Raw genomic sequence first — 1,153,433 nt, forward strand, 5'->3', positions numbered from 1 at the left:
AAATTGCCAGTAGCTCCCTATCATAGACACTCCATTTTACTTGTGATGATGTAAGCTTGCGGGAGAAGAAACCTAGGGGCTGCCAATTGTTTCCCACCTTCTGGTGTAGAGCTGCACAATTGCCAGTCGAGCTTGAGGAACCGGATGTGCCAACATTGTTGCCTGACAGAGACAGGTTTTGATCTTGTCGAATGCCATCTGCATCTCTGACGTCCACTGTAAAGGTTGTTTGCCTACTGCATCCTTGCCGACTAGTGCTGACGTCAAAGGTGCCTGAATGGCCGCCGCATTAGGCAGATGTTGTCTGTAGAAGTTAACTGCTCCAAGAAACCGGCGTAGTTGGCGATAGTCGATGGGGTGAGTCATCTCTTCGGTAAGGTCGAGTTTGTCTTGCAGTGGGCTGATACTGGCTGCTGTCACTGAGTAGCCCAAGAATGGCACCTGACGTCATTGAAATAAACACTCTGATTCATTGACCGAAATGCCATATGCCTCAATACGTTGGTAAACAGTCCATATATGTAGTTCGTGCAATTCCTCAGACAACGAAAAAACCAAGATGTCGAGGTATGTGAAGCAATATGGTAAACCTTTGAGGACTTCGTCAATGAAACGTTGCCAAGTTTGTGCCGCATTTTTTAATCCGAACGGCATTCGGAGGTATTCGAATAAACCGAATGGTGTCGTGACAGTCGTCTTCGGTATATCAGCAGGTGCGACCGGTATCTGGTGACACGCTTTTTTGCAATCAGTGACACTAAAAATGGTAGCGCCTCCAAGTGCGTGCATAAAATTCTTGATATGTGGTATCGAATAACGATCGGGGATGGTACGAGTATTTAGTGCCCTGTAATCTCCGCATGGTCTCCAAGTCCCATCTTTCTTTTATACGAGGTGAAGTGGCGATGTCCGCAGCTCGTGGTCGTGCGGTAGCGTTCTCGCTTCCCGGGTTCCTGGGTTCGATTCCCGGCGGGGTCAGGGATTTTCTCTGCCTCGTGATGACTGGGTGTTGTGTGACGTCCTTAGGTTAGTTAGGTTTAAGTAGTTCTAAGTTCTAGGGGACTGATGACCATAGATGTTAAGTCCCATAGTGCTCAGAGCCATTTGAACCATTTTTGAAGTGGCGATGACCACAGACTGTCGGATCTACGGACGATTCCCAAGCGTAATAATTCTTCGAACTCTGCCTTCGCTGCAGCAAAACGATCCGGAGCTAACCGGCGTGGGCGTTGAGACACTGGCTGACCGGGTGTAGTCCTGATGTGATGTATCGTATTGTGCTTTATTGTCTGCCCACCAGACATGGATTCGAAGTTTGCTACTTGTCTGCAATCAGACGTGGACATAGGGTTTCGTCCTATGGTACCTCTAATGTACTGTGTCCCCCGTCGAATGCTCACTGAGCTAATAGATACCTCAAGTGCACAATGAAACAAGAAATCTGCACCCAATATTGCGCCTGACACATCGGCAATTACGAAAGTCCATGGTAAACTTTCATGGAACCCGAGGTCAACCTCTATCTGACGTTTTCCATAAGTCGCTATCGACGTCTGGTTTGCTGCTGTGAGTTTCGACTGAGATTGAGGGAGCTTCACATCACAGTTTCTAACAGGCAATGCACTAACGTCCGAGTCTGAGTCGACTAGATAAGCACGGCCGGACTTAACGTCTGTAACAAACAGCCAATGGGACAGTGAAGATAAAGATGAAAGGTTACTCACCCGTAGCTGCCCCTCGTCGATCTCACCTCGTAACTAGAGATGAGGGATGCGCTCTTGAACTGATTCATAGAGTTGAATCTTTCAAAGGAGTGAACAATCAGTGATTCAGAAAAAAAGAACGGTAGCTCCAAACGTTTCCCACGGCAGAGAGAGAGAGAGAGAGAGAGAGAGAGAGAGAGAGAGAGACGGAGCATATCAGCAGCGCCTCTGCTGGTCACAGCACAGTGCACGCCACACAACACAGCCAGCGCCGGCCTCTGCCCTGCTTCTACCTTGGCTGCCTGCATTGTACAGTGCCCCATTGTGTTTCACATATGCCATGCCGTCTCTGTGCGTCGTCTGCCGTGTGCAGTGTCTGGCGCAGCTTAACTTCGCATCGCACTCTGTTGGCGATCGTTTCAGTCGCACGTCCTGCCCTCTGGGCAGTTGATGCGAGCAACAGGACAGAGAGCCACCTAGCGGATAACATAGGAACTACTTGCAACAACCTGCTCGCAAGGGAACGGACGATTTGCCTCGGAGCGGGTGAGTTCACCGCTCCCCCCACCCTCGGAACTCGCCCGCTCAACGCTCACCCCACCGTTCTCGACTCTAGCCAGAGCACTGAGCAAAGCAACTCAGGTGTCACTCTGGTCTCTGCGGTCTTAGCTCACGCAGTAATACAGCTCGCGGCTCGACCTGCTCGACTCAGTGCTTCTGCATCGGAGTTCGTCTCTACTGGATATTGTTCTTCGTAGTAATACCGCTATGTATATTACATTATTATATTATGTATACATCATTTGTTTTTATTTTATTTTTATTTGTTTAAACTGATCAGATTAGGTTCCTGACGACTCCTCTTACTATAGGATTTTTATTATGGACACTCGAATTTACGCTTTAATTACGAGCGAACCGATAAACATATCGCAAAATGTGATACACCAATATTTTCCTTGTTTTATTCTGCGTAAGGCTATATGCAGCACTTTCGTTTTACAGTCAAATTTATATTTTTTTTCTTATTCTGGTACGGATTTTGCGATTTTAGGCGTCTTCGGAAGGAAACATTCACTTTAAAAATATATGGCTTGCGATGTATTTATATGAGGTTAATGAAATTTTAATACATTATAGCCAAATATATTGTTAATGTAAATCTCAAGTTACAACATTTTCCGATCACCCAAAAAACCACGATAGTGCAAAATAAATCAATAATCAAAAACTTTGTCATATCGTGGAAATTTCAATAAACAATACAAAATTCTTACTCATTATCTGTGTTACTTCAAAATAGGATCAAATAAGATCAAAATACAGGTATAGTACTGGAATAAACCAAGTTTAAAGGGCAATGTGCGTTCCATTTATTTTCTATTGTAAATGAGTGGTGAGTCATGAAAAAGAGCTAATTCATTTCAGGGAGTGAACAGTTCTGATCCGATCTCTGAAAAGAACAGTTTTGCCCATCTCTACTCGTAACATTAGGCGCTGGTGCTCGAACTCGCGACCGTCGGCGCCTAACGCCGGCCGCTGTCGCCATTTGGGTGATTGCAGGGTGATGTGCAGCTCGTCGCATCGCTTCCAAATCGTCGATGGTACCAGCAGACACGCTCCTTAGACACAATGTCATCTACCTTGCTCTTCTTGTTTGTGCCTGTCTTGCCTCCGAGCAACGTCGATATCTGCTGCTTCAATCTGTCAACGTGTTTTCGTAGGTCAACCAGTTGTTGAGAAACGTCCTGTTGTTGGCGTCGTTGTATCGCCGCCGTTTCCTGTGAGTCTGTACTGTCGTGTCCGAACATCACCTTCGATGTATGCGCTGCGTCTAACGAGGTGTAGACCTTGTCGGCTAATGAGATCAACGGCGAGATATCTTATGCGTCTGAGAGCGCCACAGCCGTTCTAACTGCCTCTGGCAACTGCACACGCCATACAAGTTGCAGTGTCGTATCTGGCAACTCGGAGTCGTTGACTAAACTTCGCAGGTGCCGCCTAAATTCCGAAGGTGACTTATCTCCTCTCTTTTCACCGTGCAATACTTGCTGGATACGTTGTTCCACCGGCCGACGTAGTCGCCCAATGAGTAACTGCTTAAAACGCGTATACTTTTGTGTGGCGGGCGGCTAAAGTATTATATCTGCGCTGATCGTTGCTGTTTTATTGTCAAGCGCACTAACGGCGATCATAAATTTTGTCTCTTCGTTTACAATGCCATGATGCTGAAAAGTCAGATCAAGCATTGCAAGCCACAGTTCAGGTTTATCAGGTATGAACTGCGGTGGGCGTAATTTCATCTTGCTACCGTTACTTGATGCGCGGAAAAATTCAACACGGCGTTTTCTTGTTCTTCAACGTCGCATCGTAATTCCTCAATGTTCTTTAGCAAAACGTCGCGCCGATCCCTAACACTCTGTGTGTCGCGCGGACTCGTCGATCTCCTAGTAGACGAAATTGAACTGGGCTGCATTTGTTCGTCTACAACGAAATTATTTATACAGGGTCACCACTTTAGCCACGTACTACTTATTACAATCTTCAGAAAGACTCACGAAGTAGTTAGGCTATAATATTTTATGTTTTTATTGCAACGAAAAGCTCATATTAACATTGAATCAATAAGAACAGAACTATTATATATCATCAAAGAATAAACAATCCGTCCCTTGGGCGCGCCGCCACAGAATAATGCTATCCTTCACTGTGCGTCTACGGATGTTCTGCTGGCGACTTCCACAAGATTATTGCAGTCTACTCATTGAAAATCGTTTCAATAAAGACATGTTGCTGCTGAATAATACATCGTCTGACATGACAGTCTTCGCCATTCCACTTCGTTAGAACGAAGCCTGTTGCCACATCTTTGCACTGGCGATTATCCTCACCATGGCAACCACTAGTTTACCCATCGACTTTACAACAACTTCAGTGGAAAGAAGCCTGCTGCCTCATCTTTGGAACAGCGTCCAACTTCACCATGACAACAATTGGTTCCAAATGGTTCACTAACAGGCCTTGAGAGGGCAACCCATGTACTGACAAACCGAAGTTCATTTATCCTACATATTTAAATATTTTTAACACTTCTTAATTGACAATAGTTGTTTAATAAGCTAAGTTTAGTGTGTGTTTATTTTTATTTCTTGACAATGTTCTTTTAACTAAGAAATTTTACATTGTTATTCGACTTATAACTCATTGGTTAGTAATGATATCGTGCCGTCAGAAGTTGGCGGAGCCTCCATTATATATTGTAAGACGTGCACTGGTTTCTCACATCTCCGGCGGTACTCCGCAAGGACACCATCTCCGGCGCCGACTCCTGCGTCCACGCCGGGACCTGCCCCGTCCCGCCACCTCCATATAGCTCCTGTCCCTCATATCACCACCCACCCTTCATCCGCCATTAAACGCCCTAGTGGCACCACCACCTCCTCTGCTCCCAAAAAGGCCCCGCCCCGTCCTCCTCCCCCCCCCCCCCCAGGATGTCATGGATGTCTCCCCGCCACGCCCTGCTCCCTCCTCCTCCTCCTCCTCCCCCCCTCTTTATACAAATACCTCCTCTCCCGTCTCGATCCTTCCCTTCTCGAGGCCCGGAATCTCTCCCTCCTCCTCTGCCAACACTTCCCTGGTGCCCCCATCTCTCTCCTCACTCCCTGATAGGATTCTGTTCTCATCTCCACCCCCAGCCCAACCTTCCATACTGACATCCTCTCCCGCCTCCCCATCACCCGTTTTGGCCCCAATGCCTACCTCACCCCTGCTCCTTCTCCATCTCCTACCCACCAACCCCAACCCCCGCATCACCCGCCGACCCTCACCGCCATGATCACTTGTCTCAGTCCGTCGATCATGGAGGAGGAGGTGTTGGCTGAGCTCAAGGCGCATCCCACACTGGAGGTGCGGGCGGTCCGCCGCATTTTCAACTCGGCCGGCCCCACCCGCCTTATGCGAGTTTTCTCCGAGGACGCCCCCTCCAATGACCGTCTCCTGAAGGAGGGTGCCCTCCTCTTCAACCAGCGCTATAAGGTCGACCCCTCCTGTTCCCCTCCTCAATCCCTGCGCTGCCAGAGGTGTCTGCACTATTGCGCACACCCAACAGCCGGGTGTCGCGAGGCCCCCACTTGCCCGCATTGTAGGCAAGCACACTTCCTCCGGCAGTGCCCTAACCTTCAATCCCCTCCCTCCTGCAATACCTGCAATCTCCCCCATCCCACCTACTCTCAAAAATGTAAAGCCCAACCCCCTCCGACCACTCCTGAACTCACCAACCCTGTCCGTCCCCTGGACGCCCCCACCTCTCCTGGCAATTCCCTTCGTCCCCCCCCCCCACCACTGAGGACATCATCAGGTTCCTCACCATTGTCCTACAAAACGTCCAACCTTTCCTGCGCCCTCACACCCTCCAACAGGTCTCCCTCGCCGCCTGTTCCATTTTCCACTTAAAAATGTATGCCACCTACTCCAACAACCAGGCCCATTTCACCTTCTCCCGTCTTGACACCCTTGTCTAATTCCCTGTCATGGCGTGACAGCACCGTATCCTTTTCAACAACATCTGCAGATGTTTTCAACAACATCTGCTTCCCTGCCAACAAGAACCTCTTCCTGCACACCCTTGCCACCCACCGCGTGGATGCCTTCCTCCTCAATGAAACCTTCCTCCAACCCTACCACACCGTCCACGCTTCGCCCTACCTCCTTCACCGCTCCGATAATCCCCTCCCGATTGCGCGTGGCGGAGTTGCCATTGGTCACCACCGCCAGATCCCCGTTCGGCTCCAGCCTCTCCTTCCCGACCCCACCGAACACCTGATCCTTAGTCTCTTCTTCCCTGGCCTTACCGTTACCTGCGCCACCATCTATGTCCGCCCTAACGCCCCTATTCCCTTCGACTTCCTCTCCCACATTGACCGTACCTTCTCCTCCTACGTGATCGCCGCCGACCTCAACATCCATAGTCGTTCTGCCGCCCAGTTACGGCGGTGGCATCGGTTCCTCTCCTCCCTTCAAGGCGACCTCATTCCCCATCCCCCAGCACACCCGACCCGAATCCAACTCCACTCCAGACGTTATTCTTTCCTCCCCGAACCTCCTTGGCGGCATAACGGTGGATGTGCTGGAGCCTATTGGTAGCGACCATCTCCCTGTCCTCCTCACCGTTTCAGATGGTCGTCGCCCCTGCCCTGACCCTCACAATGACCCTCCCCCTAAGTATGTCCATGACTATTCCCGTGCCAACTGGAATGCCTACTGGGATACCCTTCACCTACCACCACCCTGACGATGTAACCCATGCTGCCTCCTTTCTCCAGCAGAACTTGTCTGAGGCCGTGGAGGCCCACGTACCTATTGTCGCCGTCCACCACCACTGTCCTACCTTACCCCCACAGGCCGTCCTCTGCCTCCATGAATCCCACCGTCTCTACCGTGCCTTCCTCCGCACGCGTGACCCGGACACACTACGACGCCACCGGCAACTCCAGCGACACATTCGTAATTTGCTCGCGGCTAAGAAATGCCAGGACTGGCGACAGACATGAACCTGTTTAAATGCTACCCTATCTATCAACTCGTCCAAGTTCTGGTCAGCCTTCCGTCACCTTACCAGAACTAAACCCTCCCCCTACTATCCTCTTCTCCATGATGATCACCCCTTCCCTGACTCCCTTAGTAAGGCCAATCACTTTGCCTCCTACCTTTCTGATGTTTTCTCCATCCCCGATGATCCCCAGTTCGATTACTCCCTCTTCCCGGACGACCGCGATCGAACTGACAACTCTGTCCCTCCCCTCACACCTGGTTTCCAGTACTTGGACAACATTGCACACACGGGACTCAATGCCCCTATCACTACACGGGATCTCATTGCTACACTCCGCACAAAACGCAACATTGCTCCTGGTCATGATCGTGTCACCTACCGTCACCTTCGTGAAGCTCCTGTCTCTTTCCTCTCCACCCTGGCCAGGCTCTACAATGTAGTCCTGTCCACCGGTTACTACCCCGACCTGTGGAAAACCTCCTGTATCCTGATGTTCCTTAAACCTGGCAAACCGCCGTCCGCCGTCTCCTCCTACCGTCCCATCAGCCTTACCTCGGTCTTCAGCAAGGTCCTGGAATCTATCCTCACCCGCCGCATCCACCAGCACCTCCGCCAGCACCGCCTCCTTCCCGTTACCCAGTGTGGCTTTCGACCATCCTTCCCTTCCGATGATCTTCTCCTTCTCCTCACTCATCTCCTTTCCGACCAGCTTAATTCCCGTCGCTCTGCAATCTTCCTCTCCCTGGACCTTGAACGAGCTTATGACTGCGTATGGCATTCCGGTCTGCTCTTCAAGCTCCAAACCTTCGCCCTTCCCATTAACTACGTCTGTCTGATCGGCTCCTTTCTCTCCCACCGTCCTTCCTACGTCACCATCCATAACACAGACTCCTACACCTTTTTCCCCTCCGCCGGTGTGCCCCAAGGCTCCATCCTCTCCCCCCTTCTGTACCTTTTGTATACGGCGGTCATGCTGCCGCCGTCACCCCCCCATCCACCTTCTCCATTTTGCCGATGACACCGCCTTCCTTGCCGTTGCCCCCACCCTGCAGCGCTCCCAACACTTTCTCCAGTCCCATCTTGACCAATTCACCGCTTGGTGCAACCAGTGGTTGCTCAAGGTCAATCCCTCCAAAACCCAGGCGACCATTGTAGGCAAAACCACCCCTTCGTCCCATCTCCTTGATTTCTATCTCCCCGTCTATGGCCGTCCTATCGCCCTCACTCCCACCCTTAAGTACCTTGGCGTCACCCTCGGCCGTCGCCTCTCCTGGACTCCCCATCTCCGGAAAATCGAAGCCAAGGCACGCTCCTGACTTGGTCTCCTCAAGCTCCTTTCCGGCCTTACGTGGGGGCTGGACCACTTCACCATCCTCCACACCTATAAATCCCTCATCTGCCCTATCCTTTGTTACGCCCAACCGGCGTGGATCTCCGCTCCCCCTACCTTTTATAAATCCCTACAAATCCTTGAACACCATGCTCTCCGCCTCGTCTATCGCATCCGTCTCCCCTCCCCCACGCGGATCCTGTATGATCTCATCCACTTCCCCCACCTCCTCCTTTTCCTTGAAAGGATACGGATCCTGTACACCTCCCACAAACTCGATCCTCCTCATCCGCTTGTCTCACCCATCCTCTCCCACCCCCACCCACTGCCGTGCCTGTATTCCCACGTCCCACCCAGTCTCCATCTCTCCACCCTCCTTACCCTCTCCCAAGGTGGCTTCCGCCAGCTCCCCCTTCCTGATGATGTCCTCCTCCCCTCCATCTACCCCTCCTATCAACTTTGATCCTCCCCCCCACTTCCTGTGTCCTTTCCTTTAGGCACCCTCCCTCCCTTCTCTCTCCTTTTCCCCCTATCCCCCTTCCTCCATTCCTCTTCCCCCGGGCTTCCCCTCCCCCTTCCTCCCTTCCCCCTATCTCCTCTGCCCCTGGCATCTCTGCTCTCCCCCCCCCCCTCCTCCACCCCCCCCCCCCTCCTCCTCTCTTGGCAGGTCCCCCGACTCGCACACACTACGTGGACTTTCGCGTGCCAGAGATCATCGCCATCAGTGTCTCGTGTGTGTCGTCGTGTTTAGTGTTTAGTGTTCACCGTCGCACTCTGTCGTTCACCTGTGCCATCTCTCGTCGAGTGTGAACGGCTCCGTGATTGTCTTTATATGTCTACTGTTTTATTGCCCACCGTTCTGTAACTTATGTGTATTCTTACTGTTTTTTCTCATTGTGTATTCTATGGCTGAAGAGCAGCGTAGAGTGCTGCTGACAGCCTGCCTGTTGTACAGGTTTTAAACTAACAATAAAGTAAAAAAAAAAAAACACTGGTTTCTCCAGTAGTGATTCTCCAGCAGAAAGAGGTTCCTACTCAATGGTAATTCATCGTTTTATAGCTTTATAACTTTATGTATTTTCTTTAATGTATGTAGCCCTCTAATTAAAGCTTTGTATACGACTTGTAGGTCCGAAGATGACCACCTTAAGAAATAAATCGTGATCAAGACTGTTCTTAATAGTAAAGACTGAAAATAGTATGTCAAAGGAAACAATAGAGCGTATAATGCAACAAACTTGACGACCATGGTTGTAGATTATGTATCCACACCACAAAACACAACAAGTGTGACATCCAATGCACCAGCTGAAAAGAATACGGAAGCGATGCTTCAAATTCTCATGCAAATGATGTTTTAACAGAATAACAAAACTGATCAGTTCAATGAACGATTTAATAAAAATGATGGACAAATTGCCATCATACGACAAGAAATACGAGAAATACTAGTTGACACCACCACTCAGTTCAATGAACAATTTTCAGCATACGTAAAGAGCTTAAATCGTACACATAAACGACTGATAACCGTTTCAAACAGGTAGATAAAATTGAAGGCATAGCAAGGCAATGCGCAGGCAGCACCAAAACTTTGAGAGATGTCATTAATGCTTTAAGTCTAAGACATCAATATAGCGTAACATATAAAAAGCTTACAGATGAAATACAACCATTTAATGAAAAAATAGATCAACAAGACACTCGGTTAAATGCATGTCTTAAAGTTCACACTGATACCTCAGAAAAGCGATACAAAGACTTTGTCCGTAAACACACAGAGGAAAGAAATCAATTTTTACAGTCATTAGCACCATAGAGACAGGAAGCAGAACAGCAGTTGCTCCCTAGTCTTACAACCCATGTTGACGCTAGTATATATTTCGTTACAGGCGATGTTAACAGAGTAAAACTATGACAGAACCATATGCAGACAAATGTAACTTATTTCTAAACCACTGTTGTTACACGAATCCAGAAAGTTGAAGAAAAGTGTGCAGATGACACTGAGTCGTTAAGCAGCCATCATGAACAAATAGAGCTGGTGCAGGATCCTAACACAATCACAGCAGATTTGAAAAAGATGAACAAAACTACACGAAAACTACACAAGCAAGTCGACGCTTTAGATTCGAACAATTCAACACACATTCTTACATTCACGGAAAGATGTGATGGGCCATCAGCAAGATGAGAAACACTTGAAAACCAAACTGAAGATAAATTAGACGATACAGCTCCCATTCTGTTCACTGAATCTCAGGAATATCAGTCCATGCTTCAAACATTAAAGCAGGTTGGTGCACATAACAGTTCGCTACATAGAATAGTTAATAGTTTACATCAGGAAGTAAACAATATCAGAAAATTTTCTCCTTGTAATCAGTTTCAAACTAACAAGCCTAACGTGCAACAACAACAGTCGTTACTTTTCAACCTCACAATAATATGAGCAAACTACGAAGAGCGCGTGACTTTAATGCAAGCCAGTCGCCACACAATTACTTTTTTTACGCCGCCGAATCTTCTCAAAGTCTACATTACGAAGGATTCAACTGTAAGCATTTCCTATCTGTAAAGAAATTCCAGGTATTAATAAATAGCCGTACAGACCTGCATCCCCTTGACTGAGTGCAGCAATTTTCATTTTCGCTGCCAATAAACTGGCCAGCGACACACAAGCTCGAATTTATCAATAGTTTTTAGACGGAGAATCTCCGATGCGTATGAGACCTATACCAAGGCAATTTCACTCCGTCGAAGAGTTTCTATCTGCGTATTGGTCGGAAACGACTCAGCGAGGCATTAAGGACCAACTAATCAGTTTACCCAGCTTTGAACACTCCAGTTTTCCAACTATCACCCAGTTTTTTGAGTATATGGTCCAACAAAACCAGTATCAGACCGAACCATATAGCCAGTCCGCGCTCATACAATTATGCACCTCAAAACTTCCACGTTCATTACGAGTTTCACTTCTCTTTGGACAGCAAAAGTGGGGTGACCAAATTATTTTCGGTAAAAAACGGGACACATTCACCCGGGTGCCAAAGGACACCTCAGTCCACATGTACCCAGGTTTCTTAATTTTAAATGTTAATGTTTTGTTGATACATTTTGTTAACCCGATTATTATAACTAATAAGAGGATACAAAAGATTGATTTAATCTAGATTATCTGTATAATTAATGAGATTTAATAAACGTATACAGTAATAAAGAAATGTATTACGATTTTACAAAATTTTACAGCCATTCAACTTTTCATCAATTAATATTAACATGAGCTTTAATATTACTGAGCACTTGTAGATGGAATTGACTGTCCTTGGAGAAAAGGGTATTTTTCACTGCCTCCAGCCTTCTTGATCATGTCTTTGTTCTTTGAGACACAGCGATAAAACTCGGCACAATCCATTTTGTAGTTGTACAGGATCTGCAGGATTGCTTCAAGAGAGTCCACCTCCATTCTGTTTCTTTCATCAGTCCACTGGATATTCATGAACGAAAATATTCTTTCCACAATGGCATTATGGGCTGGGATTGCAAATAAATACCTTGCAATTATTACCAACTCAGAGTAATGCTGAAGACAGTCATAACTTTTAAAAAAACTCAACCCACTTCTCATGACATTCCAATGGTGCTTTTTTTTTTTTTTCATCATTCCACTTGTGGAGACTTTCTTCAACAAAATTTGTCAGTATGCCGAACTGATAAAAGAGAATGGAATCATCGATTTCAATCTCTTTACTCTTCAAATAAGAAACTGTCTCTTCAACACTTTCCCATTTTGGCACTCTTTTCAGTAACATCCAATCAAACACCGGTGATGAGGGTAAATATGAGGCGCTCCACTTGCTGAGATATTCTACACAAGTGTCATAAAACTTGTTAACTTCTTCTCTAAAACTCCTTTCTGCTGCTTCTGATACTTCTGCTCTTTTAAGGACAGATTTAACATTAAAAGAAATGAACTGCTATTCTCTCCTCTTACTAACAGTTTCCAGAGTATTTTTCAAAACATCATTTCCTCTATTACACTTTTCGTGCTTCCCTCAATTTCCTTTATCCCATGCTGCAAAGTGCTAAGCTGACTGGGAATGAACCATAAGTAGGCTTCACTTCAAGGGTTACTGAAAAACTGAACCAATACTTTGGGGGCTTTGTCTTCATTTAGTAAAAAATCTTTTAACGGTTCAAACAGGCGGATTACTGTTTCAACTGCTGGAAACAGTGATAGCCAGCGAGTTTTCGAGTGACACATTACATTCATATATTCAGTTTCCACATAATCACAGAACTCCTTAAGCCTCTCTGTTCTAACAGTATACCGGGTGTTACAAAAAGGTACGGCCAAACTTTCAGGAAACATTCCTCACACACAAATAAAGAAAATATGTTATGTGGACATGTGTCCGGAAACGCTTAATTTCCATGTTAGAGCTCATTTTAGTTACGTCAGTATGTACCGCACTTCCTCGATTCACCGCCAGTTGGCCCAATTGAAAGAAGGTAATGTTGACTTCGGTGCTTGTGTTGACATGCAACTCATTGCTCTACAGTACTAGCATCAAGCACATCAGTACGTAGCATCAACAGGTTAGTGTTCATCACGAACGTGGTTTTGCAGTCAGTGCAATGTTTACAAATGCGGAGTTGGCAGATGCCCTTTTGATGTATGGATTAGCAGGGGGCAATAGCCGTGGCGCGATACGTTTGTATCAAGACAGATTTCCAGAACGAAGGTGTCCCGATAGGAAGACGTTCGAAGCAATTGATCGGCGTCTTAGGGAGCACGAAACATTCCAGCCTATGACTCGCGACTGGGGAAGACCTAGAACGACAAGGACACCTGCAATGGGCGAAGCAATTCTTCGTGCAGTTGACGATAACCCTAATGTCAGCGTCCGAGAAGTTGCTGCTGTACAAGGTACGTTGACCACGTCACTGTATGGAGAGTGCTACGGGAGAACCAGTTGTTTCCGTACCATGTACAGTGTGTGCAGGCACTATCAGCAGCTGATTGGCCTCCACGGGTACACTTCTGCGAATAGTTCATCCAGCAATGTGTCAATCCTCATTTCAGTGCAAATGTTCTCTTTACGGATGAGGCTTCATTCCAACGTGATCAAATTGTAAATTTTCACAATCAACATGTGTGGGCTGACGAGAATCCGCACGCAGTTGTGCAATCACGTCATCAACACAGATTTTCTGTGAACGTTTGGGCAGGCATTGTTGATGATGTCTTGATTGGGCCCCATGTTCTTCCACCTACGCTCAATGGAGCACGTTATCATGATTTCATACGGGATACTCTACCTGTGCTGCTAGAACATGTGCCTTTACAAGTACGACACAACATGTGGTTCATGCACAATGGAGCTCCTACACATTTCAGTCGAAGTGTTCGTACACTTCTCAACAACAGATTCGGTGACCGATGGATTGGTAGAGGCGCACCAATTCCATGGCCTCCACGCTCTCCTGACCCCAACCCTCTTGACTTTCATTTATGGGAGCATTTGAAAGTTCTTGTCTACGCAACCCCGGTAACAAATATACAGACTCTTCGTGCTCGTATTGTGGACGGCTGTGACACAATAAGCCATTCTCCAGGGCTGCATTAGCGCATCAGGGATTCCATGCGACAGAGGGTGAGTGCACGTACCCTCGCTAACGGAGGAAATTTTGAACATTTCCTGTAGCAAAGTGTTTGAAGTCACGCTGGTACGTTCTGTTGGTGTGTGTTTCCATCCATGAATAATGTGATTTGAAGAGGAGTAATAAAATGAGCTCTAACATGGAAAGTAAGCGTATCCGGACATGTGTCCACATAACATATTTTCTTTCTTTGTGTGTGAGGAATGTTTCCTGAAAGTTTCGCCATACCTTTTTGTAACACCCTGTATATGTAATACTGTGAGTATACCTTCATGACGATAGTTTCAACATCACAGCTTAAACTGTCAGCAGATGTCTGCACGCTATTGTGTAAAACATGTGCAGGGCACCCTATGCCTTCAATGTTTTCATGCAATGTTGCCTTTAATTTGGTAAATACGTTGCATTTGCCTTGTCTTTTTAAATCACCAAACTTTGTGTTGGTGTTGTCTCCACAAAATGCCACACATTTGTTTTTCTCAAGATCAAACATTTCGATAGTATTCATACAAAATCTTAAAGTTTTGTCAGATGTTTCATTAGGTAGGGAACTCACCTTCAAAAGTTTGGTCTGAATTCCCTGATTAATATCGAAAAGCTGAACAACAAACGGAAATATTTTAGTGGCCTTATGATTGCTGGCATCAGTGGATATCCCGTTGAAAGAAGACTTTTTGATGTATTCAGGGCTTTCCTTTACATTCTGGCGAGCAATAACTCCTTGCACTAAGGCTGACATTTAAGTTCTTGCTGAACTTAACTTTTTTGCAATGGAAGAATCATCAAACATATTGCTGTTAAGCTTATTAGTACAATCACTAGATCTATAAGTTTGGTGATGTTTTACCGTGTGGTAGGCTAGTGTAAGCTCGGCTGCTCGAACTTCCGTCTCTTCACTTGACTGATGTTTCACAAAATAATTTTGTAGAGTTTTACTGCAGCTCGGTGCACTGTATCTGTTAATGTGTTTCTTTGACCTGATGTGATCAACTATGTCGGAACGTCCACCATGACTTATGCTAATAAAACAGTTACATACGGAACACTCTGCTTTGTAATCAAAACGATCTTTCTTAATGAAATTCCATTCCTTGGAATAACAGTCACTGAACCTGCAGGCACGTTTCGGCATTGCGTTTCACAGTACTGCAGCAATAATACCACTAATATGAGAAAAAACTATTGCAGTTTGTCTGACAAAACATCAACTACTACACTGTTCTGAGAATGAGTGTGTAAGTGGCCGGCTTAGAATAGGACATTGTCCTTTGACACATGGTTTTCTGTTACGTCGTGAAGAGCCACCAACTTGTCAGATATGTGGGACACAGCTGTCGATACGACATATTTTAACTGAGTGTGTTTTATATGCGGGTTTGAGGGAAGATTTCAGTTTCCCACCAGACCTACCCTCTCTTTTAACTAATAATGAGGCGAGTGTCGCTAGAGTTTTACGTTTTTGTGTGATGTCAGGCCTGCTTCCCAAAATATTGGGATTGAAGTCTTAATGTGCTGTCCAGTGGTTTGGTCACCCGTTATTTGTAAGTGGTTACTCAGCCACCGTTAATTATTTTTACCTGTTTGTACTGCTATTTTATTTTTAATTTTATCTCCCTGTTTTGATGTGCTGTGTCCAATCTTGCCATTTGAACGATACCAGTTCCTTCACCATTTGGCTCTGAATTGAACTTTTGGGAACGGGCGCTGATAACCTCGCTGTTGTGCGCCCTAAAACACTCATCATCATCATCATCGTGTAAGTGGCGCGACAATCGGACGGTTTCATAGCTCTGTTACAATATTACAATTTACTACTTGTTGGCCAAAGTACCACTCAAAGTAAATTATTGCCTGAGTGTATCAATACTGATACTGTGATTACTAGTATGGGACAATGGAGGTTTTAGACAAATAAGCTTAAATATATTAATTTCTCGTGTTGTATTTCCTTTAATATAGCGAAATACCAAAAATTTGAGAAAGTTTCAGGAAATGTATTTAAAAACTGAATTCCGGGACTTTTGAGCGTACGGAAACAAATTTTCGGGACACCTGAACACAGGGATGAAAACCGGGACAATCCCGGTTTTCCGGGACGTTTGGTCACCCTCAGCAAAAGGAAAGATTTTCAGCATACAGAGACTTATTACAACTATTAGAAATTCAGCAATAGGGCTACTTATTTGTCAACAAGAACTTTAATAACGGCATTCCATAACAAGAGAAACAAAAGGTTTGATTCCGATAATGATTTTTATGGACATACTAATAAGAGACATTTTGATGACCAGTGTATTCAGCAACAGCAACAATATCAGAATTTCGACGACAACAATCCCAGTTTCCAGTTGAAATTCTTGCGGCAGCCGCAGCAGCCCGAAAATATTCAACTACAATACGGTCTACAAGCTCAACCGAAGGTCAATGTGCCATCGCCCAGCTTTGCCAGTACAGCCCAGTCTAGTAATTTTACGCAACCGCAAGGGAATAACTTCTCCCACAAAAAGCAATGGTCGCAGTCACATCGAAACGATCAACAGCAAAGAAATTTTCACCACAAGCATGAAGGGAATAATGAACAATTTAAGCGTAATTTTGGCAACAGCAACTCTCATCACAAACAGCCTCAGCAGTCCCAGTTCACTCCTAATGAATCTAATGTTCGTTTCCATCTGCAGCGGCATTCTGCAGACCAAAAAACCGTACAATACATATAATTGAACCATCACTGCAATCTTCTGTCACCAATCAGCCCACTCGTAATGCATAACTAGAAACTACCGACGCTGTTCAATCGGAAAACGTACATTGTTATTCTGCTACTCATGATACCGTTTAGCAAAACGCCATAACTGTCAATGACATTAGGGACACCATATTACAAGAGAGACACCAGACTCAAAAGAATATTTCTCATCCCATAGTTGAAAATAAAATTGGCTTGTATTTATTTTCTGCAGTGATAGACTGGTTGACCCATAACGGTGATAAATGAAACAGCATTCCAAAAATGTAGTGCTGATAATACCTGTCCTACGTTTCCACTGGGTAGAACGAAAGTTCGAGGCGCAGTCTCCAACACGGGAGTAGATGTGAAACTGCAAACCCATCTATCTTTTATACTTGATGATCATACATTTCATGCAATTTCTGGATCGTTCCTCTCTTAACAACCGACGTCATACTTCGAATGGATTTCTTTGTCAAACATGACGCTGTTATCAACTTTTCTTTGTATTTAAATCCGATTAGAAACAACTATCTGTCGCTTTTCAGAATACTTTATCAGCTGCAAAGCAAGACACTAACAGAGTGGAGGTCATTTCAGCATCTAAAAATACTAATCGACATACAACATCCTTTGCAGACACGTACTTCCGTAGTAACAATATCCCTGATGAATTTGTTGACGACGTTGTGTAGACGATCAACAGTAAGGTAAATGAATGTAAAGCTTCGACCGACGATGAAAGCCAACAGTTACAGAACTATGCTTTTACAGCACTCTGAAGTATTGAACAATGTACCGGGAACCATGCTCAGTTTTGTTTAAGAATTCCAAGTAAATCCGCGTGATACATTTAAGGCGAAACATTATTCCATTCCGTTCATCTATAGAGCTCAAGTCAAGCAAGAACTTCAGGCTATGTTAGACCAAGGTATCATTGAACCAACCGTTTGTCAATATATTAATCCTCTTCACATTGCTACAAGGAAGATGGCTCACTTCGTCTTGTGTTGCATTCGCGTCAGATCAACGAGATCATTATAACTGAAACCGATCGTCCGCAAACGCTGGTAGAGCTCTTGCAAAAATTTCACGAAACGTCAATCTATTCTGCTCTGGGCCTAAAATCTGGATTCTGGCAAATTCAGCTGCATCCTAATTGAGAAAATACATTGCTTTCCTTTGTTTCGGTAACTGCTATCAATTTTGTAAATTGCCCTTTGGTTTAACAATTAGCTGTGATGCTTTCATCCGTGCGATGTATACTATTCTTCCAAATGAATTAAAAGACAGAATCACCACATACATTGACGACATTCAAATTGCAGAACCTTCGTTGTCGGAACATAATTCTGTTCTTCGCATGCTATTGCAAACTTTTCTTACAGAAGGTGTTACTGTGAACCTTGTAAAACCTCATTTTGGCAAGACTTCCATTAAATTTCTAGGTCACGTAATTTCGGCATCCCAACAAACTACAAGCCATCTGTGACATTACAGTTCTGTCTACCAAAAAACAACATCGCAGCTTCCTCGGTTTGATCAATTTTTTTCGCTGTTTCATACGCTACTTTGCACTATAATCCGTTCATCATAAGAATAAACCTGACGTAAACACAAACGCGATAATTGGCCAGAAGCCAACACTGGTGTTACGATCACGGAAGTTCAAAATGGCTCTGAGCACTATGGGACTTAACTTCTGAGGTCATCACTCCCCTACAACTTAGAACTACTTAAACCTAACTAATCTAAGGACATCACACACACCCATGCCCGAGGCAGGATTCGAACTGCGACCGCAGCGGTCGCGCGGTTCCAGACTGTAGCGCCTAGAACCGCTCGGCGACTCCGGCCGGCTCATGGAAGTAGGTTCTACTTATATATTACATATCTTATTACTAAGTTTCGCTAAGATATTCAAATGTATTAACAGCCTTCAACGTTTTTCTTAATCACGCTTTACCTACGTAGTCTTTTATACAGTCACAGTCTCTGCAACGCTGTGCTCCGATTGTCGCGCTGTTAATGCGCAGTATAAAAATAGCTGAGGCTGCTTTCTGTTCCGTAGTGAAACACGCGCGTGGAACACAGTTAAAAAGTGCCGAGAAATAGGCTGTTCTTAACGCTTTTCAGAAATTTCCGGAGGTAATCGGCTTTGAAAATTTCCCAGCATTGTATTTGATGCAGTTGATCCGAGAACTCACACTGAATGTGCAGCGCAGTTGGTAGCGTAATGGAACGCGAACCATGTGCAGTTATTCGTGCGTTGGTTCGCACCTCCCCCCTACTTTTCTTTTCTGTATCGAGCACCTCATACAAATGCTGCATTTTTACGTTTGTTACTGTACCATTACAATATACAATATGAACCCAACACAACTGATCTGGAGCCAAGATACGTTATTTGGCCCGAGAAGTAACAAGACTGTTGAGCCGCCAGCCGTACTGGAACTACCGCACGCAGCTTTTTCACACGTCACTGCCGAACGCTGGCGGGATATAGAACGGCTCGTCATAAAAGGAGAAGAGAAAATGCTGCGCTTGGTTGGCTTCGTGGATTCTGCTGTTGATAAGCTCCTTATCACCGTAAGAGGTGACGCTTCCAGAACTGAAATGTATTTATCGGATAAGGAAGGAGCTACGAGTTTATCAGACGACTGACTGTAAGTAATACCTTCAGTGGCTTCAATATTTAAATATACGGTGAAATCGTTCAATACTCTCTTACGTTACACATAGTGTATGCAGAAAAATTACTGTGGTCACGTCAGGAATTTTCATCATTCTTGTTTTTAATTACAATAGTGCGTTAGCTAAAAACGAAAACGTGTTGCGGTTTTCGTCTAGTCGTCTAAGGAGCGTATTGTTGGAGATTTGCAGTGTATTATTTCATTCTGCTTAAAAATTAAATGACATTCGAAACTGTATTGCACCTCTGCTCGTCTCTTTGCTCGTGTGAACTGCAGCTGGCCACGTCACTGCAGGCTAGCTGTACCAGCTGACCGGCCAGTGCTGCCCAAGTTACATGCGCCGATAAAGCTGTTGTCTCGTATTATCGCTAAGTCGATGTGCGCGTAACGCACAGTACAAAACGTACCCTTAATGTCGTACTTGACAGTACTCGAGACAGCCTGGCTGCTGTCCCACGTGAAACGTAAATCCAATGAGGGTCCAGCAACCGCGGAAGAATACATAGTGCAATGTTTACATCAGGTTTATTCTTATGATGAACGGATTATACAGGGTGAAAAGTATTTAAACCGACAAACTCTGGGAGGCTGTAGGGGACATCAAAACATATAACCTGTCAAGATACGTGATCTTCCCCATCCCTGTGTGGTTCACATTGGTTCACGAGAAAATCGCGAGGAAATCATTACATCAGCAACGTCAAGCACTTCATAGAATAACTTTTGCTTTGGTTCATTTCACGTAGCTAGATAGAAATTTGATGATCACATACCACAACTACTTATTTTTTCGCCGTTCAGCTCGGTATAAATTTTTTTGCTATTTTTCAGGAACTATGATTCTTGCCAAATTGTTTACAGATGTCCGTATTTATATTGCCAGCTTATAAATGCTTATTCTGCTTTACGTACGAGTGTATAAAATAATATGACATAACACAGATTCTCTTTCCTTGACACATTTCCGATGCTTATACAAATTCTATAGGTACCTGGTTTTCACGTTTCCTTGATTATTAAGCATTTTATTAGGTAGCGACGTGCCCAGCAGAGAGAATTTTTTATGTTGGTTCTCTTACTGTAAGCTTAGGCCTTGCATATTTTTCTGTTTTCAGTACGAATGTGCATGAAAACAACAACTGAAAGAGACACCATTTATTTTGACTTGTGTCCAGCGGATCACATCCCTTGGGTGGTCTGACCGCTGCAAACTGTAACTCAAACATTGTTTTTATATAATAAGAATTTGTGTCCCTTTTGTATGTAGCCTCTGTATATCTTACGTTCATTTATTTCTGATGCTATTTTGTCTTTACTGACACCATGAAATGTGCCATTTTTTATGGTATGCTGCTCCACTTTGCCATTATTGCACACCCTAGGGAAACTAGTACTACTCCTCACATATGCTATTGTCTGATGAATTATTATTACATTTGTTGTTAGGTTAGTCACTTTTTCTACTTTACAATGTTGCCATGTTTAATTTATTCTCAGTCTTGTGCTCTAATTTGATATATCGCGTGTACTTGACGATATCAATAGTTTACTTGCTTTCACCTATGCAGATTTCAGAAATCACTGTACTCTGTAACTCATGTTCATTGCATACTCATCCAGTTCGTATATTTTGCAGAACCAATGTACCAAAGTCTCCTCCGTTGGTGAGGATGAGCATCAACCTACATCAGGAACTAATTTACCTCCTTTTTATTACAGCATCAATCCAACAAGTGGAAATTGGAGGCATGTTTTAGCATGTAAAGAAATAAGTAAGTGGGACCTAACGACATTTGTAAGTTTTAGATGTGTGAATGCTGGAGCAATTGTCATGACACAGAGCTCCTGTGCAGATGAATTGCAGCGTGGTTTCAGACCTCTTCACTTCGGTGACAAGGCCGCCGAAAGTTCTAAGAACAGGAGGATTATACATAGCGTAGTCATAATCTAAGAGTAGAGAGGGCTAAGATGTAAAGGTAGTAGGAGTTGGGTAAAGAAAATTAGTTAACACTAAATGTTGTGTTGAATAAGCATGTTGGGTGAAGAGTGGATACAGTACTGCCCTGTCATAGAGATATGCATGGTGGAAAATGGTACTAACACAATTCTCACATACAGAACAGAGACAATACACATCATGTTTTTAAGACAATTGTAATTGTTAAGGTTGTCATGTTTAGTCAATATGATAACACATATTTCTTCTTTTCATTTTTATTACGATCACTCAAGTAACTATATATGTATCCATACTGTATTTATTCAAAGAGATTATCCTTAGGTTTTTGTGCTATTCATAAGAAACTGTTTATAGTGTTAGATGTAAAAGCCGTGCACTGGACTATACTATGAGAACTGGGCAGATTTTGGGATCTGTCAAACTCATAATCGATGCATCCTGTGGGACATCATGAGGGAGCACCTTGCGACCACACAGCAGCTTAAAGAAGAACGCCAGCAGTGGGCGGCCCAGAAACGTACCAAGTGCAGAGCTGGTCATCAGTACTGAATGAATGCCAGGACAGGACAGCTGGGGGTCTCTCTGACACCTTCGTAACCCAACGAGAATGAAAGTGGAGGGGAAGCTGCGCCATGCGCCGCCACTGTCATGCATCAGGTAGCTATGAATGGAGGTGACCTTGAAAGGGCACAGTACCGCCCGACAATGAAAATAGGTACAACATTCTTCGTTATTCTTGTCAGAACAACATATTTTTTGTAATAATAACTCAATTTCACTTAATACACCGAAGCCGGATACCAGTGTAGGAAAGAATGACAATTTATTTATGTAACTGATCACATGTGCACTCCCACAAAATAAATCCCTACATCCAATTTCGTGAGATCTGCGAAATGAATGAATGTATGGTCGTCTGCTAACCACAGATAGTGAATGTGCAATATATGATCATCTTTGAGACGGTCCTTTGGTCACCTTTGGTGGAACCAAAGAGATGAAATTTATCTGAGCTCTGAGCGCCTCAAATGTGGCTGACCAATATGGTAGCATGGTGCTCCCCCAACTTGGCGGAGGTGCGAGATCGGTCATGTTTCAGCACTGTGCCGCTGGATCTTGTGTTGGTAAGACCTGTCTTAGGTGTGCTCCGTAAAGACAAAAGAGTGGATAGAATGGTATGCATGTGGAATACTTAAGAGTAGTTTGGAATAACAATTTCTCTATTTCAGGAACTTTTGTGGGGAGAATTAAATGTCCGGCAGGTAATATTAAGGGGATCGTAGTAATCTTCGGAAGTGACCAATGGTTACAATGAAACCACGTGTAGCAATAAGTTGAAATGCTTCTGAGTGCTAAAGTTAAGCTGAATTACTGGCGTGTGTACTATAAGTTGGAAATATTTAAGAAATGTCGTGTGCAGGACTTGAAATTAGAGACTAGTACTTCCACGTGGTGAGTACTGTGTGAGTCTCAATCTGTGTATGAGACAAAGGATAACGAGAAGTACTCGTCCTTGGTATCAGTTGAGGACTCGCGTGTGTGATGAATATGTTCTTAATATTTCTTTGCGTGTTATGTTTCCGTGTGACGCTTGATTCAAACTACACTCCTGGAAATTGAAATAAGAACACCGTGAATTCATTGTCCCAGGAAGGGGAAACTTTATTGACACATTCCTGGGGTCAGATACATCACATGATCACACTGACAGAACCACAGGCACATAGACACAGGCAACAGAGCATGCACAATGTCGGCACTAGTACAGTGTATATCCACCTTTCGCAGCAATGCAGGCTGCTATTCTCCCATGGAGACGATCGTAGAGATGCTGGATGTAGTCCTGTGGAACGGCTTGCCATGCCATTTCCACCTGGCGCCTCAGTTGGACCAGCGTTCGTGCTGGACGTGCAGACCGCGTGAGACGACGCTTCATCCAGTCCCAAACATGCTCAATGGGGGACAGATCCGGAGATCTTGCTGGCCAGGGTAGTTGACTTACACCTTCTAGAGCACGTTGGGTGGCACGGGATACATGCGGACATGCATTGTCCTGTTGGAACAGCAAGTTCCCTTGCCGGTCTAGGAATGGTAGAACGATGGGTTCGATGACGGTTTGGATGTACCGTGCACTATTCAGTGTCCCCTCGACGATCACCAGTGGTGTACGGCCAGTGTAGGAGATCGCTCCCCACACCATGATGCCGGGTGTTGGCCCTGTGTGCCTCGGTCGTATGCAGTCCTGATTGTGGCGCTCACCTGCACGGCGCCAAACATGCATACGACCATCATTGGCACCAAGGCAGAAGCGACTCTCATCGCTGAAGACGACACGTCTCCATTCGTCCCTCCATTCACGCCTGTCGCGACACCACTGGAGGCGGGCTGTACGATGTTGGGGCGTGAGCGGAAGACGGCCTAACGGTGTGCGGGACCGTAGCCCAGCTTCATGGAGACGGTTGCGAATGGTCCTCGCCGATACCCCAGGAGCAACAGTGTCCTTAATTTGCTGGGAAGTGGCGGTGCGGTCCCCTACGGCACTGCGTAGGATCCTACGGTCTTGGCGTGCATCCGTGCGTCGCTGCGGTCCGGTCCCAGGTCGACGGGCTCGTGCACCTTCCGCCGACCACTGGCGACAACATCGATGTACTGTGGAGACCTCACGCCCCACGTGTTGAGCAATTCGGCGGTACGTCCACCCGGCCTCCCGCATGCCCACTATGCGCCCTCGCTCAAAGTCCGTCAACTGCACATACGGTTCACGTCCACGCTGTCGCGGCATGCTACCAGTGTTAAAGACTGCGATGGAGCTCCGTATGCCACGGCAAACTGGCTGACACTGACGGCGGCGGTGCACAAATGCTGCGCAGCTAGCGCCATTCGACGGCCAACACCGCGGTTCCTGGTGTGTCCGCTGTGCCGTGCGTGTGATCATTGCTTGTACAGCCCTCTCGCAGTGTCCGGAGCAAGTATGGTGGGTCTGACACACCGGTGTCAATGTGTTCTTTTTTTCCATTTCCAGGAGTGTATAATACTCTGAGAGTGAAGCAAGGTGAGTCAGCCGTCTATCCAGCAACGCCACTTGGCTTGCATTGCACAGGAAGACGTGCATATGTCCTCCAGAGTTCATAGTAGGAAAGAGAAATTACGAAGTGGGGCAGTGTCGTGTGAGACTGGGATGAATACTAATTGAAGTGGGAAAGCTGAAAGTGATGTAATTATAACGTTGTGACTATTCCTTGTGTTGTATTCCATGTTGCCAGTGTGGTGTATTTAAGTAGTAAGATAGGTTCAGAGGCAGGGGGTTATGCATGTTCCTTTTTTTACCGCTCGGTCAGGATGAAATTTTCGTGGTGATGGGTGTGAGAGTCGAAGTGTGAGATATAGCAAAAGCTCCACCATCCTATCCAGAAAGTGCACTGTAGCGTTAGATCATTACGAGACCATAAGATAATCACCAATGTAAAGCCATGCCCACTGGGCGGAATTTCACATGTGTTATTGTTGTAGGTTATAGAATTTGTGTGTTTAGGTTAGAGAATTTATCGGAATAAATAAGACAGTGAAAAGAAAAAGATTGGTGGCCTTTTCCTTCGAATAGTATGTTGTCATGATATCCAGAATTTATAATGTGTGCGCCATTCATATTCAGTGCGATGGCCACGTGTTGCCCGCCGCGGTGGTCTAGCGGTTCTAGGCACTCAGTCCGGAGCCGTGCGATTTCTACGGTCGCAAGTTCGAATCCTGCCTCGGGCATGGATGTGTGTGATGTCCTTAGGTTAGTTAGGTTTAAGTAGTTCTGAGTTCTAGGGGACTGATGACCATAGATGTTAAGTCCCATAGTGCTCAGAGCCATTTGAAGCCACGTGTTGATCAAAGCCGTTAAATAAGAAAGAAAATGTGGTATTGCCAGTGCGTAGTGAACAGTCAGAGTTGTGTAAGTTACTAATAGTCAGATGTGCGTTTCCGTATCCGTTGCGTAATATTAAAACAGGAGAATAATTTGTAACTTAATTGTGATTGCTAGAGCTCATGTTACTTGATAAATAAGAATGAATCCACTCGCTTGGCAGACCACTCATCTTGCAGGCCTGACTTCTTGATCCTGCCAGGATTGTGCTGTTAGGGTTTGCTGTTAAGATTTTTTTTGATGGTATTTGTTAACATTTTAACGTATATTGTGATAGCGCTAAGAAGTAAAATTTTTTGTTTGCAATTTCTTTCTATATTGGTGAGGATCTTTTATTTTTTTATGTAATTCATTGCTACGTCGTCCTAGGCTGGAAGATCGTTGTATAGTTTTCTTTTGCGTAATGTCCGTAGTAACTAGGTCGGAGTCGAAAAGTGTAGTCACCATGGAGGAGAGTGATTCTGGGGTGAACGTAGCAGGCGGCATAGTGGGGCAGGAAGTAATTGTCGACCTTGGATTAATGAGCGAGATCGGCAAACATTCAGAAGAGGCTGAATGGGTCGGCAGACCGCGGCTAGGTGATCCGTTAGGCAGCTGGCTTTGTCCACAATCGGGGGCTTTTCCCGACGTCACGGGCGAGCCCGGACTAGGTAATGTATACAGTGAAAGTGTAGCTACCATTAGCGAAGCTACGGTTTCTCAGGCGAACGAGGTGAGTGCACCGAGAGTAGCAAATGACAATGTTCTATTGCAGTTTTTACAGAGGATGGATAGAGATAATAAGGACAGAGATAGGGAGATTAAGGAAAGATTGGAAGCGATGGATAAAGATAATAAGGAAAGATTGGAAGCGATGGATAAAGATAGTAAGGAAAGATTGGAGGCAATGGATAAGGGAAATAAAGAGGCAATGAGGAAGCTGCACTCAGTTATCGATGAGCGTCTGTCTGCAGTTAATAATCGGTTAGATGAGGGGGAGAAGAACCTGGGTGCGTTGAAGCAAGTATGTGACGTCGTGAAAGAAAAAGCCAATAATTTGGAGATACGAATAATTGCAATAGAGAGTGATATTACAGAACCTAGGGACGTGTTGCCGGATGAGCGAATCAAAGAGGTAGTGGAGGACTGACTTACTTGCAGATAAACAAGGGGCATTAGACAGCGTGGAAGCTCAAGTCACCCGGCAGGAAGTGGCGCTAAATAAACACAGGGATGAAGTTGCGGAGGTAGTGGTAAGAATGAATACGATTAGCGCAGATATAGAAAAGATCAGTATAAGAGGCGAAACAGGCTCTGACAGTACGCAGCGAAAGGTTTATGCCGACCAGGAGGAGATACAATCACTATTACAGTTTAAAGAGGCACAATTAGAAATAAATAGGAAACTTAGGGAAGAACTAGCAAGTTGCAATTAGCATGCAGTAGCGAAGGTGAAACACCACCAAATAGGTTGCAGAGGGAGAGTGAGATAAATTCAAAAAAAGAAAATAGGCAGAAAGAGGAAGACGATCTCAGAGAGTTAGAAGAACGGTTGTGTCGGATAAAACAGGTAGCAAACCCAACTGGGTATAGTCCAAGGTCAGAAAACATAAATGTGGAAGAAGAATGTAGGAGGCACTTCGTGTCGGTACAAACATACACTTGTTTTCCGGATCCTGATAACTACCAACATCCATGCCTGTGGCTGTCTCAGTTTCAAGATTCATTACCTTCATCGTGGGGACCGCTCCACAAAATGAAGTTTGTGTGTAACCATTTGAGGGACGAGGCTAGAGCGAAAATGCAGGAAGTTACTAAAGACTGTAGTAGCTACAAAATATTTTGTGACAAGTTTTTAAATGAATTCTGGTCGAAAAGTAAGCAGGACCAGGTTACGCAAAGCATATTGATGAAGCCAAATTGTAACGAAGGTGGTATAAGAGATCCAGTGGCGTGCTATCAGGAAATGCTGAGACGATATAGGTATTTGGATGTGCCATACGAACCTGGGGAGCTCATTAGGATCTGTATAACGAAGTTGCCAGTGAAATTGCACAGAGATATAGTGCTAGAAGGCAGAGGCTTAGACAATTCCGCGTCATTTCAGCACTTGTTACAGGAACTTGGTAATGAGAGCAACATCGTGAACGGAGGCACGACTCATAGGTCAGACTGAGTCGAGGATAGGAACGGCAGAAACTATCAGCATGACAGGAGAGCATGGAATCCTGGCATTTCATTCTTGTCATAATGGATTGAAGGATAGGAGAAACTAATCCAACATATCAGCCCTTAGCATCTTGCCTTAAAACACATGCTGCTGGCATACATACTCTACTGATATGTAGGAATGCAAATACCATACTTCTGATCAGAGAATATAACACCAGTAATGGCATCTGTTAGGCTGGTCTCTCAGAGCAACATTTGCAAATTTTTATTTGGAACACTAAAGTAAAAGGACTGTTTCCTCAAAAAACCAGTTGCTAAAAATGTTATGTAATAATGCCAATGAGTCCAGTTTAATTAGTGCGATTTGACTATTGCCGGTACTTAACACGTAATGTAAAAGGTCAACATTGTGATCTGTATGGCATGGGGTACATTTGTACTGCTGTTACAGGTAACATCAGCAATGTGATCGAAGTTTTTAAATTAGATTCCATCTGATCTATAATATGTCATTGTCGTGGTGACAGTTATAATGAAGTGCTGAGTATGGCTGTTCGGAATCTGGTGTTAGGGAAAGAGGCCACTGGCACCAAAGTTTCTAACACTTGTGCTGTACCTTTCTCCCAGCTTGTATATTCTCTGCACACATTTAATTTTCATGTAAGCTCAGATTCATAACTAGCAAATTCTTTACTGTGTATAGTGGACCATTCAGAGTGAGGCGGATTGTTCATGAAAATGCTGAACTGATTGAGACGATCAAGGGAAAACAATTGCGTGGGCTTCATCACATTTCTAACATCAAATTATGGAAAAGTTAAGGATAGATCGAAAGTAGGCAAGTTATGGTAGATAGTCAGTGTACTTATTTGTGGCGTGTAACGTTGTGCAGGGTCAAATCGAACATAAGAATTTTCAGGCGGGATGTCAGGAAGGGTGACGGAATAGACTGGTCGAATGAGTCATGAACAGGAGTCGACAGAGTGGTGTATGTACGTATTTTTTGTCATATGAATAAGGATCGAGCAGAAACGACGTGATGATTAATGAGTGGATAAATTTGGTAGATATTGAGAGAAGCGACGTGATAAATAGTAGTTGATAGAGGTGATATTTAAGGAGAGAAGTGACGTGAAACAGTGTGATTAATAAAGAGAGATTCGACGTGATGAAACAGTGGTAAATAACGGTGAGTAGAATTAATAATGTGGAGATGTCTTAGATGTATGTTACAGAGAGGCCTGTGTATGCTGCAATCGAGATTGATGCGAATGGCGAAGGAAGACCAGGAAATGATGGAGTGATGGACGGACGGAGAGCCGAAATACGAATGAAGAGATGAGGACAACTGCACAACGTGAAAGGACATAAACGGAGTATGAGATCCAGATGGTGAACGTTGTGGAATACTGACGTAAGATGTAATACAAGTGTAAATCTAATTCTTACCATAACATTTGCAATATGGCAAAAAAAATATTTTTTGTTGTTGTTGAAGCCTGGTACCAGTATAACTAACCAAAACGATACCAAGAATGTGTACAGTTATTTTGCAGGATGAATAATTTGTGTATTTTTTTTCTTAGGTGGAATGTCGCAATTCTAAGTTGATATTTAGCAGGATGAATAATCGGTAAAGTGAATGCAGAGGTAAGCCGATGGAGAGAGGTGCCAGAGTGAAAGGACGAATTCGGAGACTGGATGCTATCTCCGAAACAACTTCGTGTGTTATGTGGTTGAGTATAAGGGAGCAAAGGTATGGTATGTTGTCGTATGTGTGGTGGTGTTAAGGTTAGCTGACTTATAGACCTATTCTGATGCTGTATTGATGGATTGAATGAGAAGGAAAATGTGATGTCTGGTGAGTGAGAGTCGTAGAGTAGTGTGATCAATGCGCACACTCCTGTAAAGGGGATGCTACCGGTCCATAACTAAAACATTATTGTGCTTTATCGTTTGATTTGGATGAACCTCGATGGCAGGTCAGGATATGACGTCATGCGGATGGTACATACATGTCATAGAAATGTTGTAATATATAATAAAAGGTAAAATATGTAAAGAGATACTAATTTCTGTCTGCCACAAGCACAAAGGTGCATTGTATGTTGTAGATTTAGAGTCATCAGTTTCTAAAATGTTTATTGTGCTAGGATATTAACGTAGTTTACCATTTAACATTATGTGGTAGGTAATCGTGAGCTGTATAGATTGTTTCTTTTTTTTTTTGTTAGGACACTTTCAAGGGGTATTAATGTCAGTCTGTCACAAGCACAAAGGTGCGTTGTATATTGTAATTTTAGAATCAACAGTTTCTAATATGTTCACTGTGATAGGATGTTAAAGTAGTCTAGTAACTGATATTGTAATTTTGAGCTGTATAGATTGTTTCTTATTCCTTTTTTTTTTTTTTTTTTGGACACTTTCATGTTTTGTATGAGGGACGACAGGTACAATCAATGGCACAAGTGTGGGCTGTGTATAGAAAAGCGATAAATGTTGATGTTGTATGAGTACAATACTAGGGTGTATGATTTTATGTTTTTTAGAACAAAGATTCTTTTATTAGCAATGTATCTAATAGATCATTCATGTAATCAATGAGTATTTAAATACTGTAAGAATATTCTTTTGTCGGTAATGTTGCGAGATGCACGGAAGGGTCTGACTGATTGGGTGTTGTAGCGCTGAGGTGCCCACGCAGAACGCGCCTGTACCTACATAAAAAATGGGGGAGGCCAAGCTGACGTCGCCATGGGAGAGGCGACAGAGCCGCTGCGCTCCCCACTCCACTGCCGGTCGGGGTACACTCCACGCACCCGCTACAACAAGTCAACGGCCTGGGGCGACACGCATCTACCACTGGCTGCCATTCATAAATTGCACCACCCTTACGACTGGAGACAGTATCTCGCGGAGGCAACAGCGGGTGGTTTTTTCTGCTCAACGTCTCGCGCGGCGGCGGCGCAACGGCAGAATGAATGACGCGCGGCAGAGCCCGGCGGGCATTTCTTAACAGCAACTATTAACTAGTACTGGACTGTGGAGCCGTGAAACAAGATGACTGTTCGTATGTCTCAGTAAGGTGGAAAGTGAAGGACTGGTGTTTCCACGTTGTGAGTGGTGGAATAGATTTTGTCTTTAGCAGACAGGACGACTGTTTTGTTTTGTCTTGACCACTGAACAGTGGGATCCATACACTTTTGTCAGTGACTCGTTAAGTGTACTTTGTATATTGCACATGGGTCGCTTGCTATATTTAAAGAGAACAGTTGTCGTTTGGTGACTAATTATTGTCTCAACGCAAGAAACTAAAGTGGGACATTGACATTTGCATTTGTAGTAGGAGACATTTCTTTATTTGGTGCGGGAATAAGTGCTGTTTGTTGGAACTTAAGACTTAATTACACCATGAACTGAAAGGGCAGGACCGTGGATAATACACTCCTGGAAATGGAAAAAAGAACACATTGACACCGGTGTGTCAGACCCACCATACTTGCTCCGGACACTGCGAGAGGGCTGTACAAGCAATGATCACACGCACGGCACAGCGGACACACCAGGAACCGCGGTGTTGGCCGTCGAATGGCGCTAGCTGCGCAGCATTTGTGCACCGCCGCCGTCAGTGTCAGCCAGTTTGCCGTGGCATACGGAGCTCCATCGCAGTCTTTAACACTGGTAGCATGCCACGACAGCGTGGACGTGAACCGTATGTGCAGTTGACGGACTTTGAGCGAGGGCGCATAGTGGGCATGCGGGAGGCCGGGTGGACGTACCGCCGAATTGCTCAACACGTGGGGCGTGAGGTCTCCACAGTACATCGATGTTGTCGCCAGTGGTCGGCGGAAGGTGCACGAGCCCGTCGACCTGGGACCGGACCGCAGCGACGCACGGATGCACGCCAAGACCGTAGGATCCTACGCAGTGCCGTAGGGGACCGCACCGCCACTTCCCAGCAAATTAGGGACACTGTTGCTCCTGGGGTATCGGCGAGGACCATTCGCAACCGTCTCCATGAAGCTGGGCTACGGTCCCGCACACCGTTAGGCCGTCTTCCGCTCACGCCCCAACATCGTACAGCCCGCCTCCAGTGGTGTCGCGACAGGCGTGAATGGAGGGACGAATGGAGACGTGTCGTCTTCAGCGATGAGAGTCGCTTCTGCCTTGGTGCCAATGATGGTCGTATGCATGTTTGGCGCCGTGCAGGTGAGCGCCACAATCAGGACTGCATACGACCGAGGCACACAGGGCCAACACCCGGCATCATGGTGTGGGGAGCGATCTCCTACACTGGCCGTACACCACTGGTGATCGTCGAGGGGACACTGAATAGTGCACGGTACATCCAAACCGTCATCGAACCCATCGTTCTACCATTCCTAGACCGGCAAGGGAACTTGCTGTTCCAACAGGACAATGCATGTCCGCATGTATCCCGTGCCACCCAACGTGCTCTAGAAGGTGTAAGTCAACTACCCTGGCCAGCAAGATCTCCGGATCTGTCCCCCATTGAGCATGTTTGGGACTGGATGAAGCGTCGTCTCACGCGGTCTGCACGTCCAGCACGAACGCTGGTCCAACTGAGGCGCCAGGTGGAAATGGCATGGCAAGCCGTTCCACAGGACTACATCCAGCATCTCTACGATCGTCTCCATGGGAGAATAGCAGCCTGCATTGCTGCGAAAGGTGGATATACACTGTACTAGTGCCGACATTGTGCATGCTCTGTTGCCTGTGTCTATGTGCCTGTGGTTCTGTCAGTGTGATCATGTGATGTATCTGACCCCAGGAATGAGTCAATAAAGTTTCCCCTTCCTGGGACAATGAATTCACGGTGTTCTTATTTCAATTTCCAGGAGTGTATATAAAATAAAACAAGCTAAATGGCTGCTTTGTGGTCTTCTTGGTATCGTATTTACACCCCGGTAATTAAGTGAATAATGAAACATTTTCTGTTCGTTTTCGAACATTACTCTATACAATAAAGTACATTTATAAAGTCACATTCGTTCTTAAAGATTTTTACCCAAAGGGTCTGTCTTCTAGGAACCAAATTTGTAATTCATTTAAAAGGCCTCCGGAAACAGACTACTTCAGGCTTATTTTACTGATTACCCCCAAATGTTAATTTTGAATGGATGATACAAAAGTACGTTTGTTATCATGAGAGGTTAACATGATTAAATTAACACAATTATTTAATAAAACTTCACTCCTCCAAAATATATATCAGAAAACTTACCGTCAAATATCAGCTCAGGTTAACTGGATAAACAACGTAGTCTCAATCATGATAAGTACTGCAACCCCCTTCCTGTTATCAGTGTGACAAAATGTTTTAAAACTTCCACAGACTCGATTCTCCTTTTGACCCTCAAGGAAACAAACAAACGCTTGTTAACTGGTAAGCGACCCTAAGACAAAGTCACCAGGTGTTCTTACAAAATTTTAAATAACTTGCTTATTAGGTATACTCACGGGCTTTCATGGGGTAGCGGCAAGACTTCAGAATTCAGATTTTTTATGTAAATGAGTTGGTTACTTTCGAGACATGTCATGCTATAAAAACTAAAATGAACAAGTGACACAACAAAATTTTGTGTCCAGTCACTCATGGGCGAGACTGTAGCTGAAACAGTAGCAAAGCGAAAGCAGAAAGGCTTAACTTTCTTTTCCAATGTTCCTTTACAGAGTAAAACCAAGAGGTATTGCCCCAACTTAATTCTCGTACCACTTAAAAGGTGAATGAAATAGATATTAGTGTCACAGGCACTGAGAAACAGCTGAAATCGTTAAAACTGAACAAAGCCACAGGGCCTGATGGAATCCCCATAAGATTCTACACGCAATTCTCGACTCAGTTAGCACTTCTGTTAACTATGCTCTATCGCAGGTCCCTTGAACAAACAGCCGTGCCCAGTAATTGGAAGAACAACGAAGGTGGCAGAAATGATCCACAAAACTACCGTCCAATATGCTTGGCATCCGTTTGTTTTAGAATCTTAGAACTTATTCTGAGCTCAAACATAATGACGTTCATGTTAACCCCAACTCAAATTTTTTCTCACTTGACGTCCTAAAAGACATAGATCAAGACAGTCAGGTAGGTACAATATTCCTAGATTTCTGAAAAGTATCTGACTGAGTATCATACCCACGCTTATTATCAGAAATACAGTCATATGGGTTATGAGGCGAAATATGTGACTGGATTGATGATTTCTAGGTTGGGAGGACGCAGCAAGTTATCTTGGATGGAGAGACAACGACAGATGTAAAAGTAACACCGGTTGTACCCCAGGGAAGTGTGGGGGTTCCCTTGCTGTTCAAGTTGTGTATTAATGATCTTGCGGCCATTATTAACAGTAACTTCAGATTTTCCGTAGATGATGCAGTTATCTACTACTCAAGTACAGTCTGAACGAGACTGTACACATACTCAGCCACACCTTAACGAGATTTAAAAGTAGTGCAATGACTGGCAGCTTGCTTTAAATGTTCAAGAATATTAAACTGCGCAGTTCGGAATCAACGAGTCACAACCGGAATCAGTAAACCCATACAAATACCTGCGTGTAATGGAACGATCACAAAGGCTCAATCGTGGGTAAAGCAGGTAGCAGTTCAGTTTATTGGTCGAATAACAAGGAAATGCAATCAGCCTTCAAGGGGAATAGCAATCCACAGGGATTGTGGGGATAAGATTAGATTAATTACAGCTCGCACAGAGGCATTTAAACAATCATTTTTCTTGCGCTCCATACGCGAATATGAAGGGAAAAGGCCCTAAAAACTGGTACAGTAGGACATACCCTCAGCCATGCATTTCAAAGTGCTTTGCAGATTATGGGTTTGGATGCATAAGTGGAAAACAATTCACAGAAAATTGACAGTTATTAACAGTAAAAACTCTGTATGGTTTGTGGGGAGGGGCGGGGGGGTGGGGGGTGGGGGTGGGGGGGGAGGGTGTGATGGGGGAAATACACCTATTACTTGCCCTTGCTGATGGCATAGAGTAGAAATATCTATTGATTGAGCATTCTTATGCGCAGAATGAGGATTCATTCAGCAACATCTCCTGCAGCTCAAGTCACGTGATTTTGTGACGGCGCATTTTAGCCAGTATAGCGCTTAGCGTATTTGGAGTGTTATTACTTCGGTGCTACAAAAAGATCACCTTCGGAAGCACCGCGAAACTTTGCATACACGATTTACAAACATCTTGACAATTTCATGCCTGGAACTAGATTTGGCTTGAGAATGTGAAGAGCAATGGCATTCTGCTTGTACGTGGACGCGAAAATTCAAACTATCAAACATAAAGCTCTAGGTGTATTAGAGACGTATTGTCAAACCCTTCTGAGACTGAACAATACACTGAATGATCGGGTTAATGCAATTGAGAAGAACTAAACGGTTTAACTGAAGGAGCGATAGCTGTCATTGAGGAAGGGACATTGAACGAACGGGTTAACGCAATTGGAAAGAAAATAGGCAACTTAACTGAAGGTAAAATAGCTGTTACCGAGAAGAAGGAGCGCTATAAGAGGAAGAAGAGCCGATATATAAAACCTCACGCTGCACAGAAGTCCGATTAGTATACACAGAGATGTCGACTAAGCATAAAGTCGTCGAGGCACGGAAGGCCGTTCGCGAGAAGTTACGGCTGCTGAGGTTAGGGCATTTGAAGCGGGAGCGGACACTGCGAGAAACCTTCAAACCAGTTACTGAATCTCTGGATCAACTCTCAGCGAAATTCCTCAAGACGACGGTGACGCTATTGCCGATTTCATTAACCATCGCAGCGACACTAGGATAGAGAAAACATTCGGTGTTAGTGGTGAGAAACCATACATGTTGGGCTCACGGCCTGTAACTTTAAATGAAAAAACGATAGAGACCGACGATAAACAATTTCAAAGAACATCCGGTGTACTGAACCTTATTTTCTTATGACACACAAAAACTGTAAATTACTCGCCTAAAGATCTGGAAATGTATCGTGAAATATTGCTTTTAACTGAGCTGCATAGGAATGCAAAAAGTCGGAGCAATATGAAATACAAATCCATTATAAGACCTATTTTGGATGGTGAAAAAATAGAGTGCTAATGGTATTGACACTCAGCATAAAAGAGTGAGCAATCGACTCCCGCAGTATATACAGGGTGATCTATTGATCGTGACCGGGCTAAATATCTCACGAAATAAGCGTCAAACGAAAAAACTACAAAGAACGAAACTTGTCTAGTTTGAAGGAGGAAAGCAGATGGCGCTATGGTTGGCCTGCTGGATGGCGCTGCCATAGGTCAAACTGATATCAACATCGTTTCTTAAAATAGGAACTCTAGTACCTTCCGCTGCGGAAGTCGAACACGCGCCAGAACAAATGGACGTGGTCAGCCCATAGAGGGCTCCGCCTCCGCGGCAGCTATTCCGCGCAGCGGCTCTCGCGCAGCGAGGGCGCCACCACCGACGCCACGTGCAGACAGCGGCCAATAGCCACTCCCTCCGGTTTCGTATATAGGGTACCCGCTCTGCCCTAGTCCATCACTATCTATATCCGCCCCGCAGCTCCTCTCCCCTTTGACTTCATTTCCCATGTTGACCGTACCTTCTCCACCTATGTGATCGACGCTGACCTCAACATCCACAGCCGTGACCCTGCCACCCTTCGGCGGTGGCATCAGTTCCTTGCCACCCTCCATGGTGACCTTGCTCCTCTCCCACAGCACACCCGTCCTGAAAGTAACTCCACCCCCGATATTATCCTCGCTTCCCCCAACCTCCTTGGTCACATTGCCATTGATGTCCTCGATCCCGTTGGTAGTGACCATCTTCCTGTCCTTCTCACCATCTCCTCTACCCGTCCTGCCGCTGCAGCCACCCGCCCAGCTGCCCCTCCAAAGTCTGTCCATGACTACCACCGTGCCAATTGGGATGCCTACCGGGAATCCATTGCCTTACAGGTCGAAAGCCACCCCCTCACCTTTACCACGCTGATGACATCACCCATGCCTCTTCCTTCCTTCAGAAGACCATCACTGACGCTGTGGAGGCTCATGTCCCTACCAAACTCATCCACCCTCACCGCCCTACGCTTCCTCCATAGGCCGTCCTTCTTCTGCATGAATCCCGCAGGCTCTACTGCTCCTCTCATCCGCCACCAGCAATTACAGCGACATATCCGGAACTTCCTTACAGCAAAGAAACGCCGGGTCTGGCGCCAGACATGCACATGCCTCAACTCCAACCTCCCTGTCAACTCCTCCAAGTACTGGTCAGCCTTCCACCGCCTTACTGGTAGCCATCCCACCCCGCATTACCCCATCCTCCATGATGATCGACCCTTTCCTGACAACCTCAGTAAGGCTAACCATTTTGCTTCCCAGCTATCCTTCTCCATTCTTGACGATCCCCATTGTGATTACTCCCTCTTCCCCACCGTCCTTGACCGCACTAACACCTCTGTCCCCCCGCTTGCCCTTAGCTTCCAGTTCTTGGATCGGTTACCCCCCTCAGACATCAACACTCCCATCACCATGCAAGACATCACACTCGTCCTCTGCTCCAAACGCAACACCGCCCCTGGTCATGATGGCGTTACCTACTGTCACCTCGAGGAATCCCCTCCATCCTTCCTGTCTGTCCTTTCTACCCTGTACAATGTCCTCCTCTCCACTGGATTTTACCCTGACCTGTGGAAGACTTCCCGTGTCCTGCTGTTCCCTAAACCTAACAAATCCCCCTCTGCTACCTCTTCCTATCGTCCAATGTGCCTCACCTCCGTGTTCAGTAAGGTCTTTGAGGCCATCCTCTCTTGCTGTATTCACCGCCACCTTAACCAGCACCGCCTCCTACCTCTTACCCAATGTGGCTTCCGGCCTTCCTTCTCTGCCGACGACCAGCTCCTTAACCTTACCAATCTTCTTTCCCTCCAACTTAACTCCCGTCGCTCTGCTATCTTTGTTTCCCTTGATCTCCAGAACGCGTATGATCGTGTCTGGCACCCCGGGCTCCTCTTCAAACTCCAGACCTATGATCTCCCCATCAACTTTGTCCATCTCGTTGCTTCCTTCCTCTCCCATCGTCCCTCCTATGTGACTATCCACAATTCCAACTCCCGTACTTTCTACCCCTCTGCCGGCGTGCCCCAAGGTTCTGTCCTTTCCCTTTCCTCTATCTCCTGTACACTGCTGATATGCCCAAACCTCCCCCTCCTGTTCATCTTCTCCAGTTCGCTGATGACACCGCCTTCCTAGCCCTTTATCCTACCCTTCAACAGTCCCAACGTACCCTCCAAACACACCTTGACCAATTCACCGCTTGGTGCAACCAGTGGTTCCTCCATGTTAATCTCTCCAAGACCCAGGCGATCATCATAGGCCACACCACCCACTCCTTGCGCCTCCATGATTTCTACCTCACCATTTATGGCGTCCTATGGCCGTCCTATCCACCTGACTCCTACCTTGGCCTCACACTCGGCCGCCACCTCACCTGGACTCCCCATCTCCTTACCATCCAAAACAAAGCTCACAACTGCCTCCGCCTCCTGAAACTCCTGTCCGGCCAGAGGTGGGGTCTGCATCCTTCCACCATCCTTCACACCTACAAATCCATGATCTGCCCCATCCTTTGTTATGCCAGTGTCGCTTGGATTTCCGCCCCTCCGCGGTTCTATAAAGCCCTCCAAATCCTCAAACGCCATGCACTCCGCCTCACCTTCTGCATCCGCCTTCCGTCCCCCACGCACATCTTCTACGACCTCATCCCCTTCCCCCACCTTCTCCTTTTCCTTGAACACATCCGCACACTATATATTGTCCACCGCTTTGATTCCCCTCACCCCCTGGTGTCTCCCTTCCTATCCACCTCTGTGCCTTTACCGTTGTGTCCCTCCCTCTCTACATCTCCAAACCCTCCATCTCCTTTCCCAAGACAACTTCCACTGTCTACCCCTCCCGGATGATGAGCTTCGCCCTGACATCTACCCTTCCTACCAACTCTAACCCCCTCTTCCTGCCTCCTCCTCAGGGCTCCCTCTCCTCCCCCTCCCTCCTTCTGAGAGGCTTTCCCCTCCTACTCCCCTTCCATCTCTTGTGCCTCCTTTCAGTGTCTCTGCGCTGCCTCCTGCCCTGTCTTCCCTTTTCCTCTCCCACCCCACGTGTCTCCTGCCTCCTCGTGAACCCACGGTTGCCCCTCCTCTCTTCATCCCGCCGCTTCCCCAGCTGCCCCATGCTCTCCCCTCCTTTTCCATCCTCTCTGACCTTTCCCTCGGCAGGTCCCACCTGGTAGTTTTATTCTTTGTCGTGTGTGCTCCAAGTGGGTTTTAAGTGTGTTGTTTTGGAGTGTTTTTAATACTGTGGCCAACTTTTAACCTGTGCATGCTCATTCAGTGTCTTCTCTGTGTTTTAAGAATCGCCAACTGTGTTTTTTAACTTTCTGGTGACTTTTTTAACTGGCCCCCATGAACGTCTACATGTCAGTGTATTTTTACCTCCATTTTCTCCCTTTACTCTGTTTTATCTTCCCCTTTTTTATCTCCTTATTTATTTATCATTTTATTCTTGTTTTAGTTGTCGTGTCACTCGGCTGAAGACCGGCGGATTGTGCCGCTGACAGTCCTCCCCTGCCCATATGGGTCAGGGAAATGAAATCACAATAAAGAAAAAAAAAACCCTAGTCCAGTCAGTCTTGTACTCGCTCTGGATTACGTTTCTGTCCCGGTGGTACTACGTTCTGGTCATTGCTCGTTGTTGACATTTTCCTGGCTCTGGTTCTGAGTGGATTTAATGTTGGTGTTTGGTGTTATGGTTTCCACAAGCCTCCATTGTTTATCTCTTCCTTGTTGTGTCGGTCATAGTCGGTCATGATCGGTTGTTGTCAGTTGTCGTTGGTCTGTCGTCCGACTCGTCCTGTGTTTACCCGGTAGTGCGTGCTCCACCACCGGTAGCTTCCCTGCCTGGCGGCTCCGATCCACAGCCGAAGGCGTTCCCGCTGTTGGTTTTGGTTACAACAGGAACTCCCATTTTTTATTACATATTCATGTAGTATGTAAAGAAATATGAATGTTTTAGTTGGACCACTTTTTTTGCTTTGTGATAGATGGCACTGAAATAGTCACAAACATATCGCTCACAATTTTAGATGAACAGTTGGTAACAGGTAGGTTTTTTAAATTAAAATACAGAACGTAGGTACGTTTGAACATTTTATTTCGGTTATTACAATGTGATACATGTACCTTTGTGAACTTACCATTCCTGAGAATGCATCACCTGTAAATACCACATTAATGCAGTAAACGCTCAAAATGATGTCTGTCAAACTCAATGCATTTGGCAATACGTGTAACGACATTGCTCTCAACAGCGAGTAGTTCACCTTCTGTAACGTTCGCACATGCATTGACAATGTGCTGACGCATGTTGTCAGGCGTTGTCGCTGGATCACGATAGCAAATATCCTTCAACTTTCCCCACAGAAAGAAATCCGTGGACGTCACATCCGGTGAACGTGCGGGCCATGGTATGGTGCTTCGACGACCAATCCACCTGTCATAAAATATGCTATTCAATACAGCTTCAACCGCAAGCGACCTATGTGCCGGACATCCATCATGTTGGAAGTACCTCGCCAATCTGTCATACAGTGAAACATCTTTTAGTAACATCGGTAGAACATTCTGTAGGTAAGAATCATGATAGAAGGTTATATACATGGAAGAACCCTGGAGATACTAAAAGGTATCAGACAGATTATATAATGGTAAGACAGAGATTTAGGAACCAGGTTTTAAATTGTAAGACATTTCCAGGGGCAGATGTGGACTCTGACCACAATCTAATGGTTACGACCTGTAGATTAAAACTGAAGAAACTGCGAAAAGGTGCGAATTTAAGGAGATGGGACCTGGATAAACTGAAAGAACTAGAGTTTGTACAGAGTTTCGGGGAGAGCGTAAGGGAACAATTGACAGGAATGGGGGAAAAAATACAGTAGAAGAAGAATGGGCAGCTTTGAGGGATGAAGTAGTGAAGGCAGCAGAGGATCTAGTAGGTAAAAAGACGAGGGCTAGTAGAAATCCTTGGGTAACAGAAGAAATATTGAATTTAATTGATGAAAGGAGAAAATATAAAAATGCAGTAAATGAAGCACGCAAAAAGAAATACAAACGTCTCAAAAATGAGATCGACAGGAAGTGCAAAATGGCTTATCAGGGATGGCTAGAGGACAAATGTAAGGATGTAGAGGCTTATCTCACTAGGGGTAAGATAGATACTGCCTACAGGAACATTAAAGAGACCTTTGGAGATAAGAGAACCACTTGTATGAACATCAAGAGCTCAGATGGAAACCCAGTTCTAAGCAAGAAGGGAAAGCAGGAAGGTGGAAGGAGTATATAGAGGGTCTATACAAGGGCGATGTACTTGAGGACAATATTATGGAAATGGAAGAGGATGTAGATGAAGATGAAATGGGAGATACGATACTGCGTGAAGAGTTTGACAGAGCACTGAAAGACCTGAGTCGAAACAAGGGCCCCGGAGTAGACAACATTCCGTTGGAACTACTGATGGCCTTGGGAGAGCCAGTCCTGACAAAACTCTACCATCTGGTGAGCAAGATGTATAAAACAGGCGAAATACCCTCAGACTTCAAGAAGAATATAATAATTCCAATCCCAAAGAAAGCAGGTGTTGACATATGTGAAAATTACCGAACTACCAGTTTAATAAGCCACAGCTGCAAAATGGAAAAACTAGTAGAAGCCGACCTCGGGGAAGATCAGTTTGGATTCCGTAGAAATACTGGAACACGTGAGGCAATACTGACCTTACGAATTATCTTAGAAGAAAGATTAAGGAAAGGCAAACCTACGTTTCTAGCATTTGTAGACTTAGAGAAAGCTTTTGACAATGTTGACTGGAATACTCTCTTTCAAATTCTAAAGGTGGCAGGGGTAAAATACAAGGAGCGAAAGGCTATTTACAATTTGTACAGAAACCAGGTGGCAGTTATAAGAGTCGAGGGGTATGAGAGGGAAGCAGTGGTTGGGAAGGGAGTGAGACAGGGTTGTAGCCTATCCCCGATGTTATTCAATCTGTATATTGAGCAAGCAATAAAGGAAACAAAAGAAAAGTTCGGAGTAGGTATTAAAATCCATGGAGAAGAAATAAAAACGTTGAGGTTCGCCGATGACATTGTAATTCTGTCAGAGACAGCAAAGGACTTGGAAGAGCAGTTGAATGGAATGGATGGTGTCTTGAAGGGAGGATGTAAGATGAACATCAACAAAAGCAAAACGAGGATAATGAAATGTAGTCGAATTAAGTCGGGTGATGTTGAGGGTATTAGATTAGGAAATGAGACTCTTAAAGTAGTAAAGGAGTTTTCCTATTTGGGGAGCAAAATAACTGATGATGGTCGAAGTAGAGAGGGTATAAAATGTAGACTGGCAATGGCAAGGAAAGCGTTTCTGAAGAAGAGAAGTTTTTTAACATCGAGTATAGATTTAAGTGTCAGGAAGTCATTTCTGAAAGTATTTGTATGGAGTGTAGCCATGTATGGAAGTGAAACATGGACGGTAAATAGTTTGGACAAGAAGAGAATATAAGCTTTCGAAATGTGGTGCTACAGAAGAATGCTGAAGACTAGATGGGTAGCTCGCATAACTGATGAGGAGGTATTGAATAGAATTGGGGAGAAGAGGATTTTGTGGCACAACTTGACTAGAAGAAGGGTTCTGTTGGTAGGACATGTTCTGAGGCATCAAGGGATCACCAATTTAGTATTGGAGGGCAGCGTGGAGGGTAAAAATCGTAGGGGGAGACCAAGAGATGAATACACTAAGCAGGTTCAGAAGGATGTAGGTTGCAGTAGGTACTGGGAGATGAAGAAGCTTGCACAGGATAGAGTAGCATGGAGAGTTGCATCAAACCAGTCTCAGGACTGAAGACCACAACAACAACATCGATAACATGGGGGCCATTTATCCTTCCTCCCATAGTGCCACACCATACATTAACCCGCCAAGGTAGCTGATGTTCCACTTGTCGCAGCCATTGTGGATTTTTCGTTGCCCAATTGGGCGTATTATACCGGTTTACGTTACCGGTGTTGGAGAATGACGCGTCGTCACTACATAGAACGCGTGGAAAAAATCTGTCATCGTCCCGTAATTTCTCTTGTGCCCAGTGGCAGAACTGTACACGACGTTCAAAGTCGTCGTCATGCAATTCCTGGTGCATAGAAATATGGCACGGGTGCAATCGATGTTGATGTAGCATTCTCAACACCGACGTTTTTGAGATTCCCGATTCTCGAGCAATTTGTCAGCTACTTATGTGCGGATTAGCCGCGACAGCAGCTAAAACACCTGATGCGCATCATCATTTGTTGCAGGTCGTGGTCGACGTTTCACATGTGGCTCAACGCTTCCTGTTTCTTTAAATAACGTAACTATCCGGTGAACAGTCAGGACACTTGGATGACGTCGTCCAGGATACCGAGCAGCATACATAGCACACGCCCGTTGGGCATTTTGATCACAATAGCCATACATCAACACGATATCGACCTTTTCCGCAATTGGTAAACGGTCCGTTTTAACACGGGTAATGTATCACGAAGCAAATACCGTCCGCACTGGCGGAATGTTACGTGATACCATGTACTTATACGTTTGTGACTATTACAGCGCCATTTATCACTAAGCGAAAAAAGTGGTCCAAGTAAAACATTCATATTTCTTTACGTACGACACGAATATGTAATAAAAAATTGGGGTTCGTATTTTAAAAAACGCAGTTGATATCCGTTTGACCTATGGCAGTGCCATATAGCGGACCAACCATAGCGCCATCATGTTTTTCCCCTTCAAGGTAGACGAGTTAACGCTTTGTAGTTTTTTCGATTGATGCTTATTTCGTGAGATATTTGGCCTGGTCACTATCAATGGACCACCCTGTATATTACGACGACCCTAATGAGATAATAGACCGGCTACGACTGCTCATGGCATCAGTTGCCGCTGGCAATACAGCTCATTCGAATGAAGATGTTTCAATAATTTCTGAGCTTAGAGAGAGAGGCATCATCGAATAAGTATGGAGACTGTAATTCGAGAACTGCACAAACCAGCACGCAAAACATACCCTCGAAGATATGTTATGATTAAGGTTTGTACGACCTGTGGCAGACGGATCTTGGCGACAGAGAGAATATTCACGTGTGAATAACGGATTCAGGTATATTTTAATGGTCATTGGTTCTTTACACTAAGGTATGCCTGGGTATTACCTGTGAAAATGAAAAGAGGGAAGGAAGTCGCGCATGTGTTTGATGGGTTGCTGCAGACGGAGACGAATCGATACCCAGACAGATCACGGCGGTGAGTTTTACAATAAATATTTCAAGGCTGTGATGGAGCGGTATGGAATGCATCACTATTCGACGTTCACCCATCTGAAGGCGAGTATCGTGGAACGTCTGAACAGAATAGTGAAAATCCAGATGTGGATGCAATTCAATCTTCGCGGCTCATACAGATGGATCGATATCCTCCCACAAATAACTGCACAGTTTAATCGAACCAAACATCACACAAAATAAAAATGAGACCAATCGATGTTCGTGATAATCTAGATACAGTATACAATCATACTAAAATGGTAGATCCGAGAAAACAGCAATTTAATGTAGGTGGTTAAGTACGTATTTCAAAACACAAGACAACATTTGAGGAATCATACATGCCAAATTGGTCAACCGAGATATTCACAGTTTCCAAAGCGCAGAGAACAAATCCTAGAACGTGCCTTTTAAAGGAGAGCAGTGGTACTGAAATTGCAGGACGCTTTTACACACAAGAGTTACAGAAATGCTCAGAACCAGATGTGTATCTCATAGAGACGGTCATACGACGCCGAGGGAATAGAGCGTTGGTTAAATGGCTTGGTTTTCCCGCATCACAGAACAGCTGGATCGACGCTGACGATCTGTTATGTAACAGGGAGCGCAGACCGCAAGCACGTCAGTAGCATAACATGCCTAATAGGAGACGCATTAGGGGAGGAGGCCATATTCTTGACAAACTACCAGTCGAATTACACATTCCTGTATATAACTACTGTGGACGTGGAACCAACACAGTTAGACCGCAACAGACCGGTGATGCTGTATTGTAACCTATCACCTCGGACTACAAGTCCATTAAAAAAAAAAAAAAAAAAAAACTTCAAAAGCGATTGACACGCGGTGATAAGGAAATAAATCTACTCTACGAAGCGTGTATGGAATCGCTTACGCGGCAAATAAAGATCGTCACACCGCCGATCGAATTTTAGCTGATAAAACTAAGGCAATACGTACGAGAAAGGATATTGGTGGTATAGCATTTGCAGTTGAAAAAACTGTGCGTGGTAAAGTTAAGTTGGGTTTGGGTGTGAAGAAGTTCAGTAAGTTCAGAGGGCTGCACATATGGCGCTAAGGAAGAAGATGAAAGCCAAAAGCTGTATCCCGAAACCGTTGTATGCAGCTAAAAGCGCCCTGAAGCAGAAATGAGTGAGAAAAAGGGTTCTACCAATACCCAGGACGAATTATTCCTTTCCTTATTCCTGCCTTAGCCGGTCTCTCAGCGGTGGATTCACTGGCTGGGGGTGCTGCAGCTATTGCCAGGACAGTCAAGAATGTACAAAGCTCTCAGGAGGGAAAAAAAAAACTAGCTGTCCTACCAGACAGGGCACTTGCATATATAGATCTGCTTAAGTTTGTTACGAAGAAATTCAACATTCCGAGGTGTGTTTATGCGGATTACATTACCGAAGACTATGTGGAAATCAGGAGAATGTGGAATTGTGAATCTGAATGTAGCAGGAGGACCTAGAACTCACTGGGTAGCGTATGTTAAATCTTACTAATTCGACTCATTCGGCGACTTGCAACCTCCAGAAGAATTACGACGATACTTCACAGGCAGAAGGCTTGTGTTCTACAATTTTCGATGCTACCAAGACTGTAATACATTCATGTGTGGTCATCTATGCATCATGTTCCTTCTGACTTTTGCGAATGATATGAAAGGCCGGGTATTAAGCACCCATTCACCAGTCGACTTTTAGATGCAATGTCGTACACTCTAACATTAAAACAACGATCGTCTGTACTACGTGCGAATTACTTCTCACCAATTGATTTAATCTTTGGGGATTGGAGCATCACGCTGATTGGACTGGAGACATACAACACCATCCGAAATATCACAGTGGCTAACAATGAACTGCATCTGGAAATTAATGGTAAAGAAGAAATCGTAGAGAATGAACCTGGTGCATACGATACTGACTATTTAAACGAAGTTTTAAAACAGTCTGAAAAAGGGATTGAGCTCCGTGCACACATCAGTACACAAATCTGAAATAAGGACGGTGAATGCTTCGATTGACTTTAAGCAGAAAGGTTGAATAGGCCCACTACTGGGTTTAACAAAGGGACAGGTTTTGAAGACGGATCCTAATAAATTTTACAAATCTGATCAGTGGAAATTCTCCCTGTCAATAAAATTCACGTTGAGTGTAACATTGCAACGAGTTCATATCTCAATGATATGACTGGTTCATTAATTTACGGATTCTTCCTATCAGCTGGAACAGAGTATAAGATTGTTGAGACTTCTACCACCGCTATATACCTTCCGATGACAGTTCAGACATTGGACTATCTGGAGCTGCGCATTGTGGATCAGATTATCCAAATTGTTGATTTTCGTGGTGACGAAATCATTGTACGACTACATCTACAACAAGATTGGCGTAAGGTATAAAACCAGCGCACGCAGCGCACTGCATAGCACTTAGCAGCAGAACCGCAAGGTGATAACACGTGCGAACTACGAGTTTCTTAAATGAGTAGGCTTGAAACCTCGCAATGACGTCGTCGCTCAATATATCTCACCCAGTGGAATACGATGAGCGAATCATAAGCAAAGAATACTTCTTACATAAACCTTGTGCTTCAACGACATTTAACAGGAATGATGAAATTAGGATTGTCATCCAGCATCAAGACGCTTTAACTCTTCCGTGTAAGAGTTTCATATATTTGGATGGATCCTTTAAGAAAAAGGATGCTAGTCATACTGTAGGATCAAGGCTTACGCGTAATGCTTTGGCATTCCCGTTCCAGGAAATACGTTATGGACTTAATGGGGCAGAGATTGATCTTACGCGTAATGTCGGCATAGCATCAACCCGTAAAACTCATCTCTCATCATCACCCTCGGATCTGAATGGCTTAGAAAATGCAGGATGGTTCATAGAGGAGCCTGTGGGCAGAACAGCAGAAGGGTATCGCCGATTTACTGCATGCATACCACTAAAAATGCTAATGGGGTACTTTGAGAACATGCAGCGAATTATTATGACTGCTAAACAGGAACTTATTCTGGTACAGAACGCAACAGATAGCAACTCATACATTCAAGGAGCTCAAGAGGAGAATCAGACCATCATCAATAAAAATATATAGAAAATGCCGTACATCACTGTGGCAGACAAGAAGCGTTTGAAGCTTTCAAAAGTTCTGAATACCGGTACATATCTGCCATTAACTGTCCGCTTGTGGGAGGTTTTTGAGTACCCGGTGCTACCGACAGCGTGTAAACAAACATTGGCTATTAAAACCTCAGTGCAGCTGGAAACACCAAGATTCTTCATACTTGCATTCCAGACCAATAGAAGGGGGAATTCAGCAAATGATTCCACCATATTTGACAACTGTAATTTGACTAATGCCAGAGTCTACTTGAATTCCGAATTCTATCCGTTTGACAATTTACTGCTACAGTGGGATCGGAATGTATACAGTCTAGCATTTGACATGTATGCAAGATTCCGTACTTCTTACTATGAAGGTGTTGAAAAGGAAGGATACCTATGCAGTCCACAAAAATTCAAGGAGCTGGCACCAATCATCTTGATAGGCTGTTCTAATCAGAATGAGATAATTAAATCAGGACCGATAGATGTACGAATCGAATTTGTATCTTCATCAAATTTCCCAGAACACACTGTAGTATATGCTCTACTTCTACATGACCGTGTGACTAACTATTTGCCCATTTACTGGTGTTGTGCAGCGTGCTGTATAAATGACCAGGTGCTGTGGCATGCCCAGAGCATTCACAATGACAGCTTGCAGTGTGAACGTCGTTGTCGACATTCAATGTTTCTATGATAATGAGTGTAGACAATTCGTATTTAAAGATGTTGCACTCAAAGCATGCACAGAAGATACTGGTATAATAGAGACATTCTCAGCAAGAATTGCATAACCCAGGCCTTTCAAGGATGTGAACTGTGCTAAAACACAGAGGAGTGCAAAGTGACTAACACGTTTCTTTAATGGACTCCACTGGGACGATCCTGGTATACCTTATAATCAAATGATGACGTCACTTCGAATATTCGATCATCCTGAGACCATCATCTACGTCAAAGGCGAGGAGAAGATCACATAGATGCAGCGAATCTTCAAGTTTGCACTATTCAAGACCTGAAATTCTACGGGTGCTCTGCTATCCATAAGCTCAAGAAGAAGAAGATCTGAGAAAATAGTGTTGTGTCTGCTTAGGGGAGAAAATGTAAAATTACTTTTAAGTTGGATGAATGAAAATAAATGAATTTTTTACCTCATATTCTGTGTTTTTCTTTCTTTCTACCTAGCTCCTACTTAGATAGCGCGTAGCTTTGCCCAGATCCTAAGTCTGTTACTTTGTTCAAGCACACTAGATATAATTTCAGCCATGTTTGCTATATGTCTTTGGAAGCAGAAATGATCACGCGCCACCTGTTCCCAAAAACCTATACGTGCAGCACGATAGGTGAAACCCCATGCAATCATTACATATATTTTTTCCCTCCATCTTAAACATCACCTCCCTCATACTCTAATATCTTGTGCATTTTGCACAGCCTTTGTATTCATTTGTAAGGGTAGGGATTTGTGAAATAACAACAAAGACGTACAGTAACGAATAACAATTTTTTATTCAGACATAGATACTCATAGTAGTAATACAGCTTTACATCCACAAATCTTGTTGTTTTTACAGTATATAACACCCCAAATATAGAGCCCCTAATGACATCCCTTTTGATAGCAAAATATATAAATTTAGTTATCCTGACTATGATGGTAGCTACTGGCAACACAATATTAACACTATTGAAAGTTTGACTAACAGAAATACTAGGGAATTAACAACATATATTCCACAGAAAGAACTAAATGAAAGGCTATCAGATGATCACTTAATCTACAAAGCATGAATCTCTAAATAAAGAATACAAAATATATGCTTTATGAAGATTAAAACTCAGATGAGATAAAGTGACCAGAGATAACATTTATCCAAGAAAAGAGTTGTAGCCGCATCGAGCTGTAAGTTCGCTGCGATTACAATGGAGATGTTAATTCGCTCTCTTTTAGACGTAGCGATAGAAGCACGTTTATTGACCAATACTAGATTGTTTCAGACCGATCTGGAATTTTAAACTTTTTTAAGTATCGTCTTGATGTATTAGTCAAAGTTCTGAAGAAAAGTAATAGAACATTGACCGTTTAGCCAAACAATGGAATAGATATTATACGCGAGGGAAAAGTAACTCGTGTAATACTTAATTCTGGGAATTAGCGGTCGTGATCTGTGATCATCACGAACATTGAAAAACACAGCAATATACCACATGCCGACATAAACTCTACAAACAGACTTGAGTAGGAAACATGTAAAAGCAATCATAGAGAACTCACAGGTACGCCATGTTGTCGGAAGCTGTGGTAAATGTCAGAATTGCTGATGTAAATCGTAGCTTCAATTCCCTGAATGACAGATCGGTGTGCTTTCCAGTGCAGTGGTTAAATAATTCAGAAGTACAATAAACTCAGTTATAACTTTAATACTTCATGTCGTCTACATCATTTAATTGCACTTAATTGTGTAACTGTGAAATAATTATTTTCTTGATAGAAGGCCAAAGCTAAAGATGACTGAGTGACCTTATTAACAGTGAACAGTAATTGAACATTTTGTTACGACACTTTCTGTACGTTATTTAGAGAATACATTATCTCTGGATTTATGATGTGGGAGTTGTTGAATTAGCGCCGTAGCGACACATTAACGACACTGTAATACTTCACAAATCAACACCCCTGCAGGACTATAATGTGACATCAGCTTGAATGGCGGAACTTAGAATTTGAGATATCATATTATCTAAGTTTGAACATTCATTTGCAGACCGGGCATAAAAACTACTGTTATCAAGTTTTGCGTAAGCTTATAAGCCCGTCGCGAACACGCGAAAGATATTTGGTTTATTGTTTCTGGTACATGATTTCCCTTAAACATACCACAATTACACACCATATCCTAAATACCCTAAAAGAAGAAGCGGGATGGAATCATGTTTGGTAGTCACAATTTATAATTAAGACAATTTATTGACATCGGTACTCAAATAAACAAACAAATAAACAAATAACAAATTATGCGAACAGAATTACAGACAAACTTCAGAAATTCTAACTCCCATATAGGATTTCGCTCAAAATACATGCAATAAAAAGAATTACCAGTAAAGGGTGACTTAATGACACTTGAACACTATTGCCAAGCAAAGATCCAATTACATAACATGACAGAACCACTTAAATAAAAAACTACAGCAGAAACACTGATCTTTAAAAATAAATGTTCACGTGCTCAGGCACGTTAGTAAAAAAATTACTAGAAAGAGCTGCACAAGAAACTCAGCAGATGCTATGCAGCTTAAGGTGTAGCCAGTTGCCAATCCTTAATACTTAAGGAAACAGGTTCATATGAGCAGGTTACATACAATATATACACTCCTGGAAATTGAAATAAGAACACCGTGAATACAGTGTCCCAGGAAGGGGAAACTTTATTGACACATTCCTGGGGTCAGATACATCACATGATCACACTGACAGAACCACAGGCACATAGACACAGGCAACAGAGCATGCACAATGTCGGCACTAGTACAGTGTATATCCACCTTTCGCAGCAATGCAGGCTGCTATTCTCCCATGGAGACGATCGTAGAGATGCTGGATGTAGTCCTGTGGAACGGCTTGCCATGCCATTTCCACCTGGCGCCTCAGTTGGACCAGCGTTCGTGCTGGACGTGCAGACCGCGTGAGACGACGCTTCATCCAGTCCCAAACATGCTCAATGGGGGACAGATCCGGAGATCTTGCTGGCCAGGGTAGTTGACTTACACCTTCTAGAGCACGTTGGGTGGCACGGGATACATGCGGACGTGCATTGTCCTGTTGGAACAGCAAGTTCCCTTGCCGGTCTAGGAATGGTAGAACGATGGGTTCGATGACGGTTTGGATGTACCGTGCACTATTCAGTGTCCCCTCGACGATCACCAGTGGTGTACGGCCAGTGTAGGAGATCGCTCCCCACACCATGATGCCGGGTGTTGGCCCTGTGTGCCTCGGTCGTATGCAGTCCTGATTGTGGCGCTCACCTGCACGGCGCCAAACACGCATACGACCATCATTGGCACCAAGGCAGAAGCGACTCTCATCGCTGAAGACGACACGTCTCCATTCGTCCCTCCATTCACGCCTGTCGCGACACCACTGGAGGCGGGCTGTACGATGTTGGGGCGTGAGCGGAAGACGGCCTAACGGTGTGCGGGACCGTAGCCCAGCTTCATGGAGACGGTTGCGAATGGTCCTCGCCGATACCCCAGGAGCAACAGTGTCCCTAATTTGCTGGGAAGTGGCGGTGCGGTCCCCTAAGGCACTGCGTAGGATCCTACAGTCTTGGCGTGCATCCGTGCGTCGCTGCGGTCCGGTCCCAGGTCGACGGGCACGTGCACCTTCCGCCGACCACTGGCGACAACATCGATGTACTGTGGAGACCTCACGCCCCACGTGTTGAGCAATTCGGCGGTACGTCCACCCGGCATCCCGCATGCCCACTATACGCCCTCGCTCAAAGTCCGTCAACTGCACATACGGTTCACGTCCACGCTGTCGCGGCATGCTACCAGTGTTAAAGACTGCGATGGAGCTCCGTATGCCACGGCAAACTGGCTGACACTGACGGCGGCGGTGCACAAATGCTGCGCAGCTAGCGCCATTCGACGGCCAACACCGCGGTTCCTGGTGTGTCCACTGTGCCGTGCGTGTGATCATTGCTTGTACAGCCCTCTCGCAGTGTCCGGAGCAAGTATGGTGGGTCTGACACACCGGTGTCCAGGAGTGTATTTATATATCTACCAGCTTAACCCGACTTGGCGGAAGGAAGATAAATGCTAAACTTTGGAAGGCCATAAGTGAACAACTCCCGGTAGTGGCCAGGTTCTTAAAGACTGCCAAGCCTAGACCTCGGATGACATTTCACTCCCCACCGTGTATATTCTATCTAGCCCTTTGCGAATTCTCACGGAGGCTCTGAGGGGTGATGGGCTTTGGTAGGAGGTCGTTTATACTCCACAAGTTTGAAAACGGAGAATTAATGGTATAGGGAAACATTAATGCAACGGGTGTCATCTCAATTGCCTCATGTTTGGCCATATTAAATGCCTGATTGAGCCAGGGTAAGGTGATGTCCCATCTGCAAGGTGACCGGGCAGCTCTTTTCAAATTCTGATTAACTCTTTCAGCAAATGACAGCCTAGGATAATAAGGCATGGTGGTAATATGTCCAATAACCTGATTGAAACAGAAGGCCTTAAACACACGAGGCAGAAAGGCGGGTGCATTGTCACTTACCAATGATTTCGGCGGTCCAAACTGGGATATGACCTTCGACAATCGCTGGGTGGTGATTTCCGCAGTGACCCCCCAAGTAGGAAGCAGCCATGTAAACTGGGAGGGCCACACAAAATGTTCACAGATCCTGGCAAAGATCTTATGCCGGCCCAAATGGCCGCAAAGAACAGAATCGTGATAATACCGGAAGACCATTGGTACTAACTCAATTGGCAAACACACCCTCCATTGTTGATCGCCACTACCCTGATTACACAGTACCCCTTGTTGGAGGCAATAACCTAGCACCGAAACCACAGCCATGACCCTTTCTCGAATCGGACCACAACATGGGTTCTGTGCCTGCTACTCCTTAAGCCCACCAAACAGGTCAGGAAGGTTGGACAAAATCACCCCAACACTAATGTCCTATTCGCCTTGCTCCTGAACTTCCCGGGAGTCAGGTGTAAACATGTAACTCAGAGTATCGGCAATTGCATTATCAGAGCCTTTAATACGTCTGACTTGAAAACGAAAGGCAGATATACGGACTGACCAACGTGCAATTCGGCCAGTCTTCTTTGGCGTAGCCAAGACCAACTTAATGCTTGGTTGTCCATCTTTAATACAAATTGTTTATGCTCTAAATAGAAACAAAACTTTTACAAGACACAAACAACAGCCAGAGCCTCTAATTCGTATTCAGAACAGTTGGATTCAGGAACAATCAGTCGCCCTGAGGCTTAAGCTAGAGGTCGCATCTCCCCTTCATGTTCTTGAAGTAAAACTGCCGCTAACCCGGTATGACAGGCGTCGGTCTGTACCACAAACGTACTATTAAAGTCTGGTACAGCCAACAACGGGGGATTAGTAACTGCAGTCTTAATCTGTGCAAAAGTTCACTGCTGATTTTCTCCCCATACAAAAACGCTATTCTTCTTCCAAAGATTATTAAGGGGGCAGCAAGATGGGCGAAATTGGCAATGAATTTACTGAAAAAATTCGCCATACCAATGATGCGAGCGACACCTTTCTTATTCTGGGGTGTGGGAAAATCCTGTAAGGCCTTGGTTCTATCCTATTCGATACTTACACCTTTTGCAGATACCACATGACCTAAGAAAGAAATCTATTGTTTACACAAGGTGATCTTAGATGGTTTGACGATGAGGCCAGCCAAATGCAACCTTAGGAAAACCTGGTCCAGGTGAACAAGGTGTTCCTCAAAGGTGTGACTATAGATAACTATGTCATCTAAATACACTCCTGGAAATGGAAAAAAGAACACATTGACACCGGTGTGTCAGACCCACCATACTTGCTCCGGATACTGCGAGAGGGCTGTACAAGCAATGATCACACGCACGGCACAGCGGACACACCAGGAACCGCGGTGTTGGCCGTCGAATGGCGCTAGCTACGCAGCATTTGTGCACCGACGCCGTCAGTGTCAGCCAGTTTGCCGTGGCATACGGAGCTCCATCGCAGTCTTTAACACTGGTAGCATGCCGCGACAGCGTGGACGTGAACCGTATGTGCAGTTGACGGACTTTGAGCGAGGGCGTATAGTGGGCATGCGGGACGCCGGGTGGACGTACCGCCGAATTGCTCAACACGTGGGGCGTGAGGTCTCCACAGTACATCGATGTTGTCGCCAGTGGTCGGCGGAAGGTGCACGTGCCCGTCGACCTGGGACCGGACCGCAGCGACGCACGGATGCACGCCAAGACCGTAGGATCCTACGCAGTGCCTTAGGGGACCGCTCCGCCACTTCCCAGCAAATTAGGGACACTGTTGCTCCTGGGGTATCGGCGAGGACCATTCGCAACCGTCTCCATGAAGCTGGGCTACGGTCCCGCACACCGTTAGGCCGTCTTCCGCTCACGCCCCAACATCGTGCAGCCCGCCTCCAGTGGTGAATGGAGGGACGAATGGAGACGTGTCGTCTTCAGCGATGAGAGTCGCTTCTGCCTTGGTGCCAATGATGGTCGTATGCGTATTTGGCGCCGTGCAGGTGAGCGCCACAATCAGGACTGCATACGACCGAGGCACACAGGGCCAACACCCGGCATCATGGTGTGGGGAGCGATTTCCTACACTGGCCGTACACCACTGGTGATCGTCGAGGGGACACTGAATAGTGCACGGTACATACAAACCGTCATCGAACCCATCGTTCTACCATTCCTAGACCGGCAAGGGAACTTGCTGTTCCAACAGGACAATGCACGTCCGCATGTATCCCGTGCCACCCAACGTGCTCTAGAAGGTGTAAGTCAACTACCCTGGCCAGCAAGATCTCCGGATCTGTCCCCCATTGAGCATGTTTGGGACTGGATGAAGCGTCGTCTCACGCGGTCTGCACGTCCAGCACGAACGCTGGTCCAACTGAGGCGCCAGGTGGAAATGGCATGGCAAGCCATTCCACAGGACTACATCCAGCATCTCTACGATCGTCTCCATGGGAGAATAGCAGCCTGCATTGCTGCGAAAGGTGGATATACACTGTACTAGTGCCGACATTGTGCATGCTCTGTTGCCTGTGTCTATGTGCCTGTGGTTCTGTCAGTGTGATCATGTGATGTATCTGACCCCAGGAATGTGTCAATAAAGTTTCCCCCATCCTGGGACAATGAATTCACGGTGTTCTTATTTCAATTTCCAGGAGTGTAGTTGAAGACACAGGTGAACTTCAAGTCCCCTAAGACCACATCCAACAAACGGGACAACACAGCTGCACCAGTGGCCAACCCAAAAGGGAGCTAATTCAACTCAAATAAATTTCAATCTGTACAAAACGCTGTCATAGGCTTGGATGACTGGGCAAGGGGGATCTGGTAATATGCCTGATTGAGATCTAAGATGGTGAACACATTAGCACCTGCAAACCATGTAAAGCAATTGTGCAAATTGGGCAAGGAAACTGACTCCAACACCACTTTTTGTTAAACCTTCGGTAATCAACTACCATACGAAAATCGCTACCCTGCTCTTTTGGCACTAGAAATGCCGGCGAAGCATAGGGCGAAGTTGATGGTCTCATCACCCCCTCTTGTAGCATCCTGTTGATTTTAGCTCTCAAAATCTTCAACTTCGGTGGAGACAGATTATATGGGGCTTTACAGATGGGCACTCTATCACTTAATTGGATGTCATACTTAAGAATTTCTGTCTACCCTAACTTATCTGATAAGACCTGAGGATAGCACTCCAAGACCTGGTTGAGAGCCTGCACTTGATAAGCCGTAAGACAACCCGTGTCAACCCGCACATTATACACATAGCTCACATTCCCTGCGCAAGACTGCTGGCACAAACACAGAGAGAGACGGGGGTGAGGCGCAAACTTAACATAAAAGACCCTCCCGGCATAATCAAATACCAAACTGGCATGCTGGATGAAATACACCCGAGCAACAAAGGGACCCTCAAATTCTTAGCTAGGAAAAATCTATGAGGCCATGAGAATTTATTGACGTGCAACCTCCCCCACACCTCCCCTACTAGAGGTAACTCTCGGCCATCGGCGACCCAACATCTCTGAACCAGAGACTGCGGAGACGAAAACCTGCACAAATGTCTATATTCTATGTACCAGTCATAATCAACTAAGGATACGGCACTACCCAAATCCAACAATGCACACACTGGTTCCTGTCCTACCCTAGCACAGACAAAAGGGAACGTCAGAACATGCACCGCCTGAACGGCTTTACAATTCACTGGCCAGTTAGTAAACTCACCCCTTTCCCCATCCTCTGGCGTCAGCTATTTGAACAAGATCTCCTACGTACTGGACACTCCCGTACTAAATGATCGACCACATGGCAATGGTAGCAACGTCGAATTACTGGATTAGAACTGGTATTAATAGAGTTACTACACGTTGGTGCCTCAGATATTTCGTTCCCTTGTGTGGCGGAATGGTGTTCATCCGCCCAAAAATAACGTGAATAGAATCAACCAAATGTTGAAACTGTTCCATGGAGCAAGGGCGCTGTACAACGTTCAACTTAGCGCTATCCTGTACTGGCATGCCTTCCAACATATGTTCGATACAATCAAGCTCAGACATATGGATATCCAACACCACTAAGGCCATGTGAACCCACTGAAAATACAGCGCTAAGGTTTCGTTACACGCTTGGACCTTCCAATAACATTTCCGCTCTAATTTGACATGCATGCCCATCGAGAGCTTTCTCCTAATAATATGCTGATGGAGCTGAACTAAGGTACCCTGCTGTTCCAACTGCTCAACTACCGTGCTACTAAGCACACCCTTAGCCATCGGACAGATTGTGGAACATGCAACGCATCAGCGTGAATCTGGAGACGGACTAACAATCACAGGAAGGATTGAATCTGGCTCAAATTTTCGATATACAAGACAGATATATCTTTCAAGACATTTGTAATTGGATTAGGTAACTTGGAAAATAAACTCAAATATTCTTTGTTACACTTAACACGTGTGATCTCACTCACTTTTTCAGGCTCAGAATCAGTACTTAAACCTCCCCCACTCAAAGCAAGCGCCACGGCACATGACTGCAAACCTCCGGCAACACCAAGCAACTTATGACGGAGAGCTCCCATTGCATCATTGAGATCGATTGAAGCGATATCCGATAAACAGTTACAGTAATGGGCTAAATGCGCCTGCATGCGACAAATTTGTTTATGTGTCAGCTGAATAGACGCCAGAAATTCAATTGTCCGACCTACATCACTTAAAGCTGTTTCGACATTCGACAACAAGTCACCTACCTCGCTAACGATGTCTGTCGTTAGGGCGACGGGAATGTCAACCGCTGTACGAAGCCTGGCCAACAAGTCAGACACATTTCCGTCTACCAGCAGCCCACACACACAGAGTTCATAATGAACTGCTCTTTCCGTAAATAAGCTATGCGGGGCAAGATCGGTGACTCATGTTACACAACTTCCTGAAACAGGCAGACAAGTCTCAAAACACAATAATGACAATGTTACAACTTACTAAGCCACGACTGCCAACCATAGGAGAGGATAGGAAAAGCAAACCCCCCTCCCTTCTGTCTCTGTTACCAAGTGGTGCGTAATTTCCCTTAAACGTACCACACTTACACACCATATCCTAAATACCATAAAAGAGGAAGCGCGATGAAATCATGGTTGTTAGTCACAATTTATAATTAAGACAATTTATTAATATTACGCCTTTTCAGGACTTTGACAATTACAAATTGTGGACGAGCCACTAGATAAAGCTTTGCATATACAATTAGAAACCCAAAGTACTCGGTACTCAAATAAACAAACAGAATTAATGACAAACTTCAGAAATTCAAACTCCCATATAGGATTACGCTCAAAATACACATAATAAAAAGAATTGCCAGTAAAGGGTGACTTAATGACACTTGAACACTAGTGCCAAGCTAAGATCCAATCACATAACATGATAGAACCACTTAAATAAAAAAAACTACAGCAGAAACACTGACCTTTAAAAATAAATGTTCACGTGCTCAGACATCTTAATAAAAAAATTACAAGAAAGAGCTGCACAAAGAACTCAGCGTATGCTATGCAGCTTTAGGTTTAGCCAGTTGCCAATCCATAGTGTTTAAGGAAACAGGTTCATATATGAACAGGTTACATACAATTTGTATTTATACAGGGTGAAAAGTATTTAAACCGACAAACTCTGGGAGGATGTAGGGACATCAAAACAAATATTTTTTCCTAATGTCATTTTTTCCCATGAGTATTATTTAAACCGGTGGAGGCTGTATTACGCTCTTCAGTTGTTAGAGGCCGTATTACAATCTTTAGTTGTTAGAGGGCGTATTATGCTCTTCAGTTGTAGGCAACTGCTGTCCACCAGTGTAGTAGTGCATTGTCTCTGTTTACTAATGGAGCGATACACCTGGAGTGAGTACACTCATGTGGTTGGTGCGTACTACGTAGCGCACCACAACGGACGAGCCGCACAACGCGTTGATCAACAACAATATCCTAATCGTCGTATGCCACATCATACGACCTTTGCTGCTGTGTACCAACGTCTGCGTGAGACCGGATCATTTAGCAGATTACCTGGACAGGGACGCCGTCGCACGGCATGAATTTGAGGAAGCTGTCTTGCAGCATGTGGAGCGGCATCCTTCAATCAGCACTCGTGCAACTGCACGTAACATAGGGATGAATCAGACGAATGTAAGAACAGTCCTTCGAGAGCAATTGTTACGTCCATTTCACTTAAAGCGTGTCCACAACCTGGAACCAGTTGATTATCCACCCCGAGCACGGCTTTCGCGGTGGTACCTGGAACAGTGTGAAATGCATCCAACATTTCCATCCTCTGTGTTGTTTAGCGATGAAGCAACGTTCGGGCGTGATGGAGTCTTCAACATGCACAATTCGCATGTTTGGAGTGAGTGAGGATAACTCACATGCCACAGTTAGTAGCGCTCATCAAGTGCGGTTCTTCGTTAATGTGTGGGTCGGTGTTGTTGGGGACTGTTTAATTGGGCCGTATCTGCTACCTAGGTCATTGAATGGCAGGTACTATTACAATTTTCTCGCCAGAGCATTGCCAGAATTGCTGGTAGACGTCCCGCTCCCTACAAGACAACGCATGTGGTTCCAAAATGACGGGCGCCGGCACATTTCAGTCGTCGTGTGCGTCGATTCCTGGACCGACGGTTCCCAAAAACGTGGTTTGGCAGAGGTTGTCCTGTACCATGACCTGCTCGATCCCCAGATATGTCCTCTCTGGCCTTTTTTTGTGTGGGGAGAGATACGCAACTTCGTTTACGCAACTCCTGTTGCATCAGAAAAGGATCTGGTGGCCCGGATAGTAACAGCAGCAGGAGCAATTCAAGATACTCCTGGGCTTTTTGCCCGTGTCAGCCAGAACATGATCCGACGGTGTAAACTTTGCTTACGTGTCAATTGAGGCATTTTTGAAAATCTTCTGTAACTGAAATTGGGTTGTGTTAATGTGTTGTCTCTTGGTCATAAAAAATGGAAAAGTATTTGTTGGTTTAATTAATTTGCTCCAGAGAAATCTTCCTCTACCGGTTTAAATACTCCTCATAGGAAAAAATGACATTAGGGAAAATATTTGTTTTGATGTCCCCTACAACCTCCCAGAGTTTGTCGGTTTAAATACTTTTCATCCTGTATATCTACCAGCTTAACCCGCCTTGGCGGAAGGAAGATAAATACTAAACTTTGGAAGGCCATATGTGAACAACTCTCGATAGTGGCCAGGTTCTTAAAGATTGCCAGGTCTAGACCTCGGACGACATTTCACAACCCGGCAAGGCGCTGGCACAATCAAAAGCTTCTGCCTGAATCACAAAGACATTCAAATAATTCTGAAACATAGAAACACTCGGCAGAACCTTTGACTCGATATATGGGTAAGAGTGTAAAGGAACACGTTACACTACTGACAAAATCGCAACTTTGATCTTTAAGTATTTTACACAAGGACAATTGTATTAATAGAGTTCAGGCTTTCAAAACGCCAACATAAATCATTTGATTACAAGAGACACAAAGCACTAATAAAACTTCTGAGAAAACTTTCAAATAATGGCCACCATTTAACTAGGCTAACAGAACTCTTCCACAACATCTTACAGTTCGACTATGAAAGTCTATGAAAGTCTCACCACAATAACAAAGTTTAAATGGCTCTGACTGCGTCGGTCAACAAAACACAATTACGACCACTTACTCTATATCACGTACACAATACGAGAGAGTGGGTTCCACAGCTTCACGGGTTCACTTCAAATTTTGTTCTCAGTGAAATCACAGAACTTGTACCTCCAAGCTGCCCATGTCGCCAAAACGCCCAACGAATTTCACACCACAACATGTAACGGTCATCACGCTCGTTCGGCAGCCGTTGACATCTACATCTACATCTACATTTATACTCCGCAAGCCACCCAACGGTGTGTGGCGGAGGGCACTTTACGTGCCACTGTCATTATCTCCCTTTCCTGTTCCAGTCGCGTATGGTTCGCGGGAAGAACGACTGTCTGAAAGCCTCTGTGCGCGCTCTAATCTCTCTAATTTTACATTCGTGATCTCCTCGGGAGGTATAAGTAGGGGGAAGCAATATATTCGATACCTCATCCAGAAACGCACCCTCTCGAAACCTGGCGAGCAAGCTACACCGCGATGCAGAGCGCCTCTCTTGCAGAGTCTGCCACTTGAGTTTGTTAAACATCTCCGTAACGCTATCACAGTTACCAAATAACCCTGTGACGAAACGCGCCGCTCTTCTTTGGATCTTCTCTATCTCCTCCGTCAACCCGATCTGGTACGGATCCCACACTGATGAGCAATACTCAAGTATAGGTCGAACGAGTGTTTTGTAAGCCACCTCCTTTGTTGATGGACTACATTTTCTAAGGACTCTCCCAATGAATCTCAACCTGGTACCCGCCTTACCAACAATTAATTTTATATGATCATTCCACTTCAAATCGTTCCGCACGCATACTCCCAGATATTTTACAGAAGTAACTGCTACCAGTGTTTGTTCCGCTATCATATAATCATACAATAAAGGATCCTTCTTTCTATGTATTCGCAATACATTACATTTGTCTCCAAGCGAATGTCATGAGATCTCGAGGGTTACAACCAACTCGCTTCGCCTGCCAACCCAGAAGATAAGATACGCGAAAAGCAAAGATAGCTTAGCTCAACCACAATCGATCTCAACGATACATGAACAAAATAACACTGACGCCAGCTCGCCACAGTTCAGTTTCAGATAAAGGGAGTTGTTGCGGTACCGAGTGGGACAGTCGCTGTGTGTAGCAGTAAAGAAACAGACATCCTTCGAACACCATTGCTTCAATTATAAGCGAGGGCCGCTTATACATTTCGGCGTGCTGCTCCATCGGTACGTGAATATCTGTTAAAAGCAGATAGTATTTGAAACTAACCAAATAAAGTGAGGAGTTACAGATCGGAGTTGTCGTGATGGACGGACGTCGACCTGTGTCAACCAGACTTGAACAACCATCCCCATCGAGCCGATACATACACACACACACGCCACAAGTACACGAAGTAATACTGTTTTTAAATTCATAGTTCTTGTAACTGTTTGAAATTTTTTGTTAAAGTTCATAATTTTTAAAAATTATAGTACTGATTGAATTTTTTTTTTTTTTGTACTTTACATTGCAATACTGGTTACAGCTATTTCAGAGGTATAGTTTCTATTACACTAATACTATTACTAGTGAAATTCCACCCAAGCTTTAATTTATACTTTGAACTGGGTGGCACTATACATTTTCCACTTCAAGCAGCTGAAGTAATTTAATAATACAATGCATCGAATGACCCTAAAATGTACATCCTAAACAGCTGCACTAAAATGAACTGGGTGGAACTCACACTTAAAACTATTATGACTTGTATAGCTAGCGGTAGGTGAAACTTGAAAAAAGGCAGCAGTAGCCGGCCGAGACACAGGCAACAACAGGGAAGTAACCGATTTTGTGGCTTTTACGAGTTCCTAACCTCGATCGAATTTTATAATATCATCTGTGTGCTTTAATAGTTTAGTTTCTGAAGTTTCTGCGTGTTAATTTAATAGGTAATAACCACAGTTCTCTCGTTTTGGTTGGCGTCGGAAAGTAAACCGATTTTGTGGCATATTAAAAGTTCCTAATCAGGGGCGAATTATTTAATTTCACCTGAGTGCTTCGGTACTTAGGTTTTCGAATCTCTACGTATTACTGTAATTTAGTAGACACAGTTCCTGAGTTTTCGTCAGGGTCTGCAGTAGAGTTGCGCAGCACGTGCCGGTAGTCCGTTTATCTGCATAGTTTCGTTTTCCACGGTCTTTAGTATGCATTTGGACTGCGATTGTTGTGTGTGGATGCGAGCCGAGTTTGTGACACTTCGCTCTCAGCTTCAGGCAGTGGTGTCTCCGGTTACACAGCTTGAGGCTGCTGTGGATGAGCACCACTGTTGTGGGCCGCCCGTGGGGATTATAGTGTCCCCAGTGAAATAACAAGAAAAGACTCAAAAAACAGTATTTATAAAGAAGAGACATTTAAAAATTGAATATATACATTTATCTCACATATTCGTATTATAATAATTTCTCTGTGTAAGTTTCGAGGGCAAAGAAATATAACAAAATGATCTAAAGAGACGAAAAGATACGCACTTTTGTTAATTTTTTAGCCGCCTTCACTTCTTCTCTTGTCTTGGTTGCGTGTAGACGGACATCTTGCGAGTGCTGGCAAATGTAAGCATATTTGTACTAATTAAGCAGATAATAAATTCATTTAATATTATTGTTCACTTCAAATTTGTAAGAGGTGATCCCGATTTCATGTCCGCCTTCCTTGAATTAACCTGCATTCGAGTAATTTACAGTGCAACAATCGCAGCGGACGATGCAGCCAACGACGCCATTACGTGGCCATATTAACTTATAAAAATTAGCGGAAGCGAAAAACTCGCCCGCTATTAACATAATATACATTTTTCTCCACAGCCGCCCGACGTTGAAAAAAATACGTAGCTTTAAGATTCTTATTTTCAGTACAACAGCCGAGAGCCAGAGCCAGGACTCCCGACTGCAATGCAATGATTAACGGAGGTAAGAAGAAATACTCTCGCGCGTGTGTGGGCCGCAATTGTAATTAATAACTAAAGATTTTTTGCTTTAAAGTGAGCTGACTAGCCGAGGAAATTAAAATGAAAAAATTTATTCCATTGTTCGACTTATATGATCATGTTTTAAGATTCAGCGAGTCTAACGTTCATTAACGTAACAAAATATTTCCACTGAAGATTATTATTGTTAAAAAAGAGAACTTCTCAAAAGCTTTAATTGTAAATCAAAATTGAATGAAATATCATTTTGATTAAGGACCTCCTCGTAAGTCGGCAACAATCACCATTACCAATCTATTTCTGCAGTAAATAATAAATTAAATTATGATGGCCGACGGTTGCGAATTGGCGCCGCAACTTTGGGGCCCGCTCAAAGAAAATGCGAGATTTATTAATATGATACTTACTATTGTAATTATGTATGTGCCTAACTGTTGTAAAATATTAATGCCTATATGAATACTTTTACATGTACAACAACAAAACCACACCCTGAGGAGATCTGGAGAAGAAAAAGTGTAGTTAAGAAAAAGGATTACGTGAAAGAGAAATAACAAAGGTAAGGCCTATTGTGCAAGCATCCTGTGTAGCTCTGTGCGGAATATCGAACTCATGTGCACATGAGATACCTTCGGTGAAAAAATAGTAAGTAGAGTGCAAATTAAATTATGTCTATTTGTGTATTTATGTATTTATTTTTGGAGGGGATAATTATTCGTGTCTGTGTCAGTGTTAAGGATTTGTCAGTGACTTAAAGTGAATTTATTATGGGTAAGATAGGACAACCTAAAGGATCCGTACCAGACGAACAAAATTCTGTTAACATGGAAAGTGAGGATCATTTGCAAAACGTAAACGAATCCCAAGCCACCGCCTAGGATAACATAATTTCTGGAGCGGGGGGCGAGGATCTGTGGACGGTGAATGACGCTCCACAGCAGAATAGGGATAGAATAACAACTTCACTGGCTCTGCGCACTGTGGGACTTAACATCTATGTTCATCAGTCCCCTAGAACTTAGAACTACTTAAACCTAACTAACCTAAGAACAGCACACAACACCCAGTCATCACGAGGCAGAGAAAATCCCTGACCCCGCCGGGAATCGCACCCGGGCAACTCCAATGCCTGGGCGGGGGGGCCAGTCGAGTGCTAGATTAAGCGGGGCACCAGTATGCTCACCGATTGCAGACCCATTTGCAGAATTTCTGCGCAGGTTAGAAGAAAGAGATAAGAAATTTGCTCAGATGCTCCATGAGCAAGGGCAAAAAAGAAACGAGAAACTGGCTCAGATGCTACATGAGCAGGAGAAAAAATTAACGCAAAAGCTCAGTGAGCAAGAGCAGTGCAGTGAAGCGAAACTACACAGCATCCAAAGCGAACTTGCCGAGATGCGGGACGCTTGCAAAGAAATACCCGATCTTGTGCAAAGCTTAGCCGGCGAGATGCAAAAATTACAGATATCGCAGGCTAGGCTTGAAGACAATGTCCAGACTTTAGCCAACCGCGTGGATAATGTGGAGATAGATGCCCAGAAAAGTATTGATACATACAGGGTGTTTCAAAAATGACCGGTATATTTGAAACGGTAATAAAAACTAAACGAGCAGCGATAGAAATACACCGTTTGTTGCAATATGCTTGGGACAACAGTACATTTTCAAGCAGACAAACTTTCGAAATTACAGTAGTTACAATTGTCAACAACAGATGGCGCTGCGGTCTAGGAAAATCTATAGTACGATATTTTCCACATATCCACCATGCGTAGCAATAATATGGCGTAGTCTCTGAATGAAATTACCCGAAACCTTTGACAACGTGTCTGGCGGAATGGCTTCACATGCAGATGAGATGTACTGCTTCAGCTGTTCAATTGTTTCCGGATTCTGGCGGTACACCTGGTCTTTCAAGTGTCCCCATAGAAAGAAGTCACAGGGGTTCATGTCTGGCGAATAGGAAGGCCAATCCACGCCGCCTCCTGTATGTTTCGGATAGCCCAAAGCAATCACACGATCATCGAAATATTCATTCAGGAAATTAAAGACGTCGGCCGTGCGATGTGGCCGGGCACCATCTTGCATAAACCTGATCTCTAAGACAGTTTGTACCGCCACAAATTCACGAAGAATGTCCAGATAGCGTGATGCAGAAATCGTTTCGGATCTGAAAAATGGGCCAATGATTCCTTTGGAAGAAATGGCGGCCCAGACCAGTATTTTTTGAGGATGCAGGGACGATGGGACTGCAACATGGGGCTTTTCGGTTCCCCATATGCGCCAGTTCTGTTTATTGACGAAGCCGTCCAGGTAAAAATAAGCTTCGTCAGTAAACCAAATGCTGCCCACATGCATATCGCCGTCATCAATCCTGTGCACTATGTCGTTAGTGAATGTCTCTCGTGCAGCAATGGTAGCGGCGCTGAGGGGTTGCCGCGTTTGAATTTTGTATGGATAGAGGTGTAAACTCTGGCGCATGAGACGATACGTGGACGTTGGCGTCATTTGGACCGCAGCTGCAACACGGCGAACGGAAACCCGAGGCCGCTGTTGGATCACTTGCTGCACTAGCTGTGCGTTGCCCTCTGTGGTTGCCGTACGCGGTCGCCCTACCTTTCCAGCATGTTCATCCATCACGTTCCCAGTCCGTTGAAATTTTTCAAATAGATCCTTTATTGTATCGCTTTTCGGTCCTTTGGTTACATTAAACCTCCGTTGAAAACTTCGTTTTGTTGCAACAACACTGTGTTCTAGGCGGTGGAATTCCAACACCAGCAAAATCCTCTGTTCTAAGGAATAAACCATGTTGTCCACAGCACACTTGCACGTTGTGAACAGCACACGCTTACAGCAGAAAGGCGACGTACAGAATGGCGCACCCACAGACTGCGTTGTCTTCTATATCTTTCACATCACTTGCAGCGCCATCTGTTGGTGAAAATTGTAACTACTGTAATTTCGAAAGTTTGTCCGCCTGAAAATGTACTGTTGTCCCAAGCATATTGCAACAAACGGTGTATTTCTATCGCTGCTCGTTTAGTTTTTATTGCCGTTTCAAATATACCGGTCATTTTTGAAACACCCTGTATTTGGAAGTGCAAGCTCAAAAAGTCGAAAAAGAATTTAATGAATGGCTAGAAGTAAAAGATCGCGAGATATCTGCAAAGATTGAAAGCGATGTAAAAACAGCTGTAGAACAAGCGACTGCGGCTGCGAGTGTAAATATTGATGCTAGCGCTGCCGCACTACACGCCGAATTAACACAGATCAAATCCCGTGTGACACCGGAGTTGCCGAATTGGCAACAGGAGGTCGCACGGAGACTGTCTGTGTTGGATAGCAATGTAAACAGTGGCGGACAGATAATGAATCCGGTTCCGAGGACTGATTACTATAACAACGCTGATGGTATGCAGGGTGCGAGTGCGCAACTGCAACCTAATGTGAATTACGGGCACGAACAATATGCGATACCGTGCAGCGCACATCACGAAGTAATGAATGCCACAGAAGGTAGCAATCAGATGTGCAAAAAGGAGGACAGTGTGATAAAACACAGGACTTTCCAGCCCTTCAATAGCGAAAAAAGAAATGCTCACCCTGTGGTATTCATTAAGAGCTTCAGGAATGTGTTTCCCAGGACATGGACGGAAAGACAAAGAATACAGTTCGTGGTCTCCTTTATTCAAGGTGACGCGGTACTGTGGGCCACCGACGTGCCCGAAAAATGTCTAATGATGCAACAGTTTCAAGGTGCATTCCTGCAAAAATTCTGGTCCGATAGCGTCCAAGAAAGACTACGCAAGGAGCTGTACAGTCCAGAAATATACAATCCTAAGGTGGGAACGTTACGCAAATATTTTGAAAAGTATTTAAACAAAACCAGGTACTGGGACGAGCCCATGTCCGATCGCGACATAATCAGATTAATAAAAATGAAGTTGTCCAGTGAAATTAAAAGATATTCCATCAATGTGCCAGAATATGATATAGAACAATTCATGAAAATAGTGGATTCTGTTGACTTATTGATCGAAGACATGAAAACCGAAAACAAGTGGAAGCATGCAAGCTGTAATCAACAAAAAGCCGATTACAATGGCAGAAACAGTAACGGTAGTAACTCAGTACCAAATGGTAACGGGAATAGGCAAGAGCACCGGCAACGGAATCGAGGCACAAACAATGGCAATGGCTATAACGGCAACGGTTATAATTGTCAAAATCGGAAGAGACGTCATGATGGACGCATGACCAGTGGATATAATGGTAACGGCAATCCGCAATGGCGGAACAACCGAAACCAGTGGCGTGGTTATAATGAACCGACACCACGGTGGCAACAAAACACAGCGCCACAATGGAACGCCAATACAGGTCCATCACTGACCATGTCAGGAAGTTACAACCGACCACCGCAAAACCAGAGCCATACACAGTATCACAATACACCATCTGGGAGGTAGGGCGGCCAACCCAACAGTAGCAACAACAACCAGAACCACAATGTGAGACTAGTGGAAGTGACAGACAACTGTCATTCCACTAATGCTCATCCGTTAAACTAAGAACAGCCACAATACGCTCTCCGTTGTTGGCTGCAGGATGGTGTAGTGAGGGCACATTCACGGATGACAGCCATAAACTTTGTATGCTGAGATACAATGAGGGAATAAAAATAGAAAAGGAACTTGTAGACATACCGCAGAAATGTAACCGAACCGACTAAAGTGTTGTGCAGGCTATATTGCAAGTAGATATGTACGGAGCACCAATACAGATAATAGTCGATACCGGTGCGTCAACCAATGCCATAAGTGCAAATCTTTACAAGTACTTGAGTCAAAATAATAGAATACCAGTATTGCCAGTGAAGAATTGTCGTGTGACAGGTGTAATAGGTGCACTATCTCATATCATAAAGCACCAGATGCAAGTCGAGTTTACAGTAGGAAATGAAGCAATGAAAAGCTCGTTCCTAGTAGATAAGGGATTAGGTGTTGCTTGCATCCTGGGGATGGAATTTTTACTCCAGAGGGACGCAAAAAGCGACCTCTTCTGCGGGGAATTAAGCCTTATGAATGAGGGTAGACGTGTAATTTTGCAGTTGTTGAGGACACGGGAAGTGCACGGTAAATATTGCCGGAGCTTTCAGTCTAGATTCGAAGGAATACAGGTAATGAATTTATATTCAGACTTAAGTACAAGACAAGCATGTTATAAAGAGTTTATTACTGAAGACAGAGAGGAAAAAAGGAAACTGATAGCCATGAAAGTCATGGAGTCAAAACATTTGACTGAATCACATCAGAAGCAATTGACTCAGCTTCTTACAGATTATGAGAATGTGTTTTCGGAAAAACCCGGTGTTATCGAGGGCTACACCTATAACATCGAAGTGGTACCTCGCGATACTTTTTGTCAAGCAAACTACACCATCCCGTGGTCAAAGAAGGAGGCAGTTACGAAGGAAATAAGAAAAATGCTTGATTGGGGGATAACTGAACCATCTCTGTCTCCGTACAGCAGTTCGCTCGTGGCAGTAGCGAAAGCGGACGGCAGTATACGTCTCGTGCTTGATGCGCACGATATTACCAAAAGAATTGTACCTGTCAGAACGCGACCAGATGGCTCTGAGCACTATGGGACTTAACATCTATGGTCATCAGTTCCCTAGAACTTAGAACTACTTAAACCTAACTAACCTAAGGACATCACACACATCCATGCCCGAGGCAGGATTCGAACCTGCGACCGTAGCAGTCGCGCGGCTCCGGACTGAGCGCCTAGAGCCGCTAGACCAACGCGGCCGGCACGCGACCAGAAAACCTTGATGAACAGATACAGAAGTATTATGCAGTTAAATATCTGACCTTTCTCGGTATGCGTTTATCGTATTGGCAAATCCCACTAACTAAATCATCAAGAAAGTACACTGCCTTTGTGTTTGCTGGCAGAAGTTACCAATTTAAAGTTTTACCGTTAGGATTAAATGTTAGTGCAGGTGTCTTCATTGCAGCGCTCGAAGGACCAGATTTGTTGGACCGAGTAACGTTGTATGTCGATGACTTATTAATAGCTGCTCCCGATTGGGAAAGCCAGATGGGCATGCTGAGATGCGTACTAAAAACATTTTCTGAGGTGGGCGTAACCGCACACCTCGCAAAATCTAAATTTGGCAGGGAGAGAATAAAATTTCTTGGTCATGTAATATCACCTACGGGTATTGTGCCCGATCCGAAGAAAATGGCAGCAATTGAGAACTTCCCCCCCCCCCCCCCCCCCAGCAAGAACCAAGAAACAGTTAAAGGCATTTCTGGGTCTAGTGTCTTTTTCAGACGATTCATACCTGACCAGCTTTTAAATGATAATACCCTGCTAAACTTGTTGAGAAGGAATAGACCCTGGATATGGAATGAACTGTGCCAGCAGTCATTTGAGCAAATACGACAAGCCCTTCTAAATGCTAATCTACTGTCACATCCTGACATGTCAAAGGAATTTTGCCTTGCTACAGACGCTTCTACTGTCGGACTAGGCGCTTGTTTATTCCAAATCGATGAGGAAGGTGGAAACAAGAACGTAAGAATAATCGGTTTCGCAAGCCGAGTGTTGTCAAGTTGTGAACGATCATATGTTGTTGTTGTTGTTGTTGTTGTTGTGGTCTTCAGTCCTGAGACTGGTTTGATGCAGCTCTCCATGCTACTCTATCCTGTGCAAGCTTCTTCATCTCCCAGTATCTACTGCAACCTACATCCTTCTGAATCTGCTTAGTGTATTCATCTCTTGGTCTCCCCCTACGATTTTTACCCTTCACGCTGCCCTCCAATACTAAATTGGTGATCCCTTGATGCCTTAGAACATGTACTACCAACCAATCCCTTCAAGTTTTGCCACAAACTTCTCTTCTCCCCAATCCTATTCAATACTTCCTCATTAGTTATGTGATCTACCCATCTAATCTTCAGCATTCTTCTGTAGCACCACATTTCGAAAGCTTCTATTCTCTTCTTGTCCAAACTATTTATCGTCCATGTTTCACTTCCATACATGAATACACTCCACACAAATACTTTCAGAAATGACTTCCTGACACTTAAATCTATACTCGATGTTAACAAATTTCTCTTCTTCAGAAACGCTTTCCTTGCCATTGCCAGTCTACATTTTATATCCTCTCTACTTCGACCATCATCAGTTATTTTGCTCCCCAAATAGCAACACTCCTTTACTACTTTAAGTGTCTCATTTCCTAATCTAATACCCTCAACATCACCCGACTTAATTCGACTACATTCCATTATCCTCGTTTTGCTTTTGTTGATGTTCATCTTATATCCTCCTTTCAAGAGCCAATCCATTCCGTTCAACTGCTCTTCCAAGTCCTTTGCTGTCTCTGACAGAATTACAATGTCATCGGCGAACCTCAAAGTTTTTATTTCTTCTCCATGGATTTTAATACTGAAACGTCCCCTTAAAACAATTTATACACGACTGTGCTTATAAACCTCTTACACTATTTGCTTTTCAAACAGCTGAGCAAAACTGAACGTACTCAAACATCCACTAAAGTGACACACAATATTATTTAGCGCAACGCAATCTGACTTTCAAAAATCCCTACAAAAGAATGGCCCTGACTAACATTAACCTGTACCTTTCACATATCACTTACCTCGCCAAAAATCTTCGTTACTCGAACTACTGCAATACAGCGAGCGCCACTACTGCCAGCTAAATAAAAGATTCAAACTACTGAAGGCACTAACTACTGATAGGGATAGTTAGCAAATGAAAGATTTTAATAGAGAACAAACACTGTATTTACCTTAATATCATCAAAAGTCATAATATATGTAATTTCAAAACTCCGCCATCTCTCTCCTCACATCCAGCACTGCTGGCGGCTCACCTCTAACTGCACAACGCTACGCGCTGTTCACATCCAGCTGCCGCTGCCTAACACTACAATGGCAGACAACAATGCAAACTAGCCACAGACTGCACACAGCACAGCCAGTGATTTTCGTACAGAGCGCTACGTAACGTTGCCAATAAGAAAATATAAACAGCCTACTTACATAGCCCCCAAGCTCCCCACAAAAAAATTTTACAAAATATCAAAATATTTTTGGGCGGAGGCCAATAATGATTTGAAAATTTTTTTCATAATTACAATAACAAAGATATCAAATGCACACACTTATTTATACAATGCTGGTCAAAAGCTAAAATTTTCTCACAGTCCATAAAGACAGTCCAGATTGTTCATCACAGTAAATTTCAGTGTTTTTTTTTTTTTTTGTAAGTCTGAGCAGTAAAAGACAATGCACACGGAAGTAGACGATTTCCATGCAGTCTTGAAGAAGTAGTGTTGTCCTTCCAACTGAAAGACTGTGCTGACTCTTGACATGCTGACAGGTAATGGGCCACAACATAGCAAACCCACAGCAGAGTCATTCGACGTTTTGAAGAATATTGGTAGGTAGGTCATCACAGAGCAGACCCACTGTAGTCCTGGTAGAGATTGTGGTATTGGTGGGCCACCAGAGGTGCAGACCCACTGCAGTCCTTGTAGAAATTGTGGACAGGCCCACTGTAGTCCTGGTAGAGATGACCAGCAGCCATCTGTTGTGACTGTGCGGGTGCACAATCACCAGTGAAGAGTCTTGCGGATAATATAGCAAGTCCATAAACCACCACTTGTCCACTCACAAAAAAATTTGTTTGAAATGTCCTTAGAACCAGCAATGCTGTTATCCAGTCCCTTGCTGAATTATTAACACACGTGCAAACACTAACAGTCCCAACTTCTCACATATTGTCCACATACTATGACCAACAGAAACGTGTGCAGTGAAATTTATACACGACTGTGCTTATAAACCTCTTACACTATTTGCTTTTCAAACAGCTGAGCAAAACTGAACGTACTCAAACATTCACTAAAGTGACACACAATATTATTTAGCGCAACGCAATCTGACTTTCAAAAATCCCTACAAAAGAATGGCCCTGACTAACTTTAACCTGTACCTTTCACAAATAACTTACCTCACCAAAAATCTTCGTTACTCGAACTACTGCAATACAGCGAGCGCCACTGCTGCCAGCTAAATAAAAGATTCAAACTACTGAAGGCACTAACTACTGATAGGGATAGTTAGCAAATGAAAGATTTTAATAGAGAACAAACACTGTATTTACCTTAATAACATCAAAAGTCATAATATATGTAATTTCAAAACTCCGCCATCTCTCTCCTCACATCCAGCACTGCTGGCGGCTCACCTCTAACTGCACAACGCTACGCGCTGTTCACATCCAGCTGCCGCTGCCTAACACTACAATGGCAGACAACAATGCAAACTAGCCACAGACTGCCACACAGCACAGCCAGTGATTTTCGTACAGAGCGCTACGTAACGTTGCCAATAAGAAAATATAAACAGCCTACTTACATAGCCCCCAAGCTCCCCACAAAAAAATTTTACAAAATATCAAAATATTTTTGGGCGGAGGCCAATAATGATTTGAAAATTTTTTTCATAATTACAATAACAAAGATATCAAATGCACACACTTATTTATACAATGCTGGTCAAAAGCTAAAATTTTCTCACAGTCCATAAAGACAGTCCAGATTGTTCATCACAGTAAATTTCAGTGTTTTTTTTTTTTGTAAGTCTGAGCAGTAAAAGACAATGCACACGGAAGTAGACGATTTCCATGCAGTCTTGAAGAAGTAGTGTTGTCCTTCCAACTGAAAGACTGTGCTGACTCTTGACATGCTGACAGGTAATGGGCCACAACAGAGCAAACCCACAGCAGAGTCATTCGACGTTTTGAAGAATATTGGTAGGTAGGTCATCACAGAGCAGACCCACTGTAGTCCTGGTAGAGATTGTGGTATTGGTGGGCCACCAGAGGTGCAGACCCACTGCAGTCCTTGTAGAAATTGTGGACAGGCCCACTGTAGTCCTGGTAGAGATGACCAGCAGCCATCTGTTGTGACTGTGCGGGTGCACAATCACCAGTGAAGAGTCTTGCGGATAATATAGCAAGTCCATAAACCACCACTTGTCCACTCACAAAAAAATTTGTTTGAAATGTCCTTAGAACCAGCAATGCTGTTATCCAGTCCCTTGCTGAATTATTAACACACGTGCAAACACTAACAGTCCCAACTTCTCACATATTGTCCACATACTATGACCAACAGAAACGTGTGCAGTGAAATTTATACACGACTGTGCTTATAAACCTCTTACACTATTTGCTTTTCAAACAGCTGAGCAAAACTGAACGTACTCAAACATTCACTAAAGTGACACACAATATTATTTAGCGCAACGCAATCTGACTTTCAAAAATCCCTACAAAAGAATGGCCCTGACTAACTTTAACCTGTACCTTTCACAAATAACTTACCTCACCAAAAATCTTCGTTACTCGAACTACTGCAATACAGCGAGCGCCACTGCTGCCAGCTAAATAAAAGATTCAAACTACTGAAGGCACTAACTACTGATAGGGATAGTTAGCAAATGAAAGATTTTAATAGAGAACAAACACTGTATTTACCTTAATATCATCAAAAGTCATAATATATGTAATTTCAAAACTCCGCCATCTCTCTCCTCACATCCACCACTGCTGGCGGCTCACCTCTAACTGCGCAACGCTACGCGCTGTTCACATCGAGCTGCCGCTGCCTAACACTACAATGGCAGACAACAATGCAAACTAGCCACAGACTGCACACAACACAGCCAGTGATTTTCGTACAGAGCGCTACGTAACGTTGCCAATAAGAAAATATAAACAGCCTACTTACAATACCTACTCCGAATTTTTCTTTTGTTCCCTTCACTGCTTGCTCAATATACAGCTTGAATAACATCGTGGAGAGACTACAACCCTGTCTCACACCCTTCCCAACCATTGCTTCCCTTTCATATCCCTCGACTCTTACACCTGCCATCTGGTATCTGTACAAATTCTAAATAGCCTTTCGCTCCCTGTATTTTACCCCTGCCACCTTCAGAATTTGAAAGAGAGTATTCCAGTCAACATTGTCAAAACCTTTCTCTAAGTCTACAAATGCTAGAAACGTAGGTTTGCCCTTCCTTAATCTAGCTTCTAAGATAAGTCGTAGGGTCAGTATTGCCTCACGTGTTCCAACATTTCTACGGAATCCAAACTGATCTTCCCCGAGGTCGGCTTCTACTAGTTTTTCCATTCGTCTGTAAATAATTCGCGTTAGTATTTTGCAGCTGTGACTTATTAAACTGATAGTTCGGTAATTTTCACATCTGTCAACACCTGCTTTCTTTGGGATTGGAATTATTATACTCTTCTTGAAGTCTGAGGGTATTTCGCCTGTTTCATACATCTTGCTCACCAGATGGTAGAGTTTTGTCAGGACTGGCTCTCCCAAGGCCGTCAGTAGTTCCAATGGAATGTTGTCTACTCCGGGGGCGTTGTTTCTAGTCAGGTCTTTCAGTGCTCTGTCAAACTCTTCACGCAGTATCGTATCTCCCATTTCATCTTCATCTACACCCTCTTCCATTTCCATAATATTGTCATCAAGTACATCGCCCTTGTATAGACCCTCTATATACTCCTTCCACCTTTCTGCTTTCCCTTCTTTGTTTAGAACTGGGTTTCCATCTGAGCTCTTGATGTTCATACAAGTGGTTCTCTTATCTCCAAAGGTCTCTTTAGTTTTCCTGTAGGCAGTATCTAAATTACCCCTAGTGAGATAAGCCTGTACATCCTTACATTTGTCCTCTAGCCATCCCTGCTTAGCCATTTTGCACTTCCTGTCGATCTCATTTTGGAGACGTTTGTATTCCTTTTCGCCTGCTTCATTTACTGCTTTTTTATATTTTCTCCGTTCATCAATTAAATTCAAAATTTCTTCTGTTACCCAAGGGTTTCTACTAGCCCTGGTCTTTTTACCTACTTGATCCTCTGCTGCCTTCACTACTTCGTCCCTCAAAGCTACCCATTCTTCTTCTACTGTATTTCTTTCCCCCATTCCTGTCAATTGTTCCCTTATGCTCTCCCTGAAACTCTGTACAACCTCTGGTATAGTCAGTTTATCCAGGTCCCATCTCCTTAAATTCCCACCTTTTTGCAGTTTCTTCAGTTTTAATTTACAGGTCATAACCAATAGATTGTGGTCAGAGTCCACATCTGCCCCTGGAAATGTCTTACAATTTAAAACCAGGTTCCTAAATCTCTGTCTTACTATTATATAATCTATCTGAAACCCGTCAGTATCTCCAGGCTTCTTCCATGTATACAGCCTTCTTTTATGGTTCAAATGGCTCTGAGTACTATGGGACTTAACTACTGAGCTCATCAGTCCCCTAGAACTTAGAACTACTTAAACCTAACTAACCTAAGGACATCACACACATCCATGCCCGAGGCACGATTCGAATCTGCGACCGTAGCGGTCACGCGGTTCCAAACTGACGCGCTTAGAACCGCACGGCCACACCGGTCGGCCTTCTTTTATGATTCTTGAACCAAGTGTTAGCTATGATTAAGTTGTGCTCTGTGCAAAATTCTACAAGGCGGCTTCCTCTTTCATTTCTTAGCCCCAATCCATATTCACCTACTTCGTTTCCTTCTCTCCCTTTTCCTACTCCCGAATTCCAGTCACCCATGACTATTGTATTTTCGTCACCCTTCACTATCTGAATAATTTCTTTTATTTCATCATACATTTCTTCAATTTCTTCGTCATCTGCAGAGCTAGTTGGCATATAAACTTGTACTACTGTAGTAGGTGTGGGCTTCGTATCTATCTTGGCCACAATAATGAGTTCACTATGCTGTTTGTAGTAGCTTACCCGCATTCCTATTTTCCTATTCATTGTTAAACCTACTCCTGCATTACTCCTATTTGATTTTGTGTTTATAACCCTGTAGTCACCTGACCAGAAGTCTTGTTCCTCCTGCCACCGAACAATTCCCACTATATCTAACTTTAACCTATCCATTTCCCTTATTAAATTTTCTAACCTACCTGCCCCATTAAGGGATCTGACATTCCACGCTACGATCCGTAGAACACCAGTTTTCTTTCTCCTGACAACGACATCCTCTTGAGTAGTCCCCGCCCGGAGATCCGAATGGGGGACTATTTTACCTTCGGAATATTTTACATATACAGTCACAGAACTCGAAACACTAGCAGTAGTATGGGCTATGAAGAAGTTCAGATATTATGTGTACGGAAGAAATGTAAAAATTTTTTGTAATTTAAGTTTTTTGCTGACATGCAAGTTGATACACGACAGGTTGACCAGGTGGGTGCTTGCTCTGCAGGAATATCAATTTCAAATAATGTACATAAAATGTTGTGACAACGTAGTACCTGATGCTTTGTCACGGTTGCCGCAAGGTCTGCCTGAGCTAACAACACTACTAGAACAGGCAACAGAGTACAAAATTTTAGTCATGAAAGACCCAACTTGTCGCAAAAAGTCCCTGCAGGCGTGCAAGCAACTGCCTAGGTTAGAGGACGAAGATCCCGCCTTGGGAAAAGTCAAAAAATGGTTCAAATGGCTCTGAGCACTATGGGACTAAACTTCTGAGGTCATCAGTCCCCTAGAATTTAGAACTACTTAAACCTAACTAACCTAAGGACATCACACACATCCATGCCCGAGGCAGGATTCGAACCTGCGACCGTAGCGGTCGCGCGGTTCCAGACTGTAGTGCCTAGAACCGCTCGGCCACCCCGGCCGGCGGGAAAAGTCAAACAAGAAATCAGATAGGTAGCCATTATTCTGTGCAAAATGGGGTATTATATTACCGGAAGGATGTTAACAAGGACTTGTGGTGTATTTGTGTACCGGAAGTAATTATCAGTGATTTAATCTGGCACGTGCACCTTTCGTGGGGACACGTGAGCATTGAAAAATGTAGAGCACTTCTCGCAAGACAATGTCATTTTAGTAATATGAAAAGAATAATTCAGAATGTTGTAAGGACGCGTGTAGTTTATCAAAGGACGAAACATACAAATCTGCCCACTGTAAGTGAATTGCACCCTTTGTTCCAAACAAGCCATTACGAGTAGTTTCTGTTGACATTATAGGGCCACTACCCACTGGCAGAGGTGGTGTGAAATATATATTTGCTGTATATGATGCCTTTTCCAAATTTCTAAAATTGTAGCCTGTAAAAGCTTCAACGGCCACACTCCTCATTCAGAAACTACGAACAGATTATTTTGTTAATGTTGGCAACACCACAGATCATATTATCCGATAATGCCACCTATTTTACTGGTCTGAAATGGAATTTTACCCACTGTCCCATGACAAGTTGTACCTCAGGAACAAATTATAACTGAGACTTTAAATAATTTAACGAGGTGCGTGGAGCGCCGAAAGGAGAAGCATGATAAGAAGATAAAGAAGGTAACAGTGTATCAACCAGGTGACTTGGTGTTGATAAGGACTCATCCCAAGGCATCTCTGTTATCGAAAAAGAATAAGAAATGGCAACCGGTGTATGCCGGGCCCTACAAAATCATAGACATACCACATGGATGTAGCTATTTGTTGGGTGACGTAGAATCTGAAAATATCAAAGGACTCTATCCATACAAAGACTTAAAGAAGTTCGCTCAGTAGAGCAACTTTTACATATGTGAGCAGTAGGTTAAGTTTATAGTGTATTTTTTTCTGTATGTAAATCTTCAAATTTTAGTGTAACAGGTAAAGACAATGAGGCACACAGGATTAGTGCGATTCAATTTTGTAGATGTTAAGGAATAACAGTAATTTGAAAGCAATTGCATTTTGAAAGAAAAATGAACGTAGGTTTAAGTATATTTTACAAATTTCATTTTTAAAAAATGCTTTAAAAATACTTTTAAAACATTCAACAGCATGTAATGATGAAATAATTTTTCATTAGTGTGTCATGAATATTTTTTAACTGTAGTAGTAGTGTAACTTATGAAATTCAATATTATAGTGTATATGTTATTCCATGTATTTATGTCTACACCGATCCTGAAATATGCTCAATCATAATTTACCATACAACATGAGCTCAAATGGCTCTGAGCACTATGCGACTTAACTTCTGAGGTCATCAGTCGCCCAGAACTTAGAACTAATTAAACTTAACTAACCTAAGGACATCACACACATCCATGCCCGCGGCAGGATTCGAACCTGCGACCGCAGCGGTCGCTCGGTTCCACACTGTAGCGCCTAGAACCGCACGGCCACTACGGCCGGCTACAACATGAGTGCAGGGTGTACATCACCTAAGGTATCTCATGTACTGTGGACAAGGTACAAAGCAAATCAGTAAACGCGACTAACGCGAAGCACTGTTAAAATATATTGCCATCTGCTAAGGCAGAGATTTGCACGAATTTATCGTGTAAACAATAGTCACAAATTCAACACTAATCTAGGAACTTGCACGCTAGATTACAAAACGTGTAAAATAATGCGACAGGCAAAGTTTTGTAAAGTCGAGCCTGGCTCTGGAGGAAAGTACGCAATGAGTGGGCAGACATGACATGGGTACTTACCTCAGATGAGACAGAAATACAATTGTATAGTCAAAAGCCTGAAGGCAAGTGGAAAATGGAACGAGGTAATTAGTGCGAGAGACTGGTAAAATCCAGCACGAGCCAAAATCCAGTTCAGACTGAATGAAATACATTAGTGTTTGTGAACTATTCGAAACAGTTACTTTAAGCAGTGTGAAAACTGTGAAGGTGAAACTGCGATACGGACAGTGAAGTGCTAGTATTGAACGATCAACAGCGGTGAAGACGCGAAACGCCAATATTACGCACGAAAAACTGTGAATTTGCTTATATTTTTGGGACAGACTGTGATTTCAGTGAGTACAATAATGTGAGATTGGAATGCGATGCGTGGACTGTTGCAAAACAGCGACCGCAGAAACTGCTAATGTTTCTGCTACGCTCGTATTGGGACACTCACCGGTGCCTGAGAGTGCGACGAAAACATAAATAATTTTATCAAGACAAAAACTGACTTGTAATGGAAACAGTGTCGCATCAAAACTGCATTCACGGGAGAAGATCCACGTCAAGTATTCTGCAAGACAATGCTGGCTTGACACTCGGAAACTGGCGAAAACTTAACAGCTGCCGCACTAATAAATGCTTCTTTCCCACTAGCATAACCATCTGCAGCAGGAGGGAAACATTACGTTGGTTGCGTGTATGTTTCATGTACTACGTCGGAGATGCGTAGCAGAGCTGACTCCTGCCAACAAACGCGGGGGGCGGATATCATCCCACTCCGCCCCGTCCGGCCGAGACAGAAACGCATTGCCAACGGTGCAGCTGATCAGCTGATTCTGACGTTCCGCGACGGCGAGAGAGACGCTGGCGTCGAGCGGGCGTTGACCTCTCCGCAGCCGCTGCGAACGCCAAGCACCGAACACACCAACCGGCGCAGTCGCGAGCTAAACGTCGCAGCGTAGATCATCAACGACACCGCAATCAATAACGACGATATATTAATTGTTATAATGACCTCATTTCTTTGCATAGTGCACGAAAAATTGTTCGTAACGTATGCACATCCTGTACTCCAATGACATCTCAAAAGGAATTAAGTGAAAGTAACCAAAGCGGTTAGCTTGTTGCTCCGCCGAGGTTTTCCCCAGGGTTTCCCTAAGGCCGCGCCAAATAGGGAGCGAACACTTGACACCCCTGAGACTTCAAGAATTACCGACTAACTGGTAATTGTATACTTTTGAACAAACCTGCGACCTCAAAAAGAAGCAACCAAAATGAATGTACCAATGTAACATGCCATAACATAACAGTCAAACTAATTGTATTCTATGTCCTTTTCTTTTGTACATGAGTACATTCGTAACCAATTGCGTATTATATTGTTATGTAAGTAACTTCATCTGTATTACTTTGTGTGCAACAAACATTATTAAGTACAATGACTAAAACACATGATGTGACATATGTAGACTGTGAAAGAAAAACTACGTGTGTGTGAACACTGTGGACATGAAATAGTAAAATTTATGTCAAAAAACACGAACATTTTTTTGACATAAACATTTCGGGGGGCAATATAGCGTCCCCAGTGAAATAATAAGAAACGACTTTAAAATGTTTATGTCAAAAAAGTGTCCATGTTTTTTGACATAAACATTTCGGGGGGCAATATAGCGTCCCCAGTGAAATAATAAGAAAAGACTTAAAAAACAGTATTTATAAAGAAGAGACATTTAAAAATTGAATAATATACATTTTTCTCATATATTCGTATTATAATAATTTCTCTGTGTAAGTTTCGAGGGCAAAGAAATATAACAAAATGATCTAAAGAGACGACAAGATACGCTCTTTTGTTAATTTTTTAGCCGCCTTCACTTCTTCTCTTGTCTTGGTTGCGTGTAGACGGACATCTTGCGAGTGCTGGCAAATGTAAGCATATTTTTACTAAGTAAGAAGATAATGAATTCATTTAATATTATTGTTCACTTCAAATTTGTAAGAGGTGATCCCGATTTCATGTCCGCCTTCCTTGAATTAACCTGAATTCGAGTAATTTACAGTGCAACAATCACAGCGGACGATGCAGCCAACGACGCCATTACGTGGCGATATTAACTTATAAAAATTAGCGGAAGCGAAAAACTCGCCCGCTATTAACATAATATACGTTTTTCTCCACAGCCGCCCAACGTTGCAGAAAATACGTAGCTTTAAGATTCTTATTTTCAGTACAACAGCCGAGAGCCAGAGCCATGACTCCGACTGCAATGCAATGGTTAACGGAGGTAAGAAGAAATACTCTCGCGCGTGTGTGGGCCGCAATTGTAATTAATAACTAAAGATTTTTTGCTTTAAAGTGAGCTGACTACCTGAGGAAATTAATATGAAAAAAATTATTCCATTGTTCAACTTAAGATTCAGCGAGTCTAACGTTCATTAACGTAACAAAATATTTCCACTGAAGATTATTATTGTTAAAAAAGAGAACTTCTCAAAAGCCTATAATTGTAAAACAAAGCCGGCCGGAGTGGCCGAGTGGTTCTAGGCGCTTCAGTCTGAACCGCGCGACCGCTACGGTCGCAGGTTCGAATCCTGCCTCGGACATGGATGTGTGTGATGTCCTTAGGTTAGTTAGGTTTAAGTAGTTCTAAGTTCTAGGGGACTGATGACCTCAGAAGTTAAGTCCCATACTGCTCAAAGCCATTTGAACCATTTTTTTGTAAATCAGAATTGAATGAAATATCATTTTGATTAAGGCCCACCACGTAAGTCGGCAACAATCACCATTACCAATCAATTTCTGCAGTAAATAATAAATTAAATTACGACGGTCGACGGATGCGAGAGGATCCAACGGACGTCCAGCACGCCCGAGTCATCCGATCTGTCCTCACCGGTCGCCAGCTCAAGTACTGCTTGCACTGAGGTTGATGCCTCACCTGCGGTCGAGTGCGAGGTCTCCGCAGGACGTAGCAGGCGACGGAAGACTTCCCAGGCGGCCACACGTAAGGCCCCCCTGGTTTGTCTGACAAACAGGTTCCAGGTGCTGTCTGTGGCTGACACTGTCGCTGAGCCAGATGCTGTTTCAGAGGAAACCTCTCAGCCTGAAAGATCCAGACAATCACAGAGGGTGGGATTGTTGATAGTCGGGCGCTCCAACGTTAGGCACGTTATAGGGTCCCTTAGGGACATGGCTGCCAAGAAGGGAAATAAACCCTGTTTACACTCCGTGTGCATACCAGGTGGAGTCATTCCAGATGCTGAACGAGTCCTCCCAGATGCCATGAAGAGCACAGGGTGCAGCAAATTGCAGGTGGTTGCTCACGTCGGTACCAACGACGTGTGTCACTTTGGATCAGAAGAGATTGTCTCTGGTTTCGTGCGGCTAACAGAAGTGGTAAAGGCTGACAGTCTTGCTTGCAAGATGAAAGCAGAGCTGACCATTTACAACATAGTCGACAGAACCGATTGCGGATCTCTGGTAGAGAGCCAAGTGGAGGGTCTGAATCAGAGGCTCAGACGCTTCTGCGACCGTGTAGGCAGCAGATTCCTAGACTTGGCCCAAAGTGTGGTTGGGTTTCGGGTTCTGCTGAATAGGTCAGGTGTCCACTATATGTAGGAGGCGGCTACATGTGTAGCAGGGGCTGTGTGGCGTGGACTGGACAGTTTTTTAGGTTAGAGGGTCTCGGGAAAACACAAGAAGGGCTTCAGTCACAAAGGGTGCAGGCCGAACACAGGACAAGTAGATACAGGACACATCGGTATAACAGTTGTAAATTGCCGTAGCTGTGTTGGGAACGTACCACAGCTGCAAGCGCTAATAGAAAGCAGTGATACTCAAATCGTTATAGGCACTGTAAACTGGCTAAAGCCGCAGATAAGCTCAGCCAAAATTTTTGACATGAACCTAACTGTGTTCTGAAAGGGTAGGCTAAACACGGTTGGTGGTGGCATATTTGTTGCTTAGAAGTAGCTTATCTTGTTGCGAAATTGAAGTAGCTAGTTACTGTGAGTTAGCATGGACTGAAGTCATTGTTGGCAACCGGAATAAAATAATAATTGGATCCTTTTACCGACCTCCCAATTCAGATGATACAGTTGCTGCAAGGTTCAAAGAAAACTTGAGTTTGATTTCAAACACGTACCCGTCTCATACGATTATAGTTGGTGGTGACTTTAATTTACCCTCGAGATGTTGGCGGAAATACATGTTGAACTCCGGATGTACGCATAAAACATCATTAGAAATTGAGCTAAACGCATTCTCTGAAAATTGTTTCGAGCAGTTAGTCCATGAGCCAACGCAAATAGTGAACGGTTGTGGAAACGCACTTGACCTCTTAGCAACAAGTAATCCTGAGTTAATAACGAGCATCAAAACGGGTACTGGAATTAGTGAACACAGGTCGTCGTAGCGAGATTGAATAGTGTAACCCCCAAACCCTCCAAAAATGAACGAAAAATATACCTATTCAAAAAAGCAGATAAAAATTCACCCGACGTCTTCCTGAGAGACAATCTCTACTTCTCCAAATTAATAATATATGTGCGTACCAGATGTGGCTAGAATTCAGGGAAATAATATTGGCAGAAACTGAGAGATTAATATAAAATAAATTAACAAACGACGGAGCTGATCCTCCTTGGTACATAAAACGGGTCAGAACACTGTTACAAAAACAACAAAACAAACATGCCAAATTTAAACAGACCCAAAATCCTCAAGATTGGCGATTTTTTACAGAAGCTTGAAATTTAGCGTGGAATTCAATGCGAGATGCTTGTAACAGTTTCCACAACGAAACGTTGACTCGAAACCTGGCAGGAAATTCAAAGAGATTCTTGTCGTATGTGAAGTATGTTAGCGGCAAGAAACAATCAATGCCTTCTGCGCGCGATAGCAATGGCGATACCATGGAAGACAGTGCTGCCAAAGCAGAGTTACTAAACACAACTTTCCGAAATGCTCTCACAAAAGAAGATGAAGTAAATATTCCAGAATTCGAATCAAGGACAGCTGCCAATATGAGTGGTGTAGAAGTAAATATCCTCGGAGTACTGAAGCAATCTTCTGGTCCAGACTTTCAGAGTATGCTGATGAATTAGCTCCACACTTAACAACCATGTACAACTGTTCGCTCGACGAAAAATCTGTACCTAAAGACTGGAAAGTTTTCACAGGTCACACCAATATTCAAGAAAGGTAATAGGAGTAATCCACTTAATTACAGCTCAATATCATTAACGTCGACATACAGCAGGATTTTGGAACATTATTAAGTACCGCGAGGAAAACGTTCAATTGACACACAGTCAACGTGGGTTTAGAAAACATCGTTCTTGTGAAACACAAAAAATGGTTCAAATGGCTCTGAGCACTATGCGACTTAACTTCTGAGGTCATCAGTCGCCTAGAACTTAGAACTAATTAAACCTAACTAACCTAAGGACATCAAACACATCCATTGCCCGAGGCAGGATTCGAACCTGCTACCGTAGCGGTCACGCGGTTACAGACTGAAGCGCCTTTAACCGTCTTGTGAAACACACCTAGCTCTTTATTTGCATGAATTGTTGAGTGCCATTGACAAGGGATCTCAGATCGATTCCGTATTTCTGGATTTCCGGAACGATTTTGACACTGTACCACACAAGCGTCTTGCAGTGAAATTGCGTGCTGATGGAATATCGTCTTAGTTATGTGACTGGATTTGTAATTTCCTGTCAGAGAGGGCACAGTTCGTAGTTATTGACGGAAAGTCATCAAGTAAAACAAATGATTTCTGGCGTTCCCCAATATAGTGTTATAGACCTTTTGTTATTCCTTATCTATATAAACGATTTGGGAGACAATCTGAGCAGCCGTCTTAGGTTGTTTGCAGGTGACGCTGTCGTTTATCGACTAATAAAGTCATCAGAAGATCAAAACAAATTGTAAAACTATTTAGAAAAGATATCTGAATGGTGCGAAAATTGGCAGTTGACCCTAAATAACGAAAAATGTGAGGTCATCCACATGAGTGCTAAAAGGAATTCGTTAAACTTCGGTTACACGATAAATCAGTCAAATGTAAAGGCCATAAATTCAGCTAAATACCTAGGAATTACAATTACGAACAACTTAAATTGGAAGGAACTCATAGAAAATGCTGTGGGGAAGGTTAACCAAAGACTGCGTTTTACTAGCAGGACACTTAGAAAATGTAACAGATCTACTAAGGAGACTGCCTACACTACGCTTGTCCGTCCTCTTTTAGAATACTGCTGCGTGGTGTGGGATCCTTAGCAGATAGGACTGATGGACTACACCGAAAAAATTCAAAGAAGGGATTCGCACGTTTTGTATTATCGCAAAATATGGGAGAGAGTGTCACCGAAAGGATACAGGATTAGTGCTGGACATAATTAAAAGAAAGGCGTTTTTCGTTGCGACGGAATCTTCTTACGAAATTCCAATCACCAACTTTCTCCTCCGAATGCGAAAATATTTTGCTGACACCGACCCACATATGGAGAAACCATCACCACGATAAAATAAGGGAAATCAGAGCTCGTACGGAAAGATACAGATGTTCGTTCTTTATACGCGCTATACGAGATTGGAATAATAGAGAATTTGAAGGTGGATTGATGAAACCTCTGCGAGGCACTTAAATGTGATTTGTAGAGTATCCATGTAGATGTAGATGTAGAATCTATTACCACATGCACTCATCAACTCACACATGCACATGAATTTCAAAAGCATGAAATAATACAATAAACTTTTTTTTCCTTCATTTACATTTTTTAACTTTTTTGATGATTTTGGTTCAATTTCTTAAGTATTTTATATAAATTGCACATTTTTAATTTATTTATAATTTTTTCCCAGAATATACTGCTCATATAGCACTGCCTAGATATTATGGTAATTATTTGAATATATATATATATATATATATATATATATATATATATATATACTCCTGGAAATGGAAAAAAGAACACATTGACACCGGTGTGTCAGACCCACCCTACTTGCTCCGGACACTGCGAGAGGGCTGTACAAGCAATGATCACACGCACGGCACAGCGGACACACCAGGAACCGCGGTGTTGGCCGTCGAATGGCGCTAGCTGCGCAGCATTTGTGCACCGCCGCCGTCAGTGTCAGCCAGTTTGCCGTGGCATACGGAGCTCCATCGCAGTCTTTAACACTGGTAGCATGCCGCGACAGCGTGGACGTGAACCGTATGTGCAGTTGACGGACTTTGAGCGAGGGCGTATAGTGGGCATGCGGGAGGCCGGGTGGACGTACCGCCGAATTGCTCAACACGTGGGGCGTGAGGTCTCCACAGTACGTCGATGTTGTCGCCAGTGGTCGGCGGAAGGTGCACGTGCCCGTCGACCTGGGACCGGACCGCAGCGACGCACGGATGCACGCCAAGACCGTAGGATCCTACGCAGTGCCGTAGGGGACCGCACCGCCACTTCCCAGCAAATTAGGGACACTGTTGCTCCTGGGGTATCGGCGAGGACCATTCGCAACCGTCTCCATGAAGCTGGGCTACGGTCCCGCACACCGTTAGGCCGTCTTCCGCTCACGCCCCAACATCGTGCAGCCCGCCTCCAGTGGTGTCGCGACAGGCGTGAATGGAGGGACGAATGGAGACGTGTCGTCTTCAGCGATGAGAGTCGCTTCTGCCTTGGTGCCAATGATGGTCGTATGCGTGTTTGGCGCCGTGCAGGTGAGCGCCACAATCAGGACTGCATACGACCGAGGCACACAGGGCCAACACCCGGCATCATGGTGTGGGGAGCGATCTCCTCCACTGGCCGTACACCACTGGTGATCGTCGAGGGGACACTGAATAGTGCACGGTACATCCAAACCGTCATCGAACCCATCGTTCTACCATTCCTAGACCGGCAAGGGAACTTGCTGTTCCAACAGGACAATGCACGTCCGCATGTATCCCGTGCCATCCAACGTGCTCTAGAAGGTGTAAGTCAACTACCCTGGCCAGCAAGATCTCCGGATCTGTCCCCCATTGAGCATGTTTGGGACTGGATGAAGCGTCGTCTCACGCGGTCTGCACGTCCAGCACGAACGCTGGTCCAACTGAGGCGCCAGGTGGAAATGGCATGGCAAGCCGTTCCACAGGACTACATCCAGCGTCTCTACGATCGTCTCCATGGGAGAATAGCAGCCTGCATTGCTGCGAAAGGTGGATATACACTGTACTAGTGCCGACATTGTGCATGCTCTGTTGCCTGTGTCTATGTGCCTGTGGTTCTGTCAGTGTGATCATGTGATGTATCTGACCCCAGGAATGTGTCAATAAAGTTTCCCCTTCCTGGGACAATGAATTCACGGTGTTCTTATTTCAATTTCCAGGAGTGTATATATATATATATATATATATATATATATATATATATATATATATATATATATATATATTCACACACAGGCATACATATTTACACAGACATCCACACTCAAACGCACTCAGAAGCATACAAACGTACGCACATAAGCACTCACACAATCAGGCACGCCATACAGTATTTAAACTCTTATAAAAGAGCCATACTATTAGGTACAAGCTCTCACTCAGCCAGTGACTCACTCACTCACTCTCTCTCATTCACACCATTGGAGTCTCCAACCTCCTCTCACACTTCAAGTAAGTAGTGTGAGTACGAGAGGGTTTCGATCTCGTCATCACAAATGGCTCTTTTATCGTCATGAGGTGGCAATCCGACTTTAGACTGCAGCACAGTGTACACCTCGTGACCTCACAATCGAATACTAGTTTCCTGTACCTAATGTGGAGGTTGTGGCGGAGCACCGCAAACTCCACTGTACAGGCACTGCAACTACTTGGACACGAGATGTTGCAGGTCACACACCCTTAGCCCACATCTGGGTTGCTCCATCTACTGCACAATATGAATACATTTTGGGTCTTAGACCCACAAACTCCACAATCGGCAATCCATTCGCCTCATCTTTCATTAAGCCGATAACCTTCTTGTTCTGAGGAACAATACCAAGGATTATCGACTGCGTATCCAGATGTGTCGAATTCATTACCATGACACTTAATCACTTCGTATGGATTGCAGTTCTTCACCCAGTAGATGAAGCTATCTGTATCCATATAAAGTAACTTTGGTTCCACGAAATGAGTTTTGCAAACTCATACTGGAAGTGGTACATGTGGAGTTTGGAGATGTCCAGTAGACACATACCCAAACAGACTGGTCTCGTAAACTCTACTGAAACCTTCGACATCTCCACAGCCACAAAGTTCTCATTGAAAATAGTGACCCACTTAAAATTTGGTCTGGCGATAAGGTTTCTTACGCCCCAATGCCCATCCCATTCGGTCCTAATCAAAATATCGCATTCATTTCTTACATTCTGCATGGTTTTACCGAAAATTGAATTATTCATCGATTTGTAAAAGTCTTTTTCGAAATCACTAGTCACGACCGCCCTCTTTTCAGTATTTAATTTAATATACTCCTTCACCCAAGGGGACGGAAATAGCCCAGGTGATTCTACCTAGCTCCATTCCTAAGCTGAGACACTGCTGGAGATTACAATAATGAATTACATACTTCTGCTTGTGTCCAACAGTGGTCATCAGTTGAGGGATAGTGCTTCCTTGCGGAACTTGTTGCTCTGGATATAACGCCAAGTCGGTTGTCATTTCATGCAAACTAATAGGGTATATGAGGTCTGCCTCCATAACATACCCTACATCAGTATCAGCCGCCAGACCCAATATTTTGCCACCTAATCCCTCTAATTGGATTTCGGGCACTTATTGAAACCCACCAACCGACAATGGCTGCATCATGGGATGCCCGTATAAGTTATTCATATCCAAATACAGAATATAATTTGAATCAAAAGATGTGTTAAACCCCACACCCATAACTGGACTATTTGCATTGGCGCGTCTATGGACACACTGGCAAAGGCCTCCATGGATCCCGCATTCAAATAAAAGAATCATATTGGCATCAGTCCAAAGTTCGATGTTGTGCCTCCTTTTCTTGAGCATTGTATTCCAGTGCCGTGTAATAATAGGCAGGGTCCAGAGAGTACATGGCCATATATACACTCCAGAACTTTTCAAAACATCCGCAAGTAAGTGCATGTCAGTGTGCATGTATAGTCTTGCGTATTCACCCAAATTTGGAATGTTGAATTCCCGCCAGACATTCATGGAATGCTCATAATCTGCACTAGTTATGGCATCGCCTGTGAGAGTATTGGTAAATGCAGAAATGTCGGGTAGCCTTGTTTTGTCGAGTTTCGCCTTGCTATCCAGATACTCATGACGGAAAACTCCTTTCCTAGTCACAAGCTGGAACTCTTCCTCATCAGGTTAGGCAGATCAGGTGATAGGCATATCCTCCCAAGGTAGAATTTCTATGAGTTTCTGGAGTGGCGCCTGCATAAAACGTGGCATGTCAAGGAAGTGGAGCGTAGTTTTTGGCGTTATTCGTTTGGAGAATGAAATATACTTCTCAACACTGTCGGGCAGGACACTGACCTGATTTTCCTGCCAACCGAAATTAACCAATTGCTCAACTAGAGGGTGAGCATCATACCCACTTAAGTTATGGAAGAAAACGGATATGTGTCGTGGTAACTGATACTTCAAAGTGCATGTGTTGTGGGCTGCACTGTGGAACTTCCCTCTAAGATGACAATGATCTCTACGTGGAGTTTCAGCTTTTAAATCTAACGCCAGCCCACAAATATGACAGTTAACTGCATCATTGTATAACTTTTTATCCTCCTCCGATTCGGTCATGGAGATGTTCGTGCTATAAACCCTATCAACATCCCATGAGAGTTTTTCAAGCTCAGTGAGCACCCAAAATGCAGGATTGTCCCTGACTTGAGATTCATAGCGGTTAAGACTTGAATTGTATGAACGTGCAATTTTACACTCCTGGAAATGGAAAATAGAACACATTGACACCGGTGTGTCAGACCCACCATACTTGCTCCGGACACTGCGAGAGGGCTGTACAAGCAATGATCACACGCACGGCACAGCGGACACACCAGGAACCGCGGTGTTGGCCGTCGAATGGCGCTAGCTGCGCAGCATTTGTGCACCGCCGCCGTCAGTGTCAGCCAGTTTGCCGTGGCATACGGAGCTCCATCGCAGTCTTTAACACTGGTAGCATGCCGCGACAGCGTGGACGTGAACCGTATGTGCAGTTGACGGACTTTGAGCGAGGGCGTATAGTGGGCATGCGGGAGGCCGGGTGGACGTACCGCCGAATTGCTCAACACGTGGGGCGTGAGGTCTCCACAGTACGTCGATGTTGTCGCCAGTGGTCGGCGGAAGGTGCACGTGCCCGTCGACCTGGGACCGGACCGCAGCGACGCACGGATGCACGCCAAGACCGTAGGATCCTACGCAGTGCCGTAGGGGACCGCACCGCCACTTCCCAGCAAATTAGGGACACTGTTGCTCCTGGGGTATCGGCGAGGACCATTCGCAACCGTCTCCATGAAGCTGGGCTACGGTCCCGCACACCGTTAGGCCGTCTTCCGCTCACGCCCCAACATCGTGCAGCCCGCCTCCAGTGGTGTCGCGACAGGCGTGAATGGAGGGACGAATGGAGACGTGTCGTCTTCAGCGATGAGAGTCGCTTCTGCCTTGGTGCCAATGATGGTCGTATGCGTGTTTGGCGCCGTGCAGGTGAGCGCCACAATCAGGACTGCATACGACCGAGGCACACAGGGCCAACACCCGGCATCATGGTGTGGGGAGCGATCTCCTCCACTGGCCGTACACCACTGGTGATCGTCGAGGGGACACTGAATAGTGCACGGTACATCCAAACCGTCATCGAACCCATCGTTCTACCATTCCTAGACCGGCAAGGGAACTTGCTGTTCCAACAGGACAATGCACGTCCGCATGTATCCCGTGCCATCCAACGTGCTCTAGAAGGTGTAAGTCAACTACCCTGGCCAGCAAGATCTCCGGATCTGTCCCCCATTGAGCATGTTTGGGACTGGATGAAGCGTCGTCTCACGCGGTCTGCACGTCCAGCACGAACGCTGGTCCAACTGAGGCGCCAGGTGGAAATGGCATGGCAAGCCGTTCCACAGGACTACATCCAGCGTCTCTACGATCGTCTCCATGGGAGAATAGCAGCCTGCATTGCTGCGAAAGGTGGATATACACTGTACTAGTGCCGACATTGTGCATGCTCTGTTGCCTGTGTCTATGTGCCTGTGGTTCTGTCAGTGTGATCATGTGATGTATCTGACCCCAGGAATGTGTCAATAAAGTTTCCCCTTCCTGGGACAATGAATTCACGGTGTTCTTATTTCAATTTCCAGGAGTGTATATATATATATATATATATATATATATATATATATATATATATATATTCACACACAGGCATACATATTTACACAGACATCCACACTCAAACGCACTCAGAAGCATACAAACGTACGCACATAAGCACTCACACAATCAGGCACGCCATACAGTATTTAAACTCTTATAAAAGAGCCATACTATTAGGTACAAGCTCTCACTCAGCCAGTGACTCACTCACTCACTCTCTCTCATTCACACCATTGGAGTCTCCAACCTCCTCTCACACTTCAAGTAAGTAGTGTGAGTACGAGAGGGTTTCGATCTCGTCATCACAAATGGCTCTTTTATCGTCATGAGGTGGCAATCCGACTTTAGACTGCAGCACAGTGTACACCTCGTGACCTCACAATCGAATACTAGTTTCCTGTACCTAATGTGGAGGTTGTGGCGGAGCACCGCAAACTCCACTGTACAGGCACTGCAACTACTTGGACACGAGATGTTGCAGGTCACACACCCTTAGCCCACATCTGGGTTGCTCCATCTACTGCACAATATGAATACATTTTGGGTCTTAGACCCACAAACTCCACAATCGGCAATCCATTCGCCTCATCTTTCATTAAGCCGATAACCTTCTTGTTCTGAGGAACAATACCAAGGATTATCGACTGCGTATCCAGATGTGTCGAATTCATTACCATGACACTTAATCACTTCGTATGGATTGCAGTTCTTCACCCAGTAGATGAAGCTATCTGTATCCATATAAAGTAACTTTGGTTCCACGAAATGAGTTTTGCAAACTCATACTGGAAGTGGTACATGTGGAGTTTGGAGATGTCCAGTAGACACATACCCAAACAGACTGGTCTCGTAAACTCTACTGAAACCTTCGACATCTCCACAGCCACAAAGTTCTCATTGAAAATAGTGACCCACTTAAAATTTGGTCTGGCGATAAGGTTTCTTACGCCCCAATGCCCATCCCATTCGGTCCTAATCAAAATATCGCATTCATTTCTTACATTCTGCATGGTTTTACCGAAAATTGAATTATTCATCGATTTGTAAAAGTCTTTTTCGAAATCACTAGTCACGACCGCCCTCTTTTCAGTATTTAATTTAATATACTCCTTCACCCAAGGGGACGGAAATAGCCCAGGTGATTCTACCTAGCTCCATTCCTAAGCTGAGACACTGCTGGAGATTACAATAATGAATTACATACTTCTGCTTGTGTCCAACAGTGGTCATCAGTTGAGGGATAGTGCTTCCTTGCGGAACTTGTTGCTCTGGATATAACGCCAAGTCGGTTGTCATTTCATGCAAACTAATAGGGTATATGAGGTCTGCCTCCATAACATACCCTACATCAGTATCAGCCGCCAGACCCAATATTTTGCCACCTAATCCCTCTAATTGGATTTCGGGCACTTATTGAAACCCACCAACCGACAATGGCTGCATCATGGGATGCCCGTATAAGTTATTCATATCCAAATACAGAATATAATTTGAATCAAAAGATGTGTTAAACCCCACACCCATAACTGGACTATTTGCATTGGCGCGTCTATGGACACACTGGCAAAGGCCTCCATGGATCCCGCATTCAAATAAAAGAATCATATTGGCATCAGTCCAAAGTTCGATGTTGTGCCTCCTTTTCTTGAGCATTGTATTCCAGTGCCGTGTAATAATAGGCAGGGTCCAGAGAGTACATGGCCATATATACACTCCAGAACTTTTCAAAACATCCGCAAGTAAGTGCATGTCAGTGTGCATGTATAGTCTTGCGTATTCACCCAAATTTGGAATGTTGAATTCCCGCCAGACATTCATGGAATGCTCATAATCTGCACTAGTTATGGCATCGCCTGTGAGAGTATTGGTAAATGCAGAAATGTCGGGTAGCCTTGTTTTGTCGAGTTTCGCCTTGCTATCCAGATACTCATGACGGAAAACTCCTTTCCTAGTCACAAGCTGGAACTCTTCCTCATCAGGTTAGGCAGATCAGGTGATAGGCATATCCTCCCAAGGTAGAATTTCTATGAGTTTCTGGAGTGGCGCCTGCATAAAACGTGGCATGTCAAGGAAGTGGAGCGTAGTTTTTGGCGTTATTCGTTTGGAGAATGAAATATACTTCTCAACACTGTCGGGCAGGACACTGACCTGATTTTCCTGCCAACCGAAATTAACCAATTGCTCAACTAGAGGGTGAGCATCATACCCACTTAAGTTATGGAAGAAAACGGATATGTGTCGTGGTAACTGATACTTCAAAGTGCATGTGTTGTGGGCTGCACTGTGGAACTTCCCTCTAAGATGACAATGATCTCTACGTGGAGTTTCAGCTTTTAAATCTAACGCCAGCCCACAAATATGACAGTTAACTGCATCATTGTATAACTTTTTATCCTCCTCCGATTCGGTCATGGAGATGTTCGTGCTATAAACCCTATCAACATCCCATGAGAGTTTTTCAAGCTCAGTGAGCACCCAAAATGCAGGATTGTCCCTGACTTGAGATTCATAGCGGTTAAGACTTGAATTGTATGAACGTGCAATTTTACACTCCTGGAAATGGAAAATAGAACACATTGACACCGGTGTGTCAGACCCACCATACTTGCTCCGGACACTGCGAGAGGGCTGTACAAGCAATGATCACACGCACGGCACAGCGGACACACCAGGAACCGCGGTGTTGGCCGTCGAATGGCGCTAGCTGCGCAGCATTTGTGCACCGCCGCCGTCAGTGTCAGCCAGTTTGCCGTGGCATACGGAGCTCCATCGCAGTCTTTAACACTGGTAGCATGCCGCGACAGCGTGGACGTGAACCGTATGTGCAGTTGACGGACTTTGAGCGAGGGCGTATAGTGGGCATGCGGGAGGCCGGGTGGACGTACCGCCGAATTGCTCAACACGTGGGGCGTGAGGTCTCCACAGTACGTCGATGTTGTCGCCAGTGGTCGGCGGAAGGTGCACGTGCCCGTCGACCTGGGACCGGACCGCAGCGACGCACGGATGCACGCCAAGACCGTAGGATCCTACGCAGTGCCGTAGGGGACCGCACCGCCACTTCCCAGCAAATTAGGGACACTGTTGCTCCTGGGGTATCGGCGAGGACCATTCGCAACCGTCTCCATGAAGCTGGGCTACGGTCCCGCACACCGTTAGGCCGTCTTCCGCTCACGCCCCAACATCGTGCAGCCCGCCTCCAGTGGTGTCGCGACAGGCGTGAATGGAGGGACGAATGGAGACGTGTCGTCTTCAGCGATGAGAGTCGCTTCTGCCTTGGTGCCAATGATGGTCGTATGCGTGTTTGGCGCCGTGCAGGTGAGCGCCACAATCAGGACTGCATACGACCGAGGCACACAGGGCCAACACCCGGCATCATGGTGTGGGGAGCGATCTCCTCCACTGGCCGTACACCACTGGTGATCGTCGAGGGGACACTGAATAGTGCACGGTACATCCAAACCGTCATCGAACCCATCGTTCTACCATTCCTAGACCGGCAAGGGAACTTGCTGTTCCAACAGGACAATGCACGTCCGCATGTATCCTGTGCCACCCAACGTGCTCTAGAATGTGTAAGTCAACTACCCTGGCCAGCAAGATCTCCGGATCTGTCCCCCATTGAGCATGTTTGGGACTGGATGAAGCGTCGTCTCACGCGGTCTGCACGTCCAGCACGAACGCTGGTCCAACTGAGGCGCCAGGTGGAAATGGCATGGCAAGCCGTTCCACAGGACTACATCCAGCATCTCTACGATCGTCTCCATGGGAGAATAGCAGCCTGCATTGCTGCGAAAGGTGGATATACACTGTACTAGTGCCGACATTGTGCATGCTCTGTTGCCTGTGTCTATGTGCCTGTGGTTCTGTCAGTGTGATCATGTGATGTATCTGACCCCAGGAATGTGTCAATAAAGTTTCCCCTTCCTGGGACAATGAATTCACGGTGTTCTTATTTCAATTTCCAGGAGTGTATATTCGGCCACATATGGTATGTGCTTTTGCGTGAAGGCGGTATGTGAGGCTAAGGGGTTCCCTTCACAGAGGATAATAGAGGCAAGGAGACATTCAAAGTCTGTATATACAACAAATGGACATCGTTCCTAGTGGTGAGCATTCTTCAATTTAATGAACTTGTTTTCTCCTGTAGGCATAACAACACGTACCGGTTCCTTGGATTCACAGTCCTCCAGACGCCTTTTTAATTTCTTCTGAAAAGTTATTTAGACACCTGAAGCAAATGTGTTTCTTATCTTTATGTTTCGACAGTTGGCTGCAAATGAGGTTGGACATGTCTTTGATCCATACATAATGGTGATTATCACCTTCAGAGAAGAGCAGCATGTTTACATGAAGATTACGCTCATCTGCATATTTCGAAAAATGGAGTGGTCCTACTATAGTATGCTTTTCCTGTTCATCAGGCTTGCTTTTCTGCTTCTTCTTCAGGCCATAAACGTGAACCGATATTTCGGGATTTTGTGCCTCAAATTTTTGTATGTCCTGAATCTTTATGGGAAACTCGATACCATCAAAGTTATAACATCCACGAATGTTAAGACCTACTCCGTGTCGATATGTGTGCTGCGGATCTTTTGAGTAATTTCTCTCACAAGCGAGGATTGACCATGCAAAACAATCAATATCTTTTTCATTTTGAATGTTAATGCAAGCCCGCTCCTTCTTAATATCCTCAGAGAGTTAGATCATGTGTAATGGAAACAGTGTCGCATCAAAACTGCATTCACGGGAGAAGATCCACGTCAAGTATTCTGCAAGACAATGCTGGCTTGACACTCGGAAACTGGCGAAAACTTAACAGCTGCCGCACTAATAAATGCTTCTTTCCCACTAGCATAACCATCTGCAGCAGGAGGGAAACATTACGTTGGTTGCGTGTATGTTTCATGTACTACGTCGGAGATGCGTAGCAGAGCTGACTCCTGCCAACAAACGCGGGGGGCGGATATCATCCCACTCCGCCCCGTCCGGCCGAGACAGAAACGCATTGCCAACGGTGCAGCTGATCAGCTGATTCTGACGTTCCGCGACGGCGAGAGAGACGCTGGCGTCGAGCGGGCGTTGACCTCTCCGCAGCCGCTGCGAACGCCAAGCACCGAACACACCAACCGGCGCAGTCGCGAGCTAAACGTCGCAGCGTAGATCATCAACGACACCGCAATCAATAACGACGATATATTAATTGTTATAATGACCTCATTTCTTTGCATAGTGCACGAAAAATTGTTCGTAACGTATGCACATCCTGTACTCCAATGACATCTCAAAAGGAATTAAGTGAAAGTAACCAAAGCGGTTAGCTTGTTGCTCCGCCGAGGTTTTCCCCAGGGTTTCCCTAAGGCCGCGCCAAATAGGGAGCGAACACTTGACACCCCTGAGACTTCAAGAATTACCGACTAACTGGTAATTGTATACTTTTGAACAAACCTGCGACCTCAAAAAGAAGCAACCAAAATGAATGTACCAATGTAACATGCCATAACATAACAGTCAAACTAATTGTATTCTATGTCCTTTTCTTTTGTACATGAGTACATTCGTAACCAATTGCGTATTATATTGTTATGTAAGTAACTTCATCTGTATTACTTTGTGTGCAACAAACATTATTAAGTACAATGACTAAAACACACGATGTGACATATGTAGACTGTGAAAGAAAAACTACGTGTGTGTGAACACTGTGGACATGAAATAGTATAGGATCATAGACTTGAATATGGATGTCGAGGTGTGGTATTTGGCTGAGTGCTTTAGCTGACCCTCTTACTTCCATCTTGGAAAACCAGCCCAGTATAGCACCCAAAGTGGATTCACGATACCACTCGGCGATTGATGTACTCCGAGATATAACGCCATTATCGCCCCAGATGTGGTGTAAGTTTTTCTCCTCCGCAGCACCCTGCTGTTTGGGTGGGTGGGGCAACTATAGTTCAATTCTTTTATCTTGACGGTTCGTGCATGCCCGCCCAGATGCGGGAGATTGCTGCGTTGCCAGTTGTACGCGCCAAGAGAAGCAGCGCCATAGTATAGTTCGCAAACTTACATTTAGGGGGGAGCGCGCAGTTTATGAAGTAAAGCCACCACTGCTGCATTAACCCTTTTGCTGCTACAGAGACGTGCTCCCCGATTTCCGCGGTGTGCGCGATTTTGTCATCATTGCATTGCTCGCCTGTGCAGACACATGGTGTTTCGACTGCTTTGACACACTTTATCATTCGATTTCACAAAAACTATTTGGCCCAAAAATTTGATTTTTACACATCTTCTTGACTGAGACCTTCCCCCATAAATGACTTAATTTTGTTTCGATGTTCAACTCGGTTATTGTGCAGCATTAGACCAAGTAAACCATTGGACGAAATTTTGAAGAGTTTGCAGAGGAAAAAGTGCATAGTGTATACTTTCTATATGGTCGATTTAAGTTGCCACTAGAAATTTCAAAAAATTACATTCAAACTAATAAAATTCATGATATTGTTTTTAAATAAAGGAAATATTAAGCACCAATCAAGGTTTGAACTCGGAACCTTTCACTCAGCAATCATACACTTTAACCATTACACTAACAAAGCTCATCGTTAATATGTCTCCCGGAGGACTTTAAACTATCACGCAAAATACCAACAAACACTGTTGGTATGATTATGAATTACTCACGTTTTGTCGGAGTACAATAGGAAATGAACAATTACCGCTGTCCTTTATTGCGAAAAAGGGGTTAGTGAGAATGATACAAACACCTTTCCTTGCTATCGCCTGAATTAGGAGGCTTATTGCTTGTTTGGTTTAATTAATTAATAGAATATGAAGCAATTGGTATAAAGAATGCTTTTTCCAAACTTTCTTTTATAGAAAGCCTGCTATCAAGACATTGCTTTAGTTCAATTACTTTATTTATGACTGAACGTTTCTAAAACTGAAGACACTCGTCCGTGCTCTGCATTGCAGTCGAGCTCTGGCAACGTCGTTCTCTGTTCATTGGCTGACTGTGTTTTGTGACGTCAGATGCGCAGAACGAACCTAAACTCGGCCGCCGTCATAAATGACGCGCACTTTAGCAGCGGAGCACTGCATTACATTTAATGACAATATATATCAGATCGTCTCGGGGTTTCAGGAGCTCTGCCTCTTAACAATGGGAGGCAAGCTTCTAGAACCCCCCCCCCCCAGCTGGATTCTCTATTCCATTAAAAGATATACGCCCCTCAAAGGCCCTAGCAACTGTTGAGTATTATAGAGAGGTCATGATGCCGCTAATCTGACGTCCTTAGCTAACAGGTCAGTATACAGCACTACCACTAACCACAAGTTCATTATCATTAATACTACAGCTAGGTGATGACTGCATCCAGTTGGTGGATGAGGGTGCTGAGGATGAGGCGCCTTCAGGGGCGAGGGGTATGCACCGAAGCATACATACCTTGCATTGCGGGGGAGGGCGAGATGTCGGAGCATGAGTAGTACGAGGCGGAGGCAGAGGGAGCACCCAGGCAGCGGCGAGGGTGCTCCTTGATGCTCCTGCATATTGGAGCCTTCACCATCGCCAGTCTGGGGGGGGGGAGATCGCTGCTCTGACTGAACCACCCAAGTATGCCACATCATATGTGGTGATTTGGGGTCAGGCACTGCAGCAGCCGTGGTCACCTCCCACGTGGAAACGAGCAACGCTTTGCATGGCAGTGCACGCCACTCTGGCGTGTGTTTGACACCTGCCCCCCCCCCCCCCCAACCACCACTCTAGATGCATGTGCCACAGCCATCTCCTGTCGTGGTTGTGTTGGTGTCACCTCTGTAACATACAAATAACAGGAAAAATTAAGCACAATGCTCAAGATTGTTGAAAATATATGCTGTAATCAAACAATGACAAATAAGTAAATCACCATTCCTGAATAATAATTATATGCTTAAACGATGATGGTCACATTGTAATCACCTTTTACATTCTGGGTCCCAGGATTGAGCAGTTCAGTCGATCTTTCTGGTAGTTCTCCCACCCAGTCAAATATCTCCATGCCCTGCTCCAGTAGGGAGGGATCTCATTGTCTTTCAGCAGTCATCATCTCACATTCCCACTCAAATATCTCACTCTCACCGGAATTGTTGTTGTTGTTCTTGTTGTGGAGCCATCGCTCCATCTCATGGGAGTCGCCTACAACAAGATATTGATTATTAGAAAAAAAAAAAAAACAAAAAATTGTACTGAATTTGACTACAGCAAGATATTGATTATAACTATGAAAAAATTAAATAAATAAGTAAATAGTTCATACCATATGGAAGTGATGACTCCAGGTCATCATTCTGAACGCGTACCACTACAGGAATCTCGTTTTCCTCTTGAGCAGTAGCAACATCTACAACAATGAATTTATATATACCTAACACAACTGTATATGATAAAAAAGTCTAATGGCAATGTATTACAACTGTACTTACTTTCTTGCTGCATTTCAGACTCCAGCAGCAGCTCAATGTCAGTCAGCTGTTGCTCTAATGCTGCAACAGCGAGATCAAAAGTTTTATGAACAATTGTTAGGATCTCATACGTCAAGAGCAGTTTTCTGAACATGTAAACTACATAGCACAAGCTCTTCCACTTGATGGGGACTTTCAGTTTCCAGTTGCTGCTACTCTAACGCTAGAACAACAGCAGAAATGTTACATGCACTTGTTACGATTTGAACACTGTAAGAGATGCTTTCTGAACGTATAACTATCACACACAGAAGTTTGAGATGTACGTACATGGTGCAGGCACAACCTCTTCCGCTTGCTGGAGACTTTCAGCCTCCAACTGGCGTTCTAATTCCAACAACATATCGGGAATGAATGCTGTAATAGTAAGAAAAAAGAACTTTTATAATCACTCGTTACGAAAATGTATCACAATATCGAAAAAATTTGAATACTTTGGTACAAAATTTCATAACTGTCTCGATTTGAACTCATAATTTTTTTATAAACACTTGCGTGGCAATTGACCCAAGTTTGGCCGTTTCCCATCACCACTGCCACTGGCATCACTGCTGGCTGAGCATTTCATGGTGTAAGAATCACACATGCATTCTCAAAGACTGATGATTGTGGTGGGGGTTGGGCTTTATATAGCTTCAGACTGCTCCTTCTATTTTGTAGAAGACTAGTAGGAACTCAGAGTGCCATACCAGCAAATTATAACTTGGATTCTTTTTTCCTTCAAGCAAGCTTGGTGCCGCTGTTTGAAGAAAGTATCATGTCTGTGAGGGAGGAAAGAAAGATCTGAGACAAACATCCTGTGTTTGCCTGCAAGTGGACAGAATATTGGATGCAGCTGCTAGCTTTAGAAATAACTCTTTGCTCATTCTGAGACAGATGGATAGTCCGACACACCCATCCTGTGTTTGCTGGCAAGTGGATCGAAAATTGGATGCAGCTGCTAGCTTTAGAAAAGCATTCTTTGTTCAGTCTGACACAGATGGAAAGTCTGACACACCCAGTGCTAGCTGCATCCCTCAAAAAATATTTGCCTTAGGACAGAGCTGTGGTGGAAGACGCTGACCTTCGAAACCGGTAATGACCAACAAAGGGCGCCTTGAGAGCAGATTCCAGCTCCTGTCTGCCACCCCCCTGACAAAGGCAAACATGTGGTCACAAATAGACCGCCGGACACATGGCTGAGCGGCGCATGCGTCACAGTTGCGTCATTAGACCGCCTGACAACACTCGTGTTAGCTCGTGTGGTGCAGCGCCTTTCATGTCAAAAGACCTACAGCAGGTCAAAGTAACGTCTGGTAGGTGTGTCGCGCGAGGCAGCCCGTCATGAATGCTGCCAGGCTGGCAAGCTGCTACCTGCTGGGTGCGGGGCTGGACAGCGCATGGAAGCTACAATGGCGAAGTTCCAACACAAGGCGACGCTCCTATGCCTGCACAATAGCATGTATAGTCAACTAAACAATAGGAGATAAGAGGACGGCCACCTCAAGTGCAACTTGTTTGTCTAAAATACAGGTTGCTCGGAAATTCCCATTACAGGCTTCAAGGACTTGTAGAGGGGAGTGGGTACATGGTATTTTGAATAGGAACCCATGTCCGGAAACGTCATCCAACGAGAATACAGAGAGTCAAAGTTATAGGTGCGAGTGTCTGTAAATGTACATATACAAGGGGTGATTCCGTGGTGATGTTACAGACTTTCTAGGATGATGGAGAACGATAAATGTATTAATTTGAAGTAAGGAGCCCTGTACTGGAAGCGAACGAGTCGAAAGTTATAAACGAAAACCGTTCTGATACCTCTGACAGTTGAATACATGTACAGCTTCTTGTGTTGCGAAGAGTGTAGGGTTGGTAACTATCAGTGGTGGTAGTGTGGACAAAAACGACAAAAAATGTCCAATAAACGTGGGCTCTAAAGTGCGTACCTTAGCAGCTATGAACACTTGCTCAGTAGAGGAGATGCGTTTCACATTAGCGAACATGAACGAATGGTCATAGCTCTTCAAGTTATTGGTTAATTATAAGAGTTCATTTAACAATTTTAAGTACCTTGGTTTTCATCTAATTCACTTCAGTTGAAATTTAACTATCTTTTATTTTGAACATGTTGTTGATGATGTCCTGTTCGGTCTTCTCTCAAACATTAAGAAGGAACCGGGCTGGTAGTGATTCAACTGAACAATTCAACTGAACAATTATTCCTTGTAGGTGGCTAAACCACTGATTGGGCACAAATGCCCAGTGTGCATGCAAACTGGCAGAAACATATGTCGACTCAGCCAAGTACCAACAGCAAGCTATAGAATTGTAGCTCATAGGGATATATAAAGAACAGATTCTTCAAAAATGTATCCGCAGCACTCTAGGGTGTTGGTACTGCCATTTCCAGTGAGGTTTGTGCAGTCTAAAATGATGTTCTTCACTAAGTCATGAAGTAATTCAGTTCAGGACTCTACACATCTATTGTTACCGTAGGAAAGCATTTAAAAACCCTTTGTATCAAATTTCAGGTTGCCCACTATAGCACAAATGTGATAGCAAAAATCTGTCATCCCATATTACGTCGTAGTAGACAAAAACTTTCAGACACGTATTTTGCGCCACGCTGTAGTAATAGAGGGGGAAGAGGTCACACAAATGTCCGCCATTTAGCACCGCATCTAAGTAAACACCTAAGTCAGGTACGGTTCGGCGATTTTGTAGTCTGGAGTGTCCTAAAGTAAAATGAGCGAAATGACAAAAAAAAAATTAAGTGTAGGGAAAGCAAATTTCAGCCTGAGATTCATTGGAATAATAATAAATTAATTAATTAATCCATGAAAGAAGTGGCTTACAAAACTCTTGTAAGACCGACTCTTCACTTTTGCCCATCAATCAAGAACTCTTTGAAATATATTTTCGATATCCTCAGCAGGTGTTATATCGGTATTATTCTACAAATATTTAAATGATCATTAACGAAAAACTACGATGTAAGATCTTATACGCCGTAATATATACTAGCTGCATACCTCCCACATCTCTATGTACTCAATTTAATTGTCTACGTCTTCAGAGAGAGGAAGACGATGAACATTAGTTCAGCACCTACACGAGAATGACAAGAGCAGATGGAAGTAGTTTCTATCCATCATTACACGAAACTTGACTAAAAAGAGTTCATATCTGCGATTAGAAAAAAACTAGATAATAAAATCCGTTGTAATGAAATTGAAAATAAGTGTAAGAGGAGAATAACAGACTGCCTGAGAAAAAAAATTAAACACTCACAAGGGGATAAGGAAACAAAATGAAACGAGACAGGTTGAGAGGATATGTGATGTTATTTCAGAGATTAAAAGCTTGAGTCAAATTTACAAAGAATTAAACAGTAATTGACAAAGAACTCAGCAAGCATGACGTCGCCGATCCTCTGGCCTGTAAACATGCACTGATTTGGTTGGAAAGACTGTCATAAAACCGTTTTATTCTCACCTGGGGCAAACTGCCCCAGAAGTATTGTACTGACTCTCAGCCCCGGATCTACATTTCCGAAACGGGGCAGAAACTTGATATTGGGGGGTTCCCTTTCCCTCTCCCTTCCCACTCGTGCGTTTGAGACAGGATGTTTCCAAAAATATGTCCATTTTGCAGTGCACTTCTTTCTGAAGAGTATGGTATGTAAAACACATATGCTAGACGAAATGTAAGAGATGTTACTTGGTCTTAAGTGTTCCAAAGTATGGTGACATGCCTCTTCACACAGCATTCTTCTGTCGTACGTCACTGTATTTCGCTGTGTGGAATTCAAACGTCATGGAAGTCACCAAACCTATATTCAGGACAGTGGAAATTAAAATATCCTGTGGTGCCTCTCCTACTTCCAGTGTGCCGGTTTGACATCCTAGCCCCATAAAAAAACTCACAGTTAACACTGGGTGGGATTACTTGTGAATGGGAGAATAAGAACTCTTCAGAAAATCTGCACTCTTTATTGCCTGTTAGCTAATAACTTTCTCTTTTGTGTGACATAAAACTGAATATAGGAAACATAAAACCAGTAAAGACAAGAGACCAACAAGACAGTACATATTTCTTCAATCCTTAGGTCTCAGCATTTTTTTTTTCTCTCTAAAATTGTTACAGTTTTACGTGGAGCACTTTCCTTCCTGCAACAGAATATATTATCTCATCAAAGTTCATCAAACGTTTTGCTACACGAAAAGCCAAAATTCCGTTGTCTATTACTGAGAAAGCTCTTAATACGAATAGTATCCTAGGTTGTGTGGTTTCTGGATTTGATTAAGTCTATTTTGTCACTGGCTGCTAGATAAAAAGAAATAGGCCTTTCTAATGTTGCAGCAATTGTAACACACGCCAAATAAGCGAGACTATTTTGGCACAAATTGTCATTTTTATCTACGTCATTTACATAAATAACACGATAGAATATAATTCATGAAGTACCAACATCAAATGTCTTTCAAGCCTATTACAAGCGAAATGTTTCATGATAGGAAATAGTTTCAAATTTCACTCATACGCTCTAGTTTCTCATGCATGAGATCGAAAAGTAGTCGTAGCACGAAATTTTTATATAAATTTTGAATCGTCATATTCTTCCATATAATTTTTGTTATGTCCCCATTTCTTCTCCTTCCTCGTTCTGACAAAGAATCTTGTCATCACCAATTCTGTAACTATTCCTGCCATTGTCAAAACTTATTCTCCAGTTAACTTCACTAATCTTGCCAGAATCACCGATTCAGTTATCCCGCGTTTATTATCTGTTTGGGCGTTATTACGTATTTCCGCGCTGTTATGAGAACAGAACTTAAGCGGATGCTGACCGGGGACTATAAAGCTGGCTTTTAGTAGTGTAGCTATCTGGCAAAAATTTCCTGTCAAAATTTTATTTTCCTTGATGCATAGAATAGATAATGTGTAATCTTTCATACCTATTATTCCTGTTAGTCGTGTATTTCTACTCTGGTAGTCTGAATCTATGGATTTCGCGAATAATCATAACAACGCTAATCGTTTGCACACCCAATCAACCACACAAACAAACTGCGAGTAGTGTTCACCCGTTCGGGTTTATTCGGCTCAGTTCGTAGAGCTGCGTCCCCTTTTGTCCGGGGGGGGAAGGGGGGGAAAGTTTTTTATTTGTGGATGCGACGGGGATTCCCCTGGCAGATACCCCGGTTAGCCGCCCCCCTCCTGCCCCCCCCCCCCCCCGCCCCTCCTATATCCGGGCCTGTCGATCCTTTATATCATGGATACTGGCCCTAGGACGGAGCTGATGTCTGAGGTGGTCCCACACATGTTACATTGGAGACAGGTCTAGGCATTTTGCTGGCCACAGTAATACCTCAACATCACGTAGACAGTTCATGGAGGCATGTGTCCTGTGTGGACAAGCATTGTGCTGTTAAAAAATTGGGCAGGTGCGAGCAGGACTCGTATAAACTTAATTATGTATACAGACAGTTCATCCATCCCGGGATGTGAGAGTCTGGACGATTTTTGCCTGTTGTCGACTTTGCTACTGGCAAGATATCTGTCCTGGGAAATGCAACAGTTTCGAGGATCTTTTAATGTAAAGTTTCAAGTCAAATAACAAATGACAAAAGAAAAAACTTTTTCCATGTGATATAAAAAATTTCTGAATTTTTTCTTTGTTTGCTCTGTGAAAACTTGCTTCTTCCAAATTTCATTATTCTAGGCCAGCATCAAGCACTTTATCGGTTTAAATGAGTGAGTCTGGGAGTATCAGAATATCTGACATAAATGATCATGTCTTTGGATTGCACTGATTTATAAGCCTAACATTTTTACATCGCCAAGGACTCATAGACCTTAGTATGTGGCACAAAGTTCAAATTGATGCATCTATCTGTTCCGGAGGAGCCGCGCGGGATTAGCCGAGCGGTCTGAGGCGCTGCAGTCACGGAATGTGCGGCTGGTTCGGCGGAGGTTCGAGTCCTCCCTCGGGCATGGGTGTGTGTGTTTGTCCTTTGGATAATTTAGGTTAGTTAGTGTGTAAGCTTAGGGACTGATGACCTTTGCAGTTAAGTCCCATAAGATTTCACACGCATTTGTTCCGGAGGAACAGGAGTTTTAACAGGCTGACATACAGTCGGACGACAAATGACTTTTTTTCCTGTGAAATAATTACAAATGAACAATTTCGGATATTATCTTTAGCTCTGCTGTCAAATTTCACGATTCTAGGTCAACGGAAGGTACCCTGTAAGTTTTGATGAATGAGTTTGCGTGTATCAGAATCGACTGCATTGACTTAAGTAGCTCAAGTGCTTTATATTGACAAAGTCAAATGGAGACCCACAATGAGGACTCTTTCAAACCCTGTCAGGTGCTGCTAACATTGCCTTACACGAATATGCGACATCTGCATGTTCTTCCTTCGACATCTGACACTGTTCACACTCTTCGCATACCCTACCAGACCTTGTAACTACACTAAATATAGTCAACACTAACGCACCATAATGGTCATTCTACCTGTCACAGAAAACTGTAACAAAATTATGGCGTTTACGTGTACGAAGCTACATTGACGTCTGATCATGTCTTCTGGGTTCTTTAGTTTTACTGTCGGGCTGCGTATTTCATTGGTGTGCTGACATAAAAGAAAGAAGGAAAGTTATTTAAAAACTTCTCACTATCTTGTTTGGTTTATTAATCATAATTTTGAGATTTTTGTTTCCAGTCCTCTGCCTTGACCTATATATTCCGCTATTGAGACAACAAGCGATTTTAGCACAAATATCAACGATTTAATTTTTTGCAAAGGAAACGTATTAAACAGCCAGACCTTCCTATGTTGGAATAATAGGGTCGTTCGAGAAGATCCAACAAATAGCGCCACATTCTGTGACTTTATCGTTTAATAAGCGTTATGGAGATGATTTGCAAACTCCAGTGGCAGGTGTTACTAGAGAAGGTGTTGTGTATCATGGATACGTTTACCGTTTAAAGTCCATGAACGTACGTCCTAAGGTGACTCGGCTAATATGTACTACATCTCACATACGTCACCGAAATCGACGCAACGAGGAAATCTAAGAAATTAGAGCTCATGAGGAGGCTTATTTACTATTGATTGTGGTGGAGGAACTCTGCAAATATTATAATGTGCGTTACAATTACAGGGTTGGACAAAAATATGGAAATGCATGCTTGAACATAACTGCAGACGCTAGTTAAGCCTGAAGGTTGCGCTGTTGTATTTGACCGCAAACGGCACCTGCGCAATGTTCTCAATACGTCGAAAACGTCAGTTCTGGTCATAAATGTGTTCTATATACGCACTTCAAAAAAAGTTTTGCATCACCTCGGTTCCGAGAGATCCGGAACCTGTACAAAAAACTGGAATAGAGATCAACATAAACATCATTTCCGCCCTTTTTATTGCTCATGAAAACAACACATACAGTGAGACCTTCAGAGGTGTTGGTCCAGATTGCTGTACACACCAGTACCTCTAATACCCAGTAGCACGTCCTCTTGCATTGATGCATGCCTGTATTCGTCGTGGCCTAATATCCACAAATTAATCAAGGCACTGTTGGTCGATTGTGCCGCTCCTCAACGGCGATTCGGCGTAGACCCCTCAGAGTGGATGGTGGATCACGTCGTCCATAAACAGCTCTTTTCAATCTATCCCAGACATATTCGATAGGTTTCATGTCTGGAGAACATGCTCGCCACTCTAGTGGAGCGATGTCGTTATCCTGAAGCAAGTCATTCACAAGATGTGCAGAATGGGGGTGCAAATTGTCATCCATGAAGACGAATGCCTCGCCAATATGCTGCCGATATGGTTGCGAATCGGTCGGAGGATGGCGCCGTTATGGCCGTTATGGCGCCTTCCATGACCACCAGCGGCGTACGACGTCCCCACATAATGCCACCCACAAAAATCAGGGAACCTCCACCTTGCTGCACACTCTGGACAGTGTGTCTGAGGCTTTCAGCCTGACCGAGTAGCCTCCAAACACGTCTCCGACGATTGTCTGGATGAACGCATATGAGACACTCATCGGTGAAGAGAACGTGATGCCAATCCTGAGCGGTCCATACGGCATGTTGTTGGAAGCATCTTTACTACGGTGCATGGTGTAGTGGTTGCAAAGACGCACCTCGGCATGGACGTCGGGAGTAAAGTTGCGCATCATGCAGTCTATTGCACATAGTTTGAGTAGTAACACGACGTCCTGTGGCTGCACGAAAAGCATTATTCAACATGGTGGCGTTGTTGTCAGGGTTTCTCCGAGCCATAATCCGTAGGCAGCGGTCATCCACTGCAGTAGTTGTCCGTGGGCGGCCTGAGCGAGGCATGTCATCTACAGTTCGTCTCTCTGTATCTCCTCCATGTCCGAACAACATCGCTTTGGTTCACTCCGAGACGCGTGGACTCTTCCCTTGTTTAGAGCCCTTCCTGGCACAAAGTAACAATGCGAACGCGATCGAACCGCGGTATTGACCGTCTAGGTATGGTTGAACTAGAGACGACACGAGCCGTGTAACTCCTTCCGCCGGCCAGTGTGGCCGAGCGGTTCTAGGCGCTTCAGTCTGGAACCGCGCTACCACTACGGTAGCAGGCTCGAATCCTGCCTCGGGTATGGATGTGTGTGATGTCCTTAGGTTAGTTAGGTTTAAGTAGTTCTAAGTTCTAGGGGACTGATGACCTCAGATGTTAAGTCCCAAAGTGCTCAGAGCCATTTGAACCATTTTTTTGATGTGTGTAATTGTGAGGGCATCATGTCGGAGCTAAGTGAATCCGAACGTAAGGAAAGTGTTGGTGCTTGTAACATGGTTTCTTCAGTAACCAAGGGACCCGAAGAATTTTGTGTTTCAAGAGGCACCGTATCGACGATGTATACCGTATAGAGGGAAAGTGGGAAAACATCGTCCGCTAAGTCACAGGCCAACGAAAGTGCCTGTTGAGTGATAGTCATATTCGATCATTGAAGAGAAATGTGACGAAAAATGGGGGGATGACAGCTCCAAAAGACATCGCAGAACTGAACGTGGCACTTGCGAAGTCTGTCAGCACCAAAACAACACGAAAGGACCTCCATAAGCAGGAAATTGCAAGGCGAACTGGAATTCCAAAACCACTCACCAGTGATGCAAAAGCTACTAGCATGAGAATGAGGTGCTGAAGCCATAAAACCTGAAGTATGGAGCAATGGAAGAAAGTAATTTGAACAGATGAGTCTTGTTTCACACTATTTCCAACTTCTCGCCGAGTTTACTGACAAAAGTGAAACATGGTGGTAGTCCCGTAATGATTTGGGATGCCATATCCTGGCATTCTGTGCGCCCCATGGGTACACTGTAAGGTCGCATTACTGCCAACGATTATGTGACCACATTGGCTAATCATGTTTACCCCATGGTACAATGTTTGTTACCCAATGGTGCTGCTGTGTTCGAAGATGACGGGTCCCTGTTCACACAACTCACATCGTCCAGGACTGGTTTTGTGCGCACATCACTCCTGGCCACCATAGTCATCAGACCTTAGTATTATTGAGACTTCGCGGTATACTTTTGAGAGAAAGGTGCGTGATTGATGTCCATCTCTATCAGCGTTGCCTGCGCTTGCCGCTGCTATACAGAAATACACTCCTGGAAATTGAAATAAGAACACCGTGAATTCATTGTCCCAGGAAGGGGAAACTTTATTGACACATTCCTGGGGTCAGATACATCACATGATCACACTGACAGAACCACAGGCACATAGACACAGGCAACAGAGCATGCACAATGTCGGCACTAGTACAGTGTATATCCACCTTTCGCAGCAATGCAGGCTGCTATTCTCCCATGGAGACGATCGTAGAGATGCTGGATGTAGTCCTGTGGAACGGCTTGCCATGCCATTTCCACCTGGCGCCTCAGTTGGACCAGCGTTCGTGCTGGACGTGCAGACCGCGTGAGGCGACGCTTCATCCAGTCCCAAACATGCTCAATGGGGGACAGATCCGGAGATCTTGCTGACCAGGGTAGTTGACTTACACCTTCTAGAGCACGTTGGGTGGCACGGGATACATGCGGACGTGCATTGTCCTGTTGGAACAGCAAGTTCCCTTGCCGGTCTAGGAATGGTAGAACGATGGGTTCGATGACGGTTTGGATGTACCGTGCACTATTCAGTGTCCCCTCGACGATCACCAGTGGTGTACGGCCAGTGTAGGAGATCGCTCCCCACACCATGATGCCAGGTGTTGGCCCTGTGTGCCTCGGTCGTATGCAGTCCTGATTGTGGCGCTCACTTGCACGGCGCCAAACAAGCATACGACCATCATTGGCACCAAGGCAGAAGCGACTCTCATCGCTGAAGACGACACGTCTCCATTCGTCCCTCCATTCACGCCTGTCGCGACACCACTGGAGGCGGGCTGCACGATGTTGGGGCGTGAGCGGAAGACGGCCTAACGGTGTGCGGGACCGTAGCCCAGCTTCATGGAGACGGTTGCGAATGGTCCTCGCCGATACCCCAGGAGCAACAGTGTCCCTAATTTGCTGGGAAGTGGCGGTGCGGTCCCCTACGGCACTGCGTAGGATCCTACGGTCTTGGCGTGCATCCGTGCGTCGCTGCGGTCCGGTCCCAGGTCGACGGGCACGTGCACCTTCCGCCGACCACTGGCGACAACATCGATGTACTGTGGAGACCTCACGCCCCACGTGTTGAGCAATTCGGCGGTACATCCACCCGGCCTCCCGCATGCCCACTATACGCCCTCGCTCAAAGTCCGTCAACTGCACATACGGTTCACGTCCACGCTGTCGCGGCATGCTACCAGTGTTAAAGACTGCGATGGAGCTCCGTATGCCACGGCAAACAGGCTGACACTGACGGCGGCGGTGCACAAATGCTGCGCAGCTAGCGCCATTCGACGGCCAACACCGCGGTTCCTGGTGTGTCCGCTGTGCCGTGCGTGTGATCATTGTTGTACAGCCCTCTCGCAGTGTCCGGAGCAAGTATGGTGGGTCTGACACACCGGTGTCAATGTGTTCTTTTTTCCATTTCCAGGAGTGTAATTGTATAAGATTCCCTTGAAAACCATACATGATCCATATTTATCCATTCCGAGCCGACTGGAAGCTGTTTTAAATGTCAACGGGTTTGCTGCACTGTATTATGCATGGTAACGTATCTATTTTTTCCTCCCTGTATTTTGACGTAGAATCTATATCGCTTCTTGGAAGGGAAGTTTTTACGGGAAATGAGATACTAAGTAATCAGCATCTCATTATCTGCAGCCAGATGGTAAGGTCACGCGCTACCCTGCAGTTACTCGTGAGTCAAGGGCAGCAGCAGCCCCCGTCGAACGCGAGATACTTCGTAAGAGCCGCAGCGCAGTCGTTTGCACGGTATGGAGCTACTGTTGCAGATGGTGGTCGCGCTTACGCTGGCGGTGGTTTCGCAGCCAGTGCGCACGTTCCCTCAGGAACAAGAGGTCAGAAGCGAGGATCCGGTCACCTCCAACTCAGGTACAGTAGCCGCCTCTCTACTCATCTACAACTGCATCTGTACTTCGCAAGACACCTCATAGTGTGTGGCGGAGGGTTCTTCGTGTACTATTGTCACTTCCCTGTTCCAGCCGGAAATGGTGCACGGGAAGAACTATTATTGTTGGTTAGCCTCCTTGTGCATCATCTCTTCGTGAAACACGTGTAGTTTGGAGCAACATATTAGTAGACTCTTCTGGGAGCTAATGCTCTATAAATGTGACGTACAAAGTTTCTCTTCTGCACTTTGGTACTGAGTGAGCACTTCCGTGGCGCTTTTGAGTTTGTTGAACAAAACTTGACGAAACGAGTTGCTCTCGTTTGGATGTTATACATTCACACACCCATCCTACCTTGTTAGAATTCCAGGCTGGCGAACAATACTGTAGTATCGGTCGAGCATGGGTTTTGTACGCTACCTGCTTTGTGTGTGTACTACACCTGAAGGTTATTTGCTTTTCCACCGTATGTGGCTGTTCTATTTTAAGCCACTCTGTACGCATATATGCAGATATTTTATGAATGAATCTTTTTCCAGTGAGTGTTCGGCGTTCTACATCTACATATATACCCTACAAACTACCTTACGGTGTATGGCGGAGGGTGCTTTTCTACCACTATCTTTTTTTCCCCCTTTTCCTGTTCCAGTCGCCAATTGTGCGCAGGGAGTACGATTACTGGTAAGGCTCCGAGTGGGTACGAATATCTCTAGTTTTACCTTCATGATACTTTCGCGGTATACACGTAGGAGGAAGCAATATGTTGGTTGAATTTCATAGAAACGTCCCCTCTCGGAGTTTCAACAGTAAATCACATCTTTATGCGGATCTCTTCTCTTACAGCATCTGCCACTGGAGTTGCCTTGATGCTTTCGCATTAACTAAATGAACCTGTAACGAATTGCGCTACTCTTCTTTGGATCTTCCCCATTTCCTCTATCAATCTGGTCTAGTGTGGAACCTGACGAACAACATTCAAATATTGGTCGAATGAGGATTTTATAAGCTACCTCCTTCGCGGATGGACTACATTTCTAAGGATTCCCCTAATGAATCTGTCTGGAACCTGCCTTAGCTGCAACTGGTTTATGTGGTCGTTCCACTTCAAATCGCTCCGTACGCATACTCCTGGATATTTTGTGGATGCAGCTGCTTCGTGGTTGTTCTGCAGTTGTGGATTCCTATAATAATGAGTCTTTCTGCCTGTTTCGCGCAATACGTTACACATGCTTATGTTGAGAGTCAATTGTCAATACTCTACCGGTGTCCCTGTATTTCGCTATAATTTTCTAGCGTTCCGATCTCTCTGTATACGACTGCATCATCCGCGAAAAACGTCATGGAACTTCCGGCGTTATTTACTAGGTCATTTACATATACTGTGAGACGTAATGATCTTATGAAACTTATTAGGCGTACGCCAGAAATTACTTTTACGTCTGCAGCTTTTTCTCCGTTGAGAATGAGACGCAGTGTTCTGTTTACAGGACACTTTTCAATCCAATCATTCAAGTGGGCTGTCATTGCGTACGCTCGAATTTTGTTCAGAAGTGAAGGAACACTGCTTCAACCTGAGCACCGGTGTTCTCACCTGGCAAGTAGCAGCAAACCCCTGCGACAAGCCGATTTGGATAATCTTCGACATGCTAGTCTGGGACCACTCGAAAGTAACACGCCATCTTCCAGTCTCACCTGAGGATGGTTGAGAAGCCGAAAGCCGGTTTGCGACAAGATACGTATAATTTTGCAGAACATCGGGAAATGTTTTCTAAGTAATATTAAAATCATGTTCCGCCAAGGAGTCAGTTTTCATTCTCTAGCTAACGAGTAAATAATATTGCAAAAAGTGCGATTAATGACTATGCCGTAGGAAAGTGATTCTCATCTTAGCGCAGGGCTTTGTTTTTGTTACAGTCAGTTTCTAATCCCCGCGCCAAGCGTCGTTCCTCTGCAGGTCTTCCTCATTTCGCTACAATTTACAGCCGTTTTAACTTTCAATATACGTATCTCGCAGTTTCAGTCATTACAATCGACAACTTCATAATGCTATTAAAGTATGAAATTACTATTGTTTTAAATATCGTTATTTGTTTTATTCCTAAAACCACAGCCGCTCAGTAACTGTCCCGGTTGTGTGCTTACGACGAATATTTAATGGAACAATGTTGTGAAAAAATTGAAATTTTCGATTCAAATTTTTAACGGTTATCATAAAGTACTAACTCAACAACAATCCCTTGTATCGAATCGTTCAACTGTTGCTAATAGATCATCTTCGCAAAAACTCTACAATTTTATTACAGAACTAATTTTTGACCTTGCTACCGTCAGCAATCAGTTACAACAATGTCTATGAAAAGCGTGAAATTTCAGAAAAAAGTCAATGCTGTGTGAAACATCGTTGACAACATTCTGAATGTGACTGTTTTCAGTAATTGTTCGGAAGTCGAGAAATCTAAAATAGTGGCTCTTTTTCCTTAATTACGCTAAATGCATAGGTATAAGAAGACGGTAGAATATTCAATTTTACTTAAGCAACTAGTTGTGGAAAAGATATGGTTCAAATGCATTCCACACAACTTGGTCTAAAAAAAAAAAAAACAGGCTCGTGTCTGCTGGTGTAAGGAAAAAAAAAATCACACGAGGAGGTGGCGAAGTGATTGAAACACTGGGTCGTATATGGTTAAGCGTGGTTTCAAATGACATCCAAATTTACTTTTTTCCTGTTTCCCTAAATCGATTAAGGATAATAGGTCTATTGAAAACGACACAGTGGATTTCCATCCATATGCTTTATCTCTCCGAGAGTGTTCTCTGTCTTTCGTGACCTCATATGTGTCGCTGGATCACTATACGATCTTTCTTTCATTAAAAAATGAACTCCTCCAAGATGAATTTCTGTAAAATGTTGGACTTGCACGTGGTGGAGCGATTTCGAAGCTGATTTCACGTTTATCCAGTTGCATCTCGACGAGCATCAATCTGGTGCAAAGTCTTCTAACTAGTTCATAACGCGGAAGAATGCAAAGTGGGACACTACATTAAACGTAAATTACAGAAACGTAGCTTCCAGGTTAATTATTCACAACTAGAGTAAGCCTTGTAATATAAGAGGCAGTCTCATGGAAATGAAACAGAAAAAAGTAAGTAATCTCCACAACTGATAATACTTTTATCCCACTGTGAGACATGACATTCAATGGAAAAATGTTTACAGTACGTACGGAACTATGATTGTACTAGTAGAGCAAAGTTCATTCTGTCTCGCTCTGCATTGTTGTCAAATTAATTCAAGATGGCGGATCCAAGATGACAGCGATAGATGTGGCAACGTTGCAATGATGTCATGGTGAGAAGTTCAAATTTTGGCGGGAATATAGGACAGTTGGGCTACCTCCATTAACCTAACCCCCTCCCCTCTCCCCTCCCCCAGAAAATTGCAGGAAAATTTTGGGAGGAAAAAAGGTCAGTTGGGCTACCTCCACTAACTTAAGTCATCCAATCACCACCTCTTCCCTGGAACTGGCGGGAAAAGGACTCAGTCTGTGTCCAGCTGCTGGAGAGAGGAAGGAGTGTATTTATTTCCAGTGGGAAGCTGGGACAATTTATTTAGGAATGAGTTTCATGTAGTTTTCTCGTAAATTACTGAATTAATGCAGTAAACTTACGTAAGACATGCAAACAACTTGTAAATTGTGAAAATAATGCATGTAAAATGCTCTACAAACACACTCATTAATTATAAACTGTCGAATGCATTGCACAACCTGCAGACATGTTGACAAAATAATGCAGTACACTGGTGCACAGACAGGTTCACTACGCATAAAATTGTCAAGAATAATGCATGTATAACACTCTGCAAACACGATCACAATGCTTAAACAGCTGATAATAATACAGTGCACAAACACTTATTGCACATAAAAAACTTTCGAACTATCGTTAATAAATTCGACTGCAACATATCAGCAAACTGTTCCCTGCAGAGGTCCAATGCATGCACACACCAGTGTGACCTGCCCCGCAAAGTACCGACACAGCCATCAATTGCCAAGCCACGTGCAGATGTCTGTTCAGGTCCCATAAGCATGAGGCGGCAGCATGTCTTTCATACTTGACACCTAAGAAATTATTGTCAAAACACGTGTTTACTTAGCCACTGTGGCTGATGCAACACTGTGAGATGTTTGCCTAGCAACTCATCAACGCCAGTGTAACTGAAATGTTGTCAGTGTTATACTGACATCATATGTCTCTGTAAAAACAGCCAATTCCCCCCTCTGGATGCGTTATAGAAATCTGTTGCAAAGCTTTCAGAAACTAATTACAAAAATATCCAAGAATAACACAGGATGCATTCTCCCTAGCGAATCTAATGGAACAGCCCGTCCATTACATATCAGTCCCTTGCCAAAAATCGTTAAGTACCACAGAAACAGTTAACAGTCGCTTTTTTTGTTGTAGGATTTAATTGTGGTAAGTTCCTATGGGACCAAACTGCTGAGGTCATCGGTGCCTAGGCTTACACATTATTTAATCTAACTTAAACTAACTTACGCTAAGGACAACGCACACACCCATGCCTGCGGGAGGACTCGAGCCTTTGATTGGGGCAGCTGCTTGAACTACGGCAAGGCGCCTTAGACTGCATGGCTACTCCATGCCACACTGTTGCAGGAGCTTTCATGATGTCTGAGCTTGTCTGCATGGAAATTCTTGTCCTAACAGAACCTATTAACGAAAATGGCCCAGAATAACACCGATTTAATTTTCCTCATGGTCATAACAAGGCATCACATGTTCTCTTCCCGGAAATCGTGACGTCCTGCGTTCAACATACGTCTCAGAACGATAAACATTCTCACTCCTAAAAGCCTTCATCATGTCTGTGCATGTTTGCAAAAACACTGTTAATCATAAATGTATAATTTTTATTTGGAAAGAGAGACGATGGTCACATCAAGCTCTTCCAGGAAATAGTGACATTCTATAAAGGCTTCTCATTGGCTTTCGATTCAAATGAAGCTCTCTCATTGGTCGCCTTGGCCTATATACAAACCAACAACCAATCTCAATTGTCTTCAGTTTGCTGTTGTCCACCTTGTTGAGCATACCGTCATGTCTGTGTGTGCATGTTTTTTTTCTCCCCAAGATGAATAGAGGTAGCAGCAGCAACGATTCAGAGTATAGCAGCAAGAGGCATAGAGCTCTGGAGACAGAATTACGAAGTGAGTAAATAATTTGTATTTTGAGTGTAAATTTTTGTGTTCTTGTTACAGTCCCCTAATTAATTCCATCTCCTTCTTACAGTACAACTCCAGTATTTTATCTTGGTGTTTGAGGACAGATGGGAGGAGGCTGAACCATGGCAGACTCTTGAAGTCCAGCCTCCTATGGTGGGTTCACATCCAGGATTCCCTCGTCAGTATAATTTTCATTGTAATTTGTTCTTGTGTAGTAGCGATTAAATTTTTTTTCTTATTTCATACTCGTTTTTTCGGTTTGTTATTGTTGTAGGTGAGACACACCAATTGCCAGATGCCGATTCTGATGGGGACAATGACATGCCTGAATGGGTCAGACAAAGGGCCACTGAACCGCACGGATTAGCCGAGCAGTCTGAGGCGCTGCAGTCATGGACTGTGCGGCTGGTCCTGGCAGAGGTTCGAGTCCTCCCTCGGGCATGGGTGTGTGTGTTTGTTTATAATTTAGGTTAAGTTGTGTGTAAGCTTAGGGACTGATGACCTTAGCAGTTAAGTCCCATAAGATTTCACACACATTTGAACTTTTTTTTGAAATGGCCACTGAAATAGAGGAAGAAAGGCGCTGGCATCTGGACCTATTAGACGACGACGACGATGATGATGATGACTTCTTTGATGATGTGATGGAGTTGCCTAATGAAATGTTAATGCCTTCCAGCCAGAGTGAAAAAAGTAATTCCTCACTCTGCTTAATAGCCTTGTGATCGTCAGTATTCTTTCTTTCATTGCGCCAGTTGTGTTAAGCAATGTACTTAACTATTATTTTTTATCTCTTCTTCTACAGTGGTCACATCCCTGCAGGAGGGTACGGTGACCCTGTCGGTTTTGAAGGGCGTGCATTCCTGTCATTGAAATGGAGCTTCTCAAAATAGTCAGTGATTTGTGGTGTACCGCCATTAAATGCAGTGTGGTGCTCGGCATTGAACTATCGCATCCCCCCTCCTCCCCCACCAAGTTGATTCTGATATTGAAGAGACAACCACTCATTATCTTTGGGGGGGGGGGGATTGTATGATAACGTGGAGCTTGTCAATCGCTGAGTGGTTTCTTAAATTCACCTTGAGTGCTATACTGGCCCGGTTTTGTGACATGGAAATCACAGGTTCAGCTAAAGCTCTCAGCCAGATACTACACTTGGACATCCATGCACACGTCTGTGACCCAGTAAATGGAGGGTCTAGCTATATCAAGCTACCTAACGATGCAGCTAATAAGCATGCATGCATTAAAGTCGAAAACAGAAACGACCAGGCTTGCTTTGCTTGGTCAGTCCCGGCTTCGGGAAATTACGGTCGTAGGGATCATCCTGAGCATCCCAGCACATACCATGTAGGTGATAATATTCGTGGGTGTTATAACTTTGATTGTATCGAGTTCCCATCAAGGTCCAGTACATACCTAAATTTGAAGCGGAGAATACTGGAATATCGGTTCATATTTATGGCCTGGAGAAGAAAAGCAAGTCAAATAAGCAAGACAAGCATATTGTTGTCAGCCTCCTCCATTTCTCAAAATTTGCTGCTGAGTGTGAGTTGCATGTGAACATGCTGATCTTCTGAACACCATGTGTGAGTAAGGAAAAGCATTTAAAAAAGGCATAAACAAAAAATATTAAAGGGCATAAATAGAAAAAAATTGTTTATTTATTTATTTGTTCATACACAACATATGTGTTGCATGTAAAAATATATATCTGCACACCAAGTGCGTCTCGTAAATAGAATAGTTGCACCTACCACTAGCCATCCAAGTCAGATTAGTTTTTAAGTGGATATCTATATAGCTCACAGTCCATCAGAATTGTTATTGTAAAAAACCTTTGCTATTGGGGATGTTGAAATTAGATTCTACGTGTGCACAATCAGAATTATTGTAAAAGCTATGCTATGCTATGCTACTGGAACTGTGGAATTTAGTTGAAGTAAAGAAAGTACCTCCACATTAGTTTTTAGTGTAGATTAAAAAAGTCCGACTGGTGTTACTGTTGTAGCGATGAAGTTAAAAGTATTTCTGCATTGGAATAGGAGAGTCGAATTGTACCTCAAGAATACTATCTTGTACCTTAAAAACTACATTGTACCTGAAAATTATATTATACCTCAAGAACTATTTTGTATTCTTGCGAACTCAGTAAACAATTAAAAAATTCGTCACCATACGTCTTTCTTGTTGTTATTAACAAAAGACCAATCTCCTATTGCATTATGTATGTATATGTATGGAAAGGCTGTGCAGGTCTCAAATGGCATTAGTGTTACGGAAGATGAATGCTGTTAAGGAGGTGAAATTTGACATGGAAGATAAGAAAATATATAGAATGGATGCATGGAATTACGCCTATAGTGTGGCACGACTTAGGTTATGGGAGCAGGAGGTGCTTGACCGTGTCCGCTTCCAAAGATATATAGCTCACATATCTAAAATTATATCTCAGTGCTTAACGAGAACCACAGACATAGCGATAGCGTCTGGTTAAAACCGTACAATGTCAAAGTGGGAACAGGGTTGATAAAAAAAAAGAACACAGAGGTTGTGAGGTATAAATTCATTTATTTCTCATCCAACTTAAAAGTAATTTTACATTTTCATAAGTAGACACAGAAACATTGTTTCCACACATCTTCTTCTTCTTCTTCTTCTTGAGTCAACGGAGAGCAGGACAACCATAGGATTCGCCGCATCCATGAGATCTTCTCCTTCCCCTTCACGTTGATGGTGGTATCCGTATGGTCGAATAATTGAAATGATGTCGTCATATCTTTATAGGGTATGCCAGGATTATCCCAGTGAACTCCATGGTAGTAATGTGTTAACCACATTGCACTCTTGTGTGTCTTAGCACACTTCACATACTTGAAAGGCCTCGGTGATGCAATGTTTACTAAAAAATCTCTATTATTCCTGCATCTTCTGTGTATGCTACGAATGCAACATCTTTAAATATGAACTGTCTGCACTCACCGTCTTAGAAACCCCGAGCGTCTGCGATGACGTTCACACCATCAGATGCCATTGTAGAATTTCTAGGTATGGCGCAGCATCTGTTCATTTGTACAGCTCGTTGCACAACACCGGTGAGCGGGCATTAGTTGATCACAGGGTCATGTAGAACTAGAGCATACGCGGCAGGGTGTTCCAGGAAATTTGTCGGAGATTCAAATTCATAGGACCAGTCTTAATTATCTCGTTCTGTTTCGAACAGCCTTTTGCGATGATCGGTGACAGCTCCTTGAACTTCTGTGAAGTGAGTAGACACCCACCTCCTTCTTCTTCAGCTTTTTCGTAGTAAGAAGCACGAAACCTCGCATACATGTCATATGCTAGACTGTATACACTTTCATCCCATTGCAGGTGTAAATTGTCATATGGGTAGAATTCTGAATTCAGGTAGACTCTTGCATTAGTTAACTTGCAGTTGTCGAACACAGTGGAACCATTTGCTGTATTCCCTCTTCCATCAGTCTGAAAGGCAAGTATGTTGAATCCAGGTGTCTCTAGCTGCGAAGAGGTTTTATTAGCCCATGTTTCTCTGCTTGCAGTCAGTAGCACTGAGTACTCGAAAATCTCCAATGAGTGAAATGTTAGTGGTAGAAGTCTACCGGAATTCGGGACTTTTAAAAGCTTCAAACGCTTCGTATCTGATACACTGATGTGAGGCATTTTCCATATTATCTTGCTCATTGTGACCATATTCTTCTCTTGAGCTCCTTGAATGTATGAGCTATTATCCGTTGAGCGGTTCCAGGCGCTACAGTCTGGAACCACGCGACCGCTACGGTCGCAGGTTCGAATCCTGCCTTGGGCATGGATGTGTGTGGTGTCCTTAGGTTAGTTAGGTTTAAGTAGTTCTAAGTTCTAGGGGACTAAGGACCTCAGAAGTTAAGTCCCATAGTGCTCAGAGCCATTTATTATCCGCCGCACTCCGTACCAGAATGAGTTCCTGTTTAGCATTCATAATAATCCGCCATATGTCTTCAAAGTAGCCCATAAGCATTTTTAGAGGTATGCATGCAGTAAATCGCTTGTACTCTGCAACTATCCTAATCTCCGGATCATCTATGAACCATCCCGCATTTTCTAAACCATTCAAATCTGTGGGTGGTGCAGAGATATGTGTTCTAAGGGTTGATGTTAGGCCGACATTGCGTTATGGTCGATCTCAGACCCATTGAGTTCATAGCGTATCTCTTGAAACAGGAATGCTAAAGCGTTACGTGTAAGCTTGGATCCCACTGTATTGCTGCCATCGGTTTATTTGAATGATCCCTCCAAATATATGAAACTCTGGCATGGAAGCGTCAGCGCGTCTTGGTGCTGGATGACAATCCTAATTTCAAAAATGGCTCAGAGCACTATGGGACTTAACTTCTGAGGTCATCAGTCCCCTAGAACTTAGAACTACTTAAACCTAACTAGACTAAGGACATCACACACATTCATGCCCGAGGCAGGATTCGAACCTGCGACCATAGCAGTCGCGCGGTTCCAGATTGTGACGCCTAGAACCGCTCGGCCACCGCGGTCGGAAATCCTAATTTCATTGGTCTTGTTAAATGTGGTTATGTGAGAAGTATTCCTGACGTATAATTCGCTCATCATACTCTACTGGACTGGTTATATTGAGTGAGGACGTCATTGCGAGGTTTCAAGCTAGTTGATTTAAGAAACTCGTAGTCGCACTTTGCGGTTCAGCAGCGAAGTGACATACTGTGGATTGCGTACACTGGTTTTATACTGTACGTCCATCCTGCCATAGATGTAATCGTACAATGATTTCCTCAGCACAAAAGTCAACAAGTTGATTATTTTGGTCCACAATACGCAACTCCAAATAGTCCAATGTCTGAACTGTCATGGAAGATATTCTGGATAGATAGGAATCTCAACAATCTTATGCCCTGTTGCAGCTGAGGGGAAGAACCCGTAAATAGTATGAATCAGACTGTCGTTGAGATAGGAGTTCGTTGTAGTGTTACACTCGACTCTGATTGTGCTGACAGGCAGTATGTCCACATTCTGATCTGACTTGTAAAATTTACTAGAATCCTTCTTCAAAACCTGCCCTTTTGTGAAACCGAGTAGGCGCCCTATTGAACCTTTCTGGTTAAAGTCAATCGTTGCATTTATAGTCCTTATTTCAGTTTTAATTGAACGGATGTTTGCACGTAGCTCAATACCTCTTCCACACTGTTTCAAATCTTCGTTTAAATCGTCGATATCGTATGCACCTGGTTCTGTAGCCACAATGTCTTTTTCACCATTAATATCCAGATGCAGTTTGGTGTTAGTCTCGGTGATATCTGGGATGCAGTTGTACGTCTCCAGTCCAATTAATGCAATACTCCACTCACCAATGCTCAAATCAATTGGTGGGAATTAATTTACACGAAATACAGACGATCGTTCTTTTAACGTCAAAGTGTGTTTGAACATTGCATCTAAACTTCAACTGATGAATGGGTGTTTAAAGCTCCTCCTTATATCTTCTTCTTCTTCCTTTTTGTAAACGTCAAGAGAAACATGATGCATAGATGTCCACATAGGTGTGTATTAAAGTCCTGATAGCGCCGAAAATTGTCGAACACACGTCTTCTTTTCTGGCGGCTGCAGGTCACCAAATGAGTCGAAATATTAGACGATACCCGCATTTTTCATAACATATGACATCTAGTGGGTGCCGGGACCTCCAGCAACATCTAAATTCGCAATACCACATTCAGCAGTTTTCCACAAAGTCTTCGGTAATGAATCCCGCATAAACACACCACTGAATCGTAGAATGCTGACTTTTTTCGAAACAATGTCAAGAAGATCAGTGTCTGTGAGTGGTCGATCTGGTAGGACCGCTAATGGGCTTTTTTTAAATTTATGAATAGACCATGCCCCTTTCCTGTATAGTTTCAAGTATAGTCCTTTTCCGATGGCTGTGGCTTTCATCATGCGGTTATGTCTTCTTGCCTCTTCTAATTGTGCGTGGCAGTTTTGCGCGTTCTTGACCGTTCGAGCAGTAGCTGCAGCACCACCAGCGAGGGACCCTACCGTAGAGAGCGCGGGAGGGGGCTAGAATGAGTAACGGAAGAAAACCACCAGGTGTCTTGGATACTGATAGAACTAAAGGTGCTTTAACCGATGGTCTTCTTCTTCCCGCACCTTTCTGTTTCCCAACGTTTTCAGCTGCATACATCGCTGTCAGGATACAGTTCTTCAAACAGCTCTGCTTCCCACCCTTCTCCTTCTTCTTATTTAGTGTACAACGCGCAGCATTCATAGCTCGCTTGAAATTCATCATTCCTAAATCCAACTTAATTTTTTCTCGCATGGTTTTATCAACTGCAAATGCTGCAATGTGTCGACCTGTACTAATGTAAGTTCTTCTGCGTATCGTCTTAGCCTTATGAGCTAAAATCCTATCTGAATCCCGCCACTGACTGCAACCGTAAGTAATTTATGATGTTTTATAATGATAGAAACAGTATTGCATTAAATTATGTCCGTCTTACTGTACATTATGTGTGCCCAAAGACCTCATGGATAAATAAATGAAGCATTAAATGAAAACCACCTTTGTAAATGAGGACTGATGTTCTTTCCTTTACATTTTACAAATATGTATACACTATTGGTGAGCCTTTTTGTTTTATGACTGAGGGTGATGTCCCTTTATATTTTGCAACTATACATGTTGTATGGCTTCTATAGGGGCAAACAAAATGGGTGAATAGAGGACAATGAAACAAGCAGATGAGGACCTCATACTGCAACAAGTGCTCCATTATGGCCACCATGTATGTGAATTCAGACTTCAGCTTATATCCTCACTGATGACTATACAAGTTAAAAAATCCCATGCGTGTATTAACCGCCATCCACCATATAATTGATTCACCTTAATGAGTAATGAATCCAGCTCCTTCAGTGCAGATGCACAATCACATTTCACCTCCTACAGGAATCTCAAAGTAGCAAGCATGGAGGAGATGGACAGAGACTGCCGATAGGTGGTGCTTGGTAGGAATGTGGGTTGGGCAGCAGGTGTGCTGAGGTAGTCCGCACAATTGTGATAAACACTGTGTCTGGATGGCACAGTGATTAACACAACTGCTTAGAAAGTAGGAGATCCTGGGTTCAAATCCTAGTCTAGCACATATTTTTCATTCCCTGCCACTGACTCCGTGTAATGTCCTGATGCAGCTGGCATCAATATTTCCTTCCGTTTCCTTTCCATTCTCTCCCCTCTCAGTGTCTGTTCTTTTGGACATGTCTGAAAGAACATACACCACACACTCATATAATTGATTTGCCTTAATGGGCACTGAATCTACCATCTCCAGTATGGATGCACAATTATGTTTGACCTCCTTTGGAAATCTCAAAGAAGCAAGTATTGAGGATGTGGATGGCGACTGTGAATAGGTGGCACTACGTATGAATGTGCATTGGCTGGGAGGTATGCTGAGATAGTCCACACAAATAATTGCTGTGTCTGGATGGCACAATGGTTAATGCAAATGCCTAGTAAGCAGGAGATCCTGGCTTCAAATCCCAGCAGTCCAGCACACATTTTCATTCATCAGCACTGATTCCGCATGAAGCCCTGATGCAGCTGACATCAATATTTCCCTCCCTTTCCTTTCCTGTCTCCCCCCCCCCCCACCCAAACTACAATATAAGTAATACCTCTTTATTTCATTATGGAGGATTGGTGTTCTATCTTTTATATTTTGTAAATGTATAGACAACATTGGGAAGCCTTTGTATTTGATGTATTTTACTGGGTACCTAGTGGTAACACTCTGAAGTTATAAGAAGTGAAATAATAGCAAAAAACTGTTTTGGAGACTGGTGCAAGGAAGACTTTGGAGGTTTCAGAAGAATCTGCAAAGATTCAAGACTTGCACGTTCAGCAGTCTGCATTCTAGGACAGCTGGGCTCTTTCCCCACCATGAACACAGAGAATTTCTCCTCTAAACTCATAACTCCACTGCAACAGCTATTACAGAGCATTCATGTTGTATGATAAAATTAGTAATAAAGGTAGATATCTCATACAGGAACTGATTTGCATATAAAAAGTTATTTTTCTTCAAAATTTAATGACAGTGAATTGGAATATACATAAATGACTATGAAAATTTGATAAAAGTCTTTTGTGAAACAAATTTGATTATCTAATTATTGTAATGTTTGTATTGCTTTCAACAAATGGCTCTGAGCACTATGGGACTCAACTGCTGTGGTCATCAGTCCCCTAGAACTTAGAACTACTTAAACCTAACTAACCTAAGGACATCACACACATCCATGCCCGAGGCAGGATTCGAACCTGCGACCGTAGCGGTCGTGTGGTTCCAGACTGTAGTGCCTTTAACCGCTTGGCCACTCCGGCCGGCGACTGCTTTCAACAAAACAAAATTAGTTTCTTGCAATGTTACTGCTGAAAGGCCATTGATATGCACAAGAAAAAATAAGGCTGCTGAGATGGATTAGTGGGACATCATACTAATTTGTTCCCTTTCAGTTGAAGACTGATAGCTTAGTTCTGGACTACTTCTTATTGAACCCCTTTATTCTGGTAGATATGAAGAAACATTTCACAGTATTTCCAGTTGCACCATAATATCCTGGTTTATGGTGTTTAAAAATATGTTTGAGTTATACAGTCAAATGCAGCAAATAACAATAGCCTAGTGACACTATGAAAGTTATGTTTCATACAACCTGTCATCCTTATTTTTTAAATGTATGTAATCATTTTGACAGGTCAAGGCATTCAATAGAACCAAACATAATCAATAAATTATTTCCAAATACTTTATATTACTAGGCCACATCATAAAGAAAATATGATAGAATTTGTTTCCAACAATTAACTGAAATAATTTTATCACACAACAAGTCAGGTCTTATAAAGTAAGATACTTGAAAACGGAGATCTTCCATATAGCATAGAAAGGCGACTGCTGCAGAGCATAAAGTTGTTGATTCTCGCTATGAGCTTGGCTATTAAATGTATCAGACCTTTCTTAAATATAAAAGTGAGCAACAGACTGATACTCAAATCCAATCTCATCCTTTTTATGGGCCATTTTCTTCCAGCTGATTTCATGGATTTTAAGTAATATGTGGTGTACGAGCCAGAGATCTCAATGATTGTTTGACAGCAGTTGTAGTAGTTCATCCAGTGGTTTCCATGGTGTACATGTAGTAAGCTGCCAGAAATATGGTAAAATATATTAGCAGTAACAACATTCGCAAGTAGTTGTGCTCCTGTATTTCTGTGGTTTTGCATATTTTAGGTATTTGTATATCTTTTTTTCCTTTTCCTGTGACCTGTATGTTTTATATGCGTACTTAATTCTTGTATTGTAGACTATTTGTAGGTAATTAATTCATGTGATGTACTACACCATATGCTAAATAAAGATTTCCTTGACAAACCAAAAACTTCCATACAGTTATTGCTTCTTGAATGCTTCTCCAAAGTTCACGGCATCAGTCATAATATAAGTACTCTCACTGTGCACAGACAGTGAAAAAGAACATTTCCAGCTGATCTGAATTAGGTGGCACAATGGATAAGATACTATATTATACCTGTAATGTGGAGTGGAGCTCAAATACTCCTCCGACCATCAATATTTAAGTTCTATCTAAATACTGAGATTCTTTAAATACGTTACAGCAGTTTCTTTCTCCTGAACTTGTCAAGCTGAGTTAATATTTAATTTCCAAATGACTAATTAAATAACATTGTGGTTTATCATGCAAATGGTCCATGGAACATGAAAGTAACTAACTAACCTAGATGTTAATGAGGTAGCAATCTTAAAGCTTCCTTCTTTTCAAACAATTTGAAATTACGAGAGATCTGGGCTTGAACCAAGCGGCCAGCCGAGCAGCGGCCGCTAGACTGGGACTCAGTGCTTATTCGAATGCTAACGAATACACATGTCAGCTTACTCTGTGACTTATATGTGTTGTTGTGTCGTTCCGAAATATATGTGTTAAACTTGAAGTTCTAACAATTGGCGACGAGGTAGTGGATTTTTCGTTTTCACCGTTGACTCACAGGGTTCCATGGCTACTGTCGAGTAACTCTTGCAAAATGTCCTTGAACAGCAAACGCTTTTAACAGCGGCGATTCGCGATTTCGTCGCGGCGTCAAATGCGGGGCGTTTCTCGTCGTTGGCTATACCTCCTTTTCCTCCTTACGACGAGACGGCGGAAGACTGGTCTGATTATGAAAAACGACTTCGACAGCACTTCTTGGCATTTCATGTCACGGACGAACAACCATGTAAGTCTCTGTTCCTTTCCTGGATTTCACCTCAAATGTATCGGTTGTTGTCGCAATTGGCTCCTTTGAAGGATCCTGCGTCTTTGTCCTTCGCTGAAATGTGCTCACTTCTGTCTATTTTCAAAAGCAAACGCATGTGGTAGCCTCTCGTGTTGCCTTTTATCGTTGTCAAAAACAACCAAATCAATCCTATCGCGCTTGGGCTGCTGAACTTCACGGCCTCAGTCGAAACTGTCAATTTGTTACTGACGTTCACAAAGAATCCTATGCCGATTCCATGGTACGGGATGCTATTATTCGGTCGGCGCCCGACAAAGAAGTTCGGCAACGTGCCCTTCAGTTGGTGAATCCGACTCTAGATGAAGTTCTCTCAATTGCGCAGTCTTTTGAAATTTCTCGCGCCGCTGGGGCGCAAATAGAAGCGTGGGGTGATGTCGGGGAAATACAACCTCTGTGCGCTGTTGACGACGCGTGCGGCGCGTCCCCGCCTGCCGACGTGGCCGCAGTGCGCTCCCATGCGCAGCCTCGGCCTAGCCGTAAACAACCCGCTAAGAAACTGCAGCAAAACCCCCGGCAACTTCCTTCATGTCCACGGTGTTTTACGAAACATTCACGCGAGGATTGTCCCCAACGTTGGGCTGTGTGTGACAATTGCAAAAAGAAAGGTCATGTGTCTTCCGTTTGTAAATCCGACCGCATACATGATGTTCATGAACATGACGCTGATTCTGATTCTGTGTTGTCTGTCAATTGCACTTCTTCCCTTTCAGGGAAGTTATTCCTCACTGTCCAGTAGTAGTAGTAGTAGTAGTAGTAGTAGAAGGGTTGTGTGGGCGCACGACAGCAAGGTCTTCAGCGCCCGTTCAGTATCGTAGTGAGACGGGTGTCAAGAAAAAAACTCAGAACATTTACATATAACGGAACAGAAAACACGGGGAACAATCATTGAAAAACATGTGCTCACCCACACCGAAGCGTGGGATGAAGCAGGGCGTCAACAGTAAAACATGAACAACACGGGAAGAAAAAAGGTAGAGGGTGCTAAAACAATGTAGCAGATGGAAGTGGCTGGCTGACCGCAAGGAAAAAAAGGGAGGAGTCAGCCACTCTGCAATACACTAAAACCTCCAGCCTAAAAGTTTAGGCCGGCCGCGGTGGTCTAGCGGTTCAGGCGCTCGGTCCGGAACCGCGCGACTGCTACGGTCGCAGGTTCGAATCCTGCCTCGGGCATGGATGTGTGTGATGTCCTTAGGTTAGTTAGGTTTAAGTAGTTCTAAGTTCTAGGGGACTGATGACCACAGAAGTTAAGTCCCATAGTGCTCAGAGCCATTAAAAGTTTAGGCCAGAGTCCAGACGCATCACAAAACTTAAAAACCCTAGACACACACGTCTCATCGTTAGCTAAAACATAGGACAGATCCCCATCAACTTGTGCTTCTGCCCTTGCATCACGGTATAAAATGCAGTCTGTTAAAATGTGCCGGACAGAGATGTGCACACCACAAGCATCACAAAACGGAGGATCCTTCCGCCGTAATAAATAGCTATGTGTCAGAGGACAGTGCCCGATCCGAAGACGTGTGAGGGCCACCTCTTCCCGCCTGAGCAGCCGGCAGGAGGAACGCCACGGCCGAGTGGTTGACTTTACCGACCGCAGTTTATTGGCCGTCACCGCCAGCCATTCGTCCTCCCACAACTCCATGCACTTCCTGTGGAGTGCAGCGATGACTGACTGCAAGGGGATGGGACACTGGACCACATCCTGCTCTCTGCAGGCCTCCTGTCCAAATCCTTGGTCGAGATGTTCGCATGCAAGTGGATACCGGTTCTGCCGGCACTATAATTAATTCTCAGACGTATCTTCAGCTGGGTTCTCCAATCCTGTCCCCTGTCACTCGGCAATTACGGACGTACAATAAACAGAAGATTTCTCTCTTGGGACAATTTAATGCTGAGGTATCTTACAAATCCGTCGTTCGCACTGTTCCCATATTTGTAGTTGACCAGAGCAACGCAGAAAATCTTTTTGGTTTCGATGCTTTTCGCGTTTTTGGGTTCTCCATAGATGACTCTGTCAATATTGTCTCTGACGCTATCCCTTATGCTCAACTGGATTCCTTGTCGACGACATTTTTGTCCCTTTTTTCTCCTGGGTTAGGCCGTGCAAACGACTTTGAAGCTCATATCACGCTCAAACCCACTGCTCGGCCTAAGTTTTTTCGGGCTCGGCCCATTCCTGTGGCCCTTCGTGATCGGGTAAAACGGGAGTTGGATCGTCTCACTGCGTCAGGGGTCTTGCTTCCTGTCACTTCCAGTGAGTGGTCCTCTCCTGTCGTTGTAGTTGCTAAGCCAAATGGTGATATTCGTCTCTGTGGCGATTTCAAAGCCACTGTAAATGCTCAATGCCTCATCGACACTTACCCTATGCCCCGTCCTTAAGAACTGTTCACTAAACTTGCTGGAGGCCAGTATTTTTCTAAAATTGACCTGTCAGAAGCTTATCATCAACTTCCTCTCGACGCTGCTTCCCGGCAGTTTCTGGTCCTTAACACGCCTTTCGGCCTCTATCAATACCAACACTTGCCATTCGGGGTTGCCTAGCGCCCCTGCTCTCTTTCAGCGATTGTTGGAACAATTATTGCTCGCTGTCCCTGGGTGTATCAATTACATGGACGACATTGTTGTCACTGGCTCCACCACTGAAGAACATCTTCAAAATCTTCGCACACTTTTTCATGTCTTGGCCGGCCGAGGTGGTCTAACGGTTCTGGCGCTGCAGTCCGGAACCGCGGGACTGCTACGGTCGCAGGTTCGAATCCTGCCTCGGGCATGGGTGTGTGTGATGTCCGTAGGTTAGTTAGGTTTAAGTAGTTCTAAGTTCTAGGGGACCTATGACCTAAGATGTTGAGTCCCATAGTGCTCAGAGCCATTTGAACCATTTTTTTTTCATGTCTTACAGACTGCCGGTCTTAAGTGTAATCTTCAGAAATCACAATTTTTTCAGGCATCTATCACGTACTTGGGGTTTAAACTCTCTTGGGATGGTATTCGTCCGCTTCAACAAACTGTCGCGGCGATCGATGCCCTTCCTTGCCCTACATCTGTTAAGGAACTGCAGGCCTTCTTGGGGAAAATAGCATACTATTACAAGTTTTTACCATCTGCAGCTTCGGTGGCTCAGCCGTTGCATCGCCTGTTGCATAAAAACGTGCCTTTTCACTGGTCCGCGTCATGTGAAGCGGCTTTCCAGAAATTAAAGACTATGCTGAAACAGGCCCCATGCCTGGCTACTTATCGTCCTGGCCAACATCTTGTTCTTGCCACAGACGCCTCTCAATACGGGGTTGGTGCAGTCCTTGCGCACCGTTTTCCTGACGGTTCGGAACAACCCATTGCTTATGCCTCCAAAATGCTCACAGATGCCCAGCAAAAGTATTCTCAAATTGAGAAAGAAGCTTTGGCCATCATTTATGTTCTTCATAAGTTTGGTGTTTTTCTCTATGGCTCCAAATTTCATCTTGTTACGGATCACAAACCACTTGTTTCCTTGTTTCATCCATCAACGTCACTTCCCGACAAGGCTGCACACCGCCTCCAGCATTGGGCTCTTTACTTGTCCCGTTTCAATTATGAGATTCATTTCCGGCCAACCGCTCAACATGCAAATGCTGATGCTCTGTCTTGCCTTCCCATGGGTCCTCATCAGGCATTCGATAGGGACGAACTTTTGTGTTTCCACCTGGATGTTGCCGAGCAGCGGATTGTGGACGGGTTCCCCATCAGTGGGGACAGGCTGGCGGCTGCTACGGGTTCTGACCCTACCCTCTCCCGGGTTTTACGCTGTATTCAGAAGGGTTGGCCAGATCGCCCATCCGCTAAGACTTCTGATCCGTTGCAGAACTACTACACTTTGCGCTACCGCCTCACGGCTAGGGATGGTGTTATCCTCCTCTCCACTGACAATGCTTCGCCGCGTGTTGTGGTACCTGCGTCTTTGCGTGCTTCGGTCTTGCGCCTCCTTCACCAAGGGCACTGGGGTGTGTCTCGCACAAAATCTCTGGCGCGCCGTCATGTGTACTGGCCTGGCATCGACTCTGAAATAGCACACAAGTTCGCTGCCTGCGGCCCTTGTGCGTCACAGGCCGCTGCCCTGAAGTCATCTTTGTCACTGTGGCCTTCGCCTGAGAAGCCCTGGGAACGCATTCATGCTGACTTTGCGGGACCCTTTTTAGGTACTTATTGGCTCCTCGTAATTGACGCCTACTCTAACTTTCCTTTCATTGTACGTTGCATGTCACCTACCACCGCGGCAACCACCAGTGCTCTCGCCCGCATTTTTTCTTTGGAAGGCCGCCCCTCTACTCTTGTTACTGATAATGGTCCACAATTTGCCTCTTCCGAATTTGCGGATTTTTGTGCTCGTCACGGCGTTACGCATGTCACGGCCCCGCCGTTCCATCTACAATCCAACGGTGAGGCTGAACGATTGGTCCACACATTTAAGGCTCAGATGCGGAAACTTCTGACTTCTTCTGCTGCTGATGAGGCGCTTCTCCAGTTTCTGGCGTCTTACCGTTTCACCCCCATGGGCGACCACAGCCCAGCTGAGCTTTTACATGGCCGACAGCCCTGCACGCTACTTCATCTTCTGCGGCCTCCCACCTCACGGCCGCGGGTGCCTTCACTTGGCCGGTTCACCACCGACAACCTCCCCTGGGTATGGGGATATGGCAGGGGGCCAAAATGGAGCCCGGGCCGCATCTTAAGACACTGTGGCCTACGCCTGTATGAAATCCAGATGGACATGGGTGTTGCAGTGCGTCATTCGGACCAGCTTCGGCCTCGGGTGCCAGCAACGCCTGTTCCAAATGCCGCCACACTACCTTTGGCTTTACCTGATGCTCGGGATCTTGGTATCTCTCAATACTCACAACGCAGCCCTCTGTCATCACGATGCCAGCACCAGAACGGACGCCACCAGGAGACGTGCCCATGCAGGAACCGGAGGACCATCCTCTATCTGAGCAAATCTACTCACCTCCTCCTCCAATGGACGCAGACACATCGCCCATGTCTCCTTTCATATCAACTGGACTTGCCACAATGGGCAGATTGGTGCATGGGGCCCCAGCAGATTTGACCCCTACGTCTCCTGTCATCTCGACCCGTTATCATCGGGGACACTTCCGTCCGTACGGGAAGCCGCCTCCTTGAGACTTTACGGCGAGTCAAACAACGCCTATGGACGTTAGCCATCTCCAGGACACCTCCATCAAGACCAGTGCAACAATTTCAAAGGGGGGAAAAGTGTTGTGACTCGCCGGTCATTCAAAGTGCCGCCGCGCAATTACGCGTGTCCTCTACGTGCGGCGCTGTCTGCCAGCCATGCAGCAGCTGCGCCACCTAAGCGGCCAGCCGAGCAGCGGCCGCTAGACTGGGACTCAGTGCTTATTCGAATGCTAACGAATACACATGTCAACTTACTCTGTGACTTATATGTGTTGTTGTGTCGTTCCGAAATATATGTGTTAAACTTGAAGTTCTAACAATTTCAAAAATTTGTAATTATTAACTGTATAGATCCAATTTGTCATAAAAATTTATAAAATTTATGTTTGATATTTGAAAATCCAATAGCCAAAAAATGTTTTCTGTCCAATACCCTGTGTACAATATATGTACTTAAAAAGAGATTTATATGGACAAACAAATAAATAAATAAATAAATAGGATATACTGATTGTGTTTCTCAAGGATTGCGAGGCACAATGAACAGTATGGAACAGTGTAAGTATGAAGCTATGAGTGAGATTGATTACAATTTTTCTCCCACTCGTATAAGAACATGTGGACCACATGCACCACAGTTCTGAGTTACCTTCCTCAGATCTTATGGACTTCTTAATGGAAGATGAACAAAAGCGAACAAACAGGTGTTCTGGACCTTTATCTGATTTTTGTTTGTAAGTACATCACCGTGACCATGCTTCTTGCAATTCCAATCATGCTTCAATGCCAGTTAGTGAGGTGACAGACTCGTTTCTTCACTCGTGTGCAATCTAGCTGATTGGGTCACGAAGATTTCTGGGTTATGCAATATGTCATGACTGATCAAAGGGGTTACATTCTATGACTCACCTGAACTGAATTACTTTGTGCCATGTGGACACATTTCCAGCTGTGTGCATACAGTACAGCATGTGTTATCTGAACTGCCACAATTTTTGCTGAAACAGCCACAAACTTAATTCACCATTGTAGAATCTGTGCTTCCAATTCACAACATACTTGATTATAAGGCAAAACATTCTGTGTTACTTTGTAACATAGATCATACATCTATCATGAGAAATGTAATTCTGTCACCAACCACATTTCCTAGTTTGAAACAGTTAAGATGGTTTTATTGCAAAGGCTGTGCAAAGCATCTGAACAAATCTGTTATGCAATTTATTTATAATAGTTAATTGGAAGGACAGCTTCACAATTGTGACACAATTTACAGAACACAGTGGATCCAAAGTTAAAGCCAGACAATTCATTGTGAACAATATGGGCTTGTAAATTTCCTCACAAAATCTGTTGTGTGCTGCTTCCAGATGCCCCTCAGAGTTCCAACACAACCAGCAGATCATGTGTTGATGTTGATTTTAGTTGCATTTGGTGCTGCTCCACTCAAAGGCATCTAATCTTGCAAGCACCCAAACTCCACTCACAATCTTCAGTAGGCATTATAGGTTGTGGACTCAAGAAAGTATGCATAGACCCGATGCAAGTAAACCAATCTAGTTAGCTGCATGTTTCCAAACACAATGGCCATTTCTGTATTCTTAACAAGAGTACAAACCAACATTTAGTTGTCGACTCAGGCTCAGAGATAAGCATGATCCCAAAAAAAATCTGTCAGTTCTCACACTTCAGTACCTTTGTTACAGTTCTGGGCTGTGAATGATTTACATTTAATGTCATATGGTTCCACCAACTGCACCATCAATTCAGGTCTCAGGAAAACATTTACAGGAACTTTTATGGTACTAACATATTGAGCCTCTCCTAGGAGCTGATTTTCTGAGTCAGTATCACTTGTGCCCTGATTTAAGAGAAAGACTACTTTTCAACAGAGATACTGATGATACCATTTCAGGTATTGCTGGAAGACCCCCAGTTTCTGTTTCTCCATGGTAAACAGAGGGCTTAAACACCTTCAGTAAATGAGTTTCAAAAACTAAGATCCTTGTTAGCTGGGCAGATGACTATGAGGCTCTATTATACACACTGAAAGGGATCATTTTGCATTACAGGGAGAGAGTTTGTCAATCCAGCAAACTTAAAGGGGTGAAACATCAGCTATCATCATTAAGAATCACCTCAGTTACTAACATTAATCATTATTCATCCACTTAATCCAATCTCAAATGCTTATCGCAAATCATGGAGAGCTTATGGAGTAGGATAAACAAATTCAAAGACTATTCCAAGGATGATAAAGAATTAAAGTAATTGGATGACATGCTTACCTAAACTCTACTGGACTTGGGTATAGCAATTACTAGAGGGAATGAGGACACTGAACACTGAACGATTGTGCAGAGAGGCAGAACTCATCCTCCAGAAGTGCATCACCAGCTAGAATCATTGGTGGCTACACCATTTCTTCTGTACAGTGACATTCAACCAGAATTAAAGGAACACTTAGAGGTCAATGACTGAGCACTCAGTGATAATCCCCCAAAACTAAAACCCACCATGATATTAACCCTTGAGTGAGTGCGCCTATGTATAAAGTATCCAAACCACAAAGAACATTGTCTTTTACCATTTCACTGTTGTTTTACAATTGTGAACCTGTATCAATTTCTTCATTATTGCTTCAGCTAACATTGTGGTAAGCAGTGTCATTGTACATCCAAGAGAGCAGCAGTAATATACAATAAACATCAAAAATCCAGGATGGAATAATGACAAGGATAGATAGCTACTCACCATATAGCGGAGATCCTGAGTCACAGAGAGGCACAACAGAAAAATTACTAAACACGTTACTTTTGGCCAGAAGGCCTTCTTCTGAAATAGGCAGTATACACACAATTCATGCAAACACAGATCATACACAAATGACCAATATCTCTGACTGCTGGGGGCAGAATGTGAGCAACTGTGCATGATGGGAGAAGCAATCTGGGTGGTGGAGGTAAGGAGGAGCCTTTGATGGTGGAGGGAGAGCGAGAGTGGGGTATGGGTAGGGGACCATAAAGTGCTGCTTGTGGGAGGGTACAGGGATGAGGTGGCGAGAGGGCAGGGCAGATAGATACAGTTTGGAGGTTAGATGGAAGGCAGAGGGAGTGGGGGGGAGGGGTCAGGAGGGGTAGGTGGGCAGGAAAGGAGAGAAGTAAAAACACTACGGGTGCACTTGTGGAATAGAAGGTCATGGGGTGAGAACAGGGAAGGGTGTAGATGGATGAAGGACAATGGCTAGTGAAGGTTGAGGCCAGAATGGTTACAGGAATGTAGGATGTATTGTAGAGACATTTCCAACATGGAAATTTTATATAAGCTGGTATTGGTAGGTAGGATCCTGAATACACAGACTGTGAAGCAGTGATTGAAATGAAGGATGTTGGGGCAGTGTGCTCAGCAGATTCTCCTTGGCCACATTTTGTTGGTGACCATTCAAGCAGACAAACAGCTTGTTCATTGTTAAGATGCAACCTCTGTGCTTCATTCTATATGGACATGACGACCAACAAGTTGCTTGTTGGTATGAATAGTCACTGACAAACTGTGGTCAAGGGACAGCTGGACTATCCCATTGCTGAGCACACTGCCCAACACAACATTCTTCATTTTAATAACTGCTTCACAGCCATTTGGATCCTTCTGGCCAACACCAGCTTTTCTGAACTGCACAGGTGGGAACTCTCCCTGCAATAAACGCTATGTTCCTGTAAACCACCTGGCCTCAGTCTTTGTTAAGCAATTGTCGTTCACCCACATATTCCCTTCCCTGTTCCCATACCACAGCCTTCTATTCAGCAAATGCACCCACAGTCTTTTCACTTCTCTCCTTTTCCACTCCCACTCCCACTCCACCCCTCCCCTCTCCACCCTCCATCTAACGTCCCAACTGCACCTAGTAGCCCTATCCTCTCTCCACCTCATTCCTGTATGCTCCCACAAACAGCACTTTACTGTCCCCCACCCATACCCTATTCTCCCTCTCCCTTCCTGCCACAGCCTCCTCCTTACCCCCACCAACCAGACTGCTTCTCCCATTAAGAGCAATTGCTCACAGTCTGGCCCCAGCAGCCAGAGACGTTGGTCATGTGTGTGTGAGCTGCATTTGCTTGAATATGTGTGTTGTATGTTGTCTATTTTAGATGAAGGCCTTCTGGCCAAGTCTCCTCACAGTTTTTTTCTGCCTGCCACCAATTAGTTCACATGATATGTAATTGAACTAGGAACACAATGCCCTGTCATTTCAGCCACTTGAACAACCTGCCACACATCAGTGCATTTAGTGGATTGATTGAATTTAGGGAATTGGCTAAGGAACAGGATAATATCAAGTTAGCATCACTCCGAGAAAATACTGACACTGGAGTGAAGTTGGAACATGTACAGATCCCAGACACTATCTTACTTCTGTGGTGCAATATCTCACAGGACACATTATTTTCTGTGGCCCCTATCAAATTCTGTTGGATCACCTTTGACAGTCTGTGTAACTTATCACATCCTGCTGTTTGTCCCACCACAAAGTTAGTGACTGAGCACTTTGTGTGGCCAGGTGCTAAAGCTGACTGCTGACAGTGGATATGTGCCTATCTTGGCTGAGAATGCAGCAAAACAGGGCACCAGGGAAACAACAGGGAAATTTTGACATGAGTGAAGGCAGACTATGTAGATCTACTACCTGAGCTGAATAGGTTCTGATATATTTTATCTGCAGTTGGCAGGATGGAAGCAGTATTTTTTAAAGTCATGACAGCAGATCTTCTGCTTTGGCCTTTGTTCACATGTGGATTGCTCGCTTCTATTGCCTGTCATCAATTATTACTGACCAGGGATGTCAATTTCAATTACATCTTTTGAAATAATTGTGTGAACCATGCAGTGAACAACTTTTCCACACTACAGCATACCACTGTCAAAGTAACAGTTTAGTTGAACACTGGAATCATACCCTTATAGCAGCAGTGATGTGCCATGATTCACTATGGACTGAAGTACCACTATGGGTGGGACTGAAATACTACTATGGGTGTTGCTGGGAGTTTGAACCACATACAAGGAAGATTTAAAATTATCTTTAGATGAAGTACTGTGTGGTGAATGCTTAACTCTTTCTGATGACTTCCTTCTACCATCACCACCTTTGGTACACTCTTAGTTACCATCTCCCATATCTGAGGTCAAAAAACATATTGCTCATGTCCACACACTGCCTTCCAAAGCTCATGTCATGCAGGAGGTTTTTGTATATAAGGCCTTGAAAGGAATGACTGTAGCCATGGGATGCTCCGCAATGATACCACATGAGCGGCTCTTCAACATGCAGATTCAGGCCCTCACAAGGTGCTAAATTTCAAAGACCAAATGTTCTCTCTCCTGCTTGACAGCAAACAAACAACTGTCTCCATTCAGTGACCCAAGCCAGTTTGGATGCTGTAGGAACAGGAAGAGGAGGCTGACATTACATAAGGTTCTACATCTACCTCTGCTCCAGCTAATATGAGTCTTTGTCCCAAACACTAGTTCTTCAATGAGGAAAATGATGTCTTGACACCATCACTATGTAATGAAAATGATGCACCTCCCCATTCTTGCTACAGCTGACCTCTATAGACACTTCCCCCTACCCTCCTCTCCTTTACAGTATTAGAATCAGAATTTTTAGTGTCCCATAACATACAGAGTTAAATCACAAGATTTAATGTACAGGGGACTTGCCAATACTGCAATTACAATTTATGTGTATTACAGAAACAATAATAATTACTTTATAATTTATGGAGACTGTGTGTAGCCTAACAACAATATTACTGTAAAAAGAGAGAATAATCATTTATTAGACATAAAACTTCTAAGCTTAATTAACAAAACATTTCAGCCACTTGCTTTCTTGCTCATATTGTCATTAAGAAATTCTTCTAAGGAATAGTGACATTTCTGTACTAACAGTTGTCATAGTTTTTGCTTTAGTTGCCCCATCTCCATGCTGAGGATTTGTTTCTTTTATAGAATGTTGTAAATTTTTGTGGCCCAATTATTCTGGGGTTTCTGCAAACATCTTCAATCTATGAGTGGGAGGCATGAAATTCTCCTTGTTCCTAGTACCATATTGACGTTTAAAGTTATTGTCTACAAATAACTTGGGGTTACTGTACACAAAAATAGTTAGTTCATAAATGTACAAACATGGAGCACTTAATATTTTTAAATTTATTAACAGTGGATGACAGGATACTTTCAGTTTTGCATTAGACATATTTCTAACAATTGATTTTTGTTATATTAAGATTCTAGTCGTTTTACTTATGCCTCCCCAACTATAATGGCATACCTTATAACTGATTCAAAATAGCTGTGGTAAACTATTTTCTTGTCTCCATGTTAGATGAATATGTCACAATCTTCATTGCAGATATCAGGCAGTTTAATTTACTTGCTAAATATGTTATGCATGAAGACCAGGAAAGATTTTGGTCCAAATGCTTGCCTAAAAATTTAATGCAGTGCGCTTCTTTCAGTTCTTGGTCTCTATGACTAATGTGGAATTCTTTTACCTTAAAGTTTTTAGTTTTAAATTACAGCAAATGTGTTTCCCCAATATTCAATTTTAGCCTATTTAGTTGGAACCAGTTTTCCAAACTGTCTAATAGTTTTGTGACAGTTGAAGGAATTTGTTCAGTATCATTGCTTTCAACAAGGGCAGAAGTATCATCAGTGAATAAAATGAGTGTGAATTTATGTTCAGGGGTAGATCATTTACATACAGTAAAAACAAAATTGGACCCAGAATTGAGCCTACAAGAGTATGTTCAGGATTCCTGGCACCTGACCCTACCCTGTCTTCTGTACTCCACACTGGAAGGGAGGGGGATAGGGGGATGGGAGGAGGGAGGAGGGCAGGCAGCTCTGTAATGACATCAAACTGTGGAGGTCAATACAAGCAAGTAAAATTGAACCCTCAGAACTTTGTATGTATGTAATGTCTTTTGTTTTACTCTTGGCCTTTGTGTAAATTGTTTGGATTGTCTGAACTAAGGCATGTGTCTCATGTCATGTGATAATTCATGTTTAATACAGTGGATACATTTCATGGAATCAATAAATGCACCTAATTTGGTGTCCTTACCCCTTGGAAAAATCCACACAATCAGTGGGTTTAAGGGAACACAGACTGCCATCACTGTTAGCTACATTAAGAAATGTTTGTCGTAAACAAGTAACTACACAACTGCTGTGACTGCATGTGAGCAATGATGTAGTCACATACAGATGTGTCAGTGTTGCTGACTGACAAGGAGTAGACTCTGTTCTAGGGGGGCTGTTTGAGTCAGGCTTTATATGCACCAATGAAGTAAGGGAGCTGTATTCCAGATACCACTTACAGTTTTATAAAATTTGGTAACAATAATGTTTCACAGAAAATAAAAATTTGTTCTTGAACTCTCTGTTCTATATCTTTTGAGGTTTCATGTTCCAAATTCTAATATTTTTAAAACATTATAAACCAGTTTAATGGAATTAAAAAGGTGTTTCTTTCACAACACTGGGGGAAAGGGTTCCTAAATGGTTCCCAATTTTGGATGGTAAATGTTAAGGCTTTTTACAATATAAAAAGAGACAGCTTTATATGAAAACCAATAACTGACATCTACTTGTCATGTAGGTCATTTTTGTAGGGCTCATAGAAGCAGAGGCATTCATCATCTGCACTATCTTCATCGTCTGAAGTAACAAAGATGGGTTGAGAAGAAAAGTCATCAGCGTCAGTATCACTTTTCCTCTTATTCTCCTTTCCGAACAATTGAGAAGACAATTTCACTACTAGTTATCTTTCTTTTAAAGTTCCTTGGAATTGTTTAAGAGGCATTCAGCTTCATTCTTCTCTATCCAGACCTCTCCAATGAAGCTTGTAGTTGCAATTTGTCAGGAGAAGTCATAATCACAGCAGTTTTACCTACTGTGCTGGAATTTGAACTTCTACACAGAGCAGCTGGGGGACGATTTTGGGAGAAGAAACAAATTCAGAGTTTCAATTTGGTGAAGGGTTAATAAAGGATGGTGGAGCTTGTGGTTCTGGCACAGAAATCTGTGGTTGGACAGAAGATGCATGGACTTCAGCTGCACTGATGCTTGCAGAAAGTTGTGTTTCTTTGAAGAAGTTGTTGTGTCCAAATATTTCAGAGTTGAAAGGTAATATGCCACTTTTCCTGAACCCATCCAAAGTGACTTCAACTGTCGCAGGTCTGATATAAGCTCTCCCCATAAGCTCACGTACTTGATACATAGTCAGCGGTCTGAAATGATGCACAGCTATCCAAGTTTCAATCGCCTTTGAATAGTGAGTTTTGAATTTCTTCATGAATGTGTTGCCAAGCAGTTAGAGTATGTGGAGGAAGAGATACTATTATCACACAATGCTGCCTAGCAAGATTTATCACTGCTATATTCTGAGTGTGAGAATAGTGACCATCGAGTACCATGACAACTGGGCCCTCTTCTGATGGCCAAACACACTTAATGAAATGCCACAGCCATTCTGTGAACAATGGAAGCAGAATCCAACCAGATGGATGGCAGACTGTGATCACGGCAGGTGGAGCACCATCTAAACAACTTAGCCTTCAGTCTTTCTTGAAAAGATTATTAAAGATAGGACAATGTTTCTGCCAGTACCCATAATGTTACCGGTGTAATCAGTTTACCTCTCACTGCAGAATTTGCTTTCTCCCTTTAATGCCAATGACTTTAGAGCATAACCCCTGGAGTGGAGTCAGCCCTGTTTCATCTACATTACACACTTTCAACTGATCGAACTTCATTTTTTTCAAGCTCTGTTTTCAGAATATTGAAAAATAAATCAAGGTTTCTTTTCATGAAACCTTTCACCCTTGGTGTGGAGACTGACTGCAGAGTTCAATAAGCAAATTCTGGGTATCTTCTTGTGATATTCTGGAGCCATTTTGTGCTGGCAATGCCCTTTTCAGTATGACTGAGATCATTAGCAAAGCTGGCCAGTGTGGCCAAGCGGTTCTAGGTGCTTCAGTCTGGAACCGTGCGACCGCCACGGTCGCAGGATCGAATCCTGCTTCGGGCATGGATGTGTGTGATGTCCTTAGGTTGGTTAGGTTTAAGTAGTTCTAAGTTCTAGGGGGCTGATGACCTCAGATGTTAAGTCCCATAGTGCTCAGAGCCATTTGAACCATCAGGCCAACCAGATAGCTAGCTGTCTCAAACCCTTCTCCCTAGGACTGTAGTAACACTCGCCCATAATTTTGCAATTGGAAACTAGTTCATCTTCTAATTAATCTCCCAGAGAACACTTACTGCCAGCCCTTGACTTTAATAAAGAATCAATGTCTTTGCTCGTATGATTCATGTACTTCTCTAGTGTAGACCGTGGAATGTTAAAACAGGTGGATGTTGTTAGGAAGCTCATTTGCCTACTCTTTGAAAAATGAGTTTTGAATATCTTCATAAATGTTTTGCCAAGCAGTTAGAGTATGTGGAGGAAGAGACACTATTATCACACGATGCTGCCTAGCAAGATTTATCACTTCTATATTCTGGGTATGAGAATAGTGACCATCGAGTACCAAGATGACTGGGCTCTCTACTGATGGCCAAACACACTTAATGAAATGCCACATCCATTCTGTGAATAATGGAAGCAGAATCCAACCAGCTGGATGGCAGACTGTGATCATGGCACGTGGAACACCATCTAAACAACTTAGCCATCAGTCTTTCTTGAAAAGATTGTTAAAGGTAGGACAGCCTTTCTCACAGATTCTTCTGACCAGTGTTTCCTAACTCCAGGTGCCATCTACAGTAATGCTATGTAAAGGATAGGAATATCTGGTAAAATCAATCAGTGGAAAGTATGATAAGCTAAATATGTTATTAACATGTTTATACTAAACATGGTTGAACTAAAAATATTTTGGCAACCCCCCTAAAACATATATTTTTAACACTTTTTAATTTCAGAAATTTAGAAATTATTTCTTATTTAAAGCGTACATCCCATAGTAATAATTTCTTTTTATGAAAGTAACTCAGTGCTTTAAATACAACACAAAATAGTCCATTATTTCAGATAAAGGGAAATGAGCAACACCAATATCTGGAAGTAGAAAAACTCAGAACTGAACAAAACATGCTTGACATTTTTAACTCCACTGGATCTGGGAGTACAAATGAATAACTCCCAGCATGCTGCTCTGCCACTACTAGAAGCTAATTGAAATGATTTTCAGTAGAGAGCAGCACCTGGTCACATGAGAAATCTCTCTATCTGAAATTAGGAAACTATCCAAATGCAGCTCCCTTACCTTACTACAGAAAAGTGCAAAGTGTGTGACGTGTCAATTGTTCATTGACACCACATTCAGTAGATACACAAGATATGATAGTGCAGTTTTCCTGCCCCCCATATGTGAATGTAATGGTAAAAAGCCCTAATAACTGGTACAATGGGAAGTACACTCACCCAAGCACTCCAGTGGTTTACTGAGTGTAGACTCAGATTTGCAGAGGAAAATACGCATTATTATTACTATTACTACTGTATTATTATTATTATTATTATTATGCATGGATACCAGACTAAAAAATTCAAGATCTCCACAATTTTTACAGAAGCTAGAAATTTAGAGCAGACTTCAATGTGAGATGCTTTTAATGATTTCCACAATGAAATTCTGGCTCTCAAAATCTGGCAGGAAATCCAGAGAGATTCTGGTCATATGTAAAGCACATCAGCAGCAAGACACAGCCAGTACCTTCTTTTCACAATAGAAATGATAATGTTACTATCACAGTGCATGTAAACCAGAATTACTAGAACACATTTTTCTGGAAGCAGATATTTCAAGATTCAAATCAATAGTAGTTGCCAACATGAGTCAGCTAGAAGTAGATGCCTACTGTTTAGCGAAGCAACTTAAATCACTTAATTAGGACAAGTCTTGTCCAGATTGTATACTATTTAGATTTTTTTGACAGTACGCTGATGTTATAGCTCCATATTTAGCAAACTTATATAACCACTCTTTCGATAAAAGAACTGTCCTACAGCTAAAATGTTGCACATGTCACATTATTCCACAAGAAAGGAACAGAAGTAATCCACTTAATTATGGATGTATATCACTGATGACAATTTCCAGTAGGATTATTTAACATAAACATTATGAATAACTTCAAAGAAAGTGATCTTTTGACCCACAGTTAGAATGGATTCAGAAATAATTCTAGTAAAACACAACTGGCTCTTCATTCACACAAAGTAACGGATGCTATCAACTGGTTTCTTCAAATTGATTCCATGTTTCTGTATTTCCAGAATACTTTTGACACCATTCCTCACAAGCAACTCCTAATCGAATTATATGCCTATGGCATATTGTCTCAGTTGTGCAACTGGATTCAAGATTTCCTATCATAAAGGTCAAAGTTTACAGTAATCAACAGAAAGACATGAAATAAAACAGAAGTGGCATCTGGGCTTCCCCAAGAAAATGCTACTGGTTCTCTGCTGCTCCTAATTTATGTAAAATGATCTTGGAGATAATCAGGGCAACCATCTGAGATGTTCGCAGATGATGCTGTCATTTACTGTGTAGTGAAGTCATCAGAACATCAAAACTAACTGCACAATGATTTAGATAAGATATTTGAGTGATGAAAAAAGTGGCAGTTATCTCTAAATAAACCGAGCGAGGTGGCGCAGTGGGTAGACACTGGACTCGCATTCGGGAGGACGACGGTTCAATCCCACGTCCGGCCATCCTGATTTAGGTTTTCCGTGATTTCCCTAAATCGCTCCAGGCAAATGTCGGGATGGATCCTTTCAAAGGGCACGGCCGACTTCCTTCCCCGTCCTTCCCTAATCCGATGAGACCGATGACCTCGCTGTCTGGTCTCCTTCCCCGAAACAACCGACCAACCAACAATCTCTAAATAATGATAAGTTTGAGATCGCCAACATGAATATGAAAATAAATCTGTTAAATTTTGGTTACATGATAAATCACACAAATCTAAGTGCTAAAAAGTCAACTAAATATCTAAGAATTACAATTAGGAACAACTTAAATTGGAAGTATCACACTAATAATGTTATGGGGAAGGTTAAACAAAGACTATGTTTTATTGGCAGAACACTTAAAAGCTCAAAAGGTCTACAAAAGAGATTGCCTATGGTATGCTTGTCCATCCTCTGTTGGAGTGCTGCTGCATGGTATAGGATCTTTAACAGTTAGGGTTGACAGAGGACATCAAAAAAGTTCAAAGAAGAGGAGCTTCTTTGGTATAATCACAAAATGGTGGAGGAGTATCATGGATATGATACATGATTTGAGGCAGAAATCTTTAAAACAAGTGTGGTTTTCATTGCGGTGAGGTCTTCCCTCAAAATTTCAATCGCTAACTTTCTCCTCCAAAACCAAAAATATTTTGTTGAGACTCACTTGCATAGGGACAAGTGACACTCATAATAACATAAGACAAATCAAAGGTTGCATGGAAAGTTTTAAGTGTTTGATTTTCATGCATGTTACATGGAAATGGAACTGTAGAGAAATAGTCGGCAAGTGGCTGGATGAACCCTCTGCCAAGCACTTAAGTGTGAATTGCAATGCAGTCATGTAGATGCATATTATTATTATTATTATTATTATTGTTATTATTTATCACACTTGTCATGATATTTACATTTTTACTTGTTTCTAGCTTGTCATTGCAATGGCCATAGTACTTGTGCAAATGGAACAAATATTTGCAATCAACCCTGTGGAAATTTCACACATGGTGCACACTGTGAACAATGTGTGAGTGGCTATTATGGAAACCCAGTTAATGGAGGAAAATGCATCCATAAGTAGCAGTATGTAGAATGATATATTATTTCATCATTATAATTTATGTGAAGGAAATTCCAGATACTAAAATTGCAGTTAAATTATTCTCTATGTCCTGTTTTGTATACTTAGATGTAATAGAGTCTGGATTACCAAACACGTTACTATTTGACCACAATAAGTTGAACCTCCATGTGGCACCTGTTCGGAATGGTAGGAGGTGTGCCTTGGGCATGCATCAAGATTGCTGAGGGGAGAGAAGAAGTGGGGGAAGGCAATGCCAACTCCTTCCCACAGCACTGACATCATGACCTGTGTTTTGTACTTGGACGAAAGTAGAGGTGACACATGCAAAAATGTTGCCAGCATTCAGAGACATGTTATATCTCCCAGTGCTAGTACTGATTGCCTTCAATACCAGCAGCACCTGTAGAAAGGGTCAACTTACTGTGGTCAAACAGTAAGTAGTGACATAATTCCTGTCAAACAGTTGTTGTTTGTAGAGGTCATTATTGATGCATTTGTGGTTTAGCACACAGAATATATTCCAAAAATACCCTGTAAACATTCAGTCAGATTCAAATAAAATTTCTCAGTACCTTATAATTGCTAAATTTTAAATTTTAAAATTGCTTTACAGACTGTATATTGTTAGATAGTGAAGGGAGACGAAAATTTAATAGTCATGAGTGACTGGAATTTGGTAGTAGGAAAAGGGAAAGAAGGAAACGTAGTAGGTGAATATGGATTGGGGCTAAGAAATGAAAGAGGAACCTGCCTGGTAGAATTTTGCACAGAGAACAACTTAATCATACCTAGCACTTGGTTCAATAATCATAAAAGAAGGTTGTATACATGGAAGAAGCTTGGAGATACTGACAGGTTCCAGATAGATTATATAATGGTAAGACAGAGATTTAGGAACCAAGTTTTAAATTGTAAGACATTTCGAGGGGCAGATGTGGACTCTGACCACAATCTATTGGTTATGAACTGTAGATTAAAACTGAAGAAATTGCAAAAAGGTGGGTATTTAAAGAGATGGGTCCTGGATAAACTGACTAAACCAGAGGTTGTACAGACTTTCAGGGAGAGCATAAGCGAACAATTGACAGGAATGGAGGAAAGAAATATGGTAGAAGAAGAATGGGTAGCTTTGAGACATGAAGTAGTGAAGGCAGCAGAGGATCAAGTAGGTAAAAAGACAAGGGATAGTAGAAATCCTTGGGTAACAGAAGAAATATTGAATGTAATTGATGAAAGGAGAAAATATGAGAATGCAGTAAATGAAGCAGGCAAAAAGGAATAAAAACGTCTCAAAAATGAGATCAACAGGAAGTGCAAAATAGCTAAGCAGGAATGGCTAGAGGACAAATGTAAGGATGTAGAGGCTTATCTCACTAGGAGTAAGATAGATACTGCCTACAGCAAAATTAAAGAGACCTTTGGAGAAAAGAGAACCACTTGCACATATGGTAACAGCAGTTACCTCCGCAGGTGGGCTTAACCTTAATTGCTTACGAGGGCCGGCCATTAGGCGAGTTGCTGCAAGTGGCCGATAGAGCGCACTCCCTGTTTGACTTGCGCGCTGCAGTGGCCGCTGCCGCAACCACCTCGGCCAATGACACCAGCCGAGCACGGCCGGAGCTGGTTGATGCGGCGCCTCCAGCTTGTGCTGCCACGACCGCACGACAAGTGCCGGACGCGACCAAAGATTTCTGATCTCTCCGCGCTGCCATCGATCAGCTGATCGCCCAGCTGCAGCGGCTAGAGCCACGCGGCGTTGCGGCGGCTGACACACCCATGCGTCGTCGCCAGCCGACGCGACCGCCGCGTCACGCAAACAACGGCACCGGTTATTGCTGATTCCACCAGCGCTTCGGCGCACAAGCTACGAAGTGTAAGGCACCGTGCTCTCACCCAAACGCATCCCACGGCCTGCTTTAGGTGCAGCCGACCGAGACAACAAGCAACTGCGCCTAAACTCACAGACGCATGGAAGGGGAACACCCCCATTTCAGCACGAGCCTACATTATGCGGATCAACTTCTCCCACAGCTGTAAGGTATACTGCTTCACAAAGACCTTTCGTTCCTGATCGCTCTACAAGATGGATGTTCTTGGTCAACACCGGCTCAGATGTCAGCACTCTGCCTGTAAATTTCTTCCCTTCAGACAAACGCACTGAAGAGACCACTTTGAAAGCAGTCAACGACTCAGTCATCCATACATATGGACAGAAAACACTGCTAGTGGACATTGGGCTACCAGAAAAATGCAACTGGACCTTCGTTATGGCCGATATCGACCAACCTATACTAGGTGCTGATTTCCTGGCAAAACATGCATTGTCCATGGACTTACACAAGTCACAACTCGTCCATCCTGTCAATGGATTTGTTATTCCGGGAATACAAGGTCATCCGACTTCTCATGCATGCCAAAGGGTAGATAACCTCAGTGCACCCACCTGGGAGGACACCATAGCAATGAAGGAAGCTGACCAGCACATGGCTCAAATGACATCAAAACAGTTGATGACACAACAACAGGCTCCTGCTGTTTCAACCACAAAGGCGACACCCAAACCACAACAGGGAACAAGAAAGAGCAGGGCGAAGCATGAGACAGTGCACCACATCTGTACAACTCCAGGCCCACCAGTCTCCTCATGTGTTTGCAGGCTTGCACCTGATCGCTTGCGGGAAACCAAGGCCATTTTCAACGAGATGCTACAGGAAAGAACTATACAGCCATCCAACAGTCCGTGGTCCTCTCCTCTGCATCTCACCCGTAAAAAGAATGGGTCATGGCGCCCGTGCGGTGATTATCGAGCTTTGAATGCCCGAACTGTTCCAGACAGATACCCTGTGCCGCATATACAGGATTTCACCCATTCACTGGCCAGGGTATCCATATTCAGTGTTTTGGATTGCCGTAAGGCTTATAATCAGATCCCAATGGCAGAGCAGGACATACCAAAGACTGCAGTGACAACCCCATTCGGGCTGTTTGAGTTTTTGGTGATGCCATTTGGGCTGAAAGTGCGGCCCAGACATGGCAACAGTTCCTAGAGAGTGTACTAAGAGGACTACCATATTGTTTTGCCTATTTAGACGATATTCTGGTGTTTTCAGAGAAAGTTTCTGACCATCAAAAACACGTAAGTGAGGTGCAAAGCAGGCTTAGTGCTCATGGAATTACATTTAACAAGGACAAGTGCGTGTTTGGGGAACCCGTGGTAACCTTCCTGGGTTATAAAGTGTCAGCTCAGGGCATTTTCCCACTGCCAGAGAAGTTGGAGATGTTGCGTACCCTACCACGGCCTCAAACCTACCACGATCTCTGACGGTTCCTAGGGATGATAAATTTCTATCGTCGCCACCTCCCTCCCCAGAACAGCAGCAATCCAGACGCCACTCAACAATGCCTTGGCCGGACACAACAAAATTGGCAAGCGCCCACTCCCAGGGACACCCAAGATGGACTCGGCTTTCAAGGCACTGAAAAACAGCCTTCACAACGCAGTGGGGCTTGCACACCCTGCACCAGGAGCTCAGCTAGCCATAGTAGTGGACACAAGCCAAGTTGCAATCAGGGCAGCACTGCACCAGAGAGTGAAGGGTCATTGGCAGCCACTAAGTTTCTTCTCACAAAAACTACAGATGAGTCAAACTCGTTGGAGTGCATATGACAGGGAACTCCTCGCAATGTATGAAAGCATCAGGCACTTCCGCCCCTTAGTTGAGGGCAGGCAATTCACCATATACACCGACCACAAACCTCTCGTGGCAGCTTTCTACAAAGTCAGCGATTCATGTTCCCCCCGCCAGGCCCGCCATATAGAGTTTATATGCCAGTTTTCGACAGGCGTGCGTCACATCCATGGTGCCGAAAACATTGTGGCAGACTATTTCTCACGTATTAATGGGATAAGTCCAATGTTGGATTATTCCGAATTGGCAGGGGCTCAGGCTTCAGATGCGCAGCTGCAATCCTTGTTGGTGGACCCGTCCACTGGCCTACGTTTACAACTTGTGGACCACCCCTGCAGCCCATGTAAGGTATGGTGCGACACCTCCATGGTTAGACCACGCCCATACATCACCCCCCCAGTTCTGACGAAAGGTATTCGACAGCATTCACAACCTGGCACACCCGGGAACCAATGCCTCAGTGAAATTAGTGATGGACCGTTTTGTGTGGCCTTCAATCAAGAAAGATACACGTGAGTGGGCCCGCAGCTGCTATCAGTGTCAACGTAGCAAAGTGGGACGCCATGTTCACGCTCCAGTAGGACAATTCCCAAACCCAACGGCACGTTTTGGGCATGTACACATTGACTTAGTTGGACCCCTCCCCCCTTCAGAAGGTTACAGGTACTTGTTTACGGCAGTGGATAGTTGCACGCGGTGGGCAGAGGCTACACCAATCAGGGACATTTCTGCAGAGACTACTGCACGGGCATTCTTGGAAACTTGGATGGCTCGTTTTGGGTGCCCATTTTTTGTTACCACCAACCAAGGACGCCAGTTCGAGTCAACACTGTTCCAACAACTGTCAAAACTCTGCAGCTTCCAACGAAACCGTACTACTAGCTACCACCCGGCCAGCAACGGTTTGGTGGAAAGGTGGCACCGGACCTTAAAGGCTGCACTGATGTGCCACGAGGACTCATGGACTCAAGTGTTGCCATTGGTTTTGTTGGGGCTACGGACCGCATTAAAAACAGACATCAATTGTTCCTCGGCAGAGTTGGTATATGGAGAACCACTCTGAGTTCCAGCAGAATTCCTTGCACCAGTTCCTCTCCCAGATGACACACAACTACCCCACCTCTTGCAACAAATGAGGAAGCAGGCAGAGACATTACGTACAGCCCCGACGTCTCATCACAGCACGCGTCCAGTGTTCATACACAAGTCCCTCGATACTTGTTCCCACATCATGCTCCGCACAGACCTGGTACGTCATTCGTTACAGCCACCGTACACCGGTGCTAGGATGGGACACACACACAATGGATATCCTCCTCCAGGGAAAGTCGACCAAAGTTTCCATTGAGCGAGTAAAACCCGCTTGGACAATGACAGCACCGACTACAGTCCCACAGACGACATCAGACACAACTTGGAACGAACCCACACCTTCCGCAGAACCAGACAGCTGTGACCCACAGGAGCCCCACACCAGGGGACCTAATGCAGCAATGGAATCATCAAGCAGCACCCACACCCGCACTATCCGCACTCGGGCAGGCCGAGAGGTGAAGTTTAAGTACCCCACCATACCGGGTGCTCCACACTTCAGGGGTGGGGGCTGTGTGGGAGTGACAAGTTGATAGTTGACAAGACACTGAGAGATTCTCTTTACGAGCGGGGTTCTTTGGAGGACATGAGGAGTGTTCATCTCCCGCACTAATGTATGTATGAAGTGTGTTTGTGCGGTACAATAAAGGTGGTCATTCACAGTATAAATTCCACACAAGTGTTTTCCTTTATGTAGTGAAATTACTCCTACTGGTGACTTCAGTGTGGACCTTTCGACAGAAAATAGAAACACAACAGACTTTGAACATTTAATGTACTGCTACAATTTAGTATCAGTGGTGGACACTCCAGCTAGAGTAACTGCCAGCTCTAGCACTTTAATAGATAATGTATTTGTAGATAAGGATATTTGCAATAATTTAACCATGAAAATATTATAAATTGTCTCTCTGATCATGAAGGGCAATTCCTCACTCTAAACCAAATGAATGTGCAAATAAAAGAAAATTTAATTTGTAAAACATTTAGGATTATAAACGGACACACCACTGAAACCTTTAATCAGCAATTACAGCTTGTGGGCTGGTCTCCTGTATATGCCACAGTTGATGTAACTATAGGCCAATATCACTACTGACAAGCTTTTCAAAGGTTTTAGAGGAACTAATGGGTGCCAGGATATCTAAGCATCTCAGTGAACACAATATCTTCAGCAAAAGTCAGTTTGGATTACAGAAAGGTTTGTCAACAGAAGATGCAGTATTTGCATTTACTGCCAAACTCTTGGAATCTACCAACAAAAAACTGAAAGTGATTGGCATATTTTGTGACCTAACAAAAGCATTCGACTGTGTGAATCATCAAATTCTTTTACAAAAAGCTGCACATCTCGGTATAAGTGGTGCAGCAGGGAAATGGCTTGACTCATATCTGTCAAATAGGAAACAAAAAGTTGTAGAAGATAGTAAAGATGGTGTCCCATTATCTTCAGAATGGGGTACCATCACATGTAGAGTGCTGCAGGACTCAGTTCTGGGCCCCCTACTTTTTATTATATTTATGAATGATCTCCCTCTCTGTACGGAATATTGTAGATTCACCATTTTCGCTGATGACACTACCCTACTTATTGATAATTCAGTAGATAAACTTGAGGTAACAGCAAATAAGATTTTAAATGAAACAGTGAACTGGTTTAACATAAATGGTCTTTCTTTAAATTACTGTAAAACAAACTACATTCAGTTCCACACAACATCCAAAGATGAGGAAATAGTATAAAAATAGGTGAGCACACAATAACCAGAGTAGATTCCTCAAAATACCTAGGCTTGCATATTGATAGCAAACTGAATTGGTCAAACCACATCCTGGATCTATGCAAAAGACTAAGTTCAGCAACATACGCATTGCGCATTGTTTCTTCTTATAGAAATATGGAAACCATGAAGTCAGCATATTATGGTTACCTTCATGCAATTATGGCATTTGGAATTATATTTTGGGGATATCAGCCACTGGCTAAAAAAGTACTGTGTGTACAAAAAAGAGCCATAAGGATCATGTGTGGAGTCGATCCTAGAGCCACATGCAGGAATCTTTTTAAGAAGCTTGAAATACTTATATTCACTGTGCAATATATATTCTCTTTGAGGTGCTTCATAAGGAAAGAAAAATCCATCTTTAAGCCGAATAGTGCATATCACAGTCACAATACTAGAAGGAAACATGATATCCACTATGAACAGCCAAATCTAAGTATGGTGCAGAAAGGAGTCCATTTCAGTGGCTGTAAGATTTTTAATGCCCTTCCTTCAAGAATTAAGTGTTTGGTAGATGATGATCTCTTGTTTAAAAAAAACCTTAAGGTAGTTCCTATTGCAAGGATCATTTTATACAATAGAAGAGTTCCTGAACTACAGTGTCTAACATTGCTTGTATTGTAAATTGCAAATGTATGCCCAAATTTGTATTTGTAATACCAAATATTTTTATTGTAAATATATATTTTGAAATATTTATTTCTCTGTAACACTTATTATTTTGTAATCTTTATCTATCTCTAAAATGTATTTTTTGTAGTGGGACCTAAGTTACTGTTTACTGCTTTTGTTTTGTTTTATGTGTTACCATAAATTCTGGCCAAAAGCTTGTAAAATTGACACATTCCATATCCTGTGATAGTGTCACAGCATGGATCACTGAACAAGAAATAAATAAATAAATAAAATAAATATAAATAAATAAATGGTTCAGTCATCTGGTGTATTTAAACTTGCAACACTTCATTCACACGTACATGGTATATTCACATAGTTTTCGTGCAGTGACCAATGTAGACAGAGGTCTGGGGGATGATGCAGTTTTCACTGTGTGTTGAATGCTTTTGGCACATAGTATTCAAGGTACAGGAAAAGAGGCTGGTGAGTAAACACATATGGATGACTTTTTTGAGTCAGCTGTAGGCAGCCTGATATTGGCCATGTCTAGAAGTCAAAATCCATCATTTTCTAGGTCGTGTTCTGGTGTTATATAAGTGTCAAATTCTACGTCTATAAAGTCTGAATATTTGTACTTGAATATTGCCTGTAGCATCATTTTAAAGCTTTGGAGGGGATTCCTGGTGGCTGGCACTAGAGACAAAATGAACCCTGTACACCAAGTGACCAAAAATATCCAAGAAGCAGAGCATCCATTCTGGGTAGAGAACTCACAGAAGCTTTTGATCCTCACATTCCCTATTAGATTGTGGATTGTCTGCTACCAAAGGTTGCTCTGTACACTAGCTGACTTCCAGGCGCATTTGTCTCTCACAAATGCACCATGATGATGATTGTATGTGATGCCTTTCCCATCGTGACTGGGACTCATGCAGATGGGTAGTTTCCTGCTGATAAATTAATCCCATACATTTGGGTAGCTTCCTGTTGTCAAATTAATTGTGGTTTATTCTTGAGACTAATTCATTTTTGCTTTCTGATCATCTGGCACACACCATGGGACACATTTCAGTTCTGACAGTCTTTTGGAAAGGGACTGACACAGTAATGTTAATAATGTTGTCTGGGGCTGCATCACAGGGACACATCTACCACTGCAAGGGTTATCTCTGGGGCTGTAATGGTTCCTCTGAAGGGATTACATCCTGCAACAGAACATGCAACTCCATATGGATCTGGTTTCATCTGTCCTATGATAAAGGCCAAACTCGCAAGGGTGACCTATTGGATGAACTGTAGCAACATGAGTGACACAGTGGGATTTAATGTTCATATGCTGCCCTTGACTGTGCTCTAAAGACTGCCTCCATGGATTCTTGCTGATCTCTAAACTGCTCTTGCCAAGAAATGGTTGTTACCTCATGTAATGCTGGACTGCTTGTAATGAACATTAGGGAAAGTTATTGGACCTTCTGTATTATCACACAAGTGCATTACACTACATCCTGAAGTTTTATGGTTCCTTGGAAAGATGCCACACACTAAATGACACCTTTGATCCATATCAAGCTTTCCAGTATACCTTGCAGTCCCCGTATTGCTGTATCCCATACCACAGTATACATCAGGGCACCATGTAGTACATGTATAACCATTTATTACCACAGCTATGTCATTCAGGAGTAATAACTGAACAGACTGCATCAGTGTTATAAGGTTAGGATTACACAAGCATTATAATACAATAACAAATGAGCATAAGAAGAGTACAGTAGTTAATAACATTGGGAGAATTTTTTCTCAAGTACATGTTCACTAAACAATAATTAAATTCATAAAGTAGTTCATTCTTTAGAATTAAGCAATCCAATTTTCTGTTTTACTGTCAAATAATTCATTCAAACTGTATGGTGGTTTTATCATAAACTGCGTGGTATCTTTCCTCAAAATTTTGCAATTTCAAGGACTGCATTTTAGTATATAGATGACTGAACATTTTAAAAGTCACTGCTGGAAAATGGTCCAATGTCATGGAGATTCAACAGTTAGGTATGTCTTTGTTATCCTTATGGTGTGCATTATAGTTGTGAATATCACTCCTGATGCTTAGTGTTTCATGGTTTTTCTTAATATACATGACACAGTTGAAGACATATTGACTGAAATTATCATCACTTTTAGACACAGTGGTTTAGTTTATTGCTTCATGTTATCATCCTTATTGCTTTTTTGCAGAGTAATATAGGCAACTGATGACCTCAGAAGTTAAGTCGCATAGTGCTCAGAGCCATTTTGCAGAGTAATAGCACTTTTTTGTACCCTGGACAGTTATTCCACAGTAACAGGTCAGAGGTGATATGGTGTGAAAAAGTTAATAGTATACCATTAGCTGATACTGAACAGATGTTTCAATTTTCTCAGGAGGTAAATAGCAATGATAGTTTATCACAAACATGTGCATTGTGTTCTTGCCAAAGGAGATTGCTGTCCACCATGAAGACCAGATATTTCACAATCACTACACGGTTCATGTATCCTTTGTCAATGAGGCTAGATGGTTTTTGCATTCTTTCTTCATTGATTTTCAATTTGTCTATAACAAACCTTTCTTTTGTCACATGAAACAAAATATCTGTTTCTTCTGGAGCCTTGCTGGCATTGATGCCTTTAAAGTAGAAAGTTATGTCATCTGCAAATTGCAAGAAGTATCCATGAGCACTTGTCATTTACAAAAACTAGGGGCGCAGGGGGGCCCCATTACCAAACCCTGTGGCACACCATATTCCAACTTCCATTCACAAGATTGTGCTTATTGGACTGAAGCACTCTGTCTTACATTTCCAAATAAGATTTGAGGGTTGCCAAAACAGTGTCTCCAGCACCATGTTGAACTAGCTTGTTTAGAAGGAAATTAAGAGGAATGAAGACAAATACTTTACCAAGGTTACAAAGTGTGAACACAAAATATTCTTTTTCTTCAAATTGTGCTTTATTTTAATAACCAGATCTAGTTCTGTTGTTTTTGTAGATTTGCCTTTCTGGAAACCATACTGTGCATCTGCAAGGAGCTCATCAATTTTGAAGTAATTTGAGATTTGACCTTTCACTGCAGTCTTAATAACTTTAGTGAAGATTTGGAGTTACTGAGATTGGTCTGAAGCTTTCTGCTGTACCTGGCTGACCATTTTTATAAAATGGCTCTGTCTGTGCAAGTTTTAGAAAGCCCAGAAATAGACCAGGAGAGAAAAACTTATTAATTACCATAACTGAGGACCATTTTCAAAAAACTCAACTACAGAATTTGCAAAAATGAGTTATATATGTATTCATGTACTTCTAAATGAGACTAATCCACTGAAGTACACAGATTCTATCAAAATGTACTATTTGCCTGTTCAGTCTTTCACACAAAATAGCAAAAATTTTTAAAACTTGACATCTACAAAAAACAAGTTCTGCTTGTGGTAGACACTTATAACTAGTTTCCAACAAACTAGCTCACTACTTCCCAGTCAAGGTCACAGTTATATGTCCCCTGATAGGGTATTTGGTACCACTGAAAAGGAATTGAGAAACTTGAAATCAGAAGGTTACCATCACACTATCATGAGGTTCTGAGCCAGTATGGTGCCTGTATGATTCAGGGTAAGTACTGGCATATACACAATTTCAATACCAGTGCTAACACATTAATAAAATGGAGCCACCATTCAAGATGTCTGAAGCCAGAGCTTCTATTTTTATATATTTAAAAAAGGAAAAAAAAGAAAAAGTAATGCCATTTGCATAGTGAAAACAATTTACTTTTCATCTTTTATCATTGTTGAAGTGAAGAAAACTAACATAGATATTTTCAGGAATATTATTTGATCAGCTGTAATAAAACTTAGAAACCACATGAGCATCCAAAAAGCTTACAGTGTAAAGGAACTAAAGAAATGTTTTGATACATCATCAGAAAAAGCCCAAGAGTTCTGTGGAGAGACCCTAGATTTCTGCAATGAGGATGACACTGAAAATACATCTGCATCTACATCTACATCATACTCCACAAGCCACATAATGGTGTGTGGTGGAGGGTACTTCCAGTACCACTGTCTGATCCCATGGGAAGAATGATTGATGGTAAGCCTCTGTATTGGCTCTAATTTCTCGAATTTCCTCCTTGTGGTCAACATACAAGATGAATGCGGGGGGAAGCAATATGTTGTCAGACTCCTCCTGAAAAGTGCTGTGCCAAAATTTCAATAGTAAATCTCTCCATGATGCACAACACGTCTCTTGTAATGTCTACCAGCGGAGTTTGTTTAGCATCTCCGTATTACTCTCTCACCAGCTAAATGATCCCGTGATGAATGCACCACTCTTCACTGGATCTTCTCTATCTCCTCTATCATTCCTACCTGATAGGGATCCCAGATAGATGAACAATACTCAAGATTTGGGCAAACAAGTGCCTTATAAGCCACTTCTTTCATGGATGAGTTACATTTCCTTAAGATTCTTCTGATGAATCTGAGTCTGGTGTCTGCTTTTCCCACTATCTGTTTTATATGGTCATTCCACTTAAGGTCATGCTGGATACTTATGCCAAGATATTTTATGGCAGATGCTGTCTCCAGCTGTTTGTCATCAATATTGTAGCTGTACAGTAGTGGATTTCTTATCCTATGTATGCACAACATGTTACATTTATTTACATTGAGGGTCAACTGCCAGAGTCTGCACCATTCATCAATTCTTTGCAGGTTGTTCTGCAAATTCTTACTATCTTCTGGCATTGCTACTTTGGTATAGTCAACTACATCATCTGCAAATAGCCTTAAATAGCACCAACACTCTCTACTAGATCATTTATATATATTGTAAACAGCAATGGTCCTATCACGCTTCCCTGTGGTACTCCAGATGTTACCTTTACATCTGGTGATTTAGTTCCGTTAAGAGCGAGATGTTGAGTTCTATATGCAAGAAAGTCTTGAAGCAGATCTGCTCTGATACTCTGTAAGCTCATATTTTTTCATTAAATGGCAATGTGGGATGGTGTCAAATGCCTTACTGACATCAAGGAACACGGCATCATCTGAGTTCCATTGTCCACTGCACTGAGGATCTCATGGAGGACCAGAGCGAGCTGAGTTTTATACGATCTCTGTTTCTGGAATCCATGTTGAATTTTTATAGAGGAGATGTTCATTTTCCAAAAACGTCATAGTTCTTGAGCATAAAACATGTTCCATAATTCTACAACATGTCTATAATTGTGTGGATCTGTCTTACAGTCTTTCTTAAAAATGGGAATGATTTGTGTTTTTCCAGTCATTAGGTACCTTTCATTGCTCAAGCAGTCTACCATAAATTACTGCTAGAAGGGGAACAAGTTTTTTCACATAATCTTTATAGAATCTTACAGGTATCACATCTGGTCCTGAAGGCTTTTCCACTACTAAGCAGTTGTAGCTGCTTTTCAGTTCTGTTATTGGTTATCTGAATATCTGTCATTTTGATTGAAAGGAGGGACAGAGTTACGATCTTTTGTGGTGAAACAACTTCGGAAGACCAAATTCAGTATTTCGGCCTTGTCTCTGTAATCTTACATTTCAGTGCAGGTGTCGTCACTGAGGGAATGAATAGATAGTGAAGTATATTACCTCAATGAACCAGTTTATTAAATTATTATTTGTTCAATTAGTGCACAGAGCACAATTTAATCATAGCTAACACTTGGTTCAATAATCATACAACAAAGTTGTATACATGGAAAAAGCCTGGATATACTGACAGGTTTCAGATAGATTATGTAATGGTAAGACAGAGATTTAGGATCCAAGTTTTAAATTGTAAGACATTTCCAGGGGCAGATGTGGACTCTGACCACAATCTATTGGCTACGAACTGTAGATTAAAACTGAAGAAACTGCAAAAAGGTGAGGATTTAAGGAGATGGGACCTGGATAAACTGAAAGAAACAGAGGTTTTAGAGAGCTTCAGGGAGAGCATTAGGGAATGATTGACAGGAATGGGGGAAAGAAATATGGTAGAAGAAGAATGGGTAGCTTTGAGGGATGAAGTAGTGATGGCAGCAGATGATCAAGTAGGTAAAAAGACGAGGGCTAGTAGAAATCCTTGGGTAACAGAAGAAATATTGAATGTAATTGATGAAAGGAGAAAATATAAGAATGCAGTAAATGAAGGAGGCAAAAAGGAATACAAACGTCTCAAAAATGAGATCAACAGGAAGTGCAAAATAGCTAAGCAGGGATGGCTAGAGGACAAATGTAAGGATGTAGAGGCTTATCTCACTAGGGGTAAGATAGATACTGCCTACAGGAAAATTAAAGAGATGTTTGGAGAAAAGAGAACCACTTGTATGAATATCAAGAGCTCAGATGGAAACCTAGTTCTAAGCAAAGAAGGGAAAGCAGAAAGGTGGAAGGAGTATATAGAGAGTCTATACAAGGGCGATGTACTTGAGGTCAATATTATGGAAATGGAAGAGGATGTAGATGAAGATGAAATGGGAGATACGATACTGTGTGAAGAGTTTGACAGAGCACTGAAAGACCTGACTCGAAACAAAGCCCCCGGAGTAGACAACATTCCATTGGAACTACTGACAGCCTTGGGAGAGCCAGTCCTGACAAAACTCTACCATCTGGTGAGCAAGATGTATGAGACAGGCGAAATACCCTCAGACTTCAAGAAGAATATAATAATTCCAATCCCAAAGAAAGCAGGTGTTGACAGATGTGAAAATTACCGAACTATCAGTTTAATAAGTCACAGCTGCAAAATACTAACATGAATTCTTTACAGATGAATGGAAAAACTAGTAGAAGCCGACCTCGAGCAAGATCAGTTTGGATTCTGTAGAACTATCGGAACACGTGAGACAATACTGACCCTACGACTTATCTTAGAAAATAGATTAAGGAAAGGCAAATCTACATTTCTAGCATTTGTAGACTTACCGAAAGCTTTTGACATTGTTGACTGGAATACTCTCTTGCAAATTCTGAAGGGGTAAAATACAGGGAGTGAAAGGCTTTTTAATTTGTACAGAAACCAGATGGCAGTTATAAGAGTCAAGGGGCATGAAAGGGAAACAGTGATTGGGAAGAGAGGGAGACAGTATTGTAGCCTCTCCCCAATGTTATTCAATCTGTATATTGAGCAAGCAGTGAAGGAAACAAAAGAAAAATTCAGAGTAGGAATTAAAATCCATGGAGAAGAAATAAAAACTTTGAGGTTCGCCAATGACATTGTAATTCTGTCAGAGACGGCAAAGGACTTGGAAGAGCAGTTGAATGGAATGGATAGTGTCTTGAAAGGAGGATGTAAGATGAACATCAACGAAAGCAAAACAAGGATAATGGAATGTAGTCAAATTAAGTAAGGTGATGCTGAGGGAATTAGATTAGGAAATGAGACACTTAAAGTAGTATAGGAGTTTTGCTATTTGGGGACCAAAATAACTGATGATGGTTGATGTAGAGAGGATATAAAATGTAGACTGGCAATGTCAAGGAAAGTGTTTCTGAAGAAGAGAAATTTGTTAACATTGAGTATAGATTTAAGTGCCAGGAAGTCGTTTCTGAAAGCATTTGTATGGAGTGTAGCCATGTATGGAAGTGAAACATGGATGATAACTAGTTTGGACAAAAAGAGAATAGAAGCTTTCGAAATGTGGTGCTACAGAAGAATACTGAAGATTAGGTGTGTAGATCATATAACTAATGAGGTGGTGTTGAATAGGTTTGGGGAGAAGAGAAATTTGTGGCACAACTTTACTAGAAGAAGGGTTCGGTTGGTAGGACATGTTCTGAGGCATCAAGGGATCACCAATTTAGAATTGGAGGGCAGTGTGGAGGGTAAAAGTCATAGAGGGAGACCAAGAGATGAATACATTAAGCAGATTCAGAAGGATGTAGGTTGCAGTAGGTACTGGGAGATGAAGAAGCTTGCACAGGATAGAGTAGCATGGAGAGCTGCATCAAACCAGTCTCAGGACTGAAGTCCACAACAACAATAACAGGTTATAATAAGCTAGGACATTATGGTTATAAAATTCATGATTTTTACTTATTCTTTTTATATGCACACAAAAGCTGAAATAAATATTTTTCCACTATTGTATTATGCATCTAGAGTTTATTTGTCAAATATAAATTTGTAAGACATCAGCAATGTAAAATTTTTAGGTAATTGAATAAACTGTGTTTCCTGAAAATTTTGTTTTTTGTAGTAGTTGACTTTTGTTGAAATAGCCATCAGTTAATGATTCAGCATTTTATAGATAATTTTCTTGATGACATTAGTGAACATTTCATATACATCCTGACCATGAAAAGACTGATAAAATTTTACAGTCTTTATTTTTTCGTTTTTTGAATCACATTCAGATCTGGGGTTGCACTTATGATGTTCTCCATGGTGACAATAAAGATAATCATTTAAGTCAGCTGTACTACTACACAAGTTTAAGGGAGAGGTGGGATTCTCCCTGTGTTTATTGATCAAGCCACAGGTTGTCTAATACAGGTAGTGAGCTTCTTCACTGAAACTGTCATCACTTTCCTTCTTGGCAGCTTTTTCTACAACGTTTCTGTAACGTGTTTTGCCTGTAAATATTTGATTTAAAACATATTTATTACCTCACTCCATATTATATATGTTGTGGATGTCCTTTAAGTTACAGAGATTGAAAAACACTAATCAGTTTGTGCAGTATCTAGACAATGACAGTATGCCGACCAAAAATATTGTTAAAGAACAACCCTCAGAATAATACTGAGAAGGCATTAAAATTAAATATATGAAAACAGTGGATTTTTCACAGTGTAGGTAGGCACAGCATATGGCGAGTTGAAATCAGCCAAAATGAGACTGAAGATTAGGGTTTGTAAGTGGTGGTGGCTGAAGTAAGGTAGGTAATGGTGCTGAAGCAGTATCTTTGTTTTGCACCAGTGATGGAAATAGGGGCTGAACATGTATTTTCGCAGCTGTGACCATGAAAAATCCATTGCTGAAAATGTGGAAGAGGTGGAATTTGAGTCAACATATGACAAACGTCTGTATTGCTGAGAGAATGTTTCTGGGGATGTACCATTATGGACATGTTGCTGATCTTGTCCTGTCCAGATGAGAAGGTCAATGAATAATTGGATTGCGAGCTCCTCAAGTTGGAACTGACTTGAACTGCCTGCCTTGGCTTATTGTTGTTGTGGTATCGCAAACAGAATGGGAAATCCACAGGTTGAAAAATGCATTTTAGTGGTTTCGGCAGTAATGTGTGTTACTCTGTCAGATGCTGAAAGAATGCAATCATAATGATTTGAATCATAGATGGTCCTGACGAGGTGTAAGTGGACTTACTGAAAACGAACTTTGGGAAAATAGTAGTGGCAAAGCTGCAGTTGTGCACGCCATTCCATTTTGAAATGCTGGCAGGCAGTGCAGGCTTGCATCCATGATTTGCGGTCATTCTTGACATTTGGCCAGATGGAGCACCCATGACAAACTTCACCGTTGGATGAATGTTGCGGCGTGATGTTGTCGTCAAAGGTGAGTGATCATCAGAGACAAGGACAACTTCAGGAGTGGCCCAGGGGTGTGTGATAGAACCACTCTTATTCACTATATACATAAATTATCTGACACAGGGTGAGAAGTAATTTATCACTGCTCGCTGATGATGCTCTAGTGCATGGGAAAGCATCATCACCGAGTGACTATAAGAGTACACAAGATGACTTACACAGAATTTCTAGTTTGTATGATGAATAGAAGCTTGCTCAAAACATAGAAAAATGTAAGTTAATGCAGATGAGTAGAAAAACAGCACTTGTATGGCGTTGCTTGACACAGTGACATCGATTAAATACCTAGGTGTAATGTTGAAAAGTGATGTGAAAGGGAATGAGCACATCAGGCTGGTAGTAGAGAAGGTATATGCTAGACTTCATTTTACTGGCAAGGCTTTGGGAGAGTCTAGCTCATTCATAAAGGATATGGCACGTAGGTTGCCCATGTGACCAATTCTTGAATACTGTTTGAGTATTTGGAATCTCCACCAGACCAGATTGAAAGAAGACACTGAAGCAATTCAGAGGTGTGCTGCCAGATGTTTTACTGATAGAGCAGATCAGCACACAGATGTTACTGAGATGCTTTGTGAAGTCATAAGGGGATCCCTGATGAAAGATGATGCTCTTTTTATGAGGCACTGTTGTGGAAATTTAGTAAACTGACATTTGAGGCTGACTGCAGACCTATTCTATTGCTGCCAATGTTTTTTTCACATAATGACTATGAAAATAAGATAAGATGGGGAAATTAATGCTCATACAGAGGCTTTTAGACATTCATTTTCCCCTCACTCTGTTTGTGAGTGGAACAGGAAAGGAAACAACTGGTAGTGGTATGGGGTACCCTCTACCATGCACCACACATTGGCTGGTAGAATATGTATGTAGATTTAGGTGAGAAAGCCAACATAATTTATTGAAAATGGCTCATCTCATGATAGATGGTACCAGCTGATGAAGGAAATTTTGGGAGAAATTGCATGGAACTTGTTTTGAAGAGTCAGAGACATTTCATTAATTAGTGTGTAATCATGTTTAGTTGTCACACAGGAATTCATGTGGTTGCACAGCCTCTAACTGCACTGTATCGAGTTTATCAAAATTAGTACCTATTGAGAGAGTACTTATCTGGGAATGAAAATCAGTCACTACATTGTCCATGCCATGTAGATGTTGTATGATCATTGTAAATTGTGTGATGAAGTCCATATGGTGGATGGAATGTGATCAACAATCTTTTCCAGGGATTCGAATAGATTGCACTAGGAGGCAATGATCCATGTAGACTGTCAAAGGTCTGCCCTCACTGTCATGTTTAAAGTACTGTATTGCTTCATGCACTGCCAACAGTACCCAGTCATAGGCTGATCACTTATGTTGTGAGTCTGTCAACTTTTTGGAAAAGGAATGCAGTGATTACTGGATGCCTACTGTTGCTTGTTGGAGAACAGCACTGATTACAAAATTTCTTACATCTGTAATGGTCATCAGTTGGGCAGTGGGTCATGGGTGAGCCAGGGTGATGAGGCTACTCCCCCGTAAGTTGTTCCAAGAGTATATGCACAGCAGCTAGCTCATTTACTGATGTGCAAATTTTGTCACATGTAGTGTGGATATCTTTGTGTAGACAAAGCTTTTTCTTCTGTAAGTCAAAGTATTGTTGGGTACTTAATTGTAATTACAGGGTTGATGACAAGAATTGTTGTAGTACTTGTTGATACTGTCTGTATGTGTCAAGGGAATTGACAGTTTGCAAACTGAGGCCCACTGTTGTTGACTGCAAAAGTGATGGTGGAGTGCTGATAATTCCAGTCACAGAAAGTCTGTTGCTGTGGTGTACAAGAACCCCATGAACTAAATTGGGAGGACAGATGAAAATGTCTTAAAAAAGTTAGTTCCCAATACTGATTTGTTCACAGAAAAGTCCAAGGTTTGAGGTGTGCTTCTGCACAGTGAAATATGTGAATTGTTTGCTGCTTGGAGTTGAAATAAAGCTAAAATTTTTTCTGGCAGTGGTGGATCACATGGAATGACACTCATCTCTGCCCCATGTCAACCAGAAAATATTGACTACAAGTGCAGTCCAGGAGTTAGAGTCTGCTGCATGAAAGCTGTGGAATGAGACTGGCTCACATGAAGAGGCAGTAGGTAACTTGAAATGGTACAATGCTCTGAAGTGCCTATTGTGGATTGTTCTTCCTCTTTAGGTTGTCACAGGGTGCCATGCAATCTGAGCCTTGTCACCAAAATGTGCATGAAAGAAATCGACGCATGGTCATGTCTTTTTATCAGCATGTGGAGTGTTGTTGCTGGCTGGCTGAAGATTTTTGCTCAAATGGATGAGAGTGACATCATCCTTAGTGATGTCCACATGTGCCTGGTATTGCTTGTCTGCCTGATACTATGTGCCATAGCCTATACTCTGGCTTGGGCATGGCCGATAATTGTCAGTGGAATTAATCCATTCTCAATGTTGTAATACTATAAGAAATATGTCTGCTAAAATTATTATTCTTCCCAATGATTTATGCTTACGCAATATCATTGTTGATTCTAACTGAGGACGGAACGTTACAATACACAGTCTCCACAAAGTGTGATCTGGCATGAGTGCCACATTAATTAATTGTGAGAGGTGTCTCCATAGCTGAGAAGACATTTTTATTCCTACACATTCATCATACATAACATGACATAGTTACTGTCCCAGTGTTTGGGTAAGATACTGAATGACTGCAATCTTTGTCGCATTGTACAAACATCAGAAAAAGTTTTGCATCACCCCAGTTCCCAGAACTCCTGAAGATAGATGTTGACTGTGGATATTGTATCACAGACACAGTCCCTTTGACTGTTCAGAGATGTCACTAAACCCATTGAAAGATTTAAACAATCATGCATGAGCAGCACCTATGAGATGGAGGGGGTCCGGCAGCCAATCAGTTCCAGTCATTCCACCAGGAAGGAGGTACTCGGCTCATGTTGTCTGTAGTTAAACCATGCCCAGACGGTCAATACTGCAGTTCAATCACATCTGCCTTGTTACTTCGTGCCAGGAAGGGCTCTCATCAAGAGCAGTGTGCAGGAATCTTGGAGTGAACCAAAGCAATGTTGTTCGGACATGGAGGAGATACAGAGAGACAGGAACTGTTTGTGACATGCCTCACTCAGGCCACCCAAGGGCTACTACTGCAGTGGATGACTGCTACCTATGGATTATGGCTCAGAGGAACCCTGACAGCAATGCCACCAGTTGAATAATGCTTTTTTGCAGCCACAGGACGTCACGTTATGAATCAAACTGTGCACAATAGGCTGCATGATACGCAACTTCACTGCCGACTCCATGACGAGGTCTATCTTTGCAACCATGGCACCAAGTAGTGCAGTACAGATGGGCCTGACAACATGCTGAATGGACCGCTCAGGATTGGCATCAAGTTCTCTTCACAGATGAGTGTCACATATGTCCTCAACCAGACAATCTTCGGAGACGTGTGTGAAGGCAATCCAGTCAGGCTGAACTCTTTAGACACACTGTCCAGTGAGTGCAGCAAGATGGAGGTTCCCTGCATTTTTGGGGTGGCATTATGTGGGGCTGACATACATCGCTGGTGGTCATGGAAGGCACTGTAATGACTGCATGATACGTCAATGCCATCCTCCAACCGATAGTGCAACCATATTGGCAGCTTATTGGCGAGGCATTCTTCTTCATGGACGACAATTCATAGCCCTACCATGCACATCTCGTGAATGAGTTCCTTCAGGATAACGACTTCACTCGACCAGAGTGTCCACCATGTTCTCCAGATGTGAACCCTATTGAACATGTCTGGGATAGATTGAAAAGGGCTGTTTATGAACGATGTGACCCACCAACCACTCGGAGGGATCTATGCTGAATAGCTGTTGAGGAATTAAGATACACAGGGCTGGTGTGAAAATTGTGAGGTGCATGTAACACTGTATTTGGTTGGAGATCAGTGATGGATGGGTTCTTATGTGAAGGCTGTGGCTCGGTTTGGTGCCTGTGCGAGGCCAAATAAGTTGAGCTGCACATCATGATGGATGTGTCTGCAGCAACACCAAATGCAACATGGGAGGTGCAACATGATTAGACAACATGAGTGGCTGTCTGTACATAGTAGTTTATTGAGATGTATCTTATTTGACAGTAGATGAGTGGCATTCGTAATTAAAGTCACCCAGGAGGTTGGTAACTGGTAAACATTGTTCATGTGCATGGAGGCCATTGTTGATACCACTAATGCTTGTAACAATACAGGTATCGTTATGATAAAAAAAAGTAAACTTTCAGGATGGAATGTAACAATATAATGAAAAGGAAGGTTGTTACTCACCACATAGTGGAGATGCTGAGTTGCAGATAGGCACAATTAAAAGACTGTCACACATAAGCTTTCGGCCAACAAGGACATTGTCAAAAATAGATGCACGTGCGCGCAGCCGAATTCACACTGCCAGAGTGTGAGCTGCATTTTCATGTGTGTGTGTGTGTGTGTGTGTGTGTGTGTGTGTGTGTGTGTGTGTGTGTGTGTGTTCTATTTTTGACAAAGGCATTGTTGGCTGAAAGCTAATTTGTAGCAGTCTTTTTGTTGTGCCTGTCTGCGTCTCAGCATCTCTGCTGTATGGTGAGTAGCAACTTTCCTCTTCATAATACAATAAACTTCCAACCATTTATAATTTTTCCATAATAACATGCGTGGTAACAGTTGTCAATATTTAAGCACTTTTCTGCTCTCATGAGTAATGAGGCATGGCATCAAACATGTCTAACTATATGAATATGCCATCTAGTGGGTGTAAGGTAACCAATATTGTGAAGTGACAGAAACATAAGAAATCACTGTAACTTCATGGCTGAAGTTGCAATTAATTATGCTGTTGACATTCATACACCATACTTGTGAAATATGCAAATGTATATATGTTTTATTTGTTCTGTCCAGAAGATATGTTATTAAGAATATTATAAAGTCATGTATTTCTCACTGTAAGGAGACATGGTTTTAGTATTAAGCAATATTCTGCAGGGAAATATCTGCAGGTATATTGGTGCAGCTATATTTGGCCTTTTTCAGTAACTCTAGTTTCCGAACAGTAAAGTATGAAGGAGATCCTAGTTCAGACCTGGTGATATGAAGATGTAATATATGTGTTGTGTCAACCAAGTTCATTATCAATGAGAGCCTCAGAATACAACAGCAGAATGCTACATTTCTACAAGAAGAGCAGTTAAACAAATACACATTATTATCTAAGAAGAAGTGGGCTGTGCAAAACTTCAGGATACATGATACAGACTATTACCACAAAGGGGGAAGCAGTATCATGCAGAACCACAGAAGTGTAAGCTGTGATGTGTATTTTACTGTGGAATTTTTGACTGAGGCTTGGACGTAGCTCACCACACAAGTGGAAGACTTAAGTTTACTTTTTTGTAATTTGGACTTCATACAGGGATGCTGTACTTGAGTTGCAAAATCTGTGCTCTATTCTTATATTCAAGTTATTGTAGATAATAATTATTTGACTTAATCTGAAAGCAAATCTCAGAAGTAAAAGCTGGTAGAAATCTGACTATATACAGGGTGAGTCACCTAACATTACCGCTGGATATATTTCATAAACCACATCAAATACTGACGAATCGATTCCACAGACCGAATATGAGGAGAGGGGCTGGTTAATACAAACCGTAAAAAAATGCACGGAAGTATGTTTTTTAACACAAACCTACGTTTTTTTAAATGGAATCCCGTTAGTTTTGTTAGCACATCTGAACATATAAGCAAATACGTAATCAGTGCCATTTGTTGCATTGTAAAATGTTAATTACATCCGAAGATATTGTAACCTAAATTTGACGCTTGAGTTCCACTCCTCCGCTGTTTGATCATGTGTATTGGAGAGCACCGAATTACGTAGGGATCCAAAGGGAACGGTGATGGACCTTAGGTACAGAAGAAACTGGAACAGCACATTACGTCCACATGCTACCACCTTTTTATTGGTCTTTTTCACTGACGCACATGTACATTACCATGAGGGGTGAGGTACACGTACACACGTGGTTTCCATTTTCAATTACGGAGTGGAATAGTGTGTGTCCCGACATGTCAGGCCAATAGATGTTCAATGTGGTGGCCATCATTTGCTGCACACATTTGCAATCTCTGGCGTAATGAATGTCGTACACGCCGCAGTACATCTGGTGTAATGTCGCCGCAGGCTACCACAATACGTTGTTTCATATCCTCTGGGGTTGTAGGCACATCACGGTACACATTCTCCTTTAATGTACCCCACAGAAAGAAGTCCAGAGGTGTAAGATCAGGAGAACGGGCTGGCCAATTTATGCGTCCTCCACATCCTATGAAACGCCCGTCGAACATCCTGTCAAGGGTCAGCCTAGTGTTAACTGCGGAATGTGCAGGTGCACCATCATGCTGATACCACATACGTCGACACGTTTCCAGTGGGACATTTTTGAGCAACGTTGGCAGATCATTCTGTAGAAACGCGATGTATGTTGCAGCTGTTTGTTACAACACGCAACTGAATGTCGGAGGTTTCAAGCGTCAACTTTAGGTTACAATATCTCCGGATGTAATTAACATTTTACAATGCAACAAACGGCACTGATGATGTATTTGTTTATATGTTCAGATGTGCTAACAAAACTAACTTGGTTCCATTTAAAAAAATGTAGGTTTGTGTTATAAAACATACCTCCGTGCATTTTTGTATGGTTTGTATTAAACAATTACACTAGCCCCTCTCCTCACGTTCGGTCTGTGGAATCAGTTCGTCAGTATTTGATGTGGTTTACGAAATATATCCAGCGGTAACGTTAGGTGACTCACTCTGTATATTTGCCAGTTACTTAGATGAAGCTAATATGTAAATTATGAACTAGTTAAATCCTCTTATAAGTGCTTTGTGTTGCTGATGGTGAACCTAACAAGATTGCACTGCAAGATAATGTGAAACTTTTATTGTTCTTGATAAAAGCACTGTGGTGTTTGTAAATTAGGAAAATCCTCAATGAGCACATATATGATCAAATAATACTCTGCTTATTCAAAACTAGGCTCAAGGGATAGCTGAGGCAGGAAGTATAATTTCTTGTCAGAGGTTGAGAAGTGATCTAAATACACTCCTGGAAATTGAAATAAGAACACCGTGAATTCATTGTCCCAGGAAGGGGAAACTTTATTGACACATTCCTGGGGTCAGATACATCACATGATCACACTGACAGAACCACAGGCACATAGACACAGGCAACAGAGCATGCACAATGTCGGCACTAGTACAGTGTATATCCACCTTTCGCAGCAATGCAGGCTGCTATTCTCCCATGGAGACGATCGTAGAGATGCTGGATGTAGTCCTGTGGAACGGCTTGCCATGCCATTTCCACCTGGCGCCTCAGTTGGACCAGCGTTCGTGCTGGACGTGCAGATCGCGTGAGACGACGCTTCATCCAGTCCCAAACATGCTCAATGGGGGACAGATCCGGAGATCTTGCTGGCCAGGGTAGTTGACTTACACCTTCTAGAGCACGTTGGGTGGCACGGGATACATGCGGACGTGCATTGTCCTGTTGGAACAGCAAGTTCCCTTGCCGGTCTAGGAATGGTAGAACGATGGGTTCGATGACGGTTTGGATGTACCGTGCACTATTCAGTGTCCCCTCGACGATCACCAGTGGTGTACGGCCAGTGTAGGAGATCGCTCCCCACACCATGATGCCGGGTGTTGGCCCTGTGTGCCTCGGTCGTATGCAGTCCTGATTGTGGCGCTCACCTGCACGGTGCCAAACACGCATACGACCATCATTGGCACCAAGGCAGAAGCGACTCTCATCGCTGAAGACGACACGTCTCCATTCGTCCCTCCATTCACGCCTGTCGTGACACCACTGGAGGCGGGCTGCACGATGTTGGGGCGTGAGGGGAAGACGGCCTAACGGTGTGCGGGACCATAGCCCAGCTTCATGGAGACGGTTGCGAATGGTCCTCGCCGATACCCCAGGAGCAACAGTGTCCCTAATTTGCTGGGAAGTGGCGGTGCGGTCCCCTACGGCACTGCGTAGGATCCTACGGTCTTGGCGTGCATCCGTGCGTCGCTGCGGTCCGGTCCCAGGTCGACGGGCACGTGCACCTTCCGCCGACCACTGGCGACAACATCGATGTACTGTGGAGACCTCACGCCCCACGTGTTGAGCAATTCGGCGGTACGTCCACCCGGCCTCCCGCATGCCCATTATACGCCCTCGCTCAAAGTCCGTCAACTGCACATACGGTTCACGTCCACGCTGTCGCGGCATGCTACCAGTGCTAAAGACTGCGATGGAGCTCCGTATGCCACGGCAAACTGACTGTCACTGACGGCGGCGGTGCACAAATGCTGCGCAGCTAGTGCCATTCGACGGCCAACACCGCGGTTCCTGGTGTGTCCGCTGTGCCGTGCGTGTGATCATTGCTTGTACAGCCCTCTCGCAGTGTCCGGAGCAAGTATGGTGGGTCTGACACACCGGTGTCAATGTGTTCTTTTTTCCATTTCCAGGAGTGTAATTTCAAATTCGGTGTGAAACAAATGTTCGTAATTACATACTTATAAACTCTGCCACCATAGTAAGCTAAGCATCTTTTATGCTTTGCAGGCTAGGTAATATAATGTTTCTATAAGGTGTCTTACATTCGAAATAATTATTTGTATGTGTGTGTGTGTGTGTGTGTGTGTGTGTGTAGATATTCTGTTTTGGCATTATTGCACATAAAGTGTTCACATTAGTTAACCAATTCTTGTTGCCACTACTTGAAAGGCAGTTCTTATAAAGATTTATCATGTGGCATTGTGCAAGCACTGTGTAACGTAGAGATCGATCAGTAGTTTTACTACTGGGCTGCTACTGCAAATGATCATTTCCTGTTTTTTTCAAGTCTAAGTGCCAAACACAGCCATTAGAGCAGTTAATATTCCCAATTACAATATAACTTAAACAAGCCCAGACATTGCACACTGCACAAAAAACTGTCACCTTCAAATTTAATTGAAAGCCAGAGTTGTTGCTGTTGATCATTGAACTCAATGCATGTAAATCACTGTGAGCAAGATGGATTGAAGAACATGAAATAGTCTGCAGCTGATATTATCATTTGATGCCCAACAGCACCTAACTTCAGTGCTCTGATGGAAGCTGATGTGACAACTGTGGCAAGGTTGTTGGTATGATACAGAATAGCTAGACATTATTTACACCCAGAAAGTGAAATTCTTAGTACTGATGATAGACATTATAAAAATACTAAAAGCTGCCCTAACTTTCAGAACAGTTAGTTTCTTTCTCAGGGATGAAAGATGAATAGGCTGCAGTAAATTAGAAAGGGAGGGTAAGTCACTTATACCATAATGTGAGAAGGTGAGTCGCAGATAGGCACAACAAAAAGACTGTTAGAAAGTGAGCTTTCAGCCAAGGTCTTCATGAAAAATAGACAACACATACATACACACACACACACACACATGAGCACACAGAGTTGTGTACTTGACAGATAATTCATTGTGGAATGAACAAACTCTTCCCTTGTGAAACACTGAAGCTCACTTTGTTTTTCTTCAGCAATGCTGCTCCAAGACTGAATTTTGTGCCACTGTCATACTTTTCTGCCATACAATATAACTTCATTTTTTCCATTTTTACTGTACAGATCTGTTAAATTGTGGCATTCATTTCCAAATGTTTACTATAGTGTTTCCTAGAAACATTTTTAGTGACTACCTTCATTGGTGCTTGGTGATCTGTTTATTACACATTGTATATGTCAGACTGAATGTACATAATTATTACACATGATTGCCGACATAAATTGTAAGTAACATTGTAGGTACTTGCAAACAATAGAAAATCCAGGATGGAATAATAACAATATTATGATTGGGATAGATTGCTACTCACCATGTACTGAAGATGTTGAGTTGCAGATAGGCACAAGAAACACACAGTGAAACAAGTAAGCTTTTGGCCAAAAAGATCTTCATCAGAATCAGACCCCCCCCCCCCCCCCCCAACACACACACACAAATGCAACTCACACACACATGACCACAGTCTCTGGCTGCAAGCAGCAACAGCGTGTGATGGGAGAAGCAATTTGGGTGGTGGGTGTAAGAAGGAAGTGGGGAGGGGATGGGCACAGATGGCAGATTAGGGGTGGGAAACAGTAAAGTGCTGTGGGTGGAGACAGGGATGAGGTGGAGAGAGGGTAGGGGAATTAGGTGTAATCAGGAGATTAGACAAAGGTCAGGAGGGAGGGGGCAGAAAAGAAATAAAAAGGCTGTAGGTGTATCAGTGGAATAGCAGGCTGTGTAGTGCTGGAGTGGGAACAGGGAAGGGGATAGATGAGTGTAAGACAATGACTAACGAAGGTTGACGTCAGGAGGGTTACAGGAATATAGTATCTACTGCAGGCAGTGTTCCCAGCTGTGCAATTCAGGAAAGCTGGTGTTGATAGGAAGGATCCTTATGGCACAGTCTGTGGAGTAGTTTCTGAAATGAGAACGTTGTATTGAACAGCGTGCTGAGCAACTGGGTGGTCCAGCTGTTTATTGACCACAGTTTTTCAATGGCCATTCATGTGGACAGATAGCTTATTGGTTGTCATGCCCACATAGAACACAGCACAGTGGATGCAGCTTGGCTTGTAGATCGCATGGCTGGTTTCACAGGTAGCCCTGCCTCTGATGGTATAGATGATGTTTGTGACTGGACTGGAGTAGGTGGTGGCAGGAGAACATATCTATGTCTATTACAGTGATATGAGCCATTAGGCAAGGGGTTGAGGGCAGGGGTTGTGGTAGGAATGGACTAGTATATTGTGTAGTTTTGGTAGGTAGCGGAATACCATGTTTGAGGTGTGGGAAGGATGATGGGTAGGACATTCCTCATTTCAGGGCACAGTGAGAGGTTGCCAAAACCCTGGCAGAGAATGTGATTCAGTTGCTCCAGTCCTGGATGGTACTGAGTCATGAGGGCAATGCCTCACTGTGGATAGACAGTTGGACTCTGTGAGGTGTGGGGTGGCTGGAGAGATAAGGCACAGGGGATCTGGTTTTGTGCAAGGTTGGGAGAGTAGTTAAAGTATGTGAAGGCTTCAGTGAGATCCTTGGTATATTTAAAAAAGGACTGCTCATCACTACAGATGCAATGGCCATGTGTGGCTAGGCTGCATGGAAGGGACATCTTGGTATGGAATGGATGGCAGCTGTCGATGTGGAGGCATTGCTGATGGTTTTTAGGTTTGACACAGATGGAGGTACGAATGTAGCCATCTTTAAGGTGGAAGTCGACATTATTGACTACCTCTTGTCATGCTATGAAATGAAGAATGTCCTAACCACTATTGTTCCCATCCTTACCCCCTTACCTCATATCTCTGTAATAGACCTAGATGCAAGATCTGCCCCACACATCCTCCCATCACCAGCTACTACAGGCTGGTCACAAGCATTACCTATCCCATCAGAGACAGGGTTACCTGTGGAATGTGTCATGTGATCTACAAGCCAAGCTGCAACCACTGTGCTGTGTTCTTTGTGGACATGACAACCCATAAGCTGTCTGTCTGCATGAATAGCCACTGACAGACTGTGGCCAAGAAACAGTTGGAGCACCCAGGTGCTGAGCAGAAGTTCTTCATTTTAATGACTAATTAACAGCCTGTGCCATTGGCATCCTTCCTACCAACACCAGCTTTTCTAAACTGCATAGGTGGGGACACTTCCTGCAGTACATTCTAAGTTCCCTTAACCCTCCTGGCCTCAACCTTCATTAGTCATTGTCTTATACTCTCCTATCCCCTTCTCTCTTCTCACTCTGGCAGTACACAGCTCTTTATTCTGCCAATGCATCCACAGTCTTTATACTTCTTTTCTGCCCCCTCCCTCCTGACCTCTGTCTAACCTCCTGATCACATTGAATTCCCCTACCCTCTCTCCATCCCATCCCTGTTTGTTTCAACAAGCAACACTTTACTGCCTCCAACCCCTACTCTGCTATCCCTCCCCCTCCCTGCCCCAGCATCTTCCTTATCGCAGCACTCAGACTGCTTCTGCCATAATGTGCTGCTGCTTGCAGTCTGATCTTGGCAGCCAGAGACTATGGTCATTGTGTGTGAGTTGCATTTGAGTGTGTGTACACGTGTGTGTGTGTGTGTGTGTGTGTGTGTGTGTGTGTGTGTGTGTGTGTGTGTGTGTGTGTGTGTGTGTGTGTGTATGTGTGTGTGTGTGGTGTGTGTGTTGTCTGATTTTGATTAAGGCCTTTTTGACCAAAAGCTTACTTGTTTGATAGGCTTTTTGTTGTGCCTGTCTCTGACTCAACATCTCCACTATATGCTAAGTAGCAATCTGTCCTTTTCATAACATTGTCTTTGTTGGTACTTGAATGATGGTGGGTAGCAAGTAATGTTATGATCATAGCCACTGGAGATAATATGTGTAGATATGTATCCTTTCATTAAATGCATCCCAGGATCTATTGACTGTTGAGAATCATAGTGTCCAAGAGATGGAGAGATTTGTATTGGTGCACTATTGAAGACCATATTGTGGAATATTGTTTATGGAGCTGGATGCCAATATTTCCTTTATCTTTCCTTCTTATTCCTGAGAAAACAGCAGATTTTTTAAAATTTGTGTAACAATTGTGACCTCTTTTGCAGCATGTAAATGTAATGATCAGGCTGCTGAATGTCATCCAGGCACAGGAAAGTGCTTTTGCACAACAAAAGGCGTTGTCGGTGACCACTGTGAGCACTGTGACACTCAGAAATATTACCTTGGAGATCCCACAAATAAAGGCTCCTGTTTCTGTAAGTAGTCAAATTTCCACCAGAGTATTCTTTTTAATATTATTTGATGTTAGACATCTCATTACAGCATTGTTTTGAAGGAGAGAGTGCCATTTTGTAAAGGTAGTGGAAGACTATGTAACAACATTATAAACACAGCCTCTTTTCCTGTATAATGTATTTTTAATATTAAGGTTTACAGTTTCTAACTTCCAAAGATGTCTGTGCTGGAGTGAAGCCCAATAAACAATGTTTACTGAAGTAAAAAGGGCAACTAAAACTAGCAGAAAGATTTATATGCTCAATAAACTAGAGAAAGAAGCAGCAGTGACATATTCAGTGAGGAACTTGATACTTTTAGCTCAGGACAGGAGCATATAGAGAAACTACAGCTCAAGTTTAAAAGAAAAGTTGATCATGCACTGGGTAGATGTGTACCCAATAGAACAGTTCATGATGGTGGTGACCCTTCATGATACAGAGTCACAATAAAGAAAATTCTAAAGAAGCAGGGACTGCTGTATAATAAACATAAAATAAAGAATAGTGCTATAAATAGGGATATGGTAAATGAAATTCATTTAGCTGTCAAGAGAGTAAGGCATTATGCCTTTAGTGGCTACTATATATGCATACTGTCAAAAGATTTTTCACAATATCCAAAAAATTCTGGTCATATGTAGATGCTGTTAGTGGCAATGGTTATTGTCCAGAAATTCATGGATGAGATAGGAACTACTTAACTCCATTTTTAGATTTTTCTGTACAAAGACAATTCTTGAACCAGTGAAAAGATGAGTGTAATAAATGTTAGTATTGGCAATGGTGAAAAGCAGCTGAAATTGCTAAGATTGAATAAAGCTCTAGTGCCCAACGGCATCACTATCAGATTCTATACTGAGTGATTGAGTAGCCCTTCTTTTAACTATAATTTACTGTAGATCACACCATTAAAATAAATAAATAGATAAATAAAAAACTGCTATGCCCCAGTAGTTGGAAGAAAGCCGGTCACACCTACCTACAAGAAAAGTACCAGAGGTGATCCACAAAACCACCATGTAATATGGTTGAGATCCATTTGCTGTAGAAACTTAGAACATATTCCGAGCTTAAACATGAAGTATCTTGAGCAGAATGACCTCCTTCATGCTCACTAGCATGGATTCCATACATATTGATCATGGAAACCCAAATTGCATTTTCTCACATGACAAACTAAAAGTCATAATGGATCAACACAGTTAGGTAGACAGTATTTCTCAATTTCCAAAAAATATCTGACTTAGTACCACATCTATGCTATCAAAAATACAGTCATATCAGATATCACACAAAATTTGTGACTTGAATGAGGATATTTTGGTCGGCAGGATGTATCAAGGTATCTCAGATGGAGGGTTATTGTCAAATGTAAAAATACTTCATGTGTGTGACAGGAAGATGTGCTGGAACCAATATTCATAGAAACATCAGACTTTTTGCAGATGATGCTGTTATCTATAATGAAGTACCATCTGAAAAAATCTGCATAAATATTCAGTCAGATATTCATAAGATTTCAAATGTTGGTAACTTGCTTTAAACATTCAAAATTCTAAAATTGTGCATTTCACAAAATGAAAATAATTTCATATCCTATGACTACAATAACAATGTGTTACCATTGGGATTGGTCAATTCATGCAAATACCTGGGTGTAGCAATTAACAGTGATATGGAATGCAATCATCACATAGGTTCAGTTGTGAGTAAAACAGATGGCAGACAATGGCTCATTGGCATTTACTAGGGGAAAACAATCAATCTACAGATGAGACTACATACAAAACACTCGTGTGACGCATCAGAGAATATTGTTCAAGTATGTGGGTCCCATATATCCTCTAACAGGGGATATTGAATACAATTTATGGCAGCACACATGGTCACAGATTTGTTTAACTCATGGGAGAGTGCCATGAAGAAGCTAAAAGAACTGAATTGACACTGCTTAAAGATAGATTCAAACTATCCCATGAAAACTGACTTAAGTGTTTAGAACTTACATTTTATTGAATCTAGCACTGTATTACAACTCCCCACATACTGCTCCCATCAGGATCATGATGACAAGACTTCATGATGATGAGACTGGGCTAATTACAGCATGCATGGAGCCCTTTTAGCAGTCATTCTTCCTGCATCCCATAAATGAGTGGAATGGTACCATTGGAAGTACCCTCTGCCATACATTTGACAGTGGTCATATAGTATGGATGTAGGTGTAGAAATGACAGCTGGAAGATGAATATCATTTCTTCCACCACTTGACTTCTGCAAATGTTGATAAGAAGCCATTACCTTAACTCTTGACAGTAAATACATTGTCATCACTGTTTATACATAAATTTACACAACATTGTCAATGGAGCACAATGATCTGGTGCTACACTTTTGTTAAAACAACAGTTGAGATTGCAATAACATTTGTTTATTTAAACAAATGTTTATTATAAATAAATGTTATTGTCATCTCAACTGTTGTTTTAACCAAATCACTGTTTATGATTCAAATGTATGTAAATATTCTTGATCAAATTTTATTTATGGGAAAATTTCTTCTAAATTGAAATTTTTTGCTTTTGCAGATGAGCTCACAATAGACTATCAATATGTTTTCAATATATCAAGCAAGAATGACCGCCATTATACACAGATTAATTTTAGAAATAGTCCACCAAACCCGGGTGTCGATGCTGAATTTCATATTGCTTGTTCAGTTCTATCAAAGCTGAACATCACTGTGAAGACTGGTAAGGCAGATCACTCTAGTAAATATTATTTTTGCAATTGCAGTCTCACCATAACAAGAAGACTCTTCACACTGGCACTACTTTCAGCAGTGAAAATAGTGACAAGTGTTCTCCCATCATCTAGAAACATCTGCCGACATAATCTAGAAAGCAAAACTCCAGTAGCCATTGTGTGAGTCCTATGTGCTATATTGTGTCATGTCTTCTTTTTTTCTACTTTGATTTGTTTCCTAAACAGGCTTTCCTCCTCATATAAGCATAGCACTAATAGTGTTGACACCACTTTGACAGGAAGGTGGTGCTACTTCCCTCTGCTCTGCTCCTCTCTCTCTCTCTCTCTCTCTCTCTCTCTCTCTCTCTCTCTCCCTCTCTCTCTCCTGCAGTATTCTGTGTGCAGGATGAGTCATCCTTATTTCCTTTCTTGACAACCCTTTTCTCAAAGAGTCTTCTTAGCATGGGATCACTGTGTAAATGTTACAGATTTTCTGAGAAGCATTTGATTGACAAAATAGTTGATTTGTATTTATTTACAGAAAGCAGACTGCGATTATAAATAACAGTTGAAGTTCTGATTTTAATACAGTTATTATTAGTGATCCATCATCATCATATTGTCATAAGGGTTGCTACATAAACCTGTTTACTGTATGTATTTTGTCTCCTTTATAATAAGTGATAAATGTATTACTGCAGGTATAATGACTTAGAGATCAGATTTTTGCCCTCAATATTTTATTTAGTTTGACTATAGCAGGGCTGGTTAAACATTTTTAAACAGCAATGTATGGTCAGAAGATATTCCAGTAAACCATATTACAATTAAAGATGCCATCAGTCATGCCATAACAATACCATGGTTGCTAACAGCTGCTTCAATGTACAAATCAGTTTCCATAAAACAAATGTCAGTGGGAATCAAAAGCAGCATTAATTTTTTTCTTAAATTTGAGTAGTGTGTCACATAATCCATACCATTCTTTATATGACTTATTTATATACTAAGATGGTATCTGTTCTTTGAGTAGTGTGTCACATAATCCATACCATTCTTTAAATGACTTATTTATATACTAAGATGGTATCTGTTCTTGTGGACATGTCCGAAAGAACAGATACCTGTTACACCTGTAGTGTATGGCTAAGAACAGATACCATTGGTGACCATGCAGCTCATTAGAAGGAAATTACAATGAAAATAAACACCCTTAGCTGCTTACAGGCGTTGACATACGTCAACGGGGATGGATGAAAATGTGTGCCTCGACTGGGACTCGAACCTGGGATCTCCTGCTTACATGGCAGATGCTCTGTCCATCTGAGCCAGCGAGGACACAGAGGATAGTGCAACTGCAGGGATTTATCTCTGGCATGCCTCCTGCAAAACCCACATTCTCAACATATTGTCCCGCACTACATTCGTAGTGCCCCCACCCATTATACTCATTACTCGTGGCGCGTTGCCGATTTCTGGAAGAGTTCGGGCACTCTTTGTGCATTCGCACAGAAGAAGAAGATGGTCAAGTGGCAGGTGAGGCTTAACTATATATATATATATACTAAGATGGTATCTGTTCTTTTGGACATCTGTTCCTGTTGACATATGTCAATGCCTGTAAGCAGCTAATGGTGTTTATTTTCATTGTAATATGACTTATTTATTTAGTGTATGGCTAATGCAGACATATCATAAAATTAAATTACATGCACATATGTACATATTTACACACAAGAAAATTAAGTTTGGCTTTACAACTGAATATCCAGTCCTTCAATCCAGTGCACTGCATCTGGAGTTGCTAGCAGCGAAGTCCTCTTCAGCACTGTGATAGACTTGAATACTGCATTCACTGACAATGTGGTGAACAGTATGGTATGGAGCCCCGCAGTCACAGGCTGGATTAGGCAGCTTCTTCCACTTAAAGAGAGTATCCCTGCATTGGCCATGGCTAGTACGGATTCTGTTGAGGGTAGTCCAGGTCTTGCATGGTAGGTTGAATCCACTTGAAAGTTTAGCATCCTGAGAAGATGTTATGCAGGAACACAGCTGTCACTGCTTCCCACCGACCTTTCCATTCTTCAAGGGGTTTGAAATCCTTAGTAACCATGTGAGCAGCATTGGACAGAGTTGGATGAGGTGATTTCAGTCTCTTATGATTTAAAAGTGGCAGGTCACTATGCATGGGTAAGTTAGAATTTCTAGAGATCTTGTGGAATTCCCTCATAAGGGCAGTACATCTGCGTAGATCAGGAGGCATTATACCGGTTAACAGTGGAAGCCAATAAACTGGAGTAGATCTGATTGTGCCAGATATTATGTGCTATGTCATATTCACTGGAAGTCAACAAGCCTTGTATGATGACTGTTCATCCAAACAGGTGCACAGTACTCAGCACTTGAGTATACCAAACCCAGAGCTGAAGATCGCAGGGTGGTTGCTGAAGATCCCCAGGTAGTTCTGCATAGCTTGTGGAGGATGTTGTTTTCAGTCCTCAACTTTTGAGCTAAGTTAAGAAGGTGTTGTTTGAAGCATAGGTTGACCCTATAATAAATTTTTTTGAGAATGAGAAGCTTGTGTCCACGAATCAGCCTGGTTTTAGAAAGTATCACTCGTGCGAATCTCAGCTTGCCCTTTTCTCACATAATATAGTGCAAACCATGCATGAAGGGCAACTGGAAGATCCCATATTTCTAGATTTCTCGAAGGCATTTGACACGATGCTCCATTGTGGGCTGTTAACAAAGGTACGAGCTTATGGAATAAGTTCGCGGATATTTGAGTGGCTTGAAGATTTCTTAAATAATAGAACCCAGTATGTTGTCCTTGGTGGCGAGTGTTCATCAGAGACAAGGGTATCGTCAGGAGTGCCCCAGGGAAGAGTGATAGGACTGCTGTTGTTCTCTGTATACATAAATGATTTGACGGACAGGGTGGGCAGTGATCGGCGGTTGTTTGCTGATGATGCCATGGTGTATGGTAAGGTGTCGAAGTTGTGTGTTTGTAGGAAGATACACAATGACTTCTACAAAATTTCAAGTTGGTGTGATGAATAGCAGCTAGCCCTAAATGTGGAAAAATGTAAGTTTATGCAGACAATTAGGAAGAACAAACGTGTAATGTTCATATACAGTATTACTAGTGTCCTGCTTGACACAGTGAAGTCATTTAAATATCTGGGCGTAATGTTGGAAAGCAATATGAGATGTAACGATCATGTGAGAACTGTGGTAGGGAAGACGAACGATTGTCTTCGGATTATTGGGAGACTTTTAGGAAAGAGGCTCACCTGTAAAGAAGACCGCATATAGTACGCTGGTGCGACCTGTTCTTGAGTACTGCTCGAGTGTTTGGGATCTGTACCAGGTCAGATTGAAGGAAGAAATTGAAGCAATTCAGAGGCACGTTGATAGATTTGTTACCGGTAGGTTTCAACAACACATTAGTGTTACGGAGATGCTTCTGTAACTCAAATGGAATCCCTGAGCGGGGAGGGGGGGGGGAGGCGACGTCCTTCTTTTGAAAAAATTTAGAGAAGCTGGCTGCCGGACGATTCTACTGCCGCCAAAGTACATAAAGCGTGTATATAAAGTCCGGGAACATTTTGAATTATTTATTGCACAAGAACTAAACATTGTACAGATGTCATACATATTGCATTTTGAAGATCAACTCTGAAAGTTTTTTTTACAAACATTCCATATGCAGACCAAGAGTGACCCGGCAGGCGTCAATACGGCAATCGAAGTCTTGCCATACCCGTCCCAGCATGGCATTGTCAGCTATGACAGTCGCTTCCCGTGTTCTCTCCTGGAGCTCTGCTACATCACGTGGTAGAGGCGGTACATACACCAGAACTTTAATGTGTCTCCACAGAAAAAAGTCACACGGAGTGAGATCTGGCGATCGGAAAGTCAATTTCACAAAACAGCTGTCCCCTTCTGCAGCATGGCCATGTTTCCGCCTAGCGCCGACTATCGGCAAATTACCAAACTACGTAGTGGCGGCATACATAAAAAAAAACTTTCAGGGCTTCTCTTCAAAATTATTGGAATTTGCGCAGCTGAATAAGTATTAAGGAGAAAAAGGGACACCTTACTAATAACTATATTTGCACATTCAAGAACAAAACAAGATTCCAGCGAACACAACACAATAATCAGCACACACAAAGAGTGTTAGGCAATGCCAAAGAGGTCTACTTTACACAGTGCACTTTGCTCCGTCACACACGAAATATATTGTTCACACAATTCCAACACCCCTTCTTGAACTTATATTTTGTGTGTTGCTTCCACAAGATAAACCAAATAGTCCCACAATCTTCTCAAACTTCTCCCTTTCCAAGGGTTTGGTCAGAAGGTCAGCTAACATGTCTTCTGTACGCAGATAGTCCACGGCAATGTTCTGTCGTTCTACATGGTCCCGAATGAAATGGTGCCGTATATCAATATGCTTTGTCCTAGCACTAGTAACATGATTTTTAGCTAGGTTTATGGCTCCTTTATTGTCACAGAAGATGGTTGTAGGTTCCTCAATTAAATTGGGTTCTATTTCACTTGTTTAGTGTTTGTAGCCATAATGCTTCCTGTGTGGTGTAGGATAGTGCCATATATTCGGCCTCTACGGTGCTCAATGCAACAGTGTTTTGCTTTTGACAGGACCATGATGTGAGGCCCCCTATTAATTTAAAACAGCAGCCAGTGGTGGAGTATCTGTCTCCCAATTCACTCCCCCAGTCCGCATCGCTATATTTTAGCTCATAGTTTGAGGTTCCTCTTAGGTATTGGAATATCCTCATTACAGCTTTCCAGTGCTTTTCCTTTGGGTCTCTGCAATATCTGCTCACTGCATTGGTGGCAAAAGCAATGTCGGGTCGTGATGTTTAAGACAAATATAACAGACTCCCTACTGCTCCTAAATAAGGAACATTCTTGTCACATTCCACATCAGTCTCATTTACACTTAACTTCACTCCTAGTTCCATTGGAGTACTAATGGGTTTGCAATCACTCATGCCTAATTTCTTTAATATTTTTTCCGTGTATGATGATTGACTTATGCTCAATTCTTGTCTTTCTTCATCCTTAGTAATTTGCATACCTAAATAACGTTTAACTTCTCCCAAATCATGCACCTTAAACTTGGTTTGCAGCTGTTTCTTGAAAATTCTCATTTGGCCTTCACTTTCAGTCAGGATAAAGAAATCGTCCACCCATATCGCCATTATTATTATTTCTTCTTTTCTCCCTTTACTCCCTTTATAGTAAATGCTGGGATCTGCCTTGGATTGCTTCATATTCATATTTATTAGAGTTTCATGTAGACATCGATTCCAGCAACGTCCACTTTGTTTAAGTCCATAAATACTTTTTCTCAAACGCCAAATCTTTTTTTCTTTCTGACCTGGTTTTTATGGCTTCCCTTGGTGGAATGACATATATCTCCTCCTCCAATTTCCCATTTAAATATGCCGTTTTAACATCCATATGATGAATTATTAAATTTCGTTTTACTGCCAAGGCTAAAAGATATCTCAATGATGCATACTTGACTACAGGTGAAAAAGTTTCTTCGTAATCTACCCCTTGTTTTTGTGAATATCCTTTTACCACAAGTCTTGCTTTGTATTTTGGTGATGAGCTTTCAGGGTTCTTCAAATTGAATACCCATCTTGCCTGCAGTGGTTTCTTATCTCCTGGCATATCTATCCATTCAAAGGTTTCGTTTTGATATAAAGATTCTAATTCTCTCTTCATCGCTTCTTTCCATTCTTGAGAATTTGGGTCACTCATTGCTTCTTCTGCTGTTCTTGGCTCATCATTAAAGGACTGTGCTGTATACATCTCACAATCCGGATATTCCTTCGGTTTTGGTACACGAGAAGAACGCCTTACATTGGTCATCATAAATTGCTTCCATTTGTCCTTGGCCGTCGTCTTCCTCTTCTTCACTTCCTATTTCCTCACACAAGGTTTCACCTTCTGAACTAGGTGCAGTTGACTTAGTGGTTTTGCTCTCTTCTGAGTCCTTTCTATTTTCAAAGAATATTACATCTCTACTTGTGACAATCTTTTTAGTCAATGGATCCATTAATCGGTAGCCCTTTGAATTTTCACAATAGGCTACAAAAATATACTTTTTAGCTTTTGGATCCCACTTTCCTCTTAGCTGTTTTGGAATATGTGCCATTGCATCACACCCAAAAACCCTTATATTGCTTAGATCAGGTTTCTTTCCTACCCATATTTCATAAGGGGTTCTACTCTTTAATGCTTTTGTAGGTGATCTATTGTTCAAATATACAGCTGTTGACACTGCCTCTGCCCAAAAATCTTTGGATAATTCAGCGTCAGTCATCATGCTCCTTGCTTTCTCGACAATGGTCCTATTAGCCCTCTCAGCAACCCCATTTTGAGATGGGCTGTACCTTCTGGTAGTTTGATGCCTGATTCCCTTTTCTGCCAGAAGTTTCTTCAATTTCTGGTTAATATATTCTCTCCCATTATCAGACCTGATGATCTTGATCTTCTTTCCTGTCCATCTTTCAACCATATTGCAATATTCCTCAAAGATATCACTCACTTGGTCTTTAGAACTAAGAAAATAAACATGAGTATATCGTGAGTATCATCAATAAACGTAAGAAAATAATTACTCCCACCTATGGATTCACACTCCATCGGACCACATAGATCTGTGTGGATTAACTGTAAGACTTCTGTGGATTTACTCTTACTAGTCTTGAAGGGTAACCTTGCTTGTTTTCCCTTTATACATGTCTCACAAGGATCCTTGGACACACTAAAATTCTGTATTCCCTTTACCATATCCTTTATTATAGACATACTCTTTCTATTTAGATGTCCAAGCCTCCGGTGCCATAAAAAACCTTCTGCTGAATATACTGAATCACTAACATTTTTATGTTTACTGTCAATGATATCCAACTTAAAAATATCCCTTTCGTTACTTGCTGTAGCTATAACTTCACCACTTTCACTGATTACTCTTGCACCCTGCATGTCAAAGGTGACTGCATTTCCTTTCTTGACAATTTCCCCTACAGACAGCAGGTTAGTTGCCACATTTTTCACATAACGAACATTGTGTGCTGTAACCATATCTGATTCACCATTTACACTTACATGTAGATCTAGTATCCCAGCCAGGTGACACTGGAGTTTGTTGCCATCAACAGTAGATATGCCCATATGAGTCTTATCTTTGATGTCATAAAGAAGTGATTTATCTTTAACAATATGCACAGATGCACCTGAGTCTAAAATCCATTCCATATCACGGTTGCTCATCCCACCAAAAGAATAAAAACATGAGAGTGCTTTACCTTTGTTATTGGTCCTTCTCTCTGGGCTATCAGTAACATACATCCTTCGCTGAGTGTCTGATCCTGGGCTTACTTTTTCTTTGCACTGAGACGCAATATGTCCCATCTTCTGACATTTATAGCACCTCACCGGTTTCTTCTTTTTGTTTTTTGAGTAGAGAGCAGACGCACCTTCCTTCTCCAGTGTACAACAGCTTGGAGCACTCTTTACGTCCTGCAGGATTTTCACCTTAACACTGTCGCCTGTGATTGGTATACCCGAGCTTTCAAGTCCCATAATCATAGGTGCATACCTTTCGGGCAGTCCTGCCAAAAGCAATGTTCTTATCCATTCTTCAGCGATCTCGAATCCGATGTTTCTCAGTCGGTTCGACGTGGTTAATATTTTGTTAACGTATTCGTCTACACTCTTACATTTGTCCAGACGAGTGGTAATTAACTCGCGTAATAATCCTACTTTTCTCGTAAGACCACCATCCTCGAATGCACTTCGTAAATTGTCCCATACTTCTTTCGCTGTAGCAGCTTTTTCAACGTGAACATAATTCACCGAATCAATCAGTAATATCAATTTTGATTTTGCTTTCCTATCCTTACTTGAATAATTCTGATCTGTGGATTTCATTGTCCCATCTACCACGTCCCATAGGTCGTCTAAACGTAAATACGCTTCTACTGCGAACTTCCAGGTTGCATAGTTTTCGCGACCTATAAGTCTTTCAATCTGTGGAATTTGTGCCGCACTCATTCTTAACGGTAACTTGCTTTTTATTGCCGTAAAGAACACCGAAAAATAATGCGGAAAAAAATTGCGATCGTCTTGTAAGGATCACTCGCATTTCACGTAAATTGGAACTTTTCCAATACTTTCTCCTTACTATTTTGTTGATATACTTATTCCAAATGCACGCTGGGCCCATAACCTATTGGAATTTGCGCAGCTGAATAAGTATTAAGGAGAAAAAGGGACACCTTACTAATAACTATATTTGCACATTCAAGAACAAAACAAGATTTCAGCGAACACAACACAATAATCAGCGCACACAAAGAGTGTTAGGCAATGCCAAAGAGGTCTATTTTACACAGTGCACTTTGCTCTGTCACACACGAAATATATTGTTCACACAATTCCAACAAAAATGACATATGTTTGATATCTGTTCAGTGTTTGGTTCTTGTGCAATAAATAATTGAAAGTGTTCCCAGACTTAATGTACACCCTGTACATTGGGCGTAAGGACCACGAAGATAAGATACAAGATATTAGGGCTCATACGGAGGCATATAGATAGTCGTTTTTCTCTTGCTCTGTTTGCGAGTGAAACAGGAAACAGCCACGCACCGAGCTGTGGCTTGCGGAATATCTATGTAGGTGTAAGTGCCATGGAGGTAAGAATAGAGAGAGACGCCGTGACGTCACAGCTGTGAAGCTATGTGAAGCCGAGGGTAGCCATCTCAATCCGACCAAAACATTGCTGCTGTAAGCTTGTGTGCATAGGCTTGTCGCTCGCTTTTGGATGGACTTTGCGCTATTATGGTGACTTGTGTGGTGTTCGGATGTACGAATCGTTCTGATTGTGATGCGAAATCGAAGGGAATAACATTTCATGTGTAAGTTGTCTCGTTAAGTGTGATTTTACAACTTCACTGTGAATGAACGTGTGCTACATCGGTACTTGTACTATTGCGTGTTTTTCTCCTGTATGAATTTAGATTTCCTAAAAATGAAAGTCGGAAAGCTCTGTGGGAGAATGCCGTGAGAAGGAAGAATTGGCATGCGTCTAAATGGAGCACTATATGTTCTCAGCATTTCCGAGAAGAGGACGTAGACTGAACTTCCCTTTCAACAGTAAGGCTCCGAGAAAATGCTGTACCATCAGTTTTCCCCACTCACCCAAAACATTTTCAAAAGGTATGTTAATTTAAAGAATTAAATTCTTAGTTTTCAAGTTTACGTTTCAGTATAATACGTATGTATCGTCGATAATCGAAGTGTTGAGTAACTCACTTTGTCTTCATCATGTACCAAATTAAAAGCTAACACTACATTAACTGCCGTAAAGTATAGGCCTAAACAGGACATTGTGTAGATTTGCCATTTTATGTACCGTATTTCAGTAAATATTGGTGGTAATGAACAGTGTTTCCCAGTAGTGTAACGCAACTGAAATGTCCCAGTACGTATTACAAACAAGATGTATTTATGGGGCTTTGGAGGGAGGGTATAGCTAACTTAGTTTTCAGTTTCTATTATTTAGTTTGTGATACACATTTATTACTGAATTAACAAAATTGTATCGTTTACATTGAAGGCTAGCTATTCGTAATATTACATTAAAAACTATTTTTAATCAGAAGAAACGCGGAATTTCGCCTTTACGAGATTTTATTTTAAACAAAAACTTTGAAACAACCAATCTGATGACGTTACATGCGTATATGGTGCAATTAGCGACTGTAATACACGCAGCGCTATAGCACACTGGCATTGTTTTGGTCAGAGTGTCATGGCAGCGAGCGACGCCCCCATGGCTTCAAAACGTAGTACGGCTGGGATACGTAGCGCCATCTCCCCTTATTCTTACCTCCATGGTAAGTGCAGATGCGTGGTTGATGTACATCGATCGATTAAATTAGGAAATACACTCTCCTGTAACTCATTTTCAGAAGTCACGATCTTGCAGAAATTGTCTGGCTTATCTTCATGCAAATGAATTTTACCGTCACCAATATCCAGCCGTTATTTAAAGAATATGTTTGCTGATGCACTGTTTTATAACTGCACACGCACATTTATCGTCAGTCCGAGTGTCTGAACATTTGGCCACAAAGTGGTTGATTTCAAACATGCTTTAATCTCATCTGCGTACGTAGAACGTGGAATGAATGCATGTAAAATAAAGTGAAATGTCGTGTGGCTAGGGCCTCCCGTCGGGTAGGCCGGTCGCCTGGTGCACGTCGTTTTAGGGGACGCCACTCCGGCAACTTGCGTGTCGAAATGACAGGTAATGTCTGCCGAAAATCTCCGCATAGCAACAATAGGGCCCTACAGAAAGTCTGGTACTGCCATTCATATCTTGCAAGAGAATGTTCATGAGCGACTGCGTATTCATCACAGACAATAATTTGGCATTTGTTGAGTAAATTAGCCATACCGGATCGGTTTTTGGTGTTGTACACCGCATTTTAATTATTATGAGTGTTCGAAGGCAACTTGAGCGCTGAATGTGCTGTTCTTCCGCCATCCAATAATGTAGCATCAATGCCTGACGGTTCAATGGCTGATGCGATTTTATTTTGCGATCGTTTTCTTGCGAGTATGAGCGAAATGAGGAAGGGTTGCAGGCGCCACCTAGCGCGTCCAAATATACACTACTAACCATTAAAATTGCTACACCACGAAGATGACGTGCCAAAGACGCGAAATTTAACCGACAGAAAGAAGATGCTGTGATATGCAAATGATTAGCTTTTCAGAGCACTCACACAAGGGTGGCGCCGGTGGCGACACATACAACGTGCTGACTTGAGGAATGTTTCCAACCGATTTCTCAAACACAAGCAACAGTTGACCGGCGTTGCCTGGTGAAACGTTGTTGCGATGCCTCGTGAAAGGAGGAGAAATGCGTACCATAACGTTTCCGACTTTGATAAAGGTCGGATTGTAGCCTATCGCGATTGCGGTTTATCGTATCGCGACATTTCTGCTCGCATTGGTCGAGATCCAATGACTGTTAGCAGAATATGGAATCGGTGGGTTCAGGAGGGTAATACGGAACGCCGTGCTGGATCCCAATGGCCTCGTATCACTAGCAGTCGAGATGACAGGCATCTTATCCGCATGGCTGTAACGGATCGTGCAGCCACGTCTCGATCCCTGAGTCAACAATTGGGGACGTTTGCAAGACGACAATCATCTGCACGAAGAGTTCGACGACGTTTGCAGCAGCATGGACTTTCAGCTCGGAGACCATGGCTGCGGTTACCCTTGACTCTGCATCACAGACAGGAGCGCCTGCGATGGTGTACTCAACGACGAACCTGGGTGCACGAATGGCAAAACGTCATTTTTTCGGATGAATCCAGGTTCTGTTTACAGCAACATGATGGTCGCATCCGCATTTGGCGACATCGCGGTGGGCGCACATTGGAAGCGTGTATTCGTCATCGCCATAATAGCGTATCACCCGGCGTGATGGTATGGGGTGCCATTGGTTACACGTGTCGGTCACCTCTTGTTCGCATTGACGGCACTTTGAACAGTGGATGTTACATTTCAGATGTGTTACGACCCGTGGCTCTACTCTTCATTCGATCCCTGCGAAACCCTACATTTCAGCAGGTTAATGCACGACCGCGTGTTGCAGGTCCTGTACGGGCCTTTCTGGATACAGAAAATGTTCGACTGCCGCCTTGGCCAACACATTCTCCAGATCTCCACTAATTGAAAACGTCTGGTCAATGGTGGCCGAGCGACTGGCTCGTCACATACGCCAGTCACTACTCTTGATGAACTGTGGTATTGTGTTGAAGCTGCTTTGGCAGCTGTACCGGTACACGTCATCCAAGCTCTGTTTGACTCAATGCCCAGGTGTATCAAGGCCGTTATTACGGCTAGAGGTGGTTGTTCTGGGTACTGATTTCTCAGGATCTATGCTCCAAATTGCGTCAAAATGTAATGACATGTCAGTTCTAGTATAATATATTTGTCCAATGAATACCCGTTTATCAGCTGCATTTCTTCTTGGTGTAGCAATTTTAATGGCCAGTAGAATGTATATGATTGAGGGCCTTCAGTCGCCAACGTAATTCAATCGTATATGGCAGTTTGCTCGTCAGTGAGCAATTTCTCATTAATTGCAACAACTGTAGCCAAATGGACGATATCGAACTGTTGTTCTTTCTGTATATCAATATCAATTAAATTTGCTGCCGGATGATTAGGCGATGGCATACCAGAATTGATCATTGGCGTATTTGAAATTAAAATGGGAAGATCCTCGATGAAAATCGTGTCTCATTGTATATTTCCGATGTGTCCTGCTTCGGTGAAGTACGTCGTTTTGAAGACAGAGTGAGCAGGGCCTTCCGCCATTTTAAGTAGCCCCAAACATTAGCAGACTACTGTTTAGGATTGTTTCTTGTTCATTATTTCTATTGTGTGCGCGCAACAACTGTTTTAAAAACTAAAAGTTAAAATGCTTGCTTGAATAACATAGTGATAGGAAGGCTATTTCGAAAGTTTTCCTCTCCTTGAATGCGTATTTGCTCTAGTAATACAACACATTTTGCCTCATTAACGTAGCTTGTTTTTTGCTCGTATATTTCGGATAACCAGAAACAGAAGAAAGTGATGTGAAATGCATGCCTTTGTAGGCCTTTTAATTCCAAAAATGGTTCAAATGGCTCTGAGCACTATGGGACTTAACTTCTGAGGTCATCAGTCCCCTAGAACTTAGAACTACTTAAACCTAACTAACCTAAGGACATCACACACATCCACACCCGAGGCAGGAATCGAACCTGCGACCGTAGCGGTCGCGCGGTTCCAGACTGTAGCGCCTAGAACCGCTCGGCCGCCCCGGCCGCTTTTAATTCCACTTTTACTGTATTTGTGTCGATAGCAAATGAAACTAAACCAGTGCTTATTTGCTTACTAGTCTCGGTACTGCTTCTGGTTCTTAACATTTTCAGCTTTCATCGCGTATTCAATTTAAATGTTCACTTTTGTAAAAAACTTAGCTACGTATTCTTCTTCCTAGCCCCTGAACGTGTGTAGTGAGGAAAGAAGAAAGCATACTATGTATCTTGTGCACGTCAACGAAGCGAATGATTACTGAAATGTCAAAGAAACAGAACTGCACAGACGTATACCTCCATGTGCAGTAGAGTTCTTATCTTATCAGATTGTCAGTGCATTATTCTTACTGTACTCTACCCATCTTCTCACTTTGAAATATTACCTATGATGCGTCATTCCAGTGTGTGGCCAGTAATGGCAACTTACAGAGTAAAAAGAAACGATATAATTTTTAAAAAATCTTCCAGCATTATGGAATACTATAAACTGTAATTAAGGGAATGGTCTCAAACGCTTAAGACCCCTTAACATGGATATTTTGCTTTAACATGTATGTGAGTAACTTTTTAATAATGATAGCCTTACCTTTGTAAGATGTAAGACTACCTTTCCAACAGTAACCTATTTGCTTCTTTTCTTGGAATATTTCTCGCCAGTAACTCTGCCACATTTTCGGGAATAACCATACTTAGCATAACAGGAATGTTTTTCTACTTCAATCATCTGCTTCAAATTACTTTTGAACTTCATTTTGAGGTTTTCAAAGTATATAAGTATATACTAAGCTTTGTGATATACCAATACTTAGTTGCTTAGTTTCATGTTCCATATGTCATTTGCATGATAAATACGAATGATATGGAACGAGTCATATACTGACATCAATATTTTTTGTAAATATGCCCCCATGATGACCATTAATTAGTGTTTACGCTTTTTAATTAAAGGCAGACAGATGTCACACAACTTACAGTAATAGATAATCTTCTGCTGAATAGGAGTTATCAAAGAGAAACGTTTTCAGTTTAGTTTCCAATTTTACTTTGCTGTGTATCATTTGTTTTATATCAATGGGTAAGTGAGCAAAACTTTTGATTGCAGCGTTGTGAACCCCCGTGTGTGCTACAGACAACCTTAATATGACGTGGTGAACGTCATTTTCTTCTTCTGATATTGTTATTATGTAGATCATTGTTCCTGCTGAAGTGCAGTGGATTATTTACAACAAACTTCATGAGGGAAAAACTATACTATGAAACGGTAGATTGGTATTCACACGCCGAGCACAAGGTAGACCTGACGGAGTGTTCACATAAATTTTCAGGCAAAGCCTTCTTCAGAAAGGAAGCACGGCACACATACATAATTATACAAACATACACACAAAACTCACTCAAACATGACAGCTGTCTCCGTCTGTTCTAACGAGAATCTTTTTTTAAAGAGGGAGGAAATGTGAACAATGAATAATAATTATCAGCGAGCGGAATTTATGGCGCCAGATGCTGCCCCGACAATCAGCGCGGTTACGTAGCCCTGTGTTGTGCGGGGATGAGAAAGTTGATAGTGTGTGGCTTTTCGCGTCCGTCGGCCGTCGTAATTTAATTTACTATTTACTACAGAAATTGACTGGTAACAGTGATTGCTGCCGACTTACTTGGTGGGCCTTAATCAGAATGATATTTCACTCAATTTTGATTTGCAATTAAATGCTTTTGTCCAGTTGTCTATGTTTTAACAATATTAATCTTCAGTGGAAATTATTTGTTACGTTAATGACGCAAGACTCACTGCATCTTAAAACATGAGCATATAAGTTGAAAAATGGAATAAACTTTTCATATTAATTTCCTCGGCTAGTCAGTTCACTTTAAAGCAAAATATCTTTAGTCATTAATTACACGGGAGGACGACGGTTCAATCCCGCGTCCGGCCATCCTGATTTAGGTTTTCCGTGATTTCCCTAAATCGCTCCAGGCAAATGCCGGGATGGTTCCTTTCAAAGGGCACGGCCGACTTCCTTCCCCGTCCTTCCCTAATCCGATGAGACCGATGACCTCGCTGTCTGGTCTCCTTCCCCGAAACAACCAACCAACCATTAATTACAATTGCGGCCCACACACGAGCGAGAGTATTTTTTCTTACCTCCGTTAACCATTGCATTCTAGTGGGAGTCCTGGTTCTGGCTCTCGGCTGTTATACTGAAAATACGAATCTTAAAGCTACATAATTTCTGCAGCGTCGGGCTGCTGTGGAGAAAAATGTATCTTATTTGAATAGCGGGCGAGTTTTCCGCTTCCGTTAAATTTTATAAGTTAATATCGCCACGTAATGGCGTCGTTGGGTGCATCGGCCGCTGCGATTGTTGCACTGTAAATTACTCGAATGCAGGTTAATTCAAGGAAGGTGGACATGAAATCGGGATCACCTCTTACAGATTAACAATAATATTAAATCAATATATTAACTGCTTAATTAGTACAAATATGCTTATATTTGCCAGCACTCTCAAGATGTCCGTCTACACGTGAGCAAGACAAGAGATGAAGAAGTAAAGACGACTAAAAAATTAACAAAAGAGCGCATCTTGTCGTTTCTTTAGATCATTTTGTTATATTTCCTTGCCCTCGAAACTTACACAGAGAAATTTATTATAATACGGATACATGAGAAAAATGTATGTTATTATTCAGTTTTTAAATGTCTCTTCTTTATAAATACTATTTTTTAAGTCTTTTCTTAGTATTTCACTGTGGATTGTATAGGCTCGATTGACGGAGCGTTTGTGAATTGGAAGGCAATGAAAAATTCAGGAAAGAAGAGAAAGAAAGGACACAGTAAAATAAGGCAAATCTAAAGTTAAACGATATAAATAAAACATTTACAGTAAAAGTAAACAGTGAAACGATAGTTCATGTATACAAATGAAAATACTGCTTGAATTGCTTATGAATGAAATGCGATTCCTTTAAACTTCAGATTACGATCGGATTGGTTAGTACACCCATAGACAACGCAAGCTGGCATTTTTGATGACACAACCACGTCTCCACAGAATCAAAGCACCCAACACGGTCGACACTGGGCACGTCAAAGTGACGTCACAGGGAAGTATCAAAGTGGTGAACCACGGAGGTATGAACACGGTGAACCTAATGTTTCGGACTAGTTAAGATGGCGGACATCGGCTTCAAGTTTGTGACGTAATGACATCTCCCTTTCTTTTTTACCTCAATAGTCGGAAACATGAGGGTAAGAAAAAGAAGGGAGCTGTCATTTCGTCACAAACTTGAAGCCAATGTCCGCTGTCTTCTAGCCCAAAGATTACGTTCACTGCATTTATACCTCCATAGTTCATCGCGGTGATACTTCCCTGTGATATCACTCTGACATCCCCGTACCCAGTTTCGACCGTTTGGGGTATCTAATGACTTTTGCGGTCGTATTCGTCATTCAAAATGGCGGTGTGTAGAGTTGGAAACAGCGCATGACGTCATCCAAGATGGCGGATTTTGGCGGGAAGTTTGAATTTGGGCAGGAAGATAGGTCAACTGGGCTACCTCCACTAACATAACCCTCCAGTAAAATTGGCGCCAAATTCAAATTCCAGCAGGATAATGCGTCACACCACGAAAATAGCGGGAAAAATAGACCAATTGGGCTACGTCCACTAACCTAACCCCCACCCCCTAGAAAATGGCGGCAAGTTCAAATTCCAACACGATAATGCAGCAGACCGCTCTTATCTCTACTAAGCAAAGAAAATCGCAGGAAAATAGTTCACTTGGCCTACCTCCACCAACCTAAATCACCCGACCGCCACCTCTTCCTACGAACTGGCACCAGCTTTTAATTTTTGTGGTAAACAAAATTCAATTCCGATATGTCTACTAAGCTAACAAAATGGTGTGAAAGAGAAGACACTTTACTAACCTCAGTCGCCAGACTGCCACCACCAACTAAGGATTCATGGGAAAAGGACTTTGACATAAGACTTTATTTAAACAATCCCATGCATGTGTATTCACCACAAGGCCAGGACTCCACCTGATGAGGTCTGGACTCCAACTGACTTAGTACGTATCGTCGCCACCAGAGAGCGCCACTGTGATGTCATCCTAGATGGCGACCGTGACATCAATCAAGATGTCTGCACCCAGTGTATCCACCACGTGGTGTCAGATTATACACTTGGCTTACCTGCACTAGAAAAGTGCGCCAAATTCAAATTCCAACACGATAATGTCTCGAAAGCTGTACGTCTATTTATTATTATTATCATTTATTATTTATTCAAGATGTCCGATTTCGGCGGGAAGAAAGCCATTTGCGTTACATCCATAACAAAAATCTGTCACAAGTTCAAATTCCAACACCGTAATCGATCACACATACGAAATAGTCCGCATCCTGCGAACTTTGACTGTCACTTATATTTTTCATTGCTAACCTATCAAAATCACGTCAAATAATAAACTACTCTTGTACTAATGTAATTCACATCCTGTGATTTTGCAGGGAAAAAGCATTGAAGTCTTTATTTCAACCAGTACCGTCATTACTTGTTCTCCAACTGACTCAGTACGCATCTTTGAGATCGCACCAGCATCCATGAGGTCTAGGCCCCAACTGAATTAGTTCAAGTCGTTGCCACCCCTGGCGCCGCCACCGGCCCGTGAGCGAGCGGGCACATCGCGCCACCTCACAGCCATCGGCAGCAGTCCACGCGCTCCATTGCCTACTTGGACCGCGTGGGTCCAGCAGTATAAACATGTTTTGCTGCGTTGAACCTGCCGATTTTGACATTGCAACTGTAGGTAGTCCATTCACCATGTGTATTTGTCCCTCCCACACGTTTTGTGCCAAAATTGTTTGCCCGAGAGTGGAATCTTCCCCAACGTCACACAATGGTTGGTCCATTGGTCCAGCACGTGGTGGACAAAGAACGCCCTTCCACACTTATGGCGCCAAAATGGTTTTCCTGGACAGGTTCTAACCCGCCGATGCCAACGTCACACAATGGTTGGTCCATTTGCGATCCACGATGTGTCTTTGTGGGACCAAGAACGCACTACCACACTTTTTGCGCCAAAGTTGCTTGCTTGAGACTGGAAACTTCCATGTCCTCACAACAGCACGTGTGTTCGCCACAAGGCCCCTTGCTAAGTTAACTGATCATGCGACTCTCATTATTCAGTCCACATGATCCCACCACCTAATCCAAAATCGTCCCTAAAAACACACTCCTGTATACATGGGCCATACCTCCCCAGTTCAGAACTCACTCAATGTAGCACCCTCCTACCTGCAAGTGAATCTAACGCGAAGTTCGCAACTCAAACCCCTATCTACAGAAAATACGAACTCACCCGAAATTCTATACTGTCCCACAAATACTTAACTTTCTCTTTATTCATAAAAAATTCTCTCTTTACCAAGAAAAATTTCCTTCAGCCCTTACTAACGCCATTCTTAATACCACCAACCTCCAATTACACCTATATAACATACTTCTAATAATAAATCATTCATCCTAACACAATACCTCTTAATATTCACACACACACATATTATCATCTCGAATAGTTAATTCACTATCATCCAGTCTATATTCTAAATAATATCAATTATTTGTCTATAATTTTATAAATTATAAAATGTTCAGCTCTCCATCATGTCCTGGAAGCATCTCACTAGTTCAGCTTTCAGCTACTAGGGGTGCTAGTGAACTCAATTACCACCCCCACAAAATCCTCAACACCCATTCGTTCATCCTAAGATCACGTGATACTACATCATCAGACTTCTATAACGAGTCATTTTTCTCACTCGTCCGTTGTCCGCAGCATTGTTCGTTTGTTTTTCGTTGCTTTTTCGTTGTTCTCTGCAAAAATGAAGAGAGTTTACACCACCACCAGCAGCAGCAGGTCCTCAACACCCAAGAGGCGTAGAGTCCAGGATATGCCATTAGCCAGTAAGTAAATAATTATCAATTTTCCTGTATATCTTATATATTCAGCTTATTAATTAATTATATATCTTATTGTTATAGTGGACCTCGCGGACTTGATCCTCGATTGAGATGAGCGGACTGGGGTCCAACAGGCTCCTGTGATCGGGACACAGCCAGAATTGCCTTGTGAGTATAGTTTTAACATCTAATCCGTTCCTGATTTATATTAACCATTTAAAAATTTTGTTTCTTATTATTTTTTCTTTGTTTCTAGATCACTTAAGGCAATTCCAGCTCGAGTTGGAAGCAGAGCTGGGGGCTATCCCACGTAGTCCCCTACATAATTGGATTCAGCCCCCAGCTCCGTATGGCCCAGAACACCGCCACTCACGTGAGTATACCGAAAAAAAAAATCATCTTCCACTCTAGCTAACCTTTCAAAATAACTAAAATTATCTTTCCTTCTGTTACAGGAAACGCTATTGAGGACCTTATGGCTGTTGATAGATCGAGGCCATTCAACAGCAGATACATCATCACCCTACTTTTAAGTTTAAAAAAAAATTACATATCTCTAATAATATTAATGTACTTATCTCGTTTTCTCTAACAATCCCATTTATAAATATCCTGTTTGTTCTAGGTGATTATAAGCACGTATTGGACGATGGACTGGCCGATTTTTTTGAGGGTGCCATTGACTGCCCGGATGAATTGTTCATGGCGTGGAGTCAGAGCCAAAAATGTAATTACTCACTCTCTTTATAACCATGTCTGTGACCATTAGAATTCACTGCGGTAGACAGTGTACTTATTTACTTTATCTCTACAGCGGTCGACTCTCAGCATGCTGTAGCGTGCGTGCCTGTGGCAGCGGCTAAACCATCCAGTCAGCAGCACCCGCAGAGACATGCCTCCCTGGTGAAGACGCCTTTGGTCACCACGCGTGGAGCTGCCGCTGCTACCAAATAATCACAACAAAAGCGATATGCTAATGCAGGGAAACTACCACGTCCAGAAAGCTATCGCAGAGAACTAACAGGTAATAAACGGCCAGTCACAAATAAACACAAATTCTACACTAAATTAGATAAAAATAAGTGAAATAGTTAATAGTAGCCGGCCGTGGTGACCGAGCGGTTCTAGACGCTTCAGTCTGGAATCACATGACTGCTCCGGTCGTAGGTTCGAATCCTGCCTCAGGCATGGATATGTGTGATGTCCTTAGGTTAGTTAGGTTTAAGCAATCTCACCAGCGACGCCATAACGAATGCAGAGTATGAGTATGCCGTGAATGTCTGGTGGGAATTCAATATTTCCACTTTAGGAGAGTACGCATGGCTTTACATGGACACAGATGTGAACTTGCTTGCGGACGTTTTCGAGAAGTTCTGGAGCCTATGTATGACCACATATTCTCTGGACCCCGCCTTTTATTACATGGCACCTGGGTTGTCTTGGGATGCAATGCTCAAGAAAACGAAGTGCAGCATCGAATTATTGACTGATCCTGACATGCTTCTTTTCTTTGAGCGAGATATCCGTGGGGGACTTTGCCAAAGTGTACATAGGCATGCAAAAGCAAATAACCCACAGGTGGGTGACAGGTTCAACGTATCCCTTAATGCAAGTTATATAATGTACCTTGACGTGAATAACGTATACAGGCACGCCATGGGGCAATCACTGCCGATTTCTGAGTTTCGGTGGCTGTCTGAAAATGGATGCAAGGGATTAGGTGCAAAAATCATGGGGGTATGGCAGCTGATTCTGATGTAGGTATGTGGTGGACGCAGAACTCACGTACCCTATTAGTTTGCATGATACGCATACCGATTTGCAGCTGTGTCTACAGCAATTAGTTCCACGAGGAGGTTCCACACCGGAATTGATGACAATGCTGGAGGATAAGCAGAGGTATTTAATTCACTATCGTAACCCCCAGCAATGCCTCAGTTTGGGTATGGAGCTGGTTAAAATCACCCGGGCCATCTCCTTCAAGCAGTCCCCCTGGTTGAAGGAGTATATTGATTTGAATACGAGACAGAGAGCTTCCGCGATGTGTGACTTTGAGAAAGATTTTTATAAATTAATGAATAAATCAATTATGGAGAATTTGAGGGGGCGACGTGAAATTTTTATTTGAACCGAATGGGATGGGCGTTATGGCGTAAGAAAATGCATTACCAGACCAAATTTTAAGCGGGTCATCATATTCAATAAGAACTTTGTTGCTGTGGAGATGGCGAAGACTGCAGTAGAGTTTACTAAACCTATCTATGTGGGGATGTGCATACTAGACCTGTCCAAACTCCACATGTACCGCTTTCATTATGAGTTCACGAAAAGTCATTTCGCAGCTCCTAAATTACTTTGTATGTATACAGACAGCTTCATCTATTGGGTGAAGAACTGCGATCCATATGAAGTAATTAGGTACCATGGTAATGAATTCGACACGTCTTCTTATGAGGCTGATAATCCTTATGGAATTGTTCCGCAGAACAAGAAGGTTATCGGTCTCGTGAAAGACGAGTCGAATGGGTTGCTGATTGTGGAGTTTGTAGGTCTTTGGTCAAAAATGTATGCATATCGCACATTGGAAGGTGCAACCCAGAGGCGGGCTAAGGGTGTGCATCACATGGCATTGAGAGCTCTATCTATCGAAGACTATTTGCAATGCCTACGCAGAGGTGTTCACGGTGCTGCACTGCAGCCACTGCATATGGTACGGCAAACCAGTATTCGATCGATAGCGCATGAGGTGTATACTGTGCTACAGTTTAATATCTGTCTGTCGCCTCATGACGATAAAAGGGTCATCTGTGATGATGGGATTGAAACTCGCCCGTACTCACACTACTCACTTGTAGCGAGGGAAGCGGTGGGGGATTCTGATTGAGAGAGAGAGAGAGAGAGAGAGAGAGAGAGAGAGAGAGAGAGAGAGATAGAGATAGCGTCTTCAGAGTAGTAGTATGACCCTTTTATCATAGTGTAAATATTGGATGAGAGTGTTTTGCAGTGTGCATCAGTTTGCGTGCTTGCATGTATGTCTGAGTGTGTGAATGTGTGCGAGCCTGTGGTAAGTGTGTGCGTGTGTGTAAATATATATTAAGTATTCTCCGAAAGAAAATCATTAAAAAAATTAATAACAAATTCAAATAAATTATTTAAAAAAGTCTTTATATATATATATATATATATATATATATGATGAATATTACTATTTATTGTATATGAGCAAAAACATAAATTCGACCAGTTCACTTGTACCTTTTATATTGAAGAAGAAAAAAAAAAAAAAATTTTCGCAGTCCATATCTGCTTCGATCTGAGTTCTTGTTATAGAGATTAGATTTTAGTTTTTAAGTTGCACTTGCCACTAGCTGTCCAGTAAGAAGTAGTTTTAAGTATGTGAATTCCACCAATATATATTCACTTGGTCATTGTAATGGAAAAAATGTTTATAACAAGTTACTTGAGAGAAATATGTTTATGTTCACATGCTTGTTGTAGTGGAAAAATGTTTAGACACACTTACTTGAATGAAATATATTTTCAATTGCTTGTCATAGTGGAAAATGCTTTAGAACTACCCACTTCAAACAAATACGTTTGCCTTTAGTTAAAAGTGTTTCTGGTGGAACTTCACTAGCGATAGTATTTATGTTGCAAGATAGTGTAATTAGGTTGTAGTACCCCTGCATTAGTTATATATATATATATATATATATATATATATATATATATATATATATATATATATATATATATATATATAATTTTACTGAGCAGAATGCTCATATTTCTGAATAATGCAAAGTCTGAGGAAACGTATCTTCAAACAGCATAATGTTTATATTTTTACGTCAAAAACCAATAATGTATCTGTAAACCCATATATATAAATGTGAAAAAAACCAGAATCATTTTACTGTAAAGTTATATTTCGCAAAAACTCTTAAAAAATTCCCAATTCAATAATAAATTCACTTACTTTACTGTAAAAATATTTAATTTTGATATTATTATTTCACCCTCAATGATGATCATTCTTTTTTATTATATATATATATATATATATATATATATATATATATACTTTTTGTATACAAAACGTGGATATAGCCACATTGCACTGCAGAGAGAGATTTTACTGCTTTAAAGACACAAATGAATTCTGAATGACATGTGCTGGACTTAGTCCACCAGTCACAAACACGCAGCGCGCCTCAGCACTTTCTTTCAGCCCCTGACGCCGGCAGCCACCCGGCTGGTATCTGACGCGTCGCCACGCAGGTGAGGTGGAAGCTGGTCTGTTATTGAGTCGGGTAACGTTACTCAGCCCATCAAGGCTGAGATATGCGCCTCAGACAGTTCATTGGAATTCGCTTCATATACAATATCCGCCAATAAACTTACATTCTACGGACGTTGGGTGCCATGGAAAGAAAGAAAAAGAACAAATTTTATAAATAATTATTTATTTGTAATCCAAGTAAAGAGTAATTTTTCATTCTCGTATGCAGATACAAAAGCACTTTTTTCGTAAATGTTCTTGAGTCGAAGGTGGCTCGCGGAGTATAGATGTAGATGTAGATGTAGATGGACATCCGCACAATTCCAGGTCTTGAGTAGAAGCAAATTTAAATATTCGACGCAGCCAGGTAATCTTTGCATCACCTTTAACGTAGATGATTATCTCCTTGTGATGAAATACTCGGAGCACTCGCGCCAAATCTTTATAAGAGATGCCAGGGTGATTCCAGTGAATTCCATGATAAAATTGTGTCAGCCACATTGCACTTCTACATGTTTTAATGCACTTCACTTCCTTGAATGGTGTCGGTGAGGCAACTCTTGGATGCAAATGTTCCTATTATTCCATCACTTTTTGTGAATGCTATTAATGCACAGTCTTTAATTATGAACCGCCTCCTTTCGTCATAGTAAAATCCTTGTACGTCATCTACGATCCCCACACCTTGGGGTAACATCGTGATTTGCCTTAGAGCTAGCAGAGCACGTATCAGTTTATACAACTCGTTGCAGTACACCAGTGAGCCGGCAGTAGTTAACAACACGATCATGCAGAACTAGAGAATACGCTGCAGTGTGATCTGGGAAGTTTGTTGAAGATTCAAATTCAATCTGTAACCTACAGGCCTAGTTTTAATTATGTCATTCTGTTTTGAACAGTCAATCACGGTTATTGGTGCGGGCTTCTTGAAACTCTGTGGATTCAGTAGGCATGTTCATTTTCAACACCTTCGTAATAAGATGCTCGGAATCTCGCATACATGTCAAATGCAAGACTGTATACATTTCTGTCCCACTGTAGATGTAAATTCTCGTATGGGTAGTATCCGGAATTAAGGTAGACTCTGGCATTAGTTAACTTGCAGTGGTCAAATTCAGTTGAGTCATTTGATACATTCCCACACCTTTGAGTTGGAAATGAGGTTATGATGAATCGAGGTGCTTCCAACTGCACTGATGTTTTAATAGCCCAAGTATGTGTGGATGCTGAAGATAGTACTGGGAATTCAAAAAGCTCCCATGATCAGAAGGTTAGTGGTAGATAGGTGCCGGCATTCAGAACTTTTAAGAGCTTCAGGCGTTCTTCGTTAGCAACAGTGATGTGAGGCATTTTTCATACTATACTATTAATCTTTATTTGAACATTCTCTGCAGCTGTTTGAATGAATAAATTCGCGTCACTTGCACTCTGCACCAAAGTAAGTTCCTGTTTAGCCTTCATAATAATTCGATGCATGTCTTCAAAATAACCCATGAGCATTTTTAGTGGCACGCACACGCTAAATCGGCTGTATCCCCCCTCACCATCCGGCGCATCTATGAACCATCTCGCATTTTCCAAGCTGTTTGAATCAGAGGCTGAGGCTGAAATGTACGTCTTAAGTGTTGACGTTATGCCGACATTATGTGAGCTACCTATTTCAATACCTTTAAGTTCATAACGTATCTCTTGAAACAGGAATGCTAGAGCATTTCGCGTGAGCTTCGATAGCGTTACCACAGGGCTGTCAGCTTTCTTAAATGTACAGTCCAGATACAGGAAGCTCTTGCAGGGCAATGTTACAGCTTCCTGATGCTGGATAACAATCCTAATTTCATCATTTTTGTTAAATGTGCTTGAAGCGTAGGGTTTATGTGGGTGGTATTCATGATCATCATACTCTGCTGACTGAGTTTCGTTGAGCGACGTCATTTTGCGGTTTGAAACCTGCTGAAATAAGGAATTCGTAATTAAGGCGCGTAATTAAATCATAAATATACTACAAGTCAGCACAATCCACGTTGAGTGCAATGTTGCCACAAACTCATACCTCAACGATAAGTTGATTCACTCAGTTTACGGATTCTTCCCTACGGTCGGTACTGCGCATAAAATAGATCAAGCCCCCGCAAACGCTATGTATCCCCCGGTCACAGTTCGGACATTAGATTACCTAGAACTGCGTATTGTTGACCAGAATAATCAGCTTGTTAACCTTCGAGGAGAAGAGACCATTGTACGCTTGCATCTAAGGTGAGATGGGAGTAAGGTATAAAGCTAGCACACCGAGCTCACAACCCATCAGTGTATCGCGGAAGCGCAAGGGCAGCTGTACCTGTACACGCCATCCAAGCCCAGGCGTATCAAGGCCGTTATTACGGCCAGAGGTGGTTGTTCTGGGTACTGATTTCTAAGGATCTATGCACCCAAATTGCGTGAAAATGTAATGAGATATCAGTACTAGTATAATATACCCGTTTATCATCTGCATTTCTTCTTGGTGTAGCAATTTTAATGGCCAGTAGTGTACTAACTTGTCAGTGTCAATCCAACTGTTTTCTGATGATGGAAATCCTAACAATTTAACTAGCGCTCTATTACCGCGACGTCTTATCACGCGTTCGATGAGAAATACATCTGGTTGAGAACCCTTCTGCAATTCCTCTGTGTAAAAGCATCCTGCAGTTTCTTCACCCTTGCCATCCTTTGAGACATATGTCCTAGGATTCGTTCTCTACACTTTGGATACTGTGAATATCTCCGTCGACCAGTTTGGTAAGTACGATTTCTGGAACGCTGTCTTGTGTTTTGAAATAAGTTCTAAGTCACCTACACTAACGTCTGTTTGCGAGGGTCCAGAATTTTAATGCGGAAATATACTGTGTCCATGAGTGAATTATCGTGAACATCGATCGGTCTCATTTTTATTGTACTATGTTTGGCTCGATTATACCGTGCAGCTATCTCTGGGAGGATATCTAGCCACTTGTACGAACCGCGAAGATTACACTGCATCCACATTTGAGCTTTGACTGTTCTGTTCAACCGCTCCACGATACTAGATTTAAGGTGGGTAAGCGTCGAGTAGTGGTGTATACCATACAGCTCCATCACAGTCTTGAAATGTTCATTGTAAAACTCCCCACCGTGATAGGTTTGAAGATTGGCCGGGCATCGATTCGTTCCTGTCTGCAGCAAACTCTCAAACACCACAGCAACATCTCTACCAGTTTTAGTTTTCACAGGTAATGCCCATGCGAATTTAGAGTATGTATCAATAACCATTAAAATTTGTTTGAATCCATTATTATGATGTGAATATCGATTCATATCTACAAGATCAGCTTGCCACAAGTCATCCAGACCTTTAATCATGACATGCCTGCGAGTGTATGTTTTGCGTGCTGGCTTGTGCAGTTCTCGAACTGCGGTCTCCATACTTATTAATGATACCTCTCTCTCTCGAAGCTCAGAGATTATCGAAACAACCTCATTCGAATGAGCTGTGTTGCCAGCAGCAGCCGAAGCCATCAACAGTCGAAGTCTGTCTATTAGTTCATCCAGCTCATCGTAATATATATACTGAGGGAGTTGATTGCTCACTCCTGTATACTGGAAGTCTACACCCTCACCGATGCTTTTAGTTTGCTCATTCAGTAAAGGTTGTATAATGGTCGTGTATTTAGAGTTTTGCGGCTTTCTCAGTGTTCCGTCGGGATTTTTATACAGATCAGTCAAGAGAAGTATTTTACATTAGACTTTGCGATCATCGGTAGAGTATTTTAAGTTTTTTGATGCCCTTAGGAAGAATAGGTTCATTAAACCAGGCATTCTTTTAAACTCTGCATCGCCGATGCGTACAGTGCTATCGGATAAACTTACAGTTTGAGAGCCTAGCATGTACGGTCTCTCCCTGCTGACACTAAATGTTCTATCTATCTTAAAGGCCGAATACTGGGTGGTGAATTCAGCGATTGGATCATTATCACGCGAAGCCCATCTTGGTGATAGATTCGGTAACAGGTTTAAAAGTTTCTTTTAGTGTTTGCTCGCGATCGACATGCCCCAACTGAAGCAAACGAGATTTCTCTCGAACTGCTTTGCGCGCCTTAATGACTTTATGCTTTGTCGACATCTCGAAGGATACTAATCAGGGCTCTGAATATCACGTGGTTTTATATATGCTTTGTTGTTATTATTGTTCTTGTTTCCTACAGCACCTTTTTCAATAACAACAACCTCGTCTTGTATCTTCCCCACAATGGCACTTATTCTATTCTCTATCCGGTTTTGATTAAGTGCAAGAAGTTTCTGAGTGTCCTTTAATTCCCTTACAACTTTAGCGAGTCTCGCCTCAAGATTCTTAAATTTGATATCGCTGTACATGCATGCATTCTGTCTTTGCACCCTAACCTCTGAGACTGAGCGTCAGCCATGCGTGCGAATTTGTCCATGGCGTAGTGTCAACTGACGCACTAAGCTATATTGCACGTTTATATATGGAGAAAGTCTTGGAAGTGCCGGCTGTACCTACCGTCATTCAGTTTGCGAGTTTTATCAATAACGAGAAACCCGTATTGTGAGTGGTTCCAACAATCAGCATATATCTTTACAAATTCATTGTACGACATGTCAGTCCCTATGTGAGCATTGTAAATGTGCTCTAAATTGAGATTGTCTTGTTTGAAGGCTATAATGAGGTTGGCGTTATCCCTCACCAACTATTTTGGGATCCTGGAATACGTCTGACTCAGATAAAATACATCAACACCCATATGACGGCCAAAGCAGAATTATTTACGGATTTGATCCTGATTTTCAACAGTGACATCGTCAAATATGAAGACAGTGTTAGGCTTCACCTGTTCAGGTGGAGGATGTCGTCGCTTTCACTGAAAGCTCTGTACGTTACACGATCTATTCCATCTAATAATTTCTTCAGTAACTGGCACTTGGTTTGAAAGGTGCTCGAAGCGGACTCCGTCTATGTACGTTAACAGAGCCATGATGACATTTGTCTTACCACAGTTGGATGGACTTACAATTATAGCTCGTATGCTGTCAGGAAGGAGGTCTCCATTCTTGTTGGCCTTCTGGTCTTGGTCATCACAGGACCAGTCACCTACAACAAAGTCCTTGCGGTGAGGGTATTTCACCGAGCCTGCCATGAGACCTACTATGCTAGGTCCAGGCGTGCAATAGGCTTTTATATAGTGAACAATATGTGTATGTAGCCCCTATAGCCCAGTCATCTTACCAACTGAGATACAACAGCTACACGATATAGTGAGCTAAAAGTCATATATTTGAAAGTAGTCATATAAATTAAGGTTGGTGACATTTTGTCTTGACAAATAAAAACACAAACACAATTTTAAGATTATAAATGTATTTATTTATAAAAAGATTTACAGATATGATCAGCATGAGAAAAAATTACTTGATTCTATTTTAAATGGTGCAGCAGAAGTACAGTATTTGGAAAATAGCTGCTTCTTGTATGCTTCAAATTCAGCACGTATATCTCGTAATGTTATTGGTGAATTGCAATATTCTGGTATCCCATCAGTAAATTTGAGTTCGATATTTTCAACACTTATTCGAGGAATAGCACAAGGCTTGGGCACTGGTGTTATACACGTACTAAAACAATGTTATATATCATCTATGTGGATGCTACATGGGTGAAGCCAGTTAATGATGTCACTGTATACTGCCTGAACATATGGGCACCATCTATTTAGTCTCTCTATCGTAATAGTTACAGCCATGCCTAAATTGAACAAGTTATCAACAGTGGGGTGCTGCATGAAAATACTATAACTGTCAGCACTTTTAATTTTTAGTGTAGCATCATCATACATTGACAGAATACTCACAGTTAGACTGCCGCAGTACACATCCTGGTGGGAGTGGGATGGATAATATTCGGTAGTCATATGATTCTTGATGTGTGTTTTTAAACAACACAGTTCATCCCACTCGTAGTCAGAAAATTTCACTTTAATATTTTTGAGCACATTTACCAGCATTAACACAGTTGATGGGCTTCCACATCGTGAAACTTCAAGTCTTACATGGATACGTTTTGGACCACTAACTGTTAATACATAGCTTGAGGCGAATAGTAAAGATTGAGGTGCACTGGTCGTCAGTATCTTCTCATCCACGACCGCAGCCTCTGGTGTCGACAGTAACACCTCGCTATCCTGCTCCAGCATGCTAAGACACTGCACTACAGGATCCTGCGTGGACGAGTCCGAGGCCTTCACGTGTGTGGACCGGGACAGGTTGGGACCTGCTGATGCTGTTGTCACGGGGTGCAGCTGCTGCAGGACAAAGACGAAAATTGATAAGAATGATGTGATGTTGATAGAGAAATAATAATAATAATAATAATAATACACCCTGTGGAGGCCCAGGAAAAGAATATGTTCTGCCAGTCGTAAAAGGTGACGAAAAGAACAAACCACTAATAGGGCTAACCCCCCTTTTAGTATGATTAGTTGGTTCAGGAAAGAACTAATGAAGCCTCGGACAAGCGCTGTCATAGTTGGGGATGACGCTTGAACCCTATTCCCGTCGACAATGGTAATGACACTGCTGAGCACACGGAAAATGATTTAAATCCAAATAGAGGTGTTTTGCAGGAAATGCTTCCTGCAACCACTCTAGAAGGAAAACAAAGACAGAGGATGAGGTGTTCAGATGAAGTTATGCGACACCTCATGTTCCGTTATTACCAAGCAACAAACTTAGGAACCAACACAACTGGATACAGATCACAAGTATACACAACATTTATTACCAGATACCCAGAATTAAAATTTTTCACAGAACAACAACTAGCTGATAAGATCCGTGTAATAATAAAAAATAACAGGATACCCCAGTCAGAATTAGAAAACATCAAACAACAAGTACAACAAATACTGGAACAAAATAATGTGCAATCAGAAGAAGAAGCAAATACAGTAATGGACTCAAACATCCCAGAGTAAACAAACGAAGAACAACACGCATCAATTAAACAATCAGAGGAAAGCGAAATCTTAAGACAGCCACCAGAACAAGCACAAATAGAACACGAAGTGACACACATGTTAGATATAGAAGAAAAATTTCAGCTGACATATATAGAATACAAAGACACAAATACAGACATTAGACCATTCTTGCATAGACCCCCAAATAACCCACAAGTCGAAACAACAATAACAACTATCAACACAGTCATACACAACAAAATAAATGAAAATACAACTATGGAAGTTACAACTACTGGTTTATATAGGAGCACTCACTACACTAAATATACACACTATGCAGAGATCAGAATCAACCAACACACAAAAGAAACCCACAAAACCAGCATGGCAACACAAGCTACAGATCAGAATAGAAAAACTGAGAAAAGACATCGGACAGCTAACACAATTTATAAGAAATGAAATATCAGACAAAAAACGAAAAAGGTTGGGTAAAATCTCACAACAAGAAGCGATAGTGCAATTAGATGAAAAGAAACAGAAATTACAAGCATTGGCCAAACGTATTAGAAGATACAAACAAAGTGAAAATAGAAGGAAACAAAACCCACCAAACATAACAGACATGGAACACTTCTGGAGCAATACACGGTCAAACCTGATACAACATAACAGACATGCACGGTGGAGACAAGCAGAAACAGACACATGCAAGATGATACCACAAATGCCTGAAGTGATAATTTTGCAACATGAAGTCACCTGAGCAATTAATTCTATGCACAATTGGAAAGCTCCTGGAAAAGATAAAATAGCAAATTTCTGGCTAAAAAAGTTCACCTCAACACATTCACATCTAACTAAATTATATTATTTAACAGTTACATTGCAGACCCATACACAGTCCCTGATACACTTACACATGGAATAACTTATCTGAAACCTAAAGATCAAGCAGACACAGCAAACCCAGCTAAATATCGCCCCATAACATGCCTACCAACAATATACAAAATATTAACTTCAGTTATTACACGGAAATTAATGACACATACAACACAGAACAAAATTATAAATGAAGAACAAAAAGGTTGCTGCAAAGGAGCATGAAGATGTAAAGAGCAACTGATAATGGATGCAGAGGTGACATATCAAGCTAAAACTAAACAAAGGTCGCTACACTACACATACATTGATTACCAAAAAGCTTTTGATAGTGTACCCCACTCATGGTTACTACAGATATTCGAAATATACAAAGTAGATCCTAAATTGATACAGTTCCTAAACATAGTTATGAAAAACTGGAAAACCACACTTAATATCCAAACAAACTCTAATAATATCACATCACAACCAATACAGATTAAGCGTGGAATATACCAAGGAGACTCATTAAGTACTTTCTGGTTCTGACTTGCTCTGAACCCACTATCCAACATGCTAAATAACACAGATTATGGATATAATATTACTTGAACATACCAACACAAAATCACATATTTGCTACACATGGATGATCTAAAACTACTGGCAGCAACAAATCAACAACTCAACCAATTACTAAAGATAACAGAAGTATTCAGCAATGATATAAATTTGGCTTTTGGAATAGACAAATGTAAGAAAAATAGCATAGTCAAGGGAAAACACACTAAAGAAGAAGATTACTTATTGGATAACCACAACGACTGCATAGAAGCGATGGAAAAAACAGATGCCTATAAATATCTAGGATACAGGCAAAAAATAGGAATAGGTAATACAAATATTAAAGAAGAACTAAAAGAAAAATATAGGCAAAGACTAACAAAAATACTGAAAACAGAATTGACAGCAAGAAACAAGACAAAAGCTATAAATACTTATGCTATACCAATATTGACCTATTCATTTGGAATTATGAAATGGAGTAACACAGAACTAGAAGCACTCAATACACTTACACGATCACAATGCCACAAATATATAATACATCACATACATTCAGCAACAGAAAGATTCACATTAAGCAGAAAGGAAGGTGGAAGAGGATTTATCGACATAAAACACCTACATTATGGACAGGTAGACAATTTAAGAAAATTCTTATAGAACGAGCAGAAACTAGCAAAATACACAAAGCAATCACTCATATAAATACATTGGCTACACCACTGCAATTCCATAAACACTTCTACAACCCTTTAGATCACATAACATCAACAGATACAAAGAAACCAAATTGGAAAAAGAAAACACTACATGGCAAGCACCTGTATCATCTAACACAGCCACACATTGATCAAGACGCATCCAACACATGGCTAAGAAAAGGCAATACATACAGTGAGATGGAAGGATTCATGATTGCAATACAGGATCAAACAATAAACACCAGATATTACAGCAAGCATATTATTAAAGATCCCAATACCACAACAGATAAATGCAGACTTTGCAAACAACAAATAGAAACAGTAGATCATATCATGAGCGGATGTACAATACTAGCAAATATAAAATACACCAGAAGACATGACAATGTAGCAAAAATATTACACCAATAACTTGCTATACAACATAAACTAATAAAATAGCACGTTCCAACATACAAGTATGCACCACAAAATGTACTGGAGAATGATGAATACAAATTATACTGGAACAGAACAATTGTAACAGATAAAGCAACACCACATAACAAACCTGACATCATACTCACCAATAAAAAGAAGAAATTAATACAACTAATCGAAATATCCATACCCAATACAACAAATATACAGAAGAAAATAGGAGAAAAAATTGAAAAATACAGCCAACTGGCTGAGGAAGTCAAGGACACGTGGCATCAGGATATAGTTGACATTATACCAATTATACTATCAACTACAGGAGTCATACCACACAATATCCACCAGTACATCAACGCAATTCAGCTACATCCAAACGTATATATACAACTACAGAAATCTGTAATTGTTGATACATGTTCAATTACCCGAAAGTTCCTAAATGCAATGTAACATATACTGTACAGTTAAGAGGACGTCACGCTTGATCGTGGTCCGTGTCACTTTCCATTTTTAGCCAGACATAACGTCTGAGAAAGGAAAGAAGTACTAATAATTTTGGGACTTACTTTTCTGCTGTTTCCTCCGCCTATTCTGCTGTGGTGGTGACTGACACTTCATCTTGACTGACTGACTGACTGGAACATAGATCGAGGAGCTGCTGAGTGCTCCTTATATAGAAGCCTACTATGTCATCATGATGCTGTGATCCTATTGGCTGAATGACATGAACATGTGACCTATCAAAGTGCCCTCTAGTGGAGAACTCGTGAATTAAATCAGTTCGTTGCTCTGCTGGATCGGAGATAAAAGGCAGACAGTTCCAACAGTAGCAGCTGTTTCCATGAGATGGGTAATGAATTTTTAAAGCATCTTGCTGCAAAGAATTTATAAGGAAGACAGTATTATTGTTCTCGTTCATATGTCACAGCATTAATGAGGGCTTGCTTTCCACTTGTAGGAGGCTATGGGGGCAGTTCTCGGCTGTATGTTTGCAAACTACACTGCTGTTAAACTCATCATGGTCAAACACGAATAACTCATCGATAGAACACATTCTGCAGGATGGTCTTCAATGGTATATACGGAATATACAAATATGCTTAGACTGACGCGAATTGACGTCAACTGGACGGTCTCTCGCGTTTTGGGAGAGTGAATGCTTGATGGTGAATATGTCTGCAGTTTGCGCATATGCATGACCATGTGCTGGTTACGAGATGCATCCTGGCTCCATCCCTCTGCATTGCCAAAATCTGTTGAACAGAATTCTTGTGCTTATTACCTGACACTTGTCCATTATCATACTCTTCCATACCTGATGTAGTTAGGTGTGGCTACAGTCCTCCCTCGAATGTCTACATGTAATGCAGCTAATGAAAGCTAGTCTATCACCCACATTCATCTCGATGATCGAAAACATGGTGAAGGTTTGACAAAGACAGCTCAGCAAAGACTGGACGTGCAGGAGCATTTAAGGTCATAACATTAGTTGAGTGGATGTGTCCCAGTTGGCTTTCTTTGTGCCAAAATCCGCCATCTTGGATAATGTCACGGTGTCACTCTCTGGTGGCAGGGGTACAAACTAACACAGTTGGACTCCGGACCTTGTAGTGAACACATGTGCATGGTATAAATAATAATAATAAATAATAATAAATGATAATAAATGATAGTAAATGATAATTATAAAGGCAAGTAGAGTTTTCGAGAGATTATCCTGTTGGAGGTTGAGCTTCTCACTATTTTCTAGGGGATGGCGGGTTAGGTTAGTGGAGATAGCCCAATTGACCTATCTTCCAGCCAAAATTCAAACTTCCCGCCAAAATCCACCGTCTTGGATGACGTCATGCGCTGTTGCCAAGTCTACACGCCGCCATCTTGGATGACGTCATCGCCGCCATCTTGGATACATCTGGCAACAATGGAATGTGGGGTGGCACCCCCCCCTTGACCTACTACTTGTGTGGTTTATGCTGCGCTAATAAATGTGATCGTAATGCTAAAGTTTAAAGGAGTCGCATTTCATTCATCAGTAGAGGCATTGAAGCAATTTAAACAATAATGAAGCATTTCAAACATCATTCAAGGAACGATGTCCTCAAGGTTGCCATGTCCCATCAAGTGCAAACAGCAATGTCCCTTGTTCCAGTAATATTTACAGTTTCTTCCACTGTGTATGTCATAGATGCTTTGGACAGAACCGTCAAGGCACATGAAAGTATTTTTATTTACTTGTTAAACCTACTGGGAGGAGGAGGAAGGTCCATCAAACCACAAAACGTTTGAACGGTAAGTTTTGCTTTTCCTGTTGCATGCATTGCATACACTAACTACAAATTCACATCATATGAATTATGCACAATGTTTGAAGTCATTTTCGAGGTAGATTTATTGCAGGAACTACACAGAACAATTAATTTTGACGTTAAACCCTTCCTGCTACTTTGTTGTCCAGTTATTTCCAGACAGCCTACAGCATCCCATTGTTTAAATTACGCCACTTCCTTTATCAAAGCAGATAAGTTCCTCACATCATCAACAACAAATCCACTACAAACAGCGTGATTGTGAACAAAATCATTTGAATCACTAGGAGATGTGGCATGTGGGAGTTTGTTCTCTGAAGAACTGATACATAGGTTACTTTCAACAGTGTGACTTGCTGTGTTTGTGAACTAGTTACCACAAATTTCCTTTTACTGATATGTGGCATAGTTTGTATTTATTGCACACTAAAGGGTATGTACTTCCACAAATATATGTAGCACTTGAGTAATACATGAACAAACTGTTTCAGTGAAACAAAAGTAAATACTAGCAAAAATAATCATTGGCGGACACTAGAAATCTGTTCTGTTACCAACATCTACACTGTATCATACGTATAATGGCTGCAAACAGGAAGTTAACAGTTCTTTTCGAAACAATACTGGTTCCTGTATAAGTAATAAAGGTAGCATGGCTGCATAGATGAGTGTAACTTTAAAATTTGGTATATATAGGTCATTTTTCATTTGAAACTCTATAATGTGTATATTAACGTAATCAGGAAACACTACAGAATTTAATAAAGACATAAAAAATTTCGATTTTTCCACAATTTATTAAGTACTCTGTATCCTTAATTAAACTTAAAATTGAAATCTATGTACTTTCCTAAAACGTATTACGAAGTTTGGTTTGACAAACAGTAGCAACATGTTTGAAATAATTAGTATGTTGAAATAAATCGGTTTTCAAACCGTAATTTTTTGGAGTATTCGCTGCTGACAATTAATCGATTACAGTCGTTAGTTGCTTTGTAATTACCCCATGATATTTGAAGCTAACATTGTTTCAATGTCTTTATATTGAGTTCTATCATTATTACAATCTCTTTTTTATATTGCATTCTTAAAAATAATACTCTTGGTGCATATTTAGATTCATTGTAACATACTTTGAGTTAACAGTACAATATTACCATAAGTCAGTTAGATTTTCTTATTATACACCTAATTTCATTGTAAGTTATTTATTTATAAATAAATTAATATAATATAATATAATAATAATAATGATAATATCAATATACATAGCAACTATATATATATATATATATATATATATATATATATATATATATATATATTTTCATCGATACGGTAAGTGTAAGACAATACAAATGAAAGTTCTGCTTGTATGTAACATTGCATAAACGCCACATATGAGGGTGGTTTGATAAGTCTGATAAATTTCCATGAAAGAACAGAACATTTTTGTTGTGCCTTCATTTTTTCAGTCTTGATTATTCCAAGGATTGTGTTAAGAATTTCAACAACTTACAGCATACAGTTTGCTGCTGACTGTCATATGAATTGGTCAACTTGGAAAAATTTTCATTTGAAGTGTTGGACTAATGCACAAATCAAAATAGAAACGGATGAATAAGCGGGAAGTAATTTTTGGCACCATCCTGCTAAGTCTGTAAGAAGTAACACAAATATCCATCTACATAAAGGGACACCAGGTATTATGAAAAAGGAAATAAATACAGTATTATAATTAATTTACACAACAAAATACAAATGACTTCTTGGGAGCTAACATCAGATGATTCAGTATTTCCTGCAAAGGTGTAACTGCTTTACAGCCTAATCACAGCCAGGACTTCATGTGTTGGCGGAACAACTCTGATTTTTTATTCCATCTCTGCTTAAATTTAAGTATGAATCATGTTCTATTATCGCATATTCATGCAGCATATGAGATATCAAAACATTAATTTGAGCCAAAGGACCTGAAAATTGATGTCACTGCAAACTGCCTGCTACTCTTCATGGTAAAGAGTCATTAACATCAGAATTTGTCTGTAAATATGTCAACAGGGGAGAGCGCTAGCCTTTGAGAAATGATTTGCATAAACGTGAGGTCCAACAATATCCCATACAACTGAAATAAAACTCCATGCACCTAGGAGATTCAACCGATTCATAAATTCTGGTACATTAATATGTAATACATACTGCAGAACAAGGCCTTCAAGGTAAAACAGTTTTATAATTCCTTGATCGATGGACTGAAATTTGCTGATCATATTCGAATTAAGGAATGGAAGTTTGATATTTTGCAGAAAACAGTTTTCCAGTGAACACCACAGTTTCCAACGCAAAGCACCATCTTGGAGTTTTATTTGATCTCTTCATGGTCAAATGTCTTAAGAAATACGGCACCAGTGAAAGGTTCTTGTGTCATATATGAGAGAGGAACTTCTTGAGGGGAGATACATTTTACTGTTTCTTACAGGCTTTTTCTGTAAAAGGCATTTAACTCTAAACATTACTTTAAGGAAATTTTTCTCACAATTGAATTACTAATGGCCATCACAAACCTTTATTTTTTAACTTCTTCATTCAAATCGTGGAACAGTCCCACTTCATACTATTCCAATATTGTATCGTTTCTTCCATTACCAGTATGTGTGCAGAAAAGACTGTGCTTTGTTGTACCTGGGAATTACTGATAGCGTGTTAGTATATCTGTGAACGTGCTTTGTGTGTTAGATGTAGTCTGAATATTAAGTACAAATGTGGTGTATTTTAATACTGTTTTCAATGCTAACAAAAATTCTTCATTGCAGCTGATGATGTAGAGAGACCAATACTGACCAATCATAACTGTACGTTCAATCAACACCGCTACTGGTTCAACAAGGCTGAATACAAATTTGACACTTTGGATAATGTTACACTGACAACTTTCTACATCTATGTGTATGATTTTCGGACACCATTGTGGATTGTGAGTTCCTTCTCACAACCTAAAAGGTGGAAATTGCTGTAGTTCTTTATCACATTTTCAGTGTAAGCTCTTAGTTTTTGTATTTTATATCTGAAATTTTTTAATGTTAAATGTGACATGTGACTTAAATGAAGAACGTATAAAATAAATATAAAAAAGAAAATTATGTTCTCACATCCAGGGTATATAGGTTTCCTTATTTTTGAGTTTCATGTTAATTTTTCAGCTGCCCTGCGGAGCATCAAAATTTATGTTAGTTCAAATATTGTCATATTGTTTTTCTAAATAAGAATGAAACCTTGTAAAAAGAACAGAATGTTTATTTGCATGATGTTTGGACTTCATGTATTTGAACTGTTGTTATTCTGTAGAAATTAATTGGCTCTTATTTCGCTATGAATTTTGATTGAGCCATGTATATTATGTGCATTTTGTTCATTGTCATCATTTACTCTTTCTCAGTTTCCTTCACATGAAAAGTCAGCTGCTGGATTGATATAGTATATTGTTGTTTTGTTCTTTCTATTATTATTAGCTTACCCATATTGAATTTATTCTTTCTAATAGCCAATTTATGGTCATGTCAATACGAATTTGTAAATAAAATGTAAACTGAAAACATTGTTGGGATACCTGCTGTGGCGAGTTAGTTAAGCAGGCATTCTTACTATCTTGCAGTTAACATGAAAGTGAATTTAAGTATTTTTGCTTGCCTGCATGATGTGCTTTCAGAGGTAAGAAATGTGTGCTTTTAACATTTCAAATTAGTGATGTGCAATAGTCTGAAGTAAGAAATACTCTGCAACTTAACTACAGAAGTCATCACTGCCTGTGTCAGCACTGAGTTTCATTACTTTAGAATTGGGTGTTCTGTATATACTTAGGTATTGCAGTCTTTCTGACATTAAGGTAACTGCCTGCAGTTACGTTTTGTATACATCCCTTTCCATCATCATCCTTCTTGTAATATTATGAGACATACTTGGAAGACTCATTTGGTTAGTGTACTTCCCAGGAGAGACAAATGTCATGGTTTCAGTCATGTTCCAATACACATTTTAAAGATAACAGTGTTTTTAAAATGTTTGTGATAATCCTTAATTCGCTTCCCTTGCAGCCTTTGAAGCATTGTGGATTTGTTGTTTAAGTACCATTCCAAACTTTTTCCATATATTCTGGTACTGTACTTGGACCTAAAGATACCTCAAACTGTGCAAAATTTTAAAAACATATTAACTTTTTCTTGTCTCTGGTTTATGAGGTGTATTCAAAAAGTATCAAGCCTTCTTCTTTCGATATACAACAGTAAAGTGCAGGACAGTTTCCCTATTGGAGATGTGGGGTCATTCATTTGCAGCTGCGAATTTTTTCTCACCAGTAGAATGCATCTGTGGCTGGCTGTCAGTCTAAGAGTGATGATGTGTAGTGAACATTCGCCACATTCCAGGATGTTGTAAAATGATGGAACAAACAGAGCAGTGATATTGTAGCAAAATTTGACAACAGCTTGGCAATATCCAAGTGGTCATTCTCAACATTCAGCAGGCTTTTAGGGACGATATGAGTAACGTATGGATGAATGAACAGTACAACCACTTCAAAGACGTTCGCATATTAGTGGACGGCAAAGTACATTCAGGCACACACTCACCAAGCAGAAACAACAAGAGCGGCTTTTGCTCATCAAAGAGGAGCTGTATCACATTAGGAAATACAGCTAAGTACCAGATCAGTACTTTCAATTTGACAGATGATTTGTGCAGGAGGAGAGCATCGTCAAAATTTATACTGATACTGCTGTCAATGGAGCAGAAGCAACACTCTCAGGAAATTGGATGGGACACACTGTACAGTGCAAACCCCACCTTCCTGAACACTGTGATTATAGGAAATGAGACATCGGCTGATGGGTAGCAACCAGAGTCCGAGATGCAGTCATCACAGTGAAAAAATCGGATGTCCTCATGGTACAAAAAATACAACAGATCTGCCGCAACATCAAGGTCATACTGACAGTTTTCTTCTACTCTTATTGGGGTATACACTCATCAAAAGACCTAACCATCACAATGAAATACTACTATGAGATCTTTAATTACCTTCGTGAAGCTGCACAGCACAAATGACGATCTGTGAGCTGCAAAAACTTGGCAAGTCTGTCATCATAGCGCACCTCCCATTCAGTGCATCTGACGCTTCCCTCGCCAGACTTAGTATTCCTGTGGTTAATCAGGCTCCCTATTTCCCATGACATGGCTCGGTATGACTTTTGGCTATTTCCCAAGTTGAAAATGCCCTTGAAAGGAAGATGATTTGAACTGAGAGAAGACACACAGACTGTGATGGTCCAGCTGATTGCCATTCCAAAAGATAGATTCTATAATTTTTTCGAACATGACAGAAGAGCTGGGAGAAGTATGTCTTAGCAAGTAGACTACTTTGAAGGGGATTAGGGTTCTGTACCTCCAAATCTACAAGTAAATCTTCTTAAACACACCTTATATTCTGAACAGCCACATTGCCCATATCTTCAAGAAATTCTCAACATTTATTACAAGGGAACATTCCCAAGTGTCAATAAATGGTCTTGTGTTTAGAGGGGGCAAAACAGTGCAATACGTATTTTTTTTGTTTGTGCCCATTTTCATTTTTAAGGGGTAAACACAGTCCAAAACGTAATTCGGAATTTAGGCTTAGAGCGAATATCTTCAAAATGATGATACACAAAGAAGTTTTTCATATAAAAGTTGATATGTAATTAACGTTCTTGAAAACTTATTAAACAAGTTTTGTAAAGCTTTGAATTTTTGTAGAATACTGCACCACCACTAATTAATTTTGAAAAATGATAACTTTTGTTACAAAATCAATTAAAGAAGCTTTCAGGCTACAAACATCCCTCTGTAATAAAGGCAGTCTCTGAATTACAATTTTTGGAAAATAAGCTATACACAAGTTCAGTTAGAGTATTTTCAACATACCAAATTAATATGTCTAAACTTTTATTACAATTCAAACTATTAACTTTACTTATATTTCATTTATTTTTTAAATTATTGTTTCGCATTTTACATTGATGTTTCTTTTTGTGTTTAGTTTATTGTTTACATACATGTATTACGTAAATTGAAAATAATAAGGAAGTAATTATTTTGACAGAAAAATTGCAATAATGATAATCTGTAAGGAAATGCTCCAAATATAACGTTTTTTTACAGCATGCACATAAAATGGACGAAATTTCCTCACATATATACATGAAAAACACAATATGAAGCATAGCATAGCAGGATTTCAAATGGTCATGGGTGACCCTCTAAATATGCCGATTTCATTAATTTTACATGCATGGTGTGAGAAAACGATATGATTTAAGCACTTCTGTACAGATTATTATTACTGTAATTATTTTTTACTACAATAATAAGGTGCTTATTATTTTAAATTAACAAAATACACATACGTAAACAGTAAACTACAAAGTAAAAGGAAACATCAATGTAAAATGTTAAATCCCAGTTTAGAAAATAAAACAAATATAAGAAAAAAGTAAATAATTAGAACTGTAATGAGTACTTAGATATTTTTATGGGGTAAGTTGAAAACACTCCAACAGCACATTGTGTACAGCTTATTTTCGAAAAATGGTATTTCATAAAACAGTTTTATTACATAGTGATGGCTGTGATGTGAAAGTTTCTTTAATTTATGTTGTAACAAAAGTTTTCATTTTTTAAAATTAATTAATAGTGATGTGGTATTCTGCAAAACTTCATATCATTGCAGAAGTTAATTTTATAGTTTTTGAGAACAGTATTTACATGTCAACTTTTATATGAAAAACATTTTTATATATCACCATTTCGAAGACATACCCTCTAAATCTGGAATGCCAAATCACCTTTTGGGCTTTTTTGCCTTAAAAGTGAAACTGGTCACAAACAAAAAAATACATATTGCACTGTTTTGCCTCCTCTACACACCCTCCAGGTTTCATCAAGATTGTTTATTGTGACTACAGAGTATTCCCTCGTTAATTTTACATAAAATTAAATGAAAGTACACAATACTAAACATACATTAGACCATAGCAGAGCACAGTATAACAGTCTATCAGTCTATAACCTGAACTCATAAACAGGTCTCACTGACTACATTTGTTCTCACTACATGAATAACATATTCAGTAATTTAATTGTCTTGTTAGCTTGTGACTCAGAAGTGGACAAGTAATATTTTCATTTGGCAGGAGTGCTATTATTGTCTGTGCTGTCACAGGCTTGGAACAAAGCTTCAGTCTGGTCACTCTCTCTCAATCTCTCTCTTAGTTTCCATTCTCCACAAGGAGAATCATTTTTAATGTAATCCTTGGCTTGTGATTAATAGTAATAATTATGATCAGACATGCAATGAAGAGGACCTTGGAGGAGTAGAGTTTTACAAATAGGTGGAAAATTGCAACATGTCAGGCAATGAAGAGGTAACAGATTCATGTAAAGAACTAAGAATTAGAGAATTATTGGGAGAGCCAAGTAAGCAGAATGTTGATGGTATGTTAACTGTTGAAGGTTTAGAATTGACTACTCCCACAGATAATGTTGAAAGACTAATATGTGGTGATACTGTTGACAAATGTGATACTGGGGAAGATGAAAGTTGTAGTGACTTAGAGATATATGATGAAGAGGAGAAATATTTTATTTGAATAAAGGAAGGAATAGAATCATTGGCAGCAGTTGTGGATATTATTAACGGTAAAAGTGTTGTAAAAATGACTCAAAATTTCCCTAAAGGTTTAATTAATATCCATGATGGTATAACAGTTAGTAAGTTTTGTAAATTAATTACTTGTGAAAAAACGTTTGTAGATAATACATAGAAATACCAATGCCGACAAGACACTGAAAATGGTTTATGTTACGGAATTGGTAACAACGAAATATTTCTTTATAATCTATGGGTAACTGATGGTGCTATCAGTAATGATGAAAATTGAAGATTATAAATATGTGGAAAACTTAATATCAAGACCGGTGGAGTAGGAATATGTTTGAAATTGCTGAATGACTTCAAGGTAAGTGTTGTAGTGATGAGCAGTGTCAAACATGATATCATCTCGATAGATGAAATTATTGAGAAAGGTAATGATAAGGAAGATGATGATTACTTTAGTCTAATGAAAGTGTATGGTAAAAGTGATAATGACAACAAGAGGTACAATAGTAAATTTGAAGACCTGAGGTTTAAGGTAATACAGGATGATTTATCGTATGACAATACTAATTCCGAGAAAAGTGATGAGGTTTGTTGTCCATTCGTGAAAGTATAAAGAGGTTCTTAGGACAGTAGCTGCCTTATAGACAATGGTAACCAGATATCAGATGTGTAAGGACCATTACATGAAAAACTGAGGCATGAGATGGATTATATTGAGACATCCATGGTTATTATAAAAACCAGAGGTACGACAGGATGATACAGCAAGGTAGTAAAAAAGCAGACTTCATTAAATTTCGTTATTGCACCAGTAATCTTTGTATATGGATGTCTAACAACAGCTGAATTTTGTGAAGATTTTATATTAGGAATGTATTGGATACAAAAACGTTTTGCAGTGACATAAAATGAGGCATATATTTGTAACTACTAACGTTATTAAAATAGCTGTAATTTGTAGTGAAAACAATATTAATAGCCAAAAATATTCAAAGGAGGGAGAGAAATACCAGGATTAGATACAAATCAGTCTGAATTTAGGAAACTCATAGACACAAAGGTTTAGGAAATAGGGGAACTTACAGACAAGAAAAATGATGTTACTGGAACTAAAGGATATTACTGTAGATTACAGTTAAAGCTATATCAACTGTTTTTCATAAAACAGTCTAGGGTACCTACAGCAAATCTAGCTGCTGCTGAGAAGACTTACAAAAAATCGAAATATCTGGAATTATTGACAGACGTGTCAGTCCAAATAAGTTCTCACTTCAACTTTTTTAGTCCTGTCTTCCTCAGTTGCGTGTAATATTACGGTATATTGATAATTTTTACTTATGGACCGTCTGACAGCAACTGAATAAAACACAATTTTAGTGCCATATGCATTTAGCCTTTATTTTCTGCAAGGCATCATCAGTTGCAAAAACATTTGACAGTCGGCAACAGGAACCAAAACATTGCATTGAAACAGGCGTTCAGTTCATAGTGCTGTGGAATGTGGGAAAAAACCGCAAATTGGCATTGATAAGAAGAAGAACAATACCAAAAATGCAACAGGAGCGTAATATGTAAGAAATTGTCCACGCAACCTGCCACTGATGATGCCTTGCAGAAAATAAAAGGCGAAACACGTATGGCACTAAAATTGTGTTTTATTCAGTTGCTGCCAGACGGTCCATAAGTAAAAATTATCAATATACCGAAGTTCTCACTTACTGGTGTGTGAAAGAAGCATGGAGGAATGGGATTAGTTTTGGATTCCAGCTATTTAAATACTTTTTATAGAGAAAGAGATTAGTCTTAAAAATGGAAAATATTATATAAATTTAAAAAATTTAGACTATGTCAAGTTTAGATTAAAGATCAGGTGTCCATCAATTTTCACATGAACCAGAGTCCAGGAAATAACCTGCTTTTCTCTATGCTGAACGATCTTAGCAATATTATTCTCTGCCATTTGGTTCAAACACATATGTGGCAGAATTCATTAGAGCATTAGATCATGTACTTGGACAGGAACTTATATATAAATCAACAGTCCATGTAGATGACTTTTCGTTACTGGTTGGAAAGAACGAACTGAACTTTTGAAACTGGTGCACGAAAAACTTAGACAAAGTGGAAAGACAGTGAAATTGGATGAAATGTAAATTTGCAGTACCTGAATTAAAATTTTTAGGACATGTAATTACTAAGAAGGAAACTCTTACTGAAAATAAAAACTATTACAGTTTTTCTAGCTCCTAGCAATACAAAAAGTGAAGTCTGTGTATGGCTAATGTGGTTTTGTAAAAAGAGAAAGTTCAAACGTGCTCTGCCCAGTAATCATTTGAAAAAGAATGCTGTTTGTCTTTAGAGTAAGGAGTGTCAAGAAGTATCTGAGAAAATTTAGAGAATTAAATAATCAGAATTTATTATGCATACAGGATTTCACTTCACTGGTTTGTTTACACAGTGACTGTAGCAATATTGGCTTTGGTTCACAATTGCTTCAGGAAAAAGAAGCATAAGCATGATACCTACAAAACATAAGAATCTAATACAGTTACTGAAAAAGAATTGTTGGCAATACACTGGGCATCCACTAAATTTAGAACTTATAAACACTTGGTAATAGCATATTCACATCATAAGGCATTAAGCTATCTCCAAGTGTGCAGACTTTACCATAATAGAGTAAGTAGATGGGTGATGTTCTTACAACAATTTGACTATGAAATGAAGTACATTAAAGGATCTGAAGGGTGCTGTTGCAGATGGTTTATCAAGGCTGCAATTTGCAGGAATTAATGAAAATTAAAATGATGTGTGTGAATGATATACATAATGAAAATTTCATGAGCAATATGTGGAAAAAAAAATAGGAGAAGTGAGAATCATAATTAAATTTGGTGAGTAACTGAAAGTTGTTAGGTATAAAGAATTATAAAAAAATGAATAAATACTACAAGATTCAGTGATGAGTCAAAACATTATGACCACTTGGTTAATAGCTTGTTTGTCCATCTTCTGAACAAATTCTGATTCTGATTCTGCATATCAGGAATCTAACAGTATGTTGGTACATTTGTGGAGGTAAGTGGCATTAGATGTCTATGCACATCACATAATTTGCATAAATAACAGGCTACTGATTTGCTTACGTGGTGATGACACTGGATAGGAAACTAGATGGATTCCATATGATTTACATTGGGCAAATTTGGTCGCCGAGACATTACAGTTAGTGCACTATAACATGCCACAAATCATTGTAGCCCTGTTCGGGCTATGAGATACTATTATACTGCTGAAAGATGACATCGCATGTTGGGAAAGACATCAAGCATTAAGTTATGCAAGTGGTTCGCAACTGTCAGTGTGTTTTCCATTACTACCACAGGCACCATGCAAGCACAGCATAATGTCTGGCCTAGCATAATACTTCTCACACCAGTCTGCATCCAAGGAGTGCTGCGCATTTCAAGCTGCTATTCACCTCGATGATGGAGTTTGTCGAGATGACCATCAATCTAGCGTAGCAAAAATGTGATTCATCCAAAGAGCCATCACGTTCCCATTGATCAACTGTCAAATCCTGATGGTCTCATGCCCACTGCAATTGTAACTGACGACGTCGTTAGTTCAAAATGTGTACATGTAGAGGTGGTCTGCTGTGGAGCCCCATGTTCAATAACGGGTGAATAGTGTGTTCCAAAACACGTGCATGTGCTCTTTCAGCAGAGATGCCACAGGTCACCATCTATCCTACTTTATGGAGCAGACAAGCCTCAGAACACAATGTTCTGTGAAGAGTGGTAACGGTAGTTTCACTGTCCTACGTTTTTCCGCAGATCCTCGTGAAAGTAGCATATGAACATTCGACCAGCTTCGCCATTTTCAAGGTACTTGTTCACAGACTCAGTGTCATAATAATCTGCCCTTAGTCAAAGTCGCCTATCTCAATGCATTTCCTTACTTTCAGCCCACAGATTCGGCAGGGTGACTCCCCATCCTTTTCTGCTCCACTTACATACTTTTGTTGTCTGCAATGCCACCAGATGACATCCAACGTCGCAATAGGCAGTGATCATAATGTTTTGGCTGATCAATGTATACAAGGAGATGCTTTTTAGGAGAACAGCTGCAGATCAGGATAACTGGAAATTAAGATGGCCAGAGGAAGATGCAGGAAGATTGATTAAATATGGAAACGAAAGTTATGACGATTGTGGTATGCAGAATTGTATGAGGAAGATAAAAGAGAACATCCATTTTTACACCCTGCCTAAAAATGATGGGAAATAATTGTTAACGTGTGATATGAGTCAACAAGTTACAATAGACAGTAAAACATGCCAAGGAGAAATGCAGATCATTATTTCTGACAGGCCATTGGATATAACTTCATTGATTTATATGGACCGTAAACAAAAATTAAAGGAGAATAGTGCTACACTGTAACTTTGGTAGAAGCATTAAGTAAATTTATTATACTGTATCTAGTCAGAAAAGTTACATGCAAAAATCAAAATCACAAAAATTGAAAAAGACTATTTTAAGCCTGTCTGCAAACCAGAAGTTATCAAACAACAGGTCACAGTTTCTTTTTAAGAATTGGAAATCCTTTATAGAAATGGGAGGAATCAAACATATTTTAATTTCTGTACATCACCAATCATCAAACTGACCCATCTGCCAAGCCATTATTGCACCGCTTTTGGGGTATGAAGAGGCAAGTCTGTCTCAGTTCGAACCCACCTCGTGGACTAATGATGAGGGCTGGTGAGCCCACCAATCTGCATGTGGTTAGTAGGCAGCTTCCCCCATTCAACTTGGTAAGTACTGGGCTGGTATCCTGCCTCAGATACATGCTTCACAAGCATTTAGAAAATGTTTTCACACTTGAACACAGATTTTCTCTAGCTGCAGACACATGGGGGACATTGATACCATCCTAGGGGAAGTGGTGGCATCAGGGAGGGCATCAAACCACCAACTACCACTACCTCTAACATGTTATGTCACTATATAGCAATAAAGACTCCATCAACGAAAGAGGAAAAAGCAAAAGAAGAAGAACTAGTGGAGGAAGAAGAAGAAGAAGAAGATGCATCAAAAAATACAGCAGGAAGGTATGTGAATGAAATTAGTCTTTTTTGTCACATTTATTGTAGTCATAAACTTCCTGCACTATTAGCACATGAATGATTTTGAAGATATTATGAATAGTCTATAGCACAGTTCTATAGAACTTTCAAATTTTGGAATTACATTCCCTGAAAGTATGTGCAACACCTTCAAGGACAAGGTATTTTTATTGACAAGTGTGGTAACAGGTAGTTCATCATTGTAGAAGCAAATGATGACAAATTCAGACGAAATGAAACACACATGTCACAGTAAAGAGTAACCAGTGGCATTAATACACAATGTAGCACTTCACTGTGGCAATGGAAGCAGGTATTTTCATATTCAAACGATTATAAAACTGCTGAAAGGAATCCTGTGATAGATTGTCCAAAGCATATTATGTCTTTTGTTGTAATTCGGCAATGGTTGCTGCAGGCACTGAAGTACAAATAAGTTCCCACTTCATCATGTCACATACATTTTCCATTGGCAAGAGTGATAATGTTGACGGGGTAGTTGTTATACATCATGAAGAGCACAATGCGTCACTGCACCCACGTGTAAACAAGCGCTGTCCTGCTGAAAAAGCTCATATACTTCCTGTTGAAGAAATAGCAGTAGCGCAGTGATAACAGCCTGTGCAATGTAGGGGGCAGTGGTCACTTTACCCTGCAGCAGTGGTGTGTGATATTGTTGCAGTTTTACACAACTCCCAATAATTTTACACGTAATATGTACATTTTCTTATTTTCTTTTTGTTTAGGAAGCCTCATATATACCACGAAATATGCTACAATCAGGTGGTTTTGGTCCTTCCGAAGGTTGGACCCAAAAAATCTTCAGGACTCGGAGCAAACTCAGGAGGTTTGCGTTTCTATGGCAACGCCCTGGCAGAGAGTGTGGGTCATTCTACTTCGAGCAGGGATAAGTCGAAACCTGCCGATAGCCCCAGGTGACATGCTTGTCATTGACGTTACAGGGTGTTGCTGTCGGCATTCAAACTTCCTGACTAGAAGCAGTTCAAAATGCCATGTTTGCTAGCATCAGTCTACAGGACACTTCTCCCAGCTTTCACTCTCCTTGCAACGTTAATGAGTCATCCAAATAGGTAGTTTATTCCATTCCACCAGCGACAATATTACCGATAGTGATCTCTCAACAGCAATCATAAAAATTTTGCTTCATTCACTAATTTGTATTGAGAACAGAAATTTGTAGGAAATGTTTCCTCAATAGCATAAATGCATTTTATATTTGTGTAAATTCTAAATACAGCTTAGACTTAATGATAACGTTGTGACACTTGGGTAAGTACTCTAACTAGAATATTGCAGTTGTTGGTGTTAATGCAGCGTAATGTTTATATTTATCAAGTTTACGAATGTTATTTCTAAGAACCTTGCATGTAAATGTTGCGGTGTTCTGAGGTGACTGAGTTTTTTGATTCTTGATACCGCAGTTTTCTGTGTTGCTGCATCTCACGCATTCCGTACAATGAGAAGTAGCTCATCACATTGTTTATAGGTTGTGGAATGCGAGTGAAATGAGTAACGTAAGTAATTTCAGACTTTTCCACCTTTTTGATGATGAGAAACTTGCTATGGAGAGACTATGACGACCATCACCAATTTTAAATATTGTGCAAAATATTAATACTGCGATTAGACAATTCAAGATAGCATATGCAATAGTTATTTTGAGAACAATGATTGATTACGTGGCTTTAAAATAAAAAAAAACGCGTTATTCTAGTACACATGCCTGTAGTTTGATGGGGAACTCCTGCGGAATGTAACTAAGAAGCTACAAAAAAGGCATGTGTTAAATATTTTAATAAATTGTGTTTGTTACTGCGATTTCTTTGAATTGGCCTGAAGGAGTTACGATGAACTGAATGTAATCAGACACTGGTGTTTTCATAGGACTGATTAATTTTAGCATTGAATTGGATGCAGCACTGAAAGATCATCTGGATAATGCAACTGTTATCAAAGGAGCATCCAACACAGTTCAAAATGAACTTTGGCAACAATAAAATATAATCTGTTTTCAAACGGAAATCCAAAACAATTCAAAAAGAACTTTCACAAATTATGTTGGAGTTATGCAAAGAAGACGCTTCAAACCAAATAAGCGAATCAGAATTTTTAGCTGGTTTAGCAGACGAAACTAGTGATATCTCGAGTGTTATACATCCCTGTTGTATACCATTGCACATTAAGAGGTAAAAACATTGAAAGGTTGTAGAGCTTGCTGTCTCCTCCAAACATGATGGACAGACGTTAGTTGCAAGTTTTCTAGAAGAATTAGACAAGCAAAAAGTAACTGAGACTCCCCAAAAATTAATTGTACAGACCTATGATGAAATATCCATTATGGATGGTTCCTCTGCTGTGATAAAGCTATTGTGAAAAAAATTCTATCTTAACATAGAATATGCACATTTCTACGCCCATCAAGTTAATCTTATAATGAGCAAGGTGGAATCAGTCAAAAGAAATGTGAAAATATTTTTTTCGAGTTTGCAGGCACTATATGCATTCTTCTCAAACAGCCCTCAGTGGACTGTGATCCTTGATGAGGTGGAGAGAAAGCGTTTTCCTTTGATCTCTTCCTACTGGGAACTTTCAATCTCTCTGTAAACAGTTCATGACTGCAGGAGAGACATCACTGAGTGTATGAATCACATATTGGAAGGTGACTCTATAACGACTGAAGATACAATTTGCCAGGGTCTTGGTCACAAAAAAGTTCTTTCCAGTTCTAGTCTTAATTATTGATTGGAATACTTCGGTAAAGTTATACCATTAGTTGTAGTTATCTTTGGCCAGCAACAGCATGGAGACACTAATAAGTACTCTGTCCATAAGGCGATTTGAACATTTGAAATAAATATAATCAAGGTTCGAGAAGAAGTTGACATTATCAGTGGTAATGAATCTACTGATTGCTCAATGAGGAAAAGGTAGCTGGAGAAGACAAATTGGAAAATAAACAAAGGAGGTTCGTGATGTGATAACTTTTGAGGCTAAATATCGTTTTAGTTTCTCATGTCACCTTGTAGCTTCATCATTGTCTCTTCCAGAAGAGTTCTCCTTCTACTGTTCTAAGTTACCTGCAGATATCTTAAAGGAAGTGTATTCAGTGCACAGGTTTTTGGATAAGCTGAAACTACATCATGAACAATCTTCTATCTGTCTAGCATGAGAATTTAGATCATTGTCTGATGCTGTTGATCAAACGGATTTTATAACAACCTACAATCTAGGGAAGACGCTCGCCGAGTGATCTACACTGTTGACGCTAATCCTCACAATTCCCATGACGTCGCATGAAGCAGAAAGGTGATTTTCAACTTTGAAAAGAATAAAATCGTAAAACCGCCTTGATTCACCCACTTCATAAGAAGGGAGACAAAACTGATGTTAATAATTACAGAGGAATTTCTCTTCTTCCAGTCACATACAAAATCCTCTCTCAATGTCTTCTGAACCGAGCACAACAACAACTTGAATGGAAAATTGGCGAATATCAAGCAGGTTTCATGCCAAATAGATCTTGCCCAGAACAGATTTTAGTCCTCAAACTAATTCTCAGACATCAAAAAATTTACAATAAAAAACTAGTTTGTACCTTTGTAGATTTTAGAAAGGCTTATGACTCAGTGGATCGTGAATCTCTTTTCCAAATTGTGAAAGAACAAGGCCTGGATCCTAAAACCACGGCAATTATCAGAGACACGCTAACTGGTACAAAATCAAAAGTAAAGTTCAGAGGAGAAATTTCAGAACCCTTTGAAATAAAAACAGGCGTGAGGCAAGGTGATGGACTCTCTCCGTTGCTATTTAACTGCGTTCTAGAAAAAGTAATACAAGAGTGGCGCGAACGAAAATTGGAGTTCAAAATTGACCAACCAGTGAAATTAGGACGAACAAATATTCGAATAGACTGTTTGGCCTTTGTAGACGACTTGGTTATTCTAACGCAGGACATCCAAATTGCTCAGAAACAAATAGAAATTCTTAAAGAAACAGCAGAAAGAGTAGGTCTCCAAATCTCATTTGAAAAAACACAGTATATGACTAGCAACAAACTGGCACCCAAACTTTTGGAAACTAAGTATGGAAAAATCAAAAGAGTTTCGCAATTCAAATATTTAGGTGAAACAATCTCAGAGACTGGTCTAGAAAAAATTGGAAATGAAATTCGTTGTCAAAAGATGGAGACAGCTTTTAGACTTACAAAAGACATCTACAACAAAAAATGTCTCTTGAGGTACTCTAAATTGAGACATTACAACACGGTCATAAAACCAGAGTGCCTTTATGGGGCTGAAACGCTAATTTTAAACAGAAAAAAGGACATTCAAGAAATCCAAAAAAGAGAAAGAAAAGTAATCAGAAAAATTCTAGGTCCAAAATATACTGAAGAAGGAACATACAGGCTAAGAGCAAATAGTGAAATTCAACAATACACCAGCATATATTCGGATATGAAAAAACGCAGATTAAAATTTTATGGGCATATTAAAAGAATGGATGCTACCAGACTAACTAAACAAGTAGTGGAATTCTACGAAAATCGAAGCTAAATTTGAGACAATAAAATGGATTGCTGCTATAAAAGAGGACATGAAAGAGGCAGATATAAAACAAGATGAAATTCAAGACAGAAAATTATTTAGGCAAAAAATTCATGACTGGGTAGTTGGTCAAGCTGAAAAACCAAAGAAAACTGGAACCACATGGTCTGATGAAAGGAAAAGAGCTCATTCCGAGAGAATGAAAACAATTTGGGCAGAGAGAAAGTCTAAAAGAAAATAACTGAATGCCCCGTGATTGTACTTCGCGTGGTCCAGTAGGGCCCAAACGTGAATAATAATAATAAAATCGTACTTATGCCACTCCATGATCCAGGAAAGATTGTCAGCCTTGGTGATGCTTTCCATTAAAAGAGATCTCATCATGTAAATCGCAGACTTCAATCAGCAGGTGATTGACAAGTTTGTATCAACAAAAAACAGGTTGGCAAATTTTCAGTACTAATGAGATAAGAATAAGTGTAATTATAACGTATGACTTGTCTCTCATTTCCAGTATTTAAATGAAGAGTGTATTTCAGATCTACTAGGAATGTAGCTCATTAAATAATTATCATATTCTGGACAGTCGATGAATAGACGAATGCTCATTGCCACAGAATTTTTTCTGTCATAGATATACCTCTAACTTTTCGTGTGATCGTAAATTGGATTTAAAAAACTGAGTTTTGTGACCTCCATACACCATGAATTCTAATGTGTTCATATCACAACAAATGTCGGGAAGCCTGACACTGAAATAAACACTTTTCTCCCATATAGGCGTCTAATATAAGACTGCAACATTTAAACTTTGGAGCAACACCCAACTGGCCGTCACTACCCTGCAGAAACATCAAACGTGACTGTGAGTTTTAATTGACAGTCTCCATCCTATGAAGCTTAAGTTGGCACCTGTGCTGCATGAGCGAATGCACTCTGGAGTGGACAGCTCACATGCCTACACCATACATGTACACTTCCATCATTCACACACAGAGGGAACCTACACTCATCACTGAAGACAATAGAATGCCTTTCCAATCCACAGTCAGCTATGTCACAAGATCAGAATAGCCATGCTTGGTGGTGTCGTAGTGTTAGCAGCAGTGGTCAGAGGCACATGTGATGTTAATCCTGCTGGAAGCACACAGTTCGAAGTGGTCCCAGACGAAATAGCAGGTGCAACACACTCCCAGATTTAGTCCTTGGATGATGTTTGGTCGGTCACCACTGCACTGGCAACACATCGGTGCTGAAGTGCGTCTGTACTATGTGGATATCCAGAACTTGGTCCACAAGTGTGGGAATACTTCACAGACCCTGCTGAATGCAGCGACACAACACCAATACATGGCGCTCATCATGTGCAGCAGTCTGTCGAAACATCCATCCACCTTCCTCCAGGCCCACAATGCGACTCCATCAAAATGGATGAAGCTATTTAATAGAAGTGCTTACTCATCAACGGGACGTGGTTATGCTCTAGTATGAACATTCCAAACACGATTCACCTCTGAACTTAGCACTCTTATGGCCTGCAGAGTCAAAACAGAGGATGCACCGACAGGCCTCCTTGAAAAATGATTCATGAACACTACAACCCCTCAGTATCAGGGCTGTTGAAACAATAGAGATAGCGGCACCATAGGTGCAACCACAGTGAGAGAGTATCTGTGAAGAGGCAAGGTTTCTGAAGAGGGCAGCAACTTTTTAAGTAATTGCAGGGACAACTGTCTGCTTGATTGACTGATTTTGTCTTATAACTTTAGGTAATATGTCTTGCTGTGCTGGTACTGTGAATGCCTGAAAGAAAGGGAAAGCAATGGCCATTACTTTTTTCTCCTGAGATTACTCTGCTCTACTGTGTGCTTAAACCACACGGCATCCCCTCCAGAATGTGGAGGTGAAATAATCCCCCATTCGGATTCCAGGATGGGGCTACTCAGAAGGATTTCGTCATCATGAAAAACAAAACTGGGGCATTCTATGAATCGGAGAATGGAATGATAGATCTCTTAGACCAGTAGGTAGGTTAGAGACTTTAAAAATAGAAATGGATAGGTTGAAGCAGATATAGTGGGAATTAGCGGAGTGCATTATGAGGAAGAACATTTATTTTGGGTTGGTCGGTGCAACATTATCAACAAAAAATTAGATAGGGCTAATGTAGGAGTAAGTCTAATAATTAATAAGAAAATAGGGATGCAGATGAGCTGCAGTGAACAGCACAATGAATTCTTTTCCGTACGCAAGATAGACACAAAGCCAAAGGCACTACAGTAGTACAAGTTTATATGTCTATTAGTTTTTCAGATGCTGAAGAGATTGTATGATGAGATAAAGGATTTTATCTTGATAGTTAAAGAAGATGAAAATTTAGTTGTGATGGGTACTCGGTAGCAGGAACAGGAAGAGGTGGACTGGGGGAAAAGAATGAAAGGGGAAGCATCCTAGTAAAATCTGGAAGCGTATATAACCATACCAAAAAAGCGATGGTATTCAGCCTGTATATCGAGCAAGCCATGAAGGAAATCAAAGATAAAGAGAATTAAAGTTCAGAAAAAAACATAAAGACTTTGCAGTTTGTTGATGGCACTGAAATTCTGGCAGGGATATCTGAGGACTTTGAAGAGTAGTTGTATAGATTGTACAGACTGGATAGTGTTTCGAAAAGAGCTTATGAAATGAACATCAATAAAAGTAAAACAATAGTAAAGGTGATGAGAAATGGTGTCTTAATTGCAACCAATAAACAGGTATGTGCCACACTATTGTATGTGAAGCATACCTGTTTATTGGTTGGCAGTGTCACAGAACAGCTGTGCTATAGAGTCCAGAAATGAAAGTCTGGAACTTATTTATGGCGTTTCAAAGATGTTCTCACTTTCACTAATGACAGATATGGACTGTAGACTAGATATGCTGACAAGGACTTGTAATTCACAGCACTCTGACGTCTTTTGACATATAAATAACTTTTTGTACTTGACATGGCCTTAACCCCGAAATCTGGATTGTATGAAAATAAAATAAAAAATTATTGCAGTCAAATAGCGGGAGCATCATTAAAAAAATTTACCATGACTGTGGTTCCAGTCAAAATAAAAATTATAATTACAGAATGGGTCGTGTGATTGTTCCCTGTGCAAGATAATTCGGGAATTTACACAATGACTTATATTTTCCTTTTCAACTACTCTTATGGAGTATAATTACGTCATTTCGGCATTTATTGGTAGTGCCTCATTGCTATTGCTGGTGTAATCACATTATTTTCCGAGTATTATGACGTCGATATCTTTGTCTCTGAAATCCAGCACTGTTATTCTGTCATACTGCATTGTTGAGGGGCCGTACCTCATAATATAGAGCCATTTGGTTAAAGCTTTGCTTATTGAAGGTCCAAGAATTAGCAATGTGTTTGAGGGCTTGACATTAACCGTATGTTTCAGCTGAGGCAGCGTTACGGGTTGGTAGTATCATCTCTAATATCATTTCCTATTGTGATCCACAAAATTTTTAGAATATGACGACTTCCACATCTACACATACATATCTATACGTTATAGAGAGTAGCAGCACTTTAATATGTGTTGTGGCATTGGTTTAGCACTTATAGCAGTGAAGGTCATACAATGTCTTGCTTCAGACATATTATGATGGCTCTCTGTGTCTGCAAGGTGTACGAAATCGAATTTTCATAGCAGCTTTGTTTATATGACAATAAACATGTATTTTAATGAGTTTAACAGACAATTTAGATGCGGTAATATTTAATTTGTGCTCACGAAGTGTGAGACGTCTCCCAATATATGATAAGTAGTTTTTTCCGAGTTTGCAGTATTGTTTAGGAATGTACTTGATGACTTGTGTCTTTGTTTTCAACTACCATCTCATGAAATATGATTATGTCACGTCTACAGTTATTGACAATCCGCCTCCGCTGCTGTAATCATATTATTTCGTCTCTGTTTTCCGTGTATTACGACGTTGGTAGCTTCGTCTCTGCTAACCGACACTGCTATGCTGTCACACTGAGATGTTGAGTTACGATACATTATAAAATTTGAAGCCATTTTGTTTGAACTTTGCTTGTTGGAAGTCCGAACACGAACGATGTGGTTGGGCACTTGATATTAAGCGTGTATTTCGGGTGTAGCAGCGTCAAGGTTTAACAGAATCTCTAGCGTCATTTCCAGTTGTGACTCACTAAGTCTTAGAACATATCTACATACCTGCACATTATAGAGAATAGTCTGGAAATAACATCACTTTAATTCATGTTGCCCGAGATTGCGCCTCTGGCACTGTATTTTGAAATGTTACATCTTTCACTGTTATTGGCAGTGGTTGCCTTTCTCGTTTGTATAAACAGTTTAAGTGATATTTCTCAATAAAGCACCATATTACTTTCTTCTGTAATACGATAATTGTGTTGTGCGTGTGTTTGGACAGTTATTCATAGTTCCCCAAAATGATGCTGATTGGATTGCGTACAAACGTTACTACTGGAACGTTAATTTTAGGCTTTGCGACGCATTTTAGAATACTGTGACCACTTAGATGAATAAAATAATATGGGAAAAAACACCTGCAAAGGTTTTAGAGAGCCTCGTCACCATAGTTCTGATCATAAAGTGCTGTCATTCTACTTAGCCTCCTCTAGGTTTGTGCCATTTATAATAATAGTAGTTAGTTTCAATCAGTGCTGTGGTTAATATTTTTTCTATTGATTAACGTGAAGCATTATCTTTCTCTCTCCTAAGATAGTGTTTCAGACCAAATTAAATGTTGAAACATTGTTTTGTGACTCATATCAAGATTATGCCTAATTACTTACATTCAATTTGTCTATTTATTTGCTTAGCAGTTTTATGACATTGTATTATTGTACCAACATCCTCAAATATCAGCTGCTATTGGTGTGGGGGTGTATTAGAATCTTTAGCTCTAATGTGGCGAATATGTGTATATGTCCAAATTAACTTACACATTATTTTAAAATGTATACATATTTTTCGCAATATTGTAGCATCACATTACTTGATTTGAATCTCACAGCATTTTTTAATGTATTAACCTCAACCAGGTTGAGGCATAAACAATAATTTGCATATTTCAAATTTGAATCACTTGTAACACTTAATTTTTATTATTGTGATATGTTTCCTACAGTAGGTGCATGAAAATTCAAAATTCACATTAACAACAACAAAATATTAGCAATAATGTGCTCACTGAAGATAACCATATCTCCATTATGGGTAGATGGTCGTTCAACTTTTGTGTAACTTTCTCTTAATTTTCGTGGTATCTCTTGAAACAGTCTTGCCTGCTCTCAGGTACAAAGGTTGTTTGCAAATTGAACACATTCACATGGTTTGAACAGGGGTTTTCTTGAACTGCAAACTGCACATCTCTCAGATGGTTAATGAATGGGCTTATGTTCACTGCTTTCATGGCAAATACTTTCATCTACCTATGGCTTTTGTTCCTTAATCTGACATGATTAATTATTTTTGTGTACAGAGGGTGAATCATCAGCCACTGGAACTACTTTTGGAGCCAATAAACGTCTGTACACTTCCTGACGAAAGTCTTCATTGGAAACTGCTCCATTTCAATCTTCTTGTGCATAATGGATGCATTAGTTACACAGTGGTCTGCAAAGTGAAAGAACACTCATCCATGCTTTCTTGCTTTTTCTGTTTGTAGCATACCCTTACTTCAGTCAATCAAAATGGTTCATATGCCTCTGAGCACTATGGGACTTAACATCTGAGGTCATCTGTCCCCTAGAACTTAGAACTATTTAAACCTAACTAACCTAAGAACATCACACACATCCATGCCCGAGGCAGGATTCGAACCTGCGACTGTAGCGGTCGTGCGGTTCCAGACTGAAGCTCCTAGAACCGCTCAGCCACCACGGCCGGCTTCAGTCAATCAAAATTATCCACATAGTTCATACTGGAACTGTAATCTTTCAACACAAGAGGGCAAGTGATGTTAGTTATTGTTCCATCTATCATTGTGCGACTTACTGTGGACACATCTGATGGTGCATGACATATAGAAATAACGTTGGCCACTGTGCTATCCTTCCATCTATAGATAACTACTCCATCACTGCTTATTCTGAAATCAAATTCGCCTCTCTCAAGTTCCTTTTCCTTCTTGAGTTTTGGCATGTTTTTCCTCCTGGGAATTATTGTTCCACACATATACAGACCGTCTGACTTTAGGTTTTTGAACACATCATACGATGTAAAATAATTGTCCATAAAAATAATACTTTTTTTTCACGAAGGTCAATGGTTATATTTAGAACGATTTTCGATCCTAACTGGAGACTGTAAACCTTGTCCTGTACAACTATCAATCTGCAACTGATATGACGATTCATCGCATAACCCATGCTTTATGTCTCTCTTTCAGGTTGCCTGTCGTGTACTGTTTGAGAGATGATCTATCTTTGAATTTAACCATTGCTTTATTAATAGCGAGATTTTGGTGTGGCATATAGTAGTCTTGGAATTTCCTGTTCAAATGATCTAGCAACAGACATAGTTTGTATAATCTGTCATAATTCTGACTGTTTCTGTCAGTCAAAGAATTATCTTCGAGGTGCAAATTACTCAGTAATGAAGTAAATTTTTTTCCTAGCAATAACTTCGATATATCTTTCAACAATGTCTGGATCATTGCTCCTTTAATCTCAGTAGCTAGTTTTTTTGTGATTCCCATGTATCGATTTATTCCAATAAAAGTTTTTATTTCATGTTCGATGGTGGGGACGAAAGATTTGCCTGACCATGTTGCATACAAATCGATTTGAAAAACTATGTGTCTTATTAGTGTTTCATCAAAAAACTCACAAGATAAGTCAACTGGCTTTAGGTTTAGTGTGTTCTTTATTTCTGCAACCACACCACCTTGTCCAATAATTAATGGCACTTGGTCAACACTTGTTTTTTGGCTCCAGTTTATCATGACTGTTGATGGAACAGCGAGCAGGACAGAATTGTTTTCACTTGTGTCATCACTTTCACTGTTATTCTTAGAATGACTATGGCTCAACACATGACTGTAAACAATACTAGAGCTTGCACAATATGTAGTGAATGTTGGCTCACTGTCATCACACTCATCACTGCCAACACTGTTGTCTCTAGAAGAAATTTCATCAAACGATATTGGTAACATTCTTCCTCTGTTATTCTTTTTTAGGCGAGATATACAGGATGGAGAAGAAAATATACTGGACAGGAAGAAGACCAGTGGTTAGTGCCACTAAATTGAGTGGGTAGCCACAGTGACTACCTGCCTTTCAAAGCATCTGCGTAAGAAGTAATTTGAAATGATGCCCATGCTTCAAAGAATTAAACGAATTTCTGGAAGTCAGTAATGCAAATGCAGTTGCAGAGTGAAAGCACAAGGCATGCGGGAGGGTGGACACTTGGGGTACAGGGCGGTGGGTACAGGGAGTGCAGGAGGTGTTTCATGTAAGTTGCCGCAGTGCAAGGAATAGGGGATGGGTGAACTCATGTCAGGGAAATATGAGATGCGTACAAGCAGTAGTCAAGTTTCAGTCGCAGAATGCAGAGTGGGGTGGTGCTTGGGGCACGGAGTGCTTCACGCAAAATTTGCAGAAGTGGAGGGCACTCTCCTCCCCTCCCCTCATTGAGCTCAGCATGTGGCAGGATGTCATGATTCCTGTAATGACCTTGAAGAGAAGAAGGTGCTGATGTTACTGACAGTGAAATATAACACATGAAATTGTCTCAGCTGTAATGACACCACAGATCAGAAAACACAGACACTGATGTCAGCACTTTTCTGCCCAGAACCAGTCCTGCTCTACTGATAAGGGGGAATAGCAGATGGACAGAGAGAGGGGGAGAAGGAGACGGGTGTAAAGGATGGTGGAGGAGTTGTAGAGAGAGGAGGAAAGAGATGGACTGGAATAAACAGATACACTGCAAATGGCAGGTACTCATCTAGTGATATTGTATTAAGTATTAGATGCATTTAAAACATAATTTCTCTAATTTTCTATTAAAAAAAACATCAAACACAAAGGGGTGGTCTGGTCTACAGTCTTAGGCTACTACGTTTTAGCACTTTGTGAAGTGCACCATTTTATGTATCTGAACATTTAAACAACAAGAATACATATTTTCCTGGGGAACGCTAGGAGTTATTTCTTTGGTTATCAGTGGCTTCTATTACAACAAAAGAAGCTGTGTTCTCTCTAAAAAGAAACTGTAGTACAAGGATGTGGACACAGGGTGCAGAATATTATGAACTGAAGACTAAACATTAAAGTTCTAACTGATAACAGTTTTCCCATTTATGACGAAACATCCGGTGGTGATGTCCCTAGTAAAACATCAAACTTCAATTCCGGTGAAGAATGCAATTTAAAGGGACCAAGCACTGCAGCAAGGGGACGTATAATTTCAATCCAGATCTCTTCAGTAGCCAAATCTTCCATCAATGTAGGCGTAATTTATGACTCTAAACCCTGCTCTTTATTTTTAAAGTTTCCTGTTTATTTATTTACATTGGCCGCTTTCCTCGCTCTCGTCCAGGTGAGGTGTGAAAAATTCGGAATATGTCAGACAGGCTACCCTGCGGGATGTTGGACGGGCGAGGCTGCACTAGCAGTGAATATTCATGGCGGCCATTAGGCTGACATCAGGCGGCAGGTCCCGCGCTGTCACACTCAGAAGCGAGCGCTACCTGTCTGATTTGCACCAACCTCCGTTACCGGCGATACCTAACACACAATGGCGGCCGTGCCTCTCGCGGCCGCAGGAAGCTCCTCTGGGCATAAATGTTATCGGGCAAAGTTAATGACAGTGTGAAAATGATCAGTGACAATGATGTCATAACCAAATATCAAGAGTGTCTAAAAGTTTATTAAGGGCTTTTGGTCATAACCCATTCAGCCACTCTCAAAATGGATTAAAGAAGATAAAATTCGTTGCGAAGATCGCTGATAATAAACTTTGTTCTCTATATCAGGTTTCGCTAATGAACTTTACCATCTTCAGGTCTTGACAGAGAGGTTATTGCAAATTTCTCAAAATGGCATTGAGGGTAGTCATTCTCATGAGTTGATAGATATTTAACAGACTAGAAAACTGATGCATCGGAGTGTCAAAATTAAAACAACTATATACACAGTGAAACAGGTCTATTGGCAGTTTGTTATTTGCATTTCTGGAGTTTTTACAGACTTTGGACGTCTCAAATCCTAAGCTACAATTTTGAGTTGTTATTATTCGTGTGCAGGCTTTGATCAGAGTAGCTGTTTTGCTGGAAGATGTGTTTATTTATTTATTTTTTTATCATCGCTGGTTGGCAGCGAGGAGCGCGGTAGTCCTATCGTTAGCGTGGTAGTGAGACAGATGCCGAGCAGAGGACTCGAGGCAATGTAGACGTAAAGTTAAGTGCATATGCGTTTCAGTAAAATGGTTTGTGCTTGAATGTTGTGAAACAGAGGAGAAGCATCTGATGAGTGATTTAGAATGAACATACTATGAAGAGGAATGAACGTAATATTTTTTATTTAGGAGCACTGCAGTCGCGTGTAGTTAGGTTTCATTGTTGAATTAGATATTCAAATGTTTAATTTTAACTGTAAATTATTTTTCATGTTTATTAATGATTTGTCAAACTTTTGGCATCGATGTTGCCCTTTGCCAATGCTAATGAGTATTGTGACGAGAGTTGCATACACGTAATATAATATATCAGATAGTTTAAAAACAGTTTGTCAAAGAAATATTTCACATAAGAGCATTGTCTACATTTTCGACCCATGTCATTTTTATTTAAAAGAATGTTTCACTCAGTGATTTGTATAAAATAGTTTAATTGTTGTCTGGAGCATTGCACTAAGCTCTCAATTACTGTAGCTAGAAATTTGCAGCTGGCGCACAGAGAGCAGCAAGTACTGCACTTTCTAGCAATTACATTATGAGGTAGGGTATTTCATTTTAGGATTAGTTGCTACGAAAATTATTAACGTACAGGGACTATTTCATCAACAGCATTATTAGGCAGATCATTAATACACAAGGACCACTTTGTTTAATTGAAGAGATTAATAGTAAAGTTCAGGGTTTAATCAGTTTGCACATTTTTTAGAAAGACTATAAAACAGAGCCAAATTCATGTTGTTTTCTGGCAGGCAGATATATTTGGCTTCTCTGACAGTTGGAAATGCACAAAGTCACCCTAAACTAAACAACAGCAAAGTTACAATCAACCAAGCAAACCAGTACGAAATCTCAAATCCAATGAAATGAATTATGTTAAAGGAAACTTTCAGCAGCCATTCATCACATACATCAATCTTACGCCACAGATGTGTGTGGTGAATAACTGGGTATGTAACTGTTTTAATTCTGACATGCCAATGCATAAGTGCTAGTCTGTTACGTACCTGCCAATTCATGAGAATGAGTACTCTTACTGCTATTTTAAGAAATATTCAGTAATCTGCCTGTCGAGATCTGAACATTGATTATTGAAACCGATTATCGAGCGTAAATATTACTAGCGATCTTGGCAAAGAAGTTTATCTTCTCTACTCTGTTATCACAGATCGCCACTTGCGGCTCAAAATGAGTAATAAAAAAAAAGTCTCAGAATGATGTCTGCTGAAATGTTTGAGCGGAGCGAAAACAAGACTACCTCGAAATTCCTCAATAAAGTTTTGTCCGAAGTTAGAGAGCCAAACTAAAATTTCGGAATGAACAAATGGGGCTATCATATGGATCAGAGTGAGATCTTGTTTTGTAAGAAAAGGTTTAATTGCTTGAGAGTAATAAGCACAATTATGGCAATCAGTGTTGAGGAAAAATTTGTGTCTGAATTTAATCAAGTGAAGTGTCACATATGGATGTATTTTGTATGAAGTAGACCATCGAAGGTATGATTTTGCGAAAAAGGTTTAATTGCTTAAAGTAATCAGATTAATTAAAAATCGTAATTAGTAATCTGAGTAAATACAGAAATATTTCACAAACACATGCTGCTAATGTCAAAAATACAAAATCACAACATAAACTGAATCTTCTCTGCTTTCTCCTGATGTATAGTCTCTTAATAATAATAGATTATCGATCAAATGTTTCGATAAATTATATTTCATGTTTTATGCACAAAACATGAAAATAAAGAAAATTTTTGGAATAAAAACGGTCAAGTGTTGTGTGAAATTATTTTTCTAAATGCAAGAAATAAAATAGATTAGAGAAACATTTGACACAGCTTTGAATGATGCTCGAAATCATGTACAGCAACTGAGACGCCGATCCAGAATTTAAAGCTCAATGTTTAATTCATAATTTTAAATAGTACATCTACATACATACTCCGCAATCCACCATACGGTGCGTGGCGGAGGGTACTTCGTACCACAACTAGCATCTTCTCCCCCTGTTCCACTCCCAAACAGAACGAGGGAAAAATGATTGCCTATATGCCTCTGTACGAGCCCTAATCTCCCTTATCTTATCTTTGTGGCCTTTCCGCGAAATATAAGTTGGCGGCAGTAAAATTGTACTGCGGTCAGCCTCAAATGCTGGTTCTCTAAATTTCCTCACTAGCGATTCATGAAAAGAACGCCTTCTTTCTTGCAGACACTCCCACCCGAGTTCCTGAAGCATTTCCGTAACACTCGCATGACGATCAAACCTCGCGTTATGATCAAACCTACCAGTAACAAATCTAGCAGCCCGCCTCTGAATTGCTTCTATGTCCTCCCTCATCCGACCTGACAGGGATCCCAAACGCTCGAGCAGTACTCAAGAATAGGTCGTATTAGTGTTTTATAAGCTGTCTCCTTTACAGATCAACCACATCTTCCCAAAATTCTACCAATGAACCGTAGACGAGTATCCGCCTTCCCACAACTGCCATTACATGCTTGTTCCACTTTATATCGCTCTGCAATGTTACGCCCAAATATTTAATCGACGTGACTGTGTCAAGCGCTACACTACTAATGGAGTATTCAAACATTACGGGATTCTTTTTCCTATTCATCTGCATTAATTTACATTGATCTATATTTAGAGTAAGCTGCCATTCTTTACACCAATCACAAATCCTGTCCAAATCATCTTGTACTCTCCTACAGTCTCTCAACGACGACACCTTCCCGTACACTACAGCATCATCAGCAAACAGCCGCACATTGCTATCCACCCTATCTAAAAGATCATTTATGTAGATAGAAAACAACAGCGGACCTACCACACTTCCCTGGGGCACTCCAGATGATACCCTCACCTCCGATGAACACTCACCATCGAGGACAACGTACTGGGTTCTATTACTTAAGAAGTTTTCGAGCCACTCACATATTTGGGAACCAATCCCATATGCTTGTACCTTAGTTAGGAGTCTGCAGTGGGGCACCGAGTCAAACGCTTTCCGGAAGTCAAGGAATATGGCATCCGTCTGATACCCTTCATCCAGAGAATATTTATCTGGTGGGGATTTCGCTCATTGGTCTCCTTATGTCACTAAAGTATGAGCAGCTCATCTGCTATGTATGATTTCGACCATCATTCAAAAATGCGATAGATGTTTTATTTACTTTGTCTCTTACTTTCAGAAAAATAATTCTACAAAGCATTTGACCATATTTTGAAAAACTCTTTATTTAAGATTTAAATGTATAACAGCCTGAACTGTTAAAGAAACAACACTTATGGTCATTCATCTAACTTTGAATTAAGTCTATGATCCAAGGAATTTAAAATACATTCATTAATATAAAATAAAAGAAATCATTCCTATTAATCTCTCGCAATGGAACAAATTTAAAAAATGAAAAAGCACCGTTCCTGTATTATTATTTGTCCTTCTGCTATAAAATCAAATTTATACATGTTTATGTCTTTTGTCGCAAAAAGAGTCTGTTCCTTGGTAAAACATTGTCAAAGAGCAGCACACACACAGTTAGTTTCGTAGTTTCTTGAAATCTTCTGTCGCAGTCGGTTCACTGCAACATGAAGCTGTGATCATGTTGAGGCAGTAGAGATGTCTGAAACTCCTGTGTTCGAATCGAAGTTGTGCCGATGGCACTAGAAAGAGTCTGCCGTATCCGCAGTTTTGGTGCTAAGAACGTGACGGGAGATAGGCACCACTGCAGCATAGAGTCTCCCTTTAATTTCGTAAGACCGTTGGAGGTCCATGGTTCTAGTTCTTACGGTAGGAAGGAATCTTCTTTCTCATGAACCGGTGTACATAGATTCCTTCGACAGAATGTCTACTTCCTCATCTCAGTTTATTACGTTGTATGCCTTTAGCAGAAACATAGCGGTAGTCCTATTTAGGCGGGAAAGCTCCTGAACTGCTTCTATAATGTGATGTACTAGATAAGCTTTGCTGTTGTTAACCTTGTAGGATTTTAGCAGCATCAGTGCTGAGTGTGAATCTGATAAAATAAAGATTATTTTTTCCTGAACTTCTTTTGCGTATTTAATTCTCTCTAAAATTGGTATAGGTTGTGTAGAGAGTATGGACACTACTTCAGGGAGCTTGAATTTAGTCTCTCAGTTAGTTTTGGCATTTACGATTGTACTTCCTGCTCCGACTTCTTGTTTAATCCCAACTGCGTTCTTTAGGATGGTTTTACTGCTAACTGTCAGCAAACACTCTCAAGTTGATTGTACGTCAGTCGAATGGAAGGTGGGTTTCAATGTTCAGCTTCGCAAAGATGTCAGCATCCGGGGCAGTGGAGACGTATTCACGCAAAGGCGAAGCATCGAAATAAAAATCTGCTAAGGAAGCAATGAGACAAACAGAAATGATACTTTGAATTCAAAGACAAGAATTATATTGCACTCACCTCGATACACGATGATCCCTTGGTCATTACAAACGGAGGGAGATGGTTTATTAGCTGAATGTATGATCACCACGGTCGGCAACGCATGCTATGCAATATGTTCCCATGCTAGCCACGTGATTGGTACGTTCTTCTGGTAGTGCATTTCACTCCTCCACCAGCGCATTTAACGACTACGTGTGGGCGTACGGCAGTACGACTTCTCAGCGAGTCCCACATGTTCTCGATGGGATTTAAGTCAGGGCAACGGACAGGCCAGACCATTCGCCGAAAATCCTCTCGTTCCTAAAGCCCCACCACCTGCGGAATTCGATGCGGTCGCCGATTGTGATCCATAAAGATGAAATCAGGGCTGAATGCGCCCATGAAAAGCTGCACATGGGGATGGAGTGAGGTCTCACGATCATTTTGACTGGTGACTGTTCCGTGTTCAAAGACTTACGTCCATGCAGTATTACGTCTCTCCCCACCATAACACCTGGACCGACAAAACAATCATGTTCGACAATGTTTCTGGATGCATTACGTGCTGAAGCTTACGGGCGCTCAATGGCGTGGTTATCAACGGCATTACGTGTAACCATCTCTCGTCATCCGACGGTACGTCCAGCATTGCGATATTGCGCTCCTTCTTCTTGTGTGTCGTTTCAGAGTTGCATTCGGTTCAAAAATGGTTCATATGGCTACAAGCACTATGGGGTTTAACATTTGAGGTCATCAGTCCCCTAGACTTAGAAATACTTAAATCTAACTAACCTAACGATATCACAAGAATCCACGCCCGAGGCAGGATTCGAACCTGCGACCGTAGAAGCAGCGCGGTTCCGGACTGAAGCGAACCGCTCGGCCACAGCGGCCGACCTGCATTCGGTCCAGACTTCATTTTTCTGGATGACAACTCGCGACCGCATCGAACAGCTTAGGTGTAGGAGCTCTTAGAACGAGAGGATATTCGGTGAATGGACTGGCATACATCTTCCCCCGGCTTAAGTCCCATCGATCACATATGAGATGCGTTGGGAAGATGCGTTACAGCACGTCCACCTGCACCAACGACCCTCTAGCAGTTGTCAACAGCATTGGAGGAGGAATGGAACGCCCTACCACAAGAACTCCTTACCAACATTGTGTCCATGATGACGTACGTTGCAGAGCGCGCACTGTCGTCCATGATGATCACACTTATCCTATAAAGAGCCACGTTATACCTTTTGGAATGACCAGAGGACCATCGTGAATCGCGGTGCCTTAGTGTAATTATTGTCTTCAAATAAAAGTGTCATTTCTGTTCCTCTCACTGTGTATTTATTTCAGATACCTTCTGTACTATACTGTAGCAGTTCTTTCTATGTATGATCCAAGTTTCATCGAGGCATGTTACTTGGCAGTGACACGTCATTCGTTCTCAGGTTTTGCACACAACTGCTTAACGCACAGTGGCGATAGGCCACAATCTCACCGATGTAGATTTCCGGCACATTCTGGCAGATATTTCTCCTTCTTTCAAGATTTACAACCCGACCTTCTCAAAAACAATAAGCTTCCAAATGAGATCTCTGATTGAGAAATCCGTTGTCTAACCTCTCTGCATCTACAAAATGCAGATGACATTACTTCTATCTGCGCTGCACAATTCCACAGAAATAGGAATCATTTGTATACCCACGCATGAATAAGACGTCATACCAATTCTTTGTTGCACGACTCCTTCAGCCTTTTCCACCTTTAATGACCAGTAGTGTAACTTAATTCTCAAGAAAGAGAACAACAAAGGCGCTAATAACTACCGTGGCAATCCTGCCGCCAACTTTGATTTGAAATTAACAAATTTTGTTCGTAGAAAATCCCGTTCTATTCGTGGCCACAGTTCGCTGTAGAACCGATGTTTCAGACATGATTGCTATGGGTACTTGCTAGTAAGATTTACTTTGTTCCTTCAGACAACCAAACTACAGCTTTTCTCAGTAGCTAGACGAATAGTTCTAATCGTGTGACTTCCCTGTAGATCTGTGACGAATGAGGGTCTTCGGCAGGCTCATTTGCCTCTGCACTTTAGACATGGTTGCTAACTTCTTTTATACTTGAGCAGATGATGGCTACCGATCTGTTAGGCCTTTGTCAGTCACACCACCTTTGTCTTTAGTAAATCTCATTCTCCTCCAGTTCCAAAGAGCTTGATCCAATGTGTGTGGGTGGACTTCATCTTGGGTGGAGACACCTAGTAACCTAAGGACAGAAGGAACCAATTTTCGCCCTTAATTTATCTGATATTTACCTGCTAATAATGTTGTCATGGACACTGGAATCTAACCCCCCTCCACGTTAAGCGTTTGCACACTGAATATCTTTTAGTCTTAATAATAGTACACAGACAATTTTCAATAATCTAGACAGGCATTCTCTCAGAAACAGAGATTGGCTGTTGAACAGCTAATCAGATTATATGTTTACAGCTTTTGTTGCTGTTGTATAACGCACATGCCAAAAACGCTCCTTTGTAAAAGAATTTCAGAATAATTCTTAGTGTGACAATATCTGGTAACTGTAACCTTTGAATCGATAATCTTGTCGTCAGGCTTGTTCATTCCGCATTCTACATCTACATCTACATCTACATTTATACTCCGCAAGCCACCCAACGGTGTGTGGCGGAGGGCACTTTACGTGCCACTGTCATTACCTCCCTTTCCTGTTCCAGTCGCGTACGGTTCGCGGGAAAAACGACTGTCTGAAAGCCTCCGTGCGCGCTCTAATCTCTGTAATTTTACATTCGTGATCTCCTCGGGAGGTATAAGTAGGGGGAAGCAATATATTCGATACCTCATCCAGAAACGCACCCTCTCGAAACCTGGCGAGCAAGCTACACCGCGATGCAGAGCGCCTTTCTTGCAGAGTCTGCCACTTAAGTTTGTTAAACATCTCCGTAACGCTATCACTGTTACCAAATAACCCTGTGACGAAACGCGCCGCTCTTCTTTGGATCTTCTCTATCTCCTCCGTCAACCCGATCTGGTACGGATCCCACACTGATGAGCAATACTCAAGTATAGGTCGAACGAGTGTTTTGTAAGCCACCTCCTTTGTTGATGGACTACATTTTCTAAGGACTCTCCCAATGAATCTCAACCTGGTAGCCGCCTTACCAACAATTAATTTTATATGATCATTCCACTTCCAATCGTTCCGCACGCATACTGCCAGATATTTTACAGATGTAACTGCTACCAGTGTTTGTTCCGCTATCATATAATCATACAATAAAGGATCCTTCTTTCTATGTATTCGCAATACATTACATTTGTCTATGTTAAGGGTCAGTTGCCACTCCCTGCACCAAGTGCCTATCCGCTGCAGATCTTCCTGCATTTCGCTACAATTTTCTAATGCTGTAACTTCTCTGTATATTACAGTATCATCCGCGAAAAGCCGCATGGAACTTCCGACACTATCTACTAGGTCATTTATATATATAGTGAAAAGCAATGGTCCCATAACACTCCCCTGTGGCACGCCAGAGGTTACTTTAACGTCTGTAGACGTCTCTCCGTTGATAACAACATGCTGTGTTCTGCTTGCTAAAAACTCTTCAATCCAGCCACACAGCTGGTCTGATATTCCGTAGGCTCTTACTTTGTTTATCAGGCGACAGTGCGGAACTGTATCGAACGCCTTCCGGAAGTCAAGAAAAATAGCGTCTACCTGGGAGCCTGTATCTAATATTTTCTGGGTCTCATGAACAAATAAAGCGAGTTGGGTCTCACGCGATCGCTGTTTCCGGAATCCACGTTGATTCCTACATAGTAGATTCTGGGTTTCCAAAAACGACTTGATACTCGAGCAAAAAACATGTTCTAAAATTCTACAACAGATCGACGTCAGAGATATAGGTCTATAGTTTTGCGCATCTGCTCGACGACCCTTCTTGAAGACTGGGACTACCTGTGCTCTTTTCCAATCATTTGGAAACTTCCGTTCCTCTAGAGACTTGCGGTACACGGCTGTTGGAAGGGGGGCAAGTTCTTTCGCGTACTCTGTGTAGAATCGAATTGGTATCCCGTCAGGTCCAGTGGACTTTCCTCTGTTGAGTGATTCCAGTTGCTTTTCTATTCCTTGGACACTTATTTCGATGTCAGCCATTTTTTCGTTTGTGCGAGGATTTAAAGAAGGAACTGCAGTGCGGTCCTCCTCTGTGAAACAGCTTTGGAAAAAGGTGTTTAGTATTTCAGCTTTACGCGTGTCATCCTCTGTTTCAATGCCTTCATCATCCCGGAGTGTCTGGATATGCTGTTTCGAGCCACTTACTGATTTAACGTAAGACCAGAACTTTCTAGGATTTTCTGTCAAGTCGGTACATAGAATTTTACTTTCGAATTCACTGAACGCTTCACGCATAGCCCTCCTTACGCTAACTTTGACATCGTTTAGCTTCTGTTTGTCTGAGAGGTTTTGGCTGCGTTTAAACTTGCAGTGAAGCTCTCTTTGCTTTCGCAGTAGTTTCCTAACTTTGTTGTTGTACCACGGTGGGTTTTTCCCGTCCCTCACAGTTTTACTCCGCACGTACCTGTCGAAAACGCATTTTACGATTGCCTTGAACTTTTTCCATAAACACTCAACATTGTCAGTGTCGGAACAGAAATTTTCGTTTTGATCTGTTAGGTAGTCTGAAATCTGCCTTCTATTACTCTTGCTAAACAAATAAACCTTCCTCCCTTTTTTTATATTCCTATTAACTTCCATATTCAGGGATGCTGCAACGGCCTTATGGTCACTGATTCCCTGTTCTGCACATACAGAGTCGAAAAGTTCGGGTTTGTTTGTTATCAGTAGGTCCAAGATTTTATCTCCACGAGTCGGTTCTCTGTTTAATTGCTCGAGGTAATTTTCGGATAGTGCACTCAGTATAATGTCACTCGATGCTCTGTCCCTACCACCCGTCCTAAACATCTGAGTGTCCCATTCTATATCTGGTAAATTGAAATCTCCACCTAAGACTATAACATGCTGAGAAAATTTATGTGAAATGTATTCCAAATTTTCTCTCAGTTGTTCTGCCACTAATGCTGCTGAGTCGGGAGGTCGGTAAAAGGAGCCAATTATTAACCTAGCTCGGTTGTTGAGTGTAACCTCCACCCACAATAATTCACAGGAACTATCCACTTCTACTTCACTACAGGATAAACTACTACTAACAGCGACGAACACTCCACCACCGGTTGCATGCAATCTATCCTTTCTAAACACCGTCTATGCCTTTGTAAAAATTTCAGCAGAATTTATCTCTGGCTTCAGCCAGCTTTCTGTAGCTATAACGATTTCAGCTTCGGTGCTTTCTATCAGCGCTTGAAGTTCCGGTACTTTACCAACGCAGCTTCGACAGTTTACAATTACGATACCGATTGCTGCTTGGTCCCCGCATGTCCTGTCTTTGCCCCGCACTATAGATCTTGCAAGCAAATCAAGGAAAATGTCTCTGCCTCTCACCATCTTCGTGTTTTCAGGTGGCAGTTGTTCTCTTGTACAGACTTACTTTATTTTTCCTTTCCGCAGCTGTCAATTTTTCGGCCAAGTACTGGGCTAAGTCAAAAGCTTCAGGCTTGTTTAGCCAGAGGCCATCTAGGAAGCAACATGCAGGACAGTCTCGGCATGCTAGAAGATGTTCCATGATTTGCACCTGTCCACAGTCGCACGTACTGTAATCATGTCGTATTAGGCCCAATTAATCTGATGGATTTCTGATACTTTTTAGAATTTTCCATGACTTTTAGTTTAATTCAACATAACTTGGTGGATGTTCTGAAACAGAGTAACCGGCAGGTGGCTCATTGGTTACACGTGTCGGTCACCTCTTGTTCGTATTGACGGCACTTTGAGCAGTGGACGTTACATTTGAGATGTGTTATGACCCGTGGCTTTACCCTTCATTCGATCCCTGCGAAACCCTACATTTCAGCAGGATAGTGCACGACCACATGTTGCAGGTCCTCTACGGGCCTTCCTGGATACAGAAGATGTTCGACTGCTGCCCTGGCTAACACATTCTCCAGATCTCTCACCTATTAAAAACGTCTGGTCAATGGTGGCCGAGCAACTGGCTCGTCACAATACGCCAGTCACTACTCTTAATGAACTGTGGTATCGTGTTGAAGTAGCATGGGCAGCTGTTGACTCAATGCCCAGTCGTATCAAGGCCGTTATTACGTCCAGAGGTGGTTGTTCTGGGTACTGATTTCTCAGGATCTATGCACCCAAATTGCATGAAAATGTAATCACAAGTAATTTCCAGTATAATATATTTCTCCATTGAATACCCGTTTATCATATGCATTTCTTCTTGGTGTAGCAATTTTAATGGCCAGTAGTATAAAATTTCGTCTTTCGTTTTTCTGTCTTCAACTACCACACCAGACTGGTCAACAAAGGACTGAATAGAAGCCTGCTAATAGGTTTTACATAAGACCAGAATTTCCTCGGGTTCTTTGCCAGATCTTTTGCTAAGGTGTGACGGTAGTAGTTGTAGTATGCGTCGCGCACAGATCTTTTCACAGACGCCAGAATCACTACTAACCTACTTCGCTTGTCGTCATTTGCGCGTTCCCTTTTGAACCGAGAGTGCAACAGCCTCTGCTTTCTCAGCATCCACCGAATTTCGTTATTAAACCATAGTGGGTCTTTTCCATCCTTCATCCACTTACTAGGCACTTAACCTCCAGATCACGATTTACAATCTGCTTAAACTTTGCCCACAATTCCTCTACATGCATCTTACTGGAACCAAGTGATATCAAGTCACTAAGTGAGATGCTAACAACTGCTTATCTGCTTTGTCTAGGAGAAATACTCTCCTAGCCTTCTTGACTGATTTATTAACCATCGTAATTATAATTGCTGTAATGACATCATTATCGCTAATCCCCGATTCTTTATCGACATTTTCGACCGAGCGAGGTGTCGCAGTGGTTAGCACACTGGACTCGCATTAGGGAGGACGACGGTCCAGACCCGCGACCGGCCATCCAGATTTACGTTTTCCGTGATTTACCTAAATCACTTCAGCCAAATACCGGGATGGTCCCTTTCAAACGGCACGGCCGACATCCTTCCCTACCGTTCCCTAATCCGAGCTTGTGCTCCGTCTCTGGTGACCTCGTTGTCGAGGGTACGTTAAACATTAATGTCCTCCTCCCTCCTGACATTTTCGATAAGGTCCGGCCTATTTGTAGCTACAAGGTGTCTAAGACATTTCCATTGTATGTGGGTTGCCGAGCTAGCTGCTCAAGACAGTTTTCAGAATTTGCATGCCCATCTATCTGTACGTCCCGCAATGAATCCATAGACATCCGAGTCTATACTCGGTAGGTTAGAGTCACCTCCAGCCAGTATTGCATGATCTGGGTATTTATGCGCTATTGACCGTAGAGTTTATTTGAATGACCGTAGGACTGTCACAGCGGAATCGGGTGGCCGGTGAAAACATCCAACAACTAACTTTGTTTCACCTCCACCTGTTATACACGACCAGGTAACTTAACTGCCACAGTCAAATTCGATCTCAATAGAGGCAATATTTTTGTCAGCTGCCGTAAACGCTCCCCTCCTATGGCTTCTATCTATCTTCCCGAAATAAGTTCCACGATTCGCTAAATACCTCAGAGTTTTCCACTTTGTGTTTCAGCCAACTCTCGGTTCCAAGAATAATTTGCGCCCATGATCTTTCCTGGAGGGCAGTTACTTCGGGAACTTTATTACGAGTACTTCGACAGCTTACTGATAATGTTATGATAGTCGAAATGTCTTTATATTGAACGCCGTTTGACTTCCCTTGCTGCCTATCGACTTGGCTTGGGAGTGTTCATCAGAATACTTCAAACTACAGCGTAGCCTAAAATACCCTCATGTGCACTCCACAAGTACTCTGCTACTCGAGTAGCTGCTTCCTTTACGTGGTGCACCTCTGATCTACCAAGATGAGTTCGGTTCCACTTTTGCTGAATGAAAGTTTCCGTCCTTGCTAATTGGCAAACGGGAACCATTGGCGTCGTTCTGGTACAAGGGTGTCTCATTTACTGAGTGTCAACATCTTCTCAATCAGCTCCTTAGCGTGATTAGCGAACATTGCCACATGTCTTTTGCTGTCAGATTGATTTCACTACCCTTGTTGATGCATTTCTCTTTTGACTCTTATTACATGGAGTCTTTCTACTTCATTTTTCGTTGCTTCAACACTTGCGTTTTAACTTAGAAGTCGTTAACCATTTTGCGTTTATTTGTGTCTTACTTTATTCCGTCTGTCATGCGGGCTTAATCAATAACCTGTTTATATAAACACAGACGAAAACAGCTAAAATGCTCGCCAGGTCACAGGCAGAGTGGAAACACGAAGCGCTGAGAACAGATTACTGGAATCCGGGTTGAGATCTCCAGTTGCAGTGCTTCGTTTACCGCTGTCACCATACCACAGACAAAAGCTATTTGCATGATGTAGAGCGAGACTCAGCTCGGACATAGGGTTGCATTCTGTGTTCAGCGAGTATCTTTGTGGCGGTCAGACGATGCCAACGTGTCCGTAGGCAACATGGTGCTATGTCACACAAAGTAGCGATTTGCGGTTCCAGTACCTTTCTGTCTCCCGAGTCATGGTGTGGGGAGCTGTTGGGTATGACAGCTGGACTGATTTGGTAATTATTGGATACTGAATGCTGGTCATTGAGTAGCAAGTCTTGTAAACACTGTTGTCACTCCCTTCTTGACCAGGGTACCAAATGGCATATCTCAACCCGTATAATGCAAGACCCAACACTATTGATCACACGACAAGCGCCGGCCGGTGTGGCCGAGCGGTTCAAGGCGCTTCAGTCTGGAACCGCGCAACCGCTACGGTAGCAGGTTCGAATCCTGCCTCGGGCATGGATGTGTTTGACGTCATTAGGTTAGTTAGGTTTAAGTAGTTCTAAGTTCTAGGGGACTGATGACCTCAGATGTTAAGTGCCATAGTGCTCAGAGCCATTTGAACCACACGACAAACGCCTTGAGGATTGTACAGATCCTTGAGTGGTCAGCTGAGTCCTGAAGTTGACATTTGGAAGCTGTTTCCTTCATGCCACAATGGATATACGCGTTGTGCCGTGTCCTGGCGTTCTAAATCTGTGTAGTCAATATGTAACATGGTTCAAAGACCTGATACGCAATGATGTCATTGCATCTAGTATCACAAAACGTCTTAACCAGTGTGACACCCTTACCAGTCGTTTACATCACGTTTACTCCACTTCATAATGTTAGAAAAAATAACAATCAAACGAGACTGCCTCTATTTACTGTACCAAACGTAAATAAAAATATGAATACAAACTTGGCTTCAAGAATTGTTCGTGTTTCCTCGAAAGCGTAAAGGAAAGTGAAACATTTAAGAGGATGCTCATACCACAAATTAATACACGTGTTTATTATGTAAAATTCACTGAACTGTTTTTACAAGCTGAATAATTTATCTTTGCGACAACATAAAAGAAGCGCACCTTCTCTGCTGTAGGCCTGCAACCTAATCTTTTTTCGTAAATTATATTTAGCCAGCTTTGTCCAGCCTCTATTTAATCAATGTCTATGATTCGATGTTGTTTTCCTGCTTTGATTCCAAGTGTCTTTTCTTTATACTGTGAGGGCAGAAGGCACGGCTGTTGGTCGCATTTCGGCGGACTTACAATTTCAAGAGAATTTGTTTAAAATGGTTCAAATGGCTCTGAGCACTATGGGACTTAACTACTGAGGTCATCAGTCCCCTAGAACTTAGAACTACTTAAACCTAACTAACCTAAGGACATCACACACATCTATGCCCGAGGCAGGATTCGAACCTGCGACCGTAGCGGTCATGCGGTTCCAAACTGACGCGCTTAGAACCGCACGGCCACACCGGCCGGCAATTTGTTTAAGAACGGAAAATTAGTGAACTTCCGTTCTATTTCTTCCATTACCCTAATCTAAAAAAAAAATGTGTTCAAATGTGTGTGAATTCCTAAGGGACCAAAATGCTGAGGTCATCAGTCCCTAGACTTACGCACTACTTAAACTAACTTAAACTAACTTATGCTAAGAACAACACACACACCCATGCCCAAGGGAGGACTCGAACCTCCGGCGGGAAGGGCCGCGCAGTCCGTGACATGGCGCCTCAAAACGCTTGGCCGCTCCACGCGGCCTCTAATAACAAAATGAGCGAAACAATCAACTGTTATAGCTCTTGAGTCCAGTTCGGGGGAAGTGGGGTTTAAATTCGTAATCACGCATTCTCGTTAAAGCTTTCCATGGTTTTTCTAAGGCAGACGTGAGTGTGTTGCCTCGTGCAAGACTATGTCCGATATCTTTCTGTACCCCTGTGCAATACACAATCCGAGAGCGATGGGGTGTTGCTGTGTGCAAACAAATTTCAGTCCATGACCGGAACGTAGCTACCTTAAACAGCTAGATGCTGGTATTACAATGCTAGCAGGGGCTTGTCGCTCAAGCCTAGTGCTGAAGGTGCTGAGCCCACATTGCCCGTTTGACATCATCCGTTCATGGTAAGCCAAAGACACAGGGCACTATTTATCCCATTACCACTGGGACAGTTCGAATGCAATGAGGCCGTTTGGGATCCATGCGATGGAGAGCTCTGAGATATTACGAGTGAATGGATTTAAGTTCCAAAGCCAGGGGATCCTCTGGCTACTACAGAGGTCCAGGTTAATTTTAGACTTGAAGGTGGTGCAAGAAGAATTATAAATCAGACTACTCTTTTAAAGCTAAATTTTGTGAGATTTTATATCGCTACCCGGATTTTATTTAATGTTTACACTAATGACGCGAAGCAGAGGGACTTCATTGGCAAGTCAGTCATATTCCCCGAACGTACCCTCAGCATAGGACTTACAGAGGAATTACTAAGCGGAATTGTTTGGTACTCCGAGGGTGCTGGAGGAGATGAGACTACATTATGGTAATTCTCTGATTCTCAAGTGTCCTTCTTGCTGTTGGACAGATGTATCAAGAGGATAGGTAGATCCAAGAAGCTCTTCTTCTCATGCAAAGGCGGAAGAAGGAAATTTGCCTGGTTCTGGGGCACATATGGATCCGGGGAAATGAATTTGCCGATGCTTCTACCAAGGAGGTTTGCTCACTCCAAACTCACGTTCACTGTGCAATTCCCCTGCAGGCAGTCACCACATACGTGGTGGGGAGCGTCAATGGCTGCAAGTGAGGAGCAATATGCTGCGGCCTATGAATCCTACAGTGCGGTCGTGACTTATCTCCTTCCGACGGCGACGAGATGAAGAAATGGCCCTGAGGAGGCTATAAATGGGACAGTGTCCAGGGACACACGTGTTTCTATTACAGAGGGAGTTCCCATCTGTGTGTCAAAGATGCAGAACGTAGGTGTCGATACAAAAACGAGTACATTTTATTGGATGAACTGACGGCAGATCTGTGTTCCCCACAGGACCTGCCCTCTATTTTAAAGGACGATGAGACGAGTATGTTACTGCTTTTAGGACTTTTGTGTTGTCAGGGCTCTTTCCCGGAGTGTTGGCTGTGGGATGTTAGTGTGTTGCAGAGTGCCTTGGTCACCTATTATTTCTAAGTAGTTACCCAGCCACAGTTTTTTGGCCCCTTGTAAATGTATGTGTCTTCATCTTCTACAACTGGTTTTGTCCACAGTTATTGTGCCGTGTTTTTTTATTTGCATATTATGGATTGTCTTCTATGATCCACCATCTGTCAATGTTGTATTTTAAAGAGGTGTTTCTAGTGCTTTGTTTGTTCTTACAGTTTGTTTTAAGTATTGGCTGCGGGATATTGGTGTGTTGCAGAGTGCCTGAGTCACCTATCATTTCTAAGCAGTAACCCATCCACAATTTTCTGACCCCTTATAAATATGTTTCCCCTTCTCCTACAATTGATTTTATCTACAGTTATTGTGCTGTGTTTTTTATTTGCATATTACGGATAGTCTTCTGTGATCTTCCGTATGTCAAATTGTCTTTTAAAGAGTTGTGTCTTGCGCTTTGTTTGTTCTTCCAGCTTGTTGTAGAATTTATTGTTATTCTGATAGATTTTAACCAATCTCGACTCTATTTATTTCATGCGAGGGTGCTGATGACTTCGTTGTTTATCACCCTGTTTTGAGTTTCAGTCTTCTGACTGGTTCCATGCGACCCACCACGAATTCCTCTCCTGCGCTAACCTCTTCAACCCAGAGTAGCACTTGAACTTACGTCCTGAAGTATTTGATGGCTATACAGTCAGTTCCACAAGAAAGTGTACCCATTAATTTTAAATGTGACATCTCTGGTAGTGGTTTAGAATCTGTAATTAATGCACTTTTGCACAGCGCTAGATAAACAGTGTGAGAGTTGAATTTTTTTTGTCGGTTGCAGTTTAAAATGAGTGAAAAATATCTGAAGCGTCACGAGGCAGTGTTCCTTGTAAATCATCCAAACAGACCAAAGCTTTCATATGGAGGCGCTACTAAAATTCTTAGAAAGTCAAAGACATTCGTTGTGAATTGGGCAAACGATTTTTAGAGGTTGGAAAGGTGCATGATTTACCGGAGAGACGTCTAGGGTGCCAAGCTACAATCGATAATGGCGGTAATTGGATTAACTAGTAGGTAAATGTGCAATTAGCAGTAACATGTATTTCACTGTAAACATATATTTATTATAGTTTCATTTATTTCATACAGATAACGGCGTACACTCTCTTGTGGAACTGACTGTATTTAAATCTCTGTCTTGCCCTACACTTCTTACCCTCTACAGTCCCATCTAGTACCGCGGAGTTTATCCCCTGTTACCTTAACACATGACCTACCATCCTGTCCCTTCTCCAGTTTTATGTTCCTTCCTTCGCCAATTCTACAAAGAAACACCTGTTTCCTTATTCCATTAGTCTACCTAATTTTCAATATTCTTCTGTTGTCCCACATCTCAAACTCTTCGAGTCTTTTCTGTTCCGATTTTCCATTACCATATAATGCTGTGCTCCAAACGTACGATATCAGAAATTTCCTTAAGACCCTTGTTACGCCAGTAGCTTCTCCTGACCAGGAATGCACTCTTTGCCTGTGCTAGTCTGCTTTGTGTCCTCATTGCTTCGTCAGTCACGGGTCATTTTGCTTTCAAGGCACCATACTTCCTTAACTCCGTCTACCTCGGGATGCCCAACTTTGAAGTTAAGTTTCCCGCTGTCCTCATTTCTGCTACATCTCATTACCTTTGTCTTTTTCCGGATTACTCTCAATCCATATTCTGTACTCATTGAACTGTCCATTCCATCCAACAGATCCTGCAATACTTCTTAACATCCACTGAGGATAGGAATTCCATTAACGAATCTTGTCACTTATATCCTGAATTATGATGCCACTCTTTAATTTTTCTTTTATATTCGTCATTGCTTGTTCGATGTACAGATTGAATAGTAAAGTGAAAGATTGCATCCCTTACTTATACCCTTTTTAATGCGAACGCTTAGTTCTGTGCGTTCCAATCTTATTGTTTTTGTGTATTGCATATTACCCGTCTTTTCCTACAGCTTACTCCTATTTTTCTCAGAATTTGGAATATTTTGCATCACGCAACGGGAGACTGCCTCTCTGGTGCCTTTATCTTTCCTAAAGCCAAACTGTTCCACATCTAACTGATATTCAATTTTCTTTTCCATTCATCTGTATATTATTCTAGTCAGCAGCTTGGATGCATGACCAATTAAGCTGATTGTGCCACAAAATTTGTACTTATCTACCCTTGCTATCTTGGGAATTGTGTGGATGACGTTTATCCAAAAGTCTGATGATACGCCACCAGTCTCACCGTTTGGGAACACGAAGTCCATGAATGGCTGAAAATTGTCTCCGAGTAGCCGAACACAACCGTCCCCAGACAATGATCGGTTTAGTTTCACCAGAGGACGCAGTTAATTCCCCGTAAATACAGCCCCCACCATTATGCAGCCAACACCAGCTTGCAGAGTACCTTGTTGATAACTAGGGTCCATGAGCGTAGACCGTTGGGTCTCCGCCATACTTGAACCCTACCATCAGGTCTAACCTTCTAAAATTTAGACTCTTCTGACCAGGCCAAGGTTTTCCAGACGTCTAGGGTCCAACCGATATGGTCAGGAGTCCAGGAGAGACACTGCAGGCGATAACGGGATGTTAGAAAAGGCAGTCGCGTCGGTCGTCTGATGCCATAGTCCATTAACGCCAAAGTCCGCCGCACCGTCGTAACGGATACGTCCGTCGTACGTCCCACGCTGATTTATGCGGTTATTTAACGCAATGTTACTTGTCTGTTAGGACTGACAACTCTACGCAAACGCTGCTGCTCTCAGTGAAGGCCGCCAGCCACTGCGTTGTCCATGGTGAGAGGTAATGCCTGAAATTTAATATTCTCGACACACTCTTGATACTGTGGGTCTCAAAATGTTGAATTTCCTAACGGTTTCCGAAATGGAATGTCCCATGCTTCCAGAAGCAGTAGCTCTGTGGACTAAACTTCCAAGCCTCCGTCCCCATGAACTTAATCATGTACGCTTCCTAACGTGCTGTATACAAACATTAAGTAAAATTTCGGTGTTACCTGTCCTTCCTCGCACTGAAATTCTAATAATCAGCAGTGTTTTAGAACATTTAAAAGAGAGCCAAAGGCACGTGATGATTACACATCAGCAGGACAGTGTTATTATCTGCACTTACAGTGTTTTAATTCAAATAACAGTACCACATTGGTGTAAAATATTACTGAGCCACAAATTTAAATTTTTTTTAATTTAACGGTTATTTAGATTCCTGCTACTGTTGTAGGCTGGCCAAGTTCCCACTATTCACCCATTTGATTATGTAACATTTTTTGATTAATGCATAATTCTTTTTGCAATTTTGACGAATAAAGAAATGTTTGGAGACCGTGGCTGTTACATGAAACAAATTGTTGATGATGTACAGAAACCAGCCACAAATTAGTTTTTGGTTACTTTATTCAAAAAGTACCGTTATCGGTTTCGAATTTTTCACAGTTCATCATCAGACCGTTTTTCATGCTTTCATCAAAACAAGTCATACACTCGTTTCCTGTGAGCTGCCCTGATAAACAATAATTCACAATTAGAAACGTCTAGCCAAATGGTTGCGCTACGGATTTATATTAGAATGCAACTTACGTGAAACATCCATCTGGCGCATTTGGTTTTGCATTTTTCTTGCAATGAAATACTTTGTCAAGAATGTTTGTGTTTTCACAATCACGTACGGTGGTTTGCATTGTAAAACACTTCCGTTTTGTCACAAAAAAATTACCAATGTGACCACATGTCTCGATTTAGATCCTAAAACAAATACGGAGTTTACATAGCACACGAGTGTCAAAGATTCTACAATGCAATGATACAATAACATGGCATTATTCTTGTCAGCAACTTGAATGCATGAGCTATTAGGGTGATTTTGCGATAATTGTCGCACGTGTCGCCTATTGAAATCTGTAGTATTGTGTGGTTGATGTCTTTCCGAAAGTCAGATGGTATATAGCTAGACTCATACATTCTACACATCAACGCGAGTAGTGGTTTTGTTGCCACTTCCTGTAATGGTATCAGATATTGGGATGGGATGTTCTGTATTCCTTCTGCTTAATTTGGTCTTAGGTCTTCCAAAGCTCTTTGAAATTCTGATTCTAGTACTGTATTCCCTATCTCTTCTATATCGACTCCTATCACGTCATCAACAAGTCTTCCCCTCCTAAAGTCCTTCAATGTACTCTTTTCACTATCCGCACTCTCCTCTGCATTTAAGAGTGAAATTCCCATTACACTCTTAATGTTACCACCCTCGTTTTTAATTTCACCGAAGATTGTTCTGACTTTTATATATGCTGTACCAGTCCTTCCGGAAACCATTTCTATTTCTAATTTCATCACGTTTTTCCTGCAACCATTTCGCCTTAACTTTTGCACTTCCTCTATATTTCGTTCCTAATTCCCGAGTTTCCCTGAATATTTTTTTACTTCCTTCTTTCGTCGATCAACTCAATTATTTCTTCTGTTATCCATCGTTTCTTCGCACATACCTTGTTTGTACCTACGTTTTTCTTTCCAACGTCTTTGATTGCTCTTTTTAGAGATGACCATTCCTCTTCAACTGATGTGCGTACTGAGCTAATCCTTATCGCAGTATCTACAGTCTCATAGAACTTCAAGAGTATCTCTTCATTCCTTAGTAACTTATATATCCTACTTCATTGCTCATCGATTTTTCCTCACTACTCTTTTGAATTTTAGCCTGCTCTTCATCTCTACTAAATTGCGATATGAGTTTATATCTGCTCCTGGGTATGCCGTACAATCCAGTATTTGATTTCAGAATCTCTGAATGACAATTGTGAGGGGTCCACTTGTACGTGGAGCCCGATTTTGTAATATACTTAATGAAAAATGACATGAAATGGTTATCACTTGTAGAAGAGATTGTATCGTTGACACCACTGAACCAAAGATGTTGCCTGAGTAGCAGAATCGATTGTAAGTAGGAGCGTGCGAAGCGCAGAAGGAGTTGCCGTTGTATTCTGTTAAAGTTAGGATGTAAGACTTTAAGCTAGTGGATAGCTGTGAGAATTTAGCTGTTGGTTTACGGTTGCAGCATAATACAGTTTTGTAAGGTAATGAAATTTTGTATATTTAGTTTTAAGTATGCAGTACCTTCCCTCAAATGTAGGAACCAAGTATCTTCCATCAGATTTAATATATAGATTGATTTGCTATGCCCGATTTGTAATATTTTGTGTGTTTTGTAATCCTGATACAGAAGTGTTAAATTTTGGAATCTATTTTGTCAAACAATGTCAGACTTTTCGTCATGTAACAGTCAAAGTATTGTTAACTATGTCAGTAAGTCAGAATTGTAGAACAGTTGAGAAGTTCACTGATTTTGAAGTTAAAGTAAAATCTTTCATATTAGATTTTTGAAGGAGAAACTTTATTTTGAATTCATTTTTCGAACTTAAGACTTCGGTCTTAGCATATCCTGTTGTGAGTACCTCGTCCTCTACCATATTGTGTGACATTATTTGTACGAAACTGTTTTACAGCCAGCATTACACTCGCTGAGCAAAGATTGACTGTTTGGTATGCCTATTGTGGAGAGAACAGAGTACCAAGAATACATCCGTTGCGGCTCAAGAGCTAAGGAAAATGTATTTCATTGTTTATTTGTACAGGGAATTTTATCAGTTTATTGCACAGGGCCACAGAACTCAGTGCTCACGAGAGCATTGGGGCAAGGGCATTCCTATTCCAAAGTACTGTTATCCAAGATGGCGTCGATGGCGTCATTCAAGATGGCGGCTGTGTCTTCATTCAAGATGGCGGATTTTGGCGGGAAGTTTGAATTTTGGTGGGAAAGTGCCACGCCCCCCCCCCTCCCCCAGAAAAATGGCGTTAAGTTCAAATTCCAACACAATAATGCACCACACCTCTATTATCTCTATTAAGCAAAGAAAATTGCGGAAAAATATCTCACTTGGGCTACCTCCACTAACCTAAGTCACCCGACCGCCACTTCCTCCTACAAGCTGGTACCAATTTTGAATTCCAACAGGATAATGCACCACACCCCCATTATCTCTACTAAGAAATCAAAATTGCAGGAAGATAGCTCACTTGGCCTACCTCCACTAACCTAAGTCACCCAACCGCCACTTCCTCCTATAAACTGTCGCCAAGTTTGAATTTTTGTGGTAAACAAAGGTAACTTGTGGTTTCGCTACCAACCTAAGAAAATTGTCAGAAGATAGGTCACTTGTACTAACCTAAGTCATCTGACTGCCACCTCCTTCTACAAACTGGCGCCAAGTTTGAATTCCAACAGGATAATGCATCACACTGCCATTATCCACACTAAGCAAAGAAAATCGCTGGAAAATAACTCATTTGGCCTACCTCCATTAACCTAAGTCACCCGCCCACCACCTCTTCCTACGAACTGGCACCAAGTTTTAATTTTGGCGGTAAACAAAATTCAATTCCCATATACCTACTAAGCTAAGAAAATGGCGCGAAAGAAAAGACACTTGTAGTAACTCAGTCGCCAGACCGCTACCTCCTCCTAAGGTATAGTGGGAAAAGGACTTAGATGTAAGTCTTTATTTAAACAATTCCTTGCAGATGTGTTCACCACAAGGTCAGGACTCCAACTGACTTAGCACACATCGCCACCATCAGAGGGCACACTCATATGATACATAATCCAAAGATGTTGACACTCATTCTATTCACCAAGAGCTCCAGACTCCAACTGACTTAGTACACATCGCCACCACCAGAGGGCGCTACCGTGACATCAGGTGATGATGTAAGTACCGTTATTCAACATGGCTGCAACCAGTGTCTTCACCATGTGCCCTAGGACACAAAGCCACTGAATGGTCCCATTACATAATCCAAGATCACCCACTTTCTCTCCTGCATGTTTATAACGACATATGCATTGCTTCTGCGGCCTGGGAGTGTGCGACCACTGACATCACAGCCTCAAGCCGACACCTTCGTACTCACACTGGAGATATTCTTCTGTAAATATGCTAACAAATTTAACTGAACACATGTGATACCAACATCGTGCATCTAACACATGAATTACCTAAGTACTTAATTATATTTCAATTTTAATCATATTCAATAAGTGAATGTATGATTTCAATAATCAATGATCAATGAGAAGTTCCACATTTTCCCACTATGAGTGCAGTGTTCATTCATGACCTAGCACCCCATACCCCTAGAATGCTGCACCTCTATTGGCTACTGCATTAGTCACATGATTCGACTTCATGGAACCTAAGACTTGGGAATCAATTTTCGTGAATGCCACACTCACCTGGACTTGGAATGAAATAGTTGAAGTCTCTACCACGATCCTCAATTGCCTGTCACATCCCCCTACCAGCCCATGTTGTCAGGCTAATGTGTACTAACGTGCATAGTGCATGACGTAATCCAAGATGGTGGGGTGAAATGGAACGAAAACCACTCTCTCTATTATGGACATAAGTTTTTATTTTGCAATCAGTGTCTCCACCATGAGATTTAGACTCCAACTGACCTAGTACACATTACTGCCACCAGAGAGTACTGTCATCCCTCCTCTGACCTAATCCCAGGTGGTGGTCTGTAGGAGGAAAATAGCGCAAAAATGACTCAGACACCGCTGGGCTGCTGGGGAGAGAAGGGAAGGAGTGCACTCTATTTAGTTTGGAATGTTTTATTTAGGGATGGAATATATTTATCACACTGACGCAAGACACTCGCCAGGCTATGCTTGGGGTCACAATACACAGTCTGCAGACACAAAAACAACTCCTAATTATCGTAAATAATTTAAGTAGAGACATTCAAACTCCTCCTAAATAATTCAGCACAGTTATGTCTAGACACAGTACTCGTAAACTGTCCAAGTAACGCATAGCGCAGCCTACAAACCTGCTCGCAAAATAATGCAATCAAAGTATGCAGATACCACCCCCTGTCCACTAGAGCGCATAGGAAGCTATAGACAGCCCCGCCAAGTGACATGACCGTCAGCTATCACAATACACACAGGTGTCCTCAGGCATGAGGCAGCCACATCTCTTTCGTATCTGACACCTGAAAAATTCCTCTTTGAATACATAATCACCCAGGCACCGTTGATGAGGCGATTGGACGGGAGCAAAGACCTTTTTGCAGAGTGCAGACGCTCCAAGCCACTCCGCGTGCGTGTGCAGTCGAAATGGCCGATGCAGGTGAAAGTTGGGTCTATACAGTTTCTGTTATACCGTTGTCACAGAATTCCAAGGCGCAGCCCCCATACGTGAAACACCTCTGGACAGCACGCGTCTTTACCGCAGATGGCAGAATAGCACAGGTTGATTCCATCTAACGGAACATACGTATTGTGTTCAGCCATGTGTACCCACCCCAGCGTGCCTTTCATTTCGCCGCGTAGCCACTCACCATCTGAAACTTTCTCAAGCTTATTCTTATGTCACTTAGCTTTGTAAAAGAAAATAAGGGTCAAGTCGACCTCTCGTCAATAGTATAGTGTAACAGAAATAGGTAACCCTCGCTTTCTTGATGCCTCAGCTTGTATGCACGGAAGTTCTTACCCTAACAGAACCTGTGTACAAAAATAACATCGAATGCACTCTCCCCAGCGATCCTAAAGTGTTACCCTTCCTGCTCTCAACATACGCAAATGTTCTCACAGCTATGTAGAGGCTCCTATATCCCAGCACAAAATATATAGCATTATGATTGACTCTTACAGAGTTTACCCAAAGGAATTACTGATGCCGCCGGTATTGAAGCACCATCCACCTATTCTTTCTAGACCTTTCAGAGGTAAAATTGTTTTGCACAGATCGCTAAATTGCATTGACAGTTAAACCCAAAAAGTTGTCTATAGATCATAAAATACATACTAAACTCACAAGAATATTGGAAACCAGGATGATATTTACCACTGTAACTACAATTAAATATTACAATTGCTGCTACAGTCTGACACCGATCAATGTACAGTTAATATCTCCTCTTGACGACCTTGCTTCAGTATCTATAGCGTATATAATTTCCCACGCAAAAAATCTCTCTCATACCCTCGCGGTTATCGATGTGCTGAATCTATTTGTCCCTCATGATGGTACACACAGTCATCCTCTCTAGTCATGCAATAACATAAACCATACTAACTTTACAATACAATATATGCACATTTACACAAACAGTGCTGTTATCCTTTATATCTGTACAGCACCCGAAAAAATTATCGTATGCCTACACTCACACAGGCTATATGTCACGATGCTCCCCAGTCCTAGGAAAGCACCGTCAACCTTTTCTTTCTTTCTACAGACGTGACATTCAGCTGCAATAAACTATTTTACACTATTCGTCATATTACACTGACAACTAAATCTCGCAAAGAGCAATACATATCGTCAAATACATAAAGACACCTAGTTATTTACACTGTCCTCCCACTCGTGCCAAGAGCTTGAATATTAGTCTGTGAAACCGACCTCCAACTCAGCAATATATCAACGCGTACTGTGTCGATGTAGTAAACATACAATTCCTATCCTATGTCATACAAAATCACCCCTTTTACATCAGAAAGCCCTCACTCAATCGAAGTCACTCTCAGAACTGATGGTCAAAGACACACTCGTTTCCCCTCGGTACAAACGCGCTGCTGTTTCCGGCCCGTACCTGCCTGCTTGCTTACTTTTCTACACCCATCTCCAGACTCTGGGATTACAAGAACACACCTATTTTCGCTATAATATTATATGATTTTCGCGGTACTTCTCGATAACAAGCACACAGCAGTAGCCCCCCAATCGCTCACACAACTTAGTTCCCAAGATATAGACTGGAAATTATTTCTCTAAGAAAACCAAATTTAGCTAGGTCGAGCATGCTCTAGACCACTGAATAACTAGAAAAAAAAAAAAAACAGATGAAAAATGATATTTCCACCCGTGAATACCGATCTCGCTGATGTAACAGATTCCAAATCATCCCTACAATTCACAAGCCAACTAAGGTCTTTCCCATGTCTAGAGAACAGGCAAACGTGTCTTCCACATGCCAGATGCACATACCACAATCGATCTTATCTCAACTAAATAAAGACCCAAAATGTGCAGTAGCAGTCAACCGGACAATTTACATGGGAGGGAATAACAGTTCAGCGCAAACACACCTCTATACACAACGTTCTCAAATTTCCACTCGATCGCGAAAGCTGCCCATCTTACGAGCACGGTCTCATTTGAACGTCATTCAACAATGAGCGAAGCATTGGAAATACACCATGCTGTCGGCAGTGGTTGTGGAAATATAAATATCACTACCTTTCTTATTACTCTATATACTCTTCGCTTTGATATCACAGCACTCCAAGTCAAATCCATACCCTCCTTACGACTGGACATAGTCATTTCCTTTACACAAACACGTACTTTATAAACCTGATGCTCAACTGTGGACGTATCACGCATCCCCTACTACTAAGTATAATACTTCGTCAATGCATGATTGCCCACCATACCAAATAATACTCACCCAAAATCAACTATGTGCGTGCATTTCTCTTAGTTTTCTTCCTGCGAGTGCTACTACCGTGTCTTAGAAAGAGATGCGTAAATGGCCAGATGCTAGAAAAAAAAAAAAAACTCGATCGCAACAACTACTGCATATTACTGTCACAAGCGATCTTAATTCTACAGGTGCACAAAAGTATCCATGTTAAAAGCTATACACCATTTACTAATCGAGGTGTGACATTATCTCTGAATGAGGCTGTTTTTTCAAGACAAATACCATGACAGTGATCATAGGAATGTGTATTATCAGCCCACGATGCAACCTAGTAATAAAATTACCGCATTTGAAAGTCAATCGGCTAAGGAACGTGGTATGTAAGTGGTATTTGCGACTCCCTCACACAGACCAAGCTAGATAATTCTATAGTATTTGTAGCACATTCTGTCTCAAGACCATATGAGAGGTTCAGCGATATATCCACTGAGTTATAGGCGACGACTGATTGAGAAGGAACACAAACAGTAGTAGTAGTAGTAGTAGTAGTAGTAGTAGTAGTAGCAGACGATGTGATCGTGAGGAAATGTACACTAGCTTCCCTGATCTCTAGTGTCACGCTATTCGCTAGAAATGATGTCCGTCATTTGTTTCCGGTCTTTCCATTCAAGCACATATCTGCATTTGATCCTATTGACAGTTCCTTTAGTTATAACAACCACTACTGAATCATATTCCTGGCACTGTCATATCTCGAAAGGAGTGATCTTTCTCGAACCTAGCTGCTACAGTAAAGTTCCAACACAGTTATAGTCACCCCCTACACATCTTGCAACTCCTCCAATTTCTACAGCTTTCCGTACGTTATCGCTCTGGTTTAAGTCTGAACTGAGCAAAAGTCGGAGAAAGACATGTCCATCACCTTCTGCAACCCATGTTGGAAAAGAACGACCTTAGTCAGTGCAACAGGACCTTGTTTTGACCATTCGTCCGAAATGCGCGGAATGTGGTATGTCCCCATACTACATACATGTACTACAGATCCGTGCCCATTCAAATCAGTCAGCCCAACATGCTATCATCGTTATTCTCTACCCCTTAACAGAGAAACATTACGAACTATAAAAGCTCATCCCATTTAGAAGTCAACTAGGCACTGATGCTGGCGCAATGACGCACAGTTGCGCTGCAGTCCAGCATGGAGAGAGAGATTTCACAATACTCCCTAGAATAGCGCAGCGTGCAGCCATCCAAGCATTCCTAGAGGTATACACACTCCCTCTGCGAATTTACACCTCAAACTGCTGCTGTTACTGCCTCCTGTGTCTTACCACAGAAACCATAACACACCACACATCTGCTGATTTTTAAATAAAAGACAGTTACAACATAAACAAACTGGAAGACTTTTACAGTGTTGGCGTAGGTCTCCAAACTACAGTCTGAAGGTGATTCACAAGCTCTACATTTAGATTCGTCCGTCACACTGACGGAATAGCTGACGACTATGCGTTCCCTTTCGACTGATTCCTCATATTGCATGCATGTACACGATCACTGTTTCGCTGCTAGCAACCCACAGAAGTTGCTGTACATCCACCAAAACTTTTTCCCCAACCAAACAAGCCATATCAGTCAATCATTATGTGCTAACCAATGCAGGGATGGGATGGTAAAGACACCATCCATGTACTCTAATAATAAACATCACACTTGATAGAGTGAAGAATTTTGCACTAAGTTCAACAGTGGCCAATCATGTGACTGCATGTTTCCCCAAGTTCAGTATCATAGCTAAACCGTGCCCTCTCCACTTTGCGAGTATCATTGCGGACATGGATCGATGATTGTGCAGTACGTCCATTCAGTCTTAATTTTTGAACACATAAATCATCAAAGTATACCAGACAGTGTTCCACATATTTCTATCACCTCGAGCATAGTGTTTACAGTCATCACATTGTCATTGACCAACCAGCCCTGAGGCACAGTTAGCGAATTAATCTGTAACCGACCAGAAGAAGACCGCTACACTCCATGTCTCGTGAATGAATTGAGCTTTCCGAGTCCTAACCCATCCAAGTGCATGGGATTTCTCGAGATGAGACCATGTCGAGGAGCTTAGCACTCCTTATCGATGTATAGTAACAGATTTCAAAGTGCTGTCATGTAATAGCAGACGGTTAAGAAGAACAAGAAACTATTGATTTTTATACGCGATGGAGCCCCAGACATATGGAGTTCGACGCATTTTTACGTAAATCAACCAAGCTATCAACTCTAAAGTATTGTTCTAGAGCCTAGGATCAGCACCTGGAAGGTATTCGTAAGAGAGAGAACATAAACAAAAGCACTCCTGAGGACACAACGATCTGCACTTAAAATGGGCTTATAATGTTAAATCGCATGCGTTTCCGACCTATCAGGCATATGAAATATTGTTGTTAATATTCCAATATGAGAAATATATTTCAAGTGCATGATATACATCCCTCTTCCCGATTTCCCTACGATAAACTACCTTATTGAACCATAAAACGAAAAACAAACTACTTCCGTAAAACACATGCTCTGCACGATATGAGCACAATATAGTTTCCCTGATACATACAGTGACCACTGTTCACATCCGATCACCGTTCAAAAATTATATGATGCCTGCATCAAAATGGTTCAAATGGCTCTGAGCACTATAGGACTTAACATCTGAGGTCATCAGTCCTCTAGAACTTAGAACTCCTTAAACCAAACTAACCTAATGACATCACACACATCGACGCCCGAGGCAGGATTCGAACCTGCGACCGTAGCGGTCGCTCGGTTCCAGACTGAAGCGCCTAGAACCGCTCGGCCACACTGGCCGGCGATGCCTGCATCAGCCCTATATAAAATGATCCTTAGTAGCGGGCTATACCTCCTACAAGGAAACAGATAAACGCATAGCAGCAGCATCAGACATGTGAAAATTACAAGTCATTTCTGTGTAAACCGCACATGCGTCGGGTAGTTGTGTACACAAGGATTGCAGCACCTCACAAGCTCCTATCGCTAGCTTAGTTATGATGCTGAAGTCTCAATTTTACACCCAGGTTGCGACAGAGAGGATCGCATGAATCTAAGTTCTTTTAGACGAATGTGTCACGTTTAATCACACATGAGATGGAAGTCCTCTGATGACCGACAGGTTCACCGTTAACGATCGCAAGCAGACAGTGCTTTAAACCACATACAGAACAATGTGGCTGTATATGAGTAGAACGCAGGCTATGTCACGCGACTGATGCATCTGGACAGAACACTTGAAAAAAAAATTGACCTGCAGCAACTTCTTCTTCTCTAGAATGAATCAGTCAACCATTAAATCGTACCTCGTTACAGTTCTATCTCAATCGATCACCCCGTCCACTTTCTGTTATCCTTTAACGCAGATGCAAGTAAGTTTAGACGTGAATCGTTCTCTGTCCTCTTGAAAAGCATCAAATACAGTAGTCAACTTGCGTGTATCACTGGTACTTCAATAGACATACAGTATAATACTGCCTCGACGGAAAAAAATTGACTACCTCCCTCATTGCATTCGTTTCAATGCGAGCGTTTTCCCGGATTCGTCCTGTTGCGGCATACTTGCTCCCATGTACAAATTGTTTGGCGCATTTCGGTGTATATTCTGTCAATTTATACCTATTCCGTCGTCATTTTTTTCAATTATATCGATTTTAAGTCGGATCTATTCATACGACCATGACATAACATCTCGTTCTGTGTTCTAAAATTTCCTGTAAATGTAGCACAGCCGCCAACAACTAGCCCAAATGCACTGATCGGGAGGCGTAATATAGCACTGTACTCGACTGTATCTAATCACCTCCACGTTCGGAGAGCGTTCGCCCTGTTTTCTGCATGTCTGTGTATATGCATGCCTCAGGCCCGGCTCCCAGGACACAGCACCAACTGCTTGGAATTTGAACTTTGAGCCATTTTTCTGGGTGAGGGGGGGCGTGGCACTTTCCCTCCAAAATTCAAACTTCCCGCCAAAATCCGCTATCTTGAATGACGACACAGCCGCCGTCTTGGATGACGTCATCGCCGCCATCTTGGATGACGTCATCGCCGCCATCTTGGATGACGGTTCTTTCGAATGGGAACGCCCTTGCCCCAATACTCATGAGACTGCGTAAATTTCAGAGGGATTGATTTCATTATAGGCATTACATACTAGTTTTCCAGATTAAGTTGTTTAACCTTTCTTTGGATTACAGTAAAACTGATTTAGCACACCATTTGCTCAACAACACAGTGAATTTGGATAACGCAAAGTTATTTTTAAGGAACGACACACCATGATGTAGTCTAACTGGAATCTTCCCCTTACTTCCAGCCTTTTCCAAGTGTACCTCCTTCTCTTGGGTTCCCTGAAGAGAGTACTCGCAGTTACTAGCTGAAATTTATTGCAGAACTCAATTAGTCTTTCTCCTTTCTCATTCAGACTATGAAGCCCATATTCTCCCTTAACCCTTCGTTTGACTCCTTCCCCCACCGACCGAGTGAGATGGCACAGTGGTTAGCACATTGGACTTACATTCAGGAGGATTTAGGTTTTCTGTGATTTCCCTAAATAGTGTGAAGCAAATGCTGGGATGGTTCCTTTGAAAGGGTACAGTCGACTTCCTTCCGCATCCTTCCCAAATCCGATGGGATCAATAACGTGACTGTTTGGTCCCCAACCCCAAACGAACCAACCAACCTTCTCCTAAAACCGCATTCCAGTCCCCTTGAAAATTAGATTTTCAACTCCCTTTACGTACTGAATTACCCGTTCAGTATCCTCATATACTTTTCCTGTCTCTTCATCTTCAGCTTACGACTTAGGAATGTGTACCTGAACTATTGTTGTCGACATTGGTTTGCTGTCGATTCTGATAAGAACAACCCTGCTACTGAATTGTTCACAATAACTCACTCTCTGCCCTACCTTCCTAATCATAACAAATCCTACTCCCGTTGTGCCATTTTTGCTGTTGTTGATATTACCCTATATTCATCTGACCAAAAATCCTTGCCTTCTTTCCATTCACTTCAATGACCTCTCCTCCCCTCCCCTCCTTTATCTTGACTGAGCCATAGCATTTCCATTTTCAGATTTTCTAGCTTTCCCACCACGTTCAAACTTCTGAGCTTCTACAGCAGGGCTTGCAGAACTTTATCCTTTTATTGGCTACTCAATGTTTTTCTCATGGTCACCTCCCTGTTGACAGTCCCCTCCTGGAGATCCGAATGGGGGACTAGCCCGAAATCTTTTTCCAATGGAGAGATCATCATGATTACAGGCCACTTGTCCTATGGATACACATTGTGTGCCTTTGATGCAGTGTTTTCCATTTATTTCTGCTTCCTCATGCCGTTGATCATTGCTAATCTTCCACATTTAGTGGCAGTTTCCCGCTGCAAGGGCAAGTGAGTGCCCCAAACCACTGTCCACTCCCCCGCCATCTTTGACAAGACCAATGGCAGGATGAGGGTGATTTCTTATCCCAGAAGTCTTCAACAGCCATAGCTGCTGATTTTTATTCAAAATGTAAGTGGTGGTGGGTTCAAACCCAGGTATAAGAACATTTTGATTATTAATTGAAGACGCTGCCCATAGAGCAGGTGTGCATAATTTAAGAAGTTAAAAATAACTGATGATGTTTATTACAATATGATTTGCTTTAATGTGTGGATAATACAGTATGATGCAACCTTCTGGTAACAGTGAGTAGGGAGGGGGATGCGAGAATTACTGGAGGGGATGGAATTTGGAAAAGGACGGGAAATGTCAATGTGTGAAGGAACTGACAGGTCAGGAGTGGTTGTTAGGTGATTAGGATACCAGCTGAGAAAGAAAAGCATTAGCTGGAGCCTCAGGACAGGATGGATAGGGTACACTGTGGTAGGAAGGAAGGGTAGATTATGGGGATAATTTCATCGTCTGGGAGAGGAAGGAGACTGAAATTAACCTGGTAAGGGGAATGGAGTTCGTGGAAATGGAAGCAGGGTGGATCTTGTTGACAGAGTTGCGGCATCAGGCCATATTGCACTGCTGTCGCATCACTTGATAGAGTAAAACAGGGGAGTTGGCAGGTCAAACTGAGGCAGGGACCGAAACGTTGCAGGGTGAGGGTGGGGGTTGGTCGTGGAGGTCACGTCGCCACCAAAGAACATTTTACTAAAAGTATTTTAGTTTAAATACATTAACTTCCCAATTCATCCGCTAAATTTCAGAGAATAAAGCAGCATGAGAACTAAGTATCGTTAACAAGAGCTTGAGAGAATCTAGGGGACTCTCACTTCTGGTACGGTGTTATCCTGCTTAATGTTCTTAGGGAAGATGATCTTTATTACTTGGTTGCTATACTGGATACAACCTGACTTCATTCATATGATGAAATGGTTGGCAGTAGTTAACGCTCTTGCTTGTGTGCTGTAGTGAAGGAATAGCGGTAAGCTTTACCTGTGTTCAAAGGAAGAGGGTGCTGAGTTAATTGACTACAGCAAAAGTGTATGATGGCTGAGGGACGAGGAGAGCGTTTTTTCTGTGGAACCTGGGTGAAAAACATTTGTGAACTGCCCAGTCCCTCAGTCTCATTGCGCAGACCCATTTCATGGCGCCAGTTGGTCGTCAGCCACGCCAGCTAAGCTGACTAGTGCCAAGGCGTCACTGGAGCTATGGGCAGAGCACTGATGACTGGCAATAGAGCAGAGGGTGGGCCCTTGTTAGGTAGGAAGCCGATGAGATGGCTGTGAATTTCTGCGAATTTCCGTGGGACAGGTCAGTGGCGCTCAGGCGTCCAGACTCTGCTACAAAACATATCTGTGAAGGCACGAGGCTTTTAGTGAGGTGTGAGGTTATGGCCGTTCTTTGGAAAGTTCGAAATGGACACAAAGGGGAGATATCAATCTTTTTATGGAGGGTTGTGGTTCCATCCAGATCATGCTATTAGCAAAAGACATGGCGTAGAAGCGTGAGAAAGGGGCTGCAATGCTGAATCTATTTTCCTTTTCTCCCAATTAATTTTTAAAGTTACTGATTGGTCAAATCTGTGTATGCAGAGCAAGGAGAGGTCTTCCAGCTTCGAGTGCTGCACCCCAGCTCGTGATTGGCTTGGGCTGAAGTGGGAGTATTCTAAGATGTAAATGTGGTAGGCTACCGAGCTGGTGAGAGAAAGAGAAGAGGACTCTTGTGCTGGTGCTTCGCTAGTACAGAACTGCAGGTCTTTACCTTAAACGGTGAGACTTGTGTCCTTTGCTAGTGTGCCACTTAGAGTCTGTGTCAGTCAGTATCTGAACCATCAGAGGTACTGCTTCTTGCATCACACACACAACGAATGATGCGTGGATGTACCTATTTGTTTTGAGTTGGTCGTCTAAACATTTGACATATTCATTCATGCATAGTCGTGTCACAGAGCCAAACTGGTTTGGCAGACCAGCAAATGGTTCCAACTGCACGCTGTAATCCACTGGGCTTTCAGAGGCTCATAGGGAAGTACCTGCACTCCGAATCAGCTGCACGTGAGACCGCATATTTGCATACGCCTGGGCGCGCGCTTTTAATAATAGATGGTCGCTGTCCATGACTGCAGCCGCCGAGCGCATCGTGGTATGCCGCCCTGACCAGCAGAAGCGTAAGGTATTTGTTGCTATGGCGTAGGACTCCAATATATGCTTCTCAACACCCTGTTCTTTGGACTCATATTTTTCTTTATGGAATAGCAAAGTACAGATGCTTGACAGTAGCGTAGTTTTTGGCCCAAACCATGGATTCACATGTATGAAGTCAGGTAAAGTGATTAGTTCTGGTTAGTGTCGTGTGTTGATCCCCAGCTGATCACTCTGTTCACCGTAGACTCCATATTATTGAACGCGTTTTTAAATTAAAAAAAAATTATGTGGCGTTTCTTTAGCCATCTTTTGTTATGTGATGTTAAGCATGAATAAATCAATTGTTATTTAGACCACAACTCCTCCTAGTGTTGTGATTAGCATTACCTTTGCCATTTTATTAAAGTCTTGATTGCAATTGAAAGATGGAAGCTTGCAAACTGCACCAGAAAACGTCCCAGGCAGAAAACAATGGCCCATTCATAGATTGATTCTATCTTAAGCCAATTCTTTAGTCCACAGATAGAACTGGAAAGCTATAAGAAGTTGAGTGAGGCAACACAGCTGCCCTGCCGGCCGGTGTGGCCGTGCGGTTCTAGGCGCTTCAGTCTGGAACCGCGTGACCGCTACGGTCGCAGGTTCGAATCCTGCCTCGGGCATGTATGTGTGTGATGTCCATAGGTTAGTTAGGTTTAAGTAGTTCTAAGTTCTAAGGGACTGATGACCGCAGATGTTAAGTCCCACAGTGATCAGAGCCATTTGAACCATTTTTTGAACAAAGCTCCCCCACGCCCCTTCCCCCTCCCTCCCCCCACAGACATACACTTACAAAAATAAATGACAGAAAGAAGTTGAGTTACCAGAGCATAGGTGGAAACAGCTGAAAGAAACACCACTCTCCCCTTTACACGATAACAGAATGATGGCATGTAGGCCTATGCCACAATCTTAGTACTAAATGAAACACTGACAATGAGGAGTGCACTTATTGGTGATATACTGGGTAAATTAGGAAGACGCCAATGATGTTGCAGAATCTTGTTACTATCACAGTTGTTAAATCAAGTACATCGAAAAAGTACTACTCAAATTTTTGTGTGCAAATTTTTCAAATGACGTATTTCTCAAGTACAGTTTCTTTGAAGTTATGTTGATGCGATGCACAAAGAACTGATCAACAAATATTTTTATTAGTGTATGATAAAATTGTATTATTGTTATTATTATTATTATTATTAAAATCTAAGGCATCAAAATGGTTCAAATGGCTCTGAGCACTATGGGACTTAACATCTATGGTCATCAGTCCCCTAGAACTTAGAACTACGTAAACCTAACTAACCTAAGGGCATTACACAACACCCAGTCATCCCGAGGCAGAGAAAATCCCTGACCCCGCCGGGAATCGAACCCGGGAACCCGGGCGCGGGAGTCGAGAACGCTACCGCACGACCACGAGCTGCGGACTCTGAAGCATCCGTAGCTCGTTAAAACTGAGGGTGAGAGTAAGTTATACAGCCTAATTCAGCTAAGCTGTTGGCCTCAGACATTTCCTGAACCGTTTAAGATTTAGTAATTCTGTTGGAAAACTCTGCAGTTAAGACGTAATGTCTCTTTTGTAGCAGCACCACATTTTAAGATAGGAAAGTTAGATTCAGTGCAACATTTCTGAGCGCTCAAGTTACAGCCAGGCGCGGGCCTATTGACAGTAAGTTATGCTGACCAGCGGTTGTGAAGTAGAATGGAGGCCACAGGCAGTCGAACCACTGAAAAAAGTAAACGAAGCGGTTTGCATGGTGCAAGTTACAGGCAGAAGGGGCCCACTGGCGCAACCTATATGTTATCAGTATGTGACTCAGAGAGGCGCGTTAGCAAAATAGAGGTGCACAGCTGCTTATAAACGGGTGTGGGTTTCTAACGAGATTCATTCAAGTGTGGCAGCTCTCTTGGACAGCAGGGCATGTCACACAACCAGCTACGCACAGCAGCAGATGGGGTGCGTCCTAGTCCACGGCGGGTCGCTGGTTTGACCCTCTGAGGCCGATGCGGGGTCCGTAGCCAGCCAGCCAGTGGCGGGCCACTCTTAGGTTCGCTACCAAGGGCAGTTGTCTTGTCACCCAATGCACGCCGGAGGGATCCCAGGGCGAGGGCCGCAGATTCGGACGCCAGATCATGGCTGCTTGTGGTCGCCGCGATCTCAGCTATGCCACCGAGGAAGGACGCAGCGGGCAACTCGGCGGCTCCCAGCAGAGCGGCGCTGAGTCAACGGGGAAGAAGACTGCTGAGTCGGCTGCTGGCGCAGCCGTGACAACATGGCCCTTCAAGTTTGACACACAGCAGCTCATTGCACTGGGTCGCTGGGGCTGTGGCCTCAGTATTGCGTGACCCTGTGACGCAGACCGAGGTGAACGGGGCACTGTAGTGGAAACAAATAAATCATATGGAAAGCTCGGACAAGTCTTCTTACAGCATCTCGCGGCACCAGCCACTACATTTGGTGTGAGAATAGTGGACGTCATGTGTCGATTACGACGTTCACGCCCACCACCTGCATTACGGTCACAAGATGTGGTGAGTTTTGACCAGTTTTCTTTTGCGTTTTGGACGTTTTCTTTCTTGTTTGTGTGTTGAGTATGGCCTGCCAGGAGCCACATTGTAGATGTTTTGCGTGAGCGTAGTATTTTTTGTTGCCAGAGTAAGTGTTAGTGTTTTTGAGGCAGCAAGATGTTGTTTTCTCGTGGTATTTAATTACTCTTGTATTGGTTTGAGTATGATGATACTGAGTGTGATGATACGGAGCAGTAGGAAGTCACGTTATTCTTGTACTTAAATGTTTTGTTCGGGACTAAATGGGAACGAAAGCAACTCAATGGTAGAGTCAGTGACGCGAGGTATGTCGGTACCAGAATCGGTACGGATTTTGTTGGAAAAAGTAGCACAATTGACAGCAGACAACACGCAGTTGAGAAATGAATTAACATCTAGAAGTGAGCAGGAAACCGCATCTGATCAGTCATTGTTGCCTAGGGTGCAGGGGATTGACCAGCTGCCGCGAGTTTGATTATTCTGATTTCTGACATGGCATCTGAAGATGTGCGTTCGTTTGTGGAGGATTTGGAGACTTCAGCGATGATGAATGGTTGGCCTGATGAACAGTTGTTACATGTAGTCAAGATTAGATTAACGGGTGAAATGAAGACATATGTAAAGTGTTCTGAGGCCTTGAGAAAGGCAGGACAAAAAAACGGCCCTGAGCACTGAGGTCATCAGTCCCCTAGAACTTGGAACTACTTAAACCTAACTAACCTAAGGACATCACACACATCCATGCCCGAGGCAGTATTCGAACCTGCGACTGTAGCGGTCGCGCGGTTCCAGACTGAAGCACCTAGAACTGCTAGGCCACAACGGCCGGCGAAGGCAGGACAGTTTAAGAAGTTGAAGCAGGGGCTTTTACAAAGGTACAAGGTACAGAATAGCTCTCGGTACTGTAGAGAGAGGTTAAGTACAATGACAAAGTGGCAGGGGGAGACGATGGAGAAATTTGCGGACAGGATAAGGGAAATTAACGAGTATACTTACGAGTTGGGTCAGAGCGATGAAGCGAATAGTGTTCTGTTGTAGGAGGCCAAGCAAAGGGCGCTTGATGTATTTTTGAGAGGGTTACCGGCGCATATGGCACGGAAAGTGCGTGAAGGAACTCCAAAGATTTGTATTCGGCCATTCAGCTGGCAATTCAATGTGAGGAAATGGACGTGGCAACAGGGGTACGCGAGAGGCAAACAGTGTTTACAGCGAATGTGAAATGTTTTAAGTGAGGTCGTACAAGACATGTGCAGAGGCAATGTACTAAGTCACCAAGGAAAAGAGGAAGGGGTGGAAATCGGCAGCGTGGAGGATGGAGAAGTGGAGTTAGAAGAGGTGGACAATCGTTAAACGACAGAGGGGGCCCAAGAACCACCTAAGGGAGCTCCCGTTTAATTTCAATGCTACGAATACGTACGCAGAGGTGGAACGTTCAGTGGTAGGATCCATAGGAACTAAAAAGTTTAAGATTTTGTTGGACATAGGGGCACAAGTGTCAGTGGCTACTAGGAATATAATGGGACGAAGGAAGTTAGACCCACCACGTTGTAGGTTGCGTGGAGTGGGGGATAAGTAGGTCACGCCTTTGGGGTCGGTGACAGTTGACTTTCGCATACAGAAAGTCCGATTTAATTTATGCATGGAGGTAGTACAATGGGTAAGCAAGGGCTGTGACATGATCCTATGAGTAGATTTCTGGCGTCGACATCATGCCAAAATTGACCTTGGACAACGAACTGTGGAACTTGGTGGAATGTTGTTTCAGCTAGGGGAAACTGTTGTCAATGCAGAGCTGTCGTGAGGGGCGTTCAACGCAATGAACATTAGCGTTAAGGCTTAATTCGCATGAGTGTGTGTCTGGTGGACCGGGAAGTCGCTTTGGGTAAGTGTGGAGTCGAATCTGCCTGTGGGTACAGTATGTGTTATTGGACCATTGCAGAATAATGAAGTTTTGGATCCATTGGGTTGTTTTGTAAAGCGTAGTGTTGTACGCGTACAGGAGAGGAACGTGGATAATTTTAGCGCTGTAGATGCGAATTTGAGGAAAGGAGTTTTAGTAGCAAATTTGGATGTGCCAGATGACGAAGACTGGTGTTCTAGAGGTATGCGAAGCGATCAACCACTAACTACCGATAGAACAGCATTGCGTGACAGAACTAAGCATTTGAAAGGAGGAGAAAGAAAGCAGATGAAATAATTATTGTGGGAATATAAGGATTTGTTTTTTTCCACAAGGGTCGTTACTAGCAACTCCATTAGTTCAACATATGATACCAACAGGGAATGAAGCACCTGTCTACCGTAAACTATACAGAATACTGAGGTATTTGCAGCCGACTGTGGAGGATTTCATTGATGAGCGGCTTGCGGACGGTATTATAGAGCATAGTAATAGTTGCTGGGGAGCGGGCATTGTCGTTGTGCGTAAAAAAATTATGGATGGAACTAAGAAATACAGGTTCTGTTGTGACTACCGATACCTCAACAATAGGACAGTAACGGACGCATACCCCATTCCAAACATATCGGAGGCTTTGGATCACTTAGGACAGTGCCAGTACGTTTCTACGATGGATGTGACACGTGGTTATCATCAGTTAGAGGTGGCTCCAGAGGTTCGCCTAAACCTGCTTTCTCTACTCCTGGAGGCCATTACTAGTTCATTAGAATGCCATGGTTTGAAAAACGCTCCGGCAACGTTTCAGAGGTTGCTAGACAGTGTCTTGAGGGGTTTGAAACCACGGCAGTGTCTGGTCTATTTGGATGACATTATAGTGTTTTCAGGTAGTATGAAGCAACGTAGACAGGAGTTAAGGGAAGTCTCTATGAGGTTAAGAGCAACCAGTTTGACGTTGAGCCTGGAGAAGTGTCATTTTGGGTCATATTGTCAGTAGGGACGGAGTGCGAACAGATCCGAGGTTGGTACAGGCTGTAAGGGATTTTCAGGAACCGAAAACAGTTAAGGAAGTGCAGTCATTCATCGGAATTTGCAATTTCTATCGAAAGTTCGTGAAGGGTTTTGCAGATTTAGCACAGCCGTTGACGCGATTGTTACGGAAGGGTGTGAAATTTGAGTGGACAGAAGAGTGTCAGAAAGCGTTTGACAAACTGAAGGAATTATTAACATCAAGTCCGCTTCTTGTATTTCCAGATTTTGAAAAGGAGTTTACACAAGCATGCGATGCATATAATCAATCATCAGGGTGTGTTCTTAGCAAGGAAACTGATGGGCCGGCCGCGGTGGTCTAGCGGTTCTGGCGCTGCAGTCCGGGACCGCGGGACTGCTACGGTCGCAGGTTCGAATCCTGCCTCGGGCATGGATGTGTGTGATGTCCTTAGGTTAGTTAGGTTTAAGTAGTTCTAAGTTCTAGGGGACTCATGACATCAGAAGTTAAGTCCCATAGCGCTCAGAGCCATTTTGACCATTTTTTAAAATTCGGATGCACTAAGTCGGAAGGTGGCAAAAGTAGAAGTCATAGGTTGTGACCTAGCGGTATGGCAAGAATTACAGGAGGCTGACAACGATTTTAAATTGTAGCGGACACAGCCACAATTTAATGTGTACAACGGTCTTCTGTGCAGTGAAACGAAGTTAGGGCCATGGGTAGTAGTGCCAGCGAAGTTGAGGGATGAGGTTTTAAAGGAAGCACATGATCTCGTGTTATCTGGTCATGGGGGGACGTAGAGCGACTAATAGGAAAGTGGTGGAGAGGTAGGAAAGTGGATGTGGATTAGTATGTCAAGAATTGTAAACCATACGCGCAGAGAGTAGATTTGAGCCGGAAACTGATACAGCTACAACGATTGCCAGAAGCGACATGTTCATTTTTTTTTGGGGGGATTGATGTCTTAGGACCTTTTAGGCGAACACCATCGGGGAACAGATTCGTTCTCACAATAATAGACCATTTTTCGAGGTATATGGAGATGGTGGCTATGCCAAATCAAAAGGCAGCAATGGTCGTGCAGGCGTTAGTAAACAACTGGATTTTGAAGGTTGGTGTACTGGAGACAATTATTACTGACCAAGGGACCAACTTCATGTCGGATTTAATAAAGGAACTGTGTAAATTGTTGTACGTAAAGAAGTTGAGGACGGGCGCGTTGCATCCACAGGCCAACGGAAGGACAGAATGGGTACACAGAACAATCGAGAAGATGCTAAGTTTTTATGTGGATTCTCATCACCATCACTGGGATGAATATTTGTAGCATATTGTATACGTATACAAAAAAAATCCATACAAATACCGGTTTGTCTCCATATGAGGTAGTGTAGGGCGAAAAATGCCATCACCGTTTGATTTAGTGAAGCTACAGAAAGGAAGGGCCGGTGAATCTGTATGTCAATTCCCAATGAGAATTCGGGATGTTTGGAAATGGGTACAAAAGGCGAATACAAAGGCTTTGGAAATGCAGGAAGACGCAGTAAAGTGGAAAGGAAGTTTACCACAGTATAGAGTGGGGCAATGGGTAATGCTGTCCAGCCCCTATACGCCAAAAGGGAAAACGCATAAGGTATCAAGGGCATACCAAGTTGTTGAAACCACATCCCCCATTCATGTTAAGCTTCAGCTGCCAACCAGGACAACGATAGTACACATTGGCCGGTTACGGCCATTTAAGGGTTGCCCAGATGTGATTCGAGGCGTGTCACAGGAAGGAAAGAGGAAGAAAGAGAGAGTGAAGAGAGGTGCTAAGCACAGAGAAAACCAGGAAGGTAGAGTACAGCATGCAGTACCGTATGCTTTGCGATCCAGAAAGTAGTAGAGTATATGTAGTTTTTTTTGTTTTCTTGTTATGTATCATTGGGTTTGCGTATATTAATTAGGCATTGTATTTTATATGTGTTTTCGAGTATTGTGAGCTTGCTAGGGGCAGCAGTCTTTTTGAAGGGGGAGTTAGGGTGATGGTGATCCCTGTCCTCAGGTTACTGAAAAGGGAAGTGTAGCAACGACCAATTTGGAGTGTTGTTCGAGAAGAAATCAAACGCAGTTCTGGAGAAATAAATGCGTAGGAGTAAATTGTGTGGCAAAGCCGTAATAAATATGTGTTGAACGATGTCAGAGTCGTGCGATTTCCTGCTTAAATTATTTGTTATCGACAGTGCTGGGACAGGAAAGTCGTGCTTATTGCACAGTTCATATAATTTAAATTTAAGGATGAAATTAGTGACACAATCGGTGTTGAGTTTGAATCAAAAATAGTTAATGTTGGAGGAAAATCAGTGAAGCAACAAATATGGGACACGTGCACGGTGCAGTTATTTTTAGCCAGGGGTAAAGGATAGACTGTCCAAGGGACATCGTGGAGCCAAAATTGAGCTTGCAATGGGTTGGGACTCATTGGATCTTCTCCACCTATGAGAATGTGGTAGTAGTAGCAAGTTGTTTTGAGTGGGGAATATTTGCAGAAGCGAAACGTATAGAGCTCGAGGGGAGCGGAATTTTAATCAATGAAACTAAGTGTAACATAACAGGCCGAACCTTCCACCTGCCAGCGTCAATTTCAGGAGTCACACAATTGAATGTTAAGCAGCCACAGCTGTACTGGCCAGAAGCCACTTTAGAGGTTTTGCCAAGGCAGAATCTGACCTTGTTAAATCAAACACTGGAGCTATGTCTGTTGAGATCCGTGAACCAGTTTATTTCAGAGCAAGAGTGGCGCATACGAGCCGAACAGCTTGTGCAACATGTCGCTCAGTATAGGAAAAGGCAATGGCAAATAACGATCATTTTGAGCACCTCTGGGACAGGTGTCATCGCAGCCTTAACTCTGTTATGTGTTGTTTTCTTTCTGATCAGGCGGAGAGCTAATTCCAAGAGGGAACCAAGGGTAGTCCAAGTCACAGTGGATTGGATACCAAGGGCATGAGATGAGTAGGTAAGGGGTTGAGCTAGCAGTGTTCATGCAGTAAGGCATTCTTACGTCTTGTTTTTGTCATGGTTTTAAGGGGCACTAGACCACACTTAAGTTTTCTAATAGTAAGGAAATATGCCATGGGTGCCGACCGAAACAAGTTAAGAGCTAGTTAAGGGTCGACCCGGGGACCGGGTCTTACCAAATAGGGGAATAATGAAGCGGCACCACAGTTTAAGATAGGAAAGTTAGATTCAGTGCAACATTTCTGATCGCTCAAGTTACAGCCAGGTGCGGGCCTGTTGACAGTAAGTTATGCTGACCAGCAGTTGTGAAGTAGAATGGAGGCCACAGGGCAGTCGAACCACTGAAAAGAGTAAACGCAGTGGTTTGCATGGTGCAAGTTACAGGCAGAAGGGGCCCACTGGTGCAACCTAGATGTTATCAGTATGTGACTCAGAGAGGTGCGTTAGCAAAACAGAGGTGCACAGCCGGATATAAATAGGCGTGGGTTTCTAACGAGATTCATTCAAGTGTGGCAGCTCTCCTGGATGGCGGAGAGTGTGACACCACCAGTTACTCGCAGCAGCAGATGGGGTGCCAGTGTTCCAGTCCATGGCGGGTCTCTGGTTCGACCTCTTGAGGCCGATGCGGGGTCTGTAGCGAGCCAGCCAATGGCGGGTCACTCTTTGGCTTGCTACCGTGGGCAGTCGCCTTGTGTCCCAATGCACGCCGGAGGCATCCTAGCGCGAGGGCCGCAGATTCGGACGCCAGATCATGGGTGCTTGTGGTCGCCGTGATCTCAGCTACGTCAGCGAGGAAGGACGCAGTGGGCCACTCGGCGGCTCCCAGCAGAGCGGCGCTGAGTCAGCGGGGAAGAAGACCACTGAGCTGGCTGTCGGCACAGCCCTGACGATGCGGCCCTACAAGGCCGACTCACAGCAGTGCATTGCTCTGGGTCGCTGGGGCGGTGGTCTCAGCACTGCGGGACCCTGTGACGCGGACCGAGGTGAATGGGGCGCTGTAGTAGAAACAAATAAATCATTTGGGAAACTCGCACGAGTCTTAATACGGTGCCTTCTACCTCTTCCTACTACATTGGTCATCCTGATACATTCGGTGGCAGAAGCCGTCACTACACTATCCGTACCTACATTGCTTACATAGATATAGGTAACCGCTTCTCCATTTAAAACTACAGTAATTTCTGTTGCTAGTATCATAGTAAAAAAGAGACAAAATCAGTGCCATTTAACTCTTCAAAATCTGGTTACTAGTTTCTGAATAATTACAGTATTTAGAATTTATCTATTTTGCAAGATTTTTAGAAACCAGAACTGTTGGTCGTCTACATGCATTGAAATAAATCAACTGTGAAATTTGAAAATATTTGCTTAAGCAGAACTCGAACTTGGATGCTCCCTTCTCTAGAACGCTTGCCTTCACCCTCTGGTTTCTTTAACCCTCAATACTGGAAGCGTGAAAAAATTTATAATTTTAAAATTTTTGCAAAATTAACCTTTTTTATTACGGCAAACAACGAATACAACAATAAATTGACTAATAGTACACAATTGCCAAAAGTACCCACTCAGTAGTTTTGAGGAGGTCGTTTCATTGAGAATATAATTTTAATATTTCTCGTAAAGTTGGTAAAAGTAAAAAATCAGTTGTTTAGGGAGGTGATTTCTCTCGGTAATACACAGTTATTAATCACACATCAATTCTTGTGATACATTTGAAAGCAAGTTCGCATTGTTCTAGACGCAGTCCCACAACTCGAAACTTCAATGAACTCCTAATTCCTAAAACAAATTGTAGTCCTAAGTTGCAAGCAAAAATGAACCTACAATTTAATAAATTTTGCATCAAAACTGCATATTGCCTCAATGGTTTGAATTCGAAACCACTCATAAAAGCAGTAGTTATTGTTGTTGTGGTCTTCAGTCCAGAGACTGGTTTGATGCAGCTCTCCATGCTGCTCTATCCTGTGCAAGCTTCTTCATCTCCGAATCACTACTGCAACCTACACTCTTCTGAAAGCGCTTAGCATATTCATCTCTTGGTCTCCCTCTACGATTTTTACCCTCCACGCTTCACTCCTGTACTAAACTGGTGGTCCCTTGATGCCTCAGAGAGTGTCCTTCTTTTAGTCAAGTTGTGCCACAAATTTCTCTTCGCCTCAATTGTATTCAGTACCTTCTCATTAGTTATGTGATCTGTCCATCTAATCTTCAGCGTTCTTCTGTAGCACCACATTTCATAAGCTTCTATTCTTTTCTTGTCTTAACTGTTTATTGTCCATGTTTCACTTCCATACATGGCTACATTCCATACAAATACTTTCAGAAAGGATTTCCTGCAACTTAAATCTATACTCGATGTTAGCCAATTTCTCTTCTTCAGAAACTCTTTTCTTGCCATTGCCAGTCTACATTTTATATCCTCTCTTCTTCGACCATCAACAGTTATTTTACCTCTCAGGTAGCCAAACTCATTTACTACCTGTCTCATTTCCTAATCTAATACCCTCAGCATCACCTGATTTAATTCGACTACGTTCGATTATTCTCGTTGTGCTTTTGTTGATGTTCATTTTATATCCTCGTTTCCAGACTCTGTCCATTCCGGTCAGCTGCTCTTCCAGGTCGTTTGCTGTCTCTGACACAATTACAACGTCGTCGGCAAACTCCAAAGTTTTTTTTTTCTTCTCCATGGATTTTAATTCATTCTACAAAATTTTCTTTTGTTTCCTTTACTGCTTGCTCAGTATACAGATTGAATAACATCACGGGTAGGCTACAACCGTGTCTCACTCCCTTGTCAACCAATGCTTCCCCTTCATGCCCCTCGTCTCTTATGACTGCCATCTGTTTTCTGTACAAATTGTAAATAGTCTTTCGCTCCCTGTATTTTACACCTGATACCTTTAGAATTTGAAAGAGAGTACTCTAGTTAACGTTGTCGAAAGATTTCTCTATGTCTACGAATGGCAGAAACGTAGGTTTACCTTTCCTTAACCTATCTTCCAAGATAAGTCGTAGGATCATATTACCTCACGTGTTCCGACATTTTTACGGAATCCAAACTGATCTTCCCAAGGTCGGCTTCTACAGGGTTTTCCATCCGTTTGTAGAGAATTCGTGTTAGTATTTTGCAGCCGTGAATTATTAAACTGGTAGTTCGGTAATTTTCACACCTGCCAACACCTGCTTTCTTTGGGACTGGAATTATTACATTCTTCTTGAAGTCTGAGGGTATTTCGCCTGTCTCATATATCTTGCTCACCAGATGCAAGAGTTTTGTCATGGCTGGCTCTCCCAAGGCTATCAGTAGTCTTAATGGAATGTTGTCTACTCCCGGGCCTTGTTTCGGCTTAGGTCTTTCTGTGCTCTGTCAACTTCTTCACGCAGTATCGTATCTCCCATTTCATCTTCATCTACGTCCTCTTCCATTTCCATAGTACTGCCCTCAACTACATCGCCCCTGTATATAACCCTCTATGTACTCCTTCCACCTTTCTGCTTTCCCTTATTTGCTTAGGATGGGTTTTCCGTATGAGCTCTTGATATTCATACAGGTGGTTCTCTTTTCTCCAAAAATCATTTTAATTTTCCTGTAGGTGGTATCTATCTTACCCCTAGTGATGTAAGCTTCTACATCCTTACATTTGTCCTGTATCCATCCCTGATTAGCCATTTTGCACTTTCTGTTGATATCGTTTTTTAGACGTTTGTATTCCTTTTCGCCTGCTTCATTTACTGCATTTTTATATTTTCTCCTTTCATCAATTAAAACCAATATCTCTTCTGTTACCGAATGATTCCTACTAGCCCTCATCTTTTTACCTACTTTATCCTCTGCTGTCTTCACTATTTCATCTCTCAAAGCTACCCATTCTTCTTCTACCGTATTTCTTTCCCCTGTTCTTGCCAACAGTTCACTAACACTCTCTCTGAAACTCTCGACAACCTCTGGTTCTTTCAGTTTATCCAGGTCTCATCTCCTTAAATTTTTACCTTTTTGAAATTTCTTTAGTTTTAATCTAATGTTCGTAAGCAATAAATTGTGGTCAGAGTCCACATCTGCCCATGTAAATGTGTTACAGTTTAAAACCTGGTTCCTAAGTCTCAATCTCTGCGTTATATAATCCATCTGCAACGTTTCCGGTGTCTCCAGGCCTCTTCCATGTATAAAACCTTCTTTCACGATTCTTACACCATGTGTTAGCTATGATTAAGTTATACTCTGTGCAAAATGCTACCAGGCGGATTCCCCTTTCATTCCTTACCCCCAGTCCTTATTCACCTGCTACTTTTCCCTCTCTTTCCTTTTCTACAATCGCATTCCAGTCTCCCATGACTACTAAATTTTCGTCTTCCTTCTTCTATCTGAATAATTTCTTTTATCACATCACACATTTCTTCAATCTCTTCATCATCTGCGGAGCTAGCTGGCATATAAACTTGTATTACTGTGGTGGGTGTGGGCTTCGTGTCTATCTTGGCCACAATAATGCGATCATTACGTTGTTCGTAGTAGCGTACCCGCACTGCTATTTTTTATTTGTGATTAAACCTATTCCTGCATTACCCCTATTTGATTCTGTATTTATAACCCTGTATTCACCAGATCAGAAGTCTTGTTCCTCCTGCCACCGAACTTCAAGAATTCCCAGTATATCTAATTTTAACCTATCCATTTCCATTTTTAAATTTTTTAACCTACCTGCCCGATTAACGGATTTGATATTCCACGCTCCGATCAGTAGAACGCCAGTTTTGTATCTCCTGATAATAACATCCTCCTGAGTAGTCCCGCCCGGAGATCCGAATGGGGGACTATTTTACCTCCGGAATATTTTACCCAAGAGGACGCCATCATCATTTACTCATACAGTAAAGTTGCATGCCCTCGGGAAAAATTACGGCTGTAATTGTCCCTTGCTTTCAGCCGTTCGCAGTACCAGCACAGCAAGGCCGTTTTGGTTAATGTTACATGGCCAGATCAGTCAATCATCCAGACTGTTGCTCCTGCAATTACTGAAAAGTTTGCTTCCCCTTTTCGGGAACAACACGTTTGTCTGGCCTCTCAACAGATACCCCTCCGTTGTGGTTGCACGTTCTGTGTCCCTGAGGCCCGCAAGCCTTCCCACCAACGGCGAGATCCATGGTTCATGGAGGGAGGAAAAAAGCAGTAGTACAAACTAAAATGTATTTTATAATAAGTCTAGTTAACTTTCACTGTCAATTATCTCCTAATATGGCCACTATAAAAGTACTTGTATGTCACAATCTCCAACACTCACGTAGCACGACCTCCACGCCAACTATTGCTTTGAGTGCTAAAGTGACTGCTTCAATGCACTACATTAGTAGAGGTGCGTTAGTGTACCATTAGATGTATCTGTCTTGCAACAGCATCGCTGATACCATGCTAAAGGCTGCGCCAATTAAAAACAGTTAATGAAATGGAGGTTTCAGGAAGAAACCTGTTACGTGTACTAGCACCAGTATCTATTATCCTCATTGCTCTTAGCGTTGAGTTGAGTCCCGCGGATGGTCGGAAATGAAGGTGCAGCCGCACAGAAAGTACAAAGAACCGTCGCCGCTCTTACATATAGAATTGTGGTGTCTGTTCTGTCGGACACAAGAACTGAGACAACCGTTCTCAAAGCCTCCATAACAAAATTTGTCAGTAAAAATGTCACTCAGTTGTTATTTGATTTTTATTGTTAATCTTTATTTATTACAGTTTCTTTTGTATTCTGGGTTTATATTTATACATCCTATAAATAACACCACAATATTTTTATTTAAAATTAATATTTTACTTTGAACATAACGACTTTTGGAACTGTAATCTGGATATAACGATCTTTCGAAATGTTTTGGTTTAAAATGATGGATACAAATGAAATAATAGACATTGGGTATTTATTCCTGTTCCAAAATTATTAGTAGCCACTAGAAGGAATAACGTAGAACGTACCTACTAATTAAGTGTTTTTGAACAACTGCTGTCAACGTTATATTAAAATAGCACATAATTATGAGATCACTGCTTTTTACTCCAAATGCTAATCTGCTCTTCAGCGTCATCAGGTAGCTCTTCGACATCAGATTCTTCATACAGTTTAGCTCCAGACTACTGTTTGAAGACATTCTTGTAGAATAAAGGTTCATTAATATCCATCCAGCCTGGTCCATAGTTGTTCTGTAAAAGGATTTTTAGATCATTGATTTTTTCTTGTTTTACCATAATACCTTTATGTATCTCTGCTGGTTTTATTCCCAACCATTCTTGCAGATACTTTTACCACATCGACATAACGATCTTTGGAAATGTTTTGGTTTTAAAATGATGGATTCAAATGAAATAATAGACATTTCATAGTATTTATTCCTGTTCCAAAATTATTAGTGGCCACTAGAAAGAATTACGTAAAACGTACCTTCTAATTAATTGTTTTTGAACAACTGCTGTCAACGTTATATTAAAATAGCACATCGCTGATACCATGCTAAAGGCTACGCCAATTAAAAAAAAGTTAATGAAATGGAGGTTTCAGGAAGAAACCTGTTACGTGTAGTAGCGCCCGTATCTATTATCTTCATTACTCTTAGCACATTCTGTTCTTAGCGCATGTCATGATAATCACTGGGGTTCAAAATAGTGCTTTTTGAACGTAATTCTTTTTGAATCTCGCCAAGCATCTGCTACTCATTGGTACATATCTGCACCAAAATCCAACTTGACAGGTATACCAACATGAAAAATATAAAAACAGAAAGCTAAACAAAATTAAGTCGCTTTCATCTCACAATAGAAATTAATATAATGTTAAGATATATTCTAGATACGACTTGACAGATGTACTGAAAAAAAAAAGGTTTTGGAAATGTATATTTTTCACACCATTAATTATGCACTGCATGTAACGGTTTTAGGTTCTATATTGCAGTCGGAATTTAATGTCTGCTGAAACTACGGCCATCATGGATATAACGGAATCTAGAACTTCAGACAAACTTTGGAGTTATAACAGAAATAACAGCTACTGGAACTTGTATTTTGTTCTAAACTATGCAACTTGAACCGCGCTCTTTCGACATATAAAAAAATTAATAAGGGAAAATGGATTTAACGTTTTTTTGGAAAAGGGCGACTCAGTTCTCTATTTTAATCTGTTTTGAAGGTGAAACTGACTGCTGTCGTATGTGGAAGTTCCAGTAGTTATATGACTAATGGGGCGCTCCAACGTGACGCATCTAAGGTAATATGCTTACAAAAACGAAGTAGTGGGGAAAAGTTTAATTTGGAACTTTTAATAAGTGCATTAAGCTTAATGAGAATGGACTAACTCACAACCGTAAGGCAAAGAAAGTGAGTCTAAGGATAATACGCTAGTTAATTACGGTAACATTTTTATTCTTGTTTATCCCATCGGCAAATGATTCCGGACTAATCCCCCATTCGGATCTGCGGTGAAGGACTGTCAATGGGGAGGTGACAATGACAAAAAGATCGGATCACCAACGAAAGCGTAAGACACTGCGAGTCGAGGTGTGGAATATAAGATATCTGAACGTGTTAGGGATAGAAAATCTGAAAAGGGATATGCCAAGGCTCAATCTAGATGTAGTGGGGGTCAGTGAAGCGAAACGGCAAGAAGCTGAGGATTTCTGGTCAGGAGTAAAGGGTAATATTAACAGCAGCAGAAAATGGTATAAGGGAGTAGGATTCATCGTGAATAGGAAGATATGGCAGAGAGTGTGTTACTATGAACAGCTCCGTAACCCTGTTGTTCTCATCTGAATCGACAGCAAAGCAACACCAACAACAACAGTTCAGGTATACATTCCGACGCTACAAACGGAAGATAAAGAGTCAGAGAAAATATATGAGCATATTGAACGGGTAGTTCTGTGCGTAAAGAGAAATGAAAATCTGATAGTCTTGGGGTACTGGAATGTGGTTATAGGTAAAGGAGTAGAAGGATGGCTTACGGGAGGGGGGGGGGGGGGTTATGGGCTACGTGGTCGGAATGGAAGAGGAGAAAGACCAATAAAGTTGTGCAGTAAATTTCAGCTAGTTGTAGCAAATACTCTGTTCAAGAATTACTAGAGGAGAAAGTACACTTAGCAAAGGCCAGGAGATGAAGGAAGATTTCAGTTAAATTACATCATTGCAGATACAGAGTTCCGAATGAGACACTGGATTGTAAGGCGTACTCAGGAGCAGATATAGACTCGGATCACAATTTACTAACGATGAAGAGCAGGCTGAAGTTTAAGAGACTGGTCCGAGAGAATCAATGTGAAAAGAAGTGAGATCCAGAAATGCTAAGCACTAAAGTGATAAGTTTGACGTTCTCTGAAGCTATAGATACTGCAATAATGAATATCTCGGTAGGCAGTTCATTTGAAGAGGATTGGAAATCTCTAAAAACGGCATTCACATTAGTTGGAAAGAAAAAAAAATAGGTATAAAGAAGGGAACATCGAAGATACCGAGGGTAAGAAAAGAAATAATTGAGCTGATTGACGAATGAAGGAAGTACAAAAATGCTCAGGGAAAATCAGGAATACAGAACTACAAGTCACTTAGGAAGGAAATAAACAGTAAGTTCAGGGAAGTTAAGACGACAAGGCCGAAGGGAAAATGAAAAGAAATCGAAAAAGAAATGATTGTCAGAAGGACTAACTCAGAAAAGTCAAAACAACCGTAGGTGAAATTAAAAGCAAGGACGCCAACACTAAGAGTGAAATAGGAATTCCACTGTTAAATGCAGATGAGAGAGTGGATGGATGGAAGGAGTACATTGGAGGCCTGTATGGGGGGGAGGGGGGGTGGGGGGGGAGGACTTGTCTGATGACATGATGGAGGAAGGAGCAGGAGTCTACAGGGAAGAGATATGGGATCCAGTATTTAAAAGAGCTTTGGACGACTTAAGTTCAGATAAGGCAGAAAGGACAGATATCTTTCCACCGGAATTTCTTAAATCATAGGAGTATGTAGCTACAAAATGGCTATTCAAGCTGGTGTGTAAGACATGTGAGTCCGGCGATATATCATCTGACTTCCGGGAAAAAATCATCCACACAATTCTGGAGATAGCTAGAGCCGACAAGTGCGAGAACTATCGATCAGTCAGCTTAACAGCTCATGCGTCCAAGTTGCTGATAACAATAATATACAGAAGAATGGAAAAGAAAACCAAGGGTATGTTAAATGATGAGCACACACCATTGCACCAGAAAGGCAGTTCTGCTAGTGCGGTTGATGATGGAAGCAAGACTGAAGAAAAATCAAGACACGTTCACAGGATTTGTGGACCTGAAATAAGCATTCAGTAATCTAAAATGGTGCAAAATGTTCGAATTTCTGAGAAAAATAGGGGTAAACTATAGGGAAAGAAAAGTAATATGCAATAGTAGAAGAACAAAGAGGGAACAATAACACTTGAAGCCGAAGAACCAAATGCTCAGATTAAAACGGGTTTATCACAAGGATGTAAACTTTCCCCCTACTGTTGAATCTATTTACCGAAAAAGTAGCGAGTGAAATGAAAGAAAGATTGAAGAGTGGGATTAAAATTCAAGGTGAAAGGATATGATGTCAGTGATAAGATTCGCTGATGACGGTGCTATCCTCAGTGGAAGAGAAGAATTGCGGGATGTATTGAATGGAACGAAGTCTAATGAGTTCAGATTATGGTTTGAGAGTAAATCGAAGCACGACGAAGGTAATGAAAAGTAGAAATGATAATAGCGAGAAACTTAATATCAGAATTTGGGATGACGAAGTAGACGAAGTTAAGGTATGCTGAAACCTAGGCTGCAAAATAATCAATAATGGGCGGTGTAAGGAGAACAAAAACAGCAGACTAGCATAGGAAAAACGGGCATTCCTGGCCAAGAGAAGTCTATTAGTGTTATAAATAGATCTTAATTTGAGGAAGAAATTTATGACAATGTACGTCTGGAACACACCATTGTTTGGAAGTGAAACATGGCCTGTGGGAAACCGGAACAGAAGAAACAGAAAGGAAGATACGGAAAGCACTGACAAGGAGAAGGGACAGAATGATAGGACATGTGCTAAGACATCAGGGAATAACTTCCATGGTACTAGAGAGAGTTCTAGAGAGTCGACACTGTAGAGCAAACAGATATTGGGATACATTCAGCGAATATTGGGAATGTAGGCTGCAAGTACTACTATGAGAAGGAAAGGTTAAAAAAATACATGAATTTTCGAAGAAAGGTGCACTTCAAGAACTGAATGGATTTGTAAAACAGGGAACTGAGGTAAAAGATTGTCACTAATAACTTCGCATCATGAGTTAAATGTCAAAATCCACACTTGCATTGAAAAATTACATCGGCATCAGTAACAAAAAAGAAATCACAAAGGCATGCGGCTATAAAGATTCTTAAAAATCTGTTTATATTGTTTAGTGTTCGACATGCTCTCTGTCAATTGGAACACGTGTTTGAAGTCTCTGGGGCAAGGACTTTTGGATAGACAGATGTCTTTCCATACAATTGCACATGTTGCTACACTGTGATGTTTTAAAGCTCCTTGTGTCGTAGGAACTTATGCGTGGACTTCATCTTTGAGTTTACCCCCGAAGAAAAAGTTCCGTGGAATCAAGTGAATGTGCAGGCCAGATGGTAACGCATACATGTCCTACCCAACCACAAGAAACAAGCTCGGTGAGAGCTTTCCTAGGCAGAAACGAGTAGTGATCCGAGCACACACCGGGATGACACGAAATACATCCACTTATTTCAACTGGTACATCTGGAGTATCTGGGTAGTAAAGGTACGGGCTACTAAATATGAGCCCACGTATCCAGAATAATAGAAGTTTAAAGAGTTAGCTAACAAGTAGAACAATAGCTCCTTGGGGCTTGACTGGTACAGGGTTAGAGTCCGTCACTGTACATCTACATCTGCATCTACATACATGCTCTGCAAGTCACCGTACGGTGCGTCACGGAGGGTACCCGTACCACTACTAGTCGCTTCGTTTCCTGCTGCACTTGCAGACAGAACGAGGGAAAAATGACCTATATGCCTCCATATGCCCTAATTTCTCGTATCTTATCTTTGTGGTCCTTACGCGAAATATATGCTGGCGGCAGTAGGATCGTTCAGCATTCAGCTTCAAATACCGGTTCTCTAAATTTTCTCAGTAGTGTTCCTCGAAGAGAACGTCTCCTCCACTCCAGAGATTCCCATCTGAGTTGCCGAAGCACCTCTGTGACTCTTCCGTGTTGTTCGAAAGCACCAGTAACAAATCTAGCAGCCCAACTCTGAATAGCGTTGAGATATCTTCCTTTAAGCCGACCGCCGGCCGCGGTGGTCTAGCGGTTCTAGGCGCTCAGTCCGGAACCGCGCGACTGCAGGTTCGAATCCTGCCTCGGGCATGGATGTGTGTGATGTCCTTAGGTTAGTTAGGTTTAAGTAGTTCTAAGTTCTAGGGGACTGATGACCTCAGTAGTTAAGTCCCATAGTGCTCAGAGCCATTTGAACCATTTTTTAAGCCGACCTGCTGCGGATCCCAGACCCTCGTGCACTACTCAAGTATAGGTCGCACTGGAGTCCTATATGCGGTCTCCAGTACAGATGAACCATACCTTTCTAAAATTCTCCCAGTAAACCGAAGTCGACCATTCGCCTTCGCTGCTAGGGTCTTCACATGCTCGTTCCGTTTCATATCGCTCTGCAACATTACGCCCAGATATTGAGACGACATCATTGTGTCAAGAAGGACACTACCAACGCTGTATCCCACCAATGAGGATTTGTTTTTCCTACTCATCGCAGTAACTTACATTTTCCATTCATCACTCCAAACAGAAATTTTTTCTAAGTCATCTTATATCGTCTTAGCGCCATTCATCTTCGACACATTCTCGTACAGCACAACATCATCAGCAAACAGTCGCAGATTGCTGTTTTCCCTATCCACCAGACCATCTTTATACATATAATTCTACAGTACGTGTGTATGTCACTGAACTCCTCCTAAACGGCTGGACCGATTTGAATGAAGTTTTTTGTATGTGTTTGGGTGGCGCCCTGGATGGTTTAGATTCACAAATCCGCCCGGCAGATGGCGCTGCAGTCGGTATCTAGGATATTTATCTATACTGCAACAAAACGGCTGGATCGACTTGAATGAATTTTTGTGTATGCATTCAAGTGGGGGCCTGGAAAATTTACATTCTTAAATCAGCATGGTACGTGACGTTGCATTTTTGTGTGCAATATCGAGCGTATTATATTCACATATAAGTTACTTGCACAGGATTTCGTTTGTTTTTCGACATTTTGAGTGTATTATATTATGCGAGTTTCGTTATTTTGACATTTTCATTTTTTGTACGGTGTCTTTTGATATTTCAGGTGTCGCATTTCAGTGAATATTAAGTGTATTATATTCACATATTAGTTACGTACATAAAACAATGACACAGCTTCGTGGACGAGGAGGAAACATTGTCGACGGACTCGGGATTCACAATTAGTCCAGAACCGTCGGTTAAATAGATCGGCAGAAGATCAATTGATGGACAATGAAAATTTAATAAACCAGGCTGCAAATTCAATTCGTGTTTTCAAATGACATCATTTTGAGCAACAAAAATCGTTCAGAATAAGGATGGTCGCAATTTTCAAACAACGTTTAAGATTCAGGGCCAAGTGTATCATCAAATTGGTTCTTTAATGCCGATGCCTGATACCGATTCAAAATTTCGGCAAATCTACTTCATGGGTGATGAGGAGCAGCAAATAAACGCACGCTGCCAGTACAAACGTATCGAGCAGATGGAGGAGCGAGAAATTGTGGGTATTTTAGAACCATTTTTACAGAATCACAACCAGTTGGTCCGGTTGTCCAATACCGTTTCAGACAAAAAAAATGTTCAAATGTGTGTGAAATCTTATGGGACTTAACTGTTATGGTCATCAGTCCCTAAGCTTACACGCTACTTAACCTAAATTATCCTAAGGACAAACACACAGACCCATGCCCGAGGGAGGGACTCGAACCTCCGCCGGGACCAACCGTACAGCCGTTTCAGGCAGACTGCAAAACGACAACTATACGATCGTCATCAAAGCAGACAAAGTACCATCTGGGCAGCACGCGGACCGATACAATGCACCGACCATTAATGAACTTGCAGTTGTTATGGTTGGCGACGCATTTGACAGTCGAGATACACGAATCCAACGCAGAGATAACACAGTGCATACGATTGAAGACTGTCATCGCAGTTACGACGCTTTGCGATATCCACTGATATTTTGGGAAGGAGAAGATGGATAACATTTAAATATCAAATATCAAACAAAGAAATCCAGCAACAGGTACAATCTACACATGTCATTACCTAATATCTTATCTTTCATCTACATCTACATCTACATTTATACTCCGCAAGCCACCCAACGGCGTGTGGCGGAGGGCACTTTACGTGCCACTGTCATTACCTCCCTTTCCTGTTCCAGTCGCGTATGGTTCGCGGGAAAAACGACTGTCTGAAAGCCTCCGTGCGCGCTCTAATCTCTCTAATTTCACATTCGTGATCTCCTCGGGAGGTATAAGTAGGGGGAAGCAATATATTCGATACCTCATCCAGAAACGCACCCTCTCGAAACCTGACGAGCAAGCTACACTGCGATGCAGAGCGCCTCTCTTGCAGAGTCTGCCACTTGAGTTTGTTAAACATCTCCGTAACGCTATCACGGTTACCAAATAACCCTGTGACGAAACGCGCCGCTCTTCTTTGGATCTTCTCTATCTCCTCCGTCAACCCGACCTGGTACGGATCCCACACTGATGAGCAATACTCAAGTATAGGTCGAACGAGTGTTTTGTAAGCCACCTCCTTTGTTGATGGACTACATTTTCTAAGGACTCTCCCAATGAATCTCAACCTGGTAGCCGCCTTACCAACAATTAATTTTATATGATCATTCCACTTCAAATCGTTCCGCACGCATACTGCCAGATATTTTACAGATGTAACTGCTACCAGTGTTTGTTCCGCTATCATATAATCATACAATAAAGGATCCTTCTTTCTATGTATTCGCAATACATTACATTTGTCTATGTTAAGGGTCAGTTGCCACTCCCTGCACCAAGTGCCTATCCGCTGCAGATCTTCCTGCATTTCGCTACAATTTTCTAATGCTGTAACTTCTCTGTATATTACAGCATCATCCGCGAAAAGCCGCATGGAACTTCCGACACTATCTACTAGGTCATTCACATATATTGTGAAAAGCAATGGTCCCATAACACTCCCCTGTGGCACGCCAGAGGTTACTTTAACGTCTGTAGACGTCTCTCCATTGATAACAACATGCTGTGTTCTGTTTTCTAAAAACTCTTCAATCTAGCCACACAGCTGGTCTGATATTCCGTAGGCTCTTACTTTGTTTATCAGGCGACAGTGCGGAACTGTATCGAACGCCTTCCGGAAGTCAAGAAAAATAGCATCTACCTGGGAACCTGTATCTAATATTTTCTGGGTCTCATGAACAAATAAAGCGAGTTGCGTCTCACACGATCGCTGTTTCCGGAATCCATGTTGATTCCTACATAGTAGATTCTGGGTTTCCAAAAACGACATGATACTCGAGCAAAACACATGTTCTAAAATTCTACAACAGATCGACGTCAGAGATATAGGTCTATAGTTTTTCGCATCTGATCGACGACCCTTCTTGAAGACTGGGACTACCTGTGCTCTTTTCCAATCATTTGGAACCTTCCGTTCCTCTAGACACTTGCGGTACACGGCTGTTAGAAGGGGGGCAAGTTCTTTCGCGTACTCAGTGTAGAATCGAATTGGTATCTTTATGCACGATTAATTTCTTTTCGTCTTAATTATATTTTTACTTTGCAGGTGCAGAAACCAGCAAGAAAGTGAGCGCATATCGGTTGATGATTCGTGCCAATGAAGACAATAATATTCTCCGATGCCACCAGCTGTTCATCAATATATCGTTGATATGTATGCGAAAATTGAAAGCGAGCGATTACGTTACGTCAGGTATAATCAAGCGAAACTTCGAGCTGAGGAATACATTCATTTTCGTGATGCTATTGTTGGTAACCTAGATGGAATATCTAATTTCAACGACATCGGTACTTCATATATTCTTCCATCATCATATATTGATAGCCCACGTCACTGCATTCTGTTGAATGGCAAAAACGAGGTTTGCCACACCCCCATATTTGATTTGGTTGGTCGACAAAATACAGTCTGAAGAAATTGATAAAATTATCTCAGCTGAAATTCCGGATCGGAATATCGATCAAGAATTGTATGAGATCGTTACCGCTAACTTGATCCATGGTCCATGCGATGCTATAAACACGACGGTGCTTGCACGGAAAATGGAAAATGTACGAAATGTTTTCCAAAAAATTGTATAAATGATACAATCACTAATATCGATAGTTATCCATTGTTGTCGTAGAGACACTGACCATGGTGGTCAATCACATCAATTACGCGTGTCAAACGGTACAACAGTTGACATTGACAATCACTGGGTGGTTCCGTATTCACCATTGCTGTGTAAAATCTACAAAGCACACATAAACATTGAGCTATGCAGTTCGGTGAAGTCCATAAAATAAATATGCAAAAATGTCCATAAGGGCAGTGATATGGCTGTATTTGCTGTTCGCAATGTTAACGAAAACGATGAAATAACACGGTATCAAATGGGCCGATACATCAGCAACAATGAAGCAGTTTGGCGTAGTTTGGGTTTTCCGATACACTGTTATACATTTGGCCGTGCACCTTGAAAATGGAAGAGACTGCTCTACAACGTGCATCAATTGCCCCAAAAACCACATTAGTCTTTCGAACTATGCAACCGACCAGGTATTCCCGGTCAATTCACAAAGACATTAATGTATACTGATGTGCCACGATATTTCATATGGAACAAACAGTCAAAAAAATGGGAACCACGAAAGCGAGGTGTTCCAGTTGAAGGATACAACGGAATATTTATGGGAAATACGTTAGGCCGATTATAGACAACCCATCCAAAGCAACGCGAATGTTTCTTCTTGCGTATATTGTTGGTTAATGTTCCTGGACCGACGTCCTTCAAATACTTGCGAACAGTCAATGGCGTTTTGAACGACACATATCATGATGCGTGTCGCGAATTACATTTGCTGGAAGATGACAACCATTGGGATATTACACTTGCAGATGCGGCACTGAGTTCCTCTCCTCATCAAATGCGCCAATTATTTGCCATACTATTGACGACATGTTTTCCATCTCAAGCTTCTGTCCTCTGGGACAAATATAAAGATTCCATGAACAACGACATTCTGCATCGCAGTCGGATCGCTGATCAAGATACCAATATCGATTTTTCGCCGGAAATATATAACAAGGCGCTAATAAATATTGAAGATATTTGCATTCTGATTTCGAATATGCTGCTCATTCATTTTGGTATGCCCTCGCCTAACCGCCCAGCAACAGACATCATTAACAGCGAGATTCAGCGTGTACAACAGTTCAATACCGTCTCGTTAACTACTTTCGTTGAAAATAATGAGCAACTACTCACTGATGAACAAAAGAATCTATACGATCGAATTAATTTGTGAATTGCAGTAGAACAAGGTGGATTCTTTTTTTTGGACGCACCAGGTGGCACTGGACAAACGTTTCTCATCTCACTAATACTTGCGCGCATTCGATCACAAAATCATATTGCGTTAGCAATTGCTTCATCAGGTATTGCAGCTACGGCCACTTTGCTTGATGGCGGACGGACTGCACATTCAGCACTGAAGTTGTAGTTGAACATTCACACAAATCCAGATGCAGTGTGCAATGTAAAAAAGTATTCCGGTATGGCTAAAGTTATTATGTGGGATGAATGCACTGTGACCCGCAAGCATTCACTTGAAGCTCTCGATAGAATGATGAGAAATCTAAATAACAACACCAGGCTGTTTGGTGGTGCCTTACTACTGCTGTCCGGTGATTTTAGACAGACATTGCCGGTCATTCCACGCGCTATATATGCGGATGAATAAAACAATCTTATCTATGGCAAAATGTCAGTACATTACGTCTTAACACAAATATACGTGTTCAACTGCAAAACGATCCATTGGCACTATCATTCTCCGACCAATTGCTCAATATTGGAAATGGAACAATACCATTGCATGGAGACACACAAAGCATCAAATTGCCAGACAATTTCTGCAACATGGTAAATACGAAACACGTTTTGATTGAAAGCATATTTCCAGATTTACAAGCTATTTTAGCCGTGAACGAGCTATTTTAGCCGTAAAAAAATATCGATGTTGACGTTATTAACTTCAAAATACAACAGTCACTGCCCGGCAATGAGATATTGTTCCAATCGATTGACACTGTTACCAATCCTGACGAAGCAGTCAACTATCCTGTTGAATTTTTGAATTCGCTGGATTTACCAGGAATGTCACCACATAACTTGCGATTAAAAATTGGCTTACCTATCATTTTGCTTCGGAATTTAAATGCACCTAAGCGATACAACGGTACAAGATTAGTCATAAAAAAAATTATGGGCAATAGTCTGGAAGCTACAATTTTGAACGGCAAATTTGAAGGTGAAGTTGTTCTCCTCCCATGAATCCCAATGATCTCTCCAGACTCACCCATTCCATTCAGACGTCTGCAATTTCCAATTCGCTTGGCATTTGCCGTGACTATTAATAAGTCACAAGGTCAAACAATGTCGATTTGTGGGTTGGATCTAGAAAATCCGGTCTTTTCACATGGACAATTATATGTGGCGTGTTTTCGCTTTGGAAAACCGTCAAGTTTATTCATTTATACTCCTCGGGAATTGACTAAATATATTGATCATCAACTCGCAAAAAGATAAAATTAAACAAACATTATTGATTATAACGAATTGCTTTTAGAAAAATTGAGGTTATTTGAAAATAAAGATAATGAAGTTATTGCATTATTGGTCTTTCATTTCATACTTTGCTTAATATCCTAAGCGCTTGAAATATCATGCAGGACAACGTCTGTCGGGTCCGCTAGTTTAGGTATATAAAAATAATAACAGTCCTACGAAACTAAACTGGGACACTGGTGACGATGCTCTTGTCTCTGACGAACACTAGTCGAGAGTCGAGGACAACATACTGGCTTCTATTACTTAAGAAGACTTCGAGGCACTCACATATCTGGGTAATTCCGTATGCTCGTACCTTCGTTAACGCTCTGCACTGGGGTACCGTGTTGTCCAATGCTTTTCGGAAATCTAGGAATATGGAATCTGCCTGTTACCTTTCATCCATAGTTGGCAGTAAACCATGAGAGAAAGGGGCAAGCTGAGCTTTACACGAGCGATGCTTTCTAAAACCGTCCTGATTCGTGGACATTAGCTTTCCGAACTCTAGAAAATTTATTATGTTGTAAGTCAGAATGTATTCTAGAATTCTGTAGGAAACCGGTGTTAAGGATATTGGTCTGTAATTCTGCGGGTCCGTACATTCAAATGCCCTTGGAATGATTGCAGGCGGTGTCCCGCAAGGCGAAGAGCTTGGAGACGATGTCGAAATCTAGTCCATTGTGACGTGTGTCGTGGTGGTAGCTACAATGGCCTCACCCAGACCTCAGATCGATACTAAACGCTATATGTCGATAAAGAATCAACCAAAACTTGGATTTAGTTCGTACTATGTGCTGTCGTCCGGCAGAACGAGCGTAAACGTTAATTAAAAGTAACACTAAAACTACAGAGCACATCAAAAGCATAACTGTAACTAACACATGTTGCTTCCGTGGGGAAGCTTTAGATTCTCGCGCCCTTGGTCCCAGGCTCAAACCTCAATGACACAAATTGTTTTACTGTATTATATGTGAAAGTGTTATACGGGACAACACGTTTATGACATTTAAAAGGACAATGTTCGCTAAGAAGTCCGCTTTCGCTTAATTTTTGTAAATCTAGTAGACCTATAGAGGACATTTTTAGTTTCAAAGAATATACACTCCTGGAAATGGAAAAAAGAACACATCGACACCGGTGTGTCAGACCCACCATACTTGCTCCGGACACTGCGAGAGGGCTGTACAAGCAATGATCACACGCACGGCACAGCGGACACACCAGGAACCGCGGTATTGGCCGTCGAATGGCGCTAGCTGCGCAGCATTTGTGCACCGCCGCCGTCAGTGTCAGCCAGTTTGCCGTGGCATACGGAGCTCCATCGCAGTCTTCAACACTGGTAGCATGCCGCGACAGCGTGGACGTGAACCGTATGTGCAGTTGACGGACTTTGAGCGAGGGCGTATAGTGGGCATGCGGGAGGCCGGGTGGACGTACCGCCGAATTGCTCAACACGTGGGGCGTGAGGTCTCCACAGTACATCGATGTTGTCGCCAGGGGTCGGCGGAAGGTGCACGTGCCCGTCGACCTGGGACCGGACCGCAGCGACGCACGGATGCACGCCAAGACCGTAGGATCCTACGCAGTGCCGTAGGGGACCGCACCGCCACTTCCCAGCAAATTAGGGACACTGTTGCTCCTGGGGTATCGGCGAGGACCATTCGCAACCATCTCCATGAAGCTGGGCTACGGTCCCGCACACCGTTAGGCCGTCTTCCGCTCACGCCCCAACATCGTGCAGCCCGCCTCCAGTGGTGTCGCGACAGGCGTGAATGGAGGGACGAATGGAGACGTGTCGTCTTCAGCGATGAGAGTCGCTTCTGCCTTGGTGCCAATGATGGTCGTATGCGTGTTTGGCGCCGTGCAGGTGAGCGCCACAATCAGGACTGCATACGACCGAGGCACACAGGGCCAACACCCGGCATCATGGTGTGGGGAGCGATCTCCTACACTGGCCGTACACCACTGGTGATCGTCGAGGGGACACTGAATAGTGCACGGTACATCCAAACCGTCATCGAACCCATCGTTCTACCATTCCTAGACCGGCAAGGGAACTTGCTGTTCCAACAGGACAATGCACGTCCGCATGTATCCCGTGCCACCCAACGTGCTCTAGAAGGTGTAAGCCAACTACCCTGGCCAGCAAGATCTCCGGATCTGTCCCCCATTGAGCATGTTTGGGACTGGATGAAGCGTCGTCTCACGCGGTCTGCACGTCCAGCACGAACGCTGGTCCAACTGAGGCGCCAGGTGGAAATGGCATGGCAAGCCGTTCCACAGGACTACATCCAGCATCTCTACGATCGTCTCCATGGGAGAATAGCAGCCTGCATTGCTGCGAAAGGTGGATATACACTGTACTAGTGCCGACATTGTGCATGCTCTGTTGCCTGTGTCTATGTGCCTGTGGTTCTGTCAGTGTGATCATGTGATGTATCTGACCCCAGGAATGTGTCAATAAAGTTTCCCCTTCCTGGGACAATGAATTCACGGTGTTCTTATTTCAATTTCCAGGAGTGTACACTGAAGCGCCAAAGACACTGATATAGGCATGCGTATTGAAATACGTGTAACGGCCTTGCCACCGTGGATACCTGGTTCCCGTCAGTCACCGAAGTTAAGCGCTGTCGGACGTGGCCGGCACTTGGATGAGTGCCGCCATGCCCTGTTGCCATTTTACGGGATGCACTCAGCCTCGTGATGCCAATTGAGGAGCTACTCGATCGAATAGTGGCGGCACCGGTCACAGAAAATCATCATAACGACCGGGAGAGCGGCGTGCTGATCACACTCCCCTCCTATCCTCATCCTCATGTGCGGATGACACGGTGGTCGGATGGTCCCTGATGGCCCACTTGTCGCCTGAAGACGGAGTGCTGCTGTTGTATTGAAATACAGAGATATATAAACAGGCACAATCGGAGCTGCGGTCACCATGGCCTATATAAGGCAACAAATGTCTGACGCAGTTGTTGGATCGGTTACTGCTGCTACAATGGCGTAAGTGAGTTTGAACGTGGTGTTACAGTCGGAGCACGAGCGATGGGACGCAACATCTCCGAGGCAGTGATGAAGTGGGAATGTTCCCGTATGACCGTTTCACGAGTGTAGCGCGATTGTCAGGAATCCGGTAAAACATTAAATTTCTGACATCGCTGCGACAGGAAAAAGATCCTGCAACAACGGGACCAACGACAACTGAAGAGAATCGTGACAGAAGTGCAACCCCTCCACAGATTGCTGCAGATTTCAATGCTGAGCCATCAGCAAGTAACAGCGTGCGAAACATTCCGGCCCACTTGTGTAACCTTGATGAATGCATGACACAAAGCCTTATGGGGCCCGTCAACACCGACTATGAACTGTTGATGACTGGAGACATGTTGCCTGGTCTGACGAGTCGCGCTTCAAATTATATCGAGCGGTTTGACTTATAAGGGTATGGGAACAACCTCATGAATCTATGGACCCTGCATGTCAGCAGGGGACTGTTCAAGCTGGTGGAGGCTCTGTAATGGTGTGGGGCATGTGCAGTTGGAGTGGTATGGGACCCCTGATACGTCTAGGCACGACTCTGACAAGTGACACTTATATAAGAATCCTGCCTGATCACCTGCATCCATTCATATCCATTGTGCATTCCGGCGGACTTAGGCAGTTCCGGCCGACCGCGCTGTCCACGCGGTTCTAGGCGCTGCAGTCCGGAACCGCGGGACTGCTATGGTCGCAGGTTCGAATCCTGCCTCGGGCATGAATGTGTGTGATGTCCTTAGGTCAGTTAGTTCGAACCTGCGACCGGAGCGGTCGCTCGGTTCCAGACTGTAGCGCCTAGAAACGCACGGCCACTCCGGCTGGCTTAATTATTATTGTTACTATTATTTCCGCACTTGTGATGCAATTTTTTATCTATTTTTCTGTTCTGACTGTACACTGAAGAGCCAAACAAACTGGTACACCTGCCTAATATCGCGTAGGGCCCCCGCGAGCACACAGAAGTGCCGCAATATGCCGTGGCATGGACTCCACTGATGTCTGAAGTAGTAGTTCTAAGTTATAGGGGACTGATGACCTCAGATGTTAAGTCTCATAGTGCTCAGAGCCATTTGAACCTTTTTGGGCAGTTCCAGCAGGACGATGCGGCACCCCACGCGTCCTGATTTGCTCCAGAGTGGCTCCAGTAGCACTCTCCTGAGATCAAACACTTCCGCTGGTCACCAAACTCCCCAGACATGAACATTATTGAGCGTATCTGGGATGCTTTGCAACGTGCTGTTCAGAAGAGATCTCCACCCTCTCGTACTCTTATAGATTTAAGGAAAGCCCTGCAGGATTTATGGTGTCAGTTCCCTGCAGAACTACTTCAGACATCAGTCGAGTCCATGTCACGTCATATTGCGGCACTTCTGTGTGCTCGCGGTGGCCCTACGCGATATTAGGAAGGTGTACCAGTTTCTTTGGCTCTTCAGTGTACAGTCAGAACAGAAAAATAGAGAAACAATTGCATCACAACTGCGGAAATAATAGTAACAATAATAATTAACTTCGAGGTTCGCCGATGACATTGTAATTCTGTCAGAGACAGCAAAGGACTTGTAAGAGCAGTTGAACGGAATGGTCAGAGTCTTGAAAGGAGGATATAAGATGAACATCAACAACAGCAAAACGAGGATAATGGAATGTAGTCGAATTAAGTCGAGTGATGCTGAGGGAATTAGATTAGGAAATGAGACACTCAAAGTAGTAAAGGAGTTTTGCTATTTGGTGAGCAAAATAACTGATGATGGTCGAAGTAGAGAGGATATAAAATGTAGACTGGCAATGGCAAGGAAAGCGTTTCTGAAGAAGAGAAATTTTTTAACATCGAGTATAGATGTAAGTGTCAGGAAGTCGTTTCTGAAAGTATTTGTACGGAGTGTAGCCATGTATGGAAGTGAAACACGGACGATAAATAGTTTGGACAAGAAGATAATAGAAGGTTTCGAAATGTGGTGCTACAGAAGAATGCTGAAGGTTAGATGGGTAGATCATGTAACTAATGAGGAGGTATTGAATAGAATTGGGGAGAAGAGGAGTTTGTGGCACAACTTGACAAGAAGAAGGGACCGGTTGGTAGGACTTGTTCTGTGGCATCAAGGGATCACAAATTTAGCATTGGAGGGCATCGTGGAGGGTAAAACTCGTAGAGGGAGGCCAAGAGATGAATATACTAAGCAGGTTCGGAAGGATGTAGGCTGCAGTAAGTACTGGGAGATGAAGAAGCTTTCACAGGATAGAGTAGCATGGAGAGCTGCATCAAACCATTCTCAGGACTGAAGACCACAACAACAACAATAATTAATAACAAACAAAATGATAGGATCAATAACAAGTGCACAGCGTTCAACTAACGAAGCGAAAGCAGACTCCCAGAAGAACATAGCTACAAACTACGAATAGTCATTTTATATCAAAGGAAAATGTTCTCACAACGGCCCGCAGCTCCTGGTCGTGCGGTAGCGTTCTCGCTTCCCACGCCCGGGTTCCCGGGTTCGATTCCCGGCGGGGTCAGGGATTTTCTCTGCCTCGTGATGGCTGGGTGTTGTGTGATGTCCTTAGGTTAGTTAGGTTTAAGTAGTTCTAAGTTCTAGGGGACTGATGACCATAGATGTTAAGTCCCATAGTGCTCAAAGCCATTTGAACCATTTTTTGTTCTCACAGCTTCACACATAAATAGTTAAAAAAATTGTCACCAGGGGGTTTGAACGCGGGACCTTTAGTTGGACGACGGAACGCTCTCTCTTCTCACCTACGCGATATCTACAATGCAATCGCCCACAGATACGCTTTTCCTGTGCACCGTAGCTCTGATGTTACATTTCATTGCCGTTTATGCGTTTTCTACTGGACGGTAGCAGACAGCACGAACTAAATCTGTGTTTCGGTCCATACTCTATTGAAGATACAACGTTTGGTACTGATCTGGGTGCCTGACATCTGGAGGTTTCGGTGTAAGGTACCGAGTCCGGGAAAGACCAGCGTTGGACGGGCGAGGATCCGAATGCGGCGACTGGCGGATTGCCATGGCGAGGCTGTTGTGCTCAGCCAAGGGAGTTCCGTATAGAAGTCCGTACAGAAGGAACGGACTGTCGGCCCTTGGCCACGGAGCGACTCCCGACGTACAACCCGCAGGTCTGCCGGCCGCGACCTGTACAACCAGGTCACGGTGGGCTACAAGGCACGTGACTGGGGACAACAACGTAGTACCAGCGCTGGCAGCGCCACTGAGGCGAAACTCGGACCGATACGAAGCTTGTCGACCGCTAAAGATTGGGCGGAAAACAATCCCGAGTGATTATGTGTATCACCCGCTAAGACTAAGTGGTAATGCAGCAGTAGCAGGAAATATCTCGGTGACCTGACTAGGAAAAGTCACGCTCTGATTAAAGAATTGACCGTTGCTATGTTGCAGTGCGGGCAAAGAAGGAGAGCGCGGAAAATGTCTTCACGGGCGGACGCGACGTCTTATGGTCAGCGTGATTAAATTCGTTGACGATCAGAAAGAGAAGGGATTTATTGTGTCGGCGGAGAAGCGCCAAAATAAACGTGTGATGTGCAAACGAGAGAACATTGTTTCAAAAAGGGCGTACTACACTGTTTTTTTTAAGGGAAGAATGAAACATCAGAATCAAAGCAGACAGTGGTTTACTTAGAGGAAACGTGGATCCACACACAATACACCGTAAATAAGTATTGTCAAAATTTCTTTAATTATTTAATGGCATGGCTAGGGCCCCCCGTCGGGCAGACCTTTCGCCGGGTGCCGGTCTTTCAATCTGACGCCACTTCGGCAACCTGTCGTCTATGAGGATGATGATGACAGCACAAAACCCAGTCCCTGGGAGGAGAAAATTCCCCGACCCAGCCGGGAATTGAATCCGGGCCCAGAGGATTGACAATCCGTCACGCTGACCCTTCAGCTACCGGTGGCGGACATTTCAAAATGACACTATGTGAGGAATATTTATCGAATGAAAGTGTCGGCTAGCGTTTAATTCTTGTGCATGCAAACGATGACATTGGTTGATTATGAAGTGTTAATTTCTCGTATATGACTCAAAAACCAAACGTCGGAGTACTACTCAGAAATGGAACATAAAGTCTTTTCTTTATTTATTTGAGAAGATTTACATTTTGTCATGGCGAAGAAAGGTATACAAATGTTGAAATATTTTCTAAATTTACAAAACAGAACTAACTGGCGATAACAGTATTTTCCTTTGTATCAGGTTAATTTGTAAATTATTATACCCCCTTTTTCTTACTGGGAAACGCTCTCGTCCACAATCATTGCTGGTGACAAGTCATTCGGTAAGGTACAAGGGGAGGGGCGGGTCGACTTTTGAAGTTCGCTAGAAGGTGGTGCGCAAATCAAAAAGTTAATACGATGATTAAAGAGACGCGGCAAAACGTTAGAAATAAAATAGATACAAGTAATTGAATAAAAACAACTACAGTAATTCTGATAAAGATTGAAAAACAAAAAATGTCCAAACAGCAGAAGGGTTTCGAACTCACAATTCCTCAGTTGATAAGCCGTGTTGTTGTTGTTGTTGTTGTTGTGGTCTTCAGTCCAGAGACTTGGTTGATGCAGCTCTCTATACTACTCTGTCCTGTGCAAGACTTTTCATCCCCGAAGAAATATTGAAACCTACATCTTTCTGAATCGGATTTATGAGTTCATCTCTTGGTCTCCCTCTACGATTTTTACCCTTCACGCTCCTCTACAATACTAAATTGGTGATCCTTTGATGCCTCAGAACATGTCCTACCAACCGATCCCTTCTTCTAGTCAAGTTGTGCCACAAATAATCTTCCCCCCAATTCTATTCAGTACGTCCTCATTAGTTACCTGATCTACCCATCTAATCTTCAGCATTCTTCTGTAGCATCATGTTTCGAAAGCTCCTATTCTCTTCTTGTCTGCACTGTTTATCATCCATGTTTCGCTTCCATACATGACTACACTGCACACAAATACTTTCAGAAAAGAGTTCCTGACATTTAAATCTATGCTCTTCTTCAGAAACGCTTTCCTTGCCATAGCCAGTCTACATTAGGCTTATATATCCTTTCTACTCCGACCACCATCAGTTATTTTGCTCCCCAAATAGCAAAACTCATCAACTACTTTAAGTGTCTCATTTCCTAATCTAATTCCCTCAGCATAACCAGATTTAATTTGACTGCATATCATTATTCTCGTTTTGTTGTTGTTGATGTTCATCTTATATGCTCCTTTCAAGACACTGTCCATTCCGTTCAGTTGTTCTTCCAGGTCCTTTGCTGTCTGTGACAGAAGTACAATGGCCTCGGCAAACCTCAACGTTTTTATTTCTTCACCATGTATTTTAACTCCTTCTCCAAATTTTTCGTTTGTTTCCTTTACTGCTTGCTCGATGTACAGATTGGATGACATCAGAGACAGGCTACAACCCTGTCTCACTCCCTTCTCAATCACTGCTTACCTTTCATGCCCCTCGACTCTTATAACTGCCATCTGGTGTCTGTACAAACTGTGAATACCCTTTCGCTCCCTGTATTTTACACATACCGCCTTCAGAATTTGAGAGAGAGTATTACGTCAACATTGTCAAAAACTTCTTCTAAGTCTACAAATGCTAGAAACGTAGGTTTGCCTTTCCTTAACCTATCTTCTAAGATAAGTTGTTGATAGGTATACATTTTATACCTTTATACCCCCTGTGCTACGCCACTACACACGGCAGCACTATAGTTTTTTACACTTCGGAGTCCAGATAAATACTCAAATTCTTTTTATTGACTACTTACAATGTCTATATCCATTTTCGGTATATTTCGAGGCATTGTCAGTGTCCAAAATGTTTGATTATAATTATGATCAGAGGTTACTTCGCAATTATTTTCCATAATCCACGTGATCTGGCGGTAGTTGGAAAACAGTCTCACATGTACAAGATTTTCAAACACCTCTACCTGAACAACGTCCTCTCTCCATTAAATAAAAAAACTATGAAGGCGCTGATAATCTCACTTCACAAGTTTGACTAAATTGGAACAGCACATTTACATAGTCGATTAGTGGTGTTAGACAAGTGACAGTTGGAAACCGATGTTTGGTCTGGTTAGCGAAATGGATGCACGCCTACCACGTAAACACGACAGCGAACATCGCATCTGGATTACAAAATTAGATTTTTGTCTTTCGTAAATTTTGTCACTTGTAAACATGGTGATGTGCGGGGTGCGTGTGGCACCGGTAACAATATTGTGATGTACGGCACTATTCTCCCTCCCCCCCAGGCCTCTCTGTTTCTCGGGGTAAGCAAGATGGGGCTGCAGCCGTGGCGAGATAACCACTTCGTTTTGCCGAGTAGTACATCGGCTCGCTTCCCTTGATACCCAGAGTCCGTGTAGCAAGCAGGCGAACAAGGCGCCTCGTAAGGCGCGTGGTAGGATCATAGGCGCTAGCCGTAAGGTAGCAGAAATTCGTCTGCGAGACGCGGTGCACTTCAGTTGTGCATCTTTGTACCAACTGACTTTTCTTCAATGGAGTAAGGACTGGTCACATAATCTGCAATATTCCCTTACCAAACACCTATACTCCACTGCTTCCGATGCACGGCCTGCCTGAGCCAGCGCACATTCTCACGGGCTCAGTAATTGGTATTTCTTACATTCACCTTCCCGTGACGTGTAAGGCTTCATCGGTAAATAGGATTCTGTGAAGAAAGAATCTATTATTCTGATGTTGCAACAAAACCAATCGACAGAATTTCTTGCCTCTTCCGCGATCTCATTGGTTAATCTGCTGGTGAGTGACACGTGATGCGGATGGATGCTGCTTGCATGCAAAATGTGAACAACGAACGACTGACTTATTCCAGCGGAACTCGCAATTTCTCTGGAGCAAATGCACGGAGCACGAGCTGCAGCTGCCAGCGGCTCTGTTTCGATCGCCCCGCAGGCTTCTTCCTTACCTGCTAAATAGTATTCTAGTGCCTCTATAACAATTTTTTGCACATTCGTTGAATTGTCATTCTTGTTCGAAACTGTCGCTAGAAATACTTAACGTGAGCATTTAACTCAACAGTTACATTCGCGCTCGTTCCCCACTCTCCTAAAAGAAATAGCATATCTAGTTTAACTTGATTTTTGAAAGACATATTTTTAAATTACTCAGCACTGTACGCAAACGAACGACGCAGACAGAATGAAAGCAATATTTCCTGTGTGCCGGTCACGTGGTGGTACAACAGTGTGTTTACTCCTTATCCAACGTGACATGTTTCCTTATTTTTGGTATGCAACTACGAACTTACCTATAAGACAGCAACGGCTTCATATTCAAAATAAATAAGTCGTAAGTTCTAAATATTGTAATTACTCCGCAACTACACTGACAGAAAAAATAGCAACACCAAGAAGGAGTTGTGTGACATAAACGATAGTTGTTAGGCGTGTTTCTACATTTGGAAGTTGATGTCTAGTCAAATTTCGCGACAGTCGCATAAATGTGTCGTTAGTATCGGCACTATGAGGATCCAAATCAGGTTTTCTTCAAATATACGCAGTAACGGTCGTGAGTGTTAGTTATCTTCGCGATTCGACGTGCTGAGTTGCTGCTGGTCAAGAATGCCTTTAAGGCGACAAAGACATCATTATCAACACCTTACTGAATTTGAACGAGTTGTGGTGAGGTAAACAGCATAACTATATATGGGGGAGGGAGCAGTTATGTGTGGTGACTGCTTCTCCCCCTTCCCTCCCTCTTGGCTACCCTCATCTGTTCGAACAAAAAGTGATAAATTGTGGAACACAAAGTGGACTTGGATGTGGGTACAGCTGACGCTTACATTGAGGTACAGTATTGACTGGACAGCGAGGGAGATTTGGGGTAGGAGGTAGAAACTTTTGAAAGGATGATTGTTTTGGAGGATTCGGTAACAAATCAGTCTAAACATTCAGCTGTAGTAGTGGGACGGCGGCAGTGGGTGTGGAGAATTAGTGTATTGACTAGGCGGATGAGTATAATCCACTTAGGATTCTTTGGAGGATGATGGCCCCAGCACTGACGGGAGCATGCGGGATAGGGCTCATTGCAGGTGTTACAGATTGGGGATTTTGCAGGTCATGACAATCTCTGTGGAGGTTGGGGTTTTTATATTTGGTTGTGTGGTATGGACTGTACTCGATACAGCAGAGCCAGCGGATGGCTTATGGCTGGGCTTTGAACGGTTCGAGTTTATGGCGTTAAATGTATAGGGGAACAATTTTTGAACTATAAAAAAAAATCGTCATAACTTCTGAACGGTTTGTGTTAGGACGTTCAAACTACACGGTTGGCCGCGGGGCATGACGGCAATTCGTGTGGTGTGAATATGGTTCGGTTTGGCGGCGAAGCCCAGTTTCATTTGGATGGGCTTGTCGATAAGCAAAATTGGCGCTTTTGGTGGACTGAGAATCCGCATTTCGCAATCGAGAAGTCTCTATACCCTCAACGGGTGACTGTGTGGTGTGCAATGTCCAGTCACGGAATAATCGGTGCGATATTCCTTGATGGCAGGATGACTACTGAATGGTACGTGAAGGTTTTGGAAGATGATTTTGTCCTCATTTTCCAAAGTGACCCTGATTTCAGCAAGATGTGGTTCATGCAAGATGGAGCTCTACCCCGTCTAAGCAGGAGAGTATTTGATGTCCTGGAGGAGCGCTTTGGGGACCGCATTCTGGCTCTGAGCTACCCAGAGCCCATTGGCATGGGCCTCGACTGGCCACCATATTCTCGGATCTGAACATATGCGACTCCTTTTTGTGGGGCTATATTAAAAAGAAGGTGTACAGCTATGACCCCAGAACCATTGCTGAGCTGAAAACAGCAATCAGGAGGTCATCGACAGCATCAATGAACCGACACTTCAGCGCGTCATCAGAATTTCGCTATTTGTCTGCTCCACATCATCGTCAATGATGGCAGGCAGATGGAAGATGTCTCAACCTAAATCCTAATACATTTAGTGATGTTTACAAGTTAAAAAAAGTGTAGTCTGTAATTAATTTACATTTTTAATATAGTTCAATAACTGCCACACTGTAAATATTCTGTTTTTGATTAAGCGGTCAATGGTGGCAGGTGATTCTTTGAAAATGCTGACTAGCTAGGTGGGATCATGGATGTTAAGGATGAAATGAAATGATCGTATGGTACTAATGGCCGCGAGTCCCCACCTGGGGAAGTTCGACGCCAAGTTGCAAGTTTTTTTCAGCTGACGCCACAAAGAGCGATCTGCATGCCGATGATGCCGAAATGATGACGAGAACAACACAACACCCAGTCTTCGAGCGAATGAAATCCGTAACTCAGTCGGGAATCGAAACTGGGCCCATTGCATGACAGTCAGACGCACTGACCACTCAGCAAAGGAGGCGACCTGTTGTTATATATGAAGCGATGCTACTGAAATTAATTTTGCTAATCCAGTTAACAGAATATAGAGAGTTCACATTCGCGAGCTTCTTGATTTAATGCTCGACAGTATAACACTTTCGGAATATTCATTCAAATAAGTTAACTAATCTCTTCTAGCTCTCTGTGCCTCTCGTTGCAAGCGTTAGCGCTCCCAGGTAGGTATTCATGACGAGGTCGCTGATTTCCGGCTTATCGTTCCATGCTCGCTTCTTTCGGCTGCCGTCAGAGGCCTCTGACGACAAGTAAATGCGACTGTGGACCATGACAGCCCAGTAACATCGTACATCTCTCTCTCTCTCTCTCTCTCTCTCTCTCTCTCTCTGTGTGTGTGTGTGTGTGTGTGTGTGTGTGTGTGTGTGTGTGTGTGCGTGCACGCTCGCAATCGGCATCCGTACGTGAGAGGCCTCCGAATGCGGGCGTCAGACGTGGGCCGGCAACACTGCTCCAAATACCAGAGCCACCTGCCAGAATTACAATGGCGCAGGTGCATGCTGGATGCTGGGCTCCTCTGCCGGCGGCTCCTGCTCGCCCCCTCCCTCCCACGCACTGCTCCGGCACGTGCTTTTCATAATGCAGCTGCCACGAGTGGCTATTCCACTGCACGAATTCCACTGCTAGTATGAACAGTTGTTACTCGGAATAAATTCATGTTACCACAATTAGCTGCTTTGAGTGACTCAGGCTTTAGTGATGACTGTTTTAGAGTCGACGCAAAAATAAGATAAATCATCTTGGTAAGGATAGATTAATACGTAAAACGTCATGTTGTAGTTAACAATTGTATTGGTCAAGAAATTTTACATCAAAACCTTTTAAAAATGTGGAACTTACTGATGTACGTCATACAGCTGTGATAGACGTGTGTTGTTATGTGCTGTGAAGATCATACGACACTAGTACAGAAGGTTTTGATGTAAATTTTCTTGTCTATTTTACGTGCTAATATGTCCTGCCAAGAAGTTTTTATTATAATGTAAATGCATTGCCACTGCATCCTCGTTGTTGCACACGAATGTTATGAAAAGAAACACTCGAAACCGACGTTTCACGTAAGTCACATGCAACGAAAATCTGTAACGCAACCATCTGTGTGTGGTGTGTTTATAATTATGTATTATTTATATTTTAGGACAATTAATCTGTAAAAACACACCACATGTCATAAAGAAAGCGTGTCAACCGTCTGAGCATGAATCACAACGATTCGAAACCGGTAACGTTATCCTTTGAATAAAGGAACTGAAAGTAAATTTGTGGCTGGTTGCTGTCCTAACACCACCAACATTTGTCTTCAAACAACAGCCACGGTCTCCATCAAGTCGTCATATGACCAAACTGCTTTCTTCAAATATATTAGAGCTGTGTACCACACCTAAAAAGAAATATTTTATATGTTGCTCTGCCGAACTGATTCTACATTCTAAATCACTCGTTATTTTAATTCAGACATTTTATTTCATTTTTTATTTCTACCACTCACTATAATACACTTTAACATAACGTCATAATAGTTAAATTATCATTTTAAACGTAATTTTAACTTCAATATTATCTAATGGTTATTTTCGTGGTTCATTCTAGATTGATGCTAGCAATGAAGACTTAGAGGTAGAATCGACAAGTTACTTAGCATTGATCTGGGTAAGAGATGAAGAAATCGACTAAAAAGACAACATAGACACGCAGAAGATAGAAGACAACCCACAGGCGTCAGATTTAGGGACGATACGAGTTTAGTAGAAGAATTATTTCTATTGCCTGTAGTGTTACAACAGAAAAAATTCTATAAAGCACGTTGACACTAGTGCTGCCAGCTTAGCGGATTTTCCACTAAAACTGGTGGTTTCTACCCTCCTTTTAGTGGCGAAATTTTGTTTCTAGTGGCTGATGGATTTTATAGTGGTTTAGTAGAATTCAGTTTCAGTTACTGAAAATGTAATCTCTCAACCAGTAAGCTATTTATATGTTTCGAAATATGTTATTTCTACTTTATTTGACTTCAGGAGTATTTAACTTTTACTACGAAGACAACAGTGATGCATTACAATGTGTCATCAAACGAATCATTATACTCGATAGACTACATGCGAAGATTCCCTGCAGAATGAACAGTATTTAGTAGCATCTAGTTATAGTTTATTTCACGAGTGAAGGCGCGTTGCGCAGTTCAGCAACCGGTTTCAAACAATGGATGCTCACTTACCATAAAAAATGAAGAAGAAAGAATTGCATTATTCACAGCCATGCATACTAGTATACGTGTAGTGGACCACTTGGGAGAGATAATTAATCACATTCATGAAACAGATATTGCAAAATTTCAGTTGCACCGAACGGGGTACACCTCAGTTATAAAAAAGTGTTTGCACTGCATTTCACTGACGTTCTAAAACAAGGTTGCGAAGATCAATCATTTAGCTTACTGATTGATGAATCTACTGATATTGCTGTACATGAATACTTGTGACTGATTATAGTTTATTACACTAAATTACAACAAAGAAAAGTATCTTGACTTTGCTGAACTTTACGAGTGTAATGCTGAAGCTATTGTCTCTGCTATAAAGAAGACAAACGATACAATTTGCGACTTGGGCATTGGCACAGATAATGCCTCTGTCATGGTTGGAGTAAATAACGGAGTATTTACGAAATTGGAAGAAGAGGTGCTACACCTGATTTTAATACGTTGCTTGTGCCATTCCTTGCAACTGGCTGTTTCAGCTGCTCCAAAAGAATTTTTACCGAGAAAATTGAAGTTTTTAATTAAAGAGATATATGGTTTAGTCACTCCTCTTCCAGACAATCTCTTTATAAGGAGCTATACAAAACCATCAACGATGGACACAAACCGTTAAAAATAGTTCAAGCTTGCCAGGCAAGGTGGTTATCAATAGAATACGCTGTACCAAGAATATACACGCAATAGTCAGAACTAAAAAAGAAAACATTTTTCCGTAGCTAAAGTGGGCGAAAGGTGTCACATGGCAGAGTTATTGCACGATATGTATACGAACGAGATTAATTACACGTATATTTCATTTTTATATCCAATATTAAATGAACTAAACAGAGTCAATAAAATATTCGAGTCGAAAGATACATATCACACCAAACTCTTTGATAAGTCGACCAACGTGATAGATATGCTCGTCAGGAAAGTTACGTTTTTTGCAAATAAAGTTAATATATTTACTCAAAATATTCGTGATTTCTTCGATCGAAGATGCTATCTGGGATTCTGCTTTGAAAAGCAGTTGCTTGAAATGAGAGAAAAAGGATTACTACGGGAAGATGAGGAAATGTTGCGTAATCGGTGCATAACATTTAAAGTAAGTCTGATTGAAGAATTAAAAACAGGTTACCAGAAAATTTGATGTTGATGAAAAAAGTTTCCAGAATAAATGTTGAAGAAGTATTTAATCATAACAAAGAAATCTAATTGATATAAAGGCTCAGTTTAATAGAAGTGCAGAATTTATAGCAAGAGTGGATGATCAGTGGCGACAAGTTCATTTGTTGAACTGGAATGAGACAAAAAAAAATGGAGTGAAGTATTGCATTTCAAAGACGCTCAAGGGGAATCCAGATTTGAGGAATTAGCGACTTCTGCAATTACTCCCCTAATACTGATTCATTCCAATGCCGATTTTGAGAGACTATTTAGCAGTATCAATGTAACAAAAAACAAGCAGAGGAATGGAATGAAGTTCAATCTTTTAACTGCTATATTAAGAATACACTATGGTTCGAGATTGGAAGGAAAATGCTACAACTAATATGAAATTCCAATAAACGAAGTAAAAGAAATCGGTACCAAAAAGCATATTAATCTGAAACCGACGACGATGATGATGCAGATAAAAATGATTCATCTCAAGAAGACAAATTCATTTAAATAATTAACTGTTGTTATAGAACTTTTTTATGTTCCTGACCTTGACTTGCTGATTTATTTATTGTATGTACATTTATGTTCATTTGTGAATATTTCATTACTTAATAATAAAGGACACTAGATACTAATATACTTATTGTTTTCTTTCATAATAATTTTAAAAAAGATTTAGTGGAAATTTTAGCCATTATGAGAGTAGGGGCATTATTGTTAGTAGTTTTTTGGTGGTTTTTGCACTTGAAACTGATGGGGAGCTCACTTTAACTGTTAGCAACACTGGTTGACACAGACAGAGTTGGCATTTTTCAGCGGCTGTCGTTCGTCTCTCTGAAAGTGACTGGTGCCAGGCTCTGATCACACGTGTAAACTGTAATTAGTTTCCTAATGTGTGCGACATAAGTATATCTCTTAACAGCATAGTGAAGCTACCACATTGATTACACCGGCGCATACTTAACTGAGACGTCACACTATTTTCTTCTCAAAATATTTGAACACTGTCAACGATCCCTGACCTGACGCGATGTCAAAGGCAGAAAAGATAAGAAATGTGGTTTTATGGCAGGTACGAAACAAGAATTAAGTGGAGGCATTTAAAATATTGTGATACAGAAATAATAAATAAGAGGAGAAGTAAGATACGACATGAAGAATATGCGAAGAAACAGCAAGAATGAAAAGCATTACTAGAATGGATAGCTTGGTGGAAATGTAAAAAAAATTAAAAAAAGCCATTTTAAATGTCCATCATAGACTGTCAAATTATTTATACAGATAAACTTTATTTCATCATGTATAACACTGCAGGTCAGTTTCGGCCTGTGGCCGTTTTCAAATGCCAGCAATTACAATGTCAATAAAGTAAAAATGTAAAACTCTTTTTAACCGTGGTTAATCTTTACATGTTAAATTGCTGTTACACTACTTACATTTGCTTCGGAGGAGTATGTATCATATTTAAAAACTATTTAGTACTATTTGGGAACAGACGGATGCACGACGAAAATCAACATATAAATAGTCTGGCACATCATATACTGCATACAGGAAAGCATTTTGTGGCACGTCAAATAACTGAACTGCTGCTGGCAAAGGGATTTTACAATATAAGATGAATAACATTGAGAGGTGCAATACGGAAAACAGAGGGACAGTTAGGCAAAGAGACAAGCCCCTCTAGGAAGCTTTGAATGACGTACGAGATTCTAAATTTGATGGAGGACGAAAATATGATAATGCAACAAATGAAGCGCTCAAAACTGCAAAGCAGGAACGGCGAAAGGGGATATGCAAAGCTGTAAAGCCACACATAGCTGCAGCAAATATAGATACCGCTTTTAGGAAAATCAAAGAAGCGTTTCGAAAGCAGAAAAAACAAGTGTAAGAACAAGAGTACAGATGGCAAGGAAATACGGAGAAATACAGAGAAGGAAAAACTGGAAGACAATATTATGGGAAGAAAAGAGGTGGTGTGTATTCGAAGCATACATTTTGCAAACTTAGCCTGTTATTGGTCGTTGTCGAATTTCCAGTTTTTAAATATCAATATCTTTTATTTAATTAATTAACCTTAATTATATTAATTGGGCAAATATGTATTTACTGCGTAGCAGTCTTATAGCTCTTCCTTCTTTGTTCTTTGGCTACCTCTTATTGATTGCTATTTGTAGCAGGTTTAGTTTATATACTAATTTGATCTTATTTACATTTCAGTTAAATTATTTGAATGAAATAGCACCAGTTGCCAGCAATTTAGATTAATAATGAAAAGGGGGCTTAATTCTGTAACAAGATCGATGCTTAGGTAATTTGATATACAGATCGTATTTATTTCCCAAAGGCATGCCTCACTGTCTCAATTACTCTTATGCTCAACACACGAACAGAAATCCGAGTTACTTTTGGTAAACAAATCTTGCAGTTTCAGTTATTGTAATTATTACCAGCCGGGATTTTCTTGGTCTCCTATAACTGAATTAAGTGCGTCACACTGTTAGATAGTGAGGGGTGTATGCAATGGAATAAATTTCAGCCCACAACACACATGATGCAATGGTATGCAAAACACTCTGTATCTAACTATATGAAATAAACATCAATACATAATGATAAAGCTTAGCAAATGAAATCAGCAAATCACTAGTTACCGACCGAAAAATAACGCAGCTTATAGTCAGAGAGGTCTACGACGGCACTTGTTATCACAAATAACTGAAAATTTAACTAAGTGACCCTGTTAAGTAGAACGTGCAAGTATGGCCTAGCTGTTGCGAAATTTAGAATGGGCACAGGCGTTACAGATGACTACCCTACAAGGAAAACATAGCAAATTCAAACACTTCAGAGGCACAACAAAGCACAGAACTGACAGGAATTTTATTTTAGTAGCCAGTTTTCAACTATGACGGCTATGCAATCTGTCTCTATGTTTGCTCTAATCAAACTTAATCTACTGTTCAAATGGTTCAGATGACTCTGAGCACTGTGGAACTTAACATCTGAGGTCATCAGTCCCCTAGAACATAGAACTACTTAAACCTAACTAACCTAAGGACATCAACACATCCATGCCCGAGGCAGGATTTGAACCTGCGGCCGTAGCGGTCGCGCGGTTTCAGACTGAAGCGCCTAGAACCGCTCGGCCACACCCGCCGGCTTAATCTACTGTAAACTATACCGTGGTGAACTGCTAAAATGAATTCGTACAAGCAACACTGGAAGCTAACTCACATAGAAACCAAGTTAAGTATGAAATTTTGTCATATTTAAACAATCTAAATTCCACCACCCTTCCTTGTGCAATAAAGATTGCAGAGCCAATTCATAATAATTCACATGTTGAATGATCTAAAACGGCACCATGTGCCTCTGCGCAATGCACAAATTCTGATGGCCACACGTCGCAGACAATATGGTACTGCCGCTCATCACAATGGAACTACAAAAAATCCTATTTTATATTCAAAATTACTCTCAGTGAAAAGCTACCTTCCTCAGCAGTGGGCAAAACATTGAATAAGTACACACAATTATAATTACTGGGGCAAAAGTAGTGGCTATCACCAACCTAGTACAAAGAAAAACCTCTAAACATTGGAAAATGATACCCGGAATTTATCTCATCTCACTGTAAATCACGAACGACAGTTGTTGTGGTTAATACTTTTGCACAAAATCATTGAAATCTTAGTTTCAATGGGTGTTGTGTATGGGGGTGAGAAATGTTAATCGTTCCATAGTCATAAAGGAAGAGTTCGCGAAAAAATGAAATAAGCCCCACTAAACCATGCGGACTAGTCTTCTAAAGGATTTACCAATAACTGGTGCCTGCTGAAGGTGCTGGAAACCTTGCGATTGAACCGTTTGTGGCTCTCGAGTGATTTTGCGGTGCAGTGCGCCAAGCTCGAACACACAAAGACAACATTCGTAAAATTTACACAAATCAATTTACCAGCTCATGAAAATGAAGCACTGTCCTTCCTCTTTGAAAAGAAGGACGTTTAGTTAATGATTGACGAGGGCACTATGCTGATGGCCAGTACCACATGTTAACGGTCATAACTTCGTAAGTTCAGCCATCTATTGGGACAAAATTACTACAATAACCACATCTCCCAACGTTTCCCTGTCTATACTAACTTTAAATATGATATTTTGTCCGGGATCTACAATGATATAACACATTTTACCACATTATCCCACCATACCCCGACACCAACGTGGAGACTCCGCTCTCTGGGGCCTTCTTCTGCACTGAGCCCAAGACGGCCTTCCCAGTGACCAATGTTCTCCCCGTCTGAACCACTATGAGGGCGAAGGGTACCATTGACTGAACGCCTGGACGCCCTCTCAAACCACCGGCACGATGTGAAAGCTCTACTATTCTCTTTGCAAAGCCTTATACACTGGCTACTATTTGCAAAATCACCACCTGTTACTCATCTTTTGTTAGTTCTACAGTTTCAACAGCCCATAAACAATCACACTTTCATTCACTCATTTGCATGGGAAGGTAAAGGTGGAACACAGGAAGTATGGCTAGTAAAACAAAATACAGTAGATTTTCATTTCCAGTTCCAGATGGCCATCACGTGATAAAATCATTGCACGTAGTTGCTTCTTGCGCCATTTCAACCTTCAATTATCATTAACATTATTCTTTATAGAATTTGTCTTGAGGGCTTAAATGGAGCACACTGATAGTACTGCTTCAATCTGACAGGCAATATACCCTTGGACTTCAAAAAGAGCCAAATAATCTCTAGACCCAAGATGGTAGACATACAGGATGGGACAAATAAAAGTGGCCTAGAGAGCACAGTTTCAGAGTACAAAGAAACACAGCAGAGGAAAGCAATTACGGTACTAACATGACTATAGCAGATGTTAAAAATGACAACAATTCATCGCTTGGAACTTTTGGGCCCTGGTCAGTAAGTGCCGAAGGCGGTTCGAAGCTGGACTGCTGGAACTGCTGCAATCTCATCCGAAATGTTCTACTGCAGTTCTTGAAGACTACGAGGGTTGTTGCGATACACCTTACGAACTTGAGGGCTCCCCACTCAAAGTACACGCACACTGACAGATCAGGTGGCCTGGGTGGCCGGCTAGGGCCGTGACCATACTGACATCTGCTAACAGCACTGTCAGGTGTGAAGATTGTGTAAATGTCGAAAGGTCTCTGTTGGATTCCTTTCATGTTAATTTCTTAAATATGTTGTCATTTACGGCATAAATTCCTCTTCTAAATTTACTGTGGCGTTTCTGACTATCTGGGAGGAGACTGAGTAGTGGATCATGTTACTTTCACACATAAACAAGAACGATCTGTCACACTACTACACTCTAAAACACAGTTTATATGTAATTCATGTCACACAGTCTCATACGGAACCTACATCCGCTTTCTTTTATATACTGTATATGATAAGATACTGTCATCTCCCTTCCCTTCTGTGTGAGAGGATGAATGAGCAAATGTATTTCTAGTTGCATGCTTGAGGGTAGCAGACAAGCCTGTCTGCTAGAGAACAGTAGGACCAACGTCGGAAAAGGTAGCTACGCTTTCTAAAAGCAAAGAGGTTTCTATCCTTAGTATGGTCCTGTCCGTCCCTTGTCATGTTGGTATAGGAAGCTGCCCCTCTGGCCACTTTCGTTTGTATTTGTGAGCCACCCTCAGGAAGGGACCAGGTCAGTCTGTCCGTGGGGAGCGTCTGAAGTGGTAAGATCTCCGGCTAAGCGCGTGTCTGCTAAGTCCATAGGACAATGGATTTCTTAAGTTCAGCCTAACTGAAAATTTAATCACCTTTATTTCGGGTTTAGCTCTAAAATATCTAATGTTATCTTAAATTGCAACGCAGTGTAATTCGCATGTGAAGTTCAGAATATCTTCCGGTAGTTGGTTTGTCACTACTTTGTGAGTAAAGTGGAACCATGTGTTGATCAGTAACTCTAACTAAGATCATCAATCTTAAATGCAAATGTGCATGAGATTATAATGTCTCGTCTTGACAATATTTTTCAATATAGCAACTTTTCTTTATGTTCAACCCACGTGGGGTGTACTTTGTGAGACCAGTACCACGTGCTTATACAGTTGTTTGACCCATCAGGTTAATAGTAAGACGATAGTAACCAGTTCGAGGTTTTTCTTTAGTAAATTGCGTTTCGATGTAATTTATTTTAATTATAAAAATTATTGTGGAGTTACACTCTTTGTGTAAACCAAGTTCACCACGTGAAGCATGTGGTGTAAGCATCAAATAGCCCTCAGCTATTCTTTTCCGGGCCCGCATCTCGTGGTCGTGCGGTAGCGTTCTCGCTTCCCACGCCCGGGTTCCCGGGTTCGATTCCCGGCGGGGTCAGGGATTTTCTCTGCCTCGTGATGGCTGGGTGTTGTGTGCTGTCCTTAGGTTAGTTAGGTTTAAGTAGTTCTAAGTTCTAGGGGACTTATGACCACAGCAGTTGAGTCCTATAGTGCTCAGAGCCATTTGAACCATTTTTTATTCTTTTCGGGAAGATTTCACAGAGAGTTAGTATGAATTTAGTATACCAGTGTGTGGTAATTTCATGACGGACAGGATTGTGCTACGAACGTAACTTCTTTGGGTGAAAATTGAATCGGTTGGTTGTGGTTAATTTCCTCTTGAATATGTTTCAACGTTCTTCGTGTGTTATTTTATGAATGCAGTGTTGTATGCAGTCTCCCAATCTTGGCTTCATATTTGATGTGTTCCATAAGATTACAAACTCACATTTTCACAGTCCTAAATAAGGCACCAGCTTAGTTATGACTCATGTTTAATATGCTGAAATTTCAATGATCAATGTTAAAATAAATTTTCAAATATAAACTGATTTATTTCTTTTTATTTAAATTCTCTTTTATATATATATATATATATATATATATATATATATATATATATATATATATATCACCGGTTGTCATACGACTATTACAAGATTATAATTAATGTTATTCTGCTTGGGAATTTGGTAAGCTAGACTGGATACCTGGTGAAACAGTTGCTCAGTAATGCAAGGTTAATTTCCCCAGACAGCTCACAGCTTTTAACCCACTTTTATGGTCGTGAACATCAGCAGCACCTCTTCCACCACAAATCAAAGCAACAACGTTACACATGGCGACCCTGTTCTGTGATTCCGCTAGACTCTGGAATCTCTGAAACGTTAGATTGCGAGCTTTGTATAATCTTAATTTTTTTCCCTGCAGCGCTCAAACAACTTCTGCGTTGTTTCTGAGCAGACTTTCAAAAGATTCACGACGTTGTTGAGCGGCGTTGTGTTGTTGGTCTTGTTTTCTTTTCTATATTTTTGTGTTTTATATGTATGTGTTTTTTTTTCTCCCTTGTAAATTGCACTGACTTCGATCAAAGATTTAAATTTGTTTTGCATGTAAAAAAGTGCGTACTAGGTTGGGTACCTTTCGTGTGACTGTCGTAATTTTTGGGGGATACATTTCTTTTGATTAGTGTGTTGTGTACCGGGTAAAATTGAACTAACGCAGACACGTACCCACGCTAAAAGTAAGCAGTCCAACAACAGCAACATGGACCACGGGGATAATTTGATTTCGAATATTAACGCGTCGGACGGTTCCGAAAATGCATTGGGGAATGCTTCAGAGGAAATGCAAAACAGGACGAACGGGCTCACATCAGAGCCAGAAATTAATTTGCCTCCAACTAACCAAATTGATTTGGCAGAACTCATGAAATCCTTATTGCAACAAAATAAAGAAAACGCAGAGAAATCTGAAAAATCGATCCGAGAGCTAGGCGAACGAATGACGCAGGAATCTAAAAAATCGATCCGCGAGCTAGGCGAACAAATAGACGAAAAACTAATCCAGCAGACAAATAAAGTCGACAAGTCGATGCAGAGAGTGTCCGATGATATCTCACAAAGAATAAACAATCTGGCAAGTGAAATAAAAAGCGATATTATGAAAGAATTAGGCTGTACATTTGAACAAATCGATGATCGTCTGCAAGCCTTAGAATAGGGCAAGTGGAGTCGCGATGCGGAATCGAAAGAGAGCGAAGAACAGCTACTTAGGAATTTCCAAGCGCTGAGGGAAGAATGCCAAAGAGAACACCAGCAGGTACTTTCCAGGGTCCAGGAGGCGGAAACGCATTGTCCCGCGTCCATTAGCAACACAGTAGCGGATAACAGTCAAGCGATTCATGCACTCGAACAGCAAGTAGAACAACTGAAGCAGAATGGGGCGGAGGACAACAGACAAATACATGATAAGATTGCGGCATTGGCGGACATCGTAGGCACGATGAAGGTGACGGAGAGCGACAACAATACTACACTCGTAGCGGTCGTAGAGACTGAAGAAGTGCGTTCGCTTCTTAGATTTCTGAAGGGACAGTTCGAAGTGAACAGGCGGCACAAAGCTGTAACAGGCGAATTACAAGAACGCGTGGCGCATCTGGAAAGCCGCATGGGGTGTGATTCCGAACTCGCCAATAGCACCAAAAATAGCTGTATGAACAGTGCAGAGAGGAACTACGGCTGCGGTGAAACGACAGAAGACAGGGGATAAAGGGGCGTGGAGCCTTTTGACACGTACTGTCCCGAGAAATTGGCAGACTTCAACGGCGCCTATCAACATTTCCTGATGGATGCCCACTGTCAAGCGACAGTAAATCATGGTTCGATGTTCTCTGGTCGCTAAGGATGGCACAAAGAAGAGCCATTAAGTGTCATCCTTGCCTAGGAATATCAAACCGGCGAGCCAATTGAGGATAACTCAAGAATGTAACAACACAAGGGGCGTGGAGCCTTTTGACACATACTGTCCAGAGAAACTGGCAGACTTCAACGACGCCTATCAACATTTCCTGGCGGATGCCCACTGTCAAGCGACAGTAAATCATAGTTCGATATTCGCTGGTAGCTAAGGGTGGCACAAAGAAGAGCCATTAAGTGTCATCCTTGCCCAGGAATATCAACCTGGCGTGTCAAACGAGGATACCGAACGAATTTGACAACACAAACATGGAACCAAATCGAGATGTACGTGACACGGGCCATCAAGAGAAACTTCATGAGAGGGCAGAGACGGCATGATTGCACGCAACAGATGGACAAAAATCCCTACTGACAGCTGTGGCGACGAACCCCCCCCCCCCCCCCCCTTATATTGTGCCACGGAACAGTGGAACTACTGAGTGTGTCAGTGAACAGTGATTATACGGTTCTTAGTTCAATGCATATATGTGTGTTTCAGTCACAGAAACTTTGACTCGTGTGTTTTGCAGGGTTCGATTTATTGGTGTTTATGACTGACTCTCGTATTTTGCAGGTGTTCTATTTATTGTTTTTTTTAGACTTTGACTCTTGTATTTTGCAGGTGTTTTATTTATTGGTGTTTTGTTTAGATGTTGACTATTGTACTTTCAGAGCTGTTTTATTGATCAGTGTTTGTTCTTGTGTGATGTATTAGATTTGTGATATTTTGTTTCGTAAATTCATTCCTGTGGCATTGCTTCGTTTATCAGTCAGATAGCTATTCATTCTCATTGGACTGTGATCGATTAGCCTTTGCATGGGGCATATTTATTGTGAGGAACCCCTTAAGGGTAATAATCACATAATTAATTGTAGTTTGAGTATAATGACACAGTGGTCATTGTTTGCTAACTAACGGAAATATAGTAGAGTGATTAAATTAGTGCCACAAAGTTATTTTAATTATACAAATTATTAGTTTTATAAGATATAGAATTTTTTGCGATAACCACTTTGTAAAACATGTTTTTAATCTTATCTTTTTTTTGCTTTTACGGATTGTGCATTGTAATGTTCTGCTTTATAATACTGATGTTATTTTCACGTTTTTTTAATTGCTGTGGCACGTTTGCTATTATCATAAATTTTACTTGTTAATAAACAGTCATAAATTTTCCTGTGATCAGTTGGTTCTTGCAATGAGCAAATACTGATGAACTCCATAAGGTTAACAACCAGAAATTGTTTTCATATTAATGACACAGGAACCATTGTTTTTACTTGCTGACCGAATTAGGTCTACACTATCTTTTAAATAGGTGTCACAGATTGTTTTTTTTTTTTTTGCTCTTTGAAATTGGTAGATTCTAAAGATGTGTTGAAATTATTGTATTTTAGCAAGTAGCTGGTGACCTTTTGCCTTTTCTTTACATTTTTGATTTAAGTTGGGTGTGAGAAGCCTGCTTGGGAATGTCCTAGCATGGCCAGAAAACTCCCTGCACAGTCTTTTCCCGGAGCGTTGGGGTTATGAAAGGTCTCTGTTAGATTCCTTTCATGTTAATTTCTTAAATATGTTGTCATTTACGGCATAAATTCCTCTTCTAAATTTACTGTGGCGTTTCTGACTATCTGGGAGGAGACTGAGTAGTGGATCATGTTACTTTCACACATAAACAAGAACGATCTGTCACACTACTACACTCTAAAACACAGTTTATATGTAATTCATGTCACACAGTCTCATACGGAACCTACATCCGCTTTCTTTTATATACTGTATATGATAAGATACTGTCATCTCCCTTCCCTTCTGTGTGAGAGGATGAATGAGCAAATGTATTTCTAGTTGCATGCTTGAGGGTAGCAGACAAGCCTGTCTGCTAGAGAACAGTAGGACCAACGTCGGAAAAGGTAGCTACGCTTTCTAAAAGCAAAGAGGTTTCTATCCTTAGTATGGTCCTGTCCGTCCCTTGTCATGTTGGTATAGGAAGCTGCCCCTCTGGCCACTTTCGTTTGTATTTGTGAGCCACCCTCAGGAAGGGACCAGGTCAGTCTGTCCGTGGGGAGCGTCTGAAGTGGTAAGATCTCCGGCTAAGCGCGTGTCTGCTAAGTCCATAGGACAATGGATTTCTTAAGTTCAGCCTAACTGAAAATTTAATCACCTTTATTTCGGGTTTAGCTCTAAAATATCTAATGTTATCTTAAATTGCAACGCAGTGTAATTCGCATGTGAAGTTCAGAATATCTTCCGGTAGTTGGTTTGTCACTACTTTGTGAGTAAAGTGGAACCATGTGTTGATCAGTAACTCTAACTAACATCATCAATCTTAAATGCAAATGTGCATGAGATTATAATGTCTCGTCTTGACAATATTTTTCAATATAGCAACTTTTCTTTATGTTCAACCCGCGTGGGGTGTACTTTGTGAGACCAGTACCACGTGCTTATACAGTTGTTTGACCCATCAGGTTAATAGTAAGACGATAGTAACCAGTTCGAGGTTTTTCTTTAATAAGTTGCGTTTCGATGTAATTTATTTTAATTATAAAAATTATTGTGGAGTTACACTCTTTGTGTAAACCAAGTTGACCACGTGAAGCATGTGGTGTAAGCATCAAATAGCCCTCAGCTATTCTTTTCGGGAAGATTTCACAGAGAGTTAGTATGAATTTAGTATACCAGTGTGTGGTAATTTCATGACGGACAGGATTGTGCTACGAACGTAACTTCTTTGGGTGAAAATTGAATCGGTTGGTTGTGGTTAATTTCCTCTTGAATATGTTTCGACGTTCTTCGTGTGTTATTTTATGAATGCAGTGTTGTATGCAGTCTCCCAATCTTGGCTCCATATTTGATGTGTTCCATAAGATTACAAACTCACATTTTCACAGTCCTAAATAAGGCACCAGCTTAGTTATGACTCATGTTTAATATGCTGAAATTTTAATGATCAATGTTAAAATAAATTTTCAAATATAAACTAATTTATTTCTTTTTATTTAAATTCTCTTTTATATATATCACCGGTTGTCGTACGATTATTACAAGATTGTAATTAACGTTAGTCTGCTTGGGAATTTGGCAAGCTAGACTGGATACCTGGTGAAACAGTTGCTCAGTAATGCAAGGTTAATTTCCCCAGACAGCTCACAGATTTTAACCCACTTTTATGGTCGTGAACATCAGCACCTCTTCCACCACAAATCAAAGCAACAACGTTACAATGTGCTGCTTCCCGGGTTCGATTCCCGGCGGGGTAAGGGATTTTCTCTGCCTCGTGATGGCTGGGTGTTGTGTGCTGTCCTTGGGTTAGTTAGGTTTAAGTAGTTCTAAGTTCTAGGGGACTGATGACCATAGATGTTAAGTCCCATAGTGCTCAGAGCCATTTTTTTACAATGTGCTCCAGTGTTAGGCCGGCTGTATGGGAGTTGCTCCATCCTGTTGGAAGTAGCTGTAGGTCGTTTCCTCCTCCGTTAATGCTGCCACAATTGGTTTCAAAATCGTATCCACTCGTCTGGGCCACTTTTATTTGCGCCACCATGTATTGCCAAATCACCAATCTGTAAAGTCAAGGTTGCGAAATACTAAAACAAATGATGTGCCGAAAGACTAGATAGCTGACAGAAGCCTTCCCAGGAGATGACCAGCTTCATTTTCGGAGGAATACATGTAACTCACGAAGTAGTACTGAACGTAAGACTTACCTTACGAGATAGGATGAGGTACAGCAAACTCGACTTTGTAGTACATGTAGATATAGAAAAAGCTTTTGAAATGTTGACTGGAATGGACTCTTTGGCATTCTGAAGTCATCAGCTATAAAATACAGGGAGCGAAAGACTATGCACATGATGGGCTAAATGGAAGTAGGAGGGCAAGTGGACCAAAGCTATGATGGGAAGTCTGGGCAGAAGTTGGGGTGGAATTCAGGAGTAGAACAGTTGATGATTGTGAAACCTTTGTGGGGTATGTTTGGATTCGGAAGCGACATGGTTTGTGGATTGAGGAATTTGATATCTGGTCGTGATCAGATGAAGGAACGTGACGAAGGAAGTGTTTGAGATGGGATGGGAATGGGGTTCGAAGGTTCTGCTGTGTGTGACTGTTATGGGGATTTTATGGGTCGGGGATGGGTGTAGTGTCCGTACTACGTCGTTTACGGGTGTCTTTTAAGGATGGGTAGTATAAGGATATTGCTTAAGAATGTGGGATAGGTTTTCCCAATTATTTCTTCTTATCTGGAGCAGGTGGAACTGTAGCTGACGCAGATGCTGCTTGTGCAGTTACAGCTGCTGTATATGAAGTTAGTCATTTTTTAAATTTATGTCAAAAGCATCAAACTTGAGTATAAAAAGCGTATATAACTATATGTACATAATAGTGCTTGTAAATTAACTGCTAATTTAAATTTTGAAGAATAAATTTAAGGAAACTCGACATAAAAGAAATAATGAGAAAGATGAATATCTAAGAAACTTAAGCCTAGTATCTGGCAATCATTATGGCTTCAGAGCTTGAGGGGAACATCATCTTGCAGTTCTTTGTGTACATTGGTATAAGCGCTGCGTTGTCTGCTAGATTCTACAGTCACAAAGGATCGATGATATGGAATAACCCCTTTTTTCCTTGTCTTTTGACCTTGCAACATCTACTGTGAGCGTGTTCAGAATTTTCCAGACGCGCCATTCTTCTGTGAAACCAGCTGCTAGATTTAACGACGGTATTAGCCAATGTTGTTCAGAGCTCATCTTCCACACAAATAATATGAAGTAAGTGCTGGTTTGTTTGTGCCTAGATTAGTTATGGTTGCGACTTTTGCACTGGTGCACAAATATAATGATGATGATGGTGGTTTCAATGGGAAAGTGATAAGGGCTGGTGTTGTTGCTGACTGGTGCCGTTGAGGTTAGTGGCGGTGGTGGTGATGGCGTGGGCGGTGGCGGTAGCATCAGAGCTGCAGCGCAAGCTGGAGTGATACTGTCTGCAAAGGGGGAGTCAGTTACGTTTGGAGATGCAATATGTGTCAGTGGAAGGATGGTTGGAGCCATTCGAGTGGCAGGAAAGGCGGGAAAAGTGGGCAGAACCATGAGTTGGGGTAAAGGAATAAGTGGAGAATGCAGTGAGTACAGGTAGAAATAGATGATTGTGGACGTGGTAGTCGTGGGTTGGTTCATAGCAGAAAGATGACAACGACGCTGAAGCTGGAAGGCGAGAGGACCTCAGCGAAGGTGGTGACAATCAAGCAATGGAACAGTGGCAAACGTGGTGACTGGCTGATGAATGCATGACTGACAACAAGGATGACAACTAGCGATTCCAGCCAGCGGAGTCAATGACTCGCTGGTGAAGGCAATGAGCGGTAGTAAAGATGACGACTGGCGAACACTGGCAATGATAGCATTGACCGGCTGGTGAAAGTGAAGACTGGCAGCGAGGCTGATGACTGGCGATTACCGGCAGCGAGGGCAGTGACTGGTGAAGGTGATGACTGGCAGCGAAGATGAAGACTGGGGATCACTGACAGCGACGGCGGAGACTGGTGGCGTGGGCGATAGCTGGCGGTGAAGGTGATGACTGGCAGTGATGACTTTCGGCAAAGACGATGACGAGGACAACGACAGCGGGTCGAAGGAATTTTTCCCGATAGAGGTTCCAGTCCTGAAAGCAACCCATGCAATTGTTTTTCTGAGGAGATGAGGGCTTCCAGCCCTCAGACAGCGATACTCCATTCGTCTCTGCTTCGCTGATATTCTTTCCTTAACGAGTTACATGCGTGCAACGCCGCTAGGTGGCCTTCAGCCACGCGGAGTGCAGTGTTCATATTGCGTTGGTTCATCAGCGTATACTCTAACGTGATATCTGTGACGCTTCACTCCTCTAGAATCACTTTACAGTTATTATATCCGGAATCTTGTCCTTAAAGTAGTGATGTTGCATCACGAAAGTTTAAAACTGTTCTCATTAACATAATTTGCAAAGAACAGTGAGACGCCCTCGCTAAACCTGCAGGACAGGACAGGTAGTTTAAGTTGTGGAAAGAGCCCAAAACAAGCGGCTGTCAGTTACACTCGAACATACAACCTTTTATTTGATCAAACATTACAAGAGCAAAGAATTTAAAAAAAAACACAGCTTTATTTTTGGAACTTACTTAGTGGCTGAATGCGCCGTACAATCTCATGTCTCAAGGGGAGGAAGATCACTTCAAATTAAAAATGGTTGAAAGCCAATAACTTAAAACTCAACCAAAATCAGAAATTTAAAATGCAAAGCCTTATCTTAAAACAGTTCCTTAATTAGGCTGAAGGCCCAAACAATCTGACTCTTTAAGAGCAAACAACTTAAAATCAAAACTGGCTGAAGGCCCCAAGAATCTGACACTTACAGAGTAAAACAACTTAAGTCCAAAACCGGCTGAAGGCCCAACACTTGAGACACAATAACATTAGTTTTAAAAATTCCGAAGGCCTTACATAAAACAGTTCTTAATTTACGCTGAAGGCCCAAACAATCGGACGCCTTAAGGGCAAAACAACCTTAATCTAAAAATCGGCTAGAAGCCATACAAATACAAACAACAAGAACAAATAAGAGCCCGCATCTCGGGGTCGTGCGGTAGCGTTCTCGCTTCCCACGCCCGGGTTCCCGGGTTCGATTCCCGGCGGGGTCAGGGATTTTCTCTGCCTCGTGATGGGTGGGTGTTGTGTGGTGTCCTTAGGTTAGTTAGGTTTAAATAGTTCTAAGTTCTAGGGGACTGATGACCATAGATGTTAAGTCCCATAGTGCTCAGAGCCATTTGAACCATTTGAACAAATAAGAAAAGGCAGTACACACAACGGCGCTCAGAAGTTTCCGAGGATCGGCCTGGAATTCAAACACTAATCCTCGCTTGGATGAGATTGGCAGTGGGCCCAACCATTGTCGATCCGACGACAACCCAACCGACAGACAGTTAACGGACCCATCGACAAGATAACCTCCGCTTCACCCAACCAGCACACAACAGGGAGTTCAATGGAACAACGTAGAAGGTATTGAGGGCCAAATACAATTATACATTGAGCTGACAAACAACACACCATGCCGGACTGCGACAACACAATGAGGAAAATACACTGCCTGAATTTACGTCAACGGGCAGGGCAGGCAACCGGAACGTTAACTGCCAAAAGGCAGAAGATTCCGCTGGTGCACTTCAATTCAAATAACCAAGTACAATTAAACTCCACCAGATGGTGGCTAAAATTTGTCAATCTTGAAAACAGACATTGTTGCTCACGGGAATATCCCAACAGCCGACAATGAACTCCAAACGACACAATGTGGACAGTCGTGACTTGCTGGTAGATTAAATCAAAACTCAACTTTCATGTCCAGGATCGGTGAGCCACGAACCTCGTAGCCATCAGAACAGCACCACACATTCCAACACCACATAGAGGCCGCCAGCGGGCCCGGCCGAAACACGCGCCATGGAGATTTTCTCGCTGCTCCACGCCAACCGACCAACTGCCAGGCCCGGAAACGGTGAAAGGACCAAATGTACGTCGACCGATGAGACGATCAACCGAACGACCAACCAACGGTCGTCCCGCTCCAATCTCCCTCTGTCGGACAGTTCATGTGTGTCGCCAGCGGTCGGTTGTCGGCGCCTCACCGGCGCTCCGTCGCCCGACTTCACTGCTGCTGCGTCCCGACTGCACTGCTGGTCCGTCTCCAACTGACTGCCAGTCACACGACGACCCAGAAATGCTGTCGGTCGCTCCAGAGATGGTACGACAGTGCACTTATCGACACGCTCTGCTACTGCCGCTCACGGGCAATTAAGGCATTAAGTTAGTGATCCAAGTAAATGGAATAAGGAAACGAGGCGGCAGTAGCGTAACAGAAGATGACAAACAATAAATGGGATGAACACAAGCATACAGTTTCATCTTATAATCTTTCAATAAATTACCTGGTTTGTGTTACCGAATGTTTGCTGTTCAGCTGTGATATGAGGGCAGTTCAATAAGTAATGCAACACATTTTTTTTCTGAAACAGGGGTTGTTTTACTCAGCATTGAAATACACCAGGTTATTCCCCAATCTTTTAGCTACACAACACTATTTTTCAACGTAATCTCCATTCAATGCTACGGCCTTACGCCACCTTGAAATGAGGGCCTGTATGCCTGCACGGTACCACTCCACTGGTCGATGTCGGAGCCAACGCCGTACTGCATCAATAACTTCTTCATCATCCGCGTAGTGCTTCCCACGGATTGCGTCCTTCATTGGGCCAAACATATGGAAATCCGACGGTGCGAGATCGGGGCTGTAGGGTGCATGAGGAAGAACAGTCCACTGAAGTTTTGTGAGCTCCTCTCGGATGCGAAGACTTGTGTGAGGTCTTGCGTTGTCATGAAGAAGGAGAAGTTCGTTCAGATTTTTGTGCCGACGAACACGCTGAAGTCGTTTCTTCAATTTCTGAAGAGTAGCACAATACACTTCACGGGTACACTTCAGAGTTGATCGTTTGACCATGGGGAAGGACATCGAACAGAATAACCCCTTCAGCGTCCCAGAAGACTGTAACCATGACTTTACCGGCTGAGGGTATGGCTTTAAACTTTTTCTTGGTAGGGGAGTGGGTGTGGCGCCACTCCATTGATTGCCGTTTTGTTTCAGGTTCGAAGTGATGAACCCATGTTTCATCGCCTGTAACAATCTTAGACAAGAAATTGTCACCCTCAGCCACATGACGAGCAAGCAATTCCGCACAGATGGTTCTCCTTTACTCTTTATGGTGTTCGGTTAGACAACGAGGGACCCAGCGGGAACAAACCTTTGAATATCCCAACTGGTGAACAATTGTGACAGCACTACCAACAGAGATGTCAAGTTGAGCACTGAGTTGTTTGATGGTGATCCGTCGATCATCTCGAACGAGTGTGTTCGCACGCTCCGCCATTGCAGGAGTCACAGCTGTGCACGGCCGGCCCGCACGCGGGAGATCAGACAGTCTTGCTTGACCTGGCGGCGATGATGACACACGCTTTGCCCAACGACTCACCGTGCTTTTGTCCACTGCCAGATCACCGTAGACATTCTGCAAGCGCCTATGAATATCTGAGATGCCCTGGTTTTCCGCCAAAAGAAATCGATCACTGCCCGTTGTTTGCAACGCACATCCGTTACAGACGCCAATTTAACAGCTCCGTACAGCGCTGCCACCTGTCGGAAGTCAATGAAACTATACGAGACGAAGCGGGAATGTTTGAAAATATTCCACAAGAAATTTCCGGTTTTTTCAACCAAAATCGGCCGAGAAAAAAAATGTGTTGCATTACTTATTGAACTGCCCTCGTATATTACTGTGCTCACAAATATGTGAAAAAGCTTGCGTCCTTTTCGTTGATATGTCGTTACAATGCCGTAGTAATAGATTTGTTGTGTGTAGCTGTGAAACACCAGTACCAATGTTTTAATGGCTAATGTTAATTATAAGACCTCACATGTTTTAGGACAATCGTTGTTAAAGTGTGCAATGAAGTATTTATTAAATTGAGGTACATAGTCCCAGAAATTCCACGTAATTTTCTCTTGATTAACATTCATTAACTACCGACTTTTTCATAAATATCGGAACAATTTTGAAACCTCAGTGAGTTTATTACTGCAGTTATTACTGCAGTTAATAAACACTAAGGATTAAAGGCTTTTCACATTGCTTATTGTATGTTACCATTATTTCTTTACAAATAAACAAACCTTACACTGATGACTTATTAGTTCAAAACAGTGTAGTTTTTACGGATTGGCGACCGTTCTTACGAGATGTAAATTAAAATCGTACAGATTAAGAGTTTCAGATACCCCATTTTAATCCACTACTATATACCCTTGTGAATGTATAAGGAGTGATAAAAAAATTTCCGTTCAAAGAGCGTGCAGTCCAGAACCGGTATATCAGTGAGACAAAATCACCGTGACCATTGACAAATCATTCCTCCGACGCATCTGGTTGAAGGTAGCCGCTCGGTAAAACACAGTTTCCTGCAGCGTGAAGTCCTTAACTGACTGCTGCACGTCCTCATCCGACAGGAATCGTCGACCCTTCAAGGCCTTTGTCAGAGACCGAAGGAGTGATAGTAGGACGGGGAGAGATAGGGCGGGTGCTCGAGTGCCTCCCACTTCTGCGTTACTACATCTGCAATTTTGGAACATGCGTTATCATGAAGCAGCAGCACGTTTTATCGTGTTCCATTCCATAACGGTGCTTTTCGAACGACATGCTGCTCCATACACTTTCTTCATTTTCCGAAAGATTGCCGTTGTTTGTTCTTCAGCAGCCAAGAAAATAATAACAGCACGATGGTCATCTTTGGGCGAATTTAGTGATGATGCAGCCACAGTTCACACTTACCACACGGACGTCTAACAGACCCGAATGCAACACTAATCCGATGCCTACATGTCGGTGCTGTAAGACCCTTTTACTATAAATTATTTTTGTGTGTAAAATTTTGTATAATGATTCAGTAGCAGGGACTCCATGTACCAACACTTATACTATCTGGAAAAATAAGCTAGGGCGCGACCTTCAATTTTTTCGAGGACAGACAGGAGCTGTCTGGCTGTTCGCTTTTGTCTTTTGCTATCCTGAGCTTGTCATGTATGCATCGTCCTCTGCAGTTCTGACTGATTTTCAATATATTATGCTAATTCTCATCCCAAATATGTTCGAATACTTCGTTATAATAACAGTCTGCATATTTGTATTAATAATCATTGTACTGCCAGTTCCACTTTTCATTATTTGTGGGAGGGACGCAGCGTTTCGATGTGGCACCGATCCACCATTGGAATGACTTCGTTACTAATTTTGAGTATCGTTTTTCCTTTATTGTAAAACTGAGTCTACAGTCATTCACAGAACTAGTCCGAGAATTATAACTAATTGCACGGCATAGAGCGATTATAAGATCGTTATATGCAATTTACAATTTCAAAAATCTTTAGTTGGGCGGCTTCTAACTCACATTGCTTATATACTTGCATCGGAGTCACACTACTTTGCGCATACGCTACAGCAACGCCGTCAATCGGAAACTTTTTGCTCGCCGCTAATAGTGGTATTAAAAAAGCTCAATCCTTTTCAGTAGATAAAAAACAATCAAGGACATTTTCAAAAAGAGTTACGTTTGATGACGTATTACTGCAAATGAACAGATGAAAGGGACGTTGCAAATGAATAATATTCATAGCTGCATTACTACAGTTTATTAGCGCTGTACAATTTTGGTAAACATTTTTGGAAAGCAGTGATCAATTAATTGTTATATTTTGACTAAAGTTCAGTCTTGATCACTCATGTATGTTTTAATGATATAGGTAACCGGTTTCGGGTATTTCTACAGAACCATCATCAGACCCATGGCTCCCTCAGGATGGTAGTCGGTTGACTGCGTAGCAGCGAGGAGAGCTCCGCCTACCATCCTGAGGGAGCCATGGGTCTGATGATGGTTCTGTAGAAAGAACCGAAACCGGTTACCTATATCATTAAAACATACATGAGTGATCAAGACTGAACTTTAGTCAAAAAATTATTAGCGCTGTGTTGTGTGAAATCCACAAAGGCCATAATCGAACCAAGCACCCAGAATTTTTATAGTCGATTTAACAGAGAAGTTTGTTGTTGTTGGCTTCAATTCAAAGACTGGTTTGATGCAGATCTCCGTGCTACGCTATCCTGTGCAAACCTCTTCATCTGCGAGTGACAGTTGCAACCTACGTCCTTCTGAATGTGCTTTACTGTGTTCATCTCTTGGTCTCCCTCTACGATTTTTAACACCTCCCCCCCCCCCACCTTATTTCCCTCCAGTATTAAACTGGTGATCCCTTGATGCCTCAGAATATGTCCTACCAACATATCCCTTCTTTCAGTCAGGTTGTGCCACAAACTTCTCTTCTCCCCAATTCTATTGAGTACCTCCTCGTTAGTTGTGGTATCTACCCATCTAATCTATAGCATTCTTCTGTAGAACCACATTTCAAAAGCTTTTATTCTCTTCTTGTTTAAACTGTTTATCGTCCATGTTTCTCTTTCATACATGGCTACATTCCATACAAATACTTTCAGAAAAGACTTCCTGCTACTGAAATCTATACTCGATGTTAAGAACTATCTCTTGTTCACAAACGCTTTTCTACTATTGCCAGACTACAATGGGAAGGTAGAATTTGATAATATTACAAGGGTTGGAACTGAAATCGATGCAAAAGGCTTACATGTTTGCACCTGTTACTGTCCTTCAAAGTAGTCACCAGCGTTGTGCAGAACCAGTTGCCACCGATGTGGAAGGTGTAGTATACCGGTAGCAGAGCCTGTTCTGTTGATGGTGCGAATGGAGCGGTCTACTGCCTGTCGAATCTCTGGAACAGTTCTGAAGCGAATGCTTCCTTCACCTTCGGAATCAAATCAAAGTCACAAGGACATAAGTCCGGGGAGTATGGTGGATGGTACAGTACTTCCCAGTCCCATCGACCGAACAGAGCAGCCACAGCTTGCGCTGTATGCGCCCGCGCATTGTCGTGCAAAATGATGGATGGGTGGGTTGCGCAGAAAGTCTCGCCGCTTGTTTCGCAAAGCTGGTCACAGGCGATGCTCCCAAAAACGAACATTAATACTGTACATTGACGGTCTGCCGTGGAGGAAAGTAATGCGTTAGGAGAACACCATCACAGTCGTACACGAGAATCACCACCATAACTTTCACCATACTGGGGCTCTGACGCACTTTCGACGTTCGTGGAGACCCATAATGACGCCATTCATTGAATTGGCGTTTGTTTTGGCTCGTACGATGTGGCCCATGTCTCATCCAGTGTTACAATACGGCTTAAAAAAGCCTCTCCTTCGCGCTCATAGCGCTCCAAATGCGTCTGAGCAGCGTCGTAACGCAACCATTTCTGCATTTCCGTCAATTCATGCGGAACTCATCGTGATGCAATTTATCGCATGCCCAGGCGTTCCTTCAGGATGCGAAGCACAGTCGTAAGCGCTAATCCGGTTTCGTGGGCGAGCTCACGTACCGTATGGCGTCGGTCACTTTCCACTAACGCGGCAACAGCCTGCACTTCTTCTTCAGAGACGATAGGACGACCTGCCCGATGCACGTCTGCCACAGTTTGCCGTCCTTCGTTGAAGGCTTTTACCCAACGTGCCACTGTTCTGTACGGAAATGGCTATTCCCCACACGCCTCTTGAGGAACTTGATAACACTGTCCTGCTGTACGAACTCTGGCACATTCAATCTTGATCCAACTCCGTTGTTCCTGTTTCGAAAATATAGGGACACTGTTACGGTAGACGCTCGCTCACAGGTGACGGTGTTTCCCTCGATTGTGCGCATGCCGGTGACTTGGGACGGGCGAGTCCATTTTCTCGGAGGTAAGGTAGGTATGTCAGCAACGTGTGCTATCAGAGACGATAGTATATTCCATTGTATAGTGTCTCCACAGCAGTGTTGCCACTATTTAAGTTTCAACCTACGTATGAGCAACCGGCTGCCTTGAGAATAAGTAGCAGAAGAAATGCAAGCTCCATTTCCAGGCATTCGTGCAACTTTTCAACTGTCTTCGATAGGACATTAACAAGAAATGGCATTAACAGCAGATCAATATAAGGAAACATCGTCGGCATACTGAAAAATATATCAGTTAAACTGAATAATCTCTTTTAAATTCCGTGGGTACTACAGATACAACAAGAAATCAAGAACGGTTCCTTGTGGCAGACATATTCTGAGAACTTTGACTCAATTTATTTGTTTTTCCCAGTCATGTATAAATCACTCTTTTGTGACAGAAACGCTGAGATTCCGAATATCTAGGATACTGTTAGCCCAGTATGGTTCCTCCCCTCCTCCCCTTTTCCCCAGCACAACAGTGATTTGAAAGTTGTGATATGCCTATGTAATAACAAAAATCGGAGGCAGTTACAGTCTGATGGAAAGACAGATAAAATGGCTAATGTTTATCACTACACATGGAACAATATGTCCCCCCCCCCCCCCCCCGTGTAGCTGAGTGGTCAGCGCGACAGAGTATCAATCCCAAGGGCCCAGGTTCGGTTCCCGGCTAGGTCGGAGATTTTCTCCGTTCAGCGACTGGGTGTTGTGTTGCCCTAATCCTCTCATCATTTCATCCCCATCGACGCGCAAGTCGCCGAAGTGGCGTCAAATCGAAAGGCTTGCACCTGGTGAACGGTCTTCTAGACGGGTGGCCCTAGTCACACGACATTTTATGAAACAATATAACAGCATCAGGGAGATTGATTTCGAAGGAAAAACTTACAATTTCGTCTCCCCATCAGATAATGAAGTTTTTGGGCGCACCTAAGGACCACTTCATTTCGAACTGTTGCTTCAAGGACAAACAATCAGTGTTAATCTTTCTTGTGAAGGTGTCTGCTTGCAAGCACAGCGCTTCCGTGACAGTACTGGATTATTGAGGTGGCCGTCATAGAATCCAGGAATCCAGAACTCACACGAAGTAAGTTTTAGTCGTTTCCAAAGGTGTGAAATAGCTGGGTGAAAAGAGTGTCAGACGACGAGGTTCAGTAGTAGCCAGCTACACTTGTGGACAGAGGAAGTGTTACACTTCCAGTAACTTCCGTGACGTAGCAGTACAGAAAATCGTACACAGCCTTACAAAACATGTTGAATTCGGCGCTGGCTATGTTGAAAAGTAACTAACGGTATGCTCAAACCAAACAGCAAGTTAATACAAAAACGCAGTGCGTAACAAATGTGTTATGTGGCAGCACTAATCTTTTACATCATTAAATACACTCCTGGAAATGGAAAAAAGAACACATTGACACCGGTGTATCAGACCCACCATACTTGCTCCGGACACTGCGAAAGGGCTGTACAAGCAATGATCACACGCACGGCACAGCGGACACACCAGGAACCGCGGTGTTGGCCGTCGAATGGCGCTAGCTGCGCAGCATTTGTGCACCGCCGCCGTCAATGTCAGCCAGTTTGCCGTGGCATACGGAGCTCCATCGCAGTCTTTAACACTGGTAGCATGCCGCGACAGCGTGGACGTGAACCGTATGTGCAGTTGACGGACTTTGAGCGAGGGCGTATAGTGGGCATGCGGGAGGCCGGGTGGACGTACCGCCGAATTGCTCAACACGTGGGGCGTGAGATCTCCACAGTACATCGATGTTGTCGCCAGTGGTCGGCGGAAGGTGCACGTGCCCGTCGACCTGGGACCGGACCGCAGCGACGCACGGATGCACGCCAAGACCGTAGGATCCTACGCAGTGCCGTAGGGGACCGCACCGCCACTTCCCAGCAAATTAGGGACACTGTTGCTCCTGGGGTATCGGCGAGGACCATTCGCAACCGTCTCCATGAAGCTGGGCTACGGTCCCGCACACCGTTAGGCCGTCTTCCGCTCACGCCCCAACATCGTGCAGCCCGCCTCCAGTGGTGTCGCGACAGGCGTGAATGGAGGGACGAATGGAGACGTGTCGTCTTCAGCGATGAGAGTCGCTTCTGCCTTGGTGCCGATGATGGTCGTATGGGTGTTTGGCGCCGTGCAGGTGAGCGCCACAATCAGGACTGTATGCGACCGAGGCACACAGGGCCAACACCCGGCATCATGGTGTGGGGAGCGATCTCCTACACTGGCCGTACACCACTGGTGATCGTCGAGGGGACACTGAATAGTGCACGGTACATCCAAACCGTCATCGAACCCATCGTTCTACCATTCCTCGACCGGCAAGGGAACTTGCTGTTCCAACAGGACAATGCACGTCCGCATGTATCCCGTGCCACCCAACGTGCTCTAGAAGGTGTAAGTCAACTACCCTGGCCAGCAAGATCTCCGGATCTGTCCCCCATTGAGCATGTTTGGGACTGGATGAAGCGTCGTCTCACGCGGTCTGCACGTCCAGCACGAACGCTGGTGCAACTGAGGCGCCAGGTGGAAATGGCATGGCAAGCCGTTCCACAGGACTACATCCAGCATCTCTACGATCGTCTCCATGGGAGAATAGCAGCCTGCATTGCTGCGAAAGGTGGATATACACTGTACTAGTGCCGACATTGTGCATGCTCTGTTGCCTGTGTCTATGTGCCTGTGGTTCTGTCAGTGTGATCATGTGATGTATCTGACCCCAGGAATGTGTCAATAAAGTTTCCCCTTCCTGGGACAATGAATTCACGGTGTTCTTATTTCAATTTCCAGGAGTGTAATTTCTTTGCAAAGCAGCATAATACACTACGGATTGTTTTAAACTGACTGGCCCTGTATTTGGGAGGATGGAGGATCCAGTCTTAATGCGCCCACTCTGATTTAGGTTCTTCATGGTTTTCCTAGGTTATTACTTCAGGCAACTGCCTGGATGATTCCTACAATAAGACCACTGCCGACTACCTGTCCCATCCTTGGGAAACTAGACCCGTAAGTTAGTAAATGGCTATTATATGAATTGTGTAATTTTCGTCGTTTTCCAATCGTAATTCCATGACATATCCAGGAACGTTGTATAAATGATCTACGAATGTTTAAAACTGCTGCTACTACTACATATCCCAGATAAAATCCTGCAGTACCCACATTGTTTCATTTGGTATCTTCATCTACTAGTTGTCGGAACTAAATTGAGATTTGTGATCATAATGTTCGGATTCAATAAAATATGACACTTCTGGTAACAGTCAGTGTTCCTTGTGTTGGTTGCATTTTACCATGCGGTTTTCTTTTAATGCCAAATGATCATGTTGCTCAATGGGAATTGAAATATCACTATCCAAAATTAGTAATTTTTACCACACTACACTTTCGATCTCTTTTTGGTCCCTATATCACGAATGGTGCTAAATTACCTTTTTCTATTCCTTGGATAAGTTCACCTTATAAGGGGGTTGTTCGTGTTGTTACCCCAGATGATAATTAGACGAAATATTTGTCAGGATTTGTAAGCGTTGGGTCCTTGAGGTACGGCAATATACAAACACAGGAAGTAAGTTTAAACAGTTTTATTAACAAAGGCTGATTATAAAACACACACGCTATGTGCGCCCATCATACTGTGTCTGACGTTCTAATTATAGTCGTATCAAAAGGCTCAGTGGTGAGCTATGAAAAGAGACATACTCGCGCCTGAGGCCAAGCTAGTTAATACGGCGCGCTGCGGACGATGGCCAGTGGTTTACTACTGCGTCGCACTGTGGCTCTACACACGTGTACTGACCAAGCAAATTGTCAGCATTCCAGACAGGTCGGCTGGCGAGCGCGTGATGCGCACCGTACGGCTGCGTGGAATCTGTAGACCCTTACATCACTCTCCCCAGACAAAAAGAGCAACCATATGTGGCTCAAAACGACCTCCTGGGAGTTATGAATATATTTCGCCATTTGTGGCATCAGAAGGCATAGCAACATGTATTTCATTTGCAGACACAGTAACGTTCAGTACAGAGAAGCCGTCAGAATGACAATTTCATACGTCACAAAAGCCGTTGACAAAAGACAAATTAATAAAAGCAATAAAAACACAATACTGACCATCAAGTATGCATTAACATTACTGGATGAATCGAAGGACTTAATTCTATTTGCTGCTTCAATGAAGTTAAACTCATTATTGGAAGAAATTAAATTTTCATGTATATTCTTAATTAAATTATTGTCTTCAGAAAAACTTGATTAGGAATGCTTTCCATATGTTAATATGTATAAATCATTGTAATAAGTAGATAACATTCTAGTGAATGGTAAATGTCCAGTTGTATAAAATGTAGTTGGCAATACACTGGGCATATCAAATAGTTCACATGATAAATCACAATGTGTGGCATTCAAGATTAATCCAGTATTATTCAATTTGAGTGTGAAGGATAGCTCACGTGTATCATAATTTTTATATGTAAATGTAACACCAAGGATGGAGTTAAATGAGAAAATATACCTTCAGAACATCGTTTAAGAAATAGGTGATAAAGATCCATTAAAATTCTAGGGCAATCATCTCTTGGGGGATGATTCATAAACAATTCTTTCTCACAGCTGTACACTCTACTATCAAAGATTACTGTCGATTGAAGGCAATTAACTTATGACTACATTTACACATATGCAAATCATTTTCATTTAGGGACACAAAATATCTTCGACCCTTGCTGATCAGTAGATAATCATTCAGTACTTACTTTACATGAATACCTGCCTGTCTCCATTTGACAGGGTAAGTATAAATGTTATACATTTCAAAATTATGCTTTGAAACAATAACAGTTAATTCATCTTGAATCAGTAATGAGTGTGAGGTGGTTAACTTGTAGTAAGCATATAATTTGTAAGAGTTAACAGGGTAAATCATAGTACAGGTTGCATCTAGCTTTCGCCCAATTGATAGTGGGATCTGTAAAAATTGTCCTGGACGTAGTAGTACACTGCTCAAACAATCATTTGAACTACTTTCTAAGATTGTAATTAAGTTAAGAGCATCAATTCTAGCATTTGATAAACTATCAGTAACAAAAGAGTGTTTAATCTAAGTGTGTACTCACAGCATTTAATCCTTGGAATAGTTCTTGGATACTGCGTTCGTTTCATTACGGATTATGTGGAAATGTGAGATAAATTGCTTTACAATCTGTTAAGTGAAAACTGTGTGTTTAATTGTTCTTTGAACATTCTTTAATACGATAATTTCTTTAGAGAGGTTAGTTCAATCTGTACTGGACTGTTGTTGAAGAGCTAATATTTTGCCTTTAACTTCAAGTAGATCTCGACTATTTATAGTACCAAATACAGTACGAAGGATACTCCCTCCAAAATCAAACCAGGCACGTTTACACCTAGTTAAAGTTTTGTGTGGCGAAAGTTTTAAGAAACAGTAAATCACTTGTTCCTAATTAGCAAATGTAGACTCTACCTGCGTTTTGGCTGTGATACAGTAATTATACCAAGATGTACCCATTTACAAAATTGTATCATCACCCTTAACAGAACGAATTAGATCAATTTGCTTCTTTACAGAATTGAACTGTTGCTGGATTTCACTCAGGTTGTACTTGATTACAAGTTTTGCATTACTTGTTGAAACTACCATATCTGATGGTGGTTCAAACAAAACACCTGTACTCTGTGGTACTATTACTACAGAATTAGTAGAATACGCTATCATAGCAGATATTAGAATAAAAATGAACATGGTTAATTAGTTCTAAATACTAGAGTTAACAATGAACATAAAATAAATGAGTTTCTTGTGGTAACCTCTGGAATAAAAGGTTTAGTTTCACTTGTGCACTCGTGCAATAGCTTCAATACTAAATTTTTACATCACATTCACACCGAGCGGGGTGGCGCAGTGGTTAGACACTGGACTCGCATTCGGGAGGACGACGGTTCAATCCCGCGTCCGGCCATCCTGATTTAGGTTTTCCGTGATTTCCCTAAATCACTCCAGGCAAATGCCGGGATGGTTCTTCTGAAAGGGCACGGCCGACTTCCTTCCCAATCCTTCCCTAATCCGATGAGACCGATGACCACGCTGTCTGGTCTCCTACCCCAAACCAACCAACCAACCAACCATCACATTCACATAAGCACATGGCTGAAATAACCACATGCATTGCTCTCTTACACACTACACACGTTTATGTACAGGGCTATTACAAATGATTGAAGCGATTTCATAAATTCACTGTAGCTCCATTCATTGACATATGGTCACGACACACTACAGATACGTAGAAAAACTCATAAAGTTTTGTTCGGCTGAAGCCGCTCTTCAGGTTTCTGCCGCCAGAGCGCTCGAGAGCGCAGTGAGACAAAATGGCGACAGGAGCCGAGATAGCGTATGTCGTGCTTGAAATGCACTCACATCAGTCAGTCATAACAGTGCAACGACACTTCAGGACGAAGTTCAACAAAGATCCACCAACTGCTAACTCCATTCGGCGATGGTATGCGCAGTTTAAAGCTTCTGGATGCCTCTGTAAGGGGAAATCAACGGGTCGGCCTGCAGTGAGCGAAGAAACGGTTGAACGCGTGCGGGCAAGTTTCACGCGTAGCCCGCGGAAGTCGACGAATAAAGCAAGCAGGGAGCTAAACGTACCACAGCCGACGGTTTGGAAAATCTTACGGAAAAGGCTAAAGCAGAAGCCTTACCGTTTACAATTGCTACAAGCCCTGACACACGATGACAAAGTCAAAAGCTTTGAATTTTCGGCGCGGTTGCAGCAGCTCATGGAAGAGGATGCGTTCAGTGCGAAACTTGTTTTCAGTGATGAAGCAACATTTTTTCTTAATGGTGAAGTGAACAGACACAATGTGCGAATCTGGGCGGTAGAGAATCCTCACGCATTCGTGCAGCAAATTCGCAATTCACCAAAAGTTAACGTGTTTTGTGCAATCTCACGGTTTAAAGTTTACGGCCCCTTTTTCTTCTGCGAAAAAAACGTTACAGGACACGTGTATCTGGACATGCTGGAAAAGTGGCTCATGCCACAACTGGAGACCGACAGCGCCGACTTCATCTTTTAACAGGATGGTGCTCCACCGCACTTCCATCATGATGTTCGGCATTTCTTAAACGGAGATTGGAAAACCGATGGATCGGTCTTGTTGGAGATCATGATCAGCAATTCATGTCATGGCTTCCACGCTCTCCCGACTTAACCCCATTCGATTTATTTCTGTGGGGTTATGTGAAAGATTCAGTGTTTAAACCTCCTCTACCAAGAAACGTGCCGGAACTGCGAGCTCGCATCAACGATGCTTTCGAACTCATTGATGGGGACATGTTGCGCCGAGTGTGGGAGGAACTTGATTATCGGCTTGATGTCTGCCGAATCACTAAAGGGGCACATATCGAACATTTGTGAATGCCTAAAAAAACTTTTTGAGTTTTTGTATGTGTGTGCAAAGCATTGTGAAAATATCTCAAATAATAAAGTTATTGTAGAGCTGTGAAATCGCTTCAATCATTTGTAATAATCCTGTAGATTGTAGGGGTGTCTGGAACAGGATCGCTTTGAACGTGGCGATGCCTCGAAGTCTGGACTGCGACCTCGCGATTCTCGCTTCCTGGGTTTGAGAACAGCAGGTCTGCCTCTCGGTCGGTCCTCGTCTTTTTGCTACAGGAAATCTACCCAGACATGGCTTTACACGATTGACATGAACGACAATCGAACGAAAGGGCAGTTGGAGCTTAAGAGGGACTGGTGACAACACCTCAAAGACTAGATAGGGTCCTTTCCAAAACTTCTTATACTTTTTGACTTGACTCTTCTTTAACAACACATTGCTCAGATATACAAGATCTCCAACTCGATACTGTGGCACTGCCGCTTAGTGGCCCTGTTGTCTTGCTTGCTGAAGAAAGGAATTATGATTTCGCTGTTTCATTCCTCTCCACTTCCTTTAGCTTGCATGCTAGATCCCTTACGTGTTCATTGCTAATTCCGGCAGTCGATCGTGCAAAGTCCATGGGTGAATGCATTCTTCTTCCGTAGACGATCTCATATGGACTTAGTTGAACTGTGCATTTTGTCATTGTAGCAACTTACCAAGTACGGTAAACAGACATCCCAATTGTTGTGTTTGCTGCTCACATAATGGCTAACCATTTTAATAATTGGTCTGCGGACTCGCTCGAACTTCCATTTCCTTCAGGGTGTGCTGGAGTAGTCCTTAACTGAGTTATTTGCATGAGCTTACAAGTCTGTTCAGGTAATTCACTCACAAAATTCGTTCCTTCATCACTAATTATACTTAATGGTGATCCAAACTTAATAATTCATTCTTTTAGAAAAACTTTAGCTATAGTTTCAGCGCTCTGATGGAGTATTGGTATCATGAGAAATGCACTAACATTGTCAATATGTATTTGTTTCCATTTTTAGACTTAGGCAACGGTCCTACGACATCTAGTCCTACTCGTTCAAGTGGTTCACTTGTTTCTGGCAGTTCTTGCAATGGTGCTATACCTTTTCCTGCATTATTCCGTCTATTACAGGAATCACCTTGTGAAACGAACTCGAAAACGACAGCTTTGCGGCTCGGCCACCAAAACATTTGAGCTATTTTAATGTTTGTTGCTTTTTTACCGCATTGTCCTGATAATAAAGAATCGTGTTGTTCTCTCATGAATTGCTCTTTCAAGCTTTCTGGAATAACTAGGCGGTTTCCTTTACTAGTGATTTTGTACAATAATCCATCTACTTTGACATAACGTTGATCATTTTTCCACAATTTGCCATGTGGATCTTCTTCTTGAGCTGCCTTTAACTTTTCTTCTCGACTTATTGTAACACAAACATTGACTTTTCGATTCATTGCATCAGCATTCACATGTTGTTTCCCAGGTCACTCAGTCTTAATGCACATCTTGTTAATCAGGATCTTGGATCCTTTAAGCTCAATAACAATTTAAGTGCGGCATGATCTATAATAACTGTAAATTCTCATCCTGTTAAGAAACATCTGTTATGTGTTATACCAAAAACCAAAGCACAAAGCTCCTTCTCAGTAGTAGTATAGTTACACTCTGCTTTGTTTAATTGTCTAGAAGCAAATGAGATTGGATGTTCATGACCATCAACTTCCTGAGACAAGATTGCACTTATGGCAAAATTGGATGTATCTGTTGAAAGAATAAAAGGTTTACTGAAATCCGGATAGGCTAACACTTGGGCTGTGGGTGGAGCAGTTTTAAATTCTTCCACTGCATTTTTTCACTGTGTTGACCAATTAAATGTGGCTCCTTCTTTCAGTAGGTGTGTCATTGGATGTGCTGTATTCGGATAACTGGCTATAAGTCGTCTGTAGAAATTTGACAATCCCAAGGATGATTGTAGTTCTTTCAAGTTCTGTGGTTCAGGAAGATTCTTTGCATCTTCCATTAATTTTGGATCAGGTCGAACACATTCACTGGTTATACATGACCAAGATAGTTAACTTTACTTTGTGCAACATGATATTTATGTATTGATAAAGACATGTTTACGCTGCTTATACGCTCAAAAACAGCTTGTACTCTCTCAGTATGCTGCTTCATGACATGTGGAATAATCGGGTCTACTGCCGGATCTTTGTGTCGCTCTGGCACAATATTTCGGCCACGTAACTCGTTGCCTTCTTCAGGTGCTACCTGAGACTGCCGTGTTGGAGCATCGTGTCCAGTATTTATGCCCAGAGGGCGCTGGGTGCTCTCTTTGCCGTCCGCGCCCACCTGGCGCTGCTTGTAATGTGTTGTCTCTTCCCCGGTGCTCCCTCGGACATCCGCGCCCGATTTAGGCGCCATCTGTGGCAGCTCTCTGAGGCCTGTCCTGTGTTGGGCATTCCGTACACGGTCCGCGCCCGCAAGGTGCTGCTCCTGAGGTTTTGGCCCCTCACTGGTGCTCCCACGGACGTCCGCGCCCAGCTCGTCCACCATCTGTGGTCATGGCAGCTGTCTGGGGCCGGACCCGCATTTTTCGTTCCGTTCATGTTCCGTGCCCGCTTGGCGCTGCTCCTGAGGTTTTGGCAATTCCCTGGTGCTCCGACGTTCCGACGTACGTCCGCGCCCGCCTAGTCCGCCATCTGCAGTTGTGGCAGCTGTCTGAGGACCATCTCGCGTTGGGGGCTCTGTTCGCGGTCCGCGCCCCCCTGGCGCTGCTTTTAAGGTGTTGTTTCTTCCCCGTGCTCCATCGGACGTCCGCGCCCGACTTGGTCTCCATCTGTGGCAGCTCTCTGAAGCCTGTCCTTTGTTGGGCGCTCCATTCGCGGTCCGCTCCCGCCTGGCGCAGCCCCTGAGGTGTTGGCACTTCCCTGGTGCTCTGACGGTCGTCCGTGCTCTGCTCGTCCATCATCTGCGGTCGTGGCGGCTGTCAGAGGCCCGTCCTGCGTGGAGAGTTGCGTTCGCGGTCCGCACCCGCCTGGCGCTGCTCCTGCGGTGTTGCTACTTCTTGAGGAGTTTCTTGGTTCATTTCGTTGGGCCCGGATAAACTCCGGAGCCGGACTCCACACCAAGCTGAGCTGGTAACCGCTGTCTCGGTTTATTAGGTTGTCTGTGACCTTTATCTTGATGGCCTCCTTTATGACACTGTCCCAAAATCTTGGTGTCTGTGTCACAATTTTGGTGTTGTTGTAGTCCATTGAGTGGCTGAGCTCCAGACAGTGCTCCGCTATGGCAGATTTTGTTGCCTGTCCGAGTCTGGTGTGCCTCTGGTGTTCTTTGCACCTGACGTCCACTGTCCTAGTTGTGTGGCCAATGTATGACTTTCCACACTGGCACAGGATGTTGTAAATGCCCTTTTTACGTAGTCCCAGGTCGTCCTTCACACTCCCTAGCATTGTCCCAATTTTGGAGGGTGGACAGAAGATACTTACATCATATTTTAAAAGAATTCTGCTGATCTTTGCAGAAATAGGTCCAGCATGTGGCAGGTATGCCACATTCTTCGCCTCCTCTGGCTCCTCTTGTGTACCCTGTGGTTGGCTGGTAGTACAAAGTGCCCTTTGGACGTCTGTGGAGGAGTATACATTTCTGATGAACACCAGCTGTAGATGTTCTATCTCTATGGCCAGACTTTCCATATCCGACAGAGCTCAAGCCTTGTGAACTAATGATTTCATGGCTCCATTCTTCTGTGCCGGGTGGTGGCAGCTACTGGCTTGAAGGTATAAGTCAGTGTGGGTGGGCTTACGATACTCCCTGTGTCCTAGAGTGCCATCTGCCTTCCTCTTGACCAGGACATCCAAGAATGGGAGCTGTCCATCCTTCTCTAGCTCCATAGTAAATTTTATACTTGGGTGGCATGATTTTAGATGTTCCAAAAAGTCACCTAGCTTCTCCCTACCATAGGGCCAAATGACAAAAGTGTCACATATCTAAGAAAGCACTTGGGTTTGTAAGTGGCTGATGCAAGTGACTCCTCTTCGTACCTTTCCATGGAAAGGTTGGCTACCATTGGTAATAAAGGGCTGCCCATTGCCACTCCTTCCGTTTGCTCATAAAATTGACCTCCACAAAGAAAATACGTTGAGGTCAGTACAGGGTTAAACAGGTCGAGCAGGGAACCATCGAACTTCTCTCCAATGATATTGAGTGAATCAGTGAGTGGCACTCATGTGAAGAGCGACACCACTTCGAAACTGACCATGATGTCAGAGTCCATGAAGTGTAGCTGCCTTAGCCGTTGTAGGAAGTCCTCCGAGTTCTGAATGTGGTGTGCACATTTGCCCACATATGGTGCCAATATCTTCTTCAGGTATTGTGTAGTGAGGTATGTCGCTGCGCCGATGTTACTGACAATAGGTCGAAGAGGGACCCCTCCTTGTGGACTTTGGGGAGTTCTTAGAGTCTGGGTGGTACCGGTGCTTTGGGATAAAGCTTCTTGATGACCTGTTCAGGTAGACCTGTCTCCTTCAGCAACTTCCAGGTCTTCTTGTCCACCTTGTCAGTGGGGTCACCATCTAGTGGTTTGTAAGCAGTGTCTTCCAGAAGTTGTTGCACCTTCCTATCATACTCCAACTTATTTAAGACGACCGTGGAGTTACCCTTATAAGCTGGCAGAACTACAACGCTGTCATCCTCCCATAGCTGCCTGAGTGCCACCCTCTCTTCGCTCGAGATGCTGGATTTGGCGGGCTTCATCCTGGTGAGTGCCCTGCAGGTCTCCCTGCGGATCTCTTCAGACACGTTGGAAGGTAGCGTGTTGACGACTTGCTCAACTGAACTGATGAAGGCTGCAACAGGTACGCTTCTGGGAGTCAATGCAAAGTTGAGGCCCTTGCTGAGTGCTTTTGAGGTGGCCTCATCGAGCTGCTTGTCGCTCAGGTTGACCACTCTCCATGTGTCCCCATACTGTTGTACCTTCTTGTTAAGGCTCTCAAACTTAGCCTGTTGACATGCTGTTGATTTCCTCCTGGTACATTCAGCCAAGGACCAGGAGGCACCATCAGCCTGGTCCCAGTCTTCTCGGGTCAGGGTGGCTGCTATGGAAAGGTGGAGATACAGCAAATCCCTGGACGTGACATCTAGGCGGTGGCGCATGTCATGCACTCTTTCTATTACCAGTGCGAGGCTTGCTTGGTGTTTGATTCCGTTCGCCGTCCTCGTCTTAACATGATGCTTGAACCTGGCGAATACAGGAACAACATCCCCCTCTAAGCAACTCAGAAGGAAACTGAAAGAACTCAGCATGGTCCCCTTCCTCTGTCGAAGCTTATGCAGCTTCTTGATATTAAGGTACATCTCCTCCCTGTAGACTCTTCTGATGTAACTCTTCAGGCTTTCCCGGCGAGATCTTGACATGTGGAATAATTGGGTCTACTGCCGGATGTTTGTGTCGCTCTGGCATAATATTTCGGCCACGTAACTCGTTTCCTTCTTCAGGTGCTACCTGAGACAGTCCCAGGTCATCTAAATTCATGCCACCCAATTATAAAATTTACTATGGAGCTAGAGAAGGATGGACAGCTCCCATTCTTGGATGTCCTGGTCAAGAGAAAGGCAGATGGCACTCTAGGACACAGGGAGTATCGTAAGCCCACCCACACTGACTTATACCTTCAAGCCAGTAGCTGCCACCACCCGGTACAGAAGAATGGAGTCTTGAAAACATTAGTTCACAAGGCTCGAGCTCTGTCGGATATGGAAAGTCTGGCCACAGAGATAGAACATCTACAGCTGTTATTCATCAGAAATGGATACTCCTCCATAGACATCCAAAGGGCACTTCGTACTACCAGCCAACCACAGGGTACACAAGAGGAGCCAGAGGAGGCGAAGAATGTGGCATACCTGCCACATGCTGGACCTATTTCTGCAAAGATCAGCAGAATTCTTTTAAAATATGATATAAGTATCTTCTGTCCACCCTCCAAAATTGGGACAATGCTAGGGAGTGTGAAGGACGACCAGGGGCTACGTAAACCAGGCATTTACAACATCCTGTGCCAGTGTGGAAAGTCATACATTGGCCACACAACTAGGACGGTGGACGTCAGGTGCAAAGAACACCAGAGGCACACCAGACTCGGACAGGGAACAAAATCTGCCATAGCGGAGCACTGTCTGGAGCTCAGCCACTCAATGGACTACAATAACACCAACAGTGTGACACAGACACCAAGATTTTGGGACAGTGTCATAAAGGAGGCCATCGAGATAAAGGTCACAGACAACCTAATAAACCGAGACAGCGGTTACCAGCTCAGCTCCGGTTCTGGAGTTTATCAGGGTCCAACGAAATGAACCAAGAAACTCCTCAAGAAGTAGCAACACCGCAGGAGCAGCGCCAGGCGGGTGCGGACCGCGAACCCAACTCCCCACGCAGGACGGGCCTCTGACAGCCGCCACGACCGCAGATGATGGACGAGCAGAGCACGGACGACCGTCAGAGCACCAGGGAAGTGCCAACACCTCAGGGGCTGCGCCAGGCGGGAGCGGACCGCGAATGGAGCGCCCAACAAAGGACAGGCTTCAGAGAGCTGCCACAGATGGAGACCAAGTCGGGCGCGGACGTCCGATGGAGCACGGGGAAGAAACAACACCTTAAAAGCAGCGCCAGGGGGGCGCGGACCGCGAACAGAGCCCCCAACGCGAGATGGTCCTCAGACAGCTGCCACAACTGCAGATGGCGGACTAGGCGGGCGCGGACGTACGTCGGAACGTCGGAGCACCAGGGAATTGCCAAAACCTCAGGAGCAGCGCCAAGCGGGCACGGAACATGAACGGAACGAAAAATGCGGGTCCGGCCCCAGACAGCTGCCATGACCACAGATGGTGGACGATGCGGGCGCGGACGTCCGTGGGAGCACCAGGGAAGGGCCAAAACCACAGGAGCAGCACCTTGCGGGTGTGGACCGCGAACGGAATCCCCATCACAGGACAGGCCACAGAGATCTGCCACAGTTGGCGCCTAAATCGGGCGCGGATGTCCGAGGGAGCACTGGGGAAGAGACAACACATTACAAGCAGCGTCAGGCGGAGGCGGACAGGAAAGAGAGCACCCGGTGTTCTCTGGGCATAAATACTGGACAACATCCTCCAACACGGCAGTCTCAGGTAGCACCTGAAGAAGGCAACGAGTTACATGGCCGAAATATTGTGCCAGAGCGACACAAAGATCCGGCAGTAGACCCGATTATTCCACATGTCAAGATCTCGCCGGGAAAGCCTGAAGAGTTACATGCTGCTTCATGTTTTCACCAAAAATTATTACATCATCAAGGTAAACAAATGCTTGTGTTGGTGTGAGCCCTCATAAAACTGAATCCATCAGGCGCTGAAATGCAGTTGGAGCATTACGAAGTCCAAACAGCATACGATGATACTTGTATACTGCTGTTACAAATGAAGTTTTTGCTTGATCATCTGGATGTAATGTTAACTGGTGGTAACCACTTGTTAAATCATATACTGAAAAAATTCGACTTCTGCCCAAGTAATCCAAGATTTCCACTAAAGTTGGCAAGGGGCAAATGTCGGATGTGCTCACAGCATTAAAAAGATCGGTAATCAACACAAAAATGGAACTTTGGTTCTCCAGAAATTGATTTCATCTTTACAATTACAACAGGCGAACACCACAGTGGGTCTGAAGGATCTCTTGGTTTTAGAATTCTGGCTTTTAATTGTTCTTTAACCATGTCTTCTACCAACTCTCTTTGACTGAATGGTATTCGGTAAGGTTTCTGTGTGATTGGGGCTGCATTCCTTGTATGAATATTATGCTGAACTTAATGAGTGACAGGTAAATCTGCACGTTCTTGGAATAAATCTGCATACACCAACAAAACAGGTGCTAAAATCTTCTGTTCATGAGCTGTCAAATGTTCTATCTTCTTCCAAATCTTGCGCTTCAGTTCTTTATTAACTTCGTCTCCTCGTTGTAATTTTGCGGTACTGTTACAAAAATCTGTGTTTATAACTGCAGCATTTGTTATCTCATCTGGAATCTGTATTACGTGAGTCTTACTTACGCTCGACACTTCAGCAACTTTCGTTCCTCCTGGCAAAACAACATCCTCATTGCTCATATTCGTCATAGTAACCGGAACTTTTGCGACATTCTGTCTCACCATTGTAGCGACACCTACAATGGCCTTGGTCAAGAATTAATTCTACGTCAACTTTTCCATAGTTACGTAGTTTTCCTCCGCTTAACCCTCGCACTTTTAATAGCGGCGTTTCAATTAATTCCATTTATCTATGCCACAACACATTGATGAGGTCTGTGCTCCTAAGTCAATGAGTAGTTTAATGTTTCTCCCTCTATATAAAGCAACTATCACGAAGTCATTTTCGGTCTGATTTTCGCTGGAACTAACAACAAACACTGTCTCTAGCAAGATCTGACAGATTGTTTGTTGTTCGCATTACCTTTCTTTTTGTTGCGACAATCTCTCGAAATATGACCCTGCACCCCGTAATGATAGCAGATTCGCTTCTCTTTACAATCCTTACGCTTGTGACTCAGCGTATTGCGTCTGTAGCAATGTGCTGTAGTGTTTAAAACTCTGCGATCTTGTTTCTGCATCTTATTTGGTTCTCTTTGTGATTCAACGAAACCGACAGCTGATTCTACTGCATCCTGAAACTTTTTACATCGTGCCAATCGAACAGCTTTGCTTACTTCTTCTCCGTGCAACCCATGAATGATGTGACCAAGGCTCTCTGGTCGGCCTTGAACAACTGGATGCGATTTTCATTTTCATCTTCTACTAATTCGTACGTTTGAGCGTTGATGTTTCGAATTCTGTCGGCAAACTGCTCGATAGATTCGTCTCGTCGCATTCGCAAACTGTGAAGCTGCTCTTTGCAAAATCTGATCGCGTTTTTACGTTAAATACCTGAACAACAATCGTTCTAAACTCATTGTAATCTTATGTTTTCACGCAAGTAGGCTCCGCGCTAATGAAATCTTGTGCTGCTCCCTGATTCTTAATTTGGCAACCACTAGCTTATCGGAATCTGCCCATGATCCTAACAGAGCGGCACCTTCAAGTTTACGAAGAAAACACTTTCACACCATCTTCGGGTTTCCTGCTAAACACTGGTACTGATAGCAATAGTGAAAAATTCTTTATTGTAGTTGTACCTGTACTGCATGAACTATCATTTGCCAAGTCTTTCGGAATGTTAAGCTCGCTTCTTTGTGCTTTTAACTGCCGATTTTTTTCTTGCAGTTCATTAATAAAAGTTTGTAGATTGACAGTGTTACTCTGACTGGATTGCGACGTTTCGTCTAATTTAAAGTCAATGAGTCACTCAAATGTAAAATAAAAATCCATTACTGCCTTTCGTATTCTAGCCAAACTGGAGTAGACGAACATAAATTCCAGCGTTGTGTTCACGTTGTGCTGCACCTCTTCAGGACTAGATTTTCCATAATTCTCCCCATGCTGACACCACTTCTATAAGGGGGTTGTTTGTGTTGTTGTCCCGGATGATAATTAGATGAAATATTTGTCAGGATTTGAAAGCGGTGGGTCCTTGAGATACGGCAATACTCGAACATGAGAAGTGAGGAGGAGGAGGAGGAGATTGGTGTTTAACGTCCCGTCGACAAGGAGGTCATTAGAGACGGAGCGCAAGCTCGGGTTACGGAAGGAAGTGGAAGGAAATCGGCCGTGCCCTTTCAAAGGAACCATCCCGGCATTTGCCAGAAGCGATTTAGGGAAATCACGAAAACCTAAATCAGGATGGCCGGAGACGGGATTGAACCGTCGTCCTCCCGAATGCGAGTCCAGTGTGCTATCCACTGCGCCACCTCGCTCGGTGAGAAGTGAGTTTAAATAATTTTATTAACAAAGACTGATTACAAAACACGCACCATATGCGCACACATCATCACTATGTCTGACAGCCTAATTATGGTTGTATCAAAAGGCTCCGCGGTGAGCTAAGAAAAGGGACATATTCGCGCCCGAGGCCACGCTAGTTAATACGGCGCGCTGCAACGGCGGCCAGTGGCTTACTACTGCGTCGCACTGTGGCTGGACACACGTGTACTGACCAAGCAAATTGTCAGAATTCCATACAGGTCGCCTGGAGAGCGCGTGTTACGTACCGTACGGCTGCGTGCAACTCGGAGACCATTACAACCTGCCCATAATCATTGTAAAATTATTGTTGCTGTTGTGGCCTTTAGTCCAGAGACTGGTTTGATGCAGCTCTCCATGCTACTCTATCCTGTGCAAGCCTCTTCATCTCCAAGTAACTACTGCAAGCCCACCCGTTTAGCTGTACGGTCTAACGCAGTGCTTTCCAGTTGGGAAGGTGTGCCGGTCCCCGGCACGAATCCGCCCGGCAGACTAGTGTCGAGGTCCGGTGTGCCGACCAGTCTGTGGATGGTTTTTAAATCGGTTTTCCATCTGCATCGGCGAATGCTGGCAGGTTCCTCTTATTTCTCCTCACTCACACTATGTCGGCGATTGCTACGCAAATACTTTCTCTTCGTACGTGTACACCATAATTACTCTACCATGCAAACATTGGGGCTACACTCGTCTGGTGTGAGATGTTCTCAGGAGGTCCACTGGGGGCCGAACCGCACAATAACCGTCGGTTCGGTGTGGGGCGGCGGTGTGGTGAGTGGACTCCCTGTAGCCTGTGGTGGGGTTGTGTACCACTGAGGGCTACAGCGGGGACGAAGACTCTCCGTCGTTTCTATGTCCCTGGTTCCACACAATACAATACAATACGATTACTGCAACATACATCCTTCTGAATATGCTTGGTATATTCATCTCTTGTTCTCCCTCTGCAATTTTTACCATCCACACTACCCTTCAGTTCTAAACTGGTGATCCCTTGATGCCTGTCAAGTTGCGCCACAAATTCCTCTTGTCCCCAGTTCTATTCAGTACCTCCTTATTAGTTGTCTGATCTACCCATCTAATCTTCAGCGTTCTTCTGTAGCACCTCATTTCGAAAGCTTCTACCCTATTCTTGTCTAAACTATTTATCGTCCACGTTTCACTTTCATACATGGCTACACTCCATACAATTATTTTCAAAAAAGACTTCCTGAAACTTAAATCTGTACCCGATGTTAACAAATTTCTCTTCTTCAGAAACGCTTTTCTCGCCGTTGTCAGTCTACCTTTAGTACCCTCTCTACTTCGACCATCATCAGTTATTTTGCTTCCTAAATAGCAAAACTAATTTTCTACTTTCACTGTCTCATTTATTAATCTGATTCCCTCAGCATCATCTGATATAATCCGACTACATTCCATTATCCTCGTTTTGCTTTTGTTGGTGTTCATCTTATATCCTTCGCCAGCGCAGTAGCCGAGCGGTTCTAGGCGCTTCAGTCCGGAATCGCGCTGCTGCTACGGTCGCAGGTTCGAATCCTGCCTCGGGATGGATGTGTGTGATGTCCTTAGGTTAGTTAGGTTTAAGTAGTTCTAAGTCTAGGGAACTGATGACCTCAGATCTTAAGTCCCATAGTGCTTGGAGCCATTTTAATTTTTATATCCTTCTTTCAAGACACTGCCCATTCTGTTCAACTGCTCTTTCAGGTCCTTTGCCATCTCTGACAGAATTACAATGTCATTGACAAACCTCAAAGCTTTTACTTCTTCTACATGGATTTTAATTTCTACTCCAAATTTTTCTTTTGTTTCCTTTACAGCTTGCTCAAAATACAGATTGAATAACATCGGGGATAAGCTACATCTCTGTCTCACTCCCTTCCCAACCACTGCTTCCCTTTCATGTTACTCGACTCTTATAACTGCCCACTGGTCTCTGTACAAATTGTAAATAGCCTTTCGCTCCCTGTGTTTCACCCCTGTCACCATCAGAATTTGAAAGAGAGTATTCCAGTCAACATTGTCAAAACCTTTCTCCGAATCTACACACCGAGAGAGGTGGCGCAGTGGTTAGCACACTCGACTCGCATTCGGGAGGACGACGGTTCAATCCCACATCCGGGCATCTTGATTTAGGTTTTCCGTGGTTTCCCTAAATCGCTCCAGTAAAATGTCAGGATGATTCCTTTAAAAGGGCACGGCCGACTTCCTTCCCCGTCCTTCCCTAATCCGATGAGACCGATGACCTTGCTGTTTGATCTCTTCCCCCAAACAATCCAATCCAATCTAAGTCTACAAATGCTATAAGCGTAAGTTTGCCTTTCCTTAATCTATCTTCTAAGGTAATTCGTAGGGTCAGTCATGCCTCAGATGTTCCAACGTTTCTACGGAATCCAAACTGATCTTCCCAAGGTCGGCTTCTACAAGGTATTACATTCGTCTGTAAAGAATTCGTGTTAGTATTTTGCAACCGTGACTTATTAAATTGATTATTCGGCAATTTTCTCGATTTTCAACACCTGCTTTCTTTAGGATTGGAATTACTATATTCTCCTTGAAGTCTGAGGGTATTTCGCCTGCTCATACATTTTGATCCCCAGGTCTTTCAATGCTCTGTCAAATTCTTCATGCAGTATATCATCTCCCATTTCATCTTAATCTACGTCCTCTTCCATTTCCATAGTATTGCCCCCAAGTACATCGCCCTTGTATAGACCCTCTATATACTCCTTCCACTTTTCTGCTTTCCCGTCTTTGCTTAAAACTGGTTTTCCATCTGAGCTCTTGATATTCATACAAATGGTTCTCTTTTCTCCAAAGGTCTCTTTAATTTTCCTGTAGGCATATATATACTACCCCTAGTGATATATGCCTCTACATCATTATATTTGTCCTCTAGCCATCCCTGATTAGACATTTTGCACTTCCCGTCGACCTTATTTTCGAGACGCTTGTATTCCTTTTTGCCTGCTTCATTTACTGCATTTTTATATTTTCTCCTTTCATCAATTAAATTCAACATCTCTTCTGTTACCGAAGGATTTCTAGTAGTCCTTGTCTTTTTACTTCTTGATCCTCTACTGTCTTCACTATTTCATCTCTCAAAGCTACCCATTCTTCTTCTACTGTATTTCTTTCCCCCGTTCAGCCGGCCGGAGTGGCCGAGCGGTTCTAGGTGCTATGGTCTGGATCCGCGCGATCACAACGGTCGCAGGTTCGAATCCTGCCTCAGGCATGGATGTGTGTGATGTCCTTAGGTTAGTTAGGTTTAAGTTCTACGGGACTGATGATCTCAGCAGTTAAGTCGCATAGTGCTCAGAGCCTTTCCCCCGTTCTTGCCAATCGTTTCCTAATGCTCTATCTGAAACTCTCTACAACCTCTGGTTCTTTCAGATTATAGCGGTGCCATCTCCTTAAATTTCCACCTTTTTGCAGTTTCTTCAGTTTTAATCTACAGTTCATAACGAATGGATTGTGGTCACATCTGCTCCTGGAAATGTCTTACAATTTAAAACCTGGTTCTTAAATCTCTGTCTTATCATTACATAATCTACCTGAAACCTTCCAGTGTCTCCAGACCTCTTCCACGTATACATCCTTCTTTCATGATTCTTAAAACAAGTGTTAGCTATGATTAAGTTATGCCCTGTGCAAAATAATACCAGGCGGGTTCCTCTTTCATTCCTTACCATCATTCCATATTCACATACTACGTTTCCTTCTCTTCCTTTTCCTACTATTGAATTCCAGTCCACCATGGCTATTAAATTTACGTCTCCCTTCACTATCTGAATAATTTATTTTATCTCATCATAGATTTCTTCTGTCTCTTCGTCATCTGCGGGGCTAGTTGGCATATAAACCTTTACTACTATGGGAGGCGTGGGTTTCGTGTCTATCTTGACTACAATAGCGCGTTCACTATGCTGTTCCTGGTAGCTTACCAGCGCTCCTACTTTTTTATTCATTATTAAATCTACTCCTGCATTAACCGTATTTGATTCCGTATTTATAACCCAGTATTCACCTAAGCTGAAGTCTTGTTCCTCCTGCCACCGAACTTCACTAATTCCCACTATATCTGACTTTAACCTATCCATTTCCCTTTTTAAATTTTCTAACCCATCTATCCGATTAATGAATCTGACATTCCACGCTCCGATCCAAAGAACGCCAGTTTTATGTCTTCTGATTCAACATCCTCCTGAGTAGTCCCCGCCCGGAGATCCGAATGAGGGCTATTTTACCTCCGGAATATTTTACCCAAGAGGACACCATCATCATTTAACCATACAGTAAAGCAGCATGCCCTCGGAAAAATTACGGCTGTAGTTTCCCCTTGCTTTCAGCCGTTTGAAAAACCAGCACAGCAAGGCCGTTTTGGTTAATGTTACAAGGCCGGATCACTCAATCATCTAGACTGTTGCCCCTGAAACTAGTGAAAAGGCTGCTGTCCTTTTTCAGGAACCACACGTTTGTCTGGTCTCTCAACAGATAGCCCTCCGTTATGGTTGCATCTACTGTACGGCTATCTGTATCGATGAGGCACGCTAGCCTCCCCACCAACGGCAAGGTCTATGGTTCATGGGGGTGGGGGATGAGTATAATTATTACGGAAATTAAATTCACAAAGGTATGAAGAGAAAAAAAAAATCTAACGCATTGAATATAACTGAAGATACGGTGAGTGATGAGAGGACTTCCTGTAAATAGTGATTTTTAAAAAGAATATCCTGACAAATGTGAGCAGGACTCGCGGTCTGAGGGTTCTGTACGAACTTAAGGTTTTGATGAGTGAGTTCACGAGTATCAAAATATGTGTCATAAATTGTCGTATCTTTTGTCTGCACTCACTTAGGAGCTGAAATTTTGTTACATCGCGAAGATACCGTGTACCCTAGTATTAGCATAGTTTTCTACCTGATATCTCTACCCGTTGCTGAGAAAAACGAGTCGTAACAGATGGACAAGGAAGTGATCCAATAAGAATTCCGTTTACACTGATGAAAGTATGGAAGTTTAAAGAGTGGCAACTCGTAAATATACTTAATAAACAAAAACTACGTCATTAATCTTCATTTTATTCTACTTGGACTTGTAACAATTGCTGTTATTTTAACTGCAGTGAATCGAACTCTTGTGAACTGTCAAGATTGCTTGGATAATCGTTGAGAGATTCTCAATTTTCAGATGACATTGCAGACATGGGTGTGTGGAAGACCGGGGTTCTTATGCGCCTTACACTGTTCTCATTCAATGTTTTCGCGCAGTTCACAAGTCACGAAGGGTGCCGAAAAGTGCTCGAGAACTTCTTTGTATAATCTGACGTTTTTCCATTATTCTTTAAAATGTAGTTTTGGTTTTCAGGGGTTACTTAGTGTCTTTTGAATACGCTCCCTTCGCATTATGCGTCTGAATAAAGCCTCGGACGTATCTGCCTCGCCAGTACGTGCTTACCTGCGCTTTCCGCGGGATTCACCGAGGTCTGGGCACCTCAGGAGCTTACGTCAGCCGCCCCACTCAGATCGGGACACGGAAAGTCACTCAGCCCAGTCTCTGGCGATCCACCTCTAGCACACCCGGCAGTGATTCTTCCCGCCTGCGGCCGATTCTCATATTGCTAACACGCTGAGGTTTGAGCGTCACTTGTTGATCCGAGGTATGCTGTTGCATTCGCCTTTGATGTAAATAATTAACTAGGATCCGTCATTTTCGTTAGACGGCATTCTGGAACATTTGATGCAATCGTTAAAACTGGAATGTACGAAGATCGCATTGGTCTGTATTGTTCTTGTGCTCTTCAGCCCTAAACCTGGTCTGATGCAGCTCTTCACGTTAGTCTACCCTATGAAAGCTTCCTCATCTCTGCATAACTACCGCAGTCCATCTGAACCTTACTACGTATTCGAGCGTTGATCTCCCTCTAAAATATTTACCCCTACACACTTCCTGCCTTTACCAAACTGACACTTCCGGTATGCCTCAGGATGTACCTTGTAAACCGAACCCATCTTTTAGTCAGTTTGTACCATAAATTTCTTTTTTAGGGCTTAGTAATACAATCGGTAAAAAAGAAACCCTTATAGGATCGCTTTGTTGTTCGTCTGTCTGTCCGACTGCTAAAAATCCTTTTTCTCAGGAACGCGTAGACGTAACAAGTTGAAGGTTAAGTCACATACTGAGGTCTGTAATTTCTTGGAGGTGTAAAAAAAATGATGTTTCTGGATCAGGGCAGTCAAAAGATAGGGCCACTTATGTCACACACTGTATTTTAACATTAGCAAGCTTGCTCATCAAAACCTTTAGGGTACTTCCAGTTGGCATATAATCATGAAATTTAGCAAGAAGGAAGGCTTTGCAGAACAAATAAAGGAAAAATCCAAATATTGAAATTTTTATTTATATACACTACTGGCCATTAAAATTGCTACATCGAGAAGAAATGCAGAGGATAAACTAGTATTCATTGGACAAATATATTATACTAGAACTGAAATGTGATTACATTTTCACGCAATTTGGGTGCATAGATCCTGAGAAATCAGCACCGAACAACCACCTCTGGACGTAATTACGGCCTCGATGCGCTTGGTCATTGAGTCAAAAAGAGCTTGGATGGCGTGTACAGGTACAGCTGTCCATGCAGCTTCAACACGATACCACAGTTCATCAAGAGTAGTGACTGGCGTATTGTGACGAGCCAGTTGCTCGGCCACCATTGACCAGACGTTTTCATTTGGTGAGAGATCTGGAGAATGTGCTGGCCAGGGCAGCAGTCGAACATTTTCTGTATCCAGAAAGACCCGTACAGGACCTGTAACATGCGGTCGTGCATTATCCTACTGAAATGTAGGGTTTCGCAGGGATCGAATGAAGGGTAGAGCCACGGGTCGTAACACATCTGAAATGTCACGTCCACTGTTCAAAGTGCCGTCAATGCGAACAAGAGGTGACCGAGACGTGTAACCAATGGCACCCCATACCATCACGCCGGGTGATACGCCAGTACGGTGATGACGAATATACGCTTCCAATGTGCGTTGACCGCGATGTCGCCAAACACAGATGCGACCATCATGATGCTGTAAACAGAACCTGGATTCATCCGAAAAAATAACGTTTTGCCATTCGTGCACCCAGGTTCGTCGTTGCGTACACCATCGCAGGCACTCCTGTCTGTGATGCAGCGTCAAGGGTAACCGCAGCCAAGGTCTCCGAGCTGATAGTCTATGCTGCTGCAGACGTCGTCGAACTGTTCGTGCAGATGGTTGTTGTCTTGCAAACGTCCCCATCTGTTGACACAGGCATCGAGACGTGGCTGCACGATACGTAACAGCCGTGCGGATAAGATGCCTGTCACATCGACTGCTATTGATACGAGGCCGCTGGGATCCAGCATGGCGTTCCGTATTACCCTCCTGAACCCATCGATTCCATTTTCTGCTAACAGTCATTGGATCTCGACCAACATGAGCAGCAATGTTGCGATACGATAAACCGCAATCGCAATAGGCTAGAATCCTACCTCTATAAAAGTCGGAAACGTGATGGTACGCAGTTCTCCTCCTTTCACGAGGCATCGCAACAACGTTTCACCAGGCAACGCCGGTCAACTGTTGCTTGTGTTTGAGAAATCGGTTGGAAACTTTGCTCATGTCAGCACGTTGTAATTGTCGCCACCGGCGCCAACCTTGTGTAAATGCTCTGAAGAGCTAATCATTTACATGTCACAGCATCTTCTTCCTGCCGGTTAAATTTCGCGTCTGTAGCACGGAATCTTCGAGGTGTAGCAATTTTAATGGCCAGTAGTGTAAAACGGAAAACAATTTTGTCATTTCTTATCTGACGCTCTGACTGTTGCTTCGTCTGTCAAGGTCCCTTTTTCTCAGGAACGGGTTGACGTATTAACTTGAAATGTATGCTACATACTATGGTCTAGAGGCCCTTGGCGCAGTAATAAATGTAAGCTTCTAAGACAGTTAAGACAATGAACCTAAAAGCTACGGCCATTTACGTCACATTTTGACACTCGTAAACACTGTCGCCAAAACCTATAGGGTGCTTCCCGTTGACCTAGAAATTATGAAATATGGCAAGAAGCCTCTTGTGGCTGCAGGCGCAGGAAAGTTGTAGCAGTTATCAGCAGTTATGTAGCCTAAGTCAGTTGCAAACTTTGCTTTTAAAGAAAAGCGTGAATCGTTATGTAAGTGAACTTTAATTGAATTTGTGCTGTGTAGAAAATATCTGAGAAAATAATACTAGACCCATGCCCAATTTACAGTTTAGCGTTGGCTTGCATTTGTTGTATTGATGAGTTACTCAGGTTTGACAAAGTATTTAAAATTGATGAGTGTAACAGTGTCTTTTGTGTTTGTGAGGACAGGCATGTTGTACAATAACTGTTAGTATCCACTTTACCAAATTTTTTTTGCTTTTGATTGGGTTCATTGCACTTTCGTAGGAAAGAAGCATAGGCTCTGTTTTTCCACTAAAACGGTTTACTTTTTCTATAAAAGAAATGTTACACATTTCTATGCCTAATTAGGCTGGCAACCGTATTCTATTTCATTTGAGCAAGATTGATTAGTTAAAGCAGTTTCTGCTGCTAGGTAGTTCGCATGAGAGAGGTGTGGGCCAGCAGTTGCAGGGAGTGTTGGGGAGTGATTACCTGGTCAGTAGCATTGCGATGCCTAGTGCAGGGTCGGCTCAGGTTACTGTTAACATAGGGTAGAGGGTCAAGTAGTGATTGCGGACGGAGCAGAGAATAGTCTTGTTAGGGACAGGGAGTATGATGCAGGTGATGACCTCGTAACGACAGCTACTCAAACTGGCGGCACTAACGTGCACTTCGTGCGGCTGTTACAGCATCATGATCAGCCTCATCTTAACGCTGCTGTTAGGCGCGTTAACATGAGGTGGAGAAGGCACTGATGGCGGAGGGCATGGCTCACATTGCAGTGGTGCCTTTTGAGTTAATCAGTAGATCGGGTTCCACTAGGCACGTCCTGCGCCTCAGTAGGTATGGGAAGGGGAGGCTGATAAAGCCGATAGGTGGCAGTGCAGTGGATGGAAAAGTTCCTGTAGTAGTGTAACACCACAGTAAGATATTATGTAATTTCTTTCTTCTGATTAATTATGCTTTGAATAAAGTGTACTTTCTTTAATATGTGTTATCTGATATGTTGTACTATGTTTTCTCTTTACTGACTAAGTGCTTTGGTTGTATTCAGAAAGGGATGATTTTGGTTAAATAATTTCGTATTGATTTGTTAATACAGCTAAATGAAATGTTTGTTTAAAATGTTTGCTTGCTACTTTCTAACTGCTGATCCACACTTAGGGCTCTTGGTTCATGTTATGGTAAAAGATGAAATGGTTCCCGTCTAAAACGGAAGTTATTTAGCACGCGCAAATTGCAGTTGGTGCGAGTAAAACGGTAGACATGAGAGTCAGTCGGAGACTAGCTACCGTACAGTTGGCAGCTAGTGATTGGAAAGAGCATTATGCAGCTGCCGAGTGAGGCTTTTAGTGCTTGGATTTATTACGCCAAAGCCTCGGGTGGATGAATGGATTTAATATGATGCTCTGTGGCCTGAAAGTATTATAAAATCTGATAACCGTCGTTATGAAGAAAATAACAGAGCATATCAATTACAACTGCAAGTCCATCTGCCATCATAAACTCGCCACCAATATTGCGCATTCACTGTAACAGAGAGGAGGTTCAAATGGTTCAAATGGTTCTGAGCACTATGGGACTCAACATCTTAGGTCATAAGTCCCCTAGAACTTAGAACTACTTAAACCTAACTAACCTAAGGACATCACACACACCCATGCCCGAGGCAGGATTCGAACCTGCGACCGTAGCAGAGAGGAGGAATCATAGATTTGAACATTTAGCATGTGCAAATACAAGGTAACTTATACCAAAATTGTTACCTTGATTTTTTCGCTATCATAACACCTATCAGGATCCTCTCCTTTTGAACTATGATTTCCGAGTGTCCAGATTGCGAGAAATGATTATCAATAAAGAAAGACAAATATTTGATTAAATTTGTTCAAAATTGAGTGAAATAGGTTATCTAAAATTATTGTGGATTTTGGTGAAGTCAAGGGAGGAAGTAAGTGTAACTTTTGTGAAAGCCTCCCAGTAATTGAACTTCTTCATTTTAAAGTTTTGTGATCTCTTAAAAATACTTGAATAACCTACGGTTTCAAAAGTAAACAACTGAGATGATAACAAACAGACAACAAACCATTTTGGGATCAGTTTAAAGTAAATGTTCTTAAAGATTGGTTTGAGAAGCAATACCTAGTGAATGTATTGACTGTACAATCTGTTAAAAATGCACAGAAGATGAGTCAATTTACAAAGAACTGCTTTCCTAAGTTGGCATTCATTATATTGTTCACGAAAGTGTGTTTAGTTTGCTTTACTATAGTAGTCAAGATTAGGGGGCCTCCCATTGAAAGTTGCTCAAAAATGCGCAAAAAATAAGTTACTTGATTATAGAAAGTTCCAACTGCTCTTGAAATTTATGTTGAGTTTTGTGCACATTGTGTGTTACAAGGTGTAATACCAGTTTATGAGCATCCACTTACTGTTTTATTCTCACTGAAACTAAAGTTACTATGAATAACATTATCCACGAATACGGTTACTTCTTTGCTTTTAAAGAAATGCGTGAATCGTTATGTAAGTGAACTTTAATTGAATTTGTGCTGTGTAGAAAATATCTGAGAAAATAATACTAGACCCATGCCCAATTTACAGTTTAGCGTTGGCTTGCATTTGTTGTATTGATGAGTTACTCAGGTTTGACAAAGTATTTAAAATTGATGAGTGTAACAGTGTCTTTTGGTTTTGTGAGGACAGGCATGTTGTACAATAACTGTTAGTATCCACTTTACCAAATTTTTTTTGCTTTTGATTGGGTTCATTGCACTTTCGTAGGAAAGAAGTATAGGCTCTGTTTTTCCACTAAAACGGTTTACTTTTTCTATAAAAGAAATGTTACACATTTCTATGCCTAATTAGGCTGGCGACCGTATTCTATTTCATTTGCGCTAGATTGATTAGTTAAAGCAGTTTCTAAATAGGATCAGTTACTTTTAGTGTGTTTACATAACTTCAGTTTTATGTCCAATAAACAAAACCCTTTAGGCATTTCACGGTCAATTCTGCAAAAACACTCACAGATGGTAACATTATACTGCATCTAAATACCATAATTGGTTATAAATATAATATCAGTACACAAACGGTGCAGTGTAAGTGTTATACATGGCTTTTCCCGTGACAGGACTATTTGTTCTGTTGGGGCATAGTGCTTAGTAAACCAAATTGGGTAAATGATGGCACACATGTAGGCAGTTAATGTTATAGTAGTTAGTGTTAGAGTTGCAACTTTTTTAGATTGAAGTCAGCTGATACCTATCACTGCTGAAAAGAAGTCCCTCTAACATAGTAATCGCCCTCAGTGGAGGTCAGCTATCTAAGTGGAGAAGGAATTAGCATATTTCATCAAAATATAAGAGGTATTAGGGATAAAGGTAGTGAACTGCTTATAGATGTTGACTCGGACATTATTGGTATACTGGAGCACAACTTAAATAATTTGACATTTCAGAGGCTTCCTTTATCAGGATACAGATTATCTGGCAGTTTTTCAAGGAATTTTTTGCGTTGTGGAAGAGTGGCCACATACATAAAAAATCATTATTCCATTTGAGTCCGTAGACATATGACGGTGCTGCACTGAACAGGTATTTGAATGTTGTGCAGGGGCTGTTGAATTTAGTGAAACTAAACTTCTAATAGTTGTTTGTTTATGGGTGCCCTAACTTTGACTTTAGATCATTTCTGCTGAAGTCAGAGAGAATTATTGGTTCACTTTATGGGAAGTATCAAAAATTAGGTATATGTAGTGCTTCAGTATTAATTTTGTATATGATTGTGCAAGAAAAAGGATATCAGTAGATCTCCTAAATTCATATGATCTGATGCAGACTGTATTTTTTCCAACCAGGGTGCAGGGAAACAATAACACAGCTATAGACAACATTTTTATTCATTCTCCATTACTAGATGGCATTCTGTTAGTAAAAGGGTGAACAGCCTTTCAGACCATGGCGCACAAATTTTAACACTAAAAGGTTTTAGAAGTGGTTTAACAAGTGAAAATGCTAGATTCTCTTTTCTCTGAGAGGTGGATTAAACAAAAAGTTTCGAACGTTATGCATCTTTTTTGATTTAACTAAGGCATTTCATTGTCTTGATCACACAATATTGGTCCAGAAGTTGCGTCATTATGGAATATGGGATGTAGCTCACCTCTTACTTATTTTAACAACACACAGCAAAAGGTCATTATTCAAAGTGTTAAGAACGGCTGTGATGTGGGGTCTGAGTGGGTCACAGTCAAATGCGGGGTGCCCCAAGGATCAGTGCTGGAACCACTCCTGTTCTTTATTTTATATAAATGATATGCCTTCTAGTATTACAGGCAATTCTAAAATATTGTTAATAAAGGATTTTGTGTGCAACATTGACTTGTTTCAAATATTGCAGTCTATGACATAAGTTCTTGGCTTGTATAAAATAAACTAACGCTAAAGCACAGTAAGACTCAGTTTTTACAGTTCCTGACACCTAATTCAACAAAACTCGACATTTTAATTTCAAAGAATGGGCCTATGATTAGTGAAACTGAACAGTGGGAATTTCTATGTGTTCAGATAGATAGTAAACTGTCGTGGAAACGTCACGTTCAGGTTCTTGTTCAAAGACTTTATGCTGAAATTTTTACTATTAGAACGGTATCTTAAGTAAGTGATAGTTCAACACGAAAAGTAGTCTACTTTGCTTATTTTCATTCGCTTATAACGTATGGTATTGTATTTTGGGGTAACTCTTCCCATTCTCAAAGAATATCTTTGGCTCAGAAACGGGCAGTTTGGGCAATAAGTGGTGAAGTTCGCGAATCTCTTGCCAACCCCTGTTCATTAGTCTGGTTATTCTGACATTGGCCTCTCAATATATATATTCTTTATTGTCTTTCCTTATTAACAATACGAGCTTCTACCTTCCTGCAGTAGCCTACCATGTGAATGTGTGTGTGTGTGTGTGTGTGTGTGTGTTAGTGCGCGAGAGGAGTTTTCTCTCGTGCATTAGTTGTTCCGTGCGCGCCGCCAGAGGCTCTGGGTCTATTCGCGTGATGCTTGGATCATTTATTCCTTGTTTTTGTTACCTTTCGTGTGTTAATTATTCTGTTTTTTCTTATATCTCTTTCCCTAGTGTGTATTCCTTCGATATATGTTTAGTAACGCTAGAACGAGGAGCTCACTGACTAGACTATTGCACATTACTAGAATCGTCAGCACTGTATTTTAGGACCGCACACAAAACTGAACTTCCATCGTTTAGTTTAACGTAAAAAAACTTTAGCTGCAGTGTAAATGGATTAGGTCTTCCGACTCCGCCATGCCGTTAGTAAAACAGCTACACGGCGCGCCAAAATGCCCGCTAGATGTGCTGTCAGCTGACGAGAGAACGGCAATGTAGCGGGCATTTTGGCAAGCAGTGTAGCTGTTTTATTAATGGCATGTCAGAGTCGCAGGACCTAATTCATTTACAATGCGGCTGAAGTGGTGATCCCGATGTGATCTGGCCTGCCTGCGTATACGTAACACCAGTAAAGAATGAATGAGAATCAAGCGGCAACTAATTTGGCAGTATCTAGATTAGCCGTGAGGCTAATCTAGATACTGGCCACAAAATCCAGCGCTGTGGTTTGCCCAGGTAGAGGTAAATTTTATTTATTCAGGCCTTACGGCAGATGCATGTAAATTTGCATTGGTGGTGAGTCAATTGGAGCAGCAATATGCGGCAGAAGTGCAAGATGTCATCGTTGCACCACCTGAAGGGAATGCATGCGAACAGTTGAAGACAGAACTGATCCGCCACGTACCTCCATCGCAAGAAGAGCGCATGCGTCAGGTACTAGCTCAAGAAGATATTGGAGAGCGAAGACCGTCACAGTATCTGCGGCATCTTAGAAGTAAAATTGACTCTGGTACCGTAACCGATCAGCTGCTGCTAACAATCTGGAGCAGTCGCTTACATCCATCTCTCAAGGCGATTATTGCGACGCAATTGGAGACGTCGCTAGACGCCGTGGCAGAATTGGCCGAAAAGGTGCTGGATGCCGTCCAACCCTCGCCTATTATGGTATTAGCCGCGCAGTGCGCGAGTAGAGCCACCACGGTAGCGCGATCTGAGTACGACGCATTAGCGGCGTAGGTCGATCAACTGACGCAACAGATTAGCAAGCTGGTAGCGTGGTTGCAGCGTCGGTGGAGATCGCAGCCTGCTAAGATACAGGGGACACTCATGCTGCAGGCCACGCCCCGATCGCCTGCGCAGTCATCTGACGCACAGAAGGACATCTGCTGGTACCACCAGCGTTTCGGTGAACGTGCGGAACGCTGCACCAAACAGTGCGCGTTCCCAAACGCCAGCGGCTAAAGGGGAGACAGCAATTATTACGCCATTTGGCTTATTTTAAAGCAGATTTATGACTTTCGGTCTCTGGAATGCGGCGCAGACGTGGAAATGGTTCGTTGATTCAGTGCTGAGAGGCCTGTCATTTTGTTTTGCTTACCTCGACGATGTCTCGGTCTTCTCAGCCCCACCAGAAGAATATCGCCAGCGTCTTGTCGAGGTTTTTCAACGGCTAAGTGAGTACGGAATTGTGCTGAACGTGGCGAAATGTATCTTTGGACAGACGCATGTTGACCTCCTAAGCCACTGCGTAACTCGTTACCATCGCCGGACAAAAATAGAGGCTATCCAACAGCTGCCCCGACCGGTCACATGCAAGGAATTAAGGCGCTACCTAGGCATGCTGAACTTTTACCGGCGGAATCTGCCGCATGCAGCCGAAGTTCAACAGCCGCTGACAGCCGCGCTGGCGGGCCCGAAAACTAAAGCCAATTTGACAATTACCTGGGCGGACGACATGATCGCGGCATTTGAGAAAACAAAACAAGCAATAGCGGACACGGAATTGTTGGCACTTCCAGAGCCGAATGCATCTGTACATCTACATCTAAATCCATACTCCGCAAGCCACCTGATGGTGTGTGGCGGAAGGTACCTTGAGTACCTCTATCGGTTCTCCCTTCTATTCCAGTCTCGTATTGTTCCTGGAAAGAAGGATTGTCGGTATGCTTCTGTGTGGGCTCTGATCTCTCTGATTTTATCCTCATGGTCTCTTCGCGAGATATACGTAGGAGGGAGCAATATACTGCTTCACTCTTCGGTGAAGGTATGTTCTCGAAACTTTAACAAAATCCCGTACCGAGCTACTGAGCGTCTCTCCTGCAGAGTCTTCCACTGGAGTTTATCTGTCATCTCCGTAACGCTTTCGCGATTACTAAATGATCCTGTAACGAAGCGCGCTGCTCTCCGTTGGATCTGCTCTCTCTCTTTTATCAACCCTATCTGGTACGGACCCCACACTGCTGAGCAGTATTCAAGCAGTGGGCGAACAAGCGTACTGTAACATACTTCCTTTGTTTTCGGATTGCATTTCCTTAGGATTCTTCCAATGAAACTCAGTCTGGCATCTGCTTTACCGACGATCAACTTTATATGATCATTCCATTTTAAATCACTCCTAATGCCTACTCCCAGATAATTTATGGAATTAACTGCTTCCAGTTGCTGACCTGCTATTTTGTAGCTAAATGATAAAGGATCTATCTTTCTGTGTATTCGCAGCGCATTACACTTGTCTACATTGAGATTCAATTGCCATTCCCTGCACCATGCGTCAATTCGCTGCAGATCCTCCTGCATTTCAGTACAATTTTCCATTGTTACAACCTCTCGATACACCACAGCATCATCTGCAAAAAGCCTCAGTGAACTTCCCATGTCATCCACAAGGTCATTTATGTATATTGTGAATAGCAACGGTCCTATGACACTCCCCTGCGGCACACCTGAAATCACTCTCACTTCGGAAGACTTCTCTCCATTGAGAATGACATGCTGCGTTCTGTTACCTAGGAACTCTTCAATCCAATCACACAATTGGTCTGATAGTCCATATGCTCTTACTTTGTTCATTAAACGACTGTGGGGAACTGTATCGAACGCCTTGCGGAAGTCAAGAAACACGGCATCTACCTGTGAACCCGTGTCTATGGCCCTCTGAGTCTCGTGGACGAATAGCGCGAGCTGGGTTTCACACGACCGTCTTTTTCGAAACCCATGCTGATTCCTACAGAGTAGATTTCTAGTCTCCAGAAAAGTAATTATACTCGAACATAATACGTGTTCCAAAATTCTACAACTGCTCGACGTTAGAGATATAGGTCTGTAGCTCTGCACATCTGTTCGACGTCCCTTCTTGGAAACGGGGATGACCTATGTCCTTTTCCAATCATTTGGAACGCTACGCTCTTCTAGAGACCTACGGTACACCGCTGCAAGAAGGGGGGCAAGTTCATTCGCCTACTCTGTGTAAAATCAAACTGGTATCCCATCAGGTCCAGTGGCCTTTCCTCTTTTGAGCGATTTTAATTGTTTCTCTATCCCTCTATCGTCTATTTCGATATCTACCATTCTGTCATCTGTGCGACAATCTAGAGAAGGAACTACAGTGCAGTCTTCCTCTGTGAAACAGCTTTGGAAAAAGACATTCAGTATTTCGGCCTTTAGTCTGTCATCCTCTGTTTCAGTACCATTTTGATCACAGTGTCTGGACATTTTGTTTTGATCCACCTACCGCTTTGACATAAGACCAAAATTTCTTAGGATTTTCTGCCAAGTCAGTACATAGTACTTTACTTTCGAATTCATTGAACGCCTCTCGCACGGCCCTCCTCACACTACATTTCGCTTCGCGCAATTTTTGTTTGTCTGCAAGGCTTTGGATATGTTTATGTTTGCCGTGAAGTTCCCTTTGCTTCCGCATCAGTTTTCTAACTCGGTTGTTGTACCACGGTGGCTCTTTTCCAACTCTTACGATCTTGCTTGGCACATACTCATCTAGCGCATATTGTACAATGGTTTTGAACTTTTTCCACTGATCCTCAACACTATCTGTACTTGAGACAAAACTTTTGTGTTGAGCCGTCAGGTACTCTGTAATCTGCTTTTTGTCACTTTTGCTAAACAGATGAATCTTCCTACCTTTTTTAATATTTCTATTTACGGCTGAAATCATCGATGCAGTAACCGCTTTATGATCGCTGATTCCCTGTTCTGCGTTAACTGTTTCAAATAGTTCGGGTCTGTTGGTCACCAGAAGTTCTAATATGTTATCGCCACGAGTCGGTTCTCTGTTTAACTGTTCAAGGTAGTTTTCAGATAAAGCACTTTAAAAAATTACACTGGATTCTTTGTCCCTGCCACCCGTTATGAACGTTTGAGTCTCCCAGTCTATATCAGGCAGATTAAAATCTCCACCCAGAACTACAACATGGTGGGGAAATCTACTCGAAATATTTTCCAAATTATCCTTCAGGTGCTCAGCCACAACAGCTGCTGAACCAGGGGGCCTATAGAGACATCCAATTTCCATGTCTGAGCCTGCTTTAACCGTGACTTTCACCAAAATTATTTCACATTTCGGATCTCCGTCAATTTCCTTCGATTCTATTGCACTTCTTATCGCTATAAACACGCCTCGCCCTTCACTTTCCAGCCTGTCTCTGCGGTATACATTCCAATGTGAGTTTAGGATTTCATTACTGTTTACGTCTGGTTTCAGCCAACTTTCTGTCCCTAGTACTATTTGGGCATTGTGACCGTTTATTAATGAGAGCAGTTCTGGGACCTTTCTATAGACGCTCCTGCAGTTTACTATTAGCACATTAATATTATTATTCCCTGTTGCATTTTGCGTACTCCTACCTTGCCGCGTCTCAGGAGGCGTCTCGTCGGGCCTAGGGAGGGGATTCTCTAACCTAAAAAAACTACATGTGCACTCCACACTTACTCCGATACCCTTGTAGCCGCTTCCGGCTTGTAGTGCACGCCTGACCTATTCAGGAGGACCCTACATTTCTCCACCCGATAGCGGAGGTCGAGAAATTTGCACCCCAGATCTCCGCAAAATCGTCTGAGCCTCTGGTTTAAGCCTTCTACTCGGCTCCAAACCAGGGGACCGCGATCGGTTCTGGGAACGATACTACAAATAGTTAGCTCAGATTCCACCCCGCGAGCGAGGCTTTCCGCCTTCACCAATTCCGCCAACCGCCTGTACGAACTGAGGATGACCTCTGAACCCAGACGGCAGGAGTCATTGGTGCCGACATGAGCAACAATTTGCAGTCGGGTGCACCCAGTGCTCTCTATCGCCGCCGGCAGGGCCTCCTCCACATCTCGGATGTGACCCCCCGGCAAGCAGACAGAGTGAACACTGGCCTTCTTCTCCGACCTTTCCGCTAATTCCCTAAGGGGCTCCATCACCCGCCTAACGTTGAAGCTCCCATTAACTAATAAACCCCTCCCCCGTGTGCCTGCTCGGACCTTGCTGAAGGAGTGGCCACATGTCCACTCACAGGCAGAGCGGGCGATGCCACACGGCCAGCCTCCACATCGGCCCTCCGCCTCGTGCGCCGCGAACGCCGCTGAACCCGCCACTCCCCTTGGGGAGAGGGTGGCCCAACCGCGCCCGGTACCCGCGAAGATGTCTCGACAGCAGGGACAGTGGGTGAAGCATGTAACACCTGGGGTGTGCCATGCGACGCACCAGACTCCCCACTGCCGCTACACTCCGAGGAAGCAGCCTGAAGACGGCTGACCGCGGCCATCAAAACGTTCAGCTGTTTGCGAACAGTGGCCAGCTCCTCCTGCGTCCGTACACAGCAGTCACACATCCCATCCATCCCAAGAAATCAATTTACTGTAGAGAGTACTTTTAACTAACTTTTAACTAGACTGCTAATTCACTAAAGGCGGCTGATTGACTAAACTGTGGTTGCTAGACACTTCTTGTAGAAAACAATGAAAGTAGCACTACCTGTCTCTGGACTGTATTGAAAACAAACACTAGCACTACTGGCACTATGGTCGACTAAAGGGACTCTCTCTGACTGTATTCAAAACAAACACGAAATCTATGGAACACTATTACTAGCACTCGACAATTAAAGCTTCCTAAAAGCAAAAACACACGCAAGAAGAAGTGACAAGTACGAAAAATACAGTTAATACTTAAATGTTGGCTATGGTTGTAGATGCGAGCTAGACAGCGAAAGGCGGCCTTCTTCAGCAACGCGCTGATGAAGCCTGGCAGCCGCCATATTTCTTCTCTAAAAAGCTGACCACCTCGCAAAAGAAATGGAGCGCGTAGGACCGCGAACTTCTGTCTGGCGATTAACTAGGCTGTCAAATATTTTTGTCCTCACGTCGAGTCTCGCGCCTTCACAATGTTTACAGATCACAAGCTGCTGACATTCGCCTTCCGGTATAATAACGTGAACTGCTCGCTGAGGCAACACAATCATCTGCTATACGTTTCCCAATTCACCACAGATGTTCAACACATATCCAGGATAGACAACATCGTGATGGACTTTCTCTCTCGCCTCGCCAGTGTCTCTACAGTGGACTACATGGCACTTGAAGAAGCACGGAGGTCAGACCAAGAGCTGCAAGAACTATTACAAGATGCATGGACGTCATTGCAACTACAACCCATAGACATTCCTGGCGTCGGCGTGCACCTATATTGCGATGTGTCCACGGCCAAGTCACGTCCATACCTGCCTCCAAACTTCCGAAGGTAAGTATTCGAATCCCTACACAGTCTGAGCCACCCAGGTACGAGATCTATGCTCCGTCTGGTTTTAGATCGCTTCGTGTGGCAGGGAGGAAAGCAGAATTCTAGAGAGAGGACGAAGTGTTGACTCCTGCGCGAACGCAGCAAAGTTGGCAGACACGCACATGCGCCAGTAGGTAATTTCTTAGACGTCAGAGTGCGATTCACACATCTTCACGTTGACGTCGGACTGCTGCCGCTTTTAAACGGCCAACGCTACCTTCTCACCATCGTCGACAGGTTCACTCATTGGCCACAAGCAGTACGAACAGATAATATCTCGGCTGAAACGTTGGAGTATGCCTTTGTGTCACATTGGGTGTTGTGGTTTGTCTGCCCGCTCCACGTCACCACCGCTAAAGGCAGATAATTTGAGTCCGAATTGTTCGCAAAACTGTCAGTACTTTTCGGCATGAACCACCTTCAGACAGCGTTACCACCCAGAAAGTAATGGAATAGTGGAACGATGGCATCGCACTCTACAAGCAGCCCTGATGTGCCATGCAAGTGGGTGGACTGAGGCTTTACCAGTTCAGATTCCGAATCACGTGCAGACCCGACATGGGTGGTTCCTCGGTCGAGCTAGTATATGGGGAAGCGCTGAGCCTACCCTGTGATTTTGTAGAAGCAGCTCCAAGACAAGAAGTGGATCGTTCTACGCTGGGTGGGCGTCACAGAGAGCACATCCAGAAAATACGCCCCCCCCCCCCCTCCCGCAGCCATCCAGGCACGGCACTGGCCCGCTGTTTGTGCACAAGGACCTCATCTAGTGCTCTCCGACCACCCTACACCGGTCCACACAGGTTGTCAGTAGAGGAGACTGCACACTGGACATTCTGCTGGACGGGAAACATACCACTGTCACTGTCGACAAAGTGTAGCTGGCCCATATTTTCCACGAGCCGCCCCCACCGAACAGACAACGGCTGCCTGTTCCAGCGCCGGCCTGAGCAACAGAAACGACCGGGTCACCTGCACCGACTACGCCAGCAGCTCCTGCAACACAACGCACCAAGAGATCTTCCCTGCGCGTTTTCTGAATGGCACTCCGCTCCCGCCGAGGGGATGATGTAGTGACGCGCCGCCGCCTACCATGTGTGTTTGTGTGTTTGTGTGTGTGTGTTTGTGTGTATGTCTGTTAGTGCTTGAGTGTCAAATTTTCGCGCGTGCGCGAGTAGTTCCGTGCGCGCCGCCAGAGGCGCTGGGTTTATTCGCTAAAAGCGCGGGTCGTTTATTCTTTGTTTTTGTTGCCTTTTGTATATTAATTATTTTATGTTTTTTTATTCCTCTTCCTCTAGCGTGTGCTCCTTTGATATGTGTTTAGTAACGCTAGCAACGAGAAGCACACTGACCTCGACTAGACTATTGCACATTACTAGAATCGTGAGCTATGTATTTTGGCGCCGCACAGACAAATAAAGCTCCATCGTTTAGCTTAACGTAAAAAAAGTTCAGATTACGACTCCGACATGCCGTTAGTAAAACAGCTACACTGCGCGCCAAAAGTTTATTCCGAAGAAATAGCAGCTTTCACTTAGTTAATATTAGGCAGAAATCCAATCTGCATTTGAATCGCACTTCCTTGACTGTTGTCAAGAAAGGTGTGCAGTATGCTGCTGCATCCATTTTCAGTAACCTACAACAAGAATTTAGCAATAGTCCACGCACTCTCAAATCAAAAGTGAAGAGTTTCCTCATGGATCGCTTTGTTTACTCTGCCGAGGGGTTACTTGAAAAATTAAGCTGATTACAGTATTATATTGTAGATTGCGTTTACATAAGCTTACGGCTTACATAAGCTTGTCTTTTTTGGGTTCATAAACATTTTATTTTATCTGTTGTAATTTCAAGTAACGATTTTGCAAAAACAGACATAATGTTTGATGGGAAATCGAAATCACTGGTTATACAATGTTGATTGCAAAAAATGTTTATTCATGTGACCGGTTTCGGTTCCTTTAGAACCATCATCAGATCTTAGTCACAGCATGTGACGCAGCATGTAAAGGTTGTTGTGTGTGGACGGGTTACTCCTGTAACTAAAATTGCAGATCTGAAGATGATTCTAGAGGAACCGAAACCGGTCATGTGAATGAACATCTTTGCAATCGAGACGGATTATAATTAACATTCAATTACCGACATGATCCGTGACCTTGGAGATTTGCTCCTCAGTTTGATCCTACTAAGTTTTACAGTACAAGTAAAGAAAAAAAATCCGAAAACCGTTGATTTTTAACTACATTACACAAAAAAATGCTTCTTTTGTCATTAGTTTGCCGATGTAAAACATGAAATTAAAACAATCATTAGTTCTGCACTTAGGCTGACTTGGTCGCAAAGGTGGAAGTTAGACTTCAGACAAGGAATGACTTTATTGCTCATACGACACGTTTCTGAATCTATCCATCATAGGTATTCAGGAGCTATTACTGCACGTGGATACGGCGTTTCAAATTGTATATGAAACAAACACGCGCGACTAGGCTGGACATCAATGCGGCATTTCAAGTTGTATGTGAAAAGCCATATCCGCGTCTAGTAATCGCTCCTGGATATCCGATGATGGATAAATTCCGAAGGGCGTCGTATGAACAACAAAGTCATTCACTGCCTGATGTTTGGCTTTTAGCATGCGACCTAGTCAGCCTGAACGGAGAACTGCTGATTAGTATAATAATGGTCGCATCCCACCTGCATGGCTTTATCTCACATTTATGTTATTGAAATTAAAACACTCTCGAAAATCTTGGAATCCTTCGGACCGTTATCTTGTCAGTATCAGTGTCTATAACAGGCAGAAGTGGTAGAGATGCGTGATACCCAAATGGGATGAACTCTCTGTATACACATTTAAGTTTGTACGGGGCCTTCAGCGTGCGAGTCCTCCTCGCAGCTAGCCGTTTTTTTTTCGATCTGATTCAGTACATCCTCATTAGTTACGCGCTGTACACATCTAATCTTCAACGATCATCTGCAGCACCACATTTCAAAAGCTTCCGTTATTTCTTGTCTAATTTGCCTATTGTCCATTTTTCACTACTGTATGTTGCTACTGACAAATACCTTCAGAAAAGACTTCCTGACACTTGACTTTTATTAGATGCCAACAAACTCCTGAGAAACGTTTTTCTTGCTGTTACGAATGTGCATTTTATATTTTCTCTGCTTCGGACATTATCAGTTATTTTACTGCCTAAATGGCAAAACCCATCGACTAATTTTAGTTTTTCAATTCCAAATCCAAATCAGCATCATCTAATTTATTTCGACTACATTCCGTTACCGTTGTTTCACTCTTGTTGATATTTACGATAATCTTTTAAGACACTACTTGTTCCTGTCAACAGCTCTTCCAGGTACTTTGCAGTCTCTGGCAGAATTACAGAGTTATCGCAAAACCTCACAGTTCTTGGTTCTTCTCCCTGTACTTCAGTTACCTTTTCCGATCTGATCCTTGTTGTCCTTTACTACGCGCCCAATGACAGGCAAAATTACATTGGAGACGGGCTACAACCCTGTCTTAGTCTCTTCGCAAATACTGCTTCTCTTCTACTTCATACAGCTGCTGTCTGCTTTCTGTACAATTTGTGTATAACTTGTCGCCCTGCGTATTTTATCCGTGTTTCCCGCAGAATTTCAAAGAATCTAATCTAGACATTACTATTAAAGGATTTTTGCAAATCTACAAATACTATTAACGTAGGTTTATCTTATCTTTTAAGATAAGTCGTAGGGTCAGTTCTTGTCCCTACTTCTCCGGATCCCAAACCGATTTTTTCCAGAGGTCGCCTTCTATCAGTGAACGAAAGAACAAAACAGAATTAATTATCTCACTTAACAAAATATATAATTCAGTAGTAAAAATGCAACCTTAACTGCGTTACTTGTTTACTAGTTCCTTTGGCGACAGTTCATGTGTTCGAAGACAAGACGGTTGTGTATTGAATTACTTCCATTTGGTCCACAACCTCTGTCATACACTGCATACTCTACATCCAGGCTCACTTTCAAAAAGTCTCTAAGATGACTGGAGCTGTTTCCTACACCAGTTTAGTTCTTAGTTCTTACGCCGATATCGAATCATTCCTCTCTTCCACAGCAACCCATATTTAAACTCATACAATTCTTCTCTACTCAGATATTTAGTAGCGCCAATATCGCGTGTAACCTGCCCTGTAACAGCGCATATAGTTCTGTATTTAAAACGTTACGCTTAGTACTGTTAGTTGCGTCTGTTCGCGTGACCTCGCCGAGCGAACTCGACTCCCGAGTGTATTGCAGTTTTCACATTCGCAACAAGCCGTAAATTTAGATTTTGACTGTTTATATGAACCATTTGGACTTATAACATGTTGCTACAATGGGAAAACACGTTGCCGATAGCAATACTGACCAGTTAAACCGTGTGTAAGCCTGTACTGTAATTATTGTTAAAGGCAATCGTATATTTAATTACGAACTATTGGGGCGATATGGATTCGGTTGTTTTACCTACAACACACATACATAGTACACTTGAATGCACTTCCTACCTGCAACATCGTTTTGATAGTTATATCCACCAAACAAACGATAATTATTCAGTACAGGATGAGAGCAGCAATTAACTTACTGACAGTACATCCCTCTGAAATAATTACTAAAAAGAAAATATGACTGTAGCAAGTCCTGATGAGACAAAATCTGTGATGAACTAACTGCCTTAATACAAAACTTTCTTTTATTACTGCCAAGTTATCTGAAAAAAAAGAAAAAAAAACGGGGATGAATGCCTGCAAGAATTTTTTGTATAGCTTTCTAACTATCAGTTTCGAAATACTGATTTGAAATTTTTTATTAAAATTCAGTGATGATAAGCTTCAATATTTACAGCCAACGAATTTACAATGGAAAGTTACAAAGCGATCAAGCCAAATCAATAATCTCCTTCCTGGCCATTAATACCACTGTGTGCTTTGGTACATAACCTAAGTCGAAACAAATCTCCGGGAGCAGACAAAATTCCGTTAGGACTACTGATAGCCTTGGGAGAGCCATCCATGATAAAACTTTTCCATCTAGTGAGCAAGATGTGTGAGACAGACGAAATACCCTCAGATTTCAAGAAGAATATAATAACTCCAATTCCGAAGAAAGCAGGTGCGGACCCGTGTGAAAATTACCGAACTATCAGTTTAACAAGTTACGGTTGGAAAATACTAACGCCAACCCTTTACAGACGAATGGAAAAACTGGTAGAAGCCGACCTCGGGGAACGTGAGTTTGGGTTCCGTAGAAAAGTAGGAACATGCGAAGCAAACTGACCCTGCAACTTATCTTACAAGATGGGTTAAGGAAAAGCAAACCTACGTTTTCCAGCGTTTGTAAACTTAGAGAAAGCTTTCGACAATGTTCACTGGAATACTCTCTATCAAATTTTGAAGGTGGCAGGGGTAAAATAAAGGGAGCGAAAGGCTATTTACAATTTGTGCAGTAACCAGATGGCAGTTATAGGAGTCGAGGGTATGAAAGGGAAGCAGTGGTTGAGAAGGGAGAGAGACAAGGCTGTAGCCTATCCCAATATTATTCGATCTGTATATTGAATAAGCAGTAAAGGAAACAAAAGAAAAATTGGAGTAGGAATTAAAATCCATGGAGAAGAAATAAAAACCGTGAGGTTTGCTGATGATATTGTAATTCTGTCAGAGACAGCAAATGACCTGGAAGAACAGTTGAACGGAATTATCTGTATCTTGAAGGGAGAATATAAGGTGAACATCAACAAGGGTAAAACGAGGATGATGGAATGTAGTCAAATTAAATCTGGCGATGCTGAGAGAATTAGATTAAGAAATGAGACACTTAAGGTAGTAGACGTGTTTTTCTATTTCAGCAGCAAAATAACTGATGATGGTCGAAGTAGAGAGGATATAAACTGAAGACTGGCGATGGTAAGGAGAACGTTTCCGACGAACGAATATTTATTAACATCGAGTATAGATTTAAGTGTCAGAAAGTCTTTATGAAAGTATTTATATGGAGTGAAGCCTAGTATGGAAGTGAAACATGGACGATTAACAATGTGGAGAAGAAGAGAATAGAAGCTTTTGAAATGTGGTGAAACAGATGAATGCTTAAGATTAGATGAGTAGATCAAGTAAATAAAGGGGGGCTATTGTACAGAAGTGGGGAGAAGAGGAATTTGTGGCACAACTTGACTAGGAGAAGGGATCGGTTGGTAGGTCACCTTCTGAGGTTTCAAGGGATCACCAATTTAGTATTGGAGGGAAGCGTGGAGGGTAAAAATCGTTGAGGCAGACCAAGAGATGAATACAGTAAGCAGATTCAGAAGGATGTAGGTTGCAGCAGTCACTCGGAGCCGGCCGGAGTGGCCGAGTTGTTCTAGGCGCTACAGTCTGGAATCGCGCGACCGCTCCGGTCGCAGGTTCGAATCCTGCCTCGGGCATGGATGTGTGTGATGTCCTTAGGTTAGTTAGGTTTAAGTAGTTCTAAGTTCTAGGGGACTGATGACCTTAGAAGTTAAGTCCCATAGTGCTCAGAGCCATTTGAACCAAGTCACTTGGAGATGAAGAGTCTTCCACAGGATAGAGTAGAATGGTGAGCTGCATCAAACCAGTCTTTGGAATGAAGACCACCACCACAACAACAACAAAATAACCGACATCTCTGTAGACTGTGATATAGCCTTCTGAAATATTAACACCTACTAAATACCGTACTGTTTGTAGAATGACCGAAGGAAGAGGATTTTTCGAGTCTCAAGGTAATATTTAAACAGGAATGACTGATAATTGATATATTATATATTGTTCTAAATGTTTAACGATAGATCGATAACTTTATTAGTGTGCCCTCAGTCCATTATGTCAGCTTGAAATGCAGTTCATTTCAAGCTGACGGAACGGTTGCGGGCACACTAATAAAAATGCCTTTCTGAAATTTGGCTGTGTTACTCCTCGGGCCTGTCGGCGAGAGCAAATAGCAAAATTTTTTATTTTAATTTATTCATTAGTTATTGCAAAAATGTGACCAAAAACACACGACAAAACAACATTTTTGTTTCAAAGTCCGTCACTCTGCTATTTTGTCAAATTAAAAAAAAAAACCTGTGCCATATCTTCGTTCGTAATATCCCATAGATTGAGAAAGTTATTTGTTTTTGATTTCAGATAAGATTTGTAGACTACATAACTTCCACCATGGACACACCACATTTTGCATAGAGCAACTTTAACTCCTCGGATGGAAGTAATAAAGATGGCTGAATTTCTTAAAAAGAACCAAAAATGTTATTCAAGAATAAATAAATAATATGCAAAAAGATTTACGTTGATTGCTGCATTAGTTTCTTCCGCAGGTATGCACAGCTGTACACCCCCATTGTTTAATTCTACACGTATACTACAAGTGTGGATGATTATATTTAAGCGACTAGGGGTTAGTCTAATCTAACTGGTGTCCCTCCCTGATATCTTGGAAGAAATGGTATGCGTGGATTCCAGTAATAGACGAGTCCCACCTCCCTTACCATAAATCCTCAATATTATGAGCTGACTGACTAGGTTGGACCCTAAAATATGAGAAAAGACCTAAGTTATTGGCTTGTAATAGTTGAGTAGTTGTAAATGGTGGTGGAGAACAATATTTCACAATTTCTCCTCATCTCTGATGATGTGGATAAATATGGCTCAGCAGTGTCATTGTTCTTGATGTACTGATGCTACAATTACTTCTCCGGAATATATGTTTGAAAATTCTTGCATTCGTGGCATATACTGTTTAGAGACGTCTTTAATCGTACACACTCTTGCCTCACCATTTCGTAGACAATCTAACATTTTGACGCACTTTAACAAATATATTTTACTGCATGCTTGAGAGCGTCATCTGCGCGTCTTCACTGACATTTAGGCAGTCTTACTCTGCATCCAGTGCCGTAGTGCCCAGGCCGCTGATCATTCCAAAGTCATCCAAATAACGCACCAAAGGCAAAGAGAAGTTAGTTCCATAGATAAGGTTGATGATGATTACAAAGGTCACTTAAAATTAACGACTTATTTTACATTGTATTCCATATACTAATCCATACACAATATTAAAACTCAGAAATATTTGAGCTGAGAGATAATATATTGATTAGATAAGATTTTTGTAATTAAAAATCGATTTAACATAATATCTACCTCCACCAATATGCAATTTTAACAAAACTTTTTAAATTTTTCAAGGTGTAGTTTGGTATTTTGTTCTTGTTAAGTTACAATATATTTCTACCGTGGGCTTTTATTAAATGAGCTGCATGTTTACTTTGGGCAGTCTGTGCAAAAAAGAATCAACTGCTGTTGCATTCAAGAAACTAAATTTGCCTCATTACGCAGTGATTCATAAACAACAGTACAACGCAACTACCGTCTGCTTCTGCTTTCAAGATATCACAAACTGGATGAGCTAGCTAGCTGCTATCAGGGGTATATCTTGTTCCGCAGGTATGCACAGCTGTGCACCCCCATTGTTTGATTCTACACGTATACTGTAAGTGTGGACGATTCTCTTTAAGTGACCAGGGGTTAGTCTAATCTAACTGGTGTCTCTCCCTGATGTCTTGGAAGAAATGGTAAGTGTGGATTCCAGTAATAGACGAGTCCCACCTCCCTTATCATAAATCCTCAATATGAACTCTGAAGCCGTGCTGGGTAGCCGAGTGGTTTAGGGTGTCTTGTCACGGTTCGCGCGGCTTCTCCGTCCCCCCCTCCCACCCCACCCCTCGGAGGTTCGAGTCCTCCCTCGGGCAAAGGTGTGTGTGTTATCCTTAGCGTAAATTAGTTTAGGTTAGATGAAGTAGTGTGTAAGCCTAGCGACCGATGACTTATAAGTTAAGATACTCTTCTTGCCAAAACGTGATTGTAGATCAACATTTGTAACCACTTGGTGCAAGGCACAATGGACCCTCAAATTAAATGATACAATGTTATTTCCATGCCTCACACACAAACCCACTGTCTCTCATATTCTTCAAGACAGATTATAGGGAAAAAATGGTAGTCAGCAGGTGAAACTCTTGCTTCACTACTACGAGCCCCATACTAGTAATGTCTTTGGACAAGCTTCCACAAAGAGTGCGATATGTACCACACATGAAAGCCTTAAAAAGTGGACTTTTTAAAGCCATAAATATTCAACTAACCTTTTCGAACCAATAACAACCTTTCAATAAAATTACTTTCCGCCACGACTAGAACATTGAAATATGATATCCCGGCCATATATAAAATCACATGAGGCAGCTGTAATAGCTTTCACATCGGTCAAACAGGAATAAATTTTAACATGTGATATAAAGAACACATTAGAGAGAGCGAATATTGTCAATCGAGCTTCTTTCTACACTTGAAAAGTCGAAATCACGCTGCTGATGCGATCGAAAATGCACTACAGATTCTGCACAGAATAACAAAAGATTTTGCAATGAACACTCTTCAAGAATTAGAAATCTATATATAGACGAGAAAATACCCACAAGAAATATCAAACGAAGATACAGAATTTTGACACAAGTACTACCTCAGAAACTTTATTAAACTTTTATAACACGATAATGGGTAAATCGGAAATAACCAAAGAAAATCGCAGCAAATTTTAGTTAGTAAACTAATATCGCTGTCCATCGCTGTCATATTAATGACATTGGAATCCATATCTGTTCTCACCAAAATTGTAATTATAGGTACTTGAAAATTGGATAAACCTTTGTAAACATATAGCATCGTAAGAGTTTAACTGTCAAACTGCTTATTTTCAACATCTTGACACCATTTACCATCGTATTAAAGCAGTGACAGTTATAAAACAGTCTATTAACCAAGTAATATGGACGTCACATCAATCTAGACGTTAGTAAAATATAGCTCAAAAATGGCTCTGAGCACTATGGGACTCAACATCTTAGGTCATAAGTCCCCTAGAACTTAGAACTACTTAAACCTAACTAACCTAAGGACACCAGACACACCCATGCCCGAGGCAGGATTCGAACCTGCGACCGTAGCAGTCCCGCGGTTCCGGACTGCAGCGCCAGAACCGCTAGACCACCGCGGCCGGCAAAATATAGCTAATTCAATATAAAAGACATTGGAATCCATACCTGTTCTCACCAAAATTGTAATTATAGATACTCGAAAATGGCGATAAAACTGAAACAGCCTGTTGTAAACAAAGATTGCGTATTATAAGCAGCTATCTGGTACATCAACCCTAATAACAATGTCGTTATGCCGCTGGCGCTAAAGAAGAAAAACCGTCAAACATTAATTCGCGATTACAGACAGCACTCGGAATTACTGAACCTTGGTTGGAATGATGGAGTGCCGGCCGAAGTGGCCGCGCGGTTCTGGCGCTGCAGTCTGGAACCGCGAGACCGCTACGGTCGCAGGTTCGAATCCTGCCTCGGGCATGGATGTCTGTGATGTCCTTAGGTTAGTTAGGTTTAACTAGTTCTAAGTTCTAGGGGACTACTGACCTCAGCAGTTGAGTCCCATAGTGCTCAGAGCCATTTTTTGAATGATGGAGTGTTAAAGTAAACGTCGACAAGTGCGAGGCCGCTCTGTTCACATGCAAACCGAAACGTCTCCACAAACACCAAAACTGCACACAAATAACGCTACACACACGCCCAATACGTTTCTGTATGAAAATTAGATACTTCCGTGTCCGGCTGGACCAGAAACGTCCATGGGCGATCACACTAAGTGACACTAATGTGAGGTTCAAACAGCTTTACCGTATGCCCATCAGCCAAAGCACATCGTATAAGAGGGTGCAGAGGTCCATGTACACTACACTGATTAGGACTGATGATGTATTGAGCTCCAGTCTGGGTATGCGCGGCTCCAACACGTCTGCGCCGCCTGCGGATCATACAGAACAAAGTGCTGCGTATCATGAGCAGCGCTCCATGATACACTCACACTGCAGACCTTCTCAGAGAATGTCGCCTTGAGACTCTCATGGTAGTATTCAAAAAACTCGTCACACGACTGTACAGGAAGACGAGACATTCGAATTCTCCCTTCATTCTTAACTTGGGAAATTTCGATTACAACCATAGGTGGAAACACAGCCGTCCAAAAACTCTACCAGTTAGGGGTAATTAACCACCTACGGGTAGCACCAGCACACAGACATGGCAAATACTGATGAACTCTAGTGGCACAGCAAAGTTAATTCCATTGCCAGCTGTAAACTACCTGACAGTGCAGGGAAGCCGTATCGCACACTAAATGCAAACAAAGCCAACCAAACCCATGACACAGTGCGATCGATTTATGACCAGTCGACCACTGATGTAATGACCTTGACTTGTTCAGGTACAGACGCTGCAGTTGGCCCAGGAGACTCACACATGCTGACCCCAGCAGTACACCTCCTCGAAAGGACTGACTCTCTTCATGACGAGCTAAGTTATGACAACTGTACCGAGTATTGCACGATACCCAAAACCAACAACAGCTTCACCCTTGCAGGATGTCACAGATAGCAAGGAAACCACTACTGCTCTTTCTAGTTGACTAAACTGTCGCAGAGGTTTTTTCCCCTTGGCGCTTGCCTTCTCACTTTCTCCCTCTGCCATTAAACCACTACCCTTCGTCTGGTTTCCGTCCACTGTGTATCTTCTCAATGCTACGATGTGTAATCCTACAAAAGCGCTTTGATAGCATCACGACGTCATATCCCATGAAATTCTCGTTCTCGATTAGTTACTGACAAGTATAGACATGATAGGAGATCTTTTGAGATGGTCACCACGTCAGTGTGGGCGTGGAGGTGCTCCACCCTCTAAAAACCTAATGTAGTAAGCTAGAAGTGCTGTGCGAAAAATACATTAGCATATGGGAAAGAGTTTGCAGTGTTTATGAGTTTGTGCTATGAAATAGTGATGTGTTTCTGACGAAACAAATCACTTTCTATGATTGTTTGAAAGTAGCAGACGAAGTACAGCCATATTGGTCTAAGTGACTACGAAGTTAACACTTCATATTTGGTGTCCTTCGTAATTATACCATTGTGTTACGAAAATAATTATTTTAAGTAGTTCTCGATATTGAAGATCTCTCCCATCTTGGAGATTGTGCGTGATGGTATGTTTGTGTGGGAGACGTGGAAGTTAATTGTGACACTTAATTAGAGGTCAGCCGGCCGGAGTGGCTGGCACTGTTAAGAGTATCCAAAGACTTCCACATCGCTGGCAATGGGTTATACACAATGCTGGTGACTACTTTGAAGGCTTGTAAGACTTTGAAACACGTATCTATTTTGTACGAGTTGTAAATAAATAGTTGCCACTGTTAAAGTTCCAACCCTCGTACTTTTATGTATTTCCTTTAAAAGAAATTCCCGCCATTTGACTAAATTACTATTAATTTATTTCAAATAATTTCACCTGACAAACAGCTGGTTGGTCAAATGTATGAACCGATAAGACACTGGAATCGTACTGATCTAATACTTCCACTACCTGTTGAAATGATGGATCGGACTGTTTCAAAATTTGTTCTCTGATTTGGACATCAGGCACAATATACACGATCGCATCAAGCAACATAATGTCTGAATATAAAGCACCACAAGCACATTTAAATTTGTATATTCTTGCCATACCCTGCAAATCGGTTATCCACTGGCGATATGTTTTTCTGACCGTCTTTTTGCAATTAAAGAATTGATACCTAGCTGCTACCACATTCACTTGTTGGTCATAATAGTTTGTTAGAGAGGCGATAACCTGGTCATAATCAAGTTCACTCGGAGTGGTGTTCGGAAAAAGTTTGTTGTTAAGGAGGAACACTTCACTTCCTACCGTTAATAATAGATAGTCAAGTTTCACAGTACCTGGAACATTTCGGGCGAGTAAATGTGCCTCGAACTGTGACAACTACTCGAGCCATTCTTCTTCTTGTTCACTGATCTTCCGAAAAGGTGTTATAGCAGCTGTGGGCGGCGGTGTTGGTTCTGTCGGGCGCGCAGCGCTGGCGAGTAGCTGCTGCACCTTGTGGAGAAGAGTCGAAATCTGGTTTGTCTGAAATTGAAACAACTGCAATAGCTGTGTGGCATTTAATGCTTCTGGCTGCGGCGTCTGAGCAGGGGGTGGGACAGTTGGGGGGGGGGGGGGGGGTCATATTGGAAGACACAAATGCAGAGAATATACAAGGCAAAAATCCTAGGTAACTAAAAGATAAAAGAAATGTTCTGCAACGTCCATTTGAAAAAAACTGATTAGCAAAAACGACAAGAAACTGTTAAAGCAAAGCGAGGGCGTCTGCAAAGTAAAGACAAGACAGAATTAAGGCCCATGACGAAAAAAAAAGTCCGTGGCTGGCAGGCATATAGCTCTGCGATAAGACTCGTCGCCAGCTGTGGTGTCTTGCCCACACGTCGCTAATAGGGTGCCTACGGGATGCAGCGTTCTCAGAATGCTATACAACAATTCACTCAATTAACACTAGTAGTTTTATTTCCAGAAAGCAAACTGACAATACTTAACTTGACTTTAGCGAATGTCGTTGGCGAGAGGCGACGTTGCAGATCAGGCTGATCTAATCGCTAAGGCCTGCAGGAGCGGCGTGTACATTCACTTGCTGCAGTGGTCGCGCCTGGCGCTGTCCGATTCCGCGCACCATTGGCAGCCCTTTCTTCACAGCCTTCTCTGCTCTTGCGTGGCACCTCTTCGATCCGGCGTTTATGGTTATGCCGGAACACCTACAGTATATGATACGTTCCCGTAACCCTCCGCGCCTCAACCTTCGTTAGTCATTGTCCTCACCCACCTAGCCCCTTCCCTCATCCCATTCCAGAGCTACACAGCCCTCTATTTCGTCAATACACCCAGTCTTTTTACTTCTTTCCTTTTCCTTTTCCGCTAACCCACTCTCTCCCTCACCCTCTGTCTAACCTCCCAACAGCACCAAGCTGTCCTACCTTCTCTCCACCTCGTCCCTGCACAATCCCTAGCAACACGAGAGGCTTAAAGTAGTAAAGGAGTTTTGCTATTTGGGGAGCAAAATAACTGATCATGGTCGAAGTAGAGGGGATATAAAATGTAGACTGGCAATGGCAATGATAGCGTTTCTGAAGAAGAGAAATTTCTTAACATCGAGTATAGATTTAAGTGTCAGGAAGTCGTTTCTGAAAGTATTTGTATGGAGTGTAGCCATGTATGGAAGTGAAACGTGGACGATAAATGCTTTGGATAAGAAGAGAAAGAAGCTTTCGAAATGTGGTGGTACAGAATAATACTGAAGATTAGATGGGTAGATTACATAACTAATGAGGACGTATTGAATATAATTGGGGAGAAGAGGAGATTGTGGCACAACTTGACTAGAAGAAGGGATCGGTTGGTAGGACATGTTCTGAGGCATCAAGGGATCACCAATTTAGTATTGGAGGGCAGCGTGGAGGGTAAAAATTGTAGAAGGAAACCAAGAGATGAATACACCAAGCAGATTCAGAAGGATGAAGGGTGCAGTACGTACTGGAAGATGAAGCTGCTTGCACAGGATAGGGTGGCATGGAGAGCTGCATCAAACGTGTCTCAGGACTGAAGACCACAACAACAACAACAACAACAACAACAACAACAGCGCCTACAAGGCATTTTACTGAGTAATAGTCACACTTGTCACCATATTCATTCATGGATGCGTGTAGTCTTCAAGTTACTCCAGTTCTATTACAATCGAAAATTGCACATATGTTCATAGGACTTTTTCGGTTTATTTTCACACATAGACTCAACTTACAAATTATGTGACACTCCTCCTGAATCACCCTGTATATAAACAAAGATGTAAAATCTGTAAGTGTCAGTGTAGGGGCAAAAGACTGTGAATTGTACTTGATGTTTCTGATGTACTGCGATATAATAACTGAGGAGGGAAGCATTCCTGTGTTGTTCATTGGTTCCTTGTTTTCATGGAAATCTTGTTGCTGAGCCAAAATTTCTGTGGGATTTCTATTTTCATTGTGTGTGCAAAAAACTTTATTTCCTCACGTTTTCGAAAAAATACTGCTGTCTTTGATGTCACAACGTATCAATATTGTACTCCTTACTTATCACTAGCTTGTAGACCTTTTGTAGCTGAGCGCGCCTTGTCTCTGAGGAAGCATTTCCTTGTCTTGTAATGACAACAGTGCCTCAGCACCATCGGCCGTACACCACCTTGGCGTGTGGGAGTAGATTTGGTGTTGGCCTCAAATTTGGACAAGTCGTACGCAGCGCTGCAGAGAACAAGTAACTGGAAGAATTTGTTAAAAAGAGGAATTAATAGCTGAAAGTGTTACCTCATTTTGTAGAAGAAAAGTATTTTAATAATTCAGTGACTTCGCGGAAAGGACATGGATTAATAAACACGTTCAAGAGGGCAGCATTGCCTCCCAGACACCACACGCCTTTGAGGCATCGCCCTCGGCCTGGCTTGCGGGTTGAAAGGGACACTCTGGCCAAGCCTTCAGTAGAGCTTTTGCTGTCGTCTAGGTAGGTTCGTCCGTGAGTTGTATTGTGCAGTGAACTGATCAAGCTCATGGAATAATCATCTTTATTATTCCAGCATTTCGATATTTTTCTTTTTGTTCTCAAAGTTAAGTTAACAATTTAATTTATTCCATATACCAATTTCTCAGGGACATATCCAAGATTTTTTCAGAGATATCCTGGGCCTTTTGACTAACCTGATGGGAGAGGGTGGTGGTCTAAACATCCTGGCTGCATCCTTATCTGTTCTAGGTATTTTACAAAACATACAGTCTTTTCATTTTTATGAATGTTTTCCAACAGCGAATAAATGAGTTATTTGGACATGGTCTGTTCTAGGAGTAAAAATTTGTAAAAAATTAATAAAACTTATTTTTCACATTATGTGACAAATATTCGTCTGTAGAATTATTCTTTACTCGTAAGGAAATAATAAACGTTTACTAATTCTTCCCTAATTGATACTTAGAGGAAATATATTTAATGTTTTTCATATTTCGTGTCCGGCCCCGGTAGCTGAGTGGTCAGCGTGACGGAATGTCAATCCTAAGGTCCCGGGTTCGATTCCCGGCTGGGTCGGAGATTTTCTCCGCTCAGGGACTGGGTGTTGTGTTGTCCTAATCATTATCATTTCATCACCATCGACTCGCAGGTCGCCGAAGTGGCGTCAACTTGAAAGACCTGCACCAGGCGAACGGTCTACCGGACGGGAGGCCCTAGCCACACGACATTTCATTTCATTTTCATCTTTCGTGTTTTTTAGATGAAGGGGAGTTCATTTATCGGGTCATCTGGAAGTAGAAAGAGAAATACCTTCATTGCAGACAAAGTCCTTAGCAACTTAGAGTTTGGATAACGGACGAACGATGAGCTATTTTTGTCAGATAAATAGAGTTCGGATCAGGATGAAGAGGAACCCGCCAACTTTCAAGATGTGCCCGGTGCTACAGAAGTACCCGGCGCTACTGACGTACCAGATCCTACACCTAACACAGCAATGGCTGGGCATAGTAATTAGGCTTTAGAATCTGGCACAGTTTCTCAACCCCACCAGACCCCATATCTAGTTCAAATGGTTCAAATGGCTCTGACAACTATGGGACTTAATATCTGAGGTCATCGGTCCCCTAGAACTTAGAACTACTTAAACCTAACTAACCTAAGGACATAACACACATCCATGCCCGAGGCAGGATTCGAACCTGCGACCGTAGCAGTCACGCGGTTGCGGACTGAAGCGCCTAGAACCGCTCGGTCACCGCGGCCGGCCACCTATCTAGTGTTTTTCTCCATAAGAGAAATGATGTAAGGAACCATCAGATAAAAGAGAGGAGATATCTTTCACTGGTTCTTCAGGACTTTTGGAGCTTCTCGCTCCAATTACACCAATTTAATTTATCTTCTTGTTGTTTGCCCAAAACTTCTTAGAAATGATTTTTGACAGTGAAAATGAGAGTACATATATGACTTACTGGAAAGATACAAGCACAGACGAAACAAAAACATTTTTGGGCATAATATTTTACGTGGGACTCATGCCGAGGAATAGGGTGAACGACTATTAGAAAATGGAATCTATTTGGATTGACCATCACTAAAAGAGCAGAGATAGCTGTATTTTACCGATAAGAAGCCTCTAAATTTTGCCAGAAATTATTTCGGAATGCTATCGAAAAAATTCCGCCAGTGACAGATCATTTCAACAGTACCATGGAGAAAATCTATTATCCGGGGAAAAACCACTAGACAGATGAGTCGATGGTCGGTTGGAGGTGAAGGCTAAAGTTTCGCCAATACATACAGGTGAGAGCCACAAATTTGAGACGAAACTGTATGTGTTAACTGAGCCTAATAGGCTCATAAGTGAACGACACTTATACAGCGGTGCTGAGGACACTGTAGTAGGAGGGACGAATCGTGCTTCAAAAGTGGTTAGGAAAATGACGGAGGGGAAAAGGATAATGGCCGTACTTTCTTTATGGGCAATTGTTATATAGTATCTTCCTCACCAAAGAATTACTTGCAAAAAATGTTTCTGTACTGGTACTCTTCACTCCAATCGGAAGGGTAATCCTCAAGAAATTGTTGGAATGAAATTCAAAGAAAAGACAGTCAGTTTCTTGTTTCAACGAATATGGCATATGTGTTTGTAAATAGAAGGACAAATGGAGAGTGCTGGCCGTATACAGTGAATTTTGAGGAAAAATGGTGGACACTAGAACTCCTAATGGAATCTCCATCAAGAAACAAAATAAGATTGCCCAATACACTAAATACATGGAACGCATTGGCAGTATCGATGAAATGCTCGCCTATTATCCCATTTCCCACAAGACGTTGAGGCAGTATAATGAGACCGGACTTCATGCATTCTGTCTCCTGTTGGTAAATGCACATTACACCTGAGGTGTGCGACAGAGAAAATCAATCTTTACGATTTCCATAGTTCCAAATTTTCTCCCGTAACAAGAAGATCCTGTACCAAACAGACCAACTACACGAATTCACCTGGCAGAACAGATGAAAAAAACTACAGGTGGAAGAACGTGTCGCAAGAAGCGTAAAAATCATATGGACAGAAGAAAAAAAGGGTGGACTTAATTTATTTTTGCCCTCAATGTCCAGAATATGTAGGGTTTTCTCTTTCTCCCTGCTGTAGTTACTATCATAAGTTCTAGTTACTTTTTATTTCTATTATAACGTCTGTGTTATTTTTTATTATTTAGGATAATTGTATGTGTTATTTTATAATTCTGTTTCTTTATTTTATACATTTAAGGAAATTATGTGCATATTGTCAATACTTCATACTTCTTGTTTACATTCATTCAAGTTTTGAACATAAGGGTTGTTTTGAACATAGAAGTAGATGTGAGTTTATTTCAATGAATGTTCCATTCTTATATTTTTACAATCGTTTTTATATATAACTATTCCCCTGTGTAGTACATCCATTCTTTCTATCGGTTATTATTTGTCTCCGGTTTTCTAAAACCTTTAAGTCTCAATCTGAACAGAGACGTATCCCATCAAAAATAAAAATGAAGAGATTTGCTTGTGACGTTTTAATAAACTGCATAAAAACATCAATAAAAATTATTAAATTTACAAAATCAATGAAAATATGAAATATATCGTTCAAAATATGAATGAAAACTGAGAAACAACAATTTTTGTTGGAGGCAGAGGTTCCCTGCTGATTGTTTATTATACTGATTTGCCTACCACAACGTCACTGTTTATCCTGCTGGTCTGTGCACGCCACTGTGGCGTACCGTCAAAATTATATTGATATGATGGTATTAATTCTTCTTCATAATATTTGACGTATTGTTGAATCAGGTCCATGTGGGGGAATATCACCAGTAGACTGTCACGAACATGTTAAGAGATTTATGGCTGATACAGTGTCATGGTTGAAAATCAGAAATTGTTGTGGAGAAAAATGCTGATAATACAGCGGAAATGAAAATACTTTTGTGATCAGTGTTTATCTGTTTAATGAATGTGGAACGCCGACGGAGTAATGATTATTTCAGTGTGAATATGTAACTGTCAAACGAGACTGGATGAGATTAGGCGTTGGTAGTGAAGTGTGTTACACACAAAAGGGACAGTAAAAGAAAATAATTTGACTTTTGTTCTTCCAAAGCGGTATTCTTAAACTGACAAACTTTAATATTTGAAACGTACAAGAGACATGTATTCATATTAAGCACATGGTCAGGTTTATTTTTTAACGAAGCATGTTCTCTATGTAAAGCTCTCATATTTGAGTCCTATAGTCCGATAGCTGCAAAAAATAAAAAGACGTCATTAACGAGAGCAGAAGAGCTTCACACTTGTTGTGGACGTTGTAAAAGTTGAACAGAACATACGACGGTACTCGCTGTCAGTGTACACCAGAACTGTTGCCTTAAAATATAAACATTGTACTTGCAGCATGTGACGACAGCGAACCTTGCTTATTTCAAGAAGTTCACGTGTCACATTGATCTGACACATTCATTCATCCGTAATACTTACATTAATACTGACAATTGGAGTGTATCCATATATATAATAAAAGTGGATGTATGTACGTACGTAAGGGGATGGAGGAGTTGGGCAGAATCATTGGGGAGGAGGGGATAGAAAGAGAGAGTGGGATGTGGAGATGAGCAGAGAGATGGGGAAGGAGATGGTCTAATACACTACTGGCCATCAAAATTGCTACACCAAGAAGAAATGCAGATGATAAACGGGTATTCATTGGACAAATATATTATAATAGAACTGACATGTGATTACATTTTCACGCAGTTTGGGTGCATAGATAATGAGAAATCAGTATCCAGAACAACCACCTCTGGCCGTAATAACGGCCTTGATACGCCAGGGCATTGAGTCAAACAGAGATTGGATGGCGTGTACAGGTACAGCTGTCCCTGCAGCTTCAACACGATACCACAGTTCATCAAGGGTAGTGACTGGCGTATTGTGACGAGTCAGTTGCTCGGCCACCATTGACCAGACGTTTTCAGTTGGTGAGAGATCTGGAGAATGTGCTGGCCAGGGCAGCACTCGAGCATTTTCTGTATCCACAAAGGCCTGTACAGGACCTGCAACATGCGGTCGTGCATTATCCTGCTGAAATGCAGGGTTTCGCAGCGATCGAATGAAGGGTAGAGTCACGGGTCGTAACACATCTGAAATGTAACGTCCATTGTTCAAAGAGCCGTCATTGCGAACGAGAGGTGACCGAGACGTGTAACCAATGGCACCCTATACCATTACGCCGGGTGATACGCCAGTATGGCGATTAGGAATACACGCTTCCAATGTGCGTTCACTGCGATGTCGCCAAACACGGATGCGACCATCATGATGCTGTAAACAGAACCTGGATTCATCCGAAAAAAAAAATAAATGAGGTTTGCCATTCGTGCAGCCAGGTTCGTCGTTGAGTACACCAACGCTGGCGCTCCTGTCTGTGATGCAGCGTCAAAGGTAACCGCAGCCATGGTCTCAGAGCTGATAGTCCATGTTGTTGAAAACGTCGTCGAACTGTTCGTTGTCTTGCAAACGTCCCCATCTGTTGACTCAGGGATCGAGACTTGGCTGCACGATCCGTTACAGCCATGCGGATAAGATGCCTGTCATCTCGACTGCTAGTGATACGAGGCCGTTGGGAACCAGCACGGCGTTCCGTATTGCCCTCCTGAACCCAGCGATTCCATTTTCTGCTAACAGTCATTGGTTTTCGACCAACGCGAGCAGCAATCGCGATAGGCTACAATCCGACCTTTATCAAAGTCGGAATCGTGATGGTATGCATTTCTCCTCCTTACACGAGGCATCACAAGAACGTTTCATCAGGTAACGCCGGTTAACTGCTGTTTTTGTATGAGAAATCGGTTGGAAACTTTCCTCATATCAGCGCGTTGTAGGTGTCGCCACCGGCGCCAATCTTGTGTGAATGCTCTGAAAAGCTAATCATTTGCATATCACAGCATCTTCTTCCAGTCTGTTAAATTTCACATGTGTAGTAGCACGTCATCTTCGTGGTGTAGCAATTTTAATGGCCAGTAGTGTAGAAGATTGTAATAAATACATAGCTGGGCAATACCAGGTACTCAGCTTGTTTTAAATAAAATTATTTGTGAATTTTTAACCACTGAAATGGCTGTAGTCATCATGATATAATCATTGAGGTACACAGAAGTTTATGTAAGCTTAACTTAGAAATGACGTTCAAAGTTTTATAACTGTTCTAGCATTTGTATGACTTTAGGGACAGGGGTTTGGGGTAACAATCTATGTGACATTGTCAATCGGCAGAGACATGATTTCTCCATTACACTACGGATGTGTGTGTCTATAAGTTAACCGGACAAAATATTAGTCATCGTCTTAATGGGGCACACTAGTCACTTGGGAGCAAAGTAGTTGGTGTACCACAGGTATCAGGTGGTCATAAGAGCACCACACCCATCCCCTCCCCACCCCACTGACGTTTGTCATGGCAGTGAAGTGGTACGTATGTAGCAATCGGCTGTATGGGATCAGCGAAATAAAATGAGTGGCTGTACAGACGTGACAGAATGGCTGGAAAAGTTATAGTGTGCAGACATGTCCATGACAATACTGCGTATAAAGTTGCCTGATTTGGTTGTGTATCAACGAGGGCTGTAGAACGTGTTTAGAAGGAGTGAAATTCAATTTTCAGTCATATAAGAAGGCGTAAATAATTCACGTCATTTTTGTTCAATTATGATTTATGAAACCGATAGCTGTCAGCGCCTTTCTTCTTTGGAATTAAAGTTTATTTTTCTTGAAATCTGAAGGTATTTTGCATGTCACAGGTACTTCGTAATCTGAATGGAGTAGTTTTGCCATGGCTGGCTCTCTCGAAGATCTCAGTAACAATGCTAGAATGCTACCTACTACAGTGGTCTTGTTTTGACTTGATTCTTTCGTGCTCTGTCATATTATTTTCGCAGTATCATCTATTACTGAAATAGACATAGATCAACGTGCTTGGGAAGTAGTAGGACCAGGCCTGTAAATAATCATAGTTAGCACAACAAAAGAAAAATTTAATTAATTTTTCCAGCACTGTGCACAATAATAGACGACAGTACATTTAAGTGCCAGAAATGCCCAATAAATTTTACACTTATGAAAATTGGGGGTGAGGGGACTCAAATGTGGCACCAGTTCAGAAAACTGGATGTGGGCAAGTAGAGCAGTGACTGGTACTTCTAAAATATAAAATAGAAATCCACTTAAAAAAGACACAGTATCCAGTTCACAAAGTGAACACCTCTTTTAAGCTCGCCAAAATTTCGGATTACATTGCCTCTATCCAGAAATATTTTAGAATAATCATTCAAGGTAATAATAAATAATTTAAACTCTACATAAAACAAAGAAGTTAAAACAACAATGTTAGTACGTCAGGACAGCAGCTGTTAACTCTTCAATAGCCAAGCAGCAATAAGAACCGCTTCAGTAATTTGCATTGCACAAATAAAGACAAGAATAAATTGAAACAATACTTGAGTCTGACGGCAATTGCTTAAGAGGGGACTTTCACAAAAGTGAACGAAAATGTCAATTTTCAGTTTATTTTTTATTTATTGTTAGAACTCTTGGACAATAAGTTTCCATAGTTTCAATGATGAAATCACATCAGAAATGGCTGAAAAATAATTAAATGCGACACGACTGTACTGCCACGACCACTTTTTGAAGCAACACTCGAATATCTACAGGCTCAGGGGGTTAGCAACACCTACATTCACAAGAAGAGGCTTCCAAATTGTATCTTGGATGTTGTCAAGCCCACTTAAAGATTTATGGCCCACCTTGACGTCTAAAAAGGTTTGTTGATGGCAAAACCCAGAAATCAAATGACTCTCTAAATTCATTCATACGGAAACGATGCCCTAAAACCAGCATTTCATCACAGCAGTTGTCAAAATTGCAACTTACAATGGAATTCTTGTATTTACTGACGGAACATAGGGATAGTGAAGGTATTAGAGAGAATGGGCTTCAAGATAAGAAATACCACTCGAGACATCTTGGAAAAAGTCTATAGCGCCTCTCTGCAGCTGAAAAGTCCGTTGAAGACCTAGTAAAGCAAAGAAGGCAGAAAACAAGAAACCAGCACAGAAGCGTTGAAGGGAAAGAAGATCCTGAGTACAAATCTGTGGCCTAATGGAGAGGTGACATAAGGAAAAAAAAGTTAGGTTGAGCTTTAAATTGCATTTCCTGAAAATTAAATTTTTTAGTTTATGTACGTTTCTGTCGATATACGTCAAGGCTAATGTTATGACATTTTGTGCACTTATTTATATAAACCCAGTAAATGTTGTCACAAGAGTAAATATTGAAATTCTACGTGTAAGCTGAGATTTGGCCCAAGGTACTTGGAACTTCGTATGAATTTTATATTTTACTTACATAATTATAAACAAAATTTATTAAAATTCTCCTATTCGACGTATTCAAAGAAACTCATGAGAGAAGCATAGTATATACAAAGACATTAAACAGACATAATTTTTCAGAAATCTCGTGGACAGTTTCTGATAATCAGGTACGTATATTAAATTCCACAAAAAAGTTAATTATTTATAATCCAAGGAACTTAACTGAAAATGTGGTAATTTCAAGTAAAGCATGGTGCAAAATTTCATTGCCATATCATCAAGATTAAGGATTTGATGCACCTTTTAAATAGTATGTATTTCTCATGAACGTATCTCCTTAAATAATTTAAATCCCACATATAAAAAGAAACAAGAACAAATTAAAACACAGTTAGATGTAACTTACGGCAATGGCTATAACCTCTTGAATAATTAACAGGGAGGCCTGGTAAACCTGGTATAAGAATTATACAACTAGCCTGAAACCTGCAAGGACAGCGCAGATGAGTGGACCATAAATACATAAAATTAAGCAAAACAAGGTGCCAAATAAGACAAGTTGCCAAAATCACATCACCATAAACTTAGGGCCAAATGCACTCACTGAGCGAGGTCATACCAGCTGTGTAAAACTATTCTCACGATCTACTCCGGAACACAAACTGATAAATGACCAATTTAAACCGTTAGACCAAGCATTTAATTTCAACCCACTGTGATAAGAACAAATAACGATCTGTAACCATGTAACATGAAAATAGGCCACTGCTTTCAAGCTTCTTGTCAAGTATTAACCACTAAGTAGCAGGCGACTGCACTGAATAGAAAGAAGATTTGGTAAACAGCGGTAAACAGACTGTGTTGTATTTCATAGTCAGCTTCACGGCACAAGCTCACTGCGACAGACTAAGTTCTGAAACGTGCAGACAGAGTATGTATGTTTCAGCTCTGTCTGTCCCAAGTGGCCACTGGTTCACCAGTCTCCCTCCGGCTCTTCCCCGCGACCCGGCGATTTCCTCGTCCGATGTGTTGCTGCTGCTCACCTCGCCTCCTGCTCTCGTGCACACACAGCTGTCGCCACCGACCTCATGCACTCAGCCACGCCCTCCTCTGAAGACGCTCACTCAGCTGGTCTGCCAGCAGTGGACAGGACGCTCTAGCCTGACAGTCGCTACTTTGCCTATTGATCGCCAGACTAAGACCCCACTTTCCGAGCCTGTTACATCTGTAAAATGCTTATAAATCGTCGCGCAAGCCCTCCTTGGCACCACGCCGGAAGCCGTTGCTCAAAAGGGAACATTATGTGAACAAGCTTAATTTTTTTTCTTATTGGTAAATGTATATATAATTATTCGGCTTTCATATCAAAGATTAATTTGAAAAGTATTTAACACTGACTAACAAAAGAAGATTTACCCTCATCATTTATTAGTTTTAGTAATAGTTACCTTTCGTTGTTCTCACCTCCTGGCGGGAAGACGTATAAACGAAGTGCTTGGTACTGTCAAGTGAAATTGTGCTATATAATAAAAGCAACTTCTGAAACAATACGATTTTCTCATTTACGATACCATGGATCCCAGCTCCTGTAAATCTGGAAGATTATTATTGTTTTAATTTTGTACGGAGAATTTAGATGGAGGCGACGATCTTCACGACGGCGCTGCTCAACAACAGAGGTACGTGGATGTGTTCATCTCTTTCCCTTCGTGGCCGCCAATGTCAATTTCAATATTTAGCTCATATTTGCTGCGACATTCAGAACCTGCAGTGTTTCTTTCCATTTAATTACGAAGTCCGATAATTTTCTTTCTCAGGTGAATAAATGCATTTTAACCATAATTCATTTTACCCAGGCCACGGGGAATTATAGTACTTAGAATGTATGTGCTTCTATCCCGATCGTGCGTTCGCATAGAACTGAGAGTGTACCGACGTAACTATAATTATGACCCATTTCCCTTAGAGTATTAATTCTTATTTTGAACCACTCACTTGCGAATGTACTCGCTTTCTTAATTTGTGTAGTCAGTCGGGTGTATTCCTTAATAACGTTACTTTTAACATTCAGTGGCTTAGTTTCCACAATTGGCCTTTGCCTCTGTCGCAACGGCGCTTCACACAAAATAATTATTACGCGACATTCATACTAACTCTTATTTCAAAATTACGACACCAGCTGACTAAGTTTCTAATAATTTAACAGGGCGCTTACAGTTCCCGAGTGTCAAAGGTCGATTTTCATGAAACTTTGCAGTTGTGTAGAGGGGGCGAAATAATGCAATACGTAGTTTTTTATCTGTCCCAATTTTACTTTTAAGGGTTAACACTACGTTTTTACCAGTGCCGTCCATTCCTTCAGGATTACCAAATGAAGAAGTTTCTTGTCCTCGGGTACGATGGTGAAAACGCTTTTTTCACACTGATCAGCTGCCTTTTCATAGTTTTAAAAGATACTAGTAGTCAGTTTGGGACGAGAATTCTAGAATGTCTTTTTGAAGCCCTAAATGTGCTCGTGAGAACATCGACATCTGGTAAACAAACGTGTGACCAGGTCAAAAGATATTCGAAACATGTTTGGTTCTCAGTGAGAGAGAAAAATCTGTATTATTGGTAGGTTCTTAGGGCTGTCATTGTGAAAGAACCGTAAAGAGCATCGCACCTGAGGACAAGGACCATGTTCATCTGGTGATCCCAAAGGGCTCGATGGCACATGTACAGTCGTGTGATGTATATGCGATGCTGGAGGAACATTGTGAGATTTTCAGATCTAGTTCTGTTGAATGATTTTGTTGTCAATCTCCCCTTGAGGAACAATGTAATAAATATGCAGCACTAGCACATAATCACTTATTTTCGCGAAGGTTTACCAATGGACCGAAATATACCTGATATAAATCAGGACGTTTAGAGTATCACCCGCGATAATTTGAAATCCTGATCAATCTAGTTTTATATTGTGTTTTCCGTCATGTTCATTTTATATGCATGGTGTAAGTAAACCTTATGTTTTAAGCATTTATTTCCAGATTTTCATTACTGTAATGATTTTGTATCATAATAATCAGTCACTTATTATTTGAAATTAAAAAATACAGTTATGTGAAACGGTAAACTAAGAACAGGAATGTAAAATGTAAACAAACAATTTGATACATAAAACAAATACAAGTAAAATAAATAACTAGACTATTAATTAATGTTTAGCTATTTTAACGAGGTTTTTGAAAATTCTCTGACAGCACATTGTATACAGCTTGTTTTCCAAAAAAATGATGTTTCGGAAATCAGTTTTAATATGCTTGTAAGCTTCTTTAATTTGTACTGTAACAACAGTTTTCATTTTTCGAAATTAATTAATGACAGTGGGGTAACTTGCAAAATTTCAAATTATTGCAAAATTCTATTATACTGTTATCAAGTACTTTTATATGAGAAACGTTATGTATACATAATCGTTTCGAAGATATTCTCATCATACCTAATATGCCCAATTACCTTTCGGGGTAAAAGTGAAATTTGCCCAAAACAAAAAATACGTATAGGAAAGTTCGCTTTTCGGGAACAGTCAAAGAGTCTAACCACACATAATATCGATAGGAGTCCGCCTGCTTAGCTAGGTGGTAACGTGCTCGCCTCCCATGTAAGCGGGCCCATGTTCGATTCCAGGCCAGGTTGGAGATTTTCTCCGCTCGGGGACTGGGTGTTGTTTGTTGTCATCATCATTTCATTCTCATCACCGGCGCGCAAGTCGCCCAGTGTGACGTAGGATGAAATAAGACTTGCACTTGGCTGCCCAACTTCCACGAATAGGGGCCTCCCGGCCAACGATGCCATACGCTCGTTTCCATTTACATCGATAGGAGCCGACACGGCTCAATTACTGTATAAAGAGGTCACTAGCAACTATGCTGAATATTTTGTAGAAAATACAACCACAGCTGTAACTAATCGTCTTGGAGGTTAAGACGCTGCTTCAGCTCTGTTTAAACTTTTGATTATCAGATCACAGCTTTTATCAGTTTTCATAGTGAGCTTGTAAGCGTACTGTCATATCAATGGATTAGTTGTGGCGTATATCTGCGGGCAGCAGCGTCTGCAGAGTCGAGCACAGGACACGGAACTATTATGTTGTGTACTGTGTAGCTCTGCATGTGAGAGGCATTGTTATTATGGAAGTTAAAGTGTTGCTGCAAGTGCTATTACAGTGAAGTGATTCAGATGAAACTGCGTAATGATGTAATTAAATAATGAGCAATGCCGCCGATAACGTATTTGTGTACTCTCTCGTTGCGTGTCGCACAGCATCAGTCATCCGTGCCGTGTTCGGTCTCTCAGATGAACTAATGAGAATCAGTAATACTGTATTTACCACAAAAGAGAGTATTTAAGTCTCTGTATCTTGTAGCGAGTGTGAGAACGTGCGTTCGGACATTGCGCTTCCGCATATCAACAATCAACCGCGCCGCGACGGTTACGCGCACGCTCGTACAATTGAGAACTGTGAACTGTAAATTTAACTTTGTGAACAGTGTTAAATTTATTACTAGTGTCAAGGAGGACTGGTACCAAATATCTGTGTATGCGTGACGACCATCATCAACTATCACCCGCGTCGTGTCGGTTATGCGTAAGCTCGTCAGAGTGATATTGTGGACTGGTAATCATCTATTAATTAGGATAAAAACTTATGACAGAATGTAGACAGTGCAACCTGCGATTTTCTTTTATCGTCTCAGAATATAGTTGTTCATACCAGCCGTAGAACAGTGTTGTGTTTTAACGTTGAGTGGCTCCCCTAAACCCACTTGCATATTGCGATAGATAATTTCAGGTAATTTTTGTAAAAAAATAGACATAATGTCTGATAGGATAGCAGCAATCAGTGAATTTTACAACGTTACTTATAATCCCCCCCCCTCCACGAACCATGGACCTTACCGTTGGTGGGGAGGCTTGCGTGCCTCAGCGATACAGATAGCCGTACCGTAGGTACAACCACAACGGAGGGGTATCTGCTGAGAGGCCAGACAAAGGTGTGGTTCCTGAAGAGGGGCAGCAGCCTTTTCAGTAGTTGCAAGGGCAACAGTCTGGATGATTGACTGATCTGGCCTTGTAACAATAACCAAAACGGCCTTGCTGTGCTGGTACTGCGAACGGCTGAAAGCAAGGGGAAACTACGGCCGTAATTTTTCCCGAGGGCATGCAACTTTACTGTATGATTAAATGATGATGGCGTCCTCTTGGGTAAAATATTCCGGAGGTAAAATAGTCCCCCATTCGGATCTCCGGGCGGGGACTACTCAAGAGGATGTCATTATCAGGAGAAAGAAAACTGGCGTTCTACGGATCGGAGCGTGGCATGTCAGATCCCTTAATCGGGCAGGTAGGTTAGAAAATTTAAAAAGGGAAATGGGTAGGTTAAAGTTAGATATAGTGGGAATTAGTGAAGTTCGGTGGCAGGAGGAACAAGACTTCTGGTCAGGTGACTACAGGGTTATAAATACAAAATCAAATAGGGGTAATGCAGGAGTAGGTTTAATAATGAATAGGAAAATAGGAATGCGGGTAAGCTACTACAAACAGCATAGTGAACGCATTATTGTGGCCAAGATAGATAAGAAGCCCACACCTACTACAGTAGTACAAGTTTATATGCCAACTAGCTCTGCAGATGACGAAGAAATTGAAGAAATGTATGATGAAATAAAAGAAATTATTCAGATAGTGAAGGGAGACGAAAATTTAATAGTCATAGGTGACTGGAATTCGAGTGTAGGAAAAGGGAGAGAAGGAAACGTAGTAGGTGAATATGGATTGGGGCTAAGAAATGAAAGAGGAAGCCGCCTGGTAGAATTTTGCACAGAGCACAACTTAATCATAGCTAACACTTGGTTTAAGAATCATGATAGAAGGTTGTATACATGGAAGAACCCTGGAGATACTAAAAGGTATCAGATAGATTATATAATGGTAAGATAGAGATTTAGGAACCAGGTTTTAAACTGTAAGCCATTTCTAGGGGCAGATGTGGATTCTGGCCACAATCTATTGGTTATGACCTGTAGATTAAAACTGAAGAAACTGCAAAAAGGTGGGAATTTAAGGAGATGGGACCTGGATAAACTGAAAGAACCAGAGGTTGTACAGAGTTTCAGGGAGAGCATAAGGGAACAATTGACAGGAATGGGGGAAAGAAATACAGTAGAAGAAGAATGGGTAGCTTTGAGGGATGAAGTAGTGAAGGCAGCAGAGGATCAAGTAGGTAAAAAGACGAGGGCTAGTAGAAATCCTTGGGTAACAGAAGAAATATTGAATTTAATTGATGAAAGGAGAAAATATAAAAATGCAGTAAATGAAGCAGGCAAAAGGAATACAAACGTCTCAAAAATGAGATCGACAGGAAGTGCAAAATGCCTAAGCAGGGATGGCTAGAGGACAAATGTAAGGATGTAGAGGCTTATCTCACTAGGGGTAAGATCGATACTGCCTACAGGAAAATTAAAGAGACCTTTGGAGAGAAGAGAACCACTTGTATGAACATCAAGAGCTCAGATGGAAACCCAGTTCTAAACAAAGAAGGGAAAGCAGAAAGGTGGAAGGAGTATATAGAGGGTCTATACAAGGGCGATGTACTTGAGGACAATATTATGGAAATGGAAGAGGATGTAGATGAAGATGAAATGGGAGATACGATACTGCGTGAAGAGTTTGACAGAGCACTGAAAGACCTGAGTCGAAACAAGGCCCCCGGAGTAGACAACATTCCATTGGAACTACTGACGGCCTTGGGAGAGCCAGTCCTGACAAAACTCTACCATCTGGTGAGCAAGATGTATGAAACAGGCGTAATACCCTCAGACTTCAAGAAGAATATAATAATTCCAATCCCAAAGAAAGCAGGTGTTGACAGATGTGAAAATTACCGAAAAGCCACAGCTGCAAAATACTAACACGAATTCTTTACAGACGAATGGAAAAACTAGTAGAAGCCGACCTCGGGGAAGATCAGTTTGGATTCCGTAGAAATACTGGAACACGTGAGGCAATACTGGCCTTACGAATTATCTTAGAAGAAAGATTAAGGAAAGGCAAACCTACGTTTCTAGCATTTGTAGACTTAGAGAAAGCTTTTGACAATGTTGACTGGAATACTCTCTTTCAAATTCTAAAGGTGGCAGGGGTAAAATACAGGGAGCGAAAGGCTATTTACAATTTGTACAGAAACCAGATGGCAGTTATAAGAGTCGATGGACATGAAAGGGAAGCAGTGGTTGGGAAGGGAGTAAGACAGGGTTGTAGCCTCTCCCCGATGTTATTCAATCTGTATATTGAGCAAGCAGTAAAGGAAACAAAAGAAAAATTTGGAGTAGGTATTAAAATCCTTGGAGAAGAAATAAAAACTTTCAGGTTCGCCGATGACATTGTAATTCTGTCAGAGACATCAAAGGACTTGGAAGAGCAGTTGAATGGAATGGATGGTGTCTTGAAGGGAGGATATAAGATGAACATCAACAAAAGCAAAGCGAGGATAATGGAATGTAGTCGAATTAAGTCGGGTGATATTGAGGGTATTAGATTAGGAAATGAGACACTTAAAGTAGTAAAGGAGTTTTGCTATTTGGGGAGCAAAATAACTGATGATGGTCGAAGTAGAGAGGATATAAAATGTAGACTGGCAATGGTAAGGAAAGCGTTTCTGAAGAAGAGAAATTTGTTAACATCGAGTATAGATTTAAGTGTCAGGAAGTCATTTCTGAAAGTATTTGTATGGAGTGTAGCCTTGTATGGAAGTGAAATATGGACGGTAAATAGTTTGGACAAGAAGAGAATAGAAGCTTTCGAAATGTGGTGCTACAGAAGAATGCTGAAGATTAGATGGGTAGATCACATAACTAATGAGGAAGTATTGAATAGGATTGGGGAGAAGAGAAGTTTGTGGCACAACTTGACCAGAAGAAGGGATCGGTTGGTAGGACATGTTCTGAGGCATCAAGGGATCACCAATTTAGTATTGGAGGGCAGCGTGGAGGGTAAAAATCGTAGGGGGAGACCAAGAGATGAATACACTAAGCAGATTCAGAAGGATGTAGGTTGCAGTAGGTACTGGGAGATGAAGAAGCTTGCACAGGATAGAGTAGCATGTAGAGTTGCATCAAACCAGTCTCAGGACTGAAGACCACAACAACAAACAACTTATAACCGTCTTATTTGCAAAATTTTTATTCATATGACCGGTTTCGGTTCATCGAGAACCATCTTCAGATCTGTAACGATAATGATACTAATTTACTATTTCACGAATGCAGATCTTTTTCATCCTATCTAATCAACATCAAATGTACCTGAACGTACCTAATATTTCGGTTACAGGCGTAACCCTTTACTCCTGTAACCAAAATATCAGGTACGTTCTGGTACATTTGATGTTGATTAGATAGGATGAAAAAGATTTGCATTCGTGAAATAGTAAATTAGTATTATTAGCGTTACAGGTCTGAAGATGGTTCTAGATAAACCGAAACAGGTCATATGAATACAAATTTTGCAATCAAGATGGATTATAAGTAACGTAAATTTCAGGCAAGCCAGCAGCAGTGTGGAGCAGAACAATACGACCGCCGCGGAAGTATAAGGTACGTGGTGTGGACAGGGCGCACGGTCCGAAGTGAGAAACCAGTTTAACTGTCTCCCACCCACATGTACTCCCGGGCGTGTTAGAAGCTGTCGTTCCACCGACCATTTTGCTCATCGATCCTTATATATAGTGCTGGTTTTGCTTCGTTAACCTATGATCATTTAACGGTTTATTAAATTGGTCTTACAACGATTTTGCGTTCCGTGTTTCCGGACCACTTACTTCTTATGACTTAGTTACATGTCACCTTAGTTTGTGGTTTTCAGTGCCACGAAACCGGTTGTAATCCGACAGTAAACAGATTAAACACGGCTGAAGCGACTTCTTAATTCACACACATATGTGTGAAATCTTATGGGACTTAACTGCTAAGGTCATCAGTGCCTAAGCTTACACATTACTTAACGTATATTATCCAAAGGACAAACTCATACACCCATGCCCGAGGGAGGACTCGAACCTCCGCCGGGACCAGGCGCACAGTCCATGACTGCAGCGCCTTAGACCGCTCGGCTAATCCCGCGCTGCTCTTAATTCACAAGATGCTGAATGACTTGTTGTAGCTGAGACGATTTTACCGTACAGATAACGCTCTTTCGATAACATAAGACTGCCTCATCCATGATTTACAAGAATGTTTAAATGTTGTTGTTGTTGTGGTCTTCAGTCCAGAGACTGGTTTGATGCAGCTCTCCATGCTACTCTATCCTGTGCAAGCTTCTTCATCTCCCAGTACCTACTGCAGCCTACATCCTTCTGAATCTGTTTAGTGTATTCATCTCTTAGTCTCCCTCTACGAGTTTTACCCTCCACGCTGCCCTCCAATAGTAAGTTAGTGATCCCTTGATGCCTCACAACATGCCCTACCAACCGATCGCTTCTTCTAGTCAAGTTGTGCCACAAATTTCTCTTCTCTCCAATTCTATTTACCTCCTCATTAGTTATGTGATCTACCCATCTAATCTTCAGCATTCTTCTGTAGCACCACATTTCGAAAGCTTCTATTCTCTTCTTGTCCAAACTATTTATCGTCCACGTTTCACTTCCATACATGGCTACACTCCACACAAATACTTTCAGAAATTACCTCCAGACACTTAAATCTATACTCGTTGTTAACAAATTTTCTCTTCTTCGGAAACGCTTTGCTTGCCTTTGCCAGTCTACATTTTATATCTTCTCTACTTCGGCCATAATCAGTTATATTCCTCCCAAAATAGAAAAAGACATTTACTACTTGAAGCCTCTCATTTCCTAATCTAAGTCCCGCAGCATCACTCGATTTAATTCGACTACATTCCATTATCGTCGTTTTGCTTCTGTTGATGTTCAAAATAAAGTTGAAAAATGTGTACGATTGTGAAAGCGCGAAATGTTCTCCATGCGGTAGTCGATACGCACGGGACGTACAGTTAGCGAGCCGCACTGTTGGAATAAGCTAGCGTCATTAGGAAAAGCCTGGCAGAGCGCCTGGGAGAGTCTCTTCCGATAATTGAGAGTAGACCAGCGGCCATCGATCGCTCGGTAGGAGTACAGCGGCCTGGAAGAGAGGAGCGGCACGCCCGCGACAGTCCGCGGCGAGGCATCCGCCACAGCGAGCCGCGCCGCGCCGCAGTTAACGCCAGGTAAACAACACGGGACGGCGCGCCGCGCTCTGCGCTCGTCGGGAATGCAGGCGTGTGCGCACCTACGTAGCCGCCGCAGCTTTCGCGTAATTGAACGCTAATGGAATGTTTCGACAGCATAAATCAAGCTCAGAGAGCAGCACAAGAAAAATTAAACGTCAGCTGCCGTTCTCAGCTACAGCATATACAGCTAATATTGACATTTAATTGCTACCCTATAGTGTTACTATACAAGAAGAATATAATAATTCCAATCCCAAAGAAAGCAGGTGTCGACAGATGTAGAAATTGCTGAACTATCAATTTAATAAGTCACGTCTGCAAAATAATAACGCGTATTCTTTACAGACGAATGGAAAAACTGGTAGAAGCCGACCTCGGGGAAGATCAGTTTGGATTCCGTGGAAATATTGGAACACGTGAGGCAATACTGACCCTACGACTTCTCTTAGAAAATAGATTAAGAAAAGGCACACCTACGTTTCTAGCGTTTGTAGACTTAGAGAAAGCTTTCGAAAATGTTGACTGGAATACTCTCTTTTAAATTCTGAAGGTGGCAGGGGTAAAATACAGGGAGCGAAAGGCTATTTACAATTTGTACAGAAAGCAGATGGTAGTTATAGGAGTCGAGGGACATGAAAGGGAAGCAGCGGTTGGGAAGGAAGTGAGACAGGGTTGTAGCCTCTCCCCGATGTTATTCAATCTGTATATTGAGCAAGCAATAAAGGAAACAAAAGAAAAATTCGCGGAAGGTATTAAAATCCATGGAGAAGAAATAAAAAATTTAAGGTTCTCCGATGTCATTGTAATTCTCTCAGAGACAGCAAAGGAATTGGAAGAGCAGTTGAACGGAATGGGCAGTGTCTTGAAAGGAGGATATAAGACGAAAATCAACAATGGCAAAACGAGGATAATGGAATGTAGTCGAGTTAACTCGGGTGATGTTGAGGGAATTAGATTAGGGAATGAGACACTTAAAGTAGTAAAGGAGTTTTGCTATTTGGGGAGCAAAATAACTAATGATGGTCGAAGTAGAGAGGATATAAAATGTAGACTGGCAATGGCAAGAAAAGGTTTTCTGAAGAAGAGAAATTTGTTAACATCGAGCATACATTCAAGTGTCAGGAAGTCGTTTCTGAGAGTATTTGTATGGAGTGTAGCCATGTATGGAAGTGAAACGTGGACGATAAATAGTTCGGACAAGGAGAGAATAGAAGCTTTCGAAATGTGGTGCTACAGAAGAATGCTGAAGATTACATGGGTAGATCACATAACTAATAAGGAGGTATTGAATAGAATTGGCAGAAGAGGAGTTTGTGGCACAACTTGACTAGAAGAAGAGATCGGTTGGTAGGACATGTTCTGAGGCACCAAGGGTTCCCCAATTTAGTATTGGAGGGCAGCGTGGAAGGTAAAATTAGTAGAGGGAGACCAAGAGATGAATACACTAAGCAGATAGAGAATGTTGTAGGTTGCAATAGGTACTGGGAGATGAAGCAGCTTGCACAGGATAGAGTAGCATGGATAGCCGCATCAAACCAGTCCCAGGACTGAAGACCACAACAACAACAGTGTTACTATGAATCGGCCTTCACATGGTCAGTGTTACGGACACAGTGTATTGTGTCAGTATACACAGAGGTAACAAAAGTCATGGGATACCACCTAATATCGTGTCGGAGCTCCTTTTTCCCGACGTAGTGCAGCAACTCGACGTTGCGTAGACTCAACAAATCTTTGAAAGTTGTAACGTTTATGTTTTAAGTAAGGTGTGATGTTTATGCCTAGCAAAGAACAGTTATATCGAGTGATGTGCTGATAGCTTCTCTGATTACGTGTTTCTGTATATTTACCAGACTCTATTTTAAACAACATGTCACCTAGTAAGAAAGCAATACCAGCAAACCCAAACTAATTAAAACCTTTTTGCGATTATGACAAATTAGAAGAAAGTACATTCAGTTCTAGTCCATCTTACTACGGCAAGTACAAAAGTAGTCCCTTTCCGAAAATCCGTAAACCGTGTTAAATAAATTTCTTACGTCGTATTGGTGTCGCCTTAGATAAAACGTTGTTCTGCTCTCAGCACTGCTAAACTAACTACAGTTGCAAAAGCCAAAATGCAAGATATTTGACTAAGACACATTTAGAATTTGTCTGAATAAAAACTACCTGGAATTGGGAGGCGAAACATGGCAGAGGAGAATAACTGTAATATCTTACTTGAAAATCTTACTATACTGTGAAACTGACCTGCAATTATTCAGCCATATCATAAAAATTACATTTACGCAAACAAATGATCTTACAAAAAATTACAACAAAAAACTTGAGGTTACATACAAAACCGGTTTCATTCAAATTCGTTCAACAACAAAAGCGCGTAAATACATGAATATTGATTACTTTATTGCAGATCGATGTAACACTATGACAAAGGTTCTTCATCAGAATTTCATAGTAATATTTGTAGCATTTTATTAATTAATTTCACTTTAAATCTTATTTCTTCCACAAATCATTAATACACAACACTGAAATTATTACACTGAATGTACAGGGTGAGTCACTAACTGTTGGCCGGCCGCAGTGGCCGTGCGGTTCTAGGCGCTACAGTCTGGAGCCGAGCGACCGCTACGGTCGCAGGTTCGAATCCTGCCTCGGGTATGGATGTGTGTGATGTCCTTAGGTTAGTTAGGTTTAATTAGTTCTAAGTTCTAGGGGACTGATGACCTCAGAAGCTAAATCGCATAGTGATCAGAGCCATTTGAACCATTTTGAACCATTAACTGTTGCCACCAAGAATAACTCCGAAATAATGATACAAGTTGAAAAGTTTGTGGGACAAAAGTTGCAAGTTGCATGGGACAACGGGGGCCACAATATGACGTTGGTATTTCGTTGCTAGGGGGGTGGGGGGCGGGGGAGGGTCGCTTCAGAGATATGGTCAACTTTGTTTTTCTAAATGGGATGCTATAGTTTGGTACTTATTTTCTGCTAGCGTCTATCGAGACGAATCCAATAATGATTAACAGTAAGGTCTTTGAAGGTTAACGGAGTTCAAAAAGGTGGCATGAACGTTCATTTACAGACGCTGTTCGAAGTGATGGCTATTGGTATCAATGCAGTACTGCAATCTTCTTATCATGGATTGACTGGTATTCCTTATCACATAGGCACTTATCGAAGCATATGCTCTGCAATTATCTCTCACATACCTTCAGGTGTAGTTGGAACGTCTTTATAAACAATGTCTTTTACGAGTCCCCACAAGAAAAAACCAAGACGCTTCAAGTCTGGCGAACGAGCCGGCCACGACACATCTCCTCCGCGTCCAATCCAAGGATATGGGAATTGTCTCTGTAACTCATTTATAGCCATCAGCCAAAAATGTGCCGGACACCCATCGTGTTGACACTACGTTCCGTTCTTAGTTCTTAAAGATATTTCTTCCTATAACAGACCTAATGTTACTTGCAGGAATGTGGTGTATTTCCTACCATTAAGATTTCCTTCGATGAAATAGGGACCTATAATTCTGTCCTCCAGAATCCCACACCATACATTCACCGAGCACAGTTTTTGGTGTGCAACTTTCCGCAGACAACATGGATTTTCAATTGCCCAATAATGCATGTTATGCAAATTAACATTTGCATGTCTCGTTTATGTAGCCTCGTCAGTAAATCAAATCAAATTAATAAATGTTTCATCCCTCTGAATCTGAAGTTGAGCCCATCGGCAGAATTCAGTGCGGCGCATACAATCCGTACCAGTTAATTCTTGGTGGAGACTGATATGGTAAGGATTATATTTATGGCGAAGCAGAACACGAACAACACTACTCTGGCACACGCCAGATTCCTAAGCGGTGGTAAAATTTGCTGTTTTGAAGAGCGCGCCGCAGCGTGTAGTGTAAAGCAGTCACCTTCCGTTTCTGGCGGTGGCGCCGCTGTGGTAATCGCAGCTTTGGTGTCTCCCTCTGGTGGGAAAGGGGAAAGGTTGCCTGTTCACGTGCATTCAAGGGGCGCTATGAGCTCGGCAGGGGGAGTCTGTCAGTCGGGACGAGCTGGTCAGTTGGTCAGCCAAGTCAGTCTGGGTCTGTCTCTCGTCCGCATTGGTGAGGCGGTTAGTGTCTGTCTGTCGTCCGGAGTGCTAGTATGTGTTAAGCCGCCAGTCTGCTCTAGTTTGTTCAGGCAATGGGCATTGGCGGTCGGATCGATCGGTTAGTCGGACGCGCACTGGGACACAACATGACTGATCCGTCGTGAGCGTCGGCGCATGTGAAGTCGCCACGTGAGTCCAGTGGGCCGCGCCGTATAGCGAGGGGTAGTGGCTTCGCGGCCGACGCGAGAGTAACAGGAGTCAATCCACGACGTCGGTCTGGCCGGCGCGAGCTGCGACGCCGCGAGACGGGAGATCAGCGCGCTTTCCTGCGTCCGTTGAAGCGGCTGGCAGCGGACGGTTCGGGAGAGCGTTTTGGGGGTGCTGCGCCAGGTCTTCGCCAGACATCGCTGTTTATTAGAAGTTAAGTGATTCGTGATATGTTGTTTAATTTACTTGTTAAATTCTACTTGTTTTCTTAGTCAGTCTCTTGTCCCCAGCTTGCTCGTCTGTCTCTCTCGCCCGCATATGTTAGGCAGTTAGTGTCTGTCCGTCGGTCTGCCGTACGTTAATAGCTGCTTCTGGCATGTTTGTCGGATTCGGTGCTAACGAATTTATTGCTTAAGGTGTAAAGGCTGAATTCCTGAAATTTGTTTTTATCTTGCCTTTCATCTTGCGAGGTGGTATATGTGTAATGTAGAGCATGTTGATACATTTTATGTAAAACTGCATTTCATGGTTTTTATTGAAATGGTCATTTTAGTATATAAAGTTGTCACCATCCCACCGTAAGAGTTCTTTTAAAAACAAGTTGCACTTTCGGTGGCAAATAATTTTAATGTGAGTGTTTTGTACCATTTCCATCCCTCTTACGGGGTGCATAGTTTATGTGTTTGTGTGAGTTGTTAAAATTTTTAGTTTACAGTAATCTAGTAATCTGGTGTGTTGCAGATTTGCACCAGTGTAGTCTTTCAGAGGTTGTTGTGAGCGGTGGTGACTACGGAAAGGTCATACTAAAAAAAAAAATAAAAAATAAAAAAAAATAAGAATAAAATTTTCATTTGTTGAAATTTAATTTGTTTCCATCAGTTACCCACTGGCAACTACTTCCACACTCACATAGTGTGATTAAATGTGTTAATGTCCTTGATGAATCGCTAGTAAATAAAGTAAATTCTTAAGAAAATATTTTGAAAGTAAATCCACGGTTGCGATTTGACGCGAAATCCCACAAGGATCTCGAACCGCAGTGGCAAGAGTACCACTTTTCGTCTCCTCGTTAGTAACAATCCTTTGCCGGATATGTTTCCGATGCGTTAAAGATCTGACTGTTCTCAATTTATCATACACTTATTTAAATGTACGACGTGTAGGGTGAGTACGTTGAGGATATCTTTCAGCGTGTAAGTCTCTAGCTTTCACTGAATTTCGTGGCATTCTCCGTAAATTCTGAGGAATACATCATTCACATTCACTTGATTCGACGATACTAGTGTTGTACAGCGAAATCATCGAATGGTGGTTACATGTCAATGGCACGTTACATGCCATATTCGGCAAATATTTACTATTTACACGATATACGAGAGCGAATTGTCAGAGCATGTGGTTCGATAAGTGCCGATGTGATAAGCAATATCACTCAAACCATGATAAGAAGACTGTAGCACTGCACTGATACCTACGATTATCACTTCAAACACCTTCTGTAAATGGACGTTCATACCACCTTTTTGAACTTCGTTGACCTTCAAATACCTTATTGTTACACATTATTGGATTTGCCTCGATAGCCGCTATCTGAAAATAAGTACCAAACTATATCAACCCATTTAAAAAACAAAGTTGACCTTCATATCTCTGACGCGACCCCACCTAGCAACGAAAAACCAACGTCATATTTTGGCCCCCGTTGTCTCATGCAACAGTTGTCCCACAAAATTTTCAGCTCCTGTCATACTTTCGGAGATATTCTAGGTGGCAGCAGTTAGTGACTCATCCCGTATAATACTAAGCGACTGCCCACTCCGGAGCATCGCAATAGACGCTGCCAGCCTCTGGCGCGCTACCCCTGCTACTACCGAGCAACCACTGCCCACTAATGCGCGATCTAACATAGCACTTTGTTACACATACTCTACTTCAGCGACAGCGTTCTTCCACACGTACATCTTTGCAACCGATTAATCTGTTACGCTCTTGGGTAATATGATAAAATTTACAATTTTCATTATATGTACTTATTTCAAAGCCCTCTGCAGAAATACTGAGCCACGCTGCCCCTACAGCCGTCAGAACTCTGGTAGTAGGATAGCAAGGATAGAATGGGTACATGTAAACAGCGGGCGATGATCACTTCCAGTAATATGATAACACTGTAACTAATAAGCAGTAGGTTATCAGGACAGGTTCCGGCTGAGATAAAGATCTTACCTCGACGTCATCGATAAGAACGTCTAGTGTCAGATTACATACTTGGCCGACTTATAATCAAGGTCACCCCAGTGCCCTCCTCCCAGGGAACCACCGACAGTTGATCAAGGTCATCCAGGGCAACCTCCTCTCTCTTTCTCCCTTTCTCCCCTTCCTCTCCCCATATTCAAACACCCCCTCCCACTCTTCATCTTTTATGACTGGTGCGCCTGAGCGGGTGGGGTTCACTCTGGAGCTGGGTAGCATAGGGAGAGGATGGGGCTGTGTCTGTCTGTTAATAACAGATTATTGTAATTAAATTGTCACATCACTCAAGTTCTGGTTGTTAATAACAGTTTAGTATAACATGATTTTCGTCATTCGAGGCGGTACCAGAGACCACACCCAGGTAGATGTGTAAGCACTTTAATTCTTCCCCAGTTTTACGTATTTTTCTCTCATTTTCGTATTTTTCCGTACTTTCCACAATTTTACGTATTTTTCCACATTTTACTTATTTTCTGTATTTTCCACGATTTTTGGCGTTTTTCCACATTGTTTTATGTTCTCGAAAATATTATCCACCTCGCGAATTCCACGCCACAGCTCCTGATGTCATATCATCATCACGTCGCATCTCGTTATGTCAATGTCATGACGCTCTCAGACAATTAAAATGTACCATATGTCCGAATTATTTGTCATTCGTAAGTCACCAATTCATTACTCGTGTATGTGTATAAGATGTTGAAGTCATTGTGTTAGAAATGAACTAGTTGGTAGAAATAATGACGTCATAACATATTAAATAAAATGGCTGTAAGTTTTAACGTAACTTATGGTGTAAGACTCTTTGGCATTGCAATCTGTGGCTAAATTGATGACATCACGCCATATTATGGAAATGGCGGTAAATATTAACGTAATGTATAGTGTAACACACTGTGACAAAGTAGTATATGGCTAAATCAATGACTTCACGATATGTTATCCAAATATTGCGGAAAATATTTAACTGGTAAGGTGGAAGTCTCAAATAAACTCCTGGAAATGGAAAAAAGAACACATTGACACCGGTGTGTCAGACCCACCATACTTGCTCCGGACACTGCGAGAGGGCTGTACAAGCAATGATCACACGCACGGCACAGCGGACACACCAGGAACCGCGGTGTTGGCCGTCGAATGGCGCTAGCTGCGCAGCATTTGTGCACCGCCGCCGTCAGTGTCAGCCAGTTTGCCGTGGCATACGGAGCTCCATCGCAGTCTTTAACACTGGTAGCATGCCGCGACAGCGTGGACGTGAACCGTATGTGCAGTTGACGGACTTTGAGCGAGGGCGTATAGTGGGCATGCGGGAGGCCGGGTCGACGTACCGCCGAATTGCTCAACACGTGGGGCGTGAGGTCTCCACAGTACATCGATGTTGTCGCCAGTGGTCGGCGGAAGGTGCACGTGCCCGTCGACCTGGGACCGGACCGCAGCGACGCACGGATGCACGCCAAGACCGTAGGATCCTACGCAGTGCCGTAGGGGACCGCACTACCACTTCCCAGCAAATTAAGGACACTGTTGCTCCTGGGGTATCGGCGAGGACCATTCGCAACCGTCTCCATGAAGCTGGGCTACGGTCCCGCACACCGTTAGGCCGTTTTCCGCTCACGCCCCAACATCGTGCAGCCCGCCTCCAGTGGTGTCGCGACAGGCGTGAATGGAGGGACGAATGGAGACGTGCCGTCTTCAGCGATGAGAGTCGCTTCTGCCTTGGTGCCAATGATGGTCGTATGCGTGTTTGGCGCCGTCTAGGTGAGCGCCACAATCAGGACTGCATACGACCGAGGCACACAGGGCCAACACCCGGCATCATGGTGTGGGGAGCGATCTCCTACACTGGCCGTACACCACTGGTGATCGTCGAGAGGACACTGAATAGTGCACGGTACATCCAAACCGTCATCGAACCCATCGTTCTACCATTCCTAGACCGGCAAGGGAACTTGATGTTCCAACAGGACAATGCACGTCCGCATGTATCCCGTGCCACCCAACGTGCTCTAGAAGGTGTAAGTCAACTACCCCGGCCAGCAAGATCTCCGGATCTGTCCCCCATTGAGCATGTTTGGGATTGGATGAAGCGTCGTCTCACGCGGTCTGCACGTCCAGCACGAACGCTGGTCCAACTGAGGCGCCAGGTGGAAATGGCATGGCAAGCCGTTCCACAGGACTACATCCAGCATCTCTACGATCGTCTCCATGGGAGAATAGCAGCCTGCATTGCTGCGAAAGGTGGATATACACTGTACTAGTGCCGACATTGTGCATGCTCTGTTGCCTGTGTCTATGTGCCTGTGGTTCTGTCAGTGTGATCATGTGATGTATCTGACCCCAGGAATGTGTCAATAAAGTTTCCCCTTCCTGGGACAATGAATTCACGGTGTTCTTATTTCAATTTCCAGGAGTGTATGTTCATTAAAAAGCAAGAGATTGCTTCTAAATTTGATTCTTGTCAGATATTAGAAGTTTTCACAAAATGTCAGTCTATACACGGATCTAGGCCACTTCTGTGCGTCCATTACCTCGGTGAATTGAAACACCAAGCAGAAATACCACATCTCGAGAGATACATTCTTGCAAAGTCATCCCTACAGTAGTAGTGCATGTCATATCGAGCTCATATTAGTATAAATAATGATGTTATTGCATATTCTGGTAAATATTAACAAAGTGTATGACACTAGTGTGTGCCGTCATAGCAAAATTCTGTGAGCACCACACATTTACTGATTCCCAAGATTGTCAACCAAAGACATCTGTGTAAACGCGGTATGTATACCAGTTAGGACACTGCTACAAATACACACTTAGATTATGAAAATCTTCAGCCCTCCACCTCTTTATTCGACATATAATGTAGGTTAAACGACCTGAATGAGATGTCAACAGGGTATGGAGGAACTCCTCAAGCGACCACCACCGCCACAGAATCCCTGGCCGCGAATGAGAGTGCTCTTCATGATTGCTAGACCTTTCCCCAGGAACGGTAGAGAAATTTGAATTACTTAACAATATGTATGTGTAATCGTCTCCGACATAACCGACCTCATAGCTGGCACAAATGGCACTGTTATGAAATGAATCATTCATGGAGTGGCCATCCCGCCACAGCAAAACCATCTGTAACTCACCGACGTCTACACATTCACCAGAGGAAATACGTGGGCGTCTTTATGGATTAACGTTGCGAACAGTTTAAGAGCCAACCACTCCCCTCCCCTCCACCTTTCTCTCTGGACCAATACGAAACAAGCTCCCATTCTTACGCCAACCATGCCTCTTTTAATACTAAAGAATATGCGTGGGTGGCACATGTCTTGCTCCATTCACCATAGGAAGTGGATCATTATGAAACAAAGCAACGGCAGGGATTAGCCAAAGCTGCCAAGTTGGATGAAGACCCATTATAGAACATAAAATATTGGATTATTATTAGAGAGTGCGTGTCATAGCTAGAAGACAGGTAAAATATAGTATCCTTCATATGTGGACTGGAATGTCGCGATGCGACGAAACTGCTATATTCTCTCCTACAAATGAACCATACTGTGCATATCGGGAAAAAATTAGCGACAAAATACAATCCTGTACGCACACTGACGTTGGGGGAGATCCACCAGTGCTCTCAGGTAGAATAAAGGATACGTAAGGTGAAATAAACTCTAGTCATATCAGTGTGTGACGTCATTTTAAGATTCTTAAATAGATATGGAGTGCATATGTATACACATTCTCGCCGTCCAAAATGAAACTGAGCAATTGCACACTGACTGCTGAAAAAAACAACCTGCACATACTTGGTAACAGTAAAATCATTACCATTTCATCTCTACTAGTGAAAAATCATAAGATAAAACAAAATCTACAAAATTAATTAAACCTGTGCAGTTTGCAGTGCTAATGGTGTTATGGGTTAGCAGATTATGACCGATAATATCATTAGTTTCTTTAACTGGAATATTACTGTGCAGGTGTTTTACATCTAGGGATGTTAGTGTGGCATTATTTAGTGTATGCATATTCTTGATTACATTTGGTAGCTCAGAACTACTTTTAATCCCAACATAGGTACTGAATGCATAAACCGATTTAAGTTTGTTGTTAAGAAATTTATTTAGTTTATAGCATGATGAGGGCGTGTTGTTCACGATGGGGCGAATAGGATTTTTTTTATCTCTGCGAATTTTAACTTGAGGCCTAAATTGGGTAAGTTTAGCATTCATTATCTTTAGTGATTTCTTTTCATATATATTAAGAATGTACAGAAATTACAGAACTAACTGAATTTTTGAAGTTTCTTTCAGCTTACAATTTTTCACCTTCAATGGCAAAATGTATTATCAAAAAGAAGGTCTCGGGATGGGTAATAATCTCACTGACAGATTTTTTGTGGCTGATTTAGAATGTATTTTTTTGCCAAGTTTATACAGCTAAAATAAAAACTTTTTACTGTAAAAGTTATGCTGACGATATTTTATTACCGATAGAGGGTGACGCCAAAGGGATTCCCAGCAAACAAGTAGCATTCAGCCGAAAATAACTTTTACTACAGCAGTAGAAAAAAGGGACTGCATTAACTACCTAGACCTCACTATCATGAAAGTTGACAACAAACTTAAAATTTTTAGAAAACCCACAAGCACAGATATTATCATCAATGTTGGTTCATGCCATCACCAACTATATAAAAAAAGCTTCTTCACCTCATTGATTCACTCGCTCTTTTGTTTACGTTTAACCGACAACGAAATACGTAAAGAAAAAAAAATGGTTCAAATGGCTCTGAGCTTTATGCGACTTAACTTCTGAGGTCATCAGTCGCCTAGAACTTAGAACTAATTAAACCTAACTAACCTAAGGACATCACACACATCCATGCCCGAGGCAGGGTTCGAACCTGCGACCGTAGCGGTCGCTCGGCTCCAGACTGTAGCGCCTAGAACCGCACGGCCACTCCGGCCGGCCGAAATACGTAAAGAACTCACCATTTTAATGCAAATAGTTTTTCTGTAGATTATGTTATGCGCTCATACAATAGGCTAAAGGAACAGAAAACAAGCAGCAGGGAAACGCACGCTCATCTAGGGAGCAGTATTAATAAAGAAAGAATGAAGGCCACCCAATACAATTGCAAGGCAATATGTCGCAACAAATAGAGAAAATTTTCGGAAAATCTAAAGTTAGGTGAGGTTCTCAAGTTCACAACACCCTAAAACTTCTGTACAATGTGAGTTAAGAAACGAACATGACAAATTTGATGACTGTGGCATATACAGGTCTGGTGGTAATAACTGTATTAAGTATTATATCGACCGAACTGGCTGTTGTTTTAGTGTAAAGTTTAAGGAGCTTTTTCCAACTGTCTTGCCGCAGTGGTAACGCAAGTTCCCATCAGATCCCTTAAGTTATGCACCATCGGACTTGGCTAGTACGTGGAAGGGTCACTGTCTGGGTCTGCAGAGTGTTGTCGCCAAGTGGGGATGGACTCAGCCCTTGTGAGGCCAATTGAGGAGCTACATCATTGAGAAGTAGCGGCACAGGTCACGAAGGCTGACAATAGTCGGGACAGCAGTGTGCTGACCGAGGGCCCCTCCGTGGTGATGTCTAAGGGCTGAGGATGACACGGTGGCCAGTCGGAACCCTTGTGCCTTCAAGGCCCCTTTAGACGGTGTTTCTTTGTTTCAAGCCAAGCAACAAAAATGGCTTTGGGTTACATTTAGCGGAAACCAGACGTACTGTAGGGAATATTGAATATATATAGTATGCATATTCTCCACAGGTCTCAAAAAACGCCATGCTCTCGATTTATTGAAAGATCTTTAAATTTATAAAGCCAAAAGCAGAAGAAAGCAGACACATCCAACATCTGCTTTGCTTTTTTCAACAAAGTTTAACATTAGTCACTAAACGCCTTTCATAGTATATCCTTTCCCGTCGTTACGTAGTATAAAGTGCATCGTATTTTTTTCTTCTTGTTGCGTTGATCGCATTATTCTCGTGTTTTACTTTCCCTTCTCTGTTTGTATAAGTTATTTAATTGACGATATAATCTTATTAATTTACTGGTAAAATGTTTTATTATCTTTTTCGTGATGCGGCATGTCGGGACATATGAGAAGCTCTCTGGCGGTTAATTTTCATCTGACAACTTCTCGCTTGTGCTGCATTCTCGTGGCTACGCCAACAGGGGGTACTGATTACATACTTCAGTCTTTTGTTTCATTCATTCGTCTTTGTTTCCTAGTTATTTCAAGAGTCATATTATTTTGTAGCTCTATAAACATGTTCTTGTCTACATTATTATACTTCTGCTAAAACCACCACAAAATTGACTTAGAAGCACATAATGTCATTTTTCCTTTCTAAAAAATTCTAACATTCAGCTTTATTCTTGTTAATTTTGTTAAATTTGATCACTGTAATAACTTATACACTTTATGAGCCCACTGTAGATTGTAGACATTGTTTTTCATTTTATTGCATCTTGTACAGTTATAAAATTAATTAACATGAATGAGCCTACAGTAGCGACATCTACGACACATACGTGCTTTGCGGCTACTGTATGTCAATTTACATTGAACGTAGCGCGGTTAATAGGATGTCTCTGCCTGCACTGTGGCCTAGTTTATACTATATTTCAAATATGTGCGACGACGCTAAGGTGATTTTATGTGTATTTCTTAACGATGCCTCTGTGGTTTCATTATATTAGGACATGTTGTGGAACAGGGATACCTCGTCGTATTTTAAGCGCATGTTTCCACATGTAAGAGAGTTATACTATTCTTTACGGCGTATTTAATTATTTTAAGGTGTAATTGTGTCTGTTTTCTCAAGCTTCGCTGTAAATCTGAAGATGATCATCGCAGACCGAAACCGGTGGTCTAAGAATCAAAATGTTTTGCGATCGTTGACGGAAATAAAAGAAATAGTTCTTAGTTTTTGTGCAGTATACAGCCTCTAAATCGAAAGTTATAAATTTTACGAGAAGGCAATGTGGTTGGGACTTCGATGTTACTCAGGAGTATTTTATGTTGTGTACTCTACAAGTTTATGTCAGGGTAGGAAACGAACTTTGTTCTTCATTTAGTGTAACATTAGTGAAGAGGTCTGTACTAGAACTATGTACACAACACCTACTTGTGTTATTTTGCGCTGCAGTGAACAAGCTCTGCAAATCAGTGTTATGAACTTCAGTTTAAAAAAGGGAACTGTCAGGTAGCAGTTTGCGATCGGCTCCTACGTAGTTATTTTCTAGACAAAGACATTATTTCAAATCTGCCGTCAAGATGTGAAGTAACAAATGGATTTTAGATTATTTGCTTAATATAGGGTGATAGGTCGCAGTGTCATTCCCAGTGGCAGAGTCACCACCATATTGACGAGATATGAGCGATGAGTCGACATTAGACGGTAAAGTTCGGGAATTTAGTCGCTCACTTATTGAATTACGACAGTAAGTCCTTTATTATCCCCAAAGTAGTAACAAAATTTTATTGTAATCACCAGAAAACTTTCAAGAACATCATTTTTCGACGGTCTCCTTGCGCTTCAAAGCACTTGGTCCATCGTTGTACGAGCTTCCTGATGCCTTCATAAAAGAAAGTTCTCGGTTGAGCTGCGAGCCAGGAATGCACCGCTTCTTTCACTGCTTCGTCCGAGGAAAATCTACAGCCCCTTAATGCCTTTTTGAATGGACCAAACAAGTGACAGTCAGAAGGGGCAAGATCGGGACTATATGGAGGATGATCCAGTACTTCAAAGCTGAGTTTCTGGAGCGTTTCAGCAGTGTGGGCAGCAGTGTGCGGACGGGCTTTGTCGTGCAACAACGCTACACCTTTTGACAGCAATCCTCGGCATTTACTTCGAATCGCAGGATTTAGCCTGGCAGTAAGCATCTCATTGTAACGTACACTGTTTTTTGTTGTGCCCCTTTCCCCATAATGTTCCAGTACTGGACCTTGTGCGTCCCAAAAAACCGTAAACATCAGTTTTCCTGCGGACGGTTGGGTCTTGAACTTTGTCTTGCATGGGGAATTTGGATGTTTCCATTTCATACTCTGTCGTTTACCCTCCGGCTCGTAATGATGGACCCATGTTTCGTCACCAATAATGATCCTGTCTAAGAAGTTGTCCCTTCGTTACCACAGCGATTAAAATGTTTTTTTTTTTTTTTTTTTTTTTTTGCAGATGTCCAAGCGCGTTTGTTTATGCAACTGTGTGAGATGTTTTGGGACCCGCCTTACACAAACTTTGTGAAACCCAAGTCTGTTGTAGATGATTTCGTAGGCAGAACCGTGACTAATTTGCAGACGATGTGCCACTTCGTCAATAGTTAATCGTCTGTCTAAGAGAATCATTTCACGTGAACGCTAAATGGTTTCTTCATTTGTGGCGGTAAACGGCCGTCCGGCTACTTCATCGTGCGTAACATGTGTGCGACCATTTAAGAATTTTTCAATCCATTCGTAGACTCTCCGTTGTGGCAAAACACTGTTCCCGTGCTATACCGAAAGTCTTCCATGAATTTCGGCCCTCCGACCACAACAAACAGACCACTGAACGTTGTTCTTCTTTGGTGCAAATAGACAGCGGAGCAGCCATGATTAACAGCATGGCAGTGACAACGAAACTAACCTAGCAGCTTGAAAATAACAACAAATAAACAAAGCATGCGTCATCAATGTAAAACGAGAGTACTACAAAAATAAACAAAAATATAACTAAATTGCGGATAATATTTGACTTACCATCGTATATGAAAAACGTAACCTAAACGTTCTTTCAAAGCAAAGAGAGTCTTCTGCTCCATGGTTGACTACAGAACTACGCCAGTCCATGAATAAGCGTGATTCGGCACACAGAAAATTCAAGCAAAAGCCAAGTTCTGAATTACAGTAGGTGAAGTACGTATGAAGCTACGAAACAAAACGGAGTGAAACGTGTGCAGCGCCAAAATCAAGCATGTGTGCTCTGTTGTTTTGTACGTAGCGTGTCGAATTCTGCAACGTTTTGGAAAAAAAATGCGTAGCTTCGGCATAGGAACGACCAATCTGCTATTATTTCTGAAGGCTCTGCAGAAGACGCAAAAGATTATTTTCTCTACAACAGTCATTTCTCAAGAAGCGATAAATTAGAAGCTACAATATAAAAACGTTTATCGATAGATTCTTTTTCCTTAAACCCTGTTTCGACATATACAGTGCAGAAGGCAATAATGAGAATCTTCTCTGAGCAGGAGGTAATGATGGAGTGAGCCTAGATACTGTTGAAACCTCATCGATATTATTATTGCTGTGCTCAGGTACATCTACAGTCTCTCTCTTGTTAGTGGTAAATACCCTACTGAGTGGAAACAAAGTTTGATCCAACCAATACCTAAAGACGATAACCCAAAATCACCAAGTGGGTACAGGCTGATCGGAATATTACCCACGTTATCTAAACAGTTGACGGATTATCTCAACTATTGTTACATCCGCGATAAATATCGATGTGACACCAGAGAATAAAAAAAAATGGTTCAAATGGCTCTGAGCACTATGGGACTTAACTTCTAAGGTCGTCAGTCCCCTAGAACTTAGAACTACTTAAACCTAACTAACCTAAGGACATCACACACATCCATTCCCAAGGCAGGATTCGAACCTGCGACCGTAGCGGTCGCGCGGTTCCAGACTGTAGCGCCTAGAACCGCTCGGCCATCCCGGCCGGCACACCAGAGAACACCACAGTACAGTTACTGCATTAATGAAAGTGACTGACGACATTAAACATGGGCTGGACATACGTGAAGTTAACATTTTAAGACTGCTTGATTTCAGCATGCTGTTGATTTCAATGTATTACCTATTAGAATCAAACAACTGAATTTCACAAACAGTGCAATACTGTGGTTCGACAGCTACCTCTGAAACAGACGTCAACGAGACATCTGTGGCTCGGAAAGACCATATGGGAAAACTGTGCTTTCTAGAGTCTCTCAGGATTTCGTTCTTCATTCATTGCCTTTTCCGCTGTATGCTGTGTGTTGGTAAATTTCCGTTACAAACGTCTAGAACTTTAAAGGGAAGTGAGTACATAATATTCTGGACAGGAACCCATGTCCGGAAACGTACGGTTTCCGTGCTACAGCCGCTTGAAAACATCTACGGTAGGTGGGTATGCAAAAGGGTAGTCATTGTAGGGGGTGGTGCCTCGGATTGGCTGATACCATTTGACGTCTACCTCTCTGACCCGATTCAAGCCCCATTCAAGTGTCTGAGAGTGTTAGAGCAACATGGCTGAGAACACGTTGGCAGAATACATCGGCCTGATACTTCTGAATGGCGAAGCTCAAAGTAATGGAAAAGCTGCTCGTCGCCTTCATCGAGATCTTTCTCCACTGTATCGCAGACCCTTTCCGCCACAATTACCCAACGGATTTGAGAAAGCGTGCCTTCACCGTGACGAGGGGTGACTGTGTTGCTCCAAGAAGACGCCACACATCCGAAGCGGAAGAGGCCGTATTGCATCGCGTTGAAGACAACCCGTCAACGAGCACACGAGCTATTTATTTGGCTATTAATGAGTGGAACTGTAAAATTAGCGATGTACTGGGTCACGCCTAATCAGTTACTTGTAAAAGTGGTCGCGTTACCAACATGTTTTCAAGTGACTGTAGCACAGAATCAGTACATTTCAGGACATTGCTTCCTACTCAAAATATAATCTACTCACTCGCCTCTACAGGCCCTAGAAGTTTGTAACGGGCATTTATGAACACACTGTATAATGATATTTCATCTGTGCTTCATTGTTGTTATTACCGCTTATATCCATACGATATCTAGCTGTACACAAGCTCCAGCCAAAAGAATACTGTTGCAGCGGTATCAAGTATGAAAGACGATTTTTGTTCAGTACCGCGATGGGTACAAGACCTGGGTCTTAAACTAAACGCTAAGAAGTCACAGAACGTCAGTTGCGTATTGGGAATTTTCATGAAACAGTCCCTGCCAATGCTTCTCTTTGGTATCCAGTTCCCATAAAAAAACAACAGTAAAGGAGCTTGGCATAATCTTTGATGAGCATCTAAGTCGTGAAAAATAATCTTTGCAGCTTGCATAAAATCTCTTTCCTGCCTACATGCAATCCAAAAATTTCGAAAATCCTAACATGCAAACGATGTGATTTTCACACACTCCGCTTACTTCATCTGCCGGGCCAGAACTGTTCCAGTTGCGTTAAGGGAAAATGTGGCTGCTGAACGTAAAGAATTGCAAGACAGCGGAGCTATTGCACCCATACAAGCTAGTAAATGGCCAAGTCCACTGATTTTGTTCCCCAAACGTTCAGGTTGCATTCGCCTCTGTGTTGACTTTGTCTACATACAACCCACAAATTGTGATTGATCTTATCCGTTACCACGCCCAGAGAATCTAATGGACAGATTCGACACTGGTTCCTACTTTTCAAAAATTGATTTGCGCGACACATATCTTCAAATAACGCTAGTTGAAGAATCTCAAACCGCGTGTGTTGTGAACACTCAACTGGGCTTGTTTAAATATTTACGTTTGCCTTTTGGCAGTGCTTCCGCACCTGCCATTTTCCAACGGTATTTGGAACAGCTGACAGCTCAAGTACCAAACTGTTCAAACTATTTGGGCTATCTGTCGTAGCAGGTTGTACACCTGAAGAAAACATTGAAAATTTGCGTGCTTTGTTTCGTGTGTTATCTGACGTAGGACTTAAGTGCAGACTGGACAAGTGTGATTTTTTAAAACCTGAGTTGCAGTATCTTGGCCAGCCGCCGTGGTCGAGCGGTTCTAGGCGCGTCAGTCCGGAACTGCGATGCTGCTACGGTCAAAGGTTCGAAGCCTGCCTCGGGCATGGATCTGCGTGATGTCCTTAAGGGTTTAAGTAGTTCTAAGTTCCCTAGTGCTCAGAGCCATTTGAACCATTTGCAGTATCTTGGTCATGTTATAAACAGCCAAGGTGTACATACTCTACAGTGACATTTGTTAGCCATATGTGACCTACCAGTTCCTCGCAGTGTCACAGAATGGCAGTGAGTCTTAGGAAAAACGAACTATTATATTCGGCCCAAACCGAATGCTGCACATATCGCAGCTCCATTGCATCAAATGCTTCAAATGGCTCTGAGCACCGTAGTGGTCGCTCGGTTCCAGACTGTAACGCTAGAACCGCACGGCCACTCCGGCCGGCTCCATTGCATCGCTTGGTCGCAAGAACGTCCCTTTTGTTTGGACAGAGGGGTGGCAAGAAGCTTTTAAAAAACTTAAAGTTGCATTGCTCAGTGATCGATGCTTAGTTCACTTTGATCCTGACAAACCATTTGTATTGCAAGTTGAGGCTTCCTCTTACGGAATCTGTGTAGTGCTTTTGCACAGAATTGGTGATAAAGATAGACCTATCGCTTTCGCATCAAAAGTGTTGTCCAAACCTCAGTGTAACTATTCACAAACTGAGAAAAAGGCTTTAGCTATGGCGTATGGTCGCCAAATTCCACCACTATTTGTATGACAGAAAATTTTACTTAGTAACGGATCACAAGCCTTTGCAATCATTGTTTCATCCGATGAAACCGGTACCTGTACCAACTACCCAATAATTGTAAAGACAGGCTTATTATCTCAGTACTAGTACGAGATTATGTATCGTACGACAGATAAACGTGGTAATGCGGACGCACTTTCAAGACTTCCAATTGGCCCAGGTACAGACTTTGACGCTTCTGCTGCGTCTTGTTGTCACATCGATGCTCAGGATTTTGAATTGCTTCAATATTTTACGCTGAACTGTAGGAAAATTGCAGAGATCACGGAAGCTGATTCAGATTTGAACATTGTGCTAACATACATTCGCACATCTTGGCCTTGTTCCTTGCATAGCATAAAGAACTCCGTAGTGCACCGATACTTTGCACGTCGGCACAGCCTCACTATACAGAAAGGTGTGATTCTTTTACAAAATGACAGAGGACAGTCACATGTGTTTATTCCTAAGGCTGAACCGTGAATTTACTTTCAAAACCTTTTTTTTAAAGAATTTGCTTTATTTACTAGCGATTCATCAAGAACATTAACACATTTAATCACACTATGTGAGCGTGGAAGTAGTTGCCAGTTTGTAACTGATGAAAACAAATCAAATTTCTTTCAACAAATGAAAATTTTATTCCTAAACAGATTTAAAATTATAATCAGAAAGCACCCTCTAAATATCAAGTTACAATTTATTCAGAGGCAGAAAGAACAAATTTTTGACTGTATGAGCTTTCGGGCTGAGAACCTTGCCGCTCCCTTTTGACACGGCCGTAATCACTACCGCTCACAACAACCTTTGAAAGGCTACACTGGTGCCATTCTGGAACACACCAGATTACTTTAAACTAAAAATTTTAACAACTCACACAAGCACATAAACTATGCACCCCGGAGGAGGGATGGAAATAGTGCAAAACACAAACATTAAAAAATTAACTTGCCGCCGAAGGTGCAACTTGATTTCAACTTCTACGAAAAGTCTTATGGTGGAAGGGTGGCAACTTTATATACTAAAATGACCATTTAAATAAAAGCCCATGAAATGCAATCTTACATAAAATTATACAAGGTTAGCCAAACATGCTCTACAGTACACATATACCGCCTCTCAAGATGATAGGCAAGATAAAAACATGTTTCAGGAATTCGGCCGTTACACTTCGAGCAATAAATTCGTTAACACACCGAATCCGACAAGCATGACAGAGGCAGCTCCGAACGACAGACCGACACTAACTGCCTAACAAATGCGGACGAGAGAAACGAGCAAGCTGGGGACGAGAGGCGGACCAAGAAAACAAATCGAATTTAACAAGAGTAAATCACACAACATATCACCAAGCACTTAACTTCCGATAAACTGCGATTTTTCGAGGAGACCTGGCGCAGCACCCCCAAATCCCTGTAACGAACCGTCCGCTTCCAGCCGCTGCAACGGACGCAGGAAGGCGCACCGATCTCCCGTCTTTCTTGGTCCGCGCCAACCGACCGACTGCCCGCTGCTCCGTCCGCGACTGCACTGCTGGTGCGTCTCCCACTCACTTCCAGGCACACGACGGCGGAAATACTGGCTCGGACCCAACCATGCAGAGGAAACACGCCCACTGGCAAAAGGATATCCCTGCACTAGGAATGGACCGAGCCAAGCTCCACAAGATGGTAACTGAAGGGGCCCAGAAGCGCTCGGAGAACGAGTTACGCCACGGCGTCGCAGCTCGCACCGGCCCGACTAATGTCGAGGGTTGACTCCTGATGCCCTCGTGTCGACCGCGAAGCCACTACCCCTCGCTATACGGCGCGGCACACTGGACTCAAGTGGTGACCTCACATGCGCCGACGCTCAAGACGGACAAGGCATCTTGTCTCAGTGCGCGACCGACCAACCGATCGATCCAACCGGCCTTAAAGGTTGGTCCGAACGACAGATATACTGGCAATCCAGATGACAGACACACTAACTGCCGCACAAATGCGGATGAGAGACAGACCAGCAACTGGTGACGAGTGACTGACCCAGACTCACTCCGACTGAGCAACTGACCGACTGACTAGACTCGCCCCTAGCGAGCTCATAGCGCCCCTTAAATGCACGTGAAGAGGCTACCTTTCCTCTTTCACACCAGAGGGAGACACCAAAGCTGCGATTGCCACAGCGGCGCCACCGCCAGAAACGTAAGGCGACTGCTTCACACTAAGCGCTGCGGCGCGATCTTCAAAACAGCAACTTTTACCACGGCTCAAATGCTTTGCAAAAATAAGTGTTGCAGTTACTTCACCAAAGACACTGGGAGATTGTTCGTACGAAACAGCGCGTCGACATTGTACTTGGCAGGGTATGGACACACAAACAGAACAGATGACGTCACAGTGTCACGCATGTGCGGATAATCAGGCCGCTCCGCCACAAAAATGCTCTGCTTGGCGTAAGTCGCAATCACGAAGGCAACGAGTGCGCGTAGATTTTGGGCGACCTTTTTGGAACACTTGTTAGTTGATAGTGGTTGAGTCGTATAGCAAGTTACCTTTTGCTGTGCCAATGAACTCGACAACGTTACGTAGCACAATCCAGGTGTTGTCCTCTATTTTTTGCCTCAAAGGTTTACCTGAAGTCATAGTGTCGGACAACGGCCCTCAGTTCACATCAAATGAATTTGAAACATTCTGTGAACGCAGTGGCATACATCTAACTAGTGCAACGTTCTATCCACAGTCAAACAGCGAAGCGGAACGTTTTGTCAGAGCCTTCAAGCAACAGATGGCCAAACTTCGCTCCGCACACACCAGGCATCAAGCATTGCAACTGTTTCTCGCCTCCTATCGTTTGCACTCACGAGATGGACCATCGCCGGTGGAACTGCTTCACTGCCGCCGCCGCCATCGGACACTGCTCCAGCTGCTCCACGCTCCTCAGCACACGGCCCGAAAGGAAGGCCGCAAGTATCGTTCGCGCCGAATGAATTGTGTTTTTCAGAGTTTTTAGCAGAAGGAGACAGTGGGCGCCAGGCGAGATCCTTCGTCACTTATTTCAGGTGCAGACGGAAGTCTGACGTCACCTGCAACCACAGCTTCCGGTCCAGCAGAGCGTCCACGCTCATGCTTTCCCCCCAATGTCGTGCTCCATTTACGACGACGTTCCGTCGCTTAGGTCAGGTGGGGGGCGGGGAAGGGGTGAGGCGTGGGGGGGGGGTGGAATGTTACGGCTTGAAGTCAAGTCACACCAATCGGGAATGACAGAGAAAAGAAGGCTGTGAGAGGCACTCATCCAATCGCTGGCTGACTGACCTCTGTTCCAGGACGACAACACTACAGTAGTGGCCACTATGTGAAGAGGACATAAGCGTCGCGCCCTACTGGTGGCGGTCTACTTGGATAGTAGGTTCAAGGTCAGTTGTCAGTTAGTGATCAGTAGTCACTGCTAAGACTGATTATTTCGTATGTCACCCTGTGCTTGCGACATATCTGTGTAAATGTAATAAAACTCATTAATACAAGTTGTTTGATTGTTTGTCTAGTGAACAGAGTAAGCAAGATTCCTAGACACAACATATAATTTCCGGAGTAACACAAGGAAGTGTGCTATTTACGCTGTATATAAATCAACTATTAGAAAGTTTCGGGAGATCTTTAAGTCTGTTCACAGATGTCAAAAATAAAGTAGCAGCTCCAGAAGACAGTATCAATTTGCAGAATGGTCTGCAGAGGAATGATGAATGCTGCAGACTCTGCGAGTTAACCCTGAACGTAAGTAAACGTAATATATTGCGCATACATAGGAAAACAAAGCCACTACTGTATAACTACACTATTGATAAAAAAATTGCCGGAAACAGTATGTACTGTAAAACATCTAGGACTAAGTATCCAGAGCAACATTAGGTGGAATGACCATATAAAAGAAATAGCAGCAAAATCAGATGCCAGACTAAGGTTCATAGGAAGATTGCTAGGGAAATGTAACTCATCCACGAAACACATGGCTTACCAGTCGCTTGTTGGAGAGATTCTTGAGTACTGGTCATCCGCCTGGGACCCTTACAGTGTAGGAGTAATAGAAGAAATAGAGAAGATCCAACGAAGAGCGCCACGTTTCATCACGGATAGTCTGGTCGGCGGGAGAGCGTTACATAGGTGTTCATCAAACTCTAGTGACAGAAGCTACAAGAGAGACGTTGTACGTCACGGTGAGGTTTACCACCGAAATTTCGAGTGAGCACTTTCCAGGAAAAGTCGGACAACATATTACTTTCTCTCACGTTCATTTCGCGAAATGGCCACGATGAAAATAGTCGAGAAATTAGAGCTATTACAGAGGCTTACCGACAATCATTCTTCCCGCGTGCCATTCGAGAGTGAAACAGGAAACGAAGAATCAGTTAATGGCACTAGAAGCACCCTTCGCCTCACGCCGTCAGGTGGCTTGCTTTGTATTGGGTAGATGTAGATACAGAACACCTTGAATCATACCAGAATGAGATTTTCACTCTGCAGCGGGGTGTGCGCTGATGGGAAACTTTCTAGCAGATTAAGACGTGTGCCAGACCGTGACTCGAACTCTGGACCTTTGCCTTTCGCGGGCAACTGCTCTACCAACTGAGCTACCCAAGCACGACTCACGCCCCGTCCTGACAGCTTTAATTCCGCCAGTACTTCGTCTCCTACCTTCCAAACTTTACAGAAGCTCTCCTGCGAACCTTGCAGAACTAGCACTCCTGAAAGAAAGGATATTGCGGAGAAATGGCTTAGCCACAGCCTTGGGGAGGTTTCCATAATGAGATTTTCACTCTGCAGCGGAGTGTGCGCTGATATGAAACTTCCTGGCAGATTAAAACTGTGTGCCAGACCGAGACTCGAACTCGGGACCTTTGCCTTTGGCGGAATTAAAGGTGTGAGGACGGGCCGTGTGTCGTGCTTGGGTAGCTGAGTTGGTACAGAACTTGACCGGGAAAGGCAAAGGTCCCGAGTTCGAGTCTCAGTCCGGCACACAGTTTTAATCTGCCAGAAAGTTTCACCTTGAATCATGGTGAGCGGAGCTAGTGGATAGGATGACAGGAATGTTTCGATAATTTCTGGAATGAGGCTGAAAGCTCACCTGTAAGTGCTACGAGTGGCGTAACCTGGTGCCATAGTCCCCATCTCCAGGGTTCGAATTGGCGTTTTTCAGGAGGATAATCCAAGATCCTCCACTGTAACACTGAGGAATGTACTTACACTTAACTAGCCTACCCGTTCCCCTAATTTGCTGCTTTAAGCATATCTGGTATGCAGTCGAAAGATGTATGCTTTCATAAAAGATCCAGCCAGCAGTCTCCATGAACTGACAGATGTGTTTCAGGCACGGTAAGAAATTCCTCAAGATAATATTTGGAGGCTATTTGTTTCCATGGTACAATGAATACAAACGTGTATTTTTGCTCATGGGGCCACAACTTATATTGGCGTTGATAATGGACGTCAGTTCTGAAGGAATTAAAGTTCAGTCATTTAATACTCACTATGTGATGAACACCTCCACAAAACCTGACAAATGTGGACCGTTACTTCATGGAGTAAGTCTCCCCACTTCCGTCCGTGTACTTATCCAACATAATCTCTCTTCGAGAAATTTTAATTGATAGGACCGTGTTCCTAAGGATTTGCTGTTGGACCTTTGATAAGGAGAATTGCAGAAGCCGCAATCAGATGGAAAATTAAACTGTAGCCTAGTTGTTGTTGACACGTCTGTTATCATTTGCTGCAAAATTAAACATAAAAATTGGTAATGTTCTTCTCCAATGAAAGATGACATCCTTTAATGATGTTTATTCAGCTTTCAAAAATAGAAATACACTCATTCGCCTTAATGAAACTGATAAATACAAAAAAATCATACTTTCTTAGAAAGCCACGGACAATTTATTGTTCCTGTTCCTGTCAAACACTCCTCTTAATATAGTTTTGAAAACTTTCTGTCTTAGTTCACGTATTCCTATCTGTCGACTCTTTCAATAGATGTTCACTCAACTGACTCTGTGCCCTACTGCCTTCGCTCACTCGCTACTGACTCGCATCGTCGCACGTGCTCTGTCCGCCCGAAAAGGCAGTAGACAACGTAAAATTCTAGAAGCTAAGGCTCGCGAGCTAGCGCCTGCTGATAAACAACTTACTGGCAAGCATATCGATCGCGGTATCATCACACCAAGTGACTGAATGAGTCACTATGCTCATTCATCAGTCACCTGAGGCTGAGCGTTAGGGTTCCGTACATAATTAAATTTATAAAGGCCTACAGAAGTTGTCCTCCTGTCTGTGGGTACAGCAGGAAGACGGTTGGAAGTTAGGGTGGAGTAATAGCCTTCCGGCTCGTCCCGACTTTTACAAGAACGAGTGGACGTGGAGTTGGCAGACGTTATCATTCAGATATTATTAGAGACAGGAAAATTTCGCGAAAACGGCAACGCAAAAAATAGAGCGAAATTCGCAATTTCTAGCGAAATAATCCAAAATCGGTGATTATTACGAGATACCGTGAAATCTGTAATTTTTCTGTATAAAAATGTTATATACCTGAGGACGAGAGCTTACCAATATTCGTAACTGATAGTTATTGAATGTTGAAGTGGAATGTTGCCTTATTTTTTTTCCCTCAAGGTTGAACTCATGTAAAATCTTAAAATGAGGGATAATTTCTCACTTAACGAACGTTGACGTGACATCACAGATACCAGTGAATTTTGTAAAAGCAAAATGCCGAATTTGGCAAAATGAAAAAAAAACCACTGAATTTTGCCAAAAAGTGACACCGGATCTGGTGAAAAAAAAACCACCGAATTTGACGATAACACACTGAATTTGGCAACAAAATGAAGACAAAACTGACAAAAAATGTCACCGAAATTGGTAGGAAATAACACCAAAATTGGAAAGAAATAAAACCCATATTGGAAAGAAATAAGACGAAAAGAGAGGAAAAAAATACAGAAGTTGGCAAAAGTAGCAGTGAAATTAGCAAAAAATAGTACTGAAATTGAAAAAAATGATACCAAAATTATCAAAAAACAACATCGAAATTGGTATAAAATAACACCAAAATTTAGAAAAAATTTCACAGAAGTCGGCAAAAAATAAGGCGGAAATAGGCAAAAAGTAACACCAAACTTGCCCATAAAGTAAAACAATTTTTTCTTGTCTGTTGATATTCCACATCAGATTCACAAAGAGTCAATAATAGGTGTTGTCAAGAGCTGTGGGATGCAGACCATTGGATAACAATAACTGCTACATTTGGTTGATTTATATATTTTGTTCATAATTAAGGCCACACGCATTTGTGTAAAGTATCAGAGTACAGCTACAGACAATACTCTCAAAGGACAAAATTTTAGAAATCCTTTAATGGAGCACTCTAGTCGTTTTGGAGCTTTTGATGGTGTAGAACCGTGACACTCAACCGCTGACGTTAGCTATGACCGTGAAGTGGTGTGGTGAATTTACGGACCTTGCTGGCTTCTGCCGTGGCCTCGGAGTCTAACGCAGCAGCGAGGTGGATTTTCATAAGCCTCCCAGAGCAGAGGACTTCAGTACAAAGGCGGGCTCTCCAATATCACAAAGAGAGATATAAGAAATGAATCTGATGGACCTACGTAATAAATGAAGACATCATATTTGTGTCTCGACGTCAGAGATACAATGCACCATTGCACGGCTAACTGCTTGAAGCAAAGTTTTTTTTTTTTACTGATTTCGGTGTTTGTACACAGTAATTGCAAAAACACTTTCATGCAGCAATCACAAACTGTGTGTTAAATAGGAGGTGAACTGCACAGTGAACACATACTGATTGTCTGGAACTTAACTGGATCAGAGTAACAACGATTTGCTTCAATCAAACTACTACACAATTCAGAATTAAATTTACTCGACAGAAACGCATATCAGGAAGTGAGCATGTATTAACCCACGCCTTTACTCTTTCCCCGAATGTATTTGTGTTTAGATATGTAAAATATTACTGTGCCAGGTTAAATATTTTGTAGGTTGATTAAGACAAGTCTCCAATTAAATCGATTGTAATTAGGTTTGGTGGGCGACATAAAAACCAAGTGCACGGCATAAAGCAGCACGAAATTGCTCTCTGTTTTGATGTAAGACACTTGTACGTATATAAATATTTACTTGCAGTAAGGCGAGCTGAAAAGTAATGTCTCCAAAATATTTATTCTCTTCTCAGTAACCGTTGATGAACTTCTTACACGTGACGCATATTACTTGATCGACTTCCTGTTTCACTGACGCAAGCGTGTAACATGGCGGTGTGTAACGTAACTACAGTGATAGGCCAAAATACACTACTAGCCATTAAATTTGCTACACCACGAACATGACGTGCTAAAGACGCGAAATTTAACCGACAGGAAGAAGATGCTGTGATATGCAAATGATTAGCTTTTCAGAGCATTCACACAAGGTTGGCGCCGGTGGCGACACCTACAACGTGCTGACATGAGGAAAGTTTCCAACCGATTTCCCATACACAAACAGCTGTTGACCGGCGTTGCCTGGTGAAACGTTGTTTCGATGCCTCGTGTAAGGAGGAGAAATGCGTACCATCACGTTTCCGACTTTGATAAATGTCGGATTGTAGCCTATCGCCATTGCGGTTTATCGTATCGCGACATTGCTGATCGCGTTGGTCGAGATCCTTAATGACTGTTAGCAGAATATGGAATCGGTGGGTCCAGGAGGATAATACGGAACGCCGTGCTGGATCCCAACGGCCTCGTATCACTAGCAGTCGAGATGACAGGCATCTTATCCGCATGGCTGTAACGGATCGTGCAGCCACGTCTCGATGCCTGAGTCAAGAGATGGGGACGTTTGCAAGACTATAACCATCTGCACGAATACTTCGACGGCGTTTGCAGCAGCATGGACTATCAGCTGAGAGATCATTGCTGCGGTTACCCTTGACGCTGAATCACAGACAGGAGCGCCTGCGATGGTCTACTCAACGACGAATCTGGGTGCACGAATGGTAAAACGTCATTTTTCCGGATGAATCCAGGTTCTGTTTACAGCATTATGATGGTCGCATCCGTGTTTGGCGACATCGCGCTGAACGCACATTGGAAGCGTGTACTCGTCATCGCCATGCTGGCGTATCACCCGGCGTGATGGTATGGAGTGCCATTGGTTACACGTCTCGGTCACCTCTTGTTCGCACCGATGGCATTTTGAACATTGGACGTTACATTTCAGATGTGTCACGACCCGTGGCTCTACCCTTCATTCGATCCCTGCGAAACCCTACATTTCAGCAGGATAATGCACGACCGCATGTTGCAGGTCCTGTACGGGCCTTTCTGGATACAGAAAATGTTCGACTGCTGCCCTGGCCAGCACATTCTCCAGATCTCTCACCAATTGAAAACGTATGGTCAATGGTGTCCGAGCAACTGGCTCGTCACAACACGCCAGTAACTACTCTTGATGAACTGTGGTATCGTGTTGAAGCTGCATGAGCAGCTGTACCTGTACACGCCATCCAAGCTCTGTTTGACTCAATGCCCAGGCGTTTCAAGGCCGTTATTACGGCCAGAGGTGGTTGTTCTGTGTACTGATTTCTCAGGATCTATGCACCCAAATTGCGTGAAAAAATAATCACATGTCAGTTCTAGTATAATATATTTGTCCAATGAATACACTTTTATCATCTGCATTTCTTCTGGTTGTAGCGATTTTAATGGCCAGTAGTGTATTATAACCGCAGCCCACCGCGACTTTGGGTGCCGCCTGGTGGCATTGCGGGGACGTGACGAAACAACAGAAGTATGTACGCGGAGCAGACACGAACGTGGGACCGCCCTAGCGAAGAAATACGCTACAGATTGGGAAATACATTGAGAAAAGAGACTTTGACAAAGGGCAGATTATTATTATGCAGAGCCCACGAACGAGTATCTAGAAAAGCCGGTCAAATGATCACATGTTACAGTCGTGGGCATCTACGGAAAGAGGTAAGATAGTGAAACTAGCACTAGGCGTTAACGATTGGACGTCCACGACTCTCCGCAGAACATGGGGTTCGAGGCTTGTCTTCTCTGTAAAGTAGGATATATGGTGATCTGTGGCATCTCTGCCCAAAGAACACAAAACTGGCGCACTCAAAAATGATCAGGGGCACACCGTTCATCGAACAATGTTGAACATGGAGCTCCGCAGCAGACCATCCCTGCTTGTTCACATGATGACCCAATGTCGTAGTTAATTATGACCGCAGTGGGCAAGGCGCCATGGGATTCGACTGTCGATCAGTGGAAACCAGTCTGCCCTTCGGGTGAAGCACGTTTCTGGTACACTAGGTCGCTAGTCATCTCCACACATGCCATCATCGAGATGATGGGCGGCTCGAAACGTGCAGCGCGCCACGGACGCAGTCTGGTGGGAGCAGTATCACGCTGTGGGAGACATTGTCCTGTGCTTGCTTGGGACCTGTGGCAGCAATCGGTGACACATTGACAGGTGCGAACCACCTGCAGCCCTTCATGCTTGATGTCTTCCACGACGGCGATGTCATCTTTCAGTTCTCCGTATCTTGGCGCTAGAATCGTGCTACTGTGGTTTGAGGAGTATTATAGTAAACTCACGTTGATGTCTTGGCGACCAAATCGCCTGATGTAAATCCTTTGGAACCCATCTTGCTCGCTATCGCGTGCCATCACTGCGTACGCAAATCAGCGGCTCGGTATTTACGCTAGTTACATGACCTGTGCGTAGACATCTAATGCCACATACCTCAACAAACCTACTAACAAACTGTTGGATCCCTAATACGCAGAATCGTTCCAAAGACAAACAAGTTACTAAGCAGGTGGTCATTATGTTGTGGCTCATCAGTGCATGTCGGTGCGTGAGAAACAGTGTGCTGCAATAAAGTTTCTAACTACAGGAAACTTCTTCCACACATGGAGCACCGTCTCCTTCAACGTGACAACGCCAGGAAACACACGAGCGCTGCAACATCTGAAACAGTCCGACGACTTGTGTTCACCGTCATCGATCATTCGCCATACAGTCCCGACTTGGCACCATCCGATTTCCATCTGTTTCCAAAACTGAAACAACACCTTCGAGGACTTCACTTTGATACTGATAACGCGGTACAAGCAGAGGTGACACTGTGCCTCCATCAACGAAGTAAAACATTCTACAGCAACAGTATCTCTCATTCGGAGAATTCTGTTTGTTGCCTGGCTGACTGTGTTGAGAAATAAAAATGTTGACGTGAAGAATAAAAGTGTATAATGTTAATAACGTTTGTTTTGTTTAAAAAGCTTTAAGAATTTACAAACAAAAAATTCAGAGGCATTACTTTTCACCATGCCCTCGTAGTTATAGTTTATTGCGAAATTTCTGAGTCAATTATTGGTATTATTTTAAGCATTATATCATTTAAACTATTACTGCTTTTGTAAAATTGTTCATAAATGACTCACGAGCTCTGAATAGCAAGAAAAAGTCGAAACTACCAATTGTTACATTGCTGTTCGTTGTTGTCATTATTTATTTCAGGTGGCGTGCGTATCAGTAGTTCCACATCATAATCGCAAGACCATTAAGTGCGAGAATTACATTATTATTTAGTAGACTATTTATGAAAATGTTATGTATAGTAAAAGGCTCGAAAATGATGGTATCTGCAGCACCTAATACTATAACTGGTGTTTTGTTTATATGTGTCTGTATGACCTGGGCAGAAGTAAAATAGAAAATAGAAAATGTAAAATAGAAGCCCCAAAGCCATGAGGAATGGAGATCTGCTTCGCACTGTAAGATAAAGAAGAATACCGGAATAATACAAACTATTACAAACATTCAGATATCAGCTGTTGCGGTGCAATTCACCGGGGACAGAATATTCTATTCCGAGAAACAGTAAGCTTCCATAGGCTCTCGCTATCAGTTTCTTGTTGGAGGGGTCCACAGTCTCAATGAATTTGAAGAAAGACATCTTCCCACAAGGCTACTACTTTCGAGCGCGACTCATTCTCAAGTGCACCTATAATAGACGTGGATGCATCATCTTCGTCAAACAAAAATCGTGTGCCGTGTGTAGTTGTGCATAGCGCTATCGTCAAAGTAGGTCAGCTCGCAATGCATAACCAAAAAGCACGCCTTCGTACACACAGATGTTCACAATACTGTCCTTACGTGACCTATACACAGGTGGCGTGTACAGAAGTGGCAGTAACGTCAACATCTGAGGGTAGATAGCTGAATTCGTAAGTATTAGGCTTGTAATCGTGAATTTGGTGGTTCGATTCTCAGCAGAGAGTAATAGGAATGTACTAGCTTCACCTACTATGGATGATATTTATGATTCACTCTGAAAGGCTCCAAGGCACAAATCGTCCGTTGCTGACAGTTTTCTGGAGGAAGTTCATAGTGAAAAAATGTGACGATGAAATCCTGTAAGGCAGAGTACAAGATGTGGAATTCATGGTGCTAATCCCAAAGTAAACCAAAAACACTGCAGCCAATAATATGTGACTGACGACAAAATATTCTGGCGAGTCAATAACAGTCAACTAAAAACTGAAATGTTAGAAGTCTTGGGACACTACCAAAAATCAGCGGTCGTAAAATGACACATATTGGCAGACTGCGGAGACCTCGTCCATGTTACATTCGCTACTTCGGCTATTGTATTTCTTGAATTCCAAGAAGCGTACGGCAGAGCAGAAGTTGACTACCTTTAAAAATGGTATTTGATAGGAAGCGTACCGAAATCATTAACGTATGTGAACGAAATGCGCACATTAGTGCGGATTTGATGACAATAATTCGCAGGAGATACAGTTATAAAGGCCCCTCCGTCAGGGTTTCCCTTCGTCTGCTTCACTCTTTGCCACGGGGCCTCTTCTCTGAATATTGAAAACCGCACTGACTGTCACACATACTCCTACAGTGAGGACATAGGAATAGTCATTTCTGGCGCAGATAGGCAGCTCAGAGTTGAAAACAAATAAGTCGCCAGGTTCACATCAAATCACAATTCGATTTCGTTCCAGTTTTTGCCCCTTCCTTAGCATTTATCCTTGCATTTATCGCGAACCTCTCCCAGCTCAATGTCCCAAGCGATTGGAAAAAAGCGCAGGTGACTCCTATACATAAGAAAGCTAAAAGAATGTCAATATCCGTAACATCGGTTTTCCGCTGAAACGTTGAACATATTTTCAGTTCGAATTTCCTGGAAAGGGAAGAGATTCTGTTTACAAATCAGCACGGATGTAGAAAGCATCCCTCGTGCGAAAATCAGCTTGCTACAGGTATGGATGGATGCTACAAGATGATTCCATATTCCTAGATTTCCGGAAGGAGTTTGACATGGTGCCGCACTGCAGACTGTCGACGAAGGTCCGAGCCTGCGGATTATGTACTGAGATATGTGAGTGACTCGAAGGTTTTTTATTTAACACAGAACCGAGTAGCCGGCCGGTTTGGCCGAGCGATTCTAGGAGCGTCAGTCTGGAACCGCGCGACCGCTACGGTCGCAGGTTCCAATCCTGCCTCGGGCATGGATGTGTGTGATGTCCTTAGGTTAGTTAGGTTTAAGTAGTTCTAAGTTCTAGGGGACTGATGACCTCAGATGTTAAGTCCCATAGTGCTCAGAGCCATTTGAACCATTTTGAACAGAACCGAGTACGTTGGCCTCGATGACGAGTGTTCGTCAGAGACAAGGGTCTCCTCAGGAGTGCCCAGGGAAATGTGATAGGACCGCTCTTGTTCTTTATAGACATAAATGATTTGACAGACAGGGTGAACAACATTTTATGGCTGTTTGCTGATGACACAATGGTGTATGGAAAGGTGTCGTCGTTGACTGACTGTAGGAGGATACAGAACGACTTAGACCGAATTTCCAATTGGTGTCATGATTTTTTTTTCCTTTATTGCAATTTACATTCCCCATCAGGGGTGGGCTGGCAGCAGCATAAGCGCTGCTCCTCAGCAGAGAGACATAAATAGTCAGGAAGACATCTAAAACAATATAAAGAAGAAAACATGGCGGAATATAGAAACAAAAATGGCGGAACAGAAGGAAAGAAGGCATACAAAGCAGTGACTGTAAATCGGAGATAAAAATCTAAAAAAAGTATGTTACACAAAAAACACACACTAGATTAAAAGGCACCAGGTAAATTATGGCCGGAGCATAAAAGTGCTGCTGGGGGGGGGGGGGGGAAGGGAAAAGGGAAAAGGGGAAAGGAGGCGAGGAGGAGGGGAGAGAAAGGGGGATGAGGTGGGGGCGCGCCGAAGGAGGGCCAGGGAGGGATGGGACGGGTGAGGAAAACAGTCGAGGACGGGGTGCAGGGACTCGGGGAGGGAAGGAGAAAAACCGCTCTGGAAGAAAGAAGGGTGGTGTAGTGAATGAATGGAAAGTTGCTGTAAATGTAGAAAAAATTAAGTTAATGCGGCTGAGTAGGAAAAATAATCCTGTCACGTTCGAATACATCATTAGTAGTGTGTTGGTTTGCAAGGTCAGATCCATTAAATATCTTGGCGTAACGTTGCATAGCGATATGAAACGGAAAGTGTTCTGGCGTAACGACAAGCGCCGACATGACGATGAAGAACGAAAGAGCAGAGAGGGGTGTGACACGACGTCAGCTAATAGGACGACATCAAGACTGGAATGGCATCAACACGAAGAGAATATAAGCGCCACTCCGCCTCGTTGTTGCCGCAGTGGAAGAGAAGTCGCCATATAAACGTTACGGCAGTGACTTACGAACTGAAATGGCTCTGAGCATTATGCGACTTAACTTCAGAGGTCATCAGTCGCCTAGAACTTAGAACTAATTGAACCTAACTAACATAAAGATATCACACACATCCATGCCCGAAGCAGGATTCGAACCTGCTACCGTACCGGTCACGCGGTTCCAGACTGAAGCGCCTAGAACCACAAAGCCACACCGGCCGGCACTTGTGAACTGAATTGTTTTGCTTACATTGAAATTGTATATACCAAAGGACGTTGATTATTTGCATTTCGCCATTTGCTTGTGACTCACCTTTGTGAATATGCAAAGTTAACTATTGTCAATTTAACTTACTGTAATAAATTCCATTAATACGATTTGCTTGAATTGTTGTCTAGAGATCCCTAAAAACAGCCTCCTAGACACCCTATATTAGACGAGTGGGCAGGATAATACATTGGCGACGAGTTTAAGAAGAACCCAGTGCTTGGCGAACACGAAATTTTCTTTTGTGTTTTGCTGGCCCCTTAATTCTCTCTTGTCTTTTCTTTGCAGGAGCGTTTACTTGCTTTACTCGTCTCTTATCTTGCTTTTGCTAATCAGTGTTTTCAGGTGGTCGTTGCAGAAATTTTCTTCGCTTTTTTACTTCTTTTTCTTGCTTGCCTTGTCTGGTACTTGCCTTTGTCTCTCCCAACATGCCAACCCCTCCTATACCCCCCTCCCCCCTCCCCTCTCCGTGCTCAGGCGCCACAGCTGCCAGCGTTTGATTTAACGCAGCTAATACAGATGTTTCCGTTCCAGAGCCAGCAAATATCTACACTGCTCTAGACGGTGCAGCACCTACTGGCCAACACTGCACGCCCAACGGGACAAGCAACAGCTACTGCAAGTGCTATATTGCCTTTTCGACAGTTTCATGAACACGAAGAGGAATGGCTCGAGTGGTTGCAACAGTTTGAAGCCCATGTAATTGCTCACAACATACCAGGTACTGTGAATTTCCCCTATTTCTTGTCTACGATAGGTAGTGAAGTGTTCCACCTTCTACAGAAGTAATTCGCTAACACCACTCTGAGTGAACTTTCGTATGATCAGGTTGTAGATTCGCTAACTAACTATTATCACCAACAACAGAATGTGATAGGAGCTAGATATCAATTCTCTAATTGCAAAAAACGGTCAGAGTAAACATATCACGAGTGGGTAACAGATTTGCAGGGTATGACGAGGAAATGCAAATTCAAATATGCCTGCGGTGCTTTATATTCAGATGTTATGTTGCGTGATGCGATTGTGCACAATGTAACTGATGTCAAATTCAGAGAACAGATTTTGACACATTCTGATCCATCATTTGAGAAAGTAGTGCAAATACTACGTCAGTACGATTCAGGTACCGTGTTGGCCGATAAATTTGAGCAGCCAGCAATTTGTCTAGTCGAATCCCCTGTTTTCTCCTGGTCCATTCGGCAGCAGCATGTTGCACTCGCCACATTGCATAAACAACTCTCCACACCACATAAGCAGCTCGCTAAATGGGCGGGTACCCAGGCAAACAAAATAATGTCATATCCTGGACAGTGCGGCTGGTCCCGGCGGAGGTTCAAGTCCTCCGTCGGGTATGGGTGTGTGTGTTTGTTCTTCGGCTAATTTAGATTAAGTAGTGTGTAAACTTAGGGACTGATGACCTTAGCAGTTAATTCCCATAAGATTTCACACACATTTGAACATTTGAACTACCCCTCCCGACAAGCACAGTGTTATGCTAGTGGTAAGAAAGAACATGTACAATCCATATGTTTGCAATGAACAAACATAAGAATTCAGCCCATTCACAAAAATCTAGTTATAAAGCCCATCTCATTAATGCATTACATTCAAAGACTATAACAGGCATTAGCAAAACTAGTAAGTGAGCAGTTTCTTCTATGCTACGCCAATCTAAATAGATTTTTGTTCAGTTGCTCCTTTGTGGAAAACATATAAAATTTCAGTTGGACACGGGTGCCTCTGTTACTCTGCTGAATCGTCACACACATGAAATATTAGGCTCCCCACGCCTGTCTAAAACTAGCACGCACCTGACGGCTTATACCGGACAAGACATTCCCGTTCACGAAAAATGTACTTTTCCTGCCATGTATCGCTCACATATGTGAACAATGACTTTTACAGTGCTACAGTGACATGACTGTCAGAACATATTTGGTCTTGATTCATTTGATTTGTTTGGTTTTAACATTCACGACAATGTGTTGTCACTGTCTGCATTGCACGCAAAAGACAGTGTACCTAACTTGCTAAAGGAATTCCTGGAACTCTTTTCTTAAGGTTTAGGCAAGGCTAACAATTTTATTGCACATATTAATCTGAAAGACAATATTCATGTTAAATTTTTCCGGCCCAGAACAGTTACCATTGCATTACGGGACAAAGTCGCTGTTGAACATAAAAGAATTGGAAGATAGCGGAGTTATTGAGCCCATGCAAGGTAGTTAGTGGACAAGTCTACTCGTTTTGCTCCCCAAACCTTCAGGTCACATTTGCCTCTGTGTTTACTTTAAGTCTATGGTCAACCCACAAAATGTGATTGATACTTGTCCATTGCCACGACCAGAGGATCTCATGGACAGATTAGGCGCTGGTCGCTACTTAAAAAAAAAAAAAAAAATGATTTGCACGATGGGTATCTTCAGGTTCCGCTCGATGAAGAATCTCAAAAACTCTCTACGCGAGTGGAAGCAGCGGTGTGTTATCGATATTCACACTTTGTACTATCTTTGGCCTGGCGCTTATAGTTTTCGGCTGTGCTGTGTGCGACCAGTTGGTCGGTTGGCGTGGAACAGCGAGGAACTCTCCGCGGCGTGCAATTTGGCTGGGGCCACTGGCGGCGTCCATGTGAGGTGGGAGTGTGTGGTGCTGTTCCCATTGCTACGAGGTCCATGGCTCACCGATCCTGGACACTAAAGTTGAGTTTTGACTTAATCTACCAGCAAGTCACGATTGTTCACATTGTATCGTCTTGATTTTGTTGTCGGCTGTTGGGACATTCCCACAAGCAACAACGTGTGTTTTCAAGTTGGCAAATTTTAGCCACCCTCTGGTGGAGTTTAACTCTACTTGGTTATTTTGAACTGAAGTGCACCAGCGAAATCTTCCACCTTGTGGCCGTTAACGTTCCAGTTACCTGCCCTGGCCGTTGACGTAAATTCAGGCAGTGTATTATCCTCATTGTGTTGTCGCTGTACAGCATGGTTGTGGGCGCCAATACTTGTTGTTCCATTGAACTCCCTGTTATGTGCTGGTCATGTGGAGCGGAAGTTATCTTGTCGGTGGGTCCGTTGACTGTCTGTTGGTTGTGTTGTTGTCAGATCGAGCATGGTTGGGCCGACTGCCTGTCTCACATAAGGGAGCGTTAGTGTTTCAATTCCAGGCCGACCCTCGCAAACTTTTGAGCGCCGTTGTGCACACTGCCTTTTCTGTTTTGTTCTTGTTGTTTGTATTTGTATGACTTCTAGCCGATTTTTAAATTAAGAGTATTTTGCCTTTAAGGTGTAAGATTGTTTGGGCCTTCAGCCTAATTTAAATAACTGTTTTAAGTATGTCCTTTGGCCTCTTTAAAAATTTAATTTTGTTTAGTCGTAAGTGATGGGCTTACAGCCGATTTAGAAAATAAAGTTGTTTTGCTCTTAAAGGTGTCAGATTGTTTGGGCCTTTTGCCTAATTAAAAAACTGTTTTAAGATAAGGCCTTTTGCCTTAAAAATTCTGATTTTGGTTTGAGTCTTAAGTTATTGGCTTCCAGCCGATTTTTAATTAAAGTGGGCTTGCCCTTAAGGCATGAGCGAATTCAGCCGGTTATTAAGTTCCAAAAATTAATTTTGTGTTTTATTTGAAAATTTTCTTGGCTCTTGTAATGTTTGGTCAAATAATTAAAGTTGTATGTTCGAGTGTAACTGACAGCCGCTTATTTCTACATCTACATCCACATCCATACTCCGCACGCCACCTGACGGTGTGTGGCGGAGGGTACTTTGAGTACCTCTATCGGTTCTCCCTTCTATTCCAGTCTCGTATTGTTCGTGGAAAGAAAGATTGTCGGTATGCCTCTGTGTGGGCTCTAATCTCTCTGATTTTATCCTCATGGTGTCTTCGCGAGATATACGTGGGAGGGAGCAATATACTACTTGACTCCTCGGTGAAGATACGTTCTCGAAACTTCAACAAAAGCCCGTACCGAGCTACTGAGCGTCTCTCCTGCAAAGTCTTCCACTGGAGTTTATCTACCATCTCCGTAACGCTTTCGCGATAACTAAATGATCCTGCAACGAAGTGCGCTGCTCTCCGTTGGATCTTCTCTCTCTCTTCTATCAACCCTATCTGGTACGGATCCCACACTGGTGAGCAATATTCAAGCAGTGGGCGAACAAGTGTACTGTAACCTACTTCCTTTGTTTTCGGATTGCATTTCCTTAGGATTCTTCCAATGAATCTGTCTGGCATCTGCTTTACCGACCATTAATTTTATATGATCATTCCGTTTTAAATCACTCCTAATGCCTACTCCCAGATAATGTATGGAATTAACTGCTTCCAGTTGCTGACCTGCTATATTGTAGCTAAATGATACGGGATCTATCTTTCTATGTATTCGCAGCGCATTACACTTGTCTACATTGAGATTCAATTGCGATTGCCTGCACCATGCGTCAATTCGTTGCAGATCCTCCTGCATTTCAGTACAATTTTCCATTGTTACAATCTCTCGATATACCACAGCATAATCCGCAAAAAGCCTCAGTGAACTTCCGATGTTATCCACAAGGTCATATATGTTTATTGCGAATAGCAACGGTCCTACGACATTCCCCTGCGGCACACCTGAAATCACTCTTACTTCGGAAGACTTCTCTCCATTGAGAATGACATGCTGCTTTCTGTTATCTAGGAACTCTTCAATCCAATCACACAGTTGGTGTGATAGGCCATATGCTCTTACTTTGTTCATTAAACGACTGTGGAGAACGTATCAAACGCCTTGCGGAAGTCAAGAAACACGTCATCTACCTCGGAACCCGTGTCTATGGCCCTCTGAGTCTCGTGGACGAATAGCGCGAGCTGGGTTTCACACGACCGTCTTTTTCCAAACACATGCTGATTCCTACAGAGTAGATTTCTAGTCTCCAGAAAAGTCATTATACTCTAACACAATACGTGTTCCAAAATTCTAAATTTGGGCTCCTTTCCGCAATTTAAACTACCTGTCCTGTCCTGTGGGTTTAGCAGGGTGTCTCAGTATACATTCACTTCAGTCACATATCACATATTGTTGTTAATTCTTTGCTTAATGTAAATAATTTGAAGGACTTATTGACGATGGCTGACCTATGCATTGATATTTATAATATATTACAGTTTACTGTAATTCAGTTCAGTTAAACAATTAATCAAAAAAGGAATCTCAGTGCATAGAGCATTAGGCTAGTAATTTTGCATTTGGTGATTCAGTTCTTGTTAGGAGCAAACTTTTTTCTCTTACATTTATTAGAATTCTATATTTTTTATGAGGCGGGAGCACTAATTAATGAATATTTAACCATAATTTTTAGTAAAAATGATGTATTTTAGTTATAATACTAATCACATAAAATATAAGTATTCACAAAAGATTAAAAATTGGTAGCAGAACCTTAAATAGATGAATAAATGCTTTTCTATTTGTAGAAATTGATATATTTATACCAATAGTCGTGTATATATATATATATATATATATATATATATATATATATATATATATATATATATATATATATATATATATAATGTTAGGTGACTCACCATATATATATATATATAGGGTGAGTCACCTAACATTACCGTTGGATAGATTTCGTAAACCACATCAAATACTGACGAATCGATTCCACAGACCGAACGTGAGGAGAGGGGCTACTGTAATTGGTTAATACAAACCATACAAAAAAGCACGGAAGTATGTTTTTTAACACAAACCTACGTTTTTTTTAAATGGAACCCCGTTAGTTTCGTTCGCACATCTGAACATATAAACCAATACGTAATCAGTGCCGTTTGTTGCATTGTAAAATGTTAATTACATCCTGAGATATTGTAACCTAAAGTTGACGCGTGAGTACCACTCCTCCGCTGTTCGATCGTGTGTATCGGAGAGCACCGAATTACGTAGGGATCCAAAGGGAACGGTGATGGACCTTAGGTACAGAAGAGACTGGAACAGCACATTACGTCCACATGCTAACACCTTTTTATTGGTCTTTTTCACTGACGTACATGTACATTACCATGAGGGATGAGGTACATGTACACACGTGGTTTCCGTTTTCAATTACGGAGTGGAATAGAGTGTGTCCCGACATGTCAGGCCAATAGATGTTCAATGTGGTGGCCATCATTTGCTGCACACAATTGCAGTCTCTGGCGTAATGAATGTAGTACACGCCACAGTACATCTGGTGTAATGTCGCCGCAGACTGCCACAAGACGTTGTTTCATATCCTCTGGGGTTGTAGGCACATCACGGTACACATTCTCCTTTAACGTACCCCACAGAAAGAAGTCCAGAGGTGTAAGATCAGGAGAACGGGCTGGCCAATTTAAGCGTCCTCCACGTCCTATGAAACGCCCGTCGAACATCCTGTCGAGGGTCAGCCTAGTGTTAATTGCGGAATGTGCAGGTGCACCATCATGCTGATACCACATACGTCGACGCGTTTCCAGTGAGACATTTTCGAGCAACGTTGGCAGATCATTGTGTAGAAACGCGATGTATGTTGCAGCTGTTTGGGCCCCTGCAATGAAATGAGGACCAATGAGGTGGTCGCCAATGATTCCGCACCATACATTTGCAGTCCACGGTCGCTGTCGCTCTACCTGTCTGAGCCAACGAGGATTGTCCACGGACCAGTAATACATGTTCCGTAGATTCACTGCCCCGTGGTTTGTGAAACCCGCTTCATCGGTAAACAGGTGGAACTGCAACGCACTCTCTGTTAAAGCCCATTGACAGAATTATCTCCATGTAATTGCTGATGTAGCGACACATGAAACGGGTGAAAGCGGTGACGATGCAGTATGCGCATGACACTACTTTGACTCAGTCCACCGGCTCTCGCAATGTCCCGTGTACTCATGTATGGTTTCATGGCAACAGCAGCTAACACACCAACTGCACCCGCTTCTGCTGTGACGGGCCTGTTACGGACCCGTTTGCGTGCTACGACCATACCTGTTGCATACAGTTGGCGGTAGATGTTTTGCAATGTGCGGCACGTTGGTTGCTCTCTTTCCGGGTACCGTTCTGCATACACCCTGCAGGCTTCAGCTGCATTTCGTCCACACTCGCCATAGATGAGTATCATCTCCGCCTTTTCAGAGTTCGAATACACCATGGTCACAGTTCCTACAACACTACACTATCACAGACGACTGGTAACACGGTGTAATACAGTTGGTCTGCGTGCGAAGACGAATGCAGAATAACAATAGCAGCAAGCGCTACATGCGGACACTGCGACAGCTAGAGCAAACCACAACAGTGCACTACAGCCACACTCGTAAACACGGTCGTCATCGTAAACATGTCCCTGCAGATGCTGCTCGCCGACCGTGGCCCGAGTTTGTTACAATACGCAACTGAACGTCGGAGGTTTCAAGCGTCAACTTTAAGTTACAATATCTCCGGATGTAATTAACATTTTACAATGCAACAAACGGCACTGATTACGTATTTGTTTATATGTTTAGACGTGCTAACAAAACTAACATGGTTCTATTTAAAAAAAACGTAGGTTTTTCTCTCTCTCTCTATCTGTATATATATGTATATATATAGTCATATTCTGCAGATTGTAGAAATAGCATTTTTTCCTCTATTTAAGGTTTGCTACCAATATATATTCTCACTCTGCAATTTCTACAAATAGAAAAGCATTTTTCCTTTATTTATGGTTCCGCTACCAATTATACACTGCTGGAAAAGGAAAAAAGAACACATTGACACCGGTGTGTCAGACCCACCATACTCGCTCCGGACACTGCGAGAGGGCTGTACAAGCAATGATCACACGCACGGCACAGCGGACACACCAGCAACCGCGGTGTTGGCCGTCGAATGGCGCTAGCTGCGCAGCATTTGTGCACCGCCGCCGTCAGTGTCAGCCAGTTTGCCGTGGCATACGGAGCTCCATCGCAGTCTTTAACACTGGTAGCATGCCGCGACAGCGTGGACGTGAACCGTATGTGCAGTTGACGGACTTTGAGCGAGGGCGTATAGTGGGCATGCGGGAGGCCGGGTGGACGTACCGCCGAATTGCTCAACACGTGGGGCGTGAGGTCTCCACAGTACATCGATGTTGTCGCCAGTGGTCGGCGGAAGGTGCACGTGCCCGTCGACCTGGGACCGGACCGCAGCGACGCACGGATGCACGCCAAGACCGTAGGATCCTACGCAGTGCCGTAGGGGACCGCACCGCCACTTCCCAGCAAATTTGGGGCACTGTTGCTCCTGGGGTATCGGCGAGGACCATTCGCAACCGTCTCCATGAAGCTGGGCTACGGTCCCGCACACCGTTAGGCCGTCTTCCGCTCACGCCCCAACATCGTGCAGCCCGCCTCCAGTGGTGTCGCGACAGGCGTGAATGGAGGGACGAATGGAGACGTGTCGTCTTCAGCGATGAGAGTCGCTTCTGCCTTGGTGCCAATGATGGTCGTATGCGTGTTTGGCGCCGTGCAGGTGAGCGCCACAATCAGGACTGCATACGACCGAGGCACACAGGGCCAACACCCGGCATCATGGTGTGGGGAGCGATCTCCTACACTGGCCGTACACCACTGGTGATCGTCGAGGGGACACTGAATAGTGCACGGTACATCCAAACCGTCATCGAACCCATCGTTCTACCATTCCTAGACCGGCAAGGGAACTTGCTGTTCCAACAGGACAATGCACGTCCGCATGTATCCCGTGCCACCCAACGTGCTCTAGGAGGTGTAAGTCAACTACCCTGGCCAGCAAGATCTCCGGATCTGTCCCCCATTGAGCATGTTTGGGACTGGATGAAGCGTCGTCTCACGCGGTCTGCACGTCCAGCACGAACGCTGGTCCAACTGAGGCCCCAGGTGGAAATGGCATGGCAAGCCGTTCCACAGGACTACATCCAGCATCTCTACGATCGTCTCCATGGGAGAATAGCAGCCTGCATTGCTGCGAAAGGTGGATATACACTGTACTAGTGCCGACATTGTGCATGCTCTGTTGCCTGTGTCTATGTGCCTGTGGTTCTGTCAGTGTGATCATGTGATGTATCTGACCCCAGGAATGTGTCAATAAAGTTTCCCCTTCCTGGGACAATGAATTCACGGTGTTCTTATTTCAATTTCCTGGAGTGTATATATATGGCTTTTCACATTTTTGTATCAAATAATAAATTGTTTTAAAGTGGTCAGTAATTAATAATAAATAATAAAAAGGCGGTTTTATCAAAAATTTGTGATTCAGTATTAGTTAATTGATATTTACATGTCATAATAAATATAGTAATCAAGCAAAAGAAAATAAAATGGTCTTAGGTCGAATCGCAACACTTAATTCACGATTAGAATAGTAATTAACCACGGATTTTCTACGCACTCAGTTACCGGCGTCTTCTTACAGCACTCTAAACTTTTGTAATTCACAGTACTCCCCAACTTTAGGAGTTCGTAGGTGATTTTTTCGAGTTTGCTTGAGAAATGCATCGTAATGCATTAGGAAACGGATGTCTGGGCGCTGGCCATCAAAGCCTGTAAGTATGAAAAAACTCGTAGGAGGCCAGTCAGTAAGGTCCCGACACCAGGTTTGTGCCAGGTTACCGTCATTCTGGAAATTTCGCTATGAATACTGCTTATACGACAACCTTTTCCTTCTATTGCTCCATCACCTCTTATCTTCCGACGGCATTTGTCTCAATTTCAATGTAAATACGTGACGTTCCATTTTCCGACTACTTCCTCTCGCAATACTGGCTCACTTTCTCACACCCAACTTTTCACTGCGTCACCGTCAAGTCTTGAAAAGCTCACGCGCGGAAATCTGAAAACTCAGTTGTCAGCACGACGATGCCCAAGAAATGTTCCATACCCAAAGAATTTGGACCCGATGTTTACTTGATGTACTCTTACAAAGAGGAAAATGTCCACGTATTAGTGCTACACGTCTCTAGGCGATGTGGCAAACGTAGTGTGGCAAAGGAGAAACGACACGAGCTGGACAGTAAGGTTTGCTGAAGGAGCAGCGACCGCTGAAGTCGCCACGTGCGCTGAAGACAGCTGCAGACACAGCGGGCAGTGAGGGAGGGCGTCGCTCGGAAGGCTCTCTGGTATCGAGCTCTGGTATCGACCAAAGAGGCGGCGGCCGTCGCGGTCGCAGTCGCGGTCGAGATGGATGGCCGGTTTATACGCCGTGGAGCCACAGATAGCGCGCTCGGCATCAATCATGTAGGGCAGAGGTGGCCTGCAGGTTATTTATGTCGCGTGTTGACACGGGGCCGCCCAGGTGATAGGGGCGCAATTTACAACCGCCTCTTCTGCGGCCAGAAGTTCTACCTCTGAATCTTCCCGCTGCTCCGCAGAAAGGGAGACAACGCCGACTGCCTGGGGCGAACCGCTGTGAAGCCTCTAGATTCCCGCTCTTGCGTGATTCTCTCTACTGGTTATCATTTACCTGCTGTTACATACGAAGATATTTACGCACTGAAGTACGAGGTGGTATACAAAAGTTCCAGAAATTTGAATTTTGTGTGCAAGTGGTGGTGTATAAACTGTTTCTCTATACATTCGCCTAGAGGCAGTGTGACAACTGGATACGTGCTCGCTTATATGGTTAGTTTGCCAGGTGCCGGGGCTAGCAGTGTATTTAATACTAAATTCTTCTAGCATGTTTATAAGGAAATGATGCTTTAAGCCAACCATTTTCTAACTGCCACTTTTGCTGTTGCACATGGATTAAGAAGAAATGCGAACTGACTGTAATTGACCCTGCAGTTAAGTAGAAAAGAGTTTGGCAGCTGCAATAATTTAATTTGATAGAAATTAATTTGATAAAGGAAAGTTTCATTACCATAGTGAGAAATGAAAGGGTTGCTCTAATGATCAACAGAATGAAAGTTCTGTAGAAAATAACAATTTGATTTATTATGACTTAACTCAAAATAATTAACAAAACACATGAAACATTTACAATACGTCAAATTGGATACTCAAATGCTGTGAAGGTGAAGTTGTCCATAAACTAGATTGTGACATTTATGACCAAGTGGTATGTGGAGCCAATTCCTTGCAACTCAAATCTTAAGAGAAACACCCAGCCAACCCTACATTAATTGCTGCTACTGTAGTGAGAACTCAAGACAATGAACACCCAAGACAGAACCACGTTAGAAAAGACGGGAACAGGCGCGCTCTGCTGAGCTCTGATTGCCACGTAAATTCCCGAATCTGCCGGTGCTGCGGACATAAATTACCAAGCTGTCTTCTTAAATGCAAGGACACGATCTGGCACATCAGAGTCGATGGCTGGTTGCTTCGACGTCCCGTCGTGGTGATGGTAATGTTGCGAGTATAGCCCGAAACAAATTACCCTGGTCTGGTTGTTTCAGACTAAAGACTTCCTAGCAACACAAATGCGTCTCTGAGGGACAATGTCGGCGTCTGGACAGCATCCACTCGACTCCCTCACACCCGTCGGCATAACCCTTTCAAGATAAGCAGTACCCGCCTGTCACCGTACCACCCGGGTGGCGAGAGACGCTACGTGGGAAGTCCATGTGTGAAGGAATAGCAGCTTTTCACCACATGCAATTAGAGAGGAAAATATTCATATCTTCTGAGTTCTCAATACTAGCCTTGTAATGACAATACTCAGCCATACTTCCCAAAATCGAATTACTCAGAGTAAGATAGAAATATGAGAGGAGGCTCATGCCACCTCTCAAGTTGTTGGTGTGCACATTTGCATTATCGTGCTTCTGTGAGTTTGCTGTTTTGTAGCAGCTAAGTAGCGAGTCTGTTTTATTTTAAACTTGGGGAAATCGCTGTAGAAGCACGCTATATGCTGAAGTACATCTTTGAAAACAACACTTTAAGTCAGACACAGAATTACAATTCATAACCGGGCGAACGTTGGCTGATGGCTGTCAGCTCTATCAGAAGATTTTCAGAAAGGGGAGGGGATCTGATTGTGCAAAATCATAGACAGGTCATCCAAGATCTCTGCAACACCTCTGGAACACGTTATGATACGTATGAACGTATCTCTCTGAAGTCTTCAGCGTGAGGAGAATAATGGCGGAGTTTTCTGCCACGACTGCTTGAAGAAGATCAGAATCAAAATCGCGTGGAAGTCTGCAGGGATGTAAACAACTACTGCAAGGTGATCAAGACTTTCTTCCATAAGATGTCCCTGGTGAAGCAGCAGTCTTCCTAACGGAGAGTCCTTCAGCTCGGCGAGAAAGTTGTGCAAATAAAGGGTTCTTGCTTATTATTATTTTCTTATTGTTTGATTTTGACGGGATTGTTGGTTAGGAGTTTATCCCTCCTATTCAGATTGCCAATAGTTCCATCGTGACATTCTAATACTTTTCAGCGGAGACGTGTCGAGCAAATATCCTCAGAGGTGACGAACAGACGACAGGGTACTGTACCATGCACAACTGCATACTACCTACATTATTAAGGAATTTTTGATTACTACAAGACGACAGTTGTTCTCCATTCACCATACGCGCCACACAAAGCTTCGTGTGCCTTCTTTCCCTTCCCCGAGATAAAAATAAAGTTGAAGAGGCGAATATTTGATACAGTGAATCAGTTGGAACCAGAATTGAAAAGGGTACTGCGATCTCTAACAAAGAAAGACTCTGAGAAAGCATTTCAAAACTGGCAGAAACAACGTACAAAACTTGAACGCTTGGCGCTTGGCAGCTTTCAACTATTTGTTAAGACACATCTTCTATACACAGTGAGCGGCACGTGAAATGTATCAGTCATCATGTACTGACGGACAGGGACCGCTGAGTTTTGCAGAGGGTGACTGTAAGGGATGAAATGATGATGATCAGGACAATGAACACCCAGCCCCTGGGCGTAGAAAATCTCCGACCCAACCGAGATTCGAACCCAGGCCCTTAGGATTGACATTCTGTTGCGCTGACCAGTCAGCTACCGGGGGCGGTATGTGATGCTGTTATTGATCTTAAGAAACATTAAATGCGGAAGGCTACGAAAATACACTACTGGCCATTGAAATTGCTACACCAGGAAGATGACGTCCTACAGACGCGATATTTAACCGACAGGAAAAAGATGCTGTGAATGCAAATGATTAGCTTTTCAGAGCATTCACACAAGGTTGGCACCGATGGCGACACCCACAACGTGCTGACATGAGGAAAGTTTCCAACCGATTTCTCATACACAAACAGCAGTTGACCAGCGTTGCCTGGTGAAACGTTGTTGTGATGCCTCGTGTAAGGAGGAGAAAAGCGTACCATCACGTTTCCGACTTTGATAAAGGTCGGATTGTAGTCTATCGCGATTGGGGTTTATCGTATCGTGACATTGCTGCTCGCGTTGGTCGAGATCCTATGACTGTTAGCAGAATATGGAATCGGTGGGTTCAGGAGGGCAATACGGAACGCCGTGCTGGATCCCAACGGCCTCGTATCACTAGCAGTCGAGATGACAGCCATCTTATCCGCATGGCTGTAACGGATTGCGCAGCCACGTCTCGATCCCTGAGTCAACAGATTGGGACGTTTGCAAGGCAACAACCATCTGCACGAACAGTTCGACGACGTTTGCAGCAGCATGGACTAGCATCTCGGAGACCATGGCTGCGGTTACCCTTGACGCTGCATCAAAGACAGGAGTGCCTGCGAATGGCAAAACGTGACTTTCTCGGATGAATCCAGTCTCTGTTTACAGCATCACGATGGTCGCATCCGTGTTTGGCGACATCGCGGTGAGCGCACTTTGGAAGCGTGTATTCGTCATCGCCATACTGGCGTATCATCCTGCTTGATGGTATGGGGTGCCATTGGTTCCACGTCTCGGTCACCTCTTGTTCACATTGACGGCACTTTGAACAGTGGATGTTATATTTCAGATATGTTACGACCCGTGGCTCTACCCTTCATTCGATCCCTGCGAAACCCTACATTTGAGCAGGATAATGCACGACCGCATGTTGCAGGTCCTGTACGGGCCTTTGTGGACACAGAAAATGTTCGACTGCTGCCCTGGCCAGCACATTCTCCAGATCTCTCACCAATTGAAAACGTCTGGTCAATGGTGGCCGAGCAACTGGCTCGTCACAATACGCCAGTCACTACTCTTGTGTTGAAGCTGCATGGGCAGCTGTACCTGTACACGCCATCCAAGCTCTGTTTGACTCAATGCCCAGGCGTATCAAGGTCGTTATTACGGCCAGAGGTGGTTGTTCTAGGTACTGATTCCTCAGGATCTATTCACCCAAATAGCGTGAAAATGTAATCACATGTCAGTTCTAGTATAATATTTTTGTAGAATGAATACCCGTTTATCATCTGCATTTCTTCTTGGTGTAGCAATTTTAACGGCTAGTAGTGTATTTTACGTTATTATGTACAGGGTAAAGTACAGGGGCAGTTCGTAGACGATGTTTGCATCAGCATGACGATGCACCCCATCATAAAGCAGCGTCTGTGAGGCAATATGAAGTGTGGCGCCTTATATCGCTCATATCAAGAGCCTGTATGTCGGGAGAATGATTCATGCGTGCACAGTGACAGATGGTCAGAAGCGGGTTCAGTCAATGACGTAGTTCAAATTTTCATGTGCTAGAGGACAGGTAGTGAACAGAGACAGTCAAGAAACAGGTCAAGAGAATGTTTTCGTGAATTGTTATATTTATTTCTTGAAGGATTTTTTGTTTATGTTTGTACAGTTTTTGTATATGCTTTTATTAGTGTGAATGATGCGTGAATGTGGTCTAAACTAAGTATGTATTGTATTGTACTGTATTAAACCGGGGACCCAGAAACGACGGAGAGGCTTCGTCCTGCTGTAGCCCTCAGTGGTTCACAACCCCACAACTGGCCACAGCAGTCCACTCACGCCGCCGCCGCCCCACACCGAACCCAGGGTTATTGTGCGGTTCGGCCCCCAGTCATACCAGGCGAGTGTAACCAAAAATGTTTGCGTGGTAGAGTAATTATGGTGTACGCGTAAGTGGAAACGGTGTTTGAGCAGCAATTCGCGACACAGTGTAGCTGAGGCGGAATATGGGGAACCAGACCGCATTCGCCGAGGTAGCTGGAAAACCGCTTTAAAAACCATCCACAGGCTGCCCGGCACACCGGACTTCGACAGTAATCCGTCGGGCGGATTCATGCTGTGGACCGGCACACCTTACCGCTCGGGAAGCGGCGCGTCAGAACGCGCGGCCAACCCGCGTAACAGTAAATATGGAGATCACTGTTGTACTGATAAACACTGTGCGAACAAGGGTGAGAAATTTTTAAGACAGTGTGAATGTAGACTGCGGGTAATTTTGTATCATAGCATGTTAAGTAAGTTAATGGGAAAAGGAAAGCTAATTCGAGTACAAATGAAAATAGTTAAGGACGTAATTTATAAACAAAATATCACAATGTTAAATATTTATTTCAGGAAAAGTTCAGTTCGAAACTGTGTTATTTGTTGATTGGTTAGTAATAAAAGCGTGGACTAACGCGGGAGAACAATGTTTTTCTATTGGCCTTAAAGAAAACTGACCAATCAGAACGGATTATTCTTCGCGCGTCTTTTCTCTTCGAGCTATAGAATGCTTACAGCAGTCTAAAGAGTCGGAGCTCATTCTTACAATGTACGGTGGTGTGTAGTATGAGCTCCGAAGGAAGTTGTAATTTGCCGGTTTTAGTTGTGCTACATGTCTCAAATGTGCATTAAAGTGAAGGTCTGTTTATTCCGGTGCGTTTTTTTTATAGAAAGTATGGATTTTTTAAATAATTTTGTGTATGGGGAAAGCCAGTAATTCAGGGTCGCATATGACTAAAACCTGAGTGCATTAGACACTGATAAACTTAATAGTATGGCGAGAATTTTCTTTTAAGAACAATCCGTGCTCAGTAGCTGTTTAGATTTCGGGAAATACGTTACCATAAACTAGCTAACGTGAATGAAAGGATCTGTGCATGGCTGTGTTAAGATTAGCACGGGCTTGGTCGTCAACATGTAATTCTCAAGGTTCAGAATATACCAAGATTTTACCGGTATTTTCACCTTTCATTCAAAATCAAGACCTTTTCCGATTCTTGGAATATTACACTGTAAGCAGCCTGGTGCGAGTTGCAGTACGGTAGGTTTCTGCTCGGCCTTCCCTCCGGCGATCTGCTGCAACAAATTCACAAGTACGTGCACGTAAAGGACGAAAGAAACCTCTACGCCACAAATGGTTTCTAAGAACGTCTGGACTTCCAAAGTTTTATGATGATTCGAAATATTCTTACTCCCTAAAAGGTTCTTCAACCATCTGTTACCCATCGTCGTTTGACGAGTAGTTTTGCCTATAGTGGTTAGTAAAACAACTGGTAGAATAGCCGCCATAATAGCGCCAAGCGCTCTGTGGAAACCCTAATATACGTATGGAGGACTTAATAATAGGCGTCTGCGGCGTAGAGAAGCAAGTCAAAGCGTTGAAAACAAGTAAGTCGCCAAGTCCTAAAGAAATGCCAGTTCGTTTCTACAGAGAATTCTCTGCGGCATTGGCCTCTTATTTAACTTGCATTTATCGCCACTCTTTCGTCCAGCGCAAAGTTTCAAGCGTATGGAAAAAAAAAAGAAAACACAGGTGATTCCTGTATAAAAGAAGGGCAAAAGAGTGGACCAACAAAATAACAGACCAGTTACGACATCTCCCTTACTTTATGAATGCATATGATTTATTTACCGCTGTGTTAATATAATTACTTATATATTTCCACCTGGAGTGGACATAAGTAAGGGCAATGCGTAACGAAGTACTATTGTTGTACTTATCTTGTAATTTGCCTGAGTCGGGTAGCTGGTGATTCCTTCTAATTAAAACTCCAGGTCATACAATTTGCAGACTGCTACGGTCGCAGGTTAGAATCCTGCCTCCGGCATGGATGTGTGTGATGTCCTTAGGTTAGTTAGGTTTAAGTAGTTCTAAGTTCTAGGGGACTGATGACCACAGCTGTTAAGTCCCATAGTGCTCAGAACCATCTGAACCACTTGAACAATTTGCAGAGGTTTATTTGCTGATGATAACATTTTTCCAAAGTCATTGCAGAATACATCAAACTTCACATATAGTCTCTTTGACAATCCAACAGCTGACAGACTGACTTATTGACCGAAAAGACTTCATGTAATAGGATGACCAGAGTGGGTGACATGGTTGGGGCTGTAGGGCGTGATTGGGTAGAAGAAGGTGGCTGTTTTTAGCAGTCTTCCTCTTTATTGTTGGTTCTCCCTATACATTTTCTGGTAGCTCAGCCCCACCGCTCGTGTCGTGGTGGCGAAAGTGCTGATGCACGCAGCCCGGGGAACGCGACGCCGTGCTCGGTCTGCTGGTATGCAGGCAGTAGGAGGTTAGCGGCACGAGGCCCGGCCCAGCTCACCCCCTGCAGACGCAGCGGCTCGTGACGACGCCAGGAGTGGCCGGTGCAGCAGCGAGCAACGCCCTCCGCCGGTGGGTCCTCAGGGACAGTGTCACTGATGTTGACACGTGACAGCGACCGAACGCCCAATCTGTTGAACCGAATGCCGACGCCCACCTCTGATGCTCTTAAATAGTGCAGACCGCTGCTGAATCCGCTGGTTATGTGGCGCTGTGTTTATTAGAACGTTCTCGATGAATTGGATAACGCAACTGCGCCACACGCGGCCCGCGCCTGCGTAATTCTGCTAATGCTGCATTCTGGTTGTTGATGGTTGCCACACACATACACACATACTGACGCTCGTTGCAAAACTGTGTCACCTGCATAACGCGCTGGCCAGCCTTCGTCCGCTGTCTACCGTGAGTCTGGCGCATCGCGCACTGAAACACACTAAATCACAATTTCGCACTGTATTTCCTAAAAATAACCCCTTGTCCTCTACACTGACTACAAAGTGAACCCCTAGGCGAGCTGACGCTGCATTGCCCCTTTTGCTTATATATATTCCAAACAATGTGTGTTCATTACTTCAATTATTACACCATCGTGAAGTTAATAGTTGCAATTGAAAGTTACAAATATACAAAAGGTTAACAATCAGATTACTTACAGCATAAAATATTAGTTCATTACAGATGAGTGTTAGGTTAGAAATTGTACAATTTAATTCAAAATTAAATATGACTTTTTTATAATAATGCGTTTCATTAATTTAATAAATACAAATAAATTATCAATCAGAAAATTTTGCTAAGATTTACGTAACATACACACAAGTTGATTAAACTCTTTAATGGCTCACAGCTTTGAAATATGCATCCAAACGTAAGCAATGTAGTTAATTACATGTGCTAACAATGATCAATTAATTTTTAGTAATGGTATTAATTCTGGTTTACAAATTTGGGTTTGAAATTACATATCACTTGAAATTACGTGAATTTAAATTTGGTTCTTGCTTTTTGATCGATTGACAATAACGTTTTCCAAAGTGAACTTTCGAGATCTAATTGCTGTTAATTAACGAAAGTAATAACGATGCTAACATTTATAACTACTTCTAATCAAATGAATTACATACTGATTATTATACTCCTGAGTAAATGTTGATGGTTCATAGTGATTATTATGTTACATATTTAAATATTATTTAAGAATTCGTAAATTATGTTTAAATATCATTCATAGTATTATATAGTACAATTAAATAACAGGAAAAGGAGTTTAGTGGCACGATTTTTATTCTTTGTGTAACGGAAAGTACCGATACCCGGCTACAAATTCCGGGTATCGAATATTATAGTAATGCTGGGGGGGGGGGGGGGGGGGGTATTGCACAGTGTCCTTAACAACAGTTTGTCGCGGAATTATCGAACAAATTTTCAGTTCGAATACAAGAAATTTTCTTGAGAGGGAGCAGCCTCTGTCCACAAATCAGCATAAATTTAGAATGCATCGTTCGTGTGAAACTCAGCGTCCCCTTTTCTCGCACGATATTCCTGTGAACCGTGGATGGAGGCCGACAGGCGGATTACGTATTCCTAGATTTCCGGAAGTGTTTGACACGGTGCCCACTGCAGACTGTTAACGGAGGCGCAGGTTCCGAAATATGAGAGTGTCTCGAAGACTTCTGAAGAAACAGGACGCTGTACGTTTCCCTCGACAACCTTCATCAGAGACAAGGGTATCGACAGGGAAGTTTGATTGGACCGCTCATATTCTCTATATACACAAACGACCTGACGGATAGGGTGGGTAGCAATCTGCGGCTGTTTCCTGATGATGCTGTGGAGTACGGGAAGGTGTCGTCGCTGACTGAGTGTGGGAGGATACAAGAATACGTAGGGTTAAGGTGTAATGAATGACAGCTTGCTATAAATCTAGAAAAATGTAATTTAGTTCAGACGAGTAGGAAAAACAATCCCTGTAATGTTCGAAAAGAGCATTAATAGCGCGCTGCTTGACACAGTCAATCGATTAAATATCTAGACGTAACGGTGCAAAGCAATATGAAACACAACGAGCACATAAGGCGAATGTAGGGAAGGAGAATGGTCGACTTCGGTTCACTGAGAGAATTTTAGGAATGTGTGTTTCATCTGTAAAGGGACGGTTTATAGAATACCAGTACGACGCTCTCTTTAGTACTGCTCGAGTATTTCGGATCCCCTCCAAGTCGGATTGAAGAAAGACATCGAAGCAATTCAGAGGCGGACTGCTAGATTTGTTACAGGTAGGTTCGATCAAAACACGAGTATTACGGACATGCTTCCCGAAACTTAAATGGGGATCCCAGGAGTCAAGATAAGGCTCTTTTTTTGAAACACTAATGAGAAAATTTAGAAAACAGGGATTTAAGTTGACTGTTGAACGATTCTACTGCTGCCAACGTACATTTCGAGTAAAGGCCAAGGAGATAAGAGAAATTAGGGCTCATTCGGAGGCATATAGACGGTCTTTCTTTTCTCTCACAAGCGGGACAGGAGAGGAAATGACTGGTGGTGGTACAACATACCCTCCGCCATGCACCATACAGTGGTTTTCAGAGTGTGCATGTAAATGTAGATGTGGACGCAGTAATCTTTTTGTACTCATAATGGCACATGGATCTATACGCAGTTCGGAAGTCACCTAACGGCCGCGTTATCTAGCACAAAGTGATATATAAATACATAAGGTGTTAATGAACAACTCCTTATGCATGTAAAAATGTTTTGGTTTGGATCTAAAATGGTTCAAATGGCTCTAAGCACTATGGCACTTAACTGCTGTGGCCATCAGTCCCCTAGAACTTAGAACTACTTAAACCTAACTAACCTAAGGACGTCACACACATCGATGCCTGAGGCAGGATTCGAACCTGCGACCGTAGCGGTCGCGCGGTTGCAGACTGTAGCGTCTAGAACCGCTCGGCCACTCCGGCCGGCCTTACATCTAAATTCAAATCCAGCAGCAGTAGCCTATCTCAACTAAGCAAAGCTTTCGTGCCTGAAGAAACTCGGGCAAGCAAATCCAGCAGCAGTAGCCTATCTCAACCAAGCAAAGCTTTCGTGCCTGGCAGAAACTCGGGCAAGCAGAGATCGTCATTTCGTAATTGCTGACTATGCATAATGAAACGTGAAATATCTAATTTTTGACCAATATCAGTTATCAGTTGTCAACTCGCAGTTACGTGACGACAGTTTCGTACTGAATCGGGATTCATATATAGTTGCTACTGTCTTTGTTAACTATCCATGATAAATATTAACTGTATTCATGTTTAAACTTCAAATGATGTGAGAATAAGTTTTGCGTTGGACGAAGATTCGAACCCCCCTCCTAATCAAATTGAGGTCAGGTATAATTTAATGGACGAATTGTGATGGGAGCCATGACAGCTACGAAGAATTTGAATCTCTGACAGAGACTGCCGTATCGTTAGATGTGTGTCCTTCTCACCTCCAGTAAACACACGGCGTGTTTCTTCAAACAACTGACTGGTAGTCTTGTACGAGCAGAATTTAAGACCATTTAGCAGGACGCAGTTACCGAAAGAATGGATCAGTACTAGACACAACGTGAGTTGCGAAATCACTGAAGTAAGGAAGCAAGCGTAGCGTGTTTCAGCATACTGCACAAATAACAGCTTTGTTGGTGTAGTCATTATCCGCAACAGTATATAAATATTCGTTTAATAATCTGAAATGACTTTTCCTTACTATATTACAGCTTTTTTACGAGTGCATTCTGAAAAGCACTGCTCTGAATTTCTTATTATGTTGTCAATATCGGTTGAGATACTACCTGTTATACATACACTGAGGTGAAAAAAGTCGTGGGATAGCGATATAGACATATACCGGTGAGGTAGTATCGCGTAGACTGGGTATAAGAGGGCAGTGCATTGGCAGAGCCGTCATTTGTAGTCAGGCGACTCATGTAAAAAGGTTTCCGACGTAATTAGGGCCACACGATGGGAATTAACAGACTCTGAACGCGGATAATTCAATATACCAAGATCCACAGTGTCGAGTGGGTCGTGCATACCGGATTTTGCACCACGGACAACGCAGTGGCCGACGGCCTTCACTCAATGACCAAGAGCAGCGGCGTTTTGGTGGAGTTGCCAGTGCTAACAGACCAGCGATACTGTGTGGAATATCAGCAGAAATCTATGTGGGACGTATGACGGACGTATCCGTTAGGACAATGCGGCGAGATCTGGCTTTAATGGGCTGTGGCAGCAGACGACCGACGCGAGTGGCTTTGCTAACAGCACGATATCACCTTCAGCGCATCTCCTGGGCTCGTGACCATATCGGTTGAACACTGGACGACTGGCAAACCGTGACCGTGACTCCTGATTTCAGTTGGTGAGAGCTGATGGTAGGTTTCGAGTGAGGAGCGGACACCACGAAGGCACGGACCCAAGTCATCAACAAGTCACTGTGCAAGCTGGTGATGGCTCCGTAGTAGTGTGGGCTGTGTTTACGTGGAATGGTATGTACCGATCATTGACTGCAAATGGTTATGTTTGGCTACTTCGAGACCATTTGCAGCCATTCATGTTCCCAAAAGACAATAAAATTTTTATGAATGGCAAGACGCCATGTCATCGGGCCACCATTGTTCTCAGTTGGTTTGAAGAACATTCTGGACAGTTCGAGCGAATGATTTGGCCACCAAGATCTCCCGACATGAATCCCATCGAATATTTATGGGATATAATGGAGAGGTTAGTTAGAGCACAAAATCCTGCACCGGCAACAGTTTCGCGATTACGAACGACTATAGAGGCACCGTGGCTCAACAAAATTGCAGGGTCTCACAACGATTTGTTAAGTCCCTACTACGTCGAGGTGCTGCAGTACGCCAGCCAAAAGAGTGTTCGACACGATATAAGGAGGAATCACACGACCTTTGTCACCTCAGTGTATTACTGGTCGACTTCTGCGCTTCTATAAAGCAAGTTGTAATTATCTGCCGCTGGACGGCTTCGTATTGTATCGCTTAACGTGGTGGTTTGTAAAGTAACTATGTTGTTTCTTGAGAAAAATCGTGCTGTAATCGATTTTCTATCCATAGAAAACGTGCCTCCAATTGAAATCCATAGAAGCATGAAAACCGTGTACTGTGATGATTGTATCGACATCAGTAACGTTCGACACTGGGTTCGGTGGTGCTAACATCAGCATATGCAACAGAGCTTGGACTGGATGACCGCTCACGGCAACCTGCTACACTCGTCGGAATCGGGTTGATGTATTCACCAAAGAAAATCATCCGATAACACAGAAACAGCTCTCAGGTAAGCGTGTCAGATCACGGGAGCTTATATGGGCCGTCATAGCAGAACCGTTGTACAGAAAACGGTGTGCACGGTGGGTGCCTCGAACGCTCACTCCTGACACCAGAGGAGATTGGACATCTGTTAACAATTTCTTTTGCGTTTTGAGAGTGAGTATGATGGGTTTGTTGCGCGGAGTGGTCGCGCGGTTAGAGGCTCCATGTCATCCATTGCGCGGTCCCCCCCGGCTCAGGTTCGAGTCCTCCCTCGGTCATGGGTGTGTGTGTTGTTATTTTCATAAGTTAGTTTGTGTTGTTCTTTCCATAACTTAGTTTAAATAGTGTGTTTGTCTAGGGACCGATGACCTCAGCAGTTTGGTCCCTTAGGAATTCACACACATTTCAACATTTTATGCGTATGTTAGCAATATTGTGACAGGTGATGAAAGCTGAGTTCACCATTTTGACCCCAAAAGCCAGCGAGCACCTGTTTCCAAAAGTTAAAGCAGAACTTTGATGATAAAGAAGTGCAAGCAGCGATGATGTCATGTCTCCGTTGAGAAAGTCAAACATTATGCAGTGACGGTTCCAGGAAACTGGTCTCTCGTTGGGAGAGAACATTTCACTTGTTTTAGAGCGATGCTGACTCAATTTTTGGGAAACTGAGGAGCACAAAATGGAAACCAAACATCTTCGCTATGGTCCTAATGCAAACTGATAGTGTGTGTGTGCATACCGTTACATTATCAAATAATGTGTGTGTGGCGTGTGCACTGACTGGAGGGAGCAATGAATGAACAGTGTAGCATTGGACTTTCAGATTATGTAATAACTTGTTTGCTAAGCAATATTGTATGCTAGGAACGAATGGAATCGAGTGGGACTTTTTTTAAACAGGCTGGCTTTGTATTCCGAAGGATTTAGCTTATAATCGTCTTCTGGTCTTACAGATTTATGTTCTCTGTGGTTTCCCTAAATTACTTTAGACAAATACTAGAATAGATCCCATTATACAGCCACGGTCGACCACAGGTGCACATCCTTGTCAGACTACACCTGTCATTACTGGAATGCATAGAAGTAAGAATTATGTTATTTTTCTTGTTCTTAAATTGCAGTATCATGACATGTTCAACAACCATGTAAAAGTGACTCGCGGATGAGTAGAACTACTACTATTACTAAAAAATAAAAATAATAAAACCTCCCGATCCCAGTGGACACATCAGCATATGCACTGTATTTCAGTTTGCTGAGTTATCATTCTCTTCGCTAGCTGGTAACGTACTGAAGAATAATTACACACGGTGAAATGCATTGTCAGGTTAAATATCTTCACGTCACAACGATGTAAGCCTGGTATGAACCACTTCTGCCTTAGCGGGAGAAGAGTTCTATTTATCTGAGTGCAATGATTCAGGAATTTATTGACAGTCCTACTTGGAGATCAAATGAATCAGGTATGGCAATCGGATTTAGCGCATCCAAGTAAAATCACAAAATTAAGCGTTGAAATTAGTCAGGGCTAATCCATTTCATTTCAATTTCTGAATGATTAACTGATGTTTTAAACACGACATTTTTCCAGCGTGTATCACGACTTTATACCAATTTGAACATTACGACAAACGGCATTAATTTTCTGTAGCAATAGCTGTTAACATAGCTAAGCCAAATTCAAACTAAGATATTGTGTAAAACAAGGAAAAGTAAGTAAAAATAAAAAGAACTCACAATTAAAAGACAAACTTGCAAATGCACGACGAGTCAGCGTTGTCCAGCACGAACATTGTCAAAATGTTCGTGCAGGAAAATATTAGAATTTCGTCGGTGACGCAAACTAGTGTTGGTCACATGATTACTGAAATGGAAGGCTTGAACTGTCAGTGGGCGTCAGATGACGCTGGAAATCATGTCAAGCTACAAGTGGCTCAGCACAAACAGAAGCACAGAGCTCTGCGAGTATTTTTCAAAACACAGGTCATTACATCCGATGCCATCAGCTCTATGCTTAATTAATGCACTGATGGCCACAAATCTCAGTTGCGAGTGGTAATGGCAATCCATTCTGAATTAATGTTACTAAATACGCTTTACCGGACTAGTTCATTAAGTACCACGTGCATATCTAATGAATTAGTCTGGTGCGATTGAAAATGTTTTCAGGACTTCTTTTAGCCTTGTTTCAAAGGTCGCTGTTGTCGGGGAATGTTCAAAAGTGAGTGGACATAGATCATAGCGACTATGTTGCTGTAGTTCGTGATTTCATTTACATTAAGATAATTTCATTATCCTTTTTTGTAAATACATATCAAACACATATATGACGATTTAGATGTTTACTGCATATTTGAAGCTATTAAACCTTATAGAAAAAAATCTTTCTTATCAAAACAGATTACCTTCTTATGTCTCTCAACCGCAAAAGGTTTCGCAGTCTTAACCAGTTTATCGCAAAATTTAAAAAAATAAATAAATAGAAAATACCGAGGAAACTATGAATGTGTCAATATCAGCCTTCGTGTCTAGCTTTAACAAATAGTGGGGAATGAAAACATTCTTATGTCGTCTGTACTCTCTTCGAAAGAAAATCTTGCAAGACACATCCTTGAATATTAGTCCTCTGTTGATCGTCAGAGAATTGCAGTGAACAAAGAAATCCAGGATTTGAATGTAGATGTGTGCAATTCTCGACGTCAGATATCACCTTACGGAGCAAACTCCGACTGGCATTCTCCGAGTTTCCACATCTACACCTATACTCCGCAAGCCGTCTTACAGCGTGTAGCGGAGAGTACTTCTGGTACCATTTCTTACCCCACCTTGTTTGTTCCATAAAGGCGTGGGAAGAACGATTTCCGGTAAAGCTTGGTACGTCGGAATGACATTTAATTTCTCTGATTTTCTAGTCGTGATCATTTTGCGAAACGTTTGTGTGAGGAAGAAACATGTCCTCAGAATCTTCTTGTGACGTACGCTTCAGAGATTTCAACATTGCAACGCTGCTTCGGTAGTTCCTGCCATTAAAACTTGTTAAGTATCCCCGTAACGATATTGCACCGAGGTAACGATCCTGTGACGAAACACATCTCTCTTCGTTAGACCTTCTCCATCTCTTCCACTAAATCTACTCGATAAGGGCCCCAGGATGATGAGAAATAATCAGGAATCGGTGCATTCTTCCGTATACCACACAATGAAACTTGCATTTAACGGCTCTGTCATTGTGTAGGCGATTGGAGACGGGGTGATTTTTCAGCAGGGTAAGGATGGCAAAGAAATTCGGGGGGTGGGGGAGTGGAGGTAGCTTTGTTGAAGGGACTGTTCCAGAATTGACGTGAACTGATTTACGGTCACCTCAAAAATTTCAAATCTGGAACGCTGGGTAAGGGTATTGGCTGCCCCATGTCGAATGTGAGTGTATTAGTGGTCCATCCTGTATAGGACACTGCGTCTTGCAAGTCGAGCAGACATTCGGCTTTTTAGAGGTCATCCTTCTGATGTTTAACAAGCACCACTAGACTCTGTTGGTGCAGTTAACACCTTTTGGATGTAACAAAGATGGCAGTAACTGGAACCCTTCCAAGTACAGGGTGCAACGACAGCACTGTGTGAATAAATGCTGGCTGTCCAGAACTATCTCATTGCTGTAAGGTTCAAAAGACCTCATAGGTAAGCAAGTTTGTAAGAACGTCGCTTAAATATTCAGTTGGTCACAGCTTTTGCCCATTCGTTCCATGCGCAGAATACAGATATATGCATGCGTGTTTACCCCCTGATTCATCTGAGGTTAGTACCTTGGTGTGGCTGAATACGCTTTTCTCCGATAATCTTCTGGTAACACCCGTGAACTATGGCGAGCTACAGTACAGCCACAGTGTTTTCAGTGGCTCATGGTGTCCGTACAATAGGGAGTCGCCACTGCCATTATGTCGAAAACAGAAGTTATATTATGTCCAAAAAATAGACGTAATTCGGTTGCTGGGTACTTAAATGAGACTGCAGCAATGTAGGAGGCATTTTTCAGAGTTATCTGTATTATTGCCATCAATGATCCAAGTGCAAAAAGAAAATGGTTGGGTTCTGTTGTAGATAAGAGACTAGAAACACTGGTTTGGTGATCTTTCCACAGAAGATGTTATTTGTAAATAACCTCCTCCATTCTGAATGCGTCTCACAACACTTCTTTAGAGTGCTGAAACGGGATTCAGTTAGTCTCTCTAGGATATAGAGGGAGCCATTTGGAAGATGAGTACTGCTTTTGCTTTCAAAGGCCACCGTCAAACGACCTGCAAAATTGCAGATCAGAATCCTTAATGTCGATTTGCTGCTGATATCTTGAGCATATCGTAAGGTCAGATGTAATAAATGTTCTTATATCCATAGACCAACATAGATTTACAAGGCATCACTCATCTGAAACTGAACTTTCCGCTTTCTCGCATGATATGCTGCGAACCACGGATAAAGGACAAAAGAGGCAAATTCCAAATTCCTAGATTTCCGGAAAGCATATGACATATTGCCCCACTGCAAACTGTTAACGAAGGTCTGAGCTTATAGCATAGGTTCACATATCTGAGCGGGTCTAAGACTCTTTAAGCACGGTGTCCTGGATGGAATAGCTCCATCTGGGACAAAGGTATCCTCAGGAATTCCCTTGGGGAACTGTAATAAAACCATTCTTGTTCTCTGCATACACAGACAATGTGACGGATAGGGCGAGCATCTGATGACACCATAGCGTATGGGAAAGTGATGTCTCTAATTGCAGGAGGATATAAAATGATGTCTAGAATTTCTGTTTCTAATAATAGGTTGATATGAACGTGAGAAAATGTAAATTAACAAAGGTGAGAAGGATAAATAATCCTGTAGTATGCAAACACCGTATCATTGGTGTGCTAGTTGACTCTGTCATGTCTGCTGAATATCTAGGTGTGATGTTGCAAAGCAAAGTGAAACCGAACTAGCACGTACGGTCGGTACTAGGGAAGTAGAATAGTTGAGTACATTTTATTGAGACAATTCTAGGAAATCAGATCGCGTACAGAAATCTTGTGGGACCCATTCTTGAGTACCGCTCGAGAGTTTGGGTTCTCCAACAGGTCCTTTAGGAAGACATCGGATCAATTCAGAGGCGTGCTGTTCAATTTGTTACCGGTAGGTTCGACCAACACGCAAGATTTACAGGACTGCTCCATGAACTCAAATGGAAATCGCTGGAAGGAACAAGACGTAATTTTAGCGGAACACAATTGAGAAAGGTTGGAAATCTGGCATTTGCGACAGCTTCAGAACGACCCTACTGCTGCCAACACACACTACTGTTTGTAAAAAGTAAAACACTCAGAACAACGGTCTACAACAAGCCACAATAAGAGGACGTGCGGAGTAGCGGAACCATGATAAGGGATTTAAATGGCAGAGAGGTGCCATATACGTAGGCCCAAAAGCGCCCTCTTTTGTGTGACGGGATAGGTCATTGTTACGCAACGCTCAGTCAGTGCTGAGCCATCATACGCAGTGGAAACTTGTAACCAAGTGCGGCTATGCCTCGCCGACATCACATGGTGGAATATCGGTATGTTGGTATGTTGTAATAGGATGACCAGAGCGGGTGACGTGGTCGGGGTTGTAGGACGTGGCTGGATAGAAGGAGGTGGCTGTTTTTACCAATCTTCCTCTTTATTTTGGTTCTTCCAATACTTTTTCCGGTAGCTCAGCCCCACCGCTCGTGTCGTGGTGGAGACATGCTGACGTACGCAGCCTGGGGAACGCGACGCTGCGCTCGGTCAGCAGCTGTGCAGGCGGTAGGATGTTAGTGGCATGAGGCGCGGCCCAACTCGCAGACGCAGCGGCTCGTGACGACGCTGGGAGTCGCCGGTGTAGCAGCCGGCAACGTCCCCCGCCGACCGGTCCTCGGAGACAGCATTACTGATGACGAGGACGTGACAGCGACCGAACGCCCAGTCGGTCGAACCGAATGCCGACGCCCACCTCTGATGCCCTTAAATAGTGCAGACCGCTGCTGAATCCGCCGATTACGTAGTGGCGTGTTTATTAGAAGGTTCTCGATGAGTTGACTAACGTAACCGCGCCACACGCGGCCCGCGCCTGCGTAATTCTGCTAATGCTGCGTTCTGATGGCTGCCGCACACGTACACACATACCGATGCTCGTTGCAAAACTGTCACCTGCATAAGGCGCCGGCTGGCCTTCGTCCGCCATTTGCCGTGAGGCTGGAGCATCGCGCACTGAAACACACTAAATCATAATTTCGCACCGTATTTCGTAAAAATAACCCCTTGTCCTCTACAATGTGAAGGAGTTCAACTGGGGCAGAATGATTGGTCTCCGGGAGGCCGGTCTATAGTTCTCTGACACTGCGGTTCGTACAGTGCACGCTGCTTCAACAGAGAGACGAATGTGGAACCAGTGAGGTGGAGGAGCCCGTACACAGCTACTACAGCGTACTGACCACAGCGCGAGAAGTCCGCCATCTTGTCCGCTTGGCCTTAGCGGACAGTACAGCTCCATCCACAGTGTGGCACAACGTTGGAGTACTGCAACGTCTAAGGTATGACGCCGTCTCGTGTGGGCTAGACTGGTGACATGCATGTCATTGCATCGGCTTCCACTGACCAGAGTCCACAGCACTGCAGACTGCAATGGGCCAATAAACGCCGACACTGGCATGCTGAGTGGCAAAATGAAGTGTTTCCAGATGAGTCTCGCAACGATGGACACACAGGTGTTCGACGCCGCCGTTTTATACGCAATCGGACAGTGTGTACTGTTGAGTGTGATGCTTTGGGGCGCCATAGCCTGAAACATTCCATCTCACCTCTTACATCTTGAGGTCAATCTAAACGGTTACTGCCACATGAGTGAAGTCTTACAGCCAGAGGTACTACCCCTTCTGCAGGCGGTTCCACATGCAATACTTCAACATTGATTGATGACTTGCCCATTCACCTGACATACTGCCTGTCGAACATGACTGGGATATGGTAGTCGGCAACTTTTTCGTTCAGTACACGCATGCAAACCATATATGGTATTCAGGCGCTCTTCGATTCCAAGCCATGATGTCTAGCAGCTCTGATTGCAGCACGTGGTGGGGTAATTCCGTACGGCATTTTCACAGTCACATTGCATGTACCCGTCTGAAAAGCTAATTAATTGTGTAATGTCATGTCCATAATCAGTGGAATAAGTTTCATCATGATCACATCTCTTGGTCTTGGCGCTTCACTTTTTCCACACAGTAGTATATGTACATCTCGCGTAAGAATCACGAGGACAAGAGAGAGTAAATCAGGGCTCCCATGGGCATCTGATGTAGATGTAGGCGTGCAGACATTCGTTTTACCCCTGCTTCATTTGAGAGTGGAACAGGAAAGGAAATGACTAACAGTCGTACATGATACACTCCACCATGCACTGTATGGGCCTGTGGAGTATGTATATAGATGCAGATCAACTATAATGTGCCGTATGTGTTTTTAAGTTTTGTAGCTTGGAGAGATCTCATGGTAAACTAGTGATCTTAATGTGTAGATCTGGCTGAAAATAGGCAATAATGTGACAGTAATCCCTTAATCACTGATTTATATTGTTCTTTTAACACATCTACTGACGATGTTGTTATACCCCATAAATGCAGTGGTCACACTGAGGTTCATTAAAGTAGGAGGAATTTCTGCCCTGAAACCATGTAAGACAATTTCTTTAACCTAACGCAGCGGAAACAGGCAGAACAGTATGGGCTTATCGAAACAGACGCAGTGTTTAGCCATACCTCATATATTTCTAACTCTGTTGCCTGATGCATCTGGAAATGACCTGGAGTAGGGGGAGGGGGGGCGGGGGCTCGAAGTAAAAGATTGGATCCAAATCTTTGCATTTAGTAACAGTAATTTTCACATGAAGGAAATCTGTGTTGCTTAACAAGCAATGTCCTTAAATGCTACTATAGCTTACGAAATTAAGGCTTGACAGTAACTTAGGAGACAAAATGATCACCATAGGGAGTGCCTCTGTACTAACACGGGAAATGTTTTCATAAGATGGTGCGTGATCCAACACGCTGCAACAGAGATAAGTGTTGCCGAGGGCAAACAGCAAGAGAGAAAGTTATTATTACTCATTCGCAAAGATTTTCGGGGCTGATAAACTCACAATTTCACTAATCAATTTGCACGGGACAGGAGCGGAGCGAGACGAAAATGGATATGAATTACTGAATTACAGTGACTGAAGGAAGAGAACGACAGTACTGGTCAGCCTAAAACAGGGTAGTGTAAAGAATTTAGCGTACGACACACATGCAAAGATTTCAGTTATTGTTAAAGATTTTGGTACAAAGAACTGTGACTACAAACAAGCTCTGATCACCATCTAATGCACGCCAGAAAGCAGTTGCATTGCGTCTCATCATGATTGCCTCGTGCTGCAGCTGCACAGCGTGTTCACACCGGACCACATCATCTCCAGCACGTCCAGATCGTTGTTCATCCCGTCTACAACTGCCCACCGTTTACCCACAACACCACCAAGGGGACCAGTCATGGGTCGCACTGCAGCAGCCCTATCGGCTCATATCAAAAAGCGCGCCCTGCGGATCTCTTTAACTGACAGATTTTCTAGAAAGAACTCCAAGCTTCTACGTCAACTTGAGCAACCATTGGAGACACCCACGAATTCGGCGAGAAACGACTGTTCCACCTACTCGCTCCAAGTCACGTACACCTAGAGAGAGAGGGATGGTGTCTTCTGCCACCATTTTTCTCCTTGTTCTTCTACTGGCCGCCCCCTCCCCCTCACCCTGCTACATGGGAATGGAAACTAAACGAAATCAGCAAGGCAGGACACTGCACAGTGTAAGACGCTAGCTGTGATTTTAATGTTTGGTAGCATGGAGTATTCTGATGGTAACTAGGCAAAAATATGGCAGTAATCCTTTAATCACTTGGTCAATTCGTTCTTTTAAGAAATCCACTGATGATGGTGTCGCACCTGTAAGTGCAATGGCCATACTGTGGTTAGTTTAAGTTGGAGGAATTTCTGTCCTGAAAACAAATAAAACAATTTCTTTAACCGAACGCCATGTGGAGAGCAAGAAAATTTTTAGCGGTACCTCATATACACTACTGGCCATTAAAATTGCTACACCACGAAGATGACGTGCTACAAACGCGAAATTTAAACGACAGGAAGAAGATGCTGTAATATGCAAATGATTAGCTTTTCAGGGCATTCACACAAGGTTGGCGCCGGTGGCGACACCTACAACGTGCAGACATGAGGAAAGTTTCCAACCGATTTCTCATACACAAACAGCAGTTTACCGGCGTTGCCTGGTGAAACGTTGTTGTGATGCCTCGTGTAAGGAGGAGAAATGCGTACCACCACGTTTCCGGCTTTGATAAAGATCGGATTGTAGTCTATCGCGATTGGGGTTTATCGTATCGCGACATTTCTGATCGCGTTGGTCGAGATCCAATGACTGTTAGCAGAATATGGAATCGGTGGGTTCAGGAGGGCAATACGGAACGCCGTGCTGGATCCCAATGGCCTCGTATCACTAGCAGTCGAGATAACAGCCATCTTATCCGCATGGCTGTAACGGATCGTGCAGCCACGTCTCGATCCCTGAGTCAACAGATGGGGACGTTGACAACAACCATCTGCACGAACAGTTCGACGACATTTGCAGCAGCATGGACTATCAGCTCGGAGACTATGGCTGCGGTTACCCTTGACGCTGCATCAAAGACAGGAGCGCCTGCGATGGTCTACTCAACGACGAACCTCTGTGCACGAATGGCAAAACGTCATTTTTTCGGATGTATCCAGGTTCTGTTTACAGCATCATGATGGTCGCATCCGTGTTTGGCGACATCGCGTCGAACGCACATTGGAAGCGTGTATTCGTCATCACCATACTGGCGTATCACTCAGCGTGATGATATGGGGTGCCGTTGGTTACACGTCTCGGTCACCTCTTGTTCGCATTGACGGCACTTTAAACAGTGGACGTTACATTTCAGATGTGTTACGACCCGTGGCTCTACCGTTCATTCGATCCCTGCGAAACCCCACATTTCAGCAGGATAATGCACGACCGCATGTTGTACGTCCTGTACGGGCCTTTGTGGATACAGAAAATGTTCGACTGCTGCCCTGGCCCCAGCACATTCTCCAGATCTCTAACTAATTGAAAACGTCTGGTCAATGGTGGCCCTACGGTCGCAGGTTCGAATCCTGCCTCGGGCATGGATGTGCGTGATGTCCTTAGGTTAGTTAGGTTTAAGTAGTTCTAAGTTCTCGGGGATTGATGACCTCAGAAGTTAAGTCCATAGTGCTCATAGCCATTTTTGAACCAATGGTGGCCGAGCAACTGGCTCGTCACAATACGCCAGTCACTACTCTTGATGAACTGTGGTATCGTGTTGAAGCTGCATGGGCAGCTGTACCTGTACACGCCATCCAAGCTCTGTTTGACTCAATGCCCAGGTGTATCAAGGTCGTTATTACGGCCAGAGGTGGTTGTTCTTGGTACTGTTTTCTAAGGATCTACGCACCCAAAGTGCGTGAAAATGTAATCACATGTCAGTTCTAGCATAATATATTTGTCCAATGAATACCCGTTTATCATCTGCATTTCTTCTTGGTGCAGGAATTTTAATGGCCAGTAGTGTATTTTTTAATCTATTGCCTGACGGATTGGAAAATGACCTGGGGGCCTCGAAGTAGAAGCCTGAATTTTGAGCTTTGGATTAATTAAGTTATTTCGACATGAACGAAATTTGAATTTCATAAGAAGCAATGTTCTTAAATGCTACTGCCCCTACGAAATGAAGACCTGACCATAACTTAGCAGACAAAGTGATCAGCAGTGGGGGTGGGGGGAGGGTGCCTCTGTGGGACCAATGAAAAGATTTTACAAAACTGTGCATGATCCAACATGCTGCAAAGAACAAGGGAGAAATTCGCTATTACACATTCACAGAGATTTATGTGGCTGATAGACTTACAGTTTCTAGCTCTATAGCCTGATGCATCTAAAAATGACCTGGGGAAGGGGGACGGGGGCTCGAAGTAAAAGATTCAATTCAAAGATTTGGATTTATTAACAGTTACTTTCACATGAAGGAAATTTGAGTTACGTACCAAGCAATGTTCTTAAATGCTACTGTACCTTACAAAATTAAGTCTTGACAGTAACTTAGGAGACAAGAACAGATCGAGGGAGAATTGGATATGAATTGCAGTTATTGAAGGAAGAGAACGAACATACTGGTCAACCTAAAAGAGGACAGTGTAACGAATACAGCTTACGATACACGTAGCAAAGAATTCAGAAATTCGGAGACATTTTGGTACAAAGAACTGTGACTACAACCAAGCTCTGATCGTGACCTAACAAGCGGTATGTCAGAAAGCAGTTCGCTGCGTGTCACCATCATTGGTTCATGGTATAGCTGCACAGTGTGACCCCGCTGGCAGAAAGCATCTCCAACGCGTCCGGACTGTACTTCGTCCCGTCTTCAGCTGCTCCCAGTTCGGTCCTCTGTACTCTCAAGAGGACGCACTTTTTTTTGGTGCACATTCCCTTCAATCACGGGCCTAGCTTCTGAACGCAACACGACGGTCCAATCAGCTCGTGTCAATAATCGCGTCCTACGGATCCCTTGTTTGCCCATTTTAAGAGACTAATTTTCTCTAAAGACCTTGGAGCATCTACCGCGAACCTGCAGCAAGCAATGGAAACAACCGCACACGAATTCGGCGGGGAAGATCGTTCCACCTACGCGCCCAAGTCACATACTCCAAGACAGAGAGGCCTGGAGTCCTCTGCCATCATTTCTCGTCTTGTTCTTCGTTTCTCACCCCTGCTGTTATCCTGTACATTCCAAAGGTTCAGCCCTAAGCTCCTATGCTCAGAGAGAGCAGAAAATTAACATTGGCTCATAGCCAAACTAACAGAATGGACTTCATGCAAGACAGGGAGAGTTTATGAAATAGCAGCTTCTGATCACAAAGGGAAAGTTAGGACTAAATAATACATATACCCCACACATCATTTCCTGTGGGCAGCGTTCTGAGTAGAATATGATACAGATGGCTTTCAAAAATGGTAAAATCAGTGCCTATTTGATAGTATTCAGGGTGGTACATCGATAGTGACCGGGCCAAGTATCTCATGAAATAAACATCAAACGAAAAAACTACAAGAACGAAACCCGTCTAGCTTGAAGGGGGAAACTAGATGGCGCTATGGTTGGCCCGCTAGATGGCGCTGCCATAGGTCAAACGGATATCAATTGCGTTTTTTTTAAAAAATAGGAACCCCATTTTAATTACATATTCGTGTAGTACGTAAAGAAATATGAATATCTTAGAAGGACCACTTTTTTGGCTTTGTGATAGATAGCGCTGTAATAGTAACAAACGTATAAGTACGTGGTATCACGTAACATTCCGGCAGTGCGGACGGTATTTGGTTCGTGATACATTACCCGTGTTAAAATGGACCGTTTACCAATTCCGGAAAAGGTCGATATCGTGTTGATGTATGGGTATTGTGATCAAAATGCCCAACGGGCATGTGCTATGTATGCTTCTCTGTATCCTGGACGACATCATTCAAGTGTCCGGACCGTTCGCCGTATAGTTACGTTATTTAAGGAAACAGGAAGCGTTCACCCACATGTGAAACGTCAACCACGACCGGCAACAAATGATGATCTCCAAGTAGGTGTTTTAGCTGCTGTCGCGGATAATCCGCACATCAGTAGCAGACAAACTGCGCGAGTATCGGGAATCTCAAAAACGTCGGTCTTGTGAATGCTACATCAACATCGATTGCACCCGTACCATATTTCTATGCACCAGGAATTGCATAGCGATGACTTTGAAGGTCGTGTACAATTCTGCCACTGGGCACAAGAGAAATTACGGGACGATGACGGATTTTTTGCACGTGTTGTATTTAGCGACGAAGCGTCATTCATCAACAGCGGTAACGTAAACCGGCATAATATGCACTATTCGGCAACGGAAAATCCACGATGCCTGCGACAAGTGGAACATTAGCGAACTTGGTGGGTTAATGTATGGTGCGATATTATGGGAGGAATGATAATTTGCCTCCATTTTATCGATGGCAATCTAAATGGTGCAGTGTATGCTGATTTCATACGTAATCTTCTACCGTTGTTACTACAAGATGTTTCACTGCATGACAAAATGACGATGTTCTTCCAACATGATAGATGTCCGGCACACAGCTCGCGTACGGCTGAAGCGGTATTGAATAGCGTATTTCATGACAGGTGGATTGATCGTCGAAGCACCATATCATGGCCCGCAAGTTCACCGGATCTGAATTCTTTCTGTGGGGAAATTTGAAGGATATTTGCTATCGTCATCCACTGACAACGCCTGACAACACGCTTCAGCGGATTGTCGATGCATGCGCGAACATTACGGAAGGCGAACTACTCGCTGTTGAGAGGAATGTCGTTACACGTGTTGCCAAATGCATTGAGGTTGATGGACATCATTTTGAGCATTTATTGCATTAATGGGTTATTTAAAGGTATTCACGCTGTAACAGCGTGCGTTCTCAGAAATAATAAGTTCACAGAGGTACATGTATCACATTGGAATAACAGAAATAAAATGTTCAAACGTACCTACGTTCTGTAATTTACTTAAAAAAAACTACCTGTTACCAACTGTGAAAGGTGGCTACACTGAGTCACAGCGCCAGAGATTGCGCCAAAGATTGTTATTCCGCCGTCTCCACTGAGCAGTATTAGTTCAGAGGATGTCGAGGGCAGTTGTTGTTCTGTTGGGCGAGAGAGTAGACGCTGTTCGGTTGGTGTAACGCATAGATGGAAGAAGTTGCAATTGTCGGACTATATTTGAGAAAGGAGATGGGCTTTGGATTTATGAAGCTGGTGTAATGGAATATTTTCGTCAATATATCATGAGGTAAAAAGGTATTACAGTTTTCTTGTATGACAATCCCTTTTGTTCACAGGTACAGTCAACAAAGCACCTGGCTCGTGTTAATTTATTAGACTTGTAATTCTGGTTTCTATGAGCAATTATCGTATTTTTGGTTTTTCAATTAGTTCATTGTAAATGGTGTTTAAAATATTTTGTCGTATTGAGAAAGAACCGAGCAAGATGCATGTACGTTGAGTTACACTATCACACACAGAACAGTTACACTTGTGCTTTGTTGTTTTGTAGCTTTTATAGTTGCAGGGGCTTAATTAATCAATTGTGTTAATGAAATTCCTTGTCATTCTTTATTTTTATTTTATGCAGTCAGATTGTGTGCTAATACTAGTCAGGGCCTACCGGTTACGAGACATCGTAACCGGGACAGAGCTACTAAAATTATTGCATTTATTTATTAATATTAGACCTTTCTTTTTAATTAAGCCCTTTGATAGTAAAAATTGTAGACAGTAGTATTGTTGTAGTAATTTTTAGTTTAGTAATTGCAGTCTATATTGCACGTGTAGATTTTGTAATTGAACATTTGTAGTTGTCTTGTCATTCTTCTGATGGTATTTTTGTAGATTTTAATTTTTGATGTGTCGTATACGCGTTTGACAATTTTGTGCAGTTGTGAAGGTTTTAATTGTTCGTTAATCGTGTTTGTCGTAAAGCATTTTGTGTGGATGGTATTGTTGGTGATAAAGTGTTACATTGTGTGTAATTTTCATATAGTGACGAGTTTTATATGTTTTGTAAACTATCACGCGATCGATGAAAAAGGCAAGAATGATGGATAGTCAGAATAACGAAATTGTTGATATGGCGAATTCGCCAACACAGGAGAACAGTATGGTGAATAATGAAGTAGAAAACAATTTAATAAGCCGGGAAAATAGTTCGGAACCAGTTCAGATTTTTCACAATCGAAAAATTTTCAGAGTACGAGATTAACGATAGAAGATTCTGGAATAGTATCGAACACAGATAGCTTTACGGCTATGACGAAGGAAGTTAGCTTTACGGGAAATGTTAAGGGCGAAAAGAATTTCGAACCAGTTAATATGGAGCAGTTGATGAGTGCAATATTAAATTTGGGATCACAAATAGGAACAATTAAAACTGATGTGGGAACAATGGAAACACGGTTAGAATCACGAATAAGGATATGTTTTAAAAACATGAAAGATGAATTAAAGAAAGAAATTAGAGAAGAAGTACAACCGATTTTGAATGGTCACAATAATAGATTAACTTCAATAGAAATTAGACAAAAGGAACAGGATAGATAACAGGAAGAAAGAGATCGCGTGATAGCCAAAATTTTCAGAGTTAAATTTACAACGTGCACACGATAAGGAAGAAATATTTGAAAGAATCGAGGAATCCGTACCAAATGACAGAATAAATAACCTAACACAACAATATGAACAGTTAACTACTAAATGTGTCAATACTGAAACCCGAGTTGCGACACTTATGGAAGACGTAAATAAACAGAAAGAACAAATAGGTGACTTATCGGAAAAAGTTGAGGAGATTTCAGATAAATTGACAAGTCTTAGTTTTAGTAGGGACAGAGATTCAGATGATACAGCTCCATTGCCATTTGCAGAAACAGAAGAGTACCAGAATATAAATAAACATGTTGAAAGTCAAGGAAAATTTAATGAACGCGTTAAAAGGGAATTTGAGGCTTTACGAAAGTAAGTTAAACAAATTGAAAGCGAAATCGTACGAAAAGACAGTAGAAGAAATGTTGAATCACCAATAGCGGGGGCTTTTGAAGAAAATAATTTATTTCATGTGCAACAAGAGAGCGCCAGGCGCGCGAACTTGACAATAATCGACATTCGGACTGGGACAGACGCGGCAGGTCTTTGTCACCACGAGGCGAAAACTTTGACTATAAACACTTTTTAACTGTTCGGAAATTTAAGATCTTTCGCAGTTCTAATAATGGCATACATCCATGTTCATGGCTAGATCAATTTATGTACGCACTTCCACCAAAATGGCCACTAAGTCACAAACTGGAATTTATGTGTGGATATTTAGAAAACGAACCGGCGACGCGCATGCGCTTACTTATTACAGACTGTAATAATTTAAATGATTTTTATCATGCATTTCTATCGGCATATTGGTCCGAAACCACGCAAGACAGAGTCAAACATAGTCTTATTATGCAGCGTAATTTTAAACAGTCTGAGTTCCGCACGCCGGCAGAATACCTTGAAGACATGATTCGAAAGAATGAGTTCCTTTCCAACCCTTATAGCCCGACTGAATTAATTCGTATTTGTTTAACTAAGCTGCAAAAATCGATAAGACACATTGCTTTAGCCGGAAGATGCAAAGACGACATTGAAACTTTTAAGACAACGACGATGTAACTTCTTGTAATTTTTTCAGTAACGGTAATCAAAATAGATTTTCAGAGAAAAGGGATAATGATCGGAACGGACATTATAGCGGTGATTTTGAAAATGACAGGCGAAACAGACAGGACAATAGATACCAGCCTTATGACAGTAACAGACGTTCTAACAGAAATTATTCAGACAATTATAATAACAGAAATTCTTACCGGAATGGTCAATCATACGAAAACAGTAATCGGTATCATCAACACTGAAATTATTCATACAATAATAAAAATTCTTACTACAGAAATAACCAATGTAGTAGAACTAACAATTATTTCAGAAGTGACAGTCGAAATTACACAAGAAGTACTCATGCAGATAGCCATGAAAATAGAAATTTTAGTAACAGACACAACCAAGAATTTACATCTAACAGACAGGAGGGACAAGTGCAAATCGTAGAAATTGATCCGCGAAGTGACGCCAATTATCAAAGACGTGACGCAAACAATCGACAATGACTTGTAGCTTCGGCTTCTGGCAGCAATATAGACAGTTCAGAAAGTAATGACACTACGACTTTACACTACGTACGCTTGGAAGACATGAGAGATATGTTGCTAGACGAAAAGGAAAATAATGTAGACGCATTTTTACATCTTGTTATTGAAGTATGTGTGAGTAAGAATACGTTCAGTGCGATTTTAGATTCTGGGAGCCCATTGAATGTCATTAGTGAATCAGTTTTTCGTATATGTGTAAGAACTATTGCTTTTCCTGTGTTACCTGTTTCTAAAACCACAATTCGAGGAGCTATTTCTGGAAAAAGAGTGGAAGTCAAACAACAGACCAACTTAAATTTCATTTGTCAAGGATATGAATTTTCTGCTAATTTTATTATTGTTCCATTACTCAGTAAACAAATTATATTAGGTATGGAGTTTTTTTAACACATATAAAGCAATTTTAAACTTCAAGGAAGGAAGTGTGAACTTGACTGTTGCCGGAATGCGGAGATGTTTGAAATTTTTCGAGTGTGTAACGAAATCTGAATCAGACACAAATTGTTTAAGGTTTCTTACTTCTGATGTTTTCGCTGAGTATTATGACGACAATGTGTTCATTCGTGACAACGACAATAGATACAGGGACGCGATGGATGATATGATTAATAGTGAAGAATTAATTAATGGAAAGGTTAACACAGCTGAAGTGACAGATGACATTGCAAGATAAGAATTACGCCAAATTTTGACTTCACATGCTACAGTATTTAGTCATCACACAGGTACTATACAAGGCTTACAATATTTATTTAAAGTAAAAGAACACACACCATTTTGGGGAAAAACGTACGCTATTCCTTTGGCTTCTAGAGACAAGGTTAAGAATGAACTTCAATACATGTTAGATCAAGGCATTATTGAGCCAGCAGTCAGTCCTTATACCAGCCCATTACATGTCGTTCTTAAAAAGGTTGCGCCAATTCGTTTGGTTCTGGATTCGAGACAGATAAATAATATCATCATTCCTGAAACTGACCGTCCACAAAATTGAGATGAACTACTTCAATATTTCCATGGAATTATAGATACACACTTTGGCCCCAGAAAATGCTTTCATAAATTACGAGAAAATTGATACTTCAGTAATCTACATTTACATGATTACTCTGCAATTCACATTTAAGTGCTTGGCAGAGGGTTCATCGCACCACAATCATACTATCTCTCTACCATTCCACTCCCAAACAGCGCGCGGGAAAATCGAACACCTAAACCTTTCTGTTCGAGCTCTGATTTCTCTTATTTTATTTTGATGATCATTCCTATCTATGTAGGTTGGGCTCAACAAAATATTTTCGCATTCGGAAGAGAAAGTTGGTGACTGAAATTTCGTAAATATATCTCGCTGCGACGAAAAACGTCTTTGCTTTAATGACTTCCATCCCAACTCGCGTATCATATCTGCCACACTCTCTCCCCTAGATGGAAAAACGTATTCGATTTGTTCTTGTTAATGCAAATTATGTCGAAAGGCTAAGTCACCAACTATTTCTCACAGAGCACCGTTATTTCCTATCATTCATGTGAGATTAAAGGAGATGGCTGCAGTCGATTTGTTCGGTCCAGTGGTTCGTTCTATTAATGCTTTTGCGTACATTATGGTAGTAGTGGAATTGACATAAAAATACGTGTTTTACACATTTACGCAAAGCTATGCTTTCATCAAACATTTTCTTGAAGAAGTGGGTCATGTTGATAAAGTTATATCAGATAATGGATCACAGTTTAGCTCCAAAATTTGGCTTCGTACTCTACGGCGTCGTAAGATTAAACCAATTTTCATTTCACTTTTTCACCTTCAATCTAACGTGTCAGGGAGATGGATAAAGGAAATTAATAAATTGGGTCATCTTTATTGTCAACATAATCACAGAACGTGGGATCAGTATCTTCATATTTTTCAAAACATTCTGAAAACTCCCTAATGATTCAACTTCTTTACCACCTGTATTGATATTAAAAAATAAAGCACCGACAAATCGTATTTCTGTAATCGTTCCTTCTCCACCTACACGGAAACTGGGGCATTCTGAAGTTGTCAACCTGGCTCTATAAAATATTGCATCTGCGGCTGCTAGAAGAGAGAAATCAGCTAAACGTCCTGGTCGTTTAAAAACTTTGTCAGTTGGTCAAAAGGTGTTAACGAAGTCTCATCGTGGTCTTACAAAGGAAAAGGCTTGTGTCGCAAATTTTTTCTGCTTTATAACGGTCCATATAGAGTTCGCAAAATTATTCATGATAACACTGTTGAAGTAGAAACTCTTAAATCACGGCGCTCTAAGGGAATACATCATATATCGAACGTTAAAATTTTTGTGGAATGACATACTTTTGAGAAATTAACAGTTACACGTAAAGACGCAGAGAACACAGGAATACCACGCCGTGTTCTAGCGGCAGCACATACACAAAGCGATAGTCAGTCCGCTCGCTGCACAAGGGAGCTGTTGACCGCAAACAATAACTTCCTACGTCACGCTTATCTACAGCTGATCGAGCGCTCAGTACAAATGCACTGACAGCCGTAGACAAATACACAGTCTAATTTATCCGGTTAAATTCAGTATAAAGCTATAGTGACTTGAAAACTTATGTTATTAACGTTCAGTTTTTTCAGGATACAGTTGTTAAGAACTACAGGTAAATTCTCTGCGTGTCTGACATTAAGAAGACTTGCTATCGAGAAAATTTCAGGAAGAATGTAATTTCGAAGAAGAAAGTAATAAACTAAAAAGGTAACTATTAATTTAGTTTATTTTTCAGGTAACATATTTATACTTAGGTATATACTTTATACGTAATTTGCTGCTCGCAATTACGTGATTTATACCTTGTGTTAAATTTTATGCTCTATGAATTTACTTGTGAAGCGAAATGCTTGCGTACCTTGCTGATTTTGACAATGTTTTATTAATGAACAGGGTTGTTACTTGTGTATATTATGCATCGCTTGGATGCTATGCTTTTTCACTGATGTCATATTTTTCATTATGTGCCTGCTGTTTCTATTTATTTAAATTATATTTCTCACCTGATTAGTTGTGCTGATATGGCTATGTATGTAAGTTATGCTTTGTGATTTATCTGCTTGTGCCTACATGTTTACTTATTAAGATTACATATGAACATTTGTTTGCTTATGCTGATATGATGCTAATGACTTATTTATCATGTAATATATATATATATATATATGTACTTGCTGCTTTGCATATGGATTGCATAGTTACACATTTCTGTTTTGTTGTCATAACTACTCTTTAATTAAGTATATAGAAATGCTTATATACTGTGTACAAGCATAGAGTTTAGGTTACACTATGGTATTAATTACAGATTGTTTGCTTGGAAGAGCCTCGTTGTAGGGATTGTGCTGCATCCACTTGTTGACATTCTGTGCTCTACTGGTATATTTACTCTCTATTGCATGTTTTGCTTACGCTCACTGCTTTACATTTTAAGATAAGAAACACATGAACTGCTATAATTCTACGAACTACATGGGTACAAGAAACTTCATTGAAGTCACATGAACTGGAGGTTTTATGGAAGCTGTATAAATTCATTACTTTAGAAAGGAAGCTGACGACATGAAATATGAACACTAGCTTCAGACCACTGACATTTATTACACTGCATTCTTCGTGAGCAATTGAAATAACAAGTGACACTTGACACAAAGAAATACTCCACATGTTTGCTTCTGTTTTGCCATGATTCTTGAAGTGGTGTACACACTATGAAATATTACGATTTATTCATTCAAATTCTTATGTGATCATTAACACTGTGTACTCGCACCTACTTACTGAAAGTTATTCAAACTGAAGGCTGTTAGCGGTCATGTATGCATTTCTTTTATTTTATGATGGACAAGGTAACCAAAATGTATTTTATAATTCATAATGAGTAGAAGATTTGGCTCAGGTGGATTATACAGAGGTTGTGTGTGGACATTGTGTCTTTGTATTGTATGGGATGATGAACTGAAGTTTGCACTAGGATTTTATCTGTACTTGTTCGAGGAGACTGACTAAGAGGAAAGAGTTGTGGAAGTGAAATGGAAGTGAAATGATATTGGTGATAAGGTTTATATGTATCGACGTATTGAAGAGGTTTTATTGAAGTATTGAGATTGTGTGATGCTGATGATTATTGGAGTTTTGGTGGATAAATGGTAAGGTAAGTGAGGAGCATATATATTTTTTTGTTGGGTTATATAGAACAAGGAGGACGCAGATGGCAGACTAGAACTCTCCAGTGGAAGGAAGATTGTCTACACACACACATTGTTAAATCAATAAGCCATATATACTTTTTTGGGGGGGAAAGACGTATTTGCGTATGTTGGCAAACTGACAGCTGTTCAGGAACCGTATATTTTGATGTGGCTTGGCAAACATTGGTCTTGACATGATGACTATGACGTTGACTAACTACTATTGACTATTATACACTGCTACCACTACTAATTGATACACATGTTGAACATCAAATTTTGACAGAATTGCATTTACACAGTTAACACTATTCAATTACACAATAGTACTTAGTATGTGGATGAAAGATGAGTGAGTGTTTTTTGTGTGTTTTCCTTTCTTAATCCCAAATAATTAGTACCAACCTACCTCCCAAATATTATTTTACTTATTTGTTGTAGCTTGCACTGACACCCATAAATATTATAGGTTTACTGATATTTGTGTATTTGTAATAGTTAATATGATAATTATCTGATATCATTTGTGTGTTTATTATAACTTGTATGTTTAGTGTAAGAACATTGATAATAATCCTGTAAAAGCAATTGTGTGTGCATTCAAACTGTTGTTCGTGCTTATACCTATTGTCATTGGTGGGTGCCACTTGGAACTGTTTAATTTCTGCTGATGAAATGTGGTGAACTGTTTAACTATTGCTGGTGAATATTATGGGACTGCTGTCTGCACCTGCTCGCCATGGCTGGGTGCCAGTGCCACTGTTGGAACTGCTGCTACTGAGATGATGTATCTTGTTGCTGTCTGCACTTGTTCAACATTGATGAGTGCCACTGTTGGAGCTGTTCAAATACTACTGATGAAATGATATGGGACTGCTATTTGCACCTGTTGACCATTGCTGGGTGCAATGTTGGAACTGTCAAGTACTCTGAGGAGTGCTACTTGTTAATTGAACTATTGAAAAGATTTTATGTGAATATTTGTGTAAACTGATTTATTGTGTATTTATTTTTTATGAAATGTTATGAGACTCTCATCAGTACCTATTCGTCATTGCTGGTGCCATTGATTTAACTGTTTAACTACTCTGAGAAGTGATACTTGCGTAAACTATCATGTAAAATCACATGTATGCAAGCATTTGTATTCTTTACTGTATTTTATATATTAGGTTATTGAAGGGTCAGTGCACAGCCAAACTTCATTTAGTTATGTTATATTTACTTATTAATATAATCTTTTTTTTGTCTGTGTTCTTTTGAACGAATTTGGTGGTATTTTCACCACCAATGCTGGAAAAAATACCACCAAATTCTAGCCCGTGGAAGAGGGGCATATGAAAGGTGGCTACACTGAGTCACAGCGTTAGAGATTGCGCCAAAGATTATTATTCCGCCGCCTCCACTGAGCAGTAGTAGTTCAGAGGATGTCGAGGGCAGTTGTTGTTCTGTTGGGCGAGAAGTAGACGCTGTTCGGTTGGTGTAATGTATAGATGGAAGAAGCTGCAATTGTCAGAATATATTTGAGAAAGGAGATGGGCTTTGGATTTATGATGCTGGTGTAATAGAATATTTTCGTCAATATATCATGAGGTAAAAAGGTATTACAGTTTTCTTTAATGACAATCCCTCTTGCTCACAGGTACAGTCAACAAAGCACCTGGATCGTGTTAATTTATTAGACTTGTAATTCTGGTTTCTATGTGCAAATATCGTATTTTTGGTTTTTCAATTAGTTCATTGTAAATGGTGTTTAAAATATTTTGTCGTATTGAGAAAGAACCGAGCCAGATACATGTACATTGAGTTAGACAATCACACACAGAACAGTTACACTTGTGCTTTGTTGTTTTGTAGCTTTTATAGTTGCAGGGGACTTAATTAATCAATTGTGTTAATGAAATTCCTTGTCATTCTTTATTTTTATTTTATGCAGTCAGATTGCGTGCTTATACTAGTCAGGGCCAACCGGTTACGAGACTTCGTAACCGGTCACACAGATAATAAAATTATTGCATTTATTCATTAATTGTAGTCCTTTCTTTTTAATTATGCCCCCATGCAACTGTTCGTCTAAAATTGGGAGCCATATGTTTGTGCCCTATTACAGTGCCATCTATCACAAAGCGAAAAAAGTGGTCCAACTAAAAGATTCATATTTCTTTACGTACTACACGAATATGTAATGAAATATGGTTGTTTCTATCTAAAGAAACGTAGTTGATATCCGTTTGACCTACGGCAGCGCCATCTAGCGGACCTACCATAGCGCCATCTGGTTTCCCCCTTCATGCTAGACAAGTTTTGTTCTTTGTAGTTTTTTCGTTTGACGCTTATTTCGTGAGATATTTGGCCCGGTCACGATCAATATACCACCCTATATACTCTAATGAAAGATGTATTCAAATAAATGGATGTATTTTTCAAATCTCGGTAGAGTGGTGTGTAAACTATGAATCCCCCAATCAAACTGCCGTCTGATAACTTGGCACATAATGAAACTGCGAAACTGTCACTGATCAGCTCCGCGCAGTTCCATCGCTCTTATCAAGGAGTTATTTAATTTCACATTTGAAAATGACGAATTAAAAAATAAATTTTATTCTCGGTCGTGGACGTGACTGTTGTAGTAAGCTTAACACTGAGCCCCAAAACTTCAGACGAACAGTGACAGAGATGTGACAGCATATCCTGAGGGCTGCTAGGTGTACGGAAGAGACAATAGGGGTTCTCGGGCGCCACTCTGCTCTCTGGCAGCAGGCGGAACATTATAGCCGCGTGTATTATTCAGCTCCGTTAAGCGACGGCGCTCGGCGCACAATGCAGCCGGCACGCTGGAGACGCGCACACACTCGCCACCAGGTATCTGGGGAGGCTGCCTGTGGCTGGCGCTGCGCAGAAACGTGCCGCGTGCGTCACGGCGTTGCCTACAATCGCCTGCTTAGGGTGCAAGACGCCGTGCCTATCGTTTAAAGTTGATGTGTGCCTTCCCCGTTTCTCAAGCACAATGGTGTGCAGAACTTAAGGACGAAAGTAATATTCGCATGATATGTCACCTCCCAGTAATATAGCTCCATGAAACTTGGACCTTATACAGAAAGAAATCCTGGACAATGGTCCAGAAGGTAACGGACAGACAAAGGAAAAAATAATACTGAAGTGACAACGATTTACGATGCTGCCCTGGACAATGCAAACTCCGGGATATGTTTTGTTAGTAGGGAATATGAACACCACGGACAAACAACTACTGCAGTATAGTCCAGAAGGTAATTGACAGAAATACGTAATGGGACGAAAAGAAATGACAGTTTTAGACAAATAAAAAAGCTACTCTGAAATGACAGCGATTTATGCTGCTCCCCTGGACACTAGAAACTTTGGAGCATGGTTTCTTAATAGGGCGAATGATCACCATGGACGGCAATGCCTATTCTACAGCCTCATCCCATTCTGACCATAGGGATGGTAACGATTTCTTGTGGTATGGTGTTCTGTTCCTGGACCAGGACAGCTGATAATTGCTGATTGGCCGTTGGTGCCTGGGGACGTTCTGTAATAGGTCTCCCCAACATGTATCACACTAGCTCGATGAGATAAAACGACCACATCAGAAAAATAGTACAGTGTCACAATAACGTTGAGCGTTAGTGTACCGTGTTCAAATATGAAGGTCTGTACGCCCTTGCAACATTGTAATTCCAATACACTATGTGATCAGAAGTATTCGGGCACCCCCAAAAATACATGTTTTTCATATTAGGTGCATTGTGCTGCCACGTACTGTCAGATACTCAGTAGTCAGCCAACATCGTGACAGAGCAGAATGGGGCGCTCCGCGGAACTCACGGACTTCGAACGTGGTCAGCTGACTGGGTGTCACTTGTGTCATACTTCTGTACGCGAGATTTCCACACTCCTGAATATCCCTAGGTCCACTGTTCCGAGGTGATAGTGAAGAGACACGTACAGCACAAAAGCGTACAGGCCGACCTCGTCTGTTGACTGACGGAGACTGCCGACAGTTGAAGAGGATCGTATGGTGTTATAGGCAGACATGTATCTAGATCATCACACAGGAATTCCAGACTGCATCAGGATCCACTGCCAGTACTACGACAGTTAGCCGGGAGATGAGAAAAATTGGATTTCATGGTCGAGCGGCTGCTCATGAGCCACAAATCACGCCGGTAAATACTACACGACGCCTCGCTTGGTGTAAGGAGCGTAAACATTGGATGACTGAACAGTGTAAAAACGTAGTGTGGAGTGACGAGCCATAGTACATAATGGGGCGATACGATGGCAGGGTGTGGGTATGGTGAATGCCTGGTGAACGTCATCTGTGTATTGCCAACAGTAAGATTCTGAGGCGGTGGTGTTACGGTATGGTCGTGTTTATCTCGGAGGGGACTTTCACCCCTTGTTGTTTTGCATGACACTATCACAGCGCTGGCCTACATTGGTGTTTTAAGCATCTTCTTGTTTCCCACTGTTGAAGAGTAACTCGGGGACGGCGACTGCATCTTTCATCACGATCGAGCACCTGTTCATAAAACATAGCCTGTGGCGGAGTGGATACACGATAATAACATCCCTGTAATGGACTGGCCTGCACAGAGTCCTGACCTGAATCCTATACAACAGCTTTGGGATGTTTTGGAACGCCGACTTTGTGCCACGCCTCAGCGACTGACATTGATACCTCTTCTCAGTGCAGCACTCCGTGAAGAATGGGATGCCATTGCCCAAGAAACCTTCCAGCACCTGATTGAAAGTATGCCTGCGAGAGTGGTAGCTATATTCAAGACTAGGGGAGAGCCAACACCATATTAAATTCCAGCATTACCGATGGAGGACACCACGAAATTGTAAGTCGTTTTCAGCCAGGTGTCTGGATACTTTTGAGCACACAGTGTACCATAGCACCTGGGCTACCAAAATAATCAGGTTCGTCAGCATTCCTGTGTGCATCACGTATCCTCAGTTGACGAGAGGTGTGAACATGTAATGCAATCAGGAAAGTTGTGGAAAATGATCGTTTCTATGGTTCACGTGTTACGGTTTGGGGAGACATAATGTTGTATGGGAATATTGACCTCCACAATCCATGAGAACGGTACACTTACTGGTCAACTTTACAGTGTCAATGTACTAATCCTGCATGTGTATTTTCAGGGGTGAATTCGGCCCTGACTTCACCTTTACAGATGATAATGAGCGAACGCATCTAGCTGCTCAGGTGGTGGAGCTCTCGGAACGAGAGTATATTTCACGAATGGACTTGCCTGCACGTTTCCCCAACCTAAATCTCTTCGAGAACATGTGGGATGCCATGGGGAGAGTTATTGGATCACTTACAAAGTACCAATGATCATCCAGCAGTTGTCAGCCATTTTGGTGGAGTAGTGGATAGCTTTACCGCTAGATCTCATTACCAACATCCTGGACCGTATGGGAGCACACTGTGGAGCATGCTTGCCATCCGCAATATCAACAACCACGTTCAGCTTTTGCAATGTCTAGGAGACCGTCATGAATCACAGTGAGTTTAGTGTAATTACTGTCTTTGAGTAAAAGAGAGATTTCATTTCGCTTCATTGCACATTTCTTCCATTTATCTTCTGCACTGTACCGTAGCAATTCCTTCTACATATGGTCGAAGTTTAATCTAGCTATGTTACATGGCAGTAACACACCAAGTCGAAGCAAATTCCGTCCTAACTTCTGCACACCAGTGTAGTAGGAAGTCAAGTGAATATATACTTTCAGTCTCCAGTGACGTGAATACTAGCGTTTCTTAACCCGGCTCTTAGGATACTATGATGAATGGGGAAGGACATTTCCAAGACAAAGATGCTCCTAATTGCTTAGCGCATTCCGTGCGGGAACTATTTGAAGGGCACTGTAATGAGTTTGTTCGGAGATTTCCCTGATCACATTCTTAAAGGGCGCGCTGGGGTTCCTCATGTACAAGGAGTCATTAAATTCAAACCAAGCGTGAGGATGCGGTGGTTACCACACTGCACTGACATTCAGGAGAGTGGCAATTCAAAGCTCTGTCCAGTCTTTCTGATTTAGATTTTTCGTAGTTTCTGTAGAGCGCTTAAGAAAAATGTCTTGATGTTTCTTTTGGAAGGACACAGCCAAATTAGATGGGGAATTAATCAAAACGTTTATATTTTAAATGCATTTATACTAATTTGGACAATTGTTCATAATGAGGTCAGTGGTGGTTGCTAATTAACATTCACAATTACCTTTGAAACGGCTCGTTCACAGATCCATCTTTACTGGGAAAACTTTGTTTCTTTGTCGTATGTTTTCAACTGTGTCGGGTTTGTTTGTTGGAAATGCTGTGTGGCTAGGGCATCCCGTCGGGTCGACCGTTCGCCTGGTCTTTCGAGTTGAGGCCACTTCGGCGACTTGCGTGTCGATGGGGATGAAATGATGATGATAAGGACAACACAACACTCACTCCCCGAGCGGAGAAAATGTCCGACCCAGCCGGGAATCGAACCCGGGCCGTTCGGTACGACATTCCTCCGCGCTGACCACTCACCTGCCAGGGGCGGACGTTTCTCTATTAATTATACAACACCCTACATTGTCAAGGGTCCGCCTCCATAACTGAGTAAAGTCGTATGGCACTATTAGCTGGGATACCCTGAAGGACAGGTTCAGCCACCTGGAGTGGAAAGCTGTTTTGAATCCTTCACAACCGTAGAAACATTTCCTTCGCAAAAAGCGAGCGATTTGTGTTTGTACAGGAGAGCGTCATGGATGTGATGGGTGATGATGAGGGTAGGTGACAAGATGGCAGCCCAGGTTAACGTCCCTGTCCGACAGGAGGATCACCGTCAACAGCGTCACATACCCTCACACTAAGAGATACAGCGGAGGGAATTTAATCCAGGACACTGGCGCAAAGACTGGTGATCAGGGACTTTACGCCAACACCATTCCTGTCCCATTTGCCTTAGAGGTAAAGAGATAATTGCCAATAGCGCTTGGAAAATCCGAACAGCCATCCATCCAAGTACTAACCCTGTACATCGGTGCTTAACTATGGTGATCTGAAAGAAAGGGATGTATCCACCACGGCATGGCCGTTGACCATAGCTAAGTGGACAGTGTAGATGGTTCCCACTTTTGGGAGATGACTGCTACAGGATGCACTCAGGTTTGTGATACCTGAAATATACGTAGTGTGGACGCCCCTATGTGTGTGTGTGTGTGTGTGTGTGTGTGTGTGTGTGTGTGCGTGCGTGCGTGCTGTCTGTACCTGTACCAGAAGGGCGGCGTGATTGTCTTTACTTCAAGGAGTAGAACAGATGTGAGGTTCACTCTGTTGCTTTCACAAGTGAATAGCCTTCATGCTTTAAGACATATGGTCACTGACATGATTGCAAAGTTGTGAAAAGAATGTGAGTGGAACTAAATGCGATGGGGTGCTGAAAAGTAAAGTCTCTGATTTTTTTACGTGAAAGCTTGTTAAATACAACAAACGTTATTATTGTTATATACCTTTGTGGCACACCTTGACCACAAGAAGGGATCGGTTGGTAGGACATGTTCTGAGGCATCAAGGGATCACCAATTTAGTATTGGAGGGCAGCGTGGAGGGTAAAAATCGTAGGGGGAGACCAAGAGATGAATACACTAAGCAGATTCTGAAGGATGTAGGTTGCAGTAGGTACTGGGAGATGAAGAAGCTTGCACAGGATAGAGTAGCATGGAGAGCTGCATCAAACCAGTCTCAGGACTGAAGACCACAACAACAACAACAACCTTCATTCTACGCGTCTACATATTTGCAACCCTCTGCCACTAGCGGGCTCCGAATTGTAGCGTGTAACATGGCAGCATGTAACGTAACTCTTTCGGGGAGTGAGCAACAGCATGCTGTTACCGAGTTTCGAATTCGAAGAGTTTGTCCACACGTGGAGTGTCCTCTCCTTCACCACGACAATGCCAGACCAAACGCGAGCGCTACGATATCTTCAACAGTTCGATGCCTTGGTTTCATTGTCATCGATCAGGGGTGCATGTCATAGCGGCTCCTTATTAGGTAGAGGGCCCGCACAACCGACACGCAAGATGGGTTGCCGACCTCCTTGCAGGAGCGCGGAGAGAAACATCACCAGCAGATATAAACAAACAAAAAAAAAAAAAAAAAAAAAAAAAAAAAAAAACTCCATCCGAACAGGCCATGAAGGCCCAGCGGTAACGAACGGCCACCGTGTCATCCTCAGCGCACAGGCGTCACTGGATGCGGATATGGAGGGGCATGTGGTCAGCACACTGCACTCCCGGCCGTATGTAAGTTTGCGAGACCGGAGCCACTACTTTTCAGTGAAGTAGCTCCTCAGTTTGCCTCACAAGGGCTGGGTGCACCCCGCTTGTCAACACTGCTGGGCAGACCGGATGGTGACCCATCCAAGTGCTACCCAGCCTGACAGCGGTTAACCTTGGTGAGCTGATGACAACCGGTATTACCACTGCGACGAGGCCGTTGGCTATATAAATAAAACAGGCGTTCCAAATAAACACGGAACTACTTCGCCAGACAAAACGTGACAGTGTTATATCAATCAGAATTGTTAAGACTCATGTAGCACTTCACTGACCCAGCTTTATAAGCATGCCCGGACAGTCGGAGTGGCAGTGTTTACCTACCGCTAGGAACAGCTCTGGCCAGTACTTACGCCGGCCATAACATTGCATGCACTCGTCATAGCATTGCAGTAGCACATTGTATTTTGTAATTAGTAGAGTAGATTTAGGTCAGTATTTTCTTCCATTGTCTTGTTTACTTATCTGGTTTGCCACCACAGAAGTTGTGGGGTTTTCTTGTTGTTCTTGTATTTAAAACCTAGTGTGTGCCAAGAAGGTGTTTTTTCTTTAATTATAATAAAGTGTGTTCCAATTGACTGTCAGTTCTTTCCCGCCGACCGCAGGACACTACAGTGCCAGCATAGGCAAAATTGTGACTCCATCAGCGAAGTGAAACATACTGCAGTGCCGGGATCAATAGACTGGTCTTTCGAATGGGAGAAATGTGTGACTACTTTGAGAAATGAATATGTAGACGTGGGGAATAAAGAAGTAGAATATTAATAACGTTTTTTTATTTACAAAGCTGTAGGAGTTTTAACTTACAAACTTCGGAGGCATTACTTTTCAGCACGCCTTCATATTTCTTTGGCTCTCCGATTTCATCCAGAATGACAAGACGAAAAATTATTCTTTCAGTAAGTTATACGATGAATACACAAAAGTACAATCTTATTGTTTACTGAATGTTAAAAATACCTGTTTCCTCAAATTTCGATAATTATGTATATGATTTTAGGATAGATAACTTCAGTGGCAGACACTGCAAGATAGATTTTGCTTCCAGCGACGTTTACTATTAAAATTCTCGTGAGTTGATCATGAAGAAATAAGCAGAAAAAATGAACGGGAAAGCGGGAAATGAGAGTTACATGCATCACCCACTGCCACACAACGTAGGGTAGCTTGTTGAATTTCGGTGTGGAAAAAGTTGAATGCACCACCTAACTAACTTCACTGCGAAAACAGTCACAATATACAAATAACGGACCTGCCATTTCGCTTCAACACTGTGTTCTGATTTACTTGTATGTTTCATTATTTGTATTATCACATAGGAATTGACTGAGATGATTTGGAACTGTGGGCAAAAGGTAGCAATCAAAATTCCCGCATTATGGTACCTCTTATGATCTCTTCATCTAGGAGCAGCTTCAGTTGGATATGTTATATCTCAAGAAATTTGTGGACTCTTCTCCGCGCTGGATTGAGGCCATTATCGAGATTAGAAGCGATGATACACAGTATTAGCTTGATGTCTCCCGAGCGTACGGCAACTTTTCCACTGCATGAGTGAACCAGAATGTGCTTCTGCGTCATAGCGCTTTACCTGACTATCAGTTCGCAGCGGCTCCAAAAACATTAAAAGATGCCTAAATTTGATAAACAGGAATCACCCTCCAGAGATTGACTTCACAACGGTACCACATTAGACAAGAAGGGCGTTTGATGCCAATAAAAATCACAGTCTATCGCTGATGACTAAGTAGCGTACGGGGCATATGGAAGCTCGAGAAGAGGGTTATGATGCACTGGTACAAAGAGCCGTGTGGTGCTGAGGATATCTTGTAACGTGTAATATCTCGTGTTCTTAATGCGCGTGGCTTACTTGCTTGTCACGGATTAAAACAGCCGCGTAATGCGGGCAGCGTGGCTGCGGGGGGTTACGGTGCACGCAACGTGGAACGGAAGCTAAATCGCTTCGCGTGTCGCGTGAGCGCCGTACCACACACGAACCGCAATGAAGTAGTGCGTGTCGCAAGCAGCACTGCCGTCAACGGACGAATCAAGGCAATTGCTCTTGCTCTCCGCTGCGGCGACACGAATGTTCAGAGTCAACGCCTCTCCTGTCAGCGCAGGAAGCTAAACCAAACTACTGGGTCAGAACGAAGTAGAGCGGGAGAAACTGGACTTTGAACCTTTGCCATTCACAGTACTTTTCTACTCATTATTAATATCTGTTTATTGTCTTCTCAAAATTTTAATTCAAGTTAAAAGTCCAGAAGCGTTTTGAAAGTACACGCTCGGCGTCAGATTCGCACAAATTAAATTGTGTTGTAAATGACGATGTAACTTCTGCATTCACCTTTTAGATCAAGTTGTCTACTATACTGTGTGCATTAGTTTGAACATCAACGAATTTGTTGCCCGTATCTTGCAATTATGTTAGAACAAGAAGTAGAAATGAATTTTTGTTATTCCTTAAATTGTCCATTAATTGAAATCAGTTTTCTTTGTTGTCGTTTCTTATTCTTCCCAGATTTATATTGACATTGTTAGGTTTTCTTCAGTGATTAAGCATTATTTCATAGCTTTTTTCATAACTATACACAGCCGACTACTCGTTGATATCATGGTTTCCACACAGCCGACTGCTTGTTAACTTCATGCTCGAGGTCCTCGTGTGCTACACGACCTCATTTGTAAACCATTAATTACACACCGTCATTCTGTTTCTCCAAAATTATTCCCAAAGCATTCTGAAAATCTTTACAGCGTTGCTTAACGTTTAGTTTAGTCCATAACTCGGTATGTGAAAATGTCATCAACCTCAGCCTCTGAAACAACAGTGATTTACACGATACTTAACGTTTATACAATGTCTGTATGTCACATTACAACGTCCTTCTGACAGGAGAATGCATGTCTGAAAGACATAGTAACGTAACATTCACTGTATATACACACAAATTGTGTAAATAATTCGTATATAGGTCTCGACGGACTAAAATACGTAAATAAAAATTTGTCTCTCCCTGTGTGAGAATCACAGAACGCGAGCATAATGCATAAAGACAACATGATATACGAAAATTTGGGTCGGTCCCGGAGGCATGGACGAATAGCACAAATATTTAAGGCGACCGCTCGTTATAAACGAGAAATTCGGGTTCGACTCGCTTCCGGCATAAATTTTCGTGTGTCACTAATCAAATGTACTGCTGACGTCAAACCACATATGCAATTTACGAATCCATTTCGTAGTCTGCGCAGTATCCTTTCATCGAGGAGCACTAATCTCGGAAGGTACGCAGGAGGGCTTCCTTAAAGTCTGGTACGTAGGAGAGAAGTTCTGGTGAATGTGAAGCTGTGAAGTCGGGTCATGAGTCACTCCTGAATAGCTGCGTCAGTAAAAGACAAGTCCGCGAGAGGCAAAGAGACGAGGTTCGAGTCCCGGTGCGACACAGTTCCAGACATGCGAAAGGATCGACGCCCATTTGGAACAACGGACCATTTCCGCAGACAGGGAATAGTTACGAGCAAAGAAACGTCCAGCTAACATACCCCACAGTATCGTCGTACACAATATCGTAGTATCTTCTTGTGTTTCTCTTAAAAGGACACGGGAAATAGTATTTCCTACGTAAATAAAAAGTACGTCGACACGCTTTTCCTACTTGGTACGTGTGATAGTAGGGCTGGAGGTGCTGCTTGTGAATATGCTACTAAACATCCTGATCGACGTCGTCCAGTCAAATATGTGTCTTTTTCTCTGGATCTTCTCGTTCGAGAGACAAGTTTTCTCCTCCCATCATCATTGAACAGAGATCGTCCATGGACTAACCGTGTTCCAGCTAACGAAGAAGCCGTTCAAAGAGCTAGACATTCCAGGGAACTACACGTTCGGTAGAAAGGTAACTATTCGTTAACGCTGCACCAACATCTTCAACACCACTTTCTGCAGACGCAGTGTTGTGGATGGTTCCAAGGACAAAAGCATGCCAACGATGACGTTATAAAAATTGTAATGCGGTCTGATGAAGTGGCATTTACAAATGGAGGATATGTTCAACACGCGAACGCCGACAGTGGTGGGAGCTGAAACCGCACATCACACGTGACTGTGGATATCAGTTCCGCTTCAGCATCAGTGTATGGGCCAGAATATTAGGAAATAGTATTTTGGTTCTCTACACATTCCTGGACCGGTTGACTGCATTTCTCACAAAAAGTTTGCCTGAAGGACTGAAGATAGTACACTTCATATTCTGCAGAAGTAGTGGTTCCAGCGTGTTGGTGCACTCGCATATTTTACAAGAAATTTGTGAAAGTATTTAAGCAGAACCTTTTGCAGGAAATGGATCTGTCGTGGAGGTTCTAAGACCTCTGCATTTACCCTGTCCTGAATCACAAGGGTTTCTTACTGTGCAGAAACTTAATGGAGCACATTTAATTTGATTTAATGATGGATGTAGAAGAACTTGTAACGCCGGAAATGCATATCCTCCTATTTCCATCTATTGTACTATAAATTTTTTTCCATATTTTGTTACCTGAAGATATGACGTTTCTGTGTCTTTGTATATTGTAATTGTTTTACTATTCGTATATACATGCATTTATGTCGATGTATAATTGGTTTGTTTTGTAAATACTATTTGTATTTTTACGCTGGGTCTTGCCTAGGGAAAACTATGCTATCGAACGAATACATCTATAGGTCGTATGGAGAATCAAAGTGTTTAGGATCTTTGGTAGTGTGAACTCGGCCGCGTGGAGCGCGGGCAGTGCAGAGTCTGGCTGGAGGAGGGCAGTGGAGCAGCTGTGTTGTGTGACGCTCCCGCGTGTTGCCGCGCTTTCGGGGTTTGGCAGCATGTAACTGCGCTCGGCTTGCTATGTTAGTTTCTGACACGGTGTCGCGGACGGGAAGCATTAGCTGGCGCACATCAAGAGCCCGTTTCGCCTGGTGAGCGTGTCGAGAAGAAGGCGCGCCTACGTCCAGCTTCTGCAACAGCGACGGCCGACAATGAGTGACTGTCGCCACCTCCTCGATCGACGGCTTCAAACCTTCAATCAACCAACAAGGAAGACTGGAAGCACGTAAAGTTTTAGAACTGTATGGCATACCTCAGCTTTTCAAACTTTCCCATTTTCATAACTAAATTACAGCAACGTAGCATGAACCTTTGTTGCTCATTGTCCCAATTGCAGTACCAAGCAGGGTCCCTTCCTTTTCCGGAATGAACCCGAGTGTCGTTGGAATTCAAACGCCAGCATTAAAGTAATATCATTCGATTTCACTGCTTTAATTTCAAAGTTCAGTTAAGGTATTCATAGCTGGCTACAATATTTAGATTACACAAGCACAAATTAAGAGTGCGAGTTTTGTTACCGTATTTTAGCTTACCTGTGACTGCAGCTCAGCTCGGTACGTACTAAATTTTACTATTGTTAATTGTTCAGAATCATTTAATTCAAGTTCAAAGTTAAATCTCTTATTTCTAAATTGCGTAGATTCAAGTAGCTTTTGAAATGATTGCTGAGGTAGCCCAAGACTAACCGTATTTTACTGAATTTCGATGTGCTTCAGAAACAAAGCTCACTATAAATTTCAGTCACTAAATTAACTTTCAATTTTCCGGTTTTATTAATTCTTTCGCTAAACTAAGTCAGAGTGTAGCGAAATTTATTACTTCTGACAAACTTTCAGTTTTTACACAACACGTGTCAACCTTCAGTTCCCACGCTTTTAGTGCTAATTATATGTGCAATAACGTTTCATTTTCAGTTATTATAGTAGTTGTCCATAGGACTGGCGACCGTAATTTTCCCCAAATCTCAAATGTCTAATTAACGCCAATTAATTGTTAACGTAACGACCGCACATTTACTTTCTTTATTAATTTTACCCTTTTCTCAAAATTAATTTCCACCAATTTCATTTGCATTTTTCCTTTCATTTAGATGTAACCCTTTCCTCCCTCTTTACCGACAAATTAATTTCGGTGTCGATTGCTTTTTCCCAAATTTCCATTAGGTGCACGCGGTTTAATTTTTCATTGTCATAAGGTCGATAAGTGAGGGGGAGGTTACAAACTGAAGGCATTCTTCTATGCTGCTCTTATAACTGTGGATGAAGCTATGCTGCAAAGTGTAATGGTATGGGCCTAGACGTTAGTCCGATGTCGTATCTGGAGCATTTCGCCATAGCAGCAGCTTCCTCGATGGCGATCCAGTGCTCTGGCTAGTGACCAGACTTCAGGAAGTTTCGACATCACTGAAGTAGGTGGTAGTACATGTCTTCGATATTAACGAGTTCTCTTTAGCCGTGTATGCACTCTCGGTTCAGCCAAGCAGGGCATCGGCACAGCAGGACCGAGCATCGAAACTCGCCACATGCCGGTTCTGCCAGGTGTCACCGACACTCTTCTGATCCAGCTTATCATTGCAGCCAGGTTATGAACTGCCTGATAGTTTAGCCACCAGGTCACCCTGACTCTGTCACAGTCTCCGTGAGACCACTTGCCGGTGACCCTGCTGCCGCTTCATGGTCCGAGGTACGAACTGTGGTGCTCCCTCCTCCTCGCTGTTGGGGTACAGTGCCACCAGATGCGGTCACGTCTCCCATGCACGTCAACAGCTGGCCATTGGATTGTGCTAAGAACACTTTCTGTTCGAGAAGCGCTTATAGTGTCGGGTCCTTCCGGTGTGCCTGGGTCCAGAGTTCAATGCCTGTTTCCTGTAGCCTGCTTAATACGGGCATGTTGTGCTACATTTTTTTTTTACGGTTGAAAATAAAGAACTTTGACAACATTAGGCTGCCTTCGTTGTCAACACCTCCACCCAGCTCCATCAGAGAACCACTCTTCCACTCTGTTTGCCCCAGCACTACTACCTAACAGCTCAGAAAAGCATGATTCAGAAAGTCGCTAAATGTTTCGAGTTGCAGGGATGTCACTTTAAGCATCTGATCTGAAGACTACGAATGTTTTTGAAGGACGTACTGTAACTGATAATGTGTTAAAATAATACAACCGGCCACTCATTCTGAGTTTAGTATACATTCTTAACATCTGCACACTGATAAGTTATGTGTTTTTATTTCTGTCCTACGATGCTTCATTTGTTATTAGCCCATTATTACTATTCATAATATTTCCTACATGTCTGCGCAGTAATTGTTATGTTCAACGGTAAAAATAACTGTAGTTGTGGGATTGTATCGTTTAAGAAACAGCATATTGTACAGCCTTATTGCACTCCGTCTTCAGGCTACGAGTGACCTACCGGTACCATCCGACCGCCGTGTCATCCTCAGAGGAGGATGCGGATAGGAGGGGCATGGGGTCAGCATACCACTCTCCCCGTCGTTATGATGGTATTCTTGACCGACGCCGCTACTATTCGGTCGAGTAGCTCCTCAATTGGCCTCACGAATCTGAGTGCACCCCAAAAATGGCAACAGCGCATGGTGGCTGGATGGTCATCCTCCAATTGCCGGCCACGTCCAACAGCGCTTAACTTCGGTGGTCTCACGGGAACCGGTGTATCCACTGCGGCAAGGCTGTTGCCTGGACAGCCTTATTGACAGGTGAAAATTATTTATTGAGAAGAAATTTTGTTGGAGGCATTTTTGTACTTTAAGTATGCAAAGAATAACGCTGTGCCGTTAGAGTGCGTTAGTTCTGGTTCACCCTGTATATTCTGATAAGACACTGCACAGTGCATGGTGGAGCGTACAATGTGATTTTAGTTTGCCTTACATTTACGTATTAAGCGAGGATAAAATGACTGTATACTCGTACGCCTCTGTACGTAACCTAATCTCTTTTATCGTGTTCTCATGATCCTTTGGTGATGTATCCGACTGTGGCAGCATAGTGATCGCACAATCCTCACGGTATACTGTCACCTGAATTTACGCAATAGGGTCGTCTTTATTTGTAGGTTTTCTACTTCCCCCAGCATTTCCGTTAAGATTTTCGTACGGGTTATAACGTCTTGTTATAATAGTAACAGTGCGTCTCCGAATTTTTTCGATGTATCTTGCCATGCTTGTTGATAAGGACTTCACACTGGACCAATACTCTAGAACTGGTCGTACTAGTATCTTGTATACGATTTAAATTGCAGATGCAGTGCTCCATTCTGATACTTGCTAGCAGGTTAAAACTATTTGCGTGAAAGGGACCAAAGCTGGAAAGAGGGGGAGAGATATTGGGAGATCTAAAACTCTGATGGTGGGTCGTGAGACGTACCTCGATTGCTCAATGTTAAGCAATTTGCTCGCGAAAGTCAGGGTTCTATATTCGGGTTCCAGCCCAGCGAATAGTTTTAATCAGCTGTCAGGTTTCAAGCCAGTGCATACTCCGTTCCATAGCGAAAGATTGTTTCTGTCATTTTTTAATTACTTGAAATGTGAAATTAATTTTACAATGCCTTCAATAATTTGATCATGTCCACAACATGAATGCACAGTTTCCACGCAATTTACTATATTTTACGTAAAATGATATAAAATAATGATTTAGAAACCTTATTATAAATTACGCCAGAAGTATGTAACTGATTTAGGAACACCAAAACTACTAACATTCCTCATTAATAGCAGTAATTTATATCATTTCACCTGAAACTATTTAGCAACAAGACTGTAGTGAATCTGAAGAGACCATTTCTGCGTCCGTATGAGCGGAACTGAGCGTTATTGCGCTAATTAGAATATAATAATTACAGTGGAATGCTCTCCAAAAGCTTTGAGATAAACGCAGGAACATGATAGACCTTTGCTCTTAAACTGCGCCCTGGAAAAAGTGGTTAGCAAGTGGAGAAAATCTGACGCGAAGGGCATCAAGTTGGGAAACCTAATAGACAACACTACGTGGACTGACTATCATTAGCAGATGACACTGTATTGATGGCAAACTTACCACGGAATCTCAAATTCTAATGTAAAATTGATTGTATAAGTAGGATAAATAGATTTAAAAGTTTATTTCTCAGACAGAGTTCATAACAACCTCTAAAAATTGTGCACTGAAATTACTCATAAAACAAAATGTATAATGTTAGCTCGTTCAGATATTTAAGTGAGTGGTTCAAATGGCTCTGAGCACTATGGGACTTAACATCTGTGGTCATCAGTCCCCTAGAACTTAGAACTACTTAAACCTAACTGGAATGCAGACGTTTGCCTAGGCCTCTCTATAGGTACGTAATGTTCATTCCTGTTGCGATTGTCTCACTCGCACAGAAAGCTACAGTACTTCGTGCAAACTGGCTGCATACCTGTTAATAGCCCTATTACTTTCATACATTTGTCAGTTATATGTGCAATAGTATACGTAATTGAGCAAAACTCGCATAGTTTCATAAGCCTCTTTCCTCTTAACCGAGTATCCGATTGAAACTGAGGGCTATTTACCACAATTATGAAGGAGAAAAGCCTTTAACTTGATTTCGAGGAAAAAATATAGCCGGCGGCTGTGGTCGAGCGATTCTAGGCGCTTCAGTCCGGAACCGAGCTGCTGCTACGGTCGCAGTTTCGAATCCTGCCTCGGGCATGGATGTGTGTGATGTTCAAATGGCTCTGAGCACTATAGGACTCAACTGCTGTGATCATAAGTCCCCTAGAACTTAGAACTACTTCAACCTAACTAACCTAAGGACAGCACACTACACCCAGCCATCACGAGGCAGAGAAAATCCCTGACCCCGCCGGGAATCGAACCCGGGAACCCGGGCGTGGGAAGCGAGAGATGTGTGTGATGTCCTTAGATTAGTTAGGTGTAAGTGGTTCTAAGTCTAGGGGACTGATGACCTCAGATGTTAAGTCCCATAGAGCTTAGAGCCATTTTTTTAAACAATATAGAGCCTCCACTCCTCACCGCTGTGTACATGATGCAGTGCTCCGAAGAAACTGTTAAGTTAAAACTGTGTGATTTAACTTTCTACTACTGCGTTGCACACGTACTCTGATCTAATGTAGCCGTTGACCTGCTTTTGAATACGGACATTAACTATGAAAATTAATTTCGGAACGTGTGGTGCTTAGTTACTCTAAAATGAACATGATTATCTGTAAATGTGATTGAATACAAGGAATGGAGGAGGAGGAGGAGATTAGTGTTTAACGTCCCGTCGACAACGAGGTCATTAGAGACGGAGCGCAAGCTCGGGTGAGGGAAGGATGGGGAAGGAAATCGGCCGTGCCCTTTCAAAGGAACCATCCCGGCATTTGCCTGAAGCGATTTAGGGAAATCACGGAAAACCTAAATCAGGATGGCCGGAGACGGGATTGAACCGTCGTCCTCCCGAATGCGAGTCCAGTGCGCTAACCACTGCGCCACCTCGCTCGGTGGTACAAGGAATGGCAATCAAATGTACACAGGATGGCTTCGTCATTAATCACAACATAATTGTTGAGTATTGAAACTGCGTCCCGTTAGAAAATATATCAGCTCTTCACACGAAAATGCAAAAGATTACAATTGCTAATTCCACCTCAGAAAGTTCGTTTAGGTCCGACAGTTGTTTCTTATCTTCACCAATAGCTCAGCTCTGCTCTCTCGTGTTCAGTTGTAAAAATACGATGTGCTGCACTGTATGATCCCGAAATAGATCACCGCGCACCTAACTGCCTTATTATTTACTTTAGGCTGCTTTGGCAAATAAGACTTTTGTTATGTTAAAAAGAATACAGATCTTTGCCAATGCATTAGCAGAGACAGTGCAGTAGTGTTACTACTTGCATTAAAACTGCCAGGCGTTGTGGCCGAGCGGTTCTAGGCGCGTCAGTCCGGTTACGCGCTGCTGCTGCGGTCGCAGTTTCGAATCCTGTCTCGGGCATGGATGTGTGTGATGTCCTTAGGTTAGTTAGGTTTAAGTAGTACTAAGTCTAGGGTACTGATGACCTCAGATGTTAAGTCCCATAGTGCGTAGTGCCATCTGTCCCATTTTTTGCATTAAAACTGCGAAGATACCTTTTAGTGAAATATTTGCAAATAAAGAAAAGGTTACTTTAAAATGAAATTATGTTAAGATTCCTATAAGGACACAGAAATGAATCGCAGTAACACGAGTTTGTGGTTTTCCTATGCATTCATACAAACAGTTCTTCAGTTTCAAATTTTCTTTACTTTCGCAGTGACACGTGTTAAACAAAAAGTGGACGGTGACATATAATAATTAAGATTCAGAACACTGTCTCTTGTCTACTCCCAATACCACCTCTAATGGTCGAAGATTAACATATCATTCATGTATCCAGCAACGTGAAGACGCTCATAATAGCCAACATCTAAACACACAGCTGTTTCTCATGATGTGTACATCTTTCGGCTACCGTACACATATTCAGAGGAAGAGAAAAGGATTTGAAATTCACTCTGGTGCTTCCTACATGAAATCACTTAAACACTCTGGGCGAGGAAATTCCAGCCTTGTAATCGCTAAGCCAGTAACTCAGACTGTGCCTTTGACAATTTCAAATCCCTACTGAGGTCATGAAGTTGTCCCTCCGTATTGTGATGAGATGGTGCTGATCTTGGTGATAGATAGTCCGGATCTGGATCAACCCCCTCTCTGATGGTTGTTGCTGCTGTTGTTTCGTTCCCTCTACTGTCGGACAGCATCTCTCCACGTTGTTCATCAATGGGCCAATCACATGGTGGCTTAGGAGGTGGAGAAGCATCATGAGGACCAGGTCGCATGGCTGAGAGCAGGTCTGGATACTGAAGAGCATGTTTCGATTTTGCATAATATCCTTTCACTTTGGTTAACCAAAAATAGCAGTCGGTGGCATAACCCTTCTGTTCGCACCACATCATTGGTACCATAAATGACACTGATGATCGAGAATACTGCGACGACTTTCGCAGGTTACTTGCACATGTGCCACAGCTAAGATATGTAGCAAAAGGCCTATCTTGGTCCCCAACTCTGCAACCAAATTACAGCGCGTATGCCTTCTTAACTACAGGAATAAGGTTATGCCTTTGCTCAAAATGTTCAAATGTGTGTGAAATCTTATGGGACTTAACTGCTAAGGTCATCAGTCCCTAAGCGTACACACTACTTAACCTGAATTATCCTAAGGACACACACGCCCATGCCCGACGGAGGACTCGAACCTCCGCCGGGATATACTTTTGCCTTTTCACTCTATATTCCTCACAAATGTAACAAAACATATTGGAGTTATTTACGCACTGTCTAGATATTTTGTACAGACGTTTCTGAGAAAGTCGGTCAAGAAGGCTAGGAGAGTATTCTTACTAGAAAGAGCAATTAAGCAGTTGTTAGCATCCCACTTAGTAAATGAATCGACTTCATTTACTTCCGGTACGATGGACGTGGAAGAATTATGGGCAAATTTCAGACACATTGTAAATCACGCATAGGACAAGTATGTGCCGAAAAATGGGTTACGGACGTAAAAGACCCACCGTGGTTTAACAGCGCAATTCGGAGAATGCTCAGGAAGCAAACAAAGGCAGTTGCACTCGCGGTACAAGAAAGATCGGGAGAATGAGGACAGGCAAAAGTTAGTAGAGATTCGTGCTGCTGTAAAAAGAGCGATGCGCGAAGCATTCAACCACTACCAACGTCATACCTTAGCAAAAGATCTTGCTGAAAACCCAAGGGAATTCTGGTCTTACGTAAAATCGGTAAGTGGGTCGAAGGCTTCCATCCAATGACTCACTGATCAGTTTGGCCTGGCAACGGAAGACAGCAAAACGAAAGCTGAAATTTTAAATTTAGCATTTGAGAAATCCTTCACTCAGGAGGATCGTACAAACATACCGCCGTTTGAGTCTCGTACAGATTCCCGTATGGAGGACATAGTGATAGACATCCCTGGGATTGTGAAGCAGCTGAATGGGTTGAAAATAAATAAATCGCCAGGTCCTGATGGGATTCCAATTCGGTTTTACAGAGTTCTCTACTGCATTGGCTCCTTACTTAGCTTGCATTTATCGCGAATCTCTTGCCCAACGTAAAGTCCCGAGCGACGGAAAAAAGCGCAGGTGACGCCTGTATATAAGAAGGGTAGAAGGACGGATCCTCAAAATTACAGACCAATATCCTTAACATCGGTTTGTTGCTGGATTATCGAACATATTCTCAGTTCGAATATAATGAATTTCCTTGTGACAGAGAAGTTGCTGTCCATGCATCAGCACGACTTTAGAAAGCATCGCTCCTGCGAAGCATCGCTCCTGCGAAGTATGTGAGTGGCTCGAAGACTTCTTAAGTAATAGAACCCAGTACGTTGTCCTTTCATGGTGAGTGTTCATCGGAGGTGAGGGTATCACCTGGAGAGCCCCAGGGAAGTGTGGTAGGTCCACTGTTGTTTTATATCTACATAAATGATCTTTTGGATAGGGTGGATAGCAATGTGCGGCTGTTTGCTGATGATCCTGTGGTGTACGGGAAGGTGTCGTCGTTGAGTGACTGTAGGAGGATACAAGATTACTTGGACAGGATTTGTGGCCCGCATCTCGTGGTCGTGCGGTAGCGTTCTCGCTTCCCACGCCCGGGTTCCCGGGTTCGATTCCCGGCGGGGTCAGGGATTTTCTCTGCCTCGTGATGGCTGGGTGTTGTGTGCTGTCCTTAGGTTAGTTAGGTTTAAGTAGTTCTAAGTTCTAGCGGACTTATGACGACAGCAGTTGAGTCCCATAGTACTGAGAGCCATTTGAACCATTTGAACAGGATTTGTGATTGGTGTAAAGAATGGCAGCTAACTCTAAACATAGTTAAATGTAAATTAATGCAGATGAATAGGAAAAAGAATCCTGTAATGTCTGAATACTCCATTAGTAATGTAGCGCTTGACACAGTCACGTCGATTAAATATTTGGGCGTAACATTGCAGAGCGACATGAAGTGAGACAAGCATGTACGAGGTGCATTCAAGTTCTAAGGCCTCCGATTTTTTTTATCCGGACTGGAAAGAGATAGAAACATGCGCATTGTTTTAAAATGAGGCCGCGTTCACTATCAATACGTCCCAGAGATGGCAGAACCGTACGGCAGATGGAATTTTATCGCCAGCGGCGAGAATGAGAACTGTTTTAAATACTTAAAATGGTGACGTTTTCCTTACTTGAACAGCGTGCAATCATTCGTTTTCTGAATTTGCGTGGTGTAAAACCAATTGAAATTCATCGACAGTTGAAGGAGACATGTGGTGATGGAGTTATGGATGTGTCGAAAGTGCGTTCGTGGGTGCGACAGTTTAATGAAGTCAGAACATTGTGTGACAACAAACCGAAACAACCTTGGGCTCGCACAAGCCGGTCTGACGACACGATCGAGAAAGTGGAGAGAATTGTTTTGGGGGATCGCCGAATGACTGTTGAACAGATCGCCTCCAGAGTTGGCATTTCTGTGGGTTCTGTGCACACAATCCTGCATGACGACGTGAAAATGCGAAAAGTGTGATCCAGGTGGGTGCCACGAATGCTGACGGACGACCACATGGCTGCCCGTGTGGCATGTTGGCAAGCAATGTTGACGCGCAACGACAGCATGAATGGGACTTTCTTTTCGTCGGTTGTGACAATGGATGAGACGTGGATGCCATTTTTAAATCCAGAAACAAAGCGCCAGTCAGCTCGATGGAAGCACACAGATTCACCGCCAGCAAAAAAATTTCGGGTAACCGCCAGTGCTGAAAAAATGATGGTGTCCATGTTCTGGGACAGCGAGGGCGTAATCCTTACCCATTGCGTTCCAAAGGGCACTACGGTGACAGGTGCATCCTACGAAAATGTTTTGAAGAACAAACTCCTTCCTGCACTGCAACAAAAACGTCTGGGAAGGGCTGTGCGTGTGCTGTTTCACCAAGACAACGCACCCGCACATCGAGCTAACGTTACGCAACAGTTTCTTCGTGATAACAACTTTGAAGTGATTCCTCATACTCCATACTCATCTGACCTGGCTCCTAGTGACTTTTGGCTTTTTCCAACAATGAAAGACACTCTCCGTGGCCGCACATTCACCAGCCGTGCTGCTATTGCCTCAGCGATTTTCCAGTGGTCAAAACAGACTCCTAAAGAAGCCTTCGCCGCTGCCATGGAATCATGGCGTCAGCGTTGTGAAAAATGTGTACGTCTGCAGGGCGATTACGTCGAGAAGAAACGCCAGTTTCATCGATTTCAGGTGAATAGTTAATTAGAAAAAAAATCGGAGGCCTTAGAACTTGAATGCACCTCGTAATGGCAGTTGTGAGGAAGGCAGATAGTCGTCTTCGGTTCATTGGTAGAATTTTGGGAAGATGTTGTTCATCTGTAAAGGAGACCGCTTATAAAACACTAATACGACCTATTCTTGAGTACTGCTCGAGCGTTTGGGATCCCTATCAGGAAAAAATTTTTTGGACGTTTAGCTGGTCGTATGTGTCGTTTCACTAGAAAATGACATTGAACAATTTAAGAGTATGATGAAATACGTAAATATGCCAGTGATGGCTCACTTCCACGATCAATTTGTGAGCGTAATGAAGACCATCGTCAACGTTCTTTGCTTGATTCTGCTAACTGCAGGCGTATTTTCCTATGATTTTGTAACAACAGTTGTTAAAGTAATTAAAATGTTTGAAGTAACGAAAGACAAACTTCCTTGTTTCAAGGACATTGTTATTTACCAGGTGTCCAGAATTCCGGGCGAGTAGAAAAATGTAGATCTGGAGCAGGCATTCCTGATCATTTTCTATAATGTTATAATATATTGAAAAAAGTTAGACGCGTATGTTTTTTGTGCTTGTAGTTAAGTTCTCTGTAGCTGGAAACAATCTGCTAATGGACTTGAATGTAATAGAACTGAGATCTATTCATATAGCAGCTTGCAGAGTAGATCTCCTTAAGCGTTTTCTCAGTCTGTTAAAAATGCAAGAGATATAGTCATCTCTACATAGTGAAATCCTGGACCATTTAATTAATCAATAAAAGTTAATAGATATAAATTTACTTTTAACTAAGCATAGATCTTGTAGCGGCATTCTGCAACGTCATTTTTTCAGAAAATTCTATGAGTTATTACTCGTAATTCAGCTGAAAACTACCTCTAACGGTATGCAGAAATCACCAGATTCTGTCTTGCGTATCATTATTTATTACAGGCTATGAACAAATACTATAGGGGCATTGATTATTGGCTAACTGAGTTTATTAAATGAAGTTCTTCTTACGTAAATAATATTTTCTCGTTCCAAATGACCTTTTACAACATTCCAAAATGTCTAAAATTTTTGTAACTGAGTGTTAGGATTGCCCATCTCGTTCCAAAAATTCGGAAACTGAATTTGAATTACTTCTTAAAAATATTTGTACCCTTCATTGATTATGTTATTGACTACAAAGGGAAGGTTCGGAAAAATGGCATAAATCTATACCATAAAAACACACCAAGGAGATACAGTAACATTTAAGTTCGGCTAAGGATGCTCACTAATTGCCAGAAAAAGCAGGAGTATATAGAATAAAGTGTACCTGTTGACGTATATGGGAGGGTATCATGAATTCGGGAACGTAAAGGCAACTATGGAAGGGAGAAACGCTTACATCAACTGTAACATAGCAGACTTTACAGTCATGAATACGGAGGATTGGACCCAAGTGCTGGCAGCCAGAAGGAGGTGTCGGGTGGTTATAAGTACAGTGCAGCAACTCACAGGGGTTCAGTGTGGGCTTTAATTATCGTATAGCAGTGAAACTTGGTAGATATACTAATGCGTTAATGCGGAATTGATTTGTGATGAAAAATAAAACAGTCCCAATTTTGGCTACAAGGTGCAAATGTGGCGCTATGAATGCAAGAAAGACATATAAAAATGTTTCCATATGTAATGCCTTAGGAACAGAATGTGGGCAGGAAAGATTAAACAAGTGGCAGAACCATAAGGTTGATTTTATTATTAACAGCTGCTTTTATATTTTGTTCAATGTGAACACCAGAGAAGTCGATGAGATGCTGCAACTGTAAACGACAGTTACTTGGAGCAGTTCCTATAGGAGCTGAGCGATGTTTTACTGTATATTGGCCTTCAGATCAGGAACAGACCGAACGTGTCCCTGGTAAACGCGTTCATTTAGACAGCTCCAGAACCAAAAGTCCTTGGCTTCAGATCAATTGATCTTGCAGGTCATGCATCTGGAAAACTGTAGGAGATAACACGGTCGTGGAACGTTGCATTAAGAAGATCTTTCACTGGGCGAGTGACGTGAGGTATTGCTCCATTTTGCACGAAAGCTGGTCTCCACACAGTTGCGCTCTTCCATAGCAGGAATCACATCCTGTGCAAGGGGGACTCGATAGTGTGAAGACGTCATGGTACACAACAGCCCCTGGGTGTATTCTCTTCAAAGAAAAACGGACAAAGAATAAAGATGCTTGTGAATCCGCACCACACTGTCACATACGGCGAGTCCACATGACTCTTCGTGCACAACATGCTGCTTAACTGTGCCCCAAATTCAACAAATTGGTTCAAATGGCTCTGAGCACTACGGGACTTAACTGCTGAGGTCATCAGTCCCTTAGAACTTAGAACTACTTAAACCTAACTAACCTAATGACATCACACACATCCATGCCCGAGGCAGGATTGGAACCTGCGACCGTAGCGGTCGCGGTTCCAGACTGTAGCGCCTAGAACCGCTCGGCCACCCAGGCCGGCCCACATTCGACAGTTATGTGTCTCCACCCTGTACCGTCAAATGTGCTCCGTCGCTCTGTCACCTACTAATCAACTTCGATCTATGCCAGAAACCGAAAAACAAATTCAGAACTTTGTTGCGGATCGTGGGGTTTCGGTAGTAGGGGGACAAGGCCGGCGTCACTCCACGTTGATGGTTGCCTACATGAGGGACAAGTATACATTCAGTGGCAAACCTACATTCCGATCATGAAAGGAAAGACGTAGTTACACTGTCACAGATCGCTTAAACATATCTAAAAACTTTCTGACGTCTCGCTACAAGCGCATTCTGTCCGGAGTCGGCGCGCGCCGGAGCGACTTGTAAACGCCATCGGGCTCGCCACACAGCTGTCGAACATCGGCTTGTCCACGGCAACGAGAGGTACCACGCTAATCCCCGAACAAAAGCGTCAAGGGGTGGCAACCATTTGATACTGATACCTCACAAATTCCTGTCGAATCATACGCTCTCTACTCTCTCAAGGGGCCACATCATGTCTTGTGAAATTGCTGGGCCAGCACACGCTGTCAGTTGAAGTCTGACTGAACTATAAACAAACTGTGATCCAATCCATACTGATAAGTTGCCATGGCTAGAAGTCAGAGATCGCTATCAACCAATCTGACGTCGCGAATGGGTTTCTGAAGTACTACAGAATTCCTGAATTGTTTCTCTCCACTACAGTTGGAAGGAGGAAGAACCTTCTGTGTGATAGGATAGAGACAGCAGCAAATACCAATGTAAGACAGACTCTCGGCGATGTATTGAGAAGCACTAAACAAGACAGATTTAAACCACTATTCAGCCCACAGCAGCAGTTGCCATGAGTGCATGTAGGAGACAGCTGAAACGCTCATACATCCAACACACTTATGACCCGAGGTCCATACGCAGTGTGCCCATCCCCTCATAGACCACCAATGCCAGCGTTTGGAGGTCGGAGAGAAGTACAGCCGCAGCATCAGCAACAGTCGTGGACGCACGTGTATGCCAGAGTCCACCACCTTCAACCATGGAGGGCATCTGGGGAAGACTGGAGTGGTAGGAATTCAGATGTCATCAATTTGTCCAGCGCAAACATCCGTCAGTTTGAATCTTCTTTCAAGCAACACAAACGTCCGCTTCTATCTCCACTCACACACCACACTGATCACATCTCTAGCGCCCACTGCCGTAGGCAAGAACAGACAGGTTGGCGCATTCTTTGTACCTAACCGCCTGTCACAAGCTGAGCTAACCCACAACTTCCAGTCGCTAAAGCATCGAGACCATTTCTGTCAATAGCTGCTGCCCACAGCAAAACAAACGCCGCCAGCCACGGTGCACTACAAAGCAAACAGCTGTTGCTCGGATGTATGCAGTGCTATAAGCAATTCTACCTATCCACAGACTGCCCAGTTAAAAAAAAATCCACTTTACCCAATCCAAGACGACAATGTTGTTGGCCAAACACCTCTAATTTCTCACACGAAATGCCTTTTATGCAAGTTACTTTCGAAGACAGAAGAAAACGTTGCAAACACGTGTTTTCACATCCCTAACGTATCTTTACTTGTTGCGAAAACCCTGCAGCTGTATGGCATAGCCTACATTTCCTCTAAGTATTCTCTCATCATTCTGTTCTAATCACCTTAATGTGTGTTACGTCCTGCATCACAGGACTACAGTATTAAACTCATTTTTGGCTCATGACAAAGTGCTATGATCTTCCTCAGTCACAGGATGCCTGCTCACTTTTGAACTCTCTAAAAATAATCAAACGCTTCGCCACATGTGAAGTACCTTCAGGTAATAGCAAAGAGCCGCGCCCAGTGGCCGCACGGTTTAAGACGCCATGTCACGGGCTGCGCGGCCCCTCCACCGGAGGTTCGAGTCCTCCCCCGGGTATGGGTGTGTGTGTTGTCCTTAGCATAAGTTAGTTTAACTTAGTTTAAGTAGTGTGTACGTCTAGGGACCGACGACCTCAGCAGTTTGGTCCCTTAGGAATTCACACACATTTGAACATTTTTTGAGTAGTAAAGAGAAGCTGTAAACATCAGGTTTATACTACATATCACTTTATAAATTCGGTAACATCCTTCGACTACTGGGGCGTGTTAACTCGTCATGCCTCGCCGTTCCGCTGGCGCGCCCTACGTGTTTAAGCGTGGCCCTTGGCTTTCTCTACAGCGCTAAGGATGAGTTGACCCGTACCGTGCCACCGGCCTTTTCACCGCTAGGGACGAGTTTAGGAGCGCTGAGTCACAGCTACCTGAGTGCGACAGGCGTGTAAACACCCAGACATGTCTTTGCACCCTGCTCTTCCAGTAGCGGTTCAGTGGTCTGCCTGTATAGTTCGAGAGTGCGTATACGTTTGTTGCTGTGTTTCCTATTTGCAGAATTAGACTTCGCTTCCCGTGTTTTCGTCAGTTTCCTTGTTTTCTATGGGAGAAATGTCACGTCGCCTTGATTGCACAGATAAAGACATCTTGGATATGCTCACTAGGAGCGACAGTGAGTGTAAATTATTTGATGTTGTTAGCAGTGATGAGTCTTCAACAGAATCTCGAAGCTGCAGTGGTCAGCCCTGTACATCAGGGGTGAGAGTAAGAATTACAGTCAACAGTTTCTCTGAATCCGAGGAATCAGTAAATGATTGTGACACGGTTCGGACATGAGCGCGTGAAAGTGACTCGTGTGACTGAAAAAAAAATAAACTGATTTCCAGTCGTTGAATCATTACTTTGATGACTAAAGTTCAGGACACAAATGTCAACTAGATACTGGTGCAAGCATTCTTTCATTTTTTGTGATATTTATATCTGAGGAACTGTTGCAGTTTATTGCAGACGAAACAAATCGTTTTTAACACCAGAGAAAATGCTACAGAAATTGTGAATTCTCGACTGTCCAAGTGCAAAGACCCAGGAATTTAGGAAATGTATTGTTTTGTTGCTATTTGCCTTCTAATGGCGCAAGTTAAAAATTTAAAATTAAGTGATTCTTGGTCCAGAGATACACTTTTGAACACACAGTTTTCAGCAAAATTATGTTCCGAGACTGTTTTTGTCTATTCCTGAGAATATTACACTTCAGTGATAACTCTACGAATACTGGAGGTGTCCGCAGCTCGTGGTCGTGCGGTAGCGTTCTCGCTTCCCACGCCCGGGTTCCCGGGTTCGATTCCCGGCGGGGTCAGGGATTTCCTCTGCCTCGTGATGACTGGGTGTTGTGTGATGTCCTTAGGTTAGCTAGGTTTAAGTAGTTCTAAGTTCTAGGGGACTGATGACCATAGATGTTAAGTCCCATAGTGCTCAGAGCCATTTGAACCAATACTGGAGGCGAAAGTCTACTTAAGATTAGGACGATTGTTGACAAAGTTCGTAAGACATTTCGTAATTTATTTTGTCCACATCACAAGTTTTGTATAGATGAAAGTCTCTTGCTGTTCAAAGGACGATTACCTTTTAAGCAATTTATTCCAACCAAGCGAAGTAGATTCCGAACAAAGAAATTTCTACTGTGTGACTGTCAGAGTGGGTATATTTTGGATTTTATAGTATGCAGGGTGAGTCACCTAACGTTACCGCTGGATATATTTCGTAAACCACATCAAATACTGACGAACCGATTCCGCAGACCGAACGTGAGGAGAGGGGCTAGTGTAATTGTTTAATACAAACCATACAAAAATGCACGGAAGTATGTTTTTTAACACAAACCTACGTTTTTTTAAAATGGAACCACGTTAGTTTTGTTAGCACATCTGAACATATAAACAAATACGTAATAAGTGCCGTTTGTTGCATTGTAAAATGTTAATTACATCCGGAGATATTGTAACCTAAAGTTGACGCTTGAAACCTCCGACGTTCAGTTGCGTGTTGTAACAAACACGGGCCGCGTTCGGCGAGCAGCATCTGCAGGGACATGTTTACGATGACGACCGTGTTTACGAGTGTGGCTGTAGTGCACTGTTGTGGTTTGGTCTAGCTGTCACAGTGTCCGCATGTAGCGCTTGCTGCTATTGTTATTCTGCATTCGTCTCCGCACGCAGACCAACTGTAGTACACAGTGTTACCAGACGTCTGTGTTGTAGGAACTGTGACCATGGTGTATTCGAACTCTGAAAAGGCGGAGATGATACTCATCTATGGCGAGTGTCAACGAAATTCAGCTGAAGCCTGCAGGGTGTATGCAGAACAGTACCCGGACAGAGAGCATCCAACGTGGCGCACATGGCAAAACATCTACCGCCAACTGTATGCAACAGGTATGGTCGTAGCACGCAAACGGGTCCGTAACAGGCCCGTCACAGGAGAAGCGGGTGCAGTTGGTGTGTTAGCTGCTGTTGCCATGAACCCACACATGAGTACACGGGACATTGCGAGAGCCGGCGGACTGAGTCAAAGTAGTGTCATGCGCATACTGCATCGTCACCGCTTTCACCCGTTTCATGTGTCGCTACATCAGCAATTACATGGTGATGACTTTAATCATCGAGTGCAATTCTGTCAATGGGCATTAACAGAGAATGCGTTGCAGTTCTACCTGTTTACCTATGAAGCGGGTTTCACAAACCACGGGGCAGTGAATCTACGGAACATGCATTACTGGTCCGTGGGCAATCCTCGCTGGCTCAGACAGGTAGAGCGACAGCGACCGTGAACTGTAAATGTATGGTGCGGAATCATTGGCGACCACCTCATTGGTCCTCACTTCATTGCAGGGGCCCAAACAGCTGCAACATACATCGCGTTTCTACAGAATGATCTGCCAACGTTGCTCGAAAATGTCTCACTGGAAACACGTCGACGTATGTGGTATCAGCATGATGGTGCACCTGCACATTCCGCAATTAAAACTAGGCTGACCCTTGACAGGATGTTCGACGGGTGTTTCATAGGACGTTGAGGACGCATAAATTGGCCAGCCCGTTCTCCTGATGTTACACCTTTGGACTTCTTTCTGTGGGGTACGTTAAAGGAGAAACTGTACCGTGATGTGCCTACAACCCCAGAGGATATGAAACAACGTATTGTGGCAGCCTGCGGCGACATTACACCAGATGTACTGCGGCGTGTACGACATTAATTACGCCAGAGATTGCAATTGTGTGCAGCAAATGATGGCCACCACATTGAACATCTATTGGCCTGACATGTCGGGACACACTCTATTCCACTCCGTAATTGAAAACTGAAACCACGTGTGTACGTGTACCTCACCCCTCATGGTAATGAACATGTGCGTCAGTGAAAAAGACCAATAAAAGGTGTTAGCATGTGGACGTAATGTGCTGTTCCAGTCTCTTCTGTACCTAAGGTCCATCACCGTTCCCTTTGGATCCCTACGTAATTCGGTGCTCTCCGATACACACGATCCAACAGCGGAGGAGTGGAACTCAAGCGTCAACTTTAGGTTACAATATCTCGGGATGTAATTAACATTTTACAATGCAACAAAAGGCACTGATTACGTATTTGTTTATATGTTCAGATGTGCTAACAAAAATAACGGGGTTCCCTTTAAAAAACTAGGTTTGTGTTAAAAAACATACTTTCGTGCATTTTTGTATGGTTTGTATTAAACAATTACCCTAGCCCCTCTCCTCACGTTCGTTCTGTGGAATCGTTCGTCAGTATTTGATGTGGTTTACGAAATATATCCAGCGGTAATGTTAGGTGACTCACTCTGTATACGGGCGCGAAAAGAGAAATTGGATTCCACAGTTTAGGGAAAAGTGGCGACGTAGTGACAACTCTTATGGGACCCTATTTGGAACAGGATCATATTTTATACTATTGGTACTCCAGCGCGGACCTGTTCCTCTGGCTTCACAAGCATGGAACACCCGCATGTGGCACTGTTTGTAGAAATAGGTGCAACACACCAAAACTGCAGAAGAAATGATGGATGGGTGTGTCTGTTTGTCCTTAGGATAATTTAGGTTAAGTAGTGTCTAAGCTTAGGGACTGACGACCTTAGCAGTTAAGTCCCATAAGATTTCACACACATTTGAACATTTTTTGAAAAATTATTCAAACAATGCCTGGCTTCTACATATGTAGCAGTTTGCTGGCAAATGAACGGACTTGGTGATTGAGATGGCGCAATATATGTAGTGTAGCAAATGTAATTACTCCGAGTACATTGCGCCAGTATAACAAAACCCACGATAAACGTACGATACATTTAAAGTATTAAGACGTAACATAGTTATATTCTTTTATTCTTAGTGGTGCAAATATGGATCACATTTGGTCTACTTGTTCAAAATCTGTTTTCCATAACTGGTTTCAGACGCCTTTGATCAACGAGAAATAGCATGCCACAGTTAAAACTTTCTTCTCAGTGCGATTTTTCATGCTATTTTGCCTCTGTTGTTAGCCAATATTGGAAATTAAACTCATGTTCAGGGGAGGGTAGGGGGCTTGAAATTGGTTGTTCGAATGAGACTGGCTTTGAGGCATTAATAGAAAACGGTATTTGTAAAAGAAGTATCGATTATAAATATATTCCGCTTTCATCTTTTCATAAAAAACAAAATCTTTTCGTCTAATTTGTAGATTAGTGGAAAATAGTAAAGAAATAAAATTTTTTATTCCATATGTTTGTGCTATCAATCTGTTGCACTCCCAATTTCGTTTTCATCGTGCATTCACTCTACTAGATATGCGAATCCGAAATTTACATTATTTTCGGGCCTGATTTTCGCTCCAAACTTTCATTCGAAATATGCTATTTGGAGTGTTTTATAGAAAATAGTTTTTGAGCAAAATCTGAACGAAAATACGGCATTTTTGAAGTTTTTATAAAATCTTCAATTTTGGGCTTAATGCGTTCAGTACTGCAATATGCTACGCAGATGAAACGTTATATTTGAGAACCTTGTGTTGTTAGGTTACCAAGTTTCACGTTCGTCATAGCATTAGTCCACGAGATGCAAGAAGCCAAATTTCCACATTTTTTCGGGTGCCTATTTTTCTGGCCGATGTTACCTAGAATTTTCTGGCTAAATATGGCTCGTAAAATTCTTTTCATTATTATTTTTAAGAGAACGCATCATGTTGTACTAGATGGACAAATTTGATTTCCTTGCAAACCCGCCAAAAATTCACGCTGGCTCTACGCGAGTCGCAATTAGTCCAACGTATTTCAAGGAGTTCCTTGCAGGGTGGGGGAGTGGCTATGTACGTAAAAAAACAGCATTCCATTTGAGTCCATAGATGTATCACGACACTGCACTGAACAGATATTTGAATATTGTGCAGGGGCAGTTGAATTTAGTGAAACTTCTAATTGTTGTTTATAGGTCCCCTAACTCAGACTTCAGAGCATTTTTGCTCAAGCTGGAGGGAGTTCTTGATTCACTTTTTAGGAAGTACCAAAAATTAGTTACATGTGGTGACTTCAATATAAATTTTGTATATGATGGTGCAAGAAAAAAGATGTTGGTAGATCTCCTGAATTAATATGATCTGATCCAGACTGTGTTTTTTCCAACTAGTGTGCAGGGGAGCAGTACCACAGTCGTAGACAATATTTTTCTTGATTCTTCATTAGTAGATGGGCATTCTGTTAGTAAAAGGATGAATGACCTTTCAGACCATGATGCACAAATTTTAACACTAAGAGGCTTTTGTACTCAAGTGTCATATATAATTACAAACTATGTAGGAAAGTTTATCCAACAGCAATAGAAAGTTTTTGAAGTTTGTCAAGGAACAAGAATGGCAGCCTGTTTACAGTGCTGATAACATAGATAATAAATATAATGCTTTCCTTAACACATTTCTCATGCTGTTTGAGAGTTGCTTTTCATTAGACAGCCCAGGTGGCTGACTAGTGGGATAAGGATATCATGCAGAACAAAGTGGGAATTATATCAAAATGTTAGAAGTAGTCACAATCAAGCTACAGTAGCCCATTACAAACAGTATTGTAAGGTGCTTAAAATGTTATAACGGTTATAATGAAGGCAAAGAGTGTGTGGTATGCAAATCGAATAGCTAATTCACAGGATAAAATTAAAACCATACGGTCAATCGTGAAGGAAGTGGCTGGTCAGCAGCACAAGGTTGACGATATAAACTCAGTTTGTAGTAAAAATATTTCTGTTGCTGATAAATCAGATATATGTACAGTATTTAACAATCATTTGCTGACCATTGCTGATGAATTCAATAAAAATTTAGTTTCTAGAGGGAATCACATAAATTTTTTGGCAAATGCCTTTCCGAAATTAATGTTTGAAATACTCCTCTGTAACACAGACAAGGGGGAGGGGGGGGGGGAGACTGAGTCAATAATTAAATCACTGTAGACTAAGGACTCTTTTGGATATGATGGAGTGCCTAGCAGAATATTAAAGTACTGTTCTGCACATGTTAGCCTTGTATTTAGTCATGTTTGTAATTTTTCTTTAGGAATGGTAAGTTTCCTGAACTATTGAAGTACTCAGTAGTAAAGCCACTTTATAAAACGGGAGAAAGGGATAATGTAGAAAATTTTAAACCTATTTCTAGGCCATCAGTGTCTGCTAAAGTGATTGAAAAGGCTGTGTATGTAAGGACATCTTATCATTTTACTAACATATAACATGATTTGCTATCAAATGTACAGTTCTGCTTTAGAAGTCGTTTAACAACTGAAAATGCTATAGTATCTCTTCTCTGTGACGTACCGGATGGGTTAAACAAAAGGTTTGGAACGCTAGGCGTATTTTTTGATTTAACTAAGGCGTTTGATTGTGTTGATCACAATATATTGCTCCAGAAGTTGGATCATTACGGAATATGGGGAGTAGCTCACAATTGGTTCACGTCTTCCTTTAGCAACAGACAGCAAAAGGTCATTATTCACAATGTTGAGAATGGCTGTGATGTTGGGTATGAGTGGGGTACAGTTAAGTGGAGGGTGCCACAGGGATCAGTGTTGGAGCCACTCCTGTTACTTAATTATATACATGATAGGTCCTCTAGTATTACGGATAACCTTAAAATATTTCTGTTTGCTGATGGCACTAGCGTGATAGTAAGGGAAGTTGTGTACAACATTGGCTCGGTTTCAAATAGTGCAGTTCATGACCTAATTTCATGGCTTGTAGAAAATAAACTAACGCTAAATCACAGTAAGACTCAGTTTTTACAGTCTCTAACACACAATTCACACAATTCGACAAAACATGACGTTTTAATTTCACAGAATGGACATAAGATTAGTGAAACGGAACAGATCTAATTTCTAGGTGTTCAGATAGATAGTAAACTGTCGTGGAAAGCCCACGTTCAGGATCTTGTTCAAAGACTTAATGCTGCAATTTTTACTATTCTAACGGTATCTGAAGTAAGTGAGCAATCGACAGAAAGATAATCTACTTTGCTTATTTTCATTCGCTTATGTTGTATGGTATTATATTTTGGGGTAACTCTTCCCATTATAAAAGGATATTTTTGGCTCAGAAACTGGCTGTTCGCGCAATAAGTGGTGAAGTTCATGAACCTATTGACCTATTGTCGACCCCTGTTCACTATTCTGGATATTTTGACCTTGGCCTCCCCCCCCCTCTCTCTCTCTCTCTCTCTCTCTCTCTCTCTCTATCTCTCTCTCTCTCTCTAGTCATTTCTTGTTAACAATTTTAGCTTATTCCCAAGAATAAGCTGCTTTCACTCATTTAATACTCTGCAGGAATCAGACCTGCATTTGGATCAGACTTGCTAAACTCTTGTGCAGAAAAGTGTGCAATAAAATGCTGCATCAATTTTCAACACGCTACCACTAGAATTCAAAAATCTTTGCAGTAATCCACGCACTTTCAAATCGAAACTGAAGAGTTTCCTCATGGGTCACTCCTTCTGTTCTGTAGAGGAATTCCTTGAAAAATTAAGCTGATGCTTGTTGTATTGTTGATTGCGTTTATTTAAACTTATGGATTGACTTTTCGGTTCAAAAACTTTTTATTTTTATCTGTCATTACTTTTATGCTATAATTTCATGTACTGACACGTTCCATGACCTTGGAGATTTGCTCCTCAATTTGGTCCTATGGAACTTGACATATAAATAAAAAATAAATAAAATAAGTATTCAGCACAGCGTGGGTTGGGCAGCGCTGACTGCTCTGGTCCCGCCGGCAGTTCCAACAGACAGGCAACTGCCGCAGGAAGCGGCGCCACTGCGTGCCAGGCAGATGGAGCATCTCCGACAGCCAAAGGGTTAAAAGATACTGCCGGAACGATAATATGCCTGATTACTGCTCCCACTCCCGAATCGTATCCATGGTAATGTAACTGATCGTGAGAGTCACTTTGCATGGGGAGTAATTTTTTTTCAGCAGTTGGAGTACACTCATCAGGTAGTTGAAATGGGAGTCCCTGGAGGGACGGGGATGTTCTCTTCGGGGAACACTACTGAGAACCTACATTTTAGCTGAATGCCGGGGATTCAACCAACATAACATACATTTTATGTAGGGACTGCGCTATTAAAAACACATCACAATGACCATGGTGCTGTCACCGTGCATAAAAAGCGGTCTTGATTCTACGGGCGCACACAAGACTCACTGATAGTGTTAGGCTTTCCAGTAGAAATGCTGTCTGCAATTTGGAATCAAGTCTATCCATTGAGCTACATACTTGCCCTGGATCCTATGGAGACGTCTTTTAAGGGTGGTAGGACGTCAAATAGGCCGATTTGGAGCAGGAGAGGCACCACAGGGCATTTTAATTTCCACTGTCTATACTTTTACAAATAAATTCATAAAACTTTGTCAGTATGACCAGGAAAGATTCAGAATTTACAGTCTTAGCAGTGGAAGTTCAAAAGCATAATTAAATAAAATTTTCTTACATGTAAAATTTTATCATTTTTTCACTTACTAATGGTTGCATTTGTTGCCATAGGTACACTTTTGTTCATAAGTAAGAGAGATTCTTTGATGAACTTTTGCGCAGCATAAAAACCATATTTACAGTTGTGTGAAACTATATAATTTTCCAAATCTATTAAAAACTGTGGTACAAATTGACATAATTAACTATAAAATTTGGGTTTCTTCTAAACACGAAGTTTCAAATGTAACAGCTCATTAATTTATTCATAAATTAAATAAATTCTAGTTTCATACATCTGTAAGTATCGTTTGTATGCTGCGCAAGATTCATCGAAGAATCCCTCCTACTTATGAAGAGAAGTGTACCTATAGCAACAAATGCAGCCAATAGTCAGTGAACAAATGATGAAATTTCGCATTAAAAAAATTATTTTATTGTGTTTACGAACATCCACTGCTGTGAGTATGAATCCTATATCCTTCCTGGTCATACTGACAAAGTTTTATGAATTTATTTGTAAAAGTATAGACAATGGAAATAAAAATGTCCTGTGGTGCCGCTTGTGCTCCAAGTCGGCCCATTTGACGTTTTTTAATGATTACAGCCAGTGGTGAATCATATTCATGCGACTATGGTATCTCTAAACGAGTCAGCTTCTTCGAACCTGTCAGCTAAGGACATCATACATCAAAGTTCCAGTGAAGTTTTCAGAAAATCCCTCTGCTAACGTCACCTGGTAGAGAACTCGATAAGATTTTACCTCGTCTCTCTCTTCCCATAGCCGGCCGAAGTGGCCGTGCGGTTAAAGGCGCTGCAGTCTGGAACCGCAAGACCGCTACGGTCGCAGGTTCGAATCCTGCCTCGGGCATGGATATTTGTGATGTCTTTAGGTTAGTTAGGTTTAACTAGTTCTAAGTTCTAGGGGACTAATAACCTCAGCAGTTGAGTCCCATAGTGCTCAGAGCCATTTGAACCATCTCTTCCCATATATCAAAAACAAATATTGTTTGCGTGTTGAAATTGATCATACTGTGGTGATCCCATTAAATACACGTGTACTGGTCCATTGGAGCAGGTGACCAGCGATTGAAGTCGCTTCCACAGACCAGTGTGAAGTTTTATCACACGTAGTGTAGGAGGACCATATCCCATAGAATATCAGGCACAAGAGAGGGTCCCTGTGTTGTTGTTTGACACATTGTTTTTTCTGCTGTAATACTTTCAAGCAGTGTATTACTATAGCTTTGTGCACCGCCATACATTTTGTTTTTCCACTACGACTTGAAGCTCTGTGTAGGTGCTAAATTGTCATTAACATGTCTCAATCCACTGACTCTCACGGAAAACTAGAAAAAAACTGTAAATTATGCTGCTGCTCTTCTCACAACTCACAGGATAATTGAAATAAAAGACAGAGGCTGTGTTTCTTATTGAGAAAAATGTGGAAGACATCGCGACATATGGAAACTGGAAGAGTTTTGCGGCATTGTGGAGCGTTTCCAAACAGCTACCTGAATTTGATTAATGACCTCTACATTTAACCTCATCCTTCGAGTGAATTGGTAGCAGATGTTCTGCTGTTCTTTTTTGATTGATTCCTCGCATTGTAGTCATGTACATAATCACTGTCTCATGCAGGCCATCCCTGAATGGTATTGCTCCCATCAAGAGTCTCGCTCCATCTCAAAAAAGTGGCAACACTCCTATGGTAATCAACAGCATACCTGTGGGTGGATAGATGGGATTGAAAAGACACCGTTGATATGAGACAATGCACTGCAATAAGCACCTCAGCTGGTAGTTCCATCAATTTTAGCAGTTTTACGAGCTTTTCCGTAATTTCAACACCAACCAATGACACAACAGCGTATTACCCAATTTTTGTATCATCGCTAAACCATCCCTCCATTACTTTCCTAGTACTATGCAAAAGTAAATAGTTGACTGTACAGTCTGCCCATTCACAGTTAATTTTCGAACTTACATGCTAAAGCATACCAGACAGCATCCTATACCAAACTACATATTTCAAACACTTCGATCGCAGTGTGTAATTTACGATTATGATCGCCCATCTTTCTCTATGCGGATGGGAGTCACAGAGCATTCTCGCATTCTTAGGGTAAAGTTAGAGATTGAAAGATCTCCCCGCACTCTCCTTGACGAACCCTCCCTACAACACAGGCACCTATTTAATTTGCAGCTGACCAGAAGTAGAAGGCTACATTCCTCGTCTTGCGAAGGAATAGAGTGAACCGAGTCCATAACAGCTATATAGCAAAGACAGTTCCACACCAGTCTTACTCACGGCACCCATCCAAGTGCAGAAGATCTCTCCAGATGCGCGCATGTCGAGGTAGTTGGCACCCCTTATCGATGTACAGTAGATATTAGAGTGTTGGGACGATATACGACGGTTAAGAAGAAACATGTGGTTTTATGTGTGATGGAAATCCAGACAGACATAGTTTGAAGCATTTTATGTAAATCAACTGTGCTATTAATTTTGAAGTACTGTTCTAGTGTATGGGGTTAGTACCAAGAAGGTATTGGTAACAGGGAAACGGTCATAGAACATAAACATATGCACTCCTAAAGCTACACGATTCTGCACTTAAACATACTATAATGTTAAAGCCATATGGTTTTCGACCTACCAGCCGTGTGGAATACAATGCTGTCAATATTTCAATGTAAAAAATATGTTTCCAATGCATGACATCATTCTCCCTGAAATTTTCTCTATGATAAACTATACTGACCAACAATGAAGTGATAAAACTACTACCTCGCGGACCAAAGAAAACATAGATTCATTCTAAAACAGACACTTCAATGTTTCCAGACAGAACATCGGCGTGCATTGTTTCCACATCAGTGGTCAATGCCCTATAGGAACTGTCATTATACTGAACTCACAAGCGTGACATATCTGGCGATGCGGAGGAGGACGACAGGGCAATGCTCGACCACGCCAGCACAGAGGGAAGCCTTCACGTGTGTCGACATTGGTCACGTATCTGCCCAATGTGTGAAGCATAGATCAGAAACTGAAGAGCCAGTCACCGCCGTAGCAACTTCGCGACATCGGCGAAAACACCTAATAAATATCAACAACGAACGGGAATGAGCAGGTCCTTCGAGGGGGGAAAGAAGACACGGAGAAACGTCGCTTGGATGGATGGACTGATGATTAGCCGGTGGACATCATACGCTGCTACAACGATCTAGCTGCTACACTAATCGATAGAAGAAGACGTCAGTACTGTGCCAGTAGGTCATCGCAGAAGATGCGATCCCAGAGCGGTTGGAGGCGCCATGTCACGAATCGGGCGGCCACTCCCGCCGGAGGCTCGAGTCCTCCTATGGGCATTGATCTGTGTGTTATCTTTAGCGTAAGTTAGTTTAAGTAGTGTGTAAGTCTAGGGACCGATGCCCTCAGCAGTTTGGTCCCATAGGAATTCAGACACATTTGAACATTTTGCTATCCCAGATGTTGCCAGGAAGAAGTTTGTGTGGTACTTACGCAGGTGGCTAGTGAGGACGAAAAGAGTGCCGCCTCGCCAGATAGCTTTACGTGAGGGTCACTGGTTCGATTTTGAGGCGGAGCATTTCGCACCACGCCATAGCCACTTGTCAATGACGCAACGAACTAATTCACAAGGAGAAGACCGCGCCGCCATCGCACTGAGTGACGGGTACGTTACTGAATGGAAGACTGCCACTGATGAACCGCCGCAACACGAGCCATTGCCATATCAGCGGCCACTGGGATCTGCACGATATGACTCCGCTGCTCCGTAACCGCGAGGAATTGTATTACTCTGTTTGTTCAAATGGCCAATGTTTCAATCACACCTCACCCATTAAGCCAAGGGAAGAGCCCATTCCATCACCTTCAAAGTGTTGCTTTCCCTCCCACCATCCCTGACAAAATAATGATCTTTGCTCCCCTCCATCACTGACACTCAATATATAGTGTCACTAAACCCCAACCCGCTACATTTGGTGTCAAATAACCTTGGCTCTATTTTGATGTGTACATGGTAGGGAATTGGTGGTACAAGATATGCATTTAGCTGTTGCCAACAACTGGCCGTGACCAACCCACAGGCAGCAGGCGACAATTTGCAGCCAGTGGACAGTAGTTCAGTACATTGGTGAGTGCAAATTGGTTTCAGATGTTTTTCCTTCTCAAGTAACTCTCTCGCGGTGTAAGAAACAAACAATGAAAGCTCTCATTCTTTCAAAGAAATTTGACACTAGAGGATTTATTTTCGGATGGTGTTAGATGTTCGTGTTATTTTGATCAGAATTGTAGTTAAATTTCTAATGTTACTTGCTGAGTCTATGGCCACAAGAACATAGATTCAATACATTGCAGTGGTATTTGTTGTTGCTATCCTATCACACAGTAGGCTCTTCCTCCTTCTGCATGTAGCTGAGAGAACCAAGTTAGGAATTCCATAGCGCTTTAAAAACCAAATTGCGATATAAATTCCGACTGAGAGCGATCTCCGATATCTAGTCATGACAAATCGTTACTAGAGATAGGATCACAGTTTAAGTGTGTCGTGCTTAGTGCTTCTCAACACACTGCAGTGGACTCTGTCTTGCAGAGGTATTTGTTGTTATTGTTATTATCTCATCATGTGGTAGACCCTACCTTCTCCTTCCAAATGTAGCGGAGAGATCCATTTTAGGAATTCTATAACGCTTTAAAAACCCAATCGCGATGTCAAACTCGCGATTCATCAATTTATTGTGTCTGATTGTTGTTTCGTAAACATGCGTCTGTCCCGCCCCTCCTGTAAATTGTTTAGGGACATAGCATGCAACTGAGCTGAAGTTTGACATTTTCATCTACCTCAGACGTAATGGACCTCCTACCATATTACCTAACTGCGTCAGTATCCACCGATAGGAGGCAAGGGAAAACAGATCCAGCTGGATTTGGAAACCGGGTGGCTGCAGGATTGAATCTCGCCAAATATTTCATTCCTAGTATCCACTAATAGGAAGCAAGAAAAATCTGTCGCACACAGTGGTTATCGATTTAATTAATTAGTCAGTCAATCTGATAGAGTGAGGGAATATTTCCAAGACATCCAAAGCTGTTGGTTTACCAGGTAAATGCTGCTTTGGTTACGATTCTGGCTGACCTCGACCTACGGTGCGTGCAGGTCTGGCAGTGGCACACAGCATGACATGGCCCCTTGCAAGAGAGGGAGAGAAAAGAGAGAGAGAGAGAGAGAGAGAGAGAGAGAGAGAGAGAGAATGTGTTTCGTCAGGAATTTCTCTGGTATCAATGTCAAAGCGTTTTCGCCACTTGACGCTGTTGTTTGGGTATTAGCGTGGTACTTCACGTAGCTGATAGTTCATATGGCTCTAAGCACAACGGGACTTAATATCTGAGGTCATCAGTCCCCTAGACTTAGAACTACTTAAACCTAACTAGCCTAAGGACATTACACTTAACTGACATCACCACTTAACTGAACAATAGGTTAAGGACCTGTCAATCAAAAGGATGGATTATCCCCAGGGGGTCATTATGCCCGAGGCAGGTTTAGAACCTGCGATCGTAGCAGCCGCGTGGTTCCGGACTGAAGCGCGTAGAACCGCTTGGCCACAGCGGCCGGCGTCACAGCTGTGGGGCGGCCGACAGTTCGCAGCGGTGCGGTGAGCCCGCTGGCTTTTCCAAGTGCCCTGGCGAGACGTGAGAGAGTTTTTAGCTATGTTTAAGCGATCTGTGACAGTGTAATTACATGTGCCTTACATGATAGGAATGAAAAAGTGGCTCAGTTGTGTAAATATTCCATACACTGCAATCGATTTCCTGACAAATTCTTTAAATAAACTATATTGCTTGTACCACCCTGCATCCTATAAATTGTTTAAATAGACAATATTCCATACATTGACTAAAGTGTTTAAACAATATTCCATATACAGCCATCGACTTTTCGCCAAATGGCCAATCAATTGATTCTTTTTCCTGCCAATGTCAATGTAGAGGAGGGGAGAGGGAGGGCTGGGATGTCCTCCAGTTTAATTTACTGAGTTTATTAATTAGTCTATCAAATTGGTATCAAAAGTGTGCCTGTATTGGCGAGGGGAGTCCCAGAGAGGTGAATGAGGATGAGGGGAGGCGAGGAAGGAGTGGGAGTGGAAGGGGGTGGCACAGAAAACCACTTAACTGAACAATAGGTTAAGGACCTGTCAATCAAAAGGATGGATTATTCCCAGGAGGTCATTATTCTCTTAGCAGAACAATAGCTTAAGTACCTGTCAATCAAAAGAGAACAATAGGTTTGCCTCTGATTGTATGCTTGCCCCAATGAAGGCAACCCACAATTTGGGTTGATGCCAGTCTCGTCTGCATACCTTCAGTTACTGCACTATCTGGGATCTTGTTTGAGTACCCATGTAATATATGCAGCAAAACTTTTCATAGTGTTGACCACACGATGACCTATTATTGTGACGAGTACTAGCACTGGGGCATGTGCTGCACTGTCAGTTACAGCAACAGCGACTTCAACAGTAACCTCCACCCAGATAGGGCACCTTCCTCCTCCAGGTGCCACACTGAGCTGACCCATGTTTTGGAATTCCATTATCACTTCTTTAAAACATTTAATGACATCGAGTTTCTCCACAGACCTTTCAAGTCTGTGAATGTCTCTCAGTACAGCACTGCTGTTCACATAAAACAGTTTCCCACTTCTGGATAGCTGTAGTGTTACTAGCGTTCTTTCCTTCTTTATTTCTTTCTCGGGCCTCTGTCCTGATCCAACGCAGGGTCGGCTATGTGATGACGGATTTGGCAGTTTTAATTGCAGAGGGTGGCCGGATGCCCTTCCTGCCGCCACCCCGAACCCCCCGGGACGGAAGTAGTGGACCCCGGCTGTAGAGTCTAGTGTAAGTCATGAAATAGTGCGAACGGTTTCAGATGTCTGTGAGTCGTGTAACTGAGGCGGAACGTGGGGACCAGCCCAGTATTCATCTAGCAGGATGTGGAAAACCACTGAAAAACCACATCCAGGCTGGCTGGCATACTGGCCCTCGTCGTTAATCCGCTGGGAGGATTCGATCCGGGGCCGGCGCGCCTACCTGAGTCCAGGAAGCAGTGCATTAGCGCTCTCGGCTATCCTGGCGGTATGTAAAATGTCAGCGTGGATGTCATACCCCATACAAAAGTTGTACAGCGCGAGATTTGCACCTGGTGGCCACAAGTGGAACTTCCTTTTTTAGAACCATTTTTTCCATTGAAATCGGTTCCGTATTAACCAATTAGTATATCTATACTAATGGGCTGCTATACGGTAATTACATACCAACACCGGACCTCTGTGAGTAGCTGTACTTTAATTATAACCACCAGGTACTATGAGAGCGTCTACAGTGAAGCAATAGAGGCTGCCGAATGGGACAGAAGTCCAATCGGAAAAAGGGAGGTAACAGTACTGTGGATTGGGTGCACAAGTCGCTCTCTACAGGTCGATAGTGGCATTGTACAACAAACGGGAATTGTCAGCTGAAAAAAGCGGAAGGTGGACGATTTGAGTTTAGCGTCCCGTCGACGATAAACAGAACCCTGGATTGGGGAAGGAAATCGACTGTGTCTTTTTGTAGGAAGGAAAATGCCTTACGCGGTTTAGGGAAATCAGCAGAAACCTCATTCAGGAAGGCTTGAGTGATATTTGAACCAACGTTCTCCTGGACCACCTGCGCTCGAAATTAGCGTCTGTGATGTCACGCAGCAGTGTAAATATACCTCGCTAGGAAATACCACTTCATTCAGTATGAGGTCACTATTTGCATTGAATCGAAGAGAGGGAGACGAATCGAAGTGTTTACCGTAAAAATTCATTCCTCCATGGCATAATTTCCACAAAATTAGAATACTTGTAAAATGTGGGACCGAAGTTTTTCACGACGGCACTTATATTTAAAACATTCTCGGTATTCTTACTGCGTCAGTTCAGGATAAAATCTCGAGCTTTCGACGATTCACAATGGTTTCAAATGATTCTGAGCCCAATGGGACTTAACTTCTAAGGTAATCAGTCCCCTAGAACTTAGAACTACTTAAACCTAACTAACCTAAGGACACCACACACACCCAAGCCCGAGGCAGGATTCGAACCTGCGACCGGAGCGCTGGCGCGGTTCAAGACTGTAGTGCCTAGAACCTCTCGGCCACCCCGGCCGGCTTCGACGATTACTTCCATCGTCATCGTCAGGAGCTGACTGTCTTCGCTGCTGCTGTGATAGCCTTTCTATAGCCCGTGGACGGCTTCTGATTGGTCGGTTATGATTGGTCTGCGATTACGTACTGCTGTCACAGAAGATGTCACTGTGTGCGCCGGTGGCGCCACCGCTTCTGTTGGAAAGTAAACCTTGGATGGAACGTCTCTGCTGCTTCTCTGCATCAAATTCTCGTTTCCATGCACAGCTCAGATGGTATCCGCTATCGCGGTTGAAGTTATTTTGGCTCATTCTTATTTCATGAACAGCATACATTCGAACATCCAGTTCATTGTCGAGATGGAGAAGGAAGGGAGAATGCCTTTCTTAGACGTTTTAGTACAACGACAGGCGGACGGGCGTCTTGGCCACTCTGTATACCGTAAGCCGACGCATACCTATTTATACCTGAATGCTCAGAGTTTCTATCAACCTGCTCAGAAGAGAGCCGTTTTGAACACATTGGTATATAGAGCAAAAACTGTTTCTGACGAGGACCACTTAAGGTCCGAGATTAACCATCTAAAGTACGTGTTCCGAAAGAATGACTACAGTGCGCGCGATATAAAGGAAGCGTTCCCCAAAAATAAGTAAACCTAAAAATGCTGTACACTCACAGTATGAAACACTGATTGCGGTTCTTCCTTTTTGTGGCGCGATTTCCAGCAAAATAGGAACAGTCCTGCGAAGACGAGGTATTAGACCGATTTTTCGTCCTCCTAAGAAAATTAAGGAGATGATGCGCCCTGTTAAGGACAATCTCGGCCTCAGGGTCCCTGGAGTTTATTATATACCCTGTGAGTGTATAGGTCAGACTATTCGTACCGTTTCCGACCGCTGTGCAGAAGACCAACGCCATATCTAAAATAGAGAACTGGAGAAATCGGCAATTGCGGAGCACAGCCTCACGAACAAACATAAAATATTGTTCGAGGAAACAAAACTTCTGTCCCATGCCTCCACGTACTGGGATTCTGTTATTAAGGAGGCTGTTGAAATAAGAATGAGCTAAAATAACTTTAACCGCCATAGCGGATACCATCTGAGCTGTGCATGGAAACGAGAACTTGATGCAGAGAAGCAGCAGAGACGTTCCATCCAAGGTTTACGTTCCAACGGAAGTGGTGGCGCCACCGGCGCACACAGTGACATTGTCTGTGACAGCAGTACGTAATCGCCGACCAATCATAAGCCGACCAATCAGAAGCCGTGCGCGGGCTATATAGAGGCTACCACAGCAGCAGTGAAGACAGTCAGCTTCTGACGATGACGATGGAGGTAATCGTCGAAAGCTCGAGATTTTATCCAGAACTGACGCGGCAAGAATACTGAGAATGTTTTACATGCTTGTAAAATGTGTGAGACACTAAATTTGATGGCTCGTCATTTGTCTGTGGAGCGAGTCACCTATTCCAGTAACCTTTCTCCATTGTTATGAGGGCCCGACGGGCTATCTGTGAAGGACTGGCCTTCGAAGCTATAAAATGTTAGCGTTTAGGGGAGAAATCAGGAAGCGAGGCCGTGAAACCTCGGGTCACTGGGTCAGCGGGGCCAGGAACTTGGCGTGCCGAGCGCTGCCCCTCGTGTCACGCATCGCCTGCCAGCGGCCGCCGCGCCGGTCGCTGCGCGATAAGCGCTACCGCCAGAAACTGGGTCATCCTTCATGGCAGGCTTCACGGGGAACACTCACCGAGGAGAGAGTCTCACGTATGGTTGCTGCCACAGCAAACGAAACTCTGCGCACAGTGTTCTAGCAGGTGTTCACGAACTTCCAGCGACACGAGATACGATCTACCGTTATTGCTGTGAGCGACAGTTCAATATTGAAAATGTTATACAGGATTGTGAAGGAGGCCGGGATTAAATAAAGGGCGTGCAAGGTTATTTACACCTTGCACAGAAACCAGATTACGTTCATAAGAGTCGAAAGACATGAAAGGAAAAAGGAACTGAAAAGGGAGTGAGACAGGGTTTTATCTTACCCCTGATGTTTTTCTATATGTACACTACTGGCCATTAAAATTGCTACACCAAGAAGAAATGCAGATGATAAACGGGTATTCATTGGACAAATATATTATACTAGAACTGACATGTGATTACATTTTCACGCAGTTTGGGTGCATAGATCCTGAGAAATCAGTAATAACGGCCTTGATACGCCTGGGCATTGAGTCAAACAGAGCTTGGATGGCGTGTACAGGTAGAGATGCCCATGCAACTTCAACACGATACCACAGTTCATCAAGAGTAGTGACTGGCGTATTGTGACGAGTCAGTTGCTCAGTCATCATTGACCAGACGTTTTCTATTGGTGAGAGATCTGGAGAATGTGCTGGCCAGGGCAGCAGTCGAACATTTTCTGTATCCAGAAAGGCCTGTACAGGACCAGCAACATGCGGTCGTGCATTATCCTGCTGAAATGTAGGGTTTCTCAGGGATCAAATGAAGGGTAGAGCCACGGGTCTTAACACATCTGAAATGTAACGTCCACTGTTCAAAGTGCCGTCAACGTGAACAAGAGGTGACCGAGACGTGTAACCAATGGCACCCCATACCATCACCCCGGGTGATACGCCAGTATGGCGATGACGAATACACGCTTCCAATGTGCGTTCACCGCGATTTCGCCAAACACGGATGCGACCATCATGAAATCTGAAAAAATGACGTTTAGCCATTCGTGCACCCAGGTTCGTCGTTGAGTAGACCATCGCAGGCGCTCCTGTCTGTGATGCAGCGTCAAGGGTAACCGCAGCCACGGTCTCCGAACTGATAGTCCATGCTGCTGCAAACGTCGTCGAACTGTTGGTGCAGATGGTTGTTGTCTTGCTAACGTCCCCATCTGTTGACTCAGGGATCGTGACATGGCTGCACGATCCGTTACAGCCATGCGGATAAGATGCCTGTCATCTCGACTACTAGTGATACGAGGTCGTTGCGATCCAGCACGGCGTTCTGTACTAACCTCCTGAACCCACCGATTCCATATTGTGCTAACAGTTATTGGGTCTCGACCAACGCGAGAAGCAATGTCGCGATACGATAAACGGCAATCGTGATAGGCTACAATCCGACCTTTATCAAAGTCGGAATCGTGATGGTACGCATTTCTCCTCCTTACACGAGGCATCACAACAACGTTTCACCAGGCAACGCCAGTCAACTGCTGTTTATGTATGAGAAATCGGTTGGAAAGTTTCCTCTCGTCAGCACGTTGTTAGTGTCGGCGTCGGCCCCAACCTTGTGTGAATGCTCTGAAAAGCTAATCATTTGCATATCACAGCATCTTCTTCCTGTCGGTTAAATTTCGCGTCTGTAGCACGTCATCTTCGTAGTGTAGCAATTTTAATGGCCAGTAGTGTATACTCGGCAAGCTGTAAGGGAAACCAAGGAGAAATTTGGAAACAAAATTAAAAATCATGGGGAACAAACATTACGAGATTTATCGGCGATATCTTAATACTGCCAGAAACTACTAAAGATACGGATAATCAGCATTGAAAATGCAAGATGAATAGCACCAATACTAAAAGAAGGGTACTTGGCATGGTAAAATTGAATCTGGTGGAGCTGAGGGAATCAACGATGTTAACGGGACATTACTAGCAGATTAAATTTGGGCAGGAAAATAACTGACGGTGGCCGAGGTAGATAGGATACAAAATAAAGATTGTCACTACAGGAAAGAATTCCTCTGAAAGAAACATTTGCTACAAATCGCCTGGTACGAGGGGCAACCATAGCTGTCATAATACATTTCAACCGATGAAGACCGCAAGAGCTACGTCAAAATAATTCATATATCACGACAAGTTCCATAACATGTCAGTGACATTTTCACGTGGCAAACAGTTAACCTAAATAACACACAAAAAGTCGTAATTATAACTATCTTAAATCAGGAGGAACAGAATCGAAACAATATTGATTAGCCAGTAAGGGATATAGCCCTTTCAGTACATAATGTCCTGAAAATTTCCTTAAGGTAGATAAGAGAAGTTCTCTGTTTACTGCACAGATACATTTGTTAACATCTAATGTTAATTCAGATACTGGGCAGTATTTTCTGAATGTGTTGCTGTTGAGTGTAGACTTGTGCGGCTTGAAAGGCGGACGATAAACAGTTCAGTCAAGAAGAGGTTAGAAAATTTTCAAAAGTGGTGCTGTATAATAATGCTGGATAGTAGACAAATATGTCCAATTACTAATGAAGAGGTACTGAACTGAATGCGACAGGAAAGAAACGTACGGAAAATCTTGACTAAAAGAAGGGATCGGTTGTAAGATATATCCTGAAATATCAACGAATCGTTGATTTGGAGGGAAGCATAAGCAATAAAAATTTTAGATGGACACCGAGACTTCACTATAGTAAGACGGCCAAGATTAAAGTGGGTTACAATAGTTACGCACAGATGTATAGGCCTGTACAGGATAGTCCAGGGTGGAGAGCTGCAGTAAACCAGTATTTCGACTGAAAACCGCAACAACAGTACAGTGTTATTAAAAGCGAGTTAAGAGGTTACAACAGGATACTGAAACTATATTTCACCAAAAAAAATATTGCGGTAACGAATGCCGATAGGCTTAAAAAAGTTTGGTTTGTTACATCATCCACTTTCTTCAACCAGTGTGGTTCAAATGGTTCAAATGGCTCTGAGCACTATGGGACTCAACTTCTGAGGTCATCAGTCCTCTAGAACTTAGAACTACTTAAACCTAACTAAGCTAAGGACATCACACACATCCATGCCCGAGGCAGGATTCGAACCTGCGACCGTAGCGGTTGCGCGGTTCCAGACTGTAGCGCGTAGAACCGCTCGGCCACCACGGCCGGCCAACCAGTGTGCAGCAGATAGTATAGTGACAGCAGTTACTGATGAAATGCTATTTTATTCGCATCAATGCGCTATAGTAGTGGAACGATACTTCGGATCCAGGTTTCACGGGGAGACACAGACTGCGTGCATGCCTCTGACCCTTTTACACGATCAACCGTCCTCGTATAACAGGCACTATGTCTTGAGGAAGCTTCCCCAAACGATTCGTGGATTGTAATACATGTAGAGTTAACTGATAATTCACTTTTCTCGGTGACGAACGAAATGTTTGTATCGACATAGGCAGACATTTGGAAGGAAACTGCTGTTGTGTGTTATAGTAGAATCGTCGCAGCATTTCCAGTTGTGGAAAAAGACTGTTAGAACATCGAAATGTGCACATTGGTATCCAGTAAGAATCTGACAACCATGCTGCTTAGTGCCCAAAGCCAACCTCATCGTCACCACTATTAAGCGATGATATGCACAGTTTATAGCCTGAGAATAACTCTGTAAGATGAAATCAGCGCGTCCTCCGACAGTGGTTAAGAAAATGTTTGTGATCGTGAGGGTGAATATCTACATTTGCGTCTGTATCTACTTCTAGATATATCACGATTCACTCAACAGTATACGATGAAGTGTACTTTGTACCACTATTAGTGATTCTGCTAGAAAATGAAACGAGGGAAGAAAGATTGGCTATATGGCTCTGTGATAGCAGTAATCTCCCTTTTTTTGTCTTGGGGGTCTGACGCGCGATGGACGTTGAAACCGGTAGAACAGTTCTACCGTTTAGAAAAAACACTATCTAAAATTACTCTACAATGTTTCTTGAAAAGATGGTCTTAGTCCTTCCAAGGAAAGTTACTCTAAACTCCAGGTGGCTTAGGTTACTCAACGAACAAACGAGAGCGATAAATATTCCACAATTGACGTTTATAAGATATTATGTAAACAGTTAAAACAAGAACCTTATCGCTGGAATTTACTACAAGTTCTGATGCCCAACGGCAAAGTGAATTCGCTACACGAGTGCAATTTAAGACAAGATGGTACTGTGGGAAGATATGATGTGCGAATAAAGAGCACAGAAAGCCTCTGCATTGTCTTGCAGCACATCTACATTTAATGGTTTATAGTTGAACGTTTACGGCTTCATTTACTACACGGGACATATGACTTTAGGGCTTGTGTATCCGGATACTTTGCACAACTATCTCATGTCTCGGTTAAGAGGCTGCCAGTGTGGATTTCATCTTTCAACACTGTGCGGTTCCATCCCACTTCCACTTAGAATCCATACACGCGGCACGAGAAATCAACAAACCAGCCGACATGGAGAAAATGCTCTGTGTCCTACGGCCATCATGCTCACCTGACGTAACTGCATGAGGTTATTTTGTCTGTGATGGAACTACCACTTCTCATGAACAGAACAGATTAGTATGTACATCTTACTTCGATAGTTCCACGATTACAGGCTTCGAAAACTGGAGAATCAACCATGGAGAATGAATAATCAAAATGTTACGAGTTTGACTGTAAAGTTTCTTTTTCAATTTGTTTATAGCCATTGAAGTATCTACCCATACAGCCATCTATCGACTTACCCTTTATAATCCTAAGTACACAGTTCTTAAACTTCCTTAACGCGTTTTAACTAATTTAGGTAAGACAGATAGAATATAACTTGCGCAACTACACTTAGAGATGTAAGAAGTTCGTATGAAGGTCCAAATAGTACATTATTTGGTATGAACTTAGTTCAGTAAACATAAGTGATGGAGAAAAAGAGAGAGAGAGAGAGGGGGGGGGAGGGGAGATAAAACCGTACTGTAAGTTACCCACTCCATAGCTAAATATTTAATAGATTTACGGTGGTGATAAGAGTACTAACAGTATAGTAATACACACCGATGTGCTGAAACAGTGTGATCGCCAGATTAATAGCATGGGGATACGCCTTTGGAACTCAGTGTAGCAGCCTTTCTACGTTGCACGGCTACGACAAATCATTGGTAGATATCTAGAGATATGTGACTCCACATGTCTACACAAAAGTCACGTAATTTCCGTAATTTACGGGTCGGTTGTTTCTAGGCAAGGAGCTAGATCCCGATACTGTACTACATGTGATCCATCGTTTATAGAGCAGGCTAATTTGGTGGTCAAGACATCAACTTGTTTTCACAGACTTGCCTCTCAAACCAAAGTCGCATGATTTTGGATTTGTACCATGGGCAGATCCCATATTCGTCGATGAAAACATCAAGTTTGCACGGATGGAGGTGTTTCGCAACGCAGCTGTGATGGTGCCTGCGATTACTATCAAAGGTACTGGAATGAGTAGGTGAATGTGCCACATAGAGTAATACTATCCCATATTCCTGCGTCCTTGGTGCGGCACATCTTTCGAGCAGCAGTCACCTGGATGACGGCTGATATGGAAACGTCCATCGACCAGGTTGAACAAGAAACTTGATAAATCCTACCAGAGGGTACGTTTCCGTTGATCCGAGATCCAACGTCGATGATCCCAAACCAACTGCAGTCGTAATTAACGAAGTCCGTTGCACTCTGTCGGCGGATCTGCACAGATCCCCACCTACTCTCCTTCACAGAACGGGCAGGCATCCTCCTGGCTTCACCGTTTTTAAATCACTATCCACAGACACTGACGTCAGTAACATGTGAACACTGGTCAGCTTCGCCGTTGCCATGATGCTCAATCCCACGCGCTGGAAAATAACAATTTGGACTATGTCAAAATCGCTTGCGCCAGTGGATTTCCCCATTTGAGTTCCGTATTGACACTAGAATGATTTACTATTCGTTTTTGTTTCGTTTATGTACGCTATGCAACAGTATTAAAGGATCGATTTTTGAAAACTTCGCAATTATTTCACGCTCCAATGCATAACTTACAAATTTGGCTCAATGGTGCCTACAACCTTCCTCTGCAAAGGCTCAAAAGCGAGGCCCCTGCGAGGTCATCCTCGGGCTTGGCAGCACTTAAAACAGCAAGGAGTAAACACATGCAAAGAGAAGGCCAGAACTCAGTTCTCGTGACGTGTAAAGTGATTTAATGACACTTCCTCGCAGATTAAAACTGTGTGCCGGACCGAGACTCGAACTCGGGACCTTTGCCTTTCGCGGGCAAGTGCTCTACCATCTGAGCTACCCTAGCAAGACTCACGTGCCGTCGTCACAGCTTTACTTCCGCAATTACCTCGTCTCCTACTTATCTACAGTACCTCGTACTGGCGGAAGTAAAGCTGTAAGGACGAGTCGTGAGTCGTGCTAGTGTAGCTCAGATGATGCTGGCACGGTAGCTCCGCGTGTTCGGTCAGAGAGCTGGTTGGCCTCTGTAATAAAAAAAAAACTGAGTGAAAGGATCAAAAACGAACTTGAACGGATGTCATGTGACGTCCGCAACGACCAAACACAACGATCAACAACGAAAAAAAAAAAACGATGGTAGAGCACTTGCCCACGAAAGGCAAAGGTCCCGAGTTCGAGTCTCGGTCCGACACACAGTTTTAATCTTTTTAATCTGCAGGAAGTTTCATGTCAGCGCACACTCCGCTGCAGAGTGAAAATATCATTCTGATTTAATGAAATTGGCATTAAATTTCATTACAATTCCGCCCAACGGCACCGTGGACGTTACAGCCCATCTTGTCGAGATTTCACCCCTTCTTTTGACGCCTCTGCGATGGAGGTCACAACCGCGATGTCCAGCGTTGAAATCAGGCGATTTTCCTATGGGTGACCGAGGAAAACATTGCAGATACACCGCCTCTGAGAATCGAAACGCAAAGGCCTCAGAAAGTGGCACAGAGATCGTCAAAGACAGTCCATAACAGGATGAGCAAAAGGTCGACGTTGTTGACAACCTTTGGCACTGTTAACACATTCTTGCTGATTCAACCCTTCTCGAAGAACGTTACGAGTCTCTAGCACCATGGGACGTTATCTCATCCCTTTGGAGTTCAGTACGACCGCAATTTTTGCTCTGGTGTACAGGCTGGCACCAGTAGAACCCTTCAAAACCATTCGACGAAATTTGAACGTGATACGAAGCAACAAGGGCTCCTATTTCACGCTCTCCTTCGATATGACCATGGAGGGTGGGGGTGGGGACATTGACACACGTGTGACTAAAAGGGCAAAAGGCTCCTCTAAGACGCCAGCTAGGCAAATCCTCCTGTGGCACCCATCCACATCAATGGGTATATTAAAAATATGCCTTTACAGACGAAACCTGCGAAATACTCCTAGACACCTATAGGCGGGCATCTGGCCTTGCAGGTGTGTCAGGTTGTTCCCTACGTGCAGGTGGCTTGGTCCACTTCACAGGTTTCTTCTGTAAAGGAACATCTTTAAAATTCTCACTAAATGTGGGCGGATGCCACGAAGGGTTTTGCCGAACTGGGGGTGTCTTAGAGGGACTCCTTGCCATTTTACTCTAGTATGTTTAAATGTCTCACCCCTCTGTGAGCCCGCCACAGGAGAGCGTGAAACAGTAGCAGCTAAAAAGCGTAAGGTTGTTTACTGCTTCTGATCACGTTAAAATTTCGTCGAATGGTCTTGAAAGGTCCCTAGTGGTTCCAATCTGTACACGAGAGCAAAAATTAAGGTCAGACTGCAGTCCAAAGGGGTGCGGTCACACTGAACTCATATGCAGCCCATACAGAGGAAGGTTGAAACCTTCGAGTGCGTCAGCAATGTCAAAGATTGTCAAGAACATATTCCCGTCGCTCATTGCACAGAGAATTGTCGTTTTTAGATGTGAAATGTGTGGGAATCAACGCCAAGGGAAAGGGGCGCCGTTTACGGCATCCCCTGAGACCTTTTCGTTTTGATTCAGAGCGGCGGTGTGTCTGCAATGTTCTCCTTGGCCATCCGTAAGTAAACCACGAGATTTTAAAGCCGAGTGTCGCGTTCCCAATCTCCAGCGCAGAGGCGTCAAAAGAAGGGGTGAAATATGGGTAAGAGGGGTTGTGACGACCTTACCATCGTGCGACACGTCCACGGTGACGTTGGGTACAATTATGGCGAAATCTGATGCCAATGCGACATCATCACCCACCTAACAGCTCATATGAACTTAAAGAGTTCTGGCGTTTTCCTTTCGCGTGTGGCGACACCTGGCTGTTTGAAGCATTGTCGAGCCCGAGGGTGGCGTGACAGCGCGCCACGCGTTTGGACCATTATATAGGAGAGTGGTTGGCACCTGTAAGTTAAATTTCGAACTTATGCGTTGCAATGAGAGACAATTACGCGCATCGGAAAGAAGTTGCGCAGAGTACTTTCTTCACCGTGTCATGTGCCAGAAACAACACCAGGTAGCGCTCAATGTCGTAGCGGGCAGTGGCCATAGTATAAAATTTCGTGGTACAATCTGTACCCTGGGAAAGATATAAATTTCACAATAGTCGTAATGTTTCGGCTCGTCAGTGTACACGCTCCATAGATCCGACATTGTTGTAGATACCGTGTTAAATTGTGTATAGTTGCTAGCGAATTCAAATTTTCTTCTATTATGTTTTAAGAGTTATACATTACACGTTCGTTCCATTCCACATCCAGAGAAAAAGTGGTTTACATCCTTTGTGATTTCACACTCTCAAAGGCGTGGCTCTACAGCATTAATGCGGTGTTGATGCTGTCTGAATCAATCATCACTGGAACTCGAACATGTTATAGCGCATTTAAACATTTTATGCCACAGTCGTTGTTAAGGTACCGATGTCGGTTAGGTATTACTGCTGTTGCAGCCACGTGTAGTAAGCGTTGCTTCACGCAGTGGAGAATTGCAAAACAGAGACAGCCGGTGATCGAGGCGTTGCGAAGTAAGCGCGGTACAGATAGCCTTGCTGACAGCTGCAGTCTACCAACAGGCTGACGCAAGGACGCACACAGACCGAGCGCCAAGCGAAGCCTGGAGAGCCGGCCGGTGTGGCCGTGCGGTTCTAAGCGCGTCAGTTTGGAACCGCGTGACCGCTACGGTCGCAGGTTCGAATCCTGCCTCGGGCATGGATGTGTGTGATGTCTTTAGGTTAGTTAGGTTTAAGTAGTTCTAAGTTCTAGGGGACTGATGACCTCAGTAGTTAAGTCCCATAGTGCTCAGAGCCATTTTTTGAAGCCTGGAGAGTGCTGAGTAAGGAGAAGTGAGGCCAGCACGCTAAGTTACGCTGCAATATACTGCCGGAGTAATAACAAAAAGCTACCACCGGGGGTAGAAAACGTCCTCCTGCCGGATATAAATAGTGGAGCGCAGGCAGCAACTGACAGAAGCCATCAGGAAGCAGTTCGGATCTGAGGACAGACGTGGTCCGTGTCCGATTGTTCAGTTTTCGTAGGTGACGATTCCGGAAGTCTGTTCCAGCTCGCATGAGTCATCCGTTCGCCGCCAGATGTCAGCTTCAGCTCTGGAGGTCGGCCCGAGTTCGGTCGGTACCATGGCTGATTAACTATAGCGAGAACTTCCAGCAGGACCGGCCACAGCGCGGTCTTGGTCACAGGCGCCGCCGAGGACTGACGCCCGGACCTCACGGCAACCCGGCCCCACGGTGTGTGGTCTGTCCATGACGGGACCTCGTGGACATCGCGACTGACGGCTTCCCAGCGGCCGGTGCAGCAGGCGTCGGCAGCTGACCTCACGGCGACGCGCCTCCGTGAGCGGCGACGAGTTCATTTCAACCACAGGGCATCCTGGCTTCAGCGGAGCACTGCTGGCCTGAGGCTCCGAGTGCGATCGGCGGCGTGCGTGGCGCGCATTGTCGGGGAAGCTACACAGCAACAGCCAGGCGGAGGGATCCGCAGGGCTGGGCAGCGAAGACGAGGGAGAAATTGTAAAGGAAGTTCAATAAATAATTGTAAAACTTCACGCCGTCTCAGTCTTGCACAAGTCGCAACAAGTGGCCATCTGCCATAACACTGCTGATATACTGGAATAACGCCGCATTCTTATTTTCGAGGATTCTGCCCATTCTTGTTCCACTGTTACCTCGTTAGTCGTCCATGTTTTGGATAATGTCGTTTTCCGGTACATTTAGATGTTTTTGTTCCACAGCTTATGTTATCTCTATTGACATACTATCCGTAATTTAGTTTCCTATGATCTCACAGTGACCTACGATTCAATACGTGCTGAGTTGTCGTTTATTGTTTCTGATATTTCTCAGTACTCTCAATTTTCCGTGTGGCACGGGATGACTGATGTTTTCGGTGTCGTTGTCCGTTAGGAGAGAGGCTGGGCAAATGTGGAAACACTGCGAGAAATGCGTGCTTGAACGTAAATGCAGACGCTAGCCAAGCCCGCAGGTTGCGCTTTAGTATCTGACCACGATCGGCAGCTGTGCCGTCTACCCAAAACACTGCAAGTGTCTGTGTGGCCAGGACAGCGTTCTGTGTAGTTGTGAGTGCATTAAGCCGGAGCCATTGAATTTGAACATGGAAAAATTGTTGATGCTCCTCTGGTCGAAGCGTCCGCAATAAAAGTAGCGAAAGCGTTTGATGTTCCAAGAGGCAGAGTATAGAAGCTTTATAATGCACACGGCAAAATCGGAAAACATCACTCGCTACGTGACTGTGACGGTAACTGAAGAGGTTTGTGACGGGTGAAGTGGGCTGTGACGAAAACTACGAGGGCGACAGCTGCAAAAGTCGCGACTGAACTGAATATCACATTCGCGAACCCTGTCAGCCGCAGAACAATACGAAGGGAGTCCTCAAGAAGGGAATTTGTGGGAGAGATGGGATTCCAAAATAACACATCAGTGATGCAGATGCCCCTAACAGGGAAATGGGATGCCTAAACCGTAAAACCAGTACTGTGCAGCAATTCAAGGAAGCCATTTGGTCACATGAGTCTTGTGTCACACTGTTTCCAACTTTTGGTCGAGTTTACGTCCCAATAGTGAAACATGGTGGGGTCCAGATGTCGGTAGCCATATCGTTGTATTCCGTAGGCGCCATGTTTACTCTGGTAGATAGCTTAACTGTCAACCGTGATGTGACCATTTTGTCTGATCAGGTCCATCTCATGGAACAATGTTTGTTCACCAAGGATGCCTCTGGGTTTAAGGATGACCCAGCTTGCACCACCCGGGGTTGTTTTGTGAGCACGTACGTGAATTGTCGCATCTTCCGCAGACACCACAGTCACAAGATCCCAGTATTACTGACACTTTGTGGTCTACTTTGGAAAAAGGACGCGTGATCGTGATCTATCTCCATCATCGTTACCTGAAAGCACTGCTATTTTGCAGGAAGCGTGGTTTAAGAAACCCTTAAAAACTATACAGGACCTGTATTTATTCATTCCGAGACCACTAGAAACTGTTTTGAATGCCACTGGATTTCCTATGCGTATTTTGGTTTTTCCATATTTTTGCTCGCCCCTATAAGCGCCAATCTAGGATCTGGTTGAATGTTATCGCTATTGGTAGTACATTGCATGGAAAAAAGAGCTCCAAAGGTTTATATTAGTTCTGCTTTCAGTATCGTGTTACCCTTTGTTAGTTTAAATTTTCTACCATATTACCTTGTAAAGTCTGCTCTAACTTCATTCTTGAATCCAGAATGTATAGAATATTCGCACTATGGATATCAGATACAAGTTCCACAATGTTCAGTCTAAACTCGCAGCTATCGTACACTGGTGAAGTGAAATGAAATGAGCGTATAGCATTTCTGGAAGCGAGCCCCCTTCTGGGGAGATAGGCCGTCTGGCGCAACCTCTTTTTAGTTGACGCCACGTCGGAGACTTGCACTTCGACGATAATGGTAAAATGATGGTTGCGACAACGTACAAATCCAGTCTCTTGTGGAGAAAATCCCCGACAAATCTGCAAGACGTGCTGTTCAAATATTAATAAAATAATCTGTTCTTGACGCCAGCATAGCCGTCCTGTGTGGCCGAACGGTTCTAGGGGCTTACGTCTGGAACCGCGCTACCGCTCCGGTCGCAGGTTCGAATCCTGCCTCGGGTATAGATGTGTGTGACGTCCTTAGGTTAGTTAGATTTAAGTTCTAGGGGACTGATGACCTCAGATGCTAAGTCCCATTGTGCTCAGAGCCATTTGAACCATATGACACCAGCATAAGTACACAGATATGCGGCTCTTACTACGAACTCGTGCATCTGTATCACTCCTTGCAAGTATTGTAATTTTAAGGTATGTATCTTTGTTCACGTTTTCAATAACATTTGTCCAACATCATTTAAATGATCCAGAGAAAAAATAAGAAGCTACTCTGAAATCATCAAACAAACACTTCAGTCTTTTAGGGTACACGTCCGCGACACGTCTCAACAGCTATACAGCTCAAGGGCGTTCAAGTCCTAAAGTGAGAAATCGTGACGCTGATTTATTTGCTGGATGTATTCCAATCTCTGTTTTCCTTTACAGTTTTGCCCTCTACAGCTCCTTCTAGTACCATGGAAGTCATTTCCTCATATCTTAGAAGATGTTCTATCATCCCGTCTCCCAGTGTTTTCCACATATTCCTTTCCTCTCCGATTCTGCACGGAACCTCCTCATTCCTCACCTTATGAGTCCACTTAATTTTCAACATTCGCCTGTAGCATCACATCTCAAATGATTCGACTCTCTTCTGCTCCGGTTTTCCAACAGTCATTTTTCAGTACCATGAAATGCTGTGCTCCAAACGTACATTCTCAGAAATTTCTTCCTCAGATTAAAACCTCTTGGCCAGGAATCCCATCTTTGCTAGTGCTAGTCTGATTTTTATGCACTCCTTGCCCCGTAGTAATTTTAGCATATTTAAATGGATGTAGATTGCAGTAGTTATGCATGATGAAAAAAACTTGCACAGGAGAGATTAACTTCGAGAGTCGCATCAAAGCAGCCTTCGAACTGAAGAGTATAACAGCCACACTCTGTTTTATCAATGAGCTGCCCCAATTTGTTTGGGATTTTCTAGCTGCGTATTGCAGTAACGTGGAGCGCGAATTTAAATGTGTTCCAGTATTTCGGACACGTACCTGCAAGCAAGCCAAAAGTGAATGGCGTAAATTTATTTTTTCGAGATGATAATTAAAACGTTGTGATTACTTCTTGTAGTACCTAAATATCTAGGAGAAATACTAAACAATTGGTTGAATTAGTGTCGAGTGTATCAGTAGCAGAATATTATGTCTCAAAACGCTTAGTGTTGCCCCAGCCGGTCGCAGGTTCAAATCCTGCCTCGGGCATGGATGTGTGTGATGTCCTTAGGTTAGTTAGGTTTAAGTAGTTCTAAGTTCTAGGGGACTGATGACCTCAGATGTTAAGTCCCAAAGTGCTCAGAGCCATTTGAACCATTTGTTGCCCCAGCCGTGCGTCGAGTCCCCCCTTTCCCATCGCACATCGTTGTCCCCATCATCCGTCACCATTCCTTCCTCTAGTCACCGAGAAACTAAAATCGATATGCACGCTATCTTCCCCAGAAGGCTGTGAATTCACGCGAGTCACGTGCCATTTATTCGCTTTTCGGCGCTCGTGTATCATATTTCGAAGTCGGTAACACAATTGCCAAATACGGTTTCCGCCCGCATTGCATCGAGTTAAGTTTCGCGGGAGCGTAACGCAATTGCAGCGCTCCCTGACAAGGGAAGCTTTAGCGGTGCGCTACCGACTGCGTAGGCCGCGGCATATCTCCAGCCCCTGCTATACAGGAGGACGCAGTACTGCGACGCAAGTGCTAGCTGCACGTGCCTACAGTATTGTCTGTTAAAAAGGTGTTTAGCTAGAGAGAACCGGATGTATTTGTGATGTGGGGAAAGTGGCATGAAAATGACGACACACGCATGTCGCTGTTGATATATTTATATTTCTCCCGTATAGGTTTTTGTGCTATCTGTAGTGTAATTCACGTATCTGTCCAAAAATGGCATCAAAGGGCAACAACTTTCAAAGATAGCTGTATAAATGAGACTTGTAACTGTTTCTAGAAACGTGAATGATTACTCTGGTTCATATTTGAATATGTACTAAAACTATGGTAGACGTCAGACATCTAACCCAAGCAGTATTCTACGTCGGATTTTAAAATTAGATGTATAAAGTTATTTTCGGAAATAAGAGATTTAAACGTTTGATGTTCCTTAATGAAAAACTAGGTGAAAGTGTACAAAATAAAAAAATGGACTGCCCAAGGATCGGTACTTGCACCGCTGCCGTTTAATATTCATATTAGTGACATGTCATCTGTTCTATGTCAGGCTACGCAGACGATCTAGTCATCGCGACACAAACTAAATCACTCGAAGAAGGAGAACGGATTATTAAAAAATGACTTGGAATCACCCCATAACTATTACAAAAAAATGGAGGCTACTATCTAACCTCGCTAAACGTATATCTCGCGAAGAGACCATGAAGATAAAAATCGGAGGGGTTTGAGCCCACACAGTGGCTTACCAGCAATCGTTCTTGCTGCCAACCATACATAACTGGGACAGGAGCAGGGGGAAATGGCAGTGGTCAATAAGGTACGGTCCTCAACATACCGTGAAGTGGCTTGCGTAGTACAGATTTAGATGTAGAAACCTGACGTGTGTGCATTTCACCTAAATAACTGTCTAGCAGGTCAACAATTAAACGCCACATTCTGTGAGAAGAGAGTGCGACACAACATTCATTCTAAATATCTCGGTGTTGTGCTAAGCCACTCATTAACATGCAAGGAATACCTTGAACATACAAGCCAGAAAACGAAACCAATGTCGATATCAAATTTATTGGGATAGCATGTGGGAGGGAGGGGACAAGTAAAAACCCTTCGAAGAACAGCCACTGCTATGATGTGTTTGGGCGTGGTGTTTCATACTCCATTTGTTTAGAAAATACACGTATTAAAAATGGGCCGTACAACTGAATGAATGTGCATTACCTGATCTAAGGTGGGAACGGGCTACTTCGCAAGAATGGAAGAACGTCCACGGCCCTGACATACCACAAGGGTTCCTCATCTATATGAGCAAAAACGGTCTACCACATCATCAGTTGATGGCCCGCAAAACCAACCTAGGAAAAGTCACACACGCAAACTTTGATATCAGTGAAGAATGTAAGAGGAGATAGGCAAGTATCAACAACTTAGATATCGGAAATACCACAAAATAACTTCCAACAATGAATCTCCCTATGAATGCATGAGAACAAGGCTGAACCGGAATAACAACGGACCCTTCTAAGCGGAACTTTATGAAGCATAGGTGGGATATATCAGTTCTGCAGCGTATTACTGTGGGGAACCTGAGCAAATTGTAGATCACGTAGTACAAGAGAACCCAGCAAGGAAGTATCAAGTACCTATCGGAGATCTGAATAGAAGCAGTCGAGTCTACAGTTAGCTAATTGATACACTTGGAAATATAATGTAAACTCGCATAACTTCCAGTAACATATGTCATTATGTTTTATTTTTGTTTATCTTCATATTATATGTACAGATAGCTTGTATTCCTTTACGACGATAACAATAGTAATAAGAATAATAATAGTTGTAGTAGGGGTGGTAGTAGTAGTAGCAGTAGTATTAGCAATAATAATAACAACAATAATAACTACAACTAGATAGTTCATTTGGTTGACAGCATCAGAGAATATATACTTCTACAACAACAAAAATTTTTCGCTTTATTCTTCATTTGTGATACTCTATGTGTACTTTTGAGCAATAGTTACGTTTATTATGCTTTCTCCTTTTTGCGTAAAATCCAGTGCATTTTGAAATATATTTAGCTTTCTGTGGTTTTGTTTCAGTATACACAAGAGTACTGATATTTCTTCATGAAAAATTCGCAACAGTTTCTTCGATCAGCTCACGTGTTATTACAATCGCTCATGTTCGGTTGCCTTCCCGCGTATTTGTTTGATTTCAGTGTCTTTGAGCATAACAACTATAGAATCCGTTGTGTGTGTATGTGTGTGTGTGTGTGTGTGTGTGTGTGTGTGTGTGTTAACATTCCAATACATTTTTCCTGTAAATGTTCTGCAACATGTAACGACAACTGTACATATAATAATCTTTTCTTTATGAATTTAGATAAATTAATGTAAGCAATGTTTTGGATTTTTTTTTCGTGTCATGTTAAAGAAACTGTAAGCATCTTTTGAAAAGAATGTTATTATTTATGTTAGATTTCAAGCAATGTGACAATCAAAAGAAAGTGTATTTAATGTTAAAACTGTTGTAAGATGTGAAAATTGTAATTTATACACTTGGTCCATACGTAGGTAATGCATTAGGATATGTGTAGTAGAAAACCTGAGGTGAATACCCTACCTGTAGGGGAGCGGGAAAAGGTGGAGGTAGGCGAGCGCGGAAAGACGCACACTGGCGCGGTTCGCTACAACGGGCTCAGTAACTCAGTCGGAGTTGGGCATCGGTCAGAGGAACATGTACTGTACCGAGGAGGCTATCCAGGAAAAGTGAATTCCATTGAGCCTCGGATGTGCCGATTCCGACGACTACATGGCATGGCTATATTCTTAAGCACAAAATTGGAAAGATTACGACGCTAAGAAGAAGGAAAGTGCCGATGCAGTGAGAGCCTTAGCCGTGCTTGTATGTGTGCTGTGCTATCCGCTATCTCGCTGCCCGCCATCCGCCGCACCGACGTGCACAGGTCAAACATTTATTTCATCTTTAGAAGTGTATCTGTGTGGACCAGTGTCGAAACTGTTTCTAACTGTTCAATAATAACGTGACTTTTACCAGAATTGCCTTAGCCATTACTTATCCTTATCATTGACCTAAACAGGGTCCTTACCACATATTGTGCAACCCGAGTATCCCGAACTGAAAGTTTAAAGATAGTATTAACGAGAATTATCAGTAGACAAAGCTATGCTATAAAGAAGTTAAAATTTATGTGTGTTATTGTAAATGTTGATAAAGAACAAAAGTATGACTATATTGAAAGAGAGTTTTTTGAAATGAGTTAGCAATGCTATTTAATTAATGTGAGACAGTCAAATAATTCAGAAATAAGAGAAAAGAGTAGTTATCCATAGATTGATAATTTTGAGTGTTAGTTTACCTTCAGGACTTAATAGTTTTAGTATAACGACCATAACAGTTTCAGGGCCCCCGCCCCCCTTCTCTTGCCCATTCTTTCACATTTTTAAGTGTACTGATCAGATTTGAACAGCAAAGTAAAGTTCTATATTAAACCTAAGTGTATTAGTGTTTTTTCCAATTTTAATAGTGACATTGTATGTGTGCTTTCAAAATTGCTAATTCTAGGATAATCTATGCCCGATTTCAGTCTGATCAATATACAAAATGCAGTTTGTAGTAATCATTGCTGTGTGGTGTTGTGTATTTATAGCTCGTCCAATTTAGTACAAAAGGAGAAAACTTTAGTTCAGTGGATTTTTCCTATGCCAAACTTTGCCATATAACGCAACAGTATTACGTGTTGTTATGCTTGTACATGCACTCACTTGTACAAGGAAAAACTCACTCAATGCCTAATTAGGCTGGCGACCGTATTATTAATCATTGGTAGGATCTACTGTGTGTACTTCTTGTCCATGCGAACGCGTAATTATACTTTACATTTGCTTGACGCATCACTGTAGATACTGACTGAGTATAGGTCCGATCTTGTTTCCATTAGGTACACGCGGTCAATTTATGTACTAAATCCTTGTTTATAAGGTGAAGCCCGTGAACTTATTACAGTACAGGCTTTAAAGAGCTAACGTACGTCCGAGCGGGCGGTAGTGTTACAAGTGGCTTCCCGGTGACAGGACATCCAGTGTGAGTCAAGTATAATAGTGTGGTGTAATTGGCATTTAGTATGGACAGAAACGTAGACGGGGTAGATGCGCCAAGCGAAATGGAGAATGCGGCTGGCAGTAGCCGGAGTTTACGCGGCCAGATAACAGATGGCGTTAGCGGAAGACAATTGGCGTACATACAATACCATGAACACGTCAACGAACAGATTGAAATGTCGAGATCGTTTCGAACACAGCAAGGGACAAAACAGGAAGAAGAGGGTGACTTTTTAGATGATAGTGGGTACGTGAACGAATCCACTGACATGTTTAATTCACCACAGATAAAGAAAGAACCGAAAGAAACTTATGAAGTAGGACCGGAACACACGGATTCCGTAGAACAAAACAGTGTAAAAATTTTAAGCATGAACGACTTATTTGAACAATTAACCAAACAAATTGCAGGGCAGAATGAGCAACTTCAAAAACAAGTCGGCAATCAGGTTAATCAGCTTCAAAAACACGTTGATGAGCAGCTCAAAACACAGAGCCATCAGCTCAAAACACAAAACGAGCAGCTTAAAACACACGTTGATCAAATTAAAGCACAGGTCAAAGATCAAGGAATTAAAATCAGTAAACAAATAGAGCAGGTAGAACAAAAAGTGGGAAATTTAAGTTCTGTGGTAAATAATATGAAATTTGAAATTGACACCATTAACAAAAATATGGATACTATGCAGGAGGAAATTGGTAACATTAATAGTAGATTCGATGTTGAAATTCTCAACATCCAAGAGAAAGTAGAACCTCTGGTTGAAACTAAGGTAGACGAAAAGGTTTTCGGTCTTAAAACTGAGATCGTAAACGAATGTCAACACGGGATATCACAATTGAAAAAGGTAGTTTTAGACACTGAAAGGGATTTAGGTAAAAAAGTAACCGGATGTGTTCAAAATTGTGAACAAAATACTACGGAAATTCAAGGCAGAATTTTCGATCTGGAGAGCAAAATTAAAGATAGGCCTGGTGTTGTCTGTAATGGCACACCAATTACGAAGCTATTAGAAGGTGAGGAACGCTTCGATCCAGCCAAGAAACATAACGGGTGGCATCCGTTAGATTTCATCAAAAATTGCGAGAGAGTATTTCCTGAGCACTTGTCTGATCAGGAAAAGATAAATGTAGTGATTAGCGCCTTAGCAGGTGACGCTAAGCGCTGGGGAATAAATTTAAATACTGAACGAATGACGTTCGAAGAATTTAGGCAAAGATTTACGGAAGAATATTGGTCTGAACAAAAGCAGGACCATTTATGGCGCGAGTTTATCATGGCCAAACAGCATGATAACCGGGGCAGAAATTCCTTGAAAGATTTCTGCGAGTATTGGTACAGGAAATTGACGCATTTAAGGGGTAGAAGATCAGATTCAGAAATTATCTGCGAGCTATATAAAAAGCTTCCAGAAGATTCAAAGAGGTATGTAGGAAGCAATCATCGCAGCTTCCAAGCATTTCTCGAAAGAGTCGAAGACGAAGACCATTGGCGCGCAAGTCGTGCCAATTATCAAAACTTTGGTAACCATAATAACCGACACAATGACGAAAGAAATGACGGCGATGGATTTCGCGACAATATAATACAGAGAGGAAGAGGCAGAGGAAGAGGCAGAGGAAATTATCCAGGTCGCGGTAGAGGGTATACCGCGCAAAATAATAACGACGCGGTAAACTAAATTCCGCGAACGTAGCGGGCCAAACGGAAGCGGACAATACATACTGGCCCCAATTTAAGAAAAGATACCGGACCGACCGTAATATAATGAGACAGGTTAGAGACAGGCGTGAAACGACGCAACATGTTGTGGCGAGACAAGCGTCAGGTGCGAGCCAGCATGAGTCATCTCGGCCGCACAGAGCGCTACAGGTTAACAGGCGAGTGGAGCATCAGAGGGCAACGACCCAGCCTAGCAGAACATCTGTTCAGAGAGAAGCCGCTAGCAATACAGCAGCAGCAGGTGCGAACATAGCCGTCAGAGCTAATGAAAATTTTACGAGTGATAATTCCGTGGCAAAGGAAACAATAAATGAGACTGTGAGTACACAGAGAGGTGCGATTAGCAGTGTTTGCAATGAGGTGAAAGGCAATAATGAATTAGCAGAAGTAACTGGTTGGCGTGTGCAGATCGACGATCTGTACAAGGGCCTAAAGCAATGTGAGTGGAGGATTTTAAGAAGGAGTATGAGGCGAAGAAATTAGATGGTGGAAAGAGAAATAGTAGGGACATCTATAAAGTGATGTGGCCCAAATTTAAAGAGGGGAGAATAAATGGCACCGCGCAAAGTACGCGTGCTGCCGATAGGAGGAAGGTTAATGATAGGAAAGAGTTGGAGGATGAAATCCTCAGCATTGACGAAGAAATAACTTCTGCTAACAATCCGCCAATAGTACATGCTGCTACCGAGAGGCACCGGGGAGAAGGGGTAGATGATTACCTGAAAGTAATTAAAGTCCACGAGGATTACACTGAATATGAAGTCACAGTAGATGTAAATAAAGCTGATGATGAGTCCGTTTTGCCAAAAGAGGAGATTGAATTGAAATCCAAGCCTGACGACAATACCGAGGAAGAACTTAGTGCCTGTCTCAGAAAAGCTTTTATGTTAGAACCTGAAAGCGATCTGGAATGGTCGGATTCCGACGATAGTTCAGATGATGAAAGGTACGCTAATACAGACGAAAATGAATGTACTAACTCTCCCTACTGTGCAAAAGTAGCGTACTTAAGCGAATCTGGTGTTGAGGAAGAGAGTAGTGATGACTCTAGTGAAGATGAATTTTCAGGTGTAAAAGAAAGTGAATATACTTTTACTGAAAGAGGGTATGAGAAAATTAGTGGAAATAATGGGAATGTAGCTAATTGCGAAATTGTACCTAATGATGAAGAAGTTTCAAAACAAAATCCAGACGTTGAGACCGAACAAAGAAAGAAAGAACCACCGGACGACTCAGGGTTTATCTCGCAAAGAGTTCAGGTAATTAATGACTTTGGACTCCCGGAACCCAAGAAACCGCCAGATATATGTGAAGTGAATGTTAAAAGCATATCTTGGGACGATGTTATCGTCGACCCGGATTTGCTCAAGGAAGACCACGGTAATGAAAAACATTCGACGGTTAAACAAACTATAATACCAGTTGAAATTTATAATATGAAATTGCAAGTACTTCTTGATACTGGGTCTCAGATAAGTGCAATTTCCCAGTCATTTTTCGAACACATTTGCGATAAGCCTGGGCTAGTAATTATGTCAGTAACAGGTGTAAAAATTGTTGGGGCTACTGGTAAGGCTAGCAAGCCGGTAAAGAACCAGATTTTGGTTGAATTTAGTATAAAAGGACAAAACTTTGAACACGATTTTTTGGTTGTGCCAGACTTGAGTACTGAAATGATTTTGGGGATAGATTGGTTGGATAAAGAAAAATTAATAGTACATTTAGGAATTTGGAATTAAATTTTGAGGAAATTGGGAAAGTGTTTGATTCAGAAATTGATTCTTTGTTGTTGGAGATCGACCAGGGGAATGATGGATTGACAAACAAGTATGAGGTGTACCATGTCCAGAGATTATTAAATGAGAGTGACGAGCAGGGGCATGAATTTAAGTGAATGGTGGAAAATTTGGAGGGAATATCTGCCGAACAGAAAGCAGAATTGCTTGAAATTTTATATAGTAACAGCCCCGTATTTTCGGACAAACCTGGCCTAGTTAAGAGTTTTGAATACCAGATTGAGACAATAGAGCATAAACCTTTCTTCGTAAGACCGTTTTCGATACCCATATCAAAGAGGCAGGCTGTTCAAGAGGAGATAGATAAAATGATAGAATGGGGGGTAATCGAACGAAGTAGTAGCGAATATAATAGTCCCCTTATTATCGTGAACAAAAGGGATGGGGGAGTGAGAGTAGTTATCGACGCCAGGACTTTGAACAAAATTGTAAAGAAGGAAATAGATAGACCGGAAAATCTGGACGAAATGCTCCAAAAATTTTATAACGTGAAATATTTAACCAGTCTGGACATGACCGCCGGATACTGGCAAATCCCATTGAGTAAAGAATCCCGCACATATACCGCTTTTCTATTCGCCGGGAAATGCTATCAGTATAAAGTAGTGCCATTTGGGCTTAGCACATCTGTGGCAGTATTTATTAGGGCACTGGACTTTGTGTTAGGGAGAGAACTGAGTTCCCGGCTAACCATTTATGTAGACGATTTACTGATTGCTACAGAAACATGGCAGGAGCATTGCGAGTTATTACAGAAAGTTTTTGTTGCTCTACAAGCAGGGGGCATGACACTTAAGTGGAAGAAATGCAAATTTGTGAAATCGGAAATAAAGTTTCTGGGGCACATTATTACTACAAACGGTATTGGCAAGGATCCGGAAAAGTTAAGTGCAATAGCAGGGTGTCCAGCTCCTAGAAATAGAAAACAGTTGAAAGCCTTTTTAGGTTTATGTGGGTTCTATAGAAAATTCGTCAAGGGGCAAGCTTTTAATAGTCCTCATTTGAATAATCTACTTAAGAAAAATAGTGCTTTTGTGTGGACTGAAGGGTGCATAAGAGATTTTGAAAACTTAAAAAGGGAACTTTCGAGTGACAATATTTTGCATCACCCCATACTGTCAAAACCTTTCCATATGAGTACTGACAGCAGTGCTTATGGAATTGGCATAGAAGTTTTCCAAGAAATCTGTGAAGGAAAAGAAATCGAACACAGGACTATCGCATTTGCAAGTAGAACCCTAACAAAATACGAGAGAAACTACACTATTTCGGAAAAGGAAGCTTTAGCCATTATATGGGGGCTAAAGAAATTTAGAAATTATCTGTGGGGCCATAAGCTCATTATACATACCGACCACAAAGCTTTAACTTTTCTTAAAGATTGCCGTTTACTTAATGGTAGGCTGACTCGTTGGGCTTTGTACCTACAACAATTTGATTACGATATTTGCTATGTTAAAGGTACTGAGAATTATGTGGCAGATGCCTTATCTCGATTGCCTAATGGTATGAGGGAAGTGCCCAATGAAAATGGTGAAGAGGGTACCTTTCAGATAAGGTATATGAAAGAGGTTTCAGGAAAGAGGAAAATTGAGCAGATATGTAAAAATATGAGATACCATCAGAATGAGGATTCGACCAGGAAATCAGTGAAGGTAAATTTTGACAGTGTGCAGTATCCTCAAATTAATAAATATTACAAAATTTATAAAGGTATTCTATATAGGAGGAAAGATTTAGTTACTGAGGAATGGAGAGTATGTTGGCCAAACCAGTTTGATACTGATGTCATAGATTATTTTCATTTAGCATTGGGGCATAGTGGGCCGAAAAAATGTTTGGATAAACTGAATAATGTCGTAGTGACTACTGGTAGTGTAAGTAAGAAGGTAAAGGAACGGATTAAGTCATGTGATGTCTGTCAAAAGGCCAAAGTGCCGAACAAAACTAGTAGGGGCCCAAGCAAAGTACGTTGCCTGAAGACACCCTAGACTTATTATCAGTAGATTTATATGGTCCCCTCCCAAAAACTTCGGGAAATTGTGCATATATTTTGGTGATTTTGGAAGTATTTTCAAAATTTGTGAAATTATACCCCTTGAAAAAAGCAACAGCAAAAGCTGTATTTAGTAGGATGGTCGAATACTTCAGGACCATCGGGAAACCCAAGGCAGTACTATCTGACAATGGACCCCAATTCATATCCAAAATTTGGAAAGAAGGAATGGAGAAAAATGGTGTGGAGGTTAAATATATTGCAGCCTACCATCCTGCAAGCAACCCGGTTGAAAGGTACATGCGAGAAGTCGGGAGGTTGTGTAGAACATACTGCAGTCACAATCATAGAGCCTGGGGCAGGTTCATATCGGATTTTGAGAATGTCATGAACACATTACATCATGAAACTACAGGATTTCCACCGGAAGAAATTTTGTTAGGTAGAAGTGGTAAAAGTTTAATTGAAGAAAAACTAGAGTTTCCACCTTGTACAAGTTTGGAATTGGATCAAAAGAAAGAATTGGTGATAAAAAGGGCAAAGCAAAAATCCGAATCTAGGTCTAGAAGACACAATAAAAATCTAAAAGTTTCAAAATTTAAAATTGGAGATTATGTTCTTTTAAAAACCCACGAAAAATCTAGTGAACTAAACCATGAAATTTCCAAATTTAAATATATTTATAATGGACCATATATAATACAGAACATTCCACACGATAATGCTTACTACCTGGTATACCCGAAATCCAAAAGACCTTTAGGTGTAAGAAATATTGTGGACCTGAAACTGTATGTTCCTAGGAACGAGTAATTGTGCTGTATCTTATGCTGAACCCAAGTTGTTTCAAATGTAACTAATCTTTGTAAATGTCTGTATACCCTTGAAAGTGTGCTAATGTAGTTATGTGAGTTTCAGATTTCCCATTGTACTGTAACTATAAAAATGTATGGAGAAAAGGACTGAAAAGAAAGGATAAATGCTATCAGCCAGATAAAAGATGGAACTGTCAAAAATGAAAATGGGCAGTGTATGAACCGGAATACGAAGGACTGCCAAATACCAATGAGGGCAGATAAATAGTCGATGGAAAATTGTAAATGTGATCCAGGAGAGGTGACAATATGGAGTGAAAAGGACTGCCCAAATCCGCATAATAGGCAGCAAATATGTGCAGTTAATTTTCTGAATATTTTGTGTGTGAGTTTTGTTTAGTAAGTAAGGAAATGGACTGCTATTCAAAGCAAGCAGCGACAAATTATCTTATAGTGTATACGAAAGATGCATTTGTTTTTGTAGTTGAATGTTTGGATTCCATAATCTGAAATAATTTATTGAAGAAGTTAGTAAAAATGATTAAATGGCTATTTTAGTAATGTTATGATGGGAAGTTGGACTGTGCAAAAGGCACTTAAGTAAATAACGAGAAATTGATCTTGGTATGTTGAGAAAGTATGAACCTATATACAGTGAGTGAAAAGGGAATATGTAGTGTAAATCTTCTTGGACATTTACGTAAAGATTCAGAACCACTGTATAATTGTAAAATTTAGTGTTCCCATAAAATTTGGACTTAAGAAAATTTTCTGGAAACAGGGGCATGTGTAACGACAACTGTACATATAATAATTTTTTCTTTATGAATTTAGATAAATTAATGTAAGCAATGTTTTGGATTTTTTTTTCGTGTCATGTTAAAGAAACTGTAAGCATCTTTTGAAATGAATGTTATTATTTATGTTAGATTTCAAGCAATGTGACAATCAAAAGAAAGTGTATTTAATGTTAAAACTGTTGTAAGATGTGAAAATTGTAATTTATACACTTGGTCCATACGTAGGTAATGCATTAGGATATGTGTAGTAGAAAACCTGAGGTGAATACCCTACCTGTAGGGGAGCGGGAAAAGGTGGAGGTAGGCGAGCGCGGGAAGACGCACACTGGCGCGGTTCGCTACAACGGGCTCAGTAACTCAGTCGGAGTTGGGCATTGGTCAGAGGAACATATACTGTACCGAGGAGGCTATCCAGGAAAAGTGAATTCCATTGAGCCTCGGATGTGCCGATTCCGACGACTACATGGCATGGCTATATTCTTAAGCACAAAATTGGAAAGATTACGACGCTAAGAAGAAGGAAAGTGCCGATGCAGTGAGAGCCTTAGCCGTGCTTGTATGTGTGCTGTGCTACCCGCTATCTCGCTGCCCGCCATCCGCCGCACCGACGTGCACAGGTCAAACATTTATTTCATCTTTAGAAGTGTATCTGTGTGGACCAGTGTCGAAACTGTTTCTAACTGTTCAATAATAACGTGACTTTTACCAGAATTGCCTTAGCCATTACTTATCCTTATCATTGACCTAAACAGGGTCCTTACCACATATTGTGCAACCCGAGTATCCCGAACTGAAAGTTTAAAGATAGTATTAACGAGAATTATCAGTAGACAAAGCTATGCTATAAAGAAGTTAAAATTTATGTGTGTTATTGTAAATGTTGATAAAGAACAAAAATATGACTATATTGAAAGAGAGTTTTTTGAAATGAGTTAGCAATGCTATTTAATTAATGTGAGACAGTCAAATAATTCAGAAATAAGAGAAAAGAGTAGTTATCCATAGATTGATAATTTTGAGTGTTAGTTTACCTTCAGGACTTAATAGTTTCAGTATAACGACCATAACAGTTTCAGGGCCCCCCCCTTCTCTTGCCCATTCTTTCACATTTTTAAGTGTACTGATCAGATTTGAACAGCAAAGTTAAGATCTATATTAAACCTAAGTGTATTAGTGTTTTTTCCAATTTTAATAGTGACATTGTATGTGTGCTTTCAAAATTGCTAATTCTAGGATAATCTATGCCCGATTTCAGTCTGATCAATATACAAAATGCAGTTCGTAGTAATCATTGCTGTGTGGTGTTGTGTATTTATAGCTCGTCCAATTTAGTACAAAAGGAGAAAACTTTAGTTCAGTGGATTTTTCCTATGCCAAACTTTGCCATATAACGCAACAGTACTACGTGTTGTTATGCTTGTGCATGCACTCACTTGTACAAGGAAAATCTCACTCAATGCCTAATTAGGCTGGCGACCGTATTATTAATCATTGATAGGATCTACTGTGTGTACTTCTTGTCCATGCGAACGCGTAATTATACTTTACATTTGCTTGACGCATCACTGTAGTTACTGACTGAGTATAGGTCCGATCTTGTTTCCATTAGGTACACGCGGTCAATTTATGTACTAAATCCTTGTTTATAAGGTGAAGCCCATGAACTTATTACAGTACAGGCTTTAAAGAGCTAACGTAGTCCGAGCGGGCGGTAGCGTTACAAACAGACAGTATAATCCACAGGTATCAAGATTTTTCGCGGTCGCATTCATGTATAAAATCTGTTCTGTGTTTGACTCGTATCGTGTCTGAATTAAAACTCAGACGTTCGAATATATTTACCATCTACTTTGTCAATAGTTGAGTGACTGACGCTGTGATATATGTCTCTTATATAGTAGGGTTCTGACTTAATGTTAGTGAAGTGATGAGATGTGGGACGTGATACACGAGAGAAAACGTGGGAAACTGACAATTAATGGAGTGCAAAATGAATGTTGCTGTTAAACGCAGTAGAGAAAGAAGAAAGGTGGGAAGAGTACGTAGAGAGCGTCTGTGGCGAGAAGGATCTTATTGCAGACGCGCTAGAAGAATACACTATGTGATCAAAAGTATCCGGACATCTGGCTGCAAATGACTTACAAGTTTGTGGCGCTCACCATTGGTAATGCCGGAATTCAATATGGTGTTGGTCCACCCTTAGCCTTGATGACAGCTTCCACTCTCGCAGGCAAACGTTCAATCAGGTGCTGGAAGGTTTCTTGGAGAATGGCAGCCCATTCTTCACGGAGTGCTGCACTGAGGAGAGGTAACGATGTCGGTCGGTGAGGCCTGGCATGAAGTCGGCGTTCCAAAACATCTCAAAGATGTTCTACAGGAGCCGGCCGCGGTGGTTGAGCGGTTCTAGGCCCTCAGTCCGGAACCGCGCTGCTGCTAGCAGGTTGGAATCCTGCCTCTGGCATGGATGTGTGTGATGTCCTTAGGTTAGTTAGGTTTAAGTAGTTCTAAGTCTAGGGGACTGATGACCTCAGATGTTAAGTCCCATAGTGCTTAGAGCCGTTTGAACAATTTGTTCTACAGGATTCAGGTCAGGACTTTGTTCAGGCCAGTCCATTACAGGGATGTTATTGTACAAGCCGTTCATTGTGAACAGATGCTTGATTGTGTTGAAAGATGCAGTCGCCATCCCCAAATTGCTCTTTAACAGTGGGAGGCAAGAAGGTGCTTAAAACATCAGTGTAGACCTGTGCTGCGATAGTGCCACGCCGGCCGGTGTGGTCGTGCGGTTCTAGGCGCTTCAGTTTGGAACCGCGTGACCGCTACGGTCGCAAGTTAGAATCCTGCCTCTGGCATGGATGTTTGTGATGTCCTTAGGTTAGTTAGGTTTAAGTAGTTCTAAATTCTAGGGGACTGATGACCATAGATGTTAAGTCCCATAGTGCTCAGAGCCATTTGATAGTGACACGCAAAACAACATGGGATGCAAGCCCCCTCCATGAAAAACACGACCACGCCATAACACCACCGACTCTGAAGTTCACTGTTGGCACTACGTACGCTGGCAGATGACATTCACCGGGCATTCGCCATACCCACACCATGCCGTCGTATCGCCACTTGGTGTACCCGATTCGTCACTCCACTGTTCAATCGTCCAATGTTTACGCTCCTTACACCAAGCGAGGTGTCGTTTGGCATTTACCGACGTGATGTATGGCTTATGAACAGCCGCTCATGAAATCCAAGTTTTCTCACCTCCCTCCTAACTGTCATAGTACTAACAGTGGATCCTGATGCAGTTTGGAATTCCTGTGTTGTGGTCTCGATAAATGTCTGCCTATTACACATTACGACACTCTTCAACTGACGCCAGTCTCTGTCAGTCAACAGACGAAGTTGGCCTGTACGCTTTTGAACTGTACGTGTCCCTTCACGTTTCCACTTCACTATCATATCGGAAACAGTGGACCTAGGGATGTAGTAGGAGTGTGGAAATTTCGCGGACAGACGTATGACACAAGTGACACCCAATCGCCTGACTACTTTCAAAGCCGCGAGTTCCGCAGAGCGCTCCATCCTGCTCTAAAAAATGGTTCAAATGGCTCTGAGCACTATGCGACTTAACTTCGGAGGTCATCAGTCGCCTGGAACTTAGAACTAATTAAACCTAACTAACCTAAGGACATCACACACATCCATGCCCGAGGCAGGAATCGAACCTGCGACCGTAGCGGTCGAACGGCTCCAGACTGTAGCGCCCAGAACCGCACGGCCACTCCGGCCGGCCCATCTTGCTCTCTCACGATGTCTAATGACTACTGAGGTCGCTGATATGGAGTACCTGGCAGTATGTGGCAGCGCAATGCACCTAATCCGAAAAACGTATGTTTCTGGGGGTGTCCGTTTACTTTTTATCACATAGTGTATATTCGTATTGACTTGTAAGACGTTTAGAGAGCTTCGAAGAGTTAAAAAGAAACGAGGTGGAAATAACAGATAGCATTCGTTTGCAGTTTCTAAAATCATAGCTGGAAATGTTAACTTAACATTTATTCAAGTTAGTGAATAGAGTTTGGCACTGGAGTCATGTGGCCGGATTTCAGGAAGAAAATCATCCCTAGAATCCGGAAGATTATAAAGGCAGATTAATGGGAGAACAATCGTGCAACCAGCATAACCACTCAAACATCAGAGGGGTGACGAGAATAATATACGGAATAACGGAAAAGAAAATTGAGCATTTAGTAGATGATTAGCTTGGCTTTAGCGCTAAAGAGGCAGTTCTCACTTTGCGCTTGATAGTGGAAGCAAGACTTAAAAAGAATTAAGAGATCTTAATAGGATTAGTGGACCTAGAAGATGCGTTCATCAACCTAAAATGACGCTTGATGTTTCAAATACTCGTAAAAGTAGATATGATCTGTAGGAGAAGACAGATAAGATATAGCCTGTACAAGAATCAGGAGGGAGCAATAAGAATGGAAGACCAAGGAAGAAGCGCTCCGATTAAAAAAAATGTAAGGTGGGAATGCACTGTTTCTCCCCTACTGTCCATCAATGAAGGAAACAAATGAAAGCTTAAGAGTGGGATTAAAATTCACGGTCAAAGAAAATTAGTTATTTACCGATTCTTGGTGGATATAAAGCGTTTCTTTTCAGCCAAATGTACCAGTAGGTTGGAAGCGAGCCATGCCGAACATAGGAAGGACTTAGATACAGGGACCATCAGTATAACAGTTTTAAATTGTCCTAGCTGTGTTGGGAGAGTACCAGAGCTCCAAGCGCTGATAGAAAACACTGTTGCTCCAATCGTTTTAGGCACTGAAAGCTGGCTAAAACCGGATATAACCTAGCCGAAATTTTTGCGAAGGACCAAACGATGTCCAGAAAGGATTGGCTAAACACAGTTGGCAGTGGCGTGTTTGTGGCTATTAGAAGTAGTTGTCTTGTGACGAAATTGAGGTAGATAGTTCCTGTGAGGTAGTATGGGCAGAGTCATTCTTGGCAACCTGTATAAAATAAAACTGTATCCTTTTACCGAACTCCCAATTCAGATGATACAATTGCTGAAAGTTTCAAAGAAAACCTGAGTTTCATTTCAAACAGCTACCCGACTTATGCAATTATAGTTGGTGGTGGTTTTATTTTACCCTCGATACTTTGGCAAAAACTCATGTTTGATTCCGGAGGTACGAATAAAACATCATCCGAAATTATGCTAAACACTTCTCTGGAAATTATTTCGTCCAGTTGGTTCATGAGCCCCACACGAATAGTAAACGGTTGTGACAACACACTTGACCTCTTAGCAATGAATAATCCTGGGCTAATAACGAACCTCAAAACGGATAAAGGGATTAGTGAACACAGGCTTGTCGCAGCGAGACTGGATATTGTAATCCTTAAATCCTCCAAATAGAAATGAAAGTATACCCATTCAGAAAAGCAGATAAAAATTCACTTGACGTCTTCCTGAGAAAAAATTGCACTCCTTCCAAATTAACGATGTAAGTGTTGACCAGATGTGGCTTGAATTAAGAGAAACGGTATCGGTAGCAATTGAGAGATTTATACCAAAAAAATTAACAAACGACGGAGCTGATCCTCCTTGATACGGAAAACACTGTTGCAGAAACAACAACAACAACAAAAAAAACATGCAAAATTTAAACGGACGCAAAATCTCAAAGAATGGCAATCTTTTACAGAAGCTCAAAATTTAGCGCGGACTTCAGTGTGAGATGCTTATAACAGTTTCCACAACGAAACTTCGTCTCGAAACCTGGCAGAAAATCCAAAGAGATTCTGGTCGTATGTGAAGTATGTTAGCAGCAAGAAGCAATCAATGCCTTCTCTGTGCGATAACAATGGAGATACTATCGAAGACAGTGCTTCCAAAGCAGAGTTACTAAACACAGCTTTCCGAAATGCCTTCACAAAAGAAGACGAAGTAAATATTCCAGAATACGAATCAAGAACAGCTGCCAACATGAGTAACATGGAAGTAGATATCCTCGGAGTAGTGAAACGCCGGCCAGTGTGGCCGAGCGGTTCTAAGCGCTTCAGTCTGGAACCGCGCGACCGCTACGGTCGCAGGTTCGAATCCTGCCTCGGGCATGGATGTGTGTGATGTCCTTAGGTTAATTAGGTTTAAGTAGTTCTAAGTTCTAGGGGACTGATGACCTCCGATGTTAAGCCCCATAGTGCTCGGAGCCATTTGAACCATTAGAAGTAGTGAAGCACTTAACAAAGGCAAGTCTTCCGGTCCAGATTGTACGCCAGTTAGGTTACTTTCAGAGTATACTGATGCAATAGCTCCATACTTAACAATCATATACAACCGTTCGCTCGACGAAAAAACAAAAAAAAAAAAAAAAAAAAAGATGGCTCAAATGGCTCTGAGCACTATGGGACGTAACTTCTGAGCTCATCATTCCCCTAGAACTTAGACTTAGAACTACTTAAACATAACTAACCTAAGGACATCACACACATCCATGCCCGAAGCAGGATTCGAACCTGCGACCGTACGCTCGACGAAAGATCCGTACCCAGAGACTGGAAAGTTGCACATGTTACACCAATATTAAAGAAAGGTAGTTGGAGAAATCTATTCAATTGCAGGTTCATATCATTAACGTCGATGTGCAGCAGGATTTTGGAACATAAATTGTGTTCGAACTACATGACTTACCTCGAAGAAAACGGTTTATTGACACACAGTCAACACGGATTTAGAAAACATCGTCCTAGTGAAACACAACTAGCTCTTTACTCACGCTAAGTGTTGAGTGCTATTGACAAGGGATGACAAATTAATTCTGCGTTTCTAGATTTCCAGAAGGCTTTTGACTCTGTACCACACAAGCGGCTTGTAGTGAAATTCCGTGCTTATGGAATATCGTAACAGTTACGTGACTGGATTCGTAATTTTCTGTCAGAGAGGTCACAGCGCGTAGTAACTGACGGAAAGTCATCGAGTGAAACAGAAGTGATTTCTGGCGTTCCTCAAGGTACTGTTATAGGCCCTTTGCTGTTCCTTATCTATATAAACGATTTAGGAGACAATCTGAACGGTTGTTTGCAGATGACGCTGTCGTTTGCGCGACTAGTAATGTCATCATAACATCAAAACAAACTACTAAGTGGTGTAGAAAAGATTTCTATTTGGTGCGAAAATTGGCAATTGACATCAAATAACGAAAAATGCCAGGTCGTCCACATGAGTGCTAAAAGGAGTCCGTTAAACGTCGATTACACGATAAATCAGTCAAATATAAAGACCGTAAATTCAACTACATATAAAGGAATTACAATTGCGAACAACTTAAATTGCAAGGAACCATGCAAAATGTTGTGGTGAAGGCAACCAAAGACTGCGTTTTATTGATAGGACACTAGAAAATGTAACAGCTGTACTAAAGAGACTGCCTACACTACGCTTGTCCGCCCTCTTTTAAAATACTGCTGCGCGGTGTGGGATCCTTACCAGATATGATAAACGGACTTCATCGAGAGAGTCCAAAGAAGGCCAGCACGTTTTGTATCGGCGCGAAATAGGGGAGAGAGTGTCACTGAAATGATACAGGATTTGGGGTGGACGTCATTAAAACAAAGGCGGGTTTCGTTTCGGCGGAGCCTTGTCACGAAATTTCAATCACCAGCTTTCTCCTCTGAATGCGAAAATATTTTGTTGATGCTGACCTACATAGGGAGAAACAACCGTCATAAGAAAATAAGGGAAATCAGAGCTTGCACCGAAAGATATAGGTGTTCGTTTTTTCCACTTGCTGTACGAAATTGGAATAATAGAGAATTATTGTTAAGGTGGTTCGATGAAACCTCTGCCAGGCACTGAAATGTGATTTGCGAAGTATCCATATAGATGTAGATGTAGGGCTCGGCATATGCATAATAGTTATAGTATTTATGTCCGCCCCAGTGGTTGAGTGGTCAGCGTGACGGATTGCCGTCCTCCGGGCCCGGGTTCGATTCCCGGCTGGGTCGGAGATTTTCTCCGCTCAGAGACTGGGTGTTGTGTTGTGTTCATCATCATTTCATCCCCATCCGGCGTGCAGGTCGCCCAATGTGGCGCCGAATGTAATAAGACCTGCGCCAAGGCGGCCGGACCTGCCCCGCGAGGGGCCTCCCAGCCAATGACGCCAAACGCTCATCATCATAGTATTTATGATAGACTGAATTATAAACCTTTATATCTGTATATATATTTCACTCTTCAGTTCTGCTGTTAGCAACTGACGCTGCGACTACAGCAAAGTTATTTATTACTTTTAGTGTTTGATATCAGTTGTGGAATAAATTAATACCGGAATTCTCCTATACCCACCAAAGAACCACAAAACGTGCAAAGGAACTTACAACATTTACCACTACAGGACCTATAGAATGGAATGAACGGTCTGATGAACGAAGAATGTTGATTGAAGATTGAACCAAAGGAGGACAAAACTCGTAGGTAATAGCAGAAATAAGATTAGCAATAAGCTTAACTTCAAAACTATGGTACAATAGGTAGACGAAGTGAAGGAATTATGCTTCCTTGGAAGCAAAATAACGCATGACGGAAAAGGGAAAGTTTGTTTTGAGCACGTCATTATACGGAAGTGAATCATGGACTGTGAAAGAACAGGGAAAGTTGGAATATGAAGCTTTGGAAATACATTATTACAGAAGCATGTTGGAAATTACATAGACTGACACAATAAGAAGTGAGGATGGTCTTTGTAGAATCGTTGAGGACAGGCATATATGGGAACCACTGACAGGGACAGGATGATAGGACATGTGATAAAGGAATTAATAAAATAGCTTCTATGATAGTAGAGAGAGCTCTAGGTGGCAAAAACCTTAAGGGAGACAGGCCGAAATATATACAACAAATAATCGAGGCCACAATGTGCAAGTGGTAATCTGTGATGAAGTGGTTTGCTCAGGAGAGGAAGTCGTGGCGACCGCTTCAAACCAGACAAAAATCGGCAGACAACTTAAGTTCATCTCCCATCTTGAACTACTCGTATATCCATCCGCGGCCTAGATATGGTCCTGGAGGACAACGGAGACCATCCATAATACTGCTACTTCACGTCGAAATCAGGATTGTAATTTTGGTTCTTTGTGATCATCCTCTTACAGCGCCCTGTCGCAGGCTACAATATGAACATAGACACCAACTCTGTTAAGTTTACTAATGCGTATCAGAAAGTCTATGGTTTCTCTTTTTTAGAGATAAGTTTTGTCGTCCACTTACTTTCTGTGTAGGGCAAAATATTACGGCATATATGTGGCTCTCCACTACACCAGCGATTGCTAACTTCTTCATTGAAGGTTGCGAAGATCGAGTATTAAACTCTGCTCCATTCTTTGCAACATGTTTCTATCAGTACGTGAACGACAAGTCTCTAATCTGGCATCATGGAACGTACACGACAAACAAGCTTTAGGACTATACGAATTCTGCGCACCAGAATACAGATCTTAAAAGGAAAGTATCAAATAGAACAAATACCGTTTCTCGATGTGTTGAACGAATGTTGGACGGGTTACTGCACCTAACATGTACAAAATAAATTGTTTTCTCTACCCCGCCCAGAAGAAAATTGTCTGAGTACTATTAACAGACTGTCTACAGTCCTAACTGAAGGCAGTTGAAGTATGTATCCGGAAAAAACACCGAATTAGATCGGAATTCACTGGTAAACGACGTTCCAAACCTATTTAGCCAAAGACAGTCTAATGGCACTTTTTCAACGCTGTGGAGGACATCACTTAAAACAAGACACATATACTAATAAATATGATGCCAGAATAGTTTACCTCACCAGCAGAAAATTATAAACATGCTGCCTTCAGTAAAACACTTTCTGATGTTCGCAGTTTGTCATCTGAATGTGAAGAAAAAACGTAGGGCTGACAATCGGATCGATGTTCAAGCGCTGTACCGGTACTGAACATAAACGTCTCATCTACAACTTGGAAAAGTAACGATAAGAAAAGGTAGTCTTAGTTAAGGCCTTAAGATACAAAGAGCTTACGTTATCCTTCGTCTTACAGGGACCCGATAGTGAAAACAGCATTATAAATTCGAGTGTGCAGCATGAAATTTAACCGCAACGGTGACTACAATCATCGTCGAATCTCGAACCGGGCACAAGGAACACATCGTTCATAAAAAAAAAGAAATTAAATATCTGATTTCAAGAACAAGTGTTCGCATTGTGAATTGTCTCTGTTTCCTCTCGGGGCAGAAATTTGGCATACCCGTCCGAGGTGACGTCACTCTTTCAACAGTAAATCATAATGCTACTGTAAAAGAGACTCATCAGTCACGATGAGGAAGGAGACTGTAAATATCACCGAAAGCGTGACTTTTAATTCAAACATGAGGCGAAGGAAACACACACAGTGTGTACATGCCAGTTTCACAGTATGTAAACCACGCTAAGTTCTATCGAACAGTAGAACACAAAGTTGAAATTGAATTAATATGCCGTTAATGTCATTAAATATCTGTCGATGAATCTAAGAAATAGGAGCGGAATTAACACCTGAAATAAGAAACTTGGCTTCTAAAGAAAATTATAGGATACACTTCTGGAAAAAAAACCAGAAAAATGCTAATGAGTAGTTATTTTCTTGTATGTAATTTACTAAGGTAGTGTACTAACATCTATGTTTCACTACTTTATTTGCTTAGCAATACTATCGAAGCAACTGAACAAATCCTCTGAGCCACTCTCCAGTTTTTTGTTCAACATTTTTCCGGATTTTCTTGTGATGTGAATATGACTCCAGTTCCAAGAGACCCTTTTATGAACTTTATTTAGTCGGTAGAGTACTTTGAGAGTTTACTCTATATTTGCAAATGCGTATCCTGTGTTGTGTATGTGTGTTCAAATGGTTCAAATGGATCTGAGCACTATGGGACTCAACTGCTGTGGTCATAAGTCCCCTAGAACTTAGAACTACTTAAACCTAACTAACCTAAGGACATCACACACATCCATGTCCGAGGCAGGATTCGAACCTGCGACCGTAGCGGTCGTGCGGTTCCAGACTGTAGCGCCTTTAAGCGCTCGGCTGTATGTGCGTGGTTATTGGTGATGATGTACGTCTGTTGTGACGTATTCCGTTTAGTGAAGCAGTGGTACCACTAAATATCAATTTTCTAGGCAGCTGTGTTTTCCCTGTGGCGGAACTCACGTATTATATTCCCCGTACATCACACATCCCAAAGTTTGTGCCCAAACACCATAACACACGAAAAAACTAAGCTGAAAATTTTAATCATTCTTCAATAAATAAATCATTCTTTAAGAAATAGATTAAAGAACATTTAGAATGGATAAAATTAGAGATAGAGAAAACATACATATGTTTATTGTGCAACACGGTTTGAAGGTATGGAATAGATTCACGAGATGAGGATGGATGACATCAGATGTTTAGTAAGCAGTGTGTTGCTTTTGTCTGAAAATATTACAAAGAAATCAAGAAAATGATACGGAATTGTTAGAAGAAAGGCGAAAACATCTCTGTCACAAAAGACGTTGCGTAAATATAGTGAACAAGAGTTTGAAATATAGCGGCAATGAAATGAAATGATCGTATGGCATTATTGGCAGGGAGCCACAGTCTGGGGTTAGCCTTCTGCGTGACGCCACTTCGACTTGCGCATCGATGAAGATGAGATGAAATAATGAATACAAAACAAACACCCAGTCGGCGAGCGAAAAAATTCTCCGCGCCAAATGATTCTGTTGACACAGACGGGGATTTCAAGAGAGTGAAAAAAAGGAAGGAAGAAAAATTAGTGTTTAGCGTCTTTAGAGATGTTTCACTTGAGTGCCTTAAGGTCAAGGTATTAGAGAATGGTGAAAGATCAGAAAGAAACAGTAACTGATTCGCACTCGTTTCATAATGTTTGGTGTCAAATTGAACGAAAAATTCTCCGTTCACTCGTCTATAGAAGTGAAACTTTTCCATCTGTAAGTATTTACTTTCACGTTCAGCATAACGTTCGCTATCGTTTGGGAAATAAATTGAGGTGACAAAAATGAAGGGACAGCGATATGTACATTCGTGCTCAAAAGTATCCGAACGACCTGTATTGCATTTCGCCTGATTCGCATGCAACCCACATAACGAAGCTGTCTAGCAGGTCCTCTAATAGCTCCTTGGTACAGTCGTTTGGCTATTCAAAATGGTTCCAACAAGTCACCACTAGAAAACACTGCTCTGTATCGCAATAACTCAAATGTAAAGTAATACTACGATACTATAAATATCAGGGAACACCTTATCATAGATAAGACTGTCCTTAAGGCTTGTAAGTTCACATTTATTACAATAAATGACATACCTGAAATGTTACCACTCTCATTATTACGTCAGATCGGTTATGCACTTAGTAAGTTCGTTGTATTCATGATTTCCTCTTCAAAGTAACATACCGTACTTGTTATTTAAAACAAAATGACATTAAAAATTTAAGTTATTCACGAGCAGCTAGTTGTGAATAAGTATGAACTTCAAATGACACGACGAACCGTCTCGTTCTGCATATGGATTCAAACCCAGGGCATGCAGACTAAGCAAAGATTTCGTGACTGACGGAAACTAACAGTCATTCCTGATTAGGGGTACAGAGAGTGATATATCTAGATTTTAGACAGTATCAATTAGCAAATATCAACTTTAAATTACACAACGCAAACATTTTTAACGGACGCGAATTGCTACCCTGTTACCGAACTACGAGAGATGTTAAATATTGCTTCTTAACAAGTAAATTGTTTGAAATGCCGTGAGGTAAACCTTTGTGTTGGACAGGGATTCTAACCCAGAACATAATCGGATAGATATCGAAGCACAATCAACTGTGACATATCGGTTTTTCTCGGCAGTAGCTAGATGTTTTAACTGAAATGACGAGACGAAATATTAATTTTTTCCTTCCCAGGACTCCAACCCGGCACCTATCGCTGTTATATTCTAGAGAAAACGAACGTTAAATATGGGTTTGTTGCACCAGCAGTGACATGTGAGCATGTTTGAACTAGAAATAATACACTCCTGGAAATTGAAATAAGAACACCGTGAATTCATTGTCCCAGGAAGGGGAAACTTTATTGACACATTCCTGGGGTCAGATACATCACATGATCACACTGACAGAACCACAGGCACATAGACACAGGCAACAGAGCATGCACAATGTCGGCACTAGTACAGTGTATATCCACCTTTCGCAGCAATGCAGGCTGCTATTCTCCCATGGAGACGATCGTAGAGATGCTGGATGTAGTCCTGTGGAACGGCTTGCCATGCCATTTCCACCTGGCGCCTCAGTTGGACCAGCGTTCGTGCTGGACGTGCAGACCGCGTGAGACGACGCTTCATCCAGTCCCAAACATGCTCAATGGGGGACAGATCCGGAGATCTTGCTGGCCAGGGTAGTTGACTTACACCTTCTAGAGCACGTTGGGTGGCACGGGATACATGCGGACGTGCATTGTCCTGTTGGAACAGCAAGTTCCCTTGCCGGTCTAGGAATGGTAGAACGATGGGTTCGATGACGGTTTGGATGTACCGTGCACTATTCAGTGTCCCCTCGACGATCACCAGTGGTGTACGGCCAGTGTAGGAGATCGCTCCCCACACCATGATGCCGGGTGTTGGCCCTGTGTGCCTAGGTCGTATGCAGTCCTGATTGTGGCGCTCACCTGCACGGCGCCAAACACGCATACGACCATCATTGGCACCAAGGCAGAAGCGACTCTCATCGCTGAAGACGACACGTCTCCATTCGTCCCTCCATTCACGCCTGTCGCGACACCACTGGAGGCGGGCTGCACGATGTTGGGGCGTGAGCGGAAGACGGTCTAACGGTGTGCGGGACCGTAGCCCAGCTTCATGGAGACGGTTGCGAATGGTCCTCGCCGATACACCAGGAGCAACAGTGTCCCTAATTTGCTGGGAAGTGGCTGTGCGGTCCCCAACGGCACTGCGTAGGATCCTACGGTCTTGGCGTGCATCCGTGCGTCGCTGCGGTCCGGTCCCAGGTCGACGGGCACGTGCACCTTCCGCCGACCACTGGCGACATCATCGATGTACTGTGGAGACCTTACGCCCCACGTGTTGAGCAATTCGGCGGTACGTCCACCCGGCCTCCCGCATGCCCACTATACGCCCTCGCTCAAAGTCCGTCAACTGCACATACGGTTCACGTCCACGCTGTCGCGGCATGCCACCAGTGTTAAAGACTGCGATGGAGCTCCGTATGCCACGGCAAACTGGCTGACACTGACGGCGGCGGTGCACAAATGCTGCGCAGCTAGCGCCATTCGACGGCCAACACCGCGGTTCCTGGTGTGTCCGCTGTGCCGTGCGTGTGATCATTGCTTGTACAGCCCTCTCGCAGTGTCCGGAGCAAGTATGGTGGGTCTGACACACCGGTGTCAATGTGTTCTTTTTTCCATTTCCAGGAGTGTATAACGAAGAGTTTAGTGCTGACTGGGAATAGAGCTCCACACATATCGTTGTTGACTACACACAAAGAGACGTCAGCTACCGAATTTTTCTCCACCAGGAATAACATCTAGAACTTACAGTGATCTAGTAAACAGTGCTGTGTCCCACTGGGAGTTAAAACGTCAGATATCGTTAGTGTTGACAAGGAATGAAAATACAAATCGAAATTATTATCCACCAGCAGATAGGTGTTCTCATGCTAGATCTTGATAATACATAATGAAAACTTAAGTGCCGGGCCAGGATTCGAACCCATTCACGCGCAATATGTGGAGATGTTGAGGAATCTGCAGTTTTGAACAAACAACAAATTGTAGCCGAGCAAATTCCGCGTTAAGGGTGGTCTGAGTTGCATTCCTAGTTCATAACCAATTTTATCGACATACAGAAGCTCAGATAAAAGATGGAATAGTGTCCTGTGAGCCTACATAGCGTTTGTTTCGTCACTAGAAATAAATAACTAGTATAAGAAAGGTTACTGGTGATAGAGTTTCTACATGTCGCTACTCCAGACTTTATTCTGGCTCAACCTAACGTCTACTTGGTAGAGAAAGAATATCATATTTAATGTGAATTTCAGACCACAGCCATTATATCTCCTTCACCTGGTGTAGCCAGAAGAGAATGGAATCTGTCTCTCCCTATCTAAAATCATTGACCGACGTTGGAAGCGAACCAGGACCACAGAAATATGAAGCGATCATCAGCTCAACAGACCACCAAATCCGCTTCTCAGTGGCTCACTTTTCTATCATAACGATGATGTGCCACACTGACTGAGCATTCTGACACACAGGCTCCCTGTATCAATTTGTAGCATGTTCAGTAAATTCATTTACTTGGTTGATCGAATCACCATGAACTAGCTGCCTTGGCTACCCAGTGCATACATTCAACTTTATTTTGTAATCACCAAAATAAAATCACGTAACTGCAACCAACACAGAACTTCCAACAGTGTAGGATGCAGAAATTTAAATAGGAAGTGTTCCTTTCCACTTGAGCTACTCTATTGCGTTATCTGTTTGTTGAAAACATCGCGCAGAGCTAAAGAACAGGTGTAACTGTTTGTCTCTCAGAATTCTAGACCCGGCCACATGCATTATCTCACAGCATTGTGGAATGCAGAAGTTCTGGAGGACTTGATTTTGAGTTCTGGAGCTGTTGTACCTCTGTGTCAGCTTGTAGCGTAATGGTATGTATTGTGCACGGTAGATAAGATGTCGCGAGTTGTAGTACATTCGTTGCTGTATTTTTTAAAACTCAATTCTGCTGTCTGCCTAAGTTATCAATCTAATGGAACTTGTAACATAAATCCCTTCACTTCTCAACCCAAAATAGTCGTATGTGGTAAAAGGGCTAACTTCTGCGACATTTTGTTCATTTCAGGTTTAATAGACAGCCAGACAGTAGATGCATCTCGAAACTTTTGTATTATGTATGGGTAGAGCGCATCGTGCCAAAATACGTCGGAAAAGTATTTTCTACGTTAGCTGTCGTCTGGTAGTGGCATTTTATTCTTCTTCAAACCTTGTTTGAGAGCTTTAACTCAGAACAAGTTTTCTACATGTATGTAATCAGTAAACTGCAAGTGCATTTTCAAACTGTTATAGATAACATCAGAGAATTCGCATATATCGTTGATGAGTAATTTCTCTCTCATGTTTACTATTGTTTTAACAACATTAAAGGAAACCTTACGAGAATTGTGAACTGTATTATAAAAAATGAAATAAAACTACCCACGATAACCTTACGACAAAAGTCTGTTTTAATAAAACTGAGTATCTCTACACAAGAGTGCCTCTATCTTCACGAATTGGTAAAATACTACTCACTTAGATTTTGATTGGGCCTGTGTTTAATTGGTACGCTGTGTCATACTCAAGAGGTATGCAGATGTGGCATTTCATAAATAAAGTTATGTATTCCTAGAAACCCAAAATTAGCTTGTCAACAGCGGAAAGAGGCGTTACCTATTGTGCAGCAATGTAAGTTTTTCACCATTGCACTATGAGCCGAAAGTATTTTCTTGCGATTTCCTTATCGATGTTTGATCTGACTGCTTGTAGCTCTTTCTCAGAAGGGATAAAAACTCTGCACTCATTGAGACCGGAACTTCGAACCATAGCACACGCTTTTTCACACAGCTGCACGTTACCACAGAGCTGGCGAAGAAGTACGTGCCGTGGCTTCCTCTTGCGAGAACAGTAGTATTTAGAACTCGTAAACAGCTATTTGAAGGACGAGATTAGTTGTGATTTCCACGTGCAACGACTTTACTGGCCTCAAAACCGTAAATTTACAGTCTTTTGTTACACCTCAAGCGACAATAACTCAGATTTTTCAATGGAAATGACAGGTAAAATCAAGTGAACTTTGAGGCTTTCCGTGCACACCAGGATGTAACTCGTCGATCACAGAGTTGCCAAACATACATTGCCTTGTTGCCAAATCTCAGTTACAATACCAGCAGGAAGAAGACGAACCGATGTGGTGTTACAGCGCGCTGGGAAGTGACCATAGCTGGTGTCTCCAAGTCTCGGCTGCTACGGGGTGGAATACGTAGTGCGTCTGATTCGCAATTCTGTAATTAGGATTAGGAACTGCAGCGTAGTTACTAATAATACTCAGAACTGACTGCAAACTAAGCATCATAAATCAGTAACTCTCATAGTTGTTTTTATATTCCTTTCGTAAGTGTACTCAAAACTAAGAAATTCATTCACAGAAGTGTTCGTGCCTCGCCGACGGTTGAGCACAACAAACAAATAAAAATAGAAAAAGAATGTGTGTGTTTCCAAAAGGCAAGAGATTTTACTGCCTTCCGATATACGTCGCTGTCAGTTCTTCCATATGATTTGGTCGACATGACCTGTTTCAAGTTGTGTACGACAATGTTTTAGAAAATGAATTGTTTTCCTTTGCAATAAACAAAAAGATTTTCATCCTAAGCTATCAAATTACAAAATTTTCGCAATATTAGTTCAAAGTTAATATTCGCTTCTATAATCTATGAAAGTATTTCACAGTTGCAAAACTCGCATCCGACTCATTGACCTTACACTTAGTCGCTGACCATAAATTCTAGCTCAGAGTGACACCAGTTTAAGTAGCCTAATGTAGCGAAGACTGTTTGCCAGTGCTCTTTCTCACCAGTAAATACGCATTTCACTGATTGGGCTCCATAAGTACACTGTAACGGTAATTTATGTGTGTATGCAATGCATACGGATTAGAATTTAGTTGTGCTCTCTCTTCCACTTCTGTATACAATATGCCTGACCTAAACGGGCCCTTTTTCATTACAGGCCCTGGGCAGTGCAACATCACACCGACAACAGTAATGTGCTTATACTGACAGCCTCACTGTTCGTTTCACCTGATTGTGTAATCATTTAAATAAAACAACATGACCTTCCAGTGGGAGACATTTCGTCCCTCTTTTCCTTCTGTGAAATTTGACAGTAAGGTTTTTGCTTTCCTGCCAGCGAAATGCGGCAAAGTACGGCCGGTAAACGATTCACAAACCACGATTTAGTGCCGTTAAGACGATTTCTTTAACATTGTCGTAACTGAAGGAATTTAGTTTCGTCTTAAATCGTCTCAAGCAGCAATGTTCACAGACATCTCAAATAGGAAAAATCGCGTTATCCAGGTACGAAGGTTGTAAAACAAACATTCCACAGTTTGTGTCTGGTTGATCTTTCCGTCTGATAGCACTGCGTAAGTATTTTGTCCATGAGGGATCACAAGTGGTGTTCCTGTACCTGTGGGAATCATTAGTTGAAAACGAGTTTAACACCAATGGGTACAGTACTGCTAAATATTCAAAATGATTATCAAACTAAGTCTGAGTTCATCCGCAAACTGAGGTGAATTTATAATATTGAAGCTAGACTGTGTATCCTTGTCTTCCTTGAGTGGGCATTGGAAGGCGTTTACACACACGTATACAATACTATGAATACTTCGAACGCTATAGTTAACGTTGCTCTCATAAACTAGTTTTGTTTTTTAATTTTTCTGGGTCGTCAGCGTGCAATATGTGTTGGAGATACAGTCTTAGAGCAAAAAATTGACTGCCGAGTCTTTCACGTAAGGTGGGAAATACAGTCGTGCTCCTCTCAGAATTCTATGTCCGGCAATATGCTCGATCTGGCACCATTGTAGACTGCGGCACTTCTCAGAGGAAGTCTTAACATCAGTCTTAGTACTTTATTCTTGACTACAACCTTAATGGTTCTGAGCACTATGAGACTTAACTGCTGAGGTCATCAGTCCCCTAGAACTTAGAACTACGTAAACCTAACTAACCTAAAGACATCACACACATCCATGCCCGACGCAGGATTCGAACCTGCAACTGTGGCGGTCGCGCGGTTCCACACTGTAGCGCCTAGAACCGCTCGGCCACACGGCCGGCTACGACCGTAGTCTTGAGGTAAAACGCGAGACTAACTAATACAACGTCTGGTAACTAAAAGCAACGACGACAAAGTTTTTATCACCCCTTTCCTCTCGGTGCTGAAGCTATGAGTGTAATTCAAGCGAATCTACAATACATTTCGCTTTCTGTCACACTGGTAATAATAGTTTGGTCGAACAATGTTTTAGCGAAAGATTTTTTTGCCGACCATCTGCCTCTGAAGACCGCATGCGTTTGAGTTCTCTGGGGCCCGTTTACTGCCAACCGGCGGGGGCTGAGGCACTGCGTTGTCTCGCCTTCTGCCGACAATGTCTGCTCCACTCCGCACTCTTGACCATGTAAAATGCTTTAATGTTGTTGAATGGTGACCCATAAAATCTGTCTAGGATTGAGTCTTAAGTGAAGAACAATATTGAAATTCGTATCGCTGATGGTCGATTCGAATTTCTTCAGAGACGCTGGTATTGCGCAGCAGCTTGGCAGTCAGAAAGCCTAGATCTATGACCATTAACACAACTTTACTGAGTCTAGCTACGAAGAGGATTTGATGTGTAAAGGTTTTCTTCCGATTTTGATACAGAATTTTTTCTGGAAATTCGCAGCTCCATAAAATATATCAGAAAAAAAAAGCTCGCACATGCTGGCCCCTACCACAGTTAGAATTGACGACTAATTGAGCCGTTCTGACCTGACACACGGGCGGTACCACCGGGCTACGGATACACTGCTGCCTGTACGCCGCTCTCATCATGGTATTTGTCGCTCAGCCTCATAACGCATCGTGAAAGATAATAAAAGTTGTCACTTATGTGAAGAATAGCGTTTCTTTGGGCAAAAAATTGAATTTTCTGTCTCAGTGTCTTAGTTTACATGAGGATTATATAGCACGAGTCATTCAAATGGAAAGGGAATATGAAGTGAATTTGGCGAGTCAATTCAGTAACATACGCGGAAGTGATTGCACTGTCACAGTGTTGCCTAATGTTTCTGACGATGTTGCCAATTCTCAGCTGTGCTAGGAACAGCTCTGTAGTGGTATACGAGGAGAATCCCGTGCTAGTGTCATAGGACGATATGGAGAGGAGGCGCGGGATTTGGTTAATATGCAGCGGTTTCTCCTACCAGTTGTGTCAGACATTCAGATGTATAATCTTCCTTCACGATTACAGTTTCCTGCAAAATATATACGAATAAAACGCTTACCTTGTTACTTTGTGACAAAAGATTATTTCAGTACATTAAAAAGACTTTGGAAATCACTTATGCCCACCTGTCACAAAAGTAAGATAACAAACACCTTGCAGCTCGAAATCGATTGCACCTATGTGCAGTCTTGTGACGCTTAAATAAATCGTCTTAACGGCACTAAATCGTGGTTTGTGAATCATTTACCGGCCGTACTCTCCCGCATTTCACTGGTTGGAAGGCAAAAAGCTTACTGACAAATTTCACAGAAGAAAAGGGGGACGAAATGCCTCCGACTGGAAGGTCATGTTGTTTTATTTAAATGATTACAAAATTAGGTAAAACGAGCAGTCAGGTTGTCAGTATAAGCACATTACTGTTGTCAGTATGATGTTGCACTGCCCAGGGCCTGTAACGATAAAGGGCCCGTTTAGGTCAGGCATATTGTAATACAGAAGTGGAAGAGAGAGCACCACTAAATTCTAATCCGTATTCATTGCATACACACAGAAATTACTGTTACAGTGTACTTATGGAGCCCAATAAGTGAATTGCGTATTTTCCGGTGAGAAAGAGCACTGGCAAACAGTCTTCGCTACATTAGGTTACTTAAACTGGTGTCACTCTGAGCTAGAGTTTATAGTCAGTGACTAAGTGTAAGGTCAATAAGTCGGATGCGAGTTTTGCAACTGTGAAATACTTTCATAGATTATAGAAGCGAATATTAAATTTGAACTAATATTGCGAAAATTTTGTACTTGGATAGCTTAGAATGAAAGTCTTTATGTTTATTGCAAAGGAAAACAAGTCATTTTCTGAAACATTGTCTGTCATACACAACTTGAAACAGGTCATGTCGACCAAATCATATGGAAGAACTGACAGCGACGTATATTGGAAGGCAATAAGATCTCTTGCTTTTTGGTTTGGCAGTACTCGATAGCCATTTCTAGGCGCAAATAAATGAAGAAAGGCAGCGCGTTTTTGTTATCAAGTAACGTCTTCATCAATTACTTTAGTTTTAATGTAATCTACGAGTAATTACTGATGTTTGATATTAACATGAAAAGGATTCCATAGACAGGGAAAGAGCCTGTTCTTGGGAAACTACTTCTATAGTGACCAAAAGGCATCAAATGATCTTCAAGTACAGTGTTCCAGCAGCGGTATGAAGAAAATAATAGTAATAATGACGGAAATAATCGAATCATCCGGTAACCTCACACTTCCCAGTGGATTTTCTGGAACTAATAAATTTGCTGAATTTGTGAAAATTTCAAAATGGCTTCACATCGAGCCTATGATGCGTAGAAGAGTCTTTACATCCTGCAGACATGAGAATAGCATAACCTCCGCTTCAGAAGCTTGCTTCTACTTAACCATTTAATAGTCTCGCGTTTTTCCACCGTGACTAATTTTGTAAGCTAAGCACATGACCTGTTACAGCACATTCCTGGTGCTGGGAAATGTGGCCACAATGGTCTGGCGGAACGAACTGTCACAGGTGCAATTCGTGGGTTCAGGCATTTTCTTTTAAGAGGAACAAACAGATTTACTTCACCCCTGCTAACGTCAAGAGAAAGATGTTATAATCTAGAATCCACATTAAACATCACGTTCCTTCATTACCAACTGGGCAGAGCCGGTTTACGTTGGGAAATGACATAGCGGAAGTCATGGTAAACAGAAATACAATCGCCAGTAAACTTAATTACATTAGAAAATGTTATTTTATTTGATGAACCGATAGCCATTTAAAGGAACAGGGCTCTCACTTTACTTGTACTTGATTGAACTAGAGACGTTGAAAACTTTGGTGCTGGACTGTGATTCGAATTCGTATCTCATCTTTCGACGATCTGAATCTCTTGGAACAGTATAGTTCAATCATTTCGTTCCTTATCTCAAGACTGCAATCTTCTCTAGGTCTCCTCCAAAGATACGTATGTGGGTCCGAATCCTGATCCAGTACAAAAATATTCATAATTTCATTTAATGCCCTATCACGTGCGCACCGGCCTGTTAGTGAAAATTAACGTGCATTTTTAATGTCTGTTCATGTGTTGCCAACAGTCGCAATAGGTGTCGTTATTTCTGGTCAAACACATCTTACTGTTGGTGAGTAAGCAACTGATACTTAAGCTATATTCGTCGATGCACGGTAGGTGTGCGGTTCTATTGTCGCTTAGGCACAAAAGTTCGTATCCTTATTTTAGATTCAAACACCTAACAGCTGGTAAGAAAAACCGATACGTAACATTTTACTTCGTTAACAATCCGATTACGTGTTGGGTTCGTATCTCTGTCACAGACCTTCACATGATGCACTTCATCTTTAAATGCATGCACTCTTTGTTACTTCAGAATAGAGCTATATCAGACATCTTTCGTGGTTAATTAACAGGAACGAAAGGGTCTTGACAGAAGTTCTGGTTTATTACAAAAACTGTCGTTTGTTATTTTCAAGTTTAGATTTGGTTACTGGTATTGGCAAAAACTTCGGTAATTCATGACTCTTCATAGCTAGTCATCCATATGATATGATTAGATTAGCTTACATTAGATTAATTCTTGTTTCATAGTTCATGAATACGATATTTCGTAATGATGTGGAACGTGTCATTTTAATCAAAGATTTCTTTACATATCATGATTCAATTTCTTTACAATTTTTTACTCTCTCTCTCTCATTCTTTTCTCTCTCTCTCTCTCTCTCTCTCTCTGTCACACACACACACACACACACACACACACACACACACACACACACACACACACGCACACACATTCTTTTTCTACTTTTATTTGTTTGTTGTGCTCGACTGTCGGCGAGGCACGAAAACTTCTGTGAATGAATTTCTTAGTTTTGAGTACACTTACGAAAGGGATATAAAAACAACTATGAGAGTTACTGATTTATGATGCTTAGTTTGCAGACAGTTCTGAGTATTATTAGTAACTGCGCTGCAGTCCCTAAACCTAATTACAGAATTGCGAATCAGACGCACTACGTATTCCACCCCGTAGCAGCCGAGACTTGAAGACACCAGCTATGGTCACTTCCCAGCGCGCTGTAACACCACATCGGTTCGTCTTCTTCCTGCTGGTATTGTAACTGAGATTTGGCAACAAGGCAATGTATGTTTGGCAACTCTGTGATCGACGAGTTACTTCCTGGGGTGCACGGAATTAAGCCTCAAAGTTCACTTGATTTTACCTGTCATTTCCATTGAATAATCTGAGTTATTGTCGCTTGAGGTGTAAAAAAGATTGTAAATTTACGGTTTTGAAGCCAGTAAAGTCGTTGCACGTGGAAATCGCAACTAATCTCGTCCTTCAAACAGCTGTTTACGAGTTCTAAACACTACTGTCCTCGTAAGAGGAAGCCACAGCACGTGCTTCTTCGCCAGCTCTGTGGTACCGTGCTGCTCTGTGAAAAAGCGTGTGTTATGGTTCGATGTTTCGGTCTCAATGAGTGCAGAGTTTTTATCCCTTCTGAGAAAGAGCTACAAGCAGTCAGATTAAACATCGATAAGGAAATCGCAAGAAAATACTTTCGGCTCATAGTGCAATGGTGAAAAACGTACAATGCTCCACAACAGGTAACGCCCCTTTCCTCTGTTTATAAGCAAATTTTGGGTTTCTAGGAATACATAACTTTATTTATGAAATGCCACATCTGCATACCTCTTGAGTAAGACACAGCGTATCAATTAAACACAGGCCCAATCAAAATCTAAGTCAGTAATATTTTACCAATTCGTGTCGATAGAGGCACTCTTGTGTAGAGATACTCAGTTTTATTAAAACAGACTTTTGTCGTAAGGTTATCGTGGGCAGTTTTATGTCATTTTTTATAATACAGTTCACAATTCTCGTAAGGTTTCCTTTAATGTTGTTAAAACAATAGTAAACATGAGAGAGAAATTAATCATCAACGATATATGCGAATTCTCTGATGTTATCTATAACAGTTTGAAAATGCACATGCAGTTTATTGATTACAAGCATGTAGAAAACTTGTTCTGAGTTAAAGCTCTCAAACAAGGTTTGAAGAAGAATAAAATGCCACTACCAGACGACAGCTAACGTAGAAAATACTTTTCCGACGTATTTTGGCACGATGCTCTCTACCCATACATAATACAAAAGTTTCGAGATGCATCTACTGTCTGGCTGTCTATTAAACCTGAAATGAACAAAATGTCGCAGAAGTTAGCCCTTTTACCACATACGACTATTTTGGGTTGAGAAGTGAAGGGATTTATGTTACAAGTTCCATTAGATTGATAACTTAGGCAGACAGCAGAATTGAGTTTTAAAAAATACAGCAACGAATGTACTAGAACTCGCGACATCTTTTCTACCGTGCACAATACATACCATTACGCTGCAAGCTGACACAGAGGTACAACAGCTCTAGAACTCAAAACCAATTCCTCCAGAACTTCTGCATTCCACAATGCTGTGAGATAATGCATGTGGCCGGGTCTAGAATTCTGAGAAACAGACACTTACACCTGTTCTTTAGCACTACGCGATGTTTTCAACAAACAGATAACGCAATAAAGTAGCTCAAGTGGAAAGGAACACTTCCTATTTAAATTTCTGCATCCTACACTGTTGGAAGTTCTGTGTTGGTGGCAGTTACATGATTTTATTTTGGTGATTACAAAATAAAGTTGAATGTATGCACTGGGTAGCCAAAGCAGCTAGTTCATGGTGATTCGATCAACCAAGTAAATGAATTTACTGAACATGCTGCAAATTGATACAGGGAGCCTGTGTGTCAGAATGCTCAGTCAGTGTGGCACATCATCGTTCGAATCCTGGCCCGGCACTAAAGATTTCATTATGTATTATCAAGATCTAGCATGAGAACACCTATCTGCTGGTGGATAATAATTTCGATTTGTAATGTATTTTCATTCATTGTCAAAACTAACGATATTTGACGTTTTTGACTCCCAGTGGGACACAGAACTATTTGCTAGATCACTGTAAGTTCAAGATGTTATTCCGAGTTGCTGGTGGAGAAAAATTCGGTAGCTGACATCTCTTTGTGTGTAGTCAACAACGATATGTGTAGAGCTCTATTCCCCGTCAGCACTGAACTCTTTGTTATATTATTTCTAGTTCAAACATGCTCACATGTCGCTGCTGGTGCAACAAACCCATATTTAACGTCCGTTAAAAGTGTTTGCGTTATGTAATTTAAAGTTGATATTTGCTAATTGATACTGTCTGAAATCGAGGTATCTCACTCTCTGTATGCCTATTCAGGAATGACTGTTAGTTCCCGTCAGTCACGAAATCGTTGCTTAGTATGCATGCCCTGGGTTTGAATTCATATGCAGAACGAGACGGTTCGTCGTGTCATTTGAAGTTCATACTTATTCTCAACTAGCTGCTCGTGAATAACTTAAATTTTTAACGTCATTTTGTGTTAAATAATAAGTGCGGTATGTTACTTTGAAGAGGAAATCATGAATACAACGAACTTACTACGTGCATTACCTATCTGACGTAATAATGAGAGTGGTAACATTTCAGGCATGTCGTTTATCGTAATAAATGTGAGCTTACAAGCCTTAAGGACAGTCTTACCTGTGATAAGGTGTTCCCTGATATTTGTAGTATCGTAGTATTACTTTACATCTTGAGTTATTGCGATACAGAGCAGTGTTACTAGTGGTGACTTGTTGGAACGATTTTCAATAGTCAAACGACTGTACCAAGGAGCTATTAGAGGACCTGCTAGACAGATGCGTTATGTGGGTTGCACGCGAATCCGGCGAAATGCAATTCAGGTCGTTCGGATACTTTGAGCATGCTTGTACAGATACATATAACGGTAGTATCGTGAACACAAGGTATAAAAGATCAGCGGACTGGCGGAGCTGTCATTTGTACTCAGGTGATTCATGTGGTAAGGTTTCCGACGTGATTATGGCCGCATGACGGGAATTAACAGACTCTTGAACGCAGAATGGTAGTTAGAGTTAAACGCATGAAACCTTAAACTTCGAAATTCACTAGGAAATTCAATATTCCGAGTTCCACAGTGCCAAAAGTGAGCCAAGAATAGCAAATTTCAGGAATAACCTCTCACGACGGACAATGCTGTGGCCGACGGCGTTAACGACCGAGAACAGCAGTGCTTGCGTGGAATCGTCAGTGCTAACAGACAAGTACCATGCGTGAAATAACAGCAGAAATCAATGTAGGGCGTACGACTAACGTATCCGTTACGACACTGCGTAGAAATTTGGTGTTAAGGGCTATGACAGTAGAAGACAGAAGCGAGTGCCTCTGCTAACAGCACGACATCGTCTACAGCGTCCCTCCTAGGCTCCTGACCATACCGGCTAAACCCTAGACCACTGGAAAACCTGGGCCTGATCAGATGAGTCGTGATTTCAGTTGGTAAGAGGTGATGGTAGGGTTCGAGTGTGGCTCAGGCCCCACGAAGCCATGGAGCCAAGTTGCCAATAAGATCGTGGGAGCTCCATAATAGCGTGGGCTGTGTTTACATGGAATAGGCAGTGCCCTTTGGTCCAACTGAACCGATCATTAACTGGAAATGGTTATGTTCCGCTACTTGGAGATAATATGCAGCCTTTCATGGACGTCTTCTTTCCAAGCAACGATGTAATTTTTATGGATGCCATTGCGCCGTGTCACAGTTGTTCGTGGTTTGAAGAACATTATGGATAGTTCCAACGAATGATTTGGCCACCCACAACGCTCGACATGAATAGCGTTGAATATCTATTGAACATAATAGAGAGGTCATTTGGTGCACAAACTCCTGCACCGGCAACACTTTCGGAATTACGGACGGCTATAGAGGCAGCATGTCTCAGTATGTCTGCAGGAGTTTTCCAGCGACATGTTGTGTCCATGCCACGTCGAGTTTCTGCACTAGGGCGGGCAAAAGGAGGTCCGATACGACGTTAGGAGGTATCCCGTGCCTTCTGTCACCTCAGCGTGATTCATTGTAAACTTTGTCAAACGTCACAGTGTACGACTCCTGTATTCAGGCGTTTTTAAATATTATTTTATTTAGGGTCATATAATTTAAAACTGCCATAGTGCTTCAATATTCTGCCGGCAGCTGTGGTCGAGCGGTTCAAGGCCCTTCAGTCTGGCGCCGCGCGGCTGCTATGGTCGCAGGTTCGAATCCTGCCTCGGGCATGGATGTGTGTGATGTCCTTAGGTTAGTTAGGTTTAAGTAGTTTGTAAGTAGGCTGTTTAGGTTTTCTTATTGGTAACGTCACGTAGCGCTCTGTATGAAAATCACTGGCTGTGCTGTGTGCAGTCTGTGGCTAGTTTGCATTGTTGTCTGCCATTGTAGTGTTGGGCAGCTGGATGTGAACAGCGCGTAGCGTTGCGCAGTTGGAGGTGAGCCGCCAGCAGTGGTGGATGTGGGGAGAGAGATGGCGGAGTTTTGAAATTTGTAACACTGGATGTCATGAACTAAAATATATATTATGACTGTTAAGGTAAATACATTGTTTGTTCTCTATTAACATCTTTCATTAGTGCCTTCCGTAGTTTGAATCTTTTATTTAGCTGGCAGTAGTGGCGCTCGCTGTATTGCAGTAGTTCGAGTAATGAAGATTTTTGTGAGGTAAGTGATTTGTGAAAGGTATAGTTTAATGTTATGGTTCAAATGACTCTGAGCACTATGGGACTTAACTACTGAGGTCATCAGTCCCCTAGAACTTAGAACAATTTAAACCTAACTAACCTAAGGACATCACACACATCCATGCCCGAGGCAGGATTCGAACCTGCGACCGTAGCGGTCACGCGGTTCCAAACTGACGCGCTTAGAACCGCACGGCCACACCGGCCGGCAGTTTAATGTTAATCAGGGCCATTCTTTTGTAGGGATTTCTGATAGTCAGATTGCGTTGCGCTAAAAATATTGTGTGTCAGTTTAAGCACAGTCATGTATAATTTTTCTAAGGGGACGTTTCAAGTTCTAAGTCTAGGGGACTGGTGACCTCAGATGTTAAGTCCCATAGTGCTTAGAGCGATTTGAACCATTTTTTTCGATATTTTAATGGCTACAAACGTTGCAGTCTTTAACCTATCAACTCTGCTTTCGGTACTAAACCGCAGATACCCGTAACCTTTTTTTTCCAAATAATGAAACTTCAATGCCATTTGAGGAATTTGTATAGCATGTGCAATATAACTGTGCAGCTGTAGCCGTGTGGGGTCAAATTTAAACTACCTACTGGCTGGGCGAATCAATTCAATTGTGCTAATTCATTATGAAACTCAAATATTATTTTTTTCTAGTTGCTAAGTGGTAATGGTAACAGTAACGGTTATTACACTGTAAAGGAGCTTTTCCAATGAAGCCCTTTGTAATTGGCTCGAATTAATACATTAGACTTCTCGGTTTAATTGTCCTGTGCGCATTTCCGTAATGCAGTTATGCTGGTGCCAGAAACACAGTTATCGGTTACGCTCAGAAACAGTTTATGGCACATAAACGAACTTAATCGGCAACAGCCTGAATGGTGTAGTTTTCGTTTTACTGCAGTTATGCTTTTCGCGGATCCCACAGAAATCCGCGTAATTTTAATGTGGAGCTTAAGCTGCCAAAAAGCAGATGCAGCTGGCACTAACCGTTTCAGACGTGAAAAGCAACCAGAGACAAGATTCACGGTGCCATAATCCTGATAGACCGGATATCCTCCTCTAAAATTTAAACCTTCAAGTCAATAAAGAGTAAAGCGTGGTAATTAGTTAGTTCCTTTATAGTCGTTTTATTCGAAATTTGATGTCTCGCGCTCAAAGTGAGACAACGTGATGGAAGCCAATTAAGTTAACTTGCCATTTACGTGTTAAGGAACTGATGAATCAGAGATAAAGGCTGGTCTGAAGATGTATTTCTGTGCAAAACTCGGAAGAAGGAATAGTTAGCTTCGGAAGATTCCGTTCAGACTGTCAGGATTAGGATGTGCAAGGCACCGCATACCTATGCCTTTCTTGTACCGTGGTTGCAGAGCCAGATGCATGCCTCACCTCGTCAGTGAATACAACCCAGCCTGCTCACGAAGCACCATCTTGTACCAGTTCGTTAGAAATACCGCCCTTAACCTTAACAAATACATTACCTCTGTTTAACACAGAACTGCTATAAAATATACAAGTATTATTTTATAAAAATGGAGAAACAGAAATTACGTACATGTTTTTAAAATGTTTTAATCTGGTGGACGTGCAATGAGCACTTTAAGTACAATATTGTAATTTTCAAAACTACAGCAAATTGGTGATAACCTTCATAAAAATCATAGCACTTCACCCAACTGGACTAGCTTACAGGAGGAGAGCAGTAGGTCAGTAGAGCTGTTAAGAGTGTGTTTTGGAAAATATGTGGGAAGGAAACCAAACTTTCGGAAAGGGTGGAAATTTGCGGTATCTCTGTCCCAGACGTGGAGAGGATAAGGAATAGTGAGTTCAAGTTGGAAGGATGAACAGTCTCTGGGTGGCTTCCGTGGTCAGGTAGGTACAAATGGCTAAGTCTCTTTGGAATAAGATGTGGCGAATGTCTAAGTGTGTAGTTGGGGGTGTGTTGGTACAAGTGGGGCAGGGGAGAAATGATGGTGTGGTTGCCGTGAAATTTGCGGGAAGTGTAAGAAATTCAGAGGAGGAGGAGTAGGAGGAAGTAAGGGTTGAAACGTCCCCTTAGAACATTTTTATACATGACTGTGCTTAAACTGACACACAATAATTTTAGCGCAATGCAATCTATCAAAAATCCCTACAAAAGAATGGCCCTGACAAACATTAAACTATACCTTTCACAAATCACTTACCTCACAAAAATCTTCATTACTCGAACTACTGCAATACAGCGAGCGCCACTACTGCCAGCTAAATAAAAGATTCAAACTACGGAAGGCACTAACTACTGATAGGCATAGTTAGCAATTGAAAGATGATAATAGAGAACAAACAATGCATTTACCTTAATAGTCATAATATATATAGCAGTTCATGACATCCATTCTGTACTCAAAAATCCGCCATCTCTCTCCCCACATCCACCACTGCTGGCGGCTCACCTCCAACTGCACAACGCTACGCGCTGTTAACATCCAGCTGCCGCTGCCCAACACTACAATGGCAGACAACAATGCAAACTAGCCACAGACTGCACACAGCACAGCCAGTGATTTTCATACAGAGCGCTACGTAACGTTGCCAATAAGAAAACATAAACAGCCTACTTACATAGCACAATGCCGGCGAAAATTTTTTGGACACTGTTATATTCATAAGATTCTGTTTCTACACATTTGCAACGCAAATTCTCGACCCATGAAATTTTTTTTTATATGAGACTGCCACTGTAGCAGAAACTGCTGTTGTAAATATTTCAGTAAGAAAGGTAAGTGACCTTGATGTAATGCGTTTTGGGCGCCCAGCTGAGAGGTAGTCATCTGACAAAAGAAAGCCATTAGGTGGAGAAAAAAAGAGGCCATTATCCCCGCCATTAACATTCCTTTAGAGAAAGCATCGCAAATACGACACGCTCATTACTTGGAATGATACTTACAATATCTGCACATCTGATTATGAAAGCGTCTTTCTACGAGAGTTGAGAGAATTCCTACTAACTTATGAAATGTCACATGACTATTGAATGATATTTTTATGCTTTGGTTTGCGTACTTGCTTATTTTATTTGATATCTGTTTTCCAGCTGTGTTGCAGCATTGGTTTTATAAAATAAACTTAAATGCATTTGCTAATGTGAACACTTTCTGTCAACAGATCTATTGAATAATTATTTTCTAATCAACATTCTTCGAAAAAGGAGCTCTTGGAATGGAAAGAACAATAAGAAGGGATTAATAACAATAACTGCATATATAATTTTCTTTTCAAGTACTTGGTAATTTTTTGAAGAAATTGTTGTGATGCACCACTTTAATTACATAGACATTAAGATGTGAATATACATTTCCCTTTTCTGCATTGTTGTTTTTACTGTAATATTTTTTTTTGCTTCAGCTATGTCATGTTTAGATATAAGTTGCTGCTGCTGTTTGCCAGGCATAGTGCTACTAAATTTCACTTTGTATTACGCTATTAAGCATAGTCTTGTATAATTTTTCAAAGGGGACGTTTCAGGGTAAACACATACGAGAGGTGAGGTGGAGTACTTGCTGGTGTTCGAGGATTTCGAGAAAGTGGTATCATTTTGGTGAAGATGAAATCTAGATTTCACTGGCGTAAGAGAGGATTCCATGAAGTTTCGGTCTTGCACCCGGTAGAAATCGGCTTCTTACCAAAATATTTCGGCTGACAACCGTTCAACAAATTTTGGGTCTAAAACAGACTCAAAATGGAGATTGGTGGTGTGTGACACTGACTTTAAACGTAACGTTGGCGCGGAAGCGCATGCAGATCTGTTACCGCTGCATGAGCGCCCTCTGTCGAATGTTATTCCATCTGATGCTAGTAGGCGCATACGTAACGACGATATACGAGCATGGACTCCCTATGTCAAACTGCGGGCTCGTGAAATTAAAGTTAATTGGTAAAAATATTAAAAAATATGCGAGACGTGTTATTAGAATTAAAATGTTTTTCTTCACGTACTAAAAAAATCATCTAACGCCTTATCAAGCTGAAAGCCACCATCACGATCAATAACATCTTCTGCCAAGCGTATTTACACAGACCCCGACAGGGGTCTCTTCATTGTCAAGATTTGCGTGGCAAGATGTCGACATCATCCAGCAGCAGTGTCGAAACCTAACATAGCACTCATTAAGCCAGGAAAACTTCAAGAATCATATAAGAGAGGACTCACTGGATTAAGACTTTATAGGTGTGAAATATGGACAAGGGATGTAATCCAGTGCACTTTTTGAGATGTGGTTAGTAGATGCAGCTTCTATGTTAGTTTACTGTCAAAAGTTAGTCCGAGTTATTGTAATGTGTTACCTAATTACATGAGGTTGCTATAAATGGCGAAGCAGCGAGTGGTTCTTCCTATAATTATTGACTGGGGGTGGAGGCAGAGGTGTACAAATTCTCCTTCCAGACTGCTTGCCCCTGTCTCCGCCGCAATCGTTAAAGCACCTCAACCTGTCACACGGAGGCACAAGGGTGCATGTATACTGAAGCACAGTGGTTAAGAAAGCGAACTTGGGTTTCCGCTAGCCGGGCAAGCTTCATGGGACCCGTCCAGCCTGCTGCCCCTGACAACAGATTGCGTTATCAATACAACGTGACGAGCCAGGTATACGTTTGCGAAAGTAGTTTCACTGCATTTTACTTAACGTAACGGTGAGCGCAGTAATATGAACAAGCCAAACTTAACGGATATAGTGGGAAAATTAAGAATTTGGGATATATAAGTCAGCCAATAAATTGGAAATTTGTGGTAAGGTCTTATGGGACGAAACTGCTGAGGTCATCGGTCCCTAAGCTTATGCACTACTTCCTCTAACTCAAACTAACTTACGCAAAGGACAACACACACACACACACACACACACACACACACACACACACACACACACACACATGCCCGAGGGAGGACTCAAACCACCGACGGGGGGCGCCACCTGGACTGTGACAGGACGCCCTAGACCACGCGTCTACACCGCATAGCAAGCAGGGTAAAAGTTGTCGTGTGTTTATGAGGCAGCATCAAGTTAATCGGTAGGTGTGTCTCAATGCAAACTGAGTAAAAAGCTACTAAACACTCATTCGGGAACCTCGAGTATGTTGTGACATGTCTGTAAATCTGACCATCAGTTTCCTCCATTCATAAATACAGGGCGACAATTACTGAACTATATGAAATTAAATCGTCATAATTTCTGAACGGTCTGCGTTAGGATGTTCTGACTGCGCGGTTGGCCGCGGGGCGTGATGGAAATTAGTATGCGCAGTATGGTTTGGTTTAACGACGAATCCCACTCTCATCTGGATGGGTTCGTCAATAAGCGAAATTGTCGCATTTGGGGAACTGAGACTCCGCATATCGCGGTCGAGAAGTCTCCTTACCCACAACGGATGACTGTGTGGATGCAATGTCCAGTCACGCAATAATCGGTGCGAAATTCCGTGATAGCATGGTGACTACCGAACGCTACGTGAAAGTTTTGGAAGATGATTTCATCCCCAGGATGATTTCGTCCCTATTATCCAGAGTGGTTCTGATTTCGACAAGATGTGGTTCATGCAAAACGGAGCTCGACCCCGTCGAAGCAGGAGAGTGTTTGATGTCAAGGAGGAGCAGTTTGGGGACCTCTCCCTCGCTCTATGATACCCAGAGGCCACTGACATAGGTCTCTATTGGTCGCCATATTCTCCGAATCTGAACAAATGCGACTCCTTTTTGGGGTCTATACTAAGGAAAAGATGTACAGTAATAACACCAAAACAATTGCTGAGATGAAAACAGCCATTCAGAAGGCCTTCGACAGCATCGATGTTCCGACACTTCAGCGGGTCATACAGAATTTCGCTGTTCGTCTGCGCCACATTATCGCCAATGATGGCAGGCGTATCGAAAATGTCATAACTTAAATCAGAAGATCCGAAGTGACCTTTACATGTTGAATAAATTGTGTGCACCCCATAATTTGTAACTAATTTACGTTTTCTTCAAGTAGCTCAATAAATATCACCCTGTGTTTTGGAACAGGCAAAGGCTGAGTGTCTGACAAGTGCGTGGAAATGTGTGCCAAGGACTTGAGGCCATTCAGAAATATACATGTTTTCTAAATTTAGGGCAAACATTGATTGAAATAGGAAAAAATGTGGCTCAGTGGATATTAAAAACGACATTCTGGTGGTATGCAATGTAGTGGGAAGAAAGCTTAGTATAAAAGAGAAGCCTCTTTTTTCAGACATGTACTTTTCAGATTAGCGTAATATGGAAAACGAACTTCGTGCTTACCAAAATGCGTTTCGAGAATTTAGAGGGAACTATTTTGGACATTTAGAACGAATTCAGCAATCATGAATACACATCCGGCGAAAAGTAATTAAAATTGGTATAACTGAGATCATATTTTGTTGGAACACTCTAAGGCTACAGAAATTAAACTTCCAAAACGTTACTTCTATTGGCGATGCGATATAATACACATCTTCAGGTTCTTAGGCGGAAAGGGTTTCGACTTTCAGAGATGATTTTCATTAATGTAGAAAACATGTATCCACCTGATGATGGTTCGAACTGAGAATAGCAAGTAGTAGTCAAAAGAATGTGAAGTTGCACAGAAAACCAGTCATATCGAAATAAATAAATAAGCCCGAAATACGCCGAAAAGGAAACGAAGGGCAAATAAAATCCATCATTTTGTGGTCTGCAATGACCCAAAATGAGTATATATTTCACTGAGCTTCGTCTCGTGAGACTCGAGTATTTTTCATCAACTGTCGAAACCTACTCATAACACCTGAGTGAAAGCGTACAGAATAAACTGCTACGTAGCGTAGCACCGCGGGAAGAAGGGCAGGCAAGCAAGAGTCTCGTGGCCTTCTTAGGCTGGGATAGCTTGGCTTGGATGGGAGTAAATCGGCCTGCCCATCCTGCTAATAACGTACGGCAGCTGACCTGCCTGGTTGGGTGGTTCGTTGGTTTAAAAGAGGAGGGAAGGGACCACACTGCTAGGTCATCGTTCCCTTGTTCCGAACAAAAAAATGCCACAGGGTGAGAATAAAACAAACGAGACTGAAAACACAAAACGGAGAGAAAGGGAAAACCACAAAAACGACGGAAGGACAACAAATACTTAAATGGAAAAAAGGGGAGAAGAAAACCACAGAAATGCAAGAAACAGGTAGAAGAGATTAAAACGACAAAAGAGATTACCGTGGCTGGCTGGTCACGAGAATGAAAAGGAGAAGCCAGCCACTCTGCAACACATTAAATCCTCCACCCTAAAAGCACTAGGGTGGAGGACACAGAGGGACAAAGCACATGCGCTAAAACTTAGATCAAATGATAAAACTCATCCTCACGAATAAAACGTAAAACTAAATCAGGAGATGAGGAGTTGTCGGATAAAATTAGCGGCAACCGGTAACCAAAGATTTCGTCGCAGGGCAGTCAAAGTGGGACAGTGCACCAGAATGTGGGCCACTGTCAACCAGACGCCGCATCGACACTGAGGCGGGTCTTCATGGCGCAGGAGGTAGCCGTGGGTCGCCCAAGCGTGGCCAATGCGGAGCCGGCAGAACCACCGAGTCCCTGCTAGAGGCCCGCATGGAAGACTGCCACACATTCGTAGCATCCTTAATGGCACGCAGTTTGTTGTGCGTACTTAGACTATGCCATTCCGTCTCTCAAAGCCGAAAAACCTGGCGGTGTAAAAACGAACGCAAGTCAGTTATTGGAATGCCCATCTCCACAAGCGGTTTCCATGTAATGTGTTTGGCCAGCCTGTCTGCAAGTTAGTTGCCTGGGATTCCGACGTGTCCTGGGGTCCACACAAACACCACTGAACGACAGGACCGTTCCAGGGCATAGATGGACTCCTTTATGGTCGCTACCAAAGGATGACGAGGGTAGCACTGGTCGATAGCTTGTAAGTTGTTCAAGGAGTCAGTACACAGAAGAAACGACTCCCCAGGGCATGAACGGATGTGCTCTAGAGCACGAGATATAGCCACCAGCTCGGCAGTGAAACACTGAAGCCATCGGGCATGGAATGCTCCATTGACATACGCGAAGCCGACGTGAGCATCAGCCATCGAGCCATGAGTGTAAACCACTTCATGGCCTCGATATATGTCAAGAATCAAGAGGAAGTGACAGCGGAGAGCTGCAGGGTGAACTGAGTCCTTTGGGCCATGTGAAAGGTCCAGGCGAAGCCGCGGCCTAGGTGTGCACCAAGGAGGAGTAAGCGAATGGACCTCCAGTATAGGTGGTAAAGACAAGGGCTCCAGGTCAGATAGAAGGGATCGGACGCGAACTTCAACTGTAAGCCCAGACGTGGGCCGCCATGGGTGGGAAAAGTAGACGGTAATTCGGATGCGCAGGAGAACTACGAACGTGTGCAAGGTAACTGGCCAGCAGTTGCGCACGACTGACCTGCAGTGGTGGAACTCCAGCCTCCGCCAGGACGCTGGTCACCGGACTCGTCCTAAAAGTTTCTGTCGCTAGTCGAACGCCACAGTGGTGCACTGGGTCGAGAAAACGCAACGCTGGGGGCGCCGCCGAACCATAAACCAGACCCCCATAGTCAAGGCGGGATTGAACAAGGGCTCTGTAGAGCTGCAGCAGCGAATAGCGATCTGCACCCCAGGTGGTGCTGCTCAGGCAGTGGAGGGCATTGACGTGCTGCCAGCACTTCCGCTTAAGCTGACGAAGGTGAAGGAGCCAAGTGAATCGGGCGTCGAAAACCAGTCCTAAAAATCGATATGTCTCCACTACAGTGACGGGATCGTCAGAAAGGTAAAGTACTGGTTCGGGATGAACGGTACGACGCCGACAGAAGTACATAACACACGACGTTGCAGCCGGAAACTCGAAGTCGTGGGCTAGAGCCAATGACTGCGCTTTGTGGATGGCTCCCTGTAGGCGCCGCTCAGCAACACCAGTATTCGTGGAGCAGGACGAAATGCAGAAGTCGTCTGCATACAGAGAGGGTGAGACGGACAGCCCTAAAGCTGCTGTTACACCGTTAATGGCCACTAAAAATAGAGATACACTCAATACAGACCCTGCGGGACCCCATTCTCCTGGATATGGGAGGAACTATGTGAGGCAGCAACTTGGACACGGAAACTACGAAGCGACAGGAAATTCTGGATAAAAATTGGGAGTGGGCCTAAAGACCACGTTCGTATAATGTGGAAAGGTTATGATGTCGCCAGGCGGTGTGATACGCTTTTTGTAAATCAAAAAAGACAGCAACAAAGTGTTGGCGTCTGGAAAAGGCTGTTAAGATGGCAGACTAGAGGAACACAAGATTTTCAGTTGTAGAGCGACAATGGCGGAAACCACCCTGGCACGGAGCCAGTAGGCCACGTGACTCCATGACCCAACGCAACCGCTGACACACACCATACATTCCAGCAGCTTGCAAAGAACGTTGGTGAGGCCGATGGGCCGACAGCTATCCACATCAAGCGGGTTTTTGCCGGGTTTGAGCACTGGTATGATGGTGCTCTCCCGCCAGTGCGATGGAAAGACGCCATCGCACCAGATCCGGTTAAAGATCATGAGGAGATGTCGATTGTAGTCAGACGAGAGATTTTTAAGCATCTAACTGTGTATCGGATCTGGCCCAAGAGTTGTGTCGGAGTAATGTGCAAGGGCATTGAGGAGCTCCCACTCTGTAAATGGGGCGTTATAGGGTTCACTGTGGCGTGTACTGAATGGGAGCAGTCTCCCTTGCATCCGCTGTCTGAGAGTGCAAAAGGCTGCAGGGGGGGGGGGGGGGGGGTTGCCATTATTGATTCCCCACATTGATGTTACCAGGTGGGGAAGATCACATTGATGTTACCAGGTGGGGAAGATTAAATGGTGACAGCAGAGGTGAAAGTTTCCCAGTCTATCTTGTTTAAAGCCCTTCGGGGCAGGTGTACATGGGCCTGACGCCAGGGCAGTGACAGGAAGATGGGGAAGTGGTCACTACCACACAGGTCGTCATGTGCTCTCCAGTGGATAGATGGGAGAAGGCCAGGACTGCAAACCGAGAGATCAATGGCCGAATGTGTGCCACACTAAAATGTGTGGGGGCACCTGTGTTTAAGAGGAAGAAGTCGAGTTGTGACAGTAAATTTTCGAAATTTCTGCCTCAGCCAGTAAGCATATTGCCACCCCACAAGGGGTTTTGAGTGTTAAAATCTCCCAAAAGCAGGAAATGTTTATGGAGTTGACCAATCAGTGCAGCCAATGCTTTCAGGGATACTGCACCATCTGGAGGAAGATATACGTTGCAGACAATTATTTCCTGTGTCGTCCTTATTCTGACAGCCACAGCTTCAAGAGAGGTTTGAAGGGGCACAGGTTCACTGCATATTGAATTCAGGACATAGACACAAATTCCACCAGACACTCTATTATAGTCACTATGGTTCTCGGAAAATCCCCTATACCTGTGGAGGGCAAGGGTCCACATTTCTGGGAACCAGGTTTCCTGAAGGGCAGTGCAGAAAGCAAGTGTAAAGCTTAAGAGTTGCCGTATCTCAGACAGATGGTGGAAGAAACCGCCATTGTTTCACTGGAGGATGACATTATCATGAGGCTGGGAAGGCATGAAGTGTGTAAGGAGGCAGGTTATGCCTTAGGGTCACCTGCTGTCACCGATTATGTGTTTGTAGCCATTTCTATGGTGGATGAGGCGTCAGTGAGATCCAGGTCTGCAGGGGACACTAAGATCTCCACCGCCTCCTCAGATGCAGAACTGATAGGGAGTGATGGTGCTGGGGCCACCAGAGGGTCCTGTTTCTTAGCAGAGTTCTTCTTACTTTGCTTGCTCTCTCGCTTCTCTTTAGGTGCTTGCTGGGAATATGTCTCTGAAGCAGCTTCAGGCACAGAGGGAGACTGTGAACTTCTTCACCCAGCAAATTTTGGCTCCTTGAGCCACTGGCGAGTGTCTGCCGTGGCATTAGTGAAGACCTTGGAGAGAGGGCTCCAAGGGACCCCTTTCGCACAAGAGGAGCCAGAGGAGGCTGTTGCTTCTCCAGCAGGGGGGAGGGGACTGATGTACCCTGCATTTGGGGGGGGGCCTTGTTCCTGAAGTAGGTGCTTTGGGAGCAACAGAGGAAGATTTTCCCCCTACTACCAAGGGGGTGGATGTATTCTGGTGGCCCAGAGGGCCCACTGTTCGTGGCACAGAGTGAAGAACCTTTGGCAGTTGGGACAGTGATGGTGACGTAGCTGCAACATCTGTCGACGCCAACCGAATAGGCTGTAATCTTTCAAATTTATGTTTAGCCCCTGTGTAAGTCAGCTGGTCCAGAGTCTTGTACTCTATGATTTTCCGCTCCTGTTGGAATACTGGACAGTCTGGTGAGCAGGGGAGTGGTGCTGTCCACGGTTGATAGAAGTGGGAGGTGGTGCACATGGAGTATCTTGCTGCAGTGGATGTCCACAGTCTCGACATGTGGCACTGGAAGTGCAACTGGAAGACATGTGTCCGAACTTCCAGCACTTAAAGCACTGCACACGGGGAGCGACATATGGTTTAACATCACAGCAGTAATCCATCACCTTGACCTTTTTAGGCAATGACCACCCTCAAAGGTGAAGATGAAGGCACCGGTAGCAACCTTGTTGTCTTTGGGTCCCCTGTAAATGCGCTGGATGAAATGAACACCCCGCCGTTCTAAATTTGCGTGGAGCTCGTCATCAGTCTGTAAGAGGAGATCACGATGGAAAATGATTCCCTGGACCACGTTGAGGCTTTTATGGGGAGTGAAAGAAACAGGAATATCACCCAGCATGTCACAGACGAGTAACGCTTGAGATTGGGCTGGGGATGCTGTCTGAATCAAGAGTGCGCCGTTTCCCATCTTGGACAGCGCTGTCACTTCTCCAGACTTATCCTCAAGGTGGTCGACGAAAAACTGCGGCTTCGTAGGTAGAAAGAAGTCCCCACCCATTCTGCTACAGACTAAAAACCGAGGCGAATATGGCTCTCTCCATTCTGTAGACCTATGCTCCTCCCATGGTGTAGCGAGGGAGGGAAACGATTTAGGGTCATACCTGTCGGCATTGTATTCGATCTTGCCCTTCTTAGAGACTGCTAGTGCCGTATGGTCACCAGCAAGAGAGGACTTAGTTCGCTTCATTGTGGGTCATCCGCTTGATGCCACCCACTCCGATCAGGGGCTCTCCCCATGGGCGCCAGCCAGCCACAGCAAAGGCCAACTGGCATTTTGGCCACACACAATGGAGGTATATCAGACATCTTTCGTGGTTAGTTTACAGGGATGAAAGGGTTTTGATAGCCGTCCCGGTTTATTACAAAAACTGTCGTCTTTTATTTTCAAGTTTAGATTTGGTTACTGATATTGGCGAAAATTTCGGTAATTCATGACTCTTCACGGCTAGTCAGCAATATGATATGATTAGATTAGATTAGATTAATACTTGTTCCCTAGATCATGAATATGAAATTTCGTAATGATGTGGAACGTGTCATTATAATCTAAGATTTCTTTACATACCAGTATTCAATTTCTTTACAACAATTTATTACCTTCTCTTTCATTCTCTTTTATTTTTATCTCTCTCTCTCTCTCTCTCTTCTCTCTCTCTCTCTCTCTCTCTCTCTCTCTCTCTCTCTCTCACCCCCCCCCCCCCACACACACACATTCTTTTTTTTATTTGTTTAGTGTGCTCGACTATCGGCGAGGCACGAAAACGACTGTGACTGAGTCTCTTAGTTTTGTGTACACTTACGAAAGAAATATAAAAACAACCATGAGAGTTACTGATTTATGTTTCTTAGTTTGCAGTCAGTTCTGAGTATTATTAGTAACTACGCTCCAGTCCCTAAACCTAGTTACAGAAATGTGAGTCAGACGCATTACGTATTCCAAGCCGTAGCAGCCGCGTCTTTGAGACGCCAGCTATGGTCAGTTCCGAACCCGCTGTAGAATGACATCGGCTCGTCTTCTTCCTGCTGGTACTGTAACTGAGATTTGGCAACAAGGCAAGGTATGTTTGGCAACTCTGTGATCGACAAGTTACTTCCTGGTGTGCACGGAATTAAGCCTCAAGTTTCACTTGATTTTTCCTGTCATTTCCATTGAATAATCTGGGTTATTATCGCTTGAGGTGTAAGAAAAGACTGTAAATTTACGGTTTTCAGCCCAGGAAAGTCGTTGCACGTGGAAATCGCAACTAATCTCGTCCTTTAATTAGCGGTTTACGAGTTCTAGCCACTATTGGCCTTGTAACTGGAAGACACAACACATACACCTTCGCCAGCTGTGTGAGTACGTGCTGACCTGTGAAAAAGCGTTTGGTATGGTTCGCGGTTCCAATCTCGCAGACTGTTACGTTTTTTTCCCCCTCTGTGAAAGAGCTACAAGCAGTCAGAACAAACATCGATAAGGAAGAAAATACTTTCAGCTCATAGTGAAATGGTGAAAAACTTACAATGCTGCACGACAGGTAACGCCTCTTTCCGCTGTTGACAAGCGAATTTTGGGTTTCTAGGAACACGTAACTTTATTTATGAAATGCCACATTTGCATACCTATTGAATGGATACAGCATACCAATTAAACACAGACCCAATCGAAATCTAAGTGAGTAGTATTTTACTAATTCGTGCTGATAGAGACACGCTTGTGTACAGATACTCAGTTTTATCAAAACAGACTTTCGTCGTAAGGTTATCGTGGGTAGTTTTATTTCATTTCTTATAGTACAGTGCACAATTTTCCTAAGGTTTCTTTTAGTGTTGTTAAAACAATACTAAACATCAGAGAGAAATTAATCGTCAACGATATATGCGAATTCTCTGATGTTGTCTAAAACAGTCTCACAATGCACATGCAGTTTATTGATTACATGCATGTAGAAAACTTGTTCTGAGTTAAAGCTGTCAAACAAGGTTTCAAGAAGAATAAAATGCCACTACCAGACGACAGCTAATGTAGAAAATACTTTTCTGACTATTTTGGCATGATGCGCTCTTCCCACACATAATACAAACGTTTTGAGGAGCATCTGTTGCCTGGCCATCTATTAAACCTGAAAAGAACAAAATGTCGCAGAACGTTACCCCTTGTTCCCCATGGGACTATTTTGGGTTGAGAAGTTAAGGGAATTATGTTAAAAGTACCATTAAATTGATAACTACAGCAGACAGCAGAAATGCGTTTTAAAAGATATAGCAGCTAATGTAATAGAACACACGACACCTTATTTACGGTGCGCGACACTTACCATTACGCTACAAGCTGTCTTGTAGCTACATCACATCAAGGAGAAAACATAAGTTCCTCCACAACTTGCGCATTCCAAAGTGCTGTGAGGTGATGCATATGGCCGAATCTAGACTTCTGAGAGACAGACAGTTACAGCTTTTCTTTTGCACTGCACGACGGTTTCGACAAACTGATGGCGCAACAGAGTAGCTCAAGTGGAAAGGAACACTTCCTATTTAAATTTCTGCATCCTACACTGTTGGCAGTTATGTTTAGGTGGCAGTTACGGGATTTTATTTGCACTAGGTAGCCGAGGCAGCTAGTTCGGTCAACCAAGTAAATGAATGTACTGAACATGTTGCAGACCACTACAGGGAACCTCGTGTCAGAATTCTCATCGAGTGTGTCGCAGTGGTGTTATGATAGAATAATGAGTCTTAGAGAAGAGGATTTGCTGGTCTGATGGATTGATGATAGGTTCCTATGACAATGGTCTGGGTTCGTTCCTAACCTCTGCCGCTGGTTTTTAATAGGGACAGTCAGATTCTATTCTCTTCTGGCTACGCCAAGTGAACACGGTATAGTGGCATTGTGATCTGAAACCCACATTAAACATGGTATTCCTTCTCTACCAAGTAGACGTTAGGTTGAACTACAATAAAGTCAGGAGTGGCGAAATATGGGAACTCTTATCACCAGTAACCTTTCTTATACTAGTTATTTATTTCTAATGACGAAACAAACGCTATGTAGGATCACAGGACACTTATTCTATCTTTTATTTGAGCTTCTGTATGTCGATAAAATTGGTTCGGAACTGGGAATGCAACTCAGACCGCCCTTAACGGGGAATTTCATCCCTTCGTGACAATACAGCTCGACTACAATTTGTTGTTTGTTCAGAACTGCAGATTCCTCAACATCTCCACACATTGCGCGTGAATGGGTTCGAATCCTGGTCTGGCACTAAAGTTTTCATTATGAATTATCAAGCTCTTGCATGAGAACACCTTTCTGCTGGTGGATAATATTTTTGATTTATAATGCATTTTCATTCGTTGTCAACACCAACGATATCTGACGTTTTTGACTCCCAGTGAGATACAGAACTATTTGAGAGATCACTGTAATTTCAAGGATGTTATTCCTAGCTGCTGGTGGAGATAAATTCGGTAGCTAACGTCTCTTTGTGTGTAGTCAACAACGATATGTGTAGTGATCGATTCCCAGTCAGCACTGAACTCTTCGTAATATTATTTCTAGTACAGAGATGCTCACATGTCGCTGCTGGTTTAACAAACCCATATTTAACGTTCGTTTTCCCTAGAATGTAACGGCGATAGGTGTCGGGTTGGAGTCCTGGGAAGGAAAAAATTATTGTTTCGTGTCGTCATTGCAGTTAAAACATCTAGCTACTGCCGAGAAAATCCGCTATGTCACAGTTGATTGTGCTTCGATAACAATCCGATTAGGTTCTGGGTTCGAATCCCTGTCCAACACAAAGCTTTACCTCACGGCATTTCAAGTAAGTTACTTGTGAAGAAGCAATGTTTAACATCTCTCGTAGTTCGTTAATAGGGAGAATAGATACTGGGTAGGAATTCGCGTCCGCTAAAAATGTTTACATCATGTAATTTAAAGTTGATATTTGCTAACTGGCACTGTCTAAAAGCTAGGTATATCACTCTCTGTATGCCTAGTCAGCAATGACTGTTAGTTCCCGTCAGTCACGAAATCTTAGTCTTCATGACCTGGGTTTGAATTCACACGCAGAACGAGACGGTTCGTCGTGTCATTTGAAGTTCATACATATTCTCAACTAGCTGCTCGTGAATAACTTAAATTTTTAATGTCATTTTGTGTTAAATAACAAGTACGGTATGTTACTTTGAAGAGGAAATCATGAATACGACGAACTTTCTACGTGCATTACTTATCTGACGTAATAATGAGAGTGGTAACATTTCAGGTATATCATTTATTGCAATAAATGTGAGCTTACAAGCCTTAAGCACAGTATTATCTGTTATAAGGTGTTCCCTGATATTTCTAGTATCGTGGTATAACTTAACGACTTGAGTTATTGCGATACAGAGCATAGTTTTCTAGTGGTGACTTGTTGGAACCATTTTCAATAGTCAAACGACTGTACCAAGGAGCGATTAGAGGGCCTGCTAGACAGCTGCATTATGTCGGTTGCATGCGAATCAGGCGAAATGCAATTCAGGTCGATCGGATACTTTTGAGCACGACTGTACATGGTACCATGTGTAGCGTGCCTCCGTAAACAGGACGTCAGTAAGGGACGTGAAACCCTTGCACACACCAATACAGGATGCACAAGGATTTCAATAATATCGATGAGAAAGTGTGTCACCGATTACGGGAAAGCCTCCTGATCCTGGATCAGCGAATACTAGGGACCAGGAATTCTTTGCCTTGGAGTGCCGTACAGTAGGAGGTTAGAAGTATTGCTATGAGTGTTTGTGGCGCGGGTCGAGGAAACAGTCCCTCCCTCAAAGGCTGCCGTGCTTTGTGTTATAGCCAGTCTGAAGAAAATTACATTTCTAATAGATTTCATTGTCAGCCTTGTTCTGTTTTGTTGCTCGCCCATTCATGGTTCCCCAGTTTCTTCTAACTCTAATGCACATCACCAGTTCAAAGGGGAAAATGCAAGAGAAGCTTGCATACAGGTGCCACATTCTCATTCCAAGTAAGAAACAGACTAGTGTGCCCTGCCATTGGCGAAGTTTTAAATGAATAAAACCAGAAATCTATATTGACGAGAAGTTGCATTCACAGTACCGGTATTAATAAACTACTTATACAGGAGCTACCATTACCAGGGATACACAAAATAGAAAACTGAGCGATATTAATCATAGAATGCAGGTTTTGACGACCGGTATCTGTGTTATTGCTGACATCCATTTTATGGTCATAAGGCATTGTTCCTAGGCTTAATTCTCTGCCTAACGTTTCGTATTCCACGGCTGGAGACCTCTTCAGAGGCTTTAAAGATTTCAGAAAACAGTGATTTCTGGAGTACCCCAAGGTAGTGTTATAGGCCCTTTGCTGTTCCTTATCTATATAAACGATTTGGAAGACAATCTGAGCAGCCGTCTTCGGTTGTTTGCAGATGACGCTGTCTTTTATCGACTAATAAAGTCATCAGAAGATCGAAACAAATTGCAAAACGATTTAGAAAAAAATATCTGAATGATGCGAAAAGTGGCAGTTGACCCTAAATAACGAAAAGTGTGAGGTCATCCACATGAGTGCTAAAAGGAACTCGTTAAACTTCGGTTACACGATAAATCAGTCTAATCTAATAGCAGTAAATTCAACTAAATACCTAGGTATTACAATTACGAACAACTTAAATTGGAAGGAACACATAGAAAATGTTATGGGGAAGGTTAACCGAAGACTGCGTTTTATTGGCAGGACACTTAGAAAATGTAACAGACCTACTAAGGAGACTGCTACACTACGCTTGTCCGTCCTCTTTTAGAATACTACTGAGCGGTGTGGGATCCTTACCAGATAGGACTGACGGAGTACATCGAAAAAGTTAAAAGAAAGGCAGCACGTTTTGTATTATCGCGAAATATGGGAGAGAGTGTCACAGAAATAATACAGGATTTGGGCTGGAAATAATTAAAAGAAAGGCGTTTTTCGTTGCGACGGAATCTTCTCACGAAATTCCAATCACCAACTTTCTCCTCTGAACGCGAAAATATTTTGTTGACACCGACCTACATAGGGAGGACCGATCACCACGATAAAATAACGGAAGTCAGAGCTCGTACGGAAAGATTTAGGTGTTCATTCTTTCTGCGCGCTATACGAGATTGGAATAATAGAGAATTGCGAAGGTGATTCGAGGAAACCCTCTGCCAGGCACTTAAATATGAGTTGCAGAGTATCCATGTAGGTGTAGATGTAGATGTACTGCCTCAAACAACTTTAACAAGCCAAACTAAGTCGTTAAAGCCTCTGAAGGTGTCTCCATCATCGGGAGACGGAACGTTAGGCAGAGAATTAAGCCTTGGACCACTGCCTAATGCCCACAAAACAAAAATCGCTTATGAGCGATCTTATTTCGGAAGTATCGGACCAATGAAAAGGTGAGAGGACTTAAAGTGTTTACGTCCAACCTCACCACATCAGTCACAATTACAATGTTGACGTAATTCCTTTCATGGAAGTGTTTTTAGAACGGCTCTTGATCACGTCACATTGCACACCAGAATCTCATTCCTGTTGCATGCATTGTTCTCAGGTGCAGACAGCATAAATGTTCGTTCGAACTGAAGACTGGGGAACGAGGAGTTCACACTAGACATGCGTCGGCGTATGGAAGGTACGCGTTTGCCAGTCCAGATCTGATGGACAGGCGTTATCGTCTAATAGATATACTCCAGGCCTTGTGCACAACGAACAAGAATTGCTCCCCTACAGAAGGCCTCTGTCACGTTAACACCAGGAAATTCGAGCAGTAACGTACAAGCTCCTAACACGATGCCACTCCAATGAGAAATCTCGCTCTGCGATATCAGACTCTTGCCATAATATACTGAGGTCTGTAATGTGTCCCAAGGCTCTTCCGGATGAACAGACAGTGAAAATATCTCGGAAGACCAAGCCACGTCTCATCCATGAACAGCACACTGACATCCGAAAGCAGAACACTACCGCATTGCTCTAGAATACTGGCACAGTTACTAGGTCATCTGGTATGCCAAACCTGAGCGTCCACTTTTGCGACAGGTATGCATGTGGAATTCGCTGAGAATACAAGCAACCACTCGAACAGTGCAATATACAGTCAGATGGGAGATGTGGTTGCTGGAGACTGCCGCAAGGTTTCCAGACAACACAGGAACTATGGTGCTTGGATGTCTTAGGGCCCTTAAGATAAAGTAAGATCCTGACGTGTTTGTTGTATTATTCTGCTTGTCTGCACCTTGAATACCGTGTGCCAAATGGGCACGACAGGCTGTCAGAATCATAACACATAATACTTCCGTGCATAATGCGATTTACGTTGTCTCTTACTGACGTGTCTTGTATGTCACTTCTTTCCATGTCCCTCTAACACAATTTAGCCCTCACAGTGACATCGATATTGTAGCCCTTTAAATAAACCAAATGTGACTTTGGCAGTATATTATGAATATTTGTAGTCAAAGGTTAACAAACGTGTACAGCTGTTGTGGCAGTCAGTCCAGTGAATGGTTTCATGCAGCTAGTTTATTCCGTACAGGCCTCTTCATCTCTGAAGCAAACTAAACTGCTTACTGTATTCATCCCTTGGTCTTCTTCTAAGCCGCGCGGGATTAGCCGAGCGGTCTCGGCGCTACAGTCGTGGACTGTGCGGCTGGTCCCGGCGGAAGTTCGAGTCCTCCTTCGGGCATGGGTGTGTGGGTTTGTCCTTAGGATAATTTAAGTTAAGTAGTGTGTAAGCTTAGGGACTGATGACCTTAGCAGTTAAGTCACATAAGATTTCACACACATTTGAACATTTTTTTTCTTCTTTTAAAATTCTCACCCCCCCCCCCCCCCACTCTCTACCAATTGCACTACATTACCAAACTAACGATTCCTTCGACTCCTTGATGCCTTAGGATGTGTCCTATAAACGGATTCAGCCTTTTGGTCAAGTTATGCCTTAGGTTACTTTTTTTCCCGCTTCGATTCAGTACCTACTCATTAGTTACGCGATGGGAACCTCACTAATCTTCAGCATTCTTAAGCAACAAATTTGAAAATCTATTCTCTTCTTGTCCGAACAGCTTGTAGTCCACGTTTCACTTGCTTAAAAGCCTACACTCAACAAAAATATCTTCAGAAAAGGGTTCCTAACATTTATATTTATATTAGATGTTAACGAATTCCTCTTTTTCATATATACTTTTCTTGCCACAGCCAGTCTATATTTTACATATTCTCTACTTGGGCCATCGTCACATATTTCTCTGCGCAAATAGCAAAATTATCTACTAATTTTATAGTCTCACTTCCTATTGCAGAAGCGCCTGATTTAAATCGGCTACATTACATTACTTTCGATTTACTTTTGTTGACGTCTATCTTATATTCTCTCTTGATAACGTCGTTCAGCTGTACTTTCAAGTCCTTTCCTGTTTCTCAGAGAATTACAACACTATGGGCATACCTCAAAGATTTTATTTTTTCTACATGAACTTTAACATTACAAATCTCTCCCTATTTTCTTTACTGCTTGCTAAATGCACAGATTCAATAACATAGGGTAGAGGCCACAACCTCTCACTCACTTCCCAATCATTGCTTTCATTCCGTGTCCTTCTACTCCTACAACTGTGGGCTAGTTTCTGTAAATATTCTAGATAATTTTTTTCTTCCTGTGTTACACACCAGATACTTTCAGTATTTCAGGAAGTATATTCCAGTCAAAATCATCGAAAACGTCCTTTAAATCGACATACGCCGTAAAAATTGTTTTGTCTTTCTTTAACATATCTTCTAAGATAAATCATAGAGGCAGTATTGCCTAGTGTATACGTACATTTTCTCGGAATTCAAACCGATCTTTCCCGAACCGGTTTCTACCATTCTACTTGTTTTTTCATTCTTCTGTAAATAATTCGTGTCAGTAATTAATAATCATTACTTAATAAATGGATTATCCCGTAGTATTCATATCTGCCAGCGCCTGCTTTCTTTCGTATAGGAATTATTACATTCTCTGCAGAGTTGGAAGGTATCTTGCTTGTTTAATACATCTTGGGCGACAGGTAGAATAGTTGTTATGCATGGCTCTCCTAAGATCTCAGTAACTCTAAGGAAATGTCGTCTACCCCAGGGGCTTGTTTCGATTTAAGTCCTTCAGTGTTCTGTCAATTTCTTGTCACTGTACGTATCACCCATCTCATCTTAATACAGTTCCTGTTGCCTTTTTATAATAACGTCTTCAAGTTCATTTCCCTTGCATAACCTTTCTATATATTACTTCCACCTTTCAGCCTTCCATTATTTGCTTAGTACACCATTTACATCTGAGCTCTTCGTATTCAGATAAGTGCATTCCTTTTCTCCAAAAGTCTATAATTTTTCTATAGGCCTACTCGGCATCTGTCATTCCCCTGGTTATGCATGCTTCTACAGCCTTGCAATTGTCCTGTATCCATTCTTACTTAACTATTTTGCACTGTCTGTTAATCTCATTTTTAGAGGTCTGTATCCGTTTCACATGCTTCGTTTTCTAAATTTTTATATTTTTCTCCTTCAGCAATTAAATTCAGTAACTCTTGTGTTATCCAATGATTTCTACTAGGCTTTGACTTTTTAATTACTTGATCCTTTGCAACCTCTATTATTTTTTCTGTCAAAGCTACCCATTCGTCCTCTATTGTGTTCCTTTTCCCTGTTTCAGTCAGTTGTTGACTAAAGCTCCTTCTCAAACTCTCAACAGCCTCTGGTACTTTCAATTTATCCAGATCGCACCTCCGTTCTTCAGTTTTAATCTGCTGCTGAAAACCAATAAATTATGGTCAGGATTAATATTTACCTCTGGAAATTTCTTATAGTTTAATGTGTGACTTCAAAACCTCTACCTCACCATTATGTATTCAGGCCCCGCTAGCTGAGTCGTCAGCGCGACAGAATGTCAATCCGAAGGTCCCGGGTTCGATTTCCGGCTGGGTCGGAGATTTTCTCCGCTCAGGGACTGGGTGTTGTGTCGTCCTAATCATCATCATTTCATCCGCATTGACGCGCAAGTCGCCGAAATGGCGTCAAATCGAAAGACTTACACCCGGCGAACGGTCTACCTGATGGGATGCCCTAGTCACACGACATTTGTTTGTACCATTATATAATCTACCTGAAAACTCTCGGTGTCGCCAGGTCTCTTCCATGTAGACAGCCTTCTTTCGTTACAATGATTTAATTATGCTCCGACAAATTTTACCAGGCGACTTCCTCTTTCGTTCCTTCCCCTCCATGTTCTCCTACTACTTTACAATGATTTAATTATGCTCCGAAAAATTTTACCAGGTGACTTCCTCTTTCGTTCCTTCCCCTCCATGTTCTCCTACTACTTTACTTAACAACCTAAATAGTTTTTTAATCTCATCATACATTGTCTCTATCTCTTCATGATGTGCAGAGCTAGCCTGCATATAAACTTGTACTAATGTGGAGGCTGTTGGTTCCATGTATATCTTGGCCTTCATAAAGCATTCACTGTACAGTTCTACTAGCATACTAGCATTCCTATTTTCTTATTCATTATTAGATCTACTCTTGCATTATCCATATTTGGTTTTGTATTTATAAACTGCATTCACCTGACAAGAGCTCCTGATCTTATTACTTCCCTAATTCACAATTTATCTAACTTTATCCTATCCATTTCCTTTTTTAGATTCTCTAACCGATTAAAGGATCCAAAATTCCATGCCATGACGCATACAATGCTGTTTTGTTCTTCCTGATAACGACATCACCCTGAGTAGCCCAGACCTGATTATGCGAAAGGGAATTACGTTATCTCTGGGATATCTCACGCAAGCGGCTGTAGTCATTTAACTGTACAGTAGAATTGCATGTTCTCAGGAAAAGTAACTGTAGTTTGCCCTTTCTTTCAGCTATTTCCAGTACCAACACAGAAAGGCCATTTGAGCTAACGTTACAGAGCCAGATCAGTCAATCATCATAATTCTTTACGTGCATATTCATGTCTTTGCGACGCAGTGACTGCACACCCGAAATTGAATGGAGTATCGTAATTCTTGTCTATGCAGGTACTGAAAAGGATGCTGACCCTCTGCAGAAACCAAGGTTTGTTCTAACGCATCCACAGATGACCCTCGACTGTGGTTGGACGGGCAGTACAGCTACCAGTATTGTTGAACCGCGGAAGCTGTCTCACCTCGACAACATCCATGGTTCATAGGGAGGATTTTCGAGGATGCTGGCAAAAGTAAAATTGGAAAAAAATTTGATATTTCCTTGTTTCTTTATGTGTTTAGATAGCTTCAGCCAGTCAGGAAAGGTTCCTGCGGCAGACGACTGGTTACACAAATGACTTCATACGTCACTTAACTCAGAAGAACCCCATTTAATTATTGTGATGTTTCATCGTAATTACTAGACTGGTTTTTGAAATTTAAGGGTTATTTTGTTGAGCATTACGATATGTACTGATGTTTATACTCAAATTACATTTGTTTGTAATGGCTGGTCCGAGATATTCCACCGAGCGTCTACTCCAACTGACAACTCCAACATTCTGGCAACATTTACGAAAATCTTGTTAAAAAGGTTTTCAACACTGTACTCACCTGCTGCTAATGTATAATTTACTCTTAGAGTGATCTGCTCCTCCTCATCTCTAGGTAGGCGAGCTTGATGACTGAGCGCCAGGGGACGGCCTGATGAAGGTACCTGGTACTGGAACAATTAGTCATTAGACAAAATAAAAGAGCGACTATAGACTAAGGCAAATAATATTATTTCACTGTAGCTCATATGGTCTTTCTTCTGCTGTCATAGAATTTGTCGCGCTGGAAAACCTATTAGATAATGCAAAATAGTGCCAATTACTTCAAATTATGAGAAAAGAGGTGTACATTATAGGGAAAGGTGGACAATACAAAATATGGACATGAATAAGGAGGAGAAAATAAGCATAGAAGCTGAAGAACGAAGTACTATGTTAAAAGTGCACATCGAACAAACAATGCCAGAAATAAAGGAAAGATTCAACTGTAGATTTAAAATTCAAGATGAATGGATATCAATTATAAAATTCGCTGATGGTATTGGTATCCTCGTTCGATGGAAGTATGAAATACACAACTTGCTGAACTAAGTGAGCAATCTAATAAATACAGACTGATTACTGAGAGTAAATCGAATAAAGACGAAAGTGATGAGGATTAGTAGAAATGCGACTGGTGATAAACTTGAAATCATAATTATGGTCCAAGTAGTGAAGGGAAATAACGCATGACAAACGAAATAAGGATAATAAAGGAAGCAAAATAGAATAGGTAAAGAGGGCACTCGTAACTGAAAGAAGTCTCCCAGTATTAAACATCAACCTTAAGTAGTGTGGTGTAGTAGGAACTGTAGGAAGCAATCAGGTGCCAGGCTAACATTAATTCAGACATGTTATGCAACAAAATCACTGTCAACGAAATTTTACTCAGTTTTTACAAACACATTTCTTAAAAAAGGGAAGCATAACAATACCCTTGGTTAAGTATTAACGTTGATCCTATAATGATGACAATTAGGGATGATACAATGATGTCAAATTTAAGTTCAAGACAATTACCACAACATTAATTAAACGTTTCAGCTGAAACGACGTAACTAATTGACATTAAAAGATAAATATTCTGATTCCTGCAATGTCTCCTCTCTGTTCAATTTATTTTATCTTATTTAGGATGTAATACTTGCTTTATTAACTGCGTGTGGTTATCGGAGTCGTATATTACGGGAGACAGTCGCGGGCAGTAGATGCTCCGCTATGTAGTGCCTGATCCCTCTCTTTTGTCTGTAAGAGTTTGCAGTCCACCGCATGAATTAGTTTAAATGATAGGAAACAGATGCTAACAGTAAATGATCGTAGAGGAAATCCAGTAATTTGGAACTTAACTGCCTTTGAGGTGACGAACGTACAGGATGTTAGTTCAACATTGAGCTCTTAAAATCGCAGCAATATCTAATACTAACACTTTGCCATCCGGCGACAAAATAATGGTCAGTGGCCGGCGACACCACAGTACTGTCGTGAGCATAGTATCGCGCAGTGGCCGGTGACAGCGCTTTAGTATTTTTTTTCCATTCTGTTGGTGTTTTGTTTAGGTAACAATAAGTTACACACGTCAACAAGTTTTTTGTTTTTATAAGTACTTCTGCACTTTCATCATGGCAGACGAAAGAAATGATACGTTTATTTACGATGAATGCGCGGGTCTCTTGCTGACGACTTGGACGATTGGGAAGAATACATTGGATATCAAAAAAATGAAAGTGAAGCAGAATCGTCGGAAGATAGTGAAATACGTCCAAGAAGAATCCGGCGAACGCTACGGTTGCCAACTGATTTCGATGAATCACATGAAGAAGACAGACTATGATTTACTGAGGACCAATAACAAAATTTGAAGGATCTCCGGGTCCACACATATTTCCCAAAGATACACAGAGCGTCGTGGATATCGTAGAATCATATATTGGGAACGATATATTTTAATATATTGGCATCGAAACCAACAAGTATTACAGTCAAAATTGCAATAGAAGGAAACTGGATTTAAAAAATGCCAAATATGTGGACGTTACGGAACCCGAACTTAGAAAATGGTTTGGGCTTTGGGCGTGCTATCCTCATGGGAACTGTAAAAAAAGCAAGGATCGATGATTACTGGTCAACGAATCCGTTGACAGACACACCGATATTTCGCACAACGATGTCCCGCAACCGATTTAGACAAATATTATAATTTTTAGATTTTTCCGACAGCAACAATAAACCAGATAATGCCGACCGGCTTTTCAAAGTGTAATTCGTAATTGATTATTTTTCCAAAAAATTTAAAGAAACGTTTAATCTAAGTCAGAATATCTCAATTGGTGAAGGAATGATACCGTGGCGTGGAGAGTTAAATTTTATAGTTTACAATCCATTGAAAATTACGAAATATGGCATACCCTTTAGGATGCTGTGTGATTCGTGTACGGGATACATTTCCTCATTCAAGATATATTCCGGCGCTGGACAACCTTTAGCAAAAACAGTGGTGGAACTATTGACTCCTTCTTATGGAGAGTGACATCACCTCTACATGGATAATTATTATAACAGTGTAGAACTTGCAGAGAAGTTACTTGAAAAGAAAATTCGATCTTGTGGAACGATACGGCAAAATAGAGGATTTTTGGAAAAATTAAAGCGCGCAAAAGTCAATGTGTCTAAAGCTTGTCATCAACGGAAAGGTGACAAGCGGCCGGCGACAAGCCACTAATCCGAATTAGTGCTGCCGGCGCCAAGTGAAAAAATTTGTACGAGGCGTGCGGACGGCAAAGTGTTAATGTGCCTATGCTCACACATACTTACGAGGGTTGGAACTTTAATAGTGGCAACTATTTATTTACAGCTCGTACAAGTTAGATACGTGTTTCAAAGTTTTACTGACCTTCAAAGTAGTCCCCAGCATTGTGTATAATCGGTTGCCAGAGATGTGGAAGTCTTAGATGGATAGAAAGGAGTATACATTATGTATTTCGGAACAATTTATTTAGGGATGGATTTCACGTAGTTTATTTATTACAATGATGCAAAACACTCGCTCTGACATGCTTGGGGTCACATTACACTCGAAAATCATTGAAATAATGCAGTACACTGATCTGTAGACATGAAAAACAACTTGTAAAGCCGGCCGCGGTGGTCTCGCGGTTCTAGGCGCGCAGTCCGGAACCGGGCGACTGCTACGGTCGCAGGTTCGAATCCTGCCTTGGGCATGGATGTGTGTGATGTCCTTAGGTTAGTTAGGTTTAAGTAGTTCTAAGTTCTAGGGGACTGATGACCACAGCTGTTAAGTCCCATAGTGCTCAGAGCCATTTTTTAGCCAACTTGTAAATCGTCAAAATAATGCATGTATAACGCTCTGCAGACACTCTCACTAACTTTAAACTATCTAAATAAGGTCTAAATAAGGTAGTACATAGCCTACAGACCTGCAAACTATTCGTAAATCACCGAAATAATGCAGTACACTGATGTATAGACACCCAAACAACTAGTAAATTGTCAAAAAATAATGCATGTAAAAGGCTATGCAAACATGCTCACAGCGCTTAAACAGCCGAAAATAAAGCAGGGTGCGCTACAGTCGTCCGGCGACGACCGCTACGGTCGCAGGTTCGAATCCTGCCTCGGGCGTGGATGTGTGTGATGTCCTTAGGTTAGTTAGGTTTAATTAGTTCTAAGTTCTAGGCGACTGATGACCTCAGAAGTTAAGTCGTATAGCGCTCAGAGCCATTTTTTTTAAAGCAGGGTACAAACACTTAGTGCTCGTACAAAACGCTTTTGAACTATCGTCAACCGAAAAATCAGTGAACTGTTCCAACGTGCGCACATGCCGACGCCGCCGACACTGCACAGGCGCTTTGAAGGGCCACGTGGATGCAGGGTTGCAAACCATTGCTCTCAGGCAACTGTCACCTACAGCCAGCAGGTGAAAGTCGTGTCTGTTTCCTGATATACTGTTAGAATTCCTTGAGCGCTATACTGACGTCACATGTATATGTAAATAAGAGGCAAATCACCCTCTGGACGCGCACATGTTTACCATTGCTGGCGCAATTCCTCTCTACCTGTGGTCCAGCGAAGGACTAATTGCCGAGCGGCTCACCCTTGCAGATGCAGCTATAAAGTCTTCAATGTTATACTGACGTCACAGGTCGCGCTATCGAAATCTATTCCACAGAATAGCACAGGGTGCATTGTTCCTAGCAATCTTAACAGGATAAGCAAATTTTGGAAATTTGTGGTAAGATATTATGGGACCAAACTGCTGAGGTCATCGGTCCCTAAGCTCACGCACTGCTTAATCTGACTTAAACTAAGGAGAACACACACACCCATGGCCGAGGGAGCACTTGAACCTTTGATGGAGGGATCAGCACGGACAGTGACAGGACGCCTGAGACCGCGAGGCTTCCCCGTGCGGCACCCTCGCAGATGCAGCTAAAAGATTCTCAATGTTATACTGACGTCACAGGTCGCGCTATCGAAATCTGTTCTCTTGAAAGCTATTTTGCACGTGTATCATACAGAGCCAATGTTTTAAGGAAGTAGTTTTTTCATTTTACAGTTCGTTACCATAGTTAGTCGTGGAGAAACTTGCAAGGAGGATGTATGTTACGCACTGGGAATATATTTCTTACATTGGGATATTAACCGCGCTGCATTCCACATAGTTGGAAACTGAAGCGATCTAACATTGTTGCCTGTCTTAAGTGCAGAACCAGCCTTAGGAGTGCATGTGTTTATGTTCTCTCTTACGAATACCCCCCTGGTTCTCATTCCAGACACTGGAACAATACTTCAAAATTGATAGCGTACTTGATTTACGGAAAATGCGTCGAACCCCATCTGTCTGGGGCTCCATCATGCATTAAAACCACCGGTTTCTTGTTCTTCCTAACCGTCTGCTATTACAACACTTTCAAATCTGTTACTACACACCGATAATAGGTGCTAACCTCCTCGACATGGGCCCATCTGGAGAAATCTTGTGCACTTGGTTGGGCGAGGACTCGGTAAGCCCCATTCCTTCACAAGACGCGGATTGTAGCGTTCTACTTCTGGTCAAATGATTCAAATGGCTCTGAGCACTATGGGACTTAACTTCTGAGGTCATCAGTTCCCTAGAACGTAGAACTACTTAAACCTATCTAACCTAAGGACATCACACACATCCATGCCCGAAGCAGGATTCGAACCTGCGGTTGCGCAGTTCCAGACTGTAGTGCCTAGAACCGCTCGGCCACCCAGTCCGGCCTACTTCTGATCTGCTGCAGATTAAATCTGTAATGGTGCTGCAGGGTGGGTTGGTCAAAGATAGTGTAAGGGGGTCTTTCAGTCTCTAATTTTATCCTAGGACTGCGAGAATGCTCTGTGACTCTCATATGCATAAAGTTAGATCATAAGTTATGCACTATGCTTGAGGTGCTAGAAATATGCAGTGTCTGGTATACTTTAGTGATGTTTATGTTTGAGAATTAACAATGAATGGATGTACTGCTCAGTCATCTATCTACATTCGTAATGATACTCGCAAAGTAGAGAAGGGGCAGTTTAGTGATGATACTGAAATTGGGAAACATGCTGCCGCATCATTGGTCGGTGTTGAAATTACTGTAAAATTGTTAAAATTGTTCATACTATCATCTGTGATGATTATCATTACAGTACATCGACAGTGTCTTTTCCATCCCATCCATCCACTGGTATACTGTTGGTTACCACTTGTTTGAGATGGAGAAAGAGTTTTGGTGGAGGGGCAACACCATCTAGGAGTGGCTAGCACCGAAACAGTGATTGCGTACATGACTGCAATATGAGGAATCAGTCAAAACATAATGCAGAGCCATCAGCTATTCCATCACTGTGACAGATGGGCTTGAGTGTAGGGGTCATCAATCACCTTCAGACAGCAGTTAGGAAATGCTACACAACGCCACCAAACTTTTCCAGTTTTCTTATGTTGTAACTGTCTTTGATTTAAAATCATCCAGTGTGTGTGGTGTGTTGTGGTAGCAGCAGTAACAACATGATTTGCACTGTACGACATATAGTTTTCTGTGAGAAGCAATGGATCAGAATGTGTTAATGTCAGATTAGAACCTGACACAGACCTCGAAGTCATGGCAGGAAAAAACAAATGTATGGCAGTGCACAAAGAGTGTTACAGCAGAAAAAACAATGTTTAAAGCAACGATACAGGGTCGTCGCAGGGAGAGTCTCTTGTGACTTAAAGTATAATTTGTGGGATATGGTCGTCCTCCTACAGTACTGGCGACGCAACTTTACACTGGTCTGTGCAATGGATCAATACTTGTATATTTAATAGGATCGTCACATGTGCTCGATGCTGGCATACAGACAGTATTTGTTTTCGATACTTGGGACGAGAGAGATGCAGTAAAAATCTTATAGAGTTCTCTATTGGATGAAGTTAGTGGAGCTTTTATAGTTCATAATTTTTCTCTGTTGGATGGTAGAGAATAACAATGGTATCATGATAGACGTGAATGGGCCCTGAGGGACACAAATCTGCTTAGGACTGCAGTATCTGTATGTAGTTTGGGGATGCACTACAATACAGTAGCCAAATCCTTATCCTTCTCCCAGTTCCCATACTGTCTTTTATACTATCTCGTGTTGCTGGAATAGAATTCGCTTGCACTGACCTTATACATCATAAACTGTTGGTGGAGCTACGACAACTTGTTCCCATTTCAATCGAATGGTCAAAACACAGTCCTGTCGCACTAATTCAGGTCCCTCTGTTTCTACATGGGTTGCAAAAGGTGGTGGATATAGCTCTCTCCGACTTCTGCTCAGTTCCAACTTAAATTGGAAAGATCACATGCGCAAAGCTGCAGAAATGGCAGCCGTTGCAAGAGGCATAGGGACTATCTAAAATTTTACTGCAGCAGATAGGTTCGAAAAAGGTGACTCATTTCGAGATATGAGAGTGCCAGAAAAATGAAGCACTAGTGGCTGTAGTCATTAAAGGACTTCTCCATCAGATACAATGCAGGTATATGGTTGAATGGAAAGACTTGATTCCAAATCACAGACAGCATATCTAAAGGAGAGTGTAACACTAGAGATCTGCAAAACCTGTGTACATTTCTTATGACCTCAATCAGCACATCATCTATTGTTTGTGATCTTTCTCAGTCAACCTCAGTGGATACATTGCAGAACCTCTGACATGGCTTCGAGACAGAATGTGTTACAAATACTGGCGAAATATCTAGCTGTGGCATGAGGGAGTTGCAAATCCCGGTTTCTTACCACATTCCTTAGCTAATTCACTTTCAAAACTCAGTGATTTATCACGAGATTGCATCGTTAGCTACTTGTAACCACACTGTTGGTCTGATCACCGTCTATATTCAGTATCACAGTATTTGTGTGGAAAATCAAATCATTTGGAGATAATGCCATACGTCACTTTATAAAGTAAGCATAGCTTTTAACATGAATACTTGTGTGCACCTGTAGAAGCAAGACCGATTATGATAGTAATATGGTCGTCGCGATCTTGTTTTTTTTTTTTTTTTTTTTTTTTTTTTTGACATATAGCGGTTTGTAAGCCGATTACGACTCTCTTTCTAAGGCACAGTGGTAGCACTCACAGGAAAAACTTAAGAGACATGTCCACCCATCGCTGATTTTCTTTCAGTATTATTTAGTGTCGTCAGCAATCAGTTATTGGCGGAGTATTATACTTAGTAATAGGGGATGTGTAATACTTTTGCCTTGAGCATCAGGCTTATAAAGAATGTGTGTGTGTGTGTGTGTGTGTGTGTGTGTGTTCTGATATGTTCAAAGGGACTGACTATGTCCAGTCGTAAGGAAGGTATGGATTTGATGTGGAATACTGTGATAGTAAAGGGGAAAGTATGTCAAGTCATAGGAATGGAGATATTTCTATTTTCAGAGCCACAGCCATCAGCAGGGTGTATTTCCGATACTTCGCTCATTGTCTAATGTCGTCCAATTGAGACCGCGATCCTAATATTTAATTGTAAGTACAGTGATAATATATATACAGGGTGGTCCATTGATCAGGCCCGGGCCAAATATCTCACGAAATAAGCGTCAAACGAAAAAACTACAAAGAAAGAAATTAGTCTAGCTTGAACGGCGAAACTAGATGGCGCTATGGTTGGCCTACTAGATGGTGCTGCCATAGGTCAAACGGATATCAACTGCGTTTTTTATTACATATTCGTGTAGTACGTAAAGAAATATGAATGTTTTAGTTGGACCACTTTTTAGAGAAGAATCATGTAAATGGTATGATATTCTGGCAAACCATGTGAAATTACATTTGTTCTTGTAATCGCAGAGTGTGGAGATGGGTGGATGACTGCCTGACCTTGCAGGAAAATGTCTAGTGCTGCAAGGAGTATAGCTACAGTGCATATGCTAGTGCTGTCTGTCTTCGCGGTATATGTACAAGTGTCTGGCAGTCGATAGCTTCATGAATGATGCAAAAGGGGCGATTTTGTATGGTACAGGATACGAATTGTATGTTTACTACTTCGACAGGGTATGCTGTGATATATTGTTGGGTTGGAGATTGGTTTCACATTCTAATACTCAAGCTTCCATCCTCAGTGGCAGACCAGTGTAATTGAGTTAAGTCTTTCTGTATTTGACGATATGTAGGCCACTTTTGCAGGCGTTTACTGTTACTACAATATAGCGATCTGTACAAAATAGATTTGCCACTGAAAGTCTTGTGTACAGAAAGTAAAAGGCAGACAGCACTTCCACACCGGCAGCATCTGTAATTTGGCCTTTAAATTCACTAAGAACTGATCATAATGCTCCATCATCAAAAGACATCCTTTGTGCCAGCACATAGGAGCCTCTATATAGTGGTGAGAAAGTTCGCATTTCGGAGATGTTTCTTGAAAGCAGGACTTAACGATTTCCAGGAAGGTTAACATGTGAAGGACGGGGTGCAACGTTAGAACCATCAAGAGGAATGCATTCGGCATTATTCTGGGCTATTTTCGAAAACAGGTTCTGTTAGGACAAGAATTTCCACGTAGACAAGCTGAGACATCACGAAAGCTCCTACAAAAGCGACCATTAACTATTTCTGTGACACTTTACAATTTCCGAGAGATCGACTTCACTCTTATTTACTTAGCCATGTGATGTCAGTATAATATTAAGAAACTTTCAGATGCACCTGCAATGGTGAGTTGCTACGGGAACATTTTGCGGCAATGCATCAGCCACACTGGGCAGGTAAATGCATGCACTGCTAGATGCAGCTTGCATGTCTCATGCCGCATGGGGTAGCCATGCAGTCTGAGGCATCTAGTCACAATCCGAGCGACTCCCTCCGTCTGAGGTTCGAGTGCTCCCTCAGCCATGAGTGTGTGTGTTGTCCTTAGCTTAAGTTAGATTAAGAAGTGTGTAAGCTTAGGGACCAATGAACTTAGCAGTATGGTCCCATATGATCTTACCACAAATTTCCAAAATTTGCATGTCCCATTAGGATCGCTAGGAACAATGCACCATGTGCTATTCTGGGAAGCATTGGAATAGATTTCGACAGCGCGACCTGTGACGTCAGTATATCATTGAGAACCTCTTAGCTGCATCTGCAAGGGTGAGCTGCTTGGCAATTAGTCCTTTGCTGGACCACAGGTAGAGAGGCATTGCGCCAGCAATGGTAAACTTGTGCGCATCCAGAGGGTGACTTGTCTCTTATTTACACATACATGTGATGTCAGTATAACACTCAAGGAATTCTAACTGTATACTAGAAAATAGACGTGACTTTCACCTTCTGGCTGTAGGCGACATTTGCCCAAGAGCAATGGCTTGCACCCCTGCATCCACCTGGCCCTGCAAAGCGCCTGTGCCGTGTCGGTGGCGTCAGCATGTGCGCACGTTGGAACAATTCAATGATATGTTTCGGTTGACGACAGTGTTTGTATCTTGCATTATTTTCTGCTGTTTAAGCGTTGTGAGCGTGTTTGCAGAGCCTTTTACATGCTTTATTTTTTGACATTTTACGACTTGTTTGCTTGTCTGCACATCAGTGTACTGTATTATTTTGGTAATTTATGAGTAGTATCAGTGTAATAAATGAACTAGGTGAAATCCATCGCTAAAGAAATTGATCTGAAATAAATAATGTACACTCCTTTCTATCCAGCAGCCCTGAACAGGCTGGGTCCTTTTCCCGCCATTTTTCCCAAAGACCACCATCTTGGATTACATCACAGAAGGGATGACAGCGCCCTCTGGTGGTGGTACCATGCACTAGGTCAGGTGGACTCCAGGCATCATGGTGAATACACTGGACGGTGCTACTGCCTCATATTGTTTAAATAAGCACTGCCTGTAAAATAATGAATTACATCCATGCTATCCAGCAGCCCAGCACAGGCTGAATTCTTTCCCCACCAATTCCTGGGAAGAATTGGCATTCGGATGACTTTGGTTAATGAAGATAGCCTAAGTGACCTTTTTTCCCACCATTTTCTCAAGTTAGTGGGGGTTGTCCAAGTGACCGTTTTCCCACCAAAATTTGAACTTCATGCCATGACTTCATTATGATGTTGCCATACATATCGCCGCCATCTTGGATCCGCCATGTTGAATAAATTTGGCAACAATGGAGAGTGGGGTGACGCTCTCTTTTTCTCACTACTGTCGTTCATTGTCAACATGTGTACAAACATAAGACCTGCTAACACCTGGCCCCAACAAGGCATCGCTATCACACCAAATCCAGACAAGGGATGACTCACCATGTTTTAAACTTAATGGAATAACGTCCATGTTACTAGACTGATCTATAAAGGATAAAAACATAGATTGTAACATATCCAACAAATAACTGAAGCCTTCCGATTAAAATACATTCTGTGATGATGAGGTTGGCACGGGAGAGAACATCGTGGTGGGCTTAATCAAACCAGTCACACAATGGACGACCAAGAATATTCCACTGTGACTTCAGCTGCCATTATTCAGACCAGTGGCGTGATGCTACTCCTGTGTGCTGTATCAGTCCCTTGTGTTTTGTGGATATGGCTTGATTAAAACCCCACTTCTAGGAAGTTTTCAATTCTGCAAACATCACCTCCTGCGTACAACGAATAAATGTGAATGAATGAAGTCAGTGGCAGCTCGTAACAAAATATTCACAATGAGCTCGCAAAAGGTCCGCTGGCGATCCCATGTTTACTGGGACACTATCGACAGAAAGAGAAAGAGAGAGAGAGAGAGAGAGAGAGAGAGAGAGAGAGAGTGAGTGAGAGAGAGAGACAGAGCGAGAGGGAACAGTTACTTAGTCACAGTTTTTATACATTGATACAGTCTTGATATTAAACGTTCTCAATCTGCATGTGAATCACTTCAAATAGATTTGATTACGTCTATATGCCATGTTATGGTCATTAGCGGTATCATCAATATGACCAATGTCAACACCTAAGAAAGTACCAACTATCTTCCAGTTTTGCTAAAATACATCGGAATATAATTTTCTCGCCAATGATAGTTCGTTGTTTTATCATTTATCTTCTTAAAGTCCCTATTTTATGCGTTGTCTTTTATGTTATGGTTTTTTATTAAGAAAATGAGCTACTGTAAATAGTGGCCCCTCTTATCGTTCCGACCGCATTATGTATCTATTTATAGCAAAGCACTGGTATTTCATTATATGACAGACCTATTTGGGTAAATAAGCTTCACGATTACACGCCAGGGCTAAGACACTGCTAATATTTTAAGGCTACACTTTTTACCATACATTAGCTATCACAGATAAAAATATTTTGTAAATGTTGCAAAAGAAAGTTTTTACCTATGCACTGTGATGTTTTTAATCACAGGATAGCGTGGTGATGGTACTTGGTATTGAAACTGGTAGCCATTTGATAAAATAGTATAACTATAGACACCAGTAAATACATACAGGGTGAGTCACCTAACATTACCGCTGGATATATTTCGTAAACCACATCAAATACTGACGAATCGATTCCACAGACCGAACGTGAGGAGAGGGGCTAGTGTAATTGGTTAATACAAACAATAAAAAAATGCACGGAAGTATGTTTTTTAACACAAACCTACGTTTTTTTAAACGGAACCCCGTTAGTTGTGTTAGCACATCTGAACATATAAACAAATACGTAATCAGTGCCGTTTGTTGCATTGTAAAATGTTAATTACATCCGGAGATACTGTAACCTAAAGTTGACGCTTGAGTACCACTCCTCCGCTGTTCGATCGTGTGTATCGGAGAGCACCGAATTACGTAGGGATCCAAAGGGAACGGTGATGGACCTTAGGTACAGAAGAGACTGGAACAGCACATTACGTCCACATGCTAACACCTTTTTATTGGTCTTTTTCACTGACGCACATGTACATTACCATGAGGGGTGAGGTACACGTACACACGTGGCTTCCGTTTTCAATTACGGAGTGGAATAGAGTGTGTCCCGACATGTCAGGCCAATAGATGTTCAATGTGGTGGCCATCATTTGCTGCATACAATTGCAATCTCTGGCGTAATTAATGTCGTACACGCCGCAGTACATATGGTGTAATGTCGCCGCAGGCTGCCACAATACGTTGTTTCATATCCTCTGGGGTTGTAGGCACATCACGGTACACATTCTCCTTTAACGTACCCCACAGAAAAAAGTCCAGACGTGTAAGATCAGGAGAACGGGCTGGCCAATTTATGCGTCCTCCACGTCCTATGAAACGCCCGTCGAACATCCTGTCAAGGGTCAGCCTAGTGTTAATTGCGGAATGTGCAGGTGCACCATCATGCTGATACCACATACGTCGACGCGTTTCCAGTGGGACATTTTCGAGCAACGTTGGCAGATCATTCTGTAGAAACGCGATGTATGTTGCAGCTGTTTGGGCCCCTGCAATGAAGTGTTTGTTACAACACGCAACTGAACGTCGGAGGTTTCAAGCGTCAACTTTAGTTTACAATATCTCCGGAAGGTTTGTGTTAAAAAACATACTTCCGTGCATTTTTGTATCGTTTGTATTAAACAATTACACTAGCCCCTCTCCTCACGTTCGGTTTGTGGAATCGGTTTGTCAATATTTGATGTGGTTTACGAAATATATCCAGCGGTAACGTTAGGTGACTCACCCTGTATATCTGATAGTGAACCCCGTTGAAGAAACTTTTAGAAAGCTCTTTCGAAGATTATAGATTCTCTGTTGTTATTATTTGTTTGAATTATATTCGCCGTCTTCAATCATCACAAGCATTTAGACAAAGCAAATGTTCTAGAATAAACATTTCAGTCTGTAGTGAGCGCTGTTTTTAAAGTTTCTGGGGAATTGAAACCGTCTACCGGACCGAGACTTTTCGCTGGCAAGAATATCGCGAAGAGTTTGCTTAGCTGCGGACTGGAGAGTTGTTTCCAGAACAAATTTTTCACCCTGAAGTGGAGCCTGTGCTTTTCTCAAACAACACGTGCAGGCTGCAGCTCAGTCACCTCTTTGCGACAGCCTTTGAAGCTACGCACGAGAGATTCTGCGAACTACGGACGCCAGTAAATAGCCGACAAAGCCGAGATTCTGAATCCGAGATCCAGTGTGGCGCGCAGTTATAATCCCCTAGAAAGTTTCAACAGACAGACTGTTCTGACTTTCGGAAACATTGTGCTCTCTCTTGTAAAACTGCGTCTCTTGATTCATGAGGTTATCATGCTTAACGTCGCTATTTGCTTTTGTCTATATTGAGAAGTACAGGTTCATTTTCTTTCGTTGACTCTTCAGCTTAAAAAAAAAGAGAATGTATTGATACATATACTTCCTATATTCGATTGTTATAATTTTTATAATTATTCGGTTTCTGAAATATTAGTATAAGAATGAATTTCAACTCTCTAGCGGAGTGTGCTCTTATTTCACACTCTTTCGACTTCGTCTTCCCTTCAGGTATTAGTTGAAATTGCCCATTACGGTACCCATAATTTCCGGGGTCTTCCTGTATCTATTCTTCCTTGGCACCTATAATTTATAGCCTTTAAGCGGAACTGTCGCCTTCCATTCTTCCTAGTTACTCGTTCCAATTCCTCCAACAATCTATACTTTTGTCTTTTAGACTAAACCTTACCTTGTTCTTTTCTAACATATTGAGTTTTTAGTCTGTCTTCGATTGTGCAACTCGTGTTACGAATTTCATTTCTTGTTAATCACCCATGTGTCGCCTCCGTAGAACAGTGTAGGGAGTTGAAATTTTGTAGAATTTAACTAGTATCTTTCCTAGTTTCGTTAATTGTTCTAAATACTCGGCTGAATTTACTAATTGTAAGCTGAATTTCTACAGCTTCACCTTAGCCATGCTTCACCTTACGTACTAGGTAACTGAAGTGATTTATTTGTTCTAAAATCTGGTTTACTATTTTGGTTCTAACGTGTTCTTCCCCCACGAAGGCCATTGGCTTAGATTTTTGTGTTGAGATCTCTGTCAAATTTTGCACTTATTTGTTTCAGTAAGTAAATTCCTTTTATCGACTGGGATCACTGCCTCGTCAGCACACAGTAATTTATTTAAAAGAGTCCTCGTATCTAGAAATATACTTCCTGCATATTAAATACAGGGTGTTACAAAAAGGTACGGCCAAACTTTCAGAAAACATTCCTCACACACAAAGAAAGAAAATATTTTATGTGGCATGTGTCCGGAAACGCTTACTTTCCATGTTAGAGCTCATTTTATTACTTCTCTTCAAATCACATTAATCATGGAATGGAGACACACAGCAACAGAACGTACCAGCGTGACTTCAAATACTTTGTTACAGGAAATGTTCAAAATGTCCTCCGTTAGCGAGGATACATGCACCAACCCTCCGTCGCATGGAATCCCTGATGCGCTGATGCAGCTCTGGAGAATGGCGTATTGTATCACAGCCGTCCACAATACGAGCACGAAGAGTCTCTACATTTGGTACCGGGGAGCTTTCAAATGACCCCATAAATGAAAGTCAAGAGGGTTGAGGTCAGGAGAGCGTGGAGGCCATGGAATTGGTCCGCCTCTACCAATCCGTCGGTCACCGAATCTGTTGTTGAGAAGCGTACGACCACTTCGACTGAAACATGCAGGAGCTCCATCGTGCATGAACCACATGTTGTGTCGTACTTGTAAAGGCACATGTTCTAGCAGCACAAGTAGAGTATTCCGTATGAAATCATGATAACGTGGAGGACAACGGTTCAATCCCGCGTCCGGCCATCCTGATTTAGGTTTTCCGTGATTTCCCTAAATCACTCCAGGCAAATGCCGGGATGCTTCCTCTGAAAGGGCACGGCCGACTTCCTTCCCCATCCTTCGCTAATCCGATGAGACCGATGACCACGCTGTCTGGTCTCCTTCCCCAAACAACCAACCATGATAACGTGCTCCATTGAGCGTACCTACTGACGAAACTAAAATGAGCTCTTACATGGAAATTAAGCGTTTCCGGACACATGTCCACATAACATCTTTTCTTTATTTGTGTGTGAGGAATGTTTCCTGAAAGTTTGGCCGTACCTTTTTGTAACACCCTGTATGTGCGCAGGACCAGGACTAGAGTGCGGCTCCTTGGAAGGTACGAGAGAGGTACGGGCGGACCTTAATGTGTGGGGGCCGGTCGTGAGTCTCTCTTATGTTGCTCAGTCGATAGAGAACTGCTCTCCGGGGGACAAACCGCCTATATTAGAGTCGTTGTGCAGCGCAAGGATGTAATCTGTCGTGACGTCTCCTTCAGTTAACATCGAGAGGAGAATAGTACAGTGCGTACAGTTCAAACACATGTAGTCGACTGAGAGTTAAAAGTTGACCTAAGCAGACTCGTTTACGTGGCTCCCACCCACACAGACCACGCTGATTACCTGCAGGCGGCAGGCGACCTGCAGCGGTGGAGGTATAAGGCACGCGGTGATTAAGCCAGAGACCCGTCGCTGGCGCCTGAGGGAGTTGTCGGACGTGGCAGTTAATCTGAGGATTACCGCGCTGGGCCGCCCCTGCCTGTCACCCCCAACCACCCCTTGCCAGCGGCCCTCCTCAAGCTCCAAGCTGGAAGCTCCTAAGCGCCTTTTTTTACCTCCTGGAACCTGTAGCCGGAAAATTTTCAATCATCACGCGCGAGAAGTCAATCTCATTTGGCGGCGTGATTGGTCGGCGCAGTTCGTTTGCGTGCGCTAAAAGCTTGGCGCGCCTTCCACGCTGACGAGGCTGACGGCACCGCTCGCTCGGCTCCGAAGTTTTACGTCGGTGTTTTTTTTTCCCCGGTAACAGGACTGAAATCACAGCTTCACGAACTAATGGCTCGTTATTTTCTTGATTACACTATTTATTTCGGATGAAGAATGGTAGAAGTGAACGTATAGTTCTCACCACAGGTAAAAGCGATGTTAGATTTGTAACTTCATGAATGAAAGGGTGCAGTTCCGAAAGAAAAGCACTAATTTTCCAGACGCCGGAGGCAGTCTGTTCATCATAGTTCCTGGCACATTAAAACTGTGCGGTAGACCTGAATTTGGGAATTTTGGCTTTCGCAGGCAGTGCTTTTACTCAGCTCAATTGAGCTATCAGTGTGCTATTAGGAAACGTAGTTCTGCCTTGGGTAAACACAATGTTTCTTCTTTTAGTACCAAAACATGTTTCAGAGAAGCTTGCTCATCTTGAGTTGATTCATTTATTCTCTAAGTATTGCATTTTGGTGTTCACATAGGTGTATGATATTTGCTGCACAGCTGTAATTACAGTGTGTCATTTTCTTTTTATATGACGCATTTTCTTGCTTCTACATGGTAGTTGAGTGGAGTTTCCTAACACACATTATTTCACTGTTTGCGTGGTGTTCATTTGTTCAACTGATCTTCACAGTTTCCTTCCTTGTACCTACATCTCTCCGTCCAACTTGCGCGACTGCCGTCTGTAAGAATGTCCAGCCCTCTGCAAATGAACTAGCTCGCCTTAGAGAACTTCAAACTCACATCCTCATTCCTCGGTATCCCACTTTGATTCTTGCTGACGATTCTCTTAAACTTTCACTCTTCTCTTCATAATTACTAAATTGGGATTTGAATGTATATCCACTGCTTGGTAAGTCTTACAATCCAGCATCTGATTTCGGAATCGCTGTCTGACCACGAAGTAATACAACTGGAAGATTGGCGTGCCTCCAGGCCCTTTTTTTTATTTCTTATTTTTACACTCATCTCAATAGTGGAATGTCAGTCGTGAGGATAAAACAACACCCAGACCCCGACCAAAGAGTATCTTCGATGCGGACGGGAATCGAAGCCGGGCCTCTTCCGTAAGGAATCCGAAGCGCTGACCGTGCAGATACCGATGCGGACATATCCAGGCCTTTACCATGCGTACCTCGTCCTCTTTTTATTTTTGAACAGTATATTCTGTATTACTTACTGAAATTTATTGCACGACTCCATTAGTACAGCTGCTCTCACATTCCTTCTACGAAACCCATACTCTCCCCTAACCCTTTTTTTTCTTTTCCTTCCCCTGCTACACCGACTACACCATGACTATCAGATTGTCACCTCCCTTTAGATATTGAATTACACGTCCATTATCCTCTTATATTTTCTCTCTCTGTTCATCTTCTGCTTGTGACGTTGGTATGTATTCGTGGATTAGTGTCGTTGTCGGTTGTTTTCTGTATTGTATGAGAATAATCCTGTTACTGAACTCTTCTCAGTAACACACACTCTCTCTCTCTGCCCTACCTTCCTATTCATAACGAATTCTACTACCGTTACTCGATTTTCTGCTGCTCCTTCCATAATTCCTTCTTCCTGTTTCTATTGATTGGCCCCTCCACTGCATATAAAATGAGCCTTTAAGTTTCCATTTTCAAATTTTGTATCTTCCCTACCACACTTAGACATTTGGAATTCCACACTCCAACTCGTAGAAAGTTACTCCTTCGTTGGTAATTCAATCTTTATCTCATGATCACCTAGTCGTTGGCCTTCCGCTCCCCGAGATCCGAATGGGGAACTGGTTTGTAGCTGTGTGCCAATGGAGAGATCATTACGAAACTTTGCAGTTACTGATCAAATATTCTATGAACGTGTCTTTAATGCAGCGGTTTCCAGTGCCCTCTGTTTCCCCACGCCGTTATTGGTTGCTGATCCTCCCGCCATTTAGCGGCAGTTTCCCATCACAAGGCCAAGAGAATGCACACTTACAGACCTGTTGCCTAGTATTTTAAAACAAGTATAGAGGCGAGAGCGTCCCTCGAACTTCTGACTGTTCTTCCGTCCTCTTTGATAAGGCTGTTGGCAGGACGAGGGTGACTCCTTATACCGGAAGCCTTCGGTTGCCATTGACGACGATGTTTATTCAGAATTTAAGCTGTGCCTGGGATAGATCCTGGGACACAGGATGGCCTGAATACTAGTCAGAGATGCTACGTGATTTTTTTTCTTGTCTTTTCTTTTACTTGGTTGTTTTTGAGCTTCCTTACTTTGTTTTACAGCCTTTCCATTTGCTCACCTTTAGTTCCCTTCTCCATTTGGCTTCTGTGCCTTTCATACTGTTTGTTAAAGCGAAATAATTCTCCAGGAAGATGGAAGTAAGTAGCGAATGCAACTGTACTCGTGCTCATAAATTAAGGATAATGCTAATACATGGTAAAACAACGCTGTGGTTGGCGGTTTGCAGGTTTAAATCACCTCAGGGTATGACCATGCGGTGCATTTGACCTGCGGTCGTCGCACGGTGGCGTTGGCAGCAGTCCACATACGCAGAGGTGTGTTGGTGCATGTCAGAGTACGGTGCACCGAGTAAGTGTGCAGACGTTACCAGACGTGCTAATGGTGACTGTATGTTGAAAATGGCTCAAAGAACACGTATTTATGACGTTATGAAGAGTAGAATACTAGGGCGACTGGGGGCTCGTCAAACATAGCAGGTCGTAGCATGGACTCTCCGTGTGCCACAAAGTGTGATCTGAAGATTATGGCAACGATTCCAGCAGACAGGAAATGTATCCAGGTGCTACAGTGCGGGACGTCCACAGTGTACAACACCACAAGAAGACCGATATCTCACCATCAGTGCCCGCAGACGGCCTCGGAGTACTGCAGGTAGCCTTGCTCGGGACCTTACCGCAGCCACTGGAACAGTTGTCTCCAGAGATACAGTCTACAGACGACTGAACAGATATGGTTTATTCGCCCGGAGACCAGCAAGGTGCATTCCACTGACCCCTGGACACAGGAGAGCCCGTAAAGCCTGGTGTCAAGAACGCAGTACATGGTCATTGGAACCGTGGTCCCAGGTTTTGTTCACGGATGAGTCCTGGTATAGTCTGAACGGTGATTCTCGCCGGTTTTCATGTGGCGTGAACCAGGAACCAGATACCGACCCCTTAATGTCCTTGAAAGGGACCTGTATGGAGGTCGTGGTATGATGGTGTGGGGTGGGATTGTGAGTGGTGCACGTACAACCCTGCATGTCTTTGAGAGAGGAACTGTAACAGGTCAGGTGTATCGGGACGTTGTGTTGCACCCCTTTTCAGGGGTGCAGTGTGTCCCGCCCTCCTGATGGATGATATGGCACGGCCCCACCAAGCTGCCATCGTGGAGGAGTGCCTTGTAACAGAAGATATCAGGCGAATCTAGTGGCCTGCCTGTTCTCCAGACCTAAACCCCATCGTGCACGTCTGGAATGCTGTCAGTCGACGTATCGCTGCACGTCTCCAAACCCCTACGACACTTCAGGAGCTGCGATAGGCACTGATGCAAGAATGGGAGGCTATACCCCAGCAGCTCCCCGACCACTTGATCCAAGGTATGCCAACCCGTTGTGCGGCCAGTGTACGTGTGCATGGTGATCATATCACAGGAAACAGTGGCGTTTTGTAGCACATGAGTTTCGGAACGGTTTTCTCAACTTATCACCAATACCGTGGACTTAGAGATCAGTGTCGTGTGTGTTCCCTATGTGCCTATGCTATTAGCGCCAGTTTTGTGTAGTGCCACGTTGTGTGGCACCACATTCTGCAATTATCCTTAATTTATGAGCATGAGTGTAGTCCGTTTGATGTGGCAACTTCTCTTTTGATATTTATTTAGATTTCGTCTTAATTGTAAATTAAATGAAAACGATAATTTTTCATTTCACGGAGCTGAAAAAAAGTAATGGTACAGTAAATTCCCTTTTGATGAGCATATCTTCCTACATTCTTAAAACATTAAGTAATTTCTCCTTCTTATTAAATCCTTTATGGTTCTCTTTGTTCTAAATATCAAATTGTCCAAATTGAATCACTCGGTGACGTCTAGAAACTGAAGTTTTTGTTTCGTCTTAAGGAAAAATTGATAAATAAATGAAATAAAATTCTTCTCCTTCGTTGTAGCAATTTTTTCTTTATTGTCTTTATCGTTTCCTTGACTACTTTGTATCACTGTGTCCTAACATCTGATGTCAACTGGTTGTCGTGAATGTTCTTTCACATCTCCGGCCAGGTTACAACAGGGTATTTAGGTTCCACTCTGCTATTACCCGAACTTTTCTTAATATAGTGGTACCACTTCTTCGCGTAGTACATTTTGTCTCTTTGGGTTCCGTAGTTGATCTCGACTATGGTGGTTCTGAGAAAGCTGAGCTTTGACTGTTTTTCTTTCCTTTTTCTTTTTCCAACACTCACGGGTCCTACTTAGTTTTTCTGGTTGAACTGCTTGTCTAAGCACAGTTGTCAGGATGGTAGTGCTGAACTTTGATCTTTAAGAATGACACCTACAAGTAATGGTTTGCACCGCCCATCAATGCCTATAACCCGGTCGCACCTCCTTCAAATACATCGCACAATAGAATTAAAGGATCACATATTCGAAACCCCGTAATTTTCTCCATTGCGACGGAAACGTTTGAAATTTGTCTCGAAGGTACCTAAAGCACTCCCATGTAATGGTGCAAAAGCGTGGCGCCCTGCAACATCACCCTCTGGCTCGGCTAAGCTTTAAACAGAAAGGTATTGACACACGAGGAAAAAGGCCACAGCTCCGAAGTTCATGTCAAATGTAGGGTGGAGTAATGATGCCACTTTGGCTGTAAATTTCACCACAATTTTGCCCAACGCCACATGGGCGGGTCACACGATAGGTAGGTCGTCACAGCCTCTCGTACCCATATGCCACACCTTCTTTTCACGTCTCTGCGATGTAGGTCAGAAACATGGCACCCAACGTTCGGTTCACGCGGTTTTATAATGGGTGACCGAGGGAAACCTTTCAGACACACCGCCACACAAAAGACACGAAAAGGCATAAGGGATAGTATGAAGGGGAGCCATAAAACCACCCCATTCACCGCGACTTTGATTTCCACACATTTCACGGTGGCAGCGCGATGGACAACGGGAAGACGTTCTTGAGGACCTTTGACACTGTTGACACCCTCGAACGTTTCAATATATCCTTAAGGATTTGTAGGGCCACATACCCATCACTGAAATGATCGCACCCGTTTGTAGTGTAGAGTGACCGCAATTTTTGCTCTCGTGTACGGACAGGAATCAGTGGGAACCGTTCAAAACTATTCAACGAAATGTAAATGTGATCCGAACAGCAAAGAGCTATCAATTCTGCTGCGGCGTAGTCACACGGAATTTCAGTATTAACATGTGCATGAATAAAACGGCAAAGGGTCACTCTATGAATCTCCTTCCCCCCACTTTCCCCCAACTGCCCACCTTCCGTTTCGGCATCACCCTAGGTTTCACCTACGAAACTTTATTAAACACATTAGAAATGTACCTTCCGAAATTTCAGCCAGGCGGCTGCTCTAGCGCCTGAGGGTTTCGCAACCCCTTCGACAACTCTTCGGTGGTCTTTGCCTACCTCCAGACGCTGCAGTAGCCTCCTGGCTGAAGTGGTCTCGAAGTTTCTGGCAGGTGTAGTTGTAACGTGCTCAACAAATTTGCGTAGGTAGCACCGAGCGTCTTGCTGGTAACAGCAGTGTCAGAGGTTGTCAATGACAACTTTTTGTTGCTCATCGCACTGCAAACTACCTTTTTCAAGTGTGAGATGTGTGGGAGTCATCGCCTCAGGGAGAGAGGTGGTTTCATTTGACGCCCTTTATGCCACTCCTTGGGATATTTTCGTGTCGATTCTGAACGGCGGAGTGTCTGAAATGTTTTCCTCGGCTACCAGTAAGAACACCACGTGATTTCAACGCTGGGCGTCACTATTCTGACCTCCATCGCAGAGATCTCAAAAAAATGCGTGAAATGAGGGTAAGGAGGGCTGTGACGACTTTCTCGTCGTCTGACACGTCCACAGTGGCGTTTGGCAGAAATTCGGTGGCAATATGACATCATTAATCCAATTTACAGCTTACGTGAAATTCCGAGCTGTGGCCTTTTATCGCATGTGACGACTACTACTTGGTGTTTAAAGCATCGCCGAGCCTGAGTGGGACTAAGTTTTGGCACCATTACAGAGGAATGTCATAGGCACTTTTGACCCAAATTTCCAACTTATGCCTCGCAATGGGAGACAATTACGGCGTATCGAAAGAGTGATTCTTCAATTTTGTTGCGCAGAGTAGTAATGTTAGTGTGCAATATTTTAATCTGAAAATATTTTCACGCCATACGAAGAAGCCAGTCGCTGATAGTAGATGTTTCGCTACTGGTGACGATGCTGGCAAAACAGAAGCATGCAGTCCACTTTCGATAAGATGAACTCTTTCACTAGTTTTAGTTTCTGTATGAGACTTCACTCGGAATGAAGCTGTATGCTGGTCCTAACTTTGTTCGGAGCCGAAGGCCTACTCGTGTACCCTTGATGACTGCTCGACACAAAGCTTTACGCCTCGCCTGGGCCCGTCATCACCGATATTGGACTATTGATGACAGGAGACACGTTGTCTGATGGGACGAGTCTCGTTTCAAATTCTAACGAGCGGATAGATAAAGACAACTTCATGAGTGCATGGGTCCTGTACGTCAGGAGGGTACGGTTAAAGCTGGTGGAGGCTCTGTAATGGTGCGCGACGCGAGCAGTTGGAGTGATATGGGACCCCTGATACGTCTAGATACGACTCTAGAATGTGACACGTAGGTAAGCATCCTGTCTAATCACCTGCATCCATTCATGTCCATTGTGCATTCCGATGGACTTGGGCAATTCCAGCAGGGCAATGTGACATGCCGCACGTCCAGAAATACTACAGAGTGGCTCCAGGAACAGTTTTCTGAGTTTAAAAGCTTCCGCTGGCCACCACACTCCCTTGACATGAAGTTTACTGGGATGCCTTGCAACGTGCTGTTCAGAACTCCACCCCTCGTACTCTTACTGATTTATAAACAGACCTGCAGGATTCATGGTGTCAATTCCCTCCAGCACTACTTCAGACATCAGTCGAGTCCATGTACTTCAGACATTAGTCGAGTCCGTGCCATATCGTGTTGCAGCGCTTCTGTGTCCTCGCAGGGGTCCTACACGATATTAGGCAGGTGTTCCAGTTTATTTGGCTTTTCAGTGTGTAACGTTATGATACTCAGATGGTAGGACAAGCCAAAAAGTCAAAATGAGTAACTAACTGGAATATGCAGAGGGGAACATGGCTCAAGAAGCGACAGACGCCGAGGAAGACTTATGTATATTATATGCACTAGTAGACTTAAGGGGGGTCCGGATTTAATAGAAAATGAGGGGCAGGAGATGGCTCGAGAAACTGTAGGTTTAAAAGAATATTGATGAAACAAGTACTCCAGATGTCAAAAATGGAAAAGAAATTAACAAAAACGAATTTAGGAATAGTTTAAAAGGATATCCGATCAAAATTTTATGAAATTTTTGAAAGAAATTAGTGAGGCAATTGTCTATAAAATAAAAGCATGTGCCAAGAAAACTAACTCTAAAATAGAAAAATTATCTACGAAAACTATAGATAAAACAGAAGAAATTAACATATCTTCTGTAAGAACTATAGATAAGTTAGAAAAGATTTCTAGGGAAATTAATCATAAATTCAGTCGTGATGAAGGGAAGATGGCACGTAACGAGTGAACAGCGCTCAGTACAGCTTGTCAGTTTACCCATACTCGGAAGGTGTTCTTTGGCATGCCACTGGTGTGTAGCTCTGCAAATCATGTGGAGAGTGTTTCTAAACATACACTTCCTTATTTTGCACTCCTGCACCTGAATCTTTAAAATAATATTAAAACAACCATCCTACCACTGGCAACGTGAGCAATACGGAAGCTCAGCCAGCTAGGTGGGAATGCGGAACAACTGAGGGGTGTACCGAGATAGTCCGTACAATGGCGATAAACACGGTGTCCATGTACCTATAATATAATTATGATGCCTGGAAATTACGGGAGCCATAACAACAAAATGACCGGAACTGAAATAAAAACCGGAGCCCCAGTCAATAAAGAAACACGTGCAGTGGGAAACTGCGCAATGATGTCTGTAATCAACGAAACATAACGAGAGCACATAAAGCAGGATCAGCGGATTCCATCAACGAGCGCCAGTGGTGTGGGGCATAAATGGACGACCGTCGAGTCGTAATTCTTGTGAAATGTGTTGGGCACATGACCAAGTGCTGTTATAAAGTAAAAGGAGAATAAATATCATGGGTATAGTGATGTTGAGTATACTGAGTGATAATGAACCACTAGTAAAGGCTTCGAATTTCATGTTTATGTTTATGCAACGATAAAATATGAAAAGAACGCGCTTGTGGAGTTCAGTTGGATGATAAACAAACCGACAAGAAAATGAGAGTAAAATGTTTAATTTTGTGTGAATAATTTAATTTACTCAAAGAACTCTATTTAAAGAGTATTTTTCGAATTTTGTGTCTATTGTTTTCAAACTTGAATTTAAAATATGTCACTTTGTGTATTGTATATTGCCCATCATCATAAAAAGGGTAATGGGCATAGATATTTCAAGAGCATGGGAAATGAAATGACAATATCGTGCGGATATCAGGAAACTGAAATTCGATGTGTCTTTCATATTTATGGAACGTTGTGAAATCTATTTGTTTTTGGTAAATATCTAACGAAATGTATACAAAGAAGAATGTAAATGTTCGTTGGTTCAAAATCGTGTATCTCCTAAAATTTTTGAGCAATATATAGATATAAAGTGACTTTTTATAACAATGTTTCCCCATTATTAAATTTATACAAAGTTATGTATTATACATATAAAAAGAGATATATGAAAACATACGCATATTCGAACGCAACATTGTGCCAAAATTTCAGGGCATTCGGTCAAAAACTTTCGGAAATTTGCGATTAGGAACATTTACAACTCATATATAAGTACACTTTATATGTAAGTATAAACGCAGACGTTTGTTTCTCCAAAATGTCAAACCTCCGAAAGTTCTTATAGATTTCTTTGATTTTGAGAGTTCATCTGAATAATTGTATGTTTTCACATACCTACTGGAATGACATCTGATATATATGCTATAAAAGGGGGAACGTTATAAAAATGTAAAGGTTTGTTTGATCATTGCTTTGAAATTTTAACACAACGTTGAATTTCAACATGGGCGTGATTTTAAGTATCCAGTTCTTTAATATGCTATATTTTTAATAAATATGTGCTGTATAAAGGAAAACATTGTTAGCAAATGTCTCAAACTGTATGTTCCAGTTTACTTCAGATTTTTACATGTTACTGTAATAAACGTTTAGACACATATGACTACATACTTTTTAATATGTAAGTATACACTGAGGTAACAAAAGTAGTTGGATACGTCATCCTATCGTGTCAGAACTCCCTTTGCCTGTCGTAGTGCAGCGACCCGACGTGGCATGGACTCAACACGTCGCTGCAGGTCCCCTGCAGAAGTACTTACTTACTCTGCCTCTTTAGCCGTTCACAACTGGGAAAGTGTTGCCGGTGCAGGATTTTGTGCACGAACTGATCTATTGTTTACGTCCCATAAATTTTCGATGGGATTCATGTCAGGCGCTCCGCGATGCCAAATCAGTCGCTCGAGTTGTACAGAATGTTCTTCAAACAAATCGTGAACAATTGTGGCCGGGTGACGTGGTCAATTGTCATCCATGAAAATTTCATCGCTGTTTGGGAACACGAAGGCCATAATAGCTGCAGATTGTCTCCATGTAGTCGAACATAACCATTTACAGTCAGTGATCGGTTCAGTTGGATCAGAAGACTCAGTTCATTCCAAGAAAACACAGCCTACATCATTACGTAGTCACCACTAGCTTGCACAGTGCCTTGTTGACAACTTGGATCGTCCGCGCACCAGTCTCCCCAGTTGGCACTGGAACGTACCCGCAGACTGTCCTTACGTGATTGTTGGCTTTACCATGCTCTAGTGCTTTATTAACTTAATGAGGGGTATCATTGCATAATAGTGAACTATTACTATTTTACGGTGTTTGCAAATAAAAGCACTCACTCAGCTGAGTCATGCGTCACGGCTGCTGAGTGTGTGATGGCAGAAAACCACTTTGACACCCATTAGATGGGGTGGACCGCACTCAGGCACTTCAGCAACGATAAGCCACCATCGACTGCGTCAGTGCAAAGTCCCTGACAGCAAAATATTTAAATTTCTCAGGAAAGGTACTTGGATGGCACCGACGATGTTGCCGAACTGGGGAGGTGGGGCCTGGGGGTGGGGGTGGAGGAGAGGGGGTCTTAAGGGGCCCTTTGCCATTTTATTCACACACGTCAATGTTGCAACAACCCATGATCACTCCTCAGGAGCGTGCAAAACAGAAGGGCTGAAAAAGCATAAATACCTTTTCTGCTTCGGATCATATTTAAATTTCGTCGAATGATTTTTAACGGTCCCACTTTGTATAACAAAGCTAAAACTGCCCTCCCATTATATCCCAAAGTGGTCAGATCACAGTGAGTGGGGTTGAACCCCCACGATGTCGTTACAGTAGAGGTGAATCGCCAAGGGGGGTGTCAGCAGTGTGGAACGTTGTCGGAACGTCATCCTGTTGCTCGTCGTACCGTGTACTTTCGGCACCGACCACGGAAAGTGTGGAATTAATCGTCCCAAGGAAAATTCTGGTCATTGACGCCCCTTATGCCACCTCCTGATGGTCATTCGTGACAATTATGAGCGTCAGTGTGTCTGAAATGTGTTCCTCGGCCACTCATAAGAAAACCGAGTGATTTCAACGCCGGATATCGCGGTTCTGACCTCCAGCGCAGCGGCAACAAAGGAAGAGCTGTAATGTGGGTAAGAGGGGTGCGACTACCTTCCTATGTCGTAACACGTCTACGACGGCGCTGGGCAGAGTTGTGGTGAAATCTGGTACCAATGTGGCACATGAACCCTCGTTACGCGTCACATGAATTTCTGAGTTCTGGCCTCTTTTTTTACGTTTTTCGACAACTTGCTGTTTGAAGCGCCGAGTAGCCCGAAGTTGACGGACCACCATTACAGAGAAAGATCGTAGGCACTTTTGAGCCAAATTTTACATTTAAGCGTCGGAATGGGAGAGAGTTAAAGGGTTTCAGAAAAGTGATCTGTTTTTATGCAGTGAAACTTACAGCATGCCGGTGTGCGGTGGGATTTGCGGAGTCGGCTTGATTCAGTTTTTGTTGCATGAAAGCGCGGCGAGGCCGTTAATAATTTGACTGTGTGAAACTATAGATACATGTTTTTCACAACGTGTCTGTGGTAACAAAGAGCGAATTTATTTCGATTGTGAAATTGTGAATATAGCGAGGCCATTGTTTAATGTCATTGTACTAGCAATGAGGTTTTGCGCCTTTCTTTTAGACGCATTTTCTGTTAGTGTGTCTTTGTTTACATGCTTTATGTTACGGTCATCAATCATCCCCTGCACTCAGGTACGATGAAAACAGACAAATGGAGGCAGCAAAAGAAGAGCAAAGGCGTATACTGCGTTTTCTGACAGCGGAAGGAGCGCAGGAAACAGAAATTCATCAGAGAACGGCACAAGTGTGGGAAGAGCACTGCAGTTGCACTGCAACGGTCAAGGCGTGGCACAAGCGGTTCAAGGAAGGACGAATATCGCTAGCCGACGACTCGCAATCCAGAATGCCACGCGACGTTACCGATACCGTTCTCCAGCAGGTGGATAGCCTTTTTATTGAAGACCAGTGTGTAACCGTGGCAGACATTGTCCCAACGGTTGGACTGAAAGGGACATTCAGTGTTCTCCGTCATACTTGGACCATTTTCCCGTGGATAACGCTCCCCGCAATCCTTCTGCTGTAAGGGAACGCATAACACTCTCGGCTCCTCTCTTGAAGTCTCAATTTCTGAGTTTTGAACACTAATGAGTGGAGTGGAGTGGATGGTCGACATGTGCACGCACTCACTCCGTTATAACGTCGGTGTCCACCCGTATCCCTTGTAAGAAGGCTGTTTAGGTTTTTATATTGGTAACGTCAAGTAGCGCTGTGTATGAAAATCACTGGCTGTGCTGTGTGCAATCTGTGGCTAGTTTGCGTTGTTGTCTGCCATTGTAGTGTTGGGCAGCTGGATGTAACAGCGCGTAGCGTTGCGCACTTGGAGGTGAGCCGCCAGCAGTGGTGGATGTGGCGGGAGAGATGGCGGATTTTTGAGAGCGGATGATCTGGACGTGTGTCCGTCAGAAACAGTATATTTGTAAGAATGGATGTAATGAACTGCTATATATATTATGACTTTTGAACACTATTAAGGTAAATACATTGTTTGTTCTCTATCAAAATCTTTCATTTGCTAACTATGCCTATCAGTAGTTAGTGCCTTCAGTAGTTTGAATCTTTTATTTAGCTGGCAGTAGTGGCGCTCACTGTATTGCAGTAGTTCGAGTAACGAAGATTTTTGTGAGGTAAGTGATTTGTGAAAGGTACAGGTTAATGTTAGTCAGGGCCATTCTTTTGTAGGGATTATTGAAAGTCAGATTGCGTTGCGCTAAAAAAATATTGTGTGTCAGTTTAGTGTTGATCAGAATACGTAAAGAGCGAAATGTCTGAGTACGTTCAGTTTTGCTCAGCTGTTTGAAAATCAAATAATGTAAGAGATTTATCAGCACAGTTATTTATTTATTTTTCTAAGGGGACGTTTCACCCTGTATCGGGCTGGGCAGAGTGGCTGCGCGGTTAGAGGCGCCCTGTCACTGACTGCGCCGTCCCTCCCGCCGGAGGTTCGAGTCCTCCCTCGGGCACGGGTGTGTGCGTTGTCCTTAGCATGAGTTAGTTTAAGTAGTGTGTAAGACTAGGAACCGATGACGTCAGCAGTTTGGTCCCTTAGGAATTCACACACAAATCCCTCTATCGGCGGGTCTGGAGCATCAACGGTCTTTCAGGGAGCACACCTCCTTTCGTAGGCAATGACATCACAATCTCTTCAGTGGTTTTCATTTTATAGGAGGAGGAGGATATTGATGTTTAACGTCCCGTCGACAACGAGGTCATTAGAGACGGAGTGCAAGCTTGGATTAGAGAAGGATGGGGAAGGAATTCGGCCGTGCCCTTTCAAAGGAATCATCCCGGCATTTGCCTGGAGTGATCTAGGGAAATCACGGAAAACCGAAATCAGGATGGCTGGACGCGGGATTGAACTGTCGTCCTCCCGAACGCGAGTCCAGTGTGCTAACCACTGCGCCACCTCGCTCGGTTTTCATTTTATAGCCTCTGGTTCGTTATATGGTACTCTATTGTTCTTAGAGGCCAGGTGTTGTTTATAACAGATTGTCGATAGTTACAGTATCAGTTTCTTGTGTTGGTTTGTTTTTGTGTAATCTTGTAAGGTTATTAACAGCCGAAGGTAGTTTGTTATTTTGTTTGGTGACCGACTGTAAAGCAAATCACGGATAGAAAGAGGCTGTCATCTTATTCTGGGCCTAAGAGTTGTTAGGCGCTTTTTCTCTGGTGTTTCAGTAGATATTTCCAATGTCGTTTTTTTTTTCATTGTGTAGCAGGACTCAGCGCTAGCAAATAGTGCTCATCAAGGCCTTCATGCTACGCCCAGTGTCGACGGGAAGACAAAACGATTTATAAAGTGCAATTTTTCATGCCCTTTCCATAGAGGGGTCCCAGGTTAGTGTAGTGCGCTATTTGTTTTGTCGATATGTTTTAATAGGGACAGTAAAACTCAAAGAGTAACCATTACTCTACCAGCGGCAGTACAGCCCTGGCTGTAGCGCAGACTGCTACCGCTAAGCATACAGCGCCACAGAGTCGCTGCTGGATTGCTGATTATTCATGTTTTACTGTTCCTGTTACTACACATCGACAAAACGAATATGGGACCGGACTAATTTGAGAGAGACCTAATGAATGGACACGAAATATTCCGATTTAAAAACAGTTTTGTTTGTAACGAGAAAGAAACCACGCTTTCTGTTGACTCTGAGCGTCGCATGAAAGACGTGAGAAGTAGTAAGTGTTCGGGTTGACTTCAGCTGCACAATGCAAAAACCAGATTGTAAATGTATGAATGCAGAGTCTCGCGACGGTAACACTCAATAAAATGTTCTCGGGTTTCCAACCGCGTCAATTGCTTAAAACTATACGAGCTTTCGGCCAAGCACTCCTTGGCCATTGTCAAGTGGTATGACTGCCAGTGGGCTGTTGGTGCGCCCTTATATACGCTAGCTGCCGGCTGTGACGTCACTGGTGCCCGTGACATTGCCGTATATGGGCATGTTTTGAGTCGGCCTTCGATGTGCCCTCTTCAACAGCGTGATCGCTGGATCCCACACGGCGCTGAGCTGCAAGCCACCGTCTCTATTCAGGGCGTTTGCGGTAATTTTTATTTCAATATCTTCCTTTATTAAACTGTCCCAGAAGCCGTTAGTGCGAGCCGCGACAGAGGTATCGTCAAATTTTATGTGGTGGCCGTTTTTTAACGCATGCTCACCTAACGCAGATTTCTCTGGTTAGCGTAGGCGATAATACCTCTCATGTTCTTTCCTGGGTTGTTCCACAGTGTCCGCTGTTTGTCCGATGCACTTCTGGCCACACTCACAAGGTATTTCGTAGACTCCAGGTGCTCTAAGACCTACTGCGTCTTTAACTGGTCTCAGTAATTGACGGATTTTCGTTGGAGGCCTGAAGATTGATTTCATCTTGTGTCTTTTCAACAGGCGGCATATCTTGCTCGACACAGAGCCACAGAATGGCAGCAAAGCAAATTTCTTTTCCTGCTCTTCGTCAGTGGTCTTATTCTGATATTTCCCAGAAATCACTTCTTTCACTTGATGAGCGCTGTAGCCGTTATTCCTGAAAACCTTGCGTAGGTGGCTCAGTTCATGGGGCAGGTTATCGTCGTCTGATATTACTCTTGCACGAATATACTAAACTCGACTGAACTTTTAAGTTCGCTCAGGGCTTTTCCTTCATCACAAAACATAATAAAACGTCTTGCACTGGAGCAACGGGTTCCGAAAGGGGAGGCACATCTACTAGATTCAAGTCATATCGATTCCTTTATAAAGGTCGACGCTGCAGTCCCCTTTGTGTCCCGGGTATTAACGTAAACATCGGCCGTTACGAATCTGTGGAATTTCCGTGCCGGCTCGTCATAAAATGGAAGGCTCTCTGAGTCATGACCGCCAGCATCATAAAAATCGTCCGTAGGGAATAAACGCAAAGACTACGGCAAGCGTAAGCGAGTCTTTTATTTCGGACGAGGTCATACGACCTGCTGCAGCGTCTGTGTTACAGATATCTGCAGTGGAGAACGTATCTAAATAAACCGTAGATAGCTTTTCTTCAAAAAAGACAGACTGAATTTATTGTCTAGTGCAGGCTTATTTCCTGTATTAAAATACATAGTTGCAGTGTTTCTACTCTGAGGCTTTCGTTTGATTCTCGCCTTCATTTTTTTCAGGTTTTTCACTTATCCTGGAACGTGATGAACTAATTCAACCTTTGCAATATGTCTGGGGTACTTTATGCTCACCTTCTGAAACTATTGGAATACATCCAGTTTCTTTATATTTTAAAATTTTGAAAAAAGATTTTTATTGCTTTTAATGAATTCTTCTGTTAGGATGCGTATATATTTTAAATTTAGGTCTCATTAAGGGACATCACTTTTCCCAATCAATGTTGTATGTAGTATTTCCAGGTTCAGAATCTTACTTACACATCAGTATCTCTTTAAAAAGTATGTTGAGAGTAACAGTCAACAACAATGAACGGAATTTTCATTTTTTTATATTTTTTATGTTGCTCATTAAGTCGTCAGTAAACGTTGTTGAAAATGTATTGATATTGCAGAGAATGTATTAAAAGGTATTTTCAGGTTCTGGAACCTGATTACACATCAGTTCTATTTAAAAATTGTGTTTTTAATAGAGAGGGGTCCAAAAAAATGTATCGACTGTTGAAACGTCCATAACTGGCAAACTAATTGACGGAGTTGTCTCATCTTTGGTAGTGTAATAGTTTGTAGTTCCGGCAATCGCCACACATGTTTTATTGCGTTTTTTTGTTTTGTCAGATGACAGTCGCCAGATAGTAAGTGTTTTGTTCTTTGTTGCACCTAGTTACTCGAGTAAACAAGGCTGACGCAAGGCTTACATTCGATGAAAGGAAGTCAGTTTTGAAGTGGCATTTTAAGTACGAAAACATTAATGAGGTTCAACGGCAATTGCGAAATGAGTATCAAACAGAGCCACCGACACGTTTAACGATTCGTCGCATTCGAGACAAATTTAAGCCGAAGGGTGTTTTAAAGATGTACACAAACAACGATCTGGACGACCTGTAACAGTAACAAGTCCAGATAACTCCCGTCGTTTGTTACAACAATTCACTCGCTCGCCACAGAGGTCTGTGAGACAGTGCGCCAGTGAAACTGGAGTGAGTCGCTCAAGTGTTCGGCGAATTCTGAAGGCAGCAAAGTGGAAGTGCTACATCCCACGATTGCTACACGCAATGAACGAGGACGACCCAGATCGTAGAATGGAGTACTGCGAGAGGTTTACTAACATGGTGCGCAACGATGAAGAGTTTGCAGAGATGATTGTGAGGTCTGATGAAGCACAGTTCAAACTCAACGGTACAGTAAATCGCCACAATTGCATCTACTGGGCCGCCGAAAATCCGAAAGTCCATGTAGACAAAGCCGTGAATTTGCCAGAAGTAAATGTGTGGTGTGGTTGTCTTACCGGGGCTCGATTGGGCCATTTTTCTTTGACGGCACAGTTACCGGTGAGGTGTACCTTCAGAAGCTTCAGATATCTATTTTACCTGCCATCCGAGACTTGTACGGAGACGAAAGAGTTTACTTTCAACAAGATGGTGCCCCATCCCACTACCAAAATCGTATTAGGGCGTATCTCGACGAAAATCTACCAGGAAGATGGATTGGCCGTGGAGGCGCTTTGGAGTATCCACCACGTTCCCCAGACCTAACTCCTCTGGACTTTTACCTTTGGGGAACACTAAAGGACGTTGTTTATCGACAAAAGCCACGCACATTGGATGCACTTCGAGAATCCATCGTACATTCATGTGCAAATATCCAACTGAACACGCTGCAGTCAGTATTTCATGCTGCAGTTCGGCGGCATCGTTTGTGTGTGAATATTAATTGTGACCATTTCGAACACCTACAGTGACATTTTTAAGTTGGACTTTAAGCTACACTTTCAACAAAAATGAGACAACTCCGTCAATTAGTTTGCAAGTTATGGACTTTTAAACAGTGGATACATCTTTTTGGACCCCTCTGTATAATTCAACAAGAATTAACGAATTTTGTTTTTCTCAATTTTTTAGGATGGGCACAAAGTATCATACTCCTCCCCCCCCCCCCCGCCTTGCTAATGAGAATTAGAAAATGCCTTGGTATTGCTAGTGTTAGCACATACAACCTCTTTGGACACGTAATCATCGAAACTAGTTATTCTCTAAAATTGGGAAGGAGAACGAGTGATTCCGAAATCTAGTCAATGAAGTTTCAGAAAGCAATGTGCATTCGTATCGGAGGACTCACCTAAATTGATAACCTCAAAAATCTTCGAAGTTGTTGAATCTTTGGCACACAATTTTCTACAGATGATAGTTATATAAGTGGGCAAATATTTGCCGTGTAACTGATACTGAGTAGGATCGGTGTCGTATAAAACATATGTAGGAATGTTTTCTGTTGTACATAAATCTTCAGAAATAAGATATAAACTCAGGCACTACGATACGATAACCAGACCAGAAATTGCTTATGCAGCTGAAACCTTGAACATTAATGTTGTGAACAGACGAAACAACTTTCGTCTGGCTATAACTGTGGATTCTTTGACTGCTCTAGAATAAGGCCCATCATACTATAACACAAGGAATATTAGTTCACTTTATTACATACAAGAATAAAAGATTTACTGAACTTTGACACAGTTCTTTGCCACAGGATTGCTTGATAAGTTGTAACTATCATTGACTTTGGAAGCATCACTCGATGCACTGATTAACAAACTTTTCTGTTGCAGTAAAAAATGCATGTAAGAAAGTCCATTTCATCAAAAACTTTAACAACTGTCACTGTCCTACAAGATGGTGTTGCCTGCTGTAGCTGAGGTCAAGAACTGAGCTGAGCTCTTGCATATTGGACTCCATATTGACTTCAGAGTGAAGGCGCTGCTACCCTGAGAGTGAGGGTGTCTTTTGGAGTGCCTCCCATTGGTTGTTGCGGATTGCAGCTAGCTGTCGCTGATGTCTGTTGCATCCATTGGCGTTACAAACTTGGTGTGTCACTCCAGTCACTGGACGATTCTATAGTTAAGAAGGATAAACTATGGCAGAAAGACTCTACTGAAAAAAATTACACTCTCTGTAGAGTCATGTGTGGGCTTAGGTTCAACTGGTCCCAAGAATGCCTAATCGGGTTCACCTGACAAGGTACCGCAAATCATTTTATTTGTTGATTCCTCCCCTCCCAGAAGAAACTATTATTGATGCGAATAGGTCCGTGTGGTTCTAGGCGCTACAGTCTAGAGCCGAGCGACCGCTACGGTCGCAGGTTCGAATCCTGCCTCGGGCATGGATGTGTGTGATGTCCTTAGGTTAGTTAGGATTAATTAGTTCTAAGTTCTAGGCAACTGATGACCTCAGAAGTTAAGTCGCATAGTGCTCAGAGCCATTTTATGGAATAGGTGTGATCGCACATTATCGTTTTTGAAGAACAACCCATCAACGAAATGTTTATTACAGGGCTGTAAAATAGGCCGATCTATGCTTTTCGCTACTGCACAGCACTCAAAATCACTCTTGACAGCGATGGGAAACAAATGATACAGGCCTAAAACTCTTTCTTGCTGAACTCGTGAGACTGCGTGGCTGAGTGCACAATGGTACATGCCTACCTCCACTCCCTACTACGGCTGTCAGATATATCCTGCACTCGCCAGTAGCGAGAATCCAACACCACTTATCGGGTTCCACAACTATAGTTCAATTCTTTTATCTTGGCGGTTCGCGAATGCCCGCCCAGACGCCGGAGATTGCTGCGTTGCCAGTTGTATATGCGTCAAGAGAAACAGCGCCATAGTATAGTTAGCAAATTTACGTTTGCGGGGGGGGGGGGGGGGGGGGGGAGCGCGCAGTTTATGAAGTATAGCCACCACGACCGCATTAACCCTTACGCTGCTACAGAGACATCCTCCCCGCATTCCGCGCTGTGCGCGATTTTGTCATCACTGCACTGCTCGCCCTTGCAGACACATGATGTTTCGACTGCTTTGATACACTTTATCATTCGATTTCACAAAAGCTATTTGGCCCAAAAATCTGATTTTTACCCATCTTCTTGACTGGTACCTTCCCCCATAAATTACTTAATTTTGTTTCGATTTTCAACGTAGTTATTGTGCAGCATTAGATGTAGTAAACCATTGCACGAAAGTTTGAAGAGTTTGCAGAGGTAAACGTATATAGCGTATACTTTCCGTATGATCGATTTTAGTTGCCACTAGAAATTTCAAAAAATTACTTTCAAACGAATAAAATTCTCAAAGTAAGACACTTCGATAGTGTTTTTAAATAAAGAAAATATTAAGCACCGAACGAGGATTGAACTCAGAACATTTCACTTAGCAGCCATTCACTTTAACTATTACACTAACGCAACTCGTCATTCAGTAGATCTCTCTGAGGACTTTGAAATAGCATACAAAATACGACAAACACTGTTGGTATGCCTATGAATTACTCACGTTTCGTCGAAGTACAATAGGAAATAAACAATTACCGCTGTTTTTATTGCGAAAAAGCGGTTAGTGAGATTGATACAAACACCTTTCCTTGCTATCGCCTGAATTAGGAGGCTTATTGCTTGTTTGATTTAATTAATTAATAGAATATGAAGCAATTAGTATAAAGAATGCTTTTTACAAACTTTCTATAAAAGAAAGTCTGCTATCAAGACATTGCTTTCGTTCAGTTACCTTATTTATGACTGAACGTTTCTAAAACTGAAGACACTCGTCCGTGCTCTGCACTGCAGTCGAGCTCTGGCAACTTCGTTCTCTGTTCATTGGCTGACTGTGTTTTGTGACGTCAGATGCGCAGAACGAACCTAAACTCGGCCGCCATCGTAAATGATACGCACTTTAGTGTTGCGTTCCCTGCCGTCTTGCCCCAGCATGGTGCGTGTAGCGGCTGCGGGGGATGGAAGGAGAACAGCGTTGTCCACAACGAGCGCCTAGAGTCCTAACTGATAGCATGGAGACGGTAGTGTACTCTGTGGCTTAACACTACCCTCCTGGTTCCTTTCAACAGGCAGCAAGCAGATCTGCTCCATTCCCATCGGAGTCCTCGGAATCATAATTTTTAGGTTATGGTCGTCGTCTAGTGTTGTCCACAGTCAACCACTACAAGCCAGATTTTCAGTTTTATGTGTCTCAAGTTCGCGGTTTAAATTTTGAATGACATCATTGTGATGTACGCCACTTCCGTAGGCAGCTTGTTGTGCTGACTACGTTTCTTACTATAACGTGGTAATACGCTCACAGTCTCCGCTTGAAATTAGCTTTTCATCGTGTTGAGACTGAACAGTGTACACGTCGCATTATCCCAGTCTTGACTGGAAAGACAGCGTGCTTTACTGAACTGCACTGAGAATGCAGGCATTCTTTATCTCCATGAACACGTCGCTCGACATAGACATTTTCTGTGGTCAGAAGAGCACTTGTAAAGAGGATACCTAAAAATTAAGCAAGACATGGGGGTGGTGGAAAACATGTTTTGAGCAATTTGCGATAGACGTTGTAGGAACGTCAGAACGCTTTATACACACATATGAAATTCAAAAATTTTTTTTGGTATATTACAAGTGCTCCATTTCTGCCCTCTTACTGATTCTGCAGATGTCAAGGCGATAATCAATCTCTTCCCACGTTAGTTGCACCATCTGTCTATATATCTGCTCAAAAGCACTGTTTATGTGAGCTAACACTTCTGGTAGGTTTGTTGATGGAGGTGGTTCAAATGGCTCTGAGCACTATGGGACTCAACATCTTAGGTCATAAGTCCCCTAGAACTTAGAACTACTTAAACCTAACTAACCTAAGGACATCACACACACCCATGCCCGAGGCAGGATTCGAACCTGCGACCGTAGCAGTCCCGCGGTTCCGGACTGCAGCGCCAGAACCGCTAGACCACCGCGGCCGGCTGGAGGTGGTGTAAACACCAAATATTTCACATAACGTCACAGAGAGGTTGCAAGGGGTTAGGTCGGAAGAATGTGAAGATCGTGACATGAATTGCTGATCATCAAATCCACCACGCCCAATCCATGGCTCTCTCAATTTCCTCTTTCAGAATTCACGCCCATCATGATGAATTCCGCGTTGTCGGTCTTCAGTTGTGGCATGAGCCGATTTACAAGCACATGCAGAAACACATGTACTGTAACAATCTTTACAGAGAAGAAAAAGGTAGCGTAAAATTTAAACTGTGACACATTAACTTTTGGCGTAACAATCTTTACAGAGAAGAAAAAGGTAGCGTAAAATTTAAACTGTGACACATTAACTTTTGGCGGATCTCTAATGTGCTACATGATAACTTGGGAATTCTCTGCCCTCCGGTTTCTCCACATTCTGTCTGTTCACTGTGTCATTTGCAAAAAATGTTGCCTTGTCACTGAAGATGAATTTTCACAAAACCCATCGTCTTCCTTAAGCTATTACAACTGTGTTAAAAATTCAAAGCACCTGAATTTGGTTGTCAGGAGTTAGGGCTTGTAGCTATTGCAAGCGCTAAGGCTTCAGCTTCAGTCGTTAACTTACGATATTACGAACAGTTGGCTGTGATATCTTCAGCTATCCGCTAGCTCTGTTCATCGACTTTTGTGGGCTGTGTGTGAGACTTACCTTCTCTAGGTCAACCATTTCTTCACTCACTATAGGCCGACCCATTGATTTCCCCTTTGCGGAGGGCCATCCTTTCGCTGTAAACTGTGCATTCATAACTGGACGGAGTTGGCAGTTGGTGGATCTCCGTCGAAATATGTTCTGAAGTGTCACTGCACTGTTATGACGCACTGATGTGAATGCATTTGAAGCACGATATAATAAGCTTTCTCGGCCCCTGTCGCCATGTTGCCTAACTGCCCACTGGTGCACTCTCGTGGCAGAAATCTGAAGCTCAGCTGCAACAATACAATTTTTTTAAAATTTTTCTATATGAGTCCTGAATTTTTGACAATATTCAGTTAATGTAGCTGCAGTTAATTTACGAAATTGATTCAGTCATTTGTAATAACCTTGTATACAGCTAAAGAATGAATGCATGATAAGAAGGGAGATAGGTATGGATAATACATAAGCTGCACCAGCGACTGAAGCTGAAAATTGCTTTTAACAACTATTTTAGTCCTCAGTCGCATCGTCGATTTTAAGGTAATTTAGCTGAGATTACATGCATAGAAACTGCTAGTGACCAAGTGCATGATGCAGAAGATTAGACTGTCTGGTGGGGAGCTACCCTCCACTTGTCCCGATGAGCCACCGAGTGTGGAATGTGGTCCCTTCAGCCTGCGGGCTGCCCGCCTCGCCCAGCATGCGGTCGTTAACATTGTTGTCGTGATAGCAGCTTGGCAGCTCCGGCGTTATTACTGGGCGCGGTGGCCGCGATGGCCTTCACAGCGGCGTTTAATAAGCCGGCTAATAACCGAGGGGCTCTCCATCAGGCAGGACACTCGCTTAGTGGCGCAGCGTAAAGCAGTTACCACGGGCCGGCAACTTGCGGCCAACTTCACTCTGTCACACTAATGCTATCTTGTCCAGTCGCTGATAGGGCCCAAGCAGGGCACTTTCAGGGGAGGCCAGAAAACACAACCAGTTCGCTCTTCTTAGAGGGGGTACCCTGATGTAAGAGCAGTGATGTATGACATTATTCACAGACAAATTTGTAAGATTAGTTTCGATCTTGTTCATTACTTCCTAATATCGTAACTGTACATGATTACCATCAACTACATTCTGTGGAAAGTATGATACTGCTACCAGATTTTTGGATTGTAATTTTATCCATTTACATATGAAAAGTCTCTGTATTGGTCCAGCATTATATCCTGAAAGCCATGGATCAAGACAGTCAGTTGAATTTCTTTCCAAGTAGTAAGTAACATATTTACGAAGTTTGTTTGAAATTGACCCAGGAGTTTAGGACAAGCTCTTTACTCTTAGCTTTGCCAAATGTTGCACTTGACTTTTGAAAAGCATTTGACTCAATAACACACCAACGCTTATTAACAAAATTAGTCTAGTACCCGGCATTGCCTGGGTATGTATTTATTCCACTCTTCTATCAGTCTATCTCCTCTTCCTCCCTCACTCTGTTCACCTTCTCTAACCTCCACTCGGTATCCATCTCATCCTCCCATTTTCTATACCCATCTCCTCCTCTTCTAATTTTCTGTCCATGTCCTTCTCTCCTTCTCTCTGTCCTTCTCCTTCTCCCCACTTTTCCTGTCTATCTCCTTCCCTCTTTCGATCTCCTCCCCTTTTCCTTCTCTGCTCATCTCATCCTATTCACTTTCCCTGTCCATTTCTTCCTCCTCTTCCCCTTCTCTCTCCACATTATCATCCCTAACCCCAGAGGAGGTTGCTGGTTCTCACTGCCATAGTATTTCTTTCCAACTAGTAAGTAAGCTGTATACCAAGTTTGTTTGAAGTTGATCCAGGGGTTTAGGACGAGCTTTTTGCTCTTGGCTTTGCCAGTTGCACTTGTCACGTACACACTCACGTCCAGAAAAAAAAACAGAACACCTTGAACGACCAGATATGACATTGATATTCACAGGGTATGTGCATTAGTATGTTTTGCAGAAATGACAGCATTTCAGTTATGATGGTTCAGTATGTGTCCTGTTGCCTAGTAGGCACAAGGTCCACTATGGGCCCTGATAACCTTTTCCATGTGTAATAACATTGACATGTGCAAGGCAAGAATGGCATCCTGTGGTACAGCCATCCATTCTGCATGCACTTGGCTCCACAGTTCATCAGTGAACGTTAGCAGTGGGTCACAAAAAATGAGCGTTTTGCATCGTTGGTCAGGAGGCCCCTATTTGGGGGAGTTCGGCCGCCAAGTGCAAGTGTTATTTCATTCGACCTCCATTGGGTTACTTGCGCGCAGGTGATGAGGATGAAATGATGATGAAGACAACACAACACCCAGTTTACGAGTGGAGAAAATCTCCAACCCGGCTGGGAATCGAACCCCGGCCCACTTGCATGGTAAGCAAGCACGTTATCACCCAGCTAAGCAGGCGGACATTGGGTCACAGCATTGCACTGTCGTTCATTATATCCCACGCACTTTCTAGGTTAGTTTAGGTTAGGTTAGGTTTCGATTGGTGACAAGTCTGGTGATCTGATGGGCCAGGGCGAAAGGCTGACATCATGTGACACCAATAACTTGAAAAATGGCGGCTGGGATGTTGTGCAGGAATGATATGGCTATTAGTCGCAGGATATCATTCCTGTAGGTCACTCTAGTCACAGTGCCCTGGATATGCACCAGTTGTGATTTGTGGTTCTTCACAGTAGCACCCCACACCATAAGGTCTCGACCTGGTGCTTACGTGTTGTGTGAATGCAATCACTGTGGTGATGCTCCCCCTCTCCGTAGCGAAACAAAATGCGGCCATCATTAAAAATAAATAAAAAAAGAGAACCTGGATTCGTTTGAAAGCACTATATGATGCCATTTCTGCTCCCAATGACATAGTTCAATACACCATTGTCGTCTAACACATTTCTGCACATTCTTCAAAGGTAGGTGGAGAGGTGGACGACATGCATATAACCCATGTGATAATAAATGGCGATGGACTGTCACCCCTGGTAGTGTACGTTGTGTTACACTGTTACACTGTTGCGCCATAGCCAAGGAGGACGCACATCAGTCCTTCAATTCCATTCGGATGAGGTGTCGATCTACTCGGGGAGGGGGGTTGGGTGGTCTGGTTGGTGCGACCTAACCCATCTTGTCATGTTCTACGGCCTTCCATGAACATTTCTGTACACACCCATTGCACTGCCAAAACACTTCGTCCCAGGTGAGAAGCAATTTCCTGGATGGGTGCATCACATTCTCTCATGCCAATAACACACCCTATTTAAAACTCACTGATTTGATGTCATGGGTATCGTATGTGGCATCTGCACATCTGCTCAAGACACGCAGATCCATTACCTTTGGTGTATAGCTACCACGACAGCTGAAGACACATTTTACCGGTAGGTGGTGTTGCACCGTGATATCGATATTGACCTTCAGCCTATAGGCTGACATAGTTTAAATGCTAATCATTTCTACAGAACATACTAACGTGTATGTCCTGTGAAAATTAACGTCCAATCTCTAGTCGTTCAAGGTGTTCCGTTTTTTCTGAGCATGAGTGTATTCAAATTTATAGCGGATTTCACTCATATTTGTAGACAAATTTCACGTATGTCTACATCTACATCCAAATCTAAATACATACTCCACAACCACCATGCGATCCAATGAAAAGGAAAACCTGTACCACTACCAGGCATTTCTCTAGATAATTTCGCCCTGACAGATTAAGTTTTCCATGGCGTCCCGCACTTCCTTGTCACAGGCGAACCTCTGACCTATCAGAGACTGTTTTATAGGGCAAAGGTATGAAGTCACATTGGAAATGTAGGGGTTGTGAGGAAGGTGTTCCAGGACCTTCCATCTATATTTCTGGCGGAGCGCGACATTGTCCTGGATAAGCACTTTCCCTATACAGCCGTAATCTAGGGGTACCGTCTTTCATTAGTAATCAAAACGTCCTCAGTCCCAGGTTCGAAACCCGCCCCCACTTAAATTTTGATTAAGAATCAGCATTGGCAGCTGAAGACTTCTGGCATAAGAGGTCACGCTTATTCTGCTAAAGGCCTTGCCAAAGAGGGCAGAGGAGCGGACAGAGGTTTAGGGCATTCTCTTGCTCTTGGGTGGGAGATTGCACCTAAAGCCGGAAGAATCAGCAATGATCAACGGCATTAGGATGCAGAAGTCAATGGAACCACTGCATTAGAGACACATAATGTGTATCCACAGGACACGTGGCCCGTAATTGAAAAAAAAAATGTCATGATGATCTCTCCATTTGCAAAGCCCCCATTCGGATTTTTTTTTTTTGGGGGGGGGGGGGGGGACTGCCAAGGGCAAGGTGACCATGAGAAAAAGATTGAATAACGAAAGAAAGGATAACGTCCTATAAATCGGGGCGTGGAATGTCAAAGGCTTGAACGTGATGGAAAAGCTAGAAAATCTGAAAAGGGAAATTCTCTGTCTAGATATAGTGAGGGTCAGTGAACTGAAATGGAAAGAACACAAGGATTTCTGTTCAGATGAGTGTAGGGTAATATTAACAACAGTAGAAAATGGTATAATGGGAGTAGGATTCTTTATGAACAGCAAGGTAGGGCAGAGAGTATGTTACTGTGAACAGTTCAATGACAGGGTTGTTCTTATCAGAATCGACAGCAAACCAGTACTGACAACGATAGTTCAGGTATACATGCCAACATCGCAAGCTGAAGATGAAGAGATGGAGAAAGTTTGTGAGAATATTGATATTGAATGGGTATTACTGTTCGTAAAGGGAGATGAAAATCTAATAGTCATCGGGGACTGGATACAGTTGTAGGGGAAGGAGTAGAAGAAAAGGTTACAGGGGAATATGGGCTTGGGACAGGGAATGAGAGAGGAAAAGACTAATTTAGTTACGTGATAAATATCAGTTAGTAATAGGGAATACTCTGTTCAACAATCACAAGAGAAGGAGGTATACTTGGAAAACGCTGGGTGATACAGATAGATTTCAGTTAGATTACATCATTATAAGGCAGAGATTCCAAAACCATATACTAGATTATAAGGTGTATCCATGAACAGATATAGACTCAGATCACAATGTAGTAGTGATGAAGAGTAGGCTGAAGTCTAAGAGATTAGTCAGGAAGAATCAATACACAAAAAAGTGGGATACAGAAGTACTAAGGAATGGCGAAATACGCTTGAATTTCCCTAAGGCTCTAGATGCAGCAATAAGCAATAGCTCAGTAGGCAGTACAGTTGAAGAGGAACGGACATCTCTGAAAAGGGCAATCACAGAAGTTGGAAAGAAAAACATAGGTACAATAAAGGTAACTGCAAAAAAAACCACGGGTAACAGATGAAATACTTCAATTGATCGCTGATAGAAGGAAGTATAAAAATGTTCAGGGAAATTCAGGAATACAAAAGTACAAGTCGCTGAGGAATGGAATAAACAGGAAGTGGCGGGAAGCTAAGACGAAATGGCTGCATGAAAAATGTGAGGAAGTCGAAATGAATGTCAGGAAGACTGACACAGTGTATAGGAAAGTCAAAATAACCTTTGGTGGTAACATAAGAGTGCAATGGGAATTCCACTGTTAAATGCAGAGGAGAGAGTGGATAGGTGGAAAGAGTGGATCGAAGGCTTCTATGAGGGGGAAGATTTGTCTGATGTGATAGAAGAAAAAACAGGGGTCCATTTAGAAGAGATAGGGGATCCAGTTAAGAATCAGAATTTAAGAGAACTTTGGAGGAACTAAGATGAAATAAGGCGGAAGGGATAGACAACATTCCATCAGCATTTATAAAATAACTGGGGGAAGTGGCAACAAAACAACTACTCACATTGATGTGTAGCATGTATGAGTTTGGCGACATTCCATCGGACTTTCGAAAAAATATCATCCACACAATTCCGAAGACTGCGAGAGCTGGCAAGTGCGAGAATTATCGCACAATCAGCTTAACAGCTCATGCATCCAAGTTGGTGACAAGAATAATATACAGAAGAATGGAAAAGAATTGAGGATGTGCTCGATGACGATCAGTCTGGCTTCAGAAAAGGTAAAGGCACGAGAGTGACAATTCTGACGTTGCGGTTGATAATATACGGAAGACTAAAGAAAAATCATGACACGTTCACAGGGTTTGTTGATCTTGAAAAAGCGTTCGAAAATGTAAAATGGTGCAAGATGTTCGAAATTCTGAGAAAAATAGGGGCAAGCTATAGGAAGAGATGGGTAATATACAATATTAACAAGAGCCAAGAGAGAATAATAAGAGTGAATGACCAAGAAAGAAGTGCTCAGATCAAAAATGGTGCTAGACAGGAATGTAGTTTTCGCCCCTACTGTTCACTCTGTACATTGTAGAAGCACCGATGGAAATAAAAGAAAGTTTTAGGAGTGGAACTGAAATTCAGGGTGAAAAATATCAATAATACATTTCGCTGTTGACAATGCTGTGGTGGTGGTGAGTTTCTATGGGACCAAACTGCTGAGGTCTTCGGTCCCTAGGCTTACACACTACTTAATCTAACTTAAACTAACTTTCGCTAAGGAAAACACACACCCTTGCGCGAGGGAGGACTCAAACCTCCTATCCCTGCACGGCGATAACTTTGGTATCCAGAGTGAAAGTGAAGAAGAATTACATGATCTGCTGAATGGAATGAAAAGTCTAATGAGCACAAAATACGCACTGAGAGTAAATCAAAGAAAGCCAAAAGTAATGAGAAGGAGCAGAAATGAGAACAGTGAGAAGCTTAACATCACGGTTGATGGTCACAAAGTAGAGGAAGTTAAGGAATTCTATTACCTAGACAGCAAAACAACCAATAACGGATCAAACAAAGAGGACATCTAAAGCAGTCTAGCACTGGCAACAAATATAGGCCTCAATTTGAGGAAGAAATTTCTGAGAACATGTGTTTGGAGCACAGCATTGCATGGAAGTGAAACATGAACTGTGGGAAAAACCAGAACAGAAGAGAATCGAAGAATCTGAGATGTGGTGGTACAAACGAATGTTGAAAATTAGGTGGATTGATAAGGTAAGGAATGAAGAGGTTTTGCATAGAATAGGGGAGCAAATGACTATGTGGAAAGACTTCCATGGTACTAGAGGGCGCTGTAGAGGGAAAACATCTTTAGAGCTGCATCAACCAGTCAGAAGACAGATAAAAAAAAAACAAAAAAACACTATCCTATTCGAGAGCTTGCACCTGTGCTTCTCCTTCAAGGCCTCTTTGACCCTCAGCAATGTGTTACAATAGTGCTCAGTTTTAACAGTAAAAAAAAGAAAAAAAAGAGAAAGAAAGAAAAAGGGAAAATGAGCCACCAGGGTCGACAGGGTCAAGAGACATTTTTGGCCAAGGGGAGCTGCGATGCTACTACTCCATCCCCATCCATTTAGCTTCAGGGTCAAAGTGAGTAGTGGGATAAAATTCGTTCTATAGCATTTTGTTTGTGCAGTTTGCATAGCTTCAGGGGCAACCTGATCATCTCCCCTTAACCTTTTATTCTACAAAGGGGTTTATGATTCCCTGGGGTTGATTTATAATCCCCAGGAGATAATCCATCCTTCTGAGAACCCACCACCCATTTTCTTCCTGCTCCTCCTCTCCAACCCCTCCGGGAAACTCGCAGCCACTCCCCCTTACCAGAATGAGCACACTTTTGATAACAAATTAATTAACTCATTAATTAAATCGATCAGTTACTTAATCACCCCTGTCTGGAAATCCCCAGCCCTCCTCTCCTCCCTCCAACTCAACTTCTCATCCCCATCTGGAAATTTGTGGGAGATGGACTCACTCTGTCCTGGAAAGGAAGGATCTAATTATACAAAATTGATCAACTGAAGACATAAACTCTGAAAATGAGTCCATGATCATATGAAATTGAAGTCAATGTCAATTACATAGCAGAGGATAAACTGTTTATTTATAACCACTGTGACTCAAACAGCAGTAGCCTGGATGTTTACAGTAGTTCTAACCAATTCCACACCAACAGACCCCTCAGTGTAAAAAATCCAAGTTTCCTATCTGCCAGCGATGCTGTTGAGCATATGCCTCGAGTTTCACAAGCAAAATTTAGATTTCCCCATTTTATACAAGTTATTTTCGAAGAGAGAAGAAATTGAGGCATACACACGTCTCACACCACTGAAGTATCACTATTTGTTGTGAAAATCCTGTAACTGTAGGCATAGGTCATATTTCCTCTAAGTATTCTCTCATCAGGTAAAAAAAGAATGTGTTCTAATCAGCTTAATATCTTTTACATCCTGCATCACATGACTAGAACATTCTACCTCTGTCACAAGATGCCACCTGACTTCTGAATTCCTTTAAAGTAACCAAATACGAAGTCTCTTTAAGGTAACGGCACAAAAAAGTTGAAAATATCACGTCTGTACTATGTATCACTTAACAGATTCGGTACTGTATCTGATTTTAGTAGGATGGTCGTCTTTTCTTGTGAAGGCTGGAAACGAAAAAACGCCTGATTACAGCTCCCACTCCAGGATAATATTCATGGTAACATAACTATCACTTCCATCCACCAGGCAGTAAGTCATTGACACAAATTGATAGGCTAATTAATTAAATTGTTCGTGAGAGTTGCTTTGCATGGCGAGTAATTTTTTCCAGCAGTCGGATTACACTCGCCAGGTAGCTGAAATGGGAATCCATGGAGGGAAGATGATGTTTTTTTAGAGGAACGCTATTGAGGACCGACATTTAAAGCTGACCACAGAAGGATTCTACTGCCCATAAAAGTGGCCTTGGTTCTAAGGGCGTCCAAGAGCCGCTAACGATACCCATGTTTAAAACTATACATCCCTCTTAATTCGAGGTGTGGTATTGGTTGCTGAATGAATTTTTCTTCCACAGAAATACCACAACATCGAATATGGACTGTGATTGCTGAGGTGTATGTTAACAGATCGAAAGTGTAGGTGCACATCGCCAGGTGTGTAAGCTCGTAATAAAATCACCCTTCTCACTGAATTTAGAAAGTGATTTGGCTAAGGAACGTGATATTAAGCCGATTTGTGCAATTCCCTCGCGCTGTTGCTAGTATTTACCACACACCAACAAACACTGTTTGTAACACATTATGTCTTGATGTCATGTAGACACTGTAATAGAAGTTCTGCAATATATACGTGGGCTATAGGCGAGAGAGGATGATGGTTGACTGAGAATGATCACATACAGTAAATGATGTGCTATGTGAGCAATCACTTAAAAATGCCAATCTGCATTGAAGTTGTAAGAAATGTACAAAATCCTATGACCAATACACCAGCTTTTCAGATCTCTAGTGTTACGCTTTCTAGTAGAAATTCTGTTAGTGTTGTGGAATCAAATCTCCTCATTCAACCTCATACTAGCATAGGATCCTGTGGAGATTTCTTTAAATGATTACAGCCATTGGTGAATCATATTTGTGGCACTCTCATCTCTAGAGGAGTTAACTTTATTGAACCTATTTACTAAGGACCCCTCACAGCAAAACTCCTGCATGGTTTTAGATAGTCTTTTCATATCTTACAACTGTTCCTCAGTGTCTTCCCCACTCTCCCTGTAGCTTTGTCCTTGTGATCGCTCCAATTTAAATCAGAACTGAGCGGAACTCGGAAAACGCTATACCTACCACTCCCTGCATCCTGTGGAGAAACAGGATGAGCTCAGTTAATGCGACAGGACCATGTTTTGACACTCGGTGGAAATGGGAATATGTGGTCGTAGCTCTGTCAACCATGTCTTATGTGTAAGGCCAATGCCAGATGAACCTTTCTTTCACAACAAAATGCAATAGAAAAGACAGTACAAGCACATTATGGTGGCGTTTCTTATTGGGAAAATTACAGGAACTGGAAGGAGGATGAGGATTTTGCTTCAGCATTGCAATGTGTTTCCAAATACAAACAGGTACTGTAATCTGAAGGAGATCTGCGTCCGTCAGGAAGTGTTCATGTCTGTCACCCAAACACTCTCTCTGTCCTTTTTATTTTGTACCATCCAACAGAGAAAAACTACGAACTATAAAAACTTTGCTACTGTCACTCGCTAGAGAACTCGATAATGTATTACTGCATCCCTCTCTTGCGATATTTCTGAAGCAAATAACATCTCTGTTTTGACATTGAGCATATGTGGTGATCCTGTTAAATATACAAATATTGGTTCATTTGTGCTGGTGGGCAGTGATCAAAATCGCTTGCACAGACCAGTGTAAAGTATTGTCACATGTACTGTAGGAGGACAATATTCCACAGACTATCAATCGCAAGAGAGGGTCCCAGTGTTGCTGGTTCATAAGCAGTTTGAAACATTTTCTACTGTAACACAGTCAAGCAATGTATGACTACAGCTTTGTACATGGCAATACATTTTGTTTTTCCACCACGATTTTGAGGTCTGAGTCAACTACTAACTGACATTAATATGTTTTGATCCATTGGCTGTCACAGAAAGGTTGACATCACGTGGTGTAAACTATGCTGATACCACAACACACAGAATGGTGTTTCCTATTGACAAAAATGTGGAGGATATCGCAACATATGGAAACTGGAAGAGTTTGTGGCATTGTGAAGCATTCCCAAACAGCTGCCTAAAGTTGATGACCTCTGCATTTAATCTCATATTTCATGGTAATGGGGTAGCAGATCTATAGGAGTTCTATTTTAAAGAGACCAACAGCACTGATTTTTTATACTGCAGCTATGTACACAATCACTTTTTTGGTGCTGTCCATCCCCGGAAGCTGTTGTTCCCACCAAGACTCTTTCCATCTCAAACAAGTGGTGTCAGTTAATCATCATCTGGTAATCAACAGCGTACCAGTGGACGGATGGGATGCAAAACGCACTGTTGATGTGGAACAATGTGCTGTAATAAGCACCACAATTGAAAATGCGATCAGTTTTAGCAATTTTACCAGTTTTTCCGTAATTTCAGCACTGACTAATGACACGGCAGCATGCTTCCCAGTATATATATCATCGATAAATCAACCATCTACTGCTTTGCATGTACCATATACTAGATTGTGAATATAGATGGATGACCGTGCAGTACATCCAACCATGGTTAATTCTCAAACATAACGCCAAAGTATACCATACAGCACCTTATACCGACGCAGTTAGGTTATCTACATATTTCTAGCTCTTTGATTATAGTATATCATTTGTCCGCCTCCATAGCGTAGCGGTAGCGTTACCTCCTACTACGCAGGGGGCCCGGGTTCGATTCCCGGCAGGGGACTGGGTGTTGTGTCCTTCATCATCATTTTCATTAGCATTGACTCGCAAGACGCTGAAGTGGCGTCAACTTAAAAGGACTTGCAATACAGTGGCCGAACTCCCCCGAATGGGGGCCTCCCAGCCAACAATACTATATGATCATTTCCATTCCATTTACCATTACAATTGCCCATCTTTCCCTATGTGGATGGGAGTAACAGCGTATTCTTGCATTCATAAGATACAGTCGAAGATTGGAAGATATCTCTGCATTGTCTTTAGCCAACCCTCATTGCAACACTGTCAGCAATTTAATCAGAATCAGAGAGTATTATACTCGCTACTTCACAACTTGAGAAGAAACAGAGCGAATTGGGCTCATAACTGCTATTCATAGTAGACTGTTCCGTCCAGTCTTACTCAGGACACCCATCCAAGTGCACAGGATCTTACCATATGTGCACATGTCCAGGAGATTAGCCCTCATTATCAACTACACTATCAATTTTAAAGTAGTGTTATAGTGTCTGGGGTAGTTACCAAGAAGGTATCAGTAAGAGAGAAATGATCATAGAACATACACACATTAACTCCTAAGGCTACACAGTTCTGCACTTAAACACACTATAACGTTAAAGGCATGTGCTTTCTGAAATATTACTCATGTGCTCTTAATACACTAATGCAGGACACGTATGTCTAACATCTGACATGCATCCATCCTGTAAGTTTTCTGTCCCCCTCATTTAAGAGACAGACTTTAAAATGATAAAATTACTTCCTTCTGCACCAAAGAAAAACATTATTCTTTGTGACACATGCACAATATAGCTTTCTGGAGGTTTATAGCTACCACTGTTCACATCCGATTACGGTTCTGAAAATATACTATGCTCGTGTAATTTCTACAAAATGATCACCAGCAATGGAAAATGCCTCTGATAAGGAGACAGACAAACACATTGGGGCGGTGTTTGACTGTAAAATTAGATGTCATGCTCCACTAGCTCTGTAAACAGGACAAGTGTCAAGCCAAAGTACACGTAGGGGTTAGCAGAACCTCACAAAAACTTGTCTAACTTAGAATCACTGCAGTTATAAAACTAAAAACTCGATTTATGTCCAAGATGTGGCAGAGAAATGGAGTACTTCGCATACATCGAAGGATGTTGAAATAGATTTTCCATTGATGGACATGATTGCTCATGTATGCATTGGAAGTCCTCTGCTGACTTTGGGATGGAGACGGTTGGCATTAACTACTGTAGGTAGTTAGCACTCTAAGTCACACACAGAACACGTAATTGTGTACAAGTCGATCATACGTTATACCACATAACTGATGCATCCTGAGAGAACAACGGAAAAAACTCGTTAAATGCATGTTCCATAGATTTCGTGTTTGCTTTGAATACAGTCAGAGAGAGTTCCTGTAGTCAACCATAGTGCCAGTAGTGCTAGAGTTTGTTTTCAATACAGTCCAGAGACAGGTAGTGCTATTTTCATTGTTTTCTACAAGAAGTGGCTAGCAACCACAGTTTAGTGAATAAGCAGCCGCCTTTAGTGAATTAGCAGTCTAGTTAAAGGTTGATTAACTCTCTTCAGTAAATTGTTTCCTTAGGATGGATAGGATGTGTGACTGCTGTGTACGGACGCAGGAGGAGCTGGCCACTGTTCGCGAACAGCTGAGCGTGTTGATGGCCGCGGTCAGCCGTCTTCAGGCTGCTGCCTCGGAGTGTAGCGGCAGTGGGGAGTCTGGTGCGTCGCAAGGTACACCCCAGGTGTTACATGCTTCACCCACTGTCCCTGCTGTCGAGACATCTTCGCGGGTACCGGGCGCGGTTGGGCCACCCTCTCCCCAAGGGGAGTGGCGGGTTCAGCGGCGTTCGCGGCGCACGAGGCGGAAGGTCAATGTGGAGGCTGGCCGTGTGGCATCGCCCGCTCTGCCTGTGAGGGGACATGTGGCTGCTCCTTCAGCAAGGTCCGAGCAGGCACACGGGGGGAGGGGTTTATTAGTTATTGGGAGCTCCAACGTTAGGCGGGTGATGGAGCCCCTTAGGGAAATAGCGAGAAGGTCGGGGAAGAAGGCCAGTGTTCACTCTGTCTGCTTGCCGGGGGGTCTCATCCGAGATGTGGAGGAGGCCCTACCGGCGGCGATAGAGAGCACTGGGTGCACCCGACTGCAAATTGTTGCTCATGTCGGCACCAATGACTCCTGCCGTCTGGGTTCAGAGGTCATCCTCAGTTCGTACAGGCGGTTGGCGGAATTGGTGAAGGCGGAAAGCCTCGCTCGCGGGGTGGAATCAGAGCTAACTATTTGTAGTATCGTTCCCAGAACCGATCGCGGTCCTCTGGTTTGGAGCCGAGTGGAAGGCTTAAACCAGAGGCTCAGACGATTCTGCGGAGATCTGGGGTGCAAATTTCTGGACCTCCGCTATCGGGTGGAGAAATGTAGGGTCCCCCTGAATAGGTCAGGCGTGCACTACACGCCGGAAGCGGCTACAAGGGTAGCGGAGTACGTGTGGAGTGCACATGGGGGTTTTTTAGGTTAGAGAATCCCCTCCCTAGGCCCGACAAGACGCCTCCTGAGACGCGGCAAGATAGGAGTAGGCAAAATGCAACAGGGAATAACAATATTAATGTGCTAATAGTAAACTGCAGGAGCGTCTATAGAAAGGTCCCAGAACTGCTCTCATTAATAAACGATCACAACGCCCATATAGTACTAGGGACAGAAAGTTGGCTGAAACCAGACGTAAACAGTAACGAAATCCTAAACTCAGATTGGAATGTATACCGCAGAGACAGGCTGAACAGTGAAGGGGGAGGCGTGTTTATAGCGGTAAGAAGTGCAATAGTATCGAAGGAAATTGACGGAGATCCGAAATGTGAAATGATTTGGGTGAAGGTCGCGGTTAAAGCAGGCTCAGACATGGTAATTGGATGTCTCTATAGGCCCCCTGGCTCAGCAGCTGTTGTGGCTGAGCACCTGAAGGATAATTTGGAAAATATTTCGAGTAGATTTCCCCACCATGTTATAGTTCTGGGTGGAGATTTTAATTTGCCGGATATAGACTGGGAGACTCAGACGTTCATAACGGGTGGCAGGGACAAAGAATCCAGTGAAATTTTTTTAAGTGCTTTATCTGAAAACTACCTTGAGCAGTTAAACAGAGAACCGACTCGTGGCGATAACATATTAGACCTTCTGGTGACAAACAGACCCGAACTATTTGAAAAAGTTAACGCAGAACAGGGAATCAGTGATCATAAAGCGGTTACGGCATCGATGATTTCAGCCGTAAATAGGAATATTAAAAAGGGTAGGAAGATTTTTCTGTTTAGAAAAAGTGACAAAAAGCAGATTTCAGAGTACCTGTTGGCTCAACACAAAAGTTTTGTCTCAAGTACTGATAGTGTTGAGGATCAGTGGACAAAGTTCAAAACCATCGTACAATATGCGTTAGATTAGTGTGTGCCAAGCAAGATCGTAAGAGATGGAAAAGAGCCACCGTGGTTCAACAGCCGAGTTAGAAAACTGCTGCGGAAGCAAAGAGAACTTCACAGCAAACATAAACATAGCCAAAGCCTTGCAGACAAACAAAAATTACGCGAAGCGAAATGTAGTGTGAAGAGAGCTATGCGAGAGGCGTTCAATGAATTCGAAGGTAAAGTTCTATGTACTGACTTGGCAGAAAATCCTAAGAAATTTTGGTCTTATGTCAAAGCGGTAGGTGGATCAAAACAAAATGTCCAGACACTCTGTGACCAAAATGGTACTGAAACAGAGGATGACAGACTAAAGGCCGAAATACTAAATGTCTTTTTCCAAAGTTGTTTCACAGAGGAAGATTGCACTGTAGTTCCTTCTCTAGATTGTCGCACAGATGACAAAATGGTAGATATCGAAATAGACGACAGAGGGATAGAGAAACAATTAAAATCGCTCAAAAGAGGAAAGGCCTCTGGACCTGATGGGATACCAGTTCAGTTTTACACAGAGTACGCGAAGGAACTTGCCCCCCTTCTTGCAGCGGTGTACCGTAGGTCTCTAGAAGAGCGTAGCGTTCCAAAGGATTGGAAAAGGGCACAGGTCATCCCCGTTTTCAAGAAGGGACGTCGAACAGATGTGCAGAACTATAGACCTATATCTCTAACGTCGATCAGTTGTAGAATTTTGGAACACGTGTTGTGTTCGAGTATAATGACTTTTCTGGAGTCTAGAAATCTACTCTGTAGGAATCAGCATGGGTTTCGAAAAAGACGGTCATGTGAAACCCAGCTCGCGCTATTCGTCCACGAGACTCAGAGGGCCATAGACACGGGTTCACAGGTAGATGCCGTGTTTCTTGACTTCCGCAAGGCGTTCGATACAGTTCCCCACAGTCGTTTAATGAACAAAGTAAGAGCATATGGACTATCAGACCAATTGTGTGATTGGATTGAGGAGTTCCTAGATAACAGGACGCAGCATGTTATTCTCAATGGAGAGAAGTCTTCCGAAGTAAGACTAATTTCAGGTGTGCCGCAGGGGAGTGTCATAGGACCGTTGCTATTCACAATATACATAAATGACCTGGTGGATGACATCGGAAGTTCACTGAGGCTTTTTGCAGATGATGCTGTGGTGTATCGAGAGGTTGTAACAATGGAAAATTGTACTGAAATGCAGGAGGATCTGCAGCGAATTGACGCATGGTGCAGGGAATGGCAACTGAATCTCAATGTAGACAAGTGTAATGTGCTGCGAATACACAGAAAGATAGATCCTTTATCATTTAGCTACAAAATAGCAGGTCAGCAACTGGAAGCAGTTAATACCATAAATTATCTGGGAGTACGCATTAGGAGTGATTTAAAATGGAATGATCATATAATGTTGATTGTCGGTAAAGCAGATGCCAGACTGAGATTCATTGGAAGAATCCTAAGGAAATGCAATCCGAAAACAAAAGAAGTAGGTTACAGTACGCTTGTTCGCCCACAGCTTGAATACTGCTCAGCAGTGTGGGATCCGTACCAGATAGGGTTGATACAAGACATAGAGAAGATCCAACGGAGAGCAGCGCGCTTCGTTACAGGATAATTTAGTAATCGCGAAAGCGTTACGGAGATGATAGATAAACTCCAGTGGAAGACTCTGCAGGAGAGACGCTCAGTAGCTCGGTACGGGCTTTTGTCAAAGTTTCGAGAACATACCTTCACCGAAGAGTCAAGCAGTATATTGCTCCCTCCTACGTATATCTCGCGAAGAGACCATGAGGATAAAATCAGAGAGATTAGAGCCCACACAGAGGCATACCGACAATCCTTCTTTCCACGAACAATACGAGACTGGAATAGAAGGGAGAACCGATAGAGGTACTGAAGGTACCCTCCGCCACACACCGTCAGGTGGCTTGCGGAGTATGGATGTAGATGTAGATGTAGATGATAAATGACCTGCAGCAACATCTTCCTCTCTCTGGAATGCACCATCAGTCTACTATTAAACCTGACCTCGTTACAACCTCTCTCAACCGCTATTTCATCTACTTTCTATCATCCTTTAATGGAGATCCATGTCAACTTAGAGGCAGATGGTCCTCTTTTCCAAGAAAGCACCAAAGACAGCAGCCAACTAGCTTGCATGCAGCAACTGTTCTGTAAGGTATTTATTAACTGACACCGCGTGGTTGTGATTAGTGGAGAGTACAGAGAAGCACATTGTAAATACCGTTTGTTAGGGTTTAAAACAGCTGAACAGTTTTGCACAGGGTCAAACACACAATCCATTCTACTGTTGCATATTGAAGTCCCCACGACCTGGCAATTCAATGCTCTTTAACTAAGGACACTTTATAAAAATCTATAAGATGATAGCTGTTAACTTTGGAGTAACTTTGGAGTATAAATTCATTACTCTACATCTGGTGGTCACACACATTAAACATTCTGTTCGAGCTGTCTTATCGCTGTCAACGAAAAATGACTGTTTCCCGTGTTCCTGGTGCTTCCATGTCAACTTTTTCTTGTATTCCTCTAGCTGTCACATACTAGTTCCCATGTATAAGAGTTTTCCTGCACCAAGCAGATGACATGCAATTACTCCATCATTACCCCTCAGTGTCCTCGCATCTTCGCCTATTTTCCTCACTTTATACGTATTTTCTGTCAATTTTTGTAACTTTATCATTTTATATCACATCTGTCCATGCAATCACAACACTTCTCGTCATTTATTCTAAAATTGTCGATACCTATCCCAAATTTACTATTTTTCTGGTCACATGGCAGAGAATAGGAGTGAACTCGAAAGCATCCAGTCATTCTAACCACATAATCTGCTGTCACAATGCATTTTCTCTGTTTTCTGTACGTCTTTGTCTGTGCATGTGATGTGGATGGCTCCATGATCTGAGCAGACCTGAGTTAGTGTTACAGAGTGGATCTACCACACGCTATATCCGGAACAATGTTCAGATGGGTATCGACAATATGCCACGTAGAGGATAGTGATTGAATGTTTATCCACCACGCATTAAGTCTGGAGCATGCTATGTCTGGCATAGGACTTGAGGATGGATCCACTATGCATTGTCTGGAGATGTGTTCTATGTCTGAGGGTGGATCCATCTGGGGGAGGACTGGGTCATCGGAGCCATCTGGAGATCTTGATTAATTTAGATTTGGTACGCTTTCTTCGTTGTTTCTGCAACTGTTTTGTATACCAAGAGGGATCAGCTTTACTGTTTGTTAATTTATCTCTCAATTTCTGTTGATAGTCTTTCTTTGAATTTAAGCCACAGCTGATGTACACTTACGTTTTTGATTTGGAAAGAGTGGAGTTTGTCTCTCAGGAAGGTCTCAAGTGAATTTTTATCTGGTTTTTTGAATAGATATATATTCGTTTATTTTTGGAGGACTTAGGGGTTACAATATTCACTCTCGCTGTGACAGTCCTGTGTTCAGTAATTCCTGTATCCGTTTTCATTATCATTATTAGCTCAGGATTATTTGTTGTTAAGAGGTCAAGTGTGTTTTCACAACAGTTTACTATTGACATGGGCTTATGCATTAACTGCTCAAAATAATTTTCAGAGATGCGTTTACCACAAATTCAGGTTTTACGTGTACCTCCAGACTGAAACATGTATTTTCGCCAACATATTGAGGTTAAATTAAAGTCACCACCAACCAATGTTGTGTGAGTTGGTTCAAATGGCTCTGAGCACTATGGGACTCAACATCTTAGGTCATAAGTCCCCTAGGACTTAGAACTACTTAAACCTAACTAACCTAAGGACATCACACACACCCATGCCCGAGGCAGGATTCGAACCTGCGACCGTAGCAGTCCCGCGGTTCCGGACTGCAGCGCCAGAGCCGCACGGCCACCGCGGCCGGCGTTGTGTGAGTTGGGTACGTGTTTGAAATTAAACTCAAGTTTTCTTTGAACCTTTCAGAACTGTATCATGTGAGTTGGGTGGTCAGTAAAAGAATGCAATTATTATTTTATTCTGGATTCCAAGAATGATCTATGCCCATACTAACTCACAGGAACTATCTCCTTCAATTTCGCCACAAGATAACTACTCCTAACAGCCACAAACACGCCACTGCCAACTGTGTTTAGCCTATCCTTTCTGGACGTTGTTAGGTCCTTCGCAAAAATTTCAGCTAGCTTATTTCCGGTTTTAGCCAGCTTTCAGTGCCTGAATTGATTTGAGCATCAGCTCTTTCTATTAGCGCTTGGAGCTCTGGTACTTTTTCAACATAGCTACGAAATTTACAACTGTTATACCGATGGTTCCTGTATCTACACTCTTCCTGCTTTCAACCTGCACCCTTTGAGACGAAAGCCCTTTTTGAGTTTTCCCGAGACCATCTAACCTAAAAAGCGGATCAGCCCTCGCCACGCAGACCCTGCTACATATGTAGTTGCCTCCTGCATGTAGTGGACTCCTGACCTGTTCAGCAGAACCCGAAACCCAACTAGCCTACGGTGCTAGTCGATAAATCTGCAGTCTACATGGTCGCAGAACCGTCTGAGCATTTGATTCAGATCCTCTGTATCAAAAGTGCGCATACGGTCCTTTCTGATATGATGCAAATGTTCAGCTCTGCTTTCATCTCGCAAGCAAGACTGGCAGCCTGGTCTGAAATGAAATCAGCACATGGTGTCTTTCATAGGCAAAGCAGGTAGTGTAGTGTTTGGCTCATGTGTCGGGTAGTTGTAAAAGACAATGCGTCTGCAATGGAGATTGTTTGTAAAAAAATTATGCTACCCGACGTACAAGATAGCTCAAGTGTGTGGAACACCATGCTATCTAAGACTAACAGGGGATACTGAACATATAAAAAGGAGTACAGCAAGAATGGCCACAGATTCGTCTTGTGTTGCACCCGGATAAGACATAGATCCTGCTGCAGAAGACCGACGTTATCAAGTCGAGAAGTTCCAGAGCTCAGCAACTCGGATATACAGCGCTCCTGTGGAATTACATGGTTCCTCCACATAGAGGCCAGAATGCCTTTATAAACAGTAGAGATGGGCAAAACCGTTCTCTTCACAGACTGGCTCAGAACTGCTCACTAAATGGAATGAAGTAGCCCTTTTTCATGACTCACCGCTAACCATTAACTCACAAAAATAAATGAAGGGAAGTCATCTAAAGCTGTATTTTTATCTGATTTTGTCCTATTTTGAAAAATCGTACAAAGAGAAGTAATATGTGTGCGTTATGCCCCTAGCAGTTTTGAGATTTACACGTTCTGCATTCTGCATTCTGACCCTATTGGCGGCAAAGCAACGTCGATGATACTGAACTAATGACCGATGATGGATGCACGTGAAAGCGGAATACGCTGATCAAGCACACGAAGAATTCTGAAAGCTGCAAAGTGGAAAGCCGGCCGCGTTGTGGCCGAGCGGTTCTAGCCGCTTCAGGCCGGAACCGCGCAACTGCTATGGTCGCAGGTTCGAATCCTGCCTCGGGCATGGGTGTGTGTGATGTCTGTAGGTTTAAGTAGTTCTAAGTCTAGGGTACTGATGACGTCAGATGTTAAGTCCCATAGTGCTCAGAGCCATTTTGCAAAGTGGAAAGCCACATTCCAAGACCGCTGCATGCTATGAACAAAGACTACCTGGAACGAAGGATGGAGTACTGTGAGTGATTTGAAGGCATGCTTCGCTGGGGTGAACAGTTTGCTGGGATGATTATCTAGTCTGACAAAGCGCAATTCAAACTGAACGATACTGTAAACTATACAACTGCGTGTACTGGACTTCTGAAAATCCTCAAGTTCCCGTGGCCAAGCACGTTAATCTAGTGATTGTTAATATGTGGTGCACTCTGTCATCGCGCCGTTTAATTGGCCCAGTCTTCTTTGTAGGTACCTAACACTAATTGTAAAATGTAAACTTCCACGGCCGGAAATGTCATAATTAATAAAATGTCCCGGGCTATTATGCCGTGGTCGAATGAATTTCACCTTAAACCACAACATTTCGTTTCCATCTGCTGAAAACATTTTCAAGGGGGATCGTAGACTCCTTGAAAGTCCGATTCACACTCTGGCTTGCTATTGACTACAGCAAAATTCCGCTTCCGTGTGCCTCCACGCAGTGGCTTGACGTCACTTGTTTTAAATGCGAGAGAGCCAATTTGTCACTGCCGACTGTCGTCGTCCGCCTTTGCTATCGCCCCATGGCGGAAGACTGGTACACATCTTCTTCAGTACCATAATGCAGATGCCATTCAATTTCAAACCCTCATCCTTCCTATGGAAATTCCTGGGGTGTTTTACAATCTCTATGGCCTCTCTGTATAGCCTTTTATGATATCCGCTTGTGCCTGCCAGTACTTGAGTCCTATCCAAATGAATGTGGTTATCTCCTGGTTGCAAAGCATGTTCCGCAACAGCTCATTTGTCAGTTTCCCCTTCTTCTGCAATTGTCTTTGTGCTCTTGAAGTCGTTTTTGACCATTCTTTTTGCAGTACAAGCTTACATCTCCCCACAACTACAAGGAATCCTGCAAAGTCCTGCTTTTTACAGCGGTTGGTAAGCATCCTTGACCGTTTGTAGGTGATGTTTCGTTTCCTAGGTGGGTTTGTAGATTATCACGATGTTCCACTTTCTGAAGATTTTTCCAATGCGGTCAGTAGCGTGGGCGAACCAATAGTACTCACTATAGGCTTTAGAGGAACATGTCTTTTTGCACCTTCGGCAATCCATAAAGCTGTGGTGGCATCACAACTAAATTTAACAGACTTTTCTGAACCCTCTATTCAATAGAGGACTTGTTTGTGAACAGCGTAATAGTCCTAAGAACATTGTCAGTGGAGTCTTTACTCAGTTCCCTACATCTATAAGGAACTAAAAAGTCGTTAATCTTACAATCATAGTCGGTCACACCGCGTAGAAATCATAGCGATGCTCAAGCGCCGGTGAAATCGAAATATTTCTGCTTTTCAGTAAGGACATTACTGACCGCATAGGGAAAATCTAGAGAAAGTGAAACTTAGCGATAATCTACAAACCCACCGAGAAGATACAAGATCACCTAAAATCGGCCAGGGACGCTTGTCAACCGCTGGAAAAGTAGGATTTTGCAGGAGTCCGTGGAGTTATGGGGAGGTGTACGCATGTACTACAAAACGGTCAATAGACGACTTGAAGAACAGAAGGGCAATGGCAAAAGAGGGGAGATTGACATATGACATGTTCCGGAACATGCTTTACAGCCAGGAGAAAGCCACATTCATTTTGATAGGACTCAAGTACTGGCAGCCACAAGCGGACACCATATGATACAGAGAGGACACAGAAATTGTAAAACACTGCAGGAATTTCCGTAGGAAGGAGGAGAGCGTGAAATTGAATGGCATCTGGATTCACAGGTGCTGACGAAGATGTGTACCAGTTTTCCACCATGGGGTGATAGCAACAGCGGACGACGCAGATTCCAGTTGGATTACATCATGGTCAGAGAGAGATTCTGAAATCAGATACCGGATTGTAAAGCGTAACAAGGCACAGATATAGACTTAAATCACAACTTTGTAACGATGAAGAGTAGATTGAAGTTTAAGAGAAACGTACAGAAGCATCACTCTGGAAGGAAGTGAGATAACAAAGTACTGAAGAATGGCGATACGCATTTGGAGTTCGCTAAGGATGTCGATACTGTGACTAGGAATACCACAGTATGCAGTTCAGTTGAAGAACAGTGGACATCTATAAACACAGCAATCACCGACTTTGGAAAGACAACCGTCGATACTAAGGAAGGTAACAGACGGGATACTTCAGCTTACTAACCGAAAAGGAACTACGAAAATTATTCAGGGGAAGACAGGAGTACAGCAATATAAATCACTAAGAAACGAAATAAATATCAAGTGCAGGGAATATTTGAGGAAATAGTTTCAGAACAGCATCTAGGACTACGCTGCACCTGAAAGGGAATTGGGATGGTTTAATATCTCCAGACGGCGATTTGTCCGTCGGATGCTTTCGCAGCGCATCCGCTGCAGCGCGTTGTGGTGGATCCCGCGTCAGGCGCCACTCAGCTCGGGCCCCCAGGGCAGTTCCCTCCTGCCCGCCCCCAGGGAGGCGGCATCATCTCGCGTCTCGCGCCGTACGGCCTCGCCACCTGAATAAAGTATGACATCGCTTGGCTCCCCGCTGCGGCCGACAGCCGCCCTCTGTTTACTACAGGCTGGTAGTAGGGTACGTGGGTGGCTCACGTCACATACTCCCCCTGCAGCTGATGGGCTACTCTGGGACGATTTAAACACGATGCTGCTGTAACCTACAGCAAATACACTGTCCAATCATATTAATATGCCCACCTGTCAAAAGCCTGAATAATCACCTTTTCTAGCGTGGACCTCTGCGAGACGTACAGGAAGAGTGTCAATGGTGTTTGGAAGGTAGCGACAAGGTTGTGGACTCGTGCCGACTCGGGTGCTGTGTACAGCTGCACTAGGTTTCTCGGATGAGGGTACATGGTGCCAACAGCCCGATAGAGGTGGTCGCATAGATTCTCGATTGGGTTTAATTCGGAGGCGTTCGATGACCAGGAGAGTGCAGAAAACTCATCCTGGTGGTCTTCGACTAAACACGTGCACTGAGATCTTTGTGACATGTTGCATAGTTCTGCTGATACATGCCACTATGCCAAGGAAAGAGAAAATTTGTGTAAGGGTGGAAAGGTCCCCGCGGTTAGGTGTGTACTTGCGTTGATCCATTGTGCCTTCCAGAATGACGAGATCACCCAGGGAATACCCTCATATCTGGACCCTTCCAACGATTGCTACACAGTCTTTGCTTTCAGACGTTTCAAGCTGTACACACCAATGCCCATCAGTCTGACGGCGCATAGAACGTGATGTATCTGAAGGGGCCATCTGTCGTCACTCAGTAGACGTACAGTTGCGATACTCGCGTCTAATTCGCCATTGGATAGCAGTCAGCGTGGGTGTACGAACCCACGAGCCTGAAGTATCAATACAGAAAGAGAGAAGAGCAGCGAAAGTGTAAAAAGAAGTAAATCTGAAGTTGTACGGAAATGGAAGTGTTAGTAATGAAAGGGCACAAAGGCAACACAGCTGTCATTAGGAAACAAGACATTTACATCGGGAAAGGTATAGGTTCTTTTTTGAAAACAGGATTGTAGAAGCGTAATATCGCGATACAAGTCAAGGGTAAAGTAACATTTACGAAAAAAGTAACATTTACTAAAATAACATTTACTAAAAAAGAATTAAAAATTTACTGTAATGCGCCCAATAAGCTCCTGACCGCGATGGAAGGATGAAGCAGAAAGTCAGCGAAACAGTGACACCCACTGATAGTGAACGAAGGGGACCTGGTGCAAAAATTAAACAGTTATGTGTGTTATTTTATAAATGATACCATTATAGTGAAACCATTTGGGTTTAAAATAGTAGCGAGGTGGCTCAGTTGATACAAGGATGCAAGGCTGGCTTCATTAGAAGTAATTAAATTGTATGCATTTCTGCCAGTTCAGGAAGCGACAGCCATTATAAAAAACAACTTAAGTGAGTGTGAAAAAATGTCCGAGCTAGAAATACCTGCATTTGTAGTACTGTTAAAGCTTGTCTTATTGTTCAAGTATTTTAAGTTTACTGGTAAGTTTTACATACAAGAAAATGGTTAGCAGTGGGTTGTGAATTAGCAGCGCAGATATATTTTTGAACGCACACGCAACAGCCTTTTATAAAGAAAAAACATTAGGCACAGTGATAAAAGTGCAGCGATAAATATGTTTCCATAGAAGATATGGTGATGATATAGCTCTTCAACGATATGAGGAAGATATAAATGAAACGGCGAGTGACTTTAACACAATGCACAAGAATATAGTATATGTAAAAGATCATAGCTATTAGGGATTCTTAAAATTTCTTGATTTGATGACAGAAGAAAAAACTCAGCGATAGGAATGGATGGAAAACCCTCGTTCACTGGTGCAGTCATTGATAAGTCCTGACTTCATGCCACACCCGTAAACATAAAATAGCATTCTTTAAAAATACGTTCTATGAGGCTAATATCATGCCATTAATCCCTAAGACCAATGATGAAGCAATGAAAATACTTAAACATATAGTACTAGAAAATGGTTTTCACAGGATTAGTAGATAGCACTGAAGCAACGATAGGAACAAAAACCAACAAAATGAGTAAATTCGTATTAATGGTATAATCATGCCTGGTTAGGGCATCATCTCAAGTAAACTGATGAGGCTATTCAACAGCAAAGGATTTAAAGCTGTGTGCCGGACCGATAAAAACTGGACCAAAATCTGTAACATAAAATTAGCTCAGGTGAGAACTAGATGGAGAAATCTGTAGTTTATGAAATAAAATATCAAAATTGTAGGACGAAGAATGTGGGTCAGACAGGAAGAAAGTTTACAATAAGATTTAAATAACATAATAAAGGAAATAGTTCATCGCCGCGCGGGATTAGCCGAGCGGTCTAGGGCGTTGCAGTCATGGACTTTGCGGCTGGTCCCAGCGGAAGTTCGAGTCCACCCTCGGGCATGGGTGTGTGTGTTTGTCCTTAGGATAATTTAGGTTAAGTAATGTGTAAGCTTAGGGACTGATGACGTTATCAGTTAAGTCACGTAAGATTTCACACACATTAAACATTTTTTTTAATGCTTCATCAGTGTAGCAAAGAACCTTAGGAATGAACAGCATTCGTTAGGAAGAGTCACAGACCACTTGAATATATTGCATTTAGAAGAAAAATGTTGGTTGCTATCACATTGAGTGGAAAAGAGATATTTTGTTCTTTAGAAGAGGACTGTGTCGACGTGTTAAATGAAACAACAAAAGTATCCAAGTGGAATTTATCCTGAAAAACTGCCAGTAACCTAATCTCCTTCAGTTTTAATGGTTCATGTTGGTTATCCTCACTGGATGCAAACTTTGCAACATAGGTACAGCATTGTTTTTAGGATTTGCTTTGACTTGAAACATAAACATTTCAAGATTTTACTGTTGACAGCAGAATTGTTGGTGGCTCAAGATTGTTTTTAGGATTTGCTTTGTCTTGACATACATATGTTCCAATATTTTGCTATTGACAGCAGCACTGTTTGTGGTTATGATATGTATCTAACAAGACACTATAATCTTTGGAAGGCGAGGGCAGTAAAAAACTGAACTTAAGATGAGTGTTATGTACCACAATTAGATGTAAAAGGTAGAGTGTTGTATGTTTGAAAAACCGTTTGCTGCTTACTCATTATTTTCGACTGTCCGTAACGGCATATTAAATGTAATATATGTTATACTACAGAGCTTTAGATAAATTATATGTGGAATAATGAGAAGTAATGGTTTGTGTTTCCTTGTTTTATAAATGGGGTAACGCAGTCCGAAACATTTAGTGCTAAATAAATCACACATTTTGAACAACTGGTGTGTAACAATCTCCCTATTGATTTATACTGAAATTGGTTCTTGGCCGTACTCAAGAAGAAACAGCAGCAGCGCAGCATGAGAATGGTAGAGCTGAACAATCTGTATTTTTCTATGGACAATATTTTGTAGCTACGGCGCTTGTATCCAGTGGCCAGCAATGTGGATGTGTACCCAGTGGCGTCTGTCATAGCACCAGCCCTACATCGTATGGGTGGTGTCGAAACCCACTGATAATGAGGCCTTCCCAGTCGTCCACTGGTGCTGTGGCAGGCGATTAGATTATGCCTGCCCGACCGCAAGTTGTTGAAACAACACTGCGCTGGGGGCAAACGTTGCGAAGAAGGCGGCGGAAGTACTCTGGGCAGGAGGGAAGCGTCCCTCTACGCTGCCAGTTAGGCTAGCCCGTGGTTCACGCGAGAGTGGCTTTTAGTTGAAGCCTTGAAGGCGACGTCTGTCAGATGCGACGTCGGACACTGGATTTTATGTGCTATTTCAGATGGTTGCGAGATGGCTAGGTCTCCTTCCAAGCTAGGATTTGTAACTTGAGGTCGTCGATGCGGTCTTTATGGTCAGGTGCGCCTTGAACGACTCTATCTCGTAGGAGGATTTCTGCATAAGATTTAGCATAAATATCTGCTGTGGAATTGAATTTGCAGCGTCGTATAATGCTTCGGATTTCGGTGGCCCATTATGAGTATGTCAGTCCTTGCTTTTTAGCACACTGAAACACGGCCCTTCTGGTACCGGCGAACGTAGTATTTGGCTGGTCCACCCATGAGTTCGTCCAGTGTGAATGTGTAAGGCTACTGCAGTGCAGCGACCTTCTGTCTCGTCTGAAACATTTTCGGTCCGCACCATGGGGAGAAGTAGTCCCAACGGCAAGCAGCAGCAAGAATACGTCCCGCCACGAAATGACGACAGAGGCGTGTTGCATATGAAAGAAGCAAGATTGGGGTATAACGTCCCGTCGACATCGAGGTTATTAGGGATGGAGCCGAAACTCATAATATTTTAAGTATGGGGAAGGAAATCGACGACGTCGTTTCAAAGAAAATCTCCCGGTATTTGCCAGAAACAATTTTGGGAAATTACACAAAACTTAAATCTGGCTGGCCAGATGTGGATTTGAACCGTCGTCCTCTCGAATGCGAACCCTGTCACCTCTCTCGGTGCTGCATATGCATTGCATTCGTCGCGGTCGCTGTTTAATGCAGTTAATGGGGCTGTAGCAGGGAGGGTGGGCCAATTCGAAGTGACACATTATATGTCCCATAAAATGCTGTTGCTGTTCGAATCGTTTTTCCTTTAGTTCGATTGGTTTTGACTGTTGATCGATGGTCTTGAGAAATGCTGCCTCCAGTTTTGACACTCTGTCACGTCCTTACCTTCTGAGTATATATAGATATCAGTGTGCATACGTAATTTTTATGGTCACTGATGTTGTAACTACCCCGTACAACTGGACTTATAGCTCGTCACATTTGCTGTAACCTGTATCAAATAAACATACTACCGAGCGGCGTGGTGCTGTGGTGAGCCACTGGACTCGCATTCGGGAGGACGACTCTTCACACCTGCTTCTGGCCACGGTGAATTAGGTTTCCCGTGATTTCCATAAATCACTTTGGGCAAGTGCCGGGATGGTTCCTTTGAAATAGCAAAGTCGCGTGTAGTACCCGCGTGGTTAGAGGCGCCATGTCACGGATTGCGCGACCCCTCACGTCACTCGGGCATGGATGTGTTTGTTGTTCGTAGCATAAGTTATTTTAAGTTAGTTAAAGTAGTGTGTAAGTCTAGGGACCGATGACCTCAGCAGTTTGGTCCCTTAGCAATTCACACACATTTGAAGATTCTTTGAAAGAGCATAGCCAGTTTCGTTCCGCATCCTTCCCTAGTCCAAGAAATGTATTCAGTATGCCATTATTCAGTATGTCTTTACAATCAAAATGTCCTCACGTTCAAAAAAATAAGGGCCGATAACACCATGACATGATACAGCACACCATATTGTGACCTTGGCGCTATGTAGTGGTCGCTGGTGAAACTCACAAGGATTGTCCTGAGCCCAATAACGAAAATTCTGTTTGTTCACGAATCCGTTCAGGTGGAAATGGGCTTCGTCTGATATCCGTAAGTTACCAAGGAGATTCGCGTCCTCGTTGATTTTAGCCAAGATCTGGCTACTAAACTCCATACGTGACGCTGGGTCTCGTTCATGTAAGTGATGCCCAATCTGCAACTTATAGGGATGGAAGTCTAATTCGTGCAGTATTCTTGGTAAGCTTCGTCGCTTAATCCCTAGCGAAGATGCATGCTGTCGAACGGAGCGGCGAGGACTTCCCTCGACTGCAGCTCTAGCAGCTGCAATGTTCTCTGGGGTACGTACCGTTGGAATGCCACCTGAAGGTTTCGTTTTCAAAGCAGATCCTGTTTCTTCAAAGTTACGCACCCACGTTGTAATCGCATGCGCAGATGGGACACGTCCATGACGTCCAAGCTTGTAATGCTGTCGAAATGTTCTCTGCGCGGCAGTCGCACTATCACCATTTTTGTAAAACGCTCTCTCAGCTACTGCACATTCCGCACCAGTCCAATTCTCCATGATTACTACATGGCAATGCGTTCACATCAATTGTGCAAAGTTTCGAACATCTGCCAGCGCTACAGTGCTGCCAACTGTAACGTTCAAAATTTCCCCTTCCCCTTGCGACCGAACCGCTGAATCTTTCCATCAGTAAATGGGGTATGTTCTCCCCTGACTCGGTTGTTTTAACCCCCTCCACTGACGGAATGACCCACTTCCCAATTCCGTATGTATAAAACCAATACGGACTTGTAGCTGTCACGCCTTTGCGCTTACTGCTACGTATTTTAACTGTAAATAGCTCAGTCCCAATGGTAAGAGGCAGTAGTGAATTCACGTAGTTAATATTTGAATCCAGCACAGCTGCCACAAGCTCAGCTCACTTTCACTCCACTCCTACCCTCGCCATTGCACCACATTAACTAGGTGCTACGTGGACCTTGCTAAATTCACTTGCGTATACATTTTTGACCGTTACTCGCCAGTATTTACCTAATGATTAGTACACTCCTAACCAGACTATTTCCCTAAGAGCTGTGATGATTGAACGGGTTCGATCCACGGCCTACAGTGCCCTACAGTTCACACGGTAACACTGCCTACCTGACCCACTTAACTTGGTAGTGAGCTTATGTATCCAATCACCACTGCTAGCAGCAGTGGATAATCCTATCAGCACGACGAGAGCAGCAGACTTACCGTCGAATCCTCCTGAAAATACTTATAACTACGGTCGCCAGCTCTGAAGGAGCAAAAGAATAAATCAATTTTTGGGCTCGTTTCAAAGTGAAATGGCTTGAGTTGAATTTAAACTTAATTCTGAATATTACTATTTCTGATCATTCTAGATGATTCTACAAAGCAAATACTCTCTCAATTTCTGTGAGTTGGCTTGGTAATTACTACCAAGACAGGTTATGCAACTTTGGTTAACAAAATTCTATCCTTCAACTTATTTAATGATTTTGGATATGACTCTTTGGACCATTGATACAGAATTAGTTAAGTGACTTTACTTGAAAGGTTGCTCAGAAAAATTTAAGTAACTGTAAATAGGCGACTCATTCTGATGTGACCATTGCTCTTTTCAACATTCTTATACGCTAAAGTATTCTACAACCAAAAGAATTGTAAATGAAAGAGGCGATGGTGGCCTCAGTCTGATTTCACTATACTATGTTTACTACACTTTACAATGAACAACATGCGTCATAATTTTACTCATTGCTATATTCTGTCCTCTGCACTTGCATAAAAGAAAACTGGTATTCTCCTTTTACATGTATACAAAGTTCGACTTAACAATTGCAAGCAGTCTTGCCTTGGGTAGACGTGTCGGTGCTGGTGGTGAGATGCATGTGGCTAACGCAGCTCTTCACGCCTCATGCCCTTAATGGCGGCTGGAACTATGAGCTGTAGCACTCGTATAAGCTACTGCACGTCCGCCATAAAATCTGGGCACAGGAACTCTTACAATCAGCCCCAGTGGCATAAAGGCGGCTTCAACAACCATTCGTCGCGTTTTACTCCAAAAACGGCGACGATATTCGCCTCTTCGCTGTTGCACAATCACTTTTGCATGAGCACAGTTACGCACGTCCGATCACGTCAACACTCCCCAGGCCATTCCATTATTCAGTCCCTGTGTCTCCAGCTACCCCTAGCTACGCTCGTATCACCAAGAGTGGGGGCGTTCCCCTACCACCTTTTTACCGAAATCATTTAGTATTTAAGAATATTTATATTTACTACCCTGGAGTTCATACCAGTCATAATAATTTACTACTAGCGCTTTACAACATTAAATTATACAGTAATAACTTATAATTACCAAGAAAAAGAATACATTTGACTCTGAGAGCTTAGTGCATTGTCTGACAGGCAGCGCTAATTCCCAGTTTCGCCAATAGATGGCATCAGGGTGCACTCCCTGGCAGTCTCACACAAGCGCGCCCGTTTCCGACGCGCGGGCTCCAAATTACTGTCAGCCCACCATCATTTCAGTTCCGTTACACATGCCCCACTTCTTATTGAAGTATCTTACAGTGATAATTCAATAAGAAGTCTCTCCTATAATGAATCTGAAATGTTCGATAAGCTTTTTACCAAGGGTTTTCCCTTTCTTACTGATACACCTCGATACTTATATTACATATTTAAAATGAAACACCAATTCTTTCTCTCTTTCCTGCTAAACATTACATAAATGATTCACATATATTCTTTCCAATTTTCTTACTTCTAAACACAGTACACTTTAAACATCTTTTTTTTTTTTTTTACAAAGTTTTAAATACACTTCTTTTATTTCAGGCAAGTAAAACACACGTTATGCGCCTATTACTTTGTAGCCCGTCCTTTTCACTTTACCTCCTCACTTTTCTATCTCTTCCACAACACTTATTTACACATCTATTAAGGCTTTCTTAGAAGCTCAGTCTTTCCCAGTCCGTTTAGTCTCTACTTAAACTAAAAGTTTCATTAGAATACTGCAATATATTTTAGTGAGCATTTACCTTTCACATAGAACAAGAGAAACACAACTATTTACATATTGGTTTACTTTAATATTTATTTATATATTTATTTTCAATCTGGTAGAATTCGTGGTTCATACCTTTTGAGATCCACTATGTTTCTTACTCCCAGGCGTTTGCCTGTTAATGGGTACTCTAAATAATAAGCATTCACATAGGGTGTGGACACTATTTTAAATGGTCCATTATATATATATTTAAATTTGCTGATCTCGTTATTAATATCACTTGACTTTTCATGTGTTTTTACAAGAATGAGATCACCTATTTTGAATTTGGGATTCCTTACTTTTTCGTCGTGACGACGAATTCTCGCATTTGCTTGTTTTCTCATTTTGTCTTTTATTAAGTTCTTTTTACTATCATAACCTAATTCAACTCAATTTGGAAATTCTAGTAGGTCTTCTACTAGACTTTTACTTCTTGTCTTTTTCAGGATTTCTTCTGGAGTAAATCCAGTGCTCTCGTTTGTTAATGAATTCATGATTTCTTCGAATTCACTCACATACATGCCCCACTTCTTGTGGTTACTATGGCAGTACGTCCTAAATAACCGACCTATCTCACGCATATATCTTTCTGCTGGATTGCTTGATGGGTGATAAGCTGAGATATGTACCACTTCTACCTGTTTCTCAGTTATCCCATCCTTCCACATTTTTGAGCAAAACTGAACACCATTATCTGATAGTATTCTCTTTGGCTTCCCTACTTTCACAAAATAATCACACACCATTTTATCATACACAGCTCTGGCAGTAGCTTTTCTCAAGGGATAAAGCTTTATATACTTTGAGAAAAGTTCAACTGCTACAAATATGTACACAAAACCCCCCATGGTTTTCGGTAATGGTCCAAAGATATCTACTGCTACTATTTCTAATACTTCATCAGGTTTTATTGATTGCATGGGCCCTTGATTAGTTGCATTTGTTACTTTCGTCTTTTGGCATAGATCACAAGATCTTATCCTCTGTGCTACCCTTCGTGCCATGTTGTTAAAGGTAATGCATTCATCTAACTTATCGGTACACTTTCGTGCACCACAATGGCCATATGCCAAGTGAACATAATCTATCAGCACTTCAGTTGTTCCGGCCAACATACTCTCCACTTCCCTGGATTATTTAATCTTTGAAGATACAGTACACCTTTATGTATTTTATATGAAGCCCTTATGTTAGTTGCGTCCGGATTGTCAAACTTGACCTTTACCGACTTGAGTGCATCATCATCACTTTGATATCTTCGCATATTCCGACATATTTCCCTAATTTTTTCTCTTCCTTCCGCTTTTTTGAAGTAATTCACCTCAAAAACATCTTCCCTATTCTTTACACTTTCTAGTGTCTCACATCCTTCCGGTAATCTCGACAAAGCATCCGGTACTACATGTTCTTTCCCTTTAACATACTTGATCTCTATGTCAAATTGTTGTAAAAACAGCGCCCATCTGGTCAACCTGTTATGTAACAATCTGCAGTCCTTCAAAAATATTAAAGCTTTGTGGTCTGTATGGACCACAGTCTTATGTCCCCATAAGAAAAGTTGAAATTTCCTAAAACCCCATACTATAGCTAAAGCCTCCTTCTCTGAAACTGTATAGTTTCTTTCGTACTTAGACATGGTTCTACTCGCAAATGCTATTTGTCTATGAGTTTTTTCCCCATCTATCATTACCTCCTGAAATATGGATACTCCCAATCCATAATCTGAACTATCTGTTGCCATGTGGAATGGTTCACACAGGTCAGGGTGCCATAACTTTATGTTTTTAGCCAAATTGTCTTTTAGCCGGTTGAATGCTGTTTCACATTCCTCAGTCCATATATACACACTGTTCTTCTTAAGTAGGTTGTTCAGATGTGGGCTATTGAACACCTGATCATCCACATACTTACGATAAAAGGAACAAAGTCCTATAAACGACTTTAGTTGTTTTTTATTCTTGGGAGCCGGACAATTTCTTATTGCTTTGACTTTATTGGGATCCTTTTCAATTCCCTCTGGTGTTACTATGTGACCTAAAAACTTTATTTCTTTCTTCACAAACTCGCATTTTTTCAGGTTCACGGTCATTCCTCCTTTAATTAAAGCTTTGAACACCCTGTCGCATAACTCCATGTCCTTGTAGCAATTAACAGATCATCTACATAAACCGTGATTAGCGAACTAAGTTCACTCCCTAAAATTTTGTCTAAAGCCTGAATGAACACTGAAACGGAAGTATTTAGGCCAAATGGTACCACTGTGTAATGGTAGCATTTGCCATTGAATAAAAATGCTGTGTACTTCCTAGACTCCTCACTTAATGGGATTTGCCAGTATCCTGCCGTTAGGTCTAAACTAGTCATGTACTTTACACCATTAAACTTGTGCAATAAATTATCTATGTTCTCTGGACGATCCAACTCCCTCTTCACTACTTTATTCAGAGTACGAGCATCTATCACTATTCGTACACTTCCATCCTTCTTACCTACTATCACCAATGGGTTATTATATGGGCTAGAACTCCGTTCAATGACCCCACATGAAACCATTTTATCTATTTCTTTTTGAACTGCTTCTTTCTTAGACAAGGGTACATTATATGGTGGTTTAAAGAAAGGTTCATGCTCCTCTACCTCCATGCAGTACTCATAATTTATCACTCGTCCCGGTTTGTCCGAAAATACCTCCTGATTTTCTTTCAGAATTTGCCATAGATCCTCCCTTTGGGCATTAGATAGTCCTTCCGTTTTATCCACTACATTTCGAAGGAGTGTCTCCTTATTTCCATCTTCAACTATCTGCCTCACCAGAAACCAATCGAATTTTTGACCTATTCCTGAATCATGATCATCTCTAAATTCTACCCATCTCAGCTGGTTCTCTTCCATTACTCTAGATGATTCAAATGGTATTTCTAATACCGCACTATCAACTTTACAAACTATTATCCCTTTGTCACAATCTATAATTACTTTTTGTTTTATTAACCAGTCAATGCCTAAAATGATCTCGGCACTGAGCTCTGGAACTACTAAAAATGCATTAGAAAATAGCTTGTTTTTTATCTTAAATTCCATCATCACTTGATGTTTAACAGGTTTACTACATTTCCCTGTCGCCCCTATCACTTTAACACCTATTACTGGCATCATGACTACTCCTCGTTGCTCTTTGATCATCTCAAAAAATGCGTGCGAAATAGCACTTATTTGAGCACCCGTATCCAACAATACATATAAATCGTACCCACATACATTAATGGGTAGGATTGTTTGCATCCTATTGTCCTCTTTCATACTTTCTTTATCTTCCCATAATAAATCCTTTTCCACCTCCAAGTCTTGCCATATTATTTTTCCGGTTTTTATACTGACCATTCCATCTGGAGGTTTCTTTCTCCTTTTCATCCTAAATTCTTTCACCACTTTTTCCAATAGTCCTTCGTCTAGGCTCTTTAATGCCATCATGTTCTCATTCGAATCTGTCATGCCTGAACTCTCGGTTGCGGAATCGGAAACTTCCTCTATTTCTTTTTCTCCCTGGATGCTTTCTGGTGATTCTGACGATAATTCCTCCTCCTTAGAAATATGACCTTCTTCGGGTTCAAATAATTCTCGCAAATTATAATCCATTTCTCTACTTTCCCTTTGTTGGATAGTGCATTCGCCACTCTTACTTTCGTCATTTTCCCCTACTAATGGAATTCCAGTCTCACTCAACTCATTTGATTCAGTACTACAGGGATCACAACACTCTTTCTCTTGGTTAGATACACTTTCTCTAATTTCTTTAAAAGAATCTTCATCACAGTCATGTACTCTTGCTGTCACTAGGTACACATCATAAACGGTATGGCTCTCTAACACTGTCATATTCGGGTCCAAATTAATCACTTGAGTGGAAGATCTTTCTAATTGTGCTGGCTGGCTTTTGAGCTGATGTATATATTCTGCATACGAGGTAATTTCTGAATTGGCATGCGTCTCTGCACTATGCCCCTTTTTCTTATCCACCCTTTCCTCTTTAATTACTTCTCGATGCGATTCGTCGACTATTCGTACGAACCTTTTACCATAAGTCACATCACTCCTCCCTTGCCCCTGCCTCTCTGCACAGTTGCCATCCCTACCGACAAACAACGCCTTCTCTGACTCTTCCTTCATCAATTCGTCACTCTGATCGCGAATTGTACTTCTTTCATTCACGTGAGCCTTCACATCCGACCGATATTCTTTTCCTACTTCATTTCCCTTAATAATTCCTCCCTGCTCTCTCTCCTCTGTTTGTATCCCTGCATTATACTTCGCAAAGTTTCGTTTATGTAACTGCTCTTCAGGCGAACGACGCACTATCCTACTATAGTACTGCCTACTCCGATCTTCCCTATATTTGGGCCATTTCTTTCTTTCCGCGCGCGTTAGGCCCTTGACCTGCGCGGTATTTAGTTTTCCTGATTTTGATAATGCATCCTGTTTCCCTGATAGTGTCCTCTCCCTCGCTGAGAGTTACCTTCTTGACCTCTTCCTCTCATCATGTTAATTTGCGGTTCATTCCTACCACCTTTTACTATTCCATTCTGATTTCTGAAACCTCGAAACTCTCTAGTTTCACGCCACCTATCTTCATTCTCGATTTTTTCTAAAAATTCATCGAATGTTCGATGAGTGCCTCCTACATAACGCTTTGAATCGTCAGGTAGCTTTTTCCACAACTCCCACACTATCTCCGATTCTGATCTACGATCTTTAAGATACTCCAAACGCTTGAACCATCCTTCACAGTATTCTTTCATGAGCCCACGCCCATGTTCTGGCATTCTGGCGACAACGAATTCTCTCCACAACCTATCTCTCTGTTGTGTGCTCCAGAATTCCTCAAGGAACTTTTCTTTGAAGCCTGTAAACTTCAAATTGTCGATATCCAAATTCAATCCCCAACGTTTAGCATGACCTGCTAAAGCGTCTATTACTAAATTAATTTTTTCTTTATCCGACATGTCTGTTGGTAAGACACGTTCACAATTTTTTATAAAATCCATTGGATGCCATCCACCTTGTTTCTTTTGAGGATCGTATTTTTCCTCCCTACTCAGTATTTCCGATTTTTGCATTACCAATGGGATACCACTACAGTTAAGAAACGTCTGATTCTGAACTTGCTGACTTAATAATTTTATCTCATTACGCAGTGTATTTTCCTGCTCCTGCACACATGCATCAAAACTCAACATGGTATTGCGCAGTGTTTCAATATCAGCTGCCGTTTCTTTAACAATCTCTTTCTTTAGAACTGGTACTATCACCTGTAATTTACTTTCAATTATCGGTTCTAATTTTTCACTAACCAAAGGTTCCACTGATTTCTCTATTCTCTGAATTTCGGTATCAAATCTTTTCTCTATTTCTGTGACTTTTCTCTGAACATTTGTTATTTCAGCCCTAATGCTATTTACTGATTTGTTTACCTCTGTGATACGTTGGCTTTGCGTATTCAAAATATCTAAATTGGCTTTTATTTTACCAGATAGGTTTTCATCCAATTGGGATATATGACTAGCCATTTCTGCTTTCAAACTAGCATTCCCTTCTCGAATTTGCGCCATCATCCTATTAAACAAACTTGTTAATTCCATATCCTCTCCCTTGTGACTTGCATCCACAGATACATTGGGTTCACTTTTCACTACCTTTGGTTTCACTTCCCGTTCCTCCTGTCTTATGGGTGTGGATTCATCTATAAGATTTTCCAACCCTACAACAGTATCTATGGTCCCTAATTCTGGGTCTGACCTTGTAATGTTTTCGTCTTGCTTGTTACTATTCGACTCCATCTTATGCTGCTGTATTTCGTGCCTAATAGAAATGTTTATTAAACCAAGTATTACTTGTTTAACTCCTACTATTGGACATTCTTTTGCTGCTTTGCAGGTTGTCGTCTTGAACTTACCAATTGTGGTATATTTGTCTACAACAGAATTTTAAATTTAAAATTTTCTTGAAACTACAAGTTTATATAAAACACTTTTATTGCAGCCATTATTCTACAAACTTGGTTAGTCCTGTCACGGTCGCCACATGCGACTGAACCGCTGAATCTTTCCATCAGTAAATGGGGTATGTTCTCCCCTGACTCGGTTGTTTTAACCCTCTCCACTGACGGAATGACCCACTTCCCAATTCCGTATGTATAAAACCAATACGGACTTGTAGCTGTCACGCCTTTGCGCTTACTGCTACGTATTTTAACTGTAAATAGCTCAGCCCCAATGGTAAGAGGCAGTAGTGAATTCACGTAGTTAATATTTGAATCCAGCACAGCTGCCACAAGCTCAGCTCACTTTTACTCCACTCCTACCCTCGCCATTGCACCACATTAACTAGGTGCTACGTGGACCTTGCTAAATTCACTTGCGTATACATTTTTGACCGTTACTCGCCAGTATTTACCTAATGATTAGTACACTCCTAACCAGACTATTTCCCTAAGAGCTGTGATGATTGAACGGGTTCGATCCACGGCCTACAGTGCCCTACAGTTCACACGGTAACACTGCCTACCTGACCCACTTAACTTGGTAGTGAGCTTATGTATCCAATCACCACTGCTAGCAGCAGTGGATAATCCTATCAGCACGACGAGAGCAGCAGACTTACCGTCGAATCCTCCTGAAAATACTTATAACTACGGTCGCCAGCTCTGAAGGAGCAAAAGAATAAATCAATTTTTGGGCTCGTTTCAAAGTGAAATGGCTTGAGTTGAATTTAAACTTAATTCTGAATATTACTATTTCTGATCATTCTAGATGATTCTACAAAGCAAATACTCTCTCAATTTCTGTGAGTTGGCTTGGTAATTACTACCAAGACAGGTTATGCAACTTTGGTTAACAAAATTCTATCCTTCAACTTATTTAATGATTTTGGATATGACTCTTTGGACCATTGATACAGAATTAGTTAAGTGACTTTACTTGAAAGGTTGCTCAGAAAAATTTAAGTAACTGTAAATAGGCGACTCATTCTGGTGTGACCATTGCTCTTTTCAACATTCTTATACGCTAAAGTATTCTACAACCAAAAGAATTGTAAATGAAAGAGGCGATGGTGGCCTCAGTCTGATTTCACTATACTATGTTTACTACACTTTACAATGAACAACATGTGTCATAATTTTACTCATTGCTATATTCTGTCCTCTGCACTTGCATAAAAGAAAACTGGTATTCTCCTTTTACATGTATACAAAGTTCGACTTAACAATTGCAAGCAGTCTTGCCTTGGGTAGACGTGTCGGTGCTGGTGGTGAGATGCATGTGGCTAACGCAGCTCTTCACGCCTCATGCCCTTAATGGCGGCTGGAACTATGAGCTGTAGCACTCGTATAAGCTACTGCACGTCCGCCATAAAATCTGGGCACAGGAACTCTTACAATCAGCCCCAGTGGCATAAAGGCGGCTTCAACAGCCATTCGTCGCGTTTTACTCCAAAAACGGCGACGATATTCGCCTCTTCGCTGTTGCACAATCACTTTTGCATGAGCACAGTTACGCACGTCCGATCACGTCAACACTCCCCAGGCCATTCCATTGTTCAGTCCCTGTGTCTCCAGCTACCCCTAGCTACGCTCGTATCACCAAGAGTGGGGGCGTTCCCCTACCACCTTTTTACCGAAATCATTTAGTATTTAAGAATATTTATATTTACTACCCTGGAGTTCATACCAGTCATAATAATTTACTACTAGCGCTTTACAACATTAAATTATACAGTAATAACGTATAATTACCAAGAAAAAGAATACATTTGACTCTGAGAGCTTAGTGCATTGTCTGACAGGCAGCGCTAATTCCCAGTTTCGCCAATAGATGGCATCAGGGTGCACTCCCTGGCAGTCTCACACAAGCGCGCCCGTTTCCGACGCGCGGGCTCCAAATTACTGTCAGCCCACCATCATTTCAGTTCCGTTACACCCTGCGCCACCCTGTATTATTACAACTTAAATCGCCAGATCGCAGCAGTAGAAGGAACTGATTCTTGAAGTTCCAGAAGTTTAGCGTTTGGTACAGGATGCAATCAGCAACCGTTGGTAATATCATGAGCAAATTCCGAGTTTTCCTCATGACATACGCCAGACTCACATCGGTATACTAATAGTGTGGGTCAGTCACCTGTAGTCGAACACTGCTAATATAATCGAAGTCCCTTGGTAGTACACCTGTGTGAGACATCCAATTGGCAGATTCTAGTGGAGTGGGGCTATATCTTGAACAGTGCCCTGTGGCAGTGTTGATGAGAAGACTGCAGCTTAGCAGAGCAGGCGGCGAACAGCTTCAAGTGCGTTCCAGAAGAAAAACTGACTTCCGCTTGTTTTATGACTCCTTATATTTCTATCTTGCCCTACGGATCAACAGTCGACTCTTGATGATCCCACGCCTGCTGAAGTCGTAACTGACGATGTCACTGAAGCAACTGGAAACACTTAGGGGTCACCTGTTGCGGAGCACCATGTTCAACAATGTGGAACGAACGTTGTTTTCTGAAACACTTCTACGTTTACCAGATCTATACTCAGTCGTTAGACCAGCCAGAGATCGCTGGCTATTGGGCTTCCCAGTGTAATGCGGGGAGAATGTGTTCTGGCGCTGATCGGTGTATCCATGTGAGTCGCAAACGGCTTGTCAGTAGAAACCTTTGTTTACATCGCAACAGAATATATTGGTAGCTTGTTCCCGCGACAGGTGAGTACTGGGAAGCAGGGCATTGGCCATGCACCCCTCCATGCTTGACGCCATCCGCGGTGGCCATGCCGTTCTAGGTCCTTGAGTCCGGAACAGCGCGACTGCTACGGTCGCAGGTTCGAATCCATGCCCCTCGACCTCAGATGTTAAGTCCCGTAGTGTTCAGATCCATTTGAACCATTTTTCCATGCTTGAGGTGCAGGAGTGATGCAGCTGGCTGTTTCTTCATTTATCTCAGCACGGTGGGGTGGAGACCTTGCGACTTATGCATACTCAGATGACCAGCGGCGCTGGCTCAGCTGTGGTGTGAAGTGGCACAGCCTGATTTGGCCATAGGCAAGGCTGGCTGGCAGCGTCTGACACTGGCAGCCAACCAGAGGTCCAGTGTCTGGGAGGGCCTCATTTCGACTATTGGCCCATCAGTACTGTGGCTGGACGCCCTGGCAGGTGGTATGGTCGGGATGACAGATGAACAGTAGTAGCCCCATGACGGAAGCCCACGCTACAGCGGACGCCGACTTGTTGACTCCACGATTAGATGAGCAGCCTGGCCGTATGGGCGACATTTACATGGAACAAAGCGGGTTTGTTGTGGCGTGGCTGTCGGAAATGTCACGCACTCCACATACCAAAGTATCCCTGGTTCCAGTAACTCGTTATCCACGAAGAGATGGAGAGGCTGCGGCACCCCGAGCGGTTGCCATTGCGCAATGTCGCGCCAGCTTATTATGGCAAGTGGGTTCCTTACGGCGAACCCTCTCGCTTTAAGCTCATGCCAATACAATAGGATGGGAAAACCTCGAGTGTATAGTTTTCCGATGAAGTGTGGATGACCAACATCTTGCCGCCCACATGTGGTTCTACTGTCCTTTAACCAAATTCCATAGAAACAGCATGCGATGGCCAACCATCTTCGACGTTTGGCCCCATTCCATGGGATCTCAGAACAGCTTATGTTAGAGGATTTCTCCATTGGCTGCCAGTATTGTAGGTAGAATGATTTCAGTTTCGTGTCTGTTCCTCTTACTTGATTTCGTTGCCAGGTCACAGGTCGATGCTACCAGACGGCGTTCAGTGTCGCGTTGGGCAGTGAACACAGCGTTTTGATACATCACTGTAGATAGCGCGTCTGAAATGTGACTTCTCAGATAAAAAGTAGGTGTCAGGTCACTCAAGAGTACTTCACTGTTCTGGCGTAACCACAAGGGCCAGAACAAAGAGGAAGAACGCAAGACAGTGAGGCGACATCAGCCAGTAGCCCGCTGACAAGGACCGCGCCACGACAGGAGAGACCTCCACATCTACATCTACATCTACATCTACATCTACTGCAAGAAGAGAATATAAGCGCCGCTCCTGCCAGCCTCGGCAGCTCAGTATCGGCTCAGTATTCGGACAGGCCTAACAGAGAACGCCACGATAGCAGTTATTTATTAGTGATCCATATCCATTGCTTGTTTGGACAGTGTCTATAGCGAAGAACATTACTGTTAGCATGTCCCCGCCCATCGCTTGCGACACTTGGTGTAAAGGCAAAGTTAAGTATTGCCAATCTGCAGTGGGCAGGACCCCACATTTCACGGTACAGTATTATAACGTTGGCTCTTAAAGGCGAACTCCCACTGCTATCATCAAACATTAACTCACGAATGAAAACATCGTTCACAGAAGCTCTGTTCTTTGTACCATATCTAAAATATAATATTTAATACAACGTACTTACAATTGTACTGTAGTAACTATTAGATCAGTTTTAACCTGTGGTGCATTCAGCTGTCTTTTATCGTCTCCCTCAATTGAAGGCAGCCACTATTTTAGTTCGAGATTCGGCATTGACGGCTAGAATCTCATGGCACCGAAGTTGAAAATTGCTTATTTTCTCTCGTGGATTTCACTTCCACATAGTGACGGCCGTACCTTCGAATTCACTAGGCGCATAACGTCAGTCTGTTGCCTATATTTCCTAGTGAAGATCTCACAGAATAGGAGCTTATAGGTGTAAGTGCTCTTGATAGGTAGGTGCAATGCCAACAATCTGTGATTTAGAGTTCATATTTACGCCACATGCGTAGTCATTTTATGTTCAACAGTAATTTGATAACTAACATTCTACACAGTCGTTGCAACCTCCTCGTAGATCACAGTAAGAGTTCGTAGAGTCTCATTCGGCGATTATCCTGCTAAAATCAGCATAGGACTTCCTGTTCGCAAGTAGTGGTTAGGAAATAAGTCTTGGGTAATTAGAGAAAGCGCATCGATAATGTGAAAACCACATTTTGTGAATATATAAGCTCACCGGTTGAAATACGAGTCACCTAATAAAAAGAGTACACTGGTCGCAATGGAGCGCTGTAGGTGCTGTAGAACCGCACGGTACGAAAGTAAATCGGTGTGTTCGTGACGGTCGGTTGCGTGGAATCAGATTGGTGGGTCAACACGAAGAGGTGACAGAATGGCAATCGACTTCAAACCCCACAGGAATTGCTGCTGTCAGTGAACGCAGATCCATCTCAACCGGTTTCCCCGAGCGAACACTGCGGTCGTTTGCGGTCAGGTAACTCGCAAAATGTCATAAAAGAGCACGTAATCACGGAGCCAAACAACGTAGCAATTGAACCGTAGTTGACAGTAAGCGTGTCGAATAGAACGACGAGTCATAATTTTTCAAGTAATGGAAGGCGTAGAGCGTCCAGAGAGCACAGTGAGGCATTTAAGCCGCAATGTCTGGTGATTGTAATTGATGGCGGAAATGGTTCAATTGTTTTGGGGTTATTTTTTGTATAACGACTCGGATCCACTCATTCATGTTGCCGGTGTCCAAGTTGAAATGGTAAGGAGCTAGGATCTGAGAGAGGTGAGGTGCTGAGCATAAAGAACATAATCTTTAAACATTTTCATTTATTTAGCACAAACGCCAAGTTATAAATTACAAAAGCAAGGAATACTTATTTGCCACAGAGGCCATGTTAAAGAAAATAAGTACGAATCATTAAATTGATTCACCAAATAAATTAAAAAATTTAAAAGAACATTTTCTATAATAGAACAGAATTCCTTTATTAAATGCAACGAAAACAAAATTCTTTGCAATTTATGAGAATTAGAAAATCGCCAAAAGCCAGCCACTTAAATAAACAACATTGTTACAATGTGGATAAAATGGCAAATGGAACAAGATAAAAGAAATGTGACTTCTAAAAGTACGAAAGGTAGCACTGACAAATCATCAGGCAATTCCAGTTACTTGTTCGAGGCAAATAAAGGGGCTGAAGCATATGAAAACCGACTCCAGAAAGTTGCTAAGTTCAGAATAGATTTTAAAACATACACACAGAATTAATACATTAAATATACTTCACATAAATGAAAAATAGCACAGGAGCCCCAAAGGTGAGAGAGGAAATTCAGAGAGACGATTCAGCAAGTTTGACCCACTTCTTGTCGTTACCAGAGCGGAATTTACGTAGCAGACATAAATTACAACACAGAAATGGACCTTTCTAATCTTAACAGGCAGTGAAAAAGTAAAGAAAAACTTAAATCCGGAAAGTACACGCACCAGCAGTACTGTTGAAGATCAAGGTTAACAGGCAACAGAAAAATTCAAAAACCTTAAAGCTAGCAAACACTCGCACCCATAGTGCTGGTAAAGTACAAAGATTTTGCAGAGAGACAAGATAAAATGTTAGATCTCTTACTCTCTAGTAAATGCTTCAGTCAGGCACGCCCCTATTACCAGTAGGCTGATCCACGTTAAAGACTTTGGCCAAACATGGATGAGCAGTGCAAAGCAAATGAGCTTACGGCAAAAAGAAAAAAAATTAAAAAGAAATTTAGTAGCGAAGCTAAGGGGTTTTCATTAAACGCGGCGAACATTTACCTGCACGAAGCTCACCCTTGTTCCTCCGTCGGGTGCAGGAGAATAAGGGACGGCGTCTGTGGCCACGTCCACCACCCAAGGCAGCAGGAAGCAGGGCTAGTGGAACTCCAGAGAATGGCTCGGCGCCGCACAGACTGAGGGAAGCGCTGACTCTCCCGTAGGCGTAGAAGCGCAACCCAAAGTAAACACTCCACATGCAAATTCAACTAGCAGACGTTGGTGGCTATTAAGCCCAGGCAGCTATCTAGCAAAACCCCTTCCCAGTAACTCAGTCTCCAGTAGGTAGCAGTAGAGTGAGATGCGCGCGCGCTTAAATACCAGTCGAGGCGCTGCAACACGTCACCTCGTGACACGCCAAAGAAACCGTTGCTAAGCAAGGAAACTCAAATAGGTTTCGGAAGCATACATATCGACGCGAGCGCGCACACGGCTCACAAGAAGCGGCATTTCTCCCTTAGTGTTGATTTGGACATCTCGAACATGTTCTGTTCATATTCAGGCGTTAATACATACATACAGAGAAACGTTACTTAAAAATAAACCGTCTTAAACTAGATTAACATAGAACTCTTTGTCCACTGTTTGTTACTGTTGTGGCTGGTATGGCATTTGGGGGAAGGGGGGCAGTGGATGGCCAAAAATTGATGTCAGTGATGTCTTCTCCTGTTTTTCTTCTTTCTCCTTGTAGTTGGCTATGTATATCACAGCCTGTACAGGTTGCAGATAGTTTTGCATTACTTGAGTGTTGCGAAAACAGCGTGAAAGGCTTTAATATGACAACTGATCAGTTACGATTTCATCGCCTTGCTGCTTCACTTGCATCACTGGTGTAATGGCGGGGCTGTTGAGCAATATTACAGTATTGCACATCAATGAGTAGCTTCAGTTGGATACAGCATTCCTGAAGAAACCTGTGGGCTCTCTTCCCCGTCGAAATGTGGCCACTGTCAATACCAGAGGCGGTGTACCACGCTAATAGTGTGATGTCTCCAGGGGATGGCAAATTGTACTGCCTGATGTGCTTAAGTTTCGCAATAACTAGATTAATAAACCACTATACTTTTTCCCAGATAAAGGTACAATTAGTAATACAAAGATATTTATTGTACTTTATGATTATAACACGCCGCACATTCAGTCTCCTCTGTTAATCGCTGAATACTGACAAAGCAAATGTGAGATTTTCAGTCCCAGTTGTACATTTTTAATTACGTAGATCACATGTTTCGATCACTCAGGATCGTCTTCAGATTTAAACAATTTCGTCAGCAATCCGTCTGGTCTATTCAGAAAGACATATCAGAGTAATGAGCTCTATTTTCTGAATAGATAAGACGGTTTTCCGACGAAATACTTAGGTCTGAAGATGACACTAGTTGACAGAAACTTGGAAACTAATTACAAATGTGCAACGGAGACTGAACAATAAATGAGAATTATTTTAAATGTTAATACATTTACTATCACGAGAAGAATATCTCGGCTGTAATGAAAATTTGAGTTTTCGTTTACCAGTAATGCAACTCACAGTCGATAACTTATGAGCAGGTGTCACTGGTAAACAACAACTTTTTTCAAGGTCATTGCCGTGCTGGAATATTCATTTGCAGTACTCCAAACGACGTAAACAGTCGCTGCAGCATAGCTTCTGATTTAATGAGGCATGGGAGATCGATATTTGTCTGCTACGAATATGCAAAATCTTTCTTTGATGGATATTATCTTATTCTTGTATTTCATGAGCTGTTACACGTAGGGTTACTGTAGAAGCCATAGCATCAACCAGTACTTCTACTGCTCTATTGTAATTTTGAACTCAGTACCTGCAAAGTAAGTGAAATCACAACGAGGAGCCGAAAATTTTGTACTTACACAGTTGCTAGGGGTACCCCAGAATAGGATGTATATTCAGTTCCCATACATATTTAACAATTGCGAAGCATTGCCAGGTTAGTTAGCATAGAATATATGTCTGCTGCTGTTCGTCAAATGAGTGACATATTGTGAATGTAACTAATCATAGGGCGAATACTTTGCAGACGTGAACTGAAAGAATTGGCATGAAATGCCCAATATACACGTCCTTTTTACGTGATGTATAGACTTCAAGGAGTTTTTACTGCAACTCGCCCTGTGTGTCTCCATATATTAAATCACTTGTGTTGTGTCTTGCCCACTCGTCTAACATAGGGTGCCTAGGAAAACTGCTTTCTCGGATCGCTAGGCTACAACTGAAGCAAATAGTGTTAAGGGGAGGTTTACTATCTTTGGCCCGAAAAAAGCATGCTATTTGAGAATTTTTTTCTCGGGATGTATTATAGACACCAATGTCAAATTTGGTCAAAATGTTTATTGATATTTCCTCTACAAACTGGAATTTTTGTGACCGGAAATGTCGACGAGCAAAGGCGGAAGTGCCGTCGGAACGAAACAAAATTTCGATGTAGACCTCCACGCGCGGTATGTCACAGATCAGCCGGCTCATCTGAAATAAAAATGGAGTTGACGTTAGCGAAATATATAACATTCTCTAGGATTTGTACCTCACTTAAATTATTTGGACCAAAGGAAACAAAATGGCGACCATTTGAAAAAATAGGGCTTTTTTTCATCGATTTTTCGACTTTGTCAGCCAAGTAAAAATATTTATATTTGATGGATCGGAATAAAAGTGGTACAACTCCTAGATAATTTAGTCAGTTTCGTCGGAAACAAAGGATCATGCCAATTGGTTCAGTACATTTGAAGTTACCATACTGCGCCATAAAAGAAAGTCATTTCGAGAAAAACGCGTTTGAAGTTTTGACTACATATAAATGCAATATTATGCAACTTACGTTCAATCTGCTATTCCGGGTCCATAAACTAGTCCTTCCTTTTCCTCATAGAGGGCGTTATGCTCGATCTGGCCCATCCTGCGCTGCTCCAGAGCCGCTCGTACGGCCGGTGACAAGATGTTTTCGGCCGCTTGAATCCGGTGGTCATCCGAATGCTTGGCGAACTGCGTGGAATAGAATGCCAGGGTGACGTCCATCCTTCTCATGGTCTTCAGAATTGCTGAATACCCTTCGTTGAGCTGCTCACTGCCAGGAAAGTCGCAGTCTCCTCAGTCTTCGCACCAGAATGCAAATGCTTGGGGGCTAACTTCCAAACACGCGGGTTAAAACTTTCATTTGAATTTTGTGTGTTTCCTCCCAAGCACCGGTACAATAACCCGTCCTCCGAAAGGGCCTCGTAGATCGGATGAATCACTTTTTGAACTTCTTTGGAGAGCGGATGGTCGTGTCCAGATGGCCGGTAGCCTCTGCAATGCGCCACTTGCACCAACTAGTTTCCCCAGCCGGACAATTTTGGTGTTGCGAGTGGTCATCCGTCGAAGACTTGTGGAAATACGTTACCCAAATAGCCATCTTCATCTGTTCCACCGAATTGGAATGCCGTCGGATTGCCAAGCCGTTGTAAGTCGTAAGCTCCTTGATCACTTTATCAGTTTTAGTCATGGGCAAGCACACAGAATAATTTTTCGAGGCTACAAAGTCGAAATTCCCGAAAAAAACTGGTGCGTGAAAAAGGCCGATTTCAGGCAGATACATTTTTTTGTTCAACAGCGAGTAACAGGTATTTCCGTTACGTATTCTGAAAAACCGTTTCAGGGGTGGATTCTAAACACTTTTCTTGGATTCAAAAATGCAATTTTTATATGAATCGATTTTTTGAACCATAAGATAGTAAACCTCCTCTTAACGATATTTTATTACAGTGGGATAAATGACAATACTTAACATTGAGAAATTTACAGTTGTATGTCGCAAGCAAAGGGTGACATGGAACATAAGCAATTTCTTCAGTATATTTATTTATTTATTTATTGCTAAATTATAGACCTGTTACCTGATGTTTAAAACAGGTCGTACATCTTACAATTTTCGTTTTTCATCTTTTTACAGTTTTATTTCCTTTTGTTTTATCTACAACATTTACAAAGAATGATACTTTTCAAAATAACAATAATTTAAGGTTGAAATATAAATAAAATTTTGTTGTTCTTTAAGAAGAATATAAAAAGAAGATAGGATAGATGAGAGATTTGTTCGTACCATCACCGAGTGTGACTGATGGTGAATACCTCGGAATGGTTTCTTCGAGCCGTTGACCGCCAGTCTCACACACACACACACACACACACAAATGGTTATTAGTAGATAAATAATGTTGCTTATCCTATTTGTTACTAATCCTATGTATTAACTACTTTAAGTGCCCATCCATGTACAGCATTTGGTGTTTTCTTGGCTAGATTGCCAGCAATTTGCTTATTTACTGTCACATCTCAGCTTCCTCCTCCTGTTCCTCCTCATTTTCACTATTTCCGCTGTCACTGTGGGTGTCTCTGTCCATCCTTTGGAGATTGTACTTACGCTGCACATAGGCATGACTGTGATGTCGTGTCCGAATATACTCTTCATGTGTTGTTTTTGAAATACTGTTTGTCAGTGCGTTTAATTGTGCCCATTGTTCTTCGTCTCTTATTGCTGTGTATATATCTATGTCTGTATCTGTGTAATCTAAGTGTAGTGTATGTCTATTGTTCGCGTATTGCCCGCAGAAAAAGACATTGTGTTCAGGGGAACCTTCTTCCCCGCATGTGCATTTAGGTGTCTGCCTCAGACTCACGCGGTTTAAGTGAGTGGGATAAGGTCCGTGCCCGGTTAAGAAATGTACCATACCGCGGCTGGGATCGATATGTCTCATTCTCAACCGCTCCCTTATGTCAGGGAGGAAGTCGTGCAGTCTACGTCCCTTATCACTTACATCCCACTCACCTTGCCATGTATCGAAATGCCAACTTTTAAGGTGACGTATCATCATCACATGGAAAACCCTACGACACACGTAAATGTGAACAGTGCATCAAACCAGCCAAATTTGTCTCGGGAGGCACTCTTCACCCCGGGAAAAAGGAACAAGGAACAGACAGGCACGCAGTCCCTGAATCAAAACACATCGAAACACTCAGGCTACAGACCAATACAAAACTCAAAACTACCGGACCCAAACTTATAAAAGTAGACCAATTAGATGAGGACAAATCTGAGGGAGAGACATGTGACATTTGCAACGATATCAACGTGCGTCTAGCAAGAACCTCCACTCCAAACACAAACAAAGACAACATAACACATACAGTCAGTCCCATACAAATCACCACCATCGCCGACACCACGACAGCAAGCACAACCAACATCAGTGAAAAACGTGTGAAGGCAAACAGCATTGAAGAGGCGTGTGACAAAACGAAAGTAACCGTGTGACATCCCAAAGAGGTCTTAAAATGTCCCCCAATCAGCAGCCAACACCAAGCCACAATCCGTCTAGTACCACCTCAGAGACCGCAACAGAAACCAGCACCAACAGCAAGCCAGCTGCACCTAATTATGATAATTTAGAACTTAACTTACTTTTAAGTAGGCTAGAGAAAAAAGAGATACTGCAGACAGCGCAGCGGATGCTACTTAGATTGTGCCATCCAAAGGGAGATTCTCTCTGTTTTACAGTAACTGAGCAAACAGACAGAATCATCCTAAAGACAGAAAATATTCCTACATCAGCAGAGCCGCTGCTCGGTCTCATGCTCCAGGTCTGCCTGTGATGGTCAGAATCTTTCGACTTGGACAAAATATATATAGATCACGTAAGAGCACACGGACGAACATATTTTGATTACTCATAGACTGGCAGTAAATGTTTTGTACACGTAAAACACCCAGAACACATAGACAAAAAATGAATATTTTACAACATAACACAAAAAACAGTACGACAGGCAGCGCGGAAATCCCTAAAATAGCACAAGACCTGCAGGCAGGCATCATGTGCTTACGAGAACCTTATAATAGAAACGGGCAACTGATATGTCTACCAAAACATGCTACCACAATAACAGGCAGCAATGACTGTAAGGCTGCAATAGTAATTCTAAATAGAACTTATAACATAATTAAGGTAACACAGTTATGCAATCAACACTTGGTTACCATAGAGATATCTAACGGGAACGTCACATGGGTTATTGCATCCATGTACGCCCAATACAGCCATCAAATACAGCCGTATGCAGACTACATCAGAGACCTAGTAATGTATGCCAGAGGCAAAAAATTAGTGATAAGTGCTGACATTAATTCCAGATCGACCCTCTGGAACTCAGACAGAACAGATGACAGAGGACGCATAATCACCGATCTAATACAAGAAACACAATTACATGTAATGAATACGGAAAGACCTATACCAACATATGCAGGGTTCGATGGTACGAGCAGTAATATCAACTTCACGCTAGCAAATAATGCAGCAATGGCATACGTAACAAACTGGACTGTGCACGACAACATAACTAGTAGTGATCATAATGTCATAACATACACACTAACTCACACTCAGAACACAATGACCAATCACACACCAGACACTTGCTGTTGCACAAAGCAGACTGGAACAAATTAACGGAAATTATCCAACGAAACGATCTAGAAAACATCAATGGAAGTATCGATTACAGAGCACACAAGTTAACACAGGTGATACAACATGCACAAAACACTTCAATGCCGACAGCAAAGAACACAAATTGCTCACCAGTACCATGGACCAACGAACTTACGTGACTCAAACGAGACGCAAGACGCAAACGAAAATTATATCAAAGGGCGATAGCCGATAGGGACAGACGAATAAGACTTGAAGCATATAGGCATGCACAAGATTTATATAGACAGAGCCTTATACAACACGCGTAGACAACAATGGGAGCTATTTGTAATAACACAAACAGAGCAAAATATATGGGGGAACCATACAAAATACTGACAGAGAAGATAAAAACCCCACTAGTTCTGGGAACGCTAAGGCAGGATGACGGCACGATGACGAGGGGATGGAGGAATTCAGCGGAGTTTCTGCTGTATAAACTGCTCCCTGACGGCGTTATCGATACAGACACACAATATCATGCAACACTAAGAGAAAACCTACACACACTATACAACACTGCAACTGTCACCTGTCCTTTTGCGCAAAAAGACGTTGCGCTAGCAATCTCAGAGCTCAAAAACAAAAAAGCACCTGGACCAGATGGTATCCACTCGGAAACACTGAAAAAACTAGCACCGCAGATCACCCCGTTCCTAACAACGTTACTGGACGATGCCTTACGGCTGGGCAGGGTACCTACAGTATGGAAAACCTCCAAAGCAGTCATTATTAAGAAATCAGCGGACAGGGATCCTTCAGATCCAAAGACTTACAGGCCAATATGCCTAATAAAAACCCTAGCAAAGATTCAGGAGAAGCTACTGTGTAAGCGCCTGCAAACACACAGAGCTCTCAGGGGTATGAGCCAACACCAGTTCGGCTTCAATCTGGCAGATCAATAGATGATGCCAGCAACCAGGCCCTGCACATAGTTAACACCACAAAACAGAAATACGCCATGGCAGTAATGATTGACATTGCTGGAGCATTTGATAATCTTTGGCGGCCAGCACTGTTTCAGAGGCTAAGACATCTGGAGGTACCGCAATCACTGTACAACAGTTTTCTAGACTACTGTAAAGACCGAGTAGTCGAATGGCAGATGGACAGCCGGAAAGTAATTAAAAGAATTACCAGAGGCTGTCCTCAAGGGTAGATCTGCGGTCCCATCTTCTGGGACATAACAATCGAACCCCTCCTACAGCTTCTGGATGGGGATGACAGGTCAGACGGAATTGTCGCCTACGCAGATGACCTATTAGTTGTAGTCACTGCAAACAACAGAGCCCAGTTAGAAGAGAAAGCCACTGGATTACTACAAACAATTACTCAGTGGTGTCACAACAACAAACTCAGGATAGCCGAAAACAAAACAACATACACTTTACTGAAAGTATCACTCAAAAGGAATCCTTCGGTTAAAATTGGGGACACAAACATCAAATGAGCACGCATTACGCGCTATCTTGGGGTACACATAGATGAAAAATTGAATTTCCACGAACTCATAAGGCTAACAACAGACAAAGCAGAAAAAATACTCCACAAACTGGTGAGGCTAAATTCAAAACAGTACAGACTACCTCTACCAGTCATACGTACACTCTTTGACATAAAACTCGACCGGCGGCCGGCCGCTTCAGAGGCTAAGTCCGCGCCGATCGCGACATGGGACAAAAAAACTGGCCAACTCGCTAATTCTCTAAGTCCGGTTATCTGCACAATCTGGCAACACTGTAGACTACGGCACTTCCTGGAGGAAAACTTGTCCCAAGATAGAGAGACTCTAGGCTGATGACGCCTGTGGTCTAGCGGTAGCGTGCGTTGTTTCTGTTCATACTGTCAGTGGATCGAGAGCAGCTGGCATAAAATATTTTTATAGCCTCTTCTATCTGAATGCTGAAGACGTGAATGTAATGGTAGCGCAGATTCAATCTATTTCGCTTTGTGACACACCGATTTCAAAATTTTATCTAGTAACGATTTTGCGGCAGATTTCCTGCAGACTGTCCTCCTCTGGACGCCGTATGCGGCAAAGCTCCGGGATCCATTTGCTGGCTACTGGCAGCGGCCGTGGCGACAGCAGCGGCGCTGCACTCCCCCGTTCTTTATCGAAAGCGCCTGCTACCGCTCATCGCTTTTGATGATTTAAAACGCTTTATTATTAAATGTTGCTCCACAGAAAATTTCTACAATTTCCATTCACGCTCAAAAGCAACGGAGACAGACGCCCTGATCAGTAGGCGGGTAATCGGCAAGAGCTGAGTATGGCCCGAAATTAATTTTATAGACTGGGACGAAATTAAACCACCTCACTACATTCGATGAATTTATAAATGCTTCATACCTCGTTTCTTTTCCTTTCAAACTTAATTATTTGTGCAACTTTTGGTCAATTTTTGGATGTTTTCGTCAAGCCAGAGTGAGCGTCTGTGGTGTAAAGTGTATTACAGTTCTTGTTTCATTCCTTATGGTAAGTCTATGCGATAAACTGTGTGAATACCTTGCAATGCATGCTCTGTAGCAGTGCAGGCACACTGCACATTTTGAGTTCCATGTATGGCTTCATGAAGTATTTATTGTTGATCGGAAGTGATAGTTAAGGTCATCAGATTTAAACCAGAAAAATTTGTCGTTTTGAAGGTTTCAGAGAACGGAAAGGAATTGCTAACGCCGGTGTTAGAAAACGTCTACAGTTAAATGCTATTGCAAAAATTTAGAAGATGGGAACTATATTAATGAACATGTGCACTTCATAAACAACCTTCTGACATGTTAGACCTATATGACGAACAAAGCTCAAATTTATATCGTTGACAGTCGGTTTGAATCTTTTCAGGACCTATTTTACAGTGAAGCACCTTGGAATTTGCAAAGCAGAAATCCATGATATTAACTTAATTTACTAAGTTGAAATCGGACGAAGATTGATGTTTAAAGGCATTCTTCAGATTTCGCATAAGAAATTTTTACTAGCAGTTTGCAACTCCATTAATTAAAATGGAAAATAAAAGGTTGTAGTCAGCGGCTTCTACCGTGATTCGAACTTATAGTACAAGCACTGCAACGCACAGGGGAACCTCTGAGCTAACGACACACTGGCGGCCAGAGGCGGACTATAGTCACTGCGATGTGGCCTGAGCCTCAAAACGCAACCTTAAACACATAAACAGAGGAGGTGGAGATTACTGTTTCAACGTCCCGTCGACAACGATGTCATTAGAGACGGAGCACAAGCTCGGATTAGGGAAGGATGGGGAAGGAAATCGGCCGTGCCCTTCCTAAGGAACCATCCCGGCATTTGCCTGAAGCGATTTTGGGAAATCATTGAAAACCTAAATCAGGATGGCCGGGCGCGGGATTGCACCGTCGTCCTCCCGAATGCACACACAAACAGGTGTTACTTATGTGAAGAACGCCGTTCTTGGAGTCCAGAAATTAAATATACTTTCGAATTGTGTCATCTTGCAGAGGATTATATCGTACGAGTCTTCGATGTGGAAAACGAATGTCAAGTGAATTTAGCGAGGTAACGCCGACCTAGACCCGGAAGTAAATGCACTATCAGAGTGTTGACAAATACTTGCTACGACGCTGCCATTTCTCGGCTTTCTGACGAGGCAGCTCTTCAGCGAAATGCTTGCCGTGATTCTCCGATACGGTTCTTCAGAGTGGAGACGCGCGCGCACGTTTGGTTTTTATGCGGCGTTCTCCCCTGATGGTTTCTGACGTCGCCTTGTGGGCTATGTATACATATGAGACATTCAATTATCATTAATCCAGAATGATACAAGTTTCAGCTTCCGGCGTGGAAGAAGGCTGTTGACGCCGACATTATATCATTTCAACGTAGGGAAAGCAAAACGGATCATTCAATGTTTCTCATTCAACATAAAGCATGTGAGATAAATTTCCGTAACGTTCATAATCATCTAAAAATACAAACGAAGTAAAAATACACCGGAAGCTTATTCGAATTGAATATAATGTAAGATACCAAACGCTTTGCACCTCGATGTCGAATTTGTCCACTTGCAATCGTTTGCAGCATGCACATAGAATGTCATGATTACCACGAGAATGAAGAAATTTGTTGGTAAGGATGGAAGCAAGAAGAGACGCAGTCAACAAATATTCTATTCCTCATGGCATTCATTTCATTTGACACGTAAGAAGAGGTAAAGCGGGAATTTACTTTCGTTAACACGAAAGATATGCTGCACATATTGATAACGAGGAAGTCTGAGTCTTCATACGTTTCCTCCTTGAAATCTGTATGCTCTATTATATACTAAGTAGCCCGATCATTGTTTCAGTAATGTTACCCTCTTGTTTGACCCCGTAACGATGAACAGATTCCAAATGCATGTCTCTGCGTGAAAGTAGCTGTTCGAACCCTTCCTGGGTTGTTTTTTGTGTTTTATTGCTTGGAATTCCTGAAGCAGACCACTCACTGTGCCTTCCCCCCTCGTGGGTTAGGTCTCAAAACTAAACCGCTTTGTATCCAATGGCATAATTTATTCATACAGCATCAGCATAAGACTCTTGCGAGTGTGAGAATGACAATAACAATCGTAACAAGAACAAGCAAATAATGAATGATGCTTATTCCAACGCAGAACGAGAATGGCTTTAAATATAAAAATCTATATCTATATCCATATCTATTGATCTTTGAGTTGGCACAATGCAAATACACTCCTGGAAATGGAAAAAAGAACACATTGACACCAGTGTGTCAGACCCACCATACTTGCTCCGGACACTGCGAGAGGGCTGTACAAGCAATGATCACACGCACGGCACAGCGGACACACCAGGAACCGCGGTGTTGGCCGTCGAATGGCGCTAGCTGCGCAGCATTTGTGCACCGCCGCCGTCAGTGTCAGCCAGTTTGCCGTGGCATACGGAGCTCCATCGCAGTCTTTAACACTGGTAGCATGCCGCGACAACGTGGACGTGAACCGTATGTGCAGTTGACGGACTTTGAGCGAGGGCGTATAGTGGGCATGCGGGAGGCCGGGTGGACGTACCGCCGAATTGCTCAACACGTGGGGCGTGAGGTCTCCACAGTACATCGATGTTGTCGCCAGTGGTCGGCGGAAGGTGCACGTGCCCGTCGACCTGGGACCGGACCGCAGCGACGCACGGATGCACGCCAAGACCGTAGGATCCTACGCAGTGCCGTAGGGGACCGCACCGCCACTTCCCTGCAAATTAGGGACACTGTTGCTCCTGGGGTATCGGCGAGGACCATTCGCAACCGTCTCCATGAAGCTGGGCTACGGTCCCGCACACCGTTAGGCCGTCTTCCGCTCACGCCCCAACATCGTGCAGCCCGCCTCCAGTGGTGTCGCGACAGGCGTGAATGGAGGGACGAATGGAGACGTGTCGTCTTCAGCGATGAGAGTCGCTTCTGCCTTGGTGCCAATGATGGTCGTATGCGTGTTTGGCGCCGTGCAGGTGAGCGCCACAATCAGGACTGCATACGACCGAGGCACACAGGGCCAACACCCGGCATCATGGTGTGGGGAGCGATCTCCTACACTGGCCGTACACCACTGGTGATCGTCGAGGGGACACTGAATAGTGCACGGTACATCCAAACCGTCATCGAACCCATCGTTCTACTATTCCTAGACCGGCAAGGGAACTTGCTGTTCCAACAGGACAATGCACGTCCGCATGTATCCCGTGCCACCCAACGTGCTCTAGAAGGTGTAAGTCAACTACCCTGGCCAGCAAGATCTCCGGATCTGTCCCCCAATGAGCATGTTTGGGACTGGATGAAGTGTCGTCTCACGCGGTCTGCACGTCCAGCACGAACGATGGTCCAACTGAGGCGCCAGGTGGAAATGGCATGGCAAGCCGTTCCACAGGACTACATCCAGCATCTCTACGATCGTCTCCATGGGAGAATAGCAGCCTGCATTGCTGCGAAAGGTGGATATACACTGTACTAGTGCCGACATTGTGCATGCTCTGTAGCCTGTGTCTATGTGCCTGTGGTTCTGTCAGTGTGATCATGTGATGTATCTGACCGCAGGAATGTGTCAATAAAGTTTCCCCTTCCTGGGACAATGAATTAACGGTGTTCTTATTTCAATTTCCAGGAGTGTATGAATACTTCGAACGCTATGGTTAACGTTGCTCTCATAAACTACTTTTTTTTTAATTCTTCTGGGTCTTAAGCGTGCAATATGTGTTGTAGATACAGTCTCAGATCAAAAAATTGACCGCCGAGTCGTTCACGTAAGGTGGGCAATACAGTCGTGCTCCTCTCTGAATTCTATCTCTGGCAATATGCTCGATCTGGCAACATGTAGACTGCGGCACTTCCCAGAGGAAGTCTTGACTCCAGTCTTAGTACATTACTCTTGACTACGACCGTAGTCTTGAGGTTAAACGCGAGACCAGCTAATATGATATTGTAGATTCGCTTGAATTACACTCATAGCTTCAGCACCCAGAGGAAAGGGGTGATAAAAATGTTGTCGATATGTGCTTTCGGTCGCCAGACGTCATATTAGCTGGTTTCGCGTTTTACCTCAAGACTACGGTCGTGTTCCATCAGTGGTATGAATAAAATGATATTAATAATAACAGTAATAATCGAATTATCCGGAAACTTCACACTTCACAGTGGATTTTCTCGAACTAAGAAATTTGCTGAATTTGTGAAAAATCAAAATGGCTTCACATCCAGCCTATGATGCCTAGAAGAGTCTTTACATCCTGCTGACATGAGAATAGCATAATCTCTGCGTCAGAAGCTTGCTTCTACTTGACCATTTAATAGACTCGCATTTTTTCCACCGTGACTAATTTTGTAAGCTAAGCACATCATCCGTTACAGCACACTCCTGGGGCTGGATAATGTGGCCACAATGGTCTGGTGGAACGAGCTATCACAGGTGCAATGCGTGGGTTCAGGCATTTACTTTTAAGAGGCACAAACAGATTTATTTTACCTCTGGTAACCTCAAGAGAAAGACGTTATAATCCAGAATCCGCATTAAACATCACGTTCCTTCATTACCAACTGGGCAGAGCCGGTTTACGTTGGGAAATGACACAGCGGAAGTCATGGTAAAAAGAAATACAGTCGCCAGTAAGCTTACTTACATTAGAAAATTTTATTTTATTTGATGAACCAATAGCCATTTAAAGGGACAGGGCTCTTATTTTACTTGTACTTGATTGAACTAGAGACGTTTAAAAATTTGGTGCTGGACTGTGATTCGAATTCGTATCTCCTCTTTCGAGGATCTGAATCTCTCGGAACAGTATAGTTCAGTCATTTCGTTCCTTTTCCCAAGACTGCAATCGTCCCTAGGTCTCCTCCAAAGGTAAGTATGTGGGTCTGAAACCTGATCCAGTACAAAAATATTCATAATTTCATTTCTAGCTTTATCAAGTGCACACCCACCTGCTAGTGAAAATTAACGCTCAATTTCAATGTCTGTTCATGTGTTGCCAACAATCGCAACAGGTGTCGTTATTTCTGGTCAAAAACGCACACATCTTACTGTTCATGAGTAAGCAACTGATACTTAAGCTATATTCGTGGATGCACGGTAGGTGTGCAGTTCGATTGTCGCTTAGGCACAAAAGTTTGTATCCTTATTTTAGATTCAGACACCTAGCGGCTCGTAAGAAAAACCGATACGTAACATTTGATTTTTCTTAGTTAACAATCGGATTACGTGTTGGGTTCATATCTCTGTCACAGAACTTCACATCATGCACTTGATCTTTAAATGCATGCACACTTTGTTACTTCAGAATGGAGGTATATCAGACATCTTTCGTGGTTAGATAACAGGGATGAAAGGGTCTTGATAGGAGTCACGGTTTATTACAAAAATTGTCGTCTTTTATTTTCAAGTTTAGATTTGGTTACTGGTATTGGCAAAACTTTCGGTAATTCATGACTCTTCATGGCTAATCATCAATATGATGTGATTAGATCAGATTAGATTGCATTAGATTAACTCTTGTTCCATAAATCATGAATACGACATTTCGTAATGATGTGGAACGTGTCATTTTAATGAAAGATTTCTTTAAATACCATGATTCACTTTCTTTACAACAATTTTTTACACTCTCTCTCATTGCTTTTTATTTCTCTCTCTCTCTCTCTCTCTCTCTCTCACACACACACACACACACACACACACATTCTTTTTTATTTTTATTTGTATGTTGTGCTCGACTATCGGCGAGGCACGAAAACGTCTGTGAATGACTTTCTTAGTTTTGAGTGCACTTACGAAAGAAATATAAAAACAACAATGAGGGTTACTGACTTATGATGCTCAGTTTGCAGGCAGTTCTGAGTATTATTAGTAATCACGCTCCAGTCCCTAAACCTAGTTACAGAAAGCGAATCAGACGCATTACGTATTCCAGGCCGTAGCAGCCGCGACTTGGAGACACCAGCTATGGTCACTTCCCAGACCGCTGTAGGATCACATCGGTTCGTCTTCTTCCTGCTGGTACTGTAACTGAGATTTGGCAACAAGGCAACGTATGTTTGGCAACTCTGTGATCGACGAGTTACTTCCTGGTGTGCACGGAATTAAGCCTCAAAGTTCACTTGATTTTACCTGTCAATTCCATTGAATAATCTGAGTTATTATAGCTTGAAGGGTAACAAAAGATTGAAAATTTACGGTTTTCAGCCCAGGAAAGTCGTTGCAGGTGGAAATCGCAACTAATCTCGACCTTTAAATAGCGGTCTACGAGTTCTAGTTACTATTGCCGTCATAATAGGAAGTTGAGACCCATACCTCCTCGCCAGCTCTGTGGCAACGTGCTGACCTGTGAAACAGCGTCTGTTACGGTTCGCAGTTCCAGTCTCACTGACTGAAACGTTTTTACTCCTTCTGTGAAAGAGCTACAAGCAGTCAGATCAAACATCAATAAGGAAATCGCAAGAAAATGCTTTCAGCTCATAGTGCAATGTTGAAAAACTTACAATGCTGCACAACAGGTGACGCCTCTTTCCGCTGCTGACAAGCGAATTTTGGGTTTCTAGGAATACGTAACTATATTTATGAAATGCCACATTTGCATACCTCTTGAGTATGACACAGCATACCAATTAAACACAGACCCAATCAAAATCTAAGTGAGTAGTATTTTACTAATTCGTGTCGATAGAGGCATGCTTGTGTACAGATACTTTCGTCGTAAGGTTATCATGGTTAGTTTTATTTCATTTCTTATAATACAGTGCACAATTTTCGTAAGGTTTCCTTTAGTGTTGTTAAAAGAATAGTAAACATGAGAGAGAAATTAATCATCAACGATATATGCGAATTCTCTGATGTTACCTATGACAGTCTGACAATGCACATGCAGTTTATTGATTACATGCATGTAGAAAATTTGTTCTGAGTTAAAGCTGTCAATCAAAGTTTGAAGAAGAATAAAATATCACTACCACACGACGGCTAATGTAGAAAATACTTTTCTGACATATTATGGCACGATGCGCTCTCCCTGCACATCTTCGAGATGCATCTGCTGCCTGCTGTCTATTAAACCTGAATAGAACAAAATGTCACAGTAGTTAGTCCTTTTTCCACAAGCGACTACTTAGGGTTGAGAAACGAAGGGAATTATGTTCAAAGTTCCATTAGATTGATAACTTCAGCAGAGAGCAGAATTGCGTTTTAAAAAAATGTAGCACTGAATGTATTCGAACTCGCGACATCTTATCTATGCTACAAGCTGACACGTAGCTATAACAGCTCCAGAGCTCGGCAACTATTCCTCCAGAACTTTTGGATTCCACAGCACTGTGAGATTATGCATATGGCCAGGTCTTGACTTCTGAGAGACAAACAGTTACAGCTTTTCTTTTGGACTGAACGACGTTTTCTAGTAACAGATAGCGCAATAGAATAGCTCAAGTGGAAAGGAACACTTCCTATTTAAACTTCTGCATCCTACAATGTTGGCAGTTGTGTGTAGGTGGCAGTAACGTGATTTTATTTCTGTGATTACAAAATAGTCGAATGTATGCACTGGGTAGCCGAGGCAGCTAGTTCATGGTGATTCGGTCAACCAAGTAAATGAATTTACTGAACATGCTGCAAATTACTACAGGGAGCCTGTGTGTCAGAATTCTCATCCAGTGTGGCGCAACTGCGTTACGATAGAAAAATGACTCGCAGAGAAGAGGATTTCGTGGTCTGTTGGACGGATGGTAGGTTGTTATACCTATGGTCTGGGTTCGATTCCCACTTCTGTCAATGATTTTAGATAGGGAGAGACAGATTCCATTCTCTCCTGGCTACACCAAGTGAAGGAGATATAATGGCTGCGTGGTCTGAAAATTCACATTAAAGATGATATTCCTTCTTTACCAAGTAGACGGTAGGTTGAACCACAATAAAGTCTGGAGTGGCGACATGTAGAAACTCTATCTCCAGTAACCTTTCTTATACTAGTTATTTATTTCAAGTGACGACACAAACGCTATGTATGGTCACAGGACACTTATTCCATCTTTTATTTGAGCTTCTGTATGTCGATAAAATTGGTTCTGAACTGGGAATGCAACTCAGACCGCCCTTAACGCGGAATTTGATCCCTTCGTGGCAATACAGCTCGGCTACAATTTGTTGTTTGTTCAAAACTGCAGATTCCTCAACACCTTCACATATTATGCGTGAATGGGATCGAATCCTGGCCCGGCACTAAAGATTTAATTATGTATTATCAAGCTCTAGCATGAGAACACCTATCAGCTGGTGGATAATAATTTTGATTTTTAATGTATTTTCATTCGCTGTCAACACTAACGATATCCGACGTTTTTAACTCCCAGTGAGACACAGAACTATTTGCGAGATGACTGTAAGTTGAAGATGGTATTCTGAGCAGCTGGTGGAGAAAAATTCGGTAGCTGACGTCTCTTTGTGTGTAGTCAACAACGATATGTGTGGGGCTCTATTCCCAGTGAGCGCTGAACTCTTCGTCATATTACGAGTATTTCAGTTCAAACATGCTCACATGTCACTGCTGGTGCAACAAACCCATATTTAACGTTAGTTTTCTCTAGAATATAACAGCGATAGGTGCCGGGTTGGAGTCCTGGGAAGGAAGAAATTAATGTTTCGTCTCGTCATTTCAGTTAAAACATCTAGTTACTGCCGCGAAATTCCGATATGTCACATTTGACTGTGCTTCGATAGCAATCCGATTAGGTTCCGGGTTCGAATCCGTGTCCAACACACAGCTTTACCTCACGGCATTTCAAGTAAGTTACTTATGAAGAAGCAATATTTAACATCTCTCGTAGTTCGTTAACAGGGACAATAGATGCTGGGTAGGAATTCGCGTCTGTTAAAAATGTTTGCGTTATGCAATTTAAAGTTGATATTTGCTAACTGATACTGTCTAAAATCGAGGTATATCACTCTCTGTATGCCTAATCAGGAATGACTGTTAGTTTCCGTCAGTCACGAAATCTTTGCTTAGTCTGCATGAGCTGGGTTTGAATCCATATGCAGAACATGACGGTTCGTCGTGTCATTTAATGTTCATACATATTCTCAACTAGCTGCTCGTGAATAACTTAAATTTTTAATGTCATTTTGTGTTAAATAGTTCAAATGGTTCAAATGGCTCTGAGCACTATGGGACTTAACTTCTAAGGTCATCAGTCCCCTAGAACTTAGAACTACTTAAACCTAACTAACCTAAGGACATCACACACATCCATGCCCGAGGCAGGATTCGAACCTGCGACCGTAGCGGTCACGCGGTTCCAGACTGAAGCGCCTAGAACCGCACGGCCACATCGGCCGGCCCCCACCATCTGGTATCAATGCATTACCTTATAATCCATAATATATAATCATTTTCATAGTACACTTGATATTATAGATGAGTAGGACACAAGACAGGACATAGATAATGTCCGTTTGACGTCAACAGTGTGTAACATTTTACTTTTTTTGAATAGGACAATGTTCCTCTCCAATAAATTTTAGATTAGTTACAATAAGCTTACGCTGCAAGAGAATTCGCTTGTATTTTTCAATATGTGGTCTGTTGTCGGTTTGAAGGCCTTCCATAACATCGGCAACGTAGTGCAACTCCACCGAGAGCTGTCTGGAGTAGGGTGGAGATAGCAATGTGAAAGTTGCGAGCTGTCGAAGACGATCTTCATATTCCTAATGCGATTAGGACATCACATACTCTTGACGACGTTTAGCACCTGTGCGGTCAGTCACCCAATTTCAGAATTCATTTTGAGTAATGCTGCTAAATTCCCAAAATATTGTCTTTTTATATTGATGAGTAATATGGATAGTCGTCACGTTCATGTGCCGTCTACAACGCAAATTTAATGTTACTATCCTAGGAACTAACCTGCAATACGTTTTGTATTTCATAATCGGAACTATCTCCATTAACCGTCATCAGAGCAATGTCAGGGAACAGAATGCAGCAGTGCCTACTTGAGGACCTGCTTGAGTCGTGTTCTAAGGAAAGGGTAGTTGCTGGTTCACATTATATTACACTAGCGAGAAGTACCGACTTTTCCTTTTCTCTGCAAACATCCAGAACTAAATTCAGTAACTAAATGCTAAGAATATACACTCCTGGAGATTGAAATAAGAACACCGTGAATTCATTGTCCCAGGAAGGGGAAACTTTATTGACACATTCCTGCGGTCAGATACATCACATGATCACACTGACAGAACCACAGGCACATAGACACAGGCAACAGAGCATGCACAATGTCGGCACTAGTACAGTGTATATCCACCTTTCGCAGCAATGCAGGCTGCTATTCTCCCATGGAGACGATCGTCGAGATGCTGGATGTAGTCCTGTGGAACGGCTTGCCATGCCATTTCCACCTGGCGCCTCAGTTGGACCAGCGTTCGTGCTGGACGTGCAGACCGCGTGAGACGACACTTCATCCAGTCCCAAACATGCTCAATGGGGGACAGATACGGAGATCTTGCTGGCCAGGGTAGTTGACTTACACCTTCTAGAGCACGTTGGTTGGCACGGGATACATGCGGACGTGCATTGTCCTGTTGGAACAGCAAGTTCCCTTGCCGGTCTAGGAATGGTAGAACGATGGGTTCGATGACGGTTTGGATGTACCGTGCACTATTCAGTGTCCCCTCGACGATCACCAGTGGTGTACGGCCAGTGTAGGAGATCGCTCCCCACACCATGATGCCGGGTGTTGGCCCTGTGTGCCTCGGTCGTATGCAGTCCTGATTGTGGCGCTCACCTGCACGGCGCCAAACACGCATACGACCATCATTGGCACCAAGGCAGAAGCGACTCTCATCGCTGAAGACGACTCGTCTCCATTCGTCCCTCCATTCACGCCTGTCGCGACACCACTGGAGGCGGGCTGCACGATATTGGGGCGTGAGCGGAAGACGGCCTAACGGTGTGCGGGACCGTAGCCCAGCTTCATGGAGACGGTTGCGAATGGTCCTCGCCGATACCCCAGGAGCAACAGTGTCCCTAATTTGCTGGGAAGTGGCGGTGCGGTCCCCTACGGCACTGCGTAGGATCCTACGGTCTTGGCGTGCATCCGTGCGTCGCTGCGGTCCGGTCCCAGGTCGACGGCACGTGCACCTTCCGCCGACCACTGGCGACAACATCGATGTACTGTGGAGACCTCACGCCCCACGTGTTGAGCAATTCGGCGGTACGTCCACCCGGCCTCCCGCATGCCCACTGTACGCCCTCGCTCAAAGTCCGTCAACTGCACATACGGTTCACGTCCACGCTGTCGCGGCATGCTACCAGTGTTAAAGACTGCGATGGAGCTCCGTATGCCACGGCAAACTGGCTGACACTGACGGCGGCGGTGCACAAATGCTGCGCAGCTAGCGCCATTCGACGGCCAACACCGCGGTTCCTGGTGTGTCCGCTGTGCCGTGCGTGTGATCATTGCTTGTACAGCCCTCTCGCAGTGTCCGGAGCAAGTATGGTGGGTCTGACACACCGGTGTCAATGTGTTCTTTTTTCCATTTCCAGGAGTGTATTTGCATTGTGCCAACTCAAAGATCAATAGATATGGATATAGATATAGATTTTTATATTTAAAGCCATTCTCGTTCTGCGTTGGAATAAGCATCATTCATTATTTGCTTGTTCTTGTTACGATTGTTATTGTCATTCTCACACTCGCAAGAGTCTTATGCTGATGCTGTATGAATAAATTATGCCATTGGATACAAAGCGGTTTAGTTTTGAGACCTAACCCACGAGGGGGGAAGGCACAGTGAGTGGTCTGCTTCAGGAATTCCAAGCAATAAAACACAAAAAACAACCCAGGAAGGGTTCGAACAGCTACTTTCACGCAGAGACATGCATTTGGAATCTGTTCATCGTTACGGGGTCAAACAAGAGGGTAACATTACTGAAACAATGATCGGGCTACTTAGTATATAATAGAGCATACAGATTTCAAGGAGGAAACGTATGAAGACTCAGACTTCCTCGTTATCAATATGTGCAGCATATCTTTCGTGTTAACGAAAGTAAATTCCCGCTTTACCTCTTCTTACGTGTCAAATGAAATGAATGCCATGAGGAATAGAATATTTGTTGACTGCGTCTCTTCTTGCTTCCATCCTTACCAACAAATTTCTTCATTCTCGTGGTAATCATGACATTCTATGTGCATGCTGCAAACGATTGCAAGTGGACAAATTCGACATCGAGGTGCAAAGCGTTTGGTATCTTACATTATATTCAATTCGAATAAGCTTCCGGTGTATTTTTACTTCGTTTGTATTTTTAGATGATTATGAACGTTACGGAAATTTATCTCACATGCTTTATGTTGAATGAGAAACATTGAATGATCCGTTTTGCTTTCCCTACGTTGAAATGATATAATGTCGGCGTCAACAGCCTTCTTCCACGCCGGAAGCTGAAACTTGTATCATTCTGGATTAATGATAATTGAATGTCTCATATGTATACATAGCCCACAAGGCGACGTCAGAAACCATCAGGGGAGAACGCCGCATAAAAACCAAACGTGCGCGCGCGTCTCCACTCTGAAGAACCGTATCGGAGAATCACGGCAAGCATTTCGCTGAAGAGCTGCCTCGTCAGAAAGCCGAGAAATGGCAGCGTCGTAGCAAGTATTTGTCAACACTCTGATAGTGCATTTACTTCCGGGTCTAGGTCGGCGTTACCTCGCTAAATTCACTTGACATTCGTTTTCCACATCGAAGACTCGTACGATATAATCCACTGCAAGATGACACAATTAGAAAGTATATTTAATTTCTGGACTCCAATAACGGCGTTCTTCACATAAGTAACACCTGTTTGTGTGTGCATTCGGGAGGACGACGGTGCAATCCCGCGCCCGGCCATCCTGATTTAGGTTTTCAATGATTTCCCAAAATCGCTTCAGGCAAATGCCGGGATGGTTCCTTAGGAAGGGCACGGCCGATTTCCTTCCCCATCCTTCCCTAATCCGAGCTTGTGCTCCGTCTCTAATGACATCGTTGTCGACGGGACGTTGAAACAGTAATCTCCACCTCCTCTGTTTGTGTGTTTAAGGTTGCGTTTTGAGGCTCAGGCCACATCGCAGTGACTATAGTCCGCCTCTGGCCGCCAGTGTGTCGTTAGCTCAGAGGTTCCCTTGTGCGTTGCAGTGCTAGTACTATAAGTTCGAATCACGGTAGAAGCCACTGACTACAACCTTTTATTTTCCATTTTAATTAATGGAGTTGCAAACTGCTAGTAAAAATTTCTTATGCGAAATCTGAAGAATGCCTTTAAACATCAATCTTCGTCCGATTTCGACTTAGTAAATTAAGTTAATATCATGGATTTCTGCTTTGCAAATTCCAAGGTGCTTCACTGTAAAATAGGTCCTGAAAAGATTCAAACCGACTGTCAACGATATAAATTTGAGCTTTGTTCGTCATATAGGTCAAACATGTCAGAAGGTTGTTTATGAAGTGCACATGTTCATTAATATAGTTCCCATCTTCTAAATTTTTGCAATAGCATTTAACTGTAGACGTTTTCTAACACCGGCGTTAGCAATTCCTTTCCGTTCTCTGAAACCTTCAAAACGACAAATTTTTCTGGTTTAAATCTGATGACCTTAACTATCACTTCCGATCAACAATAAATACTTCATGAAGCCATACATGGAACTCAAAATGTGCAGTGTGCCTGCACTGCTACAGAGCATGCATTGCAAGGTATTCACACAGTTTATCGCATAGACTTACCATAAGGAATGAAACAAGAACTGTAATACACTTTACACCACAGACGCTCACTCTGGCTTGACGAAAACATCCAAAAATTGACCAAAAGTTGCACAAATAATTAAGTTTGAAAGGAAAAGAAACGAGGTATGAAGCATTTATAAATTCATCGAATGTAGTGAGGTGGTTTAATTTCGTCCCAGTCTATAAAATTAATTTCGGGCCATACTCAGCTCTTGCCGATTATCCGCCTACTGATCAGGGCGTCTGTCTCCGTTGCTTTTGAGCGTGAATGGAAATTGTAGAAATTTTCTGTGGAGCAACATTTAATAATAAAGCGTTTTAAATCATCAAAAGCGATGAGCGGTAGCAGGCGCTTTCGATAAAGAACGGGGGAGTGCAGCGCCGCTGCTGTCGCCACGGCCGCTGCCAGTAGCCAGCAAATGGATCCTGGAGCTTTGCCGCATACGGCGTCCAGAGGAGGACAGTCTGCAGGAAATCTGCCGCAAAATCGTTACTAGATAAAATTTTGAAATCGGTGTGTCACAATGCGAAATAGATTGAATCTGCGCTACCATTACATTCGCGTCTTCAGCATTCAGATAGAAGAGGCTATAAAAGTATTTTATGCCAGCTGCTCTCGATCCACTGACAGTATGAACAGAAACAACGCACGCTACCGCTAGACCACAGGCGTCATCAGCCTAGAGTCTCTCTATCTTGGGACAAGTTTTCCTCCAGGAAGTGCCGCAGTCTACAGTGTTGCCAGATTGTGCAGATAACCGGACTTAGAGAATTAGCGAGTTGGCCAGTTTTTTTGTCCCATGTCGCGATCGGCGCGGACTTAGCCTCTGAAGCGGCCGGCCGCCGGTCGAGTTTTATGTCAAAGAGTGTACGTATGACTGGTAGAGGTAGTCTGTACTGTTTTGAATTTAGCCTCACCAGTTTGTGGAGTATTTTTTCTGCTTTGTCTGTTGTTAGCCTTATGTGTTCGTGGAAATTCAATTTTTCATCTATGTGTACCCCAAGATAGCGCGTAATGCGTGCTCATTTGATGTTTGTGTCCCCAATTTTAACCGAAGGATTCCTTTTGAGTGATCCTTTCAGTAAAGTGTATGTTGTTTTGTTTTCGGCTATCCTGAGTTTGTTGTTGTGACACCACTGAGTAATTGTTTGTAGTAATCCAGTGGCTTTCTCTTCTAACTGGGCTCTGTTGTTTGCAGTGACTACAACTAATAGGTCATCTGCGTAGGCGACAATTCCGTCTGACCTGTCATCCCCATCCAGAAGCTGTAGGAGGGGTTCGATTGTTATGTCCCAGAAGATGGGACCGCAGATCTACCCTTGAGGACAGCCTCTGGTAATTCTTTTAATTACTTTCCGGCTGTCCATCTGCCATTCGACTACTCGGTCTTTACAGTAGTCTAGAAAACTGTTGTACAGTGATTGCGGTACCTCCAGATGTCTTAGCCTCTGAAACAGTGCTGGCCGCCAAAGATTATCAAATGCTCCGGCAATGTCAATCATTACTGCCATGGCGTATTTCTGTTTTGTGGTGTTAACTATGTGCAGGGCCTGGTTGCTGGCATCATCTATTGATCTGCCAGATTGAAGCCGAACTGGTGTTGGCTCATACCCCTGAGAGCTCTGTGTGTTTGCAGGCGCTTACACAGTAGCTTCTCCTGAATCTTTGCTAGGGTTTTTATTAGGCATATTGGCCTGTAAGTCTTTGGATCTGAAGGATCCCTGTCCGCTGATTTCTTAATAATGACTGCTTTGGAGGTTTTCCATACTGTAGGTACCCTGCCCAGCCGTAAGGCATCGTTCAGTAACGTTGTTAGGAACGGGGTGATCTGCGGTGCTAGTTTTTTCAGTGTTTCCGAGTGGATACCATCTGGTCCAGGTGCTTTTTTGTTTTTGAGCTCTGAGATTGCTAGCGCAACGTCTTTTTGCGCAAAAGGACAGGTGACAGTTGCAGTGTTGTATAGTGTGTGTAGGTTTTCTCTTAGTGTTGCATGATATTGTGTGTCTGTATCGATAACGCCGTCAGGGAGCAGTTTATACAGCAGAAACTCCGCTGAATTCCTCCATCCCCTCGTCATCGTGCCGTCATCCTGCCTTAGCGTTCCCAGAACTAGTGGGGTTTTTATCTTCTCTGTCAGTATTTTGTATGGTTCCCCCATATATTTTGCTCTGTTTGTGTTATTACAAATAGCTCCCATTGTTGTCTACGCGTGTTGTATAACCTCTGAAGCGGCCGGCCGCCGGTCGAGTTTTATGTCAAAGAGTGTACATACCACTGTGCGCTCTTCGAATCAGTAATCAGCTTTGCAGCTAGCACGTGGGCACATAGACTGAACGTGGTCACCAACAAAGCATCCGTCAGACGAGGGCAGAGAAGTGTCCTACGTAGGCTATCTGAAGCATTCAGTACCGCCTCAGCGGATGCACTGTATGTGGTGCTCGGAATATGCCCCATAGGTATCACGATCAAATACAGAGCTGCAAGGTGCCGGTTAAAGGTGGGGAGACCAGATAAGGTACACACAATAAGCGGAGTGCCCATAGAGTATATACAACACCTAACGCACGAGAAACAATATAGTTTTTAAATCGCTGCTGTAGACATTATAGAACGGCTAGATTCCAACTGGGCTGCGGCCAGGAGGAGCGGTGCTTATGTTCTCTTCGTCTAGAGGCCGCTGCTGTCTCGATGTCGTCCTAGAGAGGGATCGGTCAGCGCGCCATTGGTTGACGTCATCTGACAGCCATATCTGCTGTAACGTTCGTGACCGACGTGCCGGTGCTTGACGTTAAGCTGGAACAACTTACGAATCACTTAATGTCATTCTATTTTCACATCTTTAATTTCCTTGCAAGCAGAGTAACAGCAACGTGTGTGTGTGTGTGTGTGTGTGTGTGTGTGTGTGTGTGTGTGTGTGTGTGTGTGTGTATTTTGCAGGAGTATATAGTAAGATTAATGCCAGAATTATAATCCTTTAAAAGCAGACATGAAGTTAAACATGGAAATCAGCTTTTGTGCACATTTAGTCACGTTCTATCTCATTTCTGGGTGTCAGATATCGAATGAAATACTTATAAAATTTTCTGAACTAAAAGTAGATTATCATGTCGGCCAGATATTGCCTTGAAGAAAGCTCACATTGAAGATACAGGTCGTAGTACAATATAGAATGAGGAAGAGATCAGCGCCTCTTCCACCTCCGGAGAAAGGACCGAACGCGTAGTCCAGATTGTCCAGCAGGTCTGCCGGTTGCAGAGAGAACAGCTTTGCTATGTGATATTGACTCTTACACAGCAAATTTGTTTTAGCTAGGAGAACGTTTGCCGTGCCGACAACAGTGTTTGCGGGCGCTGTTGGCCTGCAGGGAGGGCGCCATACGAAAAAACACGGAGCAGCAAATTGCTTCCAAACCGGGGGTCTCTGCAGCAGCCTGTTTGCGGACACACAGTGAGAGGAGATGTGTGACGCATTCCTCGGGAACGCTCGGTTCCGTAAACGGCTACGAAAAACACTTTATGGTCATGTAATTAAACATCGGTGTTAGTTTCCTCATAATAGAGAAAATACTAACAATTTTCACTCACCAGTAATTTCTGATGTTGTTGTTGTGGTCTTCAGTCCTGAGACTGGTTTGAAACAGCTCTCCATGCTACTCTATCCTGTGCAAGCTTCTTCATCTCCCAGTACCTACTGCAACCCACATCCTTCTGAATCTGCTTAGTATATTCATCTCTCGGTCTCCCTCTACGATTTTTACCCTCCACGCTGCCCTCCAATGCTAAATTTGTGATCCCTTGATGCCTCAGAACATGTCCTACCAATCGATCCCTTCTTCTAGTCAAGTTGTGCCACAAATTCCTCTTCTCCCCAATTCTATTCAATATCTCCTCATTAGTTATGTGATCTACCCATCTAATATTGAGCATTCTTCTGTAGCACCACATTTCGAAAGCTTCTATTCTCTTCTTGTCCAAAATATTTGTCGTCCATGTTTCACTTCCATACATGACAACACTCCATACAAATACTTTCAGAAACGACTCCCTGACACTTAAATCGATACTCGATGTTAACAAATTTCTCTTCTTCAGAAACGCTTTCCTTGCCATTGCCAGTCTACATTTTATATCCTCTCTACTTCAACCACCATCAGTTATTTTGCTCCCCGAATTGCAAAACTCCTTTACTACTTCAAGTGTCTCATTTCCTAATCTAATTACCTCAGCATCAACTACATTCCATTATCCTCATTTTGCTTTTGTTGATGTTCATCTTATATCCTCCTTTCAAGACATTGTCCATTCCGTTCCTTCCAAGTCCTTTGCTGTCTCTGACACAGATGCAATGTCTTCGGTGAACCTCAAAGTTTTTATTTCTTCTCAATGGGTTTTAATACCTACTCCGAATTTTTCTTTTGTTTCCTTTACTCTTGCTCAATATACAGATTGAATAACATCGGGGAGAGGCTACATTCCTGTCTCACTCCTTTCCTAACCACAGCTTCCCTTACATGTCCCTCGACTCTTATAACTGCCATCTGGCTTCTGCAGAAATTGTAAATAGCCTTTCGCTCCCTGTATTTTATCACTGACACCTCATAATTGGAAAGAGAGTTTTCCAGTCTACATTGTCAAAAGCTTTCTCTAAGTCTAGAAATACTAGAAACGTAGGTTTGCCTTTTCTTAACCTATCTACTAAGATAAGTCGTAGGGTCAGTATTGCCTTACATGTTCCAATGTTTTTACGGAATCCAAACTGATCTTCCCCGAGTTCGGCTTCTACCAGTTTTTCCATTCGTTTGTAAAGAATTCGCGTTAGTATTTTGCAGCCGTGACTTATTAAGCTGATAGTTCGGTAATTTTCACATCTGTCAACACCTGCTTTCTTTGGGACTGAAATTATTTTATTCTTCTTGAAGTCTGAGGGTATTTCGCCTGTCTCATACATCTTGCTCACCAGGTGGTAGAGGTTTGTCAGGGCTGGCTCTCCCAAGGATATCAGTAGTTCTAATGGAATGTTGTCTACTCCAGGGGCCTTGTTTCGACTTAGGTCTTTCAGTGCTCAGTCAAACTCTTCACGCAGTATCATATCTCCCATTTCATCTTCATCTACATCCTCTTCCATTTCCATAATAATGTACTCAAGTACATCGCCCTTTCTGCTTTCTCTTCTTTGCTTAGAACTGGGTTTCCTTCTGAGCTCTTGATATTCATACAAGTGGTTCTCTTTTTCCAAAGGCAGTATCTATCTTACCCCTAGTGAGGCAAGCCTCTACATCCTTACATTTACCCTCTACCCATCCCTGCTTAGCCATTTTGCACTTCCTGTCGACCTCTTTTTTGAGACGTTTGTATTCCTTTTTGCCTGCTTCATTTACGGCAGTTTTATATTTTTTGCTTTCATCAACTAAATTCAATATTTCTTCTGTTACCCAAGGATTTCTACCAGCCCTCGTCTTTTTACCTACTTGATCTTCTGCTGCCTTCACTATTTCATCCCTCAAAGCTACCCATTCTTCTTCTACTGTATTTCTTTCCCCCATTCCTGTCAGTTGTTCCCTTATGCTCTCCCTGAAACTCTGTACAACCTCTGGTTTAGTCTGTTTAGCCAGGAACCATCTCCTTTTTGCAGTTTCTTCAGTTTTAATCTACAGTTCACAACCAATAGATTGTGGTCAGAGTCCAAATCTGCCCCTGGAAATGTCTTACAATTTAAAACTTGGTTCCTAAATCTCTGTCTCACCATTATATAATCTATCTGATACCTTCTAATTCTGATATCGTCTCTAATTGTTTGCTCATGAGCTTAGAGAAAACAGATGCCATTATTTCATGATCTGCAACTGAAAGTATGGTCTTCAGCTTGTGTAAAATGCTTGACAAGGTGGAGTTTCTGTTGTATTAGGTTGGTGTATAAGTTTGCTGCGTTTTTGTTTTGCATGTTGGTATACCGTTTGCTATCGTTTTATTTATTAATTGTCATTTTTTATTTGTAGTTCCCTGTTGCTATTTGTGTTTACATATTGTCATTTTGTTATCTGGAGATAGTGAGTGGAGCTGTGGACCCTAGAGAATGGAGTGCCAAGAAATGGGAACATGACAACAAATTTCTCGGTTTGAGTTCAGTATATGGTGACAGCAGCGGGGGCAACCAGAAACATTCACACCGTGTATGAGAACAGTGGCGCCAGATAGGCCACGGCAAGAAAACGGTCTTCTCATTTTAATGGGGACCGTTTTGACGTTAGTGACTCTCCACGTTCAGAAAAGCTTCTGGGTTTGTTGAAGATCGTTTAAATGCATTACTCCAGAATGATCCACGTCGGCGTACTCGAGAATTGGCAAATGTGATGAACTGTGATCGCTTCACAATCGTACGACATTTGCATGCAATGGACAAGGTTCAAAAACCGAGTGTATGGTTCCCACACGTTCTAAGTCAAAATCACAAAAATCAATGGGTGAGCATATGTGCATCTCAGCTTGCTCCTCATCAGTTGGCTAGTGAACAACAGTGGCCATTCCTATCTTGTCTCATTACTGACGACGAGAAATTGTGTCTTTATGCTAAAACAGGGAAAATAAAGGAATGATTGAGTCCAAACAAAGCAGCAAATCCCCGTACAAAGACCTGCGAGCATTCACAAAAGATAATGTTACGCCTCTGGTTGAACAGCGACGGTGTGCTGTGATATAAATTGCTTTCTCATGGTGTAAAAATCAACTGCTGATATTTATTGTCAACAACTGAAACGTTTTGCAGACGCAGTCTAAGAACAACGACCAAAAAGACTGCGTGAAGTGATGCTCCCCCACTATAACGACCCCCCCCCCGCTCTCCCGCATTCTGATAGACTGAACAAAATCACTAAACAGGATATGGGCTGGGAAGTCATTCCGCACCCGCCTTATTCATCTTACATTGCGCCCTCAGATTATCATCTTTTTCATTATCGATAGAAAAAGCTTAAAGGAACTTGCTTACAGGACGAAAATGCGCTCCGAACATCGCTCCAACTGTTCTTCACCCCAAAACCATGTGGTTCCTACAGTCGTGGAGTCGAAACGTTACTCCAGAATTGGCAGACTATTGTAAATAGTGAAATAGAATTTATTATTGATGAAAAAAGTCACTGTTATGTGTATCTGCTGTGTTCAAAAAATTCATGGAAAAACGCTAATAACTTATGCACGAGTCTAGTATTGTGCAGCGTGTCCCGTTAATCTTGACCACCGCAAATATTTTTTGTCCAGAAGCAAAATAAAATGTAATCTAGGAAATGTTGTTTAGCTATCAGGAGTCCATAACCAACACGACTGCATTTCTTTTATGTTCGTTCGTTAAGATTTGAATAGCAGTACGTCTTTTCTAATTATCTGTGTCTTCAATTCGCTATGGAACGAAATAAGAAACTCCGACAACCACCTCCTATCAAATGGCTTCAAATGCCTCTGAGCACTATGGGACTTAACATCTGAGGTCATCAGTCCCCTAGAACTTAGAACAACTTAAACCTAACTAACCTAAGGACACCACACACATCCATGCCCGAGGCAGGATTCGAACCTGCGCCAGTAGCAGTCGCGCGGTTCCGGACTGAAGCGCCTGGAACCGCTCGGCCACCACGTCCGGCCACTTCCTGTCAGATCCGATACTCCAATAATAAGAAGTACTTCAGGGGGACACAGTAAGTCCGCTGTTATCTATCGTTGCAGCGGAAGAAATTGTAACAATACCCCAAAGTGAGGGTGTAATCTCATACACAAATGGAGACGATATTCTAATTGTGTCAAAGGACATTAGGAACCTACAAGAAAAAGATAAACGATATGGAAGACTGGAGCGACAAACACGACTTCAAAATAAATGGTGCAAAAACAAAAAAGATGGTGCTCGGAAGCAAAGGAAGAGGACTTGCATGGGTTGAGATTTTTACACTGGAGAGAAAACTGAAAATCGTGCCCGACATGAAATATCTAGGTTTCTTGATACAAACAAGTGCAAAATGTTTCACAAAATATGTAACAGAGAAAGCAATGCAAGAAATAATGGCTGTCCATGAAATAGAATACATTAGATCCCTCAGTCTGGAGACATCAATGGCACAACTCACAGCCAAAATCTCAGCAATACTGACCAAGGGTGCAGTAATCATCGAAGTACATCTCACGGTGAAAAACCTAACGAAAACTAGAAAGCGTAAAGGCGACCTACGTAAATAAAGCCATCGTAGTGTTCAGATCAATACGATCCAGTCTCATGTACCTGTTGGTGAGTGAATCATCTCTCATTAAAGACCTACGGACTAAACCCCCTCTACCCTTTGCGCTACCTCGGAATCAAGGAATGAGGATACCATCTGGAGGAGATGTTGCTAAGACACAAGGGTCCTGGAGTGAAAGGCATAAGCATAAAAAAATGAAATTTACTTCACTGAGAAAGTCGTACTTCAGCACTTGAGCAATGCACACAGTTATTAAGAAAAACAGCCTTTGGAACTAGCCGCTATATGGCAATGACCACATAAGCCATACAAAACACTCAAAATACTAAAATACTAATCGGCGCGGTGCCACCTTAAAAACATTCCTGCTTTAACAGGCAGAAGCCATCCAAATTTCCACCTAAATACAATATAAAATACGATAAATTTATAATTGATCTGAAGATTGCTAAGACAAAACGAAATTTAACTGGCCGCTTAGCCACCTTTGAATCAATCTCTAACGGCACTAGCCGTTTAAAGTTTCAAACTACACAAGCAGCTTACACAGACAGATTAAATTTTCAATTTAACTCAGTGGTTAGCTCTCATTATATTCTCCAATGAATTTACCAGTTCGAACCGGCACTTGCCGTTTTAACTTCAGAAATACACCAAAATTTTTTAAATTCCGGCCCATGGCCACATACAAACCAAAATTTTTAAAACAACTCCACGTCTCTAGTCGTCACTAAACTAAGAAGATTAACAATTTTCCTGAAGAATGGCAGGTGACCGGGAATTTCGATTTCAGGCACTAATGAAGTTAAACAAACGTCTAACAGGACATCCTCAGACATATGCATTGATCGGTACAACACGTGTAAACAATAGTTGCATTATCCGGTGCCTTCAGCCTGACGACACACCCCAATGTACGTAAGTCCAACCGGTCAGAGAAAGTGATATGGGCATTAACTACTAGATGCATAGACAGACATAAGGTTACGACTTGCCAATGGATGAGCCATCAAATCCTGCAAAAAATTTCAAAAGTATTCAATGATAACAATTTAAACACGAGGTGTGATTGAAGGCTAGATATAAACTATTTTACTGCCACAAATTAAAGCAACGCAGGTGGTAGTACTACCAGAACGTGTTGAAGATGGCCGTAAGTACAATAGCAACAACAGAGAATGTTTCAACTAGGCGGCTCTAGCCACTCACATATCAACCGGTAGCTCATGCGCAAAATTTCCTTTGCTAAAACAGTTAACTAGCCTACGTCGATTCCAAACATTTAACTTGAAAAATATCAGAAACATCAATCACTGGGCTACCACTACAGCCACACAACAGACAGTTTTAATGGCCTTCAGCCGCTCTGCGTTTTAGATGTCTTTAAGCAGATAATAAGTTTAAGTACGTAGGAAATGGCTACTCGATACTTAACAGTATTAGCCCAGATGTACAACGCCTGTTACATTTGGTCACAATGCTTTACACATGTCCACTAAGACACAGCTCAGGAGCGTACCCCAAGACTGCCACATTTCTAGCCAAATCTGCCGCACAACATGAGCCTCTCAGCACAGGACAACCTGAGTTACATATAAACCGGTAATTTCACCAGGAACGATACCTAATGATGTTAGCACGAATCCGAGGATTAAGGAGTAGCAGTTCCCACTCCGCACTACGAGACCCTCGGGACGCCAGCCTCAGTGGCTTGTGTCGTCCTCGCCAGGCCCCGCCGCCCTCGCTGCTGGCTCACTCGCTCCCACCAGTCAACAACACTGGACTCCGCGTCGGCGTGTCACGTGCTGTGTACTTACCGACTCGTCCGCCGCTCGCCGTACTCCCTCCTTTCACTACGTGCGCCACACTCCTCCGTAAGGGAGGTCGTTGATTAAATTCATCAAAAATGTCAATTTTCGATTTATTTTTTATTTGTTAGTACAACTCATGGACAATAAGTTCCCAAAGTTTCAATGTTGAACTCGCATCCGAAGTGCCTGAAAATTAATTAAAAGTGTGATGCGGCCTCCCTGCCACGCCCACGTTTTGAAGCATGTAATGGTATTTGAATTACGTAACCATTACAGCACCTCACCTCAACCCCTCGATACCAGCAATATTCTACTGTGTTTCTGTAAAGTAGTTAACATATTTCTGAGACAACATTCAGATTTGATTTCATTAATGTAGAGGTACTTTGGTACATCGATATGTTTATATTGCAATGATATTATTCTTATGTGAATTCTTTCTTTTGTCACTATGGTCTTTGACGTTCTTGTAACTCTGATTTTTGGGCGCGTAAGCGGTTATTAGAAAGTCAAGTCTTGGTCGTCATGTTGAAAAGACGCAAATTGTAGTCAGTTTATGTAATGTGAACTTTAACAGTGAAGAAGATATTTTCAAGTATGTTTTATTTTGTGAAGTGAAGTGATATTGCAGCAAAAGTAATAAAAAAGAAGTGTAACTTAAATTCGGAGTGCTGATTACTTTTTTACATCACCATTGTCTTAACTTGCAAAAGTTTAATCTTCAAGAATGGTTTGTAAAACACATCTATAAAACTTTTGAATATTGCAGAATAACACCTAGGCCTCTTTGCATCCGAGCTCGGAATCATCACCACCCGATTTTCGACGATTGAGTCATGATTTTACAACGAGACCAGCGTGGGAAACACGAAAAGATGAGTGCCTAGTTTATCCATTATTTCATGAAATGACTTTATTGACTGTGCTCTAATCACACCTGCCACATAATATAACCTTGTTGTTGCCCGAAAATGCAGTATTTAGCAACGTGAGCAACACCACAATCATAACTAATTTTTGACCTTTGTTGTGGTAGGGTTGTTAGAAGCAGTACTTCAATACCAGCTCAGTGAACAACGATTCTGTGTATTACTTTCAACCAAACGTGTACTGGATGCATCTAGAAGTCCGTGATACATTCTCTTTGGTTTTACAGATCATCTTTAGCCAATCCTGCACTTCTCAAAAAGTGTGTTCATGGCAAAACCCAAAATCCAAATGAGGCTCTAAATTCACTCATATGGAAACGATGCCCTATAAACACATTTGCATCTGCTACAGTTGTCAGAATTGCAACGTCTGATGCAGTTATTGTATTTAGTGATGGGAACGTCGGGAGGATGAAGGTATTAGAAAGAATGGGCTTCAAGATAGGAAATTTTACTCAAGACATCCTGAGAAAAATAGATTTACAGCGCGACTCTGCAGCTGAAAAGTCAGTTGAAGACCTGGTAGGGGAAAGAGGACAGACAACAAGAAACCAGAAGCGAAGCCTTGAAGGGAAAGACGACCCAGAGTTCAAATCTGGTGCCTCCTGAAGAAGTGACATAAGGAAAAAAGTTATGTTGAACTTTAAATTGCGTTTCCTGAAAAGTTTTTTTTTTTTTTTAAATTTATGCATCTTCTCCTCAGATTCTATGAACGCTAGAATTATGAAAATATGTACACATATTTCTGTAATCCTCTTAAACGTTGTCTCAAGAGCAAATTGTGAAATTGTGCTTGCAAGTTGAGATATGGGTCAAAGTGCTTGGAATTTTGCATGTATTTAAAATTGTACTTATGGAATTATAATTAAAAAAATTATAAAAATTCTCCTATTTGACCTATTCCAAAAACCTCATGAGAGAAGCTTACAACGTATAAAGAGATGATACTTTCTGAGAAAAAGGAACATACACTACTGGCCATTAAAATTGCTACATCACGAAGATGAGGTATACAGACGCGAAATTTAACCGACAGGAAGAAGATGCTGTGATATGCAAATGATGAGCTTTTCAGAGTATTCACACAAGGTTAGCACCGGTGGCGACGCCTATAACGTGCTGACATGAGGAAAGTTTCCAACCGATTTCTCATACACAAACAGCAGATGACCGGCGTTGCCTGGTGAAACATTGCTGTGATGCCTCGTGTAAGGAGGAGAAATGCGTACCATCACCTTTCCGACTTTGATAAAGGTCGGATTGTAGCCTATCGCGATTGCGTTGATCGAGATGCAATGTTAGCAGGCTATGGAATCGGTGGGTTCAGTAGGGTAATACGGAACGCCGTGCTGGATCCCAACGGCCTCGTATCACTAGCAGTCGAGATGACAGGCATCTTATCCGCATGACTGTAACGGATCGTGCAGCCACGTCTCGATCCCTGAGTCAGCAGATGGGGACGTTTGCAAGACAACAACCATCTGCACGAACAGTTCGACGACGTTTGCAGCAGCATGGACTATCAGCTCGAAGACCATGGCTGTCGCATCCGTGTTTGGCGACATCGCGGTGAACGCACATTGAAAGCGTGTATTCGTCATCGCCATATTGGCATATCACCTGGCGTGATGGTATGGGGTGCCATTGGTTACACGTCTCGGTCACCTCTTGTTCGCGTTGGCGGCACTTTGAACAGTGGACGTTACATTTTAGGTGTGTTACGACCCCTGGCTCTACCCTTCATTCGATCCCTGCGAAACCCTACATTTCAGCAGGATAATGCACGACCGCATGTTGCAGGTCCTGTATGGGCCTTTCTGGATACAGAAAATGTCCGACTGCTGCCCTGGCCAGCATATTCTCCAGATCTCTCACCAATTGAAAACGTCTGGTCAATCGTGTTCGAGCAAAAGGATCATCACAATACGCCAGTCAGTACTCTTGATGAACAGTGGCATCGTGTTGAAGCTGCATGGGCAGCTGTACTTATACATGCCATCCAAGCTCTGTTTGACTCAATGCCCAGGCGTATCAAGGCCGTTATTACGGCCAGAGGTGGTTGTTCTGGGTACTGATTTCTCAGGATCTATGCACCCAAATTGCGTGAAAATGTAGTCACATGTCAGTTATAGTATAATATATTTGTCCAATGAATACCCGTTTATCATCTGCATTTCTTCTTGTGTAGTAACTTAAATGGCCAGTAGTGTACATTATTTTCTGAAAATAAAACTTCAAATTTCATTTAAAAATAGTTGAATATATGTAATCAAAGGATTTTATATGTAAATGTGTTACTTTCATGTTAAGCGTGGTACAAAATTTCATTGCCTTATCTCCAAAACTGTGGATTTGGTGCATTTTTGAAATAGTGTGTGTTTTTCATCAACGTCCCCCCTTAGAACCACCACCTCGCGACCTCGTGCTCCCTCTAGTAGGCAGCCAGCGCTGCAACTATAGCTGATGCGAATCGATAGGCGAAGAACTCAGCGGCACGCATCACGGACAAACCTGATGCTGCCTAACACCAGCGCTGCGAAAAGTGTACTAAGAACATGAAGGAATTTTACAGTACAAGCGCCGTGATGGGCAAAGGTAAACTTGGAACGTGGACTCGTGGTGGCCACAATGGCAGCCCATGGTTTCCACCGCCTTATTTGTAACGACACATCATATCATGAAGCAAATGTAATGTGTGACTGTAAACTGCGACTTCGAATATGCGAACGTTGCCATATAGAATTCTGTACTAAAAGGATACGGTTAATAAGTGAGTGACTATGCAAACAAAATGAATGAATGAATAAATAAATAAATGAAATTTATAATTTCGTGTTGAAACGGGTCTATTGGGAGTTCGTTATTTGCATTTCTGCAATTTATACATGCTATGGACGTCTCAGACGCTAAGCTTATTATTCGCGCGCAGTCTTTAGTCATAATAGCTGTGTCGCTAGAAGGTGTGCTTGAGTCTGTCGTCGCTGCTGTAGTAAGACAGATGCCGAGCGGAGGGCTCGTGGCAATGTAGACGTAAAGCTAAGTGCATCTGTGTTTAAGTAAAATTATCTGTATTTGAATAATGTGAAACAGAGGAGCGGAATTTGGTTGGTGACTCGGAATGAAAAGAGTATGAAGAGGAATTAATGTAATATATTTATTTATTGGCACTGCAGTCGCGTAATTAGAATCATTGTTGAATACCACATCGATATCAGGTACGTATAGGTTTTTCATTATAGACTGCGTAATTTTCACTGTAAGGTATTTTTCAAAATTATTTATGATTTGTCTTACATTTCTGGGAGTAAGTGTTTGGTATCAGTGTTGCCCTTTATTAATTTTGATGAGTGTTGTGACATTAATTGCATACAAGTACTAATATATCATTGAATTAAAAAAAAACAGTTTGTTAAAGAAATATTTCACGTAAGAGCATTGTCCACATCCTCAACACAATTCGTTTTTACTTAAAGGAGCGTCTCACTCAGTGATGTGTAGGAAATAGTTTGCTTGTTGTCTGGAGCACTGCACTAAGCTCTCAGAAACTACAGTTAGCAATTAGCAGTTGGCACATAGAGAGCGTCAAGCACCGCGTTTAGAAGCAATTGCATTATGAGGTAAAATATTTTCGTTTCAGAATCAGTTCGCTACGAAAATTATGAACGCGCAGGGATCATTTTATGAACAGCATTATTAGGCAGATTATTAACGCACAGGGACCACTTTGTTAAAATAGAGAAATTAATCGTAAGGTTCAGAATTTAATCAGTTTACCGATTTTTTCAGAGATTATAAAACAAGGCCAGTTTCATGTTGTATTCTCGCAGGCAGATAAATTTGGTTTCTCTCGCATTTGGAAATGTGCATAGTCAGTTAAGGTTAACAATAGCAAAGTAACAACCAGCCAGTACGAAATCTCAAATCAAATCAAAATAACTTAGTAAAAGAAACTTTCAGTGAATTATTGTAATTTACTTCGAAACTGCATGGCTATTTCGCTACATTAATATTCGTAATTCAACAGCCTCCACCCACATCACGACGCGCTCAGAAACGTACCGCGTGAACACAATGTAAAACTTAATAAGAAGTAAAGATTTTTAATGGCATTTTGTAGCGAATCCGCCTGGACAGCCACGTGTGTTAGCGCGACGCTTCCGGGATTCGGGTATGCGACCCGGCGCCAAATTAAATCCATCTGACCGATTAACGACAAGGCCGGTGTGCTGGCCAGCCTGGATGTGGCTTTTAGGCGTTTCCCACACCTGAATTGGTGAATACCGGGCTGGTGCCCAGGTTGCGCCTGAGTTACACTGTTCGAAAACTTTCGCACAGTTCCACAGTGGCTAACGATAGATGCAGACAGATAGGATACGTCTCGAAAGAATGGAGGGCGAGGGGGTTAGGGGAGAAGCTGGTGGCAACAGAAAGGGCAGCAAGCCACACTCTACCCTAAAATTATCAAATTCAATTATTAATATGACGACCTTGCAAGATACAGGATAAGGCCGGGATAAAGAGGAAGAACACAGTCTGATAGCACTTTAATCCATAGTGAGCACAGAACGTTGTAGAACATTCAAAGGTGCTCGACATGAGGTTCATGGGCAATGATACACTGGTCCATGCATTGGATACAAGAACTAATCATAACTTCAAGTGTTACCCTCTGAAGTGAATTACGAGAAAGCACGATGTATTCCTGCATATTCACAGGAGTTTCTCGAATATCGCGATAGAAAACAACTTTGTGCATCAACGACTTTGTGCAAGTCAGGAGATCAAGGATGCCAAACCACTGTTCCGCCACGATCATCCCACCTGCCAGGAAACCTTAGGTTCAGGATACAACGTGCATCCGAGGCTGTGCTGAACATCCATCGTGTTGGTACCAAAGAAGCATTCTGGTTCTTAGCGTCACATCATCCGAGGAAGAATTCATGCGAACTTTTTAGCAATTATCCTACCGTTTAGCTTATCATTGATGGAATAAGGGCCAGACACTAACACTATCTAAGCCATCGTGGGTTTTCACTGGACTATTAATGCTTTTTTTAATACATGTCCCATGTTTGAGAAGGATCATTCATCAGTAAAAAGAACACTTGAGAAGCAATTCCGTTTGATGAGGATTTGTTGCTCTGTCTAGTGACAGAACTGTAGGTGATTCTGACAATTATCGTTCCCATTCATTTCTTGGTGCAAGTGTGCGTGATAAGGATGGAACTGGTGACTTGCCAGAATGCGGTGTGCACTTGTTTTAGAAATGCCAATTTCCTGTTCAGGACGCCGTATACTCAAGCGTGGATTCATTGCAGCAGAAGTGAACAGTAATTTCGGCGGCTTCGTCTGTGCGAGTTCTACGAGTTCTACTAAGATTCGAACCCGCTTACCTCCAGATGGAACGCCACCACATAAGCGTACGTTAGCGACCTTGACCACGGAGTATGGTTTCGAGTCCATTTTAGATTATCTTATATGTAATAAGCAGTTGAATTAAATTAATCGACTGGTTCGGTGTCTAACTTACTGGATTGATGTCGGATATTGTGCCGGCATTCGACGTGACAGTAGAACAAAGAATGGGCTAGAAGAGAGAGATATTCGCTTTGTGAATGCAGTCAGACTACTCGTGTGTGCGTTTAATATTGAAATGTATACCGTTGTTGTAGAAATACTTTGAGATTCTCATCATCTACGCTCGGAAATACTTTCTTCAGGCGAGTGAGCTTAAAAACATAAATTTTTTGTCCAGTCGTTAAAACCACACTGGTTTGCTCGGGATAAAACCACTTTGAATGATTTGAAAGATTAGTTGACCACTGATAAAAAATGGATGGAGGCAGTGTGTCTCGCAAATATTTGTAGACGGATTGGGTTGTGGGTGTTCCGAGTGCTGCAGTGTGCATCACGGGACGCTGAAACATTGTAGGTATTATAACTAATCGGTTCGCTCGTGGAGTATGCTGACAAAAAATAGTAATCCCACTTTCTGCCGCCAAGTGAAAATATGGCAATGTAAGCAGTCATAATGTGGTGTGGGTGCAGGAAAGTGGGAAGAACAGTCAAATACACGATAGCGGCGGTTCTGGCACGTTTATTAAGATATGGTCACATGTTAAATATGAATATCTGCATCCGTAACACAATTGTTTGCAGTATATTCGGTGTAATCAGAGCCATATGTCGTTGTATGCTGTTCATCAGATCAGGAAAAGTCCGGATACATCCCTGACAGCCACTGTCTCTCAGATATTCCCACAGCCAGAAGTCACATGGATTTAGGTCAGGGAATCTGCAAGGCTATACATTTTGAAATTGCTTAGAGATGATGCGGTCGTTACCGAAGGTTTCACGAAGCAAATATTTCATCTGGCAAACGACATGGGTGTCGCCTCATCTTGCATGAAAATCGTGGTGTGGACACAGTTACATTCTTACAAAACTGAAATCACTTGTTGAACAAGGAGCTCCTTATGACGTGCAGATGTCAATTTACACGTAAGAGACGGACGAGTTGTCATCGCCTGGAAGCGAAAGGAACCGAGACTGAAGGACGTTGTGAAACCACACCACACAATCAAATTATCTGAGTGCAGTGGATGTTACAGCACAACATGTGTCGTAGTAGAACCTCATAAGCGACAGTTCTGTGCATCCAGGTCACCGTGCAGGGTAAAATGTGTCTCACACGTTCAAATAATAATTCCACAGCTTGCTGTGGAGGCACCTGTACCAGAGATGCATCGCCTATTCCAAGAAAGCTTCATCCAACTTTCAGACCGTGTATCTTACGTCCCATGCATTATAATCTCATCTCAACATTCACTTGTGACTGCTCAAGACAAAGCCACTCTGCAGGTGAAACGTACTCCTCAAGTCATGGCCGTTCCTGCAAGGCGTTCACACCCTTGGAGCAGTAGAGGTGCAGCATCACCAATTGCACACCAACCAACCAGCGAATCTGGAACAAGGGTATCGAATAGTACCAGTATGCTTTTATAGAGTCATCTGTCTTTTGACCACTATGGCGTGGTGTGCCCCAAGTTCCTCTCGTGTGCCAAACTTTTCACCTCAGAGTAGCACTTACAACCCATATCCTCAATTATTTGCTGCAAGTATGGCAACCTCTGTCTTGCACCACTGTTTTTACCCTCTACAGCTCCTTCTAGTACCATTGAAGTTATTCCCTGGTGTCTTACCAGGTGTCCTATCATCCGGTCCCTTCTTCTTGTCAGCGTTTTCCATATATTCCGTTCCTGGACGATTCTGCAGAGAATCTCCTCATTCCTTATCAGTCCTCCTAGTGTTCAACATTCTTTCTGTAGTAACACATCTCAGAAGCTTCGATTCTGTTCTGTTCCGGTTTTCCACAGCCCATGTTTAACTACCATACAATAATGTGCTCCAAACGTACATTCTCAGAAATTTCTTCCTCAAATTAAGGCCCATGTTTGGTATTAGTACACTTCTCTTGGCCGGGAATGCCCTTTTTGCCTGTGCAAGTCTGCTTTCTATGTCCTCCTTGCTACACCCGCCTCTTTTTTCTACCAGAATGCTAGGGGTTTAAAAACAGAGCTGGGGAGTTTTATGTCCAAGTGAGTTGGAGCAGTACTGGAGTATAACACTGGGCCAGTTAGTCCTGTTGGATAGGCCGATAGTATAAGAGATGCACACATTGAGGAATATGAGTTACAGGAAGGCATCTACCATTGTCTGTTGAGAACTATCTCGTTGACACCAAGACAATTTCTGGTCGGCTTACATCAGGCGCAGGAGAAGCAGCCAGCTACGTTGGAGTTAATTGTGCTTAACTTAACTCCGCCAGACCAGGCCATGAAGGAACAACGGTGCCGTCAGACCGCCGTGTCATCCTCAGCCCAGAGGCGTCACTGGATGCCGATATGGAGGGCAACGAGACCGGAGCCGCTACTTCTCATTCAAGTAACTCCTCAGATTGCCTCACAAGGGCTGAGTGCAACCCGCTTGCCAACAGTACTCGACAGACTGAATGCTCAGCCATCCAAATGCTAGGACAGGCCAACAGCGCTTAAATTCTGCGATCTGACGGGAACCGTTGTTACCACTGCGGCAAGGCCGTTGGTTCGTCAACTGCAGCAGAGCAGTCGGTAGCCGGGAGTGCGTCCCGGGGCCCGCACGTTAATGTGCTAAAAAAATGGTTCAAATGGCTCTGAGCACTATGGGACTTAACATCTATGGTCATCAGTCCCATAGAACTTAGAACTACTTAAACCTAAATAATCTAAGGACATCACACAACACCCAGTCATCACGAGGCAGAGAAAATCCCCGACCCCGCCGGGAATCGAACCCGGGAACCCGGGCGTGGGAAGCGAGAACTCTACCGATTAATGTGCTGCCAGAGGAAAAAACCCTGTCACTTTACCACCTTGTGTCAGTGCGGGTCAGTACGAACTGCATCTTTATGTGTGTGTTTATACATTTTCCAGTAAAAGGTAACATTTCCCGTTACGAACGTTATACGATTCACCAATAACCTGCAAAGTGAGAGCCTTGACAAAGCTTGTGCAAATCACGAGAAAGGAAATCCTACTGTATATGACAGGAGAGAAAATGCCATCCGTGCACTAATGTCAGACGACGAACTGCGAAATTAATACCGGGGACAAATCGTGATATGCCCATCAGAGTGATTCAGACCACCACAGGGACGTGGGAAATGAAATAATTTTCATTAAGGAGGGGAGTCGAAGTACGTCTGTCGGACATCCTTACACCGCAACTATATTTATAGAAAGCAGGTTCAAATGGTTCAAATGCCTCTGAGCACTATGCGACTTAAATTCTGAGGTCATCAGTCGCCTAGAACTTAGAACTAATTAAATCTAACTAACCTAAGGACATCACACACATCCATGCCCGAGGCAGGATTCGAACCTGCGACCTTAGTGGTCGCTCGGTTCCAGACTGTAGCGCCTAGAACCGCACGGCCACCTCGGCCGGCAGAAAGTAGGTCTACAATGGGTATATTCCAAATATGACCCAGGGGTCATTACCGCGTATTGCTATGAGCGAGGGCGACCTTGGGGTGCAAAATGGTTAGATCTGCAAAGCAGCAGTATGGTATGATGCATGATATTTGGGGTCAACGTTTTGGCTAGCAGTAACCGTAACAGAGGCTACAAAACTGGTCCGGACACATCCAGTGCTGTACTTGCCTGACAAGCATTTGGGTTAGGCTGCAAATGACAGATGAATCGCAATACAACGGTTCTGTTGTGAGTTGCACATTAATCCAACCATATTGTGAAATGTGCATGGCTGCACAAGTTCGGCATTCAACATTCGTGGCACAGTTAGGTACGGCCATCTATCACGGCATCGTCGTATCACATCGGATGGGAAAGCCCGGTTTTAATTGTCCTGAGACCAAAACCGCATAAAAAACGACAATAAAATCGGTTCTTAACTGTAATGGACTAGCTCAAGATATGTTCAATGTCTTGTCCACCTTTTTCTGTTACGATCTGAGAAACAGTATGTTCCCCACATCAGATCAGAGTGTCTCAGGGGTCATGTTTTGAATGTGTTGCGCAATATCTGCCTCCCTATGTTGTTAGTCGCAGCACTGAACACAGCATCTTCCAGATAACCCCTCATGCAGAAGTCACACCTATTAAGATCAGGTGGTCTTGACGGCCGGGCAGTAGCGAAATTATGGCTGATGTTGTTGTTATCGTCTTCACTCCAGAGACTGGTTTGATGCAGCTCGCCATGGTACTCTATCCTGTGCAAGCTTCAACATCTCCAAGTAACGACTGCAACCTACATCCTTCTGAATCTGCTTGGTGTGTTCATCTGTTGGTCTCCCTCTACGATTTTTACCCTCCATGCTGCCCTCCAATTGTAAATTGGTGGTTCCTTGATGTCTCAGTCAAGTTGTGCCACAAATTCCTTTGCTCCCCAATTCTGTTCAGTATCTCCTCATTAGTTACGTGATCTCCCCACCTACCTTCAGCATTCTTCTGTAGCACCACATTTCGAAAGCTTCTACTCTCTTCTTGTCTGTAATTCCACCTATTCCAAATGACCTGTGCAGGAACTACGTCACTGTATCTGCAATGTGTGGAGTAGCGCCACCTTCCATAAAAGTAATCCTACCCACATATACACGCTGCTGGAGGGTTGGAGTGACGTTGGTTTGGAAAAGACTCTTATAGCGTTTACTAGTGACAACCGGGGTAACAGGACCCTCACGAGATATCTCACCGAAAAATGTCGTCAGCAACCCCCACCACAGAATTACCTTTTCTTCTTTTTTATATTGAGTTTCGGTACGTGCCCATACAGCCATCTCAAGAGTGGGAAGACGATACGACAGCGTCATTCGACAACTAAGGATATTCATTTGGGTCAAATTGTACCCTGGGAGGAAGTTACAGAGACTTAGACTTGTCATGTGACCCAACGCACGAGATTTTCGCGTCAGTTATGGTGATATGAAGATAGGACAGCACAACAACCAGACCCCGCTAGGAAAAAATATCCGACCAGGCCGGGAATCGAAACCGGGCCCGTTTGGTTAGCAATCTGTCGCGCTGATCCCGCAGCTACTTTTTCCCTTTTTTTCTTTTCCTTACGTTTTTCTCTTAAAATGTATCCTCCAGTGAGTAAGGAACCAGGAGCAAAAGCAGCCCCCACTTGACAGGCGACCATGTTACCACACACGTTTTTTTTCTTTTTTCTTTTTTTTAAATTTTATGCCGGAACGGGATTCGATATCGTTTTTTCCTGTTCGCTAGTCAGATGCTCTGCCCATGCTCTAATCGTCAAGCTGTCCTTTCTTTTTTTTTATCTGCACGAATGAACGGACGCAGTTTCAGGCTCGGTGGAGACAAGGTGGGCAGAGGTCGAAACACACGGCCTGACCACGACGCCTCCCCCCCCTCCTCCACCCCTATTCCCCCCCCCCCCCCCAACCTGTCACTGTGCTGGTCGCTCGCATGGACTTGGTACTACTGCCGTTTTTTTATTTCTTTTATTTTATTCTTTTACATTTTCTTAAATTTCTTCTTTATTTTTGTCGTTGTTCGTTGTCTGAAAAGAAAACTTAACAGACAAAAATTCCTCAAGTCCTAGACTCAAAGGAAACAAATTTTTTTCTCTAGGAAGAACACAACGAGAGCAGGGTCCAGATAAAAATTGAAGCTACCCAATTCCTTGACGATTAAAGACAAGGTGGAACATATTTTCAAATGAAACACGATAACGTGGAATCCTCTGCTACTTCCAATGCGCATTCACCACATATTGGCGAAAAAACAAGGGGGACTGGATCGTTGTCACATGCTACTACATAGTGGGCGTAGTATCCGAGGAGCCATACGATCGAATTAGTTTTCGTCCATGGGAAAACGGGAAAGTGTGGACAAAGAAGAAGATCAAACGAGAAAGCAGCTTCAGATGGTCGGGTAATGAAGGCCTGTTGCCGACGAATGCAATGTCAGTGGTCTCGTCCACAAGAGACAAATCTGTGTGGTAGTGTATCAGGGTGATGACTTGTGTCGCAAAGACCAGTCGGATTAACACCAATGCCAAAGAGGCGGTCGTTGGTTGGGATCAGATTGTGAATGATCCTCTACCACGATGAGGCGACTTCCGTCGGGAGGACAGAAAGACTATTGTGAAACCACACTGTTTTCCACGATATCAATAGCGCGGCCATTTCAGCTGGTGAGAAGGATGAATGTACTCCCCAAAGAGAAAGTAAGGGTCTGGTGGTAAGGTGTGTCATTGATAAAATTTAGGCTCCCAAGAAATTTATTATAACACAAAATTCACGCATGTGCCGCTATTTATTTTTGATCCAGCTAACATCTGCAGGGGGAGACAGACTGGCCGGTCGAAGACACGTACATAAACGAGATGCAATGAGTAGCTCGAGAACTTGTTACAACGTTAACCTGTATAAAAAATACTGAAGCCTTTACTTTGTTATTGGTAAGTCCTTGCACTCCAAGAGGGCGGGGCCTCTCTACCACTTCATAACTTAAATCCTTCCGCAAAGGTACCGACCGGCCGCCTTGTCATCCTCAGACCACAGGCGTCACTGAATGCGCGTATGGAGGGGCATGTGGTCAGCACACCGCTCTCCAGGCCGTATGTTAGTTTCCGAGACCGGAGTCGCTACTTCTCAATCAGGTAGCTCCTCAGTTTGCCTCACAAGGGCTAAGTGCACTCCGCTTGCCAATAGCGCTCGGCAGACTGGATGGCCACCCATCCAAGAGCTAGCCCAGCCCGACAGCGTATAACTTCGGTGATCTGACGAGAACCGCTGTTACCACTTCATACCGGAGTCGAAAAATGTGACTTTTCGAGGGAAACCGCCCGAAAACTGCATTAATTTGCGCGCCGTCATCGCGGGGAGCGGGAATATATGTGCATAATAACACACTTTACTGGAAATGTAGGACTCTAAGATCTTCACTTTCTTAAGAAGGCTAAAGGAACAGCGTTCTTTTAAAGAGCAGCGTTCTTTTCACGATGTGCCTCTTAAATTCGATCCGTCACCTCCCTCCAATTGAGCGCAGTCATTTTCATCGGGCAGCGATCCACGGTAGTCCCCAACGATTTGTGTCAAACAACCAACGTTGCCGATGGAATGACAGTTTGATGGAAAACTCGCAGTGGTGATGATGTTGTGATGATGTTTGGTTTCGTGGGGCGCTCAACTGCGTGGTTATCAGCGCCCGTACAATTTCCCAACCGTTGCTCAGTCCAATTTCGTCACTTTCCTGGATGACGATGAAATGATGAGGACAACACAAACACCCAGTCATCTCGAGGCAGGTGAAAATCCCTGACCCCGCCGGGAATCGAACCCGGGACCCCGTGCTCGGGAAGCGAGAACGCTACCGCGAGACCACGAGCGGCGGACTGCGCAGTGGTAACAGGGTGCGTTTCCGTCAAGGGGCCCCAGAGAGAGAACAAAAGGAATCCAATGTGTCCTTGAGCGATGATATGTCATTAATATGACGTAGCAAAAGCATAACATCATCCTCTTACGCCCGCGCCGCGAAGGTATCTCCCAATAACTTCCAGCCACATAACCGATCAGCAATAGGGCGAAGCACAGATCTAGTGACACGACAAAAAGCTAATACGAGAGGGGCTTCCCTGTGGTAAGCTCCGTCGGACTGTGAACTGGGGAGTAAGTTGTCCATTCAACACGACAGCTGCTTGTATACCAATAAAAAGATTGGATAATACTCACAGGCAGCATGATTAAGACCGGTGGCCTCGAGGACCTGCATCAAGAAACTGTGACTGACCAGATCAAAGGACTTATTAAAATCAATGAAAAGTAAGGCTCCTGAGACAGAAGTGGCTGCAACCACCGAGACAACGTCCTGCTATTTAGTGCAAAAGTCAGGATCGTGCGGCCAGGTACACAGCTTTGTTGAACAGTATTTTCTCTAGCAATATCGACAAACGATAATTAACCGCGCAGGCGACTGTTTTGTAATCGAAATTAAGGAGTGTCATTGGGTGCCATTTATCATTGTGAGGACGTCCGGTTATTTTAGTAATTAGAATGATTTTATCAACCTTGAAAGTGGTGGCAATCAATCCCCCGTACCACTTCATTTATCAATGGGTAATGAAATCACCTACAAGAGGCCAAAAATGGACATAAAATTCCTTAGCAATAGCGTCAATTCCCGGCGATTTTTGCGATGGTGAATCAACAGTAAGGCGATACATATCATTGCAAGTAAAGTCACTTAGAAAGTCGTCATTTAAAGCGGGAGTAACCATGCAATCGAGGAGAGCAGTAAATCCACCAGGGTCAATCGTATCAGTAGCAGAATCATCATAAAGGTCGCAAAGTGATTATAGATCGGTTTGGGAACGTCATGTTGGGATGTCAGCACGTGCCCATCAGTGTGAGTGAGCGCCGTGATACATGCTCGTTTGCGACGCGTCCGCAACTGTATAAGATGATATAAGGAGGTCAGTTCATCCCGTAGGAAGGAGCGGGATTTTTATTGCACCCTGAGTCGTTCCAGTTGTTCCCTCTTTAACTGAAGAAGTTTCGCCTTAACATGACGGACGTTCATAATCTGTAAGGGAGCTTGTCTGTTACCGTCATAAAGTTGACGCAAGGCGGAACAATAAAATTCCTGGGTCCGACGCAGCTTCCTCGGCCTCTTAGCGCCGTAATGCACTAACGCTTCCCGGAGCAAATGTTTGGCAATCCCTGACCACCATTCCATAAGAGAAAGATAACGGTCCTGCCGAATGCAAGATCATTCAACAGGGACTTGTTCAATATCCAGGTTATGTGATACAGTTTTACTAGATGCGGTACAAGATTTAAAGTTACAGCTACGGCACAGTGATAAGTGAAACAAGCGGCTATCACGTCTATCGCTAACAGCTGTCCACATAGAATCATAAAGATAAAAGCTATCGAGTCGGCAGCTGGAAGTAGTTGTAAAATGCGTGTACGTGACGAGAGTGGGATATCGACACATCCACGCGTCTCGTATTTACGAAGAACGCACCAAATCTTCTAGTTCATTACTGAAATTAAAATTAAACGTCTGATACACAGGACGCAAAACGCAAATAAAAGCTCCGCCTAACAGAAATTTCCGCGGAGTTTTACGAAGTAAAGAAACTATATCCTCTTTACAAAAACGGGCACGATCTGTGGAGCGACCAGATCCTGAAGGGGCATAGAGAAGAATCAAAGTAAGGTTACAAAAAGTGCAGCCTATCCCTCGGCCTTTATCAAGAACTTCGAAATCAATCAGTGCTATTCCCTCTCTGTAAAATAGCGCAGAACCAGTAGAAAGTTCAGCAGCCACATTAAAGAAAGTAGAGAAACCAGAATAGAAAGATTTTCGAAAAACATTTCTTGCAAAAATATTACTTCTGGACATGAACCGTAAGTAAATTGTCGCAGCGCCATAAGTCTAAGCTAGGAAGTAAGTCTGTTCACATTCAAGGTAAGAAAAGGAATAGGTCTGTATCTAGCGATTACCAAAACTATGCAGCTGATTACTTGGAAATGACCGTTAACATTCCATGGCAGAGCCAACGGATGAATCTGAATGAAAAGAGATAGATCCCTCTCTTCCACCCTCTTTCTGTTTTTTTCTTTTTTCGGGATGCCACGCGCTCAGGTTGGAAACATTGCTTTTGTGACTGTCTGGGAAGCCGACTGTCGCATGCAGCAAAGTGGGTTAAGGGGGAGGGGGGGGAAGTCCTGCGAAAATTCAGTAGCCTTCTACCGACATCACATCTGCCGCTGGCACATCGTTCAGCAGCGGCTTGTGGCACGCTTTTCTCATCAGGATGGCCGGCCGCGGTGGGCGAGCGGTTCTAGGCCCTTCAGTCCGGAACCGCGCGACTGCTATGGTCACAGGTTTGAATCCTGCGTCGGGCGTGGATGTATGTGATGTCCTTAGGTTAGTTAGGTTTAAGTAGTTCTAAGTTCTAGGGGACTGATGACCCCATATGTTAAGTCCCATAGTGCTCAGAGCCATTTGAACCATTTCTCATGGGATGGGGGGCGGGGGGGGGGGGGGGCCAGAAGAAGGGGTATGTCTGCAAAGTCCGTAGATATAGTACGGTGCTCCGGAACAGGTCTATCCTCACGTGATTCCGAAGAGGCGGTCTCGGTCTCGGTCTCGGGAATCAGGTCGTTGGGAGCGCTGGACGATGTGAAATTTTGAATAGCAACCGACATCTTATCATTTGGTCTAAAGTCAGGGAGGGGAGAGGCCTCCTTAGTCTGCATGTTTTCAGTAGAGCGGAGACGCGGAGACGAATTGTCTGACTTCTCACCATCTACACTTGTTTTGGCGTGGTGGCGGCGCAGAAGCTATAGTGGCTTACACTCGGCGCGAGGCTAGCCCCGGAAATGCTCCAGGAACATCACGCAGTGACTCGCCTTGTTCTTCTGAGGGGGTTAGGCATAATGGCAGTCACTTAGGGAACCAGATCCGCTACAGTTAGTTTTTTACGTTGTTCATAATTGGATTTTAAGACTGTGACACGACGCTGGCAATTTGCACTGAGGTATCCACCCTCATTACATATGAAAAAGGTCCCTTCTTGTTCTGTGTATATTACATGTAGCCGGTATTCACACAGATCAAATAATCCGATTGTCCACCATGTCCACGCATAGAGCTTCGCTATAAACTTATAAACGATACTGAGCGGACCAGCGTTCCTGGCGTATACTTCGTATATCCCCAGACGGAAGCAAGATCGTCTTGAGAAAACTTTCATCAACTTCAGGAGTTTATAACGATATGTTTACGTAATAAACATACAGTTATAAATGTCCCCGTTCGTAGTCACTAAGTATAATAATATGTTTACTTTTGTGCTGTAACATATAGCTATAATCAGCAGTGGAAATATATTTGCCAACGCCGACTGTGTGCGGCTGTTTCTTGTTGGAACGTCTGATCAGTCGGAAGTTGCATTGCAGAGGAGAGTAAATGCCTATTCAAAATATAATTATTTTTGGATAGCTCAACATGAATTTCCTAAGGGACCGTAGTTTATCATGCATTTACCAGTAGAATATGGCGCGGAGAAAATATTTCGCCGCATACAACTTCCGTCCGATTTCGACGAAAGAATTCGTTACTGTGAACTCTCTATTTGGCAGAAACATAAAGAAAATTAAATAACTTCATGAAGGAGTGAGACATAGATTCTATATTAAATAAATAGTCCATACACCAATTCCATTTAAATGTGAATTTATGGCAATTAATAGATGAACTTACACTGCAATGAAAGATTTAACACGGATGCCGTTTTGACTGGCATTTCTCTTCTCGTAATAAAAATAATTCCTTTGACGTTTTCACATACACGCCGCACAATAAATCTACTGCTATGCAGTATTGCACTTTTAGTATTGCACTTTTACTTTACACTAAAATAATATTATTTTTAACGATAATAATACGGTGACAAGACATGCGCGTCCGACACAAGTTACAAGAGACAAGAGAAGAAGAGTAACTGTTCATCGAGAATATCTCGTACTTCAAAAAAATGTGTAAAAGTGTTCTTCTTCTGTCCGTTTTTCGCGCCGCGGCTTTCAAAGTCAGTAACTCACTGCATCTCTGACGGCGCTTCGACAATAAACAAGTTACGTCACAGGTCGTTCACCTTTTACATTCTCGCAACATTATTTGCTAACTGTAGCTGTTGCCGAGCGACTGCTCGATTAGTGAATGATTTAAAATGATAAGGCAATTACATAATGTTACAAGTTAAATTCCCTAACATTCGTATATTTGACCTCCGCGTACGTCAGAACAACCATGCTACTAGAACCATCGCGATGAATGAAAAGGACTTGTCCGGGCAGCAAAAGGGGTCTGGAGCGGGTCTATGAACTTGACATAAAACACACACAATTCAGGATCGAAGACAGCCGGTTGAACCTGTTCTGAAGTGACATCACGAATTTCTAACGAACTCGGCTGCAAGTGGCGCGTAGACTTGTTGAAACTAAAACTGATGGTACCCGTACGTGGGAAGTTACTGGGAGCAATGCACGATATCACAGCGTTAGACAACGCCGGGTCAAAATGGAATCACAAACACGAGATGCGGAGAGACAAAGAACGATGTAACGCTCACAACGACTCGCACGACACTGAGGATAAACAAGGAAGCTATCGCAGCGCAGCGAAGCAGGAAGAACCTTCTCCCCGGGGTGCGATGCGGGAATGCAGCTATCGAGGCAGCTACCTTCGCTAAATGAAGCGGAACCGGTTGATGTGCGATCAGATTTTCTGTTACTCGTGTTCTGCAATTCTGTGTTCTAACAAGTCTTTATAGATATAATGGGCTTCGTCGGTCCACAGAATGTTCCATGGCCAGTCACTGTCCACTTCCATGTGAGCAACATATTCTAGAGCGGTCTTTTATTTTACTGAAAGGTCAGAGTGAAGCAACTCCTGAATATGGGTAATTTCGTATGGATACTAACGCAGGATGTTTCGTAGAATTTTACGCACCGTGTTCACAGGCATGTCCACAGCTCGGGCAGTTATCCGTCCACAGCATGAGAGAGAAGAAGCAGTAAACTGGTTTTGAATTGGGGCAGTAAAATAGCTGAAAATAGCCATAGCAGTGAGGAAACCAAATGGAGACTGGCAATAGCAAGAAAAAATGTTTCTGAAAAACAGAAATGTTTTAACACCTAATACAAACAGATGTAATTGTTAGGAAGTCTTTATAACAGAAAGCATTTTAAATGTGATTCTACAGAAAATTGTTGAAAATTAGATGCGTTTGTTACTTATGGAGACGCACTGAAACGAATTTAGGGGAAAAATATTGCACAACTGGTATAAGACGGGATCAATTGGTATGTCACATACTGAGTCATCAAGGTGCGGTCAGTTTAGCACTGGAGGTAGATGCAGCAACATGTATATGGTGGTGAGATGATGTGGATACTGATTGTGTGAGTTACTAAGTTTTAACGGTATAACACCTATGTTTTATGACCTTTATTCAATTAGACTGGCCATGAACGAATTTTTAGAAAGATTGTAACGATGTGTGATGGGGTAATGGCACCGACACTAATCAAGAATGTTCTGTGATCTGGGGGTGGGTGAACTGTTAGCCGAAACTAGTAATCCATCTAAATAAAGAAGTATTAAGTGCAATCCTGACTTCAAATATTTTTGGTAGCTAACATAAATGAAAACTTTAAAAAATCTTTTCATTTGTAATTTTTAGTAGACTTTAGCCGTTTGAGGCTTCGTTGTGAATGCAATTTCTAGGTGAATTACACGATCTATTACTTGACCACTCGATTTAATTTTCAGCTTCGTCTCAGAAACGTAACACACAATCAATTAATTACAGTATGAAACCTCACAGAACAGAATTCACATGCTTCGAAGAAGGATGGCGCCTACAATTTTCCCTCACTTCCACCCTTAGATTAGGATGGTGTTGTAGCAACCACGACGGCGTTCAGGAAGGGACACAATAACCAGATTCACATTAAGCAATCACTAATCAAATGCATAAAGGGAGGAAGGAAGGTCAGTGTTTAACATCCCGTTGACAACTAGATCTTTGGAGACGGAACGCAAGCTGAGATTAGAGAAGAAAGCGAAAGGGAGTCCGCTAATCCATTTCGGAGGAATCATCCCGGCATTTTCATTAAGTGTGCGCTGACATGAAACTCCTGGCAGATTAAAACGGTGTGCCGGACCGAGAATCTAACTCGAGACCTTTGCCTTTCGCTGGCAATTGCTCTACCAGGAAGTTTCATGTCAGTGCACTCTCCGCCACAGAGTAAAAATCTCATTCTGGAAACATCCCCCAAGCTCTGGCTAAGCCATGTCTCCGCAATATCCCTTCTTTCAGGAGTGCTAGTTCTGTGAGGTTCACAGGAGAGCTTCTGTAAAGTTTGGAAGGTAGGAGACGAGGTACTGGCAGAAGTAAAGCTGAGAGGACGGGGCGTGAGTCATGCCTGGGTAGCTCAGTTGGTACAAGATCTTCGCCCGTATCCTCCGCGCGCGTCTCCACACCGCTATCGGGAAAGCCATCCACACCGATCAAACATGCTTAGGTGGTGTCAGCAACATTCATACGGCGTTAGGAGCATACCGCGACGTAATTGCTTTGACGGCGGCCTGCGAAATACGAGGCGCCCTTGTCGCCGTAGATTTTGACCACGCATTCGACCGCGTCGACCACGGCTTCTTACGCGCAGTTTTGCAACGCATGGGCCTCTCTCCGGAGTCTGCACAGGTGGTCCTTCGACTGGTCCACGGAGCGCGCTCCCGCATGATGGTCAACGGTTATCAGTCTGGTCACATTGTTGTTGGACGGTCAGTGCGACAAGGGTGCCCCCTGTCGGGTATATTATTTGCTGCAGCGCTTGAACCAGCTTTACATGGTCTACGACAGCGATTAACTGGTATCTCCTTGCGGGACGAGACCTTTCGTTGTGGTGCATTCGCCGATGACGTGGTGTTCTTGGCCAGATCAGAGGATGAAATGCATATGGCGCTACAGTGGCTACGCCACTACGGGGCGGTCGCTGGGGGCGTCATCAACGTGAGGAAGACAAAATACATGGATGTCGGAGGGGGGCTTTCCCACACAACGCCGGTGCCCTTTGACAAGGTGCCCGTACTCAAGTGTTTAGGAGTGCAATTCTATAGCAATGTCCGCCGCACGGCGGCGGCTACGTACCGCTGGCTCCTACACCAGACACGTGCTCTGCTGCAGGACAACAAACTGCGTCGCTTGGATATGCTTCTCAGAACACGTTATGTCAACACCTATCTTGTCTCAAAACTGAACTATTTTGCACATATCCTTCCCTTGACGGCTACGATGGCCGACAGATTTCAAGCAGCATATGGACATTTCGTAAGCACCGGTCTGGTTTTTAAAGTCCGATACGCCACCCTTACGCTGCCGCAGCGGGCGGGCGGTATCGGTTTAATTCATGTATATAACCGTGCGCGATCGCTTTATCTCAACACTATGCGTCGCAAGTGGACCTCTGCCCACGCCACTCTGACGGGCACCCTGATAGCGGAAGTTGCACCACACTCTCTGCATCCCCCGGTTTCTGTAGGACACATTTTACCGGCACTCATCCACATCAGAGAGTTCTTGATTGACTTCAGCTACTTACGGTCAGAACTTCCGACGACACGGAAGCCCAGCACAAAAGACTATTATCGCCTCTATAAACAGCAGCAACCTGTAAATACGGTCACCCACAGACACCCTGAAGTTGCCTGGAACACGGCGTGGCGAGCGGTACATACGCCTTTTCTACCTACGACGGTGCGTTCATTGTGGTACGTGGTTGTGAATGGGAAGTTCGCTACTCGTCAGAGGCTACATTCCATACATCTGACGGACGACCCCTTGTGTCCGACATGCTCAGTCGCTGACTCGGACGCACACCGTCTGACGTGTGCCGCGACAGCGAGTGCTGGCTACTGACGCAGCGCATGCTGGCGTTACTCTTGCGGCGATTGCCGGAGTCTATCTCTCCTGATGAAGTATTGCGCCCCGACAGCGTATACTTTCCATCAACGAGAACGAACGCCGTTAACTGGCTAAAAGGCATGGCCGTTTACTACATGTTTTGCGATGCTCCCAAAGGCACACTCGACTTTTGGTCCCTATTGATGACGACACATGCAGCTTTCAGCCGCCACCCGAAGTACAGAACTCGTTTCGCAAATTATTTAGGTTCATTATTTGCGGATCCTCCTGCTCACTGGGGCGTTCCGGGTATGAGACGCTGAAAATGAAGGAGAATCCTGGAGCATATTGATCCTCTACGGACGGAATAGGGGGGAACCCCTCCCAACAGACGAGAAGACGACTCGGACGCACGGCTACGGCAGTTGTAGGATCTTTCTTTGTAATGAAACAAAAATAAATATATAAAAAAATGTTATAAAAATTAAAGAAATAAATAAATAAAACAACATCGACAAACCCACTACATCCTCTTCCTGATCCTCGAACACGTTGCTTGGGCGTGGCGGCGGGATGGCCAGGCTTCGGGTGTCGACCCCTGCCCTATCCGTCGTCCTGCTCCTGCAGCGGTTCATTTAAAAAAAAAAAAAAAGTTGGTAGAGCACTTGCCCGCAAAAGGCAAAGGTCCCGAGTTCGAGTCTCGGTCCGGCTCACAGTTTTAATCTGCCAGGAAGTTTCATGTCAGCGCAAACTCCGCTGCAGTGTGAAAATCTCATTCTGGAATCATCCCTCATCCTGGTATCTAGTTCCTCTCTACCACGCCTCCACAAAACAAACGTGCAAACGTATCATCCACATAGCGGAACCAAATGTACTGTTTTCTATTGGCAGTTTTGAATGCCTGCTTCGCGAATTTTTTCGTAAAGAAATTCGCTATAATTGGGATTCCGGGGCTCTCCATACCCACGCCTCCCGTCTGTTCATATAACTCTCAGTTGAATTTGAAATAGATGGTCGTGAGGTAATATTTTAACAGTTATGCAATATCTGGAGGAAAAATCCGATTCAGGTGTTGCAACACCTCATTCAGAGGAACCATTGTAAACAACGATACCACATGAAAACTAACTAATCTGTTCTCCGGATACACCACTATGGAGTTAAATATACTGACAAAATGTGTAAAAGTCTCGATACTGGAATCAGGAAACGTTGGGTTTCAATGCGAAATCTACTCGAGCACGGCATAGTAGCCCCGGACATTTTATTAACTGTGGCTTTGAAAGCCGTGAGATTTTACATTTTGCAACTAGCGGAGTATGTTATTGAATGATAGAAAGAAATAAGAAAAGATTAAAGCAAAGGTTGCTAGTGGATATGTAACGAATTGCGTTGTAGATCTTGTCACTGGTCTACGGTGGACAGTGTTTCACAGGAGACACGAGACGCCATCCTTCGCCGTCGTGTTGTCTGCTTTACGTCGCAGTACTAAGTGGTCGGGGGACAGCGCCTGCGAAGACGTCTGCCTACAAATGCGCGCCGTTGTTGCTAGCGCTTGTGTGCGTTTCGCTCTCAAGTACTCAGACTTGAGCCGTAAAATACACAGCGGCTGCTGGAATTGTTCCATTAGTGGGGGAACTTGGACGATTCACTTAAGCTTTGTTCTCCGTGCAGCTGGCGCCTTGAGGTTTACGCGTGAAGCTGCGTGAGTCTAGGTTGGAGGGGGGAGGGAGGAGAGGGTGAGGGTGGGAAGGGAAGAGGCGAGACAGGGGTGGTGGCTGGAGCCGGAGTGGGCAGTAGTTAGGATGCAGCGCGGCGAGCCGGTCGCCACAACCAGCAGATGCGACCTACTTTGGGTATCACCTCTCGTAGGTTGACGCCTCCTACTATGAAGCGGGCGGATTTTATGGTAGCAACATGAGAAAGCACATACTTACCTGTTTCGTCTGTTGTCGTTTCCATAAAGGAAACAAACATTTAAGTTCTTTGCGCTGCTGATAAAGAAGTAAATAGAGGCGAAATACGGGCTGGAATTCGACGAATATTGGCGAGGAAATTAGGAAATTATCCATCGTAATGAAACTAAACATTGTGATGTATTTGTATTGACATGAATAACGTGCATCTGGGTACATTTTCAATGTTTATTGCGAATAGATCGTTTGTGCTATGGTCGTATTTATTTATAGCGTCCTTCAGCATCGCAACACTATTTCTTATTTTTCTTATAATCGGTCACACATAGGCTACTGGTCTGATAGCAGAATTATACTGAAACAGTACCTTAATTTGGTTTATTTAAGTGGTGGTTATGTCATTCTCAATACCTACTTGAGAGTGACTTTCACCTGTAATAGATGTTTTGTATAAATGAAAACAGCTGTGAAAATCCAATGGAACTTCGCACAAATGTTTTGAGCAGTGTCTTTAGTGTGCCTGTCGATCGCTTCACATCGCTCTTTTCAGTTCAGAGCGCAAAGTAATCACGTAGAAATGCCTAAAACAACAGTGTTTGCCGCCAAGTATGTGAATCTGTTGAGAGATTTCACCTTAAGCTATGCAACCCACATAACATAAATGTCATTCATTTCTTTCCTCAAGACAATTTTCAGCGGAATTCTGCTGGTGCAATGCAGATGCTCCTGCAGCGTTTTCGATGGGAAGTGTTTGATTACCCGCAACACAGCCCTTAATTGGCTCCCTCCGTTGTTCATCTCTACTCATATGAGCCGCTGGCTACGAAGACAACATTTTGGCAGAAACAACGAAAGGCAGACCACCATAGAGAATTGGCGGAAAGCACAGTCGGCTGCTTTCTGCGATGAGGATAGTGGAAAGTTTGTACAACGCCACGACAAATGTCTCAGTCTGAGCGGTGACTATTGAGAGAGGTAGTTGGAAGGTGTGGCTAAGTGTGGTGAATAAAAAACCTTTGATTTGCACTGTGATTTTCATTTTGCGACCTATTGGACCTTACCTTCCAAACAGCCCTCGTCTTTTGTAATTCCAGTGTGAGATGATAGCATTCACTTTTTGTGTGCTGAAGACTTTTTTTGAAAGCAAAATAATTATTCTGGAAAAGTAAGGTTTTTTTAACTGTGAAAAATTGTTCCAAGGTATAAAATCAGATTTAAAAGTGTAGCAAACGAGAAAATATTTTCACTTCTGAATTAAAAGCATATACGTTACTATTATTCTGCTACACATCAATAGGCTGTTTGTGAAATCAAATTAAGAAGAAGTGTTATCAGAAAGCAGTTACGAGTTAAACGCGTTTTGAAACTGTAGCTGTTGGCAACTACCAAATGGTTCAAATGGCTCTAAGCACTATGGGACTTAACATCTGAGGTCATCAGTCCCCAATATTTAGAACTAAGTAAACCTAACTATCCTAAGGACATCACACACATCCATGCCCGAGGCAGGATTCGAATCTGAGACCGTAGCAGCCGCGTGGTTCCGGACTGAAGTTCCTAGAACCACTCGGCTACCGCGGACGTCTGGCAACTAACACAATTTCTATTTTCGAGAGTGGGAAAATTGTTGAGAGATTGAAGAAAACCAGTTCATTTGCACCGTAACATCTGTTTCAAGGTACAAGGTGGTGAACCACTGACAAAGTATAGAGGGATTGTCCACACGTTATGGAATCAATATAAAAATGGACAGAATTTTGCTCATCATACAACTTGTAACTGAAGACTTAACCACATCCTCAATGTAGCTTTAATATATAAAGCATCACTTAAATAATATGTGGATCTCATACACTACTGGCCATTAAAATTGCTACACCACGAAGATAACGTGCTATGGACACGAAATTTAACCGACAGGAAGAAGATGCTGTGATATGCAAATCATTAGCTTTTCAGAGCATTCACACAACTTTGGCGCCGGTGGTGACACCTACAACGTGCTGACATGAGGAAAGTTTCCAACCGGTTTCTCATACACAAACAGCAGTAGACCGGCTTTACCTGGCGAAACGTTGTTGTGATGCCTCGTGTAAGGAGGAGAAATGCGTACCATCACGTTTCCAACTTTGATAAAGGTCGGATTGTAGCCTATCGTGATTGCGGTTTATCGTATCGCGACATTGCTGCTCGCGTTGGTCTAGATCCGATGACTGTTAGCAGAATATGGAATCGGTGGGTTCAGGAGGGTAATACGGAACCCCGTGCTGGATCTCTACGGCCTCGTACCACCAGCAGTCGAAACGACAGCCATCTTATCCGCATGACTGTAACGGATCGGGCAGCCACGTCTCGATCAATGAGTCAACAGATGGGGACGTTAGCAAGACAACAATCATCTGCACGAACAGTTCGACGACGTTTGCAGCAGCATGGACTATCAGCTCGGAGACCCGGAGACCATGGCTGCGGTTACCCTTGACGCTACATCACAGAAAGTAACGCCAGCGATGGTGTACTCAACGACGAATCTGGCTGCACGAATGGCAAAACGTCGTTATTTCGGATGAATCCAGGTTCTGTTTACAGCATCATGATGATCGCATCCGTGTTTGTCGACATAGCGGTGAACGCACATTGGAAGCGTGTATTCGTCATCGCCATACTGGCGTATCACCCGGCGTGATGGTATGGGGTGCCATTCGTAACACGTCTCGATTACCTCTTTTTCGCATTGACGGCACTTTGAAACAGTGGACGTTACATTTCAGATGTGTTACGATCCGTGGCTCTACTCTTCATTCGATCCCTGCGAAACCCTACATTTCAGCAGGATAATGCACGACCGCATGTTGCAGGTCCTGTACGGGCCTATCTGGACACAGAAAATGTTCGACTGCTGCGCTGGCCAGCACATTCTCCAGATCCCTCACCAATTGAAAACGTCTTGTCAATCCTGTCCGAGCAAAAGGCTCATCACAATACGCCAGTCAGTACTCTTGATGATCAGTGGCATCGTGTTGAAGCTGCATGGGCAGCTGTACTTGTACATGCCATCCAAGCTCTGTTTGACTCAATGCCCAGGCATATCAAGGCCGTTAATACGGCCAGAGGTGGCTGTTCTGGGTACTGATTTCTCAGGATCTATGCACCCAAATAGCATGAAAATGTAATCACATGTCAGTTCTAGTATAATATATTTGTCCAACGAATACCCGTTTATCATCTGCATTTCTTCTCGGTGTAGCAATTTTAATGGACAGTAGTGTATTTACAGACACTGCACGAACACAACCTCATGTCCCACAACGAAAACAGTAAAAAATTACGGGAACTGGTTGTGAAAGTGTCGATGGTGCGTTCTTTCATGTGATTCTAAAATCAGGCACTTTACAAAATTTTATATGTACAACACCCTCCCGTAATTTATACGTCAATCATAGCTCTTTAAAGACACTTTCGATACAAAGAATAATATTTTACGCAGTTATACGTGCCGTTTGAACCTTAATGAGCTAGTAATGATCATATTTCTGTAACCATCAGTGTTACGTTTTCAGTATTTTAAACGGTTAAAAATTGCCTTCCAATTGTAGATGTACACGTATTTTAAAACAGTGTATTTTGCTAAATTTATGAAAATCACTGTTATTACTCTTGATTTGCGTACATGGGAGTAGTGACGACCGGTTGTTGTCTGTAATGCAAAATAAATTAAAATTCGATTACTTTCATAAATCAGATGGAATCGGTGGGTTCTGGAGGGTAATACGGAACGCCCTGCTGGATCTCAACGGCCTCGTACCACAAGCAGTCGAGATGACAGGCATCTTATCAGCATGGCTGTAACGGATCGGGCAGCCACGTCTCGATACCTGAGTCAACAGATGTTGACGTTTGCAAGACAACAACCATCTGCACGAACAGTTCGACAACGTTTGCAGCAGCCTTGCCTATCAGCTCGGAGACCATGGCTGCGGTTACCCTTGACGCTGCATCACAGACAGGAGCGCCTGCGATGGTGTACTCAACGACGCACCTGGGTGCACGAATCGCAAAACGTCGTTTTTTCGGATGAATCCAGGTTCTGTGTGCAGCATCAGGATGGTCGCATCCGTGTTTGGCGACATCGCGGTGAACGCAGATTGGAAGCGTGTATTCGTCATCGGCATACTGGCGTACCACACGGCGTGATGGTATGGGGTGTCATTGATTACACATCTCGGTCATCTCTTGTTCTCATTGACGGCACTTTGAACAGAGAACGTTACATTTCAGATGGGTTACGACACGTGGCTCTACCCTTCATTCGATCTCTACGAAAACCTGCATTTCAGCAGGATAATGCACGACCGCATGTTGCAGGTCCTGTACGGGCCTTTCTGGATACAGAAAATGTTCGACTGCTGCGCTGGCCAGCACATTCTCCAGATCTCTCACCAATTGAAAACGTCTGGTCAATGGTGGCCGAACATCTGGCTCGTCACAATACGCCAGTCACTACTCTTGATGAACTTTGGTATCGTGTTGATGCTGCATGGGCAGTTGTACCTGTACACGCCATCCAAGCTCTGTTTGACTCAATGCCCAATACCCAAATTTCATGAAAATGTAATCACATGTCAGTTCTAGTATAATATATTTGAACAATGAATACCCGTTTATCATCTGCATTTCTTCTTGGTGTACCAATTTTAATGGCCAGTAGTGTACATAATGGTTTGACTGATGATCTATGCCGTTTGCATAAAGTACATTTATGTTGGATTTTAGTTGAATCTTTGTTCACTGTCATTTGTCTGAGGAGACGGTGATCCCAGTCCAGAACCGCGCTACTGCTAAGGTTGCAGGTTTGAATCCTGCCTCGGGCATGGATGTGTGTGATGTCCTTAGGTTAGTTAGATTTAAGTAGTTCTAAGTTCTAGGGGACTGATGACTTCAGATGTTAAATCCCATAGTGCTCAGAGCCATGTGAACCATTTTTTTAAAGCCTTTTTTCAACACAATCTCCGTGTAATGTGATGGCCGTGCGCCATCTTCCTACGAGAACATGTATGCCCGAATGGAACGACTCTACTGGACAACGTCTGAACCGAGGTCTTGCTGCCTCAATAATCTCCCCATCATCCACATCCTGCTACCGCGGGGACCGCGTTGGTTTAAACAGATGGATATCGGACGATGCGAGATCCGGCCTGTCGGGTGGATGATGGAGAACGGTACAATGAGGACTTCTGAGCGCCTCTCGTGTGCGCAGACTTGTGTCAGACCGTGTTTTCTCATAGAGAAGAAGACATACGTATGTATTTTTGTGGCGACCGACGCATTGCGGGAGGTCGGGCAGATTTGCGTGACCTTGTTACGCTGACGGCGGACGCCTCGCCCAACTACTCACCGTGCTTTTGTTCACTGACAGATCTCCGTAGACATCCTACAAGCGCCTATGAATATCTGTGATGCTCTGGTTGTCTGCCAAAAGAAACTCAACGACAGCTCTCTGCTTGGAACGCACTTCCGTTACAGATGCCATTTTGAAGGCTGTGTGCAGCACCGCAGCGTGTCAGAACTTCATGAATCTGTAGGGGCTCCACAATGTTCCACGACAAATTCAGCATTTATTCGACCGAAACTGACTCACCAAAAAGTGTTGCCCTAATTACTAAAGGCACCTCATGCTTTCCTTTTTATGAATTTTTGGGCACCCCGTGGAGCGAAAATGGTTCATTGGCTTCATCCTTGTGTTTTTAGCAATTTTTTAGGAGTTAAAGTTCCCTCCTGGTGGAAATAAAAAAGTTCTTATTACTTTTTGCATCTGCGAAATTTTCGTCACAATCTGCTGTGTCACGAGAGGTGGCTGTAAAAGCAATCTTTCATTTCTGACAGAGCGACATTGCTTAATTATACTTTATAACTTGCACAGATGGGTTTTTCTGTGTCTGCTCCCTTAGGAAGAGAATACACAGGGAACAAAGACATTTATTTCTTGTTTTAAACAGCGTCCTCCCCATATTCTCTTTTCCCAAGGTAATATTTGCAAAGAGTGAGTTGTGGGTATGTGTGTTTATATCCGTCGGTTAGGGAAGCAGCGATCCTCTTGTACGTCGTACCAATATCGATAGTTTTCCCCAGAGAGGTCTAGCAAAGCAGTTTCAGAGTGCTTTGCACTTTTTTTTCCACCGAGCGTTACGAGAGGTCCATTTCGAACCACTATAAAGAAAACTCTCCAGAGTCAACCTTTATGAAAGTCGAAAAAGGCGATGGTACGCATTTCTAGGCATCACAACAACGATTCACAAGGCAACGCCGGTCAACTGCTGTTTGTGTATGAGAAATAGGTTGGTAACTTTCCTCATATCAGCACGTTGTAGGTGACGCCAACGGCGCCAACCTTGTGTGAATGCTCTGAAAAGCTAATCATTTGCATATTACAGCATCTTCTTCCTGTCGGTTAAATTTCGCGTCTGTAGCACGTCATCTTCGTGGAGTAGCAATTTTAATGGCCAGTTGTGTATTAACTCTATACGTATAAGTTTATACACAGAACTCTTTAGTCTGAAAGTAATATGAAGGAAATGGGATAAAAATTTCATAGTGAGAGTGGTGTTAATTTTCGGGCCTAATGGTCTATCGGTAAAGCGCGAGCATGTGATCAACAGGTCGCGGGATCGATTCCCGGTCAATCCACGGATTTTTCCAGTCAGCCTTGAAGCTACCCTTCACCTCTCAACGATATGAAGATTCTTCAGGAATAACACGTACTTCGGATTGCATTTAAACTGTAGGACACGCAATTCACCAAAGTGACGACCAGGCCATTGAGCCACACGAAATCAGTATTAGTGATATTAAGTATCGAAAAACGGTTAAAGAACGTTATTCGTTCATTATCACTCGAAGGAAAAAAAAATGTTTCAGGAACGGGTAATAGTATTACCTCCAGATACAAGGTCACGCATGCTCAAAATAGAAAATAAGTATGGTATGGCGGGCCGCTTATGACATAATACGTTTCATCACTACTGTCTTCCGATACATCCACTCCTTTGAGAGGCCTCATTCACTAAATCACAATGGCAATCCACTCTGTGTTGCAGCTGCATCGTACTACCACAGAGTCCTACAACCAATTCAGTTGCACATATTTTTCCGCCCTGTTGCCCTCTTTTTGATACTACCATGCGCACTTCCTCCAATTTTAAAGTACGTATATCTCATCAAACGCAGAGATTGCACTCAACCGCCCCTTCCCACATTGTGCTTCTCACGATCCCATTACATCCGCTGTTTACACAGATATGGCCATAAAGCCCCCAACAACGTCTCCCAGAAAACCTACAGAATTACAGACATCATCATCCACCATCAGCGTCACAAGATTCAGCGTGCGATGCACCATGAACACATGAAGATAGGCTGTTTTAGGAATAAAATATACACTACTGCCTATTTAAAATGCAACACCAAGGAAGATTAAATTCGAAATTTTCTCATGTTGCGCGTGAAGAATGTTCAAATGTGTGTGAAATCTTATGGGACTTAACTGCTAAGGTCGTCAGTCCCTAAGCTTATACACTTCTTAACCTAAATTATCCTAAGGACAAACACACACACCCATGCCCGAGGGAGGACTCGAACTTCCGCCGGGACCAGCCGCACAGTCCACTACTGCAGCGCCCAAGGCCGGTCGGCTAATCCCGCGCGGCTGTGCGTGAAGAGTATTATATTTGTTTGAGGTTTGGCGGTGAGCAGGAGGCGAAATGTAGCGCAGAGAGCCAATACCTCTGGCAGCAACAAAGGATCTTGTTTAGCTGAGCATAGAGGAGCTAGGATGACAGGTACAAGTACTTCATTCCATGCTTCGCCAAGTTCATCAATCTTAAATGTTTGGTGAGTAGTTTCGTGCAAGTATCTCGGCAGCGTATGATATAATATTTTCAGTGGATATAAAAATAATTTCGTGTGGCTTAAAGTGTAAGTAGGCTGTTTATGTTTTCTTATTAGCAACGTTACGTAGCGCTCTGTGTGCTAGTTTGCATTGTTGTCTGCCATTGTAGTGTTGGGCAGCGGCAGCTGGATGTGAACAGCGCGTAGCGTTGCGCAGTTGGAGGTGAGCCGCCAGCAGTGGTGGATGTGGGGAGAGAGATGGCGGAGTTTTGAAATTTGTAATACTGGATATTATGAACTGCTATGTATATTATGATTTTTCAATACTATTAAGGTAAATACATTGTTTGTTCTCTATCAAAATCTTTCCTTTGCTAACTATGCCTATCAGTAGTTAGTGCCTTCAGTAGTTTGAATCTTTTATTTAGCTGGCAGTAGTGGCGCTCGCTGGATTGCAGTAGTTCGAGTAACCAAGATTTTTGTGAGGTAAGCGATTTGTGAAACGCATAGGTTAATGTTAGTCAGGGCCATTCTTTTGTAGGGATTTCTGAAAGTCAGATTGCGTTGCGCTAAAAATATTGTGTCAGTTAAACACATTCTTATATAATTTTTCAAAGGGGACGTTTCAAAAGACATGGTGCAAGTATCTCCAATTGGACGCCACTTCGGCGACGTAGTTCCCTAATGTAGGATTTAGGACTCGGTTGCTCAACCTGTTTAGGCTTGAAATCTACAAAATGCAATTCAGTCCATTAAGAGACATGATGACTTAAAAGTTCATAAAAGTTTAAGCAGAAAACAACACCATAGCCAAAATAAACCATTTTAATTACAGATAAGACATAGGAGCTAATTTTCTCGCCATCAACAGATACAGACCTACCACTCAGTTTTCAAAACATTACACATGCAACGGCGAGGTTAAGAGATGTTCTACGTGCAGAATGATATCCACTCACCTTGCGGTGAATTTTTTCTTCTGCAGTCCAGTCCACTCGCCTGTAATGCAAGAAAACGAATTATGTTCGTCGGCTCGAGAGAGGTGTAACCAAAGCTATTCGCATTACACGCCTCTGCAGATTCCATCAAGTGTCTTCCGATATTAGATTAACAAAGCTATTAAGGAGTAGTTAGTTTCTGATTGAATAATTCTACATATTGCATATTGCCACTTCTCGATAAAAAAAAAAATAACTCCTAGTCGGTGCTAATCAGAAGTTTCGTCATTCATACTCAATCACACTCACTCGACCTTTTGGTAGCTAACTGAACCTGTTACCGGAAAGATTACAAAACGGATTGTCTGTTACAGAATGTTCGCTCAAATATTATCCAAATCAATATCTTCGAACTTTTGATTATCGATCTCGGCTTACAAACACTCCATATGGATTTTAGTTAATTCAGAAGTCACAGTTTACTCAGAAGAACCGAGATTTCTCGCATTCGTCTTCAGCGCTCGTCGCGATTACTTTGCAGCACACCACAGTCTAATTTAACTCGTAATTCTTCAAAACTATTACATCTATTTGGAGCTCCTAAAACACGCGTCCGAACGTGGTAAAGGCTGAGCTTTGAACTGAACGAAGACCACAAAGCAGTTCCTCTGACCCAAAAAATATGAGCGAATATATCGTCCTCTGATTGGCTGATACACATCCAAGCCAATCTGTTATTAGTATTGAATCGCACAATCCCGCGTCTTTCACATTTGACCAATAACATCTTAATAGTTTTCGTGAGCAAATGCTGCCTAGTACCACTTAACAAATTTCCCCTGAGTTATGATTCAGTCTCTCTGTACAGCTACAGTTATCATGCTAATGTATAGTCATTTCATAGACATAATCATATTCATTTATTACATTAATCTGAATTCACACCTTCTTTCACACTAATAAGTAAACATATTAAATCCGCAAAAATTAACAAAAAAACATAATTTTCTCGTAAGATAAAGTTTAATTTCCAGAATACATTTCTTACTGCTTAGGATTTCAGTCTGTAAGACATCTTGTACGAGACAGCCGTAACTCATTGTTGGTAGGAAGCTACCTGGTAACCTTAACTGCTGTATGAGTGATATACAGTCGCTACGTCTCAAATATGCGAGAAAAATTAAAATATACATCATCATGAATGTTGAAAGAAGATTAGAGAGATACTTGACATTGTTTTTCATCGGCAAGTTTATTATAATCTGGTGCATAATTTGTCAGTGCCAACCTTACAAACTCTCAAAGATGTGGATCAGCTAGTTTATTTCTACACTTAGATTTCACTATGTTCATCGTTGAAAATACAGCCTCACATAGATAAGTTGATACAAAAACGATAAAGTACACGAAGCCATTTTTACAATGTCAGGGGCGGTTTCTACACTCACCAGTTTCCGAAAATTATCTTCATTGTATTCTGACTTCAAGGAAATACCAGTTTGAAGACGAATTATTTTGTTCTTAGACTTCAGTCTCGATTAAAAGAAAAAAGAGTATTCATTTTACTTGTAATATCTTCGACATCCACTTTTTGAAAAGATTGAGCTTTGAAAGGTAGAACAAGTTCCAATGCCTAAAATTCCGCGAACTGGTTTTCAAACGCTGTCTTCAATGCTGTCAGGATGGCTACATAATTCTCTGCAACTTCTTGATCCAATACCGTTTGTTGATCCGACAGTTCTGGGTGTACTGGAGGAAAATTTTTCACATTTAATCTCTGTGACTGCGCTATCCAAAGGTTAAGTTTTTGCATGATACCATTTACAGAAGACATAAGAGCTATGACAGCTTGGTTGTTTCCTTGAAATTCTGTCTTTAACTCACTTTGTTCAACTGTTACATCGGTTAAAAATGCGAGATCCATTGACCTGCTAATGCCATACAGGCACAAAAGATTTTATTGCTGGCGGAAGTCTGAATCTGCTTAGAATCGTATCTCTTCTTAGCCGTCGAACTTCCGTATGCTACAGTAGGTCTCCATGCTGGCTATCCAGTTCTTTTAATAGCACTCTAATCTTTCTTCTCTGTGGTGATTGTGAGCAAATTGAATTTGCAGTTTTTGTGACAACAATCATAAGATGTGTCTTTTTAAAATTAGCCCACGAAGAACTTGTTAATGCACGATACGATGATACTTAAAGAAAGGCGGGAGGATTAGTCGTTCGTACACAGGATGATAAAACCTTTGCATTTGTCTGCCACGCAGGTCGCTCCGTCAGTAGTAACAGACGCAAGTTTTTGATTTGGTATGTTGTTTTCATAAACGAAGGATTTGAATCTACTGTAAAAATCTTTTCTTCGTGTAGTGTCAGTCAAGATCAAAACTGTAAGGAAGTCATCTTTTATGCTGAAACATGAAAATATCACTCTTACAAAAATAATAATTTGAGGTGAATCGACTCCATCTACTGAAACGTCTAATTGCAAATGAGAAACAAAGCAGGATTGCAGATCTGTTATTTTCCGACATTAATTCCACTTTCGTTGTTATAGTAGGTCTTGACAGTGGTATGTCTCTCATGGCTGATATTGTCTCTGACTTCTTTTTGAATTTGGAAAACAAGGACTCACTAGCAGTCAGAAAGCACTCCTTAACAACTGTGCCATCGACAAATGGCTTCGCATGTTTCTTCAGTGCTTCTCATAAAAGAAATATGCTATGTTTGATGAAAGAATTTTTTGTGCTCGCTTTACAAAGAAAACGATGCTGTGATCGTAATTTATAAGAGCTGATAAAAAGTTTCCCTTTGAGGGTGTTCTCCAGTGTAGGCCTATATGCAACGTAGCGCGAATCCCACGTGTTTACAGAAGCACCGACATTTAGGCAAGAGATTAATGTGACATTCGTGTCTTTCCGACGTGCGTTCGACAAATGCGGAAACGTCAACTATGGCGACGTTATTACCAAATGGATCCAAACAGGACCAACTAACTGTTATTCTTTTCTCGGTTGCCAAAGGACAAACACCGGGAGACATCCATCGCAAAATGAAGAATACGCTAGAGGCAGCAATTAATGCGAACGTCCGGGAAATCTGCGACAAGGGGTTCTGCTGCTTCATGACAACGCACGTCCCCATGTATCGTAACGAAGAAGTTACACCAACTCAAGTGGAAGACATTAGAGTACCCGCCCTATAGTCCTAATTTGTTCCCATTCAGTTATCATTCCTTCGGTGCCTTAAAAAGGCCTTGAAGGGTCTACGATTGCCGTCCGACGAACACGTACAGCAGACAGTTGCGGGCTCCTTCACTTAACAGGACACGGTCTTTTACCAAACGAATATCTTCAACCCGTTGCGTCGGCGAGATAATTGCCTCAATGCTTACGGCAGTTTTACCTGACTCGCCTACAGATTCTGGCCTGTCCGGCTTCGAAAGGAAACTTTTTGATCGCCTCATATACTTTCAAAATTAGAAAGTTTCTTCCTCCTCAACTCAGTACCAACAGCTGCTTCCGATTTGAATTCTTCGTGAACTGTTGTAAAAAGGCGTTCGATATTTCCCTTTTTAGGTGTGGCTAAAGTAGAATTACATATGAAATATATACTCATATCTTTATGCATTGCAACAAAAAAGTGTTCTTCCCACTCACCATGAAGTGGTATGTTATCGCGTGTTTATCTGCTCTCATTTTTCACAAACTACATTACTAGGTTGACTTGTTGAATCCCTAGTTCTGATCGGTAGCTCTCGGTAGCGATCGGGAGATTTCGCGCCGTAGCGGTCTGGATATGTACGTTGTCAACTGCACTGCTTACAGTTCGCCGGTATAAACTGCGTTGTCGTAGAGCTGCGCTGTCGCTATGGCGTATGTCGTTGCACTATTTTGATCGCGACTGTACGAAAATGAGTGATGAGGGTTTAATTTTACGTGTCGAATACAAATAGCAATCTCAGTTTCAATAACGCATTTAACTTATTAATCATGTCTGGTCTGTCGCGCTTATTGTTGTTTCGTGGAAGCTCGAAAACAGAGCACTGTTTTGGCTGTTGGCGGCGGAGATTGTTGCCCCTGTTCAGCACACCGCACCTTATCCCGCAACAGACTCTGAGCACTCTACCCGCTAGTCGCAAACCACGCTCACGATACGCCAAGTTACAGTTCGCGAGTAGTAGTAACCTCACCATACAGGAGGAAAGGCTGTTGCTTGGCGCGAGCTTTAAAGGTGATGAAATACTGACGGAGACCAAAGGGGCAGAGACAGTGTTGTCAGGTTTACCTCCAGCAAATACCGTGTGAAACCCTCATTGTTAACTAACTGGTATTTAACAAAAATGGCTAAATTAAACAGATTTCGAATGAAAGTCTTGAAAGACAGATTTAGATAGCCATGGCGACAGACCGATCGATCACGACAAACAGGTTGACCACCCCTGGTCAACGGTATAGTCATTGGATATTAGTTATCAAAACATCCTAGGTCCTGAGTTCGAACCCAGGCACTACTTAAATTATGAATAAATATCATCAGCAATGGTGGCCCAAAGCCTTTGGTATAAGGAGTCACTCACAATACGACAACTGCCTTCTCATAGAGAGCGGAGGAGCATACAGTATTTCAGTGCAACCTCTTGCCCTTGGAATGGTAAATGCTAAACAACGTGAGGATGCAGAAGGCAATGTAAGCCAATCCGCTAAAGCCTCACGGTGTGTATCCACGGGACGTGTTGCCTGTAGTAGAAAAATGTCAGCATAATGCCTAGGTTCGGAAATGATTTTGGATTGGTCCCCCATTGGACTCTCAGGGTGACTTATGCCATCTGGGAGCCAACCAGGGAAAAAATATTGAGTAAACAATGAAACGTTCTATTCTACGAGTCGGAGGGTGGAATATGAGCGGTCTGAAAGTGGTAGGGAAGCTAGAATATCTGAAACAGGAAAAGAAAATGCTTATTCTGGATGTAGTAGGGGTCAGTGAAATGAAATTGAAAGAAGATAAGGATATCTTGTCAGACAAATTTTGGATAATACCTGCAGCAGCAGAAAATGGTGAATTGTGTGTAGGATTCGTTATAAATCGTATGGCAGAGCCAGAGTGAATTTTTGTGAACAGTTCAGTTATAGCGTTATTCTCATTAGAAGTGACAGAACACCATCGCCAACAACAAGAATTGTTATACATGTCAAAGTCACAGGTAGAAGATGAAGAGATTATATGATAATATAGAAACGGCAGTTCAGGGTAGCCCAGAGCACTAACACGCTGCTTCCTGGACTCAGGTAGGCGCGCCGCCCTTGGATCGAATCCGCCCAGCGGAGTAACGACGACGGCCGGTGTGCTGGCCAGCCTGGATGTGGTTTTTAGGCGGTTTTCCACATCCTACTAGGTAAATACCGGGCTTGTCCCCACGTCCCGCCTCAGTTACACGACTCGCAGACATTTCAAGTACATTCACGCTATTTCACGATTTACACTAGAGGCAGACAACTGGGGTACAATAATTCCATCCCAGGGGGTACAGGGTGGCGGCAGGAAGGGCATCCGGCCACCCCTTAACATTAACATGCCAAATCCGATTAACCATGGCCGACCCTGCATCACTGCGGGACAAGACACAAGCGATAGATCGCGATAGAATAGAAATGGCATTTCAGTATGAAAGGAAGATCATAATCTGATAATCCTGGGGAACTGGTATGCAAGGAAGGAAGAGAAGAGAGAATTACGGGAGAATATGGACTGGGTAATAGCAAGGAGAGACACAGAACAAAAACTGAGTTCTACAAAGCATGTGAGTTGGTAACAGCTAATACCCTGTTCAAGATTCACAAGACTAGAAAGTATATGTGGAAAAGACCTGGAGACATGTGAAAGTTACAGCTGAATCACATCATGGACAGACAGAGATTAAGAAACCGGATATTGGATTTTAAGGTGTAACCGTGGTATAACGGTAAAATCTTTGGCTAGTAATCAAAACGTCACAGGTTCCGGTTTCGACCACAACCACTGCTCAGATTCTGAATAAAAGTCACCATCAATGGCGCCCGAATACTTTCGGCATAAGAAGTCACCTTCGTCAAAGTGGACGGAGGAGAGGACAGAGGTTCAGGGCTCTCGATTGCCCCAGAGGGTGACAAAATTCCCCAAAAGGCGGAATAATCAGCAATGATCAACAACATGAGGATGTAGAAGGGAATGGAAACCACTGCATTAAAGACACATAACCCATATCCACAGGACATGTGGCCCGTAGAGGAAAAAGTATCATAATGATCCCCCCATTGGCAAAATATTCCGGATTAGTCCCCCATTCGGGTCTCTGCGAGACGACTGCCAAGGAGGGTGTGACGATAAAGAAAACATGGAATAATTAACGGAGGGCTAAGATTCTACGAGTCGGAGCATGAAATGTCAGAAGTTTTATTATATCAGGAAAGCTAGAAAGCTTGAAAAGAGAAATGCAAAGGCTCACTCTAGACATTGTGTATGTAAGTTAAGTAAAATGGATAGAGTTAAAGATTTCTGGTCAGACGAATATCGGGTAATATCAACAGCAACAGAAAATGGTGTAACGGAATTTGGATTCGTTATGAATTTAGCCACCGTGAACAGTTCAGTAACAGGATTGTTCTCATTAGATTCGACAGCAAACTGACCCCGACAACAGTATCTCAGGCATACATGCCGACGTCACAAGCATAAAACGAAGAGATAGAGAAAGTATATGAGGAAACTGAATGAGTAATTCTGTATGAAAAGGGAGCTGAATTAATAACGGAGGGGTCTGGAACACGGTTATAGCGGAAGGAATAGAAGAAAGAGTTGTGGGAGAATGTGAATGTGTTGTAGGGAGTAGTAATGAGAGTGAAGAAGAGTCAGTTTGGAATAAATTTCAGACGGTTATAGGGAATACTCTGTTCGAGAATCACAAAAGGAGGAGGTATACTTGGAAAAAAAACCTCGTGTCACGGGATGTTTCCAGCTGGATTACATCATTGTCAGACAGAGGTTCCGAAATCAAATATTGGATTGCAAGGCGTACCCAAGAGCAAACATGGACTCAGTTCGTAACTTAGCAATAGTGAAGAGTAGACTGAAGTTTAAGAGAATCGCTCAGAAGAACCAGAGTGTGGAAGGAAGTCGGATACCGAAGTACTGAGGAATGATGAGACGCCGCGCAGGGTAGCCGCGCCGTCTAGGGCGCCTTGTCACGGTCCGCGCGGCTTTCCCCGTCGGAGGTTTGAGTCCTCCCTCGGGCATGGGTACGTGTGTCGTCCTTAGCGTAAGTTAGGATAAGTTAGATTAAGTAGTGTGTAAGCTTAGAGAACGATGACCTCAGCAGTTTGGTCCAATAAGACCTTACCACAAATTTCCAAATTAAAAAAAAAAAGAAGATGAGATGTTTTGGAAATTTTCTAAGGACATGTTTACTGCGATAAGGAGTTTCACAGCAGGTAGTTCAGTTAGAGAGACCTGAACGCTTTCTGAAAAGGGCCATCACAGACTTTAGATAGTCAGACATAGTTACAAAGAAAGTAATGCCGAAGGAACCTTGGGAAACAGAAGAAATACTTCTATCGATCGACGAAAGGAGGAAGTACAAAAATGTACAGGGAAAAGCATGAATACAGCAATATAAATCACTCAGGAATGAAATAAAACAGGAAATGCAGGGCTGCAAAGGCAACCTGGCTTGAGGGAAAAGGTGAAGAAATAAAATTAAAAAAAGAAATGATCGTCCGAAGGACTGAATGAAGTCAAAACACCATTCAGTGAAATTAAAAACGAGGGTTGTGGCGTTAAGACCAAAATAGGAATTGCACTGCTAAACGCAGAAGAGAGAGCGGATAGGTGAAAAGAGTACACTTACGGCCTCCATTTGGGGGGAGGGGGCGGACATGGATGAAATAGGGGATGCAGTATTAGAGTCAGAATTTCAATGACCTTTGGGAGACTTGTGATTCAGAGGCAGATGGGGTGGATAATATTCCATTGGGATTGCTAAAACCATTGGGGGGGGGGGAGGGGAATTCAACCAAATGACTATTCAAGCTGGTGTATAGAATCGATGAGACCGGCGAAGTAACATGAGACTTTGGAAAAAAATATCATCCACACCGCTCCGAAGATACCAAATGCAGACAGGTGCGGAAACTGTCAGATAATCAGCTTGGTCTCTCATGAGCTGAAGCTGCTGACGAGAATAACAGACAGAGGAGTGGACAAGAAAATTGAAGAGCAGATAGATGACGATCAGTTTGACACTGGGAACGGTAAAAGCACCAGAGAGACAGTTTTGACTTTGCACTTGATAATGGAAGCAACGCTGAAGAAAATCAAGATACACACATCGGACATGTCGATATAGAAATGAGATCGACAATGAGAAATTCTGCAAGATCTTCGAAATTCTGAGAAAGAGAGAAGTAGGCTACAAGGATACTCAATATACACAAGAACGAAGAGGGAAAAATAAGACTGGAAGACCAAGAACGAAGCGCTCGGTTTGAAAACGGTGTGAGATAGGAACACAGTTTTTGGTCCGTACTGTTCAATCTATACATCGATTAGTGGGATACTGAAGACTGAAAATGATGAAGATTTCGAAGTTGTAAAAAGGTGCAGATACTGCGATAATGAATACAAGACTAGACAGTTCACTTGAAGAGGCGAGAATACAGCAATACAAGTCACTTACGAATGAGCTAAATAGGAAGAGCAGCGAAACCAAGGATAAATGGCTACAAGAAAAATATGATGAAATCGAAAACGGAAAGGTCGTCTGAAGCATTGATTCAGCATATAGTTCAGTCAAAACAACCTACGATGAAATTAAAACCAAAGACTTCAGCATTTATAGTGCAATGGGAATGCCAATATTCAAGGAAGAGGAGAGAGAGATAGATGGTAAGAGCACACTGAAGTCCTCCACGAGGGCGAGGAAGTGTCTGATGGTGCGATACAAGAAGGAATGAGAGGTGATATGGGGAACATTTGGAATACAGTACAGGAGTCTGAGTTTAATAGAGGTTTGTAATATTCGCAGTCAAATAAAGCTGAAGGCACAAATAACACCCTATTGGAGTTTCTAAAATCAATGGGAGAACTGGCAACGAAACGACTATTGAAACTGATGTGTAGAATACATGAGACTATAGACTTTCGCGAGAATGCTATTCACACAGTACCAAAGATAACTGGGTTAGATAAGTCCCAAAACTACTTCACAGTCACCTTAACGTCTCATGTATCTAAATTGCTAACAAAATTTATATACAGATTAATGAAAAAAATTGAGGAACTGCTAGGGTACAATCAATTTTGCTTTTGGAAAGGTAAAAGTATCACAGTGGCAGCTATGACGTTGTGCTTTATACTGGAAGCAAGACTTCAGAAAAATCGAGACTTGTTCGTAGGATTTGCCGACCGACAAAAACATTCGGCAGTGTAAAATGTTACAAGGACGAACAGTCTGATAAATAGAGAAAGTGGATATAGAGTAAATCAAAGAAAGATGAAAGTAATGAGAAGTACAGCAGCAGGGATGAGATTAGCGATAAACACAGCATTAGAATTGACCATGGATAGACAAAGCAATTCCGTTAGCTTGGAAGCAAAATAGGACATGACGGAAACATCCAGGAAGACATATTGCTGGTCAAATGAAGTCTACTAGTATCATGCATCGGCCTTAATTTTAGGCAGAAACTTCTGAGAATGTACGTTTGGAGCACAGAATTGCATAATAGTGAATTACGGCTGTGGGAAAATTGGAAAAGATGAGAATGTTTGATATGTGACGCTGTATAAAGATATTAAAAATTAGTTAGACCTATAAGATAAGGAATGAGGAAGTTGTCCGCAGAATCGAAGAAAGTATGGAAAAACACTGTCAAGAAGACGGGACACGATGACTGAACATATGTTAAAGCATCAGATAATAGCTTCCGTGATACCAGAGGGAGATGTAAAACCTCCAAGGGAAAACAGAGGTTGGTGTACACCCACAAGATAATTGAGGACATAAGACGAAAGTGCTGCTCTAAGATGATGAGGCTCGCACATGAGGGTAATGTGTAGGGAGTCGCAGACTAATGACCCAAAAATATGAAATCAATGTCAGTAAACTTTCTGGAGAAAGGCGATCTACAGTTTGACATGCAATCCGAACCACACGTCGTTCCTGGCTAATCTTCCAGACCGGTTAATGACAGACTAAAATACTTTCGTGATTCAACTGGGATTTGACCAGAGGACCTCGGTTTCCGAGCACAGGCTTTACCACTAGACAGTCAGAGCCGACTTCAGTGAATGTGAGATCTGAACAACGTGCTTGAAAGGGGAACAATAGAACACTCTCTGTATCGAGATAGGAAAAGCTAGCGCGGACAGAGTGCAAGATTGTGTCACCTGGTTGAAATACAACGTCTTGGAGACCTTGAAGATAGAGCATAACCTACGGCCTAAATTCGTCAGAAACGTAATGTTTGCAGTTAAAATGATCAGATATGTGAACCAGAGATGAAAGTGTTGTGTATCCAATGGAAATCCATACCATCGCGGAAGTTGCTGGGTCTTTAAGATGATGACGATGAGGAATGCAGTCTTTCAGCGTTCGTTCTTCTTGGAGCCACCACTTCCATCGTGATGCTTGCGCTGTTCCCACACACTCCTGATGGCAACTACAGGCTTTCTACTACGAATTATCATGTCCAATTCTTCAATAGTAGACAGTTTTCCATAATAAGAACTAGAACCAGGAATATTTTCGACGTATGATGTTGATTTCCGTTCGTGGATAAAATGTGTGAAATTTTGTAAATCAAATTAAGTCTCAATACAGCGAAGTTCACACCGTTCCTTAACCTTCGGTTGCAATTTGTCATTTTATTTTATGATAATAATTTCTTCCGATGGGCCTCTCCACAGTACAGAAGTATTTAAACAACTATCACCATTTGATATCACTCTCCAAACTTCGTTGATATAAGTATGTCAATGTTCAAACCATATATGAAACGCTGTCAGAGGGAAACGCTCACCAAGAACGTAATAATGCATACTAAAATATCGCTCCGGTATTCGTTATCGATGACTTAAAAGACTGCAGCAGACCTGTGGCATTTATAGTTCAGTCATATAAGTACCAGAGTATAATTGCTAAAGACATTTCAAGTAACTGAGTCTAAATTCATGTGAATTGAATTCGTAATGTTATCCGTTGGTCTCCTTTGACTAACTAATCATTATCAATGTCAGCTAAATGAGCTTCTACAATCCATAAAGTTTCATTTGAAGTTCCGCACGTGACTGGACACTGACATGTCAATTAATCATTCAAGTCCTTCCACCATTAACAGTCAGAGATGTAAATTATCACTTTTGATCATATCTGAATGTGTAAGAGCATTTACCGTCACTAGTTTCCAATTAAAGCTTTCATAGACATCATATGAGCCCTAAGAAATTTATTTAAAGTTGCTTGGAAAATCTTCGTTTGAAAATAAGGCGTCAAAATTATATATTTCCATATTATACAATTCCCTCATCTGAGCTACTCCAAAACTTCTTCAGAAGAATTCTTGCTTAGTACGATAGAACATAATGTTTAATGTTAACATGAATATGGACAACCACCAGCTGTATAATGGAACGACGACGATAAAAATTTGTGCCGGAAAGGGACACGAACGCGGATTTCTCGCTCATCGCGAGCGGGTGCCTAACCATTAGGCATCCGAGCACGCTCCACTGCCAGACCCAAAAATCCATATGACTTCAACCATGTGTCTACAGCCAGCACTCGTACATTCATTGTGTATATTACCGTACAGTGGAGACATTTTAACTAAAAGTCTCTTGTCCGGTGTCGACGACTAAATATCCTATTGCAGTGCCTAACTTGCTGAGAAGTATGAAGAACATTGCTTCGTATTTTTCAACAACAAAGGCACCGCATTATCGTATGATAATCATATTTAATATTTACAGTTTGACGTCAGATAAAATAATAAGTCCAAATTCAGCATTTTGCTTTATTAACAAGACATTGTCTTCCACGTAGGTTGCCACGCTCTGCTTGTCAGTTGGATTCGAATAACGCCCATCGTCGCATCGTCGGCACAGGGCTAGAACACCTTGTCTGTTCTCCACCGCAGAACATCAAGTGTATATCAAACATAGAATGTTAATACAACAATCCATTAAACATTTATAATACAAAATTATGACACATATTTACACATGCGTGGCTTCACTCAGCGAACATATCAGCGCTTCCACGATTATCGTAAACACTACAAGCTATATGTAGCTGAAAAGATTATCTGTTGGTACTTTTGTCCCCAGTTTTTACCCCACCATCGACCTAATGTATTTTCGACACAATATATTATAATTTCTTTTATGTTCGGAATTATACGTAAGTATCTCACATGAGGACAGAAATTGTAATCTTCTCATTCGTTGTAACGGCTGATCGCCAGGAAAATGTTTGACGCGTTTGAGGACGGGCTGCACTCACGAATATTTTTGTCACAAACCATACTGCGACGCTGATCATCGTCAACGATTACATAATGTACCTGTTTTTTTTTCCTGTGAGATTTTTATGTTAACTAGTAACTTCATATTAATAGAAAAGCATTCAGTTTGAGATGCTGTTCAGAATTTTTCTGTGTAACTTCAAAGAGAATAAAAGCTTAGTGAAAATTGGTAACGATATTTCCACCGATTTATATTTTAATAGAAGTTCTGGTATGATTTATTGAGATAATTAGCGTTGTCTCTATCAAGTGATACATTTTTCGTTACAAGATGCGAGGTCAGAGAAAATCCTTTCAGAACAATACTAAGCAGAAAGTGATGGGTTCCGGAAGAGTATGAGTATATTTTACGTGAGTGGAGAATCTTATTTGCTATGATTTCTCGAACAGTATATAGTTCCGTGCCGCTCGGCTGCGTTTTAATGAATGCTGTTGACGACAGACAGATGCAATGTTTATCACAGTCGTCATCATGTCTTTCATTACCTTTTCCTTCTTACGCTATTGAAAGTAGTATCTGCAAACGAATGGAAAGCAATATTATTAATCAATGAAGAATTTTGGTACACAGCAGAGTACGAAGAGCTTTGACTGCGATTCTGAATTGCTGTATGGTTTTCACCACACACTTGGAGCAGATGAAACGTAATAAGTACAAAACTACGACACGATGACACAACACACAAGGAATCATAAAAACGGTCGCCGTAATGACAGTCAGGAGTGTTTCACGCGTCGTAGAACTGTCCATGTAGGCATACGTCTTGCTGTGACCGCACCGATTTCCTGACAAAAGGTAGGTGACATAACAGTACAGTTTTTCACGACCAAGCGAAAATGAATTAATGGGCACTAGCTTTGTGGGGAAATCCCTCTATTCCATATTCGGTTGGTAGTAGTGGGATGTCGTCCAACGCGATCGGCAATGTGTGGAACAATTTTTCGCAGGCTCGATGGGTAGAAATATCATAGAACTACGTTTGCTGGGAGGAAAGTCGATGATATTTTCGTTATTTTTTAGGCGGTAAGCATGAGGATTGGATACATGAGGCAGCCATACATTGGATGCATGAAAAAATAACTTTCACTCTGGAACTCGAGGAAAATTGTTTGCTCAATTTCTTCAGCTGCATATCACGAGAAAGGTTTCATATCTAGGTACAGTGTAGTTCGTGAACCAACATCTACGAACTAGATATTCCGAATGTCTCATACCATCCTGAATCTCATAAACAAACTTTCTTGATCTTCATGTTTCACAGGCTAGCTAAGTTTGAGTTGGACAATGATGCAAGAAATAAGGACATACAGTGGGTTTGACAAATGGTTTAGATAAAAAAGATATTAGGAGTGTAGGTAAAAAATACTCAGGAAAATTAAAAAGTACGAAATGACGAATGAGGAAAACATTAGGCAAATTCCTTGTCTTACAGAGGTCCATTAGTACAGGGTGAGGCAGTGAAACGGCACGATTTTGTAAAACCACCAAAGATTTATTTACAAGTAAAATCATAATAGTTGAACATGGATCTCAAGTACAAGAGTGGAAATTAAAGATTTAACTTAAAAACAATCATTTTTTAAATATGGTGTCAGTGAGGTGTCGTCCTTGGTTTTGCACACATTGTCTAAGCCTGAGATGAAATTGTCCCATGACGTTTCGTAGAATCTGTACTGGAATGTTGTTAATTTCCTGTCGAATTCGCTCCTTCAGGTCTTCTTTTGTTCTTGGTGGATTTTCCTGGAAGACTTTGCACTTGAGGTAGCCCCAAAGAAAAAAGTCTGGTGCCGTCAGATCTGGTGAACGGGCAGGCCAGGGGAAATCGCCATTCCTGCTGATTAGACGTCGTGGAAATGCAAGTCTGAGCAATTCCATTGAGACATTAGCAGTATGGCTTGTTGCACCATCTTGCTGGAAGAGTGTTTCAGCATCTGGATCATGTCGATCAATTCCAGGCAGACCAAAAATGGTCAACATGTCAGCATAACGTCCAGAGTTTACCGTCACTGTGTTGCCATCTTCATCTTCAAAAAAATAGGGCCCCACGATTCCACGAGATGACATTGCGCACCAGACTGTTACTTTTTCAGAATGGAGAGGTTTGTCATGAAGTTCGTGCGGGTTATCTGAGGACCAATATCTGAAGTTTTGCTTATTTACGTACCCACTAAGATGAAAGTGGGCTTCATCACTCATCCATAAGTTATGCACTCTTTCTTCATTTCGTTCAATAACGTTAAGCATTGACTGGCAAAAGCGTATACGGTTATTGTAGTCATTACGTTTAAGGGCTTGCACTACCTGAATTTTGTATGGATGATAGTGAAGGTCACTCTTCAAAATCCGTCTTACTGATCGATTGCTGAGACCAAGTTCTGCGCTGTGCCGTCTCGCGGATTTTCGCGGACTTCGTCCCAACGCTTCGCGCACACGATTAATGTTCTCGGGTGTCCGGATTGTTTTTGTGCTGCCGCCTCTTTTCTTTGTTGTGCTAGCAGTAGCTTCAAAGGTTTCAACCCAAAGGAGAATGGCTTTCCTTGATGGCACGGGAGCCCGTGGCGGCAGGTTGAATTCACGACGAAAGGCGCGTTGAGCACCAACCACACTATCCGCGTTTTTGTAATATGCCTTTACGGCATATGCACGTTGCGCACTCGACCAACGCTCCATGGCTACCGAAACTTCCACCACTCTAGACGCCCAAGGTCACTTCCCCCACTCTCGCAACCCCCCTCCGCGCCCGACAACCACTATCGAAATCGTGCCGTTTCACTGCTTCACCCTGTAGATAAAATAGAAAATATGTTTAAAAAACGATATGTGGGTTAGTTTTCCGACTAATAACAAACTTGGTGAATCGTTTGATACAGTTTGGAAGCACCAAGGAATAGGTTTTGTAATTCCTGGATGTATAGGATGCAATACAGATCACGTGGATGTTACTACATTGGGCAAATGGGAAGCAAATACAAGAAATATTTCAGGGCACATGGATACACAAGTAACGTCAGTGCTGTGGGATACCACTTAAGGGAACATGATCATCATTTCGTCTCTTTTGAAAATTGTTTATCAATAGTGCACCCTGAAAGTAAGAGTAATAATATAATATAATTGAGAATCAACGAGCAGATAGCACACAACCGTAACTAGTTTTTTTAGTCTTTTCGACGAACTGTACTTCCATCGAAATAAAATAAAATAATATAGTTCCCTGTTCCTGCGTATTCCATTATCTGACCAATCGATAACATTCCATCAGTGAAATTTTATTTTCTTGTAATGCTATATGTATTTCGTACTTGGTCGGGTGAGCAACTTCTCATGAACCTCTATTTATAGCAAAATTTTAATTTTAACCGTTCATTTGTGCATTTTTAACTTCATCTAGTTCATTTTATAGTTGGTCGGATGAGCAACGACCCATGAACCTTTATTCTGTAGTAAAATTCAAATTGTGTTTCTGTTCTAAGTTGTACGGCCCCTTTGCACTGTAACGTATTCGTACTTTCTGTAGTCATATCTTGACAATTTTAGTAAAGTACTTAAAACTTTGTAAAGATCTTTTATACTTGTTTTGCAGGAACACATTACTTGACTTTTATTAAAAATATAGGATTTTTATCCTTATCTGAGAAACTAATTCCTAAATGTTTTATATAATGATACGATATTTCTGCTATTGTCTCTTAAGAATCTAAACTTAATACTTACATTGGGCCCGATTCTGTGTGGCGCTCTTTAAATGTGGGTGACACCATTACGCCTTCTAGCATAACCAAGTCTTCCAACACACACGGTAGTTCTGGCCGTTGCTTGTGTGATACTTCAACACTTAGGGTCAAACTTACAATTGATGAAACAACCTGATTTTCTACATTTTGGCTAGGAAAGCCTTTGACATCTGCATCAGAGTGTCACGTGTTTTTATCTAAACTTGTATGTATTTCTTTATCAAAAGGTGTTTTATTCTTGAATGTTTGGAAGCACCAAACTTTACAAGACATTCGCGTTTTTGTAACAATTTGTACCTCTGTTTGTCTATTCATAAAAGATCGTTATATGAAGGGCTAATTCCGAAACGCGTCATGACAGGTAACAAACAAATTCAGATAAACCAGCGACTGTTTTTATGCACAGTTCATCTCAGTTTTACATTTATTACTCGCTTTCATGGTGTTTTAATTTGACGTCCAGCAGTGTTTTGTGTTTAATTACGTTAAAAATGGATGCCTGAGGAGTAATTGCAGTCGTCTGTTAGTCAGCCCCGCCCTTGGGGGATCCAAATGTCTTATTGTCATAATTTAAGCAATAAATATACGTTCTGCCTTCATTATCGCTGCTTCTGATTTCACGAATTTAAGTTCAGATATGTTACTATCATATTCAAATCGATTGGCCTGTATCAAGAAAGAAGCAGATCACTTTACTAGGAACAGAAGTGTCTACATGTCAACAAGAGATGCTTTATTATCATTCTCTCTTTGCTGTGAAACAAGTATCTCTTCTCATTAAATACGTAATAGTAACCCCAATTTAGGTATTGTGTGCGCTTATTGAAGTTTTACTCCACTGGTTTCCTGTTTTTACTTTCACCACCTTTACAGGGGAACAATTTTCACTTCGCGCTCCCCACCGATGTAATGAAATGCGCGGGAAGACGTCGGTTTCCGACAAGGCCCTCCCCCTGAATCTCTGTGGACGTATTCTGGAGCCGGTGAAGATTGCCCCACATGGCACACAAAAGAGGGGCTGGCGCCGGCACTCAATTTTCCGCGGGGATCTGCAGATAATCTGCAAGCGCCGCCAGCAGACAGCCACGGCGCCTGCCAACCACAAGCAGGCAGACCCGCAATCCACGCTTCGCCACTCCGACTCCTTTCCTCCAGCGCCTACAGATTGTGCGTATGCAGTCCCGCGATTCAAGCCACAAGCCGGCTCAAAATGCAACCTAAGGACGTTACACAGACAAACGAAACAATTTTCATTGGCTCTTATTGGCTGTTTTAAAATATTTGATAATTTGTCTTCGGCTACTTACATTTAGATTCTATTTCTCTAAAAAAGCAACTATGTGAAATTTTTGTTCAGTAGGTTAAGAGAGACACTGGCCCTTCTGAATTGGAAAAATTGAGAAAAACGGTTCCTTCACAGTATATTAGTTTTGCATTATAAAAACATAACATAACGTAGGAATGCTTTTTAATTCCATTTCCTTAGCTGAATAAACTCCGATTTCACAGTTCATATTGGTTTAGTGACGTAGTTTGTCAGTAAGATCAAAACAGGGAAGGGGGGGGGCAGAAGCATTAATGTGTTTCTTTTTTTTCAATTTTCAGTTGTATAATAGAACTGTGAATGGAAGTGTCACACTACCAGTGTGATAAGTGATGATATATGTGGAAAAATCAAGAATCAGGATATGAGGTTCAAATGGTTCAAATGGCACTGAGCACTATGCGACTTAACATCTGAGGTCATCAGTCACCTAGAACTTAGAACGAATTAAACCTAACTAACCTAAGGACATCACACACATCCATGTCCGACGCAGGATTCGAACCTGCGACCGTAGTGGTCACTCGGCTCCAGACTGTAGCGCCTAGAACCGCACGGCCACTCCGGCCGGCCCAGGATATGAGGAAGAGCATGTCAAACTTAAAAGCTTTGTATCAGTACAATGGAACCAACTACAAAAATAAACTGGAAGATCGTCGTAAATTCATAATCGAAAGGTACAGCTTTTATTCAAAAACTTGACGATATTGTACAAAGAAGTGCTTTGATCATTAATGTTGAAGATTATAGCAAGTTTCTGTTCGGTCAACGACTGAAAAGTTCATGGATGGAATTGATCAGCAGTTTCTTTAGAAACAACTTCTGAGCATGCAGTGACAACTGGGAAGCGGTGGGAGCGAATCGAATGTAAATTCAACAATTAAATAATTTATGTATCTAGAACAAAGATTTTACTGTAAACGTAATGGAAATAAATAAATAAATAATTAAAAATCCACTACACATTCAATGAGGATAATTTTAGAAATATTTCGGTCGATTAACTTGCTACAGAACAGAGATGAAAAAAGTTGTCTATGAAATTTTCATTCTTATTTCAAAACATTGGCTTTCGACAAAAATAACTCTCTGTTACAATTGCGCTTATTCTGACTGAAAACTTTCGAGAACAAGACCTCTTGTATTTAACTTAGAGGCTTCAGTTACCTGTAATCGTTCTCAAAAGCGCTTCTGAGGAAAAGATGAGCCATGGAGACATAGGCCCGACTATACCAATACATTTTAAACGCTATATCTGGAATACTCTTCTTTCTTTTTATGTGTTGAGACCCAACACGCGGCAAACTGCTACAAGTTCCCTTCTCCATCGTCATTTATCCACCGCTGCCATCTGCCATCCATTCACATCTATCGCTGACTGTTGCAGGTCTTCATGGAGGCCATCCCCCAACCTTTCCATTGACCTTCACGGGGGTCTCCGACCTATGGGAAAGAACGCACGAGCCTCTGAGGCCATCTGTCACCTTTCACCCGAGCTGCATGTCCAGTCAACTGTAGTTGCTTGCATCTGATGATTCCTGCTGTATTAACATCTCGGTACAGTTCACCTAGCTCCAGATTATCTCTGATTCCCTTTTCACCTGAGTCCAACGTCGGAATTTTTGTTAACTGTGGTTTATTAGTCTCAATATCTAAATTATTTGATTCATGGACATGAGACATGTCAAAATTGTTGTCAATTTTCGCCATAAACACAGAATAGGTGATGTTAACAAACAGCGTCATCACCAAAGATATATCGCAACACTTTTCTCTCAAATGGGAGGCGTTTACTGAGGCCGGATAGTCTACGTCTCACAATTATATAGTACAAGGTGGAGCAAATAAAACTGGCCTGGACGAGGGCAAGCATTTTGAAATCATTTGTGGCAGTATTAACGGAAGAGGAAAAGACGTCCAGTTACTTCCAACAGGATGGAGCACCTACCCATACAGCCGGCCGAACCTTGGAGCACATTTATACAATTTTTACGCCTGACAGGGTCGTTAGAAGAGGTCAGTCTGGTTGCGACCCTAGTTGGTCATTCAGGTCAGCTGATCTGTTAGTGTGCAATTACCTTGCGTGTTGAGCTCTGAAGTCTAAGGTGTATTGAAACAACCCTCATAGTCTTCAAGAACTGCAGCAGAAGAATTTGGATGAGACTGCAGCAATTCCAGCGTGGCAGCTTCGATCCGCCTTCATCAGCTTGCTAACCAGCCCCCAAAAGTTCCAAGAGATGAATGGTGGTCACTTTCAACATCTGGTATGGTGAGGTAAACACTGTATTTCATTTCATCTGCTGAGTTTCTTTGTACATTGGAACTCTGTTCTCCAGACATTTTCATTTTCCCCACTCTGTACCACGGGCTGTATCAGCATTTAATACAGAGAATATCATAGTTAATGGCGAAAAACATAGAATGGAAAGTATACGACGCTAGGAGCAAAACAGTATAAATAAACATAGGCCTGCCAACAAACCGTTTGCGAGGTAACTGCTACTTTGTATTACCAGCCACCACTGACCCAATTCTGTGTAAAGGTGATCCCAGTGAGGAGAAGGTAACAGTACTCTACGAGAATAGTAAAAGTTATCAGACGCACTTTGTTAGAAGCGCAAGTGTTTTGAATTAACATAACAACAGTTACATGACTGTATTTGTAGTTAAAGAAGGTGGTCGTTGTACCTCGGTGCAGGAGTGTACGTGCCGCCACAATGAGTTGCGAATCCTTTCAAGCAGCCCTGGATCATTTCGAAATTTTTGACAAGCGCTGTCAAATCTCTGCTCCAAGTTTTTCAACCGTGTTAACCAGAGTGGCATACACTACACCTTTAAGGTGACTTCAAACATAGAAATTCATAGGGTTCATAGCACATGATCTAGGAGCCACAGTACATGTCCTCTTCGCCCTTCTTTGGCCCTATCGGCGTGGAAGATGTTACCTCAAAATAGCAGCGAAATGTGCCATTACTCCAGCAGGCATGTATCACATCCTTTTCCGTTGCTCTAAGCAATCCTACAAGGTGATGCCGCAGAAAACGAAGATAATTGTGTCCGTTAAGTTAGTTTGGTAACTTGTGCGGCCCAATAATGTAAACACATAGTACGCCTAACCTCACATTCAGTGAGAAACTTTGCTGATGTGGAGACTCATGCACTATACGTGGGTTAGAGGCTACATGACAGCAAATGTGATAGTTCAACAAACCATCACGAGTGAAACCTACTTCATCTGTACATAAAATGTTATTGTTAAACACAGGGTTGCCTACAGCTTATTGTTGCATCCACTGACAGAGTATTAGTCTAGGACCAAAGTTAGCCTCATTAAGTCACTGAACTCGTTGAAAGTGGTATGGGTGCATTGCACCACGATGATTTATTTTCCAAATATTCTCCATACGCTACTTTGAATCATTCCAGGAATTTGCCTTGCAAGTCTTCTTTTTGAAATTCCTGGAGGATATTCGACTGTTTCCAGCACCACATCTTGAAGCACAGGTGTAATTCGTGCAGGTCTACCCACACCCGCAGCATGTCAAACCTCCCTACTCTTCGCTACTGTGATGTTCCATGTCACCGATAACAGTCCCCCAACGCAACTGACGATCCACAAATAACTGACATTAATGGCACTCTGACTGTGTATTCTACTTTCGTATCCACATTTTTTACAGCTCCGTGTTTCGAAAATGTAAACTGAGACCACACCTTTGACCAGCATGTGGTGTTTACACAGAATGATGTCTGTAGCGGCTGGTAACTACAAAGTCGCAGTCATCCAGCAAATGATTCGTTTGCGGAGCTATATTTACTGAGACTTTTTTGCTTGTAGTATAGTGTACTTTTAGTTGCACACGTTTACGCCATTAACTATAATTCATCCTATATTGCCGAATCTCAAACCGTCTCGAGAGATATCTGTACCGAAGCAGTTGTGTTAGGCAGTAAAAGAATCATTTTCGTGTCTGGATCCTGACGTTGATCTCTATTTCACATAACTAGTTCTCAGTGAAAAGCATTCCTAGATATTTAAATTCTCGGACTGTTTTGAAGGAACGGTCTCACACTCGCAGTGACTGCAGTGTCCAGTATCTTGACCTTGTCGAGGTAATCCGTCTTTGGCTGGATTATGAGCGGCCCAAACTTTCTGGTGGCCTTCTCCAATTCTCTGATCATTTGTTTCGACTCCTCTTCGTAGCTGCTGAGTAGGCAGATATCATTTGCATAGGCTAGGTAAGCCAGATTCTTCCCTTCGGATTAAATCCCTTCGAAGTTCTCTTTAAAAGTCTCAAGAATGATCTTCTCAAAGGCAAAGCTGAACTGGTTAGTTTTTTACCGTGGCCTATCAGTTTTTCAGTGAGCTCGCAGAGAACGAAGATATGATCTACTGTTGACCGACCTGTCCAAAACCCGTCCTGATATTCACCAATAATTGCTTCTGCAAATAGTTGATTCTATGTATGAGGCGGTTGGACTGGATAAGCAGGGCGATTCGTCAATAGTTGTCACACTTTTTTCTCAACCTTCTTATGTATTGGTAGTTTAAATTCATTTTCCATTCTCTCGAGAGTTTGTCTTTGGTACAGATTGTCTGTACCAGTCGATGTAGTCTATCCGCAAGTTTCTCGCCCTCTGCCTACATCATCTCGGACTGATTCCATCTTCACATGGGCACTTATTTTTCTTAAGCCATGTGATTTGCGCTCTTATCACATACAATAAGGGTGAGGTGTGGGGTACTCTGGGTGATCTATGATCAGAGACTGGAAATCAAACCATTCTTCGAGTTTATTAGAGTTGAGAAGCTGGTAGAAATACATCTTCCACCTTTCGGCGATTTTATGACGGTTCGTCAGGATTTTATCATCCGAGACTTTGACAAACTTCTATCTGGCCTGGTAACCATTGCAAAAGCACTTCACCTTTTGGAACATTTCTACAGTCTCCTTTCGTATATAGTTTCTCCCGCCTCAACGATGATGTCATTAACGTACTTTCTATTTGCTCTTATCAGAGTCGTTCGGGTAGCTTTTCGAACCTCCTTATATCGTGCTTAACCCTGCACCAGATCTGCCTCTCTCAGCCGCTTGCTCCTGGCGTCCTGTCTCCGTTCCAAATCATCAGCGCATTCCTTTCCAAACCAGATCTTCCTGCTTTGGTCATTTCCTCTGCTGTGTCGGTCACTGAGCTCAGGCGTCCCTCCATATTTGATCAGGATCTTCACTACCGTCGCGTTCACTGAGAGCTTCGCAAAGGTTGATAAACTGCAGCTGATATTCGCTCTTTACTGGTCCATCTTTTAGCAATGGAGCATGGTATCTGACAACCTTCTGTAGGTTATCTCTAATCCTTTCTATACTCTGCACTTGTAACAGGCCTCTGAACAGGAGATGGACACTTCCACACTCCGCACCCCGCGCCAAGTTACAGTCTGACATTCATCTTTTGGCTCTTATCTGTGCCGATGTAACCTATCTGGTTTATTGTTATCTCATCTGGTGACACCTAGGTTACCTTACGTGTATCCTTAAGCTGGAATATTGTGCTGCAAATGAACACACCTGTTGATGTGGCGAAGCTAACGAACATCACACCATTACCGTTGCTTTGCCATATGGGCTGTCTTGTGCCTTGGAATACTTGTTCTTTACCAATTTTAGCATTCATATCACTTATGAGGATCCTCAACTATCCAACACTGCTTCCAGCCGCACATAGAAATCATCTTTCACTTCCACTGTACTTTCATCCGTGGGAGCATTACAAATCGCGAAAGTCGATCTGATATGCTTTGCATTCGCGCGTAACACAGATATTATTGAGTTGAGAGACTCAAATCAGAAAAAAAATTGTGGCCAGGATTAAACTTATACAAAATTCAGCACCTACTGTATGTCGTCCTTTCAGGCTCCGTGGAAGGTTTTATAATGCTCAACATCGATGCTCTCCAAATTTCCTCAACGGATTTCTTCCTGAGCACATACATCTAGTCTGTACCTCTGGATTTCTTTGACCATACTCGTTGAAGCCTGATCTGGAATGAATGTTCGAACATTCCAAACTGGAATTCTGCACGGATAAGTCAGGGAACACTTGTATTAAGTCTAAATGACTCGAATCGTCGATTTTATTCACATAAATTGAGAGAACAGCAGCGCAGAGCGGATTATATTGATGTTTGACAATTAAATGCGATATCCCTTTTCCGTGTCCCATGGGCTATCCATCATGCAAGGTGAAGGTCGAAGCATGGTTCTATGAACCTTCTCAAGCCAAAGCACATGTGTGGATTTTAGTATTCCTTCACAACTTTGTAAATATCAGCTTTCCGATCGTGATGTTATCATGTGACTTAAAAAAAACTGCAAAATCATGTCTTCTGTTTTGTGATTTACGCAACCCTTCAGCATAACCAGTCTTTTGAACCAATAAATGAGACTGTTGAATACACTAAACTGGTAGTCAGAGGCACAGACATATACCAAGGATTGAAGTAGAAATTAATCAAATCCCACAAATGATCGATAATGAGATTAAACAGTTTTTTCTAATAAAATACGAGTATTTTTCATTGTTTTTATATTAGTGTAAATTCCTTAACACAGCTCCCTCGAGTGGCTTGAAAATGAAAGTACTGTGTTGGCTAGTTATTAAACTGATAGTTGTTAGCAACCCAGATAAAAGGCAGTCTTCATACCAGAATAATACAGCAACGTGGTGATAGGACGTAGCACGGAAGCCTAAACTGGCAGTGTTTACTCCGCATAGCCGATTCCGGCAGCGTTGCCTTTCAATTGTAGTTCATTTCTGGGATACTCTTGCGACAAATTTCAGCGTCAACATCAACTAGTGTTCTATCACACTACTAGTTATTTAAAGACTTTCCGAATGCTGCATAGAATGCCATTTAACAAAACCGTACTTGTTTCATTATCTCGATTGATACAAGAGTTAGAAGTGTTAAAAGGTGTAACAGTGTGCTGAAAATGTCGTTCCGATATCTTGAACCGTTGACGAAATAACTGAGATATTACGTGTAACGCGACTCGCCGTGTACAGTTACTGCAGCGTTGTATATTTTGAACGTCGTCTTTAGCCATTAGTTAGGGGAAGTACTAACGCTTGGCACTTCATATCTTGGCGAGCTCAAGAGCAGCATAGTGGCTTCTCTTAGTTGCCGGTCAATCGCTGCAATGATATGAAGAGGGCAAAAATACACTCCTAGAAATTGAAATAAGAACACCGTGAATTCATTGTCCCAGGAAGGGGAAACTTTATTGACACATTCCTGGGGTCAGATACATCACATGATCACACTGACAGAACCACAGGCACATAGACACAGGCAACAGAGCATGCACAATGTCGGCACTAGTACAGTATATATCCACCTTTCGCAGCAATGCAGGCTGCTATTCTCCCATGGAGACGATCGTAGAGATGCTGGATGTAGTCCTGTGGAACGGCTTGCCATTCCATTTCCACCTGGCGCCTCAGTTGGACCAGTGTTCGTGCTGGACGTGCAGACCGCGTGAGACGACGCTTCATCCAGTCCCAAACATGCTCAATGGGGGACAGATCCGGAGATCTTGCTGGCCAGGGTAGTTGACTTACACCTTCTAGAGCACGTTGGGTGGCACGGGATACATGCGGACGTGCATTGTCCTGTTGGAACAGCAAGTTCCCTTGCCGGTCTAGGAATGGTAGAACGATGGGTTCGATGACGGTTTGGATGTACCGTGCACTATTCAGTGTCCCCTCGACGATCACCAGTGGTGTACGGCCAGTGTAGGAGATCGCTCCCCACACCATGATGCCGGGTGTTGGCCCTGTGTGCCTCGGTCGTATGCAGTCCTGATTGTGGCGCTCACCTGCACGGCGCCAAACACGCATACGACCATCATTGGCACCAAGGCAGAAGCGACTCTCATCGCTGAAGACGACACGTCTCCATTCGTCCCTCCATTCACGCCTGTCGCGACACCACTGGAGGCGGGCTGCACGATGTTGGGGCGTGAGCGGAAGACGGCCTAACGGTGTGCGGGACCGTAGCCCAGCTTCATGGAGACGGTTGCGAATGGTCCTCGCCGATACCCCAGGAGCAACAGTGTCCCTAATTTGCTGGGAAGTGGCGGTGCGGTCCCCTACGGCACTGCGTAGGATCCTACGGTCTTGGCGTGCATCCGTGCGTCGCTGCGGTCCGGTCCCAGGTCGACGGGCACGTGCACCTTCCGCCGACCACTGGCGACAACATCGATGTACTGTGGAGACCTCACGCCCCACGTGTTGAGCAATTCGGCGGTACGTCCACCCGGCCTCCCGCATGCCCACTATACGCCCTCGCTCAAAGTCCGTCAACTGCACATACGGTTCACGTCCACGCTGTCGCGGCATGCTACCAGTGTTAAAGACTGCGATGGAGCTCCGTATGCCACGGCAAACTGGCTGACACTGACGGTGGCGGTGCACAAATGCTGCGCAGCTAGCGCCATTCGACGGCCAACACCGCGGTTCCTGGTGTGTCCGCTGTGCCGTGCGTGTGATCATTGCTTGTACAGCCCTCTCGCAGTGTCCGGAGCAAGTATGGTGGGTCTGACACACCGATGTCAATGTGTTCTTTTTTCCATTTCCAGGAGTGTACTATCGGAAATGTTATGTTGTCCCCGATGGACGATTAAGGAGGCGAGCGGCCCATATTGAAGTCTGCTACACGAACTGGTGATGAATGGTCACGTCTGGTACAGTAGGGGATGTTACGAAATGGAAACCACTGCACATTAGTGTTGAGCTGGGATATGACTTGCTCTCGGCGATTGAAAAGTGTTGAAGTCTGCTGGCTGGAAGCTGCAGAGTAAACTTTAAACCGCAAGACTATTAATTCTCCTGTTACTTTTCGAAACAGGGAGCAACCTTCTTTCTTTTTACTTTTCATGTTCAAGAATGACAGTATTAGTGCTCGTTAAATCTCAAGTGTGTGACGTCATTTAAAAATGCCATGCCCAACGGAATAACTTTTGCCCAGAAACTAGTTTTGTTACCCTACATGCTTTATCGAGGGTCGACGCGTTGCCTCGGCCAGCTCGATCACCAGATCTGTCTCCAATGAAGCACATATGGGACAACATTGGACGACAACTTCAACGTGTCCGCAAACGGCAATAGCCGTCGCTGGTTAGACCGACCAAGTGCAACAGGTATAGAGCTCCGTCCCACAGACTGATATCTGAAAGTTGTTGAACACAATGCAACATTCTGATAGTTATTAACCAGAATTTCACATTTCGAACAGCTTATCTCACGCTTATATTAACCTGTTATATTGCCATGTTAATCACATATGTTACCTAGGCAAATGCATTCTCTACATTTCATTATTCTACGTTAATTATTTTTTGGTGTTCCAGTTTTTTCTGTCGCTATATATTTATCTGTGTGCGTGTGTGTGTGTGAGTGTGTGTGTATGTGTGCGTGTGTGTGTGCGTATGTGTGTAGTACTCAGATATTAGAATAACTCTTATGATTATCTGAATACAAACGAAAAACCATATCAAAACTGTTATAAAAAAAGTCCGGTTCTAGTTCACATTAATGCTTATGACACGAAGACACTGTACGGAGTCATGTGTATTTTCAGTAGTCAGCATGACATAATTTTATGCGTAAGCTACATTATAGACAAAACAAACTGGATATCGAGCAATCTATTGTCAGTGATACTAAGCACAGTGAACAAATATGAGTCTCCCACAGGGGACATGACGCTAAGTTCGTGTAACGCTGCATCTAGCTTCGACGATGACCTCAATTAGTAAGGAACAGGTCAAAAATTTCTTCAGGTGCGTCATGTACAGCTGAAGCCAATTATTAATGCCTAGGTCTCGAATAGCTACCAGATTGTTGGAATGCTGATTGCTATGTTTCATCCGCTGCTCCAAATAGCCCTAAACATTTTCTGTGGGATAAAGATCGTGCGTTTAGAGGAGCAGTCGAGTTCTGATAGGTTGCCTATCTGCCTGTGACAGTGTAGCTCTAGGAGGCCTATATACATATTTTTTCTGTTTATTATTATTATTTATGTGTTATGTGCTGCAATAAACACCAGTACAATCAAATATTAGAGGACTGTACATGTTTAACTGTACCGATATCTGTAAGTATCCTTGCCATACAACAGCCCGTTTACAACTATCAGGTTGAAGAAACCGAGTGATAGATCGACGATGTATAAGGTATATCGACTGTGACTTAACAGCGTAGCTGGTGGGCTGGTTTTTCGTGCATACTGACAAGGACAAACCTTTTAAATCGATACGTGAACCACATAGAAGTGAACTGCAGAAAGTCAATCCTCAGAATTAACTGAACTGTAAACTGTACACTGCACTTTTCTTTGTGGATGAACTAAGTTTTCGCTTGTGCAACGGACGCAAAACAATGGGACAACGGAATTATGGGTGCATACGATAGAAGGTTTGAACAATTTGAGGACTGTGCTTTCAAATGAATTAGACTTGAAATGTGTCGCATCAGTCTTTGAATGGGAACTCTTTCGCAGGTGCCATGGAGAAGGACATTTTATAGATGGCTATACTCGGCATATACACCGATGAACCAAAATTTTACGACCACTACCCACTGCTACGTCGGATGCCGCCTGGTGGTGTTGGGGGCAAGAAAAGTATGTAAGCGAAGGAGACACGGACGAGGGATCACCCTACGAAAACATGGGCTGTAAATGGAGAAATCCATTGAGATAAGTGACTTTGAGAAAGGGCAGATAATTATTACAAAGAGTCCATGAACGAGTGTCTCGACAATGGTGAAGCTGGTCGAATGTTCACTTGCTATTGTCGTGAGCATCTGCGAAAAATGTTAGGAGGACGGTGAAACTACGCTAATAGTAGTTGAACGTCAACGATTCTTTGCCGAAAGTAGGGTTCGGAGGCTTGTCTGCCCTGTAAACTACGATAGACGGTGATCTATGGCATCTCTGGCGAAAGAGTACAATGCTGGTGCATGCACAATTGTTTTGGAGCACACCGATCGCCGTACACTGTTGAACATGGAGCTCCGCAGCAGACCATCCTACGTATTCATATGATGAGTCAAAGACATGGCCAGCTACGATTTCAGTGGACATGGGGCCACTGGTATCCGACCATCGGTCAATAGAAAAGTGTTAGCTCTTCGCGTGAATCACATTTTTACTGCACTATGTCGATGGTCGTCGGGTGAATGACATTTTCGATACAGCAATTCGATGATTGTTTTCACAAACGCCATCATCGAGGTGAATCGCGGATCGAAACGTGCAGCGCGCCACGGACGCAGGCTGGCGAGAGCAGTATTAAGCTATGGCAAACATTCTATTGCGGTTGCATGGGTCCCGTGATTGTAACCGAAAACACGTTGACAGCTGCGAACCAGCTTCGTGCTTAATGTCTTCCCTGACGGCGATGTCATCTTTCAGCATTATAATTGCCCGTGTCTCGGAGCCAGAACCGTGCTACAGCGGTTTGAATTGCATCATAGTGAACTCACGTTGATGTCTCGACGTCAAATTCGCCTGATGTAAATCCTATGGAACCCATCTGGATCGGTATCGGGCGTCGTCTCTGGCCCGTTATTTAGGTGAATTACATGACTCGTGCGCAGACATCTAATACCGCATACCTCCACAAGGCTACCAAGAAACTGTCGGATACACGGAATCAGTGGTGTCTTTAGTTCCAAAGCGGACAGACAAGCTATTAAGGAGGTGGTCATAATGTTTTGGCTCATCAGTGTATATCAGTGCTGCGCTGTGGCCGCTGGTGATCATGTGCTGTTGTGCTACAGCACACTGTAAATATCGCACTGAAGTTATGATATTTCTCTTCGAATTCAAGCCGAAAATCAGGCTATAATTACACCATTTCTCTTCGAGTGCCAGTTGGAAATCGCCCAAAAATTACGCCAGTTCTCTTCGAATGTGTGCTGTATGAAAATGAAACGGGCGAGAACATGTCTTATAGCGGTCTCTTCGCCATGGCTACAAACCAGTGTCGCGTGCTGAAGTGACTGTCAGCAGCACTACGATCAGCTCATACAGGGGGCTCAGCCGCGTCTGTTTTCGATTGCACGTGCTCTGATGTGATGCAGCAACATCTCAGTATTTATCTTTGAGCAATGTGAGTTAAGCATTGTGCAAGAGCAGGGCACGAGGGACTTTAGAGAAGCAGCTGACATATCGATGCCATAGCGCAGTGGTAGTTCCGTATGGGACATCAAGCAGCTCGGATGTGTTATACATCCGCTCTGCGGAAGATTCCGTAAGCCGCGACTAGTAGTTGTCTACTCATTGCCTGTGTAATCGTTAACCATTTACTTCTTGTCTTGCTATTGTAGTGGTTTATGTACTTCCGTTTTAGCGCTTTCAGCTGCTTGTTAGGTACAGTGATGCGAAGAATGTTATCCAGGAAATGCAGACTCAGGTTACAATTCGACAAGGCAACAAGAAATGTTCAATCAAATTAATTGGAAGAACGTGATTGGATTGTGCAATCACATCACGTCAAATTCACTCTACTTACTATGACACGGAACCGTACTCTTTTTTCTAAAGCTCTTAAACCCGTGTTGCTGGAAAGTATCCTGCTTCAACATGAAGAGAAAGCTGAAATTCCGTCACTGTGGCGCCTAGGTGAGTACTGGCATAATTTCTAACACTGACGTAAAGTGCGCTCTGAGGTTGAGAATTGTTGCTTAAAAGAGGATTTAACCAAGAATGGAGAAGTAAAATAAACGTATAACGAACGTTGGTCTAGCCAACATTCGTTGTCATGTTTTGGTAGTATCAGAGCTATTGAAACGCATATCAGCCAGAATATTCCCTCCCATTTAACTGTGTGTAGATGTTGTTGTGGTCTTCAGTCCAGAGACTAGTTTGATGCAGCTCTCCATGCTACTCTATCCTGTGCAAGGTTCTTCATCTCGCAGAACGTACTGCAACCTACATCCTTCTGAATCTGTTTAGTGTATTCATCTCTTGGTCTTCCTCTATGATTTTTGCTCTCCACGCTGCCCTACAATACTAAATTGGCGATCCCTTGATGCCTCAGAATATGTCCTACCAACCGATCCCTTCTTCTAGTCAAGTTATGCCACAAATTTCTCTTCTCTCCAATTCTATTAAATACCTCTTCATTAGTTGTGTGATCTACCCATCTTATCTTCAGCATTCTTCAGTAGCACCACATTTCGAAAGCTTCTATTTTCTTCTTGTCTAAACTATTTATTGTCCACGTTTCACTTCCATATATGGCTACACCCCATACAAATACTTTCAGAAACGACTTTCTGACACTTAAATCTATACTCGAAGTTAACAAATTTCTTTTCTTCAGAAACGCTTTCCTCGCCATTACCAGTCTACATTTTATATGCTCTCTACTTCGCCCATCATCAGTTATTTTGCTCCCCAAACAGCAAAACTCATTTACTACTTTAAGCTTCTCATTTCCTAATCTAATTCCCGCAGCATCACCCGATTTAATTCGATTACATTCCGTTATCCTCGTTTTGCTTTTGTTGATTTTCATCTTATATCCTCCTTTCAAGACACTGTCCATTCCGTTCAGCTGCTCTTCTAGGTCCTTTGCTGTCTCTGATAGAATTACAATGTCATCGGTGAACCTCAAAGTTTTTATTTCTTCTCCATGGATTTTAATTCCTACTCCGAATTTTTCTTTTGTTTCCTTTACTGCTTGCTCAATATACAGATTGAATAACATCGGGGATAGGCTACAACCCTGTGTCACTCCCTTCCCAACCACTGCTTACCTTTCATGTCCCTCGACTCTTATAACTGCCATCTGGTTTCTGTACAAATTGTAAATAGCCTTTCGCTCCCTGTATTTTACCCCTGCCACCTTCAGAATTTGAAAGAGAATATTCCAGTCAACATCGTCAAAAGCTTTCTCCAAGTCTACAAATGCTAGAAACGCCTTTTCTTAATCTACTTTCCAAGATACGTCGCAGGGTCAGTCTTGCCTCATGTGTTCCAACATTTCTATGGAATCCAAACTGATCTTCCTCAAGGTCGGCTTCTACCAGTTTTTCCATTCGTCTGTAAATAATTCGTGTTAGTATTTTGCAGCCGTGGCTTATTAAACTGATAGTTCGGTAATTTTCACATCTGTCTTGGAATTACTATATTCTTCTTGAAGTCTGAGGGTATTTAGCCTGTCTCATACATCTTGTTGACCAGATGGTAGGGTCTTGTTAGGCCTGGCTCTCCCAAGGCTGTCAGTAGCTCTAATGGAATATTGTCTACTCCCAGAGCCTTGTTTCGACTTAGGTCTTTCAGTGCTCTGTCAAACTCTTCACACAGTACCATATCTCCTATTTCATCTTCATCTACATTCTCTTCCATTTCTATAATATTGTCCTCAAGAACATCGCTCTTGTATAGACGCCCTCTATACTCTTTCCACCTTTCTGTTTTTCCTTCTTTGCTTAGAACTGGGTTTCCATCTGAGCTCTTGATATTCATACAAGTGGTTCTCTTTTCTCCAAAGGTCTCTTTAATTTTTCTGTAGGCAGCACTTACTTTACCCCTAGTGATATGCACCTCTGCATCTTTACATTTGTCCTCTAGCCTGCTTAGCCATTTTTCACTTCCTGTCGATCTCATTTTTGGGACGTTTGTATTCCTTTTTGCCTGCTTCATTTACTATCTTTTTATATTTTCTCCTTTCATCAATTAAATTCAATATCTCTTCTGTTACCCAAGGATTTATATTAGACCTCGTCTTCTTACCTACTTGATCCTCTGCTACCTTCACTATTTCGTCTCTCAAAGCTACCCATTCTTCTTCTACTGTATTTCTTTCCCCCATTCTTGTCAATCGTTCGCTAATGGTCTCCCTTAAGCTCTCGACAACGTCTGGTTCTTTCAGTTTATCCAGGTGCCATCTTCTCAAATTCCCTCTTTTTTTTTGCAGTTTCTTCAGTTTTAATCTACAGTTCATAACCAATAAATTGTGTTCAGAGACCACATCCTCCCCCTGGAAATGTCTTACAATTTAAAATCTGGTTTCTAAATCTCTGTCTTACCATTATATAATCTATCTGATACCTTCTAGTATCTCCAGACTTCTTCCATGTATACAGCCTTCTTTCATGATTCTTGAACCAAGTGTTAGCTCTAGATACAAGGTGCATATAACTTGCAGGGGGATCGATAGAAAATGGTTTATCTGTAACGAAAGCGGCCAGCAAAGAACGAATTGCCCAAGAGTAATTTTCATGTTAAAAGAATTGTTACATCAACACAGGAAACTGGCGTTATCTGAACGTCTGAAGGAGAATCAAGTGATTGATACGGAAAGGTCAAGCACTAGCGTAGTACTACGACAGTAGCCAGGTCACCCATATGCGGATTTTCCTCCGGTTCTTCCAAAACCGGAAGCAGAAAAGCCACACCTTATACTTGATGTGGAGCCAGTAAAAGTAAGAGGCATCGAATGTGTGATGGAAGCAGCACGGGTGAAGAAGTACCCGCTTTAGAACAGAGTGAATAGTAAGAGAATCCGTAAGTGAGACCTGGCGCTAACGTTTCGAAAACTAGAGCAGTATGAGACGAGGCAGCAGCGCCGGACGTCTCCCCCGCCAGCGTGCAGGCAGCTCAGGACCCACAACGGGCAGAAGTCAGTTTGACGCCGCACGTGCAGCAGCAAGTCGGCAAAACAAAACAAGTACAGTCGCAAGAAACAACTTTCGACAAGCAAAACAAGGAAAGCAGTGCTACTGCACAAACAGAAGTATGTCCGTCCCAAACCCAAAACAAATACGACGAAACATTTAGTGACTTCAAACGAGCAGGAAACGAAAGAGGAACTGGAAGCAGACTGCCGGTAGAGGAAATTACTTCTGCGACGCAGACACAAGAAGCAACTCAAGAGCGAGTGGATTCCGATATCGGTGAAGACCCGCTGACACTCTCATCTGCCGAGATATTCATGACTGGAGGGCGGTGAAGAAACATAACCTAGACAAATGTCAATGCAGTACTGAAGAAGAACAGAAACAAAGGCAGCAAAGACGTCAGTGTCGATGCTAATCGAAAAAAATCCCATCCTCAGTCTCAAATGGAAATGTTCTGAGGACATAAGCGTTTAGTCAGCATTAAAACCCAACACTGTGATGTGGATATTGCATTGTGCGCAGCGGTTCGATCTTATACATGGTGTTTCAAAATGAATACACCCGTTTTAGGTACTTGTAGCATTCATTACGTTCAACTTACGATTATAAATAATATATTAAATGAAAGGGTAGCTCAGACAGTTTTTTTAGTATACCTGTGCAAAAAGGAAAGAGTGTGAAACGACCAATACTGACCGAAGAACGTGTTGAACGAGTGAGAGTCTTTTACGCATAGAAGGCTACCCGTGAATTAGAAGTTCAAGTGGTATCTGTGAGGAGTCTTTTAAGGAGACACTTACGAATACATCCTTATCGTTTGCAGCTGTTACAACTACAGACTACGGTTTACGTGTCCATTTTGAAAACAAAATGTTGCTGCATGATGATGAAGATTTTCTGGATCTTGTCGTCTTCAGTGATGAATCGACATTTCTCCTAAGAGTAAATGTGAACTCACATAATGGACGCATCTGGGAGTCAACAAATTACCACAGGATGGTAAAATTGTAGTGAGACTTCCCTAAATTGAATTTTTTTGTGCCATATCTCGTCGGAAAGTTTATGGGCCTTCCTTTTACGGTGAAACAACTGTAACTGGTGTTTCTTATTTTGAAGCGATAGAACTATCGCTCTTTCTTCAACTGGAAGAAGCCGAACCATGAAATTTCATTTTTCAGCAAGATGTTGACCGAGTCATTAGCATAACTCAGTACTTGACTGGTTAAACCATGTTATACCCTGCTAGATATGCACGCAAATGGATAACACATCTGAAGTGTCTTCTCAAGCCCAGGGTGTTAAACAGACATTCTACATAAATATGAATCTGGCCCTGTAAGGTAACTAATATTAGGTGCGGGTCATAACAAATTAATTAGAAATGCTGTTGTCATATAACTAGAATGCATGAATTAATAAAAGTGAAAGTTTGGGATATATTCTAGAAAGACGAAACAGCTGTTTCCTTTTTCATTCTGTATATAATTTATCAACTGTGCTTCCAGGGGTCAACTGATACATGACAATCATGTTCAATTACTTTCAACACTCAATAACAAAATATTTAAGTGTTGGACATTGAGTTCGAGCAGCGCACTGTGTTATGTGTTCGTCAAACCAGGAAGGCTTGCGTGCATCCTGGCGAACGTGGTTTTCGTCATCTTGGGAGTTTCCACAGGATACTCTTCATGATGATGTTAACAGTAAGTGTCCTGCAATTATTTCTGCAGCTACCCATACTCTCATCATGAAGAGGTAGTTGAAAGGCAGCACTGGGTCATCAGAAATGTAGGAACAAAAATCCTGGTTCGTATACAACTTAGCTCGAATGTGTGCACCCAAGTCATGGTAGGAGAAACACCAACAGAACATCACAGAACCGACCGCAGCCTGAACTACAGCCTCCACACACTGTAGCTTAAAATATCATTGAGTCGTCAGTCCACTCGATGTTTTGTATCATCTACTGTCTACTTTCTGTTTTGCTTCGCCCACCGAAGACATACAGCTCCACGTGCCTCCGGTAGCCATGTCCTTGTGCGAGGTATCCGACTCGAAACATCAATTGCACGCAGTGTCTCTCTCAATGTTCGCTCGGAAATTGGTTAACATGGACATATATTCACCGACACTAGAAATTCCTGTCCGGTTTGAAGCCAATTGACTTGACTTGGTATCGGCAACGCGTGCCACACATTCAAGTGGCTACTACGAAAGTGATCAGACTTGTGTACTTACCGAGATTACGCGACTGTGATTTTCTCTTTGCATATTGTTCACTCATTTATTGCTCTTGTGTTTCGATTCGTTTGTTATTAATGAACGACCTCGTACAGTCGATCGTGGCGTTTCTTTTAAGAAATTAATGTATTTTAAAGGTAAACAACCAACAAAGTCAGTGGTCAGGCATGACTGGTTGAGCGACTTGCTACCCGGCGGCGCTACAGTCAGTGTCTCGAAACATCGAAACGCCAATACAGTGAAAGGCGCCGATGCGAGCGCAGGGGCAATCTGTTACCATCCGATCGCAGCTGACTTCGATTGCGACAACACGCACCAGTAATCTGGCGTCACTGACAACACCGTCTCGCCACACAAAGCGGACCTCCTCGAGAACATACCCGATACCGCCATCGATTACTACTTGTGGGTGGTGAATAATGTAATCTTTGGCACAGAAATAACGCACTGTTTAGGTATAATAGACGGCCACATTTCCCTTAGGCAAATTGAATATGTTGGCTGCTTTCTGTAGAAAAGTGGCATAATATCATTTAAGGGAACGTTCTCGCCACTCAGGCGTTTCAAAGTTCAAGCACAATAGCTTTTTTTTTCAGTGTGTTTCCTTTAATATGTAGCAGCTCTCTCATTAACCATATTTTTAAATATGGCTACGTCCTTCGACACAACGAAATAACGTCAGAGTCTAAGAGACAGGACTGTGCTCACATGAAGTCTTTTCGACGTACTGTGCAATTTATCGCTGAAGATTTCGGTGAAGTCTATCCACATTTGAGATTCCATTCCAAGGCAATGTTTTTGCGGTTTATAGATCAATGGATGATGTAATTCGTTATAAAAGTAAAGCTACTGACCACATAAAGAAAAACTGCCCAAATCTTGTCAGTTACTTTCTTGCAGTTAAAGCTGCATTAGCTGTAAGTCTATCAGTGCAAGAGGAGCTTTCTGCAACGAAAACGTTACATTGGACGGAACAAAGCGTCGATAACTGTCTTTCGACAGTTTTAAAATTGTCCCCTGAACATACGAAGCGATGTCGTTCTTCTTCTGATGCAGAACCACCAGAACATAACACAAAGAGTTCAGGAAATCCCAACAATCCTCAGGCATCAAATATTCATCAGCAAGATACAGCATAAGTTAATGGAAGTACCGACATATAGTCATTGTTCTTGAGACTACAAATGTCAATGATTTTCCATCTGTCTCACTTTCCCTGTCAGCGTCTAGCGATCATTCTCAGTTTGAAACAAGCTTATGTGACGCTGCCCTACCATCTGTTTCACGAAGTCAAACCATAGTCCTCAGCTGTAGAATCTCGAGACAAAATTTATGAACTCTCTTCAGTGATTTAGGATGCATCCGTTGGGGAAATGTCACACGGTGCTTAACAATGTCACTAAGACCTTTTGTCGGTGGAAGAACTCGAATCGTTCGTAAAGGCAACCAGAAGAAGTAAAAACGTATTACCTACTGCCAAAAAATGTACAAAGAATTATGAGGCCTCGAGGCAGTTGACTGACAAAATCCCCGTGAAGGTAAAAGACATAAAAACACGCAACAATTTTTAAAAAGTCATTAGCATTAGATAAGGTAACAGGACGATAATATTTGTAAGCATAGCTACAGTCGTAGAATAGCATTGAAGATCTAAAAGTGTTTAAAATAATGAGTATAACAGTCCAATTCTTCTTTTTAAATGTTCAAAGAGAAATAGTGAGAGTTATAGCGTAACTGAATGAATATTTGTGTTTCCTGCTTCACACTGGCTATCCCTTAGCTCTTACGGGTTCATAAATACAAAGCGCAGTCATAACGTTGTGTGCTGATGTCGCTGGCAGACGGTACCGCCACTTAAATTATTGACAATCTCAGCACAGTAGCGACCATGAAAGCCGATATTTATTTCCCGTAAATTACGCTAACTTCTCTATCCAGTGCGAGACCCGGCAGTTAGGCGCAGCTGCAGAACCCGTTCACGTCACTTTATGAGTGGCTGTACCTCGCTTCCGACCGTACGGTTTTTATTACTGGAGGCTGGGCACTGGACTGCACGGTTTAACAGCTGCACAGCGCACTACCTGTTGGAGGGCGGTGGGAAGCTGCTGTGGCTACGGCAGACGCCTGTCAATGTAGCTGGCGCTCCGATTTACGGGATCAACCACGGGTGATGGGGCTGGGAGGAGGCGACTAATTTACGACGGTTACTGGTCTCCCCCTCCCCGGCAGTAAACATTTAACTTTGCCCGGACGCCAAGCAGGCCGCCCCAGAAGTACAGCTACGCCATCCGGTGGAATTGACGCCAGACATGCAACCTCATTCTCGAGGGAGGTAGTAAAATGAAACTGGTCTCGCTAGTCGCAGACTCCGGACTTTCAAGCCCTTTGGTATAAACTGAACACCTTCCCAACCTGATATTCGATCAGATGAATACAGATGGTGTCTTTCCTCCGTTAATCGATTAGATGCAGGTCCTTCATATTATTACTGTGGTTGCGACACAAACTTTGGAGTTCTTCATTAATTAGTAACCCGAAACAGTTGAATATAGAAGGCAAGGACTTTGATTATTGAGATTCAGAGGCCACAATTGAGAAAAGTAATAAATTGAAAACATTTATGTTCAAAGTAGACAATACTCCTAACATGTCAGATTAACACCATTTGAGAAGATTTAACACTGTGACCTTCCCGCCCTCTAAAACACACTGACCTGTTGACAGAATTCTCCATTCTCTGCATAAGGGGTCATTGGATGGAAGCATACCAGATCCTTGGTCTGTTTAATACGCTCGCCATAACTGGTCCCTATCCATCTCGTGGCCTAGTGGCTGTCGATAACCATGAAAAGATAGGTATACTATAATTCCAGAACGCAATCTCTGTTGTTATATAAAATACTGAATCTGATTTACTTCAAGACACGCTACATCGCCTATCTTCCACCTGGGATGAATTAAAATCTGTGAGGTGTATTTTTTTATTATTTTACACGTTTACTTACGTAGGGCCAGATTTAGGAGCAAATATCGACGGTCATGGAACGTGTCAATACATAAAAGTAATAACACGTAAAATAAAACGTTTATGAACCCGAAAAATGACAAACCATAAGTTTAAGTAAACAGCTTAATTTTTCAAGGAAATCCTAGACAGAATAGAAGGGGTGAGCCATGAGGAAACTCTTCAGTTTCGATTTTAAAGCGCGTAGATTACCGCTAAGATTTTTGAATTCTTGTGGTAGCTTGCTGAAAATGGATGCAGCAGTATACTGCACACCTTTCTGCAGAAGAGTCAATGAAGTGCGATCAAAATGCAGACTCGATTTCTGCCTAGAATTAACTGAGTGAAAGCTGCTAATTCTTGGGAATAAGCTCATATTGTTAACAAGAAACGGCAAAAAAGAATATATAAACTAAGAGGCTAATGTCAGAATAGCCAGACTAATGAACAGGGGTCAACAAGAGGTTCGCGAACTTACACCACTTTTTGCCGAACTGCCCTGTTCTCAACCAAAAATGTCCTTTGAGAATTGGAACACTTACCCCAAAATATAATACCACGCGACATAAGTGTACGAAAATGAGGAAAGTAGACTAATTTTCGTGTCCAACAATCACTTACTTCAGATACCGTTCGAATAGTAAAAATGACAGCATTAAGTCTTTGAACAAGATCCTGAACGTTGGCTTTCCACGACACTTTGCCATCTATCTGAACACCAACAAATGTGAACTGTCCAGTTTCACTAATCATGCCCATTCTGTGAAACTAAATCGTCGGGTTTTGTTGAATTGTGCGTTAGAAACTGTAGAAACTGAGTCTTACTGTGTTTTAGCGTTAGTTTACATTATAAAAGGCATGAACGTATCTTATGAATTGCACTATTTGAAACAGAGCCAATGTTGCACACGACATCCTTTACTACCAAGCTAGTGTCAGCAGCAGACAGAAATATTTTAGAATTACCTGTAATTGTAGAGGACATATCATGCAAGTAAATAAGGAACAGAAGTGTCCCCATTCTGATCCCTGGGGCACTCCCCATTTGACGGTGCCCCACTCTGACCCCACATCACAGCCACTCTCAACACTGTGAATAATGATCTTCTGCTGTCTGTTGTCAAAGTAGAAGGCCCTCACAGAGAAAAGAGAATATAGCATTTTCAGTTGTTAAACCACTTTTAAAGCAGAACAGCACATTTGACAGGAAGTTAAGTGAAATAAAATGATCAGTTATCCTTACATACACAGCATTTTCAATAACTATAGCAAACACTGATGGCATAGAGACAGGTCTGAAATTGTCTCCCTTTTTATAAAGCGGCTTTACTACTGAGTACTTTAATCGTTCAGGAAATTAACCGTCCTTAAAGGAAAAATCACAAATATGGCTAAGTACAGGGCTAACATGTGTAGCACAGTACTTTAATATTCTGCTAGGCACTCCATAAATTCCATGAGAGTGCTTATTCTTCAGTGATTTAATTACTGACTTAATTTCCTCCTTGTCAGTATCACAGAGGAGTATTTCAGACATCAATCTTGGAAAGGCATTTTCCAAGAGAGTTACATGATTCCCTATAAAAACTAAGTTTTTATTTAATTCACCAGTAATGCCCAGAAAATGATTGTTAAATAGTGTACATATATCTGACTTATCAATAACGGAAATATTTTTACTACGAACTAACTTCATATCATCGACCTTAGGCTCTTGGTCAGAGACTTCCTTCACAACTGACCATATGGTTTTAATTTTATCCTGTGAAGTTGTTATTCTGTTTACGTTACACATACTCTTTACCTTACAATACTGTTTGTAACGGGCTACTGTAGCTTGATTGTGACTAGTGCTAACATTTCTATATAATTCCCACTTAGTTCTACATTATATCCTCATCCCAATAGTCAGCCACCCAAGCAGCCTTTTACTGTCAGTAACCTGTTTAGATTTTTCAAATGGAAAGCAACTCTCAAAGAGCATGAGAAATGTGTTTTGGAAAGCATTGTATTTGTCATCTATGTGATCGGCACTGTAAACTTCCTGCCTCTCTTGTTCCTTAACGAGGCTTAAAAACTCTCTATTGCCGTTGGATTAGCTTTCCTACATAGTTTGTAATTATATATAACATTTGTTTGAGTACAAAAGCCTTTTAGTGCTAAAATTTGAGCGTCTTGGTCTGAAAGGGCGTTCACTATTTTACTAACAGAATGCCTACCTAATAATGAAGAATGAATAAAAATATTGTCTATGGCTGTGCTACTGTTCCCCTGCTGCGTAGAATCGCTGTAGCTCGAGGAGTGCTTCCTACCAACATTACCTGGTAGAGGATGCTTTCTAGCAATCTCATTTAGCGGAAGGTGCTTTGTACCAATATTATCTGGTGAAGGACGCTTTGTACCTATGTTGCGTGGTAAAGGGAGTTTTTACCTATACATATACGGCTAAAAAATGCCCTGTCATAGCTCAAAAAAAGCGAAGATGCTCATCTTGAAAAGATTCTGACAGAAAAATGGGTAAACAATTGACTCTTTTCCGTCTTCCTTACTTAAAATTTGGGATGCGAACATATTTTCACTCTTTTAACAACAAAACACTTTAAGTCCTTTCACCCAGTCTCTCTTTGTAGTGAAGCCTTAGTGTGTGTGTGTGTGTGTGTGTGTGTGTGTGTGTGTGTGTGTGAAATCTTATGGGACTTAACTGCTAAGGTCATCAGTCCCTAAGCTTACACACTACTTAACCTAAATTATCCTAAGGACAAACACACACACCCATGCCCGAGGGATGACTCGAACCTCCGCCGGGACCAGCTGCACAGTCCATGACTGCAGCGCCTACACCGCTCGGCTAATCCCGCGCGGCGTAGTGAATCCTCCTCAGAGTCTCTGTCCATATATATTTTTTTTCTCTCTCGCTATCTTCCTTTTTCTCCCATTGCAAAATACTAACACGAATTCCTTACAGAAGAATGGAAAAACTGTAGAATCTGACCTCGGGGAAGATCAGTAGGGATTTCAGAGAAATATAGGATCACGCAAAGTGATACTCACCCTAGGACTTACTTTAGCGGTTAGGTTAATGAAAGGCAAACCTCAAAGTTTGTATTTGTTCTTCCTGAATTTTAGTTCCTTCTCCATATTTTTCTTTGGTTTCCTTTACTGGTTGCTCAAAGTACAAGTTGAATAACTCCGTTCTCAACCACCGCTTCCCTTTCCTGTCCCTCGACTATTACATCGGCCGTCTGGTTTCTGTACTAGTAGCGTTTCGCTCCATGTATTTTACCCCCGCTACCTTCAGAATTTGAAAGACAGTGTTTCAGTCAACATTGTCAAAGTATTTCTCTAAGTATACAAAACGTAGGTTTGCCTTTCTCCCATTTTCTCCCATAGGTCTTTTCGCCTCTCTGTCCTTCCCCCTGCCACCATCTCAAGCACTACTGTAAAGATCTTGATATTGTTTTCACTAACAGATAGACTGATTTACAAGGATTGTTTATGTACATAACTTCTAAGTATTTCGTGCAAATTGGCTGAATTACGATGGATTAAAAACTCCCGCTGCCGTGAAAGGTTGCCATTGCCATCTTGTGGTGAATAGAAACTCTATTTGGAAATGCGGTTGCTCGCGCGATGCTCTGTACCAATGTTTCGTGGCAGAGGCTGCTTTGTACCAATGTTGCATGAAAGTGTGTGCTTGGTACCAATGATATTTGGAGAATGATACTGTATACTGGTGCTTCATGGGACTTTGGTTTCCATATTTTGGGGTGAGGTAGAATAGAACAAACGAAGAAAAAACCTGCCTTGTAAATATGGGCACATTTTAGAATCCATGTTTATTAGACAATTCTTTTTTGTTTTGGTCCATACCACCTCATCCAAAAATATGCACAGCAAAGAGCTTGTACTAAAAGATATTTGTTTCACACTATAGAATATGAAGTGCTCAAAGCTCTTAAGGTATGCCTTTTAGAACCCATGTTTAGTGGACTTCTTTGCTTTGAATGGTGGTTCCTGTCGTAACCCTGAATACTGACCATTTCTCGTGGGACACATTATATGACTACGTTGAGTGGTACGTGGGAGTAATAGATGCCTATTGTCATGGTCACTGGTGATCAGACGGCGCTCAAGACGTCTGTCTATGCAGCATCTGTTTTGATTTTGTAGTCAGTAACTGTGTTGAGTGTAGAGGTGAACAGTGTGTGCAACATTCAGTCTAGAGTACAACCACACCCCACCGACGAGTATGTACTCCTACTGAACAGCTTCAGCCATTTGAACAGAGTCACATTGTCGGCCTGCAGCAAACTGGATGGACGTATCGACGGACTGCTGCACATGTTGGGCACAGTGCATCGATGGTATGCCGCTGCTCTGATCAGTTGTCTTATGGAACGTTCCCACTGCCACAACCGTAGGCCAAGTTCTGGACGTCTGCGTAGTACAGATGCACGTCAAGAGCAACGAATTATGCGAGCAGTGGTGAGCGACCAGTCATCCTCCAGGGTTGAAATCTGGGCACATGTTGCACCTCCTTCGTCACCAAGGACGAATGGGGCTGTGTGCTTAAAGCAGGATAAATATTACTTGTGCCTCTGGCCAGACTACCACAGACACCACGACACTACCAAGTAAGGCCACTCTAGTGCGAAACAGCCGACGGTAGAGTGGAATCAGTCCCTGCTGTCAGTGATGAAGTTGGTCCTGTTTGTATTTGTGTGATGAACGTGCACGTGTGTGGTGTGGACCTAGTGAGCTGCCTATTCCGCAGCGTATTTGCTCATAACACAGGTTCCATCCCAGGCTTCACGGTGTGGGGGCCATCAGTTACAACTAGCGGTCACATATGGTGTCTCTGCAGCGTAACGTAAACCAATGCCAGCTGCATTGTACATGCTTTATTCTAGTGCAATGGGCATCAGCCGTAGGTGGACATACGTAGTCCTACTGAAAAGGCATATAATCTTCCTTTCGTCGTCGAAAGGAAGATTATATGCTGTTTTAGTAGGACTATGTACGTCCATCTACGGCTGATGCGACGCTGCGTGTTCTTCCTTACGTAAAACTGCCCGCTCAGCGAGATCACCAGATCTCTCGTCAACTGGAAACAGACGGGACACGATGAAGCGAGAACTTACTCTTTCTCCAGAGTGTGCAAGGACCCCTGGTGAACAAAGGGCTGATGTTGCTTGGGACAGTTTCTCACAGGATGCCATTCGGCTCCTTTATGATCATTTGCACGTGAGAATGAACGCCTGCGTTCCTGCCAGACGGGAGTAAACTGAGCGTTTGCGTGCGCCTTCGCCAGCACACCGGTCGGCACTAGGAAATATTGTATAGCAGACGCTGAACTAGGCACGCCTATTACAAGGGAAGAACAAGCCACTCACACAGACTACGAGCCGATAACGCACTTGCATAGCGTGCGAATATGCCGCTGCCGTCGACCAATCTGTCTGTCTCTCAGTTTCAGCACTTCAGTACGTCGCACTGTACTGCAGTCTACCACAGTGATCGTCGTCGCCTCGCACCTTAGCTAGCTGTGAGGGAACGTTAGTCATTGTACACTGAAGCTCCAAAGAAAGTGGTACAGGCATGAGTATTCAAATACAGAGACATGTAAACAGGCGGACTAAGGCGCTGCGGTCGCCGACACCCATATAAGATACCAAGCGTCTGGCGCAGTTGTTAGATCGGTTACTGCTGCTGCAGGTTATCGAGAGAATCAAAATTTAAGTGAGTTTGAACGTGGTATTATAGTCGGCGCGCTAGCGATGGCACTGTACGACAATTTCACGAGCTATCTTTGAATATCAGGAATCTGGTAAAACATCAAATCTCCGACATCTCTGCGGACGGAAAAAGATCCTGCAAGAACGGGACCAACGACGACTGAATAGAATCGTTCAACGTGATAAAAGTGCAACGAAACATTGTCGATATGGGTTTTTGAAGCCTAAGGTCCACTCGTGTAACCTTGATGACTGTACGACACAAACTTTTACACCTCACCTGGGATCCTCAATACCAACATTGGACTGCTGATGACTGGAAACATGTCGCCCGGTCGGACAAGTCCCGTTTCAAATTGTATCGTTGGATGCACCTGTACGGGTATGGAGACAACCTCATGAGTCCATGGACCCTGCATGTCAGCAGCGGACTGTGGAGGCTCTATAATGATGTAGGGCGTGTGCAGTTGGAGTGATGTGGGACCCCTGATACATCTAGATACGACTCTGACAGGTGACACGTACGTAAGCACGCATTAATGTCCATTGTGCATTCCGACGAACTTGGGTAATTCCAGCGGGACATTGCGATACCCCACACGTCCATAATTGCTACAGAGTGGCTCCAGGAATTCTTCTGAATTTAAATGCTTCCGCTTGCCACCAAACTCTCCAGAAATGAACATTATTGAGCATATCTGCGATGATTTGCAACGTGCTGTTCAGAAAACATCTCCATGCCCTTGTGTTCTTACGGATTTATGGACAGCCCTGCAGGATTCATGGTGTCAGCTCCCTGCAGCACTACTTCAGACATCAGTGGACTCCTTGCCACATCTTGTTGCGGAACTTCTGCGTACTCGCGGGGGTCCCATACGATATTAGGCTGGTGTAGCTGTTTCTTTAGCTCTTCAGTGTATAAAGTTGTGATACGGACACGGACAAGATTCAAGAATTAGTGCATGTTATTCGAATGCTGTTAACCACAGAACTTCAGATTGGACATTATTGAAGTTAAGTACTCAATTGGTTCCTGTAATAAAGTGTGTTTTAACCACTTGTGCATTTTGTGTTGTAGTTAGAGAAAACCGGCCACCGACGTACCTCCTCATCCAGCCGGGAACCACAAAAAATTACAAGATGTCACAGCCACAATGCCCTGTACTGTAACAGGTGTGCTACACTTGTATTGAATGTGTTATTATGTACTTTTACGAAGACGAATTACATGTCACTTCACTTGTCAATAAAATGACCTTGTCCTTGAGGGTGTTGTATTTGTAATGTGAATTTCAAATGATCCTCTTATCAGCAGACATCGACACATATTTCGTTGAAATCACAGGTAAACTGCTTCATTTAACTGTATTGGTCACCAATAGTTCTCTTGCATCTAAATATTTGTCTTCTACAATTTTCCCATCAGATAATTGGTCTTATAACCTGACATGTCCTCTTCTTTCCCATCCTGCTTATTAAAGTAGGACTGCAATAGTGCATCAATTCTGTAACCTGATCGTTAAGATAAAAAATAAGGAAAACTCATCAATTATGATACATCTGAACTTCACACCACAATGCCAGCGCCTTGTTTCTTTTGGGTCATCAGTCTTCTTACGGGTTTCGTGCGGCCTGCCACGATGTCCTGTCCTGTACCAACTTCTTCGTCTCACAGTGGGGCTAACAACCTCCGTCCTCAACTATTTGCTGGATGTATTCCTGTCTCTGTCTTCCGCTATAGTTTTTACCCTCTATAGCTCCATCTAGTACCACGGTAGTTATTCCCTTATGTTAGGTTAACTGATTCTTCCGTCAGTTCTTGACCAAACAACTTCACAACTTATTTTGTTAACCGGTTTACGGCTTACAAGTCACGGCGGCGTGGTTCAACGTTCCTCCACAGAAAAGTCCACTCAGCTTTCTTTTCTCTTCTGCAGTACCTACGCCTGACATGTTATAAAACAATATTCTTACTGAACGAGCTGTGGGGGAACTCGTCACACCAACTGTATATAAGGTTGTTTTTAAGGTATTTCTGGTTCCAAGTTTTTGTAAGCCACCGAGTGAAAGTTGTGCTGAAGTATAAAATCAAACTATATTCTCACTTCTTTGTTATACAATAACCGTCGAGTCCGTGCTGGTTTGAAGTGACAATTTTGACACACGCACGCGCGCGCGAGCGCGCGCGCACACACACACGCACACACACACACACACAATTACAGTCACTCTTACTGAGCCATTTTATGGTGCTTAACCGAATCTGTTACCAGAAATATTGCACAACGGATTGTCTGTGACAGAATGCTAGGTCTAACATTACAAAAACTGATTACTTCGAATATTCAATTCGCAGTCACTATTTATACACCACAGCAAGCGAGTTTTAATTAATTCAAAAGTCACAGTTCACACATAGAAATCGGAATTTTTGTTCATTCATCTTCCTCACTTGTTCGCGATTAGTTTGCGGCACTGCAATTTAATTAATAATTCCGAAAAATTATTCTGTTTACTCAAAGATCGCAATATAAACGTCTGTCACCATGGTGGCTGAGCTCCGAACTCAGTTTAGCCTACACAGAGCAGTTCTTTAGCTCATAAAATAGGCGCGAATCTTCTCTCTTTATCATTGGCTGAGAGATATTACCACCCATCATCTGTCAATTCAAAGCTACGCTCCCCCGCGTCTTTTACTAGGAACCATTCACAATGTAATAGCTTTTCTTAGCGGTTTACAAAACGAAGAAATTTAGGAAACCAACAAATGGCAGAACTACTTCTTTGTTTAAATATCTGTCTTATCGTACTGTATTGCTCGTTTCCCGAGTACCATAAACTGGCTAATTAAACTTTACAAATTTCCGCTGAGCATATGATTCGCACTCTCTGTGCGGCAGTTTCCCGCGCTACCATTTTGTCGCTTACAAGGAAACCTCTCCATCGCACCCCCTCTCAGATTTAGTTATAAGTTGGCACAGTGGATAGCCCTTGAAAAACTGAACACAGATCAATCGAGAAAACAGGAAGAAGTTGTGTGGAACTGTGAAAAAAATAAGCAAAATATGCAAACTGAGTAGTCCATGCGCAAGATAGGCAACATCAAGGATAATGTGAGTTCAGAAGCGCCGTGGTCCCGTCGTTAGCGTGAGCAGCTGCCGAACGAGAGGTCTTTGGTTCCAGTCTTACCTTGAGTGAAAAGTTTACTTTCTTTATTTTAGAAAAATTGTGATCTGTCCGTTCGTTCATTGGCGTCTCTGTTCACTGTAATAAGTTTAGTGTCTGTGTTTTGCAACCGCACCGCAAAACCGCGCGATTAGTAGACGAAAGGACGTGCCTTTCCAATGGGAACCGAAAACATTTGATCGCAAGGTCATAGGTCAACCGATTCCTCCACAGGAAAACAAGTCTGATATATTCTATACGACGCATGTGCGTCACATGACAGGAATATGTTGTCGACCCACCTAACTTGTACACTTGGCGAATGGGTAACAAGATTCTTCTAACTTGCCCGAGTTAGGTTTCCTTGTGGATGTCATAATCACTCCTAAAAAAGTGACGAAAACATAAGAGTTTGTCACATAAACTGCAACAAATGAATGCAACAGTTTCACAGTCGCATCGGACGGACGGACGGACAGATAATAATTGTCTGAAAATAAAAAAAATTAAACATTTCACTCGAGAGAAGACTTGAACCAAAGACCTCTAGTTCGGCAGCTGCTCACGCTAACCACGGGACCACGGCGCTCCTGAGCTTCCACTCTCCTTGATGTTACCTGTCTTGCACATGGACAACTTAGTTTGTATATTTTGCTTAATTTTTTCATAGTTCCACACAACTTCTTCCTGTTTTCTCGATTGATCTGTGTTCAGTTTTTCAAGGCCTATCCACTGTGCCAACTTATAACTAAACCTGAGGGGGCTGCGATGGGGAGGTTCCCTTGTTAGTAAACATAAAAGTATTCATGAAATATATCACTTTGCATTCACACCTTCATTCACGCTAATAACTGAACGCATAAAATCAGAAATAATTAATAAGAGAACTAATATTCACAGATAGTAAAGTTTCATTTCCAAAATACGAGACTACTTAGCATTTCATAGTCCGTAAGATACCGACACCTTTCGACCACAGCCGTTACTAGTTGGAACTAGAAAATTTGCTCGATAGGAAGCACTCATTTGAATGAATAATTGTCTACACGAAGCCATCTGCTATGGTTCGACTTCTATAGGCGCGATGCACAGCATTACTCCTCAGAGTCATCAAGATGGTTCAACATTTAAACATTTTAAAATTGATACCTATCGAGACTGACGTATGGGCAGAGAGTATATGCAATGTTTTGGATTGCAATAATACGTAATTAAAATGTTAATCTTAATCAGTAAATAAATATAAAGGGAAAAAACCAGAAAACATTACTCCTAATTTGGAAAAAAACAATGCCTATATAACAATTTAAATTAAATCAACGATCACAGTCAGTTAACAATAATAAAAGGTGTGAGCCGTTAAGAGTAACTTAAATAAGTGTTTCGTATTGAAGGTAACACAGAAAAAATAAAAATGTAGAATGGACAATTGTAGGATGAGATAAATAAGCTAAATTATATATCGGTAGTGTAACGTTCCCTGGCAGCACACACACTATTAATAAAATGAAATGACATTTAATTGTACTATGTACGCCGCTATGAAGCAATTCGTATGTACTGTAATTGTTTAACAAAAAATATTATTTAATTTTGTATAAAGGACGTTGGTTATTATTGTAATATTTTCTGTAATAATATTCTCGATGTATTTACGATTGTAATATTTCTGTACTCATAATGTAATTACGAAATATGTTAATATCTGCGGTGAAAAAATGTAAAATATATCCACAGAGGAAAATAATGTTGTAAGATTACAAAGAGACATTCACAATCAGCAGTAGTATAAAAAGCACTACATAATGTGCATTCTTTGTCGTCTTCTTCGAGAGCTGAGAGAGAGAGGAACCTGTGACGTAGTATTATATGAATGAGTAGACTTCTTTTGTCTGTATCTATCTTTATCCGCCATTAGAGGAGAAAGTTATTGTTATGGTCTAAATACATTATAATTTATCACAATTGTGTATTACTAATGTAAATTAGCCTGCCCATGTCATCTATAATATTTCTTTAAAGAATTTTCAGCACTTTTAGCGATTATCGTTGGTGTTGCTGGGCTGTGCCGCGACCGAACGATTTGCAGCGGCGGCACATTTAAAAAATTGTTCCGCTATAAAATTAACCAAACCCGTAAATCGGGAGCAGATAAAATTAGCAGTGAATTACGAAATATTTTTCTTTTACAGCGATCCTGAGGCTGACTGAATTTACTACTGGTTTTACATTTGTGCATTCATAGGCGGATAATTAACGTTGAAGTTGTTAATATGTTGGTTCTTTCAATTTCTAAAGCAAATAACTTAAACGTATAGTGAAGTGTGTTTTGTCAATGATAATTAAACGTTCGGGTCGGCTTGGCAATATTTAACCATTTTATGCTAGCAGAGACAGTATTGCGTTCCATAGCTAACGCCGGGAAAGAATTCAGTAAATATTTAAAAAACCACTGCATCTAGAAAATATGTGCCAAGGCCGAAATACGTAAAAAATTTAATTTAAATAATTTTCAAAGTCATAAATGTTATTAATCAGTTAGTTTGAATTTATCAGCATGAGAGGGTTGCTAAAGTTCACGTAATTTGAAATGTGCTTAATTCTGTCTAAATGAATTTTTATTACCACACGTAAAAAAAGGGGTTCAACAACAAAGTTCGTACTGAAAGAGTAAATAACAAAAATATTTAAAGCCATTTCTTCCCCATTTTCATACATTCATTTTTACATAATAAATTTCTTTTTTTTTCTCATTAAAGTAGTATGATGTAGCCCTCTTACTATACCGAAGATGTACTTAAAATAAAGTAACAGAATATACGGGGTAAATAGACAATAAAATAAATAAGTAAATACAAGGAAAATGGTTCTACAACAAAGTTCGTACTGAAAGAGTAAATAACAAATATATTTAAAGCCGTTTCTTCCCCATTTTCATCCATTCACTTTTACATAATAAATATATTTTTTCCTCATTAAACTGGCGCCCAACGTGGGGCCCGAATAAGCAGTGGCCGCAAAATACCCATGAGATAATTAGGGAATTATTGTAGTCGAACTTTGTTGGAGAACAATTAATAACTTTTTTATGTTTTGTATGTATTGACTAACCAATATTGTGTGGTGATACCTGTATATGATTTTTTGGATGAGAACGCTATATACCCAGAGGCAAGCTGAAGAAGAGAGCTCATTATATCAAAAAATTAATTACCTACCACAATACCAGGGGGCAGCTGCACCCAAGATAGATCACCAAAAGGTAAAGCTACAGTGTAGTTGTCCTGTGGGTAGTAAAGTAGCCTCAGTGCAGTGTTCTCGGATCATTAGTGGTGTGCTTGTTGTTAGTGTTTTTTTTTTTTAAATAACAGGACATTTGAGTAGTCATAGTAGTATATAATAATTGTGTTTCAACAAGTGACCATTTTTTGTGTGATTATGTCAGTGAAATCTGAGTGTTAGGATATTTAGTTCAGATTTTGTTTCTTTTGTTGACTATGGTTAGATTGCGTAATCAGAAAAATATAAACATGGATAATGAACAACAGTTAGCAAGCAGTGATACCGAGTTACAAAGTGGGGCACAAAGTAATGTTAGTGGCGTAGTTCAGGAAGTACAATGTGAGAATCTGGGGGCAGCAGGGCAAGAAATGTTGCCACTGCCAGCCAGTGATTCAGTTGAAAGTAGAAATACTGTGCCACCCACAAGCACTAGACACGGACCAGAGAGCGGTGAGGTGTCAGAAGTGCAATCATTAAGAGTTATGTTCGAGCGCATGCTCAATTTCCAAGCTACGTTTGTGCATGAACAAGCAGAGCGTGACCAGAGATTGGTAGCTGAATTTGCACGTATGCAAGCAGAACGCGATATAGAACGTGATCCTATGCATACAGAACGAAAAACTGAACGTGATGCTAAATAAGCAGAGTGTGATCGATGCCAGCGTGAAAGAGACTTGCAGTTAATGCAATCTTTGGAAGCTATGCAAAGTGAGATTGTTAGTTTGAGACAAAACTATGAAACCATACCGAAAGCGGTGCAAGAACTGAGCGAAAGAGTAGATAATATCCAGGTGGCTAACGCCAGTATCGTAGATGAAATCAGTGTACTGGCTAACAGAATGGAAAAATTAGAAATTGACACAAGTCAAGCAATAGAGCAGAAAATATCCGAACAGGCGAACAAAATTGAAAAGGAATTTACGAATTGGTTAGAGGCAAAAGACACCGACCTTAATCAAACAATAGGCGAGAAGGTGGACGCCGCGATTGAAGCCCAAGACTTGGTGTCGAGTGCGGAAGTGCAGGACCTAAAAAGGGCGGTGCACATTGACTTTCCGCTGTGGCAGCGGAATGTCAACCGTCGTCTTGCGGAGCTGGAAAACAGCTTGTTGCACGGCGACGCACAGGCGTGCGTGACGCCAGCCAGGTCCAACAATGACAGGCATATAAATACAGCAGTAAAAAATTGCGACTACGAGACAGAACAGGCAACCAATGTTAGCGAAACAAACAAATGTCACTCCAAAATAGTGATTGAAGAAAGCTTGATTAAAAACTGACAGTTTCAGATCTTTACAAAGGAGAAGAAATCTATTCACCCTGTAGTATTTACCAAGGGATTTAGAAACATTTTGCCTAGTGTTTGGAGTCATACACAGAAAATACAGTACGTTATGTTTTACATACAAGGAGATGCTGCATTATGGGCAACCGAAGCAGCTGACAGTTGCGACACATATGAGCAATTTGAAAAGGCTTTCTTGGCCAAATATTGGTCAACATGTATTTAGGAGAGATTACGGAAAGAGGTATATAATCCAGAGCCGTATTCTCCACGATTAGGCAATTTGCGAAAATATTTTGAGAAATACATTAATAATAGCCGTTACTGGGACGAGCAGATTTCATCCCGGGATTTGATCAGATTTTGAAATCACACTTGCCGATACGCGTAAAGGAAAAACTTATACACGTACCGGAGAACGACATGGAACATTTATTGTCTGTTCTGGACTCAATTGACCTGATTCAGGAGGATGTTAAGGCAGCCTCTGAACAGGCTAGAAGTAACGGAAATGGTTACAGAAATGGTCGAAATAACACGCCTCCACCAAATAATGGAAACGGCGGAGGTAACACTAGGAGACAAGATTATGTATAAAACGGGAATAGAGGTAGAGACCGGAACGGCAATAGTCCGCCGGTGAACAATGACCGGAAAAGGAGGTTCGATGACCGATATGAAACAGGCCCACGAAGCAATAGTAGATGGAAAAATGCCAGGGGGCCGTGGAACACCAATACCTATAACGATGCAAACCGAACTTGGCCACAGAACCAGAGGCCCAGTCCGGACCGGCAAAACAGTAAAAGGTATGGCAATAACCGACCGCCACCACAAAATGCGCCAATTGCGCAACCGTGGCGGCCGACGCAACACAACTTATACATAGTGGAGGTCAGCGACACAGAGCAGCCACCCCCATCCACCAGTAATAATCCGACAAACTAGATTCAGCCGAGATACGCTCTCCATCGTCGGCTGAGGTTTGGAGTGAGAGCAGACCGACACAGAACAAAACATCGGAAATCTGTGTCCTCAGGTATAATGACGGGGTACAGATGGGACATGAATTAATAACTGAACCACCCACGTGCATAAAGGAGCACAAAGGCAAAGTACAAACGCTAATAGAGATCAAAATTAACAGTATTGATGTGCAAGCAATCGTAGATACAGGTGCTACTGTCAGTGTCATGAGTATGGACTTATTCAGAGTACTGGGGAGAGAAAAGCGTATGCTGAACAATTGCAAAGTCACTGGAGCCATCAGTGCACAGCGACAAATAATGAAACTCCAAGTGCGGGTAGAGATGTATATAGGGGGAGATGCCATAGCGTGCTCGTTCCTGGTAGTAAAGGGTTTAAAGGTAGCCTGCATTTTGGGGGTAGATTATTTGAGGGAAAGGGACGCAGTAATCGACCTTTCTCGGGGAAAATTAAGTTTGATGAACACGGGTAGGAGGATAGAATTGTCCATGCTCAGATCTGAAGAGGTGCCTAATTGTAATGCTATTAACATAAAATGTAGGAATCAGTGGATACTACATTTAGACAATCATTCTCTAGGACAAAATCTCTATTATCCACACGTTCAAGGTGATCAATTAAAAGCAAATGTGGACGCACTTGTGAACAAAGTATCACAGTCCGAAAATTTGAACGCAATGCAACAGCAGGATTTGGTACAGTTATTATCTGACTATGCAGATGTATTTTCAGAACGACCCGGAATTGTTAAGGGATATCAATACAATATCGAGGTGAAGCCTCACAAAACATACTATCGAGCCTCATACTCCATTCCTTGGTCCAAGAAGGAAATAGTAGCTAAAGAAATTAGAAAGCTGATCGAGTGGGGAATAATAGAACCGTCTTTGTCCCCTTATAGTAGTCCTTTGGTGGCGGTGGCAAAAGCAGACGGACAGGTACGGTTAGTATTAGATGCAAGAGACATAAACGAAATTATTGTACCTGTCAGGACTCATCCGGAAAATTTAGATGAGCAAATTCAAAAATTCCATTCTTGCATTCTTCCATTCTTGCAAATCCTGCTCACAGACGAATCGAGGAAATATACTGCATTTATATTTGGGGGAAGGAGCTACCAATTTAGGGTACTACCTTTTGGACTAAATGTAAGTGCGAGAGTTTTCATAACAGCCCTCGACGCGGTTTTGGGTCCGGATTTGCTGCAAAGGGTAACAGTGTATGTAGACGATCTGGTGATTGCTACTGCCACCTGGGAGGAGCACGTAGAACTACTGGGTAGAGTCTTAGAAAGGTTTAAGCAAGTGGTAGTAACAGCGAATCTTGAGAAATCCAAATTTGGACGTAATCAGCTCAAATTTCTAGGTCACATAATAACACCACAAGGAATCAAAAACTGACAGCAAAAAACTTGACGCAATTCGTGGGTTTCCGAACCCAAGAACTACGAGACAACTCAAAGCGTTTATAGGTCTTGCATCCTTTTCAGACGGTTTGTTCCAAACCAATTAACATCTCCGGCGGTAATCCGGAAGGATACCGCCCTTCGATTGGCCTTCTGGTTCTAATCGAAGTGTTAGGTATATCGCAGGTGCCAGCCACCTTGCAGCGGTCCAGCCAGCAGCCAGCAGCGGTTCCTGCCAGCAGCCAGCAGCCTGCAGCCAGCGTCCAGCAGCGGTCCCAGCCAGCATCCAGCAGCCTGCAGCGGTCCAGCCAGCAGCGGTTCCTGCCAGCAGCCAGCAGCCAGCGTCCAGCAGCGGTCCCAGCCAGCGTCCAGCAGCCTGGAGCGGTCCAGCCAGCAGATGTTCCTGCCAGCAGCCAGCAGCCAGCGTTCAGCAGCGGTCCCAGCCAGCGTCCAGCAGCCTGGAGCGGTCCAGCCAGCAGTGGTTCCTGCCAGCAGCCAGCAGTGGTTCCGGCCAGCAGCCAGCGTCCAGCGTCCAGCAGCGGTCCCAGTCAGCGTCCAGCAGCGGTCCCAGCCAGCCTCCAGCACCAGCAGCAGCAGCAGCGCCCCCACCAGCCAGCCAGCCACGTCGCCTCCCCCACCAGCAGCAGCAGAGTGGCTCTTCAGCCCCAGTCTCTTTCATTGTTCTCCGTACCTTTTACTCTGTGTCTCACGTCGCCTTGCCCATCCCTCGTTTGCTTCTTTGTCCTGTCCTGTGTCTTTCCCCTTATCGTAATGTCAACCCCCACCACCACCACTACTGCCACCACCACTGCCATCACATACACATCCCCCTCTGCTGCCGCCACCACTATCACATGGTGTGCCCCATCACCCCCCTCAGTTCATCCCCCCACTCCTCACTCTCCCATCTCCCTCAATATTTGTTGCCCCATCACTGGCTCCTCCCTCCCGCACCTCCGTTGATCCCTTCCCTCCACTCCCTCCCTCTGCTCCTTCCGTTTCTGCGGCCCCCGCTAGGGTGGTCGCCTGGAGGGCCACGGCCCACGCTCAACTCTCCCCTTTGCCTTCATCATCATCGTCATCACTGTAGCTTTCGCCATCGCCCTCACCATCTCCGGCGCCGACTCCAGCACCAGGACGTGCCACTCCCCGTCACATTCTAGTCACTCCCATCCCCCATACCTCCTCCTCCACCGCCGTCAAGCGACCCAGTGGGTGCCTCCTCTACTCCCAAAAAGGCTCCACCTCATCCCCCTTCCCCAGCCCATGATGCCAGGGATGTCTCCCCACCTGTCCCTGCCCCCTCCCCCTCCTCCTGCTCCACCCCTCCTCCTACCGCTACCTCCTCTCCCATCCTGATCAGTCCCTTCTTGAGGCTCGGAACCTATCCCTCTTCGTTCGCCAGAATTTTCCTGGTGCCCACATCTCCCTCCTCACTCCTCACCATGATTCGGTGCTCATCTCCTCCCCCAGCCCTACCCTCCACACAGATCTCCTTTCCCACATCCCTGTCACCTGCTTTGGCCCTAATGCCTCCCTCACCCCTGCTCCTTCCCTGCCTCCCTCCCACCAATCCCAAACCCCGCGTCGCCCGCCGACCCTCAACGCCGTGATCACTCGGCTTAGTCCGGCGCTCACGGAGGAGGAGGTGTTAGCGGAGCTCAAGGCGCATCCCCATCTGGAGGTGCGTGCGGTTCGCAGCATCCATAACTCAGCCGGCACCACTCGCCTTATGCGGGTCTTTCCTGAACACGCCCCCCTCCATAGACCGTCTCCTGAAGGAGGGTGCCCTTCTCTTTCACCAACACTACCAAGTTGACCCTTCCCGTTCCCCTCCTCAATCCCTCCGCTGCCAAAGGTGCTTGAGGTATAATGCACACCTGACATCTGAGTGCCGCGAGGCCCCCACCTGCCCACACTGTAGGCAAGCCCACTTTTTACGGCAGTGCCCCAATCTCCAGTCCCCACCCCCTCCTGTAATACCGGTAATCTCCCTCATCCTACATATGTAAGGCCCGACCCCCTCCTACCACTCCTGACCTCACCATTCCTGTCTGCCCTCTGGACACCCCCACCCCTCCTGGCAATTCCCTTCGCCCACCCCCTACTGCTGAGGACATCACCTGATTCCTCACCATCGTCCTCCAAAATGTTCACCCGTTCCAGCGCCCCCACACCCTCCGGCAGATCTCTCTCGCCACCCGTTCCGTTTTCCACTTAAAAATGTACGCCACTGCTCCAACAACCAGGCCCATTTCACCTTCTCCCGTCTTGACACCCTTGTCTAAATCCCTGTCATGGCACGACAGCATCATATCCTTTTCAACGACATCCACTCCCTTCCCGCCAACAAGAACCTCTTTCTGCAAACCCTTGCCACCCACCACGTGGATGCCTTCCTCCTCGATGAAACCTTCCTCCAACCCCACCACACCATCCACACTTCGCCCTACCTCCTTCACTGCTCCGATAATCCCCTCCCGATTGCGCGTGGTGGAGTTACCATTGGTCACCACCGCCAGATCCCCGTTCGGCTCCAACCTCTCCTTCCCGACCCCACCGAACACCTGATCCTTAGTCTGTTCTTCCCTGGCCTTACCGGCACCTGCGCCACCATCTATGTCTGCCCTAACGCACCTATTCCCTTCGACTTCCTCTCCCACACTGACCGTACCTTCTCCTCCTGCGTGATCGCCACTGACCTCAACATCCATAGTCGTTCCGCCGCCCAGTTATGGCGGTGGCATCAGTTCCTCTCCTCCCTTAAAGGCGACCTCATCCCCATCCTCCAGCACACCCGTCCCGAAACCAACTCCACTCCCGATGTTATCCTTTCCTCCCCTAACCTCCTTGGCTGCATAATGGTAGATGTCCTGGAGCCTATTGGTAGCGACTATCTCCCTGTCCTCCTCACCATTTCAGACGGTCGTCGCCCCCACCCCGACCCTCGTAATGACACTCCCCCAAAGTACGTCCATGACTATTCCCATGCTAACTGGAATGCCTACCGGGATACCCTCTCCAGCCAGGTCGATAGCCACCCCTTCACCTACCACCACCCTAACGATGTAACCCATACCGCCTCCTTTCTCCAGCAGATCTTGTCTGAGGCCGTCGAGGCCCACGTCCCTACTGTCGCCATCCACCCCCACTGTCCTACCCTACCCCCACAGCCCGTCCTCCTCCTACATGAATCCCGTCGTCTCTACCGTGCCTTTCTCCACATGCGTGACCTGGACACACTACGATGCCACCGGCAACTACAGCGACACATTCGTAATTTGCTCGCGACTAAGAAACGCTGGGACTGGCGGCAGACATGCACCCATTTAAATGCTACCCTACCTATAAACACGTCCATGTTCTGGTCAGCCTTCCGTCGCCTTACCAGAACTAAACCCTCCCCCTACTATCCTCTTCTCCATGATGATCGCCCCTTCCCTGACACCCTTAGTAAGGCCAATCACTTTGCCTCCTACCTCTCCAATGTGTCCCCAGTTCGATTACTCCCTCTTCCGGGTGTCCGCGATCGAACTGACACCTCTGTCCCTCCCCTCGCACCTGGTTTCCAGTACTTGGACAACATTGCACACACGGAACTCAATGGCCCTATCACTACACAGGATCTCATTGCTACACTCCGCACAAAACGCAACACCGCTCCTGGCCAAGATTGTGTCACCTACCATTGCCTTCGTGAAGCTCCTGTGTCTTTCCTCTCCACCCTGTCCAGGCTCTACAATGTAGTCCTGTCCACCGGTTACTACCCTGACCTGTGGAAAACCTCCCATATCCTGATATTCCTTAAACCTGGTAAACCGCTGACCGCCGTCTCCTCCTACCATCCCATCAGCCTCACCTCGGTCTTTAGCAAGGTCCTGGAATCTATCCTCACCCAGCATCTCTGCCAGCACCGCCTCCTTCCCGTTACCCAGTGTGGCTTACGGCTGACCTTCTCTTCCGACGACCTTCTCCTTCACATCACACATCTCCTTTCTGAACAGCTTAATTCTCGTCGCTCCGCCATCTTCCTCTTCCTGGACCTTGAACGTACTTATGACCGCGTATGGCATCCCAGTCTCCTCTTCAAGCTCCAACCATTCGCCCTTCCCTTTAACTACGTCCGTCTGATCGGCTCCTTTCTCTCCCACCGTCCTTCCTACGTCACCATCCATAACACGGATTCCTACACCTTTTTTCCCTCCGCTGGTGTGCCCCAAGGCTCCGTCCTCTCCCTCCTTCTGTACCTTTTATATACGGCGGACATGCCGCCGCCATCATCCCCCGTCCACCTTCTCCAGTTTGCCGATGACACCGCCTTCCTTGCCCTTGCCCCCACCCTGCAGCGCTCCCAACACCTTCTCCAGTCCCATCTTGACTGGTTCACCGCTTGGTGCAACCAGTGGTTGCTCAAGGTCAATCCCTCCAAAACCCAGGCGATCATCGTAGGCTAAACTACCCCTTCCTTCCGCCTGCTTGATGTCTATCTCGCCATCTATGGCCATCCTATCGCCCTCACTCCCACCCTCAAGTACCTTGGCGTCACCCTCGACCGTCGCCTCTCCTGGCATCCCAATCTCCAGACAATCCAAGCCAAGGCACACTCCTGACTCCGTTTCCTCAAGCTCCTTTCCGGCCATACGTGGGGTCTGTAACTGTCCACCATACTCCACACCTATAAATCCCTCATCCGCCCTATCCTTTGTTACGCCCATCTGGCCTGGATCTCCACCCCCCCTTCCTTTTATAAATCCCTTCAGATCCTTCAACGCCATCCTCTCCACCTCGTGTATCGCATCCATCTCCCCTCCACCACGCGGATCCTGTACAATCTCATTCCATTCCCCCACCTCCTCCTTTTCCTTGAAAGTATACAGATCCTGTACACTTCCCGTAAACTCGATCCTCCTCACCCGCTTGTCTCGCCCATCCTCTCCCACCCCCCCCCCCCCCCCGCTGCCGTGCCTGTATTCTCATGTCCCACCTGGTCTCCATCTCTCCACCCTCCTTACCCTCTCCCAAGGTGGCTTCCGCCAGCTCCCCCTCCCTGATGATGTCCTCCTCCCCTCCATCTACCCCTCCTATCAACTTTGATCCTTCCCCCCACTTCCTGTGTCCTTTCCTTTAGGCACCCTCCCTCCCTTCTCTTTCCTTTTCCCCCATCCCCTTCCTCCGCCCCTCTTCCCACAGGCTTCCCCTCCCCCTTCCTTCCTTCCCCCTATCTCCCCTGCCCGTGGCATCTCTGCTCTCCCCTCTCCCTCTCCCGCCCCCCTCCTATTCTCTTGGCAGGTCACCACACCTACACACGCTCAGTGAACATTCGTGCGCCGGAGATCATCGCCATCAGTGTCTCGTGTGTGTGCCTTCGTGTGTGTTTAGTGTTCTTTCACCGTCACGCCACCACTGTTCACGTGTGCCGTCGCCGTCATTCGTGTTATGTGCGCCGTGTCAACTAGTGTTAGTGATTTTTCTCGTCCAGCGTGAACGGCTCCGTGTTTATTGTTTTTCGTGTCTACAGTTTTTGCCCGCCTTTTTTGTTGTATTATCTGTGCCACCTCTATGTAATACTTATTGTACCACACAAGGCTGAAGAGCGGTGTAATATGCTGCTGACAGCCCGCCTTTGCATAAGGTGATCAAAATAACAATAAAGAAAAAAAAAAACAATTAATGAATAACGAGTCGTTATTGAGCCTGTTGCGTAAAAATGCGCACTGGATGTGGACAGAAGAACGTCAACGCGCATTTGACGCTATCAAAAACGCCTTGGTGAATGCGAACATACTGCGACACCCAGACATGACAAAAGGTTTTTGCATAGCGACAGATACGTGTTTATATGGTCAGGGCGTTTGTTCGTTTCAGTGGAACAGGAGCAACGACCCCACAACAATCAATGTAATCTGTTTTGCCAGCCGCACACTAAACAGCTGTGAGAGAGCATATTCCGCTACCGAGTTAGAGGCTCTTGCAGTGGTTTTGGCGGTAAAGAAATTCAACTATTACACTCCTGGAAATGGAAAAAAGAACACATTGACACCGGTGTGTCAGACCCACCATACTTGCTCCGGACACTGCGAGAGGGCTGTACAAGCAATTATCACATGCACGGCACAGCGGACACACCAGGAACCGCGGTGTTGGCCGTCGAATGGCGCTAGCTGCGCAGCATTTGTGCACCGCCGCCGTCAGTGTCAGCCAGTTTGCCGTGGCATACGGAGCTCCATCGCAGTCTTTAACACTGGTAGCATGCCGCGACAGCGTGGACGTGAACCGTATGTACAGTTGATGGACTTTGAGCGAGGGCGTATAGTGGGCATGCGGGAGGCCGGGTGGACGTACCGCCGAATTGCTCAACACGTGGGGCGTGAGGTCTCCACAGTACATCGATGTTGTCGCCAGTGGTCGGCGGAAGGTGCACGTGCCCGTCGACCTGGGACCGGACCGCAGCGACGCACGGATGCACGCCAAGACCGTAGGATCCTACGCAGTGCCGTAGGGGACCGCACCGCCACTTCCCAGCAAATTAGGGACACTGTTTTGCTCCTGGGGTATCGGCGAGGACCATTCGCAACCGTCTCCATGAAGCTGGGCTACGGTCCCGCACACCGTTAGGCCGTCTTCCGCTCACGCCCCAACATCGTGCAGCCCGCCTCCAGTGGTGTCGCGACAGGCGTGAATGGAGGGACGAATGGAGACGTGTCGTCTTCAGCGATGAGAGTCGCTTCTGCCTTGGTGCCAATGATGGTCGTATGCGTGTTTGGCGCCGTGCAGGTGAGCGCCACAATCAGGACTGCATACGACCGAGGCACACAGGGCCAACACCCGGCATCATGGTGTGGGGAGCGATCTCCTACACTGGCCGTACACCACTGGTGATCGTCGAGGGGACACTGAATAGTGCACGGTACATCCAAACCGTCATCGAACCCATCGTTCTACCATTCCTAGACCGGCAAGGGAACTTGCTGTTCCAACAGGACAATGCACGTCCGCATGTATCCCGTGCCACCCAACGTGCTCTAGAAGGTGTAAGTCAACTACCCTGGCCAGCAAGATCTCCGGATCTGTCCCCCATTGAGCATGTTTGGGACTGGATGAAGCGTCGTCTCACGCGGTCTGCACGTCCAGCACGAACGCTGGTCCAAGTGAGGCGCCAGGTGGAAATGGCATGGCAAGCCGTTCCACAGGACTACATCCAGCATCTCTACGATCGTCTCCATGGGAGAATAGCAGCCTGCATTGCTGCGAAAGGTGGATATACACTGTACTAGTGCCGACATTGTGCATGCTCTGTTGCCTGTGTCTATGTGCCTGTGGTTCTGTCAGTGTGATCATGTGATGTATCTGACCCCAGGAATGTGTCAATAAAGTTTCCCCTTCCTGGGACAATGAATTCACGGTGTTCTTATTTCAATTTCCAGGAGTGTACATCCATGGCAAAGAAATCAAAGTATTCAGTGACCACCAGGCTCTGAGCTATTTAATGTCTTGCTAATTATACCATACCCGCTTGCTAAGATGGAGATTAGCATTGCAGGAATATAAAATTAAGATTATGTACATAAAAGGACAAGATAATGTTGTAGCTGACGCCTTGTCGACGCTCCCACTAGGGTTATCCTCAGTGTCAAAGATTTTGGAACAGTCGGAGGAATATCAAATACTCTTAGTACAAGATAAGGTACATAGGAGGGACTTTTTACTTATGTGTAAGGATATGTCTACATTGCAGGAAACTGATCCGATTTGGCGAGATGTCATTAGCAATATTAAAGAAGGTACCAATCTTAAAAGTGTGCAGAACTTCAAAATAGTAGATAATATTGTGTATTATAAAACAGGTGTGTCAAATGACGATGGATTCGTGTGTATACCGCAACAGGCTATCCCAACTGTAGTGTGGCACACGCACTTAGCATGGGGTCATGCTGGGATAGGCAAAACAATAAGGATTTTATCCAGATACTGTTACTTTAAGGGAATAAGCCAGCAGACTTGCACCATTATCAGGACTAGTCCTCTGTACCAAAATGTTAAGTTTCAAAATAAATCCACAACCCCATAGTGCCTCAGCGGCCACTTCAGTTAGTATCTATAGACATAGCAGGACCCTACCCTCGAGCCAGTGGTGGATTAAAGTACATTTTAGCGGTATATGACCTTTTCTCTAAATACTTAAAAATATAATGGCTTAAATCAGCCACCGCTCGTGGAATAGTTAAATGGTTAGGGAAAGACTATTTTACACAGGTGGGTAAGCCTGAAGCGATAATATCAGATAATGCTTCCTATTTTACATGTCATACCTGGAAGAACTATTTACATGAACAAGTTATAAAGCACATACTAATATCCTGTTTTCATCCACAAGCAAGTTTAGTAGAAAGAACATTTGGAGAGTTAAATAAATTTTTCAGGTTATATATCGCATATAAGCACACAAGATAGCCAGATCTGATACCTAAATTTTTGGAAATTCACAACGCAATCCCGCATGCCTCTACGGGGTATCCACCAACCGAGATTATAATGAATAATAATAGAGTACTGAATGAGTGGCTGGCACCTTTGCCTAAGGACCCAGTCACTCCTGAGCCTAAGGAAGAGAGGATAAGGAAAGCAGGGTGCAACCTTACCAGGTGCGCTCAGAAAAGGAAAGAAAAATATAATCGACATATGACGAATAAACAAAAACTTAGTGTTTGGGACTTGGTGCTTTTACGCAATCATCCTAAGTCCTCGGCATCCTTGAAACAGAATAGCAAGTGGCAATTGGTGTACAATGGACCTTTTAGAATAGTAAGTGTGCCACATGAATGTAGCTATCTCTTAGTAGATCCCCAATCAGGGAGAGTACGGGGACAGTATTCGCGTAAGGACGTGAAAATATTCCTACAGTAAATGACTAATAGTCCTATGTGTTATGTGGAAAAACTTACACCATTCTTTTGGAAATGAATGAACATTAATGATGTGTTATCTGCAGAGATAATTTACTAGTGTAGAAGTATTTAGTTATAAGAATATGGTTGACTTTCTCTTTTGTTTATGATTACTTGTGTTATGTCTTCTTTTTAATTAGTGTTAGCTTAGACATGCTCTAAATGTCTGCACAGATAAGCTGATTAGTGCAATTATTTGTAGTGTTAAATTGTGATAGAGATCAGTCAGGAGGAACATTTTAGTAGTGATTAGTTTGTGTACTGCATGTTATTCTATATGTGTGTCAAACTTGAAATATTTCTTGGTACCAGCCCCTCTCCTCACGTTCGGTCTCTGGCGTAATTAATGTCCACAGACCGAACGTGAGGAGAGGGGCTGGTGTAATTGGTTAATACAAACCATACAAAAGTATGTTTTTTAACACAAACCTACGTTTTTTTAAATGGAACCCCGTTAGTTTTGTTAGCACATCTGAACATATAAACAAATACGTAACCAGTGCCTTTTGTTTCATTGTAAAGTGTTAATTACATGCCGAGATATTGTACCTAAAGTTGACGCTTGAGTACCACTCCTCCGCTGTTCGATCGTGTGTATCGGAGAGCACCGAATTACGAAGGGATCCAAAGCGAACGGTGATGGACCTTAGGTACAGAAGAGATTGGATCAGCACATTACGTCCACATGCTAACACCTTTTTATTGGTATTTTTCACTGACGCACATGTACATTACCATGAGGGGTGAGGTACACGTACACACGTGGTTTCCGTTTTCAATTACGGAGTGGAATAGAGTGTGTCCCGACATGTCAGGCCAATAGATGTTCAATGTGGTGGCCATCATTTGCTGCACACAATTCCAATCTCTGGCGTAATTAATGTCATGCACGCCGCAGTACATCTGGTGTAATGTGGCCGCAGGCTGCCACAATACGTTGTTTCATATCCTCTGGGGTTGTAGGCACATCACGGTACAGTTTCTCCTTTAAGGTACCCCACAGAAAGAAGTCCAGAGGTGTAAGATCAGGAGAACGGGCTGACCAATTTATGCGTCCTCCACGTCCTATGAAACGCCCGTCGAACATCCTATCAAGGGTCAGCCTAGTGTTAATTGCGGAACGTGCAGGTGCACCATCATGCTGATACCACATACGTCGACGCATTTCCAGTGGGACATTTCCGAGCAACGTTGGCAGATCATTCTGTAGAAACGCGATGTATGTTGCAGCTGTTTGGGCCTCTGGAATGAAGTAAGGACCAATGAGGTGGTCGCCAATGATTCCGCACAATACATTTACAGTCCACGGTCGCTGTCACTCTACCTGTCTGAGCCAGCGAGGATTGTCCACGTACCAGTAATGCATGTTCCGTAGATTCACTGCCCCGTGGTTTGTGAAACCCGCTTCATCGGTAAACAGCTAGAACTGCAACGCATTCTCTGTTAATGCCCATTGACAGAATTGCAATCGGTGATTAAAGTCATCACCATGTAATTGCTGATGTAGCGACACATGAAACGGGTGAAAGCGGTGACGATGCAGTATGCGCATGACACTACTTTGACTCAGTCCACCGGCTCTCGCAATGTCCCGTGTACTCATGTATGGGTTCATGGCAACAGCAGCTAACACACCAACTGCACCCGCTTCTCCTGTGACGGGCCTCTTACGGACCCGTTTGCGTGCTACGATCATACCTGTTGCATACAGTTGGCGGTAGATGTTTTGCAATGTGCGGCACGGTGGATGCTCTCTGTCCGGGTACCGTTCTGCATACACCCTGCAGGCTTCAGCTGAATTTCGTTGACACTCGCCATAGATGAGTATCATCTCTGCATTTTCAGAGTTCGATACACCATGGTCACAGTTGCTACAACACTACACTATCACAGACGTCTGGTAACACGGTGTACTACAGTTGGTCTGCGTGCGGAGACGAATGCAGAATAACAATAGCAGCAAACGCTACATGCGGACACTGCGACATCTAGACCAAACTACAACAGTGCACTACAGCCACACTCGTAAACACGGTCGTCATCGTAAACATGTGCCTGCAGATGCTGCTCACCGACCGTGGCCCGTGTTTGTTACAACACGCAACTGAACATCGGAGATTTCAAGCATCAACTTTAGGTTACAATATCTGCGGATGTAATTAACATTTTACAATGCAACAAACGGCACTGATTACGTATTGTTTATATGTTCAGATGTGCTAACAAAACTAACGTGGTTCCATTTAAAAAAACGTAGGTTTGTGTTAAAAAACATACTTCCGTGCATTTTTGTATGGTTTGTATTAACAATTACACTAGCCCCTCTCCTCACGTTCGGTCTGTGGAATCGGTTCGTCAGTATTTGATGTGGTTTACGAAATATATCCAGCGGTAACGTTAGGTGACTCACCCTTTATATATATCTAGCTGTCAGATTGACAGGTTCGAACCCAGAATAATATTAATAATATGAGACCCTAAGAACTTTATTTTCAAACCAGTATTATCAAAGAGAGTAACGCACCCAGTAGTGACCCGAGGGCACCATGGGAGGCAAACTTATTGCAAATTTAAATAACGCAAACTTACGCACAAAGAAGCCTCAATTGAAGCATGTGCAGATCGAATCAGTAAAAAGAGCTAGCCTGATACAGTCCAAGTCAATTTTAGCCTAGCCGTGTGGTATTAGCCGAGCGCTCTAGGGCGCTGCAGTCGTGGACTGTGCGGCTGGTCCCGGCGGAGGTTCGAGTCCTCCCTCGGGCATGGGTGTGTGTGTTTGTCCTTAGGATAATTTAGGTTAAGTAGTGTGTAAGCTTAGGGACTGATGACCTTAGTAGTTAAGTCCCATAAGATTTCACGAAGACTTGAGATTTGATTTGAATTTTAGCCTACAGAGACTACACTGTAGTTACGTAGGACCTTTCAAGTAAAGTGAGACATAATTTCAAAGGAGTTATTGAAGAATATGCCAGAATCCGGCTGGAATGCACAAATAAAATCTACTCGAACATAAATATAGATGATTTTTGGGCAAACTAATACGAAATTTTAATATTTGTTACGATGTACGCAATTATCACACACCTTGGTAAAGAGCGAACAAAGAAGTTACGAATGTGCTGTTACAACAAATTGCACAACGGACATTGTAACTGAAAAAACTTTAACAAAAGTGCAGAATTGTGTGGCAGAGACAGACAGTGACTGTTAAAACTGCAGCAATACGTCACGAGGTTGTTTTGAACAAGCAATAAGAAACTGTATCATCGCCGTGTGTGCAAGTATACAAGCAACTAACACGAAACGAACAGTGAGCCGATAATAGACGGTGGACCAAGCTAGTGTCAAACTATAACTTGTACTGTGCGTGCGTACAAAAAAATATTCTTCGTGTGTCAAGGGACACCAGGAAAGCGCACTGACTACAGAGATACATTTTGTTCTAAGGTGAAAACTTGCGTGTGACTAATGAAAAGTCATGACATGCTGAAAAAATATTGTGTGCCCATAAAACGCGTTACTGTGACAACAAAACATTGTGCAAACCAGACTAGTGAAGGCCTGCTGAATAATAACTGCCAATAACTGTGTGTGTCCTTTCCCACAGCAGGAAAAATGCCCATAAGGACAGTACACTGTTTGTGAACTTGTTGCATGTTTGCTGGAGCACTGCAAGATGATGTCACACGGTCGAGCTGATATACAACGCGCATCCGGCTACTTCATCCATGCAGCGGCCGCAGCAGCCCGTAGCAGACCAGACAGCCACACGCCTCTCCGCGCCGTAGCTGTCAACACCGGGGGCGGTGACCTACACGGAGCCGACGCTCAACAATCACTCCGCACCGCTCACCTACTACAGCATTAATGTCATTTTCCAAAATATTTACACAAACTGCATAACATGTCAATGAACTCGATTTTTGGCAGACATTGAACACTTATTATGTATACCCGTAAATTGACAAGAGAAAATGAACACTAAGAAGTGTCGGAGATGGATTTGTAACACGTAGGTAGTGAGAACATTATGAAAGTGACGTTGTACTAAATGATTTCAAAAAACTAAGTGATATATCCTAGGACAAGTGACCTTGCAGTATATCGCAAAATGATAATTACGAATTGTTAAGCTCACGCAACAAACTTTCGTTGAACTGCATGTGACTGTGATGTTATGTAACCGTTGATGACAAACTGCTAAATCATTTCAAAACAATTACTGTTAAAGAGACAAGATTAATCATGAACCAACTGGGATGGCTGGGCTCCGGCACACTTTTGCCCAGGTTTCCTGTATGCCTTCGCCCAAATGGGGGAGCCATGAACATATATAACCCTGGGAATAATTAAAAGGGCCATTCCATAAAAAAAAAAAACAGAAGTGTAAAGAACGTTACTGGCACCATTGTGTCAAAGTATAAAAAATTCTTTGCAAATGCTGCCAGGGGCCAATGTAACGATCCCTGGCAGCACACACACTATTAATAAAATGAAATGACATTTAATTGTACTATGTACGTAGCTAAGAAGCAATTCGTATGTACTGAAATTGTTTAACAAAAAATATTATTTAATTTTGTATAAAGGAAGTTGGTTACTATTGTAATATTTTCTGTAATAATATTCTCGATGTATTTAAGATTGTAATATTTCTATACTCATAATGTAATTACGAAATATGTTAATATCTGCGATGAAAAAATGTAAAATATATCCACAGAGGAAAATAATGTTGTAAGATTACAAAGAGATTCACAATCAGCAGTAGTATAAAAAGCACTGCATAATGTGCATTCTTTGTCGTATTCCTCGAGAGCTGAGAGAGAGAGGAACCTGTGACGTAGCATTATATGAATGAGTAGACTTCTTTTGTCTGTATCTATCTTTAGCCGCAATTGGAGGAGAAATTATAAAGGTGTGTAATTTTAATTATTGTTATGGTCTAAATACATTATAATTTATCAAAATTGTGTATTACTAATGTAAATTAGCTTGCCCATGTCATCTATAATATTTCTTTAAAGAATTTTCAGCACTTTTAGCGATTATCGTTGGTATTGCTGGGCTGTGCCGCGACCGAACGATTTGTAGCGGCGGCACATTTAAAAAATTGTTCCGCTATAAAATTAACCAAACCCGTAAATCGCGAGAGGTGAAATTAGCAGTGAATTACGAAATATTTTTCTTTTACAGCCATCCTGTGGTTGACTGAATTTCTTACTGGTTTTGCATTTGTGCATTCATGGGCGGATAATTAACGTTGAAGTTGTTAATATGTTGGTTCTTTCAATTTCTAAAGCAAATAACTTAAACGTATAGTAAAGTGTGTTTTTTCAATAATAATTAAACGTTCAGTTCGGCTTGGCAATATTTAACCATTTTATGCTAACAGAGACAGTCTTGTGTTCCATAGCTAACGCCGGGAAAGAATTCAGTAAATGTTTAAAAAACCACTGCATCTAGAAAATATGTGCCAAGGCCGAAATACGTAAAAAATTTAATTTAAATAATTTTCAAAGTCATAAATGTTATTAATCAGTTAGTTTGAATTTATCAGCATGAGAGGGTTGCTAAAGTTCACGTAATTTGAAATGTGCTTAATTCTGTCTAAATGAATTTTTATTACCACACGTTAAAAAAGGGGTTCTACAACAAAGTTCGTACTGAAAGAGTAAATAACAAAAATATTTAAAGCCATTTCTTCCCCATTTTCATCCATTCATTTTTACATAATAAATTTCTTTTTTTTTCTCATTAAAGTAGTATGATGAAGCCCTCTTACTATACCGAAGATATACTTAAAATAAAGTAACAGAATATACGGGGTAAATAGACAATAAAATAAATAAGTAAATACAAGGAAAATGGAGGAATACAGTGGAACAGCCAGTGTGGGAAGCATTGGTAGGCTGTGAAGAACAATCAGATTTAGAAGAGGGAAGTATTGAACTGAACCTCCATCTCCATACCTAGGACAGTAACTACAGAGTGCAGTCAAAACATCGTAGTCTTGCAAGTATAGGAATTCACACTACATGAGGAACATCAGTGTCCAGTAAACTTTCAATATTCAATTATGATCCAACAGTGGGGTATACAAAATTACTTTTCCTGGCTGTGCTAAGTTTGATACTGGCCGCTAAGGCGGAGACATTGCAGTTAGGTTGGCTGAACATGAACTCAGATGGTGGTTGCAGAATTATGACACCACATTTGCTGAACATGTACCGGGTGAGGACTACAGCTACCAACTGCAGACCCATGTTCTCCACTTCGCAAACAAATGTGCCAAAACGTAATTTCTTGGAAAACCCGAAAGAAGAAAGATTCAACCTTTGCTGATAATCTTTTAGCAGAAAGCCATTCATTTGATGTAAATTTTAAGTTGAGCACTCTGTTAAAAAAATTAGAAAGATGACTTACTGTAAATCAACAAAATAAGTCGCACATTATGGTTATCTGTGTTTGCGACATTCAGTTGCCACCTGAAGATGGAAAGAGAAGCCCAAAGCCGGTTCGTGACCAAATAAATATAATTTTGCAGAACGTTAGGAAGTGTTTTCCTTTTTAATATTAGTGTCATGTTCTACCAAGTACCGATGGAAAATCCAGCTAAGGTTTTAAAATTATTTCTTATGGTGTAATGAGCGTTTGACAATGAAACAGCCGGCCGCTGTGACCGTGCGGTTCTAGGCGACCGCTACGGTCGCAGGTTCGAATCCTGCCTCGGGCATGGATGTGTGTGATGTCCTTAGGTTAGTTAGGTTTAAGTAGTTCTAAGTTTTAGGGGACTGATGACCACAGATGTTAAGTCCCATAGTGTTCAGAGCCATTTGAACAATGAAACAGGAAGTAACATAGGCCTATAATATGTGGAAATGAAATCCACATGATAGTTGTAATGAGTAATAACAGAAACTGCTGGCCTGCCAAAGTAAATTTCACGTAATTGTATACATTGCAGGACAGATTTTGTGGTCATCCGCTGTACCATTACAGCACAGCGGTAAGTCGACAATATTGTACGTCCCGTTTTGTTGACCTTAATGGCAAGCCATCCTGCGCTTAGACTTCAGCGAAATAATGTCTGTCTGCAAAAGGCGAGAGTTTTTACTGCTTGACTTCGTGCTTATTTAACTCTATCTTGGCCACCAAATTCGGAGAATCTCTTCCTAGGAGAACGTTTGGAGAAATTTGGTTAGGGCCCTCTCACCAGCTCGTGATTTGTACTATCTAACGTGCCAGTTGCACAGAATTTGACATGATATCCCTCAACAGGACATCCAACAACTCTGTCAATCAGTGTCCAGTTGAATAACTGCTTGTCTAAGGGCCCGAGGGGGACCAACGCCTTATTAACTTGTTCAATTTCTGAAGCTCTTTCTCTTGAATAAATCATCCAATTTTTCGGAAACTAATCAATTTATTGTCCGTACGTGTACATCACGTCTCCCGATTTCCGCACCCTTCCTGGTGCTTCGTTTTTTCTCTTCTCTTCTCTTCTCTTCTCTTCTCTTCTCTTCTCTTCTCTTCTCTTCTCTTCTCTTCTCTTCTCTTCTCTTCTCTTCTCTTCTCTTCTCTTCTCTTCTCTTCTCTTCTCTTCTCTTCTCTTCTCTGTTTCTTCTTAGAGTATATTACAATAGCCGCGTTGAGTGTGTATACCAAACCAGAGTCACGCTACAAGTCGAAAGATTCCGGTAAGCCCTAATAGGTACGATGTGTAAGATCCTGAATTAAAAAGAGCTATTAGGAAATTTCTTTGATGTTACACGATAATAAAGAAGTTAAATTTACAAACTAGAGATTTAAGTGAGACTGAAAAAAACATAACAGAAGCCTCTCTTGTTGAGCGTCAGGTTTCATCAATGAAGATGACAATGCAACATAACTCATTCATAGAGATCTTTAAATTTTTGTATAGTGTACGAAATCAATGAGAAATGCTGATACTTGACAATGAAAGTGATGGCATCGCGGAAGAAATACCAGATGACGCATTTGTCATTTGAGGTGTGATGGAAGAAAAAGGAACAGAACATGATGGAGTTCCATTATAAATGGTTAAAGCTGAAGAAAAGGTATATCAAAAAAAGCATTCACGACACTTTACTGAATATCTGTGAAGGAAGAGAAACCAATAAGAGCTGCTGAAGTATGAGCCTCATCACAGTAAGGTGTATGATAATCATGAAGATTTTCACGAACCACAAAGAAAGAAGAAAGCAAAAGAATAAGTTTTCTTTAGAAATGGATACATCATGATTGACAATTTGCAGTTCGTGAATAAAATCCTAAATCGACGTCAGGAATTCACAGACTCTGAAAAGATCTGGAGTGAGTTATAAAAATCTCCATTAACATACTTTGATGAACAAGTACTTTATGCAGCAGAGCATTCTGAAGAATTAATGCACTAATACTATATATTTCATTAAGATAGGAAGAAAGTTCACATTTGATCGTCCTATGTTTTCAGATGACATAGTCCTATCTGACTGTAGTTCATATAACAACTATCACACAACTTTATGGAGCAAGTTAGAAAATAGACCTGAAAATCCATTATGATTAGACTAAAAAGAAGTATAATCAGTACATCAAAAAGCCACCGGTTAAAATTAAGAAGATGGTCCTACAACCAGTTTGCGTATTTTTGTATTTAGAGCAGCTAACGAGAATACTAGATGGAAAGTGAGATCAGTAAAAAGAAGGCTAACAATGGCCTTGGGGGCTTTTGGTATAGAGTACGAAATCTTCAGAACCAAGATTATAATATTTCTGAAAATGAAAATTTGTAAGCAGTTAGTATTAACAGTTTCGGTCTATGTCAGTAACATATGGACTTCTAAAGCGAACACCATAAACTGGAAGGTGCTTTGCAACCAAGTATCAGTAGAAACTGAAAGATAATGAAACGGTTTAGGAAAGAGACTTTACTGCATTAAAGCTATGTACATCTTAATTAATAGATTTTTAAATTCGGCAAACAACAAAATTAAGTACTGAAAATGAATTTTTTTACCCTATAAGCCGATAGAAAGGCAAACTGTAATTGGGACCATGATTCATAAACATGGTTAACCATTTAAAATAAAGACAAAAGCATTGTGGACTATTTGGAACTGCTGGTGACACATATTACTCAACATCCCCGCAATTTGGTAACTGGAAAGGATGAGTGGCTTCAGGTGGACTTGTCTTTTGTGAAAAAACTTCTAGGCATTCTTCCTTGCCTTTGGAGGCCATTATCAAAGCTGGAGAGATTAGTTACCTCTGCGTTGCTGCTAATTTTCCACACTATTTCAGGATATATGCCAACGGCCTTGCCGCAGTGGTGACACCTGTTTCCGTCAGATCACTAAAATTAAGTGCTGTCGGCCTGGGCAAGCACTTGGATGGGTGACCTCCGGTCTGCCGAGTACTGTCGGCAAGTGGGGTGCACTCAACCCTTGTGAGGAAAACTGAGGAGCTACTTGATTGAGAAGTAGCGGCTCTGGTCTCGTAAACTGACATACGGCCGGGAGAGCGGTGTGCTGACCGCATGCCCCTCCACATCCGCATCCAGTTATGCCTGTGGGCTGAGGATGACACGACGGCCGGTCGATACCAATGGGCCTTCCAAGGCCTGTTTGCACGGAGTTAAGTTTTATTTCAAGATATGATGATGATGACGTTTGGTTTGTGAGTAGCTCAACCTCGCGGTCATCAGCACTATCACAAAGTCCCAATTTTTTCACAGTCCATTTTTTTTTCACAGTCCATTCTAGCCACTGTCACGAATGATGAGGATGATGATGAAATAATGAGGACAACTCAAATACCCAGTACCCGGGCAGAGAAAATCCCCAACCCGGCAGGGAATCTAACCCAGGATCCTGTGATCCAGAGGTAGCAACGCTAGCTAGCCACTAGCCCACGAGCTGGGTACATTTCAAGATATATCCTGCTGGCTCCAAAACCACAGGTAATGGCAGAGTGAGCTGCACGCTCTCTCTCCAAGTACAGGTTATAAGAATTTGATTTCACTTAGATAAAGATTTGGAAGAATAAAATGGTCACTCTGGTACCACCTCTAGAACCTACGAGGTTGCTTCTGAACATACGATTTTGTTATTTGTATGTAAGTTTTTTTTCAGAATATAAGTATAAAATGTATTTGCTCTTGTAATCTCATTTCCTATCTCTCACTCGATGTGAATATAAATACAATTAATTATTAAAACAATTATATAAATACAATTAATTATCGCTAGGATTCAGGTTTTACCATTGGTCATCTGCTGTTCTTTTATAGTGATGGTCCATTGGCAGTCATTACGTAAAACAGAATTAATCACATGACTTTCAGACTTTACCCACAAGATAACAGGAAAAAAAATGCTTTAAATATTTTTGCTATCAGGAACAGATTTTTTTTCGCAAAACGGTTTTCATTAAAATATACACGATGTACGCAAACATAATAAATAATAAGTAATAATATGCCAGGCTTGCTTATAAGTAAATCACTGACTGGTAAAAATCTGGTTTCCACTGTCGTAAATATTATTCAGATCAAAATTAACAGTATAAAATCTCAGTGTTTAACAAAAAAACTATATGATATTGAGAATGATAGTGCAGCTACGTAGGTGATTAAATATTCATTTATCGGGCATTAACTACTATAGTTTTAAACAAACTACCAATATTTTTGAGTAAGCCGTGTGTGTGAACATAAGTAAATTTTTACAACCCAAACTAGTACCTTCAGTGTGAATTATTTGCCTACGTATCAACATTGATGATTCTCAGCGTATATTTTAGCCGCTACTGCAGTGTGCAAAATATACGTAACGTCACGACTTATAAATATTTTCATCCACTATTCGAGACATAACAGATACCTTTTATATATTATGTACAAAAAGGAAAGATAGGTTGTCGATATACTGCGAAACTTGAAACTTGCAGCTTTTATGGAGAAGGTTCGACTCTACTTGTAGCTTTACATTAGTTGCAGAACCTCACAATACAAAACATTCTGATTTTAATGGCTTGTACAAGCTTACTCCAAGATATGCAGACAACAGCTATTATCAAGTATACTAAATCACTGGTTATGGACATTTTGAGTCAACAAGGAAAACGAAAATCTTGGGAAGAAAGTAAATTTTATGTGGATAAAGCGGCACATAAACATCAAATATAAAGAAATAGTTGATGACTTAGCGAAGACCACCGCTCAAAACCGCACGTTTAAAAACATCTTATTACCGGCATCAGACCTGAAGACTACATTACATAGCTGCCAATGTGAAGATGAATATCAGTCATGAGGACGCAGTAAAGGGGAAAATTACGGACAAATTCTGTCAAACATTTCCTCAAACCCTGGTTCTATACATTCAAGGGGAACAGGAAGTCTATAAGTTCTAGAACGGCATGAGATCTAATCACGAATCTCTCCCAGCCATCTTCAACGAATACACGTTCGAGATAATTGTTATTGACAGTGTGATGAAATAACAGCAGGAGATAATCACAATTTTTTTTCCAATGTTAAATTATGAAAACCAGCAAACTAAGTTCCTACAACAGGCAATTACAAGTCTTCAACCATTGCCAACAAATATAGGACCTCCTTCCATCAAAATACGTGTGATACATTAACATATTTTTTAAATAAATATATTCTTATCATCTACCATCTTACTAAACACATCTCTAAATTTTTAATACACTGAGGGATGATCGTATAGCCTTCAGTGAAAAATAAAGTTATTGACTATTTTTTCGATCCATTGTACTTGTTACTATACGAAAACATATTACTATTAAGTTTCGAGGAATCTGTGCTGCACTAATACGGGAGTGAAGCGCAGTTACATTCGTGAAGGGAACAACAATAAATCTTAATGGGTGACCAAGTGACACTCTAACTCCCAATCATGACATCGGAAATAAACGTATTCTGAAAATCACAAACAAATAATGACTTCACCCCCCGTACCGCAATCGAGCCCTAGATCCTTTTGTTCCTCGCCAGTGACTTGAGTTTTCTGTATAACAGTCTTAAGAACTATGTTATCCCCAATTTTTTGTTAGATGTTTTTACAAGTTATGTGTAGAAGAGGTATATATTTAGAAATAAGTCAATATCAGATGACTACTGATTACAGTTCTATATGAATTAAGTAATTCTAAACATCCGTATTTGATGATTGATCGTCGATAGCTGTGGGTGTGTCCGACAGTTACTATACACACTTATTTTTCTGTTGTAAGAGCGACAAGTAGGGAGTAAAATAATATTTGTTCAATTCTTCTCAGAGTTACCTATTTGTTCTCTCTGCTGCAGTGAGAGGATTATGCTTTTACGGAAATCTGGTGGCCTGGTGTGGACGGTGTAATTTGTCGAGATGTGAAGAGTTTGTCGTTCAGCTTCCGACATTCCTTTCCATAATGTTGATTAATTTAGCACGAGACTCTGCTTGAATGCACGGCAATGTTTGTCCACCACACAATGTAGGGTGTCAAGTAATGATTACGGTGTCTAGTCGCAGCATGGAAGTACGCTGGGGTAAATGAGAGCTGTTCTGGAGCGTATTCTATAGTCTGCCAGCTGAATAGGCCACCGTTGAATTATACGCCGCAAACGCAATTACCAGCCGCACAGAAGCGGACGCGACCACAGCAAACGAGCTGTTATTCGCGCCATCATTACTGTCGTGCGAAGCTCTCTTTTGCAGAAGAGATTCTCCGCTGTGTGGCAGGTTGGCTGCTTTGGTACTGTTTCCCTGTGCACAGTGGCGCAACTAAGATTTGATTGTCCCCGGCAAATAAATGTTGGGGGCTTTGTTTACTACTAAACCTTCAAGGAACAAAATTAAAACATTAGACATTCATACACCATAATTCTGGTTAAAAATGAAATAAACGCATTTCTTGATGTATTCTTTTTTTTTGTTTTGTTCATCACGTCATGCATTTTCTGTCTCTCTAAATTACCAGCAAGCTACACTTTACATTAAATTTAACGTAGGGGAATAGCACTACCAAAATCGTTTAATTTGCTGAGCTGTTTTAGTATAAGGGGCAGTCAGATGAGAAGCAAACATACGCAATAACACACAGTCCACATGAAGATGGCCTCACTGTTGTTAGGTTTCGATACTCTCTTCACTGTGGCGTAGTGCCACACCACAGGTGCACGCAGCTGTTGGGTTGTGACCTTGGTTGTTAGTGGGCGGGCCTATTGTGGTCGTCCAGCGGTCGTAGGATAGTACGACTGGCGCCTACGATTCGACTACCCTTCAGACAACCGTGCAGAAGACGTGGCCACCATTCCTCACCCGCTTGTCCGACAATCACATGGAAACAAGTTCCTCGGGCGTAGAAGCACAATAGGACGAATGCTACACTTCAGCGATTTGGTTGCATCCTCCGTATATCTCAGATCTTTCATCGTGTGATTTCATCTTTGGAGACCTGAATACATGCGTGGACGCTGGCTCCCGTTAGACTAGAACGTGCAAGAGTGGTTGCGGCTGTGGATCCGTCAGCGGCAGACCGCGTTCGAAGAAACAGGAACTGATTGTCTCGTCTCTCGGGGGGATGACTGTCTTAGCGCGTGTGGTGATTACTTTTCAGTGGAAGCATTCCATGGTTCCGTTGGGGGGGGGGGGGGGGGTGTTCGGTTTTCATTTGACTACTCCTCATATATAATAAAATAATAATAATCTCAGCTCAACGATCTTGAGGTCTTAGAGTCTCCAGGGAACCCTGAGGCTTGCATGATCTGCTACTTATAACTTTTAGTTTGGTCTGCTCAGTTGCTTTACCTTGGAATAATCTTCTATCAGTGCTAAAAGGTGTGTTTTGCTGATTATCTTGAAGTTCAGAAGAATGTGGTGAATCGGCGTATGTTGCTGGTAGTCTGTTTTCAAATAGTGTGTCCCCAGAATTTACACCTGATTCATTTCGACAGCAGGTATCATATCCACTATGAACCCGCAAACATCAGAAAATTATTCCGCTTCGTTTTTGCAACTATGTTGACTTCCAGCTTCAACATTTAAATCGTCAGACTTTTTTCCAGTTTCACTGACATTATTAATTTCAGTAGATACCTGTTCTAGATGTGTAGCTGATCGCTGTCTTCATTGTCTTTTCAACTTCTTTGTGTTGACAGGTTTTTAACTTCCTCTTTTTAGCACCATTTAAATAAGACCTATTTCTAGACATCGTGTTTTTAACTTAATGCTAAATTTTAAGAGCAGCCCATAAAAGAAAAACCGCCAATACGTTTACATTAATTCAAACACAGCTTAGATGAAGAGTAAATAAATCACATTACACAGATAACTGATGTACGCAATTGCAACTTCCGAGTCATTTTTTATTAGCAATTTACTTGCACTGTACCACCGCATACGTAAAAAATAAATAAAAGAAAAAATAATAAAAAACCATAAAGGATTTTTAGTAGGAGAGCCTATTGCTGTCAACGCAAACTGGAGGGAATACGCATTGAAGAAGGTAACGTAGTCCAGAGCCCTAGCGGCGTACCGGCCACTAGCGAGTCCTAGCGATAGTTCAAGCGCTTCAAGATAAGAAACACCAGTTACAGTTGCTTCACTGTTGTGGGAAAACACGCACACGAGGCATTAAAATAATCTGATCCAACAAAATGTTACTCATGAGATGCACTTCGTAGTGGATTCAAATGCACAGGGTTCTGGTGACAATAAAAACCTTCTATCTGTAGAATTTCTTCTGCGTCAACAACTAGTTTTCACTCACGACGCCATATGACATACGTCAAGTGAATTAGTGGCATTTAAGAATTAAGAGCATTAGAATTAGGAATTAAGAGCATTAGTGGCATTTAAGAATTAAGGGAAAATCGTTTGGCACATCCTTAGTCACTTCAGAGTGAGTTTTCTGTCACTTACGGATGCGCGTAGCGTCCGATGCAGTCTGACTGTGACTGAAAACAAACAATCAGGTGCATTTTGCTAGGAATCCGAACAAATGATTATACAAATAGCGTCGATTGATGGCACGATATTGCATTTCTTCTGCATCATTTCCTGTGCGAGCGTCTGTAAAAAGTTCAAACAACAGCGGAAACCTTACTTCGATGACTCTACGCTTCCTGTAACCGTTATTTTTTCTTTTTCTTTTGTACTACTTTGTACCTTAGATCTTAGGACATCTTCAGATGCCTAGTAAAGGGGTTTTGTTATAGAAGTACTTTATTATCAGCCTATCAGTGACTAAACAGATGTAATAACTTACTGTATGCATTTGTTAGCTATTTGATCAGTGATTAATCTCTGATGGAAAATATTGGCAATCTAGCAAAGTGTATTTTTACTAAGCTACGCCGACGGCTCACTGCATGTAGGGTGCATATTGTGCTAAAATACACTGATAATATAATATTACACTACTGGCCATTAAAATTGCTACACCAAGAAGAGATGCAGATGATACGCGGGTACTCGTTGGACAAATATATTATACTATAACTGACATGTAATTACATTTTCACGCAATTTGGGTGCATAGATCCTGAGAAATCAGTACTCAGAACAGCCACCTCTGGCCGTAATAACGGCCTTGATACGCTTGGGCATTGAGTCAAACAGAGCTTGGATGGCGTGTACAGGTACAGCTGTCCATGCAGCTTCAACACGATACCACAGTTCATCAAGAGTAGTGACTGGCGTATTGTGACGAGCCAGTTGCTCGGCCACCATTGACCAGACGTTTTCAATTGGTGAGAGATCTGGAGAATGTGCTGGCCAGGGCAGCAGTCGAACATTTTCTGTATCCAGATAGGCCCGTACAAGACCTGCAACATGCGGTCGTGCATTATCCTGCTGAAATGTAGGGTTTGGCAGGGAGCGAATGAATGGTAGAGCTACGGGTCGTAACACATCTGAAATGTAAAGTCCACTGTTCAATGCGCTGTCAATGCGAACAAGAGGTGACCGATACGTGTGACCAATGGCACCACATACCATCACGCCGGGTGACACGCCAGTATGGCGATGGCGAATACACGCTTCCAATGCGCGTTCAGCACGATGTCACCAAAACAGGGATGCGACCATCATGATGCTGTAAACAGAACCTGGATTCATCCGAAAAAATGACGTTTTGGCATTCGTGCACCCAGGTTCGTCGTCGAGTACACCATTGGAGGCGCTCTTGTCTGTGATGCAGCGTCAAGGGTAACCGCAGCCATGGTCTCCGAACTGGTAGTCCATGCTGCTGCAAACGTCGTCGAACTGTTCGTGCAGATGGTTGTTGTCTTGCAAACGTCCCCATCTGTTGACTCAGGGATCGAGACGTGGCTGCACGATCCGTTACAGCCATGCGGATAATATGCCTGTCATCTCGACTGCTAGTGATACGAGGCCGTTGGGATCCAGCACGGCGTTCCTTATTACCCATCCTGAACCCACCGATTCCATATTCTGCTAACAGTCATTGGATCTCGACCAACGTGAACAGCAAAGTCGCGATACGATAGACCACAATCGCGATAGGCTACAACCCGACCTTTATCAAAGTCGGAAACGTGATGGTACGTATGTCTCCTCCTTACATGAGGCATCACAACAACGTTTCACCAGGCAACGCCGGTCAACTGCTGTTTGTGTACGATAAATTGGTTGGAAACTTTCCTCACGTCAGCACGTTGTAGGTGTCGCCACCGCCGCCAACCTTGTGTGAATGCTCTGAAAAGCTACTAATTTGCATATCACAGCATCTTCTTCTTGTCGGTTAAATGTCGCGTCTGTAGTACGTCATCTTCGTGGTGTAGAAATTTTAATGGCCAGTAGAGTATTTTCTAAAAGAACCTTTTAACAGGCTGCTTTAAAAGTTGAAAGGCTGAAATTATACAATAGAATGACAAAGTAAAAATAAATAGTTGCAGGGAATACGACTCCTTTCAAAATATTTTGTTGCTACAGTGATTCAAAGTTCAAAGAAAATAGTGGGAATACGCCACAATTAAAACCATAACTTTCCTAATAACAGTAAATTCATGAGTACGGTGAGACGCGACACTAGCGTGAAACTAACACGAGTGCGTCCATTCAGTGTTGGCCACTTCCTTACACCTTACTATCACACAAAGCTGAATTCGCCGGTGTCGTGTTGGCATAATCATATGTGAGCAGCAACTCTTAGATATGAAAGGTACTTCCGCATGATCAAAACCCTTTACATCAGAGGACACTCGGATGATTTTTTGAGAGGGTAGATATTGTATTCAAATTTCTGGCTCTTCTTAATTTGTCATTAACTTCCTGATGCATCTAAACATTCTCGGGTACGAAGTAATTACGATTTTTATCCTGAACTGAGTCCCACTAAGCATCCCGGCAAAAACATAATGTATCAATCTCTACCAGTTTATTTCAAGTGAAAGAAATCAACTTCTTATAGACGGGCACTGAAAACTGACCTTAACGTAAGATTTTGTTATCGAACAGATTTAATACCACTATTTATTTGCTTTCTTGTTCAAAGTTAAGTTTATGGACTACATGAGGGAATTCAGATTCATTTCGTCAACAACGTATATGCTAAAATTAGAATCTTCGCCTATAGACAAGCTTGTAAGGATTATGCAAATCAAACTGAAACCGAAGTTAGCTGAATTAAATGTAGACGTGCCTCTGGATCATTAGAACTGTATTCCATTCAGCAACGTGCTATGAAAGCCAGCTATATACATGGCCACTTTGCAACAAGTCATACAGGAATCATTTGGAACACAGTGAATTTTTCAAAGGCAAAGAAGTGTCACTGAAAATCTAGCCAAATTATGATTTCGTGAACTATGTTGAGACAACACACTGAAAATAGATTTTGATAAAGCAGAACTGTCAACGTTTCGCGGATAGGTAGGTGGCGAATGTACTGTGTTATCGGCATAAGATTTACGAATATCAATTACATTCTACAGAATTTGTGTACGTGAAAGACCATTTTCGACGATGTAACGTAGCAGTCAAAAGTGAGGAGTCGCGTGAAATTGGAGCAAGAACTACGACGTGCACTAGGCGAGTCCAAATCGAAGAAAGAAAATTATGAAAATAAAAAGTGCCTATGTTTCATTCACTTATCATGATAACACTATTTCTTTGGATTTGAGCCACATTTGGTTAACGCTTACATAGTTCGGAAGGAACGGAGGCGGTCCCTTAGAAAGTCATCAGGCGAAATTTTATTCGCCTTATTTTGTGTTTATGTTTGGTGGATTTGGCTATTACGTTATTCAGTTACGCTACAACGCCGTTTTACTCATTAACCCTGTATCCGTCATGACACTCTCTATTTGTACAGGATTCTTTATACCTAAGAGATCTAGTTTCCTATTGCAACCATTTATATTTCGAGTTGGCTTCTGAACTAATTACCGAAAATAAATTACCGATAAAGCATTTAGTCTGTCGGGTAATCCCCATCGCACACCCTTTTTACTTTATATACGGTTCGTATGGCATAATATTTTCGTTAATTTTATATTGCTTATTATTGCGAGCACGACAGATAAAATACGATTCTCACTGTTAGTTTCTGCAGTTGAAAATATTTTAACTTTATTCACTTTGACCTATTATGTGGGGATACGCACAACACTGAAAGATTTTCTGCTGTGGACGTACGATCTTTAATTTGCAACGATTTTTATATAACATTGATCTGGGTTGTTAGGTATGGAACATGGTATCATTACTGTGACTATTTATGGAATAAAAAAAATGTCCTCTACTTTCATCTCTTGAATGCACTGAAAATTACTCCTATTACCTGTACGGAAGTTACAGTATTTTATGTTCACTAAACGTAAAAGCTGCAGTGGATTGTTTTTAATATAGGAAGGCTATTAACTGCCACGACTAACATGAGAGCAAGAAACTAAAAAAAAAGTGAAATTTGATTTTTATGTTATCAGCCAGAACAGGTTTTGCACAGCAGTCTTTGATCACACACAAGTAAAATTTTATCACTCATGAATTATTTACGTAACTGATAACATAATACAGGGCGTATAAGACCCGGGACAACCAGGAGGTCCGGGAAAAACCCGGGAATTTCTTAGAATTCCGGGAATTTTTCATTGTTTTCGTTTTCAGTTAAATTTTTGTTATTTTGACTGGTAAGAACCGATATTCTAAAAAAGGATATTACTATATCCCGCTACTGCAGAATAATACTGTAGCAATAAAACATGAACGAGGGAGAAAACGAAAATAAAACTTAAATTGCAAAGGGATGCACCATATACGGCAACGAAACACAGTGCTCATACAAGCGTCTGCCAACAGCAAAACGTGTCAAAGGCTTTAGGGAGACTATGCAATACTTCATAACAAACGTGTCAAAGGCTTTAGGGAGACTATGCAATACTTCATAACAACAAATTGCCTACGATGAGCGTGATGTCACAACAGTTTACATTAAATTCGTTTTAGCAGTTACTAGCGGGATCACGCGCATGCGCAGTTGAGTAGTACCTCCGCCCGCTTCTGGCTACAGAAATGTTGCTGCTCGCTGTGTAAGCAGTCGCAGCAAGCAGCTAGATGCTACCGGGAAAAATTTGACTGGAGCGCCCAAGCTGCCAGATTCATGCATGCGCAGCAGGCCCTGATCTAGTTGGGGGGGGGGGGAGGGGGGCAAATCCATGTTCTAGAGGGGAAAAGACCTTGTTTCACACATCCTAGCATCCAACGCACGTTAGCCTATCGATTATTCATATGACTTTGAAACGCATCCCTGTCAGTTTTTGAACATTTTTGAACACATTCTAAGTTTATTTCTGAATGAAGTTGATTTGTGAATGCGTGTATGTGTACATGATGTCTCTGTCAGGGGAATCCTCGTCGCATGTAGAAACAAACTTTCCTACAGATAAAAGGGGCTATACGAGCTGAGTGGAGTACGGCCGAACGGATGAATGCCAACCGCTGTCTGATTGTGTGGTTGCTTGGATTTGCGAATGATGAGCGTTGTTATAATTACTAACGAAATCCATACATTCAGACTACCAGAGTGGAAAGAAACGAATGACAGGCAACAAAGATTACGTATTACCTTCTCGGTGTATCCAAGAAAATGAAAAGTTTGATAGAAAATTTTTGGCCAGATCGCTATACTAGTAAGGGCCAGTTGTACAGTCCCCGTCTAGCACCCGCTCTAAGTTCTATTCTGGAAGAAGCGCGGAAAACGCGTTCTAAGAACATGTAACAACGCCTAACCGGAGAATAATCGAAGGATAACTAAACCGGTGATTATGGCAGAGTTAGTGAAGTTAACCGGCGAATAAGCTTTGACGCTGGCAGGAATAGTTACAGAATTAGTGATAATAAGACTGTTTGTTAGAACGAGGAAGGGGAAGAAACGGGGACATCACACAAATTATGGAACAATATGACGATGCCAAATTTATTTAAAAATTTCGTACTACTACTTTTCGATCTCATGTTTGAGAAACTGGTGCGTATGAATGAAGCGAAACTATTTCCTAATGTAAAGGTTTTTACTTGTAGTAGGCCTAATAGGCATTTGATATTGGTACTTTGTGAATTATATTCTGCCGTTATAAAAATGACCGTTTGTGCCAAAACAGTCTAGTTTATTTGTTGTGTGTTACAATTGTTGCAGTATTAGAAAGACCTATTTTGTTTTATCTAGCAGACAGTAACAAAATAGACGTAATCAGATCGAGAAACCCCACCAGTCTTGGGTCCTGTTTGTATTGACAGCTTTTTCAGTATCAGACAATGTCATTTCGATTTTCCATGTTGCAAAACGTTTGAAGAACTTTGATGAGGTGATAGATTCTTTCGCAGAAAGAAAAGCACGCCATGTAAAGCTGTAGCAAGATTTGAGAGAAAAAATTCTAGGAGCTAAGGATTGAAGAAATGTGTATTGCCTTGCTTGTCTCATGTCTTTACTGGTTTTATATATACTATATTTAGTATTGTGTCACACAAAGCAGCAAGTTGTTAGCTGATAGGGCATGAAGAGTGCAAATTTTCTGAGAAGTTCTTTTTTTTAAAAAAAAAAGAAAAAAGAAAGGAAAAAGAGTGGCAGGATGTCAAACCGGCCGACTGTAAGCAGGAGAGGCACCACAGAACATCTTAATTTCCACTGTCCTGAATATAGTTGGATGGCATCCATTACAAAATATACACGTTTCAATTCCACAGAGCGAAAAACAGTGACATGCGATAGGAGAATGCTATGGAAAGAGGTTTGGCACTGCACTTTGGCACACTTAAGACCAAATAACATGTCTTACATTTCCTCGAACACATATGTTTTATGTATCAGTTTCTTCAGAAATATGTGCGCTACAAAATGAACACCATTTGAAAATTCGATTTTTTAACATTTTTGACGTCCTATCTCAAACGCTCGATGGTGCGGCCCGGAGGGGGGCACTATCTAGTATTGTCTCGGTTCGGAAATATCGTAGATTCGGGGCTGATGCGCAGAGCAGTCTTGAGTTATAGTGGGGAAGTGGGTAGTCTCCACGTGACCCGTGTTTACATTTAGTGATTTTGCTGTTGCCCCTTCGTTCACTCTCACGTCATATGGAAACGAAACAGATATCTGGGGCCGGGAGCTACCAAGTGAATTAAAATACATTCACATAATAACGCAAGGCTAAAATGTGTTATTAGTTTCAGATTTTATTTTATTTCCACCTTTGTGATAGTCAAGCATTAATTGCCTTGGAAAACAATGAAGTTATTTTTGTCGGTTTGCTAAAGAAATTTTCTTTTATTAATCTTTTCCGCTGAGGCAGACAATATATTTGAAACGAAGTGTTTAATTCCACACACACTGTTCTCTGCATTTCAAGTGCACGTTTTCAACTTCTAGCCGTTGTGGCACTATGCCATAATAAACAACCAAACATGAGATAACATAGTACTGGTACTCCAAGAAAATTTACATCCCAAAAACCACATTGAAAAGCTTAATATCCGATCGTGGCCTACCTCACTGGGAATCTGGACGTACGAATGTGCACTTTAAATATGCACTTTAAATATGTACATTTTAGTGTGAATCACGGAATTCCGATGCTCCTGGAGGGTCCTCTGATGACTTGTTTCTTTTATGATATAATGTAAGATCTTGTAATGATTTACACGTATGAACATACCGGCTCCCTACGACATCGTAGCTGCGCAAGCGCGGTGACGACTGTCATCAGGCGCTCTCTGGCAAATGCAGAAACGAACCTATTTCTAACAGGTCGCGGGAAAAATATTCGGAATGGTGGTTTGAAAAGCGGTACTATCAAAGAAAATTTCCTTTTACGCAAGTTGAACTATGTGCTAGAATGTGCGATGATTTTCTTAAATCTCAGACCGTTTGATTCTCTTTTAAAAATCAACTCTTTGAGGACGAGCCATGTAGACGTACACTCCTGGAAATGGAAAAAAGAACACATTGACACCGGTGTGTCAGACCCACCATACTTGCTCCGGACACTGCGAGAGGGCTGTACAAGCAATGATCACACGCACGGCACAGCGGACACACCAGGAACCGCGGTGTTGGCCGTCGAATGGCGCTAGCTGCGCAGCATTTGCGCACCGCCGCCGTCAGTGTCAGCCAGTTTGCCGTGGCATACGGAGCTCCATCGCAGTCTTTAACACTGGTAGCATGCCGCGACAGCGTGGACGTGAACCGTATGTGCAGTTGACGGACTTTGAGCGAGGGCGTATAGTGGGCATGCGGGAGGCCGGGTGGACGTACCGCCGAATTGCTCAACACGTGGGGCGTGAGGTCTCCACAGTACATCGATGTTGTCGCCAGTGGTCGGCGGAAGGTGCACGTGCCCGTCGACCTGGGACCGGACCGCAGCGACGCACGGATGCACGCCAAGACCGTAGGATCCTACGCAGTGTCGTAGGGGACCGCACCGCCACTTCCCAGCAAATTAGGGACACTGTTGCTCCTGGAGTATCGGCGAGGACCATTCGCAACCGTCTCCATGAAGCTGGGCTACGGTCCCGCACACCGTTAGGCCGTCTTCCGCTCACGCCCCAACATCGTGCAGCCCGCCTCCAGTGGTGTCGCGACAGGCATGAATGGAGGGACGAATGGAGACGTGTCGTCTTCAGCGATGAGAGTCGCTTCTGCCATGGTGCCAATGATGGTCGTATGCGTGTTTGGCGTCGTGCAAGTGAGCGCCACAATCAGGACTGCATACGACCGAGGCACACAGGGCCAACACCCGGCATCATGGTGTGGGAAGCGATCTCCTACACTGGCCGTACACCACTGGTGATCGTCGAGGGGACACTGAATAGTGCACGGTACATCCAAACCGTCATCGAACCCATCGTTCTACCATTCCTAGACCGGCAAGGGAACTTGCTGTTCCAACAGGACAATGCACGTCCGCATGTATCCCGTGCCACCCAACGTGCTCTAGAAGGTGTAAGTCAACTACCCTGGCCAGCAAGATCTCCGGATCTGTCCCCCATTGAGCATGTTTGGGACTGGATGAAGCGTCGTCTCACGCGGTCTGCACGTCCAGCACGAACGCTGGTCCAACTGAGGCGCCAGGTGGAAATGGCATGGCAAGCCGTTCCACAGGACTACATCCAGCATCTCTACGATCGTCTCCATGGGAGAATAGCAGCCTGCATTGCTGCGAAAGGTGGATATACACTGTACTAGTGTCGACATTGTGCATGCTCTGTTGTCTGTGTCTATGTGCCTGTGGTTCTGTCAGTGTGATCATGTGATGTATCTGACCCCAGGAATGTGTCAATAAAGTTTCCCCTTCCTGGGACAATGAATTCACGGTGTTCTTATTTCAATTTCCAGGAGTGTATTTCGAGCCCAGATCAGACATTTACGTCATTATTAAAAATTTGTCGGACACATTCGTGTGATATGTCTTAAATTGTAATACGTGCACAAAAGACCAACATTATATGTGAAAGCTTAGCTTCTCTTGCAGCATATTAATCTTATAGACCAATATTATATTTGAAAGCTTTGCTTTTCGTGAAGCAACACTATGTATATTAATTTAAACCATTAACTTTTTCTGTTTGTATGTTCGCGCTACGTAACAGTAATTTTGCTATTAGCTGACTACGTCACATGTCTTAAGCTCTGAATACCCACTGTCATCGGCTGGCGAGATCACGTGATGTGAGCTATGACTGTCTTACAAAAGCGCACCGCAATCTCGATTTCAATACTTCGGAAGGTAACATGCGGTGTTTGGTGGAATTCCAATTTATACTTTCATAATACGAAAATACGCAGCGCACATGTTGCTGCACATCAAAGATCTTTTCAGAAGTGTTTTTTCCCTGTGATTCGTTTTCCAAAGCGCCGGGAAATTCTACGCCCGTGTACAAAACCATAACCATTCAAAGGACTGATCAGTTACACGGTTCCCAGGGAACACATACTGTCAATTAACAGGGAAAAAGTATGTTTTCACCCGGGAGAACCGGGAAATCCGGGAGGATTCCGAAAATTTTTTTCTTTGTCCGTGTATACACCCTGTAATAGCAGCTTCCCATGTCCACCTGAAAATGACATAATAAAATCCACAATATCCCTCTGAAGTCTCCAGGAAGCTATATTGCGGAAAAACTGCTTTCATTCAGTTTAATTTGAATTTACCGCGGCAGCGGTTCCCGCGATCGCTGCACGGCTCTGCGTCATGAAAAATTCCTAATATGCTGAAACTGCTAAGAATGTGGAATGAAATCTTGGGCAAGCTGGCAATAAATTATTAAAGGCAATAATTTTAACAATTTCTATATCCAGAAAATCAACATAAATTGAACGTACACATCTTTTACAAATATCAGCCTCTAATGGCGTCTTTCTCGATCAAAGGACAAACGAAGGCTACCTAACCATTCAAGCGAGCGTCACAGGCTCTTACAACTTTTACGGCTACAAGAAGACAGAGAGAGTAATGTTTTAACCTCCACTATTTATAGGAAATTTAATATGCATCTTTGTTTTCTCTTAGAATTATCAGTGTCTGCTTCGATTCATACTTTCGCTGACAACAGATGTTATTTGTGAAATATAAATACGCAAATATTGCATAAACATAAAAATTAAAAACTGTTATTTCCCTTTATACATAATCTACAACCACTCATACAGTTATGAAATAATAATAATAATACAGATAAATGTTTATTTTTATTATTTCTTTTATATATTCTAATTATTTTGTAGAAGTCTTGAAAGGAGACGTCACAAATCCAATGTCGACTTATTTTTTACGCCTACCACCGACTTTATACACGTATCTGCCTTTACATCGACGGCAAATTTATGTCTCCACCAACTCTTAATTTTTTGAATCGGGTTCCTATTCGAAATGATACTTAAATCATCATTGAACTTTTGAGTAACAATATCACCCGAGGATTGGGGGAGGGGGGAGGTAAAGGGAACCAGTTATTAATTGATTTTGGTGTAGAGTATAACTTCTATTCTGACAGCAACTACTTACTTCAATTTCGCTATGAGATAAACTAATTCTAACGAGAGCGAACAGGTCTTAATCAATTGAATTTAGTATCTCCTTTTTTTTACACCGTTAGGGCCATGGCAAAAAAATTTGGCTGAACTTGCCTTGTACCTGAATGCCTTTGATCTGGCATGTACCACATGTGATCAGACGGAGATTTGCCACGCACGATTACTTTTGATGAAGTATTGCACACTACTACTTCTTCTAGTTTACTGTTCCAATGAAAGTGTACTAGTGACCAAATTACAAGTAATTGGAAATTTGTCCCCTTGTCCCATATTGGTGTGATTTCGTTTCACACGTGACTGAGTACGAAACAATTAGTGTATAAATAAGTGGAGATCTTCAAGAAGTCAGGAACGTTATCGGGTATTCATATTGTGTGGCAGATTGCAGAAATAACTCATCTGTAACGAGTGTTTGTGTTAGGTCTTGACGACTGGGTATTTCTTCAGAATTTATGATCGTGTATTCCATTATGCGCAGCTATGTATTGTTTGATACTGTGATTTAAAGCTCGATAATTATCTATTCCTTCTGTAATTACAATTGTTTATTCTGCTGCACTTAGCTGTAGCAGAATTAAAAGTATCAGTCAACCCTCCAACACAAAACGTAATAAATTTCAATGCTCCACCTTGAAAAAATCTATTACTTGGAACTGATGTGGGGTCAACAACAGACCTGGCAGTAAACTGGCTGGCCACAGCAGTGGACTGATGGAGGGACACGTGGGACGTGCTGGACGTCCTTTGGACATTCACAGTGATTTACATTTGCAACAGCCTCGAGCTACTCGACCGCAGTCAGCACAGCTTGGAAATGAGAGTGGAGAAACTCCAACTCAGATCACAGCACAATCCCTACCCACGTTATAAACGGCACTACGGACAACACAGATCTAAAACTACATAGTAAATATATGTGATTCTATGCCTCTTAATGAAACGAAAACGCAATATACGAAATATTAAAATACTTAAGCATAGAGACAAAGTGAAATATGTGAAGAACATATTTTCTGTAAACAGCGCTGTACAGGTTCAGTGCTTTTAAAGAAGTGCATCATGAAACCCCCAATAGCTGCTGTAATGTGCATTTATTTACAGAACACCAGTTTCGGTCAAGTGGCAGCTTTCAAGTCACCTACAAAGTATCAAAACTGTATAACAATAGTACATGCCAAAATAAGTAGGCTGAAGTATTATATTTAGCAGACAATCACGGATAACATTACGTGAGGGTAAAGCACGATTTCTTGAAGTTAATTACACACTTATTATCATTTGTAGCATATAAATAAAACAGATAAAATTAAAAAATGCGTAAAGACAATAAATACATAATTACAGGCTGACACATATTGTACTGTATGAAAAAAAATGTAAAGTAGTTACAAACTACGGCGTGCATACACTTTATTCAACATGTAAAAGTCACTACCGATATTCAGATTTAGGTTATGACATATTAGATATGCCTGCCATCATTGGCGATGATGGGGCGCAAACGAAAATCGAAATTCTGCATGACCCGCTTAAGTGTTGGAACATCGATGCTGTCGAATACCTCCTAAATAGCTGTTTTCAGCACAGCAGTGATTTTGAGGTTATTGCTGTACATCTTGTCTTTAATATAGCCCCACAAAAAGGTGTCGCATATTTTCAGATTCGGAGAATACGGCGGCAAATTGAAGCCCATGCCAGTTTCCTATGGGTACCCCAGAGTCAGAGCGCAGTCCCCAAAGTGCTCTTCCAGGACACAAACGCTCTCCTTCTTCGATGGGGGTCGTGCTCCGTCTTGCATGGACCTTATCGTGTCGAAATCAGGGTCGGTTTAGATAATGGGGATGAAATCATCTTCCAAAACCTTTATGTACCGTTCGGTAGTCACCGTGCCATCAAGGAAAATCGCACCGATTATTCGGTGACTGGACATTGCACACCACACAGTGACACGTGATGGTGAAGAGATTTCTCGATCGCGAAATGCGGATTCTCAGCCCACCAAATGCGCCAGTTTTACGTATTGACGAACCCATCCAAATGAAAGTGGGCTTCATCGCTAAACCAAACCATACAGCGCATACTAATTCCCATCAAGCCCCGCGTCCAACCGTGCAGTTTGAACATCCTACTACAAACCGTCCAGACGTTATGACTATTCTATTTCGTGTGGTTCAATAATTGTCACTCTGTAAGTATATACATGAAAGATAACACAAATCTAACATGAGCATCTGTTACTTACATATATCTCCATTCTCTTACACATTCTTATATTAGTCACGAAATTCAGGAAGAGACAGTTCATATTACTATTCAGCATACTGTCTCGCCAAAGCCGTATCGCAAACTGACGACTGTATCAAGTAATGTTTGTTTTAACACTAGTGGAGTGATATTGCTTGCTAATTACGATAATCGACTTTAACTACGCCAGAGACGTACAACATACGATATCTGTGTCGAGGTTGTGGACGATGATTAAAACCTGTGAAACAGGGACAGCCACATGGACCATCAAAGCTTAAATGGTAGTGCCCAAGCATAGATTAGACTCGTGTAATTGTCTCGTGCCAAATAGTACATCGAAGTGTATATGTGTTATATGTAAGATATGTCATCACAGTCGCTTTATGTATATATAGTACAGCTTGCATGTCATTTAAAGATAAAAACTTGTTAATTTAGTTTACATAACAAAAAATGCCAGTCAAAAATCTTGGTCTCCCTCCACGATTTTTACTCTTCCACGCTGCCCTCCAGTACTAAATTGGTGATCCCTTGATGCCTCAGAACATGTCCTACCAACCGTTCCCTTCTTCTAGTCAAGTTGTGCCACAAACTCCCCTTCTTCCCAATTCTATTCAACACCTCCTCATTAGTTATGTGATCTACCCATCTAATCTTGAGCATTCTTCTGTAGTGCCACATTTCGAAAGCTTCTATTCTCTTCTTGTCTAAACTATTTATCGTCCACGTTTCACTTCCATACATGGCTACAGTCCATACAAATACTTTCAGAAACGACTTCCTGACATTTAAATCTACACTCGATGTTAACAAATTTTTCTTCTTCAGAAACGCTTTCCTTGCCATTGCCATTGCCATATGGTTATATAGTGTTCATTAAACACAGTCAATACTTTAAAAAATGGGAAACGTATCACATATTGTCAGTCTAGTCAAAAACATTTTGACATTGTAGGGGAAAGTTGGCTTACGTTTCAACCTTTTCCCTCTAGTTGGCCTTATAATAGAAGTTCAATATATCTTCTTCTTCAATATTTAAATGATGCATTCACTTCTCATGTGCTCCAGTAGTTTTCTGAAATTACAAAAATTCCTCCAGACATTTAATGTTTTCCCAAATATAAATCATGTTCCACGGAACAACATCGCCGTGTCCTAGGAACAAATACTCGACTGAAATTTAAGTCTTTCAATCGAGAAAATTTTGTCATTACTGTATTGAATAGTCTGTCTGTTGAATTATTACTCTACTACTCACCAATGACACAGGTAGACAAATTTTGATTTTTTGTCTAGCTTTTGCACAAAATTATTAATATTTTACTAGATCAATTGTGCTGATTCTGTTCAGCACATCAGATTTTTGTACTATCATCATCATTATTGAAATCTGTACTCAATAAAATTAGTAGTAATTACAGGAAGATGGAAGCTAAATGGAACAATAAAATGGTAAAAAAGTAACGTGAGAGACATTTGAATTGGAAGAAGCAAATATGGCGATTTGGACACTTACCAAGTCGAGGTAGCACTTGTGTTTACGCTTGCTCGTGAATGACCACTTTACCTCCTTCCTTCTGTATGTCTCCTCTGCATCATGTGTGATGTACCAGCAGTAGTCAGACGTCACGTTCATTCCCCCCACGACCTTGATATTAACGTTCCAGAGTTTTAAGTTCGTGATTTGTCACATCAAATTGTCCTGAAAACTGTCTAGGTGAAACATCTCCTATAGTTTTATCGTAACTGTTAAAACGACAGTACTGTTTATTTCACAATTTTCTTGACTAGATTAGACAGCCTGGTGATCAAGAAGTTTATTCTGGTCAGGGAAAAAATTGCAAAACCTTTTCTAAACTTCTCTAAGCCTGTTGTTCTGTTTCCTACATTGTACTTACAAAGCGTTTCTCAGACATCAATTTACTCGTACCCAGTCCAACAAATATCCCTTCTTGCAGCTTTGTATTCGATATATTTAGGCTTGGCTATACAGATATTGAAAACAGTTTTCTGTTTTGTCCAACGCTTTCACATCCTGCGTCATCGGTCTTACCTTGTGTGCAGTCGAGGCAATAAAATAAGATCTGGATTAACGAACTGCTCATCCGCAATGCTCTTCAATCCCTCTATTAGGGTTTTACTCTTAGGCTACCCTCTTCTACTCCAGTGCTCATGATATGCTCTGTTGTCCAGTTCATACATACAGCAAGGCACCTTGATGTATCCTGTTCGCTGGCTGAAAAGAACGTCAATCTCTTCAAAGTCACCACACACAAGCCTCTTGCGTACTTAATACCTCGCACCTTGAAGGAGTACTTTCCTGGTACTGTATGTCTATTTTAAGAATACTGAATACCCAATTGGAACTGATGCTAGCTATTTTCCAAAATGTAACAATACTACTTTCAAAGTAGCTTTAAACAACCTATCAATAACCTTCAGTGCTTACTGTGACACTTTTTAGGTCCACTTTGGTCACTAATCCGGCCATGGCTTAGCAGGAGAACATTATATCATCTTCATCTTCAACAAAAAATTCCCTGAGGTCATTATCATGATTTCTGTACATTGAATGTAATGTACATTGTAGACGTAAATTATTGTGACCTAAGCGTGATCCTAAAAGTTGTGCTGCGTTTTTTGAGATTCCCAAGTGTTTCGTTATATTGGTAAGCTCTGTTTGAGAAAGATGGTTTGTGTTACTACCAGTTCCACACTCGGACTAGTCAGATTCACTACTTTAATGACTTATCTCTATTTCAGAGAAATCAAATGTATCCACTGATGGTGGTGAAGAGGGAACAGGCAGTTGTGGGCAGTGAGGGACCCGTATAAGAGCCGAATCTATGTTCGGACACAAGATTATGTTCATATCTCTTTTGCTGTATCCCGCTACTTTCGTCATACAGAAGTATGAATCATTGACGAGATTCTCTGTTCGCACCATACCATGGAAATAGCGAAATTCAGACACTTCATTTTACCTTCATTGCACATCCTTAATTCCTCTATGCATGTATGAAACATAATGTGTGGAGTCAGTGACTTATTCTGATCTCCGAACGTCATGCCGAAATAAGAAAAATATTATTTCCGCACAAATTCCGTCACTTTTCGACGTCTTGTACGAGTACTTATCACATACGTTCCACACATGTAACAAAATAAATATAGGCTACTAACACTGGCTTTCTAACATTTTGTACATGGCTTCGATGAGATGACATCACTCTCAATAGCGCACGTAAACACCTTTTCCAGCTCTCGCACTCATTCAAATGTCGATCTGTGTGGCGATAGCGGAACGTCAGCTTTGCATTTCATTTTCCCCCTCTACTGCACTACCTCACAGACAAGCCACGTTGCCGCTTTTTTATGAATTACAGTTATTTTGTACTATACATAATATATTATTATATATTACATACTTAAAGGTTTCGCAGCCAAAGTAAATAGTAAACAGCCAGCAGTAGGTTGGGCGGAGTGGTAAATGTACAGAGAAAACTGAGGGCTATGGAAGAAAATGAAATTATTTTAGTGTTAGGTGGTGCCAAGTTAGTAAAGAACACCACTTACTTTCCAAACCCCAGAACTCATGTAGACCTGCGTAATCAGCACGTCAAATCAAACTAAGAAGAAGTATTACGAAAAACCATTTACAAGTTAAACACATTGTGAAATTGTAGTTATTGGGAATTTTCATTTTCAAGACAGGTAAAATTATCAAAACGTTAAAGACATTCAGTTTACTTACAAGGTTCACATGTTCAGGTCCGAAAGTATACAGCTTAACTGACCGTATGTTGTACAAATAGTTCTAAAAATATACAGGGTAAGACAGCTAAGACAGACCACCCAGAACATATCCAGAATGAATAAATGTATCGAGCTGTTGGTTTCGACAAATTATAGCGGAGAGTATGTCAAATTTCCTGACGTTCGGAAGTAATTTTTATCATTCACAGTCGACGAATTGAGACATCAACTTCGTCTGTTTCTGATGGAACCATGTACTTCTTTCCGTGGCAGTTGAAAGACGCGACTTCAGTGACATAACATATATAGGACTTGATCAAATAGTATCAAGATAACAGCGCCACTGACCACTGCCCCACCGTCAGGAAAAGAGGTTCCACAAACGCCTGCCCTATTACTTCAAATGTAAGCAAACACATACTTCAAGCATGGTTCGTGTGTTTATTATGACGGCTGTCATACAAGTGCTCAGAATGTTGACCTTCAGCATTGCTACACGCTATTAAGTGGTTCTGGGGACACAATACTGCACGTTCAGTTTCATCTGATATTAACGGCAGCACAGGCCCGTGTTGTGAGGCATTTCACACCTTCAGGAGTCAGCCGTGTTTCGTGATAGACCTCTGGTTTTAATTTTCACCACAATTAACCTATAGAAGTGTTAAGTTTGGTGAGTGTGCGCACCATTGTGCGTCTTCAGAACGACCGTTCCAATGCTCTCCAAATGTTCCCTTAAGAGGGTCTGTCGTTACATGTGCGGAAAGGGAGGGACGTCCGTCATGTTGGTACCACACTGATTCGGTTATATCCAATGAGATGTCTTCTAACAACTAAGGCAGCAGTATGTCTTTGGAAACCGAGATACTTGGCTGTATCTAGATTCCTCTCAATAAAACAGGGAACATTGATGCGGGTCTTGAAAAACAAGCGCCAAACGTTGACAGACTAAGAGCGTTGTATTTATCCATATCTTTGAGTCAGCGTGGATTTTCATCTAACGATTAATGCAGTTCGCAAAGGTTAACTCGCACATGATTTGTATACGATGCTTCTTTCCTAAACATAGATATGCCATAGCGCTTTGCATTTTTCTTTAATAACATTCGGAGAACCGTAACTGTTGCATCTAGGAATGGTGCATACTCGGTTCGCTAGACGAACAATTTTTTTTCTTTTCTTTATTGTATTTCAATTCCTAATCGGGGTGGGCTGGCAGCAGCATATGCGTTGCTCTTCAGCCGAAAGACATAGAACAAACAATAGAAGACAGTGAAAAATATACAAAGGAGAGAATGTGGTGAACATAGATATAAAAAAGGGGGAACATCATGAAAGGCAATAGACAAAACAAGGGGCCACAGTAAAATGGAGATAAAAAACTGTAAAAAGTAGCGCACACAAAAAGCCACACACTGCGACACCTAAAAGAACACAAGGAACAGTATGACTGGAGCATAAAAAGTATCGACGGATGGCGTAGCACATAACAGTACACTGACAGCGAACCTCAAGGCAGTACACAATTAAAATCACACCTCTTGACGCACAGGAGAAACAGCACTAAACACAACACTGACGTGGCACACTCACGATGATCAAAACGGAGGATCTGCCAGGCGCAAGGAGATGAGGGAGACCGGAAGAAGGGAGGGAGGGAGGGAGGAGAAGAGAGGGGGGAGATGGGCGGGGGGCGCGCTGAAGAGGGAGAGGTAGGGATGGATGTGGGAAGGAAAGAGGCAAGTATGGGGCGCAGGGTTTCACGGGGGGGGGGGGTGGAGGAGGAAAATCTGCTCTGGGAGAAGGAGGGGAGAGGAAAAAGGGGGCCCCGGGGAAGGGGGGAACAAGGCCAGGCTGTAGTTGAAAGGAAGGGTAGATGTCACGGCGAAGTTCATCATCTGGGAGGGGGAGGCGCTGGAAATTGCCCTGATGAAGGAGATGGAGAGTGTGGAGATGGAGAGAGGGAGGGATACAGCGATAGAGGCGCAGCAACAGGCGAGGGGTGGAGAGGAAGGAGGAAACCAGAGGGTGGGGGGATCAGGCCTGCGGACAATGTAAAGGATGTGGAGATGTTGGAGGAACAGGAGGAGGTTGGGGAAGGGGATCAGTTCATACAGGAGCCATGTGGGGGAAGGAAGGCGGATACGGAAGGCAAGGCGGAGCGCATGGCGTTCAAGGATTTGGGGGGCCTTGTAGAAGCGGGTGGGGGTGGAGATTCAGGCAACGCTGGCATAACAGAGGATAGGACAGATGAGGGATTTGTAGGTGTGGAGGATAGAAGAAGGATGCAATCCCCATGTCCGGCCAGACAGGAGTTTCCGAAGGCGGAGGCAGGAATGGGGTTTCTGCTGGATGGTCTGGAGATGAGGGGTCCAGGTTGAGGTGTCGGTCGAGGGTGAGGCCAAGGTATCTGAGGGTGGGGGTGAGCTGGATGGGACGACCATAAAGGGTGAGGTAGAAATCATGGAGACGAAAGGAGCGAGTGGTGCGGCCTTTGATGATTGCCTGGGTTTTGGAGGGGTTGAGACAGAGGAACCACTGGTTACACCAAGGGGTGATCTGGTTAAGGTGGGTCTGGAGGGTACGTTGGGACCGATGAGGGGTAGGATAGTGAGCCAGGAAGGCAGTGTCATCAGCATACTGGAGAAGGTGGACTGGTGGGGGTGGCTTGGGCATATCAGCCGTATACAAGAGATAAAGGAGAGGGGAGAGGACAGAGCCCTGGGGGACGCCAGCCGTGGGATAAAAGATACAGGACTTGGTGTTGTGGAGGGTGACATAGGAATGACGGTGTGAGAGGAAGGAAGCGACCAGATGGACAAAATTGATAGGCAGGGCGTAGGTTTGGAGTTTAAAGAGGAGAACAGGATGCCATACACGGTCATAGGCATTTTGGAGGTCAAGGGTAACAAAAATGGCGGAGCGACGGGAGTTGAGCTGGAGGGACAGAAGGTGAACGAGTTTTAGGAGCTGGTCTTCAGCAGAGAAGGAGGGTCGGAAGCCACACTGGGTAAGGGGGAGGAGGTGGTGTTGAGTAAGGTGCTGATGGATACAGTGGGAGAGGATGGATTCGAAGACCTTACTGAAGATGGAGGTGAGGCAGATGGGACGATATGAAGAGGCGGCGGAAGGGGATTTGTTGGGTTTGAGGAATAAGAGGATATGGGAGGTCTTCCACAGGTCAGGGTAGAAGCCAGTAGAGAGGATGACGTTATAGAGATGGGCAAGGACAGTCAGGAAAGAATAGGGGCTTTCTCGAAGGTGGCGGTAGGTGACACAGTCATGACTAGGGACGGTGTTGCGTTTGGACCAGAGGATAAGTTTAATTAATGTCTTGTGCTGTGATGGGAGTGTTTGTGTCGGAGGGGGGCAACTGCCCCAAGCATTGGAGACTAGGAGCCAGTGGAGCGACCGAGGTATCGGCACATTCCATGATGGTGGGGAAAAGAGAATAATCAAAGTGCGGATCATTTGGGATGGAGAAGACCGCAGAAAGGTGGGAAGCGAATTGGTTAGCCTTACTGAGGTTGTCAGGAAGGGAGCGATCGTTATGGAGAAGGGGTAGTGGGGAGCGGAAAGGGAACCAGTAAGGCAATGGAAGGCGGACCAGTACTTGGAGGAGTTGATAGGGAGGGTGGCGTTGAGTCGTGTGGAGGTCTGGCGCCAGTCTCGGCGTTTCGTTGCTGTAATAAGGTACCGTATGAGTCGCTATATTTGTCGGTGGCGTTGGAGTGTATACCTGTCACGAGTGCACAGGAAGGAGCGGTAGAGGCGGCGGGATTCATGGAGGAGGAGGACAGCCCACGGAGGGAGAGTGAGACGGTGTGGGTGGATGGCTTTAGTAGGAACATGGGCCTCCACGGCGTCAGTGATTACCTTCTCAAGGAAGGACGAGGCATGGATGATGTCTTCAGGATGGCGATAGGTAAGAGGGTGACTTTCGACCTGGGTGGAGATAGAGTCCCGGTAGGCATCCCAGTTGTCACAGTGGTAGTCATGGACGACCTTGGGAGGGGTGCAGGGTGTGGAGCCGGAGAGGGGCGGTGAGCAGACGTTATGGTGAGAGGGACAGGTAGGTGATCACTACCTGTGGGGTCAAGGACGGTAACGGCGATATGCCCAAGGAGGTTGGCGGAGGCAATAACAACATCAGGGGTGGTATCACTTTCGGGTCGGGTGTGCTCGGGAAGGGGAACAAGGTCATCTTGGATCGTGGAGAGGAACTGATGCCATCACTGAAGGGCGGCAGGAGTGTGGCTATGGATGTTGAGTTTGGCGGCAATCACATAGGTGGAGAAGGTGCGGTCAATGTGCGAGATGAAGTCATAAGGAAAAGGAGCAGTGGATCAGACATAGATGATGGCACAGGTAATGGTGAGGGAGGGGAAGAAGACGCTGAGGATAAGGTGTTCAGTGGGGTCATTGAGGAGAGGTTGTGGCTGGACGGGGATATGCTTAAGGTGGCCAATTGTGACTGCACCCTGCGCACGAGGACTAGAAACATCAGTGCGGTGGAGGATATAGGGAGAGGTGCAGATAGAATGGTGCGGCTGGAGAAAGGTTTCATTCAAGAGGAAGGTGTCGACCTGGTGGTGGGAGAGCGTGTGCATGAGGAGGTATTTGTTGGAGTGGAAGGAGCAAATGTTCTGGATGAGGATGCAATACTCGTGCTGTGCCATGGCGGGAAGGAGGGGGTGGAAGAGAGGGAAGGGAAGAGGCTTAAACTAGGGTGTTGAGGTGGGTGAAGGTGAAGTGGGCTTGGTTGTGGGAGCTAGACCGCTAGGCTAACCCCGCGCGGCGACTATTGGTAGTAAGAGTGGTGCAGGATAGCCCGAAAGCGGGAGAGCGGGCCCGCTGACCCCATGCCCCTCCGCAGCATGTCCGGTTGTGCCACTGGCAGAGGATGGCACGACGGTCGGTCGAGCCGGATTGGCCCGCCTATGCCCATGACGTGGAACTTTACTTTGTACCCAGCGTTATACGAACGGGAAACATGTGACATTTACACAGACACGTAACAAAACATCAACACTTCATATAGTGCCTCATTTTTCGATTCCAACTTGGAGAGGCCAGAGCTAGTAACATTTCACCTCCTCTCTCCTGCGTAGTGTGTCAGTCACGAAGAGACAAAGACACAAATCGCTTCTTAAACATTGCTTTTGATGTATTTTTTTGTCGTTGCCAACATTAGTGGTGGCTGTGACATGGCGTCGTTGTCCCGGTAAGCCTCTCCCGCCGCGCTTGCAGCCTTTCTGGTGATGATGGCGGTGACAATAAGCCGCGTGTCCATCCATTAGGCGGCCCGCTGCCTGGGAACCAGCGCATGGCTGCCGGCGATGCAAATGAAGCCGTGGGATTAGCCAGCGAGTTAACTGCAATTAGCGGGCTCCCGGAGGGCCCTCTGCTAACGAGCGACGGCATACCGCGGCGGCGCCTGCCTCCGTCCGCCAGCGATTCCTGACCGACGTTATGCAGATACCACCAGACGCCGCCCAAGTTGGCTGCCTGTCGATTGCTACGGACATATGGCTAGAAATTCGTCGTCAGCAAATTGCTTGTGAGAACCGACAGACTCGCGAAATTTGCGGCGGTTCTCCGTAGAATTCAGTCTGCCGGGGGCAACGAATTCCGATGGTTAATATCTACACTACCTGTTACGTGTTTTCTACAGTTCTCAGCAACTCGTCTTGTGTAACTTAAAGGCTGAATCCGAAAAGTACACTCATGTTCAGAAAAAAAACAGAACACTTTAAATGACTAGAGATAGGATGTTCTTATTCACAAGAAACATACATTAGCACGTTCTGCATAAATTATTGGCATTTCAGTCACCTCGGTTAGCATGTGCCCTGTTTCCTAGAAGGCACAAGGTCCGCCAATGGGGCCTGAAAACTAGTTCCATCAATGCGCATAAGGTGCGAAAGGCGCCCTACGGTACAGCCAACCATGCGGCATTCACCTGGTTCTTCATCTGTGATGGATGGCGTTGGGTCACAGCGCTGCAACTGTCGTTTCACTGTATCCTACACATTTTCGATTCGTAACTCTCGTAATCTGGCGGGCCAGGGCAGAAGGGTGACATCATGTGGCATCAAGAAGGCATGTGTTTGTGCAGCAACATGTGATCGTGTGTTGTCTTGCTGAAAAATGGCGTCTGGGGCGTCGTGTAGGAAGGGTATGGCTACCGGTCGCAGGATGTCATTCACGTAGGTCACACTGGTCACAGTGCCCTGGACAAGCACCAACTAGGATTTGTGGTTGTATCCAATAGGATGCTACACTATAAGGCCTTCAGCTGGCGCGGAATGTCTTGTGCTAATGCAGTCAACGTGATGCCGCTCACCCTGTCTGCTAAGAAATCAAAATGCGGCCATCATTTTCAAACGAACAGAACCTGAACTCGTCCAAAAAGACTGTCTGATGCCATTACTGTCCCCAGTGACGTTGATCTATACATCATTATCGTCTAGCATGTTTCCGCACATTCTTCAAAGGAAGGAGGAGAAGGAGAGATGGACGAAGCGCGCGTAACCCATTCCGTGACAAACGGCGACGAACTGTCACCCCTGATAGTGTACGCTATGTTCCACTGTTCCACTGTTGCGCCAGAGCCGAGGAGGACGCAGATATGTCCTGCAATGCTATTCGGATGACGAGTCGATCTTCTAGTAGGCCATTCAGGAGGGTGTGACCTGGCCGATCTAGTCATGTTCTACGGCCTTCCATCAACCATCTTCCGTGACCCATTCTGCACACACCATTTGCACTGCCGAAACACTTCGTCCCACATGAGCAGCAATTTCCCGGATGGATACATTACATTCTGTCATGCCAATAATGCGCCTTCTTTCAAACTCACTGATTTCACGGTAGTGTTCGCGCATACGTCTGCGAGGTATCCTGCAGATCTGCTCAAGTCACACTGATCAATTACCTTCGGTTTATAGCGACAAGAGCCGCAGTCACATTTTACCAGTAGGTGACGTTGCACCACGACGTCGATGATGACTTTGAAACCGCGGGCCGACATGGTTCACATGCTATTCACTTCTAAAGAACATACAAATGTACATGTCCTGTGAATATGAACGCCATATCTCCAGTCGTTCAAAGTGTCCTGTTTTATTCTGAACATGAGTGTATAATGATATGAGGGTAATTCACCTGGAATTCCATGGGACCTGTGGCACTAATCGAAAGCAACATGACATCTGTGGACTACGAGACCATTTAGCACTACCTGCACCACTTCGTGCTTGAAAGAACAAAATTTACAGGACTGAAGGATGAATTAGAAAAATTGCTTTGACTGTTTTTGCTGTAGTTGTGGTCATCTATTTATCTATTTCAATCAGCAACGGTTCTGTTTCCATTTCAAGACTGTGAGATCTTTGTGGATACCTGGTGGAGTCTGTGTAAGCGAATCACTAACTTCTTCCAGATAATTTCAGGTATTCTGTGTATAGAAAAGCAGAAACATTAACCTCTAAAGTCTTGGTTTACGAAGTCGTGCTAAAAAGTAATTCTTTTGATTTTTTTATGTAAAAACTCGTTAAGCTTTTTAAATGAAACAAAGTTTATTAACGTTCTACGTCTTCAGTGTTGAAGTCTACGTATTTATTTCTCAACATGATCACCGTGGCGAAGAGCATATTTCTCCCCACGAGAGACCACTTTTTTTTATATCGTCACTGTAGAGTATTTGGCTTTGTCGACAGAGCCACAACCTCACCTCTGCTCACTGTCAGATTGAAACTCTCGCTGGTATTCTTTAAGTTTCGAAAACAGACTGACATGTGGTCGATATACTTTGAGTTTTAGAATCTCCTTACGTTGTGCTTCGATTAAGTTACTATACTCAAAATATTTTCTTTCTTCAGTTAATCACAAGCACAACAAAATAATTTAATGCAAACAGCAAACAAATAAATACAAACACGGAATTAATCAGAAAAGGACCACAGAAGTTATCGATCAAGCTCGGAAATTTAAAGTGCTTAAGTAGTATATCCAGCGGAAGCGATCTTTGAATTCAAAAATTTATTACATAAAACATTTACAAAAGTAATTAAAATAGGAAGTCATGAAATTAAATCATTACAATACTGCTTCAACAAATGGTTCTAGCTGCAGAAGCAACCAGCTACACGCCGTTTCTGAAACCAAAGCCGGCCGCTCGAGATCAGATTTATACAACTGTTTACAATGACATGGACGGGAATTTCTGAAACATACATAAAATAAAACAATCATCACAAAGAAATAGTTCATTAAACGACTGAGATGATCTAAAACACCCTTTTAAAAGGAAACGTCCGAGCTAGGGACTACAAGTGACTCTTAACAAATGTATAAATCATTAACATCATTTCAACGTCATAAAAGATACAGATTGCCCAAACGCGCACATATTAACACGAGCTTAAAAAGATATCATTCTATAAGAAAAATAGAAATTTAAATCAAGCCAGCGAACACAGTAATTGATATTAATGACTCAGATATTTTAAGTAGTTCCACTGACTGTTAGCTGCTCAGTTCTCAAACTACGAGTAGGCACAGTTGTGGATTAAATGAGCCAGAATGTGCTTTAAATTAACAACCGACAAAAAAAAAAAAAAAAAAAAAAAAAAAAAAAAAAAAAAAAAAAAAAAAAAGAGCTGCTCGCGGCTTGGCACTGTTACTTTATGATTTGAAATGAAAGAATAAGGTTTTCCAAGACCATTAACGCTGAACAAACAGCACAACAAGGTGCCCTGACATTACATGGAAGGAAGTTCGTAGTAGCTTATTGTAGTGAAAGTTTAGCACTGACCACTTTCAACCAGTTGTCTCACGGCGAAGGCAAGAAATCATTTACATGTAAATTGGTCGATGCTCACCGTTTTCAAAATGCACTGCTGTAGTCTCCATAAATAGGTTATCCATACAAAACCTTGATCACAAGATTTATCTGATACATCCATTTATCCAAAGTGAATTCACCAAACTCCTTACTTCGGACAATGAACGCCACCGCATATCGCACACCGGCCGGCCCCAAACTAAAGTTCAGTGTGGCAATGGATACATCTCACACCGTGCCCCCGTACAGATCCCACACCACAACGGGATTGGTACAACTTCATCAACTCAAAAACGAAAGACTGGCTAACATTTCGGGGAAGGCACAAGTCAGGGCGCCGAGTGTCTCCCGCTGAGCTGGCCCGTGTAGGAACTTTTAACAACTGAAGGCACGATTCGCCGGCTTCCTAGCGGGCAGCGGTACCAAACATCCACAAAGTGGAAGAAAATTTGTAGGATTGACTGAGGAGCGGCTCACAGATGAAAATCGGATGGAGCCAAGTCTGGGCTGCATGGAGGATGATCGATGACTGTGAACCCAAGGTGTCGGATTGCTGCAGATGACGCAATGACCGTCTGTGGGCTGGCAGTTGTAACGGGACATCCTTCTCAAGCATTACTTTTTCTCAACAGTAGTTATCGATACCACTATCATTTTTTTTCGAATTTAGGAAAGGTCAATATTATCTCAGTTTCTTTTCTGAAAACTTTCATATAATTTTACACACAGTATGTTACATTTCAAGATAAAATACTGTATATGAAAAGGAATTACTTTATAAAATATTTTACTTTCTATGTTATAATTGATAAGTACTAGTTCTGAATGTACAGTTAAAATAATTATTTTTTAGAAACATTTGAAATTACAAATTATATGCATAGTTAAAATGTCTATTAATAACTACGCAATCCTGTACTGTTTACTATGTTTATTTCTGGTTTCATTTATGAAATAATAATCGGTGATATACTAAAATGTGAGAAAATCACTGGAAAATATATTTACGCAAAAAATTATGCAACAACATTATCCCAATTTATTTTGTTCAAACCAACCGTGAGGACCTGATGTCAAATTTTCAGCTTCAAGAATCAGACCCTTAGACAAGAAGAACTGGAGCCATCTCGTGAGAAGCTAAGTAAACTTGGAAGTTTATTGTTATCTTCGCTCCTCTGAAACCTTCGTAAAAGGCTTTGCTTGTTCATTACTTGAACTGGTCATTCTTTAATGTGGACAATAGACAGAAAAAGAATGTTTCAGATTTTAAACTCGCTTTCAGCACGCTGTTTCTCATGTACCACCATGTTATACGCCCTCTAGAGCCAGAGAGTACCTGAGGGACCGAATAATATACACGACATGTAATAACTCTACTGCTGTTCAGAATAGAATATTACTTTCAGAGACATTATTTCCGTCATGTACCTTGTGCTTCATAAAATCGAAATAAGTCCATTGGTGTTGTATTCGCAATGCGCCACAGGCAACCATAAAAGTTTAATTTTCAGTATACTGCCAAAAAATAGTGCGGTCTTGCGCAGTCTTTTACACCCATAAAGTCCTTTAACGTATGGCATTACTCGGAAGATGAACATTATTATTTTCCAGTTGCTCGGTAGCAGAATGCTTCGTCGCTATCATAAATGGATTTATTATTTGGAATCTACAACTGTACCAGACTGGGAGGTATTTGAATAGTCATAGAACCGTTACAGCTCCGGAAATGAAGCATGTTCTCGGTCAAATACGTTTTCACTTAAGTATTTCAATGTATCAAACAAAATGGAATATTTTGTATCAAATTAACGATATTACTTTCACAATTGTGTAGAGGAGCAACGCAATGAAGTTTGTCAAGCAATGGAGTCTAAAAATGATATTGAAAGCTTGGGTCATTAATGAAATGAATATTAAGTGGTGGAAAAACAAACTACTGGTATAGCGTGTGAACATAGTGAAATAACTTTATAAGGGGTAGTGAAATAAAAATGAGATAGATGAAAAAGTGAGTAACTGTATATTATTTCAAAAGTAATCGCTATAATGGCTAACACACTTATACCACGGTGGGACATAACGGTCGCTGCCTCCATGGAAACTGTTTGCACTTGCCTACGGAACCATGATTGTACCTAGACGTGCTCCTCTTTGTTCGAAGCAAATAGACAAGTGTGAATTTCTTCAGATACCCAAAAACATGGAAATCGCGTGGGTAGATATTGGGACTGCATAGAGGAGTGTAAGGGCCTCCAGCGAAACTTCTTCAGTGTACTCGAAACAACAGGCACGCCAGGCTCCTGGAAAACCATAATGGCCATCTCCTTTGATTGCAAGGGCCCACATCTCATTGACTTTCTGGAACACGCGCCACAGTTGACGCATAGTGGTACGGGGATGCATTGCAAAAACTGAAGTCCAAACGCACAGGAAAGTTCACGTATGGCTTCATTCCGTTGCAGGATAATGTTCGTTCACAAGTTGCCGATGTTGTTTAATCTACGAGTCAGAAGTTTCGTTTGGAAGCTCTCACATATCTTCCAAACAGTCCCGGTTACTCGCCATCCGATTTTAATTTTTTTGGGGCGCTGAAGGAAGACCATCTTGGCCCTGATTTGCTTCGCATGAAAAGGCGCACGCCTGGGTACAATCATGTCACCGTAGACAACCTCAAATACTTTTCCATGAAGGCAGCGACCGTCTTGGCTCACAGTGAGATGCATGTATCAACAGTTGCGGAGGTTACTTTTGAAATAATAAAGAGTTTGTGCTAATAAAGATGAAACAATCATTACCAAAACCACCAAGTAAGAACAACAGGGTAAAAGAACCCAAAGAGTAGATGTGAGTAGGCTGAAAGAGGAGGAGGTGTATAAACAGTTTAAGATTAAGCTTAACAATATATGCGCTGAATTAGAGAATGACAACAATAGAAAAGAAGATGACATCAACACAAAATGGAAGACGATGACAACAGTTATGAGGGAGACAGCGCATGAACTACTAGGAGATAGTAATAATAATAGCAATGTAAAGCGCAAATCGTGGTTCAATGAAACATGTAGAAAAACAGTACAGAACAAGAAGAGTGCCAGACAGGCAATGATGAACAATAACAACCATGAAAACCAAACAACATACAGGAAATCCACGAGAAAAATGAAGAGTATAATAAGGAGAAAGAAAAGAGCATTCATATGAAAACAGATAGAGAATGCTGAGGAGGAGTATAACCAGAACAATTGCAAACAGGTTTATAGGACAATGAATAGCTACAGAAACGAGTAAGACCTAAGTGTGTGATAATGAAGGACGACAATGGAAAACTGATCACTATGAATGAAGGAAATTTAGAGAACTGGAGGAAATACTTCAAAGAACTGCTGAACATCCCGGTAAATACCTACAACTATGAAAACAAGGCAGAAAACAATCAGAACGTACAACTATTAGTTGAAGAACCAACTCTGATGGAGGGGAAGGAGGCAAAATAAAAAGACTAAAAATGGGAAGGCCCCTGGCACAGACGTGATATCAGCTGAGCTCGTCAAAGAATGGGGAGAGAAGATACATGACTGGTTAGCCGAACTGATAAAAGAGGTATGGAGGAAAGAAATAATGCCGGAGGAATGGAAAACTGCTGCTGTATGTCCCATATACAAGAAAGGAGACAAAATGCTGACGCAGAACTACAAAGGGATATCTCTACTATGCACATGCTACACAGTAATATCAAGAGTTAGGCTGAACAGGCTCAACCCATAGATTCAGGAAATATTAGACACAGCACAAGCAGGGTTCAGAAATGATAAATTAACAATCAACCAAATATTTGCACTAACAAGGGAATGGTCAGACTTGTCACGCCGAAACATGTATTGCTTTTTTTAGCAGTGTTATTTAACTGTGCAAAAGGTCCGTATGCAGAATTGTAGCTGCTGACATGGACTGGAAGTCACCTAAAGAGCCCGCATCTCGTGGTCGTGCGGTAGCGTTCTCGCTTCCCACGCCCGGGTTCCCGGGTTCGATTCCCGGCGGGGTCAGGGATTTTCTCTGCCTCGTGATGGCTGGGTGTTGTGTGATGTCCTTATGTTAGTTTGGTTTAAGTAGTTCTAAGTTCTAGGGGACTGATGACCATAGATGTTAAGTCCCATAGTGCTCAGAGCCATTTGAACCATTTTGAATCACCTAAAGAAAATCACGAACATGGCTGTGTTTCCTGCTTGGCGCTTGCAGTGACGGCTGGCCACCCCTGGAAATGGCGAGTCGCGAGCGTTGTGCGCGTGGTCGGAAAGCGCGGCCGTCTTATCGCGGCGTTCACTAAAGAGGAATATCGCTGCACGGTTTTGGTGGAAAGGGGAAACGAATATTCCTTTCTGTGGCATCCACGTCCTTTTAATTTCTGGTACGTATTTCGAAACATACCGTCCTGAAACTGGTTAGAGATGTGAAAGATGTTCTATACATGTTCATCTATACTCCGCAAGCCACTTTACGGTGAACATTCAATCTCCTCTGCCAGGTGATGGTGAACCCTGTAAATGTTTTGCTGCTTGCCATGAAGATACGCCACAGACGCCAAATGAAGCAATCAACAGAAAACACGCGTGAAGACTATGTGTTGTGCGACATGGTTATAAACTTCTAGACGAGCATGTAAATGGCGCAGACATGTCGCTAGAAACAACTGAAACACTCGATATTGCAGACTGTGAATCAAAAAATGGTTCAAATGGCTCTGAGCACTATGGGACTCAACATCTTAGGTCATAAGTCCCCTAGAACTTAGAACTACTTAAACCTAACTAACCTAAGGACATCACACACACCCATGCTCGAGGCAGGATTCGAACCTGCGACCGTAGCAGTCCCGCGGTTCCGGACTGCAGCGCCAGAACCGCTAGACCACCGCGGCCGGCGACTGTGAATCTACAGACTGCGAAGACACCGACGAAAGTTGCACTCATGAAGACTCTTCGAGTGATAGTGCCACGTACCATCCGAAAGTAACACCAGCAACTACAACTACCTTATCAGACAAAGAAAAAACGGTGATGTATTGGTTGAACGAAAGTGGTAAGAAACGCCTATGTATAAGTAGTGTTCCAAATAAGTATCGGTTTGTCCGTTCTGAGCGTGAATTGTATAGATGGAAAAAGGAAGTCGGTGGACGACGTAAGAGTCGACTGGAAATTGCGACGGAGATAAATGCGCGACTTTTTGAGCTATTTACCGATGCCAGACAACAGTCATTTAACGTCAGCGATACAACTTTGCATGATTGGGCGTTAGAGATTGCCAACGCGATAGGCACTAAAGAATTTACAGCTTCTCAAAGTTGGATTAGTCGCTTCAAAAGATCACATAAAATTGTGGCAATAAAAATAATAAAATTTGTATCGAGAAACAGGTCGGAAAATGAAGTGACACAAATCGAAATGATAGAAGCTTTTCTTACGAATGCAAAAAATAAGATCATTAGTTTTAGTGAATCGTACGTGTACAATGCAGATCAGTCAGGTTTTCAAAAAGAAATGCGTGCGAAAAGAACACTGACATTCAAAGGGGAAAAACATATTGAGGCGATTGCGCAGTCCACGACTGCACTCACCCATTCATACACTATAATGCCCATAATTAGTCTGGATGGTTCATTGCTGCCTAAACTAGCCTATATGTGTGTCTTCAAGAACCAACTGGAAGTTTTGGACCACGTGTCAAAAGAACAATGTTCTACGCAAACAATCTTGTGGTAGACGCATCGAAGTCTGGAAAAATGGGAAATGAAAACGTTACACTTTTCATGCGCCATGCTTTTCTTCCGTTCTGCGGGAACAAATATCTTCTCCTTCTAGATTCGTGATCAGGTCATAAAAGGTCTGATTCATTAAAAGCTGTATTTCGAGCCCACCCTGACAAAGAAGTAGAGATACTTCAGATTCCACCCGGCACGACGAACGTAAATCAACCTTTGGACAGAGAATTTTTCCGTCAGTGGAAGGCATTTTACAGAAAACTAACAGAGAAAATTATTGTGTGCAGAACACTGCAATTTCCTGTGTATCACCGTGACAATATTCTCAAGCTGCAATCAGTAGTACATTATCAATTTTCCTCCCTATGGTTTCGGAATTTGATTAAATATGCGTGGCACTCCTCGAAATATACTGATACCAGGCCTGATTCATTCCTAACGCCAGCCCAGTTTTGTCTACGGACATCTAACAACGTCTGTGATTCGCACGGCTGTCATATGTCATCTTTGCTTGTATGTTCTTGGTGCACAAAAAACCTATGTTTTGAACATTGTATCAATGTTTCGCATTTTTGAGGTAATTACAAGAAATAAAATTTGGACGTGTTATAAACCGTATATTTATTTGTGTCTATTTCATAGCTATTTAGAAAGAATGTTGTAGATTACATATCAGCCATTTTTGTCAACGAATGTTTAATTATCATACGATCCCTTTCACTGGGGGAATCAGCTCTCTCGCTGCTGTGGCAAGAGAGCGGCGCGTAGCTAACGCCACCTTGTCCCTAGATGGCGTTGGTATAACGTAGCGAGAGAGGTCAGCGTTGTACAAGAGGCAGTTATAAGCGCGGAAACCATGCGACAATAATGTCTTATTTCATCAAATTGTTTACAGACTTCCAGGTCATGTCAGCATACATTCTGCATACAGACTTCTTACAATGTTAACTCACAGTGGTAAAAAAAGCAACACAGGTTTCGACATGACAAGTCTGACCATTCCCTTGTAAGACAAATATTAGATAAGAACTGGTTCAAAATGGTTCAAATGGCTCTGAGCACTATGGGACTTAACTTCTGAGGTCATCAGTCCCTTAGAACTTAGAACTACTTGAACCTAACTAACCTAAGGACATCACACACATCCATGCCCGAGGAAGGATTCAAACCTGCGACCATAGCGGTCGCGCAGCTCCAGACTGTAGCGCCTAGAACCGCTCGGCCACTCCAGCCGACGATAAGAACTGGGAGCACAATCATGATACATTTCAATAAACCATGTGACAGCATTGTAAGAGAGCAAATGTGGAGGATAATGGCAGAATATTGGACACCTGAAAAGCTGATAAAGGTACCTCAAATGTGTGTGATGGAATCAAAGTGTATTACAGGGGGAATACTCAGAAGCATTTGAAGTAAAAACAGGAGTGAGACAGGGAGATATTATATCACCAACCCTGTTCAATTTGGCCTGCAACAACACCCCGTAGAGAGTCACATGTGAAAGTGCACGAGTCACCATAGGAAAATAGATACATGTACTGGCTTTTGCGGATGATATTGTGCTGAAAGAAAAGAACATAGAAGACCTGGAGAAAATGGGGACAATGCTACTGGAAGAAACTAAGAAAGTAGATCTAAGTATAAATGAAAGTAAAACAAAGTTCATGGTAGTAGGAAGAAGAGCTCATTTAGGGTTAAACCATCTAAAAATCAGAAATCTAACAATACGAAAGACAGACTCATTAACGTACCTTGGTGTCAACATAAACCAACAAAATCTTATAGAACAAGAGGTAGTAACAAGAATACAAGCTTGGATAAGATGTTTAGGAGCTATGCACAACATCATAAGATCGAAGTTACTATCTACACAGGCAAAAATAAGAATATATCAGACCATCATCAAGCCAATAGTGTGCTATGCAAGAAACGCGTGGACCCTGACAAAGAAAACAGAGAAAAAACTCATCAGTTTTGAAAATAAAGCACCGAGAAAAATATATGGACCAGTGAAAGAAAATGAACAGTCGAGAATAAGGAAAAATAGGGAACTCAGTCAGTTATACACACTGCCTGACGTTGTAGCGAGTGTGAAAATTAAAGAGACTTTAGATGGTACAGACATGTGAGTAGAAGAGGGGGAACACTGTAATAAATGCTGTAATGGATGGAGAAGCTGAAGGAAAGAGACCACTGGGACGGTCGAGAATGAGATGGAAGGATAATACCGTGGGAGACATGCAAATACTGGGTCTGGGAGATGAAGATGCAGATGACAGGAAAGTGTGGAAGGCTGTGAGGAGTGAGGCCAAGGACCGGCTGCGGTTTGTGTGGCCAGTATAATTAAGTAAGTAAACAGTTTATTCCGTTTCTCTTCATGTGTCTCGTTTTCGTTTGAGTGTCCCTTATACTGCTCCAAAGTTCTTCCTATTTTCATTTAGGTATTAGTATTCCATTGACGTACATTTTTTCTATCCCTAAGATGTCACGCATACATCTTTTATGGAAATCACAAAATTGGGTGCAGGTCTACTCTTACAATACATCTGCAATTTTGGCTCTGATTCGTTCTAAAATGATTTCTGGTAAGTTGGTTTGTTAACAATGAATAACTGATCATCTATCTAGAGTATACAGACACTAACATACCTACGATGGTCACAGATCGGAGAATATCGGTGAAACTACTAACGTGGTGGACTTTTTCTCGACTTCAGATTTGCAACTGGTGATTGGTGACTGGTACATACCTGGCAGGGATTATGAAAGATTAAAATTCGGCTTTTTTTATTCATTTGATTGCAGCATCTATAATATCAACAATCAGTTCTGTTGAAACTAATTTCAGGACAAGTAGCATAGACAGAACGCATTGCTCACAGTGAGTTGGAACACTATATGTTCTTCTTGAGAGTTCTTTTTAAGTGTTGCTGCTATATACTCGTAAATGCGTGTCTTCATCTTAATACACGTTCAGTTGTAAATCATTCACTGTTAAGAAGCCCTCATGCAGCAGCAAAGGTAGAGTGTCTCGGGACTGTCATTTTTTTTTCTAGGGTCATCAGTCTTGTGACTGGTTTGATGCGGCTCGCTACACGTTCGTCTCCTGTGCCAACCTCTTCATCTCAAAGTAGCACTTGCAACCTACGTCCGCAATTATTTGCCAGATGTATTCAAATATCTGTTTTAGTCTGTAGTTTTTACTCCCTCTAGTACCGTGGAAGTCATTGCCTCATGCCTTAACAAATGTCCTATCGTTCTGTCCCTTCTCCTTGTCAGGGTTTTCCACATAGTCCTTTACTTTCCGATTCTGCACAGAACCACCTTATTCCTTACCTTCTCAGTCCACCTAATTTTCAAAATTCGTCTGTAACAGTACATCTAAAATGTTTCGATTCTCTTCAGTTCCGGTTTTCCCACAGACTATGTCTCGCTACCATACAACGCCACGCTCCAAAAGTTCATTCTCAGAAATTTCTTCCTCAAGTTAAGGCCTATATTTGATACCAGTAGACTTCTCTTGGCCAGGAATGCCCTTTTTGCCAGCGCTAGTCTGTTTTTGATGTCCTCCTTGCTCCGCCAGTGTATGGGTTATTTTGCTGCCTAGATAGCAGAATTCCTTAACTTCATCTACTTTGTGGTCATCAGTCATGATGTTAAGTTTTTCGCTATTCACATTTCCGCTGCCTCACATTACTTTCGCCTTTCTTCGATTTACTCGCAGTCCATATTCTCTACTCATTAGTACTCATTAGACTGTTCACTCTATTCAACAGATCATGTAATTCTTCTTCGCTTTCTCTCAGTATAACAATGTCATCAGTGGAATCGTATCATTGATATCCTTTCACCTTGAATTTTAATTCCACTTCTGAATCTTTCTTTTATTTCCATCATTGCTTCTTCGGTATACGGTTTGAACAGTAGGGGCGACAGGCTACGTCTCTGTCTTACTTTTTAATTCGAGCGCTTCGTTCTTGGTCGTCCACTCTTATTATTCCCTTCTCGCTCTTGTACATATTATATATTATCCGTCTCTCCCTGTAACCTACCGCTATTTTTCTCAGGATTTCCAACACCTTGTACCATTTTACACTGTCGAACGCTTTTTCCAGGTCGACAAATCCTATGACGATGTCTTGATTTTTCTTTAATCTTGCTCTCATTATCAATCGCAACGTCAGAATTGCCTCTCTGGTCCCTTTACCTTTCGTAAAGCTGTACTGATCATCATGTAACACACTTCAATTTTCTTTTCCAGATCGTATATTATTCTCATCAGATGCTGTTAAGATGATTGTGCGATAATTTTCGCACTTGTCAGCTCTTGCTGTCTTCGGAGTTACATGGATGATATTTTTTCGAAACTCAGATGGTATGTCGCCAGCCTCATACATTCCACATACCAACGAGAATAGTCTTTTGTTGCCATTTCTCCCAATGATTTCAGAAATTCTGATGGAATGTTATCTACTCCTTCTGACTTATTTGATGTTAAGCACTGTGTTAAATTCTGATTCTACTACTGGATCCCCTATTTCTTCTAAATCGACTCCTGTTTCTTCTTCTATAACATCAGACAAATCTTTCCCCTCACAGAGGCCTTTCCACCCATTCACTCTCTTATCTGCATTTAACAGCGGAATTTCCGTTGCATTCTTAATATTACCATCCTTGCTTTTAATTTCAATGAAGGTTGTATTGACTTTCCTATTTGCTAAGTCAGTCCTTCCGACAATTATTTCTTTTTCGATTTCTTCACATTTTTCATGCAGCCATTTCTTGTTAGTTTCCCTGCACTTCCTGTTTATTTCATTCCTCAGCGACTTGTGTTTCTGCATCCCTGAATTTCCCTGAACATTTTTGTACTTCCTCCTTTCATCGAGCAACTGAAGTACTTCTTCTGTTATCCATGGTTACTTCGCATTTACCTTCTTTGTACCTGCGTTATCCCTTCCAACTTCTATCACTTAATCTTCGGTCTCCTCTTCATCTATGTCTTCTCCTGGGTGCGTCTTACAGTTTAGTATCCGATTTCGGCACCTCTGTCTGACCATGATGTAATCTAACCGAAATCTTCCCGTATCGCCCTGCCTTTTCCAAGTATACCTCTTTCTCTTATGATTGTTGAACAGAGTGTTACAGAACTCAATGAGTCTTTCTTCCCTCTCATTTCTTGTACCAAGCCCATAGTCTCATGTAACCATTTCTTCTACTCCTTCCCCATGACTATTGCATTTTAATCTCCCTTTAGGTACTGTATTACCCCATTTCACTTAACTGATCCCTACTATATCTAGATTGAACCTTTTAATTTCCCTTTTCAGATTTTATAGCTTCCCCACCACGTTCAAGTTTCTGACATTCCACGCTCCGTCTTGTAGAACGACATCCTTTCGTTGGTTATTCAGTCTTTTTCTCATGGTCACCCCCCATTTGGCAGTCCGTCCCGGAGATCCAAATGGGGGACTATTCCGGAAAGTTTTGACAGTGGAGAGATCATTATGACACTTTTTACAGGCTACATGTCCTTTGGATACACCTTACGTATCTTCAATACAGTGGTTTCCATCGCCTTCTGCGTTCTCATGCCGTTGATCATTGCTGATTCTCCCACGTTTAGGGGTAGTTCCCACCCCAACGACAAGAGAGCGCCCTGAACCTCTGTCGGCTCCTCCGCCCTCTCTGATAAGGCCGTTGGAAGAATGAGGGTGACTGCTTACGCCGGAAGCCTTCGGCTGCCAGTAAATGTCGCACCTTATGCACACCAAAAAGAGGTGTTGAAGTCCACCTCAAATCTCGCTAATGTCCAACAGTCAACAGCTGTCGAGAAAATATGAAATTAAGGAAACAATTCGTCAAGCAGAATAGTAAATGATCTGTTCAGTTTCTCAAAAAAGTATCTAATTCTACATTAGATATGCAAATGTTTGAGAAAGCCTTGCACTAGACTCAAACTGTCTGGTGTGTCACAGCTCACACTTCACTGTGTAACCGGCCAACAGATGACAACGCAACTTCCTCTATACATTTGGAGTACACTGAGGTGACAGAAGAGGTGGGATACCGTTTAATATCGTGTCGGACCTCCTTTTGTACGGTGTAGTGCAGTAACATGAAGTGGCATGGACTCGATAAGACGCTGGAAGTTTCCAGTACAAATATTGAGCCATGGCGCCTCTATAGCCGTGCGTAATTGCGAAAGTGGTGCCGGTGCAGAATTTTGTGCAGGAACTGACCTCTCAATTATGTCCCATAAACGTCCGGTGTGATTCATGTCGGGCGGTCTCGGTGGCCAAATCATTAGCTCGAACTATCGAGAGTGATACTCAAACCAATCGCGAACAGTTGAGGCCCAGTGACGTGGTGCATTGTCATCCATAAAAATTACATCGTAGTTTGGGGATACGAAGTCCATGAATGGTTTTCGAAGTAGCCGAACATAACCATCTCCAGTCACTCATAGATTCAGCTGGACTAAAAGACACAGTCCATTGAGTGTAAACACAGCCCACACCATTATGGAGTCACCACCAGTTTGCACAGTGCCTTGTTGACAACTTGGGTCTATGACATCATGGGATCTGCTCCACACTTGAACCCTACCATCCGCCCTCATCAACTGAAATCGGAACTTATCTGACCAGGACACGGTTTTCCAATCGTCAAGGGTCCAACTGGTATGATTACGAGCGCAGGAGAGGCGTTGTTGGCGGTGTCGTGCTGTTAGCAAATACACTCGCTTCGGTCGTCTGCTGCCATAGCCCATTAACGCCAAATTTCGCCGACTGTTTTAACAGATACGTTCGTCATAGTCCCTCATTTAATTCTGCGGTTATTTTACGCACTGTTGCTTGTCTATTAACGCTGACAACGCTACGCAAACGCCGCTGTTCTCTTCCGCTAAGTGAATGCCGTCTGCCACTGTGTTGTCCGTAGCGAGAGGTAATGCCGAACATTTAGTATTCTCGGCACTGAGGATCTCGGAATATTAAATTTTTTAACAGTTTCCGAAATGTAATATCCCCCACTTCTAGCTAAAACTACTATTCCGCGTGCAAAGTCTTTTTAATTCTAATCGTAGGGCTATAATCACATCGGAAACCTTTCCACAGGAATCACTTGGGAGCAAATGAGCCGGCCGGTGTGGCCGAGCGGTTCTAGGCGCTTCAGTGTGGAACCGCGCGACCGCTTCGGTCGCAGGTTCGAATCCTGCCTTGGGCATGGATATGTGTGCTGTCCTTAGGTTGGTTGGGTTTAAGTAGTTGTAAGATCTAGGGGACAGATTACCTGAGATGTTAAGTCCCATAGTGCTCAGAGGCATTTGAACCATTTCTTTGAGCAAATGACAGCTCCGCCAATGAACTGCCCTTTTATACTACCGCCAACAATATATGCGCACATTGCTATGCAATGTCTTTTGTTATCTCAGTGTATAGCTCTTTGGTGAAGGTCCTACTAAAGTAAATGTCCCTTTGGTGGGAAATCGGCAACCAAAAGCCATTAGTGACATCTTTGTCGACATCATGTCACAGAAATATCATATTATCGCACTAATCAAGCTCAAGTGCACATTTGCACATCCGGTAAGTTGTTACATGTCTAAAATCAAACAACGCGCCTCATCGGAATGCAGATATTTGTTTTAGGTGGTAACATTAACTAAACAACTTCTTGGGAAGAGTATATCATTGAGAATAAATAGATTTTTCATTGTACAACTGCATGTGGTGATGGAAGCGTCAGATTGGAGGTTTAAGCTAGGCCAGGAGACGGATAATGATTGCACTACCACTAACAGCGTTGCCCGTGAAAGATTCAGCTCCAGTTTTGGTATAGTTTTCTTTCTAGGTTAACTGGGAGTTCAATTACAGCAAACACTGCGTAACGGAGTCCAAGATTCACTTTTGGAAAGATATCGGTGGTTACAGAAAATAGTGATTATTTTCCTTACTGTAATCACATAACAGACATAATAATAATATATTAAATAGTAGGCACATGAGTTACATAGTCAGTTAAAATAGTTTATGCACTTTATGACCACAACTGGTGAACGAAACGACACAAAATAACTGTCTTTCTACACACTGACTGATAATCTATTCGGTTTGTGGGAAGCAACCAGATACAGTCGTATAACAGCAAGCATCTTGAAATGGCGACGCACGTTAACCAGATCAACTTCATAATAATACAAATGAGCAGTCAGAACGCTAAAATGCAATAAAGCTTGATACGAGCAAATAAGAAAACTTTGTTACGGTTTAAATTCCTTTGTCGTAAATAACGTCGACGTCTGTTTTGTATAAACAACTCTAGTAGTTTACACATCAGCTCGGATCACTGCACGGATTCGGTTGCTTCGTTAAAATGTATCTGACTCGACTGGATATTTCAATAATGCTAAATACTTCTGACAGGACATCTGACCTCACAGCGTTCAGCAATGGCAGAGTTTACTGGGCGCTCACGTGAGAATATCGTTGTGTGGTTATCTGATAACTGAGAAAACATGGTAACTGCTCACTTACTTGTTACGCAGTAGAATCCCGTCTGGTACTGGTTTCTGTCTTCTTAGAAATTGAGAAAGTTCAACCTCTCTTCGAAAGCAAATATCTCTATAAGCTTTTAAAGAATAAGAAGCAGCACTCAGTGCAGCGTAAGTTGCCACTCAGAATGAATTGACTCGTCACGATGAACTTTCGCTGTGACGCTAGGCAACAGCACGCGATGTATCAAGCGACGTTTCATTTTTGAATGCGTCACCTGGGACTCACACTAAATAGCTACGATCATTTTTTCTGCACAAGAATTTTTATCCACCATATGTAACACTTAACACTATCGACATTGTTCAGTGCTAATAACAGAAAAAAACATTGACAAGGGAATTTGCTACTTCAACCACTGAACAAGCCAGTATTCAATAAAAACATTGCCCTCAGATCTACTACTTTCTTTTCGTGTGTGTTGAAACGAAGCTGATGTTCTGGTAGAAGTAATTATGTGTGTCAGCAGTTACAAGCAAATGACTGGAGAACTGAGTCATTAGTACAAAACTTGGAACTTCAATAATACAAAAATATTTCCTCTTGGGCCGAGATTACTATGTAGGGCACATTAAAAATTGGAAATGGAAATGAAGTCCCACGCTTCTTTACAGAGCGTAGGGGAACGATGCGGGAGACCCGCACCGCCTTACTAGGCAAGGTCCTTATGGAGGTGGTTTGCCGTTGCCTTCCTCCGACCGTAATGGGGATGAATTATGATGATGAAGACGACACAACAACACCCAGTCATCTCGAGGCAGGAAAAATCCCTGACCCCGCTGGGAATCGAACCCGGGACCCCGTGCTCGGGAAGCGAGGACGCTACCGCGAGACCACGAGGGGCGTACACATTAAAAATTACAGTCCAACAATCGTAGAATCGAGACCTGGAGCCTTACCCCTATTTTGCGATAAATACAGAGATATCGCTTTGTCTAGTTAAGAGTGTCACGACCTCTATGGAACTGGTGGTGGGCAATTATAAATATGAACAGAATCCAAACATCCACTTATGTGAGATTTGGGTCACAATGAGGTTTTAGGTGCTTGAAATATGACTGGATCAAAAATCAGCTAAAGAAAGTGAGATTTATTGGGCGAAGTAATGAGTGAAACTGTGATTCGTTCGATATTTAATTTAGGTATTGAGTATAATATCGATGATATCCGAATCGAAGATGCTTCAAAATCGACTGAAGAAGTAATACTACCGTTTATAACATTATACGCTTCCAAGACGTTGGTGAATTCACTGGTGATTCATGCACGGATTACTCTGATTCATAACAGGTCAGAGGGACTAGGCTTAGATGAGCGAAGTAGTCAAAGGCTGCTCCCCCATGCTAAACTCTCTGTTTGGAAAATACCATGTACACTCTCGAAAGAGATCTTTATATGTGAAACATTATGTGCTGGTATGTAAGTGCCACGCTTTGAGATGCTCATGCAGGTGTGAAAGATGCGGAGAGCAGGAAGGTATCACTATAATTCTTTGTGTGAATTACTGCCACCTGCTTTCAAAGTTAGTAAGAATACCAATCGCTACAGAAATTCCAGTAAACTTAATTGATATATGCAAGTGGTTTGGATTCCAATCGCGAACTTCAAGCGCAGCCTCATTCTCTTTCTTACCGATAAAGTGATCGCTCTCTACTGTTCGACCATTTTTTGAGGACATCTGTAATCTCGGGTTGAGCTTAACGGTTTGTGAGAGCTTTGCTGATGGGCATGGCTAGCCCTGAGAATTTTGAAGATCTCCTACTATGTAACTCGTTTCAGAAGGTTTAATTTTAAACGATATAATCCTGTCATTCTCATACATCTTACATAGTGAAATATTACATCATCTTCTTCGACAGGTACTTGCGAATTGTGACTCATCCACACTCTTAATGTTGGTTCAGATATGATGCCGTTTTTAGTATCACGCAATCTCTCTATTGATTTACCTAAAAACGATGTTGCCCGTCTACCGCATTCCTCCAGCATTTTCTTGGAGGCTTTACTTCATCTCCGTAACATCGTCATCTTCTTCTTCAGCTTTCAGTATTTTCTTCCCATTTCTTTGCGTAGAATTCAGCAAACAGAGATCTTGTGAAATTCATCTCGCTCTGCTCCACCATGAGATCCACAGTGGTGCAGACATCGGAGCTCAGGTTGATGCTGCGTTCCTCGACTTTCGAAAGGCGTGTGATACTGTCACACACTGAGAAAAATTCGAGCTTATCGAGTATCGGACCAGATAGAACTCAACATGTCGCTCATAACAGAACCGTATTGATTTGTGTAAAGTCAAATTCGTAGGTGCCCAAGGAAGTATGAAAGGACCCTTACTGTTTAAAGTTTTTGTAAATAATGTAGTAGAAAGCGTCGGATGCTCTTCAACACTATTCGCAGATGATGTGGTTGTCTATTAGAGAATAGCACTGCGAGAAGACAGTAATGATTTGCAGAATGACCTACAGAGGATTAATGAATGGTGTTGGTTCTGGAAGTTGACCTGAGCGTAAGCGAATGTAGCTTATTGCGCATGCATAGCAAAATAAACCACTACCGTATAACTACAGTATAAATACAAACTGCTGGAAGCAGTATGTAGCGTAAAAGTATCTAAAAAGGAACTATCCAGAGCGACCTGGAGTGGAATGATAATATAAAACAAACAGTAGGAGAAGCAGATGCGAGACTGAGATTCAAAGGGAGAATTTTAAGGAAATGTAAGTCATCCACGAAAGAAGTGGCTTACAAGGCGGTAGTTGGACCGATTCTTGAGAATTATTCATCAATCTGAGACCCTTACCAAGTACACTCCTGGAAATGGAAAAAAGAACACATTGACACCGGTGTGTCAGACCCACCATACTTGCTCCGGACACTGCGAGAGGTCTGTACAAGCAATGATCACACGCACGGCACAGCGGACACACCAGGAACCGCGGTGTTGGCCGTCGAATGGCGCTAGCTGCGCAGCATTTGTGCACCACCGCCGTCAGTGTCAGCCAGTTTGCCGTGGCATACGGAGCTCCATCGCAGTCTTTAACACTGGTAGCATGCCGCGACAGCGTGGACGTGAACCGTATGTGCAGTTGACGGACTTTGAGCGAGGGCGTATAGTGGGCATGCGGGAGGCCGGGTGGACGTACCGCCGAATTGCTCAACACGTGGGGCGTGAGGTCTCCACAGTACATCGATGTTGTCGCCAGTGGTCGGCGGAAGGTGCACGTGCCCGTCGACCTGGGACCGGACCGCAGCGACGCACGGATGCACGCCAAGACCGTAGGATCCTACGCAGTGCCGTAGGGGACCGCACCGCCACTTCCCAGCAAATTAGGGACACTGTTGCTCCTGGGGTATCGGCGAGGACCATTCGCAACCGTCTCCATGAAGCTGGGCTACGGTCCCGCACACCGTTAGGCCGTCTTCCGCTCACGCCCCAACATCGTGCAGCCCGCCTCCAGTGGTGTCGCGACAGGCGTGAATGGAGGGACGAATGGAGACGTGTCGTCTTCAGCGATGAGAGTCGCTTCTGCCTTGGTGCCAATGATGGTCGTATGCGTGTTTGGCGCCGTGCAGGTGAGCGCCACAATCAGGACTGCATACGACCGAGGCACACAGGGCCAACACCCGGCATCATGGTGTGGGGAGCGATCTCCTACACTGGCCGTACACCACTGGTGATCGTCGAGGGGACACTGAATAGTGCACGGTACATCCAAACCGTCATCGAACCCATCGTTCTACCATTCCTCGACCGGCAAGGGAACTTGCTGTTCCAACAGGACAATGCACGTCCGCATGTATCCCGTGCCACCCAACGTGCTCTAGAAGGTGTAAGTCAACTACCCTGGCCAGCAAGATCTCCGGATCTGTCCCCCATTGAGCATGTTTGGGACTGGATGAAGCGTCGTCTCACGCGATCTGCACGTCCAGCACGAACGCTGGTCCAAGTGAGGCGCCAGGTGGAAATGGCATGGCAAGCCGGACCACAGGACTACATCCAGCATCTCTACGATCGTCTCCATGGGAGAATAGCAGCCTGCATTGCTGCGAAAGGTGGATATACACTGTACTAGTGCCGACATTGTGCATGCTCTGTTGCCTGTGTCTATGTGCCTGTGGTTCTGTCAGTGTGATCATGTGATGTATCTGACCCCAGGAATGTGTCAATAAAGTTTCCCCTTCCTGGGACAATGAATTCACGGTGTTATTATTTCAATTTCCAGGAGTGTATATCTAATAGGAGAGACAGAGAAAATCCAACGAAGAGCGATGAGTTTTGTCACGGGATCGTTTGGTCGTCGCGAGAGCATTGCGGAGATGCTCAACAAACTCCAGTTGCTGAAGCTACAAGAGAGGCGTCGTGCATCACAGAGAGGTTTGCTACAGATATGTCGAGACAGCACCTTCCGGAAGGACTCGGACAGCGTATTACTTCCTCCAACATACATCTCGTAAAATGAGCAAGACGAGAATTTTCTAGAAATTAGAGCTAATGCAGAGGCTTGCCGACAATCAATCTTCCCATGCGCCATTCAAGAGTGGACAGGTAAGGGGGGGGGGGGGGGGAATCGGTAAGCGGTAGCAAAAGTATCTCCCGACACACACTGTGGGATGGCTTGCGGAGTACTGATGCACATGCAGATGCCTTATTCTCCTGCCGGAACGGTTCTCCCAGTCGTCTCTCTAGTAGTTCAGATACGGGTCTAAATGCTCTTTCCAGTATAGAGTCAGGAGCTCTAACTTGTGTTTTTTAAGACATTTCAACACCTGACTCTTAAGACTACTCTTCCGTCCAGTCGATCTGAGGGAGGCAACCTGGCAACCGCATTGCTCAGTCGACAATAAGCAAACGTCTGCCTTTATAACGTTATTTCAGCGTTAGGTGTTACTGCGTCCTAAGTAGACTAACACCAGATGGACTCAGGTACTATAGTTGGGAAATTGGTCATGAAAATATTGTTGCCTGGACGCGCTATGCACACATCTGTACTACCTCTGTAATTACATTACACTGGTATTGGCTGGAGATGCAGTGTGCTATGTGTTGTATGTAGACATTAGGTGTTAGTGGATCTTATTAAGTGTTCTAATACCAGATGGATGCCAGTTACTGGAAGGGAGAAGGCAGTACTCCCTCTGTAATAGATTTTATATTTCTCACCAAGAGGCGTAATGTATTATGCGTTAAGCATTAGGTGTTACTGGCCCTTACACAGTGTTCTAACACTAGATGGATTCCAGTTACAGGAGAGGCGGGTGAGAGCTGTATAACGTAATGTGGAGGGAAGTTATAACGCATCATGTGTTAGCCATTAATCATCAGGCGTTACTAGTACATCATATGCTTTTTAGTTAGCTGAGGCGTGGCGGGGGTCGGGGGGGGGGGGGGGTTGCCTGGAGACACTATACATTAACAGTTACAGACTATAATTAATACTGTGGGAAGACACAGCATGTTGTAATATTTCCTCTGCCATGATCTGAGGATGTATTTCTACGCCAGTCAACTTTTTGTGCATTCTTATTACTACAGAATGACAATAGTGTCGCATATGGTGAGTGATCAGTGATGGTCCGTGATCGATTTGCGTTATGCATTATAATTAGCCTTAAGGTGTTGGGCAATTAGCATTACACGTAATGCGTTACTCTGTAGAAAGCAAGGGGGAATGGTGACCACGTAGAGGAAAAGATGACAACCCAATTCGACTTTCACAGAAATAATTTATCTTCACATTCATTTTTATGCATCTTGAATTTTCATAGAAATCTGTAATAATAGTACTTGCATGTTGAGACAGTATTTAGCGTGTTCAATTTACCCTTTAGCATTTACTCGAGCGGGTGGAATATAAAGCTCATAACTGGTCTACTTCCACTATCATGAATTTTTTATTCTGTACTATGGTTAGTTGGAGAAAATGGAAGGGTGATTATAAAGCACACAATTCTTCTGCACGTAAATAATATATCATGACACCATATTTATGCTGGAAATAACATATGCCGACAATAATGCATATTTTTGAATTTCAAGTAAATAATCTTTGACTTTCAAGTGAAGGTTACGTAATTTCTACTGCATATCTGGTACATCATTGAAATACTACGTTCTGATTAGTTGCAAAGAAGAGAGGGAGAAGCGCGTAAAAGCACACAAAATAATGAATATCTTTGATTTTCAAGGAAATAATGAGACTTTCAAATTGGAGTTTCGTAATTTTTAAGACATATTTAGTGCCATTTTCTAATATTATATCTTGATTTGTTCGAGATAGAGGGGAGGGTGGAGTGCATTTGTATCCAAACAAGGAGAGGAGGACTTAAATTTTCATTGAGATACTTGGGCTATTTCCACCACCTTGGATTTTTAATACTACTCTGTGATTGGCTGGATATAAGGAGAGGGAAGACGACGGGAAGTGCGTGTAGCTTTCCCACTGACAAGGATGATGATGTAACCGATGGCATCATGAGATAAATGTCACTGATGAAGGCATTCATGACCTTGAGAAAAGGTCAGTGACTGTGTTCAAGATCAAATTGCACCAGAATGCCCAGGTAGTGTGTCTGTATGGATTCGAGTTGCAGCAGAGGCGGCGGAGCCTTATTACTGGCGCTCTAGATTAATTATCTGGTAAGGTGACGGATATTAGCTGTCGCCGATACCTCAGCTGATCCTAATCAGAGCAGAAACACGTTTTAAATGTCACTTGTCTCAGATAACGCGTTTTCGGTTACAGACAATATGGTGATACTAAATTCTACCGCAGTTCGAAGTATTCTTGAACGAAAAAATGTTTTCCGTTCGTCTATAACCTATCGTTCCATTGTCAAGCAGTTTTGCATACACAGGGTAAAAAAGTAACCTGTTACATAAACCGCATTTATGCACATGAACAATTCTACGAAATCTTCAATCTCAGTTATTCATAACGAGCAGTTTTGAGGCTGATTTTGGAAGCATGTGTTTCGTTCCACCTTTTTCTCTTCGATCTGATATTGTCTGCTTTCATGTCGATAACAGGGGACAAGTGTCTCATTATTAATTTCATTGTGATCTTGATGGCACGGGAATTCAAATAGCTAGCAATTTATCAGTTGGTATTTCTGCATATTTTCGTAGTTCAAATTAAATGACGACAGTATCTATAGTCATTCATAGCTCATTAATAAGATTAGTGAATGTTTAAACGTGAAAGACATGAAGTTTTTGTACAAGACTGAGATTTGAACCCAAGTATGTGTCCTTTGGGGGCCGGCCGAAGTGGCCGTGCGGTTAAAGGCGCTGCAGTCTGGAACCGCAAGACCGCTACGGTCGCAGGTTCGAATCCTGCCTCGGGCATGGATGTTTGTGATGTCCTTAGGTTAGTTAGGTTTAACTAGTTCTAAGTTCTGGGGGACTAATGACCTCAGCAGTTGAGTCCCATAGTGCTCAGAGCCATTTGTCCTTTAGGGTTACCTTGAGAAATTAGGAATCTTGCGAAAAACAACTCAGTGATAGAACTTAACCGTTCCTGGAGGAATAAATTCTGTGAAATAGAAGATCCAAGTACTGAATCCCAGTCTGGCGCCAAAAACTTCAACACCACAGGATCAAATAAAATAATTGTTTTGTTCAGTGATCTCGTGTGATGATTGGTTCATAAAATAAAATAAAATTCGTTCTGTAAGCTACTCTTGGTCACATAGTACCTGCGATCTTCGAAGCACGCTACATCTTCCCTTGGCGTTATCAGGAGTCCATATCAACATCTCTACTCTGCAATCCACTGTGAATTCCACGGCAGAGAGGTACGTCCCATTGTACCCATTGTTAGAGCTTCTTCTCGTTCCTTTCCAGTGTGGGCTGCAGGAGGAATGATTGTTTAAATGTCTCCGTGGGCGCTGTAATTAATCTAATCTTACCCTCACGATACCTATGTGAGCGACGTGTGGGGGATTTTAGGTAAGCTTTCCCGGTATAACTGATGATGTTTGGTTTGTGGGGCGCTCAACTGCGCTGTTATCAGCGCCCGTACAATTACCCAATCTTTGCTCAGTCCAAATTTGCCACTTTCCTGGATGATGATGAAATGATGAGGACAACACAAACACCCAGTCATCTCGAGGCAGGTGAAAATCCCTGACCCCGCCGGGAATCGAACCCGGGAGCCCGTGCTCGGGAAGCGAGAACGCTACCGCGAGACCACGAGCGGCGGACGCCCCCCTCCCGCTATAACTGACGTCTACATTCAAGAGTCTGCCAGTTGAGTTCTTTTAGCATCTCTGCAATACTCACCCATGAATGAAACAAACCTGTGACCATTCGTACTGCCTTTCTCTGTACATAACCAGTATCCCCTATAAGTGCCGTTTGGTAAACGTCCCACACAACTGAACAATATCCTAGGATAGATTGCATGAGTGATTTGTAGAAAATCTCCTTTGTAGACTGATTGGATTTCCCTAGTAATCTATCAATAAACCGAAGTCTGCCAACTGCTTCACCCACGACTGAGCCTTCGTTATCGTTCCATTTCATATCCCTACAAAGTGTTACATCCAGGTATTCATATGACTTGACCGATTTCAACTGCGGTTCATTGATATTATAGCCATAGGATACTACATTTTTACGTTTCGTGAAGTGCATAATTTAATATTTGTAAACATTTTAAGCAAGCTGAAATCCTGTCAACATCTGACTGAATTTTTGTACAGATTCCTTCTTACAGTGCCTCAATATAGATGACAACATCAATGTGGAAAGTCTCAGGTAACTATTCATATTGTCCACAAGGACATTAATGTGCAACATCAACAGCAAGGATCCCAAAACACTTCCCTAGTGCGCTACCAATATTACTTCTACATCTGTTGATGACTCTCCGTACAAGATAACATGCTGTGTCCTCCCCACGAAGAAGTCCTCAACCATGTCACAAATTTCGCTTGATTCTCCATATATTGGTACTTTTGATTACAACCGTAGTTTTGTCACTGACTCAGATGCTTTGCGGCAGTCTAGAAATATTGTATCTCCCTGACTACCTCGGTCAACGGCTTTCATTATGTTATGTGACAAGAGTGTGAGTTGGATTTCACATGTTCGACGCTTTCGAACTCCATGCTGGTTTCCATGGAGGAGGTCATTCCGTTATGTTTGAAATCAGAATGTGTTCTCAGATTCTACAACAAACGGATGTCAAGGCTACTGGATGATAATTTTTCGGATCGCTTCAGCTAGTCCTCTTGTAGACATGTGTCACTTGCGCTGTCCTCCAGCTACTGAGATCTACGATGATCGTAATTAGAAGAGGTGCTACCTCGGTCGGAAATTGAGTATAGAATCTGACAGTGATTCCATTGCGTTCTGGGGCTTTATTTAGTTTCAGCGATTTCAGTTTTTCTCAACACCAACGACACTAATAACTATTTCACTAATCCTTTCAGTCGTTTGAAGATAAAGTTGAGGCAATGCTCCTATGTTTTCCTTTACAAAGGAACATTTGCAAATGAAGTTAAGGATTTCAGTTTTTGCATTTATACCCTTAATATCAGTTCCTGTTTCGTCCGTGAGTGGCTGAACGCTGACTTTGGTGGCACTAATACCCTTTGCCAAAAACCAGTATTTCTTTCGATTTTGCGAGAGATCTTTCGGGAGTATTGTGTTATGGTAGTCAGTGAATGCTTCACGCATTACTCTCTTAACAGTCAAACGTTTGTCATTCAGCATCTGTTTATCTATAAACCCATGCTTTGTTTTAAACCTATTAAGCAGTAATCTCTGTTCCTTCAGAAGTTCCTTTACAGTGACTGTATAACACGAAGGGTCCGTCTCATAATCAACTGTTCTACTGGGCACGTATCTACCCAGTGCATGGTCAACTATCCTCTTAAACATAAGCCAAAATTACTGTATATGTTCCTGTCCTGGGCTAAGAGTTTCAAGTTCTTCATTGAGATATGACACTATTGCTTCTTTATCTAGTTTATTCCGACAGCTGTCGTCATCTGAACGGGACGGAGGATCGTGTAACTTAAGCACACCAGTCAGCTACCTGTGTAGCAGCCGTGATGTTAAGTTCACGCCTGACCTGTTTAGGGGGGACTTGACATTTCTCAACTTGTATGGAGCAAGACAACGAGATCATAGTCTAACTTGTCACAGAATTTTCGCAGCGCCTGCTTCAAGCCTTAAACTTTATTTAGAAACAGAAGGCCACGATCTGTTCTGTTGAAAATGCTGCAGATTGTGTGCTTTGTTGAAGTCCTGCGAGCAAGGCTGGTCTTCTTAGCCTTCTCTGTCCGTCCATGAATGACTTCGGATTCCAGACGACAGGCATCGTTTGTTCCAACGTGTGGCACAATTTGAAGTTGGTTGCAATATGCTCTCTCAGTGGCAGCCGTAATAGTCTTTACAATATGTTGAACGAACCTCTCAAGCATACACACTCAGAGCACATGCTGTTCCCTCCCATCCAATGCTATCATTTCCCTAAGGATTAGCATGATTCGCCGTACGTTTCAACTGCCGACGATCAGTAGACCCCAACCCTTTTGTGTTTGCCCCCGTCGACACGGGACACAACACGTTTCTCAACAGGTGAACTGAGTCTCGCTGGCTCATTTTTGGTTTAAGTGCAAGGCAGCACCTCGAACTTGCTGGCTAGAAGTTTTCCTTGGGCCCTAGCTACCCTGTGCAGGACGCCTGGAACTACCACTGAAACACCACTCACAGTAAAATGGGCGTGTGGTGATAAATCCTGTACTTTCCGCAGAAGAGATCGCATCTTCAGGAGAGAAAGATACCTGATGTACTTTTGTTATCTCTGGCCCACGACCCTTGCTAGATCTTCCCATACACACAGCATCCTCCTGTCGCTTGACAGTAGTCAGGTGGATCTGCAGCTGCTTACGGACAGCATTTAATAAATCCCGTGCACGACAACAGAAAACACGGTTGGGCTTCAGTGAGCCTGGTGAAATATTTCAGTAAGCAGAATTTGAATAACTATAAACTAGACTTGTTCATTATTTTTGGTTTCGATATGCTACAGTATTTTGGGGAACAATGATTAAATAACTTTCAACTGAGCTGCTTTATTTTATTTTAATTTGTGGATTTAATATGCTACAAGTATTACCAGTACCCTGTTAGAACTGAAGCGATTAACAGCCAAGACGAGAGATCTTTTACGAGAACAGTGAAGCTTTGTATAAAACTTATTGTGTCCCTGAAACGTTTTCCAGGTTAAAATACCTAAAAAATACTACAACAGCGTTAATGAACAACAAATGCAGACAAAATACACTCGTTTTAAAAGAGCAAACTAATGTGACATGATACCGTAGATATTTACAGTAACTACGAATCATAAACACCTATTTACCACAAAGTAACTTATGCCCAACACTAGAAACATTGAAAAAGACACTTTTGCATACGCACCCAGAAGTCTCAGAAATATACCAAATATGTAATGAAATTCTGGAACTAACGGTTTTAGGCTGGGATATTGTGGCCAAAAGTTTCTAAAGCGCACAGGCTATGGTTACTATTGACGATTTGGTATTAAAAAATATAGCACGAGTTTTGGTACGATACAATCAAGAAGAAAAACACGTTTAAATTCTACATCACTTTCGACCTAAGTTTTCAGCACAATTTTATGTGATACATGTCATTTTATACCAAAGCAATGAAAATATCAAAAGTAGACTCTTGTACTTAACTATAAGTAAACGAATCGTCGAATTAGTCTTCTTTTGCACTTAACTGATTTTTTATGCCTTTTACGCTAGCGTTTCAAAGGGGAAAACTACAGCTTCAGTATGTCTCACTATATGCTGGTGTTTGTGGAAAGTGGCCGCTGCAGGTGACAAACCCACGCGTTCACTAAACCAATATGGCATGTCAGTTTACATTTTTAACCGACCGTGGTGGCCGAGCGCTTCTAGGAGCTTCAGTCAGGAACCGCGCGACTGCTACGGTCGCAGGTTCGAATCCTGCCTCGGGCATGGATGGGCGTGCTGTCCTTAGGTTAGTTAGGTTTAAGAAGTAGTTCTAAGTTCTAGGGACTGATGACCACAGATGTTAAGTCCCATAGTGCTCAGAGCCATTTACATTTTTATTTTTATTTTATAAGGAGAAGCTTGTTCAGTAGGGAGCGAATGATGGCAACGATAGATTCCTTCGGAAGTTAGAAACAGGTTAAGCCAATCCGAATGCTAGATTCACATGTCGACATAATGATATCAGAGACAGGTGGTAGGGAAAAAAAGTTGTGTTGTATTCACTTCCTACTACAGATATTAGCAGGCATCTTACAACATTGAAAGTTGACAGTTGCATTCATCACGACAGCGAAAAGTTGTGAAAAGCGTCCTTATACACTGAGGTGAAAACGTCGTGGGATAGCGATATGCACATATGCAGATGGCGGTAGTATCGCGTATACAAGGTATAAAAGGGGCATTGGATTGGAAAAGCTGTCATCTTTACTCAGGTGATTCATGTGAAAAGGTTTCCGATGTGATTACGGACGCACGACGGGAATCAATAGACTCTGAAAGCGGAATGGTAGTTGGAGCTAGACTCAACGGATATTCGATCCTAAAAATTGTTAGGGTATTCAATATTCCGAGATCCACAATGTCAAGAGTGTGCCGAGAATACCAAGTGTCAGGGATTGCCTCTCACCACGGACAAAGCAGTGGCCAATGGTCTTCACTTGAGTACCCACTGGAGCGCCGTTTGAATAGAGATGTTAGCGCAAACTGACAAGCAATACTGTGTGAAATAACCGCAGAAATCAAAGTGGAATGTACGACGATTGTATCTGTTACGACAGTGCCGCGACTCCTGTATGTGCTTCCCGTGGCAGTTGTGGGAGCCCACCATGATCCGCCAGTCTACACCACCAATCGAACGCTCCGTGAGGTATGGATTCAGCCAACTCGTACTTCCGCCGCTTTGTCCAGCCAAAGCTGGTACAACCAACTCTTCCATCATGAAAAAAGGTCCCGCAGAAGACCAGACTTTGAAGGACAATACGCCAATCTGTTCTTGCTGCCGACGCCCTAGATGCATAGTGCACTATTTCAGAGAAAGAAAGCTGTCGAGGACAATTACTCCAAAAGACATCAAACATCACAACAGTCCTTTTCAGGCCATTTAAATGCAGACGATTATAGTCGACTTGTGGACCGGAGCTCCTTACCAAATCCTGGACGAGATCGCTCCCCAACAGGCCGCTGCCATTCCCCGTCGTCTACAGAGGTACCAGCAGCTAGTCTACTCGATAAATTCAGAAAAACTAAGCGAGGCGAAAGTCTATGAAGATGCTGTCAGCACAGACGAAAATCCTACATGGACGACAGCTACTAAGAAGACAAGAAACCTCAATGTCTTTATCGACGAGCAGTCAGTTATTATTGCCAGCAAAAAGATGTTGCGTGATTCGAAAACGATTTTGCTGAAGGCCGCAGATGGGAATTACGTCCAGTCGACATGTGTTGCAGGAATAACTAACAATGGCAGAACACAGTCCTTCGAATTTGTCGTTTTAACAGAATGTAGTGATGGTGCTGTTCTTCATAAGGATTTCTTGCAGTCATCACAAGCAATCGTGTACTGAGGAAGATCTACTGATGAAGTTATTCCGACAACTGACTGTAACAGAGTTTGCTGTGGGTAGTTGTTTAGCATTGAAGACGTTGTTATCCAGCCATCAACAAAGAGGTGAATTCCAGTAGTTAATCGGGATGCACAGTTAAGCTGTGAAACTTAAGTAGATTGCGTAAAGCTCTTCAGGCTCACAAAAGAAATCTAAATGCCAATGACATCGGTAGTTAAAGACAGCTTTGAATCACTAATTGTCATGAGCGGCCACAACTCATCCATAAAGGTATGTGGACAGGGACAGTCGAACGAGTACATCAAGGGCTGGTTGGTGTCACTGACGAAGAATGGTGCTCAGCCACCACCACAGACAATGCAGGAAAGAGGCTACTACCGAACTGCCTGGTCTGCTCGAGGAATAACGTCAGCCAGTAAATAGCCATTCTGCACCAATTTTCGGATGTTTTCAAATCTGGAGTGGAGAAAAGACAGACCAAGTGGTCCACTATAGAACACTGTGTCAAGACAAATCTAAAGGCTTTAAATTCAACTAAATTATTCGGAATTACAATTACGAATAATTTCAGTTGGAAAGATCACATAGACAATGTTGTGGATAAGGCATACCAAAGACTACGATTTACTGGCACAACGCTTAGAAAATGCAACAGATCGACTAAAGAGACTGCGTACACCCCGCTTGTCCGCCCTCTTCTGGAGTACTGCTGAAACTAAAAAATTTTGTGTAGAGCAACATATGGAAGCATGCGCCACTGAACTTAAACTAAATGATGGCACTTTCATAATTGTAACAGTGTACACGTCCCCCTCAGGGAATTTCCAGCAATTTGTAGAAAACTTGGATGCTTTGTTGTGCTATCTGTCAGACGGGGGGAAGCAAATTATCATTTATGGGGATTTCAATGTTGATTCCCTGAAAGAGTGTAATAGGAAGAATGACCTTGTAGTATTACTCAGTTCTTTCAATTTGAGCTCCGTTATTGATTTTCCTACAAGGATAACGAAGAACAGCAGTACATTGATAGATAACTTTTTTATAGACCAAGATAAGTTTAAGGACATAAATGCTTATCCTGTTGAGAATGGTCTTTCAGATCATGGTGCACAGCTAGTTACAGTACATGACATAGCTCCATGCAGTATATCAAATCAGACTTTCAAAGCAGTGCATTCAATTAACAATATCAACATTGCAAACTTTAGGGAAAGCCTACAGCAGCTAGACTGGGATGAAGTGTATAAGGAACCCGATGCAAACTTGAAATATAACTTATTTCATGATACATTTTTAAGGGTATTTGAAAATTGTTTTCCCAAGAAAATAGTTAAACATAATTCCAAGAAAACATACAAAAAACCTTGGCTAACTAAAGGAATAAGAATAACTTGCAACCATAAAAGAGAACTGTATCTATCAGTAAGAGGGAGTACTGACCCCAAAATTGTTCAATATTATAAAAACTATTGTGCGGTACTAAGAAAAGTTATTAAAAAGTCCGGAAGCGTGTGTATCATGTCTGAGATCAGTAACTCTGATAATAAAATTAAAGCAATTGGGAATATTATTGAAAGGGAAACAGGGCAACCAAGAGCACAGGAAGACTTTAATGCCATGAAACTGAATGACAATTGTACTAAGAAACAATCAGAAATTGAAAATATTTTCAATAATATTTTTTAAATGTTGTGGAGAAAATAGGATCTAGATCTTCACTAGAAGAGGCAAGGCTACTAATAGAGGAGTCCATACCTGTGCAGTTTGAAACAACTGTAATTCCACCAACCTCTCCCTCTGAAATCAGTAACATAATAAACTCACTGAAAAGTAAAAGGTCTTACGGAATTGATGGCATTTCCAGGAAGGTGCTTAAAGCTTGTTCCCCACAGATAAGTAGGATTCTCAGCCACATATGTAATAGCTCTTTGGAGCAGGGTGTTTTCTCTGACAGACTGAAATATGCCATTGTAAAACCATTGCATAAAAAGGGGGATATGTCGGATGTCAACAACTACCGCCCAATATCTCTTCTGACAGCTCTATCAAAAATTTTTGAGAAAGTAATGTATTCAAGAGTAGCCTCCCATATTTGTAAAAATAAAGTACTAACAAAATGTCAGTTTGGTTTTCAGAAAGGCTTTTCAACAGAAAATGCTATATATGCTTTCACTGATCAAATATTAAATGCTCTGAATAACCGGACATCACCCATTGTTATTTTTTGTGATCTCTCAAAGGCCTTTGATTGTGTAAATCATGGAATTCTTTTAGATAAGCTAAATCATTATGGTTTGAGGGGGGCAGTGCACAAATGGTTTAATTCATACTTAACTGGAAGAATGCAGAAAGTTGAAATAAGTGGTTCATATAATGTTAAAACAACAGCCGATTCCTCAAACTGGGGGCTATCAAGTACAGGATCCCACAGGGTTTGGTCTTAGGTCCTTTACTGTTCTTGATATGCATTAATGACTTACCATTCCACATTGATGAAGATGCAAAGTTAGTTCTTTTTGCTGATGATACAAGTATAGTAACAACATCCAAAAACCAAGAACTAAGTGATGTAATTGTAAATGATGTTTTTCACAAAATTGTTAAGTGGTTCTCAGCAAACATACTCTCTTTAAATTTTGATAAAACACAGTATATACAGTTCCGTACCGTAAATGGCACAACTCCAGTAATAAATATAGACTTTGAACAGAAGTCTGTAGCTAAGGTAGAATTTTCAAAATTTTTAGACATGTCTATTGATGAGAGGTTAAACTGGAAGCAACACATTGATGGTCTGCTGAAACGCCTGAGATCAGCTACGTATGCTATTAGGGTTATTGCAAATTTTGGTGATAAGAATCTCAGTAAATTAGCTTACTATGCCTGCTTTAACTCACTGCTGTCATATGGCATCATATTCTGGGTTAATTCATCGTTGAGTAGAAAAGTATTCATTGCTCAAAAACATGTAATCAGAATAATTGCTGGAGCCCACCCATGGTCATCCTGCAGACATCTATTTAAGAATCTAGGGATCCTCACAGTAACCTCACAGTATATATATTCACTTATGAAATTTGTTGTTAATAATCCAACCCAGTTCAAAAGTAATAGCAGTGTGCATAGCTATAACACCAGGAGAAAGGATGATCTTCACTATGCAGGGTTAAATCTGACTTTGGCACAGAAAGGGGAAAATTATGCTGCCACAAAAGTCTTTGGTCACCTACCAAACAGCATCAAAAGCCTGACAGATAGCCAACTAACATTTAAAAATAAATTAAAAGAACTCCTTCTACTCATTGGCTGAATTTTTAGATATAAATTAAGAGCGGGGTGGGGTGGGGGGGGGACAACTTAAACATTAGTGTCATGCAATATTTTGTGTAATGTAATATCTTGTACAGACATCTTTTATTAACCTGACACGTTCCACATCATTACGAAGTGTCGTATTCATGATCTATGGAACAAATATTAATCTAATTTAATCTAATATCTAATCTAATCTGCTGTGTGTGCGATACGAATCAGATGGGACTGAGGAAGGCCTCGAAATATTTCACAGAAGGGCAGCGAAATAGAGGAGAGAGTGCAACGGACATGATGCATGAATTGGGGTGGCGGTTCTAGGCAACCGCTCTAATCTTGCCTCGGGAATGGATGTGTGTGATGTCCTTAGGTTAGTTAGGTTCAAGTAGTTCTAAGTTCTGGGGGACTGATGAGCTCAGATGTTAAGTCCCATAGTGCTCAGAGCCATTTGAACCATTTGCAGTCATTAAAATGAAGGCGTTTTTTGTTGCGGCAGTATCTTCTTGCGAAATTTCAATGACCAACTTTCTCGTCAGAACGCTAAAATATTCTGTTGGCTCCCACCTATATACCGAGAAATGATCATCATGATAAAATAAGAGAAACCCCCAAAGAAAGATGTAAGTGCTCGTTTTTCCTGCGCTCTGTTAGAGAGTTGAAAGTTGAACCATAGAGAAATAGCTTGAAGTTGAATCGATAAACTCCCTGGCATTCACTTAATTGTGAATTGCAGATTAATCATGCAGATGTAGATGTAGATCCCCGCCAGTTAGCCAGCGCTCACATGGACTGTCGCTGGCTGAACGAAGGATAGTGCAGGAGAAAGTGAAGAAGATTCTCTACGATGTCTTCGTTAAAGCTTCAGAGAGTCCTTGCTCCTCTTCAGAGGTCCTTGTGAACAAGAAGGACGGCACATGGCGTTTCTGCCTCGTCTATTGACTACTCAACAAAATCGCGAAGGAAAATTTCTATCCATTGCCTCACAAAAAAGGCACCCTGGACTACTTGAAAGGAGCCAACTATGCCTATAATGACAAGCTGTTGGCGAATCGATGTTGACGGGAGTGACAGGGAAAGAATGCCTTCATAACTCCTGATGGACTCTGTGAAATCAGAGTTACGCCGTTTGGTCTATGTAATGCTCCAATCACCTTCGAATATATAATGAACACCCTGCTTCAATGCCTGAAATTTACAGTTTTTCTGTGCTAACTGGATGACATTTCCGTTTTTTGAAGACATCTGAAGAACATCTAAGCCCACTAGCAACAATGTTGAAGTGTGTTCAGACTTTAGTCCTTGTCTGAATGTGAGAAAATGTTTCTTTGTCCAAAAATTAAAATGTTGTGGCACCTGTTGAATAGCGACAGAGTTTATCTTGATCCAAAGAAAATATCAGAAGTCACAGGCTTTCAGTCTCCCTGCCATGTTCATGACGTAAGAAGTTTTCTCGGTGTGTGCTCGTAGTGCTGGCGATTTATAAAAGACTTACGTATCAGTGTACATCCATTGCAAGAACTACTGCAAGGAGACGCCAAATTTTCCTGGAACGACACACACGAAAGATATTTTCTTGTTCTTAAGGAGGTGCTAATATCTTCACTGGTTCTAGCATTATGAGACTAAAATTTTGAGAAAGAGCTTCATATTGACGATATCAGTTTTGGGATACGAGCAGTACTTTTACTAGTTCCGGAAGGTACGTAAGAGGTGATAACTTCAGTTCTAAGTGTTTTACTTCACTGACGAGCCTGCCTTCACACTAGAACTTGATAGTGGTTACGACGTGTAACACCGTAAGTTACGTATCTTGGCGCCAACTCTGATACGCGATTTACTACACATATAAAAAAAAGTCTTCCATCAACTCCGTTCCGTGAGTACTGGAACCCGTACAGAAAAGTCGAACAGAGATCAACAAAAACATCATTTCCACCCTTTTATTGCTCATGAAAAACCACACATTGCAAGTTGTACCACCATACCTCTAATTCCCAGTAGCACGTCCTCTTACATTAATGCATGCCTCTATACTTCGTGGCATACTACCCACAAGTTTATTAAGGCACTGTTGGTCCAAATTGCCCCACTCCTCAAAGGCGATTCGGCGTAGATCCCTCAGAGTGGTTGGTAGGTCACGTCGTTCATAATCAGCCCTTTCAAACTATCCCAGTCATGTTCGATAGGGTTTGTGTCTTGAGAAGATGCTGGCCACACTAGTCGAGCGATGTCGTTATCCTAAAGGAAGTCATTCAGAAGATGTGAGCAATTGGGGCGCGAATTGTCGTCCATGAACACGAAAGCCTCGCCAATATGTTGCCGATATGGTTGCACTATCGGATGGGGTATGGCTTTCACGTATCGTACAGCCGTCGGCGCCTTCCATGACCACCAGCGGCGTACGTCGGCCCCATATAATGCCACCCCAAAACAGCAGCGAACCTCCACCTTGCTGCACTACCTGGACGGTGTGCCTAAGGTGTTCAGCCTGACCAGGTTGCCCCCCAAAAAGGTCTCCGACGATTGTCTGGTTGAAGGCATATACGACACTCATAGGTGAAGAGAACATGATGCCAATCCTGAGCGGTCCATTCGGTATGTTGTTGGGCCCATTGTACCGCGCTGCATGGTGTCGTGGTTGCAAAGATGGACTTCGTCAAGGACGCCAGGGGGGACGATGCGCATCATGCAGCCTATTGCGCTCAGTTTGAGTCGCAACACAACGTCCTGTGGCTGCATGAAAAGCATTATTCAACATGGTGGCGTTGCTGTCAGGGTCCCTCTGAGCCATAATCTACATCTACATCTACATTTATACTCCGCAAGCCACCCAACGGTGTTTGGCGGAGGGCACTTTACGTTCCACTGTCATTACCTTCCTTTCCTGTTTCAGTCGCGTATGGATCGCGGGAAGAACGACTGCCGGAAAGCCTCCGTGCGCGCTCGAATCTCTCTAATTTTACATTCGTGATCTCCTCGGGAGGTGTAAGCAGGGGGAAGCAATATATTCGATACCTCATACAGAAACGCACCCTCTCGAAACCTGGACAGCAAGCTACACTGCGATGCAGAACGCCTCTCTTGCAGACTCTGTCACTTGAGTTTGCTAAACATCTCCGTAACGCCATCACGCTTACCAAATAACCCTGTGACGAAACGCGCCGCTCTTCTTTGGATCTTCTCTATCTCCTCTGTCAACCCGACCTGGTACGGATCCCACACTGATGAGCAATACTCAAATATAGGTCGAACGAGTGTTTTGTGAGCCACCTCCTTTGTTGATGGACTACATTTTCTAAGGAGTCTCCCAATGAATTTCAACCTGGCACCCGCCTTACCAACAATTAATTTTATATGATCATTCCACTTCAAATCGTTCCGCACGCATACTCCCAGATATTTTACAGAAGTAACTGCTACCAGTGTCTGTTTCGCTATCATATAATCATACAACAAAGGACCCTTCTTTTTATGTATTCTCAATACATTACATTTGTCTGTGTTAAGGGTCAGTCGCCACTCCCTGCACCAAGTGCCTATCCGCTGCAGATCTTCTTGCATTTCGCTGCAATTTTCTAATGCTGCAACTTCTCTTTATACTACAGCATCATCCATGAAAAGTCGCATGGAACTTCCGACACTATTTACTGGGTCATTTATATATATTGTGAAAAGCAATGCTCCCATAACACTCCCCTGTGGCACGCGAGAGGTTACTTTAACGTCTGTAGACGTCTCTCCATTGACAACAACATGCTGTGTTCTGTTTGCTAAAAACTCTTCAATCCAGCTACACAGCTTGTCTGATAATCCGTAGGCTCTTACTTTGTGTATCAGGCGGCAGTGCGGAAATGTATCGAACGCCTTCCGGAAGTCAAGGAAAATGGTATCTACCTGGGAGCCTGTATCTAATATTTTCTGGGTCTCATGAACAAATAAAGCGAGTTGGGTCTCACACGATCGCTGTTTCCGGAATCCATGCTGATTCCTACAGAGTAGATTCTGGGTGTCCAGAAATGACATGATACGCGACCAGAAAACATGTTCTAAAATTCTATAACAGATCGATGTCAGAGATATAGGTCTATAGTTTTGCGCATCTGTTCGACGACCCTTCTTGAAGACTGGGACTACTTGTGCTCTTTTTCAATCATTTGGAACATTCCGTTCTTCTAGAGACTTTCGGTACACGGCTGTTACAAGGGGGCAAGTTCTTTCGCGTACTCTGTGTAGAATCGAATTCGTATCTCGTTAGGTCCAGTGGACTTTCCTCTGTTGAGTGACTTCAGTTGCTTTTCTATTCCTTGGACACTTATTTCGGTGTCAGCCATTTTTTCGTTTGTGCCAGGATTTAGGGGAGGAACTGCAGTGCGGTCTTTCTCCGTGAAACAACCTTGGAAAAAGGTGTTTAGTATCTCAACTTTACGCGTGTCATTCTCTGTTTCAATGAAATCATCATCCCAGAGTGTCTGGATATGCTGTTTCGAGCCACTTACTGATTTAACGTAAGACCAGAACTTCCTAGGATTTACTGTCAAGTCGGTCCATAGAATTTTACTTTCGAATTCACTGAACGCTTCACGCATAGCCCTCCTTACGCTAACTTTGACATCGTTTAGCTTCTATTTGTCTGAGAGGTTTTGGCTGCGTTTAAACTTGCAGTGAATCTCTCTTTGCTTTCGCAGTTGTTTCCTAACTTTTTTGTTGAACCACGGTGGATTTTTCCCGTCCCTCACAATTTTACTCGGCACGTACCTGTCTAAAACGCATTTTACGATTGCCTTGAGTTTTTTTCCATAAACACTCAACATTGTCAGTGTCGGAACAGAAATTTTCGTTTTGATCTGTTAGGTAGTCTGAAATCTGCCTTCTGTTACTCTTGCTAAACAGATAAACCTTCCTCCCTTTTGTTATATTCTTATTTACTTCCATATTCAGGGATGCTGCAACGGCCTTATGTTCTGCGCTTACTGAGTCGAAAAGTTCGGGTCTGCTTGTTATCAGTAGGTCCAAGATGTTATCTCCACGAGTCGGTTCTCTGTTTAATTGCTGGAGGTAATTTTCGGATAGTGCACTCAGTATAATGATGTCACTCGATGCTCTGTCCCTACCACCCGTCCTAAACATCTGAGTGTCCCAGTCTATATCTGGTAAATTAAAATCTCCACCTAAGACTATAACATGCTGAGAAAATTTATGTGAAATGTATTCCAGATTTTCTCTCATTTGTTCTGCCACTAATGCTGCTGAGTCGGGAGGTCGGTAAAAGGAGCCAATTATTAACCTAGCTCGGTTGTTGAGTGTAACCTCCACCCATAATAATTCACAGGAACTATCCACTTTTACTACACTACACGATAAACTACTACTAACAGCGACAAACACGCCGCCACCGGTTGAACTTTATCTATCCTTTATAAACACCGTCTGTGCCTTTGTAAAAATTTCGGTAGAATTTATCTCTGGCTTCAGCCAGCTTTCCGTACCTATAACGATTTCAGCTTCGGTGCTTTCTATCAGCGCTTGAAGTTCCGGTACTTCACCAACGCAGCTTCGACAGTTTACCATTACAATACCGATTGCTGCTTGGTCCCCGCACCCTTTGAGGCTGTTGCCCTTTCTGTACTTGCCCGAGGCCATCTAACCTAAGAAAAACCCCAGTCTACGCCACACAACCCTGCTACCCGTGTAGCCGCCTGCTGTGTGTAGTGGAGTCCTGATCTATCCAGCGGAACCCGAAACCCCACCACCCTATGGCGCAAGTCGAGGAATCTGCAGCCCACACGGTCGCAGAACCGTCTCAGCCTCTGATTCAGACCCTCCATCCACAGGGAGAAGTCATCCACTGCAGCAGTAGCCTTGGGCGGCCTGAGCGAGGCATGTCTTCGACAATTTATGTCTCTGTGTCTCCTCCATTTCCGAACAAAAACGCTTTGGTTCACTCCGAGACGCCTGGACACTTCCCTTGTTTAGAGCCCTTCCTGGCACAAAGTAACAATGCGGACTCGATTGAACTGCGGTATTGACCGTCTAGGCATGGTTGAACTAGAGGCAACACTAGCCGTGTACCTCCTGGTGGAATGACTGGAACTGATCGGCTGTCGGACTCCCTCCGTCTAATAGGCGCTCCTCATGCATGGTTGTTTACATCTTTGGGCGGGTTTAGTGACATCACTGAAGAGCCAAGGGACTGTGTCTGCGATACAATATCCACAGTCAACGTCTATCTTCAGGAGTTCTGAGAAAATGGTTAATGCAAAACTTTTTTTGATGCATGCATAATCTGTCTATGCTCAGGAGCAACTTATGAGGAGTCATCGCCTCCTCGTCATCACCGATTTCGTCCAAATTTATGATAAATGTAGGGTTTGGCTAGAAATGAAAGTGACAGGTGTGGGACCTCAAGATGGCCGAGCGTTTAAAACAAATCTTATGTTTGGAGCTAGTCGGGAGAGACATGTGCCATTTATGGTAGCGTAGTTTACAGGGAGTGGTATGCGCAGAGGAAAGATCGCAGAATGCTAATCAGAGGGTCGTGGGGTCCAGTTCTTGCTCGGATAACTATTCATCTTTTTACTTTCAATTTTTGAATTTTTTACACTGAAAATAAAACAAATAATGCTGAGTTTATTTTATTTTTCGATATTTTCTCAAGAGGCATAAATGGAATGGCAAAGGAAATTTGAGACTGCAAATAAATTCCCAAGAAGTGATTGTACTTACAGCGTCCACGAGGACTTCGTAAAAAATATTTCATGTAGGGATTGTAATTAAAGAGTACAAGACTTCGTATTCCGTTAGTTTTATTTCGACCTTGGAGAAGACTGCACCAGAAAGTCCATTGTAGATCACCAAGCTATCCTCCCAATTTTAGGCGAAATTTTGCATTGTGCGTGGTTTGCTGCAAACTGAGATGAGAGGGAGATCCTATTATAAATGTCAACCAAGTCTGCTTTTCTACAGGAACTTCAAAACAAGCACGTGGTGGTGGTGGTAAGTTCATATGGGACCAGACTGCTGAGGTCATCGGTCCCTAGGTTTACTCACTACTTAATCTAAATGAAACTAACTTACACTAAGGACAACACACACACCCACGCCTGAGGGAGGATTCGAACCTCCGACTAGGGCTAGGGGGGAGGGGGGGGAGCAACTTCACTTTATCAGATTTATAAAGTAGAGTTTCAGCAAGTTAAAGTATATAACAATAATTACTTACCAAATACCTACTGTTATAATTTTACGAAAGCTGATGAAACGATTTTTGAAACTCTTACTGCTCGCCGCTCATCATGAAATCTGGAACTCTCTCGAATGGGTAGTGGGGGCCAGGTTGACTACCACTGAGCTAGGGTATCTTGAAGACGGGTTTACAACTATCTTCGTGTATCACAAGAGTGTTTTGATAAACTGGAAAGTAACAAAAGGGAGCACTGTCAAGTTCGCAGGGAAATGGGGAAAAAACTGTAAGAAGACATTAGCGACTTTCTGAGATATTTTTCACTGTTAGTGGTTTCTTTCTGCATCTCGTAGAGGTCAAGTAAATTTTTCTATCTCAATGTTGCTGCCACATTTGAAGCAAACGACTAAATATATTAGTTACAAACAATAGGTATAAACAGTGACATAATTGAGTTTTGGATTAGTTTCCTTGTATCTCATCAAACTCTTCTCCTCTTCTATTTTTCTCTGGCCTTTATCATGTACCCCCAATCTCTTCATCAGCTAACTTCTGTACAGCTTCTCGTAAACCTACCTGCGATGACTTTTATGGCAAAAATTCAGAAGATGATTCTTTTGCAGCAACTTCTCCAAACATAGCGTTCTGTTACTGAAAAATTCTTTTCATTTCTGACCGCACCGCGTTCTGTTGTTGCGAAATTTCGGTCACCAGAGCCTCGTGGTTCTGAGGAATTTCAATTTGCTGTAAGGACGTAGGATCATGTTTTTGTAAAATTTCAGTCTGTGCTGCAGACATAGTCACTTGCGCTGACGAAGTTTCGCCTGTGCATTGTAAAGCTACGGACACTGTTTTTACCTTTTTTATCATTTTCTTAGAAATTCAGTGAAGAGATCTGTCGTTTAACTTTCCTGATTGGTGGATTATTCCACTGCAGGATTAAGGTCGACTGTACTAGTCTCATTACGATGCACGTCAAGTTGTTTAGCTATTTTGACCATTACGGAAATTTAATAAATCGCTTTAAAATAAAGCTTTCCTCACTATTGGAATAACTAACAACAGTACTTATTCCAACGCATGTCCAATGACTGCCAACAATGATGGTTGCTTCGTAATAAGCCTGCAAAGGAAAACAATGTTTCAGTGCCTATGTCTGTCGTCACAGAGGACGCATTTAACTATCTAAGTACATAAAATCGTTAGTTACAGAGTATTTTTACACTAATATTTGCTTGAAGCTACCAGTCTGAACTTTGAATTACTCCGCTTGGTAACAAAAAAGTCGGTGTGAGGATATGTAAACTTTCAAACTTGCGATTCCACTCCACCGACGAAAATTCGTCTCCTTTCGGCGTGACACTCCTTTTGTTATTCTCCTTCTACTCACCGTTATAAGTATCATGTAATTTATGAAACGATAAAATACATGCACATTTAGTAAAAAAGATACGGTAACAACTGTCAGTGGTCGCCGGTTATAATGTGTAACGCATTTTTGCAAACAGAGTAAATTGTATTACATTTGTCCCGATGGATAAGTGGGATAGGTTAGGGACACGAAAGTCGGCGAAGTGAAGTTGAACAAGTATAATTATTTACGTTTTCAAGAAATATTTTATTTTATAAAGAACATCGTCTTTTAGTTTCAGACAATAGAGATTTTTATTTGTTTTGCCCTATTACCGAATAGGTTGTAGTCAACCTTCAGAGAATCAGAATTCTCTTTCAGCCTGGAGCTTCCTTCATTACAACACCAGGAACCAATCCTCTCTGTAGGTTGGTGGTCTGTTGGAATGATTCTAGCTGCGTATGTTCACATACACATCAGACAACCATTTTTCTCAAGCATACACAGACGCTCGAAACCCTAGTCGAAAAATGTAGGTTATGCGATGTAGTTCCTAATCCACATTAATTATGACGTCCCTCTGCTACCTAGTTTAGATGAATCGATGTAGGTTAGGCTAGGGCAGAGGCGATATTTACTCCTGTAGAAAATCTGTGACGAGTTTGCTTTCTTACAGGAGAAATAGTCAAGTAGGCCAAAGGGCACTTATTTCTTATTATATCCGAACATGAGATGCTGAAAATATTGATGCTGGAGCGGGATTCGAACTCACATCTCTCTTTTCGCAGGGTTTGACCCCATTGACACGATAAAGTTTCATCGTTTCATTGTTGCCCCAAGATTCCGAACTCCTCAAGTCCCCATGAAGAGCGCGTGTCTCCGGTTGAATCGCCGTCTGGCACAGAAGTTTCCATCGGGTCATTTGAAGTTACAGCATGCACACGCCAAAGTACAAGTGAAAAATTGTTATCATTTTAACACCTGCTCGCTTGTTTTCAACAATAACGATTGGTGCCGATTTAGAATCCCTGTCAGACACAGAACCTTTCGTCATGTCATTTCAGTCATGCCACTATTAGTTACTGATGAAAAAGGATATATCGATTCGATAGTCAATGGCTCTTCGTGCGTAGTCAACGACAATGCTGGGCTCGACTCCAAGTCAGCAAAAAACTGTACGTAATTATCGTTCACTTATTTCCAGTTCAGACATGTGCACATCTCGCTACTGGTGAAACAAACCAATTTTAACGCCTATTCGTGACTAGACGTCAATGACGATAGGTGCTGGATTCAAATTCTGGCAGGTCAAAACTGTTTCGTCTCGTCATTTTCGTTTCACTCAGCTTGCTGGTGGTGAAAAATTGCGATTTCCAGCATTTAATTATGCTTAGTTAATAATTCGATTAGGTGCTTGGTTCGAAACCCTGTCCAACACAAAACTTTATGCCGTGTCATTTCAAGTTTAATCCTGCGCACACTTTGTTACTTGTGACTGAAACCATATTTAAGATCTTTCGTAGTTACCTATCAGGAAAAAATAGTTAATGGATCGGAGTACTGGACCCCAGTCCAGTAAAAAAATATTCGTAAAGTAATTTCAAATTGAAACTTGCCTTCTGAAAAGTCATTTATTGTAATAAATTTGAGTTTACTAGTGTAGTGGCGGCGTCGTCTCTAATAACGCGTTTTCCGGTTTTTGCATATTAGTTGGCATCTAGAGTGATACGGACCTGTTATCTCTTGCAGTAACCATTTTGTATAGTCAAACGACTGTACCCAAAATAAGAGCAAAAGACCTGCAAGACAGTTACGTTATGTGAGTTGCATACAAAGCAGGCGAAACGCAATTCAGGTCTTTCGGATGCTTTTGAGCATGACAGTACATTGGGGCGCTTTTCAACTGCTGATTGATCAGAAACTGATTAACCTATTCGATTGTTAAGATGTGTAAAGCAATAACATGGGCTAATTATCCAAGGTTTTGAAAAAAAAAGTCTTGTTTCTTTTCACTTGTTACGTTTCGACCATCCCCAGAACATCTAGTATGTAGTTACTGCCGCAGCTGATACAAATCTAATTTGTGTTGCAAGTCGCTAATTTTTTAAATAAATCGTCACTTCCCAGGCAGTGTGGCGCTTTGATACGGAATTAATTTACACTCTCGCCAATTTCAAAAGTTTTACTGTAGCTTTGACTGAAGATGGTTTAGTCCAATTATATCATGCTAGTAATGCCCATACAAATATATATAGTTTGCTGTAAGCGAACTGAAAAACAAGACATTGTAGTTGCTACTACTACAAGCTTCCTTCGAAAGTGGATGACGACTGGGGTTGTCCGCGCTGTGTCGTAAATACACTGAAGAGCTAAAGAAATTGGTACACTTGCCTAATATCGTGTAGGGCCTCAGCGAGCACGCAGAAGTGCCGCAACACGATGTGGCATGGACTCGACTAATGTCTGAAGTAGTGCAGGGGGAACTGACACCATGAATCCTGCAGGGCTGTCCATAAATCCGTAAATATACAAGGGGATAGAGATGTTTTCTGAACAGCACGCTCTATAACGTTATTGCCTGGGGAGTTTGGTGGCCAGCGGAAGCGTTTAAACTCAGAAGAATGTTCATGGAGCAACGCTGCAACAATTCTGGACGTATAGGAGGTCGCATTGCCCTGCTGGAATTGATCATGTCCGTCGGAATACACAATGCGCATGAGTGGATGCAGGTGATCAGACAGGGTGCTTAAGTAAGTGTCACCTGTCAGAGCCGTATGTAGACGTACCAGGTGCCCCATCTCAACCCAACTGCACACGCCCTACAGCATTACAGAGCCTCCACCAGCTTGAACAGTCTGCTGCTGACATGCAGGGTCCAGGATTCATGAGGTCGTTTCCGTACCCGTACACGTTCACCTGCTCGATACAATTTGAAACGAGACTCGTCGGGCCAGACAACATGATTCCAGTCATCAACAGTCCAGCGTCGGTGTTGACGTTCCCAGACTGGGCGTAAAGCTTTGTGTCGTGCAGTCATCAAGGGTACACGTGTCGGCCTTCTTCTCCAAAAGACCATATCGATGATGTTCCGTTGAATGGTTCGTACGCTGACAATTCCTGATGACCCAACAGCAAAATCGGCAGCAATGTGAGGAAGGGTTGCACTTCTGTTACGTTGAACGACTTTCTTGAGTCGTCGGTGGGCCCGTTCTTGCACGATCTTTTTCCGACCGCGGCGATGTCGGAGATTTAGTATTTTTTACCAGATTCCTAATATTCACGGTACTCTCCTGAAATGATCCTACGGGAAAATCCGCACTTCATAGTTACCTCGGAGGTGCGGTTTCCCATCGCTCGTGCGCCGACTATAACGCAACGTTCAGACTCACTTAAATCTTGATAACCTGCCATTGTAACAGCAGTAACCGATCTAAAAACTGGGCCAGACACTTGCTGTCTTATGTAGTCGTTGACGACAGCAGTGCCTGTTTACACTTCTCTGTACTTGAATATGCATGCCTATACCAGTTTCTTCGGCGCTTCAGTGTAGTTTCCACAATTGGTACTGCCGTTCAGCTAGTTCTGGGGTCTCACTTCCTGGCTTGTGGTCACTGGCCCGTCTCGTCATCTGACTAATGTGAGGCGTTCTGGGAATGCATTCAGCTAATTAAATCGAAATAAACAATCTGTCTACAATTAGGTAATCGATGAATGTATCATGTAGAAGTAATACTTGTGCGTACTTGATATTTATTCCGGTAATTTATCTAAGATCCATAGAGCATAAAATATGATAAAAAAGGAACGATAAACGAGTAACAATGTACGGTTCCCAAAAATGAACGATCATCAGTGAACTAGTTCCCAAAGATGAACGAGTGTGACCACCTCAATTGCTGATGTGCTTTTAATAACAAACAGCGTAGTTTTAGCTGTTACGACTAACTGGTTCTGCCCGTCTACAATGTACAACACAGTAGTAATCCTCATAATGGTGCGAAAAAGGAAAGATGATTCATCGTCGTGTGTACAACTCACCGGAATGGACTGGAATGAGGAAGGAAAGCGGCCAAGATAATTTCAGAGAATAGAGTCAGGCGTTTATTATAAGTAATGTAGGGAATCCACTGAGATCCTAATGTGAGTGACCGCTCAAGCATTTGACTCCTGTATTATACTAACAACAGCAACATCATCGTTGGTTATAGGCGGTAAAAATTTCCGATACGTCCAGGAACTGTTGCAAACAATAAAAGATGAAATAAAGTATTGAGGTGCGAAGCACTTAGCCCCTCTAGTAATATTTCAGCGCAGATTTGAATGAAGCTGAGTCAAATAAAAACCTTATTTCTCACTCCGGAATCAAAATACCGAGGGAGTACAATTTTCTGAGTCGTTGAGTTTATGACTTGGGGTGGAAGACGAGTAGCGCCAAAAGAAAGTGTTTTATTTCATGCCGGAAGAAAAAGCTGTGGTTCAGAGGGGAAATTCACAGCGTTGTGACACTCAATTCTTATGAGGGGTGGTTTTCTAAGCTTTCCCGCAAGGGACGACAAAATCGCCAGCAGACCACCTTCGTCGAGGTAATTCTTTGGGGTTTCACGGAAGCAGGAGCTATCTATCCTGAGGAGCTGGAAAATGCACCAAGGTGTAGCCTGACGAGAGTGATTATGTATCTATTTTTCTGAAAAATTAATATCGCTTCTCACCATTGCGCAATCATGGCGGTGTCCACGGAAGGGTAATCGATTTAAGCGCTACCAGAAAAATAAATGCAACTGTCGTAACAGAAGTAAACTGTGTGTGCTATGTAACTGTGACGATGTCTAAATAATCACGTTCATTATAGTAGACGGGTCTGAACAGACATGGAACTTGGAAAGTAGTAATGAGTATGCGAAAGTTAATAGTTAAGTTTCAGGGGAAGAGGTTAGCGCTGGTCCTGCATGTTTTCAAAGAGCCCAAGTGAAGGACAATGATAGGAACAAAGCAGGATGGAGGGGTTCCCCGTGAAACAGGTGCAATTACTGTTTCCTGAGTGGCAAGCAGCGCTATCTAAAGCTACGTCTATGGCAAATTTATAGTCTGAACAACCTTGCATAGTTAGTATGCACACTAACTTGATGTCTAGTGAGAATGTAGAGAAAACAGACACAATGTCGATGCATAATTCTGCAAAGAGTCTCGCAAAAAACTGAAGCACGATCTCTCTTATTTGTTTTAAGAAGTATCATTAATTTACTTCTTTGTATAACGAACTGCAAAGGTAAAGTTATTATGAACGCTGATTAATGTATATACAATAACCAGTAAGGTATCTTTAGATGGCCCTTGGGAACTGCTATCAACTGACACAATGATATTCTGTTTAAACGTATTTCTTTAATCGTCAGTGTTCGGAAAACATATCCACGCAACAGAAGGAATAAAATTTTTTATATTATCAAACAATATTCTGTTACAGAGTTTTATTAATTCATTATTTTCCGCATACTTGTGAATGTTTGCAGTTTTATTTGTACCATCTCTTATTACTGTAATTTAGTGATTGAGTTGCGTAAGGTGCAAAATAAAAAAAGTTTTCCTAGCAGCAGAGGAGATGCAATGTGAAGTGAATGTAAAATCTCCTATTATCGGTATAGACAGGCGTTTGTAGGGCCATTTTTGTAAAGCTTAATGATCCAATCTGCGATAAATCTTATTAAATTTATACCAACACTTTCAGCTTATTAGAGAGCATCTAATAAGGTTTTTCATTTTAAATCGGCCTGTTGGTTTGAAAGTTATTATTTCATGTGATTTATAGTGACTGGTGTCACCGATTTCTCTAGCAGCTAGGAGCGGAGGTGGAAGTTGTAACCAATGAGAAATGAGAGTGCCAAGACGTTATGGGTTAGGGTATCAGGGCTGTTCGATGCTCTGAATGAAGATCTTGTTCTTGTGACGGTGAGGAAGGATTTGCATCTGGTATTGGCACAGTGAAGCTATGATGGAGAGATAGTTTTCTGGACGCCATTGAGCCGCAGGTGCGTCATGTTCTGATATTGATAAATTACGCTTATGAAGCTGAGTTACGGATTTTGGAAAATTTCATTACATTTGTGATAAACTTTGGAGCAGTTCAGCAATGAACTAATTACGAATTGTAATACTTCAGTATTTGAACCCTCACTTCCTTGTGGCAACTACCGACTGTCAACCACAGCTATTTATTTTCCGTTAAATATGTAAATGTTTTATTTATAAACAATTCCAGTTCAAACTTAACTATTAATTGCCACGTAAAAGTGATTCAGAATTACTCCAACCACATTTTGGCAACTTCTCAGCAATCGCATGTACAGTAAGTACCGGTATATAATTATATTTTATGTAGGATAACTATATTTTATATTGTAACTTTTTTCGCCGACTTAGAATCGTATGTAGACTAATAGATAGACGAGTAAAGACCCACAAAAATCGATTGTTCACTTAGTTCCTCACCCTGATACAAGATAGCAGCAGTTTCGTTAAAAAAGGTACGGCATGTTGCATCCTTGATTGGTACACATTGTGCTATATCTTCACTCTAGCAAGCCTGTTAGTATTGTATTGGCTTAAACAATATTTATTCTCTTTGCCTCCAATTTTGAAAATATTTAGTTTACTTTGGGTGACTTTATTAACTGCGCGAGGGAACTTCAAAAAGAAAGTTACACATTACTAAGTCAGGCCAAGTAACTCTTATTAAACGCTGCACTACACTTAAAAGTGAGACAGATAAGTGACACTGTTTTTCGACGTAAACACAGGTCTCTATAAACGACGTTCCGAACGTTTTACCAACCGTTCAACTCCTTGAAGACAGAAATCAAGTATTCGCTCACGAAGCCATTCGACAACCGCCTTGTGAACATCCGCATCGTCAGGTGTTCTTTCCGTTTGCCAGGCTGTGTAAATCGCATGGTACTAAACCTTGTACTTCCATAGCGGCATCACCTACATCTATGAAGCCTTGGTCAAAATGTTGGCATCATTTCATTAGGGCTGTACGTGACATTGCATTTGATCCCAATATCGCCAAACGTTCCGGTTAATCTGCGTACAATTTAGTCGTTTTTGTGCGCAAGCATCATACCGTGCCGCGAGCTTCAACTTTGAGAGTGCGTTTCAACTTGCCGCGCCAATTCAGTCGAACATTGTGATGCGCCTGTTAGCTGTACCGCTGCAGAACTGTGTCTGGAGCATGTACTCTCCTCTGACAATACGCCACTCTTGTTGTGTAACGGTCTTAATGTGAGAAAACACATGTAACTTACTTTGTGAAGACACTAGGTCCAAGGTTTGTAAATATTAAACTTGTGCGATACTTACGTAACTTATGTTCTTACAAGATTAATTATACACGATATTTAAGCACTATCACTTATGTTTCAGGGCCTTCTTGGTAATGCTTTGGTGTATGAAGATATGATGGTAGCACTTTTAAGTATTGTATACTTTTGAGTAGAATACACATGCCGATTTGGGATTTTACTCGTTTACTTTCTTTTTCAGGTATAGCTATTGTGAGCAGTGTGTGCTTGGACATATGTGCGTAGACCTTGTGGGCGTTGCATATAGCATAATGGTCAAGCTGGTTTTATTTTGTACTCGTTGTATTAGGAAAAAGTAGAAGGTAGAACCATTCGTACAGTGGAATCAGAAACCTGTTCTTGTTTGCTATACTCGACAGTATTTGTGAGGAAAATGTAAAACAGTTTGTTTATTTATTAAGTAGTTCAGTTCTTCGCTATTAAATCACTACATTCTAAATAAGCCCACTTAATTTTGATTTTGTTGACCGGCTGATATACCTTTTTACTGGCTACTATTCGATTTTAAAGCCTATTTGAGGCTATGTTCCACTGGGGGGAATAACGTTTATTCCATTTTGCGTCTTTCTTTAAGTCTCTCTGTGTGAAATACTTTTCCTAGAAAGTGAGGATATCCTTCCATTTGTCATTATGGTATACAATTTCCATGTTTTACAGTTTTATTATTAGTATGGACTGGGAGAGCTAAATATGTGTAACAGAGGCTCTCTGAATGACTAATTTCCGAAACAGGGCACGACTTAGGAAAAGGGTCAAAAAGGGCTTAGGAACTGGAGAGGAGGGAGGGGAATAGAAGAATGAAGGAGAGGAGAGAGAGTGAGTGGTGGAGAGGATAGGGGTGGCTGAGGAGAGTGGGAAGGCGGAGGAGGAGGGGGGGGGTAAGAGGTGAGGGTAAAATTTTATCCAAGGTCACCTTCCCATTCCTACTGTTTTTATTTCATATTGTCAATCACCATTTTGTAGTCTCTCTGTGTCAACCATAGTTAGTTACTTTGCAGCTAATACAGCGCGACTAAACTACTACTTTCAGTGTCTCAATTTCTGACTAAACTCCCTCAGCAACTCCCCTTAATCTTCTTTAAGTCTATGACGATAAATGTAAACTGAGAAAGCATTTTCTTATTGGTCGTAAACAAAACATTATCATCAGTAAAGTTGAGCAGCGAAAGGAAAATATTCAATGTTAGACTATGACAGAAATAGTGTTAAAACCAAACGTCTTCCAAAACTGAGCTGTTTCGTCTATCTCATGTTCTGATAGTACGAAAAAACTGTGTTCATCTGAAATACTACCTCTGTTGCTGAAAGCTCCCCACAAAGTTATTACCTGCATTTGTCTACAATAGTTAGCGGTCACAGATAATGATCCTTAACTCTCTTTTAATCTCAAAGAAAGAACAAAATGCAATAAAACCGACTACAGGAGTATTCTTGGAAACAACACTACGTAGAAACTACTGAAAATAAAAAGGGAAGTTATGCGCTTCATCGAAGTGACAGGTAGTGTTGCGAACATAAGAAAGGTGTATTGTTAGCTATTAGCAATTGGCTGTCAAAGTTCTAAAAGAGAAACGGCATTTTCTGTAACCTATTTACTTTATCAGTTTATGTCGATGTGAATGCTACGCAGGGAATTACTGCCACCTTGGAACAGAGATTGGTTAGACTTACAATGTATCAGACTTAACGCTGATTAGCCTCTCGCTAACTAGGATCGTGCACGCCACCCTTGTCTGACAGCCGCCACGAAACCGATAAAAGGCCAATGTAAAAATAAGCTAACACGCGAACGCCCTCTCATGCTACAACCTGCATCTTTCCAGTTCACGTTATGATTTACTGCCCCAATTACGAACAAAACGCAAATGTACAGGACTATGAATAAAACTAAACGATATATGTTCGCCATCGGAAGAATTCGTGCAAACAAAATGATTGCTGTAGTCACAGCGGAATGTGATGGGCTAATTGTAACTGTTCACCCATCGTCGTTTACGCTTCTCGTGGTATAATATGACGCGAATGACTTCGATTCTACTGTATTACTATGGTGATTCTCATTGTAGTCCATCCCCAAGGTTTCGTTTCTAGTGACTTAAACGTCGCTGGTGAACTGTTAACATTTATTCTGTCATCACCACCGTTATATCCACCGACTTCATTTTTTGCTTGGACACATTCCAGAAAGATTGTTATCTAAATGTATACTAGCATCAAACATAGTTTTTCATTAGCCGAAGAAATTTTTGGGAATGTAGGTTTGGAGAGCAGCATTGTGTGGTAGCGAATCATGGACACGTGGGAAAACTTGAAAAGAAGAGGATCGAATAGTCTGAGAATTGGTGCTGTAGAGGGATGTTGAAAATTAGGTGGACTGGTAAGGTAAGAAGTCGGCGAGGAGAGAGGCATATGGCGAACACTGACGACGAAGAGACAGGATGACATCCATGGTACTAGACCTAGAGGGATCTGTAGAGGGCAAAAACTATCGGGCAAGAAAGAGATAGGAATACATCCAACAAATAGTTGAGGATGTAGGGCATAGGTGCTCCTGTAAGATGAAGAGTTTGGCACAAGAGAGGAATTCGTGCAGGCCGCATCAAACCAATCAGAAAATCGATGACTCCAAAAAAATTAGCTCACTTCCGCTTACTGTAACACTACTGCATATATTCACTTACTACAATTGTGTCCAAAATTAAAGCAACGAACGGAAATTTAGCTAGGTTGCATTTATTTTGCTTGCCATAAAACAGTACAACCAGGTGATAGAAAAGTAGAAGCAATATAAAGAATACAGAACGTAAACAATTGCAGCATGCATAGCTGTGGACAAAAACGTTCTTCGGCTTTTGCAACTTAGCGGGTTTGCGCACACATTCCGATAACTGGTTAATGTGCTCAGTATGGGGTTTGACCACCTCTGGCAGCAAAATCAAAACGAGTGTACGTCATTGTGGGCCGGGAGTTCCTCATTCAGGGAAGTTCGGACGCCGAGAGCTAGTACATATTGCATTCGTCGCAACAATGGGCGACTTTCGCGTCGGAGACGGGGATGAAATGATGATGAGGACAACACAACACCCAGTTCCTGAGCGGAGAAAATCTCCTGCCCCAGCCGGGAATCGAACCCGGGCCCCTTCGCGTGGCATTCCGTTGGGCTGACCACTCAGCTAACGGTGGCGTACAGCTCAGGCAGAAATACAGGCCTGACAACGACGGGGCATGCTGTGAAGTCATCAGCTTCAAGTCGAGGAAATAACGCCCATTCTTCCGGCACAGCAGCTCGAAATCTTGGAGAGTGGTTGGTGGATACTGACGTGATGCAAGCCGTCTCTCTAATGCATCCCACACATGCTCTATGGTATTCAAATTGGGAGTGCGAGCAGGCCACGCCATGCGTGTAATATCTTCCGTTTGCAAGAAAACATCAACCACCTGTGCTCTATGACGTCGAGTATTATCATCCATCAATACGAAGACTGAGCCCACAGAATCTCGCAACAACCGCACATGAGGTCCCAAGATCCCGTCACGATACCTGGCAGCAGTTAAACCTTGTCAATTCACCTATACTGTTTCATAAAGAGGGGTTCGAGTAGTAAACATAATCCCTGCCTAAAAATGGCTCTGAGCACTATGGGTCTTGCTGAGGTCATCAGTCCCCTAGAACGTAGAACTACTTAAACCTAACTAAACTAAGGACATCACACACATCCATGCCCGAGGCAGGATTCGAACCTGCGACCGTAGCGGTCGCGCGGTTCCAGGCTGTAGCGCCTAGAACCGCTCGGACACCCGGCCGATTAGACTGAGGGGAGGATACACGTATAAGCAAACGCACACACACACACACACACACACAAAAGAGAGAGAGAGAGAGAGAGAGAGGGAGAGGGAAGGAGGTGAGAGAGAGAAAGGGGGGAGGATCACTTAAGTTGTAAAGGTGCGGGAATATCAAAATGTTGTGACAATATTGAAGAAAGTTTACAGGCATCCAGCGTTTTGAAAAACTTGTGAGACGTGGCCTCTGGTCAATACCACTATTCATACCCACACTCTTCAAAAATTATTTTCATTCCTTTCTTTCAGGAGTGCTAGTTCTGCAAGGTTCGCAGGAGAGCTTCTGTAAAGTTTGGAAGGTAGGAGGCGAGGTACTGGCAGAATTGAAGTTGTGAAGACGGCGCGTGAGTCGTGCTTGGGTAGCTCAGTTGCTAGAGCACTTGCCCGCGAAAGGCAAAGGTCGTGAGTTTGAGTCTCGTCTGGCACACAGTTTTAATCTGCCAGGAAGTTTCATATCAGCGCACACTCCGCTGCAGAATGAAAATCTCATTCTGGAAACATCCCCCAGGCTGTGGCTAAGCTATGTCTCCGCAATACCATTTCTTTCAGGAGTGCTAGTTCTGCAAGGTTCGCAGGAGAGCTTCTGTAAGTCTTGGAAGGTAGGAGGCGAAGTACTGGCAGAATTGAAGCTGTGAGGACGGGGTGTGAGCCATGCTTGGGTAGCTCAGTTGGTAGAGCACTTTCCCGCGAAACGCAAAGGTCCCGATTTTGAGTCTCGGTCTGGCACACAGTTTTTATCTACCAGGAAGTTTCAAGCTCCTTCTAGATCTTCACAAACTTAGGCTAAATTTCCAATAATACATCACAAAGAACTATATGATAGACTAGTATTTCACTTTATTCGTTTGAGAGAATCACACCTAAAATGAATGCTAGAAGAAACTGTGTATAAAATTGTTTCACAAATGAATTTACGTTTCTGCGCAACCCGTGAAAATTTGACAAAAGGTTTTAAATGGATATCAACGTCTTCCATACACCAGAAGGTGAATTTTTCAAGTCGTAATCGTATGTGCTGACAAGAAAGTATATGTGACCATATGAGTGTCATATGATCCTTAAGAGGAAAAGGAAGAGGAGACTTAAAGATTCTGCGAATAGTTAGAGAGATTGATAAAAATCCTGAAACTTGAAAGTTGTGTGTGTGTTTGCAAATGTTCCAACTACTGTAAAATGTGATGATAAGCAAGTAGTGATATTTTAGTGACGCGCAAAAGGAAATACGTAATGGGCATAAAAAGTTTCTAATGCTATCTTATTCGAATAAATTGCTATAAAGTAATCTCACAGCACACATATTTATATAAATGAGCCCAACAGGAAGATAAAAGACTGCATATCTTAAAACAGCACAAGCACATAACCAAATATCTTCGTGAAAGCGACAAGCGGTAGTAATATGTGTTGGTTTCTCAGCTATAGCGGTCGGCATTTCAGTGAGCCTCTTTCATCAAAGATACATTCATCAGTTCACAGTGAATTCAATGATGAATCATCTGAGAACTCATTCGATAGAGATCCAGCATCTCCCGTACAAGAAATAACAATAGTTCAGTGACACATTGTTGCCACACAAACACACCAGTGTTCAATAACACAGGAAACTATGTCGACTAACCTCATTCAGTTTTTGAAAAACTAAACTAGCTTGCAGAGAGATTATGCTAAAATCTATCAACTGCGTCTTCGATAAGGATTGCAAATTCAAGCAGTTAATTAAAATATGTGCCACAGCTGAGATTTGAACTGGAATCTCCCGCCTAGTACACTGATGAGCTAACCACTGCATCATCCTAGTGTTGTGGCTATCATATCTGCATGGACTACACAATCTCAATGCCCTTCCTAACATATGTTTTATACGTCATATGTCTCCAGGAAAATGTAGTTCCATCAGATCTGTAGGTCACCTATGCCTCGCGTACAGGCAGGATTTCCCCATTATGTGCAAAGCTGGGTTACTATTCCACTGTCAGAGAGCCTCCGCAGTATTGTCGATTTAAGAATGGGATAATGGGCTGAAGGTGTGTACTGAAGTTTGTGTTAGGGAGAGTACTGGACTTGTGTAGTCCATGCTACGATGCTACGACAGTGTAGTAGCGAGCAGATCTGCCACGTAAGCAGGAGACCCGAGTTCGATACCCGGCTGTGGCAAAAATTCTAATCCATTGTTTCAGCTTCTATCCTTATCGGAGGTAAAGCTGAGACTCACATGTCTCCAGAGAAGTGCAATTCCATCAGATCTATCAGCTGCTTCCAACCTTTCAGCATGATGTATAAACTTAATCATTTTAAGGACATTTAAGTATAGCATATGTACTGGAAGCATTTTCTGATAAATCATTATCAAACACGTGTTCTTAGTAATAAGTTGTATTATGCTTCATAAACCAGAACCAAAATTAGAATCTCAAGCTAAGGATCCCATTCATACCACTATTTGCAAAACCAGACTTTTATACAATTCACAAAACAGAGCTTGCACTTCTTGTAACTTTTACTGTCGAATAATTTAATACAAATGATAAAATAAGCTTAGAAATGGTGCAGTAATCAGCCTCCAAATACCTAAAACATGCAAACTCTTGAAGCCTACATCACTCCACGGCAACACACAGAATTATGCCAGCACGTGTAATGATACAGAAAGCCCACTTAACTCACCTCAAACTATAGAACAGTATCCATCGCTGTGAATAATTTGGCAAGATCTCACACATCGTACGGACTGTTCAAAACAATTGGTCTCTGTCAAGTAGAAGTAATTCATAACAGCTTGCTCCTTCAAATATAGCTCTTGAAACAGAGACACCCTAAACCACAAAACATTTTGTAATGAGAATGGGCTTCTTCCTTTTGAGCAAGCCAGCACACTGCATTCTCAACCAGAAAGGCACGCTACTGGCTGAGGGGCAGTCGCTCAATGAAGACAAAGTTTCTGATGTAGTGGTTGAGCAACGAATTTACGGAATCCTCTGAATCTATACATACTGAAGCTAGTTACGTTAATGCCTCAGGGATAAATGTAAAATAAATATTTTAGATTTGTAAAGGAATACAGATTGTGTGGAAACGGAAGAAGCAACAAACAGGTACCTTCCAAATTGACTAGTCTCTTACAGAGATTTTAATACACGATTAGATGATACATAAATACCAAAAGTACTAGGAAATTAGATAACGATCATTCCATGGCAGAAAAGACTAAAAATGCCTTGAAAGTGTAATTTCAAAAATAACAAATACTCCCCCTATTACAAAAAGTTTTGGGATTCCATTGTCATTTGTAACACAACAACCTTGACACAAGTTCACTACCTAACACTCCATGTTAACAACTGACTGTTCGAATGCACATATGTTCTTTACAGTTGATAGTTCAAGCTGCGACCGTAGTTACTGTGCTGATATAGTTTATATGGCAGGAATTAAATCACCCTCGGAACTTTTGGACAAACAAGATGTCCTATTCACATAGATTTTTTCACCAACACTAACGTTGTACAGTGGGATACCTGTCTAGAACAGTAAGCTGAAAGCCAAAATCAGTCATGTGCAGTTGTTCACAGGATGCGACATAGGTTCGCATCACTAACGGGGCCGCGATATGCGACGAAGGTGGTGTCACCTGGGAAACAAACTCAATCCCCCAATGTCTGGTTGGACTCGTCCAGCGACAGCAGTCGCTAAGAAGATCGGTGGTAGTAAGATATCAGTTCGACTCTTGGGCACATCACTGCCTGATGCAGGGTACATAGCTAGTGGTCCCTTGAAAAATGATGACTGATGTTGACGATAGTGATTGAGCGACGATACTTCTTCTGATTACACGGTAGCAGCCACCTCTACAGTGGTCGCCGACTTTATGCCCTCTTCCTGGCGGTTTAACTGTCATGTGTCAGAATAGTGACTGTTTATTTCACATATAGTTTATGCTGTAGGAGCTTTCACTTTATGCACTGTCAGATCAAAAGTATTCGGCCAGGTACTCCTATTCACTACGGAGTTGGTTACCAAACATCAAGAGAGGCCTGTTGTCAGTAGAGACGCCGTAACAGCAGAATAGGCCGCCAGGAGAGCTCAGTGACTTCCAACATGAACTAGTCGCTGGATGCCACCTGCGTAACAAATCCACCAAGGATATTTCAACCTTTCTAAAGCTGCACAAGTCGACTCTTCATGTAATTGTGAGGTGAAAACACGAAGTAACAATCACAGCTATGTCAAGACTAGAGAGACGTCGTTTACCAACAGAGACCATCGAACACTACAGAGGGTGGTTGTAAAAATAGTATCAAATCAACGCAAGTAATCACTCGTGAGCTAAATGCTACCAGCACTTCAGCTAGCTCAGTTACTGCGTATAGAGAATTAAAAGGAGTGACGTAAAATCGTCAAGTGGCTCCTCATGAGGCTTAACACTTGAGGTGATGTGAGGAGTGTCGCCATTGGACAGTAGATGACTAGAAACGAGTGATTTGCTCTGATGAATCACGCTATACCCTGTGGCAATCTGATGGAAGGGTTTGGGTTTGGCATGTGCCTGTAAAAAGTTATTTGCCATCTTGTGTAGTGCTAACAGTGAAATACAGATGGGGTGGTCTAACGGTTTCTAGGTGTTTTTCGTACCTACGGTACGATCTCCTTAATGAGTTTAAGACAACGCTAACTGCGAAGCGATATGAACACATTTTGCAGCCTTGTGTATTGCTTAAGACTGAGGAACAGTTCTGAGAGTTTGTTGGTTGTATCAACATGACAATGACCCTCCCATAAAGCACCATCTGTGAGGCAATGGTCTGTGGACAGTGACAGCCCTGAAATGCACTAGCCTGCCCAGACTCCCTATCTTAACCTAATGGAACACCTTCGCTCCAGACCTAGAGTTCAACAGCACCACTTTCTCTGGTTTCAGGTCCCAGTGGAACACCTTCGATAGGAGTTAAACTTCGATTTCACTCCAGACCCTAGAGTTCAGCATCACTACTTTCTCCGGTTTCGTGTCCTGAGAAAGAATGGACTGCCATTCTTCGACAGACAGTCAGGGACCTCATTGAAAGTGCTCCAGTAGAATTCAGGTCGTCATAAAGGCGAAGAATGTACACATTCCATTTTAATATCTATTAACATGCCTGTGCGTCCGGATACTTTTGATCACATAGTGTACCACTAAGCACATTGTTCGTTATTAACAATGTGTACAATTCCTTGTGTTCACTGAATATAACATACTACTTCTGTCTGTTCAGGGAGGTTCTGCTTGTGTACCACTAGTGGACTCCAGTCTGGAGGTGCTGAGTTGGAATACTAGGGATAGAAATGACTTTCCGATGGTACAAGGATCATGCTGTACGGGCTACGATGACCACCAAGAAGGTTACGTCGTGCCAGGAGTTGTCTCGATACCGATGGATGACGAAATTGCTCCATGCTGATGACATAATACTGTGCTCTTATCGTCTTGTCTAGAGAGGTGACCAGTATGGGATTTACGGAGTCGTTTTCGAGGAGTACATTTTCAGCAGAAGATATCTTGAATGGTAGATCCAGTAAGTAAAATTGAAATTACGTAACACTCAGGGTTCCTTGTTATCGTTGTGGATAGCGAGAATGACTGGCTAGAAATGTTGCAGTAAATGTTATTTAGTATCAATCGACTATCCAACAGCACTAAACGTTTCCCATCAGACGCCCTTGGTCGTAGCAAGTGGTGGTCGTGACGACCGGTTCCAAATTGGAGGTCCTACCTTTAAGGAGTGTGGGGGGGGGGGGGGGGGGGAGCGAGGATTTTCCGAGGAGTCTTTGTAAGAGCAGATTAATTTCAGGCGCCTCCGAGACAGTTTATAGTGTCATGGAAGGGTTTACTGTGATCCGTCTATTTGGCATTGGCACAACTCATGTGTTCCTATTAAGGCATGGGATTGCCTGTCGGGCGTTAGTAGTAAGATTTATTCTTCTCACTAGACAATCAAATTTACCTAATGCTTTAGATACCACCGGACATAGGCCTCCGTACCTACAGTACGTTTCTTGTTTTCACTCTTTGGATTGCTAGCTTTAGTTTATTATTTGTACGCTATCGCATTGTCCTTTGTATCGTTGTTTAATCTTATCAGTTCACTTTTGATTATCCACTGTTTGGGCAGCTAGTCCCGTCGGTCTATTCAAATAAAGTTCTCTTGCCGCTACCAATATTCTGCGGTATGTTGGTCACATCAGAATATATGATAATACGAGGTCATACAAAAATGAGTACAGAGAGCGCACGAGTTGTACAGGGTGATTATAATTAAAGTTAAACATTCAAAACGCTGTAGAAATAACAACACTGGTCAGAATAACGTCAGATTGCAGAGGAATGTTATCGGAAAAGGGAAAAAACGTATGGCAGAAGAAAAAAAATAGTGTGAAAATTGATTAATAGATGGCGCAGTATGTGTCAGAATACGTAAATGTAAACACCTGTCATGCGCACGACCCATTCAAGTAGTATAAACACGCCGTGTACACGGCTTTTCCTCAATTCGCGTCTGCGACGTTCGCCATGACTGTCTCAATACAGTATCGCGCTCTGCTTGTAAAGCTGTATTACAAGAATGTTGACTGTGCACACGTCGCTCTGAAGAAACTCCGGACGCTGAAGGGTTCGAAAAGAGGCGTTAGTTCGATGACTGCCGTGGGTGTGAAGAAAATGATACGGAAATTTGAAAAGACGGTTTTTTTTTGGTGTGCAACCTGGTAGTCGGAGGAAACAAATTGATTCGACGTCAGAGGAAACAGTGGCCACAGCAATGCAGGGGGAGACGAGTAGTGGTCTACAAACGTGTAGTGCATAGAGAATCGCCCGAACATTGGACATACCCGTAAGCACGGTGCGTTAAATCCTACGGAACATCCTTCTATCCATTCAAAATTACCAATGCGCATGAGTTGGTTCCTGTTGACCTGCTAGCAAGAGAGACCTTTGCTTTAGAATTTTTTTCTCGTATGTAAGTGGACTATGATTGGCCGTTTAAGATTCTGTGGACAGACGAAGCCCACTTCCATCTGACAGGATATGTAATACACAGAATTGTCAAATATGGGCAACGGAAAATCCACACGCAATGCAGCCAGTACCACTTCATCCTGAAAAGGTCACTGTGTGTTTCCAGTTCACGGCATCATTTATTATCCGGCCATATTTTTTCGAAGACACAGGTGGTTCCGGTCCTGTTATCTGCACCGTCACTGGTAAACACTATGAGTATCTTCTGCTCAACCACGTCATTCCAGCTCTCCGACAGCGTGTATGTGCGGATGGGATCATTTTTGTGCAAGTTGGCGCACCTCCACACATAGCAAAACCAGTTAAGCAGCTGCTGAAGCACCACTTCGGAGATGCTACAATTATCAGCCGCCATTTCCCTATAGCCTGGCCCTCCCGACCACCTGATCTTAATCCGTGTTACTTCCGGCTGTGGGGCTGTCTGAAAGATGTTGTGTTCAGTGTTCCGACTGCAAACGTAGCTGCATTGAAGGAACGCATCGCGCAACACAATCTGAACGTGATCCCGGAAGCACTTCGATCGGTTGTCGAACATGCTGTTTCTCGATTTCAACTTATTGGAGAAAACGATGGACAGCATATTGAACATGTTTTGCGCTAGTCACATGGAAATTAATAATCCGAATTGATTTTGATTGGTGCTCTATTGCAGTTTTTTGCCTCAGGACAATTAAAAACCGATTTTTCCCATCCGATGTGATATGACCTTGCTGACGTGGATGGGCTTACGTAACTAACCGTATCACCCTTGAACACCCATGCTCATTGAAAAGTACAGTTTGTTTAACATCATATGTACACCTTAGGCATTGTTGTATGATTCTTTTGTCATTTGTAGTCGACCACTATTAAATCATGATGCTTACAGCGCCATCTATTGCTACATTTTGCAACTATTTATGTTTCTTCTGCATATGTATTCCCCCTTCTCTGATAATATTCCGTTGCAATTTGACGTCATTCTAACTAGTGGTGTTATTTCTACACCGGTTTCAAAGTTTAACTTTAATTATAATCACCCTGTACATCTGAGCTCTAGCACACGTGGATTACAAATCTTCCTGCTACTTTATGTACAAAATCCCTTTTTGGAAATCATCTCATTATCAAAACACGTCTTATGTGACAGAATTTTACACACATAACGATTTAACAGAAATACTGCTAATTCGCAGTTTTAGCAAATAGCATAGTCAAAGTATGTCCTGTGAATAAATTGTTACACACTGGTCAGGCGAGATGCTCATTATACCACAGAAACACAATAGCAGCCTGGCGCTAGACCTGCAAACACTTGTGTAAGGATGTAGAGGAACACCACATGTCACCTCTAAAGCCTCTGTTTTCTGTGTCCGAATTGACATGGATACCGAGTATGTTGACAGAGTGGGGTGAAACTGTACATTTGCAGATCTGGGGCCACGCCCAAGGGCAAGGCACTGTAGCACTTAATGCATGAGAGACAACAAGCCAAGCGAGTGGATACCTTTCAGGAACAACTGTCTTGGCCTTCCTACTGTTACAGATGGCGTGCACCAGGAAAGACTGCTTTTGCAACAGTAATATGATTGGACAGAAAAAGAGCTTCAACTGGACTACGGGAGTAGGCAACCAATGCCAGTTCTGGAACAGTTAACCGAATTAAGGCCAATTAAGATCAATTAAGTTAGTTAAGATCGATTTGATTTTAATTGATTTGATCTTGACTTTGACCTCAACTGTGATGTTGATTTTAATTGAGACTTTTACCCCTGTAGTAGGGCGGGGAGGAGAGCCCCTGCCTCCTTAATGATGTTGACAGTCATTTTGTATTAGCATAGAGCACTCGTGCTACTCTAAGAGCAGCAGCAGCAGCCATTTTGTACTCTACCACCACTCCAGATATTGCAGCTCCAGTTATATATGGATGAAATCATTCTAGATTACCCCAGAGCGTCTGTGCTACTCTAAGAGCTGACATTGTTTTGTACTACCATTAATAGAAGAAGCAGCAGTAATTATACATGCATGAAATCATGATTGCTGTCTTTCTATGGTGGAAATGATCAGGCTTTCAAGTTGTTACGACTTCTCCAACGCTTGTTAGCAGCAGACACAGTGGCTGCGCCAAAGACTGAAATGGCGTGGAGTTTTACATTTAATTATTGAACTTTCTTTACAATTTCTCCCTCATCGTCGCTGCCCAGCCCTGTGGATCCCTCTGCCTGGCTGCTGCCGTGTAGATTCTTCGACAATACGCGCAACGCGCGCTACTGACTGCACTCGGGAGCCTCAGGCCACCAGTGCTCAGCTGAAGCCAGGATGCTCTGTGGTTGAGATCAACTCGGCGCCGCAGTACGGGCACGCCCACGGATCCACGTTGCCATGAGGTCAGCTGCCGACGCCTGCTGCACCGGCGGTTGGGAAGCCGTCAGTCGCGATGTCTGTGAGGTCCCGTCATGGACGGACAACGCGCTTTGGGGCCGGGTTGCCGTGAAGTCCGGCCGTCAGTCCCCGGCGGCGCCTGTGACCAAGACCACGCTGCGACTGGTCCTGCTGGAAGTTCTCGCTGTAGATAGTCTGCCATGGTGCCGACCGAACTCGGGCCGACCTCCATAGCTGAAGTTTACATCTGGCCGTGAATGGATGACTCCTGCGAGCTGGAACAGACTTCTGGAGTTGTCACCTATGAAGATTGAACATTCGGACATGGACCACGTCCATCCTCAGATGCGAACTGCTTCCTAATGGCTTCTGTCTGTTGCTGCCTGCGCTCCACTATTTATATCCGGCAGGAGGACGTTTTTTACCCTCGGTGTTAGCTTTTTGTTATTATTCCTGTAGTAAATTGCAGCGTAACTTAGCGTGCTGGCCTCGCTTCCCCTTACTCAGCACTCTCCAGGCTTCGCTCGGCGCTCGGTCTGTGTGCGTCCTTGCGTCAGCCTGTTGGTAGACTGCTGCTGTCAGCAAGGCTATCTGTGCCTGCCTACTTCGCAATGCCTCAGTCGCTGGTGTGCCTCTGTTTTGCCATTCTCCATTGCATGAAGCATCACTTACTACATGTGGCCGCAACAGAGTTTTTTGTAAATACATCCAAGGATATAAAAAATAACTTGTGGTTTATCGACAACATACATACAGTTTATTGATTTTTGAAAAATGTTTTAACATTGTGTTCTAAACTTTATAACACATTTTTAAAATATAACATTTGCCCAAGAAATTGTGAATTTTTTTAAAAACTGTCTTTCATGTTATTTGTATCAGAGATGTTTTTTTAACAAAAAATATTATCAACTTGTTGCAATAGATACTTTACTCCTATTCCCTCCCCTCCCATACCCTCCTTTAGGGTCATAAATCTCAAAGATATCAAAGTCATGGTCGAAGTCAAAGTCATGGTCAATGACAGATCGATTAAAGTAACGTGAGTCTTAATTAATGCAACCAGCCTTAATTGGCCTTAACTGGCTTAATTGTTGCAGAATGGCAGTTGTTCCCTGTTTATGACGTGTATGATCTCACTCACGGATATCATCAGTTATGTTTAATCATGAAGATAAGAACACTTTCGTCTTTTGCAAGTGAAAGTTGTTTTTGAGTACCATACATGTTCCTCCTAGTCATGTTAGGCATCTTCAATGGTATTCAGTTCTTTTCATGCATCCATTTGTAATTCTATTCTATGTGTATCGATCAAGTTATAATTAGGAAGTTATTATTAGCAACTCAGGAAAATGGCAGCCAACATTAACATTATTATCACTTCCTGTCACTATCAAATATCTCTGCAGAACGTTGGGAGAGAAATCGTCCCGGTGTGGGCGACTTCTAGACAACAAAGGACACATCATGGCTACATTCAACAGCAGACACTTTTCTTGGAGATTTAGGAATGGAGACTTTGATGATAGCCATGATGTGACTCCGCTTCTAACTCTGTAACTCCGGACGTTCAGGTCTGGCTGCAGCCAAAAGACACTCACAGGCCACCACGTCCACGCCACCGCCACGAAATGTGTTAGCCGATTCCAGCACAGCGCCACCAGTCAGAGCAAGCCAGCTAAATCACTTGCTGTGCCGCACTTCTTTCAAGGTCCACTTGCCTGTTCTGTAGGTCGAATAGCAGATAATTTTATAACTGATAACTAGCACATTATTAGTTTATTTCACTAGTAACAATGGAATGAGATCAAACATTTCAAGACATAACTAACTACACACACCAAAGAAATTTTGCATCACCCTGGTTCCCAGAACTCCTGAAGACAGACGTTGACTGAGGATATTGTATCACAGACACAGTCCCTTTGACTCTTCAGAGATGTCATTAAACCTACCCAAAGATGTAAACAACCATGCATGAGCAGCGCCTATTAGACGGAGGTAGTCCGACAGCCGATCAGTTCCAGTCATTCCACCAGGAAGGAGGTACACGGCTAGTGATCTCTGTAGTTCAACGATGCCTAGACGGTCAATACCCTGGTTCGATCGCGTCTGAATTGTTACTTTGTGTCAGGAAGGGCTCTCAATAAGGGAGGAGTCCAGGCGTCTCGGAGTGAACCAAAGTGATGTTGTTCGGACATGGAGGAGATACAGAGAGGCAGGAACTGTCGATGACATGCCTCGCTCAGTCCGCCCAATGGCTACTACAGCATTGGATGACCGCTACCTACGGATTATGGCTCGGAGGAACCCTGACAGCAACACCACCATGTTCAATAATACTTTTCCTGCAGCCGCAGTACGTCGTGTTACGACTCAAACTGTGCGCAATAGGCTGCATGATGCGCAACTTCACTCCCGACGTCCATGACGAGGTCCATCTTTGCAACCACGACACCATGCAGCACGGTACAGATGGGCACAGCAACAAGCCGAATGGACCGCTCAGGATTGGCATCACCTTTCTTCGCCGACGAGTGTCGCATATCCCTACAACCAGACAATCGTGAGAGACGTGTTTGGAGGCAACCCAGTCAGGCTGATTGCCCGACACACTGTCCAGTGAGTGCAGCAAGGTGGAGGTTCCCTGCTGTTTTGGGGTGGCATTATGTGGGGCCGACGTACGCCGCTGGTGGTCATGTACGATACATGAATGCCATCCTCCGACTGATAGTGCAACCTTATCGGCAGCATATTGGTGAGGCATTCGCCTTCATGTACCACAATTCGCGCCCCCAACGTGCCCATCTAGTGAATGACTTCCTTCAGAATAACGACATCGCTTGACTAGAGTGGCCAGCATGTTATACAGACATGAACCCTATCGGTAGATTGGAAAGGGGTGTTTATGTACGATCACCAACCACTCTGAGGGATCTACGCCGAATCGCCGTTGAGGAGTGGGACAATCTGGATCAACAGTGCCTTGATGAACTTGTGGATAGTATGACACCACGAATACAGCCATGCATCAGTACAAGAGGACCAGCTACTGGGTATCAGAGGTACCGGTGTGTACAGCAATCTAGACAATCACCTCTGAAGGTCTCGTTGAATGGTGGTACAACATGCAGTGTGTGGTTTTCATGAGCAATAAAAAGGCCGGAAATAATTAGCTTGATCTCTATTCCAATTTTCTGTACAGGTTCAGGAACTCTCGGAACCGAGGTGATGTAAAACTTTTTTTGATGTGTGTATTTATAGTCATATACTTTTGTGTGTAGAAATAAATTTTGGAGTTGTGTAATTATATTCTTGTTTCTGCCACTTCAGTGAAAATACAATCATATACATATGCATATATACAATCTGTTCCTGGGTAACGACAAGCGCCGGCACTCAGATCTAGAACGATACAGCAGAGGGCTGTGAGACGCGGACGTCAGCCAATAGCACGCTGACTAGGACGTCATCACGACAGGAGCGGCACCCATACGAAGAGAAATAAAAGCGATGCTCCGCCTTGCCTTGGCGGCACTAGCAGATCCGGATTAGAGGAGAGCAGTAGAAGAGCCTCAGTGATACTTAAGATAACAGTGACTTATGGACTTGAGTGATTAGCCGGCATGGAAACGGTATCTATCAAAGGACATTGATTATTTGCGTGTCACCAATTGTTTGCGACCCATAATGTAGAAACGAAAGTAAAGCATTGTTAATTCAATTACTGTAACGAACTGCATTAATATGATTTGCTTGTGTGTTGTCTAACTTTCCGTGAAAACCCTTCCTAGGCACCCTATAAGACACGAGTAGGCAGGATCGCACACTGGCGACGATTCAAAAATTGGACCTGGGACTGTAGTAAGGAACGAAACAGAGATCTGGACTGAGAAGTCTAGTGCGCTATCATCTACACTATGAGAACAGTTGACACAAATTGTTTCTGGCGGGACGCTTGAATTTGAAAGCGTAACGCTCTGATTGGCTATCTCCAATGCTAGTTAACACGGAAACGGAGCAACGTATCGAATATTTTTCTAAACAAACTACCCGCCAACGCTCTTACAGACTTTTCAGAGTGTTTCCGATCACCCTGAATATATACAGGGTGAATCAAAAGTAGCGCGACATATGACAATTCCGTTACTTGTGCAGATACCGAAAAAACGATAGAGTTCAAAACTGTTGAAAATACGTTGTTTCGCATCATGAGCTTCATTGTTGTGAGATAAGACTGACAATTTAGGTTAATTATTGGGCAACTTTATAATCTGCCTGGAATCACCAACATAAAAATGTCCAAATGTGTGTGAAATCTTATGGGACTTAACCGCTAAGGTCATCAGTCGCTAAGCTTACACACTACTTAACCGAAATTATCCTAAGGGCAAACACACACATCCATACCCGAGGGAGGAGTCGAACCTCCGCCGGAACCAGCCGCACAGTCCATGACTGCAGCACCTCAGACCGCTCGGCTTATCCCGCGCTGCTCACCAACTTAAATAAAATGACTGTCAAAATGGAACCATTTACGGCTTAACAACAGAACTGACAATAGCAATAGCAAATTCACGGAGTACCAAACTGAAACAAATTAATGACACTTGAACTGACATGTCCTGCAGCTGCTCACTTGGACACCACTGGAGAATTTTTTCACATTGATTGCCATTCCGTTGACGGCACGTCCGAATACGGTTCATATAACTCTTGCGCACTTGTTATCGCTACAATGCCTCCTCTGATGTTTTCCTACTGTTCCTTCCTGTTACTGTACACTACAGATTTGTGATGGTCCCAGAGGAAAATGTCAGGTGGTGTCAAATCAGGCAATCTAGGAGGTCGTCCCAATGGACCCTTTCGACCTATTCAAAGCTCAGGACGACTTTATACAGCAATATGTGAGCCGTTCGTTTGAAATGCGTCGGTGTTCCACTGTGTTGAAAGAAAAACCCTCTCTTTGTACTAGGGGTAGATTATCCAAATAGTGCAAGAATGTCATCTCGATATGCTCTCTGTACAGTCCAGCAGTGTGTTTGTTGTCAAGAAATACCTTACCAGTGACAACATAGCCGTGTCTGCCACATCACACACTTAACTTTGAGTCAGGCTAATGATCAGGATCGACAGCAATGTATAGGTCCTCGGGTGCCCAATTAACAGTTTTACGTCTGTCCACTGTTCCGTTCAGATAGAAACAGATCTCATCGTTGAAATGAATATCAGGTTGAAGGTGTGGTTGGTGCGCTCGATTTTCTATGAACCACTTACAAAACTCCATCTATCTGTGTCGTCCCCATCACGACCATGGATAAAACGCACAGTATATGGATGGAAGTGTTTTCTGGATAACATCTTGGGCACGGATGCTAGACTCATGCCGGATTTTTCTGCCTCTTTGTTTGTTTCCCGTGTGGAGTGACTGTCAGTTAGTGCTCTAGCTGAGGTTGTATGATCTGTTGCTGTACATAGCCGCTCGGAGTGTCGTTTGTCATGGATAATTCCTGTCGCGTTGAACCGATCCATTAAACAACCAGTAGTTACGTGATGTGAGGGTGGTTGATCTAGATGCCGTCTGTAACGTTCCTCTGCAGCTTCACACGGACTCACGCCTGCAGCAAGGATAAGAACTGTCTCCACCTTTCCTGAATTGTTTACGGGAACCTTGTTTTTGATTACTGGAAAGAAACAAAATACAACATTAAGGTTCTGATACAAAATGTAATTTCCAACAATTTTATTGTAAATCATTGAAAAATTTATAAATTCAACACCAAGGTTATGATTTAAAATGTATGTCCAACAATGTTGCTGTCTATCATTTTTTCGGTATCTGCACAAATACGAAGTTGTCCTACGTCGCTGCTGCTACAGTCGCAGGTTCGAATCCTGCCTCGGGCATCGATGTGTGTGATGTCCTGAGGTTAGTTAGGTTTAAGTAGTTCTAAGTCTAGGGGACTGAGGATCTCAGATCTTAAGTCCTATAGTGCTTAGAGCCATTTGAACCACTTTTTTGTCCTACGTCGAGCGACTTGTGACACCCCCACCCCCCTTCGCCCTACAGCACATGGGGCGTACAACGACTTTCAGTAGTGACATAGGTACCGGGGTTCGCCAGCGGGTAGTGGCCGTGCGGTTCTAGGCGCTACAGTCTGGAATCGCGAGACCGCTACGGTCGCAGGTTCGAATCCTGCCTCGGCCATGGTTGTGTGTAATGTCCTTAGGTTAGTTAGGTTTACGTGGTTCTAGGTTCTAGGGGACTGATGACCTCAGTAGTCCCATAGTGCTCAGAGCCATTTGAACCATTTTTTGTACCGGGGTTCGCAGACTCCAAGAGAGGGCGCTATGGTCTCGAGGGGCCGCTGCATTTAATTGGGCCATGCATTCTTCCGGACCGTCGTGATGTCGCACGTATTTGCATTCCTGCGAGAGGTTCTGCCAGACATGCTGAATGATGTTCCCAGGCCGATTCGTCGCCACGTTTCATTCCAGCACGACTGAGGCCCCGAGCATTCCAGCAGACAAGTAAGGGAACACCTGGCCGCTCGATTGGTCGCGGTAGGCCAGTTTCATGGCCACCACGATCACCCGATCTGTCTCCAATTTATTTTTTCCTGTCAGGGAATTTGAAGGTCCTTGAATATGAAACACCTGTTACATCGCTGGGGAGGACCTAGTGGGCAGGATTGTTGTGCCAGAAAGACGTCTTCGAGATATACCAGGTATCTTTGAGAGGGCGCGCCTTTCAACGCAGCGTCGATGTCAGGCGTGTCTCGGTGCATCTGAACAAAACTTTGAGCATCTCCTAAAGTAGACGTCCATTTGTAGCATGTGAAGAAATAACTGCGACGCCATTTAGTAGCCCTTAGTTCCTATGTGATTATGTGATTCTTCTTGCATGTCCGATGTTCCAAGTCAGTTTGTAAACTTTTTTTTTATGTCAATCAGTATATAAACTTCTGAACACTTCTTATGATATCTGTGTGCCTCCTGTGAACTTAGAGCGCTTCTTAAACAAAGATTTTTCCAATACGGATGCTATCAAAATGAATTTCCAAGGTTACATAGAATCTTCTGATAATTTGTCTGAGAACCATCCTACTATCTTGAGACGGACGGTGGAGACGTATGCCCGACTTATACTGCAGGTGAACACAGATATTTATAGCCACAGAAATCTCTGTCGTGCACCAGAGATACACTACCGGGAAGTGCTCTATAAGGGAAATCGTGTAGGATATCCTAATTTATAAACACTAGGCGTTATGCAACAGGAGCGTTGCGCCAAATTTATTTCAAATGCTAAATTCCACAATTCACCAATTTATCCAAGATAAAGCTGCCACCACAATAAAGTGAATCGTTTATCAGACGGATTCAATGGCTTGAAACGATTTGGGAATTGCTTCTGGATAAGGCCGACGGTCAATTGAAGAAATTACAGTTGCCGTGGCTAGGAATGCTGCACGCGATGTACGAGAAGTTGTGCGCGAGCTGTGGCACTACAGCTGAAAATTCCATGGTCCACTGTCCGAGAAGCGACCTTCCGGGCAGCAGTAGAGGAATCTCTAGTGCGGTTCCAGGCTGTTATAAATGCAGATGATCATGATATTAAGCAACTTTACTACATCTATATTTGTATTCTGCAAACTAGAGTGAGATGCATGGCAGAGGGTACGTCTATTGTAGCAGGTGTTAGGGTTTCTTACTGTTCCATTCACGTATGGAGCGTGAGAAGAATGATTGTTTGAATACCTCTGTGCGTGCAGTAATTATTCTAACCGTATCCTTACGATCTCTGTGTGATAGGTAGCAGATATATCCCTAGAATAATCATTTCCAGCCATTTCTTGAAACTTTATTAATAGACTTTCTGCAGATAGTTTATTCTGTCTTCAGGAGTATGCCACTTCAGTTAGTTCAGTATCTCTGTTACACTCTCCCACGGGTTAAACTAACCTGTCACCATTTGTGCTGCTCTTCTCTGTATACGTTCAATATCCCCGGTTAATTGTAACTGGTACGCGTCCCACACACTTAAGCAATATTCTACGATGGGTCGCACGAGTGATTTGTGAGCAATCTCTTTTGTAGACTGATTGCACTTCCCAAGTGCTACCAACCAACCGAAGTCTACGACCAGCTTTACCCACGACTGATCTTGTGTGATTGGTCCATTTCAAATTCCTACAAAGTATTATAACCTGGTATTTGTATGAGCTGCTCGATTCCAACGGTGACTCACTGATATTATACTCATATAATACTACGCTTCTTCGTTTTGTGAAGTGCAAAATTGTGCATTTCTGAACATTTAGAGCAAGTTGCCAATGTCTGCACCATGTTGAAATCTTATCAAGATCTGACAATATTTATACATCTTCCCCAGGGAGTACTTCATTATAGGCAACTGCCTAATCTGCAAAAAGCCTGATTTCACTATTAATATTGTGTGAAAGGGCATTAATATACAACATGGACAGCAAGGATCCCAACACACTTCCCTCAGGCACACCGGAAGTTACTTATGCATCTGATGATGACTCTCCATCCAAGATTACATGCTGTGTCCTCCCTACCAAAAGTCCTCAATCCAGTCTCAAATTTCACTTGATACCCTATGTGATCGTATTTTTGACAATAAGCGTAGATGCAGTACTGAGTCAAATGCTTTTCGTAAATCAAGAAACACTGCCTCTGCCTGGTTGCCTTCATTCAAAACTTTCCGTATGTCACGTGAGAAAAGGGCGAATTGGTTTTCACATGATCGATGTTTTCCAAAAACATGCTGTTTGGCATTGAGCAGGTCATTCTGTTCAAGATACCTCATTGTGTTTGAGCTCAGATTCTACAACAAATCGATATCAAGGATACTGGACGGTAGTTTTGTGGATCACTTCTACCATCCTTCCTGTATACGCCTTTTTCCAAGAACTGGGCACTATTTTTTGTTCGAGGGATCTACGCTCTAAATTATAGTTAGAAGATGGGCCAACTCAGCCGCAAATTCAGTATATAATCTGTCAGGGATTCTATCGGGGCCTGGAGCTTTGTTGAATTTTAACGATTTTAACACCACTGACACTAATACTTATTTCATTCATCTTTTCAGTGGTACGAGAATTAAACTGAGGCAGTTCTTCTTGGTTTTTCTTCGTAAAGGAACGTTTGAAAACTGAGTTAAGCATCTCATCTTTTGCCTTGATACCCTCAATTTCAGTCCCTGTTTCATTCACTAGGGACTGGACACTAACTTTGGCGCCACCAACAGCCTTTACATACGACCATAATTTTTGGGTTCTGTGAAAGTTTACTTCACAATATTTTGATACGGTAGTCACTGAAGGCGTCGTGCATTGCTCTCTTGAGAGTCAAACGTTTATTCTTTCTACAGTCCTACGCTTTGTTTTACACCTGTTAAGCGCTAATCTTTGTTTATTTAGAAATTCCTTTACAGTGACTGTATACCACGGAGGTTCCTTGCCATTATGAACTGTTCTACGGGTACATATCTGTCCAGTGCGTGGTCTACTATTCTTTTAAACTGGAAGTAGAATTCCTCTACAAGTTCCTCACCTGTGTTGGAAGTTTCAATTTCCTTACCGAGATATGACATTACTGATTTTTCAGAATTTTTTATCTAGTTTACTGAACATATATATCTTTATTCTTGGTTTAGTTGTCCTTTGTGTTTCGGTAACCATTGTTGCCACAATCGCGCTATTGTCACTGATACCAGTTTCGATGTGGGCATTCTCAGAGACGTTATGTCCATTTGTTGGCATTAGATTCATCGTGAGGGGGGTTTCACACTACCTGCTCTAGGTAGTTCTCAGAAAAGATATTTCGTAATGCTATACAGGATGTCTTATAACGCCCACCACTAACAAAACTGTAATTTACCCAAATAATTGTTAGATGTTTTAAGTCTCCACCAATGACTACAGTATGATTCGAAAACTTATATTCAAATGAACCGAGGTTTTCTCTAAAGCTTTCGGTTGCACCAGAGATGAATTTGGTGGACTATAGAAGGATCCAACTACCATTTTATGCCCACCCAGACACTGAGTCTTGCCCAGACAATCTCACATGCTGCTTCAGTTTCTATCTCAGTGGATTTGAGTTTTTTGTCTACAGTAACAAATACATAACCTCCATTTCCCATTTGCCTATCCTTTCGATGTACACTTAACTTTTCCCCAAAAATCTCACTCCAATGAATTCCAAGTTTCAACCAGATTTCTGTACCTAGTATTATGTGAGCTTCACTGCTTTCCATGAGTGTTTCAAACTCTGGCACTTTGTTGCGAATGCTCTGACTGTTTACCGTTAGGATTTTAATACCGTCACCTGTGGTAGGCATTTCCTTCGATCTCACACTGACACTTCTGGGTTTCCTGCAGCTGTCGTTATCTGGATTGTGTGGAGAGTCGCCTAATCCAAGAAACCCTTGTGTGCGCCCCAGACACAGTCAGCCACCCACGTAGCATCCTCTGATGTGTAGTGCACACCTGACTTATTTAGGGGAACCTACAGTTCTCAAAGGGCCACCATCAGTTCTGGGAACAATGCTGCAAATTGTGAGCTTCGTTGAAATTCCACGCCCAAGGCTGGTCTTCTCAACCTTCTCTGCCAGTCGCTGGAATGGTCGAAGTATGACCTTGGAGCCCAGACGACAGGCATAATTTGTTTCAACGTTCGCCACAATCTGCAGTTGGTTGCACCCTGTTCCCTCAATCGTTGCTGGAATAGCCTCTTCAATATGTTGAATGAGGCTCCCAGGCATACACATGTTTGTAACATGGTACGCAACTAAACGAAATCTTCTGGAAAGTAAAAAGTGTTTCTTCCAAAGAATCCTCGTTAACCGCTTTTATGTCATCTCGTTTTCTCTGTAGAGCCAGTACCATGAGAAACAAGGATAGGATGTTGGTTGGTGGGCGGTATCCTCGTTCTATAACACAAACTTCACGCAATTCATAAGTGGGTTCTTTATTCATAAACAAAGAGCTACTTAACTTTAAGTTTCCGTGTGCTGTGGTACAAGCTCTCTTCTGTATAGTCCACATAGCCTCGATGCTGTTGATGTAGGAGTCAACTGTTGCTTCTGCGATACTGCAGAAAGGCTTGGCAAGAATGTAGCCAATGTACAGAATTATTGAGAATGTATGATTGCAAGAAGGTAGGGTCTGCGGACAGCCACGTGGGACTACCGAGAGGGAAGAATGTCATGTTCATCTTACTGCTTTGGAGCATCGTACTGCATCTGTAGCCTCAGTCTGACGAGCAGCTGGCACCGCAGTGACACGACAGACTACTACAAGATGCGAGACAGACGCTCTGTAACGTGCGCTCCAGTGACCTCAAACCACTACCACTTCAGTAGTGTCAAGCGAGAGCTCACTGGAGGGCAGGTGGAGATCTGTTATGTTTTCAGATGAAGGCTGGTCCTACTTCGGTAGGACAGAATTATTGAGAATGTATGATTGCAAGAAGGTAGGGTCTGCGGACAGCCACGTGGGACTACCGAGAGGGAAGAATGTCATGTTCATCTTACTGCTTTGGAGCATCGTACTGCATCTGTAGCCTCAGTCTGACGAGCAGCTGGCACCGCAGTGACACGACAGACTACTACAAGATGCGAGACAGACGCTCTGTAACGTGCGCTCCAGTGACCTCAAACCACTACCACTTCAGTAGTGTCAAGCGAGAGCTCACTGGAGGGCAGGTGGAGATCTGTTATGTTTTCAGATGAAGGCTGGTCCTACTTCGGTGGCTGTAATGGCCGTGTTTTGTTCAGAAAGAGGCCAGTTGAGAGCCTGCAAACTAACCTGACTGCGTGCTAGGCACACTGAACCACACCTGGAGTTATGATCTTGGGCGCGATTTCGTATGATAGCGGAAACATTCTCGTGCTCACCCTACACACCCTGACTGCAAATTTGTACGTCCATCTTGTGATGCTATTCATGAACGGCATCCCAGGCGGCTTTTTCCACACGATAACGTTCACCCAGGTACCGCCGTTGTAACCCAACGTACTCTGCAGTGTGTCGACATATTGCCTTGTTCTGCTCGATCACCAGGTCTGTCTCCAATCGAGCACATATGGGACATCATCGGACATCAGCTCCAGCATCAGCTACAAACATCGTTAACCGTCCCTGTATTCACTGACCAAGTGCAACAGACGTGGAAGTTAACCCCACAAACTGACATCCGGTACCAGTACAAACTAATGCATGCGCGTTGTCATGCTTGCATTCTACATTCCGGCGGTTAAACCGGTTACTAATGTACCTCCATGTTACATTTGTAATGGGTTATCTCGCGCTCACATTAACCTAGACAAATTCATTCGCGAAATATCTTCACTCTACTTCAATTATTTTATGGTGTCGCGATGTTATTCCGTCAGTGTACATGTAGTGTCTTTCTCCGCGTACTACAGTATACAGGTGATCAAGCATAAAGTATCGTGGTAGAAGAGAAAAGCCGAAACATGTTTTCGTATTAATATTCACTCCTGGAAATGGAAAAAAGAACACATTGACACCGGTGTGTCAGACCCACCATACTTGCTCTGGACACTGCGAGAGGGCTGTACAAGCAATGATCACACGCACGGCACAGCGGACACACCAGGAACCGCGGTGTTGGCCGTCGAATGGCGCTAGCTGCGCAGCATTTGTGCACCGCCGCCGTCAGTGTCAGCCAGTTTGCCGTGGCATACGGAGCTCCATCGCAGCCTTTAACACTGGTAGCATGCCGCGATAGCGTGGACGTGAACCGTATGTGCAGTTGACGGACTTTGAGCGAGGGCGTATAGTGGGCATGCGGGAGGCCGGGTGGACGTACCGCCGAATTGCTCAACACGTGGGGCGTGAGGTCTCCACAGTACATCGATGTTGTCGCCAGTGGTCGGCGGAAGGTGCACGTGCCCGTCGACCTGGGACCGGACCGCAGCGACGCACGGATGCACGCCAAGACCGTAGGATCCTACGCAGTGCCGTAGGGGACCGCACCGCCACTTCCCAGCAAATTAGGGACACTGTTGCTCCTGGGGTATCGGCGAGGACCATTCGCAACCGTCTCCATGAAGCTGGGCTACGGTCCCGCACACCGTTAGGCCGTCTTCCGCTCACGCCCCAACATCTTGCAGCCCGCCTCCAGTGGTGTCGCGACAGGCGTGAATGGAGGGACGAATGGAGACGTGTCGTCTTCAGCGATGAGAGTCGCTTCTGCCTTGGTGCCAATGATGGTCATATGCGTGTTTGGCGCCGTGCAGGTGAGCGCCACAATCAGGACTGCATACGACCGAGGCACACAGGGCCAACACCCGGCATCATGGTGTGGGGAGCGATCTCCTACACTGGCCGTACACCACTGGTGATCGTCGAGGGGACACTGAATAGTGCACGGTACATCCAAACCGTCATCGAACCCATCGTTCTACCATTCCTAGACCGGCAAGGGAACTTGCTGTTCCAACAGGACAATGCACGTCCGCATGTATCCCGTGCCACCCAACGTGCTCTAGAAGGTGTACGTCAACTACCCTGGCCAGCAAGATCTCCGGATCTGTCTCCCATTGAGCATGTTTGGGACTGGATGAAGCGTCGTCTCACGCGGTCTGCACGTCCAGCACGAACGCTGGTCCAACTGAGGCGCCAGGTGGAAATGGCATGGCAAGCCGTTCCACAGGACTACATCCAGCATCTCTACGATCGTCTCCATGGGAGAATAGCAGCCTGCATTGCTGCGAATGGTGGATATACACTGTACTAGTGCCGACATTGTGCATGCTCTGTTGCCTGTGTCTATGTGCCTGTGGTTCTGTCAGTGTGATCATGTGATGTATCTGACCCCAGGAATGTGTCAATAAAGTTTCCCCTTCCTGGGACAATGAATTCACGGTGTTCTTGTTTCAATTTCCAGGAGTGTATAAATAATTGGGATTTTCAAACTCACAGCATTGTTCAACATTAATTTCTTTCGCCTCCAACGTGGCTTTTACGCCCTGAAAATACAATGTTGCATCGCGGTACAGGATCCACGTTACGTTTCAGTTCCCTCTGAACCTAGAAGTCAGAGGAAGCACGGGACCAAATATTTCGTTTGAAGTTAATCTTAGCTTCTTTACAACTTTTTGTCACAGACAATCACGTCAACTGCGTAATATGGGTACTGATACTATGTGCTTAGTCATTAATATTGAAGCGAACCTGTCATACCAAGGTCTCACCTAAAAGTTAATTCTGATTTCATGGATGATTCCTCATTCAAGAAAACTGTGTTCAGCCTATCACTGAGCAGTTAAGCGAGTTGTAAACCTAGCATCACATCACATACGGACGAATTTTTATCAGGATACGTCGGTACAATACTGAACAGAAATCTTTCCGAAATGTTATGAACATCAAACTCGCTTGCCGTGACTCTAAATATTAAGAATATGAGCTACTTTCACGTGATCAATGTTTACGGGTGATTGCCGTGACGTAAACTATTTTTGTTCCATATCAGTCATTCCATTTGAACTCGAATAAGTTTCAGGGGATCGTGTACATATTGTTTACCAATTCCTGGCCCAAACTGTGTTTCTCGTCTTTCCTGCAGTGTCTCCCTTACGTGCTTTATGGAACAAAGTGACATTTATGCGCATCCTTTGCCGGTTTGCAACACACGACCTCTTTTGGATCAAGTGTTAGGAGGTGAGGAGGTATACAGTAACGTAGAACAGTCGCAAAGCAGACAAATCTTTATAGCATGCACGGCAGGCATAGAATCAGTGTGTTGTCATAATTTGTAGGTATTTGCAATTATTTTATGTTGTCTGTCAGAATATCAAGCTAACATCATTCAGGCGGCATGAACCGCACATTTTCTACGACCACTAGGCCTCCCAGAAGCATGTACGACAGCGGTAGGCAAAATGTTCGTATCTGCTTTTGTATGTCGTTTCAAACGTTCTCCCGAGCTGGACATTTCGATCTTAACCTTTGTTAAAAATAGTGACTCACTACTTCTTACGAGTTGGAACATATTCCTCCATGAACCCGACTCATTTCACTTAGTTATCCCTGTTCACCAAGTTGTAGTGTTAAAATATACAGTAGTGAACCTGGGGTTTTGCAACGATGTGTAGCGCACCGACCATATTCGACCAGATACCCCCAAAGTGGGAAGTAGATTGCAGCAGCAGTAGCCGCAGCTAGTGCGGATCTTATGTCTTACAAAATACAGCGTGTTAGACAATTCTTGAGTACATGTTGGTAACGCATGAAATGTATTCGCAGTCTTGAATATGTACAAACATCAGCTGTATAATGGAATGACTACAATGTAAATTTATGTTAGACCAGCAATAAGCGGGAAATCCGGGTTTGAGTCTCGGTCAGGCACAAATTTTAATTGTCGTCATTCCATTACGCAGCTGATGGTTGTCTACATTCGCAATTGCGAATATTTTCGTGTATTTCATAACGGCTGTACTCACAGCAGTCTCACTGCAGTACTCACTGCATACATTTCCAAAGGAAGATTGCTTTAAAATTCGGAATAACACAAGCACTGCAATATCGTATGTTGGTAACGCGACCACTTTTACAAACAAGTGACTAGGGGAGACCCACTACATCACATGTTTTACATTCACACTCGCTAATAGCCAAAGAAATTGCTCGTGTGCTCGTGGACGGGATGTCTTCAACCTCATGCAGTAAGGTCTCTTCGAATTCGGGTGCGCGGCATCTCCTTGGAGCACCAGTCACGCCTGATGACGGTGAAGGCACAGTTTCTCAAAGATGCTGCGTAACTGTGGCGAAAAGCGTATGCGATGGAGTCGGCCGCTATGCAGAACGATCTTTATAAAGGCCACGAGCTGCTCTTCCATTTCCGTGAGCTTCGCCGTTCAGGAGAATCATGTGTGTGTATTCTGCAAATGTTTACTCAGTCATGTTGCTCTGATACTCAGACACATGAATGGGGCTCTAACCATGTCAGAGAGATAGGACAGACATCAAATGCCATTAGTCGATCCGACATAACCATCCCCCACCATGACTACCTCGTTGTATAACTACCTATAGTCCGTTTAAAACTGCGTAATTGTGTACGTGTGTTACTTGGCGCTACAGTGTTGCCACATCGGCTACCTGACGGTTTAAACCGACATGTGAACATGGTGGGTCACTTCACAAGTGCTGTAATGCTGTTCATGCAACAAGGAGCAGTATTGGAAGCTGGTGCCATCAGGTACGGCGAGTTCGCGAGATGCTCTGTCCACAGCTGATTTTAAATGACCAATGACTGAACTGTGGGAGACAGCGCTTTTTGTAGCCTGAATTTACACTGGTATCCTAACCTAACCTCAATCTCTTGCTGTTAAATGTATCTGAGCAAACGGCTGTCAGCAACCTGTGGTGGAACTATTAATCACGCTCGCTTTGCTCACGGCTTTTAAAGTTGACCCCTACGAGCAAACTCCAGACAGAAGAAAATTAGTTTCGGCGCTGTTGTTTCTCGCTTTTTCTACGCGAGCTGATGCGATACCAACCGATGAGCAGTTCTGGTTGGAACTCATTTTCACGTTATAAGTGACGCAAGCAGACAAAAAAAAAGAATGATAGGAAGAAAAATAAGAGCAATTAAGAAACTCAATACGATGATGAAAATGTTGCAACAAAACGTATAAAATAAAAGATTAGATTAAAACCAATTTATTGAAAATAATAATAATCAAAGTCATTTTCGTGAAGATTTTAAAAAAAGAAAATAAGTTCGCTTGCCGATACTCGATCCTACATACTTTTACAGCACACACTGTGATGTTACCATTTTTTTTGTTGGTTTTTACTGGACTTTGAAAAATAAAAAGTCGTGCTGTATTTTACCATTTTTTAATCTAGAAAATTTTCCTGGCGCCCAAAGGAAGGGTTGGGGCGAAGTGGTTAGGGGTCGCAACCCGGTGCCTGGCTACCACCTCCTGTTCCCACCCTCCAGGAGTCAAGGAAAGCGTAGGGAAAGTGGAGTAGAGGTACGATGAACATTAATGGTTTATTTATTTATATCTTTACTTCTATTTACTTATTATTTTTTATTTTATTTTGTTTAATTAACAGTAATACCACCGAAAATGGCAGGAATCCGACGTCGCGAAGAGGAAGGCGCTGCAAGACGTCAGACTTGTTTAGACTTTCGACGTACAGTTTTTCCGAAGAGAACATTCCGATGACCAAAGAACTTATCGGTTCTAAGTGTGGAAGAGGGGGGGGGGGATGAAGTTTTTAAAAGATTTTTGTTTTACTTACATTGTAATTGTTTTTCTATTGTTACCCAGGTGAACCTGGTAACTCATTGTAATTGATTGTGCTTCGTTGACAATTATTTCACTGTCAGACCGGCCGGAGTGGCCGAGCGGTTAAAGGCGCTACAGTCTGGAACCGCACGACCGCTACGGTCGCAGGTTCGAATCCTGCCTCGAGCATGGATGTGTGTAATGTCCTTAGGTTAGTTAGGTTTAAGTAGTTCGAAGTTCTAGGGGACTTATGACCACAGCAGTTGAGTCCCATAGTGCTCAGAGCCATTTCACTGTCAGGATAAACTGAATTATTCACATGAGTTCTTGTAATTGTCAGTAATTGCTAATTTCGACGTTAAACAAATTTGGTTTTAGTAATTATTCTGTATGTGTTCTGGGGACTTATCCATTTATTGTTAGCAATACTTTTTATTGGCATTTTACTCTCTGCTTAATAAAGCCATTTAGAACTTTAACTACTGTTAAACTCGAACTTTTCTTAAATCTATTTGCTAGTCATATTCTCTTGTTTCCTGGAACTTCTACTTGTGTGACTATATTGCCTTGTAACAAGTTTTATTCATCGTGTTTATTGATTGTTTAAAGGTTGCTTCTTCGTCTCAAAGCAAGCTTGCAGTTTGAGTGAATAGTTTGTACAATCAGATTGGTAACCATCTAAACTAAACTCCGTCTGAGCAGGCCTTGGAATGCACAACGGCACCGACCGGCCACCATGTCATCCTCAGTCCACAGGGTCGGCCGCGGTGGCTGAGCGGTTCTAGGCGCTTCAGTCCGGAACCGCGTGACTGCTATGGTCGCAGGTTCTAATCCTAGTTCTAAGTTATAGGGTACTGATGACCTCTGATGTTAAGTCCCATAGTGCTCCAGAGCCATTTGAAACATCAGTCCACAGGCGTCACTGGATGCGGACATAGAAGGGCATGCGGTCAACACACCGCTCTCCCGGCCGTATGTCAGTTTACGAGACCGCAGCCGCTACTACTCAGTCAAATAGCTCCTGAGTTTGCCACACATGGCCTGAGGGCTCGGCAGACCGGATGGTCACCCATCCAATTGCTAGCCCACCCCGACAGCGCTGAACTTCGGTGATCTGACGGTAACCGGTGGGTTTTTGTTGTTGTCTTCAGTCCTGAGACTGGTTTCATGCAGCTCTCCAGGCTACTCTAGCCTGTGCAAGCTTCTTCATCTCCCAGTACTTACTGCAACCTACATCCTTCTGAATCTGCTTAAAGTATTCATCTCTTGGTCTCCCTCTACGAGTTTTACCTCCATGGTGCCCTCCAATGCTAAATTTGTGATCCTCTCATGCCTCAGAACATGTCTTACCAACCGGTCGCTTCTTCTTGTCAAGTTGTGCCAAAAACTCCGCTTCTCCCCAGTTCTATTCAATACCTCCTCATTAGTTATGTGATCTACCCATCTAATCTTCAGCATTCTTCTGTAGCACCACATTTCGAAAGCTTCTATTCTCTTCTTGTCCAAACTATTTATCGTCCATGTTTCACTTCCATACATGGCTACACTCCATACAAATACTTTCAGAAATGAATTCCTTACACTTATATCTATACTCGAGGTTAACAAATTTCTCTTTTTCAGAAACGCTTTCCTTGGCATTGCCAGTCTACATTTTATATCCTCTCTACTTCAACCATTATCAGTTATTTTGCTCCCCAAATAGCAATACTACTTTAAGTGTCTCATTTCCTAATCTAATTCCCTCAGCATCACCCGACTTCATTCGACTACATTTCATCATCCTCGTTTTGCTTTTGTTGATGTTCATCTTATATCCTCCTTTCAAGACACTGTCCATTCCGTTCAACTGTTCTTCCACGTCCTATTCTACCCCTACCCCAAGTCCTATTCTACCCCTGCCATCTTTAGAATTTGAAAGAGAGTATTCCAGTCAACATTGTCAAAAGCTTGTCTACAAATTCTAGAAACGTAGGTTTGCGTTTCCTTAATCTATTTTCTAAGATAAGTCGTAGGGTCAGTATTGCCTCACGTGTTCCAAAATTTCTGCGGAATCCAAACTGATCTTCCCCGAGGTCGGCTTCTACCAGTTTTTCCATTCGTCTGTAAAGAATTCGCGTTAGTATTTTGCAGCAGTGACTTATTAAACTGATAGTTCGGTAATTTTCACATCTGTCAACACCTGCTTTCTTTGGGATTGGAATTATTATATTCTTCTTGACGTCTGAGGGTATTTCACCTGTCTCATACATCTTGCTCACCAGATGGTAGAGTTTTGTCAGGACTGGATCTCCCAAAGCCGTCAGTAGTTCTAATAGAATGTTGCCTACTCCCGGGGCCTTGTTTCGACTCAGCTCTTTCAGTGCTCTGTCAAACTCTTCACGTAGTATCGTATCTCCCATTTCATCTTCATCTACATCCTCTTCCATTTCCATAATATTGTCCTCAAGTACATCGCTCTTGTATAGACCCTCTATATACTCCTTCCACCTTTCTGCTTTCTATTCTTTGCTTAGAGCTGGGTTTCTATCTGAGCTCTTGATATTCGTACAAGTGGCTCTCTTTTCTCCAAAGGTCTCTTTAATTTTCCTGTAGTATCTTACCCCTAGTGAGATAAGCCTCTACATCCTTACATTTGTCCTCTAGCCATCCTAGCTTAGCCATTTTGCACTTCTTGTCAATCTCATTTTTGAGACGTTTCTATTCCTTTTTGCCTGGTTCATTTACTGCTTTTTTATATTTTCTACTTTCATCAATTAATTTCAATATTTCTTCTGTTACCTAAGGATTTCTACTAGCTCTTGTCTTTTTACCTACTTGATCCTCTGCCACCTTCACTACTTCATCCCTCAGAGGTACCCATTCTTCTTCTACTGTATTTCTTTCCCCCATTCCTGTCAATTGTTCCCTTATGCCCTCCCTGAAACTCTGTACAACCTCTGGTTTAGTCAGTTTATCCAGGTCTCATCTCCTTAAATTCCCACCTTTTTGCAGTTCCTTCAGTTTTAATCTACAGTTCATAATCAATAGATTGTGGTCAGAGTCCACATCTGCCCCTGGAAATGTCTTACAATTTAAAACCTGGTTCCTAAATCTCTGTCTTACCATTATATAATCTATCTGATACCTTCTAGTAATTGATAATAAATGTAGTTGGAGCCCAGCCCTTTCGCGCTCACCCGGTATCCTTTTGGTTCAGTATCCTGTGGCATTCCAACCACAGTTGCTGTGACTGCTGTGACACTTGGGGATCTAGCTGGATTGCTGATCCAGGGCCACAGTTCAACTCTGCGCCAGGGTCACCAGCCCTGAGATCATGGGACGCAGAGCAGTGACCACACTGGGACTCCCTGGCCCCGGAAAGCAGTGCGCCGGCCGTCAACGCCAGTCAGCGCTTCACGGCCGTTATGGCACCTGCAGTCGCCTGCTGGAGAGTTCAAGGGACGCAAGACGTGCTGTCGCACATGCGACCACAATCAGCCGTAACGACCGACACCCTGAGTCGTCACTGGCAGAAGCGGTTGCATAACGCACCACTGCTCTGCCCGTGCAGAATTCAGTCAGCATTGTATTGCTGGTTGACGCACACACACAATCACACACACACACACACACACACACACACACACACACATACACATACACACACACACACTTGAGGCATGAAATGTTGAGGCCACACTGTCGCTCTCTTTAATGAATCACAGTGCAATAAAGTAACTGCAACAGTGCCATAAAGTAACTGATCGACTGACGCCACACGGGATCCGCCTGCACCTTCGTTACACAAGACCACTCGAGATGGTACGAATTTTTTATGAACCTTAACGTTGGTGTTTTGCATCACGTACTTGGGCGGCAGAGAATTTTCTCACATATTGGTGATATGAATAGGTCCTAGTGGAGCTGATGTGTGATTCCAGTCATTTTATGTTATGACGTGTACTCACTCTTTCAAGGACTTGTCAGCTTTACGTGGTGAAATGTAACTGCAGTGGTATAAACGTCCAACTCCTGTAATGTATATCGCAGCTATCTCAGCAAATATCAAGATGACAACCTAAGGGATGATATTTCTCGCTTTACATCATCTTTTATGTCCCAACGATAGAATTACTTCGTGATCTGCTGCTTCTGCCCTAATAATTACACTACTGGCCATTAAAATTGCTACACCAGTAAGATGTGCTACAGACGCCAAATTGAACCGACAGGAAGAAGATGCTGTGATATGCAAATGATTAGCTTTTCAGAGCATTCACACCATGTTGGCGCCTACAACGTGCTGACATGAGGAAAGTTGCCAACCGATTTCTCATACACAAACAGCAGTTGACCGGCGTTGCCTGGTGAAACGTTGTTGTGATGCCTCGTGTAAGGAGGAGAAATGCGTACCACGACGATTCCGACTTTGATAAAGGTCGGCTTGTAGCCTATCGCGATTGCGGTTTATGGTATCGCGACATTGCTGTTCGCGTTGGTCGAGATGCAATGACTGTTAGCAGAATATGGAATCGGTGGGTTCAGAAGGGTAATACGGAACGCCGTGCTGCATCCCAACGGCCCCGTATCACTAGCAGTCGAGATGACAGGCATATAACGGATCGTGCAGCCACGTCTCGATCCCTGAGTCAACATATGGGGACGTTTGCAAGACAACAACCATCTGCACAAACACTTCGACGACGTTTGCAGCAGCATGGACTATCAGCTCGGAGACCATGGCTGCGGTTACCCTTGACGCTGCATCACAGACAGGAGCGCCTGAGATGGTGTACTCAACGACGAACCTGGGTGCACGAATGGCAAAACGTCATTTCTTCGGATGAATCCAGGTTCTGTTTACAGCATCATGATGGTCGCATCCGTGTTTGGCGACTTCGCGGTGAACGCACATTGGAAACGTGTATTCGTCATCGCCAAACTGGCGTATCACCCGGCGTGATGGTATGGGGTGCCATTGGTTACACGTCTCGGTCACCTCTTGTTCATGTTGACGGCACTTTGAACAGTGGACGTTACATTTCAGATGTGTTACAACCCGTGGCTCTACCCTTCATTCGATCCCTGTGAAACCCTACATTTCAGCAGGATAATGCACGACCGCATGTTGCAGGTCCTGTACGGGCCTTTCTGGAAACCGAAAATGTTCGACTGCTGCCCTGGCCAGCACATTCTCCAGATCTCTCACCAACTGAAAACGTCTGGTCAATGGTGGCCGAGCAACTGGCTCGTCACAATACGCCAGTCGCTACTCTTGATGAACTTGGTATCGTGTTGAAGCTGCATGGGCAGCTGTACCTGTACACGCCATCCAAGCTCTGTTTGACTCAATGCTCAGGCGTATAAAGGCCGTTATTAGGGCAAGACGGTTGTTCTCGGTACTAATTTCTCAGGATCTATGCACCCAAATTGCGTGGAAATGTAATCACATATCAGTTCTAGTATAATATATTTGTCCAATGAATACCCGTTTATCATCTGCATTTCTTCTTGGTGTAGCAATTTTAATGGCCAGTAATGTATACTCAAGCATCAAAATTGTGGACTGCAAATGAGCAGTTACATAGAGGCAATAGCTTCGATTATCGAAGATGAACACTTTAGGTGGACTATGGTGCCGAACCACCAGTATTTAACTGGGACCATAAAACGCTTCTTTCACAAAAGTAAGTACCATGGCATGATTCTGTTTCGACGCTATCACTTTTATATACACTAGCTACATTGATAAACACCACAGAAAATAATGTAGCACACATCTGACAGAAATGAAAACAACCCTGCATTTTATACGTATTCCTTTTAGATCGCAGCAAGCCCAAACCACTCAAAATAAAAGGAGGACTTTACTCTCTATTACTCGACAAAGCGGCTGCAGCGGGAAGTAATTTGGGCATGTTCGAGTCCTCCCTCGGGCATGGGTGTGTATGTTGTCCGTGTGTTGTCCTTAGCGTAAGTTAGTTTAAGTTACATTACGTAGTGTGTAAGTCTAGGGACCCATGCCCTCAGTAGCTTGGTCCCATGGGAACTTACCATCACCATCGTGGCTAGCAAGAAAATTCCAAGAAAAATTTCTGTATCCGGGACTTTTTTTGAAAATGTGACAAAATGAACGTATTATGGTGTGTGAACGGTACGACATAATCCTTTTATTCATTAAGGATGCGGGACATTACTACTGTGACAGATAAAGAAATAATGGAAACAAATCGACCTTCGTAGCGGTAGAATTTTTATTTTCCCATTACCAGTTTCACGTTGCCAAGAGACTCACCAGCAGATGGTACAATTCCTACTAATTGTGAGGGTCATTATACAGGGTGTTACAAAAAGGTACGGTCAAACTTTCAGGAAACATTCCTCACACACAAAGAAAAAAAATATGTTATTTGGGCATGTGTCCGGAAACGCTTACTTTCCATGTTAGAGCTCATTTTATTACTTCTCTTCAAATCACATTAATCATGGAATGGAAACACACAGCAACAGAACGTACCAGCGTGACTTCAAACACTTTGTAACAGGAAATGTTCAAAATGTCCTCCGTTAGCGAGGATACATGCATCCACCCTCCGTCGCATGGAATCCCTGATGCGCTGATGCAGCCCTGCAGAATGGCGTGTTGTATCACAGCCGTCCACAATACGAGCACGAAGAGTCTCTACATTTGGTACCGGGGTTGCGTAGACAAGAGCTTTCTAATGCCCCCATAAATGAAAGTCAAGAGGGTTGAGGTCAGGAGAGCGTGGAGGCCATGGAATTGGTCCGCCTCTACCAATCCATCGGTCACCGAATCCGTTGTTGAGAAGCGTACGAACACTTCGACTGAAATGTGCAGGAGCTCCATCGTGCATGAAGCACATGTTGTGTCGTACTTGTAAAGGCACATGTTCTAGCACCACAGGTAGAGTATTCCGTATGAAATAATGATAACGTGCTCCATTGAGCCTAGGTGGAAGAACATGGGGCCCAGTCAAGACATCACCAACAATGCCTGCCCAAACGTTCACAGAAAATCTGTGTTGATGACGTGATTGCACAATTAAGTGCGGATTCTCGTCAGCCCACACATGTTGATTGTGAAAATTTACAATTTGATCACGTTGGAATGAAGCCTCATCCGTAAAGAGAACATTTGCACTGAAATGAGGATTGACACTTTGTTGGATGAACCATTCGCAGAAGTGTACCCGTGGAGTCCAATCAGCTGCTGATAGTACCTGCACACGCTGTACATGGTACGGAAACAACTGGTTCTCCCGTAGCACTCTCCATACAGTGACGTGGTCAACGTTACCTTGTACAGTAACAACTTCTCTGACGCTGACGTTAGGGTTATCGTCAACTGAACGAAGAATTGCCTCGTCCATTGCAGGTGTCCTCGTCGTTCTAGGTCTTCCCCAGTCGCGAGTCATAGGCTGGAATGTTCCGTGCTCACTAAGACGCCGATCAATTGCTTCGAACGTCTTCCTGCCGGGACACCTTCGTTCTGGAAATCTGTCTCGATACAAATCTACCTCGCCACGGATATTGCCCCGTGCTAATCCATACATCAAATGGGCATCTGCCAACTCCGCATTTGTAAACATTGCACTGACTGCAAAACCACGTTCGTGATGAACACTAACCTGTTGATGCTACGTACTGATGTGCTTGATGCTAGTACTGTAGAGCAATGAGTCGCATATCAACACAAGCACCGAAGTCAACATTACCTTCCTTCAACTGGGCCAACAGGCGGTGAATCGGGGAAGTACAGTACATATTGACGAAACTAAAATGAGCTCTAACATGGAAATTAAGCGTTTCCGGACACATGCCCACATAACATCTTTCTTTATTTGTGTGTGAGGAATGTTTCCTGAAAGTTTGGCCGTACCTTTTTCTAACACCCTGTATAACGGCGGCAAAAGAGAAAATGATCGAAACAGGTAATTATTGAATGTAGTGGAGTGAAGCTATTTACATCATAAAATCGTACGGCGGCTTTGGTGGCTTATAGGCTGCTGTACACGGGGCCAGAAATGGTAGCCAGTTCTGGCGATCAGAAGTGGACGCCACCAGTTTTACCGGCCAGTAAGCTTATACACGAAGCTAATAATGGCTTCCAATATTTTCTCATTTGTGGCCGCCAGTGTGTCGTCACAGTGTTAAGTGTTTCTCGGTGAAAAAAATGGAATGTGACTGTGATAGTGAGTTTGAGGAGGCTTTTAATGAAGTGGTGGGTGAAATTGTTGTAACTTTAAGTGAGGAGGTGGGAACCATTTTAAATCAACATAGAGTGTGGGTAAAAGACTGGGTAGGTCGAAAAGAAACCCTTGGAGGATCATCCACTGTTTCGTGAACTGTCAGTGGAAGATCATTTAGAAGACAAGAGACAATTAAGAATGACTGTTGAACAATTTAATGAGCTTTTGGGCATAATTGAACCACAGGTAGCCAAGAGAGATACTATTATGAGAAACGGAATAACTCCCAAACAGAAAGAGGTTACGCTGCGGTATTTAGCAACGGGCAATAGTTCTGTCTCCAGCATTATTATTTCGCATACCAACCACCACAATTTCAAGATTCATTCCGGAAGTTCTCCAGTCAATCATAATTGGACTACAACACTACTTAAAGGTGAGTTTTACTGGTTGATTATTGTATAATTTGATAAAAGTAGAATTTTAGAAAGTCGTCTAGGCATACTTTCTATTAAATATGTAATTATTTTAACTGATTATTTTATCAGTATTATTTAGAAACAAAAAATCTTTATCCATAATCTACTATTACGATACTTTGTCAAAGCAAATAAAAAGTTCATCCGTTTTTGATGAGGTATTATAATTGACCAAAAACTTTTTACAAATGAAATCATTACTTTATATAAACATTAACTCAGTCTTTATTTCTGGAGAAGTTACTGAAGTTTTCTGTATAGCATATCATCAACTATGAACAGGTCTGAGTCCAAACTGGAAAGGTCCTCTTCATCTGACACATGAGAAGAAGTATTTCCATATGGTGATGCAGAAGTACCTAGTGAATTTGGTGCAAGTATTTTAGCTTCTCATTGGTGATAAGGCTATGGAATTTTTCTTGCAAGATGCAGAGCTTCTGGCAGGAAGTATTCTCAATTGGCCAGTAATATATTGGCCAAACAGTTCGTACTCGTCCACAACTTCTTTTGAAGATGATGGTCTATCCATTGCAATTTTTTGTAATTTGTTAATTGCATTTTCAACTTTGGAAAGTTTTGAAATGCGTCTTTTCTTTGCACCTGGCTTCGCAAATTGGTTCTCTTGCTTTTACTGTGCTCTTAGCAATGCTATGATCATCCATGTCTTCAGTATTTTCTTCTTCATTTTCTTGAGGCTCAGTAAGGACACTAATGAGTTCCTGTTGTCCATCATCACATTCTTCAGTGGGAATTTTCTGAAAAATACAAATGCGACATTACAGAAATTTTGCGATGATTTGCAGATTTAAATAGTATATTGTTTGGTTTTGACATAGACTAACAAATCAATAAATTATATTTTAATGTTTATCTATTTATTTCGTTGAAGGTATCTCAAATTTTGGAAGAGTGGAGACATATACAAAATAGTTTTGATGTCAAATGGAATTTTCCATCCTGTTGTGGTGCATTGGATGGTAAACACATAGCCATCAAACGTCCACCTAGAATTTGTGCAGAATTTTACAACTACAAAGGGGGTTACAACATAATACTGTTAGCTTTGGTTGACGCCGATTGTAAATTCATTTATGTAGATATAGGAACAAATGGAAGGGCTAATGATGGAAGTGTGTTTAGGCTGTCTACTTTGAAAACAGCCATTGACAAAAACAGCCTGAATTTGTCTCGGGAATACATTATTGTAGCAGATGACACGTTTCCCCTGTATACAAATTTGAAGAAACCATTCACAAGAAGAAACTTGTCCTTAGAAGAACGCATATTCAACTACCGGTTATCAAGAGCACGAAGAGTTGTTGAGAACGCTTACGGCATATTAGCAGCTAGATTTAGAATATTTCGAAAAGACATTGAAGTTAATTTATCCACAGTTGATGTAATTGTGAAAGCTGCATGCACGATTCGCAACTGGTTACGTACAGTATCGCCAGGTTCGTACTTTGAAAGGGGATGGGCTGATTATGAAGACACAGAAGCAGGAGTGCTGCATCCAGGACTGTGGCGCACACCTGGAACGGAGCTACCGTCCATAAGTAGTGTTCGTACAGCAAACGCCTACTCAAAGCAGGCATCAGAAAAGAGGAATAAAATGGCTGCTTACTTCAACAAAGAAGGACAAATTCCTTGGCAAATGAAGGCCATTGGAATGTAAATATGGTGGAAGATCTTTAGTAATTATAACTTCTGATTTTACCTACTTTTGTACAACGACTTAGCTCTTTTACTCTTACAAAATTAGAATTTTAATTATTTCTATTAAACAGTTCAATCTCGATATATAGAAGCTTGTAAATACTTTTTAGTAAATAATCAATAAAAAATTAGTTATCAAATTATTAAAAAATTGTTTGATTTTACCATTGACAATTTTAATTACATTGGAAAATACAATTAAACATTTCCATCTATTAACAATTCTAAAATTCTAAAAAGCCTATTTTAGCTATTTTTATATTTAGTAATTTTCAAGCCATGTACTTAGAATAGAATACGTTACTTACCAAATTTTATTGAGAGTCTCGAGTTACGACGACGCTGTTTAGAAAGGTGTCAGCCACTTTGAACCAAGGTAGCTTCGGCGCATAAACATCGTCAGCCCCAGCCCCGCTTCTTTTTGACGAGATAATTTTTAGTAACTCACTTCCGTATGTTGTCTTGATAGTCTTTATTCTAGCTCTCAAAAACGCAACATCGGGAACAACTACATCCTGACTTTCAAGGTCTTCTTTCAGTTTCAAAATACTACTTTCCCTTTTTGTTTTCTTGGAGTAATCTTCATGGCATATATTCCACAGTGGTTCATAGTTTTGGAATGTTTCTAACAATGTTTCAATATTATCCGGCCCCCACTTCTCGTTCTTCTTAGTACCGTTATCCTCGTTGGCTTTTGAACAAGACATATCAAGTCACTACACGACAGCATGGCGCAACTGCTTGATCTAGGCTCAAAAACAACGGCACAGCTCCTCACACGACGGCTGAATCAGCTCTACTGGTGTCCTTACAGTTACGAACTGTCCAATAATGGCCACCGGTAGATCACGTGACCTGCTACTGGCCGCCTCATCGGCCACTAAAATCAAACATGTTTGACTTTACTGGCCGCCACTCGCTAATGGCCGTGGAAGGCGCGAGTGCCCCTATACACACGGCCAGTAGCATCATAATTGGTGGCGGCCAGTACTGGCCAGTTATAGTGGACGCCACTACTGTCCCCGTGTATAGCAGCCTTATCATAAATTTTCAACTCGACTGAAACTTCAAATCCATTCGCCACTAGGATTTGATCTAAAATATTCAACAGTCTTTCAAATTGAGGCTTTTGGAGTGACACTTTTGTAGTTGCTTTGCCCACGACTGTTCGGGCACAACAATGAAGTAACTACCGCGAGGAGGAGTACGCCTTCACACGTCTGCCTTTCGAATTACTTGTTTTTGTGACGATTTAGTAACGTTTTTACCCTTAGAAGCTACTTGCTTTTACCAAGGAATTCCGAGAACATTGTTGTCAAAAAGTTATTAATTTAATGTGTAAATGTATTTTTATTCATATGTGTCAAGTGACTGGTCGATACAAGGTAACAGTTTCCTCGCTGGCTTATATAATAAACGTCGATGCTGCCAAACAACCGTTTCATCGTGTGACATGGCATGTAATTTTTCTGATGAATTGATGTTTTACTCTTGTAACCGGTAAAATCGCAAACGTTCTCTTACATTTGGTTTTAGATATGGAAGCGTAGCGAATTTATATATAGTAGATTATACGTTGATTAGTTACGTTATTCTATCTACTGATATGGTGATGGTTCATTTGGAAGTAAAACCAGTTACAATTTTTTTTAAAGTTATTCAGTCCAGACGGACAATAGAATCTATTGCACAACGGATGACTGCGAATTTTCTCCGAGTAGAGTACGTCCATTTTTTGCAAAGCTTTTAGCATACATAGCACCGGTAGTTCGTAACTCCAAAATGAGTTATCTATCGACAGCCATCAAACTTCATGGGCAAAACGTCGATTTTAACATAAGAGTAAAGTGTCTGAGTTTGTTATTCATTGTAGCTTAGTTCAGCTTCCTTATTGCAAACAACTTTCAAGAAGGAATTGTGGGCGTTCGAAGCTTTTCCGATGTTAGAGCTTTTGACGTATGAAGTGCCGTAGTTGCCGAGGCGAAAAGTTCCGTGCTTAAGAGAGGCAACGAAAATTGTGGTAGAAACATTTCACAGTGATAGGCTATAAGCAGATTGCGAAGATATGTGCAAAAAAAAAACAGCTGTACAGCCACTTTACCAACTTTGTATTCAATGGTTACTAAAAAAATGTGAAAGGAACTCTGCGATGTGTATACAGCGTGGTTGGGTTTGGTTGTGATAGTAAAATATGGAAGTACATCTTATAACAGTTTACCAACAAACAATATAAAGGGAGGGGAGCCAGCAATAGATTGTAACTGTTCCTGCCAGTATTTAATGATTTAAGATCCAAAAATTCGACTGAAATCAGCTATTAAATGTCGTAATAATACGTATTATACATGGATATAGGATTATTAACACATATGGTATGTCAGTTTACAATAGACTAATAGTAATGTATCGTTAATTGCGTCTGAGCATAAGACGTACCCGTATCAGACCAATTGGACATTTCACAAGCATTATTACGTTCGACAGAAAAAATATCTTTTCTTTAAACTTATAGAATATTCTTATGAATTTTATGTAGAGACCAACACAAACTGAATGCATGTATATCTAAAATCTCGTCAGCAAAATAGTTACATAAAACAGTCGAAAACTTTCACTCATTTATTTATTGCTAGTAAATTTCGAGTTATACGCGCGAATTATTTCTGTTCCAAACGCCTTCCAAAGTCTCAAACATCTATGACGTGCCCTATGTGATCAAAAGTATTCGGACACCCCCAAAAGCATATGTTTTTCATATTAGGTGTATTGTGCTGCCACCTACTGCCACGTACTCCATATCAGCGACCACAATAGTCATTAGACTTCATGAGAGAGCAAAATGGGGCGCTCTGCGTACTCACGGACGTTGAACGTGGTCAGGTGATTGGATGTCAATTGTGTCATACGTCTGTACGCGAGAATGCCACACTCCTAAACATCCCTAGGTCCACTGTTTCCGACATGATACTGAAGTGGAAAAGTGAAGGGATACGTACAGCACAAAGCGTACAGGCCGACCTCGTCTGTTGATTGACAGAGACCGCCGACAGTTTAAGAGGGTCGTAATGTGTACTAGGCGGATACCTATCTAGACCATCGCACAGGAATTCCAAACTGCATCAGGATGTACTTACTATGACCGTAAGGCAGGAGGTGAGAAAACTTGGATCTCACGGTCGAGCGGCTGCTCCTAAGCCACACATCAGGCCGGTAAATGCCAAACGACGCCTCGCTTGGTGTAAGGAGCGTAAACACTGGACGACTGAACAGTGGAAAAACGTTGTGTGGAGTGACGAATCACGGTACACAATGTGGCGATCCGATGGCAGGGTGTGGGTATGGCGAATGCCCGGCGAACGTCATCTGGCAGCGTGTGTAGTGCCAACAGTAAAATTCGGGGGCGGTGGTGTTATGGCGTGGTCGTGTTTTTCATGGCGGCGGCTTGAACCCTTGGTTTTTTGCGTGAATATATCCCTGTAATGGACTGGCCTGTACAAAGTCCTGGCCTGAATCCTATAGAACACCTTTGGGATGTTTTGGGACGCCGACTTCGTGCTCGGCCTCACCGACCGACATCGACACCTCTCCTCAGTACAGCACTCCATGAAGAATGGGCTGCCATTCCCCAAGAAATCATCCAGCACCTGATTGAACGTATACCTGCGAGAGTGGAAGCTGTCACCAAGGCTAAGGGTGGGCCAACACCATACTGAATTCCAGCATTACCGATGGAGGGCGCCATGAACTTGTGAGTCATTTTCAGCCAGGTGTCCGGATACTTTTGATAACAAAGTGTATATATGTCGACGGAAACAATGAATACAAATTTGTACCAAGGCCTGAATTCGAATCCCGCCCTTGCTACAAAATTTCATTCTTCTCTTCATTCTGTGTATATGCATCATAAACTGAATCTTATGGAAGACTTCAGACACCTCCTTAAATTATGACTGTGAGTGATTGGCATTAATTAATTAATTCTTTCTCGTCATGTAGCCAGTACAATGCACATTGATATTACTATATAATGTAAACTTTTCACCGACGTTAGTGATTAGTTGCTCTTCGAAAAATTAATTGCATAAAAAGTTCATAGTATATCTCTTGTACTAGTGACAAATTGTTTTCATTAGAAGTTAGTTACAAATTAACATCACATTTTTCTAAAACGATTACCTTGTTTCTTGTGGTCTATGAAAGTACTAACAATGCCTTACTACATACATTACACGACACACACAGCCAGGTGAATTCGAACTAGGAAGATAACGTTTGTCGGTGTGGCACAGACTGGCCTTCACGTGTCGAAGAATATACGTTATCGAAAGGAGAAGGTAATGTGACGCAACAGGCGCCGTTCAGCCACTCTAAATGGAAACGACCTAGATTTATTGAATAACCTATTTTCACGTGTTGTTCATTTCTTGACAATATCTAGATTTTGTATTGGAATCTAGGTTCTATACGCATTGTATGATATCGTGTCAGCTTAGCAAAAATATGTTCTCTGTTTACGTGTTAGGGTGCTAATAATTAGAGCTTTCCTGATGGCCTTACATTTTAGAACTGTTTTAAAGTTGAAGATTTGTACTTTGCAGAAACGTCTGTAAAAGAACGGAGCTCAAGCCTCCCTGGTATTCGATTCCAATAATGGACAAAACATGTTTATAAGAACAGGGACTCAACCCAAAAACACTACGATTAATCAGACACTGGCTTATACAACATCGAAAGCAAAATTAACGGGCGAATCCGTGACTCCTACATGATAAAAGTTGAAGTGCGCCAGTGTGACGGGTTATTCCCACTATTGTTAAACCCAGTCCTGAACAAAGTGATGAAGAACGGCAAAAAAAGAACTTAAAAAACAAAGACACTGGAAAACAAAACGAGATTCGGCGATACTGGGACAACATGGAAATCAAATAAATCTCAGATAAAGAAGCAACAGAAGCCAAAGAAATAGAGATGGTAGAAGAGTGCGCAGAAAAAGGTGGCCTGCAAACCACTTTCCAGAATTCTGAATTCTTCTGCTCAAAATTAAACACAGAAAAATTCGGCATAAAACAAGATAAAAAGAGGTGTGATTTTCAGGTATGAGGGTGAAATCCTCGAGGCTACAGCAGGACAGAAGATCTCACAGAAAAATCGACTACAAAAAAAAGTGAGGATAGCGTTACGCAAAACACAGCACACGTATATATAATAAGAAATGTATTGCTTGCATACAAAAAATCAGATATTACAACACAGTTATTAAGCCTGAAATACTGTATTCAAGCGAGACGTTGACACTCCATACGAAAACCTACATGGAAAACACACTGCATGAGGAATGAAACATCGCGAGAAAAAAATCTAGAACTGGTAGAAGAGAGATACAGGTTACGCTGTATGAAAACCATAGAAAGGTGTCAAACCCAGAGACAGATGTCAGACAAAGAAGGTTAAAGGTGTATGGTCACATCAGCAGGCTATCATGAACAAGACTCGCCAACGAATTCTTTTCAGTCAATGGTTCAATGGCTCTGAGCACTATGGGACTTAACTTCTGAGGTCAACAGTCCCCTAGAACTTAGAACTACTTAAACCTAACTAACCTCAGGACATCACACACATCCATGCCCGAGGCAGGATTCGAACCTGCGACCGTAGCGTTCGCGTGGTTCCAGACTGTAGCGCCTAGAACCGCTCGGCCATCCCGGCCGGCCCGAATTCTTTTCACATACAAGAAGTATAGCCAATAACACCATATGCTACAGAAGTCAAACTTGACCTAGCAGGAGCACGAATCGACCGAACTGAAATTCGAGACAGAACGTCTACAGAGATAAGATACAGAAGTGGCATGTGAGGTGAGAAACCAAGTCCCGCAGGAACAAGTGGAGAGAAGACAAGAAGAGTCTAAAGTCCAAACGGAGAAAGAATAAGAGAATGGTCGAAGATGAGAAAGAATGGTCAAATGAGCAGAATGCGTTGGATGAGCCTACAGGGTCTCGATGCAAACAATAGTAGTGAACTATTGCACAAACCTGGGCCACACTGTTTTCAATGCATACAGGATATAAATATATACATACATAAAATCTGTTCTACTATATAAAGACGAATTGTTGTTTATCGTTGTTACCAAAAGTTCAGATAAGTTCTTGAGCGATTCACTTCAAACTTTTACACGATACTCTAATAAACGTATAATTTAAATATATATGGTACATAAATATCTATGTGCAATATAAAGGGAAAATGTAGTTACTAAAAATCTCGTAAACTCATAAGTGATACACTTCGAATTTTTACGCGACAGCCCAACATATATATATATATATATATATATATATATATATATATATATATATATATATATATATATATATATATATTCTATAATAAACGTTTGGATGACATACTTTTTCAGTGTAAGTGGCGTATAAATATACCACCCTGTATATAAATATACAGGGTTGTAAAAAAAGGTGTCGAATAGTTTGAACAAGAAAAATAAGTACAGTAAACATGGGTCTGATAGGCATACTTTCTGCGATAAACAAATGTTTACAGGAGGTGCTCAGCGTGTAACGTGTCGTCCATTCATGATAATGCTCCCCTCTGCCCTCCGACTTAAGAAATGATGCAGCCTTTGCAGTATACCCAGTTGTTGTTGTACCTGCTGGCAGGTATTGAAGATACGACCCTGTAGTGCCCGCACATCGTTTATTGGCGTGGCGTAGACCTCTAGAAACTGAGGTCTGCGGAAAGAGCAGCCGGAGGTGCGCCCCCCTCCCCCACCCTGACCAATACTGAGGTCCTGAAACGTCTGCGTCAGGTGTTACCTCATACTGTGACGAAAGTGTGCTGGTGCGCCGTCATGCATGAACTACATTTGTATTCCTTTGTGCAGTGGCACAGCCTCCAGCAAGGTAGGCAATACATTAATGAAAAAGTCCAGGTAATGTGGCCCAGTTAACCTTTTTGGCGGCACGTATGTTGGCCCTATTAATCCCATCGCTGAGTACACCTGCATATACGTTGACAGAATCGGTGTTGCTCTTTTCTGAATTGCTTGGGGATTTACATCTGCTTTTACATGCTGGTTATGGAAATTTACAACACCATCTCTTGTGGACACTGCCTCATAAGAAAATAGAACCTTGCATGTGAACAGTGCATCTGTGGCAAGCTTCTGCAACAGCCATTGACAGAAGCACCGTCTGGCATGATGATCCTGTGGCCTTAGGGCTGAAACGAGCTATACCAGGCATGAGGACTGTGCAGAGTACTTGTGTCCCTCAGACACTGAACAAGTTTCCGCCTGCATAGCTGGGCAGTACAGTGCTTGTCTCCCATGTAAGCAGGACCGGGTTCGATTCCCGGCCAGGTTGATGATTTTCTCCGCTCGTGGATGGGATGTTGTGTTGTCCTCATCATCATTTCATCCTCATCACCGGCACGCAGGTAGCCCAATGTGGCATCGACTGAAGTAAGACTTGCATTCGGCGGCCGAACGTCCCCACATGGGGCCTCCAAGCCAACATATTCATTTCCATTTTTACTGGAAAAGTCAGAGGGCACTCTACAGTCTGAATATTTTTGAGCATAGAGGGCACGGGCTCACATGCTAGCAGAAATATTCCCCATTTCACTTGTCGAGTAGTAGCCTCCCATTGCCAGCAAGTTGTAGAAGAGAGAAAATGTAAATGCACCATATGCATTTACAAAAAACGTAATAACAGTAAACACATAACTGAAACCGCGTTTGGAAGAAGGTAAAACACCATGATATATACCCAATGTTGACAGTACTGTATAACAAGGCACACAAACGCGATTAAAACTAACGTAGCCTACAACACGATTCGAACTGCACAACTGACTGAAGACCACCTAATGATAGGTAGAGTACTGTGAATAAGACATCATAATACCCTGACACCTAATGGTAGGTAGAGTACTACAAGTAAGATATCATAATATCCTGCCGACACAATTGACGAAGCACCAATGCGACTGTCCTACTATCCACAGCCAAGTGTCGCGCAGCCGTTCTTATAAACATGTTGTCATTTCGGAAAATATTTGTTTCCGGACCCATGTTTACTGGTCTTATTTTTCTTGTTTCGATGAGTACTACTACTTCTCAAAGTATTCGACACTTTTTTGAACATCCTCTATGTATATACTATAAACGGGAAAAATTGTTAGCAGCAATCCCGCAAATTTCTTAATCGATTTACTTCAGATTTTCTCATGATAATCTAATAAACATTCGCATATACATAGTCTACGTATTTTTTAATATATGTTGCACAAAAATAAATATATAATAATATGAAAAGAAGAAACATTGTTATCAAATATCTCCAAAAGTTTTTGACCGGTATAGTTTATATTTTTACTCAATACTCCAACAAACATTTGGATAGTCAAAGCCTATGTATTTTTAAAATATGTAATATGTAATGTTAGCAAAATTCTCCAAAAACCTTTTGACTGATTTGCTTCAAAATTTTACACAGTACTCTAACGAAGTTCAGGTGGACATGGACTACATATCTTTTAATATGTATGGGTTGTAAATATACGCAGAAATTCCTTGCTACCATAAATGACAAGTCGTTGTTTAACGTTGTAACCAAAAATAGCAAAAAGCTGTTGAGAGTTTTCTTCAAATTTTTATACGATTCTCTAACAAACATCTGGACGGACGACATAGGCTACGTATTTTCTTTGTATATATACCATGAAGGGCAAACGTTGATAGTTGGAGTTGATATCTACTTTTGGAGACTTGGCTATTGATTCTGCTGTTGCGTACATACGCAAACTGTGAGTCTGAGATGTTTTTATCGCAAGTGGTAGTGAGTGAATAGTTGAGAGTGAGGAGACGTGCATTGGGAGAGGTCGCAGCCTGTCCTCACTGTGCTAGTGGCCGCAGAGGAGATTTTATTTATCTACACTTTTCCTCTAAAAATTGCTAGGCTACCTAGTGACACCTTATTATCGTTATGATAATGTCCGATGTAGCTGTACAACTTGTTTTATGAAAACCCTTATTCCGATATGTCAGTATTCAAACATTTTCTTGAAATTCCTACTGTCGGACGTGTCATTATTCTTATAGAGAACAAGGAACAGAAATTAATTATTCTTCCTATAAAAATCAGTACTCTCCTACCTGAGTACGATTTTTCAAATATTCTCTAACATCTCCTAACAAATATGCTGTAATGCTCCTACACGCAGCAGACAACTTACCTCGTCTTGCGCTGCAGCTGCATGACTATTCTGCATCCTTCGACATGCTAAAATAATTTAACAGAAATACTGCGATCCATGCAGAGTGCAGTGTGTGAAGTAACGGGCAAGTTGTGGCGCCCTGAAAATATTGTGAGTTCGGAGTTGGAGTGGGCGCACGGGCGGCTCGGCAAGCCAGGGCTCGGCGTCCACCGCGTGGTGCCGAACATTAGCCGGAACAAGAGGCACCCCAGTGCGTGGTGCAGGCCGACCGTGTGGCTGGCAATTCCATGTTGATGCTGTGTCGAGGACTGTACTTCGTGTCGATGAAGGAGGTTTGTATGCCGGGAGTGCCAAAGATGGCGGACTTCGTGAAACCATAATGGCAGACATTTCACAGTTCATGTAGAAATTAATAATAGCCAGAGGAATCATGATACCTTTAAAAGAAACATGTACATTATCGTTATTTGTACGATGATTCTGTTGGTGTAATTAGATTTCCATTATCTTTATTAGTTTAAAGTTTAGCATTTGACTGTAAATTATACAAGTAACACCCAGCAACGAATTTCCAAAATCTAAAAGGTTCATCCGATTTTGTCGATCGACTTGTCTTTAAAAAGCTACTAGTGTAAACCTAAATTGGTATAAATTACAGGCATATAAGTTGAATAGTACATGAGTTTTTGGAGGTCAAAGTGGCTGATTACTATTGATCGCGTCAGGCCATAAGTACTCCACAGTTACACGAAAAAACGGTAGCAGCATGCTTATAAATACTATATTTATTCGTCTAGGTCTTTGTTATATCCGATATATGCTATTCATGAAGAAATTGGTCAAACGTTTACTGTGTTTTAGAAAGCACAGAGACATTGATCGCGTCAGGCCATAAGTACTCCACAGTTACACGAAAAAACGGTAGCAGCATGCTTATAAATATATTTATTCGTCTAGGTCTTTGTTATATCCGATATATACTATTCATGAAGAAATTGGTCAAACATTTACTGTGTTTTAGAAAGCACAGAGACATTACGCTACTGGCCTACTTTTATTTATATTCCTTTGATATACGTTTATTTGATTTGTTTATGTCTTTAAAGCACAGAGACATTAGGCTACTGGCCTACTTTTATTTATATTCCTTTGATATACGTTTATTTCATTTGTTTATGTCCTTAATAATGTGTGTTAGAGCGTGTTTGTGATCCAGCCGTAAGAATATTTATTTATTTGTGAGTTATTTAAATGTAAAGCCAGTATTTCGTATGTGTTTCAATATGTTTGTGAGTGTGCATTGGCTTGGAGACATGGCGGAAGCGCTCTAGCCAATCACAGAGCTCATGAATACAGTAGACGACTATCAAAGTGGGAGAGGAGCATCGGGTTGGACAGGACACGGGGAAGTGCTGGATGGGAAGGCGCAACGGACGGTCGCAGGAAATACTTGGAGATAGAAATAGTTCGTAGTGCCGACTGGTGCACTTGTCACATTTCCGTGGCTTCTGCAGTGAAGGCGTAGTATGCGTTTAGAAGTGAATATCTTGCAAGCTATGTTGTTGCTCATAACTAATTACATGAAGTAGAAATCTATTGTTTCCCTGTTATTCGACTTATATTTTATTTAATTGCTGTACCATCGACACCAATAAGTGTTTTGCAGTAATACATGTCATTCTTAAAGGTACTTCTGCTATCGTACTCATCATTTAAAGTCGTTAAAATAGTACCTGCAGATTCCATTTAATTTCAATCTCTCATTTATAATTTTCTACGTTACATTCAAAATTCGCAATTGCCGAGCGATAGGAACCTTCGACCATTCCATTCATGTGTATGTTCATATTGTATACTGTAGACTCAGTAATATTTGGCTTGTAATGCGGCAACTACGTATCCCAGACCCTAGACAACAAAACCAGCAAAACTTATAATATTTCAACTCTGAGTCTGAGGGTACGTAGTTGAGGGCCACCATTAATTTTTTTTCGAAAGCCCCAGCTATTCCCCTTTTTCTTTTTTTATAGAAATTAAATGATGAAGAGGGTAAAAAATGAAAAGAATCAATAAAATCTTCTAATTTTCTGTGTTCTGAAAATTGATGATTCACACACTGACAGACTTTACTCAGACCTTTCTTTTCCTTGGTCAGTTTGATTTGAGAAGACTTTATTTATTCCTCAATGTCTTTAGTTGATAATCATGTATCTGGTCACAACAAAGATACGAATGTTACTTTGAATGTATGCATACACAAATCGGACAAAATTACTCCAGCGCGCAAGCAAGCAACAACTACGCGCAGCAAGAAAGCAAATTACCAAAAATTTTCGATTAATACGAAAATCTCCTCTGGCGCCAGTAACACGGTCAGGGTAGGGTGCTGCGACCTGTCCTGACGCGCGGCTTCTCACCACGCCAGGCTGCGTCTCACTACTTTAAACAACTGCTCGCTCGCTAACACTTCCGATGGTAATATATCTCACACTCAAGAGTATGTGTATGCACGCAGCAGCAGAATTAGCAAAATTCACTAAAAGATTTACTTCAAATGTTTACACGATGCGCCATTAAACATTCGGACGAACACCCACTACATTCGAAACTTCCTGGCAAATTAAAACTGTGTGTCGGACCGAGACTCGAACTCGGGAACTTTGCCTTTCGGGGGCAAGTGGTGTACCATCTGAGCTACCGAAGTACGACTCACGCCCCGTCCTCACAGCTTTACTTCGGCCAGTACCTCGTCTCCTGCCTTACAAACCTTACAGAAGCTCTCCTGCAAACCAGCCCACAACAGCTCCGCTACTAGAACATTGTAAACCAGTTACTCCAGAAGTGTTTGGTGTAATATGCGGAAATGTCAGATATTTACATATCTGTTAAACCAGACTGCGAGAAAGAAACTACTGTGCTATGCAGTGCTGTGAGAACGTGAGGTTTCGTTTTTCTTTTTGCAGCCAGTTTTAACTACGACAGCAGGGCATTTAAGCAATTACAGAAATTGTTTCTGCCACATACCGGGTGATCAAAAAGTCAGTATAAATTTGAAAACTTAATAAATCACGGAATAATGCAGATAGAGAACTAAGAATTGACACACATACTTGGAATGACATGAGGTTTATTAGAACAAAAAAAAAAGTATTGCTAGACGCGTGAAAGATCTCTTGCGCGCGTCGTTTCGTGATGATCGAGTGCTCAGGCGCCACTTTCGTCATGCTTGGCCTCCCAGGTCCACAGACCTCAGTCCGTGCGGTTATTGGCTTTGGGGTTACCTGAAGTCGCAAGTGTGTCGTGATCGACCGACATCTTTAGGGATGCTGAAAGACAACATCCGACGCCAATGCCTCACCATAACTCCGGACATGCTTTATAGTGCTGTTCACAACATTATTCCTCGACTACAGCTATTGTTGAGGAATGATGGTGGACATATTGAGCATTTCCTGTAAAGAACATCATCTTTTCTTTGTCTTCCTTTGTTATGCTAATTATTGCTATTCTGATCAGATGAAGCGCCATCTGTCGGACGTTGTTTGAACGTTTTTTTTTTTTTTTGGTTCTAATAAAACCCCATGTCATTCCAAGTATGTGTGTCAATTTGTACATCTCTATCTACATTATTCCGTGACTTATTCAGTTTTCAAATTTATACTGATTTTTTGATCACCCGGTATATTCTTTCTCCTTACGTATAATTTTAAACTAAAATTGTATGCACAACTATGAGCTGTTTTGTGTTATTACTCGCAGTCGTGTTTCTCAGAAAACTGGAAAGTTGTGTTTATGGCTTATCGGCTTATGTCTGGAATATTATTATGCGATCTCAGTTGTTCGAAACTTGGTTATCCAACCAGTTTCCAGATGTAAAAATGTAAACATCGTGTGATTAGTGCCGCCAGTCGGGCAGACCGTTCGCCGGGTGCAAGTCTTCCGAGTTGACACCACTTCGGCGACTTGCGCGTCGATGGGGATGAAATGATGATGATTAGGACAACACAACACCCAATCCGTGAGCGGAGAAAATCTCCGACCCGGCCGGGAATCGAACCCGGGCCCTTAGGATTGACATTCTGTTGCGCTGACCACTTTTGTTTAAATCTAATTTTGTTCGCTTTTGTTCGTTGCATCTGCTCGGGGCGGACGTCGTAAGACATCCGTTGAAGTTCGTTGTTGATCGATTAACTCAGTTTTTTCATTACTGAGGGCAACTAACCCTCTGACCGAACACGCTGAGCTACCGTGCCGGCTGCCACTCAACTACCGGGGGCGGACAGTTTCCAGATGAAAACTATGCTAAAAACTGTCAATAAAACCACTATCCTCAGGGATCCAGCAGCAGCAGTGGTCTCTCATACTCATTATTCCAATTATCTCTTACTGCAAGCAATTTATCCATTCATTTTAAGCGACTTCAATTCCCAATCAAGGATTCGTTGGCAATAGCTGTAAACAAAGCTGAATATCAGATAGAAGAGGAAGAAAACGTGGACAAAAAAAGGGGGGAGAAATGGGTGCAGAGAGGGGCAAAGAGGAGATATAGGCAGGAGGAGGCAGAGAGGGAGGAGAAGAAGGTTTGGAGGCATATCCAATTCCCATACCTAGTAAGGAATCGCGAAGCATTGCCGGGTTCGCTAGTAATAGTATGTAAACGTGTTATAATTTTTATAAGTAATAGTAGTACTGTTACTTTCTCACGTCCGCGGTTCACGGGTTAGCGACTTGTCCAAGTGTAATTTGAGATGAACTAGTGGTACTTGCTGGTAGCACATGCCACGCGAGGAAAGCGATATGAAGAGAAAGTGCGCTCTCTGCTCCTGGCAGACAAGTTTCCGGTGGTCTCATCAGACGGTTGCAGAAAGTAGATAAGCAGACCACCGTAAAAACACGCGAGCACTTCGTCATACTGTTGGCAGCACTGGAGGCAGGTCTTGGTCACGCTATCTTGGCTGTTCACGCTACGTGAGGAGACTGGCTGACTGGATGGAGAGTTTGAGCTCTACTCTAGACAGCAAAAAACGATAGTCTGGGAATTGAACTACAGTGTCTGTGTTACCATAATCATTCAATTTTGCGACACAGATACTTGAAGGATTTATGTCCATAAGGAAAAAGGCAAAACAGTTACTCCATGCATGCATACGCTAAAGGAACGGCTGTGATCAAAGACAATGTCGGCACGTCCACTGCAGATTGCAGCGGAGTGACCAAAATCTTCTGTTTAGACTTGGTGATATTCGCTAAAGATGGCATTATATGTGTCCATTATATGTCTCTGTAATTATATGGGTTGAGGCAACTGAAAAAGGTGACACGAAATACATTCGAAACGAGTAAATATATCGCCTTATGTTTTTCGCAAAGTTATAGCGGACTACACGGTACGCAACACGGTTTTTACTTGTCTTATTGTTGTGGGCTTCAGTCCACACACCGGTTGATGCAGTTCTCCACGCTACTCTGTCGCGTGCGAGCCTCTTCATCTCCAAATAACTACTGTAATCTACATCCGTCTGCATCAGCTTACTGTATTCATCTCCTGGTCCTCCTCTACGATTTTTACCCCCTCAAACATTCCGATTGGCTACTAAATTAATGATGTCCCAGGATGTGTCTTCTCAACAGTTCCCTTCTTTTAGTCGTGTCACAAATTTCTTGCCTCCCCAGTTCTGTTAAATACCTGCTCGATGTTGACGTGATCTGCCAAACCAATCTTTAGCATTCTTCCGTAGCGCCACTTTTCAAAACCTATTATTTTATTCTTCTGTAAACTGTTTATTGTCCATGTTTCACTTCCATACATAGCTACAATTCATATGAATATCTCCAGAAAAAGACATATTAATGCTTATATGTAAGTTCTGTATCAAATTTCTCTTCTTCAGAAGCGCTCTTCTAGTCACTGACTGACTACAGTTTCTACTATCATTGTTCAGGCCATTATCAGTTATTTTGCTGCTCAAATAGCAAAATTCAGCTACTACTTTTAGTGTCTCGTTTCCCAAACTAATCTGTTCAATATCGCCTGATTTAATTCGACTACATTTCATTACCTTTGTTTTGCTTTTGTTGACGTTCATCTTATACCCTTCTTTCAAGTTGTTGTCCATTCCGTTCAACTGCTCTTCCAAGTCTTTTGCTGTCTCTGGTGGAATTATAATGCCGTCGGCAAATCTCAGAGTTCTTATTTCTTCTCCCTGAACTTTGATTCGTATTCCAAATTTTTCTTTGGTTCCCTTTGCTCCTTGCTCAGTGTACAGGTTTGATAGCATCTGCGGTAGGCTACAACCCTGCCTCACTCCCTGCTCGACCACTGCTTCCCTTTCATGACCCTCGACTCTTATAACTACCTGTGGTGTCTGTACAAGCTGTAAATTGTCTTCGGTCCCAGTATTTTACACCTGCTAACTACAGAGTTTCAAAGAGACTATTCCAGTCAATATTGTCAAAAGCCTTCTCTAAGTCTACCGATTCTATGAACATAAAGTTCCCTTTCCTGTCTTCTAAGAGAGGTCATAGTGTCTGCATTGTCTCTCGTGTTTCTACATTTCTCCGGAACCCTAAGTGATCTTCCAGTTTTTCCATTCTTCTATAAGGATTTCGCATTAGGATTTTGCAACCATGACTTGTTAAACTGATAATTCGGTAATACTCACACCTTTCTTCACCAGCCTTCTTTGGAACTGGAATCATTATACTCTTCAAGTCACCTTTCTCATACGTCTTGCACACCAGGTGGAACAGTTTCGTCATGGCTGACTCTCTCAAATATATCTATAGTTCTGACGGAATGTCGACTAATCCTGGGGTGTTGTTTCCGCTTAGGTCTTTCAGTGCTCTTTCAAATTCTTCTCGCAGTATCATATCTCCCATCTCATCTTCATCTACGTCCTCTTCCCTTCCTACAATACTGCCTTCATCTTCCTGATATACACCCTCTACATACAACTTTCAGCTGAACTTTATAGTTTTTCCGCGGGATGGGAAAAGTGTTCGAAGAGAACGTCGACATGATATCTCTGGAACTTGACGGTTTTCCTTGATCGTCTTCATCTGGCTGGTTCGATGGTGCCTGCTACAACTATCGCTAGTGCCAAACTGTTAGTCTCAGACTAACTTTTTCATCGAGAATCATAGATATTTGTTTGTTATCCACGATATACTCCGGTGTGTGGCGGAGAGTACCTCTGGTGCCACTGTCTCATTAAGGAAAAGGTGTGTGGGAAGAATGAGTGTAGACCTCCGTATGAGCTCTAATTTCTCTGACTCCTCGCCGTAGTCATCATGCGAGATACCTGTGGGAAGAAGTAATACGTTGTCCAACTCTTATTCGAATGTACGATCACTTAATATCAGCAGTGACCCTCTCCATGACGGACAAAGCCTCTCTCATAGCCACTGCCACTGGTGTAGCTGAACATCTCCATAACGTCTTCGCGTTTACTAAGCGACCTCATGATGAAATGCACATCTCTTCGTTGGATATTCTTTGTCTCTTGTGGTTATCCTTCGCGGTTAGGGATCTTGGAGCGATAAACGATACTCAAGAATCTGTCGATCAACTAGTTAGTAATGCACTTCTTTCTTGGCTTACATTTAACCATCGGCGAAGGAGCACACAAAAATTTCGGCCACTTCTGACTAATACGTTACCCGCATTTCCTATACGAATTCTGGCAGGATTAAAAAAAAAAATGGTTCAAATGGCTCTGAGCACTATAGGACTCAACATCTTAGGTCATAAGTCCCCTAGAACTTAGAACTACTTAAACCTAACTAACCTAAGGACATCACACAACACCCATGCCCGAGGCAGGACTCGAACCTGCGACCGTAGCAGTCCCGCGATTCCGGACTGCAGCGCCAGAACCGCTAGACCACCGCGGCCGGCCAGGATTTTTATAAATATAAATGTTCAGAAGAAGAAAGTCATATCTAAGGTTGTATCCATGTCCTACAATAATTTCATATAGGAATACTAGTTACATAGTTCGAGGTCGTTAACATCTTCAGACCTGTAGGCAAAAGTCACGGGACGGGTTGTCCTATTTGAAGATGTGCCGTGTGTGACGTCCGAATGTTGCTGCTAACTGCAGAATACGGCGCGATTTTAGACACGATGTCTTCGCAATCTGTTGCAGGCAGGTGAGTAATCGACGTGGCAGGATATCGTGAGTTACTGGACCTTGAAAATGTGAAGATAATCGATATAGGACACGTGGGAGATTACACAAGAATTCACATGTGTGGGGTCAACTTGAGTATCGCAGAGGCAATGTTTCCATTAGCGTTAACAGACGGACGTCACGTCACCTCCTTAGAGCCATAAAGAGCGAGTGACGGCCAGTTGTGATTCAGATCGCAAACGATTTCAGTGTAGGGTGTCTGGAATCCATTTTTATCTGGGACTTTATGGAGACAAATGGACCGCGTCGGCTTCAAAACCTGACGATCTACTGCTATTCCTCTGTATCCTTCTCAACACACAGCTCAATGGCTCGCACTAGGCTGCGAAAATCGTCACTGGACCATGGAAGAGTGGTGGCGTGTGGGATGGTCTCACAAAGCCCGGTTTCATTTTTACCGAACTGGTAAACGCCTGAGAATGTGGTGTACGTCCCATTAAACTATGGATGTCAAAAAATGTGTGTCTAGACAGGTGGTGGTTTGGTCGTGGTCTGAGCTGTGTTCAGATGGTCACAGTTAGGCCCCAATGCGCAGCTGCATGCGAAACGGCAGGTACAAGCTAGGTGTATGCTCTTGCAGATCACCTGCACCCCTTTCTTAACTATAGTGTCCTGGTCAGTGAATACACGACTGTTCGCCTGGCTCCCAGACCAACCGATCTTAATCCAACAAATGATTTATGTGATGATGTCGACAACTGTATATCCTGAATGATCCTAGCATAAACTACACAAGAAGAATTGTGAGTAGCGCTGGAAGATGTGTGGATGAATATCTCCCTAGAACCTACCCAATAGCTCGTACAGTTTATGCCTCAGTATTTTACTGTAGTTTTGAGAGCACGCTTGGTATTATTATCACATCTTGAAACATCTCATGATTTTTGTCACCCATTGTATGACTTAAGATTTTTATAAGAGAGAACCAGAGAGTAATGGTGGTTAGGGCAGGAATCGGTCTTTGTGTGACTGTACATGTTGTCTCCAGTAAGTATTGGCACCAATGAGAAACAAAATCAGCAAGCTAACATCAGTCTATCTACAGCAGCGTACTGGAGACACTGCTAATGACTAATGGATCATCATACATTGCTCGCATGCCTGAGGAGATAATCGAAAGATAGTGTTCTTTGAATGACGACGTACATTTAAACAGTAGAGCAAGGGAAGGTTGGTGGAGCTGGGTATTAAGAGATAGGCGGGATATACATCTACATCTGCATATACATACCCCAAGCAACCTTGTGGTTTTGAGAGATAGGCGGGATCTACATCTACGTTTGCATCCATACTCAACAAGTAAACTTACGATGCACGGCAGACGGTATTTTGTATGCCACTGCCATGTACCTCTTCCCTGCTCCAATCGCGAATGGTTCAATGAAGGATGATCGTTGGTGAGTCTATGTTTGAGGTGGAATATCTCTTCCTTGTATTTTCCTGATATTTGAGAAGGAGGAAGTAATACGTTGGCATACTCTTTCAGGAACGTACCCTATCGGCATTTTAATCTCGTAACCATAAAATAATACGATATTGCCGTGCCTGTGTTGTTCATAAGTACAATGCATGCATGTCCGATGGAACATTGTGTCGTATCTCTGAACAACCCAGCCACTGCAATATCGTATTTCGGCGCCATCGGGCAAATGACTTTCAACTGAAATGTCTCCCCTGTACAAAAGTGTACATAATGAATGTACGAGTGCATGATGCAGAAACCTGGTTGAAGACATATTGAAGTTTCAAACAATTTACGGGAATTCAGCCATGTAATATTTCGGTGGGAGTACACCCCACCATTTTCGAGGCACAAACGGCAACGGACAGGCAAGGTACAGCCAAATTTAAAACATCGGTTCTTGGAATAATGTAGGAAAGGTAAAACACACACACACACACACACACACACACACACACACATGCACACACACACACTGAACACTAGTGCCACCAAAGATTACCGAAGTCACAGCTATTGATAGTGAAAGACTACGAACTAGCAAGTGAGGTAAAATTACCTATGTCCCTCTGTGTTTTAACAAGGGAGAGAGCAGTATTCAAAGCAGAGTTTAAACAAAAACCTCCATCCCTGTTAGCAAGGTTGCTCGTTAATTTACTCTCAACAGCCTCCTTAATAACACTGACCCAATAGCTGGACGTGCATTCCAATATCTCGGTGTTGTTATACAACTCAGGGTGACTAGTATCTAAACAACGTTCGGCAATAGCAGGTCTACTTGACTGCTGTAATCGTGCGTGCCGTTTATGCTCAGTACGTTGGTCCCCCACGGTCCTGATAGTCTGACCAATATATACCATGCCACAGTTACAAGGAATGCAGATATACACCCGCCTTACTAAAACAAAGATCATCCTTAACGGAAACCAAAAGCACTCTCATTTTAGCTGGAGGTCAGAAAACACCTTTCACATCGTAAAATACAATCGATCTTGTTCGAAGTGCTTCCTGCGTAAGACAAAAAGCCAGCAGACTTAGGTGTCGGCTCAGTATTATCATCAGTCACCCGATGCACGGTCGGCCGATAGCGCAACGCACGTTCAGTCTGTCTTTCACTATAACCATTTTGACGAAATGAAGCTTCAAGTCCTGTAGTGACCAATATCGGCGCTCCTACATATCGTGTAGCCAAGCATCTTGTTTCTCTGTTAAGTCCACAGGTTGGTCGGTGTAAACATCATATCAGGAGCTCAGCTGATTTATTACGTTGTTTGGAGGGAATGCGGTTGAATGACTGATATCTTAGTAAGTTTTGATGTGTTTTCTCTCTTCACTCGTGTTCCTCTGTATGATTCGTTGCTGTTAATGGATGTTAGGTTTGGTGTTGAATTAACTAATCTCTTCAAGCATGTGTTGACATCCACAGATGGAGTTGCGATGGGTAGTCCGTTGTCTCCTGTGATTGCAAATTTGTTTATGGAAGACTTCGAGGGACGTGCATTGGAGTCGGCGCCTTTGAAACCCGCATGTTTCTTCGTATATTTTGATGGTACTTTTGTTGTTTTGCCTCATGGTAGGGAGAATCAGGATGCCGTTTTAGAACATCTGCACTCGATCCACCCGAATATTCGTTTTACGATGGAGGTGGAATAGGATGGTTGCCTTCCCTTTCTTGACGTTTCGGTTAGGAGGAAGGTTGATGGATCATTGGGACATCCAGTTTACCGGAAACGTACTCACAATGACTTGTATTTACTGGTTGATAGTTGTCACCATCCGGCTAGCATGAAGGGGTACTTCGTACCTTGGTACACAGGGCACATGTCATTTCCGACACTGAGACTTCGCCAGCTGAGCTGGCCCATCTTGAAGCTACATTTCGTCGAAATTGTTATAGTGAAAGATAGACTGAACGTGCGTTGCGCTATCGACCAACTGTGCATCGTGGGACTGATTGATAATACTGAGTCGATACCTAGGTCTACTGCCTTTTTGCCTTACGTAGGAAGCACTTCGAACAGGATCGGTTGCATTTTACGGAAATACTATGTGAAATGTGTTTTCCGACCACCAACTAAAATTAGAGTGCTTTTGGGTTCTGTTAAGGATGATCTTCGTTTGCGTAAGGCGGGTGTATATCGCATTCCTTGTAGCTGTGGCATGGTATATATTGGTCAGACTATCAGGACCGTGGAGGACCGATGTACTGAGCATAAACGGCACACACGATTACAGCAGGCAAGTAGATCTCCTATTGCCGAACATTGTTTGGATACTGGTCACCCTACGTTATATAACAAAACCGAGATATTGGCATACACGTCCAGCTATTGGGACAGTGTTATTAAGGAGGCTGTTGGGATTAAATTAGCGAGCAACCTTGTTAACAGGGATGGACAGTTTTGTTTAAACTCTGCTTGGAATACTGCTCCCTTCCTTTTCCTTGTCAGAAAACAGAGGGACAGAGGCAATGTTACCTCACTTGCTAGTTCGCAGTCTTTCATTATCCATACCTCTGACTTCGGCCATCTTTGGTGACACTAGTGTCCAGTGTTTGTGTGTGTGTGTGTGTGTGTGTGTGTGTGTGTATTATCTTTCCTGAATTGCTCGAAGGACCGAGATTTTAAATTTGGCTGTACATTGCCTGTCCGTTGCAGTTTGTGCCTTGAAAAAACGTGTACTCCCGCCGAAATATCGACTTTCATTGTAAATATTACCTGGCTGAATTCCCGTAAGTTGTTTGAAAATTGTCTACGCCAGGAGAAACTCAGATCTGACATACGGAAGTTTGGGTATAGCCATGAGTCGCGCTCGGGTAGCCTACTTGTTAGGCTATCCTTCGCGTTATGCCGGAAATCCGGGTTCGAGTCCCGGTCGAACACAAGTTTTCACTGTCGTCATTCCATTATACAGTTGAAGATTTTCCATATTCGCAAAGGCGAATACATTTCTTCCATACAACAATGGATTCTTCTGCTCATTTTAGATTTGGTTATGTTCAGGGTCAACTGGCCAATCCCCGCACCAAGCGTAAATTTTTTGCAGGTCTTCCTGCAGTTCGCTACAATTTTCTAGCATTCGGACTTCTCTCTATGCGACAGCATCATTCTCGAAAAGGCCCAAAGAATTTACAATTTACGACGTTAACCACTCTCACACGTAGGTATTGTGAAAGGTAATGGTCCAGTAACACTCCCTTGGGTTACACCCTGATTTCTTATCAGTCTGAAAATTTCACTCAGATGAGAACGACGTGCTGTGTTCCATTTGCTAGAAACTCTTTAGTCATGAAACTGGGCTGATGTTCTATAAGCTCGTATTTTGTTCATTGTGCAGCAGTCCTGAACTGTGTAGAACCCCTTCCAGAAGCCAAGGAATACGCAGTCGGTATCTACCATTTTCGGGGTATCGTGGACGAACAGGGTGATCTGGGTTCCACACGATCGTTGTTTACGGAATATATGTTGGTTCCTACAGGATGAAATATCATAATAAGCGAGCATAAAATATTTTCCAAAATTCTACAACAGATAGACATCAGAGGTATAAACATATAGTCTTGTGCATCTACTCGGCAACCCTTCTTTGAAAATGGACATGACCAGCGCCTTTTTTCCAGTAATTAGGAGCGCATCGCTCATCTAGCGAGCAACGGTCCAACGCTACTACAAGCGGAGCAAGTTCTTCCGCATACTCTATATACGAGGGCGTGCTGCAACGTAATGCCTCCGAATTTTTTATGCGAAAAGTGTTTAAGTTTTTTTAATAAAACAAACGTTATTAGCATTCTACATCTTTGTTCTTAATATCTACACATTTTCCGCCCTCTGTCACAGAGGAATTCGAACTGCAGAGTGTAACATGGCGGCGTGTAATGTAAGTACGTTCATTTATAAATTTATTTATTTGCCATAGGACCAAATTGAGGAGCAAGGAATTGCTCTGAGCACTATGGGTCTTAACGTCTGAGGTCATAAGTCCCCTAGAACTTAGAACTACTTAAACCTAACTAACCTAAGGACGTCACACAAATCCATGCCCGAGGCAGGATTCGAACCTGCGACCGTAGCAGTCACGCGGTTCCGGACTGAAGCTCCTAGAACCGCTCGGCCATCGCGACCGGCTGAGTAGCAAACCTCCAAGGCCATGGAAAGTGTCAGTACATGAAATTACAACATAAAAGTAATAAAAGATAAAATAAAATATTTATGAACCGAAAAAAATCAAGCCATAAGTTTAACTAAACGCAATCAACAATGTAACACAGGAATCAGCTTAATTTTTCAAGGAGCTTCTCGATAGAATAGAAGGAGGACCCATGAGGAAAGTCTTCAGTTTTGATTTGAAAGCGCATGGGTTACTGCTCAGATTACGTTGTTGTATCAGAAACAGAATACTGTTATTAGTTCCTCCACGCGTGGAGCACCCTCTCCATCATCATGAAAATGTCAGCCCACATACTAGCGCTGCAACGTCTGGGACAAACCGATGCCCTGGGTGCACTGTCATCGATCGTCCTCCATACAGTTCCGACCTGGCCCCGTTCCATTTTCACTTGTTTCTAAGGCTTAACGTACACCCTCGAGGACTTCAGTTTGGTACTGGTGTACCGGTGCAAGCATAGGTGAGGGTTCTGGCTCTGTCCACCAAGTTAAACATTCTACAGTGATGGTATCAACAAACCTGACTCTCGTCAGGAGAAATGGGTTCGTTGCTAGGGTGATTTTGTTGAGAAATTAGTATTTAGACATGAAGAACAAAGAATTAAAATGTTAATAGCATTTGTTTTCCTTAAGAAGCTTCGAAGAGGTTTCACATGAAAAATTGAGAGGCATTACTCTTCAGCACGTCTCTGTAGAATCGTATTGGTAGCCCATCAGGTCCAGTCCCCTTAGAGCGACTCCACTTAACTTTATCCTGTGGTCAGTAGGTCAAAGTCCAGTTCTTACAGTTCAATGTACAACGAACAGATCACTTCAGGATAAAGTCGAAACAGGCAACATACTTCGTTAGGTTTCAACATATGGATTAACAATTACTGTTTACAAGATATGCAAGCATGTTCTGCCGCAAACTACGGTAGAGAAATTAACATCTTCAGACCCGGTGCAATGGTTATCAAGAGCGCGAAAAAGGGAAGCACACAGAACAGGAGGAGGTAACGAACTGAAACTTCATGGGTTCAGATGGTACATGATCTTATTCCAGAGATTACACAATCGACTCAAATTTACGAAGATCTTGGCAGTATGAGCCGACTGTTCAGCGTCACATTGCATCACCTCTGGTCTGAATACGCTCACCGATGCAGTTGGTAAGAGGGTCATAACGCCATTGTATAGTCTGCTGAGACAAGCCGGTCCACAGCTGTTGGTCTTTGATATTCTGGATAGTGGCTTTGAAACGGAATTTATGTCCGAGCCTAACGCACATATGGTCCATCAGGGACGAATCTTGGGATCCTAATGGCCTCAGGAGTACCACAAAATCAAGCAGACACTTCATAGACATCAAGCCGTGTGTGGATGAGCACTTCCCTATTGTAAAACAGCAAGAAGCATGAGAAGTTGTAACCTCCCCCTCACTTACCGGCCTTAATGACAGTGAAAAATGAAACCGCGTGTACCTAATGGGAATTTTGGAAAAGCAATCGTCACCGAAGTTAATCTGTCGGTAAAGAGGGAGGAAAGGGTTACATCTAAATGAAAGGAAAAGTGCTAATGAAACTGGTGGAAATTAATTTTGAAAAGGGGTAAAGTTAATAAAGAAAGTAAATGTGCAGCCGTTACGTTAACAATTAACTAGCGGTAATTAGCTATTTGAGATTTGGGGGAAATTACGGTCGCCAGTCCTAAGGACAATTACTATAGTAACTGAAAAAGAAAGGTTATTACACATATAATTAGCACTAGAAGCGTGGCAACTGAAGGTTGACACGTGTAGTGTGAAAACTGAAAGTTTGTCAGAAGTAATAAATTTCGCTACACCCTGACTTAATTTAGCAAAAGAATTAATAAAACCGGAAAATCGAAAGTTAATTTAGTGACTGAAGTTAATAGTGAGCTTTCTTTCTGAAGCACATCGAAATTCAGTAAAATACGGTTAGTCTTGGACTACCTCAACAATCATTTCAAAAGCTACTTGAATCTACGCAATTTAGAAATAAGAGATTTAACTTTGATCTTGAATTAAATGATTCTGAACAATTAACAATAATAAAATTTAGTACGTACCAAGCTGAGCTGCAGTCACATGTAAGCTAAAATGCGGTAACAAAACTCGCACTCTTAATTTGTGCTTGTGTAATCTGAATATTGTAGCCAGCTCTGAGACTTTAACTGAACTTTGAAATTAAAGCAGTGAAAACGAGTTAGCTATATTACATTAATGCTGGCGTTTGAATTTCAACGACACTCTGGTTCATTTCGGAAAAGGAAGGGACTCTGCTTGGTAATGCAATTGGGACAATGAGCAACCAACGTTCATGCTAAGTTGCTGTAACTATAGTGACGAAAATGGAACAGTTTGAAAAGCTGAGGTCTGCCACACAGTTCTAAAACTTTACGTGCGTCCAGTCTTCCTTGTCGGTTGATTGAAGGTTTGAAGCCGTCGATCGAGGAGGTGGTGACAGTCACTCATTGTCGGCCGTCGCTGTTGCAGAAGCTGGATGTTGGCGCGCCTTCTTCTCGACACGGTCACCAGGCGAAACGGGCTGTTGATGTGCGCCAGCTAATGCTTCCCGTCCGCGACACCATGTCAGAAACTATCATCGCGAGTCGAGCGCAATTACATTCTGCCAAACCCCGAAAGCGCGGCAACTCGCGGGAGCGTCACACAACACACCTGCTCCACTCGCTACTCCCGCACACTCCTTCTGCTCAGCCCGCGCTCCACGCGGCAGCGTTAACACTACCAAAGATCCTACACACTTTGATTCTTCACACGACCTATCGACGTAATCGTTCGATAGCAGTCTTCCCTAGGCGAGACCCAGCGTAAAAATACAAATAATATTTACGAAACAAACCAATTATACATCGACATAAATGTATAAATATACAAATAGTAAAACAATTACAATATACAAAGAGACAGAAATGTCATATCTTGAGGTAACAAAGCAAGGAAAGAAAATAATAGCACAACAGATGGAAATAGGAGGATATGCATTTCCGGCGTTACAAAGTAACACCTGAGGATGCAGGATGTCCGTGACGCAGCATTGTGCCAAGAGAGTTCCTACCAGCCGTGACCTGAAGTCACACCCGATGTCTGTCCACACCATGACGTTAGAGGTAACACTGCTGAGCCTCTCCAACACATCGCAATAATGTGACCAGTGTCGAGCATCGCGCCTGCGCGGACCGCCCAGGCGGTCAGCCGGTCGAGCCGTACCGAGACTCGCCTGGCGCAGGACGAACCGCCTGAGCCAGAGCTGGCCCGGGTGCCCGTGCGGCTCGGCTGCTCGTCATGTTACGCGCACGCCAGGCGCACACTTACGGGAGTCTTACGAAATCTCTGTGGTCCTCTTGCAGGCAGTTTGTTACATCGCATAGTATTTGCCGACACAGTACTTCACCTCTAGTGCCATATTAGAAAACATACGGCTGTAACATCAGGAACAAGATGATTACTAAATTCTCCACCGTTGCTTGAAATTGTTATGGAGAGACGGTGACAGAAATAATGAAAATTTTACAAATTATTTTTATTTGCATATTTGATAGTAAATATAATTTAGATTATTATCCCAAATTTTTTCCTTGACATTCGAACTACAAATGTCATATTCAATTAAAACCCTAAGCAGTGTAATGCACCAAGCCCGCTTTTCAATGTACCAAATGGAGGAAATTTTTTTTTTTTGCCTAATTTGGCCCGTGAACCTAGATAATATAGCTTTAGAAGGCTGTGATTTTTTGTATACATAACACCAGTGTTGTAAAGAAGGCTGTGGAGCGATTTTCTGGTTCAATCAGTATGGTATAGAAGGCTGTGGAATGTTGTAAACAAGTTTTGTGCTGTTCAGTGGAATTCGAGTGATGCTTGATTTATTGTGCCATTCTTTGTGCAAGGTTGAATCTGTTGATCCCTTTTTACAATGCCTAGGCCTGGTAAAGTATTTAAAAATATAGTAATTACCATATTTCCAATATAAAGCGAATAACTAACATTGAGGTTACGGTCACCCCTGCAGATGCAAACATTAGCTTGTCTCCAAGTGCATTTAAAATAAAACTTGGGACAGGGATTGTGTCAGAAGAAACAAATCATGACAGAAATACAGGTTTCAGAATTGTGGATCTGGAAATGGTGGCAGAAGCACTTAGAAAAGCCTGCAAGTGCTCTGTTTGTGGAGGAAATGTGGATTTGGTTGATGATGGAAAGAGAGAAGGTTTGGTTTGCACATTGCACATTTTGTGTCAAAACTGTGATGCTGACAGACCATTCAAGACATCAAAGGTCAGTAATAGAATCTATGAAGCCAATATGAGATTTACTTATGGACTAAGATGTATAGGGATTGGAAGAGATGGTGGAAACCTTTTATGTGGTATTATCAACATGCCTGGTCCTCCCCTAAAATTTTCTGCAATGAATACTGCTCTTCTCAATGCAGTTGCAGAAGTAAGTGAAGAGAGCATAAAAATGGCAGTCCTGGGGGCAATTCCAGAAAATTGTGAAGCAACTAATGGCAACGATATAGCAGTTTCCTGTGACAGTTCCTGGATGAAGAGGGGGCGTACTTCACTGCATGGAGTTTCAACAATCATTAGTGTCGACACTGGGTAAGTATTAGACTTAGAGGTGATGTCTAAATATTGTTCTGCATGTTCCTTGCACAAGAAAGATATTGATGCACGTTAAGAAACAGAATGGCAAGAAGCCGATAAAGCTGTTTGTAGCAGAAATTATGCAAGCTCCAGTGGTGGGATGGAAGCTGCAGGTATGAAATTCATTTTCCATAGATCTTTACAAAAGTATGGAGTAAGATATGTACAGTATTTAGGAGATGGAGACTCTAGTGCTTTCAAGAATGTAGTTGAAAGTTAGCCCTGTGGAAAAGATTGCACTATTGACAAACTGGAGTGCTTAGGCCATATTCAGAAGAGGATCGGTGGACGACTCCGAAGACTTGTTGCAGACAATAAAGGCAAGCTACTAGAGGATGGGAAGCCACTGGGAGGTAAAAACAGACTAATAAAGAAGAGAATTGACAGCCTACGAGTCTATTATGGTGCTGCAATTACAAGTAACCTCACAAGCTTGGACAGTATGAGGAAAGCAGTATGGGCCATTTGGTTTCATTACTTGTCGACAGACACTACACCTCAACATGGCCTCTGTTCTAATGAATGGTGCAAATTTTTGAAAAGTAAGGATTGTGTGGAAGCTTATACCCATTAAAATAACCTTCCTTATGAGGTTTCAATGGACATTAACCAACTTTTAGAGCACTGGCTTCACCAGAAGTGCTAGAAAAATGTCTGCATGGGAAAACACAGAACCCAAATCAAAGTTTCAGTACTCTTATTTGGAAAAGATGTCCAAAGACTGTGTTTGTTTCCAATTTGGTGGTGAAGATTTCTGTTTTGGAAGCTGCAGCAGTGTTTAATGATGTGAATGTGCCAAGACTTCACATCCTCAGCAAGTTGGGCTTTACAACTGGAGTCTTCACTGAGCAGATACTGCAGATCATCGATAAGCAAAGAATCGCGAAGGCGGAGACTTCAGTCCAGAACATACAAAAAAAAAAAAAAAAATTGCTAGGCAGAGGAGCAGAGAAGCTAAAAGAGCTGTAGAGGATGATGAGGAAGAATGGAATATGGATATGGGCAGTTTTAGCTAAGGTATGATAGATTTTTTTTTTACATTTCATCAAAACTTTAAAATGATTTTTCTGCAACTTAAGGTTTTCTGCTTTCAGGAACACATATATCAGAAACTACTGGAAGGATTGCAATGAAATTTGGTACACCTATTCATTTACTTTGAAGCAATATTTAAGTGGAACAAAATTTTAATCGAAATATTATACACAGTTTTGTGGTTGATAATATATTGAAAAAATTGCTTGTAAAAAATGTTCAAATCCAAAATATCACAGAAAATAATAGCATTAATTTACCAAAAAGTTACTGCACTTAACTGTACACCTATTAGTGTAGATTTTTTTACCATAAAAAATTTGCCAAATTTGCCTCGAAATTATGAAAAAGTGTAACTTAAAATAATAATGCAATAAAAAATTCAAAATTATCTCACTGCATTAGATTGTTATTAAGAATTCTGAACTTTTTTAAAAATCCTATTAGATATCTATACATAAGTGTGCAAAATTTACATGAGATTGAACAAAAAGTGGCAAAGATATGGATTTACAAAAATATCAGTGCAAGACTGCCACTGTCTCCCCTTAAATCAACTTATTGTCACGTGCATGCGAAAATCTCTGCATCTTACGACTCAATGAAAATAGTTACTTTTTATTAAAGGTCACCCTACTAATTTCCGAAGTTTTGTAATACTGTATGAGGAAATGGCAACTGTTTAAAAGTATTTATTGACACACGCGGAAGTTAGATGATTATATCAAGGTAGAACTGTTCTCACATTGTATGAAGTTTATCTTTCTTGCACCAGCTACAACTTTTCCGAAGCAAACTTCGGCTTCAGACTGGCTTATTTGGCTGATAGGTTGTTAAAAATCAATACGGTAAATTACTTTCTTTGGGACCAAACACAAACCTGTGTAATGTGCAATACTGTACCGAATCGTTCATTGAAATATCTACAGTTTGGGAAATCTGTTTAAATTTCAGTCAAATTGAGTGCTTCAAAACCCTTCACTATTTCTCAGTAGAAATTCACATTACCTCGGATGAAAATGTCAGGAACATTTGAAAGGACTTGGAAAAGAGTTCAAAGACTATTTTCCCGTTCTGTCGAGTAATAACAACTGGATTAGCAATCGTGTGACAGAGACAATAATTGTGACCACGTGATGTCTAAATTAAAACGAGCAGCTACCCGAAACTTCGATTGACTTTAAGTCAAAGAAAATAAATCTGTGTCAGTGATAAGTTTCTGATTAAGCTTAAATGCCGAGTTTCCAACGGTGTCAAAGCGGTAACAAATTTATTACCTATCTCATCCACATATTTGTGCAAAACGGCTTTTCCTTCTTACACATATATAAAAAAATTCAGAAACAAACTTCCCAGCGAAAGTAATTAGAGACTGTCTTTGACTTTTGTGGTTCCTGATTTCAAATTTATGTGACCTATAAAGCGGGCAGATCTCCTCACAGAATTCCACGGAAAGACTGAGCCAGCTAACTCCATAATGAAAACTTGTAACTTAACAGAAAAGTGTAAAACATTTAATATTGCGTACTAGACCAACCCTTCTGCAAGAGTCTTCATTAGCTCTTTTAAGGTAGTACAACTGAAATGTAAAACATTATAAAATCATTAGGGCTATTAAACCATATGCTTCGAATTAATTCACTTCCATATTACAATAAGTACCTTTTTCTTTTGGAAGACGGGGATTCGCACAAATGAGATTTTTCTGGAAGGAGGTCACAGGCGGAAAAAGCTTAAGAAGCACTGCTCTTTGGTATGTGCGAATATATCTACATGACAGCACCCTCGTACGATACAGCAACTAAATTATCTGTTGGGTAAAAATATATGTGTTAAAAGTCAAAGTAAAATGACGAAACACAAAAGAAAGACATACGAAATTTACTGAAACTTCCCCTCATTCAAGGTAGTAAAGAAATGGCAACGGTTTAACGATCTTCTGGATGAATTCATTCCTGAAAGAAGCAATTAAGACGTTAGGCATTTGTTATAGCGAAAATATTATGTTTCGTAAATGTATCTATAACTTCAATGGTATTACAGCACGCCATAGGCAGCTCATTCACATATTCCGTAGATATTCAAAAATAATGTTCAAATTTGTGTGAAATCTTATGGGACTTAACTGCTAAGGTCATCAGTCCCTAAGCTTACACACTACTCAACCTAAATTATCCTAAGGACAAACACACACACACACCCATGCCCGAGGAAGGACTCGAACCTCCGCCGGGACCAGTCGCAAAGTCCATGACTGCAGCGCCCCAGACCGCTCGGCTAATCCCGCACGGCCCGTAGATATTCCATTACGTTTATCCGTAATGACAAGCCCAGCTTCACTAAATACCCTCTCGCCAGAGGCGCTGGAAGTAGAGAAATAACTTCACGTTCCGCTTGCGACAGTCTGGGATACGTTGTTGCTCTAGACTTCCACCACTCCAGCCGGCCGCTGTGGCCGAGCAGATCTGGGCACTTCAGTCCGGAACCGCGCGACTGCTACGGTCGCAGGTTCCAATCCTGCCTCGGGCATGGATGTGTGTGATGTCCTTAGGTTAGTTAGGTTTAAGTAGTTCTGAGTTCTAGGGAACTGATGACCTCAGAAGTTAAGTCCCATAGTGCTCAGAGCCATTTGAACCATTTTGAACCATCACTCCAGAAGCGATGTCCCTCATCTGGTTTGCCTACCAACAAATACGTGGAAACTTCATCGACAGTTTCCTCCACCTCCTCTGCCCCTAGATGCAAAGACACTTTTTGCAGCTTTTGAAGGTGTCAATGATGATGCTTCGTCCTCTGTATGACATTCTGAAAATAACACAACATGCCTGCATGGAGGGCAGATAAGTTACATTGTGTAACTGCTAACAAATTTGGTGCATTGTTCACGCTAATTTAGTTTTCACTACAATATCATCAGACATTGACGGATTATACTGATAATAACGCAAGAAAATGCAACGACGTTATTTCCATTCTTTCGCTTAAGAGATTAATTAGTATCGAATTTACCTTGAAGTGCAGCACATCTGGAACGTGCTGCGGCATAAACGTCCTTTCTCTCAGTTATCGAGTGTTACTTTAGATGATGCGTCTGCGGTACTGGAAATAACGCAAGAAAATGCACTGACGTTATTTCCATTCTTTCGCTTAAGAGATTTCGAGAGCTTGCCTTCAGCTGTACTGTTTCCCGCAAATGTTTGACAATACTGAAGCACATCGACTTCTTTCAATACGATCTGTTCTCCAGTTCTGAATGAATATTATGTTTAACCAAATATAAGTTTTATTTGTTTATAAATCTGTCGTCCACATATATAGCAGTGATTACAAAAATCTACTGTCCGCCGCATTCTCGGCACATTGTTTCTGTAGCTGGAACACCGTTGGCACAAGCAACTGCAACGACGGACCACGGTCAGCTTCCATACCCTTGGTAGGCTCTTGAAACACTTCGAGCAACTGAATTAATTTTTCAGCTACCTGGTAATCCCAGTTTCCAAACAAGAGTGCTTTACCGAATTCACGTAAAACTTCAGCAGTTTGTTCATGCTGAATACACACGGATTTTAGCATGACACGCTAGGTATTCCAGCGAGTCTTAACTTGCTGCCTTACGGTAAACTGCAACCGCGATGCTTTAAAATGGTCTCTATTTTTTAAATAAGTTGCGGCATTTTTCTTGATTCCAACGATGGGTGAACATTAGTATGATATTCCTGCAACCATTTATCCTCAAGGGTGAGGCTCTCAGTGTTGAGGGAGTGGTTGTTTTACTCAAAGTGACAATAGGTTCGCTAGTGCCTTCTTCACATTTGCCCCGTGATCGGTAACGAACGTAAATCTGAAGAGATGGTTTGTCTATATCCTTAACTTTGCTAATTATTTATGTTAGTTTAAGTTTCCTCTCGTAAATTTGTTGCACTTTTCTTTGTTTACTATTTTATCCGCCTACAACTGCATTTCTGTTTATTGAAATAATTAGCAACCAGAAGCACAAAAGAAATCTTATTTCCTTTGTCGGTTTCAGGCATTTACTGCCGCCCTTCTTCAGAATGTTACAACTGTCGCATTATTTTCGACTGTCAGCTGTGAACTGTAAACCACATGACCACAGCAATATGTTGCATGCATTTATTATTGACACTTGCAAATAATGCGATACTTATAGCCTTCTCAAGAACGATATTAGGAGCTCGAAACCGGTAAAGATATAAAATTTCTTTTGTGCAGCTGGTTGCTGTTTATGTCAACAAAAAGTGGTTCAAATGGCTCTGAGCACTATGGGACTTAACATCTGAGGTCATCAGTCCCCTAGAACGTAGAACTACTTAAACCTAACTAACCTAAAGACATCACACACATCCATGCCCGAGGCAGGATTCGAACCTGCGACCGTAGCAGTCGCGCTGTTCCGGACTGAAGCGCCTAGAACTGCTCGGCCACCGCGGCCGGCTTTATGTCAAAAATCTTTTGTCCATATCAGATGAGAAATCTGCAACAATGAGGACCCGATTTTCGCACCGCAACTCTCGCGAAACTGAATGCGTCGTAAGATTCAAATAACGGCTTTTAGTGTACGCGTCTAAATACCAGCTGTACATGCGCTCGCACCATCCTCCATATCCTGCAACATTTGGGGGAAAGGTCTCTTGCACTTGCAGTGGGATACTGTACTCCTACACCACTGGCCATTAAAATTGCTACACCACGAAGATGACGTGCTACAGACGCGAAATTTAACCGATAGGAAGACGATGCTGTGATATACAAATTATTAGCTTTTCAGAGCATTCACACAACGTTGGCACCAGTGGCGACACCTACAACGTGCTGACATGAGGAAAGTTTCCATCCGAATTCTCATACACAAACAGCAGTTGACCGGCGTTGCCTGGTGAAACGTTGTTTCGATGCCTCGTGTAAGGAGGAGAAATGTGTACCATCAAGTTTCCGACTTTGATAAAGGTCGGATTGTAGACTATCGCGATTGCGATTTATCGTATCGCGACATTGCTACTCATGTTGGTCGAGATCCTTAATGACTGTTAGCAGAATATCGAATCGATGGGTTCAGGAGGGTAATACGGAACGCCGTGCTGGATCCCAACGGCCTCGTATCACTAGCAGTCCAGATGACAGACCTCTTATCCGCATGGCTGTAACGGATCGTGCAGCCACGTCTCGATCCCTGAGTCAACAGATGGGGACGTTTACAAGACAACAACCATCTGCACGAACAGTTCGAAGACGTTTGCAGCAGCATGGACTATCAGCTCGGAGACCATGGCTGCGGTTACCCTTGACGCTGCATCACAGACAGGAGTGCCTGCGATGTCACTGAGGGCTCCGAACTGTAGAGTGTAACATGGTGGCGTGTAATGTAAGTATGTTTATTTATAAATTTATTTATTTGCACGTCTAGTTCCGTAGGACCAAATTGAGGAGCAAAACTCTAAGGCCATGGAACGTGTCAGTAGATGAAATTACAACATAAAAGTAATAACAGATGGAATGAAATGTTTATGAACCGAAAAAAAATCAAGCCATAAGTTTAACTAAACGCAATCAAGAATGTAACACAGGAATCAGCTTAATTTTTCAAGGAACTCCTCGACAGAATAGAAGGAGCGACGCATGAGGAAACTCTTCAGTTTCGATTTGAAAGTGAGTGGTTTACCACTGAGATTACGTCGTTGTATCAGAAACAGAATGCTGTTATCAGTTCGTTCACGCGTGGAGCGCCCTCTCCATCATCATGAAAATGCCAGCTCACATACTAGCGCTGCAACGTCTGGGAAAACCGATGCCCTGGGTTCACTGTCATCGATCATCCTCCATACAATTCCGACCTGGCCCCATTCCATTTTCACTTGTTTCTGAGGCTTAACGTACACCCTCGAGGAGTTCAATTTGGTCCTGGTGTACCGGTGCAAGAATAGGTGAGGGTTCTGGTTCTGTCCACCAAGTTAAACATTCTACAATGATGGTATCAACAAACCTGACTCTCGTCGGGAGAAATGGGTTCGTTGCTATGGTGATTTTGTTGAGAAATTAGTATTTAGACATGAAGAACAAAGAATTAAAATGTTAATAGCATTTGTTTTACTTAAGAAGCTTCGAAGAGGTTTGACATGAAAAATTGAGAGGCATTATTCTTCAGCACGTCTCTGTAGAATCGTATTGGTAGCCTAAGTCCCCTTAGAGCGACTAGACTTAACTTTATCCTGTGGTCAGTCGGCCAAGTCCAGTTCTTACAGTTAAATGTACAACGAACAGATCACTTCAGGATAATGTCGAAACAGCCAACATACTTCATTAAGTTTCAACAGAATGGATTAACGACTACTAATTGCAAGATATGCAAGCATGTTCTGTCGTAAACTACGCTAGGGAAGTTAACATCATCAAACCCGGTACTCAATGACGAACCTGGGTGTACGAATGGCAAAATGTCATTTTTCCAGATGAATCCAGGTTCTGTTTACAGCATCATGATGGTCGCATCCGTGTTTGGCGACATCTCGGTGAACGCACATTGGAAGCGTGTATTCGTCATCGCCATACTGGCGTATCACTCGGCGTGATGGTATGGGGTGCCATTGGTTATACGTCTCTGTCACCTCTTGTTCGCAATGACGTCACTTTGAACAGTGGACGTTACATTTCAGATGTGTTACGACCCGTGGCTGTACGCTTCATTCGATCCCTGCGAAATCCTATATTTCAGCGGGATAATGCACGACCACATTTTGCGGGTCCTGTACGGGCCTTTCTGGATACAGAAAATGTTCGACTGCTGCCCTGGTCAGCACTTTCTCCAGATCTTTGACCAATTGAAAACGTCTGGTCAATGGTGGCCGAGCAACTGGCTCGTCACAATACGCCAGTCACTACTCTTGATGAACTGTGGTATCGTGTTGAAGTTGGATGGGCAGCTGTACCTGTACACGCCATCCAAGCTCTGTTTGACTCAATGCCCAGGCGTATCAAGGCCGTTATTACGGCCAGAGGTGGTTGTTCTGGGTACTAATTTCTCGGGATCTATGCACCCAAAGTGCGTGAAAATGTAATCACATGTCAGTTCTAGTATAATATATTTGTCCAATGAATACCCGTTTATCATCTGCATTTCTTCTTGGTGTAGCAATTTTAATGGCCAGTAGTGTAAGTCTTGCAATGTCTGTGCAAGATCTAGAAAGCCTTTTCCTGCCACTTTTCTGAACGGCTGCAGATCTCTTGTGCACACTGTTACACAGTTGTCCATGACAACTGATTTTCCTGACACTATGTGATGTGGCTGTTAGAAGAGGCGCTGCTGCTATTCAAGTGTGGCAACATGGTACTCTTATTATCATAACGGAAAGTTAATTAAATTACGGGAGCCACTCCACTCTGAAACCTACAGACTTATTTTGAGTATCTAAAACCTGTGGGAAATTTTTCCATACCAAGCCGCCTCCTAATTTCTTCAGATTAGTGTGGGTACCCTCCTCACGCTTCAGGGAGGATTCTTTTATTTCCTCTACACATTTTTTCCCTTAGATGTTGGAAGGGTCCTGATGTTTAACAAGCATTTCTGTTATAATAATAATAATAATAATATACGAAAACCCAAAACAGTCTGGTAACTGTGTCATGTGCTGAAGTGTCTACATAGGGCTGCATTAGCTGACGTCACACGAACGGCTGTTGGGGACAGTCGATAGATATTTCTGGTGGATTTTGGAATACGTATAACCTTCACCTATGCATTAGTGGAGACACGATCTTGAGTGTGTTAGCTGCGATTCTCGGAACAGCCGATCCGGCCTCTTCAGTTGGACGCCCACGTACGGATTTCTGCAGCTGGGACCACTTCACATGCAGAAAGACCATGTGTTCTCCTGCGGTTTTCATGTGACAGCAAGTTCTAGGTGCTTACAGTATGGCGAAGGAGTGGACCACTGATCGCATTGAGAAACTTACAAAATTGTACCGCGAAAGATCTTGTTTGTGGAAAATGACCAGCAACATTGCACGAACGAGAATTTTTAAAAACAGATTGTACGAAGAGATTGCCGAAACATTTATAGACGATATTCCAACTGTGGACCAAAATCCAGCATGTTTCAGAAGTGATAATCAATAATTCACACATGGAAAGTACAGACCAAAAGTAGCTATAAAGCTCCAGTAAACATGGGTCCGCAAGTCAACCATTGCCGCGGTATCGCATCTATTCGAGTTGGGAACGAACTGTAAACTCCCCTGGATTTCGCTGTATTTACGTTGGCATCTCAAGGTTTGGGATCGACTATGTTTAAGCTTTGAATGTGCCTCACAGTCAGTTACCAACGTGAAGGCACCATGGACAAAAAAATGGTTCAAATGGCTCTGAGCACTATGCGACTTAACTTCTAAGGTCATCAGTCGCCTAGAACTTAGAACTAATTAAACCTAACTAACCTAAGGGCATTACACACAGCCATGCCCGAGGCAGGATTCGAACCTGCGACCGTTGCGGTCGCTAGGCTCCAGACTGTAGCGCCCAGAACCGCACGGCCACTCCGGCCGGCACCATGGACAAAGATGATACCAATGAAGAGTGTGCTGACATGCACTTCATGTATGGCAAACCGAATGGCAGTGCCCTTGAGGCAGCACGATTATATGAAGAAGCTTTTCCTCTCTGCAGGCAGCCCAACAGGCGTACATTTAGCTGGTTAGATCAGCGCCTAAGAGAAACCGGGAGCTTCGCACACCATGTACGAAAAGGTCGATCCTGATCCACAACACTCGATGTTGAGGAAAGTGTGTTACGCATTGTACACGAACGTCCGAGTGCTTGAACAAGTAGGGTTGCTACCCAAGAACGTGTCCTAAGTCAAAGGATTTTACATAGGCAAGCACTCTGTCCATATCATCTCCAGCGAGTGCTAGCCCTCAACAGTGCAGACTTCCCTCCTAGAGAGAATTTCTGCAGTGGGTGCAACAACAGCGTACCCTGAATCCCCTGTTTGTAAGCAGTATTCTGTTCACTAATTAGGCTGGATTTACCCATGAAGGTATTTTAACTACCATAACTGTCACATTTGGGGCTATGTCAATCCCAATGCAACACACGTATCACGACGTCAGCAGCGTTATTTGTTGAACGTCTGACACTTCCTTCCACAGACACTTACCAGACAGCATTGTATGCGGTTTCTGCGGACTGTACTTCTAGATGTATATGACGATGTCTCTCTGAACCAACTCCTGAACGTGTACAGTCAACATTGCACAGGTAGAGGAGGACCTGTCCCATGACCTCTGAGATCTAAGGGTTTATTTCTGTGTGTCGGATCATTCCAAAATCCTGGTACACACTACCGAAGTCAACTCTCTTGAGGAATTACGCTTGTGGATAGAAGCAGCCTTCCAGCATATACAGAATTCCCCGAGAGTGCCTGAGAGGATTCGAAACTCATTTGAGAGACGAGTTCAATGTTGCATTCAGACGCAGAGACAACATTTCGAACACCTACTTTAATGTTCAGAGATGCCATGTGCTCCTAGACACTGTTTAACTGAAAAAAAAGTGTTTCATCTTAATACAGTTGATTCGTGGATTCATGTTTATTGCAGCTTTTCAGATATTTTTGCCCTCTACTTTCTATGCGTGAATCATTGACCATCGCTTCTGAAATACCCTGTATAATGACAACTTAGCTACAGAATTTGAGAACTATTTTGATAAAAGAGATCAGGAAAGTGGGGGCTGCAGAAGAGAGCGGAAATAAGAAATGATGAATTTATAAACGAATAAAAATTTGCTTGTACTGTTTTCATTATTGTGTTACAGATTACTGTGTTACATCCATTATTTTATGTTGAGAGTTATTTTTGTTTACAAAGGATCAAGAACGCCCTGTTCGTAGTATATGAAAACTTCACGATTCTGAAAGAAGTGCAGAGGATTCAGAAAGCAAATCGGCTCATATGTGGCCAGTCACTTCCGCCTTATCTGCGCTGTCCGTTTCGCTGTTGCACCGAGCCTTGGTGAAATCCAGGCTCAGCTGGGTACCCGATTGAGCCACAGGCCTCGAGGTCGCATGGCCGCTGGCTCCCAGTGCAGTCGAGCTCGACTAGACTGAGCGTAGAATAATGTGCCCGACATATACGCAATAGGCAGGGCACCTGTGCTGAGTGTAGTAGTGGTGGGGGTTATGGGCAGCCATTGTAGGGGAAATGCTGAGCGCTGGAGTGCAAGTGCCATTAGAAACTGAAGCGTATGCTCATATTTTCTGTAAATATTAAGTGGTGCCTGTCCACTACCACACTTGCATGATCTTGCATGATCTACTTTCACCTCTGATTTTGTCCGCCCCTGGTAGCTGAGTGGTCAGCGTGACAGAATATAATACCTAACGGCCGGGTTCTATTCCTGGCTTGCTCGGAGATTTTCTCTGCTCAGGGACTGGGTGTTGTGTTGTCCTTATCATCATCATTTCATCCGCATCGACTTGCACCAAGCGAACGGTCTACCCGACGGGAGGACCTAGCCACACAGCATTTCCATTTTTAACTCTGATTTTGACTAAAACCTAGATTTCTCTTGTTGCCACGTCAAAATTTGCTTTTCCTGACAAAACACAGTGAAGTTTACACAATGTCACCTCACTAACATGTTGTACAGTAGCAACTGTCAGAGAAATCTGAGATTATGGTTTACTTATTTTATCACATGAGGAACTGAGGAAAAGTAAGGTCAATAGCTTATAGTAAAGCACATCCTTGGTACAAAATTAAATGTGCAATGTCTTCTCTTACGTGTTCCAAAACCCACAGCACTTCCCGTTTCACCAGCTGTCGATGGCACTTAAGACTATTTTATTTAATTGATAACGTCTATATTTAGTGGAATAACACAGTAGGTAACGACGTTTTGCATAATAACCATATGGCAAAATACTCTCCTCCTTTTCCACTATCTCATTTCGATATCTCTAACCGTACGTGATAATGAGGAATGTCGTGGATATGTCATTCCGGTTTTATCATTGGCGCATGCTACCGCTAATGAGTGTGCTACATCAGATCAATTTTCTTGAGATTGGTGACAGAGACCTCCACCTAAGTCTACGTAAAACTTCAATATGTTGCCTACATCTCATGTGCAGCAGCATATTATCCAATATACAACAAATGCAAAATCATAGCGACTGCTATTTTTCACTGCAAACTTTTTTGAAATTTGTGCACTATGTTATTTGACTGCAAATATCACAGTAACTGTGACCTTTAACAAAATGGTGGTCATGTCATCATGAAGCTGACAATAAAAGCTACAACGCAAAAACGATTTTTTTTTACCGAGTAGTTTCTGTAAAACCGGTTGTGAAAGATTCAGGTCGTGTGCCTTGCTTCTGCCATCGCAGCGCGTCACTGACTAGCTGAAGGCGGGCACACAGTGTTGGCCTCGCCATCCGAACAAAGCGAATGAACTCGCCCAGTGCTTTGCATGAAAATTGGCCACTGCACATCGGCCATGGTATCCTGCACAGACTTTAAATATGGCGCGATGCACGACTCTGAATGGAACCTCTCCCCAGGACGCCATAATGCTTAACGACGATAGTCATTTAGGGCAGTGCAGAACCATGATTCATCACTGAACATTATTGGATGCCATTCATCAGCAGTCCATGTTTCCCGGTCACGGCACCACCCGAGATGTAGTTGATTGTGTTGTTGTTGCAACAGCCCATAACTTTATTTACTGATTCTACTGACTTTGTTGTCAATGCTTTATGAAATAATTTTGATGAACCGCTAACTCACAGTTAACTAATTAGATTTGTGTACCATTATGAAATAACTCAAAATCTCTCTAATAATTTTAAGAAAACGGACGTCTATAAGTTATTTATTTACGCACAATATTTTTGTGTGTAGCACGAATAAATATTCCAGAAAAAAATTGTTACTGTGTTGTTTGAATAGTTACACACTTGACGGTTACTTTGTCATAGCACACAATTTCTAACCAGATAATTGATATACACTACTGGCTATTAAAATTGCTAAACCAAGAAGAAAAACAGATGATAAACGGGTATTCATTGGACAAATATATTATACTAGAACGGACATGTGATTACATTTTCACGCAATTTGGCTGCATAGAGCCTGAGAAATCAGTACCCAGAACAACCACCCTTGGCCTTAATAACGGCCTTGATACACCTGGGCATTGAGTCAAACAGAGCTTGGATGGCGTGTACGGGTACAGCTGCCCATGCAGTTTCAACACGATACCACAGTTCATCAAGAGTAGTGACTCGCGTATTGTGACGAGCCAGTTGCTTGGCCTCCATTGACCAGACGTTTTCAGTTGGTGAGAGTTCTGGAGAATGTGATGGCCAGGGCAGCAGTCGAACATTTTCTGTATCCAGAAACGCCCGTACAGGACCTGCAACATGCGGCCGTGCATTATCCTGCTGAAATATAGGGTTTCGCAAGGATCGAATGAAGCGTAGAGCCACGGGTCGTAACACATCTGAAACGTAACGTCCATTGTTCAAAGTGCCGTCAGTGCCAACAAGAGGTTACAGAGACGTGTAACCAGTGGCACCCCATACCATCACGCCAGGTGATACACCAGTATGGCGATGACGAATGCACGCTTCCAATGTGCATTCACTGCGATGTCGCCAAACACGGATGCGACAATCATGATGCTGTAAAGGGAACCTGGAGTCATCTGAAAAAATGACGTTCTGCTATTCGTGCACCCAGGTTCGTCGTTGAGTACACCACCGCAGGCGCTACTGTCTGTGATGCAGTGTCAAGGGTAACCGCAGCCATGGTCCCTGAGCTGATAGTCCATGCTGCTGCAAACGTCGTCGAACTGTTCGTGCAGATGGTTGTTGTCTTGCAAAAGTCCCCATCTGTTGACTCAGGGCTCGAGACGTGGCTGCACGATCCATTACAGCCATGCTGATAAGCTGCCTGTCATCTGGACTGCTAGTGATACGAGGCCGTTGGGATCCAGCACGGCGGTCCATATTACCCTCCTGAATCCACCGAGTCCATATTCTGCTAACAGTCATTGGATCTCGACGTTTATCAAAGTCGGAAACGTGATGGTACGCATTTCTCCTCCTTACACGAGGCATCACAACAACGTTTCACCAGGCAACGCCGGTCAACTGCTGTTTGTGTATGAGAAATCGGTTGGCAACTTTCCTCATGTCAGCACGTTGTAGGTGTCGCGACCGGCGCCAACCTTGTGTGAATGCTCTGAAAAGCTAATAATTTGCATATTACAGTATCTCCTTCCTGTCGGTTAAATTTCGCGTCTGTAGAACATCATCTTCGTGATGCAGCCATTTCAATAGCCAGTAGTGTATAACTACAGTGTTCCCGGATCATGACTGAACTGAAAAATCGGCAGTCAGAATCCGAGGCCCTACACACTGTATGATGACGACTGGTATAACAATCACTTCTCACAAATAACCAATTATTACGTGCTTGTTATCGTCTTCTCTAGAGCTCCAATATTGTGAGACAGTGCAGTATATCCACCTTTTATACCGAAAGCTGTTATGTCCGCCACCGGTAACTGAGTTGTCAGCGCTACAGAACGTCAATCCTAAGGGCCTGGGTTCGATTCCCGGCTAGGTCGGAGATTTTCTTCGCTCAGGGAATGGGTGTTTTGTTGTCCTAATCACCATCATTTCATCTCCATAGACCCCCAAGTCGCTGAAGTGGTGTGAAATCAAAAGACTTGTACCCAGCGAACGGTCTACCCGACTGAAGGCACTAGTCATACGACAATGCTTTATACAGAGGCTTTTCATTTTATAAAACAGAATTATCACTGTTAACACTGCTCAGCTGTACACTGAATCATTTCGCAATATTTAGAGCGCGTTCAGGCTAGATTTTTGTCACAGTTCTGATTTTACTACACGACCGCGCAACCACGACATATAACCAAGTGTTAATATCATTGTTCGCAATAGTGCATGTTTAACAGGTTTGGCGGTTTCCAAGTCAGCAAACCGCTCATTTATTGATACTGCTAAGGTGGATCTACACAATTTCTTTGCCCATTTCACACTCGTTAATATTTTTTTGATACGCATACACTGAAGTACATAAAAATTACAATCGTTAGACCTATCAGTTTATAGTATTACACGCGATTCGACCTGCTGGCTCAGTGGAGACACACAACGAGGCTCCTCTAAAACTCTGTCAGGTGCTGATGAATGCTGTCTCATATAAATACGTGACATCTATGTACACGTGACAGTAATCACCTAACATCTGACGCTGTTCACGCCCTTGTCATATTCTACCAGGTCTAATAACAACAATGAACGTGAACAATACTATTGTACGCCGGTGGTCATTCTGTCACAGAGCAACAACACTTGCCATTTACAATCCTGCATATATGAAATTACAATGACATTTTGCTATGTCTTCTAGTTGATTTACTCTTTTGGTGATGCGGTATAGATCAGTCTAGATGCACTTGCAGAGCACTTAATAAAAACAATGTTCACCAAACTGACAACATCACATAAAGCAAAGACCTAAGTTCATAACAATAGCACATTTAGGTATCATTTCAGACAAAATGTGTACAATGTTTAAATACATGTACACTCGACAGCAAAAAAAGTGGGTCACACCTGAATTCCAGTGTGAAGGCTGCACCTAAATGTATGCAACCAACATAGCATATCTGTATTGCACATTGTCGCAACCCTCCACAGTACAGTCGTTGTAAGTTACACAAGGGATACTTCTAGAGACTACAAAAGAACACCAGTCTTTACGACAGTCCATCCAGGTGTAAAGTAACAAATGGTTCAAATGGCTCTGAGCACTATGGGACTTAACTGCTGTGGTCATCAGTCCCCTAGAACTTAGAACTACTTAAACCTAACTAACCTAAGGACAACACACACATCCATGCCCGAGGCAGGATTCGAACCTGCGTTCGTAACGGGCGTTCGGTTCCAGACTGTAGCGCCTAGAACCGCTCGGCCACTCTGGCCGGCGTGTAAAGTAACACCACGATAGTACAGAAGAGATCAGACAGTCCTTAACGTTTGTGAACTAAGCTTAATTACAATAAGTGACATTTCAAATGTTGTAGGACAACTAATATTGTCACATAAATCGTTCAGTAATCATTAGGCACAATTAAATATTTTTGAGACAGTATACGGATTTATAAAGTTGTATGGCAATTGGAAACAAGTTCTTTGCTGTCTAAACGGTTTACCCAACACATGCTGAACGTCGTTCAACGTTCAACGGGGAGTGGTTTCACATCAACTTTATGTAATACTAAGCAGTTAAAAGAAAATGTGATTAACGGCAGCAAGCACTCTACGAAAATCCTAACATTAACAGCGAATCACAAGTAATATCATTGTTCGCATTACTCATCAACAGTTACTTGTACTTAAAGTTGCACTTTAAATGACATGACCAACATGCCGGCCGGAGTGGCAATGCGGTTCTAGGTGCTACAGACTGGAACCGAGCGACCGCTACAGTCGCAGGTTCGAATCCTGCCTTGGGCATGGATGTGTGTGATGTCCTTAGGTTAGTTAGGTTTAATTAGTTCTAAGTTCCAGGAGACTGATGACCTCAGAAGTTAAGTCGCATAGTGCTCACAGCCACTTTTGACTAACGTCTTCGTGCTGGATCTGGATGCAAACCCAGAACGTAAAGCCATTGTTAACCAAGCAAAGCTTTGTGCCTTATCGAGACTCGATAACTAGGCAGAAAGAGATGTCAAATATTGACGTTTGCACCAGTATCAATTATCAGTTCTCAACTTGAACGTAAATGACGATAATGTTTGTACAAAACCAGGAACCCTAACATGACAATTACCTTCTTGGTAATTAACCTCGAAAGACGTTGTATATTGTTGCATTGTCAAGGAACAAAGGATGCACATGTTCCAAATTGAAATGCCATCATGTAATGCTGGTGACAAGGATGCGAACCCAGCACCTAATCGGATTGTTGAATAAGTACGTAAAATCAGAATGTAGATATCACAGTTTGTTACCAGTAGTGAGGTTGGAACATTAAAAAACGACTGAAGTTGTATTGCTGAAACGTCCCCTTAGAAAAATTATACATGACTGTGCTTAAACTGACACACAATATTTTTAGCGCAACGCAATCTGACTTTCAATAATCCCTACAAAACAATGGCCCTGACTAACATTAACCTATACCTTTCACAAATCACTTACCTCACAAAAATCTTCGTTACTCAAACTACTGCAATACAGCGAGCGCCACTACTGCCAGCTAAATAAAAGATTCAAACTACGGAAGGCACTACCTACTGATAGGCATAGTTAGAAAATGAAAGATTTTAATAGAGAACAAACAATGTATTTACCTTAATAGTCATAATATATATAGCAGTTCATGATATTCAGTATTACAAATTTCAAAACTCCGCCATCTCTCTCCCCACATCCACCACTGCTGGCGGCTCACCTCCAACTGCGCAACGCTACGCGCTGTTAACATCCAGCTGCCCAACACTACAATGGCAGACAACAATGCTAACCAGCCACTGACTGCACACAGCACAGCCAGTGATTTTCATCAGAGCGCTACATGGCGTTACCAATATAAAAAACCTAAACAGCCTACTTACATAGCCCCCATGCTCCCCACAAAAAATTTTACAAATTGTTTTGGGCAGTGGCCAATACAGATTTGAAAAAATTTTTCATAATTACAATAACAAAGATATCAAATACACACACTTATTGATACAATGTTGGTCAAAAGCTAAAATTTTCTCACAGTCCATAAAGATAGTCCTGATCATTCATCATAATAGTAATTACAGTTTTTTTTCACAAAGTCTCATTAGTAAAAGAAATTGCACACAGAAGTAGTGGATTTCCATGCAGTCTTGAAGAAGTAGTGTTGTCCTTCCAACGGAAAGACAGTGCTGACTCTTGACATGGAGACAGATAATGGGCCACAACAGAGCAAACCCATCACAGAGTCAGTCGAAGTTGATGATTATTGGTAGGTAGGTCATCACAGAGGAGACCCACTGTAGTCCTGGTAGAGACTGTGGTATTGGTGGGCCACCAGAGATGCAGACCCACTGCAGTCCTTGTAGAAATAATGGTATTGGTGGGCCATCAAAGATGCAGACCCACTGTAGTCCATGTAGAGATGGCCAGCAGCCATCTGTTGCGACTGTGCAGGTGCACATTCACCATCGAAGAGTCTTGCGGAGAAGATAGCAAGTCCATAAAACACCACTTGTGCCCTCACAAAGTTTTTGGAATTGTCCTTAGAACCAGCAATGCTGTTATCCAGTCCCTTGCTGAATTATTAACACACATGCAGACACTAACAGTCCCTGCTTCTCACATATTGTCCATATACTATGACCAACAGAAACGTGTGCAGTGAAATGAATGCTTACAAGTTACTTAATTTGATGAACGGGTGTCAATTACAATTTTATAAGATAAAAATACAATAACAAAGATACAAAATACATCATTAAAGAACATAACAATACAGATAACATTTGTAGTACAAGCTTTACAAAACAATCGAAATAACATATACATCAGTGTTACAGGAATTATGACATGAGTACATACATAAAAGATCAGAATAACTTTTGAAACATCAAATTTACACATGAGCATTAAAACAAAACAGAATAAATAATGTCTAAGCATATTTACAAGGTAAATAACATATTATTAATGCCAATTATATTTGGGGATAACAGTATTCCTCATCATAGCGAATGTAGCTTAGTATTAGAAGAAGAAAAAATTCTATGAAACTACACAGAGACAGGAAGAAAACAAATACACAAGGGTACACAAACATATAGAGGGATGACACAAAAGGAAAGGACAGGGTTTGTCTTCACTGTAACATTTGGTACTGCAGTCCAACCTAAAACTTCATTCCATAGATCTTTCGTCTTATTTCAACCTTTGCTTCCACCAAAAAAAATCCTATCCAACCATACTTTCTGTATTCTGTTCACATCCTCTTTCAAAAATAATTTTTCTCCACTGTGCACTACTTTTTTGGCCAAACTATTTTCTTATAGCTTCATAATGTATTTCTTCCAATTCATCATAATTAGTTTCTTACATAGTCTACCCCCTCTTAAGCTAACTTAAATCTACTGAGCTCAGATATATATACCAAGGGACGAGGCAATGCAGCAGCACATAACAAATTAACACAAACAGCAAGGACAAAAAAATACAAATTGGCAAAGTAAGCAACAATATTACAACTAATATAAGGCAATGAGCAGCAAACAAGAAAAATAAATCAGTAGTAAACTGGCTTAGCAGAATAACACAAAGTCAAATTCAGTAACACTATGCCTGGCAAACAGCAGCAGCAAATGAAATAACTTATATCTAAACATGACATAGCTCAAGCAGAAAAAACATTACACTAAAGACAATAATGCAGATAAGGGAAATGTATATTCACATCTTAATGTCTATGTAAATTAAGTGGTGCACCACAAATTATTCTACAAAAGAAATTACCAAGTACTTGAAAAGAAAATTCTGTATGCAATTCCTGTGAAATGTTTTTGTGCTCCTTCGTTTTTTTTAAGTACATCATACAGTTATTTTTTTTTTACTGGATCTGTAGGCATAAAATATTTATATTAGTACGTCTATAAAATTTTATTTTAACCAATGCTGCAGTGCAGCTAGGAACTAGATATTAAAGAAAATGAGCAAATATGTACATAGGAAGGCATGAAACATCATTCATTAGCCATATGGCATTTCATAAGGTAGTAAAAAAATCTCTCAACTCTCATAGAAAGATACTTGTCATAATCAGGTGTGCAGATGTAAGAATGTTTCCAAGTAATGAGCGTGTCGTATTTGCGATGCTTTCTCTAAAGGAATGTCAATGGCGAGGATAATGGCCTCTTTTTTTCTCCACCTAATGGCTTTCTTTTGTCAGACGACTACTTCTCAGCTGGGCGCCCAAAACGCATTATGTCAAGGTCACTTACCTTTCTTACTGACATATTTACGACAGCAGTTTCTGCTACAGTGGCAGTCTTATATAAAAAAATTTCACGGGTTGAGAATTTGCGTTACAAATGTGTAGAAACAAAATCCTATAAATATAACAGTGTCCAAAAAATTGTGGTACATTCACGCATTTACACACATTTCATAACTCTTAAAGTAGGATTCTTGGTTTCCAACATCCTTTTTCACAAGTCAGAGTCCCTAACCACTACTCATTATTCCTTACCTTATTACACATATACATATTCGTAGACATTATTCAATATTTCATCATAATAAATACATAGCATAATCACATTCCTCATATGGCATCATATCATTGATCATCATAACACCTCAGTCAACTCTCAAAATCGTCATAGCTTCCTTCAATAATTTCAAAACCTCAAAAAATTCTCTGCTCACGTCAAAAGTGTCATCTACCTCAAACGTACTTTATAAATCATGATCCCATACCAAATACGACATTCAAAGCTCTCATAGTATCACAATGGTTCCAAAAACATATGAACAGTTCACAAAGTACAGACAAAATACAGTTTCAGAAGTGTGAAGTTATCCATCTGTGTAATTGCATAAACATGTGTCACTGATTTAGTAAAAAAAAATGTTTATCCCTCAGTTAAATGATCAGATAGCTGTGTAATTTGTGTGTTAGAGAAATATGGTACCGATGTGTAAAGTTGTATAAGCAAATACCATATTAGCTAGGGCTCCTTGTGCTTGCCAAACACATGGTACACAAAGTAGGCGTGTACCCCCTGAGGATTAATGTAATAATACCCTCAGGTGTTACAAATTACAGCAATGGAATGAAATGTATCACGGAAAACCTTTGTATCATTGTACTTCAAATATCTTTAAAAATTAATGTTTTAAGTACAAAATTAATCACTCAAAAACTTGTACTGTAGCGCTAAACTGTGCGGCTTGTTGTAAGATAATCTCTGTGAAAGTGTCGTAGTTATCGTCCTCCGAAAGCTAAGTTCTGTATAAGTCAATGTACTTACCTCATGATAAACAAAAGTAAAATGCTTTGCGTATAGATATCTTAGTTATTAAGCTTATTGTTGTGATGAAGAAAGTACTGTGCTGTAACGTATTGTTGCGCTACAGAAAAGGCTGTCTCATTGTAGCTATACCACAAAAGTTACTACTAAAACATGTTTTCCTTTCCAGAATAATACAGAAAAACTCTGCAGATATAAAACGGAAACACCGCAAAAGCAACATTGTAAATTGTCACTCATTAGTAGCGTCGTGATAAAATCGTGTAGCTGTCACATAAACTAACCACTGTGTCATCTGAATCTCACAGAAAGTACTTTAAATCCAGAATGTATTTTCAAGTAAACCAAAATGTTGCATTAAAAATCTCATTAGCAGTACCAGTATATGCTCTAAGTATGTAAGCCTTATAGTCGTTACGTAATCGTGCAACTAACAAGCAAGAATATACAAATAACAACACTGTGTCGTCTGTTCACTATAACAATGCATTCGTAATTTCAGTTTAAATAAGTTCTCTTGGTTATTGACTGGATATGTAACTTCAAACATTGTTGCATGGTAACAGTTTCTTAAGTCTGACAAAGCATACTAGAAATGTGAAGTGAAACGTTTTATGGTAAAGACAAAGTTAAAAAGCAGATTATCTCTCAATAAATGGTTTTACATGTGAAATGTGGTGTAACCCTTTGCTCTTCCTAGTACGCAGAGTTTCAACTTTAACGCAATTATCATGTGGTATACGTCGGATTCTGTAAGGTCCATTGTAAACTAGAAAGAATTTGTGACTCAAGTGTTTCTTCTTATGTGACAGTGAATGAGCTTTAATGAGAACTTTCTGACCAATATATAATTTCTTTCCATTTGCTTTACCGTGTAGTTTTCTCCTTTTGTCTGCTGCATATTTTATATTTTTAAGAGCCAAATCAATTATGTCTTTGTGTCGAAGTTTACGTGTATTCGGGAAAGGTACAAGCTCTCTGATTCTGTTCGGTGGTTCTTCATTCTTCAGTACAAGAGTAGGTAGTAAAGCAGTGGAGTCATGAAGCATTTAATTCAGCACGTTTTGAAATAAGTGTAAATATCTGTCCCAATGCTGATGCTTTCTGTGACAATAAAGTCTGCAAAGCTTATTGATTTCTTTCATAATCCTTTCGGACGGGTTACAATGTGGTGAGTACAATGAAATAAAAACAGGTTTGATTTTATGATTCCGAAGCATGCGTGACCAAACAGCAGATCTGAATTGCGGTCCGTTATCTGAAATGACTTTAGCAACGTGGCCAACTTCACGTAAGAAATTTTTAACAAAGGCGTTGGATACAGACCGTCCAGTGGCTTTACGTAACGGAGTGAAAGAAACAAATTTTGAAGTAAGTTCAACAGCGACTAGAACGTACGAAAATCCATTCGATGTTCTGACAAGGGGTCCCAAGAGATCAACAGCAGCAAACTCTTTTAATTTAGAAGGAATGATAGGAAACAACGGAGCACGATGTGAGATAGTAGATGGTTTCGCCTTTTGACAAAGTTTACAAATAGATAAGACTCTTCGAATTCTCTTTTCCATATTGTTAAAATAACAAGTCGTTCGAAGAATATGATAACATTCTCGTGGACCAAAATGTGCGGAGCTGAAATGAATGTACCAAATGAGCTTATTAACAAAATCGTCGGGAATGCAAAGTAACCATAGCTTGTCATCAACAGTACAGCGTTTGAACAGTATGTTGTTTCTAACCAGATAATAATGCCGAATCTGTGTGTGTGTCTTTTCATGCCATTTGCTCTTGATGTCTTTCCAAATCGGATCTTTATCTTGTTCATGAGCAATGTCCCTTAAAGATGTGGTGATGAAGTTTTCAAAGGCTACTTTCTGAATGTAAAGAATACTGAAATTTTTTTCGAGGTTGCCTTCTGTGTTACTTTTCTCAAGCCCAGCCGGTGCGCGTGACAGTGCGTCCGCAACGATGTTCTCCTTGCCGGGAATGTAGACTATTGTGAAGCGGAATTCTTGCAGAAACAATGCCCAACGTTTTAACCTATCATGATTTAATTTTGAAGACATAAGAAACTGTAATGCACGATGATCACTGTATACTTTTACGTGCTTACCGGAAAGAAAGAAACGGAATTTGTTAAATGCCCAAACGATAGCTAAAGCTTCTAATTCAGTAACGGAATAATGTTTTTCAGATTTTGTTAGCACTCGGCTAGCAAAATCAATGGTTTTCTGAACGGTAGTGTCATTTTCTATGGCTTCTTGAAATAAATGGGCACCAAGACCGACTTTAGAAGAATCCGTGCTAAGGCAGAAATCTTGTGACAGATCTGGATGAGCTAGTATTGGCGCGTTAAGTAGCGATTCTTTCAAAGAATTTAATTCCAACTGTGCTTGTTCGTCCCAGTTCCAAATAGTATTTTTTCCAGTGAGAGAACAAAGTTTTGGTGTAACAAGAATTTGCATATTCAGAAAACGACGGTAAAAATTTACGAGACCTAGAAAACTGCGGACTTGTCTTTTTGTGGATGGAACTGGAATGGCTCTGATTGCTTCTAACTTTTCAGGATCCGGCTGAATGCCTTCAGAAGAAATAATATGTCCCAAAAACCTCACCTTTGACCTACCGAATTCAGACTTTTCCAAGTTAACTGTAATTCCAGATTCAGCAAAAATACGTAACAAACTGTTGAGGATGCGATTATGTTGTTCCCATGAAGCTTCTGCTATTAGAATATCGTCCACATATAAGGTGATGTGACGTTTTAAGAACTCAGGTAATATGGAATTTAGCCCGCGAATGAATGCTGCCGAAGAAATATTCAAACCAAAAGGAAGTTTCCGAAACTGATAACAAACGCCGAAACAAAGGAAAGCTGTTTATTTTCTACATTCTGGATGAAGTTCGATCTGATAAAAGCTGGATCTGAGATCAATGGAAGACAACACTTTTACACCATTAAAATTTTGAAGAAGTTCTTCCAACGTTTGCGGCCTGTCTGTTTCAGGAATGATGATAGTATTGATTTGTCTCGAATCTAAGACAAGCCTGATCGATCCATTTTTCTTCTCAACAACATGTAATGGATTGTTGTATGAGCTTACTGCAGGCTCAATAATGCCCTCGTCAAGCATAGATTGTATTTCTGTTCTAACATGGTCCCTATAATGTGCTGGAATTACGTATGGTCTAACACAAAATTTAGTATGCTCACGAACACGAAATTGGTACTGAAATCCCTTGATTGTTCCTGTTTTCTGAGTAAAAACTGTGGAATGTGCTTGTAAAATCTCAAAAAGGTCCTGCCTATTAGTGTCATTACAATTCTCAATTGTTTGAATTTTATTCTGAATTAACACATTAGTTTCAAATATGCCGTCGATATCATCCCTGTCAGTACTTGCAGAGTGATTGTTAGTGTCTAGTTCCTTAGAAAATTCCGAACTGTTGTCTAACAGAAGGTAAAGCCGATTAATTTCTTCGTCATGGTTTGAGAGCCAATCTTCAAATTTCAAAGCTATTGACCTACCTTCTTTCTCTAAACTTATTTCAGCATCGTGAAAGTTTAAGGTTACTTTGTATTCATTCAAAAAGTCTACTCCCAATATAATTTCCGTCGACATTAATGGAACAATAAGAAAGTTCATAGAGAAGCTGTGGCTTTGACAAAAGTTGGTTTGCTGGCGCACATCTACACTTTTTCCAAAGATTGCACCTTGTAATTTAATCTTACGTAACGGAAGTGTGTGACAATCGTTCGATTTGTTGCATTTGCTAAAGGCTGTTTCACTAATTTCTGAAATAGGACTGCCTGAGTCAAGTACTGCCCTAAATTTTACATCATTTACTGTAATGTGAATCACAGGATATGCAATGTTGTTATGTTTTACGTCGTGTTCCTGGAGTAAGATGTCTCTAATTTCTTCCATTCTTACGTAATTACTAGCTACGGCAGCTGCGTCGTCAGTTTCATATGTACGTTTTGTGGCTGCCAGCGGTATGAGTCATTGCCTATTGTCTCTTTGTTGGCGTGCGTCGTTATTGGGATTTGGAGACCTAACTTCTACAAATTCGTCTTGTCGAGAGGGCCCTGCTCTGTTTGAATTCCGACAGTTCTGATGCAATTCAGGTCTGTCGTTACGATCATATCGTCTGTCGCCATGTCGGTAGGTTCCATACTTTCATTCTTGTTGGTCACGTGGTGGAGAATTTCTCCCTGAATCGTAACTGCGCGCTGGACCGTTGCGTCTAAAGTTATTCTGTCTCCCTTGATAATAATTATTTTGGTTCCCATATTGTCTGTTTCTCTGATTGTCTCTGTGATAGTCACTACCGCAGAGAGGTGATCTTTCCCTGTAATTATTACTGCTCTGCCAACGGTTGTCATACTGGTGGTGTCTGTTTTGGTCACGATTTGTGTTGTGAGAATAGTCTTGTCGTGTCCAGTTATTATTTCTTTCATCGCGGAATTGCGACGGATGTGACCTGTAATTGTTGTGTTCCTGTTTTCGCGTTACGCAATTGTCAGTGTCAATTTCTAATTCTTGTAAGAGCCCCTGAAAAGCTTCAATGTCGTCTTTGCAACGTCCTGCCAAAATAATATGTCGTAAATGTTCAGTTAATTTGATGAAGCAAATGTGGATGAGTTCTGAGGGACTGTATGGGTTTGACAGGTAGTGATTCTTGTGCAACATGTCTTCAAAATATTTCACAAGACTGGAAAATTCAGATTGTTCGAAATGTTTCATCATTATGATGCCATGCTTTACTTGGTCTTGTGTAGCTTGAGACCAATATGCTGAGAGGAAGGCATGGTAAAATTCTCCTTCACTGTGACAATCGTGAATGACCGATCGCATTCTTACAGCTGGTTCATTCTCTAAGTAGCCACACATAAATTCTAATCTGTGTTCTAATGACCAGTTGGGAGGAAAACAATGAGAGAATTGATGAAGCCATGCTTGTGGATGAATGTCGTTGTCAGAATTCTTAAATGTTTTGAATTTACGTGTAGTAATGAACAGCTTGTAGTCAAAATCATCATGTCGGCGAGTCTCATATCGGTCATTGTTACGTCGTTTCGGCGGTTCCATTTCAAAATTCGGTGCACCTTGCCAATTTCTTTCATAATTTCCGAAATGCCCTGTGTTATTATTTAGTGGCTTTTCCATATTTCTATGTCCCTCTTCCCGTATTGTGGCGCGAGTGTCCTCTGAAATACGTAATTCTTGTATTACCTGTGTCAGCTGATCTTGTACTTCCCGGATTTCTCTTTGGTGTTGTGTATTTATTTGATTCTGATTTTGTTTGAATTTCCTAATTTGTTCGCACTCTTCTGTGTCATTAAAGACTACCGGTTTTGTGTCATTCGGATTTTCATCTACCTTCGTAGATAAATTATTTAGCTGATCCGAAAGTTCAACTACTTTCTCTGATAATGAACTAATTTCCTCCATTTGTCTTTCTGAACCAATTTTCAGAGTATCTACTGTGTCCTTTAAGTTTTCCTGAGTTTTTGCAAGTTGCGTAACCAAAGCGGTAGATGCAACTGAGTCAATTTTAGCTTGCAAGGTCTCATGATTTTCATGAACAATAGTTTGCAGTTCTTTTATGGCTGCTTCGTGATTCTGTAATGCATTTTCATGACGCGAAAAAATAGGTTGAAAATGCTCACAAATTTGTGTTTTTACGTCATTACAGACTTTTTGACATTTCGATTCAATGTTATGTAACTCAGCAGTTAAATCTTCACATGTTTCTTTGAGAGTTTGTTCCAATGAGTCTAACTTTTGAAGCTTTTGCTGTGTTTGTCTCTGATTTTGTTCCATTGTGTGTAACTGTTGCTGTGTTTGTCTCTGGTGTTGTTTCATTGTGTCTAACTGTTGCTGTGTTTGTCTCTGATGTTGTTCCATTGTGTCTAACTTTTGAAGAATTTGTTCCATTGTGTCTAACTTTTGAAGATTTTGTCCCATTTGTTTCTGATTTTGTTCAAGCGTTGTGTCTAACTTTTGTAGCCTTTGTCCCATTTGTTGCCTTAACTGTAATAACAGTGCACTGGTGTCTGAAACATGTTCCTCAGTGCTATTCGGCAGTGCATTTGAACCGGCAATATTCGCATTTTGAAAAGCAGAAAATGTGTCTTGATTTATTTGAGAAAACGGTGAGGACGCAAAACCTGAATCTACAGTATTTGCAAGATTGTGTTCTGTCATTTCGGAATCCTGAGGCGAGCTGTTGCCGACCGATCGATCGATAATGTTTCCCTGTTCACTAATTGTTTCACTGCCTACACCATTATTTGACGCCCGCTCCATTTCTCTATGCACAGTTACCAAATTACTACTTTGAATATTTGTTAATTCATTACACAGTGGTGCTGATAAGTTACGCTCGTCGTCACTATTATTTCTCAGTTTACTTTGGAGCCTAGTGTTACGTTTTTCACACGTCATTATTATCACAATATTTCACACGATAACACAGAAAAGCACAATTTGACGTGCAAAAATAAGAGAACACATTAACATAGCACTGAAAATCATATCTAGTTAATTGCAAGCGTAGCTGCGAAATACTTGGTGCAAATCTACATACATCCCACAACAATGAAAGACTGCAACTACAAAGGAGATTCTCTCTACAATTACGCGCTAGCAATAAACAAAAGCTACACTAATTACAGAAACTACAAGAAAAAATCAGAAGATTCCAGAGGGGTATCCTCGGCAAGGGTCGACATATGAAACGTCCCCTTAGAAAAATTATACATGACTGTGCTTAAACTGACACACAATATTTTTAGCGCAACGCAATCTGACTTTCAATAATCCCTACAAAACAATGGCCCTGATTAACATTAACCTATACCTTTCACAAATCACTTACCTCACAAAAATCTTCGTTACTCAAACTACTGCAATACAGCGAGCGCCACTACTGCCAGCTAAATAAAAGATTCAAACTACGGAAGGCACTACCTACTGATAGGCATAGTTAGCAAATGAAAGATTTTAATAGAGAACAAACTATGTATTTACCTTAATAGTCATAATATATATAGCAGTTCATGATATCCAGTATTACAAATTTCAAAACTCCGCCATCTCTCTCCCCACATCCACCACTGCTGGCGGCTCACCTCCAACTGCGCAACGCTACATCCAGCTGCCCAACACTACAATGGCAGACAACAATGCTAACCAGCCACTGACTGCACACAGCACAGCCAGTGATTTTCATCAGAGCGCTACGTGGCGTTACCAATATAAAAAACCTAAACAGCCTACTTACATTGCCTAACCGCGATTCGAACCCGGCGCCTACCGCCGTCGTTGTCTAACCAGGAACAGACGAGAAATGTCCAATGTTGGTCCACCATTAGCGAGATGTGCGCACGTTTAACTAGAAATAAGACGACGAAAACGTCTATGCTGACTGAGAGTCGAACGCCGCACCCATGGTTATGAAAACACGTTAATAATCAAATTCTTATTCAGTAGTAGCCAGAAGTAGCATGTTTAGTTGCAAACCTTAAGGCCTTTCTCATCCCTAGTAACGTGTTGCCTAATATCTGCGATATCATGGTGTTAATTTACAAAAATCTTCGTTACTCAAACTACTGCAATACAGCGAGCGCCACTACTGCCAGCTAAATAAAAGATTCAAACTACGGAAGGCACTAACTACTGAGAGGCATAGTTAGCAAATGAAAGATTTTAATAGAGAACAAACTATGTATTTACCTGCCGTAAAGAGCAATGTTCTCTAGTAGTCGTGTATTATTGAGATGTAAATGAAGTGCCTCAGCAGAAAGTAATTTCCGTCGTGCAGCACGTATTGTTTCAGAGATTTTGAGTACGTGTTACAAGTGCACAAAACGTGCATTATATACTACGTATATACTATTATTTGGAGAAGCTGCCGCCAAACCTGTTTACTTTTACATTCCGCTTAGTTGTCGTGGTTGAATACGCGTTTTATTAAGGCTACATCTAATGCAGAGCGCTTTCAAGAAAGAATAGTTGCCTGCGTCATGCTATTGCTAGCTAGGTGAAATATTTTTTGGTAGCTATGTTTAAAGTGAATGTATTTTTGAACGTATTGTTCGTCAAATATTTGAATGAATCGTCAACTGTAGGTGTGCCTGCACATGTTATAGCAATAATAGCTGTAGCTGCGTTAGTTTATACTACAGACTTGAGTAGGTTAGGTGTAACTTTTGATCCTTCAAGGGGTGATCGTGGCCTTGCGGCCCGGGTCTGTACTAGCCACGGCTCGCGAGCTACGAGCCAGCCAGGCTGGCCGAGGCGAGACGGAAGTGAGAGAGCTGGCGGTGACGTTGGTGGGCCAACAGCCCGGGACGAGCCAGCACGGCTGCGTCGCATGTCTCTGCCTCTGCCGCTCCGTTTGACGTAAATATGTTTACCTCTTCTCCTGGCATCAGTATAAGAGCGGCAAGCAGGAATACACATCAGGCTGTCTGCCGTAATGCCTCACTAGGAGAGGTCTATTCGAGATAGAGTCGTCGCTCTTGAAGAAGGAGGATGTTCCATCAGAGAAGCTGGCGACGGTATGGCGTACCACATTACCACTGCAACGAGATGGTGGAGGATCTGCTTTGAAAGAGGCACCACCAACAGGGCTCCTGGCTCAGGCAGGAAGAGAGTGAGCTCACAGCAGGAAGACAGGGACCTAGTGTCTAGGAGCAGAGAAAATCCCTTTCTGAACGCGAAGCAGTTGCGGCGGGAGACCAACTTCCCCGGCTCCAGTGACACGATTCGCCGAAGGCTGAGGAACGTTTTATACCGGCTAGCATTTACGGAGCTCCCTCTGAGGGCGTCGTGGGACAATTTCATTTTCACTGATGAGAAGGTGTTTTCCACTAGTAACGACGGGCCACGAATCGTTTATAGGCCGCATGGGACTCCCCATCGACGCGAATATGTAACCACGACAAGAAGAAGTGTCCGGCTATCTGTTACCTGCTGGGGTTGGATTTGTGAAAGAGGGGCAGGAATTCTTCACAGGGTAGAAGGGACTGTCGACAGCGTGCAGTATGCCCACATATTGGAAAATGTGATGCTTCCGTCAGTGCGAATGCTGTACGCAGAACGGGACGTCACATTGCAAGAGGACCATTCTCCCATTCACAAGTCTGCATTTGTTCAGCGGCGGCTCTCCACGATTGGCGTCAACGTCATGGACTGGCCGCCACGGGCGGCTGATATGAGCCCCATGGAAAACACGTGGGCTGAGGTCGCCAGAACAATAACAGAGAACTGGCCACGAAACCAACCAACTACTGCGGACGCTCTTTGGGACTGCGTCCTGGAAGCCTGGGAGGAATTTGCTTCGTCAGGCTGTTACGTCCGACGCCTTATACATTCTATGCCAAGACGCATGATAGAAGTACAAAATAATTAAGGATTCTGGATAAAATATTAGAGTCCTTAAAATGTTTTGTTATGTCTTCTTTTTCGTCATTTTTCCTGATTGGGAGCTAGTGGAAGATCGCGTGGCAACAGAAAAGATACAATATAGGTTAGTTTTCCTTTGAGTTGCCTTTTTAATTCAAGTGGGCTTCTTTTGAATATACAGTTTGTTAAATATTTTATTTTGATTTCATTTATACCCTGTCTAGTTACTTACAAACTAATTAGCGTAGATGGACTCTGTCACACTAGTTTTTGTTATTTCAAATACATCTCTCTCTTCCCCTCCATCCATGAATACACCCTCCGTCCTCCACACAATACGCAAACGATTTCATATTATGTTTACTCGTTGTTAATATCTCCTCTATTCTCTCTCACACACTCTCTCTCTGACACTGTCGCCGCAAGTGCCCTTCTATTCCATTCCCCCAAAACTTTATACACAAATCTAGCGGTTTCCATTTAGGCTACATTTTCTCTTTTAATTGATTTGATCTCCCCTTCCCTATAACCCATCTTCGTTCTGAAAACAGTCCTTCCTTATCTCTCGGTCCTAAGATAAAACGAACTGTGGCACACATCTAAGTAAGCAACACTTTGCAAGCATTTCACGCTTATATTTTGCACTTCTGCCGTTCTATCCATTCCCAGGTCCCGCCCTCCTTTGTGTTACCCGTCCCTTGACATCTGCATCTACATCTAAATGAATACTCTGCAATTCATAATTATATGCCTGGCAGGAGGTTCTGTAGTCTGGTGGATTAATCTTGTATTGATGTGTAAAACATGTAGGTTCACATCTCACGTCAGGCGTAGATTTTTAACACACGCAAGTAACTCTCCTTCACCCCTAGAAACGCCAAGTGCAGAACGAACGTCAGTAAGCTCCGTAGTTCAATATCCGCAGTAAAGATAACATCCCTTCGCTGCCGACTGGGGCAGAGCGGCATTCGTTTGAGTTGTGACAGATGGAGAAACCCCGGCAGACAGAGACTCTGTCACCAGCAAGCCGTCGTAAACTAAAAAACGTATTTGATTTAATGAACCAATGGCCATGTAAGTTCACAAGGCTCTTACTTTATTTCAAACTGAAACGTTGAAAATTGTGGTGCTGGACTGGGATTCGAATTCGATTTCACTGTGTTCCCCAAGATTGCAAACTCTTCTAGGCCTCCTCGAAAGGCACCTATCTGGTTTCGAATCCTGATCAGTACAAAATATTCATTATTTCATTTCAAGTCCTAGCATGTACACTCCGAACTACTAGTGAAAAATAGTTGCATTTTCAACGTCTCTTCGTGCGTTCTCAGCTGTAAGTGTTTGTTTCAACTCTCAGCCACATGATGAGCTTTTTATGACAACATTGCAAGATCAAACGTTTCCTTACATCTTCTCAAGTTTCAACATTCCTCTCCATCCTACTGGCGAAAACGGATTTGGGTTTGACGTTGTGTTCGTTGTGATCACCAACGACGATATGTTGTGGATTCAGCTTCTAGCCAGCAGAATATTTTCCATCAAATCATTGAAAGTACAAACATGCCACTCCTAGCTATTATTGGAAAAGAATTTGATAGTTAAAGTGTCTTCATGACCACGTGTGCGGAGTTTGAATTCCATTCAACACAGAACTTTTCGTCGCCTGATGTCTAGCTAAACATGCGCACATATCGCTACTAGTGAACCAACAATAGCTATTTATCGTCTGTTCCTGGCTAGAAAACGACGGCAGTCAGGCAAAAACAATTCTATCGACATTTAAAGTTCCAACATCTCGCTATTGGTGAAAACATTTGATATTTAACTTCTGATTTTACGTACTTCGTTAGCAATCAGATTAGGTGCTGGGTTCACATCCTGGGTATTTCAATTTTAAACATGAGCATACCTTGTTCCTTATGAATGACACCATATTAAACGTCGTTGGGGGTAGTTCCCAGGAAGGTAACTGTTATGACAGGATTCCCAGTTCAGTACAAACATTTTCGTCATTTATTTTCAGGATCTGAATTGATAACTGATACTGGTGCAAACGTCTATACTTCACGTCTCTTTATGCCTAGTGATCGGGTCTCAATAAGGCACAGACAAAGCTTAGCTTAGTTAGCAATGGCTATAGGTGCTGGGTTTGAATCCAGGTCCAGAACGACGACGTGGTCATGTCATTTAAAGTTCAAATTTGTGTACACGTAGCTGTTGATGTGCTACTGGTGATTCGCTGTTAATGTTGAGATTTCCGTAGAGTGCCTGTTGCCGTTAATCGCGTTTTTTTACTGGTTCGTCCAATATCCAGTTTCCAGAGCCACTCTCCGTTGAGCGACGTTTAGCACGTGGATGGAAAACCTTTTCAAGAGCGAAAAACGTTTTTCCAATTGCAGTACAGCTTTGTAACTACATATATTGTCTCATGTATTTAATTTGGCTAAGGATTACTGTACGATATATGTAAAATAATCCGTTTTCTCAGAACTTTTGGAATGTCACTTGTTGTAATTAAGGTTAGTTTATGAGTGTTATGGGGTGTCTCATCGCTAAGAACGTGTTTTCTAATATGTTTTGTATGACGATATTAGTTGACGCTTAGACTGACTGCCATAAAGACCTTTGGTCTCTAGTAGTCTCTTGCGGTACCCATGGTGTGTCGTTAAACGACTGTACCCCACGGGGTTTTGGTGTTTAGAGGACCTGCAACACAGCTACATTATGTTGGTTGTATTTGGCAGTGACCCACTTTTTTTGCTGTCAAGTGTACATGAGAGTCAGTTTTTGCGTCATCAGCAGGTTACATCAACATGAGAACTCCGCCTCTGACACTGAAGTGCTTTGCAGAGAGTTCAATGAACCGCCTTCAGACTCTTTGTCTATCGTTCATTGTCATTCTCAAACAGGGCGTTGATTAAACTAACAATTAAATCTTTCTGTGTGAGCTCTGATCTCTCCTACTTCATTAGGATTTTTTCTACTTCCCTATGTAGGTGGGCATCAACAAAATATTTTCGCAACCGGAGTAAAAAGTTAATGATTGAAATTTCGGGTAAAGATCTGCTGCAAATATAAATTCCTTTGTTTTAATAAATGCCACCCCAAGTTACGTATGATATCTGCGACACACTCTCCCCGATTTCGCGATAATAAAAAATTAGCTGCCGTTCTTTGACCTTTTATGAAATCCTCCGTCAATTCTATCAACTTAAAGAAGGAACGTGTTTGAGATTCTGTATCACTGCGTATCGATCACGAGAGCGGTTCGAAGATAAACCTGCCGTCGAACAGATACAACACACTGTCGTCCTGGAAATAACGCATTAAACACAAAACGCCGCCATCGTACCTACTCATAGCAGCAACCAATAAAACCCACGGCCGCACAGTGACGAACCAATTGCTGTTAATTGATAAAGTGATCGACCCGCGCCGTAAGATTAAAAGCATACTGACACTGCATTACCACTTTTGACTGTAATGGTATTATTAGATAGTGATCACATAAATCTTTCTGCTTGACTATACCGGTTTCTACTATTTACTTATTTTCAGTAGCCACACTAAACAAGAAACAATATACAAAAATTCATGTCAACGCTACATTAACAAATTAAATAAACACCTAACTGCATCACATAAGTTACAGTGATACCATAGTGCTTCTTAATCTGTGGCTGTGTAAACACGCAGGAATCGCCTAAGAACACACCGTCAGTTCAGCCGCAGTGTTTTTAATAGTAATACTGACGTGTCAGTAACTAGCGTTATTCTCTAGATGCGGTACATGATGTTGCGTGAACGACAAATTGCGTGAGCGGCTAGCCGACTGCGTTCCGTCTACCAAGCCATACAGAAAGCACTATTGCTTCGCTTTATTGTTTCAGCTGGAAGGTCTTCCCTGTTTGCGATGCGGGCGAACTACGATGAGCACGGAGAACTATTTGCTCTACTTTTCTTTCCGAAGCTACCCATGCGGGCAGAGATTACTGTCCTCTGGTTTTTATATGTTGTTCATTTTACGTTGACCTACTTTTCACATAGCAGTGCAGTTTATTTGCATGGGTGCTACGTAGCCAGACTGCACTCACCGGAAAGTGTGCATTTCTGCTAACAGTTACTACAGCTAGAACCAAACAGATACCTCTAGTTAAAGACTGAACGCAGGCTTATGTTTAAACTCGATTGTAAAAAGTGTAACAAGGAAATTCATTTCTTGCAATGTGTTTTATGTACAAGGTCGTATTCTTCACTCCTGTTATGCAACAACGACTTGGACATATCTTTTTAAAGAGGATCTTTGATGGTAAAAATTACGGATTCCTGATCATCGGCGTCATTTTCAGTTCCAAAATACATGCTGGGAGGGCTAACACTTTCCGCCTCAGAGAACACGTTACACAAACGCTTATAATACGATACCACGCACAATAAACATTACGCGATTTAGAGACGTGGGACACACTTCTTTTCTCGCCTTGAAACCCAGTGACTGACAAGACGGAAACGAATTGCGGAAACTTTAAAAAATTGTCAGTACCATGAAATAACTGATCCTTTGACAACCGCTAGCAAAATGAAGAGCAGAATAATCAGCTGTGGGCCACAGAGAGGAGAAAAACTGGTGCTTAGTTTTACGGAAATTACAAACAAAAATTGTATTTATAGAGCTCCTAATAATGGCATTGATTGCTTGTTCAAAATTTTCAACAAGCTTGACGAAACCATTACTATCACATGTGAGCACGGAAACGAATCCTGTCAGTTAAATTATTCGGATTTAACGTTAACAATAGTTGACTGCAAAAGTTCTTTCAATATTTTTCGCAAAACCTGCACTGATCAAATAATGCAGTCCTGCTCAACACTCTTTCTTTGTCACGAAAAAGTTCTTTTTCATTCTTTTATCCGTCGAGCTGTTTATACTCCTTTATCTGATGAAAATCAAAAAGCTGAAATTAATTGTCTGAAAACTATTTGACGCGTGCCATCGATTTTCCTCCCTCGTCGATTTGGACAGCCAATTATAGGGTGTTCGGAAATTCCCGTTACAAATTTCTTGGACTTGTAGATTTGACGAAGCGATGTCCAAGAACGTACCGTTTCCGTTCTACGACGGTTTCATTCCGGCAGATGTGTAGCGCGTCGATGTCTAGTGAGGGAAAGATGGATAGCTCGAGATGGTCCAATCATGAGGCCCCTGCGATCGCCAGCTTTAACTCCTATGGACCACTTCTTGTGGGGTCGTATGAAAAGTTTAATTTAATTTTATCCATTTTTTTCAGTGTTTCGTGCGCAGCTGTTTTACTTTCGTAAACTGAAGAACAAACCGCCTTCAGTCACAAGTTGCATTTCGAGCCCTGGAGGCTCATCTTCAGGTGCTTTTTAGTAATTTACATCAGGTTTTTTAGTTGTTTGCCTGTTGATATTACATTTTTGTGTTACAACATGGTACATTGTAGATGTAAGTTTAACAGCGTTAATAATATGAAAATAGCTTACAGTTTAACATTGTATGATGTCTGCTTCTGTTGTGCAGTTGGTATACACAATATACATCTTTAATTTTGCAGTACATACAGGGATATATACATAGTCACACACTTTTTCGCACATTGTAGTAGCAGCAGAACGTAAACATGCCAAAGATTCCCGTTCATATAGATGTTCTACTTCTAAATATAATCGATTTTCTTGTTTCACAGAAGATAATATGATATAGTATTATTAGTATACAGGTATTATTAAAATAATTATTTGGTACCATGTTGTAGGTTGTCAGCTGTTTGTACTATTATGGATTTGGTTCCTCCGGAAAAAATAAACTTTTAAAGGTGTAGAAAAAATTGTGCCTGTTAAACTCTATTTGTTCATTCAACAAGTTTTCGAAATATTTTTCTTTGTGTAGCATTATTTCTAACTGTTCTAGTAGATTGAGTTTTTTACTGTTGAGTTTGTCTGAATTACAGTTAGGCTGTTGTGGATGTCGTCAAGTCTGTGTTTATTATTGCAATTTATATATTGCACTGTGTAGTGTTATTGGCTTGTTTGTGTTCACTGTGTGAGTAAGTGGTATCCAGTGAACACAAACAAGCCAATAACACAACACAGTGCAATATACAGATTACAATGTAACAGTTGTCCTTCATTTTACAAAGGAAAAACTGGAAGTACCTTCCACACACGGTATAAAGAACAAACCGACGCCTTTCGACTAAGCCATTTTGAAAAATCTACAATAGCTAACCACATGTATACTAATAAACAGACTTGACGACATCCACAACAGCCTAACTGTACTTCACACATAACCCAATAAAAAACTTAATCTACTAGAACAGTTAAAATAATGCTACACAAAGAAAAATATTCCGAAAACTTGTTGAATGAACAAACAGAGTTTAACAGCCACAATTTTTTCTACACCTTTAAAAGTTTATTTTTTCCAGAGGAATCAAATCTATAATAGTACAAACAGCTGACAACCTACAACATGGTGCCAAATAATTATTTTAATAATACCTGTGTACTAATAATACTATATCATATTATCTTCTGTGAAACAAGAACATCGATTAAATTTAGAAGTAGAACATCTTATGAACGAGAATCTTTGGCATGTTTTCGTTCTGCTACTACAATGTGCGAAAAGCTGTGTGATTATGTATATATCCCAGTATGTACTGCAAAATTAAAGATGTATATTGTGTATACCAACTGCACAACAGAAGCAGACATCATACAATGTTAAACTGTAAGTTATTTTCATATTATTAACGCTGTTAAACTTACATCTACAATATACCATGTTGTAACACAAAAATGTAATATTAACAGGCAAACAACTAAATAACCTGATGTAAATCACTAAAAAGCACCCGAAGATGAGCCGCCAGGGCTCGAAATGCATAGTGCAGTAAATAAACGCAACTTGTGACTGAAGGCGGTTTGTTCTTCATTTTAGAAAAGTTTAATGTACGAGACTCCTGTAGAGATAGAGGAAGATCTGCAGGTAGGAGTTCTGGCCACCGCAGAAGAAAGTGAAGAGACACCAGGTGGGATGGGGAGTGTGTAACAGAAAATATTCGTAGGTACGATCTCTATAAGAACTTTGGTGCTCACCACATCGTACCGCTGTTTTAATGCATGTGTACTGCTCTGTACGTAATGTTTAAGTTTTAATACAAACAAATGTGCGTAAGTTATGAATGAATGTTACGTTACATTTCTTGCGAGCTCTTACCTAATAATTGTACGCGTAACTCTTAATTAAATTCCGCTATTAGAAGTGTATGAGTTAAACATCTGACTTGAAATCGTCGTAGAACCGAAACGGTATGTTTCCGGTCATGGGTTACTGTTCAAACTATTATCTACTGACTCCCTTATACAAGTCCTAGAAATTTGTAAATGGAATTTACGATCACCCTGTATACTGAAGTGTGGCTCCATGCGGTCGGCGGCGGTGAACGTTTAGTTTGAAGTGAGACAAGGTAATACTCAGAGGCTCCTGGAGGAGTCTACGGAGCGCATTCTTCGAAGGGCCATGTTTTGTACCGGTGCTGTGTATACGCCAGCAGCGGCAGAACAGCGGCAGGAGAGACGGGTGGCTGCGGTCAACAGAACCGCGGAAGTCAGAGCGCGGAAATCTGTTGGTGACGGGATTGTGGCGGTGGCACCGCGTTTGGTGACGAGTTGTGGTAGAAGCCTCGATCTTAGCTTCGAGTACACCTTTCCTGTCGAACTACGCAAAGCATTCCCGAGCTGTATAAGTGGGTTCCTTGACTTTCGCTCTACTCACCGCAACTTTGTTCTCTGTTTATGACTTAAACTTCTGCTTTGTGCTGCTGTCGAAGAAAGGGGTGGGGACGGGAGGGGGGGGGGTAAGAGCGAAGCTTAAAGTGTTGGGCTCTGTCTTTCCACGGTCAAGCACTGAAATTTTGAAAGGCAATGATCTGACTCGTACTTTCGATGTTAAACTCAATATGTGTACAGAGAGTCTTCCGTTGAGGTAGCCTTGCGGCAGGCGTGCAACGTAAATTATGCTATATCTAATTGCGTTTTCAGTCTGTAGTAGTGTTCTGTGAGATTTGACCAGATCTTCTGTGATATTTGGCCACCTCTTGAATTTACCATGTGTAGTGTGGGGAGTTATTGGTAATTGGAAAAGGTGACGTAAACCGGCACCTTCCTCTGTGTTTAAGCCGAATAAAAGTTTGGCGTACCATGCATGGGTACCGGTGGGTAACTGTATGAAAAAACACATATGCCTTCTCTGACGTTGTTCGACATTGTCATGTCTGCTGTTCTTCGTATAATTAGATGAAAACTGAGTCGTTTTGGTTTCCCCTTGATTATGCACGACCGAGTTGTTGAAGAAATATGATGTTTTAATGTTTCTGGATTCTCTCTAGTTTTCGCGGCCGTTGTGGTTTCTTAAGAATACTCCAGTCTCAATTTCCTTAATCAGTTTCGTATCTGCCATCACCCAGCGAGAGCCGTTTCACTTTGTAAGATTTGTTTGCTTAGCTAATAGTTAAAAAACGGCCGCTTGATTAATGCTATGTTACTGTTATTTTAAAGATTGGATTCACCTTTTTTAACTGGTCAATTACGAGCGTCTTTGTTTATGAAAATCTACATATTTACATATTAATACAGCCAACTGCTTACAAAAGCTTCCTCAGTGAAACTATTCATGTTATCTTGTAAGTGGCTTAACTGGTGATTGATAATGCTATCTTATTTAATGCTGTGTTATTTAGTTTAAAATACTTCATCTAACTGTTTTCTTTTACTGGCCAGTAACGGCCAGCCTTGACTAAGAAACATCTGCTTATTCATATACTCATACGACCAATTCTTCTTGCTCGTTCTCTCAGTAAAATCACGCCTTGTGTTTTGTATGTACCATATGCTGGGCAGTATGGCCACATATGCTGTGTTATTTTTCTTTAGAATATTTAATCTATTTTTTGACTGGTCAATTACTAGCGTTGTTGCTTAAGGAATACTTACTTACTCATACACTCATACTGCCAACTGCACATGAGTGTTCTGTCAATAAAATTTCGCCTTGTGTTGGTTAATAACGAGAGCTTGTTTAATGCTGTGTTATTTGCTTTAATTTAATCTGTTTTATTGCTCATTCACGGCTGCTTTCTTAATGCTCAATATTTAATCTACCTTTCTTTTAGCTCATGACCCTTCTTCCTTAATAATTTCCATTATCATATACCGATTCTCCACTCAGTATTTGTCAGCATCGGCCGCTTGTGTAATGCTACGATGTTTTTCATTTCAATTTTTAACGCAACTGTTTACTTGCCAGTCACAGACGTTTGGGATGCAGAACTCTAAAAAAGTAATTTGCAAGGTTACGTGAACATAGAACTGAGACAGCGCTCTGGAATTAGTGGACTTGAATTCTTTTAATACAAGAGTTATTGTCCAGAATTCACTTGAGTCAAGAAATTTATACAATCAAGGATTTAATTGAAGTGTGTTTTCTTACGCAAGAAATAAATGTTTTTAATTGTGTACGTCTTTTCCTGTATTGCTCAAGAACCGATGAATTCACTATCTGCTTTGGTGTTAAAATAAATTTTGAAATGAGCTCAGTGGATTTCCACTCAGAGATCACTGTGTCCAAGCAAACATGTCTTCCTCCCTCCCGTCCCCCCTCCGCACAGTTTATCCTACCACCTAGGTGCGTTTCACTATTTTGGTCAATAATGGATACGTGCCGAAAATTGTAGACAGTGGATTACGAAGAACATCTCCTAGGAAATACATGTACCCTTACAGCGAAAACAAGATCGCAACAGAAAACAGGAGTTGTGCGACTTACAAGAAAGTTACTAGGCGTACTTCTAAAAGATGATAGACTATCTATCAAACTTTGTGCCAGTCAGGTAAGAATGGCGCTAGCAGCGCCACTATGAGGATACAAATCAGGTTTGCTATGATACACACTGCAACGGTCATAAGCGTTAGTTACAGTACCTTTGAGATTGGACTTGGTGATGTTAGAGAAGTATGCCTTTACGGCGACAAAGCCGCCATTATCAACACCTCTCATTCGAACGAGGTCGCGTAATAGGGCTACTTGAAGATAAATGTTCCTTCTGCGATACTGCAGAAAGGCATGGCAGGAGTTTGCCCACTATACATGGTACATGGCTACTGGCTGCGGTGGTGACGGTCGCAGGGAGACCAGGCTCCAGACGGTCACGTGGCACTACCGAGAAGAGAAACTATCGCGTTCGGCGTGTGGCTCTGGCTTTTCAGCAGCAATCTGAGTATATTTTTTGCAAAGTGACACAACGAATTGTTACAAATCGTTTACTTTAACGACAGCTCCGAACCAGACGTCCCGTAGTCTCCATTCCACCGACCCGAAGCCACCGTCTTTTGCGACTTCAGTGGTGTCAAGCGAGAGTTCATTGCAGGAGAGCGTTGTTTTTCTGACGAAAGCTGGTTCTGCCTCAGTGCCAGTGATAGCTGAGTGTTGGTTAGAAGGAGGCGAGTTGAGGACCTGCAACCAACCTGTCTGCATGCTAGACGCACTGGAACTACAACTGGAATTACACTCTCGGATGCGATTTCATACGACAGCAGAGGCACTCTGGTGGTTATCCTACGCATCCTGATAGCTAATTTTACGTCCGTCTGATGATTCGACCTGTTGTGCTGCTATTGATGAACAGTATAGGTTCAAAAACGGCTCTGAGCGCTATTGGACTTAACATCTGAGGTCATCAGTTCCCTAGACTTAGAACTACTTAAACCTAACTAACATAAGGACATCAAACACATCCATGCCCGAGGTAGGATTCGAACCTGCGACCGTAACAGCAGCGCGGTTCTGCACTGAAGAGCCTAGAAACGCTCGGCCACAGTGGCCGGCTGAACAGTATTCAAGGTGGTGTTTTCCAATAGGATAATGCTCGCCCACATAGCACTGTTGTAACCCAACATGCTCTACAGAGTGACGACATGTTGCCTTAGCCTGGTTGATCACCAAAACTGTCTACAATCGAGCACATCTGGTTCATCATCGGGCGACAATTCCAGCGCCATATACAAGCAGCATTAAGTGTCACTGTACTGAGCGACCAAATTTATCGGGAATGGAACATCCGGCACCTGTATAACACAATATATGCGCGTTTGCATGCTTGCATTCAACATTCTGAAGGTTACACGGGTTATTAATGTGCCAGCATTTCACATTTTCAATAGAATATCTCGCGCTTACATTAACCTGTGATCATGCAATGTTAATCACTTAAGTAGGTTACCTAAATAAACGTATTCCCTAAATTTCATTTCTTCACGTGTATAATTCGTCCTTTGCCGATCTTTTATTAATTACAGGTCATAAGCCTAAAAAAGTTCATGACGTCAGTATCCTGCGTCCAGAAAGGAAAGGCTTTAGGTTTAATGTTCTTGAAGAGTTAGAAATTTTCTAACACCGTTCTATTAACTACGGTTTCGTTCTTAATGAACGGTTGAAATAACGTAACATAAAAGAATTTAATCGTATGAAGCCATTAATTAAAGACGCCTAAAGCTGAGACCCTTTTTTCAGAGTATACTATGAAATGATTTCTTCTGTTTTTCACGTATTAACATTATAATGGCTTGGTACAAACGCCCTTTTGTGGTGACACCTCCCCGCTTACTACACGGTTACGGCTGCGTGGCACCGCTTGCCACTGAACTCGGCTATCTTTCCTTCACATTCCACGGGGATGTGAGTTATTGTGAACCACAAGTCGCCACACTGGCGGATATGAACCCACAGTTGTTAACGCCACGCTTATTTTCAAGATGTAATTTTCTGACATACTAATGCTGCACTATACTGCCCTCGCCTCTCTATTGTAACTACTTCTACCCTTAATCCGTAAAAAAAGTGCATAAAATTAAATCTAGCTATTCTTAAATGCTACACAATAGCATCACAGTTCTTGAACTCCATAATCTTATAGCTTGTTTCTTGTTTGTACTGCTCATCAACTCGAATACTACGAAACTTATTTCACTCTTAGGGCTTTAGCCATACTCTTACACACAAAATAACCTCCTGGCTCTCCGTTCCACAGTTCCGAGCTAAAATGACTCTTTCTTACCTAATAAATTACACTTGACATATCTGAGACATGGCGGCTCTGATCTTGGTAGGAACGCTTTCCAGTGGCGCCACTAACTACTTAGGCTGCCGATATCGATTCGAGTGTGTTTCGCGAGCTAAGTTCTTTGGTCGAGTTGTGTGTGGATGGTTTGGTGGGACCCGGAGAGGCAGCTGGCTGAGAGTCACGTGGCTGGCAAGTTGTGGCTTTTGGGGGAATCCAGCTGTTGGGCGCGGATCTCGAGAAGTGGCGTAAGGTTACATCGCTCGGAGGCAGGCCTCGTCGGCTCTCTTAAGAATCGGTAGTGGCGGGGGGCTGGAAGACAGACGGGCGTTCTGTGTAACATGGTCGCCAAGTTCACAACTTACTCTGCAAACCTGAGGTTTAGGGCACCTCGACGATAGCCTGTTTGTGTGGGAGGCAATAACACCCTGGCCGGAATGCTGCAAGTCACAGCTCCTCCACACCTGAGTGGAGTTAAGTGCTCTTTTCTTATTTTGAGTACTGATACTGTAAGATCATGACTCTGTTGTGTTATTACTCTGTTGTATGGAACTAGACCTGTGATATTAACGCGCCCACGTGTGTTTGAGCGAATGACCTTCGGTCAGTGTTACACATTGCAGTTTGTGTTCTAGGCCACATGTCGTGAAAGTGTAGGAGTATTCCCTGTAATAGGTTCCGTGAAGGGAATAAATTGTAACATGACCTGTGTGAGAGGCAAGGTGGTACATGTGTCTGTTTGTATTATTGCATCAGCAGGCGCCGATACGATCGCTTGTGAACACTACACTACTGGCCATTAAAATTGCTACACCAAGAAGAAATGCAGATGATAAACGGGTATTCATTGGACAAATATATTATACTAGAACTGACATGTGATTACATTTTCACGCCATTTGGGTGCATAGATCCTGAGAAATCAGTACCCAGAACAACCACCTCTGGCCGTAATAACGGCCTTGATACACCTGGACATTGAGTCAAACAGAGCGTGGATGGCGTGTACAGGTACAGCTGCCCATGCAGCTTCAACACGATATCACAGTTCATCAAGAGTAGTGACTGGCGTATTGTGACGAGCCAGTTGCTCGGCCACCATTGACCAGACGTTTTCAATTGGTGAGAGATCTGGAGAATGTGCTGGCCATTGCAGCAGTCGCACATTTTCGGTATCCAGAAAGGCCCGTACAGGACCTGCAACATGCGGTCGTGCATTATCCTGCTGAAATGTAGGGTTTTGCAAGGATCGAATGAAGGGTAGAGCCACGGGTCGTAACACATCTGTTCAAAGTGCCGTCAATGCGAACAAGAGCTGACCGAGACGTGTAACCAATGACACCCCATAAAATCAAGCCGGGTGATACGCCAATATGGCAATGACGAATACATGCTTCCAATGTGCGTTCACCGCGATGTCGCCAAACACGGATGCGACCATCATGATGCTGTAAACAGAACCTGGATTCTTCCGAAAAAATGACGTTCTGCCATTCGTGCACCCAGGTTCATCGTTGAGTACACCATCGCAGGCGCTCCTGTCTGTGATGCAGCGTCAAAGGTAACCGCAGCCATGGTCTCCGAGCTTATAGTCTATGCTGCTGCAAACGCCGTCGAACTGTTCGTGCAGATGGTTGTCGTCTTGCAAAACGCTCCCATCTGTTGACTCAGGGATCGAGACGTGGCTGCTCGATCCGTTACAGCCATACGGATAAGATGCCTATCATCTCGACTGCTAGTGATATGAGGCCGTCGGGACCCAGTACGGCGTTCCGTATTACCCTACTGAACCCACCGATTCCATATTTCGCTAACAGTCACTGGATCTCGAACAACGTGAGCAGAAATGTCGCGATACGATAAATCGCAATCGCGATAGGCTAAAATCCGACCTTTATCAAAGTCGGAAACGTGATGGTACGCATTTCTCCTCCTTACACGAGGCATCACAGCAACGTTTCACCAGGCAACGGCGATCAACTGCTGTTTGTGTATGAGAAATCGGTTGGAAACTTTCCTCATGCTCATGTCAGCACTTTGTAGGTGTCGCCACCGGCGCCAACCTTGTGTGAATGCTCTGAAAAGCTAATCATTTGCATATCACAGCATCTTCTTCCTGTCAGTTAAATTGCGCGTCTGTAGCACGTGATCTTCTTGGTGTAGCAATTTTAATGGCCAGCAGTGATTTTAAGGAGTGTTAAATGTAACCTGTATTGGTACCCGCTTTGAGCTTTATTTGCGCAGATTACTGATCCCTTTTCATGTGTGTCGGCAGAGTGGCTCTGGCGGCAAGCGACGCATTACTGTTCCCTGGGCCCGGAGCGGAGGCGTGTTCGTTGGTTGGCGCGGCGGCACTGCCGCCGTCGCACGGCGTCTGCGTTGACCGGCAGTCTACCGCCCCAGCAGTCGTGTCGTGGTGGCTCAAGTCAAGTAAGGTTGATCGTTTCTTGCGTGCCACGGCAGAGTGCCGCCGTTTAAGAGGGAACCAGTAGTTGAATCTGTTTGATAAATTTAAACTGTTCAGGACGTCAAGGCGCGTTTCCCAAGCCTGATGTCGTTCATCATTATACCACTGTAATTACTTATTACTGCTTCTCAGCGCGTTAAGTTTAAGACTTATTACTTGTCAGTATAAACTGCCGAATCCAACCTCGATCCACAGTCATTAGCTACTACACTTGCTGTGAAATTCGGCTGCTCGTTCCTTGTTGGCCATGACAGCCGTCTGCTGTAGGTCTCAGTTTACTTTCAATTTTTGGGCAATCATATGGTCATTAACGGCTGTGTCCACGTGTCTGCTGGTCTGTACCAGCCGGAAGTACTTTTCAGTTGCATGTACTTCCAACTTATTGTGAATTTTGAGCAATTGAATATTTATTAACGGTTCTTGTTAATGTTTTGTTGGAATATGCGGGTGGTTATTTATATTTAATTTTTATACCTTCCCAGTTGGTCTGTTTGAGGGACTGTGTATTTTATTGCATAAGGGATTTTCTTATTAAGTGTCGTGCATTGCTAAACGGCTTTTCAACAGCTACAATCAGTGGTGTGACTTGTAATCATTCTGTATGTGAATGAATGTTGTCCAATTGTGTAATGGTCATTAAGCATGCAATTTGCCAGCACATTTAACAGATGTTATTGTAATTCATTAGGTTGATAAAATTGCTTGTTGAATCTGCTCGCAGCCACGCCCAGTTGATGTGACTGCTTGTGTTTTGGGAACTGTACTTTCGATTTTCATGTCCTGCTGTTAACGGTACAATCGTTAAAGTTGTTTTTTAAAAATGGTTTGTTCCCGTTCACTTTTGCTGAGAACTGATTCTTTTAATAAGTTTTAAATTGTTATGTTAATGTTTTTGTTAAGTAATAGAATGAAAAAATATGTGCTTCCACCTTCCATGTTTCTGCCTTAAGGCCATCCCAAACCTAGTTGTGAGAACGTATCAACATCACTACACCCGTATGCTTGACGTATTCTTTATCTATTGGCGGTCTCTTAACTTTTTGCTTTGGCACAACTTCCGGAACTTTGTCCTGTTCTCCTTCCGCCTCTGAAGACAACGTACTACCAAAGATATACTTTAAATGAAACTCTCTACAGAGATGGTATAAAGTAGCTGTTGTTTTGTTGGAGAAATGTGTTCGTCGCCAGGGTATCTATGTTGAGAAATACATATGTAGATACGAAGAATAAAGATGCAGATGTTAGTGAAGTTTGTCTTTAAGAGTTCCCACATAAGAAATTCGGAGACATTACTTTCCAGCACTCCATTGTATTATGTTGTGGAAACTCAAGGTTTTCCATTAAATGTAACTGCTTTTCTAATCTCCTCAGATCCTTATCTGATGTGTGTTTCTTGAGATATTATCATTTTCGACGATTTTAACCGATTATGAATTTGCCGATTACAGCGTCATCTATCACGCAACGAAAAATCGTTAAATACGAAAATTAGGTATTTTTTCCCGAAAATCCAAATCCATATTCACATTAGAAACGTGGTCATATTCAAGTAAAGTAACCGACAATAAGGGCGAAGCAGTTCTGTTCGCGATCAAATAGGAACAACATCGCAAAAATCAAGACTGCTGATAAGTAACACTACGTACACGCCCAATACGTTTCTGTGCGAAAGTGAGATACCTCGGTGTCTGTCTAGACTGGAAACTTAGTTGCGATCACAACTATATGTGGAACCAAAACCGATCATACACACTTCTAGCTAGGGACAAGTAACCACCTATGATCAGGACGACAAAGCAAATACTTTAAAATATTGTATACACATGCGTGTCCAAAGGAACCTTGCATCATAATTCCGATTAACACAGGCATTGCGACATCGTCTTTATTCCGCGACACTCGCCAAGCGGCTTTGAAGTAAAACGCCTCGCTTGTATTACGGGTACAGTACAGGTCGTACAGGTTGTGGACATACGATTTACGACATGTAGAAGTTTGGCGCTGGCTTGAGTCGTGCTCGGATAGCCAAATAGTAAGACGACCGCTCGCAATGAGCCGGAAATCCGAGTTCGAGTCCCGGTTCGGCACAAATTTCCATTTTCGCCATGCCATTCTACAGCTGATAGTTGTCCACAATAAAGTTAATGTAAAGTAAATACCGATGAACCCCTCCCCCACATTAAAGCAAAACTAACTGGCATTGCGAGCTGCAAATTCCTAGCCGACCAACCGACAAGGCATGGAAGCCGTGCTGCACACCAAACATGAACAAATTCCACCATACCTCTTACACCATGCAATCGATTTATGGCCAATCAACCACTCTTGTAACAGCCTTGCCTTGTTACAGGCACAGACGCTGCATCTGGCCTAGGAGACATTGGTGCCCAGCCCAGCACTACCCCTCCTCAACAGGACCGATATTCTCTGTGACGACCTAAGCTATGACCACGGCACCGCGCAACGCGTGATACTCAAAACTAACAATTTCAGCCTTGACGATCTGTCGTAGATAGCCAAGAAATCACGACGACTCTTACTACCCGTCAAGACAATCGCGCTTGCCTTAGCACTGTTTTCCTTCTGTCGTTCAAATCGATACCCTTCGTTCGCGTTTCGACCACTTCTATCTCCTCGATTATCACGCATTAGTGAATAATCCTGCTCAGTGTTACGGACGCATCAGAGCCCCACATCCCGTGAACTCCTCGATCGTAACTAACCAAACTGAGGTGACAGTAAATCTTTTGTGACGGTAACCTCGTCGTGGGGCGTGAGGGGCTCCACCCTAAAAAAATAAAAAAATAAAGAAAATAAATAAAAATTAAATTGGCTCCCTCGCTGCCCCGGAGGGCTGGGGCAAATGGGTCGAGCTTCGTGTCGTTGGAGGTCGTCTTTCGAGACCAGCAACTTTTATTACAACCTTTCTTCAGTCCGGTGAACGTGTAATCAGCTGTGAAAATTGACCGCCAAACTAATACCGAAAAATTTTAACCAAAATGTTTGTTTGATTGCAACGAGTCTATAACTGCATTGGTCAAATACGACTTCGACTCAGCTCAACGGAATGTGCCCGCAAAACAGTGAAACGCTAAAAATTGGTTAGAGAGGTCACAGTTCGTAGTAATTTAAGGAAAGTCATCGAGTAAAACAGAAGTGATTTCTGGCGTTCCCCGAGGTAGTCTTATAGGCCCTTTGCTGTTCCTTATCTATATAAACGATTTGGGAGACAATCTGAGCAGCCGTATTAGGTTGTTTGCAGATGACGCTGTCGTTTATCGAGTAATAAAGTCATCAGAAGATCAAAACAAATTGCAAAACGATTTAGAAAAGATATCCGAATGGTGCGAAAATTGGCAGTTGACCCTAAATAAAGAAAAGTGTGAGGTCATCCACAAGAGTGCTAAAAGTAATTCGTTAAACTTCGGTTACACGATCAATTAGTCTAATCTAAAAGCCGTGAATTCAACTAAATACCTAGGTATTACAATTACGAACAACATAAATTGTGAAGGAACACATGGAAAACGTTATGGGGAAGGCTAACCAAAGACAATGTCTTATTGGCAGGACATTAGAAAATGTAACAGATGTACTAAGGAGACTGCCTACACTACGCTTGTACGTCCGCTTTTAGAATACTGCTGCGCGGTGTGGGATCCTTACAAGATAGAACTGACGGAGTACATCGAAAAAGTTCAAAGAAGGTCAGCACGTTTTTTATTATCGGGAAATATGGGAGACAGTGTCACAGACATGATACAGGATATGGGTTGGACATCACTAAAAGAAAGGCGTTTTTCGTTGCGACGGAACCTTCTCACGAAAGTCCAATCACCAACTTTCTCCTCCGAATGCACCAACTTTCTCCTCCGAATGCGAAAATATTTTGTTGACACCGACCTACATAGGGAGAAACCATTACCACGATAAAATAAGGGAAATCAGAGCTCGTAGGGAAAGAAATAGGTGTTCATTTTTATCCGCGCGCTATACAAGATTGGAATAATAGAGAATTGTGAAGGTGGTTCGATAAACCCTCTGCCAGGCACTTAACTGTGATTTGCAGAGTATCCACGTAGATGTAGATGTAGAAATGCACGCGATATATTCCATGTTATTTACGTGGTTCATAACGGAAAGAATGCTTGCCACCGAATTTCATCTCAGACTCAATTTTAGAGACTTACCACCAAGAAAGGAAAGCATTAGCATCTCATCGATTATAAGGGGAAAAGATTTTGAGAAAGGCATTTTCCAAGTACTGTTAAATCGTAATTAAAACATCAGTGACCTACAAGGAGGTGCTTGTCATGAAATATATAACAAATATCTGAAGTAAGGTTCTTTGTAATGTCATCTACTTTTAGGGACTTCAGTAATGAAGAATATTCAAAGTACACTTTATTCGAAGAACTTATTGATGAGAAGAAATCCAGAAGTGCATGTGACGGCGACGCTGCAGTGTTCAGCGCCATATCGCACCCAGCATGGCGCGCGCCGCACTGTGGAGCGTCCCGATTGCACACGGGTGTGGGCACAGTTATGCTGTCACAGCAGCGAAACGTTTACGCATCTGGGCACGTTGTTTTGTCACGTTTGTGTACTTCATCAACCTAAAAGCTCTAATCTGCAGTAGTGCAGTGGACCGTCATACTTTTCCGAGATCCACTATTTGATGGCATCGGGATGTCGATTGCGATTTTCTAACGCGAGAGATCCCAGGTTTCTGCGTAGTTCAGATCTACATTAAGTTAAAGCTCCCCCTACAACTGGTTACATCAAAGGTGGGACGAAGACATGAAGATAGCCCCTTCAACAGGACTGTGACTATTATAGCGCTACGGTCACAGGTGCCTTGGGCATGGATGTGTGTGATGTCCTTAGGTTAGTCAGCTTCAGTAGTTCTAAGTTCTAGGGGCCTGATGACCTCCGCTGTTAAGTCCCATAGTGCTCAGAGCCATTTGAACCATTAAAGCTCTGCAGCGTTCAAATAAACCTGCACCTTGATAGATTTACTTCAGTTTGCTTTAAGTTGCTACAAGTGACCTCGCCTCGTCATACGTGATAGACAAACATTAGAGGAGCCGCGCAAGGTACGGCGGAGGTGTCTCTGACTAAGCGGTCAGCTATTTCGGGTGCCTGATTAACACATTGCGTGTCGCCCGCGAGTTTTACTCTTTACAGAGCACTTAGTGTACGAGAAAAAACTGCCAGAGGCCACGCAAAAGTGGACAGAGCTAACTGCAATCTCTTTAAATTTGGGCAAAGGCAACTTAGTGGCCGTTCCAGGGCATTGCTCTCTGGCACGCACCACCGGGTTTGAGCTCCACAGGCGAGCATCAGAGCCTCCGTATGCACACCAGTAATTTTTATTCGGACGGGATCCAAGCGCTCACTGGTATTGTCTCGTATTAGACTTTACGCTCTTTGTCCGGGGGTCTCAGACAAGTTTGTTACGGCCCTCCACTTCATCATATCCAGTATCAGCTTTTTCATCTTCACAGTAGCTCTTGTAGCCAACATCATTAATTATTTGCTCCGTATATTCTAACCTCTGTCTTCTTCTGTGATTTTTGGTCTCTACAGCTCTCTACATCACCAAACAAATCATGCCCTAATGTTTTAACATAGGTCCTATTTCTGTTTCCATTTATTCCTTTCTTCATTGGTACTGCGGGGAAGTTCCTCGTTTCTTACCAGTCAGCTGAATTTTGAGCATCCTTGTGTAACACCACATGTCCAATTCTTCAATTTGTGTCCGTTTTCGGTATTCATAGAACGTGTAATCCTCTTCAGTACAATGATAGTGTCCACCCGTATATACTCAGATATATTTTTTTCAAATGAAGATCTATGTTTGATCGTATATTTCTCGTGGCGAGTTGTGTTATTGCTAGTGCCCTAGCATGTTCCTTATGTCTTCTTAATCATGTGTTATTCTGCTTCCAAGATAGCAGAATCCCTACATTTCACCTAGTACCTGCTGTCCAATACTAATGTGATATTTGTGGCTAATTTCATTTCTGTTGCCTCTTAGTACTGGCGTCTTCCTTTGAGTTTCTCACAATCCATTTTCTGTCCTCAGTTAACAGTTCATTTGTTTCAGGGAGTCCTACAATCTTCCTCTCTTTCATAACACAGTACTGTAATCCGAAAATCTTTTGATTGATATCTTTTTACAGTGAAATCTAATCCCAGTTGTTCACTTTCCCCTTATGTGCCTATGATATGCCGCTTGCATTGTAGATGAGGAAAACTGCATCCATTCCTTAACGCCCTTTTTAATTGAACCACTTGTCAGATGGTCTTTCATTATAATTACTCTCTTTTTGTTCTTACACATAATGTGTATCACCATCTCTTCTCCTATTTTGCGAACATATTTTTCTGAGAATTTATCGAAAGCTTTTTCTAGAATTACAAGTCCTATGAATGTGTCTTGAATTTACTTGCGTCATGCTATTATTATAAGGAGTAATCTCCGAAATGCCTTTCTCGTGCCTTTTCCTTCCCTAATGTCTAACTGATAGACAGCATAGGGCGCATCAGACTTTTCGTGCTGATTGTACAATGTTCCTCGGATTTGTTCAAGCTGTCAGTCTCTGTCTCTACACACGAACTTAAATAGTTGATTAATTGTCAATTCCCACAATGACTTTAGTAATTCCGAAGAAATGTTACGTATTATTTGACCGCAAGTTTTACAGAGCTATGTAGAACTCTGACTCACACTGGATCGACTCTGTCTTTCAAACTGACTTACGTGTCTTCTTGTATGACGTCAGTAGTTAGTTCCTCTCCCTCTTAGAGCCCTTCAGTGTACCCTTTACTCCTATCCGCTGTCTCCTCAGCGAATCCCTTTGTGCTCTTATTGTCGAAGCCTTGTTTTAGTTTCTTCAGCCGTTACTTTTACTTTACTGTACGCTGAATCTGTTTTTTCGATGATCATTTCCTTTGACATTGCTACACGTTTCCTGTGCAACTATTTAGTTTTAGCTTCATTAAACATCATGAAGATCTCATCCCATTCCATTTTTCTGTGTTCTTTCTGTATCCCCAGACTCTTCTGTATTCACCCCCTCAGTCAATGAAGTATCTCTTCTGTGACACAAACTAGTACACATAATTGCTCGAACTCTGATAATAATTTCAGATACCGGTTAAAATCCATCAAGTTATTTGTTGAATCTAAACACCTGAGGGTATGAAAACTTCAGATCAATAATCAACTTGCTTACGTCAGTTTAACATGAAAACAGAAACTTATTCGGAAAAAATCACACTGCGCGACACACCCGGTCACATTTCATGACATGCTGGAACGATACGATGTGAAATGAAGATTTTCACCAAGGTGATGAAATGGTGGGCTGTAGTTAATGCTCTTACTTGCGTGCTTAGTGAAGTGGGATGCTTTACCTGTGTTCAAAGGAATAGGGAGCAGATTTAAACGACTGCAGTAAAAGTATACGGCGACTGAGGGACGAGGGGAGCGATTTTTCTGTAGAACCTGGGTGAAAGCATTTGAGGACTGCCGAGCTCTGCTGTCTCATTTTGCAGACACATTAGATGGCGCGGGTCAGTCGGTGGCCGCTTTCAGGTAGGCTGACTAGAGCCGAGGAGACGCCGCTGTAATGAGCAGAGCATTGAAGACCGGAAATAAAGCAGAGAATGGGCCCTTATTAGGCAGGAAGCCGAGAAGACAACTGTGAGCTTTCTGCGAATTTCTGTGGGACAAGTCACTGGCACCTGACTGCCAAACTCTGTTACAAAACGTATTTGTGAAGGCACAGGGCTTTTGGCGAGTTTATGACCATTCTTTGGAAAGTTCGAAATGGACAGAACAGGGGAGATAACAATCTTTTTGTGGAGGGCTGTGGTTCCATCAAGGGCATGTTGTTAGCAGAAGACACTGCGCAAATGCGTGGAAAGAGGCTGCGAAGCTGAATCTTCTTTCCTTTTCTCCCAATCAACTTTAAAGTCTCTGATTGGTCAAATCTGTGTATGCAGTCTCCCATCTTCGTATGCGGTGCTTCAGCTTATGATTGGCTTGTGCTAAATTGGGAGTAGTCTAAGATGTAAATGTGTTTTGCTACCGAGCTGGCGTGGAAAATGGAGAGAAAGAGAAGAGCACAATCTCGTACTGGCTCTTCACTAGTAAAGAATTGCAGGTCTCAACCTAAATGGTAAGACTTGTGTCCTTTGCTAGTGTGCCACTTAGAGCCTGTGCCAGTCACCTTCTGAACCATCAGAGGTACTGCTTCTAGCATCATGCACACAGAGAGTGATGTGTGGGTGTACTTATTTCTCTTGAGTTAGCCGTCTAAACATTTGACATATTCTGTCATGCATGGTCATGGGACTGAGTCAGATTGTATTTGGCAGGCCAGCAAATGGGTCCGCCTGCACACAGGAATCCTCTGGGGTTTCAGAGGCTCATAGGGAAGTACCTGCGTTCCGAATTAGCCAAACGCGAGACCGCGTACTTGCCTTTTTCGTGCGCGCGCCTTTAATTACAGATTGCTGCCGTCAGTGGTTTCAGTCGCCGAACGCATCGTGGTGTGCCGCCTTAACCAGCATCAGGGTAAATTATTCGCTGCTTCTGCATAGGGCTCCAATATACACTACTATCCATTAAAATTGCTACACCACGAAGATGACATGCTACAGACGCGAAAGTTAACCGACAGGAAGAAGATGCTGTGATATGCAAATGATTAGCTTTTCAGAATATTCACACAAGGTTGATGTCACCTACAACGTGCTGACATGAGGAAAGTTTTCAACCGATTTCTCATACACAAACAGCAGTTGACCGGCGTTGCCTGGTGAAACGTTGTTGTGATGCCTCGTGTAAGGAGGAGAAATGCGTACCATCACGTTTCCGACTTTGATAAAGGTCGGATTGTAGCCTATCGCGATTGCGGTTGATCGTATCGCGACATTGCTGCTCGCGTTGATCGAGATCCAATGACTATTAGCAGAAGATGGAATCAGTGGGTTCAGGAGGGTAATACGGAACGCTATGCTGGATCCCGACGGCCTCGTCATTAGCAGTCGAGATGACTGGCATCTTATACGCATGGCTGTAACGGATCCTGCAGCCTTGTCTCGATCCCTGAGTCAACAGATGGGGACGTTTGCAAGACAACAACCATCTGCACGAACGGTTCGACGACGTATGCAGCAGCATGGACTATCAGCTCGGTGACCATGGCTGCGGTTACCCTTGACGCTGCGCTACAGGCAGAAACGCCTGCGATGGTGTACTCAATGACGAACCTGGGTGCACGAATGGAAAAACGTCATTTTTTCGGATGAATCCAGGTTCTGTTTACAGCATCATGATGGTCGCATCCGTGTTTGGCGACATCGCGGTGAACGCGCATTGGATGCGTGTATTCGTCATCGCCACACTGGCGTATCACCCGGCGTGATGGTATGGGGTGCCATTGGTTACACGTCTCGGTCACCTCTTGTTCGCATTGGTGGCACATTGAACAGTGGACGTTACATTTCAGATGTGTTGCGACCCGTGGCTCTATCCTTCACTCGATCCCTGCGAAACCCTACGTTTCAGCAGGATAATGCACGATCGCATGTTGCAGGTCCTGTACGGGCCTTTCTGGATAGAGAAAATGTTCGATTGCTGCTCTGGCCAGCACATTCTCCAGATCTCTCACCAACTGAAAACGTGTGGTCAATGGTGGCCGAGCAACTGGCTCGCCAAAATACGCGAGTCACTACTCTTGATGAACTGTGGTATCGTGTTGAAGCTGCATGGGCAGCTGTACCTGTACACGCCATCCAAGCTCTGTTTGACTCAATGCCCAGGCGTATCAAGGGCGTTATTATGCTCAGAGGTGGTTGTTCTGGGTACTGATTTCTCAAGATCTATACACTCAAATTGCGTGAAAATGTAATCACATGTCAGTTCTAGTATAATATAATGGTCCAATGATTACCCGTTTATCATCTGCATTTCTTCTTGGTGTAGCTATTTTAATGGCCAGTAATGTATGTTTCTCACTACCATATTTTTCTTTTTTGAGAGTAGAATATAGTTGCTGTATTGTTGAGTGGTTTTGTGCCATGAACCGGATTCACATGTATGAAGTCAGATAAGGTGAATAGTGTTCTGGTTAGTGTCGTGTGTCGATTCCCAGCTGATCACCTTGTCTACGATAAACCCCTATATTAGTGAAAGCGTTTGTCAAATAAAAATGTTTGTGTGACGTTTCTATAGCCCTTTTTTTCTTGTGATATTAAGAATGAGTAAATCTATTGTTATTTCGATTACAACTCCTCCCTTTGTTCTGATTAATATTATCTTTGCCATTATTGTTGAAATCCTGATTACAAAATAACGTAGGAAGTTTGCAATTGGTGAACCGCTGCCATGATCTAGGTCCTTGGCACCTCTGTGATGATGTCATTTAGCGTCCTTGCCAAACACGTACACGTTATAATGAAATAAAAAACAAAAACAAAAAAAGAAAAATATGGTTCATTAGTACGTTGTAGATACTTAATGCTCTGATTGTGTTTTTTATGTGTTTTATTATTTTATCTTGTGTATTTGTGTCAGAGACTTTTGTGTCATATGTCGACAATTTTCCCGTCGTTGATAACGGCGTCGTCGTTTTATTTTTGTGGTGTTTACTATTGTATTTCTTTTGTATTTGGTTGTTTTTGATTATGAATCTAGTGTACTATTGTCGAGTCTCGGACTACATACTACTTTGCTAAATTATTGACGTCATTGTATCGTACTGCGTGTGAGTTAGATAATACGCTTACTCACGTGTGGCACGGATAATTAATGTTTTTTGTGGATAGAGAATTTGAATGATAAAAAGGAGGAGGGCACGGAGTCAAGTATACTGGGAGCGGGAAAATGAAGCCTACGTCATGGAGGAAGAGCGCAATAAAACGGTGGAGGTATAGTTTGAAAGAAGGGAGGCGTTGCTGTTGAATGGTGTTAGCAACAACGATGTCGCACAACAAGGAAATCGGGGAGACGAAAAGGATGTGGCTTTTCTTGAGGGGACACAGTGTTAGATCGCGTGGGATAGAAAATGTCAGCGTACCACAAAATATCGGAGCAGAGGTGCTCATTAGAAATCCGGACAGAGAAGACAGGGCGGTCTCAGAACGCAAGGATGCAGATACAACACCGCAGATATCAACTATGACTTCGGTCGATCACGGTACTGGGGAAAAGGAAGAGGACTTCAATCTGGTGGCACTTTTAATGAGTATGGAGAAGAAATTGGAGGAGAAAATTAATGAGACGAGGACGGACATCAAAAATATCGGTGCTCAGGTAAATGAGATGCAAGCGGAACACAAGTCATGGGCTAAGAAAATTCCATAAAAACTTACGTAAAGTAAACACCAAAGCAATGAAAGGTTTAAATATAGCACATGATGCTAAGAAGACGGCAGAGAGCGTCAAAACGGTAGCAAGTTTTGCAAGACGAGCAGCAGCTGAAGCATCGAAAGCGAGTAAACGCACAGAACAGCGAGGACGAGAAGCAGTGGTCAATGAACAAGGTCGAAAGCGTGGAAAAGCGGCAAAATGACGCGTAGCAGCGCATCGACACGAAAATAAGTGAAGCCACGGATCTTCATGCGACAGCGGCCATGGACGAATTAGAGTCTAAGCTGGGCAAATTAGGGACTGGTTCGGAGATAACAACTGCAACTCCAGTGAGCGAGACTGAAGAGGTCCGCTAAGGAAACAATTTCAGATGCGGCCAAGCGCGAACGCAGCAGAACCAGAAACAAATTGGTACGGGACGAATAACTGCATACCGTTAGTGGCAAGCAGAGGACATGGTGAGATGAACGTCGCATTTTTCCGGAGCCGTGGAGGGAGCACAAATGAGGGGACGTCGAACGAGGACATCCAAAGGACTGATATTTTCCTTAGGACGGAATTTGTCGACGAAACGCCATTTGATTTTCAACACTTCTTACAAGTCCGAAAATTCTAAATTTTCCGAGAAGAGTGTAATTTTATTCACCCATGCACTTGGATATCACAATTTGACCTCTCTTTACCTCCAAATTGGCCTTTAAAATACAAATTAGACTTTATTTGTGGACACTTGCAAGGGTCAGTTGCGGGGAAAATGTGCGGAATACCAGCGACGTGTAGAAGTTACCAGGAGTTCAAGGACAGCTTCCTAAATATCCACTCGTCCAAAGAGACGCAAGAGCGCATAAAATACAAGATGATTGTTGGCAAAACATTTCGAGAGTTCAGGCTACAAATGCCCAGTCAAGTTCCTTGATGCAATGATTGACAAGAACCAGTATCTTGACGTACCATGCTCTACCGGTGAAATCATTCGTCATTGTTACACCAAACTTCCGTCAGCACACCAGCAAGTATTAGCTGGCAGGTGTAATGTGGAGCTCAGTACTTTCCGTAACGCTCTTTACGAATTAGAGTACGCATTCCGAGCAGAGAGTATCAGAGAACACAGAGGAAAGTCCGACAGATACATCGCACGTCCTATGTCACCTCTACAATATAACCATTGAAATAATAGGAACTGAAATGTACGTAATGGAACGCCTTATGGAAACTATTCACGGTCGGGGATCCTGTTTCAATGATAATGGAAGAGGTGCGCGATTGGAACGGAAATTGAGCTCAGGTCGAGGAAATTGAGATTCACTGACCGAACCCAGGTCAATGGGCGCGAGGAAATGTCAACCAACGACAGTGATTAGTTGAGTGTGCAGAAGAGCCACAAAACGCATCTGCAACTGAACTTGGAACTAGCCTCACCAATCTTATTAGATACGACGATCTAGAAGAAATGTTGCTGGAACTATCCTACTCTGAACAAGCCACAGATAGTTAAATGGTCGGTGACAGCCATACATAAGCATAGTAGCATAAGTTTTGTTTGCGACCTCTGTCTAAACGTATTCGACTTTTGATTTTCCCGCACAAAATAGAGGATAGCGCGGCGCCTCTGTTCACAGTAAAGGAAGATACCTTTATGCGCATGCGTGAATTTTGTCCACGCCTTTCAGAGCGTCAATCGCTGCCTGTTGGTCGCTGAGTGAGGTGCTACATAACGTGATCGTCAGATTACCGATTCTCGCAAGATGACTGAACTTGTTGAGCAAAGATACTGCATCAAATTTTGTCAAAAGCATGGTGATTTTCAAAGAGTAACAACTCGTAAGATGCAGCAGGTGTTGGAGTAGATGCGATGGGTGTAACACATATTAAGGAGTGGTTCAACAGATTCAAAAATGGTGAGCCAACAGATTCAAAAATGGTGAGCCGCACATCAGCGGAGAGTTATCAACGTTCTGGCAGGCCTCAAAGTGCTCGGAGTGCAGCTGTTGTTGAGAGGGTGCAAAATTTGGTGATGGCAGATCGTCGTTTGACCATGCGAGAGATTGCCCAAGAGGTTGGAGTGAGTAAAGATTCGGCACATGCAATTTTGCGTGATGATTTGAACATGCACTGAGTGGTTGCGAAATTCGTTCCCAAGTCGTTGTTACTGGAACAAAAAGAACTCTGTTTTGATGTTGTACAGGACCTTCTGGACACCACCATCATTGATCCTGGGTTTTTGAACACTGTGATAATTGGAGATGAGTCATGGGTGTACGGGTTCGACCCAGAAACAAAAAGACAGTCGTCACAATGGATGCATCCCGAGTCTCCAAGGCTGAAGAACGTGCGGCAGGTGCAAAGCAAAATCAAAATAATGCTGTCTTCTTTGATGTACGCGGAATTGTGCATCATGAATATGCACTGGAAGGAGAAACAGTGACAATAGAGTACTATCAAGTAGTTCGCCAGCGAATCCATGTCACAGTTCAGCGCAGAAGACCAGACATGTGGATGGCGAAAAACTGGCAGTTGCATCACAACACTCCCGCATATTCATCCCATTTGATCCAAAATTTCGTGACCAAACATGAAATTACAGCTGTTTGCCAACCTCCCTACTCTCCAGACATGGCTCCTTGCGACTTCTGGTTGTTTACAATATTGAAGACACCACTGAAAGGATCTCGTTTTGAGGGTAGAGAAGAGATAATGCGGAACACGACGACGGAGGAGAACACCATTCCAAAAGAAGACTTCCAGAGGTGTTTCCAGCAGTGGATGGATCGGTGGGCTACATGTGTGCAAGCATAATGGGCCTACTTTGAAGAGGATTAATGTCCCAACCCTGTCAGGTATTCGAAATATTCTTTCTGGCCAAAGGTCGGATACTTTTTAGACAGGCCCACTTGGTGACTGTAGGGCAGCTGGTCAACATGTCATCAGGCTATGTGAATGGAGGCAGGTGCAGACGTGCCCCTTCATGGCATGAGCTGTCAACAAAGGGCTGGTGCCCTGCCGACATGCGAGGACTTTCACAGCCGCTTCTGACTGCAAGGTCCTGAGGGACCTACTGCTGAATGGAAGGGCTATGCGCCACAGGGGACGGTGAATGGAGGTACTCACGTGTCTGGAGATACGTATCGATGGAGACGGTGATGGCGGGACGTGATTCACCTCAAACCTGTGTCCGCATGCTGCCCAGGTCATCCCATGATGGTCTTCGACAGCGGCAATGCATTTCCGACTACCACATCATCCAAGACGGTCAGCAATCGAGACGCCACTGTTTGCTGCCGACAGTCAATGTCTTGCCACACTGAGGGTGCTGCCTGTACCGTACATGCCTTGGCAAACATATCCTGCTTAGCTGCCACATGTAACCGGTTACATAACATGTGTAGTGTGGTGTTTAATTATGTGACAGTTGTAAGTTTAAAAATCGGACTCCCTAAATATCTTTGAGAAGGGAGGTGGAGAAGATATTTGTTGTTGTCATTAATTTGTTTTATGTACGTTTATTTTACATATGCTTTATATACGTTTTATATGTGCTTTGCTGTTTTCATTTTTACATGGTCACATGTTTTATCCTCTCTTAATGAACTCATGTATTGTTTGCTCGCTTTGTGTCAAGATTCACTTGTTTTATGTCAATGTTGTTTTGTTATGTTGACACAATCTGTGTACTTAAGGAACACACTGATACATTTTAGAGAAATAAGCATAATATATGACACATCCAAGATCAGAACTAGGAATCTTTTATATTGGATGAATATGAGAGCGTTTGTGATCGATGTTCCATCAAGGAATGAATGCAGCTATGTGTATAATTGACCAGGTGTAGTAATTTTCCATGGGGCAGAGAATCCTCATGATAACAATATTATATCCTGGTTAGGAAATAACCTTCTCTGAGCCAATTTCAGGATGAATGAATAGTAAATGTCTGCATAACCTTGTAACCGTTTAGTAATTGTCAGTTATGTCTGGGTCTTCAAGAATACGAACCAGTACTTCGCCTATCATATTTTTATTTCTCACTTTAATTTTGTAGGCATGCAACAGAGAGTGTATGGGTGACCCCTAGTTGAATGTGGTAAAGACAGGGTATAACACTGTGCTGCAGTTAATGGTGAACAAAGATTGATTCAAGTTTATTTCTTTGATAATGACCCAATTAGAGTGTCAGAATTTATTCTGTTCCATGTCACACTAACCTTTTAAAGTGTGACACTCCCCATGAATAAATTTGAGAGGAACGGGGAGGTTGTGAGAGATGGCATGGCACTCTCACTTCTGATTCGGTGTCATGTTGCTTAATGTTCTTAGGGAAGATGATCTCTATTACGATGTGACTTCAAACATCTTGATAAAATGGTGGACGGTAGTTAAGGCTATTTCTTGTGTGCTGTAGTGAAGGAATAGCGGAAGTTTTACCTGTATTCAGAGGAATAAGGTGCAGATTTAAACGACTGCAGTAAAAGCATACAGCGACTGAGGACCAAGGGAAGCGTTATTTTCTGTGGAACCTGGGTGAAAACAGTTGCGGACTGCCAAGTTCCACTGTCTCATTGTGCAGACACTTTGGATGGCGCCGGTCGGTCTGTGGTCACGTAAAGGTAGACTAACTAGCACTGAGGAGACCCTGCTGCAAAGGGCAGAGCATTGAAGACCAGAAATAAAGCAAAGGATGGGCCAGACTGTCGAGTTCCACGGACTCATTGTGCAGACACTTTGGATGGCACCGATCGGTTGGCAGCCACATCCAGGTAAGCTGACTAGCGATGAGAAGACACTGTTGGAATTGGAAGACCATTGAAGGCTGGCAATGAAGCTGATGCTGAGCCTTTGTTAGGCAGGAAGCCGACAAGACAACTGTGAGCTTTCTGCGAATTTCTATGGGACAGGTCACTGGCACCCTGACATCCAGACTCTGTTACAAAACCTATTTGTGAAGGCACGAGGCTTTTAGCAAGTTTATGCCCATTCCTTGGAAACTTTGAAATGGATGGAACAGAGGAGGTAACAATCTTTATATGGAGGGCTGTGGTTCTATCCAGGGCAAGTTGTTAGCAAAAGACGCGGTGTAAACGCGTGGGTAAGAGGCCGCGATGATGAATCGTTTTTCCTTTTCTCTCAGTCAACTTTAAAGTCTCTGATTGGTCAAATCTGTGTATGTAGAGTAAGGGGCAGTCTCCCATCTTCGAATCGGCGCTCCAGCTCGTGATTGGTTTGTGCTAAATTGGGAGTAGTGTAAGGTGCAAATGTACTTTGCCACCGAACTGTTGAGGAAAGTGGAGAGAAAGGGAAGAGGACACACTTGTACTGGCGCTTCGCTGGTCAAGATCTGCAAGTCTCTATCTAAATGATTAGACTTTGCTAGTGTTCCAATTAGAGCCCGTGCCAGTCAGCTTCTGAACCATCAACGGTACTGCTTCTAGCATCAGGCAAACAACAAGTGATGCATGGGTGTACTTATTTGTCTTGAGTCGGCCGTCTATACATTTGACATGCTCCGTCATGCATAGTTGTGGGACGGACTCAAATTGGTTTGGGCAGGCCAGCAAATGGGTCCACCCGCACACTGGAATCCACAGGGGTTTCAGTGGCTCGTCCACCTGCATTCAGAATTAGCCGAACGTGAGACCACATACTAGCATTTCTCGGGCGCGTGCCAGTAATAACAGATTGGTGTTGTACATGACTTCAGTCGCCGAATGCATCGTGCTGTGCCGCCCAGACCAGTAGAAGAGGAAAGTATTTTCTGCTAGTGCATAGGGGTCCAAGATATGTTTCTCAGCACCCTGTTCTTAGATATTAGATAGCTATTCAGCGATCACAGGCCCTGCAGACCATGCGCTGCTTCCACGAACTGCCTCCATTCACACGTCCAAGGCAAGTTTGTATTTCGTAACAAAGAGTTTTTTTACAGGATTGGGCTGTTAGCCCAATGCCCAACCCTCCTCCTTTATCCTGGCTTGGGACCGGCAGTGGCTGTTGCAAGGCAACTGACCCCAGGCGGAGTTCTTTCGAATCATATTTTTCTTTTTGGGGTAGTAGAGTTATAAATGCTTGATTGTGAAGTAGTTTTGTGCCATAAACTGGATTAACGTGTATGAAGTCAGATAAAGCGATGAGTGTTCTGTTTAGTGCCGTGAATCGATCCCCAGCCTATCACTTTGCCCACCAGAGACCCCATATTATTGACAGAGTTTGTCAAATAAAAATGTTTGTCTGTCAGTCCGTCAGTGAGAGCGCACCGCTAGTTCCTGCTACTAATAAGGCGAATACACTGTTCTGTTGTTACGTATTTTTACGAGATTCAAACAGGAGCGACTTATTTTCATTTATCTGCGTAGTTACTAGTTTATTTTTGAAATTTCTTGCGTGTTTGAGTGCTTATTGGACAATCTTTTATTTCAATAACAGTGTAGTGTACAGTACCGCTTTTGCTATCGACACTCGTATCGTACAGGCCTTTGTTTGTTTGGTTAGAACAGCTCAGTGTCGGTTAGACCGTCTGAACCATCAATTAGGGCGGTTCACAAACAACAACTCGAGTACACATATTGAAAACCTTCTCTTTTATATATACACTCCTGGAAATTGAAATAAGAACACCGTGAATTCATTGTCCCAGGAAGGGGAAACTTTATTGACACATTCCTGGGGTCAGATACATCACATGATCACACTGACAGAACCACAGGCACATAGACACAGGCAACAGAGCATGCACAATGTCGGCACCAGTACAGTGTATATCCACCTTTCGCAGCAATGCAGGCTGCTATTCTCCCATGGAGACGATCGTAGAGATGCTGGATGTAGTCCTGTGGAACGGCTTGTCATGCCATTTCCACCTGGCGCCTCAGGTGGACCAGCGTTCGTGCTGGTCGTGCAGACCGCGTGAGACGACGCTTCATCCAGTCCCAAACATGCTCAATGGGGGACAGATCCGGAGATCTTGCTGGCCAGGGTAGTTGACTTACACCTTCTAGAGCACGTTGGGTGGCACGGGATACATGCGGACGTGCATTGTCCTGTTGGAACAGCAAGTTCCCTTGCCGGTCTAGGAATGGTAGAACGATGGGTTCGATGACGGTTTGGATGTACCGTGCTCTATTCAGTGTCCCCTCGACGATCACCAGTGTTGTATGGCCAGTGTAGGAGATCGCTCCCCACACCATGATGCCGGGTGTTGGCCCTGTGTGCCTCGGTCGTATGCAGTCCTGATTGTGGCGCTCACCAGCACGGCGCCAAACACGCATACGACCATCATTGGCACCAAGGCAGAAGCGACTCTCATCGCTGAAGATGACACGTCTCCGTTCGTCCCTCCATTCACGCCTGTCACGACACCACTGGAGGCGGGCTGCACGATGTTGGGGCGTGAGCGGAAGACGGCCTAACGGTGTGCGGGACCGTAGCCCAGCTTCATGGAGACGGTTGCGAATGGTCCTCGCCGATACCCCAGGAGCAACAGTGTCCCTAATTTGCTGGGAAGTGGCGGTGCGGTCCCCTACGGCACTGCGTAGGATCCTACGGTCTTGGCGTGCATCCGTGCGTCGCTGCGGTCCGGTCCCAGGTCGACGGGCACGTGCACCTTCCGCCGACCACTGGCGACAACATCGATGTACTGTGGAGACCTCACGCCCCACGTGTTGAGCAATTCGGCGGTACGTCCACCCGGCCTCCCGCATGCCCACTATACGCCCTCGCTCAAAGTCCGTCAACTGCACATACGGTTCACGTCCACGCTGTCGCGGCATGCTACCAGTGTTAAAGACTGCGATGGAGCTCCGTATGCCACGGCAAACTGGCTGACACTGACGGCGGCGGTGCACAAATGCTGGGCAGCTAGCGCCATTCGACGGCCAACACCGCGGTTCCTGGTGTGTCCGCTGTGCCGTGCGTGTGATCATTGCTTGTACAGCCCTCTCGCAGTGTCCGGAGCAAGTATGGTGGGTCTGACACACCGGTGTCAATGTGTTCTTTTTTCCATTTCCAGGAGTATATATATATATATATATATATATATATATATATATATATAATTCTGTTATATAAAACAGTACTGAACTTCTCACACTTCACCACAGTGCTGGGAACACGTTGCACTTTCTTATGCTCGTCAGAACCAACCGCGCTGCCAGTGGTTTCAACGGCCGATAAAAAGACACACGGTCCCACACGCTCAATCTCCTGCACCACGGCTTCTAAGCTTCATAAGCCACGTACATGTGGGTAAGGCAGACTTAGCCCCTGACAGCCAAGAGGTCGGCCAAAGCACGTGGCGAGCAGTTGACGACCCCCAACAGCAAGGCCCCACTCGCGCCACCACCTCTCTCGGTCACAACCCAGGACGTACTCCCAGAACGTCACGCGACCGTACACTTGCTCCACCTCCTGCCAGACGGCGGTAGCGATCCAAACATCGCGCCAAACCGAAAGCGCCACCGCAAACACTAGACGCGAAGCGAAAGCACTCTGCCTGGCGCGCTTTTCGAAGAGCCAGACACAACTATGGCTCACCGTCAGTGAGAGAGCACTTAGATTTCCCGCTTCTAATAAGGCGAGTACACCGTTCGTTTGTTGCATATTTTTATGAGCTTCAAACAGGAGCGACTGCAGTAATGGATAGGAACTGTGATTGTTGTGTACAGATGCGAGCTGAGTTGGCAACCCTTCGCTCACAGCTCCAGGCTACTTTGGCTTCTGTCACACAGCTTGAGGCTTCTGCCAAGGGGCATCACTGTGTGGGATCGAATGTATAGATGCGAGGGACGTCCAGCATGTCCCACATGTCCTCCGACTGGTCCACTGTAGTGGCCGCCCAAGGTACTGCCTAGACTGAGGTTGACCCCTCACCTGTGGTCGAGTGAGAGATCATTCCAAAGTCTGGCAGGCAGCGAAAAACTTTCAAAGGGGCCGATTATAGGGCCTCCCTGGTTCGTTTGACGAACAGGTTTTGGGCGTTATCTGTGGCTGACGAAGTCTCTGAGCCAGATGCAGTCGTCCACCCTGTTCCAGAGGAAGCTTTTCGGCACACAAGGTCTGGGCATTCACAGAGGGTGGGTTTGCAGGTAGTTGGGAGCTCCAACGTTAGGCGCGAAATAGGGCTCCTTAGGAACATGGCTGCCAAGGAGGGGAAGGAAGCCAGTGTGCACTCCGTGCGCATTCCGGGGGGAGTCATTCTGGATGTGAAAAGGCTGCTTCCGGATGCCATGAAGAGTACAGGGTCCATCCAACTGCAGGTGGTGGCTCATGTCGGTATCAATGACGCGTGTCGCTTTGGATTGGAGCAGATTCTGTCTGGTTTCGGGCGGCTAGCGGTAATGCTGAAGACTGCCAGTCTTGCTTCTGAGATTAAGGCGGAGCTCACCATGTGCAGCATCGTCGATAGAACCGACTGCGGTCCTTTGATGTAAAGCCGAGTGGAGGGTCTGAATCAGAGGCCTAGGTGGTTCTGTGTCTGTGTAGGCTGCAGATTCCTTGACTTGCGCCATCGGTTGGTGGGTTTCCAGGTTCCGCTAAATAGGTTAGGAGTCCACTAAACACAGGAGGCGGCTACACGGGTAGCGGGGGCTGTGTGGAAGGGACTGGGCGGTTTTTTAGGTTAGAGGATCTCAGGGAACAACAGAAGGGACGTCTGTCTAAAAGTGGGCAGGTAGTTGTAGAAACGATTGGTATTGTAGTTGTAAATTGTCGTAGCTGTGTTGGGACAGAACCAGAGCTCCAAGCCCTAAAAGAGAGCACTGAAGCTCCAATAGTTGTAGGTACAGAGAGCTGGCTGAAGCCGGAAATAAGTTCAGCCGAAATTTTTTCCAACGATCTAACAGTGTTCAGAAAGGATAGATTAAATACAGTGGTGGAGTATTTATTGCTGTCAGGTAGTTTGCCTTGTAACGGAATTGAAGTAGATAGTTCGTGTGAAATAGTATGGGTAAAGGTTATACCTGACAATCAGAGTAAACTATTAATTGGATGGTTCTATCGACCCGCCGACTCAGAAGATATAGTTTCTGAACAGTTCAAAGAAAACTTGAGTCTCATTTCAAATAAGTACCCCGCTCATACAATTATAGTCGGTGGTGACTTCAATTTACTCTCGATATGCTGGAAAAATTATATGTTTAAAGCCGGCGGCAGGCATAAAACGTCATCCAAAATTGTACCGAATGCTTTCTCAGAAAATTATTTTGAAAATTAGTTCATGAGTCCACTCGAAGCATAAATGGTTGCGAAAGCATACTTGACCTTTTAGCAACAAATAATCCTGGACAAATACAGGGATTAGCGACCACAAGGCAGTTGCTGCTAGGCTGAATACCGTAACACCTACAACCATAAAAAAGAAACTCAAAGTATATCTATTTAAAAAAGCTGATAAAAATGCTCTTACCGCCTTTTTAAGAGACAGTCTTCACTCCTTCCGATCTGATCATGTAAGCGTAGAAAAGTTGTGGAATGTTTTCAAAGAGATAGTATCGACAGCAATTGAGAGATATGTACCACATAAATCAATAAGTGATGGTACTGATCCCACATGGTACACAGAACGGGTCAGATCGTTTCTGCAGAAGCAACGAAAAGAGCATGCCAAATTTAAAAGAACGCAAAACCCCCAACATTGGCAAAGTTTTACAGAAGTTCGAAATATGGCAAGTACTTCAACGCGAGATGCTTTTAATAATTTCCACAACGAAACTCTGCCTCGAAATCTGGCAGAAAATCCAAAGAGATTCTGGTCATAGATAAAGCTCACCAGTGGCAACACGCAATCATTACCTTCACTGCGCGATAACGGTGAAGTCACTGATGACAGTGCCACTAAAGCAGAGTTATTAAACACTGTTTTCCGAAACTCCTTCACCAAAGAAGACGAAGTAAATATTCCTGAGTTCCAATCAAAAACAACTGCCAAGATGAAAAACATAGAAGTAGATATCCTAGGAGTAACGAAGCAGCTTAAATCAGTTAATAAAGGCAAAGCATTCGGTCGAGATTGTATACCAGTCAGGTTCCTCTGAGAATATGCTGATAAAATAGCTCCATATTTAGCAGTTATATAAAACCACTCGCTCACAGAAAGATCCGTACCTAAAGACTGAAAAAATTGCTCTACTCACACCAGTACCAAAAAACGGGGAAGTAGGAGTAATCCACTGAATTACAGGCCTATGTCACTATCGTCGATTTGCAGTAGGGTTTTGGAACATATACTGTATTCGAACATTATGAAGTACCTGGCTGTCAACACTATGGGACTTAACATCTGAGGTCATCAGTCCCCTAGAACTTTCATCTACTTAAACCTAACTGACCTAAGGACATCAAACACGTCCATGGCCGAGTCAGGATTCGAACCTGCGACCGTAGCGGTCACGCGGTTCCAGACTGAAGCGCCTAGAACCGCTCAGCCACACCGGCCGGCGTTATTGACTCATAGTCAGCACGGTTTCAGAAAATATCGTGCTTGCGAAACACAACCCAGCTCTTTATATTCATGAAGTAATAAATACTATCGACAGGGGATCTCAAATTGATTCCACATTTTTATATTTCCAGAAGGCTTTCGACACCGTTCCTCACAAGCGTGTTCTAACCAAACTGCGTGCCTACGGAGTATCGCCTCAGTTGTGCGACTGGATTCGTGATTTCCTGTCAGAAAGGTCACAGTTCGTAGTAATAGACGGAGAGTCATGGAGTAAAAAGAAGTAATATCCGGCGTTCCCCAAGGAAGTGTTATAGGCCCTCTATTGTTCCTGATCTATCCGACATAGGAGACAATCTGAGTAGGCTTCTTAGATTGTTTGCAGATGATGCTGTCATGAATAAATGTATTGTTATTTAGATCACAACTCCTCCCTGTGTTCTGATTAACATTACATTTGCCACTTTTATTAAAGTCCTGATTACAAAAGAAAGTAGGAATTTTGCAGTATGATAGAAAAGCTTTCTCGGTAGCAGAGGAACCGCAGGGAATAATTATTGTACTGAAAGGCAAAATTTGGAATGTCCTGAACTAATTATTGGAGACACCCATTGTGATCAAAAGTATCCGGACACCCCCAGAAACATATGTTTATCATATTAGGTGAATTGTGCTGCCACCTACTGCCAGGTACTCAATATCAGCGTCCTCAGTAGTCACTAGACATCGTGAGAGAGCGGAATGGGGCGCTCCGCGGAACTCACGGACTTCAAATGTGGTCAGGTAATAGGGTGTCACTTGCGAGATTTACAAACTCCTAAACATCCCTAGTTCCACTATTTCCGATATGATACTGAAGTGTGAACATGATGGGGCACATACTGCACAAAAGCGTACAGGCCGACCTCGTCTGTTGATTAACCGAGACAGCTGACGGTTGAAGAGGGTCGTAATGTGTAATAGGCAGACATCTATCCAGACCATCACACAGAAATTCCAAATTGCATCGGGATCTACTTACTATGACAGGGATTTCATGGTCTAGTGGCTGCCCATACGGCTCACATGGCGTCGGTCAATGCCAAACGACGCCTCGTTTGGTGTAAAGAGTGTAAACATTGGACAGCTGAACAGTGGAAAAACGTTGTGTGGTGACGAATCACGGCGATCCAATGGCATAGTGTAGGTATGGCGAATACCCGGTGAACGTCATCTGCCAGGGTGTGAAGCGCCAACAGTAAAATTCGGAGGCGGTGGTGTAATGGTGTGGTCTAGTTTTCCATGGAGGGGGCCTGCCCCCCTTGTTGTTTTGCGTGGCACTATCACAGCACAGGCCTACATTGGTGTTTTAAGCACCTTCTTGCTTCCCACTGTTGTAGAGCAATTTTGGGATGGCGATTGCTTCTTTCAACACGATCGAGCACCTGTTCATAAAGCGCGGCCTATGGCGGAGTGGTTACACGACAATAACGTCCCTGTAATGGACTGGCCTGCACAGACTCCTGACCTGAGTCCTATATGATATGGAACATCGACTTCTTGCCAGGCCTCACTGACTGAGATCGATACCTCTCTTCAGTGCAGCACTCCGTGAAGATGGGCTGCCATTCCCCAAGAAACCTTCTAGCACCTGAATGAACGTACGCCCGCGAGAGTGCAAGCTTTCATCAAGGCTAAGGGTCGGCCAACACCATACTGAATTCCAGCATTACCGATGGAGGGCGCCACATACTCTTAAGGCATTTTCAGTCAGGTGTCCGGATACTTTTGATCACATAGTGAACTTACCCCACTATGATTTTGATATGTTGCATTTCCTTCCTATTTTGTGAATTGAAGTTTCGGTGCTACGGGGTGTCATGTGACAGCCACTTCTTTAAAATCATTTGTGCGTTTGATTGCCCATGAAAATATCATGCATCTATCATAATTAACAGCAAAAAATAATACTGAGGAAGATATATGATAAACATAAGTTCAAGTGAATATGGATCCGCAAACGAGATATCTGTAATATGTTGGGAGTGTGGGTCTCACGTGTAGCGTGCAAGGGATAAATCCCTGCAGTCGCACTATCCTCTGTGCCCTCAGTGGCTCAGATGGATAGAGCGTCTGTCATGTAAGCAGGAGATCCCGGTCGGGGCACACATTTTCAACTATCCCCGTTGATGTATATCATCACCTGTCGGCAGCTTAGGGTCTTGATTTAATTATCATGTCTTTAAGATATCTATAAGGTGATTGCGAAAGCCTGGTTCCAGACAGCCACTGACTTCTGTAAGAACTGTTATCCTAGTTAGTACGGCTAGAAACTATGCAAGTATAGACAGGTGTGGCTTGGATTCAGATAAATAGCATCAGCAGCAATTGAGGTATTTATATAGAACAAATTAATAAAAGGTTGTACAGAACCCTCATGGTACACAAAACAGAACATTGTTACAAAACCAACGAAAAAAGCGTGCCGAATTTAAACTAAAGTAAAATCCCTTGATTGGCAATGTTCTACTGAAGCTCTTAACTTCAATGCGAGATGCCTTTAAAAATTTCCATGACGAAACTCTGTTTTGTAATGTGGCAGAAATCTCAAAGACATTCTTGTCGTATGTGAAGCACATCAGCAGCGAGAAAGAGCCAATACCTTCCCTGCGCGGTACCAGTGGTGATATTACCGATGGCAGTGCAACTAAAGCGAAGTTATTAAATACAGCTTTGCGAAATGCCTTCACAAAAGAAGACAAAGTAAATATTCCAGAATTCGAATCAACAACAGCTGCCTACAAGAGAGTCGTAGAAGTAAATATCCAGGATGCAGCGAAGCACCTTAAATTGTCTAATAAATGCGAGTCTTCCAGTCCAGATCGTATACCAGTTAGGTTCCTTTCAAAGTATTGTGATACAATAGCCCCATACTTAGCAAACATACACAGCCGCTCGTTCTACGAATGATACGTACAAAAAAAAAAAAAAAAAAAAAATACGAATTAGTTCAAAGCCAACGGTCTGTTGGCAAATACTCAGCACGGATTCAGAGTATATCGATATCGTTTTTGTGAAACACAAACCAGCTCTTTATTCACAAGAAGTAGTGAATGCTATTGACGGGGGCTCTGAAACTGATTCCATGTTTCTAGACTTCCAGAAAGGTTTTGCCACCGTTACCCACAAAAGAATTCCTATCAAATGCCCATGACTATAGAGTAGCTTGGACACGTGATGTACTGTCAAAAAGCTAACAGTACGTAGTAGTTGAAAAAAAAATAATGGAGTAAAACAGGAGTGATATTGGCGTTATACAAGGAGGTGTTGTAGGTCCTAATCTATAGAGGATGGTTTAGAAGACAATCTTACCAGCTTTCTTAGACTATTTGCAGATGATCTGTCATTTATCGTCCAGGAAAGTCGTCAGAATATCAAAACCATTTGCAAACTGACTTAGACATATTGTATGGCGCTAAAAGTGACGTATGTGAATAGGGAACAGTGTGAGGTCATCCACATGAGACTCAAACAGATTTGTTAAATTTAAATTACGCTATAATTCACAAATATCTAAAGGCAATCAGTCAAACTAAATACCTAGGAATTACAATTATGGAGTAGGTAAACCAAAGACTGCATTTTAATACCAGGACAGTTGGAAGATCCAACAGATCTACTAAAAAGACCGCTTACACTACGCTTTTCCATCCCCTGTTGCAGTACTGCTGTGCAGTATGGGATCCTTACAAAACACGAATGATGAAGGACGTCGAGAAAGTCCAATTATGGACAGATCGTTTTGTATTATCGCAAAGTAGGAGGAAGAATGTTACGGATACGATAAGCGTATTGGAGTGGCAATCATTAAAACAAAGGCGTTCTTATTTGCGGCGAGATCTTTTCACGAAATTTCAATCACCAACTTTCGATTCTGAGTGCGAAAATATTTTACTATTGCCTACCTACGGGAGGGGAACTGATCATCGTAATAAGATAAGGAAAATGAGAACTTCAACGGAAAGGCTTACGTGTTCATTTTTGTCACGTGCTGTTAGGGAATGGCGCGGTAGAGAAATAGTCTGATAATGGTTCGAAGAATCCGCTGTCAGGGACATAACTTCAAATGGCTCTGAGCACTATGGGACTTAAAATCTGAGGTCATCAGACCCCTAGAACTTAGGACGACTTAAACCTAACTAACCTAAGGAAATCACACACATCCATGCCCGAGGCAGGATTCGAACCTGCGCACGGGGTCCCGGGTTCGATTCCCGGCGGGGTCAGGGATTTTCACCTGCCTCGAGATGACTGGGTGTTTGTGTTGTCCTCATCATTTCATCATCATCCAGGAAAGTGGCGAAATTGGACTGAGCAAAAGATTGGGTAATTGTACGGGCGCTGATAACCACGCAGTTGAGCGCCCCACAAACCAAACATCATCATCATCATCATCGAACCTGCGACCGTAGCGGTCACGCGGTTCCAGACTGAAGCGCTTAGAACCGCTCGGCCACATGGCCGGCGGCACATAGGCGTGCACGGCAGAGTAGTCATGTAGATGCATAAGTACACTGCCCCCAGAATTTATTGACTAGTACTCTAACACACATCAACACAAGCAGGAAGGTTCCTTCAAACGCTCTACAGTACTACAATATGATTAGTTTTTAGTGTAAAAAGCTTTATTTAACACGCCACTGCCAAATTTAAAGCTCTTTCCCATCTCTAAACGTTCTACCAATGACAATCAACTTGCTTTGTTCTGATTGGTTGTAGCTAACGTGCTCAATGGCGAACAATTTGCGACGCACGTATTTTACTAGCAGTTCCAATAAAATCAAATATTGCATATTCCACTGCAAAATATTCCCAGACATACAAAATAAAGAGGAACACACAGAAATGCTGCGTATACCAATTTGTATACAATAAGTCAATAAAAATGTTTTTCTCGTTACTGAAAGAGATCAATGTTTAATTAACCAGATGCTAAAAGAATATAACGTAGACAGATACTATTTGAATTAACATTGTATTGTGAACAGCGTTACACAGTGAATTCAGTTTTAGTTCGGTGTTAGAAATTTCTAGAAAAGTTATTTAAATGAATCTGTCATGAAGTTACTTGACGTGCGTAACAATCATGGGAAAAATGCATATGCATTCAGTAAATGAAAGTTGATTTTGCTTAACAAAGCTTGTTATCGCGGGAGGAGAGTTCTGTAGCTCTTATAAAGTTCGGCGAAAGAAACGGTTCTGAGAATCTGGGATTTATTCTCTCGCGCTGGCGGTCCTCAAACATATTCAAGCAATATTGTGATCTTTACCATATAATGCCGCCGTAATTTAACTCTTGAAAGTAATGGTTCAAATGGCTCTGAGCACTATGGAACTTAACATCTATGGTCATCAGTCCCATAGAACTTAGAACTACTTAAACCTAACTAACCTAAGGACATACACACATCCATGCCCGAGGCAGGATTCGAACCTGCGACCGTAGCAGTCGCGCGGATCCGGACTGAGCGCCTAGAACCGCTAGACCACCGCGGCCGGCCTCTTGAAAGTAATGATTGTTGGCTGAAGCGTTGTTGGTTAAAGATATAAAAGTAATGTAGTCCGTACTGAATGACGTAATGTTTACTAACGTCATTGCATGGAATAACCACGTGTAATCACTGCTCGAAAGTTATACTTTTTTTCGTATGGTACACAGTTCGGAGTACGTGCTCAATAATGAAGTTGATTCACTCTATAAATCAGTCTTTCTACAGTCACTGTTTTCATATTATTCCACGATATATTAGCTCACGATTAGGAACATCGACACTTTAGAACTTTTACCTGGTAGTCCATTCTACGCCTCATAAAGCGTCCCGTTAACAGACGTGTCTCTGCACTGCTATATTGCTGCTGCCTTTATAATATTGCTTTCAAAATTACTCCAGCAAAATTACAAACAATTTGACTGTTATTTTCACAGTCCACAATACACTGAAAAACTGTTTACAAGCCTGCAGTTATAAATTCGTCATCCATGCCGGTCTACCACCCAACAGAGTAACTTTAGTAGCTTCCGTCCTCACTTTATTGAAGCAACTCTTGACAGCCACAGACGATATTTAAGGTGTGAGGTATTGCATTATAGACAAATATTTGTATCATGGAAACTAGAAAACCGCTTCACCCACATGAAAATCCTTTTTATTAGACTCACGACCCGTTTCGCAGCATCAGAAGCACCTCTTCAGATGAACATATTCGAGTATGTCAGGTCATAAGATGATCACTATTGGGGATATGTGAAAGATCCAACATTCGTCATCAATTTAGAATTAAAAATAAACCACTAAGGAGGCGGTAAGTCGAAAATATAACAGCTGGAACGTAACGATCCAACCCACGATTAACTGGTAAGACCTAAAGTTAGAACCTGATGGTTTAATTGTCATCCAGGTCTAAAGATAAATAGTGGAAATCAATGATAGGTTGTATGCTGGTTTTCCGTAGAAAAACTAGTGCTATTATTCAGCTGATTACTTTTGCACCATTCGCATTAGATAGTTCGAGGTGGTGTCCTCTGGGCCTCGTAAGATCGAGTTCCTGAGTAATGGTGATTTCCTTCAACCGGGTCCATCGATTTTACTGTTCCTTCCTACCATCAGCACTGGTTGCCACTATTTATCTTTCGAACCAGTTGGCAGCTGCACTATTAGATTACAGCTTTCGCCCTTACCAGTTAATCTTGGATAGGATCGCTACATCGCAGCTTTTATATTTTCAACATATCGCGAATAGTGGCTCCTTCGCATCCCAATGTTGCTCATCTTCTAAACCGGAATATATAATCACGCTCAGGTGTGGCTGAAACCGGTCTTCAGTCCAATACAAAGGATTTTGATCCAGCTTTAGCGATTTTCTATTTTCCAAGATACGTATTCGCAGTTGTGGCTGCACTGGATAAATAGTCTTTTGCAGATATTAGTGTACGCGTTAGATATATACATAGGGCCTCTATGTAGAGCTGAGTAATCTTCACAGTGCCATCTCTCATGTGTCACATACCCCAACCGATGACCAGCGTCTGAGACAAATTAGAAGGAAATTGTATCGTACACTTGCCAACGGCCTTGCCGTAGTGGTAACACGGTTCCCTTCAGATCACCGAAGTTAAGGGCTGTCGGGCTTGGATAGCGCTGGGATGGGTTACCGTCCCATCTGACGAGCGCTGTTGGCAAACCGGGTGCACTCAGTCCTCTTGAGGCCAGTTGAGGAGCTACTTCATTGGAAAGTTAGCGGCTTTGGTCACAAAAACTGACAACGGCCGGGAGAGCGGTGCACTGATCACATGCTCCTCAATATCCGCATCCAGTGAAGCCTGTTGGCTGATGATGACACGGCGGGCGGTCGGTACCGTTGGGCCTTCAAGGCCTGTTCGGACGGAGTATCTTATACATATACATATGAATTACATTGCCTGACAAAAAAAGTCAGTCACTAAGAAGACACGGACTGTTGTTAATGTAACTTGGTGCACGTATAGGCCATTGATCGGTGTGTAAAACGAGAGTCGTAGTTCCCTGTGAGCCGGCCGCTGTGGCCGAGCGGCTCTATGCTCTTCAGTCCGGAACCACGCTGCTGCTACGGTCGCAGGTTCGTATCCGGCCTCGGGCATGGGTGTGTGTGCTGTCCTTAGGTTACTTAGGTTTAAGTAGTTCTAAGTCTAGGGGACTGGGGGACCAGGGGACTAGGGGACGGATGACCACAGACGTCAAGTCATAGTGCTTAGAGCCATTTGAACATTTTGTGTTCCCTGTGACAGGTATAATGACCAGAAAGTTTAATAGTGTTTTTCGTGTTTAGTGTTATTACCAGGCCTGGTAAGGTATTAAGGGCTTTGAACAACGTCAGTTTTTGAATAATAGCTGTGAACGATTAGGAAATGCAGCGTAATAGCTTGAGACAGTGTCATCAGCACCTGACAGAATTTTAAAGCGGCCTCATTGTGTGTCTCCATTCGGTAGGCTGGCCGAATCGTGCAGCATCCAGATTTATGGGGGACTGTGATGTGACAATGGCTGATGCTGGACTGCAGGGGAACACGGGGGCAGGCATATTCGTCAATGTTCCGGTCGCCCTTATCTCACCGCTAAAAGGGTCACCTTGGGCTGCACAACGCACATCTGCGCTTGCCACCCTGACGCTGACGCTGAAAAGACGAGCCTGTCCTTGGCTCGAGATGGCGCAGTTAGACAAATTGTCATTCCTGCGGTTCCTTGGGAGAGAGAATAGATATTACCATTCTTGTTGATTTGTCCTTGCTGGTGGAGCCTGTAAAAGAGGTAAACACAGGTAGGGGATTAGTAAAGCTTAATCCCTCAGCAGGTCAGGCTAACGCGTGGTTGGCCTGTGGTGAGGTTGTCGGCCCAGTCTTCCTATGAGCCAGTTGCGGGAGTGGCCCGCTTTCTCGTAGAACTTCTTGGCGATGGAGCGAATCCTATCTCGGAGAGGTAGGATCCCGATTACCTCGTGGAGTTGGTGGGTCGAGTAGCGCCTCGGAAGATGCATGGCAGTCTTCAGGGCGCGATTCTGTATCCGCTGCAGAGTCACAATGTGAACATCTGCGGCTTTCCCCCAGACCACGGCAGCATACTCTAACGTGGGCGGACCAATGTTAGGTATAGCGTGATGCCGTGCTGCGGTGGCAATGACGACTGCGGGTTTATCAGCGGATACAGGGCGCGAAGGCATCCTATTGCTCTCCCTTTGACATCGCGTATGTGGTGCTTCCAGGTGAGCCTGCGGTCTAGAGTGACCCCTAGGTATTTCACCGTCCTACTCCATGGGATAGACTCTCCCAGGATTTCGACTGGCGTAAACCCTGGGGGCAGAAGTCTTCGGGTCAAGACAACTGCCTGGCTCTTCGTGGCGTTGAATTTCAGCCGCCATTTTGTTGCCCATGAGCCCAAGGCGTCGTACCTTCGTTGGAGGCGGTTTCTCAGCACTTGGGAGTTCATGCTGCGAGTGAACAGGGTCGTATCATCTGCGTACAGCGCCAGTTCAACTTCTGCAACTTCCGGGGCGTCATCAGTGTACAGGGAGTACATCGAGTGGCCGAGTACCGACCCCTGTGGCACTCCTGCACGTATCTGCCGGTCTGTGGCCGTACCGTCGTAGGCCCTCACGTGGAAGGTTCGTTCACACAGGTACGACCGCAGTAGCGTCATGTGGGACGTCGGTATCCCTTGTTGAATTTGAGACCGTCGTGCCACACCGAGTCAAACGCTCAGGAGACCTCGAGGAACACTGCCCCAAGGGATTACCTTGTTTCATCGCCGGTTCTGTCACCCGTAGGAGCTGGTGGGAAGTGGCATGTTCTTCTCCCGAACTGCTTGCCCGGGATGATGCCCTCCTGGGCGACGTGCCGCATCGGTCTTCTCGCGTACAGTCTCTCAAAAACATTCGAGAGGGACGGGAGCAGGCTGATAGGTCGGTAGCTCGATGCCTGTCGAGGATCCTTGCCGGATTTCAGAATGGCCACGACCTCCTCGTGTTTCGACGCAGGGGGGTAGACACCTGATCGGAGGACCTCGTTGAAAACATCGGCAAATTGCCGGTGTAATCCCGGCGGAAGGTTCTTCAGCAGGAGGTTTGTGACGCAATTGCCTTCTTGGGGTTCAGCGAGTGAAGCTGCACGGCAACGTCTTCCTCCGTTATAGGCTCGATAACGTCGCCTTCCTACCTTGCGGGGCGGAAGGTTGGTAGTTACTCGTGGACCCACCGTATGTGCTCCATGTCGATGACATCGGCCACTGGCGTGGCGTACGCTGCGAATGCAACAGCCAGAGCGCTGGTTTTCGCGTCTGGGTTGCTGGCGATGTCGTTCCCGACCTGTAAGGGCGGTATTCGCTGTCGCCCGCACAGGAAGGATTTTACCACCCTCCATGCACTACCATCCTCAGGATTGAGGGTAGACACAAGGTCTGCGCATTCCTTGTTCCGGTGTTGCTCGACTGCTGCCTTAATTTCCCGTCTCATGTGGTTTAAGCGACGCTTCGTGTCTGGTTGGCGAGTGAGCTGCCATTCACGAAACAGTCGGTTCTTCTCGGTGATCGAGAAGGCGCGGTAGCTGTCTCGAGAAGCCTCGTGGCCCTTGGCGATGTCTCGGCGTGGCTTCATCTGCTGCTCGGAGTATTCTTCGGGTGAAGAATGCTAGGGCGGCGTCTGCCCCTGTCTCTGCGGGGTTTGGTGCGTCCTCGAGCAGTGATGGGCTTTCGTCCGAAAGCGCTCGGTGTCCAGCCTGCGATAGCTCGGACGGCTCTCTGGAAGAGAAGCTCCGACCCCGTCGACGCCAAAAATGACCGATACGTGGTCAGAGGACAGGATGCCTCAGTTCTCGGTGGTCACGAATTGCCCGATGCCCTTGAGAATACCAATATCGGGCATGTCCAGTTGTCCCCGTACAGGGAGATCGTGGGGTCAAAACGGCCCCACAGTGATCGCGCCGTTACGGTGAACAGCGCAGGAGAGGCGGCGCCCGCGAGTGTTTCGCATTGAAATCCCGGGCAGTGGAAGCTCGCCCTTCCAGCGACAGCAGGGCGTCGAAGTCGGCTTCGTCTAGCGGTCTGCCAGGCTGCCGGTACACCGACACGAAAAGCATCTTTCCGGCGGTGGTGTTGACGGCCACTCCTGTGGCCTCCAGAGCATTAAGCCCCGGCAGTTGAACCCGGTGGTGGCGCATTGACTTCTTCACGTAGATGGCAGTGCCGTCCCCGTGGGTGGCTCTGTCATCTCGGTAACAGCAAAAATTTGCTGCTCGCACGTCGACACCAGGTTTGAGAAATATCTCCTGCGCAAGACAGATGTCGACCGCCTCGTCCCGTAGAAATCGGCTAAATTTACCCTGCCGGGTGTGGAGGCCTCTAGTGTTGAACGTGCAAATGGTTAACCCATAAATATGGTCGTTATCCATTTTAAGGCTGGCTTCCCCCGGCGGTGGCCTGGAGGGCCGCCGTCACCACTCCCACGAGTACCGGTAGCTGAGTCATCAGCTGGTTGAGCGACCGCAGAAGCGCGGCCACCTCGGTGGTGTCTTTCTGCGCTGTTTCGGGAAGGTTTGACTCCGTCGCGACATCGGTTGCGGAGCGTCGTGCTGGGAACGCCCTGCGCAGGCGGCAACCCTCCTCGCATCCGCGGGCGCCGGCAAGCCGGCCCCCGATTACAGGTGGCGCCACCGGCGAAGGCAGCTGCGACGGCTGCGGTGCCGCGAAGCTGCGACTCGGGTTTACGTGGCTGGCGCGCTTCCCACGTTTGAATGCGGCCCATCCTCGATAGCAGGTGACGTGGTCCCCGTTGCAGTTGCAGCACTTCGGTCGGTCTTCTTTCTTCTTCGGGCAGTCCCACGAATGGTGCTCCTCAGCGCCCTTTCAGCATTGCTCAGGCATCCTGCAATATTTTGCCACGTGATCCATGCGCTGGCAGCTGAAGCACAGAGCTCGCCTGCCTTTTTGCACGGAGTCGTTCGACTTTTACGTCGAAGTCGGCAACGCTGTCAACCTGAAAAATTTTCCAGTTGTCAACGTTGTCAACCAATACCACTACGAACAAGGATATGTCCCTGTGGGTCCTGGGCGACCTCATCAGGCCGACGTGGAAGATATGGAAGCCGATTTCCTCAAACTGCCGCTGTAGGAACGCCAGTTCCATCTTCGGCAGCAGGTGGCGAAGGACGACCTTCAGCTGCTTCAGCTGTTCATTGCTCTGATTGAAGCAGTTCCACCTCTCGGTTTCGGAGAGCTGCAAGAGTTTCACGTGGTCCGATATGCATTCTGCTCTAAGCTTGTAGGTGTCACTCCCAGCGATCATCTTTCGCGGTTTTACGGCCGAGTAGAGCTCTCTCAGCTCACCATAGCCCTCGCGCCAATGGATGGTGATCAACGGCGGGCGGTGGGGCGGTTTCGTACTCGGTGTGGTCCAATCCCCGTCGGTCTCGGCTACTTTCGGCAGATCTGCATACCGGTTTGCAGCCTGGACCTTTTCTGGCGTCACCATTTCGGACGCCCTGGCTCTTGCTGTGTGGCGCCAGGAAGGCGCGATGAAGCTTTCTTCGTCGGGTTTCCTCGACGATGTTGTCGTCATGCGGCGCACCCTCCTGTTCTTCAGCCTGACACGACCGGAACTTGCCTGGTGAGGGGGGGGGGGGTGAGGGAATGTCCTCTACGGCCGCGGCTGGGCGCTTCCGCGTGGTTTACTTGACCTCTGTAGGCTCGTCCGGTGTTGGCAGACTGGACGTCGGCGAGGGCGTGGCGGCTTCTGTAGCCAGCGTGGCTGGTGCGACTGCTGGTGCGGCAGCTGTCGTAGCAGCTGCGACATGCGCTTGGATGTCGCGACCCACGGGTACCAAGAACCGGAGTCTCGAGAGTACCTCCTCCCTGTCCTCTTCTGTACCCATGGCCAAACGCTGCGTGTTGATGCAACTCTCCTCGGGGGTCAGCCTGGTGATGGCGGCGGCTATTTCCTCCTTTGTCAGGGGGATCCCTGAGACTGTGCGGGCGCGGCGCCGAACATTCGCGGAAATTTCCACGTCCATCCGGCGGCCACGCGCATCACTCTCGCTCTTCCTCTTCGTCGGTGGTAGGGGGTCAAATGCTGCCGTCGTCTGGCAAAACTCCCTTGGGCCGTCATCTGCCACACCCTGCATCTCGCCGAAGCGATCATCTCGTTTCGGCTCCTCCTCCATGTCGTGGCCGCCAGCACGACAACTTTGTATAATTTTGTAGGCTTCCGCGGCCAGAGTCAGTCGACATAAAAGTTTTCTGGGTTTGGTACCGCGTCATAATGTAAAAACTACTGCTGCTGTAGAAAAACCAACGTTTCGGCCACGATTGCAGCGGCCTTCTTCTGGGTCTTTTACGACAACTTTGCTTTTTTTTAGAAAGCGACGAAAATTTTTGTTTTCTTTGATAGGGGGGGTCAAGCTCCGTGGATTTTGCCACCCGAGTCCCTAAAGGCCGATGCAGGCTGATGTCGATTCTGGAAGAACGGCGGTGAGCCAGAACACGCAAGGCGAGTAACCGACTGTGTGAACCCGCATGACCGGTCGCTACAAAATCACGAGCAAGGGGTTAGCCTCGGCATCGTCAGCATAGAGCGTCCGCACGCTTCGGCAGCCACAGCGAAACTGAAGTGTGCGTGTCGGCCTGTGTTTGCCACCCGAGAACAAGAAGTGAACTCCCAGCAACATTCTCTGTCATTTTGAACCAGTGATCGGAGACTAGCAGCAGTCGGACTAGGGAACTACCGTCTCACGGGCAGGCTGCCGTTAACAACACAAAACGGCTGCGAGTATTTTCGTGACTGAAGAGCGTGGACTGCTGATGAATGGTGTCCAGCGATGAAATGTGATTTTGCACCCCCGGATGACCACCATCGGCGAGAACAGCGGCAACCTGTGCGGAGGTGCCATTGTTAAAATGTTTTGGAAAAGTACAGCGATGTTACCCTTGACATCAAAGTGAGGAGAATTTATAACACTCTAAGGGTATATTTCACAGCAACTCCACAGTATGCTGTTATGCTTTTTACAAGACCCTTAGTTGACTCTCATCGTGTATGCCAACGGATAGTAATCGGACTATAATTCGTCATCAGATGGGCTACATATTGAAAGGACGGGAATCGAGCCAATGGTATTATAGTTGAATCGTAAAGCTGTGTTCATGCAAATTAAAAACGGTCACCAGGCTAATTAGTCAAAAGCGGTTTCCAAGTAAATGTTCAATAAACAAAGTAAAATAATCGTTATATTACATTTCACTTCTCTAAGAAATTTGATTAGTATTGGACACTTAGGAACAACGGCACAGCCTAGCATGTGTAAACAAAGTACACCTGAGAGAGACGGATAAATGATTAAACGTATTAGCAACAAACTGAACCACACCAACGTTCATTGCCTGCTATAGTATGTAGAGGATAACGCTGACCAATGCACCACTTAACACGTGAAAAGTACAGATAATTCGGAAATGAGATGGCACTAAAATACCACTATTGATGAACAGTGACTTTTTTCTTTTTTTTTCTTTTTTTATTTGGCCTTTGAGTATGTACTCAATTTAGCCATCGGCAACACATAGTGACAATGTACACATAATTGAATAAACAAATACAGAAATGCATATTTACAAGAATAAAAAGCTTAACTGTTACAGGTTTGTACATAATGTTTTAAAAATTGAATTGAATTGAATTGGAAAATAATTAAAAGTGCCTTGGCATACAATTCATACCAATTCTGAAATATCTTCAGCAGCAAGACATATTTATAATTAACAGTGACATTGAAATATCTACCACGCCATTATAGCAACATGCAAGCTATTAGATTTCAGGCGATACACATATGCCTTTGCATTTTATGGTAAATGACGTATAGTGGGCCTGGATTGTCAGTCATATTTTCAAATTCACGAATGTTTCTAGAATAATTAATGGACCTTGATCAGACTTGCACTGTAACATTACTACATCACTGACTCAAAATGGGATTCTGGGGAGGAGGGAGGACGGATCAGAAACCGTTTTGTTGACTGCGTTTTGGAACAACGCTTCTAACTTGACATAGTAACAGTACACACATAAACACAAACACACAACAAAAGCACTATTACAAAGTTGTAATGTCAATAAAGTAGATGTAGACCATTGAAATTTTATGGCCTATACCTCGCTTTTGTTACCCTTGTTTCACTAAGAAAAACTTAGCTACTGTGCAGTGTTTTTGATAATAGTTGCCTCCAAACAGTTTGACAAATCGTCTGTTCACCTTCTGGTAAAACAAGAAGGTTCGCACCACTTGCCTGATTGAAAACTAGAAGGACATTAAAGAACTGGGAATAACTGATATCCAGAACAGACAGTCTACGAGACACACCCAGAAGAAAGTCCTAATTTCAGGAAAAGCCCCGAAGAGAAGGTACCCCCTGGACAGAAGAAAGGAAGGAGTTCCACCGACAGAGGACGCGACAGTACTGGACAAAGATCAAAGCCCAACAGTTGAACAAGCGTCGTCCAAAGTAGGTCCATTCCAAACAGGAAGAAGAATAGCTGAAATTTATCACTTCAAACACGTGGAGAACTCCATATAAAAGGCCAATAAACCAATTAAGAAAATTATTACTTCAAGAAATTTAGCAACATTTGTAAATGTAACAGCAAATAATAATCCACATCTGAGGCATATTTAGTCCACTTTTACTCCAAACCTTGACCCGGAATGTTCACCACAGGCTGTATCTCCCACAAAGACTTCTCACTCCACTTCATGCCAGCCACATTTTACTCTCCCGCGTAAGTCTTTTCGTTGAAGGGGAACTACCGTCCAGCTTTTACGCTGTATACAATCCTAAAGTCACTAATCATGAACTATGTGATCAAAAGTATCCGGACACCCCCAAAAACATACTTTTTCATATTAGGTGCATTGTGCTGCTACGGGGTGCAAAGTTAGTTCGCCTCCACGTGGTGCACCCTGGGTAACGCTAAATGAACTAACACAACTGGCGGCAGACCGTGCTGCTACCTAGTGCCTGGTACTCCACATCAGCGACTTCGGTAGTCATTAGAAATCATGAGAGAGTAAAATGGGGTGCCCCTCGGAACTCACGGACGCCGAACGTAGTCAGGTGATTGGATGTCACTTGTGTCATACGTCTGTACGCGAGAATGCCACACTCCTAAACATCCCTAGGTCCACTGTTTCCGACATAATACTGAAGTGGAAAAGTGAAGGGATACGTACAGCACAAAGCGTACAGGCTGACCTCGTCAGTTGACTGACAGAGACCGACGACTGTTGAAGAGGGCCGTAATGTGTAATATCTATCTAGATTATCGCACAGGAATTCCAAACATATCACGCCGGTAAATGCCAAACGACGCCTCGCTTGATGTAAGGAGCGTAAACACTAGAGGATTTAACAGTGGATAAACGTTGTGTGGAGTGACGAATCCCGGTACACAATGTGGAGATCCAATGACAGGGCGTGGGTATGGCGAATGCCCGATGAACGTCGTGTGCCAGCGTGCGTAATGCCAACATTAAAATTCTGATGCGGTGGTGTTATGGTGGGGTCGTGTTTTTCATAGAGGAGGCTTGCATCCCTTGTTGTTTTGTGTGGCACTGTCACAGCACCGGTCTACATTGACGTTTTAAGGACCTTCTTGCTTCCCACTATTGAGGAGCAATTCGGGAATGGCGATTGCGTCTTTCAACACGATCGAGCACCTGTTCATAATGTACGGACTGTGGCGAGTGGCTACACGACAATAACGTCCCTACAATGGACTGGCCTGCACAGAGTCCTGACCTGAATCCTATAGAACACCTTTGGGGTGTTTCGTAACAGCCCTTACCGACCGACGTATGTACCTCTCCTCAGTGCAGCACTCCGTGAATAATGGGCTGCCATTCCCCAAGAAACCTTCTAGCAAATGACTGAACGTATGCCTGCGAGAGGCTACGGGGTGGGCCAACACCATATTGAATTCCAGCATTACCGATGGAGGGCGCCACGATCTTGTAAGTAATTTTCAGTCAGGTGTCGGGATAATTTTGATCACATAGTGTACATAATAGTTTTAAAAAGGACATTCATAAAAATATTTCTGGTTATATTTATTTACATAATGAAAACTGTTATTGCCATACTTTTCAAGTCAAAGCATTTAGTACCTGTAGGAAACATTGAGGTTATGTAAAAGTATCATAATCGACAGCAATCGTAAGTGTTACAAATCATCGGGTACGACATAAGGTCCAAGCTAGTAGTGACTGCAGGAAACGAAACCGCACAATGGTAAGTTACGGACTTCCTGCGTCCTTTGCGGCAGTATCGTTGTGACATTTATCAACAGGTTAATGCTCGTCCAGCAGGTAGCACGTATCTCTATGAAATGTGCGCATGACGATGAGGTACCAGTACCATGACCAGTTGGTTCCCCACATCCGTTCCCGATATAACATGTGTGGGATCTGTTTGGACGTCAACTCTGTTCCAGTGCCAGTATCATGGATATCAGTTACCAGTAACAGCAGTTGTGTGACAGCTTGCTTCAGGAGAGGATCAACGGCTGTATGGCAGTCTTCCCAGTCGAATGAGTGCACGCATCCACCCCAGACGAAGTACAACCTCATGTTGACAAGAGGGCTCATACTACCGAAATTCGACTCGGTAGTGTAATCACTACTATAAAGTTACATACCCTCTTAACTCGTAAGATTCGTTTCGTTGCCTACTACTCTAATGGATGCTTCAGTTTCTTCCGTCAGGTATGTAATTAAGACAGTACCTGAAAATGTAAACTGTGGTGATCCGTAACCATAAATTTGTAATCCCCTCTCAAAACACTCTTAATTTGGCGCGTGTTCCCTTCAACAAATTGCGTAAAATGAAAATGGAGGGGGCATAAAGGAAAGGAAAGTGGAGGTTCAAAATGGTTCAAATGGCTCTGAGCACTATGGGACAACTTCTGAGGTCATCAGTCCTCTAGAACTTAGAACTACTTAAACCTAACTAACCTAAGGACACACATCCATGCTCAAGGCAGGATTCGAACCTGCGACCGTAGTGGTCGCGCGGATCCCGACTGTAGCGTCTAGAACCGCATCCCAGCCGGCGGAGAGGGGAGGGAAGGAACTAATGATATCAGCTGCATCGGGATTTTATGCCGAATCAGTGGCGACGAGTGAAATATGTTCTTGACTGGGACTCGAACCTGGGGTCTCCTCCTTATATAAATATACGTTTCTGATTGTGCTGTCGTACACTAGTGCTATAACTTGAACAGTGGCAGCCATTTATTTACAACTAATTCAAAACATATAAATTTTTCTAAGTTTTACGGTATCTGAAAGTAGCCCCTGCAGTGTGTAGCCCTTTGCCAGCGACGTGGAGGTTATTGGATAGCTTTAGTTGCAACAGCTGTGATGATAGTTCTAAACGAGTGGACTAGCTCCTGACGAACCTCCGTAACAGTTCCGAAGCGATTGCTATGAAATGCTTCCTTCATCTTAAGAGTCAAGGTCTCCCGTTAGGGGAGTCTAACGGATAATATAGCGCCTTCCAATGTGATCGCTCAAGCAAACCAGGTACATCGTGCTGTGTATGTGCCAGAGCATTGTTTGACAAAATGATGGGTGAGTTGCTCGGGTAATGTCTCTGTGCAGCTTCCTCTCTCACATCTGGTCGCGAGTTTTATTCCAAAAATGAAGAGTGAAGTGTTGCAGCTTATTGACGTTCTACAATTGACTAACTGTATACAGGGTGTCCCACTCAAACCTCCCAGATTTCGAGGACCCACGAAAGAAAAATCACTGTAGATACGACAATGAAAAGTGCACCATATTGTAGAGCATCTCAAAGAATTTATATTCTCGCGTCAGAGGTGCCAGGTATCGTAGCCAAAGTGCATCATGGTCGCATGAAGTGAAAATGGCGATTCCACAGCAGTGCAGTGCAGTGTTGTTTGAAGAAACAAAATCACCGGTTACTGTGCAAATAAATTATCGTCGTGTGTATGAATGTGATGCACCAGTTGTGAAAACAATTAAGGAATGGTGTCGGAAGTTTCCGGCAACAGCAAGTGTCCTGAAACACCCTGGCAGTGCACGTTACAGAGTTTCAAAACAGACGGTGGAGGACATCAGACAAACGTTTCTCAGAAACCCACTTAAGTCAATTCGTCAAGCATCTAGGCAACTTGATGTATCTCGATCAACATTGCATCGTGTAGTTCACCAAAGTCTTCGTATGTGTGCTTACAAAGTGGAAATTCTTCAGCATCTGACACGAAATGACAAAACACGCCGAGAACAATTTGCTGTGGCTATGCTGCAGCGTATTGATATGGATGCCAGCTTCCTGGAAAGACGTTTATTCTTAGATGAGGCAATCTATCATCGACTCTTGATGCGTCAGCTGTTACACTGTGGAAGGGGCCGAAACCCATTATTAAGCTTGCTTGCGTGGCGCGACTGTCTTGCGTTAGACGCGGGACACGTTATCTTCGTGCGAGTTCATTTTTTTAATTTTTTTTTTAATTCCAGAAATGAGTAGCTTGCACTAGCGATACGAAATGGCACCAAGAAGAGATGTTGGGTGCACGACATTGATAGCATGAGAGAAAGCTTAGGAGAATACCATCGTCTGTGTATTGATCTAGAGTCTGACGAAGGTAGGTTCTTCAAATCTTTTCGTATGTCGCGAGAATGTTTCGAGGAAATGCATCGGCTAATAAAAAGGTAGCACCGAGAAGTGCACAACGAACTGGAGAAAGCCAATTGATACAAGGCACAGACAAGCCGTTTGTTTGAGGTAAGTTTTACCGTTTGTGGCTTCTTTGTGCTTGAAATAGAAGTCATATAAACTATTCCATTTCAGTTTTGCTGTATCATATGAAAGGTTCGGCCGAAGAAAATACTATTCTACAACGTAGTTACGAGTGGAGTGATAAATTTATCTGCAGTGTTTACGAATACAGCAAACGATAGTAACATCTAGTTCCGTATGTCCCGCTAGAGAGAACTTTCTACTAAATAGATTGTTTTGTTTCATTGTATTCATAACATTCTCATTGAATTTAAACAAACATGTCTTTGGTCGTTAACTTATTTATTCGTTCTATCGGTATAATTGATTTTACTCTTTTCCAGATACTTGACTACAGGCGACAGTCACCAGACCATAGCTTTTTCTTTTCGGATAGGACGTTCAACAGTCTCAGATATTGTGAAACAAGTGTGCCAGGCAATATGGACTGTTCTACAGCCCAAGTATTTACCTACTCCTCCAACAAAAAAAAAAAAAAAAAGGTTCAAATGGCTCTGAGCACTATGGGACTAAACATCTTAGGTCATAAGTCCCCTAGAACGTAGAACTACTTAAACCTAACTAACCTAAGGACATCACACACACCCATGCCCGAGGCAGGATTCGAACCTGCGACCGTAGCAGTCCCGCGGTTCCGGACTGCAGCGCCAGAACCGCACGGCCACTCCTCCAACAGAGATGTGGAAGAAATCTGAAGAAGGATTTATAGAACTGGGGGTTTCCGAACTGCCTTGGAAGCATAGACGGAAAGGGTATTAGGTTAAAATGCCCGAAGGATAGCGGATCTCAGTTCTTCTGTTACAAACAGTTCTTTTCACTAGTTCTCCCGGAGAGCGTTGATCCACACTACCGAGTTTACAGTAGTTGATATTGGAAGTTATGGACGTCACAGTCACAACACTATTCAGCTTTCTATCAAGAGTATATCGAGGACAAAAGTATTCTACCTCCAAATCAGGATCGCGTGTGTCATACAAAAAGTTGTATTATCTCACCTCCTCTGTAAGTCTTTCTGTGTCCATGATGCATTCACTACGAGCTGCAAGACAAAAACCGCCTCACGCCTCTGCTTCTAGTGTGACAGCAGAGCAGTTGAATGCGCCAACACAGGCAAGCAGGCTCTCCGGCTTACGGTGAATCTGTAATCTGTGACAACCCGGCGGCGGCCGGTGCGGCAGGCCGGCTGCCGGTGCGTCAAAGCCGCACTCAGTGTGACTGCCGCCATTCAGTAACGAGCGATTCAACAGTGCGGCCTGCCGGCTGCGGTTCAAGGCCACAGGCCGGAAGGCCAGGCCGCATTCTGTCTGGCCTGGCCTTTAGCTGGCCGGACATCCCCAGTATCCGGCCCGCCAAATATTTGAGGTGATACATACACTGCCAACAATTTAGTTTCGAGGCCTATCGCGACCAATACTCCGCGACATTGTCGGAGGTGGGTTTTTAGCTGGCGTTTCATAGACTCATACATTTCTAATCGTTCGCATCCTGTAAACTTGGAGTAATTCTGAGAGTGCTTAGTCTCATAATGACGTTTTATATTGTATTCTTTGAAGACTGATATTGCTTCATTGCAAATAATACACATTGGTTTGTTGCTTGACTCCACCACGAAATATTGACATCCCCACTGCTCTTTAAAAATTTTACATTCACTGTCAACCTTTCGTTTCTTTTCCATAGTTGTCCAAAACTTCACAAAGGATTGTAACCTGAAAATAAAATTGTGCTGTTTAATACTAATAAAACTAGGGAGTAGGCTGCCTAAAGAAAATGCAATGAATTTATTTTTAAGGTACTTTAATTACTAAATTAAATACAATTACACTGTAGTTCCACTAAAAAATACAGTGAAAAAATACTCAAGTCATGCTATACGTATTTCGATTTTCAGATTTTCCTTGTCTCTTCGAATTCAAACTTTGAATTGTCCCACACTTCGTCGTCTCACCTACTAGTACAGCGTATAAAACACTAAAAAACTCGTGAGACACTCGCAACATAGACACAACCACTCAACAGAACTATCAAATATATGCTCTGGCTCTGCTACTCGCTACAAGACTACATAACTAAACTTATTGTTGCGCCGCTTGAAATAGCAATGCGTTGACATACTCTACCTCTGTTACGTCTTGCACTAATAGTGTGGCTAACATTGATTTTGAGATTTCGTTAACTTTGCAGGACGCTTTCGTGATGAATGTGCAGTGACATACTTTTTTGTCGGTGAAATTCTCCAGAATAAAATACGCCAGAATTTCGGTCAGGTACGTCAACCAATCAAAATTATGTAATTAAATGAAAGTCGTAGTTCGTTTAAGTGCTAGCTATTCCCACAAACTTAGATTTTTGCGATTTCATCCTTCCTATAGCCTTACATTACGGTGGTTATGGAGTGCTCGGGTACTTTAAACCCACTAGGTAGATCTTGGCCCTTATGACTTCGTGGAGGAGTCAATGAGGCCCGCGGACTAAAATGTTTAGAGACCCCTGATCTATCAGGAAGGGTTAGTAGGCATAATGTTCGGATTTGGATTCGCAGTACATCCTTTGGTACATCCACATGTTTCCAATTTCGTGCTTCTTGCAAACATCGCGACAACACTGAATTACACAGTCCGCTATATGAGAGTCTGTTCTTCCGGTAACTCCTGGACTATCCATTGGGGTTGAGCATAGTAGATGTTTGTAACTGACATGTGGTATAAGTGCCGCCATTTAATTCCGTTGCGTTGCATTTCTACAGCAGTGTTGTCATTATTAAAGATCCAATCGTCATACTTTCTCCAATGTCATTTTTCGCTGTAATGATACACACTGTGTAACACTGGAATGACGGAAAACGGCAGTTGTGTTTCGTATGCGGCCAACAAGAGTCTGCGCAGGTGGTGCGCCGCTCGGCGCCACCTGCTGTCGGACGAACAGTGCCCTGCGGCGCCCCCCCCCCCCCCCCCCCCCTATACCCTTGAACCGGGCCAGCGGTAGCCTGGCGTGACGTATCGCGGCACTACGTCACTCGGTGCAGCCGGCAACTTTTATAAGAGACGCGGTCACGCGCCTACGCACCGTTCCTGGAAGACAAAGTGCTCGCGGGGAGCGGCGGGCGCAGTTGGTCCTTTCCACTGACCGATAGCAACTTCTTCCGGAACCGTCCTTTGGCTAGGAGAATTTTTCTTTTTTTTTTTCAGCCATCTTTCTGCGTTGTTCTTCCGTTCGTCGTTTACATCACCGAAATGATACCTCATCAGTTTTCTTGTATCTCTACGAAAAGGCCACTCGGATTTTGGGCTTCGAACAACAAAGAGGAGGAAACCAGAATAATACTTTCATATCATATCCGTTTTGACCCATTAAAGACATCTGTAATCTATTTTTACCTAAACGTGTGGTGGCCAGGACACCATGTAACAATCGACACTGACTTGGTAATAATTGCAGTGACCTGGTAACGTTGTTTTATTCCACATGTCTGTACTGTAAGCCAAGAGATGGCGCTAATGTATTTTTACGACCTGTATGATTTTAGTTTGTGCCCAGAGAGGGTATACAATATTTTATTTTTATTTTCACTCTTTTACATTTAAATTGTCCTAGTATATTATTTTTAATCTTGTACTTCCGCTGTTGAATGTAATTTTAAATCGATCTTCTTCCGCTACTTTGTAATGCAAACATACATTACATATTACTTTTATTTACTTACTTTTATTGAACATGCTATACTTATGACTCCCAACACGTGATTTGTTTTCAATGATTTACCCATTACTTGTGGTTTTACTGTACAGTACATTTCAATTTTTTTAAAAAGGTGTACAACGACTGTTATTTAACAGTTCACCAGTGCCTCAACGTAGGGGACCACACATCACTAACAACAAATTTTCATCCTGTTCAACCATGTAAGCAACGGCTTCAATTGAAGTTAGGGGAGCGTGTATCTTCTACATCAACCAATATTGTTTACTACGTGATATTTTGGACTAATGTCACCCGTTGATGTATGTAACTGTATGCTGATTATGTTTGCACTTCCGATTAATCATGAACTATCGTGCAAAATTGCCAGATTGTCCTATTCTGTTACTTTTAGCACTGAAGATGACTATGTAATAAGTAAAATGTAGATCTGCTGTAATAGAGCGATGGATTTCGCCAGTGTTTGCTGTTTTTTCCTCCATCGTTGAAACAGTAATGAGTGCTCGCAGCTTCGTTAATAACCGACTTACAGGGATCAACATTTTCTTTATTGGAACCGTGCTATTGTTTACTACCAGAATATAAGACAAGTTTAGTGATATAATACTTTTGCAGGTCGAACAACAAATACCGGAGTAAAAATACGTTGAATATACGGATTTTTGTGTTATTATTGCTGTCAGTGATTGGAATGCCACTTGGAATTTTATGTCATTTGCATTGCCGAGGCAATACTTAGATAAGCAGGTTCAAATGGCTCTGAGCACTATGGGACTCAACTGCTGTGGTCATAAGTCCCCTAGAACTTAGAACTACTTAAACCTAACCAACCTAAGGACAGCACACAACACCCAGCCATCACGAGGCAGAGAAAATCCCTGACCCCGCCGGGAATCGAACCCGGGAACCCGGGCGAGATAAGCAGGGTTCGGATAAATATGTATTATTCACAATGACATGTTTTCTTTTTAATTTTCAAAATTAAAACCATTTATTTCGGAATAGAAAAAACTTTGTTCTGACTGAAAGCTCTTTCAAGATGTGATTGTAGCAAACTTAAAATTCCACAATTCTGGAAATTAGCAAATGCCAGGGTGGTGAAGAGTTTGTACCTCTTTAATTCTGACGAATTTTGCATGAGAACGAGACAAGCACTCGACCCCCTCCTTAGCTACCAACTCATTAATTATGTGCACAACGGTAACGAAAGGAAGTGACAGTGGACCCTGGTAGTTTGTAACATATATTTACGAAATGATATGCGCATTAAACATTACAATGAACTTTACTATACATCAGAACATAAAGACACAAACAGTAGGTTAAAGGATAGGGTATACTGAACTATTATGAGAATAACAGTTGGCTCGAGAACAAGGGGCTCCTACTTTCTGTGATGCAACTGATTGACGATAGTGACTGGAGTTCCTAATGAATCAAATATTACTCTCCCGACTATATTGCAGTATCGCGATTAGTAGTGAGAGCTCAAATGGGATCACACGGAGAAACAAGCAAGGTGGACTTGTAGCAAAGCGAGCACGCGTGCTGTTGAGGACTTCAGTATAAAACTGATAGGTCCTACAATGCCAGAGCCGCAAAATACTTCACCAATCCAGAAATCTGTAGCAGGTCGTCGGTAGGCAAAAAGTATGGGGTATGCAGATAGAATAGCTAAGTCTCAGGATAAAATTAAAACCATATGGTCAGTTGTAAAGGAATTGGCTGGTCTGCAGAGACAGGTCGAGGATATAGAATCAGTGCGTAGTGGGAATGTCCGTGTTACTGATAAGTCGCATATATGTACAGTATTTAATAATCACTTTCTGAATATAGCAGGTGAACTAAATAGAAACCTAGTCCCAACAGGGAATCATATAGCGCTCTTAGAAACAAGTGTTCCGAAACTGTTACCTGAAATGCTCCTCCATGATACTGACAAGAGGGAGATTGAGTTAATAATTAAATCACTAAAGACCAAGAACTTTCATGCATATGACGGGGTATCTAGCAGAATACTGAAGTATTGTTCTATGTACTTAGCCATATATGTAACTTTTCCTTTAGGAGTGGTCGGTTTCCTGACCGATTAAAGTACTCGGTAGTGAAGCCACTTTATAAATAGGGAGACAGGGATAATGTTGACAATTATAGACCTATTTCTATGCCATCGGTGTTTGCTAAAGTTATCGAGAGGGTTGCATATGCAAGGTTACTGGAGCATTTAAATTCACATAATTTGCTGTCAAATGTTCAGTTTGGTTTTAGAAATGGTTTAACAACTGAAAATGCTATATTCTCTTTTCTCTGTGAGGTTTTGGACGGATTAAATAAAAGGTTGTGAACGCTAGGTGTTTTCTTTGATTTAACGAAGGCTTTTGACTGTGTTGGCCACAAAATGTTACTGCAGAAGTTGGACCATTATGGAGTAAGGGGAGTAGCTTACAATTGGTTCGCCTCTTACCTTAAGAACAGTAAGCAGAAGGTAATTCTTCGCAATATTGAGAGTGGTAGTGATGTTCAGTCCCAATGGGGCACTGTTAAGTGGGGCGTTCCCCAAGGGTCGGTGCTGGGGCCACTGCTGTTTCTTATTTATATAAATGATATGCCTTCTAGTATTACAGGTGATTCAAAAATATTTCTGTTTGCTGATGACACCAGCTTGATAGTGAAGGATCTTGTGTGTAATATTGAAACAGTATCAAATAACGTAGTTCATGAAATAAGTTCGTGGCTTGTGGAAAATAATTTGATGCTAAATCACAGTAAGACTCAGTTTTTACAGTTTATAACACACAATTCAACAAGAACCGATATTTTGATCAGACAGAATGGGCATATTATAAGCGAGACGGAACAGTTCAAGTTCCTAGGAGTTCGGATAGATAGTAAGCTGTTGTGGAAAGCCCATGTTCAGGATATTGTTCAGAAACTAAATGCTGCTTTATTTACCATTAGAACAGTATCTGAAATAAGTGACACTTCAACACGAAAAGTAGTCTACTTCGCATATTTCCATACGCATATGTCGTATAGTATTATTTTTTGGGGTAATTCTTCTGCTTCAAAAAGGGTATTTTTGGCTCAAAAACGGGCTGTTCGAGCTATATGTGGTGTACGTTCGAGAACCTCTTGTCGACCCCTATTCAATAGTCTGGGAATTCTCACATTGCCTTCACAGTATATATTTTCTTTAATGTCGTTTGTTGTTAGCTATATTAGCCTATTCCCAAGAGTTAGCAGCTTTCACTCAGTTAATACTAGGCAGAAATCCAATCTGCATGTGGAATGCACATCCTTGACTCTTGTGCAGAAAGGAGTGCAGTATTCTGCTGCATCCATTTTCAATAAGCTACCACAAGAACTCAAAAATCTTAGCAGTAGCCCAAACACTTTTAAGTCTAAACTGAAGAGTTTCCTCATGGCTCACTCTTTCTATTCTGTCGAGGAGCTCCTGGAAGAGCTAAAAAATTAAGCAAATTCCAGTGTTACATTGTTGATTTTCTTTGTTTAAATTTACGACTTGTCACTTGAATATGTTTTTTTATATTTCATTTTATCTGTTTCTAATATCGTGTTATAATTTCATGTATTGACTCGTTCCATGACCATGGAGACTTCTCCTTAATTTGGTCCCACGGAACAATAAATAAATAAATAAATAAAAAATAGGTGCCGACAACTGCTATGCAGCAACTCTGTTTCAACCTCTGGCCTCGAAGGCTATTCGAGAATTCTAAGTTCTGCCGAAAAAGTGCGAGTAAGTCTCAAGACCTCCCGACTCCGACGAAGATCAGATCCCTAATCCCCTGCGCCCGCGCAACGCAAGTGCGAAGCCAACATTGCTCAGCTCCCTATTATCCTCGAAAACCGCGATTCAGCGTTCAGTGCTGAATCCAAAATTCCCCCACACTATCTCAGAACATCATTCGCGTCAATAGCGACCGTTCCCTCTGATTTCGAGCAGGGCTTTATGACGTCAGCTAGCCGCAGTTTAAGTTAACCAATCATGCCTCTGTGCTCGCCTAGCACAGGGCACCCTGATAAGTAACCCAACATGTATATTAATCAAGTGAAAAGTATTTTGAGCTCTCAGTACAAATACTCTCATTTGCAATAACGTTGTTCGGCCTGTTACCACCGTGGAATGACATAAAACACTAATAAAATTGATGAAAATGAGAGGCGACATGCAAAGGAGGGCATGGAACCTCTCAAGTTAATACAGGAGGTCAAGTTTGTTATATATTCTTCCGCATAGCATACTGTTAATTTTTGTCAACAGATTAAGACTTCTCAAGTACATAATTCAATTTTTAGTTTCACAACTCAGCAACGGTCCTTCTGCTTCACTAATTTTCATTTTTGTGCTCTCGATAGTCTTTACATTGTCTTTCGATAGATTTGAAGGGCCATCCGGTGACATAATCTCACGGGATAAAGAACAACAAATGCTTTTGACGTATATTAAATCACTCTGTAGAGTATCATTTTCAGAAAGGTCTTTTGCATTCAGAATACCAGCAGGCTCATATTCAAATTGAAAAATAATTTTTTAGTGTCACTGAAGTGCTTCTGGCCTAGTACCCCAACGTCTCAGTACTGATTCTGGTTTCAAAATAATACGGCGATACAGCTCTTTAAATTTTAAGATTCTACTGGGAGCCTTCAAAAATGTTTTTTCGTATTTGATATAAAACTATCAACATTTTCGTAATTTATTCTTAAGCATTGAAACACGTATGTAACATAGCAGCGATGGTGAGGCACGTTAAAATCTTTGACCAGAGAGCCTATTATCGTAGTTAGTCTGCGCTTGACCGCGCGAGTGTTGCGAGTATTACTCAGTCAGTAGTCGTTGAGAGCAGTTCTGTAGTAGTCGTCATGCAGAGCAGTCGGTCAGTAGTAGCAGCCCAGTGCGGTTGTGTGATGTAGTCTGTCGGCAACACTGGTCAGGATGCTGAATGAGGTATATTGTTAATTAAGGTAATCATCAGATAATTTAAAGTTCATTTATTGTAATTAATTTCCAACAAGTGCCCCAATAATAATTATGATTTCAAAAGCAATTTTATTGAACTAAATTTCGTTCCACTTCCCTTAAACAAATTTCAGTTAAATTACAAAAAAAAAGGAATATTATTATTTGCAATGCAATTCCTCCAAGCTGTGCGCAAGAATAAGAGCAGAAATGTGACTAGCAGTTACAATGAGGTAAGAATTTAATTCTGATTTGCACAGGGCCAAAGACCGATATTTCGGTTTAATTGAATTTTCATTGTCACAGAAGTTTTATTAGCACTGAAATGTTTTTCATTATTTTTGCGGAAGCTTACACCAAAGTCAGATTCCGAATTTCTGTTTAATTGTCATTGTCAGTAAATTTATCTGGTGGGAGATTACGTTAGGTTGTATTCTTGTTAACATTCAAATTATAGTCTTTCAACATTTTGTGGGAAAGTTTCACTTGGCTCCATTTATATTAAATAATTGTCTTTTAAAATTTTTGTGGGGAGGTTACACTTGGCGACACCCAGTCCAGGATCGTATTTCGTTGAGAGTCTTTTGAAAAACAGTCAGATATCTGCTCTTATTTGCTTAAGTATAATTAGGTTTTGGCGCTACGCTTTTACTAATCTTGTGACTTTCTTTCTACAGGTCAACGGCAATTCTTTGCTCTGTTGTATTTGTGTGTTGTTTTTGCATTTGTGCTTATTGTTTTGTGAATAATTGTGACTATCGTAAAAATGCCGCGAAAGACTGTGAATAGTGTATCGCGAGGTATTATGAACGAAATTACTGACTTAAACAACGTGACTGATAGGACATGTGACACGCAGTGTAATGATGTCAATCCTGCGTTCACTGACAATCAATGCGTTCCAACCATTAATAATGATGTAGACCTTAATGATGAACAAACGAACTCGATTGTGTCTTGTGTTGATTTGACGACAATTGATGACGATGGGCGCACTATTGTAATGAACGCTGCCCAGCTTAATACAACCGGTTTACTAAATTCACGTGACGAGCAGACAAATTTGTCTAATGAAAATGAACAGGATACACAAAGTAAGCCGGAGTTATTTAATTCCGAAATAGTGAATGAGAGTGTACATTTGACAGGGACAGCTTTTTGTGAACCAAAGAATGACCAAATGGTCACACAAAACGTGACAATTGCATGTACTCCATCACAGAGTACTGAGAATGCAACAGCTACTTTAAGTTTGGATCAATTTATGACAATAATGCTACAGTTTAAGAACGATCTTGGTGTAAATATCAAACAACAGAGTGAGAAAACAGACAACAATTTCAGACAACTTAGAGAACAGAACAGACAAGATAATGAAAATCTCAAACAACACTTTAATGAAAAACAAGACAGCCTTAACGAAAAATTAGACGACAATTCCAGACAGTTAAATGAAAAATTAGACGACAATTCCAGACAGCTTAGTGAACAAATTAGAGCTGTTGCCGCGCAGTGTCATGACACTAAGGAACAGTTGCGCGTGGAAATTGAGGCTTGTTCACGTAAAAATAGCGAAGAAATTAAGTCTGTTGCGCAAGAATTAAGGGAAATGCAAACAGCCGCAACAGAAACACTCAGAGAGGAAATTAGCGGAGTCGCTAAACAATGCTCTGAAAAAGCTACACAATTACGCGACGAGTTTAAAGCAATGACAGCAGAACTTTCGCGCACAATGGATGAAAAGATCGACGCGAAATTCGAACAACAAAATACTCAGATTGACGAACGCTTTAATCACCACATAGAAAACAGTAATACACGTTTCCGCAAATTTATTCAAGATCAAAATAAAGTCAAACGTCAAGTCATGGAAACAATCACTGCACAGAGACAGGAAGACAAACGTAAAATGTTCGCGAAAGCGAAGACGTATGTAGACAATAATATTACTACAGTGTCCGACAAAATTAATACCATAGAACAGTTGAACGCGGAATTACGGGATGAAATTTCTGATCTTAAATCAAAAACAGATACACACACAGTAAATATTCAAACAGTGACAGACAGATTCGAACAATTAGAACTAACACAGGATTGCGATGTCATCAAAGCTGATGTTAAAAAACTGAGCGAAACTACGCGTAAGTTGCAAAAACAGATTAATGCGTCCGATTCTAAAACCGATGATCAGGCAAAAATACTGACTGAAAAATATGAAGAATTGGCCAGTCGTATTGATGCTATTGAAAGTAGTAATGATAATAAATCAGACGATACTGCACCGATTTCATTTAACCAAACACCTGAATTTCAAAATTTGCAGCAGACAATTAATGAGATCGACTCGTCTAACAACACGTTGCGTAGAAAACTGTCGAGTTTACAGCAAGAAGTAACACAGATTAAAAATATTTCAGTTAATAACACATCACAGCAGGCGCCACTTTTCGAACATTTGCCAGACTCAGGCAACGCGTATAATTTGAGTAATCTACAGAGAGTACGGGACTTAGATTCCGAACAACCACAGTTCAATAGATACTATTACGACCCTGAACCTGTTGCATCACACAGAGACGATAATTTCGATTACAAACATTTTCTGTCAGTGAGAAAGTTTAAAGTTTTTAAAAACGATAGAACGCAGTTTCACCCACTGGACTGGATTCAACAATTTAGCTTTGCTCTTCCACCGACTTGGCCTGTAACGCATAAACTTGAATTTATTTGCAGCTTTTTGGAAGGCGAACCGGCTACTCGTATGAGACCGATCGCGAGGCAATGCTATTCAGTAGAGGAATTTCAGAATGCTTTTCTGTCAGCGTACTGGTCGAAGACGACACAGCGCGGAATTAAAGACCAACTAATTAGTTTGCCAAACTATGAAAACTCAAATTTTCCCAGTGTAACGCAATTTTTTGAGCACATGGTACAACAAAACCAATACCTGAGTGAACCGTACAGTGAATCCGCACTTATACAATTATGCATTTCCAAATTACCACGGTCATTACGAGTGTCACTTCTAACGGGCCAGCAAAAAGAAAACATTTCAGCATTCAGGGATCTTTTACAGCTCTTGGAAGTACAACAATCTGATTATTCTTTTGTAAACAAAAATTTTTCGTATAATAACCAAGGTCAACAAAAGTACAGGAATTATGATCAGACACGTAATTTCAATAGAAAAGATAACAGACGCTTTAGAAACAATAACTACCAGAACTTAAATCACAGACAAAATTCAGATTATCAATATCGTCAAAATTTTCAGCAACAGGAAGCACATTTTGGTAACAATAGAAGTTTTCCACCGCAACAGCATGAAAGTCAACCGGTTAGCATACCTAACCAACAATGGAATGCACAAGGTCAACCAGGCTTTAATGTTCCGCCGCGAGCACGTATAGTCCCTGATACAACAAATAGTAACGCACGACAGCAAGGAAATAACTATGTACAGAGAAGACAGTATTACAATTCCTATCGCAATGCACCGTATAGGAATGACTGTTACGACAGGCGTAAAAATAATGAGAACAATTTTCAGCGTACATCTAACAACAGTCGGACATACCAACAGCAAAATTTTACACAAGAACCTATTCTCATGAACGAACCCGACAGTAGGTATCATCCAGAGCGTAACACGTCTGGAAGAAATAATAGAACGGTTCAAATAGTAGAAATGCCACAGAATCCTCCTAATAATAATAACACGTCAGATAGAATCTGACTAGATACTGTACAGGACGCATCTTCCAATAACACAAGCACTACGTTTGACACGCAAAATGTTGTTCACGAAAATGTAATTACTTTTGACGATATCAGAGACACTCTCTTGCAGGAAAGACCATTTGTTCAGAAAACTATTTCACATCCTGTTATCGAAATTAAAATTGGTTCATCAAAATTCTCAGCAGTAATTGATTCCGGATCACCTATATCAGTAATAAATGAGGAGACTTTTAACGAGTGCAACAAAGAGAATACCTATCCGACATTACCTTTAGGCAAAACAAAAGTGAAAGGAGCAGTATCGAGTAAAGGAGTAGACGTTAAATTGCAGACACATTTATCATTTTGTATTGGAGGTCATACTTTCCACTCTAATTTTTGGATTGTTCCTTTACTGACAACAGACGTAATTTTAGGTAATAATTTTCTGGTACAACACGACGCTATTATTGATTTTCAAAATTCCTTTTTAATGTTAAAGGATGAGGATGCACAATTGGCTTTAGAATTTCAGTACTCACTATCTGCGGAAGAACAAACAATTAACCGCACAGAGGTCATTTCCGCAACACGTAACATAGACTGTAATCCCACATTGTTCACGGATACGTACGTACACAACGATAACACCCCAGACGAAGCTGACTATGATGTAATGCAGATGATTTCTGATAAGGTTAAACAGAGTTGCGCAAATACAGACGACGAACGTACGCAACTACAGAAAATTCTTTTACAGCAAGCTCCAGTTTTTGACAACATTCCTGGTACTATGTCCGGTTTTATGTATGAATTTCAAGTGAAACAGCACGACACATTTAAAGCAAAGCATTATCCCATTCCATATATTCACAGAGAACAAGTTAAAAAAGAATTGCAGGATATGCTCGACCAAGGAATTATAGAACCAGCAGTTAGTCCGTACATAAACCCGTTGCATATTGTTAAGAAAAAAGATGGCTCACTTCGCCTCGTACTTGATTCGCGTCACATTAATGAAATAATTGTTAATGAAACAGATCGACCACAGACACTAGAGGAACTACTACAGAAATTTCACGGTACTGCAATTTATTCTACATTAGATCTGAAATCGGGATTTTGGCAAATTCAACTTCATCCGAATTGCAGAAAGTATACAGCTTTTCTTTGTTTTGGCGACTGTTATCAATTTTGTAAATTACCATTCGGCTTAACTATTTCTTCTGCAGCTTTTATTCGCGGTTTGAACACAATACTTCCGACAGAACTTAAAGACAGAATTACGACGTACGTAGATGACATTCTTATCGCAGAAGCTAATTGGTCTGAACACAATCTGATTTTAGAACGACTGTTGCAAACTTTTCATGCGCAAGGACTCACAGTTAACCTAAGTAAATCGCACTTTGGCAAAACTTCTATAAAATTTCTTGGACACGTAATTTCAGCAGAAGGCATTGCGCCTGATCCGGAAAAACTTCAAGCTTTACGTGACATTACTGTTCCTACGACGAAGAAACAATTACGCAGCTTTTTGGGTTTAATTAACTTTTTTCGTAAATTTATTCATCACTCCGCTTTAGACACACCTAGATTATGTCAACTGACAGGTAAAAACACTATTTGGTCTTGGGATAAGCAAGCACATTCTGAATTTGTGAACCTGAGAGAAACCTTGTTGAATGCTCCACTTTTATCGCACCCAGATCTTACCAGAAATTTTTCCATTGCCACCGATAGTTCTAACACCGCTTTAGGCGTACACATTTTCCAGGAAATTGAAGAAGATGGTTCGATAGTAATTAAAAACATCGCATTTGCAAGCCGCATTTTGTCACCCGCTGAACGAAATTATTCCGTTACAGAATTGGAAACATTATGTGTTGTATGGGCTTTCACGAGATTTAGGCATTTTCTTTATGGCAGACATACCACAGTTTACACAGACCACAGAGCGATACAATTTTTACTTTCAGCTAAATTCACACACGACAGATTAAGCAGATGGAAACTTTATTTACAGGAATTTAATTTTACAATAGTTCACATTCCCGGCACACAAAATGTTATAGCAGACGCACTATCGCGTTCTCTCGGCAACAATCAGCAAGACGTAGCAACCAACTTCTGCAAAACAAATTTCAGTGTCATGTACATTCAGCAAGTAGCATTTGAAAATTTTATTTCATCGTCATTACAGGACATAGCAAAAGAGCAAAGTAAAGACAATGTGTGGAAAGAAATTAAACGCCTTTGGCAAGATAAGAATAATGTTACGATTAGAAACCATTACACTGTACGCAATGACATTTTGTTTCGCCGCTCTCACCCTGACACCAACAATTGGTTATTATGTATTCCTGACGAACTGGTTAACAAATTAATCTGGTACACTCATTTAAGTTACGCACATTACGGAGCACGAAAATGTTTTCTTATACTGAGACAGAACTGTTATTTTAACAACATGGAGAAACGTATACGACGAGTTTTAGCGTCTTGTAAAATTTGCCAGAAAGCTAAATCAGACACCACTTCACATATTCCTCCTTTATATCCCATTGTACCTGTTAAATTAAGACATATGGCCGCAGTAGATATTTTTGGTCCGATTCCGAGAACTAACAGAGGTTTTTGCTACATCTTTGTCGCTGTTGAGCTCACTTCAAAATTTGTTACTTTCACTCCGTTACGCAAAGCTACTGCTAAAACTGTTTCGAAAGCATTTGTAAAACATTTTCTATTTCATGTAGGGCATGTGATGAAAGTAATTTCTGACAATGGATCTCAATTTCGTAGTAGCGTATGGACACGCATGTTACGAGCCAGAAACATTTCTCCGATCTATATATCCAAGTACCACGCTTCTTCGAACCCCTGTGAAAGATTAATGAAAGAAATTGGTAAGCTGTGCCGAATATACTGCCACAAAAGACATATTGATTGGGATACACACATACTCTCATTCCAAGATGTAATTAATTCCATTCCAAATGAATCCACTATGCTATCTCCGTCTGTTATACTGAAAAACGTTGAACCACCAAACAAAATTAAAGAATTTGTAAATTTCCCCACATCTCGTCGCTTACGACACCACGAAATAATTGACATTGCGCTGAACAACATCAAACGTGCCGCAGAGCGCCGGAGAAGACAGCAAAAACAGGTTTGTACACGCCGCGACTTTCACGTTGGACAGAAAATATTAGTACGTACACACTATTTATCCAGCAAATTAAAAGGTAAGTGCAGTAAATTTGAACTTCTATACGCAGGTCCATATCGGATTCGCAGCATCCCTCACCCCAATGTTGTACACGTCGAAACTTTGAGAACCAGAAAATCGAAAGGCAATCACCATATCTCAAACATTAAACCGTTTATTGAATGAAATCACTTTATGATGTAACATGCTATGATGCCATTTACTAATGCAATTATTTCACCTGACTAATTACTGATGATTATCGTATTTTTTCTTGGCAAGTGCCCGGCAAGGTAAGGTTAGCAGGTCGCTTTTCTTGTCGTTACACATCAGACCATGCACATTTTCCACTTTTTTATGTACGATTGTATTCCAGTTTTGTCTATATGCACTGTGAAATAGTTAAGATATAACACACACCAGTCGACTTTGACATTTTTTTTTGGCCCTATGACATCTCAACATCGTGACTTTTACATTTTTTTTGCTGCTGCATTGTGATATTCCGTGTACATTTTTGCCTTTGAACACTGTCTGTGCTTTCGACATATTACGTTTTCTGTCATGTTATGCTGTATGCTTAATTATATTACCGTTAATCAGTAATTACTTAGTGGGTATATGATTTAAATGCAAGACGTTAATCTCTGTTCATCAATTTCAGAAAGAAATGATGCGTGTAAGAAATAAATTCAACAGAAATGGGAATTTCACCTACGGAATAAACGATAGAAGATGCAATAACTTTATGAGGAAGAGTAAATGGATCAGGATTAACAAGCATTAACAAGAATATACTATACTCATCGTAGAATAGCAGTCTTAACTAATTTTTTCTTTCAGAATACAAGGTGATTGATGCAGGCTGTCAGACAGAACTACACATCTTAGTTTTAGTGATGAAATATGCTAGAGATAAGGAATAGTTGTGTAATGAGTAATGAAGTGATTTTTGCAGATGATAATGAGTGATGATGAATAATGATGAAGAGTGTGCTACTATGGATAATGAAGTTTTTCTTTACAGGTGATGATAATGATGGAGTTATGAATAATGAAGTGATGAATAATGAAGTTTTTTTTTGCAGATGAGGATAATGTTGAAGTTATGTATTTATGCTATGTAGTTATTTAAGTATTTGTTGCAGTTTGTTTTGACAGCAGGTGTTATATTGCATAGTAGGATGACGGAAAGTTTTGGAAAGGACAGCTATGGAACACATTTTATACACATTTCACTACCTGTTAATTCGAAGTTCACTACTTTTCAGCATAGTGTGCGTTTCTTCTTTCAGGTCAATAATCCATTTTGTATTTTTTCCAGGAGAAGTTTTTCATGATACATACTAAATCTGTTACTTATTATACCTGTTCTAGTACTTGCATTTTTTAACCCATTTGTGTTTATCATTTATAAATGTGATCACATATACTGCCTTGTTACATAATCTTGCTACAGCTGACTCATGACGAATGACGTTACACATTTTTTATTTACAGGAACAACCCACTACCAATTTTTTTTTCTTTTTTCTCTTCTTGCTTTCTCTTATAATTACCAAACGCAATGCATTGCTAACAAAAAATGTATTACCAGTCCCAAATAGTGATACCAGTTTGAGAAAGTTCTGAATAATACTGATCAACTCTGAATAGTATGTCACTTCAGTAATGACTTCGTAATGATACAAAAAAATATATGTATAAAATAATGCTTTGTAACTGGCTAATAACTGCCACGGTTTATTGTAATGAGACTACTTATAATGCCCATGATTATTAATGCTATGACTGTAATTAGCTGATTTTTAATAATGACTTCATAATGATCTGAATGTGACTCAATGGATTGTTATTACTTCTTAATGATCTGAATAATACTGAATGATGAACAATGTTTTATTCTATTCAATACTTGATGGCCACTGAGTGCCAATAATTAATGACAATCAATGAATTAGGTTATTAATTATGCCATTAATTAGCTCTTGTTTTCAATGTTGATACTTTGTAACTGGAAAAGAATATGATTGTTTCATAATGTTTTGTAATTAGGAAAAGGCTAATTATTCTTACTATATTGAAATGACAAATGATTAATTAACTATGCCGTACTTTGTAACTGGAAAAGAATGTGACTGTTTAATAATGCTTTGTAATTAGGAAAAGGCTAATGATTATTACTATATTGGAATAACAAATAATTAATTAACGATGCCATACTTTGTAACTGGAAAAGAATGCGATTGTTTCATAATGCTTTGTAATTAGGAGAAGGCTAATGATTATTACTATATTGGAATGACACATAATTAATTAACTATGCTATACTTTGTAACTGGAAAATAATGCGATTATTTAATAATGCTTTGTAACTAGGAAAAGAAGGTTACTGATTCTATGTAAAACAATTAATGAACATTTTTCTGTAATACTACATACTTGGTACAGAAATGTTCAATCGCTGGGCTACGAATGCCCCAAACTACTAATGAAGACTGTAATTGTCAATATTATGTGACTTAATGTCCTTCACCTCATGAGCTAACTACCCTGAATTACTGCAGTGTCCATTTGTCCTGTCTATCCTAGTGATCATGGAGCACTATCTTTAGTTTTGCACTAATTCTACGTTGGTGTGCCTTGTAAGAGCGTGGTGTTGACACGACATGCTGTCCACCACCGTGAGCGATGAAGACGTTATTATGGTCCCACTGTTTGGTGTACCTAATGTACTGCCAAAATGAGAACATGAAATGTTACTACGAGAGTTCAGTGTCTTGGCTACACTGATAAATTCTGATGGGAAAACAACTTCAAATTGTGTCACTTGGTGTTGTACTTCTGTGGAAAGATATGGACTTTCAGAACAGCTGTGTGCAATCTAAAGTGCTACAACCATGATGCAATCCTTGCCTTTCCTATCCTAATTCTTGTCACATAGTGAAAATCATTTTTTTGCTAACAGTATTTATGTTCATGGGTTATACGTTTTTTTTTGATTCGCTGAACTCCAGTGCGAGTACACTTATGTCACTTGTAGATATGATTTTTTTTGCCATTATGTTTATTTATTGCAAAAATGCCTAAGACATTTTTTCCGATTTGTTCTCAAGTACAGTATGTGCACTCTTGTCTTTTATATTGTATATACATTTTTTTTATTTATTATTTTATTTTAATGGTATGTTCTGAACTACAGTGCATGTGCACTTATGTTGTGTGTTAATATGTTTTCTACTGAACTTCAGTGCCTGTGCACTTTTCTCATTTTTCAATATGATTTGTACTCATTCTGTATATTCAATACTTCAGTACGTATGCACTTATGTCATTTGTTACTAATTATATATACATTTCGTAAATTGCTAATATGTTATCAACTCCAGTGCGAGTACACTCATGTCACTTATCAACACGATTTTCTGCCATTCTGATTATTTGTTCTGAAAATGCTAAAGAATTTTCAGTGCGTGTGCACTTTGTTTCTGTCAAATAATTTGTATATACAGTTTTCTGATTTACTACTATGTTTTGTACTCACATCCTGTCTTTGTCTGATATATTTTGTACTCAGTGCATGTGCACAACATTTAATTTATGTACTAAATTTGAATATTCTGTGAATTGTAAAAATTTCTTGCGATGGCAAGTCCAAATGACTCACCATCGCTGCCAAATTTTTGCCCCCCCAGTGGAGGGTTATGAAACACGTATGTAACATAGCAGCGATGGTGAGGCACGTTAAAATCTTTGACCAGAGAGCCTATTATCGTAGTTAGTCTGCGCTTGACCGCGCGAGTGTTGCGAGTATTACTCAGTCAGTAGTCGTTGAGAGCAGTTCTGTAGTAGTCGTCATGCAGAGCAGTCGGTCAGTAGTAGCAGCCCAGTGCGGTTGTGTGATGTAGTCTGTCGGCAACACTGGTCAAGATGCTGAATGAGGTATATTGTTAATTAAGGTAATCATCAGATAATTTAAAGTTCATTTATTGTAATTAATTTCCAACAAGTGCCCCAATAATAATTATGATTTCAAAAGCAATTTTATTGAACTAAATTTCGTTCCACTTCCCTTAAACAAATTTCAGTTAAATTACAAAAAAAAAGGAATATTATTATTTGCAATGCAATTCCTCCAAGCTGTGCGCAAGAATAAGAGCAGAAATTTGACTAGCAGTTACAATGAGGTAAGAATTTAATTCTGATTTTTGCACAGGGCCAAAGACCGATATTTCGGTTTAATTGAATTTTCATTGTCACTGAAGTTTCATTAGCACTGAATTGTTTTTCATTATTTTTGTGGGAGCTTACACCAGAGTCAGAGTGCTAATTTTTGTTTAATTGTCATTGTCAGTAAATTTATTTGCTGGGAGATTACGTTAGGTTGTATTCTTGTTAATATTCAAATTATTGTCCGGTCAACATTTTTGTGGCAAGGTTTCTCTTGGCCCCATTTTTATTAAATATTGTCATTTCTTTTAAATTTTTGTGGGGAGGTTACAGCATTCTGCTAATCCATTTATTGTGTGTGCCAAGCATATTTCATTTAGTACATTTACTGAATTTAATAGTAAAAATAAATGTTCATGAAATTAATAGCAATTCAGTTAATAAACGAACCTATAGTATTGGTTAGACTGTAAAACAATAAAAACAATAAAATTATCAAGCTGTGTTAATTAATAACACTTATTTGAAAACAAGAAATGTAGTATACATCTGGTTCACTGGCGTTAGCCTAACCAGCCGACTGGCACCTTAGGAAAGTAATAATAATGGGAAAACAACTTCAAATTGTGTCACTTGGTGTTGTACTTCTGTGGAAAGATATGGACTTTCAGAACAGCTGTGTGCAATCTAAAGTGCTACAACCATGATGCAATCCTTGCCTTTCCTATCCTAATTCTTGTCACATAGTGAAAATCATTTTTTTGCTAACAGTATTTATGTTCATGGGTTATACGTTTTTTTTGATTCGCTGAACTCCAGTGCGAGTACACTTATGTCACTTGTAGATATGATTTTTTTTGCCATTATGTTTATTTATTGCAAAAATGCCTAAGACATTTTTTCCGATTTGTTCTCAAGTACAGTATGTGCACTCTTGTCTTTTATATTGTATATACATTTTTTTTATTTATTATTTTATTTTAATGGTATGTTCTGAACTACAGTGCATGTGCACTTATGTTGTGTGTTAATATGTTTTCTACTGAACTTCAGTGCCTGTGCACTTTTCTCATTTTTCAATATGATTTGTACTCATTCTGTATATTCAATACTTCAGTACGTATGCACTTATGTCATTTGTTACTAATTATATATACATTTCGTAAATTGCTAATATGTTATCAACTCCAGTGCGAGTACACTCATGTCACTTATCAACACGATTTTCTGCCATTCTGATTATTTGTTCTGAAAATGCTAAAGAATTTTCAGTGCGTGTGCACTTTGTTTCTGTCAAATAATTTGTATATACAGTTTTCTGATTTACTACTATGTTTTGTACTCACATCCTGTCTTTGTCTGATATATTTTGTACTCAGTGCATGTGCACAACATTTAATTTATGTACTAAATTTGAATATTCTGTGAATTGTAAAAATTTCTTGCGATGGCAAGTCCAAATGACTCACCATCGCTGCCAAATTTTTGCCCCCCCAGTGGAGGGTTATGAAACACGTATGTAACATAGCAGCGATGGTGAGGCACGTTAAAATCTTTGACCAGAGAGCCTATTATCGTAGTTAGTCTGCGCTTGACCGCGCGAGTGTTGCGAGTATTACTCAGTCAGTAGTCGTTGAGAGCAGTTCTGTAGTAGTCGTCATGCAGAGCAGTCGGTCAGTAGTAGCAGCCCAGTGCGGTTGTGTGATGTAGTCTGTCGGCAACACTGGTCAAGATGCTGAATGAGGTATATTGTTAATTAAGGTAATCATCAGATAATTTAAAGTTCATTTATTGTAATTAATTTCCAACAAGTGCCCCAATAATAATTATGATTTCAAAAGCAATTTTATTGAACTAAATTTCGTTCCACTTCCCTTAAACAAATTTCAGTTAAATTACAGAAAAAAAGGAATATTATTATTTGCAATGCAATTCCTCCAAGCTGTGCGCAAGAATAAGAGCAGAAATTTGACTAGCAGTTACAATGAGGTAAGAATTTAATTCTGATTTTTGCACAGGGCCAAAGACCGATATTTCGGTTTAATTGAATTTTCATTGTCACTGAAGTTTCATTAGCACTGAATTGTTTTTCATTATTTTTGTGGGAGCTTACACCAGAGTCAGAGTGCTAATTTTTGTTTAATTGTCATTGTCAGTAAATTTATTTGCTGGGAGATTACGTTAGGTTGTATTCTTGTTAATATTCAAATTATTGTCCGGTCAACATTTTTGTGGCAAGGTTTCTCTTGGCCCCATTTTTATTAAATATTGTCATTTCTTTTAAATTTTTGTGGGGAGGTTACAGCATTCTGCTAATCCATTTATTGTGTGTGCCAAGCATATTTCATTTAGTACATTTACTGAATTTAATAGTAAAAATAAATGTTCATGAAATTAATAGCAATTCAGTTAATAAACGAACCTATAGTATTGGTTAGACTGTAAAACAATAAAAACAATAAAATTATCAAGCTGTGTTAATTAATAACACTTATTTGAAAACAAGAAATGTAGTATACATCTGGTTCACTGGCGTTAGCCTAACCAGCCGACTGGCACCTTAGGAAAGTAATAATAAATGAATAAGATAACGAATATAGTATTACTGTAACATAAAGAAGGCAACACAATTAAAAAGGACATTTAGATCGTTAAGAACTTCGGTTTAAGCGCAAATGAAATCTGGTCACAAACATACTTGGTTTCAACTTTTAAAATATTGAAAATTATGGCAGAATACAAACAAAGATGGTTTTGGTTCAGGCTGTCAACTATAATCTCTTTTTGCATTCCCGAAATCAACATAATTAAGGAGAACAAACACTAGCTATATTAAACGTATTCCACAGCTGAGGTATAATAAACTAAAAGAAACACAACGTTCAACCACCATCACGTAACTCACTGGATTATCAGCAAGCGTTACCAATCAGAATAAATGACTCTGGTGAAAACAAAACACAAAATGTTTACCACAGCTGATAGGAATATGTCAAAGTTCAATCTCAATTTTCAGTGACATCCGAAAGGACAAAGTTTAACGGAAGATTCTCTCCAAAATAATTTTCCTTTGTGACCATCCTGAAAGAACGGCTTGTTAGCCAGCGGTGCAGTGTGCCAGTTTCAAAACACACAGGCTTTTTTCTTAAGGTGCTTCTAGAAGACAACAGCCACAGCTGGACTGCAGGAGACGCACCAGAAACAAAGGCCCCAAGTAGAAGCCCTTCGGTCAGTCACAAGAGGGATCAACATGATCGAGTAGCACATCTAACTCATGAGCGGGGACATTGTCCGCACTGTCTAGAGCCTACGACTGCCTTAGATAGCACAATCACTCTGCTTAAGTCGGAATACGCCGGTTGCCCCCTCTGGACTAAGAAGGTAAACGAATGCATGCTAGTCTAGCAAAGATACAATCACACACACATTAGATCGATCCTGTGCCCTCACACTAGTCAGAGGTAGCACAATTAAGGGCTGATAAAATTGGCTATCTTTTACAGATTGCAGATAGGGATGAGCAGTTAGTGCTCTAAGGGTCCTACTCAATTGTCAGTTGGGCCGTTGCATAGAGAGTAACACTATTTGTTTAATTATTGCAGACTAACCGGGTAAGAATATTATAACTATCGGAAGCCATTGCGGAAGAGCAGTGTATTAGGTTGTCCTTTTTCTCCCCTCAGATTTTAAATGTAGACGGCGTTCCCCGCCTAGACAAAGTATGAGCAGGTCTTGTTAGTTTTGTTATTCGATTTACACTTTATAAATTCCGTAAATGTAGGCATTTAGTCTCAACACTGGGATGGGCTCAAGCTGTAGTTAATTCCTTGTGAGCATAAGTCGTGGAAGACACCATCCTGCCCCAGTGGACATTCCGTTAGCCTTGCTGGGGACTAGCGCACGGCAGGACGCCTCTAAGGGACAATATTTACCAGTTCCGTCTCCTATGTGGGAGCCTAAACCAAAAGAGAAAAGGGAAATCTTTTCGCTTCGCTTTGGAGGGATGCCACACTGAAGTTAACGTTTCTCTCTGTCCATTAACAATAGGAGAACTACGTATGGCGTCATCCTCTGGCGAATTTTGATGCTTTTTCCATATGTACTGCTCATACAAACGTCTAATGTGGAGATCTGACTTCCCTTTTAATGCATGTTTAACCGTATGGTAGTCATAACATGACGATCTCTGCAGTTTCTTCTGGTATTAGCTGATTATAAGGGCTTAGAGACTCAGCAATTGGGGAGAAATGCATTTAGTTTTACGAGGCTTTGGACTGAGATCTCGAGCCACAAAAGATATTGTTCGAGTTTCTATAGTCAGGGGAACTGTGTAAACTCTGTCGGAGAAGCATCATACACCTCTGCAAGTCAGCTGAACATGCCATTAAAGTAGGGAAAGAGATTTCTAGAGAGGTCTCTAGAATAACTGAAAGACAGAAGCAAGGATGCCGTTTGTCTCCCGCACTCTTTAAGATATATTTGCAGAAGGCAGTGAATCTGTGGTGTAGAATTGCTTGGGCTTGGGGACTGAAGTAGGGAACCAGTCTATGTAAACATTTTTCTATGCTAGTAATCAGGTCGTTGCAGTTAGCGAGGAAGAGAACATGTCTTACATGCTCAGGAAGTTATTCGAAAAGAGAGAAGTAACTTGGACATTGACGGACGTCTTTTTGAAGAGTTTAAGTACCTGGCTAGTATCATATCATCTGATGGAAGACGTGACAGAGACATCCAGCAATGCATCAGGCAGTGAAGAGCAGCCATGCAAAAATTAAACCTCTACTTTGGTACTCAAAAATGAATTAAATTTCGTTTATACAAATCCATCGCGAAACCAATGACCACCTCACACAAAGAAATAGAAAGAGCTTTAGAAAAGGACCACTTGAGAAGAACCTACAGAATTTCTCAAGTTGACAAAGTAATAAATGAGGAAATAAGTGAAAGAACTCAGACTCATTACAGTATTCCGGATAAAATAGAAGAAACAGAGCAAGGATGGTTTGGGCATGTCAAAAGAATGAATGAAGGTAGATGGCCCAAGAGAATCATTTCATGGTTCAAATGGTTCTGAGCACTATGAGACTTAACTCCCGAGGTCATTTCGGAGGATGGGGATAGGCACGCTGTTCAAATGGTTCTAAGCACTATGGGACTTGGCATCTGAGGTCATCAGTCCCCTAGACCTAGGACTACTTAAACCTAACTAACCTAAGGACATCACACACATCCATGCCCGAGGCAGGATTCGAACCTGCGACCATAGCAGCAGCGCGGTTCCGGACTGAAGCGCCTAGAACCGCTCGGTCACAGCGGCCGGCTGGCACGCAGTGATTCAGCACTGTCAGAGGGAAAGGGTTACAGCCCACACGACCAGCGTAATACAGAGTGGAACAGATTTATGAAAAATTCTTGGGTAAGGCGGATGGAGAGGGCTGTCTGCTTGACATCCCAAACCCCATATCTATTGCCAACAAACAGAGATGCACTGTGTTTATTCTGTTAACACTACTCTAGTTTTGTGTTTGCTAACTGCAACGATTAGGAAAGGCTTGCAGTACCTAAGCAATTGGAACTACTCGGAAGTGGATCAATAATTAACGGAACAGTATGCGACATTACAGGGTCGACGTTTTACTTGTCAACCGCTCTCAGAGGAGAGACCAAGTTTAACATTAAGCAGCCGTATATGTACTGGCCAAAAAGGCCCTGCTAGAGGTGTTACCAATTCAAAATTTGACTTATCTGAATGAAACGACAAATCCTGACTTTTTTTGTGTCATCAGTGTTCTGAATGGTTTTATGATGCCCCTCACGAATTCCTCCCCTGAGTCAGTCTCTTCATCTAAGAGCAGCACTTGCAAGCTAAGTCCACAATTATTTGCTCGATGTATTCCAGTCTCTGTCTTACTCTGAAGTTTTACCCTCCACAGCTCCCTCTAGTACCATGGAAATTATTCTCTGATGTCTTAACATATGTGATGTCAGCGTGCCGCTTCTTCTTGCATGGGCTTTTCCTCTCCGATTCTGACAAGGCCTCCTCATTCCTTATCTTATCAGTCCACCTCATTTTCAATATTCGTCTTGTAATGGTCGCCTGGTCGTAGATATTGCTAATTGCTATAATCGCACTATTTCACTCCCATTTATGGAGCTTGTTAGCTCTTGATGTTAGGTTGGCGCCATTAAAATGCATTGTGTTGTAGTAATCGCTGCTACTTGCTGGATCGCTGCTGTCTCTCGATGCTGATGCTGGCTCTACATCTGGTTGTCTAGGGTTAAAAACATGAGGTCCCGTGTTTTTTATGTGCTTTTGATGATAAAGAACGAGCGAAACCAACAAATATGTAAACTTCAAATATTTATTACTCTGGTGGCCATCTTAATTCCACTGTCCACCAAAGACCATGACACAACACAAAGTAGTATTTCCTTTACATGTTCTTTGCATTGTTTATCCACCTCAAACAATAACACACAAATACACTTTACCAAAGTGACATTCCGACTGCTTCCCGACCGTTCTTGCTGCTTGTATTTATAACATTGTCAAAGAACTACCAAAAAGAGATATAGTTTACAAGTCACATGTACATCTGTTATCATAATTTGAGCAGAAAAGTTATTAATTTGCATCGAGTGACATAATTTAACATGTTATTAAAATGACAGACAGATTTGTTGACTTGACAGAATAATTCTTTGTTACAAAAAGGCCGTTTTTTGGAAGTTTGTCAATTGACTTCTCTAATTTGCATAAATAAGTAAATAACATGAATTATTAAGAATTACATTGGTTTTCGTCTAAAATAGGATTGCTTACGGGAATACTGAGTGAAAACGCTCCTAGTGAACAAATAGGTTTCACTGGGTGATTTTTATTTAAGGAGATCCAAAAGACCTAAGTTGGCCACTATTTTTCGTACTTCATATTAATTATTTAAGATGAACTTAGTGTTCTTACATGATGACATTTGCTGTATCAGTGATCAAGTGATATAAACTTTTGTGTGGGTCAGTTACGCAGTATAATTTAATGGGTTGACTTTTATGCAGACATGTTATGCAATCATTGTTAACATACCCAATAACTTTTCTATAATCATAAATACTCGTTAAACTGGTTGAATTTGGAGGGTAAAGCATACTTCGGTACACTAAAGCCTTTAATATGATCCATTACAATACCCCCCTTGGGTAATATCATTTACAGAATGATAATGATATTAGCCGACTAGGACAAATGTGTCAAATGGTTAAAATTTGGAAAAGTGCTACTTTAGTAATTTTTTTTGTTTTACTCTGCATAATGTGTATGTAAGCAATGACTGTTACACCGTTTCAAAATGACTTTTTTCTGCCAATATTTTAGTTGTGTTGTTTCAAATGCACTTTGTGTTATGGCTCTCAGTATGACAGCATAATAAAAATATTTAATAATATATGAAAGAACAAAAAAATGTTAATCTTTGCTCCCAGTTAGCCACATGGAAAATGATCAAAAACAGACACAAATATATCACATGCGATTTTAAGATATATAAAAAATATATGTAAATTATTTCAAAGTCAGTTCTCATTGAGTCACAGATTAATCAAGATAATAGAAGGAACATAAATATATTACACAGATGGACAGGTCATATGTCCATAGGAAAATATTGTAATTGTCTGCTGTTTATGAGCCACATAAAAGAAATGAAAACAAAGAACATAATTATAAGTATGGATGTGTTATATAAACACAAACACTAGAGAAGTCACATGTATTAATATAATATGCACTTGCAAAAAAAATAAGAGTTTTTTAAACATTGTCTCCCATTGAGACACAGTCAAGATAGTACAAGAACATATGAATACCAACATTGGACACTTAAATTGGTCACAACATAACACAAACATCAAACTTGGTGAACATCTGATTAGCTGTAGAAAATTGTACACAAATCTTATGCCTAAGAACACAATAGTCACAAAATGATGGGTCTTGCACAAGAATTTTTCCATTGTCTTTTATTTGGTGCAAGTATGTCCCATATTCAACAATACAAAAGGAAAGTAATAAATGTTTGTCACCTTCTTGCCCATTGTAAGTAAAGATGTTTCAAAATTTAATATTCAATAGTGACAATAACAATAAAAAACATTCTCTCAGAGATCTGGAACTGTTCCAGGGTCTGTAGGATGAGTGGTACTTGCTATTTGACACACCCAGTAAAAATCTTTGCTGATAACATGCTTTATGGAAAATGGGTAAATAACTGTATTCAAACAGGGAAATGTGCTTAATCATGTTTATATGGTTTCAATTCAGTGATGTTTCTTAATCCAAATAACCTTCTTGATCTGGGAAAGATAAGTCTATATGCATTAGGATGTGGACTTTCTTTTATTTCAAATGGACAAATGTCAATGTTTACTTTAACATATGGACAACCTAGCTCAACATCTTTGTCTATTTCAGTATTTTCAAACAATAGATCATTTTCAATTCCTTTAGTTCCTAAGTCTAATGTCTCTTTCCTACACTTAGACACATCCCTCTCTGTTTGCAAAGCATTGACATTTAAACATAAACCTTTGTTTTCATCTGTTCCTTCTAACACTGTGTTGTCACTTAACAAACTACTGTTTTCACCCCCTTTTTTATAAAGTCCACTACGGATTCTTGTCCACCATGTAGGATACAACGTTGCACTTACCTTTGCTAATTCTTTCCAAAAGGCATCTTTGTTTATACAGTTTCCATTGTTGTTCCACAAAACTTCTAAAAACTTTTCCCCTTTTTCTTGAAAATACACATTTACATTCCATCCCTTTATATTTTCTTTAATATTATTATTATTACCATTCTCATAGATTAGTGTTTCATAGTTCCCAATCAGCAATAGCTTGTCCTCAGATACACATTCCCTAGTCTGCATTTCACTTACATTAACCTCATTATTACCCATGTTTGTCACATCACTTACCTTTACCTCATCATCACTTTTCAACTCTACAAATACTTTTATTTCTTCCTCCACACTCTCATCAATAACATCACTTGATTTAGGATCATTATTTAAATGTCCCTCTATTACTTCTTCCTCCTCCTCCACAACAACCCCATCTTCAGTTTCCCCCCTATGTATCTGAATCTCAGCAATTGAGTCTTTGGCTCCATTAAACACTTCATCATCCCCCTTCTTATCAAATAAACCCCCCAAAATAGATTCTATTTGTGGTGTGTCTGACTTGTTATTAACACTAGTATCTTTTTCAGCCCAACTATGGAACTTTGCAATACCTTCAACTTCTGCACTTTCACTAACTACCTGTGCTTGAACACTGTTTTTATTAACTATATCACTTTTACTCATAGTATCCCAAAACCTTTTATTGAATTCTAATTTATTCATTCTAACAACATCAGTATTTTCATGGTACTTACTCTTTACATTGTATCTTCTCCTTCTCCAGTTTCGGTTATGTGTTGTCCTGTCATAATATTGTCTAGCCCCAAAACTACGGACATCTAGTGGGACTGTCCACCGTTTCCCGGCTGGTTCCCTCGGTCTGTCCGTTTGTAGTTAACATTTTCTTCACTAGTTTCAACAAACCCCCTTCTATCTTGTCCTCTTCCCCAATATCTATTTCTATCATTCCTGTTATCTCTCCTCCATCCTCCCTCCTGTGTATTGTTTCTGAAATCATTTTCATATCTCCTATCTCCCCTATTTGGAGCATTATTTCCAGAATTTTCAAAGTCTCTCCTCCCATAATAATCTCTATTTACAATCCTGTTCCACCCCCCATACTGGTTGTTGCCAGAGCCAAAACTTTGGTTATTTTCTCTTTCCAAGGCCCTATCTAATCTATCTACAAATTTCAGGAACTCTTCCATTGAATCGTCTGGTCCATGGACCAATTCCCACTGCAGTCTCTCTGGTAACCTTCTTTTTAAAACATCAATTTGTGTCATAATATCAAAAGAGTTATTCAAGTGAGCAAGCTTTTTCAATTGATCTCTGCAAAATTTTTGCATTCCCCCTACTTTCCCTCTATACACTGGTCCATTTAGAAATTCTGACTTTAATCTGGCTTGTATGGATTGTGACCAAAATTTGCAAATAAACTTAGCTTCAAACTCTTCAAAAGTATTCCAAGAATCATTATTCTCATTTGCCCAGGATAGGGCCTCCCCTTCTAGAAACCGTTTTACTAACTTAATTTTTATGTTATCTGACATTCCTACAACAAACATATCCTTACATTGGTGAATAAAGTCAATAGGATGCAGATTTTCACCAGGAAAGCATTTCACTTGGATGTGCCCATACATTGTGTTTTGATTGTAAAACATTTGTTTTGACATCAATGCATCTTCCAATTGTGTATATTTAGTGTGTATATTTTCTACTTTTGTATCTACTTTAGTGGTATACAGGTTGTAATCATGTTTAAGGTTTTCTGATGTTTTGTCTATTCTCTGATCTAATCTTTCAACTTCAGTATCTACTCTGTTGTAGATGACAGCAATGCTGTCTGTGTTAGCTTGTATGTTTTCATTTAAACTTTCAACTTCAACTTGAAATTCTTTTCTGAAGTGTATCAACTGTTCTCTAGTGTCCTTACTGAGGGTAGTTTTAATTTCCTCACACTTCTCATTGAGATGAGTATTTAATAGATCAAAATTCAAACTTAACTTATCCAGTCTATCTGTGTTTTCTTTAAGTTTCAAACTTACTTGTTCACTCGATTGTTTAAGTTGCGAGCTTATTTGAGTTGCAAACTCTGCTAGCCACTCTGTTAAGTTTAATTGTTCACCATCCCCTGGTTCAATTTTTACATTTCCTACGATCTCATCACTCTCAGGTAGAGACATGTTAACTATTAATTATTTTTTTAAATGACAACAACAAAATACCTTGCTTTATGTGTTCTTGTTGGCTTTCTTCACTTCTATTCGGTTTTATCGAAGCTGAAGTCTTGATTGATGAATTCCATTGACATAATCCAGACGTTAATCTTCCGAGCGGTGTGATGATGGTTTTTGGTAGTCGCACAAACACAATTTATTTATTTTTGACATATTTTCACTGTTGCCACACTGCACAAATAAACTTTTTTGGAGTGCTAAGCACTTACGAAATTTATCGCTGCACTATTATCATCGATGCACTTAAAGATCCCGGCTGAGCCCCCACTTTTGTAATGGTCGCCTGGTCGTAGATATTGCTAATTGCTATAATCGCACTATTTCACTCCCATTTATGGAGCTTGTTAGCTCTTGATGTTAGGTTGGCGCCATTAAAATGCATTGTGTTGTAGTAATCGCTGCTACTTGCTGGATCGCTGCTGTCTCTCGATGCTGATGCTGGCTCTACATCTGGTTGTCTAGGGTTAAAAACATGAGGTCCCGTGTTTTTTATGTGCTTTTGATGATAAAGAACGAGCGAAACCAACAAATATGTAAACTTCAAATATTTATTACTCTGGTGGCCATCTTAATTCCACTGTCCACCAAAGACCATGACACAACACAAAGTAGTATTTCCTTTACATGTTCTTTGCATTGTTTATCCACCTCAAACAATAACACACAAACACACTTTACCAAAGTGACATTCCGACTGCTTCCCGACCGTTCTTGCTGCTTGTATTTATAACATTGTCAAAGAACTACCAAAAAGAGATATAGTTTACAAGTCACATGTACATCTGTTATCATAACTTGTGCAGAAAAGTTATTAATTTGCATCGAGTGACATAATTTAACATGTTATTAAAATGACAGACAGATTTGTTGACTTGACAGAATAATTCTTTGTTACAAAAAGGCCGTTTTTTGGAAGTTTGTCAATTGACTTCTCTAATTTGCATAAATAAGTAAATAACATGAATTATTAAGAATTACATTGGTTTTCGTCTAAAATAGGATTGCTTACGGGAATACTGAGTGAAAACGCTCCTAGTGAACAAATAGGTTTCACTGGGTGATTTTTATTTAAGGAGATCCAAAAGACCTAAGTTGGCCACTATTTTTCGTACTTCATATTAATTATTTAAGATGAACTTAGTGTTCTTACATGATGACATTTGCTGTATCAGTGATCAAGTGATATAAACTTTTGTGTGGGTCAGTTACGCAGTATAATTTAATGGGTTGACTTTTATGCAGACATGTTATGCAATCATTGTTAACATACCCAATAACTTTTCTATAATCATAAATACTCGTTAAACTGGTTGAATTTGGAGGGTAAAGCATACTTCGGTACACTAAAGCCTTTAATATGATCCATTACAATACCCCCCTTGGGTAATATCATTTACAGAATGATAATGATATTAGCCGACTAGGACAAATGTGTCAAATGGTTAAAATTTGGAAAAGTGCTACTTTAGTAATTTTTTTTGTTTTACTCTGCATAATGTGTATGTAAGCAATGACTGTTACACCGTTTCAAAATGACTTTTTTCTGCAAATATTTTAGTTGTGTTGTTTCAAATGCACTTTGTGTTATGGCTCTCAGTATGACAGCATAATAAAAATATTTAATAATATATGAAAGAACAAAAAAATGTTAATCTTTGCTCCCAGTTAGCCACATGGAAAATGATCAAAAACAGACACAAATATATCACATGCGATTTTAAGATATATAAAAAATATATGTAAATTATTTCAAAGTCAGTTCTCATTGAGTCACAGATTAATCAAGATAATAGAAGGAACATAAATATATTACACAGATGGACAGGTCATATGTCCATAGGAAAATATTGTAATTGTCTGCTGTTTATGAGCCACATAAAAGAAATGAAAACAAAGAACATAATTATAAGTATGGATGTGTTATATAAACACAAACACTAGAGAAGTCACATGTATTAATATAATATGCACTTGCAAAAAAAATAAGAGTTTTTTAAACATTGTCTCCCATTGAGACACAGTCAAGATAGTACAAGAACATATGAATACCAACATTGGACACTTAAATTGGTCACAACATAACACAAACATCAAACTTGGTGAACATCTGATTAGCTGTAGAAAATTGTACACAAATCTTATGCCTAAGAACACAATAGTCACAAAATGATGGGTCTTGCACAAGAATTTTTCCATTGTCTTTTATTTGGTGCAAGTATGTCCCATATTCAACAATACAAAAGGAAAGTAATAAATGTTTGTCACCTTCTTGCCCATTGTAAGTAAAGATGTTTCAAAATTTAATATTCAATAGTGACAATAACAATAAAAAACATTCTCTCAGAGATCTGGAACTGTTCCAGGGTCTGTAGGATGAGTGGTACTTGCTATTTGACACACCCAGTAAAAATCTTTGCTGATAACATGCTTTATGGAAAATGGGTAAATAACTGTATTCAAACAGGGAAATGTGCTTAATCATGTTTATATGGTTTCAATTCAGTGATGTTTCTTAATCCAAATAACCTTCTTGATCTGGGAAAGATAAGTCTATATGCATTAGGATGTGGACTTTCTTTTATTTCAAATGGACAAATGTCAATGTTTACTTTAACATATGGACAACCTAGCTCAACATCTTTGTCTATTTCAGTATTTTCAAACAATAGATCATTTTCAATTCCTTTAGTTCCTAAGTCTAATGTCTCTTTCCTACACTTAGACACATCCCTCTCTGTTTGCAAAGCATTGACATTTAAACATAAACCTTTGTTTTCATCTGTTCCTTCTAACACTGTGTTGTCACTTAACAAACTACTGTTTTCACCCCCTTTTTTATAAAGTCCACTACGGATTCTTGTCCACCATGTAGGATACAACGTTGCACTTACCTTTGCTAATTCTTTCCAAAAGGCATCTTTGTTTATACAGTTTCCATTGTTGTTCCACAAAACTTCTAAAAACTTTTCCCCTTTTTCTTGAAAATACACATTTACATTCCATCCCTTTATATTTTCTTTAATATTATTATTATTACCATTCTCATAGATTAGTGTTTCATAGTTCCCAATCAGCAATAGCTTGTCCTCAGATACACATTCCCTAGTCTGCATTTCACTTACATTAACCTCATTATTACCCATGTTTGTCACATCACTTACCTTTACCTCATCATCACTTTTCAACTCTACAAATACTTTTATTTCTTCCTCCACACTCTCATCAATAACATCACTTGATTTAGGATCATTATTTAAATGTCCCTCTATTACTTCTTCCTCCTCCTCCACAACAACCCCATCTTCAGTTTCCCCCCTATGTATCTGAATCTCAGCAATTGAGTCTTTGGCTCCATTAAACACTTCATCATCCCCCTTCTTATCAAATAAACCCCCCAAAATAGATTCTATTTGTGGTGTGTCTGACTTGTTATTAACACTAGTATCTTTTTCAGCCCAACTATGGAACTTTGCAATACCTTCAACTTCTGCACTTTCACTAACTACCTGTGCTTGAACACTGTTTTTATTAACTATATCACTTTTACTCATAGTATCCCAAAACCTTTTATTGAATTCTAATTTATTCATTCTAACAACATCAGTATTTTCATGGTACTTACTCTTTACATTGTATCTTCTCCTTCTCCAGTTTCGGTTATGTGTTGTCCTGTCATAATATTGTCTAGCCCCAAAACTACGGACATCTAGTGGGACTGTCCACCGTTTCCCGGCTGGTTCCCTCGGTCTGTCCGTTTGTAGTTAACATTTTCTTCACTAGTTTCAACAAACCCCCTTCTATCTTGTCCTCTTCCCCAATATCTATTTCTATCATTCCTGTTATCTCTCCTCCATCCTCCCTCCTGTGTATTGTTTCTGAAATCATTTTCATATCTCCTATCTCCCCTATTTGGAGCATTATTTCCAGAATTTTCAAAGTCTCTCCTCCCATAATAATCTCTATTTACAATCCTGTTCCACCCCCCATACTGGTTGTTGCCAGAGCCAAAACTTTGGTTATTTTCTCTTTCCAAGGCCCTATCTAATCTATCTACAAATTTCAGGAACTCTTCCATTGAATCGTCTGGTCCATGGACCAATTCCCACTGCAGTCTCTCTGGTAACCTTCTTTTTAAAACATCAATTTGTGTCATAATATCAAAAGAGTTATTCAAGTGAGCAAGCTTTTTCAATTGATCTCTGCAAAATTTTTGCATTCCCCCTACTTTCCCTCTATACACTGGTCCATTTAGAAATTCTGACTTTAATCTGGCTTGTATGGATTGTGACCAAAATTTGCAAATAAACTTAGCTTCAAACTCTTCAAAAGTATTCCAAGAATCATTATTCTCATTTGCCCAGGATAGGGCCTCCCCTTCTAGAAACCGTTTTACTAACTTAATTTTTATGTTATCTGACATTCCTACAACAAACATATCCTTACATTGGTGAATAAAGTCAATAGGATGCAGATTTTCACCAGGAAAGCATTTCACTTGGATGTGCCCATACATTGTGTTTTGATTGTAAAACATTTGTTTTGACATCAATGCATCTTCCAATTGTGTATATTTAGTGTGTATATTTTCTACTTTTGTATCTACTTTAGTGGTATACACGTTGTAATCATGTTTAAGGTTTTCTGATGTTTTGTCTATTCTCTGATCTAATCTTTCAACTTCAGTATCTACTCTGTTGTAGATGACAGCAATGCTGTCTGTGTTAGCTTGTATGTTTTCATTTAAACTTTCAACTTCAACTTGAAATTCTTTTCTGAAGTGTATCAACTGTTCTCTAGTGTCCTTACTGAGGGTAGTTTTAATTTCCTCACACTTCTCATTGAGATGAGTATTTAATAGATCAAAATTCAAACTTAACTTATCCAGTCTATCTGTGTTTTCTTTAAGTTTCAAACTTACTTGTTCACTCGATTGTTTAAGTTGCGAGCTTATTTGAGTTGCAAACTCTGCTAGCCACTCTGTTAAGTTTAATTGTTCACCATCCCCTGGTTCAATTTTTACATTTCCTACGATCTCATCACTCTCAGGTAGAGACATGTTAACTATTAATTATTTTTTTAAATGACAACAACAAAATACCTTGCTTTATGTGTTCTTGTTGGCTTTCTTCACTTCTATTCGGTTTTATCGAAGCTGAAGTCTTGATTGATGAATTCCATTGACATAATCCAGACGTTAATCTTCCGAGCGGTGTGATGATGGTTTTTGGTAGTCGCACAAACACAATTTATTTATTTTTGACATATTTTCACTGTTGCCACACTGCACAAATAAACTTTTTTGGAGTGCTAAGCACTTACGAAATTTATCGCTGCACTATTATCATCGATGCACTTAAAGATCCCGGCTGAGCCCCCACTTTTGTAATGGTCGCCTGGTCGTAGATATTGCTAATTGCTATAATCGCACTATTTCACTCCCATTTATGGAGCTTGTTAGCTCTTGATGTTAGGTTGGCGCCATTAAAATGCATTGTGTTGTAGTAATCGCTGCTACTTGCTGGATCGCTGCTGTCTCTCGATGCTGATGCTGGCTCTACATCTGGTTGTCTAGGGTTAAAAACATGAGGTCCCGTGTTTTTTATGTGCTTTTGATGATAAAGAACGAGCGAAACCAACAAATATGTAAACTTCAAATATTTATTACTCTGGTGGCCATCTTAATTCCACTGTCCACCAAAGACCATGACACAACACAAAGTAGTATTTCCTTTACATGTTCTTTGCATTGTTTATCCACCTCAAACAATAACACACAAACACACTTTACCAAAGTGACATTCCGACTGCTTCCCGACCGTTCTTGCTGCTTGTATTTATAACATTGTCAAAGAACTACCAAAAAGAGATATAGTTTACAAGTCACATGTACATCTGTTATCATAACTTGTGCAGAAAAGTTATTAATTTGCATCGAGTGACATAATTTAACATGTTATTAAAATGACAGACAGATTTGTTGACTTGACAGAATAATTCTTTGTTACAAAAAAGCCGTTTTTTGGAAGTTTGTCAAGTGACTTCTCTAATTTGCATAAATAAGTAAATAACATGAAATATTAAGAATTACATTGGTTTTCGTCTAAAATAGGATTGCTTACGTGAATACTGAGTGAAAACGCTCCTAGTGAACAAATAGGTTTCACTGGGTGATTTTTATTTAAGGAGATCCAAAAGACCTAAGTTGGCCACTATTTTTCGTACTTCATATTAATTATTTAAGATGAACTTAGTGTTCTTACATGATGACATTTGCTGTATCAGTGATCAAGTGATATAAACTTTTGTGTGGGTCAGTTACTCAGTATAATTTAATGGGTTGACTGTTTATGCAGACATATTATGCAATCATTGTTAACATACCCAGTAACTTTTCTATAATCATAAATACTCGTTAAACTGGTTGAATTTGGAGGGAATCGCATACTTCGGTACAGTAAATCCTTTAATATGTTCCGTTACAGTCTGCAGCACCACATCTCAAATGCTTTGATTCTTTTCTGTTCCAGTTTTCCTGCAGTAAATGTTTCACTACCATACAATGCTGAGCTCCAAACGTTCATTCTGAGAAATTTCTTCCTCAAAGTAAGGCCTGTGCTTGGTACTAGTAGACTTCTCTTGGCCAGTATTGCCCCTCTTTCCAGTGCTAGTCTGCATTTATGTCCTCCTTTCTCCGACAGTCATGGGTTATTTTGCTGTCTACGCAATAGAAATCCTTGCCTTCATCTAGTTCTTAATCGGCCAACGGCCTTGCCACAGTGGTAACAGCGGTTCCTGCCACATCACCGAAGTTAAGCGCTGTCGGGCTAGGCTAGCACTTGGATGGGTGATCATCTAGTCTGCCGAGCGCTGTTGGAAATCGGGGTGCACTCCGCCCTTGTGAATCAAACTGAGGAGCTGCTTGATTGCGAGGTAGCGGCTCCGGTCTCGGAAACTGACATAAGGCCGGGAGAGCGGTGTGCTGACCACATGCTCCTCTATATCCGCATCCAATGCCGTCTATGAGCTGAGGATGACACGGCGGCCGGTCAGGACCGTTGGGCCTTCATGGCCTGTTCGGGAGGAGTTTAGTTTTTTGTTTCTTTTAGTTCTTAATCATCAATCCTGATGTTACATCTCTCGCCGTTCTCGTTTCTATTACCTCTCATTACTTTCAATATTCTTCCATTTACTCTTAATTCATATTCTATACCCTCTAGCCTATTTATTCCATTGAGTAGAACCTGTAATTCTTTTCGACTTTCACTTAGAATAGCAATGACATCTGCAAATCTTATCATTGATATCCTTTCCCGTTGAATTTTAATTCCACTCTTGAAACTTCCTTTCATTTCCGTCATTGCTTCTTCGATGTACAGATTGAACAGAAGGGGCGCAAGAATACGTCCCTTAAAAAACATCCTTTTCAATCCGAGCACTTCGTTCTTAGTCGTCCACTCTTGTTATTCCCTCTTGGCTCTCGTACAAACTGCATATTAGCCGCCTCTCCCTGTCTTTACCCACATTTCCCTCAGAATTTCGAACGTCTTTCACCATGTTAAACAACGAACGTTTATTTCAGGCCGACAGATCCTCTGAACGTGCTATCATTTTTCTTTAGAGTTGCTTTCATTATCAACCTCAACGTCGGAACTGCCTCTAACGGTGTCTTTACCTTTCCTAAAGGCTAACTGATCGTCATTTAACACACCCTCAGTTTTATTTACCATTCTTCTGCACATTATTCTTGTCAGCAACTTGGATGCACGAACTGTTAAGCTGATTGTGCCATAATTTTCGTATCAGTCGACTCCTGCAATTTTGGTAACTGTGTGGATGATATATTCTTCCGGAAGTCGGATGGTACATCGCCAGACCCATATGTTCTACACACCAACATGAATAGTAGTTTTGTTGCCACTTCCCCCAATGATTTCAATAATTCTGATGGAATGCTATCGATCCCTTCTGATCTTAAGTCCTCCAAAGCTCTTTTAAAATTCTGATCCTAATATTGGATCCCCTGTCTCTTCTAAACCGACTCCTGTTTCCTCTTCTGTCACATCAGAAAAGTCCTGCCCTCATAGAGGTCGTCAATGTACTCTTTCCACCTATCCGCTCTCTCCTCTGTATTTAACAGTGTAATCCCCATTGCATTCTTAATGTTACCACGTTGCGTTGAAATTCACCGAAGTTTGCTTTGACTTTTCTGCATGCTGAGTCAGTCCCTCCGACAATCGTTCGTTTTTCGATTTCTTCACATTTTTCATGCTGCCATTATCGATGGTTTTTTCTCAAGTACCTTCCTTGTACCTGCGGTTTTCTTTATAGTCTCTGTGACTGACCTTTTCAAAGACGTCAACAGAACTTTTTATTGAACTATTCCATATTACAGTATCTATAACCTTAGTCAACTTCAAGAGCATCTCTTCATTCGTTAGTATTTCCATATCCCACTTCTTTGCGTATCGATTCTTTCTGACTATTCTCTTAAACGTCAGCCTACTCTTCATCACTACTGAATCGCCGGCCGGTGTGGCCGTGCGGTTTAGACGCTTCAGTCTGGAACCGCGTGACCGCTACGGTCGCAGGTTCGAATCCTGCCTCGGGCATGGATGTGTGTGATGTCCTTAGGTTAGTTAGGTTTAATTAGTTCTAAGTTCTAGGCGACTGATGACCTCAGAAGTTACGTCGCATAGTGCTCAGAGCCATTTGAACCATTTTGAACTACTGAATCGTGATCAGAGTCTGTATCTGATCCCGTGTAGACCTTACAGTCCAGAATCTGATTTCGGAATCTCTGCCTGACCATGATGTAATCTAACTAAAATCTTCCCGTATCTCCTACTCTTTTTCAAGTATACTCCATCCTCTTGTGATTTTTGAACAGAGTATTCGCTATTACTGTCTGAAATGTATTGCATAACTCAGCTAGTCTTTCTCTTCTCTCGTTCCTAGTACCAAGCCCATATTCTCCTGTAACCCTTTCTTCTTTTCTCTCCTCACAACCGCATTCCAGTTCCACATGACTACTAGTTTTTCGTCTCCTTTTACATACTGAATTGCCCGTTCAATGTCCTCATATACTGTCTCTACGTCTTCATCCTCAGCTTACCTCGGCGACAAGTATACCTGAACTACTGTTGTCGGTGATAATTTGCCGTCGATTCTGATGAGAACACAACTATCAGGAAACTGTTCACAGGAAAACACTCGCATTCACAACGAATCCTACTCCTATTTTACCATATTTTGCTGCTGTTGATATTGCCCTATACTCGTCTGACTAGAAATCCATATCTTATTTCCATTTCACGTCACTACCCCCACTGTATCTATAATGAGCCTTAGCATTTACCTTTTTAGATTTTGTAGCTTCTCTACCACGTTCAAGTTTCTGATATTCCACGCCCCGAATCGTAGAACGTTATCCTTTCGTCGGTTATTGGAGCTTTGTCCCATGGTCACCTCCCCCTTGAGAGTAGCCTCCCAGAGATTGCAATGGAGGACTATTCCGGAATCTTTTGCCAATGGCGAGATCATTATCACACTTTTTCAGTTACAGGTGACATGTCCTGTGGATACACGTGATGTGTCTTCAATGCAGTGGTTTTCATTGCCTTCTGAATCCTCATGCAATTGATCATTACTTCCCACCTGTAGGGGCTGTTGCCCAGCCCAAGGAAAAAAGAGTAGCATAAATCTGGTCCTCTACTGTATTTGACAACGCCATTAGCAGAAAGAGGGCGTGTTCTTATGCCAGAAGTCTTCGGTATACAATGTTGATTACTTTATTCAAAATTTAAGCTGAGATGCTGTTCGAAACCGGGACTAAGGAAGTTTTGATTACTAATCAAAGACACTACCCCTCGACTACAGGTGCTATATAAAGAATTTCGGCAGAGGAAATGCTTCATCATGTGCAGCAATACCGAAAGGAGCAACGGTGTTCGGTCATGACTATGAACATCACAATACTAACCACAGTGGTAGTTTTGACTCTGTTTTCCGCAACTTCGCTTACCTTAGGCTGATTTCATCAACAGAACTGTTTACTTACAACGAGCTGCTTCCAGGCTGTTTAAAGCTTGAGCCAGGCCGCTGCCTTGGAGGACAGTGGTTTGGTTCAGAGGTGGCACACCACTCTCTCAGTTCAACAACATTGTCAGTCAGATTAACGTTCATATTTTAAATCACGAGCTTGGTGTTCTCCAGTACTACATTTGCTATATGTTGTTAATGACTTTTTAGGTAAGTAAATTGTGGGCAAAATGCTCATATAACTGCATTTGTAACCTATAGAGAACTTGTACCTGAGGAGTCATAGTAGAGGCGCCAGAGAACATAGAGAAAGATGAACTGGAGCCGGAAATCCTGAGTGCAGCGGCCAGGCTGTGTGATTCCGGGAAGCAGAGCTCTGTGGATTGTACCTGAAGATGGGCTTCTGGCCGTGGCACTCCCCTCTTTCCACACAGGGCGAGAGCAGGAGGACGCCGGTTCAGAAAACATTTTACCTGGGCCAGGCGATGGTCCATCGTGAAGGGAGCCAGTTGGCAGAAAGTGGGTGGAGAAAGCCATGTAAGAGAGAACCGCCAGCTGAGACTTTGTACAAATAGTGGGAAGGTCATAAAACACCATGCATTTTCATGTTAGAAGCTGGGACAACACAGACAGAGCAGCTGGTGCACGTGTTTAGTCGAGGCAAGACTGTAATACCCCTAATGCCAGAAAGTAGCCAGGTTCTTTTAGCGAGTGGCATAAACAAATATTTCATGTGCATGACTGTCTGGGAAATTTAACAGCCTTCTCTCAGAAACTGGAAATGGTCGGTCCAGAAAGCTTAGATCTATCCAAAAATGAAGGATCGAGGTTCCATCTAGGTAGATGTTTTTTTGCAAAACGTGGCCACGCTTACTCTGAGAACGACACATCCCTTGTCTAAAACTTCTTTTATTCAGATAAGAGAGATTTGGAGTTGCTGATTGGTTTCTCTCAGGATATGCAAAGTGGAGGCTTGCTCCCCCAGTGTGGAAACCCTGGTACATTGTTTGGATTGGCTATGAGGCCAACAGAACAGTCAAGAGGGGAGATTCAATGATTAGAAGGTAGCTCAAATGGTTCCTTCAATGTTGAGGTGGTTTCGTATTTGCTAATTCGTTTCCCATACCGAGGCTTTGTGGAAGGTCGCTGTTATTCTTTTCTTCTTCGTCTTCCGGTCCTATCCTGGTCGAGAACTGCAGGTCTTTCCTTAATGGGTGAGACTTCTTTATCTTGTGGTGGACTGAGAGCCAGTGGCAATTTGAAACTACATATCATCTCATTTATATCTTGTGTCACGAGGGCGAAGTTACAACTGCCGGAGCGCACCGCTTCTCTCCCTCAGTGCGGCGTTTTCTGCTGCCACCTGAATCCAGGTGAAAAGGTAAAGTGTAGCCGCACCGGAGCGGGGTTGTCATGTGAACTATAGTTTGTGGTATACTTGATCGTAGCTAATTCCATTTGAATAGAGTTGGGCTTCACAGTGGATTCATGTAAACAAAGTCAGATTGCGTTCTAAAAGGGATTAATTCAGTGGAGAACGTGCATGGCTTCCAACCCAATGTATGTTTTGCCAGTCAAACACCATTCCTTTTCTGATGTGTGGTTGTCATTTTTGTGTAATATTTATCAGCTAGCTGTGTTTGCAAAAGGATCAATGAAATTTGTCATTATTTTGTAGACTTTTCTCATTCATACTCTTTTTCTCATTCATGCTCCTTCAATTAGCACTGCTTTTATTTTATTGTGGTGGTACATGGGTACACCAGCAATTTAAAGTTCAGTCTTATTAAATTAATTAATTTCGTTATTAATCTGAGTTCTGAAAGTGAACACAGGTATAGGCAACAAGAGTGCCATGAGTAAATTCACTAATTTAAATATAAAAATTAAGGGCGTAGCTCGCGATTTGGAAGTTATTGAGAAGCTAATACTTTTCTTTGTGTAAAAATAATAACATTGAGTATCACTCAGAGATATATTTATGAATAAAGCAAGTGACAGCTTGCATGGTACCCAGGGTGGTGCAGTCCTCCACACTCCACTACCGCCGGCCGGAGTGGCCGAGCGGTTCTAGGCGCTACAATGCCCATAGTGCTCAGAGCCATTTGAACCATTTTGAACTCCGCTACCCATCATCGTCGCCTGCAGAGGCGAGCTGTTCTTCCTCGTCCCAACGTCTCCACGAGAATTTCAGTAGACAGACGCGCTGCTGACACTTGCTGAATGCCACCGCACTGTGCAAAATGGGGCACAAGTCGCTGAGTGGGCTAAACAAGTCTCATCAACGCTGGGCACCGACGTCACAACCAGGCACACCAACAGCAGCCATTTTCCAGAGCAGACAGCGGGGCCTCCACACTGATCGTCCAATGAGGAGTGACCACACCATCACCATATTACAGATGTTGTAGCTCAAGCTGACAAAAAAGGCTGTGTTTTCCTGGCCACCACTGGACCACCCCATCGTCTCTACACCCTGCCACCCTCCACCCCTCACAACGAGGCACACCAACAGCAGCCATTTTCCAGAGCAGACAGCGGGGCCTCCACACTGATCGTCCAATGAGGAGTGACCACACCATCACCATACTACAGATGTTGTAGCTCAAGCTGACAAAAAAGGCTGTGTTTTCCTGGCCACCACTGGACCGCCCCATCGTCTCTACACCCTGCCACCCTCCACCCCTCACAACGAGGCACACCAACAGCAGCCATTTTCCAGAGCAGACAGCGGGGCTTCCACACTGATCGTCCAATGAGGGGTGACCGCACCGTCACCACACTACAAATGTTGTAGCACAAACTGTCAAAAAAAGCTGTGTTTTCCTGATCACCACTGGCCCACCTCACCATCTCTACATCCTACCATCCCTCCCCCCCCCCCCCAATCCCCCATTCACAGGTCAACAGCTGCACCGTGGCCTCTAATCCAAGGCCACTACATAATTTATGATTCATGTAAGACGAACGGAAGAAATTATTTCATTTTCATAAAAAATTACAAATTTTATGTCGCAAATCCTAATACGATTGTCACATAAGACACATTTATTAGTGAACATCAGATATTCTCATGGATATATGACCTTTTGTTGAAAATTGTGGGACGTAAAAAAATTAGTTCTCTAATCTTAATGCCGGCTGAATAACTTTCTAGCGGTGTAACATTTTCATTGGTATGAACAATGTTTAAACCTCTGTAAAGTGTATTGCTCAAGCATGTCACTGCGTCTCAGTTCGGCGGCGCAAGTTTCATTGTAGAGTGGCGCAAACGTCCTGCTAACATGCCACTCAACTGTCACTACAACAACACAGAAATCTCTCTATTCAGTCTATTTTCAAACTGTGATTTTTGTTAGGTCTACAAAAGAGTAACGCCACTGAATTTATTTAATCGAGATCTCCACTCTGGTGTAAAAAATTGTATAGTTATGTGTAGTCTGGTATATTAAACGAACGACTGGTGCAAGATTAACTGATATAGCGATGTTGCATATAAGTAACAAATCAGTCTACTTCTGCGATCGTAGTCACTTATTGCTACGGTGATCGACACGTTCTCGGAATCCGGGTAAATTCGGAACTGCGTCATGGTTGCTCCGCTTTTAACGAAAGTTAATATATCTACAACTGAATAATATAGGCTATGTCCAGAAACCTGTTCCTTCTAACAGCCTGTTGTTCCTGGTCTCCATTTTTAACAAGTCCAAAGTCTTTTTATTAATAACGAATGAGTGCAAATTAAACCCATCGCAAACGTGATAGTGTGGATTATGGGAAATGAATAAAGCTACAACACTGCTTAGACATGAAAACTGGCCAGACTACCGGAAGTAATTTAAATTTGCTATCGATAGATGTAAAGAAGTCTCGAGATTGCAAATTGTCGTCTTTCAGCTTGCTCCGCGACATTTCGAGTATGTACCTGTGACTCGTTTCCAGGTTAGCCATTGAAGGCTGAAACAGACTTACCCCGTTCGGCAATGCATTTCTGCCTTGTGTACTGCGCGCATGTGTTGACATCGTGGTGACGTATTGACTACACTATCTGACGAGCAGCGCCCTCGTTCGCCGAAATGTGGAACATACGTGTCAGCTCAGGGTTGGCGCTCACCGTAGCCGTCGACGCAGTCTGTCGGGTATCAGTTATAGAATGCGTGGAACGCCATCATTAACGCCAATTTTATAGTATCTTCCAATCGTGTGCAAAGCTAACAAAAGCGCTTGGTCTATCGCACAATTATTCTCTGAGTCTCAAGAGCGATTTACTCCTTGAAGATTGAAAATTAAAGATTGAAAATTTAAACTTGTAACCAGATTAGGTGTATCCGTTATTGATTTTAGACAACGCTCCTGCTCTTCCTTCTGATCTTCCTAGTGAAGCTGGACTGACTAAATGTATGTTTCAGCCTGCAAAGACTATTTCGTTGATCCAGCTTATAAGTCAAGGAATAATCCTTATTTCTAAGAGGCTTCATAGATGCAGGCAGGTTTATGAATGTACGAGAAATGTGTAGTGCATATATCAACCTTCTTAAATATGTATTATAGCTTTATCTGATACTATTGTCCATTACTGGGATATCATTATATTAGCTGATCTCAGATTAAAGATACTTAACAGTATTTCACATGATACTATAGTTCATTTAGTTTCAGTTTATCCACTACATACACTGTACGCTATATTCGTAATTACAGTTACAGGTAAATATTTTAAGAAAAAGTTCTACCTGGTGTGCCAGGATGAATGGTCAGTATTTATGGAAATCACAAGAAAGGAAATTCGCGGCAAAAAAGCTTAGTAAAATTGGGATCTAAAATGCATATCTTAATAACTGTGAGCAATTCATCTTCAAAACTGTGACTCACATCTCTTGTACTGAACAAATGCTCATAGCTCTTAGGGTATACATTTTATAGGCCATGTTTACTAGACAATTTTTTCTTTTCTTTGCCCATACTACCTCCTCCCAAAGTTGCAAAGCAAAGAACTTGCAGCAGAAGAGATTTTTTTCATTTTATCGACGATGGAGAAATTGTCATACCTCTTAAGGTACGCATTTCAGAAGCCATGTTTACTTGACGTTTTTGATTCGAATGATCGTTCTTGTCATATCCCTGAATATTGACCATTCCTTCTGGGACACTATATAATTCGGACTTCCAATAATGCGGAATGAGATTTGCCTCAATTAGTCACATTTCACTGATCTACTGTTTCCAGTGTGTCTTTTGTAGACGACGAGATGCAGTTGTAATTGGTACCAAACTAATAACTGGTGTATATAATCTACATTATCCGAAACTCGAAGCCGAAAGCAGCAAACCAAGGCGAAAAGAAATCTTCTGTGTTAAATGACGAGTTGTATAATGCGCACTTCATGCTCCTTAGTATCTCGCTGAATATTCGTTCAGGTGCGATCTCGTAACATGTCTGTTCTCAGGCACAGTAAACAATAGAGGCGATTTTGACAACCATCTCTTTCTCGTCCATACCTCTTTGTTACAATGGAGAGACTTTGTTCTTAACTCTTTCTTTATCCTGGCGAAACACGCATTACAAAGATATGAGTAAATGTTGATCATGTTATTTTGTCTGTGACAATTTTCTCCACACGTGGTGTTATTTAAATTTGACGGACAAAAACATCGCGTACAGTGCGCAGTATTTATAGGTATCTGGATTTTTCGTTTACTGAGCGTATTTAAATCGGTAAATGTGATGTACATTTACAGAGAAACAAGTGATTAAATTTTCACGAAAATTGAATGGTCATGGGGACTCATTTCGAAGCGTCACTTAGAGCTGAATACAGTTCTATTATGGTCAATGAGACCCCAGGCCGAAACGTATCTGGAGACCTCTCGGACAGCGGTGGGATATCAAGTTGACTGTCGCCCGCCATGTGACCAGATATCCATGAGTGATGATCTGGGACAGGACCCCTTTGGTTGTCATCCGCGACACCCCTTACGGCACAGCGGTACATCGACTATGTTCTACGCGCCGTTTTGTTGCCCTTCGTGGCAAGCCACTCTGTGCTAACATTTCAGCAAGATAATTCCCATCCGCATACGGCGAGAGCTTCTCTTCCTGCTTGCCAAACCATATCTTGGCCACCAATTTCTTCAGATCTCTCCCCAACTGAGAACGTTTCGAGGATTATGGGCAGGAGCCTCCAACCAGCTCGGAATTTTGAGCATTTAACGTGCCATTCGAACAGAATTTGGCACGGTATCCCTCCAGGGTACATCCAATAACTCTGTCAATCAACGGCAAGCCGAATAACTGCTCCACAAGAGTCAGAGATGGACCAAAGCGGAATTGCTCAGTTTGTGAAAGACTTTCTCTTGAATACATCACCCAATTTTTGTGAAATTGTACGTCACGGACACCGATTTCTGTCTCAGTCGGATAATTTCTTCATGGTGCATCTTTTCTTGTGTCTTAGAGTGTATTAAAGTTGTACTAATCACTTTCAACAAGCACGGCTACACATAATAAATTCTACTCACTGTGTTCATAATAGGAAGCCTTAAAGTGACTACTTTTACGCAAAATCTATTTTTGAAATAATTCCGACTGACACACGTGTAGCCTCTCTCCTTTCTCCAAAAGCGATAGTTAAAGAAACGCGTTCTTCATTTCAAACACCGAATATCTGAATGTATGGCTGAAAAGTAGGGGCACTCAACTGTCCCGAAATAGTTTACCCTAGGATGTAAATCAGCTGAGTGTGCTAGGTAATGAAAGACAGAAAAATCTGTAGAGTCGTATTTTGTTTCCCAGTGGGAGTGGATAAGCTTCCATTTCCGAGGCGTTTTCCGATAAAGAAGTCAATAAATTAAGCAAACACTTCAGTTCGCTTCTCGCCGTTGTTTCTCAGTGCTGAAGTGAAGCCTGACTACCACCACGCAGGAAATGGTGTACACGTTCTCTTTCTCTCTGTTGTTGGTGTTCAGTGTTCGGCCGACAGTGAGATCTACAGGAGCAGCAGTTCCTAAGTTTTTAACGTACGATGGAAAGTACAGTATCAATTGAGATAACCAATTCTAACATTTGCCTGAAGTGAAAGGCAAAATCACCTTTGGACCTTGAAAAACACGAGTGTTCTCACGCACCTGCGGAGAGTACGAGCTGTTATATCTGTGGCCATATTATGTCTCACATTTGTCATTCGTGACAGAGATGAATGTGTGGTTCCGGTTGGCATTACGTCAACTGAATGAAGCGATAAGGTTTGCTATGAGCGTGACCGCTGTGAATAAATATCGCCGGCCGCGGTGGTCTAGCGGTTCTGGCGCTGCAGTCCGGAACCGCGGGACTGCTACGGTCGCAGGTTCGAATCCTGCCTCGGGCATGGGTGTGTGTGATGTCCTTAGGTTAGTTACGTTTAAGTAGTTCTAAGTTCTAGGGGACTTATGACCTAAGATGTTGAGTCCCATAGTGCTCAGAGCCATTTGAACCATTTGAACCAATAAATATCGTGGCCTTAACTACCAGTATACGACCCACTACAACCGTTTTCCCGTGTCATTTCCTTTCCATTACACGCTTTAACGTTAGTTTTGTACTGTACTGAAATACCGAAAATATTAGTGTTACAAATTGCTGTTCAGGTCATATTGTTACAGATCATAAATTCAAAAATATCAATCATATTGGTGAAAGTGTTTTTTTTTTTTTTTTTTTTTTAAATGGTCGGGGTCTCTTGGTGTACCATAGCACCGTAAATACGTCATATAAGACAGCTATCTAACAGTCAGTCATACGGAGAATCATTGATAAATTCTTACTTAACGATACAAGAATCGACTTAGTCTCTTACGTTATAGGATACCCGCAGCTTCATTCATTCAGGGCATCTTGTTTTACTTGTGCCTTTTTACCGTATCGACGCAGGATTGGCCTGGTTATTACCGGATGTGGGATGATTAATTTAAGGTGTGACTCGATGCCTTTCCTGTCATCATCCCATTTCCTCCTCCCTCAACCCCCCCCCCCTCCTTCTTCCCCCCGCAGTCGGAACACCAACCGTCTATGTGTAGTGTGTAGAGCTCCTAAATATTGCTCAAAGAAACCACTTTCATGTCTAGTAAACAAAATAAAAGTGGAAAATTGCGGTAAAAGTTTATGGTAATTTCTAGTGCGAGCACTGTCATGTGATTCTAAAGTCAGTTATTCGACAGAAATACCGACAAAAAGTCATGCATTCCAAGGCACACCATCCTCTAGTTACAACACTATCCCCGCAGGATAGCACGATGGAGATTAGACTCTCGATCGTCACAAATACAAGGCTAGCCCAACCTTATTCATGTTATAGTGTACAATACTGTTTTGCAAATAAGTTATTAGTAACATAAAAAGTGTCCACCCCCGGTAGCTGAGTGGTCAGCGCGACAGAATGTCAATCCTAAGGGTCAGGTTCGATTCCCGGCTGGGTCGGAGATTTTCTTCGCTCAGGGACTGGCTGTTGTGTTGTCGTAATCATCATCATTTCATCCACATCGACGCGCAAGTCGCCGAAGTGGCGTCAAATTGAAAGATTTGCACCCGGCGAATGGTCTACCCGACGGGAGGCCCTAGTCACATGACATTTACATTTACGTAAAAAGTTAGTGCTTTACTGTTCATCTGTTCCTCAACACCGATCATCTAAGACGCTGAACACATCACTCTACACACACTATTTCATAATGTATCATTACACACACTAACAGCTAGCATCAGGATCATGGTGACGATGTTTGGTTTACATTTTGTATACCGCAAGTTGAGCACCTATCCATAATGAGTGAGATGTTGACCGCAAAAAGCTCTACTGGACTCGTGAAATCCGTACACAGGATTTTCAAAAGTTTTCATCTTCTAGGCCGATGAAGACAGAAACCTGGGATGAATTTTACCTTGGTGCCAGCTGTAAGTTTTCGGTTCATTTGTCTGCCTGTGTGGACCTCCTGGATGCAGCCATGTCGCTCGCTCGACTGTACAACTGGTTTTTCCAGTTGCGAGAACATACTGAAAATTTCATTGTTGAACGGGACACAACACCACCGGTGGCACCTACATTAAGAGAATTCTTTAAGAATGAGCCACAAGAGACGTACAGATCTCGCAGTGCACAGCTTGTCTGTAAGACCACCTGATCACACAATGACTGATGTACATTGTCGAGTCAATTTACTGTGACCACTTTTCAGAAGGCTGGATAACAACCTTTTTCAGCGCGGACCGCTTAGAGACGTGCGGGAAGAGAGTCTATGAGATTCTGGAAAGTACTGACAGGGATATGGAACCATGGAAAATCCAGTGCGGTTTCCGTTTCACAGTTGAGGATCCATGGCGCGAACAGCCCGCTCGAGGTCGTCCCATAGATTCTGACTGGGTTTAAATACGGCGAGTTTGGTGGGCAGGGGAGTACAACAACTTATCCTGGTACTCTTCGAACCACAAAATAAAAGTGGAAACGTGCGGTAAATGCAAATAGTTTCATCTGGGTGGTCAGTTGCTCAATAGTTGCACGTCTGTTCGGCCCTAGACATCTGTGCAGTCGTCGTTCGACCCTGTCATCCTTGGCCCGTGGTGCATGCATCACAGATGCCTCGGCTCAGATTTTGGATAGCGCCACTATGCCACGCACAATATTCTTTTACCACGGCGGAACGCGAACAGTTTTCGAACTTAGTCGTTCGTTTCGGAAATGCTTCCACCTTTGGCCCCAAGGCCAACGATTGTGCCCTTTTGGACGTCATACAAATCGTTCCGTTTCTGCATTAGGACAACGACCGCACGTTTGTCCGTATCCTCCAGACCTTCGTTATATATCCTCCACTGAAAGTGCTGCAACCTGCCGTCTGCGAGTGGTTATTACACTTTTATGTGAAATATAGTTGGAGGTTACATTAGCATGGCTGGATCGTGAATATAATGGAGGTCTGTGAAACAGTTTTGAATAAACCGCGATTTATAATTGAAGCATTAGTGAATGCAGCAGTGAACTCCAGACGTGCTCATGAAAATATGGGATGAGTTTGACAATTGTCTGGATGTCTGTAGCGCCTCTGGTGGAGGACATTGCTCAAGGCTGTATGTGCATGCATGTGAAAGGTATATCTCTGTAAATGTGGATGGTTCATTTAGAAAAGTTAATATACACCCCATGTGTTTATCTTCCTTCATGTGAAAGATGTTGTCTTGTGAAACTAGGTGAAAATTTTTACAAAATCCTGTTTTTTATGCATGCGAATAACGATTTACGAGTACACCAAAATGCACGTCAATGCAAGGCGCATTTTAGCGATTTCCTTGCATGACGAAAATTTACATCACGTGAAATTGTGAAAGTGCCGTCGTCTCGAATACGTGAGCGATGCAGGGAGCTGAAGATCGTTTGGACTAATTGATATTCTTGTGGACCACCAAGGACGTGATGATTGTTGCGTAGGCCTCTAGTACAGAAGGCTGGTGCGATGTGTAAACCCTCAATTACATACAAGTCTGTGTTATCATTTTCTCTTCGATCTATGTAGTGAACAGTGAGTCGCTAGTAAATCGCATGAGACTTCAGGCAGTGACTGTGGAATTAATTCAGTTACATGAAGCGAAGACGACGAGCTCACCAGAAGAAAACATCCCATAATGACGAATACTACGTTCTTCAGCACGCATTAAACTAAGTCACAGAATCGTCGTATACTGAAACGTCATTATACTGTCATAGCTATACAGTATAATAATGGGGTTTACCGTACGTACGTTAGAGAAAGCGGGACAACAACAAAATATGATTGGTTGGGGATAAATCACAGTTATTAATTTCAGCACTCGATAACAGCCAACATTGCTGTATATCATTTTAACATCAGCAACAATATATAAATAGTCTGACCAACGACATTTGAACTGCGAGGAAATGCTTTGACTAGCACTAATTTTAATCGTGGAGTATTACGTAATTATGCTTAATTACTGGCTGTCGATTACGCGTTTGCTTTCAGTGTGGGGCGTTAATGTTTCGCAGTGTTACATTTGTCCTGAACCACGAAGAGTATCTTTGACTTATATAGTAACATTGCAGTCCACGGATGACCCGGTTTTCAATACGAAAAGTATTTCACCTACTAGACTGTTACAGTGTTGACTTGTTGAGTTTTGTGTGATGTTTTTGGATTTGTAATATGGCCGCAATTGGAAGATAAATAAGGAACACGCCAATCCCACATACCAGAAAGGAGACACATAATTCATCAGAAGAATAAAGGTAGATCTGCCCGCATAGCTGCGCGCTTTTGCAATACCGCTTCCAGGACTCGGAGAGACGCGCCGGCCCCAAATCGAATCTGCCTGGCGAATTAAGGACGGGTGAACACCGGACTGTTACCCATGAGCCGTCTTCGACACACGATTCGGAAGCACTTCGGAAACGTGCTGATAACTTAATAAGGAATAACACTAGACGCTATAAGGCGAAGAACAGAAATTTCGTTGCGGAAATTAGGGGTGGCGACAGGAAGGGCAGCATCTGCCACTCATATAGGTAGATCCAGATTAACGTACCAACTCCGTGAACATATGGGTTAGGGTTGGTAAACAGAGGAGTTCAAAAGAATAAAGCGTGGAGATGTATCAGTGATGACAGAAGGCTGGTGCGATGTGTAAACCCTCAAGTACATACCAGTCTGTGCTCGCACTGACCTGTAAACATAGTTGATGGGACGTTACCAGGGAATGAAACAGCAGCGAGAAGAGCTTTCAGGCATTGTTTTATAAGATACATAAGCTCAACCGAACAATTTTATTAACATTGCTATTCTGGCTAAGAAATTTACAAGAAAGAGTTTTCAATAGCTTACATCGTACGAACACGCTCTTGGCATGACGTAAAAGTACACTGATAAGCCAAAACATAGTGATCACTGCCCAACGCGACGTTGAATGCTGCCTTGTTGCGTTGTGGATACCTGACGGGGTAACAAAACTATGCAAGCGGAGCAGATACCGACTGGGTGATCTACCAGAGAAGATATGCGCTGCAAATAGGGGAATGCACTGGGATAAGCGACTTTTACAAAGGGCCGCTTATTATTACGCAGAGCCTGTGAGCGAGTATCTCGAAAATGACGAAGCTGGTCGAATGTTCACGTCCTATGTCGTGAGCTTCTCTGGAAAGAGGTAGAAGGACAGCGAAACTATCACTAGGCGCTAAATGGATGGACGTCCATGACTCTTCACAGAACTTGAGATTCGGAAGCTTGTCCGACATGTAAAGTAGGATAGATTCTGGTTTGTGACATCTCTGCCGAAAATGCACAATGCTGGTGCGCACATAAGTGTTTCGGAGCACACTGTTCATCGTAGATTGTTGAACATGGAGATCTGCAGCAGACCAGCCCTACATGTTTGCCCAGTGACACCAACAATTACGATTACAGCGCGTACGGGACCATCGGGATTCGGCTGTCGATCAATGAAAAAGTGTCGTCTCTTCGGATAAATCACATTTTTGCTACAGTAGCCCGATAGTCTTCTCGACAAACGCCGTCATCGAGGTTAACGGCGGCTCGAAACACGCAGCGCGGCACGGACAAAGGCTGGTTTGAGCAGTATTATGCTACGGGAGACATTCTCCTGCTCTTGCACGGGACTTGTGGTAGTAATCGAAGACACACTGACAGTTGCGAACCACCAGCATCCCTTCATGCTTGATGTCTTCACAGATGGCGATGTCATCTTTCAGCAGTGTAACTGTTCTTTTCGCGGAGCCAGAACTGTGCTACAGTGATTTGAGGAGCGTTATAATGAACTCGCGTTGAGGTCTCGGCGTGCAAATTCGCCTGTTGTAAATCCTATGGAACCCATATGGACTGTTATTGGGTGCCACCACTGCGTACGCAGATCAGCAGCCTGTTACTTACGCGAATCACGTGACGTGTGCGTAGACATCTAATGCCACACACCTCAACAAACCTACTAGCAAACTGTCGGATCCCTGATATGCAGAATCAGTGATGTATTTCGTTCCAAGTACGGACAAACAAACTATTAAGCAAGTGTTCATAATATCTGGGCTCATTAGTGTATGTTATAGTACAGCCCTGGCCAAGATTTGCTCTCCCTCAGCACACTCGCTCTCTGCGAGTGCAGCAGAGTCTGTTTAGCTCTCCGGCTTCCCCCACCACTGCGGTATTCCGAGCAGGTGGGTGAGTGAGACAGCCATGTGCCGAAGGCTGCACAAGTGAGAAACTTAGCAAGGCATGTTTACAACAAAGTGCGACTTCTTCTAGGAAGCGAATATTGCAACATACTTTATCGGCATGATTTTATTACTAGTGTTTATTGTCAACTTTTTGTTTTTCTACCACAGTAATAGCTTTTATACTTAATTCTATAAGCACATTAGATAGTGCTAACTCAGAGAGCAGACCTACAAAATGCTTTACATATAGGAATTTGATATTAAGTTCTGTATTAAGTTCTGATGTTTATAAATTCATAGACATTTTGATTTCAGAATGTGTAATATATCTTGAGTTGTGGTTCGTGATACAGTGAAACACGTGGAGGTACGCACACTAAAAAGTCTTAAAGCCGAACATTGGCAAGACTTTGTCAATTTCATAAGAGAGAAGAACCGTTCGCACTCATGCGTTGGACCAAATTCTAGCCGGTCTGTCTGTGTAGTTGAGAATACTAGCTTTGGAGTAAAATGTTATGAGAGTCTTCTAAATTCCGGCACTGGACAAACAGGTCATTGAGCCGAGTGCTAGCTACCCTGTACGTCCCTCAGCACAAGCTGGAGACAATGACGAGGTACATGAGCAGCCAAAAGCGAGAACCCTCTGAGAAATAAATAGAAATCAGTCTTTTGTTTTGTAATGTCTTGGAATCTCTTTGAGAACTCATGATGAAGTGTTGAAACTCAGTCTGGTTCACAAATGACTGCCCTGGGAAATTTTGTGTATCATGAACTTGAAGCTGATTTTTTCAGGGGGTTAGTTTTTGTTCGATAGCATCGATCCTGTCCATCATATCTGTTACCAAGTGATTCTCCCCTTGAACTGAAATACTTTATGAATTAAAATAACTGGTGATGACTATAAACGATATTGTCACTGTTGGAATTATACTTAATTCATTTTTTTCCCCAACGGTCGACTTAGTTTCAGGCAGCATTCCCTCTCATTCGTCAGAAGTCAATTCCGTCGTACTGTCTTTGAATATGGTGTTGTAATTACGTTCAAACGGATGTTTTTCCCACTCATAACAGTGCGATGACATATTAAGCATGTTGAATGGCCTTCAAACACTACGACAACTACAGCAGTACTGATTTAGCATTCAATTATGTGGCTTCTCCACTTTCTTTTTCTTGGACAAGTGCGTATACATCATGGTATTCCTAATGCGGAACGTAAATCTAATTTAACGCGAGTATTATTGTTAGCGAACTATTTCACTCTCACAAGGAGAATACTTGGTTCTAGTGGCATCCGATTGAAACTTTCATTGTCCTCTTCCTCCTGGCCCATCAACCTCGAGTGCGGCTGCAGTCCTTTTATATTAAGTTTTACTGCATATAGATATTGTGTTCAGGGGAGTAGCTGACTGGAGGAAAAGTTTCAGTTAACTAGGGATAACTGTTGAACATTATTCCCAGCCACTTTATGTCAGGGCGTTCTATTTCCCATAAAGTGAATACTGTTGCTACCAAATAATGATTAACTTACACTTTGTATGAAATTATAACTCATCTTCTTTATTTTCAGCCTAATGTAAACGTTTTTTCTCACAGTCAGTGAATGAAAGATTGCTTCAAGTAATGTAAGTAGTGTTTGATTTTTCATGTTAAATAAACATTAGGCGTGTTTCATTGGATTCAAAGTGACTTAACTCCAGAACCGAAAGGATCTTATCCAATACGAGTACATCCTAAGGTTCCATTACGTCCATATTTAGAACATTTAGGACACAAGAGTAGTGCCACGTCGCATGCCAAAACGAAGGCTTCGATGACGAAAATTGTACAGTATGTTTAAAATTAGTTTTTCCTGAAAATATTCGGCATTGGACGTGTGACACATAGGAAATAAATTCTTCTGATTTTGAAGAAATTATATTTTTTCTGATTGATAGTGTATTTCAAAATTCCTCCATATCATACAAAATGAGAAAAATATCAATATTTGGTTTGTACCTTTTGCTGCTGCTACTTAATTTATTTATCGCATACGCGTTTCGCCTTATCGTGCACTAAGGCATCATCAGTGGGATCTACAAAGATACAGTTTTGTTAGTTTAAGATTATTAAACAGTTCACGTTGTGATTATTTATTTATTTTTGTAAAATAGTAATTACTTACGACTTGCTGATCTGCGTTTCCTCACATCTGGTCTGGAGGTCGCACTACCACTGTTATTATTGTCATATAAGCCAACTTTGCGTTCTGACCTTCACACTGTTCACATTGTTTCTCACTCTTTTTGTGGTGTTCTGTTTTGTTTTTTTGCCACTCGATATAACTATTTCGCAGGACACTGCTCTCTACAACGTAAATATTGCGACTCCATTATGTGTTTCCTCCTCTTTGGCGTGTTTACCTACTTGTTGCCAACCTAACGAATTAAGAAGTATATGTTCAAGACTAACTTCTATTGTTTCGGGGGGAGGGGGGGAGGGGGGTTGTTAGTTTGAATTGTATGCTGTTGTACTAGCTGTTAGCGATTGATTGAAAACTTTGGTGACAGCTGATTTGACTTTTCGTTTAAATGTTCTATGGAGGGTTCATGGATAAGTGAGTGTAAAGATTTTGGGTGGTATTATTGTTATATTGGCCAGTATTATTATATTAATACTCTTTAGGAGCGTTATTCTATTATTTTATCTATTACCATAGTGTAAATAATGAATTGCTTGCCATATATACTTGGTCATTCCACAGGATTTTCCTTTCTGATTTGGTTTTCTGTATGTGGTAACTTTCTTGCAGGGTTAGGAGGTGCTTTTTATTGTTAATTCTAATTATTTTAATGCCATCGTCTCTAGTGGTTGGTTTGTGGTCATGTTCTCATAGATGTTCTGCAAATGTGGAGTGGTTTGTCTCATATTTCCAATCTCATGTGTTCTTTGTAACTGACATCAAATGTTCTACCTGTTTGGTATTTGATTTCACAAGTGTTACACTGTAGTTGATATACAGGGTGAGTCACCTAACATTACCGCTGTATATATTTTGTAAATCACATCAAATACTGACGAATCGATTCCACAGACCGAACGTGAGGAGAGGGGCTAGTGTAACTGGTTAATACAAACCATAAACAAATGCACGGAAGTATGTTTTTAACACAAATCTACGTTTTTTTAAATGGAACCCCGTTAGTTTTGTTAGCACATCTGAACATATAAACAAATACGTAATCAGTGCCGTTTGTTGCATTGTAAAATGTTAATTACATCCGGAGATATTGTAACCTAAAGTTGACGCTTGAGTACCACTCCTCCGCTGTTCGATCGTGTGTATCGGAGAGCACCGAATTACGTAGGGATCCAAAGGGAACGGTGATGGACCTTAGGTACAGAAGAGATTGGAACAGCACATTACGTCCACATGCTAACACCTTTTTATTGGTCTTTTTCACTGACGCACATGTAGATTACCATGAGGGGTGAGGTACACGTACACACGTGGTTTCCGTTTTCAATTACGGAGTGGAATAGAGTGTGTCCCGACATGTCAGGCCAATAGATGTTCAATGTGGTGGCCATCATTTGCTGCACACAATTGCAATCTCTGGCGTAATTAATGTCATGCACGCCGCAGTACATCTGGTGTAATGTCGCCGCAGGCTGCCACAATACGTTGTTTCATATCCTCTGGGGTTGTAGGCACATCACGGTACACATTCTCCTTTAACGTACCCCACAGAAAGAAGTCCAGACGTGTAAGATCAGGAGAACGGGCTGGCCAATTTATTCGTCCTCCACGTCCTATGAAACGCCCGTCGAACATCCTGTCAAGCGTCAGCCTAGTGTTAATTGCGGAATGTGCAGGTGCACCATCATGCTGATACCACATACGTCGACGCGTTTCCAGTGGGACATTTTCGAGCAACGTTGGCAGATCATTCTGTAGAAACGCGATGTATGTTGCAGCTGTTGGGCCCCTGCAATGAAATGAGGAGCAATGAGGTGGTCGCCAATGATTCCGCACCATACATTTACAGTCCACGGTCACTGTCGCTCTTCCTGTCTGAGCCAGCGAGGATTGTCCACGGACCAGTAATGCATGTTCCGTAGATTCACTGCCCCGTGGTTTGTGAAACCCGCTTCATCGGTAAACAGGTAGAACTGCAACGCATTCTCTGTTAATGCCCATTGACAGAATTGCACTCGATGATTAAAGTCATCACCATGTAATTGCTGATGTAGCGACACATGAAACGGGTGAAAGCGGTGACGATGCAGTATGCGCATGTCACTACTTTGACCCAGTCCACCGGCTCTCGCAATGTCCCGTGTACTCATGTGTGGGTTCATGGCAACAGCAGCTAACACACCAACTGCACCCGCTTCTCCTGTGACGGGCCTGTTACGGACCCGTTTGCGTGCTACGACCATACCTGTTGCATACAGTTGGCGGTAGATGTTTTGCAATGTGCGGCACGTTGGATGCTCTCTGTCCGGGTACCGTTCTGTATACACCCTGCAGGCTTCAGCTGCATTTCGTCGACACTCGCCATAGATGAGTATCATCTCCGCCTTTTCAGAGTTCGAATACACCATGGTCACAGTTCCTACAACACTACACTATCACAGAAGTCTGGTAACACGGTGTACTACAGTTGGCCTGCGTGCGGAGACGAATGCAGAATAACAATAGCAGCAAGCGCTACATGCGGACACTGCGACACCTAGACCAAACCACAACAGTGCAGTACAGCCACACTCGTAAACACGGTCGTCATCGGAAACATGTCCCTGCAGATGCTGCTCGCCGCCAGTGGCACGTGTTTGTTACAACACGCAACTGAACGTCGGAGGTTTCAAGCGCCAACTTTAGGTTACAATATCTCCGGATGTAATTAACATTTTACAATGCAACAAACGGCACTGATTACGTATTTGTTTATATGGTCTGATGTGCTAACAAAACTAACGCGGTTCCATTTAAAAAACGTAGGTTTGTGTTAAAAACATTTTTTATGGTTTGTATTAAACAATTACACTAGCCCCTCTCCTCGCGTTCGGTCTGTGGAATCGGTTCGTCAGTATTTGATGTGGCTTACGAAATATATCCAGCGGTAACGTTAGGTGACTCACCCTGTATACTGGCTTTCTGGTATATGTCTCTGTTTTTTGTCAGTTTTGGGGTGTACTTTTGTATAGAATTGTTTGTTGTGAATGTTATGTTTGTTCCCTGTCTTTTGAAAATGTTGGTGATTTTATGGGTGAGTTTGTGTTTGTATGTCATTGTGCACCATCTTGTGTTTTCTTTCATCTTTTTCTGACTGTCCTGTGTAGTTGCTATAGGACTGCATGTTTTTGTTTCGTTCTATTGTGTTGTTGTCTGTGGTTTGGGGCTTTATGCTTTTATTTTACTTTTAGTTTTGTTGTTTAGCTTTGTGACTGTGTTATTATTGTAACCATTATTTTGTGCAATCTGCATTATTATGTTTAGTTCTTTTTGGTAGCTTTCTTTGATGAGTGGTACTGTGTTGAGCCTATGAAGCATGTGTCGAAGTGCTGCTTGCTTTTGTGAGTGTGGGTGGTTCGAGGATTGGGGAATGATAACGACCGTTGCTGTGGGGTTATGGTAAATTTCAAACATATGCTTATTGTTTTGTTTTTTGATTGTTATATCCAGAAAGTTAATTTGGTTGTTCTGTTCTCTTTCAGTTGTGAATTTTATACTTTTATGTATCTTGTTGATGTCAGTATGTAGTTTTTCAATTTTTGTTTGTTGTTCATCTATTAAGCAAGGGATGTCATCCATATACCTGACCGAATACACTATTTTTGTACTATTTTTGCTACTATTTTTGTGAAAATGATCTGTTCAATGTAGTTTACAAAAATATTTGCTAAGGCTCCTGAAACTGGGGACCCCATTGGTAATGCATCTTGTTGTAAATAAAATTCATTATTGAATTAGAAGTAATTTTGTTCTGTTATGAGTTTTGTTAATGTGCGTATTTCCTTAGTCTGTTCATCAGGGAGCTGACTGTAAGTTTTCAGGTTCTTATCTACGATTTCTATTGTTTCTGGTACTGGTTGTTGGAATACATGCTTTTTATATCAAATGAGAGGAGTGTTGTTGTGTTTGGGATGCTTATATCTTTTATTTGTTGTATTAGCTGTGTAGTGTTTCTAATGGTTCTGTTTTGTTGTACTTTGAAATTTTAAGACAGGAATTTTAACAAGTATCCTGCCAGCTTGTAAGTGGAGGACTTCCTGGAATCCAGTATTGGCCTCACACGAAGATTCGGTTTGTGGAATTTTGGTTAGCTTTGGAGGACAGGTGCAGTGGGGTTGGGGTTTCTTTTCTCTGTGTTGTCCACTACGATATCAATAGTTTTCAGAGCGTTTTTTTACTTTTGACTGGAATCTGTTTGTTGGGTCTGATTTTAATTTTGCAATGTTATTTTGTGAGATGAATTCTTGTGTTTTTTCAATGTATTGTTCTTTGTCTATCAGTACTACTGTGTTCCCCTTGTCTGTTAATGAAATGATAACATTTTCATTTTGAAGTTTTCTTCTAAGTTTTGTAGATTCTGTATTTGTTGTTTTTGTGTTGTCGTGTTTTTATACTGGATATTATATTCTGGATTTCTTTTTTTACTAGTTCTCTAGTTAGTCCAATGTTGACACTACTGTTTTCATTCCTACCTTCCCTTGTCAAAACACTTTATGCTTCTATAATTACATTTTCTAATTAATCTTAATCTAAATTAAAAGTAAGGTCAGCGTTGGCCGTAATATTGATGTTTTATTGATAGCAAAATCGATTTTCAATCACATAGTGATCATCGTCAGTGCTGTGGTGTACAAATTAAACTCAGACACTGGTATCAAGTTATCAGTAACTAAAACTGAGAGGCGATCACAATTGGGTCCTTTTGTGCTGCATGTAACAGATTTTTCCGACCAATAGGAGCGTTCCTTTCATCTTGTGGGAACTATCGCAAGGGGCCTACCATTAACTGCGTCGAAATTTCGGCACTTTACTCCTTCCTAGTTCATGTCAACCGACCGGAAATTTTGTGCCCGCTCCAGACGCCTAGAAGTTACATGCGTACATCATGAGTGTACCAAGCGCAGTTCACGTGATCGACTGCGTCGCTGGTCTGTCTGTATCCCTCTGAAAATTCCCCAACGCAGTATTCTAAAGATTCTCTCCGTACCACGCTGCTGGCCCGCTACCTGTCCTCTTCGATGAGTCACCCAGTGCATTTGTTGTTCCTCGCCACGGATCACTTTAAGGGCGTTCATCTACATCTACATTTATACTCCGCAAGCCACCCAACGGTGTGTAGCGGAGGGCACTTTACGTGCCACTGTCATTACCTCTCTTTCCTGTTTCAGTCGCGTATGGTTCGCGGGAAGAACGACTGCCAGAAAACCTCCGTGCACGCTCGAATCTCTCTAATTTTACATCCGTGATCTCCTCGGGAGGTATAAATAGGGGGAAGCAATATATTCGATACCGCATCCAGAAACGCACCCTCTCGAAATCTGGACAGCAAGCTACACCGCGATGCAGAGCGCCTCTCTTGTAGAGTCTGCCACTTGAGTTTCCTAAACATCTCCGTAACGCTATCACGCTTACCAAATAACCCTGTGACGAAACGCGCCGCTCTTCTTTGGATCTTCTCTATCTCGTCTGTCAACGCGACCTGGTACGGATCCCACACTGATGAACAATAGCCGGCCGGAGTGGCCGAGCGGCTCTAGGCGCTACAGTCTGGAACCGCGCGACCGCTACGGTCGCAGGTTTGAATCCTGCCTCGGGCATAGATGTGTGTGATGTCCTTAGGTTAGTTAGATTTAAGTAGTTCTAAGTTCTAGGGGTCTGATGACCACTGCAGTTAAGTCCCATAGTGCTCAGAGCCATTTTGATGAACAATACTCAAGTATAGGTCAAACGAGTGTTTTGTAAGCCATCTCCTTTGTTGATGGACTACATTTTCTAAGGACTCTCCCAATGAATCTTAACCTGGCACCTGCCTTACCAACAATTAATTTTATATGATCATTCCACATGACAGTGTTTGTTCCGCCATCACATAATCATACAATAAAGAATCCTTCTTTCTATGTATTCGCAATACATTACATTTGTGTATGTTAAGGTTCAGTTGCCACTCCCTGCCTATCCGCTGCAGATCTTCCTGCATTTCGCTGCAATTTTCTAATGCTGCAACTTCTCTGTATGCTACAGCATCATCCGCGAAAAGCCACATGGAACTCCCGACACTATCTGCTACGTCATTGTACTTGGGCCATGGCGTCACAACTCGGATCTGTCCCCAAACTAAAATGTTTCCTTCAGCAGCTTTCCTCTTCTCTTGTCACTGACATGCCGGATTTAGGTTCGGTGTGTTAATACCGTCGACTGAGTGTCGTTTCTTTGCGTTGCATACTGTACTTTTTAATAGGTAAATCTACCCATTTCCGAGAACTTCACTTTGATAATGATGAAGCAGTGTAAGCAGAGGTGAGGTTGTGGCACCGTCAACGTAGTCAAACAGTCTACGACGACGGTGTCAACAAACTAGTCTCTCGGGAAATGTGTTCGTCGCCAGGGTGACTACGTCGAGAAATTAATATGTGGACATGAAGAACAAAGACGTAAAATGTTAATAACGTTTGTTTTATATGAAAAGCGCTCCCTGCTGGGAGCCGCTCTCTGTTAATGAACCGCCGGCAGCCACCACGCGCCGCCGCCTCCGCAGCCCGCGCAGGGCTGTCCCAGTACCCAGCCCCTGGCGGTGTGTGGGCCGCTGTCAGCTGCCGCCGGCGTCTGTCAGAGCACCACGCACAGCGGCCGACGTTTATTCGTTAATAACACACAGCTCAGCGGCGGACGGCAAAAAGGCAAAAAGTCTCCTGAAACACCCAATTAGACCTTGCTGCGAATCCTCTGGCTATTGCTGTCATCATGGATGAAGGGCTGCACAGGGTGGTCAAGACAGAAATTTTCCCTGGCAATACGTACCAAACATCCCACTCAGTCCATAAAATTACAGGAATTCAACCAAAATCTTACTTTGCTGCTAATATTTCAGATGCAAACCGTCATACCAAATTCGGAGTTCGGATTTGGCATGTTAATGTGAAGGGGTGGCCGGATGCCCTTCCTGCCGCTACCCCGTACCCCCCGGAACGGAATCGGAGTACCCCATCTGTCTGCGACCAGTGCAAATCATGGAAAAGTGCGGATGTGTTTCAAATGTCTGTGACTTGTGTAACTGAGGCGGGACGTGGGGACCAGCCCGGTATTCACCTAGAGGAATGTTGAAAACCGCCTAAAAACCACATCCAGGCTGACCAGCAGGTTTATCCGGGGCTGGTGCGCCTACCTTAGTCCAGGAAGCAGCGTATTAGCGCTCTCGGCTAACTGGCGGGTAACTACATTATACACTGCCTGACGGAAAAAAGTTAAGCAGCCTGAAGAAACGTCAGATGCCAGTTTAACTTCGTATACACAGACACACACACACACACACACACACACACACACACACACACACACACCATCGACGACTGTGTAAGTGTTCACAGTTATAATTCCGTCTAACAGAACTACCACCGCAATGAATTAGGGCTACTCATGTTTAATTTCATCACCAGATCCAGTGCTGTGTATAAGGGGCGTAAACGGTGTTATGTTTTGAAATACAGGGTTATTACAAATGATTGAAGCGATTTCACAGCTCTACAATAACTTTATTATTTGACATATTTTCACAATGCTTTGCACACACATACAAAAACTCAAAAAGTTTTTTTAGGCATTCACAAATGTTCGATATGTGCCCCTTTAGTGATTCGGCAGACATCAAGCCGATAATCAAGTTCCTCCCACACTCGGCACAGCATGTCCCCATCAATGAGTTCGAAAGCATCGTTGATGCGAGCTCGCAGTTCTGGCACGTTTCTTGGTAGAGGAGGTTTAAACACTGAATATTTCACATAATCCACAGAAAGAAATCGCATGGGGTTAAGTCGGGAGAGCGTGGAGGCCATGACATGAATTGCTGATCATGATCTCCACCACGACCGATCCATCGGGTTTCCAATCTCCTGTTTAAGAAATGCCGAACATCATGATGGAAGTGCGGTGGAGCACCATCCTGTTGAAAGATGAAGTCGGCGCTGTCGGTCTCCAGTTGTGGCATGAGCCAATTTTCCAGCATGTCCAGATACACATGTCCTGTAACGTTTTTTTCGCAGAAGAAAAAGGGACCGTAAACTTTAAACCGTGAGATTGCACAAAACACGTTAACTTTTGGTGAATTGCGAATTTGCTGCACGAATGCGTGAGGATTCTCTACCTCCCAGATTCGCACATTGTATCTGTCCACTTCACCATTAAGAAAAAATGTTGCTTCATCACTGAAAACAAGTTTCGCACTGAACGCATCCTCTTCCATGAGCTGTTGCAACCGCGCCGAAAATTCAAAGCGTTTGACTTTGTCATCGGGTGTCAGGGCTTGTAGCAATTGTAAACGGTAAGGCTCCTGCTTTAGCCTTTTCCGTAAGATTTTCCAAACCGTCGGCTGTGGTACGTTTAGCTCCCTGCTTGCTTTATTCGTCGATTTCCGCGGGCTACGCGTGAAACTTGCCCGCACTCGTTCAACCGTTTCTTCGCTCACTGCTGGCCGACCCGTTGATTTCCCCTTACAGAGGCATCCAGAAGCTTTAAACTGCGCATACCATCGCCGAACGGAGTTAGCAGTTGGTGGATCTTTGTTGAACTTCGTCCTGAAGTGTCGTTGCACTGTTATGACTGACTGATGTGAGTGCATTTCAAGCACGACACACGCTTTCTCGGCTCCTGTCGCCTTTTTGTCTCACTGCGCTCTCGAGCGCTCTGGCGGCAGAAACCTGAATTGCGGCTTCAGCCGAACAAAACTTTATGAGTTTTTCTACGTATCTGTAGTGTGTCGTGACCATATGTCAATGAAGGGAGCTACAGTGAATTTATGAAATCGCTTCAATCATTTGTAATAACCCTGTGGTTGTGGTTACAGAGATGAGTACTGGTATGAAACAGTATTTTCAGCAGCTGACTGAGATTGAAATTACTCTCATTGTCGATCTCAGTTTGGCCGGCTGATGGAATTGTGCCGTATCCAGACTGAAGATATGTGGCATGTTCAGTTGTGACAGTCGCCACCTGCATGGAAACGTGTGGAGAAGGACACTCTTCGTTAACATTTTGGTCTATCGCCTCTGACTACCACAATGGAGGATCTCCACATTGCCACGTATACGATACACGAATTAGGATGGCAATCATTAAAGCAAAGGCGATTTTCGCTGCGGATGGAAGTTCTCGTGAAATTTCAGTCACCAACTTCCTCCTCAGAGGGTGAAAATATTGTGTTGGCACCAACCTACATAGTGAGAAATTATCATAATTAATATCATAAGAAAAATCAGAGCTCGCATGGAAAGATATAACTGTTCATTTTTTCCACGCGTTGTTCGATAGTGGAACGGTAGAGAAGAGCTTAAAGGTGGTTCGATGATCCATCTACCAGGCGTTTCACTGTGAATTGTAGAGTAATCGTGTAGCTGCAGCTGTAGATGAACTACGCTGTAGGCCCTTCACATCTCCGCCAGCCATCCGTGAACAACTCACCGACTTCCTGCGACATTGTGTCACTCCGCACAGTTGACGGGAGAGTGACAGCAGCCGGACTAGCGAGTAACAGAACCACCCGTAGGCTGCCGTTAAAGTCACAACAGAAAACAGCTGCGTTTGGCGTGGTGCCGTGTCCAGAAAGAATGCACTGCTGATCAACGGCGTTGCATTGTGTTCAGCAATGAATACCGGTTCTGCAGTCCCCGGATGACCATCATCAGCGAGAATGGGAGCGACTTACGGAGAGGTCCCAATCTTCAGGCATTTTGGAGAGGCACAGAGATAATACACCTAGCATCATGGTATGGGAAGTCATTGCGTGTCATCTTAGGACACGGTTATTATTGATTAAGGGAACTGAGATGCCAGAACCGTACGTCAGTAACATCCTGCGCTCTCATGCAACAGTATCGTGGTGCCATTTTTCAACAGGATAATGATCGTCCACATATGTCTCTATGAACTGTCTCGCTACTGTCCTCATCTGAAAGATAAGTAGCTCTGTGCCTGAAAGAACATGTGTGAAACCAGCTCGTTTATCAATTTTTTCCCGGTGACAGTAACCTGGATATCAACGACCTGTTACAACAGTTTTGGGACAGTATACCACAGAAGGATGTAGACTGACTTTATTACACCCTTTACTGCCGAATCAGGGCGTGCATCTAGCCTGGAGGGGGTGCAACGTCTTACTGATAAGCGGTCATACACGCCGAAGTTCGTTGCAAATTTGATTGAATTCTGCAATCACTGAAACAACATCACATGCCTTCACAACCTGTGGAGTTTCATTTCGTTTCCTGCTCTTCTTCTTGGTGCTTAACATTCTTTTATCAGGGCGTGTATAATAGTGGGTAGAACCAAGTAGATTTCAGTATACGGAAAATAACTGTAGAAAAATTACCAAATGGGGAGTGGAGATATATGCCACCGTGACTTTTTGTGAAAGTAACTGAATCATGATGATGTTTTCAGTCTTGACAAAATGTGGAATCAGGCACTGGTCGCAGGTAACTCTTTGAGGTGACGGAATGGTTCTTCGGACGAGCAGAATTCGTGAAACAATATCATATATCGATGTCGCCGATGTAGTATCTTTTCCACCATAATTTGCTGTGCACTCTTCCTTACATGGCATGCCCTACAATTACGGAAGGAGGACGGTACCTGGATCCAGTCCACTTCATGTAACCTCAGCCTACAGCACAATGTGAAACAATGTTCTTCACATGGTGTCATATATCTCTGTCGCCGGTGTGGCATCTTTTCCACCGTGATTTGCTGTGTACTCCTACGTACTGTATGTGGCACGCACTATAATTACTAAAGGAGGACGGGACCAGGGTCCAATCCACTGCACGTAAGCTCAGCTTACACCACTCCGGAAACACCACAAGCTTGGACAGTGCCTTGTTGATAACTTGGATCTGTGGTTTCGTGGGATCCGCACCACGAACCCTGCCATCAGCTCTTACAAATTGAAACCGTGACATATGACCAGAGCACGGTTTTCCTGTTGCCCAGGGTCCAATAGATATGGTCACGAGCCCAGGAGAGGCGCTGCAGCTGATGTTGTACTGTCGGCAAAGACATTCGCGTTTGTCGTCTGCTGTCATAGCCTATTAACGACAAATTTCCGAGGTCAAAGGCACATAACGCTCACAACCGTTGCAGCGTGTAATTAAAGCAAACGTCATTTTCATACTCATAGCGGCGCTCCCAGCGCCACTCTTATTGACTGGCGTGAAACTTGAATAGACATCATCTTTCAGATGTAGAAACACGCCTAGCAACTTCCGTTTATGTCGCATAACTCCTTCTTGGTGCTACGATTTTTTTTTTCATCATTGCACCTGACGTTTAGTGTGAGTAGCAATCTGCGACTGTTCGCTGATGACGCTGTAGTGTACGGAGATGTGTCATTGTTGAATGACTGCAGGAGGATACTGCCGAAAGGTACTCCATTCAGATACATAGATTAGTTATGCGGGAATTTAAAGCTGTTGTTACTCCGTCACTCAGTTATGCTAAGTACATCGTAGCACAAAAAAAAAAAATCTAATGTCTGTGAAATCTTATGGGACTTAACTGCTAAGGTCATCAGTCCCTAAGCTTACACACTACTTAACCTAAATTATCCTAGAGACAAACACACACACCCATGCCCGAGGGAGGACTCGAACCTCCGCCGGGACCAGCCGTACAGTCCATGACTGCAGCGCCCTAGACCGCGCGGCTAATCCCGCGCGGCATCGTAGCACACATACCTAGTTTAAGCCAGGGGGGCAACTTCAATTTGCCGCATCCATCCGTCACCATTCACAATGAGCCTCGTAGTTAAAATGGAGCTTGACCATTTTGGTGGCCTCGGGGTCACCTTGTTCGTTTCCGCTAGTCAATGGGTGACCCATACGGTTGTCACTGAACAACCAAACGGTTCTCCGCACCTTTTCGACGATTTGAAGACAATTATTAACTCCCAATCTACACTCCTGGAAATGGAAAAAAGAACACATTGACACCGGTGTGTCAGACCCACCATACTTGCTCCGGACACTGCGAGAGGGCTGTACAAGCAATGATCACACGCACGGCACAGCGGACACACCAGGAACCGCGGTGTTGGCCGTCGAATGGCGCTAGCTGCGCAGCATTTGTGCACCGCCGCCGTCAGTGTCAGCCAGTTTGCCGTGGCATACGGAGCTCCATCGCAGTCTTTAACACTGGTAGCATGCCGCGACAGCGTGGACGTGAACCGTATGTGCAGTTGACGGACTTTGAGCGAGGGCGTATAGTGGGCATGCGGGAGGCCGGGTGGACGTACCGCCGAATTGCTCAACACGTGGGGCGTGAGGTCTCCACAGTACATCGATGTTGTCGCCAGTGGTCGGCGGAAGGTGCACGTGCCCGTCGACCTGGGACCGGACCGCAGCGACGCACGGATGCACGCCAAGACCGTAGGATCCTACGCAGTGCCGTAGGGGACCGCACCGCCACTTCCCAGCAAATTAGGGACACTGTTGCTCCTGGGGTATCGGCGAGGACCATTCGCAGCCGTCTCCATGAAGCTGGGCTACGGTCCCGCACACCGTTAGGCCGTCTTCCGCTCACGCCCCAACATCGTGCAGCCCGCCTCCAGTGGTGTCGCGACAGGCGTGAATGGAGGGACGAATGGAGACGTGTCGTCTTCAGCGATGAGAGTCGCTTCTGCCTTGGTGCCAATGATGATCGTATGCGTGTTTGGCGCCGTGCAGGTGAGCGCCACAATCAGGACTGCATACGACCGAGGCACACAGGGCCAACACCCGGCATCAGGGTGTGGGGAGCGATCTCCTACACTGGCCGTACACCACTGGTGATCGTCGAGGGGACACTGAATAGTGCACGGTACATCCAAACCGTCATCGAACCCATCGTTCCACCATTCCTAGACCGGCAAGGGAACTTGCTGTTCCAACAGGACAATGCACGTCCGCATGTATCCCGTGCCACCCAACGTGCTCTAGAAGGTGTAAGTCAACTACCCTGGCCAGCAAGATCTCCGGATCTGTCCCCCATTGAGCATGTTTGGGACTGGATGAAGCGTCGTCTCACGCGGTCTGCACGTCCAGCACGAACGCTGGTCCAACTGAGGCGCCAGGTGGAAATGGCATGGCAAGCCGTTCCACAGGACTACATCCAGCATCTCTACGATCGTATCCATGGGAGAATAGCAGCCTGCATTGCTGCGAAAGGTGGATATACACTGTACTAGTGTCGACATTGCGCATGCTCTGTTGCCTGTGTCTATGTGCCTGTGGTTCTGTCAGTGGGATCATGTGATGCATCTGACCCCAGGAATGTGTCAATAAAGTTTCCCCTTCCTGGGACAATGAATTCACGGTGTTCTTATTTCAATTTCCAGGAGTGTAACATAAATCTCTACAACCTTCTGCGTCCAGAAGACCTTTTGGCGACATTAGCAGTGGGCTAATTATTCTGTTTAGATGACTTAGCGGACGCTTTTTTATTGGTACAGAAACAAGGGAGGCACTAGTGTTTAACACGTCTTGGGTTATGTCAATATAATACGCTTCCACATGTTATGGTCAGCGCTCGTGCTATACTTCAACGATAGAGCCACTCATCCACGGTATACCTTTGAGTTCAAATTACCTGGGCGACATTATCATAATGGAAGCAACACCTAGCGCTTCCTCAAGGCAGTTCCGTAGGTTGAAATCAAGCGGCCTCTGGTGGCTGCTGGACAAGTGCACTTCCTTGCTACCCAGTACTGAGAACTACTTCCACGCCCTCCCGACTAGCCGTGCGGTGTAACGCCGTGCTTACCCAGCGGGAAGGCTTGCCGGCATGAATCCTCCCGGCGGATTAGTGTCGAGGTCCGGTGTGCCGGCCAGCCTGTGCGTGGTTTTTAAGGAGATTTTCCATCTGCCTCGGCGAATGCCGCCTGGTTCCCATTCTTCCGCCTCAGTTACACTATGTCGGCGATTGCTGCGCAAACACTGTCTCCATGTACGCTTACACCATAATTACTCTACTACGCAAACATTTGGGGTTACACTCGTCTGGTATGAGACGTTCCCAGGGGGCCGAACCGCACATTAGCCCTGGGTTCGGAGTGGGGTGGTGGTGGGGTGGGTAGACTGCTTTGGGGTTGTGAACCACTGAGGGCTACGGCGGGGGGAAGCCTCTCCATCGTTTCTAGGTCCCCGGTTCAGTACGCATTACACACACACACATATATATTATATATTTTAAGCGTGAATGAACCGAAACTTAAAGCGAGCATGTCATCGCCATACTTCACCTTCTTGCTCTTAGAAATCTTAAGGAGTAGCTGTCTTTCATGACTACACAATGTCAACTGCACTGAAGCAACACGTCCCTTTTTCTTTTTTTGGTCATCAGTCTTCTGACTGGTTTGATGCGGGCCTCCATGAACTCCTCTACTGTGCCAACATTTTCCTTTCAGAGTAGAAATTTCAACCTACGTCCTCAATTACTTGCTGGAGGTATTACAATCTCAGTCTTCCCCTGCTGTTTTCAACCTCTACAGCCCCCTCTAGTGTCATGAGTGTTATTCCCTGACGTCTTAACAGATTTCCTCTCATCCTGTCCCTTCTTCTTGTCAGCGTTTTCCATACATTCGTTTCCTCGCTGATTCTCCGGAGAACTTCCTCGTTCCTTACCTTACCAGACCATCTAATTTTCAACATTCATCTGTAGCACACCTCATGTGCTTCAATTTTCTTCTGTTCCGGTTTTCCGACACAGATAAATTATTCGCAGGTGGAAAAGGAAGTACTTTCAATAATCTACGCTTTCAAAAAATTTGATATTTTCCTTGATGGCGCCAAGTTCCAGGCGATAACTTAAAGTGCTAATACCTTAGTTACGCCCGTAATCGAGGCTGCTGGAAAAAACAGCACAGCAGCTGAAATGGTGGTCCTAACTTTGAGCAATTAAAGACACCACATTAGCTATAGGACCACTCAAACTTCCATAATATGTCTCCCATGTCTGTTGGCCTGGGTAACGATTTTAATTGACAATAAACCACGTGCTTCTCAATCGACGACAGTATGCGCCAGGCACCGCAGTCGTTCCCAATTCCTCCCGACGAAGTAGCCTAGGTCACATTACAATTACTGGCCCAGAATCGCCACTGAGATTGTGTATACGGTCCACAAGTGTCAGGCATTGGCGCAAAGTGGCTTTGTCCCAACGTTTTTCTTTGCAGCCCAAACTAAAAAGCCGATGGAAACACATAGATTTCGCTGGACAGTTCAAGAATCCGATACATCACTATTATAAGAAATATCGAAATCCTCCCAGATATAATAAAAAAGTATCGATATACCGATATGTTGATGGAAAAAATGTAGATGTATAAGCCTTTAAAAATATCGGCCGTACATGGTGAATATACAGCCGAGTTTAGAGCCGTATGTTTAAGTTGTTGTTGTTTTTGGGGAAGGAGACCAGACAGCGATGTCATCGGTCTCATCGGATTAGGGAAGGACGGGGAAGGAAGTCGGCCGTGCCCTTTGAAAGGAACCATCCCGGCATTTGCTTGGAGCGATTTAGGGAAATCACGGAAAACCTAAATCAGGATGGCCGGACGCGGGATTGAACCGTCGTCCTCCCGAATGCGAGTCCAGTGTCTAACCACTGCGCCACCTCGCTGTTTAAGTATTGATTTATTATTAAATATTCTGTCATCAACAAGCTAACAACCTGATTATCTCCCTTAGAGCAACAACTGAAAGGAAAACAATGCGTGTTCCCACTTGGCGATAACTACTTTGCTTAAAATGGTAACTGCATGTAGAACGCACAGTAAAAGGTGGCCTATGGGTCCGTCGTTGGGTTTCATCTCATACCGGATGTGTCCGGAGCACCATGTCGGCTTCCCTTTTTTTTTCGTTTCTGCAAGCGCCAGTGACCAAGCAGTTGTAGTGTCAAAATTGCGTGGTAAAGTTAAACTTCGCAGTTTCAGTTGTTAGCTCCGATTGCGTCAGAGTTTCCCCTAAAACGTCTGTGCCCACCGCAAAGACAAATCTTGTCATTTAGATTTTTGTTCATCATTTTGAATATTGCCGATGTGAAGAAACAGCAAACTACGAGGGCAGTTCAATAAGTAATGCAACACATTTTTTTTCTCGGCCAATTTTGGTTGAAAAAACCGGAAATTTCTTGTGGAATATTTTCAAACATTCCCGCTTCGTCTCGTATAGTTTCATTGACTTCCGACAAGTGGCAGCGCTGTACGGAGCTGTTAAAATGGCGTCTGTAACGGATGTGCGTTGCAAACAACGGTCAGTGATCGAGTTTCTTTTGGCGGAAAACCAGGGCATATCAGATATTCATAGGCGCTTGCAGAATGTCTACACAATATTTTTAGCGCAACGCAGTCTGACTTTCAAAAATCCCTACAAAAGAATGGCCCTGACTAACATTAACCTATACCTTTCACAAATCACTTACCTCACAAAAATCTTAATTACCCGAACTACTGCAATACAGCGAGCGCCACTACTGCCAGCTAAATAAAAGAAAGTTAGCAAATGAAAGATTTTAATAGAGAACAAACAATGAATTTACCTTAATAGTGTTGAAAAATCATAATATACGTAGCAATTCATAATATCCAGTATTACAAATTTCAAAACTCCGCCATCTCTCTTCCCGCATCCACCACTGCTGGCGGCTCACCTCCAACTGCGCAACGCTATGCGCTGTTAACAGCCAACTGCCCAACACTACAATGGCGGATATTACAACAATGCCAACCAGCCACAGACTGCACACAGCACAGCCAGTGATTTTCATACAGAGCGCTATGTGGCGTTACCAATAAGAAAACCTAAACAGCCTACTTACAAGATGTAGATGCAGATGTAGACAGTGCACCACTGACACAGGCATCAGCTAATGCCCCTGCAATTCCCATCTGTCTTCCAGAGTTACTGCAGAGGGACTGTGTAACCTCCCCCCACTTATCGACCTTAATGACAGTGAAAAATTAAACTGCGTGTACCTAATGGAAATTTGGGAAAAACAATCGTCACCAAAGTTAATCTGTCGGTAAAGAGGGAGGAAAGGGTTACATCGAAATGAAAGGAAAAATGCAAATGAAACTGGTGGAAATTAATTTTGAAAAGGGGTAAAGTTAATAAAGAAAGCAAATGTGCGGCCGTTACGTTAACAATTAACTAGCGGTAATTAGATATTTGAGATTTGGAGGAAATTACGGTCGCCAGTCCTAAGGACAATTACTTTAGTAATTGAAAAAGAAAGGTTATTACACATATAATTAGCACTAGAAGCGTGGCAACTGAAGGTTGACACATGTAGTGTGAAAAACAAAAAGTTTGTCAGAAGTAAAAAATTTCACTACACTATGCCTTAATTTAGCAAAAGAATTAATAAAATCGGAAAATCGAAAGTTAATTTAGTGACTGAAGTTAATAGTGAGCTTTCTTGCTGAAGCACATCGAACTTCAGTAAAATACGGTTAGTCTTGGACTACCTCAACAATCATTTCAAAAGCTACTTGAATCTACACAATTTAGAAATAAGAGATTTAACTTTGAACTTGAATTAAATGATTCTGAACAATTAACAATACTAAAATTTAGTACGTACCAAGCTGAGCTGCAGTCACAGGTAAGCTAAAATACGGTAACAAAACTCGCACTCTTAATTTGTGCTTGTGTAATCTAAATATTGTAACCAGCTATGAATACCTTAACTGAACTTTGAAATTAAAGCAGTGAAATAGAATGATGCTGGTGTTTGAATTTCAATGACACTCGGGTTCATTCCGGGAAAGGAAGGGACCCTGCTTGGTAATGCAATCGGGACAATGAGCAACAAAGATTCATGCTAAGTTGCTGTAATTCTGTGATGCAACAATTTTAAAAGTTTGAAAAGCTGAGGTCTGCCATACAGTTCTAAAACTTTACGTGCTTCCAGTCTTCCTTGTTGGTTGATTGAAGGTTTGAAGCCGTCGATCGAGGAGGTGGCGACAGTCACTCATTGTCGGCCGTCGCTGTTGCAGAAGCTGGATGTTGGCGCGCCTTCTTCTCGACACTGTCACCAGACGAAACGGGCTCTTGATGTGCGCCAGCTAATGCTTCCCGTCCGCGACATCATGTCAGAAACTATCATCACAAGTCGAGCGCAATTACATGCTGCCAAACCCCGAAAGCGCGGCAACTCGCGGGAGCTTCACACAACACACCTGCTCCACTGCACCACCCCAGCCAGACTCTCTCTGCTCTGCCCGCGCTCCACGCGGCAGAGTTAACACTACCAAAGATCCTACACACTATGATTCTTCACATGACCTATCGATGTAATCGTTCGATAGCAGTTTTCCCTAGGCAAGACCCATCGTAAAAATACAAATAATATTTACGAAACAAACCAATTATACATCGACATAAATGCATAAATATAAATATACAAATAGTAAAACAATTACAATATGTAAAGACACAGAAATGTCATATATTCAGGTAACAAAAATAAGGAAAACAAATTTATAGTACAATAGATGGAAATAGGAGGATATACATTTCCGGTGTTACACGTGCCCCACATTGTCTGAGGATGTTCGTGTAACCTAAACAGACTCAGAAAAAGTCCCAAAAAAGAAACAGCGGAAATGCATATGCTCAAAACATCAACACAATTTAGCATTCGTCTAATTAACCATACACCAATTTTTAGACAATAATAATTGAGTGGAGACACTCCTAATCTAATTCCACTTTGTCATCTTGCAGAAAATAAAACAGGTTGACAACATATTAAAATTCATAGAAAACATAGAAAATGGTTTAGCTATTCTAAAAATCAAAATTCCTAGCAGTATCAAGAAATGGAATACTATTTACAAAATTAATCAGAGTACATGGCCATAAAAAACAGGTATATAAAAATATGCAAATTAATAATTAATTACATAGAATACACATTTTATATAACCTTTTCATAAGTAATATTCTCGTCATGAGAGTCCAGTTAACGCTAAACAAAAAATAATATACAGCAGATCGAAAAAAAACATAAATATTGACAGCAGAATTCTTTCAGCTGTCCGGGAAGAAAAACAATTCCGCCTCCCATACTCGCAAGTGCAAAGAATGCCGACAACGGCACATAAGCCGACAGCGGCTCTGCCTCGCAAGTATTGCTGCGCCCGCCTGTGCGGCACGCTTGATCTCACTCGCCTGTGTAACGGCATTTTCAGAATGTCCGTTCCACTGAATTCTTTCGGAAAAACTCACTCCCGAGTAATCTCAAGGAGTCCATTAACACTATCACAGTGGATAACTCAACACTGCCCATCATCACACATGTACAAGCCTGAAACTTAAAACAGTGTCTAAGTACATCGGCAATGACTAGTAAAACACATATTCATGAAATCTTACAGCTAGTTAAAAAATCATATTTACATTGCTTAATCTACTGTGACTCAGCTGAAAACTTATACTAGCAGCTTGGATTTTTAAATTGATTAATATCCAGTAACTCTTAAATCATTTAATCACCATTAATTATTAATTACAACTTCTTTAATGACCTCTAGGTCAGGCAAAAGCATCGTAACATGGCACATCCTTAAATCTTACACTCTATATTTACATACTGTACAAATTACCCTTTCTGTGGTATTAATCAATCCTTGGTTGGTACAATTTCAGGTCTACAATGTTTCGTATACCTAATAGTTTTCCAGAGCTTGGATACTCTAAGCAATAAGCATTTGTGTGAGGTATACCAATGACTTTATATGGCCCATTATACACAAACTTAAATTTAGAGATTTCATTGTCTATCTCGATCGATTTCTCATGAGCTTTTACAAGTACTAAGTCTCCGATTGCAAAATTAGCAAAACGCGCTTTAGCGTCATGACGACGTATGCGAGCATCGGCTTTTAGCTTCATTACTTCTCGCAAACGATCTTTTTTCACACCAATACTAAGGTCAATCCGTGGAGGGAATTTGTTTATCTCTTCCAATTCACTTTCTACACTTTTGTCAATGCCGAGATTCCTGACGTTACGGCAGTTCAAATTCATTCCTACGTCAATGTCATCCGGCCAGTTAACAATGTGTATAGGCTTGTATTGCCTATGCACACCGTCTCCTGCCTCGTCAAAACCAACTACTATTGCTTTATCTTGTTACGTACATGTCAAAGTTTTGCTTTCGCAATTAATCACTGCATGGTACTTTAATAGCCAATCTAACCCGATAATTACTTCCGTAGTTAAGTCTGGCACGACGAAAAACTCTTTTTCAAATCGTGCTCCACATATCTCGAAGTTGACAAAAATCTGTTTTGTGACCGGTTTACTGGCCTTCCCAGTAGCACCGATAATTTTCACTCCTGTTACTGGCATAACTACGATACCAGGTCTGTCATTCAGTAACTCAAATATTTTTCCAGATACAGCACTCAATTCTGCACCGGTGTTAATCAACACGTTTAGTTGTAGGCCGTGCATATTAATAGACACTACTATCTGTCCACACTTGTCCTCGACTGTTTCTTATTTTCCCACAGTAAATCCTCGTCTATAACCAGGTCATTCCAGAAAAAACCATCCGGCTTTGATCCTAAATCCGGCTTATCTGGCGGCCTTTTCAGCCTCTGTTCACACACAGTTTTAATTTCAACACGTTTGTCCTGAGGCTTAGTCTGTAGCTTCGCCTCCAATAACGAAACCTTTTCCTGTAACTCGTAAACTAGTGAGTGTTGCTTTGCTATCAATTCATTAATTGTCACCTTCATTGATTCCTCTTTGGTCAGATTGATCTCATCTACCAATCTACCTGGAGGAATGTGCCCAGTAGTATCTGCAATTACTTCCTCTAGATCTGCGCAACCCACACTGCTACTGTCTGACCGTATAACGTCAGCTCTAACCTCATACACACTGTAATCTATGTGCTTTTCTACCAATCGTGTCCGGCTATCACTAAAATTTCCGTAGTCTTTCTCCTTAATAGGTTTGCGTCGGATGGGTCGGCTACTTCTACCACTATAACTTTCGGTAAAGTCTGCCGGTTAGGGCCAGAACTTTCCGTTACTACTTCAACATCCAACTCCTGCGGGACGAAACACGACGAATCTTGCTCGTGCTCCCCATTAACATCAACTATTTCCAGTAAAGTCTGCCGGTTAGGGCCAGAACTTTCTATCACTTCACAAATACTATCTCCCTGTGGGACGAGACGCTGCAAATCCTGCCCGCGCTCCCCATAAACACTTCTCCCGTACAGGCCCCTATAATCTCTTAGTTCGTCGTATAAGCGACGGAACTGCCTTAACCAGACCTCATCCCTCTCTGCATCCCCTCGCTCAATGACGAACGTGTTATCCGACATCTGATCTTCTCTAAACAATTGCGAATCATTCTTAAACTCAATCTCCAGTTCCGCTGTGGGTGTTACAGCTGCCACTTTATAATCGATTTCCGGAACACTACTTAAATTGTTCTCACTGACAGTGAATGTATTTTCTACTGCCGTGTCTACAGCTGATCTACGACTCGTGGGCGCACTCCTTTCTCCTAACACTGGCACACTCTCCCGCCGATGATTATTCCATACGGAATTTTTATAACGACGAAACCTCGGTTTTCTACTGTTATTGGGCCGCCAAAATTTCTCCACGCTCGGTCGGCCCCTCACCGGCGCGGCTAATGGTTTCCCTGTCTCGTCCCAGCAGATGCGCTCCCCGGATGCTGCTGAGGCGGCTGATCACACCCTCTGGCGTTATTACTATTCTGCGAAGCTCGTATCACGCTAGTATGATACTGGTTTCCGTCATTCCTGTTATTATTTGCATTGTACCGATTGTCATTACGGCCCGAACCACTATTGTTATTGCTGCCATGGTCGCGGTATGCATTATTCCCATGGTTATCGTTGTTGTGGTTCCCGTTGTTGTTACCACGGCCTCTACCACTGTCGCGATTATTGCGCCAATTGTCCTCGTCCTCAACTCTTTCCAGGAAATCATTGATTGTCCTGTAATTGCTTCCTACGTAGCGTTTTGTATCATCTGGAAGCTTCTTGTAGAGTTCCCAGACTATTTCGGATTCCGTGCGGCGATCACGCAAATATTCCAACTTGCGGATCCAGCCCTCACAAAACTCCTTCATCGAGCCACGCGAATTCGCATCGAAAGGCTTCGATGCGACAAATTCGCGCCAGACACTTTGCTCTTTTTGCTCTGACCAGTATTCAGCCAGAAACAAATTTTTAAACTCGTCAAGAGTCAGGTTCGTAACGTTGAGGTTTAAGCCCCAACGCTTGGCATCACCAGCCAGCACATCAAACCGCATTAATTTTTCTCTCATTAGTCCATGATCTGGGTAAAACTCTTTCACAATTTTTAATGAAATCCGTCGCGTGTATACCGCCTTTTTTCAAGGGGTCGAACCGCTCCTCTTTGGCCAACAATTCCGAACTATGTGCACAGATTGGCACATAGCTCTGTTTTTCGTCAAGTTTCTTTTCTAATTCCGAAACTCTCGTAATTACTTGGCAAGGGGTTGTCGCAAGCGTTTCCACTTCCCTCTTTTTCTCTTCGCAGGTATTAGCCTGCTCCCTCACTTTAGTGTCTACTTCGGACACTAAAGCCTTTAAAGTTTCCACCTGCTGTTGATCCTCTTTTTTCACTAATTGAATTTGTTCCGTCACCTTATTCTCGATGATCGGAGCAACTGCTTCTCCTACACTTTTCTCGATTCTGCTAATTTCGGAATCAAAACGAGTATTTATGCTCGCAATTTCCGCCTGAACGCCTATCATTTCCTGTTAAAGATTACCGCTTTCGGTATTAATTACAACAATATCTTCTTTGATTTTATCAACTTTTGTGTTAATAACTCCAACATTGTTGTTAACAACATTAATAGCTTTGTTCTGATTGTCTAGCTTTCGTTCAGTTTTTTCAGACTGAGCTTCTTGCTTGGAAGACTGAGCTTCTTGGTTGGCAGACAGATCTTTAATTTCTGCCGATTGACTCTTGATTTCATTAATCAAAACATTCAATAAATCAGTTAAATTCCCGGAAACTACCGTTTTTACTTCCGTAGCTGGTTCCTGTATATATGTTCCCCCGTATTCGTCATCAAGGGATTCAGATTTGATTTTCACTTCCGATTCCGAAACATTTTCTAAAGTTTGGAATTCCATTTCTGCTCTTTGTTGCGTTTAGGCGGTCGCGTCTTTCATGCTAGCCGCCTGCCCCTGAACAATGGGTTCTGCGGTGCGCGTTTCCCACTGTTTGACCGATTGTTCCGTATCCAAGTCTACCAAATTTTGGCAATTGTTGCCTTCACTCATTTTAATAATTTTCAATATAAATGTCAAATCTCAAATCTAATTAGGATTCCTCACACTAATATTATCGCTGACGTATCGACCATTTCGTAACCAGTACTTTGTTACGAGATTTGCACAATGCAAAATTCGTGTCCAGAACAACCTCAAATTTGAAGATAGTCCTGTCACCAGGTCGCCACGTGTAACCTCCCCCTCACTTATCGACCTTAATGACAGTGAAAAATTAAACCGCATGTACCTAATGGAAATTTGGGAAAAGCAATCGTCACCAAAGTTAATCTGTCGGTAAAGAGGGAGGAAAGGGTTACATCGAAATGAAAGCAAAAATGCAAATGAAACTGGTGGAAATTAATTTTGAAAAGGGATAAAGTTAATAAAGAAAGCAAATGTGCGGCCGTTACGTTAACAATTAACTAGCGGTAATTAGATATTTGAGATTTGGAGGAAATTACGGTCGCCAGTCCTAAGGACAATTACTATAGTAACTGAAAAAGAAAGGTTATTACACATATAATTAGCACTAGAAGCGTGGCAACTGAAGGTTGACACGTGTAGTGTGAAAAACTGAAAGTTTGTCAGAAGTAAAAAATTTCGCTACACTATGCCTTAATTTAGCAAAAGAATTAATAAAACCAGAAAATCGAAAGTTAATTTAGAGACTGAAGTTAATAGTGAGCTTTCTTTCTGAAGCACATCGAAATTCAGTAAAATACGGTTAGTCTTGGACTACCTCAACAATCATTTGAAAAAAGCTACTTGAATCTACGCAATTTAGAAATAAGAGATTTAACTTTGAACTTGAATTAAATAATTCTGAACAATTAACAATACTAAAATTTAGTACGTACCAAGCTGAGCTGCAGTCACAGGTAAGCTAAAATACGGTAACAAAACTCGCACTCTTAATTTGTGCTTGTGTAATCTAAATATTGTAGCCAGCTATGAATACCTTAACTGAACTTTGAAATTAAAGCAGTGAAATAGAATGATGCTGGTGTTTGAATTTCAACGACACACGGGTTCATTCCGGAAAAGGATGGGACCCTGCTTGGTAATGCAATCGGGACAATGAGCAACAAAGGTTCATGCTAAGTTGCTGTAATTTTGTGGTGCAACAATTTTAAAAGTTTGAAAAGCTGAGGTCTGCCATACAGTTCTAAAACTTTACGTGCGTCCAGTCTTCCTCGTCGGTTGATTGCAGGTTTGAAGCCGTCGGTCGAGGAGGTGGCGACAGTCACTCATTGTCGGCCGTCGCTGTTGCAGAAGCTGGATGTTGGCGCGCCTTCTTCTCGACACGGTCACCAGACGAAACGGGCTCTTGATGTGCGCTAGTTAATGCTTCCCGTCCGCGACACCATGTCAGAAACTATCATCGCAAGTCGAGCGCAATTACATGCTGCCAAACCCCGAAAGCGCGGCAACTCGCGGGAGCTTCACACAACACACCTGCTCCACTGCACCACCCCAGCCAGACTCTCTCTGCTCTGCCCGCGCTCCACGCGGCAGAGTTAACACTACCAAAGATCCTACACACTTTGATTCTTCACACGACCTATCGATGTAATCGTTCGATAGCAGTTTTCCCTAGGCAAGACCCAGCGTAAGAATACAAATAATATTTACGAAACAAACCAATTATACATCGACAGAAATGCATAAATATATATGTGCAAGTAGTAAAACAATTACAATATGTAAAGACACAGAAATGTCATATATTCAGGTAACAAAAATAAGGAAAACAAATTTATAGTACAATAGATGGAAATAGGAGGATATGCATTTCCGGCGTTACAACTGGATTCACGAACCTGACCACTGCCCCAGTCGTCTGGCATCACACTCAGAGGCAGAGGAGGTGGTCAGGACATTCAAGCCGCAGATGAGGTTAAAAAAAATGGCTCTGAGCACTATGGCACTTAACAGCTGAGGTCATCACTCCCCTAGAACTTAGAACTACTTAAACCTAACCAACCTAAGGACATCACACACATCCATGCCCGAGGCAGGATTCGAACCTGCGACCGTAGCAGTCGCGCGGTTCCAGACTGAAGCGCCCAGAACCGCTCGGCCACCGGGGCCGGCCGCAGATGAGGGAATTCGTCTAACGACATCTTTCGAGGGTGCTTTGATTAGGTTCCTGGTTACATTTCGATCCATCGCAGCCAACGGTATTAACTCTGCTGAAATCTTATACGGGTGCAGACCACGGACCTTCTTCGATCTGTTGTATCCGTCACTGCGAGCTCAGAAACCACGCGCAAAAGCGCGTTATCACTCAGGCTCTCACGTCTGGCTCATCTCTTTCGCTAGACGCCAAGAGTAGACCCACTGTGTCGTCGCTCACAGGCGGCGGCGATTTTTTGATTTCGCAACCATTGAGTAACAGGTGGTACGGCATGGAAATCTACTACGGCCGTGACACCTTAAGAGGCGCCCACTGTGTATTAACTATTGATAACATCTAGATATAACGAATAGGTTACTCAGAGGCAAGAACTTTTGCCATATAAATTGAACTTCCCTACTGGCGTATTGTGACGAGCCTGTTGCTCGGACACCATTGACCAGACGTTTTCAATTGGTAAGAGATCTGGAGAATGTGTTGGCCAGGGCAGAAGTCGGACATTTTCTGTATCCGAAAAGTCCCGTACAGGACCTGCAACATGCGGTCGTGCATTATCCTGCTGAAATGTAGGGTTTCACGTGGATTGAAAGAAGGGTAGAGCCACGGGTCGTAACACATGTCAAATGTAACGTCCACTGTTCAAAGTGCCGTCATTGCGAACAAGAGGTGACCGAGACGTATAACCAATGGCACCCCATACCATCATGCCATGTGACAGGCCAGTATGGCGATGACGAATACAGGCTTCCAATGTGCGTTCACCGCGATGTCGCCAAACACGGATGCGACCATCATGATGCTGTAAACAGAACCTGGATTCATCCGAAGAAATTACGTTTTGCCATTCGTGCACCCAGTCGTTGAGTACACCATCGCAGGCGTTCCTGTCTGTGATGCAGCGTCAAGGGTAACCGCAGCCCTGATTTCCGAGCTGATAGTCCATGCTGCTGCAAATGTCGTCGAACTGTTCGTGCTGAAGGTTGTCTTGCAAACGTCCCCATCTGTTGACTCAGGGATCGAGACGTTGCTGCACGATCCGTTACAGCCGTGCGGATAAGCTGTCTGTCATCTCGACTGCTGGTGATACGAGGCTGTTGGGATCCAGCACGGCGTTCCGTATTATCCTCCTGAACCCACCGATTCCATACTGTGCTAACAGTCATTGGATCTCGACCAACGCGAGCAGCAATGTCGCGGTACGAGAAACCGCAATCGCGAATGGCTACAATCCGACCTTTATCAAAGTCGGAAACGTGATGGTACGCATTTCTCCTCCGTACACGAGACATCACAACAACATTTCACAAGACAACGGCGGTCAATTGCTGTTTGTGTATGAGAAATCGGTTGGAAACTTTCCTCATGTTAGCACGTTGTAGGTGTCGCCATCGGCGCCAACCTAGTGTGAATGCTCTGAAAAGCTAATCATTTGCATGTCACAGCATCTTCTTCCTCTCGGTTAAATTTCGCGTCTGTAGCACGTCATCATCGTGGTGTAGCAGTTTTAATGGCCAGTAGTGCAAGTTTAGTGGTCGTTGCATAACACACTAACCTGCTGTTAGTACGCTGAATGGAGCTAATAGTTACGTGCCATGTCAGATCTGTTTCATCGACTGTTTTCTTGGTTTTCTTTTTGTGCACAATTGGAAATCTATGTCTAGCGAGTTCGGAGGAGGAGGAGGAGGAGGAGATTAGTGTTTAACGTCCCGTCGACAACGAGGTCATTAGAGACGGAGCGCAAGCTCGGGTGAGGGAAGGATGGGGAAGGAAATTGGCCGTGCCCTTTCAAAGGAACCATCCCGGCATTTGCCTGAAGCGATTTAGGGAAATCACGGAAAATCTAAATCAGGATGGCCGGAGACGGGATTGAACCGTCGTCCTCCCGAATGCGAGTCCAGTGTGCTAGCCACTGCGCCACCTCGCTCGGTTAGCGAGTTCGGCTTATGATTCCGGCTCGTCGTGTGGTGGAGGTTCGAGTCCTCCCTCGGAATGGGTGTGTGTATTTGTCCTTAGGATAATTTAGGTTAAGTAGTGTGTAAGCTTAGGGACTGATGACCTTAGCAGTTAAGTCCCATAAGATTTCACATACATTTGAATATTTTTTTCTTCGTGCGGTGCTCTGGCAACTGTCTAATATGGTCCACCTGCAGGGCTGGCGGTTATATTGACAATGTTCGGAGGTTCAACGGCTCACGATCGTGAGTCCGAACTTTTAAGCGTGCAATCAAGTGCATTAGTAAACCACAATTATGGACCGACTTCCAAATGTGTCCATTCTCTTCTTCTTGCCTCTTTTTGCTTTTCTTATTGTAAGTCTTGTAGTCGTATTAGAGTTGTTAGAGAACAACCAAGCTAATTGATATAGCGTTAATCCATTACATGTATGTCTGCATATGTAAGGTGTCCGATCCGATTAAAGAGATGTCACAAACACCTAAATCGATCCAGAAAATACCTACCGAATCAATGACAAGGATGAAATGAATGAAAGGGTAGTTGAGAGGGAAAACTGCAATGAGTTTTGCTTTGAGGAGGTATGTTTCAAATAATTATGTGGCGTGAATAATATGTTATAGACAGTGTAACGATGTACAGTATATGAGTAAACGTGCATTATTTTTAGAAACGTTTTGAGTATTTTTTTTCTCCATGTAAGGAATTCATAATAAGGCCCAACTGCGAGATATTCCAAACAACATAACAGCAAAGACAAATCCCGGCCACATTGGATGCAAACCGTCGTAAATATTTTCCTTCATCCGTCGTTATTGAAAGAACGGTCGTCTGGAAGAAACAAATATTGGAAGAGTCAAACACGTACCCTCAAAACCAGCGACGGAGATAAAACGATTTCGGGTCTGCTGTTCAGCTTTGATTGCTCATGCATGAATGCACAATGTTCACCCAGTGGAACGCCAGAGAGATTCGAGTATTCCATGAATACAATAGCAATAAATAAATACGATCTGCGGATCTGCGTTGGGTGTCGCATAAACATCGTGTTTTCTTCCTCTGTGCCGGGCGCAGACAGACGACGGCAATATCTCTGGCGTCCGCTTTACGTCACAGGCTTGCGTAAGCGGCGTGTTGGCGGTAGTTTCATCCAATACGACACACGGCGATTGAGTAACGGGCGGGGCGATCTGGATTTCCGGAAAGCTCTGTTATTTGTCTGATATCTGGAAGGAGCAGTTATTGGAGGTATGTCTTCCTCCGTTTAATGAAGAGGAAGGCGTTTCAAATACGTCGTAGTCTCCAAGGTTACGGACGCAAACACAAACTTATGCATATATAGAGGGTGCGGTAGCGTTCATAGTAGAATATTAAAAACATACCATCAGGCAGTAACTGTAATTTATTTATTACCTCTTGTGTCAATTAATAGTTAAAGGTATGCCATTTACTAATGTGTCATTGTCCATTGCGTGGATTGCTTTTTGAATATGACTCCTATCAAATGATGCCCCCTCTGCACAACACATTCATCTAGGCGGCGTTGGAAGCTTTCCATAGCTCGGCGTAACGTATTCCCTGGGACATTGCCGACGGCAGTTCTGATGCGATCCTTCAACTCAGGAATGGTGGCACAACGTGTTCGGAACACTTCTTGCTTCAGGTAGCCCCAAAGGAAAAAGTCTGCACATGAGAAGTCAGGTGAGGGAGATGGCCAGGAAATGTCACCAAAACTGAAAATTACTTTACCTGGAAATGTTTGTCGCAAGAAATCCATACAAATTCTAGCTGTATGCGAGGTCGCTCAGTCTTGTTGAAACCATAATTGTTCCACATCCACATCGACCGTACCTAATTGGGGGAAGGACGAAGTCTTGCAGCATCTTTAGGTCGCGTTCACTGGTGACAGTTACAGCTACACCGCTGTCATCCTCAAAGATGTAAGGGCCAATTATCCTAAAGGAAGCAACTCCACACCACACTGTGAGACGAGAACTGTGCAAGGGCTATATGTGCAGTTCATTCGGGTTTACATCTCTCCAATAACACATATTCTGTTTATTTACTGAACCACAAAACTCGGAACGAGCTTCATCTGACATCAGGATGGTGTGAAACATTTGTGGATTTTGGCGAAGGAGATCACGCATGGTTAAGGAGACTGTTTCGCGTGAAACCCAATCGCGAGGCCTAATTTCCTGAACAATCTGCAGCTTATATGGGTGAAAATGGAGATCCTCGTGCAAAATTCTCCTGAATGAGCGATCGGACGTGTGCACTGTTTGCGCATGACGCCGATCAGATCTTTTTGGGCTACGCAATAGTACAGCACGACCGTTTTTCACGGCTTCTGGTGTCCGCACAGTTCTTTCAATTGACCTGTTGTTCGAAATGCACGTACCCAGCTCACCATGGTCCGTCCACCTGGAACTTTCCCATGACGTCTCAAGTTGAAATGTTGCCGAAATAGACGCTGGGTAGCAATAACAGAGCCGTTATTCTTGAAATAACTTTCACCAGCAAAGGCACGATGCTGTGCACACCACCGCTCCATATCACTGTCGCGCTCGAAATGGCAGCTCATTAGTGGTGGGCAGGAAATCGCGTATCTGTTAGAAATCACAGTGACTGAGAAGTCACAGATATCACAGTAGCAACTTTACAGAATCTAACTGCGATTTCAGTCACAGTTAGCAGTCGCAAGTAGTATTTCATATTCAAAGACGTGAGCCATCTATTGCTCGAATTTAGCACTGCTTTCCGCGATTTCAGTGACAAGTCGCAACTAAGAGTCGCAAGTAGCAACTAAAAAGCGCGGTTAACAGTGGCATCTGTTGGCCAAAGTTCGTACTACGTCCATCTCTTCGATACGGTATGGGGTCTAACTGCGATTTCCGTGACAAATCGCAACTAAGAGTCGCAAGTAGCAACTAGAAAGCGCGGTTAACAGTGCCATCTGTTGGCCAAAGTTCGTACTACGTCCATCTCTGCGATACGGTATCGGGTCTAACTGCGATTTCCGTGACAAGTCGCAATTAAGAGTCGCAAGTAGCAACTAAAAAGCGCAGTTAGCACTGCCATCTGTTGAGCAAAGTTCATACTACGCTATTCGCTACCGAGTCAAACTGCGATTTCTGTGACAAATCGCAAGTAAGAGTCGCAAGTAGCAACTAAAAAGCGCAGTTAACATACTTTTCCTAGTGTCATCTGTTGACCGACGTACGTACTTCGTTATGAGAGCCTTGTGCGTCACGAGTTCGATGTGCTGTGTGTGCATATGAAGGGCTTATTTCAGTAGTGGTACAAGTCCATTTTTGTTCATTTTGAGATACAGAGTCGTAAAGTTAATGAGCGCTGACAAATCTGCATTTGAGATACCAGAAATATTCAAGCATATGGCTTCTTGCTAGAGATGAACCTTTATTTATGTTTGTTTGGATCACTAATTTCAGACGTATTATAGACAGAAAAGTGGAGGTAATGGACTTGTACCACTATTGAAGTAAGCCCTTCATATTATACGACGACATGCACATTCAGCATCAGTTATGGTTGGTCAAATACTGCTGTGACTCTGAATGTATTATATTAATAAAAAACAACACTGCCTTTTTCTCCTGAAAATATCAAGTAACGTAACAAATGTGTTTGATTCTGCTTCCAATATGACAGTTTTGGTTAATACTCCACATGCCTACAGGACTTTGTAGTGTTAACACAGCAGAACTCAGACATCTGTATAAGTGTAGAGAAATGAAAACAGTCATATGAATGCCTCACTTTTGTTCCGACACAGTTCAAGACTCGGGAGAAAAGTTTTACACCTGGTGTACTACATGGCAACTTCACACACAAGAACTTTTTGCCGACACTACTACCACATACATAAGTAAGCTTTTCCTGTGTTCCTTTCAAGTAATGCACTTAAGCTATTCCTGATTTAACTGGAAGATCTGTACTTCCCACTTTCATATCAACAGCCTCAAAATGCATATTGTAGACTTCGGGATAAGTTACAGGTCAGTGTCACACCAAGATTTAGGAGAAAGGGGGGGGGGGGCGGCATGTCACTCTCCAACAAGTGTTTACCAATAAGTAAGTGGCGGAAAATTATGGGCATAGGGCTGCTTAAACATGTGGAAAATGAGATTTTCATTATTCACTCACTGTATTTGACATTTATTATTCCTTTAAAATCGCACAACAACTTCAATAAAACACAGTTTAATCATTCACACACTTATTTCACAATTATTTCACTTTTAAACTGCAAATCCTCTAAGAACTGTCTTGAATCTTCACGAGTCTCTCTCAAAAACAGCCTTGATGTGGATAGATACGTACAGCAACCAGTAATCAGAGTCAGAACTGTGTCTGCAAAAACACAAGGATTATTAGACAATTTTTGCTGTCATTAATTACTAGCAATATAATTGACAGAGTAGATTGCTAATATTTGCTATAATGAATATCACATTTGCAAGAACGATCACACTGAAGTAATTAAGTCCATCGAAACGCTTAGAAACTAACCTCTCGTCTGACGAAAACGGTCTAAAGACGCAGTGGCAATTTCTTCAGATCTGTTGACAATGATATTTGGAGTTATCACTTTACTGAGTGACTGAAATGTAGTTCAGGTACCTGTGAACATAACAATATGTTACAATTCATTTTCTAAATACGAACTATTACGGTACTGTACGGCTACTTACATATTAATTACACTATTCATATTTTCACAGTTGTTTCTTTAATACAAAATTAAAGCCAACGCAAGAAAAAACGTAAAACATACTTGCCAAAGACAGGTTTGTTGAGATGCAATTTTCTGTGTTGACAGATGTAACTTTCTCATACGGTGGTAAGTCGCAGGAATCACAGAAATCGCAGAAGTAGCAGAAGTCACAGAAGTAGCAGAAATCGCAGAAGTAGCAGAAATCGCGGAAGTAGCAGAAATCGCAGAAATAGCAGTGGCGGAGGGATACACGACCTATGTTCCTTAACTGCGACAAATCACAGTTAAGAATCACAGATACTCAAAAGTAGCATTCACAGAAATCACTGATATCGGAAAATCGCAGTTTAGCCCATCACTACAGCTCATTAGTACACGAATG

The 1,153,433-nt window shown here is 42.6% G+C and overlaps 1 non-coding gene across 1 annotated transcript; it reads right to left on the reverse strand.

Moving 5' to 3' along the window:
• Positions 1-505,430: 505,430 nt before the first annotated feature.
• Trnaa-cgc (transfer RNA alanine (anticodon CGC)) lies at positions 505,431-505,503 on the reverse strand. Its single transcript has one exon. It is a non-coding gene; the product is annotated as a tRNA-Ala (tRNA).
• Between the last annotated feature and the right edge of the window lie 647,930 nt (positions 505,504-1,153,433).

This window comes from Schistocerca cancellata, chromosome 3 (assembly GCF_023864275.1).
Source record: "Schistocerca cancellata isolate TAMUIC-IGC-003103 chromosome 3, iqSchCanc2.1, whole genome shotgun sequence".
NCBI classification, from domain to species: Eukaryota; Metazoa; Arthropoda; class Insecta; order Orthoptera; family Acrididae; genus Schistocerca; species Schistocerca cancellata.